Raw genomic sequence first — 1,153,433 nt, forward strand, 5'->3', positions numbered from 1 at the left:
CTTCCAACATCATAATTAATTTTCAGTCAATTCGAGTTACTCAACTTTGAAACTGTTTGAGGAGCACGGGTTCGTAACGGGTTCGTGTCGCTGTTCTTGAATATGGTTAAAAAGTAAAGTAAATGGTTATTTGACCTTTTTTCTTGTAACTGAGCTCCAGAATTAACTAAACCTCAGCTAATGTTTCCGTTTTTCATAGATGTTGCCTGACCTGCTGTGTTAGCAATTTCTGTTTTTAGTTCAGATTTTAAGCATTTTTGATTTTTTAAGGATCTTTTTACAGTAATCAGTGGAAAACATGGCCAGTTATGTCTTATCCAATTGAACTGGCCAAATACTAGACCTATGACACTTTATTTTCAACCCTCAGCAATTGACCAAAAGAGTAATTGACAGTGATAGTAAGTAACATATATTCATGATTAAACAGGTTTTTTTTGGATGCACATTATGGAATCCACCAGGACCACTTGGCAACTCTCATTAGAGCAAAACTCTAGTGATCCATGGAGCCCTGATAAAACAAGAGTTTTACAAATAAAACTAATGAATGGTGATCAGAGAGAAAATTCTCAAATGACCAGAATGACATTTGGCTCAAAGGAGGATTATCAGGGTTGCTAAACGCCTGGCTTTTCAGTTCAAGAATATAGTTACATATTTAAGCAGCAGAAAAACATACACAGTCAAATAGATTGAGCAATCTTTCACCAAATTAATTTTATAGACTTACTTAAACAATAAAACTCTTGAGTTGTCAATGATGTTGGAAGTATATTTAGAAAGGCATAACTTTCACATTGGCTCCAACATTATGTTTCCACATTCTTTTCAGTTATGTCACATAATCCATTTCAATGTACACTTTTAAGAAGTAGAGTTACCCACTGTGCACAGGAATTTTTTAACACCTCAGACATTCTCTGAGCTAACACTTCCCTGTTTCTCAGAACTAATGTCAGAGTAACTGGAGAGCCGAGCTATGCAATTGGAAACTTTTCAATTACTTGTGAAATACTTGTCATATTTTATTTGTTCCCTTTTATAAACACTGAATTAAGTATTCTATGATGATCCCTTAAGGATTAATGTGGCCGTCTTAGTGTGGAGCTGTGGGAGATGGGAATAGTCTTACATAAATATTTCTCATCTGTGTTTACCATGGAGAAGGACTTGAAAGCCAGGAAATTCAGAGAATACCAATATCCTGAAACATAACCATGTTACAAAAGAGGGGGTGCAGGATGCCTTAAAGTGCTTAAAGATTGAAAAACTCCCAGAGCCTGACCGAGTATATTCTAGGAAAGCAAGAGAAAAAGTTGCCAGAGCCATTACCATCATTAAACCATGGAGAAAGTATAAAAAGACTGGAGGGTGGCTAATGTTATGCCTTTATTTAAGAAGAGCTGTAAGGACAAACCCAGGAACTATAGGGGGTAAATCCAACATCAGAGGTGGGAAAGTTACTGTGAGGATATACCTGTATTTGAAAGGAAAAGATCAATTTGATATATTCTTCACTACAGGAAGGATGTGGATTGGGGAGCATACCTTATGAGAAAAGGTTGAGTGAACTTTTTCTCCTTAGAGCGACGGAGGATGAAAGGTGACCTGATAGAGGTGTGCAAGATGATGAGAGGCATTTTCCCAGTCAGAGGCTTTTTCCCAGGGCTGAAATGGTTGCCACAAGAGGACACAGGTTTAAGTTGCTGGGGAGTAGGTACAGAGGAGATGTCAGGGGTAAGTTTTTTACACAGAGTGGTGAGTGCAAATGGGCTGCCGGTGATGGTGGTGGAGGCGGATACGATAGGGTCTTTTAAGAGACTCCTGGATAGGTACATGAAGCTTAGAAAAATAGAGAGCTAGGGGTAATCCTAGGTAATTTCTAAGATAAGGACATGTTCAGCACAGCTTTGTGGGCTGAAGGGCCTGTATTATGCAGTAGGTTTTCTATGATTCTATATAGTCCTCATGGCCTTGCAACAATTTAACGTGTTGCTTTTTGGAAGTTAAACCAGGGCAGGACATACACAGTAAATGACAGGGCCCTGCAGAGAGGTGAAGAAGGCTTCCTTCATCAGGGCATTGAGTATAAGAGTTCAAGCATCATGTTACATGTTGTACAGATAAAGTGTCAGTGAGACCACTGTTGGAATATTTTCAGCAGTTCTGGCCATCTAGCAACAGGAGAGATATCATTAAGCTGGAAAGGGTGCAGAAGAGATTCACAAGGATGAGATTGGAATTGGAGGGTTTGTGTTATGAGGACAGAATAGGTAGACTGGATGTAGAAGGCTGTAGAGTGAATTTATGGAGGTATATACAATCATGAGGGACATTAATAAGTGAATGGTCATAGTCTTTATCCCAGGATAGGCGAGTCTAAAACTCCAGGGTAAAGAGGTGGTATTTATTCCCATGTGAATTCCAGGGTATTCAAAAATGCTCCTCAAGTCCACAATTTACTGGCCAAACTCTTGTTAATGATTTTCTGGCTATCAGCTGCCCAGAATCTGCCATAGAATCTAGTGCAGGATTACAAACTTGATGGATTCCCCAGCTTTTATTTTGAAGAATGGTCTGACAGAATCTGTATCAAGTTAAATTTGGAAAAAGATCTATGATTTCATGACTGATAGGTGGAAAAATAAGAAAAAGGAAACTAATCATTTTAATTCATGTTTTGCTTTACAGCTTTTAACTGTTGGTAACTATATTTTGCATGACTTAAATTTCTAACAATTGTTGATTTTCACATTAGTTACTTATCTGTTTATTTTAAAAATGGGGAAGCTCAATTGCTGAGTATATTCTAAAGAGATTGATAATTTTTTCAATATTAGGAGAGTCAAGAGTTTTGGGGCTGGTGCAGAAAAAAGTAAAAAGTTAGCCATGAGCTTTTTGAATTGCAAAGCAAGTGTAAATGACCCTTTTTTGCTCTGATTGCTTTCGTTTTTGTATTCTTATCAATACTCATCTCTCCCATGCAGAAAATATAGAAAATAAATGAAATGCCTCGCACTTATGTAAAATTAGAATGGCTATTTAAATCCCATGATTTTAGATAAAGTAACACCCAAATTGAGACCTATGCTGTATTTTATCATTTATTTTCAAATGTCTTTTGTTGTGACCTGAATTGGATGAAAGTTGGAAAACTTCCATGTTTATATTTGCTTAAGTATGTTATTCCTATTCTGTATACTTATTTTGATTACAAAAATAATTTTCATAACTGTTGAATGACTTAAGTAAGGAATATGACTATTTCCATGTGTTCTTTGGGCTCCCATTGTTTATGCTGATTTCTTCTTGTTTACATTTTGGTGTTCACAATGAAATTGGCAAGAAGTTTTCATTATAAATACATTCAATGAAACTGGGTAGAAAGTAGAATAATTTTTGGCATGACTCATGAGTTGTGTCTCTCGAGGAAATTCCATCCCACTAACTTAATTTTAATAAAACAAGAAATAAGCATTTGTTAACTGAAAGAAGTTAAGGAGACAATACTTTTGCTCCAAAATTACCCCACCAAAGTTAACAAAATCCTTAAAAATAGATCAACTGAATAGAGTAATCTATTAAGGTATGCACATTTAGAGCTACAGATGCAACACTTGGGGGGGTAATCACCCCTAAAGATACATAGATACATGTACCTCAAGTTTACACTGAGCTTCATTGAAAAAATATAGGAGGTTAAAAGTAATGATCGGAGTGAGAAGAATTAAGGTGTCAAGTGATTGGAAGCTTACAGTCAACTCTGTATATTCATTTGAAATATTTTACTATTTTTGTCTCTCCACAGATGCTGCATGACTTGCTGAGTATTTACAGCATTATCGGCATTCAGTTCAGATTTCCACATCTAAAACATTTGCAAAATTAATTAAATTGTTGATTTAAACAAATTTTCTAGGCACCTGCCGGCCAATGTTGTATTTAGTCAGCATATCTTTAGGTACTCTATTAAGTTCTGGAATTCAGTGTCGGAATCAAGTTTATTATCACTGACCTATGTCATGAAATTTGTTGTGGCAACAATACAGGTAAAGTCACAAAAACTGCAATAAGTTATGTAAGAAATAAAATAAATAAGTAGTGTAAAAGAGGAACAGTGGGGTATGGTTCAGGGGTTCATGGACCATTCAGAAATCTGATGGTGGAGGGAAGAAGTGGTCCTAAAACATTAAGTGTACATCTTCAGGCTCCTGTACATGCTCCATGATAGTAGTAATGAGAAGGAGGCATGTCCCAGTTGCTGAGGGCTCTTAGTGATGGATGCTGCATTGTTGAGGAACCACCTTTTGAAAATGCCCTGGATGGTGGAGCTGGTTGAGTATTGGTAAGTATGAGGCGTATGTTAAGTTTGTTTGCTAAGTGTGCCTGCAGAAGAAGAATCTCAGGGTTGTATGTGGTGACATGTACGTACTCTGATAATAAATTTAACTTTGAACTTTGGAGCCTCCATACCAGTCAGAATGCTCTCCACGGTACATCTGTAGAAAATTACTAGGGTCTTTCGTGAAACATAGCAGTTCACATGCCTTCTTCATAATTACATCAATATGTTGGACCCCAGATAAATTCTCTGTGATGTTGACACTCAGAAGCTTGAAGCTGCTCATCCTTTCTTCTGTTGATACCACAATGAGGACTGCTGTGTCTTCTCCCAATTTTCTCTTACTGAAGTCCACAGTCAGTTCTTCGATCCTATTGACACTAAGTGCAAGATTGTTGTTGGGACACCGCTCTACCAGCTGATCTATCTTACCCCTATGTGCCTCCTCATTACCATCCGACACTCTGACACCAACAGCAGTGTCATCGGTGAGGTTATAGATGATGTTTACGCAGTGTTGAGCCAGAGAGTCATGAGTGTAGAGAGAGTAGAACAGTGGGCTGAGCACACATTCTTGAGGTGTGACTGTGTTGACTGTCAGAGAGAAGGAGATGTTATTACTGATCCACACTGACTGTGGTCTCCCAGTAAGGAAGTCAAGGATGCATTTGCAGAGGAAGGTACAGAGGCCCAGGTTTTAAAGCTTGCCGAATAGTACTATGGGGATGATGAATGAGGGAACACTGAGCTGTAATAAATAAACAGCGATCTGATGTAGATATTACTGTTGTCCAGGTGGTCCAAGGCTGAATGGAGAGCCAGTGAGATTATGACTCACCCTGAACTTCTGGTTGCTTGCCATTTTTATTCCCAGTCCCACTCCCACTCTGATCTTTCTCTCTGTGGACTTCTGCACTCTTCCTACAAGCCCCATGGCAAAGTTTGGGGGGGAAAAAACACTTCACTTTCTATCTCAGCATGTTGCAGCCTTTCAGACTTAATTTTGAATTTTGCAACTTTAAGTTGCTCACTCTTCCTACAGAGTATGTTTACAATATAATAAGGCTTTTCTGTCTGTCCTCATTTTGGTTTACTTTCTCTTTTTCAGTTCTTACAGTTGGGCCTGCTGACTATCTCCTACAGCCTCACAAAATACACAAACAAAAGAGCATATTGTACTAGTAAGCGTGTTCTAACTGCCCTCAGTATCCTACTTGGATATTGTCAGGGATATTCCGTTTGTTTTCCCATCCCTCCCCACCATTTCTTCTACTTAAATTTAACATATTTTGTCTGTCTTTTCCCAGTTCTGCCATTGAGTTCAGGACCTCAAACACTATCTGTTCCTCCTTCCAGAGATGCTGCCTAACCTTCTGAGCTTTTCAAGTGTTTTCTATTATTACTTATAGCAAATGGTAGCTTGGGTTTGTATGATTACATAAATACAAGAGTTCAGAATCTCTGTCATTTTGCTTTACAGTTGATGCTTGTATAAGTATGTATTCACTGGCTGGATTACATGTAATTGTTATACAAGAGATTCTGCAGGTGCTGGAAACTTGGGCAACATGTACAAAATGCTGGAGGAGCTCAGCATTTTGTATGTTTTGCTCCACATAACTGTATATTCCTTGAAGTAAATGAGAAACTGGGCTTTAAGCTATACACCTGCAAAACAAACTTCTCCAAAGATCGTGACACAACATCAACCTGACAATAAAGGTCCTTAAAAAGATACTGAAGTATTTGGACTATATTTTATATCCTAGGAGCTACGTCTCAATGACAAAGTCCATTACCACCAGCGTACCCTCCTGGAAAAGAGTGTTTAAACATCAAGACCCTGTACTCAGAGCTAAGCTTGTGTTCTACCAGAGAGCAGTGATCCCTGGCTTTCAGTATGCTTTAGAATACTACCTACCTAGAATAGGCTCTTTAAAGTGATAGGGGTATCAGTAATGTCTCTCTGCAAAATTCTCTCTATCTACTTGCAGGCTAAGTGAAGCAATATCAGTCTGCCCTTCCAGTATCAATATACTCCGCCAGCTTTTGTGGGCAGTCTGCATCATTTATAAGCTTCTTAAATAAGTACAATACTTCAAGTTTGTCAAAGCAGAAAACACAATGCTTCAGCTATGATCTAGAGCAGGGCTGTCCAACCTTGGGTCCACAGACCCCTTGTTGAATGGTATTGGTCCATGGTTGGGTACCCCTGATCTAGAGTCTTCTTGAAAAGATATAATATACTTTCTGACTTATGGGAACCCCTGGCTAATGATGATAGTTAATTTTTAAATCCACTCCTTTTCATCTGAGGACTCTGTCAGAAAATGTTTGCAGTACTTTGGTTTGTTTTAAATAAAGGATGTGATTTGAAATTTAGCCAGAAGATACTAAATTATTGATTTGTTGCTGAGAGTTTTGCACCCATGCCATTCCATCCTCAAATGACTTTCTGTTGCAGCCAAATTATTTTTCTTCTGAAAATGACAATGTTAATGCTAAAAGACAATGTCCAGGCCAGGAACTTAGATTAAAAATTGTTGAGCATTTTACTAAACAATCTCTATGCCTTCATTAAAATGTGTGTGCCACAGGATGTGAATTGGCCAAAATAGTTACAGTGAACAAGAAGATCTGAGGCAGGGAAAGAAAATAGAATGGTTTCAGGTGATCAATGTCACCAGATCATTATTCATTCATCTACCAGCATATCAAGCTAAACTATTCCCATTAATAGCTGATATTATACATCTAATTCCTTCATTCCATTGCCCAGTAGATATCATTTGGCTGCAATTGCACTATCTTTGGACCTTATCATCTCAATCAACAATTAACTTCCTATCCACTTTCAAATAGGTACATTACTATATTGTTTGAACAAAAGAGTTAAAGGCCATTGCATTATGAAATTTTAGTGTGAGTATTGAGATTAAATTCAGAATCCATTTGGGGAATAGAAGTTTTCCCTATTGCTTTAATCTTTCCAAACAATTTCACAAGTTTATGACAAACAGATCTTTTTCATTATGTGATATCACAGGCAAAAAATTTTCAGCACTGACTTTCAAAAACCTTTCTGAAAAACAAATATGCCACTACAATCTGTCTCAGAGGCCAACATTATAACATCCTTCAAGAGAGTAAACCCTCGCAAGGTGTCAGGCCTCGATGGTGCGCCTGTCAGAGTACTGAAAACCAGTGCTAGCCAGCTGGCTGGAGTGTTCAAGGACATTTTCAATCTCTCACAGCTGCAGTTGGAATTTCTGTCTTGCTTCAAAAGGGCATAAGTCATGCCAGTGCCCGAGAAAAGCAGAATGTGCTGCATCAAAGACCATCGTCAGTAGCACTCACATCTACTGTGAAGTGCTTTAAGAGGCTTGACATGTCTAGAATTAACTCCTGCCTGAGAAAGGATCTGGACCCACAGCAATTTACTTACTGCTACAACAGGTCTACAGTGCCATTTGAAATTTAGCCAGAAGATACTAAATTATTGATTTGTTGCTGAGAGTTTTGCACCCATGCCATTCCATCCTCAAATGACTTTCTGTTGCAGCCAAATTACTTCTCTTCTGAAAATGACAATGAATCATCTTAATGCTAAAAGACAATGTCCAGGCAAGGAACTTAGAATATGTCATTAAATTTGTTGTTTTGTGGCAGCTGTACAGTGCAATGCATTTTAAAAGTATACAGTAGTTATATATATATATATAATATGCAACATTTCTTATTATGATATAGCCAATATACAACAAGACAAAGGAGATGATTATCAACTTCAGGAGCTCTCAGACCACTCAGACCATACCATCCGCACCCCCCACCCCCCGGCCAGTTTACATCGGCAGCACTGCAGCAGAAACCGCAAGCAGTTTCAAACTCTTGGGAGTGAAAATCACACATAACATCTCATGGTCCCAGAACAAGAGATCTCATCAATGTCCTTACTTCCTGAGGAGGCTGAAGAGAGCTGGACTTTGCATATCCATACTCATGCCATTCTACAGATGCGAACTAGAGAGCATCCTGACAAATTGCATTACTGCTTGGTACAGAAACTGCACTACGGCAGACAGGAAGTCAAAAATAGTTACTTTCCACACGCAGTAAGGCTGATCAACACCTTCCCACCAATTAACTCCATCCCTACTTTATTATTTCCTGTCAGTACAGCCTAGTGTCACTTTGTAGATATACAATTAACTTAAGTATATAAACTATCTTACTTATTTATTTTTATTGTGTTTTTAAATTATTATTATGTTCTTTCTCTTCTCTGTTTTTTTGTGCTCCATTGATCCAAAGTAACAATTATTTTGAGCTCCTTTATGCTTGTGTACAGGAAATTACATTAAACAATTGTGAATCTTGAAGATCCAAAATTAGTGGGGTGGTGTTTATGGGTCAGTTCATTGTCTGTTCAGAAATCTGATGGTAGAGGGAAGGAGCTGTTCCTAAAAAGTTGGTTGTATGTCTTCAGATTCACGTACCTCCTCCCTGATGCTAGCAATGAGAAGAGGGCTTGGCCTGGTGCTGGAAATCCTTCATGATAAATGTCACCTTTTTGAGGCATCACTTTTTGAAGACGATCTCAATGCTGGGTAGGTTAGTGCCCATGATGGAGTTAACTGAGTTTGCAACCCTCTGCAGCTTTTTCCAATCCCATGCACTGGCCTCTCCATTCAATACCAGATGACGATACAACCAGTTAGAATGTTCCCCACAGTACATCTATAGAAATTTGATTTTGTGACATACCAAATTTCATCAAACTCCTAATAAAATATAGCCACTGTCATGCCTCCTTTGTAATTGCATCAAGATGTTGGGCTCAGGATAGATCTTCAGAGATATTGACACCCAGGAACCTGAAACTGCTCACCATTTCCACTGCTGATCCTTCGATGAAGACTGGTAGATGTTCTTTTAACTTCCCCTTCTTGAAGTCCTAATCAATTCCTTGGTGTTACTGACATTGAGTGCAAGATCGTTGTTGTGACACCACTCAACCAGCTGATCTATCTCACTCCTGTATGCCTCCTTGTCATCATCTGAGGTTCTGCCAACCACAGTTCTATCATTGGCACATTCGTGGGTATAGAGCAATAGGCTAAGCACAAACTCTGTCACGAGGTGGGGACAAGGGTGCTGGGAGAGGACCCACATGCAGGACACAAACACGTCTTCCTTAGGTACAATAAAATAGCGTTTATTACACGCTACACAGAAGATCGGTAAATCGAGGACAAAGAGGAACACGAACCTCGGACTAGGGGACCAGGGACTTGGATCGCCGCGGGACTTGGACTTGGACAGGGGGAACATGGACAGCCGCGGCCCTTGGACTCGGGCAGGGGGAGCATGGACAGCCGCGGACCTTGGACTTGGACAGTGGGAACATGGACAGCCGCGGACCTTGGACTTGGACAGGGGGAACATGGACAGCCGCGGACCTTGGACTTGGACAGCAGGAACATGGACAGCTGCGGACCTTGGATGGGGGAGCATGGACAGCCGCGGACCTTGGACTTGGACAATGGGAACATGGACAGCCGCGGACCTTGGACTTGGACGGGGGAGCATGGACAGCCGCGGACCTTGGACTTGGACAGGGGGAGCATGGACAGCCGCGTACCTTGGACTTGGACAGGGGGAGCATGGACAGCCGCGGACCTTGGACTTGGACAGGGGGAACATGGACAGCCGCGGACCTTGGACTTGGACGGGGAAGCATGGACAGCCGCTGACCTTGGACTTGGACAGGGGGAGCATGGACAGCCGCGGACCTTGGACTTGGACAGGGGGAGCATGGACAGCCGCGGACCTTGGACTTGGACAGCGGGAACATGGACAGCCGCGGCCCTTGGACTTAGACAGGGGGAACATGGACAGCTGCGGACCTTGGATGGGGGAGCATGGACAGCCGCGGACCTTGGACTTGGACAATGGGAACATGGACAGCCGCGGACCTTGGACTTGGACGGGGGAGCATGGACAGCCGCGTACCTTGGACTTGGACAGGGGGAACATGGACAGCCGCGGACCTTGGACTTGGACGGGGAAGCATGGACAGCCGCTGACCTTGGACTTGGACAGGGGGAGCATGGACAGCCGCGGACCTTGGACTTGGACAGGGGGAACATGGACAGCTGCTGACCTTGGACTTGGACAGGGGGAGCATGGACAGCTGCGGACCTTGGACTTGGACAGGGGGAACATGGACAGCCGCGGCCCTTGGACTTAGACAGGGGGAACATGGACAGCCGCGGACCTTGGACTTGGACGGGGGAGCATGGACAGCCGTGGACCTTGGACTCGGACGGGGGAGCATGGACAGCCGCGGACCTTGGACTCGGGCAGGGGGAGCATGGACAGCCGCGGCCGTTGGACTCGGGCAGGGGGAGCATGGACAGCCGCGGACCTTGGACTTGGATGGGGGAGCATGGACAGCCGCTGACCTTGGACTCGGGCAGGGGGAGCATGGACAGCCGTGGCCCTTGGACTCGGGCAGGGGGAGCATGGACAGCCGCGGACCTTGGACTTGGACAGGGGGAACATGGACAGCCGCGGACCTTGGACTTGGACAGGGGGAGCATGGACAGCCGCGGACCTTGGACTTGGACAGGGGGAGCATGGACAGCCGCGGACCTTGGACTTGGACGGGGGAACATGGACAGCCGCGGACCTTGGACTTGGACGGGGGAACATGGACAGCCGCGGACCTTGGACTTGGACGGGGGAACATGGACAGCCGCGGCCCTTGGACTTGGACAGGGGGAGCATGGACAGCCGCGGACCTTGGACTTGGACGGGGGAACATGGACAGCCGCGGACCTTGGACTTGGACGGGGGAACATGGACAGCCGCGGACCTTGGACTTGGACGGGGGAGCATGGACAGCCGCTGACCTTGGACAGGGGGAGCATGGACAGCCGCGGACCTTGGACGGACAGGGGGAACATGGACAGCCGCGGACCTTGGACTTGGACAGGGGGAGCATGGACAGCCGCGGACCTTGGACTTGGACGGGGGAGCATGGACAGCCGCGGACCTTGGACTTGGACAGGGGGAACATGGACAGCCGCGGACCTTGGACTTGGACGGGGGAGCATGAACAGCTGCGGACCTTGGACTTGGACAATGGGAACATGGACAGCCGCGGACTTTGGACAGGGGGAGCATGGACAGCCGCGGCCCTTGGACTTGGACAGGGGAAGCATGGACAGTTGCGGACCTTGGACTTGGACAGGGGGAACATGGACAGCCGCGGACCTTGGACTTGGACGGGGAACATGGACAGCCACGGACCTTGGACTTGGACAGAGGGAGCATGGACAGCCGCGGCCCTTGGACTTGGACAGCAGGAACATGGACAGCTGCGGACCTTGGATGGGGGAGCATGGATAGCCGCGGACCTTGGACTTGGACGGGGGAGCATGGACAGCCGCTGACCTTGGACTTGGACAGGGGGAGCATGGACAGCCGCGGACCTTGGACGGACAGGGGGAACATGGACAGCCGCTGACCTTGGACTTGGACAGGGGGAGCATGGACAGCCGCGGACCTTGGACTTGGACGGGGGAGCATGGACAGCCGCGGACCTTGGACTTGGAAAGGGGGAACATGGACAGCCGCGGACCTTGGACTTGGACGGGGGAGCATGGACAGCTGCGGACCTTGGACTTGGACAATGGGAACATGGACAGCCGCGGACTTTGGACTTGGACGGGGGAACATGGACAGCCGCGGCCCTTGGACTCGGACGGGGGAGCATGGACAGCCGCGGACCTTGGACTTGGACAGGGGGAACATGGACAGCCGCGGCCCTTGGACTCGGACGGGGGAGCATGGACAGCCGCGGACCTTGGACTCGGGCAGGGGGAACATGGACAGCCGCGGCCCTTGGACTTGGACGGGGGAGCATGGACAGCCGCGGACCTTGGACTTGGACGGGGGAACATGGACAGCCGCGGACCTTGGACTCGGACGGGGGAGCATGGACAGCCGCGGACCTTGAACTTGGACGGGGGAACATGGACAGCCTCGGACCTTGGACTTGGACAGGGGGATCATGGACAGCCACGGACCTTGGACTTGGACGGGGAACATGGACAGCCGCGGACCTTGGACTTGGACAGGGGGAGCATGGACAGCCGCGGCCCTTGGACTTGGACAGCAGGAACATGGACAGCTGCGGACCTTGGATGGGGGAGCATGGATAGCCGCGGACCTTGGACTTGGACGGGGGAGCATGGACAACCGCTGACCTTGGACTTGGACAGGGGGAGCATGGACAGCCGCGGACCTTGGACGGACAGGGGGAACATGGACAGCCGCTGACCTTGGACTTGGACATGGGGAGCATGGACAGCCGCGGACCTTGGACTTGGACGGGGGAGCATGGACAGCCGCGGACCTTGGACTTGGACGGGGGAGCATGGACAGCCGCGGACCTTGGACTTGGACGGGGGAGCATGGACAGCCGCGGCCCTTGGACTTGGACGGGGGAACATGGACAGCCGCGGACCTTGGACTTGGACAGGGGGATCATGGACAGCCGCGGCCCTTGGACTTGGACGGGGGAACATGGACAGCCGCGGACCTTGGACTTGGACAGGGGGAGCATGGACAGCCGCGGACCTTGGACTTGGACGGGGGAACATGGACAGCCGCGGACCTTGAACTTGGACGGGGGAACATGGACAGCCGCGGCCCTTGGACTTGGACATGGGAGCATGGACAGCCGCGGACCTTGGACTTGGACAGGGGGAGCATGGACAGCCGCGGACCTTGGACTTGGACGGGGGAACATGGACAGCCGCGGCCCTTGGACTTGGACATGGGAGCATGGACAGCCGCGGACCTTGGACTTGGACAGGGGGAGCATGGACAGCCGCGGACCTTGGACTTGGACGGGGGAACATGGACAGCCGCGGACCTTGAACTTGGACGGGGGAACATGGACAGCCGCGGCCCTTGGACTCGGGCAGGGGGAGCACGGACAGCCGCGGACCTTGGACTTGGACAGGGGGATCATGGACAGCCGCGGCCCTTGGACTTGGACAGGGGGAACACGGACAGCCGCGGACCTTGGACTTGGACAGGGGGAACATGGACAGCTGCGGCCCTTGGACTTGGACAGCAGGAACATGGACAGCTGCGGACCTTGGATGGGGGAGCATGGATAGCCGCGGACCTTGGACTTGGACAGGGGGGAACATGGACAGCCGCGGACCTTGGACTTGGACAGGGGGGAACATGGACTGCCGCGGACCTTGGACTTGGACAGCAGGAACATGGACAGCTGCGGACCTTGGATGGGGGAGCATGGACAGCCGCGGACCTTGGACTTGGACAGGGGGAGCATGGACAGCCGCGGACATTGGACTTGGTCAGGGGGAACATGGACAGCCGCGGACCTTGGACTTGGTCAAGGGGAGCATGGACAGCCGCGGACCTTGGACTTGGACGGGGGAGCATGGACAGCCGCTGACCTTGGACTTGGACAGGGGGATCATGGACAGCCGCGGACCTTGGACTTGGACAGGGGGAGCATGGACAGCCGCGGACCTTGGACTTGGACAGGGGGAACATGGACAGCCGCGGACCTTGGACTTGGACGGGGGAACATGGACAGCCGCGGCCCTTGGACTTGGACGGGGGAACATGGACAGCCGCGGCCCTTGGACTTGGACAGGGGGAACATGGACAGCCGCGGACCTTGGACTTGGACGGGGGAACATGGACAGCCGCGGCCCTTGGACTTGGACAAGGGGAACATGGACAGCTGCGGACCTTGGACTTGGACGGGGGAGCATGGACAGCCGCAGACCTTGGACTTGGACAGGGGGAACATGGACAGCCGCGGACCTTGGACTTGGACAGGGGGATCATGGACAGCCGCGGACCTTGGACTTGGACGGGGGAGCATGGACAGCCGCGGACCTTGGACTTGGACAGGGGGAGCATGGACAGTCGCGGACCTTGGACTTGGACAGCGGGAACATGGACAGCCGCGGACCTTGGACTTGGACAGTGGGAGCATGGACAGCCGCGGACCTTGGACTTGGACGGGGGGAACATGGGCAGCCGCGGACCTTGGACTTGGACAGGGGGAGCATGGACAGCCGCGGACCTTGGACTTGGACAGGGGGAGCATGGACAGCCGCGGACCTTGGACTTGGACAGGGGGAGCATGGACAGCCGTGGACCTTGGACTTGGACAGGGGGAGCATGGACAGCTGCGGCCCTTGGACTTGGACAGGGGGAGCATGGACAGCCGCAAACCTTGGACTTGGTCCATGGGGACTGGGACTGCCAGGGCCTTGGACTTGTACCCTGGGACCTTGATTCACCACCGCCAGACACTTGGATACCACGGATCGCTGCAGCCAGAAAAGTGGACACCAAAACATAGGACAAGGAATATTGAACCAGGACTCCGCCTCCAGATCAGGCATCGAGCCAGGACACTTCTTCAGGGCGTAGACACAGACACTGGGCATGACATCGAGTCAGGACTCCGCCTTCATCTCACCCCTGGTAGATTGACCTTGCCTGGACCCACTCTGGCGACGGAAGGTGAATTGCTGGTACTCCGATGCGGGCTGGATCACTCTGGCGACGGAAGGTGAATTGCTGGTACTCCGATGCGGGCTGGATCACTCTGGTGATGGAAGGTGAATTGCTGGTACTCCGATGCGGGCTGGGTCACTCTGGTGACGGAAGGCGAATTGCTGGTACTCCGATGCGGACTGGATCACTCTGGCGACGGAAGGCGAATTGCTGGTACTCCGATGCGGGCTGGGTCACTCTGGTGACGGAAGGTGAATTGCTGGTACTCCGATGCGGGCTGGATCACTCTGGTGATGGAAGGCGAATTGCTGGTACTCCGATGCGGGCTGAATCACTCTGGTGACGGAAGGCGAATTGCTGGTACTCCGATGTGGGCTGGATCACTCTGGCGACGGAAGGCGAATTGCTGGTACTCCGATGCGGGCTGGATCACTCTGGTGATGGAAGGCGAATTGCTGGTACTCCGATGCGGACTGGATCACTCTGGCGACGGAAGGCGAATTGCTGGTACTCCGATGCGGTCTGGGTCACTCTGGTGACGGAAGGTGAATTGCTGGTACTCCGATGCGGGCTGGATCACTCTGGTGATGGAAGGCGAATTGCTGGTACTCCGATGCGGGCTGAATCACTCTGGTGACGGAAGGTGAATTGCTGGTACTCCGATGCGGGCTGGATCACTCTGGTGATGGAAGGCGAATTGCTGGTACTCCGATGCGGGCTGGATCACTCTGGTGACGGAAGGCGAATTGCTGGTACTCCGATGCGGGCTGGATCACTCTGGCGACGGAAGGCGAATTGCTGGTACTCCGATGCGGGCTGGATCACTCTGGTGACGGAAGGCGAATTGCTGGTACTCCGATGCAGGCTGGATTACTTTGGCTTGTCATAGCGGCAGCGGCGACTTGCGAAGGCTTCTTAACACTCTCGCCTCGAACGGCTAAAGCCAGGGGCTAATAAGCTGCCAGTTCGGGTTGAGGGTAGATTACCTTGATTGCCAAGCTCAAGGGACGCGTGAAATGGAATTAAAAGGGAACAAGGCATCAATGGTCCGGATGGTAACCTAACTAAATTTAAAGGGGAACCGATCCAGACCATGACAAACTCCTGAGGTATGCCAATGTTAATTATCAGTGAAGAGCAGATATTATTTCCAATCTGCACTGACTGTAGTCTCTCAACAAGGAAGTCAAAGACCTAGTTGCAGAGGGAGGTACAGAGGCCTGTGTTTTGAAGCTTGTTGATTAGTACTGAGCATATGATGACGTTGGCCACTGAGCTGTAGTCAATAAACTGCAGCTTGATGTAGGAGTCACTGTTGTCCAGGTGATCTAAGTGGAGAGCCAATGAGATTGCATCTGCTGTGGAGCTATTGTGGTGGTAGACAAATTGCAGTGGGTCTAGGTCCATGCTTTGGCAGGAGTTGATTCTAGCCATGACTAACTTCTCAAAGCACTTTGCAACTGGGCAATAGCTGTTGAGGAATCTCAGCCTGCTCTCCTTGGGCACTGGTATGTTTGCAGCCTTTTGAAGTAGGCGGGAAACTCCGACTGCAACACTGAGAGATTGAAGATGTCCTTGAACATTTCCATCAGTTGGCTGGCACAGATTTTCAGTGCCCTACCAGCTACATCATCAGGGCCTGATGACTTAATAAGACGAAGATCACAGGGTTACTAGATGCTGTAGGGATTCTCACAGGTTTTGTTTTATTCTCCATTTCAAAGCTTGCATAAAGAAGTTGAGCTCATCTGTGAGTGAAACATCACAGCTATTCATGATGTTAGGTTTCACCTTGTAGGAAGTAATCATCTGCAATCCTTGCCAGAGCTGACATGCATCCGATTCCTTCACTAACTTAGATCAGACTTGTCACGTTGCTCTTAAAATAACCTTCCATAGGTTGTACTGGGCTTCTTATATAGTTCTACAGATCAACAGTTTTGAACACCCTCAGCAGATGGCAAATCTACTGGTTCATCTGCAGCTTTTGGCTTAGGTACATCTGGTATGTTCTTGGCTAGACACAATCAACCACACCGGTCTTGATGAAGTTGGGCCAACTGTGGCATATTCATTCAAGTTCGAAGATGAATCCCTGAATATTGTCCAGTCCATTGATTCAAAACAGTCCTGTAAGCGCTCTTCCGCCTCCCTTCACCATAGTGTCTTAGTAAAACTAACCACATTTGGAAAAGATCACAAGTACTCAAACACAAGTATATGTGCAGCATTTCATTCAAAACTTTAATTATTCATGGACTTATATTAAACCAAATAACATCAGTTATTTCAAAGACTGTTCTTTATTACTGAAAGTTCAAAGTAAAAGTTTATTATCAGAGTACATACATGTCACCACATACAACCCTGAGATTCTTTATTCTTTTTCCTGTGGGAACACTTATAAAATCTATAGAACAGTGACTGTAAACAGGATCAATGGACAACAAGCTGTGCAGTTGCAGATATAAATAAATAGCAATAAATAAGGAGCATGAAATAACAATATAACAGGACCTTAAATGAGTGTAGTTATCCCCTTCTGTTCAAGAGTCTGATGGTTGAGGGGCAGTAACTGTTCTAGAAACTGGTGGCGCAAATCCAGAGGCACTTGTACCTTCTACCTGATGGCAACAGCGAGAAAAGAGCATGGCCTGGGAGGTGAGGATCTTGAATGATGGATGCTGCTTTCCTACGGCAATATTTCAAATGGATGTGCTCAATGGTTGGAAGGGTTTTAGCCGCGATGCACTGGGCCAAATCCACCATCTTTTGTAGGATTTTCCTCTCAAAGGCATGAGTGTTCCCATACCAGGTTGTAATGCAGCCAGTCAATACACTTTCCACCACACATCTATAGAAGTTTGCCAAGATTTTTGACAACATGCTGAATCTTCGTAGACTAATGTGGAAATAGAGGCACTGTTGTGCTTTCTTTGCAATTATATTTATATGATGCATTGGTGCGTGGCCAAGTGGTTAAGGCGTTCGTCTAGTTATCTGAAGGTCGCTAGTTCGAGCCTTGGCTGAGGCTGCGTGAGTGTCCTTGTGCAAGGCACTTAACCACACATTGCTCTGTGACAACACCGGTGCCAAGCTATATCGGTTCTAATGCCCTTCCCTTGGACAACATTGGTGGCGTGGAGAGGGGAGGCTTACAGTTTGGGCAACTGCCAGTCTTCCATAAAAAAAACCTTGCCCAGGCTTGTGCCCTGGAAACTTTCCAAGGTGCAAATTCATGGTCTATCGAGACTAACGAAGGCCTACGCATTTATATGATGAATCCAGGACACGTCTTATGATATAGTGACACACAGGAATTTAAATTCAATAAGACTTTCTTTAGTGTTAATAAAATAATAAGCTAAGCAGCCCAAAAGAAGTGGAGCAAAAAGGTTCTTGAATTAGAAGAGAAGGGGGAAAAAAATCACATGTTCACTCAATTAGCTACAATCCATGGGGAACCATTATAATAAGTTATGGACCTATGGAGATAGTATTGAACAGACAGAAGTCTATCTTCTTCCAGTCTGACAAACTATTTTATAAACACAGTTACTAACCAGGCAAAATTCCTACTGATAAATGTTAGAACATAGCCGACCACTGCAATATCAGTTCTAATGAATCCAGATTGCAAACAGGTTATCAATCCCCATGGGTGACTGTAAAAACAATTTATTTAAGTTTTTATCCATTCCACAGGTAGCAAAAGACAGACCATGAATGGATAAGACAAATGAGTTAGAAAAACTGTTAAATGTTAAAAACTAGGACAAATGAGAAACTAGCATTGGTAATTTTTAGCATCCATTTTATAACAGGTATAGAAAAAGATATAGGAAAAGTAGTTTATGGTATTGCTGGTATACATTAGTTCTACTTTATCTCAAATTATGCCATTACTAATGATAAGTTCATATTGGGAGTCTCAGAATTGTACAGTATGACACAGGCCCTCTGGTCCATTGCATCTATGGTTACCATCTTGCCTATTTATGCTGAACACACGTTTGTCTTCATTAATTCGATATCCCTGTTTGCCTCACTTATTTAAGTACCTGTCCTGATGCCTCTCAAATTGTTGTTGCTGTTCCTGCGTTCACCATCTCCTCTGCCAACTCACTCCAGATAAGAACTACCCTTGTGTGAAAAATGTATCCCCAAGATCACCTTCAAACCTCCTCCCTCTCACTATAAACTTATGGCCTAAGATTAGACATCCCCATCCAAAGGAATAAACTAATACCCACTCTATTTATTCATCTCATAGTTCTATATATCACCTCTCAGCCTCCTTTGCTCCAGTCCCACACTACCCTATCCCTCCTTCTAACTCAAGTTCCCCAACTTTTGCTTATGAATCCTTTCTGCAGCTTCTCTAACCTAATTTCATCTCTATTCCAACAAAAGAAAATCTATACTTGTTACAATTTAATCACTGCTGGAAACAAGCCCTTCAGTCCATTTGGTTTGTGCTACATAAGAGGGAAGAGAAGAGTGGGTATCTGTAGAATGCTAGGATTAATGAAGACTGGTTGGTCCTGTTTCTACTAAATTTCAACAAGACTTCACAAACATAATTGTGACACAAACAAAATAAATGGCTTGTAGGAAAATTAAAAGATAAATGCTAGAAACCTGAAACAAAAACTCAAAATGCGAGAAACACCAGGCAGGTCAGGTAGCATCTGTAGAAACAGAAAAGTGTTTCACATCAAAGACCTTTCATAAAAACTAGGAAAGTGAGAAAACAAATTACTTTTGTGTTCCAGAGAGGGTGGGGGAGGAATGGCTAAGACAAGGGGACTGCCTCTAATAGCACAAGGACAGGGTTGCCAAGGTGATCTCCAATGGAGATGTTCTGTTTATTCTATGTATACTGCTGAGTTTCAGGTTGTGGCAAAAACAATGATTTGAGAAATACTGAAAATCCTGAAGAAACATGTAATTGTCAGCAGATCCACATTGTGAAGAATGGAATTTCGTTTGTCTCATTTGCTGAAGCAAAATATTTGACTGCAAAAGGGAAGGAAAGTAGAAAGCAGTTAAAGTGAAAAAGCAAAAAGGACAAATGTAAACCATTGACAAATCAAACAGAAAGTCAAGGTGAATGTTCCTAAAAGAGAAGTAGGACTAAAATAAAATACTTCTGAAGCTGGAAATCCAAAATAAAACATAAGAAGTATTGGAAATACACAACATGTTAGACCGTATCTATGAAAAGAGAAACAGAATTCATCCAAATGCTATGTTCTTCAAAGTATTGGATCTCGATTGAACTATTCAGCTCAATGTAAATTGCATAAGAATTCCCATACATTTGATTCCAGTGAATACATTTAATCTTTCCAGCTGCAAGTTAATACAAAAGATTGATCTTAGAATCATTTTTATAAAAGAAATTTCAGTTAAGAAGGTAGGAAGATGACATTAAAAAAAATTAATTTTGACGTTGTTATAACTGGGGAATGTTTATATATGCACAGAAATATACTTGTGGCATTGAATCTATTCATACATTATTTTATTGTGACTAATGTAATTGCACCATTTAGTACTGTATGTATTTTTATCATTAAAAATAATTTGCCACTTTAACAAAACTAAATATGTGTTCTCTGTTTTCCATTAAGTAAATGTAAGACTTAAGGCATTAAACAATGATGGATTGCGCCACGATTTATTTTAATAGAATCAGTCATATTCTTGGCATATTTTTGGCATATTAAAAGGAAAAGATTTCTCTGCTAAACTCAAAGCAATTACTGTAAATTTTTGTACTGATTACTATTCAACCTGCTAATCATTATATTATAGGCTTTGAACTGTGCAGAAGTGAATTAGAATCATTTTATAAAAGCTAAATGTATAATCATATGCAGAACATATATTTTAGTTCCATTTTGCGATGACAGTATTTCGGAGTAAATTGGCAGCATTAAGGAAAATAGAACTGAAAGAAATGTGAAATATAAATGAATATTTCACAGTGTTATACATCAGATGGAATAGAAACAGAATTAACATTTCAGGTTGAGACAAGCTTGTTTTGTGTCCTTCCCACCTCTGTAAGTACATCAAGTCAAGTTCAAGTTTAATTGTCATTCAATCATACACATGAATCTAGCTAAATGAAACAGTTCAAAAAGTACCAACAGTCACACACAGCACACATATAGCACATATAGTTATGATAGTAGAAAAAGATAGCCCATGTAAATGAGTGCATGGCCTGTAGGTGATGGTGTTTGGGATGTTGTCCTGGAGCCACGTTTCTGCAAGAACAGACACACAGAAGTTCCTCATCACATTTTAGTACAGCTATAGACAAATGTGATCCAGCTTGTCTTCCACCAAGCGAACGCTAGAGGGCAGCACTGGCAGGAGGGGCCAGTCCCCAACCCAGCACAATCTCCAGCACACCCACTGTACCACTGCTTCTTTCCCACACTGCCTCCAATGTCTCCTCCCCTGAGTGCCTGCAATAGGCGATGCCACGGCATGAGGGTCTGGGCCCTGTAACAACCGAGACTACGCAGCTCCCCTGCCGTCGGTCTCATCAAAAAAACCAGTGAACCAGAATTGCAGTTTTCTACATTACTAATGTCCAACACGGTCTTGCAATCACAAGAGAAACATTCAAAACAATCATTCTCACTATTTGTTGGGCCATACAAGCCTTCTTTCCTAGGAAGCTGTAGGAGGTGACAATATGGTACACATCAAGTGCAGCTCCATGACTCACAAGCAACTTGCTAGCGGGGTAGACCTGCAGAACTTGATGTTCTTCATATCCAGCAGTGTCTTGTGATCATAAAAAGAGACGTTAATGAACAATTACATCATTGATTGAATGGTTTTGATCTGAAACATTAATTCTCTTTCTTTTCTCACAGTTTCAGCCTTATTTTCATGGTATTTTCAGCATTTTCTGTTTATGTTTTAGATTTCTAATATTTGGAGGATGTTTCACAACTTGACTTATTGGATTTGTTATCAAGAAATTTAATGCTCTTTGAAGAAGCTTTTCACCAAGGTTACTTGCACAGTGGAAAGTGAAAGGGAGATCCATTAGGATGTTGCCTGTATTAGAGGACTTTGGTTACAGGGAGAGATCAAATAGAATGGGCTTGTTTTCCCTAGGGTGAAGGAGGCTGTGGGATGATGTAATAGATATTTGAAAGTACAAGAGGCCTAGTTGATTTAAATGCTTATCTATAATAGCTTGTCTATAAAAGTTATCAGTAAATGGGGAAACATGCCCAGCACCATTTGGATATGCCAGCAATAATTGCTTAGCTTGTTTTAGAGTTACAGAATTGGTGTAAAATCAGGTTTGGCAAACTTTGCAGAACAAGCGAGGAGAATCTGTGGTAATTGTGACTGTGAGCACCAAGCAAAAATGTTACACCTATTCAAGTAATGCAAATTTTTTCATTGAATTTTAGAGCATGTGTAAAAATGACATTTAGATCAAAGTGGATTTGGATTCAATGTTTATTATGTTTTCAATAATTGCAATGGTATACTTATGAGCAGCAATTGTTAAGCCAATCACTAAATTTCCCAAATTGTTAAGTTTAGTTGTGCTTGTGTGGACAAAGCATCTCTACCTCCAGTAAAGACTCTTGCCAGTATCATTTAACAGGAGCTGGCATTTTGGTGAACAGCAGGAGAGATCTATTACCCACCATCGATACACAACTCCTCACTAAGAGGATAGTGCTGTGGAAGGGCACAGACGGCAATCAATCAGCTGTAGCTTTTCTTCAGCTCTAGCAAAGGCAGTAATGAGCTGAAATGGTTCTCCAAAAGCTTTGTGAATTTTTGAAAAAGGATCTAGTGCTTTCCCAGCAGATATGACAAATAAACTCTTCTTGGACTTCAAGCCGGGTACAGGTATCGATTATAACTGATGCTTCGAATGACAAACTCTGCCATCTTCAGCAGGGATGATGCCTAGGAAAGTCTAGTCCAGTGGAAACCTGATTGGATGAAAACTAACCAATCAGGAGGGACGGACTATGGAGGTATAAATATCACTGGTCTAGGCATCAACCCTGGTGAAGATAGCAGAGTTTGTCAACATAACGTCAGTTATAATTGACACTTGCACCCAGCTGGAAGCCTGAGAAGAGTTTATTTTTGAATTTTTGTTCATTTCTGAACAGTCTCTTTCAATTGACCCAACCCTTTTAGGTTTCTATTGTGTACAACTTCCTCATGTTTTCATTAAATCAGCATGTACTTTGTGATGACTGATTTGAATGGATACTAGAGAACCGTAAGCTAATTGCATTTGGAGTTTCATGTGGGAAGGACACTTTTTCTAAAGCATTCAGAATAGGATTAGAGCTGTAAGGAAACCTCAGTTACAAGGTACTTTGGCATCATATCTTTAAAAACAGGAGGTAACTTTAATTCAATTTGCATATAAACAAATTTGCAAGTAAATGTATGTGTTTGTCTATTATAAGACCATAAGACAGGAGCAGAAATAGGCCATTCAGCCCATCGAGTCTGCTCCCGGTTCCCACTCAACCCCATGCGCATCCCTTTGATGCCCTGACCCATCAGGAAGTGATCAACTTCCGCCTTAAATATACCCAGAGACTTTGGCATCCACCGCAGCCTGTGGTAGAACATTCCAGATTTACTACTCCCCGACTAAAAAAATTCCTCCTTACCTCTGTTCTAAAGTGTCACCTCTCAATTTTGATGCTGTGCCTTCTAGTTCTAGACACCTCCACCACAGGAAACATCCTCTCCACATTCACCCTATCTAGTCCTTCCAAAATTCAGTAGGTTTCAAAGAGATCCCCTCGCGTTCTTCTAAATTCCAGTGAGTACAAGCCCAAAGCTGCCAAACACTCATATGTTAAACTCTTCATTCCCAGAATCTTCCTCGTGAACCTCCCCTGGACTCTCTCCAATGACAACAGATCTTTTCTGATGTATGGGGCCCAAAACAATTGACAATAAAGTACGGTCTGACTTGTGTCTTATAAAGTCTCAGCATTACCTCCTTGCTTTTATATTCTATTCCCCTTGAAATAAATGCCAACATTGCATTTGCCTTCTTTACCACAGACCCAACCTGTGAATTAACCTTCTGGGAGTCTTGCACGAGGACTCCCAAGTCCTTCTGCACCTCTGATGGTTGAACCTTCTCCCCATTTAAATAATGGTCCGTACTATTTTTCCTTCCACCAAAATGCATTATCATACATTTCTCAACACTGTGTTCTATCTCACACTTTTTTGCCCATTCTTGCAATTTGTCTAAATCCTGCTTCAATTGTATTGCTTCCTCAGCACTACCTACCCCTCCACCTATCTTCATAGCATCTGCAAACTTTGCCACAAAGCCATCAATTTCATTACCTAAATCATTGAAAAGCAGCAGTCCCAATCCTGACCCCTGAAGAACACCACTAGTCTCCAGCAGCCAACCAGAAAAGCCCTCTTTTATTCCCATCTGCTGTCTCCTGCCTGTCTGCCATTTCTCTATCCATGCCAGTTTCTATCTTGTTAATCAGCTTTGCATGCGACCCCTTATTAAACACCTTTGGAATATCCAAATAAATTACAATCACTGCCTCTCCTTTGTCCACCCTGCTCATTACTTCCTTGAAGAACTCTAACAGATTTGTCAGACAAGATTTCCCTTCACGGAAGCCATGCTGACTTTGACATTCTATCATTAGTCTCCAAGAACCTTGAAACCTCATCCTTAATAATAGACTCCAACACTTCCCCAGCCACTGAGGTTAGGCCAACCGGCCTATAATTTCCTTTCTTTTGCCTTCTTCCCTTCTTAAAGAGTGGAGTGACATTTGTAGCCTTCCAGTCCTCCAGGTCTATGCCAGAATCAAGTGATTCTTGAAAGAGCATGACCAATGCATCCATTATGTCTTCAGCAACCTCTTTCAGGACTCTGGGATGTAGTCAATCTGGTCCAAGAGATTTATGCACCTTAAAACTTTTGTGTTTTCCTTGCACTTTTTCCTTTATAATAGCAATGGCACTCTCTCCTGCTCCCTGACACTCAGGGACCTCTGGCACACAGCGAGTGTCTTCCACAGTGAAGACAGATGCAAAATACTCATTCCTTTGTCCCTCATTTCTACCTCACCAGCATCATTTTCCTGTGGTCCAATATCAATTCTCACCTTCCTTTTCCTCTTTATATAACTGAAAACCTTTTGGGTATCCTGCTTTATATTATTAGCTAATCTGCCCTCATATTTCATCTTTTCCCTTCTTAAAGCTTTTTAAGTTGCCTTTCCTTGGATTTTAAAAGCTTCCCAATCATCCAACTTCCCATTCACTTTTGCTACCTTATATGCCCTTTTTTTGGCTTTTGTGTAGTCCTTAACTTTCCTTGTTGAGGGTAGCCAACGGGTCTGAAACCCTTGGTGAGATAGGAATTTGCTCATCCCGGCATGCGGAGACTGCTTCAGTGGATCAGGTGGAGGAAACCCCGGGGGTTCAACGGCTGAGAAGGCGTTCCAGCAGCGCATCGTGGAGTGTGTAGGGCGCGGCACAGCACTTAAGAAGACGCAGCCATCCAATGCAGCCAAGGCAATTGCCAGACGTAACGATTCTTCGTGCCACTGGATCCTGACTTCTGAGGCCGAGAGAGTGGGATCGTCTCTGTGCAAGGCTTTTCCACTTTATTATCTTTCATGCACTGGTTACATTGTGCAATGGTTGGCTGCTGGCATAGTGAGATCAGCGCCAGGCTCAAGAATGGAGGTTCCCGAGTTCGATCCAGTGACAGGCCACCCCGGGCACGCTCTCCAGCTGTACCAGGTGATGTCGAGCTCGCAAGTTGGCCTCGTAAAAAAAACCACTGCCACCCTGCACAATGTAGTCTTCCTCAGACTCCAGCCATCTCTGCTCTGCTGTCATCCCTGCCAGCATCCTCCTCCAATCCACCTGAGCAAGCTCCTCTCTCATGCCTCTGTGATTTCCTTTATTCAATTGCAATAATGATACATGTGAGTTATGTTTCTCCCTCTCAACTTGCAGTATGAATTCAGTCATATTATGATCACTGCTTCCTAAGGGTTCCTTACATTAAGCTCTCTAATAAAGTCAGGATTATTACACAACACCCAACCTACGATAGCCTTTTCCTGAGTAGGCTCAAGCACAAGCTGCTCTAAAAAGCCATTTCGTAGGCATTCAACAAATTCCCTCTCTTGCGATCCAACACCAACCTGATTTTCCTAATCCCCTTGCATATTGAAGTCCCCCATTACGATTGTGCCATTACCTTTATTACATGTCTTTTCCAGCTCCCTTTGCAATCACAACCCCACATCTTGGCTACTATTTGAAGGCCTATATATGATTTCCAGAATTTGTTTTTAACCTTGCAATTTCTCAAAGCCCACAAAGATTCAATACTTTCTGGCCCTATGTCACCTCATTCTAAAGATGTAATTCCACCTGTTACCAACACAGCCACACCACCATCTATGCCCTCCTGCCTGTCCTTTTGATCCCTTTGATGTTAAGCTCCCAAATATGGCGTTCTTTCAACCATGACTCAGTAATGCCAACAATGTCATACCGACCTAACTCTAATTTCAGCATGAGTTTGTCCACCTTATTTCCAATGCTACACACATTTAAATACAGCACCTCCAGTCCTGCATTCTTTGGCATTTTGAATTTTAGTCTTTGATACAATTTAAGTCTTTGCTCTGTCTGCATTGGTACCCAGTCATCTGTTTGCCCTTCCTTACATTCATGTTACATTCATCAAATACTTGTAAACCTGCTGACCTAGCCTCAGCTCTATCATCCTGGCTCCCATCTCCCTGCCATATTAGTTTAAACCACTCCCAACAGCTCTAGTAAACCTGCCCATAAGAATATTGGTCCCCTCGGATTCCCCTGTGATGCACCATCAATAACTCTCGGAGATGGGAGGCGAACGATAGGCTTTTATTAGCTGCAAGAGACCACGATTAGTAGCCAGAGACCACCACACAACATCCTGGAGACTGAGGGAGGAGCAGTGCCTCCAATCGCCTTTATACAGGGGTCTGTGGGAGGAGCCACAGGATCAGTCAGCAGGAGGGGGGGGGCGTGTCCAGACAGGTATACACATAGTTTACCACACCCTGGGATTCATCTCATCATCACCTTCAAATCTTGCCCCATTTATTTAGAGATAGAGCACAGAACAGGCTTTCCACGCCACCCAGCAATCCACCAGTTTAACACCAAGCCTAATCGCAGGATAACTTACAAAGACCAATCAACGTGCTGAATGGTACACCTTTGAAATGTAGGAGGAAACCAGAGCACCTGGAGGAAACCCATGCACACACAGGAAGAACATACAAGCTTTCTTAAAGAGGCCATTGGAAATTCTATTCTGAATTCCAAACCTATGATAACATTGCACTAACTGCTACACTACCGTAGCACCCCAGTAATCTATAATTGATTATTGCTACCAGATCAGTAAAATGTTTAGGGTGCCTTTTATAATGCTGTTATTGTTATTTTTTGAAAAGCCAAAGAGAACTTGTTTCATTTTTTTTCATGAAGTGAACTGAAGCTGGAAAAAACCTCATTTTCAATGTCATGTGCCACATAGCATTGTTTCCTGACTATACCAGAAAATTATCTTGAACGCTGCTTTGTTCGTGAATTCTGATAAAGTAGAAGCCAAGTTATTTTCTAAGATTAGGTATCTGGCAAAGATAACTAGTGTGCCAAATAATGCCATTATAAAATGTACAGTCACCCTGGCAACTGATTTAGTACTTTAGATGACAAAGCTCAGTAATAAGTCTGACAGTCACACTGTCAGCAATCACTTTAAAGGTGTGTTGTCAGTTCTATAACCTGACTGACTGGTGTTGAGCAGCTGTTATTAGGTTATTCACCAGAGCCAGTTGGAAAGAAAAGCTAAAGTTATTGTCCAAAATAAAATTGGCTTTAATATGACACTGTTGGAGAATAGTGTAAGTTATTGCATTCATCTGAAATTCCTTCAAGTGTTTGTTTAACCTTAAAATGGAAAACCATCTCAAGGCATTTCATAGAGGCAAACTTAATGAAAACAGCGCAAGAGATAAAGAGGGAGTTAAGAGTGACCTCGGTCAAATAAGTAGTTTCTAAAGTGGAGTTAAAGCATGAGAATTTTATATAATTATCCAAAGATGTAACTTCAAGTCTTTCATATTATTTGTAATATCAGCCCCTTGAGTATTCTTGTTTTGCTATAATCTTTAGAATTCAGCTTTTGTCACATAACCACATGACCCATGGTGAAAATCTGAGGCAAAAGTACTAAAGATAGATTGATCACCTGTAAATATAAAACGTGAACTAATCATAATATTAGTTGTGCTTCTAGTGCAGTTTATTTTAGCTTACTGTCTACATGGAATTCATATTATAATCCAACTGCTTAAGTAATTATATTATAATAATTCTAGTTAACTTGGACTTACTGTAATTTTTTATAATGTGCCAAAGGGGAATCAAGCGGTGGACTGTAAGGGTAACTCCTGCTCGGTATAGACTAAAATAAAACGGGAATCTGTTAGACAAAATGGTGTTTGCTTGGAGTGGGATTGTTTCGAGAAAGTACAAGAGAACTTGTCCACACAGTATATCCAGGGAGTACAGGACTACAGCTTTTAGAGTGGATAATGGTGAAAGATGTTTTTGTCTGGGGAAGTTGAGGTCATTGTGCAGGTGCAGATACCAAATGCATGAAAAGTACTAGAGTAAGGGCTTTTGAAGGGTATAAAAAGCAGCAATTCCTTTGCGAGAGAGAAGAGAGAGAAGTAAGGAAGGAGAACCGAGAAGAAGAGAGAGTGGGGGAAGAACCCCCTCTTAGGACTAGTATTAGTGGTAAAGATGGAGAAGGACAGGGACAAGTATGTGAGTGGGTGAGAGTACGTTGAGAGAGAGATAGAGAGAGTAGGCTGCACGAAAGTTTGTCAGCATTCTGCAGATCAGCTCGGTTAGTGGATGTTAAGTATTAGTTTGTGCTCTGTACCGCCACTTCAGTAACCACTCCTTTTCCTTTCTGTTTTGCATGTTCTGTATAAATCTAATAAAGTGATTTCTTGTGGTTCAACACATGTACATTGTTTCCTTTGTGAATACATCGGCAACTGCCTATTGCTGAATCATGAAAGAACACAGAATGAATTTTAAAATAATTTTCATTACCAAGTACAGAAGGTACATTGATCATTTGTAAAAATTAAATCCAGTGTTATACTTCTGAATGTTTACATCAATTCTCCTGCTGACTACCTTCCGATAGAAGTAATATTCTGGATTTCAATCACAGTGTCCTCAAGAAAATAGACTGAAGCTATATGTACACTGACCTACTTAACAACAGTACTGTCTAATTATTGAGAGCATCGGCAAAACCATTTAATCCAGGCTCCTTGACTTCATAAGCAAGTTTTTTTTCTCAAGCAATCCTTGGGATCAAGAATGACCTACTTCCAATCTAGTTCTGTAAATCAAAAACAAAATAAAGTCTGCAGATTCTGGAAATCCAAAGCAACACACACAAAATGCTGGAGGAACTCAGCAGGTCAGGCAACACCTATGGAAGTAGTCAACATTTCAGGCCAAGACCCTTCTTCTGAAACATTGACTGTTTATTCATTTCCATAGATGCTGCCTGACCTGCTGAGTTCCTCCAGCATTTTCGCGTTTGTTGCTTTAGTTCTGTAAATGCTGAGACAACTGGTGAGTCCAGTAAAGTGAAGGAAATGCCTAATGAAACAAGTAGATGGATAGTTTGTGAGGAGGTGTGTTCCTTCAATTGTTCATGCTGAAGTTCTATCTGGATTCAGAGTTCTCAATGCCAACATGAAGGTTACTGCTCCATTTTGAGTGATTATGGGCCAGGAATTTCCAGAAGTCAGTGGAGATTTTTCAATTTTTCAAAATGACTTTGTAAACATACTTTTAATTCTTTCCTCTGTTCCCCTGGTGACTTCTTCCCATCAACAAAGCACAGAATGGAGAATCAATTATGGGAGTCTGGATAAGATAGATAGATAGATAGATAGATACTTTATTCATCCCCATGGGGAAATTCAACTTTTTTTTCCAATGTCCCACACACTTGTTGTAGCAAAACTAATTACATACAATACTTAACTCAGTAAAAAATATGATAAGCATCTAAATCACTATCTCAAAAAGCATTAATAATAGCTTTTAAAAAGTTCTTAAGTCCTGGCGGTAGAATTGTAAAGCCTAATGGCATTGGGGAGTATTGACCTCTTCATCCTGTCTGAGGAGCATTGCATCGATAGTAACCTGTCGCTGAAACTGCTTCTCTGTCTCTGGATGGTGCTATGTAGAGGATGTTCAGAGTTATCCATAATTGACCGTAGCCTACTCAGCGCCCTTCGCTCAGCTACCGATGTTAAACTCTCCAGTACTTTGCCCACGACAGAGCCCGCCTTCCTTACCAGCTTATTAAGACGTGAGGCGTCCCTCTTCTTAATGCTTCCTCCCCAACACGCCACCACAAAGAAGAGGGCGCTCTCCACAACTGACCTATAGAACATCTTCAGCATCTCACTACAGACATTGAATGACGCCAACCTTCTTAGGAAGTACAGTCGACTCTGTGCCTTCCTGCACAAGGCATCTGTGTTGCTACTCCAAGCATGTGTGGCAGAAATGTGGTTCATGGGCTTAAAATTGTGCCAGTTTTTTCTCTGATCAAACCTGATAACATTCTGACCATTTACAAATGCCATGTACAAGGGCAGCCAGGTTTATCTGAATTAGGTAGGAGCCTCATTAACTTATAAGGTATATCGAACAGTAGTGTACCTTGAGGATTATAAAGGAGAAGAGTACACAGTATGTCCCAAATTTAGTAATTCCAGGGAAGGCCTATAAAGTGATTCCCAAACCATTTTTGGGTTATCATTCTCTTGACTCCTGGCCCACATCCCCGGTGCCCCATCTCCCTTTCCAGCTATTATATAAAAATTATGAAGAATTTTGTTATACAATACACAGTGAAAGAAAATAGGAACTGCAAATTCAAAGCAGTGACAAACATTTGCAAAAAAAATTCAAATCTATTTAAAGCTACAAATAAAATTATTTCTTTATTTAAATATGGTTAAAACAATTTTCATCAATTTTAGAGTGTATGTTAGTCGTCCAACTATTCACTGCTTCATTGCTTTTTTACCTTTCAATGAGATGGATAAACCTGATGCAGTGATATCAGCCTCTCAACATCAGGCTGAATGTCATTCAGAAGGAGTCTGAATTGCCCACGTTCAGTAATTTGCAGTCTGTTTCATTGGGAAGGGAAGTTGGGTGGCTGCACTGAAACCATGCTCCACTAAATTTGATGTTGGAAAGGCAATAAAGAACACCTTGACATTTTCCCACAGTGCGGGATAGCATTCAGATATTTTTTTCTGCTACCAGAAGTCTTGATATGAATTTTTAAACCTTGGCTTCAGCACAATGTCATTTTGTTGCAAGATCAGTTCTTCCTCCATCCTTCCTGTTAATCTCTCATTACAAGTGTTCAGGAATTGATTCATTACCCAGTCTGAAATCTCTCTGACAGGTTTACGCAGCTCACCCAGGTGGGCACAGTTTCCTTGAAGATCATCATCTGGTATCTTTTTCTTTCCTTTCCAACTCAGAAAGGCTGGGAAATTAGAAAAGTTTGTGACTGCAGTTAAGTGGGGTTAACTTGGTCAGAAATGTGGAGAAGACTGATTTGACTTCAGTAAGATTCACACTATTTCCTTACAATTGATTTCATTAAAATTTATGAATAATTTTGACAAATAAGCAATGTCATGCCTAATATCCTGGAGATGATTACCGAATAAAGCACTCAAGTCTAAAGTATTTTATCACAGTTTTAAAATGTGCAGAAAAGTGGTTTCCTTTTGAGAACCATCAGAATTCTTCTGCAACAGCAAGGGCTCAAACTGTTCATCATTCTCAATACAAAGCTCTTGAAGTAGTCGAGAATTATGAGAATGGGGTTTGGTTTTATTCACCGCTATGATTTGTACAGTCAATCACTTAAGTTTTTTCTGCAAGATGTTGTCTGTGAATTACACAGTGAACAGTAAATATGGTTGTTGTGTTGTGTAACTCCAAAACATTAACTAAATGGAAGGAAAATAAGAGAGCCAGGAACGTGAGCTAACTCTGTTCTTTACTTTGAGCAAGGGCACACAAATATCATGTGCATATAGCCTGTAGTTATTAATTTAAATGAACAAGACTGTTGAATCAAACAGTATATTTACAATAATACTCAAATGTTACTGAAATATTAAATGGTGGTGAATGGAATGTCCTTCTCGCCAATCAACTTCCCAGCTCTTTACTTCACCCCTCCTCCTCTGCCAGTTTCACTATCACCTACCATCTTGTACTTCTTCCTCCCCACTCCCACCTTCTTACTCTGACTTCTTATCTTTTCTCTCTGGTCCTGATGAAGGATCTTGGCCCGAGACATTGACTGTCTATTCTTTTCCATAGATGCTGCCTCGCCTGCTGAGTTCCTCCAGTATTTTGTGTGTGTTCCTTGAAGTGACTTGTCTTCTTGTCTTTGGAACAATAATGTTTCAACTGCTGCCCATGGTGAGAATTAAACCTATTTGTAATATCATCTGGCTGACTGAATTTACTAGGATTCTGAAAACCCACTCAACAATGAGTCAACATCCGAGTCTCAGTTATACATACGTCTAGAAATTCAGTGACCCTAAGGGTGTGCTCGAAAGTTACAGCAATGGTGCACCAAAGATTATTTCTACCACGGGCCTGTTACTGCAAGTGTCTGCTACACCCAGAACCTTGGGAATTTAAAGGGCATTGCACTTTCTCAGAATGTGCCAACACAGGGCAAGGTCAGGTCTGGTAGTTAATGAGTTTTGCCAGGCATAATCCAACAAAGCCCACTGTCATGTTAGTGATTTTGGCTACAGTCATTTTTATCCTACTACCCATAAAAGGTGATTTATTTCATACAATGGCATTTACTTCCAGCTTAAAATATACTTACGTGAAATGGTATCATATGCCCTTTTCTTGATAACTTTGGTGAAAAAATAGCAGCAACTACTGAAGTAATGGGAGAGCTTTGCCTGGTCAGGTTTAGGGCTGCTATGAGCAACACTAAAATGAGTTACAGGCTGAACTATAAACTGAGCGATGAGTCCATAGTTAGAGAAAAATAAACAAGCCACCGTGGGGCAGTGTGGGGTATCTCTGCTACTGCCACAACTGGATGCTCAGTCAGTACACGCATAGCATTGCTTGTAGCTTTCATGGTCACCATGATGAACTCCTATATTACATTCCCACCGGGTGGTATGAAGCTGGTTAAGTTGGCACCCATAAGACCATAAGATATAGGAGCAGAAGCAAGCCATTCAGCCCATCAAGTCTGCTCCGCCATTCAATCATGAGCTGATCCAATTCCTCCAGTCACCCCCACTCCCCTGCCTTCTCCCCATACCCTTTGATTCCCTGGCTAATCAAGAACCTATCTATCTCTGCCTTAAATGCACCCAATGACATGGCCTCCACAAATTCCACAGGTTTACCACCCTCTGACTAAAGTAATTTATTGGTTCTAAATGGACATCCTTCAATCCTGAAGTCGTGCTCTCTTGTCCTAGACTCCTCTACTATGGGAAATAACTTTGCCATATCTAATCTGTTCAGGCCTTTTAACGTTTGAAATGTTTCTATGAGATTCTTCCTCATTCTCCTGAACTCCAGGTTATACAGCCCAAGAGCTGCCAGATGTTCCTCAAACAGTAACCCTTTCATTCCTGGAATCATTCTCGTGAATCTTCTCTGAACCCTCTCCAATGCCAGTATATCCTTTCTAAAATAAGGAGCCCAAAACTGCACACAATACTCCAAGTGTGGTCTCCCAAGTGCCTTATAGAGCCTCAACATCACATCCCTGCTCTTATATCCTATACCTCTAAAAATGAAGGCCAACATTGCATTCACCTTCTTCACCACCGACTCAACCTGGAGGTTAACCTTTAGGTCCCTTTGCATCTCTGCATTTTGAAATCTTTCCCCTTCTAAATAATAATCTGCCTGTTTATTCCTTCCACCAAAGTGCATGACCATACATTTTCCAACATTGTATTTCACTCGCCACTTCTTTGTCCGTTTCCCTAAACTATCTAAGTCTCTCTGTTTCCTCAACACTACCCACTCCTCCACCTATCTTTGTATCATTGACAAACTTAGCCACAGATCCATTAATCCCATAGTCCAAATCATTAACGTACATCGTAAAAAGCAGCGGTCCCAACACTGACCCCTGTGGAACTCCACTGGTAACTGGGAGATAGGCAGAGCAGGATCCCTTTATTCCCATCCTCTGTTTTCTGCCGATCAGCCAATGCTCCATCGCGTACAAAACTCCCACGGTCAACATCTCGATAGTTCAATAGTTCAATGGTTCCATTTAATGTCAGAGAATGTACAATCTGAACTTCTTACTGTCTGTGGACATACTCGAAACAGAAGAAAAAACCCTGAAGAATGAATGACAGTTTGACAGAAACCATATAGTTCACTTCTTTTTTGCCTTTTACTTTTGTTTTTCAACTTGAATGTGATTCTGGAACTGTTGGAGCCTAGAATTTGCAGTTTGGAAATCATTTGGATGTATCAGTACTCTGCAGTCTCTACGAGGATTCCAGGAGGTAGAGGCAATGTGCGGGAATCTGATGGACAGAAGGCTGCAGGACCGGGCTGTGAGCCAACATTCAACTCCATTTTGCTGATTAAAGCTTCTATTGTTTGCCGATTAAAGCAATGAGAGAGATTGAAACATCGAGGTGGATGTGGAAGGTGAGCAGCAGCTGCCTGTCTTTAAATCGCTGGTGGGATTGCTCTGTTGCCAGAGAGGGGAGACTACTTTTTGACCACTGGTGGGATCATTCTGCTGGACTTGGACAATGGGTTTTCTTTCAGTATTACAGTTTTTTTATATTCTGTGTTTTTCATCTGATCTTTCTCATCTTTGTATGGGAGGGAGAGGAATTTGGGGGTCAATGTGCTTTTTCCATTTTTGTTCATTTCTTTGTGCGGTGAGGGGGAATTTGGGGATTGAAGATCGTGCTGGTTCTTTTCTTTCTTGGTTTCATGGCTATCTGGAGAAGAAGGATTTCAGAGTTGTATGCTTTGATAATAAATGAATCTTTGTTTGTTAACCCTTTGTTAACAAAGTGAGGGAACACCAGAGAATAGCAGCTTCAAATTTTGCCAGTATTTAAGAAACTTTAGCATTTGTTAATTTTCAGTAATGTAAGTTTTTAAACTGAAGATGCTAAACAATCTTTGCCCTGATACACAATGTAGATAATACACACATGTATTACTTCTTGTGAATTGTATATTACTTATTTAGATAGATATATAAATAGATAGATAATTCATTGATCACAGTATTAGAAGAGAAGTAGAAAGAATAAAAAATAAGTTACCACAAACAGTCTAACAGGAGTCATCACTTCCCCGGCTATAGGCTGAGTCATTATAGAGTCTAATAGCCTCTATGTTGGTGCTCCACTCACATCTGTCTTGCAGCTGCATCCCAGGTACTTGTAAGTCCTCACTACATCCACATCCTCGCCATCAATAGTAACAGGATGCAATGCAGGCTTAGTCTGTATAAAGTCCATCATCATCTCCGTTTTCTTACTGATGTTGAGCTGCAGATGATTCAGCTTGCACCATTTGACAAAGTCCTCCACCAGGACCCTGTAATCATCCTCCGGTTAGTCCTTTATACACCCAACTATTGCTGAGTCATCAGAGAATTTCTGCAGATGACATGACTCCATGTTGTATCTTAAGTCCGTGGTAAACCATGTAAACAGGAAGGTAGTCAAACTTCGGTTGGAGGAACAACATCTCATATACCGTCTGGGTAGTCTCCAGCCCCTTGGTATGAACATCAAATTCTCCAACTTCTGGAAATTCCCTCCCTCTCCCATCCCCATCCCACCTCTACTCTGTCTCCTCTTCTAGATGCCTATCATCTCTCATGACTCTGCCTTCTTCTACTACCCATAGTGCTTTCCCCTTAGATTCCTTATTCACCTCTCCGGCCTATCCCCTCCCTGCTTCCCCTCCCCCACCCCTTGATCTTTCCGCTGATTGGTTTTCCACCGTCTCCCCACCATCTTTATAGGGCCCCTGCCCCCTCCTTCTTTAGTCCTGACGAAGGGTTTCAACCCGAAACGTTAACTGTTTCTTTCAACGGATGCTGCCCGACCTGCTGAGTTCATCCAGCTTTTTTGAACGTCTTGATTTGACCACAGCATCTGCAGTGCACTTTGTGTTTAGGTAGCCAATGCAGTCCCCTGTGCTGCCCCAGTGCTTCTTATAGCCATGTCTGACAAACAACTTTGAAGCCGCACAAACTGGTCTATCAGTCAGGTAGTCCATTATCCAGGACACAATGGAAGTGCCAATTTGCATTGAACGGAGCTTCTCCCCCAGCATTGAAGGCACTTGAAAAATCAAAAAAACTTGATCCTGAATTAACTGACTTGTGAATTGAATCCCAAACCTCAAAGGAATCCCAAACAAAGGAAAATTTAAATCATGCTCCCAGGCAGTTTTAATTTTGGCGCCTCAACATCACTAACATATCTCGAATAGTAGAAATTAAACCTTTACCCAATGGATTAATATAAAGAAACAAATCCACAACGTTTTTATTGGGTACCTCAGGAAAGTTTGGTATTAAGGGGTTAATAAAATGTCTAATTTGGAGATATCTAAAGAAATGAGTGTTAGGTAGGCCAAACTTTACAGACAGTTGTTCAAAAGTTGCAAAGCACTTATCTATGAAAAGATCTTCAAAGCACCTAATGTTCTTTCTGTGCCAGTCTTGAAATGTTAAATCTTGCATTGAAGGCTGAAAAAGATGATTATGTAGAATAGGACTAGAGAGAGAGAAACCGTAAAGACCATTATGTTTTCTGAACTGAGCCCATATTCTCAGAGTGTGTCTGATGAAAGGATTAACAATTGGCTTAGGCAGATGGCAAGGAAGTGCAGAGATGGAGAAATTCTTATTAGAGTTCAACTCCATTGCCACCCATATTGGGCAGTCCGACTGATTATAAAAGATAATGTGCTCACCACTGCCTTTTACAATTCAAGGTTGTACACAGGGCTCATATGTCTAAAACTAAATTATCGCGGTTCTATCCTGATATCAGTCCCTGCAGCGATAAGTGTAAAGGGTTCAAGGCTTCCCTTATTCATATGTATTGGGCTTGTCCTAGCTTGGAGAAATTCTGCAGAGATGTCTTTCTAACTTTATCTCATATACTTAATTGCTGTATGGAGCCTAATCCTCTGATTGCTCTTTTTCGGATCCTCGGGAGAGGTTGACATGCATCTGACTCCGATTGAGTGTCGTACATTGTCTTTCGCCTCTCTTTTGGCCAGACGTGCAGTCCTTCTTTGGTGGAGAGATGCTGCCCCACCCACTCATGCTCAATGGCTCAGAGACATTATGTCCTGTTTAGACCTTGAAAAGATTCATTATTCACTTCTTAATTCAGACATGAAGTTCCAAAAGTTGGAACTTCTTTTCTTGAATATTTTCATAATTCCCGTTTAGATTAAGGGTGCATCCCTTACTTCCAGCTTCTTCCGGTTAAGATTTACAGTTTTTTTCTGATGCGTAAACATATTATAGTTCAGGTAGTAGGCAATATATTTTCTTTTTATAAATACAGCTCTGTGGTGATAAAAGTTCTGATTGACTTTTTTATATATCGTAAGGTTGGCTTGGAGTTGGGTAGTGGGAGGATGGGGTGGTAACTAACTTTATATGATTCTACAATAGGTGCCTTTCCTTAACTGTTATGAACTGTACATTTGATACATTTGTTTTGCACTGTATAAACCTCTTTTTTGTTTGCTTTGTTACATTGTAGAAACTCATAAAAAATTAATTTAAAAAACTTGATCCTCATAGTGCTGCCCTGCTTATGCAAATTTAAGTAGCTCTGTTCAGCAGGTAGATGATAGCACCTTTGACTCCAATGTTATCCTGGTAGGCAAACTGCAGGGGATCAAGGGCTGATCTGACAAAGGGTCAGAGGTGAGCCCTGGCCATTTGAGTTAAAATTCAGAAACTGTTCTGCAATAAAGGAACACATTTGAAAGGAAAAGAGATAAAGACAATCAGCCCTTTGCTATTGAATTTCATTATACTGTCAAATGAAACCACTAAATAAACCTGACTAAAACGCTCCTTCTGTCTGCTTGATCCATCATCAAAAACTCTAGCCCTTGTATTTCCCATTAGAAACTCTTAAATGAATCTGGTCTTCAGAACAGCACCAACTGTTTTTTCTCTTGAAAACTGGCTGTGAAGAGTTCCTTTTACTCTCAATATCTCTCTTAACTAAAGGAGAAGCACTATGTGATATGTTGAAGATGGTGAACACCAGGATAACTTGTTCCTATAGCTAAAGAACAGGTGAATTATATTAACAACTAACAGGTGTTAAACAAGGTAATTAATATATAAAATATATAAAAGGAGGTAAATTATATAACCCAATTGTAGAAAAAATGGTGGAATTTTCAGCTTATATTTCAATGACAAGTCGTATATCAATATCAATATCAATATATCAATAGCTATATTCTGATATTGTTTCAATTTTATATGTGACACTATTTGAAGAATTTGGGGCTCTGACAAAATATCTCCCTCACCAACAGTTTTTTTTTCATTTCATTGGGTGCTTGTGCGAGACATCCACTGGAGAACAGCTATTTATGTTGCCTACGTGGCATCGTCACCCTAGAAGTACTTAATTCTGTGAAGCCCATTAAAGTATTGGACAATATTCTGAGACGCTTAATTGATGTATGCACTTATTTTCTAAACTTGCTTTGCAGTATTCCCTGCAATATGAATAATGTCTCAACTCATAAAACTGACCATCCCCCAGCAATGATTTTGTTATCCATGAATGCTCTAGTCTTTTGGAAATCTGACCCTTTTGGCAACACCTACATCCTCTGTTGGCACTGCTCAAATTTTATTAAATATAAAATAAAGAACTAAGTGAAACTGCACTACCAATGAAACTGCTGCTAAGAACAGGCTGCAATTCAGACTATGGTATTCCTCTTATTGAGTCAAGTCTCCAAAGATTTCAACAACATTTCACCCTGACACTCAGTGAATTATTAATCTTTTTTTCCTCTGTGGACTGTATTTGGATTCTTATTTATCAGCTGGATGTTGTTCATGGTGGTTTTAAAATTTATCTATAAATATTCATGAAACTACTATTTTAGTTGCAAGATTGAAATATTTCAATGAGATAAATACACTTACAAACTGGCATAATAATGAATTATTTTCAAGCTTCTATTGAGATATTAGAGCCAAATTTTAAATTTTGGCAGATTGCCAGTGTGCTTTCCCAGTTACTTATGGCTAATTCCCTTGTTCTCAGTATATGTTAGAGTGACAGAACTAACTGGCTGCCCATTGACTCACTCAATTCAGTTGATACTAAGCTGCTGATTTTAAGTGTTAAGTGACTCCCAATATGAAAAAGAAACAAAATTAGAGCAGAAAGCAGGGAATAGGAACATCCATTTAGTCCATCCATGGAGAGAGAAAATTGGAAATAAGATTGAGATCTTTTAATGTGTCTAACTAGATAAACAATCCATTAAGAAAGTACTCACCTAATCAGATATCATCAATAAAGAGAGTAACAGGGTTAATATTTCAGATCAATAATCTTACAGCATAATATTCTTCATATCATGTATTGATGCTACATTTCTAAAATAAAAGTGTAAAATGGAAGCTAAAAATACTGCAAAAATTTGGTAGTATCCATCGAGGATTAATGTTTCAGGTGTTTCCTTCCATGGGATTGGTTTAGAATCTTAACTCAGTTTCTTTCCAGAGCTGCTTGAGCATTTTCTTCTTTATTTCTATTATCTCATTTTGATCCCTGCTCAGTAGTTCTTGGATTTCCTTAGTCACAGTGAGTTCTGTTGCTGTAAAGCTAATTCACGTGTTTGGCATTGGATCCAATGCAACAATGAAAAACAAGATCTTGTAGGGATGTTTGTGCTATTTCTGTTTACTTACAAGTTTATTTATAGTTTATTTAAATGTAGCTAGCTTTTTCATTAAACCACAGATGTGCTTGTGGCTCCTCACCCACATCCTCAATAACCTTTGCATGGTTTGGCAGATTGATATTGTGTGCAAGTATTCAGCCAGTTCAATGGTAGTTTGTGTGGAGAATTGAGCAACTCCAAATCCACACAGAAGCTCATTCAGTTCAAACTACATAAGTTGCACCAAGGTTATGTTACACCAGAACTTTTACAGACTTGCAACTTAACTTGAAAAGAGTAGATGTTTCTTCATTCTGTCCACCCTGGTGGTTTATACACACATTCATATAGAGTTGTTATTTAATTATAACATTTATTCATACTTAATGTTCCTGTTACCTATGAAATAGTACTTGGTAGCTAATGGACTTTACATTAACTTATCTAAGTAGTAACTTTGTTTTCTCTGCCTTGTTTTTTAGATAAGTTAATATTATTCATTTTTTTGGCTTGGCAGGCTTCACTAGAACATTATGATTGTGGTGAATGATACTACTCCTCCAAGACCATAAACCTGAACATTTACCAGATATTATTATGCATTCCTTTCACCTATGTTTCCCCATTGACCAAATATTCAGAGAAAATACATCTTTGCAGAGTGATCTTTTTCAAACGGGAGCTCAGGGGTTTACTTTGAATTCACAAAGGATAACACACACTGGGTCAAGTAATCTGACCTCTGCCCCACAAGGGAGGAAACTGATGCAATGGTTGATAAGTATTTGGGTCTTCCTCCCAAGTGAAAGAGATCTCTGGAGGACTAATTTGCATTAAATGGCTTCTAATAGAGTAACATTTTTTAAATCAATAAGTATTTCAATGTGTATAATTACTGCAGCAAATGACTTAAGTGAATCATTTGATATTAATAAAGGGTATTTTAAACTGTAAATAACAAATGGGGAGTGTTATTTGTATGACTGTGGAATACACTAGCAATATGTCAGAAATTCTGAAGTGTTGGGGGGAAGAAGTGAGTGTCGTTGGATTACTAAGGAGAAGGTACTTGTCAAGCTGAAAGGTCTGAAGGTAGATAAGTTGCCTTGACTAGATGGACTACACCCCAGGGTCATGAAAGAGATGGCTGAAGAAATTGTGGAGGCATTATTAATGATCTTTCAAGAATCGCTACATTCTAGAATAGTTCCAGAGAACTAGAAAATTGCAAATGTTATTCCTTTCTTTAAGAAGGAAGCAGGCAGAAGAAAGGAAATTACAGGCCAGTAAGCCTGACTCTATTGGTTGGGAAGATATTGGCGTCTAGTATGAAGGATGAGGTTTTAGGGTACTTGGAGGCACATGATAAAGCAGGCCAAGTTCAGCATAGTATCCTTAAGGGCAAATCTTGTCTGACAAACCTGTGGAAATTCTTTGAGGAAATAATAGGCAGGATAGACAAAGGAGAGTCCATGGATATTGTGTACTTAGATTTACAGAAGGCCTTTGACGAGGTGCCAAACATGAGGCTGTTTAGTAAGGTAAGTGTCCATGGTAATAGAGGAAAGATTCTAGCATGGATAGGAGATTGCCTGACTTTCAGGAGGCAAATGATTGGAATAAAGGAGGCCTATACTGCTTGGCCACTGGAGACTAGTGGCGTTCTGCAGAGGTCGGTATTGGTACTGCTTCTTACCTGTGTCAGTAATCTGGATGATGGAATTGTTGGCTTTGTGGCCAAGTCTGTGGACAATATGAAGGTCGGTGGAGCGGCAGGTTGTGTTGAAGAAGCAGGATGTCTGCAGAAGGACTTGGATGGATTGGGACGAATGGGTTAAGAAGTGGCTGTTGGAATGTAGTATAAGGAAGTGTATGGTCATGTACTTTGGTAGAAGGAATAAAGGCATGGATGATTTTCTAAATAGGGAGAAAATTCAAAAAATTTGAGGTGTGAAGGGACTTGGGAGTCCTTGTACAGGATTCTCTAAAGGTTAACTTGTAAGTTGAGTCAGTGGTGAGGAAGGCAAATGCAATGTTAGCATTCATTTCAAGAGGAGTAGAATATGAATCAAAGATGTGATGCTGAGGCTTTATAAGGTATTGGTCAGACCACATTTGGAGTATTATGAGCCCCTTATCGAGGAAAAAGATGTGCTGGCATTGGAGGAGGTTCACGGGAATGATTCCAGGAATGAAAAGGTTAATGTATGAGAAGCGCTTAAAGGCTTTGGGCCCGTACTCAATGGACTTTAGAAGACTGGGGGTGTAGGGGATCTCACTGAAACCTATTGATCATTGAATATTGAAAAGCATAAACAGAGTGGATGTGGAGATGATGTTTCCTGTGGTAGAGAAGTCTACCACCAGAGGGCAGAGACTCAGAAAAGAGGGGCATACATCTGGGAAAGAGATGGGGAGGAATATGTTTAGCCAGAGGGTGTGAATCTGTGGAATTCATTGCCATGGATGGCTGTGGAGGCTATGTTATTGAGTATATTTAATAAGGTTGGTAGGTTCTTGGTTAGTCAGCGTGTCAAAGGACATGGGAAAAGGGCAGAGGAATTGGGCTGAGAGGGATAATAAATCAGCATTGATAGAATGGCAGAGCCAGACTTGATGGCCTGAATGGCCTAATTTTGTTCCTATATCTTATTTTCTTATGGTCTTATAAGCAGAGAAAATATAGTTTAATTTGGTATTGTGTTCACTGCATACGTTTTGGAACTGTACTGTACTGTTCCATATTCTACCTGTAACTTAGAATTAATTACATCTGACAGATTTGTTAAAGGTAAATTTTTGAAGCATTTGATAGCAATAATTTCATTTGAAATATTTCCAAATTTTGTGTGGCAATCAAAGATTCCTCATGAAGGAGTGGTACAGGATGCAGAGTTGGGCAGAGAAGTGGCAGATGGAGTTCAATCTGGAAAGATGTGCATTAATGTACTTTGGAAGACCAAACTTGAAGGAAGGGTGCAGTGTTAACAGTAGGGTTCTTAGTAGTGTGGAGTAACAGAGGGATCTTGGACTTTTTTCTTTGAGCAAAGGAGGGTGAGAGACAACTTGATAAAGGTGAATAAAAATATGAAAAGCATAGAATAGATAAAGGGGACAGCCAGCATCTTTTTCCTAGGAAACAACACCCAACACCAGAGGACATCATTTTAAAGTGAGTTGAAGAAAGTTTAGGGGAGATATCAGAGGTAGTTTTTTTTTAACACAGGGAGTGGCAGGTGCCTGGAATGCTCTGACAGGGGTGGTGGTAGAGGCTGATACAGTAGTGATATTTAATTGACTCTTCGATAGGCACATGGATAAAAGGAAAATGGAGGATTAGGGGCTGTGTAGGAATTAAGGCTGAGATTGTTCATGAAAAAGGTAAACTGTAGCAGAGATTTCATTCGAGATTTTTCAACACTGGCTTTCTCTTTGCTACTCTTCCATAAAGATGCAACTGGTGAAACACACAGGCAATAGTTGTTGTACGTGCAGTCTCTCCCACCTCAGCCACCGAAGCTTGAAACTCCTCCAGAGTTGTGATAGGTCTCTTAGTGGCCTCCTTCACTCGTCCCCTTCTTGTACGGTCACTCAGTTTTTGAGGACGGCCTGCTCTGGGCAGATTTACAGCTGTGCCATAATCTTTCCATTTCTTGATGATTGACTTAACTGTACTCCAAGGGATATTTAGTGACTTGGAAATTTTCTTGTATCCAGCTCCTGACTTGTGTTTTTCCATAACCTTTTCACAGAGTTGCTTGGAGTGTTCTTTTGTCTTCGTGGTGTAGTTTTTGCCAAGATACTGTCTCACCAGCAGTTGGACCTTCCAGATACAATCAATTGAAACACCTTGACTGCACACGGTGATCTCCATTTAACTAATTATGTGACTTCTACAACCATTGGCTGCACCAGTAATGATTTGGTGTGTCATATTAAAGGGAATGAATACTTAGGCAATCAATTACTTAGTGTTTTATATTAGTAATTAATTTAGATCACTTTGTAGAGATCTGCTTTAATTTTGATACAGAAGAGTCTTTTCCTGTTGATCAGTGTCAAAAAAGCCAAATTAAACCCACAGTGATTCAACATTGTAAAACAATAAAACATGAAAATTTCCAAGGGGGTGGGCTGACTACCTTTTATAGACACTGTATTCCAATTCTTTGTTGTCTATGTGAAAGCCAGTTTCAATCAACGCTAACACACTTCCTGCAGTATCCTGCGCTCCTAAGTTATGCATCAACCTCTCATGTGGCAACTTGTCAAATGCCTTTTAGAAATCTAAATACAGTACATCAACAGGTTTCCCCTGTCACAGCTTCAAATAAAGAGAAAAGTGAAAACATTTCAAAAGGTCATAAGCTGGGTTGTACAGAAGCAGAAGAGAGCTTCATAAACTTGAGTGTTAAAAAATTAAGGCTAGTATCTTAAATTTAATATTTTGTGTAACTAGGAGCCAGTGTCAGTCAGCATGGATAGGGTTGAAGGGTGAATGGGAAGGAATAAGTTAGGGACATTAAGTTTGAGAGATGTAACTAAATATTAAAGGAGATTAGCTTTATTTGTCACATGTACATCAAAAACATACAGTGAAATACGTCATTTGAATCAACAACTAAGATAGTTTGAGAACGTGCTGGGGGCAACCCACAAGTGTTGTCATACATCCAGTGCCAACATAGCATGCCCACAGCTCGCTAACCTGTATGTCTTTGAACTGTGGGAGGAAACTAAAGCACCCAGAAGAAACCCTTGCAATCAGATGGAGAACGTACAAACTCCTTACAAACCGTGGCAAAATTGAACACAGGTTGCTGGCGGTGTGAAATATTGCATTAACCATACCACCCTAAAATACAGATAACAGTTTCTGCAGTAAATGAATGCACTTTATATTGAAAACATACAGAAGGAAGTCCTAAGAAATACTCATTATTGCTTCCAGACATTATATACTGGGACATGGTCAACAGCTTGCCCCAGCGTTCCTAGTGGCCAGCGCTAATTATTTTGGTTATTTTTAAATGCATTTGTGGAATTATGATGAGTTGTTCAAGGTAATTTATTACTACATTTTAACTTGGGTTATACAGTTGTTTGCTTCTGTGTTTGTGGGTCACCCTGAATGTAACTGCGGTGTTACCCCAGTTACTCCCCCATCTGTACTTGACTGGGTTGGATCTCACCGAGCAATGGCGTTCTGTCCGTTACTGTGCTTTTCACAATAAAACCGGAAGTTGAGATAAACAAGCTCTTCTCATCTGTCATCATGGACTGAAAGCTCGGCAAAATACATTAAATCAAAAAGATAAAGAAAAGCTGAAGATGCTGGAATGCTGAAATTAAAATCAAATAATACTGGAAATTCTCAGCAGGTCAGGATGAATCTATAGAGATAGCAGCAGAATTAGTGTTTCAGGCTGACAACCGTTCATCAGAAAGGTTTCTCTCTTCCAAGAATCTTCCAGCATTCTGTGTTTTTAGTTTATAATACTGTACTATATTTTGGCAGCCCATTGATGACGAATCAATTCTAGAACATGCAATGACTGTGGGATATTTCTACAGAAAACTTAATCTCACTTTCTCTGCAAATGAAGTTGAACTTTGTTATAGGAGTACTGTTTAAATTTTAAACTGGTCCTAAGTGGAAGACATCATTATGTACTTTTTAAAGTTCTGCGTTTTCCTAATCAAGCAGTACAGCTGCCTAGAGGGGGGACAAAAGTCAACAGTTACCTAACTTCGCCTGTTTGTAAAAACATGTAAAAAGTTGAAAAAGGTTGTGTTGCAATACCAGTAGCCAAGCTGAAGCATTCTTTGGCCTTAATGTGTGCTTCTGGTAATCAAGTAATATGATCATAAGAAAACATGGAACAAAAAAAACCATTCAGCACAAGCCTGTTTCTTTCACAGTCCCTGTATAACGTGCCTTGGCATGGGTTGAACCCAATTTACTTAATCTCCTGAGAGATGGCTTTGCAAAGTTTCTCCTTTCCATTTAAAGGTAATCGAGTGAAACTTCAGAATATCTATCTAACTTTGCAACCTCCATTACTCAATTTTGACTACCAGTGGAGAAATGATAAATTAAATGCAGTAATATCAACACTATTCTGTCATGAATGAACATATTTCATTTTAAGTTTTGATTAATAGACACACAGGACATGCAGCATATTTCATAAGGAACTAGCAATGTGCTTACATTGCTTTGGCATTTTGTTTATTACCCCAAATGTTTGTCACTTAGAGTCACAGATTCACAGACATGCAGCAGGGAAAATTACCCCTCAGCCCTTTCAGTCTGCATTTACACCAATGGCAGATTAAGCCAATTATTTTTTATTTTTTTCTTACACTTCATTAAGCTCCCACTCATTAAGAGAAATCCACAGTGTCCATTTAACCTACAAAGTCACACAGCTTTGGGATATGGGAAAGAACCAGAGCAGCTGGAAGCTCATGGGGTCATGTAATGTTTGTTTGTTGCAAAGACAAACAATCTGGGTAAAAATGCTGGAACTATTTTATTTACAGATTTACAGCAATGGCTTTTGCTTCAGCCTGAGCATGTGCAACGAGCCCATCCTCATCATTTCCGGTTCTGGGTGAATCACCTGCATTCTCACCGGGAACTGAAGTTCTTTATTACGTACACATATAACAACACACCTTCCCCCTTTAAAGCAAAAAAACAAACACAATACTATGTCCCCATAAACCTGCAAAAAAAATTATAATCCTTTGCAACAAATATATTTAAATTCTGGAGCCAGTACTTTTTTCACTTATCAATGTTCAATCAGTCTCTGGGGTGTTTTCCTTATCCCTTTTGGTCTGTTATATGTTTCTACAAATATATTGCTTGTATTTGATGCATTAATAATTGTGTATTTCTAAGAATTCTGATCAACAAGTTTATTCTTTACATCCGCTAGCCCCATGTCACAGCTATGGGTTGGAGCTTGTGGTCATAGATCCACACGATTCCTTCTCAGAGATGTTCCTCACTCCATCTGGATCTGGTAGGAATGTGGAGCAACTTCCTCTTTCACATATTCTTCCATGGACCATATGCCAGAATCGTGATCCCAGATTCACATTTGATCCACAGGCTTCAGGACGGTAGGATTTCACAGTCTCATCGTGACAATGTTTCAGTTTCTTTTTCCCTTTTACTTTAGTCAATTTGACCTTGTGTACTCCTTTAGCTGTCAACAGGATTTTGTGCACTGAAAGCTAGTGTGTGTGCGTTGACCCATTAGCATTTGGGCCGGTGAAAGGCCATTCTGCAGTGGTGCACTTCAGTAAATCAGAGTTTTGTGGAAATTCCCATGACCATCTTGTGCTTCCTTTGTGAAACCCTTCACTACCTGGACCAAACTCCGCTAGGCCATTAAAGTTTGGGTGATGTGGACTTGAAGTTATAGGTCGAAACCCCCAATCATTGGTAAAGAATTCAAGTTCACAGCTCGAAAATTGTGGACCATTATCGGACACCACCCCACATGGAACTCCATGCCTTGTAAACACAGCTTTCAGGAAGATGATGACCACCTTGCTGGAATTCTGCTACAACAATATGACTCTACCCATTACATTCAAGCAAATCGACTCTAACTTGGAAGTTTGGCCTGTCTGGTACAGGATGTGGTGTGAGCAGTTCTGCTTGCTGCGTTGGTATATAGGTAAGACATATTTCACATGAATCAGTGGTCTGGTTGATGTCTTGGTTCATTCTTGCCCAAAATATCACTTCCCGAGCTCAATGTTTTACATTTTTTCTCACCAAGATGCCCTTCATGTATCTTCTGGAGCATTTCCTTGACTAGTGGCATTGGAATCACAAACCTGTTCCCTTTGAAGACCATACCTTCCTCAACTGACAGTTCTGCTGAATACACATTGGATAGTCATCCTTAGTTGCTGGCCATCCTTTCTGTATAGAAATTTTGAGTACTTTCATTGTTTCATCTGTCCCTGCTGCTGTCCTAATCTTCTCTGTTCTATCAGGAGATACTGGAATGGAGGTGACAACATATCTACTTTATTCACTTGGTCACTCTTTGCTTTCTCATTGACTGCTCGAGTCAGCACATCAGCAGCAAACATCCATTTTCCTGGTGTGTAGATCATATTCACATCATGTTTCTGCAGCCTTATCAACAGCATTGTATCCTTGTGGCATAGTCATTCAGTGGCCTGGACACAATTGAGACCAGTGGTTTATCGTCTGTCTCCACTTCAAAAGCTTGTCCATTGATGTACTGATGGACTCTTTCACATGGATATGTGCTGGGAAGATGCTGTTTCTCTACCTGTGCATAGTTGACTTCTGCACGTGTTAAAGCTCTTGATGCAAAGTTGCCATGCGTCATCAGGCTGCTGCAGTATGGCTCCAAAGACATACTGAAACACAGCCAAGATCCTAGTACACCTTTTCAGATCATAGAACTTCAACACAGGCTCTTCAGTTAGAGTTCTCCTCAGCCTCTGGAAACACTCTTCTTGCTCGTGAGACCAGGTCCACTAATTTATTTGCTCAAGGAGTGACCTAAATGATGCTGACACAGTAGACAATTGAGGTATGAACTTGGCCAGGTAAGTTACCATCCCTAGGAAACATCTCATCTCCTCTTTGTTTTGGGGCCTTTCCATGTTTTCTAGGGTCAGGCTTTACTCCTTCTTCCAATATGACATCTCCTATGAAAGTCAGTGTCTTAACACTAAACTCACATTTCATAAGAACATAAGAAATAGGAGCAGGAGTAGGCCATCCAGCCCATCGAGCCTGCCCCGCCATTCAATAAGAGCATGGTTGATCTCAGCTCCATCTACCTGCCTTTTCCCCATAACCCTTAATTCCTTACTATGTAAAAACCTATCTGTTTCTTAAATATATTTAGTGAGGAAGCCTCAAATGCTTCCCTGGGCAGAGATTTCCACAGATTCACCACTCTCTAGGTAAATCAGTTTCTCCTCATCTCCATCCTATATCTTCTCCCCTGAATCTTAAGGCAATGTCCCCTAGTTCTAGTCTCACCTACCAATGGAAACAACTTTCCTAATTCTATCTTATCTATCCCTTTCAAAATTGTGAATGTTTCTATAAGATCCCCACTCGTTCTTCGGAACTCGAGAATGTATAGTCCCAGACGACTCAATCTCTCCTCATAGGTTAACCCCTTCATCCCTGGAATCAACCTGGATTACCTCTTCTGCACTGCCTCCAAAGCCAATATATCCTTCCTCAAGTACAGAGACCAGAACTGCACACAGTACTCCAGGTGCGGCCTCACCAGTACCCTGTATAGTTGCAGCATGATCTCACCGCTCTTGAATTCAATCCCTCTAGCAATGAAGGCCAACATTCCATTTGTCTTCTTAATAACCTGTTGTACCTGCAAGTCAAAATCTTGCAATTCATGAGCAAGCACTCCCAAGTCCCTCTGCACAACAGCATACTGCAATCTTTCACCATTTAAATAATAATCTGCTCTTCTATTATTTCTCTTTATTTAATTTCAAATTGACATCTCATGTCATATCAAGCACCTGTCTCAGTTGCGCATCATGTTCATCCTTGATGGACCCCTAGACAATGTCATCATTCATGGTCCCAATACCAGGTATGCCCTCAAAGATCATGTGGATGGTTTTATGATAGATTTCTGGTGCAGACAAAATCCCATATGGTAGCTGAAGAAAGTGATATCTTCCCTGTGGTATGTTAAAAGTACACAGTACGAACTTGCCTCATCCAGCTCCATCTGCCAAAATCCAGATGACGTGTCAAGTTTGCTAAGCTCCTTAGCACCTGCAAACTGGGACAGGATCTCCTCCCATGGCGGCAATTTGAAACACTCTCTTGATGGCTTTATTAAGATCTCTTGGGTCTAGACATAACTGCAATGCTCCAGTTTTCTTTTGCACAATGACCAGTCAGTTCACCCAATCTGTTGGTTCTTCAATTCTCTGTATGGCAGCCAACCATTCCATGCCTGCTAGTCTTGTTTAAGTTTGTCTCTGTGTGCAAATGGAACTTTTCTGCAATGCATAGATAACAGGAGCTACTGCCTCATCTACATGGATTTTGTGTCATGAGGTAAGCATCCAAGCCCCTCGAAGACATCTGCATACTCTTCCATGAGTGAAGTGTGGTTACCTTTGGTCTGTAAAGCCACTACAAAAGCTCCTTTCCATGGGTTGAGCTTTCCATATGCTGAATATTAGCTTTTCTACAATCAATAGTTGTGCCTTTAGGTGCTGCCCCTTGTGCTTGAAGGTTACTATACAGCTTCTTTTACTGGAATGCTCTCTCCAGCAGAGCATGTCATTTTAATTTCACTGGGTAAATCTTGCTCTTTACTTTTAGAGTCTGCTAATCATCCATGGATAACAGATTTACCTGGGCTCCAGTGTCAAGCTTGAATGGAATTACTGTCTCATTCACAGTCTTTGGAATGGTTCATTCTGTTATACCAGCACCAGCAGTCTAGAGAATCTACAAAGACCCAACAATCTGTAGAGAATCCATAAAGACCCAACAGAGAATCTACAAAGACTTCCTCCATTTATTCAGCAACCGTGAACACCTTTCTCTTGGTAGCCCCAGTTTTGCAGCACTTCGCAAAATGCTTCTTCTTCCCACAATAATTGTAGGGCTTTCCATAAACAGGGCACATCTTTGGGATGTGCCTACCTCGACATTTGCTGCATATACTGTTTGAGCCTACCTGCTTACTTTGCTGCTGCTTTAGGAAAAGCCTTGTGCTCTGCCCCTCTATTTTCACAGCATGGACTAATGCTTCTGCTCTGTGAAGCTCCTTAACTTGTGCTCATGTAGTCTCCGCTATCCTACACATATTCACGGCATTTTCTCTTGTCAAAACTTTTTCATGGAGCAAGCTTTCTCTGAGCCCAATATCTGGGATTCCACAAACTATTTTGTCTCTGACTAGTGAGTCTCCAAAATCTCCAAACTCACAAGACTTACTCAATGTGTGAAGCTCAGCTCAGTATTGGTCAAAGTTAACACCTTGTTTCTGGTCATAGGAAAAGAATTTATATCTTTCAAACATGGTACTTATACTTGGGACAAAATACTCCTCAAATTTCATCATCAGAGTAAATGTAAAGGCTGTCTCATCAATTTGAAAGCTATTATAAATGTCCAAATCATCTGCAGCAATTACATGCAGAAAGACGCTTTCAGTTTTTCATCCACTCCTCCCACTCCGTAAGCCATGATTTGTGTATTGAATTGTTGTTTGAAACATTTCCAGTTATCAGTTAGATCATCAGTTTAAACTGCATACCCATGGGAGGATTTAGCTTGTCCACAATGGAAATTTTTCAGCACTCACTTGGTGAATCCAGTGCACTTCAGAGCCCAACATGCTCTGTCACCGTGCTGGCTTGCTTCACTCTGTCACTCTCCATCTAGTATCTTTCTTCGGTCACTCACAGTATTCATTTACTCTCCATGATTAGACCTTACGTTGACTTTGTAAAGACAAACAGCTTGGGTAAAAATGCAAGAACTATTTTATTTACAGATTTACAGCAATATCTTTTGCTCCAGCTCGAGCATGTGCAATGAACTCACTCATCCATGTCAACTCCAGTTGTGGGTGATCCATCTACATTGCCCTCTGGGAATTGAAGTTCTTATTATGTACACACATAATAACACAGGAAGGACATGCAAACTCCACACCCACTGCAGCTGAGCGCAGGTTCCTGGTGCTGTGAGACAGCAGTTCAATGAGCTGATCGATATCACCAATATAACATTCAACAGATGTTCTTATTGTAGAAGGTACTGCTAAAAAGGCTAGCTTAGTGCAATGTTGTCCTAAAATATCTGATGCAATTAAGTAACATTGCTGTGGATGTAAATTTTAACTTGTTATTTGGTTCATACAGGATTTTGTAACCAAGGACAAGTGCTTTAAAATATTATGAACTTCACTAAGTGGAGTATATAGCCACAAAGCAATCTATGTCATAGCGTGATCTGTGAATTTGTTCTAATCTAAGACACATTACGTTTTGAAATTTAGGGTTAATTAACTTTTGTTGTTCATTTTTACTTTTTTTTTGAATTTACATTTAGGGAATTTGCCTTCATGATATGATACTCCCTCTCGTCCTTTATTCTGGATCAAAACTCTTTTTTCATGCTTCTTATTTTTTTCTTGCACAAGTATTCAGCCACCAGAAGTCGTGTACATTATGTGCAGCTGACATTGCATTGCACTTGACTAATAATTTTGGTCGGTTAGGTTACAGAAGAAGGCAGATAAATATGCGTAACCAAGTGCACAGTGAGCTGAAAACCTGCCGATGGCCCTTGTCCCACCTCCTTAAATATGAGGTCAACCAAACCTTTGCTGCTCAAGTCCTTTCCCACAGCATGTATTTTTTGCCATTCATTCTGTATTCCCAGTTAAGCTGAGCCTCCGCTTTCAAATTCCTGCACAATCTTGTTCTTTCCCATTTCTCTTATCTTTTCCAGGCCTACAAACATTAGAGCTATCTGGAATCCACTACTCCTGTCACCTGACGGTGACTATGCCTTCAGCCCCAAAGGCACTAATCTCTGGAATTTTTAAACCTCTTTGCTTCACTACCTTCACTTATCCTTCTGTATCTCTACCTTTTTAATGTAAATTATGGTCACTTACTCCAAGTCTGTTCATTGAGCTCAATATCAAAACTGCTTCTGTGAAGCCTTTGGGATCTTTTTTCCCTAAATGTGCTATTTAAGTACAATTTCTTTTGCCCCCACCTTCTTATTCTGGCTTCTCCCCCCTTCCTTTCCAGTCCTGATGAAGAGTTTCAGCCCGTAACATTGATGCATATTGCTCTCCGTAAATGCTGCCTGATCTGCTGGGTTCCTCCAGGATTTTGTGTGTGTTGCTCTTTTTCTTAGCTTCTCCTCATTCTCCTAGTAATGTTCAGTGCCAAGAGGAAGCCCCGCAAAATAGCTCAAGGTTTAGCAGAAGTTTTGAAGTCACCAAAAATGTACTTCAGCTCTAGCCAGACAAATCCCTGTACTCTCCTGAAACTTTTAACAGTAGAGAAAATGTATCCAAAACTCATTGCATTGAAGTACCAGCCTTGATCCAGCTATTACTCTGTGAGCAGTTGATGATGTTTTTAAAAAGCACTATAGGGAGAATTCTCCATACTGTTCAGTTCACACTGAACTATAACAGGTTATGAAAATTACGGTAAATACCGAAGCACAGTGCTTCAGGATAAAAATTTTAGTGTCAAGTCAGCTTTGCATACTGATATGCAACTTAATCTTTATGCCTGCTGATCTCAGTGTCGGGCTTTCATTTTTGTTGAGTTCAATGCCCTTCTTGTGAAAAGATATCGCAGAACCATTTTGGAGCACTAAGGAAAACCATTGTTTACAATGAACAAGCACTACCATTGTCAAATTGTTCTCCAGTATATTTCTTTCCTTTCACTTCTTTTTGAGTTTGGCCTAGGAATTATTTGACACTTGGGAAATCACCATAAATATGCAGTGCAAATGGGTCAACTAATGATTTTCACAAGGTTCCACTGTTGTAAATGTACTCACCTTTCAAAAAAACACAAATACATATGACAGGGCATATTGATGGACTCAAGTAACTAACTGGAATCATGGGCTGAGATAAGAAGAGCTTCTCCCTGGCCATTGTGCTGTAATGTTGATTAGCCCCTATCATCTTCTCTAACCTTGGCTTCACAAAATTTTCTCTTCAAAGCATTTGCCCTTGACCCTGATTTTGTCACCAGAGACTTGATACATAAAGCAGGATCTAAACTTAGTGATCGTGGCAGAATCAGTAGTACATTGTTGTGGGAGGTTGGATAGAAGATGTCACCCATTTGAAAGTTCTGAAATAGTCTTTGACAGCTGACTAAGGCACGCTCCCAGCTTAGCCAACTGTCTGAGTAGCCAACATCTTGAATATGGTTGTCTTTGATCTTCAGAAAATGTTAACAATTCTAAAACTTTTAAAGATTAATCAAAACTTTAGAAGTAAAATTATTCAAAAAATTGATTGCTTTTAAATGGTTGTTCTAATAGATTTCAAAGGGTGAATGCTGGGGAGTTGCTGCAATCTCAAACCTGTGCTTGAACTTGATGAGGCGTTCCGTATTGTACCATCATCATGGGAAGCTGTTCTCAGCAAGTTTAGGAAACAGTATACTTGGATACATGAAAATCTCAATGTATCGGAGAATTAATTGGTTAAGTGGAAACCATTCTGCACTTATCTGTGAGCATTTCCCGAAGAAATATTATCTATTGAAACTGCTTTCAGTAAGTGCATTCTAGATCATAATAATGCATTGTGTGAAACATGTCTTTGTTATGTGGTTACTAACCCTTCTGCCAATGAATACAGTATCTCTTTATTTAGTCAATTAAAAACATTTGATGAAATATCCTCTTAACTCAATCATCTCCAGCACAATAGCATGCCTGTTCACTTGTCAGCCGCATAGCACATCCCCTTGCTAATGGCAGTGGTGGGTGGGCGAACAATTCAGAGCTGCTGATGGTAGTCTGCACAAACATTTGGACTGTCAACAGTCTTTTACCTCCCAAGGAGAAAAAGTCCTCTTCAGAGAACAAAGGGAAATTAAGCACAGAGGATGGGTATTAAGTGCTAAACTAATTCAGAACTGTGTTGGCAAACTCTGATATTTACTTGAATTATTTGTTTTATATGCTGCCTTGGTTTCCCAATTCTTCTCTGCTGAAATTACTCTTATTCTGAAACAATTTTATCAATCTTAATCTTTCAAATTGCCAAATAATCATTTGAATTTTCTTCCAAATAACTCAAACATTACAATTATGATGATCAAACTATGATTAATTTTCTGTGTACAAATTCAAATGAAAATGACTATCAAATACAACGTTAGCCTAATCCACAGCCATCCTAATCCTTATAAAGTACTTCAAGATTGTATCTTTAATTGTTAGAAGCAGGAATAAATAGTCCACAGATGCTGTATGTTTTAATCAGCTCATGTTGCCTTGTAGAATTATGCAGTATTTTTAATCTAATCTGCAGATAGTTTTTCTTGCATCCTTATAAATCCAAATTGTTTCATGATCAAAGTGATTTCTCACAAAGGAAATAAATTGCATTGAGTCAGAATAATACGTGGTCTGCTTCTCTTTCATTTTATTTGGACTGATATCAAGCACACTCATTATCCACTTGGGACAGTTGATGGTTCCTTTAGAAAGCTGAATCCATCGTTTTCCAAGGGTCACTGATGGAGTGAATAGTTTACAATTACATTCAGGAGACTGATTTATTTATGCAAATTCATGCATGTTTGAATTTAGTTAAATTTCCCTTGACTGTTGATCAAAAAATGGTCTGGCATGCACATATGTTTTATATGTAAAGGAAACAAGTAGTAGGCTGCTTAAGAAAATAATTTGGCAAAGTGTGCCGTGTTTCAATGGTTGAGGACTATATAGTTATGTCTTATTTAATAGACCTTGCTTTGATTCCTCTGAAAACTGAACTGAATATTATGCCAAGTTCCAGAATAATATCAAGTACTGCTTGGAAATCTTGACTAAGCCAAAATTATTGATAAAGTATAAATATTAATAGAGTGGCTTATTACATCTTACTCCAAGCACTCTTTTTTTATACATATTAACCCTTTATTAACAATTCTGAGGACAGATGATAGATATTGTTTTCATAAGAATGACAGAAATTTAGCTACATGTCACTAAGGAACTTATAGCCTTTATCAAGAGGCATAAGTCTTGAACAAAGTTTTTTTTAGAAATCTTATTAGAATGATGGCTCTTCAGTGCTTGGAGCCGATACTTAATGAAAGTTCTATTATTTGGAGTCTCAGAGATATTTTATAGTTTTGAAAAACATATACTTTATGTCATGTCAATATGACACAAAATATATTCTTGTTTTCTTCTTTGTATTAGAAACAAACCCTGCCTACCCAGGCTAAACACAGGTTGAAGTCATGTTACCTGTAGTTGTACTTCTTTGCCAACTTCAGAAGTTACCACCCTTACAGATTGCCTTAGATTTATGGTGTTGTCAGTCACTCATAAAATGAAAACTGAAGCTAAAGAACATGAGTAGAAATACAGAATTATCCTGCTTATCAATATTGTTTGATACTTGTTTCTAATTGGTCAGACATTGATTTGTTTTAATTCATATTTTTCAAATTAAATTGACTACTGTTGTTTTGAAATGAATTAAGTTTCTCAATGCTTTGATTTGGTCACTGCTAGTATTATCTTCATAAATATTCACTGCCCTTACACATTCGCTTGCTCCATTATCCTTCCAGTCAGAATGAACAAACCAAATTGGGCTCAATGGCATCTATAAGGTATGATTAAGCAGGCCTTGTCAGTGCCTCAACAATTTTACCCTGCATTGATGGGATGACATATGGGTAGTTGATACATGTAGAAAATATACCCGATTAGGGACAAAATCAGTTGTCCCGAGAAGCCCCCTCTGACTCCAGAAATACTATATCCTGTAAAGTCTGGGTGTTCAGGGGAATCTTCAGCAGTTTCTTGACAACAGCTCACAATGTGCAATAACTGGAACCCAATTAAGCACTTAAATTACCCATGAGCTTCATTTCAAAATCCTACATATGCCAGGAACCTTCATGAACACCCAAAGAACCCCTTGACCCTGTGATTTTGGTCTCTGAGGTCAATGTGCGAGCAACCTTCAGGGGGGTGAATTATCCAGCCCAGCTGGGGTACCTGGCTAAGTACTAGAGATCTATGCTGATCAACAGGTTGGGATGTTCACTGATATCTTCAACTTCTTGCTTCAGCAGTGTAAGACTTCCATTATTACAGTGCCAAAGAAGAATGTGGTAACCTGCCTAAATGACTATCATCCAGTAGCCATTACATCCACTGCAGTAACGTGCTTTCAGAGGTTAGTGATGAAGCAACTCCTGCCTGAGAAATGAGTTGGGTCTCCTCTAATTTGTCTACTGGCACAACAGGCCCACAGCAGATGCCATTGCATTGGCTCTTTACTCAACGCTGGAACATCTGGACAGAAACGATACATATATCTGGCTGCTAGTTATCAATTACGGCTCAGCATTCAATACCATCATCTCCTTAAAACTAATCAATAAGCTTCAAAACCTTGTTCTCAATACCTCCTTGTGCAATGGGATTTTCAATTTCCTCAGCAGTAAACCCAATCAGTTTGGATTGGCTACAACATCTCCTCCACAATCTCCATCAGCACAGGTGCTCCTCCACCATGGGACTCATCCTTTCCAAATCGACTCTGTCTAGGCCGGTCAACATCGAAAGGTTTCAATGAGATCTCTCCTCATCCTTCTAAATTCCAGTGAGTACAGACCCAGAGCCATCAAACATTCCTTGAATGATAACATTTCCATTTCTGGAATCATCCTTATGTATCTCCTCTGAACCCTCTCTAAAGCTAATACATCCTTCCTTAGATGATGAACCCAAACTGTTCACAATACTCAAGGTGAGGCCTCACCAGTGCTTTGTGAAGCCTCAGCATCACACCTCTGCTCTTGTATTCTAGATCTCGTGAAATGAATGCTAACATTGCTTTTGCCTTCCTCACCACCGACTCAACCTGCAAGTTAACCTTTAGGGTGTTCTGCACAAGGACCCTTAAGTCCCTTTGTATCTCAGATTTTTGCATTTTCTCTCTGTTTAGAAAATAGTTTGCATATTTATTTCTAATACCAAAGTGCATGACTATACATTTTCCAATGCTCTAACCATGCCAGTAACTTTCCTGTAATACCTTGGGTTATTATCTTGGTAATTAGCCTCATGTGTGGCACCTTGTGAAAGGCCTCTGAAAGTCCAAATATACAGCATCCACTACATCCCCTTTATCTATCCTACTTGTAATCTCATCAAAGAATTCCAACAGGTTTGTCAGGCAAGATTTTCCTTGAAGGAAACCATGCTGACTTTGTTCTATCTTGTCCTATGTCACCAAGTACTCCATAACCTCATCCCAATTCATTCCAACATCTCCCCAACCACTGAGGTCAGGCTAACTGGTCTTTCTGCTGCCTTCCTCCTTTCTTAAAGAGTGGAGTGACATTTGCAATTTTCCAGTCCTCTGGCACCATGCCAGAGACAACTAATTTTTGAAAGATCATTACTAATGCCTCCACAATCTTTACCTCTTTCAGAACTCTCAGGCAAGTTCATCTGACTTATGTATCCCTAGGTCTTTCAGCTTTTTGAGCACCTTCTACCTTGTAATAGTAACTGCACTCACTTCTCTTCCCTCACACACTACAAAATCTGACACACGGCCAGTGTCTTCCACAGTGAAGACTGATGCAAAATACTCATTTAGTTCCTCTATTATCTCCTGTCCCCATTATTATTTTTCCAGCCTCATGTTCTTACAGTCCTGTATCCACTCTCATGTTTTACATACAGTACTTGAAAAAGTTTTTACTATCCACTTTGATATTGTTTGCTGGCTTGCTTTCATATCTCATGCAGGCATTTACAGGAAACAATAAATAAAATAAAATTTAACAAAAAAACTATACATCAACAGACAAACTCCTTTGAGCAAAGGAAGACAAACTAGACCAAAAGATCATAAAACATAAGAGCAGATTTAGTCCATTTGTCCCATCGAGTCTGCTCTGCTGTTCAATCACGGCTTATATATTTTTCCTCTTAATCCCATTCTCCTGCTTTCTCCCCATAATCTTTGACATCCTTACTAATCAAGAACCTAGCAACCTCCACTTTAAATATACCCTGTGACTTAGCCACCATTGTGGCGATGAATTCCATAGATTCATCACCCTCTGGCTAAAGAAATTCCTCCTCATCTCTGTTTTAAAGGGATATCCTTCTATACTGATACTGTGTCCTCTCATCCTAGACTTTCCCACTCCACGATTAGAAGCATCATCTGTATGTCCACATTGTCGAGGCCTTTCAATATTCTATAGGTTTCTATGAGATCCTCCCTCAATCTGTTAAATTCCAGTGAGTAGCGGTCCAGAGACATCAAACACTCTTTAGGAGTTAACCCTTCCATTCCCAAGTTTATTCTTGTGAACCTTCACTGGTCTTTGTGCGAATAAAAACAAATACTGAGAATATAAGTAGCAAAGAGTCCTTGAAAGGGGGTCTTTGGTCATAAATTCAATTCATAGAAATGGTGGTAAAGGTTAACTACGCTGGCCCAGGAGCCTTAGGGTTGTAGGGTAATAACTGTTCCTGAACCTGGTGGTGTGGAACCTATGGCTTCTGTACCACTTGCCTGATGGTGGTAATGAGAAGAGGGCCTGGCCAAGATGCTGGGTGTTGCTGATGATGGGTGCGGCTTTCTTGCGGCAGTGCTCCTTGTATACGTGCTCAGTGGTGGGGAGGGCTTTGCCTGTGATGGGCTGGGCTGTTTCTGCCACTTTCTGTACTTTTTCCATTGCTGGACATTGGAGGTTCTATACCTGACCGTGATGTAACCAGTTAAAATTCAAACTTAAGTTTAATTATCATTCAATCATATACAAATACAGCCAAATGAAACAGCAATCTCTGGGGTCAAGATGCCAAGCCTACACAGCACAATCAAAATAGTAAGCAAAAAGACATAGTCAAGCAAAAAAAGCACATATTTAGTGCCAGACACTGAGCAACATGTCCCTCAAATTGACTGTACAAACACCCGGCAGTGTGCAGTCACTCGATCCAGCCTGTCTTTGCACTGATAGAACACCAGAGGGCAGCACCAATAGGAGCAGACAGCCCCCAGCCAAGCACAGACGCCATGCTACTCCGCCTCTGACGTCTCTCTGCTCAAGCAAGGAGGTCTAGTCCTTGCTACAACCAAGGCTACACAGCCCCCAAACCGTCAGTCATGCAACCAAACAAGGGAAAGGGGTCTACAGCATCGTACATTATCAATGTCCAACATGGTCTTACGATCGTAAGAGAAATGCCCAAGACCATCACCCAGGGTTACACTGCATGCCGCCTTCACGCACCAACGTCAATGTCTTCGAGTAGCACCAGCAACATGGTCTCCACCCAGGCCCGCTCTGAACATAGTCCGGCTCCTCCGATCAACAAGCAGCTCACTGAGTGGATAGACCAGCAGTACCTGAAGCTCTTGGAGCACAGAACTGTCTTATGATCATAAAAAAAACACAGCAAACAAAGAAAAATGCTCCTTTGGTTGACCCCCAAGAGGCTGCTGCATCTGAATGCATCGACATCTTACCGGAAGACTTAGGAGATTTTCCTCTCAAAAATTTAGTGGCACACCTAATCTATGCAAATGTTTTAAACAGCAGAGGCACTAATGTGCCTTCTTCACAATGGCACTTCTGTACGTGCTGATCATCTGATGTATTAATACAAAGAATTTAAAGTTACTGACCCTCGCCACATCCATTCCCCTAATGGACACCAGCTCATAGACCTCCAGCTTCTTCCTCCTGTAGTCAATAATCAACTCTTTGATTTTGCTGACATTGAGTGAGAGGTTGCTGATGTTGCACCATTCAAACAGATTTTCAATCTCCTTCTTAAAGGGAGATTCATCGCCACCTTTGATTGAACCAATTGTGGCGCCATCAGCAAACTTAACTATGGTACTGGAGCTGTGACACAGTCATAAGTAATCACAAGCTTGCTTGGAAGTAACACGCAGGGTGGGACAAAGGAGAGACAGTGCATGCCATTTACTTGGATTTTCAGAAGGCATTTGATAAGGTACCACACATGAGGCTGCTTCAGAAGATAAAATCCTCTGGCGTTACAGGAAAGATACAGGCATGGATTGAGGAATGGCTGACAGGCAGGAGGCAGCAAGTGGGAATAAAGGGGGGCCTTTACTGGTTGTCTGCCAGTGACAAATGGTGTTCCTCAGGGGTGAGTATTGGGACCACTACTTTTCACATTGGTTGTCAGTGATTTGGATAATGGAATTGATGGCTTTGTGGCAAAGTTTTCAAATGATATGAAGATAGCTGGAGGGGTAGGTGGTGCTTAGGAAGCAATGTGATTGCAGCAGGACTTAGACAAATTGGAAGAATGGGTAAAAAGTGGCAGGTGAAATGCAATGTTGGGAAATGTATGATAATGCATTTTTGGTAAAAGGAACAACAGTGTGGGCTATTATCTAAATGGGGAGAATATTCCAACATCAGAGCTGCAGAAGGATTTAGGAGTTCTTGTGCAAAAATACTGGTTGAGTTTGTGGTAAAGAAGGCAAATGCGATGTTGGCATTTATTTCGAGGGGAATAGAATATAAAAGCAAGGAGATAATGCTGAGACTTTATAAGACACTAGTCAGGCCGCACTTGGAGTATTGTCAACAGTTTTGGGCCCCATATTTCAGAAACGATGCATTGTCATTGGAGAGAGTCCAGAGGAGGTTCACGAAGATGATTCCGGAAGTGAAAGGGTTGACTTATGAGGAGTGTTTGGCAGTTTTGGGTTTGTACTCACTGGAATTTAGAAGAATGTGTGGGGATCTTATTGAAATCTACCAAATGTTGAAAGGACTAGATGGGGTAGATGTGGAGAGGTTGTTTCCTAAGGTGGGGGTATTCAGAACTAGAGGGTGCAGCCCCAAAATTGAGGGTCAATCTTTTAGAACAGAGGTAAGGAGGAATTCTTTTAGCCTCAGAGTAATGAATCTGTGGAATCTCTGCCATAGACTGTTGTGGAGGCCAAGTCCATGCGTATGTTTAAGGCAGAAGTTAATAGTTTCCCTGACTGGTCAGAGCATCAGAGGACATGGTGAGAAGTGGTTGAGTGGGATCCAGGATCAGCTATGATGGAATGGTGGAGCAGACTTGATGGGCTGAATGGCCTAATTCTACCCCTATGTCTTATGGTCTATGATATTACACATTTGATACTTCCTGAATATAACTAGAACCTGACAAGACTTATGACCCAAATATGTCGTCAATGGATAATGAAAAATATCTTCATTCATAACATCCTTCAGCATTTAGCCAGTAAAGTGAAGTCACCAGCCAAGTGTAGGAAAATGTCAGCTAGTTTATGCATTGCAGTATCACCTGTGAGATAAGTAAGCAAATAATGCACGCAATTTTGTTTTCAGCATGATCATGGTTCAAGCACTAACAGAAAAAATAATATCAACATAGAAAGGTAAATGCAAATAGTGCAGCTGTCTCACCGTGCCATTGACTGACATTCAAACCTAACTTTGGCTGCTGTGTGTGTGGGAGTTTCTATATTGTCCCTGGGATATCATGGGTTTTCTCCGGGTGCTCTGGTTTCCTCCAACATCACAAAGATAAGCAGATTTGCAGGTTAATTAGCCACTGTAAACTGTCTCTAGTCCATAGGTGGGTGGTACAATCCGGGGAAATTTGTGGGAATGTGGCAGAATTACAATAATGGGATTGATGTAGGTTTAGTGGTTGGTGGTCAGTATGACCTTAGTGGGGAGAAAGGATCTGTTCCCATACTGTTCCTGTCTATGACTCTAAATGACACTGCACATCCAGATTGTAGGGCAGACAATAAAAATATAAACAGAAGCTGCAGTTCCAACAGCCTTCCATCTGAAAAGTAACTCACTTCCTCTTTCAACAGATGCTACCTGGTGTGCTGAGTGTTTCCAGCATTTTCTGTTTTTATTTCAGGTGGCAGACAAGATCTCAGTTTCATGACTTCCTATCTGACCTCCCTTATTTGACCCTCTGTAAGCATGAGGCAATTGAAATAGGTGTATAAGATGAATAGGTGTACAAGATGATGAGAGGCATTGATCATGTGGATAGTCAGAGGCTTTTTCCCAGGGCTGAAATGGCTATCACGAGAGGGAACAGTTTTAAGGTACTTGGAAGTAGGTACAAAGGAGATGTCAGGGGTAAGTTTTTTATGCAGAGAGTGGTGAATACATGGAATGGGCTGCCAGTGACGGTGGTGGAGGCAGATACAATAGGGTCTTTTAAGAGACTCCTGGATGGATACATGGAGCTTAGGAAAATAGAGGGCTATGGGTAAAGCCTAAGTAGTTCTAAGGTAAGGACATGTTCGGCACAGCTTTGTGGGCCGAAGGGCCTGTATTGTGCTGTAGTTTTTCTATGTTTCTATGAAAATTATATTCTGTGTCCTACCTTGCACCCAATCCCATTCACCCATTGTACACTGGGGCCCTTTTAAACAATCAAAAGTCAAAGTCTGCCCCGAGCCTTTAGGCTCATCAGGCCGATGCTTATGCCAGTTTCTGTGGCGTGAAGTGACTGAGAGTACGAGACTCTCCCCCCCCCCCCCCCCCACCCCAGATAGGACGCCAGTCTATCATGAGGTTAACCCCCAACAGTTTTGCCGGTACCCATTTTCAGCTGGGTGGACTGGAGCAATGTGTGGTTAAGTACCTTGTTAAAGGACACAACACATTGCCTCAGCTGGGGCTCGAACTCACAACCTTCAGATCGCTAGTCCAACGCCTTTACCACTTGGCCCCATGCCACCTTTTAAACAATACCTCAATATTAAATATTGACTTTTGCTCAGTATCCCCTACCTTCTTGACCCCCTCTAGTCCAGTTAACTGCACTCCTTAAATCTCTTCAACTTCACTGCTCCACATTGAAGTGCCTTTCAGTAGCTAAGACTCAAAGCTCTAGTATTCCCTCCTAGACCACTCAGCCTTGTAAACAGTCCCTACAGCCTGCTTCTCTAATGACACTTCTAGTCATCTGCTCTTAAGTTGCAGCTCATTGTCAATATCAGATTGATATCAGGCCTCAAGAAACTTTGGACATTTTAGTGCACTAAAGTAAAAGGAAAATATTGTTCCAATCAAAAAGCAATGTCTCTGGCAGTGCTGCAATCCTTGAATACTGTAGCAAAGAGCCAGTTTAGAGTTTGTGCTTCGTTGTTTAGAGTGGAACCTACAACCTACCAAATGAGACACAACTGACTCTTGAATTATTCTGCTGCCTTATTAGTCAGCCCAGTTCCATCCCAAGCTGCTTGAAACTGTCATTGCCCGATGATGAAATCATGTATTTTCATTTTCACTGTTTCCATTAGATCACTTCCATCATTTAAAATATAACATCTTTAATACAAATCTCACTACATACCTGTCTGAATATGAAATGCTTTGAGGCTTCTACATTCCACAATGATACTGTCAGCAGACACATTTCTACTGCTCTATACTCACTATATTTTATTGACCTACCAAGAATTTTGCCTGTGAACCATTATTAGCTCTGAAAAGTTATGTGAGTGCCAGTAAAGTACTGGACATCCAGCCAGTTGGGTTCAGTCCCAAAACTTCTCATTTTAGAATCAAAGAATGTTGATTATTTATTTCATGACGGTCACTTTTAAGCATGTGAATTATGGTTTTGCCTTATCTCTCTTTCTAGAGCTATGTGGGAATATTTTCAGGTCCACCCACAGACTGAAGACAGGAATTGGGCGTTGTATCATTCACAATTCTGAACGAATGAAATATCTCATAAGTAAGTAATTCTAACCTCATTCTCCGACAGTAAGCTGATGGGATCAAATCAGGTGCTTATTTTCCACTCTGCCAAATATTACTTTCCATTGAAGTAAAATTGGACATGGGTTAAGACAGATGCCCGTCCACTTCTGTCAGCTTCCTGTCAGGCTGCTGAGGTTAAAATTACATTCTGACAATAAACACATATGTTTTACCAATTCTATAGTCAAGTAGTTCAGTATCATTGTCCAAAACCCACAAATCTCCCCACTTACATTTCCAATTCTTGGGAATTTTGAAAGCCACTCTTTAGTGCCAGAACTCATTCCTTTTGCGAAAGGAAAAATGTCCATGACTTCAATCCCAGGTTTCATTGCAGGCTTAGAAAACAGTGAATAAGGAATAACCAAACAAGTGCATATTGGACAGTATCTGTACTTTCGGTGAAAATTGACTTCTGCATTGACAGTCTACCTTTCTCCTGTGTTACTCAACATTGACATTGAGAGTGGCACTTTGGAATCACTCAAATGCTCGAATCTTGTAAAATCTAAAATGTTTTCAGGTGGATGAAGATTCTATCATATTATTGTTTGTTTTACCTCTCTATCTATGAAGATTGGTATTGAGCCAGGCCAAGAAAGGACTGAAATATTTAAAGAAACCGGTCATTTTTCTGTAATGTTCTACAAGGATATTATATAAAGCTGTGGTGAGAATATATTTATATATAGCATTTCTTAATATGTGGCAATTACAACAGGTAATGTTGTGACACTTTAGTATACCAATATTATATAAAGCAATTCATTTTGTGTGCACATTGTGCTTTGTGGATGAACAAAATTCAACTTATTTTACTTTGAATAAACTTTCTAAAGTTTTCAGCAATAAAATGTATGCATATGCTTATTACAAATCCTGAGAGATATTAAAACGCATGGCTAGAAGGATATTAATAGAGGAATTCCTTGGAATACCAGATAAAATCATCAGCATTTTGGATAGATCTACAAAGACACTCCAACGGCCTGGGGCAGTTGCTGGACGTTTTTTCATTTGTTGCCAATTTCCTTTTTCTCTGCTCATGAAGGTGTTGATTTCATTCTACAGCATAGCTTTAATATTACCCTTCTCTCTTTTAACCAGAACGTCCACTATAGGGACTCTGCTACCAAGACCAGTCTGTCCACACATGAAATTCCTAAGAAAACATCTATCGATACCAAGCTAAGGGGAATTGTGAATACAGGGAAGATGTTTGGATTTTTTTTCTTTGTTTCATCTTCCTTTTACAGTATTACTTTATAATTGCTCGAATGTTATTCTCTCATCACCTTGAACCAACACTTCATTCACTTTTTTCTCCTGATAGGATTTCCCTCTGTTCCATATTGTGTAAGGTGTTAGGCATCAGCAGAACGTAATTCAATCATCTCTCTCTGTATGACTAAAAAAACTACCAACAATTTCAAATATCTTTACAGAGAAGTGCATAAAATATGCAGCAAAGATACAGACCGTTCAGCCCAACTCCTCTAGGCTCTACCAGAGCCCCATCCTCAGTCAATATTATTAGCTACCCTTCACACTCACACTCAATTTCCATTCAGTGTCATTACTTTCAGTATCCACATACACTGATATCCTTTAGTTTGGCATGACTTCCCCTGTAACCTCAGCTCTCGTCCCACTCATTCAGAGTCAGAATCGGAATCAGGTTTATTCTCGCTCACATATGTTGTGAATCTTGGTTTGCGGCAGCAGTACAGTGCAATACATAAAATATACTATAAATTACAAAAAAAAGATAGTAAATAAGGTGAGGTAGCATTCATGACTTCATCGTCCAATCATGATTCTGCTGGTGGAGAGGAGAGAGGAAGAAGCTGATCCTAATATGTTGAACATGTGCCTTCAGGTTCCTGCAGCTCCTCTCTGAGGTTAGTAATGAGAAAAGGGCATGTCCTGGGTAGTGGGGGGTCCTTAATGATGGATGCTGTCTTTTAAAGCAGCGCATTTTCTAAGCTGTCCTCGATGATGGGGAGGCTATGATAGAGGTGGATGAGTTTACAACCCTCTGCAGCTTTTTCCAATCCTCTGTAGTGGCCGCTCCATGCCAGACAGTGGTGTAAAGACTTGTTCAATCTTTTCTGATAACTAACCAAAGAAAACGTTTAACCTGATTAACCTAACATAGTGTTTGAATTTATACTAATTCCATAAGTTTCCACCGGAGGGAACATAGTGCTGGGCGATCAAAAGCCCAGAATGTGCCAGGTCAGGTAAACATGAAATGTTTGGGAATTTCTCCTCAGAGAGGGTGGTGAATCTCTGAGGTTCCCTCCCCTCATGTTTGGTGGAGCCAGTGTCACTGATAGATCTGGAAATTGTGGGCTTTGGAGAACTGGCACAGAAGAGGAGCTCGTGGACTGTGATTATTTGAATGGTGAGGCACACTTGAGAGGTAGGCTGGGCCACTCCTACTTGATTACTTGTGCTGAACATTAAAGTAAAATGTAAGAGGTTGTCCTTAGTTTAGTTGAGAAAACAGAGCTGCTACCAGCATTCAAAAGGAGTCTTCAGTTTTGCCCATTCTGATCAACTTTGAAAAGAAGTGAAAAGTACCTTTGAAAAGTTTGAAGGTTTAGTTTTAAACAGGCATAAGTGGAACTCATGACCGTTTTCAGCTCCTGAAGGTTCAACAGAGGAGTTACAAAGGAGTATAGGTAGTCTCCTGGTTATGATTGTGTTCTGCTCCTGATAACTGTTTGTAAGTCAATAATGAACAAGAGCAGTGTGTCGGGGAGAATCACAGAAACAGCTGCAAAGGGAGGACAAGCAGGCATGGGAAAACTCAGTGAGTGAATGGGGAGTCTGCTCAGTGCTCCCAGCTCTGTTCGTCTCGACCCAGCCCTTGATTGTTGCAGCTCGGGGTGGGGATGGGAACGGTTGTAGAGGGCCATGTGGAGAGAAGGCAAGCAGAAATGCCTCATTCCTAGTCTGTAGAAAACATCTGCATCAGTTCAGAAAATCCACTCCCATTCATCCTGAAAGTCCCACATTCAAATGTCCAAAAATAAGTCCAGTACTCACATCCTGGGGAAGAGTGGTATTGGGATAACATTGGGATGTGTCGAGATATCTGCTTTTGACTACGTGTGAAATCAGAGGTTGGGCACCACTTGAAAACTTCCTGCATGGAAAACTAGGCAAAGCACTCACACAACTAGATTCCACCTTGGATACAAGTTGGTAACTCAGCAATATGCAACTTTTGTTTATTTTTCTCTCTGCCATAAGGCTGACAAGTTCACTGCCCATCCCCAAATGTTCTGAGACATCAATGTGCCTTTTCTCTGAGTATCCTGTTTCTTTGGGGTTATAGCATTGTTACAGGAGTTTTAGCTGAATTCTTCATTCTGGGAAACAGGCGTGGTGACTTTGGAGTTTAAGGAAGGTGCTTTGGGCTGGATGCGTAAAGTTCTTTTTTAACTTTTATTTTACATAATTCTTACTCATCCAGTTGAATAAAAAATGAGTATACCAGTAGCTGACAAGTAAGTATTTCTTACACCTAGTAGCTAGGTCTTAGAAATTCCAGATGTACTTAAATCTGCCAATGGCCCATGACTTAATAGTGCAGAATTCTAAATATTCACAGAATGCCTCCAGTCTTGTAATAAAAGAAGTCAATGAGAAAGCAGGAAGAGTTAGGATTAAAAACACAATCTGTACATCCCAACTTGAAAGAAGACATTAAATCAAGAGCTGAAACTGATGGAAAACTAATTTTCTGTAGACAAGGGATGAAGTGAAGTGTTTGAAAATTGTAAGCTCAAGAAAGAACGTGTATATGTGTGTGAGTGTGAGCAGTTTCTTTGCTCAGTCCCGAACCAGCTAACATCAATGATGAAATACAAAATAAAACTCCCGTAACTACAAAAAGAGATCCTTGCAGAGGAATGTACCTCATTACGATAAATCTAAGTCATTGTGATTGATTCCAGTTATTCCTGGGATGCCGAAAATGAGACTGAACTCAGAGAATGAGAAACTAACAAATGCAAAATGAACTTGCCAGAATCCACCATGACAGGAGACCTGCCAAACTTCAAATCATAAAAGCTACGTGAGATGTGACTCACAGATTTAAATGTATTTTATTACAGACTCCATATTGGGATTGAATCCAATTTTTTATATGAAGCCAGAAACAATACAGTGGGAAGAGTAATGCCACAGATAGTAGCTTCACATTGTTGTATCAACACTAATGCAGTGTAAGGGACTTGTACACTTTAGCCCAAGGGACTTGACTCCAGGTGCAGTCCTGGGTTCGTGCATTAATCAACGCCAGACATTCCTCTGGCTCAGGCTTAGCTCCTGAATTTGGGGGCAGAAATCCAGCAGTTGCTGCTTTCCCAAAAGGCCTGCAGGAACAATAATGTCTGCCAGCTGCTGAGCTCTCTGGCTATTGACCAGTCAGGAGGCCTCTATCCTGACAATAACTGGGGACAATGTGGACTATACCCAAGAACAACTGGGACATTGGTGGAGAGGCAGCATCATTCATTCACATTCTCTTCAGGCGTTGGACCACTTGTCCTCACAATATATGAAAACTACAGTGAACTGTCAAGTCAGCAGGAAGGTTCATCAGCTACAGTCTACCATCTCTGCGGGAGTTGTATATGTCCAGGACAAAGGAGACAGCAGGAAAAATCATTGCGGACATGACCCACCCTGCAAACTACCTTTCCCAAAAGCTTCCTTCTGGAACGTGCTATAGAGCCAAGAAAACAAAAGCTCCATTGCATCTTAGAAGTATCTTCCTCCAGTCAGTTAACCTGATCAACCATTCTAGTAAGCTCGTCCATCCCATCTACTTATTATCCCATCACTGCACTGTAAACACTTTAAACCATTTTTAATCATGATGTTTATATTGTATTTATATGGCTCCTCCGACACATCAGTGGGCTCCTCCGACATCCCAATGGGGTCCTCCAGTATCCTGACTGGCTTCGTCAAACCCGAAGTAGTTCCTCCGATATTCCATCCATCTACTTTCCCAATACCCTGGCCAGCTCCTTCGACGCCTCAGCCAGCTTCTTCTCCAATATCATGGCTGGCCCTTCCAACACCAAGGCCATATGAACACTGAAACAATAAGACCATAAGGTATAGGAGCAGAATTACGCCATTTGGCCCATCAAGTCTGCTCCACCATTACATCACGGCTAGTTCAATTTTCCTCTCTGCCCCAATCTCCTGCCTTCTCCCCATATCCCATTATGCCCTGAAATATCAAGAATCCATCAACCTCTTCCTTAAACATACATAAAGACTTGGCCTCCACAACTGCCTGTGACAAAGAATTCCACAGATTCACCACATTCAGGCTAAAGAAATTCCTCCTCATCTCCGTTCTAAAAGATGCCCCTCTATTCTGAGGCTGTGTCCTCTGGTTTTAGACTCTCCCACCATAGGAAATATTCTCTCCATATTCACTCTATCAAGGCCATTCACCATTCAATAGGTTTCAATGAGATCACCCTTCATTCTTCTGAATCCCAGTAAATTCAGGCACAGAGCCATCAGATGCTCTTCATATGAAAAACTCGGGGAGCCTGGAATCCTGGAATCATTTTTCCGAACCTCTTTTGAACCCTCTCCAGTTTCAGCAAATCCTTTCTAAGATAAGGGGCCCAAGCCTGCTCACAATACTCCAAGTGAGGCCTCACCTGTGCTTTAGAAAGTCTCGACATTACATCCTTGCTTTTATATTCTAATCCTCTTGAAATGAATGCCAACATTGCATTTGCCTTCCTCACCACAGATTCAACCTGCAAATTACCCTTTAGGGAATCTTGCACAAGGACTTCCAAGTCCCTTTGCATCTCAGTATTTTGTATTTTCTCTCCATTTCAAAAATAGTCAACCCTTTCATTTCTTCTACCATAGTGCATGACCATACACTTACTGACACTGTATTCCATCTGCCTTTTCTTTGCCTAATCTGTCTAAATTCTTCTTTTGCCTCTCTACTTCTTCAAAATTACCTGCCCCTCCACATATCTTCATATCGTCTGTAAACTTTGCAACAAAGCCATCAATTCCATCATCCAAAGCATTGACATATAACATAAAAATAATTGGTCCTGGGTTTTTAAAGTGTGCGATGTTCTAAAAAGTCACACAGAAAACAAAAAATTTTTTACTCAGTGCACAAGACAACTCAACTGAAAGTACAATTGAGATCAACAGTTTATAATATCTATGTCCTGCTACAGAATAAATTGGAAAACATTCTATTCTGCATTAATGCTATCTTTTAATGAAGCCCGAAATGTCGACTGATTACTCTTTTCCATAGATGCTGCCTGGCCTGCTGAGTTCCTCCAGCATTTTGTGTGTGTTGCTTATCTTTTAGATACAGTTTCCACTTAAATTTGTCATCAATTTATTGGACTTCTATATTAATTCCTCAGTGTTAGTAGCATCATAGATGCATCTTTCCTCAGCCAACTCTTTAGCAACAGCTGTTGTCTTTTGGCACCACCTATGGAAATGGTAGGTGCAATTAACTACTTTCTTGTAAAACTGAGGCTACATCCACACTAGACCGGATAATTTTGAAAACACCAGTTTCACGTAAAAATGATAGGTGTCCACACTATGTGTTTTTAAAAATATCTCTGTCCACATTGAATGGAAGATTTCGGTGAATCTCCTCCTACTGCGCATGTGCAGGACACATCTACCAAAAACAAGCGACATGTTTGGTGTCGAATCTCGCTGTGAAAGTGTGCGTTTGTGTAGTTACAGACTAGAAAAACTTAAAACGACGGACAGCTGTTGGCTCTCGCGCAGGAGAACTTAAAAGTAAAAAGAAATACTGTAAAAAGTAAAAAGAAATACTGGAGTGTACAGAGGCAACTGATAGGGAGTTCACGGACTGTATGACCCGGCTGATGACGAACATTAAAAAACTGACTAACTCTGTTGCATTAATAAAGCACCTTGTTAAATGTATAAAACATGTCTGCATCAGTATTATCTTGTATTTCCATACAATGTTACATCAGGCATTACATTACACATCTATTGTCAGAGAAGTACTTCCATAAATATGTAAACCACCTTCATACAAGCAAGGGCAGAAAACAGGGCAAAGTGAGTATACTAATTTATTCAGTAATTTATGGGTCAAAGTATTTGGTGAGTACATTTCTAACTCTTCTGGCTTCAGTCTCGTTGCCGTCTGTTCTGAAATTGTTAGGTTGCGTTCAAGAAAACAATGAAAAAGTGCGCTGCTGTCTGACAGCGTTTTCAGAAGTCTCTGGTTACCCGGTCCACACTGATCTGCCCGAGCAGCATTTTCAAAACTACCCACCCTGGAAAGTGTTTCTGAAAAGCTCCGGTTTCGGGGGACGAAAACGCCGTTTTAGTGTGGACGGAGGGTAAACATGTGATAACAGCACATTTGGAAAGAGGTGAAATCATCGGACAAAGTCAGCATGGATTTGTGAAAGGAAAATCATGTCTAACGAATCTTATAGAATTTTTTTGAAGATGTAACTAGTAGAGTGGATAGGGGAGAGCCAGTGGATGTGGTATATTTAGATTTTCAAAAGGCTTTTGACAAGGTCCCACACAGGAGATTAGTGTGCAAACTTAAAGCACATGGTATTGGGGGTATGGTATTGATGTGGATAGAGAATTGGTTGGCAGACAGGAAGCAAAGAGTGGGAGTAAATGGGACCTTTTCAGAATGGCAGGCAGTGACTAGTGGGGTACCGCAAGGCTCAGTGCTGGGACCCCAGTTGTTCACAATATATATTAATGATTTAGACGAGGGAATTAAATGCAGCATCTCCAAGTTTGCGGATGACACAAAGCTGGGCGGCGGTGTTAGCTGTGAGGAGGATGCTAAGAGGATGCAGGGTGACTTAGATAGATTAAGTGAGTGGGCAAATTCATGGCAGATGCAATTTAATGTGGATAAATGTGAGGTTATCCACTTTGGCTGCAAGAACAGGAAAACAGATTATTATCTGAATGGTGGCCGATTAGGAAAAGGGGAGGTGCAACGAGACCCGGGTGTCATTGTACACCAGTCATTGAAGGTGGGCATGCAGGTACAGCAGGCGGTGAAAAAGGCAAATGGTATGTTGGCATTCATAGCAAAAGGATTTGAGTACAAGAGCAGGGAGGTTCTACTGCAGTTGTACAAGGCCTTGCTTGGTGAGACTGCACCTAGAGTATTGTGTGCAGTTTTGGTCCCCTAATCTGAGGAAAGACACTCTTGCCATAGAGGGAGTACAAAGAAGGTTCACCAGATTGATTCCTGGGATGGCAGGACTTTCATATGAAGAAAGACTGGATTGACTAGGCTTATACTCACTAGAATTTAGAAGATTGAGGGGAGATCTTATTGAAACGTATAAAATTCTAAAAGGATTGGACAGGCTAGTTGCAGGAAGATTGTTTCCGATGTTGGGGAAGTCCAGAACGAGGGGTCACAGTTTAAGGATAAAGGGGAAGCCTTTTAGGACCGAGATGAGGAAAAACTTCTTCACACAGAGAGTGGTGAATCTGTGGAATTCTCTGCCACAGGAAACAGTTGAGGCTGGTTCATTGGCTATATTTAAGAGGAAGTTTGATATGGCCCTTGTGGCTAAAGGGATCAGGGGGTGTGGAGAGAAAGCAGGTACAGGGTTCTGAGTTGGATGATCAGCTATGATCATACTGAATGGCGGTGCAGGCTTGAAGGGCCGAATGGCCTACTCCTGCACCTATTTTCTATGTTTCTATGTTTCTAAAAATGAAGAGAAAAAACTTCGGTTACGGATTTATCCGGAGTAGTGTGGACGTAGCCTAAGATTGGCCTGATGACTATAATTACCACACCTCTAACATGTCTGAGCAACTTTGCTCATTTTGATGCAAACAGCCCATGTGTGTAACTCTCAACAAGCACAGCAGCTGCCCAAGTGCTAATTCCAGAACTCTAGCAAGTCTGAGTCTGTCTTCTCCCCACACTTCCTCAGCATTAACATTTTCTTTAAATGGCAAACTAGACCATTTCTAAAGGCTAACTCTCTACATAGATTAAAGTGGATTCCAGTTAACTGGGACACATCGAGACCATTACACCTTAGCCCAATTATGCCGCTGCCCAATTAGCCGAAGTTTCATGGAAATAATTAAAAAGATATTAAAAAGGCAATCTGTAACAAATTGTGTATTTAAATAAACTACAGAACAAATTAGAACACTACCAAAATACGAATACACTACGATAAAACTGTGTATTAGCTTCCAATACTTATCAATGGAGGAAATCATCTATGTTGCATTCGTTTGACTGTAAGTGAACAAAGTCAGCACAGACATCCAGTGCAGATAATGGACTGCCTTCATACAACACTGTGGGTGATTGCATTCTCCAATTCTTCCTGTTCATTGTAACATTCAAGACGATTGTTGATCATAACTTGCTGAAGTAATGAAATCATTATATTTTTACTTCTGGTCATTTCTGGCATCTTCAAGTGTGAATGCTAGAAACTGCGGTGATCTAAACAGTTCTGAATTGTCTTATTGCTTATTTCTCACCAAATATCAGTGACAAAAATCACTGACTTTTGAACACAAACTCAGGTAACTAATGCTATTTAAAGCTGTTCACTCGAAGCACAGTGTAGTGCCCAATGGCTACACAAGTACTGTTACAAACCCCGTAACTGGGTCACTTACCAGCAAAGATAGAGAGGTCCGTTGAAGTCTGATGATACGATTTTTAACAGTATTTATTAGTAAAAATACATAAAAATAATATCAATGCAAACATACAGATAATATACATCGTCAATACTAAATCTAAAAGCGCAGGTATAATAATAATCAATAAGAAATATGCTCTATCGTTGTCTAGGGGATAATGTATTGTCCGATGGAAATATAAAGTTCACTCAGTTCATGCAGGCTGCAGCCTTTGGGGACCGCTGGGTTTGCAATGGTTGGAGAGAGAGAGAGTTTTGGGAGAAAAACTTGCCAGCTTTCCTTTTATGATTTCGATCCGTCGGGAGTCTCGTTGGTATGGCCGTTCACTTGTGGCCTCTCCTTTAGCTAAAGCCGTTCTTCCGTGGTGAGCCCGTCAATCCTAGGCAAGGGAAGGACGCACACGAGCCCCCACCGGCTGTCGCTATTAAACGCTGTCACGGGATCTCTAGCGTTTCTCCTGGTGCGTCTAAAGGGGTTGTTCCCCAGACCCTCTTTTATCCTTACTCACAGGGTCTCAGATGTCAATCAGGTTGGGATGATGCAATCCCTCAACCAGCCCACTCTGGTCGTCCCCTGAGGGGCTTCAATGAATAGTACAGTACTCAATACACAATTCTGTCTCCAAGAGACAATAGCCGTTATCAGTGGTTTTGTTTCGCTGAGGCCAGGACACATTCCAAACCTTGTGGATTCTCTCTCATTTCCTGGGTCCCAGACCCGAATTAATAGCGATCTTGCGATTCTCAAAAAGGAGGGGGCGACTTTGTACCCTTCGGCCCCTCAGAGTTGCGGCACATTCGTAACAGTACACATGACTGACATCATTAGAAACTGTTTGGCAACAGGCTCCTGTCTCAATTAAATAGGATAGTGTCCCAAATAAACAAAAGAAATCCTAGCTATTTTCTTCAAGAGTTGTGTCAAATAAGCAGCTGCCCCAGTCAGCCAATGCCTCAATTAACCAGAATCCAGTGTATTTCTTTCGTACTCCAGCAAAATAAGAATTTTTTTTTAGAATTTCTGAATCAGAATCAGGTTTATTATCACCGGCACGTGTTGTGAAATTTATTAACTTAGCAGCAGCAGCAGTTCAATGCAACATATAACATAAAATTTAAAAAATAAGAAATAAATAAGAAAATCAATTACAATATACATGTATTGAATAGATTAAAAATTAGGCAAAAAACAGAAATAATATATATTTAAAAAGTGAGGTAGTGTCCAAGGGTTCAATGTCCATTTAGAAGATGGATAGCAGAGGGGAAACAGCTGTTCCTGAATCACTGAGTGTGCGCCTTCAGGCTTCTGTACCTCCTACCTGATGGTAACAGTGAGAAAGGGGCATGGCCTGAGTGCTGGAGGTCCTTAAGGGTTAAGGACCTAAACGCTGCCTTTCTGAGTCACCACTCCTTGAAGATGACCTGTGTACTTAGTAGGCTAGCACCCAAGATGGAGGTGACTAAATTTATAACCCTCTGCAGCTTCGTTCGGTCCTGTACACTAACCACCACCACCCCCCCCCCCCCACCCATACCAGACAGAAATGCAGCCTGTTAGAATGCTGTCCACGCTACATCTATAGATGTTTTTGAGTGTATTTGTTGACATACCAAATCTCTTCAAATTCCTAATAAAATATAGCCGCTGCCTTGCCTTCTTTATAACTACGTCGATATGTTAGGACCAGGTTAGATCCTCAGAGATCTTGACACCTAGGAACTTGAAACTGCTCACTCTCTCCACTTCTGATCCCTCTATGAGGATGGGTATGTGTTCCTTCATCTTACCCTTCTCTAACTTACTTTAATTAAAGATGATTCATTGCATGATAGAGGTTTCAGGTTTTTGCACCAGAATTCTTTGATTTTGTGTACCTTCTGATATTGAAACTTAGAAATCAGTGGGTCCTACTTGTACCCCAGGGTTAATTTCCAGGCCTATTATTTATTTACTAATTATATTAACCTAGAGGAGGGGAGAAAGTGTAAGCTATCCAAGTATAGTAATGACATGAAAATGATTGGAAAAGAAAGTTGTGATGAATGTTTGACACTGGAATGGGCTGTAGGTAAGTAGACTGAAAGGGTAAATGAAAGGCTTGTATAAATACAAAGAGAACAAGGCGTTCTTCTGTATGAATCACAAGAAGGTAGGAGATAGGTGCAGTGAGAGGGCATTTTAGCCTTGAATACAAGGGAGGTGAAAAATACGGAAACAAATTTGAAATAATTGTACAAGCAGCTGGTGAGAGAATTGTGGACGGTTTTGGTCCCCCGCCCAAGAGAGGAGATAGTAGCATTGGAGGCAGTCTAAAAGAAATTTAGACTAATCTCCAGAACGAGAGAACTATCCTAAAAAGAGAAACTAAACAGGTTTGAGCTGTATTCTTTTGAGCTTAGAAGAATGAATGTGATCGTTTTGAAATGCAAAAGGTCTGAAGGGAACATGGTAAGGCAGTTGTCAAGAAATTTTAACTATTGGGAGCACCTTAAAAAGGGGATGTATTTTCAAGATAAGGCAGTTAAAGTTGAGGTAATTAGGAACATCTTTGAAATTCTTTGTTCCAGGGAACTATGGAGGCCAGATCATTAGAAGTACTGTATTTAAGCTGGAGGAAGATACATTGGAGAAAGATCAGGGGATTGGGGGCTATGCGAACTTGCAGGGAAGATGAGTTGAGCCATGAGATGGATCAGATGTGGCCATTCTTAGTGGTAGGGTAGGCTTGAGGGGCCAGGAGCCTTACTCCTATTTTCTTGTGTTCATTGTCAAGTGTGATACCAGAATTTGTATTTGCATTGGTACAATTTAGATACTGGTTTCACTAATTCCGATGCATGCCCTGAATGCAACTGCTATGCTGTCATCTGGTGCAATACCTTTCGTGCATCCAGAACACCCAGCCCTTCCCAGCTAGCACACAGAGTGAATCAAATTGACCGGGATCAAAAGAAGCTGCAGAAGGTTGTGAATCAGTCAATTCCATCATGGGCACTAACCTCCGTAGCATCCAGGACACCCACGAGGAGAAATGCTTCAAAAACAGTGGCATCAATTATTAATGACCCCCATCACCCAGGGCGTGCCCTCTTCTCATTGCTACCATCAGGGAGGTAAGAGCATGAAGGCCCACATTCAATGATTCACCAACAGCTTCTTCTCCTCTGCCATCAGAGTCCTGAATGGACATTGAACACATAAACTCTACTTTTTTTGCACTATGTTTTACATTTAATTCAACTATTTGATATATATATATATTTACTGTAATTCAGTTTTATTATTATGTATTGCAATGCACTGCTGCCACATAACAAGTTTTATAACATATGCTGGTGATATTAAACCTGATTCTGACCTTCAGGAAGAAGCTGCAGAGCATCATTCACTTTGTGCTTTTGCCAAAGATTGGTCTGAATCCTTCATCTTTGTTTTTTGTAATTGTCATTAAATAAATTGATCTTCATTTCTCTGGATTAGTTCATTACCTGTTTAAAGACAAAGATTGGATTTACTGTTAGTTATCAGCTGCTATTCCTTTTCTATTGAATATATATGATAGTGTTTTAACAATTCCTTTACATTTCCTTAGACATTCACAGGCCTCATTTTACATTTGGCTAACTTTATCAATATCGTTTGCCCTAAAAAGCTTAACACTTTTAACAACATGCATTAAAGAAACACAGTAAAATATCCAAAGGTGCTGCAGAGAAGGGTCATCCAACAATGTTGTCAACATCAAACCTAACTGGATTTGAGGTAGAGTTTAAGGAGAATCTTGAAGAATGCGCAATGAGGTAGAGAGTAGAAGATTTGGGCAGGAAATTCAGAGTTCAGGGTTTGAAATGATTGCCAATAGTGATGGGAAATCCAGGAGTTCACGAGGGCAGAATTGGATGAGCAGAGATACTTTAAAGGGTTACAGGCCTAGAGGAGTTTGGAGAGATAGGAAGGGTGAGTCCATGTAAATAGACAGAATTTTTTTATTTTAAAGTGTTTCTTCATGCTGTCATCTCCCCAGGATAGCACATTGATTTTAAATATTGCAATAAAGAATCAAAGTTCAAAAATTCAAAGTAAATTTATTGTCAAAGTACATATATGTCACCATATACAACCCTGAGATTCATTTTCTTGTGGGCATTCACAATAAACACAATAGAATCCATGAAAGACAGCATCCAACAAGATGGACAATATGTGCAAAAAACAATAAACTGTGTAACTTCAAAAAGAAAGAAAAGAATAAATAAATAAATAAATAAATAAATAAATAGATAGATAGATAGATAAGCAATAAGTATCAAGAACATGGGATGCAGTGATCTTGAAAGTGAGTCCATAAGTTATAGAAATAGTTCAGTGATGGAGTGAATAAAAATTTCCCTCTGGAGGCTGATGGTTGAGAGGTAATTACTGTTCCTGACAAATGAGTCTGAAGCTTCTGGTAGACTGAATAAATAATCAAACCTTAAAAATGCATTTTTCACTAAAAACTGTTGACAGTATTATTACAGAATTAGCACTCTTAAATTAAATTATTTCTGCTTTTTCCTCAGTCTTTTCTGGGAAACAGGTTTAACTTATTAGCAAATATTAATCCTAGGAATAACTATGTACTCTCGGCAACATATTTTTTCACGACTGTTGCTTCTTCAGAAAAGTGTTTTTTGTTATGATAGACTGCTTGAAGCTGAACACAAATATAATTTCAGACTATTTGTATCATGCAGGAATTTGGTGAAACAAGAAATTAACTTATTGAATATAGTGCATTTAATTGCATAATAGTGCTAATGCAATGCAATTGTTCAACTAAGCTAAAATATTTTATTGATGACTTTCATTTTTACTCAGTGTCAGAGGCTTCTCGCTTAATTGCCCAACAATAATCAGCCAACATGGTTGCTTTCATTTGCCCTGATCTTGTTCCTCCATGGCCATGGTGAAACCTTTCACCATGCTTGTCTCTGACAGTGCCAAGATTTTCAGGGAAGAAGTCTAGATGGGAATGCAGAAAATGAATCTTTTCATGGTTGCACTTCATGGTTTTGTATGCTTGCAGCACATTGTCAACCAGCTGCATGTAGTTTGGTGTTCTGTGGTTGCCAATAAATTTTCAACAACATCTTTGAATGCCTTCCATGTGATTTTCTCCAGGCCCTCTAGAAGTTCTTCAAATTACCTGTCATTGACGAGCTGTTTGATTCGTGGACCAACAAAAATGCCTTCCTTAACCTTGGCATCAGTTATTCTGACTTAAATTATGAATTGAAATAGCAAATAGGGGTGATTTTTTTTAAAAAAGGTGGTGAGTGATAGGGAGATTTCATGATCAGCAGACCAAAATCCATAAGATACATCCAAAAGTAGTCAGGAAGCTCTTTTGTTGTCCAGTAGTGTCAAAGTATTGCACAAACAACATTATCCATTATTAGACTGTATATAAACTCAAGTATTCATGCTTTCAGGTTTGAAACAACCATCCATGTAGAAGCTGCACTAGCTTGTACGTACCTTTGGTTTCCATCACACTTTACAAATGCTATCCCTGGGGTCTGAAATAGCCAGTTTGTTGGTGCTGTGCCATTTCTTTTGTTCTGTATCTGAATCAGATGTGTAGCAATACAGACCGGCACCATAAAGAATTCACATCAGATAAAGCACATAATCATTTATAAAATATAATTGGTGTGATTACAAGGATTTAAAGAGTGATTGTGGTTTTTCCACTTCAGTTTCTCCAATTGTGTTATCTAAATTCATCTGAATGGAAACTAGCCCAATGAACATTCATGCTGAGATTTATTTAACATGTCAAATTTACCTCATGTAAAGTGCCATTTCAGTTCTATCACATCAGCAATCAGTAAGTTATCCAGCAATCACCTCACAAGAGAAACATTTGATTTTTATAACATACTTTGACTTCTGAAGAATAAGTTAATGATGATTGCAGCCATTTACCAATGTATGAACTGCTGCCAAATTCACACCACTAGGACTGTAAATTGAAATAGAATGTGAGACGACTCTTTGTCAGCACTGGGATGTTTCTTGATGATGAAATGTTTAAAATGTCATTGTGGCGATTTGCTGATTTACTTCAATCCTCTGCTATATCAATTGCTGTAGCCATGCGATTTTATACTCCGCAACATGTTACTACTGGTAAAGTAAATGTTAAAATCAATTTCATAAAGATTAGGAAGTGTGAGAGTGACAAATTTGTTCAGAATGGCCAATTAATTGGTGATTTTTTAAAAATAATATTGGCTGGGAACGGGAGCTGGCAAATTAAAATCGGATTTTGTTTGCCCTGAGCTAATTTCAACACAGACCTTAAACAAATATTGTGGGTGATGTTGCAATGGTGCTCACTGTTGCCCTGAAAGAAAGTTGTCCCATAAAACCTGGAGATCTAATGATGTGGATTCACATCTGCTGTTTCTGTGCAACTACATATCAAATATAATAAAAGAACGGAAGCAGGGAGGGGGAGTGGGAGAGACAAGGGGAGTGGGAGAAGGAGAGGCAAACAACGAGCATGCCTAGACAAAAGTTCATACGCAGTGCTGAGGGGAGTCATTGCTCTAAGAAAAATAGATCCATACATTACACTTCCACACCCTTTAGATTACTGTAACATAGAACTGTATACGTACAAATCATACAATTTCCCTTTCACAAACCATATTGAAATAAACATATTTTTACAATATCGGTCCGTAACTAACTTCACTACACTGAAGATTTAATCTTTTGGGTGGTGCTCTGTTTCTTTCAGGGTAGCACCTCTGGACCTGTGGAGTGGCATTAGGTTTGCCATGTGTCTCGTTAACAATAATATTCTCAGTTGTCAGTGTCACGTTGCTGTCAGTGACATGATCATCACTGAGAAGTATGTCCGGTGACTGTAATGTGTCTATCTTGTTGGATGCAATCAACTCGGGTGTGATTTTCAACTGAGCATCCAGTGTCTGGTCCACATGATGACTTCATGTATGATCTCCAACATCCAATGTGTATATCAGTGGTCCAGTTCTTGGAGCTATCCTATCGAGCGTCTAGTTGTCTTCTCAGTAATCACATACTAGGACTTCCTGTCCAACTTCAAAGCTCTTTGCTGCTTCACTTGGCAACTGGCTGAATCTTATATTCTGCACTCCCCTCCATAGGTCTGGTTTCAGGAGGTCAATGTGAGATCTCAGCTTCCTGTTCTTGAACAGCATTGCAGGTGTTTGATTTGTCATCACATGAACAGAGTTCTAATACTTTAAAAGAGCATTGTCCACCTTGTGCTGTAGAGAAATGTCCTCCATAGCTTTAATGGACATCTTGAAGGTTTGATAAACCTTTCAGCTAACCTTTTCGTTGCTGGGTGGTGAGGAGCTGACTTGAAATGTTTGATGCCATTTTTCTTCATGAACAGTCAGGATTCTTTTGACATGTATTGTGGTCCACTGTCAGTCACAATTTGTTCTGGTAAGCCACTTCTGGTGAAGAAAGTCCTCAGGGTGGAGACAGTCTTTGCTAAGATGGTTGACTTCATTGGTATGACCTCCAGCTACTTAGAATGAGCAATCAGAAACAGGGAGTCTATAAAAGGCCCAGCAAAGTCAATATGTACTTTTGCCATGGTGATGACAGTCACTCCCATGGGTGTAACTGTGCCTGTGGGGGAGCATTTTGAATTTTTTGACATCCAAGCAGTTTTTGGCCAAGTCTTCGCTCTGTTTATCTATTCTTGGCCACCACACATAGCTGTGGGTGAGACTCTTCATCTTGACTGTACCCAGATGTCCTTCAAGCAGGTTTTCTAACACTCTGGTGCATGGCGTAGGGGGAACCACAACACGAGATCCATACAGCAGTGTTCTTTGACATATAGACAGTTGGTCTCGTGTCTCCGAGAACTCTGGAAACATAGGGTTACCATGAGCTGGCCATGAACTTGCAAGGTGAGTTCACAGGCTTTTGACAATGTCATGTCAGTCCTTGTTTCCCTTCATATTTTGGAATTTGTTACTGGCAACATCACATTTACTTTCAGACTGCCTTTGGGAGACACTTTCTCACCTGTCCATCTTTAGCATCACTGAGGACTTCTATAAATGGTAGCTTAGAAACCAGTCTGTGTAGTCAGCCTCTGAAATTATAGACAAAGTTGTCCCTATATCCAGCTACATTTTCAGTTTTACACCACAGGCATCTATTGTGATCCATATGATTTTGTGTAATTCTATGCAGTTCTAGGCATAACAGCTAACATTTGTCAGACTCTGTGTTGTCTGATTCTGTTTCACATTCAGTCACTTTATGCATTTGCTTAGTTTGTGTTCGAAACTGTTCACTTTGTGTGGTTTTTCTCTTTGGTTGTGCTTTTTGTCTGCCTTGCACACTCTCTCTGTGCGACCTTGTCGGTGACACTTCCTGCAAACTTTTTCTTTGAACCAACAGTCATTTGCATCATGGGAGGATTTTCCACATCGATAACATTTTTGGCTTTTTGCAGCATGCAGGGACATATTGTGTATTCACGTTCTAAACTTTTTTTTCTGTAGTTCTACAGTTCCTAACAATATTGCAATGGTCAATGCCAGTTCTAAGGCCAGGACTCCTTCTGACAGTAGCCTCCTTTATTTAGTGCTTTGACTCTGCATGCCACATACAAACCTCTCCATCTCTACAGTTACAGTACAGGGAAAGATTGTGCAGTTCTGCAATGTATTCAGAAATGTTTTCAACCTTTGACTTGATCCTTTTGTAAAATCTAAATCTCTCAGCTACTACCAGCTATTTAGGGCTCAAGTGGTTTTGTAAAATTGTAACAATTTCGTCGAACATATTGCTTGCTGGCTTTTCCAGAATTACTACGTTGTGTAAGAGATTGTACATTCTACCAGCCATTAAGCTAAGAAGTGTGCATACTATATTTCCCTCATTCACATCATTCACCTTACATCACTGTTCAACCCTCTTGATATATGACTGCAGCCTTCATAGCACTATTAAATCTGTCAACTTTCCTGACTAAAGCCATCACCACGTTATTTTCACTTTAGCTTTGTTAGTTGCCATCTTTCACTGTGAGTAACAGTTACTCATACGTCCCTTTGTTAGCATCCATGACGGCCTTCTCCGTACTGTTTAACTCTTTCCTCCCACTGTCTTATCCTGTAATTGTCTTGCAACTGTCAATGAAGTGTCACATTGCAGTGAGCGAGAGAGAGAAAACAATACAAATCTGTAGACAATAGATCAATATACATGCATAGACAACAGTCCATTGGTAGAGCCAAGGGTAACCATTTCTCTGAAAGAAATAGATCCATACATTACAGCACCTTCTTCAGATCTAGTGTACTCTGTAGCATGGGCCTTTCTAATGCTGCGTCCCGTCAGACTTCAGTTCTGCACCACAACACCATCAAGCTGACTCAAGTGCCAGTCGATGATAAGAACCATAAGTGTGGAAATATTTCTCTTCTTCTCCTTTTCATAGTTATTTTACTTCAGTAACCTTTGGTATCCAACTCACTTTCATTAATAGCATCGCCTTATTTATGCTACGTTGAATATGTCTAGTGGAGCTAAGAATCATAAGGGAAAGACGTAAAGATATCATTCCAACTTCTCCAATCTTACACCCAACTAGAATACCCTCTGTGTCCTCTCCAGGGGCATGATATTCATCCTGAAGTGCATTGCCTGAGGGGCAGCACAGCAGCATGGCTGTTAGTGTAATGCTATTGCAGAATTGCAACAATAACAGATTGCAGAATAAAATGCAACGGCTGCAGAGACAGTGGAGTTCAAATAACAATTAGGTGCAAGACTTAATGAGGTAAATTGTGAAGTCAAGACTCTGTTTTATCATACTTGGGATCCCGAACATTGGCTAGACGGGAGTACTGTATGAAGTTCTAGTCGCCAATGTAGGAAGGATGTGATTGCAGTGGAGAGGATGGATGCAGAGGATGTTGCTTGTATTTGGGCATTTCAGCTGTGAGGAGAGACTAGATAGACTGGGGTTATTTTACTTGGAGTGGAGAATGATGGGGGGTGGCGGGTTCTGCCTTACAGATGTACACGAAGTTATGAGGGACTAATATAAAGGTAGATAATGACAAACGTTTGTTCTCAACAGAGTTGCCTATGGGCAGAGGTTTGAGCTAAGGGAAAAGTGATATAGTGTGGGGACCCACTTCCCAGCGCACTTGAACCGGCTCACAAAGCGGCACGCGCCGGCATTGAGGCCGGTCCCAAAGAGGGCGCCAAGCCTGCCTCACCAGCAAGGGGAAAAGCCCGCGTGTGGGACGGGGCTGTGAATACGCGCCCCCTACAGCATTCCCGCCCAGGGAGGGCGGGATCAGGAAGGCTTTAAAGCGAGGCTGCGAAGTTTGAATAAACCTCTTTTGTAACTGCAGCTCACCGACTCCGTGTCGTTTATTGCAGCGCTGCGTGTAGCACACCGCTACAATTGGTGACCCCGACGGCCCAAACAATATTTGGACTGGAGATGAATGACGCCGCATCTGTTCATGCAGTTTCGTTAAAACTGCCAAGCTTCTGGACGCTGCGACCTCACCTATGGTTCCAGCGAGCAGAAGCCCAATTCCACATTCGGCAGATAACCTCAGAGGACACGCGTTACTACTACGTGGTGAGCTCCCTCCACCAGGACACAGCCGCCCAGGTTGAGGAGTTCATACAATCGCCCCCAGCAGACAACAAATACACAGAATTCAAAGCCTTGCTCATAAGGACTTTCGGACTCTCACGGCACAAGCGAGCTGCCTGCTTACTGCACCTGGATGGTTTGGGGGACAGGCCACCGTTGGCTTTGATGAACGAGATGCTCTCCCTGGCCGGAGGTCACAAGCCCTGCCTCATGTTTGAGCAGGCACTGGGAGTGGCTGCCTGAGGACATACGCCTGCTGCTGTCCGACATGGATTTCAGGGACCCCCGGAAGGTGGCAGCCCGGGTGGATGTGCTGTGGAAAGCCAAGAAGGAGAGTGGGGCGTCCATCGCACAGATCACCAGGCCACGCTCCCAGCAGCAAACCAGACCAGGCCTGGCAGCAGAGCCTGATAACCCCAGAGGCAGGGGTGAGGAGACCAACGAACAATGGTGCTTCTACCACCAGCGGTGGGGCGCAGAAGCCCGCCGCTGTAGTCCGCCCTGCAAGTTCCCGGGAAACGCCAGGGCCAGCCGCCGCTGATGGCTACGGCGGCTGGCCATCGGGATAGCCTCCTGTATGTGTGGGACAAGCAGTCAGGACGCCGCTTTTTGGTCGACACCGGAGCCGAGATCAGCGTCTTACCTCCGACGAATTACGACAACCGCAACAGAGAACCGGGTCCCACCCTGTGGGCCACGAACGGCAGCACAGTAAGGACCTATGGCACCCGTACAGTGCAGCTACAGTTCGGCTCCAGCCGGTTCACGTTGGACTTCACACTGGTCGCCGTAGCCCAACCGCTCCTGGGTGCGGATTTTTTGAGAGCTCACGGCCTACTGGTCGACCTGCCCAGGAAGAGACTGGTCCACGCCGAGACCTTTCAAACGTTCTCCCTGGGTGAAGCCCAGTTGCCAGCCCCACACCTGGACTCCATCACGCTGTCCAACAACGACTTCACCGGAGTCCTGGCGGATTTCCGATCGGTTCTGGCACCGCAGTTCACGGCAGCCATGCCCAGACACGGCGTACAGCACCACATCCCGACACAAGGACCACCCCTCCACGCCCATGCTCGAAGGCTTCCCCCGGACAAGCTCCGACTGGCGAAGGAGGAGTTCAAGAGGATGGAGGAATTGGGGATCATACGGCGGTCCAACAGCCCATGGGCCTCTCCCCTGCACATGGTGCCCAAAGCGACAGGGGGCTGGAGACCATGCGGCGACTACCGCAGGCTGAATGAGGCTACAACACTGGACCGCTACCCTATGCTGCACATTCAGGACTTTGCAGCAAACCTGCACGGCGCACGGATCTTCTCCAAGGTTGACCTCATCCGCGGATACCATCAAATCCCAATGCATCCGGACGACGTCCCCAAAATGGCACTCATCACCCCTTTCGACCTTTTTGAGTTCCTCCGCATGCCATTCGGCCTGAAGAATGCCGCACAGACGTTCCAGTGGTTAATGGATGCGGTGGGACGCGACCTGGACTTCGCTTTCATCTATTTGGACGACATCCTCATAGCCAGTAGCAGTCGTCAGGAGCATCTGTCCTACCTCCGTCAACTCTAAGCCCGATTGAGTGAATATGGCCTGACAATCAACCCGGCCATATGCCAGTTCAGGCTCGACACCATCGACTTCCTGGGCCACAGGATTACTAAAGACGGGACAACCCCTTTGCTCGCCAAGGTAGACGCGGTCCGCCATTTCCCCCGACCCAACACAATCAAAGGCCTTCAGGAATTCGTGGGTATGGTGAATTTCTACCACCACTTCCTCCCTTCAACTGCCCGAATCATGTGCCCCCTGTTCGCCCTGATGTCGGGTAAGGGCAAGGACGTTACCTGGGACGAGGAGTCCGCCGCCGCTTTCATTAAAACCAAAGAAGCCTTAGCAAACGCCGCGATGTTGGTGCACCCCAGAACGGACGTCCCTACCGCCCTCACAGTGGACGCATCCAACATGGCAGTCGGTGGGGTGCTGGAACAACTCATCGAGGGTCGCTGGCAACCCCTGGAGTTTTTCAGCAAACACCTACGACCACTGGAGTTCAGATACAGTGCTTCCGACCAGGAACTGTTGGCGCTATACCTGGCAATCCGGCATTTCAGGTACTTTTTTGAAGGCAGGCCGTTCACCGCGTTCATGGACCACAAACCGCTTACCTTTGCGTTCACGAAAGCATCCGACCCCTGGTCGTCCCGCCAGCAGCGACATCTGTCCTACATCTCTGAATACACGTCGGATGTCCGGCATGTCTCGGGAAAGGACAATATCGTGGCGGACGCCCTCTCCCACCCTAACATTCAAGCCCTGTCCCAGGGGGTAGACTATGAAGCACTGGCGGAGGCGCAGCAGGCAGACGAGGAGATCCCTAGTTACAGAACCGCAGTCTCTGGTTTGCAGCTCCAGGACCTCCCCGTAGGCCCAGGTGAGAGGACCCTACTCTGTGATGTCACCACCGGCCAGCCCCGTCCCGTCGTCCCGGCAGCCTGGCTGCGGCACGTTTTCAACTCCATTCACAACTTAGCGCACCCCTCCATCAGGACAACCATCTGGATGGTAGCCAACAGGTTCGTTTGGCACAGACTCCGCAAGCAGGTCAGTGAATGGGCCAGAACGTGCGTGCACTGCCAAACAGCCAAGGTGCAGTGGCACACCAAAGCTCTGCCGCAGCAGTTCCACCCCACCCGCCGGCATTTTGACCACATTCATGTGGATATCATGGGCCCCCTGCCAGTGTCGTGCGGAGCGCGGCACTTCCTGACTATCGTGGACCGGTTCACAAGATGGCCAGAGGCGGTCCCACTCACCGACACCACCTCCGAATCTTGCACCCGGGCACTGATTGCCACCTGGGTATCTTGCTTTGGTGTACTGGCCCACATTACCTCCGACAGAAGCACCCAGTTCACCTCCAGCCTGTGGTCAGCTATGGCCAGCCTTTTGGGGACACAGCTGCACCACACAACTGCCTACCACCCACAGTCGAACGGCCTGGTGGAGCGTTTCCACCGTCACCTGAAGTCGGCTCTCATGGCCCGCCTGCGAGGAGCTAACTGGGCGGACGAGCTCCCCTGGGTTCTGCTCGGAATCCGCACGGCGCCCAAAGAAGATCTGCACACCTCGTCGGCCGAGTTGGTGTACGGCGCACCCCTGGTCGTCCCAGGAGAGTTCATACCAGCCCCAAGGGGGCAAGAGGAAGAACCCGCAGCAGTTCTGGGCAGACTACACGAGAGGCTCGGTAACCTGGCCCCCATACCCACTTCGCAGCATGGGCAGAACCCGACCTGCGTACCCAAAGACCTGCAAAACTGTAAGTTCATTTTTGTACGACGGGGCGGACATCGGGCACCGCTACAGCGGCCCTACGAGGGGCCGTTTACGGTGATCAGAAACAACGGGTCCACATACGTTCTGGACATTGGGGGGAAAGAGGAGGTTTTCACGGTGGACCGACTCAAACCGGCCCATGTGGACGTGGCGCAGCCGGTCGAGATTCCGGCACCGCGGCGCAGAGGCAGACCTCCCAAACAGAGTCCGACCCAGTCTGTGGACATTGGGGGGTGTATCGCCGGTTTTGGGGGGGGGGGGGTTATGTGGCGACCCACTTCCCAGCGCACCCGAACCGGCTCACAAAGCGGCGCATGCTGGCATTGAGGCCGGTCCCAAACAGGGCGCCAAGCCTGCCTCACCAGCAAGGGGAAAAGCCCGCACGCAGGACGGGACTGTGAATACGCGCCCCCTACAGCATTCCCGCCCGGGGAGGGCAGGATCAGGAAGGCTTTAAAGCGAGGCCGCGAAGTTTGAATAAACCTCTTTTGTAACTGCAGCTCACCGACTCCGTGTCGTTATTGCAGCACTGCGTGTAGCACACCGCCACAATAGAGTGGATTTGATGAAGAATTTCTTTCATCCAGTGGGTGATTGAAACCTGGAATAGAGTCTGAAACGGCTGCAGCAAGTATTTCACAACATCAGGTGTGCAACCTGATATTCAATCACTTTAGGAGCTGGGAGGTGTGGGGATAATATGATTACTGGGAAAGAGCCTTGAGGCGTGAGGATATATCTATTGGAGTGGAAGTGGGCTTCTGGGAGATATCTGATTATCAAGAGGGCATTGGGTGTGTTAATATACAAGTACTGTGAGAGAGCAGTGGACTGTTCAGGGGTTTTCGAACAGGTATATGAATGTCTTCCTGTTTCTCCGAACTTATTTCAGCTCTAACATTCATTAAGTACATTCTGGTCTTATTAGTCCTTCTAAAATATATCACCTCCATATTTTCAGGATTAAATACTGTCCTATTTTTGCCCATCCAATCAACTAATCAATTGAGAGCAATTATCCCTTATCAATTGACCTACCTGTCATCTGCAAATTTGCTGATCATACCTCCTGCATTCACTTACAGGTTGTGTGGAATAGCAGGGAATATTATTGTAATTTGTTTTAAAGAACTGGAAGTCACTGGCAAGGTTAGCATTTGTTGCCATTGCCATGTGGCCTTGACAGTGTGGTCATGAGCTGTCTTCCTGATTTGGTGCAGTCCTTCGGGTGAAGGTGCTTCCGCAGTGTCTATCGACCCAATGACGCTAGAAGTCCAGTAACATGTGTCCACATCAGAATCGTTCTGAGCAACCCTCGCAAAGTGCTGCGGGAACTCAGCAGGTCGATGAAATTGTTGTAAAAAAACAGGTGATGTTTCAGTCCAGCACCCTCCATCAGGGCTGGAAACGAAGGGGGCGAAATAATATGGTGGAGGGAGTTGAAGGAGGACAAGGTGAAGTCAGGTGGGTGGGGGACAGAAGAGATGATAGGTGGGGATGGTCAGACCCTGATTGCCGGAGCTCAGAGATATGGGAGGTGCTGAGAAAGTAACGTAGCTGTGTAATTGGCACACACTGCTCCATTTCTGTGGTGGAGGTGAATGGAATTTATGCTTAGGACAGTTGATGAATTGTTAATCATTTAGGCTGCTCTGTCCTGGATAGTGTCAGGCTTGTTAAGAATTGCACTCAGCCAGACAAATGTAAAGTACCAGTAGTGTTGCTAGCAGAAGTCTTGAAAATGGCAATGCTACTGAATATTAAATCTGTATGGTTAGGCTTTCTTTTGCTGGAGGTGATTGCTACTTGATACTTGTAGGATGCAGATATTCCTTATATCTTTTCACCCCATACCTTGAATGTTGATGCATGCAGGCATGGACAGCTTCATCTGCTGTGGTTATGAATGGAATTTAGCATCTGCAAGATGTAACTATCCCCACTTACGATGAAAGAAATGTTATTCCTGTGACAAGTGAGTGTAGTTGGAGTTAGGGCATGACCCTGAGGAACCCGTACAGGGATGCTTTGATTGATTTTCAACAACCACTTTAGTGAGAGTGAGGACTTCGGCTTTAGTCCATTGATTTGATTTTAATGAGCTCCCTTTCATGGTGCATTTTTTGCCCGCCAAATGCTGCAGTGATATTAAGTGCAGTCAGCTCATCATTGAAATTCAAATCTTTGGTTCACAAGGTCTGATCTGAAGCTCAGTGGTCTTAGCAAAACCAAACACAACTCTATTGGATTTCTTGACTGTAACTTTGAAAATTCACAGCACCATAACAAAGTGACTCTGTCATGTGTTTACTGAGGGATTGGGACAGGATTCCTTTCCATGTAAATACAGTAGTCAAAATAGCAACAGATAATTCAGGAGGTAAGTTATACTAATTCGCTCAATTTAAATCTTGACTGACAAAACAGAAACCATAGTTCTGAACATAAATTAAATATGTATTACCATTATTGGTTGAAGGATCAGAGGAGATCTTTGGAAATATCTTACCATCAAGCAGGAAGTGAGATACTGTAACTATTTGTCCAAAAGTGTGATGTCAATTGGAACTCCCACCACGGTCAATAAGCATCTGATGTGTCAAATTCCCAGCCAGTCTGAACTCGATGGGTTCTCCTGAGTGACTGACTGCTAGATTTTGGCAAATGTCCTCAATGGAAACTCAATTGTCTTCTACCTCTGCACTTGCAGCCCTTACATTTACACCTTGTATGAACACCAGAATAGGTAAATAAGTATGAATAATAATTGCCCTTAAATCTAGTACAGAGATAGAATTTACTTTGAGTTTCCCATGTGGATTCAGCACAGAAGTTAATACTTGTTAATACAAAATAAGACCAGAAAAACTACACTGATGGAGGACAAATGCTCGGTGCATTGGGGATTAGAGATTACTCAGCTGGAGTGTATCTGCATCAGTTGTTCTCCAGTGGCCATGACCGTTGGTAGTTGATGATCTTCATCGTCTTGTATTGGGTCTACATCTCAATGCACAAAATCCTCATCCTCTGGCATCCATCTTCTCCTGAACTCTGCAATATGATTAATCCTAACCCCCTCCTCCTCCTCTAACAGTAAGAATTGTCATCACTTTTTCAATTTCACCTTAAAATTCTCTGAAGGAACACCTCATGCCCTCTTCCCTAATTTTCCTTTCACTTCCGTCTGATTGCAATTGTGAAGTGATAATAATTGTTGTCAGTTCAAAACAAAAAAGAACAAGTTTTAAAGAAAAATTCTCAACTTCAGTTATATTTTGGTAAATTGTAGTGTGGAAACATAACTCCTTGTCTAAGGATTAGGACATAATCCACTCATTCTTGTACCCTCTTTCCAAAAACTAATTAAATTTCAAATGATACTCTTAACTTGCCATTTTAAATCCAGGATATAAATAATATTGTTAAATAATATCTTTTAATAAAGCTCTGGGTCCCAATAGTTTGGTGGATAATTCTTTACCAAATTCCATTGGGATCTTTTAAACTATTTTCAATTAATCACATTTCTGGAAAGAATTGTGCAATGGGAAGTAAGTCTATTTATGCAAAACTTAGAATAGAATGCGATGCTCTGTCTAGAACAAGATAGGGACAATGGTATTTAAAATTGATGACCAATTAATTTCCTTGATAGGAGAAATATCTCAGGTTTAGTAAAATTAAAACCAGCCTTAAACCAAAGGGAGCAACAGTAATAATTTATGAAAAACAGACATCAGAAATAAAAATCTCTGAATGTTTCATAATGCTCTAGGTTATAATTATCAGGCCAATTAGGTAGATTCCATTCTGACAAAACCTTTAATTCATTGGAAAACACTCTTACTTGAACTTGCAGCCAAATGTGGCTCCTGGGATGTTTTTCTGTTTATTTCAAAAACATGGATCAATAATCTGGGGATTTTTCCACAAATACATATAACTGGACTGCTTTTGTAAATAAATATTGTATGAAAAACTAACAAACAGAAATATTTAATTTTTCATTTACATTCACTTTTTTAAAAACATGTATTTTACATGCTGAACTTTGACAAGTTTCTATAGATTTGTGATGGGAGTATATTGCCTGGCTGCACCACAGCCCGGGATAGAAACACCAATGCCCTTGAACCAAACATCTTACAAGAAGTAGTGGATAAGCCAGTCCATCATGGGTGAAGCCCTCTCCACCATCGAGCATACCTGTTGCAGGAAAACAGCATCCATCATCATGGACCTGCTCTCTTCTTGCTGCTGCCACCAGAATATAAAAATGAATTCATAAAATGAGAAGAACTAAACTAATTTTAAAAAACCCTTGCTTTACAGGGTGGACCAGGACAAGGGACTGATACCAAGATTACATGATGTGTATAACTTGAACTCAAGCAATTGCATGGAATCTGAAATGTGAAAAGTTTATTACATTTCAGCAGTTGCAAGTGTCAACAGAATAAACAAAAAACTTCTACTTACTTGAACGGACAGTGGCAGGGGGAGGAAAGGAATGCTTTCTGACACCCTGAAAATTGGGAGATCTTAGAGATTAGTAGAACAAAGTGCCTTGGGACGGATCCAAAATGTGCCAGAGGCTGATCAAAGATGACACAAGGATATGGAAGAGTTGCCCGAAGATTAGCTAATAAGGTTTCATCCATCAGACTACAGTAGAAAACTTTTCCAGAAGTAGCAAACATGTTTAAAATCATAAAATCAGGGATTCAACCTGTTAGTCCAGCACATAATCCAGCAAGACACTTCAGTGTAGCATAGAGAGCTCTGTTTATTGCCCTTTCTTTAGGATGAAGTGTTAAATCACTAAATCTGTGGGCACAAGGCAGCAGACACCTCTAGCAAGAGTGAATGATATTTATAACACTATCAAGTGAAGTATTAAGTGAAGTATCACTATTAAGTGAAGTAGGTTACCTCCTCCCCCAAACCCATGTGCACAGACACCCATACTCAGTCTCATTTTGTAGCTCTGTAATGAAAATAACAAAATGAACCTTGTTCTGTATGGAGCCATAGCTTATATGGGTGAACTATGATCATTCTCATCCATGTGCAGGACTACTTTCTGAAACTAAACTGAACTGTTGGTGAACTTGATGATATTTGACTCACAATATTTATAGCATCAGTGACTGCTTATTTCTATCTCCCAAGCCAGGCTAATTCTTGGCTTAATCCTCATTCACGCATTTATCATTTCCAGATTTGACTATTTCAACACACTCCTGTCCAATCTCCCTCCATAAACATTGGGTTATTGGACATTGCCAGCATCCTAACCATCTCCGTTTATTTATCAGCTCTGTGCTGTCTGGCCTGTGTTGGCTCCCTGTTAAGTAATATTTTGATATTTTAAAATTTCCAGTTTTATTTCTAGTCTCACCTCTATCAATCGCTAACGGTAACCCTCCCTGAAACCACATCACCCAGTTTGTTTCCTTCCCCTGCCTTGCTCCATCTGCCTATCACACCCACACAAAAACAAACTACTGGGTCACTTACACCACCCTGTCTCTCACTAGTTTGACCTGCCTTATCGTCCCTCCCTTATCTAGCCTAATTAATCACCCCCCTTACTTATCAGATTCCAGCATCTGCAACTCTGTGTCTCTGCTTATCATCTTCTAGCCTCTGTTACTACCTCAGCCCCATTTTTCCTCTCTCTCTCTATCTGTCATTACCTAGCACCCACCAGCCGCTGTTTCCCAATTCCACCTCTCCCCCACTTGCCCATCATTTCCCTTGTCACCTGGTTCCACTTATGGAAACTGAAGGCAAGAGACGCCCTTTTGACTGCAGGTAGAAACTGGTCTTTCAGTGACTGTAGATCTGTTTCTAGCAATCTCTATTGATAGATTCTTGGAAATTAGGAGAATTCAAGGATATGGATTAGTGCAGGAAAATGGTACTGAGTAAATGGCCAGACTTAATCTTGTAGAATACAAGAGCAGGCATGCAAGTCTAAATGACCTATTCCTGCTATTTTTTATGTTCTTAAAATCTTCACCCAGGGCATCTTAAAAGCAAAAGAATTGCTCTTTCTGCACACTTGGAATAAAAATTAGTGCACAACAATTACAATAGCATTCCACACTAAAATATCATGGAATTCATTCTCTTGCTTTCAGTTTCAATATACTATTAAAACTGGATCTTGGGATAAACACTTGGTACTTCAGATCAGAAGAATTCATACCACGTGAACATTTTCCATCAACCTTTCTTTTAGCTGGATAAAATCCATATCCATATTGATATTTTACTGAAATTTAAACTTCAAAAGATGCTTAAGCACTGAGTAACTGAAAATCAAGCTAACCTTTATAAACTACAATCTTATAAAAGGACAAACTCACAAATTACTTCAATTCTCTCAGTACATTTTTCAGGCCTCCCGGGTTTCTCTTTTTTCCCTTAAAAAATGTTTGTGCTGTTTCCTGCTTCCAGTCCTCCTTCCTGAAAACACCGATCTGGAGCTCTTCCTTTGCTTATAAATAGGTCTCTAAATGCAAGCTTTGTTTTGCAAAATCACTTTCTTCTCTTCTGTAACTACCATGAGGACAGACAGTGACGTTTGGTCCTTCAGTGAGAGTTGTGCAAGTGTTAGATTGAGAATATATTTTAAATTAAAACAGTAAAATTATTAAAATGTCACTGAAAACATAAGATCTGCTAAATGTCACTTTTGCAATATTATTTTGGCTGTTACTTACCTCTGATACATAGGAGTTGTACAAGAACTTTGGCCCACCATATCCATGCTGACCTTTGTCAGCATGGACTATGGAACTACACTAATCCCATTTTTTCATATATGGTACATGAAGAGCCAAAACAATCTATAAAAGTTTATCATATGTATAAACTCATGAAAATGTTATTTTGTACTTAATCTTATAACATTACTATAAAATTTCATTGATTCTGTTTTAAAAGGTTAAGTTTATTTCAAAAAACTTCACTTTGGGATACTTTGCTGAAGGCACAGCATTAATACAAGCTGCAGTTTAGATTTAACTCAGCTCTCAAATGAATTGGTTTTACAAAGACTAATTAAGGCATTCCCTCTGCTACAAGGACATCAGATGTGCAACTAAAATAATATCTCTTGCCCACTGAGATCCTTTCTGTCCCCTGAACTCTGAGTACTGATGAATGATTGCACCCAAAAGCCAAAGGGCTTCTTAATTAAACATGTAGAATACTATCAGGTGCTGGTTGCTATCTTAATTAGGTGCTTACTTAGTTCCCTTACCAGACTAAACCAATGTAAAGACGAACTTACAGAAAAGACCCAACTAGTGTTCTATTGTTTTGTTTTTGTTATAGGTAAAGGTTAGGCACTCTTGGATTCCTTTGCCATATTTTTCCGTCCGTTACTGGAAATGGTCTGTAGCCACCCGACATTCCATAGCTGCTCCCCTGCCAACTTGCAACTCCTGTAGATTTACAACAGGTAAGCAGCTGGCACAAAGCAGTTAAAGTTTTGAAAGCCAAAAAGTTATTCAATCTTGCTTAAATTAAAACTGAGACTAAATCCCTACAAGCCATTACCAGTAATCAGCTGCAAAGATTTTCCTATCAATCGAAAAAAAAAGAATCAGTTTAAAAGTATGCAATAAAGGATGTTAAAATCTGTAACTTTCCATATGGTCTAAATTCTCATATTCAAACAATATCAGCTTTGCTTGGTTAGAGTAAGTTTGATCAGAGAGATTATGGATTCAAGCCACACTTGAGTACTTGAACACACAGTTATGGTTCATGCGCAAGTGAGGCAGTGCAGCTCCAGAGATCCCAACTTCCCAAGATATTAAACAGTGAACATGTCCATTATTAAAATAAAAACATCTTGAGGGAAAATTCAAAAAGCAGGAACTTGTCCAAACGTCTTGGCCAAAATTCATCTCTCAACTTATAGATTTAATGGTAATTTATCACTCTGCTGTTTGTTGGATCTTGCTGTTTATAAACTGCATGCCCTACTAGTTGAGCAACTGAATCTGTGCTTCAGTATAATTAATCAGTTGTGAGGTGCTGAGAAACACGCTGAGATCTTTAAATGAAAATGTATTCTGTTTTTTAGTGGACGCTTGTGCAGAAGAGACAGAAGACACAAAAGATTGACTTAAATCTGATAAAGATAATACAAGATTTTAATATCTGTACATATTGCAGTACATCAAGTTCACTTTAAATTGCACATTACAATTGAGCAACATATTTATAGAGCTGCTTGGCATACCTGAAAGATTAACACCTATCTCAATAAAATCACCACACAGAAATGAAAATGGGTAATTTATTAATCTGGGATACCTCTAGGAGAATTGTTTAAAAAAAATTAAAAGACAAGAGGATACAACCATTTCATCTGAGATTCTTAAGTAATAATAAATCCCTAATTTACAAACAATAAGCATCTCACCTAACAAAATACAATTACAGTGCACTGCTGGTGGCATTATCAGCACATTAGTGAGGTAAATTTAAATGGAATGTTCAGCATGATTTAATACCAGATTTTGCATATACATTAATAACCAACACCTTTTAAAATATGCTTAAGAACCACATGTCAATATGGCCAAACACCAAATTTTCCAAATAATTCTCTTATTTGGTATTTCACTAGTTTCCATTTTATTATACAAGACACACATGAATTCCTCTAGTTCTGCTGACATGCTAAAACAGAACCATTTCTGGTTGGATACACTGCATTTTCTTTATCAGCAACCTAAACTATATATTCTTTCACTTAAAACAAATATCACCCATAATTTACTAAAATACACATATTTCAGTGTTTTAAAAAATAAAACCCCTGTCACCTCAAAGGTCACGATCTACGTCAGTAGTAAAACTGGAGAGTGTCTACATTTATTCCCCAAGTAGTGAAAATATTTTAGCACTGCTCATTTCAGGTAGATGAAAGCATATGATTAGCAAAAGTAACATGGTTTGCTATTGGACATTAAAAGTGCAAAAACAAAGTGGCAAAAGTTTTACTTCAAAGCACCATCCACTGCTTGGAAATGGCTATCAGTAATACCAGACTTCCATTCAACGTCTATTATTATGACTCCCTTTCATGATTTTATGAATGTAACCAGTTGACTGGAATCCAGAAAGGTTTTGTCTCCAGATCATCCAAGGTAGCTTTCAGCTCTTTGAAGGCAACTGAAAGATCATCATTAACTAGAACTTTGTCAAAGAGGTGCGAACTCTGTGCTTCAATCAGCTCTGCAGATTTGATCATTTCTTGAAGGTCTTCGTCCTGCAAAAAAAGCAAAGTTTTGAATTCTGAACCACTTGCCAGAATAACAAGATACGTCATAAATAGTTGTTCTTCAAACATAAAGAAATAAACTTCTCTCCTCCACTAGTTTCTTTTCTGGAAACACTATTTCTTGCTGGGGTGAAGTTTCATTGGAATCTTGGTAACAGTGTTTAAAAGCTAATTTTTAATGTGTAAGCAATCATTGTTTACCTAAGGTAAGATCCCTTCTTTGGAACCACCAATACTCACAGACTGTAGGAGTGATTTGACAGCAGTGATGCGTTTACAGTAAACAGGTTGTTTGCTCTGTGAAAATGCGCTTAAAGTAACTGTTGCTAACTCAGTTATCAGAATTTATATGGCAAAATACCCTTCATTTGCTCTTTTTTAATTAAAAATAGCTCCCACTTCAATGCCATAATTCCAAACAAACTCATTTCTAACACACGTCCTAGACTCTACCCCCCAGCATCTCCCCACCCAATCAGATCCTTGACTTCCCGACCAATAGAACATCATCAGTAAGGATAGGCAACAACATCTCCTACACGATTATGTCAATAGTAGTTGAAGCAGCAAGGCTGTGTCTTCAGCCCCTGACTTTACTTCCTGTACACTCACTACTGTGTGGTCAGATTCTGCTGTAACTCCATCTGCAGATGTCACCACTGTAGCGGACCAGATCTCAAACAACAGAGTATAGGAGAGAAATAAACAACCTTGTGGCATGGTCAGCAAAACACAAGATTTGATCCTTATAGCTTCAGAAAGTGAGGCAGAGCATGCGACCTTTTCTATAACAATGGTGCTGAGGTAGAGATGGCTGAAAGCTTCAAGTTCCCAGGTGTGAAAATCACCAACAATTTGTCCTGGTCCAAGCGTATACTGCTATGGGCAAGAAAGTATACCAAACTCTCTACCTCCTGAGAATGCCAAGAAAATTTAGCATATCATAAATTGGAAGACATTAGCCTGGGTTTTAACAGTGATTTAGATGTGAATTTTAATCTCTTATAAAAAAGTGATCAGAGCGGCTTTCCTACACTTAAGTAGTATTGCAAAGGCACATCTGTTTCTGTCATATCATGATGCTGAGAAACTAATTCATGCCTTTATATTGAATAGACTGGATTACTGAAATGCACATCTTACTGGTCTTCCAAAGACTTCAACGCGTTCAGAACATTGCTGCTAGACTTTAAACCAAAACCAAAATGAAGGAACATATCACTCCCATACCAGCTACTCTGCACTGACTTCCTGTATCTTCTAGAATTGATTTTAATGTTGCCTTAAAATTTTTAAAACTCGTAATGGTCTGGGACAGGAGTACATCACAGAATTATTTTCGTTTTATAATCCTCGAGCTCTCAGGTCTTCTTTTGCCAGTCTCTTAAATTTAAACAATCTCCCTGAAAAGATAATTGGAAGGTCAACTATTCTGAACTATGCTCATAAACTATGGAATTCAATACCTAAAACTGAAAGGGATGCAGACTCAGTTGACTCCTTAAAACGCCAGCTCAAAACTTATTGATTTAACTTTGCTTTTAAGATCTTACTGTCTTTTATTTTCATGTTCCTTTTTATGTTTTACTTTATTTTCATGTTTGTACTTCTATCCCATTGTAAAGCACTTCGCACCACATCATCTGTATGGAGAGTGCTCTATAAATAAAAGTTATTATTATATCCCTGATGAAGCTCACTGATATTAACAGAGGAGTCACAGAAAGCATCCTATCCAGATGCATTACAGCTTGGTACAGCAACTGCTCTGACCAAGACCACAAAAAAATTACGGAGTTGTGAATACAGCCCAAGCTATCACAAAAAACCAGCTTCCCTTTATTGACCCTGACCATATCTTGCGCAGCTTCAAGAAAGCAGCCAATATAATAAGGACGCCTCTCACCCTTGGCATTCTCTCTTCTCCCCTTGCCGATCACGCAAAAGATGCAAAAGCCTGAGAATAAGTACCGCCAGGCTCAAGAATAGATTCGATCCTGCTGTTGCAAGACTCTAGAATGGGGCTTCTATATAATAAAGATCACCTTTGATTTTTAAATCTACCTCGTCATGGCCCTTCCATTTTATTTGTCAGCCAGCACTGCACTTCCCCTACAAGGGCTATACTCTGCATTCTTTTTTCCTGTACTACTTCAATATTTGAAATTAACTCTCTGGAATGAATGCAAACAAATGTTTTTCACCACATCTCTGTACAGGTGACAATAATAAATTAACTACCAGTGTGTACTCATAATCTCAAAAACAAAGCAAAAAGGAAAAGGTAATTTCAAGTCTCCAAATAAAACAAAAATGCAATTAAACCTATAATGAGAATCAGAATGAGGTTTAATATCACTGGCATATGTCAGGAAATTTGTTGTTTTGTTGCAGAAGTAAATTGTAATACATAATTTAAAAAATCTACAAATTACAATAAGCATATATAAAAAATAATGTAATAAGTAGTGAAAAAGAGTGGGAAAATATTTGGTCGTGTTCATGGGTTCATTGTCCATTCAGAAATCAGATGGCAGACGGGAAGAAGCTGTTTCTGAAACATTAAGTGTGTGTCTTCAGGCTCCTGTACCTCCTTCTTGATAGTCACAATGAGAAGAGGCCATGTCGTGGCTGATGGGGGTCCTTAATGATGGATGCCACCTTTGTGAAGGCATTGCCTTCTGAAGGTTTTCTCGATGCTGTGGAGGCTGGTGCCCATGATGGAGCTGGCTGTGTTTACAACTTTCTGACGCTTTTTCTAATCCTGTGCAAGGCCCCTCTACACCAGACGGTAAAGCAACCAGTTAGAGAGCTCTCCATGGTACATCTGTAGAACTTTGCAAGTGTCTTTGGTAACATTCCAAGTCTCCTCCAAATCCTAATGAAATATAGCCACAGTGTGCCTTCTTTGTAACTGAAGCAATATGTTGGACTCAGGATAGATCTTCAGAAATATTGACACACATGAACTTGAAACTGTTCACCCTTTCCACTGCTGATTTCTCAATAAGGACTGATATGTGTTCCCTCGACTTCCCCCTTCCTGAAGTCACAATCAATTCCTTGGTCTTACTGATGTTAAGTGCAAGGTTGTTGCTGCAACACCACAACCAGCTGATCTATCTTGCCCCTGTACGCCTCCTTGTCACCATATGAAATTCTGCCAACAATATTTCTGTCAAATAAACTCTTCTCCCATACAGGTATCGATTATAACTGATACTTCAATGACAAACTCCGCCATCTTCATCAGTGATGATGCTTGGACATATCTAGTCTGGTGGTATTTATACCTGGATTGTCTGTCCCTCCAGATTGGTTATCCAATTGGGTTTCTGCTCTCCCAATTTCTTTACAATCGAATTCCAGTCCTTACGAAGAGCAAGATCTTTGTCTTTGTTAAAATTCTATTCCTCTAGTTTTATTTCAATGGCTTCCTCTTCCAGATGGTCCCAAAAAACATTGGCACAGCACCATAGTTTTGTGCTAAAGTCAATCCTCTGACCATTGAGAACACAGCCAATTTCTCCGGGTAACCCAAACGGATACACCTCCTGTGCTCCTTGATGCAGGTTTCCACTGCACGTCCTGCCTAGCTCATTTACACTGCTCTGCATTCACAGGAAATCCTGTAAACACCAGCCGACTTGAGTCCCAGGTCATCTTTGAGCTACAAAGCTGAGATTTGAGTTTCCTTAAGGGTTTGTGGATGACAATCCAGTATTTCTTCAGGATCCTGGCAATCCTTTCAGAAACCATGGAAATATAGGGAAGACAGGTGGTAGTGGCAGGGTCCTCCTCGTTGTTGGGTTTCCTGGTTTATCCATTGGCCCTTTCAAGCGCCTGATTGATTTCCTTTACCTTATAGCCGTTCTGTAGGAACATCGTGTTGTGTAGATGGCGTTTGAGTTGTCCCTCGTCACACAGATAGAGTAGAGGCGTGGGCTAAGCATGCATCATGGAGGTGTGCCAGTGTTGACTGTCAACACGGAGATGTTATTTCCAATCCTCACACATAGACTGTGGTCTCCCCCAGAGGAAATAAAGGATCCAATTGCAGAGGGTCGACCAGGTTTCGGAGCTTCTTGATTATAATTGAAGGTATGATTGTGTTTAATGCTGAGCTGAGCTGTAATTAATAAACAACATTCTGATATAGGTATTACTGACGAAGGGTCTCGGCCCGAAACGTCGACAGTGCTTCTCCTTGTAGATGCTGCCTGGCCTGCTGTGTTCCACCAGAATTCTGTCTGTGTTGCTTGAACTTCCAGCATCTGCAGATTTCCTCGTGTTTGCTCTAGGTATTACAATTGTCCAGTGATCCAGGGCCAAGTGCAGAGCCAGTGAGATAGCATCCACTCTAGACCTATTTTGACGATAGGCAAATTGTAGTGAGTGCAGGACTTCACTAAGGCAGGAGTTGATTCTAGCCATGACCTACCCTTCAAAGCACTTCATCACAGTAGACGTGAGCACCACTGGTCTGTAGTGTTGAGGCAGCTCAATCTGCTCTTCTTGGGGACTGGTAAAGCAGGTGGAGATCAAAGTTGTCCTTGAAAACTTCCATAAGTTGGTTGGCACAGATTTTCAATGCCTTACCATCAGGGCGTGATGGCTTGCGTTCAGCCTCCGAGACAGAGATCACAGGGTCACCAGATGCTGCAGGGATTTGTGTAGGTGGAGTTTTATTCTCCCTTTCAAAGCATGCATAAAAGGCATTGAGCTCATCTGGGAGTGAAGTGCCACAGCCATTGTTAAGTTTCACCTCATAAGTAATGGCCTGCAAACTCTGCCAGAGCCTGCGTACATATGATTCCATCTCTAGCTTCAATCAGAATTGTTTTTTTTCCCCTTAAGATATCCTTCTGAAGGTTGTACCCGATTTCTTGTATAGTTCTGGATTACCGATCTTGAAGGCCACAGATCCAGCCCTCAGCAGACTATGAATCTCCTGGTTCATCCACAGCTTTGGACATGTCCAATATGTTCTCAAAGTTACACCTCATCCACACAGATCTTGATGAAATCGGCCACAACTGTGGTGTAATCATTCTGATTTGACACTGAATGTTACCTATACACTAATTAAAAGGCTTACAAAAAGGGCAATACTTAATGAACCAGCTAGTAAAGAAAGCACATGGCATGCTTGCCATCATTGTTTGGGCTACTGACTTTAAAAATCAGTAGGGCATGTTGCAGTGATATAAAACTTTTGTTGGTCACATTTGGAGTATTGAGTGCATTTCTGGTTGCTGCATTACAGAGATGTAGAAGGTTTAGAAGACGGACACCAGGACGGTTCCTTCAATGCTAGAGCAGTAGTGATGAGAGGCTGGACAAATTTAGATTGTTTTCTTTGCTGAGGCTGAGGGTGATCTGGCAGAATATTAAATTATGAGGGGCAGTCAGTCTTTTTTCCAAGGATGGAAATACCAAATGCTGGTATTGGTTTACTATCGTCACACAGAGTCATAGAGCATTATAACGTGGAACCAGACCCCTCAGTCCAAATCCATGCTGCTCACCAAACTAGGCCCACTTGCTCATGTTTGGCCCATTTCCCTCTAAAGCCCCTCCCCATCCCATTCCTATCCAAGCACTTACTCAAAGCTCTTTTGAATGTTGTTAGTTTACCTGTCTCAACCACTTTTTCCTGACAGGTCATTCCAGATACCACCACTGATTGTGTGCACACGTAATGATATACAAGGAAAAGCTTTTGTGGCTGGGATCCTTGAAGAGGTCGGTTGCTTTACCCAGGCAGCGAGAAGTGTAGGCTGAGTCACGGAGGGAAAGCTGGTTTCTATATTGTGCTGAGTTGTGTCCACAATTCTCTGCAGTTTCCTGTGGTCTTGAGCACATCAGTTGCCATACCAATTTGTGACGCATCTGGACAGGATGCTTTCTACCGTGCATTATGGAAATAAAAGAGGGTCAAAGGGGACATGCCAAATTTCTTCAGCCTCCTGAGGAGAAAGAGGAACTGGCATGCTTTCTTGGTTGTGGTGTCTATGCAATTGGACCAGTTCGTGCCACTGGCGATGTGCTCTCCTTGGAACTTGAGGATCTCAACCCCCTTGACCTCAGTAAGCAGAGGCAAGCGTACCACTCCCTTTCTGAAGTGAATAAGCAGCACTTTTCCTTTGCTGCTATTGAGGTTGCTGTCATGACGCGATGCCAATAGGCTTCCTATCTCCTTCCAGTACTCAAAGCCATTGTTATTTGAGATTTGGCCCACTACGCTGATGTTATCTGTAAACTTGTAGGTGGATCTGGAACAGAATCTGGTCAACAAAGTTGTGAGTGTATAGGAAGTAAGGAGCAGAGCAGATATGCTAGCAAAGTTCAAAAGGCATTTAGACAGGCATATGATCAGACAAGGAATAGAGGGATATGTACCCCAATTCTCAGCATGTAGAAATATAAGTTAGGGAGATAAAATGTATATCTAAAAAGTTTGAATATATTAAGAATTTCTCTTTGTACTAATCTTTGAAGCAGCAAGTTCCTGATCCATCATACATCTGGTGAAATAAAACTTCTCAACGTTCCTCTAACCTTTTAAACAATTACCTTAAATTAACTGACCCCTATGCTAACAGAAATGGGTCTTTCCTATATGTGCCATCCAATATAACACATTTCAATTAAATCCCTCTTTAGATTCTGGTTTCTAAGCAAATAATGCTAGCCAATTCAAACTTTCCTCTTACTTAAAAATTTCCAGTCCTGGCACCATCCTCCTAAATCTCCTCTGTACTCTCTTCTGAAATGTAACAATCAGAATTAATGCAGTACTCTAGTTGCAGCCTAGTTAGTGCATTACATAGTTTGAACCAAGCCTCCAAGGTCATATATTCCATGTCTTGGCTAATAAAAAATAACATCTATTCTTCTTTCTGCCTCTGCATGTTTTGTGACCTTCAGGGATCTGCAGTCATCATCTCCAAGGTCTCTCAATTTCCTTCTCCTTCCCTATTATTGATTTTCCTTAAATTTAGGAATAGGAAACAAGATATCACCTCACATATTTAAAATTAATACCAGTTCCCACCTTTCCAACAACTTAACCATTCCATTTGTCACCTGTAGCTGCACAGTCTCTTTATCTGCAAGCATTTTAACATAGTTCTTGCATTCACATTTAAATCATTGATGCTCATCAAAATGCAAAAAGGAATTGAGTGCTAATCTTTTCAAAACTCTGTCAGATGTAACTGGGACTGGAAATTCCAATCCTATAATTAATCTGCTGTTCAGTCCCTCAGTACTGCAGCATGGTCAGCTCCTCTAATAGTCGGAGGGACTTCCCAGCACTTTACTTCATCCCTTCCCCTTCAGGTTTCATTATCACCTTGTGTTTCTCTCTTTCCTACCCCCACCTTTTACATCTACTCATCTTTTTCCTCCAGCCCAGCAGAAGGGTCTCGGCCCAAAATGTCAACTGTACTCTTTTCCATAGATGCTGCCTGACCTGCTGAGTTCCTCCACCATTTTTTGTGTGTTGCTTCCAGCTCCTCTAATATATATTTCTCCCCTTCTTTCAACACCCTTGAATATATTTCCTTTGGAATGGGTGACTTGTCCACTTTTCAAGATGGTAAACACCTGAATAATTCTTGTTTCAATGTGCACCTTGTCCAACATTTTACTTTATAACTCTAACCCTAAACTACAATGCCTGTATCATCCCTTCTTTTGTGAAGAATAAAATGTTCATTATCCATAAAATATCCATACAAATGTCTTCTGCCTCTGTGCATACTTACTGATTTGGTCTTGAATAGGTCTTGCTTTTTTCTAAGCACTATCTTTATCTTGATGTATTTACTCAACACCTCTACTGTTGGTTTTCTATGATTTTAATAAATCAATATTCTTGCCCCTCTCTTTTCTTCCCAGTTTCCTTTTAACTTGACCCCACATTTTTTAGTATCTACGATACCTATGGATGTATTAAACATACACTATCTAGCAATGTTGCATTCATTGAATTATTCTAATCTGCATGCCTTTGACCTTAAGGGCCCCGAGATTTAGGTCTCACACTTTTCTTGGGGAATTGTTTGAACAGAACTTCCCATTATCTGTTCTTTAAATGCTTTCTAATAATTTATCTCTAACGAAAAACCGCATTTTTCCTTCTAATTCAAAAAACTAGGTAATGTTAGAGACCTAGAAAATTATAAGGCTACCAGGAAGGAGCTTAAGAATGAAATTAGGAGAGCCAGAAGGGGCCATGATTTCTGTAGATATTTCTTACTTAACCTGGGATTTCTATTCTGCCATATATATGAAGAAATTTTAGAATTAATAATATCAAAAAAAATTTAGGGATGAAAATTGATACCACCTGAAATAGATACAGAAATTTAGGTAAAATAATCATCTTAATAGCATTAATTTGACCAATCAAAGATAAGGACAATGGGGACCATTTAGTAAACAGTTGTTTAACATGATCAATTAAGGGTAAAAAAAAAATTATTTAAAATAGATCCTTATGCTTCTTGGTAATTTTAACACCCAAATAAATAATCAAGAACCAATCTAAATAGTGATTGTCTATAAATTGGGACTTGCATACTTAATGGAAAAAGCACACTCTTATTAAGATTCAAATTATAACCAGAAAAACTACTAAACTGAGCAAGTAGTGTTACAACTGTAGGAATGGATTTCTCTGGGTTAGAGATATATAATAACAGGTCATCTGCATATAGTGGTACTTTATGTGTCCCATTCCCACAAATAATGCCAAATATATCAGGTGAATCACGAAGAGCGATTGCCAAGGGCTCCAGGGCAATACCAAATAGTAAAGGGCTTAAAGGATAACCCTGTCTAGTACCTCGAAAAAACCTAAAAAAGGGGGATCTCTGATTATTGGTAAATACAGAAATCAAAAAAAGGAAGGCCGTTTGGCTTTGCCGAATCTTAGATTTTATTATTAGGCAATTAATATTTGATATTTAATGTTTTGGACACAAGAGTTGGATGAAACTCAATGTCCACGATGGATGAACCTCGGACGGGAGTCTGTACCGGGGTTTTCATTGGCTTTTATTTTAGGAGCTGCACTTCCCTTTGCACTTACTAAATTAAATAAACAAATGATAAATCCAATAATTAAACATACAATACGAATATGGTATCAATTTTGTACATTTTTTGGATTGAATAAATACATCCTGTCAAGTTCGATTATACCTAATTTTTTCTTTCTACCATCTAGAATTGATCAAGCTTTTCTTTTATGGAAAACAAAGAGAATAACATGTTTTTGTGATTTATTCATGGATGATTGTTTCAAGTCTTTTGAACAGTTGTCTAATAAATATAATTTGCCTAGATCACACTTTTTCAGATATTTACAGCTTAGAAACTTTCTGAACACTAATTTAGCTACCTTTCTGATATCACATCAAATTTATTTATGATTTAATTATGAAAATACGCTTAGGTACTTCTGATAAAATTAAGAATGAGTGGGAAAGAGAACTTCAAATAGCTTTATCTACAGAGAAAAGGGAGAAAATTCTTAAAGTAGTTAATACTTCTTCAATGTGTGCCAGACACGCTTTGATACAATTTAAGGTGGTTCATAGGGCTCATATGTCCAAGGATAAGCTAGCTCGTTTTTACTGCCATATAAATCCTGTTTGTGATAGATGTACTTCTGAAGTAGCTTCCTTGACAGATATTTTCTGTTCTTGCCCTCTCCTAGGAAAATATTGGATATATATTTTTGATATTATTTCAGTAGTTCTGCATGTTGATTTACAACCTCATCCTATTACTGCAATTTTTGGACTACCAGTGATAGACGCCAGTCATTTATCCTCATCAGCTTGTTGTTTAATTGCATTTGTTACATTAATAGCCAGAAGATCCATTTTACTTAAATGGAAAGATTCCAATCCCCCAACACATTACAATGGTTTTCCCAAACGATAGCATGTTTAAACTTGGAAAAAATTAGGAGCGGTACTATGGATCCTTCAGTTAAATTTGAAGAAACTTGGAGGCCATTTATTCAGTATTTTCATATGATGTAAGTTGACCTTTTCTGAATCCTTTTTTTTTTAAGTAATTTTTTGCTCAGGTATAGAAGAGTAGAGTTAATGACAAATTATAACTTTAGCCGATGAAATACGGCAGCCCAATCTTTGTGTTTTTTTTTTAAGTTTAGGGTTTTTTTTCTCTCTTTATAAAATATCTTTTTCATGGTTAGTTACTAAGAGATTGGGAGGCTAAACTACATTTGTTACTTGGAATCTGTGTTTGTACACATTAACCATTACTAATGTTATCCCAATCTCTTTGTATCATTAACATCATTGTTATGTTTACTAATTTGAAACTTAACAAAAAGATTGGAAAAGAAAGAGAAGGGGCCATGAGAAGGCCTTGGCGGACAGGATTAAGGAAAACCCCAAAGCATTCTACAAGTATGCAGAGAGCAAGAGGGCAAGACGTGAGAGAATAGGACCAATCAAGTGTGACAGTGGAAAAGTGTGTATGGAACAGGAGGAAATAGTAAAGATACTTAGTGAATACTTCAGACAGACAGACATACTTTATTGATCCCGAGGGAAATAGTGTTTCGTTACAGTCGCACCAACCAAGAATAGTGTAGAAATATAACAATATTAAAACCATAAATAATTAAATAATAATAATGTAAATTATGCCAAGTGGAAATCAGTCCAGGACCAGCCTACTGGCTCAGGGTATCTGACACTCCGAGGGAGGAGTTGTAAAGTTTGATGGCCACAGGCAGGAATGACTTCCTATGACAGTCAGTGTTGCATCTCGGTGGAATGAGTCTCTGCTGAATGTACTCCTGTGCCTAACCAGTACATTATGGAGTGGATGGGAGACATTGTCCAAGATGGCATGCAACTTGGACAGCATCGTCTTTTCAGACACCACCGTCAGAGAGTCCAGTTCCACCCCCACAACATCACCGGCCTTACGAATGAGTTTGTTGATTCTGTTGGTGTCTGCTACCCTCAGCGTGCTGCCCCAGCGCACAACAGCAAACGTGATAGCACTGGCCACCACAGCCTCGTAGAACATCCTCAGCATCGTCCGGCAGATGTTAAAGGACTTCAGTCTCCTCAGGAAATAGAGACGGCTCTGACCCTTCTTGTAGACAGCCTCAGTATTCTTTGACCAGTCCAGCTTATTGTCAATTCGTATCTCCAGGTATTTGTAATCCTCCACCATGTCCACACTGACCCCTTAGATGGAAACAGGGGTCACCAATGCCTTAGCCCTCCTCAGGTCCACCACCAGCTCCTTAGTCTTTTTCACATTAAACTGCAAATGATAATGCTCACACCATGTGACAAAGTTTCCCACCGTAGCCCTGTATTCAGCCTCATCTCCCTTGCTGATGCATCCAACTACAGCAGAGTCATCAGAAAACTTTTGAAGATGGCAAGACTCTGTGCAGTAGTTGAAGTCCGAGGTGTAGATGGTGAAGAGAAAGGGAGACAGGACAGTCCCCTGTGGAGCCCCAGTGCTGCTGACCACTCTGTCTGACACACAATGTTGAAAGCACACGTACTGTGGTCTGCCAGTCAGGTAAACAATAATCCATGACACCAGGGAAGCATCCACCTGCATCACTGTCAACTTCTCACCCAGCAGAGCAGGGCAGATGGTGTTGAACGCACTGGAGAAGTCAAAAAACATGACCCTCACAGTGCTCGCCGGCTTCAGTATCCACTATGGAAGAAGATCTTGGCATTTGTAGGGATGACTTACAGCAGACTGAAAAGCTTGAGCATATAGACATTAAGAAAGAGGATGTGCTGGAGCTTTTGGAAGGCATCCAGTTGGACAAGTCACCAGGACCGGATGGGATGTACCTCAGGCTACTGTGGGAAGCAAGGAAGGAGATTGCTGAACCTCTGGCAATGATCTTTGCATCATCAATGAGGATGGGAAAGGTTCCGGAGGAATTGAGGATTGTGTATATTGTTCCCTTATTCAAGAAAGGAAGTTGAGATAGCCCAGGAAATTACAGACCAGTGAGTCTTACTTCAGTGGTTGGTAAGTTGATGGAAAAGATCCTGAGAGGCAGGATTAATGAACATTTGGAGAGGCATAATATGATTAGGAATAGTCAGCATGGCTGATTGAATTTTTTTGAGGAGGTGGCAAACCATATTAATGAAAGTAGAGCAGTAGATGTAGTGTATATGGATTTCAGCAAGGCATTTGATAAGGTACTCCATGCAAGGCTTATTGAGGAAGTAAGGAGGGATGGGATCCAAGGGGACATTGTTTTGTGAATCTAGAATTGGCTTGCTCACAGAAGGCAAAGACTGGTTGCAGATTGGTCATATTCTGCATGGAGGTCAGTGACCTCAGGGATCTGTTCTGGGACCCCTTCTCTTCGTGATTTTTATAAATGACCTGGATGAGGAAGTAGGGGGATGGGTTAGTAAATTTGCTGATGACACAAAGGTTGGAGGTGTTGTGGATAGTGTGGAGGGCTGTCAGAGGTTACAGCGGGACATTGATAGGATGCAAAACTGGGCTGAAAAGTGGCAGATGGAGTTCAACCCAGATAAGTGTGAGGTGGTTCATTTTGGTAGGTCAGATATGATGACAGAACATAGTATTAAGGGTAAGACTCTTGGCAGTGTGGAGGATCAGAGGGATCTTCGGGTCCGAGTTCATAGGGCACTCAAAGCTGCTGCACAGGTTGACTCTGTGGTTAAGAAGACATAAGGTGCATTGGCTTTAATCAAACATGGGATTGAATTCAAGAGCCAAGAGGTACTGTTACAGCTATATAGGACCATGGTCAGACCCCACTTGGAGTACTGTGCTCAGTTCTGGTCACCTCACTACAGGAAGGATGTGGAAACTATAGGAAGGATGCAAAAGAGATTTACAAGGATGTTGCCTGGATTGGGGAGCATGCCTTATGAGAATAGGTTGAGTGACCTCAGCCTTTTCTCCTTGGAGTGGCACAGGATGAGAGGTGACCTGATAGAGGTGTATAAGATGATGAGAGGCATTGATCATGTGGATTGCCAGAGGCTTTTTCCCAGAGCTGAAATGGCTAACAGGAAAGGGCACATTTTTAAGGTGCTCGGAATCAGGTACAGAGGAGATGTCAGGGATAATTTTTATTTTTATTTTATTTTTTTTATAAACGCAGGGACTGTTGAGTGCGTGGAATGGTGTGTGGTACCTGGCAACGGTGGTGGAGGTAGATACTATAGGGCCTTTTAAGAGACTCCTGGATAGGTACATGGAACTTAGAAAAATAGAGGGCTATGGGTAACCCTAGGAAATCTCTGAAGTAAGTAAGTACATGTTGTAAGTACAGCATTGTGCTGTAGGTTTTCTATGTTCAATTCTAACAGATTGGTACTCAAGTTGTTATATTTCTCCTGGAGATTACACTGACTGGTTGCATCATGACCTGGTATGGAAACAGCAATGCCCTTGAATGGAAATACCTATAAGTAGTGGATATAGCCTAGTCCATCACAGGTGAAGCCCTCCCTATCATTGAGCAAATCTATAAGGAGTGCTGCTGCAGGAAAGCTCATCCTTCATCAAGCACCCTCCCACCCACTAACCAGGCCACGTTCTCCTTTGATTGCTTCCATCGGGAAGGAGGTGCAAGAGTCTTATGCCCCACACCACCAGGTTCAGGAATAGTGATTATCCCTCAGCCATCAGGCTCCTGAACCAGAGAGGATTGCTTCACTTTCCCCAACACTGAACTGATTCTATAACTCATGCTCTCAATATTATTTATTTTATTTTTCTTTTGCAGTTGCACGATTTGTTGTCTTTTGCACATTGGTTGTTTGCTCGTCTTTATATGTAGTTCTTCATCGATTCTATTGCATTTCTTTGTATTTACCATGAATGTCTGCAAGAAAATTAATCTCATGGTAGTACTGGGTGATATATATGTACTTTGATAATAAATTTACTTTGACTTTGTTTTATAGAACTAATAGCTAAAAATCAAAGTATAAAAAAAATTGGTGCAACAAATTACAATAATAATGGGGTCTGAAGGACATTATTGCATTATGTTATCCAGTCGGGTTCCAAATGGTAAACATTCATTGTTCTTTCATTTTGTACCCCTTGCTCCCCAGCTTGTATTTCAGAGAACCCAATGCTCAGGAACTCAACACCTTTGCTGCTAATTATAAATAATAAGATAAATTATGTAAAAATACTTCTTGAATTAAGAACACTAAGCTTGGGAATGAAAATTTACATCCTTTTTATAGATCTCTGAAATAATCAAATTCAAAATCTTGATTATTTTTCAAAAGTTGATTGAAACTAGTCAACATATCACAATTCACCTGCAGTTTATTCTGGTTCTCAATTCCTTATCTACAAATCCACAGTCAATTAATTAACAACAAAAAAGACACCCTTCTTTCACTGTTGCCTAGTGGCAAAACAGAGTGGAATGATAGGTAAACAAATCATGCAAAACTTCCATAAAATTATAATGCAACGGTACAAGTATCAACTTTCCTTCTTTGCATGCTAAACAACGCAAATATATTACTAATTAAAAGTGTATGCTGCAAGCTGAATTCAAAGCAAGGTCCATGGCACTGATTCAAGTGTTTGTTTTAACAGAGTCAATAAAATCTTCTGCTTATTATCCTGGGTTCCCAAGTCCCTCTGGGAAGCTTTACATCATCATTGCCCACACCTCCAGGTGTTAATATTAAGAACATATTTTCACATATTTTCCTTACTGTTTGCATAACTGGTCAGGGCTTTTGGAAGTCAGAAATGTGTTACAACACTGAAAGGTTTGTACAAAATGGATCGTATCCAAGTGTTCTAGAAAGAATATTTCTACTGATTTCCTGTGTCTCTAGAAAACGGCTGCTATAAACTTTGTCTGTGTGTGGGTTTTCTACATGTTTGTAGATCTAATTTAAACATCGGTTTCTAATACTTTATTTCTTTAAGCAGTCAGCATTTTTAAAAAATAAAGGAACAAATTAATGGAGCAACACATATGCAAAGAGATACCACAGGATGATATTTTAGAGGTTCTACTTCTGGTAAGTTATGTACAATTGGAAATCACTGGGTCTATTTCCCTTAGCAGAGTAGCAGTATTATTAATTCAAATCCCACACAAATTCCATTTTGCCAAAGACATTAAATATTGAAGAACAAGATTTCAGAACATGAAATCTTGATTTATAAGGCTTTACCTTAAAAGCAAAGTAAGCCCATAAATATAAACTATAAAATCTTTCATCTGCAATAATTTTTAGCTAATATATGAAGCAATTCGTGCCAGTGAGGCAAAACGTGTGGATCGAATTCCAAAGCAGCACACCTCGACCCAAGTCCAAATGCTAGGCTGCAGTGCTATGGGTACCTGCATCAAAGGTGGCATTTTTCACAGAGCTCAGCTATTAAAGTAATATGGTTTGGAAGATGAAGGGATTGTAGATTAAGTGACTATTGCTCAACACATTCCATTTTCATTTGATGTCCAGATAAATATAATTTTCAGTAGGGAGCATTATATTAAGTCAGGAAATGCAGAAAACATGAGATAGTGTTGAGGCATACACGGAAAGACATGCTGGGGAGTTGATGATTAATTTACAGTTTCTCTGAATAAAGAACAGATTGTTCAGTTCCCAAAACACTTGAAAAAAATCCTACAACATCATAACTGGGTTTATTCAATTAAAACAGCGAAATTTCCCCCAATTATAAAAAAAACACATACAGTATATAGTCTGATTTTCAGTGAGAAAAACTGTAAGAAACCTGCCATGGATTGACAGCATCGAAGGGGAAGGAATCTAACAGCCAAATATTAACTTTTCATCTATTTTATTTGCTGGACAGTTAAAAGGAGCTAACAGAGACTTTCAAACAGTATTTTACATTGCAAAATAAAATTGGCTTTCACAAAGAAAGATTACATGAAGAATGTTCAGCACAAATAAAAAAATATGGTATACGTATCATTTACTGTGAAAATATAAAGGGATGAATTGTGTTTTTGTCTGCCTGGTGGTTCTAGGGAAACCCTGTTGGCAGCAAGTTATGTCCTGCACTGTCCAAACCTCTGCCCTATGCTCGAGTACAGAATGTGCTGGAGTCAGAATCCAGCAGATCTCCGTCCCTCTCCATGACTGAACACTCCACTGACCTAGGGGCGACTTCCACCTTTGCAATGTCAGTCTCTTCACCTTTATAAAAGCAATGGCGGCCGTAACTAAAGTGGCCTCAATCATTTGAATGGGCTTGCCAAACTCATTTTGAGGTGAAGATTGGTATTTTTAAGATTTAATTTCATTCATATTGTTTTCAATTCATTTATACATGAATGTAGTTCATAATAAATTTCTGGAAAACTGAAATCAAATTTAACATTTCAGGTTGAAAATGAAAGCATTTTGATCTGGAACATAGAACACTAGAACAAAGGAACAGGTCCTTTATCCCACAAGGTATTCTGACCATGATGAAATTTAAAACGCACCTCTGCCTGCAGGTGCCCTTATCTCTCAGTTCCCTTCACAGCTGTATGCCTCTTTAATATTGCCATTGTACCTGTTTCCACTGTCTCCCCTGGCAGTGAGTTCCAGTCTCCTACCACTCTCTCTGTAAAAAAAATACTTGCTACTCCCCTCACAGCTTAAATTTATGGCCTCCAGTTTTAAACATTTCCATCCTGGAAAAAAAACTCTGGATATCTACCCTGCCTCTGCCTCTCATAATTTTATATACTTTGATTAGGTCACCCCCTCAGCCTCTGACACTCCAGACAGAGCACTCCAACTTCTTATAGCTCTCATCCTGACCAGCATCTTCTGCACCTTCACACCTTTCCTGTAATGTTGTAACCAGGACTGTACACAATATTTGAAGTGTGGTCAAAGCAAAGTTTTATACAGCTGTAACACGACTTCCTGACCTTTTTTAACCTTCTCACATCACAACTAATGAAGGCAGAAGCCTAAACCTTATTCTAAGCTTATCTACTTGTGTTGCTACTTTCAAGGAGCTGGGGACTTGCAACCCAGGGTCTTTCTGTACACCAATGCTCCTCATGGTCTGACACTTACTCAAAACTTTCCCCCTAATTTGACACTTTACACTTGTTTAGCGTAAACCACATCTGCCATTTTTTAACCTGCATTTCAAACTGATCTATTATCCGCTGAATCCTTTGACAATTTTCCTCACTGTCCACAACTCTATCATCATTCGTGTTGTTCATAAACTTAGTAATCACAGACCACCTGCTTTTTTATGAAATTATTATCTATATTATGAACAACTGAGGTCCCAGTACTGTTCCTTGCAGAACATCACTTATCACAGACCTTCAGACAGAACAACACCCCTCCATCACTACCTTCTGTCTTCTATGGCCAAGACAATTTTGAATCCAATCTACCAAGTTCAATGGATTTCAGAATCAGAATCAGGTTTATTATCACCGGCATGTGACGTGAAGTAAGAATCAAGCATCTTAATCTTCTGGAGGGACCTTGTCAAAAGCATTATTAAAGTCCATGTATCAACATCCACTGCCCTATGACCAGCAACCCATTTGTCACCTCAAGAAAACCCAAACAAGTTTGTAAGACATTACCTCCCCCACACCAAGCCACACTGACAATCCCTGATAATTCTATGCTTCGCCAAATGCAAGTAGATCTTATCCCTAAGAATCGTTAGGTCTGGTTCTCTTTCAACAGGTGGTCCCAGACCTGACATGACACAGACACTGTGGGCCAAAGGGCCTGTTTCTAGCTATACTGTTCTATGTTCTAGTTTGGAAAGGCATATGAACAGGTAATAGAGAGAAAAAAAATCAATCAGAAATCTTCTGAGGATAAGCCCACTGTACACACAGCTCAAACTCCACTAGACTTTTGCAGTCTTCTTCACCACAAAGCAGCCATACTGGTAAGGCTTCCAGGTCAATGGGAACTGCTTTGATGCACAAAGTAAGTTCATTTGCTCACATACAATGGAGACAAAGTGAGGTCTGAGCCATACAGTGAGAACATACAGTACATAATAGGATTAGCAGTCCTTGCTAGTTCCACCATTCTTTAAGATCATGGCTCTGCCTTCCTTAATAATTACAATATCTCCTCCCATGCTTCCCTTAGCATCAAGAATAGATCCTATTCAGCCCTGGAGATGTGCTCCAGGATGTCTAGCACTCCTCTTTCCCAAGACAGACATGTACCAGCATAGCTCTCTTTAACTCTCCAGCCTCATGCCTTTCGCCCTGGTGAATACCAATGAGAAGTATTCATTTTGGAGTTCACTCATATCTGCTGGCGCCACACAGAGATTGCCCTTCATCTGCGGAGGAACCGATTCCTTACTTAGCTACCCTTTTGCTTCTAATGTACTTAAATGAAGTTGTAGGATTCTCCCCAATTTTACTTGCCTAGGTCATTTCATGACTCTGCTTTCCTTTGTAATTTCAAAGCTCAAAGTAGATTTATTTAGTACATATATGCCACCATGAGATTTGAGATGAAACCTTGAGATTTATTTTCTTGCAGTCATTTACAGAAAAATAAATACAAAAGAATTAATGAAAACTATAAATTGACAAAGACTGAGAAACAACCAAAATGCAAAAGAAAACAAACTATGCATATAATAGGAAAAAGGAAATAAATAATATTGAGTTGTAGAGTCAGTTTAGCATTAAGGTGAGTGAAGTTGTCCACACTGGTTCAGGAGCCTGATAGGATAATAACTATTCCTGAATATTGCAGTGTGGGACCCAAGGCTCCTGTACCTCCTGCCCAATGGTAGCAGCAAGAAGAGAGCAGTGCTCTCTTTGATTTGTTTTCACCTTTACCCCCTATAAACCTCAAGAGATTCATTTGATAACAATGTTCTTTTTTCAACTTGTTCCTTCTTTTTCCTGATTAAATCTTCAGTATCTGTTGTTAACCAGGGTTCCCTGAACTTACCACCTTTGCCTCTTAGTCTTACAGGAACGTGCTCACTCTGAAATCTGACTAGCTTGGTATTAAAACACCTCTCACTTGTCAAATATTGTTTTCTTTCCATCAGCTGCTCCCATTCTACCTCTCCTTGATCCTGTCTTATACTACTGAAATCTGCTTTCCTAACTCCAGGACCAATATTATCATTGTCCATGATCATCTTGCAACTTAACAAATTATGGTCACTGTTCCCAAAGGTTTTCTCCACAGATACTTCAATCACTTCCCTGCTCTTGTCCTGAGCTAAGATCAGGTACACCCCTCTCCCTGGGTTGGACCTGCTACCTGCTGTTTCAGAAAACTCACTCAAATACGATTTGCGAATTCCTTTCTGTCCAAGCCACTTGAACTCAGGGGTTTCCCCATCAATATTTAGAAAGTTAAATGCTCCCATTATTACAACCCTATTGTTTTTATACTCTGCTGTGACCTTCCTACTACATATGTTCTTTAAATCCCTGTTGACAATTGGGAGACCTAGAGAATAACCCCACCAAAGTGACCTTCCCAGCCTTATTCCTAAATTCCACCCATATAGCCTCTCTGCATATTTTCCTTGAGTACTGCCATAAACCTCTCCCTGAACAACAGATGCCACCCACTCCTTAAGGATCCCTCTCTGTCATGCTTCGGTGACCGGATAATCTTATAATTCGGTTCTCAGCTCATCTATTTCTTGGTGTAGATGCAGTTAAGTCTTCTGGTCCACCCCCATTTTCCTTCCTGTTGCTGCCAACATTTCACACTGAACTTGCCTGTATGATTCAGCCTCTTTCACGGCGGTGCTGTCAGTTTAGTCCCAGCTCCTCGGTTCATCACTTTAAACCCTGCTGAGCAGCCCCAGCAAAACTCACTGCAAGGACACTGGCACTCCTCCTCCAATTCAGGCGCAAGCAGGTCTCAATTGGTACAGAAGTATCAATGCCCAGGAACAGAGACGACTACATCAAGCGGTGGATATAGCCCAGTCCACCACAGACTGACTTCACCATTGAATGAAAACATACAGCAGCTGTCTAGGACACTTGATATCCCTTTTCTCCCACATTTCACCACTTCACTGATACCATTACTAATCTTTAGCTTGTTGTACTGTACAGCTGCCCAGCTTTCTCACCAAAGGCTGTACACTCAGTGCTCACTTCATTCGGTACACTTCTACACCTGCTTGTTAATGAAAATCACAGCAACTCAATGCATAAAAGCATGCAGACGTGGTCAAGAGGTTCAGTTGTTGTTCAGAACAAACATCAGAATGGGGAAGAAGTGTGATCTCAGTGACTTTGAGCACCAAACCAGATGGATGGTTTTAGTATCTCAAGCTGCTGATGTTCTGGGATTTTCACACACTACAGCCTACAGAATTTACAGAGAAAGGTATAATCCAGTAAGCAGCAGTTCTGTGGAAGAAAGCACCTGGTTAGTGAGAGAGGTCAGAGGAGAATGGTCAGACTGGTTCAAACTGACAGCAACTCAAATAACTATCTGTTACAACAGTGTGCAGAAGAACAACTCTGAATGCACAGCGTGTCAAATCTTGAACTGAATGCATTACAGCAGTAGATGACCATGAATTTGTGCGCTATGGCCACTTCATTAGGTACAGGAATAACCTAACAAAGTAGCCACTGAGTGTAAATAGACAAATACCCCAGCCAGGAAAAACAGCAACTCCGTATCTACTCCATTAAGATTGGTAAGAACTTTCAACGTTTGAATGATGGAGTCCCTCATTCTTTTAAATTCGAGGAGTAAAGGCCTGTCAGTTTAATTTCTCTTTATAAGACAATCCTCTGACTTCAGGAATCAGTTTGGTGACTCTTTATTGCCGTCCTTTTATCACAGATATATCCTCCCTTAAGTTAGAAAACCAGATGCAACCTGACGTGCTTATATTTTTTGTTTTTGTTAAGGAAACCAGACTTGTCCACTGTACTATTCCAGATGCGGTCTCACTGGGGTTCTACACAAGGTTCAAGGATGGTCTGGTACATTGAAGTAACGGAATGGTGACCCAATCCATGGTTTCTCATTTCTTCAAGGTTACACATTTAAATGTTACAATATATTTATTTCAAGTCCCAGAAAATTCTGCTGAAGGAATCTATAAATGTTAACTGTTTCTCTTTCCACAGATGCTACTTGGCCTGTTTCTTTTCCAGCACTTTCTGTTTTTATTTCAGATTTCCAGCATCTACAGTTTTTGATTTTCATTGACAGGGGGAGCTTATGTGCTAGTCTGAGGCAAACAACAAAGCAGTGATCAATTTGTGGAGATATGCATGCCCTAATTTGCAACTTGGATGAATCTCTCCCCCCGCCCCCCCCCCCCAAACATGCCAGATTGTGTGTACATTAAATATCATGTGTTGTGAATTTATCTTTATTTTCAAGGATCCTTTGGCCCTGCATCTGTTGCCCTGGTGAATTAAAACAAGTCAGATTGCTACCCCCACATTTGTTTTAAGTAGTTTTATGTTCTGTGAGAATTTCACTTTCTTCTATTGTCCAAGATACCCTGAAGCATTGGAAAACTGATACACAAGTCAGTAGAAGGTACACATTTACTTCTGGAAATTATGTCCTAATACAACTCAGCAGACGTCTCTTTGTAGTTAGAGTCTAATGGGAGCTGTCCCTACAGACATGAAACTGGTCACTAATCCAACTGCACACATCATTAAGACAACATTGAAAGCCTAAAATATTTCATTGATGTAGTGTTAAACACTGAGAGTAGATTTACTTAAGGATAATTTAATGGGAGATTCACACATCTACTCTGGATCAGCTAAGACAACTGCAGGCTCACTGTTGACAAATGTGGGGAGATGTCAAGTTAACCTGTATTTACCCAAATAAACACAAACAAAAACTTATTCATCTGAATCAGCTTTGATTATAAAGATTTCAGTGGATGTAGAAACTTCAAAACATACTGTGAATGGTTTGGCAGGGCCTTTGTCATCTTTGCTTGAAATTATTTTCGCATTCTTCCTGGTTTCTCTGAGGCGTTCAAGTGATGGTGGCTTGATGAATATCACATATGGTTTAAATTCCAATGTCCTCAGATGTTTTATTGTCTGAAACATTTAAGTAGTGTAACATTTTACTTCTCAGCATATCTGGTTGCAAAAGCATATTGAAAAGTTAAATTTACCTCAAATATGCAAGCAATAAATACATTTTACAACTCGGACGACTTAGTCTTGTCACACTGGTTTATGAAAAATCACAGCGCTTTCAGACACATTTTATGTAGTTGCTGTGATAATGTTTGTGATATTGGCAAAGCTTCATTTATCATATGAAATTCATTTCCCTAAGATGATGATGGGTCTGTGGGCACTTTTAGAGTCAACTACAATACATATTATTGAAACTAAAGTCAGAAGAGGTAAGAGTGGGAATTTCCCTTTGCTGTAGGATATCTGTGAGCCCATTTGACCGTTACAATTATCTGGCAGCAATCATGGTCATTTCATGGCAATAGTAATCCTTTCCCTATGCATCCTCCCCATTCCACCACCTATTTGGTTCCCTTGTCCTTGTGTTGTCAAAAATTTCATCCTGAACCATTATTTATTAAAACAGTTTACTCTAAACTGTGTTGTAGTGGACAGTTTACACCAGGGGGTTGCTGTGCAGGTAGCTACTATCACAGATGAACATTTAGGGAATCTATATTCTAGGAAGCAGATACTGACTTATAATAATAATGTGTCAGAGTCTCCTCAGGTTAAGTACTGTTCATGGAAATGACTCCCAAGTTGTCAAGGGCTGAACAGCTGTCAAACAGCACTCAGAACTTTTTTTGTGAAGTAACTGTCTCTCACACTTTGGAGGCATGCCCTAATTCCTACTAAAAACATCTGGCATCAAGGAAAGAATACAGTGTCAGACTTCACACATAAATTTATCAACTTCCTCTTCGAGCGGCTAAGCAACATTCCAGAAGGCAGGCCTGGGACACATCTGGCTGAGGCTGTGACAATGGTAATGCTTATCTGGTCAACCTGCTCAGTCAAAACAATATTCCAGATCTGAGCAGCTGCCAGATGATGCGTAATGGTGCTTCTATCTTGCACATTCCTTCCCCTTTTCAGACGAAGGCATTTACTGCTGTAGTTGGTGCAATGTGTTGGAGATTAGAGTAAGTATTTGTTCAATTGTGTTATAGATTGGAAATGAGGGAAGAAAAATCTCCAACAATCGTCTTTTATCCTCCCGCTTTGAAGAATTAGGATTAGGTTCAGATATTTGATCAGATCCGTTATTTCCATTACATTAATTTATTGAGACTACAAAACTCCACTGTTTTTATGCTATGATACTCTGAAAGTTTCCACTATTATTCATGCCAAAGCTTGAAGTCACAAGCCTACATTTGACAGTGACGCCTGTGTTTTGCCAAATGGGAGATGTCGGCAGATTTTACAGCTTTCCAAAGCAGTTTTCACTGTGATGTGAGTGAACCATTCAAATGATGCAGAATTTTGAGAAACATGGGTACAGAACCTTCTGTACTTAACTTCTACACCAAGGGTCAGATGAAGTAAGAAATCCAAAGTGCCCCATCTTACACTTTAGTAGAGAATTGATTGTTTCAGGAACCTAATGAGGAATTACCAGTTTCTAGGAACTTTTTTCAGTGAGTAATATTACAATGAATTGATTAGCTTATCCACCATTTGTAAACTTTGGTATATGCTCAGTGACCATGCTCATTTTGTAGGTGCTATCAAATCACATCAGGACAAAATGAGATAGTGAGAACCCAGACCCAGGATATAGGAACAGTATGTTTTAAATGAAATTGGTAAACTTGCTCACTTAATTAGTTTAGTTGACAGTTGTCCGAGAATATTTATATTTTGTTGTTAATGATGAAGAAAATAAGGCGGCTAAAAACTTGTTTTTCACCCATCACAGTTCATATCCAGCAAGTGAAATACTCTAGAGTGTAGAACAAACCAAATTAACCAAGCAGACTTTATGTAGAGCACAAAAGTGAGTCGTGTGCAATATTACATTGACCTGGATATATTCCAATGTAAACTTTCCAGAGGCAATCACAATTTATCAAATACAGGATGCTACCTGGATCGCACACAGATGATGCAGAATCATCTAGACACAAAAGAATTCCAGCTCTTGTTGATTAATTTCATATACTTTTGTGTTCAAAATAAAGTTCTACAAAAATTGATTAGCCAAATTACTTAAGACCAGCAAAGCATTAATGTGGCCATTAAAAAGTCAGTTCTGAACATTTCTAATAAATCTCTGATGTGATGTAATCCCTGGATTGTATGTAAAAACAAATGTCCAAAACACTGTTTGGAGAACTTGGGACATTTTCAACAGTACTGGTTCTTTACCACCCACTAAGCTGTGACAGTCAAAACAGTTATAAAGAACAAGCATGGCAAGTAATATATGGGTCTAATCTGTTTAATTCCTGCACCTATACTATTATACCTCTGCATTAGTAAGGAATCCAGTGAAGACATAGAGTGTCTGTGCTCTGAAAGTATTAATCTAATTTCATACTCTTAATATTTTCCACATTTAGATTTTACAATTCAGGAACTTAAAATCCAGATTTCTTCTTGCCCTTATTATAATAACTAAACATGTGGGGATAACATTTTTTGCAAGGAGTGAAGTCAGGAAACTTCACCCAAATTAGTTTGAACTTGCTCCAGCCAGGCTAGGTGTCATTTCTGCTAAAATCTACTTGTGGAAACACTGGCAGAAGAACCAGCATTCATAGCTGCATTGTAGTTTGGGATCTGTACATTGCACAGCCGATCACTGGCAATTTCTCGATTGTGCTCTAGAGTGGTCTCCTCATGGAGTTCATTGATGGATGCATTATTTCCATTGATGTGCTAGAACTTACACTGGGAAATGTGCAAGCTTTCCTGCACTAATCAGATGGAGAAGAAAGGATACAAGGGAAATGGGCAAGTACAAATCAATTTACCTTGAATTTATTTATGGCATTTTCATACCTCATTTTTTCATAGGAAGAAGAGGAAGCTATTGACCCAGAGCCAGAATAGATGACAAACAGTTATAACTACTGGCTCTCAGAGTCCATTGGCTATCAGTCCATTGCCACATATTGTGCTGCTTATCTGTCAGAGGAGATCTGATCAGTCGAATTGTCTAATTCTGCTCCAGTAACATGTCTTATCACAAACAAGAAAAACTCTGCAGATGCTGGAAATCCGAGCAACACACAAAAGTGCTGGAGGAACTTAGCAGCCCAGCTAGCATCTAGGAAAAGAGTACTGTTGACGTTTTGGACCGAAACAAAAGCTGAGGAATAGATTTAAAAGGTGGGGCGGGGGGAGTGAAACACCAGGTGATAGGTGAAACTTGGAGGGATAAGAATGAAGAAAAGAGCTGGGAGGTTGATTAGTGAAAGAGACAGAAGGCCATGGAAGAAAGAAAAAGGGGAGGAGCACCAGAGGGCAGCGATGGGTGGGCAAAGAGGTAAGGTGAGAGAGGAAAAGGGGATGGGAAATGGTGAAGAGAGGGACATTAGCAGAACTTTGAGAAATCAATGTTCATGCCATCAGGTTGGAGGCTACTCAAACGGAATACAGGGTGTTGTTCCTCCAACCTAAATGTAGCCTTATCACGACAGTGGAGGAGGCCATGGATGGGCATATCGGAATGGGAATGGGAAGTGGAGTTAAAATGGGCGGCCACTGGGAGATCCTGCTTGTTCTGGTGGACAGAGCATAGGTGCTCGGCAAAGCAGTCTCCCAATCCACGTTGGGTCTCACTGATATACAGGAGGCCACACCGGAAGCACCAAACACAGTATCTGATCTCAACAGGTTCACAGGAGAAGAGTCGCCTCACCTGGAAGGACTGTTTAGGGCCCTAAATGATAGTGAGGGAGGTGGTGTAGGGGCACTTGTTCCTCTGGATAAGTGCCAGGAGAGAGATCAGTGGGGAGGGATGAATGGACAAGGGAGTCACGTAAGGAGTGATCCCTGTGGAAAGCACGAAGTTGTGGGGGATGTGCTTGTGGTGGGATCCCATTGGAGGTGGCGGACATTTCAGAGAATTATGTGCTGGATGCAGAGGGTGGTGAGGTGGTAGGTGAGGACAAGAGGAACCCTAACCCTAGTAGGGTAGTGGGTGGATGGGGTAAGAGCAGATGTGTGTGAAATGGAAATGATGCGGTTGAGGGCAGTGTTGATGGTGGAGGAAGAGAAGCCCCTTTCTTTAATAAAGGAGGACATCTTTCCCTCTCTTCCTCCACTTTCTACTTTCTGCAGGGATTGCTCAGCGATCTACTCCTCAGCTTTTCTCTCTAGTCCTGCTGAAGGGATTTGGCCCTAAATGTCGACTGTACTCTTTTCCTAGATGCTGCCTGGCCTGCTGAGTTCCTCCAGCATTTTGTGTGTGTGACATATGTTTTATGGTCTCTCACATGCTTCACTTTCCCACAATTCTCCTGCCACTCAGGAGTGTGGGAAGTGATTGGGTACTTAGCAAAGGCCTACAAAGTCACAGGGAGAATTGCAAACTCAGTAAAGGCAGCACCAGAGGTCTGAGTTAACTGAAGTTGTACCAGCCTTGTGGCACCAGTGACCAACTCTGAATGACAAACAAGTCCTGCCCAACAATCATTCTAACCAACTGCCATGGAATTCCAAGGCTGAAGTTTACATCATGCAGAATTCTGCTGATTAACTCCAAGACAGCTCACCAAGAGGACTGTGGACCCAGAAACCAATGCCATTTGAATTTAGGTTTGGTTGCATGAGGGGTAACCAGCTCAGTGAAAATTGAAGGCTAATATCTTGCATAAACCTGAGTAATCAGGCAATATAACAGCATGTGAATGCTTCTGCCAGACCTATTAAAAACTATGTCTTAGAGTGATCGTGCACTGCAGTTTTACTGGTACAGTATAGCTGCAAATATTATCCCAACAAAATTAAGCATTAAGGATTCACCTGTGATTAATGCAATTCAAAAACCATTGGAAATGACATAAGAACAGTGTTTAAAAGTTTCATTTTATTTTTATCATGTATACTTTGAAGGGCCTTCACATCTCAAAGTAATTGGTAGAAACATAGAATCTGGCTAGACAACAGAGCCAGTATTCTGGGTGTGGTTCAATCCAGCAAATCAAGTTTGAGTCAATAAAATAACTTTGGAAGTGGTTTAAGATAGTATCCTAATGGTTAGATTTTCCTGGTCGTTTCCAGTGGTTTGGATAATTCACCTGGATTGAAATGTACAACTAATTAAAGGATTTTGTTTTTGCAAAGTAGCAAGAAAATTAAGCTTTTTTTTTTGAAGAATAGTATGGAGAACATTCACTAAGAAACAAAGTTATAAAAATATACTTTGTAACTAAATTATCTTTAACATGCTTAGAATCAACACATTTTAAACTCTTTTGTTCAACATCTGAAGCAATCACTGCATGTTATTCGTTATACACAGTTCTATTTATGTTAGTCATCTCTTGGCCTTAATGGCCTATGAATTTGTGCAGCTGTCATTCGCATTCATAACCTTCCATGCAGCATTCCCAGATCTTGGCTGTAATGCGAGTTAGAACTGATCTAGGAGAAAATGAAAATCCAAAGGGACCTGTTTTTGGACTATTCACTATGCACCCTGCATTTAAGAAATACTTGGATGTGTACTGGAAGAGCTGTGACATGCAGGACTATGGATTTTGTGCAGGAAGGTGGGATGAGGATGGGTAGTCCTTTAATGGAAACAGTTGAAAGACAATTTTGTCCAAAATGTTCTGTGAATGTAAGTAGTTAATACTGCAAATAAACATCTGAAAGACTAACTCAATGCATGGAAAAACATACAGCCTAGTAAGACAACTGCTTTCAATGTGATTGCAAGAAACTTCACAGAGCTGTGGAAATGGCTCAGCACATCACAGGAACTAGCCAACCTCCTCTCTATGGACCCTGTGTTGCCTCAGTAAAACAGCCAGCATAAACAAAGACCCCACCCACCTCAGACATTTGCTCTTCTCCCCTCTCCCAACAGGCAGAAGATGCAAAAGCCTGAAAGCATGTATAACAAGGCATAAGGACTGCTTCTACTTCACATTTATCAGATCTTGAATGAAAATATGGACTCCAGGCCTCACTATCTACCTCGTTATGATCTTTCACTTTATCGTTTACCTGCACTGCAATCCACAGCACTCTTTTGATAGCATTTACACTTATTCTGCATTATTACTGTTTTACTTTATTCTAGCTCAATGCACTGTGAAATGATTTGATCTGTATAAACAGAATGCAAAACATGCTTTTCACCGTGTCTTTGTATATTTGACAAGAATAAACCAAAACACAAAAGGTTGTAAACTGGAAATCCTGTCCTCCTTCCACTTGGCTTGAATGTGAAGAAGCCATAGGAGTGAAATGGTCTTTACTGATCATTTATTTTTGTTCTCCATTACATACTGCCCGAAATTGGAACAAAACAAATAAAATGCAGTGAGGAAATCAATATATTTATTCCAATAATTGATGCTGCACAAAATAACAAATTACCATATAAATACCAGAGCTTTATCGATTTGCAAAAATGGAAAATCCAAAAACAGTCTCTTGTGCTTTATAAGGAATATGCCTACTTACTGGACATTGTACATCCAACAAGCACACTTTATTCTTTGCCATGACAGATCGAACAGAATCAATGCTTGTTCCATACAAGTTCCCTCTGTATTCCCCATGTTCAATAAATCTGGGGAAAAATAAAATTATTAGCTTTTGACACATCCTTTTTAAAAGTATGCTCTTATTAATAAAAGTTAAAAGTTAAAGTCTGTCCCAAGCCTTACAGGCTCATCAGGCCGCTGCTTATGCCGGTTTCCGTGGCGTGAAGTGACTGAGAGTACGAGACTCCCCCCGGATAGGATGCCAGTCTATCGCGAAGTTAACCCCCAGCATTTTGCCAGTACCCGTTTTCAGTTGGGTGGACTGAAGCAACGTGTGGTTAAATGCCTTGCTCAAGGACACAATACGCTGCCTCGACTAAGGCTCGAAGTCACGTCCTTCAGATCGCTAGTCCAACGCCTTAACCACTTGGCCACGTGCCACACTCTTATTAATAAGCTGAATTACAATGCAGGCAAACATTTTTCATTGTCACAGTAGACAACGAACTTAGAAAAAAAGTCAAATAAATTCAAAACCTAGCATGAAGGGAAAATGTAGAGCAAGGCAACATACTGCCTTTGTTCATGACAGCAGAAATAAATAAACATTACTTTCATGGAGTACACCAAATTATTTTTCAAGTATGGAATTGCTTTATGATAAAAATGATGCAAAGCTTAAGAATTTATACTAGATCAAATAATATCAACAGTTTATTTATACCATGCCTTTAATGGAGTAAAAATTCCAAAATCAGTGACATTTAACTTGCTGAGCAATTGCATGTTTTCCCAAGTAACCTATTGTTCAAATATTCCAATACTTTTCATCACTGCATCAGAAAATTTCCAGATGTGCTGGCATGAAACAGTGTGTGCCATTTTTCAACTTACTTGTTATTTTGTACATCTGTCTCAAACAAGTGCTTGGAAATAAAATTATATTCCACTCCGTCAGTTTCCTGGCTTCTTTTTGGCCTTGTTGTATCTGTGGATCACCAAACACAAAGATAAATATCTTTACGATTGTCAATTTTAAATTAGCTACTCAAATTCAGGGTTAGGTAGACACAAGGGCAACTACCGGTGAAGATTACCTTTCATAAAGTCTGAAAATATTAAACCCTCACAAATACTAAACAAGTTGCTTGCAATTGAATATTGTATAATCAAAACAAAAAATTTAAAGTTTGATTTCTACTTTGTTGGAACATTTGGCAATCATGTCAGTTCACAGAAATGTAATTAAAGCACTTGAAAATTTCTGCAAGATGTTGTATCCAGAGAGCTCCTAAATTGGTATAAATTACAGATGACATATTACCTTGTTTAATCCAGCATTATGGATAGTATAAACCAAGCTGTGTTCAATGGTCTAATTTTGAAGTCACCATCACTGGATGCTATTCAGAAATATGGCAAAATGTCATTTTATTTCCCGCCACAGTCATTTTTTAAGCCAAGATATGAGGCAGAGCAATGGCATTTTATGCAGAAGATTGAAAACCTTTTTCCTCTATTTCTCATAATGTCGGGATGGCTACAAAATTGGACAAGTAGGAACATAACCAGACCTAGAAACGAAACTACTGCTGGTTTAAATGTAATTGTTTTCCATTTTCACCTCTCAAATAACATGGCTGAACTGCATTCCTTTTGTAAAAGTGTTTTGTGCTTGGTACATAAGTGAAAAAAAATTCAAGAGAGATTCTAGAGGCTCTTTTTACATGTCCTGAATATTTTAACTTGCAATTTTTTGAAGTCAGAAAGACAGCATCACATTTCATTAAATATTTCATAACTGCTCCTGGCAAATGCATCATGCTTTTAGTAGAACTGACTCCTGTATAAAATACCACAGACTAACCAATTCTCTTGTGATTAACAGTACAAGTAAATAGCTACAAAAATGGCCAAATGACAATAAAAAAAGTGACATTTTGAATATGCAAAGTTAATGTCATAATGCACAAAGGAATGATTTTATAACCAAAAAAACGAAAGATTGGCTTGCTGCCTTTATTCCTTGATCAATCATGCAGCATAACAAATCATTATTACACTATGGAAAATTAAGTTTCTGAGCCCTGCCTGGTTTATTTTTATTGCTTTAGCAACCAAAAATCCATCAGGGAAATAAATATCACCCATTCTTCTTCTTGCTTTTGGAATTAGGTGCAACTTCACAAATTCTCACATTTTGCAAGTGGCATTTTCCACAATTTTAATGGGCATAAAGTTGTAGGGTGGGTAATATATAAACAAACACTTAAAACAAGCCCATAACCCCTTATAATTGTTAGCAATGCTTCAAACAAGACACCGTTTCATTACTTAAAATCTTATTTTAATTGAGACATCTTTAAAAGTTTTTAAGTCTTGTTAGCACACTATTTATGGAACTTCTAAGATGTACATAAAACACTGTTTATTCTGGCCCCACACTTGGAGGTTCCAGGTTGAAATCGAGATGCAACTGAGGTTCAGTCTGTGCACATACACAGATGTAAAACAACATCTCATGACGGAACGTCCAGTTCTTTCATTGTGCTTACAGACTTACTTGTCATGTTGTTGTTATTGTTTCAGAGATCTCGCCATCTGCAAACAGACTGAATTTCCCAACATTACAACAAAGGGTACACATTGGGATAACATTCACTGAAGATAAACTGCTTTTCAGAGTCTCAGAGACTATTGCAGTTTTCCTATTAATACTGTACTGCCAATTGTTGTTAACTGAGTAGTTCCAAATGCTTTAATTTGTAATGTAACAAACAGAACTTCAAACCAGTCTCTCCTTTTTTGTTCACTGCTATATCACATACAACACATTTTAAAACAAATTTTAAAAACACAACTCGTACAAGAAGGTAGCAAAATACTGCAATCTCAAAAGAAATAATGAAAATTAAAAGAACCAGTCAGAATATTCAATGATATGGTGTCGAGAGGTCTCAAGATGGCACTTATGGAGTGAAGCGGTTTTAGGCTTTGCTTCAAACCTTTTACTCTTTTTTAACCTACAAACACCCCTAATTGATCTTTTTATACCTATTCTAAAGGGGTTTAAACATATGAATTTTTTTTTAACTTTGAATCACTTTCAACTTGCTGAAATGTCTAAAGCAAAGGAATCGAAACAGATGAAAGAAACGATAACTTTAGAAGCAATTGCGAATCTTATGGACGACAGACTTGGAAAACTGGAGAATAAATTAACCGCAAAGCTTTCTACGTTTGATAAAATTTTAAAGTCATTTGATGTAAAACTTCAAGCACTTACACTGGAATCACAAAAACAACAAGCAAGTATTTTAGTTCTTGAAGAAGCTGCTCGCCAGAGAGATGGTATAATTGAAACTTTGCAACAACAGCAAACTTAGACTTCTCAACAGATGGATCGTTATAAATCTAAAATCACCGATCTTGAAAACCGCTCTAGAAGACAAAATCTTCGGCTAATTGGGATTCTGGAAAAATTTGAGAATGGCGATCTTACTGTTTTCTTTTCCAAATTTTTAATGGATGTCTTTGGCTCAGAAGTACTGGATTCCCCTCTAATAATCGACCGTGCACATCGCATTTCTCATTTTCATTCAGATTCAAGTTTGAAACCACAACAAGTTATTCTCCGGATCCATTACCCTCATACCAAAGAACGTTTGATTCGGGCTGCACGGAAAAAGGGTATGATCAGCTTTCAAGATTTTAAATTCCGTATTCTGGAAGATTACAGTCCCGAAGTCTTAAGGGCAAGAATGGCTTTTAAATCGGTTATGTCGGAAGTTCATCAGAAAGGCTACAAGCAAGCGCTGTTATTTCCAGCTCATCTGAGAGTTTCTCTCGAAGACGGAACTTATCGGCTGTTCAAATCTCCAGCGGATGCTCAAAGATTTCTGGAAGAATAACATTTTACCGGGTTGACTAATGTAATAATTAGTCTATAGATTTGGATCTTTTATAAAATGATGGTTTTTTTTTACTATGTATGGCTTACATGTATTTTTTTACACTGTAAAAGTTAGTTTTTGGTTTATTCTGAGTTTGTTATATTTTCATATTATTAATCTGTTAGTTTTGATAGTAATTTACTAGGATATTCTTCTAAGTTCGTATATACTTTTTTATATTTTTAACATTTAAATATTAAGATTTAAAAAAAAATAAAATGTCGTTTCTTCTTCCCGAAAGGCTTTAGTGCTTGGAATGTCACATCTGTTTTGATGTGTTTGAATAAGTTTTAAACTTTCTTTTAAAACACTAATTCAGTATTATTCATCTATGGGTTTTATCATTTTAATTTATATCTTTAATAGTCCTTTTGTTTTATATATAATACTAACTTTATATTTTAATTTTTGTCATACCAACCCTTTCTTATAATATGGGTGGTTTGTATCTTTTATTCAACTTTTTTTTGTTTGAGTTGCCGTCTTGAGACATGGGGGTAATTTTAGTGTTAGATTGCTTGCTTGCCTCTTTTTGGCTTTTTTCCTGGGGTTTTGAGGATGGAGAGAGGGGGATTTTTCTTCACTCTTTTCTTTTTGCTTGCTTTATGCTTAGTTTTACTACATGGGCTCATATGAAACTACAAAAATGGTTGCAGTGTCGTGACTTCCGGTTCCTCCTTGAACTTACTTTCCTCTTCCGGATTCACAAGTTCATCTTTTTTTTTAACCTTATGTGTTAATTGTAATAAATATTGTCAATATGGATAGGGTTATTAATTTTGTTTCTTGGAATACTAATGGTTTAAATCATCCGATTAAACGGAAAAAAATATTCGAAGTATTCCATAGAATGAATGCTAATGTTATCTTTGTACAAGAGACTCATGTAAGGAAGGTGGATAGTCAATGCTTTTTTAGGTTTTGGAAAGACCAACAATATCACTCAAATTCTCAAGCCAAAGTAAGAGGCGTTTCCATTTTTATAGATTCTTCAACCTCCTTTATACACCATGAAACAATTTCAGACCCACAAGGTAGATTTTTGATTATTACTGGTTTACTTTTTAATCAAAAAGTTGTTTTAGTTAATGATTATGCTCCAAATACTGATTGTCCTGAATTTTTAAGTGTCTATTTACATCCTTTCCTAATTTGAATCAGTACAGACTGATAATGGGTGGGGATTTTAACTGTTGTTTAAACTCTTCGATGGATAGGTCCAAGCCCATACAAGTTCTTCCGAATAAATCGGCCTCTCTTATCAATTCCTTTATGACTGATTCAGCAATTTGCGAAATTTGGCGTTTTCTACACCCCAATGACAAAGAGTTTTCATACTTTTCTCATGTTTATCATAATTATTCAAGAATTGATTACTTTTTCATTGATCAATGTTTACTTACAGATGTTATCGATTGTAAATATGACTCTATTACCATTTCTGATCATGCACCTTTGAAGTTATCTATTAAGATAATGGATTGATCTATTAATGCTAAATCCTGGAGGTTCAACTCTATTTTATTGCAGGACTTAGACTTCGTTAATTTTATTAAACAACAAATTGATTTGTTTCTCTTAACAAATTCTACAGCAGAGATCTCTAGTGGAATTTTATGGGACACTTTTAAAGCATTTATTCGTGGACAGATTATTTCATACTCTGCTGGAGTTAGGAAACGAACTAATTCTAAAATACTAACATTGGTTGATAAAATCAAAGCAATTGATAAGATTTATTCAGTGACCCCCAGCAAAGAACTTTATAAAGCAAGAGTGGAACTTCAAATGGAGCATAGTTTATTATCCTCTTCAATTGAAAATCAGTTAATTAAGTCTTGAACCCAGTTTTATGTATATGGAGATAAGTCTGGTAAATTATTGGCTAATCAATTGAAAACTGCTTCGGTTAAACGACAGATTACTAGGATTCGTAAACAAGATGGCATTCTGACGATCGACCATAAAGAGATAAATAAAGCCTTTCAAGATTTTTATAATTCCTTATATCAATCAGAATTTGCTAAGGATTCTTCTATAATAGATGAATTTTTAAGGAAATTGAATATTCCAAAATTAACAGTAGAGGATAGTGTATTCTTAGATACACCTATCATGGAAATTGAAATAAAAAAGGCTATTTTTTCCAATGAATTCCGGTATAGCTTCTGGTCCAGATGGTTACTCTGCAGAATTTTAAAAATCTTTTTCCTCTATACTTTCTCCTTGGCTTTGTAAAATTTTTTAAAGATGCATTAATTATAGGCAAATTTCCACAATCTTTTTATGAAGCTTCTATTTCTTTAATTCTTAAAAAAGATAAAGACCCTATTGAATGTGCATCCTATCGGCCTATATCCTTGTTGAATACGGATTTTAAGATTTTTAGTAAAATTTTGGCTACTAGATTAGAAAATATATTACCTCGAATCATTTCTGAAGATCAGACTGGATTTATTAAAAATCGCTATTCATCTTTTAACATTAGAAAATTAATTAATATTATCTATACTCTTTCATCCAAAATAGATAGATAGATAGATAGATACTTTATTCATCCCCATGGGGAAATTCAACTTTTTTCCAATGTCCCATACACTTGTTGTAGCAAAACTAATTACATACAATACTTAACTCAGTAAAAAAAATATGATATGCATCTAAATCACCATCTCAAAAAGCATTAATAATAGCTTTAAAAAGTTCTTAAGTCCTGGCGGTAGAATTGTAAAGCCTAATGGCATTGGGGAGTATTGACCTCTTCATCCTGTCTGAGAAGCATTGCATCGATAGTAACCTGTCGCTGAAACTGCTTCTCTGTCTCTGGATGGTGCTATGTAGAGGATGTTCAGAGTTATCCATAATTGACCGTAGCCTACTCAGCGCCCTTCGCTCTGCTACCGATGTTAAACTCTCCAGTACTTTGCCCACGACAGAGCCCGCCTTCCTTACCAGCTTATTAAGACGTGAGGCGTCCCTCTTCTTAATGCTGCCTCCCCAACACGCCACCACAAAGAAGAGGGCGCTCTCCACAACTGACCTATAGAACATCTTCAGCATCTCACTACAGACACTGAATGACGCCAACCTTCTTAGGAAGTACATTCGACTCTGTGCCTTCCTGCACAAGGCATCTGTGTTGGCAGTCCAGTCTAGCTTCTCGTCTAACTGTACTCCCAGATACTTGTAGGTCTTAACCTGCTCCACACATTCTCCATTAATGATCACTGGCTCCATATGAGGCCTAGATCTCCTAAAGTCCACCACCATCTCCTTGGTCTTGGTGATATTGAGACGCAGGTAGTTTGAGTTGCAGATGCTGAAAAAGCATTTGATAGAGTTGAATGGCCGTATTTATTTAATACGATGCAGCATTTTAATTTTAGTTCAAAATTTATATCATGGATTAAATTAATATATTATAAACCCTTGGCTTCTGCTTTTACCAATAATCAAAGGTCTCCTTTTTTTTCAGTTATTCCGTGGTACAAGGCAAGGATGTCCTTTAAGTCCTTTACTATTTGACATTGCTTTGGAACCTTTGGCTATAGCGATTCGTGAATCGCCTAATATTTTAGGTATTACTCGTGGGGAGGGGACGTATAAGTTATCATTGTATGCTGATGATTTGTTACTATACATATCCGACCCTGAAAGATCTATTCCTGCTATTTCGTCCTTGCTGGCTCAGTTTAGTAACTTTTCTGGTTATAAATTGAATTTTAATAAGAGTGAATTATTTCCATTAAATATGCAAGTTCCAATTTATAAACATTTACCATTTAAAGTTGTTACAGATTATTTTACTTATTTAGGTATTAAAATTACTTTAAAAAAAAGATTTAAAGTTAACTTTTTACCCTTAATTGACCAAATTAAGCAACTTGCTATCAGGTGGTCTCCGCTATCTTTGTCATTGGTTGGTAAATTAATGCTATTAAGATGATGGTATTACCCAAATTCTTATATTTATTTCAAGCATTACCAATTTTTATTCCTAAATCTTTTTTTGATATTATTGACTCCAAAATATCTTCCTATCTGTGGCAGAATAAAAATCCTAGACTAGGCAAAAAATATTTACAGAAGCCTAAGAACGAGGGCGGTTTGGCTTTGCCAAACTTGAGATTTTACTATTGGGCAGTTAATATACGATATTTAATATTTTGGACACAAGAATTGACTACAGCTGCTTGCCCACAATGGGTAAATTTGGAATGTAAATCTGTACAAGGCTTCTCATTGTTTTCAATCTTAGGATTTTCACTTCCTTTTTCTTTATCTAATTTGAATAAACAAATAACTAATCCAATAGTCAAATATACATTACGAATTTGGTTTCAATTTCATAATTTTTTTGGTTTTAATAAGTTTATTTTATCATGCCCTATAATATCTAACTATTCTTTTCGGCCCTCTCTTATGGATCAAGCTTTTCTTTTATGGAAAACAAGACGTATAACATGTTTTCGTGATCTGTTTTTGGATGATAGCGTTATGTCCTTTGAACTGCTATCTAATAAATATAATTTACCTAAAACCTATTTTTTTTAAGATATTTGCAAGTTAGAAATTTTTTGTACAATGAATTACAGTCCTTTCCGAAACTATGTCCATTGGACATTACGGAAAGGATTTTAGCTCTGAACCCTTGTCAAAAGGGTTTAGTAGCTGTTATTTATAATATGATCATGAAAATACAGCCAGAAATATCAGAAAAAATTAAGAAAGAATGGGAAGAAGAACTTCATTGTCTTATATCCACTGAGCAGTGGGAGAAAATTTTACTATTAGTCAATTCGTCCTCTATTTGTGCTAAACATACCCTAATACAATTTAAGGTTGTACATAGAGCTCATATGTCTAAGGATAAACTTGCTCGCTTTTACTCTCATGTTAATCCAACCTGTGACAGATGTCATTCTGATGATGCTTCATTGACCCATATGTTTTGGTCTTGCCCTTGTTTGCAAAACTACTGGAAAGATATTTTCAGTATTATTTCAAGAGTTTTAAATATCAATCTCCAACCACATCCTTTTACTACAATTTTTGGTTTACCAATGGTGGATAATAGTCATTTATCCTCTTCATCTCGACGAATGATTGCATTTGTTAAATTAATGGCTAGAAGATCTATTTTATTGAATTGGAAAGAAATTAATCATCCAACTATATTTCAGTGGTTTTCTCAAACTATCTCTTGTTTGAGCTTAGAAAAAATTAGAAGTGTTGTTTTTGATCCTTCAGTTAAATTTGAAGAAACTTGGAGACCATTTATTCAACATTTTCATATGAGTTAAATTGTCTTTTCCTAAACCTCACTTTGATTATCCTTAATTATTTGGATGGAGGTTCGGAGTTATTGGCACTACTGTATGTATTTAACATTATGCAATGGCCCATATTGGTTAGTGTTTTTTTTTCTCTTTTTTTGGGGGGTTTCTTTTTTTTTCTTTTTGTCTCTTTTGTTCATAAATACCATGAGTTTGGGAGGCTATATATATTGACTATTATATAGTTGAATGTCTACTTAAAATATTAATTATGTACTCTCAAACACTTTGTATTCATGTTTCATTTATGTTTGTTTAAAAAATTAATAAAAAGATTTAAAAAGAAAGATATGGTGTCACTGAGGTCTGGAAAAGAAAATGAATTCAAAGGAAAAATTCACAGGAAAATAAAAGTTCCAGCTATGTTAAAAAATTAACAGGCTGAAGATGCCAGTAAGTATTAGAATTTTTATGGTCTGTTTTGTTTAATTTTACAACTGTTAACTTTTAACTGTAGTCTTCGTTGATTCGACTATATAATATTCCGAAAAGCTCTGTTCAATTGTACAAATCAGATTTGAATTTTACTTGTTGACTTGGATGCATCACAGAAGTGGTGCTTGACTCTATGGAAAGCATTCTGCTCCTAAAATCCAGAGTCTTCTGCTCTGAACACAAAATAAATTCAGGTCATAGCCATACTTCAATTAATCTCCACAAATTGTTACTTTGTTGTTAGCAATTAGAGCCTAGAATCAGCTGCAAATGAGCTAAGGGCTCATTTAGCAAGGACTAAAATCTGTGCTGAAATAACTCCCAAAATATATAAATGATAATCAATACAACAAAGAACTACCAAAACTAAATTTTCATTTTAAAACTAAATGAACATTAAAAGATTTTATGTTACATGTAGAGGAGGATTAAACTACTGCATTTTGGGTAGACGATAGAATTATTGAGAACCATTGCTTGTAAATGATATGGAATGACACTGATAACAGGTGCTAGTATATGCAATAAAGCTCTCCTTAGTTCACAGCCTGAGCTCTGTAAAGGGTTAGTCTATTTAGCTGATTGAGAAACATTGCATTTATAAAGATGGTGATGTAACTGAGACAATGCATTTTAGAGAAACAACAATGTAGCACCCCTACAGAACGAAGCTGCACTTCTGTAGTATTTTGGTGCTCTGTCATTATAATAGAAGAATCCTCAAGTCTGTTGTAACATGCACTTCACATTTACAAGAAAGCAATCTTCAGATCGTCAGAGTAATATGGATTCCTGATTTATCTTCTTTCTCCATGGCTGAATGATCATGCTTTTGTCTAAGAAGAATGCAAGTCCAGCACCAACTCAGAACCTATAATCAAGTTTGACACTCGAATGAAATTCTGTGAAACTACTGGGCTGTTTGTGAACACTGGCTTTTTTTAAAATATATTAAACCATGGCCTCAACTGTGTTCTGATGGATATAAAAGATCCTCTGCAGTTTTCAAAGCAGAGCTGAATACCCCCTCATTGTTCTTGCCTACATTTTTGCCATCAATTAATAGCAGAATTTCTGGATGTTCACTGATTCTGTGGAGATGTTTATGAAAAAACTGGCTACCAAACCTCTTGCATAACAGGGACTCAAACATGACTGTATTTCTTTTCTGAGAATTTAAAGTAAATTTGAAAATGTACGTTAATTAAAAATTTTATTTTTCATTTATTTTATTTAGTACCAGGCCAACAACCCTGCACTGCCCAATTACACCCATGGGGCCAATTAACCTACCGCCCTGTATGGGTTTGGAAAGTGGGAGGAAAGTGAAGCACCTGGAGGAAACCCACACAGTCACAGGGAGAACATACAAACTACAGACAGCTGTGGAATTGAACCCAGGTCACTGGCACTGTACCATCATGCAGTCACATGCAATCATGTTCTGTCAATGAACACCACCATCTCCCTCCCAAGACTGCTTCCACTCAAAATCACTGGGTGATAGTGTGAATGTTCATCTTTCCTCAACAATAGACTTCAAGGGGGACGTCACGTGATGACGTAGGATCGAGACGCTGGAACCCAGCTCTCCCGTAAAAAGTTAATAAATTAATGTCTAAATGAAGAAAAGTTAGTCAGTATCTTCTAAAAGTTACTTATAAACTACTCCGGACTGTGTCAAGCAATGCCTCAAAGAAGGAAGATGAAGAAAACTAATACCGGGAAGATTACGCAAGTTGGAACAAGAGCGGGGCCCACGTCTGCCGAGGAACCGCGGTCTCAGGTACGTTGTGCCACCGGCGAGGCGGAACAAGAGACCGCGGCAACAATGGCCATTCCTGAAGGGAAGGGTCATCGTGAATTGCGCAAACCCGAAGGACGGAGCATGCGCAAACGGGAGCAACAAGAACTACAAAGCCCAGCTACCACTGCAACTGAAAGTGACAGTGAATCGGAGGGAGAGTCAAATGTCTCGGAAAGATCAGATGAAGAAGAAGCTAAAAGTCCTTCTAGAAATATAGAAAAGACTTTGAGGCAAATAATGCGTAAATTAGACACATTAAAAATAATTAAAAATAATCAAAAAAGACTCGAAAAAAAAATGACCAAAATGGAGATTATGCTTGATAAAATGACAAAGAGACAGGAAAAAATGGAAAAAAGAATTACGGACTTGGAAACTACAACGGAGGACATGGTTGAAAGAATGGACAAAATAGAAAATGAAAATGCTGCTTGGGCATCAGAAAGAAAACAATTTATGGAACAAATTGATAAGCTTGAAAATTTCAGTAGACGAAATAATATTAAAATTGTTGGACTTAAAGAAGATATAGAAGGAGAAGACCCAATAAATTTTTTTCAAAAATGGATCCCTGAAAAGTTGGAAATGGAAGGAGAAATTCCAATTGAGATCGAAAGGGCTCATAGATCCTTAAGGCCAAGACCTCGAGCTGATCAAAACCCACGATCAATTTTGATAAAATGCTTACGATACCAAGACAAAGAAAAGATCCTGAAGGCTGCTGCCCAAAGTGCCAAAAATAGAAACGGGCCATTGATGATAGCAGGAAAACCAGTCCTTTTTTACCCTGATATAAGTCACAACCTGTTGAAGAGGAAGAAGGAATTTAACCCAGTGAAAAAAGCCTTATGGGTAAAGGGTTACAAATTTACAATGCGTCATCCAGCAACACTGATAATTTTTTTGGAGGAAGGAAAAAAATTTTTTCCCGATTATCGAAAAGCGGAGGAGTTTGTACAAGATCTTCCATCTATTCGCTATGAAGATAGACCCAACGAACAGAATTGATGGACATTTATGGATATTATAGAAAAGGGGAGCAAAATTTTAGAAATACTAAATGAGAATGGTATTTCTTTTTTTTTTCTCTTCTTATACATATACGTTTTTGTGTTGCGGGGGGGCTGGGGAGCTTTGGATCGGTTACTGCGGGATTCACGTGTGTAATCATGGCGGTTGCCATGACCCGTACAGCAGAGGGGGGTAATGTTGTGTTATTTTTCCACAACATTAGTAGGGGGGTATTTTGTTTTTTTCTTTATATTTTAATTTTCTTCTATCTTTTAGCCTGGATGATTGGTGGGAACACACATAGCAACACGGAGATTTTTATAAAGATTTCCCAAGATACCATGAAAGTGGAAAGATTAGGTATTATTATAGATTGGAATAATATAATAAAAAAAAATAATGACTAATCTACTAAACTTTTTAAGTTTTAATGTTAATGGGCTTAATGGGCCAGTAAAAAGAAAAAGAATTTTAACATATATTAAAAAAATGAAAACAGATATAGCTTTTTTACAAGAAACTCATTTAACAGACACAGAACACCAGAAATTAAAAAGAGACTGGGTTGGAAATGTTATTGCAGCTTCATTTAATTCAAAGGCGAGAGGAGTTGCAATTTTGGTTAACAAAAATCTACCAATTAAAATACAAAACATATTAATTGATTCGGCGGGGAGATATCTAATTATACACTGTCAAATTTTTTCAGAACTATGGACCCTTATGAACATTTATGCACCAAATGAAAATGATGTAAAATTCATACAGGAGGTCTTTTTGAATTTGGCCAACGCACATGATAAAATATTAATAGGTGGAGATTTTAATTTTTGTCTAGATCCAGCTTTAGATAGATCAACAAAGGTTGTTACAAAATCAAAAGCAGTAAAATTAACTCTATCATTGATGAAAGACTTAAATCTGATTGATATATGGAGAAGAATTAATCCAAAAGAAAGAGATTATTCATTTTATTCAAATAGACATAAAACATACTCAAGGATAGACTTTTTCCTATTATCAACAAATATTCAAGATAGAGTGAAAAATGTGGAATATAAAGCAAGAATACTGTCAGATCATTCTCCTTTAATAATGACAATGATAATGACAGATAAAGAGGAATCAGTTTATAGGTGGAGATTTAATTCAATATTATTAAAACGTCAAGACTTTTGTGATTTTATGAAAAAACAGATTCAGTTCTTTTTAGATATAAATTCACATTCAGTTGATGATAAATTTATAGTGTGGGAAGCAATGAAGGCATACTTGAGAGGTCAGATAATAAGTTATACTTCTAAAATTAAGAAGGAATATATGATAGAAATAGATCAATTGGAAAAAGAGATTACGAAATTAGAAAAAGAATCCCAAAGAAATATGACAGAAGAAAAACGAAGACAACTCATTAACAAGAAGTTACAATATAATACGCTCCAAACATATCGAACGGAAAAAGCAATTATGAGAACTAAACAAAGATATTATGAACTAGGTGAAAGATCACAAAGTTCTTGCATGGCAGCTAAAAACAGACCAGACTTCTAAAACAATAAATGCAATTCGAACAAGAGTAAATAAAATTACTTATAAACCTTTAGAAATTAATGAAGCTTTTAAGAATTTTTACTCTGAGTTGTACAAATCAGAATCACAAAATGACAATGTCAAGATAGAAAGGTTTCTATCACAAATAACTCTTCCAAAATTAAATACGGAAGAACAGAAGGGATTAGATATGCCTTTTACATTGAAAGAGGTCGAAGAAGCCCTAGGATCACTTCAAAGTAATAAATCTCCAGGAGAAGATGGTTTTCCGCCTGAATTCTATAAAAAGTTTAAAGATTTATTAATTCCTCCTCTTATGGAGTTAATACGCCAAGCGGAAAGAACGCATAAACTTCCAGAATCCTTTTCGACAGCCATTTTAATAGTATTGCCAAAAAAAGATAGAGATCCTTTAAAGCCATCATCATATAGACCGATTTCTTTATTAAATACTGATTATAAAATAATAGCAAAAATCTTATCTAATAGATTATCTAAATGCTTACCAAAATTAGTACATATGGATCAAACAGGATTTATTAAAAATAGACAATCAGCAGATAATGTAACTCGCTTATTTAGTATAATTCATTTAGCACAGAAGAGGGAGGAAATGAGCGTGGCAGTTGCTTTAGATGCAGAAAAAGCATTTGATAGATTGGAGTGGGATTTTTTATTTAAGGTATTGGAAAAATACGGATTAGGAGTATCCTTTATAAAATGGATTAAAACCTTAAATACTAATCCCAAAGCTAAAGTAGTGACAAATGGTCAGATTTCAACACCATTTCAGTTAACAAGGTCAACTAGGCAAGGTTGTCCATTATCACCTGCTTTATTTGTGTTGGCGATAGAGCCATTAGCTGAACTGATCAGAATGGACCCAGATATTAAGGGTTTTAGAGTTAACCAAGAAGAATACAAGATCAACTTATTTGCTGATGATGTTCTACTTTATCTAACAAACCCATTGCAATCGTTGCGTAAATTATCCTATAGATTAGAAGAATATGGGAAAGTATCAGGTTACAAAATAAACTGGGACAAAAGTGAAATTTTACCTCTTACTAAAGGAGACTATAATCAATGTCGATCAATAACCCAGTTTAGATGGCCGGCAAATGGTATAAAATATTTAGGTATAAGAGTCGATAATGATATAAAGAACATATACAAATTAAATTATTTACCACTATTGAAAAAAATTCAAGAAGATCTTGATAAATGGATGGTATTACCAATAACATTAGTAGGTAGAGTAAATACCATAAAAATGAATATATTCCCTAGATTACAATACTTATTTCAATCACTACCAATACAATTACCCCAGAAGTTTTTTCAAGAGCTGAATAAATATGTGAGGAAGTTTCTTTGGAAAGGTAAGATGTCAAGAATATTGTTGGAAAAATTGACATGGAAATTTGAGCTAGGAGGGTTACAACTTCCAAATTTTAAGAATTATTATAAAGCAAATCAACTTAGATTTATTGCATCCTTTTTTGAGAAAGACAAACCGGCGTGGATCAGAATAGAACTAGATAAAATAGGAGAAAACATACCAGAAGACTTTATATATAAATGGGAATCTAAATGGATACGGGAAAAGAAAGAATCTCCTATATTAAAACATTTGATTGATTTATGGAATAAGATAAATGTTGACGATGAGACAAAGAAATCCTTATTAGCAAAGAGATCTTTAATCCAAAATAGACTTATTCCTTTTACAATGGATAATCAACTTTTATATAATTGGTTTCAAAAAGGGATTAGATATATAGGAGATTGTTTTGAAGGAGGTATATTAATGTCATTTGATCAATTAAAGAATAAATATAAAGTATCAAACAACACTCTTTTTTGTTACTTTCAACTAAGGGCTTATTTAAGAGAAAAGCTAGGTCAAACAATGTTACTACCGAAACCCAATGAAATAGAAACTTTAATTCAAAAAGGAAAGATTAAAAAATTTATCTCTTGTATGTATAATTTGATTCAAAAACAGGCAATTAAACAAGGAGTCCATAAGTCAAGACAAAAATGGGAAAGTGATTTGAATATCAAAATTGAAGAAAAAAACTGGTCAAGACTATGTCTTGAGAGTATGACAAATACAATAAACGTTCGATTAAGATTAGTGCAATACAATTTTTTACATCAACTATATATTACACCACAAAAAATAAACAAATTAAACCCAAATCTATCTGATCAGTGTTTTCGATGTAACCAAGAAATTGGTACTTTTTTACATTCTACTTGGTCTTGCTCCAAAATTCAACCTTTTTGGACAAATTTAAGAGTTTTACTGGAACAAATCATTGGAATACAACTTCCACACAACCCAACATTACTTTTACTAGGTAATATTGAAGGGATAAAACCGATATCCAGATTGAATAAATATCAGAAAGAATTTATAAAAATTGCATTGGCAGTAGCCAAAAAAGCTATTGCAGTGACTTGGAAATCGGATACATATCTAAGTATAGATCGTTGGAAGAACGAAATTTATGGCTGTATTCCACTTGAAAAAATCACTTACAATTTAAGAGATAAATATGAAACATTTTTGAAAATTTGGCGCCCTTATTTACAAAAGACAGGATTAAATATATAGGTGCTCCGAAGATGAAATAATTGGTTACTTGGGGAAAGAAATAAATGCATACACTAAAGTTATTACGAACTCCGTGGAGCGTGTGGGGATCTTCCAATATCCAGGCATTCCTTTTTTTTTTCTCTTTCTTTTTTTTTAGGGATGTTAGGGGGGAGGGGTTAAGGGGAGGGGGGCTGGGTAACATTTTTTTTTCTCATACACTTTTATTTTGTAACTATTTGAAAACAATAAAAAAAGTTTAAAAAAACAATAGACTTCAAATCATAATTCCCAAAAAACGTCTCCATCACTGCAAACTGCTATCCCATCTCCAACCTCCCAAATCTGTCCTTATATTTCTCTAAGCCACATAACTGAATCCAGAAAATCAGATGTCTTCTCCTGAACTGCTTTAATCAGAATAACAAATTACATCCTTATTTCCTCATTTTTTTTCAATGTATCCTCTGACTTCGACATAGTTGATCACATTATCTTCCTTCAGCAACTCTCTGTTCTCATATCACAGGCTGAAACTGCAATTGCCAGGTTTGATGTTAAGCTATTTAAAACCGGTTCAGAGAAGGTCCCAAAACTGGTTCAGCAGAATTTTTCTCCAAATAGGTACCGAACAGACCTAATCTCCATTGTAAACTCTGTGTCCCTGCAACAGCACTCTGTAAATGTGCTCAGTGGTTGGGAGGGCTTGACCCCTGAGGGACTGGGCTGTATCCACTATTTTCCGAGCTCTCCACCACACAGCTATAGAAGTTTGTCAAAGTTTTAAAGGTCATGCTAAAATCTTCATAGACTCCCAAGGAAGTAGAGGTGCTGCCGTGTTTTCTTCATAATTGCACCTTGGCTGGGTCAGTTGCTTTCCGTGGTTCCACCCTCCTGAATGCTGCTCACATGTTGACCTCAGACACTGAAATCACAGGATCATGGGGGGGCTGTAGGACTTAATGATAGTCTCTCCATGTTTTGATGGTCAAAGTGAGCATAGAAGGCATTGAGCTTATCTGGAAGCGAAGCCCTGTTGTTGCAAATGTAGCTTCATTTTACTTTTAAAGGATTGATGGTATCTAAGTGCTCCCACATCTGTTGAGCATCCTTCATTGATTCAAGTTTAGTTCAGAAACGATGCTTCACCTGTGAGATGGCTTTCCTGAGATCAAACCTAGATGCCTTGCAACTTTTTTGGTCACCAGACTTGAATGCCTCTGATCTGGCCCTCAGCAGGTTGTGGTTTATCCAGGGTTTCTGGTTGTGGTAGACTGAACAATTTTGTGGGAACACACTTGCCTACACCTGTTTTAATAAAATCTGTGACAACCATGGCATATTTATTCAGATCCACAGATGAGTCATTGAACACGGCCCAGTCCACCAATTCGAAGCCATCCTGCGACTGCTCACTAGCTCCCACAATCTCCTCTGTTATTCTAATCTCTGCGGCTTGTAGTACAGCACAGCTCAGCATGGCATTGTTGTCCTAATTAAGCTCGTAATGAAATGCCAAAGTAATCCCTTTTGCCTCCATGTCTCTTCATGCTTTGCACATTCACATACCTATCCAAGAGCCTTCTAACACCTCCATCATATTTGCCTTCATTTCACCCTTAGCAATGCATTTCAGGCACCTAGCAATATTCATGTGGGAAAAAAATTGCCTTACACATCTCCTTTGAACTTACCCCCCCCCCCCACCTTAAATACAAGTGCTCTAGTATTAGACATTTCAACCATGGGAAAAACATACAAAATGCTGGAGGAACTCAGCAGGTCAGGTAGCATCTAAGGAAATGAACAAACTGTCGACTTTTTGGGCAGTCCCTCAGAATTGGAAAGGAAGGGGGAAAATGCCAGAATAAAACGGCAGAGGGAGGGAGGGGAAGGAGGACTAGGTGAAGGTGATGGGTGAAACCAGGTGGGCGGGAAAAGTAAGCTGTTGGAGAAGGAATCTGCAGAATCTCTAGCATTTATGATTTGCTGCTCCACTGTGAAGTCACTTCAAGGGATGACTATCCTGAAAAAGTTTAAATCTTTTCTTCGATGGGAATTCAGTGAGACCTCCTCTCACAGCTCCCCCTACGTGGTCTCTGCTGCCCTCCAACTCTTCCACCATGTACTTGCTACCACAGCCACATATCCTTCCTGGGAAATTGTCCCATCAGGTTATTTCTTCCCAAACCCTTTACCTTTCCTACCCACCTGGTTTCACCCACCACGTTCTCGCTAGTCCTCCTCCCCACCCCCCACTTTTTTATTCTGGCTTCTTCCTTCTCTGTCCCAAGAAGGGTCTTGACCTGAAATGTCAACAGTTTATTCATTTCTATAGATACTGCCGGAGCATCTAAGTTCCTCCAGCATTGTGTGTGAGTTACTCTGGATTTTCAGCATCTGCAGAATCTCTTGCACTTTTGGGAAAAAGATGCTAGCTGTCTACTCTGTACATGCCTGTCAGAATCTCAAACTTCTATCAGATCTCCCCTCAGCCTATGCTGCTCCAGAGAAAACAATCCCTGTCTGTCCAACCACTCCCTATAACAAATGCTCCTTAAACCGGGAAGCATCAAGGTAAACCTCTTCTGCACCCTTTCCAATGACATTGATGATCATGGTCTCTCCATGACCATGACTGTTCTTGGCAATATTTCTATAGAAGTGGTTTGGCATCGCCTTCTTTTGGGCGGTGTCTTTGCAGGGCAGGTGATCCAGCTATTATCAATACCCTTCAGAGATTGTCTGGCATCAGTGGTTGCACTAGCTACTCATACCACTGTCCATCACCTGCTCCTGTGGCTTCTCATGACCCTGATTGAGGGACTAAGCAGGTGCCACACCTTGCTAAAGGGTAACCTACAGGCTAACAGAAGGAACACCTTACCACTCATTTGATAGAAACATATCTCCATCCTGCCACCTATACACCCTTAGTACTAGGGTCAAAAACTCTGAAATTCCTTCCAAATTCTCTCACCACATTACCTCTTTTTCTTCCAGAAAACTTACACTCATTGTTTGGTCACCTATAATAACATTTCCCACTATTTTAGCATAAAATTCTGTTCAATAATTTTGTCAACTGTTACAAATGATAAAAACGTGTTATATTTTACACATGTAAGTAGACAAGAGAAATCAGAGATAAAACATCTGAAGCTTTAAAAAAAATCTGCTGGAGAAACTCAGTGGACCAAGCAGAATCTAGGGAGAAGAGCTGACGATGTCTGACAGTGAAGAGGCGAGGGGGTCAATATAAGAGGAGAATGTGTGATCTGTGGACTGAGGGTGCAAGTGTGTCAGATGGGGGAGGGAAGGGGAGGGGGGATAGAATTGTGAGGCAGTGACAGGTGTATGATAGATGGAGGCAGGCAAGGGGAAAAGAAGAAAAGCATGGAAAGAGAAATGGAATAAGGTGGAATGTGGGGCTGTGACTATGGAAGTCAGCTGCTGGAGGGAAATAAGCAGGAACACAAATGGCTATCAGTGCTGGAAGGTGAAAATGGTAGCTGGAACCAGAACCGGATGGGGGGAGGGGGGTGAAGACACCTCTCTACACGCAGTGAGTGGATGGAATAAGGAGGAAAAACATGATGAAGATGGGTGAAGGGAGGTAGATGAAGAGGCAAGAAAAATGTGATTGTGAACAGAAAGAAACATGCTAGCACTTTGTAACCAAGATTCTTAAAAAGCTTGTAATGCTGTCTTCAACCATATAACTGGCAATCTAGGCAATATTTGACAAAATGCATTAAGGTGAAGGGGTGAATATTAGCATGTATGACATTATGGGGGGAACTGTGTTTGTTACTCTAACTCAGGGGTGTCAAACTCATTTTAGGTCACGGGCCGGATTGAGCAAAATGCAGCTTCATGCGGGCCGGATCAGTCGGACGCGTGCGAACGCAGCTTTCGTTGCCTCCGTTTTTTCAGCCTGCTCTCATGTGTCTCAGTCTCTGCTATAACTACAGAGTGTTTCACTTTACAAATTCCGTTTCTTATGAAGAAGACTGCCGAGCAAGACTGCCGAATAAACACTAAAAACCCTGAAAACCTGGTACCTGAATAAACTCAGCATTAGCCATATCATACGCCATAGGCGCTTCAATTACTGGGGCCAGCTTTAATAGTAATTAGATATTATCTCACGGGCCAAAGATAATTCCACCGCGGGCCAAATCTGGCCCGCGGGCCTTGAGTTTGACATATATGCTCTAACTGTTTAAACATCTTAGAAAGTAAACTTTTCATGATTTCTCTTGTTGACAGCAACTAACAGGCAAAGGATTAAAATACAACAGAAATATCGGGCCACACTGAACTCAAAATAAAAGTGGTGATCAAGCATTTGGCCTACTTTTTTATTTCAATGGAACAATTAAACAAAACTCTTCTCTTTCTAATGAGTTTATTTCTACACTGGTGCACTGAGGATGCATAGCCAAGACTACCCACTTCAAAGTTCAAAGTAACTTTATAATCAACGTACATATATGTCACCATATACAACTCTGAGATTAATTTTCTTGTAAATCTATAGAATAATAACCAAAACAGAATCAATGAAAGACCGCCCAACTAGGGCACTCAACCAGAGTGCAAAAGACAACAAATTACGCAAGTACAAAATGAGGAACTAATAACAATAAATAACTAAGCAATAATTATTGAGAATATGAGATGAAGTGTCCTTGAAAGTGAGTCTATAGGTTATGGGAACAGTTCAATAATGGGGCAAGTGAAGTTGAGTGAAGTTATCCCCTTTGGTTCAAAAGCCTGATGGTTGAGGGGTAATAACTGTTCCTGAACCTTGTGTTGTAAGTCCTGAGGCTCTTGTACCATCTTCCTGATGGAAGCAGCAAGAAGAGAGCATGACCTGGGCGGTGGGGGTCCCTGATGATGGCTGCTGCTTTCCTGTGACAGCATTTCATATAGATGTGCCCAATGGTTGGGAAGGCTTTACCTGTGATCGTAAACACAACAGGGACCGTGTCCCCCTTGTCCTCACCTATCACCCCATCAGCCTCCGGATCCAGCATATTATCCTCCGCAACTTCCGCCACTTTCAACAGGACCATACCACTAAGGACATCTTTCCCTCTCTACCCCTCTCTGCTTTTCGCAGGGGTCGTTCCCTCCGCGACTGCCTGGTCCACATGTCCCTCCCCACAGATCTCCCACCTGGTACTTATCCCTGCAAGCGTAAGTGCTACACCTGTCCCTACACCTCCTCTCTTACCACCATTCAGGGCCCCAAACAGTCCTTCCAGGTGAGGCAACACTTCACTTGTGAGTCTGTTGGGGTCATCTATTGCATCCGGTGCTCCCGGTGCAGCCTCCTCTACATCGGCGAGACCTGACACAGATTGGGGGATTGGGCCACAACAGACAGAATCTCCCGGTTGCCACTCACTTCAACTCTCCTTCACATTCCCATTCAGATATGTCCATACATGGCCTCCTCTACTGCCATGATGAGGCCAAACTTCAGTTGGAGGAACAACATCTCATCTACCATCTAGGTATTCTCCAGCCCCTTGGTATGAACATAGAATTCTCCAACTTCTGGTAATTCCCTCCCTCTCCCTTCCCCCATCCCAACTTCACTCTGTCTCCTCTTCTAGCTGCCTACCACCTCTCATGACTCTGCCTTCTTCTACTACCCATAGTGCTTTCCCCTTAGATTCCGTCTTCACCTCTCCTGCCTATCCCCTCCCTGCTTCCCCTCCCCCACCCCTTGATCTTTCCTCTGATTGGTTTTCCACCCTCCCCCCACCTTCTTTATAGGGCCCCTGCCCCCTCCTTCTTTAGTCCTGACGAAGGGTCTCGACCCGAAACATTGACTGCTCCTTTCAACGGATGCTGCCTGACCTGCTGAGTTCATCCAGCTTTTTTTGTACGTCTTGATTTTACCTGTGATAGACTGGGTCATATTCACTTTATTAGGTAGGATTTCCAATTCAAGGGCATTGGTGTTTCCATACCAGGCTGTAATGCAGCCAGACAATATACACTCGACCACACATTTATAGAAGGTTGTCACTTGCCCAAAAAGTGAAAAAAAAAAGATGTGTCTTATACTCACGTGGAACTGTTACACCATAATGCTGGGAATCACAAATCAACAATTTCCTTTTAAGCTCATTCAGTCCCACTCCTGAAGGACCTACAAGAGCAAGCAGAGAAAATCATCTTAAATCTGTAACTACAGAAATATGAACTAATTATACACGGCTGCTCCTTGTGTTGGGGTGGGTAGCAATCCCCTGCATAGCTGTTGTTAGTTTTTGCATTCAGATTCAGACAGGATACAATCATAAATGGCCCTCACCAATTTTTATTGATGCTTCATAGAAAGCATTGTATCTGGATGGCAACTGTTTCATCCATGGCTGCAAGAACCTGCAGACAGTTGTGGACACAACTAAATACACCACGAAAAGCATCCTCTTTTTAATTTCTCACTGCCTTAGTGAAGGAGCCAACATGATCAAAGAACCCCTCCCACCCAGACATTCTCTCTCCCTCCCATCAGGCAGACGACACAAAAGCCTGAAAGCACATTCCACCAAGCTCATGGACAGCTTTTATCCTGCTGTTATAAGGAAAGACCACAAAATAGTCCCCTAGTATGATAAAACGGCCCTGACCTCAGTCTGCTTCATTATGGCCTAACGTCGTATTGTCTGCCTACAATAACCATAAGATCACAATACATAGGAGCAGAATCAGGCCATTTGGCCCAAAGAACCTGCTCCACCATTCCTTCATGGCTGATTTATTATCCCTCTCAACTCCTCCTCCTGTCTTCTCGCTGTAATCTTTGATGCCCTTACTAATCAAGAACCTATCAATCTCCACTTTCAATATATCAATGACTTGGCCTCCACAGGCATGAGGTAATGAATTGCACACTTTCTTTGTAACTGAAACATTCTATTCTGCATTTTCTTATTGTTTACATCCAAAACAATGTAACTTAAATGGTACCTCAGTATATGGTCAATAATAAACCAATTTACTATGAGTATACACAATCAGCCAATAATTGTGTGCTTTAATCCACTAACACACACATCATGCAAAATACGTGAAACTACTGATTTTAGAAACCAGTTAATAACCCAAGATCTCTAATTTGTTGGATTATCTTTTGCAGCCAAAAAGGACTTTATTACAATATGGTTATTTCTTCTGCCTGTCCATCAGTCCCATTAGTGATCTGGATGCAGTAGTCCATCATCTTTTAATTGAAGAACTAGATAGAAATAAATATCCATAATGGCACCCAAAATGTAATTGTATCTTTAACATATTTCAGAGCCAACATCTCACTGGAAGTGCCAAGAATTTCTCTAGAGCACAAAGGCTTTTTGGCTATGTGTAGAGTTGCTCCATAATGCTCACTAAAAGCTTGCCAGACAGTTTTACTATTCCATCATTCTTACAAATTAACCTGGTCTTAAGGGCCATTATAAAGTATGAGATAATTCATCTTTTGTTCTTGCAATATGGCTAAAACGTAATTAAAAATGTTAAGGCAAATGAAGACCAATTTAAACATTTTGAAAATTTGGATTAAAGAAGACTGACCATAAGTTTAGATAAAAGGCTTCATTGAAATGTTGACATGTTTTCCAGAAAATGACTAATCTGCACACTTTCAGCATCATCTGTTTTTATTTCAGATCCCAGTACACAAGAACATACGAAAGTACAGAATTGGAAAAGAGTCTGCAGCCCATCTGGCTTGTCCCAAAACTAGTACCTTTCAAATCCCCATGTCCCTGAAATATCTGTCTAATCCTTGTTTATTTCCATGGAATCTGTTCTCACTGCCTCTCTGGGTAACCCATTCCATACTCACTGTCCTCTGCATAAGGTAGTTAGATCTATGTGAAAGTATAAATTTCCTCTTCTGAATTTGAGTTTCAAGTTCTTGTTCCTTTCTCGTGCCGTTACCACTAAGATTCTGATCGTTATTTCCCCCAAAGAGGAATTTCTGGATATATTTTGGGGGAAAAGTTTTCTTCAAGTGAGCGATATTCTGATGTACATGATTGGCCACCCATAGGCAATTAAAAAAAAGATTGAAATGTTGGTTGCACAAGAGTTCTGCCTAATTCCCAAACAATATCCAGCTCCCTTTTCAATGCCCATCTAGTGCTGTGATGCTGACAACGATGACAATGATTCTTGATCATTGTTGGTCACGGAGAAGGGCTTTCTGAAGGACCAAAACATTGCATAAGACGTCAGCCAGACTAAATTTGGAATATTGTGTACAGTCTTAGTCACCTACCTACAGGAAAGTTATCAATAGAAACAAATACAAACTTGAGACATGAGCTCTAGTGAAAAGTTGAATAAGTTAGGACTTTATTCCCTGGAGTGTCATAGAATGAGGGGACATTTGATAGAGGTAGACAAAATTAGGAGAGGCTTAGCTAGGGTTAATGCAAGCAGGCTTTTTCCACTGTGGTTGAGTGAAAATAAAACTGGAGGTCATAGGTTAAGGATGAAAGGTAAAATGTTTAAGGGGAACTTCATGCAGAGGGTGGAACAAGCAAGGAAATGAAGGATATGGGTTCAATTTCAACATTTAAAAGAAGTTTAAGTATATGCTGCAAGGGGTATGGAGGGCTATGGTTCAGTTAAGGGTTGATGACATTGGGTAGAATAATAGTTTGACACAGACTAGATGGTTCAAAGAGCCTGTTTTTGTTCTGTAATACTCTATGACTTTATAACAAGCAAGCTTAGTCAAGGAATCAGGAAGACTAAAAGAGGGATAAAAAAGCGGCAAGGCAGAGGTAATCTCAAAACTCAAGCTAGGGCAGATGGCAGACTATTCAGAAATTGTAAACTGAGATATGCACACTTAATTTTGGCAAAAATGCCATTATAGATGAACTGTTTGCATCATTGTTTGCTCACAATGGGAAAAGTTAATGTTGAAAGTTCCAAAAGTTCTATCAACCACATAATTAAGTTATGCAAACTGTATCAACGTAGACTGGTGAATGTGTATTAGTCTACAATAAGGAATTGACACAAAGAGTCAGTAGCTTTAAATTCCTTGGCAGTAACGTATTAGATGAGCTGTCCTAGTCCCAGCACATGTAATCACAAGAAAGGCATTTTTACTTTCTTAGGAGGCTAAGGAGGTTCAGCTTGTCACTGAACATTCTACAGATGCACTTTTGAAATTATCCCTACTAGTTGCATCATGGTTTAAATGGCAATCTGAATGCAGAGATACAAGAGGTTGCAGAGAATAGTGGATTCAGCCCAATATATCATACCCACCTCTGGTAGTATCTATGGGAACTGTTGTCTTAAGAAGACACAATCCTTCATGAAAATTCCCCAACATCCAGGTCATACCATCTTCTCACTGCTACCATGAAGCAAGAAGTAGAGAAGCACTAAGTCCCAAACCATCAAGTTCAAGAACAGCTACTTCCTTTCAAATATTTGCTTCGTGATCTAACTGGCACAACCCTCATCACGTCAAGTTAGCAACATTATGACCACTTTGATCATTTTGTATTAAAATGAATCTTTATTTCAGTCAGTTCAATTATTTGTTGTAAAAATGATCTACAATGTATGTTTTGCTTGTGAATGATGCTTATATGACACTATGTGCTGTGATGCTGCTGCAATTAGTTTTTCATTGTACCTGTGTATATATGTACTTGTCCACATGACAATAAACTGAAGTTTGATTACTAAATAACATCTCATTTAATTTAATGTGGTTCAATGCTGGAGAAATTAAAAGAGAAGCATGAGTAAAATGTCTTCTAGGCTTCCTGTATCCCTAAAACAGATAGAGAGCAGGAGATGTCAGGTTCTATTAAAAAAAACAAATGACTGTTCTGCTTACAAAAGGAATTTGTACTACTAAATCAGTGTCAGTACCAATGGAAGACCAAAATTTATCCATTCCTTCCTTTTCAGAAGACAAATTCTGTAAAAGGACAGCCATTTAAAAAAAAAACAAGGCAAAAGATTTCAAAATTCCCCTTCTGAATAGATATGACACATTTTTCTAAAACATCGGTTGTTTTTCTAGGCTCCATATTTTGATTAATAATTTTGGCTCCTTTCAAGAACCAGTGCAGTTTCAATCAATTTCCAATTCTGTGTTACTCTTTGCTCAGTTGGACAGTGATGACCTTATCTGACACTTCTATTTTAAAGTGGAAAACTGCAGCTATTGGAAAACTGAAGTAAAAATACAAATTGCTGGAAATACTTAGAAGGTCGGACAAAATCTGTGGAGATAGCAACTAACATTTCAAGTCATTATCTGTCATTAGAACTAAGAAAATTAAAAACTGAACATGTTCTCAGTTGCACAGAAGATGGTAGTATGGAGAGAGCAAAGGAAAGGTTGGAGACCAAGAATAGTCTTGGTCCAAAACACCAGCTGTTCAATCTCCTCCATAGACGCTGCCTGATCTGCTGCGTTCCTACAGTTTTTTGTGTGTGTTGACAGAAAAGGCTGTGGTGCCAGCTCAACCAGCCTGAAACATTAACCATGTCTCTGTCCACAAATGCTGCCTGACCTCCTGATTATCTCCAGTGTATTGGGATATTTTGGGATTACTTTCAACACCTGCCACGACAGCTCATACACTTAATATCTTCACTTATCCATGAATGCACATAGAATGGATTTGATACAATACCTCCTGGTCCTTCTCAGATCATGCATGATCACTTAGGACCCTTTCCCAATTCCTCTGTCTAAATATATTTACATATGCACATTGTTCTAAGAAATTCTCATTTAGCCCTCAACATCAAGGCCAAGTATGGTATCAAGGTGCGCTAGCTAAAATGGAGTTGATGGGAATTCAGAAAACCTCCACTGGTTGGTATCATACCTGACACAAAGGAAGATGGTTGTGGTGGTTGGAGGCCAATCATCTCATCCTTAGGACATCACTGCAGGACTTACTCAGTGAAGTGTCCAAGGACCAACCATCTTCAGCTGCTTCATCAATGACCTTCCTTCCATCATAAAGTCAGAAGTGGGGGTGTACACAGATGACTGTATAATATTCTGCACTATTCTTGACTTCTAAGATAGTGAAGCAGTTTATATAAAATGCAGCAGGACCTGGACAATATCCAGGCTTGGGCTGACATGTGACAAGTAACGTATGAGCCACGCAAATGCCAGACAATGACCATCTCCAACAAGAGAGGCTCTAACCATCGTCCCTTAACATTCAGTGGCATCACCATCACTGAATCCCCTACTATCAACATCCTGGGGGGTTACCATTGATAGGAAACTTAAATGTTCTAGCCATATAAACACTGTGGCTACCAGAGCAGGCCAAAGGCTAGGAATCCTGCAGCGTGTAACTCACCTCTTGACTCCCCAAAGCCCGTCCCCCGTCTACAAGGCTCAGGTCAGGAGTGTAATGCAATACTTGCCACTCACCTGGATGAGTGCAGCTCCATCAACACTCAAGCTTGACACCATCCAGTACAAGGCTGTCCACTTGATTGGTACCTCTTCCACAAGCATCTAATCCCTCCACTATTGATGAACAGTTGCAGCAGTGTGTACTATCTACAAGATGCACTGCAACAACACACTAAAGCTCCTAAGGCAGCACCTTCCAGACCCATGACCAATACCATCTAGGACAAGTACAGCAGATACCTGGGAACACTACCACTTGGAAATCTCCCTCCAAGTCGCTCACCATCCTGACTTGCTGTTCCTTCATTGTTGCTGAGTCAAAATCATAATATTGCCTCCCTAACAGCACTGTGGTGTACCTACACCTTAGGGACTGCAGCGGTGGTTCAAGAAGGCACCTTCTCAAGAGCAATTAGCGATGGGTAATAAATGCTGGCTTAGCTGGCAATGTCCACATCCCATAAATGAATAAATAAAAACTGGCCTGATTCTGGTTTTATTTTGTTATTGTAGGAATTTTTATTCCCCTGACACTCCACACTTCCTTGTTACCTACAAAGATGAATTTCAAGGGAAGCTACATAAATACAATGGGTCAGGATGTAGAAAAGAGAGAAAAGTTGTGAAAAGTAGAGGTGAGAAGGACTGGGAAGCCCACCTACAGCATCTCTCAATGGTCTGTTACTATGCTGCATGTTCATTAAAATTCCAACAACTTGACCAAATCTTCTCAAAATGGAATATAATTGTTCTACCTTTTGTTTAGTACAGCTCAACATGATTCACTTTGTTTCTGTGCTTTTCCCCTCCAACAGTGCTGTCCAGTTCAATTTCCTTAGTTCACTCCTCATAATCTGCTTTTCTTAAATTGAATGCATCTATTGTACTCGCTCTTATTTTGAGAGTCTCATCTTAAACACTACCATATTGCAGTTACTCTTGCCAAGATGTTTTCTGCTCTATTGTCTCTTTACTGAGTATCATGTTCAGCAGCACCTCTAGGTTGAAGAGGTTCTTGACCATGTAAATGAATCCAACTTTGTATCAAGGTGCAAGAGTCTTTGAGATACGTTCTGCAGATTTCTCCGTCTCTAGCAAAACCAAAATCTCCCATCCATTCCTATACACATTATTCCAATCTGATTAAAAGTTATTTGTCAGATCCTTTCACGTGACCTCAATATATATATATAGCAGATGTCCATGGCTAATTTTTCCCCTCATGCACCTCAATTCTAACCACAGGGTTTCCTTTCCATCCATTCTTGCATTCAACAAATTCAACTCTGTACATTAAAGTTCTCTTTCACTTAAAATACAACATACTTGACATGTAATTCTGTGACATTTCAGTGGAGGTTCTGCCTGATAGCTTTAAAAACTCTCCAAAAGTAGCACAAGAAAAAAAAAAATTCCAGAAAAAGAACTCATTAAGCACTTGACTGCAAGTACTTTAGGGTGAGAACAGAACCAGGAAAACAAACAGGTCGAAAAAGCCAAACATGATTTTTCTTGCCACAGATCCTTTGTTGAAGAGCAAGTGCAAAAGGTTACAGGATGTATTTTTCTCCGCAGATAGCACTGGGTCTCTCTCAAAAAAAGGAAGGACTGCTCCTGCAGTAGTAAAAATACAGTTGCTGTAAAATGCTCTGTTTAATGTTTGGATGAGAATAGAGGAAACTACTGAAGAATCAAATCAAATTTAATACTCAAAAGAGAAATCCAAGGTTTTAAATCGGTGTAAGTGACAAGGTATTCAGTTGCAGTATGATTTTACGTTTTAAGCTAGTTAAATACACAAGTTATTCTGGACAGCATACTCTCAATTTTCACCATTCTTGCATCATCTTGAGATCATTCTGCGTTGACTGCTGGCAAATCTCTTAGTGATTGTTTTTAAAACTAAATATGTGTCACTGGGAATGGGGTAAAGAATGGAAGAGGGAGAATGCAGTCACATGGACTTCGAGAAGAAACATTCTTCTTTATTCATGACCGCAAGATTCTCAAACAATTATTTCAAGGATAGTAAGCGTGGAAATAAAATAACTGTACTGCACTCTGATCGAATAAAAAATGCATTACATTTGGGAGGTGATATCTGTAGTGGTGAGCACGGGTAGAGTTATTTTGAGCTTGGTCACTGGAATGGAAAGTGTAATAGTTTACACATATATACTGTGCTTTCAATGCCAATAAACTCTTATTTATCATGGGGAAACTGACTCTTGGATGCTGCATCAGGTTAGACCTGGTGGAATAGAGACACAGGAGTCCACAGATGCAGGAAGCTGGAGCAAAAAAAACAAACTGTGGAGAAACTCAGCAGGTCAAGCAACCTCTGTACAGGCACTAGGGTAACTGACCTTTGGGTTGTGACCTGCATATCTGTGTCTGCAACAGTTCAAAGTACATTCATTATCAAAATATGTATACATTATACAACCTTGAGATTCAGCCCCTAGCAGGAAGCCACAAAACAAAGACACCCAAAAAATGAGATACCCGTAAATTCCGGTGTATAACCTGAGAACTTGGCCCTAAATTTTGGTCCTAAAATTAAGGGGTTGGCTTATACAGAGGGTGCCAACTTTGGAAAAACAAATACATGGAAGACAGGTCGTATTTATTGGCTGTTTTTGAGTCAAATGCAAAAGAAAATACAAATGCTTACAAAAGATCTACAAAACACATTCTGTTTCTCAATTTACTTGCACACACTGTTGTCGTCAAACGTTCAGAACTCGAAACTCTCACACTCTTCATTATCTGACTCTCCAAAAATCGCGTCCCATTCTTCGACAGTCGGGACTGTTTTCTCCCCCTTCTGATTGACAGTGCGGTTGCCAGCAAAATCAAAGAACATTGGTGTCTTGTCCAGGTTACCAACCAGTGATAGCGGGTAAGAATGTGCCTTTCGATGCTTGATTACAAACAATTGGAAGGTCGTAATCTTATTCTCAAGGTCGCTTGGCAACTTCTGAGCAATCTTTGTGTTTTGTTTCAACACAACATCACGTCTATTCATAAATCGGGTGCACCAACTTCGCATAACTTTTGAAATTTTTGCTGACCTCACGGTGTTTATCGTCTCATTTCAACGCTTGAACTCGAATCATTTCTCTGGTAACAATGTATCCAGACGATCGCTGGTGATTCACCCACTCTAAAACTCTTCCTTTTAGTTCTGACCACTGGCATGTTTTCCCGTGGTTTGCACATTTCGTCTTTGGTATTTCCCTCAGCGTGTCCTCTGCCTTTCTCCACTCTCACTTGTTTCTCATTTACACTAAACTTCTTAGCAGCTGCAGAATTATTCGTTCCTTTAGCAAAATCAACAACCTTCAGCTTGAAGTCAGCATCATATCACATTCATTTTAATCTTTTGTACATGGTGGTCGCAAACTCAATACTGAGTACACGTACTGATCCCGCCACCCCGTGTTATGTTTTAACGAGTTTCACGGGGTTACATTTCAGAGGATTCTTTACCATTGGGAACCTAATCCATAACTTCCCTTCCTGATATATTTATTAAGAATAATAAATTCTTAATTACACTCTACAATGTGTAGGCCTGTTTCCTTAGAGGTACTGGTTCATAAAATTTCCAGGTTCCGGATCCGGCAAAGCTGAGTACTGGCATGTGAGATCTTGTGATCTTTTCTGGTTAAATCAAAAACTTTGACAAAAGGGGTCAACTCATACAAAGGTACATGAAAAAGGCACTTTTTAAACTTGAAAATGGGGGAGGGGTTGGCTTATACACCGGAATTTACGGTATATATAAGACAACTAACACCCAATGTGTAATGGGGAAAAAATACATCATGCAAACAACAACTGCAAGCAAATAGTCTCTGAACAGAAGTCCACAAAGAGAGTCCCATAGTACAGCACAGACCTGAGTAAATGCTGTGGAGCTGCTATCTGAACTGGCATGTACCTTGCCTTGGGCCCTGAACCCTGACCTTTACAATCAGGCCTGGTGCTTAACTCTCCGTCTGAACATCAGCTTCTGCTGCTTTGAGCAGCGATCTGAAGCGGCCCGTCCCTCATCTCGGCCCCTGGCACCTTAACTTTTTCAATCTGGCTTGGTGCTTAACTCTCCGTCTGAAACCACATGGATTTTTGTTTTTGCCGCATGGATACATCAGACTTTGCCGCCTCAATTTGGCCTGTAAACCTCCATCTGAACATAGTGTTCAGTCGCATCGATACGCTCTAGGGCCTGGACCCTCTGGCTGCAATTCAGCCTGTGCCTGACCTTTCACGCACTTCCATGTTGTCGGCAACTAGCCCACCACCTCACCTTGCCTCAGTTCTGGCACATCAAGTTGCCTCCAAGTCCAAAGGAAAGTTACAGACTATTACTTGCGATGATCATTTGCCAGAAGTGTGGTTAACAATTAACAAAGTATTTAATTGTTATCATTGTTTCGTTAGTCTAAGTCCTAGCGTGGGGAGCCTGCTGGTATGAATTCCATGTAAAGGGGCACAACCAAAGGATCTGGTGCAAGGAATTTATTGGCTTTGGAAACTTTATAGTTTTACCTCATCTTTGCCTCAACTTCGGGAAAGGTCCTTTCCATCTAAACTGCAACACTTCTTCTCATCAGATGTGCTGTCTGACTGGGGTGTATGAATGGTCTCTTTCAATGAATTTCACCAACATGTCCTTAATGTTTCAGGAACTTCCCAAATAAATTCAGCCATGTTTTACATTAAAGCCACTGTAGTCAAAATATATTTTGTGCAAATTCAGAAGTGCAACACTAACTATATCATTGTGTGCTTCATTTCAATGAAAAGCATGGTAAATGGAACTTTTACTTAATTGCAAATAATGCATCCTTATTTTCAAAGTAACCTAGGGGATCCAATTCATAATGTTTACAGATTTCCTCAAAATGCTAACATGCTTAATTTTTAAAAATTCGCAATAGTTTAATATTCACATCTCACAAGTGAGAATAAATCTGGTCAATGGCAATGAGTATCATAGGACTATTTCCCCCAATTATTGCACTGGTTGTAGCTCATTTTGGCATGTACTGGATGACTTTATAAGCACAAGCTTTCGCTACAAGCCACTAGTGGGTGGTTAACTTATAGTGAGCCAGACAAAGGGAACAATTTGTTTATTTTAACTTAATTTAACCTGCTCCTCTAAGCCCAGCATTATAAATCAAATTTATAAGTTCTTGAAACTCTCCAAAATGATTAACTGAATGCAAGTACTACTGCTGCATAGAAATACTGCAACTCCAGAGACTAATTAGAACACTTCTAGCATATTAGTGGATAATTATTTAAAGATGCTAGATTACAGTTGTTCTGCAATGTTCTGTAGCTGCACAGTTTCTGTATAGCCCTGCTGGGAACGGGGAGTGCTAGGTAGAACCATGGAACCCATCTTATTATTGCTGCATTAAACTCAATGCTCTTGCAAATATCATTGTTGTTTCACTCACTTGTTCGATCAAATTTGTTGCGATTGACAGACATGATCACTTTCAATTTAGTTTATGAATTCTGCCTATTGCCATAATTTTTTTTTTAAATCAATAGTACTGGTTACTGAGTTCAGAGGCACCTACCCAGTGTAGCTCCTCTAAAAAGCATTCCACACTTTAGCCACTAGATCCACTACTCTGAATCCTCATGGCTTTGAATTTAAGAAATAATGAGCCAGAAAGCTTAACCCACTAACTAGCAGTTACAGCACTTGCCTTTATTTCAGATGAGAAGGTGGCTATACTGATGGAGTCAATCGACCAGCTACCTTCCATCTGCCTGTTCACAGGTAAAGCCAGTTCTTCACCACACTGCTGGGAATGAAGAATTTCCACCAGCAGTGATGATGGTTCCACTAATAATTTTCAGATGCCAGGAGCGCAGTGATATCACAGAAGGAACACAAACTCAGGGTCTGGTGAATTTCATGATCATTAACTCAAACTTACTCCAAAATTTTCAAACACAAGGAACACTGTACACTCATTTTGCATTCTGCTGTGACTAGAAAGGGTAAACACAAGGATTAATGTAAAAAGGAACACAAATTTCCCAGCCTGTAGCTAAATGATGATCAATTATAAGTAGTTCAGTGTATGCTTTAGTTATTTAAAGAAATCTAGTTATACAACATGCTATTGTTCCACTATAATTTTCACCATAATTAACTTAATAAAATTCAAAAATATCTCTCATTAAGTAATGCTGACCATTGTATTGACCAGCTTCACCAGACAGCTGGTCTGCTGGTCACCAGATACACTAAATCAAAGTCACTTTTTATTAAAGTAGAGGTGTACCAATTTTCAGTAGCTACGATTGATGGCATAACTCCCACATATTATCCAGTGACAATTAACATGTGAAACTTTAAAAACAGAAATTCAAATTTTATTCAGAATGTGATAATATATAAATAATAATGTGCTTTTCGTACAACTACACTGATTTCAAATTAGTCACATTTAAACTGCAGAATGTGGCATTTGGCACATTGTTAGAGACCCATTGACCAATGCAAGGGTATGGGCCACTTTGTTGATGTGTGAATAAGTCTTTACTGACAGCTCTCATTCAGTCTTATGGCTTGTATTTATCCATGACTGGGTACAGGATGATTGTAGCAACATTGGAGGCAATGACTGCAGTATAGGTCAATAATATCTCTGAGAGGCAGCTTCTTAACTTTCTTTTAGAGCTGAAGTATTAGTTGATCAATTTTCCACAATATTTAGATTGAGGTACATTATTTTTCATTAACAGCAGTATGGCAATTTAATTCAGTAGATTAATTCATCTTCATCAAGAAATGTAAGCCATGAACAGCTGCAATTAGAAATAAAGCACCTGACTCTAACAAATTGAACTAGATGCAGCAAAATGTGTGCAGAAGTTGACTCAAATAATCCCAGTGCAACAACTTGCTTTACAAAAATGCTCTTAAAACAGTAAAACTGTTCATGGGGGTGTTACCAAACTAAAATTCAGACTGCTTCATAAAAACTGAAATGAGTTCTGGGCTTTAAAGGGAGGAGGTGGGGAGGGGAGAGGGGTAGATAGATAAATAACATCAACAAGAAAACAGTTGTAGCAGCTGCCAGGTCCCTCAAGCCTGCTACATCACTCAACATGATTGTGGTCGACTTCTACTGGCCTCAGATCCTCTTCTGTGCCAATTCCCTAAACCCTCCATTCCTGGAGAGTTAGGGAGAGGAATTCCTGAGCATAGTTCAGATGAAAATACTGGCGTGGTGCAAATTAGAATCAGAATGTCCAACAGACAGAATCTATGGTGAGCAAAAGGCTGGAAAGAAGTACGAGTCCATGGAGAGAATTGAAAACACTAGAAAAATTGTTTAATTGGTAACTGATGTTGGTCAGCCATCGGAGAGCTGATGGGTAGATGGACCGTTTAGGTCAAGGCAACAAAGCTTTGGATATTCGTTGCTTATGGATGATAGCTCGTGAGAGGTGCCTCAGGAATGCCTTGAATGAAGCAGAGAGAAAAAAAAAGGCACAACTAAGGTGAGTCAAGGACACAGATGAACATAGTTAGTGAGATGTAAATGCAGTCTTAGTGATATCACATTTGTGGTGGAGTCTTACCTCGGGATCAAATATAGTAGTTTTGTGGGTTAGAATCATACAATTGAGGACTGTGTATACAAATGTCCCAATGACTTTTCAGTTTATTTCCTTAGTTAAAACAGACAATTATTCTGTCATGACTCAATTATTATCTGGTTTGAGCCTGCTGTCAATTATGCATCTTTTAAGAACATAAGAAATAGGAACCCATCAAGCCTGCCCCACCATTCAATAAGATCATGGCTGATCTGTCCGTAAACTCAGCTCCATCTACCTGTCTCTTCTCATAACCTTTAATTCCCTTACTATGTTAATTCTATCGAACTGTATCTTAAATATATTTAGTGAAGAAGCCTCAACTGCTTCCCTGGGCAGAGAATTCCACAGATTCACCACTCTCTGGGAAAAAGAGTTTCTCCTCATCTCCGTCCTAAATCTTCTCCCCGAATCTTGAGGCAATGTCCCCTGGTTCTAGTCTCACTTACCAATGGAAACAACTTTCCTACTTCTATCTTATCTATCCCTTTCAAAATGTTGTATGTTTCTATAAGAATCCCTCTCATTCTTCTGAATTCCAGAGAGTACAGTCCCTGGTGACTCAATCACTCCTCATCGGTTAACCCCTTCATCTCTGGAATCAACTTGGTGAACTTCCTCTGCACTACCTCCAAAGCCAGTATATCCTTCCTCAAGTAAGGAGACCAGAACTGCACACAGTACTCCAGGTGCAGCCTCACCAGTACCCTGTATAGTTGCAGCATGACCTCCCTGCTCTTGAATTCAATCCCTCTGGCAATGAAGGCCAACATTCTGTTTGCCTTCTTAATAACCTGTTGCATCTGCAAGCCAACTTTTTGCGATTCATGCACAAACACTCCCAAGTCCCTCTGCACAACAGCATGCTGCAATCTTTCACCATTTAAATTAATCTGCTCTTCTATTATTTCTTCCAAAGTGGATGATCTCGCATTTATATATAAACATATAACAATTACAGCACGGAAACAGGCCATCTCGGCCTTTCTAGTCCATGCCAAACGCTTACCCTCACCTAGTCCCACCTACCTGCACTCAGCCCATAACCCTCCATTCCTTTCCTGTCCATGTACCTATCCAATTTTTTTTTAAATGACAAAATCAAACCTGCCTCTACCACGTCTACTGGAAGCTCATTCCACACAGCTACCACTCTCTGAGTAAAGAAGTTCCCCCTCGTGTTACCCCTAAACTTTTGCCCCTTAACTCTCAACTCATGTCCTCTTGTTTGAATCTCCCCTATTCTCAATGGAAAAAGCCTATCCACGTCAACTCTATCTAACCCCCTCAAAATTTTAAATACCTCTATCAAGTCCCCCCTCAACATTCTACGCTCCAAAGAATAAAGACCTAACTTGTTCAACCTTTCTCTGTAACTTAGGTGCTGAATCCCAGGTAACATTCTAGTAAATCTCCTCTGTACTCTCTCTATTTCGTTGACATCTTTCCTATAATTCAGTGACCAGAACTGTACACAATACTCCAAATTTGGCCTTACCAATGCCTTGTACAATTTTAACATTACATCCCAACTCCTATACTCAATGCTCTGATTCATAAAGGCCAGCATACCAAAAGCTTTCTTCACCACCCTATCCACATGAGATTTCACCTTCAGGGAACTATGCACCATTATTCCTAGATCACTCTGCTCTACTGTATTCCTCAATGCACTACCATTTACCATGTATGTCCTATTTTGATTAGTCCTACCAAAATGTAGCACCTCACACTTATCAGCATTAAATTCCATCTGCCATCGTTCAGCCCACTCTTCTAACTGGCCTAAATCTCTCTGCAAGCTTTGAAAACCTACTTCATTATCCACAATGCCACCTATCTTAGTATTATCTGCATACTTACTAGTCCAATTTACCACCCCATCATCCAGATCATTAATGTATATGACAAACAACATCGGGCCCAATACAGATCCCTGAGGCACACCACTAGTCACTGGCCTCCAACCTGACAAACAGTTATCCACCACTACTCTCTGGTATCTCCCATCCAGCCACTGTTGAATCAGTTTTACTACTTCAATATTAATACCTAACGATGGAACCTTCCTAACTAACCTTCTGTGTGGAACCTTGTCAAAGGCCTTACTGAAGTCCATATAGACAACATCCACTGCTTTACCTTTGTAAACTTTCCTAGTAACCTCTTCAAAAAATTCAATAAGGTTTGCCAAACATGACCCTCCACGTACAAATCCATGTTGACTGTTCCTAATCAGACCCTGTCTATCCGGATAATTACATATACCATCTCTAAGAATACTTTCCATTAATTTACCCACCACTGATGTCAGACTTACAGGCCAATAATTGCTAGGTTTACTCTTAGAACCCTTTTTAAACAATGGAACCACATGAGCAATACGCTAATCCTCCGGCACCATCCCCGTTTCTAATGACATTTGAAATATTTCTGACAGAGCCCTTGCTATTTCTACACTAACTTCCCTCAAGGAAGTTTACCAGTGTTGTATTCCATCTTCCAGACCTTGGCCCACTCACTTAATCTATATCCCTCTGCAGACTTTCCACATTCTCTGTACAATTTGCTTTTCCACTCAGTTTAGTGTCATAAGCAAATTTTGCTGCGCTACATTCAGTCGTTCCCTCTTCCAAATCATCAATGTAAATGGTAAACACTGCAGGCCCAGGCCCAGCACCGACTCCTGCGGCACCCCCCCCCCCCCCCACTCACCACAGACTGCCAACCAGAGAAACACCCATTTATACCAACTCTCTGCCTTCTATTGGTTAACCAGTCTACTATCCATGCCAATACACTTCCTCCAACCCTAAGCATCCGTATCTTATTTATAAGTCCCTTGTGCGGCACCTTATCAAATGCCTTCAGGAACTCCAAGTATACGACATCCACCTGTTCTCCTCTATCCACTGCACTCATCATGTCCTCAACATAACTCCAGTAAGTTTGTCAAACAGGACCTGCCCTTTCTGAATCCATGCTGCGTCTGTCTAATGGAACCACTCCTTTCTAAACGTTTCGCTATTTCTTCCTTAATGACAGCTTCAAGCATTTTCCCGACTACAGATGTTAAGCTAACTGGCTTATACTGTAGTTGCCTGTCATTTGCCCACATCCTCTTTCAAAAAGTGGCGTGACATTTGCTGTCTTTCAATCCGCTGGGCCTGCCCAGTGTCTACAGAATTTTGGTAAATGATTACCAGATTTTATCTGTTGCTTCCTTCACTATGGGACACCTACCAATGACTTCTGCATCATGATCTGGGATACAAAACATTACCACTCTTTCTATTTAACTCTTGGACTAAACCGGTCAAAAATATTGAAGAATGGAGTTTCTGACTTGCTTATAAGTTTCAAATTTCGATAAATATCGTTTTCTTCATATATGTTAACTTGAATATGTAATATATAAAAACGAAATCTACAACATATCTACAGGAAATCAAAAGTTCTAAGTAAATTTATTATCGAAGTACATATATATCACCATGGACTAGCGCAAGATTCATTTTCTTGTGGGCATCCACAATGGAATCAATGAAAAACTGCAAAGATGGACAAGCAACCAATGCACAAAAGACAACAAATTCTGCAAATACAAAAAAAACAAATACACTAATGAATAATAAATATTGAGAACCTGAGTTGTAGAATCCTTGAAAATTACTCCACAGCCTGTGGAATTAGTTCAATGTTGAGTGAGTGAAGTTACATCAAATTATCTCTAAGGTTCAGGAGCTTGATGGTTGAGAGGTAATAACTGTTGCTAAATCTAGCAGTGTGGGACATAAACTTTAACAACATAGTTAAGCCCTTCATCTCTGGAACTTCTCTAATTTTTTTTCCCCCCACAAGATGATCAAATTCCTAGGTGACTAAGATTGGATTTAATACTCCACTTTTGCTCCAACCAATATTTTGCACAGATTCAACAGTCTCCTTGCTTTTGTGCACCATGTTCCTATTTTAAATCACCATTTACCTCTCTCCACAATTGTCCTGTAATTTAAAGACTTAAGCATATACACCTACACTCTAGGTTCCTGTACATCCTTTAACAGTTGTACTTGGAATATGGAGGCTCAATTAGTCCTTCTGCATTACCTTGAAGTGAAAGGAGACAAAATAAAAGTCTACCAGCAATTTTTCAAATATTCTCTATGACTACTCCACGCTTAATTTTTTTAAAAAAACAAGACAACAGGTTTGTCATTTTACCAATTTTAACTAATATTCATTAAGGCATTTTTAAAGATAGCACAACTGCTCACTAAAATAAAGTGATAACAGTTTGGCATTATATTTATGTCAATTATACCACCATTGTTACAGAAGATGTACAGATGATAAGCTGAGAAAAATTAAAATCCTAAGAAATATATATGTCAAGTAATTATTTTAGATAAAAATAATTATACTCAAACTCCTAAATACAAGAATATCACATGAACAACTCCAGGCTGCAAAGTATGTTACAATAGTAATACATTACTTTTGGGCAATCATTCAGTGTGAAAACCCATCAAAAAGTAGCAGATACAGCCCAGTCATTCACAGGAAAAGCTCTCCCCATCAATGAGCACAACTACTAGGAGCACTGTCACAAGAAAGCAGCATCTATCATGAAGGACCCCACCATCTAGGCCAAGCTCTCTGCTCACTGCTGCCTCAGGTCCCACCCCACCAGGTTCAGTAACAGTTATTCCCTTCAACCATCAGGCTCCTGAACCAGAAGAGGTAACTTCACTCACCTCAATACTGAACTGATTCCAGAGCCCATGAACACACTTTAAAGGCCTCGATGACTTATGTTCTTGAACATATTTACTGTATTGCATTTTTTTCCTTTTTTGTATTTACACAATTGGGTTCTCTTTTGCACGTTGGTTGTTTGTCTTTGTTGTCTGCTGTTTTTCAATGATTCTATTGTGTTTCTATGTATTTACTGTGAATGCCCACAAGGAAAATGAATATCAGAGTGGCACATATATACTTCGATAATAAATTTACTTTGAATTTTAAGCTTTAAAAGTTTAATTAATGCTTAAGCTTGTATCTATAGTAAAGCTAAAATTGTTGCTGCAAAGGAGACAAGTTTCTCTCATTGATACCTTGATCATTTTAATTCTTGTTATTTTCTCATCAGTGCACAATACAATTGGAGATACATAATGCAATTACAAATGCCAAAACAGTTCTTTGCCTTCTATCTGAAATACAGACATTCTTGGAGAGGGTATCATGAAGCTTCATCCAGGACAAAGATAAAAGGTTTTGATGGGCTCTTCTGTAAGTGAATTCAACAACACTTCAGAATGGTTTTCTCTCATGTATTGCAGATGTTGGGAGGAAATACTTAAGAAATTACTGATGGAAAATTCAGTTGCCAATAAGTTTTGCATTATTTCACAAATATTTACACTTTAGGATTTCAAGTTGAAGTTGAAGTCGGTCTACATTTTTATCCTAGTGATGTTATCATTTAATATCACATTTGGCTTTATCTTATAAATCTTATAAAAGATGATAAAAATACATATAGATAGATTTTAAAATAAAATTGTCAATAACTTGAAAATCTTTTTAAAGCCTATCTTCTTCAAAATTATACCACTGAATGTGTTTTTTTTTGGTCAGGTATAAAATAAAATGAAACAAATATATTTGTTTTAAGTTCTGCCTTTTAAATTTCTACTCTCATGTTACTTGAGAAAGTACCCTTTTATTTCTAGGCTGTAAACCTCACATGCTTTCCCGACAAAAATTACCATTGGAAGACTTTATGGAAAGTTCAGAGTGGTTTCACAGAGAATCCAGCAAAGCAGCAGCCAAGACCAGCTACAAGGCCAGTTCTGAGTGTCCAGCGCCAGAAGTAGTCTTTTGGCTAGCATGGCATCTCTGGCTGCAGCACTTCCTGATCAACATAGGACTCAGACTGATCTTAAATTCCAGTGTGTGTAATGTCCTGTATCCTGATGTCATCAGAATTACTCTCTGGTATTTGGAGAAAAAAGGAGAGAGGTTCAAATGACAGTGCCACAGATGCTAATACAATGAGATTTGCATCATAAAGGATTATTGTCATTGTGAAATTCTTTCAACCATATCAACTTGAAACAGTAATGGGACAGACTATTTAATGAAGTGAATGATCTTAATTTGGAGCAGAATGCAATTACAGATGTTATCAAACTGGTATAATGGATAAAATTCAAATACAAGTATCCAAATGTTCTAAAGCTCACTCTGCAAAAAAAAGACTGCAGATGCTGAAATCTGGAGCAAAAGCAAACTGCTGGAGGAACTCAGTACATGAAATTGCATTTGTACTTATCACTTCCAGCTTCTTTTTCTACTTTCCCTCTCCCTTCTCCCAAATGGCTCAATCTGCTTAATGTTTTATTCACATCCGGTTCTATCTAATCTCTGAGCCTCTGTCTTAATTGTCCTCCAACTGACCTGATTCACCCTATCACCTTCAAACTAGTCCCCATCTCACCCTTTTCACTTATCTCCTTGAAGGCAATCTTCCTTCAAACTCCCAGTCCTGATCCAGGATCTCAATTCAAAACGTTGACCACCCCTTTGCTTGAACAGATGCTGTTTGGCCTGAGTTCCTTCAGCAGTGAGATTTTTGGTTTACCACTATTTCCACATTGTCCCAGATACCAGAATTTAACAGAAAATGCATCACTTTGAATAAAAAAGGGCAGATAATATGGTGCTCTTAAAACTGTCCATGTTTTAATCCTGAATAGAAATTAATTTTTTACTTTTGGTGAAGACTGAAAAGTACTAAGTTTTAGATACTAAGTACCAGAAGTACAGATTACAAGTGTTAGATAACTTAAACTGTTCATAGAACAGAACATTGAGATAGATATGGCCCTTGTGGCTAAAGGGATCAGGGGATATGGAGAGAAGGCAGGTACAGGATTCTGAGTTGGATGATCAGCCATGATCATACTGAATGGCGGTGCAGGCTTGAAGGGCCGAATGGCCTACTCCTGCACCTATTTTCTATGTTTAGAATAGCACAGTCCAGGTCCATAATGTTGTGCCAACCTTTTAACTTACTCGAAGATCAAGTCATCCTTCCCTCCAACATAGCCCACCATTTTGCTTTCATCTATCGACCTACCTAAGAGTCTCTTAAATGTCCGTAATATATATGCCTCTACCACCAACCCCGGCAGTGTGCTCCAAGCACTTACAACTCTGGTAACAAAAAAACTACCTCTGACATCTCTGCTGTACTTTCTTCCAATCACCTTAAAATTATCTTCTCTTGTATTAGTCATTACCGTCCTGGGAAAAAAAGATGCTGGTAGACCACACTATTCATGATTCTTATATACCTCCATCAAGTCACCTCTCATCCTCCTTCACTCCAAACAGAAGGGTTCACTCAACCTTTCCTCAACTGACATGCTGTCTAATCCAGGCAGCATCTTGGTAAATCTCCTCTGCACCTCTTCTAAAACCTCCACATCCTTCCTATAATGAGATAGCACAAAGTGAATACAATATTTCAAGTGTGGTCTAAATAGCATTTATAGAACTGTAAAACTACCTCATAGCTCTTGAACTCAATCTTGTGACTAATGAAGGTCAACATACCATGCATCTTCTTAATCAGCCTATGAACTTGTGTGTCAGCTTTGAGGGTTTATGGGTATGTGTCTCAACATCCCTCAGTCTCTCCAGACTGCCAACATCCCCGGCATTAACTTGCACTCAAAATTCAAATTCAACCTTCTAAAGTGCATCACTTCACACCTCTTTCGATTGAACTTCGTCTGCCACTTCTCAGCCCAGCTCTGCATCCTATCAATGTCCTGTTTTAATCTAAGACAGCCTCAACACTATCCACAATATCACCAACCTTCGTGTTATCAGCAAAGTTGCTAATGTATCTGTCCATTTTCTCATCCAAATCATTTATAAAAAATCACCAAGGGCAAGGCCCCCAGAACAGACTCCTGCAGAACACCATTAGTAACCGACCACCAGGCAGAATACGGTCTATCTACTACAGGTCGACCTTCACTAATCCGGCACCACTGGGACCTGAGGAGTGCCGGATTAGTGGAAATGCCGGATTACAGAAGGATCACATTAAGCAATAGCTAACCTCTTCATCATACCTGTAAAATATCATGTAAATCAGTACAAGTTAGATAATAGTGAAACAGAAATATTAAATGAGTAGCAAGTGAAATTTGAATAAAGTAATATACTGTACAGGCACAGATAAAATAAAGGGTACAGGTAAATGTACAGGAATTAACTTATACAGAAAAGTTGAGCACTTCCGCTTCTAAAGTGAGACGTTTAATATACCTTCAGACAAAGTTACTGCAAGTGTGGGGTTGTCAGGATCATCAACATCTGCATCTTGAAAAATGAGGGAAGCTTCAGGAACTAGTGCTGAAACTGTCACAACAGTTTCTTCAAAAACTGTTGATGTTGGTGGCAGCACATCTGGGTGAGCAGAAGTTGATGGCACTGGATTTTGAAGTGTTAGCTCCCCCGCTGCACTTTTTCTAGCAATTTTTTTGAACATATCTTCCAAGGTAAGCTGTTTCATATATTTTGGTCTCTCTCTGATTAGCTTATCCTGCAGCATATAAACATTCATTATTTCTTGCTCAGTTATAAAACATTGTTGCTCTAACCCTTTCAGCAATTCACCTGTCAACTTAATTAGCCTGTCAATAGAAAGTCTGTCTGCTACAACTTCCTCATCTTCATCACTGCTTTCTCCTCCAATATCTTCCTTCTCTGGATGTACAACCATCTGCACAATTTCCGAGTCAGTATAATGATGAACAGTAGGCTCATCCTCATCTATGTTCATCCATTCTTCAACATTGTCATCACTGAAAAAGAAAGCAATTTACGTATCATCTGTTTTTCCTTGGAAACTCTAAAGCCTGTAAAGTCATTTCCAATGTCTTCACCAGGTGCAGACTCAAACATTAAACCTGGCCATAATCTATGCCAACCATTCTTCAGTGTGGATGGCTCTACAGACCTCCAAGCATTAGCAGCACAGTAAATCATCTCTTTCATATTAAAATCCTTTATAGATTCCTTTACCGGTCTGCCGGCATTAACTGCACTTAAAAAGCACCTCATAAACAGGGAACGATACTTTGACTTGAGCGAATGTAACATGCCATTATCCAGGGGTTGAATTAATGATGTACAGTTAGGTGGCAGGAAGATACCAAAAACATTGTTTTTTACCAGGAATTCTGCTTTCGGGTGTGCTGAACAGTTGTCTATAACAAGCATTATCTTACAGTCGTGGTGAAGACCAACAGAGTCACAGTGAGCTCGTGCTTCGGGAACGAAATAATTTTCAAACCATTCTAGTGTGATGCTAGTTGTAAACCATCCGTTTTTGTTAGCATGGTAAATTACAGGAAATTGTGTCATACCTTTGAAGGCCCTGGGACGTAAACTTTTGCCAATGACCAGTAACTTACATCTGTGGGTTCCTGCAGCATTACAGCAGCCTAGCAAAGTCACACGATCTCTCGATGCCTTATTACCTGTTGGCGATTCTGCATCTGCTGTTGTTAATGTTCTTCTTGGTGTGCATCTCCAATACTAAGCAGTCTCATCAGCATTGTACACCTGCTCGGGGCTTAATTTTCCAGCGGAGACTAACTCGGCGAACTCGTCAACAAACTCTGCTGCTGCTTCCTTGTCTGCTGAACGTTTTTCACCACACTCTGCACAAAACTGTAAGACATGACTCTGCTTGGACCGATGAAGCCAGCCTTCACTATAGTCACACTCATAATCTAGTCCTAGTTCTTCATGAAACACTTTTGCTTGTTCCTTCACCATATCTCCAGATAGTTCAATACCTTCACTTACACGAAGATTAAACCATGTTATCAGCACTTTATCTAGTTCCGAACTTCTTCCGTCTTTCATTGTTTTTCTTACGCACATCTGTTTCTTTGAGCCACTATCAGCAAAAAAATGTAGCAGTTTTTCTTTCTGTTTCTTTATATCGTACACTGTGGAAGAGCCAATGTTGTAACACTCACACAAGCTTTTCATCGATACACCACTGTCCAGCTTTCTCAAGAGTTCGACCTTATCGTTAATGGATAATGTGCGGTGTTTTCGCTTCACAGCACGAGGTGCATTTGCTTTACTCACTGGGACCATAATTTGGGTCAAAAAAGAGCAAATGATATTAATAAGTGCAGGAAAACAAGCAAGAATCCCCTGTCTGTGTTTACAAGAGCAGGCCAACAGTTGAACAGATCTAGTGCAACCAAAATATTGCGCAGCAGATTGGTACAGTGGCCCAGGAAATTTGAAATTACAGTTGCACAGAAAATTTGAAATCAGTGCCGGATTATCGAAGGAACTGGATTACAGGTAGTCGGATTAGTGAAGGTTGACCTGTATCACATTCTGTCTTCTGTGGGCTAGCCAATTCTGAATCCAGGCAGACAAATTTCATCTCCTGACTTTCTGAATGAGCCTTCCATGGGGAATCTATATAAACTACATCCACAGCTCTACCTCCATCAATTTGCTTTGTGACTTCTCTAAGAACTCAGTCAGGCTTCTGAGACATGACCTGCCCCTCACAAGAAGTATTTGTGCCTCTCCAAATACTTATAAATCCTGCTTCAATGAATTCTCTCCAAGAATTTCCCCACCCAGAGTCACTGGTCTAGAATTGACAGATGTAATATAATAGATGTAACACATTCACGATTTAAATGCCATTGATTCATAGTAGACATGATTACAGCCGAGGATAGGCAGTAGAATGAACAGCAAGCCAAACAAAAAGCACTGGATAAGGCAGTCATTCCAAGTAAAAATAAGTATCTGTTAACATAACTCATTATGGAAATATTCTGGCATCTTTCACTGTGTACCATTAAGAGTTTCAGCATTGCAACCGAGCAGTTCAGGGCAAAACGATAACCACTATTTCATGATGCTAGAGAATAGGTATTTAGGTGGATAGATGGAAAGTATGTACATACAGCCATAGATTTTAAATTTAATCTCTAAGTTGCAAAGAAAGATTGTAAAAAAAAAATTAAACCAAGTGAAGCTGTATTGACAAAAAGATAAAAAGTAACATCATAATTAGTAAGAAGATTTTTTTAAAATTATCAGGTTACCAAATGAGGCAGCATTTTCTGGCGTGTGTTGGCTGTTTGAAGCAGACAGTTCATCACAATACAAAAATGCGAGTGATCAGTTTTAGACAACAAAATGCTTATAACAATACTCATTTTACTATGTGAGAAATTGAGTTCATGCAGCAAAATACAAAGAGAGTTTAAAATGCTACTCACCAACGAGAACAACCAGTCGGTATTTTTCATTTGGTTGACGCTGATAAGAGACAACTTCTTCATATGTTGGAACATCTGCTGTGTCATATTGATCACTCCTTTTACATTCATACATAGACTTATTAGTTTTTCTGTCTTTTCTGCTCAATCGAAAACTTCTTCTGAGACCAGCTGTAAAAATTAAAACTTGGTGAGAATTTCTGATGACCAAGAGGTGATACAGAATATATTCAGCATTACTGAAGCTAATTTTGTTATTCATTACAATTGCCGATTAAGATTTTTACATGAATACTGAAAACAGCTTAGGGCACATGGCAGATGTTTATGAGAGTTCTAAAAAATTTGTAAGAAAAGTCAAAGATGAATACAAGTCTCAGATCAAATAGGGGAATAGATACAAAAATTAAATTCACTTCAACATTAAAGCCAAACTTAAATACCTAATTTTAATATAAAATAAATCAGGAAAGGGAATGTATGTGCCATCGGCAGATTTAATATAACATGCATTATCTGATTCAACATTTTAGAGAAAAAAAAATGTACGAGTCTGTTGTACCATTGTAGAGTTCAACAGAATTTACTGTTTCTGCTATGAACTATACATCAACTAACATGATCCAGATTGGAAGTTCACGCCAGAACCCTTTTACTTTCAACTTACAGATAACATTACTTTTAACACAAATGAAACAACAAATTGTTATAAAATGATAAAAAAAATTATATCCAATCATGTTATCATTTAGATCATAGGACACATAAGAAACACAAATAAAGTGGATTCTAGTTAATTGGGCCATTGGTTAATCATGGCAGCCACTTATTTGGAACAACTCTTAACAAAAACAAACGGAGAAAATGGCTGGGATTCCTTTTGCTTTTTTGAGACACTATGCCCTTAACTGGGGCAGAAGACAGATAGTCACATGCACTTTTGTTAGACACTACACTGTGTTTAGACTGAACAGTTGTGCTGATATCCATTTGGGCTGATGGACAGTGATTCAAAAAAGCAGTAATTTTTGATAAATTTTTGAAATTTTGACTTCAAATTCTTCTGCTTGTTGACAATTGTGCAGCACACCCCAATGTAGAGGGTTTGAGAAACATCCAGCTGGGATGTCTGCCTGCCAATACAACAACATGCTTGGTGCAGCCAACTGATGTGGGAAATCAAAGACATTGTATCACACAAGGTTGGTGAACCACATTCTCAAAACAATTGAAGAAAATCTACTAACATCTTCTTCAACAGCCAAGGAAGTGAGTGCAAGGGTTTGTTTGTTTATTTATTCATTGATTGATTGATTGATTGGCAGTACAGCTTGTGAGTGAAAGTTGGTGAGAAATAGATAGCAAGACCATTCAGAATTGTTTTGCTTTCTGCAGTTTCAAGCATTCAAGCCTGCAGATGTCAGAAACAGCCAGGAGTGAAAATAAAACAGTTTCACTACTTCATCAAGTCAGGAACTATGCAGAAGTTGAAGGTATTGATAATCATCTTGAATGTTGCAATGAAAATGAAGATTTAGGGATGCAATCGTCAAAAGCATTTTATCAAGACACCAAGCTGGAGAAGATGAAGATGAGGAAAGTGATGAAGATGACACAACTGAAACTGAGTTAGTGACTACACAGGATGCCATGAAATTTACTTTTGGATTATGACATTACTTCATTCAGGAAGGCAATGAAGGCAGTCCATTATCTGCACCAGGTGTTAATCTACAGTCAATCAAATGAATACACCAGCATACTTCCGATGAATTCCTCTATCAGTAACTATTACAAACTAACACACAGTTTTATAGTACTGTAGTAATATTGGTAGTATTCAAATTTGTTCTGTATTTTATTTGAATACATAATTTGCAACTCAGTTAAAGGGTAGATTATCTTTGTTTTTATACCTCTTTAACAACTTCCATGAAACTTTGGATAATTGGGACTACCACTTAATTGTGCCAAAATGTATTGGACTCAATGAGCTCCAGTTAACTGGAATCCACTGTACTTGAAAACTTTTTGAATTAGAATAATGCAACTCAATTCTTTCCATTTCTTATTTCGTCCTAACATCTTCTGATGAAATGGATTGTCAATACAACTTATCTAAGAATTGACAGACCCTACAAGCAATAGTACTCTTTCACTTGTGTGCACAGGGAAATATGATTTATTATAAAGCGATAGACGAAATAAGGAATTCAAGGGTCTAGATGTCTTATCTCTGGGAGGAAAAAAAAACAAAGGAATTTCATGCTAAATTTATTTAGTAATTTCAGGAATAGAAAGTAGTCACTGGAAACAGAGGGACATTGTACTACACTGTTAGATGAAAGTTTCATCAATGTACTATCTGTAGAAGTGACATGCAATTAACATATCAATACCAACAAATAAACATAACGGAAAGTGCACAGAAATATAATGGAGGTTTGCTGAGGTAGTGAGCAGTGTGACTTTCAAGGGTAGCAGACTGATTTAACACAGTCGAAGCAGATTTGAATTTAGTTGTTGGCACAGTGACCTGGAATCTTCAACATTGATAATGGGTTTCTAAAAAAAGGGATATTCTAAATACAAAGTACACAAAATTATCCCTTCCAAACTAAGAATAATCAAATATGTGAGAAGATAGATTTGTAAAATAATCTTGAAATTTTGCAGACAGAGAAATGCTGGAGGAACTGAGCAGGCCAGGTAGCATTTATAGAAAAAGTATAGAAGACATTTCCATAAAACCCTAAGACAAAGGACCAGAATTAGGTTATTTGGCCCATTGAGTCTGTTCCACCATTCACTATTCAATCATGGCTGATCTTTTTCTCCCCTCCTCAGCCCCACTCCCCGGACTTCTCCCTGTAACCTTTGATGCCGTGTCCAATCAAGAACCTATCAAACTCTGCGTTAAATACACCTAATGACCTGCCCTCCACAGTTGCCTGTGTTAATAAATTCCAAAAATTCACCATCCTCTGGCTAAAGAAATTTCTCCGTATCTGTTTTAAATGGACGGCCCTCTATCCTGAGGCTGTGCCCTCTTGTCTTGGACTCTTCCACCATGGGAAACATTCTTTCCACATTTGAAAGGTTTCAATAAGATCCCCCCTCATCCTTCTAAATACCAGTAAGTACAGACCCAAAACTATCAAATGTTCCTCATATAATAATCCTTTCATTCCTGGAATCATCCTTGTGAACCTCTTCTGAAACCTCTCCAATACCAACACATCTTTTCTTAGATGAGGAGCCCAAAACTGTTCATAATACTCAAGGTGAGGCTCCACCAGTGCCTTATAAAGCCTCAGGATCACATCCCTGCTCTTGTATTCTAAACCCCTTGAAATCAATGCTAACATTGCATTTACCTTCCTCACCATTGACTCTGCCTGTAAGTTACCCTTTAGGGTGTTATGCACAAGGACTCTGAAGTCCCTTTGCATCTCAGATTTTTGGATTTTCTCCCCATTTGGAAAACAGTGCGCACATTTATTTCTACTACCAAAGTGCATGACTATACATTTTCCAACATAGAATTTCATTTGACACTTACTTGCCCATTCTCCTAATCTGTCTAAATCCTTCTGCAGTCTACCTGCTTCCTCAACACTATCTTCCCTCCACTAATCTTTGTATCATCTGCAAACTTAGCAACAAAGCCACCTATTCCATCATCTAAATCATTGAAAGGAAGTGTTCCCAACACCGACCCCTGTGGAACACCACTGCCCACTGCATACCAACCAGAAAAGGATCCTTTTATTACCACTCACTGCCTTCTACCAATCAGCCAATGCTCACCATGCTAGTAACTTTTCTGTAATATCACAGGCTCTTAACTTGGTAAGCAGCCTCATCTATGGCACCTTGTCAAAAGCCTTCTGGAACTCCAAATATATAACATCCACTGCATCCCCTTCATCTATCCTACATATAATCTCCTCAAGGAATTCCAACAGGTTTGTCAGGTAAGATTTTTCCTTAAGGAAACCATGCTGACTTTGTTCTATCTTGCCCTGTGTCACCAAATATTCCATAACCTCATCTCAATTAATTCCAACATCTTCCCGACCCCTGAGGTCAGGCTAACTGGTCTATAATTTCCTTTCTGCTGCCTTCCTCCTTTCTTAAAGAGTGGAGAGACATTTGCAATTTTCCTGTCCTCTGGCACCATCCCAGAGTTCAATGATTTTGAAAAGATGCCTTCACAATCTCTACTGCTTCCTCTTTCAGAACCCTAATTCAGCCCAAAACTTTGACAGTACTCTTTTCCATAGATGCTGCCTGGCATGCTGAGTTCCTCCAGCATTTTGTGTGTGCAGTTTGAAATTTTGCACCTTCAGCTGATCTCTACTACATTCAATACATTCATAAATGATGTTGATAATGTTGTTAAAATCAATGCATTATAATACCTTGAAAATAACATTTAGTTTGTAGTTAATTTGTTGCAGCAAACTATCTAGATGATTCACATAAAAGTTAGTTAGTGAAACACCCAATCTATCTACTGATACAAGTTACAGGCTTAATTTAGAGATCTTGAACAAAAAACAAAAGGTGAAGAACAACTGTTTCGGTAATTCAACGATTACTTGTGGACAAGAGAAACTAATTAATTTGGGGCATTTCCTACTTCATCACACAGGATTATACAGAAACCTATATCGACAAGAAAATCTGTTTTGAAGCTGAAACTGTTGCTGGAATTTTCCAAAATTACACATAATAGACAAAACAAGGAAACTGACTTCAGTCATGAATACTAAGACTAAGGGATTACATACTGTCCCTGAAAAACTGCTAAACATAGAAAATAGCTCCATTAACAATATAAAAATTCTATATAATTTATGGGAAAATAGAGAATACATGGTAAATATTAGACACATCTGCATCTGATCAAGTAAAGAATGTCAGATTGAAGAAGATTAATACTTGCACTGCAGAATTACGGCTTCAAGTCAGGACCCATCAACAGAGCAGAGTGCACTCATGACTCACACACAATTATCTGAGGTTCCCTTACTAATTACAAGGGATAAGCAAGTACTTTAATGCATTTTGTGAAAATTAACTTAGACATATTTTATTGTTGAATGTGTTGGAATATTTCCGTTACAAAGGGATTTTAATGTTACCAGTATTCAAAGGCAGAGATTAAAACTGGAATTTATAAATCAACGCAATTAACTAGAGAGAAGCCAGTGTCCCATATAAATCTACCTTGAGCTTTTTTTAAATACACACATAGTGCCGATAAAAAGTACTCACCCCCCCTTTAAGTTTTCATGTTTTATTGTTTGACAACATTGAATCAGTGGATTTAATTTGGCTTTTTTGGCACTGATCAACAGAAGACTCTTTCATGTTAAAGTGAAAATGGGTTTCTACAAAGTGATCTAAATTAATTAAATTATTAAACACTAAATAATTGATTGCATAATTACTCACCCCTTTCAGGTCAGTATTTAGTAGATGCAACTTTGACAACAATTGAGTCCGCGTGGATAGATCTCTATCAGCTTGGTACATCTGGACACTACAATTTTTTAACCATTTTTCTTTACAAAACTGCTCAAACTCTTGTCAGATTGCACAGGGATTGTGAGTGAACAGCCCTTTTCAAGTCCAACCACAAATTCTCAATTGAATTGAGGTCTGGACTCTGACTTAGCCACTCCAGGACATTAACTTTGTTGTTTTTAAAGCCATTCCTGTGTAGCATTGACTTTATGCTTGGGGTCATTGTCTTGCTGGAAAACAAATCTTCTACCAAGTTGCAGTTCTCTTGCAGACTACATTAGGTTTTCCTCCAGGATTTTTATGTGTTTTTCTGCATTAATTTTACCCACTACCTTCACAAGCCCCACAGAATGATACAGCCACTATTATACTTCACAGTAGTGATGGTGTTTTTGATGATGTGCAGTGTTTGGTTTACAGCAAACACTGAGTTTAGTCTAATGGCTGAAAAGCTCAATTTTGGTTTCATCAAATCATAGAACCTTCTTCCAGCTGACTTCAGAGTCTCCCACAAGCCTTCTCGCAAACTCTAGCTGAGATTTCATGTGAGGTTTTCCCCCCAACAGTGGCTTTCTCTTTGCCGCTCTCCTATAAAGCCGTGACTGGTGAAGCATCCAGGCAACAGTTGTTGTTAGCAGTCTATCCCATCTCAGCCACTGAGCTTGTAACTCCTCCAGAGTTGTCATAGGTCTCTTGGTGGCCTCCCTCACTAATTCCCTTCTTGCACGTTCACTCAACATTTAAGGATGGCCTATTCTGGGCAGATTTACAGCTGTGCCATATCCTTTCCATTTACTGATGATTGACTTAACTGTACTCCAAGGGATATTCAGTGACTTGGAAATTTTCTTGTATCCATCTTCTGACCTGTGCTTTTCAATAACCTTTTTGCAGAGTTGCTTGGAATTTTCTTTTATCTTCATGGTGTAGTTTTTGCCAGGACACTGACTCACCAGCAGTTGGTGCTTCCAGACACATGTATTTTTACTACAATCAATTGCAACATGGTGATTGCACACAGGTGATCCACATTTAACTAATTATGTGACTTCTAAAACCAATTGGCTGCACCAGTGACAATTTGGTGTGTCATTTTAAAGGGGGTGAATACTTAGGCAACCTTTTTTGTTTTATATTTGTAATTAATTTAGATCACTTTGTAGAGATTTGTTTTCACTTTGACACAAAAATATCTTTTTCTGTTGATCTATGTCAAAAACAAAACAAATTAAATCGACTGTGATTCATTGTTGTAAATCAATAAAACATGAAAACTTCCGGGGGGGGGGGGGGTGAATACATTTTAAAGATTTTAAAGACACTATATACTTTCACCTTTAGAATCATAATCTGAATCTGGTTCAGACAGGTAAGACTGAGGCAATTGCATCTGACAATCGATAAAGATACTCGCGAAATAAGTCTGGAAACTTTCAATACAAGTCCTGATGGTATAAATTAGCTTAAATTTGTAAACCCTACTCAGAGTGCAGGAAATGGAAACTGTTCAGGTTTTGGTTAGAGGTAATCTTCGAAGAGAAAGGTGCATCTAATTGCTGGTACATTACAAAATAACTCCCATTAAATTCTAGACATGAGTTGAATATTCAGAATCTGCCGATGTGTTAAACAGCAAAGTGCTTTGTTACTGCTGTCATATAGAACATAGAACAGGCTCTTCAAAGCAAGATGCCTGTGCCAACCACGAAATTGAGTGAAATTAATCCCATCTGAAGGCACATGATTCATCTCCCTCCATTCCCTTCTTGTTCATGTACAGTATCTGTTTAAATGCCTCTTAAATTCTGATTTCATTTATCTTTTTAATGTTACAATTTGCTTCCACCATCACCACTAGAAGTATGTTCTAGGAACCTATCAATCTGTGTAAAAATTTGCCCCATAGATCTCTCAAACTTTCCTGCTCTTACTTTAAAACCTTTCTCTCTGGTATTTGACATTTCTACTCTGGGAAAGAGAACATCAACATTATCCACAGCTCACATAATTTTATAAACTTCGATCAGATCTCCTTTCAGCCTCTGATGTTCTAGGGAAAATCCATATCTGTCCAACTTTCCTTGTAGCTAATGGTCTAAACCAGCAATCCCAGTAAACCTCTTCTGCACCCTTTCCAAATATCCAAATATTCCACATCCTTCCTGTAAAGGGGGAGGAGGGGGAATCCAGATATGAATACAATACTCCAAATGTGTCTGAGCCAAAGTTTTATATAGCAGCAATATAACTTCCTGACTCTTATACTCAATGGCCTGATCAATGAAGGCAAGCATGCCATGCGTTTTCTTTATCAAACTATTGACTCATACTGTCCTGGACTCCAAAATCCCTCCCCTCAGTATGACAATGCCCCTAAGGGACTTGCCATTCACTGTGTCTATTCCTTTCACATTTCAGAGTTGCCCAGATTAAACTCCATCTGCCATTTCTCGCCCATGTGTGCAACCCAGTTCAGTTCAGTTTCAGTTTATTGTCATTTAGAAACCACAAATGCAATGCAGTTAAAAAAATGAGACCACGTTCCTCCAGAATGATATCACAAAAGCACATGACAGAACAGACTACACCAGAAAATCCACATAACGTTTGGCAATCCCCAAATCCAGAGTCCGGAGAGGCTGCTGCATATTAATATCGTGCTACCGTCTTAGCTCAACTGTTTTACATCCTGCTGTATCATTTAGCAACTTTCTTCACCGCCCACAACTCCACCAATTTTTTTGTTGTCTACAAATGCATTATATGGTACAACTGTACAGACACAGCTACAATTCCCCACTCTGCAATAACAAGAGCATGCACTTGTGTCTTAGATTAACACAAACCACATCATCCATGCAGTTTGGAAAAGATCAAATAAGGATTCAAAATATATCAGAGCTGATGGAAATTTAAGTATATAAATCAGAAATGATCTACTTTCTTTGATATAGAAAAAGAGCTGCTAACTGTAGTGACTTTAGTATAAGTGCACAAATGGCACCCCACGAGAAGATACATGGTCATTTATGTAAGAACCCCATTCCCATTCAAAATTAGTCAGTCCAACATAAGAGTACAATCCACAAAAACCCCACATTAAATGAACACTTTAAAAATGCATTTTTTTAAATATATTTTAACATCGTAATGGATATTTGAAAAAAAATACCCTGGTGTTGAAAACGGAGTTTTGCTTCAGCTGGATAACCAATACATGTTATGTCCTCAGGATGTCCTGAGGCATCCAATATCCAGCAAGTGACTTTTGAAGTGGGTTACATCTGCTTTATAATGCTCGTCAATTCTGAGATAAACAAGGCAAAATGTACACAGAGTGCAGCAATCCTAAAAATGACAACTAAGATAAATGATCAGATAGGTTTCTGCATTACAGTGAATGGCAGCCAGACACAAACTGTAAAGCTCTCATTTCTTCACACGCTAAAGAGGATTTTTAACTTCCACCTTAGCAGGTAGATTTTCTTTTTAAAGAGTCTCACAGAAAAAACCGTAGCACTGAAAAAATAGCTTAAAATGTAATGATAAGGCCAGTGATGCCAATCTGACAAGATGACTAGTGAATTAAGCACAGTCAACATAATAAATCTCATGAAGACCTCTGCTTATCACAGAATTAAAGGGAATCCGTTATCTAACTGCCTTATACTCAGCTGCTCTTGGTAATAATTATGAAAATGAAAAAACAACAATAGTAACACTCTAAATATTAATTTGTTAAAACAGGACACCAAAACCATTGCGTGGGGGGCGGAGGGAAGTTGTCATAGGACAGCTAGGATATATAATTGGACAAAAGTACTTTAGCAGAAATCAAAGAAAATAGTAGATAAATGGAAGGGAACATGTTTCCACAGCAGGTGTTTTAGAGGCTCTTCAAAAGGTAAATGGATATGCAGAGAATTGAGGGACATGGGCATTGTTTAGGCAGAGGAATTAATTTACTTAGGTATTTACTTACTAGTTTAATTAGTTTGGTACAATATAGTGGGCTGAAGGGATGTTCCTATAATGTAATGTTCTATGTTCATTCCAGACCAGTCCTGAATTATTTTTTGGCTTATTCAGGATGCATGGCTTCTGAACAATGAGCCAGCTAATTGCAATTTTCCAGGCATCGGAAACATGGGACTGGCTCGACAGAATTCCTCACTGCCATTTCTCAGCTTCCTATGTTGAACCTCATCTTGATAAGTAAAGCTAAGAAATGTAATGAGTAATGCAGACACAACATCCATTCACTTTAGTTTAACAAAACTGCTCTAACATTGACAATCAACTATAAACAGTGCTTACTTTCACGAACTGATTACTTTAGCATTCAGTTTAATTTATTTATTGAGATACAGCCCTTTGAGATGGGCCCTTTCGAGCCCCACCACCCAGAAATCTCCCGATTTAATCTTAGCCTAATCACTGGACAATTTACAATGACAAATTAACCTACCAGCTGGTACATCTTTGGACAGTGGAAGGAAACCAGAGCACCAAGAGGAAACCCAAGCAATCACGGGGCCAACGTGGATACTCCTTTCAGGCAGCAGTGGAAAATGAAACTGGGTAGCTTGGTACTGTAAAGTGCTGTGCTAATAACTATGCCACCCTATTGTACCATTTAAATATGCCGTACTTTTCACATATCCACTACATTTAAAGCTTTCTACAATTATATGCAGCTTAACTATAATTAAGTGTATACTCCTCAAATGAACATACATAAAATGGAAGTAGTCTTTCAAAAATAATTCAGAATTTTGAGTTGCACAATAACTGTACTGTTGTTGGGAAGTAAAGAATAAATGAATCTAAAATGTTGCTGAAGGGAAGGTAGTGGTTGGGTGACACTGCTAAAGGAAAAAGGATTTATTTGTCTTCACTGACTACCACAAGGTAACCAAGCAACATCTGCATTACATTGAGAATATGCAATCAATCGGGTGGTTTGCTTTAACTATTTGATTGGATATGCAAATATAATTAAAATCAGATGTGCACATTTTCTTGATACTGGGTTAAATTGTTACAATGTTTATGTTAATACACAGGCTTCACTCTTCTTCAACCTCACTTATCCTATAAGTGGGAAATAAGTACATTATAATCAAAATGTATTGGAAATTAAATAATAATGTTATTTGATATTCCTTTGATGTTAGTTCAAACTGTTATATTCCAAAAGGTAGATGTTAAAAGAAGGGAATGCAAGAACATAAAAGGCTGAAATTGTTTTTGCAGAGGCCAGAGCAATAATCTCCATTTCCTCTTGATCACCCTGAGCATTCCTCAAACATCCACTTTTGTGTTGCAGAATCCTGGCTCCTCCAGCAAACAGTATTTAGTTACAACAATACAGCTTCCTTATACATTTATCTGTAAATAATAGGATACAGAACTGACAACACGGCAAGAAAATCTGATACCTGTTTATTATAGCAATAGTCATTGGAAGCAAAATAGAAAAACTTGCACACATACTTTAGACACTAATGTTACATCAAATGTAGATAACAACAATCAATTACTCATGGAATGGGAATTCTTTCAACTTAGTATGCCATATTCACTGTTCATAATTGGAGGACAAAACAATATAACCACATTTCAGATTTCAAATTATGAACACAACTCTGGAACTTTTGACCAGCCCTCACTTTATTTTTCTGACCTGTTCCCATTATGGCTTCTGTGTGATTTCAACAAAGCTCACCGATATGTATACAAAAGAAACACCATCTCACCTCCTAGGCACATTCCTAGCCTTCTGGGCTCACAGTTAAATTCAAAAAATTCAGTTACCTCTTCTGTTATTCCATTATCATTTCTTGCTCTTTGAATTATCCCATTACTTTTACATGATGAGCTCTATCTTCCTCTTTGTTCTGTATCTAAAAGTTGTTTCATCTCAAGCTCTTTCTGGTATTGATGAAAGAATTACTTATTCCATGAATACAGCATGACCCCCTGAGCAATTATAGAAATTTCTATATACAGTACGAACTTACATCAATAGTATTTTGCTTTTTTCTAGCCAATAACTTGATGTCTAAAGACAACATTAATAAAGCCTAAGTCAAATTAAAGTTACAGTTGAGAGTTTTCTCTACAATACTTCAATTTGCCATCTTTGGTTGGAAAGTGCAGAACAGCAGACAATGACGAGAAACTATCCACTTTGACAAACGACTTTTGGAATCCTGATAACTCTATCTCGGTTTCCCTTTCCCAGAGCTCATAATTCCACTTGCCCTCTTTTATTTCAGAAATCACACACATTTTTGAATCAATTTATATGCAAGAAATAAAAAGTTCATTAAGAAAGTTTCAAAATTTAGTTTTAAAGTAAGTTAAAATAAGTTTAAAAAGTTTTAAAATTTATTGACAATACATGTAAAGTGTCAGGATTAAAATGCAGGACTTACTGTAGAGACTTTAACATAATCTCCTTACTATTAAAATATTCTGCACGAGATTTTTCAGTGCTAACACTGTAACTAGAATAACAAAAACTGTATCATAACATAAAAGAATGCCCTACTGATGTAAATAGTAAATGATATACAGTACAGTATATTACGTTGAAATATGTTTCTTAATATAGCACCTATAATATGAAAAAATTCTCAATTTCAGAAAAGATATTGACTACCATATCTAATTTTTCAATCAATTGAAAAATCAATCATTAAAAGGAAAAAATTACTAGAAACAAAAGGCAAATTTAATTTTAAATGATCAGTTGGTGCAATTCATATAATAAATTCATCAATTATCAACAGCTCTTGCTGAAGAAATAAGATTAATATTTACAAAAGATTATTGAAAAGAGTCTAAATACATGATATCATAAAATAAAAAGTTGTCTTTTAGTGCAACTCTATTCCACACACATTAATATTATGTGAAACAATGCTGACATACATAATGATTCATAAATCATTATTTTTTTAAGATGGCCACAGTTCAAGTAACACCATTAAGATTATGTTTATTGCCTGTTCCTCGTCTTTGAAAGACTTGCTAAGTTAACTCACAGTACATTTAGTGTCACTTATGTAGTGGGGAAGTGGAGTTATACACAACTCAATCCACAAGGGCATATCAAGGTGATATGTGATACATTAAGTGATATTGACACAGATTGTGTGTCAAGAACACTGGATTTCTTGCTGTTATTATGAAATAAATCAAACAGCAGTTTGTTGTTTTGCAATGCTCAGCCACAACACGAAAATCTGGAAACTGCTATCACTGATACAAAACCAGTACAGCAATACTGCTGACAAAATTTTCTAATTCACTTATCCTGATTCTTACCAGTCTCACCCTCCCAACCCTAACTGCCAGAAAGCAGGATCTCCCAGTGGCCACACATTTTAATTCCACGTCCCATTCCCATTCTGATATGTCTATCCATGGCCTCCACTACTGTCAAGATGAAGCTACACTCAGGTTGGAGGAACAACACCTTATATACCAACTGGGTAGCCTCCAACCTGATGGCATGAACATTGACTTCTCTAACTTCCGTTAATGCCCCTCCTCCCCTTCTTACCCCAAACCTGATTTATTTATTTCTCCTCCCCTTTTTTCCTTTCTTTCTGCCCATCATTTTCCTCTCTTTCTGCCCATCACTCTGCCTGTTCTCCATCTCCCTCTGCTGCTCCCCTCCCCCTTTGTTTCTTCCTCAGCCTCCCGTCCCATGATCCTTTCCCTTCTCCAGCTCTGTATCACTTTTGCCAATCACCTTTCCAGCTCTTAGCTTCATCCCACCCCCTCTGGTCTACTCCTATCATTTCGCATTTCCCCCTCCCCCCACTACTTTCAAATCTCTTACTATCTTTCCTTTCAGTTAGTCCTGACGAAGGGTCTCGGCCCGAAACGTCAACAGTGTTTCTCCCTATAGATGCTGCCTGGCCTGCTGTGTTCCACCAGCATTTTGTGTGTGTTGTTAGAAGAATAGAGTAGAGCTTTGTACTCCGGATCTACACTCTGATGGTAGATTGTCAGTGGCAGCCGAATCATACTGCTTCATGCATTGTCTGCAGCAGCCGGGCCTCAAGACTGTTTGGAACTGATAAGCCATAAATGGCGTGTGTGAACATAGAAGCTGAGGGACAACATGAGGAGCTGGATGAGAATGGGAAACAAAATATTTAAAGACAGGCAACACACACAAAATGCTGGTGGAATGCTGCAAGCCAGGCAGCATCTATAGGAAGAAGTACAGTCGATGTTTCAGGTTGAGACCCTTCGTCAGGACTAACTGTAAAAAGAGATAGTAAGAGATTTGAGAGGGGGAGGGGAGACCCGAAATGGTAGGAGAAGACAGGAGGGGGATGGATGAAGCTAAGATCTGGAAAGCTGATTGGCAAAAGGGATACAAGGCTGGAGAAGGTGGAGTATCATAGGATGGAAGGCCTTGGAAGAAAGAAAGGGGGAGGGGAGCAACAGAGGAAGATGGAGAACAGGCAAGGAGTTATTGTGAAAGGGAAAGAGAGAGAAAATAAAAATATATATAATTTAAAAATAAAATTAAATAAATAAATAGGCATGGGGTAAGAAGGGGAGGAGGGGCATTAATGGAAGTTAGAGAAATCCAGATGGAATATAAGGTGCTGTTCCTCCAACCTGAATGTGGCTTCATCTTGACAGTAGAGGAGGCCATGGGTAGACATATCAGAATGGGACTGGGACGTGGAATTAGAATGTGTGGCCACTGGGAGATCCTGCTTCGTCTGGCGGACAGATTGTAGGTGTTCAGCGAAACGGTCTCTGTGTCTGTGTCAGGTCTCACCAATATATAAAAGGCCACACCGGGAGCACCGGACGCAGTATACCACACCAGCCGACTCACAGGTGAAGTGTCACCTCACCTGGGAGGACTGTCTGGGGCCCTGTATGGTGGTGAGGGAGGAAGTGTAAGGGCAGGTGTAGCACTTGTTCCACTTACAAGGATAAGTGCCAGGAGGGAGATCGGTGGGAAGGGATGGCAGGGACGAATGGACAAGGGAGTCGCATAGGGAGCAATCCCTGGGGAAAGCAGAAAAGGTGGGAGGGAGCTGTGCTTGGTAGTGGGATCCCATTGGAGGTGGCGGAAGTTACGAAGGATTATACGTTGGACCCAGAGGCTGGTGGGGTGGTAGGTGAGGACAAGGGGAACCCTATCCCAAGTGGGGTGGTGGGCAGATGGGGTGTGGGCAGATGTGCAGGAAATAGGAGAGGTGTGTTTGAGAGCAGAGTTGATGGTGGAAGAAGGTAAGCCTCTTTGTTTAAAAAATGAAGACATCTCCTTCGTCCCGGAATGGAAAGCCTTATCCTGAGAGCAGATGTGGCAGAGACGGAGGAATTGTGAGAAGGGGATGGCATTTTTGCATGAGACAGGGTGGGAAGAGGAATAGTCCAGGTAGCTGTGAGAGTCTGTAGGCTTATAGTAGATATCAGTAGATAAGCCGTCTCCAGAGATGGAGACAGAAAGATCAAGAAAGGGGAGGGATGTGTCAGAAATGGACCAAGTAAATTTGAGGGCAGGGTGAAAATTGGAGGCAAAGTTAATGAAGTCAACGAGCTCAGCATGCGTGCAGGAGGCAGTGCCAATGCAGTTGTCGATGTAGCGAAGGAAAAGAGGGGGGCGGATATCTGTATAGACTTGGAACATGGACTGTTCCACAAAGCCAAAAAAAAAGGCAGGCACAACTGGGACCCATGCGGGTGCCCATGGCTACACCTTTGGTTTAGAGGAAGTGGGAGGAGCCAAAGGAGAAATTATTGAGAGTAAGAACTAATTCCGCTAGACGGAGGAGAGTGGTGGTAGAGGGGAATTGGTTAGGTCTGGAATCCAAAAAGAAGTGGAGAGCTTTGAGACCTTCCTGGTGGGGGATGGAGGTATATAGGGACTGGATGTCCATGGTGAAAATAAGGTGGTGGGGGCCAGGGAACTTAAAATCATTGAAAAAATTCAAAGCATGTGAAGTGTCACGAACATAGGTGGGAAGGGATTGAACAACGGGGGATAAAACAGTGTCAAGGTATGCAGAAATGAGCTCGGTGGGGCAGGAGCAGAATTCACTATATTCACTTCGCTACATAGATGACTGAATTGGTGCTGCCTCCTGCATGCATGCTGAGCTCGTCGACTTCATTAAATTTGCCTCCAACTTTCAACCTGCCCTCAAGTTTACCTGGTCCATTTCCGACACATCCCTTCCCCTTTCTTGATCTTTCTGTCTCCATCTCTGGAGACGGCTTATCTACTGATATCTACTATAAGCCTACAGACAGCTACCTGGACCATTCCTCTTCCAACCTTGTCTCTTGCAAAAATGCTATTCCCTTCTCACAATTCCTCCATCTCCGCCGCATCAGCTCTCAGGATGAGGCTTTTCATTCCAGGACGAAGGAGATGTCTTCCTTTTTTAAACAAAGGGGCTTTCCTTCTTCCACCATCAACTCTGCTCTCAAATGCATTTCTCCCATTTCCCGCACATCTGCCCTCACCCCATCCGCCCGCCACCCCACTCAGGATAGGGTTCCCCTTGTCCTCACCTACCAACCCACCAGCCTCCAGGTCCAACGTATAATTCTCTGTAACTTCCGCCACCTCCAACGGGATCCCACTACCAAGCACATCTTTCCCTCCCCCCCTCTTTCTGCTTTCCGCAGGGATCGCTCCCTATGCGACTCCCTTGTCCATTCATCCCCCCCATCCCTTCTCACTGATCTCCCTCCTGGCACTTACGCTTGTAAGCGGAACAAGTGCTACACCTGCCCTTACACTTCCTCCCTCACCACCATTCAGGGCACCAGACAGTCCTTCCAGGTGAGGCAACACTTCACCTGTGAGTCGGCTGGTGTGGTATACTGCGTCCGGTGCTCCCGGTATGGCCTTTTATATATTGGTGAGACCCGACGCAGACTGGGAGACCGTTTCACTGAACACCTACGCTCTGTCCACCAGAGAAAGCAGGATCTCCCAGTGGCCACACATTTTAATTCCACGTCCCAGTCCCATTCTGATATGTCTAACCATGGCCTCCTCTACTGTCAAGATGAAGCCACACTCAGGTTGGAGGAACAACACTTTATATACCGGCTGGGTAGCCTCCAACCTGATGGCATGAACATTGACTACTCTAACTTCCGTTAATGCCCCTCCTCCCCTTCTTACCCCATCCCCGATATATTTAGTTTTTCCCCCCCTCCTTTTTTTCCTCTCTTTCTGCTCATCACTCTGCCTGTTCTCCATCTCCCTCTGGTGCCCCCCTCCCCTTTTCTTTCTCTCTAGGCCTCCCGTCCCATGATCCTTTCCCTTCTCCAGCTCTGTATCCCTTTTGCCAATCACCTGTTTGGCTCTCAGCTTCACCCCACCCCCTCCGGTCTTCTCCTATCATTTTGCATTTTCCCCTCCCCCTCCTACTTTCAAAATCTCTTTCTATCTTTCTTTTCAGTTAGTCCTGATGAAGGATCTCGGCCCGAAATGTCGACAGTGTTTCTCCCTATAGACGCTGCCTGGCCTGCTGCGTTCCACCAGCATTTTGTGTGTGTTGCTTGAATTTCCAGCCTCTGCAGATTTCCTCATGTTTACCCTATTCTTCGGTCAGCTTGTTGCTATCAAAAATATACTAACTCTTTTTAAACGTCTTTGATAATTAGAGACATTTAAAAGCAATTTCAAATGGATTTAAATAATTAATTAATTAAAAGAATACTACTTCAATCAAAGTCAATGATCAATGGCTTAAAGCTCAGTGGTCAGATGTACAATATTTGTCCTCTTTCTTTAGTGGTGAATAAAACACTACAGCAGAGCATCCAATATGGAGTTCTCCAATTTGTCTCTGGCTATAATGTTATAATGTACAAGTGCAGACACAAACTGAACAGCAAACAGAACAGCTGCAGTTTCTGAGGAATGGCAGGTTAGAAGTGAGTATGCCACAGGTCTTTTTACATTACTGTGTCTTAATCAGGATTATTTACTCTGGTACAAAAGTCAGTAGTTGCTCACACACTGTGGGATTACTACAGAGAGAGGAGAACTGGATCAAATTTGAATGAGCACGTTGCATTGTAAAGTCTACTATCCAGAAAATGTCAATAATTAATAGATGACTGAAAAAATCTGTTGTAATTGTTATAAATATGAGAAGTCTTGCTGATGCTGAAAATCGAGAGTACACACACAAAATGCTGGAGGAACTTAGCAGATCAGGCAGCATCTATGGAAATGAATAAACAATCAACTTTTCAGGTTGAGTCCCTTCTTCAGGAAGGGGGAAGGCATTATCCAGCTTAGATTGTACAATAATCCAATGGATTTAAATTTTTTCTTTGGCTGAATTATTAGGTCTATTGAATTCCATTTAAAATTGGCCAATAATAAGATCTGATCTCATGACTTCTGAATTACAGTCCCACTGCCATAACTATCACTATATATATTTTATAGTCAATTGAAATGAATATTAATGCAAAGTATACACAGAACTAGAAACCATGGAATATATTTTTACAAAGCCAAATGCACAAGTGAATAAAGGATTTATTCGCAAACACTCAACTAAGATTTTAAAAAAATAGGCCTCAAGTGCTATTGAATTGAAAGGTTTCTGAAACCCAGCTGCCTTTACATTTGTTCTTTAAATTCAAAGAACATCAGTTGAAAGTATAAGATATTTGCTCTTTCTTTCATGATTATCAGTGGAGTAAATGCAAATTGTCCAATCTCCAAAACTCAATATTTTACCACAAGTTGCCACTCAAACGTTCCTGCAACTTGCAATATATGAAATTGTTTATAAATCAGTCCAGAGTTTGAGCATTTTTCCATTTGAAAATTGCATTCATATTTCTTTGTACATTGAATAGTGATGATTTATCACAGTTTTAACACATTAACTTAAGAAATAACTTTTAATACAGTACATAAAAAGAGTTTTGCACAAAAAACTTAGTGTATGATCTTCCTTGAAGGACAATAAAGAGTTAGAAATGACAGAAACCCACTGTAATGTGCATCAGAGAAAGAGATTGCTTTCTACCTTTGTGCTTTTCACTTTACAAAAGGTTGTGGAAACTCTATATCCATTGAAATAAAGTTTATGCTTCAAATTCCTTGATATTTTCCCCCAGTCCTCAGTCTAAGCAAGACACACTTTGCTTGTTTTCTTGGTTATTCTTTTTAATAATTTTCCTACCCCATTCACTAAGGTTCTCTTGTATCTTTTTGATGGACTAGAGAGGATTAGAAGATTATGGTTAGCTCTTCTACAATTTCTATTGTCACTTCCTTGAATTGGGCTTGTTAGGGATAGCATGGTTTTGTGCAAGAGCAGTCCCGTCTCACAAATCTGATAGAATTTTTTGAGGAAGTGACAAATAGGACTCATGATGATAGGACTGTGGATGTTGGCTTCATGAGCTTTGGTAAAGTCCTTCATGATAGCCTGGATCAGAAGATTAAATCACATGGGAATCATGGTGAGTTGTGTTCTACTGACTGGCGGTCTGTGACCAGTGTGTTCCATAAGGATCAGTGTTAGGATCTCTGTTGTATATTAATTACTGTTTTGAAAATAAAGGTACTTTGATTAGTAACACACACAAAATGCTGGAGGAACTCAGCAGGACAGGCAGCATCTATGGAAACAAATATACAGTCATCATTTTGGGCTGAGACCCTTCAGCAGGACTGGAAATGAAGGGGAATGATGCCAGAATAAAAAGGAGGGGGGGGAGGGGAAGGAATAAAAGCGAGAAGGTGGCAGGTGAAACCAGGTGGGTGGGAGAGAGGGATGAAGTAAGGAGTTTGGAGGTTATAGGTGGAAAAGGCAAAGGGCTGGAGAAGAAGTAATGTGATAAGAGAGAAGCGTGCACCCTGGAGAAACAGAAGGAGGAGGGGAGCCGGGGTAAGTGATAGGCAGGTGAGAAGAGGTAAAAGGGCAGAGTGCGGAATAGATAAGGGAAGAAGGAGGGAAAAAATTACTGGAATGATAAATCAATATTCATGCCATCAGGATGGAGGCTACCTGGACAGAATATGAGCTGTTGTTCCTCGACACAGATAGTTGCAAAAGAGGGGGTCATGGGAATGGGGATAGGAATTAAAATGGTTGGCTATCGGATAATTCCACTTTTTACAGATGGAGTGGAGGTGCTTGACAATTCATGTCAGGTGTCACCAATGTAGGGGAGGCCACATTGAGAGCACTGGATACAGCAGACAACCCCAACAGATTCATAAGTGAAGTATTTCCTAACTGGAAGGACAATTTGGTGCCCTGAACAAAGGTGAGGGAAGAGGTGACTGAGCAGGTGTAGCATCTCTGTCATTTGCAGGGGTATGTGCCAGGAGAGAGATTGGTGGGCAGGGACGAATAGACAAGGGAATCCCAGAGGGAGCATTCCCTACGGAAAGCAGAGAACGGAGGTGGAGGGGAGGTAGAGATGTGTTTGGTGGTAGTTTAATTAGTAAGTTTGCAGACAACACAAAAATACACTCTGAAGTCCACAAAAATGAAAATAATGCAATCAACAGGGTGCTGATTCCCAATTGCAAGTTTTGTGTTGGTCCAGGACAAATTTTGATCCAGGTCCTGCTTTAATCTTGCACTGTTATGTGATAATTAGAAAAGTGATATTTGGCCATTTGCAACTCATCTTACTAACATCAATATTTCTTTGACCATTTGCAACAACTGTATACAGTAAGAAGTTCCAGGCCATTGAATACATTGGCAAAGACCATTGCTAACCTGAATTTAAAACATCTGAATTTGGATAGTACTTTCATTTCTAAACTCAACTGTTCTGTTGTTTCTAAGAAAAAAAAATTAAAAGTTAAGAAAATTCATTTACAAAATAAAATATAAAGAAAGTTTGAAACAATCAGACAAACAGAAATTGACTGAGTTTCCAAATGTTATGCACTGTTATAGACAAAAGATTTGACAATTAAGAGAAGTTCAGAAATAAATGATATCATGAGCTGTGTCTATTTGCTCACCTATATAGAGTCCACTGAAAAGGTCACCATATTCAGCATCTTCTGGAGAAAGGATACAAGCATAATGAACAAAGGCAAGAAAAAGAAGCAGAACAGTTAAGAGGCTCAACCAAAAATGCAGACAGATACAACATAAGCCATCAAGACAAGAGCTCCAGTTAACACTGACTTAGAGATTTCAAGTTTTCAATTTGAGGTGGATTCCTTCTTTTGACTCTTTCATATAATGCTTTGAAAAATACATTTGCAAACATTTTAAACAGAAGAAAAGGCATAAACATATTATAGCACTTCATAATCAATTGCATTTATAAACTTACTTAAAAAGGCACCACTTTGAGTTCTGAGAGATTTCAACATTAAAATATATCACAGCCAATGTTTATGCCACTACTGTGTTTTTCAGTGAGAACTATTCAAATACCCGGTTATTGATTCTGGCTTCACTGGCCAATTTTCAACAAACCACGAGCATTTTAGTTACTATTTTACTTGAAGTTTTGAGGATTTTGCTTCAATTCTGGATTTAATTTTATGAAGAACATCTGTGAAAACTTGGCCAATTTTTTATAACAAGTTCATACATCCATGAGATAAAAGTGGCTTTGCAAACACTTCATTATTGCAACTTCAGTCTCAATTCTTAGTATCAAGGCAATTAACGTATTGCTACCGTATTAAAGGATAAGGCACTTGCTAACAGATCCTGGAAAATACTTTGATAGCTGGCTAAGCTGTGCCTCTTATCTAAACTACGTAGGTTTCCAAATGTTCTATTAAAAAAATCTTAAAATCAAACAACTAAAATATTGTAAAAATTTGCCTGAAAATTAAAAATCACAGAAAACTGTATCAAAATAATTGATATGATAAGTATTCTCTTTTCATTTCCAATTCATGTTACAGAACGAACAATGAAAACTACAGTCAGTACTCAAAGGGTGCTCATATATCGCACATGCAGCAGGACAAAACAAAGATGGAAGGGGTAGGAAATAATATTTCTGCTCCAAAATGCATTTAATTCATCAATATAATCTGGTCAAGAACACAAGTGTTTTAGACAACTCTGTGACCTATGAGAGGACTATGTGATGGATAACCATGCCATCTTTAAAGGGAAGAAAATAATTGAGTGTGTAACACAACATTTGACAATGTTAAATCCTACTGCTCAGAACCGAATTAAAGATCACTTAGTAATAGTCTTATTCTATGTAAGCAAATCCATTTATTTTTATGAAGCATTTGCAGACAAGCTGTGCAACTAATGACTTAAGTTTCATATTCCTGAAGTTGCTAACTTTACTAACATATAAATGCACTGTCTGCTTTTTCCAGTCATTAAATAAATAAATCAACATGCTATCTGAGAAATTTGACTTATTTTGAGGTTGAATCAGCCCACTCTAAACCTTTATAGACGAAAAACTGGGCTATTGATAATTTACATGGCATCGCTTTCTACCAAGATGTTTACCAATGGCAGCTGCTACACAATTGATTTTAAAATTCTAAAATGTAAATTAAAGTCTAGTTATTTTATTTGTCTGTGTTTCCACCATCTACCTGTCAAACAAAGTTGTCCTAGTTCCATGAATGGATGACCAGTCCAAATTCAAAATACTTGCCATGATTATTGGTTTAGATTTTCCAACTAGGTTTCATTATTATTAGAGTGTAATTTGAATAGCAACTTCCACAGTCCAAGCTTATTCAGGTAAACACAGAAGTGATTTAGGAGAAACAAGAGACTACCGATGATGGAAAGGGAAGCAAAAACAAACTCCAGGAAAAATATAGTGGGTCAAGCGACATCTGAAATAAAGGGACGTTCAGCATCTTGGGCCAAGGTGCATCAGGACTGCGAATAGAGGGAAGAAAGCTAGTAAATAGAAGTGAGAGGCAGGGGTAAGACACAGGCTATTAGGTGAGAAGCAAAATCAGATGAGGTCGGAGAATGATGGGTCAATAGAATGAGAATGGGGAGGGGGAGGGGGAGGAGGAGGGGGAGAGGGGAATATTGAGACAGAGGCTGATGGAACCAGACTGAGGAGAATATAGAAAGGGTGAACAAAAGAAGAAATTAAAAGAAGACCAGATAAGTGATGGGCAGATGGAACCAGAGAGGGAAGGGAGAAGAGTCTTGGTAATGAGGGGGCAGAGATGGAGAAAGTAAAGAAAGGCAGAGTTCCTGGGTGAACTTGTGGGAATGGGACTGGAACATAAGGAGTATTGTTTACCAGAAATTGTAATATTCATTGTTCATACCACTGGGCTGTAGAACATCCAAGAGAATATGAGCACTGCTCTTCTGGCTGTGTTTGGCCCCAGAGGTGGAGAAGGCCAAGGAAAGACAGGTCAATGCAGGAGTGCAATGGGGAACTGGAAGATCAAAACGTGTTGGGGGCAGAGTGAGGAACACAAGAGTGCAGAAATCAGTAAGCTGCTGTTCAATTTTCTCTATTCATCTACATTTCTTTCATTATTAGCTTCTGGAAAACCTGACACTCAAACAAGCACTGGATGAGAAACTGCTATTTCACACACCCATACTCCAGAAAAAAAAGAACATCCTTCAACTTCATGTGGATTCTTAAAGGCATCTCGAAAGTTTTAAACTAATGGACTACAACATACATCGCTGAGATATGTTCCTCTCTAATTAGAGCTGTGTTGCAGTGATGTTTGAATCTGTAGTTAGCTTTTGTGCAGCAACATAAGATCTGTTTACTATAATCAAACTAATGGATGTTCAACCATCTAAATTACTGCCAATTTTAAAAGTTAACCCAATATTTTTATACTGCACAGGATTTCCTTTCATCCCTGAAGTGTAGAGTTGAAAAATTTGTAATAGTAAGGTTTAAGGAAACAAATATTTCTATCTTCCAAGTAATACAGATACAAACTGAGGCTCAAACATTTGCTGTGAGGAAACGTTTAGATTCCACAATTTAAAAATAAAGTAAATGATGTCAAAAGAAAGGATTTGGTTAACAGCAGATGGACAAAGAATTGACTGAAATTTAACTTCAACATATGAGCCATGAGAAGGAAACAAAAGAGGTTACTGAACCAAGATAAAGACACAGGTTAAAATATACATTCCAGAGAGTGTGACAGCCCGTAGATAAAATTCCAAAAAGTCCATTTTCATTTTTGCAACCCAGGCTGCTAATGTCGAAAGGATTGACAAATTTGCAGAAGGCCATGGTTAGGCCGCAGTTGTAACACTGTGTGGTTTTTGGGTTGCCAAAGTGCAATGAAGCTTAAAGAACATAAAGCACATTCTGTGGGATGGATCAGCTGGCTGTCATACTGTGGAGAAAATTAAGACATTAATATAATTTTATAAAAATAATACTTAATGAAGGGTTTGAGGATAACAGAGATAAAATTACATCTCCGGTTTAACAGTTTGGAAATATCAGATAATTAAAAATAATAAACTATAATAAAGACAATTAAAAAGCAACTGCATAAAATATGAAGTTAATGAAGCAAATCACTGGACCTTTAAAATAATAAAATAAGATAAACAATTGAAAAAGTGGAAGATGTGGGATATCCAGAACCCATCACAGCCAGCGATGTAATCAATGATTACAAAGGATGCACTTTTGCAATAATGATGCATTCCAATTGTAACACATATACCTGTGTGTATACATAAGTACTGATATGCTGTTAAATTTTGTGGAATTCAAGCAAACAGCTAAATTTGAATACTCAATGGTGACTGATAAATGTAACAAACTCTTGATAATACCTGCATTGTATTTTATTTCCATTCTATCAACAATGGAAGGTCACTGTTTAAACATCTTTAAACATCCAAGTAATTGTCAGCCATGGACTTGGGCATGAATGGACAACATTAGCACTACACTCTTGACTGTTAATAATGTAGAGAAGTTAATCAAATCTAACAAAATACACTTAAACAACACACACAAAATGCTGGTGGAACACAGCAGGCCAGGCAGCATCTATAGGGAGAAGTGCTGTCGACGTTTCAGGCCGAGACCCTTCGTCAGGACTAACCGAAAGGAAAGATAGTAAGACTTAATCTGTTTATCTTCCCTTTCATAAGCTGCACTGACTGAAATGTTATTTTCTCCTTAACTTTAATGCATTCCAATTCTGCTTCACTAAACAACAAATAACTTGGCCTGAGGAGTCCAAAATTTTATTTTTATGAATCAAATGGTCTCATTTTATAGTCTTCCCATTTGGGAGAATCTTCCGTCAAAACAAGGGATAGCCAGCAAACTGAAATATCTACAAGTCATATCTTATACATCAGGGGTCACCAACCTTTTTTGCACCGTGGACCTGTTTAATATTGACAATATTCTTGTAGACCGGCCAACCGGGGGGGGGGGGGGGGGTGAGGTGGGTGTTAATCACAACCGGAATATAGCTGATAAGTCAACTATGAGTCACTTATAAGTGGCTAATACACTCAATTTCGTTTCTAAAAGGGTTTATCTAACAAATTTAATATTAAACACACAGCGCATATTTTCCTCGTATGAACATATAAAATCATTGTACCAGTGAGAGGACAATGTAAGGGCCGGAGGTCCCCGTACCGGGGCTGTGGCAGTCGCAGTCCGGAGAGAACGGCCGACAGAAGTTTGGCTCGAGGGATGGCTTTCAGTAGATCGCAGCGAGGTAGCCGCTCTGCTACTTACGAAACCCTGAGCCCGAATTAGGATGTCTGCGAATATTTTAGCACCAGGTTCCCGACGAACATTTGGTGTGCTAAACAGGTTTAGAGGCGGCGCCCGTCTGTCCGTGCTCCAGGCCAGTAGCAACAGCACTTCTTGCCAGCCGCGCGAGGCAGCCGGTTACCCGAGGGCAACCAGTGATCCCTGGCGTGAGGGCATCACTGCATTTAGGCGACTGATGACCTCGCGTGCGTTCAAGTTCAACAGTGGGCATCACAGGGAATGAGGAAAGGTACCGCTGACTCATATCGTTTCATACCGCCAAATCATATAGTTTCCTTGCGTGCTTGGCGGCCCGGTGGTTGGGGACCACTGTTATACATATTGCTCAACATGGAAATATCAAAATTGTGTTTTGTTCTTATAGGTTTTCGAAAATACCTTTACGAATTTGACTTAATATGCTAATAAATGGGCCACCGGACATACTAAATGAAATCCACATCACAAAGATTTTCTGTTAGTGAAATTATCATTAAAAAATCATAATGCCAAATTGCATATTATTCTTTTCTTTAATTTCAGAATGTTTTAACAGTAGTCCAGTAAACGAAAGGTAAATAAACTATTTAAGGGCCAGTAGGTTATTGAAGTATGTATCTCATGTCCAACTCTGTTATCTAAGTTCTCTACACATCAACACACACAAAATTAACAAAGTGCTTTTGCATCTTAGCATTTTACTTTTAATATTACAAATCAATTTAGTTCTGTATATAAATATAAATTCAAATACCTTCAATTTCCTCTGAGAAGCAGTAAAAAAAATTGAGAAAGTACAAAATTGAAATTGTTGGAACTAGACTTTCAAAGTGCGCAATTGTATTCAAAAAGCAACGAAAATTAACCTACCACTCTCAACAGTTTCCTCATCTTAGAACAGCCAACAAAAAGGAGGAAGAAAAAAAGATATATTTTTCTTTTATAACTATCAACAAGATTTAAGGATGTAAGCAAATTCATATTTGTACACGGCAGTATTAGAAAACATTTCATCTATAATTTTGAAACAATCAGGTACTATATTTCAACGCAGCTGAATCCCAGAATTTTCCAGAACATGGAGATTCAAACATGTTTTGGGATTGAAGTGCTTGTTTAAGACCATAAGACATGTATATTATTTAACTGAGTTAGTTTAACTTGATGCTATCAGAGTAAAACCTCAAGGCATTCACTTTATGACATAGTATAAATGTTACTATTACAGAATAAAATTAGGTGATATGACAACTAACTTAAGTTTCCTTTCAGGAATATTGGGATTGGGTTTCTGTTTATTTGCATTCATATCATCGAGGCAAAATCAGTCAAGCCAACATTTCAAAAAGACAATTGTAAATCAAATACTTTATTCTCAAAGCCAATTACATTTTGGTTTTCTGAAATCTTTTTCAATGGTTTTGGAATTTCATTTCAAATGTGCTTACTTCTCTAGGTATGCATAATTTAGTAAGTATTTTAAAACATTTCTATGATGATAAATAAGACTAGAAATCTTCAATAAAATAACTAGAAGTAATAAAATGCACAAGGTTATTACTCTTATGAATATCAATGAATCATTTCCATTAAAATAAAAAGAAACAATTATGCTTGACTTGTGTTGATTCGTACACTACCTTCATTTGTGTAAAAGCATTTGGTAGAAAATTACACGGGAATTTAGAAGAATGAGAGGGGATCTGACTGAAACATATAAGATTATTAAGGGATTGGACACGCTGGAGGCAGGAAGCATGTTCCCGCTGATGGGTGAGTCCAGAACTAGAGGCCACAGTTTAAGAATAAGGGGTAGGCCATTTAGAACAGAGATGCGGAAAAACTTTTTCACCCAGAGAGTGGTGGATATGTGGAATGCTCTGCCCCAGAAGGCAGTGGAGGCCAAATCTCTGGATGCATTCAAGAGAGAGTTAGATAGAGCTCTTATAGATAGTGGGGTCAAGGGATATGGGGAGAGGGCAGGAACGGGTTACTGATTGTGTATGATCAGCCATGATCACAGTGAATGGTGGTGCCGGCTAGAAGGGCCGAATGGCCTACTCCTGCACCTACTGTCTATTGTCTATTGAAATAAACTGTAACCTAACTAGCAAAGTTTCAAGCACATTTTGTGTACAATTTCTGATTAAGGAAAACCAGAACTATTACCCTAGTTTCTTTATACTTGCACTAAGTTCCAGATACAGTGCGGAGATCAAGGGACAAGTACTAAATGACATATGATTTGCTGTGGTGATTCTTATAAGCACCACCTTGATCTAAACGTGCATGCAATTCCTGTTCTTAGTCACCAGCTTACGCCTCCAGTCTAAATGATTTGAGTGCTTGATTTACACAAATGGTGATAAAAGCTACTAATTATTTAAACTTTGGTGTGTTTAAAGTACTCAAGTTAATTAGATAAACTGATTACGAGAAAAGTCTGCAAGAAGTTGCCACGACAGACAAGGTTCATTACTGCAAGATGTAAGATTATTTGCAAACACCTGGTTTAGATTATTTTTAAACTTTTAGCCTTTCAAAATTGGTACCATTCACAATACATTCTTTCTTTTGTCTCAGTTCAAGTTCAAATGCAACTGAAAATGGTACCACAGTTGAGAGACAAAACTTGCCAGTTAAACTAGGTTACATCTTGTTCAAATGAATAACATTTGGATGCAGTTAAAAACTTCCTCTTGTTCATGTGGTCTTAATTCCAAAAATCAAAAGCTGAATCAAAATTTTAAAAAAATTAAAGCTATCCAAGCTAGTGGAAAACCTAACAATCATTTTACAAGTCATGCTGAGTTCTGAAATAATGGCCAAAATGTTTACAGCAGCCCAAAATAGAGGGGATTGATAGAATTCATTCATGGAAGATGTAAGTTTGAGACTACGACTACCCAATTCAAAAACACATTAAATTAGTACAGTGGTGCTCAATTTTTCAAATCACATAAGAACATTCTTACGAATGGCCTGTATATCTAACTGACTTCTGCTAAACTTCTTACGTGTTTGAAAAATAACCTATTATGACTCATCTAGCTCTGGAACATGGATAAAACCAGAGATTATAATAAGAAAATGCGATAGAAGTGCACTTAAAGCAGTCTTTCCAATTTCAAGTACTCTCCAAAGCTCTGCTTAGCTGGGTAAAATCTCCAAATTAAATCTCAATCATAGTTTTGTCAATCATTTAAAATAGTTACCATTTCACGAGGGAACTTTGCCATTCTCAGAAGTGCCACAGCCTAGCATTTAACTATAATTAATTTAACTGCATTTAACACTTCATTTAACTGTAACCATGGCTCATGTGCCAATTCAAGTAACAGCATGAGCAGAGAATCACAAGTGCAGACTTCAATTCTCCTAGAATGGCATGCTAAAGAGAACAAGAGAAACTGATAGAAATATTCTAGGTTAATGGTGCTTCTTTGCTCTTGGGACAGAGAAATAAGATTTTTTTAAAAATTATCATGCAATTTATTGACTTACATGATCTTCTATTGGAATTCCTTTGCGGCTGAACAAATGCCACAGGTCTCCGAAGTGCAAACCTCCTGCAAGAAGCCAATTACAGAACTGTCAACAGTGGAACCAGCGGCTGAATAGAATACAAAAACCTTTGACAAATATTACAGCAGCATTTTAATCCAAAGCAATATATTTTGTTTTGCTGTAGACAAAATAAATCCATAAAATTTCAAACTTTGGTTAGTAAATCCAAAAACAATTGTGTTCTTTGTTGCACATCAAATTGTTTTCCACGTTTTTCCAAACTAGAAGAGCCACTGTGATACTCTTTACTGCCAACTACTTCAAAGAAATATGAGAAAATATAAAGAGCTTTGTATTCACTTTTGCTATTTCCATTGAGCACACATGGATGTAGCTGGTAGAACTGGACATCCTGTGCTGAATGGAGTTTGCATATTCTTTCTGTGATCATATGGGTTTCCTCCAAGGGTTCTGATTTCATCCAAAGACATGGCTATACTTTAATTAGCCATTGTAACTTACCTCCGAATGTGGAGGTAAAAGGACCTGGGGAAGGTTAATGAAAGATGACCTGAAATGTTGACTCTTTATTTCTCTCCATAGATGCTGTGTGATCTGCTGAGCTCCTCCTGCATTTTGTGTGTGTTCCTCTGGATTTCCAGCATCTGCAGAATCTCTTGTGTTTATGAATAAAGTGAAAAACGTAACTTGAAGCTTAGTAGTTGCCACGGACTTGTTGGGCTGAATGGTCTGGCTCACTACTGCATGCCATTCCAATGCGCATTTTTAACATAGACATTTGCTTATGAAGTTTACTGTGCTTTGCAACAGCCTCAAGGCTGTTTATTTGGTTACCTCTCCTGGAACTGCTTTGATGGGATTAATCCCGCTCTCAGATTGGCATCACACTCTCGTTTGGCTTGCCACCAGGTTGCATCATCCTGGCTGACGATCTGAAGGACATCTCCCTTCTTGAAAGAAAGCCCAGCTTCTTTGCATGGAATAGCTTTATCCTCATTAGGGTCATAATCAAATAAAGTCCTGACAAACATCTGTGAAAGAAAGAAAACAATCATTTTTTTATAGATATATAAATATAGATTCCAGCAGTATCTTCCATCTGTGAGGAGACTGCAACATATAAAGAAGCTGTTCATTTGTGAGTTTGGGGAGAGTGAAATAATTTCATAGAATTTTTATAAATTAATCTGGTAACAGAAAGTATAGTCAGGCATCAAACCATTGAGAAGAAATGTTAAAAGTTAAAAAAACAATAATATGGAGCTCAGCAAAATTTAATGCAGTTTAATCTATACATTCAGTCCCCTCTGTGCAGAGGCAAATCTCGCTCATTGTAAAATAAAAATCCTGCTTACATGTGCGAGAAAATGCTGCCAAATTAAAAGGTTGTTGCTGTTCCTTTAAATCAGAAAGTCCATGAATATTTTGGGAAAAAATGATTAAAGTTGTTCACTACTATTTTACAATAGAAAGGATGGCTGAACATTGTCAATGGAAAGATATAGAGAGACAACAGGGCAAGTAATCACCAATCATAACCTAACAACATCACTTGTTTATTTCATTGATCAAGTACTATAACCCTTTTATACACACAGTATTTGAAAGCAACATTTAAACATGGATAACCTCCAAAGTAAGTTTATCCTGACAGGTGCTAAGCTATTTATAAATAGAGACCTGAAATCAATCATTTTGGCATTTAAGCATTTGACCACCATGCAGTTAATAGGCTATTTCCGCCACATGTTCAATGGCGATCACTGGAAATAAGAGCTAATTTTGATTCACAGTTCTTCCTAACCTCAGTCCTCATTTAATGTTTCTTTAAAAGTCACTGACTTTTGATAGTTTATTAAAGTAAAAATTCCAGTGATTTAAATGTCCATTTTCAATTCACAGTTGACAAATGTTGTAAACTGTCAAGGATTTTGTGATTAATGGATTATTTCATATGGAAGATAAACATTGAAGAAAGGTCAAAAGGGAAAGATAATAAAGGACAAAGAATAAAAAAATACATGATGCATAATCCACAGATTACTGTGGAGTTACTACTGTCCTCTGGCATTCAGACCAACCTACCCAAAATCAATTAAGTGATTACAAAAGATCAAGGAACTCTGAACTCAAAGTACGAATTATTCCAGGATAAACCAAGATTCCACAATCTTTTGTTCACCAACTAAACTGATCACAACCAGAACTGAATTAATTGCAAACATTTGTGTTTCCTCAGATGGCTAAATGGCATCATTTTTAAAATGCAGCTTTTCAACTTAATAACAGGAAAACAACCATACACCAGAAAAGAATACAGAGCATTGTACCATCACGACTAAATTATGGCTCTACAGATACAGAGGCCCAAAGGATTAAGAAAAAAAGCAGGAATTATAAAGTCTAACTGTACCTTTCCATTGGCAAAGTTCAGCAATGTTCAGAAGTCTGACTTATGAAGATGAGTATAACAATATGCTGCCTTCACCCCCTATCAACCTGTGTTGCCACCTTCAGAAAACTATGGGCATAAAGCCCAAGTCTCTCTGTTCATCAGCATTCTTTATCAGCCGGCTATTTATCCTACCAGTATTTGACTTCCTAAAATGTATCATCTCGCACTTGCCTGGATTAAATTTCACCTGCCAATGCTCTGCAAAATTTTTCATCTGATCTGCATCTTGCTGTAGCCTTGCACAATTTTCCTTACTATGCAAAGCACCTTCAACTTTCATGCCATCTGCAAAATTACTAATCATTCCCCCAACATTCACATGAAAAGTTGCTTATATACATATATGTATATATCACAAACATCCTAGCACCAATCTCTGCCAGTCACAGCTTTCAAATCAGAAAAGCAACCTTGCACCATTATTCTCTGGATTCTATCAGCAAGGTAATTTGGGATCCTGTCAGCCAGGTTGTACTTCAGGAATAGGTGCAGTGCACATACCTGTGTACATAAATGGTGCAGAGGTTGGGGCTCAACAGCTTCAAGTTCTTAGCAGTGAACAACACCATTAGTCTGTCCTGATCCAACCACATAAACACCATAGTCAAGAAAGCTCACCGATGTCTCTACTTCCTTGGGTGTGGTGTGTCCCGTCGACCCTTACAATTATTTATCATTACACCCTATAAGAAAACATCCTGTCTGAATGCATTATGGCTTGGTATAACAACTGTGACTGCAAGAATCTGGTGAGAGTTGTCGACAGAGTCCACCAAATCATGAAAAACAGCCTCCCCTCCATAGACTATGTCTTTACTTAAGTCTTTGTATGCAGAACTGCTGTGGTCTAAGATTAACACCTGCTTGAAATGGGCAGCAATCATCCTGGTGCCCATGGAGAGTAGGGTAAGTCACCATCATGACTCACAATTGAATTTAATTGAATTAACTTTATTTCTTACATCCTTCACATACATAAGGAGTAAAAATCTTTACGTTACATCACCATCTAAATGTGCAAGGTGCAATCATAGTAATTTATAATAATTTATAATAAATAGAACAGTCAATGTAATATAGAGTACATTCACATCAGTGTGAGTTCATCAGTATGATGGCCTGGTGGAAGAAGCTGTCCCGGAGCCTGTTGATCCTGGCTTTTATGCTGCGGTACCACTTCCCAGATGGCAGCAGTTGGAATAAATTGTGGTTGGAATGGCTTGGGTCCCCAGTGATCCAACAGGCCATTTTTACACACCTGTCCTTGTAAACATCCTGAATAATGAGAAGTTCACAACTACAGATGCACTGTCTGGCACCACTCTCTGCAGAGTCCTGCGATTAAGGAAAGTACAGTTCCCATACCAGGCAGTGATGTAGCCAGTCAGGATGCTCTCAACTGTGCCCCTGTAGAAAGTTCTTAGGATTTGGGGGCCCATACCAAATTTCCTCAACTGTCTGAGGTGAAAAAGGTGCTGTTGTGCCTTTTTCACCACACAGCTAGTGTGTACAGACCATGTGAGGTCCTCGGTGATGTGGATGCTGAGTAACTTGAAGCTGTTTACCCTCTCAACCCCAGATCCATTGATGTCAATACGGGTTAGCCCGTCTCCATTCCTCCTGTAATCCATAACCAGCTCCTTTGTTTTTGTGACATTGAGGGAGAGATTGAGAATCAGAGGGTTGGAGGTGAGGGAGCCCACTCTGACAACCTGCTGGCGATCTGACAGGAAGTCCAGGATCCAGCTGCACAAGGCAGGGTCAAGGCCGAGGTCTCTGAGCTTCTTGTCAACCCTGGATGGGACTATGGTGTTGAATGCTGAACTTGTCCAAGAACAGCATACTTACATAAGCATCCTTCTTCTCCAGATGTGTAAGGATGGTACGTAGAGCAGTGGCTATTACATCATCTGTCGATCAGCTGTGTTAGTGGGCGAACTGTAGGGGGTCCAGTTTGGGTGGTAGCAAGGTGCAGATGTAATCCTTGGCCAGCCTCAAAGCAATTGCTTTTATTGAGGTGAGTGTGACAGGACGCCAGTCGTTCAGGCATGTTACCCTGGTCTTTTTTGTTACAGGGACAATGGTTGATAATTTGAAGCAGGAGGGCACTCTACACTGGGAGAGGGAGAGATTAAAAATGTAAACACACTTGCCAGTTGTGCTGCACACATCCTAAGTACTCGCCCTGGGATGCTGTTCGGTCCTGCAGCCTTGCGACTGTCCACTTGTTGGAAACATCTGCGTACTTCAGCCTCAGAGATGACCAGGTTGCAGGTTCCTCGGAGGCTCTGAGTTAGCGACATCCATTGAGCTCATCTGGGAGAGAGGCTGTGATGTTGGCAGCACCACAACTTCTGTAAGGAGGTGCCTCATGAGGCTGGTTATGATTAGAATTAACTCCTGCCTGAGCAAAGAACAGGACCTACAGTTGCCTACTGCGCAATGGTCCACAGAGGACGTAATCTCACTAGCTCTCCACTCTGCTTTGGAGCACTTAGATAACTGCAAAGTACACCTCAGACTACTGTTTATCAATCCAACTTGGCAGTTGACACCATCATTTCTTCAGTACTAATAATCAAGCTTGAAACTCTAGATTTCCATTCTTCCCTCTGCATCTGAATCCTTGAATTACTTAGTGAGAACTGCTTGTTGATTCGCAGCAGCTTCTACGGGGTCAACAAAAGGCGCTCTGTCCATTTAAAAGTATTCCTAATGATCGCAAGATCCTGCTGTACATTAAGTTAAAGTACTGTAGGTTTACACCATTAGCGAGTTGCTCACTGACGGAGAAAGTGAAGGAACTGCCCAAAGTGCTGCTGCCTGAGCTAATGGAGGCTTACAGTCTAATAGCAAGTGGACAGTCATGATGCTCAATCAGCTGAGTTTCTTTGACAGATTGTTTGTTACTCCAGATTCCAGCATCTGCAATCTCTCATGATTCCATTATCACAATACATGTGATTCTAGTTGACAAGGCCTGAGACTTGCCCTCATCAACAAGAATTTATTTTAATGTTCAACAGAGATACTTAATGTGCAGTTTCAATGGGCACCTTTCCTAGAAATTTTCATAGTTCGAAGTGATTTCTAGCAGAAGGCTCGCCAAAGTGCATAGTGAGGTCTGTGAGAATGAAATGTGAAGTCTTGAAGGTTAGTTATAAGGATGAGTAGCACAGTGATTTAATTTTCTTTGATCTTTCAATAAAGTTGGTGAAAGTATATTCACACTGCCTTTAAGTCAGTTAGCAATCATTGATAGATAGATAGATAGATAGATACTTTATTCATCCCCATGGGGAAATTCAACTTTTTTCCAATGTCCCATACACTTGTTGTAGCAAAACTAATTACATACAATACTTAACTCAGTAAAAAATATGATATGCATCTAAATCACTATCTCAAAAAGCATTAATAATAGCTTTTAAAAAGTTCTTAAGTCCTGGCGGTAGAATTGTAAAGCCTAATGGCATTGGGGAGTATTGACCTCTTCATCCTGTCTGAGGAGCATTGCATCGATAGTAACCTGTCGCTGAAACTGCTTCTCTGTCTCTGGATGGTGCTATGTAGAGGATGTTCAGAGTTATCCATAATTGACCGTAGCCTACTCAGCGCCCTTCGCTCAGCTACCGATGTTAAACTCTCCAGTACTTTGCCCACGACAGAGCCCGCCTTCCTTACCAGCTTATTAAGACGTGAGGCGTCCCTCTTCTTAATGCTTCCTCCCCAACACGCCACCACAAAGAAGAGGGCGCTCTCCACAACTGACCTATAGAACATCTTCAGCATCTCACTACAGACATTGCTTAATAATCTATAGGTAAACAAACAGGAGACAAGTAGAAATTGGGAGCAAGAGATATAAACTCCCTCCTGGACTGCTGGCACTGCAAATGCAATAAAAAAGCAAGAGGTTCAAAGTTCAAAATAAATTTTACTATCAAAGTACATGTATTTCTGGAGTGTAGAAGCCAACAAACTGTGCAAATGCAAAAAGAAGAAACATTAGTATAAATAAATAAGCAATAAATACTGTGAACATTATATGAAGAGTCCTTGAAAGTGATTATATTGGTTGTGGGAACATTTCAGTGATGGGGGCAAGTGAAGTTGAGTGAAGTTATCCCCTTTGATTCAAGAGCCTGATGGTTGAAGGGTAGCAACTGTTCCTGAGTATGGTGGTGCAAGTCCTGAGGCTTTTGTACCTTTCTCTTTATGACAACAGCAAAAAGAAAGCATGTCCTGGGTGTGGAAGTCCCTAATAATGAATGCTGCTTTCCTGCAACAATGTTTAATGTACAGTAGATGTGCTTTACCCATGATGAACAGGGCCGTATCCACTACTTTTTGTAGGATTTTCCATACAAGGGTGTTTGCATACCAGGTTGTGATGCAGCCGGTCAATATATTCTCTACTACACATCTATGAACTTTTGTTAAAGTTTCAGATGACATGCCGAATCTCTACAAACCCGAAGGAAGTAGAGGTGCTGCCATGCTTTCTTCATAATTGTACTTACATGATGGGCCCAGGACAGGTCCTCCGAATTTATAACATTGAGGAATTTAGAACTGCTAACCCTTTCCACCGCTGATCCTCCAATGAGGACTGGCTCATGGACCTCTGGTTTCCTTCTAAAGTCTATAATCCGTTCCTCGGTCCTGGTGACATTGAGTGAGATGTTGCTGTTATGACACCACTCAGACAAATTTTCACTCTCCCTCCTAGATGCTGACTCATTGCCACCTTCAATTTGGACAATGACAGTGGTGTCATCAGCAAAATTTTTGGAGCTATGTTTAGCCACACAGTCTTAAGTGAAAAGCAAGTAGAGCAGGGGACTAAGTACACAGCCTTGTGGTGCACTTGTGCTGATGGAGATCTTGGAGGAGATGCGGTTGCCAATCCAAACTGATTGGGGTCTGCAAGTGAGGAAATCCAGGATTCAACTGCACAAGGAAGCATTAAGGCTAAGGTCTTGGAATGCATTGATTAGTTTTGAGGGGATGATGGTATTGAATGCTGAGCTAGAGTCAATTAAGATCATCCTGATGTATGCATTTTTGCTGTCCGTATGTTGAGTGAAGAGACAAGGAAATAGTATCTGCTGTGGAACTGTTGCTCCATTAGGCAAATTTGAGCAGATCTAATTTGCTTCTCAATTAGGAGTTAATGTTTCATCACCAATCTCTCAATAGCAAGAATGGATGTAAGTGCTACTTAGGCAGGTCAGCATGCTCTTCTTGGACATCAGTATAACTGAAGTAAGTGGATACCACAAGCCACCAAAGCAAGAGGATAAAGAACACACCAGCCAGTTGATCAGGACAGGTCTTTAGTATGTGGCCATCTGGGCTGGATGCTTTTCATGTGTTCACCCTGCACATTGGCTTGAAACTGAGATCAAGACTGAGATCATCAGGAAACGTGGAAGTTTATGATGGTTCCTCCATGTTTTGATGGTCAAAGCAAGCATAGAAGGCATTGAGCTGATCTGGAAGTGAAGCTCTGTGTCTCCCATGTCACTTGATTTAATTTTATGAGAGGTGGTAATATTCAAGCCCTGCCACAACTGCTGGGCATCATTCTTTGATTTAAATTTGGTCTGGAATTTCTACTTTGCCCTTGAGATTGCTTTCCAGAGACTGTACCTGGACCTTCGGTAACTTTGTTGGTCACCAGATTTGAATGCCTCTGATTTAGCCCTCAGTAGATTTCAGATCTCATGGTTCATCCAGGGCTTCTGATTGACAAAGAGTGTGAATGATTTTGTGGGGACACACTCATTTACAGCTGTTTTAATAAAGTCTATTACAACAATGGTGTATTCATACAGATCCTCAGATGAGTGCTTGAACACGGCCCAGTCCACTGACTTGAAGCAATGCTGTAACTGCTCCTCTGCCTCCCACTACCACCTCTTTGCTGTTCTAATCTCTGGACCTTTGTTCTTTAGCCTCTGCCTGTATGCAGGTAAGACAGCCAGGTAATACGATTTCACCGAAATGCAGGCTGGGCATGGAACGATAGGTGTGGAGGGAGTTCCATTAAAGCAAGTAATTGGAATTGAAATCCCCCATGTTTGCAACAGAGGCAGCAGAGGCCGCTTTGTGAGAAATGCAGAAGTAGCGACAGTTAGTCTGACCTTGCTTTAGCACTCCAGAATCAGAATCAGATTTAATATCACTGGCATATGTTGTGAAATTTGTTGTACTGCGGTAGCAGTACATTGCAATATATAACAATAAAAATCTATAAATAAGTAAGTGTGTGTGTATATATATATATATATTCTGTGCAGTGGTCCCTCTATACCAGACAGTGACACAATCAGTTGGTTTGCTTCCATGGTACATCTGTAGAAATTTGTGAGTCTTAGGTGACGTACCCAGTTTCCACAAACTACTAATGAAATATAGCTGTTGATGTGCGTTCCCTGTAATTGCATCAAACTCTTGGGTCCAGGATAGATCTTCAGAGATGCTGATAGTATACTCTGTTCTCACATTATAAGACATAAGACCATAAGACACAGTAGCAGAATTAGGCTATTCGGCCCATCGAGTCTGCTCTGCCAGTCCATCATAGCTAATTTTTAAAATCTCTCTCAAGCCCATTCTCCCGCCTTCTCCCTATAACCTCTGACACCGTATTTAGTCAAGAACCTATCAAGCTCTGTCTTAAATATATCGAATGACTTGGCCTGCACAGCCATCTGCAGCAAAGAATTCCATAAATTCACAGCGCTCTGGCTAAATAAATTTCTTCCCCATTGCTATTCTAAGGTTGTGCGCTCTGGTCCTAAAGAAAACATCCTCTCTAAATCCACTCCATTTAGGCCTTTCAGTATTCAATAGGTTTCAATGAGATTCTTCAAAACTTCACCAAGTTCAGGGCCAGAGCCATTATTCACTTTCTTCCCTGGAGTTATTCTCCTGAAATTCCTCTGGACCCTCTCCAGTGCCAGGACATCTTTTCTTAGATAGGGAGCACAATACTCCAAGTGCAGTCTGACCAATGCCTTATAAAGCCTCAGCATTACATTCTTGTTCTTATATTCTAGTCCTTTCAAAATGAATGCTAACATTGCACATACCTTCCTTACCACTGACTCAACCTGCAAGTTAACCTTAAGGAAATCCTGCAGGAGGACTCCCACATCCCTATGCACCTGATTGCTGAATTTTCTCCCCATTTAGAAAAGAGTCCTCACCTTTATTCCTTCCACCGAAGTGTATGACTATACACTTCACTACACAACATTCCATCTGCCACTTCCTTATTGATTCTCCCAGTCTGTCTAAGTCCTTCTGCAGACATCTTGCTTTCTCAACATTACCTGTCCTCCACCCATCTTCATATTGTCTGCAAACTTGGCCAGAAAACCATTAATTCCTTCATCCAAATCTTTTACGCACAATGTAAAAAGAAATGGTCCCAACATTGACCCTTGCAGCATGCCACTATTCACTGGTAGCCAACCAGAAAAGGCCTTCTTTATTCCGACTCATGCTCCTGGTCAGCCAATCTTCTATAGATGCTAAAATCATTCTTGGGCTCTGATCTTGTTAAGCAGCCTTATGTGTGGCACCTTGTCAAAGGCCTTCTTAAAATCCAAATAGCCAACATCCACTGAATCTTCTTTGTCTGTTATTTCCTCAAAGAATTCCAACAGATTTGTCAGGCAAATACATTTGTAGTTTTCCAACCCTCCGAAACCATTCCAGAATCCGGTGATTCTCGAAAGATCATTATTAATGTCTCCGTAATCTCTTCAGTGACCTCCTTCAGAACCCTGGGGTGTAATCTATCTGGTCCAGATAATTTATCTACCTTCAGACATTTCAGCTTCTCAAGCATCTTCTCCTTAATAAATAAGCAACAACACTCACTTCTGCCTCCTGACATTTCTGTATTTCTGACATTCAACTAGTGTCTTCCACAGTGAATATTGATACAAAATACTTATTTTGTCCACCATTTCTTTGTCCCCCTTTACTGCCTCTCAAATGTCAATTTTTCAATGGTCTAATATCCACTCGTTTTTCTTTTACTCTTTATACTGCATATCTGCTGTGTATCTTTATACTGCTTATACGTCTCTGCCAATGGAGGTGTATGGTGCTCCTTCCATTCGTTAGCCTGCAGGTTATCCTTGGCAAAAATGTAGCACCACTTGGTGCCACCCCCCACCGATTAGGGTGACATGAAGTCATGAGAGCAGGGTGGTGGATGGTTGATAGAGCAGCTGGTGCATATCACAAGTCCTAGTTATTTGACCACTGGCACCAGGAAGATAATCTCTGAAAACTATAGATAATGGCCGGGGTCATGCATCTTGTAAAAACATTGCCCAGAGAAGGCAATGGCAAACCACTTCTGCAGAAAAAATTGCCAAAAACTATCATACGACACAGCACATAACAATGATGACTGTATATTTGAAAAAAACTTTTTGTATCCTTTTTTATATAATTGGTTAGCTCGTTTTCATATTTAATCTTTTCTCTTTTATGGCTTTTTTCACATGCCTTCTGTTGGATTTTAAAAGCTTCCCAATCCTCAACCTCCCCCTAATTTTTGCTACATTATATGCCCTCTATTATTATGTTGTCTTTGACTTCCCTTCTCAGTTACAGTTGCCCCATCCACCCTTTAGACTACTTCATCTTTGGGATGTATCTTTCCAGTGCCTTTTGAATTGCTCCCAGAAAATCCAGTCATCGCTTCCAATCAACTCTGGCCAGCTCCTCTCTCATGCTTCTCAATCCCTTTACTGATACATCCAATTTTAGCTTACCTTGACAAACTGCAGGGTGAATTCAATCATTTCGTAGGTATTCTACAATTTCTTTCTCTTGCGATCCAGCACCAGCCTGATTTCCCTAATCTACCTGCATTTTGAAAGTCCCCATTACAATCGTAACATTGCCCTTGTTACATGCCCTTTCTATTTCCTGTTGTGATCTGTAGTCCACATCCTGGCTACTGTTCGGACATCTGTATATAACTCCCATCAGGGTCTATTTACACTTGCAGTTTCTTAACTCTACCACAAGGATTCTATATCTTCTGATCTCATGTCACCTCTTTTGAAGTATTTGATTTCTTTTTTTTTAAACCAACAGAGCCACCCACCCATCTGCTCATCCTTTCAATACAATGTGCATCCTTGAATATAAAGCTCCCATCAATGATTTTCTTCCAGCCATGATTCAGCGATGCCTTCAACATCATACCTGCCAACCTCTAACTGTGCTACAAGATCACCTTCCTTATTCTGTATACTGCATGCACTCAAATATAACATCTTCTGTCCTGAATTCATCACCTTTTTCAATTTTATTCCCTTGTTACACTTTAACTCATCCCACTGACTGCAATTTTGCACCATCATCTGCCTGTCTTTCCTCATAGTATCACTACACACTGCACCTAGTTGTAGACCAACTTGCCCCATCCTCAGCCCTATCATCCTGGTTCTTACCCCCCTGCCAAATTAGTTTGAACTCTCCCCAACTGCTCTAGCAAACCTGCCTTCAAGGATATTGGTCCCCCTCAAATGCAGATATAACAAACTGGTCCTTTTTGTACAGGTCATACCTTCCCCAAAAGAGACCCCAATGAACCAGAAATCTGAAACCCTAGCCTCTGCACCAATTGTTCATCCACACATTCATCTGCCAACTCATCCAATTTTTACCCTCACTGGTGCATAGCATAAGCAGCTATCTAGAGATTGCTGCCCTAGAGGTCCTGCTGAATTAACTCCCTATATTCTCTCTTCAGAACCTCCTCCTTTTCTTGACCCACGTCACTGGTACCAAAATGTACCACGATTTCCGGCTATTCACCCTCTCCCGTTAGAATACTGTTGACCCAGTCTGAGACATTTCTGACCCTGGCACCTGTGAAGCAATATACCATCTGGGTGTCACTTTCAAGTCCACAGAATCTGCTGTCTGCTTCTCTAATTTCAACTCTTTAGACCCCCAGCGCATGTGGCATGGCATACAGATTACAGTATTACAGACTTCAAACCACCTAGTACTGTGCGCCCCTTCCAGCTCTGCTTCCCTCTCTGACGAACTTAACTACTTGTACGCTCCCTTTGATCGAAGGAACAAGGAGATCACCCTCAAAGCGGATCTCCCACCTGGTGAACTGTCTCTCTCATTTTCCACCTCCGATGTTTGCGTCACCCTGAGCAGGGTGAATGTACGGAAGGCAGCTGGTCCGGATGGAATACCTGGCTGTTTGCTCAGAGTCTATGCAGGGCAGTTGGCCAGGGTCTTCATGGACATTTTCAATCTGCCCCTAGCCCAGGCAGTTGTCCCCACAAGCTTCAAGATCGCTATCATCGTGCCAGTGCCGAAGCATTCCACTGCCACGGGCCTGAATGACTTCCGCCCAGTTGCACTCACCCCCATTATTGCAAAGTGCTTTGAGAGACTCGTTCTATCACATCTGAAATCCTGTCTGCCCACTACTCTGGACCCCCATCAATTTGCCTTTCGCACCAACAGGCCAACAGAGGACACCATTTCCACGGCACTTCACTCTGCCCTGACCCACCTGGACAGCCCCAACTCTTACGTCAGAATGCTGTTCATTGACTTTAGTTCGGCATTCAATACTGTGACCCCCTCCAAGCTGATCGCCAAACTTCGCCAGCTTGGTATCAGCTCATCCCTCTGCAATTGGACCTTGGAGTTTCTGACTAACAGACCTCAATCTGTTAAGTTAGACAACCTCTCCTCCTCCACTCTCACCCTGAACACCGGCGTGCCTCAAGGCTGTGTGCTGAGCCCTCTTCTGTACTCCCTTTTCACCTATGGCTTCATTCCTGTAGATGGTTCTAACTTCATAATCAAGTTCGCAGATAACACCACGGTGGTTGGCCTGATCAGAGGGGATAATGAGATGGCCTACAGGGATGAGGTCCAGCACCAGGCAGCGTGGTGTGCCAACAACAATCTGGCCCTTAACACCCAGAAGACCAAGGAGATCACTGTGGACTTCAGGCATGCTAGGTGCCACACTCCTGTCCCCATCTACATCAATGGAGCTGTAGTGGAGCGTGTATCAAGCTTCAAATTCCTTGGTGTCCACATTTCTGATGATCTCACTTGATCCCTGAACTCCTCCATCTTGATCAAAAAGGCACAACAGCGCCTTTATTTCCTGCAGTGCATCAAGAAAGCGCACCTCTGTCCCAGGATACCGACGGACTTTAACCGCTGTACCATTGAGAGCATACTCACCAACTGCATCTCAGTGTGGAATGGCAATTGTCCCGTGTCAGACCGCAAAGCACTCCAGCGGGTGGTGAAAACTGCCCAGCGGATTACTGGCACCCAATTGCCCACCATTGAGAACATCTACCATAAACGCTGCCTGGGCAGGGCGAAAAGCATTATCAAGGATGCATCTCACCCTAACCATGGACTTTTTACTCTCCTCCCATCCGGTAGGCGCTACAGGAGCCTCCGCTCCCTCACCAGCAGGCTCAGGAAGAGCTTCTTCTCTGAGGCTGTGACCCTGCTGAACCTCACATCACAGCGCTAAGCAGTATTGCACCCACATTGTACTGTCTCAGTACTTTTATATTTATGTGCTGTAGCACTTACTTTTTATTCAGTTATTTTGTAATAATACTATTCTTTTGCACTTCTGGTTAGATGCTAACTGCATTTCATTGGTTTTGTATCTGTACTCGACACAATGACAATAAAGTTGAATCTAATCTAATCTAATTATGGAATTGCCTATCACTAAAGCACTCCTCTTCTCCCTGCTTCCCTTCTGAACCACAGAGACAGACTCGGTGCCAGAAATCAGATCACTGCGGTTTCCCCCAGTAGGTGATTCGACATCCCCCCCCCCCCCAATGCTTCCAATTATGAATAAAAATGTCATGCTCTGTACAGTCAGGGAGGAAGTGTGAACCATCTTCTTCCATTTGCAAATGAAAGATTGATCAAACTAAACATGTTTCTGTTTGATTTGAAGAATAGATGAGTGACAATGATTCTTTTCATTATAAAGAAGTAGATCTTCAAAAGCATGGGTTCTAAGTCATTTGTGCCTTCCTCGTGTGTTGGAAGTAATTATGGAAGGAAGGGACTAAGAATGTTGACACTGGAAGGAATGTAGAACATAGGTACAACACAGGTACAAGCCCTTCGGTCTACAACGTTGTGCCAAATTAATCCAATTTGCGATCAAATGGCAAACCAATCTCTTCTGCCCACATAATGTCCATATCCTTCAATTTTCCTCACATTCACATGCCCATTTAAACGTCTCTTGAAAGTCCCTAATGTATCTGCCTCTACTACCACCCCAGACAGCGCAGCCCAGGCACGCACCACTGTCTGTATTAATAACTTGCCCCTCACATCTCTTTTGAAATTACCCCTTATCTGCGTATTAGACATTACAACTCCGGGAAAAAGATACTGTCTGTCTACTCTATCTATGCTTCTTATAATCCTACAAGGCTCATAGGCCCCACCACCCACAGAAGAAGCATTACTCAGGAACAGACCCTTTGGCTGAGGACACCTATTGAACAGGCAGGTGAAATGCTGACAATGTCACAATTCAGGGAAATGTCAGAAAGTGAAAGGGTGTTATTTTTCTATTATAGAGAGGACTAAAAAGTACCTGATGATAATACATCACCCAACCAGTGATGACGATAATTGTTTTGTTGAAGGCCTATGTATGCTAGTATAACCGTTGGACACAAGCATGAAAGATAAGAGTGAAAATCTGCACTAATAAGATGCTTCCATTCAGTATAGGTTCAGCATTAATTTTGATCCTAAATGTTGATTACTATAATTCAATCATTTATAGAGATCATAAAACAAACTAGTCTTAAACAAAGCAGCCTTACACACAATTCCCACTGATGGTGTGTAGAACATGGAATACAACAGTAAGTTTCAGCATGACTGTGAAAGGCCATAGAGGCATTCAACAATGGTCAATGTCCAGAAAAGGCAGGATACCCATTGCTTCTGGAGAGAAAAGAATCCACATTTGACATGTCCACCTCTCGACCTCTTGCAGACAAGTTGGTCCCCAAACAAGACAAATGGTCATACTCTTTGCTCTGATAACTTGAATACAACAGCGCTGTGGTCATTTGTTTTAGGTAAAGTTCCCATTGACATCCAAAATCAATACTTATATCTACTGCTGTAAGTTTGCATGAGAGCTGGTCATTTTCACTTGCCATCATTTTTGCTGTAGAAGCTTTAAAGTATATTTTTATGTTTCTCACTAGATTATATGCTAGTTTTCTACTTTGTCTCCTTATCAATCTTAAACCTCCTTCGCTGAACAGTGAATTTATTTTATAATTATTGAGCGTATTGCTTTTTCTTAGCAACATTGTAAGCCTTTTCCTTTGAACTATTACCTTTAATCTCATTTCCACAGCTGGACCATCTTTAAGCTGGTTTGTTATACCCTGGAAGAGAACCATGTCATTAAGGAATTGCAAAACTGCTTCTGAGGATGGCAGGTTTACTATATGAGGTGAAAATGAGTAGATATGGTCTGTATTTTCTGGGGAATGGGGTAGTGCAAGATCTCATGGAAACATAAATTTCTTACAGGGTTTGATAAGGATATGGTTTTCATTGGTCAAGTCTATTACCAAGGGTCACAGTCTCGGAATAAGGGAGAGGCAATTTAGTACTGAGATGAAAAGAAATTTTGTGATTCAAATGTCATCATTCTTTAGATCCTCTGTCTCAGAGAACTATGGAAGCTCAATTATTGTCTTAATTCAAAACAGAGATAGATACTTTCATTGCAAACCCATTTTAGTCCACTGAATGAAAATCCACCACATTCAAGATGTTAGTATTTGAATAAGCAATGCTGCATCACCTGTATTGTTTTTCAGGACTATTTGCAAGATTGCTTCACATGAGATCTGTGATAATCCCTTGTGGGAAAGTAACTCCCACTTGGGGTTACTTCTGAATGCCATACCATATTTTGTGCTTTGTTAATTCCAATAGTTAATTATGCCAACATGATGTCAATTTTACAACCTGAGGACCAAGGCATTATTAAGATTTACAAGTTCAGTGGAGAAGTACAAGAGTCAAGGAGTCATATAATAATGCAGCACCTATACAGACTCTTTGGCAAAATTAATCTATGCTGATCAGCTTAGCCCTATTTCCTGAATTCATCCCTCCACCTACCTATCCAGAGTTCCTCAGATTTTACTAATATACCTGCTTCAACCACTTCCTCTGACATCTACTCAACAAAATCTGTGCGAAAAGGTTGCTGTTTTGGTGCCTTTTAAACATTTCTCCTCTCACCCTAAACCCATGCCCCCTAGTTTTAGAATGCCCTACCAAGGGAAAAGACAATCAAGTTGAGATTTAACAAGGGGAACAGAGAAATTAACTATGTAATTGGATAAGTTAATGGGACTGAAGAGCATGAGCTCCACAGGTCATGACAACTTATATCTAAAGCTTTTGAATGAGATGGCTGTGAAGAAAGTGGGTGCATTGCAAAATTCTATAGATTCTACAATAATTCTCATATTGGAGTCCTGATGAAGGGTCTTGGGCCGAAACGTCATCCGTTTATTCCTTTTCATAGATTCTGCCTGGCCTGCTGAGTTCCTCCAGTATTTTGTGTGTATTGCTCCAAACTCCATGATCACCTCACTTTGCAACTGGATGTTTGACGTCCTGACCACAAACCACAATCAGTGAGGACAGGCAGCAACATCTCTGCCTTAATAATTCTCAACACTGGTGTACCACAAGGCTTTATCTTCAGCCCTTGCTCTGCTCCCGATTCAGACAGGACTGTGTGGCCAGATTTGGCTCTAACTGCATCTCCAAGTTTGTAGATAAATCAGTGACCTCCATTTCAAATAATGCTGAGTTGGAGTACAGGAAGGAGCTAGAAAGCCTAGAAGCATGATGTCAGCAAAACAAAAGAGCTGATCATGTCTTCAGAAAGGGGGGCTGTGTACCTGCTCCTGCTTACATCAGTGGTGCTGAGGTCAAGAGGGTTGAGAGTTCGAGTGAACACCATGATCCAAACACATAGATGTCATGGTCTAAAAGGTTCCCCATTGCCTCTACTTCCTCAGGAGGCAATTATTTCGGACCCAGAAAGTCTCCCCTAGGAAATAAGATGATGATGCATGATGTTCCTACAGAATAGCTACAAGGTCAAGGAAATCAATCGAGCCCTTAAAAGGGCCGACAGAAAAATCAGCAAACCTAACAACAAGGAGGAACCCAGCACTATCTCCTGAGTTCCCTATGTTTCCAAGGTTTCTGGAAGTTTCGCTAGGATCCTTAAGAAATACAGGATTAATACCATCCGCAAACCCATAATGAAGCTCAGATCACAGCTTATGTGGGTCAAAGATGATCTGGGACTCAGGTTGGCTGCCGTTTACAGGACTTCCTGTGAATGTGGAGCAGTGTATATCGGCATGCTGGAACCCTGCATCAAGGAGCACTGGAGGTGCATCCCTTTGGATTCCCTAGAGAAATTGGCCGCAGCAGAACACTGCATTTGTAAAGACCAGAGGACTGACTTTGATGGCAAACTGCCGTGCCAATAGCTTTTGGAACCGCCAGGTGAAGGAAACGATTGAGATAAAACTAGAGGAAAAGAATTTTAACAAAGACAAAGGTCTTGCTCTGAGAAAGAACCAGAATTCAATAGTAAAGAAGGTGGGAGACCTGAATTCTGATTGGATGAGGACTAACCAATCAGGGAGGGACAGGCTACAGGGGTGTAAATACCACCTTACCAGACATGCCTAGGCATCATCCCTGATGAAGATGGCGGAGTCTGTCATTGAAACGTTGGTTATAATCAATACTGGTTCCCGGCTGGAAGCTCAAGAAGAATTTATCTATTATATAAGCTGGGAAAGCACTAATTCCTTTTTTAAACTACTACTTCAATTAGAACAACACTTCATTCCAGAGAAGGTGCTGCATTGTTATAAAGGACTATTTCCTAGTTGAAAAAAAATCAGAGTTCTTTTCTGCTTATTCCAGGCATAAGAGGTTATTAGATAGCACATGAACTTGCAGAGAATAGAGGGATTAATATAATTAACATTTAATTATTGAGTTAATTAGTTCAGCACAACATTGTGAGCCAGAGGACCTGTTCCTGTATGGTACTGCTCTTTGTTTAAAAAAAAGCTCAGGGTGAGTGAAAGACGAAAAAGTGAAGTTCTTCCTGAGACATGGCGACCCTTTAACATCACCAAAGTCATTATACAATTTGTATCTGATCAGGCACCTTTGCAGTGTTTGGGGGATAATGCTATGTGCACGTTGATTTCTGCACTTGTCTATTTGTCAACATTTTTCAAAAATTGGGAAGTGCTTTGGAAGACATCAAGGTTGTGTAAGGTGCTATTTAATGAGCTTCTTCCTCCCCATATTACAAAAGCAACTTCACAGGTACTGTACAGGCTGTAAAACACTTGAAATAAGTCTCAGAATTCTACATACCCAAGAGGTTATATAATTAAAAATCTTCCTTTGATCGATGACAAAAAAAAGGTCTGTGACGGGAAAGTGGAAAGATTTTAAATATTTCCAAAAATATTACAAAAGTCCATTTTATGCAAATGAAATTTCTTTCTACATCTGGTTGGTATAGGGCAAATAAGTCTATTTATTTACAAAGCATTTGAGAAGCAATAAAAATGTTTTAAATAAATGCTGAATGTGGGAACTTAGACAATGGGATCAGGAGTAGTTTTCTGCAGAGCACTGGAAGCGAGGTTGGGTGGACAGTGGTTGGTTGTGTGCTCAATACTGTGAATTTACATTCATACAACATTCCATTGCTGTGGCTTTATTTGTATGTGGACAATATATTGTAGCAATCATTTTCAAATTTGCTGTAAATTTCAAATGATAAATGTGTGGTAAAATAACGATAGGCAGTAGCACTCTTTGGAGGAGAAGCCAATTTTTCTGATGCATTTTGTTAAACAAAATAAAGTTGACAGTTTTTAAATGTTTACTGATTCCAAGCTACTATGCATTCCACAAAAAATGTAACTGCTGATTTTATTCTGTTAGGAGCAAAATGTGATGTGAAAACTGGCGAGATTCATTGACCGTATACAACACTGTCAATGTAAATGCATTCCTGGCATTTCCATAGTACAAATGCACAATTCATAAATCTTTCAGGCATGTTTGATGGAAAGTGAATCACCTTTTCACCTGCTGTGGAGAAACAGCACAAACCAAGTCTTATTTTATGATCCACTGTAGATAATGTGACTTAAAAGTATGGATTTAGATAAATATTATCATTTGGAATAATAATGATTACATTTTTGAAAGATAATTTAATAAATCCTACTTAGTCAACATTCCAATTTAAGTGTAATATTAAAATAACATATTTCAGAAAGCATACCAACAGATTAATTCAGTTTTATAAAAAAAAGTGGATATTGGCTGCAACAATTGGATTTAAATTCAAAAGAACAGCTTCATAGTTATGTTTTACAAGTTTTTGTTTCACATTATAAAAATGTTCAATGTTAAATATTATTTTGGAGCAAACTGTGCATTCATGAAGATTATGCAACATTATAGGATGTTGCTCAAACCAAAATTAGATACTTAGATGCAAAGAAACTTATTCAATATAGTTAGTTGCTTTAAAAAGCCATGTGTTTTGAGAATTGCAAACCATTCTGATGCACAACCACACAATTACCCAATTAAAATGGCCACAAAGTTAAAAAAGAAACAACAATCTGCTTGAGGGCCTCTGTGAGTTGAGGGCAATGAACTGTTGACACTTTGGATTGAGGTCCCTCAAATAAGTACTTTATTTTATTTAGAGATACAGCATGGAATTTGTCTCTGCCCTTTAAGCCATGCTGTCCAGCGAACCCCGACAACTCTGATTTAACCCTAGCTTAACCATGGGACAATTTACAATTACCAATTCATCTACCCAGTACTTCTTTGGACTGTGGGGAGAAACTGGAGGACCCAGAGGAAACCCACACACTCCACAGGGACTCTGTACAGAGGACAACGGGATTGAATTCCTAACTTCAATGCTCCGAGCACTAATCACGACCCTGCTGTGGAGCCCCTAATGTCATGCAGTGTCAAACAGGCCCTCAAGCCCAACCTGTCATTGCTGACCAAGATGTACATCCTAACTGGTCCCATTTGCCAATGTTTATCTCATATCCTTCCAAACATTCCCTATCCATGATCTTGTCCAACTGCCTTTTAAAATCAGTTACTCTATCTGCCTCAATCACTTACTTCCTCAGAAACACCACCCTATACAGTCTTTCCCCTCTCACCACTCTCACCACTAGTTGATTTTCCAACCCTGGGAAAAATACTCAACATTCTTCTTATTTATGTCCCTCATGATTTTATACATCTCTAAAAGATCACCCCTTATTCTCCTACATTCTGACAACTACACAATGTAAAAGCAGACAGAAATGAACAAAATAAACATTGTCAGCCTTGATAAGGATGAATTTTCCATCAACGTTAACATGAATTGTTTTACTTGACACTTTTAAGGCACTTGATATGTTTTCATATGAAACCATCAACACTAATTCTTATACTGGAGCATTCCAGTGAACTATGTCCTTAACATTCTAACTCCCTGGGTATTGGCCAAAGTTAATACCTAATTTTTAATTTCAGGCCATGTTTGAAGAATTTTTCTCAAATTTTGTTGAAAAAGTCTTGCCTCCTAACTGACTAGAGCCCAAGAAAACAAAACAAGCCAAAATATAGCTTTGACAGTAACAATATGAGACTCTAAGCATAGCCAATGTCAGAAATGGGCAAAAAAAATACTCAACAGAGAAGCTCTCCTCAGTTTGGAGTCAAAACATAATGTGGATGACAGCGTGGGAGCTCTGCATACCCATGGTGTTCTTCTAACAAATAGCATTTTGTGACACGAATAGGAATTTCCTACAGCATTTACTGATCACAATCACCAGTCAGTGGTTACACTTGGTCAGTCTTTTGGACAAGGACATAGTATAGGAAACTGCGCAGTTCCTGCTTCACTCAGAATCAGAATCATTGATGTCATGAAATTTGTTGTTTTATGACAGCGGTATAGTGCAAGACATAAAAAATTGCTATAAGCTACAAATTACAAATAAATAAAAAGTACAAAAGTGGAATAATGACCTAGAGTCTACAGACCAATCAGGAATCTGACGACAGAGGATAAAAAGCTGTTTCTAAATCATTGAGTGTTGTTCTTCAGGCTCCTGTACTCCTTCCTGAAGGTAGTAATCCAGCATTTCAAGAAAAATCATTCACAAACTGAGGACACCCTTTGTGGAACAGTCAATAAATACTGGACTTCACAAGTTTATAGTGCTTCACCATCAGTTTATGTGAAGGTATGCAGTGCCATTTACTTTGGAGTTCTGTGATCTTGAGGAGAATTTGCAAGTTCTGATGTTTCTACATCCTTTTGGGTCTCGGAGGTCAGGATTAAGGTGTCGAAGACTGCCTTATCAAGGAAACACAGAGTGCAAACACAATGTCATGGTGATGGAGCAAATAAGTGGTTGGGTGGTGAATATGGTGTGGGTTAAATGATTAATTTTGTTATGTATGACACTGAGATTCTGTATAACCTTTAGAGCAGTGCTAATCCAGAATGGTACAGAATATTTCATCATGCTCCTCTGACCTGTTCTGAGAGAGAGAGTGTAGTTGTTTGACTTTCCATTTAAAGTACTGAACAATGTTGTCTAATGGAGGGAGACTGAACAATGCTATGCTATCGTAATGTACAGGTGGTTGGGTCACGATTTGTGATGGTCAACTGCTTCCACTGGTATAGTTTGCTATTTGAGTTTGAAAACTGACAGGTCTTTTGCAGTCAGATACAGTAGACTGTTTTATTTTCTAAGAAACTGCAAATGGAACTGTACAGTACCACAATTATCTGCCCTTCTGATGATGAAGAATACATATGCTTGAGCACTGAAATGAAATGAAACATACTGGAAATGCACATTGTCTGTGGAATCTGGCATGCTGTCCTGGGGCTGAGACTAATCTTCAACCATCAAAGCAAATTTCCTTTTGTACAAGATAAGACTTCAGTCTGTGAAGTTTTCTGGATTTCCATTCCATTCAATCACCAGGAGTCCTTGATATATTTGGTTTAGAAACTCTTGATCTCAAGGAAGGTTAATCTCAACACAGCTCTTTTGTTAGCATTTAGATTGTGAGTGTAATGAAGTTTAGAGCCATACACTTTGACTGGAAGCTAAAATTAGCACCAGTTAGCAGGTATAGTTTGATAACACAGTCAATTACATTTTCCATCAGTTTGTTGTGACAGAGTAGACTGAAGGGGAGTAGTTAGCTGGATAGTATTGTCCAACGGATATATTAAACTGGATTGATTTTCCAGTTCTATACCTAAACTATTAAAATCTAAGGAGTCCAAAAGCTTTCCAAATTATTTTGCAGTGAAGAAATGTGAGAAAGATGAACAAGAGTATGTTATTTGATCCTTCAAGTCTGTTCTGTAATTCAACAAGACAATAGCTGATTCACTACTTCAAAATCATTTTCCTGTCCTATTCCCTTAATCCCCGGATCCCTGCATTAACAAAGGTATCAGTCTTGACTACAAACATAATCCATGACTGAACCTGGCTCTCTTGGTTAGAAAATAGCAGAGTGAAGAAATTTATCTTCTTTTCAGATCCATATGGCCAACCATTTATGTTGTTATTGTGACCCCTCTAATTCTAAAACTCCATCCCCAAAAGAAACACCCTCCCCCAGAATACTGCATGCTTCAATGATGTCATGTTTCAATCTTCAAAACTGAAGAGCTTAGAGACCTAGCCTATTCAATCTCTTCTAAAAAAAAACACCTGGGGTGTAAATACGTCTTATAATTACAGGAAACGTGACATGACAATTATAGGAAATCTAATAATATCCTATTAGGAAATGAGACCGAGTATGTGACAGAATTTGTGTAGGGGAACAGTTTGCATCTAGTGATCATAATGCCAGTAGTTTCAAGATAATTATGGAGTAGGATAGGTCTGGCCCTCAGGCTGAGATTCTGAATTGGAGAAAGGATTGTATCAGAATGGATCTGGCAAGGATGAATTGGGACAGGCTGTTTTCTGGTAAAGGTGTACTTTTCTATGACTCTCCTGGATGGGAGTAGGCGGTTTAAATGGTTCAACAAGCACCAAGTGGGTCAACAGGCCTGGTTCTCTGCTGTGTTTTTCTATGACTCCACTTGGTAAATTGGAGGCTTCAGAAGTGAAATTTTGAGAAAACAGTTTGCTTGTTCCTGTCACAATAAAAAGCAAAGACAACAGGTTTAGGGAACCTTAGTTTGAGAGATATTCAGGTCCTGGTTAAGAAGAAGAAAATTCATAGCCGGTATAGGCAGGAAGGAACAAATGAGGTATGTGTAGAGTATAAGAAATGCAAGAGAACACCTAAGGAAATCAGGAGGACGAAAATAGGACACGAGTTTTCTCCAGCAGACACAATGAAGGAATATCTCAAAGCCTTCTTCAGATATATGACGACCAAAAGAATTGCAAGGGACAAAATCCCAAGGGGATGAATCGATCAATGCAGATGGAGTTCCGATGCCTGTACAACTGACCTGAGAGTGAGGTTGGATTGCGCTGTAAGGAGGAGTTAGGTCCTGGGCAGAGATTTGATTTCGATGCTCACACAACTGGTCTAGGTGTGAGGTTGGATTGAGCTGATTTGAAGAGTTTGAGAGCAGATGAATGCTGGGTGGCCAAATCTGGGCCTGCAGTGAGTTGCTGGGTGGCATGGTGTAGTCCCGGGGCCCTTCGCAGCAACGGTGCCTGTGTCCTAGTGTAAGGTACCTTACACTGTTTAGACAATTTAAATGCCAACGCAGATTGGAGGAGAGAGCCGATTTCACTCGTTCTCTGTGATCCTCAGTCCTCTCTCCAGGGTGCCGGAGCTTTTCACCGTTCTGTTGCTTGGTCAATTTAAACACTGGCCCAGGTAGACCGAAAAGACAGGTGTTGGTCAGGACAAGAGCCGATTTTGCTTATTCTCTGCGATGGTTATCTCCATGGTGCTAAGACGATAAAGAATGCTGTGCTCTGTGCCTGCTAATATGATGCGCTGGTAAGTGAGGCTTTGGACCTACTCTGGACTGCTCCGAGGTTCAGATCTGAAGACTCAATTTTGGTTCAGAATGCTGTTGTTCAATTCCATTGTTTGCATGATTTATATTTCTTTCTTTCTCTTGGGTCATTCATTTTTATTTATTTTTTCTTAATTTTGGGTTTCTTGCTTTGTGGCTACCTGTGAGCAAGCAAATCTTAAGGTTGTATAATTTAAACATTACTTGATAATAAATGTACTTGAAACTTGCCCTATACAGAAACAGAGATGGATTTCCTGACCAGGTCCTAAAGCTATTCCACTACATTTTTCAAATGATGCAAGTTGTTTTTATCACCTGGACAACACCAGTTCCTCCACCAATAACATGTTAACAGATTACTTTGGTGTGGAACTTGTCTTTTACAAATAATCTTTTACAGTAGTTGTAATATATTACAGGATCATATAGCAAATCAAACGGTTTCTCTCTTCCTTGTGCCAATTTGAAGGATCTAGTTGGTTGCACTACTTTGCTTTCTCCCCATAATTTTGCAGAGGAAATTTGTAATTTCTTTTTTACAAGAATGCCATGGACCACAATTTTGCTCAGTTAATCCTGACAAACCTTTTCTGTTCCAACAGATTCACAGACGCCAGCAAGACTGCATGGACATCTTCAGATACCCGAGCACTTAAGACGGGAGATCTGCCTGCATAGACTGACCCAGGTATAATCTGACATTGGCTCATAGACCCACTGTTATCAATGCAAAGAATTGGCTAGCCGCAGAATAGTACTTAGAAATAAATGCTAGAGATACTCAAGCAAGTCAAACAGCATCTATGAGGAAAGAAGCAGAGTTAATGTTTCAGGACAATGCCTTTTCTTTAGAGTGGTGCAAAAATTATATTCCCTTTGTTTAATTTAAATCTACTAATTTTTTTTTGAAGTGCTTTAACTTCAAGATATTTTAATATGGCTTGAAAGACTTTGAATATTTCTAAATATCGAAAGACATTCACAAGCATTCAATTATGATTGAGAGCTTTTTAGCCACTGGGGTCAGGTGATTATTACAGCAATACAGGGCAGGGCCCAAAACTCACACAGGCACTGCACTGCAGTTAACCTCTTCAATAAGCCTGGAGATCACTGCTAGCAGAAGACTGTATTTGGCAATTAAATGCAATACAGTATGATCCAAGGGCAGAATACCTGTAGGCACATGTTTTGTGCATACCAACTGCCATACCAGGGTGGCGACAGTAGCATCGTGGTTAGCACAATTGCTTTAATACACCAGAAGATCACTGATCAGGGTTCAAATCCTTCCACTGACTGTAAGGTATTTGTATGTTCTCCCTGTAACAGCAGCTGCTGACAAAAGTGGAAATTGAATGCAATAAAGTTGGACTTCACCTAAACGCTAAAAAGACAGAGTTCATGGCGTTCAACTCCGACGAAGGCACTCTCAAGACCGTAAAGAATGATACTACTAAGAAAGTCTTAGACTTCAAGTACCTCAGGTAAAGAATGATGAGTTCAGAGAAGGACATGAAGATACGGAAGGCGCTGGCGTGGAGGGCTATGAACGACATGAAGGAAATCTGGAGGTCGAAGCTGACCAGAGGGCTCAAAAAGAGGATCTTCATAGCAGTCATAGAGTCCATTCTCACATACGGATGCGAGACGTGGACACTCACCAAGACCATGAGAAGTCACTAGATGATTGCTATACACGAATGCTCAGGATGACTCTTGACGTTAGTTGATAACAGCACATGGCGAATGTCGAGCTCCATTATGACCTACTGATGCTCACTACTAAAACTGAGGTGAGAAGACTGCAACTAGAGGGACACTGTCAACGCCACCCTGAGCAACCTGCCAGCCTACACATGGGAGCCCAAGCATGGGAGGATGAACCCTGGGCACCCTCCCAAGAATATGGTCAACACGCTCCTAGAAGATAGCGGCATGGCTAGTGTAGATGAATTGACCACACCCATGAGGGAGAGGGAGGAGTGGAGAGTCCGTCATCGTGCCTGACGCCGCCCCCCAGGCCTGAGTCGACGTAGTAGTTGTAGCCCTCGTAACCACGTGGGATTCCTCCCATGCTCTGGTTTCTTCCCATATTCCAGAGACTTAAGAGTTAGTGTTTGCAAATTGTTGGCATGCTATGTTGGGCCAGAAGCGTGGCGACACTTGTGGGCTCTCCACAGCACAAACTGTATTTGTCATTGACATAAAGTACTTATGCATTTCACTGTATGCTTTGACGTACATTTGACAAATAAAACTCATCTCTTATATTTACCAGATTTTCTAATAGGTTTTCTTTCTTGAAGACACTGGAACCTGGAGCAACACAAAAAATACTAAAGGAACTCAGCAGGTCAGGCAGCATTTCTGGAGGGAAGTGGACTGTTGGCATTTTGAGTCATGACCTTCATCTGGACTCCATAGTTTTTCTTTCTTTTTAAATGAGGAATCGATGGGACCCTTGATTGAGTCCAACGAATTTTCTCCACTTCTGGTCACACTCAACATTTACTTTTTCCTCGCCTCACCCAATGAACAATGGTTTTCTCCCCTTCTCACTCAATGAACAACCTCTCCATTCTCAGTACACCTGCCCATTCCGGTGCAGGAGATAAAACAACAAATCTCTCTGGGCTACAACAAAATTTATACATAAAACAATGATATGCACTCCAAGCACAGAAAATAACCATGAGTTTCCAGAAACCTGCCATTTTATTTCTCTCTCATACTTCTATTCTACCCTCTCTCTCAATTTCTTGCACAATAACAACACTCATTACACACTTGAAATAAAGCACATTTAGTTTAATAAGTGTTTGTAGAAAGCATCTTTCCTCTGTATATCACAGACTTTACAAAACAAAAATGAGCTCAACAGATTACAGATCATTGTTCCTGTTCTGCCTCTGCAGGTGATGTTTTGTACAAACACATCTTCCTGTTGGTGAGCTGTTTTTGGACTGCCAACACAGATGCCTTGTGCAGGAAGGCACAGAGTCGACTGTACTTCCTTAGAAGGTTGGCGTCATTCAATGTCTGCAGTGAGATGCTGAAGATGTTCTATAGGTCAGTTGTGGAGAGCGCCCTCTTCTTTGTGGTGGCGTGTTGGGGAGGAAGCATTAAGAAGAAGGACGCCTCACGTCTTAATAAGCTGATAAGGAAGGCGGGCTCTGTCGTGGGCAAAGTACTGGAGAGTTTAACATCGGTAGCTGAGCGAAGGGCGCTGAGTAGGCTACGGTCAATTATGGAAAACCCTGAACATCCTCTACATAGCACCATCCAGAGACAGAGAAGCAGTTTCAGCGACAGGTTACTGTCGATGCAATGCTCCTCAGACAGGATGAAGAGGTCAATACTCCCCAATGCCATTAGGCTTTACAATTCAACTGCCAGGACTTAAGAACTTTTTTTAAAGCTATTATTAATGCTTTTTGAGTTAGTGATTTAGATGCATATCATATTATTACTGAGTTAAGTATTGTATGTAATGAGTTTTTGCTACAACAAGTGTATGGGACATTGGAAAAAATGTTGAATTTCCCCATGGGGATGAATAAAGTATCTATCTATCTATCTATCTATCTATTTCCTGCAAGCATTAATTTGAATTCCAACTTGGAGCAAATATATCCATCTCCACCCATTTTTTACTTGCCCTTGAGACAGTAATATCTGTGAGTCTTAAACTTTCTTAATAGTGGTAAACATTTAGCAGATGTACATTGAAGGAAGTATTATGTTTATCATTCATAGCTATTAAGATATCATTGCACCACAAGTTCACTCCAGTCCACAGCATAGCTATAGACTGTTGCACATGTGTATTAACTTGTTTAATACTAATCGTGAGAATAATCTATAGGAATATTCAGGCGCGCGATGATTTTGCATTGAATCTAATATGTGTTTTTCTGAACTTTTCTGCAGTTTCACCAAGTTTTCTCTTTAAAAACCCTGAAGAAAGCTTCAAGCTTGGGTGATTTGTGAGGAGGTGTTTAACTCCCTGACTATCTTTGTACACAATGCATTGGGGGGGGGGGGGGTGGCAGTAGAGTTCCATAAGTTTATTTATATCTTGCCCTAATTCATATTTTGTTTCTTTACATACTATATAACAACAGACTTGCCCATCTGCCAGTTAGTCAGGTAATCTCTTCTGCCCCTCACCCTATCAGATCATAACTATTCCCTTTTGTTCTTTATTCCCAGCCCAGCTGAAATACACTTAGCTTTAATTTTTCTCCAGACCGAATTAAAGTTCACTGACCTAAAATCGCAATTGTTTCTCTTTCCACAGACACAATCTGATACACTCAGTACCTCTCGTGTATTTTGTTCTTATTCTTGATGATCTTAGATAGATAGATAGATAGATAGATAGATAGATACTTTATTCATCCCCATGGGGAAATTCAACTTTTTTTCCAATGTCCCATACACTTGTTGTAGCAAAACTAATTACATACAATACTTAACTCAGTAAAAAATATGATATGCATCTAAATCACTATCTCAAAAAGCATTAATAATGCTTATGGGTTGCACTAAAATCAGAAGCCAGTCTTGCACATTGCTATTGTTGACTACAGTGATGCTGGTGGTGGACGGAAAGCGAGGTGTGATCTGATGAACAAAGTATCTAACTTGAACTCAATATTTTGCAATTAAGTTAAAAAACATATTCATCATCAAGAACATTGATGCTGATCAGTGCACCAATCCATTTGGTAGCCTGTGCACCAGATTACTAAAAGACCATAAGAGATAGAAGCAGAATTAGGCCATTCAGCCCACTGAGTTTGCCCTGCATTCCATCATGAGTGATTTATTATCCCTCTCAACCCCATTCTCCTGCCTTATTTTATTCTAATCAAACATCTAGAATATAACTTTTTATAAATATACCTATGTATTTATACATGAACCTTAATTCTTCATCTTCTTTAAATAATACATAGCTTCAATTAAAATAAGTTTCAAATAATTTCTAACATGTCTCACAGATGCCCTGCAATTGTATCACCAGAAGCAGTGTAAATGATGGCATTCCCAGAATAAAATCTGTCGATTTCATTATTTTTAACTGGCAGACGTGCCTACCTTGCTTTCTTTAGTTGGAGTCTCCTCTTTAATTCCTGGTATAATTTTAAAAGTTATTGCTCCTTGTGACTGAGCCTAGAGAGAAATGTAAAATGCACATATTAATTGATAAGGTTCTTCTTCAGTAAGGAAAAACATCAAAAGAATAATGCAAGTAATTATATTATGAAATAATAAAAGAATCAAAATTAATGCAACACTATTTCTGGTCCTTCAGTTACATTTTTCCCTCAGTGGTTCTTAAGAGCGAACCATGAACCAAAAGTTACAAACCTAATTTACAAAATGTGTATGTTTAATCAAGCATGCATTTTAGTTATTTTGATTTTGCAGTTGTGATGACAACAAAATTGACTGCATTTACCATTATTACATTGCAAGATTCTTGGAGTACACATTCATTCAGCTCAATGTGGAAAGCCAGAGATTGATGTCTGTGGTTTTGTTCTCCTCAGCAGATTGCTCTGTTTTGTAATTTTTCCCCCAGAAATAATGAATTGATAAAAATGTTTGATATATACAGACTATTTTCACTACAAAATACCCAAGAGAGTATAACTAGAGGACAACTGTAACTTTGCAATCTCCGTAGCCCTAAAATGAAATACGCATGCTTGGACTACAATTCTTTTTGATAAATACACTGAACAGATTTTAACATAATAAACCACTTTCATATACTATATACACTGAATTATTTTTTTTCTCTTTCTGGTACTGTGTCTGGGATATATTTTTTTAAACCTGCCTTGCTTCTGAATCAGTTTGATGACTCCTCTTCTGCTGAAGCCCTTGAACTGGATCTTGAAAATGGGCAGCCCAACATAAAGTTTACCAGATGTCAGATCGATGACCAGTGATCATTTTCTTTTGTAAATAGTGCATAATATATGAACCACATGCCACAGCAAGTATGATGCATGATAAATAAAACTAAATAATAGGTTAGTTGTTTCGTTTAAGTATTGTCTTTGATTTAGTTCAAATATCTGCCAAACTGATAAATCACATTCATCTTTCTCCACTTCGTTTTCTGTCTTTCATTACTTATGTGCATCAAAGAAAAAGCTAGCTCACATAACTAACAGTACTCTTAGACTTTTAGGAGTTTTAGTGCAAAGGACATAAGTGATTTGCTAATATCACTATTACTTGTTTACTTGTAGGCTGGAAGGCAGATTTACGGCATTGATAAAATATATAAAATATTAAAGCCAAACAGCTTATGGAGACCTAAGGTGTGGTCCATGGATAAAGTCAAGCCAAAAGGAATTCACTTAATAGATTTATCAACTCACAGAATATGAAATCAGAGATTAGAACAATTCTAATGTTCCCACTGACATACATACCAATATCTGTATGATTTCCTCAGGCCTTTTATCATCAACTGCGATTCCATTAACTTCTCTCAGTTCATCTCCAATATGGATTAGACCTATTTCAACAAAGATGCTTCAACAATATTGAAAATGACCACTTATTTTTTCCATTCTAAAAAGGACACACTTTCAGAGAACATAATTGTAAATGAGTTTGTACCACTTCTGTCTGCAGCTCCTCCTCTCATTATTCTTGCCACAACAATAGCACCAGTGTGCTCATCTCTTCTTATTGTTGCTCCCTAATAACCAGAAAAAGCAAATGAACAAGCATCCTTCACAAATGTGCAGGTATAAGAAAAAGTTTTACACTAAGTCAATATCATAAAGTTAGTTTTCAAAATTAATCACTAGTCAAAACTGATTACATGATCATTGTATGAACAGTTGAAATAATAAACACAAGGAAATCTGCAGATGCTAGAAATTCAAACAACACACACATTTTGTTTGTGTTAGTTGAAATAATATTTGAGATAAAATCCCATTATGAAAAAACTTGTTTTTAATTAGACACAATATTGTCCTCAATAATTACATTATATTTTATTAATTAACATTGTGACTTTTTCTTCATCGGTAGATTAAAAAAAATGCTATACTGAAGGCTCAATGACATGTGGTGGCACTTCATGGAATGGGTTTTTAGTGTTAAAGGTATTTACTGTGTGCATTGCAGTAATGCAGAATGCATCATTTCAAATGTTTATACAATGAGCTGAGTGCATCTGATATAAATTATAATTTGAAACAAGTTATAAAAAAAGAAGTTAATCACTGAGATTGAAGCTAATTGAATGGAAAAGGAGCCATGATAGAGTAAAACAGTGAAGTTCATATCAGTACTGGGGTAATTTACCCAAGTCATCAGTTATGATCCATTTATCCATTTTAACTGCAAAGCACATAGGAATATGTTTTAATTTTTTGTAATGGGATACTATAAATACCATCAAATTTATTTTTGATTAGCATCTCATTTAAAAATGCATATTACTGCTTAATGATCTCCAAAATTAGTATCCTGTCTGACTGATGTGCAAGAAGCAGAGTTTCTTGGACCAGCCACAGAAATGCATTTAAATCTCCCAATACAGACCAATTTTGGGATTTAAAAGAAACATGAATTTACACGGCATCCTTAAAAATACCCAAAAGTTGATAAAAACTTCTGTAGAGCCAAAAAGATTTATTAGAAAGGTAACCAATAGATTCACCATAAAGCATAGGTTTTACGGAAAGTATTAAAGAATCAGATTTGGCCAAGATCTCTGGAGCTTCAAAGTCAGATGGCTGATTTATGGGAATACTGTGTCTAAGTAGCAACCCCTTGAAGGCTTGAAAATAAATATTGTACTCTAACTCTTGTACCAGTCACCAGTTAATCAATAGGATTAATTGCAGTTATAGACCAGAATGCACCTGACTACACAAGTAAAGTTCTGCATCCATTTTGCCCAGCAATGCTTTTGCAGTAATGTGCAGGAATGTTACGGGGGGGGGGGGGGGGGGGGGAATGAAAGGGGTGAGATTGAGGGTGAGAAGGTGCATCCCTGAAGTAGATATAATGTCATCAGCAACAGACCAAAGACAGATACTGCGATTTGTTTAAATGATACTGATATGCAGTTTTAAAAAGTGCACAATTTAGTACAGGGCTTTTTTGCAGGTCCAAAAGAAGTAAGACATTATAATCTTAAGTGTATCACTTTACCAGAGGCTCTTTGTTTTTAACAAGTCGAATAATTTTTACTGAATCTTCATCATCATCAAAATCATCTGGCATTGGGGGTAATACAGGATCATAATTCTTCGTAGCCACTGTGTCATGAACAGACAGTAAAGCCTGCAAAAATCCAGTTAATAAACCATCATGTCAAATAAAGTAGGTTTTAATGATGACAGTTAAGTAGAGAACAGTATGTTACTAGGTTCTGGAGGTTCACTAACTGTTCACATTTCATTTTATAACAAACCAGATGTCTTTTATTTTGAAAGAGTACCAATGACATGCAAGTCCATATTTTAACTATTTGAGGTTTAATCATATCCCAAACCCAACTTCAGACCTTATCCAAATAGATATTTCAATTAAACCGATATATTTGATTCTCATGGAATTTATGGAATTCTTTGCTACAGGCAGCTGGAGACCAAGTCTTCATGTATACTTAAGACAGAGGTTGATAAGATTCTTGATTAGTTAGGGCATGAAGGGATACGATGAGAAGGCAGGAGACTGGGGCTAAGAGGAAAATTGGATCAGCCATGACGAAATGGCAGAGCAGGCTCGATGGGCCAAATGGCCTAATTCTGTTCCTATACCTTATGGTCTTATGACTTTCCAGAGCACACTGCACCAGAAGCAGGATATGTACTCTGGAACTGCACTGAAAATACTGGAGAAACTCAGCAGGTCAGGCAGCATCTATGGAGGGAAATGAACATCTGGCACATTTATTACCAAATCAGAATAAATTCAAAACACTGGATGAAAATTTTAACATGGTTAATACAATTTAAACCAGAAAAAGACAGACCAAAATAAAAATACTTCTCAAAAATCAAAAAGCCTGCCCATGCAATGTTTCAATGGCTTGAAATATTACTTCTCTTCATCTGCCCGTCTGTCTGGAGAATGCTGAGAACTTTCAAATGTTTTGAAAATTTCTTGTCTCCCCCAGATTAGAATTTGCTTGAAAGAATAATAGCTAAGAGATCAAGGTTTAGGCACTAGTGTCTGCAAAACAGATTTTGTAAGAACCAGATGGAATGCACTGGCTCAAAAACAATTCCAAATGGTAAAAATGAATCTTAAAAATTGCAAAATTTGAAATAATGGAAGCAAACAGAGAACTCTTCTCATGAAGGATCCTCAACCTGATATGTAACATATGTTTATTTTTCCACAGATGCTGCCTGACCTGATGAATATTTTCAGAATTTGTTTTTACCTCTGTATTTTATATACTAACTACAGAATCCAGTTACAAAAATAATTATAGCATTCAAACTTGCCAGATATAAAAAGGCAAAACACTGCAAAGTAAAGCATTGGTAATTACTTTTTATAATGTCTTCAGCTAAACAGCTCAAATATAATATAAAATGCAATGTCCAAACGGAAAAGCAATTGTTTACAGTCTGTTGTTGTGAGTCATCTGATTACTTTACGGCCATTAGTCACCAGGATAATTCTGGCTGTTTGGATAAAGACATCAGAAGTAAATATTTATACAGCATTAGTAACTCAGTAAAGAGTCAAAAAGGTGTCAGTAAAAGCTTCAAGAACAGTGCACTACAGGAACAGGCCTCCCTGCCCACCAAGACTATTGTGCTGATCTAATTCATACCATCTGCCTGCGTATGATCCGTGGCCTCCTATTCCCAGCCTGTTCATGTGCTTGTCAAAACGCCTCATAAATATTGCTATCATATCATCTTCTACAGTTTCCCCTTGCAGTACATGCCAGGTAGCTACTGCTTTCTGTATCAAAAATAACATGCTTTGCACGAATTTAAATGTTCCATCATGTAAAACTGATGCACTCTAATATCTGACATTTACACTAAGTGGCTGACTATTTACCCCATCTATGCCTTAAATAACTTTATATACTTCTATCAGGTTGCATACTGCTCATCCCCACACTCAGCCTCAATGCTCCAGAGAAAGCAATCCAACTTCGCCCAAACCCTCCTGTTGCCTAATACACTCAAATCTAGGCTCGTCCAGGTGAATGTCTGCACCATCTCCAAAGTTTCCACATCTTTCCTTTGGTGTGGCAAGCAGAACGGCACACAATAATGCAGTCTAACCAATGTTTTGTAAAGCCACAACACAATCTATCAACTATGAAACATAATACAACTATTAAGGGAAGCTGTGGCATTCCTTGCTACCTATAAATGCTGTATTTTTTGTGCCATCTGCAAATTGTCCACCTATATTACCATCCAAGACACTAATACATATTTATAGAACATAGAAGAGGAACAGACACTTCAGTCCACAATGTTGTGCTGAACTAATCAAATACCAAACCAAAGTAATCCCCGTGCTTACACAATGCCCATATCAGAATCAGATTTAATATCACTGACTTATGTTGTGAAATTGGTTGCTTTGCAGCAGCAGTACATTACAATATATAATAATAAAGAAAATATAACTGTAGTGAGAAATATACAATGGATTTGGGTTAATCGGGCCATCGGTTAATCGGTGTAGCCACTTATTTTGGACAATTCTTAAAGAATGAAAACTAATCAAGAAATATCAGGGATTCCCTTCTTTATTTTGGGACAGTACACCACTTAATTGGGATGTAAGACTGTTGTCAAATATCTTCTAAATAGCATCAGTTGTGTGCACTTGTGTTCAAAAAACAGTGATTTTTGTCACTGATGGTTGCCAAGAAATAAGCAATAAGACAATTCAGAACTGTTTTGTTCACTGTGGCTTCATCCCAGAAATGGACACAAGTAAAAATGAAACAATTTTACTACTTCAACAAGTTAGGAACTGTGAAGAATTAAGGTACCAACAATCAGCTTGAATGTTTATGTGAAAATGAAGAATTGGAGGATACAATCAAAGAAAACATTGTATGAAGGCAGTCCATTATCTGCACTAACTCTGTTCATTTACAGTCAATCAGAAGAACACAGTGGCGTACACTAGAAGAATTCCTCCATCAATAACTAATAAAGTTTAAATTTAATTTATTAAAGTACATATATGCCACCATATATAACCAAGATTCATTTTCTCGTGAGCATATTCAATTAATCCATTATAGAATAATAACCATAAGAGAAGCAATGAAAGACCACAACAACTTGTGTGATCAACCAGTGTGTATAAGACATCAAACTACAAATACAAAAAGAAACAATAAATAAATAAATAATACCGAGAACATGAGATGAAGAGTCCTTGGAAGTGAGTCCAAGGTTGTGGGAACATTTCAATGATGAGACAACTGAAGTTGAGTGAAGTTATTCCCTTTATTTCAAGAACCTGATGGTTGAGGGTTAATAACTGTTCCTAAACCCGGTGGTATGGGTCCTAAGGTTCCTTTGCTTTCTTCCTGATTTCCGCAGTGAGAAGAAAACATGTCGTGGCTGGTGGGGGTCCTTGATGACTCTGCTTTCCTGTGACAATGTTTTGTGTAGATGTGCTTAATGGCAAGGTGGGCTTTACCTGTGAAGAACTGGGCCATTTCCACTACCTTTTGCAGGATTTTCTGTTCATGGGCAATGACGTTTCCATACCAAGCCATAATGGAACCAGTCAAAATACTCTCCACCACAAATCTATAGAGGTTTGTCAAAGTTTCAGTTGACATTACGAATCTTTGCAAACTCTTAAGGAAGGAGAGGCGCTGCCATGCCTTCTTCATAATTGCACTTACGTGCTGGACCCAGAACAAGTCCTCCGAAATAATAACACTGAGGAATTTAAAATTGTCTGACCCTCTCCACCTCTAATCCTCCAATGAGGACTGGCTCATGGACCTCTGGTTTCCTTCTCCTGAAGTCTATAATCAACTCCTTGGTCTTGCTGACATTGAGTAAGAGGTTGTTGTTATGGTACCATTCAGCCAGGTTTTCAATCTCTCTCCTATTCATCACCACCTTTGGTTCAGTCTACACAGCGGAAAACAAAATATGGTAGCTAAGCTGTGCTTAGCCACGCCGTCATTAAGGGTAAAGTGAGTAGAGCAGAGAGCTAAACACACAGCCATGTGGTGCACCTGTGCTGATGCAGATTGTTGAGGAGATGTTATTGCCATCCAACCTGATTGGAGTCTGCAAGTAAGGAAATCAAGGATCCTAATGCTGAGCTGTAGTTGATAAAGAGCATCGGGATGAATGTAGCTTTGTTGTCCGGATGTTCCAGGGTTGAGTGAAGAGCCAATGAAATGCATCTGCTATGGACCTGTTGCTCCAGTAGGCAAATAATAGTTTTATAGTACTGTAGTTTTGGTAATGTTTTAATTTGCTCTGTACTTCATTTGTAGGTAAATACGTAATTTGTAACACAGTTAAATGGTAGTTTGTCTTAATATACCTTTTAAATTATTTCCAGGAAATGAGCTAATTGAGACAGCCACTTAATTGGGCCAAAATGTACTGATCCTGAAGTGTCCCAATCAATTGGAATCCAATATACATATATATTAAAAAAATTAATTCGTTTAAAAAGAGAGCAAGAGAAAAAAATAGTGAGATGGTGTACATCGATTCATGGTCCATTCAGAAATCTGATGGTTGCTGGGAAGAAGCTGTTCCTGAAATGTTGAAGGTACTAGGTGTGGGGGCTTCTTCTTGATGGATATTGCCTTTTTGAGGCATCGTCAAAAAAGATATCCTTGACACTTGGGAGGCTAGTGCCCATGATGTAGCTGGCTGAGTTTACAACTTTTTGCAGCTTTTTCCAATCCTATGCAATGGCTCCTTCATACCAGATGGTGATGCAACTGGTTAGAATGTACTCCATGGTACATCTATGGAAATATGTGAGAGTCTTTGGTGACAAAACAAGTCTCCTCAAGCTCCTAATAAAATGTATAGCCGCTGTTTGCCTTCTTTACAATTGGGCCCAGGATAGATCTTCAGAGATGTTGACTCACAGGAACTTAAACTGCTCACCCTTTCCATTGCTGATCCTTCGATAAGGACTGGTGTGTGTTCCATCGACCTCCCCTTCCTGAATTCCACAATCAATTCCTTGGTCTTACAGATGTTGAGTGGAAGGTTGATGTTGTGACACCACTTAATTAGCTGATCTAATTAATCACTCCTAAATGCCGTTTTGTCACCATTTGAAATTCTGCCAGCAATAGTTGTGTCATCAGCAAATTTATATGTAAAGGGGGTTTCTTCTTTTTCTTTGTTACTGTGTATGTAATCAAAATGGCGTCTTTGTTTTGTTAAAAGTAGGAATGCTGGCGCCTTTGTTAAAAGTAGGAATGCTGGCATCTTTGTTATGATAAGTGCTGGAAGCTTGTTTGGGACTGTAAACTGATTGTTGGCGGGGATTTTGGGGAGTCGGCGCGATGGAGTGAGAGAGAGAGGACGGGATGCTGGAAGCTGGGCGACGGAACGGAACCCGAGCGGGGGTCCCCGGCCCAAGGTTTTCGGTGAGGAGAGGAGACGGAGACAGAGGAGTGTGGAGCGTCTGGTCGACCACCGTGGGTGGTCCCAGGAGGCGGGTCGAGGAGTTCGGAGGGGATCGAATGCCAGAAGACTTCAGTAATTGAGCTCCAACGGTTGTGCACGACGTGGTTTGGACTTTGATAAGTTTGGCGCCTTTTCTTTTTTTTCTTCTTCATATATACTGTATCGTTAGTAATCGCTTAGTTATAGTAATCTTTATAAATTGTACTCATTTAATCGCATAAGGTGTACTGTCTGTTTTTTGGGCGAGGTGGGGACATCACACAGCATCCACACCAGCTGATTACCCAGTTTGGCAGGGCCGAAGGCTGCTCCCCCTAGACTAGAACGAGTTTGAGCGATGCCTGAGGCGACCCAGGGGTTACATTGTGGGGGTGCTCGTCCGGGATTGATTTCTGTGGAAGCTGTGTGATCGCCCTCTTTAAATTATGTCTGCGGCGAAGAGCTGGTGTGCCTTTGTGGGTGTGCGATTGCCGGTTACCTCTGCATGTGTGTTGGGTGGGGTGGCTGCTGTTGGTAGCCCGGAGGTCGTTGTTCGAGTTCCGACTAGCGCTGACGAAAAGGTGGTGGGGCCATGGGCTGTCCATGCTATTAAGAGAGCGAGGAAGGACTGGTTGGAATGTTTCAGCAGTGGTAGGCTCCGCCCGGTTGTTGGAATAATGTCCAGCCCTAAAGGGGCGTTGACGTGGGCGGAGCGGACCTCTCAGTTGTTGGGTGAGTGGCAGTGCTTGGCTGAGGGAAAGCGACAGGGATTGGTTGAAAGTTTGAGTAGGCGGGCTGGTAGCGTTGTTAGAACTGTCGGGCGCAATTACCTCGAAGTGACAGCTGCCAGTTCTGGGAAAGTGTGGGAAAATGCGTGTGGTTCGACTGGAAGTCAAATGCCGCAGCTGGGGGGCTTATCATATCCGTGGCAGGAGATTGGTGGGAAGTTTTTAGGGTATCCCTTTTGGTTAGGAGGGCAGATAAATTGCTTGCAGAGACAGGGGGATCTGTCAAGGGGATCAGTTGTTCCGTTGATCCGAGAGGTGTCGGGAAACTTAGAGGAGGCCCAGTGGGGAACAGCTTGGGGTCTCTGGGGGAGCACGTTCCCAGCAATGTACCAAGGAACTCCCGCAAGGAACAGACCCTATTCCTGAAGGCTTAGAGGGACCACGCACTCAGGTGTTGTTACGGATGGATGGAAGTCAAGTTAAAGCCATCCTCGGCACCGAGGCACCGGTTAAGTTGCTGTACAGTTTGTTTTATAACCGTTTTTGGAAGCCTTTACCCTTGACGGCACTGGAGATTTGGGGTACCAGTGCCGGTGATTATAAAGACGACGGTTGTTGGTCAGTGAAAATGGAGTTCTTAGAGGCAAATGTGGAGGTGACTGAGGTTCGTGAATCGTTAATGCTGATGTGTCCGGACACTGTTGAGATGGGCAGCGTTTCGGTTATGGAGAGAACCAATATCCTGTTGGTGCGCTTGGGGGCCTGCCTGGAGGAGGCGGGTGAGCGCTGTTTGGAGGCATTACCGATGCACCCAGAGTTTTGAGCTGCTTGTGCGGACGTGTGTAGCAGCATTGGGCCGATACCGAATTCAAACAAGAGCCGGTGGGGGTATGGCCTGGAGGAGTATCTGAGGGTGAGACCCTCTTAGTGGACGCTGTGAAATACCACCAGGGAAGGGAGTTGACTGCTGAAGACACCTTGGTGAGGTAGAGGTTGCGGCGACTGGCCCCTACAGCCGTGGCAGACGTAGGCAGCGTGTGTGTGGATTATATTGGGCCGTAGAGGCGATGGCCTATCTGAGTGGTGCGAAGAGGTTTAAGGTGCTGGATCTGAGGAGTGGATGTTGTCAGATCCCGATGAGTGAGGCCGACAAGGAGAAGACGGCGGTTATAAGTTCCCTAGGAGTCTTCCGGTCCTAAAAGATACCACAGGGTATCTCCAGAGCCCTTGCAACCTTCCTGCAGGGCATGTGGAAGACCATGGGGGTGTGGAGGCGTTTGGAATTTTGACGTATGTGGATGATCTCTTGGTATTTGGATTTGCCTCAGGAGAATATGAAGTGAGGGCGTTGCAGGAGCGGCTGAGAACTACAGAGTTAAAGTGTTTTCTGGACACGTGCCAGGGCTGGCGAAGGTCGCAGCTCGTGAGTGTCTGTCTCTACGGAATCAAGTTTGAAATGAAGACTGAGAGACCGGAGAGAGTGATCTGGAACCATTTGAAAGACTTACAAGTTGGAGAGAATGAAGAAAGTTGTTTGACTGAGGGCCACAGCAAACTGAGAGCCTGGAGAAGGGAGTTTGCGGAGGTGAAGAAATTGCGGACAAATCTCAGAAGGGGGAAGCGGTAGCTTGAAGGGAACCTGAAGATGACCATCGACAGTTCAAATGAAGTGCAAAACCTGAAGGTTGATCTGGAAGAAGTCATGAGGAGAAAAAAAGCTGGAGAGAAGTGCAGTGAATACTGAACTGGAGGGTGACCAATCTTTAACTGCTGCTTTTCAGGTCGGGTGGAAGAAGCTGTTGAGTAACTGCATTCCAGATTGAGATGGCCGGGATGCGGGAGTCAGAACTGCTGAGCCAGGAGCCAGAGAAGATGATAATCTCAATTGCAGGAGGCTGAAGAGACTGCAGGAGCAGTGCAGGCCACGTGTTTCCGTTTGGAGAAGATCAAACAGCAGCTACCGATCAAAGAAATGAGGAGGAATACGGATTCAAAGGCTGATGTGCTGGATGTGTGGTACATGCTGCCTTTTGCTGACTTTCCCTCGATTGAGGAAGAGACCTTTGGCCCTTCTTCCACTGAGTCAGGTGTAGTGGGGAGGGTTAGCTGTGTGCAGTGTGGGGCATGAGTGAGAGGTTGAAAGAGGAGTTGGTAGTGGTCCCAAGGTATCCCCAGCTGTGTCCTAGCCTAAGGGTTTAGGTAAAGGGGGTACGGAGGTCTCAGAAGGGTTAGGGAACGCCCAGATAGTTGGCCTATATAGCGCCTAAGGAACAGGGCGTGAGGTTTACTGTGTGGGGAGGAGATGTCACTGCTTGTGCTTGGGTTACGGTGTGTTGGCAGGAAAGGTGACCAGTTATCTAATAGTCATGAGGACATGACTTTTATTTGGTGGGGGGAGAGTGTAAAGGGGGTTTCTTCTTTTTCTTTGTTACTGTGTATGTAATCAAAATGGCGTCTTTGTTTTGTTAAAAGTAGGAATGCTGGCGTCTTTGTTATGATAAGTGCTGGAAGCTTGTTTGGGACTGTAAACTGATTGTTGGCGGGGATTTTGGGGAGTCGGCGCGATGGAGTGAGAGAGAGAGGACGGCATGCTGGAAGCTGGGCGACGGAACGGACCCCGAGCGGGGGTCCCCGGCCCAAGGTTTTCGGTGAGGAGAGGAGACGGAGACAGAGGAGTGTGGAGCGTCTGGTCGACCACCGTGGGTGGTCCCAGGAGGCGGGTCGAGGAGTTCGGAGGGGATCGAATGCCAGAAGACTTCAGTAATTGAGCTCCAACGGTTGTGCACGAAGTGGTTTGGACTTTGATAAGTTTGGCGCCTTTTCTTTTTTTTCTTCTTCATATATACTGTATCGTTAGTAATCGCTTAGTTATAGTAATCTTTATAAATTGTACTCATTTAATCGCATAAGGTGTACTGTCTGTTTTTTTGGGCGAGGCAGGGACATCACACAGCATCCACACCAGCTGATTACCCAGTTTGGCGGGGCCGAAGGCTGCTCCCCCTAGACTAGAACGAGTTTGAGCGATGCCTGAGGTGACCCAGGGGTTACATATAGGTGGCATTTGAGCTGTGCCTAGCCACACAATCGTGACTGTAGACAGAGTACAGTAGCGGGCTAAGTGCACATCCAGTGTTCAGTGTCAGCGAGGAGGAGATGGTATTTCTGATCCACACTGATTGTGGGCCCCTGAAGACGAAGTTAAGGATCCAGTTGCAGAGGGATGTAGAGGTTCATGTTTTGAAGCTTGTTGACTAGGAGTGAGGGTATGATAGTGTTGTACGTTGAGCTGTGGTCAATAAACAGCAGCCTAACATAAGTATTGTTATTGTCCAGGTGATCCAAGGCCAAGAGGAAAGCCAGTGAGATTGCATTCCCTGCAAGCCAATTGTGGTGATAGACAAATTGCAGCGGCTCCAGATCCTTGCTCAGGCAATAGTTGGTTTTGGCCACCACCAACCTCTTAAAGCACTTCATCACTGACGCTCTAGACGTGAGTGCAACTGGATGACAGTCAAAGCAGCTTGTCCTGTTCTTAGGCACCAGCATGACTGTCGCCCTTTTAAAGCAAGTGGAGATTAAAGATGTCTTTGAACACTCCTGCCAGTTGGCTGACATAGATTTTCAGTGCCCGATCAGATGCACCATCAGGGACTGACACCTTGCAAGGGTTCATACTCTTGAAAGATGTTCTTATGTCAGCCTCTGACACAGAGATCATGGGGTCACCAGATGCTGCAGGGATAGATAGATAGATAGATAGATAGATAGATAGATACTTTATTCATCCCCATGGGGAAATTCAACATTTTTTCCAATGTCCCATACACTTGTTGTAGCAAAAACTCATTACATACAATACTTAACTCAGTAATAATATGATATGCATCTAAATCACTAACTCAAAAAGCATTAATAATAGCTTTAAAAAAAAAAGTTCTTAAGTCCTGGTAGTTGAATTGTAAAGCCTAATGGCATTGGGGAGTATTGACCTCTTCATCCTGTCTGAGGAGGATTTGCACAGGACAAGTTTTACTTTCCCTTTCAAAGCATTGACTTCATCTGGGAGGGCATCACAGCCATTCATGATGTTACTAATGGCCTGTATACCCTGCAAGAGCTGACATACATCCAATTCTGTCTCCAACTTCAATTGGAATTGTTTTTCATCCTTAAAGTAGCCTTCCATTTTTATACCTGGACTTCTTGTAAAGCTTTTGATCACTGGTCTTGAATGCCACAAAACTAGCCCTCAGCAGACTACTAATCTCCTGGTTCATCCACAACTTTTGGTTTGGGAATGTCTGGTACGTTCCGAAAGGCAAACACTTATCCACATGGGTCTTGATGAAGTTGGTGATAACTGTGCTGCATTCATTCAGATTTGTAGACTAATCCCTGAATATTGTTCAGTCCACTGACCCAAAAGAGATTTGGTGTGTCAACAAATACACTCAAAAACTGTTGTACCGTGGAGCACATCTGACAGGCTGCATTACTGTCTGGAGGGGCTACTGTACAGACCGAAAGAAGCTGCAGAAGGTCGTAAACATAGTCAGCTCCATCTTGGGTACTAGCCTACAAAGTACCCAGGACATCTTCAGGGAGTGGTGTCTCAGAAAGGCAGCGTCCATTATTAAGGACCTCCAGCACCCAGGGCATGCCCTTTTCTCACTGTTACCATCAAGTAGAAGGTACAAAAGCCTGAAGGCACGCACTCAGTATTCCGGAACAGCTTTTTCCCCTCTGCCATCTGAATCCTAAATGGACATCGAATCTTTGGACACTACCTCACCTTTTTATAATATACTGTATTTCTGTTTTTGCAGGTTTTTTAGTCTATTCAATATACATATACTGTAATTGATTTAGTTATTATTATTATTTTAGTTATTATTAATGCTATTATTTTTTCTCTGCTAGATTATGTATTGCATTGAACTGCTGCTGCTAAGTTAACAAATTTCATGTCACATGCTGGTGATAATGAACCTGATTCTGATTCAATGGAATCCTTCCATTTCATGTACATTCATGCTGTATGTCGAAGAGCTTCTTGAAATTCTGTATCATATTTGCCTCCACTGTTATCCAGGAAGCATATTCCAGGCAGCACCACTCTCTGTGTAAGAAGAATTGCTCTGCATATCTCCTGTGAACCTACCCCCTCTCACCTTGATTGCATGCCAAGTGGCATTAGACATTTCAACCATGGGGAAATGATACTAGCTGTCTACTCTAACTGTGCTCCTTATAATCCTCTATAGATCTCCCCTCAGCCTCCACTGCTCCAGAGAAAAACAGCCCAAGTTTGTCCAGCCTCTCCTTGTAGCACACACACTATAATCCAGGCAACATCCTGATAAACCTCTTCTGCCCCATCTCCAGGGACTCAACATCCTTCCGACAATGGACAACCAGAAATGGTGCAGAGTTTTACAAAAATTTAACAAAATGCAGCAATTTCTTAACTAATAAAGGCAAGCTTGCCAGATACCTGCTTTATCACTCTAGCAATCTGTCTTGCCACTTTCAAGAAGCTACGGATTTGGACTCCAAGATCCCTCTGCACAAAAAACTGTCCGGGATCTTGCTATTAACAGTGCACTGGCTCTTTACATTTGATCTCCCAATGTATAACACTCACATTTGGCTGGGTTAAACTCTATCCTGAAACATATCCTGTTATTTCTGTTGTCTGGCTTCTCTGCTATCCATAACACCAGCAATCTTCATATCGTCCGCAAACTTACTAACCCACCCAACCTAGATAGAAGATACAAAAGCCTGAAATCATGTACAACCAGCCTTAATAAATGATGGCTTCTACCCCACTGTTATCAGACTCCTGAACAGACATCATATAAACTCTTCTCAGGCTTCAGGCTGGGTATAGGTATTGATTATAACCTACGTTTAGAAGACAAACTCTTCATGAAGATGGCAGAGCTTGTCATTGAATGTTGGTCATAATTGATGCCTGTATCTGGCTGGAAGCCCGAGAAGAATTTATTAGTCATATACGCCAGGAAAGCACAAGATCCTTTTTTTTGACATATTGCATGATAAAATGGACTCTTGGCCTCACAATCTGCCTCATTATGATCTGGCACTTAATTGTTTACGTGCCTTTCACTTTTTCAGAAGCTTTTGCACGTTATTCTGCATGGTTATTGCTTTACCTTATTCTACCTCAATCTCAATGTACTGTGTCATGGTTTGACGTATATGAACAAGCTTTTCACTGTATCTTTGTTTGTGTAAGGTTTTAAGTGGAGTGAGGGATTGTGGGAGGATAAGTAATGAACTCAGACAAGGGAGGCAGAATAAACTGAGATGGATGCTGAAGTCACAAACATTAAGAATTTCAGTATGGAAGCAGAAATGAAAGTGCTGCCTTGTGGCTATTGGTAGGAAAATGAAAATGAGAGTTTTAAATAAAGGAAGAAAGCTGGATTAAGGCAAAATATGTAAAGCAAAAGGCATGAAAAGAAAGCCAGCCTTGATTTCGTGTCACATTACCAGTATGCCATTTGGGTCAGGCAAGTAATGGATGACTCACTCACTGAAGTGGCGATGTCAGAAGGCTTCACAGGTGTCAAGTTCCGATCATGTAATTGACATCATCATTGACAATAAGTTTGGGGAAGCTTGCACAGAAGTGTGCAGTCTATGAAATCAATTTTGTGGGGATGAGTGTTAGAATATGACTAGAGTTGATGGGGATGGAGGAAAGTAGCAAACAGGGAAAATTAGGTTGGAGTTGGGATTGGGATTGATTTGTGAGCCAACATTGACTTGGTGAGCCGAAATACCTTTCTTCTATGTTGTGAGAAAATCTGGAATGATGATAAGAACAGTTCATGTTATATAAAGGGTCTCTGGATGGGAAGTTTAGTGACAGGAAGATGAGAGCAGTTGAGGTTGCTGCTTCAAGCTTAAGATCTGTAGCAGAATTTGCATTATGGCTGCCAGATGTAGTTTTTAAAATATCCAGTAATATAGCAAGGCAGCTATCTATGAGTCCTTTCTCACTATGACAAATTACAAAGCAAAATAGTTAATGAAGGAGGTCAAGGTAAGTATTAAATCAAAAACAAATGCACACAAAATCAGACAAATACAAAGTGGTGAGTGCTAGTGAATAGGAAACTCTACAACAACCAGCAATGCAAGACTAAGAAGTTAAAAAGGAGGGAGAAGATTGATTAGAAGAGAATTTAGCCAATAATATTTTAAGAAAAACAAGGGTTGTGATGGACATACAATAGAGAGAGGACAGCTTGGGTATAATTCATCAGATAGTTGGGAAATAACACCAGAAAAAATGGAACAGTGGTCTAATCAATATTTTGCCTTTCTAACCACCAGCACCTGCCTACTAAATCACCTTCATGGTGAAGTACATTGTAAGCATCTCAAAATTGGGCTAGTTTCAAGCAGCTTTCAAGAACTTACAATGATCCTTATTAAGAGGTGCAAGGATTTGTAAAACTAATAGGACTATAGACAGAAACAAAAGAAAATCTGCAGATGCTGTAAATCCAAGCAACATATACAAATGCTGAAAGAACTCAGCAGGCCAGGCAGCATCTATGGAAAAAAAAAGTACCGTTGACATTTCAGTCCGAGACCCTTCAGCAGGAATGCAGGCAGACAAGTCATCTGGTCCCGATGACCTGTACCTGGAATGTTTAAGATAAATGAGGCTGCTGAGATAATAGACCCATTGGCTGGAGTTTTTCAAAGCCACTCAGATTCAGGAGTGAAATGGCAGAATGGTAAAGGACAAATGTGACTCCATTTTAAGAGAAGAGGAAGACAAAGAAGTATATAACTGTAGGCATATTTTCTTAACAACTGTTATTGGCAAGATGCTGGAAACTGTAATCAAAGATGAAAATAGCTAGTAATTTAGATGCTTAACGTAATTAAAGTCAACATGATTTCCAAAAGGTAAATGTGTTTTTGATGAATTTGCTTGTGTTCTTCAGGTATGTTATAAATAAAGAGGAATAAGGATATAATGTGCGTTTGGTTTTTTCTGAAGGTATTCGATGAGGTGCCACATGAAAGGCTAGTGCACAAGTGGCCATGGTGGTTGTATGGGGGTTTGGGAGAAGAAAGGAGGTGTGCTACTGTATTTTGGAGACTGGTTATCAACTGGAAAAGAAAGCCTGAATGAACAGCTTATTTTCATGTTGGAAGCATGCTCACTAGAGTGCCCCAAACATCAATACTTGTGTCTCAATTATTTGCAATTTATACTAATGACTCAGAGGATGAGCCAAAATGCAAGGTGTCCAAAATTGCCAATGACACAAAAATAAATGGGAATGCATGTTGTAATGACGATAATTGGATGTTACAGTGAGTAAGATGAGCAGGCAAAAAAAAATTGGCAAGTGGAAAAGTTGGCGAAATCATACATCTTAGTAAGAGGAATTTAAATGTAGACTGTCATCTAAATGAGAAACTCTGCAGATGAAGTACAGGGGGATGTGGTGCACAAAGAGCAAAAAAGTTAGCAAGCAGGTGTAGGTGGTCAGAAAAGCAAAGAGCATAGTGGCCTTTATTCCAAGCGGGTTGGAATTTAGAAAGAGGGACATATTGTTACAAGTGGGGTAAAAGCTGGAGTAATTGGCATAGTTTTAGTCTTCTTAAAAATGGCTATACAGTGGATCCTGATTAATTGAGCCATCAGTTAAGTGAGGCAGATGCTTATTTGGGGCTATTCTTAAAGAACTAAATCTAATAGAGACATTAGCTGGGATTCTCTTTGCTTAATTGGGACGCAATGCCACTTAACTGGGACAGGAGACTGTTGCCAAACAGTTTCTAACTATCATCAGTTGTGTACACTTGCGTAGTTGTTAGACATAACACCATGTTTCGAGCGAACAGTTTTTAGCATTAGTTGTGTATGCTTGTGTTTGAAAAACAGCAATTTTTGTCACTGATAGATGGCGAGGAATAAGCAACAAGGCAATTCAGAATTCTATTGCTCACTGCGGTTTTAAGCATTGAGGCTTGGAGATAACCAGAAACAGCCGGGAGTGAAAATAAAACAATTTCACTACTTCAACAAGTTAGGAACTATGAAGAACTTGAAGGCATCAACAATCATCTTAAAAATTAGAATGAAAATGAAGATGTGGAGGATGCAATCGTTGAAAGCATTGTATGAAGGCAGTCCACTACCTGCACCAGGAGTTCACGTGGATTTTGTTCATTTACAGTCAATCAAAAGAACATAGCTGTGTACAATCGATAACAATTAGGAACTAATAAACAGTTCTATAGTACTGTAGTAGTATTGGTAGTGTTCCAATTTGTTGTGCATTTCATTTAAATACATAATTACTCAATTAAACATAAGTTAGCTTTAGTTAGTTTCTTTAGTATCTTTTAACTATTTCTATGGCTTTGGCTAATTGAGACAGTTGCACATTGGACCAAAATGCACTGGTCTAGGTATGTCCCAATTAAGTAGAATCCACTGTACTGGCATTGGAATCAGTCCACTGGGCTAACCCCTGGGATGAGAGGGTTTTATATCAAACAGCTAAAAGTAAAATTAGGTATATATTCTTTGAAGCTTAGAAGAATGTATCGTACTCCTGAAGGGGGGGGCGGGTCAGGATGGATATCACAATATTGTACAGCAGACGTGGCTATAAGACGAGGGGACAGTCATTAAAAGCTGAGGTGTATGGTAATTTCTCATAGAGAACCTCCAAATTTCACTCCTCTAGGGGACTGTGGAGACTATATACTTGGGAGGATTTAAAGATGAAGCAGTTTAATTTTTTAAAGATCAAAGAACTGGGGCTATGAGGAGCTGGCAAAGAAGAGGGGGATGAGGAATAAAATAAATCAGGCTTGAGGCACCAAGGGGTCTACACCTACAGCAGGATCTTAAGTTCTTATGCTGAACTCTGTGGATGTTCTGCTCTCAGCTCGGTAGCAAGTGGACAGTCCAGCAGATAATATTTGTTTACAACATCGATAAAATGTTGATGCAATCTTTTCAAGATGAATTGAAAAAATATTCTTGTCATTATTCGAGGGGAATTTTTGCTGTGTTCTGGGCCTTTGACAAGTTTAATATTGAGCAATACCACAAAAAGTATAAAAACTAAATTACTGGAAATATCAAGCAGGTACTTAGTTGAAAGCTCCAGCATCTGTAATGTTCTGCTTTGCCACATTGATAAGAGACTGCATGGTCATGTTTTCCAGTTTGCAGGATCTTAATGTATCTCTTCTGCATTTTTTTTCTAAGCGATAAGAGATGACACTTCAAAAAAGGGTGCAATATTCTGATATCATGAAATATACTGAATACTTTCACAAACATATTTTATAATTAATTTTCTGCAAAATCAGGATTTACTTCCAGCTCAGGGAATTTTCCAAAATAAATATACTGACTAGTCAAACTAAAAGCAAATTTTCCAGCAAATTATACAACACCAAAATAAGCATGTCTAATAAAACTGATTTCATAATCTTCAATGAACAGTTTAAAAAGAAATTTGAAACAGTTGAGTATTTCTTGACTAGACTGTAACAGTTAAAACATTAAATTACATGTCCAATCACGCAGTCTTAGATGATTTGCAAAATACATCAAAAAATACAGATCCCCAACTCTTTCAAGTCTACACAAGGTCAGGAACATTACGCCTGCTATGTTTACAGTGGATCCTGCAGCTCATGAAGTATTTTCATCTCACACAAGAACATACTTCTTTTGGCTCTGTAGAAGCTTCTGAATTAACTGAAAACACATGTATTATATTTATTTTCCAAGAATCTAAACTCTAAACCCTGTTATAAGCATAGACCTTACTTGCTGTTTTAGAATATAATTATCATCAAATACCATCTTACAACCACAAAACCCTTTCTTTTCAGTGCAGACAATAAATCTCCCCATCTCATGCTCACAATGGATGCATACTTATTTTAATGAAATCTCAATAGAGAGCAGTGAAAACCAATGCTATCTACTCTCTGTTTTAGAAAACACAGATATAACTTCCTTCAAAAAAGTGGTAGTGTAGAAGAGAGCGAGGAATTTTATTGAAATTGCAATGCCTTATTGATTCAATGATTTCTGAACTACTATTAATAGGAATGAGTTCACAGTTACATACTTCATCAAGCATTCTTGCTGGAACCCAATTATTATTCAACTACACAAACTGCTATCTATTTCAAGGAACAATAATAGCCTTAGGTTAGCAACATCTGACTATCCTCGCACTACTGTTGCATTTTTAACACTGCACAGTCAATACAGAAAGAATGAACAAAAACTGAAAGTTACAAATTATATTTTGAAAACATACATTGTGCAACAGATGAGAAACTAGCAAGACTACTGAAAGACACTACTGCAAAACTCTGATGTTCTTGCATCCTTAGTACAGTACTTTGCTGCGGCAGGACTAGTGGATTTTCCACATTACTGGATACAATTTTATTAATGCATCAACACACTTAATTCACCTGTTTTTAAATGTGCATTTGTGGTTCAATAAATTTTCCAGTCAACCAGATGATTTTAAAGTAAGCAAGACACAGTGTGTTCAAGGCATGCACTTTACAGGTGCTGAGCCATTGGGATCTCCTAACAAGCTGGACAGCTATATGTAACATAGGACTGCCTGTGTGCTAAACCATTGGTGGGAAGGCACTGCAACACGAAACTCTCAAAGTCATGGTGAAGACATACACATAGTCAGCACACCTGATGGCGCCACATAGTACAACAGTGCAATACTATTATAGCTTATGGCATCAAAGTTCAATTCCGGTGCCGCCTGATAGGAGTTTGTATGGGATTCCTCCCGGAGCTCCAGTTTCCTTCCACAGTCTAAACATGTACTGGTTAGTACATTAATTGGTGATTGTAAATTGTCCTGTAATGAGGCTCGTATTAAATAGGTGGGTTGCTGGGCGATGCAGCTCATTGGACCAGAAGGGCCTGTTTCATGCTCTACCTCTAACTAAATAAATACCTTCCCAAAAGCACAAGGCACAAGGTTGAAATCTATCAGTATGCTCTCCATCTACCTAGACGTCTGTTGTTCCAAATGCAACAACACCCAGGATGAAGCTGTCCATTTACTGGCTGACCCATCTATCACATCCAACCACTGCAGCAGTACTATATGCCTACAGCGAGAATCATTAATGGAAAGCACTATAATCATTTGTCCAGAGAACTCCAACAGCATCTCCCAGATCTGTAACCTTTACCACTAAGAAAAACAAGGGCAGCAAGTGTGCTTTTCTCTGCAAAAGCAGTGTGAGAGAATGTTTACCAAGGTAAAACACGGCAGCTCACAACCACCTCTCATGGATCATTGAGGAAAGGTAACAAATGTTGACCTTGCCAGTGTTAGTCTTTTCTACTAAATGACTAAGTTCAATAAAATGATCTCTTTTATCTGAAATTGGAAAAATGGTGGACAAAAGGATTTACTTAGTGCTAAGCAAAGATCATATTTGACATTATATACATGCTGACATAAGATAATTACTTAACCCCCAACATACCCATCAACATTAGTTTTAATGGCGGTCAGCCTGCTTTAATTTGGCTCCTGTCAGCAGGAAAATAATATTTAGAAAATTTTGGCAGGTTTTCAACCATGATGGTACCCACAGTCAATCTTTCAACATTAATATAGCTATAAAAACCCTGCTTGGGAAAGGCTGTAAGTATTTGTGAAACTGTAACTAAACATACGTATTAAGAAGAGGTAAGAGAAATATGTATGAGAACTTGAGAACACAGTGAAAGAGCAATTGAAAGAGAAATATATATTTATATGCTTACCATTAAACGCAAAAAAGAAAATTGGGCCACGGTAAGTCACAGAATGAAAATAACTCTTAACTCTCTTTAAATTCAACCCAAGTCACTCATTATGCTTTAAAAGGACTTCAAATATTTTGAAATAAAGATTCATATTTCTAAGATGGAATTACTCTTGAGATTTGATCTTGAAATATGCTCTTAAAATTTCACTACATTTATTACTTCTTCCATTACTTTGCTCAAGAGTTAAACGTTAAATACAAATTAATTCTCAGCACTTACAATTTCACAAGATATAATGACCAAAATACCCACTTTTGTAACTACCACATTTAAAGAACTGCTGTAATTTTTTTCCAAGTCCTCGATTCTTTGACAACAAAGTAAAATTGCATGTTTTTGATATTCAAGGTGTTCTTCGTGACACTAGAAGCATATCAGCACATTGGGTCCATGTGCAGTCCCAGAGCATTCCCATCAGGACTATTCCTGACTTCCCACTGAGATATAGTCCCATGCTGTATATTTCAATTAATTTTGTCCCCACCCCCGATTTTCCTGCCACCCAAGTACTCCAGAGATGATCTGCAGAAATTAATCTAGATTAAGATATAAAGCATGTCTTTATGATGTGGGAAGAAAATGGAGAAGTTTGAGGAACCTTATGCAATTACAAGGGCAATAAATGAACCCCATACACTAGAGTTCAGTTCCGATCACAGACGCCGAAGACCATGTAGTAAAAACCATGTAGCATTCAATACTATCGTTCCCTTAAAACTAATCAATAAGCGTCAAAACCTTGGCCCCAATACCTGCTTGTGCACAGAGTCCTCGATTTTCTCACTTGCAGACCCCAGTTAGTTCAGATTGACAACAACATGTCCTCCACAATCTCCATTAGCATGGATGCATCACAAGGCTGTGTGCTTAACCCCCGCTCTATTCACTTTATACTTCTGACTATGAGGCTAAGCACTGCTTCAATGCCATATTTATGTTTGCTGATGACACCACTGTCATTGGCTAAATCAAAGGTGCTAACAGATCAGCATATAAAAGAGAGATTGAAGGTCATCAAGACCAAGGAGCTGATTATTGACTTCTGGAGGAGGAAACCAGAGGACAATGAGCCAGTCTTCATGGGGGGACAAGAGGTGGAGAGCGTCAGCAACTTTTAATTCTTCAGTGTTATCATTTTAGAAGTCATGTCCTGGGCTCAGCACACAAGTGCCGCTACAAAGAAAGCACAGCAGCATCTCTGCTTCCTTAGGAGTTTGCAAAGATTCAGCATGACATCTAAAACTTTGACAAACTTCTATAGATGTGTGGTGGAGAGTATATTGACTGGCTGTATTACAGTCTGATATGGAGACATCAATGCTCTTGACAAGAAAATTCTACAAAAAGTAGTGGAAATGGCCCAATCCATCACGAGTAAAGCCCTTCCCACTATTGAGCACATCTACACAGAGCATTGTCACAGAAAAGCAGCATCCATCATCAAGGACCCCCAGCATCCAGGTCACTATTTCTTCTCACTGCTGCCGTCAAGAAGGTAGTACAGAAGCTTCAGGACTCACACCAGCAGGTTCAGGTACAGTTATTACCCTTCAACCATCAGACTCTTGAACCAGAGGGAATAACTGCACTCAGCTGCACTTGCTGAACTTTTCCCACAACCTATGGGCATTCAAGGACTCTTGATCTCATGTTCTTGATATTTACAGATTTTTTTTTCTTTTTATATTTGCAGTTTGCTGTCTTTTGCACACTGGTTATTTGCCTTGATGGTGATGTATTTCATTGATCTATTATGGTTACTAGATTTCTTGAGCTTGCTCGAAAGAAAATTACTTTCAGGGTTGTATTTGGTGACATATATGTACTTTGATAATAAATTTACTTTGAACTTTGAAACTATTACTAGATTGCATACTATCATTAAATTGCCTGCTTTGAGGAAATCAGAAGTGTACGTTGATACATCTCACTCTGGTCCCCTGCCTGCTCTGGATCTTTTCATCTCTAATTGTCGACATCAACTGGCTTGAGTTCAGCACTCTCTCTTCCTTGAACTTCACCCCCTCTGAACCTTCTCTCTCTGCACCAATCCCAACTTCACATTCTCTCGATTTCCTCAAAAACTTTCGATTACCTGGCCCTGAGCACCTCATTTTCATCATAGATGCCCAGTCCCAATACACTTCTATCCCATAAGAAGGTCTTAAAATTCTCCACTTCTTTCTCAACAAAAGATCCAACCAAAAGAACCCCTCCACCACCGCACTCCACTGTCTGGTAGAACCGATCCTCACCCTCAACAATTACTCCTTTGGCTCCTCCCACTGTCTCCAAACTCATGTGGCAGCCACATGGGCCCCAGCTGTGGCTACCTTTCGATGGCCATGTAGAACAATCCGTGTTCCAGCCATCCCTGGTAATGCTCCCTAACTTTTCCTGTGCTACATTGATGACTGCATTGGTGTTGCTTCATGCACACATGCTGAGTTTGCCAAATTCATCAACTTGTCTTCAACTTCCACCATGCCCTTAAATTCACTTGGTCCATTTCAGACACCTCTCTCTTGTTTCTCGATCTCTGAAGAAAAAACTAAGTACTGACGACTTTAATAAACCTACCAATTCCCAGGGCTATCTTGACTTTACCTCTTCGCACCATGCCTCCTGTACAAATAATATTTCTTTTTCTCAGTTCCTTCATCTTCTCTGCATCTGTTCATAAGATGAGGGCTTCCTTTCCAAGACAGCAGAGATGACCCCTTCTTCAAAGAACAGGGTTTCCCTTCCTCCACCATTGACTCTGCACTCACCCGTATCTCTTCCATTTCCTGGGCATCTGTGCTCACCCCATTTTCCCGCCGCCTTAATAGGGATAGAGTTCCTCTTGTCCTCACCTACCATCCCATGAGCCTCTGCATCCAACACATGATTTCCGCCATCTTCAATAGGGTCCTACTAACAAACATCTTTACCTCCACCCTCTCCCATCCCCTGCTTACCAAAGGGAGCGCACCATCTGATTCCTTTGTCCATTTGTCCTTCCCCAAGAACCTCCCTCCTGGCACATATCACTGCAAGCAACAGAAGCACTACACCTACCCATTCACCTCTTCTCTTACGTTCATTCAGTCCTTCCAGGTGAAGAAGCACTTCACCTATGAATATGTTGGGGTCATCCACTGTATCCAGTGCTCCCCATTCGGCCTCATCTGCATTGGTGGCTCCCGACATCAATTTGTTGACCGCTTTGTCGAGTATCTCTGCTTTATCTGCCTTAAGTGGAATTTCTCAGTGGCCAACCATTTTAATATCGTTCCCCATTCCCATTCCAACATGTCGGTCCATGGGCTCCTGTTGTGTCACAATGAGGACACCCTCAAGTGGAGGAGCAGCTTTCTGCTTCTATTCCTTCTGTGTAACCTCCAAACTGATGGCATTAATATCAATTTTTCCAACTTCCAGTAAAAAGATTCCTCCCCCCACTTTTATTCTGCACTCTGTCCTCATCTTTTCTCACCTGTCAATCATCTTCATGCCCCTCCTTCCCTTTCTCCATGGTTTACTCTCCTCTCCTATCAGATTCCTTCTTCACCAGCCCTTTACCTTTCTCGCTCACTTGGCTTCACCTGTCACCTTCCAGCTATCCTCGTCTCCCCCCAAAGTTTTTATTCTGGCATCTTCCCCCTTACTTTCCTGTCCTGAAGGGTCTCAGCCCGAAATATTGACTGCTTATTCATTTCCATAGATGCTACCTGACCTGCTGAGTTTCTCCAGCATTGTGTGTGTGCGTTACTCTGGATTTCTAGCATTTGTGTGTGTTTGTGTGTGTTTATAACGAACCTCAATTTTCTTTTTAAAAACTAGGTAAGATCATCTCACTTAACCATGGAAGGTATGACTCATAATTATGACTGCCCATATTGCAAATTTCTGAAATATTCAAGGCCATCATAGGAAAACTCACAGAACCCTTCCTCAAAATTAGGTGTACTGGAAGGAAAGTTAACGTAATCAACTCATTTCCTTTATTGGTAGGAATTCTGAATAAAACCTATTGTAATTTCTCCAGATTTAGCAATGAGTTGGGAAGTCACAGCAATACAACATTATACAATTCAACAATGAGATATTTATTAAAAGGAGAATTTTGGTCAGAATACTGATTATTCTCTAATATTGTTTAATCAGTTTCTTTTACCTCAATGTGAACAGGAAACTTGGCATTCACTGGCTTACAAAACAGAACAATCTCATCAATGCAGGTCAGGCAGCATCTATGCAAATGAATAAACAGTCGAGGTTTCCATCTTCAGCACTGGGAAGGAAGCATGAAGGCACCAGAACAAGAAAGTGGGGGTAGGGGGAGAAGGATGATTAAAAGGTGAAGCCAGGTAGTTGGGAAAGGTAAAGGACTGGAGAGAAAGGAATCTGATGGGAGACGAAAGTGAACAATATGTGAAAGGGAAGGAGGAGGTGATAGGCAAGTGAGAAGCGGTAAGAGACCAGAGTGGGGAATAGAAGAAGAGGGAGAGGGAGGGTAACTTTTTTTAACTAGAAGTTGGAGAAATTGATAGCCATGCCATCAGGTTGGAGGCTACCTAAATGGAATATGTGCTGCTTCTCCACCCTGAGGGTGGCCTCTTGGCACAAGAGGAGGCCATAGACCAGACAATCCCAATAGCTGCTCTAATTTATTTTAACCTCATCCCACACCGTACGCTTGACCTACACCCCTGTAGAGCGCATGACCTACTGCGCACTCTCTACGGTCCTCGACAACAGCGGCACGCACCAGCTACCCGTCTGTCATCTAAGAAGCGAATCTGTCATCTAAGCGAATTGTTACCAGCAGTAAGTCACAACCCTAAACCAAGAACAACATGACCTGTGCAAAAAAGCGCCAAGTTGACCAGGAAAACCGTCAGTTCAAATCTGACTGGACTGATCAGTTTTGTTTTATTTAACCGGACCATGCCAATGCTAAACCGACATGCTTAATATGCATGCAGTCCATAGCTGTCTGCGAATCAGAAAATCTACAGCAGCACTTCAACACTATGCATGCTGCCAATTTTAAAGCCAACTACCCTGCAAAATCAGATCAACGCAAGCAAAAAATTGCAAATATGATAACATCATACAAGCACTCCATTTCTACTAACTGTAAGTCAACATCTGCACAAGAGAGCGCAACAGATCCATCATTGCATGTGGAATACAGGCCCGACATCAGAAGGATTGCCTCATCCCATCGCTGTCACTTCTCTTACTGATCGGTGAGTGAATCAATTTACTTTTGTTCATTTGTCAATCTCATTGTGGTATAATAATACTGATAATTTCAGAACGAAGAGTAAATGAGAGAGCAGAAACAGTGGAAAAGGCAGTACTACTAAAACTCTTTGTGTGGAAGAGAAGTGGTGAAGGGTGTGTGTGTGTGTGTGTGCGTGTGCGTGTGCGTGTGCGTGTGCGTGTGTGTGTGTGTAGTCCCAGATGAGTTCTCAATGTGACAGCTGACAGTTGTGATAGCTGGGTTTTGAACTTATTTTGTTTGAAGAGTGCATTTTTTTTCTTCTGTGACCCACAACACAGGCTTTGAAAATCCCAGGCCTAAATTATTACTACTACTACTACTACTACTAATAATAATAATAATAATGCTAATAGCAGCAACAACAACATCTACCCATAAAACAACTTACTGCTGCAATGAAAAAAAGCCCTGGACGCTTTGGCCCTTGGCTTGGCATGTTTGACATAATTTGGCCCTTGTGGAAAACTAATTAGGGAACCCTGCCATAGACTGACAAGTTGGAACAGGAATGGGAATGGGAATTAAATTGTTGGGCCACTGGGAAGTTCTGCTTTCAGCAGTTGGAGTACACATACTTGATGGTGTTCCTCTAGAAAGATGTTAGAATGCTCAATCTCCCCCCTCAAGTGTAGACACTGCTGTGCCTTCTTGACTAGTGAGGAGGTGTTGAGGGTCCAGGTTAGATCGTCTGTTATGTGCACACCAAGGAACTTTATGCTCTTCACTCACTCCACGGTAGAGCTATTGCTGTGCAATGGAAGACCTGTGCCTTCCTGAAGTCCGCAATCATCGCTTTTGTCTTGTCCACAATGAGACTCAGGTTGCTGTCCTCACACCACTTGACAAGCCTCTCTGCATGCTGACTCATTATTGTCGCTGATTAGCCCCACCACTGTAACATCATCGGTGAACTTGATGATGCGGTTTGAGCTGGATCTGACAGTGCAATCCTGAACAACATCGGGCTGTGTGCACACCCCTGGGGGCACCAAGGTTCAGCGTGATAGAGCTTCAGATGTTGCTGCCAACTCAGACTGACTGGGGTCTTTCCATCAAGAAGGCCAATTACAGACAGGGTGTTGAGTTCCAATGAGGACAATTTACCCACCAGCCTCTGAGGGATAATCAAGTTAAAAGCCGAGTTGAAGACAAAGAACAACATCCTGGCATACAAGGATTGGTTTTTTTGGTGGGACAGGACAAACTGGAGGGCCAAGGCCACGGCATCATCAGTGGACCAGTTTGAGTAGTCGAGAAACTGGAAAGGGTCTGACGTGGCTGGAATGTGGGAATTTACATGATGCATTACCCGTCACTCAAAGCATTAATGACACTGGGATGTAATCATTTAGGTCAGTTACAGTTGCTCTCTTGGACACCAGAACGATGGTTGAAGCTAGCAGGGACCGTGGACTGTTTCAAAGAGATATTAATGATATCTGTTAAGACCTCAGTTAGCTGGGTTGCACCATCCCTCAGCACCCGACTAGGGATGTTGTCCAGCCCCACAGCTGGCTAGGATCTTCCTCGCCTCAGCAGTGGCCAGAGAAGGTGCCAGAGGAGGAGAAGGGGCTTTCCTCCATGCCACATCATTCAATGAATCAAATCATGCATAGAAGGCACTCAGCACGTCAGGGAGGCAGTAATAATTGAGTGGCCATTTTAACAAAGAGTGCAACCAGTGAGTTTATATGATTAAGAGGAAGCAAGCTGGGAGGGTTCCTGTTCAGAGGAAAAGGTACGGTTTGGGGGGGGGGGGGTGAGGAAGCCAAACCCCAAAACTCTCTTTGGGGAGGAGAGTGGCAAGGCAGAAAGAGAGTGGAAAATGCAGGAGCTGTTACATCAAGGGACAGAAGTCAGGCTCACAGGTGTCCATGAAGATAGGAGCCCAAGTCTCCAACAGTAGTCAGTGGTCATGGGTCAGGCATTCCTCATCTTCCTTGGAGTTGGTATGGCCTTGAGCATTGCTTTCAATGAGTATTATTCAGTTAACTTTCAGCTTAATAGACCACCACCCTTGACTCACAGGGGACCTCAAAAACATGGAGTGCAGAGGATAGGCACATTTTTTGGTGTGTTTAAGTATTTAAGTATGATAAACATTGTTTAAGCAGTTTTTAATTACCAGTTCATGCATTCATCAAGTTGGTTAAGGAATGGAGTTGCATCAAAGTAGCTGAACCAAGCCTATAAAAGGACTGAAAGAAAAAAATCAATATAAGCATGAGGACCATCCTTGTTTCTGGACAGTTTATTTAGCAAGGAATCCATATGTGTGAGAGAAAAACTTGTACACCATCATTTCATGAGTGAATAACAACCACTGGCCCACTCAAAGTTACACACAGATTCACTGAAGCCAATAGTAATTTGCTAACAGCTAACAACTAAAGATTAATTTCACTCATTAGGGTAAGCACGGATAGGCAACCTCTATGCAAACGGCTGCAATCACAGATCAGGTGCAGAAAAAAGATGCCCAGTGTTTGCCAGACTGTTCATAAAGTATGGCTCACAACAGAACATGCTCAACTGGTGTTGGAAATTCTCATGTGCAGGGAAGTAAATGTGACTGTTTTAAAGCAAGCATTTATACATATTAATATTTATCATCTTGCACTAATTATAAATCAATACTTTAATGTTTCAATTGTATTAATTATAACTCAATTTGTTAATCAAGTGAAAAATTCCACATGGAAGCCAGGCAGGAAGTTGCATCTTGGAGATCTGGGTCAGCTCATTCCCTAGAACTGTCCCCAAAGGTGCAGTATAAGGGGAACATTGTGCTTTTGTTAATTCTTCTGTTTTCATAGCTGGAGCCAATGATCTGAATGTCTGAGGGTCAGTTAAATGCACCAGTTTCAGGTATGTCCAGGAGGAACAGACATCCTGTGTTATAGTATATAAAAGCAGAAACTCAAGATCTAGAAGACTGGATGTTTCTTTGGATATCATATTTCCCCTTGTACCACTTGTTATGATCCCAGCCCCCTCCTTTGTGAGAATCGCAAGAGCCCTAGTGAAGGGGGGGGTCAATGACCCAAGAGAAGAGAGAGATACGTGCGGTGTCCCTCGTTTCACGGCGAGGCAGAAGCTGGTGACTGTGGTCATTGTCTCATGGCGACTCCTTTGTGAATTGGGAACTGTACTACGTGTATACCCTCAGGGCAACGTGGGTGGAGAGATGGAGAGAGATTGCATCATCCCAACCTGATTGACATCTGAGAACCCGTGAGTTCAGATAAGAGGGGTTGTAAAGACGGCCCCCCAGACGCACCAGAAGACACGCTAGAAATCCTGTGACAGCGTTTAATAGCGACAGCCGGTGGCGGGGTTCGTGTGCGTCTTTTCCTTGCCTGGGATTGGCGACCTCACCACGAAAGAATGGCTTTAGCTACAGGAGAGGCCACAAGTGAACGGCCACCCCCCAACGAGACTCCGACGGATCGAACTCATAAAGGTTGGAAAAAACCCGCCGGGTAACTGTTTCATTCAATCTCTATCTCTCTCTCTCTCTCCAACAAAAGTGCACCACCGCGACACCCCAAAAGACGGCAGCTGGTGGAACTGCAGTGAACGCAAGAGACTTTTAGATATACAGCGGACAATATATAAATTACCCCTAGACAACGATAGAGCTTATTTCTTATTGATTATTACTATACCTGCGCTTTAGATTGAGTATTGACGATGTATATTATCTGAATGTTTGTATTAACCTTATTTTTGTGCCCCTTTATAAATAAAACCATTTAAAAATGGTACCATCAGACTTCAGCGGACCTCTCTATCTTTGCTGGTAAGTGATCCAGTTACGGGATACGTAACAACTTGGGATTCTCGTCTCGGGATTTGACAAAATTGGGAGGCCAGTGAATTGGGCTTGTAAGTCCAAACTTGGATCTGGTTGCGCAGGTAGCCAGACGGGAAACCAGCAAAGATGGACGTGGGTGAATTTATGAAAAACCCGACTGTGGAGGCGCTAAAGGCGGCCACCAAATCAGACTTGTTAAATTTGGCGAAGGGATTGGACCTCACAGAAGTGAGGTCGTCCATGAAAAAGCGGGAGGTGCGAGGGGCCATAACTCAGTATTACATTGGGAAGAAGGTGTTCGAAGCTGAGGTATTGGAAAATATCCCTGAAAAGGGACCAGCTAGTGGGACGGCTCAGTTAGAGTTGGAGAAATTAAGGTTGGAACATGAATTTAAAATAAAGCAGCTGGAAGCAGCTGAGAAGGAGAAAGAACGGGCTGAGAGAGAGAAAGAAAGGGAGCAGACGTTCCACATAAAGGGGTTAGAGGTGCAAAAAGAGCAGGACCAAGCTGAAAAGCAAAGACAGCATGAAATTCAGCTAAAAGAGCTAGAAGTAGCCGAGAAAGAGAAGGAACGAGCCGAGAACGAGAGGGAACAAGCCGAGAACGAGAGAGAACAAGCTGAAAAGCAAAGAGAGTATGAGGAGAAACAGAAACAGAGGGAACATGACTTGGAGATGGAGAAGTTAAAGAAAGAGCGAAGAGATCTAGGGTTAGATCGAGAGGAGAGGTTTAATGTTAGTCGGGAGTTGAGGGTAGTACCTCCATTCGAAGAGTCGGATGTTGATAGTTATTTCTTGCTTTTTGAAAAGGTGGCAGTATATCAGAAGTGGCCCAAAGAGCAGTGGGTGGCGTTGTTACAAAGTGTGTTAAAAGGGAAGGCACAACGAGCATATGCGGCATTGGTCGTCGAGGAAGGGGAAGCGGAGAATTATGCCAAAGGAGGCCATTCTCCGGAGTTACGAGCTAGTACCTGAAGCTTATAGACAAAGGTTCAGAAATTTACGAAAAGGGTGGAATCAAACGTATACCGAGCTAGCCTATGAAAAGGGTGTGCTCTTGGACCGTTGGTGCACCGCGGAACAGGTGGACGGGGATTATGGGCGTATCAGGGAGTTATTTTTGATTGAGGAATTAAAAGGGTGTGTTCCGGAGGAGATCCGGATGTATTTGAATGAGAAGCCGAATAAGTCCATCTCGGAAATTGCTAGGTTCGCAGATGAATATGCCCTAACCCACAGGACAAAGTTTTCCTCGCCAAAAGGTTACCCGAGAGACCATGGGAACGACCGAGGAAGTCCGCCGGCTGAGGCAGAGGTCCCACCGGGAGCTAGTGGTAAGGTTAAGGGGGAAAGGCCAGGCAGCCCGAGATTTCCGGGCTTGACCTGTTTTAATTGTGGGAAGGGAGGACATATTGCCTCTAGGTGCTTTGCTCCGAGAAAGGAGCCAGAAAAAGGGATAGCAGCGGTCCCTATCGGGTGTGCCGTGGTAATCAGTAAATCGACGAGAGAGCCCCGGGTAGACAGAGTACGAGAGGGGTCAGAGACTTGGCTGTCACCCGGAACCGTGTCCGTGAAGGGGGGAGACCCACCCATTCCCGTCCTAATCTGGCGAGACCCTGGGGCGGAGCTGTCGTTGATCTGCCGTGAGATACTAGATTTCGGTCGGAGAAGGGGAATGGTCGCCGTGAAGGGGATAGGTACAAGAATAGAAATGGTGCCCCTACATCAGGTAATTATGGATTGTGAGCTGGTATCTGGACCAGTCGAAATAGGGGTGCCATCAGAATTCCCGAGAACTGACGCGGACGTCCTTGTCGGAAATGATTTAGCCGGGGGGCAGGTTTGGACAAGGATGACACGGCCCAAACAGCCTGTGAGGATTGCAGCCCCGCCCCTCGCATCTCCAGTCTGTACCACAGGCGCGAGCATTCACAGCCTGTCGAGAAAGGCAGCTGAGAAAGCAAGCAGTTTAAATCTGGCCAGTATTGATTTGGCCGAGACGGTCCTACCGACCCTGTACCACGAGGGTTCTGAGGGTGGTAAACCGAAGAGTAGTAAAGTGAAAGGGGTTAAGGGAGAGGAGCTAGATCTGCCTTTAGCGGAGAGAAAGGTCCTAGAGGTAGGAAATAAAGATGAGAAACGGAAAAAGCTGTTAAAAGGTCCAGAGTTGGACATGGATGATCTGTCGGGGGTGGCAGCCCTGTTTGAAGAAGTTAGAGTTATCAAGGTGCTCCCGATAATGAGATGAAGGCAGTCCTAGATGAAAAGGATGCCATTACATTGGAGAGGTCTGCTGGGTTGGCAGACGAGGTTGTTTCAGCCCGCGGGGTTGAGTTTACTCCGGAAGGGAGTTGCCCAGAGAGGAACTGGGAGGATCAGGGGAATTTAGAATTTGAAAAGGGTACCGGGTATTGAAAGCCTGGAAGAGGCAGTTGTCCCGTTTGAGTGTGTCCAAGATGTGGATGCACATGGTACTGAACCTAGTAATGGAGCTCAGAAAAATTCTGAGGTATTTGATTCAGTTGAAAAGGAATGCAGTCCCTGTGGGTCAGATGGACTGGGTTCAGTGAAGACAGGGTTAACCTTGGTAATTGGGGGAAGGGAGGGTTCCCAGGTGTTGGTACACAAAGGGGTGGTGAACCTTAAAGTGGAACTCGACCATTGGGGGATAAACATTATTATTGAAGGGAACGGGAAGTTTGTAGTTCCCAAATCGAATGAAGAAAATTTAAAGTTTAGATTGGTGTCAGAAGAAGCAACCAAGCTACAGAAACGAGGGCTTGGTAACGCGGTGCCTGCACATCGATTACAGGTTGATATGGAATGTAAAGGTGCCCCATACGCTGTTGTTATTCAAGAGAGCGCTGTGAAAAAGCCGAAATTTAAATGCGGCCTGAGGGAAAGGTTTGAACTGAAACCCATCAGCCTGCATGGTCTTGACAAAAGGGTTAGCTACCTGTGTAACATTAAAGAATTGGGTGGAAATTCACACGATGATGTAAGTTTGGGACACAGTGTTGAGAGAATAACCCTTGTGGAACGGAAAGGCAGGAGAGTACCTCGCCAAATTACCCAGGTCCCCCACGCAGAAACTCACCAGAAAAGAGGTGACGGCTAATGGGGGGTGCCATTTTTAAATAGAAAAACCGGCTGTACGGGATTTTGACAAAGCATGTGAATAACAAAGACAACCCCCTTGGAACCCTGCCTGTTGAAATCTGATGCTACCAGCCTTTAGTCAGGGTCAAGATGTTACCATATTAAAGGAAGTGACACTGTAATCGTTAACTGTTTAGATGCTGAAAAATGTATGACGGTACAGCTCTGTAGTTAAAAGAAAAGCTTTTGTATTATGTTAAATCCTAAAACCCTGTAAGACTCTGTACCACTCCGTTTTAACCGCTGGTAAAAACGTTTTTAAGAGGGGAGGTGTTATGATCCCAGCCCCCTCCTTTGTGAGAATCGCAAGAGCCCTAGTGAAGGGGGGGGTCAATGACCCAAGAGAAGAGAGAGATACGTGCGGTGTCCCTCGTTTCACGGCGAGGCAAAGCTGGCGACTGTGGTCATTGTCTCGTGGAGACACCTTTGTGAATTGGGAACTGTACTACGTGTATACCTTCAGGGCAATGTGGGTGGAGGGATGGAGAGAGATTGCATCATCCCAACCTGATTGACATCTGAGACCCTGTGAGTTCAGATAAAAGAGGGGTTGTAAAGACGGCCTCCCAGACGCACCAGAAGACACGCTAGAAATCCTGTGACAGCGTTTAATAGCGACAGCCGGTGGGGGGGGTCCGTGTGCGTCTTTTCCTTGCACGGGATTGACGACCTCACCACGAAAGAACGGCTTTAGCTACAGGAGAGGCCACAAGTAAACGGCCACCCCCCAACGAGACTCCGACGGATCGAACTCATAAAGGTTGGAAAAAACCCGCCGGGTAACTGTTTCATTCAATCTCTATCTCTCTCTCTCCAACAAAAGTGCACCACCGCGACACCCCAAAAGACGGCAGCTGGTGGAACTGCAGTGAACGCAAGAGACTTTTAGATATACAGCGGACAATATATAAATTACCCCTAGACAACGATAAAGCTTATTTCTTATTGATTATTACTATACCTGCGCTTTAGATTGAGTATTGATGACGTATGTTATCTGAATGTTTGTATTAACCTTATTTTTGTGCCCCTTTATAAAGAAAACCGTTTAAAAATGGTACCATTAGACTTCAGTGGACCTCTCTATCTTTGCTGGCAAGTGATCCAGTTACGGGATACGTAACACATTAATCAATCTTCAACTATAATTTTTGAGTCATTTGCAAATTTACTCATCCTACTACAATATACACACACACACACACACACACACACACACACACACACACACACACACACACACACATATATATATATATATATATAAATACACACACATACATACAATAAAGCAAAGTCATTGCATCAATCCCTGAAGTTCACTATTTTATAGAATTCCAGTCAGAAGAACATCGTTCCGTGACTACCTTCTGGATCCCTCACAGAACTCTGTCAGCGTTATGAGAAACAATCTGCCTGCACAAAACTGTGCTGACTTCTCCTAATCAGTCTCTGCCTTTCCAACTGAACGGAAATGCGGGGGTGGCATGGTAGCATAGTGGTTTGCATATGACTATTACAGTCCCAGCAACTCGGGTTCAATTCCACCGCTGTAGGTAAAGAGTTTTATGTTCTCCCCATGATCACATGGGTTTCCTCCAGGTGCTTTGGTTTCCTTCCACATTCCAAAGATGTAAAGGTTAGTAGGTTAATTGGTCACATGGCTGTAATTGGGAGGTGAGGGTTCACTGAGTCGGAAAGGATGAAAATCATGCGGGTCTTTTGATGAGGCCAATCCGTTTAGTCGGGGGAGTTGGTTCCCCGTTGTTAGTTCAAGAAAATCGTTTCTGTGGTACCCGCCACCGGCTCCCAGGCAAGGGAACCGAACACACGAGGCTTTCTTCAAATGGCTGCCCGCTATTACGGGATCGCTAGCGTCTCTTCTGGTGTGTCTGAGGGGGCTGTTCCTACAGCCCCTCTTTTATCCTGACTGGCAGGATTGAAGATGTCAATCAGGTTGGTGGATGATGCAATCTCTCTCTTAACCCGCCCACGTTGCCCGAGGGCTTGCACGTAAACTAGTCCCCAATCCACAAATGTGTCTCCAAGGAACGAGGCATCCAGCACGTCTCTGTCCCATTTCCTGGGTCCACTGACTCACCCTCCCTTTAGTGCTCTTGCGATTCTCACAAAGGAGGGGGCTGCGCACATAACAGTACATTGTCTAGGTTAGGGCAAACATTCAAATTACACCAGAGTTTTACATAATATATCATCATGAAAGACGGGAAAAAACACAATTTATATTCTCAGGTTTTTTGATAAGGGTTGATCTTCTCAAGGTGTGAAAAATGCAGCGTGTGGTGTAAATGTCTGTAATGGTGGGAAGAGAGACCCCGAAGATGTTCTCAGCTGACCTCACTATCCGCTGCAGGGTCTTGCGATCCGAGATGGTGCAATTCCTGAACCAGGCAGTGATGCAGCTGCTCAGGATGCTCTCAATACAACCCCTGTGGAATGTGATGAGGATGGGGGGGGGGGGGGTGGGAGATGGACTTTTCTCAGCCTTTGCAGAAAGTAGAGACACTACTGGGCTTCCTTTGCTATGGAGCTGGTGCTGAGAGACCAGGTGAGATTCTCCACTAGGTGAACACCAAGAAATTTGGTGCTCTTATCGATCTCAACGGAGGAGCCATTGATGTTCAGCGGAGAGTGGTCACTCCTATGTCACCTCCCGATCCTATGTAATCCCTTTCGGATGATTTAATATTATTTCTTATACACAGGGCCACGTCACCCCCTCTGCCTACTAACCTATCTTTCCAATACACCATACATCCTTGAGCGTTCAGCTCTGAATGGCAGCCATTCTTTAGCCAAGTTTCAGAGATGGCCACAACATCATACTTGCCAATCTGTAGCTGAATTTCAAGATCGTCCATTTTATTTCTTCTGCTACATGCATTCAAATATAACACTTTCAGTCCAGTATTTGTTGCTTTCTGTTTTAACTGCACCATGCCTCTATTGCCCTGTAACTCTTCCCACTGGCTGTGATTATGCCTCATCACCTCCCTGTCCTTTCTATCATCTCTGTTGCACGCTATCTTTGATTTATTTTTGTTTTCCCCTTCCTCAGCCCTTTCACTCCGGTTCCCATTCCCCGCCAAATTAGTTTAAACCCTCCCTAACAGCTCTACTAAATGTGTCCGCTAGGGTATTAGACTCCTTTGGGTTCAGGTGTAACCCGTCCTTTTTGTACAGGTCGTACCTCCCCCAGAAGAAGCCTCAGGAACTCGAAGCCCTGCCTCCTACACCAGTCTCTCAGCCACGCGTTAGTATGCTTGATCATGCTATTCCTGCGCTCATTAGAACGTGACAGTGGCAGCAATCCTGAGATTACAACCTGGAGGTCCTGCTTTTCAGCTTCCTACCCAACTCCCAGAATTCTCTCTTCAGGACCTCCTCCCTTTTTCTTCCTATGTCATTGGTACCAACGTGTACCAAGACTTCTGACTATTCACCCTCTCCCTTCTGAATACTCTGCACCTGATCAGAGACATCCCATACTCTGGCACCTGGGAGGCAATACACCATGCGGGTATCTCTATCAGGCTGACAGAACCTCCTGGCTGTTACCCTCACTATTGAATCCCCTGTGACTACCATATTCCTCATCTCCTTCTGTCCCTTCTGCACCATGGAACCAGGTTCAGTGCCAGAGACCTGATCGCTGTGGTTGTCCTCTGTCAAGTGTCCCCCCCCCCCCCCACCAACAGCATTCAAAATGAGGTAATGATTACTGAGAGGGATGGCGAGAGGGGTGCTCTCTACTATCTGAGCTCTTCCCATCCCTTCTCTGACTGTCACCCACTTACCTAACTCCTGCAGCTTTGGGGTGACTAACTCCTTGTAGCTCCTCTCTATCTCCTGCTCACTTTCCCTAATAAGCTGCAGGTCGTCAAGCCGCAGCTCCAGATCCCTAACATGGTCTCTCAGAAGCTGCAGCTCCGTGCACCTGGCGCAGATGTGGTCAACTGGGAGGCCGGAAGAATCCCAGAATTCCCACATCTGACATTCAGGGCAAAGTACTAACCCTACAGACATGTTCTCTATTCCTCCGAGAAAAAAAAGCAAGGGGATAAAAACAATGATGTCCACCTATCCACCTACCTCGCTGAAGCCCGAATGAGTCAAATCCCTACTACTCTGCCTCAGACCACTCCTTTGATGACCGCCCCACTAGGCAGTGTCTCCCTTTTATGCCCGAATCTTCCCAGATCTCCAACTCACAATTAGTGCGCCATTTATAGCCGAGTTCCCGCAAAGCTTTCTCCTTTTAAACTTTGCTCCAGGAACTTCATTTCAATATTTTCATTTTGTTGCTACTCACATACAAGACTAGACCAACTTAGAAAGTCTCGACAAATTTTCCAACGTAAAAATCGATGTTGGGAACACTGCCCTAACCAAGCAGAAGTATCAACATTGGACAGTTAGTGGTATTTTTGAAATTTACAAAGAATTCATTTTTCACCAAATTCACTGGAAAAGACCACAACTGGATCTTAATACGACCAGACAAAAATATTCCCTTAGATTGCACTCTATAGACTAAGCAAAAAACTATCTTCAAAAATGTGCATAAATGGTACTTCTGGAAACAACATTTCTGGTTTTCCAAGTAACTTGTTTGAAGCACATTGCTGTTTACCTCCATGATTCCCTGTCCAGAGGTTTCACACGTTAACATTGGCAACATGTTCAATTATTACTTTGGAATACTTCACAGTTGTAAAGAGACTGTAGAACATAATAAGAGAATAAAACAAAATATTCATTCTTTTAAGTCTTGGTTTTTATTTCCTTTCTTAATCTGAACTCCACCTCACTTCCTGGGATAATACATTGTCTTTTAAACTGAAGCGATTAGCTGAGTATCAATCTATTCCTGCATCTCCAATATTCGGTGCCAAAGAAAATTTGTTCTTCATTTCTTTTATCTATTTTGCAACTGTTTGAAATAATAATCAAAATGTGATGTACGTTCCCAATTATTTGCTGCAACGATATGTTAAACTTGATGAGTACCATTCACATGCAAATCCCCAATATTTTGCATTATCATTTAAACCACGTTCTACTACACAATTTTTCTGAAGTAACTTCATTTTCGCATTTTATACCTCACACCTTTTTGCTCCTGCACAATTAATCTGTCGATGTTACTCATTTCCATTCCACTGCAAACTCTGCATCCACCTCATCCCTTCACTTTCCTGAGCTGCGAATGACTATTGAACTTTTCCCATTCATTTTCATCATTTGTAAACTGAGGCTGTTCTTTAACTCTTGAGATACCATCCTGAAAATGACCTGGTTCATCCTATGTTTTTCAGCCTCAAAAAAACCCACACTGAATAACATTTGCTCTTTTATAACAAATTTGCAAGCACGTGTAATAATACAAACAAATTTCTTTTGCTAATCCCCCCCTTAACTACCCAGTCCAATAGCTTGTCAAACACTGTTGTCTTTTTAAAAAGATTTAACTATCTAATCACATTGTAATCTTTCAGTTGCTCTTTCACTGCATTCCTGCTAATAGATTACAGTGTACACTCAATGGCTACTTTATTAGTTACAGGAGACCTATTGTCTTCTGCTGGTAGCCCATCTGCATTCAGAGATGCTCCTCTGCACACCACTGTTGTAATGCATGGATCGAAAGAAGGAATGAAGAAATATATATCATAGATAGATAGGTGGGTTAGTAAGTCTATAGCTGATAATTTAGTTAGCTAGTTAGAACTTTATTGTCATTGTGTGGTTAGCGCAGAAGACTGCCATAGGATACAGAAGGATATAGATCCAAATATGGACAGAGAAAAGGCAGATGGAGTTGAACCCAGCCAAATATGAAGTGTTATGCTCTGGAAGATTAAATGTAAGGGACCAGTACACTGTTTATGGCAAGATCTTTAACAGTGTTGACATGCAGAGGGATCTTAAGGTCCAAGTCTGCAGCTTCCTGAAAGTGGCTGCACAAATTGCTGGAGTGGTAAAGGAGACATAATCAAGGAACTGAGATCAAGAGTTGGGCAGTTACACTGCAGCATTATAATACTCCTTTCTTTCTTACGTCAACTCAGGCCTAGGGGGCCAGTGTCAGGCACAATGACAGACTCTCCACTCCTCCCTCCCCCTCATCGGTGTGGTCAATTCATCTACATTAGCCGCGCCGCTATCTTCTAGGAGCGCGTTGACCATATTCTTGGGAGGGTGCCCAGGGTTCATCCTCCCATGCTTGGGCTCCCATGTGATGACTAGACTGGCAGGTAGCTCAGGGTGGCGTAGACAGTGCCCCACTAGTTGCAGTCTTCTCACCTCGACTTTAGTAGTGAGCATCGGTAGGTCATCAAAGAGCTCGACGTTCGTCATGTGTTGTTGCCAACTCACATCAAGAGCCATCCGGAGCATTCGTGTATAGCAACCATCTAGTTACTTTCTCATGGTCTTGGTGAGTGTCCACGTCTCGCAACCATACGTGAGAATGGACTCACTATAATACTCCAGTGGCAAAAATAAACTGGAAGAGTATAAACAGGGGAGCAGGAACACAACTTCAGATCTGTACAATGATGGTTTCAGAAGGATAGTAACAACTGGGGGATATCTGAACAAAGTTCATAGAACATGAGACTGGCCTGCTGAAGAGGGAACAGGGTTCTTGTTTTGCAACAAAACTGTGTCCTCAAGTATGCAGTTAGGAGGATGTCGGTCCCCTCACTAGCAATGGAAGAGTGCAAAAGTTTATCGCATGATTAGTAAACATCAGATATAGCCTTCATGAACAATAGAAATTGTAGTCCCAAATATATTCAGGGAAATCAGCCCAGAAATTGAAAAACCACAAACTGCAGAATCAAGGGTTGCGTGTGGAGGCCATGTGGTCACTGGAAAAGGATTTGTTGGTTCTTCCTAAGTCTGGGGAAATCCTTACATTTCAATGCCCAGCCTTCAGCTACTCTCTTATTAAAATCAAGACCAGCTTCTACTGAATTCTTTCTCAAGCAACCGTGCCTCAAACCGGAACATGCCACTTAAAGTCACAGCTTGTTTCAAAGGTGGTGTAAGGTGTTGTGAATTTCTGAATTATCAGAGATAGCAACTTTTCCAACCCTGTAGTAATCCAGAAATTCTTTTGAACAGACTGAACATTGAAATAAACCCGACTGAAACTACCAAACTCATAAAGAATACGATAATATTTTTAATGCTAGATCAGGTCAAAAGCTTTCACCCTCACACTCCAAATTTGACCAAGTGTGGAACTTGCAACTAACTTGTAATAAAGCTGCTTGCACCAAAGGAAATTAGTCCAGATATTAGTGTCATTCTGATTACAGCAATGGGGGAGAAGACAGTTCCCTGCCCTGATGACAGCCTGCGCCCAATTTGGTTAAATGAGTTCCATGGCAGATTTGACTCATAGATCACAGTTCCAAGACCTCTCTAGTGCCACTCCGCTAGATGATCACCATTGCTGCACACCCTTTGTTGTCGAGGAAGAGGAAATGAGAATGCTACTCAGTAAGCAAAATATCAACAAGGCTGCTGGTCCTGATTCCGTCTCCCTTTAAACACTGCACTACCCAGCTATCACAGTCTTCAGACATTTGCAATCAGTCTCTCAAACTATGCACAGTCCAGCATGCTTCCAGAAATCTGCTGTCATTCCAGTCCCCAAAAGATCAAAGATCACTGGACATCAGTGATTATAGGCCAGTTGCTTTCACATCAAACATAATAAAGACTTTTGAAAGGCTGATCACGTCAATTTCTCAAATCCATAACTCAAAAATTTCCTAGATCTGCTGCAGTTCACCGACAGAGCCAACAGATCTGTAGATGATGCAGTTAACATCTGTCTGGACCTCATACTACAGCACCTCAAATCACCTGGTGCCTATCGTCAGGATTCTCTTTGCCAATTTCAATTCAGCCTTCTATCATCATCCCTGAACCTCTGCAAGAGAAGCTCTCCAAATTTAACAGCCAGGTTCCATCTACAGGTGGGTCACAAATTGCATCTCTTACAGTAGGCAGTATGTGAGATTTGACAGGCACATCTCCACATCCCACTCAATCAGCACTGGTGCACCACTTCTCTCCCTTCTTCTCGTTTCTCTAAACGCCAATGACTTCATTTCCAGTGATCCACTTGTTAAACTGATAACATTTGCAGATGACGCCACTGTCATTGCATTAATCACCAACAGCAACAAATCCAAGTACCACCAGGAAGGAAGCAAGTTAGTGTTCTGGTGATTTCCTCCTCCCTTCCCAGTCCTGAAGAAGGGTCTTGGCCCAAAATGTCAGCTGTTTATTCCTCTCCATAGATACTGCCTGAGTTTCTCCAGCATTTTGTGCACATTTTATACTGTTGTTTACATTGTAAATACATGCTGGTATTTATGTACTTATGCACATTTTATTCCATATCCGTACTTCTAACATTATTTTTATATAATCATTATTCATCATAATTGTTCAATGATGTTTTTGTTGCATGGCATGCCAACACGCCACAGCAAATTTCTAACACATGTACATGGTGAGCAAAGTTGATCCTTGATGTCTGGCACCCAGCAACAGTGATGCTGTCAAACAGGCCAAGTTAACAATCACATTGAAGATTACTTAGACAGCAATCTATAGTGAATAAGATTTAATGTTTTAAAATTTTCAGGGTATGAAATAAAAATTGAGAGACACAAGACTAAGACTGTAGGTAGTTAACTAACAATTTTATAAAAGGCAAGAATTTGACTTATTTTTAAAAATAGGAGCTTTTTGATTACCAGGAAGAAGGCATCAATTCTGACTTGGTATGTCATTAAAAACATAAGTAAAATAGACCAGAAAATGTGGAAACTATCAGATAGAGATCAATTTTAGAATGCTCATCATCTGTGAAGCATCTGTGGATCACTGACAGCTACTTCTGGATTTCTGTACTTAGCCTTGTTTAAGTTCAGTCAGGTTCATTTCACTCTATAGATTAAAAAAAAATTGTGAAATATCTGCATCAATTTGATTTGAATGCAGAATAAACTAATGACCACCATCAATTCGAAAATTAGAGTTCCCAGTTGGGCTGTAAGAAATGAATCTTGATGTTGTATTTCTGGACTGGCCATTTGGTCTTGAGTGTCCTCTGCCTTTCACTAAGATAGTTACTGATTTGATTGTAAGCTCATCTTCAGATTGCCACCTATTTTCAGTAACCCTTCATCCACTTCCTTTCTGATCAAGAATCTACCAAAGTCTGCCTTAAAAATATTCCAAGACTTTGCTCACTTTCCTTTTGAGGAAGAAATTTATATGAGATTTAGATTTAGTTCAATAAAAATGCAGTCATACACCATGGAAACTTGTCCTTCAGTCACTGACCATCAGGCATTTATTTACACTATTCGTATATCAATCCCATTTTATTCTCACCACATTCCCATTAACTGCAGTTAGAGTTTGTTACTCATCTACACGAGGGGCAAAGTATCTCAGCCAATTGATCTGTCAAATTGCACATCTTTAGCATGTGGGAGGAAAATGGAGCACATGGAGGATCACAGAGTGAATGTACAAACAACTCTCACACACAAAACTGGAGAATGGATTCGAGACAGCACTGGAAAGGTTGGTCACGTATGGAATTAATTCCTGTCTGGCACAATAGGTCTACTGCAGACGCAGTCTCACTGGCTCTCTACTCAGCTTCAGCGTACCTGAACAACAGCAATATATATGTAAAGCTGCTGTTATCGATTACAACTCAGTGCTCCAATGCCATGTCCCCTCAGTACTGCTCAACAACCTTTAAAACCTGGGCTTCTGTAGTTTCCTCTGCAACAGGATCCTTGATTTCGAAATTAGAAGTTCAAAGTAAATTTATTATCAAAGTACATATATGTCACCATATACAACCCAGATGCTCATTTTCTTGCAAAACATTCACAATAAGTACAAAGGAACACAAAAGAATCAATGAAACCCTGCACATCAAAGGTGGTAATGAAGCAGCATATAGGAGGGAGATTGAAAATTGAGCAGAATGGTGCCACAACTACAACCTCTTACTCAATGTCTGCACGACCAATGAGTTTCTTATTGACTTCAGAAGGAGAAAACCACAGGTCCATAAGCCAATCCTTATTGAAGGATCAGCGGTGCAGAAGGTCTGCAACATTAAATTCCTCAGTGTTATAAAATTTTGGAGATAAATAGGAATGGTATGGCTCTTTAATGGTACATCTCCAAATTTAAAATTAAGAAACTGCTGATGCTGGAAATCTGAAATAAAACATCCTAGAAACCCTCAGCAGGTCAGGTAGCATCTTGGAAAGAAAAACGGAGTTAACACCTTGGAACATGTATTTCCAACCTTGGTTAATGGTAGGGGTCCATGGCATTAAAAAAGGTTGGAACCCCTGTCTTAGTTCAAAGATGTTCTAACCTTTCTTAGACAGAAAGTATTGATTTTTTTGCTCTTTGCACAGATGCTGCCTGATGTTGTTCAGTGTTTTCATTATATTTTGCTTTGATTTCAAATTTAAAATGCTTGTTTTCCTAATATCAATGCAAAGTCTTTTGAAGCTAAATGGCTACTAAAGGCAGAAATGTGTAGCAATAGCAAACTACTAAATCAGATTTTTTTTAACATACAATTCTACCCAAATCGCAATAAACTCTTCTTGATGTTTTATGTTCATAGACTCTACATAGGTTTCATAACTATCACAAGTTGAAGGAGATTTGAATGTTAAAAAATGCATGTCTGGGTGATTCGATTTTAAGTTTGCAACCCCTGCTTGTGTCCAACCACCTGTAACAATACAACTCTAAAGATTACCTGTAGGAGAAAATCTGCAGGTGCTAGAAATCCAAAGCAACACACACAAAATGCTGGAGGAACTCAGCAGGTCAGACAGTATCTATAGAAAAGAATTGACGTTTTGGGCCAAAACCCTTTTCGGGACTAGAAAGATTACCTGTCTTTTCATGCTCATAAAAGTACTCACCTTGAGATGCGGATGCATTAGCAGTTTCACTAGCTCTCTGATCTCACTGTTCATTGGTGTGTTGTGCAGATCCTCTGTGAGCTATTAAACAATGAGTAGAGAAAACAGCAGTTAAATGTTGATTCCTCTAGTGGAGTAGTGACATTTGAGAATTGACCTTGTTATAGCCATTATTTTCCATGCTGTTTCAATGAAAGACAACAAGAAAGAAAACAGACCATTAATCTCTTTTATTCTAGCCCTCAGAGAAACAGCTTTGGCAGGGCCCTTCAGAACACTTTATGGTATATAGGATCTCTACAGCAAGATCATGATCTGATTTATTAGAATGTTGAGTACCTACTGCACAGAAAATCTTACAAAGAAAACAGGTTTCTGAAGTGGAGCATTTGTCAATTACATTTACTTTGCATTTGGCTCTCGGTGTTATGATAAAATCATGAACCAGATGCACTTTTAAAACTACAGATCAGTTTGCTTTATTCACCCTCACTCACGTTTGCTACACACTGCAAATCAGATGTATAATAAACACTATTCTATTAGCACTGGTTCAAAGCCAGCAAAAGTCAACGCATCGTGAATTTCTTGTTAACCCAGTTTTCATAGCTGCAATTTACAACATCTACAATCCAGTCTCCACATTGTTAAATCAAATGAACAAGATCCATTTTTGTATAAGGTGATCATTTCAGGGTACTTAAGAAATTTCTGAATAACTGGCATTGGATTTCTAGCAGGCAATTAATTAGACTTTGTCAAATAGTGCAAGCTGAATCATCTGCAGCTCAACATCAGCAAAACAAAGGAGATGATGATGGACTTCAGTAAGAGTAAGTCTGCACTGCTCCCTATTACTATTGATGGCGAAAATGTGGATGTGGTGAGATCCTACAAGTACCTGGGGGTGTACCTGGATGACAGACGTGAGTGGAGGATCAACACAGAGGCTGTGTACAAGAAGGGCCAGAATCACTTCTATTTCCTGAGGAGACTGAGGTCCTTTGGAAAAAACAGGCCTCTCCTTCACATGTTCTACCAGTCTGTTGTTGCCAGTACAATCTTCTATGCGGTGGTTTGCTGGGGCATGGGTGATGCCAACAGGCTCAATAAACTGATGAGAAAAGCTGGCTCTGTTATAGGAGTCAAACTGGACAGACTGGAGGCTGTGATAGAACAAAGTACTCTACTGAAAATCCCGGCAATTCTGGACAGTTTCTCACCCTGTGTGCCATCTTGGCTGAATAGAGAAGCACTTTTAGTAAAAGACTAAAACAACTGTGCTGTTCCAAAGAGCATTATATGAGGTTATTCTTACCCTTGGCTATTAGGCTCTGTAATGATTCAGCCTATAGCTGGGGAAGTGATGACGCCCCTCCTGTTAGACTGTATGAGGTAACTTATTTTTTATTCTTTCTTACTTCCCTTCTAATATTTGTATATCTGTGCACTTGTAATGCTACTGTGAAACTGTAATTTCCATTGGGATTGATAAACTTATTAAACTTAATCGATAAACTTATTAAAGTTTCAGATCTCAAGTAACTACAGTTATTGTAGCTGTGTAAGTCAAAGTATAAAGCACATTGCTTAGTGTCAAAACTGGATGTACCATCAACAATACAACTTAAGCGATCCCATACTCAGTTCTGAGCTGCTATTTCCTCTGTCACTTCACAGCACCTCTGCATTCACTGCATCCATAATAACCATTTTTAGTAAAGCCAATTTTCTGACCTAGCAACTTCTCCTGGATCAATATGGTTGATAAATTGCCTGCTGACACCAAATGTTGTTTTCTTCCCTTCAAAAATTCCAGAATCACACTTTTCCTTTACATGCACTAGTCTTTGCAAATTGCTGTCCAATTTCAATCTTACCTCCTATGTCTAAGTTATTGAATAAACTATCATCTCTCAAACCATTTCCAATTTTTCTCACAACTGCATTTTGAATTCATCAGATCAACTTTAACTTCTGCAACACTATTGAAAGAGGTTTTAATGGAAGTCAAAATGTATAAATTGGCCAAGGTTAATCATTCATTCTTTTGCTTCTTAAGCAACTGCCACTTTCAGTGCAGATGACCATTCCATCCTCCCCTATCCATTCATCCCTGGAGAAGCACAAGTCTCTTCCTACTCATACAGCTTCAACACCAGAGTCTTTCAAAAACCCATCCTTGGCCTTCTATATCAGCTTCCCCTTTGGTATCCAGAAGTACATCATACATTACACGTGAAGACACTTGTCTCTACGTCATCACCTTCCTTAATGCTGCCAGTGCCATTAATTCATCAAATTTTTTGACAAAGGCCATCATGAATGATGGGTGCCACCATTAATATGATACAATTACAGCTCAGGGTGTCAGAATTTGGAGTCAATCCCACAAGCCCTCTGTAAAGAGTCTCTGTACATCCTCCCTGTGGAATGCGTGGCTTTTCCCTGGGTCTTCTGGTTTCCTCCAACAGTCCAAAGACTATTGGGAATATTAAATGGTCATTGGAAATTGTCCTTTGATTAGGTTAAGGTTAAGTCAGGCTTTATGAGGGTTGCTAGGTGGTACAGCTCAAAGGGCTGGAAGGGCCGATTCCATACTGTATCTCTAAATAAATAAAGTAAATAAAATATTGCTTTGGCTAAAAGTAGAGAATAAATTCATAATGTGGACCCTGCCAAGTGTTCAAGGCAGCAATCCATACTTTTTCCAGGCCAACCAGATATTCAGCATGTTCCTGTTGACGCTCACCATTTTTGATAGCTGGATCATGGAAATCATCATTTCTGGATTCATTTCAGTTTAGTCAACTGCTCTGCCCAAGACCACAAGAAACTGCAGATTTGTGGACACAGCTCAGCACATCACAAAAACCAGCTTCTCCCCCTCTGAATGACTATATTTTTTGCTGCCTCAGAAAAGCATTCATCGTCATCAACGGCTCCTCCTTTTCTCCCCTCTTCCATCAGGCAAAAGATACAGAAGCTAGAAAACATGAACCAGCAGACTAATGACAGAGTCTATCCTACTGTTGTAAGACTCTTGAATGTACCTCTTGTACTTCATTGATGAACTCTTGACCACAGTTTGAGCTCGGGCATAATTGGTTGGGATGGGGTGGTCACAATGGCCAGCTATTCATTTAAAGGCCTACAAATATGTTTGATAATACCAGAAGGCAGATTTACAATCAAAGGAAATCTGCTTCCTTAATCCAATCAATATCCCAAATACATGTCTAATAAGTCTCTCATAGGTAAGAGTAAAATATTTATGACTTTGCTTTGACAAAAGATGTAATCTAGAACTGAGTTTCACAATCTATTGAAGAGCTGTTAAGAAAAACGATGCATAGAATGTTTTGATTTTGTTTTCTCCACCACAATATTTAACCAGTGTGGAAAAAAAATCTAAATCTGGCCAATGGATCATTTTTATTTCATATTCCGATGTAGATGACACACAATTCTAACTGATTAATGTAACTGCAATACAAATTTTAAATTTGATCTCTCCCACCCAAGAGAGAAGTCAGAAGAGTTGGTGAGGCACTAAGAGGGTGAAGGCTTCCTACATCATTTGCAGTAACATTTACAAGTTGACGTACAAGTGTTAAGAATGGATAAAGTAGTGAAACACAGCCAATATTACCTGTTAATATTTTTCAAATAAACCAACTAGCAATGTACACATACCAAGGATAAAAGTTTTGCTGATGCTGTTTCATTGGGACACAAGATACACTGTGCTACAAATGTTGGGAGAAGGGGGAAGGGAAATTAACTCAAATTAGGTCATCAATCCTCATTTTTTGATTTGTTTATATTACCACTGTGCATTCAGCTTTGGCAAACAGCTTATTTTTCAAGCCAATAAAAACCAATTCCATGGCAGGCAAGCGATGCCTGTGTTGTCATCATGACCAACTAAATTATACCATAGAATTAATAGATGTCAGTTTAATTTTGCACAAAACGTAAAATAAACTTGTTTTCCTTCTCGTTTGCTAATTGTCAGACTCTTTCCGTCTTGGCTAGTGTTCCATCCTGCTCCCTTAATTTTCCCTTCGGCAACACTGTTCAGTGGTAATTCCTTTTATTTTCTTCATCCTTTACACTTAATAAAAACCCTCTCACATAATAAATGCCTCTCTTGATGCACCTCATTTTCTAGGGTTTGGTGGTGCCAGTAATTCCCCAATTCATCACAATTGCACACAGATTTTCTATGAGCTTTGGCACTGCAAGCCCCTGTCAGCAATCGATCCAGGAGAAAACCATGCAAGCAAATGAATATCTTCACACCAGTCAAACAACTGCTGAACATTCGTATGTGACAGAACCAGGAAATCCACACATCATATTCAAATAAGGAGGGGAGGGAGAGGGAAAAAGATGGAGCGGGGGGACTTAGCGGGAAGGAGAGGGGGGAGAGGAAAAGGGGAAGAGGAAAAAGCTGGTAGGGAGAGGGTGAGCGGGTGAGGGAGGGAAAGGGAAAGGGGAGGAGAGGAAAAGGTGAGAAGGAGAGGGTGAAGGGGAGGAGGGGAGGGTGGAGTTGAGGGGGAGAGGGAAAAGGGGAGAGAATGGAGGGGGAGAGGGGGAGTGGGGAGGGAGGACAGGAAGAGGGGGAAAGGAGAGGGTGGTGAGGGGGTTGAGAGGGGTGCACAGGGGAGAGGGGGAGCATCGAGGGGGAGAGGGGACAGAGGGGAGAGGGGAAGAGGGGAAGAGGGGAAGAGGGGGCAGAGGGGGTAGTGGGGGAAGAGGGAGGGGAGAGGGGGAGAGAGGTGAGAGGGGTGAGGGGAAAGGGAGAGGAAGAAGGGTGAGAGTGGTAGGGGAGGGGATGGGATGGAGGGGGATGGGGAGGAGGGGAAAGGGAGAAGGTGGGGTAGGGAGAGGGGATGGGGCAGGGGTTGGGACAGGGGTTAGGAGGGGAGGGGGAGGTGGGAGGGGAGGGGAGATGAGAGGGGAAGGGGAAGGGGGTAGTGGGCAGGGGTTGGGACAGGGGTTAGGAGTGGGCGGGTAGGAGTGAGGGTGTGGCTATGTGGGTGAGATAGGAGAGTAGGGAGACTGGGAAGAGGTAGAGGTAGAGGGCAGAGTATTTAAGAAACAAAGTCAAAATTTTATTTGGGCCTTAAAAATCTCTCAGATAATATTGAAAATCTATGAAAATGAGAGTACTTGTTAAAATTACTTTCTGGTGCCTTCAGGTACTTTCATGGCTTTATGTCATGAAAGGGAACTTACAAAGCAATAGGCAATAGGCAAGCCCCAATGTTTCTGGCAAGCTTTATGCTCATTAGTTAAGTTAAGTGAAGCAGCTTTGTTTCCTGGCAACCTCCCACCTTCACACATAGCACAGCAACCTGCAGAACAGCTCTCTGATTTCTAAGTTTTATTTTGCTTATCTGACTGCTGTACGTTGACACAATTTATACATCAATGACTATGAGAATTATTAGCGTCAGTATCTGTGTTACTCAAAATTAAATTCCCCTTCCCATCTAGAAGTAATCAAAGAGCCCAAAGTAGAAACACTGTAATTCATATGCATCCTTTTTAGGGGCAAAAGCTGGATGCCTGTTCTATCTTGCCTTGGGATGAGGAAATGAGAAACAAGATTGCAGTTCAAGCTGGAGCATTTAGAGGCCCAGCATTTACATTCAGTTTAAACAGGACAAAAAAAATGTACCTCAATATTCACAGATATTATCAATCAAATATTATACACACAGGAATGAGGGAGATCAATTACGAATTATTCTAATAATAAATTAAGTAGTAATCTAATAGTTAAATTTTGAAACCCCAGAATGTCAGTAACCATTAATGTGTATGAGAAACAAATGAACAATACTGACATTTTTACACATATATCTATTTATTCCAATTTTCATTAGAGATATAACATAATAATATTAGGACAAACTATATACATCATTACAAAATTCAGACACTAGAACCAAGAAAACCTTTTGAAACAAAAATGCACAGCTTTTTAATGATCCATTTTGAATTGTACTCTATTTGGAAAAGTCAAGGTAATACTATAAGACCAATAGATTCTGTAATCCTCATTACATAATCAAACCTTACATTTATAACTAACAAATTGCAGATCATAAGTCAAATGTCATTTTACAACACTGCTCTTTGAGAATAAACCTCACAATGAGATACCAGACAGACAGCAATGATATAATTCAGTATTATACAGAAAAAGTACAGCACAATACAGGCCCTTCGGCCCACAAAGTTGTGCCAAACATGTCCCCGCCTTAGAAATTACTCGGCTTACCCATAGTCCTCTATTTTACCAAGCTCCATGTACTTATCTCAAAGCCTCTTAAAAGACCCTATTGTATCCGCCTCCACCACCATTGCCAGCAGCCCATTCCACGCACTCAAACTTACCCCTGACATCTCCTCTGTACCTACCCCCCAGCACCTTTAACCTGTGTCCTCTTGTGGCAATCATTTCAGCCTTGGGAAAAAGCCTCTGACTATCCACACGATCAATGTCTCTCATCATTTTGTACACTTCTATCAGGTCACTTCTCATCCTCCTTCGCTCCAAGGAAAATAGGTCGATTTCACTCAACCTATTCTCATAAGGCATGCTCCCCAATCCAGGCAACATCCTTGTAAATCTGCTCTGCACCCTTTCTATGGCTTCCACATCCTTCCTGTAGTGAGGCGACCAGAACTGAGCACAATACTCCAAGTGGGGTCTGACCAGGGTCCTATATAGCTGCAATGTTACCTCTCAGCTCTTGAATTCAATTCCACGTTTGATGAAGGTCAATACACCATACATCTTCTTAACCACAGAGTCAACCTGCACAGCGCTTTAAGCGTCCTATGGACTCGGACCCCAAGATCCCTCTGATCCTCTACACTGCCAAGAGTCTTACCATTAGTAATATATTCTGCCATCATATTTGACCTGCTAAGATGAACCACTTCACACTTAACTGGGTTGAACTCCATCTGCCACTTCTCAGCCCAGTATTGCATCCTATCTAATATCCCGCTGTAACCTCTGACAGCCCCCCACACCATCCACAACACCTCCAACCTTTGTGTCATCAGCAAACGTACTAACCCATCCCTCCACTTCCTCATCCAGGTCATTTATAAAAATCACAAAGAGTAAGGGTCCCAGAACAGATCACTGAGGCACACCACTGGTCACCAACCTCCATGCAGAATATGACCAGTCTACAACCACTTTTTGCCTTCTGTGGGCAAGCCAGTTCTGCATCCACAAAGCAATGTCCCCTTGGATCCCATGCCTCCTTACTTTCTCAGTAAGCCTTGCATGGGGTACCTTACCAAATGCCTTGCTGAAATCCATATACACTACATCTACTGCTCTTCCTTCATCAATGTGTTTAGTCACATCCTCAAAAAATTCAATCAGGCTTGTAAGGCACAACCTGCCCTTTACAAAGCCATGCTGACTACTCCTAATCATATTATACCTCTCCAAATGTTCATAAATCCTGCCTCTCAGGATCTTCTCCATCAACTCACCAACCACTAAGGTAAGAATCACTGGTCTATAATTTCCTGGGCTATCTCTACTCCCTTTCTTGAATAAAGGAACAACATCCACAACCCTCCAATCCTCCGGAACCTCTCCCGACCCATTGTTGATTGAAAGATCATCACCAGAGGCTCAGCAATCTCCTCCCTCGCCTCCCACAGTAGCCTGGGGTAAATTTCATCCGGTCCCAGTGACTTAGCCAACTTGATGCCTTCCAAAAGCTCCAGCACATCCTCTTTCTTAATATCTACATGCTCAAGCTTTTCAGTCTGCTGCAAGCCATCACTATAATCACTAAGATCCTTTTCCATAGTGAATACTGAAGTATTCATTAAGTACCTCTGCTATTTCCTCCGGTTCTATACACACTGTCCCACTGTCACACTTGATAGGTCCTATTCTTTCATGTCTTATCTTCTTGCTCTTCACATACTTGTAGAATACCTTGGGGTTTTCCTTAATTCTGCCCGCAAAGGTCTTCCCGTGGCCCTTTCTGGCTCTCCTAATTTCCTTTTTAAGCTCCTTCCTGTTAGCCTTATAATCCTCTAGATCACTAACATTATCTAGCTCTCTGAACCTTTTGTAAGCTTTTCTTTTCTTCTTGACTAGATTTACTACAGCCTTTGTACACCACGGCTCCTGTACCCTACCGTTACTTCCCTGTATCATTGGAATGTACCTATACCGAACTCTACACAAATATCCCCTGAATATTTGCCACATTTCTTCTGTACTTTTCCCTGAGAACATCTATGTCCAATTTAAGCCTCCAATTCCGTGCCTAATACATAATTCCCCTTACTCCAATTAAACGCATTTCTAACTCATCTGTTCCTATCTCTCTCCGATGCTATTGTAAAGGAGATAGAACTATGATCACTATCTCCAAAATGCTCTCCCACTGAGAGATCTGACTCCTGACCAGGTTCATTTCCCAATACCAGATCAAGTACAGCCTCTCCTCTTGTAGGCTTGTCTTCATATTGTGTCAAGAAACCTTCCTGAACACACCTAACAAACTCCAGCCCATTTAAACCTCTTGCTCTAGAGAGATGCCAATCGATACTTGGGAAATTAAAATCTCCCATCACAACTCCTCTGTTATTATTACACCTTTGCAGGATCTGTTTCCCTATCTGCTCCTCAATATCCCTGTTAGTATTAGGTGGCCTATAAAGAACACCCAGTGAAGTTATTGACCCCTTCCTGTTCCTAACCTCCACCCGCAGAGACTCTGTAGACAATCCCTCCATGGCGTCCACCTGTTGTACAGCCGTGCCACTATCTCTGATCAACAGTGTCACGCCCCCACCTCTTTTGCCTCCCTCCCTGTCCTTTCTGAAACATCTGAAATCTGGCACTTGAAGTAACCATTCCTGTCCCTGAGCCATCCAAGTCTCTGCAATGGCCACCACATCATATCTCCAAGTACTGATCCACGCTCTAAGCTCATCCGTTTTGTTCACAACACTCCTTGATAGGTCTTCAATGTGACATAAGATATAAGACATAGGAGCAAAATTAGACCATTTGGCCCATCAAGTCTGCTCTGCTAGTACAGCCTTTAGTCAAATGAGCTTGGTCTATTAAGCAGCAATGAGTCCTGCCTTCAAAGATGCTTCTAACCCATGCATTATATACAAAAGGCCTCGAGGCTCTGGAAAGAAGCCACTATGACTGTCTCTGTACAGTCCTCCAAGTCCATTGATATATTAATTTGTGTCAATGTCCTCACCCAGTCCAACAACACCAACACTGAGGATTAAATAGCACTCTATGAGCTCATTTCGGCACTTTTACTTTATTTGCATGCCCAATGCTGAACTCCCAAAATGGACACCCTCACCTGTGCTCTCACTGCATTTATTCAGCAGTCACAGAAAAAGGTTCAAGGGTTGAAATGTTTTTGGAAATGCGAAAGAACCCACTTATTCTTGGAACTCTGATGCATGGCAAATCAATAAGCATTTAAATAGTTCTGAGATATTCATGTTGATGCATCAAGAATACAAGGATCCCTCCAAAAATGCAGAAGAAAGACTCCACCCACCAGTCCCACTTGTAGGATAATCCAAGTTTCTAGTGATCTCATTAGTCAACTCACAAAACCATAATGGAAACAAATTATCACTGTTCTCAAAGAAATGCTGAAGATAAAAATTATGCATTCACTGTCTCTACTTTTGCAACTAAACCCATGGCTTAACCTCTCTACAATATCAAGATCACCTGAGGAGTGTGGGAGCAGTTTGCTGAAAATGAATTTCAGCATAACAGCATTTCTGATCTAATATTGCAATTCCTATTTATACTGAAAAATAGACCTGAACTGAGCAAATGGACTGCTCAAATGGTCTCGGCCCAAAACGTCGACAGCGCTTCTCCCTATAGATGCTGCCTGGCCTGCTGTGTTCCACCAGCATTTTGTGTGTGTTGTTATTATTTTGATCATCATATTACAGCTCCTCTATTGATTTCTCTAAAAATTGTAATCTTACATCATGCATTATGTAAATCTCACACCCAATTCCAAGCCCAACATGGATATATTTACTCATGAAACTTTCTCTGTAATTCACTGTCAGCCTGAGATCATTTGTTATATTCTAATGTGTCGGAAAATTGCGAATTTAGCTCCACTCAAGAATTAAGCACATAATCTAGACTGCACTTCTGTAGGAGTATTGTAATGCAGGTGTTTTTTTTGGTGAAAGGTGAAACACAAGCACCATCCACCTACACAGCTGGATGTGAAAGACCCCATAGCGCTTTTTGAAGTGGAACATGGGATTTCTTAGTTTTCAACTCAACATATTCCCTTACATGCAAACACCAAGAACAGATTAACGCATTGTTCGTGATGAGTATGCTGTGCATATTTTGAATGCAAGATCTGCCAATAAAAACTACAGTCAAAGCATTGACAAGCGCATTTATATGGAATAGCTTTCTGATTAAAAGATGCCAAGTTATTTGCAACAGGGTGCCAGCTTTTGACATGCTCTTTTGGGCACTATTTATATAGCTGAGTTACAGGTGTTAATGATTGGGAACTCGGCAGTGACGATGCCCTTGTTGAAGAAGCTCACTTCATTGTATTTCTGTAGCAGGAATGTTACTTGTCACATCAATTACTAGCCCATGCCTGAACATTACATTGTACTTGCAACGTGCCAGCCTGGATCATGTCATTTTTAGAGTTGTGCTTAGAATTGAACATGGCGCAATCCTCAGCAGGCATCCCACTTCTGACCATGATGATGGAAGTGAAGTAATTGATGAACCAATTGATCCCAGCCAAAGAACTCCTGCAGTGACTGGGGTGATAGAATTCCAATAAACAATGCCACTTTGCTTTGTGGGTTACAACCAAACCATTGGAGTATTTTCCCCAATTGCTTTTTTTTTGTCATCTAGCTACTTAAGATACAGGTTCTCTGTAACTCTAACACTTTATTCTGCATTCTGCCATTGCATTCCCTTGTACTATCTCAGTGCACTGCTGTAATGACTGGATCTGTATGGAAGATATGCAAGACAAATGTTTCACTGCATCTTGGTCCATAAGAAAATAATAAACCAATTTACCCAGAGCCTCATTTCAAAATGCTACAGCATCTTCTTGCTTCATATTCTACAAAAGCAAAAATTACCTGTATCACTACAACATTTGTTTCTTTCCAAGAGTCATGCTGTTCCCTTAATTCGGCTGCACATTACAATTCATTTTAACAAGTTAAAAGATTTCAAATTGCATATTTTAATAATCTATCGCAGTGTCAGTTAATGTATCTGTAACATCAATCAACATGAAAGAGTTTGTTTTAAATATTAAGGAATTATAAAGTTTCATTAAAACCATTTGGGCTTGAGCGAACTGGGTAACCAATTAGGAAATTTCCAGCTTCAATCATGGTGCTTGGTAAGTAGATTTCATCCAAGCAGAATGTGGGCATGCATTGTGGACTTAATCACAGATGGAGGGGCTGGGTTTGGTTGGTGGGTGGTAAGGGATGAAGGAAAGGTACAGTGATAGGGTCAGGAAAGAGATGAGATAAAAACCATAAATGTGAAAGCCCTTTGCAACACACAAAATGCTGGAGGAACTCAGCAGAACAGGCATAATCTATGGAGGAAATAGTCGATGTTTTTGGTCAAACCCTTCATCAGGATTGGAGAAAGCCTTTTGGATTTTGACAAAAAAAGACAAAAATCATATATTACCCTTCAACCATCAGGCTCCTGAACCAGCATCGATAATTTCACTTATCTCAACTCTAAACTGATTGCACAACCTATGGACTCATTTTCAAGGACTACAAGATTCAAAGTACAAAGATTCAACATGGCACCGTGACTAACAGCGACACCTTGTAGACAGTTCACAAAATTACTACTACTCCTTTTTAATATGCTTCTGCTTCTAAACTCCATTGGTTGGAGCCTGTAATTTATGTTTTCATGATATGTATTTTGAGCTGAGTGATCTGGCACATTTGCTGTCTCCGTGAGAATTCAATGAGGTTGACATTGTAAATTGGGGCCTAATGGCAGACCATGAACCCATTTTTGGCACTATTACTCCTCACCAATTAGTGTCAAGCAAGATTAAAATTGACGAGAATGGAAGGCGAGTAGGTGTTCAGCTCTTTCTGATCTGGACCTAACATATCGATGCAGCTATAAAGAAGGCAAGACAGTGGCTATGCTTCATTAGGAGTTTGAGCAGATTTGGTTTATCACTTAAAACATTCGCATATTTCTACAGATCTACTATGGAGAGCATTCTAACCAGTTACAGCACCATCATCTGGTATGGAAGTGGGGGAGGACACTGCACACGATCGAAATAAGCTGCAGGAAATTGTAAAGTTAGTCAGCTCCAACATGGGCACTAGCTTTCATAATATCCAGGACGTCTTCAAGGACCGATGCCTCAAAAAGACAGTGTTCATCATTAAGGACCCGGACCACCCAGGACATGCCCTCGTCTCATTGCTACCATTAAGGAGGAGGTACAGAAGCCTGAATGCACACACCCAGCAACTCAGGAACAGCTTCTTTCCCCTGCCATCTGATTTTTGAATGGACATTGAACCCACAAACACTATCTCACTACTGTTTTAATTTCTTTCTTTTGAACCACTTATTTAATATAACTAGTTTATATATATATTTACTGTAATTCAGTTTTTTCTATTATCATGTATTGCATTGTACCGTTGCTGCAAAGTTAACAAAGTTCACAAATTATTCTGGTGACATTAAACCTGATTCTGATGACAAGTTGTCCAAATAAAAAAAAAAAAATTAATACTGAGAACAAGTTGCAGAGTCCTGGAAAATGAGTTCAAAGGTTATGGAATCAGTCCTCAAATTTTAAAAAACGAAGCTATAATAATGAGAAGCATTAATGGCCATTTCTCCTACAAAAAGTATTGAAGAATTCAGTACTCATTCCAGAAGGCTTCAACACGCTCAGATAGAAATGAGGTATTGTTCTTTAAGCTTACATTGGCCTCAATGATATAATACAGAAGGCCACAAATAGCTCAGAATGCTAATGGGAGGTGAAATAATGTGGCAAGCTCAGGGTTACTACTACAGACTGAAATATGTGCTCCAAAAAGTAATCACCCAGTCTTCACACACAAAGTGCTGGAGGAACCCAGCAGGCCAGGCAGCATCTATGGATAAGAGTACAGTTGATTTCAGGCCAAAACCCTTAGGCTGTACTCTTTTCTATAGATGCCACCTGGCCTGCTGAGTTCCTCCAGCATTTTGTGTGTGTTGCTTGGATTTTCAGCATCTGCAGATTTTCTTTTCTTTGTGATTTGCTTTCTTGAATGCAGAGAAGGCCACGATGTGAACCTGGAGTTCAGTACATGTTTTGGAAGAAGTGCACGACAGATTGATTGAATCCATGGATGATGGGAAGGGAAGAAATGAAAGAAAAGCTTTCAGCCTCCAGCAGTTGCACATGAAAGTGTTTGGTGGGGATGGAAGAACGGATTAAAGTGCTGTGAAGAGAGTGATCCTTAGAAATGCTAAAAGGTGAGGAAAGGGGAATATGTGCCTGGTGATGGAAATTGTGAAGATGATCCGTTGAATGTGGAAGCTGTTGGGTAGAAGCCAGGTCCCAGGGGAACACTGGAGACATAAAAGACTGCAGATGCTGGAACCTGCAACAACGAAAAACAAGTTGCTGAAAAACACAGCAAGCCAGGCAGTATGTGTGATCGACTCTTTGGATCTAGGTTCTGCATGAGGACTGATAGTGTAGAGTGAAGATAACCAGTATAAAGAGGCGAGAGAGGAGGTAGCTGGCAGGTAATTGGTGGGACCAAGTGAAGAATGATGGTCGTTCAGAGACAGATGGGAAAGTATGGGGAGCTGCTTAGAGACAGAAGCTGGTAGGTGACAATTGAAAACAAAAAAAATTATATTCCAGTGTATGTAATTTCCTCTTCCCATTCCCAGACTAATTTGTCCTCTGCATTCTACATAGTCATGGAGAGGTCAAACAAAAACTGGAACGACAGCACATATTCCATTTGAGTAGCCTACAACGCACTGGTCTGAACACTTAATTTTTCAATTTAAGGTAACCCACATTCCCACTGTTCTTTCTCTATTTCAACTGGCCTTCCCTTGTTTACCTTTTGTATTCCTCCTCCCTCCCATCCAGCTACCTAGATTATGTACTCTACCCCATCTGCCCATTATGCCAAAATCTAACCTCCTTGTTTATTCTGCCTTGGCCTCACCTTCCCAGTCCTCTATCTATCACCACTCTCCTATCCAGTTTTGCATCAGCTTTCAGCCTTCCCCCTCCACTTCCAGCTCCATCTGACAATTTAATTTTTACCCTTATCTGTTTGTATCCATCTCTTACTCAGAGGTACTTGTGAACAATGTATCATCAGCAAAGCAAATGTGGCAGTGATAAAAAAGAACGAGAAGAACGGAAAGCAGTCCTTACGGAATCCAGTGTGGAAAGAAACATAGTCCGGATAATTTTGATTCAGTAGGGTTATGGATATTGGTGATTCACCATTCACAGATGGAGAGATGCAGTAAGTGAAGTCATAGATGAAGTAGGTGAGGTTGAGGGCAGGATGGCAATTGATCACTTCAGTGTGGGGTAGAGTAGTGGTTGGCTCATTGTTTTACAATGGCAGCCATCACCAATCAGGGTTCAATTTCCGGCGCTGCCTGTATGAAGTTTGTACATTCTCCTCGTGACCATGTGGGTTTTCTCCACATTCCAAAGACGTACGGTTGGGATTAGTAAGTTGTGGACATGCTAGAAACTGACAGACTGATCAGCAAAGTACTCATTGATTTGAATTGATGCAACCGATACATTTCACAGGAAGTTGCATCAGTCATTGATGAACAAGCAAAAGTATCGCAAAAAAGCACTGGAGTGAAACTGTTCTATGCATCCCACAAAAAGGAAACATAGTTTGGGTCTATGCAAGTGTCCATAACTGCTACACCTGTGATCTGAAGAAAGTGAGAAAAATTGAATAAATTGTTCAAAATTGGGGTAAGTTCATCAACTTTTAATGTTCAAACTGAAGTGCTGAATTGAATGGAATTAATTATCAATATCCTCAGGATTTGTACTTGAGCAAAATTATCTTGTTGGATGATTGCCATCCTTTGTGAAAATAGGTTTCACAAATTGCTACTTCATGTTGAGGCAAAAGGTGGTGAAATTAAAAAAAAAACGAAGGAACAAAGACAATGAAAATGTCAATTCTATCCAAAACAAAGGGCAGGCTTAAGTCACATTACAGTAGTGCTTAATGACTTGCATTAATCAAAAATATTTGATTAACACCCAAATATATAATTGGTCCTTTTCCAAGGTTTATTAAATTTTTCTGAATTTGTCTTCTGTAGTAGAATGTGTTTTAAATGTTCCCATGGACTGAAAGGCATTAAATGTGCCAAATTGAAATCTGTAATGCCAATTGTTTGGTGATATGAGGGTTACTTATTTAACAAACTGATTTTTTTAATTTCAGAAAATGCATGAAATTAATTTTTAAAACTGTAAACACTTGGTCAAATGAAATTTTAAAAATTACAGATATAACCCTTATATCCCAAATTGTTTTAAAATTCTGTTGTGGTCAAGTTCAAAGCTGTATGAGGAACTGGGCATGCAGCAACATTAGTGATGAGGCCACACTCAGGTTGGAGGAACAAAAACCTTATATTCCGTCTGGGTAGCCTCCAACCTGATGGCATGAACATTGACTTCTCTAACTTCTGGCAATGCCCCCGCCCTTCACCACTCCCCATCCCACTTTCCCTCTCTCACCTTATCAACTTGCCTGGCCATTGTCTCAATAGACAGTAGGTGCAGGAGTAGGCCATTCGGCCCTTCTAGCCAGCACCGCCATTCACTGTGATCATGGCTGATCATACACAGTCAGTACCCCGTTCCTGCCCTCTCCCCATATCCCTTGACCCTGCTATCTATAAGAGCTCTATCTAACTCTCTCTTGAATGCATCCAGAGACTTGGCCTCCACTGCCTTCTGGGGCAGAGCATTCCACATATTCACCACTCTCTGGGTGAAAAAGTTTTTCCGCATCTCTGTTCTAAATGGCCTACCCCTTATTCTTAAACTGTGGCCTCTAGTTCTGGAATCACCCATCAGCGGGAACATGCTTCCTGCCTCCAGTGTGCCCAATCCCTTAATAATCTTATATGTTTCAATCAGATCCCCTCTCATCCTTCTAAATTCCCTCCGGTACTCTCCCCTTTTCTTTCTTCCATGGCCTTCTGAACTCTCTTATTAGATTTTCCCCTTCTCCAGCCCTGTATCTCTTTCACCAATCAACTTACCAGCTCTTTACTTCACTCTTTCCCCTCCCAGTTTCACCCCATCACTTTGTGTTTCTCCCTCCCCTCCCCCCACCTTTTAATCCTACCCCTCATCTTTTTTTTTCTCCGGTCCTGCTGAAAGGTCAAAGCCCAAAATGTCAACTGCCCTCTTTTCCATAGATGCTGCCTGGCCTGCTGAGTTCCTCCATTTTGTGTGTGTTGCTTGGATTTCCAGCATCTGCAGATTTTCTCTTGTTTGTGATGCAGCAAAATTTGATATATTTTTAAATCGTGTGGAAACATTGCTCCTTTAATATAAAGTATGACATTTAAAACCAGTTTTGCTCAAAATCATGCCATCAGTTTAATTCCAAATAGCTGATCTGAAATAAAAACCCATGTGATCTGTTCAATTATGCATACAAGTAGTTGAAGTTCAAATGTAACTATTTTAGTTTGTAATATTGCAGGATACACATTAATCAATAAAAAGAGAAAATTTAATTAGATTTCTTGCCACACTTTTAAAGCAGGCAGTCTTTCAAACTGCTGAAAAAGCTGTTTCAGTTTGAAATAGTAGTTCACACAAATGACAAAGTTGCTGACTTGCAGTTTAAGTAAAAACGCCTAATATAAAATACTGTTGCAAAGATTGAAACACTCTTTGCTTTAACTTCAGAAAGAATCCAAAAGGAAAACTGAAGTACCTGTCAGATAATGAAGTATGAAATGTATCATAGACAATGAATATAGGACAGAAAATTGTCAAGTGAGTATTTCCAGTAGGAAAAATGTTCAGAGGTGATGAGCAAATTGGAACAGTACAATTTTCAAGGGAGCAGGACAAGCAGAGAATGATTATTTAAACTTTCATCACAACTCTGTGTGAATAAATCTACGGCGCTTGACCTGGTAAAATTTTACAAGTGAGTACTTTGACTTTGGATGCCTAGTGTTTATACTTCATTAGTAGTTAAGTCAAGTCACTTTTTATTGTCATTTCAACCATAACTGCTGGTACATACACAATAAAAAGCGAGACAACGTTTTTCAGGACCATGGTGCTACATGAAACAGTACAAAAAGTACACTGAACTACGTAAAAACAACACAGGAAAAAAAACTACACTAGACTACAGACCTACCCAGGACTGCATGAAGTGCACAAAACAGTGCAGGCATTACAATAAATAATAAGCAAGACAATAGGCTCTAATGTCACTAAGGGTACAGAGTGCAAAGGCAAGGCAGTTAAATCAAATCTTCATAAAATATTGTGTTAATTCTAAGGTTGCTTTCCATTTGTGAAAGTGTGTGCAAATGATAAAAGGCATGCTATGTGGAGGGCTGAGAAAAAGCAGTGCTTTCACTTTCAAGTTGACTTAACTGTTTGTTATTCAACCAAACACAAGAATATAGCCAAACGAATCAATGTTTCTCCAGGGCCAAGGTGCAAAAACACAGCACCAACAGTCATGAACAGCACACAGAACATATAGCACATATAACTATGATAGCCGAAAAAAACTGTTATAACATAAAACATTATATATTGTTACGTAACCTCGTAACCAGGCAACTTACCAGCAAAGATAGCGGGATCAGCTGAGTCGGATGCTACTATTTTCAAACGTTTTATTCAAGAAAAGGGGCACAAACGTATGGGTAATACAAAACATTCAGATCATATACATCGTCAAAACTCAATCTAAAACACCGGTGTAATAATAATCAATCAGAAATAAGCTCTATAGTTGTCTAGGGGGTAATACTGAGTCCAATTGAAATATAAAGAGTCACTCAGAAGTTTGCAGGCTTTTCCCTTTTGGGAACCGCTGGGGTTTCACGTTGTGGAGAGAGAGAGATGGTTGAGAAAGGATAAACACTTGCCCGTTGTCTTTACAGAGCAAATCCTTGGAATCAGGGGAGCAGGCTTCCCCGTTGTTAGTTAAAAGTGATCTTCCAAGGTTCTAGCCACAGATTCAAAATTCGGAATCTAACGCACGTGGCTTCCTTCAAAATGGCTTCCCGCTCCCACGGGAATCGGTATCGTGCTTCCTTGGTGTCTCCTTGGTGCGTCTGAGGGTTGTCCCCCCCTCAGACCCTCCTTTATACTTCTTCACGGGATCGCAGGTGTCAATCAGGTTGCAGGTGATGCGATCTCTCTCTCAACCAGCCCTCTTTGCCCGAGGGCTTTTCACGTGGTCTTCATGAGACAATAGTCAATATCGCCTTTATTCTGCTTCTCGGGAGAACGTGGTCTTCCGCACGTCTCTCTCTCTCTCTCTCTCTCCCATTTCTTGTGTCTATTCAGCACGTCTCTCCCCCTCTTGGGTCAGTTGACCCCCCCCTTGACTAGGGTTCTTGCGATTCTCACAAAGGAGGGGGCCGAGGTCATAACAATATATAATATAGCCTAAGTGCCTAAGAGTTGTGTTCTGTAGACTTATGGTGTATGGATGTTGTCCTGGAAACATTTTTCTGTATGAATAAGCCCACAACAGTTGTCACATCGTACAAGTGCCCCCAGAGACGAACACAATCCTGTCTGTTTTCCACTGAATGAACACAGGGCAGCACCAGTGGGAGGGGTCAGCCACCAACTCAGTGGAGAATCGAGTGGCACACAGCCAACTGCAACGCCTCCTTCCTGATGCCTGCAACTGGCAACCCCAAAAGTCAGGGAAGTATCCCGTCAGCTGTTTGAGTTGAAATGCTATGCTTGAGGTATAGAGGTGGTGAAAGTTTCAAGAACAACTTTTGAAAATGAGTTGCCTAAATACTCACAAAGGAAAAACTGTGTTAAGAAAAGTCAGAGAACATTTTTGAATGAATTGGGACCTACAGAATAGGTTGAAAGCCTCAATGTATTTTATGAATCTTCTGTATCAGGTGCCACTCATCCATGAAAGAGGCCAGAAGCACTCAGATGAAATGTCCAAAATGAATGCAGGAAATCAAAGGGAACCTTGAAGAGCAAGAAATCCATAAATGGACAAAGAAGAACAGGATTAAAAAGCAAAATAAGAAAGTAAATTAGTCTGAGAGAAGATCAAGAAACAATATAAATAAAAAACTGCCAGGAACAAAGTATTAAGACCGGGAAAAAGGTCAAATTATAAATATTCCACCAATGCTGTACAATTGCACAATTAAAGCAGAGAAGTGGAATAATAACTTCCCACCTCAACGCATTTACATTTGTGTAAGTAGAAGACTTTTAAAAGGCTGAATGAAACACAGGCAAAGAAATGAAAGTGAGCCTAAAGGAAAAATGCTATATCGTAATACAAGATTCACAGCTGTACCATATTAACATCTCCAGCAAGTTTCTATCAACTGTCAACACCAAAGATTGACTAAAGGGCTATCTATCTTCTGTAAGTATTATTACTGTGTACACTACTGAACATGCGCAATACCATAAGTCAAATCCGTTTACACTGCACTGCGGAGGAGAAACAATATGCCACCAAGTAAAAGTAGCCATACAGAACAGAGCATGGTAAATTTCAAAACGTTGTTTGCAAGTTATAGTTTCTTTATTATACAGGCAAAATACATAGAAGATCCATGTGTTGTGAATTATGCAATGAGTGGCTTAGTCATCTCTTATCCATATCAGTACTTTTACCAATTATAAATCATTTCTTACTACTCTAGACTGATGTGGAGAGGAACAAGAAAGAGTAGGGGAGAACGCTTAACAAAACAGAGCGAGGTCAACAAAGGTGTTGGAATGATGAATGAGAGGAAATAGGGAGGAATGAGAGGAAATAGGGAGAAGTGGGAGGAAAGAGGTAAGTGAGGTAGTGTTCATGAGTTTAATGGCCATTCAGAAATTAGATGGCAGAGAGGAAGAAGCTGTTCCTGCATTGTTGAGAGTGTTCTTTCAAGCTTCTGTACCTCCTTCCTATTGGTAGCAATGAGAACAAGCCATGACCTGGATGATGGGGGTCCTTAATGATGGACACTGCCTTTTGAAGCATCAGTCCTTGAAGATGTCCTGGATACTACAGAGGCTAGTGCTCATGATGGAGCTAAGTTTACAATCTTCTGCAACTTGCTTTGATCCTGATCAGTTACCGCCTCCTCCCCCCACCCACCATACCAAACAGTGATGCAGCCATTTAGAATGCTGTCTATGGTACGTCTGTAGAAATTTGTGTGTTTTTGGAGACATATCAAATCTTAAAACTCCTAGTGAAATATAGCCACTGTTGTGTCTTCTGCGTAGCTGCATCACAATATTAGGCCCAGGTTAGATCCTCAGAAATTTTGACACCCAGTAACTTGAAATTGCTCATTCTCTCCACTTGGGATCCCTCTACAAGGTCTGGTGTGTGTTCCCTTGTCTTATCCCTTCTGAAGTCCACCATCAGTTCTATGGTCTTACTGACATTGAATGCAAGGTTGTTGCTACAACACCACTCAACTAACTGAAATATCTCACTCCTGTATACCCTCTCGTCTCCATCTGAGATTCTACCAACAATCGCTGTATCGTCAGCCAATTTACAGATGGCATCTGAGCTGTGCTTAGCCACACAGTGTAGAGAGAGAGAGTAGAAAACAAATTAGGGACTTAAAGATGCAAAGATTGCGTTCACTATCTTGATTGAATTAATTGAAGGACATAACAAGGAGGCTTCATGGGGAAATGCATTTAATGGAACCCATCTGGATTTGATGGAGAACTAGGTTGTACATGCCAGGCCAATCAAAGACATCATCCCCATTTCTGTCCAGAATCGAAACAGGGTGATCATGAAGTGATCAGGAGCAAGCTTTAACTAGCTACTAGCTACAGTTCGAGTACTGATTACAGTTACAGTCAACGGATTATGGGAAAGATGTGATTGGGCTGGTAAAGTGAAGAGGAAATACATAATGATGTTGCCATGACTGGGAAATTATAGCAAGATTGGGTAAGTAGGGATTTTGTTTTTAAATCAGAACAGAGATAGCCAAGGGGAGACTTCAAGGCTTCTCATAATTTTGTACAATTGAACTAGTATGCAGGAGAAATACATTTCCTTTCCACTAAAGTGTCAATATTGGAATTAATGTATTTAAATTAATTGGTTGAAGGATGAGAAGGGAAATGAGGAAAAATTACATTTCACCCATGGGGTAGTCGGGATCTGTAGCTCATTACCTGCAAAGGATGGCAAACACAGAAATGCCATTTAGTTTAAAGGGTACTTTGATGTATCCTTAGAAGGTGAATGTATCCAAAGAAAGTCTGCTAACTTTCTTTCATTCATTTCTAAGAGGAAAGAAAGTGTGTGGAAATGGGAACATAAAGGGTATGGAGGAACACAAGGACAATGAGGATAGCTTGTGACTGCATTCCAGTGAAATTTCAAAACAAGTACTACCCCCTAAATTCCAGGCATAGGCTGTATCCTCCTTGATGGCATGCACTGGGTGCATCAGTTGCCTTGAAGGATACTGCAATATCTTGCAATTACTGTAACTTAAGCATTCAAAAATGGAGAAAAAATAAAAAAAATTTTGAAAATCAATGCAAAAATCTTCACATTTCAACCAATAATATGCAATAGCAGATTTAATTTTGTGATTAAAATACTTAAACGAAAGTCTAATTGCTTCGATGGCACAGCAAGCTGGGCTTATTTTCCTTAATTATCCATTTTTAATAGAAAGCCCTTTTAGTAGATGGGACAATAAAAAGTAAATTTGGTGCAAATAGCTCCATGTACAAAACCAGAAATGAACAAATTCTCATCCCTGAAGAAGATGGCAGAGTCGTCATGAAAACATCGGTGCAAGTCAATACCTGTACCCAGCTGGAAGCTCAGGAAGAGTTTATTCATCAAAAGATTATCATTTCATTCTTTGCATTGGTCACAAAACAGTGTCCACTATCAGGGGGATCTGGCCATTTGTGATTCACTCACAGGAACAATTCATTCAGCAATATGTACTATGAGCAGATGATTAAATGAAGGGCCAAAATGTCTTTGCGCTTTCATATGATGTTCCAACAAGTAACATTGAATGATTGATTTTTTAAAAACTCCTTCCAGGCCACATAACTCTAATCTTACATGATCCTGAATGGGATTCATGACCTTGCTCAACTCTCAGGCAACAAAGAATGGAGGGGAAATATTAAAAGATAAGCATCATTATTTTATCAAATTGCCACGAGGTAACTCCATAGCTGGAATACCTAGTTTGCCGGTACTGTTAACGTCACACTGTGGTATTTTCCTCCCTTAAGAGCAACAATCAACACTATAATTATGCCATTTACCAATGTCTACAGAATACTAATATTTTGCCCTAAGGACTCTTAGAACACTTAGTCATACAACATAAACTAGACACTCCAGGAAGCAGAATAATGAGTTTTAGTTCAATGTCAACAGTGCTGATCAGCAAGTTACAACAAAAATAAAGTAGTCTGCAAATTTCAAAGCCGACATGAAACAAATTGATATTTTTAAAAAAAAAACAAAACGGAAGTGAACAATAGCAGAAAATGATCAAGTATTATAAGTTCAGAGAGTTGATTATAGGAACTGGAATAACATTGAATAGTAACTGGTACTTTTCTTCAATTTCAAACAGCAATATTTCTACTCCCACAAACTGCAGGAGAGGATATACAACACTCATTGATTGAAGTGAGGGAAAAGAATCTTCCTTGCAAAGAAAGCATTTGGTATCCATCTTTTTTCTTAACTGTGAGAATGAGATTGACATACTGAGCAAAGGAGAGACGCCTATTCTCAGGCATTGATCAATTTTCAGTTTGCCCAGGTGCACACAACAACAATGCCAGTTTTTTTTCCTGCTTTCAGTAATCAAAATTATCCATATAGAAATATAACATCTTCATGTATGTGCTCTGCATCCTAAACTTTCCCATTTTTTGGTGCTGTATTTGTGCATCACCCTGCTTCAGCATTATTTGCATTTTACCTACAGTATATACAAAGGAGAACTGTGATAAGATAGTAAGAATATAATTACATAAATTGTAGAAATGTGCTCCGACAGATCTGCGCTTTTGTACATGAAATATAAAATTCGTATGCAAGCAGAGAAATTAAAAGAAATGTAAGCTATGAAGACATCTACAATACTGTGTACGGATTGTGTGTCCTTATTTCAGGAAGGATATACTTGCTGGGTAAGGTTTGCATTCGTGCTCATGAGACTGATTTCAGGATGTGGCTGTCTTTTAAGGAAATGTTGAACGGAACAGGTCTGAAGTTATTGAATTCCAGAGAGAAAAGAGATAATTGCACAGAAATATCAGTACTTCAAGAAAGCTTAATAGAATATATGCTGCAAAAATAAAAAAGCAAAATATGCTTGAAAGACTCGGGAGGTTAGGCAGTATTTGTAGGAAGGAAAGAGAATTAATGATTCCTGTTAAAAACCCGACAACAAGACTGGGAAGGAGGAAAACATTTTAATTTAATGTTGCAGAGAAGGTGGTGGGGAAATGGAGGGTAATGGATAGGACTAAGAAAATTACTCCAATAGAGTCTTGCCAAGGAAGCTCAGAGGATATGATACTGATGGTAGAGAGAGGGAGTGAGAGAGTGGAGAGAGGGAGTGGGGGAGACGGTGGAGAAGAGGGGGATCAGGGGTAGAGGGGAGAGGGACACACGTGGGAGAGACATGGAGATGGGGAGACAAGGGGGAGGAGATGTGGGGGGCATGGGGGGAGACACAGGGGGACACGCGGGGGTGCCAGACATGGGGGACAACTAATCATGGAAAAGCTGATGGAATGTCAGGTTTACCCTTTGATGCACCATCAATAACTCTTGGAGACGTGAGACGAGATATAGGCTTTTATTGGCTGGAAGAAAGAACAAGCAGCAATTGACCACCACACTGCATCCTGGAGACTGAGACCGGGGCGGTGTCTTCAATCGCCTTTATACCGGGGTCCGTGGGAGGAGCCACAGGAGCAGTCAGCGGGGGGGTGTGTCCAGACAGGTATATATAGTTCACCACACCCTTTGAAAAGGAAATGCCTAAAAATTTTATAGAAGAGGACACTTCCCTTGATGGCAGAGATAATCCAAAGGGAAGCCAGAATAGACCCCAAACTGTCTCTAGTCTGCATGGCAACGCAAAATGGCTGGAATGGCAGAAGCTCCAGCTTCTCCAATTTTACCAGCACCGGGATAACTTTGAACTTGATGGACATTGCCTTATATGGTGATTGAGAGTTGTGGTACCACCCAAGCTGAGAGCTTAAGTGTTGAAGGTGCAACATGCTGGTCATCTTGGTGTGGTCAAAATGAAAGTATGGCTCGAAGCTTTGTCTCGTGGTATGAGATAGATCAGCAGATCAAGCAGTTTGCCATGCACTGCTTGGGATGCCAACACATCCAGAAAAAAGGTGTCCTGAGTTGTCAGATCCATTTTGTGCAGTCCCACAGTCAACTCCTACAACTACCAGAACCTGGAATAGTTTCACAGTGACAAATCTCACCTGCCAAGCAGAGTTTTTCCCTGCCCCCTTGTCAGAAAAGACGTTATCCCACAAGAGCAAGAAATCCTCCACAGTGATTAAATCTTCAGACTGAATGGGATAATTTAAAATTTACTATGCTGTGTATGTCTATATAGTAGTTGCATTATATAGTATACTGCGTATATAGAAATTAATTTATTTGTTTAAGTTGAGCTGCTTTCTATATTGATTTGGAGTTTATAGCTTATCAGGGAGGTGTATTGTGTATTTAATACTTCAGTAATATTTGAACAATATATCATTGATTAAATATTCTTTGTTGATTACATAATGCATTGCAGGTTATATGTAAAAGTAAGTGAATGGCATACATCATCATGTCACTACATCATGTACACGTCTCGCTGAAAGTAAAAGTAGTAGATATGCATCTCCCGGCTCTTTGTTTTCCTTTCAATTACTTTTATGTTTTTGAGTTAAAAAACATAACAAATACTGTACATAGGTTTAAGGAGAGGGACAATGGAACTTCTCCCTGGAAAGCAGTCTGGAGCCAAGGCCAAATGCCTTCTTTCTGAATTATAATTAAGTCAAAAAAGGTAACTGTATGGCTTTCTCTTGCTTCAGCTAATATATATCTTTTTGATTAATTCTTGCTTATACTGGGAAAGCACTTTGAATCCGTCTTCAACATCTAGGATATGTGAATCACAGTATTAAGTAATATCTTTGGTAATATAAGTAGTGAATCAAAGTTAACAATATTAATACTTCACAAAAGCATGGTCAATTTACTAAAGAAAACACCAATAAATCAGCCAAATATTCCAAGTAAAGCTTATACAAGTTTTAATGGGTGGTTAGCATGACGCTGTTACAGCTCGGGGAAGAGATCAATTCTGATGTCATCTGTAAGGAGTCTCCATGTCCTCCCCATGGAATGTGGGGATTTCCTCCAGGTGCTCCAGCTTTCTGCCACATTTCAAAGATGTACTGTTTAGCAGGGCAATTGGTCATTGTAAATTGTCCCATGATTAGGTTTGGGTTGAATCAGAGGTTGTAGAGTGGCACCACTCAAAGGGCCAGAAGGGCCTATTCGGCACTGTAACTCTAAATAATAAATTAATAAAATACTGCAAGCATTCATCGTGCCTGGCTCCTTTAACTATGTTTGTATTTCACTCAATTTAGTACATTTTAATAGGTCTTTATTTTGGTCTGTTTTTCATGTCCTGCACAGTACTTTCACAGTTCTCCCTGTTCCTCCCATAAGATTTTAAATGTGCTTTTTAAATTAAACAATACTCGTACTTAACATGCATCAGGCTTTTGATTTCCCTAGTTTTACAACTGACATATAATAAAACAGGAGAATAAAATGTACAGTTCCATCGTAAAAGAAAGTGACTGATCTAAGTTTTAATTCCATAAGGACACTAGATGTGTTTATACCCAATGATCTCACCATGAAGATGAAGGACACTTACATCATCTGCCAAAGTGGCTGCGTTGTGAAGAACGGGTGTTGGGCCCTGCCTTTCATAATGCTGAAGTTTTTCATGGATCTGGAAAGTAATCACAGAAAGTTTAATATATCAAGCACATAGGAAGCAAAGCAATATGATCTTACTGAACCAACATAATAGTAGTTTCTGGAAGAAAAGAAAAAATATTCATGGTAACCTAAAGAAGCTGGACACATAATAGCAATTCATCATAAATTTTGCCAGTGGAAATAAAAGTTTAGCGTACATATACAAATCACCTGGAAAAAATGTGGAGAATGCAGTGTAATCACAAATGAATTTTACAAGTTACAATACATCCATCCAAAAATTATTTGAGAGCCATTTGAAATAGCTTGAAATATTGAGGACATATTTTGCACCGCAGAATAATAGGAAAATCCCATCTTGAAGTTGTCATGTCCTGCCTGGACTCATTTGAAAGTTGCTGGTTTAGCTGCAACACTTTTGTCGATTTTGATTATATATGTAACTGCTGAAAATAAAGTCTGAAAGTTACAACTGAACTAGCATCTTAACAAAAATGCATGGAATTAACAGAATTTAAATTTTTATTCCTAATTTTTTGGCAACAAGCTAACAGTCCATTACAGTAAATGACATCTGTAGTAGTATTTTGAATACATCTGGTTCATTGCTTTGGAATTTACTGCTTAATCGGAACCCAAGGATTTTTGTCTTGCTTCTGCAGACTTTAATAAAAAAGGTGGTACACTAATAGTGTAAATGATAGCCATGCAAGCAAAATTTTACATTGCACTCTTTCATTTACAATATTGCATATTGCAGATAAAAGACAAGACTATTTTATGCATTCTGATTTAAATCTTGATGCTCTATGTATTATTAGCACAAGTTAAATCATGTCTGGGAATTAATTAATAGCAGCTGATCCTAGCAAGCCCACATCTCCAGAATCTCTACTGTATCCCCTGTCTGCCCCCTCCTGCCCCCAAAATAACATTTCTGAGCATTGGCTCATGCTTTACCCCAAGAGGCATTCCAACTGCAGCTGCATTTCTGTTATGGTCTCTCCTCTTTTCAGCTACTGGACTGCACAGTTCCTTACAACTGTTGATCCATGTCAAAATAAATCAGGGACTCCCTGGAAATCATCGGGGATTTTGTTGATGCATGCAGATGATAGAAAAAAATAGTATTCTACCAATTTTCAATGGAATTTTGAGTTTTTTAAGAAAGAGTTATTTCAATTAAAATGATCAAAATATTGAAGAGAATGGCCAATCCTGGTAAATTAATCATTGAAAGTACCAAGGGACTAGAGTTAAAATTCTCAAGTTAGTAAAATTACAAGTTAAGTGAAGAAATATTGTAGATTTTAAGCCAAACAGTACGAACCTCATGGAAAATGTTGATTGGTAGCAACTGCAGGTATTTGATTCATAAGTGAAGAGAAGCTGATAAACAATTTAATTATTTTCTAAAGATATTGCAAAATATCTTTAATGACTGACATTGGTTTAGATTTCAGTTTTACTTGTGGATGCCCCTTGGATTGCTTTTTTGGTTAGCAGAAAAGCAAGTGGGGCAAACACAAGAGTGTATCATTGCAATATTTGAATGTGTTCAGCTCACAGGGAGCAATGAGCAAGGAAGGACTGAAATCGGAATTAGAATCAGGTTTAATATCACTGGCATAGGTCATGAAATATGTTGTTTTGCGGAAGCAGTACTTTGCAATGCAAAGAACTACAAGTTGCAATATAAAAAAACATACACATACATATATTCATAAGAAGTTGATGCCACAGTGGACTCACTTTCAAAAACACTTTATACCACGTTTTTGATATTTATACCTTATTTATTTATTTTTAGTATTAGCACAGTTTGTTGTTTCTTGCCACAATACCTACCTCCTACCCAATGTCACCAAGTCCAAGGAGCTGATTATCGACTTCAGGAGGAGGAAAGCAGAGGCCCACAAAACAGTCCTCATAGGGGGAATCAGAGGTGGAGGGGGGTCAGTAACTTCAAATTCCTGGTGTTATCATTTCAAAGGACCTCTCCAAGGCACAGCATGAAAATGCAATTATGGAGAAAGCACAGAAGTGCCTCTACTTCCTTAGGAATTTCTGAAGATTCGGCATGACATTTAAAACTTTGACAACTTCTAAATGTGTTGTGGGGAGTCCATTAACTGACTGTATATGGAAACACCAATGCCCTTGAATAGAAAATCCTCCAAAAGTAGTGGATACTACCCAGTCTATCATGGGTAAAACCCTCCCCACAACTGAGAACATCTACACTGAGTGTTGTTGCAGGAAGCATCATCCATGATCAGGGACCCCATCACCCAGGACACACTCTTCTCACTGCTGCTATCAGAAAGATGGTACAGGAGCCTCAGAACTCACACTACCAGAACAGTTATTACCCCTCAACTATCAGGCTCTTGAACAAGAGGAGATAACTTCACTTGCCCCAGGGGTGTCAAACTCATTTTAGGTCATGGGCCGGATTGAGCAAAATGCAGCTTCATGCGGGCCGGATCAGTCGGACGCGTGCGAACGCAGCTTTCGTTGCCTCCATTTTTTCAGCCTGCTCTCATGTGTCTCAGTCTCTGCTATAACTACAAAGTGTTTCACTTTACAAATTCCATTTCTTATGAAGAAGACTGCTGAGCAAGACTGCCGAATAAACACTAAAAACCCTGAAAACCTGGTACCTGAATAAACTCAGCATTAGCCATATCATACGCCATAGGCGCTTCGATTACTGGGGCCAGCTTTAATAGTAATTAGATATTATCTTGCGGGCCAAAGATAATTCCACTGCGGGCCGGATTTGGCCCGCGGGCCTTGAGTTTGACATATATGAATTGCCCCATCACTGAACTGTTCCTGCAACCCGAGAACTCACTTTCAAGGACTCTTCATCTCATGTTTGATAATTGTTGCGAGTTATTTTTTAAAATTTATTTATTCATTCATTCATTCGTTTTATATTTACACAGTTATCTTTTGCACACTGGTTGTCCGCCCTGTTGGGTGCTACACCTGCCATCTACCTCCTCCCTCACTTCCGTTCAGGGCCCTATAACAATCCTCCCAGTTGAGGCAACACTTCACTTTGGAATCTGCTGGGGACAGCTATTGTGTACAGTGCTCAAGATATGGCCTCCTCTACATTGGCAAGACCCGTCGTAAATTGAGGGACCACTTTGTTGAGCACCTCACAAGCAGAACATTCCAGTGGCCAAATATTTTAATTCCAAGTCCCTTCTCTTTCTGACATGTCAGTTCATGGCCTCCTCTCATGCCAAGGTGAGGCTATCCTCAGGGTGGAGAAGCAATACCTTGTGCTCTGTCTGGGTAGCCTCCAACCTGATGGCATAAATATTGATTTCTCCTGTCAGTAAACTAAGTTTTCCCCCCTTTTTCTATTCAACACTCTGACACTTTACCTCTTCTCAGTCCTGAAGAAGGGCCTCAGCCTGAAATGTCGACTGTTTATTCATTTCTATGGATGCTGCCTGGTCTGCTGAGTTACATAGAAACATAGAAAACCTACAGAACAATATAGGCCCTTCAGCCCAAAAAGCTGTGCCAAGCATGTCTCTACCTTAGAACTACCTAGGGTGACTCAAAGTTCTCTATTTTTCTAAGCTCCATGTAGCCATCTAGGAGTCTCTTAAAAGACCCTATTGTTTCTGTCTCTGCCGCTGCCGCCAGCAGCCCATTCCGAACACTCACCACTCTCTGCGTAAAAAACTTACCCCTGACATCTCCTCTGCACTTACTTCCAAGCACCTTAAAACTATGCCCTCTCGTGCTAGCCATTTCAGCCCTGGAGAAAAGCCTTTGACTATCCACATGATCAATGCCTCTCCTCATTTTGTACACCTCTATCAGGTCACCTCTCATCCTCCCTCGCTCCAAGGAGAAAAGACCGAGTTCACTCAACCTTTTCTCATAAGGCATGCTCCCCAATCCAGGCAACATCCTTGTAAATCTCCTCTGCACCCTTTGCATTGTTTCCATATCCTTCCTGTAGTGAGGCGACCAGAAATGAGCACAGTACTCCAAGTGGGGTCTGACCAGGGTCCAGTATAGCTGCAACATTACCTTTCGGCTCTTAAGCTCAATCCCATGATTGATAAAGGCCAATGCACCATATGCCTTCTTAACCACAGAGTCAACCTGTGTAGCAGCTTTGAGCATCCTATGGACTCGGACCCCAAGATCCCTCTGATCCTCCACACTGCCAAGAGTCTTACCATTAATACTATATTTTGCCATTATATTTGACCTACCAAAATTAATCACACATATCTGGGTTGAACTCCATCAGCCATTTCTCAGCTCAGTTTTGCATCCTGTCAATGTCCCGTTGTAACCTCTGACAGCCCTCCACACTATCGACAACACCTCCAACCTTTGCATCATCAGCAAACGTACTAACCCATCCTTACACTTCCTCATCCAGGTCATTTATAAAAATCACAAAGAGTAGGGGTCCCAGAACAGATCCTTGAGGCACACCACTGGTCACCGGCCTCCATGCAGAATATGACCCGTCTACAACCACTCTTTGCCTTCTGTGAGCAAGCCAGTTCTGGATCAACAAAGCAATGTCCCCTTGGATCCTATGCCTCCTTACTTTCTCAAAAAGCCTTGCATGGGGTACCTTATCAAATGCCTTGCTAAAATCCATATACACTACATCTACGGCTCTACCTTCATTAATGTGTTTAGTCACATCATCAAAAAATTCAATCAGGCTCATAAGGCACGACCTGCCTTTGACAAAGCCATGCTGACTATTCCTAATCATATTATGCCTCTCCAAATGTTCATAAATCCTGCCTCTCAGGATCTTCTCCATCAACTTACCAACCACTGAAGAAAGACTCACTGGTCTATAATTTCCTGGGCTGTCTCTACTCCCTTTCTTGAATAAGGGAACAACATCTGCAACCTTCCAATCCTCTGGAACCTGTCCTGTCCTTATTGATGATGCAAAGATCATTGCCAGAGGCTCAGCAATCTCCTCCCTTGTTTCCCACAGTAGTCTGGGGTACATACCATCCGGTCCCAGTGACTTATCCAACTTGATGCTTTTCAAAAGCTCCAGCACATCCTTTTTCTTAATATCTACATGCTCAAGCTTTTCAGTCTGCTGCAAGTCATCCCTACAACAGTTCGTCCAACTTTTGTGTGCGTTGCCTAAAATGTTGTTGTCTGTAACTCAATTGAAAGTACTAATGTGCATTAACACAAAAGTAGAGATAATCAAGGAAGAAGCAGAAAAAAATTGGAGAGATAAAAATCAAAACTGGACTACTAGAAAGGCTAGGAGGAAATCACCTCACCTGGATACAAGATGCTTCCATGAAAATGAACAGACAGTGTAAAAATTCCATTAATACAGGTCAGAATGCAGGTGTAGCAATTATTCTTTTTGGTAGAGAGTAAACCCAGAGGTTATACTGCCTAGAGTTTAACATTGACTTTAAAGATAAGGGAAAATTTGTCAGCAAATCGGATGTGTATGTACTAACAAAGTCCAGAGACCTCTAATGGTAAATTGTGTATGACCAACTGAACTGAACTTTGATGAGGATCAGAGAGTGTTAATGAGGAAAGTGGAGTTGATATTGTATCGGTGGCTTTTTAATATGTGCTAAAGTATCAGTTATTTGACCTTCCAACAAAAATTGAACTTTCTGGCAAAAAGAAAATAAAATAGGGTAGAAATTACCTAATGGATCATAAACAGTTATAGGTCACAGTCATGTTTTTGGACTTTATGGAGGATATCGGTAACTTCATGGAGGATATCAGTAACATATCTCATGTTTCTATTCTAGGGCTAGTACAGTATGTTAATGACCTTTACAACATAAAATTTCTATGTCTAACAACCACCGTGGAAGAATGGAATAGAGCAGGAGGACAAAATCAGATTTGTATAAATACAAGTAACAGCTTAATACATAGCTGATAAAATTTATAACAAAAAAAAAGGTAATAATTTTAGATAAAAGAATGAGAATATACCAAACATATTAAATGCACAGTTTCAAATGAACTGGAAAGACAGCGATTAGTTACTGTTTCTGTGCAAAGTTGACAAGCCAGGTTAAAGGAAGAAGCAAATCACAAAGATTATTGTTTTTTTTTAAATCAGTTGCATGTAGAAGAAATGGAGTTTACTTTAAACATCAGTTCATTCTTGGATGGTGTACTGCATCCAATTTTGGACACCGCCCCTCAAGAAGAACATAAAAATTCTGTAGGAGGTACAAAAATATTTACAAGATGAGTTCATGGGATAAGAAATACAGTTATACAAACAGAAGAGAAGCTGGCATTGTTCACATTGGAGTTAAGGAGCTGAAAAGATCACTTGATAAGAAATCTTTAAAAATCATGAATGAATCAGACGACGAAAGAAAACTCTGTTTCTAAAGGTCCAGAAGTTCAAAGCACAATTGCTGAAAGGACCAGAAATGACACAAGGACAAATTGTTTCATACAATAAGTGGCTTGGAGTACATTGCCAGGTGATGGTAGTGTATTTACATTCAAGGCAGCCTACACATGTAAAATATTTGAGGGTGAAAACATTTCAAAGATTAGGGAAATGTGCAAGGAGCAGACCTAAGTCAATTGTTCTTCAAATGAACACTGTAAACATGACACCCCAAAAATGCCACCATGGTTGCATTGATTCCATATTTCCACCATACTTATGTGAAAATAAAATGGTTTGTAGGTCACATGATGCAAATTGATTTATGAGTGATGCAATATACAATCGCATATTACAATCACACTGTATATTGTATATTACAATTGCATACTGTATATCAAATGGAAAATGTAGTTCCTAATAAGTCATTCGTCAAGTGGCACAAAGAAAACCAGGCATTAGTGTAGATACTAATTCCCAAACTATTTACAGTTTCAGAGAACATCAGATTATGGATGATACGGTGAGAGTTAAAGCAGCACTGTGGAAAATAAAAGTTGCTGGATAAATGCATCAACATTTTTGTCAGTTTAAAAAAGCATCTTGCCTTGCCAAGTAAGAAGAATTGGAAATCTACTCAATATTTTCAGTAAGAAAGCCAACACATCATTTTAAACTGGAAAATAATATCTACTGTTTTTAAAAATGTACTCAAATGTAATAATAATGTCAGCAATTTCCACAATTCAAAAATGTTTGCCAAAAAGAAAAAAAGGGTTTTGTATTTCATGTACAGGTTGTCTACCCCTATCCAAAATGCTTGGGGCCAGAAGTGTTTAGGATTTTTGAATATATAATGAGATAGTCTGGTTTACCATCATTTCCAACTCTGAACTTATGTACTACCAGTAAGCAGTCTTTGTTTTACACATGTTCATCACACATATGAACTAAATAGTACAAATTATTACATGCTATTAACATAATGAAAATAGAATGTGTGCAGAGTAACAAAAGCAGCAGAGTAGTATCAGGGAAATACCTGAATCAGCTGCTGAACAACAAACTATAGCAGGCTTTCAGTCTTCACCTATGATTCTGTGTTTTGATTAAAAGATTACAGTATACTCGATTTGTATTTTACTTTTTTAGGTTTTATATAAAATATAAAAATAACTAGCATGGTAGATTTGTTCTGGGGTTGGATATTCATCAGTAATCTTACCAATGCTTCATGATCAGCAGGTGCTTTCTCTTTAGAATTTTAAAAATCTTTAAACATTTAATGCTGTGCCTCACCTTAAAATGTTTGCAACCAGCCTGCTGAATATTCACAATTATCTTCCAATTTCAGTTTGTGTGATAGGTCTTTCTTTGTTTCATGACCAGCTTGCCATTAAATGGCATATGTTCACTCCAACGCTGAACTCTTTCAATACACAATCCAGATCTTTAATTTTTTGCTCCATGCAGCATTTTTCTATTTTTCCTAAACTTCTGCTTATTACATATGTGATGCCCCTTCTCAGAACTGTCTGTGATGTGCAGAGACCTGTACATCGCCAGGGAACCTTGCTAGTGCTTTGTGGAATTTTCTATTGGTGACGTTATGCCAATGATCAAAATTTTAAAAAATAAATTGGATTTTGTAATTTCGCATAAGGGGTACGCAACCTGTATTGTGTTTATTGCTTTACAGGTGCTGCAAATGATTGTTCTCTGTAAAACAATCATCGCATTGTAACAAGTCTATACAATTGCACAAAGCACACAAATATTTCTTGAATTAAAGTAACTTCATTTATTTTTCATGTCCTCACAAAAGAACACACCAGAATCAGTTACTTAGGGACCATCATTTTGCAGGGGAATGATCATGACATATCATGCAGAGAAAAGCAAACCTCAAAAATCATAGATGAACTCCAGCAACAAAATTAACAGTCACAACATAATGCATTAAGTTATTGTACCATCAAATAATATTTCAAAATAGTTTTTAAGAGTTCAATGGAAATCATTGCTTCAAAACTTTAAAATAGGTCATTTAGTATTAGTTGCAGTTGATTTGCATAAAGTCATAGTGTAAAAAGAGTGTATTTATGGAATTAAGGAAGGTATCACTGGTCTACGAAACCCATTTTACGTATAACCAAAACCCTAAGTTCCAGCAACAAGGCAAACAACTGGGACTCATGGGACAGAAGCCAATCTGTGTGGTGATTGATAATATCTCCTCCTCGCTGACGATCAACACTGGCACTCCTTAGTGATGTGTGCTTAGCCCATTGATCTACTCTCTTTATACCCATGACTGTGTGGCTAGGTGTTGCTGAAATGACAACTATAAATTTGCTGATGATACAACCATTGTTGGAAGAATCTCAGATGCAGATGAGAGAGTGTACAGGAGTACCAGTTAGTTGAGTAGTGTCACATCAACAACCTTGCAATCAATGTCAGTAAGACTAAAGAGCTGATTGTGGACTTCAGGAAAAGTAAGATGAGGGAACAGGAAACAATCCTCAGAGGGAATGAGAAGTGGAGAGTGTAAGCAATTTCAAGTTCCTAGGTGTCAATATCTTGGAGCATCTAACCTGGTCCTAACATATCAATGCAGATAAAAGGAAGGCAAGACAGTGATTATGTTTCATTGGGGGATTGAGACTTGGATTGTTACCTAAAACACTCGCTTCTACGATGTAGTGTGGAAAGCATTCTGACTGGCTGCATCACTGTCTAGTATAAAGTTAGTCAGCTCCGCCTTGGGTACTAGCCTCTGTAGTATCCAAAATATCTTCAAGGAGTGGTACCCAGAAAGGTGGCATTAATTTTTCAGGACCCCTATCAGTCAGGACATGCTCTTTTCTCATTGTTACCACTGGGAAGGAGGTGCACAAGCCTGAAGACACCCTTACAACAATTCAGGAACAGCTTCTACCCCTCTGCCATCTGAGTCCTAAATGGATATTGAGGGAAGCAAAACTCTGATGTCAAACCTCCGCTGCCTTGTGGCTATACCCACTCAAGGGGAAGACTTTGGGAGTAAACCCCCAAGAGAAAAATCTGGAGCTGGAGTCCCTAACACAGACCTACATTGAGTTCAATGCTGACTGGCAACTCTTGTGATGGTTCTGGTGCCAAATTGTTTTGGTCTCTGCCTTCATTTGGGTTCATCAGATGCATGGAGAGGGGGAACTCGCTCTCCATATCATACTACTCAGACTTTCAAATCAAGACAGCTAAACGCAATATCCATGGTCAACTCTGACCGACAAAGGTCTCAGAATTGACTTATTTATTTATTTACTATATTATCACGTATTCCATTGTATTGCTGTTGTTAAGTTACTAAATTTCACGACATACGCCAGTGATATTAAACCTGATTCTGATAAACGGAAAAGCCTACGCTATTTATACAATATATAATTTGATACACGAAGTGAGTAACCAAATGAATGCAAGCAGTCTTTACAAATTGTCATTGTAATCTGTATTACAATTTGAGGCTTCTGAAGAATGGAAACAAGATTTTAGTCGAAGTGTGGCATGGTGGCACAGTTGTTCCCTTAATTCCAAGAATTTAGGTTTGATTCCTGCCTGTGTGGAATTTCTGTATTGTTGTAGCAGCCACAAGGGCTTCTGCTGAATAATGTTGTTTTCTCCCATATCCAATGACATGCATGCAGAATAATGAGCTACTTAATGTGGAGAGTTGGCAAAAGAATTAAAAGAGAGTTGGTGAGTCTGTGAGAGGACTACAATGAAGGAAAGGGCATCAGACTGGTGGGATTGCTCCATTAAATTGGCTTCCTCCGGTGCTGTAATTATTAAGTTGCTAAACCAAGGCCTAGCTGCATTTGATTAAAATTTAAGGTAGTACATTAAAAAACCTGAAGAATCCACTGATAAAATTACATTAGTGTACTTATCTTTCAATGACATTTGTTAGGATTCTCCAGATATACTAATGAAGAATTTTGTGAATTGCCAGGTAATAATACGTTAATTCTTCAACTTGGGTTACTTTCCATATAAAGATCAAAGACATCAAGATAACATGGACCAAGAAAGCATAATCTATCTGAACCTTTGTACTGACAAAAAGGCAGAATCTTCCACTATCTCAACATAAAGAAATGTCAATCAAATCTACATGACTCAAACAACCAGATCATGAAATCAAGTTGCTTTATTACTTTTATACAGATCTCTCATTCTAGCACTTCTATTTGAAACTACTAAAACATTTCTGATCCAATAAAAATTCTCTCCGGTTTTTCTCTGCATCACTGGCACTGAAGGCCAATGAAATAACCTTGTACAATCTTTTGCAACCCCCTTAATCATGAAATTGTTCCTTAAAGTATGGTGATATCCTGAAAGAAGGAGAATCTTACCTGCAGGCTGAGAATAAACGGGGAAGACATGAAACAATTACAGAACTTTTGCTACTTAGGAAGCTGGGTGACATCAGATGGCAGGTGTGGCATGGACATCAAAAGAAGAATAGGGATGGCAAAAGACACCTTTACAAGAATGAAGAGTATATTGTCCAACACTAAACTAGGCATGACAACCCACCTCAGAGTACTGAAATGTTACATTTATCCAGTTACGTTATATGGCGCAGAATGTTGGACAATATCTAGTAACATGAGGAGGATGCAAAGAATATCATGGATGAAAAAAGAATATCTAACAATGATGTCATGAACAGAGGAAGCACAAAAAGAGAAATAATGTATGAGATCATGAAAAGGCAAGGTAACTTCATAGGATATGTGATTAGGAAAGAGGAGTTAGAATGCACGGTAATTATGGGAAAGATTGAAGGGAAGAAAGCAAGAGGAAGGCAAAGACAAATTATGATGGAGACTGCAACAGAGAACTGGAAATGAATACTAACAAATTGATTCACTTGACCCAAAACAGGAGTGTGTGGGCCATGGCAGTCAAAGCTCAAACTGGGCATGGCACCTGATGAAGAAGATGATGATGAAAACAACAAGCATTAATAGTCTTCTTCTGCATTGATTCTCAGTAAATTAGTTAATTAGGCATGTCACCACATAATCCTCCAAGGAAAGATAAGTGGAACAATATTAGTGTCCTACCCCAGGCAGTGAGACCGCAGTTGTATGCAGTCTGCTGAGGTGTGCAGGCAAAATCATCGGAATCCCCAATACCAGACTTCTACAACAGCTACATTGCTTTGAATTCTGTTGAGTGAAGAAATCATCAGGCAGAGAAAAAGGTCAAAAATTATCTTGAAAAAAACAGCAAGATTTTTATTGACTTCTGGGACCCATTGGCTCATGACTATTCAAAATGAAGCAGCAGTATTCAGGATGGCCTTGATACCATGCATTTGATGTAGCAAAGAAGCCTTCCTTAAGCAGAGGGATGCACCATTCCCCCAAAAGCCCAACTAAACAGATAACCCCCACACCAATTGTGGAAAAACTTGGGAAAACCTGCAGATGCTGGAAATCCAAGCAACAGGCACAAAATGCTGGAGGAACTCAGCAGACCAGGCAGCATCTGTGGAAAAGAGTATGGTCAACGTTTCAGGCCGATACCTTTCATCAGTGTTGTGGAAAAACCTGCATGTCCTTGCTGGTCTGACCAGCAAGATCAAAACACAAAAAATTGGAAGGTCAAAGTCAAAGTAAATTTATTATTGAAGTTCATATATGTCACCATATATGACCTTGAGATTTATTTTCATGCAGGCATTACAGGAAAAAAGTACAACAGAACTTATGAAAAAGCTGTACTGAAAAAGACTAGCCAATAACCAACCTGCGAAAGACAAATTGTGCAAATAATAGAAAGTATCTAAATTTAATATTGAGAACACGAGTTGTAGAGACTTGAAAGTGAGTCAATAGGTTGTGGAATCAGTTCGGTGTGAACTACTTCTTGTAAATGTGCTCAGTGATGGGGAGGTCTTTGCCTGTGATGGAATGGGCTGTGTCCAGCACTTTTTGTAGGCTTATCAATTCCTGGGCATTGGTGTTTCCATCCCAGACCATAATAAAACCAGTCAAGATACTCTCCACTGTCCATCTATTGAAGTCGCATATTGAAATGGAATTAATTTTCTTCAGTCATTGGCTAGCACTCCACCAGATATTTTCTTATTTTGGTTTGTGCTCCCCAAATATACTCCCCCAATCTTCTTTGAAATAGTCTACTTTGTCTACTTTTTTCCTCATTCAGATAAACTAGAACCCAAGTGAATCTTTGCTATACTCCTTCTAAACACTTGAGCTTTCTGATTAAGGAAAGCAAAACCATGCACTTTGCTCCTAGCAGTCTCATCAGCTTTACATAACTGCACTACGATAACTTTACAAGAAAGACTACAATATCACTTACCCTCCTAACTGCTCACCACACTTGCATGTTGCCTTTCAGTGACTTTTGTACAATAACTATATTTCTCTGAACATGTTAGCTAACCTCATAGCACTTAGAGTCATAGAACACTACATCACAGATGCAGGCCCTTCAGCCCATCTGGTCTGTGTCAAAGCATTAATCAGCCTACCCCATCAACCTGCACTTGCCCTCCATACTCCTCCCATCCAAACACCTATCCAAATTTCTCTTACATGTTGAAATCGACCCCGCATCCACCACTTGGTACCTCGTTCCACACACTCACCACAGAGTGAAAAATAAGTTAGAATAAGTTAGGACTTTATTCACTAATTTAAGAGGGGAAATTTGATCGAGGTATACAAAATTATGAGGAGTATAGACAATGTAAATGCAAACAAGTGAATGAGGTTTTTCATTCCAGAACTAAGGAGATGTCCTCCTTCTTCAAAGAAAGGGGCTTCCCTTCTCCCAGCAGCAACACTGCCCTCAACCGCATCTCTTCCATTTCACATACGTCTGCCCTCACCCCATCCTCCCGCTACCCCACTAGGTTTCTCTTGTCCTCACCTACCACACCACCAGCCTCTGCATCCAGCACATAGTTCTCCATAACTTCCTCCATTTCCATCTGGGTCCCACCACCAAGCACATCTTTCACTCTCTCCCACCCCCACTTTCTGCTTTCCACAGGGGTCGCTCCCTATGCAACTCCCTTGACCATTCGCCCCTCCCCCTGATCTCCCTCCTGTCAGTTATCCTTGCAAGCAGAGCAAGTGCTACACCTCCTCCCTCATTACCATTCAGGACCACAACAGTCCTTCTAGGTGAGGCGACACTTCAACTGTGAGTCTGTTGGGGTCATCTACTGTAACCGGTGCTCCCAGTGTGACCTCCTGTATATTGGGCAGACACAATGCAGATTGGGAGATCGCTTCACCGAACACCTACCAGAAAAAGGTGGGTCATCAGAAAAAGAGGGATCTTCCAGTGCTCACCCATTTTAGTTCCACTCCTCATTCCCAATCCAACATGTCAATCTATGGCCTCCTCTACTGTCACAATGAGGCCTCACTCAGGTAGGAGCACCACCTTATATTCTGTCTGGGTAGCCTAAAACCTGATGAAATGAACATCAATTTCTTGAATATCATGTAAAGCCACCCCTCCCCCACTTCACCATTGCCCATTTCCCTCTCTCACCTCATCTCCTTACCTGCCTATCAGGCCTCTCTCTGGTGCTCTTCCCCTTTTTCTTTCTTCCATGGCGTTCTGTCCTTTCCAATCAGATCTTCCCTTCTCCAGCCCTGTATCTCTTTCACCAATCAATCTCTCAGCTGTTTACTTCACCCTTCCCTCCCAAACCCGGTTTCACCTATCACCTTGTGATTCTTTCTCCCTTCCACCCAACTTTCTTACTTTGATTCCTCCTCTTTTCACGGTCCTGATGAAGAGTCTCGGCCCGAAACGTCAGCTGTACTCTTTTCCATAGATGCTGCTAGGCCTGCTGAGTTCCTTCAGCATTTTGTGTGTTGCTTGGATTTCCAGCATCTGCAGATTTTCTCGTGTTTGCATTTACTCTGTCTATGTCCTGACAATTTTGTATACCTCTATCAAATCTCCCCTCACAAGTTAGAGAATAAAGTCCTAAATTATTGCAGCTTTCCCTATATCTCATGTCCTCAAGTCTGGGCAACATCCTTGTAAATTTCTCTGCACTCTTTTGATCTTATTTACATCTTTCCTGTAGGTGTGTGACCAGAACTGCACACAATACTTGCCCATTTTTCCAACTGATGCAGATCGCACTGCAAGCCAAGATGACCTTTCTCACTGTGAACTGCACCACCAATCTTGGTGTCATCCGCCAATTTGCTGATCCATTTTGCCACATCATCCAGATTGTTGATACAGATGACGAATCAATGGACCCAGCACTAATATCTGCAGCACACCACTAGAAATAGCCATCCAGTCAGAGAGGCAACCATCTACAACCACTCTCTGACATATTCCACAAAGCCAATGTCTAACTTAATTTGCTACTTTTTCTTGAATGCTAAGCAATTGAACCTTCATAGCCAAGTCCATGTAAGATCATGCTAAAGGCTCTGTTAAATACCATGTAGGCCACAGCCACTGTCTTGCCTTCATCAACTTTCTTGGTAATGTTCTCAAAAAACTAACATTGGTCAGACACAACTTACCATACACAGACATGTTGACTATTCCTAGCCAGTCCCTGTCTATCCAAATACTTCCATATCCGGTCCTTTCCAATAACTTTCCCACTACTGGTGTCAGGCTCACTGGTTTGTAATTTCCCGGCTTATTCTCAGAGTTCTCTTAAACAATGGAACAACATTAGCTATCTTCCAATTTTCTGGCACTTCAATCATGGCTGAGGACGTTTTAAATATCCCTGCTAGGGCCCCCGTAATTTCTGTACAAACCTCCCATTGGGTGTGAGGGAACACATTGTCAGGCACTGGGGATTTAGCAACCCTAGTTTACCTCAAAACAGCAAACATCTCCTCCTCTAATCTGTATGGGATGATGACCAACCCCCCCCCCCCCGCCCCGCTACATTGGCTCACATCTAAATTCTGTGTCCATCTTCAGAGTAAATACAGATGCAACAAAAATCCACTGAAGATCTTCCCCATCTCTTTCAGCTCCAGATTAACACTCTGATAATCCAGAGGATCAATTTTGTTCCTTTCTATCCTTTTGCTTTCAATATATCTGTAGAAGCCCTTAGGATTCTCCTTCACTTCATCTGCTAGTGCAACCTGTGTCTTCTTTTAGCCCTCCTGATTTCCTTCTGAAGTGTTCTCCTGCATTCCTTATACTGAAGTAACTCATTTGTTTCTGCCTGCCTATACCTACTTTGCTTCTCCTTTTTCTTAACCAGGGCTTCAATATCTTTTGAAAACTGAAGTTCCCTACACCTGTTATCCTCACCTTTTATTCTGACAGGAAGATACAAACTCTGTACTTTGAAAAATAAACCCTTTCAAGGCCTTCCGTTTATCAAGTACACCTCTCCCAGAAAACAACCTGTCCCAATCCACACTTTTCAGATTCTTTCTGATACCATCAAAATCAGGCTTTCTCCAATTTAGAATCTCAACCAGTGGACTACACCTATTTCTTTTGCATATTTAACTTAAAACTACTAACATTGTGGTCACTAGATGCAAAAGGTGTTCCTCTACATAAACTTCTGTCACCTGCTCTGTCTCATTCTCTAAATGCAGATCCAGTATCATGCACTTTCTCATCTGGACTTCTACATACTGATTAAGAAACTTTCCTCAACATATTTGGCAAACTCCTTTGACAATATATGAGTCCCAGTCAATGGGTGGAAACTTAAAATCACCTACTATCACAACCTTATGTTTCATGCAACAGTCTGCGATCGCTCTACAAATTTGCTCCTCTAAATCTTGCAGACTGTTCAGTAGTCAATAATATAACTATTAATGAGGTCATACCTTTCTTATTCCTCAATTCTACCCATAAGGCCACAATAGATGAGCTCTCCAGTCTGTCCTGACTAAGTACTGTTGTTACATTTTCTGTGAATGGTAAGGCCACCCCTCACCCTCTGTTACGTATAAAACAATTAAACTCTGGAACATTGAGCTGACAGTCCTGCCCCTCCTGCAACCAAGTCTCTCTAATGGCTACAACGTCATAATTCCACATGATGATCCATGCCCCAATCTCAACCGCCTTTCCTACAATACTCCTTGCATTGAAGTATACACAGCTCATAACATGAATCCCACCTTTCAATTCCTGACTTTGTACATAGGCTTTACAACATCCTCCTACACTCTATTATCTGTTTGGGTACTCTGGCTCCCATCCCTTGCAACTCTTATTCAAGCCCCCCCTCAGCCCCGTGCAGCACTCGCAAACCTTCCTGCTCGGATATTAGTTCCCCTCCAGTTCAGGTGCAAACCATCCCTTCTGTACAGGGTCCCATGTTCCCTGCAAGAAAGCCCAATGATCCAAAAATCTGAAGCCCTCCCTCCTGTACCAGCTCCATAGCCATGTAGTCTCTCTCGCACGTGGCACGGGTAACAATTCCAAGATTACAACCGTAGAAGTCCTGTTCTTTAAATTAGCACCTAACTCCTGAACTCACTTTGCAGGACAGTGTCACCCATCCTACCTGATTCATTGGTACCGACGTGAATCAATGTTCCCTCTAATTTGTAATGACCAGTGTGTGCAAAAATCTTGTGGTGTGCAATTTTTTGCCCAGTGACAACAACATGTGTACACTGAATATTTCTTCAATAAAAACAGTATAAATATACCAGTTCAAAAATCTGCAAATACTCGCAAACTCCATGTTGTCAATACTCTCCACATCAAAAACCGGAAACAGAAATGTGATTGTGTACGATCATGAAATATACTTAACATACCAATATGGTAGTGGGTGACCTTTTGCACACAGTTTAAATTCCTTTGTCCACAAGTAGCAAAGACGTGTGCAAGCTCACACACGCTCAGGAACATTGTTGTGAATCACAACCTCACCCTCTCAATTCAGAAAGCTTTTACTCAACCCGGGATGTCACTGACCTGGCACTTGAAAAAGTTTTTCTGTTTTCTGCATCAAAGCGAATAACTTCACACTTGCTGTAATATATTTTACGCACTATTTTCTTGCCCATTCACTTAGCTTGTCTATGTACCTTTAAAGACTCTTAACATCCTCCCCCCTTTCTTACAATCCTGGATTTAAGGTATAAACAAAGAGGTAAATTGGTTTATTATTATCATAAATACAGAAGTACAGTGGAAAAACTTGTCTTGTGTACTGTCCTTGCAGATTATTTCATTATAAAAGTGCATTGAGGTAGTACAAGGGGAAAAAAGTGTCAATTGTAGAGACCGTGCAGGCGCAAGCAGTAGGGTACAAGGCCATGGCAAGGTCAATTGTGAGGTCAAGGCCACTCACATTGTAATGGAGACTATCCACTAGTCTTATAACGGGGATAGAAGCTGCCCTTGAGGATGGTGCTTTGTGCTTTCATGTTTTGGCATCTTGCAAATAGTTCAGTGATGAAATGCAAGTTGGGACACTGCCTGATGGGATTGGTTGAGGGGGTTAAGAAGAGAGAATGTGCTGGGTGGATGGACTTAATATGTTCTTCCCCCAGCTCAGATGCTGGCGTATATCTTGAACAGTGGGCCAAGCATTGACATCCACTCAGTACCCCACTAATCACGACCTGCCAATCTGAGAAGGCTCCATTTATTTCCATATTTATCTTTCTACTTGATAATTGTCATCAATCCATGTCAGCACATTACCCCCAAATCTGGATGCTCTAAACTTGTTAGTTAACCTCCTGCATGGGACCTTGTAGAAAGACTTCTGAAGATCACAATATCCCTCATTCAACAGTTCTCCATCTACTAAGCACAGTTTCTAAGAATAGCCGTTGCCAAGTCTCTCACAATTTTATTTTCATAAATCCATGTTTGATCCTATAATTATTTTCATCATAGATTTTAGCATTTTCCTACTGCTGAAGTAGCTCCTCCTCTTCCTTAAATAGTAGGATCACATGGTATCCTCAAAACCACAGGATCAATTAGAATCTGTAGAACTTTCACTCACATTATGGTCACCTTTAGCACAAGATTTACAAATCATCAGGCCCTTGGGATTTATTAGGTTTTAGTTTCACCAACTTCTTGGTAGCTGTTCTTTTTTAAAACTAATCCTTTTCTTTAGTCAATTTTGAATGCAAATTGACAATTAAAATGTAATGTTATCCATTTTTTATCTTAATTTGAGCAATGGCACAGAAAATTATGTGCTTTTTACAATATCGCTTCACTGAAGTGCTCTTTCAGGAATCACCGTGCAAGGATTTGTGCTCCCAACTTTGCATGCCTTTAAATGTGACTACACAATGAAATTCTGTTTTATCTACTCAGATGATCTGCTCATCTGAAGAGTCTTCTCTTTCACCTGTGCAAACAGCAACAGAATTTACAATATAAAGCCATGTTCCAATGGAACTTTACAAGGAAGGGTTGTAAACCTTTGAGCCACACATGGACATAAATCAGCTTTTTTTTTGGTTGAAATTTTGGTTGAAGGAGCCAAAGCTGAAATCTGCTTCCAGCACCTGAAATATTTGACTCTCACAGAAACACACCTGATCTAAGAAATAGTTAATGAGCAAAAATGACCAATGACAAAGTCCTGGAGTACTTAAGGAGTAACAAGTAATGTGTTAGGAAAAGGCAAGACATACAGAATATGCTGATCATGGAAAATTGAAGGAACAGATACATCTGTTGATCTTATAACTGAAGTCATTCTTGGGAAGTGCATGGAAATTCCCAATGTAAAAAAATAAATTTCAAAGTCAGGGACGTCAGAAATCATTGAAAGGGGCCCAACCATATCTGTTAACTTATCAACACCTTTTGGAATATCAATTGAACTTCACCCAAAGAACAAATTTACAATCTCCAAAGAATCCTTTCTTAAAAGAAAACACTGCAACAATGAATTTAAAATGGAATCTTGTAAAAACTCTGCCATAGAAGCCTGGACAGACTATTCACTTGAGAAAGTTTCTCTAGAGAGTACAAGTAGTTCACTGGCATCAAGCTATGCAAGAAAATGGCATTATATTGTCAGTCAAAGGTTTAAATAACCAAGCATACATATGGAAAAGTGGATTATAACAGATTAAACAGCGATATTGTATTTCTGCAAAAAAAAAAGAAAAACATCAAGTATGGAAACGTAGTGTCAATGTTCTGCTAGACAGATTATTTTGACCTCCGTATATTTTCCAGCTGTGGTTTTTTTTTTAAAATAAAGAGTATCACATTTCTTTTGTGGACAAGATGATTATTTATAATGTGCTCAGCATCAACAATAGACAGTTTAAAGTGAAAGTTAACTATTTGTGTCACTTGTGAGATTACAAATACAGTGCAATTAAAATGTATTTATTTGACTTTTATGTCCTGAGGATTTCAAATATACAGACTTACTAAATATTTAACTGAAAAATTTTCTATATTATTCCAACAAAATTATTTTCAGAATCTTCAAATTCATTTATGATGACGAATTATGATGAATTAAATGAACAAACTGTTTAATATACAGTATCAATGATTCAAATCAAATGATGCCTGAAAGTTCATTTTCTCCTGGTACATATATAGTGAGATAAATAATCCTCATATGAACCTTAAGGTTACTTAAAGAAAGCTCTGAGGGGTAATAAGTTTTGTCTTTTTTAACAGACACAAAGTGGTTGCTAACTGGTAGACACTGCCAGAGAAGGAGATGGAATTAAATACATTTAGAAAGACGGTTAAATAGACAAAGCACCGAAAGCAGGGAAGAAACATGGGTGTAGACATGGCAACTTGAAGGGATTGCATCTCAGCTGCATGGTTCTATGACACAATTACAAGACGACAGGAAAGCAACACACGCAAAATGATGGAGGAACTCAGCAGGTCAGGTGTTTCAGCATCTTGTGTGTCTTGCTTGGATTTCCAGCATCTGCAGATTTTTCCCTGTTTGTGATAAGACTACAGGAAATGTATCCTTTATCTCAGCAAATTATCATTAGCTAGGCACGTGGCTCTGTGTATTTCTATTATATTCATAATGTAGTAGGGAGTCTGAAGCAGAAGAGCTGCATTGCCTTGATTATTGTGTGGCCCAGGTCCTCATACCACGGCGTTGACTGATAAAGGGGAGGAGGCACCAGAAGCAGTGTATGAGAAAACTGAAGTACAGCAAAGAGTGCTAGAATCCAAGCTAGGTTATAAGGCTACCCTTGCAGGCCAGCTCTCCCATCAATACTGTTCTCCACTGTTAGTTCCCTAGAAAACAGACTGGATTACTTTTGTCTACAACTGATCAAGCACGTGATGAGGAACTGCTGAGTGCTCATTCTTACAGAGACATGGCTCCAAGACAACATCGATCTTCAGTCCATGCCAGTCAGGGACTTGCGCTAATATTACTGCATTGTGCTGTATCATAACTATTTGTGCTGTGTGTGACTACATTTACTATGCTTTGCACCTTAGTCCCAGAAGAACGATGGTTCATTGAGTTGGATACGTGTGTTTGGTTGAATGCCAGTAAACCTGAACTAGTAAGAACAATGCAAAATGCACCACAGGAATATTCAATGGAAATTTGTCACTTAGCAACTCAAAAAGACCTTGGAGCACATCATCCTATCCTTGAAAAAAGCATGGCGAGAGAATAAGGTGGTCAAGACACACATGAAACACTATTCACTTTTGGCCATGATAGGGGACCTGACAACTTGAAAAGTTTCAAAGCAGGTCCAGATGGTGAGGAGGCTGAAATCTTCGACAAAGATATACAATTCTAAGATATTAGAAGGAGGCAGAGCGGAGTGATAATGGTGCTAAACGGCGACTCCTTTGCTTGCATCTTTGGAAACAGCTCTATTTCCTCTTTAATATCTTTATTTTTCCTTTTCAGGGTTCTTATGAAGACCCTGACCCGGAATTACACACTGACCATGGTTCTTAGTGGGTACGGGGTTTCAAAACCAGCCGCTGTCACTCGGCACGTCAAGGGCTCGGCCCAAGTATTTGGCTGGGCTTTGGAAGCTGAGGATCTCGGGACTCTGGAGATGGACGGATTCAGGGTCGGTGTCACGACAGGAGACCTGTGTGTCGTCAGGGGAGTCGGAATATCTGTGGCTGTGTGCTCAGAGGCTCGTGATCATGAGCTTTGGGCACAGAGCTCGAAAAAAAGCGATGTGGCAGACTTTTAACCTTGTAAACCAGAGTTTTTTGTTATGTCTCCACGCTCACTGTGAAAGCGGAGACACCTCTTTCTCCCTTATTAGGGAGGGAGGGGGAGGGGGAGAGAGAGAGAGAGAGAGAGGGGGGAGGAGGGGGGCAGGGGGGGAGAGAGAGAGAGAGAGGGGAGGAGGGGGCAGGGGGAGAGAGAGAGAGACAGACAGCCTGTGATATGTTGAATGCCCGGTGAACAATGCAGTCTTTGGGGTAACTGCAAGTCTGTTGCTCACGCTTGAGTGCTCGGTGGTGGTGCCAATGCTTTTTTCTGCCGGTGGGGGAGGGGAGAAACATTGCTTGTTGCCGCTTATGAGTGGGGTGGGAGGGGGGACTTTGGGGTTCTAACATTTGACTGTCGTTCATTCTTTGGGGCACTCCTCTGTTTTCGTGGATGGTTGCAAAGGAAAATCATTTCAGGATGTATACTGCATACATTTCTCTGACACTAAATTGTATTTTTGAACCTTTGATATTAAGCCCTTCCATCCTCTATCTTTTCTTCTACACGATGCCTTAGCTGACCTTTAACGTTATTCTAAATACCAAAAATATGTTAGCTGTTTTAAAAAAGTCAGCCATGATCTTAGTCATACGAGGTGGCACAGCCCACTGCCTATCAGGTCCTTGCTGACAATCTTATTGAATGGCACTGCAGACTCATGAACTTGCTCCTCTTCCCATTTCATAAAATTATGTTCTCAATCATCTTTACCCCACATTATTAAATACTTGTTAACAAAAGCTTAGCAATCTGAAACTTGAAACAATTGGCTTAGCACCAAATATCTCAATTAAGTATTTCAATACACCATCTTTCTTTGTCTGGATCCTAATTCCTCTCTAAAAAAAATCTTACTGGAATTTTTTGGCTTTGTCCCATGGTCTTAGTCTGTCAAATCAGAATTAATTTTTCTTGAATTGCCAAAAGGTATTTTTCCTTCATGTCCTAAAAACCATTAAATCACTGCTTAAATAGTTTAATTCCAGAAAATAAAATCCTTGGATTTTATAATCTCACATCACAAAGCAGGCACCATAATTCACATACCACGCATGAGAGCATGTAAACTAAATACACATCTAGATATAAAAGCCAACACTGCATTTTTAAGGAGTAAAATGCCCTGGCCATATACAGAAAATAATAATAGCAAGTCTTTGGTCTCAGCTTCTCATCATTTTGAGTACATTGATCCATCCTCTGAAGATTGATATAGATAAACTCACACATAACTATGTTTTTCATATTCACTCAGAACATGAAAGGCATCAATTAGCGTAATGCTATTACAGCTCAAACAAGCTGAGTTCAATTGCACCATTGCCTGTAAGGAGTTAGTACGTTCTTCCCAGGCCCATGTTTCCTTTAGGCGCTCTCGTTTCCTCACGTTCCAAAGACGTACAGGTTAGTTGGTTAATGGATCACATGGGTGCAACTGGCTTGGTGGGCTGGAAGGGCCTTTTACCGTGCAGTATCTCTAAAATAAAACAAAAACCTATGAAAGTAAAAGTAGGAGCCTCAAACTGGCCCTGCCATTCAATGTGATCACGGCAAACCTGTCTCCAATCTCCTCTTCTGTGCTAGTTTCCTATAGCCCACATTTCCCTGATCTTTCAAAAGACTATCCACCTCTACATAAAATAGTATCAACAATTCAGACTCCAAAACCCACAGGGAGAGGGAATTTCAGGGAATTCCCATGCTCTGCACTCAAGATTTAAATGACCACCTGTTATTCTTGTACCCATGTCCAATTGTTTATCATTTTTCTACTGATGGAAATATTTTGGCGTCTACCATGGCGTGCCCCCCTCCCCCAGGATCTCAGATGCTTCAATAAAATTATTCCTTCCTTGTTATTCTAAACAATGCAGATCTAATTTCTAAGGCTAATTTACAGTTTCCATTCCGAATCATTTGCTGCACTTAGCTGCTAACTTGTTGAAATTTGTGCACAAGATCATCTAAAACCCTCTTGATAATAATTGTAGGAAGCTTTCCCACATTAAGACACAAATTTGTGTCTTCACCCACAAATTCAACCAGTTGCAGAATCCAAAGCATCTCTGAGCAATATGCTCTTCCACCCATCACTTGTGTCCAACTTAGATACCTCACACTCTGAAACCTTCACCATGTTTGTTTTATGTATGTAAATAACTTTGGAGTTTCATCTTGCCTGCCTGAAAAAGGCCTGTTCATTCTGACCATCTTCAATTTAATAATTAATCTTCAACCCACATTAACTTATCTTCCTGAATACTGTGATCTCTTCTTGTGCATCGGCCTTAGATGACATTTTGTCAAAAAATAATCAGCCAATTGAGAGAATTTTGCAAGATTATGCAATCAAAATGCTGGAGGAACTCAGTGGATCAGACACTATTTGTGGATGGAAATGGACAGCTGACATTTCAGGTCCAGAACCTTCATCTGGATTTGTTATGTTTCTGATAATATGTTCTTCTAATAATATGTTTACATTGGGGACTTTGAAAAGACATTTAGACAGGCACATGAATGTGAGGAAAATCGAAGGATATGAACATTATTTAGGCACAAGGGATTAGTTAGATGTCCATTTGATTAGTAACCTCCTTGTTTTGTCAGAACATTGTAGGCCTATATTCTACTGCATATTCCAAAACACATTTAAATCATAAACAATTCTCCTTTGGCTCCTCCCACTTCCTTCAAACAAAAGGTGTAGCCATGAGCACTTGCATGGGTCTCAACTATGCCTGTCTTTTTATTGGCTACGTGGATTAGTCTATGTTCCAAGCTTACACTGGTGTCCGTCTCCCACTTTTTTTTTACTGCATTGGTGCTGCTTCCTGCAGCCATGTTGAGCTTGTCGACTTCGTCAACTTTGCCTCCAATTTCCACCCTGCCCTCAAATTTACCTGGTCCATTTCCGACACCTCCCTCCCCTTTCTCAATCTCACTGTCTGTCTTTAGAGACAGCTGAACTACTGATGTCTATTATAAATCCACAGACTCTTACAGCTACCTAGACTATACCTCTACCCACACTGTCACTTGTAAAAATGCCATCCCCTTCTCTCAATTCGTCCATCTCCGCCACATCTGTTCTCAGTATGAGAGTTTTCTTTCCAGAACGAAGGAGATGTCCTCCTTTTTCACAGAAAGGGGCTTCCTTTCTTCCATCGTCAACGCTGCCTTCAACCGCATCTCTTCTATTTCACGCATATCTACTCTTACTTCATCCTCCTGCCACTCTACCAGGGATAGGGTTCCTCTTGTCCTCACCTACCACCCCAGCAGCTTCTGCATCCAGTACATAATTCTCCGGAACTTCTGCCATCTCCAACGGGATCCCGCCACCAAGCACATCTTTTCCTAACCCCACTTTCTTCAGGGATCGCTCCCTACACAACTCCCTTGTCCATTCGTCCCTCCCCACTTAGCCCCCTCCTGGCCCTTATCCTTGCAAGCAGAACAAGTGCTACAACTGCCCCTACACCTCCTCACTCACTACCATTCAGAGCCCCAAACAATCCTTCCAGGTCAGCTGACACTTCATCAGTGAATCTGTTGGGGTCATATACTATGTCTGGTGCTCCCAGTACGGACCCGTGTATACCAGTGAGACCTGACGTAGATTGGGAGACCACTTTGCCCAGCACCTATGCTCCATCCAGCAGAAGAAGCAAAATCTCCAAGTAGTCATCCATTTTAATTCCACTTCCCATTCCCATTCTGCTATGTCTACTGTCATGATGACACCACACTCAATTTGGAGGAACAACACCTTATAATCCGTCCGGGTAGACTCCAACTTGATGGCATGAATATTGATTTCTTGAACTTCCAGTAATGCCCCCCTTCACCATTCCCCATCCCCTTTTCCCTCTCTCACCTTATCTCCTGGCCTGCTCATCGTCTCCCTCTGGTGCTCCTTCTCCCTTTTCTTCCTTCAATGACCCCTATCAAACTCTTCCTTCTCTGGCCTTGTCCCTCTTTCACCAATCAACTTCCCAGCTCTTTACTTTGCCCCTCCCCCTCCCAGTTTCACCTATCACTTTGTGTTTCTCTCTCCCATTCCCCCACCTTTTAAATCTACTCATCTATTTTTCTCCAGTACTGCCAAAGGGTTTCTGCGCAAGCATCATATATATTTTTTTTCCATAGATGCTGCCTGGCCTGCTGATTTCCTCCAGCATTTTAAATCACATCCCTTTTAAGTTTTCATATTTGTTGCTTAAAGCTCATGCACTCTATTTTGCCACCCTATGTTACTTCTGCATTGCTTTGAAGCAGTACAATATCCCTTCATTATTTTATCAACCAAGTTCAACTCTTCCCAAGATGGTTCTGTATCACAGAAAATGTGTCTTTTCTCCTTGTAAATGCCTAGAAGAAAATAAATTTACTCTAAACTTTGAAAAGGGAGGATGCCAAATATACACTGGATGAGAATTGTCTGGTAGCACTACATCTACAGAAGCTAACATAGTTCTGAAAGCTGTTGCTACCAGGTTGGCCCAAAGGCTGGGCTACTTGGGTAGCACCTCTCAAACCCAAGGCTTCTATCACCAAGAGTAAAAGGAGCACTGTAATGCCAACACCTATTGGTTACCCTCCAGCATCTGAGGTGATTTAATGTTTCCACGTTACTTCTGGGTGCCTGATTATTCATTTTTGACAATGCAGGTGTCATTGAATTTTCTCGTCATTCCTAATTTTGTGAAGATTGTGTGTGGCCACCATCTTTAACTGTAGCAGTCTTTTTAGTCTTTGGTGTATTTCAATAGTTAAACCCAGGGATGATGGGATGGTGACACATTTCCAAGTCAGCTTAATGGATACATGAGAAAACAGCCTTCACGTCCGGTAGAACAGTTCCCTAAATGAAAGTAATTATGTCTTCAACTATTTGGTTGACTTCATTGAGATGCAAGGCTCCTGAACATCTGGAAGATCAGGAGCTAAAAGTATAAAGAAACATCAAGCATGTAGTCAACCACAACCCAAAAGCAGTCATCACAGAAGGAGGACACAGAGAATACTACAACCTAAAAATGAGCCTGGCAGCTCATCTTGCACAAATACCATCCAAGTTCAATACTAAATTATTGGTATTGAATCTAACAAGCAAACACTGTGTGTTAAATGCATCATAAAGAGTTATGGGGATTAACTGAAAATCCGCATTATACTCAATGTTATTGTCCCACCATGTCAGTTGACCCAGGCGAAGGTAGGAGCAAGGCTTATATTAAAATGGGAGCAAAGAAGTACATGAATCAGACCACCTTCCAGAGCACAGTAAATTGTAGGATCGAGGTATGCAAGTCTTCATAGTTTCCTTCAGGGAATACAACATGCTGTGGAAAGACCTTGTCTTGGCATTAGTCACCCAAGGGAAATTAGCTTTCTTATCATGGGCTCATGTTTTATGTCTATGGCACCTCACCATTTTAATCAACTTGCCAGGTATAGCTGTTATCGACACTTACGATGTGCAGTACCAGGAAAAGCATGTCATTTGGGGATCGAAAAGTAGCTTAGCCTTCAATAAGACCAACCAGATGTGGTCACATCATATAATGGTTGTCGAAATTATACTATAAATATGTCTAGAAATATGCCTGCCCATTATGAAACCTGCAAGTTCACCAGAGCACTAATACTTTGAAAACCAAAGAATAGGGCCAGTGAGAAAAGTATAACAAAAAAACCCTAAAACATTAAATATTCAAATCACTAAGTAAAAGAAAATGTATAATGAATGCAAAATGGCATCCAAACTTCAAGAATAAATGAATTATCCCGAAAAGTTTTCCAGGTATAATTTACAATTTTCACAAGAGCACTAATGCAAAGTGACTCAAAATATTTGGCAGATGAATGTTGATAACTACCATATGACCCCACTGTTTCTTGTTGTCAGATTAACAATTTTTTTCACTAACATTATTAAATGCTTACTCTGCAGGTTTGTAAAGGGTTCAAAATTTATGAGCTGATGCATAGTTTCAAGTGCGAGTTTGATAAAACCCAAATGAATCTTTTATGTGTTGTGTAGGTCAATGGTCACTAGCCACAAAACATATTACAACTTAATGTATCCTTCAAAGAAACTGCAGCTGGGTGTGTAGTGCCGAAGTCTTAAAAATGGGCCACATTGATATCAAAGTATTACCCGGAGAAGTGTAATTGGTAATCAATGATTGAACCTAAACAATTCATATCAGCTGAGAAGATAGCAAGTTTTAAAGAAAGAACTACCTGTTATAACACAAAGTACACTGCAGATGCTGCGGTCAAAGCAACACGTACAACCAGCTGGAGGAACTCAGGAGGTTGGGCAGCATCTGTGGAAATGAGCAGTCAATGTTTTGGGCCGAGACCCGAGTTCCTCCAGCTTGTTGTATGTGTAACCTGTTTTATAACGTTTGTTGCATTGAGTCTACATACAAGACAAATGGAATACTGCGATAAAAACTTAGCACATACACGAACACTCTTTAGAGAAGAATACCGGACATCTTTACTTTAACTGAAATTTCACAAATATAAAAGAAAGAATTTGATTGATTTTTACAATATATGTTTTTAACTGAAGTTGAAATGCAAACTAAACACTGGAAACATCTAAGGTCAGGCAGAATCTGTGAGAAAAGAAATAATGGCAACATTTCATGTGGAAAGTCTTTCTTCAGAACTGGGAAAAAGTCGATTAGCTCAGGAATTTTATCTTGCTATCCATCAGCATGCTCTGGTATGCTATTTGCAAAACATTACACTCTTTATTATTCTTGAAGTGCCTCTTTAACAACAGTAACCCTAACCTAACCCTAAATATCAACCTGTTACCTATTGACTTTCCACACTTTCTTCTCTGCATCTTGGAAGTACACTTCTGCTTTCTTTGCCAGTTCAATTTAATATCAGAGAATGTATATAGTATACAACCTGAAATTCCTACTATTCACAGACATCCACAAAACAAGAAACCCCCAAAAAACGAATGATATATCATCAGATCCCCAAAGCCCCCAGCCCCTCTCACGCACAAGCAGAAGCACTGACCCTCCCCTACCTCCACTTGTGCCAGCAGAACCCCCACCCCCACCATGCAAGCAATAGCAAAAGTCCCTCCCCCACAAAAACCCTGAGCTAAAGTCCATCAAAAACTACAGCACTTCCGTATCTGAGACAGGATTTCTCTATGACTGAAGCATTAACTTTGTTCGTCTTTCCACAAATGCTGCCTAACCTGCTGAATGTTTTCACCATTTTCTGTTGTTGCTTTTGCAGTCTATGTTTTTCATTCTCTATGATTCCAAAAGGTGACCCAATGTTATAACCTGTACATACTGCTCCAGGCAGTGCACTTCTGCCTCTTTTATTTTATGACTTAATATTAGTAGAATGTAGCATACTGGAAAAAAAACAAAAACTCTGATTATTTTTTCCAGCAACCATTAGAAATAAAAAAAACAATTAATGAACACTCAGAGATAAGTATACAGCCATACCTACAAGAGTTTAAACACGCTGACTGTATTATAACCTTTGCAATACATGTTTCAGTTTCAATATCTTCTGATCAATTTGCATTCCATAACAAGCTAAAACAAATTGCACTTAAATTGCAATTAAAATTAATGTAGCAGTGATGTTCATGAAATTGTGGATTACACACACACAAACACACACACACACACACACACACACACACACACACACACACACACACACACACACACACACACACACACACACAAAGTTTATAGTCTGCAATTTAGGATTTGATCCCCTGTCTAAACTGAGGTACAATTAAATTTGTCCTGGAACAAATTACTGTTTTATTTTAAGCTGGAAATATCATTGAAGTGACTGGATTAATCAAGGGTAGACAGGACTCCAGACTGCTGTGATACATAAAGCAACTACACGAGTCAACAGTCATTATGCATCCAGATTACACAGACCGGAACAAATAACTAAATAGACCCAAATACTAGCAAAAGAAATGCCCTAAGATGTCTTTCAAACCTTCTTGAGAAATACTTATACTTTAAAATTGGAATAGTATACTGCACAAGAAAAACCTGAAGCTGTGATAGATGACCCTTGTCAGAAACAGTAATCATTCTGTGCTCAAGCAGTTTGGAAAAGCACATTTTTTTAAAAAAAATCAATTCAAAAAGATTTCATGAAACACTAACTACAGATCCTAGGTACAAAGGTTAGCTGGCTCTTCAAATATTTTTCATGTTTCTGAGTATATCAGGTGGTTTTCATAAATCTTCTAATATTGTACTTGCACCAATTTTAAATCCACAAAATTTGCAGATCAGTTCATCATGCAGTCAGGTGTTAATGTCTTTGGCAGCCCAAGTGAGTGACCTGGGCTCTTGGATCAATCTCAGATTTCAAGATGTGAAGAAATGCCTTTTCAGTTGTTGCAGCTGAAAAACAGCTATGTGAAATATTTTCTGTCACTGAGGTCAACAATCACCTTGCAAGAAGAGAGGCAAGCAGTGTATTGTTCAAAGTATGCTCATTCAGTTTTGTTATTTAACCAATTTTCTTTCTTACTTTTACAACATAGGTGGTAGCCATTCAACTCCTGAGGTCCATCCAGAGCTCCCAAAAGAGTAATTCCATCAATCTCATTCCGTCTCCTTTTATTTCCCTGTAAACTTGCAAACTATTCTTTCCTACATGCCCATCAACCCACTTTTGATTCTTTTGACATTAAGACACAAGTTACAGTGGTGAACCAACCTACCAGCACACTCTTAGGACTTGGTAGGAAACTGGAGTGTTCAGTGGAAACCCACACTGTCACAGAGAGAACATGCATACTCATATTCACAGAATTTTGCCCGGGGAGAAGTGGGGGGGAGTGGGGAATAGATGTAGGTTGATGTAGGGGCTGTCTTTGGGTGCAGAATTTGAGATCTTTGAAGGAAAAACTACATTATTCAAATCAAGTAGAATAATTCTACCAAACACATACAAGTAGTATTTTGATAATTTTTCTGAACATAAAACAGGCTCTTTGACCATAATACCAAATTAATCCCACCTGCCTTCACATGATCTATATCACTCCATTCACTTCTTGTTCTTGCCCTTGTCTAAATGTTTAAATCAGAATCAGGTTTTTTATCACTGACAAATGTGAAATTTGCTGTTTTGTGGCAGCAGTACAGTGCGATATATAAAAAACTGCAAGTTACAATAAGAAATACATAAAAAATAAATAAGTAGAGCAAAAGGGGAACTTGATGGTGGAGGGGAAGAAACAGTTCTTAAAGTTGAGTGTGTGCCTTCAGGCTCCTGTACCTCCTCCCTGATGGTACTAATGAGAAGAGGGCATATCCTGGGCGGTGACGATGCTCAACAATGTTTACTGCCTTTTTGAGATGTCGCCTTCCTCAAAGGTGGGAGGCTAATGCCTATGAGGGAGCCAGCTGAATTTAATTTTTAGCTGGCTGAAATTAGCTGCAGCTTTTTTTCCTGATTCAGTGCTCTGGTGCCTCCATACCAACCAGTGATGCAACCAGTTAAGATGCTTCCATCACTTCCTCTAGCAGCACACTCCATGCACCTGTCATTCTTTAAAAGACTTGCATCAAAAATCTCCTTTAAACATTCCCCTTCTTACCTGAAAACTCTGCCCTGGTACCTGACATTAGCACCTTGGCACAAACACTGACTACCGACCTTACCTCTACCTCTCGTAGCTTTATAGCACTTCAGTCACGTCACCCCTCAGCCTCTGACGCTCCACAAAAAAAAACAATCCAAGCTTGTCCAATCTCTCCTCAGCGTCAATATTCTCTAATGCAGGTAACATTCGGCTAAATCTCACCTCCACTTTTCCAAAGCCACCACATCGTTCCTGTAATGTGACAACTAGAAAAGCACATATTACTCCAAACGAGGCCTAATCAAAGTTTATACAGCTAGACCTTCCTGATGAAGGGTCTCGGCCCAAAATGTCGATTGTACTCTTTTCTATAAATGTGGCCTGGCCTGCTGAGTTCCTCCAGCATTTTGTGTATGTCGCTTAGATATATAGATAGATTATTGATCCCAAAGGAAATTAGTATCACAGTAGTATTACAAGTGCACAGACATACAACTATTAGAAGAGAAGTAAGAAAGAATAAAAAATAAGTTACTTCAAACAGTCTAACAGAAGGGGGTCATCTCCGGCTATAGGTTGACTCAGTATAGAGCCTAATGGCCGAGGATAAGAAGGACCTCATATAGCGCTCTTTGGAGCAACACAGTTGACTTAGCCTATTACTAAAAGTGTTTCTCTGTTCAGCTATGATGGCATGCAGAGGCTGTGAAACATTGCCCAGATGGCCAGGATTTTCGGTAGGGCCCTTTGTTCTATCACAGCTTCCAGTGTGTCCAGTTTGACTCCTATAACAGAACCAGCCTTTCTAATCAGTTTATTTAGCCTGATGCCATTGCCCCAACACACCACCACATAAAAGACTGTACTGGTGACAACAAACTGGTAGAACATGTGAAGGAGAGGCCTGCATACTCCAAAGAATCTCAGTCTCCTCAGGAAGCAGAGGTGACTCTGGCCCTCCTTGTACACAGCCTCTGTGTTGGTGCTCCACTCAAGTCTGTCATCCAGGTGCACCCCCAGGTACTTGTAGGTCCTCATCACATCCATGTCATCACCATCAATAATAAGAGGGAGTTTTCCTGAAGTCCATCACCATCTCCTTTGTCTCACTACTGTTGAGCTGCAGATGATTCAGCTTTCACCATTTGACAAAGCACTCTACCAGGGCCCTGAATTCATCCTCCTGTCCTCCCTTTAATACAACCACCTTTTGCTGAATTATCAAAGAATTTCTGCAGATGATGTGACTCAATGCTGTATCTAAAGTCTGAGGCATACATTTTAATGCAGCTGCAACATGAATTCCTGACTTTCATACTCAATGCCTCATCCAACACTCCTTCTTTATTACCCTGTAAACTTGAATTGCCACTTTCAAGGACATAGACACCTGGACAAAACTATACCTTTACAAGTAGTCCCCGAGTTACGAACATCCGACTTACTGACAACTCGCACTTACAAACCGAGGAAGGAGAACGCCGTCTGCCATTTTAAGTCGTTGCCGTTGACACTGTGTTGAGTGTTTAACTTTGTATTTGGCTTAAATTTTTCTTAGTAAGATTCACCCTGACCCCGCCCCCCCCCCCCCCCCACCATTCCGGTCGGCTGGTTGCGCAGTCAGATCAGCACTGGGCTCAAGAACAAAGGTTCCCGAGTTCAATTTAGTGACAGACCGCTCCCGTGCCGGGATGATGTTGATCCAGTGACTCCCGTACCATCCATGCAAGGTTGATGTCGAGCTCGCAACTCGACCTCGTAAAAAAAACACTGCCACCTCCAGTTTAAATTCCCATGCAGAATATTGTGGAGGATCAAATACCCAAACCCAGCACAGCCCCCCACTTGTCCCATTTAACCTGTCTCAGTGCGGTGCAGTTTAGGACCCAGGGAATTCAGTGCGCTGGTCCTTAGGACCCAGTGGACCTCAGGAGCCAGCACAGCTCGGGACCCACCAACCACAGTGTTTCTGTTCCATTGACGGGAAGCGATCGCAATTGAAAATAAAGTGGAAATAATAAAGCGTTTGGAAAGAGGTGAAATGTCATCAGTCATTGGAAAAGTGTTAGGCTACAGTTGGTCAACGATCGGAACAATTTTAAAGGATAACGGATAAAGTGAGAATAATTGAGCATGTGAAAGGCCCTGCCCCGATGAAAGCTACAATTATTACTAAGCAACGCAGTGGTTTAATTATTGGAATACATACATTTCTTAAGTGTTTTAAATGCATAAAGGTAAAATATATACTACATACTAAGATAAGCGTTTGAATAACTGACGCTAAATAATACCAGATATACTTGTTCCGACTTACATACAAATCTGACTTAAAGACGGACTCAGGAACGAAACTCGTACGTAACCCGGGGACTGCCTGTATACATCAATGTTCCTAAGGGTTCTGCTATTTACTGTATACTTTCCTTACATTTTCTAAAGTGCAATGCCCCACACTTGCCTGGATTTAATGGCATTTGTCCACATTTCTAATTTGTCTATATCCTGCTGATTTTTTGACAACCTTCCCCCCAATCCCCAGCTCTGCAAATTTTGTTTTTGTTATTTTTGAGCTTACTAATCAGCTAAGCTGCATCTTCATCCAAATCACTTGCAGTACATTAGAATCAGGTTTATTATCACTCTTATATGATGTGAAATGTGTTGCTTTGCACTGAAGACCTGGCTCTCACGTTTGTGATATGCCACTGGTCACAGACCTCCAGTCCAAAAAACAACCATCTACCACTATTCTGTCTACTACTGAAAATATCGGTTTTGAATTCAGTCTAGTCACCATGTATCCCACACATCCTACTCGTCTGGAGAAGTCTACCATGAGAGATTGTAAATTGAAGGAATCACTGAAATGAAAGGTTCAGCAAAGCTGTTTCTTCTAGTAATTTGTCTATGATATAGGAATATCTAAAGCTTTAGGAAAAACCAGATTCATGGATGGAGTGAGGCCATTACAGGCAATGTCAACATTTACTGACAAGGCCAAACTGCCCTTCAGAAAGTAGTGCTGAACAACCTGCCAATTTGAATAACAGCATTCCTGACAAAGGTCCTGTCAGAACACTGCTGGGTTGGGATTCCAGGATTTTGACCCAGTTGAAAGACCTTTTCACCATTAAGTATTCTTTCTTTTCTCTTATGAACAGCCTAAGGAAACTGGGTAAGGATAACAGAAGTGATACAATATTCAGGAACTTGGAAAACTCTGTTTTTCCAGAAAACAAGCAGTTGCCAGTTATTTTTTAAGGAGTGGGTGATAAAAAAAAAAGATTTGAAAGTGAGAATAGATTTGGACCTATCTGTATCTCTGCTCGTCAACTTGGTTTCGGGCCCTACCATTTACTGTCTTTGGAGTTTTTTTTTTTAAATTTTTTTTTTTTTTAAATTTCAATATAGAGCACAGAATAGGTCCTTCCAGACGTGTCACCCAGCAACTGTGATTTAACCCGAATCTAATCATGGGACAATTTACAGTGACCAATTAACCTACCTAGTAAGTCTTTGGACTGTGGGAAGAAACTGCAGCACTCAGAGAAAACCCATGCATTCCATGGGAGGACATATAAAATCTCCTTACTTACATATTGAACACCAAACTCTAATGCCCTGGGCAGTAATAGCAACTCGCTAACTACTACGCTACCGTATTCTAGAGTTATGAAATTATGGAGAGCAGATTCTAATTAATTAAAATGAGAATCAATATTTGGGTAATAAAACCTGTTCACTATTTAATGATAACTGGTATGCTAAGGTTTTTGAAACCAATCATTGGTTGTGGGACATTCTGATTCTGTACCATTGAAAATATGCAGGGGAAGATAATAAATGAATGTTAATTAGTGGTCAATGAAAATTTCAGAATGAGATCAGTGGCATCTCCTGGACTAACATATTGTTAAAGGTGTATCCCTGCCATTTCGTGCACATACTGTGAGAGTCTGTTTTGTCACTTATTATTCTGGCTAGTTGTGTATTTGGAGAACCATCTCTCAACATCGCAACAAAAGAGATATACTTCGGGTGTCTGGAGTTTGAGCTGAGATGCCCTTGGACAAGCTGTTAGTATTAAAATATTCAAAGAGTGCTGCTAGCTGGGATGTGCTACCATGTAAATATGTAATTCTGCATTAAAACTGATCACATTCAAAATGTTGAGGTAGATGATAATAGTTATTGTTATCTTCATATTTAAAAAAGTATAAAACATGTTGGGAGACAATTTTAGATTCCTCCCAGAAGATCTGTGGTATTGAATAAAAATTTGTTTTAGCTTCTAGTCAGAGCTTTAGTGTGGCTCAGTTTAGTCAGTTTCAATAACTATATGTGCCTTACCCTTACTTGACTTCTCAAAAGTGCATCACATCACACGTTATGACATTAAATTCCATTTTCCAATGTTCTGTTCAACTTTCCATCCAGTCATTATTTGCTGCAGCCTCAGAGAACCTTTTTCATTATCAACAATACTGCCAACATTCATATTATCTACAAATTTAAAAATTATACCCCTACATTGTCATCCGTTATTATTACACATAACAAACTACAGAGCTTCCTCCCGTCCCATGATCCTCCCCCTTCTCCAGCTCTGTCTCCCTTTTGCCAATCAATTTTCCAGCTCTTAGCTTCATCCCTCCCCCTCCTGCCTTCTCCTATCATTTCGGATCTTCCCCTCCCCCTTTCAAATCTCTTACTATCTCTTCTTCCAGTTAGTCCCGACAAAGGGTCTTGGCCCGAAAGGTCGACTGTGCTTCTTCCTATAGATGCTGCCTGTTGTGTGTGTGTTGCTTGAGATTTCAGCATAGATCCCTTTAGAACATCACCAATCACAGATCTCCAATCAGAACTACATCCTTCAATCATTGCCCTCTGCTTCCTATTGCCAAACCAATTTTGGATCTAATGCGTTGGCTCACCTTTGATTCAGTGTGCCTAAAGTTTCTGGGCCAATCCACCATGCAGGATCTTGTCTATGTCAACAGCAGTAAAGCATTTGACAACAACTGCTGCCTTCTCAGGAGCGTCCTCAGAAAACTCAATCAAATTAGTGATGCAGGAATTCTCCTAGACAAACCATACTTATGATCCCTGCCTTTCCAAATGTACAGAAGTCCAGTCCCTTTGCATTTTATCAGTAATTTCCTTCTACACTATTGATAATATTAATTTAAGATCTAACTTGAGGACAGGTTAGGACTTGCATTCAGTTGTGCTATCTGCCTGTGCAACTGATTATGGCCTAAAGGTCTCAAAGTCGGTAAAATAAACTAAGATTTCAGCTAAGCTGAAACAAAAACACAGAATCCTAGAAAAGATCACTAGATGAGGCAGCATCTGTAGGAGGAACTGTCAACATTTAGCACTGTGTAAGATAAAACATTATTTCTTTCCACAGTTCCTGCCTGACTTGCTGAGTTTTGCCTGTATTTTCTGGTTTTCTTCCAGATTGCCAGGATCTGATTAATTTTTTTTTTACTTTGATCCCAGATAAGCTAACCAATAAAGAACTCTGCTTGATGGCACGTTAAAAATTAATTTCCAGAAGATCCTATTTCCTTCCCACTTTTGAAACATCTGCCACCACTCACTCCTCCAAAATACAACTGGTGACTACATGGTCTTTGCAAAAAAACAAACCTCTCCAAACTTCTGAATATTGTAACACCTCTTACCAGTTTTCTCAAACGGTTTATTATAAATAATTTACTGCAAGCAGCTCTTCCAATGCAAGGCCTGCTGAATCATCAACTTGTACTTCTGTTCTTCAATACTCAGGTGAACCTTTCTCAGAAATTCTCTCTGACCTAAAGTTCTTTAATACACATAAAATCCTAAACATTGATTGGGAAGCCAAAAACAGCATCATCACATCCAAATTCTTTTCAACATAGCTTTCTAATAGATCTCTATTTATCACATTTACGTTGTATTCCCTGAAAAAATTTATTCCACAACATATAGCATGAAGGGTGATCTGTGCTGAAGGAGTGAAGGTGGTTGGGGCTAAGTTCCATTTTATAATACAGAAATACAGGAAAAAAACTATGGGTTAAAGTGAGCTGAAACTAAAAGTATTGAGTAATAGACATAGAAAAGCACAAATACATATGAAAAATAATCATAATACAATTTCAATAAATTCATTCTTCAAAACTCATGTACAAGGGATATTTAAAAAAGCTTTATGTTCTGATATTTCCCACCAGAGTAAATGTGACTCAATAATAATCATTGATTAAGTATGGTTGATAACAGCTTTAATGAATTAGGCCATTTTACACACTGTTTACAAATATACTACTTTTAAATGCAATTCTTTTCCACTTGGAAAATTTCTTGTGCTTTTCTCCTCACCTCTGAATAAAAATATTTCTGTTGTATGCTATAAACTAGTAAAAAATTGCCCAACAGTGGAATTTCAAAATATTCAAGAAAATGAACAGAAAATACCAACAGGAATTATCATGGTCTAGTCAGATAGTCATTAAAAATTCCACCTTTATCAATAACTACAAGTTTCCACAAATTCTGTAAATAGTTGAGAGAGAAAATTCGTGCCATATTGGAAATCAGGTACAAGCTTTTCTTTGATTTTAGAAAAATATTAAGAAATAAGTAATACTGGTCATGAAAGAACATTGCTGGAGAAGTGATACCAAAACTGATGCTGTGCTACTGTTCTATATTCTATGTAATCTTTTTCTCTGCACCATTTGGAAATTGTTTGTGAAAAATTAAATCTAATGAAGCTGTTTCCCTTAACACTTTGAAATACATACATCAAATTCCTTCCAAATTTCCTTCTGCCTCCACTTGTATTTATTTATACAGACCACTAAAGTGGCTTCTGCACTAACTTATGCCACATCCTTTAGCACATAGGCATTGATCGTGTTGGGGACAGACTGTGTTTTATCCCTGATTACTCTCAAGAATACAAAATCATAACATGAATAAAGTAAAACGTATGCAATCCATGAGATGATGAGCACTTGTTGAAATCTCAATCTGTTACCATAAACCAATTTCAAGCAATTTGGTAAGAGATCATTGTTGTATTGAAGCTTTAATGAGATTCTTTCCACACAATTGTAATTCAATGTATTCTATTTGACTCTTACCCCATCTTCTGGTTATAATTTATATTGCACTTGCAAATCAAATCGCGAGACACAATTCCAGAGACCATAAAACTGATATTGTTATTCCAATGTAGATTTAAACTAATGGAGAAGTACAGAGTTTCATCATAAGGACCCTTAAAGAATAAACTGTTACAAACTTTTATGGGCAGAACACAGTGACAAAGCTCCACAGCTCCAGTGGCCCAGATTCATGTCTTGTGTTCATGTCGGACCTACGCTGATGTCAGTGCAGTTTACATATTCTCCTTGGCATTACAAAAGGTTCCTCTGAAAGCTCCTGTTTCCTTCCACATCCCAAGCTTAAATAGCTACTGTTAACTGTGCTTCATCTGCACTTATACAGTAGAAAATAGAGGAAGTTTGTAAGAATGTGGGGTGAATAAAATGGAAGTAGCATAGGATTTTTCTAAATGAGTGTCTGCTGGTGCAGAATCAATTGTTATTTACTAGGGTCAGTGTCATTCATGCTAAATGAAAGTGATTCTAGTAACAATTTCCCTCTTTCTCTTCTCCCTCCTGCCATCTGGGAAAAGGCTCCGAAGCATTCGGGCTCTCACGACCAGACTATATAACAGTTTCTTCCCCCAAGCTATCAGACTCCTCAGTACCCAAAGCCTGGACTGACATCTCGCCCTACTGTCCTGTTTACTTATTGTAATGCCGGTACTGTTTTTGTGCACTTTATGCAGTCCAGTGTAGGTCTGTAGTCTAGTATAGCTTTCTCTGTGTTTTTTTTATTACGTAGTTCAGTTTAGTTTTTGTACTGTGTCATGTAAACCATGGTCCTGAAAAACGTCGTCTCATTTTTACTATGCACTGTACCAGCAGTTATGGTCGAAATGACAATAAAAGTTGACTTGACTTGACTTGAATTTCACATTGTGCTGTCAATTTTATATTTACTAATTGTATCGTAAAGATAGAAGCCTTTGATTTGCAAATTACTGAATTCATTGGTAATTAAATGAATGTCCACAATCAGTGTTGGAGCATTCTCCATTCACAAAACCTAACCAGACCATTAATATTCAAACAAAAACGGAAATAAGCTGGATGGAGTTTGAGGGTGAGGATGTAGTGAGTGGAAGAGACTTGGGCTTTGTGAAAGGAACTTCAACAGCAAGCTTTTATCACTTTGATTTTTGGGCACTCCTACTTATATGGGGTATCCTTGGTCATGCAAGCTATTTCTCAAATTACTGAACAAAAATTAGCATAAAAATAAGTACTCTCTCGACAAAGCCATATGGTCTGATAATTACAGCTACACTAAGTTCAAACCATTTAGTTGGCGAGGTTTTCTATTTAACCCACATTGCCTTGGGAAGTGCAGAGAGGGAAAGTACATTTATATGAGCACAGGCAAAAATCAGGTTGAAGTCCAAATGTCCTTTTACTTGTAGACCTTCTAAGTAGCTGCCTCAGAGGGGTTTGAAAGAAGGTGAAGATGACCTCTTGATCACAAACAGTTCATTGCTGCTGGAAGAAATTAAGGTGCAAATTCTCAATAATTTCATTGATTTTTTATATATCCCCTCAATGAACTGAATCCAACACAGGGAAAAGCCTGGCTTAATTAATTCTACACACCAGTTATCGCCTCAATGAAATATGCCACTTCTTGATTAATATTGCTCACCAATTATCAGTTTATTCAATTTGGGATGCAAATCCTTTTATAAGAACAGAAAACTATGCAAAGAGAAACAATGCTTGAAATCAAAGACCCCTATTCTTTCTACAGCTTTAAACTTTAACCCTGATTTCCTGCCTACAGATACTGACTCTCCTCCAGTGCTGCCAACCCTTTCAATTTTCATTTCAGATTTCTGACATGTGCAGTTTTTTGATTTTCACTGCTCCTTTTATGCACTCAAGCAATGTTCATCATAAACCCAGTGGAATAAAAAGCTACTTGTCTGATTAACTTAGTTGTCAATTGACCAGCTTATATCCAAAACATTTTTTCATCTGCTTTCTTGGTTAGATTGTACTGTGGTTACCTTCACTAATGAATGAAGGCTTTTTTCACCAAACATATCCCGTAGGAAGGTCAGATCTTCCTGGCTGTTCACATGTGACTGCAGCTGGGCTGGCAAGGAAGCCAACAATTCATACAGACCTGTGAATAAATATGAAATACATTAAGTAATTGAAAATATTATATTTAACTGATGGCTATTTTGTAATTGCCTGCATGCACTGCTTTCTTTTTAAAATGTCAAGGAAATACACAGCCAGTTCGGAGAATTTGTACAAAGTTGGCAGATTTTAAGTCTCCAGAGGAACACAGGGTTGCAAAAGGCACTGTCCAAACTGAGTGACATTTTCCCCGCCAACCTATAGGCAGACAGTAGCTGGCTGTTCCTCAGCAGCATAAAGCACAAACTATCCATCAGACAACAGCCATCAACATGAGTCAAAGTAATGCAGCAACAGAAAAAGCTCAAATCCTCTGGCATCGTTTAGAGTCAAGTCACAACACACGTTCGTTTTAGCAGAAGGATTACACAGGGTAAAAGGATAAACTACTTTCACTTGGCTGCAGTATACAAAAACAAGTATGTTAACAGGTTCTCCAGAAAACAAATTCATGCCCTTAAGTTTTAACCAATATCACCCATTACTACCAAATTAACTATTTTGTTTTTCACCTATTATTGTAGTTCCACTTGTGGGAAAAAGAGAGCAGATCATTAAAGAGTGGTGTAACAACAAAATCATGCTCACATATCAACACCCTGCCCCTTTACACCCCCAACCCTTTCTCCAGAATTTAATAAAAGCCCAAGCTACTGGTAACCATTGCTATAAGTTAATTGGTAAAACAACAATAAATCAGTCATCTGTAAACACGTTTACCAGTATTATTTCTTTAGAAATCATCTACAATAACATCTATTACAATTCTTTTAGCACAAGTAGATTGTCTTTATACTCAAATGACTGAACGGAATTACAGCCCAAAAGTTGAAGTCCCAGATTGAGTGTCAGTTTTTGAAAACAATTAGTAAATTAACAATCAGAGATACTGCACATTTTTGATGATTGTTTTTAGTTTAATCCTGTACTCCTGAGGGAGCAAGCAGGAACACAAGTAAATTATAGCCAACCATCGCCAACCACAGCAGTTTATTCATACATGTTAATTACCAAGCAAACAAAATCGACCGCACATATTTCACGCTCTGGTAACACAAGGTCATCTTCACGTCTCCACTTTTGCTTTGTTACGTAAATTTTAAAAAATCACCCATCTCCAATAGACAAATTAAGATAGACAAACCGAGAGGCTAGCTGTGAGCAGAATTTAACCATATGTTTAGAGATGTTACGATTTTCCAGTAAACCACATAAAAAGAAAAACAACAGTCATTGCTTACACACAATATGTTTTATATGTGCTCACATGTTTCATGAGTGCCAGCCTTAAGGAATGCTTTGGGTTCATTTCCACAGTACATGAAACCTTGCCAGTATATAATATGAAAAGTGCATTATTAATACAAGAAGAATGTCCTTGGCTCCTTTTAAACTGATTTTCATCAGTAGTAACAAGAACCATTCCATATATTTAAAAATCTTATCCTAAACCCAGTAAACAAGGCAGAGCTGGTGACTGAAGTGTCTATAATATCAAGTAGACTGAAGAATGATGAATAACTGTACATCAAAATAATTCCTGCTAATTCTCAGAAAGCTAGGAATGCAAATAAAAGTGAAGACTACCAATTATACTACAGCATCTGCCAAAGCTTTTTGACAGCACATATTAAACTCTTGAGCTGTGTTACTGAAAGGGACAAGGCCAGCAAACATATGGAAAAGTCACAACCTCCAAGTCACATCCTATTCAGACTTTGACAAGGCTTTATTAGATTCCTGGAAGTCACTACCTGACACTAACGTGAGAAAACCTGACCTATAGGGTCCGCGGTAGTTCAAGGTTATGTTCAGGACCACCTTGTCAAAGGCCATTGGGAAAATGCAATTGACAGCATTTACTATACTCTGTAAATGAATTAAAATCAATGTCATTCTCATTCAAAAGTGGTCAAAAACCTTCAAAAATTAGTGATGAAATGAAAACAAATAAAAGGAACAAAATCGTAGACATTGATTACAGACTGATAATTTTATGACTATACAATGAATGTAATTGGATAAGAATGCCTATGAGAACAATGGAACCAAAATTATGATCCACACCACATAGTAGACTAAACTTTGGAAACTTTCTTCCACTGATGATTGGCAGCTTCTCATACAGTGCTTTGCAGTTTTCTTGTTAAATTTCATGACATGCTGTCAAATTAAAAACAGTTTAATCAGTTAACTCTAATTCAAAACAGATCTTCCCCACACAATATTTCTAAATATTTTATACTTCACATTATATTCATGCTGCAAACAGAACTGATTAAAACATGTAAAAAGTACTACTATTATTCAAATTCATCTTAAGAATCATTTACTTAGTTGGAAGCATCACTAGGCTACTACAATTAGCAGGCAATTGAGGGAAATATAGGAGGAAATTAGGGAAATTTTGCTGATAAACTCTGCAGCAGAGAAGCTTAATGTTGCAGTTTTATGGTAAATGTCTACATGACCAACTTAGTATACTTGGATTTTAACTTCCTAATATATTCTTCTGAATACTGTAGCACTTTCCTTTGGGTTCTTGAATTCAGACTGACAAACTTTTCCCATTTAACATCTAGGGACATTAAATTTATTTTGAAAGGAAGCAAAATTTAATTCTGCGATTTCACATCCTATTGCAATTAAACATTTATATATTACCTGAAGCACCCTTAACATGATATCTTCATTGGTTCACATGGTGCTTATTTAAGAATTAAATTCCAATTAATAGATTTTAAAATAGATTAAACTTTTTAATAAAACACAATAAACTTTCTTTGCAGAAACGGATACATCACCGAGTTTAATAAAATCATTCACACAATTTGTCATTTACTCAGGTAGCCCTCCAGTATAAGTCCTATATTTGATTTATCAGTGGAGAACTAGATGCAAAATTAAGTTACCACTGAACAGAAACTCAAGAAGCTCTCTTACAGATAAAAATTTTGGGAATTCGTTGTGTTGGAGACTATACCCCAGTGTATCACAGTAAAAGCAGTCAGTAAATAATGTAAGTTTATAACAACTGGTGACAGGGGTTTGTTTTGACAATGTAGTCTGTGAACTCCATCACAGTTACTGAGCGAGAACACAGCCAACTAGTTCTGTATTGCTTAAGGATGTCAGGGGGCTGCTTCCAAACTGGACAGACCCCTTTCCAGGCTGTATTTTAAAGTTTTACAACTTCCATCAGATTGTAGTTTTGAGATCTTATAAACATAAGTGTTTGTTCAATCTCGACCTCAACTTTCCAAACAAATTCTCAGTCTTATTCAGACCATCTGTAAAATAGGCAAAGCCAGACGAGACGAGATAATAAAAGGAAAACAAATATATTAGCATCAAAAAATAAATGAAACTACTATATCTGTATTATTATACATAAAAATAAAAGCTACCATCAGTCACCTTTCAAAGATTTGACATTCTGTGGCCACATGAACTTTCAATATTCTGCAACAAGGTTACAAATTCAGCATATTTTTATATGTATGTGCAAAATGAGCATACTGTAGTTTCAAAGGGTCTTAGTCACTTAAATAGTTTGATATTTAGTCTTCAGGACTTCAGACCCTTTCATAGCATATTATTGCTGCAATACATTTTCCAATCCTATCAAAGAACAATACATTTTGTCTCATCATCCTGCTTTTTCCTCACTTAGCATTGCAATTTTTTCTCATTCAGATTTATCCAATTCCCTGAGAAACTTCATGTTGAATCTTCATCCATCATCCTTATCAGACAATCCAAACCCTAAATACAAGTTTCTCTTCATACTATGATTTTGCAGAATACCGAAGAAAATCGAAGTTCAAAGCTCAAAGTTAATTTATTATCAACATACAAATATGTCACCATATACAACTCCGAAATTCATTTTCTTATGGGCAATCACATAATCAATGAAAGACCTCACCAATAGGCCGGAAAACAACAAATGTGCAAATACAATGAGCAAAAAGGAAATGATAATAAATAACCATTAAATACTGAGAACATGAGATGAAAGGTCCTTGAAAGTGAGCCCACAGGTTATGGGATCAGTTCAGTGATGGGACAAGTGAAGTTGAGCGAAGTTATCCCTCTGGTGCAAGAGCCTGATGATTGAGGAGTAATAACTGTTCCTGAACCTGGTACTAAGAGTCCTGAGGCTCCAATAGCTGCAGCAAAAAGAGAGCATGGCCTGGACGGTGGGGATCCTTACAGATGGCTTCACCAGTGATGGACTTGGCTATATTCATTACTTTTTGTAGGTTTTTCCAGACAAGGAAATTGGTGTTTCCATACCAGGCTGCAATGCAACCAATCAATTTACGCTCCACCACACATCTCTCAAAGTTTGTCAGTTTTAGATGACATGCTGAATCTCCGCAAACTTCTAAGAAAGTAGAGGTGCTGTTTTGTTTCCTTTGTAATGACATGCACTGAGTCAAGGGCAGTTCCTCTGAAATGATAATGCTGAGGAAATTAAGGCTGCTGACCTTCTCCACCTCTGATTCCCTGATAAGGATTGGTCCATGAACCTCTGGTTTCTTCCTTCTGAAGTCAGTAATCATCTCCTTAGTCTTGCTGACAATGAGTGAGAAGTTGATGTGGCACCACTCGATCAGATTTCAATCTCCCTCCTACATGATGATTTTACACCACCTTTGATTCAGCCTATGATAGTGATGTTGTTGGCAAACTTAAATATGGCATTAGAGCTGTGGTTAACAACACAGTCATAAGTATAAAGTGAGTAGAGCAGGGGGCGAAGCACACAGCCCTGTAGTGCACCTGTGCTGATGGAGATTGTGGAGGAGATGTTGTTACCCTTCTGAACTGACTGGGGTCTGCCAGTGAGAAAATCAAGGATCCTGTTGCACAAAAAGGCATCAAGGCCTAGGACTAGAATCTGATTGATGAGTTTTGAGAGGATGATAGCATTGAATGTTGAGCTGTAGTCAATGAAGAGCATCCAGATGTCTGCATTTTCACATTCCAGATGTCCCAGGGTTAAGTGAAGAGCCAGTAAAATTGCACCTGCTGTTGACCTGTTATGGCAGTAGGCAGAATGGAGCAGATCCAAGTCACTTCTCAGGCAGGCATTGGTATGTTTCAAAACCAATCTCTCAAAGCACTTCATCACAGTAGATGCAAGTGCTCCTGGACAATAGTCATTGAGGCAGGTTTCCATGTCCTTCTTAGGTTCCGGTACAATTGAAGCCTGCTTGAAGTAGGTGGGTACCTCAGACTGCAGAAGCGAGACATTAAATGTCTCAGTGAACAAGCCAGCCTGTTGGTCAGCACATATCTTTAGTATTCAGCCAGCTACCACATATGGGTTAGATGCTTTCCATGGGTTCACACTCTTGAAGGATGTTCTCATGTCAGCTTCAGAAACTTAAATCTGAAGTCTCTGTGAGAGTTTGTAAAAGTGTCTTCATGTTTTGATGGTGAGGTGAGCATAAAAGGCACTGAACTCATCTGAGATCGAAGCAGTGTTGTCATCTGTGTCACTTGGTTTCACTTCGTAGGAGGTAATAGCCGTCGCTACCTGTACACAACACATTTTATGTTAGCCTTAAAGGATGCCCTCAATTCACTTTTCACAGCAATACTAAACTTTGGTAAGTTGCTCCTCAAAAGTTCTTCCTCCTTAAATCCTTATCAGTGATCTGGTTCACGACCTGAAATCACTAGTCACAGGGCTGTTCTGGCCCCATAGGGCTGCTAAGCTCAACCTCCATCTTCTTCAGTTAGCCATTGATTTCGATGTTAACTGAGCACTGGGCAAGGTTGTATGGGAGACCGGCAGTTGCCCATGCTGCAAGTCTCCCCTCTCCACGCTACTGATGTTGTCCAAGGGAAGGGCACTAGGCCGATACAGCTTGGCACCAGTGTCGTCGCAGAGTAACATGTGGTTAAATGCCTTGCTCAAGGACACAACATGCTGCCTCAGCTGAGGCCCGAACTAGCGACCTTCAGACCCCCTTAGCCATTTGGCCACACGCCAACCTCCATAACCAGCAGCTATCCCACAAGGGTTGCAAGCCCAAAACAAGCCACAAGTTGACTTATGCCTAAAGGCATTGAAAGGATTTTAAAGTTACCCAGTCATCAAAACATGGATAATATGGTTCAAGTGAACAATTGCCTGCACCTGCCTTAAACTTCGATCAGAAACAACACATTTTTCTTCATCAGACTCGTGTTGACCATCTGTTTGCCTTCATAGATTCTGCCTGACCTGCTGTGTTCTTCCAGTAGTCTGGTTTTACTTGGCTCCATAGGTCCTCCGATAGGACTCTTACTGACAAAATGCTCACTGAAGAGCTTTGGATTTCCTTTTACATCAACATCAGCTATCTTGTCTCACAATCTAATTCACTGAATTCATTTCTCATTTTTCCTTTAAACTTTAAGATTCAGTCCAGTCTTCCTTTGCATCAAGCCCAAAAACCCAACTTCCTCCATACCTTTGTTTCTCAATACCCTGCTCTTGAGAATGTTTACCAGCTGGGATACTCTACATTCGGTTATTCTCCTCTTCCCTCTTTTAGGAATCTACCTCAACTGTATCTGAAATGATCTCCTCTCTACATGCCATTACACCTCTGCTTGTGTGCCTTTCATTTGATTTTACCTCAATCAGACCTTTGTCAATTTGTTGAAATTGGACGTCTTCCTGTTAAGCATTAAAATTCCTAACTGCTTCATTTTCTTTCTGCGTACAGGCAGAGACAGTACATTGCCATGATCTGACCAGCATTCCTGAGATTCTCAACCACTATCTGTCAGATTGAAGGATATTAATTTGAAACATCAACATTTCCTTGCTCCACACATACAACCTGAGCTGCTTAGTACTTCCAATATTTTGTGCTAAATTTTAGATTTCCAACATCTGCTGCATTTTACCCTTGAACTAATTTCAGCAGTATCTTCTTGTTGAATGAGGCATATTCTGGTGAAGAAAATTCACATGAACACATCAGAAATTCCTCTCCTCCTCTGCTCTGAATACAAACACTGACTTATGCAATATTTCAGTGATCAGTTTACCATCATCAAAACATACCTCCAAATAATACCAAACCTCCACAAATATCTTAGAATGGGCAGAGTTTGTGGTCCTTTTCTTAACAAAATATGCCTTCCTCCATTCTCCATCAGAAAAGTACCAACAAGCTGAAACAACTGGTGATTTATCTGCAATGCAATCTATCTAAGCCTTGCCTCCAAGTTCTATGGCCAAGTTATTCCTGTCTATATTTGGGTTCTTACCCATAAAAGGTAACAGATTATATAAATTAACAATAAATCTGATATTCAATACAAAACTGAAGTGAAGACATAAGCAGATGCACAGCATTATCCACACACACTGACTGGCTTAGTTCCTCCAATAGGAGCCGCTGGGTTCGAGGGCCCCCTCCCCTCAGAAAGGCCGCTGAATTCAAGCGGTTGCTCTCAGATGCTCTCAGAAATGTAATCAAAATTTTGAGATTTATGGATTGGATTGGAGCTCATATTGGCCCCTTCCAATTCCACATTTTATTTCATGTTTTCGTCCATTCTTGCTGCCAATTTGCGGGCTGGGGGTTTGGGGTTTGATGTTCTTGTTCATGTTTCCTTGTGTGGGCAACTTGCTAGTTTTTTGTGTGCAAGAGAGGGGGTTTGAAGTTATTGTCACTGTTTTTTTTTCCTGGTGGGTGACATTAGTTTTATGCAAGGGAGGAGGTTTGGGGTTTGCTTGATTTTGTTTCTTTTTCTTTTCATGTGGGGGTGTTGATATCTTTTCTTTCAATTATAACTTTAATTTTTCTGTATTTCATGGCTATCTGAAGATTTCCAGAAACTGCAGAATCTCTTGTGTTTATACACAGCATTATCATGTGTTTTCTTAATTACAGATGCTGGAAAGTATTAATAATGCCCATTGCCAATTTACTCCACTATCACTCCTTACTGGTAGCAATAGTTCTTAATGGGCAGCAATCCGAAAACTTCAAACTGTCTTGTCGAAGTGGCCATACATCATGTGTGGACTCAAACATGCGCTGCTCATTCATTATTAGTCTGAAATGGGGTAAACATCTCATCTTGTATGTTAACTTGAGAATTTTTTTTATTTACTGTACTTGATCTGGTATTGGGAAAGGAACCTGCTCAGGTGTCAGATCTCTCAGTGGGAGAGCATTTTGGAGGTAGTGACCATAACTCTCTCTCTTTCACCATAGAGCTGGAGAGGAATAGGAGCAGACAATTTGGGAAAACATTTAATTGGGATAGGGGGGAATATGATGCTGTTTGGCAGAAACTTGGGAGCAGAAGTTCTCAATGAAATGCAAAGCAGAAATGTGTTCAGCATAGGTATGTTCCACTGAGGCAGGGAAAGGATGGTAGGGTTAAAGAACCATGGTGTACAAAGGATGTAGAAAATCTAGTTAAGAAAAAAAGCTTACGAAAGGTTCAAAAAACTAGGTACTGTTGGAGATCTAGAAAATTTACCAGGTTGTTAGGAAGGAGCATAAGAATGGAATTAGGAGAGCCATAGGGGGCCATGAGGAGTCCTTGGTGAGCAGAATTAAGAAAAAGGCCAAGGCATTCCACAAGTATGTGAAAAGCAAGAGGATGAGCTGTGTGACAATAGCACCAATCAACAGAGATAGTGGAAACATGTGCAGGGAGTCAGAGGAGGTAGCAGAGGTACTTAATGATTACTTTACTTCAGTATTCACCTGAGAAAAAGACCTTGGCAATTGTGGGGATGAATTACAGTGGACTGAAATGCTTGAGCATATAGACATCAAGAAAGAGGATGTGCTGGAGCTCTAGAAAAGCATTAACTTAGATAAGCATAAGATATACCCTAGGCTGCTGTGGGAAGTGAGGGAGGAGATGGCAGAGCCTCTTGCAATGATCTTTGCGTCATCAATAAGGATGGGAGAAGTACCGGAGGATTGGAGGATTGCAAATGTTCACAATCAGAATCAGGTTACTTATCACCGGCATGTAATGTGAAATTTGTTAACTTAGCAGCAGCAGTTCAATGCAATACATAATCTAGCAGAGAAAAAAAAACATAATAATAAACAAGTAAATCAACTACATATATTGAATAGATTATTTAAAGAAGTGCAAAAACAGAAATATTGTATATTAAAAAAATGAGGTAGTATCAAAAAAGGGAGTAGAGATAACCCAGAAACTTATAGACCAGTAAGTCTGATTTCAGTGGTGGGCAAGTTGTTGAAAATCCTGAGAGGCGGGACTTATGAGCATTGGAGAAACACAATCTGATTAGGGATAGTCAGCATGGCTTTGTCAAGAGCAGGTTGTGCCTTATGAGCCTGATTGAATTCTTTGAGGATGTAACAAAACACATTGATGAAGGCAGAGCAGTTGATGTAATGTACATGGATTTCAAAGAAGCATTTTATAAGTTCCCCTATGCAAGACTCCTTCAGAAAGTGAGGTGGCATGGGATCCAAGATCCTTGCTTTGTGGATCCAGAATTGGCTTGCCCACAGAAGGCAAAAGGTAGTTGTAGATGGTTTGTATTCTGCAGCAAGGTCAGTGACCAGTGGTGTAACGCAGGGATCTGTTCTGGGATGCAGCCTCAATTTTTATAAATGACCTGGTTCAGAGGGATCTTGGGGTCCATGTCCATAGGACAGTCAAAGCTGCTGAGCAGGTTGACAGTGTGGTTAAGAAGGCGTATGGTGTGTTGGCATTCATCAACAGTGGGATTGAGTTCAAGAGCTGTGAAATAATGTTACAGCTATATAAGACCTTGGTCAGACTCCACTTGGAGTACTGTCTTTAGTTCTGGTCACATCACTACAGGAAGGACGTGGATAGTATAGAGAGAGTGCAGAGGAGATTTAAAGGATGTTGCCTTGACTGGAGGGCGTACCTTATGAGAATAGGTTGAGTGAACTCGGCCTTTTCTCCTTGGAGCGATGGAGAATGAGAGGTGACCTGTCAGATGATGAGAGGCATTGATCATGTGGATAGCCAGAGGCTTTTTCCCACGGTTGCAATGGCTAACACTAGGAGGCGTAATTTTAAGGTGCTTGGAAATAGGTACTAACTGGATGTCAGGGGCAAGTTTTTTTTTATAAACACAGAGAGTGATGGGTGCATGGATACACTAAGGTCTTTTAAAAGCCTCTTAGATAGGTACATGGAGCTTAGAAAAATAGAGGACTATGCACTAGGGAAATTCTAGGCAGTTTCTAGAGTAGGTTACATGGGTGGCACAACATTGTGGGCTGAAGGGCCTGTAATGTGCTGTAGTTTTCTATGTTCTATGTACTTATTAATTTTGTGTTATCTGGGCAATAGTGGCAGGGCCAACATTTAGTGCCCATCTTGTATTGCCTTTGAGAGACAAGTCGTTCAGCTGAAGATGCTCATACTTTGCAGTTGGGAAGAGATATTGAAGGACTGGTGAAATACTTCCAAACCAAGATGATGTGATGCTGTTCTGCGCTTGTCTGAATAACCTGGGAAAGCAATACCTGTGCATTTGCAGACAGCAGTCATTATAACCACTGAGCTCCAGTGGTGAAAGGAATGCAATGCTTAGGGTAGAGTAGTGGTCACCAACCTTTTCAAGCCCAAGATCCCCTACCTCGGCCTTAGTGAAAGGCGAGATCGACCCCAGATCGATTAGTTACACGCATGTGCACCGGGGCAGAAAAGACCGGAAGTAAAACCCCGCAACCCGGAAGTAGAAATAATGTATGAACACCAACGGTACCCACCTTTTTTTGCACTGCAGACCGGTTTAATACTGGCAATATTCTTGCGGACCGACCGGCCAATGGGTTGGGGAGGGGGGGTGGTGTTAAACATGACAGAAATACAGCGGGACCGGCTGACGGGGGGGGGGGGGGGGGGTGTTAATCATGACGGGAATACAGCGATACTCGAAGCAGGTTCCTTATGCCCAGTCTATTCCGCAATTTAGTTTTTGCGGCTCTCGGCACTTAGCTTCTGTCCCGCTTGCTCATGTTTTTTCTGTTCACAAAACTCAACAGGTTTGTCTTTAAGTGCAGGGTGCTTGGACTCAGAGTACCGAAGCAGTTTTGAGAGCTTCATTGCCTCATTAGACAACCTTCCGCCCACCCGCTGCCAGACGCCCTGGCCAGGTGCGGCTGCTTGTGGGTGGGGTGAGAGGACAAGGTCAGGGCCAGAGGTCCCCGTACTGGGGCCGCAGCGATTGCAGTCCGGAGAGAGCGACCGACCAAGCCAGGAGTGCAACAGGGCCACCCCACCCCCCTTGTAGGATCTATCGGCTGACAAAAGTTTGTTTCAGTAGGTCGCAGATGGCAGCTGCTCTGCTACTTATGAAACCCTGAGCCTGAATTAGGTCGTCTGTGAATATTTTAGCACTGGGTTCCCCACGAACATTCGGTGTGGTAAACAGGTTCAGAGGCGGCGCCCATCTGTCCGCACTCCAGTCCGGTAGCAACGATGCTTCTTGACAGCCGCACGAGGCCAACCAGTGATCGCTGGCGCGAGGGTATCACTGTGCTTAGGCGACTGATGACCTCGCATGCGTTCAAGTTCAACAGTGGGCATGACAGGGACTGAGGAAAGGTGCAGCTGACTCATATCGTTTCCTCGCGGCCGGTGGTTGGGGACCACTGAAGTTCAGTGTGTATTGCGGGGCGGGGGAGCTACACGCATGCCCACTGGGCAGAAAGAACGGAACTAAAACCCCGCAACCTGTAAACAATTTCTCAACAGTAATTGTGTATTTATTTTTCTTCTTTTTTTTTTCGGGATCTACTGGGAAAGTCCCAAAGATCGACCAGTTGATCGTGATCGACGGGTTGGCGACCACTAGGGTAGAGGATAGTGTCTCAACTAACTTGTCCTGGATAGTGTCAAGCTTCACACATTGTTGGAGCTACAATCATCAGGCAAATACTGAATATTCCATTACACTTATTTCAGCCTGGATGGTACTTGAGCAGCTTGTATTGGCCGTGTTTTTTGTGAGCAAGGTATACCGAATCAGTCAGGTGTTATGGCTCCACTGGAACAAAGAAACTAACGCACTCAGCACTTCTCATACTTATTCCTTGATCTTCAAAGCTACTGTTTCCTGATAAGCTCAAGGATGAAATGCTAACAGGTAGCGTTGTTAATCATAATCAGAGGGTATACAGTACAAGATCAGCTGAATTTATTAATGCAAAAAGAACCAGCATTCAAATACTCAAAAATGTTATGCACAGGCAGCAATTGTTTTTAAAATCAGGAAAACAACTGCCCATGACTGTGAAGGGAGTAGGTTGCAAGATCACAGAAATGAGGCCACTTAAGATACATTTTGGAAACTATTCAAGACAACATTTGATCTTTCAGAGACGCATTAAGACAGCTGCTAAATCTTGGTGAAAAATCAAAGATAATATGCCCGTGAGACACTTTCATCTGCACTGACCAAATATACAGGCTACAGGATTACATTAATTGTACAATATCAAAAGCAAGGCACAACTACACTGAGAAAGTGCAACATCCAATGATAATGAGAAACAAGTGAAAATTTTGGCAACAACTTGAAGTACTTAGATATTTTGTAACAAATGTAGAATGGGTTCAAAGCAGTTACCAGAGTGGCTATATTGAAACCCAGCACATATGGTCATATTTGACTAATCAATATTGGGGGTGTTCATCTACTCAAAGAGCCATCCCTACTAATACTGTGCTTAAAAGGGTGTATTGGATATTTTGATTTTGGCCTCTTTTTTAATATATTAATGTGAACCACCTTGTCTCAAAGTGTGTGTGTGTGTGTGTGTGTGTGTGTGTGTGTGTGTGTGTGTGTGTGTGTGTGTGTGTGTGTGTGTGTGTGTGTGTGTGTGTGTGTGTGTGTGTGTGTGTGTGTGTGTGTGTGTGTGTGTGTGTGTCTCTTCGCTCATTAATATATCTTTCTATGGAACTCTTTATATTGAAGTCATCTGCGAATTGTAATTAGTGAAACAATACTTGACCACCTGCTATTATATTTGTACCTAAAAACATTTTGAGTTCAGGTAAGTTATTCTACCTGGTTTTCCTTTTGTGCTTTCTTATGAATAAAAACTTCCTTCACCTACAGATCGAGTCTTAAACGCACTTTGAATAGTTACAGTGAGAAAGCGGAGTTGAAGTGACCATCTGATTAGCTATGATCGTGTTGAACAACAGAGCAGGATCAACGGTCCAATGCCCTATTCTCCTCCTGATTCAAATGCTTATTTTAATCCGTAAATTAATCGAAGTTATAAACTCAAAATAAAATAATTCTGCACATTAAGCAGCAAGCCAGCATCTTTGGGAAGATAACCATGACTTTCAGATTAATAACTTTGCAGCAGACCTGACAAAAGTAAAAAATAAGAACATTTATATCAGAGAACGAGGGAGGTAAGGACAGAACAAAAATCTATGAAAGAGCAAAGATCAGAGCAGATTTAACGACAATTCAATGCTCAATCCATAAAATGTAGAATCAGTGCAAATCAAAAGATCAGGTTATTTTGCATTATGTTCAGCCTCACAGGAATAGTACAGGATGCCAAAGATGAAGTGACAAGTCATTAGAAGTTCTGAGTTGCAAAGTGAACAAAGATATGGCAAAGCAGTTATTCAATCAAATCACATTTTCCCAATGTCAAGGTGATCATAATGTGAGATTGATGACAGTATATAACAATTTAAAGTCCTATAAATGAATTGCTGCTGTTTAGGGGAATTGAGGGTTATAAAGAGAAGGCAGGTAGGCCAGATCAGCCATGATCTTATTGAATGGCAGAGCAGGGCTCGACAGTCCAGATGGCCTAATCCTGCTCCTATTTTTTATGTTCTTATGGATGGCTTTAACTAAGTAAAAGTTGCATCACCTGCAACAGCATTCAAAATGTTCTGTGAAAAAAGAATGCCAATGGAAACGGGAATGTTGCATTTGCTTTCTTTCTAATTTACACACTCTCCAAGCAGATTTCAGACATCAAATTCACAATTTCATGCATAGCCTGTAATCAAGCTCATTGATGTCACAGGCATGCAGATACACCCATATTTCCTGAACACCTGCACTCACCCATATCTTCCTGCCACCTTAACAGTGATAGATTACTTCTTGTCCTCACCTACCACACCCCATGAGTATCTACATCCAACACATCATCCCCCAGAACTTCCACCACCTTTAATGGAACCCTTTCATTATCTCTCTGTCTCTCCACTTTCCACAGGAATTGTCCCCTCTATGTTTCCCTTGCCCATTTCTCCCTCCACACTAATCTCCCTCACAGCACGCATCCCTGGAAGCGGCCAAAGTAGTACATCTATCCAATCACCTCCTCCCTCACCTTCAAGCAGGTCCACAAACCTAAAACAGGTCCTTTTCAGGTGAGGCCAACACTTCACCTGCAAATCTGCTGGAGTCACCTGTTATGGCCCAGTGCTCCCAATAAAGCCTCCTCAACATTGGTCAGATCGGTCATAAATTGGGGGACCGTTTCATTCGAGCACCTCCACTCCATCTGCCAAAAGCAGAACTTCCTGGTGGCCATTTTATTTCCAATTCCCATTCTGACATGTCAGTCCATGCCCTACTCTTGTGCTATCCTCAGGGTGGAAGAGCACCAAAAAACTTGAAAAAGCAGCAAGTTTTTCAACTGGAGTCATTGACTGGAGTACTGCGTAGATGCAACAGGAGCGATCCTGTGCAGGTCCAACAAAGATTTTCGACGGGAAACCCAGTCTCTATTAAAGAGAGGTACCACCTAGTGGACTGGTCATCATCAGCATAATCTGAGGCACTACAGTCAGGCTTTGGCTCAACAAGACCAGCGAGGACAGTCCAAGGCAAGGTAAGTAGGTGAGTTCATTCCTTATTTAAATCTTGAGAGAATAGTGGTTATGTCTACAGAGCCAGTGTTCTGTTCTGTGTGTCAGATGTGGGATTTCCAGGAGACTCTCACCCTCCCCCATGGTGCACCAGGTGCATCGAGATGCAGCTCCTTAGAGACCACGTTAGGGAACTAGAGCTGCAGCTCAATGACCCTCGGCCTGTTTGGGAAGGTGAAGCAGAAGGGAACAGGAGCAACAAAATAGGGAATTCGGTGGATGCGAAAAGGAAACACGGATGGTAGTTTGCCTCCCAGGTGCCAGGGTCCAAGTTGTTTCTGGGCATGTCCAGAATATCCAGAAAAAGGAGGTGAGCAGCCAAAAGGTATGAAGAATACAGGGAGTTAGGAAGGAAGCTGAGAAGCAGGACCTCAAGGGTAGTAATCTCCGGACTGCTGCCTGTGCCACGCGACAGTAAAGATAGGAATAGAATGAGATGGCAGATAAATGCATGGCTGAAGAACTGCAGCAGGGGGCAGGGATTCAGATTTCTAGATAATTGGGAACTCTTCTGTGGCAGGTGGGACCTGTACAAAAGGGACGGGTTGCACTTGAATCCGAAGGGAACCAATATTCTTGTGGGCAGATTTACCAGAGCTGTTGGGACTGGTTTAAACTAATATGGCAGGCGAATGGGAACCAGTATGATAAGAGCCGAGGATGAGCCAGCAGGTTTACAAGTAGTTAATGGATGTAACATGAATGTAAGGAAGGACAAACCACTGACTGTGTACAAAATGCAGACAGAGCAAAGAGTTGAACTGTACCACAGAGGAAAAGATCATAAAGGCAAAGAATGCAGGACTGAAGGTGCTGTGTTTAAATGTGCATTCCGCATAAGGTGGATGAACTCGTGGCACAATTAGAGACTGGTTGGTATGACATTGTGGATATCACTGAGTCTTGACGGAAAGGCGGCCATAGTTGGGAACTTAACATCAAAAGATATACTTTGGATCGAAAGGAGAGGCAGGAGGGCATGGGCATGGTGTGGTTCTATTGGTAGGAGATGGAATTACATCTTTAGAAAGAGGTGACATAGGGTCAGAGAATACTGAATCTTTGTGGATGTCATTAAGAAATTGCAAAGATAAAAAACACCATTATAGAAACTGTACATAGACCTCCAAGTAGTAGCCAAGACACAGGGTTGAGATTGCAAAGGGAGCTGGAAAGGGCATGTTATAAAGGTAATGACACAACTGTAATGGGGCACTTCAATATACAGGGGGATTAGGAAAATAGGTTGGTGTTAGATCGCAAGAGAGGGTATTTGTTGAATGCTTAGGAGATGGCTTTTTAGAGCAGCTTGTGCTTGAGTCTACTCAGGGAAAGGCTGCCTTAGATTGAGTGTTGTGTAATAACCTAGATCTTATAAAGAAGCTTAATGTAAAGGAAACCTTAGGACATAGTGATCATAATATGATTGAATTCATACTGCAATTTGAGAGGAAGAAGCATACGTCACATGCATTCATCATGTCCCTTCAAGAATTTCTTGACTCTGACAAGGTCTCAGAGGACTGGTAGATTACAAATGTCACTCCGCTCTTTAAAAAGGTAGGAACGCAAAATAAAGGAAATTATAGGGCAGTTAGTCTAACCTCAGTGGTTAGGAAAGTGTTGGAGTCTATTATTAAGGATGAAATTTCAAGGTACTTGGAGACTAATGATAAAATAAATCAAAGTCAGCATGGTTTCTCTAAAGGGAAATCTGACAAACGCATTTAGAGTTCTTTGAGAAAGGAACAAGCAGCATGGACAAAGGAGAGGCAATGGATGTCATTTACTTGGATTTTCAGAAGGCATTTGATAAGGTGTCACATATGAGGCTATTTAAGATAAAACCCTATGGTGTTACTGGAGAGATACTAGCATGGATAATATAATGGCTGACTGGCAGAAAGCAGCAAGTGGGAATGAAAGGAGCTTTTTCTGATTGGCTGCTGGTGACTAGTGGTATTCCTCAGGAGTCCGTATTGGGACCCCTGCTTTTCACATTGTTTGTCAATGATTTAGATAATGGAATTGATGGCTTTGTGGCAAAGTTTGCGGATGATACGAAGATAGGTGAAGAGGTAGGTAATGCTGAAGAAGCAATGCGATTGCAGCAGGACTTAAGTCAAATTAGAAGAATGGGCAAAAAAGTGGCAGATTGGATACAGTGTTGGAAATGTATGATAATGCATTTTAGTTAAAAGAACAATAGTGCAGACTATTACCTAAATGGGGAGAAGGTTCAAACATCAGAGGTACAGGAGTCCTTGTGTAACATTCCCAAAAGGTTAATTTACAGGTTGAGTCTGTGGAAAAGAAGTCAAATGCAATGTTGGCATTTATTTCAAGGGGAATAGAATATAAAAGCAAGGAGATAATGCTGAGCCTTTACTAGTCAGGCCCTACTTGGACTACTGTCAGCAGTTTTGGGCCCGTATCTCAGAAAGGATGTGTTGTCACTGGAGAGAGTCTAGAGGAGGTTCACAAGGATGATTCTAAGAATGAAGGGATTAACATATGAGGAGTAAACACAAAGTACACTGCAGATGCTGTGGTCAAATCAAGACGTACAAACAAGCTGGATGAACTCAGCAGGTCGGGCAGCATCGGTTGAAATGAGCAGTCAACATTTCGGGCCGAGACCAGAAGTCCTGACGAAGGGTCTCAGCTCGAAGCGTTGACTGCTCATTTCAACGGCTGCTGCCTGACCTGCTGAGTTCATCCAGCTTATTTGTACGTCAACATATGAGGAGTGTTTGGCAGCTTTGGGCTTGTACTCACTCGAATTTAGAAGAATGCTTGGGGATCTCATTGAAACCTACCGAATGTTGAAAGGAATAGATAAGGTGGGTATGGAGAGGATGTTTCCTACAGTGGGGGCATCCAGAACTACAGTGCACAGCCTCAAAATTGAGGGTGATCCTACAGCCAGAGAGTAGTAAATCCGTGGAATGCTCTGCCACAAACTGCAGTGGAAGCCAAGTCTGTGGGTATATTTAAGGTGAAAGTTGATCATTTCCTGATCGGTCAGGGCATCAAAGGATATAGCAAGAAGGCAAATGTATGGGGTTGTGAGAGATCTGGAATCAACCATGATGGAATGGTGGACCAAACTCAATGGGCAGACTGGCCTATTTCCGTTCCTGTCTTATATTCTATCTGGGTAGCCTCCAACCTGGTAGGATGAATATAGCTTTCTCCTTCTGGTAAACAAATCCCTCCTCCGCTCCTCTTCCCCACTCTGGTTCTTACCTCTTTCTCAGCTGCCTATCACTTCTCTCTGGTCCCCTCCACTTTCCCTTTCTTCTATGGTCCACTCTGCTCTATCTGATTCCTTGCTCTGCAGACCTTTGCTTATCCTTCCTGCCTGGCTTCACCCTTCTAGCTAGCCTACTTCCCCTCCCTGCCTTGTTATTCTGGCTTTCCCTTCCCATCCAGTCCTGAAGGGTATCAGCCCAAAACACCGACTGTTTATTCATTTCCATGGATGCTGCCTAACATGCTGAGTTCTCCAGCATTTTGTGTTATGTTGCTTAGGATTTCCAGCATCTGCAGAATTTCTCATGTTTGGATAGCAGTAACAGGATCGGTCCGAGTCAGCATGGATTTACGAAGGGGAAATCATGCTTGACTAATCTTCTGGAATTTTTTGAGGATGTAACTATGAAAATGGACAAGGGAGAGCCAGTGGATGTACTGTACCTGGACTTTCAGAAAGCCTTTGATAAGGTCCCACATAGGAGATTAGTGGGCAAAATTAGAGCACATGGTATTGGGGGTAGGGTACTGACATGGATAGAAAATTGGTTGGCAGACAGGAAATAAAGAGTTGGGATTAACGGGTCCTTTTCAGAATGGGAGGCAGTGACTAGTGGGGTACCACAAGGCTCAGTGCTGGGGTGGCAGCTGTTTACAATATACATTAATGATTTACAAGAAGGGATTAAAAGTAACATTAGCAAATTTGCAGAAAACACAAAGCTAGGTGGTAGTGTGAAATATGAGGAGAATGCAGCGTGACTTGGACAGGTTGGGTGAGTGGGCAGATGCATTGCAGATGCAGTTTAATGTGGATAAATGTGAGGTTATCCACTTTGGTGGCAAGAACAGGAAGGCAGATTACTATCTGAATGGTGTCCAGTTAGGAAAAGGGGAAGTACAACGAGATCTAGGTGTCCTTGTTCATCGTCACTGAAAGTAAGCATGTAGGTACAGCAGACAGTGAAGAAAGCTAATGGCATGTTGGCCTTCATAACAAGGGGAGTTGAGTATAGGAGCAAAGAGGTCCTTCTGCAGTTGTACAGGGCCTTGGAGGGGTGAGAGCACACCTGGAGTATTGTGTGCAGTTTTGGTCTCCAAATTTGAGGAAGGACATTCTTGCTATTGAGGGAGTGCAGCGTAGGTTCACGAGATTAATTCCCGGGATGCTGAGACTGTCATATGTTGAAAGATTAGAGCGACTGGGCTTGTATACACTGGAATTTAGAAGGATGAGAGGGGATCTGCTTGAAACATATAAGATTATTAAGGGATTGGACATGCTACAGGCAGAAAACATGTTCCCAATGTTGGGGGAGTCCAGAACCAGAGGCCACAGTTTAAGAATAAGGGGTAGGCCATTTAGAACAGAGTTGAGGAAAAACTTTTTCACCCAGAGAGTTGTGGATCTGTGGAATGCTCTGCCTCAGAAGGCAGTGGAGGCCAATTCTCTGGATGCTTTGAAGAAAGAGTTAGATAGAGCTCTTAAAGATAGCGGAGTCAAGGGATATGGGGAGAAGGCAGGAATGGGGTACTGATTGTGGATGATCAGCCATGATCACAGTGAATAGCAGTGCTGGCTCAAAGGGCCGAATGGCCTATTCCTGCACCTATTGTCTATACATATAGAGGGTATAAAGGCTACAAAATCAGCTTTATTGCAGTAGCAGCACAGTATATTACAAGGGCAAACACAGATTAACATAAATGTTAATTAAGTCGCACTTTATTACACATGTACAAAATAAACAATGGCACCACTTCAGGACTTAGGTGAGAGAAATTAGAAGTTGACAAACCTTCAGGTTGGAAGCAGTGACTCTGTAGTATTACCTCTCTCAGTCACATTAGTTACTGTGTGTAGTAAAGGCACAAATGCAAGATCAGAGTTCAAGTACATGCATGTCACCATATACTACCCTTAGATTCACTTTCTTGCAGGCATTCACAGTAAATACAAAAACAGAATCAAGGAAATGGCACACGCCAAATATGGACAATCAACGTGCAAAAGACACACTCTGCAAATACAAAAAAACAAAAGTAATAAATACATACACAATAATTATCAAAAACATGAGTTTATACAGTCCTCAAAAGTAAATCTATTGATTTAACTATCTAAATATTAAACAGGTTTTAATTTCAAAATAAAACAAAATTTTATTTTTATTCAAATACTAGAAAGAATTTTCGTTATATCTGCCAAGATGCACTTTAAGACAGAAAAACTGTCAAATCCCATGTGCTAATAACATTAAAAAAGATGCCTTCCCAATGTTGAACTGGTTTTTTTGAAAGATTTAACTGCTCAAGACTTTATTTGATCTGAAGCACTGCATGGAAAGTTTTTAGTAGCAAGAGAATAACTAAAAATTGATAAAATGTTCCTGCAGTGAGCCATGCACTCACACAGCAGGTTCCAGATGTTCAACATTTTTGACAGCAGTATGGAAAAATTTACTGTTAGTCTAGAGAAATTTAATATCGCCATTCTTGTCATTTCCCTCATAGCTATTAGAAAAGGGCTGCCTAAGTTATAAAGCAGGGTTTATAATTTTAAAAAAGGCATAATATCGACATTTGTCCATGACTGAAATTTTAGATGTTTCCATATGGTTTTGAACAAAGGAGGCAAAAGAAAACATTATGTTCACATAAACTATATTTTAATTAATTTTATAAAATGAAATCAGAACCACAGAGCACATATTTATTGGATTCCGAGAAACCAGGAAACTAATGGTGCAGCTAAACTATGGTGTTAATAAAACACAAACTTACAACATGTTCTAAAATTCCATCTCACATGTTTAATGCAATGCACAATATTTGGCTGCAAGTTTGTGATGCTATTCTCGAAGTTTTCCAAACAAAGTAACTTTTTATAAATTCTCACCTCAGACAGGAGCTGGCCACAATTTCTGGCATCAGGTAAGATTATGTGGCATCTGAAGAATAATTCTCAAACTGGATACAAATTTGCTTTTACTTTCTCATTTGAAAAAGTTGCAATTATTACAACTTTTAATAGGAAGAAATGGTACTTATTGAAAGCAACTCATCACAATTATTAGATAAAAGCTGCAGCAGCCATCACAAACTCAATTGAATTACTCAGCTATTTAAAGGATATTTAACAAGAGTAATAATACATATAATTTAATGTAAAAGCTACAGTTTAAATAGTTGAAGATTTTTTATTTGTACTTATCAGTTCAGTTCAACAAACAAAGTATCACAGTGGGTCAAGAACTACACTTCAGCAGTAAAATAGAAACAAAATGCTGGAAGTTCTCAGTAATTCAGTTCATGGCTGGTTCTGTAATACCACTTTGACCAGTGAAGTTCACATTGCAAGCTGTGACATCACACCTGAACCGGAAGTGTGCAAATGGCACAATGGCTTGATCATTTGTAACAGACTTTATATTCCTGAAATGCATAAATTAGGATCCAATGGTCAGCTTTTAAGCACTAACTGAAACACAAGTGAAAATAGCTCAGTTCATTCAATCAGATCTTGAATTACCCGTTAGAAATACTCCACTGCACTGCAAGTAGGATTGATCACCCCATCTCACCCCAAGCATTCATGTTTTGGTCATCCAATCAATCTGGCCAAGCAGCTGGAGAGAAGCATAAACAAGGCCTGAAGATTGATGAGGTTTCAGAATCGATCTGACACACACTTTGGATGCATCCAAATTTTAATTTAATATTCAATTGCTTTCTGTATTTTTAAAGGACTTTTCAAGTTACAAAGCAGAACAAGATTTATATTGTGTTCATAAGCCTGGTTTGTTGCTTCTGGAGAACTATCAGTTATTTGTTTAAATTTATTTTAAGTTATTTTGAAACACACTTAACATTTGCTAAAATTTGCCCTAATGCATGTCAAAAATTCTTTATGAAATCCAATGTACCCATTCTGCGTATCAAACTGTGCTGTTCAATTCCTTTCCGATCAGGAAGAACAAGTTAATGCATCCTACTTGAAGAAAATATGTATTCTAGTGCTCATAATATATGCATACTTAAATGCATAATGCATTCAAAATGAAAATGAATCCTATTTACATTTAAATTTCATCAAATCTGATTAAGTGAAGAGGGTTGAGAAGGCATCACTGAAATGTTACCAATTGTGTAGAATTTTTAGAAATAAGCACTGGTTAATTTAAGTATTTAAACTGGAAATGGATTATTGATGTAAATTAATATGTGCAACATCTTCTATTTCAGCACTGGGGAAAAAAACAAAATAGCAAATAAGCATAGTCCCATACAGACAATGGTGACAGAAATTAAAGTAGTAAGTGAAAATCTGGTTGAACTTTTATACTTGCGTTCATTACAGAAAAGAATTAGAAATGAAGGAGGTACAACTGCCTGAAGTACCTTAATCATCAATATCACTTCAGAAGATAATACAGAAATTGAAGAGAATTAACTGGACAAGTTCCCCTGATCTGATATCCTGTATCCACGGGTTCTATAAGAGGTGGCGAGAGATAGTGCTCGCTTTGTGATGAACTACCAAATTTTCTCAGATTCTGGAATAGACTCAACAGGAAGCTGGCAAATGTTGTATTGTTATTTAAGAAAAGAGAATAAAAGAACCAAAGACCAGTTAGTTTGACATCTTCTGGCAGCAACGTTCTGGAATCCATTATTTAGGACAAAGCAGCAAGGCACTTGGAAAATTGTGGTCTGATAGAGTCAACATAGCCTTCTGAAGGGAAAATCATGTATAACAAACCAAATATTTTCAAAGCGTATAACCCTGGGGATAACTAATGGGTAAACAGTATTGGTAATGTATTTGGATTTTCAAAAATTATTTGAAGGTGGTTTCACACAAACAGTTGCTGCATAAAGACTCAGGGGACTGGGCTGGGAATAACATAATGGTAGAGTGAGGATTGGTTAAACGACAGGAAACAATCAGAATAATAGATCGCATTCAGCAGACACCAGTCCAGGACTTTCGCATCACAATTTAAATTGATGATTTGAAATGAAAAGATTGTATAATGTATCCAATTTTGCTGATATAACAAAACTAGATGGAAAAGGAGCAGCAGGGAGAGTGTGAGGGTCTGCAAAAGATTACAGTCAGGATATATAAGTAAGCAAGGTAGTGGCAGATAGAGTGTAATGTGATGAAAATGGAGAGGGCATATGTTTTGATTGGGGAAAAAATTAGGAAAAGTTTAAACATGGAGAAACTAGTAAAATGTTGGTGAACTGGGGTATTAATTTGTGCTGGTTGTCCAGGAGGAGAAATTAAATATGCAAGAAATTAGTATGACAGTGGATAGGAGGTAGGAAGGATCTGGAATACAAAAGTAAGCAAATCTCATTGAGACCATACAGGGCTTTTGTATCATCCCTGGATACAGTACTCAATAGAAACAGCATGTACAATTTTTGCCTCTGCATCCAAATGAAGATTTTCTTCCCGAACACAATAGATTTATGAGATTGATTCCATGGTTGGAGGTCGGTTCCTATGAGAGATCAAATTACATTGTACCATTTGTCATGGAGTTCAGAAAAACAGATTGCCTCGTTGAGATATGCATGATTCTGTGAAGGGTTGACAGAACAGATATCCCTGTATAGGAGGGAGAATGAAATTTGGGTTGAGACCTCTGTCTCAATGTCAGCAAGACCAAGCAGCTGATAATTGACTTCAGGAGCAGGAAACCGGAGGTCCATGAGCTAGTCCTCTGAGGTGGAAATGGCAAATTACTTTAAATTCCTTGCTGATATTATTTCAGTGACCCAGTCCAGGGCCTAGATGCGAATATAATTATGAAAAAAGCATGGCAGCACCCCTACTTCCTTGGAAATTTGTGAAGATTCGGCATGACATCTCAAACTTCGACAAACTTCTATAGATAAGTGATGGGGAGCATACTGACTGACTGAATCATAGTCTGGCATGGAACTGCCAATGCCCTCGAACAGAAAATCCTACAAAAAGTGATGGAAACAGCCCAACTCGTTACGGGTAAAGCCCTTCCACCAATGGACACACCTCCACAGAGCACTGTCACAGGAAAGTAGCGTCCATCATGGACCCGCACCACCCAGGTCATTCTGTCTTCTCACCGCTGCCATCAGGAAGGTGGTACAGGAGTCTCAGGACTCTCACCAGCAGGCTCACAAACAGTTATTACCCCTCAAACATCAGGCTCTTCAGCTTAAGGTAATAATGTCACTCATCTTCACCTACCCCATCATTAAAATGTTCCCACAACCAATGGGCTCACTTTCAAGGACTCTTCATCTTACATTCTCGACACTTATTGCTTATTTATTCAATTACTAATTTCTTTTTGTATTTGCATAGTTTTTTTTTTGCACACTGGTTTAATGGCAAAGTTGGTGCAGACTGTCAAATATTTTATTATGGTTATTATTCTATCATGGATTAATTGAGTATGCCCAAAAGAAAATGAATCTCAGGGTTGTATATGGTGATGTACATGTACTTTGATAATAAAAGCAACACACACAAAATGCTGGTGGAACACAGCAGGCCAGGCAACATCTATAAGGAGAAGCACTGTCGACGTTTCGGGCCGAGACCCCTCGTCAGGACTAACTGAAAGGAAAGATAGTAAGAGATTTGAAAGTAGGAGGGGGAGGGGGAAATGCTTTCTTTCCTTTCAGTTAGTCCTGATGAAGGGTCTCAGCCCGAAACGTCGACAGTGCTTCTCCCTATAGATGCTGCCTGGTCTGCTGTGTTCTACCAGCATTTTGTGTGTGTTGCTTGAATTTCCAGCATCAGCAGATTTCCTTGTATTTACTTTGATAATAAATTTACTTTGAACTTTTAACAAAAGACCACGTTTAGAATGAGGAAGTCAGCCATATTTGACTGAAACAGAGGAGTAAACTGTTCACAGGGTTGTAATTCTTTAAAGGCCTTTGAATACTCATTCTGCATATTTGAGCCTGATTTTTTTTGTTCCGAAATATTGTCCATACTTTCTAATTGTTGACATCAATTTTAAAGCATCCCAACTTTGCTCTTCAAAAGGATTTTCTGAGGCAAACCCTTTGCACAATGCTTCCAAGGGTTTCATGAACATCACACATAGAAGGTCAGTGGAAAGAACTGTGCACATCGGTACGATCTGCACCAATGCTTCTATATTCTGGTCATATATTTTTAAAAATTAATTCCAATTTTCAAAAACTTGAGTATGGCATAAATTTTTGATTCTGCAAACTTGTGAAAGCCTAACTTGGATGATAACGCAACCTGCTTTTCATTATTAATCACTACAGCACTGGTTACTATATCTATTCATCACTCATACATTACTGAGTAGAAAATCCTTTGATAGGGGAGATTTTCAGCTATTTTGATCATATGATTAACTTCATGTTTAATTCCTCCTTGCAACATCCCAAATACTCAAAAACGCCTCACTAAATGTTCATGAATCCTGCCTCCCCATCAACTAACCAACCATGAAGTAAGACTCACTGGTCTATAATTTCTATAATCAAGTTGGAATAAACAAGTTATTATCAGGCTAATGTGATCTGAGTGCAGGTATGTAAGTTTGAGCCCCAATCTGTCTGAGTGAATCAAAGTAATATTACCAAGTCTGTTGATGCTTTGAAGCTATGGGAATGTGAGTAATGGACATACATGAGGCTTCAAGAGACTATTAAGGAGTTAAACAAGCAGAAAACAATTTGGCTGGACTACAATGTGGAAAATATGAGCATATCTGCTTCAGTGGATAAAAGCAGAAGTGCTGGGTATTTTTTTTTAAATGGCAAGGCATTGGGAAATGTTGATGTTGACTTGGACAGGTATTCTTGTACGCAGCTGAAAGCTAACATGCAAACACAGTCATCAATTAGGACTGCAGTTGATTACCTGATCGTTATTGCTACTATTTTTGCGTAAATGAACAATTAATACAATTATGAAGGCCTTGAAGTATTGCTTTCCAAAGGAGAATATATTTGCTACAGAGATAGGGCATAGATTCTTCAAAATGGCACTGAAATGCCAAGTCTATAATGTCAGGAGAGATTGGGTCGGCTAGGTCTCTATTCTCTAGAGTTAAGAGCAAGATTTGAAAGATTGTTCTAGTAGCTGAAAACTACAGAATTAGGGTTCACTATATCAAAGGAGACACAAGGGACCACAGATGCTTGAAACTGCAGCACAAATAATCTGCTGAAGGAAATCAGGTCAAGTAGCATCTGTAGGAGGAAAGGAATTTTGGATCGATACACTACTTCAGGACTACGAGGAGACACACACACACACACACACACACACACACACACACACAGGTGCCGCTAGATGAGCAGAATTCCTCCAGCATTGTTTGTTGCTTCAATCTGTCGAAGTTAGGCGAAGACCAAAACAGGAAGCAGCACCACCAGCCAGATGGTAATAAATCTCTGGAACTTCTGACCTGAAAGAGCTGTGCAAGTTCAATCACTGATTGCATTCAAAACAGAGATCAAAAGATGTTTGAATACTGAAAGAATCAAAGAAATGAACATTTTGTGAAAAGAGGTTAACCAGGAAAACATTGACATGAGGAGCAGACATGAACAGCCAAATGGCCATCTTCAATGAGACCCTACCACCAAACATATCTTTACCTCCCCTCCACTCTCCCTTGGTATCACTTCTGTGATTCTTTTGTCCAGTCATTCCTCCTGGCACTTATCCCTGCAAGCAGAAATGCTACACCTGTCCATTCACCTTCTCTCACACCTCCAAACAGGACCCCAAACAGTCCTTCCAGTCGGAAGGCAGTGCGTTCGATTGTAGCGACTTCTTCAGGGTCAACCAAAGGTTCTTACTGTCGTTTTTAAATGGATTTTTTATGATCACAAAACCCTGTTGGACACTGTTAATGTAGAATGCTGCAAGTCCAATTCACTGATTACTGCTGGATGAGAGGGGAGCTGTGTGGCCTTGGTCGTAGTGAGGATTTGGCCTCAAGTTGAAGTGTCGCCTGTTTAGTCACCCAAGAGAGAAGTATCGGAGTCAGTGCACTCCACTGGAGGTGGTATGGCACTGTGTCCAAGCTACAATCAGTGCCAGCCCCCACGATCACTCGGCAGAAGACAAGCTGTATTGTATTCAACTGCAGACTGCTGCAACATTCATGGACCCAGGGTATTAGACTATTTTCTTTGTGACTGTATTTTACTGCTACCTTATATGTGCTTTCTATCTTATGTGTGCTTGTTATGTTATATTTACCTTGTGCTGTGTGTGACTGATGGTACTGTGGTTTGCTACTTGGCCCCAGAATAATGCTCTTTCGTTTAGCTGTATTCATGGGTATTCCTGTATGGTTGAATGACAACTAAATTTGAACATGAAGCAGGTGAGGCAAAGCTTCATCTGCAAATCTTTTGGGGTCATCTATTATATCCAGTGCTCCTGATGCTGTCTCTTCTACATACGTGACATAGATCGGAGAACCGCTTTGTCCAGCAGCTTCACTTCATCCACAATAAACAGGATTTCCCAGTGGCCAACTATTTTAATTCCAATCCTCATTCTGACATGTCGGTCCATGGCTTCCTCTTCTGCCATTAAGAAGCAACTCTCAGGTTGGTGTAGCAACACCTCACATTCTGTTTAGGTCGCCTCCAACCTGATGCTATGAACATTGATTTCTCCAGCTTCTGGTGATTTGTTCCCCTCCTCTTCTCTCCTCTTCAATTCCCCACTCTGCCCTCCCTAACCTGTTCTCCTGACCTGCCTATCACCTCTTCCTTCCCTTTCTCGGTGATCTACATGATCATGGTCCACTGTTCTCTCCTATCAGATTCCTTCTTCTCCAGCTCTTTATCTTTTCCACCCATCACCTCCCAGTTTCTTATTTCATCACTCACCTTCCCCACCTACTTGGCTTCACCTATTACCTTCTATCTTGTACTCCTTCCCTCTTCCACCACCTTCTTATTCTGCCATCTTACCTCTTCTTTTCTAGACCTGATGAAGGGTCTCAGTTGTCTATTCATTTCCATAGATGCTGCTGACCTGCTGAGTTCCTCCAGCACTTTGTGTGCGTGACTCAGTCCTGCTCTCAGATCTTTTGATAGGCGGAATCAAAGGCCCACGTGTCTCTGAACATCTTTACATGTAAACCTCGGTACTTCACTTTTGCAACAATGATAAAGATGACTCCTACGTGATCTTTGTTTTGTAAAGACCAAACTCAGCAAGAACAGTGTACACTTCCTTTCAATTACTAAATTTTATTAAGAGATGAGAATTGTGCACTATAAAATTAACAACCTTTCTTTAGGGAAGTACACAATATGATTTTCTACATTAATCAAGTTTGCTTTTATGGATGTTAAATATGATCAAGAACTTAGAATCACTAGGCATATACATTTTCACTATGACATTCATCAAGAAAATGAGATATCCCCAGACACCTTTTCAAGCTTTTAGCTGCTGAAGTAGATAATATGGAGTGGGAGCGGGTGGTTGCTGGGGAGAGGAAAAACATTTCAAACAAGTTGCAAAGATACATAAAGCATAAACACTCAAGCTCTACGGTGTCCTGGGTATTCTTGAATTGATAGCTAGGTTACTTTCACATCTGTTAGAAATGAACCTTGATCACAAAAACATTTTACAGAAACCAAAAGAATTAATAACATTGAACTGCAAAGGGAAAGAAACCCCAAAGGAAGCTACTGAGAGCATCACATCACTTCCTATACATCTCAGCAATTCAATGCAGTTTATTCTCCATGGCTTGGGCCTGATACAATCAGGTGCAGACACCTATGACAAGTCTGCAAAACAGATGTCAGGTTTCCTACTAAAGAAATGGATCCCCCACTGCATTTACTATAGCAGTAATCCTTAACAATTTATTTTATCACTGGTCTACACTTTCTCCTGGCACATAATGCAAAATTGACACCAATAGCAATCAGAGGAAAATGCAAGAGTATTCTCAGTCTCAAACAAAGTTACAATACCTGAATCATTTCCAGAGCCCGTTGATAATGCCGGCATGATTGCCTCTGCAAAAATGTCACACAGGAATGTCAGGACACCTGCAGGCCAAGTGATTCAATGATCTTCTCTTTGCTCAAGCCACGCTATGCCAACATGTCAATAAAATTTTGCCATTTGTGCCCTAGATGGAAAAATACTGCAATTAAAACAGGTTCCATATCTTAACTTTTCTACCATACATGTCAAACCTCACTTTGAGATGATCTCGCAAAGTGAATGCTTGCAAATGAGCACGTGGGTAAACCAACACTGGTCACAGATAACATGAATGGTTTAGTGAAGACTGTAGCACCAAGCTCATAACTTATCTTACTCTAAACCATCAATTCTATTAAAATAATTGAATCTATCTTCATTTAACATGTACAATGATTTTAACAATCTGCACAACCTGACTCTCAAAACCTATCACAATATCAACTTAATAACTGATAATGCATTCATTCCACTAATAAGTCTACGTCAACCAGTGTATATCAAATCAATACCATAATTTCACCCGCTACTGCTATTTTCTGCAGTTTCATTTTCTTAGATTTGAATGGACACTTGCGCATTGTATATTGTGGCCACTTTGCTCAGTTAATGTATAGCATTTATGATTTAATTCTTCAATGTTCAAACAATGGAATCAAAGGAGGACCTGAGTATTTCTGTCTGTATAGAATTATTTAAGTTCAGGGATTTTGGGACTCTTCAGTCACAATATTAAGATACATAAGCAAATATAAATTCAATAACTTTGAAACACAGCGTTTTGTTTATAAGACAGTTCCTCCTGCTGTACAAATTCATGATTTTAATTATAGTACATTCTTCCAAAATATTGACACATGAAATACCCACCACAGCTATTTGACAGAGATTAGGAAAGAATTTGAAAACTCATACAAAGAAAACATCAGAATTAATGATATTCCAGATGAAGAATGCATCCTGGCAAAAGATAATTTTTGGCATTTAACAAACATGGAAATTCCAAAAGACATTCAGTACCTAAAATGGTTAATCTGCACAATTTCATTTTCGTAAACTATGCCACTGGCAAAACAGTTGGTTTCGATTTCTTTTGAAATATATTTTGCAGTTGTTTACAGCTTCATACATTATATAGCTATATATTATATAAATCCCATGTGTAAAAATTGAAGGTTAAATTAAAATTTTTAAAAGGTAATCATAAAATGAATGCAGAACTGATTTGCAGTCTCTTTATAACTAATGGAGGTCCATAATATTAAACAGAAACTTACTCAATCTCCTGGATTGTTCAGAAAAAAAAATAATGTGCCCTAACACAAAATTTGGCAAAATAGCAAAGAGCAAAGAAGAAAAAATCTAACTGACAAAATGGAAAAACATGTAGAAGTGCAGCAAAAAGTCTTCATTTTAATTAAAGGTCTGCATTTTAGGAGAAAATATAAAGAGAGCAACATGAAATAGCACATTGTTTAAACAAAGGCCCCAAAAGAAAACAAATAGTATATTTTCTCATGTTTTACTGTCCATAAATTGGAGAATCCTTTTCAGAAAGAACCTTCAATTCTACCGCAATTTTTGTCAAATTTACTTTTAAAAGTATAACATTAAACTACTTCATCATGTATTGTCATTGACCTTTGCAATTGATTGTACCTGTGCAGCAGATCAATTTTTTTTGGTATGCAGACATTGCCAGCATTTATTACCAATACAAAACAGCATTTGAGAAAGCAAAAGTGAACAGTTTAATCTCAAACTGCTCCATTCCTCAGGACTATCTCAGGATAGAGGGGCATCCATTCAAAATAGAGATGCGGAGAAATTTCTTTAGCCAAATGGAGGTAAATTTGTGGAATTTGTTGCCACATGCAGCTGTGGAGGCCAGGTAGTTGGGTATGTTTAAGGCAGAGATAGGTTCTTGATTGGGGATGGCATCAAAGGTTACATGGGAAGTCTGGGAAATGGGGTTGAGGAGTGGGAAAAGAAAGTATCAGCATGACTGAATGGTGGAGCGGACTCAAATGGTCTAATTCTGCTCCTACATCTTTTGGTACTTCTGTGCATGGTACTCTCATTAGGTATAAAGTTACAAGAAATGGACCAGCTGAGATGAAGGATTAGCAATACGTTTTTAAGTTAGAACAGCAGACAACATACAAGTGGTAGTGTTCCCATGCACCAACTGCCCTTGATGTGACAAAGGTAGTGATAAATTGGCATATAGCAGGGAGATAGAAAATCCAGTTGAATGGCACCACAATAACGACCCCTCACTCAGTGTCAGCAAAACCAAAATCCTGGTTATTGATAGCTGCAGGTCCATGAGCCAGTCCTCACTGGAGAATCAGAGGTGAAGGAGGTCAATATCTTTAAAATTCCTTGGGGTTATCAAATCAGAGGATCTATTCTAAATGCCATCACTGTCATGCCAAATTTGGCATGTCATCTAAAGTCTTGATCAACTTCTTTAGATGCCCAATGGAGGGTATCCTGACTGGTTGCATCACTGCCCAGTACAGAAACACTAATACCCAGGAATGGTGGATACAGCCCAGATCGGAGGCATAGTTCTCCCCAACATTGAGCACATTTACAAGGAGTGTTACCACAAGAAAGCAGCACCCATCATCAAGGACCCCCACCATCCAGGCCATGCTCTCTTCTCACTGCTGCCATCCAGGTGGTGGTACAGGAACCTTAAATCCTACACCACCACATTCAGGAACAGTTATTATCCTTCAACCATCAGGTTACTGAACCAGTATGAATAATTTCATTTACCTCAACAGTGCTCTGATTTCACAATCTATGGACTCACTTTCAAGAACTCTTGTTCACAAAATTATTTATTTATTTGCAGGGTTTGTCTTATTTTGCACAGTGATTGCTTGTCAGTCTTTGTTCATGTGAAGTTTTTCATTTACTCCATTGTATTTATTTGTTTTCTTGTGAAAGTCTACAAGAAAATGAATAGTAAAATATAATGACATATACAAAAATTCACTTTGAACTCTGATGGTTGAGATTACAGGCTTGGGAAATGCCATTGCCAATTGATTGCTATATCTTTTCTGTGTGGCACGTGCTGAAGCCACATGTACCAATGGTGGAGGAAATGATGTGTTTCCAGGGTGCCAACCAATTAAGTGGATTACCATGTCCTGGATGTTGTCAAGTTCCTTCAGTGCAGTTGGAATTGCACTTATCCAGTCCAGTGCAGAGCATTCCATCATGCTCCAGATTGTTTTACAGATGACTGAAGAGTTTTAGGTTACCAGAAGATTAATCACCTGATGCAGGATACTCTTAATCCAACCAGGTATTTTAATTTATTTAGGCATAGGGCAAGGCACAAGGGCCTTCAGCCCAAAAGGCATACACTGTTACACCCATGCAACCAACCTACCTTCTGACTCATGTCTTTGGAATATGGGAGGAAACCAGAGCACCCAGAGGAAATGCATGTATTCATGGGGAGAACATATAAACTCATTTCAAATTCATAGGTGGCAGAATTGAAACCACCTATTGTCACAATATTCATGTTATTGGTTTGGTTGAATTTCTGGTCAATCCAATGAAGCTGATGAATGGGGCACAGTAATGTTAATGCCATTGGATATCAAAGGTTCATGGTCAAGTTATCTCTTGTTGGAGATGCCCATGTGTGGCACCTTGTGCCATGAAGAGCATTCACCTTATTGTCAAGGTTTTTTTGAAGTACTTCAAGTTTCAAGTGAATTGAACATGGTGCAAACATTGTTTAACATTCCCATTCCAACCCTGTCATTGAAAACACAAGAGATTTCATATGCAGGAAATCTGGATCTTTTGGCTGGCTTCTCCCATTTCCTCCAGACCAAGGTGTAGTCATGTGGACACAGCTGGAGCCATGCGAGTGCACCTTTTCATTGGCAATGTGGAAAATGCATATTCCAAACCTACACCGTTAATGCTCCTTAACTCTTTCTCCACTACATTGGTGCTGCTTCTGTACCCATGTGGCACTCACCAATTTCATCAACTCTGCCTTCAAATTCAACCTTGCCTTCATATTCACTTGGTCATTCTCCAACACTTCTCTCCCCTTGGTTGAGCTGTCTCCATCCCTGGAGATGTCTACCAACATCTTTTGCAGATGTCTACCAACATCTTTTTCAGAAAATCACATCTCCTCCATTTCCTATGTTTGCCCTCACCCCATTCCCCTATATAGACGGAGTTCCCCTTGTCCTCACATACGAACCCACAAGCCTCCACATCCAGCATCATTCTCTGCAACTTCCACCGTCTCCAATCGGATCTTGCTTGTGCCTCTCCTCACAACTGTCCACGGGGATCACTCTCCGCAACTCCCTTGTCTGCTTGTCCCTCCCCATTGATCCCATTCCTTGCAATTAGTCCTACAACCGTACCTAATGTTACACCTGCCCCTATCCAATGCCCTTACCACCATGCAGGGCCGTAAACAGTCCTTCCAGTTGAGGCAACATCTCACATACAAATCCATTGGTGTGATTTACTACATCTGGTGCTCCAGGTGCAGGTTCCTCTACGGTGAGTCCCAATAGATTGTGGATCACTTCATTGAGCAATGTTGCTCTATCTGCTGCAAAAGCCAGAATCACAGTGGCCAGCCATTTTAATTCAAATTACCATTAAGACACTGACAGGTCTATCCATGGCCTCCTCTATCTTTACATTGATGCCAGACACAGACTGGAAAAGCCTTGATAATCCATTTTGGTCATCTCCAACCTGATGGCATCAACATGTATTTTTCCAGCTTCAAGTAACCGCTTTCCCTTGCTCCCCCTTTGCTTTTACTCATCCCAATGGCTCTTCTGCCCCTTGTTTTCCCCTCCACCTGCCAATCACCTTCATTTTACGACCCTCTGGTTTCCCATCTCCTTCCTTTTATTCCATGGTTCATTGCCTTATATCAGATTCCTCCTTCAGTGTTTTGCCTCTTCCACCTATCACCTCCCAGCTTCTCATATCATTCTCTTTTTTATTTCCTCCACCACCTACTTACCATATCCCTCCTACTTGAATTCACCTGTGACCTGCCAGTTTGCGCTCTTTACCCTTCTCCTATCTTTTGATTCTGAATTCTCCCCTCTTCCCTTCTAGTTGTGAAGGGTCTTGGCCTGAAACATCAACTGCTCATTTCCCTCAGGTGATGCTGTTTGAACAAAAGTTCTTCCTGCATTTTGTGTGTGTCCACAAAGGACAATTCACCTGGATTACTGTCTTTTGTGTGTGTTGCTTCAGTTAATGAAGAAGCTATTTAGGATGGTTAGGCCTTGGACACTGTCCTGAAGTCTGCAGTGATATCCTGGGGTGGGGATGATCCAATTCCTGCAATCACAACCATCTTCCTTGTGAAAGATAAAATTAGTGGAGTGCTTGCCACTTGATGCCCAGTTATCAGATGGAACCCCGTTTCCCAAAGTTTAACAAAAAAAGAGAATGCAATAACGGCTCAATAGATTTAATCCTGGATCGTGCTTATCTTATAAGAAAATTCAGAGGCAATCTCATTAAGACAGTAAATTTTAAGAGGCTTGATGCAGGAAAGTTATCCGGATGGGGTACTAAGAATAAGATTTTGAGACTCAAGGCAAGGGATTGACCATAGACACAAGAAATTTTGCAGATGTAGGAAATCCAAAATAATACACACAGAAAACTGGAGGAACTCAGCAGTTCAGGCAGCATCATGGAAATGAATGAACAATTAACGTTTCGAGCCAAGACCCTTCTTCAAAACTGGAAAGGAAGGGGGAAGATGCCAGAATTTAAAAATCTTCCTGCCGCATTAACAATAATAGGGTTCTTGTCCTTACCTACAACCCCCTACATCCAATGGATCATTCTCTGCAACTTCCATCATCTGCAAAGGGATCCTATCACCAAACATATCTTTACCTCCCCCGCTCCGCTTTTCGCATGGTTCACTCCCTCCATGATTCCCTTGTCCATACATTCCCACTAACCTTATCTTCCTCCCAGCAAGCATGCAAATTGCTACACTTGCTCTCTCAGGTCAATTCAGGGCCCCAAACTGTCCTTCCAAATGAGGCAACACTTCACCTGCAAAGTGGGTCCCAATGCAACCTCGTCTATATTGGTGAAACCCATTGTAAATTGGGGGACTGCTTTGTTGAGCACCTCCACGCCATCTGCCAAATGCAGAACATCCCAGGTGGCCAAACATTTTAATTCTGATTCCCATTCTGACAAGTTGATCCATGGCCTCCTCTTGAGGCCACCCTCAAGCTGGAGGAGCAACACCTTATATTATTCAGTCTGGGTATTCTCCAACCTGATGGCATGAATATCCATTTCTCCTTCCAGTTTAAAAAAAGGTCCTTCCCCCTCCACTCTTTAACTATTCCCCACCCCTTCTCACCTGCCTCCACCTCCCCCTGGGTTCCCTCCTCCCTTTTTCTCCTATGGTCCATTCTCCTCCCCTATTAGATTTCTTTCTCTTAAGCTAAATACTTTTCCTACACACCTGGCTTCACCTATCATCTTATAGCTCTCCTCCCTCCCTTCCCCTCACCTTTCTATTCTAGTGTCTTCCATTTCCTTCCCAGTCCTGGAAAGGAAGCAGTCCGATATGCTGACGGCTTATTCATTCCTATAGATGATGCGCGACCTGCTGAGTTCCTCCACCACTTTGGGTGCTGCAAAGGATTGACCATTCGTATCTGGGAGGGGAAGAAATTTTTACACCTAAACAACAAAAATATTTGACATTCTCCATCCAAGTGAGCTGCAGAAGCTTTGTTGCCAAGAAAAACCAAGACAGAAATCAACAGAGTTTAGGATAAGAAGCGAATGGCACGAATGTAAAAAAAAACCTGAATGAATGTGCAGTAAGTTCAAGGGGCCAAATGGCCCAGTCCTTTTTCTATTGTAGACTTTCAATTTTCCCAGGAGCCATCAAGAAGCCAAATTTACTTTGTTTACATTATGGGCATTCACTCACAGTTCGCTTTTTGAATTCAGTTCTTAGGTCTAAGCTTGCACCAATGCTGCAGTAGAGATCTGGAACAGAATGGTCCTCAAGAGAACATTATTAGAGATTAAATGCTATTGCATAGCATTGATGATGATACATTCTATCAATTTTCTGATAATTGAGAACAGATTAAATTGGCAGTAAATAGCCAGATTGTATTCATCCTACTTTTATAAATAGGAGTGACCTGGGCAATTCTCCACATTACTGAGTAGATGCTACTGTTCTAAATATATTGGAATAGCTTGGCAAGATGCTCAGTTAATTCTGAAGTGCATGACTTCAGTACTACAACTGAAATGTGAATGATTGTTTCACTTTCAGGATTCACATGCTGGGCCAATCATTCTTGAAGTTACCTCCTCCAGTTAGTTTTTTTAATTATCCACCACCATCTATCATTAGATGTTACAGAATATATATGACAGACACACACACACTTCAGGTATTGTTGCTGCATGCCACTCTATTCCTCCATAATGCAGGGTTAACTCACTGGCTTGATTGTCATGGCTCAGTGAAGAATATGCAAGATTATGAGGTTACAGGTTATGGTAGTGCACTTCATAGGCACACAATTTTGATATGCAATATTTGTTCTGAGTGTATGCATTACAAGACCAAGAACAAGTAGCAACTCAGAACAAGAGTACATTCTCTCAGTATAAAAATGGGATTTTACTGCCACAGCATCTCTGCAGTGGTTATTATTACCAATTCTGGAATACGTACGTGCAGCTGGCAAAGGTAGATGGGTGATCCCATTGGTTAATCCCTAGTGTTAGTTAGCTCACTGCCTGCTACAGACCCATCATGTCTTTCACATCTTTGCCAGCTCAGTCAGTGGTGGGATTACCAATCTACCTGATGGATATGAAAGTCCCACACCCAGAATAATTTTCTCTGCCTTTGCTATTTTCAGTGCTTTCAAGTATTATTCAATACAGAAAAACACTAATTCATCAACTCAGATGACTGCAGGTAGATTACTGTCCCACTGTTTGACCTGATGCCACATCAGCATTGACGACACACAGGGCTCCTCTTACTCACCTGCACCACCATTTCTGATCAGTCAGTCCTGCCAGAGGGACAGGACATATCCAGGATTTGCAATCAAGGTGTCTTACGCCAGGCTGACTGACAGTCTACCAATTTAGACACCAGTCTCCAGAGGGGGGACTTTGCAAAGTCATTCAGGCAAATGGCAATCATGTTATATTTCAGTGCAATATTGTCAATGATGTGTTGTCCGCTGTTTTTTATGTTTGTTATTGCAACATACAGCAGAAGTGTGTGGTTAGGGGCACTTTGAGGACATTGAGTCAGCTGCATTGCTGTATGCCTGGACTTACAACTAGTCTCCAACAGACTCATGTCTCTGTGTTTCTACACTTGACAGAAGGTACAAGGAAAACGTAGAAAAAGGTAAAACAGACTCAAGTTAAATAAAGATACAAGGGACTGGCAGGTATTGGAATCTGGAGCAACAGACAAAAGACCACAACTCCACAGATGCTGTCTGGCTCGCTGACTTCCTCCAGCAATTGGTGTGCTGCTCAAATTAACTATAACTCTGAACATGCATTGTCTGCACATTAAAGTCAGCAGAAGAGTAGACGAGAGGGTAGCTAACATTATGAAGAAAAAAAATGTATGAATAATTAAATAAATTGAACACAGTAAGACACAAGAGATTAAGTGGGCAGGTTAAGGAGTTACAGACATTATGTGTAGTTTGCAACTGCCTTCTCCATTATACCATCAATTCAAAAGAGAAAAAAAAGGGGGGCAAAAAATATACAAGTTCCATCAAAACCAGCTACAGGGTTAATCAACGATGGACCAGAAGTAGAGCGCACAATAAACAGCAAGATGAGATAAATAGAAAAGCAAATATTCTGACTTAATGTCTGATACATTGGGAGATATACTTTAAAATGTTACATTTTTCATTGAACCAGTATAGATAAGCAGAATTGTAACAGAACAGTAATTTTCTGCAAACACAAGTTAACCAACAAAAGGAGTTAATTAGGTCAAATATAGGTTAAAAAAAATTCAAACAGTTGAGAGAATGCAGAGGTGGTGAAAGGCTACGCTGTTTGCTTCAGTTTTCATAGAAGAGCAAGGAGTGGAAATTAAATATCACAAGAGGCATTAGCTAGCCTTACTGTACATAACAATATAATACTGAAACCAGTGGTGGTGTTCCAAATGAATAAAGGCACCACCCTTATGGAACAGAGTCTGGAACAGCAAGGGAAGTCAGGGGAAAGAGAGGTTCCAAATACAATCTTTCAAACTCTGGATGTGTAAGTTGTGCCAAAGAAATGCAGAAATACCAATATAATACCCTTGCTCAAAGAGGATAAAGAAATACATAAAGTTAGCTGTCAACCGTTCAGCAACCATTAATACAGTAAACAGTCTGTCCTACACTTGCCCGTCACGTATATGCACTGAAGCGTATTAGTTTCAACAGCAATGATCTTGGCAAACTTAATGAATTTCTCTGCTGCTTCGAGACGAACAGATGCTTTATCACCACAAATCTTTTAAAATTTTATGCTGTGCCTTATCTTAAATTTTTGCAACCAGTTTGAATATTCACAATTGCCTTCAATTTTCAGTTCATCGTGATAGATCTTTGCTTTTTTCATCATCAACATACCATTAAGTGACATGTTCACTCTGATGCTGACAAATCCACTCTTTCAATACACAATCAAGATCTTTATTTTTATATTTTACGCAGTGTTTTCCTATTTGCCTTTAACTTCTATTCATTACATATGAGAGATCACTTCTCAGAACCATCTGCGGTGTGCAGAGACCTTGTGGAATTTTCCATTTGTCAGCCCTCAAAGAAAAATCTGGATTTTGGAATTTTGGATAAGGGGCATTCAACCTGTAGTAACTTAATTTCCAGAAGCTATATTGCTTAATGAAATTCTAAATGAGACAAATGATTGTTAAAGACAGCAAACAAAAACTAAGGCAAGTTATATTTGACAGATTGTTTTGAATCAAATGAGAAAAAAAGAGCACATTGATAAATGAAATGCTGTGGATGCATTCCTCGAGAAAAAAGGTGAATTTTTGAAAATCTGCAGACATTACAGTGAACGACTAACCAAAGGGGAGGGGACACTTGACTCTATCATAGCTTTTTTTTAAAAAAAACAAATATTTCCCCTTCTTCAAATGTTAGGGTTAGATAAAGCATAAAAGACTAGATAGCTCTTTGAAGAATCAACACTAATGCAATCTTCTCTGTAAACTCAACTTCTGGCCACTCAAGCTTTACATCATTAAGATCAATGAAGAAAATATCAAATACTGAGAGGAATCCACATTCTGAAAACCAGCACATAAAACATAAAGCAATCTCATCTTGGATCCAATGTTAAATGCTCTTCAGTGTAATTTTTTAATCGGCGTATCAATTTCTAACATTCGCAATACACTCCCTCATTCCAAAGATGTATGAGTTAGAAGGTTAATTGGTCACAATTGTAATTGGGTGGTGTGGGCTTGTTGGGCCAGAATGACCCACTGGCCCATTATAGATCTGCACCTCTAAATAAATAATTAATCCTTCAGTTATTGGTCACCATTCGTCAGTAATGCAATTTGCAATTATGGTAAACTACTAACAAGGTATGGATTCTACATTTCATTACTCAGGTGCTTAGATTTCAGTTAAAGAACAATTACAAAACTTATTTGTTACAAAGAGTTAATTAAAAACATTCTAGCAACTTCATGATATGTCACATTCCTGAATATCAGGTTTAAGGATTTTCCCGACATAAATTATATTGTACTGCAATCAAAAATTTATGGCCCATCTGCATTCAATTCATCAATGCCCCATGGAGTGTAAATCTAGACCTAATCCAAAGTCCACATGCTGGTCAGTATGATGTGTTCAGTGGTCCCCAACCATCGGGCCGCAAAGCGTGTGCTACCGGGACGAAAGGAAACGATAAGATTTGGCAATATGAAACAATACGAGTCAGCTGCACCTTTGCTCATTCCCTGTCACTCCCACTGTTGAACTTGAATGCTTGCAAGGTCATTACACACGCAAGCTCATCAGTCGGTCATTAACCTACAACTACTCAATGAGTAAAAAAACAAACGTCGCTTGAGAGTTTCTTTGGAAGAGGTGGTAGGGGACATAAAAGGCCTAACGATGATGATAGCACAGAGACAGCAGAGGCCGAAACTGCAAAGAAAAGAAAGCTTCCTCCAACAGAAAATACGACGAGTCGTACATAAAATATGGCTTTAATGCGACCGGTGACTCGCACGCTCCAAGCCCTGTGTGTGGTATTTGGAGACAAGCTGTCTAATGAGGCAATGAAGCCCTCAAAACTGCTTTGGCCCCTTGAGTTCAAGCACCCTGCACTTAAAGACAAACCCGCTGAGTTTTTTGAGTGGAAAAAGCGTGAGCAAGCGAGACAGAAGCAAGTGCTGAGAGCCACCACCTCCACAAATGCTGCTGCTCTGACAGCGCCGTACTTAGTGGCAAGCCGTACTGCTAAGGCTAAGAAGCCTTTCACTGTTGATGAAGAAATGATTCTGCCTGCTGCCAAGGACATGTGCCGTGAACTGTTGGGAGAAGCTGCAGCTAACAAGATAGCATAGGTTTCTCTTTCAGCTTCCACAGTTTCAAGCAGAATCGAAGATATAGCAGAGGACATAGAAGCACAGCTGTTGGAACGGCTTAGTGAGTCACCATGATATGTTACCCAGGTCGACGAGTCTACCGATGTCAACAACATGGCAATACTGCTGGTTTATGTGCGATATATATCTTTCAAGACGATGTGCACGAGAATATGTTGTGCGCATTGCCACTGCCAACTAACACAACTGGGGCAGAACTATTCAAGTCTTTGAATGACAACATGTCAGGCAAACTGAACTGGTCATTCTGTGTTGGAATATGCACAGACGGGGCTGCAGCTATGACTAGACGGCTGTCTGGTTTTACTACTCGAGTCAAAGTTGTTCCTAAATGCCAGTCTACACATTATGTCATACACAGGGAAATTCTGGCTAGCCAAAAAATGTCACCTGATCTTAACAGCACATTGAGTGACATTGTTGAAGGTATCAATCACATCAAAGCAAAAACCCTTTACTCACGTCTGTTTGAGCAGCTTTGTGAGGAAATGGATGCAGAGCACAAACACCTTCTCTTACACACTGAAATCAGGTGGCTATCGAGGGGCAGAGCCCTGGACAGGATTTTTGAGTTAAGAGAGCCGCTACAGAGATTTCTTTCAGGAGAAAAGTCACCACAGGCAGTACACTTCAGTGACGAGGAGTGGATAGCAAAATTCACTTAACTGCGTGACATCTTCAACCTGCTCAATTAACTCAATTTGTCACTTCAGGGGAGAATGACAACTATCTTCAAGTTGGCAGATAGAGTGTCTGCTTTCAAATCCAAACTGGAACTGTGGGGACAGCGAATGGACAGGGACATATTTCACATGTTCCCAACAATAGCTGGGATTTTGGGAGAGACTGAGACTGCACCGTCCTTCTCACAGTTGGTGCACGATCACCTATCTTCGCTGTCGACAGAATTCAAGTACTACTTCCCAACTGCAAATGACTCAAGACATGCAAAGGATTGGGTCTGTGACCCATTTGTGAATGTCCCCGGTGAATCATCCCTATCAGTGCAGGCAAGAAGCTCAACTCCTTGAGCTTGCAAATGACGGTGGGCTGAAAAGTATGTTTGACATAACATCTCTGCCGGCATTCTGGATCAAAGTCAAGGCTGAATATCCTGAGATAGCCACAAAAGCACTGAAAATGGTGCTTCCACTTCCAACATCATATCTCTGTGAAGCGGGGTTTTCTGCAATGAATGCAACAAAAACTAAATTGCGGAATAGACTGGGCATAAGGAACCCCCTTCGAGTATCGTTGTCTCCCATCACCCCTCGATGGGACCATCTTGTTTCAGGGAAACAAGCCCAGGGCTCCCACTGATTCAGCGATATTGGTGTGTTGCAATCATTTTATATGTTCATACGAGGAAAATATGTGCTATGTGTTTAATGTCCAAACATTACTTAAAACGTAATGATGCTATTGACTTATAAGTGACTTATAATTGACTTATCATTATATTCATGCGAGGAAAATATGCGCTGTGTGTTTAATATTAAATTCGTTAGATAAACCCTTTTAGAAACGAAATGGAGTGTATTAGCCACATAGTTGACTTATCACCTGTATTCCGGTCGTGATTAACACCCCCACCCCCTTGTCGGCCGGTCCACAAGAATACTGTCAATATTAAACAGGTCCGCGGTGCGAAAAAGGTTGGTGACCCCTGTTCTAGATAATCAAACTTTGCATTACACCATAGTGTAATGAATAAATTATGAGCAGAAAATAATCAAAAAGGCATATACATGGCCATTTATCAGTCCCGTAAATATATTTAATTTGTAATAGATACCAGCTCGTTCTGTTTAAGTAAACATAATGCTTCCTTCTGTAATTATGTAAATAAGTCACTGGAAACAAATATTTATTTGAAAAATGGTTAAAAATTACACTTATATGGACTAAATGTTATAGCAGATTTTAGCTGGTAGAATTTGAAGTTCTTAATTTCTATTTTAATTTCAAACATTTAGAAACTATAATTTGGAAGCTAATAAAATAAACTTTGATATCTTTTTTAGCACTGAAGGAAATATTTTTAAGTAATTAAATGTTAACAGTTTGATATGCAACTACACAAGAATAAAATGCAATTTATAAAATAATGAGCTAAAGAAGCAAAGCTTCACAAAGTTAAATCTTCTATTTTTAAGTTTGGATCTTGGACCACCAGTTGAAACTGGGATTTATGGGTCAGCATTTAATGTACATTCACAAAGGCTGTGTGAGAGCTATACTCTCAGAGGGTTTATCAGCTGAGACATTAAACTGAAGTCCCAACTTCCAGTGACTTAGCTGCATTCCAAATAATTCCACAAAACACTTTCAACAGTAGCAGAACTCTTGTAATGTTCTGACTTATCTCACACCAACATAAAAAAATCATTCATCTCATGGTTATTGGTCAGATGTTGTTTGTACAAAAGTGACTGCATGTGAAGACAGCATTAAGATACAATGAGACATTCATCATATAAATCAGTTTTGTTTTCTCCTTCCCAGGTCACAACTTAAATGGTAGCCAAAATGCTCTCCAGGTTTTTATGGATGTTTATTTATCTGGATGCAAGGTACACTCAAGCTGCTGCAAGTGACTTTTCAGTCAGGGTCTCTTAATCACTTCTGCTCCATTCCCAAAAATTAATTCCTAGATTTGAATCTGAAATATTTTGAGGTGATACAACTGTTTAGCAGTATGGAAAATGAGTCTGCACTCAACTGTTCTTCAATGATCCACACTGGTGGACCCACATGCTATGTTGCAGTTGCAGTTAGTTCATCTCCAATATATACTACAAAACCACACAACAGATGTCACAGCAACACGTTATACAATAAAGTTACTGTCAAATTCTGGCTCCAATTTTGGTCTGTATCCAACTTGCAATAAATATTATTTTAAAAACACTTCACTGAATCTGAGAAAATTTAGCTGCAAATTCCAGAGAACAGGAATAAATAAAGGGTGTAGACTGCAAACGATCTCAATTATTGACCGTCAGTTCAGAAAAATCTGTGCTCAAATAACTTACAACAACATGCGTCTCTGAAGCAACCTGAATTTAATGCATCTTTTTATGTATTAAAATGTTACATAATATTTCAACAGTAGGCTTGAGTTGTTTAAAACATTTTGCACGTTCCAGTAAATGGAAGCAACTGGAATTCCTGCAACCCTAGTGTACTTGCTCACAGGGGCTCAATTACACCAGAGAAGAGATTCCAAATACATCAACCCCGAAGCTCAGGTCCAAATTCCAATCAGAAGCTGCCGTCCAGAAGACTGGAAGTTATGCCAGATGTGGCACAAACTCAGTTGGACAAGAATTCAGATTGGAACTGCATGTTCCAAGAGGAGGACTGGGAGTGCTGAAATCTGCATTAGAAAATCGCAAGCCAATTCAACAATGTCAGAATGATCAATGCTTTGGGGTGGGAATTATTGGTGCTACAATTAAGAAACTGAGCAGAAATCACAAGAACTAGAGGATAAGTAATTAATTCTGAGTGCAGAACTATTATAGTTCAAACTGTTGCTGCTTATTATTTTAAAAGAGAGCAATCACGATATTCCCAGCCAAACTACAAACACTGACTTTTGAGGCTATGGAAAGTATGGAATGAAAATCTAACCAAATACAGCACTGAAATACTTTTGGGCCATTTCAGCAAAACCTTTTGTAGAATGGACAGATATCCCATTGTGCAGAACGCATTTCGTTAAAAACAGTTGACTCTAGAGCGAAATGGATTCAGACCAACTACAAAAATATACTTGTCTCTCTTTTTTGAAACTTTTGTATAGAAGATTTTCTGGATTGGGTGGAAAGTGAACACAAACTAAAGAGATTTGTGGCATAAAACAGATTTGCAGATTCATAAGCTTGGAGCATACAAACACTGCAGTGATATCTGCTTCCAGCTGCACCTTTTTTTAGTTTTCATTTATTTGAAAAATAAAGTCACTGAACATATCGTTTGCTTAGGATTCCAGTACAACTCTTGGGCAAATGCCACATTACATTTGCTGGTTTATTGAACCTGACAATTTCAGAAAAAGAGTATTTCTAAAGACATCAAAATGTTTGAAAAAGATCATTAAAATACAAGCAGCTCAAAAGTAAATGAGTTATTAAGTGTTCATTCACAATGTAGTTTTTAAGATCATTTAAAAATATTACAACTGTGATAGTAGATTCCACATCAAGACGCATCTATGTTCACACAAGGGAACATGACTGTCAACGAAACATCAGGTGCCAGCTTCCAAGAAAATGGGCGATTCCAGCGCAAATAATTTTTTGATTATGTTCACACTACCAGAGATTTTTAACCCGTGGAATATTTCTGGACATGAGAGCCTTCAACACTTTGTTGATTTATTTATTTATTTACACAGTGAAGGCTGAGAGCAAGCAAACTTTTAATCTAGCACATGTATCTACTAATGGTTAGACACCAATGGAACCATGAAGCAATGGAATCGATTCTTGCTTTTCACAAATAGCACCTGACAAAGTCACATTCTTACTTGTTCTCCTTGGCACTGATATATTTCTTTTTAAGTTAATCTTGGAGTACAAGTGCCACCACTGCGAGGCTAAGGAGAAGCAAACACACTAAATTTTTAAAAATCAGACAGAAAAAAAAAACGCAGGACAAATGAAAACAGGGTTAGATTATGATTCAATAAATAAATGGAGCAAATAAAATGATGAGGAGCAGACTGCATCAAACTGACAGTGCCTTTAACAGTGATGTGGCATTCCACAAATACTCTTGTCAGAATCAGAATCACTTTAATGCCAGTATGTGAAACCTACCAGAACTGACTGGGATCTGGCCAAGCATAAAATACAGGACAATATCATAACAGACAACAAAAAAGCAACCAACAATTTACAAGACAATACTGCAAACAGCCATGAGCTATCAACAATTGCTGCAAATGTCAATAACCAAAAATAAATATAAACATTTGAACAGATCAGCAGAACAAGGAGAGCAGGAAAGGTCATTTAATGGATGTCATGCAGGGACAGTTAAGGTATTACACCTGAGTGAGTTTTGTTGAGGAGCTGGAGAGCTACGGGAAAGAAGCTTCAAAGATTATGTATAGTCCTGGTGGTGAAGGATTTGTACAGTCTTCCAGATGGCGGTCACAGAATGCATGTAAAAAGGGACGAAATCTCAGCAGGCAATAAGGAGGCATACAGGATTGAAATAGACACCATGAGTGGTGTCACAACAACGTCTCAATGAATGTCAGTAAGATCAAGGAATTGATTGTGGACTACAGGACGGGGAAGTCGGGAGGACAGTTGCTAGTCCTCACTGAGTGATCGGTGATGGAAAGTGTAAGCGTCTTTATGTTCCTAAGTGTCAACATTTCAGAGGATCTGCCCTGGGCCCAACATATTTATACAATCATGAAGGTATACCTGTGGCTCTACTTCACTAAGAGTTTGAGAAGATTTGAAGTGTCACCAAAGACTCTTGCAAATTGTGATAAATGTAGACAGCATTCTGAATGCTTGATATGGAGATTCCAATGCACAGGATCGCAAGAGGCTGTAGAAGGTTGTAGGCTCAGAAGGTAGGGAGAAGGAAGGGGACAATACCAGGTGGCAGGTTCATAATAAACTTCTGCTTTATAATAACAAAGTTATTAGTGGCAGCACCCTTGCCTGCACTTGAATTCCCATTCTACTTCAAACAATCTGAATATCAATGCAGCATCGGGGTATGCTGTGCAGTCAAAACATTTTTGTTTCCATTTTATTAAGGTTATACAGTTTGAAATATGCCATTCGGCCCACCATGTCCACACCAGCCTGTAGGCACCCCTTTTGTATTAATCCCACCTTCTAACACTTAGCTCATAGCCTTTGCTGTCTAGGTGTTTCAAACACTCAATTAGACACTTCTTATATGCTACTAGCGCCTCTACTGCCACACCAGGCAGTGTATCCAAGGTATTCACCGTGTTCCAAGTGAAAATGATCTCTCTCAAATTCCCTCTCAATCTCTTAAACCTCATCTTAAAGCTATTGACTGATATAGGGAAGTTTCTTTCATTCCACCCTGTCTGTACCCTTATTATTTTATGTACCGCAATCATGTCCTCATTTAATCTCTTCCACATTAGGGAAAAGCAACTAAGCCTCTCCCATCTCACCTCATTACAAAAACATTCCATGCCAGGCACCATTCTGGTGAATCTTCTCTGCACCCTCTCCAGAGCTAGCACATTTTCCCTTGTACAGTGACTAAAACCATATGCAGTACTCTAGCTGAGGCCAGACCATTGTTTTACAGAAGTGGAGTATAACTCTTGTGATTTTTGTGCAACTGACTAATGAAGGCCAGTAACATACACCTTCTCAACCATATTCCTGTGTCACTGCCTTCAAGGATCTTTGGATTTGTTCACCAAGGTCCCTCTGTTTCTCAATACTCCCTGAAACCCTAACATTTCTGGAATAGGGAGCATGCCTTGGTCTTTAATACTAGTATAACTTTATCACATTTATCTGGACTAAATCTCATTTATCATTTCTCAGCCTATTTTATCAATATTACCATGTACTCTAACAACACCCTCCACACCATCAACAACTCCACCAATCTTTTGTCATCTACCAAACTTACTGATAATGTATCCCACATCCAAATCATTCACATATCTTAGAAATAGCATGGATCCCTGTGCAGTTCCACTAGTAACATGCATCCAGTCACAATGCTCTACCATCACCCTCAGCCTCCTATTGCCAATTTAGGGAACCAATTTACCAACATTCCCTGGATCCCATGGGCCCTAATCTTTTGGTCCAGTCTCTCAAGTGGGACCTTGTCAGGGGCCTCACTGAAGTTGATATAAACTACATCATACATTGCTCTCATCTTTGTTAACTCTTCAAAGAAATAATTTCAGATTGGATAAAGTTCAAATTCAATGTAAATATATAAAAGTACATATATGACCCCATAAACAAGCCCGAGATGCCTGACAACACCATGTTGGTTATCTTTAATTAGTCCTTGCTTTTCAAACTTATCATTAATCATGCCCCTCAGAATTGTTTTCTGATAACTTCCCTGCTAAGGCTCACAGGTTTGGAATTACCAAGTTTTTCCCTGGTAATAAATCACAGCATTTTGAAAGCGAAATTATCACATTGTGAATTTTGTTTATTTTACTTCATATCACACTGCCCTATTTCTGCAAAGCCTTGTCAAAAGACAGCTAAACAATCTTCTGAAGTGATTGTAACTGATTATTTACCAGCACATTTGCCAACAGTTGTTAAAAGAACCTAAATGGAAAAGACATGCAACCATGACATGCATCCAGGCAAAATATTACATGAAAATAATTTGTACATTTTTTTGAGTAATGTATGTAGTGTTGATTTCTTGGATGTAAGTAGTTGGTTACACTGGTGAAAATGCAAGACTTAACAGCCAAGATGATCTACCAGCATAATATGATAGGAGGAGCAGTCACTAATGTCATAAATCCAAATTTTGTGTTAAAAAGTCCAAGGTAACATGACTGAACAACTGCCATCCTGTCGCACTCACCTCAATAATAACCAAATGCTTTGAGAAGCTGGTCAAGGACTACATCTTCAGCATTCTGCCACCCACAATGGAAACCCTACATTTTGTCTATCAACACAACCGATTGACAGATGATGCGACAGCCACAGCTCTACACACTGTCCTTTTCACAACTGGAGAAGAAGAATGCTTATGTGGGAATACTGTTCTTGGACGATAGTTCAGCATTCAACACCATGAATCCCTCCAGGCTCAACAAGAACTCTGCCTTCACCCTGCCTTGTGCAGTTGGATCCTGGATCCCAGCAGGTGGTAAGAGTGGGCACCCTCACCTCTGCCCATCTACATAGCTGCCTCTGAGAGCTGTGTCCTAAGCCCCCTCCTTTAGTCTCTGTACACCCATGACTGTGTTGTCATCCACAGTTCCAACATGCTCATTAAATTTGCTGACGATCGTACATTCATTGGCTGAATCGCAAATAATAACGAGGCAGCCTGCAGAGAAGAAGTCATCACGCTGACACAGTGGTGTCAAGAAAACAACCTCTCCCTCAATGTTGCTAAAACAAAGGAGCTGGTTGTGGACTACAGGAGGAATGGAGACGGGCTAATCCCTACTGACATCAATGGATCTGGGATTAAGAGGGTGAACACCTTTAAATTCCTCAGCATACACATCACCGAGGATCTCACGTGGTCTGTACATACCAGCTGTGTGGTGAAAAAAGCACAACAGCACCTCTTTCACCTTAGATGGTTGAAATAAAGCATTAAAAAGGCCCTTCTGTCCAATTTATCCATGCTAACCCAGGTGCCAACCTAAGCTTGTCCTACTTGCCCATATTTGGCCTGTATCTCTTCAAACTCTTCCTAACCATATACTTATCCAAATGAACTTCCACAATTAAAGCACAAAATGCTCAGACTTTCTTCTTATCTTCATTGCAGGAGTCAATCTTCTCTACAGGTTCATCCCTCCCTAAATATGGATGCAAGTGCCCCAGGTGCTGTCACAAAAGCACCTTTCAGAATCAGGTTTATTATCTCTGGCAGTGGCAGTTCAATGCAAGACATAATTTAGAAGAAAAAGTAATAATAATTAATTACATTATTTACAGTATACGTATATTGAATAGATTAAAAATCATACAAAAAACCAGAAATAATATATATTTAAAAAGCGAGGTAATGCTCATGGATTCTATGTCCATTTAGGAATCGGATTGCAGAGGGGAAGAAGCTGTTCCTGAATCGCTGAGTGTGTGCTTTCAGGCTTCTGTACCTCCTACCTGATGGTAACACTGCGAAAAGGGAATGCCCTGGGTGCTAGAGGTCCTTAATAATGGACGCTGCCTTTCTGGGACACTGCCCCTTGAAGATGTAATGGGTACATTGTAGGCTAGTACCCAAGATGGAGCCGCATAAATTTACAACCCTCTGCAGCTTCTTTTGGTCTTATGAAGTAGCCCTCCCACCCCCCCCCACCCCCCAAACCAGACAGCGATGCAGCCTGTCGGAATGCTCTCCACAGTACATCTATAGAAGTTTTTGAGTGTATTTGTTGACATGCCAAATTTCTTCAAACTCCGAATGAAGTACAGTCATTGTCTTGCCTTCTTTATAACTGCATCGATATGTTGGGACCAGGTTAGGTCCTCAGAGATCTTGAGGCCCAGGAACTTGAAACTGCTCACTCTATCCACTTCTGGTCCATCTATGAGGATTGGTATGTGTTCCTTTATCTTATCCTTCCTGAAGTCCACAATCACCTCTTTTGTCTTACTGACGTTGAGTGCCAGGTTGTTGCTGCGACACCACTCCACTAACAGGCATATCTCGCTCTGGTACACCCTCTCATCACCATCTGAGATTCTACCAACAATGGTGTATCATCAGCAAATTTACAGATGGTATTTGAGCAATGCCTAGCCACACAATCATGGGGATAGAGGGAGTAGAGCAGTGGGCTAAGCACACACCCAAGGTGCACCAGTGTTGATCGTCAGTGAAGAGGATGTGTTATCACCAATCTGCACAGATTGTTGTCTTCCAGTTAGGGAGCTGAAGATCCAATTACAGAGGGAGGTACAGAGGCCCAGGTTCTGCAACTTTTCAATCAAGATTATGGGAATGATGGTATTAAATGCTGAGCTATAGTCAACAAACAGCATCCTGACATATTGTAGGTGCTTGTGTTGTCCAGGTGGCCTAAAGTCATGTGAAGAGCCATTGAGATTGATTCTGCCGTTGACCTATTGTGGTGATAGGCAAAAATGCAATGGGTCCAGGTCATTGCTGAGGCAGTTTAGTCTAGTCATGACCAACCTCTCAAAGCATTTCACATGCGAGTGCTACCAGGAGATAGTCATTAAGGCAGCTCACATTCTTCTTAGGTACTGCTATAATTGTTGCCTTTTTGAAGTGGGAACTTCTGCCTGTAGCAGTAAGAGGTTGAAAATGTCCTTGATATCTCCTGCTAGTTAGCTGGCACTGGATTTCAGAGCCATACCAGGTACTCCATTGGGACCTTCTGCCTTGTGAGGGTTCACTCTTTTTAAAGACAGCGTAACATCGGCCTCTGGGACAGAGATCACAGGGTCATCAGGTGCAGCAGGGATCTTCACAGCTGTAGTTGTGTTCTCCCTTTCAAAGTGGGCACAGAAGGCACTGAGCTCATCTGGTAGTAAATCATCGCTGCCATTCATGCTTTTGGGTTTCATTTTGTAGGAAGTAATATCTTGCAAACCCTGCCAGAGCTGTTGTACATCCGATATCGCCTTCAACCTCATTCGAAATTGTCTGTTTGCCCTTGAAAACGCCCTTCGCAAGTCATACCTGGTTTTCTGGTACAGACCTGGGTCGCCAGACTTAAACGCCACAGATATATCCTTCAGCAGACAACGTGCCTCCTGGTTCATCCACGGCTTTTGGTTTGGGACTGTACAGTAAGTCTCTGCAGGCACACACTCATCCACACGTTTTAATGAATTCGGTAACAACTGCAGCATACTCATCCAGGTTCAAAGACGAATCCCTGAATACAGTCCAGTCCACCTTCAACATTATTTCAAAATGCCTGACATTTATACTTCTTATCCATTTTAGTAACGGGCAATATTCCACTAGTCTTCCGAACTACATAATGCAACTGTGTATGAGCGCTGTCATTCATGCACCAGTTGCTCTGCTCCACCTCTTCTGGACTACATTTGTAGACTCACTCACATAATTATTAATTTTTTCATTCCTCCTTCGATAGTTGATAAGCACACAGTTTCCCATGGGTTATTTCATCTGACAACTCCTTATCCACTAACTTTAGCCATCTACAACCCTTTAAAGGGTCTTCCCGCCCTCTCTGTAACTCACTTACCTTGCAAACAATAACAGATTTGGATAAAATACACTTAGCTTTTGAATCATCTTCATTATTGATCATAAACTGTTGTGGCCATTGCATGAAACCTTGCGGCACCTCACTAGTTGCTGACTGCCAATCTGAAAATGATCCATTTATTCCAACTGTTTTCTGTTAGTTGGAAGCTCCCCCAGGATTACCATGCACCACTTTATTCAGCACTGGATTCCCATGTTTAATCACGTTTGTAACATTCTTAAGAACACTCACAAATTTGTTGAACAAAATTCATATCGATTTCGCTTGATGTTCTTCTCAGGTAGTAGTGAACTTTTTTTTAAAATAACTTCAACTTGACATGATCACCAAAGTCATACAGGGTTGTGTCACCTGGATAAATTTTGTAGTGAAAGAATTCAGCTGTAGGTTTAACTCAAATCTCTGAAGCTTCAAAGTTCAACACAGTTTTTGAAGTATTCAATTCTGGATAATTAACAGAGCATTTGATTCTTCCAGCCAGATTACTCATGATTACGAGATGAATTAATACACAAGGTTACCGTAAGACATAGAAGCAGAATTAGGCCATCCAGCCCATCGAATCTGCTCTGCCATTCCATCATTGCTGATCCCATTCAATCCCATACACCTGCTTTCTTGCCATATCCTTTGATGCCCTGACTAATCAGGAAACAATCAACTTCTGCCTTAAATATACCCACAGACTTGGCCTCCACCGCAGTCTGTAGCAGAGCATTCCGCAGATTCACTACTCTAAAATCCTCCTTATCTTTGGTCAAAACGGTCACCCCTCAGTTTTGAGGCTGTGCCCTCTAGTTCTGGATACCCTCACTATAGGAAACATCCTCTCCACATCTGCCCTATCTAGTCCTTTCATCATTCGGTAGGTTTCAACGAGATCCTCCTGGATTCTTCTAAATTCCATTGAGTACAGACACAAAGCTGTCAAACACTCCTCAAATGTTAACCCCTTCGTTCCCAGAATCATCCTTGTGAACCTCCTCTGGACTCTTTCCAATGACGACACATCCTTTCTGAGATTTGGGGCCCAAAACTGCTGACAATACTCCGTATGGTCTGACTAACGTCTTATAAAGCCTCAGCATTATGTCCCTGCTTCTATATTCTATTGCCCTTGAAATAAATGCCAACATTGCATTTGTCTTCTTTACCAGAGACAAGCAGTAAATTAACCTTCTGAGAGTCCTGCATGAGGACTCCCAAGTCCCTCTGCACCTCTGATATTTGAACCTTCTCCCTATTTAGATAATAGTCTGCAGTATTAGAGGGGCATCCTTTTAGAACGGAGAAGAGAAGGATACCCCCATCATAGGAAGCATTCTCTCCACATTCACCTTATCCAGTCCTTTCAACATTTGGTAGGATTCAATGAGATCCCAAAGCATTCGTCTAAATTCCAGTGAGTACAGGCCTAAAGCTACCATATGCTCCTATATTAACCCTTGCATTCCTGGAATCATCCTCTGGACTCTCCAGAGAGTCCTTTCTGAGATATGGGGCCCAAAACTGTTGACAATACTCCAAGTGCGGCCTGATCAGTGCCTTATAAAGCTTCAGCATTATCTCCCTGCTTTTATATTTCATTCCCCTTGAAATAAATGCCAACACTGCATTTGCCTTCTTTACTACATACTCAACCTGTGAATTAACCTTCCAGGAGCCTTGCACTAAGTTCCTCTACAACTCTGATGTTTGAATTTTCTCCCCATTTAGATAATAGTCTGCACTATTATTCCCTTTACCAAAATGCATCATGCATTCCCCAACACGATTCCATCTGTCACTTTCTGTAGCACCATTACAGCACACAAAACCATGGCACACATTCAAACAATAACAGTTTGATGGAAAATTATTTCAGGGAAATGTCAAGTACTATCCAATGTAAATTTTACACCATCCAAACACGGGGCATACAATTCAGGTTTTGTACAGGTGATGTTAACGACAGGACTAGAAACATGCTTCTGTAAGCAACAGATGAAAACTACATACTGCATTGAGCAAGAATACACTTAAACACGACCCCTTCAATCAAACCAGATGCATTTTAAATCCCTTTGCCAAAGATAAAATCAATAAGTTTCTACATAAACTCATCCAGTGAGGACTGGAATATAAAAGCAAGGATATAGTGCTGAGGCTTTATAAGGCCTTGGTGAGGCCAGCCCCAGAGCAGTTTTGGGTCCCTTATTTATGGAAGAAAGTGCTGACATTAGAGAAAGTTCACAGCAGGTTCACAAAAATGATACTGGGAACGAATAGCTTATCATATGGGAAACGACTGATGGTTCTGGGCCTTTACTCGCTGGAATTCCGAAGAATGGGGTGGGAGGAGATCTCATTGAAACCTATCAAATGTTGAAAGGCCTCGATAGAGTGGCTGTGGAGAGGATGTTTCCAATGGTGAGGGGTCAAGGGCCAGAGGGCGCAGCCTCAGAATAGAGGAGCATCCATTTAGAACAGAAGTGATGAGGAATTTCTTTAGCTCAAGGGTGGTGTATCTGTAGAATTCGTAGCCACTGGTGGCTGTGGAGGCCAGGTCACTGGGTGTATTTGAGGCAGTGACTCATAGTTCTTGATTAGTTGGGGCATGGAAGGTTACAGGGAAAGACAGAAGAATGGGGTTGAAAGGGAATTGGATCAGCCATGATGAAATTATGGAGCAAGCTCAATGGGCTGAATGGCCTAATTCTGCTCTTGTGTCTTATGGTATTAAGATCAGTGCAAAGTATGAAGATATATTATTTAGTATTGAAATCTTTTACATACTCTTTGAACAGGAACAGAAAGATTTCATGTGCAAATTAACAGCCATTTATTACGAACACAGTTCATTTACAAGCTATTCCTCCTATTTCTTGTTAGGAAAAGAATCTTAAAATATTTGATTCCAACTATGCATGCATTAAATTCCAAGATCAAAGTAAATTTATTATAAAAATACATGTCATATAGAACCCTGAGATTTGTTTTCTTTCAGGGACACTCAGTAAATCCAAGAACCATAACAGAATCAATGAAAGATGTCACCCAAAAGGCGGACAAACAACCAATGTGCAAACTATGCATATACGAAAGAGAAATAATAATAATAATAATAATAATAATAATAATAATAAATAAACCATAAATAGAGAACATGAGAGGAAGAGTCCTTGAAGATGAGTCCGTAGGGTGTGGAAACTTAGTGTCACATTTGTGACTTAATAGCTCATAACTGGCAATAAATTCATAAGAATATTTATATTCAATAGACAAATCCTATTCTTTGTCAAATTTGGCATACAGCCATTACATTTATTTCACTTTTCAAGAACAGAAAATTGAATAAAATCAGTGAGAGTCCAATTTCCATTAAGTCCTTAGTCACCCTCCTGTCTCCTTTATTTCTTCTACCATCTAGTGGGCATAATAAGAATTACATCTCAGGTGGCCTTTGTCCAGTACATCAGCTTAAATTAAATGAAAAACCTGCCAGAAATTCATGCCACTCCCCCTATAGCTCTGATACATAGATGAAGAAAATTTAATTCTGGTTGCTTCAATTTACCATTTTGATTCCTCAATATATTCAAATCTTGCAATGAAAAATAACCATATTTTTTCCATGACTACATTTTTCCAGTGAACTGCATCATCCTTTTAAAATCTTTACTTTTTACAACATCCTTTGCTGCATTCCAACACTAAAGGATCTACCAAGGACTCTAGCTGGCAGGAAACATACAGAAAATTCTGGTTTCTGCCAGGTTAGCTATCTTTCAGACAAGATGATAGCAACACACTATTGGATGAACAATCTAAAGGTGGATTTCCCCATCACTTAGAACATCTAGTTTAGCGAAAAGCTATGAGAACAACTGTGAATGCAGAGATGGGAAAATAGACAAAATCTTTTTATTTCCCTACCTTAATTTCCAGCCTATATAATTTTTCCTTACCCCAGTTCAGCTGAACGAGAATACAATGGTAGGCCAAGTGGCTACTCATGTGAGAGAAGTCAGCTCACCAGTCAATACAAATTTGACAGGTCTATTCCAACCCTCAACTCCTCATCTGTGGTTGATCTCCAGAGACCTCAACTTCAATTTCACAAGATTCATCCATCTCCACTTTGAATGCTTGTAACGATAGTCTCCACTACCCTCTGCAAGATGATTTTACACACTTTAACTTTAAATGGCCAGCTCATCTTGAAAGTACTTTCTTTCATTTGAGCTACCTCCAAGTGAAAATATCTCCGCATCTCCCATTGTACCACCATGAACCGCTGTACTTTAGTAAGATCAACCTTACTCATGTAACAACAAAAATTAAACAGGAATCCAACTTGGTGAGCCTCTTAATAACCCTTTCATCCTTGGAATTGTCTTTTGAACTTCCTATACTATAATATCCTTTATTGGGTCAAAATGTGTGCACAGGTAGTTCAGGGGTGGACTAACATCCTAACATAGTCACCAGAGCGTGTACCCTCTTTCTCAACTCCAAACCCTTTTGCAAACCCCTTTCTGAACTACTTCCTGCAGTTACCTGCTTGCTCGTGATTCAAGCACAATGCCTAGATCCCTCTGTTCTTTGCTCTTGTACAATCTTTCACTCCATTGAAATATAATTTGCCTTTTGACTCTTCTTACCAAAGTGCCTGACCTCACAATTTCCACTGAACTCTATTTTCCAAGTTTTCATCCACATAATCTACCCATATCCCACTGCAGGTTCACAATATCATCACCTAATGCCTTTTAAATATCATCACCAGATTTGCCCCTTCCTCTAGATAATCAATACAAATAGTAAGTAATGGAGGGTCACACTAGATCTTTGGGTAGTTCACTATATATTGAGCTTTGCTGAATTGTTGGTTATTCTTCAATTACGAGCTCTGGAAAGCACGAGGTGAAGGATGTTGCAAACTCAGGTGGGGTAGGGGATACACAGAAAAATAGTGGAAGTGCTGATGAATAGAGAAACAGCAAGTCCAAGTTCTACAACTCCCTGAAAGTGACGATGCAGGTCAATAAACTGATTAAGGCAGAATATAGCATGCCTGTCTTCAAAGGGTCAGGGTATAGAATACTCAACTTTGGAAGGTTATGCTGCAACATTTGAAAACACTGGTTAGGCAACACTTGCAGTTCAGCGTGCACACAACTGTAAAGATTTGATGGTCTTTGAAAGTAGAGATTAATCAGGATGATGTCTGTACTGGTGGACTTTTGTTAAAGGGATGAGATTGGACAGACTGGATTATTTTGCCCAGCTCAATGGATGCTGAATGGTGACCAGATAGAAGTATACAAGATTATGAGAGGTATAGTATATAACATTATGAGAGGCATAGAGATAACTAGACAAAATCTTATTCCTATGGTAGGACTATCAAAAACAAACAGTATAGGTGCAAGATGAGAGAAAGAAATTCAAAGCGGATCTGTGAAGGCAAGATTTTTTCAAAAATGCAGAATAGAATCAAAGGGGAATTCGAAAGAGGAATATTTAAAAGAACATTTGGAACTACTGTCTGCATCCCACAGAACATCGGCGATAACCACGAGCACCATCTTAAATAAGAAAGAGAAATACTGCATGAAAATAGGCTTTTTGGCCCAACTCATACAAGCCAGCCAAAATGTCCATCTGAGCTTGCCCCAAATGAGAGCATTTGACCCATACACCTCTCAGCTTTTTCTATACATGTACCTGTCCAAATGTCATTTAAATATTGTACCTATACCCAATTTTACAGCTTCACCTGACAATTTGTACCACACACCAACCACTCTCGTGCATGGGAAAAGCTGTCCATCAGGCCTTCTTACAATCTTTCTCTTTCAGCTTAAATCTATGCACTCTGGTTTTTGACTCCCCTACCAGAAACACATTTCAATCATTCACCTTATATATACCCTTCATGATATTCCATCAGCCATTCCCTTGCCCAGCGTAGATTTTTTGTAACTTTCGACCACCTTCTTCACTAAAATATCACCAATTTCATGTGTCACTTTCAAACTTACCAATCACGCCACATATATTCTCTTCCAAACAATTAATATACTTAAGCAATAAATAACCCACTGATCAATGTTATGTACCACTGGTTACAGATTTCCAGTCTGGAAAAAAATGTCCTCTACCTTCCACCACCAAGCCAATTTTGACCTTTTCCCCTTACTGCATCACCAGCCCTCTACTCCCTCGCATCTTGCTTTCTTTGAATCGGGAAATACAAACCACATCCAGGTAACAAACACGTTTCATTTTAAAGACATCCATAAGTTAATTTTGTCCACAAGTAGGAAAATTCATAAAAATTATTTGATTTGGTAACCATGCCTTCACAATATTGTTGTGAATGGCATCAAAAGCACATAAAACTTAAGAAATTACTGGAAATCAAGAGAGAGGAGAAACTACATCATTTCTGCTACTGACAAGAATGAATGCATACAAGTGCATTAGATGTTGTTATATAATATTATGACAGCTCATTTGTACGTAGGAGTGTCCATAAGTCAGGCGTTCATAACCTGGGAATGGCTTAATAACAAGCTGAGATCTGGTTAATGATTGGAATGGAGGAACACAATGGGGAAATAAATTAACAGCTCAAAAGAACAAATAAATTTAATTACATTTAAACATGCACTTATGGCTGCAGCTAAAACTTAATTGTGGCTTTGGCTTGGTTTCCTTCTACACCTCTCAATCAATCAAAAATTGATGGGTGAAAGTTCAATTTTAGTAAAGTTAAGCCAATCAGACATGAATGAAAAGAAATTATCTGCTTCTATTCTTACAATGAGAAGTATGAACTTTCAACATTAATTCCATCTTCAATCTCTCATTACTATAGACAGAAGTTCCCACTTGTTCAGAAAGGGCAACAAATATACCAGTGCCCAAGAAGAGCAGGGCGAGCTGTCTTAATGACTATCATCCAGTAGCACTCACATCTACAGTGATGAAGCCATTTGAGAGGTTTGTCATGGCTCAAAATTAACTCCCATCTCAGCAAGGACCTCGACTTACTGCAATCTGCCTATTGCCACAATAGGGTGCGATCTCATTGGCTCTTCTTGTGGCCTTGGATAACACAAATAACCAAGTCAACTTGCAGTTTATTGACTACAACTCAGCTTTTACAGTTCCGATCAAAAAGCACCAGAACCTGAGCCTCGGTATCTCCATCTGCAACTGGATCCTCAACAATCTGTGTGGATTGAAAATAATATTAGGATCAGGTTTAATATCACCAGCATATGTCCTGAAATTTAACTTTGAGGCAGCAGTACAATGTAATATATGCAATGCAAAAACAGAAAATGTAGTGTTCATAGGTTCATAGAAACATAGAAAACAGGTGCAGGAGTAGGCCATTCGGCCCTTCAAGCCTGCACCGCCATTCAGTATGATCATGGCTGATCATCCAACTCAAAACCCTATACCTGCTTTCTCTCCATACTCCCTGATCCCTTTAGCCACAAGGGCCATATCTAACTTCCTCTTAAATATAGCCAATGAACCGGCCTCAACTGTTTCCTGTGGCAGAGAATTCCACAAATTCACCACTCTCTGTGTGAAGAAGTTTTTCCTCATCTTGGTCCTAAAAGGCTTCCCCTTTATCCTTAAACTGTGACCCCTTGTTCTGGACTTCCCAAACATCGGAAACAATCTTCCTGCATCTAGCCTGTCCAATCCCTTTAGAATTTTATACGTTTCAATAAGATCCCCCCTCAATCTTCTAAATTCTAATGAGTATAAGCCTAGTCGATCCAGTCTTTCTTCATATGAAAGTCCTGCCATCCCAGGAATCAATCTGGTGAACCTTCTCTGTACTCCCTCTATGGCAAGAATGTCTTTCCTCAGATTAGGGGACCAAAACTACACACAATACTCTAGGTGCAGTCTCACCAAGGCCTTGTACAACTGCCGTAGAACCTCCCTGCTCCTGTACTCAAATCCTTCTGCTATGAATGCCAACATACCATTTGCCTTTTTCACCACCTGCTGTACCTGCATGCCCCCCTTCAATGACTTGTGTACAATGACACCCAGGTCTTGTTGCACCTCCCCTTTTCCTAATCGGCCACCATTCAGATAATAATCTGTTTTCCTGTTCTTGCAACCAAAGTGGATAACCTCACATTTATCCACATTAAATTGCATCTGCCATGAATTTGCCCACTCACCTAACCTATCCAAGTCACCCTGCATCCTCTTAGCATCCTCCTCACAGCTAACACCGCCGCCCAGCTTCGTGTCATCCGCAAACTTGGAGATGCTCCATTTAATTCCCTCATCTAAATCATTAATATATATTGTAAACAACTGGGGTCCCAGCACTGAGCCTTGCGGTACCCCACTAGTCACTGCCTGCCATTCTGAAAAGGTCCCGTTTACTCCCACTCTTTGTTTCCTGTCTGCCAACCAATTCTCTATCCACATCAATACCATACCCACAATACCGTCAATGTCCACTTAGAACTGAATGGCAAAGGGGAAGAAGCTGTTCCTGAATCGCTAGTATAAGGGGTTTCTTCTTTATGTTACTGTGTATGTTAATCAAAATGGCTTCATTGTTATGTTAATCTTTTATGTTACTGCGTATGTTAATCAAAATAGCTTCTTGGTTATGTTAAATGCTGAGAATGCTCTCTCGCTGCTGTTTGTTTGGGCTATCCTATTGATAAGAGAGCGAATGAACCAATGGGTATCCATGCTTTTCTTCTTTGGGGTGATATGTTGTCTCATATTACTGGGAAACAGGGGCTTTTGGGGGAGTCGGAGGGGAGATTGAGAGGAAGACAGACGTGCTGGGAGTGCTCTGGTCGATCACTTCGGGTGGTCCCGAGCTACGAGTCGTGGGGTCGGAGCGGATCGTAGGGGAAGAAGGAAGGTCCCAAGCTCCAACTGTATGTGAACGAAGAAACTGAACTTTGATAAGTCTGGCACCTTTTTTTGTTTCCATTCATTCCTTTTTAGAAACATAAAAACATAGAAAATAGGTGCAGGAGTAGGCCATTCGGCCCTTCGAGCCTGCACTACCATTCAGTATGGTCATGGCTGATCATCCAACTCAAAACCCTGTACCTGCTTTCTCTCCACCCCCCCTGATCCCTTTAGCCACAAGGGCCATATCTAACTTCCTCTTAAATATAGCCAATGAACCGGCCTCAACTGTTTCCTGTGGCAGAGAATTCCACAGATTCACCACTCTGTGTGAAGAAGGTTTTTGTATTGTATCTTTATTAATCTCATAGTCCAAGTAAGATTTATAAAGTGTAATTTGTAGAATGTACATGGTGTACTGGCTGATGATTGATGTTTGAGGCCGTATCAGGTGGCATTGCACAGCAACCGACGCAACCGTGAGACAAAGTTGGGCGGGGGACGGGGTCTCCCCTAGATACGTACGAGCCGATATAGCTGAGCGTTACACTGAGTATGTGCATCCACCTCGCTGATGATCAACAATGGCGCACCTCAGGGATGTCAGCTTAGCTCATGGTTCTAGCTGAATGGTGTTGCAGCAACAACCTTGCACATAGTGTCATTGAGACCAAAGAACTGATAGCAGACTTCAGAAAGACTAAGACGAGGTAACACACACCAGTCCTTAACAAGGGATCAGAAATGGAAGTGGTAAACAATTTCAAATTCCTAAGTGTCAACAGCACTGAGGATCCATCGTGGGCCTAACATATCGATGCACTTACAAAGAAGGCAGTTGCTACATTTCATTAAATGAGGAGATTTAGTATGTCACCAAAGATACTAGCAACGCAAATTTCTACAGATGTACCATGCACAGAGCATTCTAATTGGCTGCATGACCATCTGGGGTGAGGGGGGTGGTATTGCACGGAATTGAAATAAGCTGTAGAGATTTGTAAACTTGGTAAGCTCCATTATGTACACTAGCTTCTGCAGATTTCTCTTGTTTATGTGTTTATGTCCCTAGTATCCAGGACATCTTCAAGTAGTGATAGTGATAGTAAGCATTCGGCATGAACTAGAAGGACCGAGATGGCCTGTTTCCGTGCTGTAATTGTTATATAGTTATATGGTTACATGATACCTCAAAAAGGCAGCATTCGTCATTAAAGACCTCAATCACCCACCACAGGTCATGCCTTGTTCTCATTGCTACCATCAGGAAGGAGATACAGAAACCTGAAGACACGCAATCAACAATTCAGAAACAGCCTTATATCCTCTGCCATCTGATTTCTGAATGAGCAATGAAACATCACTATTTTTGCACAACTTATTTAACTATTTAATATTCAGATTCAGATCAGATTCAGTTTATTGTCATTTATAAACCACAAATACAATGCAATTAAAAAATGAGACAACGTTCATGATATCACGAAAAAGCACAAAACAGACCACACAAGGAAAACCACATAACATTTGGTAATCCCCAATCCAGAGTGCGGAGAGGCTGCTGCGTATCGATATCGCTCTACCGTCTTAGCACGTTCCCCAGAAAGGAACTACAAACCCATCAGGCAAACCTAAAGCTACAAGACATACACAAAACCACATAGTTACATATAGTTATAGTTAACATACAGTTTCAACAGTGCAGACAATACCATAACTGTTAAAAGACTAACTGACAAAGACCACATAATTATAACACATAGTTTCAACAGTGCAAAGCAATACCGTAATCTGATAAAGAGCAGTCCATGCACGGTTTAAAAGAAAGTCTCAAAGTCCCGACAGCCCATCATCTCACGCAGACGGTAGAAGGAAGAAAAACTCTTCCTGCCATGAACCTCCAGCGCCGCAGCTTGCCGATACAGCACTTTGGGAGCTCCGACCACAGCCAACTCTGAGTCCGTCCGAAAACTTCGAGCCTCTGACCAGCCCTCCGACACCGAGCACCATCTCTGCCGAGCGCTTCGACCCCGGCACCGGCCACCAAGCAACAGGCAAAGTTGAAGATTCGGGGCCTTCCTCCCGGAGATTTCTCCGATCGCACAGTAGCAGTGGCAGCGAAACAGGCATTTCAAAAGTTCCACCAGATGTTCCTCCGTGCTTCACACGTCCGTCTCCATCGAATCAGGATTGTACACGGCCCCTACTTACAGATAACAGATATTCATTCCTGGAGTGGCCGCTGCGCGCTGCATCGCGCCGCCATCTTGGGAGTCTTAAATATAAATATTAATATAAATATATTTACAGTAATTCACAAATCTTTTCTACTATGTATCACATTGTACCGCTGCCAGAAATACAAAAAATCACGACAAATGCCAGTGATTCTGATTCGGATTCTGAGCACCGATTGAAATCAACACCAACATGTTCCAAACTCCAGTTCACGCAAGGCTCCAATGTACATTGAAAACATTTCTCTTGGATATTTTCAGACTACTCCACAAACAAGGACAAGAATATGACCCTCACCTCTGACATTCATTTCACAAATGCAGAGTTCAGATGCCAAGTACCCAAGGAATTTGTACTCCCTCTGCAATTGGATCCTTGACTTCCTAACTGGAAGACCACAGTCTGTGCGGATCGGTGATAACATAGCCTCCTCGCTGACAATCAACACTGGCACACCTCAGGGGTGTGTGCTTAGCCCACTGCTCTACTCTCTATATAACACATGACTGTGTGGCTAGGCATAGCTCAAATACCATCTATAAATTTGCTGACGATACAACCATTGTTGGTAGAATCTCAGTTGGTGATGAGAGGGCGTACAGGAGTGAGATATGCCAACTAGTGGAGTGGTGCTGCAGCAACAACCTGGCACTCAACATCAGTAAGACGAAAGACGAAGGGTAAGACGAAGGAACACATACCAATCCTCACAGAGGAATCAGAAGTGGAGAGAGTGAGCAGTTTCAAGTTCCTGGTGTCAAGACCTCTAAGGATCTAACCTGGTCCCAACATATCGATGTAGTCATAAAGAAGGCAAGACAGCGGTTATACTTTATTAGGAGTTTGAAGAGATCTGGCGTGTCAACAAATATGTTCAAAAACTTCTATAGTTGTACCACGGAGAGCATTCTTACAGGCTGCATCACTGTCTGGTATTGAGGGGCTACTGCACAGGACCAAAAGAAGCTGCAGAAGGTCGTAAATCTAGTCAGCTCCATCTTGGGCACTAGCCTACAAAGCAGCCAGGACATCTTTAGGGAGTGGTGTCTCAGAAAGGCAGCATCCATTATTAAGGACCTCCAGCATCCAGGGCATGCCCTTTTCTCACTGTTACCATCAGGTAGGAGGTGCAGAAGCCTGAAGGGACACACTCAGTGATTCAGGAACAGCTTCTTCCCCTCTGCCATCCGATACCTAAATGGATATTGAATCTTTAGACACAACCTCACCTTTTCTGTTTTTGCACTTTTTTTAATCTATTCAATATTCATAACTGATTTACTTATTTATTATTGTTTTATTTTATTATTTTTCTCTGCTCGATTATATATTGCATTAAACTGCTGCTGCTAAGTTAACAAATTTCACGTCACATGTCAGTGATAATAAACCAAATTTTGATTCAAAAGTATGTAGTTCATGCTTGAGAACTCCACAATGCAGGAAATGAAATGAGGAATAAAGTAGAAAGTGTTTTTAAATTTGATTTCTATGACATACAAATTGGACCTGATAATGCCAAGCCGAAAAAAAAGTCTACTAATTAATTCGTAAAAAGTCAAGTGTATTCCACATTAGCTTTGACATCTGTGAAAGGAAACCTCTGAGGCAACATTTACATAATGACTGCCAGTGTATTTATAGAAATTATTTCTGATTAGACAATGTAGCTGTGAATTTCAAGAATACTGTAGAGAAGGAATAGGCTATGCCAGCTATGCAACCACAAGAACATACTAACAGCAGGAATTTGATTGAATAATGAAACAAACCCAGTACTGGGTATTGTGAGAATTATGAAATGTTCCAATAACTTTGTTCATGCCATTGCCAGTCAACAGAACAAAGCCACAAAGTAACCTCAAAACCATTCTCAGAAATATTATCCTTTTTCATGGTTTATTCATTTTTGGAGATAGGGATATTGCTGCCAAGGTCTGCATTCATTTCTCAGTTTACTCAGCCACTTTTGCTTTAAAGAGTCAAGAGAATGTTGACTGGGTGGGCCTAGGTAAAGGCAACAAATTAGCTCTCAAGGTGAATTTTAATTAAATAAGTAGATTTTAAAACAACAAATTCTTTTAACAGAACTGGAATTTTGAACATAAAATTCTGAATTAGGCTAATTAAAAATTATAAGAGGCATAAATAGAAATAACAGAATTTCTTCCTATGAAACGGGTATCAAAAACAAGAACTGGGTTAAATTAAGCTTCATGTGATCGCGTTGTGGTTAGCGCAATGCTTGACAGTGCCAGCTGTAAGATCAGGGCTCAATTCCTGCCACTCTCTAAGTAGTTTGTACGTTTTCCCATGACACCATGGGATCCCTCCAGGTGCATTGGTTTCTTCCCACATTCCAAAGTTAGGGTTAGTAAATTGTGGGTATGCTGTGTTCGCACCAGAGGCATGGTGATACTGCAGGCTAACCCCAGCATATCCTGGACCGTGTTGGTCTTTGACACAAATCACACGTGCAGTGCACTTCAATTCTTCAATGTATAAATAGTAAGTAATAAAGCTGAACTTTTAACTTTACACAACAGGTGGTTAACATCTAGAATGCATTACCAAAAGAGGTGGTGGAGTCAGATACAATCACTGCATTTCAGAGATATTTCAATAGGCACTGATTAAGCAAAACACTGACTAAACCAAATCTAGTATGGGAAAAAGGGATTCGTTCAGATGGGCAGAGGTCAGCATGAATATTGTGAGCCAAAGAGCTTCATCTCTGCGCTGTGTAATTCTACGACTAAATTCCTAGGGATTGTTAGGTTATTCATCTAGTAACAACTGCTGAGCAACCACCACACACAAGTACACACAAATGTAATATCTCTTGCAATCCTGTATATTGGAGACTCCATCCTAATCAGTGAGGTAACCAATCAAAATGCTCTCCATGGTACATCTATACAAATTTGTGCATGTCTTTGGTAACGTCAAATTTCTTCAAGCTCCTAATGAAATGTATCACCTGGCATTCTTTCTTTCTGATTACATAAACATGTTGCAACGAGGCCCCATGTTCAAAGCAAAACTTATTATCAAAGTACATATATTATATACAATCCTGAGACTCATTATCTTGCAGGCATTCACAGTAAATACAAAGAAATAGTAGAATCAATGAAAGACAACACACAACATGGTCAAACAAGTAATGTGCAAAAGACCAACTTTGCAAATAAAAAAACAAAATAAAAATAATAATAAATAAACTATAAATAGAGAACATGAAGAGTACTTGAAAACGAGCCCATTGGTTGTGGGAACAGTTCAGTGATCAGACAAGTGAAGCTGAGTTATTATCTCTGGTTCAAGAGCCTGATGGTTGAGAGATAACAACTGTTCCTGAACCTAGTGATGTGGGTCCTTAAGCTCCTGTACCTCCTTGCTGATGGTTGGCCTGGACTGAGGAGGCCTTGATAATGATTGTTGCTTTCCTGCAACAGCACTCCTTGGGAATGTGCTCAATTGTGATATACTGGGCCATATCCACTACTTTTTTGTAGACTTTTCTGTTCAAGGGCATTGGTTTCCATACCAGGTCATGATGGAACCACCGCACACCTTTAGAAGCTTCCGAGAGGATGATGGTGTTGAACAGGTGGTCCAAGGACAAGTGGAGAGCCAGTGAATTAGCATCCACTCTAGCCTTACTGCAATTTGCCTATTGCCACAATGAGTCCAGGTCCTTTCTCAGGCAGGTGTTGATTCTAGCCATGACCAACTTCACAAAGCACTTCTGCAAAGTAGATGCATGTTCAACTGGACAATAGTTATTGATGCAGCTCACCCTGCTCTTCTTTGGCACTGGCATGATTGATGCCTTTTTGGAACAGTTTAGAATCTCTGGCTGCAGCAGTGAGAGACTGAATACGTCCTTGAACACTCCATCCAGTTGGTTGGCACAAGTTTACAGTATCCTGCCAGATACACCATTGGGTACTGATGCCTTGTGAGGAATCACCTTCATAAAAGACGCTCTGATGTTGGCTTCTGAAACAGATCACAGGGATGCCAAACGCTGCAGGGATTTGCATAGGTATAGCTTTATTCTCTCTTTCAAAACTTGCATAAAAGTTGCTGAGCTCATTGGGGAACCAAACATTAAGCTGTTAGTTTTGCCTTGTGGGAAGCAAACCCTGCCCCAGCTGCCTTGCTTTTGTTTGCCTCTCTAATGTCACATGGAAATGCTTTTATGGATCACTGGTCTTGAATGCCACAGATCTAGCCCTAGTAGACGGCAAATCTACAGGTTCTCCCAGGGCTTCGAGTCTGGGCATGTCTGGTATTTTTTCCAAAAGGGACATACTCAACCATGCAAATCTTGATGAAGTCAGTGACAATTACATCATATTCACTCAGATCTGAAGACAACACCCTGAATATTGTCTACCGATTCAAAGCAGTCCTGCAAGTACTTTTCTGCCTCCACTGACCACACCTTCATGATCCTCACTACTGGGTTGGTTCTCGGTCATGCCAAGAGTAGAAGTACAGCCAGGTGATCACTCTTGCCAAAGTACAAGCATAGAATTGCACCATAGGCATTCTTGATGTTGGTTTGTCTGGTGACAGGGTGGTGGTAGTTGGTCAGAGACTTCTCGCTGAACTGACTGAAGTCCCACGCAATGATCAGGAAGGCATCAGGGTGCGATGTCTCTTGATGGCTGATCGCGGTGCCCAAACTCTCCTATGCCAGCTAAATACTTGCTCAGGGGGAATGTACAATACAACCAGGATGGCGGCAGAAACCTCCCTCAGCAGTTAGATTGGACGACACTTGACCACCAGATGTTCCGGGTGGGGGGAGCAGCCCAGCCCAGCGGCTATGCTTCCTGAAACTAGGGAGAGGAAGAGTCCAGCAGCTGCACTCACTCTCTGGGTGGTCTGCAGTTGGGGTCTGCCAATAAATATAAATAATGTTTTTAATACTTGGAACAATGTTGCTTGCTGTATTGTCTGTGCCTGCAGATTTCAGCTCTCGAAGCCCTGATAACTCCCTCTGGAGCTGCAAACCACAAGTGGCCACTCTCCAGCACCATCTTCAGATCTCAGATAATCTATTTTAACTAAATTATTTAATTAAAATCTATTTTTTATTCCTCTCACTTTTGTTCCTTGCAACCGTTCCTAGCCAGTCAAATACATGGATCCTGCAACATGGCCTAAACTTGCCGATTTTTTTTAAAAAGCTACTTACTCACTGAAAGGTTTTAAGATCATAGTAATAGTCTGGCTCTTAGCCACTGCAGTCAATGAGGACTTTGATGTTGAAGAACAGATGGGGAGAAGCAACACAAAGGTTGATATCTCTGCAAAAGGCATGATATGGTCTCTCATACAACTTAATGCCAACAAATTCACAAAGACAAGACCATCCTTATTCTTATGGATATTATTCCTAAACACATAATAATGCCTCACAAATAACCATAAGATGAATATTTCAACTGATTATAGAAAATAATAGATGTTAGAATTTCAATGTTTCTATATTCAAATCCTGGCTATTTGCCCCAGGATTTAGCTACACATGGCTGATAAAATATAACATCAATCCAGAGATCTGGCCACAGTATTCAGCAATCCCAAAGTGAAGAAAAGTATTGCTGCAGTAATTCAAGTGATGGCACATTTGACTTGAAACCAGAAGTTTGCAGTTTCAAATTCCACATCTTGCCTCAGTTAGTGGTTGGAAAAGCTTACTTCAGCTTTGATTTAAAACAAGCTCATGTGAAACCCAAAACTGCATCTTATTCAAGATATTGACCATCAAAAGCAACTACAACCATTGCAAGTGATTATTTCTTCAAGGCTCAGCCAAAGTGAAAGATGACAAATTTGGATGTCAACCCAAGACTACTACGTGCAATTGGATAAATAAGAGTATACTCAAGGTGATGGACACTAAAAAATAAGACAGTTTGTTGTCTGTTTCTTCAGTTTGATTGGTTCAGAACTTAACTTTAACCTCTTTGACAGTGATGATGAGCTTCCGAACATAACACTGAGCTGCTGACTGGCAAAAATCTAGTGAAGGTACTGATAAAAGTACTGCACTTAGTAGGATGACTTCTTTTTAAAATATTAAGTTGGGTTGTGGGCAAGTTCTGCATTTATTACCCATCACTGCTTCAAAAAATGGAACAAAACATCAAGGACCAAGAGTAAATGGGAAAAATAAAAATCAATGTCTTGCCTATATTTTAAAAATCCTATGAAAAATTACAGTAAACTAGTGCTTTAAAAAAAAATCAGCTCAATGGTTAGATACCCCAACTAACAAATTCTGAAAGCTGAAAAACCGAAAGAGGTGACATAGGATCTACAAAGGTAGAACCCTGGTGCAGAGTTAAGAAATGCAAAAGGTAAAAAACCCCTGATGAGAATTATGTACAGGCCTCCAAATGGTAGCCTGGATGTTGGCTACAAATTACAATGAGAGATAGTAAATGCATACAAAGAGGGAAATGTTATAATCATGGGGTATTTCAATATGCAGGAAGATTGGAAAAATCAGGTTGGTGTTGAATCCCAAGAGGGAATTTGTAGAATGCCTACAACATGGCTTTTTACAGCAGCTCACGCTTGACCCCGCTAGCGATAATGTAAAAGAGTCTTTAGGAGGCACTGATCATAATATGATAAAATTCACCCACCAGTTTGAGAGGAAGAAGCTAAAATTAGATGTATCAGTACTACAGTGAAGTATTACAGCTCAGGGCAATCCAGAGTTCAATTTCTGTGCCATGTTTAAGCAATTTGTACATTCTCCCTGTGAATTGCATGGGTTTCCTCCAGGTGTCTAGGTGTCCTCCCACAATCCAAAGACACACCGGTTAATTGGTCATTGTAAATTAAGCTAGCATTAAACAGGAGGGTTGCTGGGCAGTGTGGGTCTTTCAAATGCAAGGGCTTGTTCTCCAATAAATAAAAACTACAGAGGCATGAGAGATTGGAAGGGGACACTAGCAGGGATAATAACAGAACAGCAATGTCTGGAGTTTCTGGAGCCAATTTGGATGTGCAGCATAGATACATATCAAAGAAGTATCAATATTCTAATTGGAGAACGAGGCAATCATGGCTGACAAGGGAAATCAAAGAAGAGGGGGCATATAAAACAGGAAAAATTAAGACCACAAGACAGTAAGACATAGCAGCAGAATGCAGTAGGCACATCAAGTCTGCTCGCCATTCCATCATGGCTGATTTATTATCCCTCCCAAACTCATTCTCCTGGCTTTACCCCATAATCTTTGATGCCCTGAGAAGAACCAGTCAACCTCACCTTTAAATATACTCAATGACTTGGCCTCCACAAGCATCTGTGGCAATGAATTCCACTGATTCACCACCCACTGGATAAAGAAATTACTCACCTCTGTTCTAAATATATATCCCTCTATTCTGAGAGTGCATGTTCTGGTCCTAGATTTACTCACAATAGCAAACATCCTCTCCACATTTACACCTTCTAGACCTTTCAATATTCAATAGGTTTCAATGAAATCCCCCCCCTCATTTTTCTTCTAGTTCTTTATCTCCATCAAGACAGGCCCAGAGCCAAACACTCATGTGTTAACCCTTCCATTCACAAAATCATTCTCATGAATCTCCTCTCTACCCTCTGCAATAGGAGCACAATTTTCTTCGATAAGTGGTTCAGAAATGTTCACAATATTCCAAGTGCAGTCTAACCAATGCTTTATAAAGCCTCAGCATTACACACTGGCTTTTATATTCTAGTTCTCTCAAAATGAATAGCAACATTGCATTTGTCTTCCTTATCACCAACTCAACCTGCAACGCAACCTTTAATCCTGCACAAGGGTTCCCAAGTCCCTCTGTACCTCTGATTTTTGAATTTTCTTCCCATTTAGAAAATAGTCTATGCCTTTACTCCTTCTACCAAGGTGCATGACCATACATTTCCAAACACCATACTCCATCTGCAACTACTTTGCCCTCTCTCTCAATCTGTCCAAATTCTCCTGCATCCTCACCACTACCTGCCCCTCCACCCAGCTTCATATCGCCCGCAAACCTGGCCACAAAGCCTTCAATTCCTCATCCAAGTCATTCACATATAACTTAAAAAGAAGTGGTCTCAATACTGATCTCTGCAGTACACAGCTAGTCACCAGCAGCAAACTCTTTATGCCAACCAGTCTTCCATCCATGCTAGTATTTTTTCCTGTAATACAGTGGGCTCTGACCCTGCTAAATAGCCTCACGTGTGGCACCTTGGCGAAGTCCTTCTTGAAATCCAAGAAAGCAACATCCACTGACTCTCCTTTGTCTGTCCTGCCTGTTATTTCCTCAAAGATTTCCAACAGATTTGTCAGTCAAGATTCCCCTTAGAGAAACCCTATTGAATTTGGCTTATTTTATCATGCGCCTATAAATGTCCCAAAGCCTTATTCTTAATAATGGACTAACAAGTCATGTCAAATCAAGTCACTTTTATTGTCATTTCGACCATAACTGCTGGTACAGCACATAGTAAAAATGAGACGTTTTTTCAGGACCATGGAGTTACATGACCCAGTACAAAAATTAGACTGAACTATGTAAAAAAACACACACAACTACTACACTAGACTACAGACCTACCCAGGACTGCATAAAGTGCACAAAACAGTGCAGGCATTACAATAAATAATAAACAAGACAACAGGGCAGTAAGGTGTCAGTCCAGGCTCTGGGTACTGAGCAGTCTAATAGCTTGGGGGAAGAAACTGTTACATAGTCTGGTTGTGCAAGCCCGAATGCTTCAGTGCCTTTTCCCAGACGGCAGGAGGGAGAAGAGGTGTATGAGGGGTGCGTGGGGTCCTTCATAATGTTGTTTGCTTTGTGGATGCAGCATGTAGTGTAAATGTCCGTAATGGCGGGAAGAAAGACCCCGATGATCTTCTCAGCTGTCCTCACTATCCGCTGCAGGGTCTTGCAATCCAAGATGGTGCAATTTCCGAAACAGGCTGTGATGCAGCTGCTCAGGATACTCTCAATACAACCCCTACAGAATGTGATGAGGATGGGGGGTGGGAGATGGACTTTCCTCAGCCTTCGCAGAAAGTAGAGACGCTGCTGGACTTTCTTTGCTATGGAGCATGTTCCCAGCCACTGAAGTCAGGCCAAATGAGTGATAATTTCCATTCTTCTGCCTCCCTCCCTTCTTGAAGAGTGGAGTAGTAACCATTCCAGATTCTGGTGATTCTTAAAAGATAGTGCCTCTATAATTTCTTCAGCTACCTCTTTCAGAACCGCAAGGTGAATTCCATTTGGTCCAGACCATTCAACTTCAAAAGCACTTTCTCCTTAGTAACAGCAACTACACTTATTTCTGCCCCCTGACACTCTCAAATGTCTGGCCTACTGCACAGTGAATACCATCCATTTCTTTGTCCCTCATTACTACCTCCCAAGCATCATTTTACAGCAGTTCAATATCCAATCTCACTCTTTTTTTTTTCACTCATTATATATCTGAAAAGACTTTTAGTATCTTTTATATTATTGACAAGACTACCTTCATATTTCATCTTCTGTCATTTTTTTTTTAAGTTGCCTTCTGGGAGTTCTTAAAAGCTTCCCAATCTTTTAACTTTCTTGCTGTATTATATGCCCTCTTTTGCTTTAATGCAGTCTTTGACTTGCCTCATTATCCAATCATCCTTATCCTTTCTTTGGAATACTTCATCTTTGGGATGTATTGATATTTTACCTTCCAAATTACCCCGAAGAAATTCCATTGAGTGCTGTCCTGCCATCATCCATGCTAGCGCTCAAAATACAAAGTTCAAAGTACTACGTACACGTATGTCACCGTATACAACTCTGAAATTCATTTTCTTTTGCACGTAGATTATTTTCAACGTAATTATGCACGTAGAACTGCCAGGTGATCTGATTTCCTGAAATGCATTCTGGGCATGGAAGTTTCATGCCGGGCATTTCAGTCTCCCCTCTTCCCTCTCTTTCCACCAGGGCGATGTACCTTCATTCCCTTAAAAGTGCCGTACCCACGTGCTTGAGAGTCAAGTCCGCCAGGTCCTTCAGAAGATTGCAAAATCGCTAGTTGAAATGAATTGAATTGACTTTATTACTTACATCTTTCACAGTAAAAATCTTTACGTTACGTGTCCATCTAAATGAGCAATTTATAGTAATTTGTAATAAACAGTATGTACAAAAGGACAGTCAATGTAGCATAGAAATACAATTCTATCAGCACAAATTAACCAGTCTGATCGCCTGTTGGTCCAGGCTTATATGCTGCAGTACCCAGATAGTAGTAGCTGCAGCAGTTTGCAGTTGGGGTGACTTGGGTCCCCAATGATCCTCCGGGTCCTTATTACACACCTGTCTTTGTAAATGTGCTGAATAGTGGGAAGTTCACACCTACAGATGCGCTGGGCTGTCCACACCACTCTCTGCAGAGTCCTGCAATTGAGCAAAGTACAGTTCCCATGCCCCTGTAATAAGTCCTCAGGATGTGGGGATCCATATCAAACTTCTTCAAATGTCAGAGGTTAAAGAGGCACTGTTGTGCTTTCTTTCATCACACAGCTGGTATGTGCAGACCACGTGAGATCCTTGGTGATGTTTATGCCAAGGAACTTAAAAGCTGTTCACCCTCTCAACCCCAGATCCATTGATGTCAATAGGGGTTAGCCTGTCTCCATTCCTCCTGTAATCCACAACCAGCTCCTTTGTTTTTGCAACATTGAGGGAGAGGTTGTTTTCTTGACACCACTGGGTCAGGATGATGACTTCCTCTCTGTGGCTACCTGATTATTATTTGAGTTAGGCCAATCAATGTAGTATCGCCCGCAGATTAGCAGACTGGAGCTGTGGGTGCCAACAGAGTAAAGGGAGGGGGCTTAGCACACACCCCTGAGGGGCACCCGTGTTGAACGTCAGCGAGGCAGAGGTGAGGGAGCCCACTGTACTCCAAGAACAACATTCTCACATAAGCATCCTTCTTCTCCAGGTGTGTAAGAATTTTGTGTAGAGCTGTAGCTATTGTGCCTTCTTTTGATCGGTTATGTCAGTAGGCAAAATGTAGAGGGTCCAGTGTGGGCGGTAGAATGCTGTAGATGTGGTCCTTGACTGGTGCGTGGCCTAATGGATAAGGCCTCAGACTGAGGAAGTGTGTTATGTCCTTGAGCAAGGCACTTAACAACACATTGCTCTGCGACGACACCAGTGCCAAGCTGCTTGGGCATAAGTGCCCTTCCATTGGACAACATCGGTGGCATGGAGAGGGGAAGGCTTGCAGTTTGGGCAACTGCCAGTCTCCCATAAAACCCTGCCCAGGCCTGCGCCCTGGAAACCTTCCAAGGTGCAAATCCATGGTCTCACGAGACTAATGGATGCCTATTTAGTCCTCGACCAGTTTCTCAAAGCATTTGCTTATTATTGAGGTGAGTGCAACAGAACGCCAGTTGTGTTACCCTGGTCTTTCTTTCTTTCTTTTTTTTTAAAAAAGGTACAGGGACAATGGTGGATGCTTTGAAGCAGGATGGCACTTTACACTGGGAGGGAGGGATTAAAAATGTCTGTAAACATGCATGCCAGCTGTGCTGCACACATCCTGAGTACCCCCCCCCCCCCCCCGGGGATGCCATTTGGTCCCACAAACTTGCAACTGTCCACTCGTTGGAAACATGTGTGTACTTCAGCCTCAGAGATGACCAAGGCGCGGGTCGCTTCGGGGGCTCACCTCAGGGACTCAGTGTTGGCGATATCGAACCGAGTGTAAAAAAAGATTCAGCTCATCTGGGAGAGAGGCATTTAGCTTTGAAGTCTGCGATGGTGTGCAGACCTTGCCATAAGCTGCTTGTGCTGTTGGTGGAGAGTTGTGTCTGGATCTTGTCCCGGTATTGTGGTTTCGCTGACTTGATGACTTTGCGCAGATCATAGTTGCATTTCTTGTGCCCCTGCTGATTTCGGGCAATGAAAACTCTGTGTCGCGTGGTAAGTGCTGTTTGCATGGAACTGTTGATCCAGGGTTTCTGGTTTCGATAGACACTGACTGATTTAATGAGGGATAACATCCTTGATGCTCCTCCAGATGAAGCTCATGACCCCTTCCGTAAACTCAGAGATATCTTCATCGTGAAAGACATTCCAGTTGATGTCAAAGCAAGTTCGTTAAGGCGGTTCGAAAGTACGACTTAAAGGGAAATTACAGGCTGCAGAATGCAGTGACAGCAACTCAGAAGTACATTTTGACATTGTGTAAGCTGCCCGCAAAACAGTGCTGTGTTTCATCAGTGCCATCTTGTTCATTTAAAAAAGGCAAAGTTACAATAGTCAAGTGGAATTTCAATACGCAGGTAGATTGGGAAAATGAGGTTGATGGTGGATCCCAAAGGAGGGATTTTGTAGAATTCCAATAAGATGGGTTTTCATAGCAGCTTGTGGTTGAGCTCACTACAAGCAAAACAATTCTGAATTGGATGTTGTGTAATGAACCACGTTAGGCAGTGATCATAATGAACCCTTCCAATCAACTTTGACCATCTCCACTCACATGCCTCTGTAATTCCCTTCACTGGGAATAACTGGTAGATCTGACTTTAGCTTTTCCCTCACAAACTGTAGGGCAAATTCTATATTATGATTGTTATTGGGATCATAATTAATAATCTTTTTATCAACAGACTCCCCACCCCCTCTACTACCTGCCTGTCCTTTTGATACAATGTGTATCCTTGGATGTTAAGTTCCTAACTATGATGTTCTTTCAGCCGCGACTTAGTGATGCCCACCATCATAGCTACCGATCTCTAACTGTGCTAAAAGATCATCTATCTTATTCTGTATATGGCATGCATACAAATACAACACCTCAGTCCTGCATTCATCACCCTTTTCAATTTTGCCCCCATGTTATACTTAAATTCATCCCAATGACTGCAATTTTGTTCTATCATCTGCCTGTCCCTCCTCAGTCTGCATCTACTTGTGTACCAACTGCCCCATCCTCAGCCCTATCACTCCGGTTCCCATCTCCCTGTCAAATGAGTTTAAACCCTCACCAACAGCTCTAGCAAACCTGCTTGTCAAGTGATCAGGATATTGGTCCCCCTCGGATCCAGGTGTAACCCATCCTTTCTGTATATGTCATACCTTCCCCAGAAGATATCCCATCTGCACTATCACCACACAAGAGAGGCAACACAGCCACATGTTAGACTTAAGCATATCAAATGGACTTATCATTAACATGGCTCAGATCCTTGACATCAGCAGATCATTACAGCATTTTCTTTAACATACCAGTAATATCTCTCATCAGAACTAAAGAGTAGTCTGTTGAGATTTTTTTTTTTAATACCACAGCGGCTTGTAAGTTTTCAAATAATCTTAACAGTGTTTACTCTAATACAGCCTAACTTGCAAATAATAAAGTAGAAAATTTCAATGCTAAACTGAAAGCAGTAGCCGAAATAGTCACCCCGAAAGACTTGTTAAGAAATCATCTACCATTGTAATACCACGGAAATCTCAAGCAGTCTGTAAACTCAAAAGAGTATCACAAGGCTGAATGTGAATGGAGGAAGAATTAGCCAGCAGTTCACTGAAATCTAGGGGGCTCATAACTACATACAATACCGCAGTTCATCTTGAGAGGTATTTGTACTTTTCTAGAATGATTAATGACAGTGCAGGTAATTCAAGAGTATTGCTTTCAGCTACTGATGTCTATCAAACCAAACTCCATTGATGGAATGGTTGCTGAAAGCAGCTGAGGCCAAAAGTGAGAGCTTTGCTATTTTTTTTTTAAAACAGAAAAACTAAATATAATCAGACGACACACAACCTATTATGCCAGGTGATCCTGAGGCTCTAAACCCTCTGGTCCTGTGTCTTATTGGCATTACAGAATAGACGAGTTTGAGTTTCTTAAAACTAATTCAGGAAAAAAAAAGTTATTTTGGTTATTGGCTGCAGTAAAAAGTGAAACTTGGAAATAAACTTGATCATCTACCCTACCAAATCAAGCCAGAAATAAAGAATTTAGGCATTGTTATTGATTCTGATCTAAATTTCAAATCACATATTAATGATATTACTAAGACTGTTCATTCATTTAAGAAACACTGCACGAGTTCGATTTCTTACAACATTGCAAGGTGCAGAAAAATTGATACATGCTTTTGTTTTTAGCTGATTTGACTACTGTGATACACTCTTTTCAGGACTGCCTAAGAAAGATACAAATTGTCTGAAGATCACTTAAAATGCAGCACCACGCATCTTCACCAAAACAAAATCTGAGCACATTTCACATTTTAGCATCATTACACTGGTTGCACATCCTTTAGAATTAATTTTTAAATACTCTTAATTGTATACACAGCTCTGAATAATCTAGTTCCTCCATAGATTTTGGAGTGTCTATCCCCTTATTTCTCTAATCATAATCTTAGATCTGCAAATACCAATTTTCTTAGTGTTCCCAGAGCCAAGCATATCAACTGGCTAGCACATGGCACTGAGAGTAATCCGGGGATTACTACCTTATGGGAGAGTCTAGGACAGAAGGCACAGCAACAGAACAGAGATGAAGAGTAATTTCTTTGGCCAGATCGGAATCATCGACTTATAATACGCATCTCTGATAATTGTAGAAATATCTATTTCTACAGTTCCATCAACTTCAAATTGTCTCAAATGATTAGAAGAGTTCCAAATTTCCCCACTTGCAACCTAGCACTGAGGTCACATTCACACACACCAGACTGCTGAACCAAGCAGTCTATTTGGAGATCCGTACAGCAAACAACTTCATGAAAATACTCATGAAAATCCCTGTTCCATGGCTGACAAACTGCACATCCCCTTTTGAGCTGATCGATGGGCAGAGAGGATTCTCTACACTGGTTGCTCCAAACCTGGTGTGCAATAAGCCCCTGCAGTTTAAGTCCTGCTGTGAAGAATTTGAGATGAAGTCTTCTGACCCATTCTTTCCTTCTGGACATTTTCTCCAACTGAATTTAATTGTACAAAAATACCCCTTTCAAGACAATGCCCTTTGTCATTCAGAGACAAAGAACATTCAAGTTATATGGCACAAAACAAGCCATTTGACCAAGATTCCCATCTAAGTTAGTTCTATTTGCCCATGTTTGGCACAAATCCCTCTAAACCTTTATTACATACTGTATGTATCTATCCACATACCTTTGAAATGTTAACGTACATGCCTCACCCACTTTCTTTGGCTGCTTATTCCATATACCTAGTTTTCTCCAGCATACAAATAGTATGTCTTTACTGCCAGATTCACATTTAGAAATTCATTGATATTTCCTTGAACAATTATTCCAAGGATCCTCATGGCATAATTTCTTCTCTTTGCACATCACTTTATCTCTAATATTGTAATTTCAGAAGTAAGTAAATCTCTTACTTTAAAATCAGGGGAAAAAAATTTATTTATTTTTTTTTAAGTACCTCTCCCTCTACATTGTGATCTCTGCCACTAAAGGAAGGCTACAACTTCATTAATTTTTAAAGTTGCCATATGTCTGCTCCAATGCCCTCCATATTTAATGTAAAGGCATACTATGTTGGAAACCAGAAACTGATCAGCATATGAAATTTCATTAACATAATGAAATCATTATTTTTTGGTGGAATATTTGAGGTCAAAGTTCAAAGTACATTATCAAAATATGTATAGTATATACAACCTTGAGATTTGTCTCCTTACAGGTAGCCACAAAACATAGAAACCCAATAGAACCCATTAAGACAGACCACCCACCCAATATTAAAAAGAAACAAATTGTGCAAACTATAAAAGTAAGAAGATAACGTTCAGAACTGAAGTTCATGGAAGTAAATCGACAGAAACTAAGCCAGTTCATCGTTGCAGCAGATCCAGGAGCCAGTTAGTTGCAGGCCACAGCTTCAGCTCAGCGCAGTTCAGCAAGCTGAACACAGGCCCATCCCTCTCCTCTGGCCCCAATACCCTGACCTTTTCAATCTGGCTTGGCGTTTAATATCGGCCAAACAGCAGGTTGCTCCTTACTGTCGGACCCAGGCTCTGCCGCCTCAATTCAGCCCATAACCAACCTTTCCAATATGGCCTAGCGCTTAAATAAGTCAAATATTTCCTTGCTCATTGCTCTTGGGCCTCGGCCCCACTGCTTCAACTCCACCTCACCTCAATTCTGCCACTTTGAATTGCCTCCGTCCATTCCAGCAACTACCATAAATTGGCTCTTTCCTCAATCTAGGGCCCTGGCCCCACTGCCTCGATTCAGTGCGTACACACCACACTGCAACTATCCTGCACCTTCCAGATTCCAGTTCACACTGCAAATGCCAGGTCGTACAGGCGGTTTAAAAACTTAATTCCAAATGAGAAGTTACAGGCTATTGATTGCAGTGGTCCTTTGAGGAAAAGTGTGATAATAAAGTAAGGTAACAGTAGTGATAGGGGATTCGATACTTAGGGGGACAGATAAGAGGTTATTTGGGAGAGATCAAGAATCTCAGATGGTCTGTTGCCTCCCTGGTGCCAGGGTCCACAATATCTCGGATCGAGTTCTAGGTATTCTCAGGAGGGAGGGTGAGTAGCCAGATTTCGTGGTCCATGTAGGGTCCAATGACGTGGATAGGAAGGAGGAGGTCCTGCAAAGATAATTTAGGGAGTTAGGTGCAAAGTTGAAGGACAGGACCTCCAGGGTTGCAATCTCAGGATTGCTACCCGTGCCACGTGCCAGTGAGGCTAGGAATAGGAAGATAATGCAGCTAAATATGTGGCTAAGGAGATGGTGCAGGAGGGCGGGCTTCATATTTCTGGACAATTGGACTTTGTTCCAGGGAGGGTGGGGCCTGTTCCGACAGGACGGTTTGCACCTGAACTGGAAGGGGACTAACATCCTTGCGGATAGGTTAGCTAGTGCTGCTCCAGGGGGTTTAAACTAGATTTGCAGCGTGAGGGGAACCAGAGTGTTAAAGCAGATGGTCAGGTGGAGGAAGATAAAGGTCATGCGAGGACTGCTTGAGTGGACAGAAATCAAAGGTTTGTATGTGACAGAAATGTGCTCAGGTGCCAAACTGAAGGGACTGGGGAAGAAGCATCTGGCTCTCAAATAGAGAAAGACAGGAGACAGCTTGAAAGGGAGGATAGGCAGGTGATAGAGAAGGGACAACCTCAGACCGAAGGTTTGAGATGTGTCTATTTTAACGCAAGGAGTGTTGTGAACAAAGCAGATGAGCTTAGCGCGTGGATCAGTACTTGGAGATATGATGTGGTGGCCATTACAGAGACTTGGATGGCTCAGGGACAGGAATGGTTACTTCAAGTGCCGGGTTTTAGATGTTTCAGAAAGGATAGAGAGGGAGGCAAAAGAGGTGGGGGCATGACACTGTTGATCAGAGATAGTGTCAGGGCTGCAGAAAAGGTGGACGTCATGGAGGGATTGTCTACGGAGTCTCTGTGTGTGGAGATTAGGAACAGGAAGGGGTCAATAACTTTACTGGGTGTTTTTTAATAGGCCGCCCATTAGTAACAGGGACATCAAGGAGCAGATAGGGAAACAGATCCTGGAAAGGTGTAATAATAAGAGTTGTCGTGATGGGATATTTGAATTTCCCAAATATCGATTGGCATCTCCCTAGAATGAGGGGTTTAGATGGGGTAGAGTTTGTTAGGTGTGTGCAGGAAGGTTTCTTGACACAATATGTAGAGAAGCCTACAAGAGGAGAGGCTGTACTTGACCTGGCATTGGGAAATGAACCTGGTCAGTTGTCAGATCTCTCAGTGGGAGAGCATTTTGGAGATAGTGATCATAATTCTATCTCCCTGAACATAGCATTGGAGAGAGATAGAATTGATTGAATCTATCTGATTGAATCTTCTGAGGATGTAACTAAACATATTGATGAAGGAAGAGCAGTAGACGTAGGGTATATGGATTTGAGCAAGGCATTTGATAAGGTACCTCATGCAAGGCTTATTGAGAAAGTAAGGAGGCATGGGATCTAAGGGGACATTACTTTGTGGATCCAGAACTGGCTTGCCCGCAGAAGGCAAAGAGTGGTTGTAGATGGGTCATATTCTGCAAAGAGGTCAGTTACCAGTGGAGTGCCTCAGGGATCTGTTCTGGGACCCTTACTCTTTGCGATTTTTATAAATGACCTGGATGAGGAAGTGGAGGGATGGGTTAGTAAGTTTGCTGATGACACAAAGGTTTGAGGCGTTGTGGAGGGCCGTCAGATTTTAGCGGGACATTGACAGGATGCAAAACTGGGCTGAGAAGTGGCAGATGGAGTTCAGCCCAGATAAATGTCGGGTGGTTCATTTCAATAGGTCAAATATGATGGCAGAATATAGTACTACTGGTAAGACTCTTGGCAGTGTGGAGGGTCAGAGGGATCTTGGGGTCCAAGTCCATAGGACACTCAAAGCAGCTGCGCAGGTTGACTCAGTGGTTAAGAAGCCATACAGTGCATTGGCCTTCATCAATCCTGGAATTGAACTTGGGAGCCGAGAGGTAATGTTGCAGCTATATAGGACCCTGGTCAGACCCCAATTGGAGTACTATGCTCTGTTCTGGTCACCTCACTACAGGAAAGGGTGCAGAGGAGATTTACAGGGATGTTGCCTGGATTGGGGAGCATTTCTTGTGAGGATAGGTTAGTGAACTCGGCCTTTTCTCCTTGGAGCGACGGAGGATGAGAGGTGACCTGATAGAGGTGTATAAGATGTTGAGAGGCATTGATCGTGTGGATAGTCAGAGGCTTTTTTCCCAGGGCTGAAATGGTTACCACAAGAGGACACAGGTTTAAGGTGCTGGGGAGTAGGTACACAGGGCATGTCAGGGGTAAGTTTTTTTACTCAGGGAGTCGTCAGTGCGTGGAATGGGCTGCCGGTGACTGTGATGGAGGCGGATACAATAGGGTCTTTTAAGAGACGTTTGGATAGGTACATGGAGCTTAGAAAAATAGAGGGTCTATAGCCTCTAGTAAGATTAGTAATTTCTAGAGTAGGGACTTGTTCAGCACAACCTTGTGGGCCGAAGGGCCTGTATCATGCTGTAGGTTTTCTATGTTTCTAAGGATATTCAGAAAACTCCTTGATCTTCCTGAAATGACAGCATGACCTTTTAATGACTATTTCAACCGGAAGACAAGCCAGGTTTAAAATAACACCTGAACAAATTATTCACAAATTGGCAGTCAAAACAAAAACTGTTTCTTAGTTTTATAAATAAAGATGACAACGAATAAATGAAAAGATTAATGAGGGAACGGATGCACAATTATGGGGAGTACATGAAATTAACACAGCAGTGGCAGACACTGGGAAATACAGATCATGGTTAGTTAGTGAAGGATAAATCAAGTGTATTGACTGTAAAAGAAAAAGAATGCAATGAAACAATTCAAAACGTTTCCATAAGAATGTTGTCTAAAATGCAGGAAATCTGAGAATTCTACTGGGGTAAGAGGGGGACAGTTTTACCTCTGCTGGAGATGGAGCAATATCTTAGAGGCAACGTTAGCTCTATGACTCTAAAAAAAATTACACCCCCATCTTACTTAGGTTCCACCTAGCACCTCTTGTCGCACCCCTCTCTATATTGCTACTCCCATCTTCTATCTACACCAATTCTGATGCAGGTCTCAACCCAGAAAGCTGACCATCCTTTTACTTCTACAGGTGCTGTTTTAACATTGTGTTCCCCCAGCAGTTAGTTTCATTAAATTCATCTATCCTAGTCGAAGAAGCAACTGTTGTCATCATTATTTTGTAAGTGAATAACCTGTGTTTTTAAAAAGTCTACAAGAAGCAACTCAATGGCTATTATACAACACAGAATCTAATTAGTACATCATAATACAAACTACAAATCAAGTCGTTGGTGCAAAAAATATATATACAATCTCTGACAGGTCCAGTACAGCAAGAGGTGATAAATCATTTTCTATTGCTGATAGGGTTAAGATTGCTCAGACAGATTCAAGAACATAATGGCCATAAAAAAATAATCAGCTTTTCTTGAACCTGGTGGTGTAGGATGTCAGGCTTCTATACCTCATGCCTGACAGTAGCAGTGAAAAGAGGGCATAACTCGGATGCTGCCTTCTTGAGGTGAACAAGCAGACTTGCTTTCTCTGCAACATGGGAGGCTGAGACAGACAGAAGAGTACAAAATGATGAGAGGAAAGACCATCAGAATATTGTTCCCAAGGTAGAAATATCAAGTACTCAAAGGCCCTATGCTGCACTACTCTATGTTGTGTGGACAGGTATTTGATTGGAACAAAGAGTAGAAGGATATGGACATTTATGGAAAAATGAAATTACTGCACATTGGCATCATTATTGGCATAAACAAGCTGGATTACAAGGGTCTGTTTCTGTGATTTTATGAAGTTTATTTTAATAACAAAAGTCAGCATTTTGATCTCTGTATTTAGAACAAAATAACTAGCACGAATGAATCTGCAGGGACGATATCTCTATTGTGAGGATAATGCAATAAAATACCAAAAATGATGATCAATGACTTTTGGTTAGACTTTGAGAACAAAAAAAATCTCAAAGCCACAGTAGGAATCAAATTCCTTCCCAGCAAATGAACGGACAAAATATCTTCCGTCTGTGCATGTAATTAACAGCAGAATATCTGTTGCATAATCCTCCTGCAACCTAAATAGTCATCATAATTACCTGCGACAGTTAATCAACTTAATGTCATGGATGACAACAGAAACCATACCCTCAAATTCACAATCAGAGGTGATGTGTGTGCAAGGCATAGCAAAAAAATAGCTTTTTATTCATTTCATGATGATACAAATGGAATGGAAAATTACTTCTTGATTACATCATGGACTTTAACCTCTGGTCCACGAATAATAACTTGGTAAAGAAAAATCTTGGACAAATAAATCCCCAAATGCGAAGTAAGCCCAGCTGGATTACATCTTAGTGTGGAAAAAGTGGAAAAACAGCATCAGGAATGTTGAAACTTACAACTCATTTAATACCACTGGGTCAGACCACAGAATTATGACAGCAAACATTAGTCTTAGCTTAGTAGCTGAAAGAATAAATCGGAGTTTGCCAGGCAGAAAGTTAAATTGGTGTATACTAATTGAAGATAGAAAAGTAAAGAATGTGTTTATTTAACCAAGCCTTGATCCAGAATAGTCATATTGTTCAATGGCAGGAAGCAGAACATTTACTCCTGGGTTATGGTTCTAGCTCAGATAGAAACAAAGTAGTCTCCAAGAGACAAAGCCATTTGAAAAACAGAGATTTCTATTAAAAATACAAAAAAATTCCATTCTACACATCTTTTTCATGTTGGCATTTATGCACTGCTCAACTTTTCATCTATGTTCACCTAACCCAACTATCAGAAAAATTTCATCCTCAGCAGTTTATCTACCCAACCTTCATACACTTCAACTACTCCAATTACTCTGTTACTTACATTTCCATGTTATTAAAATTATCTCAACACCTGTTCCGAAAAGTCCCTTCTTGATCTTAGATGATCCTTTGGGAGAAATGCTCCACCTCAGAGAGTTATCCACATGGAGAAGTACTCTGGAAAACTGTGTAATGAGGAATAGTTTAATACAAATGACTAGCTTGCTTGGCAGATAATCCCATTGGCACAGGACCGGGATCTCATTCTGCCTGGCTACCTGCGTGTCCAGCATTTCCTGTTTATTATATAATAATAGCTACCCTTCTATCAATTTTTGATCATGACTGCTTCAAAAGGGCCAGTAATATCTAATACAAGGTCTTTAATCAACTACAATTTTTTTCTCAGCAATATTTTTATTGGTTTTCAAATCAAGAAAGCATACTACAAAGGAAATTAGTGCAGTACATAACAAATGTAACAAATGTACAATTCACATCCATGGAAGAGATGCACCTATAGTACAATCATGCTTTGGTTGCCTCCCTGCCCCGACCTACCCCTCCCCACCCCTCCCCATTCCCATCTCCAAGCCATAATTGCATTAGCAAAAAGAGTTAAACAACGTTTATCCCCACAGAGCTGCATTGGTACAGAGAAGGTGTATTTTCCTAACACATAAACTGTTGTATGTTTACACATCTGAGTTCGTAGAATTTTACCAGAGAATGCTGAAAGTCAGGGAGTTGTGTGCAGAGGAAAGGAAGAAGGGATGAACCTTTAGTTTGGCTTGGAATTCTGAAAATATTCAAGAAAGGGTCCCCACACCATTTGGAACTTTATGTCCGAATTGAGAGTTGAATAATGGATCTTCAAGGTGTAGACTGGACATGATGTCCCTAAGCCACTGAGCATGGGTGGGTGGGGCAGCACCCCTCCATCTGAGCAAGACTGCGCGCCTGGCCAAGAGAGAGGCAAAAGACAGTATGTGACGTTTGGTCAGACTTAGATGCATGTCCCCCTCTCTGGAGCAGCCGAAAAGAGCAATCAAAGGGTTAGGTTCCAGACTGTAATCAAGTATTTGGGATAGAGTTTGGAAAACATCTCTCCAGTATTTTTCCAAGCTAAGGCATGTCCAGTACATGTGAATAAGGGAAGCCTCACCCCTTTTGCATTTGTCACAGCAGGGGTTAACATCTGGGTAAATGCAGGATAATTTCGTTTTAGACACATGGGCCCTGTGTACGACCTTGAACTCTAACAGGCAGTGGCGGGCATATAAAGAGGTTGAGTTAACTTGAGAACTGAATCCCATACATTGTCTGACAGTGAAACATTTAAATCTTGCTCCTAAGCAGTTTTAATTTTGTCAAGGGGGGTTCACCTCAGAACCGCTAGCTTGTCACAAATAGTAGATATTAGACCTTTGCGCAATGGATTCATGCAGAGAAACATAATTATCTTCATTTATAGATGTTAAATGGTACTCTTCAGTTGGTTACTGTGCCCTTTGACTACATGTTTTAGCCAGTATATTTGTTTAAATCTGGTCACTTTACTTATAAAACAAGGTAATAGAAGGAAAAGCTGGAAGAGATTGACTGGGATCCACCGTGTGCGTAAAATAGTAGAGCGCTGAACTTATTTTCATGGGATCCAGCCAATACTGAAAAGGTTAGTATTTACTGCCCATCCAAAATGCCCTTTAAAATAATGCTGGGTCATTTGAGAATCAACCAGTTTGGAGCACCTCGAGTGGTTCATAGACCTGAAACAGATGGCAGAATTATTTAGCCACACAAAACAAAAAAATGCAGGAACTCAGTAGGTCAGGCAGCATCTGTAGAAGGAATTACGCAGTCCACATTTTGGGTCAAGACCCTTCAGCAGGCAGTTTAATATCTTCCCTTTCAAGACATTATTGAATGAGATAGGCGATAGATTTGTGATCATTATTACAAATCATTATTGTTTTAATCCTTCTCCCCAGTTCCACACTGGTCAGTGTGGATACTAAAATCTGGTTTCTGAATTGTCAGGCCCATCAAGATCACTACCGCTCCACCCAGATCGAAACAGAAGGTCCGAAAGTTAAAAGCAAAAAGGATTTTTGTTACAAAGTTGGGCAGTGTTGTCAAGTCCAGCATGTATTGCTCATTGCTAACTACCCTACAACTTGCAGAACAGTCTTTTCTAAACTTTGCACTTCTTCTGATAAAGGTTTTCACTTAGTTTTGAGTTGTTAGTTCTAGGATTAAGAAACCTGATAAGTGTGTTAAGAATTGCTGCTTGCAGAGAGTACACCCCGTTACAACATCCAATGCTTCAAGCAATATCAGAAGGCTCAAAACAAAAATATTCCAAACACAGCTGACAAAACAATGTTGCATCCATGTAATTAGAAATACTGTAAATGCTTAAAACTACACAGTTTCTGTGAAAAGTTAGTTTAAAAAAAACCAGTGACCCATTTACAAAATCTCAGGAAGAAAAGGCAGCTCTTCTATTTTAAGATCTATGTCGGAATACTGCTTCTGGATTTCAGTTCAGCATTCAACACTATTGTCCCACAGATCATGGCAAACAAACTCCTAACCCTTGGCCCAAATATACCACAGTGAAACTGAGTGTTGGACTTCTTAACAAACAGACTTCGGGGTCAGGATGCTCTACCACTCCTCCCTCCTCATCATGGATGCCCACTCAGGGCTGTGAGCTGAGTCCATTGCTGTACGCTCTACTCAGACATAACTATATGGCCAAACCCCAAGCAATCACATAGTCAAGTTCACCGATGACACAACTGTGGTGGGGTTCATAATCAACCACGATGAGACAGCCTACAAAAGTGAAGTGGAAGAACTCAAGGCCTGAGGCCAGAAAATAACCTCTTCCTTAATGTCAACAAGACAAAGGAGTTGGTTATCAACTTCAGGAGAACTTGCACCACCCATGCCCCCTTTACATTGGCAGCACAGCAGTGGCAACTGCAAGCAGTTTCAAACATCTGGGAGTGCACATCACACAAAACCTTGCATGGTCCCAGAGCATCCTGCACAGTCAAGAAAGCACATCGACACTCCACTTAGAGGACAATGAAGAGAGCTGGACTTAGCACATCCACACTCATGTCATACTACAGATGTACAGTCAAGTGCATCCCGAGAAGCTGTGTCACTGCTTGGTGTGGAAACTGTACTGTAGCGTCAGGAAGGCTCTATAACGAGCAGTCAACACCACCCAACTCATCATGGCACCAGCCTACCTGCCACCAAGGACATATACAGAAAGGTATCAGAAAGGGCCAGTAACATTATCAAGGATCCCACCTACCCTCATGGACTGTTTGTCCCATTCTCATCAGGGAGGAGACTATATAGCATCTACACCAGGACCAAACTAAATAAAAAAACTTACTTTCCACAAGCAGGGAGGCTGATTAACACATCCACCGCTACTTCTTTTATTTTCTGGCAGTATCCTTATGTACAGCCTAGCATCATTTCATGGACATATAATCAATTTATCTCTATCTTAAGGACTTATATTTATTGTGTTTCTTTCATCATTGTGTTCTTAATTTTTCATTTTTTTGTGCAACATCAGATCTGGATTAACAATTATTTCATTCTCCTTTATACTTTTGTACAGGAAATGACACTAGGCCATCTTGAATTTGAATTAACCAGCACAGCACCATCCAGTGGAGTAACATCAACACTGGTCCAAGGAAAGAAAATAAGCTCTTACAACCATTTATAATACTTTTGAAAAAACCTCTGCTGTGAAAAATGCTGGAATCAGTATAGTGATGATGTATTTGTGAGTGGAAATCATGATTCTCATTTATGTTTGCTGGGGAACTGCCAGAACTTCTGGAAATTCAACTTATTCTAGACAGACAGAAAAAAAAAGGCAAACCACTTACAATATAAAACACAGATCTTTTAGCCCACCATGTCTGTACCAACTATGAAACAAATTTAAACTAATCCCCTCTACCTGCCTATGGTCCATTCCCTGCCTGTTCATGAGTCTGCCTAAATTAACAAATGGTGCTATCACATTTGTTTCTAACACCTCTCTGGTTGCGTGTTCTAACACTTAACACGCTATGCATTACAAAAAAGTGTCATAAATCTTCTTTTAAAATTTGCAACCAGTTACCTTAAAGCTGTGCTTCTAGTTTTGACATTTCCATCCTGGGAAAAAATTCCATTGACCCTATCCACGTCCCTCAATTTTATATATTTCCATCAGGTAGTCCCTCAGCCTCTGACACTACGAAAAAAATAATCCAAGTTTATCCAATCTGTCCTCAAGGTTAATATACTCCAATTTAGGTAATGTCCTGGGGAATCTCTTCTACTTACTTTTCCAAAACCTCCACATCCTCAAAGGTTCATTTTTTATCAAAGTACATAACTCTGAAATTCTTCTTCTCCCGATAGTCATCAAACCAAGAAAGAATGGCAACACGAGCATCACATCAATCCCCGAATCCCCCTCCCCTACACACAAAAAGAGGGAGATCAGGCAAAAAACACAGAATATAAAAGAAACTGTAAGACTGAAAAAAAAGTCAATAATCCAAGTCCATATCCAAAACACAGAAAGCTTGGGTAATATTTCAGGCAGAGCGGCAAGCCTTTTCCTTTCCATAGCAGAGTGATCTCACCAGTGATAAAAAGGCAGGTAGCTGGTGCTCACCTTTCTGCATTCACTTCAATGTTTCAATCTCCCTTATTGCTTTAATCAGCGAACAATGGAAGCTTTAATCAACTGAATGGAGTCAAACATTGGCTCACACCCCCGCAGCCTTCTCACCATGAGGTTCCCACACGCTGCCTCTGCCTCCTCTTGGGGACTGCAGAGTGCTGAAACATCCAAATGATTTCCAAACTGCAAATCACAAGCTCCAACCGTTCCAGTTCCAGTTTCATGATCTATCCAGAAGATGTCAACCAAAAGGAACGTTGTACACAGGGGTCACCTTGACCGGAAGTCTTCCTGCAATGTACCAATCCAAACTGCATACAATACCCCAAACTAAAGTCTCATACAGTGCGACATGACTTCAACTGTTATACTCGATGCCTGACCGATGAAGGCAAGCATACCCCAACACCACCTTTATCAGCCTGTGCCACTTTCAGGGAGCTATGGTTTATGTAACGGTATTGTCCAGTGTTTTATTTTTGGCACTCAGCCACAATAAATTCCAGTTTGTTTCACAAAATGATTCTGATTATAAAAAGGATGTGGAAGCTTTAGAGAGGGTGCAGAGGTGATTTATCAGAACTCTACATGGATGAGAGAACATGTCTTATGAAGAAAGGTTGAGCAAGCTAAGATTTTCTCTATGAAACAAAGGAATTTGAGAGATTACTATCAGAGGTGCACAAGATAAGGGATATAGAATGACTGAACAGTCTAGAAAACTTTTCCCAGGGTAGAAACAACTAATGAGGGGGTATAATTTTAAATTGACAGAGCGAAGCATAAAGGGCAAATATTTTTCAAAATACCACTGTTAGTAGAATCTCAGTTGGTGACGAGAGGGTGTACAGGAGTGAGATATGCCAACTAGTGAAATGGTGCCATAGCAACAACCTGGCATTCAACGTCAGTAAGACAAAAGAACTGATTGTGGATGTCAGGAAGGGTAAGATGAAGGAACACATACCAATCCTCAGAGGGATCAGAAGTGGAGAGAGTGAGTAGCTTCAAGTTCCTGGGTGTCAAGATCTCTGAGGATCTAACCTGGTCCCAACATATCAATGTAGTCATAAAGAAGGCAAGACAGCAGCTATACTTTATTAGGAGTTTGAAGAGATTTGGCACATCAACAAATACACTCAAAAGCTTCTACAGATGTACCGTGGAGAGCATTCTGATAGGCTGCATCACTGTCTGGTATCTGGCATGGAGGGGTGGGATCTAATGCACAGGACAGAAAGAAGCTGCAGAAGGTTGTAAATCTCGTCAGCTCCATTTTGGGTACTAGTCTACAAAGTTGCCAGGTCATCTTTAGGGAATGGTGCCTCAGAAAGGCAGCATCCATTATTAAGGACCTCCAGCACCCAGGGCATGCCCTTTTCTCACTGTTACCATCAGGTAGGAGGTACAGAAGCCTGAAAGCACACACTCAGTGATTCAAGAGCAGCTTTTTCCCCTCTGCCATCCGATTCCTAAATGGACATTGAAGCTTTGGACACTACCTCACTTTTTTTAATGTACAGTTTTTCTGTTTTTGCACATTTTTAAAATTCTATTCAATATATTTAATTGATTTACTTGTTTATTTATTATGTTTTATTTTATTATTATTTTTCTCTCTCTGCAAGATTATTTATTGCATTGAACTGCTGCTGCTAAGTTAACAAATTTCACGTCACATGCCAGTGATAATAAACCTGATTCTGAGCTCAGTTGCCAATTGAATAATCTATCAAACATCATCATTTTCTGAGAAATAAACTTAAACACTGCTCACCAGTGGAGATACAACAAAAGTGTTTCACTCATTTCTATTTTTTTTTACTTTTTCTTTACTAAGTGAACCCAAACCAGTGTAACTATTACAAGTGTATAACATCACAGTTTAGTGATTTGCACTGGGCAAAATTTTGCTAATATCCCTATGCCTACGCTTGTAGTTGAGAGGACCTGTTACAAAGGATCCATCTTGATAAACTGAAGCATCAAGAATTTTAGTGGGAAATCAAGAACTGCCACTGCTGGAAACTTAAAATAAAAACAGAAAATGCTGAATCGATTCAGGTCAGCTCGGGAAAGAAATGCAAGACCCATTGTCAGAACTGGGAGAGAGACAAAAGCTTCTTAAACCCTGGGAGTGGAGGACATGACTAATCTGATCAGCCAGGCTCATGTTTCTGCTCTACATTTTGCAACTCGCAAGTCTTTTTGTCTATGCGCTTACTCTTGATGATACTATGATGAAGTGCTTTGAGAGGTTGGTCATGGCTAGAATCAACTCCCAAGGACCTGGACTCACCACACTTCACCTATCGTCACAGTAAGTCTACAGCAAATATAATCTCACTGGCTCTTCACTGGGCCTTAGATCACCTGGACAATATCAATACCTACATTCAGACTGTTGCTTATTGACAACAGCTCTGCATTCAACAGAATCTTACCCTCAGTTCAAAAATGCATTCTTCTGTAACTGGATCCTTGGCTGCAGTCAATACAAATCGGAAATAATAACATCTCCCTCTCACTGACAATCAACACTGGTGTGCCTCAAGGGTGCATGCTCACTGCTCTATTCACTCTACACCCATGACTGTTTGGCAAGGCATGGCTGAAATACCACCTAAAAATTTGTCAGTAACACAACTACTGTGGGCACAATTTCAGATGGTGACAATGAGGCAAACAGGAGTGAGATAGATCAGTTCATTGAGTACTGTCGCAGCGACAACCTCGCACTCAATGTCAGTAAGACAAGCAATTGCTTGTGGACTTCAGCCAGGGAAAGCTGAGGAAACACACACATCAGTCCTCACTGATGGATCAAAAGTGAGCTGTATCAAGTTGCTGGTGTCAACATCTCTGTAGATCTAATCCTAGGTCCAACATATCAATGCAGAAAGTTGTGAATTCCGACAGCTCCATCATGGGTACCAGCATCTTCAACATCAAAGACACCTTCAAAAGGCAATGCCTCAAAAAGGTATCCTCCATCACCCAGGACATGCCCTCTTCACATTGGTACCATCAAGGAGCTGGTACAGGAGCCTGAACAGACACAGTCAACATTTCAGGAACAGCATCTTCCTCTCTACCATCAGATTTCTGGATGGTCAAAGAACCCATGTAGACTACCTTAATTTTTGCACTGCTGTAATGAAACAACAAATTTCACAATATATGCCAGTGATATTAAAATGATTCTGATTCTCTAATGGCTACCCTTTACCCATTGAGCAGACATCATTCTTCACGGCTTATCCCCATGGTTTTTCCTTTTGCCTCAGAGACAATCCCCTTTCATGCATCTCTTCAAGCTTTGTTTGTCTCCTTCGCAGTACTGTTAATGGATCTTTGAACTGAAATGTTCTCTTCCAAAAGAGTGACCTGACATGATGAGTGTTTCCAGCATTTTCAGTTTTTGTTAATGAGTTCAGTGGTGTTTTAATAGTGGGTCCTATGGAAACAAAGAAAGAGCACTACTGAAACAACTCCGTGTTGCCAGATTTCTAATGGTGCTAGAAAGTTTGTGAACCCCTGTAGAATTTTCTCTATTTCTGCATAAATATAACCTAAAATGTGATTAGATCTTCACACGTCCTAGAACTAGATAAAGAGAACCCGATTAAATAACAAAAAAAAATTGTTCTTTTATTTTTTGAGAAAAATGATCCAATATTACATTTATTTGTTGGAAGTAGTATACGAACTTCTGGGGTAATGCCTTCTACAAAAACTATTTGAAGTCAGGTGCTCTAATCAATGAAATAATATTGGAGGTGTGGTAGTAGAGGTATACAGTCGGCCCTCCTTATCCACGAGGGATTGGTTCCAGGACCCCTCACGGATACCGAAGTCCCTTATTCAACCTGTCTCAATGCGGCAGACCTTAGGACCCAGCAGAACCCAGACCTTATTTAACCTGGCTCAGTGCAGTGGGCATTAAGACCCGACGGCAGAGATCTGAATCTGCAGTGTTTCTGTCCACGAAAATAATCACGATCACGATTGAAAATAAAGTGAGAATAATAAAGCAATCGGAAAGAGGTGAAACGCCATCAGTCAACGATCGGAACAACTTTAAAGGATAAAGTGAGAAAGGCTCTGCCCTGATGAAAGCTACAATTATTACTCAGCAACGCAGTGGTTTAATTATTGCGTTTTGGGGTTTCAGGTTTTTGATCCTCCACATCAGCTCGGCACGGTGGAGAGCACACTGAAACATGCGTTCTTAAGTGTTTTATATGCATAGAAATGTAAAATATATAATATATACTAAGACAAATGTTTGACTAACTGCTGCTAAATAATATCGGATGTACCCGTTCCGACTTACTTCGTAAGAGAACTTCCGATTTTTTTCGATTCCGATCCACGATAACTCACGCACATCCTCACGTATACTTTAAATCATCTCTAGATTACTTATAATAGCTAATACAATGTAAATGCCATGTAAAATAGTTGTTATACTTCATTGCTTAGGGAATAATGACAAGAAAAAAAGTCTAAAAGCTCGAACAACAAGTGCTGGAAGAGCATTTCCAGGTTTTCGTGATTCGAGGTTAGTTGAATTCGCTTGCGGAATTTGCAGATACGGAGGGCCGACTGTATAATGAAGACACAAAGTCAGGTTACTGACAGAGCCTGCTCTTCTCAAGAAAGATCTGTTTACTTGCACCATAAAGGTCAAGGTCAAAACAATCCTCAGAGGACCTCAAAAGAAAAGTAGAGGGGCATGAAGCTGGAATAGGCCACAAAAACATTTCTAAAGACCTAAGTGTTCATCAGTCCACAGCAAGAGAAGTTATCTACAAATGGAGGAACCAGTATTGTTGCTACTCTTCCTCGGAGTGGGCATCCAGCAAAAACCACACTAACAGCGCAAGGTGCAATTGCTGAAGGAGCTGGGAAAGAACTCAAAGGTAACAGCAAAAGATCTGCAGAAACTTCTAGAACTTGCTAAAGTCTCTGTTCATGTGCTCACTATAAGAAAAACACTAAACAAGAATGGTGTTCATGGAGTCCTTTGATGATGTGCGCTTGGGTTTTCAGAAGGTCTTTGACAAGGTGCCACACGAGGCAGCTTAGCAGATAAGAGTCCATGGCATTGCAGTAAAGATACTAGCAGCCTACAGGTGAACAGAATCCAACACTGGCTGATTGGCAGGAGGCAAAGAGTGGGAATAAAGAGAGCCTTTTCTGATTGACTGCCAGTCACTTGTAGTGCTCTGCAGGGTCACTGTTGGTACCGGTTCTTTGTATATGTCAGTGATTTGGATGATGGAATTAATGGCTTTGTGGCCAAGTTTGCAGATGAGATGAAGATAGGTGGAGGGCAGGTGGTGTTGAGGAACCAGGGAGGCTGCAGAGGGAATAGACAGATTTGGAAGATTTGGACAAAGAAGCGGCAGATGGAATACAGTGTTGGGAATTATACGGTCATGCACTTTGGTGGAAGGAGTAAAAGCATAAACTAGTTTCTGAACAGGGAAAATAATTCAAACATTCAAAGTGCAAAACGACTGGAGCCCTCATGCAAGATGCCATAAAGGTTAACTTGCAGTTTGAGTCTGTGGTGAAGAACGCAAACATAATGTCAGCATTCACTTTGGGAGGACTAGAACATAAAGACAAGGATGTAATGCTGAGGCTTTATAAGGGACTGGTGAGGCCTCACTTAGAGTATTGAGAACAGTTTTGGGCCATTTATCTAAAGGCTGTGCTCCTTTGCGAATGCAAAGGAGGTTGACAAAAATGACTCCAGGATTGAAAGGCTATACAAGAAGCACTTGGTAGCTCTTGGCCTGTATTTGTTGAAATTTAAAAGAATGAGGGGGGAATCTCATTGAAACATATCAAATGCTGAAAGGTTGATAGAATGGACGTGGGGAGTATCTTTCCTGTAACAGGTGAGTCTAGCACCAGAGGGCTCAAACTCAGAATAGCAGGACGTCCATTTTGAACGGAAATGAGGAAGAATTTCTTTAGTCGGGGGTGGTGTATCCATGGAATTCATTGCGCAGGCAGCTGTGGAGGCCAGGTCACTGAGTGCATTTAAAGCGGAGGTTGATATATTCTTGCTAAGTCAAACAATGAAAGGTTATGGAGAGAAGATGAAAAAATGGGGTCAAGGAGGAAATAGATCAGCCATGATCAAATGGTGTAGTAGGTTTGATGGAGCAGAGCCAGGTCATTTGGACTAAAGTCTTACAGACTTCTGAAACTGACTATGTGAAACCTCCAACTTATGGCAGTGTTCAAATGCCATTTAAAATCAATTTTTCCATAAAAGCACAGACATCAGTGGAGAATTAGGACATTCTGTCCATTAAGTCTCCTTTGCCCCTTAGATCAGGACTGATATATTTTCCCCCTCAACCCTATTCTTCTGCTTTTTGTATGCATCCCTTGATGCCCTTGTAATCAAGAACTTATCCACCTTAGCTTTAAATATATCCAATAGCCTCCACAGCCATCTGTGGCAATGAATTCCACAGACTAACCACTAAAGAAATTCCTCCTCATCTCTGTTCTGAAGGGGTGCCCAAAGATTCTGAGGCTGTGCTGTCTGGTCTTAGACTCTGCTACAATTGATAACATCCTCTCCATGTCCACTGTATCCATGCTTTTCATTACGTGGAAAGTTTTAATGAGATTATTTCTCCCCAAACTCCCCCCACACTTTCTTCTGAACTCCAGAGTGTACAGGGCTAGAGTCAAACACTTTTCTGACATTAACCCTTTCATTCCCAGGATCATTCGCATAAACCTCCTCTATACCTTCTCCAATGCCACCACATTTTTTCTTCGATATGGGGCTCACAACTGCTCACAATACTCCAAAGTGGTTTCATCAACTCCTTATAAAACCTCAGTATTACATCCTTGCTTTTACATTCTAGTCTTCTTGAAATGTATGCTTTTGGCTTCCATACAACCAACTAACCTGCAAGTTAATCTTTAGGGAATCCTGCACGTGGACTCCCAAGTCCCTTCGCACCCTTGATTTTTGAATTTTCTTCCCATTTAGAAAATAGTTTCCACCTCCAGTCCACCTACCAAAGTGCACGACCATAGACTTCCCTACACTATATTCCATCTGCCATTTCTTTGCCCATTCTCTTAATCTGCCTACACCCTTATGCAGATTCTGTTTCCTGAACACAACCCGCCCCACCCTCTATCTTTGTGTTATCTGCAAACTTGACCACAAAGTCATCAATTCAACACCCAGATCATTAACATACAGCATGAAAAGTCGTGGGTCCAACACCGACCCCTGCGGAAGACCACTAGTCACTGATAGACAACCAGAAAAGGCCATTTTTATTCCCACACTGCCTTCTGCCAGTCAGCGAATCTTCTATCCAAGGGCTCCTAAATTGCTTTGCAACTTCAAGTGCAGCACCTTAATCAAAGGCCTTCTGAAAATCCAAGTAAACATCTATTAACTCTTCTTTGTCTAATACTTGTTACCTCCTCAAATTCGAACAGATTTATCAGGCAAAAATTCCCTTTGGTACATTTTATCATGTGGTTCCAAGTACTCCGAAACCTCATCCTTAATAATGGACTCTAACATCTTACCAATGATTAAAGTCGAGCTAACTGGCCTATAATTTCCTGCCTTTTGCCTCCCTCCCAAAAACATTCAGCATCCCCCCCCCCGAACAACAGTTAAAATTTAACATATTCTACATCAACAATTAATCTTAACTGCTGATGAAAACATCTGGTCTTGACCTGAAATGACGAATACTTATTCCTCGCCATAGATATTACATGGCATGCTGAGTTCCCCTAGCACTTTGTATGTGCTGCTCTCTACTTCCATCCACCATTTGCGAGATTTGTGCTTGATTTTACTAGTCACTGAGGTGTTTACTGGAAAGAAAACAGTAGAGGGCAGTATATTCCTTCAAAGAATACACTGCATAAAGGATTTTCTGCAGTTTTACATACACTGCAACAGAAAGCAATATTTTGTTTCAAGTTCTAAAATTTCCATGGTACGGGGAAAGAAATGTTAATTGAGCACATGAAATTTTGAATCAGTTACAATCTATTGCATTTAAGTGTTCTGAAAGAGTTCTGGTTTTCTGCTTAATAGCATTCTCGATCATGACATTCAGGCAGTAACCTCTGCCTACAATACTGACAAAAGCCCTCTGCCGAGTATCTTGTCCTTCCTCATGTGGCTTATGTCCAGAAAATTTCTGTACCTTCTAATGCTGTGCTAATTGTCTCCAAAATGGGTTTGGTGTTACGTAATAAAAACTAAATTACAGTAAATATATACATTTTAAAAGTTAAATTAAATAAGTAGTGCAAAGAGAAGCAAAGAATAAGTAAACACAAGGTACACTGCAGATGCTGTGGTCAAATCAAGACGTACAAACAAGCTGGATGAACTCAGCAGGTCGGGCAGCATCCGTTGAAATGAGCTCATTTCAAAGAATAAGTAGTTAGGTAGTGTTCATGGGTTCAATATCCATTCAGAAAACTGACAGCAGAGGGGAAGAAGCTGTTCATGAATAATTAAGTGTGTGCCTTCAGGCTCCGGTACTTCCTCCCTGCTGGTAATAATGAGAAGAGGGCATGCCCTGGTAATGGGGTCCTTCATGATGGATGCCACCTTTCTGAGGCATCACTTCTTGAAGATATCCTGGATGCTGGAGAGCCTAGTGCCAATCATAGAGCTGACTGAGTTTACAACTTTCTGCAGCTTATTTCGATCCTGTACAGCTTATTTCAATCCCTCCCCCATACCAGACAGTGATGTTGCCAGTTAGAATGCTCTCCACAGTACATCTATGGAATGTGCGAGTCTCTTAGGCAACATACCAAATCTCCTCATACTCTTAATGAAGTATAGCCATTGTTGTGCCTTCTTTGAGCCCAGGAACATGAAATTGCTCACCCTTTCCACTTCTGATCCCTTGATAAGGACTGGTGTGTGTTCTCTCATCTTACCCTTTCTGAAGTCCACAAGCAATTGTTTGGTCTTACTGACGTTGAGTGCAAGGTTGTCGCTATGACACCACTCAATCAGCTGATCTATCTCACTCCTGTACATCTTCTCATCACCATATGAAATTCCAATAGTGGTGTCATCAGCAAATTTATAGATGGCATATAAGCTATGCCTAGCCACACAGTCATGGATGTAGAGAGTAGAGCAGTGGAATAAGCACACATTACTGAGGTGTGCATGTGCTGATTATCAACAAGGTGGAGATGTTATTTCTGATCTGCACAGACTGGAGTCTTCCAGTGAGGAAGTCAAGGATCCAGCTGCAAAGGGAGGTACACAGGCCCAGGATTTGGAGCTTTTTGATCAGAACTGCAGAAACAATTGTGTTAAATGATAAGCTATAGTCAATAAACAGAAGCCTGACATAGGTACTTTGTGTAGCCCAGGTGATCCAATGAGATAATGTCCACTGTAGACCTATTGTGGTGATCAGCAAATTGCAGTGGGTCCAGATTCTTGCTGAGACAGGGGTTGATTCGAGGCATAATCAAGCTCTCAAACCATTTAATCATTGTAAACGAGAGAACTACCAGATGATAGTCATAAGGCAGCTAACCCTGCTCTTCTTGAGTACTAGTATAATTGTTGTTCTTTTGAAGCAGACAGGAACTTCCAGCTGTAGCCATGACTAATTGAAAGTGTCTTTGAACACACCCACCAGTAGATTGGCAAAGGTTTTCAGAGCTCTACTAGGTACACAATAGGGGCTTGTCTCATTGGAAGGGTCCACCCTCTTGAAAGATGCTCTGACAGTGGCCTCCGAGACAGGGATGATAGGGTTCCCAAATGCTACAGGAACCCTCACAACTGTAGCTTTATTCTCCCTTTCAAAGCATGCATAAAAAGGTGTTGAGCTCATCTGGGAGTGAAGTATCACTGCCACTCAAGATGTTAGGTTTTGTTTCCTAGGAAATAATGGCCTGCAAACCCTGTCAGAATTGGCATGCACCCGATTCTGCTTCCAACCTCAATTGGAATAGTTGTTTTCCTCTTGAGATAGATCCCCATAAGATGTACCCGGCCTCTTTGTATAATCCCCAATTACCAGACTTGTATGCCATAGATCTAGACCTCAGCAGACTACGAACATCCCGAGTTATCCACAACTTTTGATTCAGATATGTACGTTAAGTTCTTGTGGGCACACTCATCCACACGTTTTTATGGTCAATGACAACTATGGTGCATTTGTTCAGACTCAGACAAATCCCTAAATATTGTCCAGTTGACCAACTCAATGCAGTCCTGTAGGTGCTCCTGTGCTTCCCTTGCCCATATCTTCTTGATCCCCTCTACTGGTGTTACATACTTCAGTCTCTGCCTATATTCAAGAAGTAGAAGTACAGGCAGGTAATCAGACTTAAAGTGTGGGTGTGGAATAGCATGGTAAGTGTTATTGATGGTAGTACAACAGGGATTGATAATTGCTGTTTATACATCAACTTGCATGTACGTACACTGTAGGCAGTGAGTTGGTGTGATTAGCATAAATTGGAGGTGTTAACAAAGTTGCCCGAATCTATATCAGGATTTCAATCAGATGCAAAGTTGTGAAAATCTTTGACAGATGGAATCTCATCCCAACAAGTTTAAGGCGATGTATTTTGAAGGTCAAATAGGACTGAGACATCAATAGTACATTGTATTTTGATGAGTATAGGGACCTTGGTGTTCAAATTCATGATTCCTTGAAAGTGGATCAAATGGTGAAGGCATACAAGCTCACCACTCCAAGAGTAAAACTAATGAAACCCCATTAGTTTCCTTGGCTGTACAAGCCTAGGGAAGACAGACTACAGTCCCACCAAATCCGTGAGATTGAGATGGCTCTCCCACACCAAACCCCGGTTTGTGTGGATGCTGTGTAATTTGCGACCCTGTTACAACTCAGTGCCAAGAACTAACAGACAACACACTGCATATAACTAATAGAATAATATTTATGAAACTTACTTAACTAAAGCACAACCACTGAGCAAATAACACTAATACACGGGTCATCTTGCTGTACTTCCCAAGGGCTCAATTACGGCAACTGCTTTGTATTCAGAGCAGTCAGGTTGTGGAATGGCACCATCAGAAGCTCCCAAATGATCTACCACTCGATTCTGCCCTTGCCTTCCCTGTGATGGAAAACTGGCACATAGTTTTGACTCCAGGGACAGGAATGTTCTCCCATTCTCTGTCCCTGTCCAGCCCTTTATGTGCACGTTGGGACAACGCATCGGCATCAACTTTCTGACTCCCCGGCCGGTACTTCAGGTTGAAATTATAGGCAGACAATGCCGCAAACCATGATGCCCAATTTCGCCAAGGTCAGGATACAAGTTAATTGGCTGTTGTCCGTCCTCACCTCGAACTTCGTACCATATAGACACTCACTCAGCTTATTCACCACAGCCTATTTCAATGCCAGGAACTCCAATTTGCACATGAGGTAGTTTCATTCAAAGCGTGACAGACTCTAGCTGACAAACGCCACAGGTCTCAACTCTGTGCCCTGATTCTTGTACAGTATTCACTCTGAGCCCTCTCTGCTGGGACCTGTATGCAATACATACAGCAACCAGGGATCTGCAAAAGCCAGCATAGGCGCTTTCATCAGCAGCTCCTTCAGCAACAGAAAGGCATCTTCACATTTCACATCCCATCTCACTTTAAAATGCTCCAAAGGGCTAACATAACCTTTACCAACCTCTCCCTTTTTGTCCTCCCTTTCTTCCCCAAGGGAGGATAACCACACAAAAGCTGATTTAAAAGGTGACTCACTTTAGAGTAGTCCTTCACGAACCTCCAATAATACCCACAGCATCCAAGGAACGAGCACAAGGTGCTCACAGTCTGTGGCCTTGGCCATGTGGTCACCACCTCTGTCTTGGAAAGATCCGTAGCTACTCCATCCCATAGGACTATATGCTCAACACAGTTGACACACGTCCTGCAGAACTGGGACTGGTCCAGCTTTCAAGCTGCCCAGCACCTTCAGTAGCCTTGCTTCATGTTCTTCCAAGATGGACTCGAACACCAAGATCATCCAGGCAAACCAATACCTCAAACAATTTCTTATCCTCCACCACTTTCTACATGACACACAGGGGCTCCCAATATGGCCTGAGGCTTCCTCTCAAACCGGAAGAATTCCAGTGGACATATGAATGCACTCTTCTCTTTGTCAGCCTCACTCATGGGGATCTGATAATACTCACTCCTTAAGTCCAGCACACTGAAGCACTTCATACCACTAAGACAGGCCAGTACATCCTCGATTCTAGGGACTGTATGCTGGTCAGGGACTGCACGCTTGTTCAGAGTCTGACAGTCCACACACATCCGTACCTTCCCATTCTTCTTCCTGGCCACCACTATACTTATACTTTACTTTATTGTCACCAAACAATTGATACTAGAGTGTACAATCATCACAGTGATATTTGCTTCTGTGCTTCGCGCTCCCTGAAGTACAAATCGAAGTAAATATAATAAAAATTTAAATTATAAATCATAATTAGAAAATAGAAAAGGGAAAGTATGGTAGTGCAAGTCAGGTCCAGATATTTGGAAGGTACAGCCCAGATCCAGGTCAGGATCTGTTCAGCAGTCTCATCACAGTTGGAAAGAAGCTGTTCCCAAATCTGGCCGTACAAAATCTTCATGCTCCTGAACCTTCTCCCGCAGGGAAGTGGGACAAAAAGTGTGTTGGCTGGGTGGGTCTTGTCCTTGATTATCCTGGCAGCACAGCTTCGACAGCATGTGGTGTAAAGTGAGTCCAAGGATGGAAATTTGGTTTGTGTGATGTGCTGGGCTATGTTCACGATCTCTTGCAGCTTCTTCCAGTCTTGAACAGGACAACTTCCGTACCAGGTTGTGATGCACCCTAGAAGAATGCTTTCTACGGTGCACCTATAAAAATTAGTGAGGGTTTTAGGGGACAGGCCAAATTTCTTCAGCTTTCTCAGGAAGTAAAGGCACTGGTGGGCCTTCTTGGCAGTGGACTCTGCTTGTTTAGACCAAGTCAAGTCATTTGTGATATTCACCCTGAGGAACTTAAAGCTTTTGACCTGTTCCACCTGTGCACCACCGATGTAGATGGGGTCGTGTGGTCCGCTACTCCTTCTGAAGTCAACAACCAATTCCTTCGTCTTGCTGACTTTGAGGGATAGGTTATTGTCTTCGCACCATGCCACCAGGTTCTTAATTTCCTCTCTGTACTCAAGACACATCATTACCCAAGATACGGCCTACAATACGGTGTCATCAGCAAACTTATATATTGAGTTTGATGGAAACTTGGCTACACAATCATGGGTGCACAGTGAGTATAGCAGAGGGCTAAGTACACAGCCTTGTGGGGCACCGGTGCTCAGAGTGATTGTAGAGGAGAGCTTGTCCCCTATTTTTACAGCCTGGATCCTGTCTGTGAGGAAGTCGAAGATCCAGCTGCAGATCTGAGTGCTAAGACCCAGGTTCCGGAGCTTAGGAATCAGTTTATTTGGAATGACGGTATTAAAGGCAGAGCTGCAATCAATGAAAAGGAGCCTTATATACGTGTCTTTATTCTCCAGGTGTTCTAAGGAGGAATGTAGTGCCAGAGAGATGGCATCTGCCATTGACCTGTTGCTCTGGTAGGTGAATTGCAAAGCGTCGAAGTTGACCGGCAGGTTATGGTTGATGTATGCCATAACCAATCGCTCGAAGCACTTCATAGCAATTGATAGCACTTCATAGCTATTGGAGGCATACAAGGGATTTTGGACTCTGTGATGATCCCAGCTTCTTTCCACTTCCGCAGATGCCGCCGAACATCCTCCACCACTGTAGGCAGCAGTCGTCACGACCTTTCTCTGAATGGGTGTCCTTCATCACCCAGATGGTGTGGTGAGTGTTCTTGGAGCAACCCACATCAAACTCATCTGTAGTAAAGACATCTTCCAGCTTCAGCATTTTCTCTATCAACCTCTTCTTCTAACCTCCAGGTACCAATGGGTCCCCAATGTTGAATGACTCAGCAGTCACCTTTCTTTTTTTGAAGGGAGTTTCTCCCTGGCTTGCCTCTCAGGGACACTAGACATTACCATCACTGAAAAGAGGTGAGCCATTAGCATCCCCCGCCTGAGAGTGACCTCTCGCTCCAAAGTGTTCCTGACAATCACTGTCATCCTGTTCACCTGCACAACCAAGGGCTTCTGCAGTTCGGCCCTCACCAGTACCCCAGCAGGTAAGCATGACTCTTCCTCGTGGTCCTCCGGAGCATCCACCAAGAGGGACTCTGCATCAGGCTCTCTGGGAAATATGGGGTTTCCCATCAATCTCACTACATCCCCAGGCCATAACATGACCAGTTTGGACTAGATGTACCACACAGACCCTTGTTTATGCTCATCATCACTTGCTCAAAAGCAGCTTGGAACACAGGGTGAATGGACAATGTTTTCAGAAAGCTCTCTCCAACTTTCTCCTTGCAGGCTCCCGCTAACCTGCTCACAATAGGAGTATTCATCCCCACAAGAATTGAAGCTTTGCCCCTCTTGACTGGGTCCGGACAAACTAACACTAATGTATCAAAGACCTCAGCTATTCCCACATCTGCCTCCAAAAACTCCAGCTTCAATGACAAGTAACCATCATAATAATTATCTGCACTAAGACCCCAGATCTCTAACACAACGAGTGGTGTCAATGGTAAATGCGTCAAATACCGGTTGTAAAACGAATGGTACAGCAGAGCAACCTGAGAGCCGATGTGAAGTATGGCTCTAGCATAGATACCCTCTATCTGTAGCAATACACTGGAGCTTGGCCCCACTAAGCCTTCAGGAATAGGGATTTTTGCTTTTGGGCGCTCCTTGATATATTGTTGGGAATGTGTCTGCCCCGGACACCTGGCCATTCCCTCACTGGGTCTCTCCACTTAGCCATCTGGGGGCTCACTCTCTGAGGGATTTCCCCTATCCTTCACACTCCCGCCTGAAGTGTCCCTCTTCACCACAGTTACAACAGACAATAATGACTGCTCCCCTTCTTGTGGGACCCTGTTCACTAGCAGCCCTCTGCTTAGTCCTTCCCCTCAGGGGTCCAACTTCCTGTCGACTTTATTGTGCCGGGTGGCCACACCCACCGATAACAACCGGGACATCTAGGCCCTCAACTCTGCCAAGGGCTCCTTCACCACTCCTTAGGGTGGGTTATCAGTGGTCACCTCAGCCAAGGAGACCACTACCGAGGAGAGTACCCTGCTGATGAAGGTGTCCCTTACCTCCTTCACATTCTCCTCCCCTCTTATTTCTCCGATCAGCTCAACCAACTTGCCGGGGGGGGGGGGGGGGGGGGGGGCACTCTTACGGAACATTTGGAGACCCCAAGTGATCAGGTCCTGTGACTGGGCACCTTTCACCACTTGGTCCATTCTTCGCCAATTCACTTCAGCCCCCCTATGCCACAAGCATCTCGGCTACCTCTCCAGCCGAAAAATGTAGGGGGTTAAGTTTACTCTCCCTTCTCCTGAAACATGTTCTAAAACTGTGCCACAAGCTCCATCGGGGTTTCCGTCACACCAGAAGCATTTTCTAGTGCTTGCATGTAGCCCACAGAGGTAGCAAAGGGGCTGTGTCTTTAAGGATCTCACTACGTCAGCAGCCGGCCTCTTCAAACTCTCTACCATCCCTACTTTTTATGTCATCAGAGCACTACCACTCATCCAGCACCTCAGAGGTCTGCTCTGCCCAAGTCTCACACTCCTCTTCCCCTTTAGCGGTGGGCTTCATTCCCGAGAACATGCTGAGCCTGTGACAGCAGGTACTTTGATCCTGGGCATTTTTAAAAAAATTATTCAGGAGGTAGGGGCCGCTACCAACTCAGAATGCTCACCCCTCATTAGAGGATTCATAAGACCTTCCACATCAGACTAATCCTTCCCCTCGTTCCGCAGAAATGAGAGCAACTTATCTTTAAGGTCTCCGCCCTCAACTACGGGAAACTCGATTTGGCACATTCACCCAGACTCCCCTCCTCCTGGAAAGTATGGACAGCCCATGGCTCCTCCTCTCCCAGGGGCCCAATGGTACCAGGCAGATCCACTTCCGTTACATCAGCGTTAGTCTGAACTGAAACAAAGTCTTTGCCCACCATTTGGTCAAACTTCCGCTCAATCCCTGCAGTGTCTATAACAACTTATCTTAATCACTTTACTGGACAACAGCTTAACACCAGCTTAATCACACAAGTCATCGATCAATGCTCAGGGAAATCACACAGCATCCAACAAAATTGATTCCAGACAAGACCCCACAAATGAAACACTGCTGGTTTCCTTGGCTGTGCAAGTCTAGGAAAAACACACTCCGGTTGGTCCTGCCAAACCGATGAGATTGAGACGTCTTTCCCACCCCAAACCCCGGTTTGTGTGGATGCTGTGTAATCTGCTACCCTGTTACAACTCAGTGCCGAGAAATAACAGACAGCACACTGCGTACGACTAATAGAATTATATTTATGAAACTTACTTAACTAAAGGGTTAGTAAAGGAAGAAAAAAACCAAAAAGGGCCCATTATAATTAGACAGTCAAATGTGCACAAGTTGGGGCTTATTTTGAACTTCTCTGTCACTCATGTGCTGGGCCCTCGGTCTACATGGACGCCCACACCACCTTCCAAATATCGCTCGCAATCCAAACAGGTCTCCCACTGTGTCATATCCTACAACCGGTTCTCTCTTCATCTCCCACCAAACAAAAGCCCCAAGACCAACCTTAGTGTCCCTCAACTAAAAACCCTCCCCCAGTTCCACCATCCTAGTTGGACGGCACATATTCATCACCTTCATCTTCAACAATAACCCAAACAGACTGCTCTTACAGAACTGCTAAATGAAATACCTACAGTATAACAGTAAAGATGTGAACCAGGGCATTATAATTAAAAACAAGGAGGCAACAGTGGAACTTGAGGGGAAAGAGTCTTAGAGATTTGGAGGATAAGTTGTTTTTTCTAAACTGCATGGAGCAATTGATATCTGGAATTTGCTGCTTAAGGAGGAGGAGGAGGAGGAGGAAGAATCAGATCAAATCATTACCCTGAAGATGCATTTATACAGGTACTTGAATAGCCTATATAATAGGATTCAGACTTAATGTAGGTAAATGAGATAAATGTATATGGACATAATCAATGTGGATGCAGTGGGCTGAATGATCCATTACTATGCTGCACGACTATGATTCAACATCATAAGACACAATATTCCACATAGCTATCCATAAAAGCACACAAAGGATCATTCAGCCAAATCTCAATGCTCACTAAATAATACTGACGAGTTACTCACTGAGTTTAAGTCATTATAGATTCAGGGCTATTTGTGTTAACCAAAACACTAAACCACATTAAACAAAAAAAAGACTGTGAAAAAAAAACTGTCACATTGTGGCCAACCGTTTTAATTCCTATCCCCAATCCCCTTCCGACACATTGGTCCACGACCTCCTCTATTGTCATAATGAGGGCACTCTCAGGATGGAGGAGCAACACCTCATATCTCATCTCGGTGGCCTCCAACCTGATGGCATGAGTATTGATTTCTCCTTCTGGTAATTTATTTTTCCCTGCCCCCTTTTTCTATTACCCAGGGGCCTCTTATGACTTCTCATCTGCATATCACCTCCCCTAGTGCCCCTTCCTTCTTCCCTTTCTCCAATAGTCTACTCCCATCTATCAGATTTCTTCTCCTACCCTTTAGCTTTCCGACTCAGCCTGCTTCATCTATCACCTTCTAACTTGTATTCCTTCCCCTCTCCGCAACTGCCTCCCCCACCCCACCCCCAACCCCCCGTCCTTTCCTGCCCTGAAGGATCTCAGCCTAAAATGTCAACTGTTTATTCCTTTCCTTAGATGCTGCCTGACCGGCTGTTCCTCCAATATTTTGTGTGCACAACTCTGGATTTCCAACATGTGCAGAATCTCATGTTTATAATTAGCTCATATTTCAATTGTGTTTTTCATACAAAGTACAAACAGCAACTACTTCAATTGAGAAGTCACCACTGAATGCAAGGTACAATGGTAGATACCATACCTGACAATGTGGATGAAACGCCACAGAAAATGTAAACTTTGAGATGAAGAACAAGCAAGCTTCTTCTGGATTCCAAGCTTTTGCCTTAATATCAGCCCTGAAGGGAAATGAAGAGACATTTTGAGCTGCTTATTGCTAGAGCCTAAACATAACACTACATCAAAATAACTGATAACATCTGGTACCTGGAAACAGAAGTCTTAATAAAACAAAGCTGTCTACTTCTTTCTCCACCACAATTTCAAGATAGTCAGTTTCAGATTAAACTTTGAAACTATTGCATTTAATTTCCTAAAAATAGTGCATTACAAACCTGGAACCTATGACTATTGCCTTTCCAGGGTTATCTGGTTGATATCAAAACAAATGCTATCACTAATTTTATGGTTCATTCATAAATCTGCAGTACATGCAACTAACTGTCAAGCACACCCATGTGAAAAAAGTAACTTAGCATTTGAAAGGGGACACAAGATGCAGCCATCAAAACTGTAATTAACAAATACAGATGGGTCTCTTTTTCATCTGCATGGAAATGACTTTGTTCCTGCTTCATTTCTCTAAAATCTGACTATTTTTTAAAAATGTATTACCCGAACAAATTTGGTCTGTGATTTATCACACTGTTCTCTCACCTTCCCCCACATGCAATAAAAAAACACTTCACTTCTTTTACTTGTCCTCTCACTTTTCCAACTTGAAGGTCACTTGACCCATAAGGTCAGCTTCCTATTGATGCTCCCTGATCTGCGAAGTGCTTGCAGAATTGACTGTTTATTAAAAAAAAATGCATTAATGCTTAAATTAATTATTCCATTGCTTTACACAGATAGCTCCGATCTTAAGTTTATCCATCTCCTACTTGGATTTTTTAAAAATTTGTTATTTGAAAAAATACAAGCAGGATATTGATATGCCTAAAAAAAAATCCTTCTTGATTGCTGTTGTGACTGTGAATGGAGTCATTGGAGATGCTGAGGCTGGCTGAGGAAAAAAATCGTCAGTCATCAAATCCAGCAGGTATTCTCCAGGAACCCTCAACAGAATACCCTGAATTTTGAATACATTAAGTTTTTATATTCTTAAGAACATAAAAAATTTAAATTTTTGAGAAATTTCAATAGCTAAAATGCCATTGTTTACTTGAGTACTTGAGAATGACAAATGAATCATAATCAGGTTTATCATCATTTATATAATGGGAAATCAGCTGTTTTCAGGGTGCAGTACAGTGCCAAGACAAAACTATTATTAATTACAAAACAGAGTACAAAGGGAGGAATAACGAGGAGGTACTTCAAAGATCTGAATACAGAAAGAAACATCTTGAATCATTTTCTGTACCTCTGCCTTGAGAGTAGTAAAGAAGAGGGCAAGGACAATGCTGCTGCCTTTTGGGGATGCCTCTTGAAGATGTCTCTGATAGTAAAAGGTTGTGCTCATGTCTAGCCGCATCCACTACCCTCTGCAATTTCTTGTGATCCAGAGCACTAGAACCTCAAAACCAGGCTGTGATGCAAACAGTCAGAATGCTCTCCCCAGTACATCTACAAAAGACTTTGGTGGCATACCAAATCTCCTCAAACTCCTAATAAAGTAGAACCATTTGCATACCTTCTTCTTGACAACATTAATGTGCTAGGTCCTGGTTAGATCCCTGAAACTTGAAGCTGCTCACCTTTTTTCCACCAGTGACCCTCAATGAGGCCTCACTTTCAGGAAACCAAGTCCTTTGCCTCCTAGATTCCTCCATTACTCCTTGGGGCCTTATCATTCACTGTCATGTTTGTATCTTCTCATAGTGCAAATCTCACAAATCTGAATTAAACTGTAGCCACCTTCTGTACAATCCAGAAATAAATAAGTGCTGCTGTAAAAGGCAATATGTACTGAAAATGTTACACTTGGCTGCAGTTGAGAACCTTAGCTAGCACACCAAGCCACAATTACTGCTTTGCAACTTCCCATAACAACAAAAAAAATCCTCAAATAATTCAAATCTGTTTAAAATAAATAGTTATTCAGATAAAAGTAAGGCATCTCTCCCTCCCCAGATTAATGTTACAAATGAGGTCCTCTAAAGGGGGGGGGCAGAGACAGGGGGCAGGGACAGAGAGAGTAGTGGGGATGAGGAAGAGGATGAGGGGGTAGAGGGGGGATGGCAATGAGGGCTGGGGGGTGGCTGGGTTAAACTGTCAAAATGTAATCGGCAACTGGTTGTATTGAATGTAATTTGTTGGTGTTGCAATAAAACTTAGTGATAAAAATAATTAAATATAGTTATTGATGACATTCCCGTATTTTTCCACATTTCTTTGCTATAATTATTTTCATGTCAAATTAAACAAAATCTTAGTTCATTGTGCCTTTTACTTCATGAGAACTTTTCAATTGCTCTGCCCATTGGAAGGCCAGTAAAAACCCCTTATAGTTGAAAAGTGGCACAGCAAATCTCCAGATCCTTATAAAACCATTTTAAGAGCCATCAGCCTGAAGTAGTAACCTTCCATGGGTGCTACTAACATGCCATATCCTATAATTAGTGACAACATTTCTGCATTTGGCTGTTTTTTTTTAAAGAACATTTCTTTCTGAAAATACCAGACTTAATAAGTTTCCAATGCAATCTGTTAATACCAGCAAAGTAACATAACCAATTTTTAAAGAGAAAAACATTTTTAAAATCATTGATGTTTTGTTTACATAATGGAATGTTTCAAATTATCAATGTATTTCACAAATATATCAAGAAATTTCATTATTAACAATGCAGCACATTGAGATTAAGTGCTGCCCCAAAGAAAAATTGATGAAGAACACTGTCAATTTGAGCTGATTTCTCAAAGTTTTGCAGCTTCAGTAACCTGCATGTGATGCTTCAATCAATATCATTTTATAATTGAACAAACTTGTAATATATTTGTCTACAGAAATAAAATAACAACTGCATCAACCATGTAGAACTGTTTAATTCTCAAGCAAGTCATTTAAAAATGCTCTAAAATACCAAACAAGTGCATTTAACATTATTAGGATATTTACCAAATCACTTGCCTTAACAGATATTTTCAAAGCTGTTGACCTTGAACACTAAGTAGTCTTGATCAAACCCTGTGATTGTGAAAGTCGAGTCACATACTCCAAACAGTTAAGACTGAATGCTTCTTCAGAATTACTGGGAATCAAAATACTAAGAGTCCTGACAGAATTTCAGATTACAGTCATTGCAAACAAAGCCAAATACTGTCAGTTAGCTGAATGGAATGCCTCATGATGAGCTCTCAACATCTATCCTTGTTGGCTGATTCAAGAAAAACATGAGGCTGAGCAAAAAAATCTCCATTGACACTGACAACCGTAACTAAAATTCTTCAGTCACAATTTAGAGAAGCTGGGTCAAGGCTTTGAATTACTAATAAGTCATAGCTCTAGCTGTAGCATCAACATAAGTTTAGAGGCTCTCTTGTGCTACAATAGCTAGATTATCTCAAAGCCTACCCAAAATCTACATGGGTTAATCCAGGAGCATGACACACACCTGGCTTGGTACCGCCAGAAATGTGGTTTAAACGCAATAGCACAACATAATCAACTCTCCACTATACCACAACAGCAGACACAGAAACCAGTATCAAGATGACCAAGGTGCCTCAACACCAATTCAGAGCTAATTTCCAACAGAGCACGGATAAGACCATTTTATGAAAATTAGATATTGAAAATACAAGTTTCCCGAATAAAATATTCAAGTGAGTGAATATGATGCAATGGAACCAAGGAGAGCAGCCTTGTGAAAGGAGAATATTTTAATGCACAGCATCTCTAAAATCATGGAAGTACCAAACATGAGTACTACGTTAAATAAATCAAGTTTAATTCCACCCTCCCCACCCCCGACACTGAATATTCAAACATGACATTGTTTTTAAAGAGCAAACACGAGGAAATCTGCAGATGCTGGAAATTCAAACGACACACACAAAATGCTGGTGGAACACAGCAGGCCAGGCAGCATCTATAAGGAGAAGCACTGTCGACGTTTCAGGCCGAGACCCTTAAAGACATAGTATACTTAAGTGATAGTTACAGGTATAGAAAATATTCCTCATATGAGACACAACAAAACAGATTAATCAAAAGGATTTGATTACTGTGTAATAAAACCTTGGCACTCAACACAAATAAGCCTTTTTTTATATTTCTAATTTGAATCTATTTACTTATTTATCATTCTTCAAGACACTCTGCTTTTTTGAAAGCAAACCTGAAACTTCTAATTAAAAACCTCAAATTAATTGACTTAAAAGCCCTTCAAAAATATTCTGTGTATTGCACTTCACAAAAATTCTATTCAGTTTAAAAGCTTCTCTACTACAACACAATAAAACAATATAACATTTGTGATACAACGGACGTCTTTAAAGTCAATTACCTGACAAAAACAGAGGATCCCATTCAACAGCTTTATCTTAATTTCATTGATTCATTAGACACCACATACTGCAAAGCTTTTCGTCTGCTGCCAACAAAGCTTTCCCTGCCAGCAACAGTGCTTTAAATTCTTGTCAAGCAAAATCCAAGGTCAGCTTTATAAAGAACTTGTTTTAGCTGGAACATTACTGCCAACAAAATTCGGACGAAAAAACATTTTGCCCAAAATGCAGACAAGGCAGTTCAAAGCAGCATGTGATCTTACAGACTGTACATGGTACTCCAAAACCAAAGGCTATGGAATTCAAAGATTAAGCAACTCAAAGTTATCCCTCTCTGACAGCATGGAAGACAGAAAGCAGAGCTGGAATTCTACTGACACAATGGACATCAAGAGGAGAAAATTATTTTTTTTAATTTAGATATCCAGTTCCCTAAAAAAAAACAATTGTTAAAGTCAGCCAAAACTCGAAAGTAAGGAAAGGCAGACCTTTTAAATACCAAGCATCCAACTTCATGTCAGAGGACACTGACAATATACCCATTTGGACAAATAGGCTATTTTCAAACAACATGGTAGAACTTGTAATAAATTACTGAAACAAGGACAAAGTAAAGTGGTTTGTTATTGTCACATGTACTGAGATACAGTGAGAAATTCATTTTGCAAGCCACCCATACAGATTTCATTGTAACAGTACTTTGAGATAGTACAAGATAAAGTAATAACACAATGTAAAATGAAGTTACAGTTACAAAGTGCAGAGAAAGGTCATGGCAAGGTATATTGAGGTCAACAGTCCATATTAACTTACTAGGGGAATGTTCAATAATTTTAAAACAGCAGGATGGATGCTGTCCTTGAGGCTGCAGTACTTGCTTTCAGGTTTTTGGAACTTCTGCCTGATGGGAGGGGAGAAGACAATGTCTGAAGTAGGTGGGAGCCTTCAACTATGTTGACTGCACTACCAAGGCAGCAGGAAAGGTAAACGCTGTGATGTACAGAGCCACGTCCACAACTCTACAGTTGTTTTTTTGCAGTCTCTGGCAGACAAGTTGCCATATTAGGAAGTGATGCATTTAACAGGATGCTTTCTGTGGTACAGTCGGCCCTCCTTATCCGCAGGGGACTGGTTCCAGGACCCCTCACAGATGCCAAAAAATGCGGATGCTCAACTCCCTTATTTAACGTATCTCAGTGCGGTGGACTTTAGGACCGGGCGGAGCTCTGGGGCTTATTTAACCTCAGTGTGGTGGACTTTAGGACCCAGCAGAGCACCGGACCTTATTTAACATGCCTCAGTGTGGTGGATTTTGGGACCCAGCAGAGCTCGAGACCTGCCGCCCGCGGCTGCTGCTGATTACACAGTGTTTCTGTTTCGTTAACAGAAAACAATCACGACTGAAAATAAAGTGGAAAAAATAAAGTGATCGGAAAGAAATGTCATCGGTCATTGGAAAAGCATTAGGTTACAGTCGGTCAACAATGGGGACAATTTTAAAGGATAAAGTGAGAATAATGGAACACATGAAAGGCCCTGCCCTGATGAAAACTACAATTATTACTAAGCAACACAGTGATTTAATTATTGAAACACATACATTTAAGTGTTTTATATGCATAAAAAGGTAAAATATATACTATATACTAAGACAAACATTTGACTAACTGACACTAAATAATACCAGATGTACCTGTTCCGACTTACATACAAATCCGACTTAAAGACTGCCTGTACTTCAAATCATCTCTAGATTACTTATAATACCTAATACAATGTACATGCTATGTAAATAGTTGTTATACTGTATATTTTAGGGAATAATGACAAGAAAAAACATCTGTACAAGCTCAAACAATGAGTGCTGGAGAGAGAACTTCCAGATTTTCCCGATCTGCAGTTGTTTGAATCCGGACATGCAGAACCCGTGGATAAGGAGGGCCAACTGTACGTGATTAAAAATTGGTGAGGATTTTTTTTTAGCCTCCTGAGGAAGTGAAGGTGCTAGTGTTTTTTTGCAATGGTATTTATATTGTACCACAATGTTCACCTCTAGGAACCTGAAGCTCTCAACCCTCTCAACATCAGCACTGATGATCCAAACAGGAGCATTTACACCCTGAAGTCAATGATCAACTCTTTTGCTTTGCTGACATTACGGGAAAAGCTGTTGTCATGTCCCTCTTTCTTACAGCTGGACTGAGTTATTTGAAATTCAGCCCCATAGGCGGTATCACCTGCAAACTTGTAAATGAAGTTAGAGCAGAATCTGGCAATGCAGTCGTGATTATACAGGGAGTATTGTTTAGGTTGAAGGTGCAGCCTTGTGAAGTACTCGTGTTGAGAATAATCATGGTGGAGGTGCTGTTGCCTATCCTTACTGACTACAGCCTCTTAATCAGGAAGTCGAAGATCCAGTTACAAACGGAGATGTTGAGTCCCAGAGCTAGGGAGTTTGGAGATGAGTTTGCTTGAATTATGACATTGAAGGTGGAGCTATAGTCAATAGATAAGTCTAACATTGGTGTCTTTATGGTCAAGATACTCTAGAGAAGAATGTAGGACCAGAGAGATGGCATCCACCATGGACCTGTTTCAGCAGTGGGCATATTACAGTTGGTCAAGATTATCTAGGAGGCTGAGGTTAATCTGTACCATGAACAACCTCAAAGCACTTCTTGTCAGAGGATGTCAGTGCTACCAGCAGTAGTATTTAAGGCACAATATCTTATTTTTCTTAGGGAACAGGATGATGGTTGTAATCTTAAAGCAGGTGAGAATTTCAAATGAAGCATAGAGAAGTTTAAAATGACTGCAAATTCCCCAGCCAGCTGACCTGCACAGAATATGAAAGCGACGAGATGCACTCGCCGGCTATGAAGGAGAGTGCTTCAAGCATCCTCCTTCAAGGCTATTGATCACAGAGAATAGCTAACCGAGTGCAGGCTTCATGTTAGCAATGGGGTGGGATGTAGACTGCTCTCAAGATTGCTTAAGCGAACTTCCCTGGCAGGTAATATGGGGCAGCACTTCACTATTGGATATTACATATAGAAGCTGTACAGAAAGTGCATACCACCAGGTTCAAAGACAGCTTCTATCCCACTGTCAGAGTCTTGAACAGACCTCTTGTACAATAAGATGGACTCTTGGCCTCACCATCTACAGTAGTGTGCAAAAGCTTACGGCACATTAAAAAATTCTGTAAAGCGAAGATGCCCAAGACTTCTGCACAGTATTGTACCTCATTATGATCTGGCAATTTATCATTTACCTACACTGCCCTTTTTCAGTAGGGTTTACACTTTATTTTTCATTGTTACTGTTTTACCTTATTCTCAACACACTGTATAATGATTTGATCTGTATTATCAGTATGTAAGACCAGCTTTTCACCTCATCTTGGTACAAGTGCCAATTATAAACCTATTGCAATATTACACAGAACTCATCAAAACAATCATGTCATTTAACACAACAGTCATGTCTAACTATACCAGAGATATTTGTTAGTGGGAGAGCTCTGAGTGAGTATGAGATAAGAAGAGGTAATGTAAAAGCAAGATGCAGAAGAACTTCTTCCTGTGGAGGAAGGCAAAATCCCAGGAATTATCCACTGGCAGGTCGTAAAAGTTAAATCATTAAAATTATTTAAAGTATTTCAAAAGGCAGGTCAACTTTCAAAGTTCAAAGTAAATTTATTATCAAAATACATACATGCTACCATATACAATCCTAAGATTTATTTTCTCATAGGCGCACTCAATAAATCCACTAACTCTAATAGAATCAATGAAAGACCGCACCAACAGGGGAGACGACCAGTGTATAAAACACAAACTGTGCAAATACAAAAAATAATAAATAGCAATAAATATTAAGAATGAGAAAGCGTTCTTGAAAATTAGTCCGTGGGTTGTCAAACAGTTCAATGATGGGGCAAGTGAAGGCTATGTAAAAGGAGTTGAGGCCTATAGCAGATCAACCATGGTCAAGGTACTAGAGGAGACAAACATCCTGCTGTTGTTTCCATTTTATGTTCAAAACAGACCTGTTTTACAGCAATCAAAAAGGCTTCTAATTTTCAGTCAGTAAGAAATGCTATCACTTAATTACTGCCCAAAACAAAAAGTCCCTCAGTTATAATCCGGAAGTGTAACAAAAATTGGATTAAATCACTGATATTCATCAGAAGAACATTATAGACATTGAAATAGCAATATTAAACCCTCATGAAAAGTGAGATAATGGGCTTTAGCTTTCAATATTCAAAACTGGGTCTTTTTTTAAAAAACAGATCAGTTAAGGAACAAAGGACCGATTTTCAAATGTTGAAGAGCGCAGGTACAAAACAAATAAGCATGCATATCAGCTTTTTGAAGGACAAAGTTGGAAAAGTGTTAATTGCAAGAGCTATAACACATCTTACCTTCTAAATTAAGTCTCTCAATTGTGCCTGAAGTTTCATTAAAATTTAACTGCTTAGCATTTGCAGAGAAAAAGTGCAAGAAAAAATCTAAAATATGTTGCAACTCAAGTAATTTCAGAACAAACAGAACACAAATGCATGTCTCCTTACATGGGCTCTTTCAGAGATGCTTCAGACCCAAACACCACCTACATGTCCATTTTCCACCACCACACAAAATTAATTTTTTTCCTATGTACTCCTGGAACTTTTCTGATATCACATCTCTTTTTACTTCACCCATCAAGTCCTCTAACCTGCTGAATCCAACTGATGGAGAGGTGCCGCAGCAACAACCTGGCACTCAACGTCAATAAGATGAAAGAGCTGATTGTGGACTTCAGGAAGGGTAAGACAAAGGAACATATACCAATCCTCACAGAGGGATCAGAAGTGGAGAGAGTGAGCAGTTTCAAGTTCCTGGGTGTCAAGATATCTGAGGATCTAATCTGGTTCCAACATATTGATGTAGTTATAAAGAAGGCAAGACTGTTTGAAGAGATTTGGCATGTCAACAAATACACTCAAAAACCAAAAACTTCTATAGAAGTACCGAGGAGAGAATTCTGACAGGCTACATCACTGTCTGGTATGGAGGGGCTAATGCACAGTACTGAAAGAAGCTGCAGAAGGTTGTAAATCTAGTCAGCTCTATCTTGGGCACTAGCCTACAAAGTACCCAAGAAATTTTTAGGGAGCAGTGTCTCAGAAAGGCAGCATCCATTATTAAGGACTCCAGCACCCAGGGCATGCCCTTTTCTCACTGTTACCATCAGGTAGGAGGTACAGAAAACTGAAGGCACACACTCAGGAATTCAGGAACAGCTTCTTCCCCTCTGCCATCTGATTCCTAGATGGACATTGAATCCTTGTACACTACCCCACTATTTTTAAAATACAGTATACAGTATTTCTGTTTTTTGCACATTTTTAAAAAATCTATTCAGTATTGCTGGTTAGAGAGGAGATTAACGCAATAGAAAGGAAGGACATTAGCCTGGAGGATGTGGAATCGATATGGGTAGAGCTGCATAACACTAAGGGGCAGAAAACGCTGGTGGGAGTGGTGTACAGGCCACCTAACAGTAGTAGTGAGGTTGGGGATGGCATTAAACAGGAAATTAGAAATGCGTGCAATGAAGGAACAGTAGTTATAATGGGTGACTTCAATCTACATATAGATTGGGTGAACCAAATTGGTAAGGGTACTGAGAAAGAGGATTTCTTGGAACATATGCAAGATGGTTTTCTGAACCAACATGTCAAGGAACCAACTAGAGAGCAGGCCATCCTAGACTGGGTATTGAGCAATGAGGAAGGGTTAGTTAGCAACCTTGTCGTGCGAGGCCCCTTGGGTAAGAGTGACCATAATATGGTGGAATTCTTGATTAAAATGGAGAGTGACATAGTTAATTCAGAAACAAAGGTTCTGAACTTAAAGAAGGGTAATTTTGAAGGTATGAGACGTGAACTAGCTAAGATAGACTGGCAAATGATACTTAAAGGGTTGACGGAGGATATGCAATGGCAAGCATTTAAAGATCGCATGGATGAACTACAACAATTGTTCATCCCAGTTTGGCAAAAGAATAAACCAGGGAAGGTAGTGCACCAGTGGCTGACAAGGGAAATTAGGGATAGTACCAAGTCCAAAGAAGAAACATATAAATTAGCAAAAAAAAAAGCAGCACACCTGAGGACTGGAAGAAATTCAGAGACCAGCAGAGGAGGACAAAGGGCTTAACTAGGAAAGGGAAAACAAGATTATGAGAGAAAGCTGGCAGGGAACATAAAAACTGACTGTAAAAGCTTTTATAGATACGTGAAAAGAAAAAGATTGGTCAAGACAAATGTAGGTCCTCTACAGTCAGAAACAGGTGAATTGATCATAGGGAGCAAAGACATGGCAGACCAATTGAATAACTACTTTGGTTCTGTCTTCACTAAGGAGGACATAAATAATCTTCCGGAAATAGTAAGGGACCGAGGGTCTAGTGAGATGGAGAAACTGAGGGAAATACATGTTAGTAGGGAAGTGGTGTTAGGTAAATTGAAGGGATTAAAGGCAGATAAATCCCCAGGGCCAGATGGTCTGCATCCCAGAGTGCTTAAGGAAGTAGCCCAAGAAATAGTGGATGCATTAGTGATAATTTTTCAAAACTCCTTAGATTCTGGATTAGTTCCTGAGGATTGGAGGGTGGCTAATGTAACCCCACTTTTTAAAAAAGGAGGAGAGAGAAACCGGGGAATTATAGACCGGTTAGTCTGACATCGGTGGTGGGGAAAATGCTAGAATCTGTTATCAAAGATGTGAAAACAGCACATTTGGAAAGAGGTGAAATCATCGGACAAAGTCAGCATGGATTTGTGAAAGGAAAATCATGTCTGACGAATCTTATAGAATTTTTTGAAGATGTAACTAGTAGAGTGGATAGGGGAGAATCAGTGGATGTGATATATTTAGATTATCAAAAGGCTTTTGACAAGGTCCCACATAGGAGATTAGTGTGCAAACTTAAAGCACACAGTATTGGGGGTATGGTATTGATGTGGATAGAGAATTGATTGGCAGACAGGAAGCAAAGAGTGGGAGTAAACGGGACCTTTTCAGAATGGCAGGCAGTGACTAGTGGGGTACCGCAAGGCTCAGTGCTGGGACCCCAGTTGTTTGCAATTTATATTAATGATTTAGACGAGGGAATTAAATGCAGCATCTCCAAGTCTGCGGATGACACGAAGCTGGGCGGCGGTGTTAGCTGTGAGGAGGATGCTAAGAGGATGCAGGGTGACTTGGATAGGTTAGGTAAGTGGGCAAATTCATGGCAGATGCAATTTAATGTGGATAAATGTGAGGTTATCCACTTTGGTTGCAAGAACAGGAAAACAGATTATTATCTGAATGGTGGCCGATTAGGAAAAGGGGAGGTGCAACGAGACCTGGGTGTCATTGTACACCAGTCATTGAAGGTGGGCATGCAGGTACAGCAGGCAGAGAAAAAGGCAAATGGTATGTTGGCATTCATAGCAAAAGGATTTGAGTACAGGAGCAGGGAGGTTCTACTGCAGTTGTACAAGGCCTTGGTGAGACCGCACCTAGAATATTGGGTGCAGTTTTGGTCCCCTAATCTGAGGAAAGACATCCTTGTCATAGAGGGAGTACAGAGAAGGTTCACCAGATTGATTCCTGGGATGGCAGGACTTTCATATGAAGAAAGACTGGATCGACTAGGCTTATACTCACTAGAATTTAGAAGATTGAGGGGGGATCTTATTGAAACATATAAAATTCTAAAGGGATTGGACAGGCTAGATGCAAGAAGATTGTTTCCAATTTTGGACAAGTCCAGAACGAGGGGTCACAGTTTAAGGATAAAGTGAAGCCTTTTAGGAGCGAGATGAGGAAAAACTTCTTCACACAGAGAGTGGTGAATCTGTGGAATTCTCTGCCACAGGAAACAGTTGAGGCCGGTTCATTGGCTATATTTAAGAGGAAGTTAGATATGGCCCTTGTGGCTAAAGCTTGTGGCTAAAGGGATCTGGGGTATGGAGAGAAAGCAGGTTCAGGGTTCTGAGTTGGATGATCAGCCATGATCATACTGAATGGCGGTGCAGGCTCGAAGGGCCGAATGGCCTATTCCTGCACCTATTTTCTATGTTTCTATTTCTATACATATACTGTAATTGATTTATTTATTACTATTATTTCTCTTCTAGATGATGTATTGCATTGAACTGCTGCTGCTTAATTAACCAATTTCACATCACATGCCAATGATAATAAACCTGATTCAGATTCCTCAACTCAACTCTGGCAGGCCTCCTATCCTGCATTATCTCGGACAGAGGCTCTTCATGGATGAACAGTTTCCTATTGTTCCTCTGTAGCACCCACCAAAGGGCTCATTTTAAAATGTGTTAGTTTCCTTTCAAGCACCAGTCTCAAACACCACTTTTTTCATCTCATGAGGGAAAAACTCATGAAATGAAATGTCCCATTAAAGGACATGAGGGAACCAGGTGAATGGTCAGTACAATCCAGTCAATTCATTGTTGTCATTACTAAATTATTGCAATCTGTGCAACTTCAGAATTAAGTAAAGGTTGTCTATTCCACAATTTTTCCCCAACACATTTTACCTCAGCTCACCTCCTGCTAAAACCAACCTCTAAGCGTTTGCCAAATTTTAGTTCAGGTTCAAGTTCCAGTTTATTGTCATCAACCACATACTGTAATGTATACCGCCAAACAAAACAATGTTCCTCGAGAAGCAAGGTGCACAGAGGACATATAACTCACACATAACAAAATAATATTACCATAAATAATGAAATAGAATCTAAAATATTGACATTTGATGTAAGGAGCATTTACGACAAAAGTTTTTTTAAAAAAAAAACACTGGCATTTCATACATTACCCTGGTGATGGCAGGGATTTTAAAGATTGGGAAGAGAAGGATCAAATGCTTTTTTAAAAAATCTCAATGAGAAAAATCCTACAAATATTTAAATTTAAACTACTTGAACAGAGTGAAACACCAGGATTGCATGAGTATTGAACAGCAGAAAACCTACTTGACGAAGAGTGGGAAAATGAAATTTGTAACCTGATCCTTGGCCAGTCCAATTTAGAGAACAACAAGCATCAATTAAAACTTTCATTGAATCTCTGTTGCCTTAAACAATTAGGTTTATCGAAAAAAAACACTTAACAGAGACAGAGTCTGAATGAATTTAAGATCATAAAAATATTGGCATTAAAATCCAAAAATTGAAAACGTTATATGCATGATTTTCTGAGTACTTACCATTTCCACCTAAAGGCAAACAGAAAATCTCCCTGCAATGTATGTCAGTATTAAATATAAATGGAAATGTAAAGGATATCCCTGTCATAAATTGCGACATTCCCAACAATGGACTCAATTCCTAACAATACAGTGTCAGGTGTGGCTCATTTAGTAGCATTCTTGTCGAGTTGGAAAGTTCCGGGTTAACCACAATTCCAACTAAAAAAAAACAAACTGGACAGGCATTCAGTTTCAATTCTGCTGGCGGTACTGTTTTTGGATGAAATGTCCAACTAAGCCCGTTTACTTCAGTGAGCCAAAATGATCTTGAGGTGTTATTTTCAAGAGATTTTTGAGCCAATACTTACCCCTCAATAAATATTACTAAAATTAATGATCCAGTTTACCCATACTATTGTTTGGGGGAATTTGCTACCTGCATGCTAAAGATTTGCTACTTTGCAACAATGACGATCCTGGGGCTTTTAAATGAAAATGACTGGCAATAATTCCAAGTTTCCTGTCATTTCATTTTGGAACTTTTTGACTAATCTTTCCTAAAGGATTTGGAAGAGAATTATTTTTAAAAATCAATTTTTAAACTGGCATTGTGATCTTAAAATGAAGAGAATTTTTTAAAAGAACAAATGCACCTGTTAACTTCGAGCAGAAGCCAGATTAAAGACTCTTAATTTAAGGGTCAAGAGCAAGGAGCCCAGAGCAAAAGAAAATATGTTCAATATTTAAAGCTCATTTAGCTAATGGTGCAAATTAACTTATTGGGATTATACAGTAGTTGAACTGAAACTACTTTATTCCATCATTCATCTACCTAATCTAAAGGATGCAACAGTACAAGAGCAGAGCAATTCAATCAGATTGTGTGCTTAATAAACATAGGCTGTACAGCAGTTAAGTTCAATGACCTTCATCCAAGCCGCACTTTGAACCAAAAGTTCTTTTAAAAAAAACCCAAGATTTTAATTTTGTCATTTCCCAAGACTTATTACTAAGTTAAATAATTACAATGTTCTTCCAATGACCTGCAAATTAAGTTTTCTTAGATACTGAGCAATAGAGACCCCCCCCCCCAAACCAACTTTTCTGGCTGTGAACCCAACTGTTTCAGACTCAGATCTGGAAACAAAGCCTGAAAGACTAGCTTTCACCATGAAAATAAATTTAGCATGCACAGGATGATTAAGTAGTCCCAAACAATAAATTGCAGAACAGCAAAGAAATAGCAAAGGGAATCATGCTAAGTTGTGCCATTCAGTGCCACTGCCAGCATGATAAATCCATGCTACAAGTTGGCCTGTGAGGAATGCTATTACCCATAATCTTCATTTATGGACAATCTAATTCACATGCTCAACCTCGCTCAGTGTACTCTTGCAGCCACATTTCAAAGATGGCACAGATTTTGCGCAGTAAGAGATCCATAGCAGATTCAACTAGTCAAGTCAAATTTATATATACGGTAGCACATTTAAAAACTACTGATACTCCTCACTGCTTTGCAGGAAAAGGTAAAACATGAATGCATGGAACAGGAAGCAATTAGAGGGCTTCCTGGCATCTGTGGGTTTTTAAAAACATTAGTGGTGCAGCCCAAGGTACCATCTTGATTCATAAGATGCATTTGATAAGCTAAACTAATCTCAACTCACAGAACTAAACATTCCCTTTTTCACTTAAGACAGGCAAGAACTGGAAAATTACCTAACAAAACAGTAAAAGAAATTGTAAAGATTAAAAACAAATTGGCTCCAATGAACAATTACAGCTCAAACTCTCAACTAGCAATTATAATAAAAAAGATAAAGGAAACACCTGCACATTGTGAAATACAGGCACAAATGCACAGGGTGTGCAGTAGGAAGAAAGGAAAGCATAGGTGTTAATTTGCCAGCAGAGATCACACACTGTTTTTGGGCAGTCAGCTTTGAGTTACTGATGAATGATGCACACCAGCAAGTTTGCACACAGATATTAAGGAATCAAAAACAAGCTTGCCTCATTAATATATACACACATCACCTTCATCTTTGAGCATGGAAATGGATGGTCACTTTTAGATACAGACAAATTAAAAACATCCAATACAGCATTTTAAGATAACAACAGATGCAGCAGAAATAGCTATCAAAGGTCTTCTAATGTTAGACCACCATCATTAGTTCTGAATGCAACACAACAGACCTTCAAGGTAATCACACACTTAATGGAGATCTTTGAACATAAAAACCTATTGCCTTGGGGTGACGTGCATCCCGACTCAAGGACTCCCCTCCACTATTATCTTTTTCCTCAATTTTGAAATGATTCAGAATTGGTCATCTTGCCCAGCAGATGTCTAGTAAAGAGAAGGACTTCCCACTACAGAGACCGTAAATGAACTTACTTCAATTTATTTTACATAGTGATACAGCATGGAGTAGGCCTTTCTGTCCCTTCAAACCATACCATCCCAGCAAACCAATTAACCCTCACCTAATCACAGAACAACTTACAATGGCCAATTAACCTTCCTGGTACATCTTTGGACTGTGGCAGGAAACCAGATCACCCACAGAAAACCCAAGCATTCCACAATTAAGGAATTGCATGATGATATCTTGCAGTCCAACAACCTGATGGCAGTGAAGAAAATTCCTTTAAACTGTTCCCAAATATACCAAGTTCAAATTTGTTGAAATAAGTAAGCACAAGCAGAATTCTGTGCAAGTTTTAAATGTCACTCAATACCTCTTTTGACTGGTGTTATTTCAACTGTTAAATCAGTTGTAATATATGTAATTCACAAATGGTCCACATAAACAATGTTATGCATGAAATAATGTTTATGGACAGCAGCAATGTGGAGCTGAAATTCAGAATGAGGTTGGATCACACAATTGCATGCACAAAATATGCATTATTAAACTTATCATACAGGGAATCCAGCAGTCCAGCTTATTGTTACAGGCAGTCCCTAGGTTACGAACAAGTTCCGTTCCTGAGTCCATCTTTAAGTCGGATTTGTACACAAGTCAGAACAAGTACATCTGGTATTATTTAGCGTCAGTTAGTCAATCGTTTGTCTTAGTATATATTTTACCTTTCTATGCATATAAAACACTTAAGAAAAGTATGTATTCCAATAATTATACCACTGCATTGCGTAGTAATAATTGTAGCATTCATCGGGGCAGGGCCTTTCACATGCTCCATTATTCTCACTTTATCCTTTAAAATTGTTCCGATCGTTGACCGACTGTAGCCTAATGCTTTTCCAATGACCGAAGACATTTCACCTCTTTCCAAACGCTTTATTATTTCCACTTTATTTTCAATCAATCATGACAACTTCCCGTCAATGGAACAGAAACACAGCAGGCGGCGGGTCTCCAGCTCCACCGGGTCCTAAGGACCACCGCACTGAATTCCCCGGGTCCTAAAGTCCACTGCACCATGACAGGTTAAATAGGACAAGTGGGGCTGTGCTGGATTTAGGTATTTGATCCTCCATAATATTCTGCGTGGGAATTTAAACAGGAGGTGGCAGTGGTTTTTTTTTTTTACGAAGTCAAGTTGCGAGCTCGACGTCAACCCGGCACAGATGGAGAGCGCGCTAGGGAGCGATCTATCACCGGATCGAACTCGGGAACCTCCGTTCTCGAGCGCAGCGCTGATCTCACTGCACCACCAGCCGACCGGAAAAGTGGGGCGGGGTCAGGGTGATTCTTGCCAAGAAAAATTTAAGCCAAATACAAAGTTACACACTCAGCAGTGTCAATGGCAACGACTTAAAATGGCAGACGGAATTCTCCTTCCTCGGTTCATAAATACGAGTTGTTCGTAAGTCGGACGTTTGTAATTTGGAGACTACCTGTATTTAACTATACATGTACATAATGTACATAACCATATAATGTATATAGAAATGAGACAATGTTTCTTCAAACCAGGGTGTAAAGCACAGTGGTACACAACACATGATATCTTACGAAAATAAGGATAAAATCTACAGATGAATCATACATAAGTAACAAACTGAAGTGCATTAACATTGAATATTGTAAGGTATGGAACAGATTAACCAGTGAAACTTCGAATACGATGCGGCTGGGAGTTCAGAAGCCTAATGGCCTGGGGGAAGAAACTGTTTCTCATCCTGACCATTCTTGTTTTTATGCCTCAGTCTCCTGCCTGATGGTAGAAAGTCAGTGAGGATGGATGGGATCCTTAATAATACTAAGGGCACTGAGTATTGTTATGAATGCGAAGCAACTCTGAGGGGCCGAAGGGTACAAAGTCGCCCCCTCCTTTTTGAGAATCACAAGATCGCTATTAATTCGGGTCTGGGACCCAGGAAATGAGAGAGAAACACGTAGAATACACAAGATTTGGAATGTGTCCTGGCCTCAGCGGAACGGAACCACTGATAATGGTCATTGTCTCTTGGAGACGGAATTGTGTATTGAGTACTGTACTATTCATTGAAACCCCTCAGGGGACAACCTGAGTGGTCTGGTTGAGGGATTGCATCATCCCAACCTGATTGACATCTGAGACCCCATGAGTAAGGATAAAAGAGGGTCTGGGGAACAACCCCTTTAGACGCACCAGGAGAAACGCTGGAAATCCAGTGACAGCGTTTATAGCAAAAGCCGGTGGGGGCTCGTGTGAGTCCTTCCCTTGCCTGGGTTGGCGGGCTCATCACGGAAGAACGGTTTAGCTAAAGGAGAGGCCACAAGTGAACGGCCATGACAACGGGACTCCTGACGGATCGAAATCATCAAGGAAAGCCGGCAAGTTTTTCTCCAAATCTCTCTCTCTCTCCAACAAATTGCAACACAGCGGTCCCCAATGGCTGCAGCCTACATGAACTGAGTGAACGTTATATTTCCATCGGACAATACATTATCCCTTAGACAACGATAGAGCTTATTTCTTATTGATTATTATTATACCCGCACTTTTAGATTTAGTATTGCCGACGTTTATTATCTGTATATTTGCATTGATATTATTTTTGTGTATTTTTACTAATAAATACTGTTAAAAATAGCATCATCAGACTTCAACGGACGTCTCCATCTTTGCTGGTAAGTAACCCAGTTACGGGGTTCGTAACAGTATGCAGCGCTCCTGATAAATATCCCCGATGAATCGTAGGGAGACCTCAGTGATCCTCTTGGTTGCTCTCTTTGTCCTTTGCCGCAGTTTCACAGTCACAACAATAACTTTCTCATCGGTTGAATCTAACATGCGCACAACCCGAGCTAAAATATGATGATATGAGATGGTATAAATTTCATACTGCTAAATGGGTCAAAGTGAGAATTAATGAACTATCTCATTCTTTTATAGTAACATTGCTTTTTCCAAGCAATTCAAACGCAAATGTTAACAACTCCTTTAAAGAGCAATTATAATTTTTACTAAGATGAAAAATTGTAAGCTACTTCATGCACAAAGCATCAATAAAATCTCCCACAAAGCTTCTTGACAACTTGAGTGAGCATAGAAGCACTACAACTGTTGTAAACTAATTCCAAATGCTTTTAACTATTTTCAGGCAAGCCTCCAAGCTGTTGGGGGTAACTCTGCACAATGGGTTTAAAGAACAGAGCACTGACTGGCATTCACATAAATGATTGTCATGTTGAATACATTGAAGATTAAACAAGTTGAAGCTGACAGAAAAATAACACTTCAAATTTAAAGTGTGCATTTTATGGCACACATACTGTCCTACCAAGTGTAGACTTTGCTACATTCCCCTCAAGCTACTATTTCATTGGCTCTTCACTCAAATCTGGAATATCTGGACAGCGAAGATGCATACATCAAGCTCAGCATTCAATGTTATCATCTCATCAAAACTAATCAACAAGTCCCAAGACCTAGGTTTCACTACCTCCTTATGCAACTGGATCCTCAAATTCCTCACTTGCATACACCAGTCAGTGCAGATTGGCAATACCTTCTCCAAAATCACAACACAGGTGCACCACAAGGTTGTGTGCTTAGCCCCCTGCTCTTCTTGCCAACAAAGCCATATTTGAGTTTGACGATGACACCACTGTCATTGGCTGAATCAACCAGGTGAAGAATTATTCAGCTTATAGGAAGACGACTAAAAACCTGGCTGAGTGGTACCACAGCAACAACTTCTCACTCTATGTCAGCAAGTCCAAAGAGCTGATGATTACTATGGGAGAAAAACAGAGGTCCATGAACCAGTCCTCAGTGGGGTATCAGAGATTTAGAGGGTTAGGAACTTTAAATTCTGTGGAATTATCATTTCAGATTATCTGTCCTGGGTCCAGTATACAAGTGCCATTACAACGACACAGCAGTGCCTCTACTTTCTTAGAAGTTTGCAAAGATTAGATGTCATCTAGTTGTCATTTAAAATTTTAACTAACTTCTGTAAATTGACTGAATGCATCATGGCCTGGCATGGAGACACCAATGCCCTTAAACGAAAAAGCCTATGGAAAAAAAAAAGTTGATACGGCCCAGTCAATCATGGATAAAGCCCTCCCCACAATAGAGCACATCTACCTGGAATGCTGTTGCCAGAAAGCAGCATCCATCATCAGGGAACCCCAATATCCAAGCTATGCTCTCTTCTCACTGCCACCATCTCTGAGGTACAAGAACCTCACAAGCCACACCGCAAAGATCATGAGTAGCTACTGCCCCTCGTCCATCAGGCACCTGAACCAGAGGGGATAACTTCACTCACCCCAACTTTGAACTGATCCCCCAATCTATGGGCACACTTTCAAGGACTCTTCATCTCATGTTCTCAATATCTATTGCTTATTTATTGTTATTTTGTTTAGTTTTGTTTTTTCCTGTTTCTTTGTATTTACTGTGAAATCCCACAAGGAAACTAACTTCAAGGCGACATAGGTAGCTTAATAATAAATTTACTTTGAACTTGGAACTTTGAAACCTAATTAAATTCAATCAGACCTACAGTTGAAGTGATGAATGTACTTGCAATGATATTAAGTGCAAGTCAATACACATGTAAGTCAAGATGTCTTGTGATAAAGTTCTCATGCATCTAATATATTTGAGCTTCTTATTGAAGAACAGTGGCCTATACCAAAGAAGCATGATAAAATATGCTCTGCAGATAATTCATAACTTAGCCAATTGCACAAAAACATCATATGCCTGGAAACTGATAAAGCTGCACCAGTTTTCTGTGATGAACTGGCATATTTGTGAATACTAACTTATTGTTTGCCTCCAGCTGTTTATGCGCTTTCATGCCAACATTCCTCAAAATACATGTTTTTGCAATATCATCATATATCCAACCTCCAGAATTTGACTTCCTTCTTTATTGTTTAGTTTTGTTACCTTTGGTCTGAACCAGATTTCTGAGTCAGTGGCGAAAATGGAATTCCTTCAGCAAAGAATTAACTTAAAGAAAAGGTAAAAAAAACACTATTCAGACTTTTTTTTAAAATATAAAGTTTGTTCACCTCTAAAGAAATTCTCTAACTGGAATTGGGAAGAAATCAATGGTCACAGACAAGACCATTTCAGAACAACATACATAAAATGCTGGAGGAACTCAGCAGGAGGTCAGGGAGCATCAATGGAGAGGAATAAACAATTGACCTTTCAGGCTGAGACCCTTCATCAGCACTGTTTCAGAACCTTGGTCTTTGCCAGTTTTTTTTAAAAAAACTTCCTCACACTAGTATTCCAAGAAGGGAACATTTGCAGGTTTGTGTACCCAAGTTGACTTCTTATCAAGGATATATTTGGTGGACAATGGTTGCTTTGTTAGGAAACAAATACATATGATTCTGCATGTGCCAACATTGTACTTTGATTATATTCCTAACAATGTACATCATCTGGCTCCTCTCCTAAAGTCACTGGCAAATACCTAGACTTCTCTCATGGTTGTACATGCATGTACTCTGTATCTTCTAGCAATTTTATAGGTGACCAGTGAAAAAGGTGCTGATACCTCCAAGCATGTAAACATACAACACAACTTTGGTGTGCCAGTGACTGAAGGTTTCTGATGGTAGGTAGAATAGCAAACAGATTGCTTGATACCAAAGGATGCCAGCCCTACTGGGTGCAGACTTAACTATGAGTGGCACTGCAACACTGGCTTAAGAAACATGCCGTTCAAGCTCACTATATCTATGACAGTGCTTGTCATGATGCCGATCCAAACTAATCCCATCTGCCTGTACATGGTCAATATTCCTCCATTCCCTGCCTGTTCATGAGCCAAAATGAAAGTGCTAATAAAAAGCTTTGGAGAGATGCAAGCTGAACAATATCATGCTTCTGACTGTGGCTTATCCAAGTAGGTTTCCGGTCAATGGCGACACAAACCCACCATCAACACCGTGAGATACTCGCAACATGTCAACACTAGGTACTGTATGCTTCTATTCTTTCAAATGTGCTTATTGCCAGGCACATGTAAGAAAAATGTTACTGTGAATTTAAGCCAAAGTCCAACTAGTCCCAAGAGTTGCTACACGGCACAGAACTGGTTATTCCAGAACCAGAGACTGTACTCAAAAAAAAAATCATGTAGCTTCATGATAGAGACAAGGTCATGGAGGAAAAAAAGTTTTAGATGGTTGTTAGTGTAATGCTTTACAGTGCCAGCTGTCAGATCAGGGTCCAATTCCCACTGCTGCAAGAAGTCTGTACATTCTCCATGACTGCATGGGTTCCCTCCGGGCGCTCCAGTTTCCTTCCAGACTCCAAAGACAAATAAATTAGTGTTAGTTAGTTGTAGGCATGATATGTTGGTGCCAGAAGCGTGGCAGAACTTGAGCTTCCCTCAGCACATCCTTGATACACCATGTGTTTCAATTTTTCAAAGTACATGTGACAAACAAAGACCTTTAATCTTACAACTACCTACAGTCATTGGCACCACAGAGCTCAACAGAATCTATCAAATGCACTCTTGTAGATTGAAACCAGTTGATTGACTACCATGCACTAAGTTTGTGTTCAGAACAAGGTAACTTTCATTGCCTTCATCATACTGCATTTGAAGAGCAGAGGGAAAAAAAATCCCTGATCAAGGAACATGAGGCATCATAACTTTGCCATACATGTCTGATGACAAAAGTATTTGAAAAAAAATGCAATTGCGTGCTCACCTGTTTCTGTAAGAATGGAACATCAGAGGGTTACTATTTTATTGAGCTGTCTATGTTACTTCATGAAAGCAACTAAAATTTATACAAAATGAGATTCAGTTCCAAATACATCACTGGTCATTTTGAAGACAGATTTACTCAAACACATTGCACAAAATGGTCTACACTGGGAGTGAAACTTACTTATTTACAGGTAGTCCCCGGGTTATGAACGTCTGACTTACGAACAACTCATACTTACAAACAAAAGGAAGAACGCCGTCCACCATTTTAAGTCCGATCACGAAGCCTTCCTTCATTTTAAGTCATTGCCGTTGACACTGTGTTGAGTGTGTAACTTTGTATTTGGCTTAAATTTTTCTTAGCAACATTCACCCTGACCCTCCTCCCCTCCCCACCCCTCCTCCTTTTCCGGTCGGCTGGTGCCATAGTGAGATCAGCGCCGGGCTCGAGGACGGAGGTTCCCAAGTTTAATCCAGTGACAGACCGCTCCCGAGCGCGCCGGGTTGATGTTGAGCTCGCAACTATACCTCGTAAAAAAAAAACACTGCCACCTCCTGTTTAAATTTCCACATGGAATATTGAGGAGGATCAAATACACAAACCCAGCACAGCCCCCACTTGTCCCATTTAACCTGTCTCAGTGCGGTGGACTTTAGGACCTGGGGAATTCAATGCGGTGGTTCTTAGGACCCACCGCCTGCAGTGTTTCTGTTCCATCGACGGGAAGCAATCGTGATTGAAAATAAAGTGTAAATAATAAAGCGATCGGAAAGAGGTGAAATGTCATTGGTCATTGGAAAAGCATTTTGCTATAGTCGGTCAATGATCGGAACAATTTTAAAGGATAAAGGATAAAGTGAGAATAATGGAGCATGTGAAAGGCCCTGCCGCGATGAATGCTACAATTATTACTAAACAAAGCAATGGTATAATTATTGGAATACATATGTTTCTTAAGTGTTTTATATGCATAGAAATGTAAAACATATACTATATACCAAGACAAACGTTTGACTAACTGATGCTAAATAATACTGGATGTACTTGTTCTGACTTACGTACAAATCCAACCTAAAGACAGACTCAGGAATGGAACTCATTCGTAACCCAGGGACTGCCTGTATTCTACTGTAAACAAAGTTACATTCAAGAGCATGACACCAACTTCCCATTCATTTCCACAGATCTTCATCCAAAAATCAACAATAATTATTTCTGCATTTCTCTTATTATAGAAACAATACTTTGAAAGGCTTCAAGACTAATTCAATTAAAAGGATAAAAAAAAACTAACGCCTTAGTTTAAAAGTTGGTTTTACACTTCCTCTTTAAGAGATACAGAAATGGAGACATTCAAGAGCACAATTTCAGACCTTGGCTGGACTACTAATTACACTCGGGTATGGTCAAGTACCCAGATTCATAACAGTATTATAGGATTGGACATAACAGAGTGCACATACAAGAGCAACAAAAAATTTGAAGGATGACAATTTCAAAACATGCAACATGAGCCACTGTGTGTTGAAGTAATCAAATCTAGAAGGTGAATGTGGCTTTCAGCAGCAAATGAAGAGTCAAGGTAAAATTGAGTTGAAAAAATATCGAATCAGTTTGGAGTCAAACATCTGATCCAGAACACAACCAAACTTAACAGCAACTTTATGATCGGTGAATCTCACCAGATAATTGACAGAGGGAGAGGTGGAAATAATGTTTACAGTGCTGCTGGGACACAACTCAGCATCTGATCAACCATGGCAAGCTTGCCTGGGTGAGGGTATCTGATGTTGGAAGATCTGAAACACCCGATGACCTCAAGTTACATCATTGCTGATGTGTCCCAGTGCATCCTAGAATGTATTTCAGCATCGTAAGCTCTGGTTCAGCCAGTGATACCCAGAAACAGTCTGAGAGGCAACAATAACAGGTTGCTGACTACTGGAAAAAGTTGACAGCTTGGAATGATGGCAATCCGAGGCACAAAGGATTAGCAACCTAACTTCTGTCTTGAGGGGAAGAAATCCTATAAGCTATAGAGAGAGCTACAGAGATATACCCTCTCCCGAGACATACCCCCAGAGTAGACTGGGGGTGGGGGGGGGGGGAAGAGAGAAAGTGGATGAGCACTACCAGGACAGACCCAAGGATGTCAACCTTTGCAAACGGATTATCTGCAAGAACCTGTGTGGCCCAAGATAAAATTCCTGTAGCAGGAGGGTAATGCAGTGCTCAGGAATCACTCCTGGTGAGACACAGGAGCAGCCCAACCCAGAGTCACCCCACAATGCCCAGAACCCCCAAGCATCAGACACTCTCACTTCAAGTAGAGTAGATCGCCAGCCACTCTGGATTCATCAAGCAACTGCTAGGATAGAATCACAGGTGGGCACTTTGCACACTACAAAGAGCAGATGGATCTGCACTTTCAGAACTCCTTCAGCAACTCAGGAGGAGGCTGGGAGCTCAGACATTAAGTGCCCCAGTAAAATCTCCTCCTCCTATGGTAGACCTCAATGGCAAGGAGCACAGCCGGAAGCAGGTCCTGGAAGTATTCAGAGCTGCCAGAGCTGGTTCTGCCCCTGGTCACAGTGGAGTACCCTACAAAGTGTACAAGCACTGCCCTAAGCAACTCCAGCTACTCTGGAAATTTCTTTCAGGCAATCTGGTGTCGGGAAAGGTTACAAGCCACTGGAGGTGTGCAAAGGGAGTCCAGTTCCCCAAAGAGAATTCCAAGGGCATTGAGCAGTTTAGGTACATCTTGCTGCTCAATGTGGAATGAAAGGTATTTTTACATTATCGTTTCTTAATGCCTGACTGAGCTTCTCCTCAAAAATGTCTACACTGATACATCAATACAGAAAGGATGGATTCCAAGAGTGCCGGGATGCCTGGAACACATGAGCACAGCCTCCTAGCTGATCAGGGAAATGCGCAGAGGAAAAGGAGACCTAGTCGTACTTTGGCTGGACATTGCCAATGCATACAGGTCACTACCACACAAGCTGGTGGAGATCGCACTGAGCTGACATCATATTCCAAGGAAGATACAGGACCTCATCCTGGACTACTACAGGAACTTCAGACTGAAAGCCTCCTTAGGAACAACCACATCAGGCTGGTACCGGCTTGAAAAGGGCATTATTATCAGATCTACCATTTCAGTGATCCTCTTCTCACTCATCATGAACATCCTAGTTAAGGCAGCTGCAGTAAAGCGTAGAGGCCCTTTGACTAAAACAGGCTCGCATCAGTCTGCAAACAGATCAATCATGGATGACCTCACAGTGACAATTACCTCGGTCCCAGCAGTCAATGATCCTTCAAGAGTTTGAGAGAAACATTACATAGGCAAGATGAGCTTTAGGCGAGAAATCCAGATCCCTGGTGTCAAAGAAAGGCAGACCAAGGACAAGTTTTGTTTCTCCTTGGATGATATTGCTATCCCATCCATCTTTGAGAAACCAGTCAAGAGCCCAGGGAAGGACTTTCACTGCAGCCTGAGAGATGTGGCTGCCATCCAGAAGACCACCAAGAAGTTAGAAATCTTCCTCACCAGCATAGACAAGTCAGGCATACCTAACAAGTTCAAGGCCTGGATCTACCAGCATGGCATCTTCTCCTGAAACTCCTGGCTAATGCTGGTATTACGAGGTACCCATGTCAAAAATTGAGGCTTTTGCATGAAAGGTTAATGGCTACCTTCAAATATGGCTGGGTCTCCCACTAGACATAGCACTACTTCTCTGTACGGGAAGAATAAACTGCAACTTCTTTTCAGTTGCCTGATCAAAGAGTTTATGGCTTTCCATACAACAGAATTACTACTGTGGAGATATTCTTGAGATCCCAAAGTCTCAACAGCAACACTGAGGTCCAGACAAGCAGAAAGTGGAAGGCCCAGGACTCAGTGGAGGTGGCTCAGTCACATCTGAGGCACAGGGATTAGCTGGAACAATAGTGCTTGGTCACATGAGGCTGGCCAGCTTCCCTTTAACCCATTTCAACTGAGCCCTGAGCAGAAACAGACACAAACTGATTTCAGGAAGAGGTGCTGAGGAAGTGCATACCACCAAGATGGTAGGAATAGGGAAGCAGAGAGCTTGGATGAGGTAGGAGGGTGTGCGGAACTGGAAGCCCTCTTGGTCCAACATCTGGTAGGCAGAACTAGTTCATGATTCAGGCTGTGTACAACATCCTGTCTAGTGCAGCAAACCTTGTTTCTTACAGCAAAAGCGAGACATCGTTTTGCCCTCTTTGCCCTGGCAAGAGGGACCCGAGAGCACATCCTCAGCAGCTGCCCAAAAGTTCTGGGAGAAGGCTGCCACCACTGGCACCATGACCAGGTGCTGAAGGCAGTGGCAGAAGGTATTTCCAACCATTAACAGTAAGCACCTCTGCCAAGTGTCTGAAAGAAGAACAGTGTAGCACTTCTGAATTGTGTTGATTTAGATGAACTTTTGGGCACAAATGGTCAGCAATCATGAAGTATCAGCAAATATGAAGTTGTGCACCGGTCAACGTGATACTGAGATAGATCCAGGAATGGTCTGGGTCACAATTAGTGAGGTAACCTGGGGTCATTGGGTGTTTCAGGACAGTCAACATCAGACATTCTCCCCAGGCAACCCAGCGAAGGTTGATAAGGCCCTGTCACAAACAAGAGAAAATCTGCAGATGCTGAAAATCCAAGCAACACACACACAAACTGCTAGAGGAACCCAGCCGGTCAGGCAGCATCTACGGAAAAGAGTAAACAGTCAACATTTCAGGCCAAGACCCTTCATTGGGACCCGGGGTTCCAAAAAAAAGTTGAGGAGTCAGAGTAAGAAAATGAAGGGAGTGGAGGAAGAACCACAAGGTGACAAGTGAAACTGGGAGGGGGGTGGAGTAAAGTAAAGAGCTGGGAAGTTGATTAGTGAAAGAGATACAAGGCTGGAGAAGGGAGAATCTGATTGGAGAGGACAGAAGGCCATGGAAGAAAGAAAAGGAGGGGAGCACCAGAGAGAGATGATAGGTAGGTAAGGAATTAAGGTGTGAGAGGGGAAATGGAAATGGGGAATGGTTGAGGGGAAGGGAAACATTACCCGAAGTTCAAAAAACCAATGTTCATGCTATCAGGTTGGAGGCTACCCAGACAGAGTACAAGGAGTTGCTCCTCTAACCTGAGTTTGGCCTTATCACGTCAGTAGAGGCAGTCATAGCCTGACATGTTGGAATGGGAATGGAAAGTGGAATTCAAAATGGGTGGCCACTGGGAGATCCCACTTTTTCTGGTGGATGCAGCAGAGGTGCTCAGCGTAGGGTCACCCAATCAGAGTCGGGTCTCAGCAAAATACAGAAAGCCACATTGGGAGTACCAGATACAGTAGATGACGCCAACAGACTCACAGGTGAAGTGTTGCCCCACCTGGAAGGACCGTTTGGGGTCTTGAATGGTAGTGAGGGAGGAGGTGTAGGGACAGGTGTAGCACTTGTTCTGCTTGCAAGGACAAGTGCTAAGGGAGAGATCAGTGTGGAGGGATGAATGGACAAGGGAGTCACAGAGCGATCTCTGCAGAGAGCAGAAGGGGGGGGTGAGGAGGGAAAGATGATCCTGGTGGTGGCATTCCACTGGAGGTGGTGCAAGTTATGGAGAATTGTGTGCTGGATGCGGAAGCTGGTGGGGAGGTAGGTGAGGACAAGAGTGACCCTATCCCTGGTGGGGTGGTGGGAGGATAGGGTGAAGGCAAGATGTGAGCAAAATGGAAGCGATGCAGTTGATGACAGTGTTGACGGTAGAGGAAGGGAAGCCCCTTTCCTTGAAGGAGGACATCTCTTTTATTCTGTAATGAAAGGCCTAATCCTGAGATCAGATGCAGCAGAGACGGAGGAATTGAGAGAAGGGGATGGCATGGGAAGTGGTTTATTCCAGGTAGCTGCGAGAGTCAGTGGGTTTATAATAGACATCAGTAGATAAACTGTCTCCAGAGACAGAGGTGGTGGAAATGGACAAGGTGAGATTGGTATTGGAGAGAAGTGAAGTTAGGACAGTTGATGTCCCATTGGTAGTTAGCAATAAAAAGATCATTCCAATGGGGATCTGCCTTCATTGCATTTAATGGTCTATGGGTCACACCTCATGATCCATAGCCATTTGGAGGTATACTCAGCCTCCTGTGATGATACGGATGACTCTTCTCTTTGCAGCCAGGAGAGTATATTCTGTACAGTGAGCAGTCAGCAAAGCATCTATACCCCAGCTCTATAGGCTCACATCAAGAAATTTCTTCACACACAACCAAGAATTGTGGTGATTCTGTAAAGATTCATTCAATGGCAGTTAAAAAACAGTAGGCTCATAAATACTATGTTTATAGTATTCAGCCAGCACTATTGGTTGTGATCTTTATGAGGCACTCTTAGCAATGGACACTGCAGCCCTCAATCCTGACTATATCTTGTGTTCTTGCTTCTCTGTGCTTCTAAGTATTTTTCAGACTATTAACTCATGGCTAAGAGGATAGCAGTTGATAATCATCGATGACCAAATGATCTGCATTCAATGTTAAAGCTCAGCCAAAGTGATTTGACTTGCTCATCCTTTAACAACTCCTTTCATTCAGAGAAAACAGATCATCTCACACTTCATGCCATTGACAATGGACACTTAGAATTCGCCTAGTGCATTTTGGCTTTCCAAAGTAACCAACCTGAAGATTTTCTATCTTTTGAAAATTTTAGCTTTGGTCCACATTTATCAAGTTACAGATTATAATAGAATACAGTACTGAAAGCGGCCCTTTGGTCCATGATGTTTATAGCAATCGCGATGCAGTTTAAACTGCATATCGGCATGCACATATTATATAATTCCATTCCCTGCCTGGTCATGTCTGACTACATGTCTCTTTAAACTCTGCCATTGTTTCTGCATTCATCACTTCCCCTGGCAATGTGCTCCAGGCACCCACCACTGTATAAAAAAAACTTCCACCTTCCATCTTAAAGCTATGTCCTCTAGTTTTTGAAATTGCCACCTTGGGAGGAAAATTCTGATGACTTAGCCTATCCATACTCATCATTTTATGCACTTCTATCAGGTTGTCCCTCACCCTCTGACACTCCATAGAAAAAAAAAGATAGCCCAACCTCCCCTTACAGGTAATATTCTCTAAACCTCTTCTGCAGTTTAAAACCTCCACATCCTTTCTGCAATAGGGCAACCAGAACTGCAAATATGGCCAAGCCAAAATTTTATACAGCTGCACCATAGCTTTGAATTACGTAGGTAGACTTGGCAAATTTTCTCTTGATATTCCACATGTATTTGCAATAATTATTAACTGTTAATACAATGGCAAATAACATTCTTCAGCCAAAGAGCCAAGATAAATAGAATATTTTTCGAACTACTGCAGCATCTTAACATTGTCATTTACCTGTTCTCTTCCTTCAATACCAAATACAGAACCTAAATTGAACAGTAGAAGAACGTGCCAAAAAGTGACTTAAGTATTATCTATTGTGCCTACAAATCTTGGAAATGGTATTTGCAAAAACATAAAAGGGTACGAATTATTTCCACAAAGCTACTGGAGGTGGAGTTAAGATGGCACTAAACAGTGACTCTTTTGCTTGCATCTTCGTAAACACCTCTATTACCATCTTTAATATCTTTATTTATTTCCCTTTCAGGGTTCTTTTGAAGACCCTAACCTGGAGTTACACGCAGACTTCAGTTCTTTCCAGGAATGGGACCCATTCTCAGGGTTTCAGGACCGGCCACTGTTCGGCACACCAAGGGTTCAGCCTGAGAATCCGGCTCAAATTCGAAAGCCTAAGGTCTTGGGGCTCTGGGGACAGGCGGATCAAGGGTTGGTGTCACAGCAGGAGAGTCGTGTGTTGTTTGGGAGGCGGGAAAATCTTTCGCTGTAGGCCCAAAGACCCGAGATCTTTGCGATCTTCAGGCACAGAGCTCATAAAAGGCGACAAAATGGACTTTTTAACATTGTAAAGCAGCTGGTTGTTGTTATGTCACCCGCTCGGTGTGAAAATGGGGGACAGCTTCCTCTCCCTTATTAGGGAGAGAGAGAAGCTGTGGTTTGTCAAATGCCAGATGAAATGCGAAAGTCTTTGGGCTAACTGTAAGATCTGTCTCTTTGCTATCGCCCAGCTCACGCTTGTGCTCAACAGCAAGTGTGCTTTTCTTTTGCTGGGGGGTGGGGGGAGATCATTGCTTGCTGCCACTTACATGCAGGAGGGGGGAGCTGGGGGGGGGGGGACTTTGGGATTCCCACATTTAACTGTCGTTAATTCTTTGGGGCACTTCTGTTTTCGTGGATGTTTTGCGAAGAAAAAGCATTTCAGAATGTACACTGTATACACTTCTCTGACATTAAATTGGACCTTTGAACCTTTGAGATGAAACTTCAAACTGGAAAAACTGCAAGTTAAGAGTCACTATGGTTTGTAATAACTTGAAGCAGAAAACAAAACTGTACATTTCTCAAATATCTGTACTTGTGTAGGATGAGGAAACAAAGCTCATTGCTGTTTTTCTGAACTCAAGCTCCAGAAAATAGGAACTACCCACTAACATTTCTAGAAAGCAAATCACATGCGATTCTTAACAGAAGCCCATTCTACAATTTGCCAGAGATTTTACTTTGCATCTTTCTTCCACATTTACAATGTCATCCTTAGCTTGCATCTTTGAACTCAAGATACACTGAATTCATATGGTACTAACATAAAAGCGAATTCAACCCCAAGAATTTCCGATAATAATTTACATAATTTATTTGGCTGTGATGGAATAATTTCAGTCATCCAGATTTCAAAACACTTGTAATTTCCTTTCCCTGTCTGCTCTCTCAGATTGGCCAAGACTGTGTTTCAGCCCTACACCCACCAAGTTTATAACAAAACCTCATTTGTTTTTAAAAAATATTTTCCTGGAAATGAAGCGACTGAGACAAGACAACATTTGGAGCAGAGTAGTACAGCACATAAACAGGCCCTCTGGCCCATCTAGACCATGCCGAAACCATTTAAACTGCCTACTCACATCAACCTGCACTATAGCCCTCCAAATCCTACTATCCATGTACCTATCCAAAATACTCTAAAACATTGAAATCGAGCTCGCATACACCACTTGTGTTGGCAGCTCACTCCACATACTCAATCCTCTGAGTGAAGTTTCTCCTTATGTTCCCCTAAACTTCTCATCTTTCACCCTTAACCATGACCTCTGGTTGTAGTCCCAGTCGAAAAAGCCTTACAGCACATTACACTATCTATACCCCTTAACTTAGTACATCTCTATCAAATCTCCTCTTAAATCTTCTACTTTCTAAAGAATATAGTCCTGATCTATTCAATTTTTCCTCTTAACTCAGGTCCTCCAGACTCGGCAACATTCTTGTGAATTTTCTCTGTACTCTTTTAACCTTGTTTACGTCCTTGCTTATGTGGTGACCTAACAGTTCACAATACTCCAAATCAGGCCCCACCAACATCTTTACAACTTCAACATAACATTTATTTATCATTCACCTCTAACACAAAACTTATTCCATTCTTTCTAACTTGGACTTGAAAATGCTCAGACCATCTGAATTGATGTTCATCAATGACATCTACAAGGCATTTAGGCAGTGCACTATGACACATTTCTCAGAATTCGCAGTTTTGAACAAGATGTGGACACACTAATGTAAAATTTCAGTGTGACAAGTACCGTAATATTCATTCCCCAAAGTGCCAAGTAACAATTATTTCTATTAGACATGTTAATCAGAATTCAGAGTACAACTTATCTTCCAGGCTCAAGACTGCAACGCCTACTGATGAGTGGATTTTAATATATTCACATTTAAATCAAAGCAGAATTTTGAAGAATGCATTGAACTCTCAAAATGAACAGTCCATAACTAGTATTCTTTCACAAAAATAAGAGTCCAGTCACTGAAACCATGTCAACCAAATAACAATTGTAACACCATCAACACCATAGACAACTTAGTTTCACTTCTAGACAAAAGGATTAGCAATTTGACTGAAATTGGAGTTTATCTTTCCAGTTTTATCATCATAAATCCTGTTAATGCATTTTTAAATCATACTGTATTTATAAATTCAAGTATCTTTTGTTTCAACAGCTTTATAAAATTGCTTTTATTTTCAAAAATGTCTAAATTCATTTCTTGGCAATAAGAAAAACACCTCTTAAAAACACAAATGACAGTCCCCCTATTCAGAAGCAAAGAAACTCTGCAGATGCTGGAAATCCAAGCAACACACACACACAAACACACAAAGTTCTGGACGAACACAGCAGGCCAGGCAGCATCACTGGGGGAAAAAAAAAGAGTACAGCTGACATTTTGAGCCGAGACCCTTTTTCAGAACTGGAGGAAAAAATGGAGTCAGGATAAAATGGTGGTGGGGGGGTGGGGGGGGAGAGAAGGAGGAAGAAACGTAAGGTGATAGGTGAAATTGGGAGAGTGTGGGGGGGGGGAAGGGATGAAGTAAAGAGCTGGGAAGTCAATTGGGGAAAGAGATGCAGGGCTGAAGAAGGGGGAATCTGATGAATAATTATCTGAAGGGGGCCATTATCAGAGGTTTGAGGAATTGATGTCCATGCCATCAGGTTGGAGGCTAGCCAGATGGAATACAAGACGTTGCTCCTCCAACCTGAGTGCGGCCTCATCGCAACAGTAGAGGAGGCCATGGCCTGACATGTTGGAATGGGAATGGGAAGTGGAATTAAAATAGGTGGCCACTGGGAGATCCTGCTTCTTTCTGGAGGTAGCTGGTTGGGTGATAGGTGAGGCCAAAAGGAACCATTTCCTTGGTGAGGTTTCTATTATAAACCCACTGGTTCTTACAGCTACCTGGACTACATCTCTTCAGACCCTGCGACTTGTAAGAATGCCATCCCCTTCTCTCAATACTTCCATCACCGCCGCATCTGCTCTCAGGATGAGACTTTTCATTCCAGAATGAAGATGTCCATCTCCAAAGAAAGGGGCTTCCTTTCCTCCACCATCAACACTGCCCTCAACCACATCCCTTCTATTTCACACACGTCTGCCCTTATTCCATCCTCCTGCCACCCCACCCAGGGAAAGAGTTCCTCTTGCCTTCATCTACCATCCCACCAGCCTTCAGCTCCACCACATAATTCTCTGTAACTTCCACCATCTCCAGCTGGATCCCACCACCAGGCATATCTTTTCCTCTCCCCCCATGTTCTGCTTTCTATGCAACTCACTTGCCCATTTGACCCTCCCTCCTGGCACTTATCCTTACAAGCACAAGTGCTACACCTGCCCCTACACCTTCTCCCTCACAAACAATCAGGGCCCCAAACAGTGCTTCCAGATGAGGCAACACTTCACCTGTGAGTCTGCTGGGGGTCATCTACTGTATTCAGTGCTTGCAGTGTGGCCTGTTGTGTATGGGGGAGGAAGACCTGAAGTAGATTGGGAGACTGTTTCATTGAGCATCTATGCTCCATGCACCAAAAAAAAAAGTGGCATCTCCCAGAGGCCACTCATTTTACTTCCACGTCCCATTCTGGCATGCCATTCCACAGCCTCCTCTACTGTCACGATGAGGCCACAATCTGGTTAGAGGTGCAACACCTTGTATTCTGTTTGGATAGCCTCCAACCTGATGGCATGAACATTGATTTCTCGAGCTTACATACAAACATAAGGAATAGGAGCAGGAGTAGGCCAACCAGCCCTTTGAACCTGCTCCACCATTCAATAAGATCATGGGTGATCTAACCATTGGCTCATCTCCACCTATCTGCCTTTCCCCCATAACCCTTAATTCTCCTACTATGCAAAAATCTATCCAACCTTGTCTTAAATATATTTACTGAGGTAGCCTCCACTGTTTCACTGGCCAGAGAATTCCGCTCTTTGGGAAAAGCAGCTCCACCTCATCTCAGTCCTAAATTTACTCCCCCAAATCTTGAGGCCATCTCCCCTAGTTTTAGTCTCACCTACCTGTGGAAACAACTTTCTTGTCTCTATCTCATCTACCCCTTTCATAATTTTATGTTTCCTTTAACTTCCGGTAATGTCCCCCACCTCCTTCACCATTCCCTTTTCCTCCCTCACCTCATCTCCTTACCTGCCCATCACCTCCCTCTGGTGCTCCTCCCCCTTTTCTTTCTTCCATGGTCTTCTGTATTCTGTGATTCCCCATTCTCTAGCCCTGTATCTATTTCACCAGCTTCCCAGCTCTTTACTTCACCCCTCCACAGGGTTTCACCCATCATCTTGTCTTTCTTCCTCCCTTACCCCCCATCTCCCAACTCTTGACTCCTCATCCTTTTTTCTCCAGTCCTGATGCAGGATCCTGGCCTGAAACGTCAACTGCACTCTTTTCCATAGATGCTGCCTGGCCTGCTGAGTTCCTCTAGCATTTTGTGTGTGTTCCCCCCCATTCAGAGTTCAAGTTCAAAGTAAATGTATTATCAATTTACCTGAGATTCATTTTCTTGCAGGCATTTACAGGAGGAATTAATACAATAGAATCTATGAAAAACCAGACATACTCAAAGACAACCAATGTTCAAAAGACAAACTGCAAATATAAAACATGCTGAGAATAAGTTGCAGAAGTGCTCTTGAACGTGTGTCTATAGGTTGCAGAGTTAGTAGGAGTTGCGGTCAGTGAAGCTGAAGTTACCTATGCTGGCTCAGGAGTCTGATTAGGGTAATAACTGTTCCTGAATATTATGTGGGACCCAAGGCTTCTGCTTGATAGCAGTCATGAGAACAGGACATGGCCTGGGTAGTGTGGGTCTTCGATGACGGATGCAACTTCCTTGCAGCATCACTTCGTGTAAATGTATTCAATGGAGGGCCGTGGTGGACTGGGCAGTATCCATCACTTCCTGTGCTCTTCCACTCCTGGGCATTGGTGCATCCATAACAAGCCGTGATACTACAGTTAAGATACTCTTCTTCACTGTGCATCTATAGAACTTTGTCAAAGTTTCTCTGACGTGCTGAGTCGGCACAGACTTCTAAGAAAGTAGAGGCACTGTTGTCCCTTCTCTCTGTGATGACATATTCATGCTAGTCTCAGGACATAGCCTCTGATATATTATCATCAAGTAATTTAAAGCCATTGACCCCCTCCAACTATGGTCTTTCAGAAAGCCTTTGATAAGGTCCCACATAGGAGATTAGTGGGCAAAATTAGAGCACATGGTATTGGGGGCAGAGTATTGACATGGATAGAAAATTGGTTGGCAGACAGGAAACAAAGAGCAGGGATTAACAGGTCCTTTTCAGAATGGCAGGCTGAGACTAGTGGGGTACTGCAAGGCTCGATGCTGGGACCACAGCTATTTACAATATACATTAATGATTTAGATGAAGAGATTAAAAGTAACATTGGCAAATTTGCAGATGACACAAAGCTGGGTGGCTGTGTGAAATATGAGGAGGATGTTAGGAGAATGCAGGGTGACTTGGACAGGTTGGATGAGTGGGCAGATGCATGGCAGATGCAGTTTAATGTGGATAAATGTGAGGTTATCCACTTTGGTGGCAAGAACAGGCAGGCAGATTACTATCTGAATGGTGTCAAGTTAGGAAAAGGGGAAGTACAACGAGATCTAGATGTCCTTGTTCATCTGTCACTGAAAGCAAGCATGCAGGTACAGCAGGCAGTGAAGAAAGCTAATGGCATGTTGGCCTTCATAACAAGGGGAGTTGAGTATAGGAGCAAAGAGGTCCTTCTGCAGTTGTACAGGGCCCTGGTGAGACCACACCTGGAGTATTGTGTGCAGTTTTGGTCTCCAAATTTAAGGAAGGACATTCTTGCTATTGAGGGAGTGCAGCATAGGTTCACGAGTTTAATTCCCAGGATGGTGGGACTGTCATATGTTGAAAGATTAGAGCAACTGGGCTTGTATACACTGGAACTAGAAGGATGAGAGGGGATCTGATCAAAACATATTATTAAGGGTTTGGACACGCTAAAGGCAGGAAACATGTTCCCAATGTTGGGGGAGTCCAGAACCAGAGGCCACAGTTTAAAAATAAGGGGTAGGCCATTTAGAACAGAGTTGAGGAAAAACTTTTTCACCCAGAGAGTTGTGGATCTATGGAATGCTCTGCCTCAGAAGGCAGTGGAGGCCAATTCTCTGGATGCTTTCAAGAGAGTTAGATAGAGCTCGTATAGATAGCGGAGTCAAGGGATATGGGGAGAAGGCAGGAACGGGGTATTGATTGTGGATGATTAGCCATGATCACAGTGAATGGCGGTGCTGGCTCAAAGGGCCCAATGGCCTACTCCTGCACCTACTGTCTATTGGTCCTCTAACGTGTACTGGTTCATGAACCTCCAGTTTCTTCCTCCTGTAGTCAAGAATACGCTCTTTGGCTTTGCTGACATTATGAAAGGTTCTGAAGGATCCTCGTGAAGTCCTAAGGTTTATCGTTCCCTGTACACAAATATAAACCCTGAAATAAAACATTGTCAAAACACTTATCTATTCCATGCTTCTCTCATGCTGATGCTGTTTCTTCCCTTAGCTGTCCTGTTTTAGTCCAGATTCTCATATTGCTTCCTCTTCTTGGCTGTAATAATAGCAATTTTCTACTTTATATGGAACACATTTCAACTGCACACAAACATACAGCAATAAACACTCAACTTCACACTGATCCATCACCCTACCCTCCACTAATTAGCCTTTAACAGTCTTTTACTTGACTGGAAAGTACAATTAAACTCACCATTACTTTCTCCAATCCTCTGGCAAACTGCCCCAGACTAAGCTGCTGTACTTTACGAAAACTTGCACATCAAATATAACCTTCAGATTTATATCCTGAATAAATGATTTACGATTTAATCATTATCAAATGGGCAGGTATGATCCAAATCACATTTGCAGATCTCAACCGGTAAAGCAAAGCAGTTCCCATCAGCTAGATAGAGCACTATTCCAACAAAGCACAACCAATTGAACCATGATGAATATTTTAGGTCAACTTTGTGAAGGTTGGTGGTGGGGGAGAGTTGGTGAGGGCTCGAGGTATTGCAGTGATTTTTAAACATCAAAAATTAAAGTAAAGCTAAACTCATTTGAAAATCTTTGGCAACTATATCAAGTCTGTAACATTAATAGACTAGGGACCAGCCAGTTAACTCAAGGTGGGTGAGCCTCAGGTCAATAATAGGGAAAATACTGGAGTTCAGCAGGGAGAGGCAGCATGGGTTTGTCAGAAAATATTGCCTTAATGTGTTAATTGAAGTTTTTTTTTTAAAAAGCAACTAAGACTGTTGAAGGGACAGTCATTATAACAGCAGGCTGATCCAGAAGGTTAAGGCACACAGGATCAATGGCATAGGGTAAACTAGATTCGAAGATTTGGTAATAAGAGGCAGATGGGAGTGATGCAAAAATAATTCCTTAATTGTAAGTCTGGGGCAGTGATGTGCTGCATGGTATGAATGTAGGAGCTAAGATCATTGAGTTTGCAGACGAAACAAAAGTTAGGGGGATAATCTGGTTAAAAAGGTAGGTTATTGAAGGCTGCAGGAAAATGTACAGTACATCAGATGGAAAGGTAGGCAAAACGTTGGCAAATCTAATCTAATCGAGACAAGAGTAACGCAATACACTTTGGGAAGTCAAAAAGAATAAAGAGTTAAAGTTAGTTAATGCCACTGAGTTTTGTTGATGAACAGAGGATCACTAGGAATTAAAGTTCATATAGGAACAGGTTTATTATCACCGGCATGTGTCGTGAAATTTGTTAACTTAGCAGCAGTTCAATGCAATACATAACAGAAGAAAATAATAATATTAATAAATAAATAAATCAATTACAGTATATGTATTTTGAATAGATTAAAAATAATGCAAAAAACAGAAATACAGTATATTACAAAAAAGTGAAGTAGTGTCCAAGGGTTCAATGTCCATTTAGGAATTGGATGGCGGAGTGAAAGAAGCTGTTCCTGAATTGCTGACTGTGTGCCTTCAAGCTTCTGTATCTCCTACCTGATGGTAACAGTGAGAAAAGGGCATGGCATGAGTGCTGGAGGTCCTTAATAATGGACGCTGCCTTTTTGAGACACAGCTCCTTGAAGATGTCCTGGGTACTTTGTAGGCCAGTACCCAAGATGGAGCCAACTAAATTTACAACACTCTGCAGCTTCTTTCCGTCCAGTGCAATAGCATCCCTCCCCATTCCAGACAGTGATGCAGCCTGTCAGAATACTCTCCATGGTACATCTACAGAAGTTTTTCAGTGTATTTGTTGGCATATCAAATTTCTTCAGACTCCTAATGAAGTATGGCCACTCTCTTGCCTTCTTCTAAATGGCAAGACAGACTGATAGGGAACTAAATGTGGCATGTAGAATGCTGGCTTTCATAGGCTGAGCATAAAATATAAAAAAATGGGATGTTGTGTTGAAACTTTACAAACCGCTGGTTAAATCAATGGAATATTAAGTGCAGTTCTGATTGCAACACTTATGTTAGACATAGGATGTCCTTAAGGAATTATGAGAATATCAGGCATTATACAACTTCTATATGTGGCGCGGCACACGGCAGCAGCGGCCTTTCGGATCTGGTGCTACTTTAATTTAGTTTTCTAATTTAATTTTAAGGCACAATTTGGGTTTAGGGCAATGGATAACAGAGTGACTATCTACCATCGCCAGATACTGCTACAGTACAGAGATCAGCCAAAAACAAACCTTCATGAAAATCTGCTGGTTAGATTGTACAACCTCGGCTTGCTGAGGGAATCGGGCCTGCAGTCCTCGGAGTCGCCTGATACCAGTGGCCAGAGTTGGGGACATTTTAAGCGGTGTGTGAGGAAGCGGAAGCGAGCGGGCAGGAGTCCATGCCAGGAAAAAAGCAAGCCCTAACCGACCAGCTCTCCCGTCCATTCTGCTCTCCAATGGACATTAAATTGGACTACATCTGTGGCAACGAAATACTCAGAGGGAGTACAGAAACAGACGGAATCCCAGATGCCACCATTCAGCTGTTTATTTATGTAACAGATTTTCCCCCAAGCCATCGGACTACCAACCTACTGACCTCCGCTGTGCCTATTGTCTTGTTTATTATTTATTGTAATGCCTGCACTGTTCTGTGTACCTTATGCAGTCCTGGGTAGGTCTGTAGACTAGTGTAGCTTTTGTGTTGGTTTACATAGTTCAGTGTATTGTTCATGTAGCACCATGGTCCTGAAATACATTGTCTCATTTTTACTGAGTACTGTACCAGTGGTTATGGTCGAAATTACAATAAAAAGTGACTTGACTATAGTTGTACCGTGGAGAACACTCTAACAGGCTGCATCACTGTAGAGGATGTAGATGTAGAGGCCGCCGCACTGGGAGCAATAGATTACCCCAACAGACTCACAAGTGAAGTGTTGCCTCACCTGGAAGGACTGCTTAGGGCCCTGAATGGTGATAAGAGAGGAGGTGTAGGGACAGGTGTAGCACTTACGCTTGCAGGGATAAGTGCCAGGTGGGAGATCTGTGGGGAGGGACGTATGGACCAGGCAGTCGCAGAGGGAACGATCCCTGCGAAAAGCAGAGAGGGAAAGATGTCCTTAGTGGTGGGGTCCTGTTGAAGGTGGCGGAAGTTGCGGAGGATAATATACTGGATCCGGAGGCTAGTGGGGTGATAGGTGAGGACAAAGGGGACACGGTCCCTGTTGTGGTGACGGGAGAATGGGGTGAGGGCTGAAGTGCAGGAAATGGAGGAGATGCGAGTGAGGGCATCATTGATGATGGCAGAAGGGAAACCACGATTCTTAAAGAAAGAGGACATTTGGGATGTCCTGGAATGGAAAGCCTCATCCTTGGAGCAGATGCGGCAGAGACAGAGGAACTGGGAATAGGGAATAGAATTTTTGCATTTGGCAGGATGGGAAGAGGTATAATCAAGGTAGTTATGGGAGTCAGTGGGTTTACAGAAGATGTCAGTGGACAGTCTATCTCCAGAGATGGAGAAGGATATAAATCTAGTCAACTCCGTCCTGAGTACTAGCCTACAAAGTACACAGGACATCTTCAAGAGGCAGAATCTCAGAAAGGCAGCATCCATTAAGGACCTCCAGCACCCAGGGCATGCCCTTTTCTCACTGTTACCATCAGGTAGGAGGTACAGAAGCCTGAAGGCACACACTCAGTGATTCAGGAACAGTTTCTTCCCCTCTGCCATCCGATTCTGATTCTGAGATTCAGTCTTTAAAAATGTTCAAATGCAAACCAGAGGTAGTAATCAGTTCTGACATTGAAAGCACAGCTAAGCAAACAAACAGTACTGCGTAAGGAGCACACAGGTTATTGACCCACAGCAGGAAGCCACTCAAAAGATAAAGAGTTTGTGAACTGACAAGGAAATATTCTCACTTGCAGGCAGACAATGGAGCAATGTCAATTGGTGTACATCAGAACTTCAGCAGAGCTGTTTTTCACTAGTGTGGCAGAGATCAAGGAAGGTAAAAGTTCATCAGAGACCGTTTTAAGAGTTGCTGCTTATTAACAATTAGAATATTTGTGTATCCAGAAAGTCAGTCCTGTGAATTACTTTGTCCCAGTAAAGATGTTTGAATATTCAGTCAGTTGCTATGTGTAAGAATATGTAATTAACTGAATGTAATTAAATGGAACAATTTCTTGACATTCTAAATAATGAACTAAGTACTGAGGCCAAGCACAGCTCCAATGCCATGTTTAAGTTTGCTGACAAGTCCACTGTTCTTGGCCAAATCAAAAGTACAGACAAATCTACAACAGAACAAAATGGAAAATCTGGTTGAACAGTGCCAGATCAACCACCTCTCACTCAATGTCAGCAAAATCAAAGAGTTTATTATTGACTACAAGAGAATAATCCAGAAGTCAATGAGCCAGCTCTCATTAAGGGATTGGAGGAGGAGAGGGACAGTAAGTATAAATTACTTGATGTTATCATATCAGAGGTTCTGTCCTGGAATTAGCGCAAGTGGGAATGCAAAGGAAGCATGGCAGCTCCTATTTTCTTAGAAGGTTGTGCGGATTCAGCATGTTATCTAAAACTTGGATAAGGCAGAGATAAGGAGGGATAATGGCGCCTAACAGGAACTCCTTTACTTGCATCTTTGGAAACAGCTCTACTTCCACCTTTACTATCTTTATTTTTCCCTTTCAGGGTTCTTTTGAAGACCCTGACCTGGAGTTACACGCTGACTTTGGTTCTTTGTGAGAATGGGACCCGTTCTCGGGGTTCCACGACTGGCCGTTATTCAGCATGCCAAGGGTTTGGTCTGAGAATCTCGATCGTGTTCAGAAGCCTAAGATCTTGGGTCTCTGGAGAGGGGCGGATCTGACATTAAATTCGACCTTTGAACTTCTATGGATGCACAGTGAATATCCTGAATGGTGGCATCATGGCCCAATATGGGGAAAAAATCAATGCCCAAGGATGGAAAAGCCTACAAAAATAAGTGGATAGAGCCCAATCCATCACAGCAAAAGTACTCTCACCACTGAGCACATCAACAACAAACACTGCAACAAGGCGGCAGCATGCATAATGGCCCCAGCATCCAGGCCATGCTCTCTTCTCACTGTTCCAACGGGGAGGTGGTACAGGAACCCGAAATCCAACACAACCAGGCACAGGAACAGCTATTACTCTAAGCATCAAACTCCTGAACCAACAACTTCATTCACCCCAATACTCAGTTGATACCACAAGCTGTGGACTCACTTTCAAGCAATCTACAATCCACGTTCTCAGTGGGTTTTTTTATACTTGTAGTTGTCTTCTTAACGCATATTGGCTGTTTGTCAGTCAGTGTGTAGTTCTCATTGATTCTGTTGTATTTCTTTATTGCTACAAATGACTGCAAGAAAATAAATCTCAGGGTAACACATGGTGACATATACTGTACACATTTTGATAATAAATTCATTTTTGACTGTTTTGGTGCCTATCGCAATTATATTATTTATTTCTGGAAGTATAAAAACTCAATGTGTTTTGAGCTTAGGGAGCTTGTACTGAGTTTCTTCAGGGAGATTCTTGGACCAGGTCACCTCCTGAATATTGAATTGAATTGACTTTATTTCATACATCTTTCACATACACAAGGAGTAAAAGTCTTAACATTATGTCTCCATCTAAATGTGCAATTTATAGTAATTTGTACTAAATAGTATGTACAACTGGGCAGTCAATATAGCACAGAAATACAATTCTATCAGCCTGGTGGAAGAAGCTGTTCTGGTGCCTATTGGTCCAGGCTTTTATGCTGTGGTACCATTTCCCAGATGGTAGCAGCTGAAACAATTTGTGGTTGGGATGACTCAGGTCCCCAATGATCCTTCGTGCTCATTTCATGCACCCGTCTCTGTAAATGTCCTGAATAGTGGGAAGTTCACATCTACAGATATGCTGGCCTGTTCACACCACTCTGCAGAGTCCTGCGACTGAGGGAAGTACAGTCCCCATACCAGGCAGTAACGCAGCTGTCAACTATGCCCCTGTAGAAAGACCTTATGATTTGGGGACTCATGTCAAACTTCTTCAACCGTCTAAGGTGTGTTATGATCCCAGCCCCCTCCTTTGTGAGAATAGCAAGAGCCCTAGTGAACGGGGGGTCAATGACCCAAGAGAAGAGAGAGGGATACGTGCGGTGTCCCTCGTTTCACAGCGAGGCAAAAGTTGGGGACTGTGGTCATTGTCTCGTGGAGACACCTTTGTGAATTGGGAACTGTACTACGTGTATACCCTCAGGGCAACGTGGGTGGAGAGATGGAGAGAGATTGCATCATCCCAGCCTGATTGACATCTGAGACCCCGTGAGTTCAGATAAAAGAGGGGTTGTAAAGATGGACCCCGAGACGCACCAGAAGACACACTAGAAATCCTGTGACAGCGTTTAATAGCGACAGCCGGTGGGGGGGTTCGTGTGCGTCTTTTCCTTGCCTGGGATTGGCGACCTCACCACGAAAGAATGGCTTTAGCTACAGGAGAGGCCACAAGTGAACGGCCACCCCCCAACGAGACTCCGACAGATCGAACTCATAAAGGTTGGAAAAAACCCGCCGGGTAACTGTTTCATTCAATCTCTATCTCTCTCTCTCTCTCTCCAACAAAAGTGTACCACCGCGACACCCCAAAAGACGGCAGCTGGTGGAACTGCAGTGAACGCAAGAGACTTTTAGATATACAGCGGACAATATATACCTTACCCCTAGACAACGATAGAGCTTATTTCTTATTGATTATTACTATACCTGCTCTTTAGATTGAGTATTGACGACGTATGTTATCTGAATGTTTGTATTAACCTTACTTTTGTGCCCCTTTATAAATAAAAATGTTTAAAAATGGTACCATCAGACTTCAGCGGACCTCTCTATCTTTGCTGGTAAGTGATCCAGTTACGGGATACATAACAACTTGGGATTCTCGTCTTGGGATCTGACAAAATTGGGAGGCCAGTGAATCGGGCTTGTAAGTCCAAACTTGGATCTGGTTGCGCAGGTAGCCAGACGGGAAACCAGCAAAGATGGACTTGGGTGAATTTATGAAAAACCCGACTGTGGAGGCGCTAGAGGCGGCCACCAAATCAGACTTGTTAAATTTGGTGAAGGGATTGGACCTCACAGAAGTGAGGTTGTCCATGAAAAAGCGGAAGGTGCGAGGGGCCATAACTCAGTATTACATTGGGAAGAATGTGTTCGAAGCTGAGGTATTGGAAAATATCCCTGAAAAAGTACCAGCTAGTGGGATGGATCAGCTAGAGTTGGAGAAATTAAGGTTGGAACATGAATTTAAAATAAAGCAGCTGGAAGCAGCTGAGAAGGAGAAAGAACGGGCTGAGAGAGAGAAAGAAAGGGAGCAGGCGTTCCACATAAAGGGGTTAGAGGTGCAAAAAGAGCAGGACCAAGCTGAAAAGCAAAGACAGCATGAAATTCAGCTAAAAGAGCTAGAAGTAGCCGAGAAAGAGAAGGAACGAGCCGAGAACGAGAGGGAACAAGCCGAGAACGAGAGGGAACAAGCTGAAAAGCAAAGAGAGTATGAGGAGAAACAGAAACAGAGGGAACATGACTTGGAGATGGAGAAGTTAAAGAAAGAGCGAAGAGATCTAGGGTTAGATCGAGAGGAGAGGTTTAATGTTAGTCGGGAGTTGAGGGTAGTACCTCCATTCGAAGAGTCGGATGTTGATAGTTATTTCTTGCTTTTTGAAAAGGTGGCAGTAAATCAGAAGTGGCCCAAAGAGTTGTGGGTGGCGTTGTTACAAAGTGTGTTAAAAGGGAAGGCACAACGAGCATATGCGGCATTGGCCATCGAGGAAGGGGAAGCGGAGAATTATGCCAAAGTAAAGGAGGCCATTCTCCGGAGTTACGAGCTAGTACCTGAAGCTTATAGACAAAGGTTCAGAAATTTACAAAAAGGGTGGAATCAAACGTATACCGAGCTAGCCTATGAAAAGGGTGTGCTCTTGGACCGTTGGTGCACCGCGGAACAGGTGGACGGGGATTATGGGCGTATCAGGGAGTTATTTTTGATTGAGGAATTAAAAGGGTGTGTTCCGGAGGAGATCCGGATGTATTTGAATGAGAAGCCGAATAAGTCCATCTCGGAAATTGCTAGGTTCGCAGATGAATATGCCCTAACCCACAGGACAAAGTTTTCCTCGCCAAAAGGTTACCCGAGAGACCTTGGGAACGACCAAGGAAGTCCGCCGGCTGAGGCAGAGGTCCCGCCGGGAGCTAGTGGTAAGGTTGAGGGGGAAAGGCCAGGCACCCCGAGATTTCCGGGCTTGACCTGTTTTAATTGTGGGAAGGGAGGACATATTGCCTCTAGGTGCTTTGCTCCGAGAAAGGAGTCAGAAAAAGGGAAAGCAGCGGTCCCTATCGGGTGTGCCGTGGTAATCAGTAAATCGATGAGAGAGCCCCGGGTAGACAGAGTACGAGAGGGATCAGAGACTTGGCTGTCACCCGGAACCGTGTCCGTGAAGGGGGGAGACCCACCCATTCCCGTCCGAATCTGGCGAGACACTGGGGCAGAGCTGTCGTTGATCTGCCGTGAGATACTAGATTTCGGTCGGAGAAGGGGAATGGTCGCCGTGAAGGGGATAGGTACAAGAATAGAAATGGTGCCCCTACATCAGGTAATTATGGATTGTGAGCTGGTATCTGGACCAGTCGAAATAGGGGTGCCATCAGAATTCCCGAGAACTGACGCGGACGTCCTCGTCGGAAATGATTTAGCTGGGGGACAGGTTTGGACAAGGATGACACGGCCCAAACAGCCTGTGAGGATTGCAGCCCCAGCCCTCGCATCTCCAGTCTGTACCACAGGCGCGAGCATTCGCAGCCTGTCGAGAAAGGCAGCTGAGAACAAGACCAGTTTAAATCTGTCCAGTATTGATTTGGCCGAGACGGTCCTACCGACCCTGTACCACGAGGGTTCTGAGGGTGGTAAACCGAAGAGTAGTAAAGTGAAAGGGGTTAAGGGAGAGGAGCTAGATCTGCCCTTAGCGGAGAGAAAGGTCCTAGAGGTAGGAAATAAAGATGAGAAACGGAAAAAGCTGTTAATAGGTCCAGAGTTGGACATGGATGATCTGTCGGGGGTGGCAGCCCTGTTTGAAGAAGTTGAGAGTTATCAAGGTGTTCCCGATAATGAGATGAAGGCAGTCCTAGATGAAAAGGATGCCATTACCTTGGAGAGGTCTGCTAGGTTGGCAGACGAGGTTGTTTCAGCCCGCGGGGTTGAGTTTACTCCGGAAGGGAGTTGCCCAGAGAGGAACTGGGAGGATCAGGGGAATTTAGAATTTGAAAAGGGTACGGGTATTGAAAGCCTGGAAGAGGCAGATGTCCCGTTTGAGTGTGTCCAAGATGTGGATGCACGTGGCACTGAACCTAGTAATGGAGCTCAGAAAAAGTCTGAGGTATTTGATTCAGTTGAAAAGGAATGCAGTCCCTGTGGGTCAGATGGACTGGGTTCAGTGAAGACAGGGTTAACCCTGGTAATTGGGGGAAGGGAGGGTTCCCAGGTGTTGGTACACGAAGGGGTGGTGAACCTTAAAGTGGAACTCGACCATGGGGGGATAAACATTATTATTGAAGGGAACGGGAAGTTTGTAGTTCCCAAATCGAATGAAGAAAATTTAAAGTTTTCTCAAGAAAGATCTGTTTATGTACACACCTTGATCAAAACAATTTTCAGAGGACCTTCGAAGAATTGTATGAGATCCATGAAGCTGGAAAAGGCTTCAAACGTATTTCTAAAGACCCGAGTGTACATCAGTCCACAGAAAGAGAAACTGCCTACAAATGGAAGAATCTCAGTATTGTTGCTACTCTCCCTAGGAGTGGGCATCCTGCAAAGATCACACCAAGAGCACAGTGTGCAATGCTGAAGGAGATGGGAAAGAACTTAAGGACAAAAGACCTGCAGAAATCTCTAGAACTTGCTAAAGTCTTTGTTCACGTGTCCACAAGAAAAAGACTGAAGAACAGTGTTCATGGAAGGACACCACAGAGGAAACCCTGCTCTCCAGAAGACAACATTGCTGCATGTCCCAAGTTTGCAAAAGACCATCTGGATTTTCCACAACACTTCTAGGACAAAGTTCTGTGGACAGATGAGACAAAAGTTTAACTTCTTGGCAGAAGTACACACCACTATGTCTGGAGGAAAAAAGAGCATTGCACACCAACACCAAAACCTCTTCCCAACTGTGAAGCATGCTGGAAGTAGCATCATGGTCTGGGGCTGCTTTGCTGCCTCAGGGCCTGGACAGCATTGTTGAGGGCACAATGAATTCAAAATTGTATCACAACATACCACAAGAGAATGCCAGGGACCAGTCTTTCACCTGAAGCTTAATAGAAGTTGGATAATGCAACATGACAATGATCAGGAAGACAAAAGTAAATCAACAACAGAATGGTTTAAAGAGAAGAAAATTTGTATTTTGGAATGGCTGAGTCAAAGCCCTGCCCTTAATCCTAAAGAAATATTGTGGAAGGACTTGAAGCAAGCAGTTATGCAAGGAAGCCCACAAACATCCCAGAGTTGAAGCAGTTTTGTAAGGAAGAATGGCCTAAAATTCCTCCAAGCCGATGTGCAGGACTGATCAACAGTTATTAGAGATGTTTGGTTGAAGTTATTGCTGTACATGGGAGTGCCACCAGTTACTAAAAGCAAAGGTTCACATACTTTAAAATAAATACATGTAATATTGGATCATCTTTCTCAATAAATAAATGAACAAATATTATATCTTGTGTTATTTAAGTGGGTTCACTTTATCTAGTTTTAGACTTATGTAAAGATCTCATCACACTTTAGAACAGAAATCTATGTTGTGCCAACCATGTAACCTACTCTAGAAACTGCCTAGAATTTCCCTAGTGCATACCCTTCCTATTTTTCTAAGCTCCATGTACTTATCTAAGAGTCTCTTAAAAGACCCCGTTGTAGGGTCTCTGCCACCATTGCTAGCAGTGCATTTCACTCACCCACCACTGTGTAAAATACCCTGATATCCCTTCTTCCCTTTTTCCAAGCACCTTAAAGCTGCGCCCCTTCATGTTAGCCATTTCAGACCTGGGAAAAAGCCTCTGGCTATCCACACTATCAATGCCTCTCATCACCTTATACACCTCTATCAGGTTACCTCTCCTCCTCCGTCGCTCCAAGAAGAAAAGGCCAAGTTCACTCAACTTATTCTCATAAGGCATGCTCTCCAATCTAGGCAACCATTTTTGGCCACCTTTATGAAGAAAGAGAAAATTCTACAGGGTTCACAAACTTTCTAGCATCACTGTATAGTCTCTGTGTGGTTTATTCATACACTATAGGAATGATGTGGTTATATCAAGGAAGAGTGCAGATGAGATTCATCAAGCTGTTGCCTGGATTGGAAGTCTTGAATTATGAGCTGAATTTGTTTTCCTTGGAACAATGGAGACTTGAGTGGTGACCTGATAAGGGTTTAGAAAAGAGGTAGATCGGGTAGGTCGTCAGTATCTTCCTCCAGTGGTAAGGAAAACATTGATGCACTGAGTGGCAAAACAATAAATTTTCAGATACATATTAATGACAAAAACCTGATTCTGATACAATCCTAGCATGCGTAAATGGGATTAGTGTAAAATGCAAAAATGTTGGCATGGATTCGTTCGTGTGCTGTACAGCTCTGCATCTATGTCTCCATGACATGCAGATTAATTAAGCGCACAAAGGAATGGCAATTACCAGTTTAAAATTAATAAGTGAAGTAACATTTACATGGGGACTGGAACAAATGAAGCAGTGATCATCTTTTGCATAATTTTTTGTTTAAAAACAAAATCCAATTGAACATTGCAGACTTTGGATAACCAAATAAACTGCATACATCACAATGGCTTCTATGTTGCTATTAATAAGAATGATATCTTTGAAAAAGAACTGGGAACACTGAATAATGAAACTACATAGTTTAGATTGATCTGGTATAGCTTCAGAGCCATTATTGTAAGAAGCATTATTGTAAGTGGGGGGGGGGGTAGGGAGCAATGACTGATGCTTAAGAGCAAGGAAAGATTTAATTTAATTCACAAAATTTCATTTAAGGCAAACAAAGCATGTCCTGTTTCCAGAACAAAGCTGAGAAACCAACGATACTATCTCATGGATTTTTGCTGTGGAAATCCTAGGATCTCACGCCACATCAGCCAAGGCCAAAAGATTTTAGCACGAGGAATGTGAATTGAAGTAGTGTTCTTCATATTCTAAGATCAAAAAATCGGGACGTGTGGATTCAAAATTCACATGAATGGTAACCATTTAACTGCAGATCTGTCAGTTTAACATGCAAGTAATTTACTGAAATTACAGGGGCAACCTACGAGTATAAATGGCTCTGAGCCAATCAAAGAGTCAGGATAGATCTGTGTTGCTCATTTTTAAGTAAACCGACAGCTTCTTTTTGGAATTGAGAGTAAGCAATGTCTTGATAACAAAGAATTATAGGAACTTTATGACAGAGGTGGACATTCAGACCCTGTCTGTCATCTATAGAAAATCCAAGCTGACGTCCAGATCACATTCAAGTTCCACACAAGTATTATTGCAAAAAACAAATACAGAACATTGGGAATATCTGTATGATTCAGTAATTTGAGATGCATGACACAGAGCAGTGATTAAGGGAACCTTATCCAAATTTTCTCCAGATTATGAGTCTTCACCACATACTCACTGCATTGCCACCACTTGTCACTTCCTCTAATTTCCAATCAATAACAGACATTACCTTTTGTTCTCCCCACCCCTTCATCCTTGGCGATTTAAAATATTTCCACCTTCTCTCAATTCTGAACAAAGGTCATTGACCAGAAATGTTAACTGTTTTTGTTTCCTGCATTTTCCATTATTACTACACATTTCTAGCATCAGCAACCTTTTGATTTTCATTTACTGTTTACAGTTGACCTAAAGTAAATAAAAACTGTTATTTCTCAGCAGGTCAGGCTGGGACAAGAAAGAGGGTCACAATTTCATTATTGTCAGAACCAAGAGCTCTGATCAGAAATGTTAACTGTTTCCACTTCCAAAGATGCAGCATGACCTACTGCTATTTCCAACATTTTCTCTTCAGATTTCTCATATCTGCAGTTTCTGTTTTTATTTTTGGTTTTCATTTACCATGTTTAGTTATTGGCTTTGGTCAATTTAAAAATCAACAGATCCATCAGACTGCATTCAATTACTGAATCAAGTTGCATCAAGTTGAAGACAGAGGGACTATCTAATGATGATGTTTAATAAACAGGATGTGGACTAAGTAAAGAAGAATTATTGACACCACTAAGGAAAAATAGAGTCTTCAAATTGGAACTACACTTTGTACACAAATCAAATAGCGCTTCAATTCACCACCTCCACAAGGTCAAAGTGAACAAGAAATCAAAATGCTGAGTGCCAGATTGGATGGTATATGTCAGGCATAACATTACTGAATGAATGACACTGTTTGCAGTGAGTAGAGCTGCTTCCTCGTAATTCCAGCTGTACAGGTTTGAACTCTGGTAATCTGTGGGGCAATACTTGCTTTCCTCAGTAGCCTGGGATAGATCCCATCAGCCATTTGGGCAATTAGACAAACATTTAAATAGGAAAGTAATAAAAGGATATAGATTCAATGTGGCAAAAGGCATTAGTACAGATGGGTAAAAGGATAATCTGTCACTTTGAGAATTTGGTAGTCCCAGAGAAGCAAATCTTCCAGATTAGTTATTACTCTTATCAACGCACCAACACATTTTATTTCTATTTAGATATTACAGATATAGAATAAATTAAAACAAAATAGTGAACCCACTAAGTTTAAAGGCCACAAGGGTTATACAACCTGGTGAACCACACACCAAAGCATCAAGATTTAGATGATCAGATAATAGGTTATCAGAATGTTAATTGTTCCAAATGTGTCACATTTCACTGGTTGATACTCTGAGTATCTTTGAATGCAATGAACATAATGTGCTGGAGGAATTCAGCGGGCGAAGCAGCATCTATGGAGAAAAGTACAGTCAACGTTTCGGGGCGAGACCCTTCGGCAAGACACAATGACCGAGTCTCACACAACTACCCGTGTCAGCAGATCTTATAAACATGATATCCCAGGAAAATACAAACTACTCTAGCACATAATTACTCAAACTGGAAGTTTATCATGATCACAATATCATTTGACAAGAAATAATGAAATCATTATCTGATCTTAGTATGCATTCCACTTCCTCCTCTACCCCCAGTGGGGTGTGCAGGGCACAAGGTGATCAAATAGGTCTGGAGACATTTAAAATTACTTATCACAAGTTGACCTTTACCTGATTGACTCAGAGCTAATGAGTGTTCATACATTGGATGGCAATAGTGAAATACTATATGATGTTTCTGGTGACATATAAAAATGTTCTGGACAGTTAGGGAGCATGTGAGAATCTCTACCTGGGAAAGTAAATGATCAAGTCTCCCTCCAACAAGTATGAGATCAACCAAAATGCATGTACTCTATTTGGCCTTTGAACACAGTCCTGTTTCTCCATACAAGAGATCAAGAATGTGAAAACTTCATTTGAATGCTACAGTCTGAGGATTTTAATTTACATATGGAATGGAAAAATCTAAGGATAAATGTACTTGAGACAAGCTCAGTGCAAAATTTTGTAACAGGATAGAATTAAAGTCTCAGTAGAGAACCCCTGGAGTGGCAGTGACCAAAAGAATTGATAAAAACATTTTTAAACACAATGACATTAAGACACAAGAGTAGAACCAACTAAAATGAACTGGCAAACCTCATGAAATGCTCAACTGAAACACAATAGCAGGCTTTAAGTGGATATTTCAAAATGTACAATAGATTCATTTCAATAATGCAAGAATTTCAAGGAGAGGACCCTCAACCTGTCAACCACAAGTATCAACTTTGAAGTATGGGGATGGCCCCATAAAATCAGAAAACAGCAAATAATTTCTTTAAAAATGGAGGAAGATCTTAAGGCAAAGATCCTTGACAAGCAAAGAGATGAAAGGTTATCACAGTTTCAAGAGATTGTGAAACTACAATAAGCATCAGTGGCTATTCCTACATCTATTTTGTCTTTAACCTTATTGGGACAAACCAAATAAATAATTTTATTGGAAGACCAGGTCAAACATTCTAAGTCATGACTCAGCTCCTTATTCTCCAGAGTCTTTTCACCACCTTGATGGGACAGTCATGAGACATACTTGGATTACTGTCGTGCAAATTATATTTAATCTCAACACTGCTCAAGACTGAACCACTCATTTGACTTGCACATCATGCACTAATATAAATCATCACCTACATGCATATCTTGGTCGTACCGTTTAAAACTTGCCTTTGCTCATCTTTGTCAATCCCGCAATACTGATGGATGACTTACTTCCAGTCTGGTTCAGCAGGCTATGAGCTAATCCACTAAACCAATGCAAGAACCTTCAGTTCGTGCACAGATAGGGCAGGAAAAGCATGACCGAGTAGGTGAGCGGATTGTTTGAAAGTGATGCACTCCTTTTGCTGCTTACACAGGGCTTCTGCATGCTTCTGATAGATTCCAGTGTTCCTCTGCACACCTCACAGTCACCAAGTATAAACATTACAGCAACGGGCAAATGAACTCTTCTCAGACCACTTCATAAGGATTGTACATTTCCTAATTTATTTTCATAGGGTAAATAAGCACTAGCTGTTTTCTGCCCACCTCCCAATAATAGCAGTGAAAACCTCTTGCAGTGAAGAAATCCAGCCTTAAACACAGTTGTGCAAGCCTCCGGATTAAACACCCAGCTCCAGCGCCCAAGACTGCACCTCGTATATTTAAATAAATCTGCCTGGTTGCATCATGCAAATTAGCAACACAACAGCACTAAAATCCCCATCACCTCTACATTAATTCCAAACATAGTTACTGCAAGCTATAACAAGATGCATAGTTTCATCATGACAAATTTTTGTCTGATGAACTGACCCCTGATAAGCCTTTCAGGCAAACTTTGAGAACACAATCATGAGGAATACAATGCAAAAAAGAGCTTACAATTATACGCTCCAAAAATTACTACTGCCAATAGTAAAGTCGCGTCTTTAAGGACTCAGCAGCTTCCAACTTTAACACAACTAAATGTCAGTTTGACTCCTGATAGCATTCACATTGAAAAATCGCATTCCAACACATTGATAGGTATATATGGGTACCTTGGCTTTTAGCAATAAAAATAATGCTGCATTTTTACTTCCTTATTTGATAATAATCAGGTTGTTCACCTGATCAGGAAAACAAAACATGGGCCTGCTAAAACCAGGAAATTATCCTCAGACCCACTACATCAACAGTATAAATTTACAGTTCTTTGCAGATTTCTTTGTCCATGGTAATTTGGCATCTTGAGGGAACTAAAACATGGCAAAATAAATAATGAAAAAGGTTGTAGCAAAATTCACTAATGGTCTATCTGACAGCAACAAGCCTCCACCCCCAATATGCTGAGATTTGGACTACTAACAGCAGCACTTTAAGGCGTTGTAAGGATATCATTTTTTTCCTCTGGGAAATTTGGAGGAATTTGTCCAAGAAGCAGCAAACCAGTGATCTCCCAGGCCATCACTGCTGTAATGAGATCTTAACTGTGGAGAGATCTAGATCAAAAACAGTCGAGCACAAGAACAGACCCTTTTGCCCATAATATTATGCCAAACGAATTAAGCTAATGACACATAATCCCTTCCGTCTGCACATAACTCACATCCCTCTACTCTGTGTATACATGTGGCCTACCAAACATCCTCTTAAGTTCTTCATAGACATGCTTCCATCACCAGTGTAAAAAAAAATGCCCTCTTTCACCTTAATTCATGCTCTCTAGTACCAAACATTTTGATCCGGGGGTGGGGGGGGGGGGTGAATATTAATTATCAACCATCTAGTCCCCTCATAATCTTACAAACATCTGTCAAGTCTCCCCACCTCTGCTGCTCCAGACAAAACAAACCTGTCTGTAAGACATGCCCTATGGCGTACAGGTCCAAAATGAGCTTCCCTGGTTCAAATCTTTAACATTGGTTAACATACGTTGTACATTTATTACCACTGCAATTCATAATATCCAAACCACAGTTATGGAACCTGAGCTGAACTGTCAAGGGCAAATTCTTGCAGGTTATGCTCATTTATAAATTCCACAATATCATAGGACTATTTTATTGCTTCATTGACCTCGACTAAAAACATCAAAGCAAAAAACAAATGCAATTACTTCTATCTTTCTCCTTTCTGAAAGAAAATTGGCAGAGCAAAAGCTGCACCATTCCACTGATGCCAAACTGGAAAAAAAAAAGAGAGTAACTTGCCATTTTGAAATTTTTGCCCATTCAAAATTTATCTCTATCTCACAAATCAAATATGATTAATGTGGAATACAGCAGAGAAACAGTAATCAGCATATTCTACTGCAGGTTTGCAACCAGTTATTGCAAGAGCAATTTTAGACTTCTCTACTCTACACTGTGGCCATCCAAATTATCAATATCCCTTATGATTTTTCCATAAGGTCACCCCAATAGATCCTATGCTCCAGCGGATAAAAAATAGTCCCAATTTATACAGCCGCTCCTCATTACTCAACACTGCTAACAATCTCAATTGATCTTTGATGCAAATATTCAATTAATGTTTCTTCTCATTATTAATACCATTTTCCCTACACTTAGTTTATGGAGAATGTAATACACAAACTAACAGATCAACTGATGGTATTAACGTCTACAGTTCAGTATATTTTAGCATTTAACTTTAAGAATGGGAGGAAATTATTACAGTGAAACCTCTTCCTTCCTCTTCCCCAACCCAAACAAACATTTACACATATGCAGAAAAGCACACACGCTTAACATGAAGCAACCAAACTGCTGAAGAGCCATTATCTCCACTGAAGAGCAGAATGAAAAGGAGAGGGGAAAAAAAAAATCACTGAACATTTAAGGAGAACATTTCAGAGCTGGACAAAATATGACAGTGAAAACCATAATCAAAATAAACAGCAGTAAATAAACATGTGTTACTTGAGCAAAGGGTATATAATTAAACATGCACCATGCTGGAATTTACCATCTCAGCAAATTAACAGGTTAATTACACATTATAGAAATGTACAGCAGAACAGGCAATTACAATTAAAATAAACATATATTGCAGTCTTTCATTATCAAGTACACTGCAGTTAGCTATGTTAATACACTTCCAGATACGTCCTCGCCCCGGCCCCCACCCCTACCATCACAAAGGGACAGGAAGAAAGGAATAGAAATTAATGAAATACAACAAAGACTTTCTCCACCGCTACCCCACCCCCACCACCTTCAAAGAAGAAATATAATACACAGCCAAAATTAGTAATAATCTTTCAAGAATCACAAGATTCTGGAATGGTTCCAGAAGGCTGGAAAATTGCAAATGTCACTCCACTCTTTAAGAAGGGAGAGAGGCAGAAATTAAGAAACTATAGGCCAGTTAGTCTGACCTCAGCAGTTGGAAAGATACTGGAATCAATTATCTCAGGGTACTTGGAGGCGCATGATAAACTAAGCAATAGTCAGGATAGTTTCCACAGGGGGAAATCTTTCCTGACAAATCTGTTGGAATTCTTTGTAATAGTAACAAGCAAGATAGACAAAGGAGAACTGGTTGATGTTGTGTACTTGGATTTTCAGAAGGCCGTTGACATGGTGCCATACATGAGGCTGCTTACGGTATTACAGGAAAGATTCTAGCATGGATAAAGCAGTGGCTGATTGGAAGAGTGGAAATAAAGGGAGCCTTTTTTAGTTGGCTGACGGAGACTTGAGATGTGCCACAGGGGTCTGTGTTGGGACCAATTCTTTTCACATTATGTCAATGATTTGGATGATGGAATTGATAGCTTTGTTGCAAAGTTTGCAGACGATATGAAGATCAATGGAGGGGCAGGTAGTTTTGAGGAAGTAGGGGCGCTACAGCAGAACCTAGATAGATTAGGAAAATGGGCTAAGAAATGGGAGGTGGAATAGTGTCAAAAAGTGTACGGTCATGCCCTATGGTAGAAGAAATGAAAGGGGTGACTATTTTCTAAATGGAGAGAAAATACAAAAAACAGAGGTGCAAAGGGACTTGGGGGTACTTGTGCAGGATTCTCTGAAGGTTAATTTACAGATTGAGTCTATGGTGAGGAAGGTAATTGCAATGTCAACATTCAATTCAAGAGGACTATAATATAAAAGCAAGGATGTAACGTTGAGACTTTATGAGGCCTCACTTGGATTATTGTGAGCAGGTTTGGTGGAGCAGACTCAATGGGCTAAAATGGCCTAATTCTGCTCTTATTTCTTGTGGTCTTAAAGTAACAAATCCATCATTCCACAGCCTCATGCTTAGGAAGAAGAGGTTGACAATACTTTTAATTCATAGAAGCTGCTCACTGAAAGCCATACAGTTAGACCTCAAGGTGCCCCCACTGAAATACATTGGATTCCAGTTATAGAACATACTGGGATCAGTATATTTTGGCCCAAATAAGCAGCTGCCCTAAATAGCTGAAATTTCATGGAAATAAAGATATTTAAAAAACAAACTACCATAAATTGAGTAACAAACTGCATATCTGAATGAAATATAGAACAAATTAGACTACCAATACTACTACAACAGTACTATAAACTATGTATGGTCTCTTAATAATTATTGATGGAGGAATTCCTCTCATGTGTGTTGCCATGTTCTTTTGATTGATTGTAAATGAACAAAATCAACTAGTGCAGGTAATTGACTGCCTTCATACAACGCTTTTAACAATTACGCCTTCCAAATCTTCGTTTTCATTTTAACATTCAAGATGAATGCCAATACTTTCAAATTTTTTATAGTTCCCAACTTGCACTAGTGAAATAGTTTTATTTTCACTCTCAGCCATTTCTGGCTCCTCCAAGCCTGAATGCTTGTTTATTTCTCGCCAACTATTAGCAATAAAAATTACTGATTTTTTGAAAACATAGGCAACTGACACTATTTTTAAAAACTGCTTGCTCTAAGCACCATGTAGTCTAATCGCCACACAAGTGAACAAAACTGATGCTTGTCAAGCTATTCGGCAATAGTATCCTGTCCCAATTAAGAGGCATAGTGTCTCAAATAAACTAAGGGAATCCCAGCTATTTTCACAGTCAATTTTAGTTCTTTAAGAGTTGCCCTAATTAACTGATGGGACAATTAACCAGAATCCACTGTACTTCACTCAACCACAACTGAGAAATCACATCAGTGAGCAATCATAATCATTTCAAACAGGCAACAACGCAGTCATCAAATCTTTCTGTTGTGAGTAATTCATTTGACCTTGTGTTTTCCTAAACTCAACTACTTCAACAAGTCATTCATTCACTATTGAAAAAATGTACAAGCTCTCAGGAGGTGCATTTTATAGGCTGACAGTAAGATCATTAAAATACATGTAAAAATAAACACTTCAGAGAGTCATGAACACACCTTAAATGCCTTGTGTGTGTGTTCAAAACCAGAAGTGGCACGTGCTTAGAGGTTTTGCCAAAAATCTTTGCTTAAAAGTTTTGCACTATAGAACATCCAACAACTCCTGCAAATAAAAAAAAATGCAACCTACATTTGTTTAAAGAAGGCCACACTGAAAGAACTATATGCAATCATGATTCCCATTTGATAAAATTGTAATGAAGCCAATGGAAATTAGAAATTTGGACCTGTGGATTCAACCTTGTTAGCAAAACACACATGATTAAACATTTCCCAAATAGAAGTATTACATTCACAATAACTTACCATAAAGGTGTTAATTTTTGTTGAGCTTTCATTAATATCTGGCAGAACCACAACTGAAATAGCTCATCTATTTGTGGTTGCCACATCCAGGAAGGATCTGAATATCCTTTATAGAGTGCAGAAGAGTTTTATCAGAACTGTCATCATCTTAAGTAATTTTAGGCTAGATGCAGAGAGATTAGCTTCTTTAATTTTAAAAAACCTGGAACCACGATCGTTCAAAAAAATAAATACATAATTAAATTACAGATGGTCTCAGAAGATAAGTGTAGCAAATATAATGCCTCCATTCAAAAGAGGAAAAGAGCAAAGATGGAATTCTGAATTCCAGAACGCCATTCAGTTGTCGCTTGCACCTAAATTGGAACCAAAACAAGAGAACATGCCCTGGATTGTGAAGGCTCTTAATGATAGATGCTGTCTTGTTGAGGAATCACCTCTTGAAGATGGTGGGGAGGGATGGACCCATGATGGAGCTGGCAGTCTACAGCTATCTGTACCCTCATTCATTCCAATGTATTCGAGCCACCATGCCAGGATCTCCTCCAACACTAATCTACAGAAGTTTATAAGAGCTTTTGGTGACTTAGCAAATAATAAAATAGAACCACTGGCTTGCCTTCTTGGTGACTGCATCCATGTGCTGGGCCCACAATAGATCCTCTGTGAGGTTGACACCTAGAAACTTGAAGCTGCTCATCTTTTCCATCGCTTACCTCTCAATAAGGACTGATGCATTCTCCTGAACTCCCCTTCCCAAAGATCACAATAAATTCTTTAGTCTAGCTGACAAAGTGTGAAGTTGTTGTGACACGACTCACCCAGCTGATCTATCTCATTCCTGTATTCCTCATTGCCGTCAAGATTTTACCAACAAAAGTCATTACATACAAACAAGCTGGATGAACTCTGCAGGTCGGGCAGCTTCTGTTGAAATGAGCAGTCAACGTTTCGGGCCAAGATCCTTTGTCAGGACTGAAGGAGGAGGCAGGGGCCCCATAAAGAAGGTGGGGGGGGGGGGGGAGCGTGGAAAACCAGAGGAAAGATCAAGTGCTGGGGGAAAAGAAAAGTCATCCCTGTTTGGTGTAATTTTCATAAGAAGAACTAGTTAACCCCTAACTCTGAGTGGAGTCATTGGGACGCTGTCGTGATGGCTTTTTTTAAAGTAAGCTTTCTTATCTTTATGAGGCCGAGTTGCTAGCTCAACGCTCAACCTGCGCAAGGGAGCCGGCTGGATTTGAACTCAGGAGCCTTCGCTCCGAAGTCCGGTGCTGATGCCACTACACCACCAGCCAGCTATTGGCTAGATTAGAGGGTTAAATTGGATGACGTTTGCAACCTGCTCCTCTACCAAAATGTAAACTTTGACTGCATTGTTTTTAAACACTTCTTATTTAAAAAAAAGTACACATTCAAACGGACTGGGATTTGTGAACAACTGAGTGAATAAAATGAAGCCAACATCCCACAGTTGCAACACTTGAAATTTGTCCTATTCCAAAGCAACTTCATTTGTGCAAACAAGTAAACAAAAGAACTCATCTTAACATTAAGGTAATTAAATGAATAAATTGCTTAATTTAGTGAATAAATTCACTTTTCACTTCTTGAATGAGATTCCACTGATACTGGATACTGAATGTTTCAGTTGACAAGTGGGGGAAAAATATTAGGTTCTATCAATGGATATAAAGATGATATTGTACACATCAATAATCCAATTAGGATTCAAAAAAACCTGAGAAATAGAGCATATCCAATGTTAGTTAAATAAATGAGGTAATTTCTAAGTAGTCCAAGGACAGCTTCACTACCAAAAACAAGATTTGAAAAATGAATTGAGAAAAGATAAAATGACTGCAGCAGTTAACCTTGAGGCTTCAAAAGGTGATTAGTGAGTTAAGAGAAGATTTGGAAGATACAACATCAGAATTATTGTTCAAAATACATAATATCAGTGAACCAAACATTACAAATAAATGATTACCGTCTTTTCATTCAACATTAATCAAGGATCGAATATTTATTTAAGAAACAAAACCAGGAATAAGCCAATAAACCCTTCAAGCCTTCTCTAACATTTATATCATAGGTCAAATATCTCAACATAACCTTCTGACGTTACCCCTTATACAAGTACTTAGAAAAATATTAAACTGAACACAAAGGACACATTATGATAGTAAAATCCATTATAATGAAACAAATAGATCCTACTAACTTCAGCTCTATAAAGAACACTCCATATGAACTAGCATGAATATGGCTTATGGATCAAGGCTGGAATTAGAACCACAATATTAAAATACAAAATCAAGTACAGTATAGGCATGGCGGGTGCATTCTCTACAAAGTTCAATTGAAAAATACATCGTTGGTTATCAGAGCTGAAACCCAAAAGTGGTAAAAACAGAATTGCTACGGACATCTTTAAATTCAGTCAACCACTCTATGCCAAAGTAGTCAGTTTACTTTACCTTTGCCTTATGTTGCAACAAAATACAGGGTTTCCAAATAACATCAGGTGGTTTCTGCATAACTGCACAAGTCCATTTAATTTGACCTTGTTTGTCAAAGAAGGTCAATATTGCAAACTGGCTGCTCAGTTTTATTTTCTTCACCTCATTCCCTGCCAAGACAGTTGGAAGATAAGCAACCCTCTGGCTTCTAAACTCATATCAAATGAACAGAACTCTGCCAATAAATGAACAGCACACAATGCCTTCCTCTGCAACTAAATGTCTTTTTCCTATCATGCAGTACTTGGCCTTAACTTGCTTCATGAAACCTGGAGTTTTAACCTAGATATTATGATTAGCCCCACCTCATTTCCATGGTCATTAATTATTTCAACGTGGAGTAAAAGAGCTGGAAATGGAACTAGGAACTGTCAAGAGGCAGAAACAAATTAAGATGCTGAAAGCATTATATCATATTGCCTGCCATATTACTTGATACAAATCATTTACAACAGGCGAAAACTTAATAATATGTTGACTAACAGAAACTTACTGCTCAATCTTTGGGTGATAAAGCAGACCAGAAAATGAGTGGCTTTCTTTTAAATGAAAGCATCACACAAAATAATTGGCTAACACTGCAGTGGCAATGAATTCCAAGGAACTGAGAAAGTGCAGATGTCATGCTGGTTTACAAAACATTAGACGAGTTCACTGGTTATTGAGATTATTTTTTTTTGAAATTTATCTACTCTAAATTCATAATGGAAATCTTCCTAAGAATTTACTATGCTATGACAAACTGACAAAATACTGTGTTGCTTTAAGTTTGATATTTGCATGGTTACATTGTGTGACACGGATAACAGTGGGACCACTGCTTAGGAATCCACACTTTAAAATTTCAAAGTACAATCGATTCCAGTTAATTAAGACATATCACAAACAACACATCTTAACTCTAAGTGGCTGCTCCAATGAAATGAAGTTTCATGGAAATAGTTCAGGGTACAAATAAAGACAAACTACTATTTAACTGAGTAACAAATTATGTATTTAAATAAAACACAGAACAAATTAGAACACTACCAATACTACTCAGCATTATAAAGCTAACTATTTCCCAATTATTATCAACAGAGGAATTCATCCATGTCATGTTCAAACTATAATTGAACAACATCAGCGCAGGCACCTAGTGCAGATAATGAACACCTTCATACTGTGCTGTCAACCATTGCATCCTCCAAATCTTCATTTTCATTGTAACATTCAAGATGATTGTCAATACATTCAGATTCTTAGTTCCTAACTTGAAGTAGTGAAATAATTTCATTTTCACTCCGGGCCATTTCCGGCATCTCCATGCTTGAATGCTTGAAATTGCAGTGAGTAAAACACTTCAGAATTATCTTATTGCTTATTTCTTGCCAACTATAAAAAATGCTTTTTTTAAAAAAAAACACAAACACTACAAATGACACTATTTAAAGACTGTTGACTCCAAGCACAGTGTAGTGTCTAATAGCCAAGCAAGTGCATGCGATTGCTGCTATTCAGAAACAGTTCAGCAACATTCTTCTGCCCTAGTTGAGTGGCATAGCGTCCCAAACAAAGGAAGAGAATCCTGGTTATTTTCGCAATTAGCTTTTGCTCTTTCCTCTATGTAGTTTTTGATTAGAGTTGTCCCCATTAACCAGCATGCACTGTAGTTTATTCACAAAAATGTCTCAGGCTTATAAACAAAGAACATTGAAGTCAACATTTTCACAACATATTATCCTACTTAACACTACCACATCAGTTATCCATTTATAAACAATTTTAAACCCATTTTCATTTTGTGGCAGGAGGATTCTCAACTCCTGCACTTCTTTAGTGTTCCTGACTGAACAGCCATGCTGACAACAATCATGTGTAGTGTCCAGGATGTGAATTACACCGGGAACTCAATGAAACAATGTTCCATTCATAAACATTAGTAACTAAGTTGCTTCAAACTTATGAAATATTTATTATTGCATTTAAAACATTTCTGTAACTTGCGCTTTGTTTTCTGTGTTAAGAAATGAGAACTGAAATCCATCATCTTCAAGCTGCCATGGCTGCTCCATGCCAAACAATTCAACTAACTGCATGAACTACATTATGAACTTAACCTCTGTCTCAAAAGCCTTGCCTGATAAAATACTTCTAGGATTTACAATGGCCAACCTCGGTTGCACATATGGCAGATATATTTCATCACTTCAATCATGTAACTTTGGTTTTGTAGGGAAGTGCACTAAGTGTATCTTAATTGGTAAAAATGATTACAATATAATATTTTAACAGTCTCAAAAGAAAGTCTGCTGCAATTGGTGTATTTCCATCTTTTGTAATGGCAGATAACAGCAAGTATGCCAATCACATTCTCTAAATTAAAGCAGCACTAAAAAACTAACAATATCAGAAATGTACAAGGATGAGAGATCAAATGTTAAGGTTTGATGCTCAATCAAATAGTATGGAAACAGATCCCTCTAAACCAGGGGTTCCCCACCTAAACCTTTCCTATCCATGTGCATTTCAAATGTAATTACTTGGTAGTGGGTTTAGATTCTTTTTTTCTAATAAAATTATTACAATTTCAAATTACAATTTAATTAATATATGTATTTGATTATGAATATAGGGTACTGCGATAGCAAATGCAATTTCAATATAATGAATTTGGTACTGTATCTTTTTTTGATTCATAATATATCCTCATGTACTCTGTATTCTTCCATTTGAAATTAATAAAAATATTGAAAAAGACAAATGTAATTACATGGTGACTTAAATGAGGGATTCAAGATAGTAAGAGGCATAGATCCAGTGGACAGCCACAGACTTTCTCCCTAGGGCAGATATAGCTTAAACGAAGCAGCATAATTTTAAGGTGATTGATTAAAAAAAACAATTTTGTGTGTGTGGGATGCACTGCTAAATGTGGTGGTAGAGGAAGGTTGATGAGGGGCATCGAAGAGACTCTTAGGTAGGCACATGGATGATAGAAAAATGGAGGGTTATGTGGGAGGAAGGATTAGATTGATCTTCTTGCTGAGAAACTAAGTCATTAACCTGACACAAAACACTCTGCTTGCAAATCACTAAGCAACATCTTAAGAATCATTCTAAATTGATGCACGTCACAATGACTCCATTCTGACTAGTTAGTACAAATATCTTTTTCCATTCAACTACTTATCCAGAACAAATGGAAATACCATAACGTATAGAACAGCACCAAAGACGACTTTTTTTTTTTTTTTAAAAAAGGACAGATTCTGATATACATATAACACCAACTTTTCAAGCCTGTACCTCAGTAAGTGTGAAATTTGAAAAAGACTAGTTTTTTTTGGCTGAATTACCCAAGACTGCTTTGAGTCCAAGAATAATGAACGGCTGGTGGGAAGAAATGAATCTGTTCTAAAGTATAGATGGAAACATTAAATGTGATTGGAAACCCAACTTGGGGTCAAATATCATGTTGGATTACTGATTTTGCTGGCTTGAAGTGAAAAATACATTCAATTTTCACAATGATTAACTTAGTGGAATTTCAACTTCTCCAGCACAAGCAATATGGCAGCAGAGAACCGTGAACAGTGGTTAACGAGGAGTACTGGACAACAATAACATACATGATCCTAAAGCTGCTTTGTAGAGCTCAAGTTGCAGTGCAAAGGCCACTGCTTAACAGATTGCGGTGAATGCTGCTTATATGATGCTATGTGTCTGTGATGCTGCTTACAAACTTTTTCTTGTACCAGTGCTTACATGTATTTGTGCATATGACAATCAATTCAGCTGACTTTATAGCTGAGTTATAAACTGGATAAGTGTATCGAAGTGGATGACAGAAGGCCAACATTGTTATTGCAAAAATCTGTCGCACACATTTGGGAACCAACCCAACTACAAGACAACAATGTTGACCTTCAAACAAAAGGTGAATCAAAGCAACTCACATATGTATAATGCTGAGGAGTCATAATGAAACACCATCTGGAGTATTGTGCAAAGGTCTGTTCTCCCTAACAGATATAGCTGTGACCAAAGCAAAGGAAATTTCCACCTCAGATGGTGAGTTTACCATGGAGTTTTAACAATCTGTACTCAAGTCTAGAATGATCTCTAGCGATTTGTTTATGAAACATTCTAAATTATTAAATGTGCTTCAGAATCCATAAGGCCATAACAAAGAGGAACAGAACTAGGCTATTCAGTCTATCAATTATATTATTCAATCGTGGTTGATTATTCTGAACCCCATTCTCCCAACAACCCTCCCCCCTTTAACAATCAAGGATGTGTCAACCTTGTGTCTTACAAACACACAAGGACTTGGCCTCCACAGCCCTCTATGACAACAAGTTCCAATATCACAACACAAAAGAAATTTCTCATCTCAGTTTTAAAGCCATGTCCTTTTATTATGAGACTGTGCCCTCAGATTCTAGACGTCCCTACTAACGGAAGCGTCTATGTCCAGTCCATTCAGAATATGGCAGGTTTCAATGAGACATTTCCTCATCTTTCAAGTACACGCTGAGAGGCATCAAACTCTCCTCATAGGTTAAGCTTTCATTCCTGTAATCACTTGTGAACCTCCACCAGACCTTTTCCAGGGCTAACACATCTTGCCAAAAAATCTGAATTCTTTTATACAGCTGACATTCTTTCACACTGGTGTATATAGAAACAATGGTTACTGTCTCAAAATAGGTAGCCATGCGTGGCAAAGTTCAAGAAGAAACTTCTTCACAAAAGCACCATAGATTAGTACAGCACAGAAACAGATCTTTCAGCCCACAAAGCCTGTGGCATTCCCTGCCTTTCATGTATGTCCCTAAACTCCTCTAAATGCTTGCTATTATGCCTGTTTTCACTACCTCAACTGGCAGTGCATTCAAAGCACCTAGCACGCAAGGTAAAAGGAAATGCCTCAGACAGGTGTGGGGTGGTGCATACAGTAAATGGCAAGACTCTTAGGCATCAATGTACAAAGGGATTTTGGGGTGCAAGACTACAGCTCCCTTAAAATAGGAACACAATGGATAATGAACCTTTGTTCCACCAGCCAAAGTGCTGCAATTGTTTTGGAAATTTAAAATAGAGATTCATAGACGTTTAAATATTCAGGGGTATGAAATGTGTAGCAAGGTGGAGCTAACATAGCAGAACAGATAGTAAAAATAGGAGTATACCATTCATTCACTGCTAATAAGACCACTTCTGGGTCTTCTATCTCAGCATTTTCTGCCCCCTCTCTTGTAAGAGTATTATGTAGATACAGCAGATATTAACTCAAATAAGAATCAGTATTCAATTCTTAATGTGAATTGTAAATTGCAATAAGATAAAAACTCACCCTTGCAAATAAACAGGCTGGCCAATGGACTAAAAGATATCACTGAGCATTAAGACAATGGGGTTGTGTTAAATTGGCCTGCATCAAACTCAACCAAGCCTATGGGCTAAATTATTTGCACAACTGTGACTTGAGGTCAAGCTGACAGACCAGACTGTTGTTATTTAACATGTGAAACATGGTCACAGTAGCAATGTTTTGTAGCTCTAAAACTTAAAACTAATTGAAAGAAAAAACACAGGAGCAAGATGTTGTATCTCTACTTTTAGTTTTGCTTTAACAAGGTGCGCACTTATGACTTAGTGCCGTAATGGCAAATGCCATTCACATCCTTTTACATATAACCGGCAATGAATTACGTAAGCAACAAAAAAATGCTTAATCAACCAACATATATACAAGATTACTCAATTATTGAAATACTAAATACACATCTCCCTGCTTAGCTATAAACCCCAACTCAATATAGAATGCATATATATGCAACTACTGTATAGACATCCACAGCATAGCATATTTTAAATTGTCCCATTCAGGTCTAAAGATTAATTGCTGTGAAGGATTTCTTACTCTGGTGGGACAAAAGAGGGTATCAAAAGTTTATTTCAGATTTATAAAGAATAAAAGAGAGGTGAGAGTGGATATCAGACTGTTGTAATATGATCCTGGAGAATTAAGTACCGTAATGGGGACAAAGAAATAGCAGTCAAACTTCACAAGTACTTTGCATCAGTCCTCTCTGTGGAAGACACCAGCAGCATGCAAGAAATTCAAGTGTTAGGGGATAGAAGCGCAGTTGCTATTACTAAGGAGAATATGCTTGGGAAGCTAAAAGGTCTGAAGGTAGATACGTCACCTGGACTGGATGGACTGCACCCCAGGGTTCTGTAAAGGCTAACTGAAGAGATTGTGAAGACATTAGTCACAATCCTTCAACAATCATTAGATTCTAGGACAGTTCCAGAAGACTGCAAAATTGCAAATGTCACTCCATTCTTTAAGGAGGGAGGGAGGCAGAAGGAACAAAATTATAGGCCAGTCAGTCTGACTTTAGTGGTTGGGAAGCTTTAAATGAAGTTTACAGGTACTTGGAAAGCACATGATAAAATGGGCTGAAGTCAGCATCACACACAAAATGCTGCTGGAACGCATCAGACCAGGCAGCATCTATAGAAAGAAGTACAGTTGACGTTTTGGGCCGAGACCCTTCATCAGGACTAACTGAAAGAAGAGATACTAAGAGATTTGAAAGTGGGAGTGGGAGGGGGAGATCTGAAATGATAGGAGAAGACAGGAGGGGGAGGGATGAAGCTAAGAGCTGGAAAGTTGATTGGCAAAAGGGATACAGAGCTGCAGAAGGGAAAGGATCATGGGATGGGAGGCCTAGGAAGAAAGAAAGGGGGACGGGAGCACCAGCAGGAGATGGAGAGCAGGCAAGGAGTGGTCAGCATGGTGGCCTTAAGGGAAAATCTTGCCTGACAAATTCTTTGGAATTCTTTGATGGACAAAGGAATCAAAGGATGCTGTTTACTTGGATTTCCAGAAGGACTTTACCAGGTGACAGACATGAGACTGCTAAACAAGGGAGGAGCTCGGTGTATACAAAAAAGATACTAGCATGGATAGATTAGCTGACTGGCAGGAAACAAACAAAAAAATGGGAATACAGGGACCCTTTACTGGTTGGCTGCCAATGACTCATGGATTCTGTAGGGGTTGGTGTGGAGTCCACTTCTACTCACGTTCTATGTTATTAATCTGAATGACAGATTTGATGGCTGCATGACCAAGTTTGTGAACAATACAAAAATAGGTGAAGGGGCAGTTAGTGTGGAAGAAGCAGTGAAATCGTAGAAGGACTTGGACAGATTAGGAGAATGGACAAAGCAGCTGCATCACAAAAGGGAAATATATGTTCATATACATTGGTAGAAGGAATAAAAGAACAGAAAATTTAAAAATCAGAGGTGGAAAGGCATTGGGTGTCCTAGTGCAGGATTACTTAAAAGTTAACTTGTAGGTTGAGTTGGTAGTATGGAAGACAAATGCAATGCAACATTCTTTTAAAGAGGAGTAAGAGCAAAAGTGGAACGTGTGGCTTTATTAGGCATTGGTCAGGCCATACTGGCTGTATTGTGAGCAATTCTGAGCCCAATATCTAAGGTTATGCTGCCACTGGAGACAGACCAGAGGAGGTTGACAAGAATGATCCAAGGAATGAAAGGGTTAACAGATGAGCACCCGCTGATGGCTCTGGACCTAAACTCAGTGTTGGGAAGAGAGAGGGAATCTCTCTTAAACCTAACACATATTGAAAGACCTGCATAGAGTGAACATGGTGAGGATGTTTTCAATAGTGGGAGCCTCAGATGAGAAGGCAGAGCCTCACAATAGAAGAACATCACTTTAGAATAGATTAGAAGGAATCTTGAGGGTGGTGAATCTGTGGAATTCATTGCCACAGACAGCTGTGGAAAGCAAGTAATTGAGTATATTTTAGAGGTTGACTGGTTCTTGATAAGAACATCGAAGGTTAAGGGGAGAAGACAGATAATAGACAATAGACAATAGGTGCAGGAGTACATGTGTAATAAAGTGCAACTTAATTTACATTAATTTGTGTTTGCCCTTGTAATATACTATGCTGCTACTGCAATAAAGCTGATTTTGTCAAATTTATACCCTCTATATGTATAGACAATAGGTGCAGGAGTAGGCCATTTGGCCCTTTGAGCCAGCACCGCCATTCACTGTGATCATGGCTTATCATCCACAATCAGTACCCTGTTCCTGCCTTCTCCCCATATCCCTTGACTCCGCTATCTTTAAGCACTCTAACTCTTTCTTGAAAGCATCCAGACAATTGGCCTTCACTGCCTTCTGAGGCAGAGCATTCCATAGATCCACAACTGTCTGAGTGAAAAAGTTTTTCCTCAGCTCCATTCTAAATGGCCTACCCTTTATTCTTAAACTGTGGCCTCTGGTTCTGGACTCCCCCAACATCAGAAATATGTTTCCTGCCTCTAGCATGTCCAATCCCTTAATAATCTGGTATGTTTCAATCAAATCCCCTCTCATCCTTCTAAATTCCAGTGCATACACGCCCAGTCACTCCAATCTTTCAACATATGACAGTCCCACCATTCTAGGAATCAACTTCGTGAACCTACGTTGCACTCCCTCAATAGCAAGAATGTCCTTCCTCAAATTTGGAGACCAAAACTGAACACAATACTCCAGGTGTGGTCTCACCAGGGCCCTGTACAACTGCAGAAGGACCTCTTTGCTCCTATACTCAACTCCTCTTGTTATGAAGGCCAACATGTCATTAGCTTTCTTCACTGCCTGCTGTACCTCCATGCTTACTTTCAGTGACTGATGAACAAGGACACCTAGATCTCATTGTACTTCCCCTTTTGCTAACTTGACACCATTCAGATAGTAATCACCAAAGTGGATAACCTCGCATTTATCCACATTAAACTGCATCTGCCATGCATCTGCCCACTCACCCAACCTGTCCAAGTCACCCTGCATTCTCCTCACATCCTCCTCATACCCAGTTTTGTGTCATCTGCAAATTTGCTAATGTTACTTTTAATCCTTTCATCTAAATCATTACTGTATATTCTAAATAGCTGCAGTCCCAGCACCAAGCCTTGCGTACCCCAGTAGTCACTGCCTGCCATTCTAAAAAGGACCCGTTAATCCCTACTTTGTTTCCTGTCTGCCAACCAATTTTCTATCCATGTCAGTACCCTACCCCCAATACCATCTGCTCTAATTTTGCCCACTAATCTCCTACGTGGGACCTTATCAAAGGCTTTCTGGAAGTCTAGGTACACTACATCCACTGGCTCTTCCTTGTCCATTTTCATAGTTACATCCTCAAAAAATTCCAGAAGATTAGTCAAGCATGATTTCCCCTTCGTAAATCTATGCTGACTCGGACTGATCCTTTTACTGCTATCCAAATGTGCCGTTATTTCATCTTTTATAATTGACTCCAGCATCTTCCCCACCACTTATGTCAGGCTAACTGGACTATAATTCTGTTTTCTCTCTCCCTCATTTCTTAAAAAGTGGGATAACATTGGCAACCCCAACCCCCCCCCCCCGGCCGTCAACTTTAGCTCAGTGGGTACTTCGTTCAACATTGGCTACCCTCAGGAACTGATCCTGAATTTATAGAACATTGGAAAATAATTACCAATGCATCCACGATTTCTAGAGCCACCTCTTTAATTACCCCGGGATGCAGACCATCATGCCCTGGGGATTTATCAGCCTTCAGTCCCATCAGTCTACCCAACACCATTTTCTGCCTAATGTGAATTTCCTTCAGTTCCTCTATTACCCTAGGTCCTCTAGCCACTATTACATCTGGGAGATTGGATGTGTCTTCACTAGGGAAGACACAGACAAAGTACCTGTTCAACTCGTCTGCCATTTCCTTGTTCCCCATAATAAATTCACCCGTTTCTGCCTTCAAGGGCCCAACTTTGGTCTTAACAGGACAAATGGGTTGAAGGAGAAAAATATGCCAGCCATAATTGAATGGCACAGAAGACTCAATGGGACAAATAGCCTAATTACGTTCCACTGTTGTGGTCTTACACCAATATGTGCATCAAATGCTGCTGGAAGCTTGTCAACTCAGCAAAAGCCTTTAGCCTGCCCAAAACCAGCACAGCAAGATATCCAAAGGAAATGCTGCCAACTGGCACAGGCTGCAGGAGGTGCATGCTGTGGAATGCATGGAAGCTTGGTGAAACTAATGCAAAGGGTCTGTGGGGAAGGACCACAGTTTAGGCTTCTTCCACTACCACTATATGACAGAGGGTTTGAGTTGGATGAGGAGGTTCCTCAAAAAAATGAAAGGGTCAATCACTCCGGGGGCCATACAAGTGCCAATGGTACGATGACACTACTGAATGCATTGACCATGAGCTTAGAAGTATGAACTGTTTCTTCTCTCATGTTTTTTTAGAAACACAGTGTACTTTTAAAATATAAAGATGTTGTATGCAGATCCTAGATTTTGTTGGATACGTTAAGGTACAGGGCTAACAAGCAATTAATCTTCAATGTCAAAGGAGCATTAAAGAAGAATTGCTGTCTGAAGTGATCATGCCAGTGATTCGTTTACATCAATTTTCTTTCACAAATAACCAAATCATTGCAAGATCACTTCCACAACAATAAATTTCAATTACAAATATTCCTGGCAAGGCTCATGCCACTTGGCATTAACAGTGCTCCCTTGCCAATGACAACACCCTAACCCACCCCATTCACACAGTTATCTCAGAACATTTAACTTGAAACAATGCTTTGTATCTGAACTAATGGAGTATATACAAATCAAAACAGTTTCTCAAATATTTTCTTTGGATTTCAGAAATGTTGTTGAAATAACAAATGATTGTATTTCACTCAAATTTAAACAGTATATAAAATTTAACTATACAAAAAGGGATTAATCTGTTGAAACTTCAGCCAAACAGATCACAAAACTGGAATTCAAGATCACTTTACAAATGTACCTCACTCCAAATATTGGAATCCATTTACAACTGACGATATTACAAACAGGTCAAAGCAACACATTTTTTGTAATTTAGTAATTTTGTGTCTTTGTATTGTACTGCTGCAGAACAAATTTCACAAAGTCAGTGATAATAAATCCGACTCTGAATAAACAAATGTTTCAATAAATATTCATATTTTTAATGCTACATCAACGGAGGAAACACCCCATTACACTTCCAGAGAAACACATAAGGGTGATCTCAAGAGACTGGTCTCAAAATTCTGACTTAGTTCTTCAACAAGGATACAGAGATAAATGGAAGTGCTGCTTAATCTATAAAAACAAACTGAAGTTACACATTTTTTTTAAAAAAGTAAATGTTATTTTCAAAGTTCTTTTTCACATGTATAGCCTCACCTGATGGATGTGCAAATGAACTTCATTGTACAATTTATGTTACAGGCAGCCATCAGAAATTATAAAAATTGCTGAGCATACAAATTGAAAATGCACCAACACAAAACATTCACCAAGAGCGTTAATGAAAGTGATTTAATATAACAATGTGCATACACACAGTGCTTTTAATATTGATAGCAGTCCAAGAAAATTGCACAGTTGTCATCAGGGATATATTCAAGGAGCCAAAGGATTAGAATTGCTAATTCAGAGTTAACCCAAAGCAGTTTTGAAGGAAGTGGAAAAGCAAATTCAGGAAGATAATTCCAGATCTCCTATTTAGATGGCTGAAGGCACAATATTGCAAAAACAGCAACTACACCAACTAAAGAATGCAAGGGTCCAAGAAGTTGAAGGACTGTTGGGAGATACAAAGGGAATAGAAGGATCATAATCAGATTTGAATATTTATTATTTATCGAGATACCTTGTGGAAGGGGCCCTTCTGGCCACAACAACCCACCAACTGGTAGGTCATTGGTTTGTTGGAGGAAACCCACGCAGTCAAGGGGAGAACTTACAAACACCTTACAGGCAGTGGCGGGAATTGAACCCTGATTACAGACTGCAGCGGAGGCCAATTCCATAGGTATACTTAAGGCAGAAATTGATTGTTTCCTGTTCGCTCAGAGCATCAGAGGAAATGGTAAGAAGGTAGGTGTATGGGCATCACTGTACGAACATAGGTGGGAAGAGATTGAACAAGGGGGATAAGACATACGAACATAGGTGGGAAGAGAATGTATGGGGTTGAGTGAGATTCATGATCAGCCATGAAGGAATGGGCTGAATTCTGCTCCTATGTCTTATGGTCACTGGTACCGTACAGCATTGTGCTAACCACTACACTACCATGCACCCAATATGAATGAGGCTTTGGATTTCAAAATGAAACAATGTCAGACTAAGAGCTCAATCATGATGGCTAGATAGAACTTGGATACTCAAGTTCTTAAACTCAGAAAACTACTTAAAGTAACAGCCGAGCAGTGCTGAGTAAAATGGAATTTGGAATTTAGCAATCAATATGTTTTGGTATAGATCGAGTCAAGTGATACTGAAGTTAAATCACAAATGGTTTAGAAACAGTCCGAATTGGCCCGAGACAACAGTTGAAGAAAGCAACGAATTCAATGTTCGGAGGGAATCCAGGGCTTAATGTATCAATGATTTACTCAACTTACATTTTTTGTATCTTAGCAATTTGTGATCGAACATCCATATAAATGTTAAGACATGATGTAGATTATACATATCAATACTTAACTAGAACATATACAATTAAACCTTTACTTGTAAATTCTGCTGTTGCACGTCGCTCTACGTTTGCAATGTTCAAGACATTTGAGAAAGGTCCCTGCATTACCTCCACCCCTTAAAATGGTGCGAAATCGTTTCAGAATTTTCCTGGCCTTTTACCTCCTCGGACAGACAAAAATGTCTAAATCAACAAAAACATCCGATTTGCGAAGATCTAGAATTAACTTTACAAGGACCGTCTCAATCAAAGATTATTCCAGAGTATCGCAGGTTATTCGCCCCTTAGAAATGAAGGCGCATCGCAAAATACAAGCGTAAGCTTCGGTCAGATTTTTTTTAAAAGGTTAATTACCTCTGAACCGAGTCTAAGGCGGCTTAGAGAAGGTTACATCCAAAGAGAAAAGCTTGGCGGTGCATTCATTTCGCCTCGAAATCTTACAAATTAAAAGAGAGGGAAGGGACGAGAGTATAAAACAACAACGGCTGCCCCCAGCTGCCACTCCTTCAGTAGCGTGTGCGCGCAGGAGCCTACGTTAGGGTTGCCGCACTGGTTTACACCGCTCCAGGTGTAAAGGCTTGTCGGCTTACACGCTCGCTGACTCGTCGTGCCGCGTTCCACCCTCCCCCGGGAATGAAACCAACGCGACGAAGCGAGGTGAACCGAACCGTCCCCCTCCACTTGTTCTGGGCCACCCACCTCTCGCTCCGATTCGCTCGCTGCTGCGGCTGCGCACTGAGACTCCGCCCGGCGCACAGGGCGATGACGTCACGCGCCGACCAGCCCGTGCGTCGCCGGGCAACCAATAACGTAAAGCCGCGGACTGGTCATTCATTCACCTTGGCAAGTCGAGAGGAGGCTAATCTGTCCATTCGGACCAAACACGAGTCAAATAACACTGCCCTTCCTGGAAATGTGCTGAACGTACTTTGTAACGCAGGTAGCAAAAGTGGAGCAACAACTTTCGCGATCGATGGTTCAGATTCGAGGCCATTAGGATTTAGGTATTGATTTCGCAACGTTTTTAAGTTCTTCGTTTCCAGGATGACACCCTTATTTCAGAGCACTAATCAGCGTTTTCCCCCAAATTATTGTTAAATTAAGACAAGCCAAATAAGGGTTTCGGGGTGTCCTAAGCAACAAACTAATTCTAACCCCGTTGATCTTTAACTTCTATTCGGAACTCCGTTCCCAAACCTTTAATTGATTCTTCAAGCTAGCAACTGGATGAAACTAAACCATGGTGTTCGCATTATCGTACTTGACTCTAGGATATGCTTTAATAAGCATTTTCGTGCTAACACATTGTACAAATTCAACTATCTTTTGTTTCATCTCTTCCACTGCTGGAACGACATCCCATGTAATTGTCAATTCCGACTGTCTGTTCCAACTAATTCCCCAATTACCTCTGCATTCTACTCGGCGTCAGTTTGATGTCGGGCTGTGCTTGTCAGCTTAAGTCGGCTCCCGGTTAATTAAGACACACACCCATGTTATCAAATCTTTCCCGGTCTCCTCCAATTAGTTATTTTCCATCCTTATAACCGATTAAGGTATCTGTATTCCTCAATTCTGACCATTTGATCGCTCTCTCACCTCTCACAATCCAGTGATCATTAATGGAGAATGTGTGGAGCAGGTTAAGACCTACAAGTATCTGGGAGTACAGTTAGACGAGAAGCTAGACTGGACTGCCAACACAGATGCCTTGTGCAGGAAGGCACAGAGTCGACTGTACTTCCTTAGAAGGTTGGCGTCATTCAATGTCTGTAGTGAGATGCTGAAGATGTTCTATAGGTCAGTTGTGGAGAGCGCCCTCTTCTTTGTGGTGGCGTGTTGGGGAGGCAGCATTAAGAAGAGGGACGCCTCACGTCTTAATAAGCTGGTAAGGAAGGCGGGCTCTGTCGTGGGCAAAGTACTGGAGAGTTTAACATCGGTAGCTGAGCGAAGGGCGCTGAGTAGGCTACGGTCAATTATGGAAAACCCTGAACATCCTCTACATAGCACCATCCAGAGACAGAGAAGCAGTTTCAGCGACGGGTTGCTATCGATGCAATGCTCCTCAGACAGGATGAAGAGATCAATACTCCCCAATGCCATTCGGCTTTACAATTCAACCGCCAGGAGTAAGATATGTTAAAGTGCCGGGGTTAGGACTCAATGTATTTAAGTAAACTACTTAAGAACTTTTTAAAAGCTATTATTAATGCTTTTTGAGAGGGTGATTTTAGATGCATATCATATTTTTACTGAGTTAAGTATTGTATGTAATTAGTTTTGCTACAATAAGTGTATGGGACATTGGAAAAAATGTTGAATTTCCCCATGGGGATGAATAAAGTATCTATCTATCTATCTATCTACCAATATCATCACCTAGAATAAAAGGTGCGGGAGAAACAGCAGGAAAGCAGTACTAAGTCCAGATGAAGCATCTTGATGAAAGGTCCTGCTTGAATCTCTATGGCTCCTTCTAGAAGTGACAGAGTAAGTTGTGCAGATGCTTCCCGGCTCTAGTGATCGCTTTCAATACAGACCTCTGGTGCTGTCTGTTTGGAGCTTTTTTTCATATACTCCTTGGAATACATTGATTTTGCCATGTGCTCTGATTTCTTCTGAGTGATCAAAGGCATGCTGGTCAGCACGTTAATTGGCTGATATAAATTGGCCCAAGTGCAGAACAGTGACAGGAGAATCAAAGTGCTGTGATCAGCATGCTATAGAAGAGATTATAGGGGAAATAAGTGGTGTAATGGGATCGATTGAATTGTTCCGAGAGCTCAGTTTCCTCTTAAAATGTTATATGAAAATATAAAATATAGAATTTATTGTTCTTGATTGATTGATCCTCGCTACATTTTTCTGGATTAAAAATTATAGTTTTGCTGCAACATATGGCTGACAATGAATTTTCTTCCCATGGATGACTATCTCTTGGGAGATGAAGTGATCTTTGCTAAGTCACCTCTGCATTTTCAATACAATTTCAGGATTGCAGTTGATATAAAATAGATGTGATGTTGGCAATAGAGTGCACTTGTCATTCATAAATGTCAACAGTGAACAATATTGCACCTTCTGACACTGAGGGGTTCTTTATATTAGTGGGTGGGTGTCATCTCATGATAACATCAAATTATGTTAATTAGACCATTATACTGGTACCAGCACTGTGAAAGTTAACTAATTAATCTCAGATCCACCCCAACCCACCATCTACGTATTTCACATTTTAACCTCTTCGAGTATCTATCTGATTCTCTCTTGGAAGTTAACGTTGCATTTGGATCTGGATCCGCACGTAAAAGCACCGTATTTCATATTGTTACAACTCAGTAAGACAATATATCTCCTTATTTTCCTTCTGATTCTTTTGTTAAATAGTTTAAATCCACATCCTTGGGTTACTGATACTTTGGCAACAGGGGATTAAATATTCTAAGTCTCTCAGAGAACTTAATATTTTTAACATATTTGTGAAATCTCCCCTTTACTTTCTCTCCACTCCAAACCAATCAACTGTAGAGGACAGAGAGCAATGCTGTTGTAAATACACACGTCCACACCTCTTTCAAGATCCCCAGTCGGTAGACACTTAGTAGCCCCTCCAGAAATACATTCTAATGTTATGGATTGCTCTTACATAATCACGTGCCATATGCTGTACTCGCTGACTCAGCTCTCTTGTTAATGGCTTGTACTAAACATATGGGACCATCTCCACACTCTGCTGATGATTTATGTGAACAATGGCTATCAACAAGTAAGCAAGTATTTTATGAGATCCAGTCTGAGCAATTACAACTATAAATTTGCCCCTAAGCTCAACAAGACAGACGTGTGCCTGAATAACCATTGGTTCTGTGAAATGTTGCAGTCGGAGGTTCCCACCTGTTTCAAAAGGCTGACATTCATACCAGTGCGCGAAAAGAGCAAGGTGAGCTGCCTCAGTGACTTTTGCCCAGTGGCGCGCACATCTACTGCGATGAAGTGCTTTAAGCGGTTGGAATCAAGTCCTGCCTAAGCAAGACCTGGATCTGCTGCAATTTTCCTATCGCCTGTACGTCTACAGCGGATGCAATGTCATTCACTCTCAAAGCAACCCTGAACAATAGTGATACCCACGTCCGGCTGCTGTTTATTGACTACAGCTCAGCGTCCAACACAATCATGCCCTCACTTTTAATCAACGAACTTCAAAACCTGGGCCTCTTTACCTGACTCTGCAATTTCCCCAACAAGAGACTAGTCAGTGCTGATCGGAAATAGCATCTCTTCCTTGCTGACAATCAAAACTGACACACCTCAAGCAAGAGAAAATCTGCAGATGCTGGAAATCCAAGCAACACACAAAAGTGCTGGAGGAACCCAGCAAGCCAGGCAGCATCAATGGAAAAAAAAGTACAGTCGACATTTCAGGCCAAGACCCTTCAGCAGGACTGGAGAAAAAAAGATGAGGATTAGATATAAAAGATGGGGGAGAGGAGAGAGAAACACAAGGTGATTGGTGAAACTGGGAGGGGGAGGGATAAAGTAAAGACCTGGGAAGTTGATTGTTAAAAGAGATACAGGGCTGGAGAAGTGGAGTCCGCTAGGAGAGAACAGAAGGCCATGGAAGAAATAAAAGGGGAGAGGATTACTAGAGGGAGGCGATGGCAGGTAAGGAGATAAGGTGAGAGTGGGGAATGGTGAAAGAGAGGTGGGGGGGGGCATTATCAGAAGTTCGAGAAATCGTTGTTCATGCTATCAGGTTGGAGGCTGTCCAAATAGAATATAAGGTGTTGTTCCTTCACCCTGAGTGTGGCCTCATCGTGATAGTAAAGGAGGCCATGGATTGACATATTGAAATTGGAAATGGGAAGTGGAATTAACATGGGTGGCCACTGGGAGATCCCACTTAATTCTGGAGTTTAAGGATGTGTGCTTATCCCACTGCTCTACTCTCTCTGCACCCAAGAATTAGTGGCTAGGCACAGCTCAAATGCCTTTTGTAAATTTACCAATGACACAACTATTGTTGGCAGAATTTCTGATAATGATGAGCAGCTGAACAGGAGTGAGGTAGATCATTTGGTTGAGTGATGTCACAGCATGTCATTAGGACCAAGGAATTGATTGTGGAGAACACACACCAGTCCTCATCAAGGAATCAGTAGTGGAAAGAGTGAGTAGATGTTCCTGGATGTCAACGTCTCTGAGCATCTTTCCTGGGCCCAGCATATTGATGCAATTACAGAAAAGGCACAACAGTAGCTATATTTCATTCCCAGTTTGAGGAGAATTGGTATGTCACCAGACACTCACAGATTTCTACAGATGTACCATTGTCAGCATTCTAACTGGTTCTATCATTATATGGTTTGGATGGCCACTTCACAGGTTTGAAAAAGCTGATGAAAGTTGAAAGCTCAGCTAGCTCCATCACGAGGATTCCCAGGTCCTTTTGCACCTCGGAGCTCTGAAAGTTTGGAGAGGATGGAACTTTATTCAGGTCCACCGCCCGCAGGAGTGGTTCGTGGCAGCGTAACAGAACTTTCACCAGAAGCCAATGGGTGTTTGGGATGAAAGAGCAAATTAAAAGAAGGCAGGGGCTGTCATCTGAATGGACAAAATCAGAGTTTAAATCTTAAGGCTTTATCTCTTTGAGGCTTCTGCAAAGAAATGCTTCACTCGGAGAAAGCAAAAGAAAGAAAAGCTCAATTTTTTCCCCTCCTTTATATTTGCTCAGCTAGGTAGAGATGACAGGCAGGATAGTGCAATGCTCCTCTAGAGGAATGTGGGAAGGCAGGGCGACCTCCAGGGTCCCTGACAACTACTGCTGTGAGAAGTTTATCCAGTTGCAGCTTCTAACAAACCACATTAAAGAGTTGGAGCTGGAACTGGATAAACTCCGGATCATTCAGGAGGCTGAAGGGGTGATAGAACATATAGAGAGGTAGTGCCACCCAAGGTGCAGGACACAGAAAGGGTGACAGTTAGGAAGGGGAGAAGTATTAAGAAGCCAGTGCAGAGTATCTCTGTGGCCATCCCCTTTAACAACAGCTATGTCACTTTGGATATTGTTGGGAGGTGACCTAACAGAGGAAAGTCACAGTGGTGGGGTCTCTGGCACAGAGTCTGCCTCTGTGACTGAGATTGGGTGTGGGAAGATGAGGCACACTGTGGTGACGGGGGATCTGTTCATTAGGGGAACTGACAGGAGGATCTGTGGGTGAGAACGAGTTTCCCAGATGGTATGTTGCCTGCTGGGTGGCAGAGTCTGAGATATTTCAGATTGAGTCCTCAGCATTCTTAAGTGGGAGAGTGAATAGCCAGAAGTTGTGGTTCATGTAGGTACCAATGACATGGGTGCCATGGTAAGTTAAAGGTCAGGACCTCCAGGGTTGTGATTTCAGGGTTGATATTCATGCCACATGCTAGTGAGGCCAGAACTAGGAAGATTATACAGTTAAATACGTGGCTAAGGAGTTGGTTCAGGAGGGAGGACATAAGATTTTTGAATCATTGGACTCTTTCAGAGAAGGTGGGAACTATATAGAAGGGATGGTTTGTAGCTGAACTGGAAGGGGACTAATATCCTAGTGGGAAGGTTTGTTAATGCTGCATGGTGTAGTTGGAAGGTTTGTTAATGCTGCATGATGGGGTTTAAACTAGAGTTGCAGGAGGATGGGAACCAGAGTGCCAGAACAATTTGTGGAGAGGTTCTGGAAGCAGATGTTGCGAAGACCTCCAAGTTAGTAATCAAAAGGTTGAGCATGGTGTGATAAAATACGAAAGGGTGAGTACAGGACTGAAGGTGTTGTATCTGAATGTGCACAGTATAAGGAATAAGGTGGGTAAACTTGCAGATGTTATAGACATCATGGAATCAAGACTGAAAGATTATAGCTGGGAGCTTAATGTTCAAGAATACACATTGTATCAAAAGGACAGGTATGAAGGCAGAGAGGGTGGCATGGGTCTGTTGGATAAAAAGAAATCAAATCATTAGAAAGAGGTGACATAGAGTCAGAAGGTGTGGAATCATTATGGATAGAGGTAAGACTGCATGGATAAAAAGATCTTAATGGGAGTTGTATGCAGACGCCCAAACAGTAGTAAGGACGTTACCTACAAATTATAATGGGAGATAGAAAGTGCATTCCAAAAGAGCAATGTTACGATTCATGGGAGTCATCAATATGCAGGAAGATTGGAAAAATCAGGTTGGTGCTTGATTCCGGGAGGGGGAATTTCTAGAGTGCCTACGAGATGGCTTTTTAGAGCAGCTCGTGGTTCAGCCCAAAAGAGGATCAGTTATCCTGGATTGGGTATTGTGCAATAAACCAGAATTGATTAGAGCGCTTTGGGTAAAAGAACCATTGGGGCATGTGATTGTAATGTGATCAATTCACCCTGAAACTTGAGAAGGAGAAGCTAAAGTCAGATGTATTGGTATTACAGTAGAGTAAAGGGAATTGCAGAGGCATGAGAGAGGAATTGATTGGGAAACAACACCGGCAAGGATGGTGCCAGAGCAGCAATGGCTGGAATTTTTGGAAGGGACAAGATATATACATACCAAAGAGGAAGTATTCTAAAGGAAGGATGACACAACTGTGGCTAACAAGAGAAGTCAAAGCCAACATAAAAGCCAAAGGGAGGGCACATAATAGAGCATAATTAGTCGGAAGTTAGAGAATTGGGAAGCTTTTAAAAACCAACAGAAGGCAAATAAAAAAAGTCATTAAAGTAAAGATGGAATACTAAAGTAAGCTAGCCAATAATATTAAAAGGAATATCAGACATTTCTTTAGATACATAAAGTGTAAAAGAGAGGTAAAAGTGGATATCGGACTGCTGGAAAAAGGTGCTAGAAGGGTAGTAATGGAAGACAACAAAATAGCGTTTTGCATTAGTCTTCACTGTGGAAAATACTAGCAGTATAGTGGAAGCTCCAGGTTTCAGGGGGCATGAAGTGTCTGAAGTTACTATAATGAGAAGGTTCTTGAGAAACTGAAAGGTCTTAATGTAGATAAGTCTTATGGACTACAAGGTATACACCCCAGAGTTCTGAAAGAGGTGGCTGAAGAGATTCTGGAGGCATTAATAATGATCTTTAAAGAATCACTAGATTCCAGAAAATTGCAAATGTCAACAACTCTTCAAGAAGGGAGAGAGGCAGAAGGAAGGAAATTATAGGCCAACACGAGGAAATCTGCAGATGCTGGAAATTCAAGCAACACACACAAAATGCTGGTGGAATGCAGCAGGCCAGGTGGTATCTATAGGAAGAAGTAGAGTCAACGTTTTGGGCCAAGACCCTTCATCAGGACTAAATGAAAGAAGAGATCGTAAGAGATTTGAAAGTGGGAGTAGGAGGATGAGATCCAAAATGATAGGACAAGACAGGAGGGGGAGGGATGAAGCTAAGAGCTGGAAAGTTGATTGGCAAAAGGGATACACAGCTGGAGAAGGGAGAGGATCATGGGACGGGAGGCCTAGAGAGGAAGAAAGGGGGAGGGGAGCACCAGAGGGAGATAGGGAGAAGGCAAAGAGTGATTGTGAGAGAGACAGAGAGAAAAAAGAAAAAAAGGGAAAAATAATAATATAAATAAATAAGGGATGGGGTAAGAAGGGGAGGGGGGCATTAACTTAAGTTAGAGAAATCAATGTTCATTCCATCAGGTTTGAGGCTACCTATACGGAATATAAGGTATTGTTACTCCAACCTGAGTGTGGTTTCATCTTGACAGTAGAGGAGGCCATGGATAGACATATCAGAATGGGTATTCAGAATGTTCCAAATTTACATTCCCAAGTTCCTGTTTAATAACATAAGTTGCTCTTCCCCAGTTAAATAATTTGCATACCTTCTGCTCCTATCCCTGTCCACAGCTAGGGTAGACATCAGGGAGTTGTGGAAAGTGTCTTTGGAATGCTCACCCATTGAGAGATCTGACATCTGATCAGTTCCTCGTACCAGATCCAATATGACCTCTCCTCTAGTCAGCCTGTCTATATATTGTGTCAGAAATTCTTCCTGGACACACCTATCATTTTTCTTCACATGTGTAATTTGGATAATATTTTAACAGAAATAGAAAACAGAAAATGGTACATCTACTCAGCAGATCAGGCAACATTTGTGCAAAATGAAGCAATTAACATTTCAGCACCAAATGCAGTAAGTAGAATGACAAAATACCTTTTGCTGTGGATGAAATGAATTCCGTCACTGTCACAATTACCCACCATCCTTTTCCATTCATCTCTCTTAAGTGATGTAACAAAAAATATTGTGTCCTGTCTTGCTGTCATGTCTACTTCACGGGAACAACCATATATTATTTCCTTTGTATAGATATTAGCTCTTCTAAGTCTCTAGTTTTGAATGTTTTGTGCAGACACCAGCTTTAGTCATGGGAATACCTTGGGGAAAATTCCTTCTCACCCAGTACTGAATGTTAGACAAAGTATGACAAATTGAAACCAATGTTAGATTGATTTGAACTTGAAGGTAAGGGTAAAGTACGACTGGAGATTGAGAGAATGCACATAGATCCTGGAGACACAAGAGGCTGCAGATGCTAGAATAAGGAGTAAAAAACAATCTGTTGCAGGAACTCAGCAGATTGTGAAATATCTGTAACAAAAAGGGATGGTTGATTTTTCAGGGTTGAGACCTTGCATCAATGCTGTTTATTCTACTAATTGATTGACACTGTTCTGTAGACTAAGGTTTCTTTCATCACTATCAACACTATCACCAACAAGTGTAGATTTCCTCTGGATGTTCTGCATCTTCCCCCGTTCCAAAGACATACCAGTTGGTAGGTTAATTGGTCAGTGTAATTTGTCCCGTAATGTGGCTAGTGTTAAATTGGGGGTTGCTGGGCGGCACAGCTTGAAGGGCCTAGTGCATGCTATATCTCAAACAAATAAATAAATACATTTTTTATTTGCAAACTTACTCATCACAGTTTCTACATCTAGATTGCTAACGTCTATAACAAACATCGGTGATCCCAGCACCAATAACCACATTATACCACTTGTTCTAATTGCAAAATCCCTTAATCATCACCTTCTGCTTTCTGCCACCAAGCCAAATATTTTGGATCCAAATACCCAGGATCTACTTGAAACATCTCTATGTAGCATTGAGTCAAATACTTTTCTAAGTCCATGGAGGCTACTTTAACTACAATACCCTCATCCTCATCAACAACTTAATTACCTTTGAAAGAAAAATCAATTAAATGAGTCAGTCTAGATCTCCCCTTAACAAAGCCAGGCCTACATCTCCAAATGCAGATTAATCCTGGCCTCAGAATTTTTTCCCAATAATTTGTCTCACAGACATACAATTACTACACTTAACCCTTCTTAAAGAAAGGAACCACATTTGCTGTCACCAGTCTATTTATTTATTGAGACACAGCGTGGAATAGGCCCTTCCAGCCCTTCAATCCGCACTGCCCTGCAATCCCCCGATTTAATCTGAGCCTAATCATGGGACAATTTACAATGACCAATTAACCTACCAACCAATACATCTTTGGAATGTGGGAGGAAACCCACACGGTCACAAGGAGAATATACAAACTCCTTACAGGCAACAACAGGAATTGAACTTGGGTCACTGGTAGTGTAAAACGCTGTGCTAACCACTACGCTACCATGCTGTCTCAGTCTTTTGACACCTCTTCAACAATCAGAGAAAATATGATTATTTCTATCAGAGACTCAAACAATCTCCTCTGTAATACATACAGAATGCTGGTGGAACTCAGCAGATCAGGCACGACTATGGAAAGGAATGAAGAGTCAATGTTTTGGGCCAAGACACTTCAACAAGACTGCAAAAAAACCGGAATATCCAGAATGGCAATCTCCTCTCTTGTCCCCCAACACAGCCTGGAATACATCCCATCAGATACTGGAATCCTATCCACATTTAAACACCTTTCAACGACAATATCCACTATTCCCCTTCCTGAATTCTTCACTATAATGCCCTTCTCCACCTTAGATCTGCACTCTAGATCCATGTTCTGCTTTCCACTTTGATCCTGAATAGTAATTATAATTGATTTGTTATTATTATCACGTAGTGAGAAAGTGTATGCTTGCATGCTATGCAGACTATTCCATATATAAGTACACTGAGAAAGTACAAAAGGCAAAAAAAACAGAGCATAGTTGTTATAGTTACAGAGAAAGTGTAGTACAGTTAGACAAATAAAGTGCAAGAGCAATGATGAGGTAGACTGCAAGATCAAGAGTTCATCGTTGGCATGTAAAATATCCATTCAAAGGTCTGATAACTGATATGGTATTGACTATGAGCCTGGTGGTGCATGCTCTTAAGCTTTTGTGTCTGCCTTTTGCCTCATGGTGTGGGGCAGGGGAATGCAGAAGTCTTTAATTATGTTAGCTGCTTTTCTGAGGCAGCAGGCAGTAAGTGGAGGGGAGGATGGTTCTCCTTTCCTGATTATTCTCCTGCTCTTTAATATACTTCTGCAACAATGCTATTTCACACCTTCTTCATTGTTCTGATTGTTTTTTTAAAAGCATACTCCTTCTCAGTTTCTCAATTCCTGTAAGGGTCTCTTCTGTTTTAAGTTCTGGGCACTTTATTTTAATGCAGCCTTCAATGTACCTTTACATCCAGGTTCTTTAGATTCGTTAGTGTTACTTTTTGACCTTATAGGAACACTTTGGCTCTAAACTCTCATGATATCATATTTGAATACTTCCACTGATGTGCACTTAGCTAAAAAGCAATTGCGTTTTGCAAGCTCCTGCCCTATTATTACAAAAATTGGCTTCCCCTCAAAGCAGGCTAAGATATCCAGCACATCCTTGTCCTTATTCAAAGCAACCTTAATACAGTTATGATCAATGTTTCTAAATGTTCTCATGCTGCCAGTTCCCTGTTTTCTGTCTCCCTTCTTTTTTTAAAAGTATACCTACATTTGATCCCTGTGATCTGCAGAAACTATTCCATAATTTATTGAGTTTTAGAAGATGACAAACAGTAAACCACCATTTGGCTACCTCTTTCAGTGTTTTGGGAGCCAGATTTTCATAACCTGTGGATTTACTGAATTTCCAACCTATTAAATCTCTAGCTTTAAAGAAAATTCCTATTAGTAGAAAAATAATTTCTGAATCATAGACTAACTTGGACCAAATTTTGTGCCAGCCCATTAAAACAATTATCCAATAATCACATTCAGCTCCATTCTCATGAGAGCCCTGCTAAATTTTCCATTTCACATGTATATCTAAATTCATATTCAGAATTTACCATGCACTGATTGGTGCGCTGACAAGAAAAAAAATTCAACAACCTTGCCTATCAGTGAGCATAGTTTTTCTAATTCTACTGTATCAAATCGCTAATTATGTTAATCACTTCTGTACACAGCCAAATGAGATAATGGGTAGAATTTGTTGGTCAGTTTAATCAATTGACATTTAGCCCTTTATAAAAAAAACAATGTCTGGGACTTCTACCATTGTGAGTTCAAACATTAGACTTCAAACCGATGAAATGGTTTGAGATGCCAAAATCTGTCAGTCTCCACTACCACATACATTTACATTGGAACCTTGCAATAAAGACTAGTCTTGCTGAGAGTCCACCTCTCAGATACTCTGCCAAATAACTCCTGCGGAGGATCCAAGATACCTTTTCAAGAAGAGGAAGTTGATATCCCATTGAATAAGAATCAAAATGGAAACTAAACTACTTAATGTTTTAATTTCTCTTTAGTTTAATTATTGATTTTTTACACCAAAATCATATTCATTACCATATTATTATGATGTGAGATTTGTTGTTTTGTGGCAGCAGAACAATGCAAAGACAACAAATTACTATAAATGGAGCAAAAGAACAATCAATTAGTGTGCATGGACTCTTCAGAAATCTGGCGGTGGACGGGAAGAGGCTGTTCCTGAATGATTGCGTGTGGATCTTCATTCTTCTCCACCTCTTCTCTGACCACGTCCCAGATCTTTATTTATTTAGAGATACAGCACATTCCATTAGAGATTCCAGACCTATAAGCTGCACCACCCAACAACACCTGATAACCCTGATTTAACCCTAACCTAATCATGGAACAATTTACAATGACCAATTAACCTATTCCGTATGGTTTGGACCGTGGGAGCGAAGTGGAATACCTGGAGAAAACCAATGCATTCCATGGGGAGGATGTAGAGGACTTCTTGCAGAGGACACTGGAATTGAACTCTGAACATCCAACGCCCTGAGCTATAATAGCTTCTAGCTAATTACTACTGTGGAACCTGAGATGGTGAGGTTTTAATGGCAGTTCCTGCCTTCCTGAAGTACCACATCTTGAAGATGTCCTTGATGGTGCAGAGGGTTGTGCACATGATGGAGCTGGCTGAGCAACAATCCTCTGCAGCCATTTGCAATCTTGTGCATTGGAGCCTCCAAACCAAACTGATATGCAACCAGTCAGAATGCTCTGCACCACACATCTACAGAAATTTGCAAGTCTTTGGTGACATGCCTAATCTCCTAAAACTGTCAAGCTGTCGTGGCTCTACATACAGATAACCTTGTTCATCTTTAAGGAACTCAATTCTCAGAGTACTCATGTCCTTAATATAACTGCAGAATCTAAAGTCTCTTTACCTTATTGTTAAAACCATCTCATGTACCATTTTTGCCTTATTACTTTCCACTTAAGTGTAGTTTTACACCACTATACCTCTCAAGGGATTCATGATCCCATTTGCCTATAATTGACATATTCCTCCTTGTTTTCTTCAGCAGAGCCTCAGTATCGTATGTCACCCAGGATTCCATACTCCTGCTTGCCTTGCTGTTCTCTTGAACAAGAATATGCTTTCCCTGAGCTCTCACTATTTCACTTTGAAAGTGTCTTACTTGCCAGGCATCCCTTTGCCTGGAAACAACCTGCCCCAATCAACTTGCTGTCCAATACTATCATAATTGGACTTGCCTCAATTTAGCACATTAACTTGCAAATCTGTTCCATCATTTTTTCCATCATTACTTTAGAAATGTTCTGAAGCCCTTTGGGGGAAAAAAAGTTACAAAGCATCTTAACTGAGTTGACCAAAAGGCCTGAGAAAAAGAAGTCAGGTCATGAACAGTCAACAATGCTTTTTGCAAGAACTATGACATAATAATGAAAAGAGTACCCTAACTTGTGTGTATTCCACACAGAATGGTGTTTAATTATGTCTATCACAGAAGTCGGCATTTTCATGATACAAGAATTATACCTTGTTCATGACCCCAGGATGTGCTTTGCCATAAGGAGATTTAAAATACATATAAAATTAAGAGATTTGTAATAAATCACGTTTCTTTCTTTACATCTGGTTTAATGAAATTTCAAGGGCTAAATACTTGGTGGGAGAATGCATCAGTTTCTGTGGAGAGCAGTGGAGAAAGAAAGATGGTGTCAAAATGGACAGGCACTTGCTGGACTTCCTGGTTTCAGAAAATAAGAAATCTCTCCAATACATAAACATAGCAACTGAGCCTCCACAGCTCTTGAATAGTGGATTCTAAAGAAATTTCTTCTCAGCTGTTTGAGCAGCAACTGTGAAGAAAAAGATGTCATTTAGTTGAAACATTAACTTTGTCTCTCTTTTCAGATTCTGACTGACCTGTTGGGCATTTCTTTGTTTATTTCAGATTTCCAGTATGTGATTTTTTTATTGGGTTCTGCTTTCTTTGTATTGTTTTTACAATCCATTGTATTGTTTTTCCTTGTTCTGAATCTAAAAGGCAGATTAGTGTGATGTTTGTATGCATTGTCCCTTCCTAACAGACTCCTACTTTAACTACACAGCACTATTGCTTTATCCTTTCTATTCTACTTTCGAAATTTCATGACACAAGATCTGCCTTTATCACTACCATCTGATCATCCACATTTTAGTTTAAAGCCTTATGTACAAACTTTGTTATTTGATTTGCCTGAATACTAATCCAAGCTGAAGTCATCAAGTGAAGGTTCCACCATTTCTCTCACATTCTTTAAGCTGTACTTTCAGTTATTCGATCAGGTTATTCTTTTGCAAATTTGCACATGACTTTTTCAGGAATCAAGAGATTAATGCCTTCCCAGTTCTGCTTTTGGACGCTGTTCAGATATCTTCCAAGATTCTCTGTTATCCCATCTACAGTGTTACTGATTCTTCCCCATAGCACTGCAAGTTCTTTGAGATGTCATTAACTAGCAAAGAGAAAGGTAAAAGAACCCTAAGGAGACAGTGATCACAATATGATTGAGTTCAACTTGAAACCTGATAGGGAGAAAGTAAAGTTTGGCATAGCAGTATTTCAGTGGAGTAAAGGAAATTACAGTGGTATAAGAGGGGTTGGCCAAAATAAATTGGAAGGAGATGCTGGCAGTGGTGACAGCAGAGCAGCAATGGCGCAAGTTTCTGGGGAAAATGGAGAAGGTGCAGGATAGATGTATTCCAAAAACAATGATCTACTCAAATGGCAGAACATGTCAACTGTGGCTGACCTGGGAAATCAAAAAGCAAAACATTAAAGCAAAAGAGAGGGCATACAAAAAAGCAAAAATTAGCGGGAAGACAGAGGATTGGAAAGCTTTTAAAAACCTCCAGAGCCCAACTAGAAGAATCATTAGAAGGGAAAGGATGAAATATGAAAGCAAACTAACAAATTCAAAGTGGACAGTAAAAGCTTTTACAGGTATGTAAAAAATATAAGAGAGACGAGAGTGGATATAGGACTACTAGAAAATGAGGCCAGAGAAATAATAACGATGGACAAGGAGATGGCAGATGAACTAAATGAGTAGCTTGCATCAGTCTTCACTGTGGAAGACAATAGCAGAGTGCTAGGTTTTGAAGGGTGTGAGGGAAGAGAAATGAGTACAGTTACTATTACAAAGGAGAAGGTGCTCAAAAAGCTGTAAGACCTAACAGTACATAAGTCACCCAGACCAGATGAACTGCACCCTAGGGTTCTGAAAGGTAGCAGTAGAGATTGGTGAGGCATTGGAAATGTTACTGCACTCTTTAAAAAAGGAGGAAGGCAGCAAAAAGGAAATTATAGACCATTTAGCCTGAACTCAGTGGTTGGGAAGATGTTACAGTCAATTGTTAGGGATGAGGTTATGGAGTACTTGGTGACACAGGATAAAATAGGACAAAGTCAGCATGGTTTCCTTAAAGGAAAATCTTGCCTGATGAACTATTTGGAATTACTTGAGGATAGATAAATGTAGGCAATGGACGTTGTATATTTGGACTTGGATAAGGTGCTATACATGAGGCTGCTTACCAAATTAAGAGCCACAGGAAAGTTACTGGCATGGTAAGAGCATTGGCTAGTTGGTAGAAGGAAGTGGGAATAAAGGGATCCTTTTCTGATTGGCTGCCATGACTATTGGTGTTCTGCAGGGGTCAGTGTTGGGACTGTTTCTTTTTATGCTGTTGTCAATGATTTGGATGATGGAATAGATGGCTTTGTTGCAAAGTTTGCAGATGATATGAAGATTGCTGGAGGGGCAGTTAGTTTTGAGGAAGTAGAAGGGCTGCAGAAAGCTGCAGATTAGGAGAATGGACAAGAAAGTGGTCCCATTGCACTTACATCCATCATCATGAAGTGTTTCGAGAGGCTCGTCATGTGGCATATCAAGACCCTGCTGCCCCCCTCACTGGACCCCCTGCAGTTTGTGTACTGTCCCAACTGCTTAACAGATGATGCCACTGCCACCACCCTCCACCTGGACCTAACCCACCTGGACAAAAAAGACACATACATTCCGATGCTGTTCATAGACTTCAGTTCAGCATTCAACACAATCATCCCTCAGAAACTGATTGGAAAGCTGAGCCTACTAGGCCTGAACACCTCCCTCTGCAACTGGATCCTAGACTTCCTGACTGGGAGACCTCAGTTAGTCCAGATCAGGAGCAGCATCTCCAACATCATTACACTGAGCATGGAGGCCTCCCAGGGCTGTGTGCTCAGTCCATTGCTGTTCACTCTGCTGACCCACGATTGTGCTGCAACACACAGCTCGAACCACATCATCAAGTTCGCCGATGACATGACCGTGGTGGGTCTCATCAGCAAGAACGACAAGTCAGCTTACAGAGAGAAGATGCAGTGGCTAACGGACCAGTGCAGAGCCAACAACCTGTCTCTTAATGTGAACAAAAGAGATGGTTGTTGACTTCAGGAGGGCACGAAGCAACCACTCCCCACTGAACATCGACGGCTCCTCGGTAGAGATCATTAAGAGCACCAAATTTCTTGGTGCTCACCCGGTCGCTCAACACCAGCTCCATTGCAAAGAAAGCCCAGCAGCGTCTTTACTTTCTGCGAAGGCTGAGGAAAGTCCATCTCCCACCCCCCCATCCTCATCACATTTTACAGGGGTTGTATTGAGAGCATCCTGAACAGCTGCATCACTGCCTGGTTCGGAAATTGCACCATCTCAGATCGCAAGACCCTGCAGCGGATAGTGAGGTCAGCTGAGAAGATCATCGGGGTCTCTCTTCCCACCCTCACATTTACACTACACGCTGAATCCGCAAAGGAAACAGCATTATGAAGGACCCCATGCACCCCTCATACAATCTTTTCTCCCTCCTGCCGTCTGGGAAAAGGCTCCAAAGCATTCGAGCTCTCACGATCAGACTATGTAACAGTTTCTTCCCCCAAGCTATCAGACTCCTCAATTCCCAGAGCCTGGACTGACACCTTGCCCTATTGTCCTGTTTATTATTTATTGTAATGCCTGTACTGTTTTTGTGCACTTTACGCAGTCCTGTGTAGGTCTGTAGTCTAGTGTAGCTTTCTCTGTGTTGTTTTTTTACATAGTTCAGTCTAGTTTTTGTACTGTGTCATGTAACACCATGGTCCTGAAAAACGTTGTCTCATTTTTACTATGTACTGTACCAGCAGTTACGGTCGAAATGACAATAAAAGTGACTTAATTGACTTGAAATGAAATACAATGTTGGAAAATGCATGGTCATGCACTTTGGTAGTGGGAGTCCTTTTGCAGAACACCTGAAAGGTTAACATGCAGATAGAGTTGGTGGTGAGGAAGGCAAATGCAATGTTAGCATTCATTTCAAGAGGTCTAGGGTACAAGAGCTGGGATGCAATGCTGAGGCTTTATAAAGCATTGGTGAGGCCTCACCTTGAAAGATGTGCTAGCATTGGAGAGGGTTCAGAGGAGGCTCATAGGGATGATTCTGGGTATGAAAAGGTTATCATACAAGGAACGTTTGATAACTCTGGCTCTGTACTCACTGGAAATTAGAAGGATGAGGAAATTAGAATGTTGAAAGGCCTAGACAGAGTAGATGTGGAAAGGATGTTTCCCATGGTAGAGGAGTCTAGGACAAGAGGGCACAGCTTAGGATAGAGGGGTGTCCATTTAAAACAGAGATGCAGAGAAATTTCTTGAGCCAGAGGGTGGTGAATTTGTAACCACAGGCAGCTGTGGAGCCAAGTTGTTGGGTGTACTTAAGGCAGAACTTGATAGGTTCTTGATTGGACATGGCATCAAAGGTTACAGGGAGAAGACTGGGGAGTGCAGCTGAGGAGGGGAAAAGAGGATCAGCCATGATTAAATGACAGCAGGCTCAATGGGCCAAATGGCCTAATTCTGCTCCTATGTCTTATGATCCTTATAGAAAACAACACAATTTTAGGACTCATTTTTATCATTGCAGAAAACAGCAACAATACTGTCCCGATTATTACTATATTTCTCTTCATTCTCCCAATGTGAATGGTGCCCTTACCACATTTGCATGTCTACTGTCATCCACACAAACTCCAAGGTCTTTGTACTTGGTACAACAGTGAAAGGTCTGAGGTCTTGTGAAACTACCTTCTGGAATCCCACACCTCCTCAGTTATAGTTACATCCTTCTAAGTAACCATTTGCACAGCACTTAATCTAGGAACTCTCCAACGCTCATGAATCAAAATGCTCAAGTAATTCTCCCCATACCTGATATATTCAAAGCTGAGATTCCAGTTCATAATCTCTGAATCAAAGTTACTCAAGCTGCAGCCATTTATTGCAAATATGGTAACAACAAACACAAATAGTTTCTATCACCTCCCGTGTAAAATAGCTTCAATGATGGATGTTCAAGTTCATCCGTCTAAGTACCTTTTTTTTAATTCTGTTAATGGCACCTGGGCAGAAGTCTCTTACCAAAGTCCACTTTGTGGATTCTAGTCACAAGACCCTGTACAAAAGGAAGCTGTGCTTTTCATCACAACTTTAATTTTATATTTCCAGATTTTATATTACTAGTTCCTTTCTGTAAGTTGGCTTTATTTACCTGGATCTTGCTCATTATTCAGTTATCTTGGCCTTACATTAACATTTCTGCTGCCCTTCAAAAACCCATGGAAACATTGTTTCCCTCTGCAATGAAAACTACATTACTAAGTGAAATAGCTTATAAGTTTTGTTGTCTGATTTCACACAAGTGCTTTTATCCATGAACTGCAAACTGACATAGCTGAACATTCAACATGCTCCTGTGCAGGTACTAAGATGCACATTTCACATAACTATTGAAATAATTAAAGTGAAGTATCAAAAAGTCTTCTTCAGTCTCTCAATAACCTTAAGTAACACTTGCAAAACTCTTTACAATTAAATCTACACCATCTAACAGTTTGATTGTGATATTGAGGGAATTCTTTCTTGCTTTATTTTCTGAAAGGCTAGTTCCAGATTGCAAAAAAATTAGGGAAACTGGCCCAATTTGAAGAATGCCCAATTTTATTCAGATAAAATGCAAACAATTAATCCTAAATCTCATGTTAATTAAACACTTACAATTTCCAACTTTGATCTCAACTCAGTATCCTACTTCCATCACACTACCTCTCATCTGTTTATCAGGCCTACCTGTTCAAAATTAGAATATGACAGAAGAATGGAGTTGAACTGCTGTGAAATGCGTGTTGAAGCTAATTTATTGTTGTCAATGCAACCCATTTTAGCCTTGTTACTCTTTTCATTGATGCTACCTGGCCTGTTGAGTTCCTCCAGCATTTTGTGTGCTGCTTTGGATCTTTGCAGACCTTCTTGTATTTGGTATTGTTGTCTAATGATTATTATGATGAGCTTTTGTTTGCATGAAGATTTTCCAGATTCAAAGTTAGATTCTTCCCATTACAAATTATTTGTTTGACTTTCATTTGGCTGAAATACCTTCCTAGAATTTTAGCAGTCAGTGCTTTGATATAAATTATAGTTAACATGTTAGTAATGTTATTTTTGATTAGATATCTGGCATTGCATAATTATGCAGCTACTCATTTTCTTTAGGTAAAAAAAGCTAGTTTGTTTAAACTTGTTTTTACTAATTGCATCTCTTCTACTTCATAATCAGATTTAATAGCATTGGCAAATATTGTGAAATTTAATTTTGTGGCAGCAGTACAATGCAAAACATAATAAAAATCTATAAATTACATTAAGTATATATATTCTTGTTGTAAAATAAGTGTGTATAATTAAATAAATACGACAGCAAAAAAAGAGGAAAAAATAATGAGGCAGTGGACATGGTTTTTTTGTCCATTCAGAAATCTGATGGAAGAGAGGAAGATGCTGTTCCTAAAATGTTCAGTGTCTGTCTTCAGGCTCCTGTACCTCATCATTGATGGTAGCAATGAGTAAAGGGCATGTCCTGGGTGATGGGTCCTTAATGATGGATGCATCTTTTTTGAGGCACCACCTTTTGACAATGACCTCGACGCTGGGGAGGCTGGTGCCAATGATGGAGCAGGCTGAGTTTGCAACTCTCCAAATCTATGAATTGATCCCTCCATACCAGACAGTGATGCAAGCAGTTAGAATGCTGTAGAAATGTGCTAGAGTCATTGGTGACATACCAAGTCTCCTCAAACTCCGAATGAAATGCTGCTGCTGTTGTGTCTAGATCCTCATCAATGTTGAAGATATCAATGCAGACTGTAGTCTTCCAGTGAGGAAGGCAATGATCCAATTGTAGAAGGAGGTACAGCGACCCAGGTTTTGGAGATTGTTGATTAGAACTGAGGATATGATGGTGTTGAACACTAAGCTGTAATCAATAAACAGCAGCCTGATTATCGTATATTGCCTCCCAGGTGCCTGGTCAAGGATGTCTCAGATTTGGTCCATGGCATTCTAAAAGGAGGCCGGTGGGGGGGGGGGGGGGGAGTAGCCAGAAGTCTTGGTATGTATTAGCATCAATAATATAGGTAGGACAGATGAGGAGATCATAAAGAGAGAGATTTAAAGGAGCTAGGTAGAAAGCTGAAAAGCAGGAGTCCATGGTAGTAATCTCTGGATTGTTGCCTGCACGCGCCAGTGAGGGTAAGAATAGTATGCTTTGGCAAATGAATGTGTGGCTGAGAAACTGCTGCAAGGGATTTCTGTATCAATGGGATCTCCTCTTCTCGGGAAGTATGACCTGTACAAAGGGGATGGGTTCCACCTGAACCTGAGGGAGACAGTAAGAATATTTTGAAGGCAGGTTTACTAGAGCTGTTTGGGAGGGTGGGAACTGGAGTGATAGGGCTGAGGATGGGGTAGTTGTTTTATAAACAGAGGCAATGTGTAGTGAGACTGCTAGCAAGGACAGGTTGATTTTAAGGCAAAGTTGCAGTGTAAAAGGGGGGGGGCAAAATAGAAAAAGGTGATCTTTACAGGATTGAAGGTGTTGGATTTGAATGCATACAGTATATGGGGTAATGTAGATGAACTTGTAGCACAGTTACAGATTGGCATGTATGATATTGTGGGCATCACTGAATTGAGGCTGAAAGAAGATTAATGGGAGCTTAATATCCATGTATATACAGTGCCTATCAAAAGTATTCACCCCCTTGGAAGTGTTCATGTTTTATTGTTTTATAACATTGATTCACAGTGGCAAACAAGAGAAAATCGGCAGGTGCTGTAAATTTAAGCAACATACACAAATTGCTGGAGGAACTCAGCAGGCCAGGCAGCACCAATAGAATATAGTTAACATTTCAGGCTGAGACCCATCAGCAAAGACTGAAGAAACAATGATGAGTAGTAGAGTTAAAAGGTGGGGGGGTGAGAGGGGGAAACACAGATGACAGGTGAAACCGGGAGGGGGAGGAGTGAAGTAAAGAGCTGGGAAATTGATTGGTGAAAGAGATACAAGGCTGGCTGGGGGGGGGGGGGGCAGTCTGATAGGAGAGGACAGAAGCCCATGGAAGAAAGCAAAGGGGGTGGAATACCAGAAGGTGATGGGTGGGCAAGGAGATAAGGTGAGAGAGAGAAACGGGAATGCGGAATGGTGGGGGGCTTTACCAGAAGTTCAAGAAATTGATGTTCATGCCATCAGGTTGGTTGCTAACCAGATGGAACAAGGTGTTGTTCCTCCAATCTGAGTGTGGCCTCATCACAACAGGCCATGGATAGACATAATGGAATGGAAATGGGTAGTGGAATTAAAATAGTTGGCCACTGGGAGATCCCGCTTTTTCTAGCTGACGGAGGATAGGCGCTCAGTGAAGCAGTCACCAAATCCACGTCAGGTCTCACTGATGTACAGGAAGCCACACCAGAAGCACTGGACATGGTATATGACCCCAACAGACTCTCAGGTCACCTCACCTGCAAGGACTGTTTGGGGCCCTGAATGGTAGTGAGTGAGGTGGTGTAGGGGCAAGTGTAGCACTCGTTCTGCTTGCAAGGATAAGTGCCAAGAGGGAGATCAGCAGGGAGGGATGAAGGAACAATGGAGTCACGTAGGGAGCGATCCCTACGGAAAGCAGAAAGTGGGGGGGGGGGGAGGGAAAGACGTTCTTGATGGTGGGATCCCATTGGAGATGGCAGAAGTTGCGGAGAACTATGCGCTGGATGCTGAGGCTGGTGGGGTGATCGGTGAAATTCAGAAGGATGAGGGGGAAATCTCATTGAAACATTTCGGATATTGAAAGGCCTGGACGGAGTAGATGTGGAAAGGATGTTTCCCATGGTGAGAGAGTCTAGGACAAGAGGGCACAGCCTCAAGACAGAGGGGCACCCTTTTAAAACAGATGTGGAGAAATTTCTTTAGCCGAAGGATGATGAAATTGTGGAATCTGTTGCCACATGTGGCTGTGGAGGACAGGTCGTTGGGTGTACTTAAGGCAAAGATTGATAGGTTCTTGATTGGTCATGGCATCAAAGATTGGGGGAGAAGATCGGGAACTGGGGTTGAGGAAAAACCCTCCCTCCTGCACCAACTCCATAGTCACGTATTTAACTGTATAATCTTCCTAGTTCTGGCCTCACTAGCATGTGGCATGAATAGCAACCCTGAGATCACAAACAAGGAGGTCCTGCCCTTTTCCGTAGCATTCCCTGAACTTCCTATACAGAACCTCATCACTCGTCCTACCTATGTCACTGGTACCTACATGGACCATGATTCAGGTTGTTTGTCCTGCCATTTAAGAATGCCGAGGACTCAATCCGAGATGGCGCACACCCTGGCACCCCCGAGACAATACACCATCCGGGAATTTTATTCTCACCCACAGAACCTCCTGTCCATTTCCCTAATTAACAAATCCTCTATCACCACAGCATACCTCTTCTCCCCCTTTCCCTTCTGAGACACATAGGCAGACTGTTAGGTCATATCCCCCTCCCCTCCACAGTATCCAAAGTAATTTACCTGTTGTTGAGGAGGTTGGCCATAGGGGTACTCTGCACTAGCTCTTTAACCCCTTTCCATTTCCTGACTGTCACCCAGTTCCCTGTGTCATTCATCTTGGGTGTAACTACCTCTCCATATAGCCTAAAGATTCTGGGGAACATATTTAGGAAGATGAGGAGGATCTGCTTTTCCCAGAGAGTGGTGAATCTGTGGAATTCTCTGCCCAATGAAGCCGTGGAGGATACCTCAGTAAATATATTTAAGAAGAGTCTGGATAGATTTTTGCATAGTAGGGGAACTAAGGGTTATGCGGAAAAGACAGGTAGGTGGAGATGAGTCTATGGCCAGATCAGCCATGATCTCATTGAATGGCAGAGCAGGCTCAGCAGGCCAGATGCCCTACTCCTGCTTTTATTTCTTATGTTCTTATTTGTCCAAACACTCCTTCAGCCTCCCAAATGATCTGGAGTTCATCTAGTTCATGCGGATTGTTAGAAGTTGCAGCTGGATGCACTTCTCACAGTTGTAATCATCAAGGATGCTGGAGGTCTCCCTGCCTTCCCACATCCTGCAAGAGGAGCATTCCACTATCCTGCCTGGCATCTCTACTGTCCTAGCTGAGCAAATATAAAGAAGGGAAGGAAAATAAATTCTTAACCTTGACCTGTTCTTTCCTTTGCTTTCTCTGACTGAAACCAGGAAGAGCTTTGACTCTTTTAGACAATGGCCACTGCACTTGCCCCTGCCTTCCTGTAAATTGCACTTGTTAATCAATCCCAAACGTCGATTGGTCAATGGTCAAAGCTTTTTTTAGCTGTAGCAACTCGCTGCTACATTTTGTATTCAGACAGTGGACTGATTAAAATTCCCTTCGCTCAAAATTATCGATGTCTGGATTGGTCATTAGTAAAAGCTCTTTTTCACTGTAGTGGCCCGCCGCTGTCTTTTCTACTCGGGCTCTCTACAGTAGTTTGCTACCCAACTGAGTGAAGAAATACTTGGTCTAATGGATGACCCTTTATTCTTAATTATGCCCCTAGTTCCAAATTCCTTAATGAACCTAAGGACTGCTGAAAGGACCAGATAAGGTGTATGTGGAGAGGATGTTCCCTCTGGTGGGGTTATCCAGAACTAGAAGGCACAGTCTCAAAGTTGAGGGGTGACCTTTTAGAATAGGAGAAATTTTTTTAGCCAAAGAGTTGTGAATCTGTGGAATGTTCTGCCACAGACTGTGGTGGAGGCCAAGTCCATGGGTATATTCAAAGTGAAAGTTGATCGAGTCCTGATTAGTCAGGGCATCAAGGGATATGGTGAGAGGGCAGGTGTATGGGGTTGAATGGGATCTGGGATCAGCCATGATGAAATAGTAGAACTGATTCCATGGGCTGAATGGCCCAATTCTTATGGAAACATTATCATACTGTCTCCCTTAGGAATCCCCCGCCCAAAAAAAACCTTACATACTCAATTAAGATCACCTCTCTTTTTTAAAAAAAAATTAAGGTAGGAGCCTATAATACTCAACTGCTCCTCACAGCCAACAGCTTTATCCTAGCAATCAACCTAGAGAACCTCCTGCGAACTGTTTCAAATGCCAGTACATTCTTCTTTAAATAGAGATGAAAATTGAATACAACCAGACAGTTGTAGCAATACATTGCAACTTTTGTAACAAAGTCCTAGAATAAATGCCAACATCAAATTTGCTTTCTTTATTAATTATGTATCTGCATGCAAGTACAATTTAACAATGACAACCAGATTTGCTAGAAGAATGGCAATTGCAACAAAATGCTGGAGGAACTCAGCAGGTCAGACAACACCTATGGAAATGAATAGACAGCCAACATCTCAGGTTGAGACCCTTCTTCAGGACTGGAAAGGAAGGCGGAAAACGCCAGAGTAAAAAGATGGGAGGAGGGGAAGGAGGACCAGCTAAAAGGTAGTAGATTAAGCCAGGCAGGTGGGAAAGGTAAAGAGCTAAAGAAGGAGGAATCTGATAGGAAAGGAGAATGGATCATAGAAGGAAGGGAAGGAGCATCAAGGGAAGGTGAGGAGTACAGATAAGCTAGAGTGGGTAATAGAAGAGGGAAGGGCAAAGGGGGAAAAGATGTAATATGAAGTGTTTCTCCTCTATCCTGAGACTGGCCTCATCATAGCAGAGGCCACAGACTGACATGCCAGAGTAGGATAGGAATTAAAATGGTTTGCCACCAGGAAATTCTGCTTTTAGCAGATGGAGGGGAGGTGCTCAACAAAGCAGTCCTCCAATTTACATTGGGTCTCACCAATGTAGAGGAGGCTGCATTGGGAAATTTACAGATGAAGTGTTGCCTGACCTGGAAGGATTGTTTGGAGCCCCAAATGGAGGTAAGGCAGGAGGTAAATGGGAAGGTAGGTGTAGCATTTCCGTTGCTTGAAGGAACATGGGTCAGGAAGGAGATTAATGAGAATGGATGGGGGAATACCCCCTGCTGAAAGTGGAGAGTGGGAGGGGAATAAAGATATACTTGGTGCGAAGAATAATGAGCTGGATAGAGAAGCTCATGGGGTGGTAGTGAGGACAAATGGAACCCTATCCCTGTTAAGGTGGTGGGAATGAAGAGGTGAGTGTGGCTGTCTAGGAAATGGAGATGTGGGTGAGAACGGGAACAGAAATTTTTCGACAAGTTAATTAAATTTAGAATCATAATGAAGGAAGGGGAAACCCCATTCTCGTTGTTATTCTGTTGCTTTTTAAAGTTAAACAATATTTTGATTTTCTACTGTTCCATCAAAATGGACACACAATACCACTGAGACTTAAATTTCCCAATTTACTTTTGCAGGCTATGTCTCACAATTTTGATAAATCTGCTTGCACTCCATCCTTTTAAGTTATTAATATAGATGGTAAACAGTTGTGACCTATTACCGTGGAAGTCCATCAGTTACATCTTGTGAATTTACTTTTCCTACTCATTTGTCAAATCTCCATCTGTGCTAATGTATCAGCCCCTAACTCTGTAAGTCAGCATAATTTTTTTAAATGGTTCCTTCTGATATGCCTTTTGAAAATTCTCTATCACACTTCTTGTATCAGAGAGATCTTGGGGTGCAAGATCAAAGTTCTCTGAAAGCAGCCACATAGTTGAGTAGGGTAGTGGAAAAAATGCATTTCATATGCTAGCCTTCATAGTTGAGTTATTAAGTATGAGATTAGCATAGGTGGACACCATGGGCTATTCAGACAAGAGAGGCTGAAAGGACACGCTCTGGTACCACCTGATTCCATGATTCTAACTTTAATTAACTTGTCGAAGAATTCCTGTTCCCTTTCATAAAATCACACTGGGTCTATCTAGTTCCCTGTTTTGTCTCTCTCCCTGCTTGAATCAAGTTATAAAAATGCACGGTTTCTAATCAACTTTGAGCATCCCTGAATCTAAGTCAGTTTGAAGCAATCAAAATTGATGCATACATTTTAGGAAGTTTTTTTTCCCTTTCCCATCAGATCTCTGAATGGCCCATGAACTCACGTACACTACCTCACTATTCTTATTTCCACTATTTACCTTATATTTTTATTCTAAGTTGCAGTAAATTTTATGCCTTGCACTGTACTGCTGCCACAAAACATCAAAGTTCACAAAATATATCAGTGATAATAAATCAACTTCTGATTCTCTGCCATCACTTAAAATTTCAGGACAAAAGTCATTTGTTTCAAAAGTCTTGCATATTTTTATGCTATTAATTTAGTACTTTTCTCTTCCATTCTATGATTTTAGATTATCCCTCTCTCATACTCAAATTTTCTATAATTAGGATGATTTTAGTCCATTTTGCCTTAAGAGCAGAAACAAGATCTTATGAGGAATAGTTGAGTGAGCTAGAGCTTTTCTCTATGGAGCAAGACGATGAGAGGAGTCTTAATAGAGGTCCATAAGAACATACAAATCATAGACTGGACAGCCAGCATTTTGCTCCCAGGGTGGTAATGGTTAATACCAGAGGACATCATTGTAAGGTGATTGGTGGAAGGCTCGGGAGAGATGTCAGAAGTAGGTTTATTACACAGCGGTAAGTGTCTGGAATCCACTGCTGGGGGTGGTGCTAAAGACTGAACATTGCGGGCATTGCATGGGGATGAGTTAATATTTCTTCACTCAGTAGAAAACATGTGGAATTTGCTCTCAGAGGTTTGTTCAGGACAAGTTGTTGAACATACAGATGACCCTTGATTTACAGCAGACAGGGTAACAGAAATTAATCCTTACGGAATTCACCTGTTAATCTGAGCTATGGATTATACATAAAATAGATAAAGTACCTAATGCAGAAGACATTGTGAAGAAAAAAATAAGATATTAAGATAATTGATTGGTCATGACGTATGCAATGGCAGAGATGTGCTCCTATATTCTATGCAAGTTAGGTAAGAGATTGCAGAACTTCTCATTATCTCAAATTTATATATATTTGTACAAGACTTACAATTGGGATAGAAAAAAAGGTTAAAGCACAGGTAATCAATGGATATAAGAAGAGTTGGAGGCTAGAACCTCTCACATCAGGTAGCATCTGTAAAGACAAACAAAATCTAACATTTCAGTTTGATGACAGAGATTCCAATAAAAATTAATCAAACTCAAACATTAGCACCATTTCTCTCTCCCTCCATAGTTATTGCCTACTGCACTGAACAGTTTCAGCAGGTTTTTGTTTATGCATCAGAACTAATGGATTCAATTATTGTCCAGGGGAACCACAGCACTGCCTTGAGATATTTTGTTCCTTAAACAAAATGTCATTTTCTTATGGCCAGATTTGGTATAACAATTGGCAATTTCCTTTTATTGCATACTGTGTTATTATGACTCTTTGGTGATGCAGTCAAATGCTTCCTTGATATCAAGGGCCAGTAACTCAGAATCAGGTTTTGATCACTGATATGCAACAAACTGAACCAACAAATTTTCTGATGACACCAAGATTGCGGGTGTAATGGACAGCGAGCACAACTATCAAAACTTGCAACAGGATCTGGAGCAGCTGGAAAAATGGCAGATGGAATTTAATGCAAGCAAGTGTGAGGGATTGCACTTTGGGAGGACAAACCAGCGTAGGACCAAACACGGTGATTGGCAGAACACTGAGTGCAAAAGAACAGGGGCACCTAGGAATACAGGTCCATAATTCTTTTAAAGTAGCATCACAGGTAGATAGGGCTGTAAAGAGAACTTTTGGCATATTGACCTTATAAATAAACCAGAGTACAGGATTTGAGATGTCATGTTTTAAGTTGTATAAGATGTTGGTGAGGCCAAACTTGGAATATTGTGTGCAGTTCTTGTCGGCTCCTACAGGAAAGACATCAATAAAGTAGAAACCACAGACAGAATTTAGAAGGACGTTGCTAGACCTGAGGGCTGACGTGTAAAGGAAAGGTTGAATAGGTTAGGACTTTATTCCCTAGAGCATATGAGGAGAATTGTGATAGAGGTGTACAAACTTATGAAGGATATAGATAGGGTAAATGTAAGCAGGCTTTTTCCCGCTGTGGTTGAGTGAGATGCCTCGAAGTCATGGTTTGAGGGTGAAAGGTGAAATGTTTAAGGGACCTTATTCCCTCAAAAGGTGGTGAGAATATGGAATGAGCTGCCAACAGAATTGGTGGATTCAAGTTCAGTTTTAACAATTTTAATTTGGATTGGTACATTGATGGGAGTATGGAGGGCTACAGTATGGTCCAGGTGCAGTTTGATTGGACTAGGCAGAGTAATAGTTTGGCATGTACTAGGAGGGTGGACAGGCCTGTTTTTATGCTGTAATGTTCTATGACACTATGACAGACTGTACATCTCAGTTTTCTTTCTCAAATTGCTGTTGATACCCATTCGTAGAGTGGTTAATAGAAAGTTCCACACTGAAGGAAAATATCTATGGGTTGGTTAAATGGAAGATGGGATTCTCTGTGGAGAATTAATGGCAAGCAAATATGATAAGCAAAATATGATAAACTGCAGGAAGTACAATAGAAAGAATGGAGGAATCTTGATATTGACATTACTGCAAATCAGGGGACACTTAGATAAGTTGCTTAAAACAATGTTGGATGCTTAACTTCCATTTCTTCGTTGTAAAAGGTGAAGTATAAATAGATTGGGCAGAAGTATTGGGAGTAAATCAGGTGACTTTGTAACAGCACTATATAAGCACCACACATTTTTCTCCATTACAACCAAAATAACCCCATAGGTTTTGAATAGCATTTCCATGATTCCTGATCCAACTTTTGACCTCAGTGATTAACACATTTTATTTTCGCTCCATTTACCCAAATCTGATTACAAGCTCGTTGTCCGACTAGATCTTAAACCATGCGCTTAATTACATACTCATCACAATGAACCCATTTATTTAATATGTTCTTCATTTGGCTTCTATTGCCACTAAAATCATATTTGTTTATTCATTTTCCCCCCCAGAGTTGTCATTGCCAACTTCTCAGTTTCTAAATTCTAGAAACAGATTTGAATATTGCAATTTTAGACCATAAGATTTAGGAGCAGAATTAGGCCATTAGGGCCACCAAGTCTGCTCTGCCATGGCTGATCCACTTCCCTCAGCCTTAATCTTCCTGTCTCATCCCTGTATCCCTTCATGCCGACTTATCAAGCAACTATCAACCTCTGCCTTAAATGTACCCAATAACTTGGCCTCCACAGTCGCCTGTGGCAACAAATTCCAGATTCACCACTCACAGGCTAAAGAAATTCCTCATCTCAGTTCTAAAGAGACCACATCCACTCTGTCGGGACCTTTCAACATACAATAGGTTTCAACAAGATCACTCCTCATTCTTCTAAATTCTGGTGAGAACAGGCCCAGAGACATCAAACACTCCTCAAAATAATAAGCATTTCAATCCCAGAATCATTTTTCTGAGCCTCCTTTAAATGCTCTCCAATGTCAGCATGGCCTTTCTTCAGTAAGGGGCCCAAAATTGGTCACAATACTCCAAATGAGGCCTCACCAATGCTTTATAAAGCCTCAACATTACATCCTTGTTTTTATATTTTAGTCCTCTCGAAACGAATGCTAACATTCTCACAATCAAATCAACCCTACAAATGAACCTGTAGGAAACTAGCACAAGGACTCCCAAGTCCTTTTGCACCTCAGATTTTTGAATTCACCCTCCATTTAGTAAGTATTCTACTTTTATTTCTTCCACCAAAGTGCATGACCATACACTTCCCAACATTATACCATCTACCACTTCTTTGCCCATTCACCTAATTGTCCTTCTAAAGTCCTTCTGCAGCCTCTCTACTTCAACACTACCTGCCCAACCACCTTGTTGTCTACAAACTTGGCCAGAAAGCCAACAATTCCCTCATCCAAATCATTGACAAATAATTTAAAAAGCAGTCACAACAAAGACCTCTGTGGAACACCACTAGTCACTGGCTGGCAACCAGAAAAGGCTCCCTTTATTCCCACTCTGTCTCCTGCCGATCAGCCAATGCTTTATACATGCTGATACCTTTCCTGTAACATCATGGTCTCATGTGCAGCACTTAGTTAAAGGACTTTTTTTTGAAAATCCAAGTACACTACATCCACCAATTCTCCATTGTTAACCCTGCTTGGTATTTCTTCAATTCCAACAGATTTGTCAAGCAATTTTTTCCCTCAAGAAAACCATACTAATTTTGGCCTATTTTGTCATATGCCTCCAAGTACGCTGAAACAACATCCTTCACAATCAACTCCAACATCTTCTCAATCATTGAGGTCAGGCTAACTGGCTGATAATTTCCTTTCTTCTGCTTCTCTCCCTTCTTGAAGATTGGAGCGACATTTGCAATTTTACAGTCCTCCGGAATCATGCCAGAATCTATCGATTCTTGAAAGATCATTACTAATGTCCCCACAATCGTCACTTCTTTCAAAACCAAGGGTGTCAAACATCTGGTTCAGGTGATTTATCTACCTTCAGACCTTTCAGTTCCCCAAGTAACTTCTCCCTAGTAATGGCAACTTCACTTCTGCCCTGACGTTCTCGAACTTTCGACATAACACTCATGTCTTCCACAGTTGCTCATAAGCCATTTCCTTGCCCCCCCCCCATTATTACCTCTCCTGCAGTCCGATATTTACTCTTATCTCTATATGTATCTGAAGAAACTTTTGGTATCCCCTTTACTATTGGCTAGCTTACCTTTGTATTCCATCTAAGCTCTATTATATGCCCCCACTTTAGCTTTTATGTTTGTTTTGACTTCCTTTGTCAGTCATGGTTATGTCATCCTGCCTTTAGAATACAGTACTACTACTTCTTTGGGATGTATTTATCCCGAATTGCTCACAGAAACTCTAGCCATTGCTGCTCTGCCATCATCCCTGCTAGAGTACCCTCCTAATTAACTCTGCCCAGCTCCTCTCTCATTCCTCTAACTCCCTTTACGCCGCTATAATGATGATACATCAAGCTTTGCCTTTCCTCAAATTGCAGGGGGAATTCTATCATATTATGATCACTGTCCCTAAGAATTCCTTTACCTTAAGCTATCAAATTCCAGTTCATTGCATAACACCCAATTCGGAATCTGCTAGTGGGCTCATCCACAAGCTGCTCTAAAATGCCACCTTGTAGGGATTCTACAAATTCCCCCTCTTGGATCCAACATGCATTTTCTACCTTCCTTTGTAACTTGTAACCCACATCTTTACTACTTGTTTGGAGGTCTGTATCCAACTCCCATCAGGATCTTTTTCCCTTTGCAGTTTTTTTTTTAGCTCTACCCACAATTCTACACCTTCTGATCATACATCACGTTTTTCAAAGGATGTTAAGCACGCAGTTATAATCTCTCCAGCATGATTCAGCAATGCCCACATCATAAATGCCTATCTCTCTGTGCTAAAGTTTACCTACATTAAATCATATACTCCATGCATTCAAATATAACACCTTCAGTCCTGTATTCACTCTTTTTGACTATGTCCTCATTTTACATTGCAATTCATCCCATTAACTGCAATCAGCAGCCTGTCCTTGCTTAGTCTCACTAGACACTGCCTGTGTTTGTAAAACTACTTCCCTGTCACTCCAGCCCCACCCCACCTTCGCCAAATTAGTTCAAACCCTTCTGAACAGCTCTGGCAAACCTGCCCCCAGATATAGGCCCCCCTCGGGTTCAGGTATAACCCGTCCATTTTGTACAGATCGTACCTTCCCCAGAAGGGACCCCAATGATCCATAAATCTGAAGCCCTACCCCCTATACTAGTTCCTCAGCCGCACATTTATCTGACAAATGCTCCTATTCTTACCCTCATCGATGCATCACTCAAGCAGCATTCCTGAGATTACTACCTTAGAGGTCCCGCTTTTCTGCTTTCTACCTGGTTCCCTTAAATCTCTTCAGGAGCTCCTCACCTTTTCTACTTGTCATTCATGCCAGTATGTACCAAGAAATCTGGCTGCTCCCCCTCCCCTTTCAGAATGCTGTGGACCCAATCCAAGACATTCCTGACCCTGGCACCTGAGAGGCAACATATCATCCGGGTATTTCTATTAGTTTCATAGAATCTCATCTCTATTCCACTATGAAATCTCCAATCACTACTGCAGTCCTCTGCAACTCTCTCTTCTGAGCCACAATGCCAGACTGCTCGCTGTCACTGTGGCCTCCAAACCCACACCCCATCTCCAGTAGGTCGTCTCTCTGAACAGTATCCAAAGACAGTGTTCTTATTATTGAGGCGAACAACCACTCTGTACTGACCACCCATTTCCCTTTCTTCTCCTGACAGCCACCCAGTTACCTGCTTCCTGCAACCTAGGGCAACTACCTCCCTGTTAGTCCTATCATTTTCTCAGTCTCCCGAATGAGACTGTAGCTCCTATTCCTTAACGCGTTCTGAATCGCTGCACCTCAGTGTGCCTAGTGCAGAAGTGGTTATCTGGGAGGATGGTATCTCCCTGAATTCCCACATCTCAAAGAACACAACACAGCCCCTGGAGCCATTTTCACTGCACTAATTGTTCCCTGACAGACGAGGAATGAACAACAAGAAGAAACTTACCAGATACTTACCTCACCCAGCCTGATCTTGCCTAAGCCCGGTGAGCCAAAGCCTCCCACTTTATACTGGCCCACTCCAAGAATATTGTACCTATATCAAAGTTTATCACTTCAACACCAACTTTACCAAGTTCATTCTACTGTTTTGAAAATGATTACAGTTATCTTCCACGTTTTCTTCCAATCCCAGTGCTGTTTCACACCTATTAGTTGCTATAAATCACAATCAGATTTAATGTCATGTGTACAAGTAAAATGAAAAACTTATTTCCAGGCACCTGTGCATGCATTCATGTGCTGCAAACTCAGTCTGTTCTGCATTCACTCAGAACTCCACCCGTCTGCTTATCCTGCACTCTAATCTTTTAAATATCTCAACGATGCAGTTAGAATTTTCTAGTAGTAATCCAGGGAACACGTACAAATACAATCCAGTAATCTAAGAAATAGGCTTCACTTTTTTTTTTAAAACAATGGTTCAGTAAAAGTGCCCATATAGTTTGTAAATTATCATTATTGCTGCTCTTTAATATCCTTTGTCCTTGTTTGGTTATGGCTAACTTGACACTTGACACAAACTCTTTAACATGCCCTCATGATGTAACCAGGAATCCAGTTTCAACAAACAGCTCCCTAGGCTATATACAGAATGAAAATTAAAGATCGCCCTGACAGAAATATCCATATCCCTAATGAAACAAACCAGGCACACCATCTTTTCTCCACTCTGATCATCTGTAAGGGTCTTGAGAATTGTACTGTAGCAACAATGAATTATTTTATTTATGGAGTGCAGAGATAATACACTTTGACAATATAAATAAGGAACAGACACAACTTACTGAAAGGAATGGAAAATATACCAGGGGCTCAAATATGTGTTCAGCTGTAGATGTTACATGCAAATTAGTAGAGATTTTAAAATTACATCAGAGAAAATAGAACTGCATGAATACCAAAGCAAAACATTGATACATTTGTACAAAACAACAGGGCTACCAGGTTCCTGCAAGCAGCTTTTACAGGCAAAGGTGAGAGTTATGTCATTCTGATCTAATCCAAGTTACGATCATGAATAATTTATTAATTACTTTGGAATAAATTTTCCATCGAAAACCTTCTCACTATGCTGAATTTTCTTTTCGAAATGATATGCAGAACAATAATTACAGAAATACGTTTGTTGGAGTTACAAGCACGACACTCCGTTGGGGCTTACTTTTCATACATAACACTAATTGCAGATTTCAAATTAATGTTTAGCAAGAGGCACAAGACAAAAAAAAAGTGTGACTTCCAAAATTTGTAACTTTTATTTCTCTTTTTGCTTCTCTATAGCCAGAATTTCCAGAGAGTATTTAAAATTTATATATTGCTTAACTTCAAATAAAATTATGCACACCAACATGGTACAGGAAATTCGTAATAATTTTATACTGCAACCAATAATTCTCACGTCGAAAATATCCTATTCACATGGAATACTGAATACTAGCGAAACATTTCGTTTGACAAAATCTTTAACTGAGCATCAGTAAATTGCTGAAAATGCAAATCTTTTCTTCAGTACAACATCGTGAGCCAACGTCGAATCCGAGTTTTGTTTATTTTGATAAATAATTCGCATCAACCCTGTACGAAAAACTAAAGGCATGCAATTATATATACTTTTAACCAGCAAGAAATGCCAAAACTACACGAAACGAATCAGAAAATCCTTGCATATACATAACCCGGCTGTTTATTTTCAAGGTGACGCACATTTTACAGACCATGAACATCCTGTAGGCCTAACCAGCCATTATCCCTGGCGCACCCCAGACGACAGTACATCCATCATGCACATAACTTCACCTCCCCATTCCCACTTAGTATCTGTATTTACCCTTCATATTTTTTGTCCCTTTGTTTCCAACCACTAATTTGATAACGGCTTTCTAAGCCGCAGCCTCTTCTCCAACGACCCGATTTTTTCTGTTGAAAAACATGTCTTCGCAGCGCAACTCCGTCACGTGACCCCTCCCAGTGTTGAGTTTTTTTAAAAAAAAATTTGAAAAGCTCACAAAATTACAAACAGGCGTAAAAACGTAAGCGAAGTGTTCTATTCTTGTGTTTCTCTCGTGGTCCGCAACGGTTTACTTTGCGCTGGCCGCTGAGCGGAAAGTCACGAAAGGTTTCCGGAAAGATCCGATCGTCGGCGGGAGGGTCAGCTGTTACCGATCGCTGACGCGTTACCCGTATGTAGTATGGGCCTCGTCCTCCTCAGTGTTGGTTTGTGTGTGTGAGATGGATCCCGAGAGTTGGTAGTCTCTTTCCTGGTTAAAATAGAGGAAGGGTTCGTTTTTCTGTATATTTGTGTCCCCTTCAGAAAAAAATATCTAATTTAGCTTTTGATCCACTCCACACACAACAGCATTGATGGTAATGTATGCAAGGAAACAACCGAGACTCAATGATGGGTAAAATATTCAGTTTTTTTTTGATATTCTTAAAATCTCTTTTTCCCCCTCTTCTGAATTTCTTTTCTCTTTTGACAATCCGCCATTTTTGTTGGAAACCAAAATAAGTGAAAACTTGAGGAAATGAATTTCCTCCCCTTCTGGTGACCATTTTACTCTGGGGAAGGTTCTCAAAAATATATACATATTTACCGTGTTTCTATTTAAAAGTTTATGCAAAATGTTGAGTAGTACTCCTGATCTGTTTATTTTGTGCTTTTCTTTCTGCAGGTGTCACGACAGGAGGGAATCCCAGCCCTATCAGGTATATTTCGCATAGAGTGAAACGAATTGCATTTACTTTAACGAAGGCTTGTGCGTCTCAAACAGGCCTCAACAGTCCACAACAAGATCGTAAGAAGAGGAAAATAAAACAGCATATCGTTTTAAACTTTCAACCGATAATTATACTTCCATTTGTCAGATTTTGATTCCGTTGACTTTTGTAGCTTCAGTTTAGTTTTGAGTTCGTCGGACATGTAAATAGATTCTGAACGATCGCTAGGCCCAATCTATAGGTTTCTATCTGCAAATGTTCTTTACCTCCTAAGCTTATAAAAGAAGAAATATATTTTCTATTGTCTTAAATATAATTTTAGGCATTTGTCATTTCTTAAGATACTTAGGATTCCACAATTATTTTATTAAAAATTGTAGATTGGGACTCATGCCCTCTTTTATTTTTTTAATACTTAAAATAAGTGTAATTCTGAGGGCAGATAGTTATTTCAAAGAAAACATGGGAAAATGCCATGGTAGCATGGTAATTTTATACTGTCAGTCTTATCTAGTTAATTAAAACCAAGGGTGGGCTATGTTTACTTGACATTTTTCACCTGCCAAACACATTAGGAAATTCATGGAACTTCTGTTTGTAAGATGCAGACCCTGAATATCAGGTGAATTACTTCATGTTTGTCCCAAATAATCTCTATTTCATTACATTTCTATTTCAGACTCTTAAATACCCATCAAAGAGTCACACAAGCAGCAGTGATCATCGTCATGACAAAACTAGAGAATCGGGAGATCCATCACCACCCTGTAAGATGCTACGCCGTTCTAACAGCCCTGAAACTAAACATAGTGATAATACAGGACATAAGAGTAAAACTGTGCACTCACATCGAGCCAGAGAGCGAGACGGAGGTAAGTTATCCTGCATTACAGCAATTCACACTCTTCTGTATACCATATTACATTTTGCTTGCTCTGTTGTGGGAAACATGTCTTTGTTAGAATTGCTAAACTTTGCTTTTACAAACTATTTAGATATGACTTCCTGAAGGATTAATCCAATATCTCAGTGACAGTTACAAATACTTATTTGGATCAGCTACTAAACTTGCCATGTCAAAGTTTTAACTGAAGACTGGAAACATCCAAATAAATAATTCATTGTCGTTTTGAATTCAACAAACTTAGTTTTATTTTTGAATGCTCTGAAAATGCATTTGGGGAAATTGCTACTGAGACTAATTCCACTCACAGTAAGGACTCTGAGCAGTGTCAGAGGAGTTTCAAGAACAATTGCATGAAAGATTTTGGCCCTGCATTATGTTCTAAGCACGAAAGCATCATTAATGCAGTACTTGTTATTGCTATAGGATTTTATAGAACAGAATAAAAATCATATTTTTATACTTCACAACCCTTATGTGCATTGACTGAAGCTATCAGTGGGTTACTTTGGTTTGGCTTTTTTAAGCTTCATTGAATGTTTACTGTATATTCAGTAGATGGGTCACATTTCTAGTTCTTCATGTTTGTATACACAAATATATTGGCAGCATTTTTCATGAATTACAGCATCATTGAAAAACAGTTGGTGTTTTCTACTGCTAGAAGTCAATATAGGAGATTTTGGAAGCTATGCCCTTTTCTCTTCGTTTAGGGTACATAGTGAAGTAAATTTTGCAAGATTCCCTGATTGAAAATTTAGAAAGGTTGTATACCTTGTGACTGCCCTTCACTTCCTGGAATTATCTGAAGAATAGTAACTTGCTGTCATTTTCCTTTCTACAGAAATACTGACCTTAATGGATATGAAGTATCATTACTTTTAAGCAGATTTTTTTACACTGTGGTAAAATTAATTGTATTTTTCCACTGACAGTGTATTAATTGGACCTATAAATGGTCAGTACTTTGACAGCAAAATTACATTTAATGTATCAGAGTCTTCTAAGCTAATGACATGTTTAATGATTGATCTTTGATGTAAATGCAGTTGCTTCCCTGAATATTATGTAACTTCAATTTATTTAAATCTGTTGACATTCTTAGCACAGTATAGGATGGATTTTGTAGTATTTAAGTTGACATAGTTTAAATTAGCTAAACAATGATTCAGATCTTGAACTATTAGTTAACATGTCGAATTCTGCAAATCTAATAGATAACATGAATTAGTGTTTGGGTAGTTTTTGGCTGCACTAGTTCAAGACATAACAGAAATTTCAAGATGTTTTAAAATATATGTTAGCCTGACATTTCTGAAGGACTTTCAGTACATTTGTGAACTGTAAATCTAGGATTCAAACTTATAACATAATCAGCGCAATACACACAGAATGCTGGAAGAACTCAGCAGGTCAGGCTACACCTGTGGAAATGAATAAAGAGTCAATGTTTTGGGCCGGGACCCTTCATCAGGACTGGAAAGGAAGGAGATGAAGTAAGAAACTGGGAGATGATTCTTATGTAATCTAGTGTCTGAGTTGAAACTCCACTGACCTTTGCAATTATTATTTTTTCATTATTCCAATAATATCTGAAAGGACCAAACCTTTTTCCCCTGCAATATTTTTCATCATCACTTGTACTTTCCGTGGCAAAGTTTTGGCTCTTAAATAACTTTCTTTGTACTGAATGTTCAGTAGAAAATTGTCAATTGGAGTTATGCTCTAAATCCTGATTGTGTAGCATATAGTTGCTGAGCCATCCTGATTTTTGCTTAGCCTTGCCTTCACTTTGGTTGGGTTGTGATGTTGCCTTTCTGCAATGAGAAACTGTGACAAGGAAGGTTGAAAGATGATTTGTTCTAAATTGGGTTTTTTTTAAACTATCAGGTAATGAACAAAGTAAGGAACTCCAGTTGGCTGCAGACTGTGGTTTCAGAGGTGAAAGATTAGGCAAGACTCGAGCTTCTGATTGCTGTCAGATAAACCCAGCTGGAAATGTGCATCTTGATTATCTAGTAATTTCCAATAAGACTATTTCCTCGAGGGTGTTGAATTATTATTATTAACATAGGAAGGAATTGATTTGTTTTTGGATGGTGTGGTGATGGGGCTGCTGGGAAGGCATAACTTTAGGAATGATGAAAAATCACCTAATCTTTGCTGAAACAAGACCATTTTGTTCAAAGAAGTATATTTTAAATTAGTTGACTCTGGTTAATTTACTTAGTGTATTATGTTTATGTATATGTGTAATAGATGTACTGTATTTATTTCAGGGACCAGCTATTCTCCACAGGAGAATTCACATAATAACAGTACTCATCATAGCTCAAATTCACATTCTTCTAATCCTAGTAACAATCCAAGTAAAGCTTCAGATGCAGTAAGTATTTCTTCCACATTTCCTTAATCTATGTCTTTCACTAACATATTAGGAATTTTATATTTCAGCCTCAGAAAATTAAATTATGACAGCTGGACGTGACTCAAGGCTGGAAATTTGCTTTGTTTTGATTTGTCAATGCAGAATGATGTAACAGAAATTTTGTAAAATTTTGAATTTTGTAATCTGTTAAGAATTGAGGGTTAACACATTTTTAGTTTCTTTCACTAACTGGACACTAAATTGGATTTGCACAATGAAAGCAATGGAAAATAACGTACTTCTGCAGGATAATGTGACTACTGGTCGTAATTCCCTTTGTATGCATTGAAATGCTTTTAAGTATCTAATGCTAGGAATCTTTTTGACAGCTGCATTACTATATTCTAATAAGCATGTGCAAATATTTCAATGTAGAATTATTTCCTTGAAACTGCCGATAGTTTTAATATTGTTTGTTACCCGAGGTAGACATTTTGCATTGTAATTACATACTTACTGGCTCTCAGTGCAGTCTATTAATAACCAGGAAGTCACTTACTTTGTGTCTGATAGAACAAAAGATATAGATATTTTTGCAAATCAATGCTATTTTTATATATTGAATTATTTTTCTTTAATTTTCTGTGGGAATAAAGTTCATTCAGTATGGCCATGTTCCTGGAATCTGTACAGTAATACAGGTTACTTCTGTTCAACATTAATTGCAAAGGAATGTTTCATAAATTACTTTTTAGAGGAGGAATGGAGCAAGCAATCCTTGGGTTAAGGAAGATAATCATTTGGTAAAATGCTAAAAAGTTTTTCTTTCACAAACGAAAAAAATCTGCAGATGCTGGAAATTTGAGTAGCACACACAAAATGCTTGAGGACCTCAGTAGGCCAGAAAGCATCAATGGAAAAAAGTACAATCGATGTTTCCAGGGTTTCGGCCCGAAACATAGATTGTTCTTTTTTCCATAGATGCTGTCTGGCCTGCTGAGTTCCACCAGCATTTTGAGTGTGTTGCAAAGGTTTTTCTTTATACATGTATTATTGCAAAATCAGGTAATTTCATTCATTCATGAGGCCTAAAATATGTGGGTAGAGTAAATCTGAATTTTTTTTAAATCTCATGTTTTCATGTAGTATACCATAATCTTACAGGAAGCAGTCTTTTTAAAAAATATATTGATAATACATAATTCCATGTAATGCCCTGAATGGTGCAATTATTTGAAATGAATCAGAATGTAAGAGTGAAGCTCTAAACTTAAATGTTTTTGCTATTAAATGTTGAACTGCACTGAGAGAAATATTAATGTAAACAATATGTGTTAAATTACAAAATGTCAAAAATATTGCAGGTGATATTTGAAGTGTTTATGCTCATTTCAGAAACAAAAATGATGGTATGTGTAAACTTGATAGAATTTGAACAAGCAAAATATGGCCTTCATATATTTTCATGCATGAAACTGGTTATAGCATCTTTCCTATCTGATACAAACCATGAGAATTTGATATTTTGTAGCATGCAGAATAAAAGGCAATGGACAGTACTTTTGTGTTTTAAACGTGTAACCTCAAACTTTGTGCTATCATTTTGATGCGTATGTGAAAATAGACTTGCATACAAAATGGACAAGTTTACTGGCTGAATATAGACCCGCAGAACAAAATTGTGTTTCAGAGTATTATTTCTGGAATAGATTGTCCTTCCACTGTAGTGAATTGTATAATAGGACTTTTATTGAAGACTGAAAAGTTTACATTTCATATCTGAAGTATTTTGTAAAATATAAATTTTAAAGCTTATATTTAGTAATTCGGCTTGTATGTCCACAGAATGTTCAAGTTGTATTATTTTTATATTTTGAGATTAAATTTCTTAAAGGTTAAGATAGCTGACAATTATTTGAATTTTGATAAATTCTCTCTCGAGTGTGCTCGCTTGATCTTCCTCTCCCCCTCTCAAGTGGTTGCCCTTGTGCTGTCTTCCTCTTGTGCATGTTCCCTTTACCACCACACATTGCTCACTAAGCCTACCTCTTTTGTTAGCTTTGGACAATTCTGAATTGTATTCGTACTTTTCAGTCAGATCATAGTTGTGGATCAGTGGTTGGTCTTATCAATGTAATATAATTTGAATAAGGTTTATATCCCCTGGTGCCCTTCCATCTTCCCTTTCTCCCATGGTCCATTCTACTCTCCTATCAAATTTGTTCTTCTCTAGCCCTTTACCTTTTCCACCTATCACCTGCTAGCTTCATTCACCCTCCCCACCCACCTGGCTTTACCTATCAACTTACAGCTTGTACTACTTCTTCTCCCCAACCTTTTTATTCTGGGCATTTTTCCCCCTTTCTTTCCAGTCCTGAAGAAGGGACACAGCCCAAAATGTTGACTTGTTTATTCATTTCCATGCATGCTGCCTGACCTGCTGAGTTCCTCCAGAACTTTGTATGTTGTGTTTGTAATAATTAGTCAACTTGGTTTGAAAGAGGAGCTTTGATTAGGATGCTATGTGGTTCTTTAAGGTTATCCCTTGATATCTTGCATAACCTTTCAGATTTATCACAATTTTCAGAAGTCACAATTTGCATGCAGTGTTCTCTCAGTGTTACACAAACTGTCAACCTGGATTATGTGCTCAAGTTCCATGCTCTCAGACTCTAACTGTGAGTTGTGTGCTGCCAACTGGGCCAAGCTGCCATAGCTGCTGTCCGTGGCATTTGTTTTACAGTTGGAGCTATTCTGTTGACTTTCTAAATGACAGTGCCAGGTATTACCAAGTTCTTTTGTATGAAACACAAAAATCTCTTCTGTGGAAAAGGCAGTCTGTGTAATTAAATGGATTTTGTGCACTATTGAATAATTGTTATTTTTATTCTTGTCATTTCATCAAGAGTTATGAAAACTGAAGATACTATTAAATCAGGTGGATTTAAATGGGAAACTAACTGTAATTTCAGCTGCTTTGGATTTGTGCCATTGCTTATTGTGATAGAAATAATAATTGATTTGCTATGCACTGATCCATTTAGATAACTTGCCTTAATCTATGTTTTGTTTTTTTGATATAACTTTTTTTTGTCTTGATATAGCCTTATGAACCAGCTGATGACTGGTCAGAGCACATCAGCTCTTCAGGCAAAAAATACTACTACAACTGCAGGACAGAAGTATCTCAGTGGGAGAAACCCAAAGAATGGATTGAAAGGTGCAAGTTTAGTTTTTCAGAATTTTATCTAGTCAATGAAGTTGTCTTCAGTGGGTTACAATATTAACTTTTTTTTGTCTGCAGAGAGCAACGGCAAAAAGAAGCAAGTAAAGTTGGGGTTGTTAACAGCTTCCCAAGAGATCGCGATTACAGAAGGGAAATCTTGCAACAAGCAACTACTGGCAGTGGGTTTACAAGTGGAAGTAAGTAATAGGCTAGTTAAGATTAAAATAGCATTCTGTCAAATTTCTTTTCATAGGGTTCATTTAGCATGCAAAATTCACTGAATCCTTTGAATTTGCATAGATTGTGTTGTAATGGAATTGTGAACAGTGTAAAGCTAATTTGTGAGCTGGGAGGATCTTTTTAAATGGTTTGAGACTCAGAAGGGCCTTAGTTATTTGAGGTGTGGTGGAAAGTTGCTGTGCAGGTGCAGGAGACAGAAAAGAAAATTGTATATAAAGTTTTGTTAAGGATTTGATTTAGAGAGTAATTATACAATTGAGGATAGCTTTAATCTGTTAATCTGAGGAAGGATATGGATGCTTGCATGAGTTGGGGGTGCAACAGAGTCACTAGACTGATTGTTGGAATAGGAGGTTGCCTTTTGAGGTGAGACTGAGTGCACTTAGATTATATTTTTCACACACGTAGAGCAATGATAGATGATTTCACTGAAATTTGCAGCTCCTAGAATTGACGCTGGGAAGCTGTCCCAACTAGAGTCAATTTATTGGGGTTATTGTGTCACATCAAGGGTTTTATGCTTTAGAACTGAATTGCGAAATTTAATCACTGCAAGTGGTTTTGTTTCTTTGGTATTTTCTCTGTTAGAAAGTGAATTAGTGGTTTGTCATCAAAGTGTTTTTAAAACAGTGCTTTGAGCTTAAATGTATTTTGCTTGTGAAATCAGTGGCATTGGGATAGTATGAAAAGATGAAATTTGTGGAAAGAACTCGGTCAAGGTTTTATTGAATGTTGGGGTAAATATTCTGTTCCTCAAAATAATATAATCATATGGGAACAAACAGATGTTGGATTTCTAATTTATGGTGATCATAATATAACCAATATAATGTTTTCTAAACGTCTGAAGGCATGCAAACTTTGAAGTTTATTTTCTAACTTATTTTCAGAAATATTAATATAACTTTGGTATTCTGTAGGAAAACAGGAATCTTATGTGAATTTATTTTTTCCTTTTGGCTATTGATTTCATTTTGAATATCTGTTCCCTACACCAAATTATTTGTAGTCCGAGGTGAGGATAACCTGCAAGAATTGCCATCTTGCCATAGAGCAGCTCCTTGGGAACTGATGACCTTGAATCTTCATCTGTTGAATTATTAAAAGGATTCTGCATATTTACAATGTCAACATCAATAACTTTGGTTTTTAATAAATATATTGGACACACTGATAAGATTTCCTGGTTCCCACTTCATATTTGCATGTTGAGCTTTGTTCAGAATTGGATTTTTCTTGCTTTGAATCGCACATTTGTGCAACCTAGCACATTTGCAAGCACTTAGGTTTAACTCTAATGTGTGCAGAAACCAGTGCAAGTGCTTTGGAAAATTGCTGAGATGTTGTTTATATCATCCTGATTTAAATCAAGTTGTTTTGAAGTCAAAACATTTGCAAAATTTGCCACTGTAGAATACATGAAAGGAACCAAGTAGATGATATCACAGGTGTGACGCCAAAAGATCCAAGGTCTAATGTATCCTGAGTAGATGTTTGATTTCAACAACTCTTGCATTTTAGAACATTGATTATGAACAATTAAGGGGACTGTAAATAAATTAGCCAAAAGTTTTCTAATAATCATTCTAATTTCAACATTTCCCCCTTTTTTTATTTTTTTTTCACCACATTTCCTTTGTGAATCATGAAAAGTGGAAGACAAGCATTCCAGCGGTGCCGGTAGTATGCTCTCCCAGAATATTTTGTCCCAGACAAACAGACACAATGACAGAGACTACAGACTGCCCAGAACAGAGACTCCTGGTGGAGCTGCCTCAGTGCAGCACCCCGTCAAACCAGTGGTTCTCCCAACCGCCAACCCAAGCACTGTTCCTTCTAGTCCTTTTAGTCTACAACCTGAGCATCAGCCAAAGAAATCCTTTGATGCTAATGGAGCAGCTACTGTACCGAAAGTGCCTACACCCACACCTTCTATCCCCAATCAGAAGACAGAGAAGAAAGGTATGTATAATGTAGTATATTTTGGTTTGTGTGCATGTTTATATTTCATTAGTGACACTATAGCTCATTATTAAACAGTGCTGATAAACCAGAATTGAAATAGTACTAAAAATAATCTCATTTCTAAAGAGTCTGATGTTTGAAATGAATGTCAGTGCTAGACATCAGTTATTGCTACATCAAAATTTTTACTAAATATTTGCTTGCAAAATTGGAGAGATGAATATCCAAAATAGATTTTTGGTGTGAATCTATGCAGAAGTAATTAATAGGATAAAATATTGAAAGATTGTTCATTTTCAGTTCTGTTTATAACTTCAGCCATATTCTATTAATGCAGTTCTCCTTTCAGTTGAGAGAAATATTTTAAAATCAAGTTGCTCACTTAAGTTTTAGTTTATGGAAGTTGATCGTGTAGAGTAAATCAACTAAAACATTGGAATCTATGGAAATTATGCAATTTGCAAAAGTGGTTTTTGATAATCTGAGATTTTGACAGTTGCATTCCATCCTGCGTTAATGTGGATGTTAGTGAATTGGGAATATTGAGGGAGAAATTTTGTTGTATGGCTATGGTTTTATATATATATATATATATATATATATATATATATATAATTCAAATGGTGTATCTATAATTATTGACCTGGTATGGTTTGTTTTGTCTTCTGAGATTTAGGTGACAAAATTAGTTTGATAAGGAGGCAATTTGGAAATTGTATGTAATACTTGCAATCTTAAGCCTCATCCTGTATAGGAGAACTTCATATGGACTTGAAGTATATGGTTAGCGAAAAAATTACTGAGTGACAACAGATTTGAAAGAGTAAATGGTAAATTCTTGTCTGATTTGTTCATGGGTTCTTGTATCATTTCTGGTGCTTTATATAAATCCCCGTCACTGAAGAAACAAATATGAAGGTTTTTAATGTAAATTGTTGACTTCATAAAGGACGGCACAAAATATTTGTGGCCCTTGCTGTCTTCTTCGGTATCTTCTGCAAATCTGTTCCAATGTTATTAGTAACAAAAATATCAAAGTACTTTTTAAGGTTGCCATTCCAAAATGGTGTGCAACCACTTTTGCAATACATGAATATCTGACAATGTGGTAAAGAATTAAAGAAGCGTTTTTTTGGTTGCCTTGGAGTGGTTTATTTTTAATAACTGACTAAGAAAGTAACATCTGGGGAAGATATGTTTCGTAAATCTTGGATGAAGTTGTTAAATAGAAGAAGGAAGATTAGTCGCACTTGAGCAGTTGTAAGTTGTCTAGCACTGTCAAAGAGGAAAACACTGTAATTAAGATGATATACTTTTAAAATTTTGTCATTTATGTAGCCTATTTTTTTTACAATGGGGTTTTTTGAGAAAATAACATTTTTAAGGACATGTCTGGATCCTATTTAGTGCTTAATGCTCATATTAAGCAAGGCCTACAATTGCAGTTTAATAAAAAAAAAATTCCACTATTGATTGTTAGATTACTTCTGTGTAGAGAATGTAGTAAACAAAATATCTAAAATTTAGCAAACATTCTATTGATATTAGCAAATTGATTAATCATGGTTTTCTGGTCTAGAGGCTATCATGTAACTACCAAGACCTTTGGGTTTTTGCTGAGAATGAGAAAGAAGTGGTTTGTTGGCATGGTTATTTGTTTAGTCGACACATACTTGCTCCATTGTTGGTTGTCAGTCAATCCGATCATTCAGGTCAAGTATGATGTACTGGTAAGGGTTGTCTATTGTTGGGTCCTTGGCTGTAGAGGCCAGTCTGAGTTTCACATTCTCTGGGATGATGGGATGGATTTTCTTAATGGAGAATGCCTGTGCGTAATTTCATTTAGCATGGGGCAGCTGATGCATAGGCAGCCACCACACGGTCCAGGATAGATCAGAGTCAGGGTTCAGTGGCATTGATTGCAAAATAACTGGGGAGCCTTCATTGCCATTTTGATATGTCATCATTCTTGGTTGTAGGCTGTTCTTAAATGGTCTTGGCATCTTTGGAAGAATTTGAGAAGTAGAATGTTGAAGAGGAAATGAATTCCTTTAATTTTATACAAATTTGAAGCTGAAAGAAACTCGTTGCTCTTGGTTTGGAAATTTATCTCTTTTAGTGATGATTGTCGAGAAAACATAGTCCAGAATTTGTGGAAAGACTCAGCTAGATGATGATAGAATAGGTTTATTCAATTATATTGAGGTAATACCAGCTTGGTGATCTCATTGGCTCATCTGGAATATTGATCTCAAAAGACTTAACAGAGAAGGGAAGTAAGAAAGGGGGGAAAATGAACATTGGATTAAACAAGAAACAAGGAATTACAGAAAAGCTAATAATTTGAAAATCTATGGAACAATGAATGCCAGTAAAAAATGAACTTAAGTCACAATGTATGAGAATACAAATCAAATGTGAACCATAACTTTGAGTTTGAGTTTAATAGATGTTTACTACAAAAATGTAACAATTCTTCAAACTCAGCAGAGTACCTATTTCTGCAAGGATAATGGTGGAGTGTTGCAAATTGTTTTGGAATTTGTAGTAGGTTTCAAATCATGAGATTAATCTCTTAAATGTGCATGAAATTTATTTCATGTTGAAATAAAGTTGAAATAAAGCAAGTTGAAAAATCCTTGTTTTGCAGTGGTGGTTTGGTAAAGAATTGCTGGTGAGTTTAATTTCTCAGACTGGATTGGGGGGGAATCCCTTACTTCAAAGTCAAAGTAAAAATTTATTATCAGTGTGTATACATGTCACCACATACAACCCTGAGATTCTTTTTCTGTGAGCATACTTGGCAAATCTATAGAACAGTAACTAGATAGGATCGATGGCAACAAACTGTGCAAATGCAGACATAAATAAATAGCAGTAAATAACAAAAGAGTCCTTAAATGAATGTAGTTATCCCCTTTTGTTCAAGAGCCTGATAGTTGAGGGTAGTAACTGTCCTGAACCTGGTGGTATGAGTCCTGAGGCAATTGTACCTTCTACCTGATGGCAGCCCTGAGGAAAATGTGGTGATGAGGATCTTTGATAATGAATGCTGCTTTCCTATGGCAACGTTTCATACAGATGTGCTCAATGGTTGGGCAGGTTTTACCTGTGACGTGCTGGGCCAAATCCACTACCTTTTGTAAGATTTTCCACTCAAAAGCATTGGTGTTCCCGTACCAGGCTGAAATGCAGCCAGTTAGCGCACTTTCCACCACACATCTACAGAATTTTGCCGAAATCTTTGATGGCATGCCAAATCTAAGCAGACTCCTGAGGGAAGTAGAGATGCTATCATGCTTTCTTCGCAATTATATTTATATGATGGTTCGAGGACAGGTTTTCTGAGATGGTGGCACCCAGGAATTTAAAGTTATGGACCCTCTGATGATTACTGGCTTATGGACCTCTGGTTTCTGTCTCTTGAAGTCTATAATCAGTTCTTTGGTCTTAGTGACATTGAGTGAAAGGTTGTTGTTATTACATCACTAAGCAGTCTTCCTCATGTATGCTAATTCATCACCACCTTAGATACAGCCCACAACAGTGCTATCATCAGCAAACGTGTATGGTTTTGGAGCTGTACTTAGTCACACTGTCATAAGTGTAAAGTGAGTAGAGCAGGAGGCTAGGTACATATCCCTGTGGTGCTCCTGTGGATTGTGGAGATTTTTGCCAATCCAGATTGACTGGTGTCTACAGTGATGAAATCCAGGATCCAATTGCACAGGGAGTATTAAGCCCAGGTCTTGGAGTGTACTGATTAGTTTTGAGAGGATGATTGTGTTAAATGCTGAGCTGTAATTGATAAAGGGCATCCTGATATATGCATCTTTGCTGTCCAGGTGTTCCAGGGTTTATGTGAAGAGCCAACAAGATAGCATCTGCTCTAGACCTGTTGCTTCAGTAGGCAAATTGAAGTGGATCCAAGTCACCACTCAGACAGGAGTTAATATGCTTAAACACCAGCCTCTTAAAATACTACATCACTGTGGATGTAAGTGCCACTGGCTGATAGTCATTTAGACAGGTTACCATGCTCTTGGGCAGCGTTAGTGATTGAAGCCTGTTTGAAGTAGGTGGTACCACACACTGCCGGAGTGAGAGGTTGAAGATAATCCTTGAATACACCAGCCAGCTGGTCAACACAAGTCTTCAGTACTCAGCTAGGTGCTGTGTCCGTCTGTGGATGCTTTCCTTGGATTCATACTCTCGAAGGCAGCCTGTATGTTATCTTCAGATACTGAGGCCAAAGGATCATCAGGAGACATGGGAGTGTGCAATGGTTCCTCTCTGTTCTGGTGATCAAAGCAAGCATAGAAGGCATTGAGCTCATCTGCAACTGAAGTTCTCCTGTCCCCTATGTCACAAGATTTAACTGTGTAGGAGGTTATGGCATTCAAACCCTGCCACAGCTGTTGAGTATCCCTCGTTGATTTCAGTCTAGTTCAGAATCTCTACTTCACCTGTGAGGTGGTTTTCTGTAGATCATACCTGCACCTCTTATAGCATTCTTTATCTACAGAATGCCTCTGATCCATCTTTCTGCAGGTTCCAGATTTCATTGTTCATCCAGGGCTTCTGATTGAGGAAAGCCTTGAATGATTTTGTGGGGACACACACATCCACAGCTGTTTTAATAAATCTGTAATGACCCTGGTGTAGTCATTAGTCATTCAGGTTCTCAGATGAGTTCTTGAACATGGCCTAGTCCACTGACTCGAAGCAATCCTGTAACTGTTCCTCTGCCTTCTGCGACCACCTCTTAGTTGTCTTGATCTCTGGAGCCTTGCTTTTTAGGTTCTGTTTGTATGCAGATAGTAGGAGTACAGCAACATGGTCTGATTTGCCCAAATGTGATCTCAGGAATGAATGTTAGGCATTCCTTATCATAGTGTGGGGACCTCCTGATGCTACAAGTTACGTGCTGGTGACAGTTGGGCAGGGTTTTCTTCAAACAGGCTTGACTGAAGTCACGGACTGTAATTTGAAATCCATTGGGATAGGCTGTTTTCTTGTTTACAAATAACATTGTGCAGTTTTGTGAGTGCTTGCTTATAATCGGCCACTGGTGGTATGTAAACTGTGGTCAGGATCATAAATAAGAACTTTAGAGGCAAATAAAATGGACTACATTTAATCGTTAGTTGTTCTGAGTCAGGGAACAGTAAGTTGACATAACCCCAATGTTTGTGCGCCAATGAGAATTGACTGAAAAGCATAGGCCATCACCTTTTTCTTTACCAGAATTAATGGTTTGATCCATTCTGAAAATCGTTAAACCTTCCAGTTGTATCACTGCATCCAGTGTATCCACATTCAACCAAGTCTCATTGCAACAAACAATTGAGAGCTGCCTCTGATATTGCAGCCTTGCCCTGAGATTGTAATCTTATTTTCCAGTGACTGCACATTTGCCACAAGATGCCGGGTAGAGGAGGCCTCATTCCTTGCTGCTTCAGCCTGGTTTGAATTCTGCCTGTCCTGTCAGGTTTTCAGCCATGGCTCTGTACCTAACTGCCCTGCTGTAGTTCATGACTTTTGCTGCGCATTTAATCATCAAATGTGAGATCATCGATGTAATTTTGTAGTCCATTGTTAAGGCTATTTACATGCTGCAGATTGCAGTGAAAGTAATTAAAATTGAGTATATTTAAGAAAACTGGTACAGATTTCTGCAGCCTGCAGAGAGTTGCCGATGAATGCTGGCGCCATCGTTAAGTGGTACTTCTAAGCACTCAAGCCATTTATCCCTTCACACCTGCTCTGCTAAACAGTAAGGTCATAGCTGATGTTTTACTACAGCAGCACCTTCTGCCATCATTCCTTGTTTTTATTTCAGAATTATTATTACTGTCTTATGCGACATAAGATTTATTACTTTGTGGCAACAGTGCAAGGACAAACTTACAGTAAATTACATAATAGTGCAAAAAAGGGAACAATGAGCTCGTGTTCATGAACTGTTCAGAAATCTGATGATGGAGAGGAAGAAGCTGTTCTTGAATCATTGAGTGTGGGTCTTCTGTCTTCTGTGTTGCCCTCTTGATTTTTGTAATGAGAAGAGGGCATGTTTCGTATGGTGAGAGTCCTTCATGAAAAGCACAGCCTTCTTGAGGCACTGTCTCCTCAGTGATGGGGAAGATTGTGCCTGTGATGGAACTGACCGAGTCTTCAACTCTGCAGTTTCTTGCAATCTTGCATTATTGGAACCTCCACACCAAAATGCGATATGCATCCTGTCAGAATGTTTTCCATGGTATATCTATAGAAAGTTGCAAGAGGTCTTTGGTTACATACTAAATGTCTTCACTCCTAAGAAAGAGTCACTGGCGTACTTTCTTTGCAATCTAATCTATCCATTTCTTCCATAAAGTATATTCCATTACCAGCTAAGTAGTGAATTCTAAATGTTCACTATTCTCTGAGAAATTTCTTTACATCTGTACTGAATAGCAGGTCCTGAGAACCTAATCCTGGTTACAGACAGACTAGCCAGAGGAAACATCCACTTAGTATCTTCCTGCCAAACCACTTCAGGAATCTTCTGTTTCAGTGAGATCACTACTCTGACTGTATGTCTGTCCTCCCAAACCCATACCAAGTGGGCTGGTGAACCTTCCCTGTACATCACCATTTGTCTGTTAACTAAAGTGCAGAAACTGGGAGTGGTGTATGTGTTCTCCCACTGAGCAGGTGAATTTGGCATGTTGATCTGAGACTGGATGCATTTTGTATTAGATTCATAAGCTTTGGCTGTCAGATGTAGCATGACATCATTCATGTGATTGGAACAATACACACAAAATACTGGTGGAACACAGCAGGCCAGGCAGCATCTAGAAGGAGAAGCACTGTCGACGTTTCGGGCCGAGACCCTTTATCAGGACTAACTGAAAGGAAAGATAGTAAGAGATTTGAAAGTAGTGGGGAGAGGGGGAAATGCAAAATGATAGGAGAAGACCGGAGGGGGTGGGATGAAGCTAAGAGCCGGAAAGGTGATTGGCGAAAGTAATACAGAGCTGGAGAAGGGAAAGGATCATGGGACGGGAGGCCTCGGGAGAAAGAAAGGGGGGGAGCACCAGAGGGAGATGGAGAACAGGCAGAGTGATGGGCAGAGAGAGAGAAAAGAAAACAAACAACTAAACATGTCAGGGATGGGGTAAGAAGGGGAGGAGGGGCATTAACGGAAGTTAGAGAAGTCAATGTTCATGCCATCAGGTTGGAGGCTACCCAGCCAGTATATAAGGTGTTGTTCCTCCAACCTGGCTTCATCTTGACAGTAGACATATCAGAATGGGAATGGGACATGGAATTAAAATGTGTGGCCACTGGGAGGTCCTGCTTTCTCTGGCGGACCGAGCACAGGTGTTCAGCGAAACCAGTCTGCATCGGGTCTCACCAATATATAAAAGACCACACAGGGAGCACTGGACGCAGTATACCACACCAGCCGACTCACAGGTGAAGTGCTGCCTCACCTGAAAGGACTGTTTGGAGCCCTGAATGGTGGTAAGGGAGGAAGTGTGAAAAGTGCCAGTCTTTGGCTCGAGAGTCTTCGGCGAGGAGGCTGAGGGAGGAGACTACGCCAGGCACAATTGGAGAGAGTGAAGACATGACCGCTAAGCTGCTTCAGTGTGCTATGTGCATGATGTGGGAGGTCAGGGACACTGATGGTGCCCCCAGCTGCTACAGCTGTGGAAAGTGTGTCCAGATTCAGCTTCTGAAGGAGCATGTTGCAGCACTGAAGAAAGAACTGGATGACCTCAGGTTTATCTGCGAAAACCAGAGTTTTCTGGACAGGACCTACAGTGAGGTCATTACACCGAGGATACCGGAAGAGAGAAAGGGGGCGATGATGTGGAAAAAAAGGATGCTTGAAGTACAGGAGACCCCAGGGGATGTACCTCTCGTAAACAGGTTCACCCTCTTGGAAGCTGTCAGGACAGAAGATACTGCCAGTCTGAGAGGCGGACAGGTCTGCGAGCCGAAAATTGATGCAGAAACAGAGCCGAGGAGTCAGACATCAGGAAGAGCCGTGGTAGTAGGGGACTCCATAGTAAGAGGTACAGAAAGGGGTTTCTGCAGCAGCAGGCGAGATTTAAGGAAGGTGTGTTGCCTCCCTGGTGCTAGGATCCAGGACATCACGGACCGATTTCAGGGAATCCTCAAGGGTGAAGGTGAACAGCCGTAGTGGTAGTGCATGTTGGCACAAATGACATCGGGAAGAAGAGGAAGGACATTCTGTAGCGGGACTTCAGAGAACTTGGAAGAAGGCTGAAAAGCAGGACTTCCAGGGTGGTTATCTCTGGTTTGCTTCCAGTTCCTCATGCTGGAGAGGGCAGGAACTGGGAGATAATGTGTGGCTGAGGAACTGGTGCAGGAAGCAAGGATTTACATTCTTGGACCACTGGGATCTGTTCTGGGGTAGGGATGAATTGTACAAAAGGGACGGGTTGCACCTTAATAGGCAGGGGACCAGCATTCTGGCAGACAGGTTTGCCACTGCAACACGGATGTGTTTAAACTAAGTAGTGGGGGGGGAGGGGATAAACTGGAAATATAAGGATGGAGTTAAAGGGAAAGTGTAAATAAGGAAAGTTAAAAAGGACAACAGAATCAATGGAGTAGAAAGCTCGAGAAGAGATCATACAGTATGGCCAAGTGAAATAGGAATTGATATGAAAGGAGAGGGGAGTAACGAATTAAAAGTATTATATATGAATGCACGAAGTATAAAGAATAAAGTAGATGAGCTTGAGGCTCAGTTGGAAATTGGCAAGTACGATGTTGTGGGAATAACAGAGACATGGCTTCAAGCGGACAAGGCCTGGGAAATGAATATTCAAGGATATACATCTTATCGAAAGGACAGACTGACTGGCAGAGGGGGTGGGGTGGCTCTGTTGGTGAGGAATGATATTCAGTCCCTTGCGAGGGGGGACATAGAATCAGGGGATGTAGAGTCAGTATGGATAGAACTGAGAAATTCTAAGGGTAGAAAGACCCTAATGGGAGTTATCTACAGGCCCCCAAACAGCAGTCTGGATGTAGGGTGTAAGTTGAAAGAAGAGTTAAAATTGGCATGTCGCAAAGGTAATGATACAGTTGTCATGGGGGATTTCAAAATGCAGGTGGACTGGGAGAATCAGAATGGTACTGGACCCCAAGAAAGGGAGTTTGTGGAGTGTCTCCGAGATGGATTCTTAGAACAGCTTGTACTGGAGCCTACCAGGGAGAAGGCAATTCTAGATTTAGTGTTGTGCAATGAACCGGATTTGATCAGGGGTCTCGAGGTAAAGGAACCATTAGGAGGTAGTGACCATAATATGATATGTTTTAACCTGCAATTTGAGAAGGAGAAGGGAAAATCAGATGTGTCAGTATTACAGTTGAACAAAGGGAACTATGGAACTATGAGGGAGGAGCTGGCCAAAGTTCAATGGAACAATACCCTAGCAGGGAAGACAGTGGAACAATAATGGCAAGTATTTCTGGGAATAATGCGAAGGTGCAGGATCGGTTCATTCCAAAGAGGAAGAAAGATCCTAAGGGGAGTAAGGGGCAGCCATGGCTGACGAGGGAAGTAAAGGGCAGTATAAAAATAAAAGAGAAGAAGTATAACATAGCAAAGATGAGCGGAAAACCGGAGGACTGGGAAGTTTTTAAAGAGCAACAGAAGATAACAAAAAAGGCAATACGCCAAGAAAAAATGAGGTATGAAGGTAAACTAGCCAAGAATATAAAGGAGGATAGTAAAAGCTTCTTTAGGTATGTGAATAGCAAAAAAATAGTTAAGACCAAAATTGGGCCGTTGAAGACAGAAACGGGTGAATTTATTATGGGGAACAAGGAAATGGCAGACGAGTTGAACAGGTACTTTGGATCTGTCTTCACTAGGGAAGACACAAACAATCTCCCAGATGTAATAGTGGCCAAAGGAACTAGGGTAAAGAATGAACTGAAGGAAATTTATATTAGGCAAGAAACGGTGTTGGATAGACTGTTGAGTCTGAAGGCTGATAAGTCCCCGGGACCTGATGGTCTGCATCCCAGGGTACTTAAAGAGGTGGCTCTAGAAATCGTGGACGCATTGGTAATCATTTTCCAATGTTCTATAGATTCAGGAACAGTTCCTGCTGATTAGAGGGTGGGTAATGTTGTCCCACTTTTCAAGAAAAGTGGGAGAGAGAAAACAGGGACTTATAGACCGGTTAGCCTGACGTCAGTGGTGGGAAAGATGCTGGAGTCAATTATAAAAGAGGAAATTACGACACATTTGGATAGCAGTAGAAGGATCAGTCTGAGTCAGCATGGATTTATGAAGGGAAAATCATGCTTGACTAATCTTCTGGATTTTTTTGAGGATGTAACTATGAAAATGGACAAGGGAGAGCCAGTGGATGTAGTGTACCTGGGCTTCCAGAAAGCTTTTGATAAAGTCCCACATAGGAGATTAGTGGGCAAAATTAGGGCACATGGTATTGGGGGCAGAGTACTGACATGGATTGAAAATTGGCTGGCTGACAGGAAACAAAGAGTAGTGATTAACGGGTCCCTTTCAGAATGGCAGGCTGTGACCAATGGGGTACCACAAGGTTCCGTGCTGGGACCGCAGCTGTTTACAATATACATTAATGATTTAGATGAAGGGATTAAAAGTAACATTAGCAAATTTGCCGACACAAAGCTGGGTGGCAGTGTGAAATGTCAGGAGGATGTTACGAGAATGCAGGGTGACTTGGACAGGTTGGGTGAGTGGGCAAATGTATGGCAGATGCAGTTTAATGTGGATAAATTTGAGGTTATCCACTTTGGTGGCAAGAACAGGAAGGCAGATTACTATCTAAATGGAGTCAAGTTAGGAAAAGGGGAAGTACAACGAGATCTAGGTGTTCTTGTACATCAGTCAATGAAAGCAAGCAAGCATGCAGGTACAGCAGGCAGTGAAGAAAGCTAATGGCATGCTGGCCTTTATAACAAGAGGAATTGAGTATAGGAGTAAAGAGGTCCTTCTGCAGCTGTACAGGGCCCTGGTGAGACCCCACCTGGAGTATTGTGTGCAGTTTTGTCTCCAAATTTGAGGAAGGACATTCATGCTATTGAGGGAGTGCAGCGTAGGTTCACAAGGTTAATTCCTGGAATGGCAGGACTGTCATATGTTGAAAGATTGGAGCGACTGGGCTTGTATACACTGGAATTTAGAAGGATGAGTGGGGATCTGATTGAAACATATAAGATTATTAAGGGATTGGACACACTGGAGGCAGGAAGCATGTTCCCGCTGATTGGTGAGACCAGAACTAGAGGCCACAGTTTAAGAATAAGGGGTAGGCCATTTAGAACAGAGATGCGGAAAAACCTTTTCACCCAGAGAGTGGTGGATATGTGGAATGCTCTGCCCCAGAAGGGAGGTTGATATGTTCCATTGATTCAGGAGCTTGAATTCAAATCTTACTATGGCCATTATGGTCTTAGTATTATCTTATTTGAAGTAATTAAATAATGTCTGTACTTCTGGGTTAGTGCAATGGGCAGCTATTGGAGCTGCTACCATACTGTTCCAGAGATCCCTGGTTCAGTCATGACTTTCTCCTTATGACTCTATGGTTTTTCACCCACGTGCCAAAGTGATGTGCGTTCGTTGGTTAACTGGCTACTGTGAATTGTCCCTTGTGTGTTAATGAGTGGTAGAATCTGGGGAGTGTTAACCAAAATGTGACAGTAGACAATAGGTGCAGGAGTAGGCCATTTGGCCCTTTGAGCCGGCACCGTCATTCAATGTGATTATGGCTGATCATCCACAATCATTACCCTGTTCCTGCCCTTTCCCCATATCCCTTGACTCCACTATCTTTAAGAGCTCTATCTAACTCTTTCTTGAAACATCCAGAGAATTGGCCTCCACTGCCTTCTGAGGCAGAGCATTCCATAGATCCACAACTTTCTGGGTGAAAAAGTTTTTGCTCAACTCTGTTCTAAATGGCCTACCCCTTATTCTTAAACTGTGGCCTCTAGCTCTGGACTCACCCATCAGCGGGAACATGCTTCCTGCCTTGAGCGTGTCCAATCCCTAAACAATCTTATATGTTTCAATCAGATCCCCTCTCATCCTTCTAAATTCCAGTGTGTACAAGCCCAGTCACTCCAGTCTTTCAACATATGACAGTCCCACCTTCCCGGGAATTAACTTCATGAGCCTACGCTACACTCCCTCAATAGCAAGAGAGTCCTTCCTCAAATTTGGAGACCAAAACTGAACACAGTATTTCAGGTGTGGTCTCACCAGGGCCCTGTACAACTGCAGAAGGACCTCTTTGCTCCTATACTCAACTCCTCTTGTTATGAAGGTCAACATGCCTTCACTTCCTGCTGTACCTGCATGCTTACTTTCAGTGACTGATGAACAAGGACCCCTAGATCTCATTGTACTTCCCCTTTTGCTAACTTGACACCATTCAGATAGTAATCTGCCTTCCTGTTCTTGCCACCAAAGTGGATAACCTCACATTTATCCACATTAAACTGCATCTGCCCACTCGCCCAACCTGTCCAAGTCACCCTGCATTCTCCTAACATCTTCCTCACATTTCACACTGCCACCCAGCTTTGTGTCATCTGCAAATTTGCTAATGTTACTTTTAATCCCTTCATCTAAGTCATTAATGTATATTGTAAACAGCTGCGGTCCCAGCACTGAGCCTTGCGGTACCCCACTAGTCACTGCCTGCCATTCTGAAAAGGACCCATTAATTCCTACTCTTTGTTTCCTGTCTGCCAGCCAATTTTCTATCCATGTCAGTACCCTACCCCCAATAACATGTACTCTAATTTTGCCCACTAATCTCCTATGTGGGACCTTATCAAAGGCTTTCTGGAAGTCCAGGTACACTACATCCACTGGCTCTCCCGTGTCCATTTTCATAGTTACATCCTCAAAAAATTCCAGAAGATTAGTCAAGCATGATTTCCCCTTCGTAAATCCATGCTGACTCAGATCGATCCTGTTACTACTATCCAAATGTGCCGCTACTTCATCTTTTATAATTGACTCCAGCATCTTCCCCACCACTAGTATCAGGCTAACTGGTCTACAATTCCCTGTTTTCTCTCTCCCTCCTTTCTTTAAAAAGTGGGATAACATTAGCTACCCTCCAATCCACAGGACCTGATTCTGAATTTATTGAACATTGGAAAATGATTACCAATGCATCCACGATTTCTAGAGCCACCTCCTTAAGTACCCCAGGATGTAGACCATCAGGCCCTGGGGATTTATCAGCCTTCAGTCCCATCAGTCTACCCAACACCATTTTCTGCCTAATGTGAATTTTCTTCAGTTCCTCTGTTACCCTAGGTCTTCTGGCCACTGTTACATCTGGGAGATTGTTTGTGTCTTCCCTAGTGAAGACAGATCCAAAGTACCTGTTCAACTCGTCTGCCATTTCCTTGTTCCCAATAATAAATTCACCCATTTCTGCCTTCAAGGCCCAACTTTGGTCTTAACTAATTTTTTCCTCTTCACATACCTAAAGAAGCTTCTACTGTCCTCCTTTTTATTCTTGGCTAGCTTACCTTCGTGCCTCATCTTTTCTCCCCATATTGCCTTTTTAGTTATCTTCATTGCTCTTTATCCTAGTCCTCTGGCTTCCCGTTCATCTTTGCTATGTTATACTTCTCTTTTATTTTTATACTGTCCTTGACTTCCCTTGTCAGCCACGGTTGCCCCCTGTTCCCCTTAGAATCTTTCTTCCTCTTTAGAATGAACTGATCCTGCACCTTCTGTGTTATTCCCAGAAATACCTGCCATTGTTGTTCCGCTGTCATCCTGCTAGGGTATCCTTCCAGTCAACTTTGGCCAGCTCTTCCCTCATGGCTCCATAGACCCCTTTGTTCAACTGTAATACTGATACTTCTGATTTTCCCTTCTCCCTCTCAAATTGTAGATTGAAGCTTATCATATTATGGTCACTACCTCCTAATGGCTCCTTTCCCTCAAGTTCCCTTATCAAATCCGGATCCATCTCGGAGGCACTCTGCAAACTCCCTTTCTTGCGGTCCAGTACCAGCTTGATTTTCCCAGTCTACTTGCATGTTGAAATCCCCCATAACAACCGTAGCATTACCTTTGCAACATGCCAATTTTAACTCTTGATTCAACTTCAGATTCAGATTCAGTTTATTGTTATTTAAAAACCACAAATGCAGCTAAAAAATGAGACAACCTTCCTCCAGAATGATATCAACAAAGCACATGACAAAATAGACTACACCAGAAAATCCACATAACGTTTGGCAATCCCCAGTCCAGAGTCTGGAGAGGCTGCTGCGTATTAATATCGTGTTCCCTGGAAAGGAGCTCCAACCCCACCAGACAAACAAGACTAAAAACTAAAGCTACAAGACCTGCACAAAACCACATAGTTACAACAGTGCAAACAATACTATAATTTGATTTAAAAAAAACAGACCATGGTCATGTTAAAAATAGTCCAAAGATGTTAACAGACTATAAGTTCGAAAGAAAACTCCACACAGTTTCCACAAGTCCTCAGGGTCCCGATAGACTCGTCATCCCACTCCGGCGGCAGAAGGGAATACCCCCGCTATGGACTTCCACGGCACCGCCCGACTCAGCCTCACAGACGCAGCACACAGTGAAAGCGACCTGACCACAGCGGACTCCGAGTCGGTCGAACCTCCGAGCTTCTGACCATCCCCTCCGAGCACCATCCTCTGCCGAACATATTAAGACGCCCCCGCCAACGGCCATTGGCAGCGTGACCCCGAGGACTGGGGGCCTGTTCTTCTCAGCAGAGACCCAGACCTCTCAGCAGCAGCAGCAACGAAGAAGGCCTTCCTGGAGGTTTCCAGATGTTACTCCCTATATCCAGGCTATTACTTGGAGGCCTGTAGATTACTCCCATTAGGGTGTTTCTGTCCTTACAATTTCTCAGTTCTATCCAAATTGACTCTACATCTCCTGATTCTATGTCACCCCTCGCAAGGGACTGAATTTCATTCCGCACCAACAGAGCCACCCCACCCCCTCTGCTCACCTGTCTGCCCTTTCAATAGGATGTACATCCTTGAATATTCATTTTCCAGCCCTGATCCTCTTGCAGCCGTGTCTCTGTTATTCCTACAACATCATACTTGTCAATTTCCAACTGAGCCTTAAGCTCATCCACTTTATTTCTTATACTTCGTGCATTCATATATAATACTTTTAATCCATTACTCCCCTCACCTCTCACATCGGTTCCTGTTGCACTTGGCCATACTCTCCGATTCCCTTCCTGAGCTTTCTGCCCTGTTCTGTTGTCTTTCTTAACTTTTCTTATTCTCTCTTTCGCTTTAACTCTGTCCTTATATTTCTGGTTCGTCTCCTTCCCCCCACTACTTAGTATAAACACACCCGTCTAGCAGTGGCAAACCTGCCTGTCAGAATGCTGGTCCCCCGCCTGTTAAGGTGCAACCCATCCCTTTTGTACAATTCATCCTTAACCCAAAACAGATCCCAGTGGTCTAAGAATCTAAAACTCTGCTTCCCGCACCAGCTCCTCAGCCACTCATTCAGATCCCCTATCTCCCTGTTCCTGCCCTCACTAGCACGAGGAACTGGAAGCAAACCGGAGATAACCACCCTGGAGGTCCTGCTTTTCAGCCTACTTCCGAGTTCCCTGAAGTCACACTGCAAAATTTCTTTCCTCTTCTTCCTGACATCATTTGTGCTGACATGCAGTACCACTTCCAGCTGTTCACCTTCACCCTTGAGGATGCCCTGCAATCGGTCTTTGACATCCTGGATCCTGGCAACAGGGAGGCAATACACCATTCTTAAATCCCACCTGTTTCCACAGGAACCCCTTTCTGTATCTCTCACTATGGAGTTCCCTACTACCATGGCTCTACCTGATGTCTGTCTCCTCAGCTTTGCTTCAGCGCCAATTTTTGACTCGCAGACCTACAGTGTCTTCTGTCCCGACAGCTTCCAAGAGGGTGAATCTGTTTTCAAGAGGTACATCCCCCGGGGTTTCCTGTACTCCAAGCATCCATCCCTTCCTCATCATCGCCCCCCTTCTCTCTTCCGGTATCTTTGGTGTAACGATCTCCCTGTAGGTCCTGTCCAGAAAACTCTCATTTTCCCGGATGAACCTGAGGTCATCCAGTTGCTTCTCCAGTGCACCAACATGGCCCTTCAGGAGCTTAAACCTGGACACTCTTTCCACAGTTGTAGCAGCGGGAGGCACCATCAGTGACCCTGACCTCCCACTTCATGCAAGCATCACACTGAAACAATTTACCTGTCATTTCTTCACCACTTCTCACCCTCTCCAACTGTGGTGTAGTCTCCTCCCTCAGCCTGCTCGCTGAAGACTCTCGAGCCAAAGACTCACACTTTTCTCACAAGGCACTTCCCTCGACAAGGCCGCTCCCCTAGAGCAAACCTTGCTTATATTGGCTGATAATCTGACTAATTCGTTTCACTTGCCGTACCTCTGCCGACCTTGAAGGTATGTGTTGCAGGCTGGTCCCGGCCGGTTTGTAAATGAACCGCTCCTGAAAACAACAGAAAAAAGACTCCCAAGAGCTTACCTTCTCAGCCAATCCCTGCCCTCACTCCTTCACTTGCTGCACCTCTGCCGACCTTGAAGGTATGTGGGGAGAATAAAAAGAGAGATTAATGTAAGATTACTGTAAATGGTGGTTTGTTTATTGGGCTCAGCATTGTGCTCTGTATCTCTCTCAATGATGCAGAAGTTTGTGGTTAGGGTGAGGAGGAAAAAAATGCCACTTCTGAGCAAAGCTGAAAATGAGAGTAATACTGCAGGAGCTCTTTGCTATTGTAGGGTTTATGCTTGTCTCAGCAGACTGAAAATATTAGATTTTGAGGCATCTTGGATTAGTGAAAGTAATTATTTAAATCTGAATTTTTTATGAATTCTCATAAGCCTTGGACACTTCAGCTTTAATTGCGTAACATCAAGCTTTTCAGAAATATAAGGACACTTCATTTGAGTTATGTGATATAGAATGTTTGATCCTAGAATTCTGTACCTTGTGCTCTGTAGAATTATCATACAAGGCTGAAAGTGAGGTTCAAGTTACTGTGAAAAGGTGTTGCCAAAAATCAAGTGATAGTTTGTGCCTGAATGAACTGCCAAATGTTGAGGACTGAAGTACTACACTTAAGTTCAAAGGTGAAAGTTTCACATTTTAAATAAAAGGATAGAAGCTATGGAGGCACTTGATTTTTTTTTACATTTGTGTAATATCTATCACAGTTACGTCTTGAATCTATAGGTTATCCTAATCATTGCTGTGCTCTTCACCAGTAATTAATGACTGTTTCAAGTCAGGAATTCAAAGGAGTCAATGTAGATTTACTTGATCTCCCATCCCTGCTGTTGGACTTAAATCTGGAATGAAAAAAAGGAAATGGTTCATTTGAAGAATTTTATGTGTCAGTTATTCAATTTACTGGCTGGCTGGTGGCATAGTGGCATCAGCACCAGACTTCAGAGCGAAGGCTCCCGTGTTTGAATCCAGCCGGCTCCCTTGCATGCTTTCCATCCGTGCTGGGGTGAGTGTCGGCCTCATAAAAACAGGAAAGCCTGCTTAAAAACAATGCAGTCCCGATGACTCCACTCAGAGTTAAGAAAGTTAAGGCTTTCCTCTTCTTCAATTTACAAAGACTTCTTATTTTTTGAGCTAACATAGGTGGTCTCTGCTCAAAGACAATTGTGAAGTGAGATATTAGGCTCTCAAAGTTGAGCCATATTTTAAGTACAGCAAGATGTTCTAGCCTCTAGCTGAGGAAAATATTTGGCTGTGAATTAGTATTATATCTGTGTTAACTTGGCAAAAATTACACTACATTTGAATAATTCATTATCTTTCTGCTTGTGTATAACACCCACTCTCTTGTGTCTATGATAGTCTTGATTTATCTCTGTTCTTTGAAAGCAAACTATTTAATTGATCTGTCATTTTAATACAGAGTCAGATGGGGAATAGCAATGAATTTTAAGCAAAGTCAGTGATTCTTCCTTTCTTGGTTAGATTTGAAAATTTTCTTCTTTCTGTGAGAATTTTACATTGCGACATTTGTTTAGTCTTGCTAGCATTTTGGAAGATTAACAATGTATTTCAAGTTGTAGAGATAAATATGGATGGCGAGAACAAAGCAAATATGTGACAATGTAGAAATTGAGATGGTAACCAAGATGTGCCAGATGACCCAGTGATTCTCAGTGCCATCTAAGAGGGAAGCAAATATGAGTTGATCAATCTGAAAGAATTCAATAAAAGGTTAATATAGGCTGTAGAAAGTAATAATGCATCCTAGACCTGTCAGAATGCAGACCACAACAACTGCTGAAATTATGAAATTTTTAAAAAATTGCTGTAAATACTCAGTATGAATAATTTTGCACATGGCTGTAATATTGGTAGTATTGTTGTTAGGATGAAGGATAGTTGTATATTGTAGAATGCTAACTGATCAATATCAATGTAGGGTAATGGTGAGTAGAATCTATTCTCCTAAATGCAAATTCATGCACTTTCAGTGGGACAAATGCAAAGAATGGTGGAGCCTTGAGGAATAATAAGGGCAAGAGGAACTTCAGTATGTAATCTGATAATCTCTGAAGGTGACAGCAGAGGTAAATATGCCAATGAAGAAGGTGTGCAGGATATTTCATTGGTCAGGCATGATCCAAATTTTTTTAAACACTGGTAAGGCCACAGCTGGAAGGGTATTGTTGCACTGTTTGCAAAGGAGTTTCATAAGGAAGTTGCCTGGGTTGGAGCACTTAGAGCCTTACTAGGCTGGGCGAAGGATTGATAGAAAGAAAGGTTTTCCTATACAGGTTTCCCCCGCTATCCGAAGGTAGAGTGTTCCTATGAAACTGTTTGTAAGCCAAAATGTTGCAAAGCGAAGAAGCAATTACCATTTATTATATGGGAAAAATCTGTTGGCGTTCTCAGACCCAAAATATAACTACAAAATCATGCCAAATAAAACATAAAACCTAAAATAATAGTAACATATAGTAACAGCAGGAATGATATGATGAATACACAGCCTATATAAAGTAGAAAAACTTTTCTGCAATCATTGCAGCACTGTCTAGCGTAGCGATAATCTCACTACTTAGCGCTACTAGCATAGCGGAAGCAGTGTCAGTGGAAGCATACCAAATAACACATAAAAGTACACAGCCTATATAAAGTAGAAATAATGTATGTACAGTGTAGTTTCACTTACCGGAATTGGGAAGACGGCAAGCATACTGATGATGATGTGTTAGTCTGAGTCGTCGGAGGTTGGGGTGAACGGAACACAACGGGAAGTGTTTTCTTATTAACACTTTTAAGTGCCCTCGGATTTTCTGAATAGTACACTAGTAGAGGCTTAAGGACAGCATCACCGGTGGCATTAATCATAGGCATTAGGGTAAACCTGGCCTTCGATGCCTTGTGTCCCTTAGCCTGCTTTTCTTCTATCGAAATAAATGTCTTGCTCAGAAATTTTTGCTTGGAACCTTTCGGCAGCTTCAGTATCAGCCGAAGCACTCTCTCCAGTAAACGTTAAACGAAGCTGCCCTCGCCTCAGAAACCGATCAAACCACTCATGACTACCTTTAAATTCCACTATCGCAACACTTTCATCACCATCATCCAGTGCTTTCTGTTTCAGCTTATTAAAAAGACTGATTTCTCCTTTAGTATAAGATAACTTAACGGAACACCACGCTTTGTACATCAAGCAATAGACTTACCATTTTATCCATCATTGAATGCCAACTAAAAGAGACCACTTTGCTACGAGCAGAGCCAGCAGTAACATCGGCAGCTTTCAAGATTCTTACTCTCTGCCTATAAATAGTGCGAATGGTTCAACACGCTGACAATGTCCTTAATTGAAACGCTGAATTATGCCTAATTTTACACGAAGTATAACACCCTTACAAGCTCTCTTAGGCTTTTCCAATACCTTAGAACTCATCTTGCTAACGGATGCACAAAATAAATCAAGATAAAGCACAGATGCTCACAGGCACATGTTTAAGCAATGGTGGCTTGAATCAGTTCCAGGGGAGGAGCTTGGCTACTCGGGGCGCATGCTGCCTTTTTCGTAACAGTGAAAACACTTTCTGTTAGCGAAAACAGGTAACTAATGTTCTTTCATAACAGTGAGTTGTCGTAAAGTGAATGTGTGAAAAACAGGGGCCACCTGTAATAGATCTATCTAGCTCTAGAGGGCATGGATTGAGAATAAAAATTGAGATGTTTTGTGGGGGATCTGAGGAAAGTTTGAAATTTGAACGCAGTGCCTGAATGGGTCTTGGAGGTGAACAAAGTGTAAGATCATAACAGAGTAGATTGTGAGGGCAAGTCCATAATATCGTACAGAGTCTGAAACCAGTAGGATAGAAGAGTTGGTGAGATTTCTTGGTTGTGACATCAATGTGGTAGGACTGTTGCAGATGTTTACACTTATGAGGTTGAAGCTCTCAACTGTCAAAATAGAAGAATCATGACCACGACATCCCTTTCTGAAATCAATGACCAGCCTTTTGTTGACATGGAGGGAAAGGTTGTTGTCATGACACATTTTCACTAAACTCTGTACCGCCTTCCTGTACCCTAATTCATCATTATTTGAGATGTGGCCCGCTACCGTATCATCTGAAAACATGTAGATGAGGTTAAAGCAGAATGTGGTTGCGCAGTCATAAATGTACAGGGAGTAGAGGCTGAGAACACAAGGTTGTAAAGCACCTGTGTTTAGAATAATTGTGGCAGGGGTGCTTGTGCCTGTCATACTGATGGTGGTCTGTTGGTCAGAAAGTCAAGGATCTATTTGCAGACGGGGCCATTACTCCCAAGGTCCTGAGTTTGGAAATGGGTTTGCTTGGAGTAATAATATTGATAGTCTGATGTAGGTATCTTTACTGTCCATATGCTCCAGAGATGAGTGTAGATCCAGAGATGTGGCAGCCACCATAGGCATGTTTCAGCAGTACGCAAATCACAGTGGGTCAAAGGTGTCTGGAAAGCTGGAGCTGATGATCAGCTTCTTGAAGCACTACGTGTTAGCAGATGTTAGAGCCTCTGGTCAGTGGTCGTTAAGGCACATTATCTTGTTTTTCTTGGGTACCGGAACAATAATAGGAAGTAATGACCTGAAACGGAGAGAGCATTTTTATGTCTGAAAATAGGCATGCTAACTGCTTAGTACAGGATCTAAAGCTGAGACTGAGGCCTCTGTCGGTCAAGGTTGACCATGGATGTTGCTTCCTAGCTATCTAGATATTTAAACCTAGGCAATACGATATGGAGAGCAAGCTGTTGCCCATGTAACAACCTCCCCCTCTCCACCCTGCTGATGAACCCAATGGAATGGCAGAGACCGATACAATTTAGCACCAGCAGAGGCACAGGAGTTGCCAGTCAGTGTTGAACTCAACATAAGACTATCTTAGGGACTCCAGCCCGGATTTTTCCCTCAGGGTTTACTCCCGACGCCTTCCCCATGTGTGAGTATAGCCACAAGGCAGCGGAGGTTTGAGATCAGAGTTTTCCTGCCCAAAGCGACTGTTTTTAAGGTGCCAGTAGCCCACCTTTGCTCCTTCTCCTGTCAGTAGAAATGGTTCTGCCGGGCTTAGTAGCTAAGCCTCATGTAAAGGCCAGGAGCTGGATTTGGTTGTCAGAGGCTACTTGAGGCACACACCATTGGGAGCATTTAATAGGTAGTGAGAGCTTGTACCCATTACCACTTCCAGCTATAGCAACCTTAAGGAACCAAGGACACAGCCAAGAACACCATCCTGGTCCAAGAAAGTCAGTACTAATGGATGAAAGGACAGTGGAAGGAAAAGTATATAGAAAACCACAGAGGACAAACTCTGAAACTGCTTGCCAGCAGGATAAGCTCAGCAGCTTTTCTCTGTTTGTTAGGTACAATGTTGATTTTTGCTGATTATTTCAATCATGGTTTTGAACTTAAACAAAGATCTGTGAAATGCAAAGACAAGTGTACATATAAGGTATCATCTGTTTGCTTGCTTCCCTTTGAGGAAAAGGACTTGATTGTAAATTTGGATTTGATCACCAGATTTTGAAGGATCATAAACCCATTTTGAAGAGTGTAAAAATGATATTGCTATTATTGTATTTATACTTTCATGTGTCCTCTTAAAAAGATTTGATCTTGAATTAAGTAATATTGATTTATTTGAAGGGGTATAAGTTCCTTTTTACACAAATCTAAAGTGAATATCATTTCTTGAATTTATAAAATGATTGATAAAATTGCTGTTACTGGCTACTGTTGGTTTGATTGATTGTCATGTGGTTCTTTAACTCTACAAGCCCAGCTGCTGTGAATTTAACAGGAAAGATTTGTACAGTTGGCCCTCCTTATCCACGAGTTCCGCATCTGCGAATTCAACCATTTTCAATCGTGATCATGATTGTTTTCGTGAACAGAAACACTGTGGATTCAGAGCTCAGCCCCCGCGTCCTAATGTCCACCGCACTGAGACAGATTAAATAAGGTCTGGGGTTCCGCTGGGTCCCAAGGTCCACCGTATTGAGACAAGTTGAATAAGTGACTTGAGCATCCGCATTTCTTGATATCCACGAGGGGTCCCGGAACCAATCCCTTGTGGATAAGGAGGGCCGACTGTATGTTGAACATTAAATAACTCAATGCACTTAAGCAAGAATAAACAAAATTTGCCAGCAAGCTTTGAGATGCTTCAGTGGGTGCCAAGAGCCTTGTGTTCGGTTTTATAGAGGAAATAATTTTAATCTGTGTGGTATGGAGAGTAAATAATTTTTAAAATGCAGTGGTATTCATCATTTTGTGGAGCTCTGTAATTTTAAATTAATATAGTTCATTAATGGAGAATGTGTGGAGCAGGTTAAGACCTACAAGTATCTGGGAGTACAGTTAGACGAGAAGCTAGACTGGACTGCCAACACAGATGCCTTGTGCAGGAAGGCACAGAGTCGACTGTACTTCCTAAGAAGGTTGGCGTCATTCAATGTCTGTAGTGAGATGCTGAAGATGTTCTATAGGTCAGTTGTGGAGAGCGCCCTCTTCTTTGTGGTGGCGTGTTGGGGAGGAAGCATTAAGAAGAGGGACGCCTCACGTCTTAATAAGCTGGTAAGGAAGGCGGGCTCTGTCGTGGGCAAAGTACTGGAGAGTTTAACATTGGTAGCTGAGCGAAGGGCGCTGAGTAGGCTACGGTCAATTATGGATAACTCTGAACATCCTCTACATAGCACCATCCAGAGACAGAGAAGCAGTTTCAGCGACAGGTTACTATCGATACAATGCTCCTCAGACAGGATGAAGAGGTCAATACTCCCCAATGCCATTAGGCTTTACAATTCTACCGCCAGGACTTAAGAACTTTTTAAAAGCTATTATTAATGCTTTTTGAGATAGTGATTTAGATGCATATCATATTTTTTACTGAGTTAAGTATTGTATGTAATTAGTTTTGCTACAACAAGTGTATGGGACATTGGAAAAAAAGTTGAATTTCCCCATGGGGATGAATAAAGTATCTATCTATCTATCTATCTATCTATCTAGCCACTCAGAGAAATTCAATGCAATCAAACCAACAGTGTTCTTTGAAAGGAAAATCTTTTGAGGATGTTAGCAGAGTATTTGGATTTATGGAAGATATTTAAGATGGTCCATATAAAAGGCTGGTGAACAAGATAAGACCTCTCAGTATTTAGGGATGTATGCTAATTTGAAGATTTGTTATGACAGACACTCAGAATCAATGGGTCAGTTTGAGAGGATTTAACTAGTGGTGTGCACTAAGGACCAGTTCTTGATTGATTATTTCAGTCATGGTTTTGAACCCAAAGATCTGTGAAATACAAAGACAAGTATATGTATAAGGTATCATCTGCTTGCTTGCTTCATTTTGAGAAAAAAAGTCTTGATTGTAAATTTGTATTTGAACACCAAATTTCAAAGGGTCATAAACCTATTTTGAAGCTTGTAAAGATGATATTGCTATTGTTGGATTTATACTCTGAGGCCATCAAACTTTACAACTCCTCCCTTGGAGTGTCAGACACCCTGAGCCAATAGGCTGGTCTTGGACTTATTTCCACTTGGAATAATTTACTTATTATTAATTATTTATGGTTTTATATTGCTATATTTCTACACTATTCTTGGTGCGACGGTAATGAAACCCAATTTCCCTCGGGATCGATAAAGTATGTCTTTCTGTTTAGGTTGCTGCTGTTAAGAATAAAGGTATGATCTCCTAAGAAGGATATGGACTATTCTCTGAAATATAGCATCAGTTTTAAAAAAATGCTGGAGAAATTACTGGGGTGAAAGCTAATAAATGTTTTATTCCTGATGATCTGATAAATGATAGAATGCACTGGATGTCATCTTCTATGATTCTTTATGTCATGGAACAATTTTTGCATGTTGGAGGAGTTAGTTTCTTAAAAGAACATGAAAGTAGGAAACTGGTATAAAAAAGACAAACTGACATTTAACTGAGCATTAAATTATGTATTTAAATTAAATACAGAAAAAAAATTAGAACACTTCCAATATTATTACAGTACTATAAAACTATGAGTTTCTAATAGTGATCGAAGGAGAAATTCATCCAGTAATTTCTACCGCATTTGACGGAACAAAACCAGCGCAGCTTCCTTGTGCAGGTAATTCATTGTCTTTGTATAATCCTTTCAACGATTGCATCCTCCAAATTTTCATTGTAAGATTCAAGATGACTGTCAGTCCTTAAAATTTTTAGCAGTTCCTGATGGTGAACTAATGAAATTGTTTCATTTTTATTCCCAGCCGTTTCTGGCATCTCCAAATCTGAATGCTTGAAACCACAGTGAGCAGAACAGTTCAGAATCTGAATCAGACTTGACTCAGCCAGTGGGATGAGTTACAGGGCAATAGAGGCATGGTGCAGTTAAAACAGAAACCAACAAATAGTAGATTGAAAGTGTTGTATTTGAATGCACATAGCAGAAGGAATAAAATGGACGATCTTAAAATCCAGCTACAGATTGGCAAGTATGACGTTGTGCCCATCTCTGAAACTTGGTTAAAGGGTGACTGCAATGGGAGCTGAACTTTCAAGGATATATGGTGTATTGGAAAAATAGGTTAGTAGGCAGAGGGGGTGGTGTAGCCCTGTGTATAAGAAATAATATTGAATCATTAGAAAGTCAAATGGATGGCTTTTTAGAACAGCTTATTGTTGAGCCCTCTAGGGGATTGGCTGTGCTGGATTGAGTGTTGTGCAATGATCTGGAGGTGATAAGAGAGATAAAGGTTAAGGAACTCTTGGGAAACAGTGATCACATTATGATTGAGTTTACTTTGAAATTTTGAGAAGGAGAAATTAACTTTCAATGTGTCGGTATTTCAGTGGAATAAAGGAAATTATAATGGCATGAGAGGGGAACTGGCCAAGGTTGACTGGAAAGAGACACTAGCAGGAAGTACAGCAGAGCAGCAATGGCTGGAGTTTCTGTGAAAAATGAGGGAAGTGCAAGACAGATATATTCCAAATAAGAAGAAATTTTTGAATGGAAGAAAGAAACTATCGTGGCTGACAAGTGAAGTCAGAGCCGAAGTAAAAGCAAAAGAGAGAGCATACAATGAAGCCAAAGCTAGTGGCAAGATAGAGGATTCCGAAGCTTTCAAAAACTTTCAGAAAGAAACTAAGAAGGTCATTAGGAAGGAAATGATGAATGATGAAAGGAAGCCGACGACCAATATCAGAGAAGATACTAAAAGATTTTTTAAGTATATAAAGAGTAAAAGAGAGTTAAGGGTAGATACAGGACCGATAGAAAATGACGCTGTAGATATTGTAATGAGAAACACAGAGATGGCAGAGGAATTGAGTGCGTATTTTGCATCAGTCTTCACAGTGGAAGACATCAGCAGAAAGGTAACTATAGACCTGTTAGCCTGACATCAGTGGTTGGGAAGTTGTTGGAATCGATAGTTAGGGATGAGATTACGGCATACCTGGTGGTACATGACAAGATAGGCCAAAGCCAGCATGGTTTCCTGAAAGGAAAATCCTTTTTGAGGAAATTACAAGCAGGGTAGACAGAGGAGATGCAGTAGATGTGGTGTACTTGGATTTTCAGAAGGCCTTTGACAAGATGCCGCACATGAGGCTGCTTAGCAAGATAAGAGCCCATGGAATTACAGGGGAGTTACTAGCGTGGGTGGAGCATTGGCTGATCGGCAGAAAACAGAGTGGAAATAAAGGGATCCTATTCTGACTGGCTGTCGGTTACCAGTGGAGTTCCACAGGAGTCGGTGTTGGGACCATTGCTTTTTACTATGTTTGTCAATGATTTGGACTATGGGATTAATGGATTTTGGCTAAATTTGCCAATGATACAAAGATAGGTAGAGGAGCGGGTAGTATTGGGGAAACAGCCTGAAGAGACTTAGATAGTTTAGGGGAATGGGCAAAGAAATGGCAAATGAAATACAATGTTGGAAAGTGTATGGTCATGCACTTTGGTGGAAGAAATAAACTGGCAGACTAATGTTTAGATGAGGAGAGAATTCAAAATGCAGAGATGCAAAGGGACCTGGGAGTCCATGTGCAAGATACCATAAAGGTTAACCTCCCTCCAGGTTGAGTCAGTGGTGAAGAAGGCGAATGCAATGTTGGCATTTATTTCTAGAGGTATAGAATATAAGAGCAGGGTTGTGATGTTGAGGATCTATAAGGCAATCGCGAGACCACACTTGGAGTATTGTGTGCAGTTTTGGGCTCCTTGTTTTAGAAAGGATATACTGATGTTGGAGAGGGTTCAGAGAAGATTCACGAGAATGATTCCAGGAATGAAAGGGTTACCATATGAGGAACGTCTGGCAGCTCTTGGACTGTATTCCTTGGAGTTCAGGAGAATGAGGGGGGATCTCATAGAAACATTCCGAATGTTAAAAGGCCTGTACAGGTAAGGTATGGCAAAGTTATTTCCAATGGTTGGGGCGCTTAGGACAAGAGAGCATGACTTTAGGATTGAAAGATGATCATTTAGAACAGAGATGCAGAGGGTGGTAAATCTGTGGGATTTGTTGGTGGGTGCATTTAAGGTAGAGATAGATAGGTTCTTGATTAGCCAGGGCGTCAGAGGGTATGGGGAGAAGGCAGGGGGGTGGGGATGACTGGAAGACTTGGATCAGCCCATGATTGAATCCCAGAGCAGACTCGATGGGCTGAATGGCCTACTTCTCCTCTATCTTACGGTCTTAATGTCACCGGCTTATGTCATGAAATTCGTTAACTTTGCGGCAGCAGTAAAATACAATAAATATATATTAGTTAATTATTTAATTTAAATATAAATAGAGTAAATAAGATGTGCAAAAAAAATAGGAAATTTAAAAAAATCGTGAAGTGGTGTTCATGGGTTCAATGTCCATTCAGAAATCTGATGGCTGAGGGGAAGAAGCTGTTCCTAAATCGTTGAGTGTGTGCCTTCAGGCTTTTGTTCCTCCTTCCTGATGGACTGATGCCCCAAATAATTGGTATCCGCTGCATTTGAATTTTCCTGTTTGTCTGAGCTGACAGTTCAGCTGCAAGGTTATCTATCCATCACCTCCTGTATTCACATCCCTTCCCATAGAGTGTGATCGATCTTTTTCAATACTCTTATGTGACACATCATCAGCATGCTCACCCTGTCTGCTTGTCACATACCTCAAAAACAAAATCCAGTGGATTTATCAAAAATGATTTCCCTTTCTCAACTCTGTTACTGCCAAATCCTATTATTATTTTCCAATTGTGTCAGGCTGACTGGTTCATAATTTCTTGTTTCTATTTCGATCTTTAAATGGTCGGATTGCATTTCCTGCCTTTCAGATTTTGCCATTTGCTGTTCTTTTAAAAATCCTATAATGCAAATCATTGGGTCTTGGGATTTGATGCTTTTATAATATTTTCTTTGAGCTTATTCACACTCAACCTGTAACCTTCCATAATTAATGAAAGGTTTTCTGCATCTCACATTAAAAAAAATTGCATAAAATGTTTATGAAAGCAAGAAATTCTGCCGATGCAGGAAATCCAAAATAACACATACAAACTGCTGGAGGAACTCAGCGGGTCAGGCAGCATTAATGGAAATGAATAAACAGTCTAATGTTTTAAGCCGAGACCTCACACCCTTCATATTGTGCATTTTTGGAATAAAACACAATGCTGTAAATAGCATCTCAAGTAAAAACTGTTTTGTTTTCGCCAATGATGTGTCAAACATCACTCCAGTTCTGTGTAGAGTTTGTCAACTTCAAGCATTATGTCTGTTTTGAAACTGGATATCCATATATATCCAGAACTAACATGAAATGGTTGAAAAAATTCATAGAAAAAGCTCTGTAGCATACTGTTAGGTAGATAAAATGTGAATCTAAGCAACACACACAAAATACTGGAGGAACTCAGCAGGCCAGGCACTGTCTATAGAAAATAGTACAATTGATGTTTCAGACCAAACCCCTTCAGCAGGGCTGGAGAAATAAAGCTGTGGAGTAGATTTGATTCCTCAGTTTTTCTCCAGTCCTACCAAAGGGTTTCAACCCAAAACGTCAACTGTACTTTTTTCCATAGATGCTGCCTTGCCTGCTGAGTTCCTCCAGCACTTTATGTATGTTGTTCCTTTATTGTTACATTGCCTTAAATTATAACTTAAAGCTATAATTTAATACCTTAAATTTTAAGTCTTCAGAGTTGTATTTCAATCTTGTGTTTCTCAATGTTTCAAGTTTACTTTGTATGCAGTAACTATTCCAGATAACAACTTAAAGGTATATGAAAATGGTGATAGAATATAGAACATAAGATGGTACTGCACAGCCCATTGGCTTATAACGTCTGTGCCCTCAAACTCCTGTCTGTTAGCACATAGTTTTCACATCCTTGCCTGATCCTGTGCCTGTCTAAATGTCTCTTCAATGTTATACTCTCTGCTTCTCACCTTCCTTGGCACTACCTTATAGGCATCTACCACTCTGTTGTGAAATAAAAGCAACTTGCTTACAAACTTCATTTTAAATCTATGTTCTGTGAGGAATAAGCAGTTGGTATCTTGTGTCAAAACCTTTCACCAGGAAACTCTTGTGTTTATGGTTAATGCCAAACTTTAGCCAATTTGATTCACTCCATATGTTATCAAAAATTAGTTACAGGTGTGGATACTGCGAAGGCAATAGTACTGGAGATGTGCTGAAGAACTGGCCATACCCTTAGCCAAGTAGCTGCAGTACAACCACAATATTGGCATCTATCCAACAATGTGGAAAATAGCTTGGTAATGTCCTTCCCACAAGAAGCAGGACCAATCCAACCCAGCCAATTACAGCCTCATTAAGGCTGATTTATACTTGTGCATCACATCGACATCGTAGCTATCACATGCTGTACCTCCGCCGTACCCTACCCTGTAGGGTGACATGCCCCTCTCCAGAAAAGTTACTCATGCGTCACGGCAACACAGACCGCAGCAACTGTGCTTGGTTGCATCACATTTCCTCCTACGCATTTCTGGTTCCTTCTTCTCTGCCATGTCTGTAGGCTGTGCGTACACCAATGCGAAATAGATGAATCAAATCGTTAAATCTACCTGCCGATTTGGAAAACTGTTTGAAATGCATTTCCTTGTCCATGTCTCTCACGAAGAAACTCAACACAGTCGCATACAAACCCCACCACCAACTAGCGTTTGGATTCACCAACGCATGCTCACTACGGCGTAGAGCAATGCAGAAGTGAAAATCAAGGCTACGACACAGGCTGCAGCATAGCCCATACAGACAAGTATAAATCAGCTTTAGTCTGCTCTCATTCTTCAGCAATGTGAGTTAACTGATAATTGATAGTGTTATCAAGCATCATGCACTTAGGAGCTTAATTGATAAAGAATGTAGACCGTAAAGACTGCAAGTTTTAGCCACTGTAGCACTCGAGTCATAAAAGATGGTTTGACTGTTCACTTGTACTAGTGCTAAATTGAGATGTTCTGCTGACATAAGAGACTAGATGCTGGAGTCTCAACAAACAGTCTGCTGGAGGAAGATGCCAAGAGGGTGAAAAGGAACCTTCAGAGTTGTGTACTTTGATAATAATAAATGAACCTTTGGAACTGAGTGGATTGAACACTGACTGTGGGAAGAAAGGAATTGTTAATGTTTCAGTTTAAAACCTGCATGTCGTGAGGTATTCTGCTTTTAGTCGTTAAGTTGTTTTTCAGAATATGCAGTTCAAGTTAGTTTTAACATGACATACCTAGAAAATATCTGCTAAACTGGTATGAAAATCCAATCTTAAAATTCATTACATAATTTGAATTGATTATGCTGAGTAACTTGTGGGCCTGAAAATAGGTAAGTTCCCTGGACCTGATGGAATGCATCTCAGAGTACTAAAAGAAATGGCAGAAGTTATAGTAGAGGCTTTGATGATAATTTACCAAAATTCTCTGGACTCTGGACAGGTCCCAGCGGATTGGAAGATGGCGAATGTCACAAAAAGGATGGAGGTAAAAGGCAGGTAACTGTGGGCCAGTTAGTTGAGCAAATGCTTGGAACTATCACTAAAGAAGAGATAGTGAGGTACCTGGAAAGAAATGGATCCATCAGGCAGACGCAGCATGGATTCAGCAAAGGCAGGTCCTGTTTGTCAAACTTACTGGAATTCTTTGAGGATATAACAAGTTCAGTGGATAGAGGGGGAACAGATGGACATTGTTTACTTGGATTTTGATAAGGTGCCACATAAAAGACATCCATAAGGTAAGGATGCATAGAGTTGAAGGTGATGTATTAGCATGGATAGAGGATTGCTTAACTAATAGAAAGCAGAAAGTTGGGATACATTGGGTGTTACTCTGGTTGGCAATCAGTGGTGAGTGGTGTGCCGCAGGGGTTGGTGCTGGGCCTGCAACTGTTCACGATATGCATTAAGAGGGGACTGAGTGTAGTATATCTAAGTTTGCTGATGACACTAAATTGAATGGAAAAGCAAAATGTGCAGAAGATATGGAGAGTCTGCAGAGAGAGAGAGGTTAAGTGAGTAGTCAAAGGTCTGACAGATGGTATACAATGTCGGTAAATGTGAGGAAAAGATGACGAAAAATGGAAGATCAGTTTATTATTTAAATGGTAAAACATTGCAGCATGCTGTTGTGCAGAGGGACTTTTTTGGGCTTTTCAGATGAAATTCAAGATAGTCATTTTATTCATGTTTTAACTGTTTACTCCAAATGTCCAAGTTGCATGCCTTCTTGGACAATGACTCCCATCTACTCCATAATTTACTGGTTAGGCACAGGAGTACATTCAGCCAGAGACGCATTCCACCGAGATGTAACACTGAGCGGCATAGGAAGTCATTCCTACCTGTGGCCATCAAACTTTACAACTCCTCCCTCGGAATGTCAGACACCTGAGCCAATAGGCTGGTCCTGGACTTATTTCCACTTGGCATGATTAACTTATTATTATGTAATTATTTATGGTTTTATATTGCAATATTTCTTCACTATTCTTGGTGCGGCTGTAATGAAACCTCAGGATCAATAAAGTATGTCTGTCTGTCTGTCAAATAGCAGGAGAACTTTCTGCACAGTCTTTTGAATGAAACAATGTTACAACAGCGAAATTTCAGTGAATTTAATTTGTACATGCTTTAAACAAAATAATACAGCATGTTTTCATTTTGATATTCTCATTTTACATTAAAAATGACAATGGATTGCTGTTATTTAACAAACATTTATATCATTGATTCTCTTCAGTGTATATTAGCTGTGATTGCCAATATCAGGTCATTAATCTTCCCAATTGAGGAAGGACTCCCCACTGTGAGATGTATGGGATGATTAGATAATAGTACAGTTTATCTTTGAACAGTTTTGACCAATTCTGAACAGTTTTGAATGGTGTTCATTAATGCTCAGTTGATTTTTATCATTCTTTTTGATAGTCAATGTGAAACACAAATACTATATTGTTTGCACAGGAAACTTGCTTATTCAGCTACACCTACTCTCTTTCAGCTAGGATCTAACAAGTCCCCAAGGATGCTGTAATCAACTTTTGATCATTTTATTTGTCAGAATGAGGGCAGTTGTGTTAGCAGGAAATTAAATTTTGGAAAAATACTAGTGCTGGAGGGTGAAGGGGTTGCAAGCTAGAATTAGGGTCTTGGAATATGTTTGGAGTGAAGGGAAAACCATGCACAGTTCTCAGATTAATACCTGTACAGCTACTTCAGTGAGAGTCACCCTAGCCAGAGATTTCAGATGGGAAGAGAGTGTGTTTGCCAACTGTGCCAGAAAAGTTTAGATTTTCTGAACTCTGAAGAAGCCTGTAGGAATATTGAAGTTAGGAGGCTTATAGGAGTGTAGTAAGGTAAAGGCTACCTATTTGATTTGACCTAAACAGTTGTTTTTATGTAGTGTCTTTTTATGGTTTATCAAGAAGTTTACTATCAGTTAATATTTTAGTATGTTACAATTGCTGCAACAACAAATTGGTACTAATATGGATACTATGCACAGTAAAGAGAGAGCACATTTGATTTTATTATATTGGTTGAAATGTTATGAAATTATGGGTCCTTATCACTAGATCAAATAACATTTTCAGTGTGTATTAGCCTGCACTGGTTCCTTGAAAAAATTCATTTCCTTCAACTCCCATGTGATTTATATACGTAATTTTCAATTTTACATCCAGTTCTACTTTGAAATTTAATATCACCATTGATCCTTGCATCTACTTGGGTATTACCTTTCAAATCATCTTCATGACTGCTTTTCCTCATTTTCCTTTACGTCCTGTTCCCCTCCCTCAAACTTCCCCACCCCTCCCCCATTACCTAAAATCTTCATCCTGGAAAAACAGTTTCTTTCAAATACCTGTTGAACTCGCACATAATTTTGAGTTAAAACTTTTTGGATGTCTCTTGGACATCCAGTTTCTCCCTCGACAACAAAAGCCAAGTAATTAAGTCACTGTATTGGCAATTCAGAGGTCTCAACTGAAGATCTAAAGACTTGTGACAACTGGGGGGTGAGGGGGGGTAACAATCTGAAATTTGAAGAATCTGTTATTTGACCATGCAACTGTTATGAAATTCCTCTTATTCTTCTAAACTCCAGCTAGGACAGACCCAGAGTATTTTTTTAAAATTGGATTATTTCAGGTTCCTTGCTTTGCAGCTGCCTGTAAGGAAACACATCTGAAGGTTGTATAATTTATACATTCTTTGATAATATATGTACTGAAACTTTGAAACCCAGAGCCATGAAATGTTCCTCATACATTAACCCTTTTATTCCCAGAATCATTCTCATAAACCTTTTTGGACCCTCTGATGCCAGCATATCCTTTAGCTGCCTTCTTAAGCAGCTGACTTCATATTGTGAAGGATATTTAAAAATAGCCAATAATCTTCTACCTAAGGTCTAAAGAATAAATCTCAGAACCTCTCCAGGAAAGTATGTATGAGTGTAAATATTAGGCTAATGCACTCTCCTCTTAAAATTTTTTTTTTCATGGTTAAACAAAAACAAGTCTTTTTCAATGAATCAGAATCACAGTTTAATATCACAGGTATGAGGTGATCACAGCTAAGGTATAGAGAGAAGCCACAAAAGATTCTGCAGATACTGGAAATTTTGAGTAACAAACACAAAATGCTGGAGGCAGCATCAATGGAGGGAAATAAACTATTGATGTTTTGGGCTCAGTCCCTTTATCAGGACTGAAAAGGAAGGGGCAAGAAGCCAGAATAAGAAGGTGGGGGGAGCGAGAGTTATACAAGTGGGTGATAGATGAAAAGCAAGGACTTTTTTCCCACCCCAGAAAACAGGGATTCTCTCAGATGCTCCCCTCTCTTCACCTTCTTATTCTGCCTTCTTTGCCATTCCAGTGTTGATGAAGAATCTTATCCAAAACATTGACTGTGTATTCCCCTCCATATATGCTGCATAACTTGCTGAGTTTCTCCAGCATTTATTGGGTGTTGTGTAGAGACCCACAGAGAGACAGCTCGTAATGGCAGGGACAAAGTGGGGGGACTGATAGTTCCCTTTTATATGCATGCATTTAATTAGAATTTCCTTCATATTTGATGCAGAGTAGAGCATTAACATGATTTATGAAATTTTTGACTGTTACTTCATTATTAAGCATTTATTGTGATGCAGTTGTAACCTTCAACATTCTCATTGTTTGTCCTCTTTGATAAATAGAGCAACTTACTGTGATTTTATTGATATTTTTATTTGGCACAATTATATGCTGCATGTTGTAGCACTTATGAGTGGGTATCATTTGATATTAAAGAAATTGATTTTTGCTTAATTGTTAGAAATTATTTTGGCTGTTTTAAAAAATCAATTTAAGGCATTTAAAAATATAAATTTTTGGTCAATGCTTATATGACACCAGAACGTTTTGGTGCGTAGGGTGAAGCACAGTAATAGAGCCTGTACCATTTGGGTCCCCCAGAGCAGCTGCATGCATACCTGATTTCTGGCTCTCTTCATGGCCGAGTTGCTGGTGCATTTTAAATGGGAACAGAGTTGCTGCTGTTGGTGCGTATGGGCAATATCCAGTTTGGTGGGGCAGAAGTTCAGTTATTGACGATGTTGAGTTTATTTCATTCATGTAAGATTTGCAGTGGGTTTTTTTGCATAAGGAAAGAAATGTTCAGAAGAGAGTGATAGAGGGAGGCAGAGAGCCAGAATAAATGAATCACATCCTTCACTGACTGTATTCTGTGTGTTGTGAGGCAGGGAGTTTTAGAAGATCCAGAAATGATGAAGGGATAATTAACAATTCTCGGGTCAGGTTAGTAAATAAGATGGAGGAAATTCTGTTACAGATGACAGTATAATGCTTCTGCAGCCCAGGACCTGGGAGTAATTTGTCCAGATGTTGCACTATAGCAGTGAAGGGACTTAAAGTTATGTTTTATGTGTGATTTTGTTCTAGCTGCTATCAAGTATGAATTTTGTTGGAGCAGCATTCATCTAGGCAACTGTAATTTTTTAAATCTCATTTCTGACTTGTTATTTACAGATAGTGAAAGAGATTTGGGAAATCAGCAAATGAGTAACTCCCTGCAAGGCACCCAATCCCTGACCAGCATTTGTAACCGTGGGAATTAATGTGGTTTCTTCAGTTTGGTTTCTGCTCATTGACCACAGAATTAACAGTACAGGAGTCTTGTTTTTGTTAATGCTGTTTTTGCCAGGCAATATTGTATGATTATTTGTCCCAGTCTAGCTACATGCAGATACAAATTGCATAACTGAGAATTGGAAATAAACTTGAACATAGTGCGATTATCAATGACAATTTTGACCGCTATCTTTATGATGGAGTGAATTTTTTTGATTCACCAATTGCTGGTGTTTAGTCATTGGGCAATGCATTGACTACATCAAACATCTACTTTGTACTAGGTGTGTCTTGTGGATTAGTTTTGCTATTTGTGCATGAAAAGCTGGGAGTTTTTTTGTTACTGTTATGTGGGAAGAGCAGGTTTGAGTTATAGTTACTTCTGGAGATGATGCAAAGAACTGCCAAATTAATATAGATTATTTTAATAAATGGGCAAACTTTTGCATTTGGTTTGTGCTAAGTAGAAGTTTTAAGTTTTGCAGAGTAATACAGTATGAAAAGGGGTCTTTCAGCCAACTCATCCAAGGTTATGAGTGCTCACCTAAATTAATCTCATTTTCCCACCATTGGCTTGGAAAGATTTACCTTTCCTATGGCATGCTTTTCCAAATATGTCTTCAGTGTTGTTAGTGTACCTAGCTCAACTACTTACTCTGGCAACTTGTTCTATATATCCACTCCTCTCTGCATACTGAAGTCACACCTAAATCCTATACTCTCATTTTTGATTATTCCCAACCCTGCGAAAGGACTGGGTGCATTAACCCAATCTGTGCCTCACTCCTATGTGTTGACCCTTATCAGTTTTTATCGATGCACAATAGAAAGCGTTGTCTGGATGTATAATGGCAATTACGCTATGTGTGGCTGCAAAAAACTGCAGAGTTCTGAACACAGAATCAGCCTTCTCTCAATGGACTATGTATTTGTACTCCTTGGTGCTCAAATCTCCCCAGAATACTACCATTCACTGTATAAGTGCTACCTTGATTGAAAACCTAAAATGCAACACCTCGCACTTACCTGGATTGAATGACATTTGGCAATCCTCAGCCCACTTTTACCTACCTGATCAAAATTCCCTTGGAGAATTCTGGAAAGAAATAAGTGGAGATGGGCACATTAAGACATACAGCTAACATACAATTACAGAAAGTCATAAGAATGACAAGTCGGATTTTGGAGTTTCAACCGTAAGGCATCACTGCAGATTCAGGCCCTTCAGCCCATTGAGTCCACTCCGCCATTCCATCATAGCTGATTTATTATCCTTCTCAACATATTTCTTTTACCTTCTCCTGAAACCTTTTGAAAGGAGGAAGTATATTTTTTTTGCTACTTCTGTATGGGGGCATTGGTTAGACTATGATTATGTTGTTTGTTATGTCTCCATGCTCGCTGGGAAAATGGAGATACTGCTTTCTCCCTTATTAGGGGGAGAAAGAGAACCTGCGGTATGTTGAATACAGGGTGAAATGCAAAGTCTTCGGGGTAACAAAACTGTGTCTTTGCTATTGCTTTGCTCACGCTTGAGTGCTCGGTGCTGGTGCTGATGCTGTTTTTGTTGATGGGGGGAGGGGGGATTGCGGCTCACTACCGTTTCTGCACGGGAGTTCCCCACACCTCCAAAGGTGGGGGGAGCTTTGGGGTTCTAACATTTAACTGTCATTCATTCTTTGGGCACTCCTCTGTTTTCGTGGATGTTTGCGAAGAACAAGCATCTCAGGATGTATATTGTATACATTTTCCTGACATTATATCGTACCTTTGAACCTTTGAGTACGGTGTATGGTTTTGTCTTCTTGAGTAGAATACAGTCGGCTTTCCTTATCCGCGGGCTATTGGCTCCAGGACCCCTGTGGATACAAAAAACACGGATGGCCAAGTCCTTTATTTAACCTGTCCCAGTCTGGTGGTCTTTAGGACCCAGCAGAACCCCGGACTTTTATTTAACATGCCTCACTGCGGTGGACATTAGGACCTGGCGGTGCAGTTCTGAATCCGCAGTGTTTCTGTTCACAAAAATAATCACGATTGAAAATAAGGAAGTAATAAAGTGGTTGGAAAGAGGTGAAACGCCATCGGTAATTGGAAAAGCGTTAGGCTATAGTCGGTCAACAGTCAGAACAATTTTAATGGGGCATGTGAAAGGCCCTGCCCTGATGAAAGCTACAATTATTACTAAGCAACGCAGTGGTTTAATTATTGGAATACGTATGTTTCTTAAGTGTTTTATATGCATAGAAAGGTAAAATATGTACTGCATACTAAGAAAAACATTTGACTAACTGACGCTAAATAATACCAGATGTACCTGTTCCAACTTCAAATCCGAGTCCGACTTAAAGATGGACTCAGGAACTGAACTCATTCATAACCCGGGACTGCCTGTACTTTTAAGTCATTTCTAGATTACTTATGATACCTAATACAATGTAAGTACTATGTAAATAGTTGTTATACTGCCTTGTTTAGGGAATAATAACAAGAAAAAATAGTCTGTACATTCTCAAACAACAAGTGCTGGAGAGAGAACTTCCGGGTTTTCCCGATCCGTGGTTGGTTGAATCCGTGGATAAGGAGGGCCGACTGTACTGACATTGAAGACAGAAAATTCACATAGTGATGAAGGGCTTGTGTTAGGAGGAAAGGGTAAGAGTGAGGGAAGAAATGTGGGAGCTCAGAAGAATGAGAATTGACGTATAGTATAAGGAGATCCAGTGTGGGTTTTGCAGGGTAGCTAATGAGAGATTGTTTGTAATTGACTTAGGAGCTGTAGTTTGGGAGTAAGTAGCCGCCTATTTAAGTTAGTAATGAGGAACAGCTTCATTCTCAGAGGGTTGTGAATTCTTGGAATTCTTTTTCCCAAGCATCTTTGGAGGCTGAATCTTTGAATGCATTCAAGGCCAAGATAGAATGTTGGTTTCATAGGTGTTCAAGAATTGAGGTACTGGCAGAAAATTGAGAGTGAGTGCAAGGTCACATCAGCCATGATCACATTGAGTGCTGGAGCTATATGGACAATTGCTGCTCCTATTTGTCATGTTCTCATTTAGGAGTTCAAAGAAAATACTCTACTGATATCCAAATTAATGCAATTCCAGCACATTCAAGAAGTTCTAGCACCTTCTAAGTTTTTTTGCATAATATAGGTTGTCGATAATGGAAAATGGAGGAATTGTGATACTGTTTAATGTGAATGGCAGGTGGAGCTTTTTTTTGTTTAGTTTAAAACTTTGCTTGTGAAGTATGCAGTGGTCATTTATCCACACATGAGTAGACATATCTTTGGCAGGTTGTCTCCACCTAGAGTAGATTCAGTGCACTTGCTACATTTTGAGTTGCTTCCAAGACATGTTCAAACTTTTGAACAAGTTTTTTTTTTGTAGATTAAGGCCAGTGTGATTTGATCTGATGCATGAAGTGTCATCAGTGCAAAATGTTGTGCATCTGCAGATAATGAAAAATTATATTTAAAAACTGTGGATGCTAGATATCTTAAACAAAAAAATGCTAAAAGACCCAGCAAAGTGGGTAGCATTTGTATGAAGAGAAGCAGAACTAATATTGTAATGATGGAAGAAGAATCATTAACTTTTCCTTTTTGCACAGTTGCTACCTGACTTGCTGAATCTTTCCAGTGGCTTTTGTTTTTATTTGCATTGTGAATTTGAGGCACCATTTCCTGCTAGTAATAGAGCTGTGTTATTTCCTGTCAGTCCTGGTGGTATAGAGTTCAGGATGTTGGATGTAAGCTATGATGCTTGCGTGTATGATGAAATTAGGTTGTAGTGTGAGAAAAATATTGCTGGCTATTCTTGACCATAACTAAATGTAGGTAGATTAATTTATTTTATTGCTATTTGTTAAAACACCAGCAAGTTTCCAAGGCGTTTGTGGGCATTTGTTCAGAGTCTGCAGTTAACCAGTTGACCATAATGACAATCTGGTTGATTATTGTGGCTCCCTTTATTGTTTGGATTACTGAAATAACTGAGCTTCAATTTCATATTTGAAGGAGCAGAATTTGTACTTTTGCCTTTGAATGATTAAGGCAGACTTTTAAGAAACCAGTAGTTCAACCACAAAGCTTTCATTTTTCATGTTCTAGTCTGGCGTTCCCTTTTTCCCTTGAGATGTCTGCAATAGTTTGTGATCATATTTGATTCTGGGAAGGAATTGCTGTATTCAGAATAAGACTTACAAAATGTTTATTGAGTTGTAATATTTGATCTATAATGTATATCTGCACATGAGTGAACTTCAAAAAAATTTATAGTCTTTACCACTTCCACCTACTCTACCAACCTCTTCCCCCCCCCCCCCCCCGATCTGAACTCATTCTGATGCATCCTTAAAAACAATACTACTGTGGTCCTCCACATATGAACTTAAAAAATCTCATACAACTGAGGCATAATATTTCTGCTTTTGTAATCAATTCCCCTAGCAATAATGTTCTGTTAGCAGCCATTATAAATCATGCATCTGACATTCAGCTCTGACTTTTGCTCTCTCTCAGCACTTTTGATATTTTTTCTTGCTGAAATTTATTGCACATATTCCCAAATTACTTGTGAGATCTTCACAAATTCTGTTGACCTATATTCGTAGTTTTCTTATGATCCCTTCAAAACTTACTTTCCTATCTGTTTAGCAATCCATACCTTTAGTAACATCACCCAAGTTACTGAATTGCTATCTCTTGAAAGAGGGCAAAGGTGAAAATACACAGTTGCTCATGATTGACTAACAAGCAGTTGAAGTTGAAAAGACAATTTTGCAAGTAGAAAGAGATTTACAAAACAGTAATTTTTAAGCTGCAGCACTGTCAAAAACTTGAATTACACAATAGAATTTAGAGGCTTATGGAGCTGTATGAACAAAAATTATTCTAATTATGTGAAGGTGGAAAAACAATATGTTTCCAGTTATAGTTGTATGATTAAATAACTAGCATGATAATAAGGTAATTAATCTGGTTGATCAATAAATGTGCATGATTTTTTCTACTGAACTGTTGCACAGAATCAATTTGGAGGAAATACACTTAAAATGGGTTTATAGTATTTTGTGGCCTTTGGACCTTGGAAAGTTTACTCAGTAGCTATGTTATTACTTGTGATGTTTTTATGGTTAAATCTGCTTTAATCTGATGTTTGCTATCTTAATGTAGTGAGTTTTGATGTCCTTTAGGATGTAACCTTGCCCCTCTTGTTTCTCATTGATATATTTAGCTTCTCAATGAAATAGTTTGCTCCTAAGTGCACGAAAACACAGGGCTGCTTGCCAGTTATCCAGTGACATCCATTACATTTTCTCTGCCCACCTCTTGATTTTGATAATTGATCTAAATTATCAAATTGCTTGTGTGACATTCAATCTTTGGTAAGCAGAACTTTCCTTCAAAGTATTGCAAAGACCAATGCCATTATATCCATGAAAAGCGAACTTCCTGGTGGCCAAACATTTTAATTCTGATTCCCATTCCCATTTGGACATGTAGGTCCATGGCCGCCTCTTGTGCCACAATGAGGCCACCCTCAGGGCGGAGGAGCATTATGCCATATTCTGTCTGGGTCACCTCCAACCTGATGGCATGAATATTGATTTCACCTTCCGGTAATAAAAAATTTCTTCCCCCTCCCCTCTTCTTCTATTCCCCACTCTTGTTTCTTGTCACCTGCCTGTTATCTCCCTCTGGGTCCCCTCCTCCTTCCCTCTTTTCTATGTTAGCTCTCTCTCCTGTCAGATTCCTTTCTCTCCATCCCTTTACTTAGCTTTGCCTGGCTTCACCTATTACCTTCTAGCTATCCTCCTTCCTCTCCCCCTTCCCACCTTTTTTATTCTGGCGTCTTCCCCCTTGCCAGTCCTGAAGAATGCTCTTGGTCTGAAACATCAAATGTTAATTCATTTTCCATTGACACTACCTGACCTGCTGAGTTCCTCCAGCATTTTGTGTGTGTTGCCATTATATTTAGACCTACCTCAAAACTTTTTCTAAACATTAATTCCATCCATAAGATATAGGAGCAGAATTGGGTCATTTGGCCCATTGAGTCTACTCTGCCATTTCATCATGGCTGATCAATTTTCCCTCTCATTCCTTTCCCTTATTATGATATGAATCAGATTTTAGAAGATCTAAATATGGCTGTGGAATGTTTTTTGCTTCACACTGAAGTCTCTTCTCTGCAAACTTAAGGTAGTTCAGAACTTAGATTCTATGAATGACCCCACTTATGATCCCATTCACTCGTTACCAGTGTGCTTGCTCACCCATAGGTACACCCATTTAAACAATGGTTTTATTTTAAAATTCTTAACCATCAACTTCGATCTTAACCTTGTCTTTTCTCTAATATCGTCCAGTTTAATAACCCTCTAGACATTTCTGTGTTTCTTCAAAGCTGTGTTGAAGGTTCTATAAAAGAAATTTGCTTTTTAAATGTTTTTGGATCTGAATCTGCCTTATCTGACTTTATTTGTCACTGTATAATTTCTAAATCTATCTCCTGATGTAACTTGCATATATATCTCCTTAATGTAGGGCACATCACAGAAGTGTCAGGTAACAACAGGCTTATATGAGGAGTGATAGATGGCTTTGGGCCTTACTTGCTGGAATTTGGAAGAGTGAGGGGGGGATCTCATTGAAACCTATTGAATATTGAAAGGGTAGATAGAGTGTGTGTGGAAAGGATGTTATCTGTGGTGGGGGAGTCTAGGACCAAAGGTACGATATTAGGTCACCAACCGTATCTATGAATTATTATTTCTGTGTCCTTAGATGATGCTTGACTCTCATTTTTATATCTTTTACTGTTTGATTTTGTCCATATTTCTTGATTATTCTGTCTTTACATCAGAATTTGTAATCAATAGTGTAACATCCACTTTAAATTTTGGTGCAAACTTCCCATTTTTTTAAGACAGTGTCAGTTTCAGCAGTATTGTACTCAAAAGCTGCAGGAACAAACAAACTGAATAGCATAAATTAAAGAAATAATGCTGAAAACCAGGAACAAAAAGGAGAATCTTAAGGGAAATTCTCAAATATGAGCCTGTGCTCAATGAATATTGAAATATGGTGATTAAAATAGGTAGTATAGTTTATTGAAAGTAAACTTTAAAAATACATTTTGAAAGGAAAACATGAAAAAAAATTGTTTAAAAAGCAAGTGGTTAGGTGTCCATGTTACAATTCAGTTTACGCTTAAAAGACCTTACCAATTGTAGTAATTCATTTTGAATGGAATAGAGAAGGCTTCAGATTGCACATCTTCCAGAACTACTCATCTCCGAACCAACATATCGAGGAACCAACTAGAGAGCAGGCCATTCTAGATTGGGTATTGAGCAATGAGGAAGGGTTGGTTAGTTAGCAATCTTGTTGTGCAAGGCCCCTTGGGTAAGAGTGACCATAATATGGTGGAATTCTTCATTAAGATGGAGAGTGACATTGTTAATTCAGAAACAAAGGTTCTGAACTTAAAGAAGGGTAACTTTGAAGGTATGAGATATGAATTAGCTAAGATAGTCTGGCAAATGATACTTCAAGGGTTGACGGTGGATATGCAATGGCAAGCATTTAAAGATCACATGGATGAACTATAACAATTGTTCATCCCAGTTTGGCAAAAGAATAAACCAGGGAAGGTAGTGCACCCGTGGCTGACAAGGGAAATTAGGGATAGTATCAAGTCCAAAGAAGAAACATATAAATTAGCAAAAAAAAGCGGCACACCTGAGGACTGGGAGAAATTCAGAGACCAGCAGAGGAGGACAAAGGACTTAATTAGGAAAGGGAAAAAAGATTGAGAGAAAGCTGGCAGGGAACATAAAAACTGACTGTAAAAGCTTTTATAAATATGTGAAAAGAAAAAGATTGGTCAAGACAAATGTAGGTTCCTTACAGTCAGAAACAGGTGAATTGATCATAGGGAGCAAAGACATGGCAGACCAATTGAATAACTACTTTGGTTCTGTCTTCACTAAGGAGGACATAAATAATCTTCCAGAAATAGTAAGGGACCGAGGGTCTAGTGAGATAGAGGAACTGAGGGAAATACATGTTAGTAGGGAAGTGGTGTTAGGTAAATTGAAGGGATTAAAGGCAGATAAATCTCCAGGGCCAGATGGTCTGCATCCCAGAGTGCTTAAGGGAGTAGCCCAAGAAATAGTGGATGCATTAGTGATAATTTTTCAAAACTCCTTAGATTCTGGATTAGTTCCTGAGGATTGGAGGGTGGCTAATGTAACCCCACTTTTTAAAAAAGGAGGGAGAGAAAAACCGGGGAATTATAGACCGGTGAGTCTGATATTGGTGGTGGGGAAAATGCTAGAGTCTGTTATCAAAGATGTGATAACGGCACATTTGGAAAGAGGTGAAATCATCGGACAAAGTCAGCATGGATTTGTGAAAGGAAAATCATGTCTGACGAATCTTATAGAATTTTTTGAAGATGTAACTAGTAGAGTGGATAGGGGAGAGCTAGTGGATGTGGTATATTTAGATTTTCAAAAGGCTTTTGACAAGGTCCCACACAGGAGATTAGTGTGCAAACTTAAAGCACACGGTATTGGGGGTGTGGTATTGATGTGGATAGAGAATTGGTTGGCAGACAGGAAGCAAAGAGTGGGAGTAAACGGGACCTTTTCAGAATGGCAGGCAATGACTAGTGGGGTAACGCAAAGCTCAGTGCTGGGACCCCAGTTGTTTACAATATATATTAATGATTTAGACGAGGGAATTAAATGCAGCATCTCCAAGTTCGTGGATGACACGAAGCTGGGCAGCGGTGTTAGCTGTGAGGAGGATGCTAAGAGGATGCAGGGTGACTTGGATAGGTTAGGTGAGTGGGCAAATTCATGGCAGATGCAATTTAATGTGGATAAATGTGAGGTTATCCACTTTGGTTGCAAGAACAGGAAAACAGATTATTATCTGAACGGTGGCTGATTAGGAAAAGGGGAGATGCAACGAGACCTGGGTGTCATTGTACACTAGTCATTGAAGGTGGACATGCAGGTACAACAGGCGGTGAAAAAGGCAAATGGTATGTTGGCATTCATAGCAAAAGGATTTGAGTACAGGAGCAGGGAGGTTCTACTGCAGTTGTACAAGGGCCTTGGTGAGACCGCACCTAGAATATTGTGTGCAGTTTTGGTCCCCTAATCTGAGGAAAGACATTCTTGCCATAGAGGGAGTACAGAGAAGGTTCACCAGATTGATTCCTGGGATGGCAGGACTTTCATATGAAGAAAGACTGGATTGACTAGGCTTATACTCACTAGAATTTAGAAGATTGAGGGGGAATCTTATTGAAACGTATAAAATTCTAAAGGGATTGGACAGGCTAGATGCAGGAAGATTGTTTCCGATGTTGGGGAAGTCCAGAACGAGGAGTCACAGTTTAGGGATAAAGGGGAAGCCTTTTAGATAGATAGATAGATACTTTATTCATCCCCATGGGGAAATTCAACTTTTTTTTCCAATGTCCCATACACTTGTTGCATCAAAACTAATTACATACAATACTTAACTCAGTAAAAAATATGATATGCATCTAAATCACCATCTCAAAAAGCATTAATAATAGCTTTTAAAAAGTTCTTAAGTCCTGGCGGTTGAATTGTAAAGCCTAATGGCATTGGGGAGTATTGACCTCTTCATCCTGTCTGAGGAGTATTGCATCGATAGTAACCTGTCGCTGAAAATGCTTCTCTGTCTCTGGATGGTGCTATGTAGAGGATGTTCAGAGTTTTCCATAATTGACCGTAGCCTACTCAGCGCCCTTTTAAACTCTCCAGTACTTTGCCCACGACAGAGCCCGCCTTCCTTACCAGCTTATTAAGACGTGAGGCATCCCTCTTCTTAATGCTTCCTCCCCAACACGCCACCACAAAGAAGAGTGCGCTCTCCACAACTGACCTATAGAACACCTTCAGCATCTCACTACAGACATTGAATGACGCCAACCTTCTAAGGAAGTACAGTCGACTCTGTGCCTTCCTGCACAAGGCATCTGTGTTGGCAGTCCAGTCTAGCTTCTCGTCTAACTGTACTCCCAGATACTTGTAGGTCTTAACCTGCTCCACACATTCTCCATTAATGATCACTGGCTCCATATGAGGCCTAGATCTCCTAAAGTCCACCACCATCTCCTTGGTCTTGGTGATATTGAGGTGATATTTTAGGAGCGAGATGAGGAAAAATTTCTTCACACAGAGAGTGGTGAATCTGTGGAATTCTCTGCCACAGGAAACAGTTGAGGCCGGTTCATTGGCTATATTTAAGAGGAAGTTAGATATGGCCCTTGTGGGTAAAGGGATCGGGGGTATGGAGAGAAAGCAGGTACAGGGTTTTGAGTTGGATGATCAGCCATGATCATACTGAATGGTGGTGCAGGCTCGAAGGGCCAAATGGCCTACTCCTGCACTTATTTTCTATGTTTCTATGTTTACTCTGCTTCACCCTCCAACTGAGAGAACTTGTACCTACCCTTAACAACTTCTGTTTTGACTCTTCCCACTTTTTCCAGACCAAAGCTGTAGCAATGGGGACTTGTTTGGGCCCCAGCTGTGCGTACATTTTAGTTGGCAACATGGAACAATCCATGTTCCAAATCTACACTGCTAATGCTCCCCACCTCTTTCTCTGCTACTTCTGCATTGGTGCTGCTTCCTGCATTTTCTTCAATTTCACCACCAGTTTACACCCATCCTTAAATTCTGTTAGTCCATGTCTGACACCCCTTTCCCCTCTCTTTGGAGACAAATTATATACTGATATCCTTACAAATCCTCAATTCCCACAGTTATCTTGGCTACACCTCTTCCCACCCTGTAACTTGCGCACACACTACTCCTTTTTCTCAGTTCCTTATCTTTGCTGCTTCTGTTCTTGTGGTGAGACTTTCCATTCCAGAACATTCAGAAAATGCGACTTCCCCTTCACTGCCATCAATGTAGCCTCACCTGCAGCTTTTCACTTCCTACACATCTACTCTAATCCCATTTTGCTTCCCCCCCCCCCCCCCCCAGCGTAGTGGAAATTGGGTTAAATTTTTCCTCAGCTACCATCCCATGAGCCTATCATTCCATCTACAACAGGATCACCACCAGCTTCATCTTCTCCTCCCCTCTCAGCTTTCCTCACGGGGATTTGTCTCTCTAACACATGCTCACTCCTCTTCTACTTGTCTCTCCTTACTGATCTTCCTCCAGGCATTTATCCATGCCACCACATTAAGTCTTACATCTGTCCTTAAAGACTGGGGGACTGCTTTGTGCAGCACCTTTATTGTAACGGTTAGGATCTTTTGGTGCCAGTCATTTTAATACCACTTCCCATTCAAACTCTGACATGTCTGTCCACGACCTTTCTACTGCCAAGATAAAGCTAGATGTAGATTAGAGGAACAATACATCACATTTTAAATTGGTAGTCTCCAACCTGTTGTTATTGAAATCATTTCCTCTACCTTCTAGTAACTACTCTCTTTCCCTCCCCCCACACTTTTGTTTTCCCTTATTCCTCTGACACCTTTGTCCCTTTCTCCTGCACCTTCCTTCTTCTGCTTTCCCACCTCTTTCCCTTTATTCCATGGTCCACTGTCTTCCTCTCCGATTCCTCCTCCTTCAGCCCATTGCTTTTTCCACTTAATGTATCTCAGCGTCTTGCATTGTCCCCCTCCCCCAAGCTACCTACCCCCTCTCACCTGGATTCCTCTAGAGGCAGTCCCCGAGGTACGAACATCCGACTTATGAACAACTTGTACTTACAAACCAAGGAAGGAGAGCACTGCTTGCCATTTTAAGTCGTTGCTGTTGACACTGTGTTGAGAATGTAACTTTGTATTTAGCTTAAATTTTTCTTAGGCAAGATTCACCCTGACCCCACCCCCCTTTTCCAGTCAGCATCGCCCCCACTTGTCCCATTTAACCTGTCTCAGTGCAGTGGACTTTAGGACCCGGCGGAGCTCGGGACTCACCACCCCCAGTGTTTCTGTTCCGTTGACGGAAAACAATCACAATTGAAAATAAAGTGGATAAAGTGATGAAATAAAGCAATCGCAAAGAGGTGAAACGCCATCGGTCATTGGAAAAGCGTTAGGCTACAGTCGGTCAACGATCAGAACAATTTTAAAGGATAAAGTGAGAATAATGGAGCATGCGAAAGGCCCTGCCCCAATGCAAGCTACAATTATTACTAAGCAATACAGTGGTTTAATTATTGAAATACATACGTTTCTTAAGTGTTTTGTATGAATAGAAAGGTAAAATATATGCTATATACTAAGACAAACATTTGACTAACTGACGCTAAATAATACCAGATGTATCTGTTCCAACTTATACAAATCCGATTAAAGACAGACTCAGGAACAGAACTCATTCGTAACCCGGGGACTGCCTGTATTTTGTGCTCCTCTTCACCCAACCTCACCTGTTTATTCTGGCTTCTGCCTTCTTTCTTTCCAGATAAAGGGTCTCACCCTGTAATGGTGATTGTTCATTTCCCTCCATAGGTGCTGCTTGACCTGCGGAGTTCTCAGATTTACAGCATCTGCAGTCCCTCTTGTGACTGCACTCATTTTTGAGGCCCCTCCTTCAGCCTGTAACATCAGTGCTGTTTCCTGCATTCATACTGAACTCCCTCTGTTGTGGCATTTTCTCATTCAAGGAGATGCGTTGCCTGTACTTCTATCTCTTCCCTTCCTGCCAGAGACCCAAACTTCAGTTTTATTTGCTTTTTTCCACCCTGGTTTTCTACAGTCATTGTGCACAGTGTGGTCTCCTTCTCTTTGTAGAAATCAAATATTAATTGTGGAAGACTTTTCAGACAGCCTCCTTGCAGACCTCAAGGATGACTCCAAGATTGCCAGCTAATTCTTCATCTTCTGTTTTCCATTTTCTAATTTCCATTCCATTCCTACTCTAATCTGTCAGTGGCTTCTTGCACCATTGTCATGAGACCCAATATAAGCTTGAGGAACAACAATTTAACTATTGTCTGGCGACATTGTAGTCTTTGATATGCAGTATTGAATTCTACAGTTTTAGGTAGCAATCAATGTCTTTATCAAGATATCGATCTGTTTTATATTGTTTCTACACTTGCACAGGCTAACTTGCTGAGTATTTCACAGCTTTTATTTTCCCTTTTCTATTGCTATCTCACTAAAATTTAGGACATAAATGTTCTTAATAATTTATCAATCATCATCGGCAGTTAATCAGCTAGAAGCTCACTTCTCTCAGAGATATTCTCATTGTCCTATCCAACCTTCTTTCTCCCTTTCTGCAGCTTAAAGCTTGTTCCCTTTTTTTCACAGATCTCTGAACAGTCTATGAACTCAAGAACACTACCTTGCTGTTCTTTTGTGCTGCTTTTTTTTTATATTATTGTAACCTATTCGTTATGCCTGACACAGAATAACAATTGCACAGTTTATGTCACTGACTGTAAACCTGTTTCTGATTTTGATTCTCAAAATTCTCTTTCCATAGATGCTGCTTAATCTGCTAGGTTTCTCCAGCACTTTTTTAAAAGATTTCCAGCATTTAGTACCCTTTTTTTGCTTTTAATAAGAGACCTAGCTGGTGCTCAGAGCAATCCCATTCTCCATTTAGTTACCTTTAGATATTCTTTTCTGCGTGCCTATCAACTCCATCCTGATTCTTACTCATGTATATGGGCAAATTTTTCAGTAACTAATTAACCTAGCAGTTAGCAACTCTGTAAAATGGAAGGAAGCTGGAGCATCCACGAGTAACCAATGCAGTACAAGGACAATGTTCAGACTGCACATAGATAACACCATAGATTTGGATTGAATTGGTCACATTTTTGTTTTAGCTTGTAACTCTAGAATCATTAGCCCCTTCTTGGCCTGTATATGACCTGCAAAAATGTGGTTGACTCTAAACTACTGTGTGAAATAGCTGAGCAACTCACTTAATATCATAGCTGATTACTAAAACATAGAGAAAAAAAACAAAAATAGATGATCACCTTGTGGGGAAGTCAAACTTTGCAAAATAGTCTCCAAGAACATCTGGGATCTAAAAGTGCATTTGATGGTCAGTATGGGATCTCTGGGTGAAGAGCTCTTTCTCTTTTGTGTCTCTGTGATTATAATGTCCCTGTTAATGAGAGTTGTCCCCATGTTAGCCAAGCAGCAGTCTGATATTTGAGATTCAAGATTGTTTATTGCCATTCTTCAGTACGTGAATGTAAAGGAGAACAGAACAGTTGTTACTCTGGATCAGATGCTGCTTAAAAAATGCAGAATAAGCTTAAAGAACACTATTTTAAAAAAAACTGATACAAAAATATAAAAGCAATCCTATAAAATACAATGTACAAGTAACTTAAGTACATAGATTGTATGTACATAAAGTAGCATTAGGTGATGTGTGTGTGTGGTGGGGGAGTTGCTAGAATGGGTGGAGATGTTGATCTGACAGCTTGGGGGGAGTAACTTTTTGATTTTTACGTCGATGCTGCACAGCCTCTTCCTTAATGGTAGAGGGACAAACAGGGTGGGTGGGATCCTTCTTGATATTGCTGTCCTTTTTCTGTGTTTATGTCCTTGATGGCAGATAGATTGGTGCCGATGATGTGTTGGCTGTTTTAGTTACCTGTTGTAAAGCCCCACTCTCCACTCCAGTGCAGTTTCTGTACCACACAGTGATGCAGCACACTAGGATGCTCCCCATTGCACATCTCTAGAGGGTTGTATTGCTTCCCATAGGGCGGCTCTCTTCAGCCTTCTCAAAGATCAAAGTAAATTTATTATCAATGTATTTATACCTTGGGATTTATTATCTTGCAGTCACCCACAGGAAAATAAAGTAGAATAGAGTCCCTGGAAATTCATACAGAACAAAGACCATCCAATGTGCAAAGAGAGCAAATTATGCAAATAATAACAAAATGTAATTACATAATACTGAGAAAATGAGATGCGGAGTCCCTGAAAGTGAGTCAGTACTGAGGCAAGTGAAGCCATCCATGCCAGTCCAGGAGCCTGAAGGTTGTAGGGCAACAACTGTAATTGAACCTGGTGGCGTAGGGCCCAAGACTGCTGCCTGATGGTAGTAGTGAAGAGAGGAAAATGGATCAAACAGGCAGACAGGGTGGACTCAGCTGAAGGATCTTGGCTAGCAAGGAATAGTGGGGCTGATCACCGGTTTGTTTTCCTCTTTTGGGCCTCAGCACATTAGTCTGGTTTGAACTCTGCACCGGCACGCTCTCTTCTTACGATGGCCAGCATTCGCTTGCTTCAAGGTGCCATATCTGCATTCCTATGAGTTAAATTTGTTGATCCTTTAGGGAATTGTAAAATCACTAGTTTGTTTAGACAGTTCAAAATTACACTTAAGTGGAAATTAGGTTACAGCGATTGCAGTTCAGAAATATTTCTAGAGAATATCTAGTAATTTTGTGAGCTATATTGCTGTATATTGCCAGTGCCATCTTGGTTCGGGTGTTGGCGAACTTTCATGACTGTGTAAGATGCGTTCTGGGGCCATGAGAAGTTATGTGAAATGTGCATTCCCAGGAGTTTGAACTGCTTGCAGCTTTCACTGCTGTACTGCTGTTGTAAAGAGGAGGGTGAGTTCTCCCAAAGTAGATAACTTCTCCCTATAGATGCTGCCTAGCCTGCTGTGTTCTACCAGCATTTTGTGTGTGTTGTTGTTTGAATTTCCAGCATCTGCAGATTTCCTCGTGTTAACCATCTCCTTTGTCTTGTTGATATTAAGGAAAAGGGTATTTGCCTGGCACCAGGTCTTGAGCTCTTCCACCTCCTGTCTGTAGGCCATCTCATTGTTGGTAATGAGATCCCATTGTCGAACTTGATGATGTGATTGCTTAGGTGTTTGGTCGTGCAATCGTGTGTGAGCAGAGTGTACAGCTCAAACAAGGCTCGGAGGGGCACCCTTGTTGAGAATGATGGGGAGGAACGAGTGGTTATGCATCAGACTATCTGAGGTTTGTTGGTTAGGAAGTGCAACACCCCGTTACACAGTTGTACATTTAGACCGAGGACTAAGAATTTGCTCATCAATGTCTGGAAGGCAGTAGCGTTGAGAATTGAACTGAAATCTAGGAATAGCATTCTGACATGCGTGTCTGGGTTTTCTAGATGTGTCAGGGCCAGATATGGTCCAACTCATAGACAGTACATTAAGCTCCACCATTGCAAATCTTGGGTATGTTCTGCCCAACCTGCAGGAAAACACTTACTCAAGGCAACAGTACAGAGATATACAGATGGAAGCAAGCTGTAGGAATCTTCATCTGTAGGACTGCAAAACAACTTGGACAGATTAAGATAATGGGAAAAGCAGTGGGAGATGGCATGCAGCTTAGGGAAATCAAATGCTTCAGTAGAAAGAATAAAGGTGTAGACTATTCACTAAATGGGAAGCAAGTTCAGAACTTGGGAGTCCAATTGTAGGAACTCTCTAAAGGTTAACTTGTAGATTGAGTCAATAGTAAGGAAGACAAGTGCAATGTTAGTATCATTTCCAGAGGATTAAAATATAAGAGCAAGGATGTAATGCTGAGGCTTTAATGCATTGGTCAAACTGCATTTAGAGTATTGTGAGCAGTTTTGGGCCCACATTTAAAACAGATGCGCTAGCATTTGAGATGGTCCAGAGGAAGTTTATGAGAATGAAAGGATTAACGTATGGCAAGGGTTTGATGGCCTTAAGCCTATACATGCTGGATTTTAGAAGAATGGGGATGGAGGATCTCATTTAGACGTACCAAATATTGAAAGGCCTAGATGGAATGGACGTAGAGGGGATGTATCCAATTATGGGAGACCAGAGGGCTTGGCCTCAAAATGCAAGGATGATCCTTTAGAACAGAGATGAGGACGAATTTCTTTAGCCATGTGGTGGTGAATGTATGGAATTCATTGCCACAGATGTCTGTGGAGGCCTTGGCATTGGGTATATTTCAAATGGAGGTTCATGGATTCTTAATTAATAAGGATGTCAGAGGTTACAGGGAGAAGGCAGGAGGATGGGATTCAGAAGGAAAATAAATTAGCCATGATCGAATGGTGGAGACTTAATGGGCTGAATGGCTTAATTCTCTTCCTTTGTGTATTTTTTTCTGGTTAGTGATTCATGGGATCAGGTCATACATGAATAAGAAACTTTCTGCACGTTGAACAACATGCAGAAAATGTGGACCTGTGGATGAAGGCAGTACATGTATTCAGGGTACAAAATTATGATGGACTTCAGTATCCATCATTGAGTAACTTGACAGCACCACTGCTTTAACTGGGTAGATGCAGAAAGTTAGAACTTCTAAACTGGTTCTGCAGCAGCAGGTTCATGAGCCAACAATGAAGGGAACTTGATAGAATCATCATCAGTGTAATTGCAAGAAATGCACCCTGAGTAAAATCATTTGTAGAATTGATCACCACAACATCTCATCTTCACCCTCAGCCTTACTTTGCACTCCAGTTGTAAGGGATAAAATCAAAAAGGTTTGGCAACTTGAAACTTGATATTTATTAGGTGGCATGGAGTATCAGCAACAACAGAAATGTATTGGCTCATGCCCTGCCTATCCCTCGTTACTATTATCAAGCCATATGGTCACCTTGATTTGGTGAAGAGTGCAGAAGAATCAGCACTAGGCCTTCCAAAAGAAAGGTAAAGATGTGTTCAATGTAAAGTTACTATCAAAGTACATGTATGTCACCATATACAACACTAAGATTCTGGTTTTTTTGTGGGCATACTCAATAAATCCATAATAGCATCACTGAAAGACAACACCAACTTGGGCATTCAACCAGTGTGCAAAAGACAACAAACTGCAAGTACAAAAGAAATAATAAATAAGCAATGAATATCAAGGACATCAGATGAACAGTCCTTGAAAGTGAGTCCATCGGTTGTGGGAACATTTATCTGATTTAGGAGGCTGATGGTTGAGGGGTAATAACTGTTCCTGAACCTGAGGCTGTGAGTCCTCAGGCTCCTTTATCACATTGCTAATGGCAGCAGTGAGAAAAGAGCATGACCTGGGTAATGGTGCTCCTTTATAATGGATGCTGCTTTCCTGCGACAACATTCTTGTGTAGATGCGCTCAATGGTGAGGAGGGCGTTACCTCTGATGGACTGGGCCATATCCACTAGTTTTTGTAGGATTTTTCCTGTTTCGATACCAGGCTGTGATGCAGGCAGTCAATATATTCTCCACCACATATCTACAGAAGTTTGTCAGAGTTTTAGATGTCATGCCAAATCTTCGCAAACTCCTTAGAGGCACTGCCATACTTCCTTCTTAATTGCACTTGCGTGCTGGGCCCAGGACAAGTCCTCCGAGATTATAACTCAAAGGAATTTAAAGATCCTGACCTTCTCCACCTCTGATATTCCGATGAGGACTAGCTCCTAGACCTCTGGTTTTCTCCTCCTGAAGTTAATAATCAGTTCTTTGGTGTTGGTGACATTGAGTAAGAGGTTGTGATTTTCAGTCTCCCTCCTATATGCTGATTTGTCATTACCTTTGATTCAGCCTACAACACTGGTGGTGTCTCCAAACTTGAATATGGCATTGGAGCTCTGCTTAGCCACAAAAGTGAGTAGGGCAGGGGCAAACCACACAGTCTTGTGGTACACATGTACTGATGGAGATTGTGTAGGAGATGTTGCTAATCTGAACTGATTTAAGGTTTGTAATTCAGGATCTAATTGCCCAGGGAGGTATTGAAGCCAATGTCTTGAAGCTTATTGATTAGTTTTGAGGGGAGGATGGTATTGAATGCCAAGCTGTAGTTGATAAAGGACATCCTGATATATGTACCTTTGCTGTCCAGATGTTCCAGAGTTGAGTGAAGAGCCAATGATGGCATCTGCTGTGGACTTGTTGCATCGGTAGGCAGATTGGAGAGGATCCAAGTCTTCTCAGGCAGGTTTTGATATTTCATCACTACCCTCTCAAAACACTTCATCACTGTGGATGTAAGTGCTACTGCACAATGGTCATTGAGGCAGGTTACCACGTTCTTCTTTGGCACTGGTATAAGTAAAACATTCTTGAAGCTGTTGAGTACTTTAGACCACTGAAGCAAGAGTTTAAAGATCTCAGTGAACTCTGCAGCTGGTTGATCAGCATAGGTCTTTAGTACTTGCCCAGGTATTCCGTCTGGGTTGGATGCTTTTCGTGAGTTCACCTTCCTGAAGGCTGCTTGCACATCAGCCCCAGAGACTGAAATCATAGGATCATTGGGAGCTGTGGGTATTCATGATGGTTCCACCATCTTTTGATTCTCAAAACAAGCATAGAAGTCATTGAACACATCAGAAAGTGAAGCCCTTTTGCCGCTTATGTCACTTGATTTTACTTAATAAGAGGTGATAGCATTCAAGCCCTGCCACAACTGCTGAGCATCCTTCATTGATTCATGTTTAGTCTTGAATAACCACTATGCCTCTGAGATAGCTTTCCAGAGATGTGCCTGGACCTCTTATAACTTTTTTGGTCACCAGAGTGCCTCAGATCTGTCACTTAGCAGATTTCCAAATCTCAGCTACTGGTTAGGGAAGACTGAATGATTTTGTGGGATCATACTCATCTATGAATATGGACCATAAAGTTGTTAAATAATATGCAAAAGTTCAAGTTAAATGATCCAACAACCAATAGATCAGATCAGATATCTGCAGACTACCAGGTTGGACTGCTAATCTGCAATATTGTTGAAGAGGCCAGAGCATCTCTGTCTTTGGTGCTGTTAAGTGCAGTTTAATAAAGACAATGCTGAAGTACATTCATCAGTGTTCAGCCAGAAATACTGAGTGGATGACATGTTTCTTTAAGGTCTATCATAATACAAGCTATTCTTCAGCTATTTTGATTTACTCTGTGTGATATCAAGAATTTGGATCCAGAATTATCTGTTCATTTAGTAACTGTTCCACTGCCGACACAGTTCCAGTGCAAAAAATTAGCTCTGTCCTTAAATAATGCCATTGGAATCCAGCTAATTTTCACCTAGTCAGCTTAATCAGTGTCATCAAATTTTATTTGTCAATAATCTATTTTGGGTACCTGAAGTTTTGTGAGAACCATTTGGTTCCAGCCTCAACAAAGCTTTGGTGTAAATATGAACTGGTTTCTAGATAACATATCCATGGTGTGGGATCGGGGAGCCAAATGCAAAAGAGATGAACATGCATTTGTACCTGTAGAACAAATATGGATATAGTTATTGGAGATTAATGCAGGCGACCCTGCCAGATTTTTTCAGATCATTGTGCAATACCTCCCTATCTTCAGTGCTTCATTGGTGACCCTTTTTCCAACACAAGGATGAGGCTGGATGCCACTGAACTGCCAGGCAATGAGCATCTCCATGAAGTGAGAAACTACCGTAGATGTCGGATTATAAGCCGCTACTTTTTTCCCATGCTTTGAACAGCATTGAACACTGCGGCTTTTACTACGGTGCGGCTAATGCATGGTTTTTTTTCATGCCGCCAAAAACATTTTGCCTCGTAACAGTAGACCAATAAAATTGATGAGTAGTTCACAGAGGTCCAATGAAATTGTACGATAAATCAAGCGCACTTTCACAAATTATTGTAAATCAGCCATTTGTACTCACCCTCATCAACATGGAAAACACTCGAAGAAAAGCATATGATGCAGCTTTTAAGTTAAAGGCAATCAATCTGGCGGTTGAAGAAGGAAATCGAGCTGCTGCACGTAATCTTGGCATAAATGAATCGATGGTGAGAAGGTGGAGACGCCAGCGCGAAGAACTGAATCAATGCAAAAAGACGACAAAAGCTTTCAGAGGTAATCACAGCAGATGGCCCGAACTTGAAAACTTTCTTGAAGACTGGGTTAACACACAGAGAGCAGGCGGCCGCGGTGTTTCCACCGTGCAGATCAGACTGAAGGCTAAAGCAATCGTCACCAAAATGAAAATCGAAGATTTTAGAGGTGGGCCATCGTGGTGTTTTAGATTTATGAGACGAAAAGGCCTGTCCATCAGGGTACACACGACTCTCTGTCAGCAGCTCCCTCCCGACCATGAGGAAAAACTTGCTAACTTCCGCACATTCACTCAAAGAAAGATAGCGGAGAATTCCATCGGGCCAGATGAAATCATAAATATGGATGAAGTACCTTTGACGTTTGACCTGCCTCTCACTCGGACTGTTAATAAAAAAGGTGACTCGTCCATCATACTGAAAACAAGTGGCCATGAGAGAATGCATTTTACTTGTGTTCTGAGCTGCACAGCATCCGGACTAAAGCTTCCACCCATGGTGATTTTTAAGCGGCTGACAATGCCAAAGGAAAAATTCCCAAAAGAAATCATGGTGAAAGTCAATAAGAAAGGTTGGATGATGGAGAATCTAATGAAGGATTGGCTCAGAGAGTGCTACGCCAAGCGACCGGGGGGGATTTTTTCACATAAAAAAAGCGTTGCTTGTTATGGACAGCATGAGGGCTCATATAACAGATTCAGTGAAAGCTGCCATCAAGAGTACAAACTCAATTCCAGCTGTGATTCCTGGGGGCACCACGAAGTATTTGCAGCCACTGGACATCAGCGTGAACCGGGCATTTAAAGTGGCACTGCGCGTTGAGTGGGAGACTTGGATGACGAGCGGCGAGAAATCCTTTACCAAAACAGGCCACATGCGAAGAGCATCTTTAACTCAAGTCTGCCAGTGGATCCTAAATGCTTGGAGCCATGTCACAACATCCACCATCACCAACGGGTTTCGAAAGGCTGGACTGCTGCGTGATGAAGAGGATCGCGTGCACTCAAGTGAGAGCGACAACGAAGAGACTGAAGTGAGTGATGAGATCCTGAGGTTGTTCAATTCGGACACTGAAGAAAAGGACTTTGATGGTTTTAGTGCACAGGAGGAAGATGAAGAAGGCGATCAATAACTTTTCCTGGTAGGCTGCAGTATATATATTTTTTTTTAACCAGTCGTTAGGAGATGTTGGAATGTTGTTCATGCACTGTTCAGTAAAAAAGTATACGCAACGTAATTTGTGTGTTACCGATACGTATGTATTTTAAAAGTAGCCGTGTTACAGGCACGGTTCGAAAAAAAGCATTTGCAATATGTATTTGTTTATGTTACCATACGGATTTAAATAAAAGTTAAACAATCCTCACGTGTAATATCTTTCTGTGTAAATATCTCATATTACCATGTGGGACACCTGCGGCCAAAAATCCGGTGCGGCTTGTACAAGTACAAAATTGATTTTCTTTCTAAAATTAGAGCCAGCGGCTTTTAATCAGGTGCGCTCTGTAGTGCGAAATCTACGGTAACTACCCACATTTGATATTTGTACAATTTATGGGACCCTGGCCATCAATATTCTGGATGTTTACTGGTGTATAGAAGCATATCGGATCCAGCCACAATTACTGTGACCTGATGAACCTTTTGTTTGTTGTGGTATTTAATTCTGCTCTTAACATTCCAAATCTTTTTTTACAATGTAGAAGACAAAAATACTGTTCATTTGCTTGTAATGAATGCAGTAATACTCATAAAGCTCAGTGCCCTTCGGGATAAAGCAGTCTATTTGATTTACATTATCATGTCACCATCCTGACATTATCTCCATCTGTGATTCTGCAGTATTTGCAAGAAAATGAATGTCAGCTGTTGACCGTAGCTGCTCAATAATACTTCTCAAACTTGTGAACACCATCAAGGACATGCACAACTAGTACATGGAAACACCTATAAGTTGGCCCTTAAAACAAACACTTCTTGAATTGTACAGTCTAAAATCCTGGAACTCCCTACTAAATTCCATTTATGCAGGTGCCTTTTGCAGAAGTCCACCAGCAGTTTTACGAGGTGGCTCACCACCAACTGCTCAAAGTTTATTGAGGTAGGCAGTAAATGCTAGACTTGTCAGCAATTACTACATCCCAGAAAATGGGGTTTTAAATTTGTCTTCAATGAAGGTGGATCAGTAGTGTGAGAAATCTTACCTTGTGTTTCATTATTTGGTGTTCCTAAGTGAGAATGCTCATCATAAAATGTTCCTTAAAGATGTAGTTTCTGTCCAGGCTAGTTCCTCGGTCCTCTGTTGGATAAATCCCATTTTTGGACCCTCTTCTCTGTATCCCAGCATACAGACCACTCGTCAGGCACTCCAGACCAGTTCAGAAGCAGGTGAAAACCTGGCCAGCAGGAGCCATCTCTGCTCTTCAAAACTGCTTTGAGCACACTGACTGGCACATGTTCAGGGAGGCTGCAACCGATGGCGACTCTACCAACTTAGAGGAGTACACAGCATCAGTGACCAGCTACATCAGCAAGTGCATTGATGATGTTACTCTATCCAAGACCATCACTATACGTGCTAACCAGAAGCCATGGATGACCGCGGAGGTGTGTGCGCTGCTGAGGTCCCGCGACTCCGCCTTCAGAGCAGGCGACAAGGCAGCTCTAACAACAGCAAGGGCCAAGCTGTCCCGAGCCGTCAGAGGGGCAAAGAGTGCACACGCCCAGCTAATCCACAGCCACTTCCAGGACAGCAGCGACACACGGCACATGCAGAAGGGTATCCAGGACATCACCAATGACAGGACAATATCACCTGACTGTGCAGGTGATGCCTCCCTCCCAGATGTGCTGAATAACTTCTGCACCCGGTTTGAGGCGGAAAATGACATGGCAGCGAGGAAGTCCACCCCTCCTACAAATGACCAGGTGCTATGTCTCACCGTGGCTGATGTGAGAAGAACCCTGTGCAGGGTCAACCCACGGAAGGCTGCTGGACCAGACAACATCCCTGGTAGAGTGCTCAGAGGATGTGCAGACCAGCTAGCAGATGTTCTCACTGACATCTTCAACATCTCCCTGAGCAGCGCCACCGTTCCAACGTGCTTCAAGGCTGCCACCATCGTCCCCATGCCAAAAAAGTCTTCAGTGTCCTGCCTAAATGACTACTGTCCCGTTGCACTCACATCCATCATCATGTAGTGTTTCAAGAGGCTCATCATGAAGCATATCAAGGCCCTGCTACCCCCTTCACTGGACCCCCTGCAGTTTGCGTACCGTCCCAACTGCTCAACAGATGACGCCATTGCCACCACCCTCCACCTGGCCCTAACCCACCTGGACAAAAAAGACACATACGTTCGGATGCTGTTCATAGACTTCAGCATTCAACACAAACATCCATCAGAAACTGATTGGAAAGCTGAACCTACTGGGCCTGAACACCTCCCTCTGCAACTGGATCCTAGACTTCCTGACTGGGAGACTTCAGTCAGTCCGGATCGGGAGCAGCATCTCCAACACCATCACACTGAGCTCGGGGGCTCCCCAGGGTTGCGTGCTCAGTCCACTGCTGTTCACTCTGCTGACCCACGATTGTGCTGCAACACACAGCTCGAACCATATCATCAAGTTCGCCGATGACACGACCGTGGTGGGTCTCATCAGCAAGAACGACGAGTCAGCTTACAGAGAGGAGGTGCAGAATGTGAACAAAATAAAAGAGATGGTTGTTGATTTCAGGAGGGCATGGAGCGACCACTCCCCGCTGAACATCGACGGCTCCTCGGTAGAGATAATTAGGAGCACCAAATTTCTTGGTGTTCACCTAGCGGAGAATCTCACCTGGTCGCTCAACACCAGCTCCCTAGCAAAGAAAGCCCAGCAGTGTCTACTTTCTGTGAAGGCTGAGGAAAGTCCATCTCCTACCTCCCCCCCCCCCCCCCCCCCCCATCCTCATCACATTCTACAGGGGTTGTATTGAGAGCATCCTGAGCAGCTGCATCACTGCCTGGTTCGGAAATTGCACCATCTCAGATCGCAAGACCCTGCAGCGGATAGCGAGGTCAGCTGAGAAGATCATCAGGGTCTCTCTTCCCACCATCACGGACAATTACACTACACGCTGCATCCGCAAAGGAAACAGCATTATGAAGGACCCCATGCACCCCTCATACAATCTCTTCTCCCTCCTGCTGTCTGGGAAAAGGCTCCGAAGCATTTGGGCTCTCACGACTAGAATATGTAACAGTTTCTTCCCCCAAGCTATCAGACTCCTCAGTACCCAGAGCCTGGACTGACACATTGCCCTATTGTCCTGTTTATTATTTATTGTAATACCTGCACTGTTTTTGTGCACTTTATGCAGTCCTGTGTAGGTCTGTAGTGTAGTGTAGCCTTCTCTGTGTTGTTGTTTTTTTTTTACGTAGTTCAGTCTAGTTTTTGTACTGGGTCATGTAACACCATGGTCCGGAAAAACGTTGTCTCATTTTTACTATGTACTGTACCAGCAGTTATGGTTGAAATGACAATAAAAGTGACTTGACTTGTTCTGTTTGCAATTGGCAAATTAAGTTTGCAGAAACTTTTTAGAGGATGGCTGTAACTGGCTTTAGTATGTTACATGTTACATGTTTACTATGTTTTCATGTATCTTATACAAATAATTGAATTAACATTTGTCCCCTCCTACTAAACAGTTTTGAATTAATCAATTCTCACTTTGGTAAGTCGGGAAGGCTTTGTATATCCTGGTTTTATTTTCTAATTTTCATCACAGCAAACGAAAAGCTTAATTGGAAAATGATTAAATAATTGCAGTGTTGCCATGAGTTATATTCAGTTGATTTTGTGTAATACTGCACAAAAACAGTGCAGGTATTACAATAAATTTTAGATGTTGGTAAGAAACTTTTTGCTTTTTTCTACTTGGTTTCTGTGTATCATTGTTGGTATGCAACATTTGTCTTTCTGGGATTTCTGCAAAAAGAACAATTCTAACTTTGAACTGTTTTAAGTAATACTTTTATGTGTTATTGATTCCACTTTGCCACACAAGTCTGTTGAGTTGTAACTGAGCCTGAGCCTGATCCAGCTTGATCCAAAAAGAACGTGGAATTAAAGGGACAATGTAATGCTGGTCAATTAGAGCTTTATTTAATTTCTTCAGAGAAATTTCTTTGTATGTAACATATTTTCTGACATACTTTTGTTGTATCCTATTGTAAGTTGAAAATCTCTCCAATCCATAGTTAAGTTAAAGTCTGTCCCAAGCCTTCCAGGCTCATCAGGCCGGTGCTTATGCCTGTTTCCGTGGCGTGAAGTGACTGAGAGTACGAAACTCATACCCCCCCCCACCGGATAGGACGCCAGTCTATCGCAAGGTTAACCCCCAGCATTTTGCTGGTACCAGTTTTCAGTTGGGTGGACTGGAGCAATGTGTGGTTAAGTGCTTTGCTCAAGGATGCAACACATTGCCTCGGCTGGGGCTCAAATTCACGACCTTCAGATCTCTAGTCCAATGCCTTAACCACACACCACACTCTCCAATCCATAACCTCCAATAAATTTGGAGGATCTTCCTCGGAGCCTGAGAATTATGATAACATTGTACACTATTAAAACATTTGGGAATAATGTGACCTTGCTCTCATGTTTTTCTTTAGCTTCTGTTTGTGATGCCATATTTTGACGACTTTCCCCTTCCCCTTCTTCATCAGAAACAACCTCAGTGGAGAAGCCAACGTCTCATTCATGTGCTACTCCTTCATCTTCATCCTCCGGAATGACTCCTGCTTCTCAGACACCATCGGCCACTACATCTACTGTTCCTGTTTCGCCTGTTCCTCAGTCACCTCTTCCTCCTTTGCTTCAGGATCCAAATCTTTTGCGGCAACTACTTCCTGCGTTACAGGCCACCTTGCAGCTTAACAATGCTAATGTGGATATGTCAAAAATAAATGAAGGTAAGCGTGGATGAATGAATGGCTTTTAAAATTTTAAGTAAGGTTTAAAGTTTAAGGATGCTTTACACAGATGGAATATTTTAAGTTGGCAGAGATATTTTAGTCCTAAAATTTCCTGATAAACAAAATGATAATTTTTTCTATTTAGATTGATTTCATCCCACCACAATCCAGTTCTGTGGGCAGACTTGCAGGTTTGAGATTTGCTCATCATTGTGTAGCTGCCTTCTCATCCTTGTTTTCAAATCATTCCATGCACTAGTTTGTTCAATCTTCTTGAGATATTTGCTGATTCTTCAATGCTAATCTTTGGGTTATTCCCTAATTTAATTGATCTTTGTGCTAACTGTCAGTTCTCTTCCTAATCCTCTTAATCTCTTCACTTTCCTCCTTTAAGGTGTTTCTTAAAATTGTGTCAAAGTTTTATTTTAATTATTTGCCCTGTTCCTGTCTGTCTCACTTGGTGCAAAGCCAACAACCTGTCTCTGAATGTGAACAAAACAAAAGAGATGGTTGTTGACTTCAGGAGGACACAGAGTGACCATTCACCGCTGAACATCAGCTCTTCGGTAGAGATCGTAAAGAGCACCAAATTTCTCGGTGTTCACCTGGCGGGGAATCTCACCTGGTCCCTCAACACCAGCTCCATAGCAAAGAAAGCCCAGCAGCGTCTCTACTTTCTGCAAAGGCTGAGGAAAATCCATCTCCCACTGCCCATCCTCATCACATTTGACAGGTTGTATTGAGAGCATCCTGAGCAGCTGCATCACTGTCTGGTACGAAAATTGCACCATCTCGGATCGCAAGACCCTGCAGCGGACAGTGAGGTCAGCTGAGAAGATCATTGGGGTCTCTCTTCCCGCCATTACAGACGTTTACACTACACGCAATATCTTACAAACAGCAGAACTTGTTTCCTCTCTGTTTCTAATAAATTTATATTTTGCACTATTTATTATTTTTACTGTAACTTACAGTAAAACATTTAGAACTGAACATGGAACAACAACTAGTTCAAGATTGGGAAAGGAGTACAACAAGGCTGCATACTGTCACCCTACTTGTTTAATCTATATGCTGAACATTTCATGAGGAATGCTGATCAAGAGGACTCAAAGGTTGAAATCAAAATTGCCAGATGAAATATTAACAACCTCAGGAATGCAGATGATACTAATCTAATGGCTGGAAGTGAGGATCTGAGGAAGCTAGTCAAAGTGGAAGAAGGAAGTGCAAAAGCTGGCTTGTTGCTCGATATTAAGAAAACCTAGATTATGTCGACCAGCCTATTAACTCCATGGTAATAAATGGAAAGGAATTGGAAGCAGTGACGGATTTTGTCTTCCTTGGTTCAAACATTTCTGTAGGTGCTAACTGCAGCCACAAAATTAAACGGCACTTCTGGGGAGGGCAGCAATGGGAAATTTAGATAAAATACTGAAGAGCAGAGACATCACATTGTCTACAAAGATCCATATAGTCAAACCTACGGTATTTCCAGTTTTGATGTATGGCTGTGAGAGCTGGACTATCAGCATTGCTGAATACAAAAGAATCGACACCTTTGAACTTGGGATGCTGGAGGAAGGTGTTAAGATTTCACTGGACAGCAAGAAGATCCAGCAAGTCAATACTTGAAGAAATGCAGATAGATTGCCCACCAGGAGGCTTGATTATGAGATAAAAGCTCAAATATCTTGGCCACATTGTAAGACAGGATTCCTTGGAGAAGACTCTCACGTTAGGTGAAACAGAAGGTAAAAGAAGTCGAGGGTGACAGAGGCTACAATGGATAGATAATATTACTCAAGACAATGCATATGACCTTGGGGGATCTTTGAGAGGCAGTCTCCAACAAGAAGGCGTGTTGTGCAGGAATCCATGAGGTCAAGAAAAGTCAGACTACTTACTTTATTGTCACCAAACAATTGATACTAGAGCGTACAATCATCACAGTGATATTACATTCTGCGCTTCGTGCTCCCTGGAGTACAAATTGATAGTAAATATAATAAAAATTTAAATTATAAATCATAAATAAAAAAATAGAAAAGGGAAAGTAAGGTAGTGCAAAAAAAACCGAGAGACAGGTCCAGGTATTTGGAAGGTACTGCCCAGATCCAGGTCAGGATCCATTCAGCAATCTTATCACAGTTGGAAAGAATGTAAAGAAGCTGTTCCCAAATCTGGCCGTACGAATCTTCAAACTCCTGAACCTTCTCCCAGAAGGAAGAGGGACAAAAAGTGTGTTGGCTGGGTGGGTCATGTCCTTGATTATCCTGGCAGCACTGCTCCAACACGTGCAGTGTAAAGTGAGTCCAAGGACGGAAGATTGGTTTGTGTGATGTACTGGGCTGTGTTCACGATCTTCTGCAGCTTCTTCCAGTCTTGGACAGGACAACTTCCATACCAGGTTGTGATGCACCCTAGAAGAATGCTTTCTACGGTGTGTCTATAAAAATTAGTGAGGGTTTTAGGGGACAGGCCAAATTTCTTCAGCTTTCTCAGGAAGTAAAGGCGCTGGTGAGCGTTCTTGGCAGTGGACTCTACTTGGTTAGACCAAGTCAGATCATCTGTGATATTGACCCTGAGGAACTTAAAGCTTTTGACCTGTTCCTGCACAGCACCGATGTAGATGGGGTCGTGCGGTCCGCTACTCCTTCTGAAGTCAACAACCAATTCCTTTGTTTTGCTGACGTTGAGGGATAGGTTATTGTCTTCGCACCATGCCACCAGGTTCTTAATTTCCTCTCTGTACTCAAACTCATTATTACCCGAGATATGGCCTACAATTGTGGTGTAATCAGCAAACCTATATATTGAGTTTGATGGAAACTTGGGTACACAATCATGGGTGTACACTGAGTATAGCAGGGGGCTGAGTACACAGCCTTGTGGGGCACCAGTGCTCAGAGTGATTGTAGAGGACAGCTTGTCCCCTATTTTTACAGCCTGGGTCCTGTCTGTGAGGAAGTTGAAGATCCAGCTGCAGATCTAAGACCTAGGTTCCAGAACTTAGGAATCAGGTTATTTGGAATGATGGTATTAAAGGCAGAGCTGTAGTCAATGAAAAGGAGCCTTACACATGCGTCTTTATTCTCCAGGTGTTCCAAGGAGGAATGTAGTGCCAGAGAGATGGCATCTGCCATTGACCTGTTGCTCTGATAGGCGAATTGCAAAGCGTCGAGGTTGGCCGGTAGGCTATGATTGATGTGTACCATAACCAATCGCTCGAAGCACTTCATAGCAATTGATGTCAGAACCACAGGTTGATAGTCATTCAGGCATGCCACCTTACTCTTCTTCGGCACTGGGATTATCGTTGCCTTCTTAAAACATGAGAGGATCTTAGACTGAAGCAGGGAGCAGTTGAAGATGTCAGCAAACACTTCAGCTAGCCTGCTTGCACAGGCCCGGAGAACCCGTCCTGGGACGCCATCTGGGCCCGTCGCCTTCCTTGGATTTATCTTCAGGAAGGCCCTTCTAACGTCCTCCTCAATGACGATGAATCTCGATGCCACCAGGTCCGGTTCATCCGGAGGGGGTGGGATGCTCCTCTTCTGTTCGAGTCTTGCAAAGAATATGTTAAGTTCATCAGGAAGAGAAGCGCTACAGTAATTGATATTCCCAGCCTTTTCTTTGCGCCCAGTGATCTCATTTAGACCTTGCCATAGTCTACTGGCATCCCTCTGGTTAGCCTGGGCTTCCAACTTGGCTTGATATTGCCTCTTGGTGCTCTTAATGGCTTTCCGGAGTTCACGCCTGGATTCCATGTAGCGACTGGTATCCCCAGTCCTAAAAGCCACAGCTCTAGCCATCAAAACGGACTGGACCTCATAATTCATCCAAGGTTCCTGGTTAGGGCATACCCTGATCGTCTTGCGAGACACACAGTTCTCTGCATTTCCAGATAAAGTCCGTGACAGTTGAGGCATACTCATCGAGGTTAGCTGCCGAGTCCTTGAATACTAGCCAGTCCACCGATTCAAAGCAGTCACGCAGGACCTCATCCGTTTCCTCTGTCCAACGTGACACCACTTTTGACACGTGACCTCCTGCTTCAGTTTCTGTTTGTAAGCCGGGAGGAGGAGTATGGCCTGATGGTCCGATTTTCCAAAGTGAGGTTGAGGGACGGAACGGTAGGCATCCTTGACTGCTGTGTAGCAGTGGTCAAGTATATTCAGGCCTCTAGTGGAGCAGGAGACATGTTGGTATAACTTAGACAGCACCTTTCTGAGATTGGCCTCGTTAAAATCTCCGGCTGTAATGAACAAAGCCTCCGGATACCTGGTCTCAAGTTCACTGATGTTGGCATACAGTGTGTTCAGAGCACACTCCATGTCCACCTGGGGTGGAATGTAGACTGCTGTCAGTATGACCGAGGTGAATTCCCGTGGCAGATAGTAGGGACGACACTTCACCGACAGATGTTCCAGGTCCGGACAGCAGGAGCTTGTCAGTACCACTGTGTCTGAGCACTGCGCAGTGTTGATCAGTAGGCAGACACCGCCACCCTTCGTCTTGCCCGAAGGCACCGTGCGGTCCATCCGATGGATCGAAAATCTCTCTGGTCGGATGGCACAGTCGGGGGTGGCAGGGGAGAGCCAGGTCTCGGTGAAACAGAATACACAGCAGTTCTGCATCTCCCTGCAGTAGGTGAGTCTCCCTTTAAGATCATCCACCTTGTTCTCTATGGCTTGCACATTAGTTAGTAGGATGGTGGGCAGAGGAATCCTAAAGCCCCTCAGCTTCAATCTGACCAGCAGCCCAGCTCTTTTCCCACGCTTCCTCAGTAAATAGTGCATCTTTCCAGGTTTCCATCGATGCAGTTTGTTGTTGGCAGCTCTTTGAGGTTGGTGGATGAGTCCCGTAGGGGTCAATCAGCAGGTCGCATTGTCGGGCTGAGTGACCAGAGGCTCCGCTGCCACTTCCAGCTGCCGGGGGCCCAGGCTGTCGAACTAGACTTAACAACTGAACAACAACAAACATGCAGTATTTTTTTTCTTGTAATGCACTGCTGCCAGAAAACAAGTTTCACCACATATGTCAGTGATAATAAACCAGGTTCCGATTCTGATATCCCTCCCAATGTATTTGGGTATCATGCCCTTGTGGCCATTTTCAACTCCAGCACTCTCAGCTTGAAAGCTCTCTTGATTATCCTTTCAGAAGACCACTTTATTGTTTATCCTTGGAAAGGAATAAACAGTCAAAGTTTTGGGCTGAGACCCTTCAGAATAGCCCAAAACATCGACTATTTATTCCTTTCCATAGATGCTGCCTGGCCTTCAGCATCTGTAGGTTTTGTATTTGTGTTCTTGATTTTCCTTTCCTGTTCTGAAATGGAAGCCTGCTCATTTTCTTGTGGCTTTCTTACTTTAATCACTTCTTAACATCCCTGCATCCAGTCATTTCTTCACATACAGCCCAGCTCACTGTGTCTTAAAATGAAATGAAGAAATGCTTCAGTTGCTGGAGTTGGAATACTTTGCTCATGCCAGCATTTTTCAGTCATTCTTCCATAAACAGTTGCTTTCTCTTGGCTCTGACAATGCAAAAAGTGCTGAGTACTATTTATATAACCTTCAACTATAATCTGTTGATAAATGAAACATAAACTATTCAATGCCCTGCTTGTATACTACTTCCAAATCTCACATGGTACCTCTCCCTTTGCTATTTGTGTTGTTCAGTAATGTTCCTCAAGTATAGAATAAGCGGGATTTCTTTTTCTTTGAAATTAAAAATAACAAATCTGCTATCAATTTTCACTTGATCTTCATGCTGTTAATTTTCCACTAATTTGTTTTGCATGCGGAGCACCAGAATGTTCTACAGGCTTTAACCTTGCATGCACAATTCTTAGATCTGTGGACCAGAGCACTCACTAAAGGCAGGACAAATCCAATCTGTAGATTTGCCACCCAATGTTATAAGAGTAATTGAGAATATTGTTAATTGTGCCCTAAAACACCACTAACTCACCAGTTAATTTTTTGCTTTTGCTCAGTTTGGCCTTCATTGGGACCATTAGTCCTGAGACTTTGGTACAAAAATGGACAAATGAGCTTCAGGGCAAATCCTTTACCAGACCAGTCACAAATATTTGCACTACAAAAGCAGGTCAGACATTGAGTATCCTGTGCATATAGTTCTCCTCTTTTATCATGAAGGCCTATTTCCATCTACAAGGTATAGGTCAGTAGTCTGTCAGTGCATTCTTCACGAGACTGGAGAAATGCAGTTTTAACAGTGTCCAAAAGTCCAACAATAACTAGGTCATTGCAGTTTAAATAGCTACCTTTCTGTGTATTTCCCTAAACCCCCATTCACTCACTCAACTACTGGAATACCTTCACTGACTTACAGCAACCTACTGGGACTTCTTTGGGGGGAAAAAAATCTTGCCAAAGTGGCAAGCTTTGCTGCTAAAGGGCCAAGGTCAACAGGTGTATGTGAACACAACCTACAGATACACCTCAAAGTTTCAAAGAGAGAGAGGGCATGCAACTAAATGAATAAAGGGGAGATGTCACATATGCAGGTGATAAGAGAGACTATACTCCTCCCTCGACAACTCCTCCCTCCGAGTGTTAGACACCCTGAGCCAATAGGCTGATCCTGGGCTTATTTCCACTTGGCATGATTAACTTATTATTATTTAATTATTTATGGTTTTATATTGCTCTATTTCTACACTATTCTTGGTTGGCGCGGCCGTAACGAAACCCAATTTCCCTCAGGATCAACAAAGTATGTCTGTCTGTTTGTCTGTACATATGGGCAGTCACTCAATACATGTTCCCATCAGTGGCCTGCACTCACTGTGCCAGTTAGTGTTCAGATCAGACCCCCAAATATCTGTGGTAAGCAGCCATTTCACTGATACACAGATTCTATACACTGAGCCAAGGGGTAATTGAATGCTGAGGAAATATGACTGTACAAGAACCATTTGCACCAGGTTTCTGCCTCAGTAATCTTCAACAAGAAGAAACATCGATCTATAAGACTTTTCCAACACTGTAGCATGCAGCCACAATGATGTCTGTTTCAGATTCAAGTAAACTTGAGTAAATCTCAAGTAAACTTCATAAAACTCAAGCTTCACATTTGTTAACCCTTTCATTCCTGTAATCATTCTCATGAAACCCCAGTGCCAGCACATCTTTTCTTAGATAACAAGCCCAAAACAGCTCACAACACTTCAGATGCTGTCTGGTCAATGTCTTATAAAGCCTCAGCATTACATTCTTGCTCTTACTTTCTCATCCTCTTGAACTGAATGTTAACATCGCTTTTGCCTTCTATACCACAGACTCAACCTTTAAGGAATCCTGCACAAGGATTCCCAAGTTGCATTGCACCTCCAATTTTTGAATTTTCTCCCCATTTAGAAAATAGGCTGTGTCTTATATTCTTTTACCAAAGTACACGATCACTTCCATATACTATATTCCATCTGCCATTTCTTTGCAGAAGGATTTAGATAGGTTGGGAGAATGTGCAGACTCCCTGGTTCTTCAACACTATCTACCTCTGTACCTATTTTCATATTGTCCACAAAATTGCCCACATATCCATGAATTCTATCATCCAAATAATTGAAGTATAACAGGAAAAGAAGCTGTCCCATCACTAGCCCCTGCGGAGCATCACGAGTCACCAGCAGCTAATCAGAATAAGGCCCCTTTATTCCAACTCTTCACTTCCTGCTATCCATGCTGGTATCTTTCCTGTAATACCATGGGCTCTTGTCAAGTAGCTTCAGGTCCAGTACCTTGTCAAAGGCCTTCTTAAATCCAAGTAAACAACTTCCACTGACTTTCCTTTGTCTGTCCTGCCTGTTATTTTCTCAATGAATGCCAACAAATTTGTCAGGTAAAATTTCCCCTTAATGAAACTATGATGACTTTGGCCTATTTTATCAAGTGCCTCAAGTACTCCTAAACCTAATTCTTAATAATGGACTCTAAAATCTTCCCAACCATTGAAGTCAGGCTAACTGGCCAATACCTTTCCATTTTCCTGCCAGCATCCCTTCTTAAATAGTGAGTGACATTTGCAATTTTTCTGAAAACATTCCAGAGTCTAGTGACACTTACGAATTCTTCCACAATCTCCTCAGGTACCTCTTTCCGAACCCTGGAGTGTAATCCATCTGGTCCAGTTGACTTATTTACCTTCAGACCTTTCAGCTTCCAAAGTACCTTCTCCTTAGTAATTGCAATTTCACTCAACTTCACTTGCCCCATCATTAAAATGTTCCCACAACTTATGGACTCACTTTCAAGGACTCCATCTCATGTCCTTTATATTTATTGGTTATTTATTATTATTTCTTTCTTTTTGTATTTACACAATTTGTTGTCTTTTGTACACTGGTTGTGGATGCCAAAGCTGGTGCGGTCTTTCATTGATTTTATTGTGGTTAATATTCTATTATGAATTTATTGAGTATGCTTGTAAGAAAATTATTCACGGGGCCGTATATGGCGTGATGTCTGTACTTTGATAATAAATTTACTGTGAACTTTTGAAGTTTGAACTTTCTGCCCCTCCACCCCAACACACTTGAATTTCTGGCATACTGCTAGTGTCTTGCACAGTGAAGACTGACGCAACACACACTAAAAGCTGCAGGAATCAGCAGACCAGGCAGCATCTATGGGGGAAAAAAAGGCACAGTCAAACATTGTGGACTGAGATCCTTCAACAGGACTGGAGAAAAAAAAGTTAGAAGGGAGGAGAGGAAGAAATATAAGGTGATAGGTGAAACTGGAGTGGGAGGGGTGAAGTAAAGAGCTGGGGAGTTGGTTGGTGAAAATGATACAAGACTGGAGAAGATGAAATCTAATAGGTGAGGACAAAAGGCTATGGAAGAAAGGAAAAGTGGGTAGAGCATCAGAGGGAGTGAGGGACAGGCAAGGAGATAAGGCGAGAGAGGGAAAAAAGGATGCGGAACGGTGGGGGGGGGGGGGGGGGGCAGCCATTACTGTAAGTTTGGCCTCCAGCATTTTGTGTGTGTTGCTTGGATTTCCAGCATCTGCAGATTTTCTTTTGTTTGTTACTTATTAAGATTGTGCATTTCTTTGTTCCCCTATTACTACTGCTTCAGCATTGTTTTACAGTGGTCCTATGTTCACTCTCCCCTCTCTTACTCTTTATCTGAAAAAACCTTTGGTATCCTCTTTCATATTATTTGTTAGTTTACTTTCATAATTCCTCTTCTCTCTTTTTTGGCTTTTTTCATTGCCTTCTATTGGTTTTTAAAGTCTTACCAATCCTCTAACTTCCCACTAATTTGCTATATTATATGCCCTCGCTTTTGCATTTATGCTGCCTTTGACTTCCCTTACATCACCCTGCCTTTAGAACACTTCTTCATCTTTGGGTGGGGACACAAGCAGGGTTCGCGGCAGAACAGTAGTGGCTGGAGATTCTGGGGCCAATTTGGAAGTCATAGGATAGATGTATCTCAATCAACTTTGGTCAGCTTTTCTCTCGTGTGTCTATAATTCCCTTTACTCCACTGTAATACTGATACTTCTGTTGTACTTCACATCCTGGCTACTGTTCGAAGGCCTATATATGACTCCTATCAAGTCTTCTTACCTTAGTTTCTTAAATCTACCGAGAAGGCATCTACATCTTCTGATCCTATGTCACTTCTTTATAAGGATTTGATTTCACCATATACCTTGTTTGCTTACTTATTTAGAGAGGCAGTGCGGAACAGGCCTTTCAGGCCCACTGAGCCGTGCCACCCTGCAACCCATTGATGTTACCCTAACCTAATCACAGGGCAATGTACAATGACCAATTAATCTACTAACTGCTATGTCTTTGGACTGTGGTAGGAAACCACAGCACCCGAAGGAAACCCACATTCACACGTGAAGAGCTTACAAACTTTCTTATAGTGGACATTGGAATTGCATCCTGAGCTGTAATAGCATTGCGTTAGCGGCTACGATACCATGGCTTCATTGTGCCATTCAAATGAACTAATTACCCATTACAGCAGGATGTTTTAAAATAGGATCCTTTTACATTTTGACACTTGTGTACTATCTCAAGGTTTGCAAATTCCAGAGCAAATATAGTCAACTCCACTGGGTAACTCTTCTTTGGTAAAACATTTTCCAGTTAGCAGTTTAGTTGCCAGCTTTGGTTCTCAAACCACTTTTGAGTATTGTAACAGTTCAATGAACTTACAAATCCTCAATGAACTTGAATAAAAGTTGTTCGTAAATTTAAGCGTATTGAATTATAATTAATTGCTGAATTATTAAGCCATTTGCCTGAATTAAAGCCTGTTATTTCCAAAATTGTGACTGCTGTTTAATATGTGTTTTTCAATGAATGATATATATTCATTAGTTTATATGTATTACAGCCTTAATGGATATGTCTAGGATATTTTATATACCTCTATCAAATACCTCATTCTTCTATGCTCCAGGGAATAATGTCCTAACCTCTTCAACCTTTCTCTGTAACTCAGTTTCTCAAGTCCCGGCAACATCCTTGTAAACCTTCTCTGCACTCTTTCAACCTTATTAATATCCTTCCTGTAATTAGGTGACCAAAACTGCACACAATACTCCATTTTTGTCTAGTAACTATTATATTTGCATCCTTATTCCTCTTTGAATTATATTTGCCACATTATAAAAGATTAGAAATGGGTCCAAGGATATATTTCTTGAATGTATGGTAATCAAGTTGACTGCTTATAGAACCATACAGCACAGAAACAGGCCTTTTGGCCCTTCTTGGCTATGCCGAACCATTTTTCTGCCTAGTCCCACTGACCTGCACCTAGACCATATCCCTCCATACCCCTCTCATCCATGTACCTGTCTCAAGTTTTTCATTAATGTTAAAAGTGAGCCTGCATTCACTGCTTCAACTGGCAGCTCATGCCACACTCCCACTACTCTGTGTGAAGAAGCTCCCCCTAATGTTGCCTTTAAACTTTTTCTTTTTCACCCTTAACCCATGTCCTCTGGTTTTTTTCTCCACTTGCCTCAGTGGAAAAAGCCTGCTTGCATTCACTCTATCTATACCCATCATAATTTTATATACCTCTATCAAATACCTCATTCTTCTATGCTCCAGGGAATAATGTCCTAACCTCTTCAACCTTTCTCTGTAACTCAGTTTCTCAAGTCCCGGCAACATCCTTGTAAACCTTCTCTGCACTCTTTCAACCTTATTAATATCCTTCCTGTAATTAGGTGACCAAAACTGCACACAATACTCCAAATTCGGCCCCACCGGTGTCTTATACGTCTGAACCCTTAGTGCCTAAGTGGCACATGGGGCCTCAGTGTCTTGTACAACCTCACCATAACTTTCCAACTCTTATACTCAGTACTTTGATTTATAAAGGCCAATGTGCTAAAAGCTCTCTTTACAACCCTATCTACCTGTGACATTTGTCTAAGTCTGCTTTTTCATTTTGTTAGTTGATTTCTTTTCATATGTCAAGGTTCAATATATAATTTGATAAATTTTCTTTCTAAATATATTTGTGCCTGAAGGAATAATCACAGTGGACATTCAAAATGATTTTGAATGGGGCTTAAAGTGATTTTTATGTTGGGACAGACTTGCTTATTTGCTGGATTTACTGGGTTGAAGCCCAAGCAGGCATAATGTAGTTGAAGGAATCTTGTTTTATATAATCTATAACAATTAGTTTAACTGTAACTGTTGGGTGGAACAAGTTTAAGAAAGCATCTTTTTGTCTTGCAGTCCTTACAGCTGCTGTCACACAAGCTTCTTTGCAATCGATGCTTCATAAGCTCCTCACAACTGGACCATCAGCTTTAAGCATAACAACTCTCCTTTCCCAAGCTGCACAGTTGTCTTCTCAGGGTAAGAATTAAACAAATGCTCTATTGCCATTATTCTCTAATAAAATGTATTGCTGCTGTGACTGCTACCAGCCACTGCCAACTTTTGAACTACCACCATTGGAAATAGTGATTTTTCTACATTTTAGTTTATGTTCTCATCAAACTGAATTGTTCCATTATTGGGAAAGGGGTCAAATTCCTGATGTAATTAGGAAAGATAATTTTCACATCAACTATACAACAGCTAAATGAATCTCCAGATTATGTATTTTACTTCTGTTTTCCTCTGCAAAATCCAGACTAAAGAATTAAACCATACTTGGGTCGTTACGATGAAATCAAGGTATTCATTACCTTCCTTTAAGATAAATTTTTTAAGAGTGATTCCTTTGCAGCTATCACTATTCACTTTGTCCACTTAAAATAATTAAAGAAATACAGATTGTTGATAGTTCAGGATAAATCATCCTGAAACTGAAATTCTGGATTTGATTGTGCACATTGCTGGTAAACTTGCAGTAGAGATTGGAAAATTTAATTTGGTTGCAAAATATTGGTATTTTTCACAGAGGTTAAGTTTAGCTAATAGTTGGCAGTTGATCCAGATGTTGCATCTTCCTTGTTACCATAGTAGTCTACAAATTACAATGGGAGATAGAAAATGCAGGCCAGAAAGGCAATGTTACAATAGTTATGGGGGATTTCAATATGCAGGTTGATCAGGAAAATCAGGTTGGTGCGGGATCCAAGAGGGGGAATTTCTAGAATAGTCATAACCATATAACAATTACAGCACGGAAACAGGCCATCTCGGCCCTTCTAGTCTGTGCCGAAAGCTTACACTCACCTAGTCCCACCAACCTGCACTCAGCCCATAACCCTCCTTTTTTTTTAATGACAATACCCAACCTACCTCTACCAAACAGACATACTTTATTGACCCTGAGGGAAATTGGGTTTCGTTACAGCCGCACCAACCAAGAATAGTGAAGAAATATAGCAATATAAAACCATAAATAATTAAATAATAATAAGTTAATCATGCCAAATGGAAATAAGTCCAGGACTAGCCTATTGGCTCAGGGTGTCTGACACTCCGAGGGAGGAGTTGGAAAGTTTGATGGCCACTGGCAGGAATGACTTCCTATGACGCTCAGTGTTACATCTTGGTGGAATGAGTCTCTGGCTGAATGTACTCCTGTGCCTAACCAGTACATTATGGAGTGGATGGGAGACATTGTCCAAGATGGCATGCTACTTGGACAGCATCCTCTTTTCAGACACCACCGTCAGAGAGTCCAGTTCCACCCCCAACAACATTACTGGCCTTACGAATGAGTTTGTTGATTCTGTTGGTGTCTGCTACCCTCAGCCTGCTGCCCCAGCACACAACAGCAAACATGATAGCACTGGCCACCACAGACTCATAGAACATCCTCAGCATCGTCCGGCAGATGTTAAAGGACCTCAGTCTCCTCAGGAAATAGAGACGGCTCTGACCCTTCTTGTAGACAACCTCAGTGTTCTTTGACCAGTCCAGTTTTTGTCCATTCGTATCCCCAGGTATTTGTAATCCTCCCTACCACTTCTACTTCTACTTCACTTCTACTAATACCACTTCTACTGGAAGCTCGTTCCACACAGCTACAACTCTCTGAGTAAAGAAATTCCCCCTCGTGTTACCTCTAAACTTTTGCCCCTTAACTCTCAACTCGTATCCTCTTGTTTGAATCTCCCCTACTCTCAATGGAAAAAGCCTATCCACATCAACTCTATCTACCCCCTCATAATTTTAAATACCTCTATCAAGTTTCCCCTCAACCTTCTATGCTCCAAAGAATAAAGACCTAACTTGTTCAACCTTTCTCTGTAACTTAGGTGCTGAAACCCAGGTGGCATTCTAGTAAATCTTCTCTGTACTCTCTCAATTTTGTTGACATCTTTCCTATAATTCGGTGACCAGAACTGTACACATACTCCAAATTTGGCCTTACCGATGCCTTGTACAATTTTAACATTACATCCCAACTCCTATACTCAGTGCTCTGATTTATAATGGCCAGCATACCAAAAGCTTTCTTCACCACCCTATCCACATGATATTCCACCTTCAGGGAACTATGCACCATTATTCCTAGATCACTCTATGAAATGGCTTTTTAGAGCAGCTCGTTGATGAGCCCACCAGGGATCACCTATTCTAGATTGGGTGTTGTCTTATGAACCGGATTTGATTAGATAGCTTAAGGTAAAGGAACCCTTAGGGGAGGGAGTGATCATAATATGATAGAATTCACCCTGCAGTTTGAAAAGAAGAAGCTAAAGTTGGATATATCAGTCTTACAGTGGAATGAAGGGAATTACAGAGGCATGAGAGAGGAGCTGGTCAAAAATTTTTTGAAAAGTGCACTGGCAGGGATCATAGCATAGCAGCAATGGCTAAAATTTCTGGGAAGGCACAGGATATATATATATATATTCCAAAGAGGAAGAACTATTCTAAAGGCAGGATAACGCAACCTTGACTAACAAGAGCCAAAAAGAGGGCATAAAATAGAGCAAAGTTCAGTGGGAAGTTAGAGTATTGGAAGCTTTTTAAAACCAACAGAAGGCACCTATAAAGAATGAGAAGATGCATTAAGAAGATGAGCAGGCCAATAATGTTAAAGAGGATACTAAAAGTTTCTTCAGATACACAAAGTGTAAATAAGACACGAGAGTAGGTAGTGGACCAATGAAAAATGATGATGGAGAGATAGTAGTGGGGGACAAGGAAATGGCAGATGAACTGTTTTGCATCAGTCTTCACTGTGGAAGATACTAGCAGTAAGCTGGAAGTTCAAGAGTTTCAGGAAGCAGAAGTATGTGAAGTTGCCGTTCCCAGGGGGAAGGTTCATGGGAAACTAAATTCTGCAGGCAGATAAGTCATCTGGACCAGATGGTAAATGCCCCAATGTTCTGAAAGAAGTGACTGAAGAGATTGTAGAGGCATTAGTAATGATCTTTCAAGAATCAATTGATTCTGACATGGTTCCAGAGCCCTGGAAAATTACAAATATCACTTCACCATTCAAGAAGGGAGTGAGGCAGAAGAAAGGAAATTATAGGCCAGTTAGGCTGACCTTAGTGGTTGGGAAGGTGTTGAGAGTCGATAGTTAAGAATGTGGTTTTGGGGTACTTAAAGAAACATTATAAAATGGGCCGAAGTCAGCATAGTTTCCTTAATGGAAAACCTTTCTGGAAAAATCTGTTGGAATTCTTTGAAGAAATAACAAGCAGGATAGATAAAGGAAAATCGGGTGTTGTGTTCGTGGATTTTCTGAAGGCCTTTGAAAAGATGCCACGCATGGGGCTGCTTAACAAACTACATGCCCATGATATTACAGGAAAGATACTAGCATGGACAAAGCATTGGTTGATTGGCAGGAGACAAAGTGGGAATAAAGGGACCCTTTTCTGGTTGGCTGCCAGTGAGTAGTGGTGTTCCACAGGAGTCTGTGTTGGAACTGCTTCTTTTTACTTTATATGTCAGTGGCTTGGATGACAGAATTGAAGGCTTTGTGACCAAGTTTGCAGATAATGCAAAGTTAGGTGGAGGGACAGGTAGTTTGGAGGAAGTTGAGAAGCTATAAAAAGACATTAGGAGAATGGGCAAGGAATTGGCAGATGGAATGCAGTGTTGTGAACTATATGATCTTGGTCGAAGTAAAAGGTAGACTATTTTATAAATGGGGAGAAAATTCAAAAATCTCAGGAGAAAACAGACTTGGTAGTCCTCGTGCAGGGTTCCTAAAGATTAATTTGCAGATTGAGTTGGTGGTGAAGAAGGCAAATGTCATGTTGGTATATGTTTCAAGAGGACTAAAATATAAAAGCAAGGATGTAATGTTGAGGTTTTATTAAGCGGTGGTGAGGCCTCACTTGGAGTATTATCACAAACACGAGAAAATCTGCAGATACTGGAAATCCAAAGCAACACACAAAATGCTGGAGAAACTCAGCAGGCCAAGCACTACCTATGGAAAAGAGTAAACAGTCAACTTTACAGGCTGAGGTCCTTCATCAGGTCTGATGAAGTGTTTTGACCTGTAACATCAACTGTTTGCTCTTTTCCATAGATGCTGTCTGGCCTGCTAAGTTCCTCCTTGGAATGTTGTGGGCCCCTCATCTAAGAAAGGATATGCTCACATTGGTGAAGGTTCAAAGGACGTTAATGAAAATGATTCCGCAATTGAAAAACTTGTCTTTTGAAGTGTGTTTGGCTCTGGGCCTCTACTCACTGGAATTCAGAAGAATGAGGGCAACCTCATTGAAACCTATTGAATGTTGAAAGGTCTTGCAAGAGTGGATGTGGAGAGAATGTTTCCTGTGGTGGGTGCATCTAAGACCAGAGGACACAGCTTCAGAATAGGGGGTGTCCTTTTAGAATGAGATGAGGAGGATTTTTTTTTAGCCAGAGAGCAGTGAATCTGTGAAATTCGTTGCCATAGGTGGCTGTGGAGTCATTGGGTATATTTAAGGAAGAGGTTGATAGATTATTGATTGGTCAGTTCATGAAGGGAAATGGGGCGAAGCCGGGAGATGGGTCTGATGAGGAAAAATGGATCAGCCCTGATGAAATGGCCTGGCAGACTCGATAGGCCAAATGGCCTAATTCTGCTCCTATATATTATGGTCTTATAATAAAGGACAGTTGGCCCTAATTTTCATTCTTTCTTTGGGAATTCTTCCCAATGTGATGTGAGTTTTAAAAACAGTTTAATGTTTGTAACAACTCTGAGCCACTGTCACAAGCTCATTTTCTATGTCTTTTAATGCACTACTCTACATGATGTGATTAATTATCTTCCATGTTGTCTGTTTTTATTGCTTTACCTAATGCTTTTTAAAAGTTAAGCTGCTCTATTGTAAAGCTGATTTTGATAAAACTGGGCAAGTTAACAAACTGGTAATTATGGAACAAAGCATAACAGATGCAGTTATGTTTGAAATATTTATGAATGTGTGTTGACTATTTGATTGGCAAATCTCATTGAAGCAAGCTTATAATTGATTCACAGGTATTCTTCATACTCTGATTTTTAAAATTTGCTGACACGTAGCAGTGAATCAAACCTTTTTGATTTGCCTTTGTAACTTGTAAAATGTCCAGTCTATGATCCATTGTTCAGTCTTAATTCTGTTTTTTTTATTGCCAGGCTTAGTTTGCTTTGGGTGTAAATTCTGATAGTCTTTTTTTCATCTCTAAACAACTCATTTAATTATATATCAATTAACCAGTTCAAGTGGTCATATTTACAATGTTATCTAGAATATTTAAATTTCCTGACATCCTTTGGATTTTTAAAATTGTAGCTGTTTAATACAACTGGTTTTCAATTAATGGAAAGTGATTTTAAGGAGAAAATAAACAACTATTTGCTAACTATACAGAAGTACTGTCAGTTTCTTTGTGTATATCCAAGAAATTGCTTTTGAATATATTTTTGCTGTTTCTTTGCCCAAAAAGAATAACCTTTTTTTTGTTTCATTCTGTGATTGGACCAGTTTTCACACTGCTCAAAATTACAGAAGTGCTACATGTGCAGAATGTATATTTTAGATAACTACACTGAACATTTTTGTGGATTGCATAAACTTTGAGCTAATTGTATAGCCGAGGAAAACACAAATACCTACTTGTTCAGCATCAAATTTGTGTCTATAATTTTCAATATATATTAAAGTTATTTTCTACATTTCTTGCACAAATTTACTAATAAGACCGTAAGAAATAAGCCATTCGGCTCATGGAGTCTGCTCTCCCATTTGATCATGGCTAATTTATTTTCCTTCTCAACCCCTGACGCCCTTACTAATTAGAACCTAACGAACTCAGTTCTAAATATACCCAAATGCTTGACCTCATCAGCTGTCCATGGCAATGAATTCCTGAGGCTACGTCCACATTACACCGGATAAATCCATAACCAAAGCCTTTTCTCTTTGTTTTTACCCTCCTTCTATACTAAAACGGCGTTTTCGTCCCCCAAAAACGGAGCTTTCCAGAAACGCTCTCCAAAGTGTGTATTTTTGAAAGCGCCGGATTGGCCGGAGCAGTGTGGACGGGGTAACCGGAGAAATCTAAAAACGCTGTGAGACGGCAGCGCACTATTTCATTGTTTTCTTGAACGCAACCTAACAATTTCAGAACAGACGGCAATGAGACTGAAGCCAGAAGAGTTAGAAATGTACTCACCAAATACTTTGACCTATAACTTGCTGAATAAATAAGTATACTCACTGCCCTGTTTTCTGTCCTTGCTCGTATGAAGGTGGTTTACCCATTTATGGAAGTACTTCTCTGACAATAGATGCATAAAAACCTAATGTAACATTGTATGGAAATACAAGATAAGACTGATGCAGACATGTTTTATACATTTAACAAGGTGCTTTTTTTAATGCAACAGAGTTAGTCAGTTTTTCAATGTTCGTCGTCAGCAGGGTCAATCTGTCCGTGAACTCTCTGTCGGTTGCCACCGTATGCTCCAGTATTTGTTTTTTTTTTAGTTTTAAGTTCTCCCACGTGAGAGCCAACATCTGTCCATCATTTTAAGTTTTTCTAGTCTGTAACTATACAAATGCGCACTTTTACGGCAAATTTCGACACCAAACATGTTGCTTGTTTTCAGTAGATGTGTCCTGCGCATGCGCAGGAGGAGGAGATTCACCGATATCTCTGTTTCAATGTGGACAGAGATATTTTTAAAAACGCATAGTGTGGACGCCTATCGTTTTTACGTGAAACTGGCGTTTTCAAAATTATCCAGTCTAGTGTGGATGTAACCTCAGTTTCACCACCCTCTGCCTTAAGAAATTCCTCCTTGTCTTTACTAAAAAGATGTCCCCTCCATTCTGAGGCTGTGCTCTCTGGTCCTAGACTCTCCCACTATAGGAAATGGCCTCTGCATATCCACTCTCTCTAGGCCTTTCAATATTTAGTAGGCTTGAGTGAGATCTCCTCCATTCTTCTAAACTCCTGCGAGTACAGTATCCCCATACGTTAACTCTTTAATTCCCAGGATCATTTTCATGAAACTCCTGGATCCTTTCCAATACCAGCACATCCTTTCTTAGATATGGGGCCCAGAACTCTTCACAATACTGTAAATGGGGTCTTACTAATGTCTTATAAAGCCACAGCATTACATCTTTATATTCGAGTCCTTTCGAAATGAACGCTAGCATTGCATTTGCCTACCTTAATACTGACTAATCTGCAAGTTAACTTAGGGAATTTTGCACTTAGACTCCTAAGTCACTTTGCACCTTTGATTTATGAATTTGCTCCCTAAATCCTTCTTGGGCTTCTAGCTGGGTACAAGTATTGATTTTAACCAATGTTTTAATGACAAACTCGCCATCTTCATCAAGGATGATACCTGGGCATGTCTAGTCCACAAATATAAATTGATAATTGTACCTGGCTGGAAGCCCGAGAAGAGTTTATTCGTCATTTATGCCAGAAAAGCAACAGATCCTTTTCCAATTTTCTCCCTGTTTAGAAAATAGTCCGTGTTTTATTTCTTCTACCACAGTACATTACCATACACTTCCCATAACTGTTTACCACCTAATACGCCTTTGCCCATTCTCCTAATCTGGCCAAATTCTTCTGTAGACTCCACGTTTCCTCATCTGTACCTGTCTCTGTATCTGCAGACTTGGCCACTAAGCCATCAATTACATCATCATCCAAATCATTGACATATGAGGTGAAAATTAGCAGACCAATACCAACCCCTGCAGGACACCATTATTCACATACATTCAACCAGAAAAGCCCCCTTTTATTCCCAGTCTTCGCTTTCAACCAGTCTTCTGTATGTGCTAGTATCTTCCTGGAATGGTTTCTTAGCTTGTTTAGCAACCTCATGGGTGGCACCTTGTTAAAGGCCTTCTGAAAATAATTTGACTGTTCTGCTTAATTTTCACTAATTTGTTTAAATGTTTCGAATTTGGTTGTAAGTTGAGAATTGTTAAGAATATTGCAAGATTGAAGTATTTGTGTACGCCCGTTTAATTTTAATGAAATAGAGTTCCCTCTGGTGGCAATATGATGAAACAAGATCCCACAAGTATACCTATGATGTACCTATATACAGACCCTTTGGTCTACCCTGGTTTCACTATCCATGACGCCAGTCTGAACAAGTCTCTTTTGGCTTAATATGCTATGTATTTCACTGTTCCAAGCCTGATCATGTGTCTGCATCATCTGCAACTTCCGAATGCGATAGTCTTTGTCCCTTTCCTACTCCAGTATTTGACCCTTTTCATTATTTGAATTAAATTTTGTGAAAGTTAGGATATGTTCACAGGAATTTATGGCAGAATTGGCAGCTCTGACATTGTATCTACTACTATAGCAATCTTAAGTAAACAGGCTTTTTTTTTTGCAAATATCAATTGGCTTGTTTGATGGAAGGATCAGAAATTATTTATCTTTGCTTTATAAATGGACATTTTATGTATACTCTAAAATTTCATGCTAAATAATTGAGAAGTTATACCAAGGTGTTTTTTTTTCCAAACTATATGACTTTTCAGCTTTTCAATCTGCTGCGTAAGTTCCTACAGGTGAGAACAGGAAAGCCATTTCTCAGGCAGATGACACAGTTTAGACAAATTTTCCCCTCTGCCTCTTTTCTCTCCTTTCTGTGGGGGGATGAATTGCTAGTAAGGAAAATATCAGGGCCAGTTATTCCAAATAAATGAATTGCTTAGGGAATGACACTTCTTATTTTTCTTTAACCTCCCTTTTTTGGATTTTTTTTGTAATGAAGTTTGTTGATTGTATTGAATCTTAAACTGTCTAAACAGATAAATACAAGGGGGCCAATTTTAATGACATCTGTTCATCTTCCATATGAGTACTATCTGGGGGAAAAAACTGCAAAGGCACCCACCCAGAATTTATAGTGAGTGAAGAAGGTTGTATTACAACTTTCCTATGGCAGTGGAATGCATTGAAAATTCTATTTTAAAGATTGCTTAATAGATGTGCATATTTCATATGGAGTTCTCCTTTCTCTTAACAAAAGTATTCTTACAGAAATTTGGTAGTTTGGACAGCATTGCTTAAGTGTATTTTGAAAAATGTTGACTTTTTTGAAAATTTAATATGATCTTTTGATGGAAAACACTAGATTATTTTAAACTTTTTTTAAAACGCAGCCCCTCAATCTAATCAGTCTCCGATGTCATTGGCATCAGATGCATCATCCCCAAGGTCATATGTGTCTCCTAGGATTAGTACACCACAGACTAACCCAGTTCCTCTTAAACCGCTGATGAGTACGCCTCCTGTGACGTCTCAGCCAAAGGTACGTAATTCTAGTTAATATCTGATTTAGCTGCTGAATATGTGGTTTTATAAATTGCTGAAGTTAGATACAAACTACTAGATTTTCATAGCCTTGTCAACTGTAATTAATTTTAAACTATAGTTGATTTGCAGTTCAGTTGAAATTATGCAATTCATGATATTTGAAATTGTTCAAGTTTAAGAGATGAAGAACTGTTTGTATATTCAGTTTATGCACGTGCTGATTGTTTTTGCCATCACACCTAAGAAATTTATGAAATATCTTAGCATGGAACTGGAAATGCTCATACCTTCTGTTTTTTGATTTGTGTATCCCTCTTTCCTCAACACTTAATTTAAAATCTAGAGGATAATTTATCCTAACAGCCAAATCAAAAGTAGTTTTCCTTTGCACTTTTGAAAAGAAAATGTCAGCACATCTACAGTACATGTACATCGTATCAAACAAATATTGAAACAATTGAAGAAGAAGCAATGTACTGCCAAACACCACACTGGAGTGTAGTAAACTAATGTCCAGGTAACTGAATGGTATCTCTGAGGAAATTTGTTATCAGTGAATCAATGCCTAAGTATAGGAGCTGACCCTAGAAAGAGAAGAAAAAGTCAATATGTTTCCTATTTAGCAGCCCCTAGATGACTTGCCCTACTCAGGCTTTGTGGTTTCTGAGGTGACTGAGGAACTGATGTGGTCAGTGTTCCAGATAAGGGGTAAGGTGTGCCTGCAGGATGCATGTGTTGCTTGTGAGGTGGTGCAATCCTTCTGTCATTTCTGTAGGACTTTTTGATTCACTTGATGCATGGATTCAAAGTTCTCGATACCATCTCAGATGTTCCTTTGCTGCCTTGAGTAGTCATGGGCTAGGAATGCCAAGAATCAGTGGGTATGTTGCATTATTTTCATGGAAAATTTGAGTACATTTTTTATTTTATTTTTCCTTTGTCCATTTGGTTTTCTTATCTCCAATGGAAATTGGAATGAAATCCCAGCTTCAGAAGACAAGTATCAAGCATTTCAACATCTTTGCCTGGCAGTGGAGTGAACTTGAGTGTAACCAGGGTTCTAAACAGGGTTGGCCTAGGAGATTCGCTTAACTTTCCAGTGAATTTGGAGGGTTTTGCAGAAGTAGTGTATTAGGGACACTTCCATAACATGGGTTATGCATTTTCATCTAATTTGTATATAAATACCAGTTTGTGCCAATCTTGTGCACTGTTGATGTTTGTAAAGATTACTAACTGATTTAAAGTGCCCTCAAATGAATGTAATGTATTTATGTCGGAGGTAATGGTGTATATTTGCTTTCGTTTAGTCTAGTGCTTCAGTTGTGAAACAAGGACCAGCACAGCAGCAAGTATCTCAACAGACTCCTACTGCTGACAAACATGGGCATGAGCCTGGTTCCCCTCGTAATGTTCAACGTTCAAGGTAAGGATATCTGATCCGGATGCCTATTTGTAAAATTTATTGGGAATTGGGTTTTAAGGCTTTGCAACAGAGGGAAGGCTGAGTAAGTATAACCTTCCTTCTTCAAAATAACTTAGAATAGCCAATATGATTCTTTTTAATGTTCCATATACATTGACTTGCTTTTGTTAATTGTAGCTAATCCTTTATGATTTCCAGGGTGTAGCGTTGACAGTAAAATGCAAAAAATAGGTTCCAGTTTTACTTTCAGGAAGGATTTATATGGAGTGATTATTTCATCTTTGCTCCTTTTGACATAATGAACTATAGATATTTAATACAATCATTAATTACTACAGTACAACTGGAGATCATTTGGCTTACAGTGCTGACTCTTTGAAAACTTTGTTTGATTATTCCAACTCTTCCTCTGTAGCTCCACAGTTTCATTAATCTTTTTATTTTTTGTGTTTATACAATTAACTTTTGGGAGTGTTATTTGTTCTCCATCTACCAAGCTGGGCAGTAGATTTTAAATTACAATGACTTGGTGTATAGAACAAATTCTCCTTGCATCATATCTACCTGAAATCTGCATCCTTTTATTCTTGATGCTGTCTCTAGAAGCATTTTCTTTCTTCTTAATGCCACCATTAAAACTCTTATAATTTTTGAAATCAGACCTTCATTGCTTAGAATATAGCGGATTCCAGTTACTCAGTCCATTGATAGCCACTTATTTGGAACAGCTTGGAAGAACATACAGAGATTGAGAAAATAGCCGGGGTTCCCTTCATTTATTTTGGACACTATACCACTTATTTGGGACAGGAGACTGTTGCCGAACAGCTTCTAACAAGTGTCAGCCACGTGACCTTGTGTAGCTGTTAAATGCTACACCATGCTTGGACCAAACAGTTTTTAAATAGCATCATTTACGTGTGTTTGTGTTCGGAAAGCAGTGATTTTTGTCACTGGTACTTGGTGAGAAGTGAGCAGTAAGACAATTTAGAATTGGTTTTGCTTACTATGTATAATGCCCTGGGTAAGATTTCTGCTGCTATGCTGTGAGGTATTTTTATTTTAGCAGTTTTTTGTAAAAGCAGTGTGTGCTGCCAATATGAGCGTTTTGGCTTTGGCTAAAGATAAAGAACGATGCTGTCCATCTTGGGAATGTGGTGTCAGCTAATAGAGGTTGTCTTGGTACATGTCATAACTTTCTGTCCAGTGGAACATCAGAAAGTGCTGGGCAGGAGATTTCTGAAGGGCAGCATTCCATTTTGGGAGTTTTTCTTTTGGCGGGAGCAGCGGGGAAAGGGGAAGATACAGCAGAATGTCATTCAAAGAAGAGTCCCCATTGTAAGAAGTGTTTTGTGCAGAAGAATGGCTCCAAGGAGGAAGGGACAATACCCCTGAGAGAGCCAGTTCATTCAAGATGCTCTTTGAGGGAAATTCAGACGGTGGCGGGTGTCCACACAGACCATGGGTTCGATGTGTGGGTAAAGCAATATACTGAGTACTCCAGAAATGAGCTCCAACATTTATGTGCACATTTGGACTGATTTAACTGTAATGGGCCTCTGTAATTTTCTTCTTTCTGTAATTGTTAAAGTCGAAAATTTGGTAAATATATTTCTTCTGTAATTTTATGCTGGTGTTTGATCTCTTAATTTTCTGGCATGCGGTAACTTCGCATGGAGCAGTATCTACTCAGCATTCACTACGATTTATGTTCCTTCCCAAACATCCCATCTTTCCTGTTTGGTTGAACCCCAAATCATACTGACCCTGGACATGTATTGCTTATGAAAGGTGGCCTTCTCACCTCTGAGTCATGTGGCTGTAAGCAGAGTTAGCCAATGAGCCAAATTTGTATAAAACCCCGCTGAGAGGGTTGCATTTCAGTTTCAAGTATTCAGGCTTGGAGATGCCAGAAACGGCCAGGAGTGAAAATGAAACAATTTCGCTACTTCCAGCAGGTTAGGAACTACGAAGAATCTGAAGGTATTGACAATCATCTTGAATGTTACAATGAAGAATTGGAGGATGCAATTGCCAAAAGGATTATATGTGACATTACCTACACTGGGTGTCTGCGCTGACTTTGTTTATTTACAGTCAATCAAAAGAACATAGCAGTGTGTTGATTGTCCAACATATCCAAGGATGACTGTGTGGGAGTTTTTAAGGTGAAAAAGCTGTTGCACTGGAACAGTTCCATTCTCTCAAGTTCGGAAGCCTGGGTCCAGTGGTATGAGTAGTTGTCACAAACTGGAGTCTTGGTTGCAGTGGATAACCATAAATACTTCTGTACCTTATCATCCCCTTTGCTCTTAACAAAGCATTGCAGAACTACCTTCCCCTTTTCCCAACTATGATTTCCATTTCCCTGCCCTCTTCCCACTCTCAGACCACAGTAGAGACCCATATCAGAATCATGGTTTTTTTTGTGGTAACAGCACAGTGCAACATAAAAAAATACTGTAAGTTACAATAAGAAAACACAGTAGTGTACACGGATTCATGGGCCATTCAGAAATCTGATGCAAACTTCATTGGTTAAGCAAGGGGTTCAAATTGTTGAAGAATGCATAACCTGTAAAATAAGGTGTTTTAACTTTCATTTACGGCTTCAAATATCACGGTTCACAAAAGACAGAATAGGTAATAACACAAGTTAACAAGAGCAGCAAGAGCGATCATTGCACGTAAATTGTTAAAGTGACTTCATTTAAAATAATGTTTTGACTGAGGTCTTCTAACAATTAGAGTACCTGCCTGTTGTCAATACAGGTGTCCCCTGTCTTCGCTAACAGAAGGTGTTTTCACTGTTAACGATAAGAGGCAGTGCGCCCCAATGAGCCAAGCTCCTCACCCGGAACTGCATTCTAGCCAGCATTGCTTAAACTCGTGCCTGTGAGCATCTATGCTTTATGTCAATTTATTTTGTGCATCCGTTAGCAAGATGAGTTCTAAGGTATCGGAAAAGTCTAAAAGACCGCATAAGGGTGTTACACTTAGTGTAAAACTAGACATAATAAAGCGTTTTAATCGTGGTGAATGAAGTAAGTGAGTTTGGCTAAGGGTTTGTGGAAGTTGACAAAGATGATGTTGAAGAGGTTTTGGCATCCCATGACCAAGAACTGACAGATGAAGAGGAAAGGATAACAATTGAAACCGAACGCAGTAGCGAACAACCAGAAAGTGAAGTCGTCCAGGAACTGAACGGGAAGCAATTGCGTGAGATTTTCGCTGCGATTGACAACGCTGCAATGATTGCAGAAAAGTACGACTTTAATTTTGAAAGGGTACGTAGGTTTAGGGCATATTTGCAGGATGGTTTGAGTGCTTACAAAGAACTGTATGATAGAAAAATGCACGAGGCTAAGCAGTCAAGCATACTGTTGTTTTTCAAGCCTTCCACAATATACACAGCCTATATAATGTAGGAATACTTCTCTGCAATTATTGCAGCACTGTCCACTGCAGCGAAAATCTCACGCAAGCGCTCTTGGCAGTACTCGCAGCAAAAACCACGGCGGAAGCGCTCCTGGTAGAAGCACTCTTTCCAGTATCCTTTAAGCTATGAAGCTATCAAATAACACATAAAAATACACAGCCTATATAAAATAGAAATAATGTACGCCCAGTGTAGTTTCACTAACTGGAATCGGGAAGACAGTGAGCACACTGATGATGGTGTGTTAGGCTGAGTCGTCGGAGGTTGGGGTGGTGGGAGGTAGAGGAGACTGGGTGTCATCTCATTGTCGTCTGTTTCCATCAGGGCAGGCAATTCACCTTCTTCTATGCCTGCCTGTCTCATTGTCAAAGTCGAGTTTCATCGTCTGCTGTGGCTTCAATTTATTTTCATCTGTGGTAAATACGAAGATTTTCTTTGACAAAAGTGTTCACAATGTAAATTAAACTCCCTTTAGAAAAAGCAATGAAAATGTGAACTGATTTCTTGTCGATTTGTAAAGTTCTTTAAAAGTTGGAGTGGGTAATGTTTTCCCTTGGCTGTATTCTTGCTAAGCATTCTACCCGTTGTAAAGTATCTTCTATTGTTGAACTCAATATCTGTATTCTAATCGCACTGCAATATCACGAAGTTAATAAACAATAGATTACATCTTCACAACTGTCAGCATCTGGGACAGCAACAGTCATCCTTTTCGCAAATTCTTCTTTTTCTTATTTAGGTGACTTGTTTGTGTCAAGTGGATATAGTTTAGAACCACAGTGGAAACGAGTCATTATCTGTGATTGAACTATTGTTTTTCACATTGTCATGAAATTTATCTTGTCCATTATGCCGTTAGTCCTTTAAAATTCTGTGTAATCTGTAATTTAAACTATTTATTTGAGGTTTTACTCTCTGATTATGTTTTTCACTTCTGGAGTCTCAGTTCATTCAAAACCAAAGGATATTTCCCCTCCTCTTGACCTGGATTCCTGCTCCATAGAAATCCTAGAAAATGTTGAAACATAGCTGATGATTCAATATTCCTCCACCATAAACACTTATTGGAAATGGTGCTGCCAACAATGCCACAGAATATACTCCTGGAATTTTCAGTATTTAGCATGAAGAACTGCTTGATGATACTGCTGTTGACCGAAGTTTGATGGGCCTTGCTGTAAGACTGGGCCTGTGATCAGAATCAACTAACTGATCTCAGTATCTTTCCTGTTGTAATATTTGCAGGAATGGTTATTGGGAACATTAGGTCTTGCCCTCAGTATCAATAAACTCTCCATTGTGCAGCTGCTTAATACTGTAAACTGGCAGATTGAATAATTTTCAAATTGAAAACGGTTGATAGTGGAATTACATGGCTTCGTGATCTCTCACTTCATTATCACAAATCAGAATGTTCAAGACACTTCTGAAGGCTATTCACAAGAATTGTTCTAATGCTGATATTTAGTGATGCAATAGCTTTCCCTGACTCTTAACTGCCTTCTTCCTAGCTGCTCATCCTTTCCATCTTCACTGCTTGTGTACACTTATTTACTTCTCTACCCGTTAGTATTGTATATTCGTGTCTTGAGATCAATGTTCACCTTGAGTTCAAAAGTTTATACTTGGTCCCTGATTATCTCTTCCCCAAGTCTTAGGTCTGCTTCTGGGTGGGCCTTGAGGATTGAGTTAGCCTTGGCATCAGGCTCTGCAGCATTTGTGTCTCCATATGCTTCACCTGCAGTTAAGATAGGCCACTCCTTTAGGGAGATGGGCATTTCTCATGACAGTAGGCAAGCCCACAAGCAGATAACTGGCATAGCAAACAGCCAGACTGGACTGAAGTGGGGTTGTGAGGACAACAGATTGAGGCAACCTGACATGTATTTTGTCCACAGATGTAAAGGATGAATTAAATACACACCACTTAGATATATGATTAACATTATTTTGGGCAGCAGAGTCGAACTACTGCCTCACAGCTTCAGCACTTTGGGTTTACAGCTGGCCTGCACTACTGATTATATGGGGTCTACTTGTTTTCCCTGTGACTGGATAAGTTTCCTCTAATTGTTCCAGTTTCCTCTCATGTTCTGCAGATGTGTAGGTTGGGAATTTAATTTCCTGAGTGTGTTATGAGTGGTAAAATGTGCAGAGTATAAAATGGGGCTAGGATAAGTGAAGAAAGAAGGAAACTTGGGCAAGTGCTTTTCTAACATATGATTTCATATCCATGCTGAATGTAAAAGTTGCAGCTGAAAACTTATTAATATGTCAATAAAGTGATTAAATATCTGAACACTGTTTGCTTGGGAACATATTTACTGACTCAATATCATGGATCTTCTAATCTCATGATCTTAACTCATGCTTATCATCAACCCAAATATTATAGTTCATAAACGGCCCAGATTGTTTTTGCACACCAAAGCAAGAGTGAATAAATGCAGTTTTGCAGTTGCTGTCCATTTCCTAATTTATTAAAAATGAAAATAATGACTTAACTCTTGAGGCTACATGTGGAATGGACTTCTTATACTTCCCATAATCTAACTATTCTGGTCTGGAGGTATAGAGCCCATCTTACCTGCCCAGTGTAATAGTGCTGTGAAGTACAGTCCAAAATAAATCTGAAAGCCTTGCAGATACATAGTTTTGATGACTGTAGATGTATCTGCAATGCAGGAGCATTTCAGAACTTTTAAAAATAAATAAAAGTTGATGATACACAAGAATACAAGAAATTAGGAGTAGGAGTAGGCCCACCAGAATATTCAAGCTGCCTTGCCATTCATTATGCTCATGGCTGATTTTTGCTAGGTTCATCTCTTCTGTGCCAGTTCCCCATCATGCTCAGTTCATTAATCTGTCAAATATATTCACTACCTTTCTGAGGGATGTTTGCATCTAATCTTAAAATGACTGGTCACTTATTTTCCAGCTATGACCCTCATTTGTGACTTCCTCACTAGTGAAAACATCTCAAAATCAATCCATTTAGGTCCCCTTAAAATCTCATATGTTTCAATAAGATCACCCCACATATTTCTAAAGTTCCACGGAATACTGACCAGTTTAGTGTTTCTTTATAGGACAATGTTCTGATTCCAATGATTAGCCTGGTGAATTCCCTTTGGATTGCCTCCAATATTGCTATTGTGGTGACCCACTTTCTGCGCAGGCGAACCAGCTCACAAATAGCCGGCGCGGGGGGGAGACTTTAGTAATGTACCTCCGACGTCATTTCCGCCCGGAGAGGGTGGGCGCTAGGGATTTAAATGCCAGCGCCACGAAGTTTGAATAAACTAGTTTCGAAACGACTTACTGACTGCGTGTCATTATTTCAGCGCTGCGTGTAGCACATCGCTACATTGGTGACCCCGACGGTCCAAACGGGATTTGGACCAAAGATGACCAACTCTTCATCTGTTCACGCAGTTTCGCTAAAACTGCCGACTTTCTGGACGCTGCGACCACGCGTGTGGTTTAGCCAAGCAGAAGCCCAGTTCCAGATTCGGCAGATATCCTCTGATTCCACGCGTTACTACCACGTGGTGAGCGCCCTTGACCAGGAGACGGCCGCCCAGGTTGCGGATTTCATACAGTCGTCCCCGGAAGAAGGCAAATATGAAGCATTCAAGGCGCTGCTCATTGGGACCTTTGGCCTCTCACGGCGTGAGCGGGGTGCCAGCCTGCTTCACCTGGACGGTTTGGGAGACAGACTGCCATCAGCATTGATGAACGAGATGCTGTCCCTGGCTGACGGACACAAGCCCTGCCTCATGTTCGAGCAAGTGTTCCTGGAGCAACTGCCCGAGGACATACATCTGCTGCTGGCCGACGCAAATTTCAGCGACCCCTGGAAGGTGGCAGCCCAGGCAGACGTGCTGTGGAAAGCCAAGAGGGAGAGCGTGGCATCCGTCAGTCAGATTACCAGACCAGGCCCGGCAGGGGGGCGCACACAACACAGAGGCCAGTGAGTCCAGTGAACAGTGGTGTTTCTACCACCAGCGGTGGGGCACAAAAGCCCGCCGTTGTCGCCCGCCCTGCAAGGGCCAGCTGCTGCTAATGACTATGGCGGCTGGCCACCAGGACAGCCTCTTGTACGTCTGGGACAAACAGTCGGGACGCCGCTTCTTGGTCGACACCGGAGCGGAGATCAGCGTCTTGCCCCCAACGGGGTACGACACCTGCAACAGGAAGCCAGGACCCACCCTGAGGACCGCAAACGGCAGCACGATACGGACCTACGGCACCCGCACAGTGCAGCTGCATTTCGGCGCCAGCCGGTTCACATGGGACTTCACACTGGCCGCGGTGGCCCAACCACTCCTGGGGGCGGACTTCTTGTGAGCTCACAGCCTGCTGGTCGACTTGCAAGGGAAAAGACCTCAGTCCTTGACAGATAGACCTCAGTATGTGCGGTTGGGAGACTGTAGGTCTGACACGGTGGTCAGCAGCACAGGAGCGCCGCAGGGGACCGTGCTCTCTCCGGTCCTGTTCACCCTGTACACATCAGACTTCCAATATAACTCGGAGTCCTGCCATGTGCAGAAGTTCGCTGATGACACGGCCATAGTGGGGTGTGTCAGGAATGGACAGGAGGAGGAGTATAGGAAACTGATACAGGACTTTGTGATATGGTGCAACTCAAACTACCTGCGTCTCAATATCACCAAGACCAAGGAGATGGTGGTGGACTTTAGGAGATTTAGGCCTCATATGGAGCCAGTGATCATTAATGGAGAATGTGTGGAGCAGGTTAAGACCTACAAGTATCTGGGAGTACAGTTAGACGAGAAGCTAGACTGGACTGCCAACACAGATGCCTTGTGCAGGAAGGCACAGAGTCGACTGTACTTCCTTAGAAGGTTGGCGTCATTCAATGTCTGTAGTGAGATGCTGAAGATGTTCTATAGGTCAGTTGTGGAGAGCGCCCTCTTCTTTGTGGTGGCGTGTTGGGGAGGCAGCATTAAGAAGAGGGACGCCTCACGTCTTAATAAGCTGGTAAGGAAGGCGGGCTCTGTCGTGGGCAAAGTACTGGAGAGTATAACATCGGTAGCTGAGCGAAGGGCGCTGAGTAGGCTACGGTCAATTATGGAAAACCCTGAACATCCTCTACATAGCACCATCCAGAGACAGAGAAGCAGTTTCAGCGACAGGTTGCTATCGATGCAATGCTCCTCAGACAGGATGAAGAGGTCAATACTCCCCAATGCCATTAGGCTTTACAATTCAACCGCCAGGAGTAAGATATGTTAAAGTGCCGGGGTTGATTGTATTTAATGTATTTAAGTAAACTACTTAAGAACTTTTTAAAAGCTATTATTAATGCTTTTTGAGAGAGTGATTTAGATGCATATCATATTTTTACTGAGTTAAGTATTGTATGTAATTAGTTTTGCTACAACAAGTGTATGGGACATTGGAAAAAATGTTGAATTTCCCCATGGGGATGAATAAAGTATCTATCTATCTATCTAAGACTGGTACATGCCGAGACTTTCCAGACGTTCTCCCTGGGTGAAGCCAAGTTGCCGGCCCCACACCTGGACTCCATCACGCTGTCGGACAACGAATTCACCAGAATCCTGGCGGACTTCCCATCGATTCTAGCACCGCAGTTCACGGCAGCCATGCCCAGACACTGGGTACAGCACCACATTCCGACCCAGGGACCACCCCTTCACGCCCGCGCACGTAGGCTCCCTCCGGAAAAGCTCCACCTGGCGAAGGAGGAATTCAAGCGGATGGAGGAATTGGGGATCATACGGCGGTCTGACAGCCCATGGGCCTCCCCCCGCACATGGTGCCCAAAGCAACAGGGGGCTGGAGACCATGCGGCAACTACCGCAGGCTGAACGAGGCTACAACAACGGACCGCTACCCTGTGCCGCACATTCAGGACTTTACAGCAAACCTGCACAGCGTATGGATCTTCTTCAAGGTAGACTTCGTCCGGGGATACCATCAAATCCCGATGCATCCGGACGACATCCCCAAAACGGCATTCATCACCCCTTTCAGCCTTTTCGAGTTCCTCCGCATGCCATTCAGCCTAAAGAATGCCGCACAGACGTTTCAGCAGTTAATGGACGCGTTGGGACGCGACCTGGACTTCGCTTTCATCTATTTGGACGATATCCTCATAGCCAGCAGCAGTCGTCAGGAGCATCTGTCCCACCTCCGTCAACTCTATGCCCAACTGAGTGAATACGGCCTCACGATCAACCTGGGCAAGTGCCAGTTCGGTCTCGATACCATCGACTTCCTGGGCCACAGGATTACCAAAGACGGGGCAACACCTCTGCCCGCCAAGGTAGACGCGATCCGCCACTTTGCCCGGCCCAACACGGTCAAAGGCCTGCAGGAGTTAGTTGCTATGGTGAACTTCTACCACCGTTTCCTCCCTTCAGCAGCCCATATCATGCGCCCTGATGCCCTTGTACACCCTGATGTCGGGTAAAGGCAAGGACATTACTTGGGACGAGGAGGCCGCAGCCACTTTCGTTAAAGCCAAGGACATTACTTGGGACGAGGAGGCCGCGGCCACTTTCATTAAAGCCAAGGAAGCCTTGGCAGTGCTGGTGCACTCCAGAACGGACGTTCCGACTGCCCTCACGGTGGACGCATCCAACACAGCAGTTGGTGGGGTTCTGGAGCAGCTCATCGAGGGGCGCTGGCAACCCCTGGCGTTCTTCAGCAAGCACCTACGACCACCCAATCTCAAGTACAGTGCTTTCGACTGGGAGCTGTTGGCGCTATACCTGGCGATCCGGCATTTCAGGTACTTCTTAGAAGGCAGGCCGTTTGCCGCGTTCACGGACCACAAACCGTTGACCTTCGTGTTCACAAAGGTGTCCGATCCCTGGTCAGCTCGCCAGCAGCGACATCTGTCCTACACGACGGACATCCAGCATGTCTCGGGGAAGGACAACATCGTGGTGGATGCACCCTCCAGACCAGCTGTCCAGGCCCTGTCCCTGGGGGTGGACTATGCAGCACTGGTGGAGGCGCAGCAGGCAGACGACGAGATGCCCAGCTACAGGACCGCAGTCTCGGGTTTGCAGCTGCAGGACTTTCTCGTAGACCCAGGTGATAGGACCCTCCTGTGCGACGTGGCTACTGGCCAACCTCGCCCCATCGTCCCGGCAGCCTGGAGGCAGCGAGTTTTCGACACCATACACGGTTTGGCGCACCCGTCTATCAGGACAACCGTCCAGCTGGTCTCCAGCAAGTTCGCGTGGCATGGACTTCGCAAGCAGGTCAGTGAATCGGCCCACACTTGCGCACAGTGCCAAACAGCCAAGGGGCAGCGGCACACTAAAGCCCCGCCGCAGCAGTTCCACCCCACCCACCGGAGGTTCGACCACATTCATGTGGATATCGTGGGACCTGTACCAGTGTCCTGAGGAGCACAGTACCTCCTAACGATGGAAGACCGGTTCATGAGGTGGCCAGAGGCAGTCCCGCTCACCGACACATCTGCCGATTCCTGCACCCGAGCACTGATCACAACCTGGGTAGCACACTTCGGGGTACCGGCCCACATTACCTCCGACAGAGGCGCCCAGTTCATGGCCAGCCTGTTAGGAACGCAGCTACACCACACTACTGCCTACCACCCACAGTCGAACGGACTGGTGGAACGCTTCCACCGTCACTTGAAGTCGGCTCTCATGGCCCACCTGAGAGGACCTAACTGGGTGGACAAGCTTCCCTGGGTCCTGCTTGGAATTCGTACAGCGCCCAAAGAGGATCTGCACGCCTCGTCAGCCGAGTTGGTGTACAGCGCACCCCTGGCCGTCCTGGGAGAGTTCATACCAGCCCCAAGGGGGCAAGAGGAAGAACCCGCAGCAGTCCTGGACAGGCTACGCGAAAGGCTCGGCAACCTGGCCCCCGTACCAACTTCACAGCACGGACGGACCCCGACCCATGTACCCAAAGACCTGCAAAACTGTAAGTTTGTGTTTGTACGACGGGGCGGACACCGGGCGCCGCTACAGCGGCCGTACGAGGGGCCGTTCAAGGTGATCAACAGCAATGGGTCCACGTACGTTCTGGACATTGGGGGAAAAGAGGAGGTTTTCACGGTGGACTGACTCAAACCAGTGCATGTGGACTTGGCGCAGCCAGTCGAGGTTCAGGCACCGCGGCACAGAGGCAGACCTTCCAAACAGAGGCTGATCCAGACTGTGGACATTGGGGGGTGTATCGCCAGTTCTTGGGGGGGGGGGGGGGGTTATGTGGCGACCCACTTTCTGCGCAGGCGAACCAGCTCATAAATAGCCAGCACGGGGGGGAGACTTTAGTAATGTACCTCTGACGTCATTTCCGCCCGGAGAGGGTGGGCGCTAGGGATTTAAATGCCAGCACCACGAAGTTTGAATAAACTAGCCTCGAAACAACTTACCGACTGCGTGTCATTATTTCAGCGCTGCGTGTAGCACATCTCGCTACACTATATCATTTTTTGTTTGGTAAGAGAACCAAAACCTTTGCTGAGAATTCCAGTTGTGGCCTTTATTACAGTGCAACTGTAATAAAACCTCTCTGTTTTTAAATTCCAACATCTGTAACATACTGTATTTGCCTTAACTATTTGTTGCACCTCCCTGCCAACATTTTGTGGTTCCTCAAATGGCTAGATCCTTCTGCATTTCACTCATTTGCAGCCTCTCGCTCTCTATTTACATAATAATCTGCCTCTTAATTCCTCATACTAAAGTGTATGACCTTGCACTTGCCCACATTAAACTCTTATTTGTTAGGTTTTTGTCCAATCACTTAGTCTGCATGTATCCTCTTTCAGGAATACAATATCCTCATCACAGTATGCCCTGCAACTTATTTATATATCATTGGCAAACTTTGAAACATTGTATTTGTTCCTTTCCTCAGGTCATTAGTGTAAATAATAAACAGTTAAAGGCCAAGATCTGATCCCTGGGTGCTCTGCTAATTATGTAGCTGAAAAGGACACATTTATTCCAATAAATAGCTTATTATAAATGTCTGATTTTAAGAAACTTTTAAAAACTGTTAAAGGTGAAATAAACAACTAATAATGAACAATTGATTTGTGTTTTCTTTGAGTTAAACAACATAATGTAAGCTAGAATAGTTGGAGGGAAAAATAATTTCCTTTCCCATTTGTTTTATATCTATGGTACAATTAAAATCAATAAAAGACTGAGTTCTTTTGTCATGACTCAAATATTCTAAGTACTGAGAAAAGAAAATACAATTTGCACAAAGCGAGAATCAATGGCATGACATTCAGTTTCACAACAACTCTGAAATATTAAAGGGTTGTTTATCCTTTAATGATACACAACCCAGTCTTCTCATATAACCTCTGAAAGGTATGGATAATATATTTTGCAAATATTTTGGATATTCTATTTACCCTGAGCAACGAAACAAATTTGGATTTGTCTCTGAGTTGTCATACTGTTGGTTTGACAGCCAGTGCCAGAAGAGCATAGATTTCAGCCTCAAAACGTTCAGAATATAGAGACATTCAGAATATATAGAACTTCCTTGAGTACTATGTACTGCCTCTGACAGCAAATCAAGTTGCTGAAACTCACTTGCTCATTCCACTTCAAGCGGTCTGCTTCTGACTGTGTGTCTGATAGATCCAGTGATACCAAGTCAAATTGATCTAAGTTTAATATGAACCAGGCTGGCACTGCCTGCCATGAACCCAGTTGTTGCAGCAGAATATACTATTGATTGCAATCTGGACTGAACAAGATAGATGTAGATTGTAAAGTAAGATTGTCAAAGAAATTGGTTTTAAGTTAGGAAGTCAGGATAAGAATAGGCAGAGAGAATAAAAGGAAATGTCAGTGATCAGATGGCAAATTGATTAATAAAAGGTAAAAAACAAAAAAAAATGCATTTGTCTGGAAAGGGCAAAGACATACCAGAAACAGTGAGTCAAACAGCATCCACAGAGGAAGAAATAGATCATATTTCTGATTAATTGATCCTTCATAAGAAAAGCCCAGTTTTGATGCAAAGTACAACGTTTGTACTTGAAAAAATTCTCCTAATCTTTGGATTCAGCTTGAATATTTACATTTATTTTCCAGATAACTAACCTAATCTGCATATGCATCAAATCCTGTAATGTAGCTAATCAAAAGAAAAACATGCAGCTCCCAAAATGCTTTTAGTCAGCTACATCTTGTTTATGAAGTATATGCATTGTTTTAATATCAGAAATCCAACCATTTCTTGGTTCTTCTCAAGGTTTCTCAAAAAGTGATATGGTAACGGCCAGGTAATCTCTGCATGTTGGTAGAAAATGAATATTGGCCTAAACAAAGGGATATCTTCTTTGAAATGTATGCAACCTACGACTTTGTGACTCTGAGGCAAGGTATAGCTTATTGAATGATATACATTACTTATTATTATTATTATTATGAATTATTGAGTAATTCACAGTTGCAGCTTTGAGAATTGTAGCTACAAATTGACATCCTTCACACTTCAGGCAAATGCTTTCTTAATGTAATGCTATAAACTGCTTTTTTGAAATTAAAATTAGTGCAAATTACCATTACCTAAATTTTTGCAGCAACCAGAGAAGTCCATCACCGAGTTCAAATCACATCTCAAGCAGCAGTGCGACTTCAGTATCATCAACTACAACCGCACGTTCTTCATGTTCATTGACGCCGACGCTAGTTGCACATTTCAGTGAAAATCTTATTAAACACGTTCAGGGTTGGCCTGCCGATCATGCGGAAAAGCAAGTAAGTGAATTTCAGTTTGATTTTGAAATAATAGATGTACATTTTGTTGGATATTACTTCAACGAAGTTGACATTAGGAATTTAGATTTTTTTTAGAATATAGATCATCTGTTTTTGTCACATGTTCATCAAAACATATAATGAAGTACATTATTTAAGTCAATCCCGCTTGGTGGCGCAATAATACCAGTGCTGGACTCCGGAGCCAGGGTTCCCAAGTTCGAATCCAAGTCGGATTGAGCTAGCAACTCGGCCTCATAAAAACAAGAATAGGTTGCTACAGAAACACAGTTATGACGGTGCCCGATAACTCCACTGCCGAGTTAAGGGCTATTTTTATTTAAGTCAACAATGTGCTGGAGTTATCCTGTAAATGTCAGAATGTTTCAGGTGCCAAAATAGCATGCCTGCAATTTGCTAATCCTAGCTCATACATCCTTGGGAATGTGGGAGAAAACTTGCATGGCTACAGGGAGAATGTACAGGTGTGCTGGGAATTGAATCCTGATCTTACGGCTGCTGTTGTAAAGCCTTAACACTAACCACAATTTTACCTTCTTGCTTTGTATTTTAATGTTTGAACTTTTCCCTACAACTGGTATTATACAAAAATTGTGTTATGCTTGCAAGAGAATCTTGACTTCTTTCCTCTCGCATTTGAGTAAAATTGTGTAGATCCAAATGCTGTTTTTTTTTGCTGGAGAATGCTATGAGTAAAGCTTGCCCAGGTACAAACTGGTATTTGTACAAAAGGGATGTGGAATCTCGAGTAAAAAGTACTTGATGCGCTAGCTAAAAGTAAGGATGCAAGAAGAAAATAACATGAACTAAGGCCAAGTATACAGATGTCAGCACTTCCAAAGGAAGCTCAGTGATGTTTGTGACTGAAGTCGATGCGCTATGTAATGAGACAGATTTTAAAGAAAAGGCATTTGATAAATGAAAAACATATTGAATTGCGAAGCAGTTAAAACCCTTAATGAAGGTTGAAGATGACTTGCATTCAACTACCTTTCATTTTCAGAGGGAAATGAACATCTGATACAGATCAGGGTTGTTTCTTAGGAATAGAGTAGTTTCTTTGAAACGTTTGATTTGAAGTTTTGTTCAGAACAAACGATGAAAAAAGTGGCTACAGAATATGGATTGCAATAAAAAACATTCTAACCAGAGTAATAGTTAATTTTAATGAGGAGTGTGTAATGTCTATAAAATCATATAGAACTTTACATTGGAACAGCTGTGGAACAGCTGATCATCCCAATCTACCTCGAGAAAAGGTTCTTGGGCAACTGAAAGGTCTGTAGGTAGGTAAGTCACCTGGACCAGATAGTGTACACCACAGAGTTCTGAAAGAGCTGGCTGAACAGATTGTGTTGGCATTATTAATCACTAGATTCTTGAATGGCTCCGGAAGACTGGAAAATTGCAAATGTCACTCCACTCTTCAAGAAGGAAGGGAGGCAAAAGAATGAAACTATAAGCCAGTTAGTTTGACCTCAGTGGTTGGAAAGATGTTGGAATCAATTATTAAGGATGAGGTCTTAGGGTACATAGAAAACGTGATAAAATAGGCCATAGTCAACATGGTTTCCTCAAGGGAAGATTTTCCCTGACAAACCTGTTGGAATTCTTCGAAGAAGTAACAAATAGAAGAGACAAAGGAGAATTGAATGATGTTATGTACTTGGATTTTCAGAAGGCCTTTGACAAGATGCCACACATGAGGCTGCTTAATAAGCTACAAGCCCATGGTATTACAGGAAAGATTGTAGCATGGATAAAGCAGTGGCTGATTGGCAGCAGACAAAAAGTGGGAATAAAGTGAGCCTTTCCTGATTGACTGCCAGTGACTAGTGGTGTTCCACAGTGGTCTGTGTTGGACCAATTCTTTTTACGTTATATGTCAATGATTTGGATGATGGAATTGAAGGCTTGCATAGTTTGCAGATGATATGAAGATAGTTGGAGGGGCAGGTACTTTTGAGGAAGTAGAGAGGTTATAGAAGGACTTCAACAGATTAGGAAAATGGACAAAGAAATGGCAGATGGAATACAATTGCCCCCGGCCCAGCCAAACTTAAGAGTTTGGGTGGATGCTGCGCGATGTGTCCCCGTTCCAAATTCCACCCCAGCCGGCAGCCTATCAGCTCTCTCCATTTGCATCTTCTCTCCGCATCTCTCCCTGGCAAAAGACCATGAAAATCTCTCTTCCAGACTCACAAGGAAGAACAACAGCATTCCAAATCCCGTTATCTCTAATCATAACCCAAACATTGCTGCTACAGAGAAACCATTACATTATCAGTGAAACCTTCCAGCATGTTACACAGGAGTGAAACTCCACAGCATGTTGCAATAGTATCTCCACATCTTCTCTATCGAAATATAATTTAATATATTTAATAATAATATAATATATTTAATAATAATATAATAATTTAATATATTTAATAATAATATAATCAATCATAATTTTGTTTCTCCATTCATGCTCTCCATGATCTTCTCTGTTTTGAGGAAATCAATCCCACCTGCTCTGGTATAATTTGTTTTCTTGGTTGCGTGTGTTGCTTCCATTCTTTATTGCCAGTTGTCCTCAAAGGTGGTGAGACACTGCCACTTTGAACCAATGTTTTATTTCTGATTTAGGAATTATTTTGCATAACCAAAGCCTCATATTTGAAGAGATGAGAGTTAACAATATTGATTATATATTTGGATGATGTGCTGATTCAGTATAACAGAATTATTGAATTTATCCTAAATTGGTTTTAGAATGTCAAAATGTAAATATATATTTTGTTCTAAAATTCCACGTTACATGTATTTTTCACTGAATTATTTGTATTTGTAATTTAATTTAATAGTAATTTTATATTTAGGCATCGAGGCTGAGAGAAGAAGCACACAACATGGGAAGTATTCACATATCTGAAATTAGTACTGAGCTCAAAAATTTAAGATCTTTGGTCCGAGTATGTGAAATTCAAGCAACTTTGCGTGAGCAAAGGTAAGCAGTGCCCCCATTTATGATTATTTTGGTGAACCTATTATCAGAGAGATTTTTAAGTCCTTTAAAATGACTTCAGTTTCGTGTGTAGCTATCAACAAATTTTGTTCTGTCCATTCTGTCCATCAATACGTTATTAACAAAATGAAGTGTAGATTGTAGGTCCAAATAATTATTCTTGAATAAAGCTTAGCCGCACCCCCCCCCCCACCAAATGTTCTGTCATGTCATCCTGGCTGTTTTCATTGGGCTTGGCTTCTATTAACTTTCTGTTCCCATATGAGAAAGGGGAATTTTTAATTTGTTTTAAGTATTTGATTCTGTGTGTCAATTTCTACATGTATTTTGGAAAGCTTGCCACATCTCTGTTCAAATTGAAGCCTAATAGAAGACAAATTGCATTTCAATAAGAGTGGTAATTTAGAATTTGTATGTTCTCTGCTGCAAATTTGCCTTCACTATACCTGTCATGTTGAAGTCAAACTTAAATCAAGTAACTGAATATTCTGATATTTAATTAATTACAAATATTCACGTGCTAAATATAAATGATTCTTTATGAGAAGAAATTTAAGTATATTCAGAAGCCTATTTTCAATTGGCTGCAGATTGAAATTTAATCAGTATAATTGTCATGTCAATGTGGTAACTGTCATTTCTCCACCCTCCATTCTTACAGGATACTGTTTTTGAGACAACAGATTAAAGAGCTTGAAAAACTGAAGAATCAAAATTCCTTTATGGTGTGAGGACTTGTGAAGAAATTGCACATGGTTTAAAGCCAGGGACTGTAAACGTTTGCCCAATCTTAAACTAAAATTTTGAGCTGCGTTTGAGAAGGCTTTGGACCGTGGGGCTGGGCAAAAGGGTGGAATGGGAGGGGGACAAGGAGGGTTCTAATTCAGGGGAGATAAAGTGGTTAATTTGTAAACCCTTGAAATGTAGATTTCTTGTAGATGTATCCTTCACGTTGTAAATATGTTTTGTAGAGTGAAGCCATGGGAAGCCATGTGTATCAGAGCTTTGACATCTGAACTAATCAATGCTGAGGTGGCTAAATACCTAGCCTTTTACATGTTAACTTGTCTGCAAACTAGCTTTGGTAATTTTCATCATTCAGTGAAATGCATTTCTTAGAATGCTGGCGGCACCAGCCAGTGTGCATCACGGGCTGCAACAACTGGAACAGTTTGGTCAGTATACAAATTAGCATGGAGCACCTTCAGATTCCACAGACCCAGTCAGGCAGAGCTCCGCAGGCAGCTTTCTTCATTGCAAGGCAATTATTTTTTTTCTTAAGGCATTGTGGCCAAGGCACTTGGGTTCACCAACTTTTCATTCCTCCTTACAGCAGTTCATAAGTTGTGTGCTGTTGTATGAATAAAATAAAGATTGTTGCAGTAGGTACATTACAGATTGATTTCTTGTATGCCTACCTAATTGCTGTGTATTTGCATTTGTGCCCTGTTTTAAAACAAAAAAAAAATGGGAGCAGAGAAAGATTGATACAGGGCATATGTGTATTTATTAAGCGGCTGAAGCCACTAAAAAATAGTAACAAAAATTCAATGTTATTTGCTAACCTTGTTGACGTTGGGAAAAAGCTGGTTATTCATGAGAAGATGTATGTAAATATAATAAACTTTTGTTGTTTAAAGCACTGGGTACCCTTCTTTTTATTCAGCTACTGCATATAGGAAGCTGAACTGCTCTGGCAAACCTGATTGGGAGTAATCCTTGTTGGATGCTTGTTTTTCTTTGTATAGAACTCTAGCTTTCAAAAAGAGACAAGTTTGTGAAAAATTGAATGACAGAACTTTTTTTTCCCTTTCTGTAAGTGATTCTGTGACTAAAACAAGAACTTCAACAAGGATTTTGGATTCCTTGCCTGTAATTGGCTTGTGTAAAGTCTTGGTTTACCTGTATTACTATAATGACACATTTAATTTGAAGGATGTTTGTATTGTAGCTAACTGTGCAAGTAAGGTGCTGACTGCTGTTCTTTTGCCATCACAATACGCTAGATCTGTGTAATTCGAGCACATGGCCATCATTGGGAAAATGGTGGTAAAGCTCAGCTTTGTATATTGTTTCCTAAAGTATATAAAAAATAAAACTATGCTACCACTGGATATGTTCACTTTTCTTTCATGTGCAGGTTCACACATGGGGTTTACCACACTGTTAATTTACTAAAATTTTTGATTAATGAAATAGCTGTAAATAGTTTACAAGGATGTGTTTAGCAAATATGACTATCAGAAGTTTATTCGATTTTTACTAGTACTTGTGCCAGCACCTAACTTTTATTTATTTTGGTATTGCACAAGTTTTTTGAAGGGTGGTATAGAAAGAGCTGAATTTATAGATGCATTTTTATTAAGGCTAGCAAATTGGTTTGTAGACTATTCCTTGAAGTTTAACTTGCTCTTAACTATTGGCTTTGTTATTAACTATAAACCATTGCTTATAGCTTGCATGTGAGCCTCTGCACTATGATTCTATGATTGCATTACACAATTAACCTTAATCCAATTTGAACAAAAACCAATTACTACTTAAAATTTCTGCTATCTTAATTGTTTCTTTATTGTTAGTCATTTGATAACTTTTAATGAATGCTTCCTTTCAATAGACGCCCAACTATATTCAAATTTGTTTTGCCAGGAACATTTGTTATTTCCAGTTATCTTTTTATACCCTGTGAAGAGAATTCATTTGTTTCTAAGCTCTAAATTGGTCTGTTTACATTTATTAATTTGTTTTATCATTCCTCTTTGAAAACTTGATGTGCTGGAAAGTTACATTAACAAGGTTGCTGAAATCAAAGTAATTTCAAAGTATATACTATATTTGACCAATTTTATGGTTGATCTAGACTTCTGAAAATGTGTGTGAGAGATGTATAAATGCTACTTCATATTTTTGAAATGGCTAAATGTGATATGTAACACTTAGCTGCCCATTTGCTTTTCATGTTTTGATTTATTTTTTGTTAGTCTCATGTTCTTTGTTAGGGAAGAGGAAAGTGATGAGATCTTTCAACTACTTGGAGTTATATAACAGAACAACAGGTAATTTGGCCCAACTTGTCCATGCTGTCCAAAGTGACTACTGGAGTTGGTTTCATTTGCCTGCTTTTGACCTATATCCCTGTAACCTTTCTCATTCTCATACCTTTCCAAATGTCTCTTTAAGCATTGTGCCTGTATCTTCCACTTCCTCTGACAGTTCATGCGATATACCAACTGCTCTGTCATTATAAAATATTCATTCTATTCAAGTAACTATACAGAAGCAAATTAAAACATTATTTATGATGTACTGCACTGACGAGACCTAATTATGGGTGCCCAACAAGTCATGTAAGTAATTTCACTATTTCTGCTTGGCATGGTTCTTGAGGAGATGTTGGATTGTGCATAGTTAGGCACTTGGCCAATAAATGGAAGTTAGATTTAATTAGAGTGACCAATATGTGAGTGGACCAGTGTTAAAGTGGGGTGCTCAGGTTTTGGTGAGGAGAGGTGAAGGCTGTTGGAAGACTTTTTTCACACACAAAATGCTGGTGCAACGCAGCAGGCCAGGCAGCATCTATAGGAAGAAGCACTGTGGACGTTTTAGGTGGAGGCCCTTCATCAGGACGAAGGATCCTGACCAAGGGTCTCGGCCCAAAACGTCGACAGTGCTTCTTCCTATAGATGCTGCCTGGCCTGCTGCGTTGCACCAGCATTTTGTTTGTGTTGCTTGAATTTCCAGCATCTGCAGATTTCCTCGTGTTTATGGGAAGATTTTTTTCATTTCTTTTTTCTTTTTCTTTGTTATTGCACAAGTAAAGCAGTGGGGATGCCAGGTAGAATAGTGGAATGCTCCTCTTGCAGGATGTGGGAGGGCAGCAAGACTTCCAATGTCCTTAACAACTACACGTGCAAGAAGTGCATCCAGCCATGGCTTCTTTCAGAAGTGTTAATGAATTAGAGCTGGAACTGGATGAACTCCAGAACATTCAAGAGGCTGTGGGGTTGATTGACAGGACATACAGAGAGGTGGTTACATCCAAGGTGCAAGACACTGGTAACTGTGACTATCAGGAAGAGGAAAGGGGATAGGCAGCCAGTGCAGAGTACCCCTGTAGCCATTCCCCTCAACAACTTTCAATGCTGTGGTGACCAAGCAGAAGAAAGCCACAGTGGTCAGTTCTCTGACATGGAGTCTGGTTCTGTGGATCAGTAAGGTAGGCAGAGATAAGAGGAGTGCAGTAGAGACAGGGGATTCCATAGTTGGAGGAGTAGACAGGAGTTGCTGTAGTCATGAAAGAGACACCCGAATAGTGTGTTACATGGATAGAAGATTGGCTGACTGGCAGGAGACAGAGTAAGAATAAAAGGGGCCTTTCTTTACTGGTTGGTTGGTGGTGATGCAGGATGTTTTTCTCAGTGGTGGGCTTTGGGACTGCTTCTTGTCATACATCAATGATTTGGATGACAAAATTGATGGCTTTCTGGCCAGGCTGATTCGAAGATGGGTGGATGGGCAGGTAGTGCCAAGGTAGCAGGGAATCTGCAGAAAGTCTTGGATTAGGAAAATGGGCAAAGTGGCATATGGAGTATAGTGTAGGGGTAGTGTATTGTCATGCACTTTGGTAGAAGGAATACAGACATCGATTATTTTATAAGCAGGAATAAAATTAAAAAATCAGAGGTCAATGATTTACTGTTTTAATGTAGTACAAGATATCCTGATTTGGTCTAAGTTTCATCTATTTCATAGATGGTAAGCAGATGCTAATTAATATGAATTAAGTTTGGAGGTAAATTAGAAATAACCAAGAAAACTTTTTAATGTAATATTTACTGTTTTCTTTGTATAACCAATATCAAAGGGAGACATCATCTTAATGGCTGCAGAGACAAATTGAAAAATTTAGACAAAATCCAATTTGTACCATGCTGGACCAATTGTTAACTTCATCAAAGCGTTTGAGTTGCCAAATCCCCTAACTTTGTCAGTATTTTCTTTCTCTTCCCACACTCTTGCATTTCAATTTATTTGTAGTTGAAACAATCTGGGCTGTGGACAGGAGTGGTTCCAGCTCAGTTGAGATCTCTCCTTCGATTTGCACTGGTATTGGGCTCATACCAAACATCTGCTACCTTGCAAGAAGACTCACTGACTAGAATTGACTTTTGATCTGATGAAACCTCAATTTTAAAACTACCAAAACTGCTATGATCTTGCCATTTTATATCCTACTCTGGCTATATAAGTTTTGGAAATACATTTCACTATTACTTCCTTCAGCATTGGCGGTTATGGCTCAAATCTGTAAACCCTTAAATTCTGGAGACTTCTATCTATTAAAAGCTAAAACTACTTTAATTAATACTTAAGTCACCAGGTTTAATATTCCTTTGTAGCTCAATGTCGAAGTCTGTTTGATTATACTCAACCAGAACAAACATGTAGTATTTTACTGAATTAAAAGCAATGTTTATATGCTCCTGAAATTGATTCGTTGCTCTATACCTACTCCATAGATGGGGCCTTTTGTTTTGAGATACAGAGAATTGGTTTATCAAGATGAAGTGGTGTGCATACTCTGGAAGTGGGCTTCCAAAAAATTATTAGACACTGCATTTTTCCAGCACAAGTCTCTTTCAAGTTAGGATCTGATAAGATTGGAAAAAGAAAGACACGTATAAGATGTTATGTAACTGTATTTGAAAATGGAAGTTCTCTGTTTAACTTGAGAGCCATTTTATTATTGAATTATTTATGCTCAAGGACAATATTTACTTGTAGAAAACTCTGTACATTTCTGCTCAGTTCTTGAACTCTGCCATCCAGAAGAATAAGGGCATTAAGTGCATGTGAATATCACCACCTGCGATGTACAGACTATTCAGAGATGGACACGTATTCCTTCAAAATTGGTTTAAAACCCCGGAACTGGTACCCAACAGATTGCAGTTCAGTACTGTCCTCCACTGGAGCGAGGATGGGCAATTAATGCTTGCCTTTCCAGAAACATGCAGATCTCAAGAAATTAAAATCTTCAGAAATATATTGTAAAAAATGGCCAATAAAAAATTATTGTTAATAATAGTATCCTTTTGGTGTATTTGAATGGCTGGTCAGTCCTTTCATAAGTAGTTTTCTACATGTGATACTTAATTAGTGTAGAACACCGATCAGCCACAGGTGTTAAGCCACAACATAATAGAAAACATCTCGTACACTATAGAAGTAGCATTTTGTACTCTGTACATAGTGTGTATATTTAGGAAATATATGCTTTTCAATTCAAATATTTGAGGTTTCCTTGTGTCAAACTCTTAATGGGAATCCAGCAGAATATATATATCAATTTTAATCAGTTTTGGTGGAAAACTCTGCCATCTTTAACAGAGATGGTCTAGTCTGGTGGTATATATACCTCTGTCGTCTGTCCCTCCGGATTGGTTAGTCCTCATCCAATCAAGTTTCCGCTGTCCCTCTTTACAAAGGTTCATTTATTGTCAAAGTACACAACTCTGAAATTCTTTGATTTTCCAGGTAGCCATTTAACCAAGAAAGAAATTAAAGGCAGCACAATAATTAAAAAAAACCCAAATCCCACTTCCCTGCAAAAAAAGTACAGAAACAGAACAGGCACATCGACCCCCAAATCCTCCCAGCGCACAAAAATGAGAAGATTGAGCAAAAAAACACAATATAAAAGTTGTAAGACTGAAAAATAGAGCCTATAGTCCAAAGTCCATATCTGAAATATGGAAAAAACCTGGGCAACCCCCTCCGGGTGTAGCAGTGGGCTCTCCCCTCTCCAGTACACAGTGACTGATCAAATGATAGCCAGCACTCTCTGCTCTTCCTTCGATGCTTCAATCTCTTTTGTTGCTTTAATTGGTGAAGTAGAGACAAACATCAGCTTGCATCCTGTCCTGCAGCTTGACCACAATGAGGTTCACGCACACTGCCTCTGCCTCCTGGAGAATGCAGAGCACAAACACCCAAACAATCTCCAAACTTACGCACTTACCTTGATGTTTCAATTGCTGAACAATGGAAAGCTTTAATCAGCAAAATGTAGTCAAATATCAGCGTGCACACCTTCTGCAGCTTCCTTGCCACAGGGTTCACTCACGCTGCTTCTGCCTCCTGGAATCATCTCAGAGACTGCACGGTACTGAAGCACCCAAACGATCTCCAAACAGCAAAACACATGCTCCAACAGTTTACAGAGTCACTGTCAAGACATGAAATAGATGTAAAAGAAATGAAAAAGATGGTTTCATAATCTATCCAGAAGATGTCAACCAAAGGAGCTTTGTATGTATGCGCCATCTTGACTGGATGGCGAATTCAAAAAAAAACCAGGAACCTGTCTCTACTGCCTGTCTTCCCTATATTTCCAGAGTTTCTGGAAGGATCACCAGGATCCTGAAGAAATACCGGATTAGTACCATCCATAAACATGTAAGGAAGCTCAAATCACAGCTTATGTGGGTCAAAGATGACTTAGGATTCAGAAAGGCTGGCGATAACAGGATTCCTTGTGAATGCAGACAAAGAACAGCAATGGCCATAGGATTGACTTCGTCAGCACAAACTGAGCCATGCTAATGACTTGTAGGGCTACCTGGTGAAGGAAGCCATTGAAATAAAAATAGAGGAAATGAATTTTAACAAAGACAAAAGTCTCGCTCTAAGTAAGAACTGAAATTCAATTGTAAACAAGGTGGGAGGGTGGAAACCTGATTGAATGAGGACTAACCAATCAGGAGGGACAGACAATGGGAGTATAAATACCACCAGACTAGACATGCCCAGACATCATCCCTGATGCTGATGGCAGAGTTTATCATTGAGGCATTGATTAAAATCAATACCTGTACCCAGCTGGAAGCCTGAGAAAAGTTTATTCGTAATGTGTACGGTATTACACTTTTTGGAAGCTGGAGTTGAACTGTCCATAGTCTGCTCTCTAAGATGGATATGAAAGGTCCAGGCACACTATTTGAAAGAGGAATAGCAAGATTCAGCATGAGGAGTCATTCCTGTACTCTAGTTAATATTCACCATTACAAAAAACTGCATCTGCTCATGATGATTACATTGTAGATTATGCAAACTTGCTCTACACAAATAGGCGGCTGAGTTTGTGGTACCAAGGCATTGACAACAGTTCAAGAATATTCAGCATAAATGACTTAGGGACCCCTCACATCTCCTTTGAACAGCCTCTCTCACCTTAAATGCATGCCCTCTGCTATCAGATATTTCAAACCTGGTAAAAAAAAAGATACTGTCCGTTAACTCTATGCCTCATAATCATATAAACCTCAATCATACCTCCCCTCAGCCTCCTCCTCTCTGGAGAAAAGATCCCAAGTTTGTCCAGCCACTCATATTAGCATATTTCTTCTAATCTAAGCAGCATCCTGGTAAACCTCTCCTGCACCCTCCCCAAAGCTTCGACATCCCTCCTATAATGGGGTGATCAGAACTATATAATACACCAGATGCAGCCTGTTATTTTGCCTAAACCCATCGATCTAAACCTGCACCTTAGCCCTCCCATCCAAACTTATCTTAAATATTGCAATTGAACCTGCATCCGCCACTTCCACTGGCAACACTTTCCACACCCTCACACCACCCTCTGGGTGAATAAGTTTCCCCTCATGTTCTCCTTAAATACAAGTAAATTTGCTATCAACATACATTTATATCACCAAATGGAAATCTATGATTCATTTTCTTGTAGGCATACTCAATAAATCTATAGGATAATAACCATAATAAGATCAATGAGAAACCACACCAACCTGGGAATTCAACCAGAGTGCAAAAGACAAACAGTGCACATACAAAAAGAAAGAAATAATAATAATAAATAATTGAGCAATAAATATCGAGAACATGAGATGAAGAGTCCTTGAAAATGTGTCCAGTGTTTGTGGGAACATTTCAATGATGGGACAAGTGAAGTTATCTTCTTTGGTTTAAGAGCCTGATGGTCGAGGGGTAATAACTGTCCCTGAATCTGGTGGTGTGAGTCCTGAGGCTCTTGTGCCTTCTTCCTGATGGCAGCAGCATGAAGAGAACATGTCCTGTTTGGTGGGGGTCCCTGATGATGGATGCTGCTTTCCTGCGATGGTGTTTCATGTAGATGTGCTCAATGGTGGGGAGGGCTTGGCCATAGCCATTACTTTTTATAGGATATTTTTTCAAGGGCATTGGTGTTTCCATACCAGGCTGCGATGCAGCCAGCCAATATACTCTTCAATACACATCTATAGAAGTTGGTCAAAGTTTTAGGTGTCATGCAGAATCTTTGCAAACTCCTAAGGAAGTAGAGGTGCTGCTCTAACACCAAGGAATTTAAAGTTGCAGACCGTCTCTGCCTCTGATCCTCTGATGAGGACTGGCTCATGGACCTCTGGTTTCTTCTCTTGGAGTCAATAATCTTGGTTTTTCTGACATTGATTAAGAGAATGTTGTTATGGCACACTTAGAGTGATTTTTGGGTTTAGGTCATTTACATTTAGCAAATGGCTTTGGCTTTGGCTTGATAATATATTGTGGGTTTAATTTGGAACAAAGCATTTCCTAAAAGCTGTGGATTCCAGGCCACGGATGATGCTGGTGTCTGTGGGATGGATGGGAATCAGAAGGTTCTGGAGTTTCTATGTAGCTTCAAAAGAAAACATTATCTTGTAAATATGGAATTGTCCTTTGTGTTCAGCAAATAAATCTTGAGCCCCACATTAAAAAGAAGCTGCTTTGTATCTACCAGTAGCTCTCTTCAGTGATTTCATTCATGCAACAACAGCATCATTCAGCCGGATTTTCAATCTCCCTCCTAAATCCTGATTTATCATCTTCTTTGATTCGGCTTACAACAGTGGTATCATCAACAAATTTGAATATGGCATTGGAGCTGTACTTAGCCACACAGTTGTAAGGGTAAAGCAAGTAGAGCAGGGGGATAAGCACACAGCCTTATGGTGCACGTGTACTAATGAAGATCCTGGAGAAGATGTTGTTGCCAATCTGAACTTCTTGGGGTCTGCAAATCAGGAAATTGAGGATCCAATTGTTCAAGGAGGTATTGAGGCTAAGATCTTGAAGCTTATTGATTAGTCTTGAGGGGATGATGGTATTGCATACTGAGCTATAGTTGAAAAAGAGCATCCTGGTGTATGCATCTTTGCTGTCGAGATGATCCAGGGTTGAGTAAGAGCCAACGAAATGGCATCTGCTATGACCTGTTGCTCTGAGAGGCAAATTGAAATGGACCTAAGTCACTTCTCAGGCAGGAGTTGATATTTTTTGTCACCAGCCTCAAAAGACTTAATCACTGTAGATGTACAGTAAGCACTTGTGGATGTTAGACATTCAGCTAGGTCACCATGTTCTTCTTGGGCTTGAAGCAGGTGGGTATATTGACTGAAGTGAGAGGTTAAATGTCTCAGTGAACATTCCAGCCAATTGATCAATGTGGATCTTTAGTATTTGGTCAGGTATCCTGTCTGGGCTGGATGCTTTTCATGGGTTCACCCTCCTGAAGTCTGCTCACACTATGGCCTCAGGCACTGATATCAGGAACATCAGGGGCCGGGGGAGCTTGATGGTCAAAGCGAACATAGAAGGTATTGAGTTCACCTGAAGTAAAACCCTGCTGTTGCCTATGTCGCTCGATTTAACCTTCTAAGCGGTGATGGTATTCAAGCTCCGCCACAACTGTTGAACATCCTTCACTGATTTAAGTTAAGTCTAGATTTGCCACTTCGTGGTGAGATGGATTTCCAGAGATCGTACCCTTCACACTTAACTAATGACACAACCTCAGAGGAAAAAGCCTGCTTGTAGTTACCATATCCACACCCTCCCATAGTCTTGTATACTTCTATCAAATCTCCCCTATTTCCCCTATGCTCCAATGAATAAAATTCTAACATATTCAACCTTTACCTATAACTCAAGTCCTGACAACATTCTTGTAAATTTTCTCTGTACTCTTTCAATCTTATTGATATCTTTCCTCTAGGTAGGTGACCAGAAATGCACATAATACTCCAAATTTAGACCCTTATAGAACTCCTCCATAGCATCCCAACTCATTTGCTTAATACTTTGATTTTTGAAGGCAATATGCCAAAAGCTCTCTTTATAACTATCTACTTAAGTCTCCACTTTCAAGGAATTATGGATCTGAATTCTCAGATCCCTTTGTTCTACCCTACTCCTCATTGCTCTATTATTCTCTCTGCATGTCCTACTCTGGTTTGTCCTCCTAAAGGGCAACATCTCACACATGTTTGCAGTAAATTCCACCTGCCATGTTCAGCCTGTTTTTCCAGCTACTCCAGATCCCACCGCAAACTTTGAGAATCTTTCTTGCTATCGAGTCTGCCTCCAATCTTGGCATCATCTGCAAATTTGCTGATCCATTTTAGTAATATTGATAATAAACAGCAATGGAGCCAGTACCAGTCCTCATGGCACACCAGTAATCACAGGCCTCCTCAGGTCAGTGAGGCAACCATCTACTACCACTCTCTGGCTTCTCCTGCTAAGCCAAAGTTGAAACCAATTCACTACTTGATTCTGAATGCCAAGTGACTCAACCTTCTGGAGCAGCTTCCAATACAGACTTTGTCGGAGGCCTTGCTAAAGTCAATGTAGACAACACCTGCTGCCTTTCATTCATCGATATTCCCGGTAATCTCGTAAAACTTTATACCACTCACAAAGCCATGATGACTATCCCTAATCAATCCCTGTCTATCCAGATACTTAAATATTCTGATCCTTACTATACCTTTGATAATTTACCACTAATTATGTCAGGCTCACTGGCCTACAGTTTTCCGGCTTATTCTTGGAACCTTTTGTTGGCCGGAAGGAACAACAGTCTACAAATCAGTAAATTCAGATGACTCAAGGACAGTGGAAGCAGACAGGCTGACTGTCTTTGTTCTTGTTGTGTGCTTGGGGTGGAGGCTGCCATTTTGTGAAGACACTCTGTTCTCCATTTTGTGAGCTTGACATGCTGGGCTTGATCAATGTTTTAAAGAAGACACAATGATACTTCAGGTAATCTGCTGGACTAGAGATAATTTCCAAGTAGAAGTTATTTGTGAGATGTTCTTTGGTTGGATGTAACATGCAGGTCTGTGAATGTTGGGGCTGATACCTGCCTGGAGTGATTTGTGCTTGTTACCAATTGAGAACAAAGAGCCATAAATTATTGACTGTCACTTGATGGGAAGAGGACAATAAATGGATGCAGGCTTGGAGCAGAGCCAATAACAAGGTGTTAAAAACAGACACATGACCCGTGGCCAATGACACTGGTATGCGATATTTGAATTGATGAGGAATGGATATAAAAGTGGATGCTTTGTGTGTGCTGGCAGCGGTAACTTCGACGAACAATCATCGCAGATACAAATGTGAGCAAGCCTGTGTGAAATACATGGCGAATGAATTGGGACTACAAGGAACGCCTGGTCAGCGTAGACTCCTTTGCCTGGATAATACCTTGGTTATTCTTTGACTATTCAGGACAGTCAGGGATACTTAGTGGGTGTGCACAGAGGGTATTTAGTGCATGAATTCATTTCATTGTTTTATTCATTCATTTCATTTATTGTTAGTTTAAACAATAAACGTACTTGTCAGTAAATACAGATCTCTCTGTGCCTCACTAATCATTGTAAGAGATTTTTTTTTACAGCACTTTCTTAAATGGTAGCACCACATTAGCTATCATGAAGACCTCAGCACCTCACCTGTGGCTTAGCCGTTTTTAGATACCTCTGCCAGGACCCCTGCAATTCTTGCACTAGCCTCACACAAGATCCGATGAGGCACTGTGTCTTACCCTGGGGTCTTACTCACTTAATTTGCCTCAAGACACAAAGCATCTCCTCTTCTCTAATCCAGATACAGTCCGTGACCTCACTGCTCCTTTGCCTCTGTTCTGTAGAACTACTGCACATCCATCTCCCAACTAAACATCTATTTCAGATCTTCCCCATATCTTTTGGTTCTATGCATAGATGACCACACTGATCTTCAAGTGGACCAATCTTGTGCCTTCCTATCCTTTTACTCTTTATAATTATATACTTGTAGAAGCCCTTGGGATTCTCCATTACCTTGTCTGCCAGAGTAACGTAATACCTTCTTTAAGCCCTCATGAATTCCCTCTTGTGTTCCTTTGCATTTCTTGCACTCATCAAGTACCTCAGTTTTCCTTGTTACCTATAGCTGCTACACATCTCCTTCCTTTTTCTTAACCAGGGCCTCAAGTTTCCTTGAAAACCAATGTTCCCTAAACCCGTTAGCCTTGCCTTTTATTGTAGAGAATAACTGTACTCTCAATATTTCACTTTTGAAGGCCCACCAAGCATCTCTTTGCTAGAAAGCAACCTATCTCAATCCATACGTGCCAGATCCTTTCTCAACTTTGAAATCTCAATCTGAGGACAAGACCTGTCCTCCATACTTATCTTGAAACTATGCCAAATCCAACGTGTTTCCCTACCCTTTCGTCACCTGTCCTATCTTGTTCCCTAATAGGAATTCTAATATCTCACTTTCTCTAGTTGCCATTTCTATATGTTGATTAAGGATTCTTTCCTGAACACATTTGACAAACTCTGTCCCATTCAAACAACACACACAAAATGCTGGTGGAGCACAGCAGGCCAGGCAGCATCTATAGGAAGAAGCACTGTCAACGTTTCGGGCCGAGAACCTTCATCAGGACGTCCTGACGAAGGGTCTCGGACCGAAACGTCGACAGTGCTTCTTCCTATAGATGCTGCCTGGCCTGCTGCGTTCCACCAGCATTTTGTGTGTGTTGTTTGAATTTCCAGTATCCGCAGATTTCCTCATGTTTGCTCTATCCCATTCAGGTCTTTTTCAGTAATGAGTCCCAGTTAATATGTGGAAATTTAAAATCACTTACTACCGCAACCTTATTTTTCTTGAGTCTGTTTGTTATCCTTCAGAAATTTACTCCTGTAACTCCTGGTGACTATTCTGAGGTGTATGATATAATCCATTAACATGGTCATCCCTTTCTTATTCCTTGGTTCCACCCATATAGCCTCAATAGCCAAGCCCTCCAGTCTATCCTGTCTGAGTCCTCCTGTGACATCTTCCCAATGAGTAATGCCAGCCTTCTCCTTTAACACCCCCCTCTCTAAAACAGTCTGAAACAAAGGAATTGCCAGAACTGCCCTTCTGCAACCAAGTCTCATCAATGGATACAATATCATAATTCCACATCTTGATCCATGCTCTAAGCTCATCTGCATAACCTATATTGAATAGAGATGGATGCCACTCCTGGCTTTGTATGTAGGCTTAACACCTACTTTACCCATATGCACTCCAGTAGCTACCCCGGCACTCTTGGTTCCCATCCCCTTGGAACTCTAGTTCAACCTCCCCCCCCCCCCCCCACCCCTCGAGCAGCACTAGCAAACCTTCCCACAAGGACATTGCTCCTCCTCCAGTTCAGGTGCAAACTGTCCTGTGTGTACAGGTCCAGCTTCCCTGGATGAGAGCCCAATGATCTAAAAATTTGAAATCCACCTGCAGCATTTCCTTAGCTATGCGTTAAACTGTATAATCTTCCTATTTCTGGCTTCACTAGCACATGGCATATGTAGCAATTCTGAGATCACCACACTGGAGGTCCTGTCCTTTAACTTAGCACCTAACTCCCTGAACTCGCTTTGCAGGACCTTGTCATCTTCCAGCCTAAGTTATTGATACTGACCTGGCTCATGACATTTGGCGGCTCACCCTTGCCCTTAAGAACGCTATGAATTTGAACTGAGATGTCCCTGATCCTGGCACCTGGGAGACAACATATCATCTAGGAATCATATTAACATGTTCAGAACCTCCTGTTTGTTCCTCTAACCAGTGAATCTCTATCACTGCTGCTCATCTTTTGCTCCTTCCCTTCTGAGTCACAGAACCAGACTCAGGGCTAGAGATTTGACTACTATGGCTTTCCTTTCCTAGGTTGTCTTACCCAATTGTATCTAAAACAAAACAACATTCTTGTTATTGAGGGTAATGGCTACATGGCTGCCTTTCCTTATTCTGATAGTCTCCCTATGTCCTGCACCTTAGACGTAATTAGCTCTCTGTATCTCCTGACAATCAAGGCCTTCATCTCCTGACAATCAAGGCCTTCATCTCCTGAATAATCTAGCTCCAGCTCTGGTTCCCTAACGCAGTCTATCACAAGCTGCAGCTGAATGCACTTCCGGCAGTTGTAAGGAATACTGGAGGTCTCTCTGTATTCCAACGTACCACAAGAGGAGCACTCCACTGTCCTGACTGTCATTGCCACTGCTCTAGCTGTGCAAAAGAAATAAAGAAAGTAACTTTCCATAGCCTCGGCCTCTTCCCACTGAAGCCTCTTGAGCCAAAGTCTTAGCTCTCCACAGTAATCTTGGCCCACTCCAGCAATGGCTGCTCTTCTTAAACCTAACGTATTTTCATTGGCCCTTGCCAAGTGGCTAATAATTCAAACGCGCTCAAGCTCCGCAGAAAGTCCTGACTGGTGTGCTCGCATTTTAAATCTAGTGGGTATCTCTCTGAAAGTAACTGACCCGTGAATTCAAGTGACCATGATCTGCAAGGTCACATTCATGCTTAATGCCTGCTTTAGACATGACTTCAAACATCATAACCACTATTTCTACATTTCCATGTTTTGCATGGAAAACATTTGATCAACCGGAACTTGCATGCAATACATGTGAAGATAAAAGAAACATAACTTTCTGACATTAAAGTGCCTGTCATTTTACAATTAGAGGTGATGCAATGAGTAGTATGTTGTTTTTGTTTGCTAGAACATTGAAAAAAAAACAAGGAAATTGAGTTTATTATGACTAATAATACAGAAACACATTGCAGGCTAGTCTGGAAGGTTCATCACCTGTGATCTGGGGAGAAAAAGGTATTTGGATTCACAATTGACTTGATTGTAGGAAGCAGAGAGTGATGGTTGAAGGTTGTATTTTGTACTGGAGGCCTGTGACTAGAGGTGTGCCACAGGGGTCAGTACTAAGAACTGTGCATAGATTTTAGTCAGTACTAAGAAGAGTGCATAGATTTATGAGACGTTAATTTTAGGATGAGGCTGAAAAGGCTAGGACTTTGATCTTTGGAATATAGGAGACTGAGGGGTGACCTCTTAAAGGTGTATAGAATGCATAAACACCAGTAAGTCTGCAGATGCTGGAAAGCCAAAGCAACACACATGAAATGCTGGAGGAACTCAGCAGGTCAGGCAGTGTCTATGGAAATGAATAGACAGTCGACGTTTCAGACCGAGATCCATCATACAAACTTTGTCCCAGGGAAGAGAAACTAAAAGCTAGGAGGCCTAAGCTTAAGGCGAGAGGTGGAAGAATTAAAAGGGATCTGAAGGACAATTTCTTCACGCAGAGTGGTGGATATATGGAATGAGCTGCAAGTGAAAGTGGTTGAGTCAGGTACGGTGTCAACATTTAAAAGACATTTGGATAAGGACTGGAGGACTGGAGGGTTTTAGAGGGACGTGGGCTAAACGTGGGAAATTGGGATTAGTCTGATTTTCTTCATCATGGTCTGCGTGGATGAGTTGCAGTGAAAGGGCCTGTTTCTATGTTGTTTAACTCTATGATTCTAAATTTAATAAACTGATTAAAATGCCTTAAATACCTGGCGCAAGTGGTCACTCTGAAACATGAAATTGCACTCTTTCAACGTTTTGTGACAATGAAAAGACTGAAACTTCATTCCTAGTAAGAGGGTCATATTTTAACCACAAGATGGCACTACAGGGCAGTTTGACACAAGCTTGTCATCCTTCATTGCATCTATATAATCACAGAGAAACCAGAAAAAATTGTTTTGAATTCCCTTTAAAGTTCAAAGTAAATTTACTATCTGAGTACATATGTGCCAATATACAATCCTGAGATTTGTTTTCTTGCCAGCACACAGAGTAACTCCAAGAAACACAATAGAATCAATGAACGAGCAACACACCCAAAATGCTGGAGGCACTCAGCAGGTCAGGCAGCATCTATGGAAATGAATACAGTAAACACTCGACGTTTTGGGCTGAGACCCTTCATCAACACTGGAAAGGAGGGGGAAGACGACAGAATAAAAAGGTGAGGGGAGGGGAAGGAAGATACCTAGGTGAAGCCAGGTGGGCTAGAAAGGCAAAGGGCTGGAATGGGTGGAATCTGATACAGGTGAGTGGACCATTGGAAGAGGGGACCCAGGAAGAGGTCATAGACAGGTCAGTAAAGGTAAAAGACCAGAGTAGGAAATAGAGGAAGAGGGGAGGGGGAGGGAAATCTTTTTTACTGGAAGGAGAAATCAATATTCATCCCATCAGGTTGGAGGCTACCCAGATGGAATGTAAAGCATTGCTTCTCCACCCTGAGGGTGGCCTCATCTTGGCACAACAGAAGGCCATGGATTGACATGTCAGAACAGGAATCAGAATTGGAATTAAAATGTTTGGGCTTTGGGCGGATGGAGCTGAAATGCCCGATGAAGCGGTACTCCATTTATGTCAAGTCTGATCAATGTAGAGGAGGCCACACCGGGAGCACTGGACACAACTGACAATTCCAGCAGATTTGCAGGTGAAGTGTTGCTTCACCTGGAAGGACTGTTTTGGTCTCTGAATGAAGATGAGGGAGTGGGTGAATGGGCAGCTGTAGTACTTTGGCCGCTGGTAGGGATAAATGCCAGGAGTGAGATTGGTGGAAAGGGACCATGGAGGGAGCAATCCCTGTGGAAAGCGGAGAGGGGCTTAGGTAATGATATGGTTAGTGGTAGGATCTCTTTAGAGGTAGTGGAGATGTGGCAGAGGTGAAGGAATTGAGAAAAGGGAATAACATTTTTACAAGAGGTAGGGTAGGAAGAGGTATAGTCAAGATAACTGTGTGAAGACCACATCCAACAGGACATCAAACAACCAACGTGCAAAGGACAACAAACTATGCAAATACAAAAGAGAAAATAATAATAATGTTACTACTGCTACTAATGCTAAGAATAATAATAATAAATGAACAATAAATATCGAGAACTTAAGATTCCTTGAGAGTGAGTCCATTGGTTATAGGAATCGTTCAGTGAACTGTTGAGTTCACTGAACTGAGTGAAAAGGAGTGAAGTTATCCCCTCTGGTTCAGGAGCCTAATGGTTCTTGTTCGGGAGAGTGAGGAGATAATTGATCAAAGTTACAGGGAAGTAGTCACCCTGAAGTTGTAGGAGGCGAGTAGCTGGGTGACGGTCAGGAGGAATAGCAGTTAGCACAGAGCACCCCTGTGTCCATTCCCCTCAAAAATAAGTAGACCGCTTTGGATACTTTTGTGGGGAATGACCTCCCAGGGGAATGCCATGGCGACCGGGTTATGGGCTCTGAGCATGGGTCCTTGATGCGGAAGGGAAAGAGAGAGAAGAAGGGAGCGGTAGTGATAGTGAGGGGAACAGACAGGAGATTCTGTGGACGTGAACGGGACACCTGGATAGTATGTTACCTCCCAGGTGCCAGGGTCAGCGGTGTCTCAGATCATGTCCACAACATTTTGGAGAGGGAGGGAGAGCAGCCAGATGTCTTGGTACATATTGGTACCAATGACATAGGAAGGAAAAGCAAAGAGGTCCTGAAGAGAGAATTTAGAGAGCTAGGTAGAAAGCTGAGAAGCAGGACCTCCTGTGTAGTAATTTCTGGATTGCAGCCTGTGCCAAGCGCCAGTGAGGGTAGAAACAGGATAATTTGGCAGATAAATGTGTGGCTGTGAAACGGGTGCAGGGGGCAGGGCTTCAGGTTCTTGGATCATTGGGATCTCTTCTGGGAGAGGTATGACGGGTTCAAAAGTGACGGGTTGCACATGAACTCGAGGGGGACCAATATTCTCGTAGGCAGGTTTGTTAGAGCTATTGGAGGGGGATGTTAAACTAATTTGGCAGGAAGGGTGGGAACTGGAGTGATGGGACTCGGGATAGGATGGGTAGTAAAAAAGTAAAGATAGTGTGCAGTCAGACTGTCAGGAAGGGCAGGCAGGTGATGGGATATAGTCGCAGCCAACAGGGTGAGTATCAGTACATTAGGGATGCAAAATCAAAAAGGGTAACAAATATGATACTCAAGACGTTGTATCTCAATGCCCGGAGTATAAGAAATCAGGTGGATGATCCTGTTGCACTATTACAGATTGCCAGGTATGATGTTGTGGCCATCACTGAATCATGTCTGAAGGATGGTTGTAGTTGGGAGATGAATGTCCAAGGTTACAGATTGTATCAGAGGGATAGGAAAGTAGGCAGAGAGGGAGGCGTGACTCCACTGTTAAAGAATGGCATCAAATCAGTAGAAAGATGTGACATAGGATCGGAAGATGTTGAATCCTTGTGGGTTGAGTTAAGAAACTGCAAGGGTAAGGGGACCCCAACAGTGGCTGCGAGGTGGACCACAGATTTCAACAGGAAATAGAAAAGGTGACTTAAATGGGCAATTTTATGATAGTCATGGGAGATTTTAACATGCAGGTTGATTGGGAAAATCATAAGACCATAAGACACGGGAGCAGAATTTGTCATGGTTCCGGTTGGCCGTTCCCCTGCAACACTTCTTTCTCCCTGATCATGCCCCAATTTCAGTCAATTGCTGCTAGTTACCCAATAATCATACACCTGGCTTTCATCAGAAACTGGGAAATAAATATGAAGACAACTCTATCACAGCTTGCCAGTTCATTGGTCAATTCTCGTGTGAGACTTCGTTCTCTGTTCTGATTAGAACCGTTAGTTCTAAGTTCCGCTCTAGTTTCTAGAGAGTCCCTGTGAATCCCGTCTCCTTGTCAAGATCCCTCTGGTTTCCTGCTCTATGTTCAGGTCTACGCCAGCCTCCCCACCTGAGTCGATGTGCCAGTGTCCTGCTCTTGGGTTCTCCTCCATCGCCCCCGTGTAACAGAATTAGGCCATCTGGCCCATCGAGTCTGCTCTGCCATTTGATCATGGCTGAGATTTTTTTTTCTCCTCCTCAACCCCAGATCCCTGCCTTCTCTCCGTAACCTTTGATGCCATGTCCAATCAAGAACCTCTCAACTTCTGCCTTAAGTAAACCCAACAACCTGGCCTCTGCAGCTGCACGTAGCAACAAATTCCACAAATTCACCACCCTCTGGCTAAAGAAATTTCTCTGCATCTCTGTTTTGAATGGATGCCCCTGTATCCTGAGGCTGTGCCCTCTTTTCCTAGACTCCCCCACGATGGGAAATATCCTTTCCACATCTACTCTGTCTAGGTTTTCAACATTCGAAAGGTTTCAACAAGATCTCCCCTCGACCTTATAAATTCCAGCAAGTACAGACTCAGAGTCATCAAATGTTCTTCGAATGATAACTCTTTAATTCCTGGAATCATCCTTGTGAACCTCCTCTGAACCCTCTCCAATGCCAGCACATCTTTTCTAAGATGAGGAGCCCAAAACTGTTCATAATACTCAAGGTGATGCCTGATAAAGCCTCAGCATCACATCCTTGCTCTTGTATTCTAGACCTCTTGAAGTGAATGCTAACATGCATTTGCATTCCTCACCATCGACTTTTATTAAGTTTCCGCTCGTGAAGCAGTTCTCGGTAGCAGGAAATCATATCGCAAACACCTCTCTTTGCCTTATTGCTTTGCTCCCAGTCAGGGTCATTATTGGTCGATGATCTGTGTGATTGTGGGGATGCTAGTGTGGTGAGGTTTGTTGCTGGTGTTTCCTCTTCTCCATCCGTGCCCTCAGATTCACCCAAGATGCTTTGCTCTGCTAGTTCTCAAAGCTCTTTGTTATTAAGGCTTTTGCTGTCTTCACTAGGCACTTTACCAGAGATAAATACGCTATGGCTTTTAAAATCTGTCAAACCAACCTCTGCTGGCTGTGAATGTTACTAACGCATCTTCTTCTTCTACTTCTGAACATGATTGAAGATGCTTCTTGCCTTTTCCATTATTATCAGCTGGCTGAGGGGCATGTTTCATTGTGGCTGGTCATCAACCCCATATTTAGTCTATTTTCCATTTTTTCGAGCAAATGGCTCCTTGAGTGAGTCACCTTCATTGATGATAACTTTGAGGTAGTTGTTGCAGGAGCTTTTATCTCGTCTGCATTTTGTATGAAGTGTTCCGATTGTCAACGTAGCCAGTTTCAAAGAGGTGCCAACACCAACCTGACGCTCACCAGCTTCCAAACACTTGCAGCTTCACGTCCATGCGAGTGCTTTTCCTGGACAGCTTAGATGAGCTACTCTCACTGGAAGCTGCAAGCCGTTTTCCAGACATTAAAGGTGGAAAAAAATGGAATAAATTGGCGAGGGAGCAAGAACGTTTACACACGCGGCAGAGGCGGAGCGTGAGCTAATATGTGATTGGCTTTGAGTGGCTCAGTGTATATGTAAAGCACTTTCATTGGCTGATTGAATGTTTACTGTAATGGCAGCCACTCTTGGGAAGTTTTAAGTGTTCATTAGAGTTAATTTTTGTCATTTTTTAAAATTTTAATAAAGAATTGAATAACTGCGTTGTAATGGATCACTGCTATGCGGGGTAACATTTTGTGGGTTCTGAGTGTAAATACATGGAGGAAGTACAAAAGAAGACAGAAGACAGAATTTAGTGCAAGTGTATCTTTTTCCCAGTGGAAGTGGGAGAAGGAAGAATGACAACGGTGGGAGGTGTACTTGATAATGTTGACTCCTTTCCCGAGGAGGCAGGAGCAATAGATATTCAATGAAGGGAGGCTGGTTTCCATGACAGACTGAGCTGCATTCACAATTCCATGCGGTTTCTTGTGGTTATCATACCAAACTGTGATGCATCCGGATAGGATCCTTTCAGTGTTGTATTTGTAAAAACTAACATGGGTCATCAGAGACATGCCGATTTTCCTTATCCTTCTGATGTGCTTTCTCGTGATCTTTACATTTAGGAATAAATCTGATTCTGATTCTGATTCTGGCATTCATGCTGGAGATATTCTGACTTCATGTAAAATTTAAATTTCGGATTCATCATGTTTGATTAGAAAGGCAGATTCCTTTACAAGTTAATCTTCATTTTCTGTGTGATTTTATATTTCCATTCAGAATGCAGAGGTCATGCTTCACTTCTGTTTTACTCCATTCTGTAACTCTTAGACCTGATGTACTGCCTTGAACAGAAATCTTAATAATAATCCACTTTGCTTTTCAAAACTGTCAGCATTGTGTTAATGAAACAAAATTCCTTTCGTAGCTCACTGCTGAATCCTTGCAAATCTCCATCCAATTACTGAAAAGTGCCCTCACTTAAGTCGTTACTTTTCATTACTATCTTTTAAAATGGGTGAGATGGAGGTCAGAAATGGGTGGGAGGTTGCTGGATTCCACCACAGTTTTTGAAGGTAGGCTTGAGTTCAATGTAGAAATGGAATGTGAATCAATATCATGGTTATTATCACAGGAATATGACCTGAAATTTGTTGTTTCGTGGCAAGACATTAAAAAATTGTAAGTTTCAATAAAGGATAAATAAGTAACTAATGAAGTAGAGGAACGGCGATGTAATGTGCATGGGTTCTTGGACCATTTAGAAATCGGATGGTAAAGGGGAAGAAGCTATTCCTAAAATGTTGAGTGTGGGTCTTCAGGCTTGCATCCTGCTGGTAGTGATGAGAAGTGGGCATGTCCTGCATGGTGGGGGTCCTTAATGATGGATGCCATCTTGTTGAGACTCCGCTTTTTGAAGACGTTATCGATGCTGGGGAGGCTTGTGCCCATGATGCAGCTGGCTGGGTCTACAAGCCTCTGCAGCCTCTTTCAGTCCTGTGCATTGGAGTCTCATTGCCACGAAGTGATGAACCCAGTCATAATGTGTACCTGCAAAGTTTACTTGAGTCTTTGTTGGCATATCAAATCTCCTCGAGCTCCCAATGACGTTGGCATGGCTTCTCGGCGACTGCATAAATATATTGGGCTTAGGATAGTTTCTTTGAGATGCTGATGCCCAAGAACGTGAAGCTGCTGACCCTTTCCACCACTGACCTCTCACTGAGAACTAGATTGTGTTCCTGAACTTCACTTTACTGACGCTGAGTGCAACGTTGTATGTTGCAACACCATTCAACCAGCCAATCTATCTCACTCCTGTAAATTTCTTATCTATTTTCTATAAAACTTATGAATATAATCAGTTTGGTCTGCCACCCTAGATTCACTTTTCCTATGCCCTCTCCCATCTGCTTCCATTTTCCCAGTATCCTTCCCTTAACTGGTTGCATCTATTACCGAGCACCCTATGTCTCAGCACTCCCCCTCCCCAACCCCACCTCATCACAGCCCAGTTCCCTCACCACGCTTTCCCGTACAACTCATCTGGTTCCGCCTGTCACCAATCAGTCTAGAAAATAACGTTGATTCCGTTTGACCACCCCCAATCATAGGAGCACTGTATCATAAAATGGCCACTGAACAGGAGGAGACCATTTGGCCTATTGCGTCATTTCCAGCTCTCTGTCAGAGCAAATCACCAGCTCCATTCTGCAGTGGAAAATACTTTGAGTGGAATCCAATTGGGTATGTGTGCCATGCAGGAAACAAGTCCAGCGCATCAGAAAGGGGGAAGTTTATTTTCCATGCAGATGGATTATAAAAGCCTGTTACATGGAGAGCTTAAGAATATGGGGACTTAGGAGTGGTAAGTGACTTAATGTGGGGCAGGATGGAGTTTTGAATAGGGGTAAGTTGAATGGGAGGATGGTTGGTAGGAAAGAAGGGTGAATTTCTAGAGAACTGAAGATTTGAATCAGTACAGAGGCACGTTCTTTAGAGAGGTAAGCAGTCTTAATGATAGACATTGATTCTGTTTTAAATTATGCAAAATATCAAGCCCAGACCAGATCTTGTACACTGGCAGCTAATGTATATTGATTTCGACTTAGATGAATATATATGGTAGAAAATAAATTAGCAACATCATCGGCAACTCTAAAAAATGCAACATCAATGACAAATTCAATAAGTCAATAAGCTAGTTACTGCTTATTGAGACACATCATTTGAAATTAATGCTCTTTTGACTGTCAAATATCATCAACACAAAGCCTACAAAAAACAAAGAGCTCTCACAAATTAAAGCAATTATGATGATATTTTTCATTAGTTCCAGCATTTGGTGACTATGAGGTTTGAATTGCTACATTCTACCTTATGAAAGTTTAGATTGATTGTGTGCCTGTGGTGTGACATTAGCAGTGTGTGTTGTGTGACATTCTTTCTCAGGTATTTAACATTGGAGATTCTGTAGTAGGTTTCCATTAAAATGTTCCACAGTTTCAAAAGTGTTGATCAGTACAGCCAAAGGAATCAGCGTTACTCCAGGACCAAGGTGCAAAACACAGTACCAACGGTCATACACAGCACATATACTGCAGCACATATAAGATAGTACTAAAATACAGTCACACAAAAAAGTATTTACCGTAGTTCAAGCCCCCGAGTTGTAGCAGTCTGCAGTTGACACAATTCAGCTAGTCTTCTGCTGAGCAAACATTGGGGGCATCATTGACTCCAGCACTCCGGAGGAGCACATAGACTCTGACGCCTTTGGCACTCCTGGGGAACAGTAAACAGGTGACACCATGGCTCGAGGCCTAGTCCTCGCTATCACTGAGACCACACAGTTCCCCATCATCCGCCAATGAACCAGTGAATTGGACTTGCAGCATTCCACATTGTCAAAGTCCAACAGGGTCTTGCGATCACAAGAAAGGTGACTAAGACATTCACTCACTGTTAGAATACACAGTGCCCTCACACACCGACTCCTCTGACACCTCTCTGACGCAGGTGGCAGTACAATCTGCACCAAGTCCAGCTCCTTCAATTTCTCCACCAGTGATGGCTTAGTCCTGCAGTACTTCAAGTTCCTAATGTCCAGCAGGGTCCTGTGATGGTAAATAATATGTTTCAAAAAGACAATAGTACCTTTGGCTGGCCCCATAGAAGCTGCCATGTCTGAGTGAGCTGCCATCTTAACCAAAACCTTAGATGCCTCATGGTCTGTTCCATCCTTTAGGTCTTTAATAAAATTAGTTGAAAGGCAGGGGAGGGAGATCTTTTTTATGTGAAGCAAAGAAGACAGGTTAACATTCTGGCTTGAAAAACCACTAGAAGCTTATTCCCTTTCTTCTAAAGATTCAGTAATTATATCGTTCTTCATTTTATATGGATTATTATAAACACCAGAGACTAAAAATCCAGAATAATAGACACGAAATGCTGGAGGAACTCAGCATTTATGGAGAGGAATAAACAGCTGACATTTTGGGCCAATACCCTTCATGGAACCATCATGGCGTGTTAAATCTATTTTCTCAGTTTGTGAGGCAACATTTTTGATCAAGGAATATTTTCTCTGTTGTGGTTTATCAGTGGATCTTTGCCTTTGCTTCAGTACAAATGATTACATTGCCTTCACACATAAGAGCATGCTGCCATGTTGGACAGCACTCGACAGAATTGTTTCAATGATGTAAATGAGAATTTAGCAATTAAGTGAATGACAAATCCTCTCAAAACTCCAGCAGGATGTTGTGTAAGCATTTCTGTTTAGTCTGAAGTAATATGGTTCATTCATTTTTTTTTCGTCTTAGTGGGTGTATTAATAATATCTTTTTTCCATCATTAAGTAAAAACCAGCGTGCTTTTAAAATCAACCCTTTCATCCAGCTGGGTGCAAGCTTTGTTAATGTAACCTCCTGAATGAGGTTTTAGCTATTGGAGATTTTCATGTTAAAGATATAGTTCAGACTGTTGCTGTTAGGGGTCATGATCTGTACAGGCTTCCTGTCATTTTACCACAGGATAATGAAACCTCTGTAGTTAGTTTGTTTAATATAGTCCCGTGACTTTCAGCTAAGCCAACAGGAAAGAAATCTTTAACTGTAAAGAAATACTACCACTTCAGGCAGCAGGAAGGAACTTCATCTTCCAGAACTTTACTTTTTTGGTTTCACATCAAAGAACTTGGAAACTTAATGTGGAATTGGTATTGATGAGTCAAATGTGAAATGGCCACGATCTCACCAGATTTTCATGCAATTTGAAGAGAAGGAAATAATAGACACCGTGTTTAAAAAAAAAGGCAAAGAGGTATTTGAAAAAGGTCAATAAAGTGGCTGCTGTAGTTGAACCACGCTGGAATGACCTCTGGTGTGCCCTCAGTTCAGCAAGCTCAGTCAGACCGCAGGTGGAAGTTCTGCAAAAATGTAGAGGGAGGAAGTCTTGGACGTGGACATTGGATCAACATCAACAGGACTTTACTGTGTAATCCCTCTCAATGGAATAGATCATTAATTTTTGATGTCTGGCCTAACATATGAATACCACAGTTTGCCCAGAGCTCAGTGCAATTCTGCACCCAAAATCTGAGTCTCAGGGCTGGACACTGACAAGAAAAACATAACGGGACAAAGCAAGGTGTTCAGGTCCAAGCTGTATAACAAGCTACCACTGGGGTATATTATGACCATTTATGAGTTGGGCTATCACAGGATGCTACATTTGGCAGTTAGGATGTTACTATTGTCCTTGGTATAAGGGAACACAGCAGCAGGTGGGGTTGCTGTCTCATGGCACCAGTGGCCTTGTCTCAATCTGGACATCTAGAGCTCTCTGTGTGGAGCTTGATAATCTCTGTGTGACTTGGTATTAACCATAAGCGCTGTGATGTGCTCCCATATCCCAAAGGTGTGCAGGTTGGTAGGTTAATTGGCCCCTGTAAATTGCAGGTGAGTGGAGAATCTAGAATTAGTACAAATGAGCGCTTGATAGTTGTCATGGACTCCACTGGCAAAGAGCCTCTTTCCAGGCTCTTTTACTCTATAACCCCAGAAAGAGGGAGTGGAGGTGTCAGCAAATTTCATCGGCTGCTGATTGATATTGTTTGTAGCTGTAAGTGGATGTTTCAAAGGTTGATCAATCAACCTGCTGCCATTGTGCACAAATACATCCTGGACTAAGGTGCTGGCAGCCTGCCTGCCTTCACGTACTGAAATTCACCTCCCGCAAAAGCCACGGGAGATTAAGGAAGGATGAGGAAGGAAACAGGAACAAAAACAAGACTGTTAAATGAAAACCATCATTTTCTGCTTTACCTTTCTGGGCAATTAAGTAATTGAAAGGTCCAGATTTATACTTACAGCAGAACACAGTTTGCTGACTGCTCTCTAACTTCCACAGCATGGCTCTCATTATAACCATATAACAATTACAGCACGGAAATAGGCCATCTTGGCCCTTCTAGTCCCTGCTGAACGCTTACTCTCTCCTAGTCCCACCGACCTGCACTCAGCCCATAACCCTCCATTCCTTTCCTGTCCATATACCTATCAAATTTTGCTTTAAATGACAATATCAAACCTGCTTCTACCACTTCTACTGGAAGCTCATTCCACACAGCTACCACTCTCTGAGTACAGAAATTTCCCCTCATGTTACCCTTAAACTTTTGCCCCCTAAGTCTTAACTCATGTCCTCTTGTTTGAATCTCCCCTACTCTCAATGGAAAAAGCCTATCCATGTCAACTCCATCTATTCCCCTCATAATTTTAAATACCTCTATCAAGTTCCCCCTCTACCTTCTACGCTCCAAAGAATAAAGATCTAATTTGTTCAATCTTTCCCTGTAACGTAGGTGCTGAAACCCAGGTAACATTCTAGTAAATCTTCTCTCTATTTTGTTGACATCTTTCCTATAATTCGGTGACCAGAACTGTACACAATACTCCAAATTCGGCCTTACCAATGCCTTGTACAATTATAACATTACATCCCAACTCCTATACACAATGCTCTGATTTATAAAGGCCAACATACCAAAAGCTTTCTTCACCACCCTATCCACATAAGATTCCACCTTCAGGGAACTATGCATCATTATTCCTAGATCACTCTGTTCTACAAGAGGATCTACAGGATCCTCTGTACATTATCTACAGGAGGATCTTCTATGTTGATGGACAAGAGTAAAACAACATTTTATTCTCCCTTTTCCTGTAATTTCCCCTTTTCTCCCCATTTTACTGTGTGTGTTGCAACAACGGCTTCTTTCCTTCTCTTTTAGTCTTCTTGGTCCGACGTCTGAATATTTCTCTCTTTCGTTTTTTTTATATGAAAGAAATATAAAGTGGTTCTCATTTAAGTAAACCCATGACGAATTTCAGGTTTTGCTTGGATGCTGTCCAGGTTTGGCCCTACTGACTCTGCTTCCACCATGATCTGAGGAATATTTTCACTGCCCAACATCTAGCTGGCTCAGCGTTCATAACAACAATAGCTGTAAGTGTCTATGCTACATAGAGTAAAGGCACAACACTGTCACATGTGTTTTCTTAATGATTTTGGGCACAGACTGCAATGCATTCTATTGAAGTGAGCCAGAACATAAATCAAATGAAGATACAGCTGGGGGGTTTTCTTGTCATACACTTGGGAGGAAGAGTATATGTAACAAATCTGAAAGAAATATTCTTCAGACTACAGCACTGTCTTCTAAAATGCATCACTCTCCTGCTGTCTACATTATCCTCTGTATTCCTTTATGAACCCCCCCAAGACCTCTGCCTCCACCCTCTTCATCTTTTCAGGCTCAGACTGAGTCAGAAGCCTTGTTTCTCCCCAAGGTCTCACTCATTCGGATGACTCCTCCAAACAGTAATCTGGGTGTGGATCACGGAAAGGGACAGGTTGGGACAGGTGAGAAGTTTAAGCTCTCAGCAGTGTCACAAGGGATCTCGTTCAGTGATGGGCAAAAGTTTGAAGTGTCATCAGTTTGACAATTGCTGACAAATTGACTCTCACAAATGCATCCTTTTAGACCAGAAGCAGGTTAAATACACCTGTAGCTGTCCATTCATTGGTCAGAGGACTGATTCTATGTGTTAAAAGATCTGCTCCCTGTGGTTAAAGAAGTACCTTATCTCAGACGTCCAGTAGATAGATTCTCTTACCAAACAAAAATCTTAGTCTTAAAAATTAATTTAAACTGTATTTTGTCCAAATTCCACTCCCTGTATGTGAAAACTATTTCTTGGCTTAGGTTTGATACCATGTCCTAGATTCTCCACCAAAATAATTTCTATATATTCAGCCTGTCAAATCCCTTTGTTATTTTAAAGCATTTGAACTTATCATCCAGCAGCCTACTAACTCAGGAGAATAGGAAGCAGTGATGATCTGCAATGGTAACACTGACTCTGGTGTTAGTTGGGGGCTCTTTCAGTCGAGCGTTACTGCTCTAGATGGAAATTGATGGATTCATTGGAAAAGAGCAGCAGTCCAAGGGAAATTTACAGGATCAGAGGTGATCCCTTTACTTAAAGATATCCAACTCATTTGCAGTGCCACATGCAAAATGGTGGAGAAACTCAACAAGTCATGGAGGGAGATAAACTACCAGCATTTCAGGCTATCATTTGTAAAAGGGTTAATTTTAAAAACATATATTCAGAGTTCAAAGTTTAAAGTAAATTTATAATCAAAGCACGTTTATATCACAACATGCTGTCTGTCTGTCTTCGTCTGAGGCCTGCACTGGTCAGAGTTGACCATGAGGTTTGAGTAAGCAATGAGCAGTGGGTTGCCTTTGCAGGACTATCCTCTAATTTTAGGAATAAGATTATGATCTTATGTACTGTATTTGGGTGCAGTTCCTCACACAGTGAGGCCCAGTGCTTTTGTTTTGCCTCTTACCTCTTGGAATCCAGCCTTTCCTAATTTACCCTATTTACAGCAGAGAAACTCTCTTGTTCTTATCTCTTCCTGTGTTTTCAAGTTCATGGGAAGAGAATGCTTAGCAGTGGAAACAACCCTTCATTTAGGAAGCTTTGTATTTGTTCGGCATTCCATCTGCCGCCTGTATTCATTTTTGCAATGCCATAAGATACCAATACCTCCCAGCTATTGGCACAAGAACTGAGGATCACAACTTTGAACACGCCTTTTTAAAAATATATCTTTAAATCTCTGTTCGATGTAAACTTTGCCCATTATTGCTGAAAAATGTTGTAGTAATTTTTATCTGCCTTTGTATCTGTAGTCTATACTCTTATCAGTTCTGAGGGCCATTTTGATCACTGCATTCCTCGTACCTGATGGTGTTCTCATGCAATCTCTCCAGACTTACTGTGGTTCCGTTCAGAACACTTTTTATAATCATTGGATGATCATATATCACACATACATGTAAAAGGAGCCAGGGTGCCTTCACTGTATGCTTTTTAAGAGATTCCATGAGTATATCATGAGTCTTTGACCACCAGCAGAATTGTGCCTGCATCTAGCTAACTTACACTGCAGCTTGGAGTCTCAGAGTCATGAAGTCATACAGCACTGAACGTCTGTGCTAACCACTGCACCCGTGTCATTTACCTGCACAAGATCCAGACCCTCTTTTCCCTTGGTAATTCTAGATACTTCTTAACTGTTGTCAGTGTATCTAGCTCTGCCTCCTTCTCAACAGTCCATTCTAGATTCTAACCATCCTCTGTGTGAAATAATCTCTCCACAATTTTCCTCTAAACATCCTGTGTCTCATCCTAAATCCATGCACCCTTCCCTTACACACACCCACCCTGTGAAAAAAAGACTCTCACTACAGAGTATTAGAGTGATAACATTACATAACACAGAAACATGTCTCTTGAGCCAGCTCATCCATGCCAACCAAGTTGTATAGCTGAGTGAGAAATCTTCCTGTGTTTGGCACATATCCCTGTAAACATTTTCTGTCCATGTGCCTGTTTACTTTGTATCCATGTACTCTACCACGTGCCTTTACCAAATCTCCTGGCAGCTTGTTCTATATACCCACCACCTTTGTGTGAAAAAGTTGCCACTTAGACCCCTTTAAATCTATGCTCTCTCCTTTTAAATCTGTACCTTTAGTTTTAGACTTCGCTACACTGGGGAACTGACTGCGACCATCCACCACTGTTCCCTCCAAGCTGCAGGGGTGTGCAGTAACTGGAATGCTCCAGCACAGCTTAATTTTCTTTTATATAATGTTAATGTACTTTTCAAATCCATGTTAATATTATTGTGAAATACCCTTTAATTAATTATGTTAAAGATTATAATCCATAAATAAACATACCAAAACTTTACTTTGAAACAATTTAGAGCTTCAATGTACTTACATTGTCAATGTTTCAAGTTATAACACTGTTACAAATTGTAGCAATAAAGACAGAATGGAAATCAGTAAACAACAACACACACAAAATGCTGGTGGAACACAGCAGGCCAGGCAGCATCTATAGGGAGAAGCGCTGTCGACGTTTCGGGCCAGTAGCTCATTGCTGAACACTGACGCTGTCTAGTCAAAACGTATTACTTTTACTATTGTGCCTGTCAGTTGTTCTGACTGCCTAACTCCATTTACATGTGTTGTGAGCTTATACCAATGCTTATTGGAGTCAAGGCAAAGGAGAAGGATCATATTGCAATATATAACACTACAGGAAGAATGGGAAGGCTTTGGACTGGGTGCAGAAGGATATTGCCGAGAATGGATTGAATAAGCTGTAAGGTGAAGCTGAACATATTTGGAACTCTTAGGAATGTTGGTATGGCACTTGAAGTGGACCAAGATTGGCCCTTGCTCAAACAGAGGGGTCCTCAAGCCAGATTAAAGTGTTGAGGCCTAAGAATGGAAAAAGGAACCGTTGTTCGGCCTGCTGCTCTGTGCCAGCTAGGATCCCCACCTAAGCCCATCCAGTTTGCCTGCATTTAACCCACCTCCTTCCCTTCTCACTACTACCTTCGGGCAGAAGGTGCTGGAATCTTGGGCCCTACACCACCAGGTTCAGGAACAGTTGTTGCCCTACAACCATCGGATTCCCAGACCGGCATGGACTGACTCCAGCCTGAGCAAACTCGTGACCCTGATAATGACCATTCATAAGCCCTTCACCTCAGGAAGAAGCAAAGCATTTTCTCAGAGCTGTCCTCACTTAAAGTCACGTGGGAATTCAGAATTCTGGCACAAGCTCGTGGAAATGGTTGAATTTCACCAGATGCATCCTAAAGGTATACACGTGTTGGTAAAAGGGAAGAGCCCGAGGAATACGTGAGACAGGATAGCCAGGGGTGCAGGATGGTGCATGGGCAACTACTGGGAACGCTAGTAATGTTGGGAGATAAGGCTTCTTTTAAGGGGCAGTGCGGGAACAACTGTGGGGAGATGAGAGCAACTGGGGAATGATAATGGCAGTGATTCAAAGAGCTGATGAGACAGCCGTGGATTATGCAAAACGTAAATACTGAGTATATGAGGAGTATTCAGGGTTGGATAATCCAGGGAGGTACAATCCAGTCTTCCTGAAAATGCTGAACGAGGGCCTGAGCTCAGCCCATCAGGAAGTTTTAGATTTGGGATCAACATTCTCCGCGATGGTATCATGGACTGGTGAGATAGACCAGAGGAGGGGGAAGAGAAGTTGTAAAGTGGCTGCAGTGAATGCAGCTGCCGTCACATCACAGAGAACTTGCTTTGTGTGCCAGCAACCGGGGCACATAGCAAGGAACTGCTGGGATAGACATGGGAAGGCAAAGGAGGTGAGTTGTTACAGTTGTGGCCTCTCAGGCCATGGTTGGAGGTAGTTCACTAAAAGCAGAGGAGAGTGTGAAAATCACTCACCAAAGCAGCGTCCTCTCTCTCTGATTTGGCTGCTGACCAGATTATAGAGCCGGTGAGGTTAGACAAGCAGCTGAGTTGCCAGTGATGGTCATCCACAGATGTACACAAGAGGTGTATTAGAAAGCCAGTAATGTAAAATGTTAGAGGACACGGGATTGTTGATAACTGATCTACCCTTGACCACGACTGGAAAGGCAATTTACAATACCACTGCAAGAGATGAAAGAATGAGGGTGGAGACAAGTCAGCCCAGGTATTTGAGATTGAGAGAGTGCAGCTTCCTGTAGATTTCTGGGTGTGCACAAACAGTGAAGGTACTGTCCTGGGGATAGACACACTGAGAAAGGCTGATGCGCTCATAGACTCAGGAAGAAGAGAAATAACATGGACAGGGTAACACATTGAGAGACCAAGCAAAGCAGCAATGACACATTGCTGATCAGAGGGAAAAGAGGTAGTCCTCCCACAGCCGGGTGACCAAGTCATGGTGGGGTTCTGCCTGAAAAGGCCAGGGTTTGCTCCCAGATGGACAGGACCACAGATGGTACTTTTTACAAGTGACGCTTGTGTCTGTGTGCAGACTCAGCGAGGCAGTCAGTGGAAACACTGGAGTCAGACTAAAGTATACAACTTGCCTCCACAGACAGAGCGGCAGATCAAGTGTAAACGGTAACAGTGCCATTCCAGAGAATCTATGTGATGAACACCAGCTGAATGCACCGTGTCTGACCACAGCTGAGGGAAGCAGACTCACAGCAAACGTGTACACTGACAGAGAATGAGGGAAAGCTGTAAATAGCATGTTAAAGTGTAATAATAATGGTACTCTGTAATAAAGGCTGGTTGCTGAAGGGAGATGATTAGCTGTATAGAAAGATATTGGGGAAAATAGATGGGAATGGATCCAAGCTACAGCAAAGACATCAGGTTCCACAACCTTGATGGCATAGCAGACTGAGAAAGAGAAGGAAGAGAAGAAAGCAGTGATGCACCATCAATAGCTCTCGGAGACAGGAAGTGAACGATAGGCTTTTATTAGCAGCAAAAAGGGAGCATGACATCTCCGAGACTGAGGGAGGAGCAGTGCCTCCAATCGCCTTTATATGGGGGTCTGTGGAAGGAGCCACAGGAGCAGTCAGCAGAGGAGGCGTGTCCAGACAGGTATACATAGTTTACCACAAGCAGTCAGCCCCCAGCCTGAGTGGGCAGTGAATACAAATGAGCTGGGGCCTTTCAACAGCCATGCCAGCAATCGACTGGATAGTTCAGAAGGGGATTCCGCTGGAAGAGGGTCTGAGAGCCTGATACATTTACCTTACTGGTGCCCCTAACCAGTGAGTAACCATGGGTACCACTGCAGAGTTTTAGCTATCAGAGACTGAAGGGGTGAAGATAAAGAGTGTGATTAAGTTGCAATTGACCGGCAAGAAAACAGTCAACATGCATGTGACTGACGAAGCTACATTTTTAAAGACTGTTATTCAAATTACTGGAATAGTCTTTCTCCTTATAGGTAGCCATTAGGGATGATACAGTAGATTAAATGCACATAAAGTAACTGGGTGTATTCTGACACAGGGCATTACTGGTGCCCAATTTGAGAAGACCATCTTTAAGGCTGGCCTTTATTGGTACGATTCTTTTTGTCCAGGAGGGTCAAGAGGAAGGATTGTTAGGCTGTTTTTAGGGTTAGGACAAATACCAAATAATTTCAGCCACCAATCTTCTGACCTGGATATGGACTGTAGATTAAATATAAAATGCAGCTCTGGAGAATGGATTCCTAAGAGTCAAGAACTGCAGTTAATTGGAAGACCAGTCAATGCTGATTTAAAATTCATTTGCGTGTCTGTAGTGTAGATGCGAAGAAGGAGGAGTGAAAGTTATATGTAATATAACTTATGATGAATGCTGTGCCTCATTTTGTCGAATAAAAAGACTACTTCATATCTACCAGCTACTTCTCTCTGGTGACTTTATTCATGTGACAACACAGATGAGGTGCAGGCAGATGGATTAGTGCTGGTGCACTATGGGCTAAGGTATGCATCCTTTTCCTGTGGCATGCCGTACTGTTTTATGTTCTATGTTCTATGAGGGCTTGATAGATAGGCGATGTAGGACGCTTCCCACAATGGGGAATCTGGAACTTTTTTTCTGAATACATTCCCCCCCCCCCCCCCATTTTAGGTGGAGATAAGGGGTTCTTCTCTCTTGGGCATTGTAAATTTTTGGAATTCTCCACAAGTTTTGCTGACAGGATTGAATCATTGAGTACACTCAAGACCAGGATGGACATTTTCCACCTACATAGGACATGTGTTATTGGAAAGCTGAGGCCAAAATCAGATTTGCATTGACTTTACTGAGTAATGGAAGAGAATTGAGGGGACAAATGTCTCCTGCTTCTCCTCTTATTTCTGCTCTGCTGAGGATGTACTGGTACAGAATTTAACTTCGCAGCTAGCACACTGGATTCTTGACCCAAATACATGATATCAAATCTCACCGAGGCAGACAGGAATTTTAATTCTACTAATTAAATAGATCTAGATACATTAAAAGAATTCTACTATCTGTAACAGGATCATTGTAATAATCCATCTGACTTAATAATGTGCCTCAAGGAAGGAAGGAAGAAAAATTCTCCTTTCCTGCTTCAGCTTAGGTGTGACTGCGTGTAAAAGTGAAGCTGATTTTTCATAGACTCCTCAGTTCAAGAGAAATTAGGGTTTGACAATAAATGCTGGTATGGCCAGCGCTGTCTGTAACGTTTTGTAACCCCAAAACACTAAATTAAGTAAAAGAAAATCACAGAGCTGGGAATGACGTATCTTAGTTTTGTTTTTATTTTAAGCAAGGCATGTACGTATGACTTGGCGGCATGATGTCATAACAAATAATTTAAATGAACAAAAATGCTAAATCAAACAATATATTTACAATATTACTCAAACATTATTGAAATATTAAATATACAGCACTCCTGCCTGCTTAGCCATAAACTCCAAATCAATATAGAATATACATATATAGAATATGTATGTATATATACAGTATACTATATAATGCAACTACTATACAGTATAGACATCCACAAAGTCTTAAATTGTCCCATTCAGGCCTAAAGTTTTCATCACTGTGGAGGATTTTTTGCTCTTATGGGGTAACGTTTTTCCTGACAAGGGGATCACTCTGCTGGGCAGGTGAGAGTGGGGGCTGTGAAACACCCTCGTGTTCTGGGGCTTCCTCTGTGGTGGTTGTAGGGGTTGACTCTGGGACTGTGGGAAGCGGTTTTGACGGATCCAGACACCTTTCTCCTGGACATGTTGGCATCCTGAACAGCGCATGGCAAGCTTCACTGGGCGACGTGGATCATAATGTGCGAATACAGTGTCCGACGTCACCATTTCCTTTACCTTTTGGATGGCCAACTGAGCCTGCTTTGTCCATCGCCAATTCTTCTCGATCGGTAGTGATGAGTTCAAAAGGTAGAGCACAGTAGACAGGTTTAGAGTCATAGAGTGCAGCGCAGAAACAGGCCTTCAGCCCATCTAGTCACTCCCATTGATCTGCATCGGAACCATAGCCCTCCTTACCCATCCATCGAGGGACTGTATGGCTAATCCCTGCTTATATTTGTGTCCTTATGATTCAAATTTACTGTAGGATTGTGCAGACTGGACAATGATCTTAAAGGGAAGCCTAGAGACACAAGAGACTGCAGACGCTGGAATCTGGTGCAGGAAGCAACCTGCTGGAGGAACTCAGTAGGCTGATCGTCATTTGAGAGAGGGAAGGAATAGTCAATTTTTTTGAATTGAAACGCTGCATCAGAACTGCTCGGATACTGTAAGTTCCTTACACTATTCACATATGTTTTATATACTAAAGACTACATCTACTGAAGTGCAAAAGCATGAAGCTTATAAGTCATTCAGTAGGGTATTAAGAAGTCCAAGTTCCAGCAGTATAATTCACATGAGAAATTCACCACACCTCCTCTTCACCTCCCAACCACATTTTGTACTCAGACCATGACCACCTCTTAGCCCTTAGTCTTAGGGGCGGATCTACCCCCACCAACCAGCCATTTGATCACTTGAATGGGCCTACAGCAGTGGTTCCCAACGTGGGGCGTACGTCCCACAGGGGGGTAATTTGATTTTTAAGGGGGGCAATTCGAGAATGAGTTATTAACAGTGAATTTTTTCTAGTAAGTCTGTGTGAGTATGAGTGTGTGTGCGAGTTAATACATATGTGTATATACAGTATGCATACATAAAAATACTTGTGTGTATGTACATGTGTAATTGCGTATGTACTGTATATATAGTGTATCACCATCATTACAACCATCAAATGGCTTTCATAATTAAATTAATGAATTGACTGATGTAGGAAGGAACGAATGAACAAGTCCAAACGCGTAAGAAACTCGTACGAGGTCGCGCCAATGCTGCTTTTTGCAGTAGCTTTCGGTTCTTGGCGGTGTGAAGGTGTGTACATTGCGTCATCTCTTTTAAACGGTGTATCTGTCTTTGTATGCTGTAGAAATGAATCGGCATTGTTTTATTTATTATTATTTTAATATCACTTAATGTTTTTTTTACAATTTCTTAGTAATTTCTTCCTCAGAACTTTAACAGTCCTTTGGTTCCTTTGTTTTTCTCTTTCATGAATGCCATGTTCTTTGGAAGCTTGTTTAAACCAAGTTAATGGTCTTTTAGGCTTCCTCCAAGTGAATAGGAGTTCACTTTTTGAATAATAAGAATTATATATCACCACAGGGGGCATCAGGATTTTCGAGGTGATTAGATGGGGCATGGCCAAAAAAAGGTTGGGAACCACTGGCCTACAGTCACTGATCTGATCTCCAGGTGAAACGCCAGATCCAGTTTGGACCCCAGATGATGCAGAGTGGCTATAATTACCGAGCACATCTTTCTGGGTGCACTGGAATACCCAGGATGTGGATCATAGGAAGAATATCCTGATATCTCCCTGTTCAGTTAGCAAAGAGTCTGGAAACAATTCCAAAACCTGATAACTACAGGTAATGCCTTCTCTTGGTAAGATCTGTTGGATTCAGTGCAAACGGTTTTGGTGACAGCATAAGAACTGGGGAATGTGTATAAGTTGGATTTTCAGCATTCGCATATCTTCTCTTGTTGGTGAATGAAGAAGCTCTTTGTAAACTGGAACTGCCTTAGATGATGAAGAATCTGCCTGTAGCAGTGCAGCCCTTGTGCTGAAGAATGCCCCTCTTGTTTTAGCTCTTGCATGTGAACTATATTCACACAACACACATTTGTCCTGCTGCTATGGAGCTTGACATACAGTACTGTGCAAAAATTCTTTAAAGTGAAGATGCTTTCAAAAACAATTAAATGTAAAGTTTCTGTATATCAAAAAATACTATAAAGAGCACTAATCACTAAAACACTAAATCAAGTCAATATTTGGTGTGACCACAGCTGTCTTTAAAACTGCATGCAGTTTTATAAGGACATCAGTTGGTAGGTTGTTGCAAGCATCTTGGAAAACTTGCCACAGTTCTTTTCCAGACGTCGGCTGTCTCGCTTGCTTCCGTCTCTCCAGGTAATCCCAGACGCCTCAATAATGTTGAGATCAGGGCTCTTTGGAGGCCATACCATCTGAAACTATGAAACTATCCAGGGCACCTAAGACTTCTGCATGGCACTGTATTGTGCACAAAGTGTTTGTTGGCCCTGCCTGTTGCTGTAGCAGTTGACAAGGTTCTTTGCTATCCACAACTCACCAGTTTTCATGCTGTTTGCAAACTTACTTTTCATGACCCCACATTCATCTCCATGTCAATAACGCGTATGAATATAATTGACTTTATTTCTTACCCCCTTCACATACATAAGGAGGAAAAAATCTTTACGTTATGTCTCCATCTAAATGTGCAATTTATAGCAATTTGTAATAAATAGTATGTACAACAGGACAGGAAATATAGCATAGAAATACAGTTGTGTCAGTGCCAATTAATCAGTCTGATGGCTTTTATGCTGTGGTACTGTTTCCCAGATGGTAGCAGCTGGAACAGTTTGTGGTTGGGGTGGCTCAGGTCCCCAATGATCCTTCAGGCCCTTTTTTACACACCTGTCTTTGTAAGCATCCCGAATAGTGGGAAGTTCACATCTACAGATACACTGGACTGTCTGCACAATTCTCTGCAGATTAAGGGAGGTGCAGTTCCCATTCTAGGCAGTGATGCAGCCAGTCAGGTTGCTCTCGATTATGGCCCTGTAGTAAGTCCTTAGGATTTGGGGACTCTTGCCAAACTTCTTCAACCATCTGAGATAAATTGTCTGAGATGCTTTCCTTTGGTGTCTGAAGTGTAGATATGAGTAGGGAGATTGTGGTAGAAACAATTGGTTCATTAGGATTAGTTTTAACATCAGAGGGCAGCCCACACAATCGCTACACTTTTGGTGCCAATCTTTTTGAATGTGGGTGGAAGGCAGAGCATCCTGTGGAAAGTCATGCAGCCTTGGGGAGAATATACAACCTTCTTACAGACAGCAGCCAAAATCGAATCATGATTGGCCATTGCTGGTTCTGTAAAAGAAATTGCGTTAACTTCTTTGCTACCGTCCTGTCCTGTATGGAATAGGTAGCAACATTACTGTATTGCCAGAAACCTATTGCAATGAAGAGGGTGTAAAGCAGATTTATGAGGATTGTGCCAAGACATTGCAGAACTGAGTAAAGATTGGATGTTCTGGGCTTGTTTACTTTCGATTGGTGGAGGCTGAGAGGAGGCTTGATCAGGATGTATCCAAATATGAGAGGATGAAACACAGAAAGAAACTATTTCTCATTGCTGGGCAGTTAAAAACCATAGAGGAACAACCTAAACTAATTGGTACAAGGATAAAAGGAGAGGTGGGGAAAGGAAGTTTCACCCAGAGTCTTTAACCAGTAGATGTAACAATAGTAGATGCAGAGACCCACATCATATGGAAACAGTACTGGATGTGCCCATGAGGGCTAGTGTCTTGCAGTGTTGTGGACTCAGTGTTGGAAGATGGGGTTGGTGAGGATGCTCTTGATAGACTGAATGGTCGTCTGTGTCATAAATCTAAAGAGATCAAACGATTAGTTTTATATGTCACACGTACATCGAAACATGCAGTGAAACACGTTGTTTACACCAAATCAGATCAGTGAGATTTGTGCTGGGCAAGTGTTGCCACGCTTACGGCTCTGACATAACACGTGCGCTCATCACCCTAAGCTGTAAACCAAAACCGCATGTCTTAACCCTAAAGCGTGCGAGGAAATCGGAGCACTGTTGGAAGCCCGTGCAGTCATGGGGAGAGTTAACATGCTCCTTACAGAGGGCAGCAGGAATTGAGCTCCAATCTTACAGCTGGCACTGTCAAGTGTTGCGCTAACCACTATGTTTTGTGTTGCCCACAACCTTTAATGATTCCATGTGATTCGGAGTTGAGCTACTAATCTCACTCACGAGAACATAAGAAACAGCATGATTAGTTCTGATAGCTGCTCAATCCAAGCCTTCTCTGCCATCCAACTAGACTTCGACTTCAGCTCCTCTTTCTTGCAAGATACCAGCTCCCCTTTTAACTAGAACTCTGTCTCATTTGGCTTTGAAGAGATTCAGTAAACGCAGATCTCCATGGCTTAGTTTTTGAGCAAATCATTCATGCCTGACTGCACGGCTCCTGCAGCTTCCAATCTGCTCGGTCTTCCCTTCTTCCCACAGAAATACAAAGCAGGCAGAGTCTAATCTGAAGCTCAAGCGGGCACATCTGGTGCAGTAATGCACTGATGCTGATTGCCCATTTGGGTCCCAGAACCTGATCTAGGCATGTGCCTGCTTTCTTTTTCTCAGGAGCGCACTTAAAGAAAGCATCTATCCAGTTCACTGTGCACAAAGGACCTCTCTGTTACGAAGGGGAAGTGCTGTGCTGGGGAAAGGAGGTCGATAGCAACAAACTGGATATATATTTTCATAAGGGGGTAATGTTTTGTCAAAGTTATTTGCAGGGATGTGAATGTGGATTGATGGTGACATGATTGTGAATGGTTTCAGAGTGTGTTTTCAAGTTTATTTGTGCTACAGAGGAAGGAACGCCCTCTCGTTGTGCAATGAGATGTTTAAGAGCTATTTTTCAAGGATGATATTTCTCCCAATATGACAGCTTTCTGACTGTACTGTGAGTGAAATATGGTCTTCTCCATCTGCTCTTCTTTTTTGTTTGCTTGAGTCCTGCCGCAGCCAGTGGTTAGGCTCTGGGGAAAACAACAGACTGTTGTAAACCTGGGGGATGATGTTGTCCCTGAATGATCCACATGAAACTTGGTGTGAAGTAGCAGCTTCATTTCCTTTACTGTGCTTCGTTAATGGGAGAGGAGGAATACAACAACGAAAGGTTCATCCTTCTGATCCTAGCCCTCTTATACAAAGAATTTCATACAGCTTGTATTCACTTGAAATCCTTCAGATTCTCAGTGACATTCATGTTCTACTAACCTGACCCCTCATGGAATCAGAATCAGCAAATGTTCCTGGTGGTGGAATGGAGATTTTGGCATATTCCCAAAGTGTTGGAGGAGATCAGCATTCAAGGTAACCCACTCCACACACGCACACACACACACACACACACGCACACGCACACGCACACGCACGCACACGCACACGCACACGCACACACACACACACGCACACACACGCACATGCACACGCACGCACGCACACACCATGCATCTGTCTGGAGGACTCCTTCTGAAGATATGATTTATTTTCTCTTCTGTTCTTGAGGGCATAACTTGCCTTGCTTTGTTACATATTCCAGAACCTTCACATGAGGAGGCAGTGACCTTTCTGAATTCCGTCTGGTGAATAAATGTCTGAAGCAGCAATAATAGCCGTTTCACTGTAGACAGAATGACCTTTTGAATGGTTTACATTATTCAGGAAATGAGGAATGTTTGCAGGCTTTCTGCAACAGGATGTAACTTGACTTTTATGATATGGCATTGTCAACTGTAGCTAAGTTCTCAAATCGTGCAGTACTTTAAGTTCTCAAATCGTACAATACTTTAAGTTCTCAAATTGTACAGTACTTTATGAGCATTTTGTCAACAAAACATCTCCGGATTAAGTTGGAAAGTGAAGGATATGGGGAGGCACACCATGCTGTGCCACGTGCAATAACACTTGGCCCATAAGTAAGTGAGTAAAAACATCCCATGGAGTAATGCAAAGTAACAACACAAGAGATTCTGAAGGTGCTGGAAATTATAGCTCCAGAATTCCATTAACAACATTGAATTAGGTGATTATCTAGATTCAGAAATTCATTCATTAAGGGATATTCATTTTAATACATTTAAAACATTATGACCTTGAGACTCAGAATATGCAGGAAGGTTATGTAAGTTTTGTTCACCCTCATGTCAAATTGTTGACTTATTTGCACTTGACAGGGTCATCAAGGGCTTCAAAGCTCTGGGCTGCTGCGACTAAAGTCCCCTGAGGCCTAAAGAACAGTCAGGTTCTAAATTGCAGCCATGCTTCCTTTCAAAACCAAAAGTAATGAATTCCTTCCAAGGTTCATAAAACCCAGCTAGGGTGGAGTCTAAATGCTTTCAAAGGAACTGAAACACATTTGATTTCATTTGGTAAGAATTTCCTTGAAATCTTATTAGTATAGGATTCCTATGCACTCTTCCTATGGAATCTTCTCAGATATTAAATAACTCATATAAGTGTGTGGGGAAGTACCCGGGGGTTGGACGGGATTGCTAGCTGCACAAGCAAATTGTTCTGTTTTCCTATCAGAAAATGTAAAACTCCAATTAATGAGTTAGAATCCAAAAGGGAATTTGAGTCTTTTTAGCATTTCAAATCATGGTCTTGATTTCTCTGCGTGCTCGCAGAATCATTTTATTTCCTTTGCTCTGAAGACTTGTAATTAAAATGCATTCACCTCTTACTGCTGTTGCAGGTGATGAGGGCCAACTTTCTTTGGTTTTGTGGCATGATTTCAATGGTAAAGAAGATTAGACTGGGTGATTGGTTTCAACATAATTTTCCCAGGGTAGTATCTAATACTAGAGGATATGCAACTAAGATGAGAGAGAGGAAAACTGAAAGGAAATGTGAGATGTTGTGTATTTAATATCTCAGTAATATTTGAGTAATATTGTATATATGTTGGCTGATTAAGCATTCTTGTTCATTTAAATAATTCATTACGGGTTATATGTATAAATACCTGAAGTGCATACGCATCATGGTACTGTGTGATACATATGCACATCGCTTAAAGTAAGGAACAAACTAAGACTCGTCTTTCATCTTTTCCTTTTAAATAGTTTGATGTTTTGAAGTTAAAAAACATTAAAGTGTTGACAAGATATTTCTCAAATGAACCTGAGACTGCTACTGACCTGAGGAAGTGCCGCGAGGAGTGGTCGAGCAAAACAAAATGCAGCACCGCACAACCAGAGGCAGTCAAGTTAAAAAACCCCAGAAAATGGAAAAATTCAGGGTTCATAAACAATGGGTACCAGGTGATAATAATCATAAAGAAAATCAGAAATGGCTGACTGCATCAGAAAGATAGACACATTCAATTGTTCAATAGGCTCATGTATACTAAACTAATTGAACAGTATTTTGAAGCAAATGAAATAGCCCACGAGAAACAAGTACCAATTTTGCTGAGTGTATTGGATTTAAAGGCAAACAATTTGTTTCAAAGTTTAACTGCTCCAGTCAAGCCAGCAGTAGCGAGATCTTTGCTGATGTTGATGCACGAAAGTAATGCAGGAACATTTGGAACCAAATCCGTTGTTGATTTCAGAATGCTTTAGGTTTCATAAGTGGAACCAAAAAGAAGAGACTGTCAGAGTCAGAATCAGAATCAGGTTTATTATCACCGGCATGTGACATAAAATTTGTTAACTTAGCAGCAGCAGTTCAATGCAATACATAGTCTAGCAGAGAGGAAAAAAAATAAAACATAATAATAAGAAATAAATAAGTAAATCAATTACATATATTGAATAGATTAACAAAAGTGCAAAAACAGAAATTCTGTATTTAAAAAAATGAGATAGTGTCTGAGCATTGTCAGTTTGGTAATGGGCTTAATGATGCACTGAGAAATCATTTAGTTTGTGGAATCTTACAAGAAAACATTCAAAAAAGGCTCCTAACTGAAACACAACTTACATGTAAGAGAGCAGTTGAAATAGCTGTATCAATGGAAACAACAGATAGAGACATAATTGAGTAGTAGTCAGGAATGAAAGTGAGTGGAACAAAATTGAGACAGCTAAACGTAAGCCAGTCTGGCCAAACAAATTGTGCTACTATTGTGGCAGAGGCTCACGTACACCAGACCAATGCAGATTTGAGGGCGAGCATCGCAGAAAATACAAACAGTAGGTCACATACAAAGCATGTTTGGCAGGCAAAAATAAATTGTCTGCACATGGAAAAGAGAAAGCTGCTGTTTCAAACAGAGAACTAATCTGTATGCTGTTGAGGAAAAATCTGATAATGATGAGAGTGACTCAGGGCTGAGTGCCCTTGAGATTCCCAATATGAAAACTAACAACAGGCAAATGATATGACTTAGACCAGAGTGAAGGATAGATAAATTAGAATGGAATTGGACACTGGCTGGGCTGTTTCAGTCATTCCACAGAATGAGCTTAAATGGCATTTCAAAGATACTGAACTGAAGGCTGCAGATATCCAACTAATAATTTATATTGGAGAAAAAAAATAACTCCTGTGGGAATGACATTTGTAACAGCGAAATGCAACAACCCACAAGATACAGTGAGCTTGTATGTAGTAAAAACAGGAGGACCAGCATTGTGGGGACAATAGCAGCTTGTAAAAGTACTGTAGATGTAAAGACCATGGCCAGATAAATGTAAGGCCAAAAAGAAAGGAGTCAATAGAGTAGCAAAAACAGAGGATTCATCAGAAGATGTTGTGGATGAGGAAACCAAGAGGAGAGATCAATTCGTAAAGGTAGCAAAAGAAGGATTAATAAGAGAATACTCCAGTGAACTAAATGGACCTTCCCAAGATCAAGATGCACAAACTGGAAGAAGTAAAAAGCAGGAGGAAAAAATGTGTGCAGAGCTGTCAGAACCATTTCTGGCATTCTCAGATCAACTTGTACATCCTCTACTGAGGAGCCTGGAGAGCTTGAGATTGTTTTCACAGCAACAAGTCTCATCTGCCAAGCAGAGTGATCCTCCTTGTCAGGAAAAGTGTTATCCCACAAGAGGGAAAAACCTTCCACAGCATTTAAATTTATGGACCTGAATGGGACAATTTATAAATAGACTATCCTGTGGATGTCTGTATAGTAGCTTTATTATATATAATGTGTATATGGTAGAGATGCATTCTATATTGAGTTAGTTTATAGCTGTATGGGGAAGAGAGTTTTGTAGTAATACTTGAATAATACGAGGGGTGATTGATAAGTTCAAGGCCTAAGGTAGAAGGAGATGAGTTATACAGCTCTCGTTACAATGCACATGCAGTTCAACTCTTTGAGTGATTATGCAGAAAGTTTGAAGTTAATAACTCATCTCCTTTTACCCTAGGCCACAAATTTATCAATCACCCCTGATGAGTTATTAACTGATGAGTTATTCACTTCAAACTTTCTGCATAATCACTCAAAGAGTTGAAATGTACGTGCATATAACGAGAGCTGCATAACTCATCGCCTTCTACCTTAGGCCATGAACTTATCAATCACCCCTGCTGTGGACACTTCCTGGAGGTCCAAGATCCATATGCTCCTCGACCGCTGGACTAAGTGTGTAAATGTAGGAGGGGACTATGTTGAAAAATAAATGTGCTAGGTTTTCTAAGATTGGCTCGTTCTACCTTAGGCCACGAATTTGTCAATCACCCCTTGTATTGTATATATATATGTTGATTGATTAAGCATTCTTGTTTGTTTAAATAGTTTATTATGGGTTATATGTATAAATACCTGAATTGCATATGTCATCATGCTTCCATGTGATATGTGTGTGCCTCAATTAAAGTAAAGGACAAACTAAGACCCATATTTCCGACTCTATCTTTTCCTTTTAATTAATTTAATGTTTCGACATTACAAAACATATCATGACAGTCTTTCACACAGAGAGCACAGGTATCACTAACCGGCTGCCAGGAACAGTAGAGGAACAGATATGATGGGGCATTTAAGGGGCTGCTAGATAGACATCCAAAAATGCAGAGAACAGAGGGATATGGTCATGTACAGGCAAATGAGATTTAGTTTAATTCGCCATTGTGGAGACACCAAAGATTCTGCAGATATTAGAAATCTTGAGCAAAACACACAAAATACAACCAGAACTCAGCAGGTCAGGCAGCATCTATGGAGGGGAATAAACTTCTGACATTTTGGGCCTCGACCATTCATCAGGGCTCTTTGTCACTCCAGATGAAGGGACTTGGCCTGAAAGGTTGACTGTTGCTTCTCCATAGATGCTTCCTGACCTGCTGAGTTCCTCTGGCATTCTATGTGTGTAACTCAGCATTATAATTTAGCACAGACATTGTGAGATGAAGGGCTTGTTCCTGTGCTGTACTTTTCAGTGTTCTATATATGTTAGGTGATCACTGCACTACTTCTGGCTTAACATTTTGCTAAATTTGAATGTTTATCCCTGGCCGGTTTTGTGAAATTAAATAGAAATTTCTATTAAATTTCTTCTGAGCTGTTTCCCTTCATGATCGTGCAAAAAGTTCAAACTCCATGAAGTTTGTGTTTAATATGAATTGCCAAGTCAAGCTAATCCCTTTATTATTATTTCAACCAAATAATCTTTGTTAACAACCATTTAACTGTATATGTCAAGAAACATTTAAGTTAACTCTTAGGCTGTATTTTCCGCTTTCTAATCCCATTAAAATTATTTTGAACATATTTCCAAATATTAATCAGATGGTTTTCTCAAGCTGGTGTCTGACCAATGCAGCTGGACTGTCAGGAGAAATCCAGAATTCAAAGTACGAAGTAAATTTATTCTCAAAGTACATCTATGTCACCTAATACAACCATGAGATTTGTTGTCTTGCAGGCATGCTCAGTAAGTCCAAAAACCATAACAGAATCAATGAAAGACTGCACCCAACAGGCCAGACGAATAACCAATGTGCAAAAGAGGACAAACTGTTCAAATATACTGTAAAAGAGAAAATAAATAAATAAGCAATAAATATTGAGCACATGAGATGAAGTGCCCTTGAAAGTGAGTCCATAGGTTGTGGGAACATTTCAATGATGGGTGAGTGAAGTTGAGTGAGATTATCCCATTTGGTTCAAGAACCTGATGGTTGAAGGGTAATAACTGTTCCTGAACCTGGAGATGTAGGTCATGAGGTTCCTGTACCTTCTTCCTGATGGCAGCAGTGAGAAGAGAGCATGACCTGGGTGACGGGTGCCCCTGATGATGTATGCTGCTTTCCTGCAACAGCACTCCTTGTAGATGTGCTCAATCATGCTCACTTGAAAAAGTAAATTAAACCATAAAGGAGAAGACAGGCTCAGGGGTGTATGCAGTACAGGTCCAGTTGCTCCCACAGACTAAGTGATGAATTTTATGGGCAATGAGTATGAGATCGTTGATTATTGTTTTTAAGGCACATCCCATCATTTGAATTGCAAATCTAATTTGATAACTTATCCCTAAGTAAAATAGAATGAAGTTGTTGTGGAAGTTATTTGGGCTTTCAAATTTCACTGGTTGCAGGTCCTCTTATTAAGAGAGATGCCAACAGTCAGGTTCCGTTGAAGACAGGAATTCTGTTCTAAGGTGATCACATATATTTACCAGATGGGAATGTTTCAGCAGCTGCTGAGTGAGACCTGAAACTGTAGGCGAAGGTGAAGGGTGAGAGAATCAAATGCTGAAATTCTTGGATGACTGCAGTAAGGGTTGGAGCTGAGGGGTGAGCCACAGACACTCGAGGAACCAAAGCTCACAACGGCCGATAACCAGGGGTATGGGTCAGCGGGGATCACTCAGCTATCTAGTTGGCCAGGACCCAGCGGAGACTAGCTGCCAGTGTGACAGCCAACGAGTCAGACCAATATAAACATGAGCACTCAGCAGAAACAACACTCAATTCTGCACCTTGATTGATGACGAACCATTTGCAAACTAACCTTGGTGAACAACTCTACAAATTTATTAATATGTTTACCTAAAAATCTCATATCTTCTTTTGCCACTACTCCTAGAAGCCCATTCCATGCAGCTGACTCTCTCTATGCAAAAAAAACTCACCCTACACATTTTCTTTAAACTTTCCTGCCTTAAATCCGTGTTCTTTTAGATGCTAGCTGCTAACAATTGCCTCCTGATGGGACATGAGCTGTATGGATATTGACTGATGGCAGAATCAGAGTTGAGCACGATCTTGGACACACGTAGTCTAGCCATTCATGCTTTGGTTACCCTGAAGGTGGATCAGTTGGGCATATGACCTCAGTGAATGTCAGTGAGATGGGGAAGGATAGGAGATGATGAAGTACAATTACACAGTGGCAGTGTAAATATAGCTTCATAGCTTCCTTCCCATAGTGCTGTGGATCATGGAGGTGGAAGAATATGGTTGACCTTTAATTCTGAAAGAGCCGATTCTACTCTTTAGATTCATCAAACTGTCACACATCAGTGCTTTAAGTCCATCACCATCTATTCAAAGGAGTTGAAGAATACTGATAAACGCTGACCTTGCCAGCAATGCCCACATCGAGGAAATGTTGTAAAATAATTTTGAAGTCTGCAAGCTGAGGGGTTATGGCATTATGGTGGCTACATAATTGGACCAGTATCCAGAGATAGGAAAGGGAATTTCTCATGAATTTAAATAAGTCTGAGTGAACTAGCGTCAGCATATCAGAACCTCAATGATCACACATTACTGTATAAACTCCTGTCCTTCAGGAAAGGATATCTCCCATTTTACCCAATCACGATGATAATTGACCCCAGACCCACTATTTAGTTGATTCCTAACCGCCTTCAGAAATGCTCCAGCAAAGGCAATTACCAAAGACCTGGCTAGCAACATCCATCTTCCGTGAATTATAAAGCAAATCAAAATATGAGTGACAATCAATGCTGTAATCATCATCATTATGTGCTGTATTGTATGACATGGTGATCATGGTCTTCCATCTGTCTTTAATCTGAGAAGTTCTAATAAGCTCTTCAAAACTTTTGCCTGTCCATCCCTTGATGTAACTCATGAATGCCATGTGCTGTTGCCCGCTATAATGATAATCATGTAAACCAAGCAAATGATATTGAACTTAATCTAGCCCTGATACCATACTTACTAATTACTGCCCATTACAAATGCCCGTTGGCATTTAAGGCAACAATGAAAGTCCTCCAGCTCTGGCAGTGCCCAGGGCTTCCCTCAACATGCGAGTAGCTTCCTCTCAGTTTTCACTACTCTCAGTCACGCAAGTCCCAGGTAGAGACTCAGAAATACCACTGCACTCAGGTGTAGAAAGATTCTTCATTGCTGTTTCTGTAGGAATTTTGTTTTACCAGTCAGGATTGTTAGCCCCGAGCTGAACCCCCTAACCTGGAGGACCCGTGGACCACCGTCTGTCCTGTGTCCTTTGACCTGTTTGGCATGCGTGACCTGACCAAGAGCCAAAGCATAAAGCCCTGATTCCAGCCAATGTAGCTCTCGGGGTCATTGAGGTATGCGAGTCTCCAAACTCCAACAAGGTTGTGGTCTTCTTGGAGGCCTGATACCATAAACATTGATTTAATTGAAATAGATAGTGGAAAGTTGGGTGACTCCAGGGTTATTGAAACTTTCAGTAGGAAAATATTTGTGCAATATTTCCTTGTAGATATACTGTACATTGAGGCTACTGCTAGTCATTGAACAACACATGATCAACAGTATTAATGTTATTTTCTATAACACATATATAGTCAGTGAATGACTCCTGAACCGATGATAGATCAGGCCTTACATGAAGGATTAAGGTCTGCTCTGTATTATTTAAAAGGCTGATCTTAATGGGAAGTTTAGCAATTACAGATCTTCCAGAAAGTGTTAGTTTTCCTTAAGATCAATTTCTGTTTTGCCTTTATGTTGCTCCCTAGTTCCTATCCCAATCCAGTCCTGGGATTGAACTTCCAACATCCTCTAAGTGCCTTCAGATTTTTCCTCCTACCCCTCTCCTAGCTTCTCCACCCCTTTGATTATCTCCCAGATTCTCTATCTAATCCCACTTACTTCAATTTTCTTGCTGACTTGTTGATAACTTTTACCTAATTCTCATTATCTTCTCTCTGGTTTCCTTGATCCTTTCCTATCTTTGTCAATCTCTTTTCTCCCCCATCTCATCTTTGCTTCCTCCTTGAACGTCCTACTGCAATCGCTCACCCTAATCTCCTTCACATTCTCCATCCTTCAGCACCCCAGCTCTCTGCTCTTTTCTCACCAGCAGTCACTCTTCAGCTGAGATTCTTTCACTGACCATACTGCACCCCACCCCCCAATCTTTGCTGTGCTTCCAATGTTTTCACAGGAAACCAGGTAATTCTTTCCACTGATTATTAATCTCTTGCCACCCTGATCGTCCCCTTATCAGCTCCCTCCACATAGTCCTCCTGTGATTATCCCTCCAATCGCTGATCTTCTCCATCCCAGAAATATCTCTACACTTCTATGCAGTTTATTGCTTGCTTTTCCCCGCCCTACTCCTCCAGTCTCTACCCTTGCCATGAGGGGGGTCGTGTGGACAGGAGCTAACATGCAGATTAGGTGTGACCGTACATCCAAACACAGAAGTTATTGTAGTAACGGGAATGCCACTGTACTTTCACACTCGAGTGGGCTCCACCCCGCGCCATTCCTAACAATCTGTGAAATCACATTTGTCCCAATACATTTGCATCATGAAATGCATTTTATTCAGAATGTGCATTAAATTACACTTGCAGTAATCATACGATTTACATTTCACATGTGATCCTACTTTACCAGCCTCTAAAATCAATGTGCAATATTTTTCACCTGTATGTAACAGAACATGAAGGGTAAATAAATCTATTGTGTTTGCATTGACCTATCAACAGACATTACTTTAAAAAGTGTTATTGTAATGGAAATGACTCTATTATGACAGAGCAACCTTCAGAAAAGAAACTGGATATTACCAGCAATCAAGTATGATCCATGCAATGTGTGACCGATTTGTTGCTGCTGCAGCAGATGGAAGTCTCACATGAAATTTATACTCTGGCTTCATTATCTCATGCTGGCGCAAGAGCAAGCACTAACTACCCTGCTGCTGGCCTTAGCACAGACATCTTCTCTCCTGCTTGGAAAGCTGGAGTATTCTGGAGTTAGGTGAATGTAGCAGATATTAACTTACACAAGAACCGGGCTTCATTTCTTACTGGAAATGTAAATAAGTTCAGGAAGCTTGCAATTAGCCTTCAGGTTTTTTTTTAATAAATTGTAAGCAATAAATTGAAGTTAAAAGCACAGGCTGCTTCACAGGCTAAGAGATTGTATATGCAAGAGCCAAATTGTACAACAATGGGATTGTGTTTATTGGCTTCCATCAAACAAAGAATCATGGCTAAATAATTTGCACCTTCATGACTTGGAGTGCAAGCTGACAGACCAGGCAGATGGATGCTGTCTCTTAGCAAATCATGATCACATGTATAGGAAATCAATAGTTTTTGTGTAGCTATTCTATCAGAGTTTCGCTCTCTGTTGTCAGAAGGCTCTAGAATATTAGTTAATTAGTTTGTCCCAAAAGTGTTTGAACCTTCAGAGATGTCTTATCAATTACAATGTGCCTCCACTATGCAATCCAAAAGAATTGCTTGACACTCCAAAGTACTGAAATAAACAATGTCTTTGTAGCTAAAAACACAAAATGCTGGCAGAACTCAGCAGGCCAGACAGGATCTATGGGAGGAGGTAGCGACGACATTTCGGGCCGAAACCCTTCATCAGGAGTCTTTGTAGCTATTGATCTTGTATTGAATCAGCCCCTGTTACGTTTGATCTTAAGGGTATAAAATGTGATGTACTTTTGGCTTTGTGAGCCTCTACAGAGGGTATCTCCAGAATGATGCCTGCAGGTTCTGATGAATAGCGACCTCTATATCACCAGCTTCAGTGACTTTGACCACAGTCACAGTATCAGGGGGATTTCCAGCGATCTCAGCAGTCTAGGGCTGAGTATTTTTGGGAGTAGCAGCCACACTTAGATCTGTTCGGGTCAACAACCACAGGATCACAAAGTATCAAAGAACATGGCTGAGAGGTGAAATGACAGATATTAAAGTGTGTCGTGTATATGGATATGTGTGTTTGTATAAGGGACCAGCTAAGCCTGAAGAGACAGGGCCACCAGTTGCAAATGGTGGTTATTGACCATTTGGGACGCCAGAGGGTGTGTGTATGCTCGTTCAGGAGACTGTATACTCGCTTGTGATTTGTCTGTGTGTTTTAGAATAAGTTTGAAATCATGGTAACAAGAGTTTTAAATGCAGGCGTCATGAGTTCAGCAGCACAGATGTGGCAGATTGCAGAGTACATTGTGGTTTCAAGTCTGCATTGTTTAATTTTTATCCATCCTTTATATTTTCCTTAGTTTGGGAATTAGTGTGGAAATATTTGAGAGAGGTTGTACCCAGGTGTATCTGTTGGGATGGCACCTGTTAAGGTCAGACAACGTCAGGTCGAGAATCCTGACAACCAGAGCCAGCCCTTGACCATGATCGGTACCATTCACAAGCCTTTCACAGCCGAGGAGAAGCAGAGGCATTTTGTTGGAGCTGCCCTCATTTAAGGTCACTTGTGGTAATTCTGGTGAAGCTCGGGGAAATGATTGAAGTTCATCAGAAATATACACGTGTTAGTGAAATCGGACAGCATGCCCAGAGAGTGCAGGATGGCCCATGGGCAGCTACCAGGAATGAAGGGAGATATCACTGCTTTAAGGTGAAATGAGGCATTGACTCGGGTGAGGTGACAGTAACTGGGGAGTGATAATGTCAGTAGTTCAGAAAATGAATGAGCCAACCATGAATTATGCATGGCGTAAATATCGAGTGTATGAAGAATACTCGGGGTTGAATGACCCAATCTTCCTGAAAGTGTTGAAGGAAAGCGCAAGGTCAGCACATCACTGGGTTTTAGATTTGGGAATAGCAGTGGGATTGACCTACCCATCTATAGGATCTTGGGCTGGGGAAATAGATCAGAGGAGGGAGAAAAGTTGTTGTAAAATGGCTGCAGTGGATGTAGCCGCTGTAAAGACACAGAGGTTTTGCTTTGTGTGCCAGTAACTGGGGCATCTGCAAGGGAGTACCAGAAGAGACCTGGAAGAGTAAACCTATCAGGCCAGAGTTAGAGATGATGACCTAAAAAGAGAGAAAGATGTGAGAGTCACCCACCAAGACTGTCAGAATGGCAGCAGTGTCTTCTCTGTACGACCAGATTATAGAGCTGGTGAGGTCAACATCCAGGTCAGACAAACGGCTTGCAGCAGCCTCCATTGCGAGTGCTGGTCACCCACAGATGTACACAAGGGGTTTAATAAAGGGGGCAGCAATGTGATGTGTTAATGGACACAACGTCACCTGTGTCAATAACTGATCTGCCTTTGCTCATGACTGGAGAGACGATTTACATTACCAGTGCTGGAGGTGCAAGTAAAAGAGCTGAGCAAAGTGAGCCTCAGGCTCCTGAGATAGAAGAAGTGCCACTTCCTGCGGATTTTTGGCTGAGCCCAAACATGAGGGTACTGTCCTGGGGATAGACACACTGAATAAGGCAAGTGCCATCATAGACTCAGGAAAGAGAAGAATAAGATGGGCAAGACAAGGATGTTGAACATGTGTGATCCACAGAGCAGTCAGAATGTCCACAGAGAGACAGCAGCCCCAGTCAGGGACAGGAGACGGGACGATGTATGGAAGTCCCGGGGGTAGGGACCAAACACAGGCAAGATGTGTCAAAAGCAGTGCAGTTGACTGCAGAGGGAGCAGAAATTAAAGTAAAGACTCACCGGAAAGGGGAGTGAAAGGAGCAAAAAGGGAATGAATGTGCTAATCTCAGGGCAGAGAGAGAAAAGGAGCATGCGTCAACAGAAATTGCAAGCATGCAGAAAGAAGCTACTGGAGCCAGTTTAGTAAAATTATATGAAGAGGTGGAGGCAGAGGAGGAGAAATAGAAGAGAGAGGGAGCCAAGGATGCACCAGACGGGAACTGGACTCACTGGGAGGCAGGATTCGCAGTAGCCCCACCATATATTAGGCAGATACTACTGAACTTATATCATGAATTGATGCAGCAGGAAAGCACAGCATGATTATGACCCTCTGGCAGGCCTGGGGCTGGCCAGCGACAGGCAAAGAGGTTGAGAAATTCTGATGCTGTTGGATCATTTGTGCCCAGCATAATGCAGTTGAGGGCATAAAGGTGCAGTCGACAAACCAGCCATGGCAAGGGGGGCCTGGGCAAACATCCAACTGGACTTTGTGGTCCCCTGCCAAACAACAGTGGGGGAAAGCTATGGTCTGGTGATCTTGGATCACTTCATCTGGTGGATAGAGGCTTTCCCAATGAGAGAGGGAACCACCAATACGGTGGCATGGGTTTGAGCTCAGGAAATCCTCTCCACATCTGGAAACCCCAGCTCAGGTGGTCACAGATCAGAGAGCACATTTCACAGCGAAAGTGATGTGGGATTCAACTATGATTCCACGTACCCTACCATCCTGAAAGCTTAAGGATGGTAGAAAGGGTGAACCGAACAATCAAAACTCTCTTAGCTAAACCTATAACAGAGACGGGAAAGACATGGGTTGACATATTGCTAGGAATCCTGATGAGATTGTGAGCAACCCTAGGCTACATACTGGGTCTGAGCATCTATGAGTTACTGAGTGGGCAAACAATGCAACTCTCTTATGGGGTGATTACAGGTTGTGGTGAACCTGGAACTTATAGGAATAAATGACCCAGGATGTGAAGGGTCTCAGTAACCAGCTTAAAGTGTTGAGGGACCGAGCAAAACAACAGCAACACATTGCTATCAGAGAAAGGCAGAGGCAGAGAGGATAATCCTCCCACAGCCAGGAGCTAGGGAGGCAGAGCGAACTGTGAATGAAGCTTAAAGTGTAACAATAACTATACTTTGTAATGAAGGCTGGTTCTTGGAGGTAAATGATTAGTTGTATAGATCAGAATAGAAAGATATTGGGGAAAACAGTTGGGAAAGGATTTGAAGTAAGGCCAATACATTAAATTCCACAAGCTCGATGGCAAGGCAGACAGAGGAAGAGAAAAGAAATCGCACATTCTGTCAGAAGGAGTGAATACAAATAAGCTGGCCCTTTCAGTTGTTGGGCCAATGATCAGAAGAACAGTCCAGGAGAGGGTGCCACTGAGTCGAGGTCCTTGTAGCCTTTCAAATAGAGTCCACCCCAAACATTCCTGTAAAAGACGTGTTGTCAAAATCATTCTGACAATCTTCTGTCATGGCATGGAATGTGAACTGTTGCCTGTGTGAACTTGAACAACATTACCTTGCTGTGACCCTGCTCACAGAGTAACTACTGACAGTCACTACTGATAGCTTTAGCTATCAGAGAAGGAAGGGGTGAAGAAGATGTGATCACATTTCTGAAATGTTTGATTTCCATCTCTGCACAGTCTTGTAGATAGCTAATTAGGGATGTTTGATAGTGTAGATATAGGAACATACTAGGTCAGTAACTGGGGAAGGGAACTGAAATGAAGAGCATTTTCGCTGCTCTGTTTAATCAGATTCTCCTTTAAGTTTGGCTTTCCTGGGACAGATTTCTGTCCAGGGGCCAAGAGGAGGGTATTATAGGGTGTATTCTGGATTTACGTGAATATAGCAGATATTCATTCAAATAAGAACCAGGCTTCAATTCTTATTGTAAATGTAAATACTGTAAGTTCAGGAAGCTTACAATTAGCCTTCAGTTTTTTTTTGTAAAATAAAAGTATAGGTTAAGAGAATAGAGACTAATCGCAGACTAAGAGATTGCAAATGCATCATCCAAATGTTCAGACAATGGGTTTGTGTTCATTGGCTTACATCAAACCAGGCAACATGACTAAATTATTTGCATCATTGTGACTTGAGTTCAAGCTGGCAGAGCAGATCGATGTTGTCAACTTAGTATATCAAACATGGACACAGGTATAGACAATCTATAGTTGAGTATTCAGAGACAGCCCTGACAATATTATTTTTTGGTGTTGGCTCTCTGTTGTCAAAAGATTTTAGAATATTTGTGTTCATTACTTTCTCCCAAACGTGCTTGGACCTTCAGAGGAGCCTTATCAATTACAGTGTGCTTCTAAGATGTATCACAAAGGAACCATTTGCAAACTCAAACTATTGAAGTAAACAATGTGATTGTAACTACTGAAATTGTGTGAATCACCTGCTGTTACCTTTGATCTTAAGGGTATAAACATTGTGATGTTCTTTTGGGTTTGTGAGCTTCTACTGAGACTGTCTCCAGAATGATGCCTGCTTGTTGTGATGAATAAAGACACAATATCACCAGTTTAAGTGTCTCTCCGGTGACTTTGTTCACAGTCACAGCAGTGAGAACCATCAGCAATAATCAAAACCAGTCCCTTTACCAACCCACCCTCTCCTCAGCACACTAATCTCTGATGATACTCATTGATGATGAATGCTGCTGCACTATGTCTAGTCAACTGAAGAAAAGGAAATTTGAAAATCAAAGCTTTAGACATGGAATATAACCCATGGAAGTACTGAGCAGTAGTGATCCCTGGAATCTGGAGCAATGCAATGGAGACACAAGGGTCTGCAAGTACTGTACTGGAATTTGTACCACTCCTCCAGATTTCAGAAACAATCCCTGTCCTTTTATGTGCTTTTGAAACCTGGACTACCTATAGCAGGCAACTCAAGGCCCTTGAATGATAACACCAACACTGTCTCTGCAAAATTCCCCTGATTCAATGGAAGGACCAGCAAACCATCGTCAATGACTTTTCTTGGCAACAACTCCAGCACTGAGATCCATCTGTGTTTCTTGCAGGTCTGACACCAGACTCCTGAATCAAGCACTCTATACTGAGCTCTGTGAAGGCACAAGGAAAAGATTCAAGGATGTGTTCAATACTTCCTCAAAGAAACATCTCCATGTTTCATGGAAATTTCTGGCCCATCTCAAAGGTGAGAAGGATATTTGGGAATGTATTAAGGACCGCGACTCCATGCATTGTAGGCTCAGTGTTAATGGTAAGAGCCCATTAGCTCATAGGCCATCCACACACTGTCACATCAGGTGTCTCCTGCCCCATCTGTGAAAGGCTCTGTTGTTCTCCTGTTGGCCTCAATGGTCATCATAGAAGTCACAAAACCTGAGTTAGTAAGTTATTCTCCATCCTGAGGGACTTTCTGAGAGGAAAGCTGAAAATGATGGGGGAAATCATTACACTGGTCAGACTATAGGCCTTACTGGACCATCCCACAATAGGCAATAGAGAATAGACAATAGACAGTAGGTGCAGGAGTAGGCCATTCAGCCCTTCTAGCCAGCACCGCCATTCACTGTGATCATGGCTGATCATACACAATCAGTACCCCATTCCTGCCCTCTCCCCATATCCCTTGACCCCGCTATCTATAAGAGCTCTATCTAACTCTCTCTTGAATGCATCCAGAGATTTGGCCTCCACTGCCTTCTGGGGCAGAGCATTCCACATATCCACCACTCTCTGGGTGAAAAAGTTTTTCCACATCTCTGTTCTAAATGGCCTACCCCTTATTCTTAAACTGTGGCCTTTAGTTCTGGACTCACCCATCAGCGGGAACATGCTTCCTGCCTCCAGTGTGTCCAATCCCTTAATAATCTTATATGTTTCAATCAGATCCCCTCTCATCCTTCTAAATTCCAGTGTATACAAGCCCAGTCGCTCCAATCTTTCAACATATGACAGTCCCGCCATTCCGAGAATTAACCTTGTGAACCTACGCTGCACTCCCTCAATAGCAAGACTGTCCTTCCTCAAATTTGGAGACCAAAACTGCACACAATACTCCAGGTGGGGTCTCACCAGGGCCCTGTGCAGCTGCAGAAGGACCTCTTTACACCTATACTCAATTCCTCTTGTTATAAAAGCCAGCATGCCATTAGCTTTCTTCACTGCCTGCTATACCTGCATGCTTGCTTTCATTGACTGATGTACAAGAACACTTGGATCTCGTTATACTTCCTCTTTTCCTAACTTGACTCCATTTAGATAGTAATCTGCCTTCCTGTTCTTGCCACCAAAGTGGATAACATCACATTTATCCACATTAAACTGCATCTGCCATACACTTGCCCACAAGAATACTCTCTCTAGATACTGCTGTGATGTTCTCCCTGTTCAATATCACAACTCCTCCTCCTCTCTTACCTCCACTGGTAGCATCTGTATTCCGAACCATTGAGCTCCTAGTCTTGTCTATCCTTCACCCAAGTTTCAGTAACACCCTTGTCTCATGTTCCCATCTATATCCTCATTCATTTACCTTACCTGTCAGGCTTCTTGCATTAAAATAAATGTAAATTAGTCTATCAGGATCTCCACCCTACCCTGCACCTTCCTGTTCTGCCTGCTGCGATCACATTAATTCCTGCATTTGCTTGGATTTTTCCTTCTGCTACTCTTGTACTTCGCATCCCACTCCCTTGGCAAACGAGTTTAAATCTTCCTGAATAGCACTAGGCAAATACCCTGCCAGGATACTAGTCCCCCTGCAGTTCAGGTGCAACTTATTGCTTGGTCCAGGTCACCACTATCCCAGGAGAGATGACCACCATATCTCAGCCCCGTCCTACTCACCTTTGGTCGCAGTGAGGCTGTGAGCATCACCCAAGTGCCAGTTTCCTCTGGATGAGATCACATTAGTTTCACTGTAAAAGGTACGGATGAGGTCTGAAGTGTTTTCTGCATTGACTGGAGCAATACCAAAGAAGTGAAGAGTCTAGTTTTAACCTGGCACGCACTGTCCAGAGCTTGGAGCCCGTGCTTTCTGGCATGAAAATGGGGACCCAGCTCCATCTCAGCCTCAGTGGACCCACCCATTATGAAGCATCTGTTGGCTGCTGGCTTAGGTTCAAGTGCAGCACCAGCAGGAAGTTACCCAATCGGTGGGTGCTGCAGTGGAAACTCAGCACTGCCAACAAGACTTTAAGGACAAGTACCCTGATTATGTTGTAGCAAGTCTACAAACTGTCTTCGAATAGATTACTTGGTGTGCTCACACACTGTGCTGGCAGTTGGCAGCAGTCCTGGAAATCATGAATGTTTTTTTCTCAGGATAGAAGTACTTGAGATCCCCTAGCCTGCAATTGAAACTGGCTCTCTGTGCCAGACGTCTGTGACTCCTTCATCATGAAGGAGTTAAAGCCTTGCTCTTGACTTCATGTATACTATGTACTGGAATCCAAATACCCAGCCGAATGCAACCTCTTGCTGATGGCTCATGCCAATAGGTTGACCTGTTTGCAGGTTTCTTTTCTCAATCTGTTTGTTAAGATCAAGTTCCCAAGGCTTGCTCATCAGAGACAGAAGGCTCCAGTTAAGTTCCTGAATGCTGAACTTGTAAGGCTGAATTTCATGTGTACTTCATCGGTTCCTGAAGAAACAAAGTCAAAGCAAAGTTTATTGTCATGCGCGCAAGTGCATTTATGTACAGGTACAAAGAAATACTTCCTTGCAGCAGCATGTAGCACCCACTGAAGGGTATTCACAAGGAAAGCATACATTTAAAAAATTACAAAAAAAGAACACAATTGGAGCAATAAAAATACCAAGTTTATTTTAGTGCAAGTGATCAAACTGCTCGTAGTGGTGCTAAACTGTAGTGATTAGGGATGAGCTGGTAGGTTCACAACAGAGTAGTTGAAAGGAAGTTACTGTTCTTGAACAACTCTCTCCAAATAAACACCTCCAGTCACTGCCCAACAAACAAGCTCTCCCACCTTCCCTGTAGGGGTTTAGCACATTGCATTAGCTGAACTATTTGAACATGAAATGGCAGGCAGGGCTGGTGACATATCATCCTTGCATTTGTATCAGCATAACCACTCTGTGTACTCCCAACGCACCCTCATGACTCAATGCTACCACGTTGTTCTGTTTGCTGAATGGAGTGAGTCAGGCGAAACAAATGCTCTAAAATTATATACCGCTTCGGAGGCACATCAGTGTCCCAAAAATCAAGAAAGCTGATCTTATGCAGCTGAAATTTACACTCACTCACACGCACACACTCACTCTCTCACACACACACACTCACACACACACACACACACACACACACACACACACACACACACACACAACGCTGGAGGAACGCAGCAGGTCAGGAGGTATGAATGGAGAGGAACAAGCAGTTGATGTTTTGGGTCAAGACCACTCATTGGAATTGGAAGGGAAGAGAAGAAGCCAGAATAGGATTGTTGGCGGAGGGGAAGGAGTACGAGCTAGAAAGGGATAGGTGAAACCAGATGGGTAGGCGAGATGGGATGAAGTGAGAAGCTGGGAGATAATAGGTGGAAAAGACATCCACTGCTACCATCCTCTTATTCGCCTACCCTGCTTTACTTGTTTCTACTTCCACAAAACTGACTGTCCAAGTATGCCCATTGTTTCTGCCTGCTGCCACCCCACTGAACTCGCATCTGCATACCTCAACTCCATTTTATCCCCTTTGGTTCAGTCCCTTCCCATCTACATCCATGACACTTCACATGGTCTTGATCTCTTTAACAACTTTCAAGTCCTTGGCCCTGATCGCCTCATTTTCATCTATCTCCCATCAAGAAAGCCCTAAAGCTCTCCACTTCTTTCATGACAATAGACCTAATCAGTTCCCCTCCATCACCTTCATCAGACAGAACCAGTCTTACACTCAGAAATTTCTGTTCCAGCTCCTCCGGCTTTCTCTAAACCCAAGGTGTAGCCTGCATGGACCCAAGCTATGCCTGCCTTTTCATTGGCCACATGGAACAGTCCATGTTTCAAGTCTTCACTGGTAGTATTCCCAAACTCTTTCTGAGCTGCATTGATGACTGCATTAGAACTGCCTCATGCATCCATTCTCACCAGTTTCATCAACTTTTTCTCCAACTTCTATCTTGCCCTTAGATTTACTTGGTCTATTTGTCCCCTTTCCCGATCTCTCTGTCTTCATGTCTGGAGACGAACTGTCTACTGATAATTTTTATAAACCACATGACTCTCACAGCTATCTTGACTATACCTCTTCCCATCCTGTCACCTGTAGAAGTGCCACTCTCTTTTCTCAGTTCTGTCATCTCTGTTCTCAGGATGAGGCTTTCCTTTCCAGAATTTCAGAGGTGTCTTCCTTTTTCAAGGAATGGGGTTCCCTTCTTCCACGATTAATGCTCTCCTGAATCTCCTCCACTTCCAGGATATCCACCCTCACCTCAACTTCCTGCCACCTTAACTGGGATACAGTTCTTCCTGTCGTTACCTATAACCCATGAAGATCCGTATCAAGTCAGGTCACTTTTTGTTGTCATTTCGACCATAACTGCTGGTACAGTGCACAGTAAAAACGAGACAACGTTTTTCAGGACCATGGTGCTACATGAAACAGTACAAAAACTACACTGAACTACATAAAAACAACACAGAAAAAAACTACACTAGACTACAGACCTACCCAAGACTGCATAAAATGCACAGAACAGTGCAGGCATTACAATAAATAATAAACAAGACAATAGGCACAGTAGAAGGCAGTAAGTTGGTGTCAGTCCAGTCTCTGGGTATTCAGGAGTCTGATGGCTTGGGGGAAGAAACTGTTACACAGTCTGGTTGTGAGAGCCCGAATGCTTCGGTGCCTTTTTCCAGATGGCAGGAGGGAGAAGAGTTTGTATGAGGGGCACGTGGCGTCCTTCATAATGCTGTTTGCTTTGCGGATGCAGCGTGTAGTGTAAATGTAAATGTCCATGATGGCTGGAAGAGAGACCCCGATGATCTTCTCAGCTGATCTCACTATCCGCTGCAGGGTCTTGCGATCCGAGATGGTGCAATTTCCGAACCAGGCAGTGATGCAGCTGCTCAGGATGCTCTCAATACAACCCCTGTAGAATGTGATGAGGATGGGGGCGGGGGGGGGGGGTGGTGGGAGATGCACATCAAGCATATCATATTCCGTAACTTCTGCCATCTTCAACGGGATCCTCCCAACAACAGGGATCACTCTCTGTAATTCACTTGTCCATTCCTCCCTCCCCATTAATCTCCCATCTAGCACTTATGCCCACAAGCAGAAAAAATGCAACACCTGCCATTCATTTCCTCACTCATCTCCATTCAGACCCAGAACAGTCCTTCCATACAAGGCAACACTTCATCTGCAAGTCTGCCGGGTGCTGCCGATCTGGCCAAATCAACATCAGTAAGACCCAACATAATCAGGATCACAATTAGGTTTATTATCATCGGCATGTGTCGTGAAATTTGTTAATCTGGCAGCAGCAGTTCAATGCAATACATAGTATAGAAGAAGAAGAAAAAATAAGTAAGTAAATCAATTACAGTATGTGCATACTGAATAGATTAAAAATTGTGCAAAATCAGAAATAATATCTATTTAAAAAGTGAGGTAGTGTTCAAGGGTTCAATGTCCATTTAGGCATCGGATAGCAGAGGGGAAGAATCTGTTCCTGAATCGCTGAGTGTGTGCCTTTAGGCTTCTATACCTCCTACTTGATGATAACAGTGAGAAAAGGGCATGCCCTGGGTGCTGGAGTCCTTAATAATAGACACTGCCTTTCTGAGACACTGTTCCCTGAAGATGTCCTGGGTACTTTGTAGGCTAGTACCTAAGACGGTGCCGACTAATTTTCCAACCCTCTGCAGCTTCTTTCGGTCCTGTGCAGTAGCTCCTCGCCCCCCCCCCCCCCCCATACCAGACAGTGATGCAGCCTGTCAGAATGCTCTCTATGGCATATCTATAGAAGTTTTTGAGTGTTTTTGTTGATATACCAAATCTCTTCAAACTCCTAATGAAGCATAGTCGCTGTCTTGCCTTTGGGGAAAAACTTCGTCAAGCACTTTTGCTCCATCTGCAACAATCAGAATGACCTAGTGGCCAACAATTTAATTCCAATTCCCATTCCCGTTCTGACTTGTTGGCCCACGGTCTACTCTACAGAGGTCACTCTCTGGTTGGAAGCACAACACCTCATATTCCAACTGAGTAGCCTCCAACCTGGTGGTGTGATCATCGATTTCTCTAACTTCTGGTAATTTCTCCCCTTTCCATTCCCCACCCTGAGTCCCCTGTTATCTCTTCTCTTCTCACCTGCCTATAAGCTCCCCATGGGGGGCCTCCTCCTTCCTTTTCTCCGATGGTTCAGTCTTCACTCCGGTTAGATTTGTTGGCGAGAGAGAAATGCCACTTACAAATCAGTGAACCCAAATGAGGAAAGTTCGGTAGAAACAGACAAAGCAAAGGTTTTTGTTCGTGCCATGTAATGGCAGGAATGGAGGCAGCTGTGTTGTGAGACTATTCTTGTGGCTGTCATTTTGTGAACTGTTTGGTGAATTAATTCTTGCTCTGGGATAACTTAATCAGAGCAGGTGCACATGGACACTAGGTGATTCTGCTAATGATTTGCCAAATCTTTCTCAGATAAGGACCTGCTTAGTGTGTAAAAGAGCATGTCTGCAGAAGGAAAAACCCATGACCTGGTCGGCAGTGTTTGGATGATCTGGTTAGCCTTCTTCAAACCAGTCTGAGTTCGGAAAACAAACTATTCCCATCAGTTGAAATGTAGCTCATGGAAGCCTAGGGCTGTGTAGTTCTTCCTCCTTTTACTTGTGATCATCATAATAAAAGGGCTCCTTAACTTAGAGACATAGAGACATTGAGTCATATAGCACAGAAACCAGCCCTTTGGTCCAGCCAAGAACCCATCTAAGCTAATCCCATTTGCCCGTGTTTGTCTCATATTCCTGAACACTTGACCACATAAACTACCTCATTATGATCTTGTGTCTTATTGTTTAGCTGTACTGCACTCTCTCTGTAGCAGTTACACTTCATTCTGCCTACTGTTATTGTTTAACCTTGTTCTGCTTCAATGGACTGTGCAATGAGTTGATCTGTGTACATAGTATGTAGGACAAGCTTCTCACTATACCTTGGAGCATGTTAAAATAATAAACCAGATCAAATATCCAAGTATCTTTAAAATTGCTAATATACTCATCTCAGCCACTTCCTCTGGCAACCTCTTGGTGAACAAATTACCCCTCTGGAATTTTTTTCCCATCTCTTTCATGATCAACACCTTTGCTCAGTGCTTGTGCTAATTTAAGGCAGATTTGGATTCTGTTCCTGCATCTGTTCTTAACACCATGTGCCATTCCTGAACTTGTCGATTGCAGAGAGGTTGGCAGTCTGGAGAAAGTAGATTGGTAGGGTTGGGGTGGGGTACATTGTGTGAGGGAGTGAGGGAGGATGAGCAGGAACATAAGAAATAGAAACAGGTGTAGGCATTCAGTTCCTCAGTTCTGCTCTGTCATTCAATAAGATTATGATCAATCCTCTATTGTGTACTTTTTCAATATTCTTGATCCCTTTTAATATCTAAACACTCTTCAATATCTCAGCTGAGGAGAGGGGAGGGGAGAGAGCTGTTCCACTCTTTTTTTTACCACAAATGTAGTTCATCTGTATTGTGTCCATATAACCATATAACAATTACAGCGTGGAAACAAGCCATCTTGGCCCTTCTAGTTATGGTTAACTTAATTCAAAAAACATAATGTGTTAGAATTGAAGCATCTGGAAGATCTCTGCAGAGAAAACTGTCGTAAGAAATGCTGATTCGCACACTGTAATTTCTCTTATAAATGAAGTTAATTTATTTGTTAATTGAAATAAGGTACTTTCCTCCAGTATCTTCGAGAGTGAATGAGAGGAGATCATAAGACAAGTTCCATATTTCTTCTCCATTTCCCTTTCTGTATCTTCCTCAGACATGCAATTAGCCGTAAGCATCTGTTCATCTCCTGCTTCAAAAAAGATCAATTACTTGGGAAACCACCTCTCTCATGTACTACATACAACAGTTTAAAATGTTGTTTCTTTGACTATTTTGTGCAGAACCATACGATCAGAGGGATTACTGTTGTTGATACAGACCTCAGTTGCTGTCCAGGTGCAGTGTGCATGATCTCACGGCACTGTGTAGGTATCACTGACTGGTCAAGGTCTTGCAAAGCCCTGAGCATCGCTGATGAGCTTGGATCCAGGGAAGACTGGGACTTGGACCACACTGAAATAAACCATGTAGTCTAGTTCTCATTTCCCTCTCTCAGCTTGTCTCCTTAACTACCCGTCACCTCCCACTGGTGCTCCTCTACCTTCCTTTTCTTCCATGGCCTTCTGTCCTCTCTTATCAGATTCCCCCTTCTCCAGCCCTTCACCTCTTTAACCAAACGACTTCCCAGCTCTTTACTTCACCTCCCTCCCTCTCCCGGTTTCACCTGTCACCTACTACCTTGTACTTCTTCCTCCCCTCCCCCACCTTCTTACTTTGACTTCTCGTCTCTTCTTTCCAGTCCTGATGAAGGACCTTGGCCAGAAATGTCGACTGTTTACTCTTTTCCATTGATGCTGCCTGGCCTGCTGAGTTCCTCCAGCATTTTGTGGGTGTTGCTTGGATTTCCAGCAACTGTAGATTTTCTCTAGATTTGGAAATGACTGGAGTCCAAAGAATTGTCTATTAGCTAGCCAGACTGAAGATATAAAGTGAGAAAATGGAAAACTTGACAAATAGTGTACTCCTGTAATTTTTAAATTCATGCACAATTTCTTCTTGGAGATTTTGGGTCTAATGGGGACTGGTTAGTTGGAATGAATGCAAACAATGCACTGTCAGAGTCCCACACAAATCCTGGACAGAAATCTGAAGCTTAATTCACTTGAGTTGTTTAGGAAACTGCTTCCAGTATTTCAGCAACATTTTCATGTAGGAGAGTGATGACTAATTTAACCAGGTGCTAGGATTCTAGTCATAGGCACTTTTTGTATGGATATGACACATTCATTTATCTTACTAATTATTCTTTGACTCAGTTTCTGTGATCAACTTCAATAAAAGCAGTCGCATTGAAAATAATTGCTTTTCAGGATATATCTTCCTTCTAAATGTTGCCCTGTTAAGTACAGCCATCTTCAAAGACTCTTTCTGTATTTCCCAGGGGCTTTTAAGCCTGTCTAAACTGCATAGTTCAAAAGGGCAGGCTATGCTTTGGCGACAGTTCCTCACTCCTGGAGAGCTTACTAAACTAGAAAGAGTGACATCACTTCAGTCCAGTGGAGACTGTGGTTTCCTCTTAACCTGTCTCAGTAAAATCAAAGGGAAGAACTTGTTTTCACTTTGGTCTGGTCCAAAGCAGTTCTTTGCTGGATATTCTTGGCTGGGCTTAATCTGCTCTTCTGTACTCTTGGCCAATTCTGGCTGGCTCTGAATAATCTATTTCCTTTCCCTGAATAGCAGGATGCCACGCAGAAGAAAGCTTCATTTACGCCTGCAATATAGCGTTAGAATGATTCTGGTATACGTTCAGCTCCAACATGGAATTGGTAGTATAAACGGTACATAGTCATCGCATCTTTTCACAACTAAACCATACAGAATGACTTCCTGTCTGTGCGTGATTTTGAAAGTGTGGTTCTATAAATGCTGTCTGGATCTCAGACTGGAATCTGTATCCCAGAAGGCAGTGCAGATGCCAGCAAGGAAAGGGTGATCGATTGGTATGTGTCAGTCAGTGCAATGATTAGCAATGCTCTCTTGCGTCTGAGGTCATCAATCATTCCAGTGCTCAGGAAGAGCTGCCTCAGGTAGCAGTCACTCCGACTGTGATGAAGTGCTTTGGGAGATTGGTCATGGCTAAAATTAACTTCTGTCTGAGCAAGGATCTGGATCGGCCACAGCAGGTCTACGCAATCTCACTGGCTCTCGACTCAGCTCTGAAGCACCTAGACACCAGTAACTTATTATTTTTATTTTATTGAGATTCAGCATGGAATAGGTCCTTCCAGTTCTTTGAGCTATGCCACCCTGCAGTCCCTTAATTTAAGCCTAGCCCAATTACAGGACAATTTATAATGACTAATTAACCTACCAACCAGTACATCTTTGGACTGTGTGAAGAAACCAGAGCACCCGGAGGAAACGCACCCTGTCACAGGGAGAATGTAGAAAGTCCTTACAGGCAGTGGTGGGAATTGAACCCTAGCTGCTGGTACTGTAAATTGTTGTGCTAACCACTACGCTCCAATGCCGCCCCAGTACAATACACACCTCTGTGACAGTCCCCCTCAGAAATCGATATATCATTTTAGATACTGTTGGAGAGGTTGACCTGACAGAGGAAGACCACAGTGAACAGGACTCTGGCACTCTGCCCAGTGCCGTGATCAGAGAGCAAGGAGATATGCAGTAGTTATCGGGGATTCCATAGTGAGGGGAACAGACAAGAGATTCTGTGAGCCGGACAGAGTGCTCTGTCCGCCAGAGAAAGCAGGATCTCCCAGTGGCCACACATTTTAATTCCACTTCCCATTCCCATTCTGATATGTCTATCCATGGCCTCCTCTATTGTCAAGATGAAACCACACTCAGGTTGGAGGAACAACATCTTATATACTGGCTGGGTAGCCTCCAACCTGATGGCATGAACATTGACTTCTCTAACTTCCCTTCTTACCCCATCCCTGATATATTTAGTTTTTTTCTCTCTCTCTGCCTGTTCTCCATCTCCCTCTGGTGCTCCCCTCCCCTTTTCTTTCTCCGTAGGCCTCCCGTCTCATGATCCTTTCCTTTCTCTATTTCTGTATCCCTTTTGCCAATCACCTGTCTGGCTCTCAGCTTCACCCCACCCCCTCCGGTCTTCTCCTATCGTTTTGTATTTTCACCCCCCCCCCTACTTTCAGATCTCTTACTATCTTTCCTTTCAGTTAGTCCTGACGAAGGGTCTCTGCCCAAAACGTCGACAGTGCTTCTCCCTATAGATGCTGCCTGGCCTGCTGTGTTCCACCAGCATTTTGTGTGTGATTTTTAAATAAACTCATACTGAGGAATGTTGATATTCAGATGTTCAATTTCTTATTGGCCCTCCCTGTTAACTTCTTGTGAATCGTAGAAACATAGAAAATAGGTGCAGGAGTAGGCCATTCGGCCCCTCGAGCCTGCACCACCATTCAGTATGATCATGGCTGATCATCCAACTCAGAACCCTGTACCTGCTTTCTCTCCATACCCCCTGATCCCTTTAGCCACAAGGGCCATATCTAACTTCCTCTTAAATATAGCCAATGAATCGGCCTCAACTGTTTCCTGTGGCAGGGAATTCCACAGATTCACCACTCTCTGTGTGAAGAAGTTTTTCCTCATCTCGGTCCTAAAAGGCTTCCCCTTTATCTCTAAACTGTGACCCCTCATTCTGGACTTCCCCAACATCGGAAACAATCTTCCTGCATCTAGCCTGTCCAATCCCCTTAGAATTTTATAAGTTTCAATCATGCACTGACATTCCTAGATCGCTCTGTACTTTACATTCTTGAAGTCTCTCCCTACGTAGGTAATAATCTGCCTTTTTATTCCACTCTCAGAAGTGTATCACCTCACACTTTCCCATATTAAACTCTATTTGCCAGCTTTTGCCATCACTCAATCTATCTATATCCTGTTGCAGAATCACAATGCTCTCATCACAACATGCCCTGCCATCTATTTTTCATTCATTCACAAACCTGGACACCCTTACATTTGATTTGTTCCTTCAGGTCATCAGTGTCAAATGTAAAGATCTGAGGGGCTAAAACCAATCACTGGATTACTCCCCTCCAGCCTAAAATAGAGTTATTTATTTCAACCATCAGCTTTCCATGCGACAGCTAGTGCTAACGCACTTCCTCCAATACCATGGGCTCTTAATTTATGCACGGGTGGCACTTTGTCAGATGCCTTTCTGAAAAATCCAAACTCTTTCCTTTTATGGTTCCTCCCTGTCAACTCTCCCTGTCACACTCTCAAACAATTTGCATAAATTTGTCAAACATGAATTATTGTCCACAAAACCACATCGTCTGTATTCAGTTTACAGAACTGGGTAGCGTAGTGGTTAGTGCAACACTTACCATTACCAGCAACCTGGTTTCAATTCCTGCTGCTGGCCGTAAGGAGTTAGTACATTCTCCCCTTGACTGCGTGGGTTTCCACCAGGTGCTCTGATTTCCACCCACAGTCCAAAGATGTACCGGTTGGGAGGTAAATTGTCCTGCGATTAGGCTAGGGTTAAATCGAGGGTTTGCTGGGCGTTGCAGCTCAAAGAGCTGGGAGGGCCTACTCCATGCTGTATCTCAATAAATTAATAATGAAAAGTTTAGTTATTTCACCTTTGATTGTTGACTCTAGAGTCCTGCCAACAATTGATTTTACGCTGACTGGCCTTTCATTCCTCACCTTCTTTCTCACTCTCTTTTTTTGAACAACTGATGCATGACAAAACAGATTATAATTTAGGTGGAGAAAGATTGCGGAAAGGAGCAACACAGAAGCATCTAGTGGTCTTTGTGCGCAAAATATCCCTAACTCCCTCGATTTGTTTCAGGGGGTCAGAACATAGAATTAGTGAAGTCTTACTACAATCGTAGAATGCCCATTTGATCAAAGTTGGCATAAGAAACTGGTTGTTTACAGTTGCACTGTTATCTTCACTTGATAACAGGGGATGTGTGCTTAGCCCACTGCACTACTCTCTATATACACACGACTGTGTGGCTAGGCATGGCCCAAATGCCATCTATAAATTTGCTGACGATACAACCATTGTTGGTAGAATCTCAGGTGATGACGAGAGGGCGTACAGGAGTGAGATATGCCAACTAGTGGAATGGTGCCGCAGCAACAACCTGGCACTCAACGTCAGTAAGACGAAAGAGCTGATTGTGGACTTCAGGAAGGGTAAGACGAAGGAACACATACCAATCCTCATAGAGGGATCAGAAGTGGAGAGAGTGAGCAGCTTCAAGTTCCTGGGTGTCAAGATCTCTGAGGATCTAACCTGGTCCCAACACATTGATGTAGTCATAAAGAAGGCAAGACAGCCGCTAGGAGTTTGAAGCGATTTGGCATGTCAACAAATACACTCAAAAACCTCTATAGTTGATGCACCATCAATAACTCTCAGAGACTGGAAGTGAATAATAGGCTTTTATTAACAGCAAAAGGGAGGACGACATCTTGAAGACTGAGGGAGGAGCAGTGCCCCAATTGCCTTTATACAGGGGTCTGTGGGAGGAACCACAGGAGCAGTCAGCAGAGGGGCATGTCCTGACAGGTATACATAGTTTACCACAATAGTTGTACCGTGGAGCACATTCTGACAGGCTGCATCACTGTCTGGTATGGAGGGGCTACAGCGCAGGACCAAAAGAAGCTGCAGAAGGTCATAAATCTAGACATCTCCATCTTGGGCACTAGCCTACAAAGAACCCAGGACATCTTCAGGGAGCGGTGTCTCAGAAAGGCAGCGTCCATTATTAAAGACCTCCAGCACCCAGGGCATGCCCTTTTCTCACTGTTGACATCAGGTAGGAGGTACAGAAGCCTGAAGGCACACACTCAGTGATTCAGGAACAGCTTCTTTCCCTCTGCCATCTGATTCCTAAATGGACTTTAAAGCTTTAACACTACCTCACTTTTTAAAATATACAGTATTTCTGTTTTTGCACATTTTGAAATAATCTATTCAATATGTGTAATTTACTTGTCTATTCATGATTCTATTTTATTTTATTTATTATTACTATTTTTTTCTGTCTCTGCTAGATTACGTATTGCATTGAACTGCTGCTGCTAAGTTAACAAATTTCACGTCACATGCCGGTGATAATAAACCTGATTCTGATTCTGATTTACCTCGAGAGCTGTTGCAGATATTTGGGTGTCAGGTGCACATGGGTGGTGCACTGGCACACTGGAGTGAGGTCAGAAGTATTAAGCGTGATTGTTGATACTTAAAAAGATTTAGATATTAAGCTTATGAATGTTGAATTTTTTTGTATTAGCATATGAAATTGAGCTCTGACAGAAATTATGCCAGTAAACTGCGTAACCTGGACTTGAGTACAGGATTTAAAGTTGGACAAATGAAATGAATAAGCCACCACTAAGTGGAAACCGTTTTTCCCAGAGTAGTAGATCTGTAGAGTGGATTTTCAGCAAAAGACACTAATGCTGTGCGGATTAACTGGTTGAAGTGAATGTATGGTGAACAATGGGAGCTGAGAGGGTAAGTTTGAAGAGAAATGATCAAATACTTTTTACAACACTTGGGTTCCTGTGCTGCTGAAACCATGTGACTGCCATCTAAGGAATGCAACCTGTCAGGTTTGAGCAATGTAGACTTTAATAATTTCCCACCCTGCAGTTTTGTGGGATTACTGAAGGATGGGAGAAGAAGCGAAGTGAGGTCAAGAAGAAATTTCACATGGTTTAATATTTTTGATTGCTTTCCCTGTGGTTATTCATAAACTCTTCTTGGGAAGTTAAACAAACTGAGTAGGGCATAAAATAAGGTCTGGTAATCTTACCACACTAACACACAACATTCAGAATTAAATCTTACTCTCTGTTCAGTGGGTTAGAGCCTTCACTGAAATAATTGAAAGGAATTTGATTCTAATTTCATACAGTAGTTGTCGGAGTTATTTTCCAGCTCTGTGTGTACTTCTGACTATTCTGATTCTGTCTGTATTTCATAATGTCTTTAAATTTGTCTGGGTGATATTCAAAAGGCTAATTTTATAAAACTTTACCAGTGGTATACCTAGGGTGATCTGTGGAACTCCAGAGGATGTCCATGAAAAGACAGTGAATCATCACATTCAAGATACAAGATCGCTTATTGTCATTCTTCAGTATACAAGTGTGAAGGAGAATGAAATGATTGTTACTCTAGATCTGATGCAGCAAAAAAAATGCAGTAAACATTAAAAAACAGGATAAATATAAATACATAAGATTAGCTAATTTTCATAGGCTGATTGGTTGAGTGATGTTAGATACAGGAATGTCTGTACATATGGAGACTCCTACAGAAAATGATGGGGTGGGGTGGGTTCATGGGTGGATCTGCTGCTCATCCTGACGACTTTGGGGAAGTAACCGTTTCTGGTTGAGTCTGGTGGTCCTGGCGTGAATGCTGCATAGCCTCTTCCCTGATGGAGTTAGGACAAACAGTCCATGAGTTGGGTGGATGGGATCCCTTATGACATTGTTGGCCTTTTCTCGGCATCTTTCTGTATATCTATCCCTGATGGTGGGCAGGCTGGCACCGGCAATGCGTTGGGGAAGTTATAGAGCCCTCCTGTCTGCCACAGTGTCATGGAGACTTGCCTGGGGTGATTAGTGCACAGACTTAGGTCAGCATGCCACCCCACCAGTCAACTTCCACTGGCCTGCAAGTCTCTGGTGGGCAAGCATGGGTTGGCCTTGAAGGCCTGCACACTTCCCTTCCTATTTGTCTAGCATGAGGTCTGAATTAGTAGGAACCTGACAATCTGCCACTTGCAAGTAATACAAGTGTGAGAGGCACTTTCGGTTTTGTCTGGAAATCCAAACCCCGGAGGTTGTGCCTGTCTTCTAAGCTCAGGTTTTGGAGTTTAACTGATGCTTGATTTTGCAATTGGGGTGAAGGACAGGTGAGGTGGTTGGGGGGCTGGGGGGTATTGTTGGTGGCGGTAGGGGTGGGGAAGTGGTTGCTTGGGTCACGTTCATAACAGCATTGGGGATCAGTTCGTGCAACCTATTTGTGACCTGGCATGGGTTGGGGAAAGACGCGCCTAGTATTTTGGTGGCAGAGTTGGGCACCAAGAATCGTCCTCTTATATTAGTCTTCCTGAGTAGCGACCAACAAGCTTATTGTGTTGTGGAGAGTTGCTTAACCAGTTTCTTCTCTGGGCGAGGAAAATGGCCAGTCTTCTTGTGTTGAGGAGGAAAGATTGGCCAGTCATTTTGTTTTGAGGAGAAAGGATCTTGCATTGAGGAGGTGGGATTGGCCAGTTTTCTTGTGGATAGGAAACAGTCAAACTTCAATCAGGTGATTATATTGCAAATGGCGGCATGCATAGACATAGTAGCCTCTCAGGCTCCAACCAGTGGAGAAATTTCTTGTCCTGTTCGTCTTTTCTATGACTGATAGACACTGCTGAACATAAAGAACATTAAAATCTGCAAGTGTACCTCATTAGCGAGCGGAATAACGGTGGTGCTGCACAGTTACAGACTAACATTGGGGGTGGATTCTCACTCTGTGCAACGGTCTACTGCTGCTACTTGAGGAAGCAGCTATCAAAAGTCGTTCACTCAAATGCAGAAGCATGATAAGCGCACTAGTATTAAAGTAGGGCTTAAAGTGGATCCCTCCAAGCCTGCACTCCCTTCGATCCTGCTTGCTAACATCTGATCACTGTGAAGTAAACTCGATTACCTTCATCTGTGTCTGAACCAGAGGGAGATGCGTGACTGTTTCATACTCGTTCTGACAGAAACATGGCTTCTAGAGACCTTTCCAGACTCGACCATTCATCTAGAAGGCCTAATCTCCTTTCAGACAGAGAGAAATGCTGCGACCACCAGCAAGACCCATGGAGGAGATCTGTGTGTCTACATCGAAAAGAACAGACATGAGTACACTTTGGTTGTAATGGCCTACTGTTCACAATAGATAGTTTTTAATGGTGAAATGCAGGCCCTTTTACTTACCGAAGGAGTTCAGTGCCATTGTGATTATTGCTGTTTACATCCCCCATCACCTGTGCTAGTTCTGGGGAAGTGCTGTAGGAGCTCTACAGTGCCGTCTTTGACCCTGAAACCACTAACCCTGATGGTATCTTCATGCTGCTGGTGTCTTCAACCATGCCAACTTGAAAACGGTCCTGCCAAAGTTCTACCAGTATGTCAACTTTGCAACCAGAGGAGAGAATATATTAGAACTGGTTTATAGCAATGTTCTCAGAACCTACAAGGCTGCACCCCATCCTCACCTCGGACTACACATCCAATTTGCTAATTCCTGGTTAAACATGTCAAGCCAGTTCACAGGGAGATCAGGACCTAGCTGGAATAATCCAGCTACATTGGATACTTCCCAGTTCACCTACTGCTCAAACTGGTCCACTAATGATGATGTAGCTTCGGCCCTCCACTCCGCCCTGCCCCACCAAGAAAACAATGCCCCGTACAACAGCTTCTGCTTGATGCTTAACAAGATCGTCCCTCAGAGGCTGGTGGAGAAACTGTCCTTGTTGGGGCTCAGCACCCCTCTTGTAACTGGATTTTGGACTTCTTGACGGAAAGACCCCTGTCAGTCCGAGTTGACAGCACCATCTCAAGCTCCATCACGCTGGGCACTGGCATCCCCCAGGGCTGTAGGCTCAGCCCGCTGCTGTTCAAGCTGCAATGCCAGATCCAGCTGAAACCGTATCATTAAGTTTGCTAATGATACTACAGTGGCTGGCCTCATCAGCAACAATGATGATACAGCATTCAGAGAGGAGGTCGAGAGGTTTGTCAATTGGTGCAAGAACAATATCCTGAATCACAACATGAACAAGGCAGAAGCGTTGGTTGTGGACTTTAAAAAAAGCACAGTTCAATCTCTCTCCATTGCACATCAATGGCTCTGCTGTGGAGAGAGTGAAGAGCACAACGTTCCTTGGTGAGTACATAATGGACGATTTGATCCTGGATCCACAACACCTCCTCACTAGTCAAAAAGGCACAGCAGCATCCACACTTCCTGAGGAGACTGAGGTGTGCAAGGTCCCCCGTCCCCCCATTCTAACAACTTTCTACAGGAGCACCATCAGGAGTGTCCTGTCTGGCTGCATCATTGTGTGGTACGGAAACTGAAAGGCTTTGGACTGCAAGACCCTACAGGGGATCGTAAAAACGGCCAAGAGGATCACCAGGGTCCCCCTCCTCCCCTATTTGTGACACCTAGCAGAAGCATTGCAGACAGAGGGCCCAAAGCATTGTTGAGGATCCCTACCAGCCATCCCACAACCTCTGACTCACTACCATCGGGAAGGAGGTACAGAAGCATCAGGACTAGGGCTGCCAGACTGAGTAACTGCTTTTTCTCTGCCTGTGAGACTAATGAATACCCTGTCTCATCAGTAGACCAGTGAGCTGTTTACTGTTTACCTGTGCTGCACTTTGAGTTACATTTTATTAAGTTATTTATTGTATAATATTTTGGTTTATGTGCTGTGTGGGTGCACCATGGTCAAGAGGATCGTCGTTTCATTTGGTTTTATATAAGTAAGTACTGCCTGGTGCCAATAAACTTGAACTTATGTTGGTGAGGTGAGATCATCCAAGCTTCTTATGTTAATATATTTTACTAGAAGTCTAATGTACATATCTTCTACTCTGCTTATGGTTCACAGATGGAGACGAGAGGTCATATAGGAACGAGATATACCAGCTAGTTGAGTGTTACTGTCAGGAAGAAGGTACAGGAGCCTACAGGCACACATTCAGTGATTCAGGAACAGCTTCTTTCCGTCTGTCATCCAATTCATAAATGGACATTGAACCCATGAACACTACCTCACTTATTAAAAATATTATTTCTGTTTTTGCACTGTTGTTAATTTAACTATTTAATATTACCGTAATTGATTATGTTTTTTTCTATATTATCATGTATTGCATTGTACTGCTGCTACTGTTAACAAATTTCATGACACGTGCTGGTGATAATAAACCTGATTCTGATTCTGAGTAAAGTTTGGCAAAGTAGTTGATGTTGTATATTTAGACTTTCGGAAGGTACTGTGAAAGTGTAGTTCAAGATGTTATTATACAAAATTAAGGCACATTAGGGGCAATATACTGCTGCGGAGGGCAGATTAATTAATAGACAGAAGACACAATAATAATAACTGGGATATTTTTGGTTGAGGGGGCTATGACTAGTAGATTGTTACAGAGATTAGAACAGGAATCCCAGTAGTACACACTCATTTATGTCTTATGTCTTTGCACAAATTTCACATCATATAGTTCAAAATAAATTTAATAAATTTATTATCAAAGTACACATACATCACCATATACAATCCTGAGATATATTTTCTTGAGGGCATTCACAGTAGATACAAAGAAACGCAATAAAATCAATGAAAGGTTGCATATGACAAAGACAAACAACCAAACAACAACAAACTGTGCAAAAACAAAAAAAAAAGAAAATAAATAAATAAGCAATAAACATTGAGAACATGATTTGCAGCATCCTTAAGAGTGAGTCCATAGGTTGTAGAATCAGTTCAGTACTGAGGTGTGTGAAGTTATCCCTCTGGTTCAAGACCCTTATGATTGAGGGGTAAAAACTGTTCCTGAACCTGGTGGTGTGGGACCTGAGGTTCCTTTACCTTCTTCCTGATAGTAGTAGTGAGAAGAGACCGTGGCCTGAACGGTGGGAGTCCTTGATGATGGATGCTGCTTGCTGCGACAGCACTCCACGCAGATGCACCCAATGGTGAGAAGGGCTTTACCTGTGATGGACTGGGCAGTATCTACTACTCTTTGTAGGTTTCTCCATTCAAGGGCATTGGTGTTTCCACATCACGCTGTGATACAGTCAGTATATTCTCCACTGTGTTTCCTAGAAGTTTGTCAAAAGATTTAAATGACATGCCGAATTTTTGCAAACTTCTAAGGAAGTAGAGGCACTATTGTGTCTTCTTTGTAATGGCAGTAATGTGCTGGGCCCAGAATGATCCTCTGAAATGATCACGCTGAGGAACACAAAGTTGCTGGCCCTCTCCACCTCTGATCCTTCATTGAGGACTGGCTTATGGACCTGCAGTTTCCGTTTCTGGAAAAAAAATTCTGATAAATGATCATCGAACGCAATGAAGGGGTGAGTAAAGGCAAGGCTGAGTTGAGGGTAAAAGCAAGTGGGTGAGAGGCGAAGTTGGGGGAGGTGTCAAGGCATGTTTGAGATGAAGTTGGGGTGAGCAGAGCAAAGTCAGAGTGGAGGAGAGGCAGATTCGGGATCTGTCCACCTAAAGTAAAAGTGAGGTTTGATTGATCTAAGCGCTGGGCCGATTTGGAAAGGTCAGGCATGGGCTGAAATGTGGTGGCAGCGTCCAGGCCCAGAGCATATCAATGTGACAGGGCCCAGGACTTAGAGCGAGGAACGGCCCAGTGTTTAAACACTGGGCCGGATGAATTGAAAAGGCGGGGTGTCAGGACCGTAAGGGAGGGTCGGGCTGGTCACTGCTCACTGCCGCGTAACGCTTCACTGCAGTGAGGCTGAGGCTGTGGGCCTGCTCCGGGCTCCGCGACATTTATTCTGCCATGTGCTGAACTGGGGCCTACGATGAGGCCTGGTCCGGCTGCTCCGGGCTTCGTGCCTGAGGATTCACTTTCGTCCTAAGTGTTATTTGCTGAGTTCTATTGCTTGCACGATTTGCTGTTTTTCTCTCTCTGCACATTGGGTGTTTATCTTTTTTTTTAATGGATTTTTTTGGGTTTCTTGTTTTGTGGCTTACTGTAAGGAGATGAATCTCAAGGCTGTATAAGGTAGACATGCTTTGATAATAAATGTACTTTGAGCTTTGAACTTTGAACGCGTCCTGTAGTCAATAATCAGTTCTTTGGTTTAGCTGACTTTGAAGGGGATAAACACACGGCTTTGTGCTAACGGTGACTGTGGAGATGTTGTGCCCATCTGAACTGACTGAGGTCTGTAAGTGAGGAAATTGAAGATCCAGTTGCACAAGAGAAAGGTCCACATAGCAGCACAAAGGATCGGGGAACAAAGGATCTGAGGGAATGCACACTCCAGGGTTCGCACCAAGCATTATTGACCATGAAGCATTCCCCACCTCCTTTACTCTTCCCAGACAGGTTTTTCGACCTGTCTGCCTGGATCAGGGAGAACCCAGAGGGCTTGATGATGTGATCCGGTATCTCCTCTGTCAGCCAGGTCTCCATGAAGCACAAAACGTCACATTCCTTTGTTTCCCACAGGTAGGAGATTCTGGCTCTCGGTTCGCACAGCTTTTTGTCCAGGGTCCGGACGTTAGCCAGGCGTATGTTTGGGAGTGGCAGCTGATTAGCGCGCCGTCTCAACTTCACCAGGATGCCGACCCTTCTCCCTCGCCTCTGGCACCGCTTCTGAGGTAGTGATGGTGCAGTAAATGAGCCTCCCATGGATCGTGTAAGCAAGGTTTCCCAGTGTAGAAAAGGCAGCACGTTGTGGGTAAATGCTGTCCTCCCGATGTTCAGAAGAGCTAGTCGATCATACCTGATGTGACTATCAGCTTCTTGAACAAGAAATGTGAAGGAAATTGCAGAAGTTAGCAGTACACAGTAAAGTTGATACAGAGCTCACCACACGGCTGCTGTACCATGTAAAATGCCTTTACTCAAGAAGGTAGTCTTGGAATTCTCTGACTAAAAGGCTGAATCGCTGAATAATGCTGGAGGAACCCAGCAGATCAGTCAGCATCTATGGAAAAGAATAGAGTCGATGTTCCAAGCTGAGATCCTTCATTAGGACTGGAAAGGGAAAGGGAAAGGGAGGAAGAAAGAAGCTGTGAGGTGATAGATGGTAAAGGTAAAGGGCTGGGGAAGTGCCTTTTCCGCCTATCATCTCTTTGCTTCTTACTTTATCTCTCTCCCCCCCCCCCCCCCCCACACACCTGGCTTTACCTATCATGGTTAGCTTGTACTGCTTCCCCTTCCCCCACCTTATTATTCTGTTCTCCTTCTCCATTCTGATGATGGGTCTCGAACCAAAACGTTGACTATTTATTCATTTCCGTGTGTTCTGCCTGACCTGCTGAATTCCTCCAGCATTTTGTATGTGGTACTCCGGATTTCCTGTATCTGCAAAATCTCTTGTGTTTGTACTCATTGAATATACTGAAGATAGATATGGTTAAATTTTTCACAGTTAAGGGAATCAAAGTATATCAGATTGAGCACAAAATTGATACTAAGCTGAAGATGATTTAACTAAATGACAATAGTATTAACCAAGATTTAAATAAGTGACTGTAGTAGACACAAATGGGCTATTTCTGCTTCTATTTTTATTATGTCGTTCGGTTTTCAGCAGTTAACAGCAGTTCTTTGAAGTGAATTCATCGTACTTGCCTTAAGAAAGAGACCAAAAGAAGGAAAGCCATTATTTCCTGTTTGACTGAATAATCCTTCTGAAGAGAAATGCCAGAGCTATTCCTGTTTGTATCTTTTAATTAAATTGGGATGACGATAGTGACTATTATTTTGTTGTGAGTCAAAAACAAAACTCTCTGTTTGCTGACTCTTTGGATTATCTGTGATTTGGGAAGTTACGTTGAAATGGCATTCAGCCATTTGTGGCATGGGGCTCAGATCAAGCCGTGCCATTGCATGTCGGTGACGGTTTAAGATGGTGCTGGTGAAGCCCAGTAACGACTTATCGGCGGTAAACAAAATAAAGAACACAACTAAATACTATATTAATAGCACCTTTTCTGGTCAACGATCACTGCAAACAATGGAGGTGAGGCAGAGTTGAGGCGAGCGGAGACAAGACGAGTGAAGGCGAGGCGCGTCCGCCAAAACTGGGAGCGAGGAAAGACCTGAGATTTGATCGAATTAAGCACCAGGCTGATTTGGAAGGGTCAGTCACGGGACGAAATGTGGTGGCGAGGTTCAGGCCCAGAGCATATTGAATCGACAGGGCCTGGGTACTTGAGTGAAATGTTTGGACGATTTAAAAGCCGGGTTAGATTGAAAAGGCAGAGTGTTGGGAGCAGAAGAGGGAGTCGTGCCAACTCTGATGGCTACACCACTGATGCACCATCAATAACTCACTCTGAGACGTAAGAAGAGAGTTATCGGCTTTTATTGACTGGAAGAATGAACAACCCAACATCCTGGAGAATGAGGGCCGGCCTCAGGCCTCATTCACCTTTATACAGGGGTTTGTGGGAGGAGCCACAGGAGCAGTCAGCAGGGGTCTGTTGGGAGCAAACCACTCTGGGATATGTAGTTCACTACAACCACGATGTTTTCTCATCTCTGCGCTGAACTGAGGCTGTGGCCAGCTCTGGCTGCAGTGATGCCTGGCTTCATGTCTATAGACTCACCTTTGTTCTGCTAGCTTTTGCTGTTAGCATAGTTTGTTTTTTTTCCTGCATGTTGAATGTTTTATGGTCTTTTTTTAAAATGGGTTCTTTTGGGTTTCTTTGTTTTGTGGGCTGCTAGTAAGGAGATGAATCTCAAGGTTGTATGATATATACATACTTTGATAATAAATGTACTTTGAATAAGTACAAAGCAGATCTCGGTGCCAACCTCCCCTGCATTCCTCCTCACTTTCATAGCAGCTTTCATGTAGAATCTTTGTGACTGCCATGGTGAGGCATGTCCCGTCCCATTGAACTGCATGAAAATGGCCACACTGATGTGAATTCCTCGCGCAGCTCCCAATAGGTGGCATGGTCTGGTTCGTGAAATCTACATTCCGGTTCACAGTCCAGTCCATGTTCCTTATTCCAGGTTTTCCGGTTTTCCCCAGTTTCTGTTGAGGCAGCTGATTCTCGTTTGGGCTGGCTTCATAAATAGCTTCAGGATTCAGCCTCTGGCTGCTGGATTGTTCCTGTCCAGACCCCCTGTTTGTAGCCCTTTCCTTCACCTTCCTCCTGGAGCCTTGCCTTGCCTTGCCTGTAACCCTTGCCTTTACTGCTGTCAAGTTCGACCACTGGAGCAAGATAAGGAACTGTCTTTTGTTGTTTTGAACTGTCTCTGTGTCCATGCATTTGCTAGGTAGGTCTGGCTGTTTGCTGCTACCTAGTGTTGGGAACTGTCTGTGTCCATGCCTTTGTTAGGTAGGTCTGGCCGTCTGCCGCTACCTAGTGTTAGGAATCGTCTCATTGTATTCTGCATTCTGTGTAATGAGTCCTGTACCCAAGGAGGGGTCTCAGCTCTGTGTTCCATATTCCTGTCTCTCCCTTGACCAAGGCTCTGCATTCCTGTCTCTTCCTCGACCAAGTCAAGGCTTCGGGGTCTCGTCCAGTCCTAGCCATGTCCAAGAACCTTGTCCTGTCCAAGCCATGACGTTGTGTTCTTGTCTTGTCCATGTGCCTCGCCCAGCCCAGGAGTACCTGGCCCACCCAGGTGCTGGGATTCCCTCATCCTGTGCTGGGGTTCCCTTGTCCTGTCCAGGAGTCTCACATCCAGTCCGGTTGCCTCTCCTCATTCTGTAGCCACGTCTTGTCCTCGCCTGGTTCTGGAGTCTGAGCCCGAGTCAAGACCCAGGTTCTGGGTCCTTGTCCAGTCTCTGGTTCGGAGTCCAAGCCCAGGCTCCTAGTTCCCAGTTCCATGTCCTGATTCTGCTATCCTAGTCAAATCCTAGCCCAGGCCCGGAATCCTTGTCTCGTCCAGGGCCTGTGTCATGTCCAGTGTCCTTTCTTCCTCACTTCCCTTGCTTTCTTCTCACGCCTAGTCCTGTTCCTGGTAGTTCAGTGTCTGTGTCTTGCTTTTGGGTCCACTCCCAATGCCCCCCATATGACAATAGGATCCATACAGATTCTGAATCAGCAGGCGCTTCCCTGTGCAAAGCATCACAAAGCTGCTTGCAACATGCTTTTGACGTCATCCAGTGTACCTCGATATGTAAATCATTTCAGGATATTGAGGAAGATTTTTGACTGGGTTGAATTTCAGATTTGTGTAATGGGCTGTGATGTGAAGTGATTGTATGACTATTGTCCTTTGGGTGAAATGGGTTTTTAAATGCATTGCATTAAAACAAAAACATACAGAGTGATCCATTGTTCAGACAATTATACTGTAATTGTTTTTAGTTTCCATTGGAACACTGTATTTCAATCCCTACATTGAAACTCATTAACCACAGTTTTACAGAATAATTAATCTACCAATTTATTGTAATTTTTTTCTTCCTGCTGCACTACTTTCTAACCAAATGATCTTCCTGTCTTCCGCAGACTTAGATCTATAGCCCTCTATTGTGTTGGTGCATTGATACATACAGTGAATCGTCAGTGACTCTGCATCTAAAGTGTGATCTGCACTCTTTCCACATTAATGGCTGCATTTCGCAGTAACATGTCAAAGAGAGTGTACAGGATGTTTAGCGGAGCATGTGCAAGGGTGGAGGAACAGGGAGAAATGAAGATCTCCTGTCATTTATGTCAAAGACAATTAAGGAGGCTTAGTTTGATCAGCAGGCCGTAGCGTAAACAGAATCACACCCTTTCTTTCTCCAGGCTAAAATGTTTAAATACTCCTGCTGGTTGTGGGCCAAACAAGTTTATGGCCATAATCAGCTAGGATGTTTCAAACAGTTCAGGAATGCTATTTTTCTTTAAAAGCGGCACAGTCATGAGGTGTATCTGGCTTTTAAATTAAACACTTTGCTTTTAAAAACAATAGAAAAGGTATTAAGTTAGTTGTGTTTTTAAGTTGGTTTTGATTATTTTCCTCTCCTGAAGGCTATCTTTGGCTTGGATTTTTTTCAACTGCAGACTGTTTGAGAGTATTACAAGCAAATGACTATTTGCTCTGTATCACCCTGCACAGTGAAGGCTGAACTTTCTTTCAGTTTATTGCCAATTTCCATGCTTTTTAGTGCAATGTGCACAATATAAAGAGGCTGTAATGTTTACTGCCTTAACTTCACAGGGAAAAGAATTGTACTAAAACCTTTCCCCTTAGACAGCCCCTTGAGATTGAGGATACCCGGTTTCTGCTCCAGTTCCTGGGTCCACAGCTGGTTGCCAAGGCCAAAGTGGGACTTGCAGACTCTATTACAAGTGCAACAGCAGATGCAATTTGAGATGAGTAAGTGAGTAATTTGGGAGTGGTGTACTCGTTCTGCCATTTTTGCTAGGCTGCTATGTACTCTGATGTAGGACCTCAGGGTTCATGGTGTCATTCCAAACGTCCCTTCTCTATTTAGATCTGTAAAGGACCAAGGATTCCAACATATCACTGGGAATCGTAAACACAAAGTACACTGCAGATGCTGTGGTCAAATCAACACGTACAAACAAGCTGGATGAACTCAGCAGGTCGGGCAGCATCCGTTGAAATGAGCAGTCAACGTTTCGGGCCGAGACCCTGAAGTCCATAATCAATTCTTTGGTTTTGTTGATGTACTAAATGTGGGTCATTTGCACCACTCAACCCTAGCTTAGTTTGCATCCTTGTTACCCTTTGTGATTCTGCCAACAATAGCCTTGTTATCAGAGAATTTGTAGATGGTGTTGGAGCTATAAGCCTAGCTACAGAGAGAGTATATCAGGGAATTTAGCAGGCAGCCTGTGGCTGAGATGAGGTTTCCGATCTGTACTGATTGTGGTGACCTGGTGAAGACGCTGAGGACACAATTTTAGAGGGTGATACAGGGTTCCGGTTCTTGGAGCCTGGACCTTTACCTTCCCTCTTTTTCAAGCTCTAAAACCTTGAGGCAAATGAAAAAAAAAACTGTAGATGTGGATAATCTCAAACAGAAAGAGAGAAACGCTGGAAATATTCCTCATCTGGGCATGAGACACAGACTTTTTGTGTCAAAAGTGCTTTGTCAGATTGAGAAGGGAACGAAAGAAGCTTGTTAAGATACAGGGAGAATGATCAGCCATGATGAAGTGGTGGAACAGACTGGATGGGCCAAATGGCCTAATTCTGGTCCTATATCTTATGGAATGTCTCTGACAGGGAGCAGTTAGAGAGTGAGAACATGGATAAAGAACATAAACAAAAGAATCCAGAAGTTGTGAAATGTAGACCATGAGGGCAAATGAGACTGGTTTGACAGGCGTGTTCTCCACTCCTAGAGATAGAGAGCACAAAAGGGGAAAAATCCAGTTGCACTAATGCCACAAATGATACAGAACAACTTATCTGAAGAAGGACGTTGGGATCCAAGTCCATAGCTCACTAAAGTTGTCCACACAGGTAGACAGGGTAGTAAAGGATGCCTGCCTTCACTGGTTGGGACAAAGAGTATAGGATCAGAAAGCCACTTATATGAAATTTTTGTTAAGTTGGACGAAGTATTTTCTGAAATTCTGATTGCCCCATAATAGACAGGATGCAGTAGAGGTTTCGGAATTAGAATCAAAATCACAATCAGTATCAGGTTTATTATAAGACCATAAGATAGAGGAGCAGAATTAGGCCATTTGCTCCATCAATTCTGCCCCACAATTTCGTCATGACCAATCCATTTTCCTTTCAGCCCCAGTCTCCCCAAAACCCTTCATGCCCTGACTAATCAAGAACTGATCAACCTCTGCCTTAAATACGCCCAGTGACTTACTCCGTCATTATAGGAAACATTCTCTCCACATCCACTCTACTGAGGCCTTTCAAAATTCAGTAGGTTACAGTGAGCTCACCCTTCATTCTTCTGAATTCCAGTGAGTACAGGCACAAGGCCATTAATCGGTCCTTATATGGTAATTCTCTCATTCCCAGACTCATGCTCATGAACATCTTCTGAAACCTCTCCAATGTCAGCACATCTTTTCTAACATAAGGGGCCCAAAACTGCTCTCAATTCTCTAAGCGAGCCTTTACCAGTGCCTTATAAAGTGTCAACATTAGATCCTTGCTTTTATATTCCATTCCTATCAAAATGAATGCTAAGATTGCGTCTGCCTTCCTTTCTACAGACTCAAACTGCAAATTACCCTTTAGTGAATCCTGCGTGAGGACTCCCAAGTCCCATTGCACCTTGAATTTTGGACTTTTCTTTCCATTTAGAAAGTAGTCTATGCTTTTATTTCTTCTACCAAAGTGCAGACCATACACTTCCTGGCACTATTCTGACTGCATTTCTTTACCCATTCTCCTACTCTGAGAATGATGCAGATGAATAAGCCCCTTTAGAAAGAGGTACAGGAATTAATGTGGAAAATAATAGTACACGTTTATAATTCTGTACTTTCTATTTGCTTTAATCAGTGTAGAAATAGTTATTTTCACAAAGAAATCAGAAAGTATGTCAAAGGGAAGAATTAAGTTGATTTAATATACGTAAAAAAAGCTCATAAAGATGAATGAAATTTGGCTTAGATCAAGGGTTCTTAACCTGAGGTCCAGAGGTTCTGTGAACTTGAATGGGAAAAAAATTCCATCTTTATTTTCACTAACCTCTAACTGAAATTTAGCATTTCCTCCTTCAATGAAGAACGGAGGCAACGAACCACAGTAGTATGAGCAATACCTGTGACCTTGTCACCAATAAAAATCACAGCTATTTTCATACCACATTACAGTTATTACAAGTATCTCAAAATATTGTTTACGGCATGCTCATCACTATTTCGAAATTACGGTAGTTACTAAGCCCACTGCTAGATCGAATGTGATCGCAGCCTTCCTGCCTGCAGATGCTCATGTGACATAGCTGACCAATTATCAGGCAGCCCTGCTTCTAGCAGTCATTCAGCTGTGTGTTCTCACATTTGTGACCCAGACATCTACACCACTCCCCGTGATTCGCTGTCTACAATTACTTGTTGACCAATGCCTGGTAGGAGGTGAATTGTTTTTATTGTTAAAGTTTTGCAAAACTGGACAGTTCAAATGAGAATTCTTAACTCTTCATAAGGCCGCACGACCATTTGTAATACCACGCAACTCCATGGGCAACTATAGCTGAGTTACAGGAAGGACACGATGTCTGAGCTACTTGTGTCTAAATCCAAGTACCCTTGTGTAATCCAAGTATCTAAAAGCCATTAAATGTGTTAAAACTTTGGATAAATTGTAAAACCTGCCTTATTTTATTTTCTTGCATACAAATTTCTTGAATATCTTACTCTTCACTTAATTAACACACATGTCACTTATTTCTTGGCAGATTTATGAAACAAATTACTTAAAAACCATACAAAAATATTGAGTATCAAAAAACATCAATTGAATCAAGTATTTTATTTTAGCTTTATTTATTTTATTAGTTTTGTAGACCCAATTTAAGTTGAAATGTTGAAGAAAAGGAAGTATGTTGAAAATTATGTATTATGTAGTTTCAGTTGCATTAATGGATGTGACGAGATACAAAAGCCATAGTTCTTGTGTGGAAAAATTCCTGAGAACAGAAGTATAGAGCCAACAAAACTGAAAAAGCACGTAACCTCTGTCCATTCTGAAAATGCATCTAAAGACGCGTTTTGTTTCTTGTGAAGAAAGCTCAGTTTGAAAAAGTTGAGGCACTTCCAAAATTTGGATTTGCCATTTCACAAAAACCTTTTCATGAAGCATCCTAATCGTATAAAGTTGCTTACCGGGTTGCCAAACAAAAGAAGCCCAACACTATTGAAGAGACTTTAGTAAAGCCATGTGCACTGGAAATGGTCGAGCTAGTTTGTGGACAAAGCAACAACTGGAAGTGGTTCCCTTATCAAATGATGTGATACGTTCTAGAATAGTTGATTTTTCTTTTAACATTTTGAAGCAGGTCATTGTGTAATTGGCAGCCTTGCAATTCCCATTCAGTGTGCAACTGGATGAAACTACAGACATCTCCCAATGTAGTCAGCTGCTTGTTTTTGTTCATTATGTGAATGCTGACATCATCAAAGAAGAATTCTTATTTTGTGAGTCGTTTTTTGGAAACTACAAAGGCTGTCAACATTTTGGAAATGGCAAGAAGTGTTTTTTTTTTGCCAAACAAAACTTTAACTGGAAAGAAAAACTTCATACTCTTTGTTCAGATGGAGCTCCTGCAATGCTTGGTAATACATCTGGTTTTGCTGCTTTAGTGAAAAAGGAAGCTCCTCACGTCCTTGTCACTCATTGGTTTTCACACAGACATGCACTGGCAACAAAGACTCTTCCAACAATCCTGAAAGAAGTTTGTCAACAGCCATAAAGGCAGTCAACTTTATTAGAAGCAGGTCTCTGATTAGTGGCATTTTAAAAGACTTTATCAAAAAATGGGTGCAAAATATGAAGTGCTTCTTGACCGCACTGAAGTATGATGGCTTTCAAGAGAACAAATCTTAAAGCGCTTGTTTGAACTAAAGACAGAAGTTTCACTTCTGAAAAAAAGAAAATCAACTCTTGGAACAGTTTTTTTTTTAAAAAAAGGATTTCATCCATGGGTTGGCTTACATACCAGATATTTTTAACTATATGAATGAAATAAATCTTTCAATTCAAGGACCTGAAGCACCATTATGGATGCTACTGAAAAATTACAAGTTTACTTGGCCAAGTTGCTGATATGGAAGAAAAGAGTGGAAGCCAACATCTTTGCAAACACTTAAGTGGTGGATGAAGTGTTTTACCAAGACAGAGTTGAGATACAAAATTCTCTGTCAATTTCTTTGAAGAGAAACATCTGTGAACCCCTGGAAATACTTAAGAACTCTTTCAAAAGTTATTTCTATCTTGATGGCATTGAAGTTGAACCACAGATCAGTAATCCTTTCCTTTCTGATATAAACTGTATCGATGATGTTGATCTGGCCAAAGATGAACTCATTGATCTTAGGACAAAAAGCTTACTACATTTGGAGTTTAACTCAAAAAGCCTTGGAGAATTCCAGTGTTCCTTGAGAAAATCCTATCCTTAACTTGTAAAGCAAACAATGGAAGCTTTAATTCCATTTGCAACAACATATCTTTGCAAATCAGGATTTTCAATACTTGTAACCACTAAAACAAAAAATCAAAATTGATCGGATGTCCAACATGGTGTGCATATTGCTTTGTCAAACACCACCCCACAGTTTAATGTTCTTATTCAAACTAAGTTACCAGAGTCTCACACTGATACGTCTTTAAAAAATAAAAAATAATTTTAACTTGCCTATGTATTAAATGATTAGTCTTGTTATTCAATGTGAATAAATATTCAGTAAAGAAACACAGATATTACTATATCACAATTTTTAAGAGAGATTTTGATAAATATATTTCCATATAATTGGTTTATTTTGTTACCCCATGCATTTTATTTTATATGCTGAAATACATTATTCTGAGAAGGGGTCCATAGGCTTCACCAGACTATCAAACGGGTTGATGGCATAAAAAAGTTAAGAATCCTTGGCTTAGCTAAATCTCTTGACTTTGCTGATTTCCACACTGGTGTATTTAAAATATAGGGCTGTAGAATAAGTAGTGATAATTTCACAAGCTCCATGAATTGTGCTTTTAAAATGAAAAAGTGAAAATGTATTTCTGAACAGGGGTGAGAAAAAAATCAATGTTGCTATAGACTTGGCAACTTAAGAGAAAATGCAGCACCAAAACAAAACGTTTAGGCCATTCAGACCCTGCCAGTGTCTCTGCTATACTGAGGCCTTCTCTCATCTTTCCTCAATATATTTCTTTCTCCCTTGTGGGCTTACTTATCTTTCTCTTGAACATTTCTCTCTTCTACACTGGGGTGTTTGTCATGATGGTGAGCTACACACTCATACTACCCATAAAGTGAAAATGGTGCTTTTAAATTTCTAACCTGATGTCTTGCTGACAGGTTTATATTGTTGACTCCAGCTTTGCTTTCATCAATTAACAGAAGTACATTGCATGTATTTGCTCTATCCAGTCTACACGCAGCACTATCCTTTCTAGAGGACTGAAAAGGAAAGGAAGTTTGTTTAGTTAAACACTGGTGGCAATTACCATTGAAGCCTGGTCACAGGGAGATGCAGCATAGAAACAAGCCCTTTGGTCTGATAAATACCAAACACCTATTTAGATTAATCCTATTATATTCTTTCCATATTTTCATCGGTCCCTCTGGATTTCAGATTCACAGAAACATTAGGGGAAATTTAACCCACCACCCTGAATACCTTTGAGAGAATCTCATTTGGTAAAAGGGAGAATGTACAAACTTGGCAGAGCAGGTTAAGTTTGAACCCAAGTCTCTACAGTTGTGAGACAGCAGCTGTGTTATCTCTGTCACTGTGCCAACTGACGTTTCCAAAATCAATGAAAAAGAAGGTTGCTAGCTTTACAGGTATGCGAGGCTGAGTACATCATCCTTCCCAATTCTTCTCTTGTCCTCTCATCAGCCACCTCATTGCTCCTGCTTCTTCGATCAGTTCTGGCCACCCTATTATAAGGAGGTGGGGGCTTTGGCGAGCATGTGGAGGAGGTTTTGGATACAGAGAGTGGTGGGTGTCTGGAATATGCTGCCAGTGTAGTGGAAGTAAATACAACAGGGGTGTTCAAGAGGTTCTTAGATAGACACATGAAAATGCACAGAATACAGGAACATGTACCTTGTGTCAACAGTAGGGATGAGCTTAGTTAGGCTTTTCATTACTAATTTCTTTAGTTTGTGGGCAGCAGCTGTACTCTTTTATGTTTTATCGATTGGGCTGATCTTGGTGCAGGTATGGTCGCAGCTCTTCTCAGTAATTGATGTTTGGGACAGACGATACTCCATGAATGTAATTGAAGGAATGATTGTTTCCCCACCGATATGGAAAAGCAAGCAATGATGAGAATTACAGGCAGACTGTTGCCACGCCTTGGCCATCTATGGGAGTTATATCACATCCAAACAGATTTTGCATAAGAACGTAAGAAATAGGAGGAGGAGTAGGCCATCCGGTCCGTCGAGCCTGCCCCACCTTTCAATAAGATCACGGCTGATCTGACCATGGGCTTATCTCCACCTACCTGCCTTTTCCCCATAACCCTTAATTGCCCTATTATGCAAAAATCTTTCTAATCTTGTCTTAAATATACATACTGAGGAAGCTTCCACTGCTTCATTGGGCAGAGAGTTCCACAGATTCACCACTCTTTGGGAAAAGCAGTTTCTCCTCATCTCCATCCTAAATTCACTCCCCCAAATCTTGAGACTATTCCCTTAGTTCTAGTCTCACCTACCCATGGAAACAACTTTCCTGCCTCTATTTTATCAATCCCTTTCATAATTTCTATAAGATCTCCTCTCATCCTTCTGAATTCCAGTGAGTACAGTCCCCGGCGACTCAATCTCTCCTCATAGTCTAACACCCTCATCTCTGGAATCCCTGGAATTTTAGGTGAACCAATTAATTCAGCAACCTTCATCTGCAGCTTGTATCTATATATCTATATATAGTTCTTTATTGATCCTAAAAGAAATTATAGTGTCACAGTATCATTACAAGTGCACAGATATACAAATATTAGAAGAGAAGTAAGAAAGATCAGCAAATACGAATAACAAACAGTCTAACTGGAGGGGGTCATCACTTCCTCAGCTATAGGTTGACTCATTATAGAGCCTAATGGCCGAGGATAAGAAGGACCTCATATAACGCTCTTTGGAGCAGCGCAGTTGCCTTAGTCTATTACTAAAAGTGTTCCTCTGTTCAGCCAAGGTGCATGCAGAGGTTGAGAAACATTGTCCAGAATTGCTAGGATTTTCCGTAGGGTCCTTTGTTCTACCACAGCCTCCAGTGTGTCAAATTTGACTCTTATAACAGAGCCAGCCTTTCTACTAGCAACAGCAGACTGGTAGAACATGTGAAGGAGAAGCCTGTTTACTCCAAAGGATATATATATCCAGATCATGTGAATAATGCGTCATAGTTATATCGTCTGTTTGAGGCCTCTGTTGGTCTGAGTTAACTATGGCTGCTGGCTGTTGTGTCCTTGCTGTCTAGATATGCAAACCTGGGCAGTATGATATGGAGACAAGCTGTTGCTCCATGGAGCAAGCTCCCCCTCTCTACGCAGCTGATGACCCCAAAGGAATGGCATAGACTGATACAGTTTGGTACCAGAAGCATCACAGGAGTTGCCAGTCTGCATTGAACTCAATATTAGAGAAACAGTGTGGAACAGGCCCTCCCAGCCCAAAGAGCTGTGCCACCCAGCACCCCACTTATTTAACCCCAGCATAATCACAGGCATATTTCACAATGACCAATGAACCCATTATGTTTAGGGGCCACTTGGACAATGCTTACAGTAAATGTATGAAGAGGCAAGTCTGTGCAACTCTATGGCTTTAGGATTCAATGAAAACAATGCCCCGCTCTCTTCCTAAGTGAATTTCTGCAATGATCGCTTTTCTTGGATGGACTTCTCAAAGAAAACCCTTGCTCAAGACTTCGCTTTGAGATTTGGCTAGCATTGAAGTGCGTTCATTATAAAAATTGTCCTGTTATTTGCACACTTGCCTTCACAGTTCTTCCTCTAATCTGGCTGCTGTTTGTATACTGGAATTTCTGGCTAGTAATTTAAGGCTTTTGGGAGCAGACATTCCTGAAACCAATGCCTCACTAAAGCCTATAATTATTAGTTGACAGAACACAAATTGACAGACAAAATGACGACTTTCTGCTTAGGCTGGAGCAGTGCTGCACATTTTCATGAATTGATTGGAGTGGAGCTGCAACCCATTACTGTTCACATAAAAGCGGATGTTTGCAACTGGCCTTACCTGTAAAATCTGCAGATGGTTTCCAGGCTGTTTATGCCACATTTATCCTATGATGTACAGCAGGAAGCTTTTAATAACATTTGAGAGGATTAAATATATTATTATATTGCTAAATTAAAAGAAATACTATTGTAACAACCGTAGCACTTGTTCTGAACAATGAATTTAGGGAAAGCTGGTACAGTCAGCCCTCCTTATCCGCGAATTCTGCATGCGCGAATTCAATCAACCGTGAATCACGAAAACCCGGAAGTGCTCTTCCAGCACTTGTTGTTACAGCACATACAGACATATTTTTCTTGTCATTATTCCCTAAACAATGCAATATAACTATTTTACATAGCATTTACATTGTATTAGGTATTATAAGTAATCTAGAGATGATTTAAAGTATACAGGAGGACGTGCGTGGTTTATCGTGGATCGGGATCGAAAAAAATCGGAAGTTCTTTTACTCAGTAAGTTGGAACAGGTACATCGGGTATTATTTAGCGTCAGTTAGTCAAACGTTTGTCTTAGTATATAGTATATATTTTACCTTTCTATGCATATAAAACACTTAAGAACGTATGTTTCAGCGTTGGGCTCAGGAACTTCTTTCCGAGTTCGATCTAGTGACAGACTGCTCCCGAGTGCACTCTCCACCGTGCCGGGTTGATGTGGAGGATCAAAAAGCCAAAACCCCAAAACCCAATAGTTAAACCACTGCGTTGCTTAGTAATAATTGTAGCTTTCATTGGGGCAGAGCCTTCCTCACTTTATCCTTTAAAATTGTTCCGATCGTTGACTGACATAGCCTAACGCTTTTCCAATGACTGATGGTGTTTCACCTCTTTCTGATCGCTTTATTATTTCCACTTTATTTTCAATCACGACGGTGATTATTTTCGTGAACAGAAACACTGTGGATTCAGATCTCTGCCGCTGGGTCCTAAGATTCACCGCATTGAGACAGGTTGAATAAGGGACTTGAGCATCCGTGAATTTTGGTATCCACGAGGGGTCCCGGAACCAATCCCTCGCGGATAAGGAGGGCCGACTGTACCTTTGGAACCGAGACTCACTGTATAGTGCAATGTGCAGATGGGAGCAGAAAGTTACAGAGGGACACAGGGAGACTGAGTGAGCAGAACTGAGACAGATAGAAATCTAAGTATTGAGGTGATGCCATCCACTGTATTCATGAAATCCATCTCACAGAGAGCAGAGGTCTTAAACCGTCCCTGTTGTAGCAGACATCTTAAATCACTGGAGGGCCAACATCAGTGGAGTCTTCCCCTGATGGGATAAATAGACCACAATATATGTGCTCTCCATGATGAGCATCTACACGTATCTCCAGACCCCCTGCTTTACAGCACCAGTGATTGGTGATTGGGGTTCAATTCCCAGCACTGTCTGTAAGCAGCTTGAGCGTTCTCTCTACGAACGCACGTGTTTCCTCCGGGTGCTCCAGGCTCCTCCCACATTCCAATGATGTACAGGTTAGGGCATGTTAGGGTAAGTTGTGGGCATGCTACGCTGGCATTGGAAGCATGGTGACACTTGTGGGCTGCCCCGATCATATTTGTGACTCAAACGACGCATTTCACTCTATGTTTCAATGTACATGTGACAACTAAAGCTAATCTTAATTAACAATGGTGTTAATTTATAATTCCATTCTGAAACAACACTGCAAGCCATTCAGTTATATTATAGCCATCACATTAAGACAAAATATGGACAAAACTACATCAGCTTGGGCACCAAAGTCCCTTGGACCTGGCAAAATGCCTCAGTGAACACCCAAGTATCTGGTGATAGGTATCTATGGTGGAAGCCCTGCTCCACAGATTAGACATGCAATAGCCTGACATCATTGTTCATCAGAAAATCATTATCTTTCAGACGATGGTCCAGAAACTTCCATTTCTTGCATGCCATCCTGGTGGGTGCATATCGTATATGAATGGGAAGTATTAGCTCTAGGAGTCCTTGACATTGTACCTATGAAGTCACATTGCATCAAATCGAAGACCTCTTGATTGATTCTTGGCATTCTCCATCTGATGATGAATCAGTGCTCTGTCGCCTGGAACAACACTCTGAAGAAATACTAAAGGTTGCAATGTGCAGAATATACTATGGGTGTAGTGAACTTCAATGTCCATTGCTGTTGTAATGTGAACACAGTCACTGGAGAGATGCAGCTGGTAGATATGAAGCTAGTTTTATTCAACAAAATGAGAGACAGGGGGCATTTTGAGACCCCTTTCATAAGAAGAGGCCTGTTCAACACAATATTACATGACACTTTATATGCTAAAGATCAAAGGACAATTCCACATTTGCTATATATCTACAGTGCTTGCTTTGAATTGTGTATAACTTTCACACCTCCTTCTTTGCACCCACAATCCAGACAACCATTGTTAATCCACATTGTCTGGTTCTCCAGTTATCTGCAGTTCACAACCCTAGCAACCCCCAGATTTGCATTTTAAATTTAATCTACAGTCCATATCCAGATCTTAAGATTGGTTGCTGAAGTTAATATTTTGCTAGACACCTTAAATCCAGAACATGCTCTATCAATCACCATGAACAGCTTTGTAGCACCATTACTGGGTGGCTGAGTCCTGAAGGACATTAATACCAGACTGAAGGTGTGGCAGATGGTGAATAAAACAATATGAGGAATAAATATATGACCTCATCTTCACCAGTCTACCTGTGGCAGGTGCAGCTGTCCATGTTAGCACTGATAAATGTTATCACTCAACAGTGCTTGTGGAGATGAAGTCCCATTTTCACACTGAAGGCCCTTACCATTATATTGTATGACCTAAAAAGTAAGTAATTGGTGGGTGGAGGAGACCCCAATCAGATCACCTTTCTCTGAGCATAGTGTGATCCCTCCTGTTGAAGACAAGGCTGCAGTATTCACAGCTATGTTCAGTCTGAATAGCTGGCTGGGTAATTCATCCTGGCTGCCTCCTGTGATCACGTCATCTCAAAACCATCTCATACTGTATATTGTGTTTCCGGTTACATGGACTCAGGCAAGTAAATCATTACATTTTATTATTTTCCATTCTGTCCCTTCCGCTCTAGCTTGAGGCTTGCCTTTGGCCAAGTATTTCTACCAAGAGGGAAAATAGCTACCTCCCCAATCATTCAGTGGCAATACTGACATTGAATATATTCCACCCTTCATCTCCACACATCAGATACGAAGGCTACAGGAGTTAAAGGTTGGGTATTGTGTGATCTTTCATTTCTTGACTCATTTAAACATTTCTATTATCCACAAATTGTATTTGGATTTCAGTGGAATACACTCTATTTGCCTGAATGAAAGTAATTCCTACAACACTTAAGGAGCTCCACATCAAATGGAGAAAAAAAGCAGTTTCCTTGCTTGAGATCCCAATTTGTTCTGATCACTGTTGGCCATGTTTGGGAGGGATATGGACAGACACATGAAAAGACAGAGAATAGAGGGAGGTAGACCATGTGTAAGAAGATTAGGTTATCTATTTATTTATTGAGATTCAGCATGGAATAGGTCTTTCTGGCCCTTTGAGCCACGCCGACCAGCAATTCCCTCAATTTAATACTATCCTAATCACAGGACAATTTACAATGATCAATTAACTTATCAACCTGTTCACCTTTGGACTGTGAGGGGAAACCGGAGCACCCAGAGGAAACTTGTGAGGTTATAGGTAGAAAGTACAAATTCCTTACAAGCAACGGCAGGAATTGAACCCAGGTTGTCTGCACTGTAAAGCTGTTCCTGAGCTGTACTGTTATAAGTGATTAATTATTACAGTTAACAATGCTTTCTTTTAAAACAAACATCTCATAAGACACAAGAGACTACAGATCTGAAATCTGGAGCAAAGACAAAACTGGAGATTTCCCACAGATGCTGCCTGAGCATCTAGCTGAATTGCTAACTTTTCTTCTCCCTCTATAGATGCTGCCTGACTTACTGATAATTTTTTTATTGCTAATGAATTTGTGACCTCTACAACCTACAACCTACATATTACATATACAGCCATGAGAACTTCACCACCAGTGATAAGTTTTACTTCAATTCACACGTCCTTCTGACATGGAAATACACTGGTATCTGAAACAACAAGCAAGATGTGCAAGGAGGAGCTAAAGATGGTGCCAGGGGTTTTTGAGGACCTGGGTGACTTCTTCAGTTCATCTGTGTAACAGTTTAAATCTTCTGTTCCCATGTCTTTTTTTCCCTTTTCGAGGTGGCTGGGGTTCTGTCGGTATCCATGATCCACAGTTGCGCTCAAACTATGTTTTTCACGGATGCTGGGTTCTCGCTCTTCAGAACTGACTGAGTGGCCTGCATTTCGGGATCCCTAGGAGCAGCTTGGAAGACTTGCACCATGTGGACAGCCCAATTCCTCACCAATGTCACCAACTGAAGTGGCATGGGAGATGGAAACAGCGAGACAGCAGGCGCGGCTGTCGGACGCCTCTGCATTCAAGCGATCGTTCTCTTTCTCGTTCGATATTGAGAGAGTCTGCTGATTCTTGAGTCAGACGAACTTGAAATGAGCGATGTTGCAGACTGTAACAGCGAAACAGCAAGCTCTTGGCCTCCCTTCTTCCTGTGGCAGGAGCAATATCTCTCTCTCTCTCTTTCCCTTGTCAGTGAGAAAGAGGGCTTGTTGAGATGTCGAAGTGTTGGCATGGACAGTAAGCTTTTCAGATTGTATACTGAATACATTCTCTGACATTGAATTGAATTAGTGAACCACTGAAGATGCTAGATGAACTCATTTGGTCAAGCATGTAGGGTCCAGCTGAAGGATCATGACCTGGAACATTGACTGTCCACTGCCCGCTTCCTCCATAGAAGCTGCCTTGTCCATCAAGTCTTGTTTGTTTCAATATTTCACCATTATATTTTGCATGCACTAGATTTGAGCTTGTGGAGAAAAATCAAGTAAATTCTCAATATTGGATAGCAATATTTTCTAACAAAATTCAAGTATGGAGTAAAAGGGAAGCAATGTGCAGAAACAGGTAAATTAAAGTTACCCAGTCTCTTTGGCATGTCCACTGTCCATTTTGTACACATGCCAGGTTAGTGTGGCTCACTATGTAAAAGGACAGAGGTAAGATGTTTGAAGGAGATGGTGCTGTAAGAATATTGAGTGAGCACAAGGTGTGATTTGAGTCAATGGCCATTGTATGCATCTGGCCAACTGGTATGCTTTATTTCTTATCTTTATTTAGATTGCCTGGATGAGAATTTTTATTTCTATTTGTCATGTTAAATGTATGCAAGAATGTTGCTTGGCAGTCTTACTCATTTCAGTCGACAATACTCATGCACTAGGTATCTCATGGAATAGACAAGTTGCTCTGTGCTATGGCTCAAATATGGATCCTCTTCAAGTTTATCCTGAATTCAGTACAGTTGTGGTTGATCTGCCTTAGGCTCAGACTCCTTGGCCCTCAGTTTCCTGTTCCTTCAAAATGTATCTGTCACCTCTTCAAATACCTACAATGATCTCACATCCACAATTCTGTGGTGCAGAGAATTCCAAAGATTCATCGCCCTTTGAAAAAAGATATTTCTATGTCCCTCACTGTAAGTGAGAATCCTCTTGTATTTATGTTCCCTTTTCAAGGATTCTCCCATATTTAAGTACCTTAATATCGATACTGCCAAGTTACCCAAAGATTCTATATATCATGTGAATTTTCTTATGAATCAAAGCATACAAAATTTCCTTTGGAAAATATTTATTGAAAATGATCAAAATTGCAGTAGCTAGGAAATATTTATGTAAATTTTTAACACACATTGCAAATTCACAAACACAATGAGTGTCTATACAAAACAAGACCTGCTGAGGTGGAAGATCTAACAGGAGGAAAAGGAGAAAGAATTGAAGTTCACTGGGAATTTTATGCTGCTACATCAATCTGTCATTATTACAAAGCATCAATAGTATTCTAAAATAGCTTGGAATTAGGGGTAAACTAAATGTGAAAGTTTAAGCTTGAAATTGTTTTACGCGCTGCTAATTGAGAGATTTAATGCTGGTGCCAAACCTACAACTTTCCCATCAGAGATTCCACATATTAATGACCGGTAGTAATGGTTTCTTCCAGAATCATTAAGAGCCAATTAATCTCCCAATTAAGAGGTGGAAGGGCAGGAAAAACAACCATTTGTAATTTACAGTGATAAATTCCAGCTGTTGGCATTTTGTCTAACTTGACATTGGACTTAATACCAGCAAAACATCATTAAAAAATTCTGAATATTTCAGATCACTCACGCAATAGGACCTACAAAGTAAAGGGAATGTGGTGATAGACAACACAAAGTAAAGGCAGAAGAAATGCAAACTAATGTGTCCTGAAAATTGATGGCAAAGGTATTTGATTTCAGTAGAAGCACATTATGTAAAAAAATTGAAAGGTAAATGAACAAGTAAGGTAAACTTAGGCATTGTTAATAGAGGCAGTTGTTGTTGGTAAACATTAATTAATACATCATATTGTGGTCTAATGTTGCATGTTGGCCAGTTGACTGAAAACTATGCAAACTTCAGCAAGCCTCCACACTTCTGATCAATGGAAAAGATAAAGCATCTGAATATTGTTGGACCATGAACATTATCCTAAGGAACTCCTACAGTGATGTTCTTGGGCTGGGATGATTATCCCCCAACAACATCTGCTATTTTCTTTTCAATGAGATATTATTCCAAACAAAAGATTTTTTTGTTCACCTTTGATGCCCATTGACTTTAGTTTTATCAGATTTAGTCAAATGGTGGCTTGAAATCAAGGCCAGTTGCTCTTGCCACCTTAGTCCATATCTGGGTTAAGGCTGTATTGAGGCCAAACAAAACCCAAACCAAGAATAGGAAAGCAGGCTTTTGGTGAATGAGTGCTATATGATAGAATTGTTCACTATATCTTCAAGGTGGTTAAGTCAGTATTCAGCAGAATGGTGTTAGTAAGAGTACAAATTGTATTTGAGAACCTTCCCATCAAGGAAAATCCTACCATGCTTCCAAGATTAAATTGATTTCAGTTGGACCCTAATGGCATCATTGGGTGTGGATAAGCCAAGATTTGCCTCTGATGTTCATCACTGTCAGGAAACCTTCAGCTACTGTTTTCAAATTGGGGTCTGTCTTTTGGTGCATGGCACAGGGCAACACACTAAATAGGGGTGGAGAGAAAGGAGCACAGTAGAAAGAGGAAGCTTTCTATTTGCAAATGAAATACAAACAATTCTTAAATGTTTTCTGATTTCTTTCCATTCCAGTTTGGAAGCCTCATGTATAAATTGTCATAATCTTTATATGATTATTTTAAGTCACCTCTCACTTATGGACTGGCAATGTCCCTGAAGTTGCTGAGGGACAAACATTACTAACTAAAGCCAAGGGATTATTCTCTCCCTATTACTTGTTGTTAATGTTTTGTTGATTAGATTTGCAGTGCTAGGGGTTGTGTTGACACTTGTCAACAAGTTCGGAAGCAATGGCTAGTGGAGTTTCCTGCAAAAAAGGTAATGACAAATACCTCCCATAAATGAAATACCAATTACTTTAATGACCAGTTTCCACGATGTGTCAACACCACACGAACGAAAACCAGCCGCAAGCAGCTACCATACCTTGAATGGAATTACAGACTTTGTCACCAAATCACTGTCCTGCATTTCAGTACGGAAAAGATTACCATGGTCACATGGCAGGAATTGAGTTGTTAGTCGGCAACACAGTAACAGTTATGTTGTTATTGTATAAGGGCATATAAATATTTTTTTAAATGTCTCTTTGCCCAGATTCTATTACTTCAACTTTACTTCCCTGATGTGTGAGCATGGCTATTGAAAACCACATGCTTAACCAGAGGCTTGACAAACATTGGAAAAATGCAATTACTTGGAGTGGAGAGACCTGTGTATTGCTGCATCTTACAGACTGGCTGGCATTAGCATAGGAGTCTGTAGGGAATAGACTTGATGTATTAATGAGAGAAGTTGATGTGGACTGTTGTAATGTGAGTATTATTAAAAATGAGTTGATACTAATCGGGAAGCTGTTGGTAAAAAGAGGCTGGTTCCGAAGTTGGCGGGGTTTTACTCCCGGTGTGCATCGTATATAGTTCCACCACCCACGCTGAACGAGGTACCTGAAAGCCTCTCTATTGTAAATATCATTTGCTGTCCCAGATAAAGATGTTCTTTTGGCCATCAAATTGTCGAGCGGTCCTTTTGTAAAGTAGAAGTTACCACATGGACACGCTTGCATTGCCACTCCCATTCCCATGAGGCAGAGCTCATCACATCCTCTGACCTTTGACAGAGTTGACCATGCCACGTTCCTCCACCACCTACAAATGGATGAACCTGATTCATCTAATTCTATTACCCAGCTGAAGGCAGAGCATGAGGCTCGGAAGGCCACCTCCATTCAACTGATAGCTCAGGAAATGATGGATATCTGCCTCTGGTTGGAACTGCAAAGGCGAATGATTACCCCTGGTGTCTCTCAACAATCCTTCAGCTCTGGAGAATATCATTCTTATCTTCTCATTCTCATTGAATCCTCAAAAGGCAATGTCAAGTTTATTGTCATATGCACGAGTACATGTGAACACAGGTGCAGTGACCAATTTACTTGCCTTAGCATCGCAGGCACAAGCATCATATATGCAACGTTCACAAGAAAAGCTTAAATGAAACGTAAATTATGCACTTTTTTTCTCACAAGAAAGAGCACAATTAGAACAAATAAAAGGCCTATTGTAAAATTGTGCTGGATTGTGCTGGTTGGTTGTGGCATGGTAGCAAAGCATTGAGTGTTCAATTCCTGCCACTGTCTGTATGGAGTTTGTACGTTCTCCCCATGACCATGTGAATTTCCTCCAGGTGCTCTGGTTTCCTCCCACATCCCAAAGATGTACACTTAGGGTCAGTAAGTTGTGGCCATGCTATGTTGGCGTTGGAAACAGGCCAATACTTGCACGATGCCCTCAACACATTTCGGATCGTGTTGGTCGTTGACACGCACAAAGCATTTCACTGTAAGTTTTGATGTACAGGTGGCAAATAAAGCTAATCTTTATCTTGCCTTCGTCTTTATCTGGTACAAAAGATGAATGGTTAGCGCATCCTTGACTGTCAGCTTTTAAAAACTTTGCAATTGTCACTGTTGGAGCAATAACCTGTCACCTCTGTTATTTCTTGTTTTTGTTTTGTTGACAGTCCCTGTTATATCAGAGTCTGCAGTTAAACACTTGTACAAAATATGAGTTAGAGCAGGAATAGGCCATTTGACCCCTCCAGTCTGCTGCACTATTTAATATGATCTTGGTTGATCTGACTAAAACCGAAACTGTCCCAAGAAGTGACCGTGCTTTTCAATCGTTACATGGCAGAATCTGGATCAGATTAGATTGGCAGAATCTGGATCAGATTAGATTAGCTATATTTCTCAGATGTACATCAAAACATACAGTGAAATGCGTCGATTGCATCAGTGACCAACATAGCCCAAAGGTGTGCTGGGGGCAGCCCGCAAATGTGGCCATGCTTCTGATGCCAGTGTAGCATGCCCACAGCTTACTAACCCTAACCCTAGCATCTTTGGGAACGTGGAAGGGAACCAGAGCATCTGAAGGAAACCCACACAATCACGGGGGAGCTTACGAGCAGGAATTAAGCCCCAGCCTTCCAATCACTGGCCTGCGAAGTGTTACACAGACTGCTGTGTTTCTGTGCTGCCCTAACACTGCTGTGCCACTCTCGATGCTACCACACTGCCCGTTATTTGCCCGTTGTCTGGTTTTAGTTCCACTGTCACTACAGTAAATTCAAGATAATTGAAAGTGACTGTGAACACAGTGGCAAATTTCAGTAATGCTGATAAACCATACAGCATTCAGCTGGTAAGTGTTCCAGTGCGTGGAACTGAACATCAGCGAGCATCCCTGCTCATCTATTTGCGTAGGAGAACCGTCTGTGCAGTTGCCTGTGGTACCTATAGATTGGGCAAGAGAAATGCAATTCAATATTCTTGCCTGCTCTTCTCCAAATGCTCCTGCAGTCAGTTTGAAATGTGCAAGTGGGATGATGAGGGATTCAACAGCCAGGCTCAGCCCTGCTGTCCAAGAATCAGAATCAGGTTTAATATCACTCGCATATGTCGTGAAATTTGTTAACGTGGCGGCAGCTGTACAGCGCAATAGATGATAAATATAGAAAAATATTAATAAATAATTACAGTAACTATATATATGCATGTTAAATTGTTATACTAAAAATAGTACAAAGACAGCAGATCCTCCTGCTTTAATTGTCAGACCTGAATACCAGCCGTTGGAGATGATATATAATTATGCCAAGGTGATTTGTGTGCTGCGGTGCCGGGTCAGTGGGAAACTGGTAAGTCTGTAGCGATGAAGGATCTCCCACAGTTATAAATGGAGCCGTAAGCCCGTGGTCAGCTGCTCAGCTTTGCAGAAGTCAGCGAATCAGCAGAGCTTTTTAAGTTGGTTAGATAACAAGCTGCACTAACAATCATATATTTAATCTGTTACCTTACCAGAAACAGCAGAGCGTGTGTGTCCGGACCACGCATGGATACTGTGTAAGAAGCAGGCCGAACAAGAAGATTTTAGGAATGGACAGAAAAGGGAGAATATTAGTGGAGAGAAGAAACAGGCATAGCAAAGTCGTGAGCAATGCAGATGGGAGGTCAGCACAGACCTACCACGTGAAGTTTGAAATGGGCAGACTCCTCCTTGGATATCGCAGCTACACCGGTGATAAATGCCGCAAAAGCTCCTGAGGAACACTTAGCCTTGAAGCTCTTCATCACAGTGACAGTGAGTGGCACATGAAAGGTTGAGAGCAGTGAAGCTGAAAGCAGTTCGATCATTTACAAATCTGATAGGAAGGGACTACAGTGGCCAGGTATTCTTCTTCCATTTTGTCTGGTCATTCTCTGAATCCTCATAGTATACGGAAAGTGGCTGAGTGCCATCCAGACCACAGACTGGCAGTGTTGTTTTAACTCTCAGTCATCTGTGAGTGAACTTAGTACAATATGGGTAATTGGCAAGTCCTAGTAACTGGCAAAGTAACAGCTACTCTATGTACCCAGACTATCTTATGAATCAAGTCCCACGTCATCTTTATATTTCCACTGTATAAATTCACAGATTATTTTCTCAGTTAGAAAGCTGCACCTGTACGCCCTGCTCTTTGGTGTATTTTTTTACGTATTATGTCGGAGTCTATAACCAGAAGGCACAGCCTAAGAATACAATGATGTCCTTTTACAAAAGAGATGTGGAGTCATATCTTTAGTCAGAGGGCAGTGAACCTGTGAAATTCACTGCCACAGATTGGCTGTGGAGGCAAAGTCACTGGGTTTATGTAAAGTGGCAATTGATAGGTTCTTGACTAGTAGGAGCTTCCGAGATTGAAGGGAGAAGGCAGGAGAATAGGGCTGGGGGATAATAAATCAGCCATGGTGGAATGGTAGAAAAGACTTGAGGGCATGAATGGCCTAATTCTGCTCCTATGTCTTATGCTCTTAAGTTATTTTAAATGGCTTGTATACAGCCAAGACTTTAAACTTGAACTTGGACAGGATTGGGTTGGCCTAGATATCGAGAGATTGCCAGACCTCCTGGGCTCTTGAAAATCTGGGATTAAACTCTGGGACACAGTTGAACACAGGAGCTCATATTTTGGAAACTGCTACAAGCGTCCTAACAGTCCCAGAGTAAATTTTGCCACAACCAAGTTCTGAGTGTTCTGATAGAAGAATTGAGTGCCAGGAGGGATATCACTGCAGACTATTTTACCCATATTATTTTACACTATCTTAAGTCCTATAAAAAGAGAACCGAAATCTATGTATTCCCCAAGTAGGAATAACATGGATGAAGTAAAATCCTCTGCTTTAGTTTGTAGCTTTCATTGGAAAGTTTTTCTGCTCAATAGTGACAGCTGTTGCAGGTGCTTCCTCTAGTAGCTCGAAGTGATAGATTCACGAATGGCACAGTGCAGAAGGAGGCCATTCTTTCCAAATGACCTGTGCTGGCTTTCTGACTTGTCCTACACCCTAACATTTTTCTTTGTTGGCTGTTAGCTTTGTTTCCCTTTTAACATTTGAAATTTGCCTTTGAATCTGCTGCCAGCACTGTTTTGGAAAATGCATTCAGCAGTTAACTGTGATGGGAGATCTTGACAAGGATGGTTAGGACCCAAATGCTGGAGTATCGGAAGCAAGGATTGAGGCATGATATATAGCTGGAGCAAGAACTGAGCACAAACAGAATGCTAGATGATATCTCTGGTTGGGCTTTCGATTGAGCACTGAGGCTCCTTTCAGGTGCTCTTTAAATACTTAATTCTTTGTGCCAAAACATGATTGCCAATTAGCAGAGGGGTCCTGAAACCTTAAAAAGGCCACACCAGCTAAGCATACTCTGGAGAGTTTGAGCATCTGAATCCTGGAAGCTGGTGCAGTTAGGTGCATGTCATAACAGGACCCTCTCCCCTACAGCTGACTCCTGACTGTCCTGGCTGCCTGGAGAGACAGTAATGGTGGTCGTGGATGAGAGCCAGATCCAAGGTGTCTCTTTCAGGCACCCAGCGCCTCTCCTCAGATCTGAATCCTTACCAGTTCACGAGGGTATGCTGAACACCCTGAACAGTTCGTGAGTCCAAAATTCTTCTCACTGTGAAAACCTGATCCCCATCATTAAACCTGGGTGGCAGGGGGCTGATAGTGGTGGGGCTAAAGGGCGGGGTGCTGACAGGTTCTAATGTAGAGATGTGGAAGGTGGGATTGATCTTTAGAGTCTTGGGGAGCTCCAAGGTTTAATCAACTAGATTTACTTTCCTCTGGGCTTTGAAGGGTCCAATGAACTTGGGTGCCAAATTTCTATTCTCTACCTGGAGAGGCAAATGTTGAGTGGGCAGCCAGATCTTTTGCCCAGGCTGCAAAGCGGGTCCGTGTCTTCTCCTTAGGTTAGCCTTGGTTTCTGCCTTCCAGGTCGAGGCCAGCCAAATCATTTTTGCCCTAATTCAGTTCTGCTTACAGTGTTGGATTAGATCTTCTGCCACAGGAAGCCCAACCTCAGCCTTTTGTTCTGGGAAGAGAGGCAGAGGATAACCAAACTGACACTCAGATGGTGACATCCTTGTGCAAAATGTTGAAAGGTGTTGTGGGCAACCTCTGCCTACACCAAATGGTCACACCACTTGTCAAGTTTTCCTGAGGCCAGGCATCTTAGGGTTCATTCCAAATCTTGGTTGACCCGCTCCATCTGGTTGTTGGCTACATGTAAAGCCCGGAGGAAAGGCTTGCTGTTGCCACAATCAGTTTATAGAATACTCTCCAGAAATGTGATGCAATTTATGGACCATGATCCAAGACAATGCCCACCTAGAATCCTCGTATCCTGAAGACCTGGTCCGGAGAATTTCAGCCATCTCCTCCATAGATGGTAGCTTATCCAAGGCAATGAACTTGCAGGCTTTTGAAAACTGATTGAAAATTTCCTTGAATAAATCCTTCTCAGGCTTTCAGCTGAGTATGAGTATTGATTATAACCGATGTTTCGATGGCAAACTCTGCCAACTTCATGTCAAAGTTTGTTTTCAAAGCGTTGGTTATAATTGATACCTTTACCCAAATGGAAGCCTGAGAAGAGGTTATTTGTTATACTTGCCAGGAAACTACTTGATTTTTTTTGACAATTACCATAATGACGGTCTTCCCCTTGGATGGCGGGGGACCTGTGACAAAGTCCATGGAGATGTGTGCCTATGGTCTCTCTGGAAAAGGTAGGGGTTGGAGGAGCCCTTGAGGTTGGGTAGGGGGCTCCTTGTTCCGGGCGCATACCTCACAAGGCTGCATGTACTGACAAACCTTTTTCGTCATACCGGGCCACCAATACCTTCTCTTGATAAACTCGAGGTCTCTAGAAATATTTGGGTGAGTAGTGATTCTCGATGAGTGTCCCCATTGGAGTACCTGAGACCAGACAGAATTTGAGACAAACAGAGGACCATTCTTAGGATTCTCCCTTTGCACTTGGGCCTTCTGACAAGAGCATTGATTTCCCCCTTCTTGGCTTGGAGCAGAATGCTGGTAGGCTGCTCCTTTTGTTTGGGTTCATCAACCTGAGGGGGCAAGGCATCTGGTTTCTGTTTTTCTTTTCCCTGGTTGATAAGTCAGGATGAAAATAAAGTGGTTAAAGAACGTAGACCACCTGACCTGCCTGGAATTCAGCCTCTTGGCCTTCTGAATATAAGCCAGGTTTTTGTGGTCTGTCGAAACAATAAAAGGGTTCTTGGCTCCCTCTAATCGATGACACCATTCCTCCAAAGCCAACTTAACTGCAAGCAATACCTGATTCTCAATGTCATAGTTTCTCTCTGCTGGGGACAGCCGCCCGGAGAAGAATGAACAGGGGCAGCTTATTGTCTAAAGGTGATCGTTGAGACAACAATGCACCCACTCTGATATCTGAGGCGTCCACTTCTACGATGAAGGGCAGGTCCTGGTTAGGTGAAACCAAGATGGGAGCTGGTGTGAACCACTGTTTGAGCTCTGTAAAAGCAGTCTCTGCTTCGGTAGTCCAGACAAAAGGGTCCATGAATCTCTCAGCACCATCAGTGGAACGGCCACCGAACCGAACTTCCTGATGAACTTCTGGTAACAATTAGCAAACCCTAGGAATCATTGGACCTGTTTGATACTGGGTGGTTGTGGCAAGTCTCTGATTGTCTGGGTCTTGGGAGGATCCATCTTGAGATTGCCATTGGAGATGATGAAACCCCAAAATGAAATGGTCATCACGTGAAATTCAGACTTCTTCAACTTGACATGAAGGCCATGGTCTAGAAGCCTCTTTAAAATGTTCCTGACGTAAGTGACATGCTACTCCATGGATTTTGAGAAGATTAGGATATCATCCAAGTAGGTGAAGGTGTACTTATGAAGAGTAGGTCTATAGCAGGGTCGTGGGATCGGTGCAGTGGAAGAATCGAGCCCTTTCCCTTGCTGAAGACCTCCTCCAAGTCCTTCTACAGGGAAGGTATTTCGACCAGTTTGAATGTTGCTATCTCCTCTGGACCTTCCTTTGAGGATGATCCTGAGATCTCAGAGTCCTCCCCCTAGGTTCACCAAACTCATTCATAGAAACTGTGGACCAGTCAGAGTCCAAATCCTCAGGCGACTGCAGCGAGATGTTAGTCCTTGTGCCCCTGAGAAAAGGACCCAGAAGTCTGTGTATGGGAGTCTCTCCTTTCCTCAGAACCTGCAACTGGATCCCTTAGGCTTAGCTGCAAGAGTTCCAGATTGCTTGGGCACCTCCTTGTTCTTTTCCTGAACCGGAGATTCCCTCTCTCTGGTTCCCATGTGGCCCCGACTAGGCAGGGTCGGGACAAGCACAGTCACATTGCTCAGAACCGGCTTCTCTGTCCTTGAGGGCAGGACTAGGTCTCCAGGAGGCTTCAGATTATCTTGCACTAAAGACCACCCCCTTATTGATTGTTAGTCTCAGGAGAGTTGGAACACCACACTGCAAACATAAGCCCTAACAATGGCTGCACTAAGCAATGATTCTCCCCTCTCTCCAGACCACAGATGGGTTATGCTGGGACAGCCAAGGGAATAGTACCACAGGATATGGGGTATGAATGGAATGTCAATGATGTAGAAACTAATGTCTTCCACACGGTCCCCTCTCCTCATCTGCAACACCACAGTCTGTTGCTGAATCTGCCTGGAGCCTAATGGGGGGTCGCCTGAGACATTTGCAGGCATGGACTCGCTCAACTCTCATAGTGGTATGTTGACCCATGGGAGGTTCTTAAGTACAGAAAGTTACCCGCTACCCCAGAGTCCACAAAAGCCTTCACCTGCCTCCATTTCTTACCTCAGGTGATCGCTGCCTTTGGCGTGAGGCCTGAATCCATAGGGTTGGGAGAGGTGGCTGCACCGTCGCAATCGCCATGGCACTGGGTGGCCTTTGCTGTTCTACTGAAAGCTGCAGCCTCGGGCATTCCTCACGGTGACCTGCTTCCTCACAGTAATAGCAGCACCTTGACTCCGACACTGGCTCCTCTCACTGGTGGAGAGTCTAACGCATGGCCTCATCAGGATCTTGAGCAGGAGATGGGCTGGTCGTGGTCTGAGGCCGGGGAGTGAAACTGTGAAGCACTGAGACTGGACCTGGGCTAGCCCTCTTCGACCTTTTGGTGTAATCCCACTTTTGCTCAGCCAGATGATTATCTAGACGAATGGACTGGTCGATTGGGACCTCTAAGTCCTCTGCTGGCTCTTCCAAGGTGAGGGCTTCCTTCAGTTCAACTTGGAGTCCTTGGCGGTATTGAGTGACCAAAGCCTCCCCACTTTCTCGGGCCAAGGTCGGCGGCTGATTGTTTGCCTTGTTGTATCTTTACTGGAGGGTCTGAGGCTCGGCTTGCTGCAGCAGGGTGATGGAACACCCTCGTCTTGGTGGCCACGAAGTGCTCCGAATCCGAGCAAATCTCTGACCTACATTCCCAATGCAGGGCAGCCCAGGCCAAGGCTTTTCCAGTCAGGAGAGAGATAATGAAGGCCACCTTTTCATGCTCTGAAGGATGGAGTTTGAACACTAATGAGCATTGAGTGAGGAAGCTGCTACAAGAACCTGGATCACTGTCGAATCTCTCCGGGGCTGGAAGATGTACTGACTCTGCAGAGTGACCAACAGGTTCACCCACACAACTCTGGCTTCCTTCTTGTGAAAGCTGACACATGGCGACCCAGACGTCGTGCATCTCCAGCTTCTGCCTGGAAATCCTCTCACTGTGGTTGGCCATAGCAGACAATAGACTCTGATACCCTGCTGGATCTGCAGTTGGCTCAATCGTACTGCGTCAAGATATTGATGAGGATGGTTAGGACCCAAATACTGCAGCGTCTGAGGCAAGGATCGAGGCACCATATATGGATGGAATAAGAACTGAGCACAAACAAAATACCAGACAATATCTCTAGTTGGGCTTACGATTGAGCAATGAAGCCCTGTTCAGGTGTTCTTTAAATCCTCAATGCTTGGTGCCAAAACGTGATTGCTAATTAGCAGGGTGGTCCTGAACCTTTAAAGGGGTCATGCCAGCTATCTATACACCAGAGAGTCAGAGTGTCTGAACCCTGGAGGCTGATGAGATTGGGGGCATTTCAAAACAATAACAGCATAAAACAAACTGTTGAAAGAATTCAACAGGTCAAGCAGCATCTGTGGATGTCAAATGATGGTTGACATTTCAGACGGATTTCAGGAAGACCATCAGTTCTAGTGCAAGTTCACAAACTAAGATATCGACCATCATTTACCTCCACAGATGCCGCCAGACCCACTGAGTTCTTACACAGTTTGCTTTTTGCTCCAGTTTTCAAAGCCTGCAGTCTCCTTTCTCTGTTACAGCAGCATGTTCTATTAAATAAATCCATGGGTTACCTCCGACTCTTCTGGTTCCAAACCTTTGACCTTGCTGTCCCTGAATAGGTTGCACACAGAGAGGATGTTTCCAGTAGTGGAGCAGTGTAGCACCTGAGGACTCATCCTCAGAATAGTAGGACATCCCTTTAGAGCAGAGATGAGGAATTTCTATACCTGGGGGTAGAGTATCTGTGGAATTCGTTGTCACTGTGGAGGCCAAGTCATTAGGTATATTTAAAGCAGAGGTTGATAGGTAGGGGGGTCAAAGAGAAGGCACAAGAATGAGGTTGAGAGGGAAAAATAAATCATCTATGATCGAATGTCGGAGCAGACTTAATGGGTCAAATGGCCTAATTTGCTCCTGTGTCTATTGGTCTTAGGATCTAAAATGAGCTCTTGTCACTGACATGATCAAAAATGACCTTGTTTATAAACGTCACTTTCTAGTCTTTTAAACTCCTTGGCCCTGAAGAGTTTAAACTCAGCCTTTACAGTTAGTCTCTGCAAATAGTTAATCATCTGCACTATCTCCAAGGTTTTACCCTCCTTCCTTACAGATCAGAGTCTAGAAGCAAACACAATACTGTAACTAAGAGCTAAAAATATCCATTCTTTTATAGAGGTTTAATGTAAGATCCTTTTAACACTTTCATTAATTGTCCCAAAGTATTCTATATATCCTTGGGTCTCTCCTCTTAGCATCCACCTCAAAATTACACTATTTAGTTTGGCCTGTTCCGGTCTTTGTGAAAAGACAATGAATGCAATTACTATCTCAATCAACAGTTAAGTGATGGAGAGTATCTTTTAAGCTACCAGACAATGGTAGTTACTTTCCAATAACTTGCTCACTGATGCCCATCTTGTGTTTGGCCAGGACCAGGACCATTTGGCACCAGACCCTATCACAACCATGGTCTCAATATGGATCAAAGAGCTGAATTCCTATATGCAACTGTCAGGGAGTATTCTGGAGTTACGTGAATATAGCAGATCTTAATTCAAACAAGAACCAGGCCTCAGTTCTTATTGTGAGTAGCTAGAAGTAAATTGAAGTTAAAAGCACATGCTGCTCTACAAACCAAGATTATGACAGCATCATCCAAATGCTAAGATAAAGGAATTGTGACAAATGGCCCGCATCAACTATGGTTTAAAGGATCCTGCACCATTGTAAGATTTGAAACTTAAATTCAGGGAAGTGTCCCAGCCAAGGCATTTGAACATTCAGAGGTGTCTCCCACTGTAGATTCGTAATTCAAAGGAAGCATTGTCATCCCAAACTATTGAAATGAAACAAGGGAAATTCTGCAGATGCTGGAAGTCCGAGCAACACACACAAAATGCTGGAGGAACTCAGTGGGCCAGGCTGCATCTATGTAAAAGTGGACGTCGGCTGTACTGTTTTCCATAGATGCTGCCTGGCCTGCAGAGTTCCTCCAGCATTTTGTATGCTGCGTTGAAATAAATGATGTCATTATAACTGTTAGTATTATAACTATTGAAATTTTATTGGATCACCTGCTGTAACCTTTGATCTTAAGGGTATAAAAAATGTGATGACATTTTGGGTTTGTGAGCCTCTATCGAGAGTGCCTCCAGAATGATGACTGCTTCTTGAGCTGCATAAAGGCTTGTATATTACCAGCTCCAGTCTCTCTCTGGCAACATTTTAGGGGCTTGTCTGGGATACATTTAAAACCACTGTGTGCATAGTGACTTAAGCCATCTAAGGGGACAAGTAGTTTTAAAAGTACATCCATGCTTAGATCTGTTCAGGTCAATTACCACAGTATCACAAAGTATTAAAGAACATGGCAGAGAGGTGAACTGGTGGATATAAAAGTGTTTTGTGTTTGTGTGAGGGATGAGCTGTCAAAGTTTTGGGTAGTTTGGTGAAACCGAGCCACCAGTTCTGAATGTTTGAGACTGTTCAGGATGCCAGAGGGTTGCGGGAATACTCACTTGTGGAAACAGTACAGAAACATTCTTGTTTGTAACAGTGCTTGTGTAATTTAAGAATAAGCTCGAAACTTTGGGGTAACAGACTTTAATATGAAAGGGAATACAACAGGGATCATGAGTTCAGCAGCACAGAAGTGGAAGATTGCAGAGCACATACTTTGTGGTTTTAAGTCTGTATTGTTTAATTATTTTTGTTCATCCCTTATATTTTGCTTAATACAGGAATTAGTGTGGAGAGATTTGAGGGAGAGTTTATGCCCCAGAACACTTGTTGGGATGGCACCAGACAACAGACAACAGCAGGTTGAGAATCCTGATGGACACCAGCCAGCCCCTGACTCTGATTCCCACCATTCAAAGACCCTTCACCCCCAGGGAGAAGCAAAGCATTTCATCAGAGCTGCTCTCACTCAAAGTTGCTTGCAGGAATTCAGAAATCTGGAGCAAGTTCCAAGAAATGCTTGAAATAGACCAGAAGAGGAGGGAGATAAGTTTTATAGCAGTTATAGTGACTGTAGCTGCTACCAAGATTCGGAGAACTTGCTTTGTGTGCCAGCACCTAGCAAGGGAGTACCTGAATAGATCTAGAAGGGTGATAGAGATGGCACGTTACAGTCGTGGCCTATCAGGCCATAGTTGGAGGCTGTGTCCAAATAATGAAGAAGGTGTGAGAGTCACCCACCAAAGCAGACAGAGTGACAACAGAGCCTTCTCTGCACGACCAGATTATAGAGCAGGTGAGTTCAGCACCCAGGTCAGATAACCGGCTGGTGGCATCCTCCGTGGCAAGTACTGGTCACCCATGGATATATACAAGAGGTTTATTAGCGGCTGGCAACGTGAAATGTTAGTGGACACAGGTTTCTGACTATTGATAGCTGATCTACCCTTGCCCACAACTGGAGAGACAGTTTACATTACCATTGCAGGAGGTGAAACAATGAGGCAGGGCGAAGTCAGCCTCAGGTACTCCTTAACGGTAAGATGGAGGTGCGTATGGTTGCAGCAGCCATTCTGGGTCCAATAAAGGTTCAATTGTTCATCTTTTATGTCTTCTTTACAATTGCAAGACTCTGCTGTTTATCAAAAACATCAAGTACTGCAGGTCTACTCCATCAGAGAGCTGGTCGATATGGATGGAGCTGGATATGGTGTGAACTGTATTGCTGGCTGCTACAGGAAGGCATCAGAGTCGGTGCATGAGGTGGCGTACGGTCTAACAAATAGAGTGAGTGATTGTTTCGGACTTTTCTTGTGATTGTAAGATCCTGTTGGACATTGGTAATGTAGAATACTACAAGTCTGGTTCATTGGCGAGACCAATGGCGGAGGAGCTGCCTGACCTTGGTTGTTGTACAGACTAGGCCTCAAACTGCAGAGACGCCTGTTGCAGTCGCCCAGGGGAGAGACACTGAGGGCAGTGTGGGAGAGAGCAGAGGAGCAGTGCGTATGCCAAAGTCCGTGCTTTCCCCCTTGGAAAGATGATTCCCGGATTTGAAATGATGAAGGTTCGCATCTCTGAGGTAGGTTGCTTAATTCTCAAAGACCCATTGGATGAAAATACCACAAGCTCTTTCTCAGCTTATTCAAACATTGTCTGCCTTCACTGCTTTTAAAGAATATAACACATAGGCCCAGAATTATGCCATTCAGCCCATCAAGTCTGCTCCACCATTCCATCATCATTGATTTATTATCTGTCTCAACCACATTCTTCTGCCTTCTCCTGTAACTTTTGGTGCTCTTACTAATCAATACCAATATTAATCAATACCTTACTAATTCGTGCCAATACTAATACTTATGACAAGTTGCTGTTTATTGACTATAGCTAACGTATAACACAATCATTCCTGTAGTTCTGATCAAATTGTTCTAGAACCTGAACCTTTCTACTTCCCTCTGCAACTGGATCCTCAACTTCTTCATTGGAAAACCACAATCTGAGTGGATCAGAAATAACATCTCCAGCTTGCTGATAATCAACACTGGTGAACCTCAGGGGTGGGTGCTTAACCCGCTGCTCTACTCTCTCTACATCCATGACTGTGTGGCTAGACACAGCTCAAATACCATCTATAAATTTGCTGACAACACAACTCTTGATGGTAGAATTTCAGAAGATTTTGAGAAGGCATACATGAGTGAGGTATATCAGCTGGTTGAGTGGTGTCGCAGCAACAACCTGGAACTCAGCATCAGTAAGACCAAAGAATTGGCTGTGGACTTCAGAAAGAGTAAGATGAGGGAATACACACCAGTCCTCATAGAGGGATCAGAAGTGGAAAGGGTGAGAAATTTCAAGTTCCTTCATGTCAACATCTCTGAGGACCTATCCTGGGCCCAACGTATCAATGCAGTTACAAAGAAGACATGACATGACAGTAGTTATATTTTATTAGGAGTTTGAGGAGATTTGGTATGCCATCAAAGACACTTGTAAGTTTCTACAGATGTACAATGGAGGACGTTCTAACTGACTGCATCACCGTCCTGTATGGGTGGGTGCAGAATGGTTTCCATTGCAGAGGATTGAGATAAGCTGCAGAAAGTTGTGAACTCAGTCAGCGCCATCATGGGCACCAACCTCCCCAGTTTCCAAAATATCTTCAAGGAGCAATGCCTCAGAAAGGCAGCATCCGTCAGTCATTAAGGACCCACATCACCCAGGACATGCCATCGTCTCATTGCTACTATCAGGGGGGAGGGTACAGGAGCCTGAAGGAACACACTTAATAAGTCAGGAACAGCTTCTTTCCCTTTGCCATCAGATTTCTGAATATGGACATTGAACCCATGAACACTACCTCACGACTTTATTTTTCTTTTTTTGCACTACACCCTATCCTTGTTATATGCGGGGGATACGTTCCTCGAAGTCAACGCATAATGTGAAAACGCATGAGGTGAATAATTATTTAAATGGAGAAAATAGGGATGCGTTCCAGAGGGCTTCCTAAATATGTTTTATCTGTGATTTATTCACACTTAAATACCAATATGACTCAAAAGCACTACCACAAGGCAACTTTTGTATTATATTTCATCAATTTCAGGTAATATTTAGCGTAAGTTAAAAGTTAACATACTAGGGATTACAGTACTCACCAACAGTGGCAGGTGAGTTCGCTCTGGGAGATGAGTGGGTGTTGTGGTGTTGGGATCATATCAAGCACAGCAAGGGGTGAAGGAAGACTCACAGAACTCTTAGAACTGCCGGCAGCAGAAAATGACACTGGTTTGAAGAAAGTGGTGAGGGTTGTTTGCTTGGCAGCATTTTGTTTTTCAGCATAAATTTGCTTGTAGGGAAGAATGGTTGACGGCAGGGAATGACGGAAATGCTGACTCCGTTCTAAACTTGGGTCCATGTCCATCGCCATTTGTGGCAAGTGTTCTGACTTCCACCATTCCCTCACCGTTGGTAAACTCCTGGGGTTTTCAAAATCGTCTGTTGCTTGCAGCATCTGTGAGATAGTTCGCCGTAAAAATATACGCCTTGAATGTAGATCACACCTTGGCCGAGTGGTTGAATCAGCAATGTTGTGTTAGGCGGCAGGAAACGTTAGGATGAATACTGTCCAGATGTTTAGGATGGGCTGGTGCATTGTCAAGCAACAAAAGAATTTTAAAGGCAAGATTCTGTTCCTGGCAGTAGCGTCCCAGAGCTGTGTTACCTTCATCTGATGCCGCACTGTTTATAATTTCCAACTTTTTTTCAAGTGTTAAAGTGGTTCTCTGCCGCTCGGCTGATGGTCCAGGACATGACATCGGATGCTTAGGGGGCATAGTTAAATACTTCAAGCACAAAATCATTGCACCGTAGGTAAAACCAACAAAAGTTTAAGAGCGCAAGATCGCACATCCACACCTTGCCAAAACCAATGCGAGACTGGTGGGAGCGAGACTGTGAGGCGCATGCACCTGACTTGTATTGGCGGGAAAGCAGTGCTCCTCGCATAACTGTGAGTTTTGGACGCATATAAGGAGACATTGGTAGGAATAGGTTCCTCGCGTAACTGTGAATCTACATTGTCTGAAGACACATATAACGAGGATAGGGTGTATTTAACTTTTCAAAAAAATATATACAGCTTACTGAAGTTTACAATTTTTATTATTTTGTTTTGCAATGTACTGCTGCCAAATAACAACAAATTTCGACATATGCCAGTGATATCAAAGCCTGATTCTGATCAAGAACCATTAATATCAATATTAAATATATCCTATCACAGCCATATGTGGCAACAAACTCCACAGGATCACTACATTCTGGCTAAAGAAATTCCTCCTCATCTCCGTTCTAAATGGACACCCTTCTATTCTGAGGCTGTGCCTGCTAGTCCTAGACTCTCTCACTGTTGGAAACATCCTTTCCCGTCCACTCTATTTAGACCTTTCAGTATTCAATAGGCTTCAATAAGATCCCATCTTGTTCTCCTAAACTCCACTCAGTACAGGCTGAAAGTCATCAAACACTTCTCATATGTTAACCCTTTGATTTCTGGGATCATTCTCATGTACCTCCTCTGGACCCTCTCCAGTGCCAGCAAATTTTGTCTCAGATAAAGGGCCCTAAACTGCTCTCAATACTCCAAGTACGATCTGACTAATGTCCTCTAAAGCCTCAGCATTACATCCTTGCATTTATATTCCGGTCCTATTGAAATGAATGCCAACATGGCATTTACCTTTCTTCCTACCGATTCAACCTGCAAGTTAGTCTTTAGCATATCCTAAAAGGGGACTCTCAAGTCCCTTTGCCACTGGGGGTAGCATGGTAGCTTAGGGGTTGGCACAACGCTTTACAGTACAGGTGGCACGGGTTCAATTCTCGCTGCTGCCTGTTAGGAATTTGGATATTCTCCCTGTTACCACAAGGGTTTCATCCGGGTGCTCCTGTTCCCTCTCTCAGCCTAAAAATGTACCATTTGGTAGGTTAATTGGTCATTGTAAATTGTCCAGTCATCAGGCTAGCCTTAAATCGGGGGATTGCTGGGTGGCATGGCTCAAAGGGCCTAAAGGGTTTATTCCACGCTGTATCTGTCCAATACTTTTTGTACTCTTCATCAGCCAGAGTATAGACATCAGAGTAGAACATTAAACTCATAGAGTTTGCTCCGTGATGGTCCTTCAAATTTCAAAAAAGACCAAACTGAGACTACTTCAATACAACATATTACACATATATAGCATGCTTCCCTATTGTTCATAGAAAAATTATTGAACAAGCATAAAAATCAGATGGCTCATAGTTTACTTTTGAGAAAGGATTTTCAATCAGGCACTCAAAAGTTCATTTATTACCAAAGTATCTGTCTCTGAAATTTTTCTTCTCCAGATAGCCACAGAACCAAGAAAGAAAAGAATGGCTGCACAATCATCAACAGCCCCCCACATCACTCCTCCCCACACAAAAAAAATCAAAAACTGAACAGACATATCAACCCCCAAATCCCTCTACCCTACACACAAAAAAACAAGAAAGATTGGGTGAAAAACACAGAATATAAAAAATCTGAAAAAACGTCTGTCATTCAAGTCCATAGTCAAAATGCAGAAAAACTGAGTAACGTTCTCCAGGTACAATAGCAGACCTTTCCCTCTCTGGCAGCAAAGCAATCCCACCAGCTATCAAAAAGCAGTCTCCCCTATCACAAGCAGAGTGATCCCACCAGCGATAGAATGGCCATCTCTCCTTGTGGTGAACTACATATACCTGTCTGGACACGCCCCTCTGCTGACTGCTCCTGTGGCTCCTCCCACAGACCGCTGTATAAAGGCGATTGGAGGCACTGCTCCTCCCTCAGTCTCCAGGATGTTGTGTGGTGGTCTCTTGCTGCTAATCGTGGTCTCTTGCAGCTAATAAAAGCCTATCGTTCGCCTCCCGTCTCCAAGAGTTATTGATGGTGCATCACCCCTCTCACTAGGAGAGTGATCCCACAAGTGATCGAAAGACAGGCAGCCAGTGCTCATCTTCCTCATTCACCTCGATGTTTCAATCTCCTTCGTTGTTTTAACTGGTGAACAATGGAAGCTTTAATCAATGAAACAGAGTCAAACATTGGTTTGTGCCCCGTCCGCAACCTTCTTACCATGAGGTCACAGGCGCTACCTCTGCCTCCCAGAACCCTCTCGGAGACTGCACCCAAATGATCTCCACACAGCAAATCACAGGTTCCAACCATTCCAGCATCACATTCAAGATGAAAAACAAACATAAAATACATAAAAGAGGTGAAAAGAAGACGTAAGAGAATGTTTTCATAATCTATCCAGAAGATGTTGACTGAAGGAGCATTGTATGTCAGCGCCTGTTTTAACCAGACCATAATTTAATGCTTTCAGGGTGTCGTCTACGGCTCTACTGTCCTGTATTCAACCTATGCCTTTCCTGGAGTCAAGAAAGTTGCCTTCTTAAATTGACACATGTTTAAATGTGCAGTATCAAAATAAATTTTGCTTCTATGGGTCTTGGGACAATGAATAGATTATAATGAGCAGAAGTGGGGGCTTGCTACTATTTATACACTTGTGCATTGCTAAGTGAACATTTTTATTTGCTGCAAGTTTTAATAGATTGAACGCATGCAAGTTGTTGGGCAGGTGCATCAAACACCTCAAGACTTTCAAGGGTTAATGGCTGTGTGTGTTTGTCAGCGATCTCCAGCGGAATTAGTTCTCGCTTAAGCAGCCTGATGTTTCTCCAGCACAAGAGTGTGTTGCAGGGCAATCTAAAATGAAGTTGTGAGGAATTTTTCCTTCAGGTTGACTGACGGCAGCTGTCATAATGATTTGTGACCTTTCTTCATCAGCATCTCTGGAAACCTTCATTAGCAGTTGCTATTCTCTGCAGTATATTGCCATGGCTGACATGCAGGGCTTGGCTTTAGATAAAGTGGCCATGGTAACATAAACTCTGGTACTTGACTAGTGGGGGTGGGAGGTGAAATGCTATACAGGACCCTAGTAAAGAATGAAGATGGAGAGGGTATTGCTACGTGCCAATCATTTATATACAGCCTTAGCAAATAAATATAGATGTTTATTTTTGTTTACAGTTCCCATCAGTCCTGAAAGTCCTGAAAGTCTGCCGTCTGGTCTGCACTGTCAAAACTGAAGCTGTATTTATCTGAGCAAGGAGATGTGATAAAGTTACAGGACATGAGGGCTGCTTGTTTGAACATGCAAAGGTAGTATTCCTGATGTGACACAGTGGCAGAGAGACCTTGATTTATTTGGAAATGCAAAATCCTTCTTTCACTGAGCATGAGTTTGTAAAAAAATAGACTAGATTGTCAGAGGAGAGGCCTTTGAGCAGAATGTTTGCTCATTGCAAGGAGTGCTGTATGATTCCCACCTCTCTGCAAGCTCTCCATGCACAGGAACCGGACCAAAGATGACATCTGGAAACCAGGGTCAGGGTATAGCCAGAAGGAAGGTGGATCTTCACCCTGCAGAGGCTGTGGCCTCTTCCACCAAAGCACAAATTCATTGGATTTAATTCTGACTGATCTGCGGCCTTTACCTGGGAGAGTTGGGAATAGTCCAGAAGATGATTTGTCCTGGAGTCGGATTTTCTCTTTTCTTAACCAGCATTAACAAAAAATTTCGAGGGTATGTTTCCCAATCAAGCACAGAAAAATTACATGATTTATCTTGTTCTCTGTTCACCGCAAGCAATAGCCTGTAACTTTCCTTTGGACTTGGAGGCAAGTCGATGCAGCAGAACCGAGGGTGAGGTAGCAGTCCCGAGGAACAGAATCGATGGACCAAATGGCCTAATTCTGCTCCTTCATCTTATGGTCTTTTGAAAGTAGGAGATTGAGGCTGAGAGAAAAAATAGATCAGCCATGATGAAATGCCGGAGCAGACTTATGGGCCACATGGCCTAATTTTGCTCCAATGTCTTGTGGTCCTATGGAAATGCCCGAGATTTGGTTGATATAAGTGCTGGGCTGGATTGGAAAGGTCAGGTACAGGTAGAATGAAGGTGGAGGGGTCCAGGCCCCAGAGCGTATCGAAGTGACGGAACCTGGTGTCTGGACAACAATTTAAGTGTTGAGCTAGACTGAAAGGGTCAGGGTGTTAGGGCCGGAGGTGATGGCCAGGCGAGTTCATCTTGCTGCTCCCTGCCGTTTACTTGGCTCTGCACTGAACTGAGGCTGTAGCTTTGAGTCTGTTGTCTCACTTTTCCTGGAGTTCAGTTCTGAAAGCTATTTGCTTGCTTTTATTGTTTGTATGGATGACTTATTGTTAATTCCCTCTGCACATTGGGTATTTGACTTGGCTTCTTTTTTCATGAGTTTTTTTTAGGTTCCTTTGTCTTATGACTGCTTTTAAGGAGACAAATCTCAAGGTTGAATAATGCACACATAGATTGATATTAAATATACTTCGAACTTTGGTGATATATTTTAATTTTGTTTGAAGAAGCAGCTCAAGGTTAAGGTTCTTAAGGTTGTTGAGCAATTTCTTTAGCCAGTGAATGGGGAATCTGTGTAATTATTTGCCACAGGCAGCTGTGGAGGTTAAGTCTTTATGTATATTAAAGGCAGAGGTTGATAGATTCTTGATTGGTCTGGCATGAAGGGATACAGGGAGGAGGCAAGATATTGGAGCTGGGAGGAAAATTGGATCAGCTATGATGGAATGGTGGGGCAGACTCGATGGGCCCAATGGCCTGATTCTGCTCCAATATCTTATAGTCTTATGGTCTTATAGTTAGATTTCAAACAATGTTTGCTGACCTTATTTTCCCCTAACAATCAAGTTAAAAACAAAACCCCAAATAAAAGGCCCTTAACTGCTGCTAATTGGTCAATTTCCTGTATGGTGTAAACCTTCCAGGCCTAAGTCAAGATGTGTGTGGGTTTCTCCTGAGTTTCTGTGAATGAAGGACCTGTCACAAGGTTGCATCCATGTTCTACCAAATAGTTCTGGAGGAGCCAAAATCATCCTTGATATAAGCAGTTGGCGCATGGGCACTTCCAAAACAAAAGATCACTTTCCAGGAAAGGGAAAAGGAAGCGTCACTTTATTGCTACCAAGGGTTATAAATTTCTCCTTGGGCACGTGCTAAAAACGTACAATCACTCAGTACTCCCTAGGCCTTAATGTCCATGCACTTATTTGACCACTCGGCATGTACCAACTCACAGACTTCAGGACACTCTGCTTGACTTCAATGGAATCAAATTTCTGAAAAGGGAGAACAACCTGGACTCTCTTTGTTTGCAGTATGACTCCGTTGGTACCACAGTCGCTGATGAGAACCCAAGGCTTGAGCTTAAGTTCCACTCAAGAGCCTTGAGCATAAAATGCTACTTGAAACCTGAATACCTGGGGTGAAGTATTAAACCTCTTTCGGATGAATGGAAGAGATTCCGTGGCGACATTTTGAAGAGCAGAGGCAGTTACCTAGACCCGTAATAGTCCATGTTGGTCCTTTGGTTAGAAAGTGGGGGAAAAGAACTTTAAGCCCTTCCTTGTTGCGTAAGGTGGGCAGTTAGGCACAGAGCGACCACCCTTTCTCCATGTGAATGCTGCAACTTATGTTGGATGAGGAATTTCTAAACTTGCTGACAGCTGTTCACCAGCACAGGAAGTCTGAACTGGAGAACTCAGTTCTCCTTCGTTGATTTAGTGTCAACAACCAAGCTTCTGTCTTGGCTCCTTCCCCCCTTCTTATGCAATACTTTTTTTCTGTATCCTGCCTCCCCCCCCCACCCCCAACCCCACTCCCCTCCAGTGTCAGACAACATTTACCACATCTTCAAGCACACAAGAAGATGGGAGGGTGCAGCTGGCAAAACAGGAACTTTCATCCGTTCGTCTGATCTGGAGCCAAGCACAAGTCCACAGTTAACAAGAAAATATTCCAAACCAGGAGAATCCTTCTGGGCTGCTTTGTTGCAGACCAAGAAGCTTCAGGGACTTCAGTTTAAATTATTTTACCTCTATTTCCAGCTGCTGGTAATGGGTGCTCTGAGCTAGCATTTAACCACTGAAGCAAATGAAGATAAGAGGAGCTTTTGCACTCTCAGAGTCCAAATGCTACAATATTATACAAACAATGTTAAAGAAATCCAAACAGAAAAATAACAAGAGTTCCCCGTACTTCCTGTGCCAGCTTGGCAGAAGTCAGAGACCCACAGATTGAACTTCCCTCTGCTAAACCAATGGCCTCAACCAAGACCGCCTGTCGCCCAATGTTTATGAAACATCTCTGCTGAAGTTTAGTTCTATGAAACCACTCTGCACATTTCCATCTTTGGTTAATCATTTGTGACTCTTGGAAACACTGGACCATTTTACTTGGCATATTTCAGAAACTGAACCTGGGATTTTCCTTTTTTCCATAGTTTAGAAATTAATCTGCACACTGAATTTCCTATATAAGGTACTCACTTTTAATTATGCCAGGATCTAATTAAGAATACTACTAAGCCCTTAAAGTAACATGTTGGCTGGATATTATCATGGGATCCTTCAACTTGGTATTTAAATATTATTCTATGAAAGGCCATGAGACCATTAGACATAGAAGCAGAATTAGGCCACTTGGCCCGTCACGTCTGCTCCACCACTCCGTAATGGCTCATTTTGTCATTATTATGTATCATTGACATACAGTACGTAATAGGCCCTTTGAGCCACGCCACCTAACTATCCCTGATTTAATCCTAGCCTAATCATGGGACAATGTACAGTGATCAATTAACCTACCAACTGGTACCTCTTTGGATTGTAGGTGTAAACCGGAGCACTCGGAGGAAACACACGTGGTCACGGGGAGAACATACAAACTCCTTACAGGTAGCAGCGGGTATTGTTATCTCTCTCAACCCCATTCTCCTTCCTTCTCCCAGTAACCTTTTATGCCCTGACAAATCAACCTCTGCTTTGATATACTCAATGACTTGGCCTCCACAGCTGTTCATGGTAATGAACTCCACAGTTTCACCAGCTGCTGGCTAAAGGAATTCCCCTTATCTGTTCTAACATAATGTCCCTCTATTCCCGCTCTTCTTTGACTTACCCACTATGGGAAACATCCTCGCCACATACATTCTATCTTGTCTTTCAATATTCAATAGGCTTCCATGAGATTTCCCTCATGTTTGTCTGAACTCCAGAGAGTACTGGATCAGAGCGAATCAAAAATCATACATTAACCCTTTCAGTTTCAGAATCATTCTTGTGAACCTCCTCTGGACCCTCTCCAATGCCAGCACATCTTTTCTTAGACAAGGGGCCCAAAACTGCTCATAATATTCCAAGTGCAGAATGACCAATGCCTTCTAAAACTCAGCATTACATCCTTGCTTTTATATCCCAGTCGTCTGGAAATTAACGCTAACATTGCATTTGCACCTTCCTTACTGTTGGGGCATATTCTGGAATTAGAGTACATAGCAAAATATTAACTTCTGCAACCAATCTTTAGACCTGAATGTGGATTGTAGATTAAATTTAAAATATAGCCTGAAGCTGTGGACCCTAGTTAATTGAAAACCAGACAATGCAGATTAACATTCATGTTGGGTGTCTGGAGTGTGGGTGTGAAGAGGGAGGTGTGAAAATGATATGTAATTCAAAGGAAGAATTATAGATACATTGTAACTTTTGAATTGTCCTGCCACTACCTTTGATCTTTAACATATGAGATGTCTCGTAATATTGGGTCAATCAAGCCTCTTCCTTCAGAGTGCCTCATTTTGTTGAATAAAACATTTCTGTATCCATAGCTTCAGTGCCTCTCCAGTGACATGGTTCACATTACAACATTCACAACTGATTTCTACAGGGAATCCTGTAGGACTCTCAAGTCCCTTTGCACCTCTGATTGTTGAATTTTCTCCCCAGCTGTGCCTTTATCCTCCTACCAGAGCATGTGCCCATTCACTTCCCTATCCTGTACTCCAGCTGCCACCTCTTTGTCCATTCTCCCAATATATCTAAGCAGTCCCCCTGTTTCCACAACACCTCTTGCCCCGCCACCTACCTTTGTATTATCTACAAACTTGGCCACAAAATCATCAATTCTGTCATCCAAATCATTGATGTATAACATAAAAAGAAGCAGTCCCAATACCAACCTCTGTACAACACCACTAGTGCCTGCAGCTAACCAGAAAAGACCCTCTTTATTTCCACTCTTTGCCTCCTACAGTCAGCCAATTTTCTATCCACGTTGGTATATTTCTGGTAAACCCATGGCCCTTATCTTGTTAAGCAACCTCAGAGCATCCCCTTGTCAAAGGCCTTCTGAAAATCTAAGTAAACAATATCTATTTTCTCTCCTCTGTCTACCCTGCCCGTTACTTCTTCAAAGAATTCCAACAGATTGATCAGATTACATTCCTTGACTTCTCTAGTGCCTTTAACACCATCCAGCCCAAGATCTTAAGGCACAAACTAATGGAGATGGGAGTAGACTCTCACATGGTGGATTGGATAGTGGACTACTTGACAGATAGACCTCAGTATGTGCGGTTGGGAGACTGTAGGTCTGACATGGTGGTCAGCAGCACAGGAGCGCCGCAGGGAACCGTACTCTCTCCGGTCCTGTTCACCCTGTACACATCAGACTTCCAATATAACTCGGAGTCCTGCCATGTGCAGAAGTTCGCTGATGACACGGCCATAGTGGGGTGTGTCAGGAATGGACAGGAGGAGGAGTATAGGAAACTGATACAAGACTTTGTGATATGGTGCAACTCAAACTACCTGCATCTCAATATCACCAAGACCAAGGAGATGGTGGTGGACTTTAGGAGATCTAGGCCTCATATGGAGCCAGTGATCATTAATGGAGAATGTGTGGAGCAGGTTAAGACCTACAAGTATCTGGGAGTACAGTTAGATGAGAAGCTAGACTGGACTGCCAACACAGATGCCTTGTGCAGGAAGGCACAGAGTCGACTGTACTTCCTAAGAAGGTTGGCGTCATTCAACATCTGTAGTGAGATGCTGAAGATGTTCTATAGGTCAGTTGTGGAGAGCACCCTCTTCTTTGTGGTGGCGTGTTGGGGAGGAAGCATTAAGAAGAGGGATGCCTCACGTCTTAATAAGCTGGTAAGGAAGGCGGGCTCTGTCGTGGGCAAAGTACTGGAGAGTATAACATCGGTAGCAGAGCGAAGGGCGCTGAGTAGGCTACGGTCAATTATGGAAAACCCTGAACATCCTCTACATAGCACCATCCAGAGACAGAGAAGCAGTTTCAGCGACAGGTTACTATCGATGCAATGCTCCTCAGACAGGATGAAGAGGTCAATACTCCCCAATGCCATTAGGCTTTACAATTCTACCGCCAGGACTTAAGAACTTTTTAAAAGCTATTATTAATGCTTTTTGAGATAGTGAGTTAGATGCATATCATATTTTTTACTGAGTTAAGTACTGTATGTAATTAGTTTTGCTACAACAAGTGTATGGGACATTGGAAAAAAGTTGAATTTCCCCATGGGGATGAATAAAGTATCTATCTATCTATCTATCTATCTATCTATCTAAAGTTACATCCTGTGGAAACCAGGCTGACTTTTGCCTTTTTTATCATGTACCTCATCCTTAATAATGGACTCCAACATCTTCCCAACCACTGGAGTCTGACTAACAGGCCAATAATTTCCTTTCTTCTGTCTCCCTCCCTTCTTAAAGAGTGGAACGACATTTGCAATTTTCCATTCCTCTGGCACCATTCCAGAATCTCGTGATTCTTGAAAGACCATTATTCATCAAAGTTCTAAGTAAATTTACTACCATAGTACATACCATGTACAATATGCTGCTTAGACAATATAAATGCCTGCCCAGATTGGAGGTGAGCGTCGATTTCACTCAATCTCCGTGAGCTTCACTCCTCTCTCCAGGGCGCTGGAGCCTTTTGCTATCCTTTGTTGGTTCAATTTGAATGTCGGCCCAGATAGATTAAAAAGACAGGGTGTTGGTTGGGACGAGAGTTGATTTAGCTCATTCTTCGCGATGGTCATCTCCGTGGCACTGAGGCTACAATGACTGCCCCGGCTGCTGTGCTTCATGCCCTCTAATATGATGAACTGATAAGCAAGGCTTTGGGCCTACTCCGGTGTTTGAACCTGAGGACTCACTTTTGGTTCAGAATGCCATTGTTCGCTTCAAATGTTTGCAAGATTTGTACTTTCCTTCCTTTTGCACATCGAGTGTTGGTCTTTTTTATTTTTATTCTTTTTTTTTCATTAGATTGAGTTCTTTCAGATTTCTTGCTTTGTGACTATCAGCGAGCAAGCAAATTTCAAGGTTGTATAATTTATACATTCTTTGATAATAAATGTACTTAAATCTTGAAAAGCTCTTCCTAATTGCTGCAGCTTTTCCAGAATATTGAAACAGCTTTTTATGCTAACGTTTGGAACTTTATGAAATTTATTTTGTTCTGGAATCTCATCAGAAAAATGGAATTAATTAGTAAATGCTGCATATTGACATTAGGTTAGAATTGAGACAGTCAGTTCTGGTCAGTAAGGCAACAAGTGTTGAATACCTTTCAGAGGAAAATCATCAGATTTGAAGATGAAAAATATTAGTATGGACTGCTGACTACATACCACATGCTGGTAGATAGGAATAGTACTTGGTAGCTGAACAGTGCAGGCTGAAAGCCCTCTGATTATGTGACTCTTTATTCTTCAGAAGGGAGGTCTGTTAAGTGGCCTGTATGAGTTCAGACCAGAACACATTGTAAGACCAAAACTAAATTCAGCGCAAGAAAGGGGTGAGGTTGTGATTTAAATATAAAAACAACTTCTAACAACGAGGCCTTTTTGGAGGAAGAGATCAGACAGCCAAGCTGATCTTTGAAGTGTAGTTGTGGGGAAATCACTTCTGTTTGTTCAATAGTGCAAATTTGCTGGAGTTTAATTTGTGCAAAGATAAGCATTGAGTTATTATAAGGCTGGCAATTTTCTAAAAGTTGCTATGTATGAAGGGCGCTCCCATGTCATTTTGGAAAGTCTTTCCCATACTCATTTAATTTTATGCATTATTTAGTCCAGGAGTAGGAGTGTAGACGGTTTATGGGTTTATGGCTAAGTGCTTATCCGCTGAGGCCTGGTGGTAGTGACCTTATCGTCAAATGTGGCCTATTTTAGTTCTGCCTCAATAGGTTGGTAAACGCTGAAGAGACAAATCAATGACAGCCTTTTAGCAGTCTGAGGAACTGTTTGTGGCATCTTATTGATCATTAAAATGCTTTGAGCATTTTTCGTAATTATGTCTAGGGGGATTTACTAGACTTTTATTTGTTACACTTTCATTCATAATGCTCTTCCTGAAACTGGACATGAGTTACTTTGTCCTGTTTTGCCCAGTCAGACTGTTCTGTCTAATTTCTGGATGCTGAAGGTTAATGCTCGTACACATATGGGACTCGAAATATCACCAAGTGGTACAAGTTCCAGCTGCTTAAAATCAACCAAAAAGCCAAAGGAGAAGAATGTCCTCTGATCTGTAATTACTGTACCAGACGTGCCTAACTCTCAAAGAACTCTGACCTCAAATGATCTTAACAAGGCACGGCAGTCAGTAATAAGCACCCAAAGATGCTTGCAATACTGATGCGCTTGGTTTTAAATCCGTACAGGAAAGGTCTTCAATAAATAATGGAGGTTATTCCATGTCACTTTTAATTACGCTGCCTTTTGAAATGGCTCTGAAGGTTTGATAACGTTGCACAGCACCAGTGTTAAAGGTCTCCTTGTTTCTCAGGCTACTGTGTTCATCTGCAGAGTTCCTTCTCAGACATGTAATGTGCTGAAGCAGAATGAGGCTGACAGTGACAGCAGTGCAGCTCCAGGGCTGCTTGCTGCTGCCTGCCCATTTCAGCTGCGATAGTATCATCACTCTCTCAGGAATGTCTCGGTGATGGCTGATTAGCGATGTGGAGCTACTAATGTCTTTCACTCAAAATCTAAAATGTTTTCCACAATTTCACAAGAGAGGAGAATAACAAAATGACGGTAGGTCACAGCTCCCTCAGTCCTAGGGACAAGAGCTGTTGCAGATGCTGGGAATCTAAAGCGACACACACAAATGCTGGAGGAGCTCAGCAGGTCAGACGGTGAAATAAACAGTCAATGTTTTGGGCTGAGAGCTTTCCTCGGGGATTGGAAAGGAGGGAGGCAGAAGCCAGAGTAAGGAGGTGGGGGGAGAGTGAGGAATACAAGCTGGCAGATGATAGGTGAAAGCTGGTGAGAGGGAAGGGGTGGGAGGATTATGGAGGAGGGGGATGAAGTAAGCAGCTGATAGGTGTGTTATCGTGTGAACAAAGTCACCAGAGAGTTGCATCTGGTAGTTATGAAGTAGCCTCTTTATTCAACAAAATGAAACACAGCAAGCGTCACATTGAGACCCTTTTGGAGGAAGAGGCCTGTTTGACTCAAATTACATGACATTTTATATGCTAAAGATCAAAGGACAATTCTATATTTACAACATATCTAGAATACTTTCCTTTGAATTATCGATAACTTTTACACCTCCTTCTTCGCACCCACACTACAGGCACCCAAATGAATGTTAAATGAGCATCGTTTGGTTTTCCAATTAATTGTGGTTCACTGCTTTTCGGAACCCCTTGTCCAGAGCTGCATTCTGAAGTTAATCCGCAGTCCATATTCAGATCTGAATATTGGTGGCTGAAGTTCGTTGCTGAAGTTAATAGTTAATATTCTTCTATGCCCTAACCCTAAAAACGGCCAAAAGGTGAAAGAGGTAAAGGACTGAAGAAAAAAAATCTGACAGAAGAGACTGAACCATGGAAGAAAGGGAAGAGGAGAGGCACCGGAGGGAGGTGATTCTCAGGAGAGGAGAAGAGAAGGGGTGAGAGGAGAAACCAGATGGAAATGGAAAAATAGGGAAAGGGGAGGGGAAAATTGCTGGAAGTTAGAGAAATCGATGCTCATGTTATCAGGTTGGAGGCTACCCAAATGGAATATGAGGTGTTGCTTGGCATATAAATTCCTCTGTACATCAACACTGTTAAATGTCTTGTCATTAACTGTATACTTCCCCTTTACATTTGATCTCCCAAAGTGCAACACCTTGTACTGGTTAAATGCCATTTCACTGCCCATACCTACAATTGATGTATATCCCATTATATCCTTCTATGCCCTTCTCTGTCCATAACACTACCAATCTGCAAACTTATGAAGCCACACATCCACCTTTTTATCAAAGTCATTTAGATATATCACAAGCATCAGACGTCTCAGTACAGACCTCTGTACAACAGCACTGGGCATAGACCTCCAGTCAGAGCAAGTCCCATCAACTACTTTACTCTGTCTTCTATGGGCAAGCCAATTCTGAAACAAAGGAAGAAGGCACCAAGGATTGTATGCATCTTCACCTTCTGGAAGAGCCTAGCATGAGGGACCTTGTCAAGTCAATGTGAACAACTTACAAGTTTTACTTTCATTAATTACCTTTGTCATCTCCTCAAAGAACTCAATCAAGTTAGTGAGACTGGATTTGCTCTGCAGAAAGCATGTTGACTGTCCCTGATTCGGCCATGAATTTCCAAATACTCACAAATCTCATCACTCTCCTGCCACTGATGTGACTCACCTGTCAATAGTTTCCAGGATTCCGTCTGCTACCCTTTTGATACAATGGTGCAACGTTAGCTACTCACCAGTCCTCCAGGACCTCATCTATGGCTGAAGAGAGGAAAAAGATCTTGCTAAAGGCCCCAGCAATTTCAGCTCTTGCCTCTCTCAATAGCTGTGCTATATCTCCTCATTCCCTGGGGACTTATCAATCGTAATGTTCTTTAAGAGAGCCAACACCACTTCCTTTCCTTATCTCAACATGACCTAACACAGGGGTGGCAAAACCTTTGGGAAAGTGTGCCCAAAGTAGTGAGAATCTTCTAAAACTCTCTCTCGCTGTATGTGTTCATTGTTTTACTCTTAATAACAGTGTGACTGAGACAGATTGAAATAAATCAAGCATTTATAAAACTTTTCAAAAATTATTAATATTAATCTTTTAAAAAGAGAATTTAAAATTTCTAAATAGTACTATTACTGTATCTGTTTATCCAAATACTGATGTGTACTCCATGTAAGCGAGGAGTTCAAAACGTACCATCCACCATTTATGTGTTTTCACAACTGTCTAGTTGGCGGCAAGCTGCTGTGAAACATTTCCTGTGAGACGTCTCATTCCTCTTGGCTCGTAACAATCATTTGCTGCTTCATTTGACAGTGAAGATAATTGTTATGTATTTTCTATGGGTGGGGTTTAAAAATATCGAGGAGCAGCAGTGTATGTGTTGCAGAGAAATATTTTGAGTGTGACATCTTGGGCATACATACCACTGATGTGTACATGTCCTCCGCCTCCAAGCACATGTTCCCTTCTTTATCCTTGAGTGATCCTACCCTTGCCCTCATTATCCTTCTTGTTCCTGATGTCTGTATAGAATGCTCCAGTCCTACTTGCCAAGAAATTTTCATTGCCCCTCCCAGCTCTCCTAATTCCTTTCTTGAGTTCTTTACTGGTTTTTTATATATACATATAATGCTCAAGGACTCAGACTGATTTTAGTTTCTAAACCTTACATGTTCTTCTTTTTCCTTCTGGACTAAATTCACCAACTCTCTCAACATCCAGGGTTCCTTACTTGCCATCTTCGTCCTTCTTTCTTACTGGAACTTATCTGACCTATACTCTGTGCAGTTGGTCTTTAAATGTCATCCACATGTTTAATGTGGACTTGCCCAAAAATAGCTGTTTCCAGTTAACTCTCCCTAGTTACTGCTTAATGCTCTCTTGATTTGCCTTGCCCCAGCCTAATATTTATTCCTAGCTATCTTAAAACTTAAGCAACACACACAAAATGCCGGAGGAACTCAGCAGGCCAGTCGCATTTATAGAAAAGAGTAAACAGCCGGTGTTTCAGCTGAGACCCTTCATCAGGGCTGGAAGAGAGAAGAGAAGTCAAAGCAAAAAGGTGGGGCGAGAGGACAAAGGAGTACAAAGTGGGTGGAACTGGGAGGGAAGAGATGAAGTAAAGAGCTGGGAAGTTGATTAGTGAAAGAGATAAAGAGCTGGAGAATGGGGAATCTGACAGGAGAGGGTAGAAGACCATGGAAGAAAGGGAAGGGGAGGAGCACCAGAGGGAGGTGATGGGTAGGTAAGGAGATAAGGTGAGAGAAGGGAAACGGGAATGGGGGGGGGTGCAATTACCAGACGTATCAGAAATCGATGTTCATGCCATCAGGTTGGAGGCTACCCAGATGGTATATAATGTGTTGCTCCTCCAACCTGAGTGTGGCCTCATCACAGCAATACAGGAGACCATGGACTAACATGTTGGAATGGGAAGTAGAATTGAAAAGGGTGAGACCCAGTATGTGCAGATTTTCTCATGTTGGTGTTAAAACTTGTGGAGTTGTGATCATTGTTTCTTAAATTTTCTCCCACTGACACATCAGTCACCTGACCAGGCTCATTTCCCAACATCACCCCTACCAGCTGACGCTGATTTTTTTTAAAAAGACCCTCTTGGATGCACCTGACAAATTCTGCTCATCTAAACCTCCTGCTATGAAATGTGTTGCATGTTGCTTCCTGATATTGACATTTTGCAGCACGAGCTTGGACAGACCGTGGTACTGAGTGAAAGTGAAGAAAGGGAGTGGACCTGTTCCATAGCACTGGGTTTCTCATGGTGGGGCTCTCACCTCAGCTGAGGCACAGTACAAATACACCAAGGATTAACACCCTGCATCATAGAATAAAAACAATTTCTGTCATAAACAGAGGTTTAAAAAGAATCAAACCAGCAAAATGAAGTAAAGAGCTTTTCTTGCTCTTTAATGTAATTATATCAACACGTACAAAAGCTGGATGAACTTAGCAGGTCGGGCAGCATCCATTGAAAGGAGCAGTCAACATTTTGGGCTGAGACCCTTCGTCAGTATCTATGGGTATGGATGACCAAATAACATAAAAATCTCCCTTCTGTGGCTGCAGTTTGGCTGTAGTGTGGTAGGTGTCCACTCTCAAATTGAAAGGAGCACTTCCACCATTGTTTCACCCTCCAGACCCACAGCTGATCTGGTTACTCAGTTCCACATCTCTGGGCAACCTGAGTATGTCTCTGCTCCCAAAGCAGAGGCACGAAAATGGGGAGAAGTGAGAAATCCTGCTGAAGAAAGATGTGCTGTCACAAGCCCATGCCAGGCAGCAATCCATGGGCATGCTGCATCTCTCTGTGCAGGAAAACCAAGTGCATTGATTCTGTGCTTATGAAGAACCACAGACTGCTCATAGATTTTACTGTGTGTACGAGTAGATATAACCCGTCACAAATGGCATCTTGCTCCTTAGTTTGAAACCCGATCTGCTAACTACTGAGCACCCTCTGTTTAATCAGGACAATTGGGATGTTGTCCTTACTGCTCTTCTTACAGAGGTTCAAGCTTCTATTGTGTAGCAGTAAACAAACATCTGGCTAGATTATTGTAAGACTGCAAAGGAATGGCCAAACACAAGGAATCTCCCTGGGTCTCCTGCACGCTGGTACCAGTGAGAATTGCATGATGGGATTGATGCTGATCCTTAACAAAGTAATGTACATTGTTCAGGATTGGGATCATGGTGTCCTGGGACTCCACAACTTCCTGCAATAGCTTGGGACTTCAGGAAAAGGGTGTTGCTATGCTCCTGTTTACACAAATAGTGCCGAAATTGAGATAGTTGAGAGCTACAGAGCTTCAAGTTCCAAGGAGTAAACATCATCATTAGTTTGCCCTGGTCCAAACACATGGCCAAGAAAGCTCACCAAAGCCTCTACTTCTTCAGGTGACTAATGAAATTTGGTACGTTCCACTTTGACCCATTTCAGTCTTTATATATATGTAATCATCCCCTCTGCTCTGCTGGAGACTGCAAGAAATGCAGCTCAGCATGTCATAAAAATCAGCCTCCCCTCCATGAACTCTGTTAATCCCACTATTATAAGACCATTGTATGGACCTCCTATATGATAAGGTGAACTCTTTGGCCCCACAATCTACCTCACTATGCCCCTTACAACTTTATTGTCTACCTGCACTGCACTTTCTCTGTGACTGTAACACCATGTTCTGCATTTTGTTGCTACTTTTCCCTTGTCCCACCTCGATACACTGATGTGATGAAATGACCTGAATAGATGGCATGCAAAGCAAAGTTTTTCACTGTAGCTCAGTACATGAGGCAATGCTAAACCAAAATGCACAGGTTGAGACTGGCTAATTCAGATTAAGGTGAGATTAAACATAGATCTGTGTATCTCAGTACCTAATGCGGGAACTACTGAGTGGTCTGGATTGATGCTTTCCAGAGCTTTTACTTCCTTTGTGCCTAATTCCATATTCCATATTCTCAGAAACACTGAAAAAATTGAATGTTTATAGAAATGAACAGCTGCTGTCAGGTTAAACCAAAGGAAGGTCCTGCAAGATACCTTGTATCATATTAGACCATCTTCTCTTAATTTAATTTAACCATCCATATCTTCTCCCAGACAGGATTTTGAACTTGCTCTCTTTTTGCTTTGACAGCATGAAAGACAGATTTTCATCACTCCTTGCCTTTACTTTTAAGCTTAACCTTGATTTCAATCACTTGGACGAATCCTGTGATAAGGTCTCGCTTTGAAGAGATTCAAGTTTCAAGATTGTTTATTGTCATTCTTCAGTACACAAGTGAAAAGTTAAATGAAATGATTGTTACTCCAGATCGATACAGCATAAAAAAACACAACAGGCATAAAGAGCACAATAAAAAAAAACAAAAAGTGCTATAAATTGGAAAATTGCAAATGGCACTCCACTCTTCAGGAAGGGAGGAAGGCAGAAGAAAGGAAATTATAGGCCAGTTAGCCTGACCTCAATGGTTGGGAAGATGTTGGAGTCTATTATCAAGTCTTAGCTTCTGGGGTTTTGGGGTGCTTGGAGGCTCATGGTAAAATAAACGTAAGTTAAGTTAAGGAATAGTCTTGCTTGACAAATCTTTTGGAATTTTTTTGAGGAAATAAGCAGGATAGACAAAGGAGAATTGGTGGTTGTTGTGTACTTTGATTTTCAGAAGGCCTTTGTCAAGGTGCCACTCATGAGGCTGCTGAACAATATAAGAGCCCATGGTAATACAGGAAAGATATGAGCAAGGATAAGGCAGTGGCTGATAGCAGGAAACAGAGTGGGAATAAAGGACACCTTTTCGGATTAAGTGTCAGTGACTAGTGGTGTTCCACAGGGGACAGAGTCATCCAGATCATTGATATATAACATAAAAAGAAGCGGTCTTTTTCTGTTGTATGTCAATGATTTGGATGATGGAATTAATAGCTTTGCGGCCAAATTTGCGGACAATATGAAGATAGTTGCAGTGGGTGTTAAGGGAGTAGAGAGGCTACAGAAGGACGTACGCAGATTAGGAGAATGGGCGAAGAAGTTACAAGGGGAAAACAGTGTCAGGAAGTACTATAGATGGTTATGCACTTCCGTAGAAGGAATGAAAACATAGACTATTTTCCAAATGAGGAAAAAATTCAAAAATCAGAGGTGCAAAGGCACTTGGGAATCCTCATGCAGGATTCCCTAAAGGTTAACTTGAAGGCTGAATTGGTGGTGAGGAAGCCAAATGCAACATCAGTATTCATTTAGAGAGGACTTTTCTCAGAATCAGAATCAGGTTTATTATCACTGGCATATGTCGTGAAATTTGTTAACTTAGCAGCAGCAGTTCAACACAATACGTAATATAGAAGAAAAAAAATTATAATAAATAAATAAGTAAGTCAATTACAATACACGTATATTGAATAAATTAAAAATCCTGCAAACAAAAAACCAGAAATAATATATATTGAAAAAGTGAGGCAGTGTTCAAGGGTTCAACGTCCATTTAGGAATCGGATGGCAGAAGGGATGAAGCTGTTCCTGAATCACTGAGTTTGTGCCTTCAGGCTTCTGTACCTCCTACCTGATGGTAACAGTGAGAAAAGAGCATGCCTTGGGTGCTGGAGGTCCTTAATAATGGATGCTGCCTTTCGGAGATATTACTCCCTGAAGATGTCCTGGGTACTTTGTAGGCTAGTACCCAAAATGGAGCTGAGTAGATTTACAACCCTCAGCAGCTTCTTTCAGTCCTGTGTAGTAGCCTCCCTCCCTCCCCCATACCAGACAGAGATGCAACCTGTCAGAATGTTTTCCATGGTATATCTATAGAAGTTTTTGAGTGTACTTGTTGATATACGAAATTTCTTCAAACTCCTAATGAAGTATAGTCGCTGTCTTGCCTTCTTTATAACTGCATCGATATGTTGGGATGAGGTTGAGTCCTCAGAGATCTTGAAACCCAGGAACTTGAAACTGCTCACTCTCTCTCATTCTGATCCCTCTATGAGGATTGGTATGTGTTCCTTTGTCTTACCCTTCCTGAAGGTGACAATCAGCTCTTTGGTCTTACTGACGTTGAGTGCCAGGTTGTTGCTGCGGCACCTCTCCACCAGCTGATCTACCTCACTCATGTATGCCTTTTCATCATCTGAAATTCTACCAACAATAATTGTATCATCAGCAAATTTATAGATGGTATGTGAGCTACGCCTGGCCACACAGTCATGGGTCTAGAGAGAGTAGAGCAGCGGGCTAAGCACACACCCCAATGTGCAGCAGTGTTGATCATCAGCGAGGAGGACATGTTATCACCAATCCGCACAGATTGTGGTCTTCCAGTTAGGAAGTCAAGCGTCCAATTACAGATGGGTATAAAAACAAGGATGCAATGCTAAAGTTTCATTAGGCACTGTTGAGGCATCATTTGGAGCATTGTGGGCAGTTTTAGGCCCCTTACCTAAGAAAAGGATGTGCTGACATTGCAGAGGGTTCAGAGGATGTTCATGAGAACGATTCTGGGAATGAAAGGCTTATTGTATGAGGAGCGATTGATGGCTCTGGGCCTATACTCACTGGAATTTAGAAGAATGAGGGGAATCTCATTAAAGCCTATCGAAAGTTGAAAGGCTTTGATAGAGTGGCTGTGGACAGGATATTCCCTATTGTGGGGGATCCTAGGACCAGAGGGCACAACCTCAGAATAGAGGGATGCCAATTTAAAATGGAGATGAGAGGAATTTCTTTAGCCAGGGGTGATGAATCTGTAGAATTCATTGGCATGGGCAACTGGTGATTGGGTGCATTTAAGGCAGAGGTTGATAAGCTCTTGATTAATCAGAGCATGAAAGATTATGGGGAGAAAGTAGGAAAATGGGGTTGAGAGGGAAATGGATTAGCCTTGATGAAGTAGCGGAGTGGATTCGATGGGCCAAATGGTCTATTTCTCCTCCTACATCTTATGGTCTAAATATAAATATAAAAGGAATCCTGTAAAACACAATGTACAAGTAACACATATGTACCGTAGCTTGTTTGTATGTACATAAAGTGACGCTAGTTAACGTTTATATAGTGGTGGTAAGGGGTAGTGGGACGTGTTAATGTGTGGAGGTGTTAATCAGTCTAACAGCTTGGGGGAAGTCATTGTTTTTGAGTGTAGTTGTCCTGGTGTGGATGCCAGGGCCATGCGGTAGCTTATGGACTTTGAGCTCGGTTGATTAATGTCACTCAATGACGTGCAAGGACGGGTCAGCAATGAGAAGGTGGCCTGGTCCTTAAGCTGGGGATCTTTGATGATTTAATAAACCAGAACACCACTGATCTCTGGGTGTTCAGTGAAATCGCAAGGGCCTAACTGTGCGTTGCTGTGTGTTTAACAGTCCAGAAGATGGCACTCCTCAGTGACTGTCTATGCAAGGACTTACCCAGCAGTCTGTTTATTTCTTTTATTTATTTACTGATACAGTGCCAGCGGAACTGGCCTTTCCGGCCAAACGAGCCACACCGCCCAGCGACCCACCTATTTAACACTAGGTAATGCAGTCAGCCAGGGACTGGAGTGTTATGGTTTGATTTTCACATACAGGCAATTTTAACTTTTTTCTTTTAATCTAATTTTCACTTTTTGTTGAAATTCTGGACCTAACCCTCCATATCTCCCTCTCCCTCAAGACACAGCATTAAACTTAACTTTTCAATTAGGCTTTAGCATCTTGAGCTACAGGTGGAGATGAATGGGAGTCTTCCACTGCCCTGAGATTGCTGGCTTGGACCAGGCTGGTTCAGGCTCAGTCCTCTGCTGGGATCCTGGTGTGGTGTGGCGCCGTGCAAGACCTTCCCTAGACAAGCAGCTTTGAAAGCTGATCAGCCTCTGCTCCAGAGTTGGATGCACTCATATCTGTCACTAAAATTTAGAATCCAAATCGGATTCTTATATGACATGAAATTAATTGTTTTGTGGCAGCAGTACAGTGCAAAGGCAAGCAATTACTATAAAATGCACAATAAATAAAGAGCGCAAAAAGAATAATGAGGTAGTGGTCATGGATTTATGGGCTGTTCAGAAATCTGATGGCAGAGGGGAAGAGGCTATTTCTGAATTGTTGAGTGTGGGTTCCATTACCTCCTCCCTAATGATAGTAGGGGGCATGTCCTAGATGGTGAGGGTCCATAATGAATGACGCTGGTTTGTGGCACTGCCTCTTGAAGATATATTCAGTGTTGCGGGGTGGTGCTGAATTTTAAGTATATCTGAAAGTCTCTTGACTTTCAGAGATACTTAAAAATATATATAGCATGAGAAGACCTAACAAAAATAACTGAAGGTTAAATAACTAACAACATTCACATGTATGTGCTATTAACAACATTTAAATTTACTTTATTAAATCAAATCATATCAAAAGCTCTCATAACCTTTCTCTGAGGTGTTTAGAAAAATTAACAAAAAATCAGAGATTTTTTTGAGATGAAAAAAGATCAACCAGATCAGTTCTTCAACAGATTAACACTGTTAGGGAGTATTCTGGAGTTATGTGAATATAGCAGATATTAATTCAAACCAGAATCCGGTTTCAGTTCCTATTGAAAATGTAAGTAAGTTCAGGAAGCTTGCAATTAGCTTGCAGTTTTTTTTTTGTAAATTGTAAGCAATAAATTGAAGTTAAAAGCATAGGCTGCTTCACAGGCTAAGAGATTGTATATGCAGGAGCCAAAAGTTAAGACAATGGGTTTGTGTTAATTGGCCTGCATCAAGCCAGGCTACATGGGTTAAATTATTTGTACCATTTGTGACTTGAGTGTAAGCTGGTAGACCAGATGGATATTGTCACTTAACATATCAAGCAAGGTCACAGGTATTGACAGTAAAACACGAGGAAATCTGCAGATGCTGGAAATTCAAGCAACACACACAAAATGCTGGTGGAACGCAGCAGGGCAGGCAGCATCTATAGGAAGAAGCACTGTCGACATTTCGGGCCGAGACCCGATGCAAATCATATCATTTTGCATTTTCCCCTCCCCCTCCTACTTTCAAATCTCTTACTATCTTTCCTTTCAGTTAGTCCTGACGAAGGGTCTCAGCCCGAAACATCGACAGTGCTCCTCCCTATAGATGCTGCCTGGCCTGCTGCGTTCCACCAGCATTTGTATTGCCAGTCAATAGTTTTTGAGTACTTACCATATTTATATACTCAGAGACAGCACTGACATTAATTTTGTGTGTCTGGCTCTCTGTCATCAAAAGGTTTTAGGATATTAGAGTTAATTAGTTTCTCAGAAAGGTGCTTGGGCTTTTGGAGGTGTTTTATCAATTGCAATGTGTTTCCACTATGTATCACAAATGAACAATTTGTCAACCCAAAGTAAACAATGTCATTGCAACTATTGATATTGTATTAAATCACCTGCTGTTGCCTTTAATCTTAAGGGTAAAAAATGTGATGTACCGTTGCACGTGTGTCTCAGCTGTGAGTGCCTCTAGAGTAATGCCCGCTTGTGCTGAATGTCACCAGATTCAGTATCTCTCTAGTGGCTTTGATCACAGTCACAACAATCACCTTGATAACCCCGGCATTACTTTACCAAAGATATCCCCTTTGTCCTATCCTTCCCTTCCCCACCTTTTCAGATATTTAAAAACAACCTGTTTGATTTTGTTCCCAGAAATAATATCTCGGATTTTCGCTTCACAAATGTTGCCTGATCTATTGGGTGTTTTCAGCATATTTTGTTTTTATTTCATATTTGCAACAACAGTAATTTTTTTAAATTTTCATTGATTGTCTGTTGTAGGTTTGTGAAAATGGCTGTTTCTCAGTTCTGTTGTGATTGTTATTGCTCAATGGGTAAAGTCCTTGGTTTACCAGCATTTTGAAAAGCTGATGGATGGGATTCAGTTTGGCATTAAATCGAGCATTAACTATTCCTGATGCTTTGGGGATAAATCCAGAGATGGAAGAACCACGGTTGCAACTTCCCCGTCTATGGTTGGCCGGTGGATAGCTACAACATGGGGGGTTCAGAGAAGGAAACAAATTGCTGATTTCCTTCAGCTCACAGACTTTAAATATCTATATGAAATATACCTCAGAGTTTGAGGGATGGAAATATTTCACTTAATCAAGAATTAATTTTAAAGTTCCGCCCCGTTTCACAGGAAGTGAGAACTCGCTTACAGGACCTGTCCTTGTTGCAGGGAGCAATGTTGCAGTTTACGAGTATGAACATCGCCACTTGCAGTACTCTTTGCAGCCAGGAGGAGCAGTGTTGTGCTTACAAAGAGTTGTCTGCTGCTTTAAGAGGTACTGTAGTTCTTTCAGCTGACTGGGGGAGGGGGAGGGGATGTCCTTGTCGGTTACAAAAGTGGTCCTTGCAGCTTACAGAGGCAGTCCTTGTTGGTTATGGGAATAAACTTACAGTTTACATGAACCGACCCTGCTGTTTACAGTAGCAGACTATGCTGGTTTCAGGATAGTCTTTGTTGATTACAGCAACAGCTTTTGCAGCTAATAGTGGGTTTTCCTGTTTGAAGGAACAGAGAGCAGCATTTCTTGTTTACAGCCTCCTTCCTGCACAAAGGAGCAGTCTTTTGCTTCTCTCAGGAGTTGACTTTGTGCTGCTGGTAAGGCAGATCTAGCTGCCTTGGGATGAAGTCTTTGTTACTTCAAGGAGTAGTCTTCACTGCCTATGGTCCTTATTGTTTGAATCATGGTCCCCATCATTCTTTCTTGTTACCAGGAGACTTGGCTACATTGAGAAGCAGTCTCTGTGCCTTACAGTGGGAGGAACGGCCCTCAGAACCAATCATTGCTAGTCTCAGGAGCCATCTGTGTAGTCTTCTGGAGCAGTCCGTTTGCAGTGGTCTAACTTGTGCTGTGTACTAATGTAATTTCACTGTACTTATGTACAGCTGTTTAAGGAAAGGACCCAACCTGCTTTCTGAACAAGCTTATTGATCTGACCTGCTACCTACAATTATCTGTGAGCAAATACTCTTTCTTTTCCGTACTACTTAATTTCTTTTTCATTTTTTCAAAATCACATGTACATCGAAACATGCAGTGAAATGCATCATTTCCGTTCACAGCCAGCACGAGCCAAGGTTGTGCTGGGGGCAGCTCACATGTAGCACCGACATAGGATACCCACAGTGTTCAGCAGAACAACACAAGTTCTTTTCCCACCCTCCCACTCACATACGCAGACATCCCATTTATTGTATGTTCCCCTCCCCACCTGCATTACTTCTGCACAAATTCCATTTGATACATTTTTGCACAACCTTCACGCAGTCTAAAGAGTTTCTCTCCACTGTCATTTTTAATCATCTGCAAACTTCTTTATCACGTTCCTTACATTTAGAGAAAGTTCATTGGCAATGAATATAGAAAATGAAGCAACTAGTACTTCAAAAGCATTGGACTGTAATGCTGTAAAAGTGAAATAATAACCAAACATTTCAGAAACACTCGGTCGGGAGAGTGAAGCAGAGCGAATATTTCAGGTTGAACTTATTTCCTCAGAATGGAATGCTGATGCTTGTGGTGTGATGCATTGAGCTCACTGTCTACAAAGCCCGAAACTCAACGGCAATTCTGAACCTCATCTGATACAAGTACCAGTGGGTACCCTCAGTATAGAGGGGCTATACTCCATCAGCCTACTTTTCAAATACTAGCTTACTTCCATGTCTAGTCTCTGCGACAAAGTCTAGCTGCTAATACCTGCTATGTAAGTGGAGGGTTCCTCTTCCCTGTCAGGGAGGAGATATTTCCAGCTAACGATATAGTTTAAGCAGAGTTTTATTTTATTTTAAGGATACAGGTTTAAATGTCGACAAGAAGTTCTCAACACACATTTAAAACTCACAGAGGATTTTGATTTAGAAAAGATTTCCAAATTCTTACCAACCAAAAGAACATAACAATGAGTTGCAGACAATCGGCTCATCCGTCACAGTAACTGAAGGTTGAGGGATGAATTCTAGTTCTTCTTTCTATCACCCTGTCTTTCTGTCATTCTCATTGTCATTCCCAACAATTCCCAATGCTTTCTAACATTTATGCTGTTCTGCTACGAGCTGACATTATTTGCATGTGATTTTTTTTTAGATACCTTTGCTGGGACAAGTAATTCACACAGATGGTCTAAAAGCCTCTGGGGACAGAGATCCCAGACCCCCAAAATAAATGCTGTGAAGGCTGACTCACTAAATACATAAATGTTCCAACTATTGATTGACCAACTATACCTGTGACCAAGTGTGATGTGCTAAGTGACAAAAGCAGTCTGGTCTGCAAACTTCCTTGAACTTGGTCACAATAGTGCAAATAACTTACCCAGTGTTATCTGCTTTGATGAAGGCCAATGAACATAAAACCATTTGTCTTTGATTAAACGTGGCCTGCTAAACCTCACTGTTTACTTATTTTCAACAAGAAGCTAAGCAAAGAATATTGGTTAGAAGTTTAGCTTTGTTAAAAATAACTCTGACCCTTTGGAAAGCTCATGCTACTGTGCTAGAAAGCTGAGGATAGCAATAAGCCTTTCGGGCCCTGGAAAGTGAATATTTATCACGTTGGAATATTGCTAACTGTTACTTAAATTAGCGTTCCTTGTTGCTCACAAGCACAGTCTTTGAGGTTAAAGTAGCAGGTAACGGGAAGTTCAGATCTGCCCTTGTGGATTGAACAAATGTGCTCTAAATCAGAATCAGAATCAGGTTTATTATCACCAGCATGTGACGTGAAATTTGTTAACTTAGCAGCAGCAGTTCAATGCAATACATAATCTAGCAGAGAAAAAATAATAATCATAAATAAAATAAAAATAATCATAATAAATAAACAAGTAAATCATCAAATATATTGAATAGATTTAAAAGACATGCAAAAACAAAAATACTATATATTTAAACAAAAGTGAGGTAGTGTCCACAGGTTCAACGTCCATTTAGGAATCGGATGGCAGAGGGGAAGAAGCTGTTCCTGAATCGCTGAGCGTGTGCCTTCAGGCCTCTGTATCTCCTACCTGATGTTAACAGTGAGGAAAGTGCAAGCCCTCATGCTGGAGGTCCCTAATAATGGACACTGCCTTTCTGAGACACCGCTCCTTGAAGATGTCCTGAGTACTTTGTAGGGTAGTACCCAAGATGGAGTGACTAAATTTACAACTCTCAGCAGCTTCTATGGGCCCCCCGCCCTCCCTTATACCAGATAGTGATGCAGCCCGTCAGAATGTTCTCCAAGGTACATCTATAGAAGTTTTTGACTGTATTTGTTGAATGAAGTATAGTTGCCGTCTTGCCTTCTTTATAACTGCATCGATATGTTGGGACCAGGTTAGATCCTCAGAGATCTTGACACTAACCTGAAACTGCTCACTGTCTCCACTTCTGATCCCTCTATGAGGATTGGTATGTGTTCTTTTGTCTTACCCTTCCTGAGGTCCACAATCAGCTCTTTTGTCTTACTGATGTTGAGTGTCAGGTTGTTGTTGCGACACCACTCCACTAGTTGGCATATCCAACTCCTGTACGCCCTCTCGTCACCACCTGAGATTCTACCAACAATGGTTGTATCATCAGCAAATTTATAGATGGAATTTGAGCTATGCCTAGTCACACTGTCATGTGTATATAGAGAGTAGAGCAGTGAACTAAGCACACACCCCTGATCATCAGTGAGGAGGAGATGTTATCACTAATCCACACAGACTGTGATCTTCCAGTTAGGAAGCTGAGGATCCAATTGCAGATGGAGATACAGAGGCCCAGGTTCTGCAACTTCTCAATCAGGATTGTGGGAATGATGGTATTAAATGCTGAACTATAGTCGATGAACAGCATCCTGACATAGGTGTTTGTGTTTGTGTGACCAAATTGTGAGCACTAAACACAGTAGAGTAGATAAAGCTAAAATGAAATGCTGTGTCTCTTGGAAGTATTGCTTGGGTCTCCAAATTGTGGAAAGGGATGAGGTGAAAGTTCAGATGTTGAGGAAAGTGTCATGACAAAGGCAATGGTTAGTGGAGATAGACCACAGTTGTGAAAGAATAGTCCCTTTGAAATGCTGATAGGGTGTGAAGGGAAAGATGTATTTGATATGGAAATTGCAAAGAATGGTACATTTAACATGGAAACTTGTGGGGTGAAAGGTGAGGTAGTTAAAGGTAATGTAACTCACCTCTAGCACACCTTTATATCCATCAATATGATCTGGTAATATAAAATAAGGAGGGATCAGGAGAAACTTTGGCACCTGGCAAGAGGCTGTGGACAGAATGAGCTATTATGCAAACGGAGACTGCTTTCATGATTGCTGGACTGAGTCATGTTCAAAATCAACCAGATTTAGAGAGAATTATTCCTGTTATGATAATTAAAGGGTAGCTTACAAGGAAACTCTCAACAGGGGTGATCATTTGTACTGATGGGGATGAGTTCCTTTAGGTGATGGCTGGGATGAACCACATTCAAAATCAGAATTAGAGAGAATTATGTGAGTTGAAGTTACAGTTAGAGTTAATAATTCAAGTGTGTAGGATCTTTTGAGTAATATGGCAAGATTAAGTCATGGTGTTTTGTGGCATTTTATATCATATGATCTTTGATAGTGTGATGGTATTGGGTTTACCGACCACAAATTTCTAAACTCAAATGCAGATGTTAAGCCTATCAGATATAAATAGCCACGAGTACTCTCACTAAAGGAAGATTTTACTGTAGCTATGCAATCTTCAAAGACTAGTTCATTTCCCTGTTTGTTCTCCACTGTGAGTTTATCTGTCAATACAGACCATTTGAGTGTTGGGTCCAGCCTCGCTAACAAGAAAATGATACTTCCAGCTAACTAAGTAGTTTTAAAGACAGTTCATTTATTGTCGGAGTTACATGTTTACATCCAAGCTACATTCTTAAAACACATTTAAAACTCACAGAGGATTTCTACCTTAAACATTCCCAAATTACAAGCCACTAGTGAAACACAAAACATTTTCAAAATACCATGCACTTCTAAAAGACAAAGCATTTCTTTTTATTTTGTAATTTATTTTTTTATTGAAGTTCATCATCAAACATTTCCATAAGATGTATTTCAGACATTGTACATATATATCATATAATCATTTATATCACAAATCTCCATAAAGTATTTATCTGAGGTATACACTTATAGAAAAGAGTGGAAAGAAAAAAAACAAGCAAAAGGAAAGAACTATGTACAAGTAGGGAGTGATCTTTTTATAACAACATATTCATTGATTTGTGAGAATAAAATCAGGCCTATGAGGCATTATGTAGTTAAACCATTTTTCCCAGTATGAATCAAATTGTTCCAGCTTGTGGTTAACCAATGCTGTTATCTTCTCCATTTTGTAAATGTCCATTGTAATTTCCATCCATGTATTTCAAGTTGGGCTCTCCTGTGATAACCATTTCCTAGTAAGAGTCTTTTTACCAGCCACTAACAGAATGGGGGGGGGGGGGTGAACTAGAGCCTATTCTCCCGGCTTCAGTTTCTGCAATGGGGAATTTGTTCATCTCTATCATAGGTATGTGTTTCGGAAATCATTCGTGTTTTAGAAAGAAGAGGTAGTAAGAGATTTGAAAGTGGGAGGGGGAGACCTGAAATGATAGGAGAAGACAGGAGGGGGAAGGATGAAGCTAAGAGCTGAGAAGTTGATTGGCAAAAGGGATACAGCGCTGGAGAAGGGAGAGGACTATGGGATCATTGCCCTCTGGTGCTCCCCTCCCCCTTTCTTTCTCCCTAGATCTCCCGTCCCCTTGCCTTTCCCACTTATCACCTCCCAGCTTCTCAGTTCACTCCCCCTCCCCACCCACCTGGCTTCACTTATCACCATCTAGCTTGTCCTCCTTCCCCTCTCCTCCACCTACATAATCTAGCATCTCTCCCTTCCTTTCCAGTTCTGAGGAAGGGTCTGGGCATGAAATGTCAATTGTTTATTCAGCTCCATAGATGCTGCCTGACCTGCTGAGTTTCTCCAGCTTTTTGTGTGTCTTGCTCTTGATATTCTCCATGTTTATTTCCATTTGATCTGTAAGCTTCCTTGAACTAAGCAACTTAATAAACTTGTCCATTTTGAAATAAATCAAATCAAATAACCCATTGCCTACTGCACCTCTTTAAGCAGAAACAAACTCGGTGCAGTTATGTTCTGCAGATGAAGTGTTTGTTATACACAGAGCTTGTTTTTCACAGCTGCCTTATAGACAGGATTGATGGTGATTTTAAGGTCACCATCAACCCAGTACTGAAAGTAGATCAATATTCTCCCCCCAGGATAGAGGACATCTTTACAAACCTTTCTGGAGGAAAACATTTGAGTAAAGTGGACTTAGCTGATGGAGATGGAAGAAAGGGCTTTATTGCTATAATAGGCTTATTTTTGGAGTGGCATCTGCATCTGCACTCAGGTAGATAGCTATGGACCAGGTGCTGCAAGGCAGCCTAGGCACTCAATGTTACCTGGGATGACATCTTTGTTACTGATGAAGATGACGGGGAACATCTCCAAAATCTCAATATGGGGTTTAAAAGATTAGAAGGTTATAGGCTCATAGCACAACACAACAAGTGTGAATTCTTTAAACCAAGCATCACTTACTGTGGTCACACCATTGGCGCACAAGTTACACACATGCTGAGAAAATTTAAATAGTAGTTAGTGGATGTCCTAAGGCCAAAGGATGTGTCACAGTTGTATCCTTTTTAGGATCTGTTAACTGCTATAACAGATTCTGCCAAAACTGGCTACTGTGCTCCAACTTTTGAACTGATTACTACAGATCCGTGAGAAATCGCGATGGACAAAGCAGAGTGAGGTTGATTTTAAAAAAGCAAAGGAAATGGTGATGTCAGACACTGTACTCATGCACTATGATCCACATCGTCCAGTGGAGGCTGTGACACCTGGCCTTATGGTATGGATGCACTCATATCACATCTTATGAGTGATGAAAGTGTACACACTGTAGCCTGTGCATCGTGTTCCCTTAACGCTGGTGAGAAAAAATACGCACAGATTGACAGAGAGACCTTGAGTTTGGTTTAGGATATAAAGCATTTCACCAAGTACTTATATGGGAGAGAGTTTACCCTCATTACTGATCATCCAAGATGGCGGCACGACACAGCTTGCAGTGGCCACTCCAGAGCTGATTATCTGTTATTTGTGAAGTGGGGTGCCGTGTGCAATCATAATCAGATGAAAAATGGGCGTGGGAGCACGGAGGAACATCTAGAAATCTCCAGGAAGACCTTCTTCATTGCTGCTGCTGCTGTGAGGTCCGGGTCTCTGCTGGGAAGAACAGGCCCCCAGTCCTCGGGGTCGCATTGCCGATGGCCGTTGGCGGGGGTGCCTTAATACGCTCGGCAGAGATTGGTGCTCGGAGAAACTCTGCCGGAGGGGATGGTCGGAGGCTCGGAGGTTCAACGGACTTGGAGTCCGCTGTGGTCAGGGCGCTTTCATTGTGTGCTGTGTCTGCGAGGCTGAGTCGGGCGGTGCCGTGGAAGTCCATAGCGGGGGTATTCCCTTCTGCCGCCTGCGTGGGATGGCGAGTCTGTTGGGACCCTGAGGACTTGTGGAAACTGTGTGGTGGTTTCTTTTGAATTTATAGTCTTTTAACATCTTTGGACTATTTTTACTGTGCCCATGGTCTGTTTTTTTTTTATCAATTATGCTATTGTTTGCACTGTTGTAACTATATGTTGTAACTATCTGGTTTTGTGCAGGTCTTGTAGCTTTAGTTTTTGGTCTTGTTTGTCTGGTGGAATTGGAGCTCCTTTCCGGGGAATGCGCTAAGATGGTAGCGCGATATTAATACGCAGCAGCCTCTCCGGACTCTGGATTGGGGATTGCCAAACGTTATGTGGATTTTCTGATGTAGTCTGTTTTGTCATGTGCTTTTGTGATATCATTCTGGAGGAATGTTGTCTCATTTTTTAACTGCATTGCATTTGTGGTTTCTAAATGACAATAAACTGAATCTGAATCTGAATCAACAATTGGTGTCCATTTTCAATCCACAGAAGGCTGTTCCACTAACAGCAGCAACATGAATGCAGTGATGGGCTCTGTTTCTTGGAGGACACAATTACAGGATTGAATTCAAGAGGATGACTAATCATCGAAATGCTGATGGATTGTCCCATTTACCCTTTGAAAAGGAAATGCCTGAAAAATTTACAAATGAAAACATTTTTCTTAATGTATTCTCCTTAATGTAAATTGAACATCCCCCTATTATGGCAGAAATGACCCAAAGGGAAACCAGAAAAGACCCCACACTGTCTCAGGTCTTCCTGGTCACCCAAAATGCCTGGAATGTGCAGCAGAAATCCCTGCACATAGATGCTGAAGATGTTCTATAGGTCAGTTGTTGAGAGCGCCCTCTTCTTTGTGGTGGCGTGTTGGGGAGGAAGCATTAAGAAGAAGGACGCCTCACGTCTTAATAAGCTGATAAGGAAGGCGGGCTCTGTCGTGGGCAAAGTACTGGAGAGTTTAACATCGGTAGCTGAGCGAAGGGCGCTGAGTAGGCTACGGTCAATTATGGAAAACCCTGAACATCCTCTACATAGCACCATCCAGAGACAGAGAAGCAGTTTCAGCGACAGGTTACTATCGATGCAATGCTCCTCAGACAGGATGAAGAGGTCAATACTCCCCAATGCCATTAGGCTTTACAATTCAACTGCCAGGACTTAAGAACTTTTTTAAAGCTATTATTAATGCTTTTTGAGTTAGTGATTTAGATGCATATCATATTATTACTGAGTTAAGTATTGTATGTAATGAGTTTTTGCTACAACAAGTGTATGGGACATTGGAAAAAATGTTGAATTTCCCCATGGGGATGAATAAAGTATCTATCTATCTATCTATCTATCAATTACCCTGTTTTTACCAATACTGAGATGAATTTGCCCTTGATGAGGTTTGCTTTATGTGGGGTTTGACTATTGTTGTACCATCCAAACTGACAGCTAAACTGTTGGAGGAGCTAAGTGCTGGTCATCCAGACTTGGTCAAAATGAAAGTATGGACTTGAAATGTTGTCTAATGGCCTGGGATAGATCAGCAGATTGAGCAGCTTGCTATGTACTGTTCAGAATGCCAACACATCCAGAAGATGCCAAGTGTAGGGCCTTTCCATCCTTGGGAATGGCCTGCACACCTTGACAGAGGATTCATGAGGATTTTGCTGGACCGTTCAAGGGCACAGATTTCTTGGTAGTAGTGGATGCAGCTGCTAGTCAAATGCTGAGGAGAGTAGACTGGGGAAGTCCACATCTGATACATGGGATCCATTTGAAGGCCCAGTGGTCAGAATTCAGGAGAAACATCACTGTGAGGAAGAAAGACAAAGATGGTAAGGTTTACAGATGTTATAAATTAGAAGGGCTAAAAGGGGCCATGAAATGTCCTTAGTGAATAGCATTAAAAAGAATCACAAGGCATTTTATACAACTATTTAAAAACAAGAGGTATGTAGGAAGAGGATAGACCCCTCAGGGACAAAGGAGGGAATTTCGTGCTTGGAGTCAGAGAAAGTGGGTAAGTATTTTGCATCGGTAAACACCAAGGAGAAGGACATAATGAAAGCAGGGAGGACTATGTTGATATTTCAGTACATGTGATACCAAGAAGGAAGTGATGAACTCCTTGAAGAACATTAAGGTGGTTAGGCCTCAGGGCCTGATGGAATCTATCCCCCATTATTGAGAGAAGCAAGGAAAGAGATTGCTGTGTAATGATAGCAACACACACAAAATGTTGAAAAGTTCCAGCCTGAAACATCGACTGTACAGTCGGCCCTCCTTATCCGCGGATTCAACCAACCGCGGATCGGGAAAACCCGGAAGTTCTCTCTCCAGCACTTGTTTGAGCATATACGGACTATTTTTTCTTGTCATTATTCCCTAAACAATACAGTATAACAACTACTTACATAGCATTTACATTGTATTAGGTATTATAAGTAATCTAGAAATGACTTAAAAGTACAGGCCGTCCCCAGGTTATGAATGAGTTCCATTCCTGAGTCCATCTTTAAGTCGGATTTGAAGTCGGAACAGGTTCATCCGGTATTATTTAGCATCAGTTATTCAAATGTTTTTCTTAGTATATAGTACATATTTTACCTTCCTATGCATATAAAACTCTTAAGGAACATACATATTTCAATAATTAAACCACTGCGTTGCTTAGTAATAATTGTAGCTTTCATTGGGGCAGGGCCTTTCACATTCTCCATTAACATTGTTCCGATCGTTCACTGACTGTAGCCTAATGCTTTTCCAATGACCGATGGCGTTTCACCTCTTTCCGATCGCTTTATTACTTTCACCTTATTTTCAATCATGATCGTGATTATTTTTGTGAACAGAAACACTGCAGATTCAGAGTTTCACCGCTGGGTCCTAATGTCCACCACACGGAGACATGTTAAATAAATTCCAGGGTTCTGCTAGGTCCTAAAGACCACTGCACTGATACATGTTAAATAAAGGACTTGAGCATCCGCGGTTTGGTATCAGCGGGGGGTCCTGGAACCAATCCCCCGGGAATAAGGAGGGCCAACTGTACTTTTTTCCATAGATGCTGCCTGGCCTGCTGAGTTCCTCTAGCGTTTTGTGTGTGTTGCTTGGATTTCCAGCACCTGCAGATTTTCTCTTGGCTGTGCAATGATACTTACTCCTGATGAAGGGTTTCGGCCTGAAACGTCGTCACTACCTCCTCCCATAGATGCTGTCTGGCCTGCTGAGTTCTGCCAGCATTTTGTGTTTTTATTTATTTCCAGCATCTGCAGATTCACTCATGTAACCCAAGTAGATAAGCTGGTAAAGAAAGAATATCTGGCTTACTGCCTTTATTGGTTGGGGCTTTGAGTATAAAATTTGGGAAGGCATAGTTCTGCTGTATAAAACTTCAGTCAGGTTGCATTTGGAATATTGTGTGCAGTTTTGGTCATTGCATTAAAATTCAAAGTTCAAAGTTAAAAGTGCATAGGTTATCAAAGTATGTGTACCATATGCAACCTTGAGATTTGTCTCCTTACAGGCAGCCACAAAACAAAAAAACCCAATAGAATCCATTAAAAAAGAAGATCCTCAAACACCCAATGTGCAAAAAAAAAAAAGATCAAGTCATACAAACAATAAAAAATGAGCAAGTACCATTCGGAGCTAAAGTTCACGAAAGTCATTTCGCTGCCATGAAGTCAGTCATCAGTGCAGTCAGTCCAGGACCACGCTAGCTGCAGGCCACAGCCTCAGTTCAGCACAGAGATGAGTAAACCTTGCTGAGCAGTGAGCTGAGCACTGGCCCACCATTCATCTCCGGCTTTGACATCCCAACCTTTTCGACCTTGCCTGGTGCTTAAATTGGTCAAACATCGACTCGTTCCTCATTCTCGGGCCTGAGCGCTTTCACCTCAATGCAGCCTGTACGCGATATGTCACAACCATCCCTGCACCTTCAAAACTTCAGTTCACACCGCAAGAATGCCAGATCATACAGGTGGTTCAAAAGCTCAACTCCGAAAGGGAAGTTACAGGCTATTGATTGCAGTGATTATTGTCCAGAAAAAAATATGATTAATCAAGGAGTTAGTAGTTTTGGTTGCTGCCAGTAAGGCATTGCTGTGTTTCATCAGCGCCACCTTAAACTGCAAGTACAGAATTACAGGAGGATGTGGAGGCATTGGAGAGAGTGCAGAAAAAGTTCACCAGGATGTTGCTTGTATTAGAGAGGATTTGCTATAAGGAGAGGTTGGACAAACTTGGATAGTTTTCTATGGAGTTTCAGAGGCTGATGGCTGGCCTGATATAAAATTATGACAGAAATAGATCTTTTTCCCCAAGGTCAAAATGTCGAATACTAGAGGGCATAGGTTTAAGATGAGAGGGGAATGTTGAAAAGAGAGCGTAGGAGCATGAAATGCATTGCTAGGGGAGGAGATAGAGGCACTAATGTGAACAGGCAGGAAATAGATGGATACAGATCACATGCAGGTAGGTAGGATCAGTTTAATTTGACATCATGGTTGGCAAAGACATGGTGGGCTGAAGGCCTGTTCTATGTTCTATTTTCTGTGTTTGATGCCAGCAGCCACAGCCAGCCAGGCTCTCCATCATGTGGGTTTGACAGCAACAACGACTTCTCTTCAGAATGCTGCCTTCAGGTAACCAAGGTGACAATTGGACACATTGATGCACATCAGGAGCAGCGTCTGGTGAAATCAATTCAGTATTAATACATCAAGGCCAGCTGATCTCCTGGCAACCAGATGCGGTGTAGTCACCCTTGAACCTGATTGTCATCTGAAAACAATTATGGAATATCCCTTAACCCAGCCAAGAGGCAAGGACCTGGAAGGGACATGGATTTAAAGCAACCTGTCACATCTTTTTACATTACAATTATGTAAACTCTGTCCTTCAACCTAAACTGTCCTCAGTGGTGTGAGCCTGAATTTAATTTGAAAGATGATTTCTGCCACTCCACCAGCATCTTTTTTTGGATAACAAAGACTGACGGGAGTTGCTTTTCAGATATAAGCCACAGGCCAGGAGTGCCACATTTTTTGTAAAGTAGGCTTTTGATGAAATCTATGTTTAGATATTCATATAATGCCTGAAATATATTTCTTTGCATTTGGTGACTTTTCCGACTTTGAGATTTTTGAGGTTCGAAACTTGAGGTTCGAACTGATGATATAAGTATCACATTTTGTCAGTTCTGTATTAAATTATAGTCTCAACTTGACGCAGAACAAAATACTTTCACATAAAGGCATTAAAGTATTTTCTGCTAATGCTGGATGGAATGAGTCAAAAACTTTTGTTCTTTCATCTCAAACTTTTTGAGCATACAGTGATCTTATGCCTTTTACTTTATATTTCTCTGACCCAACTCTCTAAAACTTAGTCACCTGCTGTGGGCTCTGAGAGATCTAATTACATTTCTGTTTATTCAAATTAGTGAATAACAGACACAGAAAGATTATCTGGCTAATAGCTGAGAATCTTCAGTCTTCAAAGCTTTTAAAATGATGTTGCTATTAAAGTATGTTATAAAGCTATCAACAAAAGGCCCCCAGAGAGCCAAGAACATTACTTACGTCTCCAACCCCACCAGCTTATCTGCAAACTAATGCTAATTTTTCCCAGAGAGTTTCTGAGGCACTGCTGAAGTTTTTTGTTCTTGAAAATTTAAATCTATTTATTTAATTAAATTCCATTTTAGCACGCGATTACCATTTGGCAGACATTGCTCTGTGCTGATGAGCCCTTTCCCCCATTGTTGTTATCAACATCATCAGAGTGAATGTTTTCCTCATTCCTGCTCTGCTAAGTTGTGAGACTCTCGCAACTAATTCCCCTTGGCTTGCTTAATGCTGTATTTAAAGTTGGCAGAGTGTCAAAAGAATGCAGATCTTATCGTAACAAGCCGACTTGGGACCCATATTTAATCATTACTCATCAAAGTCTTTGGCGCACATCACAGGCAATAGAAACTAAGACTGTTCTGTACTGTAGGTGGAAAGGCAGTATTTGCATGCATCATACAGCATAGAAGGCTATTCGGACATTATGCCAACTTTTCTCATTTTTCTCCCAATGCCATACAATTTTTTTCTTTCAGTGTTCATCCACAAATACAATTTTAATGCTCTAATTGAGTCTAATTTTTTTTAAATCCCATTTTTTTATAAGCAAGTTCTCCTCAGCTTCCCTCCATGGTGCTTTTGTCAATTTTCCTAAATCCACATCCTCTCGTTACTGACCCCAGCCCTCAGATTCACCACAGAGTCATACAGCTTCGAAACAAGCCCTTTGGCCTAACTGAATCACGCTGATCAATGTTCCAATCTAAACTTGCCTGTTAAGCCAGTGTTTGACCCATATCCTTATAAACCTTTCCTCTCCATGTACCTGTCCAAGTACCTTTTACCAATGGAAATTATTTCAACCCCTTCATAACTTTTAGCACCCGCTAAATCTCATCTCAACCTTTTGTGCATCAAACAGAACAATTCAAACAATTCTAGCTTTTACACATAACTGATGTCCCTCATGGTTGTTTTAAACAACATGCTTATCACTGGTTGTCTGCATTTAAACACAGAATAGGACTGTTGAAATCAGTGGAGTGAATTTCAGAGGCAACATGCTGACAGAACTTCAGAGTATGTTTAAAGTTACAAGCTAGAGTTGAATTTCAAAGACTGAAATTACTTCTTTAGTCATTAATGGAGTAATAAGCCTGTCTCTATTGCACAGTAAGCTTAAGATTGCAGTGGGTAATTTTTGTACATTTATCAGAGTAAGAATCAGGTTTATTATCACCGACATATGTTGTGAAATTAGTTGCTTTGTGGCAGCAGTACAGCACAGAACATAAAATATACTATAAATTATGATAAGACATACATATATATATAAAATTTAAAAAGTAGTTCAATAAGAGAGCGACAATAGTGAGGTAGAGTTTCTGGGTTCATTGTCCGTTCAGAAATCTGATGATTGGATGGTGGAGGGGAAATAGTTGTTCCCAAAACATTGTGTTTTCAGCCTCCTGTATCTCCTCTCTGATGGTGGTAAAAAGAAGAAGGCATGTACTGGGTGATGGGGGTCCTTAGTAATGGCTGGCACCTCTTAAAGGCATTGCCTTTGGAAGAAGTCCTTGAGGGTGTGGAGGCTAGTGCCCTTGATGGAGCTGGCTGAGTTTACAGCCCGCCGCAGCTTTTTACAATCCTGTGCAGGGATCCAATATTAAGCAGGGAATCCAATGATTGCTGGTTACGGTGGTTGGATTGTACTACTGAGCTGACACATCATAAGTGTAGCAGTAAGGGTGTTCCTGAAGAGACATTAAAAAATGCTTTGTCGGTCTAGATCCCACTGCCACCTGAGCCAATCTGATAACAGTCTGTTTGGAGATGAAGTAATGTAGATTTCCTGAGCCAGGAGAAAGAAATGTTTATCCTCTGCTTGCAGTTTTGACGGGATATAATCAGGCCTGACAAGGCTGCCACCTTATCGCTGAAGCGATGTCCAGGCTTGCATATGTAAAATGGAAAAGTGCTGGAAAGTTGCCAGTGCCTGTGATTTGTAATCTACTACAATCTAATGCCTACAGTAGAGGAGGAGTAAGTTAAAGGAATAGAAATACTTTTCTCTTCAAATTTCTCATGTTTTTGAATTGTACGCTAACCTGATTGATTGCTTGTTCTGACTGTTGCATGACCAGGCATTGTAACTTCAATGGGTAAGGTAGAGTGGAAAAGAACACCAGAGTGAATCACCCTGGATTAAAATTAACTTATTATTTTTTATGGTCAGTTTGAGCATAGGACATAGAAGGGTACAGCACAGTACAGGCCCCTTGACCCACAATTTGTGCTGACCTTTTAACCTTCTCCAAGATCAATCTAACACATTGTCCCCCATTTTGTTTTCAGCCATATAGCTATCTAAGTTCTGGAAAGGCAACAAGTAGCTAATCCCACAGCTCAGAGCAATCTTTGGTTTTAGAATCAGAGTTAGATTTATTATCACCAGCATGTTATGTGAAATCTGTTAACTTAGCAGAAGCAGTTCAATGCTATACATAATCTAGCAGAGACAGGAACAAATAGTAATAATAAATAAAATAAAACATAATCATAAATAAACAAGTAAATTACACATATTCAATAGATTATTAAAAATGTGCAAAAACAGAAATACTGTGTATTAAAAAAGTGAGGTAGTGTCCAAAGCTTCAATGTCCATTTAGGTATTGGATGGCAGAGGGGAAGAAGCCGTTGCTGAGTCACTGAGTGTGTGCCATCAGGCTTCTGCACCTCCTACCTGATGGTAACAGTGAGAAAAGGGCATGCCCTGGGTGCTGGAGGTCCTTAATAATGGATGCTATCTTTCTGAGACACTGCTTCCTGGAGATGTCCTGGGTACTTTGTAGGCTAGTACCCAAGATGGAACTGACTGGATTTCTGCAGCTTCTTTCGGTCCTGTGCAGTAGCCCCTCCATAATAGACAGTGATGCAGCCTGTCAGAATGCTCTCCACGGTACAACTATAGAAGTTTTTGAGTGTATTTGTTGACATGCCAAATCTCTTCAAACTCCTAATAAAGTATAGCCACTGTCTTGCCTTCTTTATGACTACATCAATGTGTTGGGACCAGGTTAGATCCTTAGAGATCTTGATACCCAGGAACTTGAAACTGCTCACTCTCTCCACTTCTGATCCCTCTATTGGTATGTGTTTCTTCATCTAACCCTTCTTGAAGTCCACAATCAGCTCTTTCATCTTACTGATGTTGAATGCCAGGTTGTTGCTGCAGCACCACTCCACTAGTTGGCATATCTCACTCCTGTACGACGTCTCGTCACCACCTGGGATTCTATCAGCAATGGTTGCATAATCAGCAAATTTATAGATGGTATTTGAGCTATGCTTAGCCACACAGTCATGTGTATACAGAGAGTAGAGCAGTGGGCTAACACACACACCCCTGAGGTGCACCAGTGTTGATCGTCAGCGAAGAGGATATGTTATCACCAATCCACACAGACTGTGGTCTTCTGGTTAGGAAATCGAGGATCCAATTGCGGAGGGAGGTACAGAGGCCTAGGTTCTGCAACTTCTCAATCAGGATTGTGGGAATGATAGTATTAAATGCTGAGTTATAGTTAATGAACAGCATCCTGACATAGGTTTTTGTGTTGTCCAGGTGGTCTAAAGCCATGGAAATTGCGTCTGCCGTTGACCTATTGTGATGGTAGCCAAATTGCAATGGGTGCAAGTCCTTGATGAGGCAGGAGTTCAGTCTAATCATAACCAACCTCTCAAAGCTTTTCATCACTGTCGATGTGAGTGCTACCAGGTGATAGTTGTTAAGGCAGCCCACATTAATCTTCTTAGGCACTGATATAATAGTTGCTTTGTTGAAGCAAGTGGGAACTTCTGCCCATAGCAGTGAGAGGTTGAAAATGTCCTTGAATACTCTCGCTAGTTGGTTGGCACAGGTTTTCAGAGCCTTACCAGTTACTCCATCAGGACCTTCTGCCTTGTGGGGGTTCACTCTCTTTAAAGACAGTCTAACATCAGCCTCTGAGATGGAGATCACAGGGTCATCAGGTGCAGCAGGGATCTTCACAGCTGCTGTTGTGTTCTCCCTTTCAAAGCGTACATAGAAGGTGTTGAGTTCATCTGGTATTCATACTATTGGGCTTCGCTTTGTATGAAGTAATGTCTTGTAATCCCAGCCAGAGCTGCTGTGCATCTGATATCGCCTCCAACCTCATTCGAAATTGTCCCTTTGCCCTTGAAATAGCCCTCCGCAAATGCAAAACAACAAAAAGGAATTCTGAATTCAATCATGTTCATTCACTGCAATGAATGACAATCATATTTCCTGTGGACAGATAGTCCTCTGTCATTGTAAAATAGGACAAATATCCTCCCGTGTGTTGCAAAGACACTAGTAATTGAATGGTTTCTTCTCCGAGGATCGTCACCTTGTTGCGGTGGAGATCATCCCGAGAATGATTCCACCTGGAGCTTAGCTCCTGATAGGGTCAGTTACCCAGGGGGGATGCTCCATGCGAAAGGCAACCCAGCCAAGACCTGAGAAGTGGAGCTGGCAGAAGATGATGGCACATCACAACCACAGGCAAAGGAAGCATGCAGGAGTGAAGGGTTCCCAGTTGTCTTGCGTTTGATGACACTGGACGTTGACCCTGATCTGTCATAGGCCATGTGGTGGCAGTCAGCCCCCCATGGTACACAAAGTCATGCACAGACGTTCACCATTAAAGGGAATAATCCCTTATGAGAGCATCACACTCATCTTGAGTGATTGCGCTACTAAATACACTTTGTAGAATGGCGATTAAATCAGATAAAAATTGGAAATTTTACCAACACTTATCATGTCATGTAGCCCCAAAGAAGAGAGAAACAGTACGAATGCTTCAGGTGAATGGTCCTTTATCAGTTTTTATTTTAGATTTCCAGTGTCCACAGTATTTTGATGTGAAATAATCCAGGAGCCTGCTCGAATAGTCCAAAGGACACATATTCAAATTTCACAGAACTTGGTTTGAGTTTCTTTAGTTGTAAGGACTATCCGACTTTTAGATGATCATAAAGACCCAAATGTTCCACTAATAACCGTCAAGGAAAAGAACTCTTCTTATCTGGTCAAGATGGCGGCAAGCTGGGATCTCTGTCAAGGTTGAGGCTCAGACTGTTTTTTAAAGGTTCGTAGCGATAGCTTTGGGGAAAGTGTGAAGAATTAGGGGGTCAAGTTAGGGTTTAAGGACAAGGATGGGAGGAAGTTCAGAGATCGGGAGCAGTAAATGAAGAGTTAAGGGCAGGAGCCAGAGGTTGGAATCCAAGTCAAAATACCACAGTCAAAAGCCACGGAACCTTGGATGGAACTGGATGGATGTCAGGTCGGGAAGCACTGATTACAAGACCCGTGATCCCTGTAGTGAAGGACTGTTGTCTGTGGGCCGCGAGGATGAGGGCTGGTAAGTCCCAGGGTTGGATGTCGTTACAACCAGGAGGTATGAGGGCCATTTGATGCACCATCAATAACTCTCGGAGATGGGAGGCGAATGATAGGCTTTTATTAGCTGCAAGAGACCACCACACAACATCCTGGAGACTGAGGGAGGAGCAGTGCCTCCAATCGCCTTTATACAGGGGTCTGTGGGAGGAGCCACAGGAGCAGTCAGCAGAGGGGCTTGTCCAGACAGGTATATGTAGTTCACCACACCATTGATCTCACACAGGTCAACAAATCCTGCTGGGAGCTCTGAGAAGGTTGAGGCCCAGAGTTCAAAGTCCTGTGATTGACGAGTCCTGGGTCGATACCAGAGGTTGAAGCCTAAAGGTCGAAGCCTGGGGTTGGCGTGTTTGGAAATTGAAGGCCTGATGTCTGTGAGACTGTGAATCCAGGCCAACAACTGGAGTTTGGAGGCCTGATATACGAGATTCTGGAGCCAAGGACTGCAGTCAGAATCCCGAAGGAGGCCTGTCCTGTCTCTGTGTGTGAGTGGGAAAAGGACTTGATTTGCTGTTGCTATTATGTATTGTTGCTGTTGATGCTGGTGTTGTTCTGTTGAACATTGTGGGCATTCTACGTTGGCACTAGAAGTTGTGGCAGCAGGTGGGCTGCCCCTAGCGTGTTCTTGGGTTGTGTTGGTTGTTAACACCAATGACGCATTCTGCTGTGTTTTGATGTACATATTATAAATAAATCTGAATCTGAACCTAATTTATCCAAGGTGTGATTCTACTCTGCTCCAGCTCTTATCTGTAATCAAAGTACCTTGCCAGTGATGCCCTCATTCCACAGATTAATGAGAGCATCCGCCTATTATGAAGTTTGGTGCCAACTTCTGAGTTACGCTCTGCAGCATTGTTGGTGTAGCAGCACCCTAATGAACTTGTAAATTCACTGTTTAGCATATTCTGCTCTACGTTTATGAAGATTTCCAAATCCCTTTCAACACTACAGCTGTTATTTCGAAGCCAGATGTCATATCATTATGAGTGATGTTGCCCAGAGACTGGTGTCAATGAGAAATAGTCAGGGGCCAAACAATAGGTTTGGTGAGTTGGTCATAGGTATTTCAGTTCTGCATGCAGATACCCATTTGAGCATTGACAGGAGTGAATGCCGATTATAGGATGCCGTTGGATTTGAAGACTGTGTCGTGTCGTAAACTCATCTCTCTTTCCAAATGTAATTGATTACACGGGGAATATCCATGCTCTGGCTTCAGCTGTAATGTGACAGTAAAATAAACTGTCTTGATTATAAACTCTTAACATCAAATCTGTGTATTTTCATTTGTAACGTATGAAAAACAGTAAACAAATAATCTCAGGCTGATGGATCGTTTTCTCTTTGCTGCATCTAATAATAAAGCCAAGCAGAAATACAGGGCCGACATTACTTTATGGAAGCAGCCCAGTTCCGCCTAGTCCTCCTTTCTGAAACGGATTAATTGACTAACCTCCAGGTTCCTGGTAAATGGTGGCATCCTGCAAGAATTTTCAGAGCCTCTGCCACTCCCTCTCTCTCTCATATTACCAGGATGTATCCTGTTGAACTTTGGTGTTTTATCTTTCTTTAACTTGAGTAATAGCAAAATTTTACCTTCGAAACACCATTATATTCTTTTTCTCATTCCTAGACTTACCTCCACTCTTTCGTTCTGATGTGAAGCGCTCATTTAATATCTCTGCTGTTTTTCTATTGCTGTGTATAAGCCAACAATTCATTCCCTTTGAATGTTCTACCACGCTCAACAATCCTCTTTGTTCTGATATTCATGTAAAATGTCACAAATCTTTTTTATTACTTATTCCTTCTTTACAGACAATTACTTGTGATAAACAGCACCCAAACAAGCATTTGGTTCATTTCTTCTTTCCTCCATCAGTGTAAATCCCCTAATTAAAAATCAAACGACTGCAAGTACTGGAAATCTGAAATAGAAATAAAAAATAGCAAAACAGAGTTAATGTTTCTGAACTTTATCCCCTTCATGTGCTAATGTCCTGTTGAACTCAATGACTACTTTATTGGGTACACCTGTTCTCTTCCTTGTTCATGGTGTTACCTAAACGGGTAGCAACTCAAGGCACGCAGTTCAGTTGTTCAGACCAAACATCAGAATGGGGAAAGGAATGTGATCTAAGTGACTTTGACTGTGGAATGCTTGTTGGTGCCAGATGGGGTGATTTGAGTATCTCAGAATCTGCTGATCACCTGGGATTTTCATTCACAACAGTCTCTAGAGTTCGCAGAGAATGGTGTGGAAAACAAAAAGCATCTAGTGAACGGCAGCTCTGTGAGCAAAAGATCTTGTCAATGAGAGAGGTCAGAGGAGAAAGGCTAGACTGGTTCAAGTTCACAGGAAGGTACCTCAAATAACTATGTGTTACTGCAGTGGCATGCAGAAGAGCATCTCTGAATGCACAACACATTGAACCTTTGAGCTGATGGGCTACAACAACAGAAGACCACAAACATACACTCAATGGCCACTTTGTTAGGTACAAGAGGCACACAATAAATTGACCACTGAGTGTGTAGTACTCATTGCAACCTTTCTTTGTAAGTGAAGAAGTTGAATGTCTGTTGAATTTCTTGGACTTATCTAATATTGATGACTTCAAGTTATGCTCTTCCCACTAATGGAAACATTCTCTTTGTATTCGCTCACAGAAAACCTTTCATAATCTTAAAGATCTTTGAGGTCAACCCGAGTCTTCTTTTTCTCAAGGGAAAAGAGACACAGACTGTTCATAATATTTTAATATCTCCTTCTCAGTTTTTAAATTTTTTTTCTCATTTTATTTTATTTTCGGCACTGTTACTCCCACAGACTTTTTGGTAGCTTTTCAATCTTTTAGTCTGAAACTATTTTGCTGCAGTAATACAATCCTTCTGTAATCACAGCTTTTTAAAATGATACATACTCATTTTCCACCTCTACAATTTTCCTTTTATAAGTCAGGCCTGTATGGCTCTATAGTTATTTGTGCCAGTTTTGCTTGACCTTTGCCTCAGGTAACTCACTCCGCATTTTTCTAAACATTGGTTATTTCACTATTCTCTTCACTCTCATGCTGCTTACTGAATATTGGTGCCCTTGTACTTTTAAGAGGATAATGGTGAAATTAATAGGACCTAGGACAACCAAATCTCCAGGTCCTCTGGCAGCTTTGGAAGATGAAAAATTACAGTTCCATTGGACAAAATACTTTAAAAATCTCTAGTTTCAAGGATTGTGGCTTTGGAGTGAAATGGTATATTACTTAAAAACTGAAAAAGTGTAAAATGAAGTTGCTAGCTTTACCTCAATTGTGTGGAATTTTGGACACTATCATTAGAAGCAGTGTGGACAAATGGCTGAATGTTTACCACTCAGGCTAAACAACTGGTATTTTCTAAGGTGATCGCTTGTATGGTGGAATAAGCGTTGGTCATATAAATAACTTGAAGACATTTGACTAAGTTCCACAGGAGAAATGAGTGGGCACTGTGGCAGTGCAGCGGTTAGCATGAAGCTGTTACAGCTCAGGGAATTGGAGTTCAGAATTCAGTCCTGCCGTCCTCTGTAAGGAGTCTCGGTATGTTCTCCCCGTGGAATGTGTGGGTTTTCCCCGGTTCTCCAGTTTCCTCCCACACTCTGAAGACATATCGGGTAGGTTAATCAGTCATTGTTCTATGATTGGGCTAGGCTTCAGTGGGGTTGGGGGTGGTGGGCGATGGCGGCTGGGCAGTGTGAGTTGAATTGCCTATTCTGAGCTCTTTCTTTAAATATGTAATAAAATGACTTGTGTACGGTGTTGAAGATTACCTTTTGGAGATTATTAAGTCATTGGATCTGAAGTAAGAAACAAAGACTATGGATGAAACTCAATGTGCTGATCAGTGGGATGTGGTTGCTAAAATTTTCTAGGTATCAGTAATGGGGGCTCAGCTTTTTATATAAGTTAATAAGTTTGCAAAAAGAATAGTAATTTGTGCAATCTTAAGGAAAAATAACCAGTGTAAATGTGAGTGAGAAATTATGGGCAAAGCTATGATGGATAGAATTTCCTGCAGGAAATGCTGGCATGTTGGTTGAGTTGCTGGGCTTGCATCCAAAAGCTTGAACCATTGATCCATGTAAATGATTTCAAATTCCACCACGAAAGCTGGAAAACATGGAATGAAAATCAAAAAGATGGCAGATAAATCTGGAAAAGCAGAAAGGGCTGGAAATATCAGAACATCACACAGCTTTTGTGTGAAAGTGAGAAGTTAGTATCAAACTCTGGACTGGAGAAAGGGAATATCTTTGATATGGTAAAACCAGGGCTTCCTTAATAATGTATAATCAAGATAATCTGGTCAAGGGTTAATAGGGGCAAAATAAGAAGAGAAAAGAGATCATATCCTCCTTTATGAATTTTGATTCAATAAATCAAAAGGAATTGGTATCATGAATAAATGCCATATAATTTCAATTTAGCTTCAGGTTGTTAATTAAGTGTGTAATTAGCACAAACAAAAGCCAGCTTTTGCTAATTACAGATTTACTCGCTAATTAAAGCTGGGAACTGTAACAAAAAAACCACCTGGTACTTTCTTAGGAGATTAAGGAGGTTCGACCTGTCACTGTATACTCCATGAACTTCTACAAATGTATTGCTGCTTGTATTACAATCTGGTTTTGTATGATTTTTCAAATGCGCAGGAACATAAGAAACTGTGGAGAGTGGTGGAGCCTGCACAATAAGTCACAAGCACATCTTTCCTCACCATCGGAAGTATAAACGTGAGGCACCGGTAAGGAAATTATTTAATTGCAGGAGGGTGAATCATGATGCTATGAGGCCTGAATTCTGGAGCAGAAACTGGGAGCGGCTGTTTCTCAGGGAAATGCACAATGGAAATGTGGAAGTTGTTTAGGGAGCAGTTGCATGAGGTTCTGGATTAAGTTTGTCCGATTGAGGCAGGGAAAGGATGGTAGTGTGTAGGAACCATGGTTTACAAGAGATGTGGAGCATCAAGTCAAGAGGAAGGAAGAAGCATGCTACAAGGTTCAAAGGATATGTAAGTCAACGTATATAACCGTGAGGTTTGTTTTCTTGTGGGCTACACAGTAAATTCAAGAAATACAATAGAATCAATGAAAGATTGCACCCAACAGGATGGATGAGCAACCAATGAACAAGCGACAACAAACTCTACCAGTTCAAAGAAAAATCAAGATTTTTCAGTGTCACTTCAAGTGCACAAGTCTAAAGGAGATAAAATAATTGTTACTGTGGCTCTGATGCAGAACAAAAAAAAAACACAATAAGGAAAAGAATACAATAATAATAAAAACACAATAAATATAAATTAACAAGGTAACTTGTACATAGATCGATTGTATGTCCATAAAATGGTGCTGGGGACAGAGATGCCAGGAAATGATAAGCTAGTTGGAGGTTGGTGGTGTGGAGGGGTGGGTTAGTGAGTGGAGATGTTGATTAGTCTTACTTTTTGGGGAAAGTAACTGTTTTTGAGCCTGATGGTCCTGGTGTGGATGCTACATAGCCTCTTCCCTGATGGGTGTGGTACAAGCAGTCCATGAGCAGAGTGAGTGGGATCCTTCATGATGTTATTGGCCCTTTCCCAGCACTTTTCTGTATCTATGTTCTTGATGGTGGATAGGCTGGTGCCGGTGATATGTTTGGCAGCTTCAAACTCCCGTTGTAAAGCCTTCCTGTCCACGGCAGGGCAGTTTCCATACCATGCAGTGTTGCAGCTTGTTAGGGTGCTCTCTACTGTGCATCTGCAAAAGAACAGGAGAATGGATGTGCTTAGTCCAGTTCTCTTCAGTCTCCTCAGGGAGTAAAGACATCGGTGAGCTTTTCTGATTGTGTAAAACATGTTTAGAAAGACAAGGCAAGGCTCTAGAGAATTACAAGTTAGCCAACAAAGCGGTTAAGAAGGGAAGTAGGAAAGCTAGAAAGAGGCATGAGAATGTCTTGCTCAGTAAGAACAAGAGGATAACTAGACTAATCAGTGAGAAGAGAGGAAACGTGCCTGTGGTTAAATAAGGTAGGAGTGGTCCTTGCTTCAAAATTCTCCAGTGAGAAGGACCTTGAAGAACTGAAGTCAACGTAGACCAGGTTGACTGTTAATGTTAATAAGAAAGAGGAAAACATTAGGATAGAAGAATCCTGGGGCTGGGCAGGATTATTTATTTGTTTAGTTATTTAGCGATACAGCATAGAACAGATCTTTCTGACTCAACGACCTGTCTGCCCAGCAACCCGACTATTTAACAATAGCCTAATCATAGAACCATTTACAATGACCAATTAACCTACTGACTGGAACATCTTTGGACTGTGGGAGGAAACCAGAGCATCTGGAGGAAACCCACATTGGTCAAGGGGAGAGCATACAAGCTCCTTACAGACTGCGTGCGAATTGAACTCCAAACTGTGGAATGGCCTGAGCTGTGATAGTGTCGTGCTAATCGCCCAGGTCAGTACAGTAAGTGAGGGAAGATATTGCTGCACCTTTGGCCATGATCTTTATTTCCTCACAGGAGTACAAGCAGAAGATTGGAGAGTAGCAAATGTTATTCCTTTGTTCAAGAATAGCAGCAGGGAATTATATATAAGTGAGTCTTACATCAGTGGTGGGCAAAGAGTTAGAGAAGATTCTTAGAGACAGGGTTTACAAGCATTTGGAGAAGCACAGTCCGATTAGGAACAGTCAGCATGGCATTGTGCCTTATGAGCCAGATTGAATTCTTTAAGGATGTGATGAAACAAATTGATGAAGGTAGAGTAGTGGATATGGTGTATATGGATTTTAGTAACGCATTTGATAAGGTTCCCCATGGTAGGCTCATTGAAAACAGACTGATATGCCAGAACATGTCACAGTTAAGAAAGAGAACATGTCGGAACATTTGAAAAACATTAGGGTAGATGAGTCCTGGAATCTAGGGAAGCTTGGCCGCTTGGATTCAGAATTGGTTTGTTCACACAAGGAAGAGGGTGGTAGTAGATGGAGTGGAGAGAGTGAGCAGCTTCAAGTTCCTGGGTGTCAAGATCTCTGAGGATCTCACCTGGTCCCAACATACCGATGTAGTTCTAAAGAAGGCAAGACAGCAGCTATACTTCATTATAAGTTTGAAGAGATTTGACATGTCAACAAATACACACAAAAGCTTCTGTAGTTGTACCATGGAGAGCATTCTGACAGGCCGCATCACTGTTTGGTACGGAGGGGCTACTGCACAGGACTGAAAGAAGCTGCAGAAGGTTGTAAATCCAGTCAGCTCCATCTTGGGCACTAGCCTACAAAGTACCCAGGACATCTTTAGGGAGCGGTGTCTCAGAAAGGCAGCATCCATTATTAAGGACCTCCAGCACCCAGGGCATGCCCTTTTCTCACTGTTACCATCAGGTAGGAGGTACAGAAGCCTGAAGGCACACACTCAGCGATTCAGGAACAGCTTCTTCCCCTCTGTCATCCGATTGCTAAATGGACTTTAAAGCTTTGGACATTACCTCACTTTTTTAATATACAGTATTTCTGTTTTTACACATTTTTGATAGCCAATTCAATATGTGTAATTGATTTACTTGTTTATTTATCATTATGTTTTATTTTATTTATGATTATCTTACAAACTAGAAGACTATAAGGCAAACAGGAAGGAGCCTAAGAATGAAATTAGGAGAGCCAGAAGGGGCCATGAGAAGGCCTTGGCAGGCAGGATTAAGGAAAACCCCAAGGCATTCTACAAGTATGTGAAGAGCAAGAGGATACGACGTCAAAGAATAGGACCTATCAAGTGTGACAGTGGGAAAGTGTTTATGGAACCGCAGGAAATAGCAGAGGTACTGAAAGAATACTTTACTTCAGTATTCACGACGGAAAAGGATCTTGGTGATTGTAGGGATTACTTGCAGTGGACTGAAAAGCTTGAGCATATAGATATTAAGAAAGAGAATGTGCTGGAGCTTTTGGAAAGCATCAAGTTGGATAAGTCACCGGGACCGGATGAGATGTACCCCAGGCTACTGAGGGAGGCGAGGGAGGAGATTGCTGAGTCTCTGGCGATGATCTTTGCCTCATCAATAGGGATGGGAGAGGTTCCAGAGGATTGGAGGGTTGCAGATGTTGTTCCCTTATTCAAGAAAGGGAGTAGAGATAGCCCAGGAAACTATAGACCAGTAGGTCTTACCTCAGTGGTTAGTAAGCTGATGGAGAAGATCCTGAGAGGCAGGATTTATGAACATTTGGAGAGGTATAATATGATTAGGAATTGTCGGAATGGCTTTGTCAAGGGCAGGTCCTGCCTTACGAGCCTGATTGAATTTTTTGAGGATGTGACTATACACATAGATGAAGGAAGAGTAGTAGATGTAGTGTATTTGGATTTCAGCAAGGCATTTGATAAGGTACCCAAAGCAAGGCTTATTGAGAAAGTAAGGAGGCATGGGATCCATGGGGACATTGCTTTGTGGATCCAGAACTGGCTTGCCCACAGAAGGCAAAGAGTGTTTGTTGAAGGGTCATATCCTGCATGGAGGTCCCTGTGCCTCAGGGATCTGTTCTGGGACCCTTACTGTTTGTGATTTTTATAAATGACCTGGATGAGGAAGTGGAGGAATGGGTTAGTAGGTTTGCTGATGACACAAAGGTTGGAGGTGTTGTGGAGAGTGTGGAGGGCTGTCAGAGGTTACTGTGGGACATTGATAGGATGCAAAACTGGGCTGAGAAGTGGCAGATGGAATTAAACCCAGATAAGTATGAAGTGGTTCATTTTGGTAGGTCAAATATGATGGCAGAATATAGATTTAATGATAAGACTCTTGGCAGTGTGGAGGATCAGAGGGATCTTGGAGTCCGAGTCCATAGGACGCTCAAAGCAGCTGCGCAGGTTGACTCTGTGGTTAAGAGGGCATATGTGTATTGACCATCATCAATCATGGAATTGAATTTAGGAGCCGAGAGGTAATGTTGCAGCTATATAGGACCCTGGTCAGACCCCACTTGGAGTACTGTGCTCAGTTCTGGTCGCCTCACTACAGGAAGGATGTGGAAACTATAGAAAGGGTGCAGAGATTTACAAGGATTTTGCCTGGATTGGGGAGATTGCCTTATGAGAATAGGTTGAGTGAACTTGGCCTTTTCTCCTTGGAATGAGGGAGGATGAGAGGTGACCTGATAGACGTGTATAAGATGATGAGAGGCATTGATCGTGTGGATAGTCAGAGGCTTTTTCCCAGGGCTGAAATGATTGCCACAAGAGGACACAGGTTTAAGGTGCTGTGGAGTAGGTACAGAGGAGATGTCAGGGGTAAGTTTTTTACTCAGAGTGGTGAGTGTGTGGAATGGGCTGCCGGCAACTGTGGTGGAGGCGGATACGATAGGGTCTTTTAAGAGACTTTTGGAAAGGTACATGGAGCTTAGAAAAATAGAAGGCTATGGGTAAGTCTAGTAATTTCTAAGGTAGGGACATGTTCAGCACAATGTTGTGGGCCGAAGGGCCTGTATTGTGCTGCAGGTTTTCTATGTTTCTATTTTTTTTCTCTGTCTGCTAGATTATGTATTGCATTGAACTGTTGCTGCTAAGTTAACAAATTTCACGTCACTTGCTGGTGATAATAAACCTGATTCTGATTCTGATAACCTCTGGTGTACTGCAGGGATCTGTTCTGGGACCCCTGTTCTTTGTGGTTTTTAGAAAAGACTTGGACGAGGAAGTAGGAAGGTGGGTTAGTAAGTTTGCAGATGATATGAAGCTTGGTGATGCTGTGGATAATGTGAGAGGTTGTCGTAGGTTGCAAAGGGACACTGACAGAATGCAGAGCTGAGAAGTGGGAGATGTGGTTCAATCTGGAAAAGTTTGAACAGATTCACTTTGGAAAGCTGAACTTGAAGGACGTAGACGTGGTTAATGGCCGGATTCTTAACAATGTAAAAGAATAGAGGGGTCCTAGGATCCATGTCCATGGATCGCTCAAAGTTGCTGTGCAAATTGATAGGATGGTTGGGAGAGTATATAATATGTTAACTTTCGTTACTCAGGTGACTGAGCTGTGAGGTAATGTTGCAGTTCTGTAGAACTCTGCTTAGACCACACTGGAGTATTGTCCTGACGAAGGGTCTCGGCCTGACACGTGGACTGTGCTTCTTCCTATAGATGCTGCCTGGCCTGCTGCATTCCACCAGCAATTTGTGTGTGTTGCTTGAATTTCCAGCATCTGCAGATTTCCTCGTGTACTGGAGTATTGTGTTCATTTCTGCATGCCTCATTATCGGGAGGATGTAGAAGCTTTAGAGAGGGTGCAGAAGAGATTTATCAGAGAATGGTAAGCACATGGAACTTGATGCCAGGGGCGGTGGTAGAGACAGATACATATAGGACATTTAAGAGAATATTAGATAGGCACCTGAATGATAAAAAAAAATGGAGGGCTACGTGGGAGGGAAGGGTTAGATTGATCTTAGAGTAGGCTAAAAGGTCGGTACAACATTGTGGGCCGAAGGGCTTGTACTGTGGTTTTCTGTTCTATGTTCAAATCACTAATGATCGGTGGACCTAACAAGGGTTGAATCCCAAAGATAACAATCATTTTATTATCAAGGCAATTCTACACAATGGTTTAAAAATTATTAAGCTGACAACTTGAACTGTTGAAAACGTTTCCAATAAAACAGTTTTGAACTGTCTCCACATATGCTGCCTGACTTGCTAGGCATGCTTTCAGTTTTATTTACCTTTTAATTTGACAATTTGAGAATAATTGATATCATGATTGAATTAGAAATATCATTCCCATTTAACCAAAGGTAAATGTGAAGGATCTTTAGGGTTGATATAGGTGGGACAGGTAGTAGTTATAGGTTATAGGTCAATCCCACTGCTATCCTCAAATCTGAAACTTCCTGGTGGGCTGTGCTCAGGCCTTCCTTCAGCATTTTCAGAGAGACTGGGTCGTCCCTCCCTGGATTACCCAACCTGGAATACTCCTCATACGCTTAGAATTTTTATTTTGCATAATCCATGGCAGGCTCATCAGCTTTTTGAATCACTGCTGTTATCAATCCCCAGTTACTCTCACCTCCCCCCAGTTGCTGCCTCACTTCCCCTTTAAAGAAGCTTTATCTCCCTTCATCGCTGGCGTTCCCTGTAGCTGCCCACTTATCAAGCTGCACTGCCTGGGCCATCCTGTCCCACATATTCCTCAGGCTCTTTGCCTTTACCGACACATGGATATCTTTAGGGTGCATCTGGTGAATTTGAACCATTTCCTCGAGCTTGCGCCAGAATTCTGAATTCCCACATGCGACTTTAAGTGAGGACAGCTCTGACAAAATGTTCTGTTGCTCTCTGGGGGTTGAAGGTCTTATGAATGTTCATAATCAAGGTCAAGGTCAAGGGCTGGCTCAGGTCAGCAGGGTTCTCGACCCGATGTTGCCTGACTTCAATAGGTGCTGTCCCGACAGATATATCTGGGGATAACTTCTCCCTCAAGTATCTCCACATTAATTCCCACATTATGCAAAATATGAATGATGTATAAAAATTAAACAGTACACACTGTTTACAGTAGAGTATGTTTCCTGCAATCTGCCACTTATGTGTGTCTGAACTCATAATGCCTGCTGTATTCCTTTCCATCTAACTGTTTCACCAAGGTTGCTGACATTGGTAAAACATACACACAGTCACAAAAGCATACACTAAAATACAGTTCCTGGAACAAGTATACATACCCACAGGCATCCCAAATATTGTAGTTGGTGGCCCTGTCTCACCAAATTGACAAACAAAATATAGTCTCTTACACAAACACACATGAATGTACACACTCCACACTACTTTTGTATCTACTAGTTCAGCTCTTCGCCGTGTTTTTGCTATCTCGTGATGCTGTAAGCTTCTGACCCAAACAGATTCAAGTGTGAGTGCTTAGTTAAAAGACACTGATCCACTTAGACTGCTGTGGTGAACTACATATACCTGTCTGGACACGCCCCCTGCTGACTGCTCCTGTGGCTCCTCCCACAGACCCTGCTGACTGCTCCTGTGGCTCCTCCCACAGACCCCCTGCTGACTGCTCCTGTGGCTCCTCCCACAGACCCTGCTGACTGCCCCTGTGGCTCCTCCCACAGACCCCCGCTGACTGCTCCTGTGGCTCCTCCCACAGACCCCTGCTGACTGCTCCTGTGGCTCCTCCCACTGACCCCTGCTGACTGCTCCTGTGGCTCCTCCCACAGACCCCTGCTGACTGCTCCTGTGGCTCCTCCCACAGACCCCTGCTGACTGCTCCTGTGGCTCCTCCCACAGACCCCTGCTGACTGCTCCTGTGGCTCCTCCCACAGACCCCGGTATAAAGGTGATGGAGGTCTGAGCCCGGCCTCTCTGACTCCAGGATGTAGTATGGTGGTCACTCACTGCTTGTTCCTTCTTCCAGTCAATAAAAGCTGATATCTCGCCTTTTACATCTCAGAGAGAGTTATTGATGGTGCATCAATTTTATTGACTGGAAGTTTTAAAACATGGAAACCGTTTTACATCCGGAAAGATTGGATTTGGACCCCCAAGACCCTAAAGCAGCTCTTGCCTTTGAACTCTGGCTTGTATGCTTCCAATCATACTTGGAGGAGGTTCGTGCAACTGAACCCGCTGTTATGCACAGAATTCTCCTCTCGAGAGTCGCCCCAAAAGTTTACTCACTTATCAGAGGCCTGCCGACCTAAGAAGGGGCACTGGACGCCCTCAAAAGACAGTACCTGCGGCTGGTGAACACTGTCTACGCAAGACATCGCTTAGCTATGCGATGACAACGGCCTAGAGAATCGAGCGCCCAGTTTCTCCGAGCCCTACAGACACTCGTCAGAACTTGTGACTGCAAAACTCTCACGGTGGAACAGCATGCGGAGCTGCTAGTACGAGACGCCTTCATTACGGGGATCAGGTCAGTGTATGTGCACCAGCGGCTGCTGGAAAATGCCGATCTTACTTTACGCTCGGCGATCGTGACGGCCGACACGCTGGAGGCTGCTCTGCACAACGCTGACACTGTCCAGCTGTGCGATTCCGTGGACACCTCAGACCCCGCCGCCGCCGGTTCCCGTGAGCGAATTCACCACCGCCGCTGCCAGTCGCGATTCCACGAACTCCCCGAACCCAACCACGGCTGCGGCCAGTCGAAAGCCCGAGCTGTGTTACTTCTGCGGACTCGAAAAGCACCCCCAAAAACGCTGCCCGGCCCGAGAAGCGACCTGCTCCAGCTGCGGGAAGAAGGGCCATTTCGCCAAGGTCTGTAAGTCTAAACCACAAGCAGGGTCGGACAGCACTGCGTGTGAGACATGGGGGCCGCCATCTTGCATGCCCGGATGTGGGCGACCATCTTTGTCGGTGTCAACATGCCCCGCCCCCTACCCGTGTGAGACATGGGGGCCGCCATCTTGCATGCCTGGATGTGGGCGGCCATCTTTGTCGGCGTCAACATGCCCTGCCCCCGACCCACCGGTGTTTACCGGGCACCAAGACGGCAGTTCAACTCTGGCCACCGTAACCCTCGACCAAAGCGCCCCACACTAGCTTGCAAGGTCAATGATGGACATCCTGGTGGAGGGGAACAGGATTGTTTGACACGGACAGCACTGAGAGTTTTATTGACCCGGACACAGTGCAACGCTGTGGACTCGTGACACGGCCGGTAAGCCAGAGGGTCACCTTGGCTTCTGGGTCGCATTCCACAGACATCCGGGTGGGTTGTGTAGCGACATTGGTGGTGCAGGGCACAGAATATCGGAACTTTGTGCTACTGGTCATGCCTCACCTGTGCGCACCTGTGCTATTGGGGCTGGACTTCCAGAGCCATCTCGAAAGTGTGACTATAGCATATGACGGGCCCCTCCCATCACTCACTGTCAGGAATCCTCAGTTTGGTGGGACTTCGCCATATACCCCGCTACTGACCACACATACACACCGAACCACACATCCCACCCTGCACCATGCCGACAGCTGCGCCACTGACACCACTTGCAGCCTCTCCACCCTCAAGATCCCTCCCCCATCGCTGTTCGCCAACCTGACCCCCGACTGTAAACCTGTGGCAACTAAAAGCAGGAGGTACAGCGCGGGGGACAGGGCCTTCATTCAGTCAGAGGTGCAGCGGCTGCTCAGGGAGGGGATCATTGAGCCAAGCACAAGCCCTTGGCGGTCCCAGGTGGTTGTTGTTCGGACCAGGCAGAAAAATAGGATGGTCGTGGACTATAGTCAAACCATCAATAGGTTCACGCAGCTTGACGTGTACCCTCTACCCCGCATCGCGGATATGGTCAACCAGATAGCTCAGTACAAGGTGTACTCGACAATAGATCTGAAATCCGCTTATCACCAGCTCCCCATCCGCCCAGAGGACCGCCCCTACACCGCCTTCGAGGCGGGCGGCAGGCTCTATCACTTCCTGCGCGTCCCATTCGGTGTCACAAATGGTGTCTTGGTCTTCCAGAGGGAAATGGACCAGATGGTGGACCAGTGCCAACTGAAGGCCACATTTCCCTATCTGGATAACATCACCATCTGTGGTCACGACTGGCCGGATCACAACGCCAACCTCCAACGATTTTTCCAAGTGGCCAAAGCCCTGAACCTTACTTATAATAGGGACAAGTGTGTGTTCGGAACCACCCGACTCGCTATCCTTGGGTATGTCGTGGAAAACGGGGTCATTGGCCCTGATCCCGACCGTATGCGCCCCCTGTTAGAACTCCCTCTTCCCACCACTCTCAAAGCCCTCAGACGGTGCCTGGGCTTCTTTTCCTATTACGCCCAATGGGTCCCCCATTACGCAGACAAGGCCCGCCCCCTGGTCAAGTCTACCACTTTTCCCCTCTCTGCTGAGGCCTGCGCGGCCTTCAGCTGCATTAAAGGGGCCATTGCCAAAGCAACGATACCTGCGGTGGACGAGACCATTCCCTTCCAAGTAGAGAGGGACGCCTCTGATTTCGCGCTTGCTGCTACCCTCAATCAGGCAGGCAGGCCAGTAGCATTCTTTTCTCGTACCCTTCAAGGCCCTGAAATTCGGCACTCTGCGGTGGAGAAAGAAGCCCAGGCCATAGTGGAAGCTATTAGGCACTGGAAGCACTACCTTGCCGGCAAAAGGTTCACCTTGCTGACCGACCAGCGCTCAGTTGCTGAGCCCGGCCTCTCAGTCTCCAGGATGTAGTATGGTGGTCAACCACTGCTTGTTCCTTCTTCCAGTCAATAAAAGCCGATATCTCGCCTTTACGTCTCAGAGAGAGTTATTGAAGGTGCATCAGCTGCTGATGTTGCTGCCCACATCATGGGCAGCAAAGGCACACGGACAAGTCCCCAAATGTCACTGGAGAGATGCAGCTGGTAGATATGAAGTAGTTTTTTATTCAACAAAATGAAACACAGCAAGCGTCATATTGAGACCCTTTCAGAGGAAGAGGCCTGCTTGACCCAATATTACATGACGTTTAATATGCTAAAGATCAAAGGGCAATTCTGTATTTGCAATGTATCTGCAATGCTTCCTTTGAATCACATATAACTTCCACACCTTTTTTGCACCAACACCACAGACAACAAAAATGAACGTTAAATCAGCATTGTATAGTTTTCCAATGAACTGCTGTTCATGACTCTTGGAACCTATTGTCTAGAGCTACATTTTAAACTTACCCTACAGTCCACATTTAGGTCGAAAGATTGGTTGCTGAAGTTAATATTTTGCTATACACCCTATCCAGAATATGTCCCAACGACTTTAAATCCATTGTTTTTCCTACATATGCCAATGGAATGAAGTCCTTCCTGTCTCTTTTATCTAGACAACTCATAATTGTGTTAGATTTAGTTTCCTGTTGCCTGGTCCATACAGAATAATTCCAGTCAATCTGACCCTTCCTCAGTTTAGCAATTTTCCATTTAATTGTATATCTTTCCAGTGGATTCTTCCATACAATGTGCACAGGGTCCAGGGACTACACAACCTAATGGGAGAGCCTGAGCCTTATTGATATGGGAGCTTCTGGTACTTTTGATTAGCTGCCTCTGCTTCCCGTGGACAGCTAATCAATGGAGATTAGTTGCGTGCCATTATGTTGCCAGATGTGGTTTTCAGCCAGATGAATGGAGTGGAGTAGAATAGGACCTATTGACTCCACTTTTATGTTGAACCTTCCTGGCGACATCTTGTGCTATATGGAGAGGTTATCTTGTGCTATACAGAAACAGAAACCTACAGCACAATACAGGCCCTTCAGCCCATAATGTTGTGCCAAACATGTACTAACTTTAGAATTTACCTAGGGTTACCCATAGCCCTCTATTTTCCTAAGCTCCATGTACCTATCCAGGAGTCTCTTAAAAAACCTTATCATATCTGCCTCCACCACCATCGCCGGCAGCCCATTCCACACATCACCATTCTCTGTGTAAAAAACTAACCCCTGACATCTCCTCTGTACCTACTCCCCAGCACCTTAAACCTGTGACCTCTCATGTCAGCCCTTTTATATATGGAGAGGTTGGACAAACCTGGGTTGTTTCCTCCGGAGCAGAGGCTGAAGAGAGAAGTAGTAGAAGTTTATAGGATTATGGAAGGCAGTCGGTACTACTCTCCCTATGTTGAAATAGTGCAGGTAAGAGTGGGGCAAATTCAAAGGAGATGTCCAAGAAAATTTTTACACACAGTGGTGAGTGCCTGGAATATGCTGGCAGGGGTGGTGGGTGAGGCAAATAAGGTGTTAGGCACTTAGATAGATATATTGATATGTAGAGAATGGAGGGATATAGAGCTTATGTAGGCAGAAGGGATTAATTAGGTGTTTAATTAATTTGGCACCACATTATGGGCTGAGGGCCTGTTCCTGTGCTAGCCTGTTCTACCTGTATGTTTACATGTTGAGATCTTTTGCACTGAAAATATACTGGCTGAGCAAATCTGCAAAGGGGACCACACTCATTCATTTTCCCCATGACAAAAGCCTCAGGCAGTGGACTAAAATATGTCTCTTTCTCTAGCTTAACTGATATAAGGGGCTGCATATCCGTAGCTGTTAACAGAACCACGTGCCCTGTCCACTATGTGGGATACCCAGGCACCGAATATATGCTTGAAGAAAAGCTCGCAACTGTGGAATTTCTAGGCCATGTTCGTTCCTGCATGTCTGGTCCAATTTCTTTTATAGTTTTGCATAAATTCCTTGTTGTACAGAAGGACAGTGTCAGAGCTTCTGAATGTATCTAAAGACATAAATTAAACTTCTATAAAGTTTCTTTGAAACAGTCAGACAATCAGCTTCTGTCTTGTGTTTTATCTGGGAAATTTACTTCTTAAAGCAGACATGTGACTCAGTGACTGCACTCCTACAGTTGTAGCCCAGGCGATGGCTATCAACCCGGCAGGGTGCCACAGCAGCGTAGTGGTTAGCGCGACACTATTTCAGCTTGGGGCGTCGGAGTTTGGAGTTCATTTCTGGCTTCCCTCTGTAAGAAGGTTTGTGCGTCCTTCCCATGAAGTGTGTGAATTTCCTCCGGGTAGTCCTGTTTCCTCCCATAGTCCAAAGACGTACCGATTGGTAGGTTAATTGGTCATTGTAAGTTGTCCTGGATGGTGAAGCTCAGTGTGCTGGAAGGGCTAGTTCTGCACTGTATCTCTAAATAAGTACATTAAATATGGAGAAAGCAGTACTTGTTATGATATTTAATCACAGTGAGGGCTGCCAAGCCTCATGAGCATCAACTCCTCTTTTATCCCCATGAATTTTATTTCAGTGGGCTCTCTATAACATAAAGGCAGAGCTAACACTGAAATGATTTGACTTTAGCCTATGTTTCAGCAATTAATAACACTTCAATCAAGTTGGCACAAGAAGATTGTATAGACTTATTCAGCTCTGAATTTGGCTGTGCTGGGCTTGCTTTGTAAACACTATCCTTGTCGGCTATAATGACTGGTTTGCACTTTACCTTGTGGACTGTGTACTGTATATAAATGTAATCATATTTTATTATAATCATATAATTAAATAATAATCATATTTGAGCAAATAATTTCCCCAATTTTTCTACACTTTTACCCTTTCCTAGTGATTTATGTGATGGTGCATTTCTATGGTACAATCTCCATCGCAGTATCCTGCTAAAGAAGCTATTTTCATGCACAAGGGCAGACAGTGACTGCCAGTAGCTTGTTTGAGAATAGTGTGAGGGTGTATTTTTGTCCAGAAGGATTTAAACTCCCTGCTATCATCATTGAACCCTTCCCCATCCTTCACTCACTACTGCATCACCAACTTGCATTTACTGAGTATATTTCACATCAGTGAATATCCCAAAGCACATTGGAGGATTGTTATGAAGATAAACTTCATGGAAATCCATTCACACAAAATCTGGATTTTCCTGGAAAATACTAATGTCAGGCATTCCTCCACATTGCCTGGGATTTTGGTGCATCTCTCCAATGAGTTTTGGTTCATGGAACTTCCTCTCTTCTTTCACCCCCGTTTAACCTACCTCCCATGTGTTAGCAGGGTGATCACGTTGTGTCATTTTGGAGGCTTGAGAGTGGCGGAGTACAGAGAGGTGCCTTCCAAACCTCTTCTACATTAGGCAGATCAAGAAGAGCTTTGGCAAGCATCTTCTAGACTACTCAAATCTCAAAGAGGTTTGGCAGGTTACACGCCATAATGTGACTACAGGGCAGGTGTGTGTGTGTGTGTGTGTGTGTGTGTGTGTGTGTGTGTGTGTGTGTGTGTGTGTGTGTGTGTGTGTGTGTGTGTGTGTGTGTGTGTGTGTGTGTGTGTGTGTGTGTGTGTGTGTGTGTGTGTGTGTGTGTGTGTGCGCGCGCGCTATCCTTTATCTGGATGATGACCCAATTTTCCTTCTGTGGCTCTTGATCTTATGTATGATAATAATGACTAAATTAGGAATTTCCATCAGGCAAAATTTACCACTGTGTTCAGCACCATCATTCAAGAATAACCTTGTCACATCCAATTCCTCCTCAATTCAACTTTTGTTACTTTGGCTATTCCATAATATTCTCGACTCTTTGTCTTTAATGGTGTCTTGATTGTGTTCATTGGTGGTACTAAAATGGAGAGTCTTCTTTTCATTATCATTTCTATGTTCTTCCATGCCTCCCTTTCAGTGTATGAATATTTGAAATGATTGAATGAAAAATGGTTATGTCAAATTGTCAACTTAAACCAATTAATGTGAACAGTTGTTTATACCATAACACAGGCAGCTATTGAACCAAACCATGCATTTTGAAATACGTAAAATTTGCTATAAACAGTTGTCAAATGCTGGTACATGAATGTTTAGCTCACAGGAAATGTTGAAAGAACTTTGCTAAGTTGTAATATATCGTGTGAAACTATAAATCAGGTTTGTATACAGATTCAGAGTCATTAGACATCAAATACTGGAATTATTGTTATAATAACAGGACATCATGATTTGCTCCTAAAAATATTTGAACACGTGTTTTTGAATATGTCATGCTTTTATCATTAAATAGACAACATCAACCGTGAGCCACAAGCATCAATGCAATTTGAAGTAAAATGAAGTTCTTCCATGTTAGTAAAAACACAAAATGCTGGCAGAACTCAGCAGGCCAGACAGCATCTATGGGAGGAGGTAGTGACGATGTTTCGGGCCGAAACCCTTCATCAGGAGAATATTCCCGAAACGTCGTCACTACCTCTTCCCATAGATGCTGTCTGGCCTGCTGAGTTCTGCCAGCATTTTGTGTTTTTATTTATTTCCAGCATCTGCAGATTCACTCGTGTTGCCTTTTTTCCATGTTAGAACTGATGATCGTTAATGCTGTGAAGTTCTTTATTTGACTATAAATACTGCTATTCCTTTATTCTACTAAGAATTCTGATGGTTATTTCCCTTCTCTTCAGTTCTCTCAATAATAATGCACTAATTCTTTGTTATCTGCAGTGAACAATTGATGTGTTCTTTCTCAGCCATTTATCAGCATGGGATAGGTCCTGCTGTATTTTCCTCGATCCTTCAATATTTCATAACCAGTAAGGAGCAATCTTCGAAGATACCTACAACCCAGTTTAACAATGATCTACTTCCCTGCTTTGAACTGTAATTTGACCCAAGTTATTTACATTGATTAAAGTTGTAACACTTGAAAATTATGTTGTTTGCTTTTAAAAGAACTTGTATTTCATTTTCATTTTTATTTAGAGACACAGTACAGAAATAGGCCCTTCCGGCCTAATGAATCTGCTTACCCTTAACCTACTAACCCATATGCCTTTGGAATGCCGGAGCACCTGGAGGAAACCCACATGGTAATGGGGAGAACGTACAAACTCCTCACAGGCAGTGGCAGGAATTGAACCTGGGTCACTGGCTCTGTAAAGCATTATGCTAACCACTAAGCTATCCTCCTACCCACGCCGCATTGGTATTTACACATATACTAACTTCCGTCATCTCAAAAAGCCCCAACCATTTCATAGCCAGTGGATTACTTTTGATCGCAGCCACTGTTGTAATTTAGGAAGAAAAATCAGGATAGAGCATTTTGTAATCATGGCAGGTGCTATATAAATGCAAATATTTTCTAATTCCATTGCTAATGCAGTGGATCATATGCACAGAGTGCCATTGGGAGAGTGAGTATTTGCCTTCAGTAAGCTTTGAAGATATCTGCCGTCCTCAGCAGAGGATGTACTTCTATGTGACATTTGGTAAAATTCCATCTTCTCCAGAACTACTGGGGCTATTCCATACTGCCGTCGAAGAGAGCCCCCTCATATCAGCCACCTCTGTCTGGTTTGGTGCCACATCCTCTCACAAGATACAAAAGCTACTGTCACCTGTCAGGTCAGCAGAAAAAGCCACTGGCTGCAGTCGACCATCATTGCAGGACTTGTTTGTGTCCAGGACAAAGATCATTGTGGACACGGCCCACCCTACAAACTACCTTTCTCAAAAGCTCCCTTCTAATGAGTGCTATAGGGCTATCAAAACAAAGCAAAAACTTCACACTATTTCAGAAGTTTCTTCCTGTAGGCAGTTAACCTGAATTGAATTGAATTGACTTTATTTTTCATCCTTCACATACATGAGGAGTAAAAATCTTTAAGTTACGTCTTAGTCCAATTGTGCAATGTGCAATCATAGTAATTTATAATAAATAGAAGTCAATGTAACATAGAAATACACTCAGATCAGCGTGTTAATCAATCTGGTGGCCTGGTGAAAGAAGCTGTCCCAGAGCCTGTTGGTCCTGGCTTTTATGCTATCAGCCATTCTAATTAGTCTACCCCATCTCCCTCTGTTCATCACCCCATCACTCCACTGCAATGTAAACACGTTACAAAACTTTTTATAATGCTTTTTACATTGTACATGCTGTATTTATGCATATTTTACTCCATATCAGTACTTTAACCTTGAACTTTATTTTTATATAATTCTTTAAAATTCTTGAAGATAAGATGATAAGCATCTACAGTTGCCTGTATTTCCAAATACAGCTGCTGGATTGTCTTGTTAGTTTCCCTGTTGCAGCTAGCAGCTGCAGTATTCACCACTGCTGCTGAAAGAGAAAGGTTCGGTAGAAATGCATCTCCATTATAATATGGGATCCAATGGGAAATAGCATTTCAATGGAGATGTACACTACTAAACTCATATTGAGATCAGGTAAGATGCTTGAGAGTTCCAGTGAAGGTAGATGGGTGGAGAGACCAAGGGAAATGCTTGTGATCGGGTGGCAAACAAGATAAAATAGGCCATCTGTAATTTTGATAACTTTCTGCATGGACTATTAGAATAGCACCTATTTTAATATCACCTGCAAACTTACTAAACTTCCCTTGTATATTTCCAACCAAATTGTTTACCTAATATAGCAGGGCCTCTGACAGAAATATTTCAAATGTCATTAGAAACAGGGATGGTGCCGGAGAATTGGCGTATTGCTCATGTGGTTCCATTGTTTAAAAAGGGTTCTAAGAGTAAACCTAGCAATTATAGGCCTGTAAGTTTGACGTCAGTGGTGGGTAAATTAATGGAAAGTATTCTTAGAGATGGTATATATAATTATCTGGATAGACAGGGTCTGATTAGGAACAGTCAACATGGATTTGTGCTTGGAAGGTCATGTTTGACAAATCTTATTGAATTTTTTGAAGAGGTTGCTAGGAAAGTTGACAAGGGTAAAGCAGTGGATGTTGTCTATATGGACTTCAGTAAGGCCTTTGACAAGGTTCCACACGGAAGGTTAGTTAGGAAGGTTCAATCATTAGGTATTAATATTGAAGTAGTAAAATGGATTAAACAGTGACTGGATGAGAGATGCCAGAGAGTAGTGGTGGATAACTGTTTGTCAGGTTGGAGGCTGGTGACTAGTGGTGTGCCTCAGGGTCTATACTGGGTCTAATGTTGTTTGTCATATACATTAATGATCTGGATGATGGGGTGGTAAATTGGATTAGTAAGTATGCAGATGATACTAAGATAGGTGGCGTTGTGGATAATGAAGTAAGTTTTCAAAGCTTGCAGAGAGATTTAGGCCACTTAGAAGAGTGGGTTGAACGATGGCAGATGGAGTTTAATGCTGATAAGTGTGAGGTGCTACATTTTGGTAGAAATAATCCAAATAGGACATACATGGTAAATGGTAGGGCATTGAAGAATGCAGTAGAACAGAGTGATCTAGGAATAATGGTGCATAGTTCCCTGAAGGTGGAATCTCATGTGGATAGGGTGATGAAGAAAGCTTTTGGTATGCTGGCCTTTATAAATCAGAGCATTGAGTATAGGAGTTGGGGTGTAATGTTAAAATTGTACAAGGCGTTGGTAAGGGCAAATTTGGAATATTGTGTACAGTTCTGGTCACCGAATTATAGGAAAGATGTCAACAAAATAGAGAAAGTACAGGGGAGATTTACTAGAATGTTACCTGGGTTTCAGCACCTAAGTTACAGAGAAAGGTTGAACAAGTTAGGTCTTTATTCTTTGGAGCATAGAAGGTTGAAGGGGGGACTTGATAGAGGTATTTAAAATTATGAGGGGGATAGATAGAGTTGATGTGGATAGGCTTTTTCCATTGAGTGTAGGGGAGATTCAAACAAGAGAACATGAGTTGAGAGTTAGGGGGCAAAAGTTTAGGGGTAACATGAGGGGGAACTTCTTTACTCAGAGAGTGGTAGCTGTGTGGAACGGGCTTCCAGTAGAAGTGGTAGAGGCAGGTTCGATATTGTCATTTAAAGTAAAATTGGATATGTATATGGACAGGAAAGGAATGGAGGGTTATGGGCTGAGTGCAGGTCGGTGGGACTAGGTGAGAGTAAGCATTTGGCACGGACTAGAAGGGCCGAGATGGCCTGTTTCCGTGCTGTAATTGTTATATGGTTATATGGTTTCTATGGTTAAATAACAGACAACAAAAGGTCCCAGTATCAATCCCTATGACACACCTATAGCCAAATGCCTCCAGTCTGAGTATTACAGTAATAACTAATTATTTAGAAATAGATCTAATACTTTTGTTGGACAATTTTTCAGCTGTGCCCGCTGTTTCCCTTCTGAGAAACATGCGATTTTGAAAGAAATCTCTTTAGCAATCTGACTAAACCTTCAGGCAAGTTTTTAAATGGTGTCAATGTTTCCACCCAGAATGGGTCAGAGTTTGCAGGGCTATAGAGAAAGAGCAGGTACTAGGACTGAATAGATTTCTTTACAACAAACTGGCAAACACTGGATGAACCGAGCATCCTCCTTCTGCAGCATAACAGTTTAATTATTTCCAAATGTCATTAATGTACCATATGACAAGCTGTCATTGAATCATCAAATTGTACTGCACAGAGTCAAGCCCAGATTCGGCCCACCAAATGCATACTGATCATCAACACCTACATCCGATCTGAAATTACAAATTCATGGATGAATAGATATTCCTGGGGACAGATATTTCACACAAGACTGAAGAAGTTACAAAGGATCTCAATCAAGCAACCAGGCCAATGTCAAAACCGTAACAATGACCAGGAAACCATCTTCTGACCTACAGCTCAAAATCAGTATATTATATTGCATATAAATCTAAACAGAGTTGTAGGACCCAAGTTATAAAATTTATTTCCATGAAATGATCAGGAGAGAACCAAATGCCTGACTTTCTCTACTTGTGTAAATGATACTATTACCATGGTCACATTACAGCATGACTTTCAAACTTCAAAATAACATTTTTGTTATACCTGATAATCACAATTAACAATTGGGAATCTATTCCAAGTATCTTCTACTCTGTGGGAAAAAATCTCCTAATCTTTAATCTTGCGCATGACACATTTGGTTTTTGATTTCTGGCTGCACTGTAAAGTGGAAAAAAATCCAGGGCATTTTAACCATGAAGATCTCAAATAATTCTCTTTTAATTGCAATAAGAAGTTGAAGAAAGTACCCAGCACTGTCTGGAAGACTTTAAAGTAACTTTTGTTAACAAGCAAACCGATAATGCAAAAGTTTAGATATTTACTTCAGGATTCCAACCCCATTGCTTTTCCTGAGAGAACCCTTACTGTAGATATCAGAATGCTGGAAAAAACTCTGCCTGGCTTGCTGAGTTCCCCCAGCATTTTGTGTGTGTTGTTTGGATTTCCAGCATCTGCAGATTTTATTTTGTCTGTAACTATCAGTCTCTTTCTATTGGTTGCAACCCCTGTCTCACCCCAGCCTTTTACCTCTTTATACTGACCATCTCCTCTACAAAGGGAATGCCTGTGTCTGGGTGGAGAACAAGATAAAATAGGCCATGCGTAACTTTTGATAACTTTCTCCTCAGACTATTAAAATAGCTCCTATTTTAATATTATCTACAAACTTCCTAACCATGCCTATCATAAGGTCAGCATCTGAAAAACTGTCTGCCTCCACTGATGCTGCTTGACCTGCTGAGTTCCTCCAACAGTTTGTTTTTTTGCTCCTAATTCCATCATTTGCCATCTCTTGTATCTTCATCAGTCAGCTTGTCTGTTCTTTTAGAACTCGAACAAATACCAGAGGTTGTTTTATTTAGTTGTTTTTTCATAAGCTGTAGAAACCACTGGAAATGCTGGCATTTACTGTCCATCCCTAGTTGCCACTGGGCTGATGAGCCGCCTAAGAGACAAAGCAATTGGTGAATCTGGAGCCCACATGGGCCAAACCAGGTTAGAACTCAGAAACAGTGACAAATACAATCAGATAGATAGCTACTAAATTTAGAAGTGTTGTGGTTATTGTTACCAATGCTAGCTTTTAATTGGTACTGGTAATAGTTCATTATTTCCCCCCTCCCCCATTCCTGATGAAAGGTCTCAGCCCGAAACATTGGCTACTCTTTTCTCACGGATGCTGCCTGACCTGCTGAGTTCTTCCGGTGTTGTGTACGTATTCTTTGATCCACAACATCTGCAGTTGTATTTTTGTGTTTTAATAGTTCATTATTGTCATATGTACTGAAATACAGTGAAACATTTTATCTTGCATGCCATCCAAACAGACCATTTCAAAGCAAAAGTGCATTGAGTTCATTTCAAAGGAAAGAGTAATAACAACATGCTGGAGGAACATTATCTATGGAGACGAGAGGAGTAAGCAGTCGATATTTTGGGCCAAGGCCCCTCATCAGGACTGATGAAGCGTCTTGCCCAAAATGTCAACTGTTTATTTCTCTCCGTAGATGTTGCCTGACCTGCCAAGTTCTTCCAGCATTTTGTGTGCATTGCTCTGGATTGCCAACATCTGCAGAATCTCTTGTGTTTAGCAATAACAGAATGCAGAATACACTGATACAGTCACAGAGAGAGTGCAATGTAAACTTAGTCAGTTCCATCATGAGCATTAGCCTCCATTGTATCTAGGACATCTTCAAGGAGAGGTGCTTCGAAAAGGCAGTGCCCATCACTAAAGACCCCCATCACTCAGGTCATACCTTTTTCTCATTGTTACCATCAAGAAGGAGGTACAGAAGCCTGATGGCACACACTCAGTGATTCAGGAACAGCTTCCTCCCCTCTGCCATCCAATTTCTGAATGGACATTGAATTCATGAACACTACCACGTTACTTTTTTTATTTCTATTTTTGTACTGCTTTAATTTAACTATTTAATATATATAATTCAGAGTTTTCTTACTCTAATGTTATCTGTTGCATTGTACTGCTGCCACAAAGTCAACAGATTTCATGATACATGCTGGTGATATTAAACCTGATTCTGACTCTGAGATAGAGAAAAAGGTGCAAGGGTTATGAGGAGGTAGATTGTGAGGCCAAGAGTTCATCTTTATCATACAAGAGGTTTGTTCAATAATATTATAACAGTGGGATAGAAGCAATCCGTGAACCTGGTGGTGAATGTTTACAAGTTTTTATATCTTCTCTCCAAGAATTGTTTGAATTTAAATTCCCCAGTATCTTTGATGAGATCAAAATTCATGACTTTGGATGAATGAATAATTTATTTTCCTTGTGAATGCTAAGAAAATGACATTATGCACTTGCGATGCTGCTGCAATAAAGAGTTTCAGTGCTCCAGTGCATGCATGTACTTGTGCAGATGTTAATAAATCCAACTCTGATGGTCCAACCTTGACTGGCTGCTTGGCCAATAAATGAACCATTACAGTACTGGAACAGAGGCAGGTCTTTCAATCCTATGAACCTGCTTGTCCATTCAATGCCACTTAATTTGCTACCCATATTCCTTTTGCATCCTAAGTTTGTAAGCCTCCATCTCAACACCTGAGCATCTGCAGTTATCTCACTCGGAGGATGACAAAGACTCACAAGCGAGTGAGTGTAGCACCTACTCCTTATCACTATCCTGAAAAACCAGCCAGCTACTCACGGGCCACGGCACATCAGTTCATCTGTGGGCCATCTTTTTATGTACTAAACAGTTCAAGTGAGCAGGCAATCTATACTGGTGTACAATCCACGTTCCATTTTCCTGGCTATTATTCTAAATCATTGATTTGTGGAAGTTAATTCTAGTCTTTGTTTTAATAAATACCTTTATTTGTGAATCTTAATGAATCTTGACAACTTTATTTAGTTAACACTCACTTTTAAATATTTCCATAATTTTCACCTTAAATACCAGCAGTTGTTTATTTCTTTCAAATTTGTTCCAAATGTCTTTTTTTTCACCAAATCTGCATCATTTCTGATATATAGTGACTTTGTATTTTATTATTATTTTCTACCCTGAAAAACCTTTCATTATTTTATATGATATTTCTGCAAAAGAATCTAAGACATTCAAAAAATATTTGGTTAATCAGTAATTCAGAAAGCATCAGTGGAGAGAGAAGCAAGCTAAACACTTCGAGCAATGAAAAGGTCAAGATAAAGCAAGTTTACAGAGACAGGAAAGTGGGGGAGGGGCAAAGGAGAACATCGAGGGAGCTCCGTGATAAAGAGTAGGGCAGGCAACTCAGATAGCCAACAGGACTATGGTCCAACAAGAAAAAAAATAACAAAAATTATCAACCAGAAAGAGTTGCAAATGGGAAAACAAGAGGGAATGTTATTTTTTATTTAGAGATACATATCTCTAAAATATCTGAAATTAATCAGAAGTGAAATGAATGTGAACACTGTATTTGTGAAATGCGCACCCTGAAAGTATTGATCACCTGAATATGTTGAATCTCTTGAGACCAGAAGGCTGTAATGTGTCAAGATGAGGTGTTAGAAACATAATGCCAAAGAGCCACAGAGTTGGACAGCATAGAAATGGGCTCTTTGTCTTGCCACATCCATGCCTAAATGTAATCTTTTCCTCTAAAAGATTCCCAAATGTTAGATGACATGTTACCTGCTGCCTACTTACTTTCACCAGGGCCTCTCTTACACAATGTAAATTAGTCTTCCATAATTTAGGACCTTAACTTGAGGACCAACTTCCAAAACTACCTGACATCTTAGAATTATGGTCACCACTTCCAACATGTTCCCCAACCGATGCTTCCATGACCTGCCCAGTTTCATTACATGAGATAGGATTACAGACTCAGGTAGCCCTAAAGAAGGAGTTTTATAAAAGAAGGTCTGGAAGGAAGGAATGCTTCCAGGAGACTGGAAAAGGTCTGTGGTGCTGCCTATTGTAAAACCTAAGAAGGACCTAATGCTGCCAAGTAGCTTCAGGCCTATTGCTCTCACTGCCTCACTATGTAAAATAATGGAGATTATGATAGTAATTATGCTGATGTTTATTTTGGAGAAGAGAGAATTACTTAGTCACTACCAGTGTGGGTTTCATAAAGGGAGATTTGTGATGCCCTTGTACTACTGGGAAATGATATTCAGAAAGCTTTTTACAGTGAACGAATCAGTAGTTGCAATGTTTTTGGACATTGAAAAAGTTTATGGAGTGAAGGGCTTTTGATTAAACTCAGTAACCTTGGTACTAGTGGTAGGTTTTACAGCTGGGTATTTGGGTTTTTTGCTTGGCCAGTCATTTAGAGTGAAGGAGGGTGAAAAGATTCATCAGAGTTAGAGGTGGATAATGCCCCCTTTCCCCAGGGCAGTGTTATCAATTCAGTATTGTTTAATCTGATGATTAATGATATTTTTGATGGTCTTGTACCTGGGTTCGGTTTGGCTTTATCTGCTGATGATGGGGCTGTATGTAAAAGGAGTCATAATACTTCCTACTTGATAAGATCTGGTACAAGCAGCATTATCAGCAATGGAAGAATGGTGCTTGGACTGGGGTTTAACGTTTTCTATTTCTAAATTAGTGTATATGTCTTTTACTTGTAAACAGAGGGTCCCAGCCCAAAATGTTGGAGGTTTACTCTTTTCCATAGATGCTGCTTGGCCTGCTGAGTTCCTCCAGAACTGTGTGTGCACTTCTTAGAGAATGGCACCTAGTCCAGAGATGGCCGCTAGTGGGAAGAGGCAGAGTGGATTATCAGCTTAATCAGAATCAGATTTAAAATCACTGGCATGTGTTGTGAAATTTGTTAACTTTCCGGCAACAGTACAATGAAATCCATGATAAATAAATGTAGAGAAAAGCACTGAGTTATATTAAGTATATATATATATGTGTATTAAATAGTTAAGTTAAAATAAGCAGTGTAACATAACAGAAATTTTAAAAAATCGTGAGGTAGTACTCATGGATTCAATGTCCATTTAGAAATTGGATGGCAGAGGGGAAGAAGTTGTTCCTGAATCACTGAGTGTGTGCCTTCTGGCTTCTGTACCTCCTTCCCGATTGTAACAATGAGAAGAGGACATGTCCTGGGTGGTGGGAATTCTTAATGATGGATGCCACCTTCCTAAGGCACTGCTCCTTGAAGGTGTCTTGGATACGACTGAGGCTGGTACCCATGATAGAGCTGACTAACTTTACAAGTTTCTGCAAATTATTTTGATCTTGTGCAGTAGCCTTTCCCCCAAACCAGACGGTGATGCAGCCAGTCAGAATGCTCTCAGTGGTATATTTGTAGAAGTTCTTGTGTGTTTTCGTTAACAAGCCAAATCTCAAACTCCTAATGAAATATAGCTGGAGTCTTGCCTTCTTTACAGCTCAAGTCAAGTCAGGTCAAGTCACCTTTTATTGTCATTTCGACCATGACTGCTGGTACAGTACACAGTAAAAACGAGACGATGTATTTCAGGACCATGGCGCTACATGAAACAATACAAAAACTACACTGAACTGCATCAACATGTTGCATCCAGGTTAGGTCCTCAGAGATATTGACCACCAGGAGCTTAAAATTGCTCTCTGCCCTGTCTCTGGTTAGGATTATCAACAAACTTTCTTAGGCACATATAACAAATTCCAGCCTATCTAAACCCTTTGCCCTAAAGCAATATCACAATGCCGGCATATGGGACTAACTTTGATGACACCTTGGTCAGCATGGGCCTGTTGCCATGGTGTATGATTCTGTGACTGTAATCAATACTTGTAAACTCAAAATCACCCATTACTATAACCCTATTGTTCTTACACTTTTATGTGATTTGCTTACAAATCTGTTCCTCTAATTTCTACTGACTATTAGGAAAGTGAGAGTACAACTCCAGCATAATGGTGTCCTCTCCCTCATCCCAATCTTCTACCTACACACTCTCACAAGATGACCTCTCTCTAAGTGCTGCAGTTGTTATGTTCTCCCTAATCATTCTCCTTCCCTCTTTTGCATCCCGCTCTGTCTTTGTGAAATGAATGTTGCCAGGAATATTAAGCTGCTCGTCCTGCCCTTCAGTCAGATACAACAGATCCTGCAGATGCTGGAAATCTTAAGAAGCACACACAAAATGCTGGAGGCACTCAGCAGGTCAAGCAGCATCGGTTGGAGGGAGATGAACAGTCAGTGTTTTGGGTTTAAATCCTTCATCAGGACTGAAAAAGAAGGCGGCTGAAGCCAGGGTGGCACAGATAGCACAACGCTTTACAGTGCCAGCGAGCCGTGTTTGTTTCACACCGCTGTCTGTGAGGGGTTTGTACGTTCTCCTCGTGACCATGTGGGTTTCCTCTGGCAGCTCCGGTTTCCTCCCAAAATCCAAAGGTGTGCCAGTTGGTAGGTAAATTGGTCATTGTAAATAGTGTCATAGTTAGCCTAAGGTTAAATTGGGGGTTCAGGGCAGCATGGATCAAAGGGCCGAAGGACCTGTATCTCAATAAATAAATCAATAAAAGAATGAAAAGGTACAGGGAGGAAGAGAAGCGGATTTCCTTCCATAGATGCTGCCTGGCCTGGTGACTTCCTCCAGCATTTTGTTTGTGCTACCTCTCATGCAACCATGTTTTTGTGATTGTAACTCGAAGTGTTAATCCATGCTCTAAGCCATATATGTCAAACTCAAGGCCCGCGGGCCAAATCCGGCCCGCGGTGGAATTATCTTTGGCCTGCGAGATAATATCTAATTACTATTAAAGCCGGCCCCAGTAATCGAAGCGCCTATGGCGTATGATATGGCTAATGCTGAGTTTATTCAGGTACCAGGTTTTCAGGGTTTTTAGTGTTTATTCAGCAGTCTTGCTCGGCAGTCTTCTTCATAAGAAACGGAATTTGTAAAGTGAAACACTTTGTAGTTATAGCAGAGACTGAGACACATGAGAGCAGGCTGAAAAAACGGAGGCAACGAAAGCTGCGTTCGCACGCGTCCGACTGATCCGGCCCGCATGAAGCTGCATTTTGCTCAATCCGGCCCGTGACCTAAAATGAGTTTGACACCCCTGCTCTAAGCCCATCAGAGGTAAGTTTGCTTTTGCATTAAAGAAATTACGGGTAAGCCCACCAGCATTCCCAGCCTCCTTAACCGGTCTCTATTTCCTCTGCCCATTTGGTTAATCCCCACTGCCAAGTTAGCTTAAACCCTACCAATAGCTTGAGAAAGCATCCCTGCAAGGATATTGGTTCCCTCCCAGTTTAGATACAATGCATTCCCTTTGTACAGGTCTCACCTGCTTCAGAAATGACAACAGTAATCCAAGTACGTAGAATCATTACTCCTACACTAGCTCTTAAACCCATGTGTTCATCTATGGTGGTGAAAGCATTATGCCATGGAAAGGGGAGGGAGGGGGAAGGTATCTCTTGTGGTAGCAAGCGAAATTTTAGAAGATCCATTGAATGTAGAGGTGAAAGTGAGAGCAAAGAAGGTGAAACCAGATATGTATGAACAACCTGTCCCCATTGTGTAGAAGGGACAGAGAGCAGCCATCGGCCAAGGGGTACAAGGTTTGCGACCAGGCAGACAGGAGTGAGCGTTGGATTGGGCAGGGGACTGTAAAGGTCTGAAGGATCAGGCACAATTAGACTAGGAATGGTCTGGGACATCAATCCCATCACAAGCCTTAAATGCCCACCATTTTATAAATATAAATTTATAAGTTTCAATTGTAACAGTGCTAACTTTAATGAATATAAAGATGATGTCCTTCAGATGGTGCATATTGCACTTTCGATATGTCATGCTTCTCGTTCAGCCATGGGCCAAACGTAGAGGCTTTAACTCGTGGGCTTATTCAGATTCAAAGATTCAAAGCACATTTATTTGCAAAGAATGTGTAAATTATACACCTTGAAATCTGTCTGCTTATTGGCAATCACAAAGCAAGAAACCTAAATAACCCAATTTTAAAAAATCAAGACCAAAGACCACTGTGCAGAGAAAGAGAGAGAGAGAGAAAAAAATCACGCAAACAACAGGTGGAAGCTAACAGCATTCTGAACCAGACTGAGTCCCAGATCCACTCCCAGAGCAGCCGGAGCAGGCCCAAGCCTTGGTCCCAGGTCATCATAACAGCCGGGAAAAAACGCAGGGCAGCCAGATTAGTTCACAGCCTCAGCGCCACGGGGAAAGCAATGAACATTCACGGCAGAGCAAGTAAAATCAGCCCAACCCTCGCCTCCGTATCCGACACTCGGGATTCCGGTCTATCTGGCCGATGTTTAAATGTCCAAGTAATGATCTATTTTTACTATTTTGAATCTACAAACGTTTGTATTTTTTACTATATAAAATATCTATTGATGGCATCACTGCATGTACATAATAGAAGGGGGTGGGGAAATGACATCACTAGTAGGGTGCTTCATGCCAAGAAGTGTCTGGTCCAGTGCAGTTCACACTTAAATGTTCTCTGCAATGGCCCAGCATGCCTCTGTTCCAGGGCAATCAGGATGGATAATGAATAATGGCCTTGCCAGCAAAGCCCACATCCTGAAGTATAATAAATAAATTCCTGATGGGTGGGACTTCACCACAAAATATGTGCAAACCCAGCAAAATACAGCCAAATATGCTTGCTTTGTGCTATTAACACCTTAAAAAAAAACAGGTGCAAATGAGTTTTCTCTAATCCAATTTCTAGGCAAATGTGTCTGCTTTAAAATGGTCTGCACTGTTTCTCTGACATTGCTTCATCTCCCCTCTGTAGTCATGCCAAAATGTACCCTTTGATTCAAATGGCTTACGGCCCAGAAATTTGTTTTGTACTTTGCTGTCCAAAATGTGACCAGGAATTTCAGTGAGAACAAGAAGCCTTAGATATTATAAACATTTTAGTGTAAACCACTTAAACTACCCACTAGATTCAAGTTTCAATTTAATCCAATTTTAGCTCTTCCAATGTACTCTGCAGATATCATAAATCTTACAAAGAGTTTTTCCTTGGGAAGTTGATGGGGGGTGATTTTGGCTTCCTAGTAACTGATTACCAACTGCTATGGTTGCAGATGGTCACATCCCTTTGAGGCCAGGCTTCGTTCGTTTTGACTCCTCTTGTGGGTTGGTGGTGCTTGTCTGGCACACTATTGGTCAGCCTGGATCAAGTGCCATGTTCAGAAGGGCTGTGTGGGTGCAGGTCTTTGTTTTGGGTTAGTATGAGGTGATCCTGGTGTGGCAACGATGCCTGTTTACACAAATATACAGCCCAGAAAAAGCTTCCTGTACCATCATTTGTAGCAGTGAACTGTGACTCCCTTATCTGGGATTATTCAACATCAGGATATGTGGAAATCCTAAACCCTTCCTAGAAAATTATGACACAGGAATTCCTGTCTGGCAGGTCTCTATTTATGTTATGGATGGCCTAGCCTGAAGCAGGGAGGCTGTCTGGCTGGTGAAGAGAAGGGGCCTTTAAAATGACAATAGCCAGGATACTGGCGGCTCTCCCTGCTTTGATGCTGCTTTTGCTGGATTATGATCAACCAGATAGCTTTATCTGTGGATTCCTGTGTTAAGAGTCCAGCAGATCAGTCAAGACATCTCAAGTCTTGCACACTGCTAAGAACTGCTATTCCCTGCTGATTCGAATTGTGTCAGCAAAAACCTGCAAGATCACAGTACAATGCAACAGGATACTCGGTATCTTTCCCCAAGTCATAGAATTTGTTCCTCAGATGATTCCAAGTTTTATGCCTCCATTGCCAGGTTACATCTGCAGAAGCTCATGACATTAGTCTGAATTTTAATGCTTATTGTTTTCAATGCATCACCCTTTCTTCTGTGTTCTAAAGTTTAATTCAAACTAGTGTTCCGCTTTAGCATTTCTACGTTAATTCTGCTCCAATATCTGATGGACTTAAGTACTTGCCTGGTAGCTGTCTTAGTTGTCTCACTTGTGTCTAAACGGCCCGAGATATTCTAATCCCTTCCTGTAATTCAATCTGCTGTTGGCAGGCTTCTGGCTTTCCTTCCCGTCACCTCCAGCCCCAAATGCCTCTCCTCTGACCTGGCAACCGATAATGGGTCAAGTATTTAGAGAGAGCTGAAAACAGAGTACGATTTTCTTTACTGTTAAGGCGTATGATGCTGGTAAACCCAATGTTAATTGCCCATTCCTAATGGCTTTTAAGAAGGCGTATGGGGAGTCGCTGTCTTGAGCTGTTGTGATAGTGTAGGCACTCTCATGGTGTTGTTCCACTGGGCAACACAGAATTTTGACCCTGTCAATACTTTCCCATGTCCGGATAGAAGAGAACGCAAGTCTACTTGGCAATCTGTGTTAATTTTCAGCCTGCAGTGTTGCATCCTGTTCTTCTTGGTGCTGAAAGGGTTAAATCAAACGGCAAACTGAAGCCCAGCTGTTCCTGTCTGCTTTTGTAAATTGCAGACTAGGCTTTCTGTCAATCATCTACAATTTGAAAATTATACACTCTAGGCATTGCATCAGTGAGAGGAAGTGGATTATATATTGGAAAAACTGGTCCAGTCCTGAACTGGACAATGGTCTGTTTGTTAATCTAAAAAAATGTTTATTTCAGTGAAATTTCCTCACCATTTTTGAGGCAAAAATCCCCTGAAGTTTAAAAATAATCTTAAAGGAAGTCTGCTGGCCATCTGGATATTGTAACTTTGTATTTAAATTGCATCTGTGTATTTAGATTATGAATGTGAAAAACTCCAGTGAAGTTTGACAGGTGAAAAGGGGCTTCCACTTAACAAATATTCACGAAAAGGAGCTTGAATTGCTCAGGCAGGTCGGTAAATGGACTTGTAAAGATAACAGTTTATTCCTAAGGATCAGTTAACATGGTCAAATTTCCATGGGTAACATAGTAAACATTTCAAAGTCAGTATATCAAATTCTACTTGATTATTTTTTTCAACCAAACCATACTTAAAACGTTGAGGGCCAATTTTAATCTACTCCATGGACAAGAATTTGAAGGGCCATTAAAATGGAGACTGGAATTCTGTTACATTCCCAATAGCTGAAATTTTAACCTCTTTTTGCCAAGTACCTCCTAAAAGTGGCAGGGGACTTTACTCCATGATCTGTAAAGTCTAGCTGAATATTCTGAAACTCATTTGATGGAGTACCTAACTTCTATCCACTCCCCACTAATTCAAGCTCAACCAAAATTTTGCTCCCTAATAACCTAACGTGTGCCAAGTTGGAGCTATATGAAGCTCTTCTTTCTTTTTGTTTTAGGTTAGTTTAACGGGGGTTTTTTTTTCCTTAACTATAAAAATTTCCAGTTTTTTCTCTCTCTGTGATTTGACAAGAGGAGTTGTGGTTTTTTGTTCATATACAATAGCTCAACATCAGATTTATTTGATTTTGACTGTATATATTCTTTTGTTGTTTCTACGTTTTTTGTATAATGTGTTTGCTATAACTTCTCCTCTGATTTGTATCCTTTTTTCTGTTGGAAAATCAATAAAAAAAGATTGAAAATGAAAAAAAGTGAATATAGCAGATATGAATTCAAACAAAAAGCAGTCTTTAGTTCTTAATATAGATTGTCAACTGCAAGCCGAAGATTGAAGATAAAAGCACACTTTTGCAAATAAACAGGCAGACCCACAGACTAAGAGATACAGTTTTCAAAATGGTGGACCATGAGACATTTGCATATGCATGAGCCAAATATTAAGACAATGGGGTTGTTCTAATTGGCTTGCATCAAACCAGGCAACATGGGCTAAGCTACTTGCACCATTGTGGCAGACCAGATAGATGTTGTCATTTAGCATATCAAATATTGTCACAGGTATAAGCAATCAATAGATTTTGTGTACTTACTATATTTGTGTACTCAGAGTCAGCCCTGAAAATATTAATTTTGGGTGTTGAGTTCTTTATCTTCAGAAACTTGTAGACGATTGGTGTGAATCACTTTGTAACAAAAGTATTTGAACATTCAGAGGTGTCTCCCGTTGTAGACATGTAATTCAAAGGAAGCATTGTCAACCCATAATATTGAAGTGAACAATGTCACTGTAGCTATTGAAATTGTATTGAATCCCTTCTGTTACCTTTGATCCTAAAAGTATAAAAATGTGATGTTCTCTTGGATTTGTGTCTCCAAAAGAATATCTGTTTGTTTAGATGAATAAACACTTCTATATCACCAGCTTCAGTGTCTCTCCGATGACCTTGATCACAGTCGCAACATTTGGGGGGTGGGGGGGGGGTCATCTGGGATACGTTCACGAGCCACTGTGTGGTCAGTGACTTAAGCAGTCTAAAGGGGTGAGTATTGTTAAAAGTACCCACCCCACACTTAGATCTGTTCAGGTCGATGACCACAGGGTCACAAAGTTTCAGAGAATGCAGCGGAGAGCTGAACTAGTAGATATAAAAAGTGTGGTGTGGTGTAGTGTGTGCGTGTGTGTGTGCATAAGGTATTGGGTAATTTGGTGAGACAGGTCCACTAGTTGTGAAAAGTGGTTACTGACCATTTGGGATCATTCAGGGGAAATGTATAGCAGTAAACTTGTCTGTGAGTTTTAAAACAAGTTTGTAATTTTGGGGTAATATACTTTTATATGAAAGGAAATACAGCAGGCATTGTGAATTCAGTGGAAGACTGCAGAGTACATACCTGTGATTTTAAATCTGTACTGTTTAATTTTTATCCATCCCTTATATTTTGATTTATATGGGAATTAGTGTGGAGATATTTGAGGGAGGTTATACCCAGGTATACCTGTTGGGATGGCACCTATTGCGATCAGACGACGACAGGTCAAGAATCCTGAGGACCCGTCAGCCCATTCACAGACCTTCAGCCCTGGGAAGGAGACCATTTTGACTGAGGTGCCCTCACTTAAAGTCTCCTGTGGGGATTCAAAAGTCCGGCACAAGTTCGAAGAAATGATTGAAATTCACCAAATGCATGCAAAAATATATACGTGTTGGTAAAAGCAAAATGCCCAAGGAATATGTGGGACATTATGGCACAGGGAGTGTGAGATTGTACTCTACAGGGGAAACTAGTGTGAATGCCAGTAACGAGGAGGGTTGTTCAGAGTCATATGGTTTAACCTGAGTCTAGTCACAACACAAGTCTTGTTGCCTTTATCACTGGTTCTCTCCGACACTTAGTCTGGAAATGCATTGGAATTAAAACTCTTATCCTTGTTCAAATCCCTCCCCAACTTTGTAATCCCTCCAGTTCTCCTGCTATTTCACTCTTCCAGATTTTTGAACTTCTCTGATTTTGATTGTTTGATCATTGTCCTTTGTTCTGTCAGCTGCGGTGTCTCTGAACTCTTGGAAATCATTTCCAGTCCTCAAAAATCAAAACTTTTTGTCCTTCTTTCTTCCTGTTGGACCTTCCTTAACATACTCCTCATCCCTAATGTATCTGCACAGTTCAGTAACATGGCGGTGAAATTTATCTTGATGTCCATTGCAGGGTTTTGATTCAAATGGCACCAGTTCCTTTCACCAACAGAAACTGCTTGACCAGCAGTGTACCTCTAGCTGATTATTTTTTGCTCAACAATCCCTTGTAAATGCAGTGAACTTTACCATTGTGGGAATATGAGGAAAATAAGTTATGGGGAAAATTAAGAAGTTCAATAAAGCTCAAAATGAAATTTATTATCCAAGTTTTTATACCAAATACAACGAGATTCACTTTCTTGCAGGCACCTGCAGGAAACCAAAGAGATGCAAAATGAATCCACAAAAAAAGCACACACATAACAAAGAACAACAAAAATCCGATGTGCAAGAGTGGACAAATGTTGCAAATGATAAAAAAGTAAACAAGTAATACTGAGAACGTCAGCTGCGGTATCCCCGAATATGACTCCACGGGCTGCGGAGACAGTTCAGTGCTGAGGTGAGAGAAGTCCATCCAAGAGCCCAGGGCAACGACTGCTCCCAAACCCAACGGCATGGGATCCAAAAGTCCTGTGCCTCTTGCCAATGGTAATAGTGGGAAGAGTCATGCGTCAGACGCAGGCAGCCGGGATGGGCTCCTGTGGGGGATTTTGGCTAGCGTGAAGAAGTGGGGAGTATGGATGTTCTGTAATCTGGCACGGGCTCACTTGCCTGAACTATCTCTGCATTAAATGTGAATAGTACAGGGAAGGGAGGGACAGTTAGCTGCTTGGCTCAGCTCCTGACTGTACCCACCCCTCCCCAGTTTCTAAAGTGCCTAGTTTCTGAAGCGTAGATTAGGAGCCTGAATGAAGCATTGACCATATCAATCACTCAATGGATATGAATTGAGTTCTGATATTCTCCAGTTTTCTTTCAGATTTTCAGAATCTGACATCTTCTGCTTTAAATCAGGAAATATTTTGTTTGAGTTGGTATCCTAATGATTTATTGATTTGGAGGATTATTCACCAAGGCACGGTTTTGAGTCACACAGACCAAGCTGTGTTTGTTTCCTGTTCTGCATTGATTAATGGCCACTATGGGTGCCCAGGTTTAGTTGGTTGGTGAAATGTGCTCACAGCCCAGCTTTTTTAACCTGTTTTTCCGTTTAAATGAAGCCAGGCAACTGTGGGTACAAAGTCACTGCGCTGAGACATAATTTGGGGAGGACTGGAAATTAGTCAGCTGTTATGAGAGTGCAGGGATAGGAGCAGGGGAAGGGAGGAGTATTTCTAGAGGGCACAACCTCAGAATAAAGGGACATCCCTTTAAAACTGAAATAAAGAGGAATTCCTTCAGCCAGAGTATGATGAATCTGTGGGATTCATTGCCAGAGAGGGCTGTGGAGGTCAAGTCATTGAATGCTTTTAAGGTAGGGAATTACATGTCCTTGATTGGTAAAGGGGGTTAAGCATTATAAGAACATAAGAAATAGGAGCAAGAGTAGGCCATCTGGCCTGTTGAGCCTGTTCCACTGTTCAATAAGATCACGGCTGATCTGACTATGGACTCATCTCCACCTACCTGCCTTTCCCCCATAACTCCTAATTCCCCTACTATGCAAAAATCTATCCAACCTCGTCTTAAATATATTTACTGAGGCGGCCTCCACTGCTTCATTGGGCAGAGAATTCCACAGATTCACCACTCTCTGGGAGAAGTAGTTCCTCCTCATCTCTGTCCCAAATCTATTCCCCCGAATCATGAGGCTATGTCCCCTAGTGGAGGAGAATGATGTTGAAAAGAAAATAAGCCACAATGAATGGCAGAACAGACTTGATGGGCCAAATGACATAATTCTGCTCCTATATCTTATGGTATTGTATCTTCCTGTTAAGGTGAGGAGAAAATGGGCCTGTGGCAGCCTGAATATTTATTGGGTTGTCGCATACATAGCTTTTAATCTGTCACTTAAGAAATTCCAGTTAGACAGCTCCATGCTAGAATATTTATGATTTGTGCTTCACTTGCCCTTACCTTTTTGGCAGTCTATAGCTTACTCCCTACCCTTGACTTTTCTCCTGCTAGCCATGATTTCATCCAATTGACTCTACATCACCATTCACTGCCTCTGCATCATGATTTGCTGCTCCGATTCCTTCCTTAATAAACAATGCTGCCACTCCCCCTTCCTCCTTTTCCTTTTGGCTTGTCCTTTTAGAACCTTGTGCAACTTGGAATATTGAGCACCTTGGCCCATTCACGTTGCAGCTTTGTTTCCAGATCTAGAGTATCATCAGTATGTTGCTGCAGTCCCACGTGACAGAATTTCTTTTACTAGCCTTATGTGTGGCACCCTATCACAGGCCTTCTGAAACTCCAAAATAAAACTGCATTGGCTGTTGTGTCCTCATCTATCCTGCTAGTTAAAACCTCAACCATAACATAACATCTCTTGATGTTATTGGCCAGTTCATATCTGAGTTCAGCTCACTGAACTCGTATATTTACTATAATGTGCGCATGGAGAACTGCTGGCAGTCACAACTCTACTCCCCAGCATGAGTCAATGCCCTGGGGAGAGGAAAGGAAAAAAGCTGAAATACTAACTGAAAAAACATCCAGATTAGGCACAAACTTCGAACACAATATGCAGCAAAATTGAATCACTAACAACAACTTTCATCTCTGCAACTGGTACTTATTAATTATTTCACCTTGAATCAAGTGTGATTGGTTTAGTCCAGAGCTATGTGTGGTTAAAAAGCCAAGAGAAAACACACTAGAATCTGGTTCAAGTCAGTAACATTTATCTGTCTTGCGCAGAAACAATTGTTCTGGTGTCCTGAAGCCTTCCAATTGGACTTTACGGTCATTTTAAAAAAAATGTACCCCTCACACCACAAACCATTTTGGTCATTTTCCCCAGGTATTTGACAAATTTTTCACTGGATTTTATGAGTGCATGACAGAATTTTGAATTATTTTTCCAAGGAACCATGTCAAATTTCCTTATGGCATTGAAGAAGACCATTTCAGCGCATCGAGGATTCATGGAGCAATCCTGCCAACTGAATCCCCCCAGTTAGGGTTGTTGAGTCATAGAGCAGTAGAGTATGGAGAACAGGCCGTTCAACACAATGAGTCCACACCAACCACTGTGCCCGCTCAGATAGTCCCAACTTCCTGCATTTGGCCCATATCCCTCTAAAATTGCCTTTTCATGTACCTGTTCCAGTGCTCCTCAGGTTATACTATTGCACCTGTCTCAGCCACTACCTCTGGCACCTTGTTCCATATACTCACCACACTCTGCATGAAAATGCCCATCAGGACCCTTTAAAACCTTGCCTCTCTCAACCTAGACGTATGCCCCCTGGTTTTGTTCTTCCTTCCTCTGTGGAAAGTACTTACCTACGACTCTCATAATTTTAAACATATCAATATTTTCCTCCCCCCATCCCCTTTCTCCAACATTCCAAGGAATAAAGAATTTTCCCTATAACCCTCTGACCCCCTAGTACTGGCAACCTCCTTGAAAATCTTCTCTGCACCCTTTCCAAATTGACCACATCTTTCCTATAATGAGGTGAGCAAAACTGTTCACAAATTGTGGACTCTCCAATGACTTACATAATTGCAGCATCATGCCCCAACTCATCGCCCTGCCTGATGATCAGTGTGTTAAACATGTTTTTTTCTCACCACTGTCTACCTGTAATTCTACTTTCAATAAACATCCATTTGTACTCTTCATCCACTCTGTTCCATTACACTCCCTTGTGCCCTACTACTCATGCCACAAGTCTTACCCTGGTTTGATTTGCCAAAATGCTCATCTGTATTGAAATCCATTTGCCACTCCTCAGCCACTTCCATAACTTATCAAGATCCCTCATAATCTACGATAACCATCTTCACTATTGACAACTAATCTTGTGACGTTGGCAAACCTACGAATCAAGTTTTCTGTATTTGTATCCATATTATTTATATAAGTAATGAATAACAAGGATCGCAATACTTACCACTGTGTGGTACACCACTAAGTCATCAGTCTCCATTCCAAGAAACAATCTTCAACCACCAGCCTTTGTTTCCTACCTCAGAGCCAATTTTGAATTCACTCTAATTATCTCTCCCTGGATCACATGCAACCTAATCTTCCAGGCCAGTCTACCATGTGGGATATTATCAAAGGCCCTGCTAATGTCCCACTGACAACATTCACTTCCCTGATCTCATCTACCTCTTTGGTTATTTCTTCAAAAAGGCTCTAAAAATTTCGTCAAGCAGGATCTCACATACATGAAGCCATGGGCATTCTTCCTAATCAGACTCTGTCCATCCAAATGCTGGTAGATTATATCCCTCAGGTGTCCCTTCATTAACTTCATCACCGCTGACAGGCCTGTAGTTCTCTGGCCTGTCCTTGCTACTCTTTAAACATTAAAATGACATTAGCTATCTTCCAGTGGCTAATAATGAAGAAAATATCTCCACAAGGGCCTCTGAAATGTCCTCTGTAGCTTCCCACGAAGTCCGAGGATGCACTCAGCCCTGGGAATTAGTCCACTTTGTTATGCTGTAAGGCTACAAGTACTACATCTCTGGTAGTATAAATGTCCTCCAAAACATCCCCACTTGCTTCCCTTACCTCTTGAAAAACCACAGTTTTCTCCTCCTCCACCCAGAGGGTTTCAGTCAGATGGTTGTGAGAGTGTGGAAAGAGCTGCCAACACAAGTGGTATATGTGCACTCGATTTCAACGTTTAAGGGAAATTTGGATAGGTATGTGGATGGTAGGGATATGGAAGGCTGTGTTCCCATTGCAGGTCGATGGGTGTAGGCAATTTAAGTTGTTTTGGCATGGTCTAGATTGGCCAAAGAGCCTGTTTCTGTGCTATACTTTTATAGACAATAGACAATAGGTGCAGGAGTAGGCCATTCGGTCCTTCGAGCCAGCCCCACCATTTACTGTGAGCATGGCTGATCATCCACAATCAGTACCCCGTTCCTGCCTTCTCCTCATATCCCTTGACTCTGCTATCTTTAAGAGCTCTATCTAACTCTTTCTTGAAAGCATCCAGAGAATTGGCCTCCACTGCCTTCTGAAGCAGAGCATTCCACAGATCCACAACTCTCTGGGTGAAAAAGTTTTTCCTCAACTCCATTCTAAATGGACTACCCCTTATTCTTAAACTGTGGCCTCTAGTTCTGGACTCACCCATCAGCGGGAACATTTTCTATGACTCTATGACACCTCTGTCTACTTTTCTCTCTTATCAGATTCCTTCTTCTTCTTCAGCCCTTTAACTCTTAGCTATCACCTCCTGGCTTTCCACATCATTCCCTTTTATCACCCCTCCCCCACCCACCTATTTTCCTCTCACTCGGACTCACCTATCACCTACCAGCTTGTGCTCCTCCCCCCTCCCTCCACCCTTTATTTTGGCTTCTGCCCAAACCACCCCCCCCCCCCCCAACTCCATTGCAGTCCTGGTGAAGAGCTTGAGCTGGAGATGTTGGCTGTTCATTTTCCTCCAAAGGTGCTCCCCGACCTGCTGAGTTCCTCCAGCATTTTGTGTGTGTTGTGGAATTCTCTACCTTGCATATTTCCTCATCAGTCTCTGCCCAGCATCTGTTGCCTGGTCTTGGTTTACGGGTGAAGGGTCACAGGCTTAAGGGGAACATGAGGGGAAGTTTGGATCGGTACATAGATGGCAGGGCTATGGAGTGCTATGGTCCTGGTGCAGATCGATGGGAGTAGGCAGCTTAAGTGGTTTTGGCATGGACTAGATGGGCAGAAGGGCCTGCTTCTTGGTGTTGTACTTCTCTATGACTCCACTCGATAGCTACTTTATTAAGTGCACCTGTACATTAATGCAAATAACTACTCAGCAAATTATGTGGCAGCAACTTAATGCGTAAAAGCATGCAGACATGGCTAAGAGGTTCAGTTCTTGTCAGAACAAATATCAGAATGGGGAAGAAATGTAATCTAAGTGATTTTGACCATGGATGTCCAGCTCTCCTGTGTACTAAATGGGGTTACATATTCAGACTTCTATAATGATAGTAAGTTCCTGACGCACTTGCTGCCTTGACTTTGAGGGGCAGCTACTGCTTATGAATCATGCATGATAGAAATGTTAAGAGTATTCCATATAGTTATTGATAAAATATTTAAAAATTATAAAAAAAATCATTCTCTGAAATTTGCAATGGTTAATTAATTTGAAACATGCTCTTCTTAAATTAATGACCATTTGTCAATATATTGATCCTGTCCCTTTGATGTGCGTTATCAGCGGGTGGTTATGGAAGTGAAGGCATGTCCTTAAGTATGGGAGGAGTTTGTGAGCAGATGGAACCAGGTAGAGGGAGGAGATTGAAGGGAGGAACAAAGCAAATGTGAACTGAATGGACAGGCAGATGTGTGAGGGAAGAGAAGACCTGAGGTGTTACCTGAATTGGAAAACTAAATATTCCTACCACTGGGTAGTATGAGGTCCTAATGGAATACGGGATGATGTTCTTCCAATTTGTTTTTGCTCTCTCTGTAACAATGGAGAAAGTTGAGCAAAGATCAGTCGGTGTGGGAGTCAGAAGACCACTTCCTCAATTGGAAGGGCTGTTAATAGACAATAGACAATAGGTGCAGAAGTAGACCATTCGGCCCTTCGAGCCTGCACCGCCATTCTGAGATCATGGCTGATCATCTACTATCAATACCCGGTTCCTGCCTTGTCCCCATATCCCTTGATTCCCCTATCCATAAGATACCTATCTAGCTCCTTCTTGAAAGCATCCAGAGAATTGGCCTCCACTGCCTTCTGAGGCAGTGCATTCCACACCCCCACAACTCTCTGGGAGAAGAAGTTTTTCCTTAACTCTGTCCTAAATGACCTTATTTTTAAACCATGCCCTCTGGTACTGGACACTCCCAGCATCTGGAACATATTTCCTGCCTCTATCTTGTCCAATCCCTCAATAATCTTATATGTTGCAATCAGATCCCCTCTCAATCTCCTTAATTCCAGTGTGTACAAGCCCAGTCCTTCTAACCTCTCTGCGTAAGACAGTCCAGACATCCCAGGAATTAACCTTGTGAATCTACGCTGCACTTCCTCTACAGCCAGGATGTCCGTCCTTAACCCTGGAAACCAAAACTGTACACAATACTCCAGGTGTGGTCTCACCAGGGCCCTGTACAAATGCAAAAGGATTTCCTTGCTCTTGTACTCAATTCCCTTTGTAATAAAGGCCAACATTCCATTAGCCTTCTTCACTGCCTGCTGCACTTGCTCATTCGCCTTCAGTGACTGATGAACAAGTACTCCTAGATCTCTTTGTATTTCTCCCTTACCTAACTCTACACCATTCAGATAATAATCTGCCTTCCTGTTCTTACTCCCAAAATGGATAACCTCACACTTATTCACATTAAACGTCATCTGCCAAGTATCTGCCCACTCACCCAGCCTATCCAAGTCACCCTGAATTCTCCTAACATCCTCATCACATGTCACACTGCCACCCAGCTTAGTATCATCAGCAAACTTGCTGATGTTATTCTCAGTGCCTTCATCTAAATCTTCATCTTCATCTTCATCTGTTTAGATCCCTGGATGGTGCTGAGGGACAAGGTGTAACAGCAAGCATTGCACTTCCTTTGCCAGGTGCTAGGGTATATAGCAAATATTGTGGAATGCAGATGGAATTTAAAACGCTGCTCAGAACAATGAGTTTCCTGGAGCTGTAGGTTGGGGTCAATCACAAACAAAGAAACAGTCCATGCAGACCTCAGATGCCCATAATGCATGAATGTGACTTAGACTCAGCGGGGATTAACATTCATTTTGGGGTGCCTGGAGTGTGGGTGCAAAGAAGGAGGCATTTGAAAACTATGGTGTATGGTGCATGGTGTTTCTTCTGTAGTTGTACAGGGCCCTGGTGAGACCCCACCTGGAGTATTGTGTTCAGTTTTGGTCTCTAAATTTGAGGAAGGACATTCTTGCTATTGAGAGAGTGCAGCGTAGGTTCACGAGGTTAATTCCTGGGATGGCGGGACTGGCATATGTTGAAAGATTGGAGTGACTGGGCTTGTACACACTGAAATTTAGAAGGATGAGAGGGGATCTGATTGAAACATATAAGATTATTAAGGGATTGGACACGCTAGAGGCAGGAAACATGTTCCTGATGTTGTGGGAGTCCAGAACCAAAGGCCACAGTTTAAGAATAAGGGGTAGGCCATTTAGAACGGATTTCAGGAAAAACTCTTTCATCCAGAGAGTGGTGAATATGTGGAATGCTCTGCCTCAGAAGGCAGTGGAGGCCAATTCTCTGGATGCTTTGAGGAAAGAGTTAGATAGAGCTCTTAAAGATAGCGGAATCAAGGGATATGGGGAGAAGGCAGGAATGGGGTACTGATTGTGGATGATCAGCCATGATCACAGTGAATGGCAGTGCTGGCTTGAAGGGCCGAATGGCCTACTCCTGCACCTATTGTCTATTGTCTATAATTCAAAGGAAGCATTGTAGAGCATTGTAGATGCATTGCAACTGTAAAATTGTCCTGCTGTTACCTTTGACCTTTAGCGTATAAAAATGTCATGTAATATTGAGTCAAGCAAGCAGCATCTTCTTCCAGGAGTGTCTCAATATGGTGCCTGTTGCTCTTTTTTGTTGAATAAACACTATTATATCCACTAGCTTCTGTGTCTCTCCCGTGACTTTCCTCATGTCACAACAATGGGGAAGAGTTGATGGGGAGGAGTGAGCATCACGAGAGTCCCAAAGGCAACAAAACTGTGGAAAGCTGAAAGAGGGTAAAAGAGGAAGACGAGGCTCATGGTTGAGTCACGTTGGAGCTGACAGGAATGATGTTGGAGGATGATGCGTGTGAAGTGAAGGCGGAAACCAAGGAACTCTATTGCTGCTCTGCCAGGGAGAAGATTGGAGGGATGGGATAGGGAATTGTGTGAAAAGAGATGTGCAGGAAATGGAGGAGATACCTGTGAGGGGTCTCATTATCTGCAACAGAAGGGAAGTCATGTTCGCAGAAAAGGGAGGACATATTAGAAACTTCAAAGAAGAATGCCTCATTGTGAGACAGATGTGGTGGAGATAGAGAAATTAAGAGTAAAGGATGTCATGTCGGCCTTTCAGGAGGCAGGGTGGTTGGAGGTACATTCAAGGTAGCTGTGGACATCAGTGGGTTTATAGAAGATGTCATTGGCAACTCTGTCTCCTGAGATGGCGCCTGAGAGATTCAGATAAAGATGAAGTGTCAGACATGGTCCAGGTGAATTTGAACATCTCAATTTGAAGCATCAACAATTATTTTTGCCCACAGATCAAGTTCAAGTTTAATTTACTGTCATTCAGCTGTAGATGTGTATATCGTCAATTGAAAGAATGTTCCCCTGGACCAAGGTGCATAATACAGTACACATAACTCACACACACAGCACATAAAGTAATATTACCATAAATAAATTAACAAATAATAAGGTCCATATACAAGTTAGCAAGTGAGCAGTACAGTGCAACTCCATTTCATACATGATGAGACCGTATGGTAAGATTCATGCGTGGTGGCAGGGAATTCATAATTCTGACAGCCCAAGGGAAGGAGCTGTTTTCCAACCAAACTGTTCTTGTTCTAATGCCACGGTACCTCCTGACTGATGGTAGGGGTTCAAAGAGATTGTCGTGTGGATAGGAAGCATCATTGACAATGCTTTGGTTCGTACAGGATCTAGCAATGCAGTCATGTGTCAGCAGTGTGAACAGCAGTGGGCTGAGAATTCAGCCCTGGGGGTGGCAGTGCTCAGTGTGATGGGGCTACAGCTGCTTCTGACAACATGGACTGTCTGTGACCTTTCTGTCACAAAGCTGCTTCTCTTGCTGAGTTCCTCCAGCAGGTTGCTTGTTGCTCCAAGTGCTGTACCCTTGTTGAGTTTTGTCCTGATGTGCTCATTTCTCTAGCCCTAAGAGCAATATATTTAATGGTTTACTGCAACTGCTTTGTGGTAGAAATTTCCACTGGTTCAGTAGCCTCTGGGAGAGAAATGTCTCCTTATCTCAGTCTTAAAAAGAAAACCCTTTATCCTTTGACTGTGGCTCCTGGTTCTGGATTCTGCCCACTGGGAGTTTTCTTCCTGAATCTCATCTGATGATTCCTTTTAGAATTTAGTTGGTTTTAATGATGCTGCCTCTCAGTCTAATAAACTCTAGTGGATATAATCCAAATTGACCCAATCTTTTTTCATGGCATTCCTGCCTTTACATACTTGCAGAAAGCTTTCAGCAAGATCCTACATAAAGAGATTAACATGCAAAATTGATGCATTTCGAATTGTGAGTATTGTACTAAAATGGAGAAAGAAATGGTTGGCAGACAGAGACAAAAAGTAGGGAAACCCTGCTACCTTTTCTGAGTAGCAGGTAATGAATAGAGAGACAACATTATGTTTAGCACTTGGACCCCGCTATTTACAATAGACTGTAGATATGATTTACACTATTGTAACGTGAACAAAGTCACCAGAAGGAGACTGAAGCTAATGTATACTGAAGTGTTTTATTCAACCTGTGATGCTGTTGGAGGAAGTTTGACCCAACATTGACCCAATATTGCATAACATTTTATTTGTGAAGTGGGGTGCCGTGTGCAATCATAATCGATTGAAAACGGACGTGGGAGCACGGAGGAACATTGGGAAATCCCCAGGAAGACCTTCTTCGTTGCTGCTACTACTGTGAGGTCCGGGACTCTGCTGGGAAGAACAGGCCCGCAGTCCGTTGGCGGGGCCGTCTTAATATATTCGGTAGAGGATGGTGTGAGGAGAAGCTGTGCCAGAGGGGATGGTCATCGGCTCGGAGGTTCGATGGACTCAGAGTCCGCTGCGGTCAGGTCGCTTTCGGTGTGTGCTGCGTCTGCGAGGCTGAGTCCGGCGGCGCCGTGGAAGTCCATAGCGGGGGTATTCTCTTCTGCCACCGGCAGATCTGTCGGGACCCTGGGGACTTGTGGAAACTGTGTGGTGATTTCTTTGAACTTATAGTCCTTTAACATCTTTATCAATTATGCTATTGTTTGCACTGTTGTAACTATATGTTGTAACTATGTGGTTTTGTGCAGGTCTTGTAGCTTTAGTTTTTGGTCTTGTTTGTCTGGTGGATTTGGAGCTCCTTTCCGGGGAATGTGTTAAGACGGTAGCGCGATATTAATACACAGCAGCCTCTATGGACTCTGGATTGGGGATTGCCAAACGTTATGTGGATTTTCTAGTGTAGTCTGTTTTGTCATATGCTTTTGTGATATCATTCTGGAGGAACGTTGTCTCATTTTTTAACTGCATTGCATTTGTGGTTTCTAAATGATGATAAACTGAATCTGAATATGCTAAAGGTCAAAGGTAACAGCAGGGCAATTGTATAGTAACAATGCATCTACAAAGCTTCCTTTGAATTACCGTACATATAATTTTCACACCTCCTTCTTCGCACCCACACTCCAGACACCCAAAATGGATGTTAATCAGCATTGTCTGATTTTCAATTAACTGCTGTCCGCAGCTCCAGGAATCTATTTTCTGGGGCTACACTTTAAATTTAATCTACAGGCCACGTTCAGATCTAAGTATTTATTCTTGAAGTTAATATTTGCTGTATACCCTAACACCTTAATATACACCTTTTCCTGTATAAATTATGTTATGTCATGTCTATGATGTACTGCGCTGCAAAACTTTAACTTTCATGTCTTTTTAACCCTAGGTATGAATGCACATGACAATAAACTTGATAAGCTTGATATTGTCAGCTCCTACCTCTATTTTCTGAAGCACTAAGCTGAATTGTGCTGGTTATGGTTAGTTGCTTGGAAGAAAACTGGCAGCACTTCTTTACTCGGTGGTAACGATGAACTAGACTATTGTGTGCCCAGTGGTACGAGCTGCATTACAGATGTGGTGCCTCTATTACTTTGCTCTGTCACCGGATTCCAAGTCGAGTCGGGGCATACCCAATATTATCCTGGGAAAACTCTTTCTGCGATCCAGGTGAAGGACTGGATTCCTCAGCTGTCTGAAAAGGGATTTCTGACTTGGACGTAAGGAAAGAAAAAAAAGTAAATAATCAATTTTATTTGTTTCACTTTCTTTTCATACTTTTAATTATTAACTAGTGTTTTAATGCACTTCTGCAATTAAATTACTTAAAGCAATTTTAATAGATTTTAGCTGGATCTCTGGTGATGCAGACATTGATTGGGGGGGATGTCAGGGTGTTTCTGAGATGCTTGTTGAGGTTAGATTTTTCTATCATGCATTGTCTCTTCCTTGCATTTATTAATTACCTTCTGACAAAAGCAAACTGAACGGAAATGTTAATTGTTAATATCCAATTAATTTCTAAGTGTTTCATTTAGGTAAGTTACCCCCCACATTAAGCAATACAAATATTAAAAATCTTTGATGCTGGGAATCTGACACATTCGTTTTTTATTACCCTATTCCATTTGAACAATACGTTTCTGCGATACCCTTTCAGCCATTTTATAAGTTAATAGTTACGGATAAGAGCTGTCACAGTTTGTTAAGAGACACAGGAGGCTGCAGATGCTGGAATCTGAAGAAACAAGCAATCTTTTGGTTCTCGGCCTTCAATGTCGAATGTTTATTTCCTTCCATCGATGCTGCCTGACTTGCTAGGTTCCTCCAGCACCTTGTGTGTGTTGTTCAAGATCTCCAACATCTGCAGAATCTCTGTGCACTGTAGAAACTCAGCAGGTCGAGCAGCTTCAGTGCATGTGGAGGGTGGGGGGAGTGTGGGGGTAGAAATTGTTGACATTTTGGATGGAAAACCTGCATCAGGATGGGACTTCTATTTTCTTAACTTCACTGCAGTTCTTAGTTTTTTTCAAAACTTTGTTTACTTACATTAACTTTCTTGTTTGTTTCTTCTGTTTGTCTCTTCTTGACCTGGTGAGTATCAGCTGTACGTAGTGTGAACATCTGTAGTACCTGGACGTGTGCTCTCTACACACAAAAGAACATTTCAGGAGTTAATTGTTTTTTTCTCACACAGCGCTTTTTAATTTTCCGCATTGTTGAAGGGCTTTGTACGGAGAAAGAGTAACCCTGATCTGATCGCTTCACGTTGTACAATAGTCTATTATGAGGATGGTTTTCTGTGGAATCTCCCCTAGGCAGCTGAGCCATCAGATTGTCAGAAAAATCTGCTTAAACAATGGAGTGATGGAAAGAGAGAGGTTATCTGTACGCTCTGGAACTCTTCAGCTTGTATTATGCTTCAATTGAAATTACTTCATAAATAATAACATCACTTGAAATATGGCTTTTAATTGATTACAGAACTGACACTCCTGTTGCATCATACATTATTACAACGAAAGAAATAGCCTAAATACTGTAATATGATTAGCAATTACACACGAACATTTCTGGTGTGAGTGAATGCAGTCTGCCGTTTTGGAATGAAACTTTGTGAACCAGTTCTTACTGACTCAATTCAGTACTGAGATAGAATCATCACCTACTGTCTCCCCATTCCTTTACTCGCTTGGTTTGAATGTGGAAGGCTATAACTGATGCCCTGCCTCTGAAAGTGGTCTGATAGTTTCAATAGCCGGCAAAGCTCCCCAGTAAGACAATTCTGGAGGTACGTGGATACCTCAAGAATGGTTATCTGATGGTCGAACCAGAAGCCCTGGCTGAACGCAGAGGTTCACTCTAAAAGTTCTATAGATGGACTGTGGACAACATTCTGACAAGCTGCATCACTGTCTGGTATGGGGGGGGGTGGGGGGGGGGGCTACTGCACAGGACCAAAAGAAGCTGCAGAGGGCTGTAAATCTAGTCAGCTCCATCTTGGGTACCAGCCTACAAAATGCCCAGGACATTTTCAAGGAGCAATGTTTCAGAAAGGCAGTGTCTATTATTAAGGACCTCCAGCACCCAGGGCATGCCCTTTTCTCATTGTTACCATCAGGTAGGAGGTACAGAAGCCTGAAGGCACACACTCAGTGATTCAGGAACAGCTTCTTCCCCTCTGCCATTCGATTCCTAAATGGACATTGAACCCTTGGACACTACCTCACTTTTAAAATATATATTATTTCTGTTTTTTGCGATATTTTTAATCTATTCAATAAACATATACAGTAATGTATTTATTTATTTTTTTCCTTCCATATTACGTATTGCATTAAACTGCTGCTGGGTGCTAAGTTAATAAATTTCACTTCACATGCCAGAGATAATAAACCTGATTCTGATACTAAATCCTGGGACGCTTCCTTCAAGTCTGTGACAGAACAGCTTTTAGAGTAGCCAGGGAGAAACCTCATTTCAGGCATCAAGAAAGCAAAGGCCACCTACACACAAAACCTTCAGGAACAGCTGTCCAATATCGATCCCTGGCGCATGCGGTTGGCATTAAGGGCCACGCAAGGAAAAGCAGTGTCGATTGTTCCAGTGACGCCTCCCTCCCCGACGTTCGAGGCATGCAACACGCAAAAGCTAACCCTCTCCCAGCTGAGCAGCCACTGTCTGTAACAACCGCAGACATGAGAGAATCTCTGCAGAGAGTCGACTCCCGTAACGTGGCCGAGTCCTCAGGGAGTGTGCACATCAGCTCACTGACATCTTCACGGACATCTTCAACATATCCAGACTTCAGTCCCACATTCGTCAAATCAGCCACCATCATCTCTGTACCAAAGACCTCTACACATTCAGAAATAAATGCCTACTGTTCGGTGGCACTGATGCCAATCATCATGAACAGCTGGTAAAGGCACATATCAAAAACTCCATTCCTGCCGTATTGGACACTCACCAACATGCTTACTGACAGAACTACTCTGCGACAGATGCCGTAACATCTGCCATGCTCCTGGCCCTGACACACTTAGTAAACAGGAGCACTTACTACAGAATGCTGTTTCTGGATTTCAGTTTGGCATTCAACATGTTCTCTCACAGCCATTCAACATTCTGTCAGATCTTGTTGAACAAACTCCTACTCCTCAGTCATATGCAACGGGGTCTTGGATTTCCTAACTAACAGGATAGTCAGGATGGGCAGCCGCTCCTCACGCTCAATCATCCTCAACCCCAGGGCTGTACACTCTGCTCACACACGATGCAAGGTCAAACACCCGAGCAGTCACAACGTCAATTCGCCGATCACATGACAGTGGAGGGTGGGGCTCATGACCAACAGCAATGAGGCAGCCTACAGAGAGAAGATGAAAGAGCTCAAGGCCTGGTACCAGGGAAAAATCCTCATCCTTCATGTCAGCGAGACAAAGAAGATAGTTATTGACTTCAGCAGACCATGATCCACTCACACCACTCCTCACATCGGCGGTATAGCAGTTTTAAACTCCTGGGAGTGCACATCTCATACACAACCTCTCATGGCCACAGAATACATCTTACACGGTCAAGACAGCTCATCAATGCCTCTACTTTCTGAAGAAGAAAAGAGAACTGGACTATGCACAGTGATACACATGCCATTCAGCAGAGAGCATCCAGGCAAACTTTATCACTGCTCGGTATGGAAACTGCCCTGCAGTGGACAGGAAAGCTCTAAAACGGGTGGTCAACACTGCCCAACACATCACCAGCACCAGCCTACTAGCCATCAAGGACACGTATGCAGAAAGGTGTCGGGAAAGGGCCAGTAACATCATGAAGGATCCCACCCACCCTGCTCATGTTTGTCCCTCTCCCATCAGGGAGGAGGCTACGTAGCATCCACACCTAGACCACCAGACTCAAAAATAGATACTTTCCTCAGCAGTAAGGCTGATCAACACCTCCTCCAACTAACTCCATCACTGGTCAGTCACCTTATGTACAGCGCCACCCTGTGACATACCATAAGACCATAAGACATGGGAGCAGAATTAGGCCATTTGGCCCATTGAGTCTGCTCCACCTTTCAATCATGGCTGATCTTTTTTTCTTTGATACAATCAATCTATGTATATAAGCTATCTTATGTATTTATATTTATTGCATTTTAAGTTATTATTGTGTTCTTTATCTTTGTGGTTTTTTTTGTGCTGTGTCAGATCCTGACTAACATTTATTTTGTTGTCCTAGGAAATGACATGAAACAATCTTGAATAAGATTCCTTGTGTTTGCTTGTTGAATAAGGTTAGCTTTATTTGTCAAGTGTACATTGAAACGTGGAGTGAAATGAGTCCCCTGCTGAAATCAGATCAGCGAGGATTGCACTGGGCAGCCTGCAAGAGCTTCCAGCACCAACATAGCATGCTCACAAACTACCCTTAACCCTACGTCTTTGCAATGTGTGTGGAAGCTGTATCACCAGGCGGGAACTCCCGCTGTCACAGGAAGAACATACAAGTTCCTTAGGGATAAGAATTGAACCCCAGTCAGTGATCACTGGTGCTGTAAAGCATTCGGTTAATTGTGATGCGACGGTGTCACGCTGCCTCCAAACCCCTATAGTCCATCCTCAGCAACAGCAGCTGTAAAATCTGTAAGGGATTTTCAACCGTCTCTAACTCTGCTTAATCTTTAGAGATAACTTACCTTCCACCTTATTCCCATTTGCCTGCATTTGCTCTATATCCTTCCATGCCTTGGCTTTTCAAGTTCATGTCTAAATGTCTTGCCGTCATTGTATCTTATTCTGCCTCCACTGGTAACGAGTTCCAGATATCAACCAATTCTGTAAAACAACACTTTTCTCTTAAAATTCCCTGTAACTCCCCTTCTTCTCATCTTAAAACGATGGCCTCTTGCTTTTGATACCTCCACATGAGAAAAACATTCTGAAAGGTGATTCCCCAGTGTAATTCCAAAGAACCTGAGCAAGAATGGGTTCTGCTCCTAGACCTTGTGGTGATTGTGAGTGGGACTGAAGCTGGTAGATGTAAAACGTCTTGTTCATGATAATTTGCAGGCATTTTCTTGTAGATACTGACCGTAAAACCTCCCTAACCTTAACTTATATTGTTTTTATACTTCTAAGAACAAGGATAACAGCAGGTGATTCAAAATAATTCCATTAGCTGTAATGATATTGTTTACCTCCAGGCTCGACAAGAAGCTCAGAGACCTCAGCCTTCACCCTGCCTTGTGTAACTGGATCCTGAACTTCCTGTCAGATCGCTAGCAGGTGGTAAGAGTGGGCTCCCTCATCTCTGTCCCTCTGACCCTCAACACAGGTGCCCCTCAGGCCTGTGTCCTAAGCCCCTCCTTTACACTCTGTATACCCATGATTGTGTCGCCACCCACAGTTCCAATCTGCTAATTGAATTTGTTGATGACACTACATTGATTGGCCTAATCTCAAATAATTCTGTGGACGTGAACGGGGCGTCTGGATGGTATGTTGCCTCCCAGGTGCTAGGGTCAGGGATGTCTCTGATCGCATCCACAACGTTTTGGAGAGGGAGGGAGAGCAGCCAGATGTCTTGGTATGTATTGGTGCCAATGACATAGGAAGGAAAAGCAAAGAGGTCCTGAAAAGAGAATTTAGAGTGCCAGGCAGAAAGCTGAGAAGCAGGGCCTCCAGGGTAGTAATTTCTGGATTGCTGCCTGTGCCACACACCAGTGAGGGTAGAAACAGGATGATTTGGCAGGTAAATGCGTGGCTGAGAAGGTGGTGCAGGGAGCAGGGCTTCAGGTTCTTGGATCATTGAGATCTCTTCTGGGGGAGGTATGTCCTGTTCAAAAATGATGGGTTGCACCTGAAACTTGAGTGGCACCAATATTCTAGAAGTCAGGTTTGTTAGAGCTGTTGGGGAGGGTTTAAACTAATTTAGCAGGTAGGTGGGAACTGGAGTGATGGGACTCAGGATAGGATGGGTAGTAAAAAAGTAAAGATAGTGTGCAGTCAGACTGTCAGGAAGGGCAGGCAGGTGATGGGATATAGTCGCAGCCAACAGGGTGAGTATCAGTACATTGGGGATGCAAAATCAAAAAGGGTAACAAATATGATACTCAAGATATTGTATCTCAATGCCCAGAGTATATGAAATAAGGTGGATGATCCTGTTGCACTGTTGCAGATTGTCAGGTATGATGTTGTGGCCATTGCTGAATCGTGGCTGAAGGATGGTTGTAGTTGGGAGCTGAATGTCCAAGGTTACAGATTGTATCGGAGGGATAGGAAGGTAGGCAGAGAGGGAGGCGTGACTCCACTGTTAAAGAATGGCATCAAATCAGTAGAAAGATGTGACATAGGATCGGAAGATGTTGAATTCTTGTGGGTTGAGTTAAGAAACTGCAAGGGTAAGGGGACCATGATGGTAGTTATATACAGACCTCCCAACAGTGGCTGGGAGGTGGACCACAGATTACAATAGGAAATAGAAAAGGCGTGACAAAAAGGTAATGTTATGATAGTCATGGGAGATTTTAACATGCAGGTTGATTGGGAAAATCAGGTTGATAATAGATCGCAAGAGAGTGAGTTTGTTGAATGCCTAAGAGATAGCTTGTTAGAGCAGTTTGTCATTGAGCCTACCCGGGGATCAGCTATACTGGATTGGGTTTCATGTAAAGAACCGGAGATGATTAGTGAACTTAAGGTAAAAGAACCCTTAGGAACCAGTGATCACAATATGATTGAGTTCAACTTGAAATTTGATAGGGAGAAAGTAAGGTCTGACGTAGCAGTACTTCAGTGGAGTGAGGGAAATTACAGTGGTATGAGAAGGGAGTTTGCAAAAGTAAACTGGAAGGATCAGCTGGCAGGGATGTCAGCAGAGCAGCAATCGTGTGTGTTTTTGAGGAAAAATGAGGGAGGCACAGGACATGTGTATTCAAAAAGTGAAGAAATACTCAAATAGCAAAATAGTACAACTGTGGCTGACAAGGGAAGTCAAAACTAATGTAAAAAAAAAAGAGAGAGCATAAAACAAAGCAAAAATTAGTGGGAAGACAGAGGATTGGGACATTTTTAAAAATCTGCAGAGAGCAACTAAAATAATCATTAGAAGGAAAAGATGAAATATGAAAGCAAGCTAGCAAATAATATCAAACTGGATAATAAAAGCTTTTTCAAGTATGTAAAAAATAAAAGATAGACGAGAGTGTATATAGGATTGCAAGAAAATGAGGCAGGAGAAATAATAATGAAGGACAAGGAGAAGGAAGATGAACTGAATGAGTATTTTGCATCACTCTTCACTGTGGAAGACACTAGCAGTATGCCTGATGTTGTAGTGTGTGAGGGAAGAGAAGTGAGTGTAGTTACTATTACAAGAGAGAAGGTGCTCAAAAAGCTGAAAGACCTAAAGGTACATAAGTCACCTGGACCAGAGGAACTGCACCCTAGGGTTCTAAAAGAGGTAACATTAGAGATTGTGGCGGCATTAGAAACGACTCTGGCATGGTACCAGAGGACTAGAAAATTGGAAATGTCACTCCACTCTTTAAGAAAGGAGGAAGGCAGCAGAAAGACCAGTTAGCCTGACCTCAGTGGTTGGGGAGATGTTAGAGTCAAATGTTAAGGGTGAAGTGATGGCGTACTTGGTGACACAGGACAAGATAGGACAAAGTCAGCATGGTTTCCTTAAGGGAAAATCCAGCCTGACGAACCTGTTGGAATTCTTTGAGGAGATTACAAATAGGATAGATAAAGGGGGTGCTGTGGATGTTCTATATTTGGACTTTCAGAAGGCCTTTGACAAGATGCCACACATGAGGCTGCTTACCCAGTTAAAAGCCCATGGCATTACAGGAAAGTTGCTAAGATGGTTAGAGCATTGGCTGATAGGAAGAAGGCTATGAGTAGGAATCAACCGATTCTTATCTGATTGACTGCCAGTGACTAGTGGTGTTCCGCAGGGATCAGTGTTGGGACCACTTCCTTTTTATGCTGTATTTAGATGATGAAAGAGATGGCTTTGTTGCCAAGTTTGCAAATGATATGAAGATTGGTGGAGGGGCAGGTAGTGTTGAGGAAACAGGTAGGATGCAGAAGGACTTAGACAGAATAGGAGAATAAGTAAGAAAGTGGCAACGAAATTTAATGTTGGAAAATGCATGGTCATGCACTGTGGTTGTAGAAATAAATGTACTGACTATTTTCTAAACAGTCTGAGATGCAAAGCATTTGGGAGTCATTGTGCAGAATACCCTAAAGGCTGACTTGTAGGTTGAGTCAGTGGTGATGAAGACAAATGCAATGTTAGCCTTCATTTCAAGAGGTCTAGAATACAAGAGCAGGGATGTGATACTGAGGCTTTATAAGGCACTGGTGAAGCCTGACCTTGAATATTGTGAACAGTTTTGGGCTCCTCATCTTAGAAAAGATGTACTGGCATTGGAGAGGGTCCAGAGGAGATTCACAAGGTTGATTCCACGAATGAAAGGGTTATCATACAAGGAACGTTTGATGGTTCTGGGTCTGTACTTGTTGGAATTTAGAAGGAGGGGGTATCTCATTGAAACCTTTCGAATGTTGAAAGGCTTAGCTAGAGTAGGTCTGGAAAGGATGTTTCCCATGGTGGGAGAGTCTAGGACAAGAGGGCACAGCCTCAGGATAGAGGGGCGTTCATTCAAAACAGAGATGCAGAGAAATTTCTTTAGCCAGAGGATGGTGAATTTGTGGAATTTGTTGCCACATGCAGCTGTGGAGGCCAGGTTGTTGTGTGTATTTAAGGCAGAGATTGATATGTTCTTGATTGGATTTGGCATCAAAGGTTACGGGGAGAAGGCCAGGAAATGGGGTTGAGGAGGAGAAAAAAGGATCAGTCATGATTAAATGGTGGAGCAGACCTGATGGGCCAAATGGCCGAATTCTGCTCCTAAGTCTTTATGGTCTTATAATGAGGCAGCCTATAGTGAAGAAGTCATCACCCTGATGTGGTGGTATCAAAAAAGCACCTCTCCCTCAATGTCACAAAAACAAAGGAGCTGGTTTGGACTACAGGAAGAATGAAGACAGGCTAACCCCTATAGACATTAATGGACCTGGGTTTGAGAGGATGAACAGCTTTAAGTTCCTTCATATACACATCACCAAGCACCTCATGTGGTCTATACATATTGGCTGTGTGGTGAAAAAGGCACAACAGCGCCTCTTCAATTTCAGAAGTTTGAAGTTTGGTATGGGCCCCCAAATTCTAAGAACTTTCTACAAGGACACAATTGAGAGCATCATGACTGGCTGCATCACTGCCCGGTATGAGAACTGTACGTTCCTCAATCGCAGGACTCTGCAGAGAGTGGTGTGGACAGTCCAGTGCATCTGTAGATGTGAACATCCCACTATTCAGGACGTTTACTGTGACAGGTATGTAAAAAGGGCCCAAAGAATCATTGGGGACCCGAGTCATCCCAACCACAAAGTGTTCCAGCTGCTGCCATCTGGAAAATGGTACCACAGCATAAAAGCCTGGACCAACAGGCTCTGGAACAGCCTCTTCCACCAGGCCATCAGTCTGTTTAATTCATGCTGACATGACTGTATTTCGATGTTATATTGACTATCCTGTTGTACATACTATTTATTATAAATTACTAGAAATTGCACATTCCGCATTTAGATGGAGACATAACATAAAGATTTTTACTCCTCATGTATATGAAGGAAGTAAGAAATAAAGTCAATTCAATGCTTCATACTTTCAACCTGACAACTTGTTCCTTTGAATTACATACTTACAATGAGAGTGCCCTATACCTGACAAGACACTTCTGAAGGCTCAATCACCTTTGCTGGGACAAAGTAATTCAAAGTTGAAAGTAAATTTATTATTAAAGTACATATATAACCCTTACGCACATTCACAGTAAATCCAAGAAACACAGTGGGGTCAATGAAAGACCATTCCCAACATGACAAACAAACAACCAAAATGCAAAAGACAACAAACTGTGCAAATACAAAAGAAATAAAAAAAGAAGTAATAATAATAATAAATATCTAAGCAATAAATATCGAGAACATGAGATGCAGAATCCTTGAAAGTGATTCCATAGGTTGTGGGAACAGTTCAGTGATGGGGTGACTGACATTAAGTGAAGTTATTCCCATTGGTTTAAAAGCCTGATGGTTGAGGGGTAATCATGAATGGTCTACAGGTTTCTGAGGATAGAGAACCCAAATACTCGAAGTTAGTGTCATGAGTGAGGGCTAAATCTCTGTGTAAACAAATATCTAAATTATTGATGTAAAGTTTGTGTCTATGACCATTGCAGTTTGAGTACTTTTATAATATAACTTCCATAGCAACGCACTGTTGATATTTGAGAAAAGGCTCCTTTTTGATATGCATAGGTATGATGGACTGAATAGCTTCATTCCTTGGTGATAAATTATATGATATTATAACCACAAATTTAAAAACTAAGTTTTCCTGGGCTTAATCAACTATGCTTAGGAGAATCTCCTTATAAATTTACCCCTTTTTATATACGTAGCTTCAAAGGGACATTAAGTTAGATACAGCATATCCCTCATTTGCGTATTAATTTTTGGGTTGCCCGTGAAGAGCTGGATGCATCCTACTGTCTTTGACAACTTGGTAGGTCCTATCCACTCTACACTCTGTATACTGAAGGTCTGAGCGATAGAAAGATCATCTAGGCAAAAGCCTCAGAACTGGGACAACTTCAAATCATCTCATTCACTTTGTCATTGAATGGGAATAGAAGCTTTGCCCAGTTCTGTTCCTCACTAGCCCAAGAGCACCTAAGGTAATTGTAATTTTAAGAACCGCAATTAATTCAGGATTGAGCCTAAACTACTTCAGAGAGAGCATGTTATTAAATTTGGTAACTTGCTCTTCGCTGTAGCTTGGCACTGAATGAGACTAGATGATGTGCAAATCGACAATTAATCCAGAAAGAGGATATGATCATAAAATTAGAGATAAAAGATTCAAAATAGAATGTAAATGATCGTGTAAGTCCAAAAATACTCTCTAACAAATGGCTGTGGGTAAGGGGTCAATTGAAACTTTCAATACTGTGTATGAGTTTGATATTTTGATTAAGGATATCAGGTTTTGAAGCACAGACAAAGCTGATCTAATTGCATATGGGAATAGGCTTGAGGGATCAAATAGCCTACTGTTATTACTTTGTTTTCCTGACTTCTAGGCACTCGTAGAATATCTTGGCTACTCAATTACTTTTTGAATTGTACTTGTGATTTATTGGTGGGTATGTGTGTGCACTTTTTCAGACTTCCACTTTAGGGAATTACTTTCTTTTGGCAGTCCTTTGGGACTAGGAATGACTTGCTTCCACTCTGGTTTTGTGAGTTCTGTGGTGGCCAGTGGGGCGATGTGGGGATCGCAGAGCTGCAGGAGGTGTTTGATGGGGGAGGATGGTAGACGGTTTGTGACAGAACCTGTTCCTTCTGCCATTTGCACAGTATCTAGGGCTTCCATCTGCACCTAGTCCATGGTTCTCAGGAACATCTTGAATAACCCTTCCCCACTTTGAGTGGGTGTGGACCCAAGATTGTCAATTAGGACACTGCCTTTCTACATGGAGGCTCCTAGTTTGGATCTTTTCTCCTGTCCTAATTACTACAGGGAGAAAAAAACAGATCAGCGCATTTTGGGACAATCTAAATAAAATGTTTCATCTGGGGAAATAGGTCTGAGAGAGTTCTTCCAACATCAGTGCATGCCCCCAGTGTAATGAGTTAATTGTGTCTCATTCTGCAAATCACTTTTTAGCTGCATGTATGAGAACTCTTGGAAATAGTGATAATCACTTTCTGTAACAAAATGATTATTCATAGGCGCCACTGGAGAAGTGTTAGCTGATACAATGCCAGATGAATGAAACGGCAGAACTTTAAGTTCAGAAAGGGTCAGAGTTGAATGTATCTGTCAGTGTCCATCATATCTACTTCCTTCATAATTTATAAAGAAAATACAGTCTCAAAGATTGTTTTTCCCATGAGTTTGGCATTGAATCAAGGTCTGATGTTCTTTTCTTTGCTCTGCAAACATAGCCCATGAAATGTCACAACCACATAGTTTGAATTGTTGATCAAACTGGCCCTGGGATTATGTCATTATAAATACGCCTTATCTTAGTATTGACTTATACTTGACTTCTCACCTCTTGTCTTCCCTTGGCAAAAGCCATGCACAACAATATCTGCAGTGTATATTTTTCTTTTGTGCTGGTTTTGTCGAGTACATATTTGGACATGATTGAAAACCACTGAAAGTGGTATTCATTTGCAGGCTCTAAACTGTGCCTGATTTACTGACAAAAGCTGTTACTTTCACTCCATACATACGGACTTCTTGAACAGAAAGACAGAGGTTTGTTTCATAATACTGAAAATGGAATAAGAGGGAAATCCTTCAGATTCCTTGTTGAATGAATTGCCTCGAGCTACTCAGCTGAGTATTGAATGGATCCCTAGGCAGATAGAGGAGCCAGTGTGTCTACTCCTAAATAAGTGAATCGAGCATCAATTCACAAAAGGTAAACTCAGTTCCATTGATCAAAATTGATATTGTTTACTGTGAAATCATGGCTGATTTGGTACATAGCCAATGAAAATGTAGGCAAAGACTCTTCGGCTCTATTTTAATTTGAATTGTGCTATTATTCTATCACTTTTTGCCCTCCAGTCATCGACCTTTGAAATAGATTGAGAGTTTCAACCTCCGTAATGGGAGGATACTACAATGCTCAACCATTTCTTCATCTTTGTGACAACAAATACCACTCTCTTAATCAAAAGAACAGAATAATTATCAGAAATGCTGTAAAAGTAACCTGAAAGAGAAGCAACGGATGCACTATATCTAAATTCCCAGCAGGCATGTGTTAGAGTGTTACAACAAAACTGTTGTGGAAAATAAAAGCTCATGGGTCTCTTTCTGGTTGGCAAGATGTAACGAGTAAATGAGCTACTGTGATCAGTGCGAGACTTTCAACATTTTACCACTTCTACAAATGAAGACACCAAAGTTATGGTTCCTAATTTGGATGTTGACTGAAGTAAATGAGAAAGTGGTAAAGAGGACATAGAGAGGTGGATTGAATAGACAATGATCTGGTAAATGGAGTATACTGTGGGGGGGGGGGGGGGGGGAAGTAACATTGCCCATTTTGCCAGGAATATTTTAAAGAAAGCAGATTGTTTTCTTTTATTAAACAAAATATACTTTATTCAAAAAATAAAATTATATACAATAAACCATTCAATGATGCTCAATCCTTTACAAATGTTTCCTTTGCGGTCTTTACATTCCCACAGTTTTTGCACACCCACGTGGCACTCTGTTATTCCATATTTACATACCCTTTTTGAGGCATATACACCCTGCCCCACCTACCCCTTAACTCTCACGGAAGAAGAACCCTAGACTGTGGTCCTTCCCCACTGGGCCCTTGCGGTGGCTGCACCGAGTTTGAGTGCGTCCCTCAGCATGTACACCTGCAGCTGAGAATGTGCCATTCGGCAGCATTCCCCCACGGACATCTCCGTGTGCTGGTAGACCATCAAGTTTCGGGCCGTCCAAAGAGTGTCTTTCACCGAGTTGATGATCTGCCAGCAGCACCAGACATTGGTCTCCTTGGGCGTCCCTAGGAACAGCCCGTAGATCAGAGAGACCTCTGTCACGCAGCTGCTGGGGATGAACCTTGACACCATCCCTTCCATCCTCCTCCACATCTTCTCCGTGAACCCACGGTGTGCAAAGAGGTGGGTCACCGACTCCTCCTCACTGCAGTCCTCCCATGGGCAGAGGGGAGTGGAGACGACGTTCCGAGCATACAGGAGGGATCAGACTGGGAGGGCCCCTCTCACCGCCAGCCAGGCGAGGTCTTGGTGCCTGTTGGTGAGGTCTGGCGATGAGGCATTTTGCCAGATGAACTGGATGGTCTGCTCAGGGACCACCCCACTGTGTCCATCATGTCCTTCTCCTGCAGTGCCTGCAGGACCTTACATGCTGACCACTGCCTGATGGCCCTGTGGTCAAAGGCGTTGACCTGAAAGAACTTCTCTACGAAGGACAGGTATGGTGGCAATGACCAGCTGACAGGGGTGTTGCGCAGGAAAGGAGCCAGTCCCATCCTTTGTAGCCAGGGCAACAGGTAGAATCTGGGCACATAGTGGTACTTGGTGCCCACGTACCTGGGATCTACACACAACCTGATGCAGCCACACATGAAGCTGGCCATCAGGGTGAGGGCGAAATTGGGAACATTTTTGGCTTCATTGTCCAGGGACTCGTGCATGGTGTCCCGTCTGTGCTGCTCCATCTTGGATCCCCAGACGAATCTGAAGATGGCTCGGGTGATTTCCGAGCTGAAGGAGCGGGGGACTGGCCATACCTGCGCCAAGTACAGAAGCCCTGACAGCACCTCACACCTGATGACCAGGTTCTTGCCCGCTATCGATAGGGAGCGCCCTCCCCACAGACCTAGTTTCTGTTTGACCTTGGCAGTCCGCTCCTGCCAGTTCTTGTTGCACGCCTTGGCCCTTCTGAACCAGATCCCCAACTCCTTTACGTGATCAGCCCTGATGGTGAAGGGGACGCTGGATCGGTCGGGCTAGTTGCCGAAGAGCATGGCTTTGCTCTTCGTGCGGTTGACCCTGGCCCCCGACGCCCGCTTGAACAGTTCGCAGATGCTGATCAGCCTGCAAACTGACGTCGGATCAGAGCAGAAGATGGTGATGCCTTCCATGTACAGGGAGGTTTTGACTTGGGTCCCTCCACTGCCTGGCAGCGTCACCCCTCTTATGCCCTCTTCCCTCCTGATGGCTTCGGCAAAGGGCTCTGTGCAGCACACGAATAAGACAGGGGAGTGAGGGCAGCCCTGCCTGACTCCAGACCTGATAGAAACATAGAAACGTAGAAAATAGGTGCAGGAGTAGGCCATTCGGCCCTTCAAGTCTGCACCGCCATTCAGTATGATCATGGCTGATCATCCAACTCAGAACCCGGTACCTGCTTTCTCTCCATACCCCCGATCCCTTTAGCCACAAGGGCCATATCTAACTTCCTCTCAAATATAGCCAATGAACTGGCCTCAACTGTTTCCTGTGGCAGAGAATTCCACAGATTCACCACTCTCTGTGTGAAGAAACTTTTCCTCATCTCGGTCCTAAAAGGCTTCCCCTTTATCCTTAAACTGTGACCCCTCGTTCTGGACTTCCCCAACATCGGAAACAATCTTCCTGCATCTAGCCTGTCCAATCCCTTTAGAATTTTATATGTTTCAATAAGATCCCCCCTCAATCTTCTAAATTCCAGTGAGTATAAGCCTAGTCGATCCAGTCTTTCTTCATATGAAAGTCCTGCCATCCCAGGAATCAATCTGGTGAACCTTCTTTGTACTCCCTCTATGGCAAGAATGTCTTTCCTCAGATTAGGGGACCAAAACTGCACACAATACTCTAGGTGCGGTCTCACCAAGGCCTTGTATAACTGCAGTAGAACCTCCCTGCTCTTGTACTCAAATCCTTTTGCTATGAATGCCAACATACCATTTGCCTTTTTCACCGCCTGCTGTACCTGCATGCCCACCTTCAATGACTGGTGTACAATGACATCCAGGTCTCGTTGCATCTCCCCTTTTCCTAATCGGCCACCGTTCAGATAATAATCTGTTTTCCTGTTCTTGCAACCAAAGTGGATAACCTCACATTTATCCACATTAAATTGCATCTGCCATGTATTTGCCCACTCACCTAACCTATCCAAGTCACCCTGCATCCTCTTAGCATTCTCCTCACAGCTAACACCGCTGCCCAGCTTAGTGTCATGCACAAACTTGGAGATGCTGCATTTAATTCCCTCGTCTAAATCATTAATATATATTGTAAACAACTGGGGTCCCAGCACTGAGCCTTGCGGTACCCCACTAGTCACTGCCTGCCATTCTGAAAAGGTCCCGTTTACTCCCACTCTTTGCTTCCTGGGGAAGCTGTCTGTTTCCCACCCGTTAACCTGGACTGCACTACAGATGTCTGTGTAGAGCAGTTTCATCCAATTCCAGATTCCTTCCCCAAATCCCATTTTGGAGAGTACATCCACCATGTACTTGTGCAATATCCTGTTGAAGGCTTTCTCCTGGTCCAAGCTAACCAGGCAGGCATCTACCCCCCTGTCCTGTACGTAGGCGATGGTGTCCCTCAGCAGCGCGAGGCTGTCTGAGATCTTCCTGCCCGGTACAGCACAGGTTTGGTATGGATGGATCACCTGCTCCAGTGTAGACTTGACCCTGTTGGCGATAGCCTTGGACAGGATCTTGTAGTCCACATTCAGGAGTGAGATGGGCCTTCAATTTCTAATGTCTTCCCTCTCCCCCTTCTGCTTTTAGATGAGGGTGATGATGCCCTTCCTCATGGATTCTGACATGCTGCCTGCCAGGAGCGTAGCGTTGTACACTTCCAGCAGGTCGGGGCTCATCCGGTTCCACAAAGCCGAATACAACCCGACCGGTAAGCCGTCGCTTCCGGGAGTCTTATCCGACTCAAGGGAACGGACGGAGCCAGTCAGCTCGTCCAGGGTCAGTGGCCGATCCAGACTCTCCCGCTTGCCGTCGTCTAAGACCTGCTTGATAGACGACAGGAAGTTGCGGGAGGCTGTGGAGTCTGTGGCCTTTTCTCCGTACAGACCGGCATAGAAGGACCTGCAGATCCTCAGTATGTCTGTCTGCGAGGACGCGACTGAGCCGTCCTCTTCCTTAAGGTTGTGGATCACAGAGCTCCCCCCGTGCACCTTTTGGAAGAAGAATCTTGAGCACGTCTTGTCCTGCTCCACGGTTTGGACCCTTGATCGGAAAATGATCTTGGAGGATTTGGCGGTGAAGTGTTGGGCTTGCCGGCCCTTCACCTCCCGTAGTTCCTCCCTGACATCCACCTCCCTCGACTGCAGAAGGAGGAGTTGCTGCAACTCTGTCTGGAGTTTACGCAGTTCCCTCTGCCCCTGCCTTGCTTTCTGGATACCCTTGCGGATGAAGAACCTCTTGACGTTCTCCTTGGTGGCTTCCCAGCAGTGAACCGGGGAATCAAAGAAGGTTTTCAAGGTTCTCCAACCTGTGTACTCCTTCTCGAATTCCTCGATGTTCTCTGGGGTCAGCAGCTTGACGTTCAGCTTCCACGTCCCCCTCCCTGCCTTCCGGCCCTCCCGTAGGTGATGGGTGGCTCGCAGGAGGCAGTGGTCAGAGAAGAACACCGTGTGTGACGTCGGTGGTTCTGACCATGAGGGGCTCTGACAGGAAGAGGAAGTCGATCCGGGAATGGGCTGAGCCGTCTGATCGTGTCCAGGTGGCTCGCAGGAGGCAGTGGTCAGAGAGGAACACCGGTGTGACGTCGGTGGTTCTGACCATGAGGGACTCTGACGGAAAGAGGAAGTCGATCCAGGAACGGGCTGAGCTGTCCGATTGTGTCCAGGTGGCTTGCAGCTACGCTCCACCTGTGGGGGTGCCAAAGGCGTCGCGCAGCTTGGCTGTCTTTACTGTTTCCATCAGGAGTCTGGAGGTACTGTCCAGCCTGCCGTCGGCGCTGCTGGATTTGAAATGGAGAGAAATTGTGGAGGTCTGAGATACAAAAGGATGTGGCTGTTCGAGGTATAACCTATACATAAGGGACAGGTTACACCTAAACCCGAGGGGGACCAAAATCCTTGCGGGCAGGTTTACTGGAGCTATTGGGGAGGATTTAAATTAATTTGGCAGGGGGATGGGAACCAGAGTGATAGGCTGAGGATGGGGCAGTTGGTATACAAGTAGATGCAGTGTGTAGTGAGACTGTGAGAAGAACAGGCAGATGATTGGGCAAAATTGAGTTCAGTGGGAGAGTTGAAGTCTAACATGGGAACAAAATTGAAAAAGGTCATGACTACAGGACTGCAGGTGTTAATGTTTGAATGCATAAAGCATTTGAAATAAGGTAGATGATCTTTTTGCACAGTTATAGATTGCATGTACAGCTGTGGGCATTACTGTGTCGTAACTGAAAGAAGATCGTAGCTGGGAGCTTAACGTCCAACGATACACAGTATCAAAAGGACAGGCAGGTCGGCAGAGGGCGTGTGGTGGCTCTGTAGGTAAGAAATGAAATCAAATCCTTAGAAAGAAGTGACATAGGATTGGAGGATGCAGAATCCCGTGGGTAGAGTTAAGAAACTGCAAAGGTAAAAAGACCCTGATGGGAATTACATACGGGCCTCGGAACAGCAGCCAGGCTGTGGGATACAAATTACAATGGGAGATAGAAAAGACTTGTAACAAGGGCAATGTTACAATAGTCATGAAACTTTTAAGTATGAAGGTAGATAGGGAAAATCAGGTTGCTGTTGGATCCCAAGAGAGGCAATTTGTAGAATGCCTACAAGGTGGCTTTTTAGAGCCCACTGGGGAGAGGCCATTCCAGATTGGGTGTTGTGTAGTGGAACAGATTTAATTAGGGAGCTTAAGGAAAAGGAATCCTGAGGTGACAGTGATCATAATATGATAGAATACACTCTCTAGTATGAGAGAGAGAAGATAAGGGTAGATGTATCAAGATTTGAGTATTACAATGGAGTAAAGGGAATTACAGAGGCATGAGAGTGGATCTGGCCAAACGTGAATGGAAGAGGATGGAGAATGAGAGGTAACCTGATAGAGGTGGGTAAGGCGATGAGGGGCATTGATCATGTGGATAGTCAGAGGCTTTTTCCCAGGGCTGAAATGAGGTAGCATGAGAGGGCGTAGTTTTAATGCTTGGAAGTAGGTACAGAGGAGATGTCAGGGGTAAGTTTTTAATGCAGAAAGTGGTAAGTGCATAGAATGGGCTGCCAGCGACTGTGGTGGGGGTGGATATGATAGGGTCTTTTAAGAGACTCCTGGATAGGTATATGGAGCTTTGAAAATAGAGGGCTATGTGTAACTCTAGGTAATTTCTAAGGTAAGGACATGTTTGGCACAGCCTTGTGTGCCTAAGGGCCTGTATTGTGTTGAAGGTTTTCTATGTTTTATGACAGAAACAGTGGCTGGAGCTTCAGGGGGCAATTTGGAATGTACAGGATTGATACATTCCAAGGATGAAGAAGATTCTGAAGTGAGGATAGCACAGCCGTAGCTGACAAGGGAAGTTGAAGACAAAATAAAAGGAAAAGTGAAACCATATAATATAGTAAAAAATTATGGGAAGTTAGAGGATTGGGAAGTTTTTAAAAATCAGCAGAAGGGAACTAAAAAGCCTTAAGGCCATAAAAGATGAAATATGAAGTAAGCTAGCCAAGAATATAAAAGAGGATACCAAAAGTTTCTTCAGATATATAAAGAGTAAGAAAGAAGTGAGAGTGGATTTCAAACTGCTGGAAAATGATGCTGGAGAATTAGTAATGGGGGACAGAGGAATGTCGGAAGAACTTAAGAAGTATCTTACATCACTGTGGAAGACACGAGCAGTATGCCAGAAATTTGAGAGTGTCGGGGGCAGAAGTGAACATGTTTGCTATTATTAAGAAGTGGCTTGGGAAGCTGAAAGGTCTGAAGGTAGATAATTCACCTGAACCAGAGGGTCTACACCTGAGGGTTCTGAAAGAAGTAGCCGAAAGAGATTGTGTAGGCATTAGTAATGATCTTTCAAGAATCATTAGATTCTAGAATGTTTCATGAGGACTGTAAGATTGCAAATGTCACTCCACTCATTAGGACGTGAGGGGGGGGGGCAGAAGAAAGGAAGTTATTAGCCTGATTTCAGTGGTTGGGAACATGTTGGAGTCCATTATTAAGGATGAGGTTTCAGGGTGCTTGGACACACATGATAAAGCAGGCCAAGGTCAATATGATTTTCTCAAGGAGAAATCTTGCCTGAGAAACCTGTTGGAATTCTTTGAGGAAATAGCAGGTTGGATAGATAAAGGAGAGTCAGTGGATGTGTGTACTTGGATTTTCAGAAAGCCTTTGACAAGGTACTGCATGTGAGGCTACGAAACAAAATAAGAACCCATGGTATTACAGGAACGATACTAGTGTGGATAGAAGATTGGCTGACTGGTAGGAAGTAAATAGTGGAAGTGAAGAGGGCCTGTTCTGATTGGCTGCTGGAGACGAGTGGCGTTCCATAGGGGTTGGTGTTGGGACAACTTATTTTCTTATTGTATGTCAATGATTTGGATAATGGAATTGATTACTTTGTGGCCAAATTTGTGGGTGATACGAAGCTAGAGGAGCAGGTTGGGTTGAGGAGGCATGGAGTCTGCAGAAAGACTTAGAATGATTGGAAGAATGGGTAAAGATATGGCAGATGGAATATAATGTGGAGTAAGGAAGTGTATGGTCATACACTTTGGTAGAAGGAATAAAGGCATAGTTTATTTTCTAAAATGGGGAGAAAATTCAAAAACAGAGGTGCAGAAAGACTTGAGAGTCCTTGTGCAGGATTCTCTAAAGGTTAACTTGCAGGTTGAGTCAATGGTAAGGAAGGCAAATGTAATGTTAGCATTCATTTCAAGAGGACTACAATATAAGACCGAGGATGTGATGATGAGGCTTTATAAGGCATTGTTCAGACTGCACCGAGAATATCGTGAGCAATCTTGGGCCTCTTATCTAAGTAAAGATGCACTGGCCTTGGAGAAGTTCATGAGATTGATTCTGGTAATGAAAAGGTGAACGTATGAGGAGTGTTTGATAGCTCTGGACCTATACTTGCTGGAGTTTAGAAGAATAAGGAGGGATCTCATTGAATCAGATTGAATGTTGAAAGGCCTAGATTGAGTGGATGTTTCCTATTGTGAGTGATTCTAGAACCAGAGGGCACAGCCTCCGAATAGAGGAACGTCCATTTAGCACAGAGATGAGCAGTGGCGTATCTAAGGTATGGTAGGTATGGCACGTGCCCTGGGCGCCACTTGAAGTGGGGCACCACTGAGCAGTTTCTATTAAAGTCAGACAAGCCAGCCTCGGATAGTGATAAAAGAATTTTCTTCAGATGTATGATCTGTCTTTGATTATCATGGGTGAGAAGCACTAGGATGGCCTTATTTCAGAGCATTGTGTAAGAAGACCATGAAATGTTTCTTCACGAAGAAGAAGGAAAGTGAAGCTGAAGGACAGAAGAGCCGAAAGTTGGAGGTGGAGGAAGCCAAGAAGTTGAGCAAGTTCTTCATGCTCTTCTTTGAAAAGCTCCGAACAAGTAGTTCGACACGATCCATGGAGTCGCCTGCACCTGCTACAAGTTTGTTAAAATCCGAGGGTGGATCAAGTACAAATGTGTCAGCATCACAAGCTGAGGAGGAAGTCAAGTCAGATAAATCCGAGTATGATGAGATTAAGAGTGAGGCTGCCACAGAGAACGTGGACATGACAGGAGGGGAAGACGATGGTGGTGGTGGTGATGTTGAGTTTATTGACGAGATTTTACCTGACCAGATTGAACCTGACGACACTGAACCTAGTGAACTGGATGGTGTCAAAGAGCCTCGAACTGTCATACCAGAAATGATTGAACAGCATGACATTGGACTTCTGAAGTTCGACCAGGATACTGGAAAAGCAATTCTGCCTAACGCGTTGAGAACAGAAATAATAAAGCTGGGTTCGAAGTATTTCCAGAACAGTGAGGGGCATTTCCTACCAACAAATAACCGCTCAATGAACAAAACTTGGTTCAAGAGGAAATTGGGAAAGGGGTCATGGTGAGGAAGTGACTTGATCATGGCTGGTCTATTCCCCTTCTAAAATGTCTGCATTTTGTATCTGTTGTCTTCTCTATTCCTGGTCAGACCATCAATCCTCATTGGAGCAGGAAAGTGGATTCAACCAGTGGAAAACACCTGAAAGGATTAGTGTTCATGAAAATGCCAAGAATCATCGGGAAGGCTTCACACAGTGGAAAGAAATGGAAAGAAATTTAGCTGGAAACAGGAGTTATTGATGCAGTATTTCAGTCACAGATTGAGAAGGAAAAGCAGAAGTGGCATGATATCTTGACGAGAATCCTTCACTGCATAAAACTCCTTGCGACTCAGAACCTGGCATTGCGTGGACACAGGGAGTCACTTCAGCTAGACGATGACTCCTATGTGGGAAATTTCCTTGTCTTACTGAAACTACTGTCCATCTTTGACCGTCATAAAAGAACACCTCACTCATTTGGAAAGTCATCCTGGATCTACGTCTTATCTTTCACCGGGTGTCCAGAACGAATTCATCCACATGGTGGCATCCACTGTTCACCAGAGTTTATTGAGAAGCATTCATAAAGCCAAGTACTATGGTCTCATGTTTGACTCAACTCCTGATCAGGCACAACGTGAGCAGATGTCAGAAGTAGTGAGGTATGTGGAAGTTGATTTTGAGAGGAAAACAGTCCGTGTTAGAGAGCCCTTCCTTGGTTTTATCCAGATAAGCCAGAAGGATGCTGAGAGCTTGGTTGAAGACAACTTGAAACAGCTAGAGAAAGATGAAATGGAGCTACAAGATTGTCAGTCACAGTGCTATGACAATGCTGCTGTGATGGCTGGACACAGAAGTGGTGTTCATCAAAGAATAAGTGAGAAAAACAACCTGGCAGTGTTTGTGAATTGCGACAATCACTCACTCAACTTGGTGGGTGTACATGCAGCCAAGCAGGGTACAATGATAGTCACATTTTTTGAAACCATCGAAGCTCTCTACGTGTTTTTCTCTCGTTCAACACAGCACTGGGAAAAACTCAAAAACGCCATGCCTGTGGTTGTTAAGTCGGAGTCTGAAACCAGGTGGAGTGCAAGGACATGAGCAGTGAAGCCCATCAACAAGTACCTTGAGAAGATACTTCAAGTTCTCCAGGAAATGATAGACAATGAAAACAAGACCAGTGAAACAAGAAATGACGCAAGGCAGCTGTACAACCGCATGTTGAGTTACGATTTTCTGATTTCGCTAGGATTTTGGAACAAGGTACTCATTCACATTGACTGTATTCAAAAGAGGCTGCAGGATCCTAGCATGAACTTCCACGATGCTGCTCTGGATTTGAAAGCCCTCCGAGATCATTTTTATGATGAAAGAGAAGTGTTGGTCAGTGAGTCACTTGAAGAAAGAGTCGGTCTCTGTCAAGAATGGAATATTGAAGTTGAAAGACGTCAGAGACGAAAGAAACAAATGGCTGATGAGAACTCGAGAGATTCTGGGTTAACAGCTAAGGAGGAAATGGAAAGAGTCCTGAAGGGAACACTTGACCATCTTCACAGAGAAATGGACGAAAGTTTCACTCGTTTGCATGACACTGACGCCAAGCTTGGGCTCCTTCTTAATGTCAAGGGACTGTGTTACTGTGCTGACAGTAACGATCTAAAGAAGAAGTGCAAAAATTTGGGGGAATTGTACACCTCTGATGTTGATGGACAGCAACTATATGAAGAAATTTTGGACTGCAGAATGGTGCTATCAAGGTGGGTCAACATGAAAATATCAAGACCTGAAGAGCTTCTTGAATTTATTGTTCAGTATGGAGATGAGAGTGTCTTCCCCAAACTTCGCACTGCTATTCAGATAATGTTAACCATTGCAGTTTCTATCGCCAGCTGTGAGAGATCATTCAGCAAGTTAAGACTAATACTTTCATATTTCAGAGCCTCCATGGGTCAAGGCAGACTCTGTGATCTTGCTCTGCTGAGTGTAGAAAGAGAAAAAACTGAAAAAACTGACTTTGATCACTTCATAGACCAATTTGCGTCAGTGAAAGCAAAGCAGTCGCAGTTATAATTTTCATGTAGTGCCATAATTTGTTAATTAAAAGATTAACGAGCCTGGGTGTCAGATGTTTGCACAGGGGCACAATTTCACTGCTTGGCATAGGAGCTATTTTCCATAGATATGCCCCTGGAGATGAGGAGGAATTTTTTTAGCCAGAGGATAGTGATCTGTGGAATTCATTGCCAGGTCATTGTGTATATTTAAAGCAGGGTTTAATTGGTTCTTGATTAGTCAGGCTGTCAAAGGAAACGTTGAGAAGGCAGGAGAATGGGGCTGTGAGGGAAAATGGATCTGTCACGATGAAATTGCAGAGTAGAATGGCCTAATTCAACTTATGGTCTTAAGTGCATGATTTGTGGAGAAGCAGTTTGCATGTACAGAAAATAATTAGCAAAGCCAACAGAATGTTAGCATTAATTGTAAATGATATTTATGAAGTAGGGAGGTTGGTGAGTGAGTTAAGAACCCATCTCTTTGGATTTAAGTTCAAAAACTGAAGTAAAATATGGAATTATAAGGTTATATCAAAAACATTTGGTTCATTAATTTTCTTCAGGGAAGGATATCTGCCAGCCTTACCTGATCTAGCCTATATCTGACTCTACTCGGATCGATACAGTTGGTTGTTAATTGTGGGAGAAATAGGAAATTCTGCTCATTTCAATGGATGAATCAATGACGTGCATATTGGCTGAAGAAACAGAGCAGGATATCACTGATAGCTTTGTCTAGAGTTCCATATTAAACTGGACCAGTGCAAAAACCATAGGTGCTAACAATTTTGTCACCATTATACTGGTCAAATGGTCAGAGGATGGATTTTTGTCAAGGTTGGAGGTATTATGCCAGGTGATGCGCAGTAAGTTATTCTCCAGCTAATCTGCTGTTGTGTGTAATGTGTCCTGTCCCTGTATTTTCTCTAAAGATAATGTAGTTATGGTAGTAATGCCTTATGCTTTGTGTTTAGGAAATGCTTTATGTATTAGTAATGGTTTGTAATTTGGAAATCCTCTGTGTTTTAATTGTGCTTTAAGAATGTTTGGAATTAAATGTGTGTAACTGAAAATACATGAACTGCATTTAGAACTACTTTGTTAGCTGGAAGTATCTCTCTTTAGTAGGGTGGGGGGACCCACCATTCAATTAGTAGGTATTGACAGCTAAACTCGCCATTAAACAATGAAGAAACTTAGTGTTTGAAGATTGGGTAGCCACAGTGTAATCTCCCTTTCGTGAGAGTATTCATGGCTATTTATGTCTGACAAGGGCATTAGATCTTTGTTTGAGTTTAAAACATTACAGTCAGCAAGCCCAGTACCATCACAGTCAAAAGGCTTGTTGTATCAGGATGTGAGTATTTCACCATTGGATCCCCAGAATGTGACCTGTCCTTGTGTCAGTCCCTGTGGCTGATCCAGTTGAGATCCTGAGTAATGATGATCAGAGTCAACATTGATGGTTGACGGTGTTGAACTCAGTGACAATAAAGCCATTGAATGACATGTAGTTGCACTTTCTCTTGCTGAAACGGTCATTATCTGGCACTTTTGAGCATATATGTTAGTTACCACTTTTGGCCCTTGCCTGTATATTGCCATGACCATGCTGCATAAAGATATGGACTGTTTCACTTGCCAATCTGACTGCTGGAGTCAAGCGTTGTTGAAAAGAGCAAATATCCCCACTTTTGACCAAGGAGGATTATTGATGAAACAGCTGAAAGTCATTGGCTCTTTGGTATCACAATGAAGGGCTTTTGCAGTGAGGTTCTGAAGCCAGAATGATTGGCCTCCAACCAATCCGTCATATTTAAAACCTATTATGAAACTTAAACTATTTAAAAAGCAAATATTTTATCAGTAATTAGCACTGCAAAAATGTATTTTGGCATGCTGGCAGATTTTTTTAAAGGAAAAACCAATTTTCCTTGTCATCTTAAAAAAAAAGGCAGATTGTGTCACAAATTATTCCATTGCTATTTTAAATAAACAATGAGGTTATTTCAGCACACAGCAATAACAAGTATTTTAATACCAAACATCTTAACTGGAACTTGCGCTGAAGTCCACAGGTTCAATAATATAAGATGCACCATTTTTGAGGATGAAACTCCTCCTGTTAACTGTTAATTCACCATTACCATTCACCATTTTTTACTAGATGTAACAGGATGATTAAGTTTTGATCTGATTTGTTATGAAATTACTTAGCTCTGTCAATTGCCTGTTGTTTCCTGCTCTTTAGCATATATGACATTGCATGCAGGTACATCCGTTTTTAACTTAAGCTTGATGCAGTCCATTCCAAGCATGCTACTGTGTACTGATACAGAGTTTTGACCCAATACATCAACATTTCCTTTCCCCTCATAGATATAACTTGACTCCTTATCTTCTTCCAGCAGATTGCTAGTTACTGCAGATTCCAGCAAGATTATGTTGTATTCAGTGTATTTTATCATTAGTGGGATGTGGGGAGAACAGCATCTGTAATTTCTTGCGTTTGATGCTCTTCTGCACTTCTTATTGACCTGAGGTTCATTGACTATCTTGATGTAAATGGTAGGAGATTAAGCCAAGCCATAAGGTTACACATTGTTGTGGTGTACATTCTTGCTGCTGTTCATGAATCATAATTAGTGACCTGAAAAACGTTTCCTCAGATGGTGGGATGTTGCCTCAACAAAGATTATGTGTTTAATGCTTCTGCCCCCTCCCCCGCTGTCGCAGATACATGCATCTGCTCAAGCTGGTTGATAGAGACTAGGGCCACATATTGATTCACTCATTACCATGCCACAGACCCAATTCAGCAGCTGAGTCCTTCAGGGTATGATCAGTTCATTCTGCAATGGGGGCACCAAGCGCTTTAGATGATCAACATTGAATTCCCTCCCCCAGAGGACATTCTGTATACTTGGTACTTGTAGCACTTCTACCAAATTGTGTTCAACATGGAGGAGCTCGGTTCCATCTGCTGATGAATAATAAGAGGTAATCATAGAACATAGAACATTACATCACAGTACAGGCCCTTCAGCCCACAATGTTATGCCAGCATTTTAACCTACTCCAAGATCAATCTAGCCCTTCCCTTCCACAAAACACTCCATTTTTCTATTATCCATGAGTCTTTAAAATGCCCCTAATGTATCTGCCTCTACCATCACCCTGGCTGCACATTCCCTGCACCCTCTCTCTTTAAAAAAATGCCTTGACATCCCCTCTATATTTTCCTCCAGTCACCATTTCTGCCCTGGGAAAAAGGTGCTGGCTGTCCTCTCTATCTATGCTTCTTATCACCTTACACAGCTCTATCAAGATACCTCTCATTCTTCTTCTCTCCAAAGATATAAGCCCTAACTCATTCAAACTATCCTCATAAAGCTTGTTCCATAATCTACGCAGCATCCTGGTAAATCTCCTCTGCACCCTCTCTAAAGCTTCCACATACTTCCTATAATGAGGTGACCAGAACTAAACACAATACTCCAAGTGTGGAGTAATCATAGCTTTATAAAGCTTCAACATCACCTCACAACTATTGAATTCAATCCCCTAACTCAGGGGTCACCAACCTTTTCTGCACTGTGGACCGGTTTAATATTGACAATATTCTTGCGGACCGGCTGACGGGTTGGGGGGGGGGGGGGTGGGTATTAATCACAACTGGAATATAGGTGATAAGTCAACTATAAGTCACTTATAAATGGCTAATACACTCAATTTCATTTCTAAAAGGGTTTATCTAACGAACTTAATATTAAGCACACAGCACATATTTTCCTCGCATGAACATAGTGATAAGTCAATTATAACTCACTTATAAGTCAATAGCATCATAACATTTTAAGTAACGTTTGGATATTAAACACACAGCACATATTTTCCTCGTATGAACATACAAAATTATTGCAACACACCAGTGAAAGGACAAGGTAAGGGCTGGAGATCCCCATATTGGGGCCGTGACAGTCGCAGTCCGGGGAGAGCGACCCACCGAGTGAGGAGTGCAACAGGGCGCGTGCCTGCCCCCCTTGTAGGTAGGTAGGATCTATCAGCCGACAAAATTTTGGCTCGAGGGATGACTTTCAGTAGATCACAGCGAGGTAGCTGCTCTGCTACTTACGAAACCCTGAGCCCGAATTAGGTTGTCTGCGAATATTTTAGCACTGGGTTCCCCACGAACATTCAGTGTGCTAAACATGTTTAGAGGCAGCGCCCATCTGTCCGCGCTCCAGTCCGGTAGCAACAGCACTTCTCGCCGGCTGGTTACTCGAGGCCAACCAGTGATCCCTGGCGGTAGGGTATCACTGCGTTTAGGCGACTGATGACCTTGCGTTGTTAATAACTTTGCGTGAGTAATGACCTTGCATGCGTTCAACTTCAACAGTGGGCATGACAGGGAATGAGGAAAGGTGCAGCTGACTCATATCGTTTCATATCGCCAAATCATATCGTTTCCTCGTGGCCTGGTAGCACATGCTTTGTGGCCCGGTAACAGTCCGCGGCCTGGTGGTTGGGGACCACTGCCCTAACTAATGAACCACAGCACACTGTACATCTTCTTAACCACATGTAAGATCTTCTTACATCTTATGTGGCAACTTAGAGTGATTCTTGGACGTGGACCTCAAGATCCCTCTGTTCCTCCACACTGCTAAATATCTTACCATTAAACATACTCTGCCTTCAAGTTTGATCTTGCAAGGTGTATTACTTTACTCTTCCCTGGAATAAACTCCACCTGCCACTTCTAAGCCCAGCTCTGAATACCCTTTGCAATTTACGACAACCTCTACACTGTCCACAAAACCACTAACCTTCATGTCCACTGCAAACTTAGTAATCCACCCTTCCATTTCTTCATCCAGATTATTTATAAAAAATTACCAAGGGCAGGACTGTCAGAACAAATCTCTGCAGAACACCACTGGTCACCAACCTCCAGACAGAATATGCACCATCTACTAGCGCACTCTGATTTCTGTGGGCAAGCCAATTCTGAATCCACAGTCAAGTTCTCCTGGATTCCATACCTCCAGACTTTCTGAATGAACCTACCATGAGGAACCTTGTCAAATGCCTTACTAAAATCTATATACACAACATCAACTGCTCTGCCTTCATCAATTTGTTTTATCACTTCCCCATGGAAATTACAACTGTTCTGCAACACACCACTTGAACCATATCATCAAGTTCACTGATGACACGACCATAGTGGGTCTCATCAGCAAAAACGACAGGAGGTTGTCAACAAACAGACAGGAGGTGTAGCGGCTAATGGACTGGTGCAGAGCCAACAATCTGTCTCTGAATGTGAACAAAACAAAAGAGATGGTTGTTGACTACAGGCGGGCACAGAGCGACCACTCTCTGCTGAACATCGACGGCTCCTCGGTAGAGATCATTAAGAGCACCAAATTTCTTGGAGTTCACATGGCAGAGAATCTCACCTGGTCCCTCAACACCAGCTCCATAGCAAAGAAAGCCCAGCAGCGTCTCTACTTTCTGCGAAGGCTGAGGAAAGTCCATCTCCCATCCCCCATCCTCATCACATTCTACAGGGGTTGTATTGAGAGCATCCTGAGCAGCTGCATCACTGCCTGGTTTGGAAATTGCACCATCTTGAATCGCAAGACCCTGCAGCGGATAGTGAGGTCAGCTGAGAAGATCATCGGGGTCTCTCTTCCCGCCATTACAGACATTTACACCGCATGCTGCATCCGCAAAGGGAGCAGCATAATGAAGGCCCCATACACCCCTCATACAAACTCTTCTCCCTCCTGCCATCTGGGAAAAGGCACCGAAGCATTCAGGCTCTCACGACCAGACAGTCTAACAGTTTCTTCCCCCAAGCCATCAGACTCCTCAATGCCCAGAGTCTGGACTAACACCAACTTACTGCCCTCTGCTGTGCCTATTGTCTTGTTTATTATTTATTGTAATGCCTGCACTGTTCTGTGTACTTTATGCAGTCCTGGGTAGGTCTGTAGTTTAGTGTAGTTTTTTTCTGTGTTGTTTTTTACGTAGTTCAGTGTAGTTTTGTATTGTTTCATGCAGCACCATGGTCCTGAAAAACATTGTCTCATTTTTACTATGTACTGTACCAGCAGTTATGGTCGAAATGGCAATAAAAAGTGACTTGACTTGACTTGACTTGACTTGAAATTAATCAGGTTTGGAAGCACGATCTGCCAGTCACAATCAGAATCAGGTTCAATATCACTGGCATATGTCATGAAATTTCTTGTTTTGCAGTAGCAGTACATTGTCATACATAATAATAAAAACTATAAATCACAATAAGAAGAATATGTTAAAAATAAATAAGTAGTGCAAAAAGAAAGAAAGGGAAAAAATGTACTGAGGTGGTGTTTAACGGTTCGATGTCCATTCAGAAATCTGATAGCAGAGGGGAAGAAGCTGTTCCTGAAGCCTTGACTGTGTCTTTAGGGTCCTGTACCTCCTCTTTGAAGGTATCAATGAGAAGAGGGCATGTCTTTAGTGGCGGGGTTCTTCATGATGGATGCCACCCTGTGAAGATGTTCTGGATGCTGGGGAGGCTAGTGCCCATGATGGAGCTGGCAGGGTTTACATTTCTTCAGCTTTTTCTGATCCTGTACAGTGGCCTGTCCGTATAAGATGGTGCATCTGCAGAAATTTGTGAATGCCTTTGATGATATACTAATTCTCCTCAAACTCTGACTGAAATGTACCTATTTCCGTGCCTTCTTTGTAATGGCATCGACATGGTGGACCCAGGATAGACCATCAGCAATGTTCACAGTTACTTGAAGCTACTCACCGTTTCCACTCTGATCCTTCTATGAGGATTGGTATGTTTTCCCTCAACTTACACTTCCTGAAGTCCACAATCAATTACTGATGTTGTTGTGAAATCACTCAATCAGTGATCTATCTCACTCCTGTACACCTCCTCATCACCATTTGAAATTCTGCCAACAGTAGTTGTGCTACTGGTGAGGCACACCTGTGGACTCCTGGTGAGGAAGTCAAGGATCCAGCAGCAGAGGGAGGTACAGAAGCACAGGTTTTTGGAGCTTTTTGGTTAGAACTGAGGGTATGATTACGTTGAATGCTAAGCTGTAGTCAATAAACAGCAGCCTGACATAAGTTCAGGTGATCCGAGGCCAAGTGGAGAGCCAACCAGATTACATCCGCTGTAGACCTATTGTGGAGATAGGCACATTGCAGTGGGTCCAGGCTTATGCTGGAGTTGATGCAGGTCATGACCAACCTCTCAAAGCACTTCATCACAATAGATGTGAGTGCCACTGGGTGATAGTCATTGAGGTAGCTCACCCTGCTCTTCTTGGGCACTGGTATGATTGTCACCTTTTTGAAGAAGGTGGGAACCTCTGATTGTAGCAGAGAGAGATTGAGTATGTTCTTGAACGCTCCTACTAGTTGGTTGGAACAGGTTTTCAGAGCCCTTTTGGGGCCTGACGCCTTGTGCGGGTTCACCCTCTTGAAAGACGTTCTGACATCGGCCTCCAAGACAGAGGTCTCGGGGTCACCGATGCTGCAGGGATCCTCGCAGCTGTAGTTTTATTCTCCCTTTCAAAGCGTGCATAAAAGGTGTTGTGCTCATCTGGGAGTGAAGCATCACAGCTGTTCATGATGTTAGGTTTCTCTTTGCAGGGAGAAATGGCCTGCAAACTATACCAGAGCTGAATGCAGCCGATTCAGTTTCTAAGCTCAATTGATATTGGGTTTTTTTTGCACCTAAGATAGCGTTCTGTGGATCGTACCTGGACTTCTTATATAGCTCTTCACAAAGCCATGCTGGCTATCCCTAATCAGACTATGCTTCTCCAAGTAGTCATAAATCCTGTCTCTAAAAATCCTCTCCAATAGTTTGGCCACCACTGACGTCATACTCACTGCTGTCTATAGTTCCCTGGTTTAGCCTATTATCTTTCGTAAGCAAAAGAGTAATATTGCCACCCTCTAATTTTCTGATATGGCTCCTGTGGCCATTGAAGACACAAAGCCCATTGCCAAAATTACAGCAATCTCTTTCCTCACTTCCAGTAGTAATGTAGAGTATATCCCATCCAGCCCTGGGGACTTACCTATTCTAAAGATTTTCAAAACTTCCAGCACATCCCCTTATTTCAGGAAAGAGGAAGTTTCCTTATTTTATTCATGGAATGACAGGATACTTACTGGGCAGAACTGGGGTCTGAGATCATTATTGAACATTCCAAGGGCTACTTCCAGTGTATGCCACTGTGCTGCTTTCTCAGGAGAGTCGGTCTTCTAAACATTTGAGACATACTGAGGGATTGTGAAATGGGGAGCATGTTGTTTGAAAGGTATCTGTAATGTTCTCGCTCTTGTGTAACAGAACACTGAACTAAACATCGAGGTAAACTGTAGTCAATGAAAACAAGTTCGCAGTAAGATTAACCATTTACTGTTCACTCTTCACATTAACGTATGGTGAAAACTGTTGATAAAACAATACAAGATTGGTACAGTATTTGTTTCCTTCTAGATATCACATTTACATCGTGAATACTTGCAAAGGTAAAACTACAACAACTACATTACATTAAAGTGCAGCATACAGTCAGAATCTACCTACGCCATTGACTGCTTTAAATACACTTCAACACGACTATCCACAACTCTTTAACTAATGAAAACATAAACCTTATCGACCGTCGTTACTTTTAACGGAATCAGCGTTAACATTTTAATTCAACATATCGATTATCTCATGACTTACAGCGTTGCTTTCACTGTGATTTCTAATGCATACAGAGACAATTTTCTTGCGCTGGTCTCACACGTGTGAGCGCCCCCACCCTTGCGTTTATCCCAAACCGGTATTTTCCCATGAGACGCGGCAAAACCGGATGTGACATCATCGCATGCCGCGATATATTACAGACAACGAATTTACTTAAACAATCCTAACTTTAACTAAAAAGTGCTAACAAACGAATTACTAAGCGAAAATATTATAAACTAAATAACTGCCATAAAGGCAGCACCATATCATAAGACCATAAGAAATAGGAACAGAATTAGGCCATTCGGCCCATCCAGTCTGCTCTGCCATTTCATCATGGCTGATCCAATTTTCCTCTTAGCCCCAATAGCCTGTCTTCTCCTTGTATCCCTTCTTGTCCTGACCAATCAAGAGTTTATCAACCTTTGCCTTAAATATAGATGAAGGCTTGGCCTCCAGAACCCCTGTGGCAAAGAATTCCACTGATTCACCACTCTCCGGCTGAAAAAGTTCCTCCTCATCTCCATTCGAAAGCGATGCCTCTCTATTCTAATGCTGCATCCTCTGGTCTTAGACTCTCCCACCATAGGAAATATCCTCTCCCCATCCACTCCATGAAGGCCTTTCACCATTCAATAAGTTTGAATGAGATCGCCCCTCATTTTTCTGATTTCTAGTGAATACAGGCCCACAGCCATCAAATGCTCTTTAAATGACAAGCCATTCAATCCTGGAATCATTTTTAGAACCTACTTTGAATTCTGTCCAGTTTCAGTACACCCTTTCAAAGAGAAGAGGCCCAAAACTGCTCACAATACTCACCAGTATTGAAGCCTCACCAGTGCTTTATAAAATCTCAGCATTACATCCTTGCTTTATACCATACTATAAGTATGAATATGTCAGGTGGTTGCTTGCTTGGGCTCTCTCAATTTTCTGACAATCCCTAGATTGTTATCAGGATGACTTCCTGAGGTTGACTCAGGTTAATACTGGGTAGTCCTGCCCAGTACATTATTTTTTGAGCTAATGTTATGGAGACAAATGCAGAAAAAAATTGCTGGAACAAAGTTCCTCATATGACATGAAAGAATAAATAATCTATTGTTGGACTGTTGGAAGAATAAATGCCAACACGATATGAGGAAAGGAGCACTGTCCTTCACAGAATAGTAAACGTCATGCAAACCTAGTACATTTGACAGTACCATATTATATTCACTCTTTGCAGTTTCCTTAAAAAGGAAAGTTAGTACTGAGTCAGTTTGCAATGCCTGGTACAATGTAGTTTTGAGGCTGACTTTGCAGATGTATTTTTCTCTGGGAAAATTGTATCGCGGTTCTGACAGAAGCAGTGTACAGGTTGTATCAGTATGCAACTGACGTCCAGCCGGTCAAACACTACTAATCTGATGGCTTTTTGATGTTTCTCAGTAATGATATAACATCAGTCAGTAGATCAAAGCAGCAGCGCATAAGGATAATCTTATAAGAGATCCTCAGCATTTGAAGAGTACTCTCAGAATAATGTCTGTGTAAAGTGTTGAGGATTACATGGAAAGCAGAACTGGATGATGGATGAGGATCCTTGCTTGGTTTGTTTGATATTTAATCCTTTGCTGATGGTTTGATGAGCAAAGGGCTCTACACTGATAATTCACAAACTGAAATGAAAAAGTAGGAAAGAGTAGAGATTTGGGTTGCAGAATGTATTTAGAACTTGTCAGACTTGTTGCAATCATGGGAGTGGCTCAAAAATGGAAGATGAGGTTATTGGACTGTGGATATTTTTCTGGTGACTTCTCCATGTGTGGAAGGAGTCGATTCTATCCTAACCAATTAATCTGCTCTCTTGCCGCTGGTCTTCCCGGCAAATTGCTTCTGCTCCTTTGCTGCATTGATTACAAATTAGTGGTGGGTGGATGCATGTTGTGGAGCTTTCTAACACAACAGCTGACTCTTCCAGGGGACCAAAGAGTTGTTTTTGAGTAAGTTAAGCTTGCAGCCAAAATTCCTTGCTCAGTCTCTTATCATAAACAAGAGGGTCATTTTTCAAAATCCAGAAAACCTAATGGCTTTGGCTTAGCTGAGCAATGCATTCATCTGGCCTGATTGAATGTAACCAAGTAGTCAAAAACAGTACAAATGTTAGAGAGTAGTCAGGCTTGTTAGGAGTTGTCAAGGAATGACAAGACCAATGACAGAAAGATGAGGTGACCAGAATTAATTCTTCGGCCTTTGATTTCTGCAACAGACAAGCCTTTCATCTGAAACTTGTTGGTATGTGTTTTTAACTTACAATAATTGTACCAGTGTTTTGGAAATCCTTGTGATTTAGAAATCATTTATAATTTTGGATATATTTTATAAGATAGAAAACCACCATATGTTTTGAATGTGTTTGAAGAAGGACTGGTTACTGTGCTGTACCTCTAACTAAAATTAATTATGTTGTGTTCACTCGCCTTTAACTACTGATAACACCCTGAGTCAGGAGATAAAGCAAAGCTGTAACATGAAATTAACCTTTATTTGGTAAAACCACACGCTCAGAAACTCAACGGTGGATCTAAAGCATGACTATTTACATGGGTTACCAAGAACATTCGAGACTCCAGGTGAGCAAATGTAATTCCGAGAAGTACACACCACTGAATTTAAGTGAAAGGACAACCCAGAAAAATGAAGAAATTATCACTCTCGAAGAAAAAGATTACTAATAGAAGAGCATGACTCTCCATGGAAGACATCCCCATGTTCAGAGCAGAGTAGGTGTCAACAAGGGGGCGTCGAATGCCTGGATCACAGTTGGAGGCCTCGCCCCAGAAATAGAATGGTTCCTTGTGGCAATGGAGGAGCAGATAGTTAACTCAAAAAAAAAACTTAATAAAAGACAAACAAATTCAACACAATAAATTCAGAAAATGCCTGAAATGCGAGAAACAGAAACAATCCAATAACACATAACAGGATCCTGCAGCAGTTTAACTCAATCTGATTAGTTACACAGGCACAATCAAATGGCAAACATCATTCACAAAAATCTTGCTTTAAGATGCAAACTCATAAAAGACACCATACCTTACTATAAAAATAAACCTGATCCAGTTGTGGAATCAGAGTCTTACATATTATATTGAACAGATCCATTATTACAGATAGGAAAATCCATAACTGTCTGGATATGATTTTACAGGATAAATAAGCAAGAACCACTTACTTAATTGATATAGCCATTCCAAACACACATACCATACAGAAATCAATAAGTGAAAAATACCAGAAACATGCTTAATTAAAAGAGGAAATTGAAAGACTATGGAGCATGAACAGTTCCAATAGTTATAGCTACAACTGGTATCGTCCCAAAGTCAGTACACAATAACATTAATCAATTAGGGCTACATAGTAATATTGATGTAAATCTACAGAAAGCCACAATACTAAATATCACTAAAGTAGTTTGAAAATTTCTAACAATTGAGAAATAAGTGTACTTGGTTATAACTTAGGTTTTATCTGCATGAGCTGAAAAAAATCTCTATGATAATAACTTCATTTCTATAGCACCATAAGATGCAGGCACAAAGTGTCTTACATAGATTGTAAAATCTAAATGGCCATAAAAACATGAGGCAAAATTATAAAACATAAGTCAAGACAAACATTATATAGAATAAAATGTAATTGAATATACCAAATTATACAAATATAATCAACATCAACAGGTCCCTCTAAATCTGAATGCAATTTTGAAGCTTCTTAGATGAGAAGGTAGTTGAAAAACTAGATGCAAAACTCAGACAAAAATTCTCCTTGCTTGAAGGAATTTTAAAGACGGTTGAAGATGGTATCTAATCGTATAGATGTGAATTTGAAAACAACAAACAAGAATTTTAGAGCTCAATGAGGTGGATTGTTGGAGAGATTGTGGAGCTAAAACTTCAGAACAAAGGTTGTCTTCAACCTCTCAAGTGTTGGAGTGTTACAAATCCAAAATTATCGATTTCGAGAAACGATCTCAGAGACAGAATCAGCGGATGATTTGACCTCCTGGGGTGATCGTCTGGTCCAACTTGTTGTAAAGTTGTCATCTGTCTCCCTCCGCTCTTAGAGTGCAATGAAATTTTGAATAACCGCACCGAGATTCCGACGCCAAGCGCAGTGCTACACCAGCCGCATCTCCACCACATTGCCAAGCACATCCCAGAACTGGATCCAAAAGCAGAAATACTCCTGCTATTAGGAAGAGATGTTCTCCAGGTGCACAAGGTTAGGCAGCAGGTCAATGGATCATGCAACGCCCCCTTTGCCCAATGCCTGGATCTGGGCTGGGTGGTGATAGGAGAGGTGTGCCTTGGCAATGTACACAAACCGACAGTTAACACACTGAAGACCAATGTGCTAGAGAGTGGCCGCCATTCAATTTTTCAACCCTACACAAGATTTCTGTGTATCAAAGAAACACGACAAGGTTTTAACAAGTGTGGTAAAGTAACCGAGAAGACACTGGGACAGTCAGTCTTTGCTCAAACTGAGCACGATAATAAACTTGCTTCACCAGCAGAAAAAACTCAAACAAGCGAGACATTTGAGCTGATCGAACCTGAAAGAGACTCGGAAATTCGGCCGCAAATACAAACAGGAGTCACCTACTGGAAGAATCAATCCGTACAAATGAACGCTTTAAGCTGTTCTCAACTTTGAATTCCTTAGTGAGAGGATTTGCGTTCCTCATTCACATGGCCAGATCCCACAAACACTCTTCCCAAAATAGTAAATGCAAGGGATGGCACAAACGTGACTTACCTCGCACTGCGGACGAACTGACCCAGGCAAAGGATGTCATCCTTAAAGCATCTCAAAAAGCAGCTTTTGCAAAGGAGTTTTCAGCCCTCCGAGCTAATAAACCAATACCAAAGGACAACCCTTTGAGGAAACTCAACCCGATCCTGAAGAATAATCTCATTTGCATTGGAAGCCGGTTAATACACTCTCACCTTTCAGCTGCAGAGAAGAGCCCAGTAATACTGCCCAAAGACAGCCACATGTCCTTACTGCTCACGCACCATCACCATGAACAGGTAAGGCATCAAGGCCGTCACCTGACGGAGGGAGCAATCAGAGCAATCAGTACTTCACAGATGTGTAACCTGCAGGAAATTGCGAGGGAAGCTGGAAGTTCAACGTATGGCAGAACTCCCACCAGAACGCCTCAATGCCTGCCCTCCTTTTACATTATGTGGGGCTCGATGTATTTGGTCCCTGGACTATCACCACTAGACGCACCAGAGGAGGACAAGCAGAGAGCAAGCGGTGGGCCATCATGCTCAGCTGCATGAGTTCAAGAGCGGTACACATTGAGGTCATCGAATCTTTGGATACATCCAGCTGCATTAACGCACTCAGGCGCTTCTTTGCACTAAGAGGGCCTGCAAAACAGTTAAGGTCTGATTACGGCACGAACTTTGGTGGAGCATCAAAGGAGCTGGGGATGGACAAAATGGTGCAAAAGTACCTCAGTCAGCAGGGATGCAACTGGGAGTTCGACACACCACACGCCTCTCACACGGGAAGCTCATGGGAGCGGATGATTGGCATCACCAGAAGAATCCTTGATTCAATGTTTCTGCAGCAATGCACCCGACTGACCCACAAAGTACTGTGCACACTAATGGCAGAGGTCACAGCCATTATAAATGTGCGACCACTCCTACCTGTGTCTTCTGACCGGGAAAGCCCCTTCATACTCTCGCCATCAATGCTCCTTACGCAGAAGACAGGAGTTCCCCCTCCACCTGGGGACTTCTCAGACAAGGATTTGTACACAAAGCAATGGAGACAGGTTCAGGCTCTCGCAAATCAGTTCTGGTCTCGTTGGAGCCATGAATATCTACCTTTGTTGCAACAGACAAAAGTGGACAGGACCTCGCAGGAATCTTCAAGTTGGAGATTTAGTCCTGCTCAGGGACAAGCAGATCGCCCGCAACTGCTGGCCAATGGCCAGGATCACTGCCACATTCCCTGGTAGGGATGGACATGTCAGGAAGTTTGAGTTGAAAACTTCTGACCAAGGTGATGTGAAAATTTACCAAAGGCCAGTTGCAGAAGTCATTCTACTTCTACCTAAAGACTGATCTAGAGGCTGAAGTTTTGAATCATGTTCATAGTGACCTTATAAAGGTCAGGTGGGGAGTGTGTTGTCCTTAAGGCATTTGTTTAGCTTTATTAAATTTTCGCTTTAGTAATTCGTTTGTAATTATTTTCTATTTAAAGTTAAGGTTGTTGAAAGTAAATTCATTGTCTGTGATGTATCGCGGCATGCGATGATGTCATACCCGGTTTCGCCGCGTCTTGTGGGAAAATACCGGTTTGGAGAAACAGGAAGCCGGGGGCTTGTGTGTGCAGGATCAGCGTGAGAAAAGTTTTCATTTTACGCACTAAGAAACATCATAGGAGAAATGCCGTAAGTTCATAAGATAATCGATATGTTGAAGTAAAAATGTTAATGCTGATTCAGTTAAAAGTAAAGATGGCCGATAAACTTTATTTTCTTGTGCTATTAAAAGCATTGCTGGATAGTTTGTGTGAAGTGTATTTAAAGCCAGTTGATGGCATAGGTAGATTCTGACTGTATGTTGTACTTTAATGAGACTTTAATGTAATATAGTTTGTTGTAGTTTTACTTTTACAAGTATTTATGATGTAAACGTGATGCCAAGAAGGAAACAAATACTGTATATATTTTGTATTGTTTTATCAGCAGTTTTCACCATACGTTAATGTGGAAGAGTGAACAGTAAACAGTTAATCTTATTGCGATTGTGCGTTCTTTGACTATGGTTTACCTTGGTGTTTAGTTCAGAGTTCCTACACCTGCACGAGAACACTACATTCATAATTTGAGGGTCTTTGTTTTCGATCGGTAGTGTAGGTATTTCTTGTATGTCCAGATAAAAGCTCTTTCTCTTTTTCTGTGATTTTGCTCTCTTTATTACTAATCATTTGATTTTGAAAGTAATTATCTAAAGGATTTGATGTTTGACTATTTGTTTCTCTATAATTTTTATGGGGAAGCATTCAGTTTTTTTTTCAAGATGTCGTTTTGCTTTCTTCTTCCATAGACCTTTTGATACGTCATTTTCATTCATTTGGGTTTTAAAAAGAAATCAAATTTAAAATGTAGGTTTTTAGAAATGTTTTGAAATGTTCCACGGTACTAACTTGGCATATCTCAATTGGAAGAGAATTCCAGATTTTTGGTGCATAAGTGCAAAGAGCCACATAGCCATTACTTCTATTTGGCTCTAGGAACACTGAGCAAACCAGTACTCATGGATCGAAGATTACGATGAGGGATGTAAGGGGATTGACACTCCAAAATATATGGAGGAGCTAGATTATTCAGAGCTTTGTCTATAATTAAGAGTATATTAAAATTGATCCTAAGGTACCCAGGCAGCTAATGTAATGATGCCAAGACTGGTGAAATGTGCTCAGATTTTCTTTTTATTTTGGTTAAGATTCTTGCTGCTGTATTTTGAAGAAGCTGCAGCTGATTTATACCTTTCTTATGTCGTCCTGAAAGGAGTGCCGTGCAGGAGTCTAATTGGCTAAAAACAAAAGTGTGTGTCGATTTTTCTCCATCTTGAGATGTTGTAAGAATTCAAACTCTTGCAATGTTCCTTAAATGAAAGAATGCAGTCTTAATAATGTGGTTAACATGTGATTTGAAATTTAGCACTGAGTCAATAATAGCACCTAAATTCCAGCCCCAGAAGGCCCAGACAGGAAAGCAAACAGTGCAATACCTGGGACATGTTTTCTCCCAGGGTAGAAAGGACCTGACAGAAGGACAGCAATTAGCTCCATGTGAGGGGAGAGAGGAAGGTAAAGGGACTGTTCAATTACTGCCACAGATTCATACCAGGATTTGAGGCACTGCTGGCCCCAATACAGGTTTCAGTCAAATGAGGGAAGCCCTCTCAAGGGGAAGCAATATGGGCTCAGTAGAAGAGAAGGCTTTCCTGGATATTAAGAAGATGCTAGTTTCTGCAGCAGCTGTAGGATTACCAGTTGTGACTCACTCCTTTCACCTTTACTGTCTCAATGCGGGAGGGTACTGTAATGAGGTAGTAGCCCAGGACCACGAGGCACATAAAGAGGGAGGGTTTACTGCCACATTGAGGGAGGGTGCTCTAACTCAGTAGTAGCCCAGGACCATGAAGCACAAAAATACCAGTAGCATACTCCATAACTGAACAGACTCCTGTTGTAGCCATTCTTCTCCAATGTGTCGCAGCCTTGGACGATGCAGCTTGGGCTGTGCGTGTTTGTACGCCTGTCATAACGGTGGAGCAGCTCATCTTGCACACTGCACTCACCATTGTAGAGCTCCTGAAGACTGGGAGGCCGAGGGCAGCCAGAGGGCAGCTTGGGAGGCAGTTCTCCTCCCCAAAGACAAATCAGAAATGACAGTGAGAGACAGTGGAGTGATCACTGCAAAGGCCATTCTAACAGAGGGTGAGACACACGAGTGTCAACTGAAATAGAGCAGGAGAAAGATACTGATATGAAGGAAACTCTGCTGGAAGGGGGAAGTAGAGAAGATTTTTATAGATGGGACTGGCTGGGCCATCGTGACAGTGACAAGAGAGGATTTAGCTGCAGGAGCACTGCAGGGAGGGTGCTCATCCCAGGTGACAGAACTAGTAGTTTTAATAGAAGCACTACACTACAGCAGGGGGATGAGAATTATCATACACCAGGCAGCAGGTTTGCTTTTGGGGTGGTGCATGATTACCAATGGATTGGGCATGGAGCAGGTTTGTCATCTCCACTGGCACAGATGTTCAGCATGGCAGCCTAATAAAGGAACTGCTATTGGCAATGAAGTTTCCTACTGAGGTAGCCATGATTAAAGGCTTACCAGAGACTGGAAGGCATTAGTAATGATCTTTCAAGAATCACTAGATTCTGGAAAGGTTCCAGAAGACTGGAAAATTGCAAATGTCACTCCACTCTTCAAGAAGGGAGAGAGGCAGAAGAAAGGAAACTATAGGCCAGTTAGTTTGACCTCAGCAGTTGGGAAGATGTTGGAGTCGATTATTAAGGACGAAGTGTCAGGTTTCTTGGAGGCCATAGTCAGCATAGTTTCTTTAAGGGAAAATATAGCTTGACAAATCTGTTGGGATTCTTTGAAGAAGTAACAAACAGGATAGCCAAGGAGAATCGGTTGATATTGTGTACTTAGATTTTCAGAAGACCTTTGACAAGGTGCCACACATGAACCTGCTTAATAGACAGTGAGCCCGTGACATTACAGAAAAGATTCTAGTAGGGATAAAGAAGTGATTAATTGGAAGGAGGCAAAGAGAGGGAATAAAGGGAGCCAATTCTGATAGGCTGCCAGTGACTAGTAGTGTTCCACAGGGAGGGTTCTGTATTGGGACCGATTCTTTTCAAGTTACCGTAGATTCTGGATTTTAAGCCGCTACTTTTTTCCCACATTTTGAACAGCTTTGAACTTTGCGGCCTTTAATCCGAAGCGGCTAATACATGATTTTTTTCATGCCGCCTCGTAAACATTTTGCCTCATAACAGTAGACCAATAAAATTGATGAGTAGTTCACAGAGGTCCAATGAAATTGTACGATAAATCAAGCGCACTTTCACAATTAAATTATTGTAAATCAGTCATTTGTACTCACCCTCATCAACATGGAAAACACTCGAAGCATTGTGCTGCCTTATGGCAGTTACTTAGTTTATAATATTTTCGCTTAGTAATTCATTTTCTAGTTAAAGTTAGAAGAGTTTTAACTATATTTGTTTTCTGTACTACATCGCGGGATGCTATGATGTCACACCCGGTTTCGCAGTGCCTTGTGGGAAAATGCCGGTTTGCGATGAAACGGGACGGAGGGAGGGAGCGCATTACGCGAGCGGCTTTGGATCTGAGCGAACGCTGCTTTTAAGTTAAAGATGATCAATAACTTTTCCTGGTAGGCTGTAGTATATATATTTTTTACCAGTCGTTAGGAGATATTGGAATGTTGTTCAGTAAAGAAGTATACGCAACGTATTTAAAAGTAGCCGCGTTACGGGCACGGTTCGAAAAAAAGCATTTGCAATATGTATTTGTTTTTGTTACCATATGGATTTAATTAAAAGTTAAAAAATCCTCACGTGTAATATCTTTCTGTGTAAATATCTCATATTACAATGTGGGACACCTGCGGCCGAAAATCCGGTGCGGCCTAAAATCCGGTGCGGCCTTTACAATTAAAAAATTGATTTTATTTCTAAAATTAGAGCCAGCGGCTTTTAATCAGGTGCACTCTGTAGTCCGGAATCTACGGTATATGTCAATGATTTAAATGATGAGATTGATGGCTTTGTTGCAAAGTTTGCAAATGATATCAGAGCAGGTAGTTTTGAGGAAGTAGAGATGATACAGTAGGACAAAGAAATGGCAGCTGGAATACAGTGTCTGGAAGTGTGTGGTCGTACACTTTGGTAGAAGAAATGAAAGTGTTGGCTATTTTCTAAATGGAGAGAAACAGAAAAAACAAAAAGACTGAGGTGCAAAGGGACCTCAGTTTGGGAGTGCTTATGCAGGATTCCCTAAAGGTTGTTTTGCAGGTTGAGTCTGTGGTGAGGAAGGCAAATGCAATGTTAGCATTTGTTTGAATATAAAGCAAGGATGTAATGTTGAGACTTGATAAAGTACTTGGAGTATTGTGAGCAGATTTAGGCCCTTTATCTTAGAAAGAATGTGCTGAAACTTGAGAGGGTTCAAAGGAGATTCAGAAAACTTATTCCAGGATTGAATGGCTTTTCATGTGAACAGTGCTCGATGGCTATGGGCCTGTGTTCACTGGAATTCCAAAGAATGAAGAGTGACCTCATTGAAACCTATCGAATGGTGAAAGGTCTTGAAGGAGTGGATGTGGAGATGATGTTTCCTATGGTGGGAGAGTCTAAGACCGGAGGACACAGCTTCAGAATAGAGGGGTGTCCTTTTAGAATAGAGATGAGGAGGAATTTCTTGAGCCAGAGGGTGGTGAATCTGTGGAATTCATTGCCACATGCAGCTGTGGAGGCCAAGTCTTCACATATATTTAAGGCATAGTTTGATAGATTCTTGATTGGTCAGGGCATAAAGGGATACAGGGGAAGGTAGGAGTTAGGACTGAGTGAAAAATTGGAACAGCCATAATGAAATGGCAAAGCTGATTCGATGGGCCAAGTGGCCTATTTCTGTTCCTATATCTTATGGTCTTAATGTCTCTTTTTTCCTTTTCAAGGTGGTTGGGTTTCTGTTGGAGTCCGTGACCTATAGCTGCACTCAAACTGCTAGCGAAGGAGGAAAACTTATTGAAGTCTATCTAATAAAGCTATATGGGGATGTGAAGGCAGAGTAAAAGGAGAAGTGGAGAAGAGGAAATGCAAACAAGAGACCAGATGATAGCTGGACACATGAGGAAGGAGTAGCTACAGTCACTGCATGTATTAGGCAGATACTGCTAAAGTTATATCATGGATCAATGCATCAGCGTAGGCTATATATTCATAAATCTTCAGCAGTCCTGGTGGTGGAACATAAACTTTCAGTAATTGCCCCTCCTCCTTTACCATTCCCCCATTTCCATTTCCCTCTCTCACCTTATCTCCTTGCCTGCCCATCACCTCTCTCTGTACTCTGCCTCCTTCCCTTTCTTCCGGGGACTTCTACCTGCTCTTATCAGTTTCCCCCTTCTCCAGCCCTTTATTTCTTTCACCAATCAACTTCACCCTTCTCCCTTTCCCAGGTTCACTTATCACTTTTCACCTTATGCTTCTTCCTTCCCTCTCCCACCTTCTTACTCTGGCTTCTCGTTTTTGCGTCTCGGCCTGAAATGTCAATTGTTTGCTCTTTTCCGTAGATGCTGCCTGGTCTGCTGAGTTCCCCCAGCATTTTGTGTGTGCAACGTGGGTAGTTGACAGCTTTGATCACACCAGCTTGTTGCAGGCAATCTAGCTCTTGCTTCATGACTGGTAAGGCGGTGTCTGGTACTGCTCTTTAGGTTCAGAAGACTACCTTTGCACCTGGATGCAGATGGCGTTCTGCTTGAAGGTTGGAGCCATGACCTAAACCATCTTGAAGCATGGCTGCAGAGCACTGTTGCAGCTGACATCGTAAGGTCTCATGTACGGGTGGTGGTATGGCGTTTACTGAGATGACTTAAACGGCCAAAGTCTTCATACAGACCAAGCTTATCCATCCAGTCAATGCTTCGGACATTCAGATCTGGTTGCTCTGTTAGGTAACACTTAGTTACCATTCAGCTTCATCGTGCAGTGCATTTGAACAACCAGCTGGAGGGTTTACCCAATACACTGCAGGCAGAGCGTTGAGTTGTTTTGACTGGTGGGGACTCAGGGATCCACCACATGCACTTGGAGACAACGCTGACGTCTAACGCCTTATTGAGCTGTAGCTTGACCAACTGACTGCTGATAAATAGGGTGATATACTGTCTCCTGAAGGCTATGTCAACATTGAATGTGACTATTAAACTTCTTGTAGATTTTGACGGCATTTGGAACTTCTTGACCTTGTGTTTCACTAGCCTAGAAGACAATGGAGGACAGGTAAAGCCTTCTCTATGACCATGGCTTGGCATTTGCTGCAGATGTGGCTCATATATTGGCAGTTTATTGCACAATAACACACACCACAGTTCCAACAAGCTATGGTTGCCCACTAGGAGACTTGCTGAGCTGGAAACTGTGTTGACATGGTTCTGTTTGATCAGGTTGGAATCATGTTCCAGGTTGATCAAACCCTTGCATTAGAGAGTGACAGCTTGGAGAGTCATTTCAGGGTCTTGCTCCAGTCTGGCCAGGAACTGTTTGTGAATGTCTACATCACCAGGTGTCTGAGGTCCGCAGCTAAAAATCAGACATTTGAACTGTGATTCAGCCTGAACTTTTCACATTTGTGATTGACGACACCGGCATACGTAATTAAGTCATTGGCATTGTGTTTGACAAGTTTTCAGCACTGGCAGTGAACACTGAAAAGAGATGACTGCTCTCCAAAATTGCTTGTTAGCTGTTGGAAAGTTTCATTAAATGATAGGTCGTGTGGCTTCTTAGGCAGCATGAAGTTGAAATAATGCTCACGTTCAGCAGGTCCGTGTTTTCGGAACAAGTTGCATGTCTTCCACCTATTGTCTTTACTAGTAAACTTGGCCTGGAAGACATCTTCGTAACATTTGAACTACGATTCAAATGTGGCATCAAATTGGAAGTTGGTAATGGCTGCAACCGACTCATGTGAGTTCTGTTCAGTGTTTGAAACCGACATTGTTGGACTCACTGATAACCTACTGGTCAAGGTTTTGATTACGAATTGAGGACTGCACGGAAGTCTTCCGCTGAAATTGCCATGTCGATATAATACGGCACCCCGTTACCAATTTGTTGTGTTTGCTCGCCTACAACTACTCATAAGACCCTGAGCCAGGAGACAGGGAAAAGCCAGAAGATGAAATAAGCCTTTATTGAGTAAAACAATGCAGCCAAAGAACTCCACAGTGCTTTCAAAGCAAGGCTATTTATATGGTTGTCTAAGAACATTCACCACTTCGTTAGGAACAATGACCAATCAGTGAAAGTCAGTGGGGCATTGGTTGTCAGCTGACCAGGAGCTGTTGGTTGTTTCAGCTCACCATAACAAATAAGTAAATAAATAATCGAAGTTCTCTTCTCACACCATGATTGAAATTAATGGGTTTCAGCAGCATAACAGCAGGTATAGGGTCAACAAGTCTGGTCAGAATGAAATAGTTTCATAGAGTCACTCTTTATACAACTGAAGTAATGTTTAGTTTCCTTCTTTATATTATTGGCTAGTTTGCCCTCATATTTCATCTTTTCCCTTCTTATAGTTTTTTTCATTGTTGGATTTTTAAAAATTCCCAATCATCCAACTTCCCACTCATTTTTGCTACCTTGTATGCCTTGCCCTTGGCTTTTATGCAGTCCTTAACTTCCCTTGAGTGCTATGGTTGCCCAGCCCTGCCATTTGAGAACTTCTTCTGTGGGACATATCTACCCTGTGCCTTGTGAAGTATTCCCAGAAACCTCAGCCACCTCTCTTCTCTCATCATCCCTGCCAGTATCCTCCTCCAATCCACCTGGGCAAGCTCCTCTCTCATGCCTCTGTAATTCCCTTTATTCTATTGAGATACTGATACATGTGAGTTATGCTTCTCCCTCTCAAATTGCAGTATGAATTCAATCATACTAAGGGTCCTTGATACATGTGAGTTATGTCTCCTAAGGGTTCCTTTACATTAAACTCCCTAATAAGATCTAGGTTATTACACAACACTCAATCTAAGGCAGCCTTTCCCTGAGTAGGCTCAAGCACAAACTGCTCTAAAAAGCCATCTCTCAGGCATTCAACAAATTCCCTCTCTTGCGATCTGATACTGACCTGATTTTCCCAATCCCCTTGCATATTGAAGTTCCCCGTTACAATTGTAACATTACCCTTATTATATGCCCTTTCCAACTCCCTTTGCAATCTCAACCCCACATTTTGGCTACTATTTGGAGGTGTATATATGATTCCCATAATTTTTTTAACCCTTGCAGTTTCATAAGCTCCACCCACAAAGATTCGACATTCCCTGACCCTATGTCACCTCTTTCTAAAGATGGAATTCCATCTCTTACCAACAGAGCTACACCACTGCCTTTGCCTTTCTGTCTATCCTTTTGATTCAAATTATATCCTTTGATGTTAAACTCCCAACTATGACCTTCTTTCAGCTACGACTCAATGACCCACAATGTCATACCAACCAGTCTCTAATTACCCCACGAGTTCCTCCACCTTATTCCACATGCTGCACGCATTTAAATACAGCACCTCCAGTCCTGCATTCTTCGCCTTTATGAATTTTGCCTCTGTGGTACAACTTAGCTCTTTGCTCTGTCAGCATTTGTACCCAGTCATTGGCTTGTCCTTCCTTACATTCTTGTTACACCCATCATCTACTTGTAAACCTGCTGTCTCATCCTCAGCTCTATGTTACTGGTTACCAACCCCCTGCTATATTAGTTTAAGCCACTCCCAACAGCTCGAGCAAATCTGCCCACAAGGATATTGCTCCCCTTGGATTCAAGTGCCATCCATTCCTTTTTGTACAGGTCACACCTGCCCCAAAAGAGGTCCCAATGATCCAGAAATCTGAATCCTGCCACCTACTCCAATTCTTCAGCCACATGTTTAGTTATCACCTCGTTCTATTCCTATCCTCACTGTCGTGTGGCACAGGGAACAATCCTGAGATTACTACACTTGAGGTCCTGCTTCTCATCTTCCTTCCTAACTCTCTGTATTCTGTTTTGAGGACCTCCTCTCTTTTTCTACCTATGTCGTTGGTACCAATATGTATCACTACTTCTGCCTGCTCACCCTCCTTTTTCAGGATATTGTGGATGTGTTCAGAAATATGGTGGATCCTGGTACTTGGGAGGCCAGCTACCATCTGTGTTGCTTTTTTTCTGTCCACAGAATTGCTTATCTGTCCCCGTAACTATTGAGTCCCCTATTTCTGCTGCCTTCTTCAGTCTCCTGCCCCTCTGAGTCACAGGGCCAGACTCAGTGCCATAGGCACGGCCACTGTTGCTTCCCCCAGGTTGTTTGTTCCCTCCTCACAACAGTACACAAAATGGGCTACCTATTGTAGAGGTGGACGTCTATAGAGGTGCTCTCCATTATCTGCTGTTCTCCCTTCCCTCTCCTGACAGTCACCCATTTATCTGTCTCCTGTAGCCTTGGGGAGACTACCTCCCTGTAGCTCCTGTCTATCAGTGCTTCACTTTCCAAAGATCATTCAGCTGCAGATCATTGAACACAATCTCTAAGGAACTGCATCTCGATGCACCTAGCACAGATGTGGCCATCGGGGATATGCTAATCCTATTTGCCTGTGTTGGTCCATATCCCTTTAAACTCTTCCTAGCTGTTCAAATGTCTTTTAAATCTTGTAAATGTACTGGTCCCTACTATCTCCACTGATAGGTCATTCCACATACCCACTACTCTGTGTGGAAAAGTTGTCCCTCAGGTCTGCCTTAAATCTTTTCCCTCCCACCCTAAACTCCATAGTTTTAGATCCCCTTACTCTGGACTGTGATTTCCTACCTTATGATTTTATTAAACTCTATAATGTCACCCCTCAGCCTCTTTCACTTCAGGGGCAATGGTCTGAACTTCCAGTCCAAGCAACGTTCCTGTGATCATTTTTTTTTAACCTCTTGACTTATTCACATCCTTCCAATAACACTGTGATCAGAACTGTGCACCATGCTCTAAGTCTGGCTTTGTTAGAGCAATTTTTGGGATTAGCACATTTAGCAGTTAACTTCAGATCTGAGTATGGATTGTGGATTTGATTTTAATGCAATTCTGAACACTAGGTTCACAGACCAGGCAGACTAGGGACTAGGCACTCAGCTGACTGTTTGCATTTGCATGAGTCCAGTCAACATTCTGCTGCGTGGATGCGACCGAGATTAACACTTGTTTTGGGTGTGATGGTGGGAAAATTGTAAATATGGATTTGATTGAATTGTCCTGGATTTTCTCTGAATTTTAGCGCATAAAATGTGGGTAGTGCTGGGTGTAGGCAGACCTTCCCACCAAAAGCATCTCCATATTATGCCTGCTGTATCTTGTTTTGTCGAATAAAGGAACTGGTTCGTATCTACCAGTACTTTCCTCTGGTGACTTCATTCACGCAACAACAACCTAACTAAGAGTTTGTACAACTGGAACATGATGTCCCTACTCTTACACTCAAGCCTTGACTTATGAAGACAAACGTAGCATATGCCTCTTCACTATACTGCCTACCTGTGTCATTACTTTCAGTGCTGTTTACTCACTACTGTTGTTTAAGAAACTGAGTTCATTGTAAAGAAAATTCAGGAATTAAAGCCCAGCAAAGGAATAGACCAATTGTCATTATTTCATTTTGGAAAGAAAGACTGCTATCTGTAACTGCTTTGACCTGATCCTCTGTAGCCTGGCACCAGTGCAGCTGATTCTTCCCCAACTATTATGTGATAGTTCAGTGAAAAATTCTAAAGTGACCTTCTCAGGGTTACAAAACAATGGGCACGAAATGCAGCTTCACAAATAACACGTAGAAACATAGAAAATAGGTGCAGGAGTAGGCCATTCGGCCCTTCGAGCCTGCACCGCCATTCAGTATGATCATGGCTGATCATCCAACTCAGAACCCTGTACCTGCTTTCTCTCCATACCCTCTGATCCCTTTAGCCACAAGGGCCATATCTAACATGTGGCAGAAATCTGTTTTAATAACCTGTCGTGATAACATTTGTTCAATTAAATCTGGCAACATGAATTTGATTCACCACCTCTACCACTAAACCAGATAACCTAATCCAATAAGCTGTATACAATTTCGAAAATAACTGATACTGATAATCATAATTCAAAATAAGCATCTTTAGAATATTCCACCTCTCATTCCCTACAGTTAGGGTCCCTACTCACTCTAGGTAGTTTTGTCATTCCTAAGAAAAAAGTTATATAAGAAATAGGAGCAGTAGTCCATTCAGCCCCATTTCTCTATTACTATCTGATTCTCAGAGCCTCATTACCAGAGATGTCAGACTAGGGCAGGACATTGATACTGGTTCATTTACTCTGCAAATGAATTTGCAAGATTCTACAGAGATTTTATAGCAGTGCTTTGAAGTGCTAACTATAAGCTTCCTTTGTGTCCAAAACACTCAGGAGGGCAGTACTTACTACTGCTACTTAGTAGACAATGAGGGTAGTGTTGGGTTTAACATCTTTGTTCACTATGGATAGACCTCAATAACACCGTAGTTAGTGTTCACATTCGCTATGGATAAAACTCACATATAGTGTCTGTAAACAAAAAAAAATATTCACCCCCTTGGAAGTTTTCATGTTTTATTGTTTTACAACATTGAATCACTGTGGATTTAATTTGTCTTTTTTGACATTGATCAACAGAAAAAGACTCTTTCATGTAAAAGTGAAAACAGATTTCTACAAAGTGATCTAAGTTAATTACAAACATAAAACACAAAATAATTGATTGGATAAGTATTCACCCCCTTCAAGTCAGTGCTTAGTAGATGCACCTTTAGCAGCAAATACAGCATTGAGTCTGTGTGGATAGGTCTCGATCAGTTTTGCACATATGGACACTGACATTTTTCCTCATTCTTCTTTACAAAACTGCTCAAGGTCTGCCAGATTACATGGGGATCGTGAGTGAACAGCCCTTTTCAAGTCCAGCCACAAGTTCTCAATCGGATTGAGGTCTGGACTCTGACTTGGCCACTCCAGGTCATTAACTTTGTTGCATTTAAGCCAGTCCTGTGTAGCTTTGGCTTTATGTTTGGGGTCATTGTCTTGCTGGAAAACAACTCTTCTCTCAAACTGTAGTTCTCTCAGACTGCATCAGGTTTTCCTCCGGGACTTCACTCTATTTTGCTGCATTCACTTTACCTTCTACTTTCACAAGCCTTCCAGATCCTGCTGCAGTGAAGCATCCCCACAGCATGATGCAGCCACCACCATGCCTCACAGTAGAGTTGGTGTGTTGTTGATGATATGCGGTGTTTGGCTTATGTCAAGCATAGCATTTAGTCTGATGGCCAAAAAGCACAACATTGGTTTCATCAGACCATAGACCCTTCCTCCAGTTGACTTCAGAGTCTCCAACATGCCTTCAGGCAAAATCTAGCAAAATTTCATGTGAGGTTTTTTCAACAGTGGCTTTCTCTTTGCCACTCTCCCATAAAGCTGCAACTGGAGAGACACCCAGGCAACAGTTGTTGTATTCACAGTCTATCCCATCTCAACCACTGAAGCGTGTAACTCTTCTAGAGTCGTCATATGTCTCTTGGTGTCCTCCCTCACTAGTCCCTTTCTTGCATAATCACTCAGTTTTTGATGAAGGCCTGCTCTAGGAAGATTTATAGCTGCACCATAATCTTTCCATTTCTTGATGATTGACAACTTTACTCCAAGGGATATTCAGTGACTTGAAAATGTTCTTGTATCCATCTCCTGATTTGTGCTTTTCATGGAGTTGCTTGCAGTGTTCTACATAGTGTAGTTTTTGCCAGGATACTGACTCAACAACAGTTGGACCTTCCAGATACAGGTGTATTTTTACTAGAATCAACTGAAACTTCTTGACTCTCAATTTGGAGATAAGGAAGTGATCTCCATTAAACTAATTATGTGACTTCTCAAATCATTTGGCTGCACCAGTGATGATTTGGTGTGACATGTTGAATGGGGTGAGTACTTATACTTCTGTATTTTATACGTGGACTTAATTTAGATCACTTTGTAGAGATCTGTTTTCACTTTTACAAGACAGAGTCTTTTTCTATTGATCAGCATCAAAAAAGCCAAGTTAAATCCACTATGATTCAATGTTGTAAAACAATAAAATGTGAAATCTTCCTGGGGGTTGGGGGAGGGCTTTATACTGTACATTATTGATAGATGTGCAGACTGTAGGTTGTGCTTACATAGGATTTATTTATGCTATAGATTATTCACATTCATTATAAACAGAGCTCACCCACATTATATAGATTTATATTTATCATGTATAAAACTCCATTCTGCAGGGATGGAGCTTAGCTCTAACATTCTTGATAATGTCCAGTGTTTCAATGCATTAGTTAAAAATGTCCTTGAATGGGAGAAAATATTGTATTTCATTTGTTTTTTTTGTTATATTTAATTGTTTTCTGTGTCCTTTTAGGCTGAAATATTTTACAGAAGTTTATTGTTGTTTGGGAGTATTCTGGACTTATGTGAATATAGTAGATAGTAATTCAAACAAGAACCAATCTTCAGTCCTTATTCTAAATATAAACAAGTTCAGGGAGCTTGCAATTGCCTTCAGTTTTTTCTATAAATTGCGAACATATAGTAGGTCACGAGGGTATCTCAGACAAGTCCCCAAATGTTGTGACTGTGATCGAAGACACCAGTGAGACACTGAATCTGGCAATACAGAACTCTTTATTCATCATGATAAGCAGGCACTCCTTTGGAAACACTCTCAGTAGATGTTCACAAAATGTGGCCAGCAATGTAAGCTGTCTAAGGGAGTGCGTATCTATAAGAATAGCACCATGCTGAGATTTGTTCAGGTCAATGACCACAAGATCATGACATATCAAAGAGCATGGTAGAGGGCTGAACTGGTAAATATTGAAGTGTGTGTGCATGTATGTTTGTGTAAGGGACCAGACATTTTTGGGTAGTTTGATGAGATAGGGCCAGCAGTTGCAAATGGTGCTTACTGACCATTCAGGGTGCTGGAGGGGTGTGCACTGTACGTACAGGGGAACTGTACAATGACATGCTTGTTACTTACTTGTGAATCCGTTTGTGTGTTTTAGAATGCAGCTGAAACTCTGAAGTAAGGAAAGGAATACGACAGGTATCATCAGTTCAGTGGCACGCAAGTGGAAGATTGTAGTGTACATACTCTGTGCTTTTAAGTACCGTATGTACTGTTTAATTTATATCCAGCTCTTATATTTTGCTTAATATGGAAATTAATTTGGAGATGCTTGAGGTGTATCTGTTGGGATGACACTTATGGAGGTCAGATATCCTGACAACCCAAGGCAGCGTTTGGCGCTAATTACTGCCATTCACGGAACTTTCACCCCCAGGGAGAAGCAGTGCATATTGTCTGTGCTGCTTGAGTTCATTAAAGTCTCTTGAGTTCATGCTGGCAGACCAGATGGATGTTGTCACTTAGCATAACAAACATGGTCACAGATATAGAAACATAGAAAATCTACAGCACATTACAGGACGTTCAGCTCACAATGTTGTGCTGACCATGTAATCTACTGTAGAAGCTGCCTAGAATTTCCCTACCACATAGCCCTCTATTTTTCTAAGCTCCATGTACCTATCTAAGAGTCTCTTAATACACCCTATTGTATCCACCTCTACAACCTTCACTGGCAGTGTAATCCACGTGGCCACCACACCCTGCGTAAAAACTTACCCCTAACATCTCCTCTATACCTATTTCCAAGCACCTTAAAACTGTGCTCTCTTGTGTTAGCCATTTCAGCCCTGGGAAAAAGCCTCTGGCTATCCACACTATCAATGCCTCTCATCATCTTATACACCTCTATCAGGTCACCTCTCATCCTCCGTCACTCCAAGGAGAAAAGGCCAAGTTCACTCAACGTATTCTCATAAGGCATGCTCCTCAATCCAGGCAACATCCACTGCACTCCTCTATGGTATCCACATCCTTCCTGTAATGAGGAGGCCAGAAGTGAACACAGTATTCCAAGTGGGGTCTAACTAAGGTCTTATATAGCTGTAACATTACCTCACGTCTCTTGCTCAATCCCACGGTTGACGAAGGTTATCACACCATATGCCTTCTTAACAACACTCTCAACCTGCGCAGCAGCATTGAGTGTCCTATAGACATGTATCCCCCAAGAGCTCGCTGATCCTCCACACTGCCAAGAGTCTTACCATTAATACCGTATTCTGTCTTCAAATTTAGCGTAACGGAATTAACCACTTCACACTTATCTGTGTTGAACTCCATCTGCCACTTCTCAGCCCAGTTCTGCTGTACCCTCTGACAACCCTCCAGACTATTCACAACACCCCCAACTTTTGTGTCATCTTACTAACCCACCCTTCTAGTTCCTCATGCAGGTCATTTATAAAAATCATATAGAGGAGGGATCCCAGAACAGATCCCTGCGGAACACCACTGGTCACTGACCTCCATGCAGAATACGAACCATCCACAACCACTCTTTGCCTTCTGTGGGCAAGCCAGTTCCAGATCCACAAAGCAATGTCCCCTTGGGTCCCATGTCTCCTTACTTTCTGAATGAGGCTCACATGGGGAACCTTGTATACCTATAGGCAATCAATAATTTTTATGTACTTACCATATTTGTGTGTGCAGAGACAGCCCTGGAAACATTACTTTTGGGTGTCTGGCTCTCTGTCGTCAAAAGATTTTAAAATGTTTATGTTAATTAGTTTCTCCTAAAGGGGTTTGAACATTCAGAGGTGTCTTCTCATTTCCCATGTGCTTCCACTATGTATCACAAAGGAACCATTTGTTAATCCAAAGTATTGAAGTAAACAATGTGACTGTAGCTGGACCAGCTTCACTCAACTCAACGGCTCATGGCTATGGATTCACTTCTGGTGACTCTTCGGTTTGATTTTAAATGTTCTGTGCCTTATGTGTTCACTTTTTTTTGTTTGTGCAATTTGTTCTTTTTTCACATAGTCTTGTTGTGTGGGTTTTTTCCTTTAAATGGGTTCCATGGTGTTTCTTAGTTTTGTGTCTGTCTACAAGAAGATGAATCTCAAAAGTTATATACTGTATGCATACTTTGATAATATATGCACTCTGAACGCTGAACTCCTCAAATTGCATTGCGTCACCTGCTGTTGCCTTTGATCTTAAGGATGTAAAAATGTGACGTACGTTTGGGTTTATGAACCTCTGCACAGAGTGTCTCCAGAAACACTCCTGCTTCTTGTGACAAATAAAAACATCAATATCACTAGCTTCAGTGTCTCTCACGTGACCTTCTCAGTCACAACAATTATTATATTAAAAAATAAACAAAGTTAATTCGCATCAATCTTTTTAGAAGTTCACATAGTCTTCAAATGGGGGTGTATATTTATGGGATTCAGCAAGAGTAGGTTCATACTAAATTCTCAGTAAGTCAACAGGAAGCACAAATCCTTTAACATCGTAAAAATTTCAGAAAATAGAACAAGAAGTTCTGGTCTTTGCATGTATGAAGACTATGAAAATTGATAGAAGTTGATGGCAGATAGCAATTGCAAACAGAAATTACTGTCCTAATATTTCATATGTGTCATTGAAGTTGGTGATAACAAATCTGATTCTGATTCTGAGAACGATTCTGACAACATATAAAACATTTGGTATGCATTTTTAAAATTCATTTCTTTTAAAATGATAATGAACTGCTGTAAAATAGTTCAGACTAAAAGGAAACAGAGTTCACAAAGGCAATTAAATCTTATTTTAAAAGACAAGGAAGTACAATTCTTTCCCCACTTATTAGTCTGCAGTCCAAGATAAATTCTAAACATTCCCTCCTGCATGTTGGTTAAGTACTCAGCCCCTGTTGTTGGAGTCTTTCTAATGGCAGGCTGTTTTTAATTGAGTAAAAATTAAATGTTGTGTTCAAGAAAACAGAAGCAGATGCCATGGTGGCAGCTGAGTTCACTGAACAGCAGCAGCTGCTTTGTGAAGAAGCGGTTTCACAGAGAACCCAGGCCTGATGACCAGACAAATCTTCTTCTAACCAGAACTGGCTGGCTGAAAAGCGATAAGAGCTTACTTCAAAGTACGGAACAAAACCAGGCACATAATCAGACTACACTCCTTCCTTCTTCAATTTTGTTTAGATGTCTGAGATGCCTTCAGTCTAAAAGACAGTGTTTAATTTGATTAAAGCTTATAGCTGCTCTGCATTCCTGTTCCCCCAGAGCTCCATTGCCACATGCACTTAAGTACTCTTAACTGAAGGCTCTTGATAGAGCAGGACTTTCCCTTGCCTGTCTGTAACCTAATTCCGGAGATAAGAATCTCAGTGTGGGAATTCAGAGCTGGTCGTGGGTTGTTTCGGGTTCTGCCTTTGCAGTCTGATTATAGAAATGTGCTGCTGTACTTTTAAACTACGTGGGATGGGTTTCAAAATGTTATCTTGGCTTGCCTAGCTTGTGCTTACTCCAGTCCTCGCCATCAGCTCTGTGTGTCCAGTGTTCCTATGTTGCCACTGTCCACATGTCGTTCTTGGCTCAGTGCTAGCACTCTTTCCCTTGAGTCTGGCTTTAGGAATGTTGTGTTCAGACAGGCTTTCAACAAGCATAAGCCATAAGCTTCTTTTTCAAGACACTTAGTGGGGCTCTATTGTGGCAGCTGCTGTTGAGCTGGTAACAGGCACAGAATAGACCTTTGAATTTGCTAAATTATAAACACATTGTGCTATTGATGCTTTTCACCAAATGCCTATCAATGCACACACTTTACTTAAAGCATATGGGCTGGTGTTCAGCTCGCTGCTCTGTGAGGTTTATTTACTCGTCTCTGTGCTCTATGGCTTCCAACTAACAGGCTCCTGGATCAGCTGCAGTGACGACTGACCTGATGGCTGTGGATTCCCTTTCATGAAATTCAGTTCTGAATATTATTTGCTTACTTTTTTGTTCGCAAGATTTGTTTCTTTTTCTGCAGATTAGGCATTTGACCTTTTTTTTGGATGGATTCTATTGGGTTTCTTTGTTTTGTGGCTGCCTGTAAGGAGACAAATCTCATAGTGTATATAGGATACATATTTTGATAATAAATGTACTTTGAACTTTGACATATTCCCCTTTAAAACCATCTCTTCCCAAAATTCAAAAACTGAAATTCTTCACCTCATTTAGTCTTTCCTTTTTATCACAAACCAGGGGCCTCAATACCAATGTCAGTTGTACAACAAAGAAGTAGGCTCTTCAGCCATCTTGTCCACATTGAATGATACATCATGATGATGTCTTGATTTATCTTCTATTTGAGACTGCTCTTCCTGACTGACTGATGCACCATCAATAACTCACTCTGAGACGTAAGAAGCGAGATATCGGCTTTTATTGACTGGAAGAATGAACAACACTACATCCTGGCGAATGAGGCCAGGCTCAGGCCTCAATCGCCTTTATACAGGGGTCTGTGGGAGGAGCCACAGGAGCAGTCCAGACAGGTATATGTGGTTCACCACACTGACGAAGCCTGAATGCTTGAAGCAACAGTAATCAAAACAGTTCTGAATTGTTTTACTGCATATTTCTTGCCAATTATCAGTGATAAAAAAATCTCTACTTTTGAACACAAACATAACTAACTGATGTTACTTAGAAACTTTTCAATGTCTAATACCTACTGTTACAATACGGCAACAATGAATATAGAATTGAGACAGGTTTTTATAAACAAATAAAACATTTATCAAACACTGCTCAATAAAAAACAAAAGTAAATAAACGACTTACTTAACCAGAAGTTAACTGCTATACGGCAACTCAAACAGTTCTTAAAGCGATAAATGCGAACACAGTTCTTAAGAGTGGTAAATGTAAAAGTCCAAATGATTTACACGGTCAATTAGGAGAGACTCCTGAAGTAACGAATTCCTTGACGACGTGACGTTACTGCCGATCACAGTCAAAATATGCCTTGCCTGAAGGATTTACGATGAAGGAAATAAAATGGCTTAAAAGCACTGACCTTCCCTTGGTGAAACCCCGCTCCAGCCCTTTCTGCTTTTTTAGCAGGGACTATCTAGGATACAGGTTACTAATTCCTTCCAAATGAAGATTAAATAAGATTGAACCTGTTTTACTGCCGACAACACCAACTTTTCTTGATCCTTCAGGTTTTTCGTACTTCAATAAATTCTTCACTCTCCAACTGGACTACAAAGGTAGGAATCAAAACTGGCAGTGGTTTTAAAATCTGCCGGCACAACTTACAATAGAAAGTTAAACTCCACTTTAAAACAAAACTGCGTCATGAGACAAATACGAGCTTAACAGAGTAACTGATGAATTAAACCACAAACTGACCTGCGTCACAGCAAGGCTTTCCCCTTTTATACCTGTTGGAACAGGCCATCACATGACCTCTCACTTGCGGGAAAATTACATCACTCCACCATCACAAGACCATTACATCATGCCCAGCAGAGACTCAATTACATATTGGTCATGTGACAGTCACAAGATACCCACAGGGTATGTAACACCACTAAGTGCATGTGTCTAATACTAGTTAGATTCTGTTCAGGAGCAGTCTCCTATCCCATTTAAGCTATATAGGGTCCCAAATAAACAAAGGGAATTCCACCTATTTTCTTGATTAGCTTTTGTTCTTTAGAAGTTGTCCCAAACAAGCAGCTGCCGCAATTAACTGATGGCCAAGTTAACCAGAAACCTTTGTACTAATGTCAGGTCTCAATTATGCTGTAGGTTGTTCACATTAATTCCAAATAGAGATTAATTACATGCACTACACAGGCCTTCCCTGGCTGATTAATGTCCAACTTATGTACAGCATATTCTGGAATTAGGGTATATAACAACAATTAATTTCTGCAACTAACTTCAGCAACCAATCTTTAGACCTGGACCTAGTTTGTAGATTTAATTTAAAATGCAGCCCTGGACAATAGTTTCCTGAAGTTGTAGACAGCAGTTGATAGAAAACCAGACAATGCTGATTAATATTCATTTTGGGTGTCTGGAGTGTGGGTGCGAAGAAGGAGGTGTGAAAATTATATGTAATTCAAAGGAAGCATTGTAGATACATAGTAAAGATAGAATTTTCATTTGATCTTTAGCAAAAAATTAAGTGTCTTGTAATATTGAGTTGAACAGGCCTCTTCCTCTGAAAGGATCTCAATATGATACCTGCTGCACGTTTTGTACAATAAAATACTTCCATATCCACTAGCTTCAGCCTCTTCCTGATGACTTTGTTCACATTACAACACCGCCCATACATACTTCTGACCACCAAGCCAATTTTGCATCCAATTTCCCAACCCACGCTAGATGCCCTGGTCGCTAACCTTCTGAAGCATTCTCCCACGTGAGATCTTGACAAAGGTTTTATTGAAATCCATGTATACCACATTGATTGAATTGACCTCATCAATACACTTCGATAGCTTCAAAAATTCAATGAATTAATGAGACAGGTCCTCCCCCTAACAATGCCATACTCTGAATCTTTAATTAATTTTCGTATTTTCAAAGGCAAATTAATCTAATCCCTCAGTTGTTTCTTCCAGTAACCTCCCTGCCACTTGTGTGTGAGATTGTGTGGATGTCTACACATGGTAAGATGGTGAGTTACTTCAGGCACTTAAATTGGGCTTCCACATTCTACCTTCAATAGCCTTGAGGTTCTCATCAAGCCAATGGAGTGTTTTCCTCCTGGATTTCAGTGTTTTTTGATGCCTTATTCATGCAGAATGCCGTATTCATTCAAATGCTGCCTTAACATCAATGATAGTCATTCTCACTTTCTCTCTAAAAATGCCTTACAGTGAAAATGATATCAATAAACCATTGTCAATGTTTATTTCAGGTCAGAAAACAAAAGATTATTCTGTGTTGGAGTAAATAGTAAGTAACATTAGTTGTTCAATTGATCTAGTAAAGTAACATTTTAAGCATTGACAACTTTTTTCCCACAATATTTCTATTTCTCCTACCAGAATAAAGCAGTCCTCAACCTATACAGCATATCAGAGTCCTTAGGTTAAAGTCAACAAGCCCCCATCATTAGATTAGGATCCATCATGTTTAGATGGAGATGTGTGTGTTTTCACATAGTGGAAGGACCAGCTGAGATTCTAGATTTTGGAAAGTGTACTCAAATCAATGGGTGTCAAGTTTTACAATGTATTCTGGACTTACATTCTATATCAAAATATTAACTTCAGCAAATAAGTTTAGCCACCAATCTAAATCTGAATATGGATTGTAAATTAAATTCAAAAAGTAGCTCTGGACAATAGGTTCTGAGAGCTGTTAATTGAAAAACCAGACAATGCGGATTAACATTCACTTTGTCTGGAGTGTGGGTGCAAAGAAGGAGGTGTGTAATTCAAAGGAAGCATTGTAGATACATAGTAAATATAGAGTTGTCCTTTGATCTTTAGCATATGTCATGTAATGCTGGGTCGAGAATTCCTCTTCCTTCAAAAGGGTCTCAATATGATGCCCGCTGCGTCTCCGTTTGTCAAATAAAAGACCACTTCACATCTATCAGCTGTGTCTCCCTGGTGACTTTGTTCCCACTACAACATTTGGGAGCTCATCCATGCTGCCTTTGCGACTAGTCCTGAGGACAGCAATCTCAGCACTCTAAGTGGGTGAGTATTTTTAAAGTTAGTACTCATACATGGACCTGTTGGGGTCAGTGGCTACAGGATTGCGAGGCATCACGAACACAGTGGAGAGCTGAACTGGTAGATATAGAACTCATGTGGTGTGTTTGATGGCTTGTATGTTTATGTAAGAGGCTAAATTCTGTGTGTTAATTTGGTGGTTATAGAAGGCTTGGGATGCCAATGGGGTATGTATACTCATTGCGGAAACGATATTTTAGCCTGCGTGTTTGCGAGTGTGTGTGTGTGTTTTACTCGTAAGTCTGTAAACTTGGTGTAACAGTTTGATGCAAATGAATACTGCAGACATTATGAGTTCAGACACATATAAGTGGCAGTTTGTAGAGTACATACTCTGCAGTTTTAAGTGTGTACTGTTTAATTTTTATCCATCATTTATATTTTGCATAATATGGGACACCTCCCAATTCACATCCACACGACAGACATCTAAATGAATTTTAATCAGCATTGGCTGGTCTGTGATTCAAGGCTTTTACAAACCCATTATTCAGAGCTGCAGTCTGCTATCTAAATTCAGGTCTGAAAATTGGTGGCTGAAGTTATTTGCTATATGTGTTAAACCCAAAGATTGCTCTAACAGGCACATAGCACCACACACTGTCAGGAATCCTCAGTTTTGTGGGACCTCGCCATATACCCCGCTACTGACCACACACACACACCGACCCACACATCCCACCCAACACCATGCCGACAGCTGCGCCACTGACACCACTTGCAGCCTCTCCACCCTCAAGATCCCTCCCCCACCGCTGTTCGCCAACCTGACCCCCGACTGTAAACCTGTGGCAACTAAAAGCAGGAGGTACAGTGCAGGGGACAGGGCCTTCATTCAGTCAGAGGTGCAGCGGCTGCTCAGGGAGGGGATCATTGAGCCAAGCACAAGCCCTTGGAGGGCCCAGGTGGTTGTTGTTCGGACCGGGCAGAAAAATAGGATGGTCGTGGACTATAGTCAAACCATCAATAGGTTCACGCAGCTTGACGCGTACCCCCTACCCCGCATCGCGGATATGGTCAACCAGATAGCTCAGTACAAGGTGTACTCGACAATAGATCTGAAATCCGCTTATCATCAGCTCCCCATCCTCCCAGAGGACCGCCCCTACACCGCCTTCGAGGCGGGTGGCAGGTTCTATCACTTCCTGCGCGTCCCATTCAGTGTCACAAATGGTGTCTCGGTCTTCCAGAGGGAAATGGACGGGATGGTGGACCAGTGCCAACTGAAGGCCACATTTCCCTATCTGGATAACATCACCATCTGTGGTCACGACTGGCCGGATCACGACGCCAACCTCCAACGATTTTTCCAAGTGGCCGAAGCCCTGAACCTTACTTATAATAGGGACAAGTGTGTGTTCGGAACCACCCGACTCGCTATCCTTGGGTATGTCGTGGATAACGGGGTCATTGGCCCTGATCCCGACCGTATGCGCCCCCTGTTAGAACTCCCTCTTCCCACCACTCTCAAAGCCCTCAGACGGTGCCTGGGTTTTTTTTCCTATTACGCCCAATCAGTCCCCCATTACACAGACAAGGCCCACCCCCTGGTCAAGTCTACCACATTTCCCCTCTCTGCTGAGGCCCACGCGGCCTTCAGCTGCATTAAAGGGGACATTGCCAAAGCAATGATGCATGCGGTGGATGAGACCATTCTCTTTCAAGTAGAGAGTGACGCCTCCGATTTCGCGCTTGCCGCTACCCTCAATCAGGCAGGCAGGCCAGTAGCATTCTTTTCTCATACCCTTCAAGGCTCTGAAATTCGGCACTCCGCGGTGGAGAAAGAAGCCCAGGCCATAGTGGAAGCTATTAGGCACTGGAGGCACTATCTCGCCGGCAAAAGGTTCACCTTGCTGACCGACCAGCGCTCAGTTGTGTTCATGTTCAGCAACCAACAGCGGGGCAAAATCAAAAATGATAAAATTTTGCAGTGGAGAATAGAACTCTCCACCTACAACTATGATATCCTGTACCGACCTGGAAGGCTCAATGAGCCCCCTGATGCCCTATCCCGGGGAGCGTGTGCCAGCGCACAGCTCGACCAGCTATACGCCCTCCATGCACATCTTTGCCATCCGGGGGTCACCCGATTTTACCATTTCGTGAAAGCCCGGAACCTGCCATACTCCCTTGAGGACATCAGGACGATGACCAGGGACTGCCAAGTCTGCATTGAGTGCAAACTGCACTTCTACAGTCCTGAAACGGCGCAACTTATCAAGGCCACCCGCCTCTTTGAGCGACTGAGTGTTGACTTTAAGGGCCCCCTTCCCTCCACCGACTGCAATGTCTACTTTCTCAATATTATCGACGAGTACTCACGGTTCCCCTTTGCCATCCCCTGCCCCGACACCACTACCACGTCCGTCATAACAGCCCTGCGCCAGCTCTTCACTCTGTTCGGATATCCCTGCTATATCCACAGTGATAGAGGGTCCTCCTTTATGAGTGACGAGCTGCGCCAGTACCTGCTGGCTAGGGGCATTGTTACTAGTCGGACCACAAGTTATAATCCCCGGGGAAATGGACAGGTGGAGAGGGAGAATGCCACAGTGTGGAAGGCCACACTTTTAGCCCTTAAGTCAAAAGGGTTGCCGGTCTCTCGATGGCAGGAGGTCCTCCCTGAGGCACTCGACTCTATCCGCTCCCTGTTATGTACGTCCACCAATGCCACCCCTCACGAGCGCCTATTCTCTTTTCCCAGGAAGTCTGCCACTGGGACCACCCTACCAGTTTGGCTGACGTCCCCAGGGCCAGTGCTGCTCCGGAAACATGTGAGGAGCAATAAATACTCCCCGCTGGTTGAGAGGGTTCACCTTCTACATGTGAACCCCCAGTATGCTTACGTGGTCTTACCTGATGGGTGGGAGGACACAGTCTCCGTCCGCGACCTGGCACCCGCAGGAGCAGCAGACCACTACCCCGAACACTCCACGGTAACTAAGAACCCTGTACCCGAGGTGACACCGTGCACACCGAGCCCTACACAGACTCCTCACGACACTCCTATACCGGGTGTCTCTTACGCGCATATACCGGGCGCCTCGCACACGCATGAGGGATCACTGACGCCTAGTGGGCTGACACCTCCAGTTAGGCGGGAACCAGCACAACCACCGTCTCCGGTGCAATCACCACCGGCACCTGTGCAATCACAGCCGGTGCTACGTAGATCGCAGTGATAGATTCGACCACCTGATAGACTTAACCTGTAAATATACTTGTAAGAAACTTCGCCCCATGGGGACACTCTTTTAAAACAAAGGGTGGGTGAATGTGGTGAACTACATATATCTGTCTGGACACGCCCCCTGCTGACTGCTCCTGTGGCTCCTCCCACAGACCCCGGTATAAAGGCGATTGAGGCCTGAGCCCGGCCCTCAGTCTCCAGGATGTAGTATGGTGGTCAACTACTGCTTGTTCTTTCTTCCAGTCAATAAAAGCCGATATCTCGCCTTCACGTCTCAGAGAGAGTTATTGATGGTGCATCAGCAGGTAAAGGAGGTGATTTGTTACAGCTGTGGCTTCTCAGGCCACGGTTGGAGGCAGTGCACTAAAAACAGAAGAAAGTGTGAAAATCACTCACCAAAGCGGGCAGAATGCACAGCAGTGCCCTTTACTTCCAATTCGGCTGCTGACCAGATTATAGAGCTGGTGAGGTCAGATTAATGGCTCACGACAGCTTCTATTGCCAGTGGAGGTCATCCACGGATATACACAAGAGGTTTATTAGAGGGCCGGCAATGTGAAATGTTAGTGAACTCGGGATTGTCAGTATCGATAACAGATTTACCCTTGCCCACGACTGAAGAGGTGATTTACATTACCAGTGCAGGAGATGAAAGAATGAGGATGGACAGCAGTCAGCCCAGGTATTTGAGATTGAGGGACTGCAACTTCCTGTAGATTTTTGGGTGTGCACAAACAATGAAGGTACTACCCTGGGGATAGACACACTGAGAAAGGCAGGTGTAATCATAGACTTAGAAAAAAGAGATATAACATGGACAACACAGGGACAGTGAACAGGTGTGACCCACAAAGTGGCTAACATGGCCCACAGAGAGACAACAGCCCCAGGCAGGGGGGAGAGACAGGGTGATGTGCTTGAATCATGTCAGTAGGTCCCAAGGTTTGGGGCCAAGCACAGGCAGGAGCTGTTAGAAGTAGCGCAGCTGCCCGAGGAGGGAGCAGTGATTAAAGTAAAGGCTCACCTGAAAGGGGAGAGTAAGGAGCAGGAGGAATGAGTGGGCAGACATCACTGTGGGGAAGGCAGCCGAAGAGTAAGAAACAACAGAAACTGCAAGCCTACGGAAAGAAACTACAACTGCCAATTTAGCAAGATTACATGGAGATGTGAAGGACCACAGCAACCAGGGTAACACATTGAGGGACCGAACAGAGCAGCAATGAGAGAGAGAGAGAGAGGGAAAGACGATAGTCCTCCCACAGTCGAGTGACCAAGTCATGGTGGGGGTGCTGCCTGAAAAGGCCAGGGTTTGCTCCCAGATGGATAGGACCACAGATGGTACTTTTAACAAATTACTTTGTTGATGCTACAACAGTGGGGTGGAGATACATCTCTACCAAAGGAGGTGTAAGATGCTCCTTCCCTACGCTAGCCTGCAGGTCACCTTTGGGCAAGGTGTAGCATGAAGCCATGGGAACAGGAGGTGGATGGTCAGATGAGCAGCTGGTGCATATAACAAGCATTGGTTATGCGACCATTGACACCAGGCAGACAATCTCTGAAAAGTATTAATAATGGCTGTGGTCACCCATCTTGTAAAGATACTGCTCAGAAGGTGGCAATGGCAAAAAACTTGCCAAGAATAATCATGGTCATGGAAAGACCACGATTGCTGGCGTCGTACAAGATGGCACATAATGAACGAACTGAAATTAACGACCTCCTGCGAGTCTGAGGAATGCAAACCAATCCAGAGAAGTTAGATCAGCAAAGGCGTTTTTTCATGCTCACCGAGTGTGTAACACATAGGAGTCATCCCTGAAAGTCAATGGCAATTCAAACAGCCATTCATCCCAAATCAATGCCAGAAAGAAGTTTTTTAAAAACTTGTCTGGTAGGCAAGCTGACAAAACCCAGCTAAAGCTATTTAAAGCGATTGGCTCCATATGGTAACAAAACTGCAACCAGACAGAGTGGAAACAGAACAAAAATAAACTGCTGGAAGAACTCAGTGGGTCAAAACCCATGGAGGTAAAGAAATAGTTGAGGTTTGGTGTTGAGACTGCATCATAATGGAGGCAAGTGCATTTCTCTTGTAAAATCAACCCTGATGATCCCATTGCCTGCGGAAGATTTTATTTAGGTAATTTATATGTGACAATTCTCATTCCACCGGGGAAATTACTTTGCTTTTGTTGGTAAAGGTTACTGCATTTTCTGTTTCCCTGCTCTGTAATGACGTTATTTTCTGAGTAGGTTGACTTTACTGTGAGCCCCACTTAAAACTCATTGGCTGAAATGGTCTAATCTATAAATACTTCACTGAAAGAAAGCATTTAAACCAGTCTACATCTTCTATGATTTTCTTCCTCACCACCGCAATATATACAAACCTAAAATGTTCCTGGAAGCATTCACTGACCACCTTACCGATAAAACATAGAAAAGGCAAGAGGGCAAGTTGAGATGAGACTATTAAGCTCTGAACTAATTGGGTTGAGTGAATGGACGAAAATTGGCAAAGTGGGAAATGATAAGATTATGCATTTTGGGAAGACTAAAGGCAGACAAATTTATAAATGGAAAAAGATTCCAGATGATTGAAGTGGAAGGAGGAGTTAGGTGTTCCATTGCATAAATCTCAAAATGTTAGAAGACCTGTACAGCAAGTTGAATAGGAAGGCAAATGGTATTTTGGCTTTTATTAGAACAGGGTTGGAGTTCAGAAGTGGAGAAGTAATGATCACAATTCAAGGTATTTGTTTCTAGAGGAACAGACACAAAATGCTGGAGGAACTCAGGAGGTCAGATGGCACCTATGGAGAGGAATGAGACTTAGACTTTCAGACTTAGACCCTTTATCAGGACTGGAAAGGAAGACAGAAGAAGCCAGAATAAAAAGGTGGGAAGAAGGAAAATAGTATAAGCTGGCAGGTGATATGCGAAACCAGGTGAGTATTCTGGGGTTACATGAATGTAGCAGATGTTAATTTAAACAAGAACCAGGCTTCAGTTCTTATTATAAATGTAATTAAGCTCAGGAAGCTTGTAATTAGCCCTCAGTTTTTCTTTGTAAATTGCAAGCTGTAAATTCCACAGACTAAGAGATTGTAAATGCAAGAGCCTAATGTAAGACAATGGGGTTGTTCTAATTGGCCTGCATCAAACCAGGCAACATGGCTAAGTTATTTGCACCATTGTGACGTGAGTGCAAGCTGGCAGACCAGATGGATATCGTCACTTAGCATATCAAATATTGTCACTAGTATAAGCAATCAATAATTTTTGTACACTTATCAAGTTGTGTACTCAAAGACAGCCCTGACAACATTAATTTTGGGTGTCTGACTCTCTGTCATCAAAATGTTTTATAATATTTGTGTTAATTAGTTTCTCCCAAGGATTTTTGGACCGTCAGAGGTGTCTTATCAATTCCAATGTGCTTCCACTATGTATCTCAAAGGAACCATTCATCAACTGACAATATTGAAGTAAACAATGTCATTGTAACGACTGAAATTGTATTGAACTGCTTGCTGTTACACTTTGATCTTAAGGGTATAAAAATGAGATATATCTTAGGTTTTGTGTGTCTCCACTGAGAGACTCCTGTTTGTTGTGCTGAAGACTATATCAATGTTGTTTCGGTGACTTAATTCACAGTCACAACATTTGGGGGCTCGTCCACAATATGTTTGTGACCCATTATGTGGCCAGTCACTTCAGTAGTCTTTTTTTTCAGAGTAGCACCCTTACGTAGATCTGTTTAGGCCAAGGACCACAGGATCATGGAATATCAAGGGGCACAGCGGAGAGCTGAACTGCTAGATATTAAAGTTTGGGGTGTGTGTGTATATCTGTGTTTTGTGTCAGGGACTAGCCACCAGACAGCATTAAGTAGTTTGTTGAGACAGGGCCAGCAGTTGTGAAAGGTAGTTACTGATCATTCAGGACACCAGAGGGTGTGTGTATACTGGTTCAGTGGGCAACAGATTAAGTGTAGTGTGGCTACTGGGAACGCCTGGGTCATGTGTGAGATACCATTCAGGAGTCAGAGGCTGCATGTATACTCGCTTGGGGAATTCTTCGTGCCTGTTTGACTGTGTGTGGGTAAACCTGAGACAGGTGATAGTGTGGAAATATTTAACTTCCTACATAAAAGAGATACAACAATGTCAAGGGTTCAATTCTGAAGAAAAGAGATCTCACAGAGTACATACTCAAAAAACTTGAGGAGATCGAAGAGGGAATGGACAAAGCTGAGTGCATTAAGACCTGGACCCTGGAGGAACATTGGAAGTGGTGGAAAAGCCAATCAAAGATGAAGCAGCCATCATTGTCATGTATATGTACAATAGAGAACAAAGTGCCTGGAATCACATAGTGTACAAACAGTAGAGCTACAGAAGGAAAGCAATGCATATAGGAAACAGCAAGGCAAGGTACAAGTGACAATGGACAGTCTGAAGGAACAGATAGAACACTTGCGGAGAAAGAGAGACTTGGGTAAAAAACAGGCAGAACAATTAGAACAACACAAAAATGAATTAGGCAGGGATCTAGGCAGACTGAGAGGTAAATTAGCCAGTTAAACCAGCAGGAAGATTTTAAAAAGAAGACAGCTTTATAGAGCGGGCATCAGAGGAGAAAGAGTCAGAGTAGGAGGGCTTTGGCTCAATGGGGCTTAGGCGATAATGAGTCGAGACGAGGTAAGTTACTTGTGAAGAATAGGAAGAATGTTTGGGAGGCCGGTGTTCTGTACTGCGTGTCAGATGTGGGATGTCTGGGAGACTCCCAGCCTCACAGATGGCCACATCTGCTCCAGGTGTGCTGAGCTGCAGCTCCTAAGGGACCTGGTTAGGGAACTGGAGATGCAGCTCGATGACCTTCATCTGGTCAGGGAAAGTGAGGAGGTGATAGAGAGGAGCTATAGGCTGGGGACTTGGGAGAAAAATAAGTGGTTAACGGTCAGAAGACGGAAGGGCAAGAGTCAGATACTAGAGAGTACCCCTGTAGCTGTCCAGCTTAACAATAAGTACTATGTTTGAGTACTGTTGGGGGTGACAGCCCACCTGGGGGAAGCAGCAGTGGCAGCACCTCTGGTACAGAGTCTGGGCCTGTGGCTCAGAAGGGTAGGGAAAGGAAGAGGATGGCAGCACTAACAGAGGACTCTATAGTCAGGGGGTCAGACAGGCGATTCTGTAGATGCAGGAAAGAAACACGAATGGTAGTTTGCCTCCCAGGTGTCAGGGTCTGGAATGTTTCTGATCGCGTCCATGATATCCCATAGACCATAAGACCATTAGATATAGGAGCAGAAGTAGGTCATACGGCCCTTAGAATCTGCTGTGTCATTCAATCATGGGCTGATCCAATTCTTTCAGTCCCCACTCCCCTGCCTTCACCCGTATCCTTTGATGCCCTGGCTAATCGAGAACCTATCTATCTCTGCTTTAAAGCGGGAAGGTGAACAGCCAGAGGACGTGGTATATATTGGTACCAACGACATAGGTAAGAAAAGAGAGGAGGTCCTGAAAATAGTTAGGAAGGAAGTTGAGAAGCAGGACCTCAAAGGTAGTAATCTCGGGATTACTGCCTGTACCATGCGATAGTGAGTATAGGAATGAGGTGGAGGATAAATGTGTGGCTGAGGGATTGGAGCAGTGGGCAGGGATTCAGATTTCTGGATCATTGGGACCTCTTTTAGGGCAGGTGTAACCTGTACAAGAAGGACTGGTTGCACTTGAATCCGAGGGCGACTAATATCCTGGCAGAGAGGTTTGCTAAGGCTATTGGGGAGAGTTTAAACTAGAATTGCTGGGGGCTGGGAACTGAACTGAAGAGACGGAGGAAGGTGTGGTTGGCTCACAAATACAGAAAGCTTGGAGACAGTGCGAGAGGGAGGATAGGCAGGTGTTAGAGAAGGGATGCTCTCAGACTGATGGTTTATGTGTCTATTTTAATGCAAGGAGTATCATAAACAAAGCAATGAGCTCAGAATGTGGATCAGTACTTGGAGCTATGATGTTGCGGCCATTAAAGAGACTTGCGTGGTTCAGGGGCAGGAATGGTTACTTAGAGTGCCAGGCTTTAGATGTTTCAGTGAGGACAGGGAGGGGGAAAAAGAGGTGGGGGCATGGCACTGCTGATCAGAGATAGTGTCACAGCTGCAGAAAAGGAGGAAGTTATGGAGGGATTGTCTACGGGGTCTCTGTAGGTGGAAGTTAGAAACAGGAAGGGGTCAATAACTCTACTGGGTGTTTTTTATAGACCACCCAATAGTAACAGGGACATCGAGGAGCAGATAGGGAGACAGATTCTGGAAAGATGCAGTAACAAGGTTGGTGTGGTGGGAGATTTTAATTTCCCCAATATTGATTGGCATCTCCCTAGAGCGAGGGGTTTAGGTGGGGTGGAGTTTGTTAGGGGTGTTCAGGAAGGTTTCCTGACACAATATGTAGATAAGCCTACAAGAGGAGGGGCTGTACTTGATCTGGTATTGGAAAATGAACCTGGTCAGGTATCTAGTCTCTCAGTGGGAGAGCATTTTGGAGATGGTGATCACAATTCTATCTCCTTTACCATAGCATTGGAGAGGGATAGGAACAGACAAGTTAGGAAGGCGTTTAATTGGAGTAAGGGGAAATACGAAGCTATCAGACAGGAACTTGGAAGCATAAATTGGGAACAGATGTTCTCAACAAAATTTATGGCAGAAATGTGGCAAATGTTATGGGGATATTTGTGTGACATTCTGCATAAGTACGTTCCAATGAGATAGGGTAAGTATGGTAGGGTACAGGAACCGTGGTGCATAAAGGCTGTTGAAGATCTAGTCAAGAAGAAAAGAAGAGTTTACAAAAGGTTCAAAGAACTAGGTAATGATAGAGATCTAGAAAATTATAAGGCTAGCAGGAAGGAGCTTAAGAATGAAATTAGGAGAGCCAGATGGGACCATGAGAAGGACTTGGCGATCAGGATTAAGGAAAACTCCAAGGCTCAAGGGTTTTTTAAGAGACTCCTGGATAGATACATGGAGCTTAGAAAAATAGAGTACTATTTCAGACTTCCAATATAACTCGGAGTCCTGCCATGTGCAGAAGTTCGCTGATGACACGGCCATAGTGGGGTGTGTCAGGAATGGACAGGAGGAGGAGTATAGGAAACTGATACAGGACTTTGTGATATGATGCAACTCAAACTACCTGCGTCTCAATATCACCAAGACCAAGGAGATGGTGGTGGACTTTAGGAGATCTAGGCCTCATATGGAGCCAGTGATCATTAATGGAGAATGTGTGGAGCAGGTTAAGACCTACAAGTATCTGGGAGTACAGTTAGACGAGAAGATAGACTGGACTGCCAACACAGATGCCTTGTGCAGAAAGGCACAGAGTCGACTGTACTTCCTAAGAAGGTTGGCGTCATTCAATGTCTGTAGTGAGATGCTGAAGATGTTCTATAGGTCAGTTGTGGAGAGCGCCCTCTTCTTTGTGGTGGCGTGTTGGGGAGGAAGCATTAAGAAGAGGGACGCCTCACGTCTTAATAAGCTGGTAAGGAAGGCGGGCTCTGTCGTGGGCAAAGTACTGGAGAGTTTAACATCGGTAGCTGAGCGAAGGGCGCTGAGTAGGCTACGGTCAATTATGGATAACTCTGAACATCCTCTACATAGCACCATCCAGAGACAGAGAAGCAGTTTCAGCGACAGGTTACTATCGATGCAATGCTCCTCAGACAGGATGAAGAGGTCAATACTCCCCAATGCCATTAGGCTTTACAATTCTACCACCAGGACTTAAGAACTTTTTAAAAGCTATTATTAATGCTTTTTGAGATAGTGATTTAGATGCATATCATATTTTTTTTTACTGAGTTAAGTATTGTATGTAATTAGTTTTGCTACAACAAGTGTATGGGACATTGGAAAAAAAGTTGAATTTCCCCATGGGGATGAATAAAATATCTATCTATCTATCTATCTATCTATGGGTAAGCCTAGATAATTTCTAAAGTAAGGACGTATTCGGCACAGCTTTGAGGGCCGAATAGTCTGTATTGTGCTGTAGGTTTTCTGTGTTTCTATTCTACAAATGTGTATGGAACCGGAGGAGGTGGTGGAGGTACTTAATGAATACTTCGGAAAATACTTTGCTTTACTACGGAAAAGGGTCTTGGCAATCACAGGGATGACTTACAGCAGACTGAAAAGTTTGAGATTATAGACATTAAGAAAGAGGATGTGCTGGAGCTTTTGGAAAGCATCAAGTTGGATGTTACCGGGACTGGACGAGATATACCCCAGGCTACTGTGAGAGGCAAGGGAGGAGATTGCTGAGCCTCTAGCAATGATCTTTGAATCATCAATGGGGACGGGAGAAGTTCCAGAGGATTGGAGGGTTGCAGATAGAACCATAGAACATTACAGCACAGAAACAGGCCTTTTGGCCCTTCTTGGCTGTGCCGAACCATTTTTCTGCCTAGTCCCACTGACCTGCACCTGGCCCATATCCCTCCATACACCTCTCATCCATGTACCTGTCCAAGTTTTTCTTAAATGTTAAAAGTGATCCCGCATTTACCATTTCATCTGGCAGCTCATTCTACACTCCTACCACTCTGTGTGAAGAAGCCCCCTCTAAAGTTCTCTTTAAACTTTTCGCCTTTCACCCTTAACCCATGTCCTCTGGATTTTTTCTCCCCTAGCCTCAGTGGAAAAAGCCTGCTTGCATTCACTCTATCTATACCCATCATAATTTTATATACCTCTATCAAGTCTCCCCTCATTCTTCTACACTCCAGGGATGTTGTTCCTTTATTCAAGGAAAGGAGTAGGTATAGCCCAGGAAATTATAGACCAGTGAGCTTTACTTCATTGGTTGGTAAGTTGATGGAGAAGATCCTGAGAGGCAGGATTTATGAACATTTGGAGAGGCATAATATGATTAGGAATAGTCAGCATGGCTTTGTCAAAGGCAGGTTATGCCTTACGAGCCTGACTGAATTTTTTGATGATGTGACTAAACACATTAATGAAGGTAGAGCAGTAGATGTAGTGTATATGGATTTCAGCAAGGCATTTGATAAGGTACCCTATGCAAGGCTTATTGAGAAAGTAAGGAGGCATGGGATCCAAGGGGACATTGCTTTGTGGATCCAGAACTGGCTTGCCCACAGAAGGCAAAGAGTGGTTGTAGACAGGTCATATTCTGTATGGAGGTTGGTGACCAGTGGTGTGCCTCAGGGATCTGTTTTGGCACTCCTCTTCATGATTTTTATAAATGACCTAGATGAGGAAGTTGAAGGATGTGTTAGTAAGTTTGCTAATGACACTAAAGTTGGAGGTGTTGTGGATAGTGTGGAGGGCTGTCAGCGGTTACAGCGGGACATTGATAGGATGCAAAACTGGGCTGAGAAGTGGCAGATGAAGTTCAACCTAGATAAGTGTGAGGTTGTTTATTTTGATAGGTCAAATATGATAGCATAATTAATGGTAAGGCTCTTGGGGTGCGAGTCCATAGGACACTCAAAGTTGCTGCATAGGTTGAGATGTACAACAAAGCTGGATGAACTCAGCAGGTTGGGCAGCATTTGTTGAAAGAAGCAGTCAATGTTTCAGGTCGAAACCCTTCGACCTGCTGAGTTCATCCAGCTTTGTTGTACGTCTTGATTTGACCACAGCATCTGCAGTGTACTTTGTGTGTGCTGCACAGGTTGACTGTGTGGTTAAGAAGGCATATGGTGCATTGGCCTTCATCAACCGTGGGATTGAGTCCAAGAGCAGAGAGATAATGTTACAGCAATATAGGACCCTGGTCAGAACCTACTTGGTCAGCCATGGAAATAACTGTTGAGGAGGGTGATGAGGTAAGTCGTGAAGAGCTGGACCAGGGGGTCGACAAGTGGGAAAGTACCTACAAACAGGTTATGCCCAGTAGTGCCTGTTGGAATGGCACCTACAAAGACAAGCAACGACAGGTTCAGAACCTTGAATATCCTAGCCAGCCACTCTCTCACACTCACCCTCACCTTCAGCCCAGGGAAAAAGCAGAGCATTCTCTATGAATTGCCCTCACTTAGAGTTTTCTGTGGCAATGCAGAATTTTGGTGTAGGTTAGAAGAAATGATCGAAATCCACCAGATGCACCCCAAAGTTGTAAACATATTGGTTAAAGCTAAATGCCTGAGGATTACGTGGGACAGTATGACCCCGGAGTGCAGGATGGAGCATGGACAACTACTGTGAAGGCCAGCAATGCGGGAAGATATTGGAACTTTAAGGAAGAAGTGAGGTGGTGATTTGGAAGAGGAGAGAGTAACTGGGGAATGATGATGTCAGTTGTTCAGAAGGCCGGTGAACCTGTCATGGACGATGCTGAGTGAAATACTGGGCCTAAAAGGAATACTGAGGGCTGGGCAGTCCAGGGTGGGATGATCCAGTCTTCCTGAAGATGCTCAAGGAAAGGCTAGGTGAATGAGCAAAACTGTTGTGATGAAGGGGCAACTCAGACTAGATATGGTCCATGCCATTGTAGAGCTCCTGAACACTAAGCAGTACCGACAGAAGAAGGGCTGCTTGGGATGCTGTTCTCACCCCCAAAGATAAGTCAGAAACAATAATAAGGGACACTGGAATGAACCCCACAAGCACTATCCTGACAGAGAGGGAAGCACATGAATGCCAAATGGAAAGAGACCAGGTGGAACGTATCAGTGTGATGGCATCGCCTCTGCAAGGGGAAGCAGCGGAAATTTTTATGGATGGGTTTTGAAGGTACATAAATGGGAAGCTTTGTACTGGATGGGCTGTGGTGAAGGAAACGGGTGAGGAATTAGCTGCAGGAGCCCTGCCAAGAGGTTGCTCAGCCCTGGTGACTCTCACTGTGCTACAGTAAGGGCAAACAAGTAAATATATATACAGATAGTGGATATGCTTTTGGGGTGGTGCATGATTATCTGATGGATTGGGCACCACGAGGATTTGTACCCTCAAGAGGGGCGGGTGTTCAGCATGGGTACCTCGTGCAGGAACTGCTGGGTGCTGTGAGCCCTTCTGAGTAAAGGCTCACCAGAAAGGGGAGAGTAAGCAGGAGAAAGAGAATGAGTGGGCAGACATGGGTTGAGGTACTGCCCGGAATCCCGATGAGTGAGATTGTGAGCAACACACAGTGGTACAGGTGCATGTAGCATAATGGCTAGCACAATGGCTTACGGTACCGGCGACCTGGGTTCAATTCCCACCACTACCTGTAAGGAGTTTGTCTGGATGCTCTGGATATGCAAAGACCTACTGGCTGAAAGGTTATTTGGTCATTGTAATTAGGCTAGAGTTATATCTGGGGTTGCTGAGTGGCATGGCATCATGAGCTGAAAGGGGCTATTCTGTAAGAAAGAGAGAGAGAGAGAGAAAGGAAGGAAGGAAGAAAGAAGGAAAGAATAGAGAAGAAACCCAATCCATATGCAGGGTTTCAGCCCCTACAAACCTATGACTGGGTTAGCAATGCAACTCCCTTATGGGGTAATTACTGGTTGTGGTGAACCTAGACCTTATAGGGATAAAATGACCCAGTATTTAAAGGGCCTCTGTAACCTGCTTAGAGTGGTGAGTGACCGAGCAAAACAACAAGAACACTTTGCTGGTCGGAAAGAGCCAGAGGGAGAGAAGATAATCCTCCCATAGTAGGGAGATCAGATCATAACAAGGGAGCTGTCTGAAAATGCAGAGTTCACTCCCAAGTGGATTGGACCACAAGTGGTGCTTCTGAAAAATGACACAGAACCGGTGAGGCAGCCAGTGGTAACTCTGGACTCAGGTTAAACTGTACGACTCACCTTTCTGTGGCCCTCACAGCCAGAACAAGTCCACCCATTAACAGTGTCATTACGGAGAATCGAAGTGATGACACCAGCCTGCTGCATCACATCTGACCACACCTGATGGAAGTAGACACACAGATGAAAGAGAACAGAAATGCAGAAGACAGAGAGAGCATGTCAGCAAACCGTGTATAAAGTTTAAAGTATCACAGTAACTATACTTTGTAATGAAGGCTGGTTCTTGGAGATACATGATTAATTGTGTAGATCAGAATAGAAAGATATTGGGGAAAGTACATGGGAAGAGATCTGAGTTAAGGCAGAAACATCAAGTTCCATAAGCTCGATGGCAAGGCAAGCCAAGAAAGAGAGAAAAAATCGCACACAGTGTCAGATGGCAGCCATCCCGGCTGAATGGGAGATGAACGCAAATGAGCTGGGCACTTTTAGTGGTTGGATCAGTGATCAAAAGGCCTAATCAGATCCTCCTTAAAGTTTGGCCTTTCTGGGACAGATTTCTGTCCAGGGCTGAGAGGAAGGTGTATAATGATTTATGTGAATACAGAAGATATCAATTACATTTTGTAAATGTAAGTAAGCTCAGGAATCTTGCCTTCATTTTTTTTTTGTAAATTGCTAGCAATAAATTGAAATTAGAAGCACATGTTGCTCCACAGACTAAGAGATTGCATATGCAAGAGCTAAACATTAAGACAATGGAGTTGTGTTAATTGGCTTGCATCAATCCAGGCTACATAGTTACTTGCACCATTGTGACTTGAGTGCAAGCTGGTAGGCCAGATACATGTTATCATTTAGCATATCAAACATGATCACAGGTATAGACAATCAATAATTTTAGTATTCTCGTCATATTTATATACTCAGATCGCTGCATCGCTGGCAACATTAATTTTGGGGTCTGACTCTCTGTCATCAAAAGATTTTAGGATATTTGTGTTAATTAGTTTCTCCCAAAGAGGTATTTTATCAAAAACAATGTGCTTCCACTATCTATTTCAAAGGAAGTATTTGTCATCCAAAAGTATTGAAGTAAACAAAGTAATTGTAACTATTGAAATTGTATTGAATCATCTCCTGTTACCTTTTGATCTTAATGGTTTAAAAACCTGATGTACCGTTGGGTTTGTGAGCTTCTACTGAGAGTGTTTCCAGAATGATGCCTGCTTGTTGTGCTGAATAAAGACTCTTTATCACCAGCTTCAGTGTCTTTCCAGTGACTTTGTTCACAGTCACAACAAGAGGGAAGATAGGTGGAAGGGCGACGGGGTGAGGGGAAAAGCTGGTAGGTGATAGCGAGTAAGATTACGTGGGAATCACACATCATATCCTCTTATATATGAAGGGATATATTGTCATTCAAGTAGCCAAAAATTATTCATTTAACTAATTCCTGGACCAAAAGAAATCTCCCATAATCAGTAGCTAAATTAATTAGATCTATATTTGTTACAGTTTGGAAAAAACTGTAGGTGGCACAGCACACGGCAGCAGCGGCCTTTTGGATCTGGTACTACTTTAATTTAGTTTTCTAATTTAATTTTAAGGCACAATTAGGGTTTAGGGCAATGGATAACAGAGCGACTATCTACCATTGCCAGATACTGCTACAGTACAGAGATCAGCCAAAAACAAACCTTCATGAGAATCTGCTGGTTAGATTGCGCGACCTCGGCTTCCTGAGGGAATCGGGCCTGCAGTCCTCGGAGTCGCCTGATGCAGATGGCCGGAGTTGGGGGCGTCGTAAGCGGTGTGCGAGGAAGTGGAAGCGAGGCGAGTGAGCAGGAGTCCATGCCAGGAAAAAAGCAAGCCCTGGCCAGCAGGCTCTCCCATTCATTCTGCTTTCCAATGGACATTAAATTGGACTACATCTGTGGCAACAATATACTCGGCGGGAGTACAGAAACGAATGGAATCCCGGACGCCGCCATTCAGCTGCTTATTTATGTAACAGATTTTCCCCCAAGCCATCGGACTACCAACCTACTGCCCTCTGCTGTGCCTGTTGTCTTGTTTATTATTTATTGTAATGCCTGCACTGTTCTGTGTACTTTATGCAGTCTTGGGTAGGTCTGTAGTCTAGTTCATGTAGCACCATAGTCCTGAAAAATGTTGTCTCATTTTTACTGTGTACTGTACCAGCAGTTATGGTCAAAATGACAATAAAAAGTGACTTGACTTGACTTGACTTCACTCGAAATGGGATATGCTCTTACTGAAACATATAAGGTTTTTTGGGGCACAAGAAGGTAGATGTGATGATGTTTCCATTAATGGGAGAATCACAAATGAGAGGACGTGGTACAAGATTGGAGAGCAGTACCAAGGAGGAGTTTAGTTAAGTTAGTTAAAGTTAAAGTCTGTCCTGGGCTTTATAGGCTCATCAGGCCGGGGCTTATGCCTGATGAGACTCCCCCCGGATAGGATGCCAGTCTATTGTGAGGAAGGAGAAGTTTAGGCCTAGGACAGATCAGCCATTGTGTTGGGGCCCAAATGAGGGGCTGAATGATCCTGACAGCAACAGGCACAAAATGCTGGAGAAACTCAGCAGCTCAGATAGCACTTATGGAAGGAAATTAACAGTCAAGGTTTTGGGCCAAGACTCTTCATCAGTGATCTCCAGCCTTTCATGTGTGTTGCTTCAGATTTCCTATATCTGCAGAGTCTCTTGGGTACTCCTGCTCCCACTTCCCTGTGTTCTTATTTTCCTTGGTAAATACCTGCTGCGGGGCAGGCTTACAGCTGAATGCCAGAAGATTTCTTATTGTTTGTGTCAGGACCATGTCCAGGAAAGCTTCCCAAAGTGGCAACAAAAGCCTCAACATAAAATATATTTGTTGAACCTTAATGGAAAAGGTGTGATATCAGACGTAATGCCTAAAAAAGTGGAGGGTGCACATTCCAGAGTAAACTGCTTCTAAAGGGAATTGTCTAAACAGTTAAAAAGAAAATGTTTGTACGGTTCCCTGAAAGCAAGAGATATTAATTGTAAGGTTCTATTGAAAAGTGTGATGGTTCAAGTAATCTTGTTTTGCTTCTCCATAAAATTCAGTGAAATATGGAGCTTTGAAAAGCTTACCAATTTTAAAGGCCAATATCAACAGTAAATGGGTGGTACGTTGTTGTCAAGGAAATCTCCGAACAGCAAATGGAAGTCCTGACAATGAAGGGCGTGCTCGCCTTTGATCTTCCCTCTGTTGTGGCTATACCTTCCAGACATATCCCAGCATTCATACTCTGTGTCAATAGCTGTATGACAGCTGGAATATTGCATAATCCACTCAAGCATTTATATTATAGTGGCACAAAGTCTGATTAAGTTTGTGAATGGGTTGTCAATAATGGAAAAGTATCCTTTGAATTAAATGTGCAAACAAAGCAGGTATACAATATATCCTTTTGTAAAATCAGGATGAATGTTATTTAGGAATAAAAAAAAATTCCATGGAGATTAAGATTGAGGTTAAATACTGATTTAGGAAAAAACACTTTTATTTATAAGAGAAGAAAGCAAGTGCCGTTTGACTTGGCCTGGTTTTTGTTGCTTGGTAAGAGCTTCATCTGCGGCCTTTATCTGATATCTTTCCATCTTTGCCCTTGTGGATTCTGATGACAAGACGCTGAAGAGTAAATTAGGGAAACAAACCACATAACAAAGTTTGCCCGGTAGTTTGCAGAGTTAACTGATAGCTGCTGAGTTTGCACAGCACTATCTTTGACATCCCTGAAGACATGCCTCACTCTTCATAATGGGTTTCCCACATTACTGATAGCCAAAGCGTGATTCCATTGCAATCAGCTAAAAAGGTTTTAAAGAAAGAATTGAATAGAACTGAGACAGAGCTACCCTTTTTATTAAAATAGCAATAATGTTGTTAGCATATGTATTGAATGATTGCAGGTAACACCAGCATTGTGAGAGAAGGATGTGGATCAAAAAGTTCAGATTGTTTGGTGAGTTGTGTATATAACTACTCTACCCAAAGAAACCACTACATGTTCTCTTTTTGGCTTCTGATTGTGTCTAATTCCACATCTTTTACCGTTGAAACATTTGAGAGTGTGAGGGATTCCACTTATTGTGTTTTCTTCTATTGCCAGTTGCGCTAGCCAGGACTTTGTGGTTTGCTCTCTGGCTTCAGAAACTGCAGGTCATGGGTTCAGGACTTCAGAGAGTTATATTCATAATGTGAACTAACATTCCAGTTTGAGCTGTATGAAAAAATAAAGAAAGATAAGTATTCTGGACTCTTATTACAATTGGGAATTATTTGTGCTCCCTTTCTCACAGATTGTTGGTCAGGAAATAATGGAATAATTGTATATGACCTATGGAAGAAGTAGCCTTGTTTTCAATCCTTCCTTCTGCTTTAATGTTGAATCTGTTTCAAACATTTGAGACATAACAAGAGCAATTAAAAATGCAGTAACCAGCGTGCATAGTCTCCTGTTTGAAATGTTACAGAAAGGCACACATATCCCAATAAAAACAACAGGAATGTTGGATTTCATGCCCTAGGCAGATTGTGGCCTCTTGTTCAAAGAAAACCCAGGATCTGTCTGAGACTGTATATAGATGCAAGGAGAGATGATTGTTTGTACAGTGTTTGGCTGGATGGGTGATCAATCATCACTGAATGTGTATGTGTAACTTGGCAGGAAGCAGAGGTAAGTGTGTGTGGCAAAAGGGAGAGAAGGCAGGGTACATTTTACAGTGGGCATAGTGTGGATTATTTATATGGGAGTTAAGAGTTGCAGCTGAGAATGCATTTTTTTGTGAAGTGAAGCCATTTATCACAGCCAGTGATCACTGTGTGGCACTATCTCCAAATGTAAATAAACTCTGTTGGTTTGGCATTGTCAGCATCAAGGTCATGGTGATGGTTTGGAATAAGGGCAAGTTGCTATTTTACATGAAACGGTGTGTATTTCTGTTTTTATCATCAACAGTGAAATTCTATACGAACAAATATGAACAGCCCACTCAAGCTCTGGAGCGCCAGGCTTTATTTACCTGGTGGTCAGAACTTTATTTACACAACTTTTGTAGGCACCAGTGGGTCTGAAAGATAACCTACAGATTATGTTTAGGGATACACACACTGCAACTGGCAGTAATGGTACCTGAACTGAAAGCTGGAACTCTTTTGAAATTTGCCATTTCTGTAAGTTTCAGCCCTTTGTTTTGTGATCCGCATGAAATTACTTTTTTTTACTGCTGAATACTTGAAAATCTGATGAGAATCTCAGTTATATTCTGCAACAAGTAATATCATGTTATTTTATACTGCATCGCATTTTTTTCTAAGAAACCTCTAAAACTGTGTGGCCCTGTGCACTTTGGCAGTAAAGAAAGGGGGCATTATGGGCATCATATTTGATAATGAATTTGTATACACTCATCAGTCATGGCTGCACGGGCCAAACAGATACGGTTTACATAGAGAACAAGAGTGAAAAGTTCAAAGTAAATATCAAAATAAATTTATTATCACAAGGGACCTAGGAATGTAGTTGTTGTCAACTTAAATGTTATATATCCTGCCGAGATGAAATGCCGTTGATTACAGGAGCAATAATCTTGTTGTCGTATCTGCAGTTACCCGCAGATGCTGAGGAGGCAAAAAAAATTTCGTACTTAATGTAATTAACACGAATCCATACAAATCAATGATCATCAAAAATGTAGTATGGTGTAGATAAGCAATAGCCCTTAGTACGTTCAATTTACCATAACAAAGTATTTTAACTTATGTTAAAATGAGAAAACTAATTCTTTAACCTCATGCTGCTCATGTTATCTTCACTGTGAGCTGCTCTTGATCATGTCTGGCTGGAGAAAATAACCCCCACAAGTTTAAAGATGCAGGATCTGGAATTGATGACATAAATGAAAAGAAAGCATTTCTATTACTCAGTGGTGGTGAAGACTTACAGGAGATTTTTAGAAGAATGATCACCTACAACAAATAACTACTTAAGCGCTGACTGCATTTTACTCTACGTCAATGAATCCAATCTAAGAAAAGTTCGATGGAGGAACTCGAGGGGATGAGCAGCATCTATGGGAAAAAAGGAAATGCCAATGTTTTGGATTGGGAGCCTGCATTAGGATTGCAAAGCCAACTAGGAGCTGCTGCCTCATAGGTCAGTCCTGATTTCCAGACCTTTTTCAACAGTAAACGCAGAGATTCAGAACATGAAATTCTCATCTATGACTTTGTATGGGATAGAGGTTTTGCAAAATATAAAATCCACAGGTAGAGGCATGTGACTCCACTTTAAAGTGACTGCCATAAAGTGATCCACTGTCATAGCATCACATGGTTTGCAAACGTCTGAAGTCCATCCACTGCTGGAAAATCAGGTTTGCAGCTCAGGTTTGAAGGAAAGTTAAGCAATCCCAGTTGATACAACTTCTCCAAAAGTCATGACAAACTTTTTTTTTCTCAAAGATAAAAGCTTCTTCTTCTTCCCTTATGTCTTTCTTTTCTTTTCGAGGTGGTCGGGTTTTTGTCGGAGACAGTGATCTACAGTTCAAACTTTGGTTCTTTGCAAGTGGTGGGTTTCTGGACCCGCCGTGCATCCTGGTGCATCACTATCTCCAGGAATGGAGACAACAGGCGTCTTCGGGGAATGGCCCTGTAGATAACCTGGTTTCTCACCAATTCACCAACTGAAGCATCATGGGAGACTGAAACTTCGAGACAGCAGGTGGTGTGTGCAGCTCTCTGAGGAAAGCTTCTGTACCCAAGCAATCCCCCTTGACTCCTTTCTGATGGAGAGTGAGACCCTGTCGGCCCTTGAGTCAGGGGGCTTGGGGAAGCAATGCAGAAGACTGTAAAATCGGAACAGTGAGTTTATGATCACTGCTCTCATTATTGCAGGGCAACCTCTCTTTCTCTCGATGGAGAGAGCCTGTCTGAGATACTGTAGTGCTGGATTATGGACTGTTGTTTGTGATGGGCTCTAGATCAAGGTCACTATGGGGGCTTTTGCTATTGCTTGCATGATGGGGGTGGGGGTGTCGATGCTTCTGCTGGTGTGTGGGGGGAGGGTCGATGCTTCCTCTACTGCTTGTGCAAGGGAGGAGAGATGGGGTCTTTAGGGTTCTGATGTTCCTATCGTTCATTCTATGCACTTCCATGTTTCATGGATATCTACAAAGAGTAAGAATTTCAGGTTGTATACTGTATACATTCTCTGATATTAAACTGAAACATTTGAAATATTTGAAGCATTTTTGTAGAAGTATATGCAAAAAATATTAAAAGCAATGCATGTCCTTCTTCACATTAATTGTGTTGCTTAATGTATGCATTCATTCTGTTACTGGTTCTACACACTGATAGTGTTATAGACAATAGACAACAGGAGTAGGCCAATTGGCCCTTCGAGCCAGCACCGCCATTCACTGTGATCATGGCTGAACATTCACAACCAGTACCCCATTCCTGCCTTCTCTCCATATCCTTTGACTCCACTATCTTTAAGAGCTCTATCTAACTCTTTCTTCAAAGCATCTAGAGAATTGGCCTCCACTGCCTTCTGAGGCAGAGCATTCCATAGATCCACAACTCTCTGGGTGAAAAAGTTTTCCCTCAACTCTGTTCTAAATGGCCTACCCCTCATTCATAAACTGTGGCCTCTGGTTCTGGACTCCCCCAACAACGGGAACATGTTTCCTACCTCTAGCATGTCCAATCCCTTAATAATCTTATATGTTTCAATCAGACCCCCTCTCATCCTTCTAAGTTCCAGTGCGTACAAGTGTTACAGGGTTCTCAGTGTTACAGAGAGCCATTGCTACCTTTGTCGTTTCTTGAGTTGATACAGACTTCACGTGTGTGAGGCATTTCTAAACAGGGGGTTTCTCCTCAGTTTTTAGTGGCAGAAGATCCTGACATTGCAGTCCTTCCCACAAAGCCCTGGCATCATTACGCAAGCTTTAGTGTGTACATCAGAATGTACTCCTGCCGTCTGGGGTTGCAGGCGGCAGCATTCCCTTATGGACATCTCATTGTACTGGGAGACCAACAAGTTTTGGGCAGACTGGAGTGTGCATTTTGCCAAGCAGTTGACTTGCCTTCAGTCCGGGTATGTTAGGTCAGAGAGTTCTCAGTTGCACAGCTGCATGGGATGAACTGTGATAAAGTCTCTTGCATCCTTCTCCAGATCCCCTTTGCAAGGGCACTTACCCAGATGCACAGTGGCTTGGTGTGGCAACTGCTGTACTCAAGGCCACAAGAAACTGCAGAGAGTTGTGGACACAGCTCAGCACATCTTGAAATCCAGCCTCCTCTCTATGGACTCTGACTACATTTCTCACTGCCTTGGTAAGGCAGCCAACATAACTGATGACCCCGCCCACCCCAGACAACCTCTTTTCTCCCCCTCTCATCAGGCAGAAGAAACAAATGCCTGAGAGCACGTGCCTTCTGGCTGAAGGGCAACTTTTTTCCCCACTGTTATAAGACTATTGAACAGTTTTTTCCATGATAAGATGGACTCTTGACCTCACAGTCTACATTGTCATCACCTTCTACCTTATTGTCTGCCTGCACTGCACCTTCTATGCAACTGTAACACTACATTTTGCATAGTATTATTGCTTTCCCTAGTACTACCTCAATGTAATGGAATGATCAGCATGGAAGGAATGCATCATTGTGTTCAGTACATGTTACAATAATAATAAATCAAAACCAAATTAATACATTTTGTAACAGAGAGTCTGTATGTTTTTTCTATCCTTAGGAGAGTGTCCCTCTGAGACTATAGAAGATCCACTTGTCAGTGAGCACTCTAACAAACTTCTACAGCTGTACTGTTGGAAGTACCTTGACTGAATGCACCATGGTCTGGTAAGGCAACTCGAGCGTGCAGGAATGTAAGAAGCTGCAGAGTAATGAACTCTGTTCAGTACGTCATCCCTCTCTGCCACTGGTAGTCTCTATAGGAGCTGCTGCCATCAAAGATCCTCACCAACTGGGCCATGTACCTTTTCACTGGTACCATGAAATAGGTGGAACAGAAGCCTGAAATCTCACCCACCAGCTACTCTACTTCCCTTTAACTATCCACTTCCTGAAACAACTGGCAAAAGCCCAATCACTACTGTTTAGCAACACTATGAACACGTCGATCACTTTGCACAAAAATAGACTTCTTCTGAGTTTTCTTGTAAATTTTGTGCATAATTTACATTTAGTTTAGATTTCTCTTGTGAATGCTGCTATATGCCTGTGTTTTGTGTTTGCTAGTAAGATTTTTCATTGCGCTGTACATGCAGGTACTTGTGGCATAGGGCAATAAGCTCAACTTTGACTTTTTACGACGCTGTATTTTTGCGCATGCCCAGCATCTCGAGTAAGACAATTGAAAAGACAGTCACTGTTTGGAAATTCAATATATTTGCATACCTTTTTCACATACAAATCAAAATCAGATTCAGGTTTAATATCATCAGCATATGCTGTGAAACTTGATAACTTAGCGGCAGCAGTACAATCCAATACATGATAATAAAAAATTGTGAATTACAATAATTGTGTGTATGTATATATATATAGGTTCTGACAGTGATTTTGGGTTCAGCACTTTTACATTTAGCAAATGACTTCAGCCACCAATCTTCAAATCTTAATATAAATTGGAGATTTAATTTAAAATGCAGATCTGAACAATGGCTTTCTAAACAGCTTAAATCACAGACAAGACAATGCTGATTAAAATTCATTTCAATGTCTGTGGTGTAGGTGCCAATTGGGAGGTGTTAAATTTGTGTGTAGTTTCAAAGAAAACATTATGGATACATTGTAAATATGGAATTGTCCTGAAAATGATGAAAGAAGGCTTGAGATCAGCCCACAAGGAACCTTTAGATTTAGGGATGGCGATGGGGTCAACCTAGTTTCATGGGCCAATGTGTTAGAACAAAGGAAGTACAAGAGGAATTGTGAAGTGACTATAGTGGATGCAGCTGCTATGACAACACAGGGGGTTTTTTTGAGTGCCGGCAACTTGGGCATATAGCAAGGAACTGCTGAAATAGATGTGGGGCGTAAAGGAGTTGTGCTACAGCTGTGACCTATTCGGGTATGGTTGGAGGCAATGTCCAAGGAAGAGGACAGAATAACAGGTGTAAGTCACAGCAGACATAAAATCCCTCACCCCCTTCAGTGTCCAGTCTGACTCATCTTATATAGCTAAGTGGAACAGAGAATTGTGCCTGTCGTTACCAGCAGGAGGGTAAATGGCATGGGACCTTCCTCCTCAGGTGGCCCTAAAAGCGTGCCCCCACACGTGCTTGGGCTCGTGCCAAGTCCATAAGGGAGGTAAATGGCAGTATTGCTGATCTTCTTGGTTGATTAATTTTAGTAATCATGTACACCTGTGTGAGATGTGTTAATTATGCGACTCCTTTTGTACATTGCAGGGCGGTGTAGGTCCTTGTGAGAGTCATTATGATAGGCTTTTATTTAACACATTTTGCTTAACATGAGTTTGTGGTATTTGTATGGTTAGTCTTAAATTTCCATGTAAACCTGCTTTATGATACTGATGTAGTAACTTTACCTAACACACTTTATTCAGTTTGATATAACACTCAGGAGCTGTATTTTATGTGAAATCTGACTTGTACAATGTACAATGTTTTTAACAGAATTGCTGTTTGTTAATAAAATCTGTCGTAACTTTGAACTACCTTGTTGGATTGCCTGCCTTGGGGGTCTGGAACCTGCCTGTACTACTGGCTTAATAGTTACATGACTGCTGATCAGATCATAGAACTGGTGAAGACAGCCACTAGGTCAGAAAAAGATGTGGTGGCAGCCCCTACTGTCAGTACAGATGACCCGTGGATGTACACAACAGCACTGTCAGGGAGCCAGCAATGCGATATGTAAGTTGACACAGGGACGTCGGTTTCGATAACAGACTGACCCTTGCCATCAACCAGACAGGCTATTTATACAATGAGAAAAATTGTAAGTCGGAGATACTCAAAATCGCTGGGGTGCAGCTTCCAGTATGTTTCTGGGTCTGTCCAAATAATGAGGGCACTATCCGTGGACTAGAAATCGTAAGGGAAGCAGAGACTGTTATAGATTCTGGAAAGGGAGAAATAATACGGACAAGCCAGGGGCAGCGAACATGTACAACCAACAGAGTACACAATATAGCTAGTGTAGCTGCACTGACCACTGCTGAGGGTAAAGTGAGGGAGTTAAAATACCAGGGGATACTCAGAGAGACTACCTCAACTACTAACTTGCCTATATGGCCAGGAAAGAAGCTCAATGGGTCATATACAGTACATTAACAATAGACAATACAGCCCTTAAGGCCATGGTGAGATTGCATCCCATTGTGGCAAGCCCTACTAACAATCTTGAATGGTCAGTCTCCAGAACATCGTTTTTTTTTCAGTCCCGGATATCGCTAATGGATTTTGAGGGCTCCCCTTAGCAACTGAATCCCTGGACCGCTTTGTGTTCACCCTGGGTAGGGATCTGTATATATGGACCAAACTCCCCCAGGGATTCCACAATAACCCAGCTATTTTTCATAAGGTCATGGCGCAGACTTTGGAAAAACTGAATCTAATGCCCTACCAGTTGACCAGCTTACAATATGTAGATAATCTTCTAATTGCTTCGGAAGATGAAGAAGGTCGTCTCAGGGCAATAGCCAGTGTTTTAGAGATGCTGTGAGATGGGGGGGATGGGTTAAAATCAGTCCACACAATGCTCAGGTAGAAAAGAAAACCATATATTATCTAGGCTACACCACTTCCCAGGGAAGGAAGGACATATCAGATGACAGGTGTTTGGCAATCAGCTTCATGTCCCGCACAGTAAACATAAGGGGAGTGAGAGGTAATGGGTCTGTTCAATTACTCCCTAATTTTATTATTCTAGGGTTCTCAGCACTAGTGGCCCTGATACAGGCCTTGATTAATGGAGGGTATTACAACACAGTAGTGGTGCAGGATCTTAGGGACACAAGAAGCCCAGTGGCATATTATTTAACAAAACACACCCACTGATGCAGGACTTCTCCGCTGCCTAGCAGCTTTAGACTGCACCATGTGGGCAGGGTGAGTAAGTGAACCAGTTGTAATGATGGGACAGCTCGTTCCACACACACCCCATACCATGTCTGTAGTGAGATGCTGAAGATGTTCTATAGGTCAGTTGTGGAGAGCGCCCTCTTCTTGGTGGTGGCGTGTTGGGGAGGAAGCATTAAGAAGAGGGACGCCTCACGTCTTAATAGGCTGGTAAGGAAGGCGGGCTCTGTCGTGGGCAAAGTGCTGGAGAGTTTAACATCGGTAGCAGAGCGAAGGGCGCTGAGTAGGCTACGGTCAATTATGGAAAACTCTGAACATCCTCTACATAGCACCATCCAGAGACAGAGAAGCAGTTTCAGCGACAGGTTACTATCGATGCAATGCTCCTCAGACAGGATGAAGAGGTCAATACTCCCCAATGCCATTAGGCTTTACAATTCAACCGCCAGGACTTAAGAACTTTTAAAAAGCTATTATTAATGCTTTTTGAGATAGTGATTTAGATGCATATCATATTTTTTACTGAGTTAAGTATTGTATGTAATTAGTTTTGCTACAACAAGTGTATGGGACATTGGAAAAAAAGTTGAATTTCCCCATGGGGATGAATAAAGTATCTATCTATCTATCTATCTATCATTGCAGAGTCCTGAAGACTGGGAGGCTGAGAGCAGTCGCCGGCAGCTGAAGGGCAGCTTGGGAGGGAGTTCTCATCCCCAAACACGTCAGTAACAATGAATCTTGCGAGCACCTTCCTAATTTGGCAAGTGCCAAATGGAAATAGAGAAGGAGGAAGATCTCGGTGTCAAGGAAACACGTCTACAGGGTGAAGCAGAGGAAAGTTTTATAGATGGATCTGATAGACTGGCTGGGCCGTGGTGAAGGAAACAGGTGAAAAATTAGCTTCAGAAGCACTGCCAACGTATTTTTTTAGCTCAGGTGGTGGAACTGGGCCACCCTGTATAATATACAGACAGACATTATGCCTTTGGGATGGTCTATGATTGTCTGATGGCATGGGCATGACGAGGATTTGTATATTCAACAGGGGCAGGTATACAGCACAGGCACCTAACACCATAATTGCTGGAGGCAGAGAGTTGGTCAGCAGAAGTGACAGTACTTGAAGTAAAAGCTCACCAAAAAGGAGAGAGTAAGGAGCTGAAAGGAAATGAGTGAGTAAAGGCTTTCCCAACAAGGGACTGCACCCATCAGCAATGCCGCACACACTCTAGTTCAGGAAATCCTCCCAAGGTGGGGACCCCAGTCCTGGTGGACTCGGATCAGGGAGTGCATTTCACAGGGAGAGTGGTGAAGGAAATTTGGCCACTGTCAGGGATTCCACAATGGCTCCACGTACCCTACCACCCTCAGAGTTCGGGAATGGTAGAAAGGATCAACTGAACAATCAAGAATGCCTTAGCCAAAGCTGTAACTGAGATGGGAAAGACATGGGTTGATGTATTACCAGGAATCCTGATAAGATTGCGAGTAACCCTAAACTACACACTGGGTCTCAGCCCCTACAAATTATTGATGTGGCGAGCAATGCAATTCCCTTATGGGGTAATTACGGGTTGCGGGGAGCTGGGGCTTGCAGGGATAGAATGACACAGTATGTGAAAGACCTTTGTAACCAACTTAGTGTTGAAGGACAAAGCAAAACAACATCAGTGCATTGCTGATCAGAGAGAGCAGGAGGGAAAGGAGGTAGTTCTCCCAGAGCCAGTCGACCGGGTCATGGTGGGGTTCTGCCTGAAAGGACAGGGTTTGCTCCCTGATGGACAGGACCACAGATGGTACTTTTAGCAAGTGAGACTTGTGTCTGTGTGCAGACTCGGCGAGGCAGTCAGTGGAAACACTGGACTCGGGTTGAGGTATACGACAAACTTTCTTGTTGCTCCCACAGACAGAGCAGGAGATCCAGTGGACCCAGTGACCGTGCAGTTACAGAGAACCTAAGAAATGAACACCAGACCTGACCACGCTTGATGGAAGCACATCCACAGCAAACACGAAGGCAGAGGACACCAAGAGCATGAGAGAAATCTGTGAATAGCATGCTAGAGTGTGATGGTGATTGTACTCTGTAATGAAGGTTGGTTGCTGAAAGTAGATTAGTCAAATAGCATAGAATAGAAAAGGTACTGGGGAAAATAGATGGGGAGGGATTTCAGTTAAAGCAGAGACATCAGGTTCCACAACTTTGATAGCATGGCAGACTGAGAAAGGCTGAAACATAGAAAATAGGTGCAGGAGTAGGCCATTCAGCCCTTCGAGCCTGCACCGCCATTCAGTATGATCATGGCTGATCATCCAACTCAGAACCCTGTACCTGCTTTCTCTCCATACCCCCTGATCCCTTTAGCCACAAGGACCATATCTAACTTCCTCTTAAATATAGCCAATGAACCGGCCTCAACTGTTTCCTGTGGCAGAGAATTCCACAGATTCACCACTCTCTGTGTGAAGAAGTTTTTCCACATCTCGGTCCTAAAAGGCTTCCCCTTTATCCTTAAACTGTGACCCCTCATTCTGGACTTCCCCAACATCAGAAACAATCTTCCTGCATCTAGCCTGTCCAATCCCTTTAGAATTTTATACGTTTCAATAAGATCCCCCCTCAATCTTCTAAATTCCGGTGAGTATAAGCCTAGTTGATCCAGTCTTTCTTCATATGAAAGTCCTGCCATCCCAGGAATCAATCTGGTGAACCTTCTCTGTACTCCCTCTATGGCAAGAATGTCTTTCCTCAGATTAGGGGACCAAAACTGCACACAATATTCTAGGTGCGGTCTCACCAAGGCCTTGCACAACTGCAGTAGAACCTCCAAATGAAGGCAGGCACCCCCAGTGGGGAGTGAATGCAAATGAGCAGGGCCCTTTCAGCAATAGGGCCGGCAATCAACTGGACAGTTCAGAAGTGGTCCTTGCAGTCATTAGGGATCACCCCCAAGCCATTCCAGTACATCGACGAGAGGACCTGTAAGCCTTGCAGGTACCCATGGAAAGAAAATCTTCGATACCAGAGAATGAAGGTACAAATTTAGTTTTGTCCAGGAAGGCCAGGAGGGGGAACTGTTAGAGCAATTTTTGGGTTCAGCACATTTACATTTAGCAAATTAATTCAGCCATCAATCTTCAAATCTGTATATAAATTATTGATTTAATCTAAAATGCAGCTCTGAAAACAGGTTCCTAAAAGCCTTGAATCACAGACCAGACAATACTGATTAAAATTCATTTAGATGACTGTGGGGTGGGTGCATATCAAGAGGTGTGAAGTTTGCGTGTAGTCAAAGAAAGCATTGTGGATACATTGTAAATATGGAATTGTCCTTTTATGTTTAGCTCATAAAATATTGAGCCCCATGTTGGGCCGGCTAGACCTTTACAACTGAAAGGGCCTCAGTGTAATGCTTGCTGTATCTTGTTTAGTTGAATAAAGAAACTGCTTCATAAACTGCCAGTAGTTTTCTTCCATGACTTCATTCACACAACAACCGGTTCAATGTCCATTCAGAAATCTGATGGCAGAGGGAAGAATCTATTCCTGAATCACTGAATGTGTGTCTTTAGGCTCCTGTACTTCCTCCCTGATGGTAGCAATGAGAAGAGGGCACGTCCTGTGTGATGGAGGTTCTTAATGGTGGATGCTGCCTTTTTGAGGCATCCATCCTTGAAGATGTCCTTGATGCTGGGGAGGCTAGTGCCCATGATGTACCAGACTGAGTTCACAACTTTCTGCAGCTTATTTCAATCCTGTGCTGTGCCCCCTCCCTACCATACCAGACAGTGACGCAGCCAGTTAGAATCTGGAGAAATTTGTGAGTGTCTTTGGTGATATATCAAATCTAACTTCTAATGAAATATCTTCTTGCCTTCTTTGTAACTGCATGGATATGCTGGGCCCAGGATGGATCCTCAAAGATGTTTACACCCATGATTACGCATGCATTACTTCATTTAAAAAGGAAGCATATTTTTTCCAGGATGTAACTATCCAACTAGTAGAAGTTCCCAATCTAACTCATAGAGTTATGTAATCATTGAGAGATACAGCAAGGAAACAAGTTTTTCACCCCATCAAGTTGCTACTGACCATCAATCATCATTTACACTAATGTTACTAATTTTGCACTAAACTCACCCTGCTCCAGGAAATTCACACACCAGTTTTATACATAAGAAAGGCACTTAGATGGTGCTAGTTTCTAGTGGAGTAGGGTATGGCTGACTTCTCCACCATAATGACATGGACAAATGGATACTGCAACATATAATCAAGCTAGGTAACATGTTCAATTCAAACACTTGTACCCGTTTTACAAGGGTTAATTTTGAATGCAATTCTGCAATGACGCCTATGACGCATGTAACCTGAAACTGGTTTGACCACTGTTCAAACATGTTTACATCCTTTCTCAGGAATGTTATATTTAATTATAGCAGTCTATAATCTGTTTTAGGGAGGATCACACCAAGGGTTTGACCAAGGGCCTTCTGACTCAGGGCCTCTATAGCCATAAGATAAGGAGAATTCTGATCAATAGTTCTAAAACAGGTTTGTAAAAAATCATACATCAGTTTTAAGGAGATAGAGCCTGCTTTCAGAGAAAAGACATTATCCAGTTCCACAGTCTCAGAAAATTGGTTGTCTACGAGACAGCTAAATAAAAGATTGTTTTGCATTAATAGACTTCAGTTTTTTTTAAATTGAATCAGTGATTCCAACATCAATTACTCCTGAAAAGGGATATTGTATGTCTTCAAAGAATTAATGTATTTTTGAAAGGGTTACATTGACAAGCATTATACCATTACATTTTCTGTTTATGAAATACTTCTTTCTACATTAAAATCATAAAACAGATATGTACTAAAAATGTATTGAGAAGAATTTTTTTTTGCTGAGTTTCTCAGAGGTTAACATCTTAAATCAGATCAGATCTCAAAAGAGTAATTCCTCTTCTTCCACCCAGTGCCTAGATTTTAATGATATAATGATCCATCAATTATTATATTCTCTTTTTGGAACAATGATCTTTGTAGAGGTCTATCATGCTAAGCAACACAGAACTATATTGTAATGATAGAATTCAATTGCACTAATAAGCAGTGAAATACATTTTTAAATCCTTCTTTTGCAAGCTTCAATAAACTGAGTTACAGTGCTGTTTATCCCTATTATTTTCAATGTTGCTTTTGCTGATTTATGATCTTTACATACAAAATTTATTTTGAAGGAAAATAGTGAAATTAGTGAAATACAATGTGGAGCTTATGGAATTAATATAACATTAATGCAGTCCTCACCCACAGGGGTTGGGAAAGTGTTGGAGTCTATTATTAAGGATGAAGTTTCAGGATACTTGGAGACTAATGATAAAACAAGTCAAAGTCAGCATGGTTTCTGTCAAGGGAAATCTTGCCTGACAAATCTGTTGGAATTCTTCAAAGAAGTAACAAGCAGAGGTAACAGAACAGAGGTAAGGAGGAATTTTTTTAGCCAGAGAGTAGTGAAACTGTGGAATGCTCTGCCACAGACAGCTGTGGAGGCCAAGACTGTGGGTATATTTAAAGCGAAAAATGAGTTTCCTGATCAGTCAGGACATCAAAGGTTATGGTGACAAGGCAGGTGTATGGGTTTGAGTGGGATCGAGGATCAGCCACGATGGAATGGCAAAGCAGACTCGATGGGCTGAATGGTGTAATTTTGCTTCTATGTCTTATGGTCTAAGAATCATTGTGCAAATAATAAAAACAAACATAAACAAATAACACTGAATAACTTGAGTTGTAGAGTTCTTGAAAGTAAGTCCGTAAGTTATGGAGTCAATTCTGTTTGAGGTGAATGAAGTTATCTACACTGGTTTCGGAGCCTGATGGTTGTATAGTAATAAGTATTCCTGAACCTGGTGGTGTGGGACCTTGGGTACATTCTTAGCTCTTTTTCTGACAGGTTGGGGACAGGGCAGAGGAGCTGAAGATCCATAATTCAGGAACAGCTTCTTCCCCTCTGCCATCAGATATCCAAATAGTCTATGAACCCATGTACACTTCCTCATTGCTCCTTTTTTGCAATGGTTATCTTGTAATTTATAATAATTTTATGTCTTTGTTCTGCACTTTTGCTACAAAACAACAGCTATCACATCACATATGTTAGAGACACTGAATCTGAATCTGATTCTGATGCCTTAATGTTGCTTACTGCTTTATAAAGAACATTTTCTGCCAATCTCCTGCTCACAATTGCATTTCTCTGACTTCCCTTTTTTCTTTCTTGATTTTCCATTATACATTATATGTAACCATTATATATGCAAGCCCTTGTACACCTTCCTTGACCACCCATCCTCAAACTATACATTTCATCAGCTTTGCCTCCTGTTATGGTCCGGTCCAGAGCCTGCTTTCCGGGTCTTGATCTGGTCCACAGACTCTGGACTCCGGGTCTTGTAGCTGTCCTCCTTTCACCCTTAAGCCCAAATAGGATCATCTTGGCTTAAGAAGGTGCACCTGAGACCTATCGGCTTGCAGGTGGATATATAGGGGCTCTGGGACTGGGTGGTGGTGGTCTGTGTGTCTTGTACCTGGCTATCCTGTTTTGACCCTGGCTTGGAGTACCCACTGTTAATCATCTTGTTCTCTAAGTCTGTTCTTGTAGTCACCCTGGACTGAGCTCCCTTCTGATCCCTTGACTCTGTTGGGTAAGCAGGCCAGTCTGCTGTTGCCTGGTGGGGGGACTCTGACCCTTTCCTACCCCTTGCTTCTGATGGCTTGTGCCCTGCAACCTGCTCAGGTGCTCTGTGTCTTGCCCAGGTCCCTGTGTTCCTGCCTGGGAGGCTGGGCCCTGCCCAGAAGTAATGTGGCCCGCCCAGGGGGCTATCCTCCCAGCATTCCTTGTCTCACAGACCCATCCTTTAGCCTAGCCAGGGTCCTGCCTTTGCCATGAACTCTCTGAACTGCAGGATCATTGTTGGATGCCATGGTCTCCCCACCTTGTTCTATCCTTTAGTTGTTCCTGTCCTGCCCCTAGTATTTCAGTGCCTGCATCCTGCATTTGGGTCCAGTCTCCATGTCCCCTTGTGACAGCCTCCAACTTCCACCCTGCTCTCAAATTTACTCGGTCCATTTCTGACACCTCTCTACCCCTTGATCTCTCAGTGTCTACCTCTGGAGACAGTCTATCTACTGATATCTTTTATAAACCCACTGACTCTCATATCTGTCTGGACTATACCTCTTCCCACCCTGTCACTTGTGAAAATGCTATTGCCTTTTCTCAGTTCCTCTATCTCCTCCATACCTGCTCGCAGGATGAGACTTTTCATTCCAGAACAACTGAGGTGTCCTCCTCCTTCATGGAAAGGGGATTCCCTTCCTCCAGCATCAACACTGCCCTCACCTGCATCTCTTCCATTTCACACACATCTGCTCCCACCCCATCTTCCTACTGCCACACCAGGGATAAGGTTCCTCTTGTCTTGTCCTCACCTACCAGCCTCCATGTCCAGCACATAATTCCCTTTAACTTCCTCCATCACCAACATATCCTATCACCAAGCAACGTAGATTGGGAGACTGCCTTGTCGAGCAATTTCGCTCTGTCCACCACAAAAAACGGGATTTCCCAGTGACCTCCCATTTTAATTCTACTTCCCATTCCCATTCTGACTCATCGGTCCAAGGCCTCCACTTCTGCCAGGGTGAGGTCACACCAGATTGGAGGAGCTACACCTTGTATTCAGTCTGGGTAGCCTCCAGCCTGATGGCAAGAATATCAATTTCCTGAACTTTTGGTAATTGCTCCATCCTCTCCTTCACCATTCCCCATTCCTGTTTCCCTCTCTCACCTTATCTCTTTACCTGTCCGTCACCTCCCTCTGGTTCTCCTTCCCTTTCCCTTTCTTCTATGGTCTTCTGTCTTCTCCTATCAGATTCCCGCTTCTCCGGTCCCTTATCTGACTTCTCCCTTCCATTCTAGTCCTGATGAAGGGTCTCGATTCGGAACACTGACAGTTTACTCTTTTCTATAGCTGCGGCTTGACCTGCTGATATCCTCTTGCATTTTGTGTGTGTACCATACTATACTCCCACTTTTTTCTGATTCTGTTGCATCTATTCTGAAAACAGTGTTTCTGAGTTATCATCCTCTCTCCTTACTTGTGATTTTCCCTTCCACCTCAGTTGGACTCTCAATTGTGCTTGACCCATTGTGATGGCCTCACCATCCAGCCCAATCATCCATATTTCATGATTCTCAACGTGATTCTCAATGTGATCTGACCACCTTTCCTCCTCCTCCCCTTTCAGCAGCCTTTCCATTATGCTCTTGTACACTTCCACCTTTTTTCCATTTCTACCTATACCTATTCCTGTTCTCACCTTGTGCATTCCCATACAACTATAGAAGATGCTCTTCCCAATATCCAAAGATCTAAATAGTCTTTTCAGGTCAAGTAATAATTTACTTGTGCTTCCAAGTTAGTATACTGTATTCAATACTCACCATATAGTTGCCCCTAGATTGGGTGAACATTTCCACACAGGTTGCAAGGATGACCCTTGGCTTTCAATTACTTCTCATATTAATTTACCATTGCCCCCCAAACTACTTGAAATCGAGGTTGTTAAGTTTTAGATTAGTAAGAGCATGAAAGGTTTTGAGGATAAGGTTAAGAGGGAAAGTAAATTGACCATGATGGAATTGCAGAGCAGACTTGATGGGCTGAATGGCCTAATTCTGCTCCTATATCTTATGGACTTCTTTGACTTTAGGCAGACACACTATTTCAACAAAGCTCAACATAAGCTTTAGAAAGTGCACCTCAGACTCTGACGGGGCATAATACAGCTTTCTGAATTTGTTAGTAAATTCACGAATTTTAGATAGCTAGACATTATAATCTTTTAGCACAGATAAAAACAACAAATTGTCAGAGGAACTCAGCAGATGAGGCAGCATATCTGGAAGGAAATGAACCATTGACATTTCTAATCGAGACCCTACGTCTGGATTTAGAATCTTCTAATTCACATTTTCAGCAGTCTTTTGCCTCCTGTTTGTGTACTTCAGATTTCATTAATCTCTTTACAGTTCATCTGGACACACTTTAACCAACTTCTTTCATCCTTCACCACACCAGCTGTGCCGTTCAATCTCTTCAGACCTATCCCCCTGTCATAGACCTTTCTTTCTTCTCTGTATTGCAGCCTGGTATGGGAACACCAATATCCCTGAGCGAAAAATCCTACAAAAGGTAGTGGGTTCATCTCAGTACAACACGGGTAAAGCCTTCCCAACCACTGAGCACATCTGCATGAAACTTTGCTGTGGAAAAGCAGCATCCATCATCAAAGAGCCTCACCAATGAGGCCATGCTCTCTTCTCACTGCTGCTATCAGGCAGAAGGTACAGGTGCCTCACCACCAGGTTCAAGGAACCAAGAGTGTGGGTATCCCTACATTCATTCTATTTCTGGTATTCCCACAACTGATCTCACTTTAAGGACTCTTTATCTTGTTATTTCATGCTCTCATTATTTATTGCTATTTATTTATATTTGCATATGCACAGTTTGTTGTTCACCGACCCTGTTTACATTTACTGTTCTATTGATTTGCTGAGTGTGTGTGCGGGAAAAAGAATCTTGAGGTTGTATGTGGTGATCTAATAAGCTTCTCCGCAGATGCTGTCTATTATGTCCGTGACTTCATTTATGTTATACTGATTGAAGTTATTATTGAGGTCACCTGTAACCTGCAGGTTCATATAAAAACAGAAAATGTTGGAAACGTTCTGAAGGTCAAACAGCATTTATGCAAAGAAAAACTGTCCATGCAAGACAACACTTAAGGAAATCAAGAGGATTAAAAGAAGACAGAAGGTTGCTCAGCAGACAAGGTGAAGAAGAATCCTTAGGGCTTCTAAGGTTATATTAAGAGGAAAAGGATAGCAGGGGACAAAATTGCTCCACTGGAAGATCAAAGTAGCGTGGAACTGAAAGGTGAAGGGAGATCTAAAATGGATTTTTTGGCATCTGTATTAACTCCAGCGACAGACACTGTGTTTATAGATGTGAGGGATTGAACCATTGAGGTCATGGACCCCATACTGATTACAGAGGAGGAGGTGTTTGCTGTCTTGAGGCAAATTAGGGTGGATAAATCCCAAGGACCTGACAAAGTGTTCCCTCAGACCCAGTGGGAGACTAGTGCAGAAATTGCAGGGGCCCGAGCAGAGATATTCACATCATCATTAGCGACAGGTGAGGTGCTGGATATTTGGAGGATAGAGAATGTTGTTCTACTGTTTAAGAAAGGCTCTAAATATAAACCAGGAAATTATAGGCCAGTGAGCCTGTCATCAGTAGTGGGAAATTTATTGGAAGGTATTCTAAGGGACTAGAGATATAAATTTTGGATAGACAGGGACTGATTAGGGATAGTCAACTTGGCTTAGTATATGGTAAATCATGTCTAACCAATCTTATATAGTTTTCTGTGAAAGTTACCAGGAAAGTTGTTGAAGGCAATGCAGAGGATGTTGTCTACATGGTCTTCAGCAAGGCCTTTGACAGGTCCTGCATGGGAGGTTGGTCAAGAAGGTTCAGTCGCTTGACATTCAAGATGAGGTAGTAAATTGGATTAGACGCTGGTTTCGCAGAAGCCAGAGTCTGATTGTAGATGGTTGTCTTTTTGATTGGAGGCCTGTAACTAGTGGTGTGCCACAGGGATCAATGCAGGATTCATTGTTGGTTTGTCTTGTATATCAACGGTCTGGATGATAATGATGATGTAGTAAATTGGATCAGCAAATTTGCAGATTGGGGGTGTAATGGATAGCGAGGAAGACTATTTCAGCTTGTAGCTGGAATCTGGATCAGGTGGAAAAAATGAGTTGAAAAATGGCAAATGGAATTTAATGCAGACAAGTGTGAGGTGTTGCATTTTGGGAGGGCCAACCAAGGTAGTTCTTACACTGAGTGGTAAGACACTGAGGAGTGCAGGACACCAGAGGGATCTGGGAGTGAAGATCCATAATTCCTTGAAAGTGGCATCACAAGTAGATAGGATCATAAAGTTTTGGCACATTGGCTGTCATAAATCATTGTACAGGAGTTATGTTGAAATTGTATAAAATATTGGTGAGGCCTAATTTACAGTATTGTGTGCAGTTTTAGTCAACTGCCTATGGGAAAGATGTAAGATTGAAAGAATACAGAGAAAATTTACAAGAATGTTGTCAGGACCTGAGGACCAGAGTACCAGTGAAAGTTTGAACTTTATTCCCTAGAATGTAGAAGATTGAGGGGAGATTTGATAGGGGCAAATAAAATTGAGGGGTATAGGCCATTAGACCATACAGAGAGTATAAATGCAAGCAGGCTTTTTCCACTGAAAATTGGTTGAAACGACAACTAGAGAACATTGGTTAAGGGTAAAAGGTGAAACTTTTAAGGGAAAATGAGGGGGAACTTCTTCACTCTAAGGGTAGTGAGAGTGTGGAACAAGGTGCCAGATGAAGTGGTGGATTCAGGTTTGATTTTAACATTTAAGAGTGTTATGTTACTCAAAAATAGAAAATTATTTGGAAGAAAAACAAAGGTAACTGGGGATCCATTTCTACTTCATTTTTACTTTTAGTGGGGTGTGCACTTAGAAATGGTGGCATAATAAAGTATGCCATTCACATACTTTTATATAATACCCATAATGGAGTATGTAAACATCAAAATGCTTAATCAAATAATAGATTTAGAATATTTCTCAAATATTACTGAAGTATTAAATGCTTAACATTCCTACCCATTTAGCTATATACTCTAACTCAATATAGAATGCATCTCAACACATATATATTTTACATTGCACTCTGGGACTGAGGCAATTGGTTCTGACAGTTCTGGCAAGCTTTCTCCTCTAACAATTGATGTTTCTCTCAATTGATTGATGTGTATTCCTCAGATGACATCAGACACAATCTCCACTGTGTAGGAGAGTAGCTCAGCTCGACCTGAAATCTTTCTAGCTACCCCCACGTTTGATCACCTCTGCAGTCTTGTTTGAGGAGCCCTTAATTTGCCTCAGCTGGGTGTCCTGCATACACCTTCTGAGACTGGGTTTGAGGATATCCAAAAATGAGTGCAAAGGAACAGAATAACTGGTGAGTTGTTGGTTGTGGAGTGTGCTGCATTGTGATGTGCAAGGAGGAAATTGCTGAGCTTCTGATTCACTGTCAGTGTAGTGTGTTCCACTGACTTGCTCTCTGTGATTTGGTCAAATCTCTCCACCAAGCCATAAGTAGCTGGGAGGTACAGTGCAGTTGTAATATGTCTTATTCCATTCATTTTCAGGTTGCAACAAATTTACTCACAACAAACTATGGTTGATTGTTGCTAACTAAGTGTTCTGGAACACCAGTCCTTGAGAAGATGCTTCTCAACACATCAGCAGTGTGTGAGGCTGTAGTGGAGGCGACTGGGAAGACTTCTGGCCACACTGTAGCTGCATCCACTACTACCAAGATATTTGTGCTTATGAATGTTCTGGCAAAATCCATCTGAATCCTCTACTCGGGCAGAGTAGGGCATCCCGGGCATGGAGTTGTGCAGCTCTTGGCACCTTCTGGATGTGTTGGCATCCCAAACTGTGCAAGGCAAGCTATATAGTCTGCTGATCTATTCCAGGCTACCAGACAAAACTTTGAGCCATGCTTTCATTTTGATCATGCCTAGATAACTAGTGTATGGCTCCTCCAACAATATAGCTCTCAGCTTGGTTGGTACAACAACTTCCAATCCCTTCAAAAGGCAAACTCCGTCAAGGGCAAATTCATGCTGGCGCAGGTAAAATTCAGGGAACTGCAACTTCTGATACACGCTCCAAACATTTTGAGGGACCGTGTAGACCTGAAACAGTGTGGTGTCTTTGCTGGTTTCCCTTTGGTTCATCTCTGAAGAACAGTGTCTGACATCAGCATTTCCTTTATCTTTTTGAAAGCCACCTGTCATGTTGAATCAAGGTTCATGGGTCTGGCAAGTGAAACAGAAAGCACTCTGTGAATAGGTACATTAATCATTTACTTACAAATAGTAAAAAATTCAACCATTCCCATGAGATTTGAAAGTGAACACCAGACAATTAACCAATGGGAAAAGCAGCTGGAGTTTCTAAACTAACCAATCGTGACAGAAGCGACTTTTGACAATTTGAATAAGGCACGCGCCCCCCCCCCCCCCCCCACCCCCCATAGGACACTACTTCACTCTGCTTTGACCATTGCCATTTCTTCCTGATCTGTAGTAATAAGTCCAAGGGGTGGATCAGAGTAGCCAGGTTTAGAGAAACCTGTTACGGTAATTGACAAATCTTAAAAAGGACTGCAACTGTGACACATCCTTTGGCCTTGGGGCATCTAGCTCTACTTGAAATTTCTCAGCACACTTGTGTAAGCCTTGTGCATCAATGTTGTGACCACAGTAAGTTACACTTGGTTTAAAGAATTCACTCTTGTTGCATTATGCTCTGAGCCCATAACCTTCTAATCTTTTTAACACTGTCCTGAGGTTGTGGAGATGTCCCTTTTCACTCTTACGAGTAACAATGATGTCATCCAATAATACTGAGTATCTGAACAACCTTCCAGCACTGGTCCATAGCTTTCTGCCGGAGTGCAGCTGTGGGGTGCTACTCCAAAAACAAGCCTACTGTAGCAATAATCCTTTTGTGAGTGTTTATTTTCAGAAACACTTTGGACTTTGCTTCCATCTTCATCTGTAGATAGGCCTCAGCTAAGTCCACTTTGCTGAAATGTTGTCCTCCTGAAAGGTTTACAAGGGTATTCACTATCCTGTACAGAGGGTATCGATCTACTTTCAGCACACATCCTGACATGCTCATTCTTCTTGCTTACTGGCACCATTGGCATTACCCATGGGCTCCACTCAACCTTGGAAAGAATTTCTTCAGTCTCCATGTGACCTTGCTCACCCATTACACTGTATATGGTGGGCTTTGTAAGACTTGAGTATTGCATTTTTATTTAACACTATTTTACCCTTAATATGTTTGTGTTTTCCAATGACAACCTTGAACATTCTGTGACATTATGTAGTACCTTCCTTAATTCGCTTTCAATTGACTCTGTTGCAGGGGATTTGGCATGCAGATGATGTCCAATCAAGTTATAGTTGTCTCACCATAATGCTGTCCCTCCTGTTTTCACCATATCCAAGCCCAATGTGGTTTGTTGGTTGCTGTATTTCACTGCTTCATATCATTCCCACAGGAGTTACCTTTTCTCCAGCATAAGTTCTTAGTTGGAACTTAGCAAGCTTCAGTTCAGTATCTTCAAAATTCCATTCAAACTCATCTTGTGGAATGACTGAAACAGCAAGCCAGTGCCCAACTTTATTTTAATTAATTTGTCATTCACTTCTGGTGTAAGCTCTTGTCTGTTTTCACATTATGAATCCCAAGGCTACTCTGTCCTGTCATTCTCATTATTATCAGCTTTTCATCCACAACACAGATCAGGTCTCTTTTTGAGACCGTAACTTAGCTTTTTATCTTTCTCTCTTCCCTGTGCAGTCCATTTATTTAGTCCCACTTTGTTAGATTTTCTGTAAGTTTGCCTTGAAACCTGCCTTTGGTATATGTGAGCCCCTGCCACAATGGTAACAGAATTTGGTTGGCCAGGCCATGTTCTATTTATATGTTGCAATTTTGTTCACCTTCACTTCTATTCCTGACTGCAACTCAGTTGTGTCTCAGTCTGCTGGCTCCATTGATACAGCAATTTCAACTGTTCTTTTAAGTATATGTTCTGCTTCAGGTAGGAGCTGATTTTGAATGCTTTCTTGTAAGATTCCACAAACTAAATGATTTCTCAGTGTATCATTAAGCTCATTACTTAATTGACAAAGCTCAGTCAATTTCTTCTATTCATCCACATTTGCTAAAATGGACTTCCCTTCCTTTTGATTCCACTTAAGAAACCTAAAGCATTCTGCAATCAGCAACAGTCTTAGTTCTAAAAGTTCCTGCAGTACTTTCATAATATCAGCAAATCTCATTTTGGCTGGATTGATTAGAGCAGTCATTCTTCTAAGCAAACGGTATGGAAGGGCCACTGCACAGGATCAGAAAAGTCTGCAGGGAGTTGTAAGCTCAGTCAGCTCCAGCATGGGTACTAGCCTCCCCAGCATCGAAGACATCTTCAAAAGGTGGTGCCTCAAAAAGTCGGCATCCATCATTAGGGACCCTCACCACCCAGGATATACCCTCTTTTCATTACTACCATTAGGTAGGAGGTGCAAGAGCCCAAAGACACACGTACAGCATTTTAAGAACAGCTTCTTTCCCTTGGCCATCTGACTTCAGAACAGTCAGTGAACCCATGAACACTACCTGACAATTTTCCTCTTTTTTAAATTAGTTATTTAACTTTTTTATGTATACAGTGCTTCCCTGGATGAGTGCAGTTCAATGATGCTCTTGAACCTTTGCACTAGCCAGGAAAAAGACTCCTCTTAATCGGTTAGTCAAACTTCTTCCCTGGGGAGAAATTCCAAGAGGGTATAACTTTGTGTAGAGAGGGAGAAAGTTTAAAAAGCCATGAGTGGCACACTTTTACACAGGGAGTGGTGAGTGCTGGGATAACAGTGGAAATGGCCAGGGCAAAAGCAATAGCGCGGTGGTTAGTGTAGATGTTTTACAATGCGTGCAATGAGAAGATCAGAGTTCAATCCCCTCCACTGTCTGTAAGGTGTTCGTACATTCTCACTGTGACCACATGGGTTTTCTTGGGTGCTCCGGTTTCCTTCCACGTTCCAAAGATGTATGGATTAGGGTTCGTGAGATGCAGGCACACCATGTTGGCATCGGAAGGCTGGCAACACGTGCGGGCTCTCTCAGCCCGTCTTCGGTCTGTATTGGTTTTTATCAGTGCATCTCACTATATGTTTTGATGCACATATGGTGAATAAAGCTAATCTTTATCAATAGTAGTGTTTTTGAGGCATTTAGACGGGCACATGAACATGCAGGGAATGGAAGCATATGAATCGTGTGCAGGAAGCTGCGATTGGTATAATTTAGTACTAAGGTTAGGAAAGTGGACTGCAGGCAGAGGGGCAGCTTTCTGTATTGTACTGTTAATGTTCTACATTCAAAATCCTGTGCACTGCAAGGGTTTATTATAGTTTCATGTTGTTTTGCATTTTGGAACTATGCCATTCTAACACTGGTTAATGCTGGTTAGTGCAATTGAATTATGCCAAGATAATGTACATTATAGCTCACCTTTGAATTGTGTAAGAGAATTAAGTAAATGAATCAGTCCAGTGTATCCCAGCTCATTTGAGTGGCAGCATAAGTATTTGAAAATTGATTGGTACCAGTGTAGTTCCAACCCAGAACAAGATCACATCCAGAGGTCAATACTAAAGAAGAAAAGCCTGAGAAATGTGCTGCACCCAATTTAACGTATGGCTTGTTTCAAAATTGGACTTTTGAATTTTAGCCAAGAAAGAAACGTAAAAAAAAATACAAAATCTGTAATCTAATAGCAGTAATGAACTGTGAGGTGTATGTTTATTGTAAACTTAAGTGTCTCGTTTAGCACTCTGCTTCCTTTTCTCTTGCCAAAACAAACAACTGCTGTGTTAAATGGGGGGAAAATAATACCCAATGCAAAAGAGGTAAATTAGCATTCTATGCATTGTGTTGCACCATCGTTTCTCTGTTTGACCCCAAAGGGTTGTACTGTTCTTTGTATTTATTTGGTCATGGAAGATGGGCCTCAATGAGAGGGCCAGAATTTATTGCCTATTCATATCTGCCCTCAAGAAGGTAGTGGTGAGCTGCCTCCTTGAACCTCTGCTTTCCTTCTGGTGAAAGAAAGTATTTTTGGGTAAGGGGTTCCAATATTTAGACCTAGAGTAAGGAAAAACCAGTGACGTACGTCCAACACAGGATGGTGTGTATATTGGGTAGGTGCCTTTCCACAAACTTGCCACCCAATCAGTGATAAAGGTCATGGTTTTGGAAGATGCAGTTGGAATAATCTGGGCTATGCAATGGAGTGGATTATGTAGATAGTGCATGCTACGATCACATGGACACAATGGACAGAGTGTAAGTGTACACTGGCAAACAGGAAGGCTTCCAAAGAGGAGTCTTTGTCCTGGATAGAGCAAAGGTTCTAGAGCATCGTTGGAACTGCACTCATCCAGGGATGTGGAGAGGCACAAAATTTTGATGCAATGGTGATGAAGGCACATTAGAGGATATATTTCATTAGGTGTTTGAGGAGATTTGGGCATGTCACCAAAAACTCAGGCAAATTTCTACAGATGTAACGTGGAGAGCATTCTAACTGGTTGCATTACCATCTGGTATGGAGGGGCCACTGCACAGGATCAGAAAAGGCTGCAGAGGGTTGTAAACTGTGTTAACTTTATCATGGGCGCTAGCCTCCCCAGCATCGAGGACATCTTCAAAAGGCGATGCCTCAAAAAGTTGGCATCCATCATTAAGGGCCCCCACCATCCATGATGTACCCTCCTCTCATTACTACCATCAGGGGGGAGGTGCAAGAGCCTGAAGACACACATGTAACATTTTAGGAATGGCCCATCTGATTTTAGAACTGTCAGTGGAGCCCTGAACAGTCCCTTACTAATTTTCCTCTTTTTTAAAATTACTTATTTAACTTTTTTATATATACAGTGGATTCTAGTTAATTTGGACATATCAGGACCAGGACGTTATGGCACAATTAAGTGGCTGCTCCAGTTAGCTGAAGTTTCATGAAAATAATTTTTAAAAAGTATAAAAGAGATGAACTATTGTTTAACTGAGTAATAAATTATGTCTTTAAAGAAAACACAGAGCAAATTAGAGCACAATCAATACTGCTAGAATAGTAGTAACCTGACTTGGAAGCCCTTCTGGATGTTCGAACAACCCAGACAGCCCTGAGTTAACCCTAATCTAATTGCGGGACAATTTTCAATGGGACGAAATCAAAGGACTTGGAGAAAAACCTACGCATTCCACAGGGAGGACGTACAGAGACTCCTTACAGATGATAGAGTCACAGAGTCATAGAACACTGCAGCACAGTAACAGGGCTTTCAGTCCATATCGTCTGTGCCAAACCATTAATCTGCCTAGTCCTACTGACTTGCTCCTGGACCATAGCTGCCTATTCCCCTCCCATCCATGTACCTATCCAAATTTCTCTTAAATGTTGAAACTGACCATGCGTCCACCACTTGAATTGGCAGCTCATTCCACGCTCTCACCACTCTCTGAGCGCAGAAATTCCTCCTCATGTTCCCCCTAACCACTTCACCTTTCACCCTTAACGCGTAACCTCTATTTCTAGTCTCACCCAACCTCTGTCTAAAAAGCCTGCTTGCATTTATCCTGTCTAAGACCCCACACTGTCTCAGGTCTACATGACTACTCGTAGTGGCTGAAATGTGCAGCAGAAATTCCTGTTTCCCCCATTTTACCAAAGCCGTGATGATCTTGTCATTGATGGAGGTTTTCTTATGCGACAATTTGATGCAGAACAGTTTCAGTCATTCTGGAAAATGAATAGAATAAGAAATAGTACATCTGCACTGTACCACCCAGCAACAAATACCTTGGGAGAAAGGTTTGACGAGAGTCTGATGAATGCACTGCAGGAAATCTCAGCAGAACACATTTCACCAAAACTGAAGCAGAAGCTCACCAATTTCCTGCTTTTGCATATCGCAATGCAGCACATTTCACAACCAACAACTCGCCAGCTCTGTTGTTCCCGGGTTGTCCATTCCTTCACATTTAGATCTCCTCAAACCGAGTCTCAGAAGGAGTATGCACGACAAACAGCTGAAACAAATTGAGGGCCCCGCAAACAAGACTACAGAGATGATCAAAAGTAGGTACTTGGAAAGATTAAGGATCAAAACTGGACCACTTTCCAACACGGTGGAGATTTCATTTGTTGTCATCTGGAGATAACACAGCAGAGTCAATTTTTAGAGAAGAAAATTGTCCAGAACTGTCTGAACCACTTTCTTCAGTCTCAGAGTCAATACCCTCAGCCACCATGGAGGAGGCCCCAGAACCTGACAATGTTTCACAGCCAGCAGTTGCACCAGTGACCTTTTTGTCAAGAAACACATTATCCCACAAGAATAAGAATTCCTCCACCACGATTAAATCTTCAGACCTGAATAGGGCAATTTAGAAACCTATTATGCTGTGGATGTCCATAATGTCCATATAGTAGCTATATAACTATTATATGGACATCCACAACATAGTGAGTTTACATATATATAATAAGATGCATTCTATATTGAGTTGGAGTTTATAGCTAAATAGGAAGGAATGTTGTGTACTTAATATTTCAGTAATATTGTGAATATATTTGATGAAGCATTCTTTGTTGCTTACATAATCCATTATGGGCTATATGTAGAAGTATGTGAATGGCTTACGTTATTATGCCACCATACCATAAGTGCACACCTCACTAAAAGTAAAAATGAATTAGGCACACATCTCCCAGTTCCCTATGTTTTTGCTTTCAATTCATTTTCTATTTTGGAGTTACAAAGCAGAACACTCTTAAATGTTGAAATCGACCCTGAATCCACCACTTCATCTGGCAGCTTGTTCCATATTCTCACCACCCTCTGAGTGAAGAAGTTTCCCCTCATGTTCCCTTAAACATTTCACTTTTCACCCTTAACACATAACCTCTAGTTGTCGTCTCACCCAGCCTCAGTGGCAAAAGTCTACTTGCATTTACCCTATCTATAACCCTCATAATTTTGAATATCTCTATCAAATCCACCCTCAATCTTCTACATTCTAGGGAATAAAGTCCTACCCTATTCCATCTTTGCCTCTGTTCTGCCACACTCCTCAATGCTCTGCCACTCACTGTGTAAGATCTATCCTGGTTGGTCCTCCCAAAATGCAACAGCTCCTACTTGCCTGCATTAAATTCCACCTGGCATTTTTTAGCCCATTTGTCCAGCTACTACAAGCTTTGATAGTCTTCTTTGCTATCCACTACACCGCTAATCTGCAAATTTGCTAATCCAGTTTACCACATTATCCAAATTGTTGATGTACATGACACAGCCAACAACAACAGCAGCCACAACACCAATCGCTGCAGTACACTCCTAGTTACAGGCCTCCAGTCAGAGAAGCGACCTTCTAAAACCACCCTATCGATTTTTCTGCGAAGCCAATTTCTAATCCATTTTACAACTTCATCTTGAATGCCAAGCAACTGAACCTTCTCAATCAACCTTCAATGCAGAACCTTCTCAAATGCCTTGCTAAAGTCCATGTAGACAACATCCACCACCATACCTTCATCAACTTTCTTGGTAACTTCCTCAAAAAACTCTCTAAGATTTGTTAGACATGATTTACCACGCACAAAGACATGTTGACTGTCCCTAATCAGTCCCTGTCTATCTGAAACTTATATATCTGGTCCCTTAGAATATTTCCCAATAATTTTCCCACTACTGATATCAGGCTCACTAGCCTATAATTTCCTTGCCTTTTCTTAAACAATGGAATAACATTAGCTATCTTCCAACCCCTGGCACCTCACCGAATGTTTTGAATTCATTATGATAAAGAGTGATCTGATCCTTGGACTCATCTCCACTTACATACCAGTTCTCTATAACCTCTGATTTTGCTATCCTGCAGAGGACACCTTTCTTAATGGCTTCTCAATTTCTTAATAATTACCTTCTCAATGACTGTCCACATCACTAGTTTCCCCAGAAGGGATCAAATCTCTCATGGCATTGAGGATTGCATTGTAGTATTCTAAATAAAATCTTATCACATTTAACATCGTTTTTTTTGGTGACAAGTATATCATCTTAGACCATTTTTTTCAATCACTTATCTCATTCCCCACCGCCCCCCTTGCCTGTTCTCCAAAAGAACTATCTTATATTTTAAATTGCCAAATGCACAGTCCCATGATCTACACTCAACTTATTTTCCTTGTGTTAAATACACTATTCAAAGGCAAGTGACCATTGTTGGGCTTTGATTCAATTCCCTGATTGCCCGATTTTGAATAAAGTGTTGTGTTTAGCCTCATTTTTCCCTGGGCAAAGGGTAGAGGAAATAACCAAGGTTACAGCTCCTGGGGCCCATATTACAATTAGCTGTACATATAGAACACAAACAAAATTGCTGGTATTACATCACAGGGGAGGGAGACATGGCTAGAAACTCACTCCCAGTCAGAACTGCTAAATATGCCAAATTCAAGTGGTAGTTCACTATATTCTGCCTCCATGTTGGAGTTCTGTTGAAGTCATCATTGCTGTTACATAACACACTTGAATGGAGGGAAACCTCTAAGTGTAATTACATTAACAATGTAAAACTATTACCTTTCATCAAAATATTCCTGAAGAGAGATGATTGACTTCAAACATCAGTTGAACCTTTCTCATAGTTGCTGCTCCAACTTCCAATCCTTTCTTCCAGTTCCGGATTCTCCACCATAAGATGGGCAGCGTGGTAGCGTAATGGTTAACACAATGCTTTACAGTGCAGGCAACCCGGGCTGCCCGTAAAGAGTACGTACGTTCTCCCCATGACCGTGTGGATTTCCTCCGGGTGCTCCAGTTTCCTCCCACAGTCCAAAGACGTACCCGTTGATAGGTTAATTGGTCATTGTAAATTGTCCTGTGATTAGACTAGGATTCAATTGGGGGACAGCTGGGCTGCGCAGCTTGAAGGGCTGGAAGGGTGTATTCCACACTATATCTCAATAAGTAAATAAATAAGATATAGGAGCAGGATTAGGCCATTCTGCCCATTGAGCCTGCCCCACTGTTTAATCATGGCTGATTTTTTTTCAATCCCACTCTCCCCCCTTCTCCTTGTAACCATTAAACCTTTTAGAACATAGAACAGTACAGCACAGGAACAGGCCATTTGGCCCACAATGCCATGCTGGCCAGCTAACAAACAAATCAAGAACATCCAAACACTAATCCTCCTAACTACACAAAGTCGAAATCCCTCCATCTTCCTTACATCCATGTGCCTATCCAAACAACTCTTAAAGCCTCTTTTACTATTCAGCAGCCTCTCAATTTCTGTCTTAAATGCACAAAAAGACGGGTCTCTACAGCTCACTCCAGCAATGAATTCTACAAATTCACCACCCTTGGGCTGAAGAAATTCCTCCTCATCTCAATTTTAAAGGGACATCTCCTTATTCTGAGTCTGTGCCCGTGGATCCAGACTCTACTACTAATGGAAACATCCTCTTAATGTCCAGGGCTTGTGGTGTTCATTAGGCTTCAAAGACACCCACATCCCCCTCCATCCTGAGCTCCACTGAGTACAGGCTCAAAGCCTATAAATATTTTGCATGTGACATTTGTGATCAACACATGTACAAGGATTGGTTGTGGAACATTGTTGATGTCCCAAAACAAGTAACTTGGTGAGAGATTAGAAAACTGGAGGCCCATTTGTCATCTTTGAAACCATCTTTAAATAATGGACTCGACAGGGGTTGGAGGTGCATCCTGGGTGGTGAGGAGAGCATCATTAAATTTCTGCAAATGACCTAAATAAGTCAATAATTTTTTTTTTTTAATCAAGATGGATTCTATGGCCCTCTTACCATTATACACCAATACTGTATATCAGCTGAATATATCTGATGCCCGGTGATGTAGGCCAATTAGCATCACCCCATTTTCTACATTTGGCCAATGGCCAATAAGGATGTCTCATGCTCATTGCAGCCATCTGTAAGCCTGTAGTCAGCATTCTTCATTTCTGATGCTTATTCACACATCTGTGCTTTTAATTTTAAAGCAAATTACTGCTTGTAGTTTAAGTTTTGAAATAGTTCTCAAAAACTGGTCTTCATTCATACTAATAGCTACTGTATCTTAAACTTTATGATTTGTCTATGGCCTTGCCCTAACACCACAAACACTTGTCTTGTTCTTTGGGATATTCTATTACAAGCTTCAATAATGGGTGCATTTGAAGTTTTCCCTTTATTCTGAGTTCTGACATTTAATGCCGCACAAGGACTGATCTTTGTGTATAGAAAGTCTAGCAGGTTTTGGCACTTTAGTTGTTTTCATTACATTTGTCATAAGGCACTCACAACTAACAGCTCCAGTGTGAACAACAACCTTTACAGTACATTAACATACATTATTATTGAGTATATAAGGAGATTCCAAGGCTTGTCCAGTTACATCAATCAGGCATTTTCAGAGACCAGTTTACTTATAAAGTATCATCTCTAGGTGAAAAGGTCAATTCCCTTACACTTTCTTCACCTAAAAACCTTTAAAAATGACAAAGAGCTGACTCGAAGCAAACGATGGCAAGCTCTTGGAACTACTTAAATTTCATGCTGGCCCACCCATTTCAGACAATTGTCGGGAACTCTGCCTCATATATACATATAAAAAAAACAAGCTTAAACCATGTTGACCAATAATTACTGTCTCAATTTCAAGCCCTGTCTCCTCCAAAATACTGCTTGTTGAATATTTTTTCCTTGTAGTACTCTCAGTTTCAGAGCTTGCAATGTATTTTCTGAGCTCCTGTCAGCGCAACCGTTACAGTCATCAAAGTCAGACCACAGCTAAAGTTCATTGCCCTTCCAAGGTGCTCAATACCTTGAATCTATCCTCTTCCAAAGTCCTTCTCCAGCTCTTTATCCCTGTTTAATGCTTCCTTCTGATCCCATTGAGAAAGTCATACCATAAATGTCCTCATTGTCTTGTCCTCTCTTTCTTCCATCACCATTCTTCAAAGATACACTCAATGGACAAGTTATAAGGTACCTCCTGTTATGTGTTGTAACTCTAAAATATAAAACTAATCGAAAGAAAAACAAGGGAGCCTGAGAGATGTGTGTAAACTTCATTTTTACTTTTAGTGAGGCATGCACATTTGACACGTGGTGTAATGACATACGCCATTCACATAATTTAACATATAACCCGTATTGAATTATTTAAACAAAGAATGCTTAATCAAATGATATGTTTACAATATTACTCAAATATTACTAAAACATTAAATACACATCACCTCCTGTCTCTAATAAAGTGGCCACTGAGTGGACTACAGCCCATCCACTTCAAGATTCAATGTGCTGTGCTCTTCTGCATACCTTTGTTGTCTCACACAGTTATTTGAGTTACTGTCACCGTCCAGTCAGCTTAAACCAATCTGGCCTTTCTCCTCTGACCTCTCTCATTAATAAGGCATTTTCACACAGCTGCTTTGCACTGGATTTTATTTTGTCTTTTTGCACCATTCTCTGTAAACTACAGAGACTTTTGTGTGTGAAAATCCCAGGCGATTCCAGGCTTTCAGAAATCCCCAGGATTTCTGAAATACTCAAACCATTCATCCTAGCACCAACAATCATTCCACAATCAAAGTCTCTGAGATCACATTCCTTCCCTATTCTAACGTTTGGTCTAAACAACTGAACCACTTTACCATGTACGCATGTCTTCATGCACTGAGTTGTACTACATGGTTAGCTGATCAGATATTTGCATTGATGAGAAGGTGTGCGGATGTACCTAATAAAGAGGCCATTGAGTTTATTCTGTTGACTCTGAATTACTTTGGGAAGTTCTGATTTGGGGGAAAAATGACATCGAACTGCTAGTTCTTTCTGACATTCTCATCAACCTTAGATTCCACACTCATCTGCACACTAAGGGCAATTTACAGCTGCCAACCTGCCAACTTTTACACACGGTTTGATGCACGGAACATGGACTGCGTGCTCAGCTTGCTGCAGTTGCTACTGACATGTAACTGCACTGTGAGATTCAGTTCAAACCGGATCATCTAGCTTGATGATGACACAACAGTGGCTGGCCTTATGAACAATGATGGTTTACAGAGAGGAAGCAGTGCGATGTGCAGAATCGCTCGAGTCCCAGTGTGGACAAGACTAAAGAGAGGGTTGTGGATTTTGGGAAGGTTCGGTTTGCCAGCCCTTCACTGCACATAATCCGCTCCTCTGTGGAGAGAAATAGGAGCACCAAGCTCCTGGGAGTGCACACAATGGACGATCTCACCTTGCCCTCAACACTACCTCTTCAGCCAAGAAAACACAGCAGCATCTCCACTTCCTGGGGATATTGAGGCAACTGAGGCTTCCCCAACGGCCCCAGACAAACTAATTTTTACAAGAGCACCAGTGAGGGTGTCTTTGCTGTTTGCTGTGGGGATTGCAAGGCACATGATCGCAAAGGATTGCAACGGCTACTGAGACGATCATTGGGGCCGCCCTTCCACCCATTTGAGGTATAGAAACATAGAAAACCTACAGCACAATACAGGCCCTTCAATACATGTCCCTACCCTAGAAATTACTAGGCTTACCTATAGCCCTCTATTTTTCTAAGCTCCATGTACCTATCCAAAAGTCTCTTAAAAGACCCTTTCATATCCACCTCCACCACCTTTGCCGGCAGCCCATTCCATGCACTCACCACTCTCCAAGTAAAAAACTTACCCCTGACATCTCCTCTGTACCTACTCCCCAGCACCTTAAACCTGTGTCCTCTTGTGGCAACCATTTCAGCCCTGGGAAAAAGCCTCTGACTATCCACACGATCAACACCTCTCAACATCTTATACACCTCATCCTCTGTCGCTCCAAGGAGAAATGGCCAAGTTCACTCAACCTATCCTCATAAGACATGCTCCCCAATCCAGGCAACGTCCTTGTAAATCTCCTCTGCACCATTTCTGTGGTTTCCATATCCTTCCTGTAGTGAGGCGACCAAAACTGAGCACAGTACTCCAAGTGGGGCCTGACCAGGGTCCTGTATAGCTGCAACATTACCTCTCGGCTCCTAAATTCAATTCCACAATTGATGAAGGCCAATACACTGTACGCCTTCTTAACCACAGAGTCAACCTGCGCAGCTGCTTTGAGTGTCCTATTGACTCGGACCCCAAGATCGCTCTGATGCTCCACACTGTCAAGAATCTTACCATTAATACTGTATTCTGCCATCATATTTGACCTACCAAAATGAACCACTTCACACTTATCTGGGTTGAACTCCATCTGCCACTTCTCAGCCCAGTTTTGCATCCTATCAATGTCCCGCTGTAACCTCTGACAGCCCTTCACACTATCCACAACACCTCCAGCCTTAGTGTTATCTGCAAACTTACTAACCCACCCCTCCACTTCCTCATCCAGGTCATTTATAAAAATCACGAAGAGTGAGGGTCCCTGAGGCACTCCATTGGTGACCGACCTCCATGCAGAATATGACCTGTCTACAACCACTCTTTGCCTTCTATGGACAAGCCAGTTCTGGATCCACAAAGCAATGTCCCCTTGGATCCCATGCCTCTTTACATTCTCAATAAGCCTTGCATGAGGTACCTTATCAAATGCAATCAATATTTCTCAGGAGTACTACATATGCAGGGTACATTGTCACTGATCCCTCCCTTTTGTCCAAAAATCTCTTTGACTCCCTACCATCAAGCAAGAGTTACCATAGCATTAGCACAAAGACTGTTAGGATGGGAAACAGCCTCTTCCTCCAGGCTGTGAGGCTACTGAACCCTACACCACCCAGGATTCACCATGTATGAAGTGCCAGCAGCATTACATTGTTTATTTTTTGACTTGAGTATGAAATACACTTCATTATTTTATGTGTTGTCTGTGGGTTATGTGTTGTGCACCTTAGTCTGGGGGAAACATTGCTTCATTTGTCAGTATATATGTATATGATTAAATGACAATAATAGAAATCCAATCAACACACACAAAATGCTGGAGGAACTCAGCAGGCCAGGCAGCACCTATGGAAAAGAGTACAGTTGACATTATGGGCCAAGACCCTTCATCGGAACCAGCGAGAAAAGATGAGAAGTTAGAATAAAAACGTGGAGGGAGGGAAGGAAGAAATACTAGGTAGTAGGTGATAGATGAAACTGAGAAAGGGGGAGTGGTGAAGTAAAGAGCTGGAAAGTCAATTGATGAAAGAGATACAGGGCTGGAGAAGGGAGAATCTGACATGAGAGGACAGAAGGCCATGAAAGAAAGGGAAGAGGAAGGAGCACCTGAGGGAGGTGATAGGAAGGTAAGCAGATAAGTTGAGAGAGGGAAATGGGGATGGGAAATGGTGAAGGGGGGGTCACTATCAAACTTTGAGAAATCAATGTTCATGCAATCAGGTTGGAGGCTATCCAGATAGAATATAAGGTGTTGCTCCTCCAACCTGAGTATGGCCTCATCCTGGCAGTAGAGGAGGCCATGGACTGTCATATCGGAATGGGAATGGGTGGGATGTGGACATTTTGTAAGACTGGCGTTTATTGCCCATTTCTACGTGTCTTGATGGAATGGTTTGCTGGTTTCTTTCGGGGTCAACCACATTGCTGTCGGTCTGAAAGCCTATCTAACTTGCAGTTTGGGCTTTTCCATGTGGTCTATTCTTTAATGGCACCAATCTTGAAGGAGAGGCGTCATTATCTCAATTCCCTTATGTGATCTCTGAAACTTTCAAAACAGCTTATAGTAGATGATAAACACAAGAGATTCTGCAGATGCTAGAAATCAAGAGTAAAGATACACATGGAATACTGGAGGAGCTTAACTGGTTATCTTTGAAGAGGAGTAAAAAGTTGATGCTTGAGGCTGAGACACTTCAACAGTTCTGGTGAAGCATCGGCTTCGTCAATTCAAAACTTTGTCTCTTTATTCCTTTCCGTAGATGCTGCCTGATCTGCTGAGTTCCTCCAGCATTTTGTCTGTGTTAGTCAATGAAGTGCTTTTGAACCGTTGTTATATAGGAAATGCCATGCACTACTCCCAGAAAGGCCGAGGAGGCCAATAATCAAACTTTATAAATACAAACTTTTTTTTATTAACTTTAAAGCAAAGTGGGAAAGTAAGCAATTATATCTAGGGAATATGGGATAGTCCTGTGTGCAAATGTCACTAAGTAATTGAAACTTAAGCCAAGACGAAGAATGCCTTATCTCTTGCAGTAGCCCTGCCAAAAGCCAGAAACATGGTGTGATGAAGTACTCCAGCGGAAGAGAAACAGCAATAGTGTGCAGAATGCTGCACTTTGCTCTTCATTCTGCCAAAAAATTCTGCTTTTTCACTCCTCACAGATGTCCAGTCACTGTTTATGTTAACACAACTAAAATAAAGAAATGTGACAGATATTAATGAAACTCGGTCAGGCACAAAGACCATTACTGAGCTAAACAAGACATTATTATATTTGGATAAGGCTTTGCCGATTTGTAATATATGAGAATTATTTATCATTTTCTCACCCAATCAGTGTAAGGTTTTGTCTCCTTCCAGTTGGCTTTTTGTCTCCCAACAAGCGCAGCAGAAAATACAAGTGAAAGAGACTTGCTCAGCTTCCGGAACATTGAAAAGATTTTATTGGAGAAATCTCCACTTATCTGAACTAAAATATGACGGTTATATTAATTACGAAAATGCATCTTAATGACGTTCTGAATCTAACTCAAAGTTTCATACTGGAAAATTATTGTTAGTTTCTTTACACATGTGGGCTGACCTCTCTATCTTCCCAGCTGTTTTTATTTACAGTTCCAATTCCCAGCAATGGCAATGAGTTTTACTTATTTCATTTTTTAAAAATAAACAGTAAGGAAGTGTTTCAGTTAAACCGCATTTAAAACCCCCTGTTATGTTCTCCTTGTTGCCAATGCATTCAACTCTACTGTAATTACAATAAGTTATCATTTAAAGTACACAAAAGACGGACTATTGATCTGAAGAAGGCAGTTTGAATTCCACAATGACTGCTGGGGAAACTAATATCTACTAATTAAATCAATCTGGAATAAGAAATTAATATCAGTAATGGTGGCGACAAAGCTATTGTTTAGTTCATTAACATTGTTAAGAAAAGGACATTTTCTACCTTTGCCGAGCATGTGCCAAATGTGACCCCAGACCCACAGCGATGCAGTTGCCTCCTGAAATTGCCTAACGTGTATTCAATGTAAGGACAATTTAGCACGGACCTTCAGTGCTGGCCAGTCATCCTGTTGTTGTGCCACCTTGCATCACAAGTCCAGCTCAGTGTGCAGGCTCAGAACCTGGGGATAGTTCTGTAAGAAATACACAGGGCTTTCAGCTGTGGCTAATAGAAAAGAACACTGTAGATCCAGAAATCTGAATTATAAATGCCACTAGTGTGTGAATGGTGGAGTTCATATGAATGTGGGAGAATAAAATGGGAGGAATGTAGGATTAGTGTAAACAGGTTGTTGATGGTCAGTCTGGAGTCAGGGAGCGAAGAGCCTGTTTCCATGTTGGACTTACTATGACTCTTAAAAGCAGGAAGTACTGGGCATGCTCAACATGTTATTCTGATAGTACCCATGGAGAGATAAGAAGAGTTTATATTTCAGGTCAGTGGCTCATAGTCATCCCCCCAAAGCATTAGCTCTGATACGTTCTTCACAGATGCAGTGTGACACTTCCATTCAATTTTTAGTATGTGGGTGTGGTGAACTACATATACCTGTCTGGACACGCCCCCGATGACTGCTCCTGTGGCTCCTCCCACAGACCCCTGTATAAAGGTGATGGAGGTCTGAGCCCGGACTCTCTGTCTCCAGGATGTAGTATGGTGGTCACTCACTGCTTGTTCCTTCTTCCAGTCAATAAAAGCTGATACCTCGCTTTTACGTCTCAGAGTGAGTTATTGATGGTGCATCAGTGGGCAATGCCGGTGAGGCATTTATTAACAGCCCTCTAGAAGATGGTGGAGACCTATTGCCTCGAAACACTGCTGTTCTACTGTTGAATGTATTCACATGATCCTGTTGGGGAGGGAGTTCCATGACATAAAGTCACCAAAAATTAAAAAACTGCAATGTATTTTGAATTAGGATGGCGTAACCTAGAGGAAAATATTCAAATCCCCATGCACCCTATTGCCTTTGACTTTGTAGTGATAGGGATTGTTTTGGAAGATGCTGTCGAAGTGACCTAGGCAAGTAATTACAGTATACTTTGTGAACAGCATACTTGGCATGTGACTGAGATAATACTTAGGGGATGGATGACTTGCTAGTAAAGAAGGCTACTTTAGACCGTATGATGAACTGGGGCCTCACTGATGCTAGCAAGTGGACAATATTCCATTATGTTTCTGACATAGACAACAGAAACACTTGGAGGGTCAGGAGCTAATTCACCCGCTGCGGGATATTCAGCCTCTGACTAGCTCTAATGGGTAGTCCAGGGAAGTTAGTGCTCTAATGTAAACCCACCAGTAAGAGCTTGATGATGGGAATGTCATTGAATACCAAGGAAAGGAAATGGAAATAGCTTGCAGATGTTACTTACTTTTCCTGAATATTGTGTAGATTTTGGTGCACACGGCATGGACTGCTTCAGTGGGTGAAAAACTCCAATTGGAAGTCCAACACTATGAATCCATCAGTGAACATTCACATTTCTGACCTCATGATGCAAGGAATATCACTAATAGAGCATTGAGGACAACTGGGCCTAGGACTCTGCCTCGAGTAATGTCCTGGGACTGCAACGATTGAACGCCAACAACCACTCTCTTTATGTGAGGTAAAACACTAATCATTGGACTGTTTTCCACCTGATGCCAAATGGAAGCTTCATAAAACACTTGGTCAAATACTACAAGAAACAATTTGCTATCAGATATATTCCTTGACCTGTCTCCAGCTTGCTGGTTGACATGGTGATATCATTACCGTTTAGTTGGGGAAAAGCTGCCCCACAGAGCAGACCATCATTTCTTTTCTCAGTATAATCGTCTCAAGGACATTTCTGTTCATTCTACACTTTGATTGGCTGCAGAGTAAGTAATGTAAATAAACATTGCTTTGTGTTTGAAGAAACATGCCAGTCTAAAATAATTTAAGGGTGGTTATTTGACCACAATACCAGAAAGTCCAAAACATTCTTGAGGCTGTGTCCAGTTATTAAAGGCAGGATTACTTAGGCAGAAAAGTCTTGGTTATAAGACCTGATTTTTCACAAATAAAGTGTACATTGCCATGGAATCAGCTTTTAAAATGAATATTGAAAAGAAAAACAAAATAATCGATCAACGCTCCACTTATATCATTGTTCAGCAAATCCTATTGGAACATTACATGTGCGGAACACAGGAAAGCGAGAGAAGGATTTGGGTCAGTCTGGACACCCTATATGGTTACATTAGCACCAACACCCACATTCTGAAACCAGCTGAATCTTTCAAGAAGTGGAGGATCCATGCATCACCTCAATTCAAGAATATCCTTCCCATCGGAGCAGGAATATAACTGCTTGAAACTACCAATTGATATATTTCATACTTGTGTGGGAACTTTTTTCCCTGTTGTTAAAGTGGAGTCACAGCAGGATATATTTTCACAATTGAAGCTTTCTTTGGTAAATTATACTCAAGAGAAAATGGCTGGAAGAACTAGAGTTACAAAATTGTAGCTCGGTCTTTAAGCTGTGTTCTATCTGAAAGTGATTCTGCTGTGGAGATTCAGATTCATTTGCACATCGAAACATACAGTGAAACGTGTTGTTTGCATTAACAACAAACACAACTCAAGGATGTGATGGGGGGAACCCACAAGTATCGCTGCACATTCCTACGCCATCATTGCATGGCCACAAAACTCCGCAGAACAACACCCAGCACAACCAAACAGAACATAACAAGCAATGAATTAACAGCAGCAAAACAAGCCCCTCTCCCACCTCCCACACAGGCAGACAGGCCTCCAACTCAAGGACAAGCTTTTGGGCTTCCTGTGGGCTCATGGACTCTCGGATGTTGGGCCTCCGATTTCTCCTGTTGTCTTCAGACTTGTAGAACCAGGTTTTTGACCATCAGGCTTCAGCTCCTGGGCTTCTGTTCAACCTTTGTGCTTCAATCTTCAGATTAATGAGTAGTGGTTGTGGGATCACCGCTAATACAAAGAATTGTGTTATCAATAAAATTAAATTAATATCCACAGCTCGTTTATTGGGTAAAGGTTTGGTTGAATAACATGAGAGTTATAAAATACGGTAATGAAACATCAAGCGATAATACACATAATGTATGTTATTGCAACATTGTGGTGATGGAGCTTTAGTCCCTTATTTATTGTAGACACATTGAATTCTAGAAGTAACATCACAGTAACATTTTATTCTTTTTACTTTTATTCTGCATCCTCAGCCAACATTTCTGAATGTTGCCCTTGGTGAAGAGAATGCAAAACGTGATATTTTATCTGTGGTTCTTGGCAAGGTGCGATGAGTTCTTGGATGATGAAACAGGCTTAGGCATCCAAGTTCCACACCAAACCTGGATGCTGGCAGTGCAAGCTCCATGCAACATGCTGTCAGCTCTGCCTGGTAGCCAACTACAAATTAGGAAAGACTGGAGAGTGGAGGGTGGTTGAAAGAATGAGTCATGGAGCATACTCGAATGGGATGGAGTGAATTAATTATGGAGCATTCCAGCTACAGCCATCAAATAAACGGTAAGTGGGAAAAAAGGACTTGACAAACTCAAACAACACACACCAAAATGCTGGAGGAACTCAGCAGGCCAGGCACCATCTATGGAAAAGAGTAAATAGTCAATGTTTTGGGCTGAGACCCTTCCTCAGGACTGATATGTTGACTGTTTACTCTTTTCCATAGATACTGTCTGGCCTGCTGAGTTCCTCCAGCATGTTGTGCATGTTGCTTGGATTTCCAGCATCTGCAATATTTTCGTCTGACAAACTCAGGCTGTCCCAAAACGTTTCAAAGATTTACAAGTTATAGTGGTATCGTTATAGCTGTAATGTAGGGAGATGCATTTGTATTGGCCAATCTACTCACATTAAGCAAAGTTGTGCAAGGAATAACATGATAATGGCCAGATAACCTCCTTTAGTAACCTATGTAGAGGCATAGACATTGGACTTGGCCTTTGAGTAAAGCCAAGGGATCTTTTACATTCAGCTGAAATGGGGGACAGTTTTTTTTAATTCAAGTCTTATCCAGAAGACAGCAAACAGACAGTGTAATACTTCCTCACTCCTGCACCAAGCAGCAGCCAAGATATTGTGTAAAACAACTAGCATGGCACATGAACTCACAACCATTTGATTTGGATGCTTTGTTACTTACCGAAGAACCGCAGGTTTAAAAGTTTTAGCACTCTGATGCTTGGCTGGCACATCTGACAAATTCCTCATAATAATCCCTCTGGCACACTGGCAAGGGACTGTAACCCACCATCTGAATGGCCTCCTCCTAGCATGTGGTTAATTGTTCTAATGCAGGCCACGTCTCTCAAGTAATTTAGTTAATTAATGCCACATGTCATCAAGATCTAATAATAAATAGGAAGGCTGAGGTTGTCTCATGAAAAGTACTCCAGATGAGGTTGCTGGTTCTTGGTTTTCCAGAGCCGAATGCAAGCATGGGCACCTCACTGCTGCTGAAGAGCAGGGTTGCATTGTTTTTGCCCTTTTATATTTATTGGAGATGACATTGCTCCAAGTTTTGCAAGCATTCGTATGACCAAACCGGAACCCCATCAAGTATTGTTAGTTAAATGAAATACAAAGAAAGAATTTTGTATACTTATGTAGCCATTTTCAAAACCCGGGGCTGTTCTAATGGAATACTTATCAATATACATTCAGTGGCCACTTTAGTTGGTACAGGCGGTGACCACTGAGTCTGCTGCTGTAACTCACCCACTTCGTTTCGATATATTGTGCCTTCAGAGATACTCTTCTGCACACCTCTATTGTATTTAATAGAGTTACTGTCGCCTTCCTGTCATCTTGAACCATTCCGACCATTCTCCTCTCTCATTAACAAGGGCATTTTCTCCCGCAGAGCTGCCGCTCACTTCATGTTTTTTTGTTTTTTTGCACCATCCTCTGTAAACCCTAGAGACTGTTGTGCATGAAAATCCCAGGAGCTGAGTAGTTTCGGAGATACTCAAACCACCCTGTCTGGCATGAACAATCATTCCATGGTCAAATTCACTAAGATCACATTTCTTCCCCGTTCTGATGTTTGGTCCGAGCAATAACTAAACCACTTGACCATGCCTGCATGCATTTATACATTGAGTTGCTGCTGCATGATTGGCTGATTAGATATTTGCATTAACATACAGGTATACATAACAAAGTGGTCATTGAATGTATATGTGATCATCTCAATATAGAATTCCCGTCTTCAACAGAACCTAACCAAAAGCATCTTTCTTAATAAGAGAACATGCAACCAATAATGTTTTAAACTTTCACTACTCTGTTTATGTTCATATTGTGACTAGGGTCAGTCCTGGCTCAAGTTGGATTGGGTAGAAGGTCATGGGTTCAAAGCCTACTCACTCGAGCCCCAGGATTGAGGGATGCTTCCATATCAAAGGCACCATCTTCAAGATTAGATACTGCCATATCTCCCAGATATACATGAAAGCTGCTAAAGAGACAGCCGACTCTCCATGTTAATTTTTTTTTAAACTGCAGATGCTGGATTTCAGAAATAGAACAGAAAATGCTGGAGATGCTCAGTTGGTCAGGCAGCATCTGTGAAGAGAGAAACAAGGGTCAAAGTTTCAAGCTGAAGACTCTTTACTGGATCTGCAGAAGAGAGAAAAACAAATCAATAATAATAATAATAATAATAATAATAATAATAATAATAATAATAAAAATAGCAATGCCCTTTTCAATACTTAAACACCAGCAAAACTGGCTGGTGACATAGAGTAAATAGGAAGCAGAAAAAGTGGGTGTATTGAAATGTGTTCAATGGCCTGGACATTCTGTGCTTTTCAATCCAATTGTGTTGATGACAAAAGAAAAGTCAGCTCCATTAAATCACAAGATGGCTGAGCCAGCACAATCCAATGGAAATCCCCTCACATAATTTGGTGATGTTTTAAGCAGGGCAGAGTAATACCCACATTAACCCTTCAGTTCCTGTGCACACAAAGATGCTCATCAAAGAAGAGAATTCCAGTTCTCTTCTGGAATTACGCCGCAGAGACTCCTTGGTGGTTGCAGCACCTGCAAGATGTTAAGAGCTAGAACTCTGGTAGAACATTCCTCATCCTGTGCACTGGAGCCGACTGTGGCAGCTGTTTGCTGTACTGGCTATGTTCACCTATCTCAGCCCAGACTAGATATCCATGTTGAATCCTTCTGGATGTCAGGCGACTTTGGCCAGGCGCATCACAGTCAAAGTTTACAGCAAAGGGAGAGTAGGCAGCAGCTGCCTGATGGAAGGGAAGGACGACCAGGTAGACAGAGTTTTCCTAAAGCTGTGGCTCAGTGTTCATTGTCTATTTGCTCTGTTAAGTCAACCTCTTCCCTTGGAGCCCTGGATTCCACTTATCAAATACACTGACAGATCCCTCACACAATGCTGCAGCTTCTGACCCAGTGCATCTTAGTCTTTGAGCTCTGATCATTTCCATATTCTATGGACTGAGTCAAAATGATCTTTGTTATCTCTCTCCTAATTGGGTGAGCTCTGACCTGGGCTGCTGCTGGCTGGGACAATAAAGCCACCATCTGCAATAAACATGAAGAATTCACCACTGAGAGGTACAGGTTTCCAACGACCTGGGAAGCGGAAGCAGGGCAGAGGATTGGAAACTTCACCTGCAACAAGGCTCACACTCTGTACTACACCATGGAATTCAAGAACATCACGGCGTAGTGTGGCTGTAACACTGAAGTGCTGTTAGCCCATTACCATCACGGCCTCTTGGATTGCTTGAAAGATGAGTGTCTACCTGGAGATGCCCATCAACCTCAAAAGCCTCATCACTCTGGACTTCTGAATTGACAAGTGTCTTATGGAACGACCCTCCTGATCTTCATTCAGAACTTCAGTTTCGTTCCCAGGAGCGTTGCAAGCTGCAATACCCTCATCATCAATGCCTCCAGAACCCATGAAGATAGGGAGAGTTCCCCATCCCAAGGACGATCGTCAGTGAAGAAACAATTTGTGCACTTACTGTCCAGTCACTGATCACCCACACATCAAATGCTCACTACGTCTGGGAAAGTGGCACCAGCAGGTAGAGATTGAGGGGCTTTCTATCTGGTAAGATCCACCCTGCATCTCCTTTCAGCACCACAGCCCCACTCAGTCTCTCTGTCCTCCTCCACACCATGAGGCTGTACACACACAGTAGGCTCAGGTGGATTCCAATGCAGCAGGCAACTTCCTGAACAAGACTCTGTGTGGACTCCCGACCAAGCCTATCTCTCACTCCTTTTGTCTCACTGATATTGATGGATTTCCTTGGAGTTGGGGATGGTCAGAGTGTGCACGAGACTGTGCACATGAGAATTGGAGAGCACTTTAAATCTATCCGATTTTCCTTATGGACTCACTCGACACTCCTCTCACCTTGGGTTACCACTAACTCTCTACTCATGACCCTCACTTTGCACGGTCATCTGGTTCACTGTTGAGTCGGGGTCATACCTGCTGGACCACCTGCCTACAACGCCAGCTGACTTCTCCCCGTAAATCCATGGAGACAGAGGAAACCCTCGATCTCACCAAACTCCCACAGGAATACCACAACTTAGCCATTGCCTTCAATAAAGTGAAGGTAGCACCCTTCCACTTTACAGACCACACGAATGCATGATCAACCTCCTTCCGGGCACCATCTCTCCCTGAAGTCATCTGTTCTCCCTCTCCCCTCCTCAGACCCAAGCCACAAAGAACTACATCACCTAAGTGCTTCAGCACAGCTTCAGTTGACCATCCCAGTCCCGAGCCAGTGGGGGATTCTTCTTTGTCAATGAGAAGGAGAGTTGCCTTTGTCCCTGCATTGACTGCTATGGACTCGACACAATCACCATTAAGAACTGTTGATGAATAGCACATTTGAAGCGTTCCGCAGGGCCCATATCTTCATCAAGTAGGATCTGCGGAGTGTTTACAACCTGATCTGCATCTGCCAGGGAGATGAGTGGGACTGTTTTCCAGTCCTTCATCAATGAGATTCTCTGAGACATGCTACAGAGGTATGTGTTCATCTACTTCGACATTCTCATCCTCTCCGGGGACCCCCAAGATCACATCCTTCAGTCCTTCGGCGTCTCCTTGAAAACCACCTGTACTGCAAGTTAGAGAATTGCCAGTTTCACACCCAACCATTTCCTTTATGGGTTACATCCTTACACCCCAAAGCATAACCTCGGACCCAGAGAAAGAGCACGTTGTCTTTGAATGGCACCAGCCACACTCCCTCAAACAGCCACAATATTGCTTGGGCTTCTCCAACTTCTACCGCTGAATTGATCAGGAGCTCAGCCAAACTGCCACTTCACGCACCAAATCACCTAACTCACCGAACAACTGTGACCCACCGCATTCGGGGAGCTCAAGAGATGTTTCATCACTCTCCCCTGCCCGAACCCCTCCGGACCTTTTGTAGTAGAGATGGATACATCTGATGTGGGTGCCGGGGCCATTTTCTCCCAGTGAGCACTGGACAAGAAGCCATTCCCATTCTGATAAGGCCATCCATTTTAATTCCACCTCCCATTCCCATTCAGTTATATCGATCCATGACCTCCTCTACCGTCGCGATGAGGCCATACTCAGGTTGGAGGAACAACATCTTATATTCTGTCTGGGTAGCCTCCAACCTGAAGGTATTAACATAGATTTCTCGAGCTTCTGGTAATGCCCCTCCTTCACAATTCTAGCACCTTATCTCCTTGCTTGCCCATCGCCTCTTTCTGGTGCTCCCACCCCCTCTTCTTTCTTCCATGGCCTTCTGTCCTCTCCTGTTAGATTCCCTCTTCTCCAGCCCTGTATCTCTTTCACCAATCAGCTTCCCAGCTCTTTGCTTCACCCTCCCCCTCCTGGTTTCACCCATCACCTTGTGTTTCTCCCTCCCCTCTCCCCACCTTTTAACTCTACTCCTCTTTTTTTTTTTCTGCAGTCCTACTGAAGAATCTCAGCCCGAAACGTTGACTGTACTTTTTTCCATAGATGCTGCCTGGCCTGCTGAGTTCTTCCAGCATTTTGTGTGTGTTGCTTGGATTTCCAGGACCTGCAGAGTTTCTCTTGATTGTGATTGAATGTACTCTTGTGCCTTCTCTCAGAAGTTCAACTCCACACAGTGCCGTTACGGAGTAGGGGACAGGGAGCCACTCGCCATTAAATGGGCCTTGGAGGAATGGAGTCATTGACTGATGGGAAACCTTTCTGATCTGGACTGACCAACAGAACCTGGTATCTATACAGCTCAATCCACGCCAGGTTCCTTGGGCCGCCTTCTTTGAGTACTACAACATCACCATCTCCCGCCGGCCCAGTACCAAGAACACTAAGGCGGATGTCCTGTCACGACAGTTCGACCTTGACCCAGCTGAAATGGAAGTTGATCTTCAGCCCAACTTTCCATCATCGCCCTGATGATCTGGGATCTTGAGAATGAGATCTTCCAGGCCTTACAGCATGAGCCTGCTCCAGCTGACACACCTGACAACCGCATGCTGTGTGCTCTGAGACTCTCCAGTGGGCCCATTCCGCTGGCCAATGAGGCTCACAGCAGACTCTTGATTTTCTGTGACACTAGTTCTTGTGGCCCACCATGATCACAGATGTACGTTAGTTTGTCGCTGTCTGCCATCATGTGCCCAGTCCCAGTCCTCCGATCGTTGCCCTCTGGGCTTCTGTGGCCCCTACCAGTCATCCGACACCTGCGGTCTCCCAATGCCATGAATTTCATCACATGTTGACCACCTTCTAATGGGCTATGCTGATCAAGACAGTGGCAGATGGACCATTTTCCCTTTGCCCTCCCCAAACTTCTGTCAGTTCTGAGACGGTGGATCTGGCTCTTCAACATGTAGTTCTCTTCCATGGCTTCCCTCAGTGCATTGTGTTGGACTGGGGCACAAATTAATCTCCCGCTTCTGGCGAGCCTTCTGCACCTCAGTGAGTTTGTCCTCTGGCTATCATTTGCAGACTACTGGTCAATCAGAAAGAGTCAATTAGCAAGTGGTGAAGTTTCTGTGCTGCCTCTAACCCTTCTACATGGAAGGAGTATCTGTTTTGGGCCAAACCTCAGGGTTACCAACCCCTGTTGTTCCATGCAGAAGAGTCAACGGCGGAGCTCCCATTCACTAGGGTCCTGGTTCACTGATGCTAGAGTGCTTGGAAGATGGCACGAAGGGTCATCTTAGCTTCCAACCATGCCTACTGATGCCAGGTCAACCCCCACTGGCACCCAGCCTGACTTCTCTGGCCTGAGGACCTTCTCCCACAAGCTCTCACCCCTGTTCATTGGTTCCTTTAAGAATACCCATCGCATCAACCCAGTCACTTACCATCGCCAGCTGCCACCATCCCTCAGAATCACACTTATCTTCCACTTGTCCTGTCTCCAGCCAGTCGCAAGTGGCCCATGGACCACTCAACGCATCTGAGCCTGCACCTCCAGAACCAATGATGGTTGAAGGTGGTCCAGTGTACGGCTGATAGATTGGGGTTGTGCAGTACCTAGTCGACTGAGAAAAGTACGGCCTGGAGGAGAGGTCTTGGGTGGTGTCCAGTTTCATCTTTGATCCACCGCTCATGGAAGAGCCTCACTCGACCCATCCAGACCACCCTGGGCTGTCATGTGCCGGCTGCAGGAAGAGGGTTGCAGAAGGGTTCTTTTGGGCCTGCACAAGCAGGTAACTCGCAGTCTCCATTCAGCTGACAGGAGTTACCAGCCACTCATTTCCAATTCAGCACCTGCAGTTTATTTAATCCCAGATTTCATCCATAGGTCCCCAGCCAGCCTCAAGCCATTTGCTCCTAGCCTTTCTTGTTGCCACATCGTGTTGTGTATCTGTTCTCCCTTGTTTTAGGTCTATTTGTGGTTTGTTCTTTTGCAGTTCATTAATAAATATGTTTACTGCTAAGTCATCTCCACTGCTCTGCTTTTGGGTCAAGCCTCTTTTACATTTCCTGACAGGGTGAATTACTGAAGGGAAGGGAACAGAAGGATAAGGACATTAAAGTGCATGCACACATGGCTGGGAGCTAGACAGGACTCTGTGTGGGGCTCTGAGCAGGAAAATCTATACTCTGCTAACAATCTCTGAGCGATACAAAAATTTCACATTCCAATACTTTCAACACTGACCAGGTCCTTATGCCGAAACACAAAATATTCTGAAGACTTTGGAAATCTTGAGCAACGCCCACAAAATGCTGGAGGAACACAATAAGTCAGGCAGCATCTAGAGAAATCAATGTTTTTGGACCGAGACCCTTCATCAGGTCCTGATGCAGAGTGCCAACCCAAAACGTTGACAATTCCTTTCCCCCCCACACAAATGCTGCTCACCCTCCAGCAGTCACTCCAAGTTCCAGCACCCTCTTGTGCCTCTCTATCTCCCATTCCATCTGAAGATCCAAGATGGTAGTGTCTGCAAGGATGTGATGTTTCAATGTCCAGATAAAGGGGAAGAGTCCCTCCTCCTGATGGCCATCTTTGCACATAAAAACATCTTGCTGTATGTTGCTAGGACTTGAGGACATGAATTATAGGGAAAGGCTAAATAAGTTATGACTTTATTCCCTGCAGCACAGGAGAATGAGGGGTATAGCTATGGTGAATATATGCAGACATCCTCAGGTGGGTGTGACTAGAACTAGAGATCATTGGTTTATGGTGAAAGGTGAAATATTTAAAGGGAATCATAGGGGATACTTCTGTCATTCAGAGGGTAGTGGGAGTGTAGAGTGAGCTGTCAGTGAAAGTGGTAGAGGAGCATTGGATTATAATATTTAAGAGAAATTTGAATAGGCTCATGGATGAGGGGTTTGGCAGACCACGGTACGGGTGTAGTTGGATGGGACAATGCAGAAAGTCAGCTTGGCATGGGTTTGATGGGCTGAAGGACCTGTTTCTGTGCTATAACATTCTATTTCTCTGTGAACCTAAGTAGACACTGGTTAAGCAAGCACTAAATAGGTTCTGTTTGACTCCTACCTTGCAAACTCTGCATCTAATGAAGCTAGCACAGAACATTCAATTCAGTTGGGCTGCGCTGTACCACCTGACATTTGAGCAGAAAAAAAAAGCACCTTTGACCATAATTCATTCAGGCAGCGATCTGAATGCCCTTGAAGCTCAGAGTGAGAAGGAGCCAGATTACTTCCAAAGCTGACTGTCAATGTCGTTTGGCAGATCGCCTGACCAGCAGAACTTTCAAACAATCATTATGACCTTCCACAGCTGGAGCCTCCAAAACATCAGATGCTGTCTTCTAGATGAATGCAGGGCCATCGTGGCTACTGTTTACCTTCTCCTGGACTGTGCTTTTGCCAAGAAGGTCTGATGCAGTGGTCAGTATGGTGGTTCATTCTTAGCAGCTACATAACACAGGACTCTGCTCTGTGAGCTGTTCCCGGGGATGGACACAGAGAAAAACCCACATGTTACTGAAGGAGCATTGGTGAAAGACACACCTTGGTCTCTCGTCTTTCAGTTAAAGAGCTCTCTGCAAACAGATGCTGTAACCGGGCACATTCTAAGGTGGAGGACCCTGTGCCGTGTGTTCTATAGAAACTTGGGTGCAGCCATTGCAAAGGCTCTTTGGGGAGAGGTTGGAATCCCCCCATCGCTGGACACTGAGGGGAAAGCGGAAAGTTGCTGATGGAAATTTTGGGACTGACAAATTGATGACACCAGCGAGCAAACAGCCAATAGCGATATCCTGCAGACAGTTCACAAAACTGCTTCTTCAACTTTTAAAAATTCTTTTCTTCTTTCAAATATGATTCTACTACTAAGCAATTGGAATCTGTAATTTACATTTTGATGGTGTGTTTTTAGGCTGATTGAGCAAGTTGGTGCTTTGCTGTCTCACAGGGAGTTTGCTGATGTATGGAGCAGAGTGTACAGCCTGGTAGTCATGACGCCTAGAGAGAGGACTCAAGCCCATGATCGACTCCATTGCTTTGCTCTGATCGAGATGTTGAGGGTGCTTCCCTCCCATTGAGACATTGAGCAAGGTTGAAGTCGACAAGGAAGAGAGCGGTGGACGGCCAGGTGTTTGGCGACATAAGACCATAAGATATAGAAGGAGAAGTAGGCCATTCGGCCATTCAACTCTGCTCTGCCATTCAATCAAGGGCTCTTCCAGTCATCCCCGCTCCCCTGCCTTCTCCCCATACACTTTGATGCCCTGGCTAATCAAGAAACTATCTATCTCTGCCTTAAGTGCACCCAATGACTTGGCCTCCACAGCCGCTTGTGGCAACAAATTCCACAGATTTACCACCCTCTGATTAATGTAATTTCTCCACATCTCAATTCAAAATGGATGTACTTCAATCCTGAAGTCGTGCTCTCTTGTCCTAGACTCCACTACCATGGGAAATAACTTTACCATGTCTAATATGTTCAAGCCTTTTAACTTTCAGAGTGTTTCTATGAGAACACCCTCTTTCTCCTGAACTCCAGGGAATACAGTGCAAAAGCTGCCAGACGTTCCTCATATGGTAACCTTTTTATTCCTGGAATCATTCTCGTGAATCTTCTTTGAACCCACTCCAATGTTAGAATATCCTTTCTAAAATAAGGAGTTCAAAAATGCACACAACACTCTAAGTGTGGTCTCACAAGTGCCTTATAGAGCCTCAACATCACATCCCTGTTCTTATATTCTATACCTCTAGAAATGAATGCCAACATTGCATTTGCCTTCTTCACCACCGACTCAACCTGGAGGTTAACCTTTAGGGTAACCTGCACAAGGACTCCCAAGTCCCTTTGCATCTCTGCACTTTGAATTCTCTCCCCATCTAAATAATAGTCTGCCTGTTTATTTCTTCCACCAAAGTACATGACCATACACTATCCAACATTGTATTTCATTTGTCACTTCTATGCCCATATCTAAGTCTCTCTGCAGGCTCTCTGTTTCCTCAGCCCTACCCGCTCCTCCACCTATCTTTGTATAATCGGCAAATTTAGCCACAAATCCATTAATCCCATAGTCCAAATCATTGACATACATTGTAAAAAGCAGTGGTTGCAACACCAACCCCAGTGGAACTCCACTGGTAACTGGCAGCCAGCCAGAATAGAATCCCTTTATTCCCACTCTCTGTTTTCTGCTCATCAGCCAATGCTCCAGCCATGCTAGTAACTTCCCTGTAATTCCATGGGATCCTATCTTGCTAAGCAGCCTCATGTGCAGCACCTTGTCAAAGGCCTTCTGAAAATCCAAGTATACCACATCTACTGCATCTCCTTTGTCTACCCTGCTTGTAATTTCCTCAAAAAATTTCAGTAGGTTAGTCAGGCAGGACTTTCCTTTCAGGAAACCATGTTGACTTTGGCCTATCCTGTCATGTCCCTCCAGGTACTCTGTAATCTCATCCCTAACAATCGTGTCCAACAACTTCCCAAGCACTGATGTCAGGCTAACAGGTCTATAGTTTCCTTTCTGCTGCCTCTCTCCCTTCTTAAATAGCGGAGTAACATTTGCAATTTTCCAGAAATCCACGCGCATGTGACCGGTCTTCCTCTCCCTCTCACTAGCTGATGTTGGAGGAAAGTGCCGGAGTCTTGGGATCCATTTTGCAAGGATTCATCGGCAAGTCTGTGGACTTGTTTTGGGAGACTTTGAGGTTCATGTTGCAAGTGTTCCTGGACTCTGGTCACTCTTTTCTTTGCTGGTTATGAGCAGCTTGCGCAGGGCAATCGCTGCAGACTGGGATGCCTTTACCAAGAATGGCTCTGGCCTGCAGTGTGCGCTGGCAGCATGGCACTGGACTGAACTGAACTAAACTGACGTTTGATGCTCTACCTGTTGTTTGCTCGCTTTTTGCCGTTTGCGCAATTTCTACTTTCCTCGCCCGTTGGCGTCTGTTTTTGTTCTTGAAAGGGTTCCACAGTGTTTCGTTGTTTTGTGGCTGCCTGCAGAAGGATAAATCTCAGAGTTGTATCCTGTATACATACTTCGAGAATAAATGCACTTTGAATCTTTGATTGCCATGTTGGCAATGCAAATATTGAGATGCCGCATGAATGTTGTGAGTTGTATAATTAAGATTTTATGAATAAGTTATCCTTTTAGAGAAAAATGCAATGTGAATTATAAATATTAGATGAATGTATTGAAACATTTCCAACCTGTCAATTTCAGACAGAAAAATCTTCCCATAGGAATGACAGTCCCTTGGAATGGATGCCTGCTTTGAGCAACATCAGCTAAACCCAGGAAGAGTTTGCAGCTATTTTTATGTCACAGTTATTTTCATCTGGAGCCTGACAGACAGTTTTGCATGAGGTAAGACCTGCTCTATTATCCTTTTGACAGATTTCATGAGTCCGTGGTTATCTCCATACCTGGGACAGATGCAGACTTCCAATCCTACTGCTCTGACGGTGATGGAAGTCACTGGACAGACACTGAAGCCGGTGATACAGAATTCTGTATTCATCACAACCAGCAGGCATCGTTCTGGAGACACTCTCAATAGAAGTTCACAAACTCAAAGGTACATCACATTTTTAATACCCTTAAGAAGAAAAGTATCAATACGAGATTCAATACAATATCAATCGTTCAATTGACATTGTTTACATCAATACTGTCGATTGAGAAATGGTTCCTTTGAGATACATAGTGGAAGCACATTGTAATTGATAGGACACCTCTAAATGTCCAAACAGCTTCAGGAGAAACTAATTAACACAAATATTCTAAAACTTGTTGACGACAGAAAGCCAGTCACCCAAAATTAATGCTGCTAGGGCTGTTTCTGAGTATACAAGTGTCCTGAGTACACAAAAACTATTGATTGCCTATCCCTGTGTCCATGTTTGATGTGCTGTGACAACATCCGCCTAGTCTGCCAGCTTGAACTCAAGTCACAATGGTGCAAGTAACTTATTCCATGTTCCCTGGTTTAATGCAGTCCAGTTAACACAACCCCATTGTCTTAACTTTTAGCTCATGTGCATGCAAATGCCTCATTGGTCACCATTTTGCAAACCATATTTCTTCGTCTGTGAGCTTCAGTTTGCTGTTGCAATTGCAATAAGAACTGAAGACTGGTTCTGGTTTGAATTAGTATCTGCTAGATTCACATTACTCTAGAATACTCTGAAACAGTACCTCTCCCACCATAAATACAGAATAACTTGAACAGGCTCCTATTCCCTAGTCTTCATGCTGAAACCTTTCATAGAATTACAGAATAGTTCTAACAAAGAAGGTTATCCATCAGTCACTCTGATTTGTCTATTGTCCATGTCATAACCTGCAGTATCCTACTCTTCCTTCATCTCCTGCTTGTTGCCCCACAATAGCCCCTTTTGAAACAATGGCTCTGTTTATAAATTCTCATTCCTGATGTCGAAAACCTCCAAATCAAATTCAAGTTCCTGGTCATGCTTATTGTCTATAGCTCCACAAATCAACATTCCTCTGGGACCGTGGTGCAAAACACAACACCCATATCATATGCAGCACATAAAATATAATATTAACATAATAATATTGACAGAGTAAAAAAGTATTCTGTAGAAGTACATGTTGAAGTGAAGTGCATATACAGCATATAGTTAAATATACAACAGTATACAGCTACAGGCATTGTCATAAATTTGAATTGAATTGACTTTATTTCTTACATTCTTCACATACATGAGTAAAAATCTTTACATCTCCGTCTCAATGTGCAATGTGCAAATTATAGTAATTTGAAATAAATAGTTTGTACAGTAAGAACAGTCAATACAGCTTAGAAAACTCAATATGAATCAATCAGTCTGATGGTCTGGTGGAAGAAGCTGACCTGGAGCTTGTTGCTCCTGGCTTTTATGCTGCGGTACTGTTTCCCGGATGGTAGCAACTGGAACAATTTGTGGTTGGGGTCCCCAATGATCCTTTGGGCCCTTTTCACACACCTGTCACTGAAAATGTCCTGAATACTGGGAAGTTCACATCTACAGATGCACTGGGCTGTCCGCATCACTCTCTGGGGGGTCCTGTTGAGGAAAGTACAGCTCCCATATCAGGCAGCGATGCAGCCAGTCAGGATGATCCTGTAGAAATAATGTGTACTGATTAGTAACAGGGTATTCAGAAATCTCACCTGCTGGGGGAAGAAGCTGTTACTCAGTCTACAGTCCTTGTTCTTTTACTGTGGTACCTACTGCCTGATGGTAGGTGGTTAAAGGACCAGTAGAAAATCTTTACCTCTCTATATTTCTGTTATTTCCTCCAGCTACATTGGCTTCATATATATACATACATACATACATAAACACACATGTGTGTACACAGACATACATATAAATACACACACGTACATATATGTTGTTACAAGGATAGAAAATTTTCTCTCAACAACTTCATATTTATGTTCCTCTACACTGGCTTCATCAGCATCCTTGATTATAATCATCACTGTGGTCATTCCTTTAGCTGTCAAGGCACTAAACGCTGGCATTTCCTTCTAAACCTTTCTCCCTCTTTACCAGCTTTTTCCTTCTCTGAGACTCAGGAATTTGACTAAACATGTGCCCATCTGCCCTAATATTGTTCTTTTTGGCTTAGTGTCAAACTCTGCTAATACTCTTGGACTGCTCCTTGGGACGTTTTACTAAAAGTGTGGTATAAATAGAGATCCTTGTTGCTGAATGGAAGAAAATGACTCAAGTTCAAAGTTGTAGAAGTTATTTGTAGACAGGAATATGGAAGTTCTCTTAGAGTTAGATTGGTTGCTAATGATGTTACAAAACTGTAAGTTGTCAAACAATTTTGCAATTTTCCCTATTTATATAGAAACATAGAAACATAGAAAATAGGTGCAGGAGTAGGCCATTTGGCCCTTCGAGCCTGCACTGCCATTCAGTATAATCATGGCTGATCATCCAACTCAGAACCCTGTACCTGCTTTCTCTCCATACCCCCTGATCCCTTTAGTCACAAGGGCCATATCTAACTTCCTCTTAACTATAGCCAATGAACTGGCCTCAACTGTTTTCTGTGGCAGAGAATTCCACAGATTCACCACTCTCTGTGTGAAGAAGTTTTTCCTCATCTCGGTCCTAAAAGGCTTCCCCTTTATCCTTAAACTGTGACCCCTCGTTCTGGACTTCCCCAACATCGGAAACAATCTTCCTGCATCTAGCCTGTCCAATCCCTTTAGAATTTTATACGTTTCAATAAGATCCCCCCTCAATCTTCTAAATTCCAGTGAGTATAAGTCTAGTCGATCCATTCTTTCTTCATATGAAAGTCCTGCCATCCCAGGAATCAATCTGGTGAACCTTCTCTGTACTCCCTCTATGGCAAGAATATCTTTCCTCAGATTAGGGGACCAAAACTGCACACAATTTTCTAGGTGCTGTCTCACCGAGGCCTTGTACAACTGCAGTAGAACCTCCCTGCTCCTGTACTCAAATCCATTTGCTATGAATGCCAACATACCATTTGCCTTTTTCACCACCTGCTGTACCTGCATGCCCACCTTCAATGACTGGTGTACAATGACACCCAGGTCTCGTTGCATCTCCCCTTTTCCTAATCGGCCACTGTTCAGATAATAATCTGTTTTCCTGTTCTTGCAACCAAAGTGGATAACCTCACATTTATCCACATTAAATTGCATCTGCCATGAATTTGCCCACTCACCTAACCTATCCAAGTCACCCTGCATCCTCTTAGCATCCTCCTCACAGCTAACACTGCCGCCCAGCTTCGTGTCATCTGCAAACTTGGAGATGCTGTATTTAATTCCCTCATCTAAATCATTAATATATATTGTAAACAACTGGGGTCCCAGCACTGAGCCTTGCGGTACCCCACTAGTCACTGCTTGCCATTCTGAAAAGGTCCCGTTTACTCCCACTCTTTGCTTCCTGTCTGCCAACCAATTCTCTATCCACATCAATACCATACCCCCAATACCGTGTGCTTTGAGTTTGCACACTAATCTCCTGTGTGGGACCTTGTCAAAAGCCTTTTCAAAACCTAAATATACCACATCCACTGGCTCTCCCCTATCCACTCTACTAGTTACATCTTCAAAAAATTCTATAAGATTCGTCAGACATGATTTTCCTTTCACAAATCCATGCTGACTTTGTCCGATGATTTCACCTCTTTCCAAATGTGCTGTTATCACATCTTTGATAACCGACTCTAACATGTTGAGCTCCCATCCTTGGTCACCCTGGAGCCATGTCTCTGTGATCCCAACTATATCGTATTCATTAATAACTATCTGCACATTCAATTCATCCACCTTGTTGCGAATGCTCCTCGCATTGACACACAAAGCCTTCAGGCTTGTTTTTACAACACTCTTAGCGCTTATACAATTATGTTGAAAAGTGGCTCTTTTTGCTTTTTGCCCTGGATTTGCCTGCCTACCACTTTTACTCTTCATCTTACTACTTTTTGCTTCTACCCTCATTTTACCCCCCTCTGTCTCTCTTCACTTGTTCCCATCCCCCTGCCACATTAGTTTAAAGCCTCCTGAACAGCAATAGCAAACACTCCCCCTAGGACATTGGTTCCAGTTCAGCCCAGGTGCAGACCGTCCTGTTTATACCGGTCCCACCTCCCCCAGAACTGGTTCCAATGCCCCAGAAATTTGAATCCCTCCCCCTTGCACCATTTTTCAAGCCACGTATTCATCTGAAATATCCTCCTATTTCTACTCTGACTAGTACGTGGCACTGGTAGTAATCCAGAGATTATTACCTTTGTGGTCCTACTTTTTAGTTTATCTCCTAACTCCCTAAATTCACCTTGTAGGACCTCATCCTGTTTTTTACCTGTATCGTTGGTACCTATGTGCACCACGACCACTGGCTGTTCACCCTCCCATTCCAGAATGTCCTGCAGCCGCTCAGAGACATCCTTGACCCTTGCACCAGGGAGGCAACATACCATCCTGGAGTCTCGTTTGTGGCCGCAGAAACGCCTATCTATTCCCCTTACAATCGAATTCCCTATCACTATAGCTCTCCCACTCCTTTTCCTTCCCTCCTGTGCTGCAGAGCCACCCATGGTGCAATGAACTCGGCTGCTGCTGCCTTCCCCTGATGAGACATCTCCCCCAACAGTATCCAAAACAGTATATCTGTTCATCTGTTATAACAGTATATCTGTTATATCTGCATCAAAATCAGTTGAAATAAAATTTGAGGGAGAGGTAATAGCTGATCCATGACATTTTTATTTTTTTGTTTTTTTTATTCGGAGATACAGTGTGGAACACTCCCTTCCGGCCCAATGAGCGGCTCTGCCCAGCAACTCACCTATTTAACCCAAGCCTAAATCACAGGGTGTTCTTCAATGACCAGGTAACCGACTAACTGGTATGTCTGTGCATTGTGGGAGGAAACCCGAGCACCCATAGGAAACCCACCTGTTCACGGGAGAACTTGCAAAGTTTTCACTGATGGCGTCGGAATAGTACTCCAAATTCTGAAACAGCTGAGGTATAGAGGTGTCACTTCTACCGCTATGCTACCATGGTGCCCCATTTTATATTACTACATAAAGTCAAGGCCGATCACATGGAATGATCAAAGCATAGAATCAGTTTCCAGATAAAACCTTGAAACCATTCAAATATAACTGTATCAGTGACTACTATCTTGTGATTTGAGTGACCTTCTGAGATTTTATTCTGTTCTTGTTAAAGGTGAGATCGATGTTCTTTTTCTGCTGTTACAAGTGGACGATCACCCAATTACACAGGCGCACCATATCAAACCCTGAGATTTGTTTTCTTGCAAGCAATAAATCCAAGAAACACAATAGCATGGAAATGCAAGCAATGAGCAAAAGACAACAAAGTGTGCAAAAACGATGGAAAAAAGTAAGTAACAGATATTGAGAACATGAGATGAAGTATCCTTGAAAGTGAGTCCATAGGTTGTGGGAACAGTTTAATGATGGAGCAAGTGAAGTTGAGTGGAATTATCTTTCTGGTTCAAGAACCTGATGGTTGAGGGGTAATAACTGTTCCTGAACCTGCTGGTGCAGGTCCTGTGCTCCTGTACCTTCTTCCTGATGGCACCAGTGAGAAGAGAGCATGGCCTGGATGACGGGTCCTTCATGATGGACACTGCCTTCCTGCAACAGCACTCTGTCTCAATGTGCTCAATAGTGGGAAGGGTTTTACCCATGATGGACTGGGTCACATCCATTACTTTTTGTAGGATGTTCCATTCAAAGGCATTTGTGTTTCCATACCAGGCTGTGAATATACCAACTAGTAAATATACTCCCCACCACACATCTATAGACGTTCGTCAAAGTTTTAGATGTCATGTCGATCTTTGCAGACTCCTAAGGAAGTTGAAGTGCTGCCATGCTTTTCTCGTAATGGCACTTACAGGTTGGCAGGACAAATCTTCTGAAATATTAACACCGATGAGGACCGGCTCATGGACCTCTGGTTTCTTCCTCCAGAAATCAATAATCAACTCCTTGGTTTTGCTGACATTGAGTGAGAGATTGTTGTGGCACCGTTCAGTCAGATATTCAAGATAATTCATCACCACCTTTGATTCAGCCAATGACAGTGCTGTCATTAATAGACTTAAATATGGCATTGGAGCTGTGCTTAGCCTCACACATGTAAGTATAAAGCGAGTGGAGCAGGGGCTAAATTTACAGCCTTGTGGTGCACCTGTGCTGATGGAAATTGTGGAGATATTGTTGCCAATTTGGAGTCTTCAAGTGAGGAAACTGAGGATCCATTTGCACAAGGAGGTATTGAGTCCAAGGTCTTGAAGCATATTGATTAGTTTTGATGGTATTAAATGCTGATCTGTAGTTGATAAAGAGCATCTTGATGTATGCACCTTTGCTGTCTAGGAGTTCCAGGGTTGAGTGAAGAGCCAATGAAATGGCCTCTGATGTGGACCTGTTGTGATGGTAGGAAAACTGGAGCAAATTCAAGTCATTTCTAAGGTAGGAGTTGATACGTTTCATCACCAACCTCTTAAATACTACGTCAAAGTGGATGTAAGTTCTACTGGAACACGTCCTTCTTGGCCACTGGTACAAATGAAATCTACTTGAAGCAGAAGGGTACCTCAGACTGCCAAAGCAAGAGGTTAAGGATCTTAGTGAACACTCCAGACAGTTGATCAGCACAGCTCTTTAGTACTTGACCAGGTACCCCACCAGGGCTGGATGCTTTCTGTGGTTTTATCCTCCTGAAGGACACTATCACGTTGGCCTCAGAGTCTGAAATCACAGGTTATTGAGAGTTTGTGAAGGTTGGTCCATGTTTTGATGGTCAAAGCGAGCATAGAAGGCATTGAACTCATCCGCAAGCAAAGCCTTGTTGTCACCTATGTCGTTTGGTTTTACTTTGTAACAGCTAATAGAAATTCAAACCCTGCCGCAGTTATTGAACATTCTTCAGTGATTCAAGTTTTGTCCTGAATTGCCACTTTGCACGTGAGATGGCTTTCTGGAGATTGTACCTGGACCTCGTATCATAATTGGTCACCAAATCTGAATGCCACTGATCTAGCCTTTAGCAGATTACTGAACTCCTGGTTCATCCAGGACTTCTGGTTGCGGAAGAGTCTGAATGATATAGGTGCACACTCATCTATGTTGTTTTTATAAGGTCCATGAGAACCGTAATGTATTCATTCAGATCCTCTGATGAGTCCTTGAACATGGCTGTGTCGACTGACTTGAAGCTCCTCAGCCTTTCGCGACCACCTCTTTGTTGTCCTTATCTCTGGAGCTTTGCACCTTAACCTCTGCCTGTACACAGTCAGTTGGACAGCCAAGTGATTAGATTTTCTGAAATGCTGTCTAGACATGGTGCGGCAGGCATTCCTAATCATAGTGTAGCTGTGGTTGGAACCCCCTGTGCTGCAGGTTATATGCTGATGATAAGTGAGCAGAGATTTCTTCAAATAAGCCTAACTGAAGTCCCCGTCTATGATTTGAAATGATTTAGTGTGGGCTGTTTCTTGGTTGATGATGGCAGCATTCAATATCTCGAGTGCATGATCAACATTGGTGGAGGAAAACTCTCTTGGTAAGTAGAATGATTGGCACTTTATCGTTAGATGTTACAGGTTGTGGGAACAAGAGTGTGATAGGACCTCTACATCGAAGCACCACGAAGATTTTGTCATGAAACACAAAGCCCCTACCTTTTGCCTTCTTTAAATCAGCAGTCTGGTCCAACGTGTGTCAGAATTTTCTGAACTTGTTGACTGTAAACAGAAAGTCACTCCGAAGTTGCAAGTGCAGGCGTGCAAACCGATACAGCAGCACTGGCTCCTGATCTGAAATCACAAAAATAACAATGCTCACTTTTACAGCACCCTTAATGTAATATACTGTCTTCAGATGCTTTTGCAGAGCTTACTGAAATTACTGAAACAGAATTTGACTCCGCTATTTAAATATCTTTAAGCACAGGCTCGATCACAGGGCTAGTTTTCATGGCGTATTTTCCGATTGCAGAAACCATACTGATACGTGCGCCTGTATTACAAACATAATTAAATTTGCAATGCTGAATGTTTTAAATGAAAAATAAACGTTGAATTAATATCAGGGGTCTGGATTAGGGGAGGGTAGGCTGAACAAGAGAACGAGACTGCAGTTATTGAGTTTTCCCCTGTGTTGCGGTTAATAACTGGATTATTTATTTTTGTGCTGTCTCCATGCTAAATGGCCTGGTGACACTTATTGCTGGGATGAATTTGTACATAACAGATAATCCCATCCTGCTGTGAATCAATTCTTCTAACATATATCCACATCTAAGGGGTACAGTAGCATTGTGTCTAAGCTACCAGAGGACCAAACAATTGATCCAGACTAAAAAGGTAGAATCCCATATGGTCTGACCAATAACGGGGCCTAGACCAGTCAAAGATTGATTCTTATCTGGCCTCGGAAAGAAAAACAAGCAAGCTAATAACTTCAGAAGGTACCTAGTAATAGACAACATATTAGAGCCAAACAAATGGGGTCTACTTCTTTTGAAATTATTAGCAAAAAAAAAATCAAGGGAAAAGCAACGAACAGGAGAAAAGTTTGAAGAAAACATAGCAATGCAGTCTATCGCAGACTCTCACTCTGTTCTCTCAGCCTTCCTTTCTCTGCAACTTGAAACAGACATGCCTTCTCAATTTTCCAGTTCTGAGGAAAACGTCCCCTCTGTTTCTCTCTGCACTGAGGGTACTTGATTTGAAGAGTATTTCCCATGTTCTCTGTTTATATTTCAGATTTTCCATATCTACAGCTTTACTTTAAACTAATAATGTCACACTGATCCATGCATAAATCCATCATAGTATCTCAGGTAAAATCATTGCAATCTTAAATAAACACAAAGGCAATCAGAGTACATCTTTGACATCCACAGAGCAATACTATGGAGAGGCTGGATCAGACTAACCCAGTGATTCATTTTATGAACAGAAAGATGTAAGCAAGCAAAATGGATGAGAAAATGAGTTAACGTTAAATGAACCCTTGCACAATATAGTATTAATACACTTTTAAAACACACTCACTCACAAATTTTGAAAAGTGCCCCAGAGAATTTTGCTGTTAGATTTATGTCAAAATATGATCCGTTGATGACAGCTCAAATACTCCAGCATGAAAGATATGAGGCAGAAATGCTATCACACAACATATTATGCAGATATAAGGACACTGTACAAAAGGAAAATGTTTAAATGACAATTAAGATAGTTAACAGTGCTTTGTGGAGCTCTGATCTTGTCTTTCTCATCAATCTGATACTGTACCGAGCAGCACTGCAATTCTGAGGTGGCTGGTCAAAATCAGTCACCCTGAGGCATTCGATTCTTTTGTCTAAAGACCTTTATGAAAGCTAATAAGCTCCTACAAGTCAAGAATAAAAGAGCTGAAGAGGCATCCTAATATCCTGGAGCATTGATCAGCTTTTCTCTGGAGTCTGACCAAAACCCAATAATTGTACAGTATGACAGCAGGGTGGAGACTGTCCGGCTAGTAAGGGCTCAATCTGCATTATGTTCAAATTATTAAAGGCATATCAGACGCCTTAGCTGGAGTCAGCAGCTTGTGCATCAGTCTCTGAGTCCTCTTGTCCTGCTTCATAGTGCAGCAAGTGCTCAGCCAAAAAGGCACTCAGCTGAGCCACTTAATATTCCTCCTGCTGATTTCCCTGATCAATAGCAGGCTCTCTCCTTTACTTTTCCAAAGAGCTCAAGAGCCCAGTGTCTCTAATAGCATCATTAGAATTAAACGCACTGTATAAAACCTAGATTTATTACAATACTGCTTTTATAATCACATATCACCATTTTTACAGCAAAATAAAAGATCCTCAAACATTAAACATTATCAAAACCTGAAGGCAGAATATTATAGCAAGTTACAGTCACAGTAATCCTTCACATTGAATTACTTTAAAAATACTAATACCTAATTGTATTAAGCAGAGCTTTCTTTAAAAAAATACAGCTATTATTGAATTTTACAGCAGTAGTCTGCTTATTGAACATCTTCTTTCTGAATTATCAGGAGATTATTGGCCAGTTGAGCTAGTCTCTAGAATCGACAGCTACCTCATTAGAGAAGACATGTTTGCAGCTTTAGAAACTTCTCAAGGACTAATCACTGGCTCCAAATGTGTCCGGTGAGTCCCTGGTACAATATTGTAACTGCAAAACACATTAGCTACAGACATCTTCAGCCATTCTCCTAAGAATTCAAAGTTCAAACAGTTCAAAGTAAAGTTATTATCAAAGTACATATATGTCACCATATACAACCCTGAGATTCATTTCTTTGTGGGCTTTCATAGTAAATACAGGAAACACAATAAAATCAATGAAAAGTGCACCCAACACAAAGAATAAACAACCAGTGTGCAAAGGACAACAAACTGTGCAATACAAAAAGAAAGAAAAAAAGAAAAAAAGATTTAAAAAATAATAATAATAATAACTAAATAAGCAATAATATTGAGAACATGAGACGAAGAGTCCTTGAAAGTGAATCCATAGGTTGTGGGAACAGTTCAGTGATGGGTGAGTGAAGCTGAGTGAAATTATACCCTCTAGTTCAAGCGCCTGATGTTGTGGCATAATAATTATTTCTGAAGCTGGTGGTGTGGGTCTTGAAGATCCAGTATTTTCTTCCTGGTGGCAACGGTGAGAAGAGAGCACGGGCTGGATGGCGGGGGTTCTTGATGATGGATGCTGCTGTCTTGTGATAGCACTCCATATAGATGTTTCCTACCAGGCTGTAGTGCTACAGTCGATGCACTTTCCACCACATACCTGTAGTATAGTGGTCACCAACCTTTTTAAGCCCAAGTTCCCCTACCTTGGCCTTAGTCAAAGGCAAGATCGACCCCAGATCAATTAGTTACACGCATGCGCACCGGGGCAGAAAAGACCAGAAGTAAAACCCCACAACCCGGAAGTCAAAATAATGTATAGATACCAGGGGTACCCACCCTATTCTTGCAGGCCGGCCAACGGGGGTGGGGGGGTGGGTGTTAAACACGACGGGAATACAGCGATACACGAAGCAGGTTCCTTATGCCCAGTCTATTCCGCAATTTAGTTTTCGTGGCTCTCGGCACTTAGCTTCTGTCCCACGCTGCTCACGTTTTTTCCGCTGAAAAAACTCAATAGGTTTGTCTTTCAGTGCGGGGTGCTTGGACTCAAGGTGCTGAAGCAATTTTGAGGGCTTCATTGCCTCTGACAGCCTCCTGCCCCGCCCGCCACCAGACGCCTGGGCCAGGTGCGGCTGCTCGTGGGTCGGGTGAGAGGACAAGGTCAGGGCCGAAGGTGCCCGTGCCGGGGTCACGGCGGTAGCAGTCCGGAGAGAGCGACCGACCGAGCGAGGGGTGCAACAGGGCCACCCCACCCCCCTTGTAGGATCTATCGGCCGACAAAAGTTTGTTTCAGTAGATCGCAGCAAAGTAGCTGCTCTGATACTTACAAACCGCTGAGCCTGAATTAGGTCTTCTGTGAATATTTTAGCACCGGATTCCCCACAAACATTCGGTGTGTTAAACAGGTTCAGAGGCAGCGCTCCAGGCCAGAAGCGACGGCACTTCCCGCTGGCTTCCCGAGGCCAACCAGTGATCCCTGGCGCGAGGGTGTCACTGCGGTTAGGCGACTGATGACCTCACATGGGTTCAGGTTCAACAGTGGGTGTGACAGGGACTGAGGAAAGGTGCAGCTGACTCCTATCGTTTCCTCACTGGTTGGGGACCACTGAAGTACACTGTGTAGTGCGGGGGAGCTACACGCATGCGCACTGGGCAGAAAGAACGGAACTAAAACCCCGCAACCCAGAAATAATCTCTCAACAGTATTTGTGTATTTATTTTTCTTTTTTTTTCGGGATCTACTGGGAAAGTCTCAAAGATCGACTAGTTGATCGCGATCGACGGGTTTGTCAAACAGATGTCATGCTGAAATTTTGCAAACTTCTAAGGAAGTAGAGGTGCTGCTGTACTTTCTTCATAATAGCACCTATGTATTGGACCCAGAAGAGATCCTCTGAAATGATAACACAGTGGAATTTAAAGTTGCTGACCTTCTCTGCCTCTGATCCCCTGATGAGGACGGGCTCATGGACCTCTGGTTTGCCCCTCATTTAGTCAATAATCAGCTTCTTGCTGACAGTGAATGAGAGGTTGTTGTGGTACCACTGAACCAGATTTTCAATCTCCCTCCTATGTGCTGATTTGTCACCACGTATGATTCGGCCAATGCAGTGGAGTTATCAGCAAACATAAGTATGGCATTGAACAGTCACAGTCATAAGTATAATGCGAGTATGTCCTTTTACTATTCATAGTCACATTGTAATTTCTGTCATGGAATTTCTCCTGAAAAACTATTCCGTTAACCTGATTTGTTGCATTGAGTAGTATTTGCTTCTTTCTGAATTTCCCGGTGAGAAAAATTGTACAGAAATAATAACATCCAAATCATTGTGCAAGCTGTTTTCTATAAAATGATATGAACACACTTCATTTTGGAAAGTAGGAAGCAATTTCACACATTTGATGTGAAGTAAGAGTATGCCAGAGAACTGACTTTCTCTGGCCTAAAAGTATCCTTCAGCTGTTAGGGTATTCATTTTCCAGGGCCTCAGAAGCTTATTACTCACCTCAGTTTTCCAGCACAAGAACATGACCTTTCCCAAGGGTCAGAGTTATTTGTAACAAAGTTAAACATCCAACCAATATTTCTTGCTCAGCTTTTTGTTTAATCAAGTTTAATCAAAGCAAAACTATAGGTCTAAAGACCTCTCTGGGAAAAATAAAAGTGGGTGGGGGGGGGGGCACGAGTATGTACCATGGTGAACAATCCCTAATGAGACACAAGTAGTATGCACACCCTCAAATCCTTTTGCTCCCGAATCTAGAGTACCTTATGCTGCTATGTTAGCCTTTCTGGCTGCCTAGAGAATTCATGTATGTAATTATTACACTGTAGACAGCCCACTACAGGTCAATACTAACCTGGCTCTCAACAAACTTTGCAAAACCATCGATATCCATGGAACCACACACCCAGAGGCTGCTTTCATCATCGCTGGAGACCATAACTGAGCGTCACTGACTAGAGCTTACCCGAAGTTCTGCCAGCACATTGAGGTGAGCACACAGGAATGAAGTTACTCTCCCTTCCGCACGCCCTCCGTTTGGAAAGTCTGACCATTCCTCCATCTTGTTCCTGCCCACCTACAGGCAGAAAGTGAAACAGGAAGCTGCCATATGAAAACTATCTACTGCCAGTCTAACCAATCAGGATCAACATTACAAGACTGCTTTGATAGCACCACCTCCGAGTTATTTCGAGTTGAGAGCATCTCCAAATACACGGGAGTGGTCACAAGCTTCATTTGGAAATGGATTGAAGACATTGTTCCCAAAAATCAGTCCAGGTCTACTTAAACCAGAAGTCTTGGATAAATAGTTTAGTGTGTGTTGCTGTCAGCACAAGTGATAAAGCCTTCTCCTCCGGAGACCAACAGGAGCTCAAGAGCTGCCACTATGATTTACATAAAGCCATCCAGGTGGCAAAACAGCAACACAGAGACAAAATCCAGTCACAACTCAGCGACAATGACACAGGCAGCGCATGGCAAGGGGTGCACACCTTCAGTGACTTCAAGAGGAAACACAGCAGTACAGCCAACACTGCCGGCTTGCTCCCGGACGAGCTAAATGTTTTTACGCTCGATTCGAGATTGATAGAACTGAACCCCTGAGGAGAGCCTCCGACAAGATCTGCACCTTGGTCATCTCCGAGGCTGAGGTACGTAGAACATTCCGACATTCCGCAAGGCAGTAGTGCCAGACAGCATCCCAGGCCGCATCCTTAATGTGTGTGCAGAACAGCTGGCTGTTGTGCTTACGGACATCTTTAATCTCTCCCAGTGAGTAGTGCCCTCCTAATTCAAATCACCTATCTTTGACCCTATACCTAAGAAAACCAAGATAGCATGCCTTAATGATAGGCACCCTGTCATACTCACCTCATAATCATAATAAGTAAATGCTTTGAGAGGCTGGTTAAAGATTACATCAGTCCACACTGGACTGATAGTGGGTGTTTATCGTGGATTACAGGAAGGACGGAGACAGGCTCATCCCGATCAAGATCAATAAGACTGCAGTTGAGAGGGTGGGTAGTTTGAAGTTTCTCAGTATATCCATCACTGAAGATCTCACCTGGACTGTACACACTGGCTATGTGGCAAAAAAAGATAACAGTGTCTCTTCCACCTTAGGCCTATGAAGAAGTTTGGCATGAGCCCCCAAATCCTCAATACCTTCTATAGGGGCACCATTGAGAGCATCCTGACTGGCTGTATCACCGCCCGGTATGGGAACAGCACCAGCCTTGATCACTGGGCACTGCAGAGAGTCAGACAGCACGGACAGCCCTGCGCATCTGTGGATGTGAACTTCCTTCCACTGAGGACATTTATAGCAGCAGGTGCAGAAAGAAGGTCTGGAAGTCATGAGGAAAACAAACCAACTCTTGATGTGGAGAATAAAAGAGAGGATAAAAGTGCAGCTGGGTGGTTGGTGTTGGCATGAAGTTCAGGTTCACCTGCTGTGTTCTCTCTGTGACTACCACTCTCTGAGTGGTAGAATCTGGGCTGAGTTGATGGGTGTGTGCTTAGCCCACTGCTCTACTCTCTCTAGACCCATGACTGTGTGGCCAGGCTTAGCTCAAATACTATCTATAAATTTGCTGATGATACAACCATTGTTGGTAGAATCTCAGGTGTTGACGAGAGGGAGTACAGGAGTGAGATATGCCAGCTAGTGGAGTCGTAGCAACAACCTTGCACTCAACATCAGTAAGATTAAAGAGCTGATTGTGGACTTCAGGAAGAGTAAGACAAAGGAAGATATACCAATCCTCATAGAGGGATCAGAAGTGGAGAGTGAGCAGTTTCAAGTTCTTGGGTGTCAAGATCTCTGAGGACCCAACCTCATCCCAACATATCAATGCAGCTATAAAGAAGGCAAGACAGCGACTACTTCATTAGGAGTTTGAAGAGATTTGGTATGTCAACAAAAACACTCAAAAACTTCTATAGATGTAAAGCGGAGTACATTCTGACAGGCTGTATCACTGTCTGGTACTCAGGGGCTACTGCACAGGACCGAAAGAAGCTGCAGAGGGTTGTAAGTTTAGTCAGCTCCACCTTGGGTGCTAGCCCACAAAGTATCCAGGACATCTTTAAGGAGTGGTGTCTCAGAAGGCAGCATCCATTATTAAGGACCTCAAACACCCAGGGCATGAACTTTTCTCACTGTTACCATCAGGTAGGAGGTACAGAAGCCTGAAGGCACACACTCAGCGATTCAGGTACAGCTTCTTCCCCTCCACCAACTGAACCTTAAATTGACATTGAACCCATGAACACTACCTCATTTTTAAAATATATATTATTTCTGTTCTTGCATGATTTTTAATCTATTCAATATATGTATACTGTAATAGATTAAGTTGTTTAATTATCTATTATTATTTATTATTTTTTCTTCTTCTTCTATATTATGTATTGCATTGAACTGCTGCTGCTAAATTAACAAATTTCACGACACATGCCGGTGATAATAAACCTGATTCTGATTCTGATTCTGAAACGTGATGAAAACAAAAATTGCGATTGATATAGCATTAGTGTAAATGAGTGCTTCAAGGTCTGCACAGACTTGGTGGGCTGAAGGGCCTGTTTGACGCCATAATTCTGAGAATCTCAGGCATTGCTTATTCTAAGAAACAGATGGGGAGACAACACCTGACTCATCCATAAAGCGATGATTACCTGGAGAAACTTCGCCGCTCATTGCACAAGCAGGTTAGCAAGCTACCTATTTTCAGTACCTGCAATCCCACTCGGTCATTGGCACTGAGGTAATTGTAAATGAAGGGATGATAAAGTAGAGCTGTAGTCAGAATTAGGTAAGGCATGAAAAGATGAAGATTTTTTAGAGTGGAAGTAATGTATCAATGGACCAGTTTACTGGCTGTGAAGCAGGCAAAATGTGATTTCTTGTAACTGATTTACACTTAAGCTCTGCGCTTGGATGGCGGGGATCTTGGACGTTGCCTATTGCTTCATGAGGCAGCATAGATACTACCAGCGGTGGTGACATTATTGGGTGTGTGAGTAATGCAACTTGCTCATTAAAGCTGACTGAGTGAAACTATGGTGCCAATGCAGGGGGAGTTAGTCTGGGAGAGGATATTAACATTGAATCTCTTACGCTTCCAGTGGATTCAGACCTGGACCACTGACTGTGATATTGATCCATAACAATTATTCAACATTTGAACGTATGAATTAGGAAGAGTGGGCTGCTCAACTCCCCATGAACACACTCTATCATTTAATATGATCATGGGCTGATCTGATTATAACCTCAATATTGAATTCCTGTTTACATCCAGTAACCTTTCACCCTGCTTATCAAGAATCGAACTAACACTGCTTTGAGTGACTCACAACAATCGAAGAAAAAATGATCCGCTCTTGTCTTATAAGGGTGAAACCTTATTTTTAATTTATGACCCTTATTTCTGAATTTTCCTTCAAGTACAAACTTTCTTTCCATATCCACCTTGTCACTTCAATCCTGTCCCCTGCCTCACCCTTATAAATTCTAACAGATACCAGCTTTCCTCATTGGATATCCTGCCTTTCAGTGCAGCAAGCCTGTCTCTGAAATATTTCCACCGGACTGAATTTGCCAGCTACTTATCGTGGTCCCCATTCTGCAACTCATTTGATACAAGATATATGTAAATCCTATTCAAGTGACCTGTCTTTGCTCTCTTTCAAGGCAAATCACGCTTTTGTAAAGCTGGAAAGTGTTCAAAGTTCAAGATTCAAAATAAATTTATTATCAAAGTATGTGCATATTATCATATACTATCTTGAGATGAATTTTCTTGCAGACATTTACAGGAAAATAAAGAAATATAATAGAATACAATGAAATGTAGTTTATGAAAACTATATAAACAGAGACTGACAAAAAATCAATGTGCAAAAGAAGACAAACTGTGCAAATAAAAACAGACAAATGCTGCAGGTCTTGGAATCAGTCCACAGCACTGGCGAGTGAAATTATCCACTCTCATTCAGGAGCCCGATGGTTTTAAAGTAATAACTGTTCCAGAGCCTCATTATGTGGGATCTTCTCTACCTCCTGTCCAATGGTAGTATTGAGAAGAGAGCATAACCGAGATGATGGGGACTTTGATGATATATGCTACACTCTTGTTAAGTGATCCATGTGACTCACCTTCTGACAATGCCAAAGCCTTTCCACAATCAACAAGGCATGGGTCAGGACTATGATAAAAATACATTCGTCTGAAACAGTGCAATGCATCTCCAATGGTCTTATGAATTTTCACACTAGCCAGGTCAAAACAACCTGCTTCATTGGCTTCCTATACACTGCCTTCAACATTCATTGCAATCACAACCAGCTTCAGGATGTATTATCTGCAAAATTCACAGCTGTTACTCAGCTTGGCTCGAGACACTGAAGTTGGTGGTATAGAAATCTCTATTCATCACAACAAGTAAGCATCATTCTGCAGACAGTCTCGGAGGAGGCTCACAAAGCCAAAGATACATCACATTTTATAAGATCAAACATAACCGTGGGTGATTCAATACAATTTTTATGACATTGATATTGTTTACTTCAACACTTTGGGTTGACAAATAATTCCTCTGAGGAGATAGTGGAAGCACATTGTAATTGATAAGACAGCTTCGAAGATCCAAGTGCCCTTGGGTGAAACTAATTTTTTTAAAATTCTAAAATCTTTTGACAACAGAGAGCCAGACGTCCAAAATTAATGTTAGGGCTTCTGTGAGTACACAAATATGATAAGTACATTAAAAACTATAGATGTTTATACCTGTGACCATGTTCAATGTGCTAAGTGAAAACCTCTATGTCTGCCAGCTTGCACCCAAGTCGCAATGGTGCAAATAACTTAATCATGTTGAAGGCTAAAGTTAAAGTCAAAACTGAAGGCTAATCGTAAGCTTCCTGAACTTACTTATTTTTACAATGAGAACTGAAGTCTGGTCCTTGTTTGAAATAATATATTCACATAACGCCAGAGTACTCCCTAACAATTGGCTTCCCATTCACCACCTTAAACACTCATTCCAACCATGAGCTTCAGGATGTACTATCTGCAGAATGCACTGCAGTCATCTTGGCATTTCTGACAGAGCTCCCAAGCCCACAACTTCTGCCACTATGGTAAAAGTCACAGAGACATATAGACACCAATGGTAGGCTCTTCTCCAAGTGACATTCAATCCTGATTGGAAAGATATCACCAATCCTTCAACATCTTTGAATTTAAATGCTGGATCTTTCAACCCAGTGCTCTGGAAGTATCTGCAAGAACTTGTGGTATCAGCTGAAAGTTAATAAAATATATATCAAAGTATGTATATATCATTATATACTGCCTTTATTTTCCTGTAGGTATTCACAGTAGAACAAATAAATACAATGGAATCAATGAAAAACTACACACAACAAAAGAATGACAAACATTCAATGTGCAAAAGAAGACAAACTGTGCAAAAACAAACAAATAAATGTATAAATAATACTGAGAACATGGGTTGTGGAATCAATTCAGAGTTGAGGTTCAAAAGCATGATGGTTGAAGAGTAATAACTTTTTCTGGACCTCACCATCAATTCAATTAGGTAAGTAGGGATGGGTAATAAATGCAGGCCTTTCTAATAATGCCCTCATCCCCAGCACTAATTAAATGAGTAAAATAAATGAGCCCAAAATGATCAGTGGTTGGGAAGCTGTTGGAGTTAGTCTGACATCAGCGGTTGGGAAGTTGTTGTGATTGATTGTTAGGGATGAGATTACGGAATACTTGGAGGCACATGACAAGATAGGCCAAAGCCAGCATGGTTTCCTGAAAGGAAAATCCTGCCTGACTAACCCACTGCAATCTTTTGAGGAAATTACAAGCAGGGTAGACAAAGGAGATACAGTAGATGTGGTGTACTTGGATTTTCAGAAGGCCTTTGACAAGGTGCCGCACATGAGGCTGCTCGGCCAATAATACAAAGATAGGTGGAGGAGCAGGTAGTGTTGAGGAAACAGAGAGCCTTCTGAGAGACTTAGATAGTTTAGGGGCATGGGCAAAGAGGTGGCAAATGAAATACAATGTTGGAAAGTGTATGGGCATGCACTTTACTGGAAGAAATAAATGGGCAGACTACAGTCGGCCCTTCTTATCTGCATGGGGATTGGTTCCGAGACCCACCTGTGGATACCAAAACACGCAGATGCTCAGTCCCTTATTTAAACGGACTCAGTGTGGTAGATATTAGGACACAGCGGTGCAGTTCTGAATTCTCAGTGTTTCTGGTCACGAAAATAATCACGATCACAATTGAAAATAAGGTGGAAGTAATAAAGCAATCAGAAAGAGGTGAAAAACCATTGGTCATTGGGAAAGTGTTAGGCTACAGTCAGTCAACGATTGGAACAATTTTAATAGAGCATGTGAAAGGCCCTGCCTCGATGAAAGCTACAATTATTACTAAGCAATGCAGTGGTTTAATTATTGAAATATGTGTGTTTAAGTGTTTTATATGCATAGAAAGGTAAAATATGCACTATATACTAAGAAAAACATTTGACTAACTAATGCTAAATAATACTGGATGTACCTGTTCCGACTTCAAATCTGACTTTAAGACGGACTCAGGAATGGAACTCATTCATAACCCCGGGACTGCCTGTACTTTTAAGTCATTTCTAGATTACTTATAATACCTAATACAATGTAAATGCTATGTAAATAGTTGCTATATTGTATTGTTTAGGGAATAATGACAAGAAAAAATAGTCTGTACATGCTCAAACGAGTACTGGAGAGAGAAATTGTGGGTTTTCCCAATCCGCGGCTGGTTGAATCTGCGCATGTGGAATCCGCGGGATAAGGAGGGCCTGCTGTATTATTTAGATGGCAAAAGAATTCACAATGCAGAGATGCAAAGGGACTTGGGAGTCCTTGTGCAGGATAACCTAAAGGTTAACCTCCAGGTTGAGATGGTGATGAAGAAGGGGAATGCAATGTTTGCAATCATTTCTAGAGGTATAGAATATTAGAACAGGGATGTGATGTTGAGGCTCTATAAAGCACTTGTGAGACCACACTTGGAGTACTGTGTGCAGTTTTGGGCTCCTTATTTTAGAAAGGATATACTGACATTGAAGAGGGTTCAGAGAGGATTCACAATAATTATTCCAGGAATGAAAGGGTTACCATATGAGGAACATCTGACAGGCTCCTGGGCTGTATTCCCTTGATTTCAGGAGGATGAGGGGGAATCTCATAGAAACATTCTGAAAATTAAAAGGCCTGAACAGATTAGATATGGTGAAGTTATTTCCCATGATAGGAGATTCTAGGACAAGAGGGCACAACTTCAGGAGTGAAGGAGAATTTAGAACAGAGATGCGCAGAAATTACTTCAGTCAGAGGGCGGTAAATCTGTGGAATTTGTTGCCACAAGCAGCTGTGGAGGCCAAGTCATTGGGTGCATTTAAGGCAGAGATAGATAGGTTCTTGATTAGCCAGGGCATCAAAGGGTATGGGGAGAAGGCAGGGAAGTGGGGATGACTGAAAGAATTGAATCAGCCCATGATTGAATGGTGGAGCAGACTCGATGGGCCAAATGGCTTGCTTCTGCTGCTATATCTTATGGTTTTATGTTCTTATCTTATGGTCTTATCACACTTCAGAATAGTGAATTCCTGAACTGGGGAAATGTGGTAGCGTTCACAAGACTAAAGGCTGGTTTCATACTGAGGAAAGGAAAACTTCTAGTTCAGTTTCATACAGTAGTTGCAATCAGTCAATGATATAAGCCAGATGCCCAAGGGAGAGGCCCATCTATTCAAATGCAAACACACAAATGTTTTTAATATGTATTTGATGAGCAACTGTTTTGTCATTAAATAAGCAGCAATATAAATAGGAGTTTTCACGTTGAAGTCTTTTGACAATCAGGACTAGGGAAAACTAGTGGATGGCAAGTAAAAATAAATAAATCTCCAGTAATAATATTATGGACATTAATCCATTTACATTTCTACATATAAGAGCAAAACCTACAATATAGAGCTTTGGTCAATGATCAATTGGCATTTGGGATTGATTAGTAAGAGGAAATTAACGGAAGGCAGGTGAAAGTGCAGCAGCTATCATTGCAGCAGCCATCATCTGAGTGGACGTAGTCAGAGTGGTGATCTTAAAGCATTAGCTCTTCAAGGCTTCACTCAGAGAAAGCAAAGGAAAGAAAAGCTCAAGTTTTTTCCTTCTCTTCTTTCTATCTGCTCAGCTAAGACAGTAGAGATGCCAGGCAGGATAGTGAAATGCTCCTCTTGCAGGATGTGGGAAGGCAGGGAGACCGCAGGTATCCCCGACCACTACAACGGTCAGAAGTGCATCCAGTTGCAGCTTCCAACGAACCGCATTAAGGGGCTGGAGCTGGAACGGGATAAACTCCGGATCATTCAGGAGGCTGAGGGGGTGATAGAATACCCAAGGTGCAGGACACAGGAAACTGGATGACATTCAGGAAGGGGAAAGGGGTTAAGAAGCCAGTGCTGATTACCCCTGTGGGCCACCCCCCTCAACAACAGGTATATCATTTTGGATACTGTCAGGGAGGAAGACTTCATAGAGATCAGGTCTCTGGCACTGAGTCTGGCTCTGTGACTCAGAAGAGAAATGGGGGAGAAGAGACGAGCTGTGGTAATAGGGGATTCGTTAGATGGGGAAACAGACAGGATGTTCTGTTGGCAAGAATGAGATTCCCGGATGGTATGTTGCTTCCCAGGTGCCAAGATTCTGGATATGCCAGATCATGTCCTCATCATTCTTAAGTGGGAGGGTGAACAGCCAAAAATCATGGTCTACGAGGGTACCAATGACATGGGTAGGATGAGTGACAAGGTTCTGCATAGCGAGCTCAGGGAGTTAGGTGCTAAGTTAAAGGGTAGGACTTCTAATGTTGTGATCTCAGGATTATGATCCATGTCATGTGCCAGTGAGACGAGAACTAGGAAGATTATATAGTTTAATATGTGACTAAGGAGTTGGTGTAGGAGGGAGGGCATAAGATTTTTGATCACTGGGCTCTCTTCCAGGGAAGGTGGAACCTGGACAGATGGGACAGTTTGTACCTGAACTGGAGGAGGACTAATATCCCAGTGGGAAAGTTTGTTTATGCTGCATGGTGGAGCTTAAACTAGAGTTGCAGGGTGATGAGAACCAAAGTGCCAGAACAATTAGTGGAGGCAGATGTTGGTTAAAACCCAGACAAAGTGAGGAATTATAAGGTTGAGCATGGTGTGACTAGTGTCCTGAGCTGCCTGTATTTCAACGCAAGGGGTATTGTAGGAAAGGTTTCCAAGGGATATTGGAAACTTGGTTCGGAAAAAGAGAGAGATATACAATAAATATAGGCAGCATGGAGTAAATGAGGTGCTCGAGGAATATAAAGAATGTAAAAAGTATCTTAAGAAATTAGAAAAGCTAAAAGAAGATATGAGGTTGCTTTGGCAAGTAAGGTGAAAATAAATCCAAAAGGTTTCTACAGGTATATTAATATCAAAAGGACAGTGAGGGATAAAATTGGTCCCTTAGAGAATCAGAGTGGACAGCTATGTGTGGAGCCAAAAGAGATGGGGGGAGATTTTGAACAATTTCTTTTCTTTGGTATTCACTAAGGAGAAGGATATTGAATTGTGTAAGGTAAGGAAAACAAGCAGGGTAGTTATGGAAACTATGATGATTAAAGAAAAGGAAGTACTGGAGCTTTTAAAGAATATAAAAGTGGATAGGTCTTCAGATCCTGACAGGATATTCCCTAGGACCTTGAGAGAAATTAGTGTAGAAATAGCAGGGGCTCTGACAAAAATATTTCAGATGTCATTAGAAACAGGGATGGTGCCGGAGGATTGGCGTATTGCTCATGTGGATCCATTGTTTAAAAAGGGTTCTAAGAATAAACCTAGCAATTATCAGCCTGTAAGTTTGACATCAGTGGTGGGCAAATTAATGGAAAGTATTCTTAGAGATGGTATATATAATTATCTGGATAGACAGGGTCTGATTAGGAACAGTCAACATTGATTTGTGTGTGGAAGGTCATGTTTGACAAATCTTATTGAATTTTTTCAAATGGTTACTAGGAAAGTTGATGAGGGTAAAGCAGTGGATGTTGTCTATATGGACTTCAGTAAGGCCTTTGACAAAGTTCCACACAGAAGGTTAGTTAGGAAGGTTCAATTGTTAGGTATTAATATTGAAGTAGTGAAATGGTTCAACAGTGGCTGGATGGGAGATGCCAGAGAGTAGTGGTGGATAACTGTTTGTCAGGTTGGAGGCTGGAGACTAGTGGTGTGCCTCAGGGCTCTGTACTGGGTCCAGTGTTGTTTGTCATATACATTAATGACCTGGATGATGGGGTGGTAAATTGGGTTAGTAAGTATGCAGATGATACTAAGATAGGTGGTGTTGTGGATAATGAAGTAGGTTTTCAAAGCTTGCAAAGAGAATTAGGCCAGTTAGAAGAGTGGGCTGAACGATGGCAGATGGAGTTTAATGCTGATAAGTGTGAGGTGCTACATGTTGGTAGGAATAATCAAAATAGGACATACATGGTAAATGGTAGGGCATTGAGGAATGCAGTAGAACAGAGTGATCTAGGAATAATGGTGCATAGTTCGCTGAAGGTGGAATCTCATGTGGATAGGGTGGTGAAGAAAGCTTTTGGTATGCTGGCCTTTATAAATCAGAGCATTGAGTATAGGAGTTGGGATGTAATGTTAAAATTGTACAAGGCATTGGTAAGGGCAAATTTGGAGTATTGTGTACAGTACTGGTCACCGAATTATAAGAAAGATGTCAACAAAATAGATAGAGTACAGAGGAGATTTACTAGAATATTACCTGGGTTTCAGCTCCCAAGTTACAGAGAAAGGTTGAACAAGTTAGATCTTTATTCTTTGGAGTGTAGAAGGTTGAGGGGGGACTTGATAGAGATATTTAAAATTATGAGGGGGATAGACAGAGTTGACATGGATAGGCTTTTTACATTGAGAGTAGGGAAGATTCAAACAAGAGTACATGAGTTGAGAGTTAGGGGGCAAAAGTTTAGGGGTAACATGAGGGGGAACTTCTTTACTCAGAGAGTGGTAGCTGTGTGGAATGAGCTTCCAGTAGAAGTGGTAGAGGCAGGTTCGATTTAGTCAGTTAAAAAAAAAATTGGATATGTATATGGACAGGAAAGGAATGGAGGGTTATGGGCTGAGTGCAGGTCGGTGGGACTAGGTGAGAGTAAGCGTTCGGCATGGACTAGAAGGGCCGAGATGGCCTGTTTCCGTGCTGTAATTGTTATATGGTTTTATGGAAAGGCTGATCATTGTGCTGAAGATGAGGTAGCTGGTTTACAAGCAGAGGCAATGTGTAGTGAGGAGAGGCTGTGACAGGATAAAACTGCAGTTAACAGTATGAGCTGCAACATAAAAGAAAGACAAAATGTAAAAGGGTTAATACAGGACTGTAGGTGATATATCTGAATTTGCGCAGTATACGAAATAAAGGTCGATGAACTTGCAGCACAGTTGCAGATTGGCAGGTATGATGTTGTCAGCATCACTCAATCATGGCTGAAAGATTATAGCTGGGAGCTTAATGTCCAAGGATACACATTATATCGAAAAGCTAGGCAGGAAGGCAGAGGGGGTGGCGTTGCTTTGATGGTAAAAAAATGAAATTAAATCATTAGAAAGAGGTGATGTTGAGTTGGAAGGTGTAGAAACATTATGGATACAACTATGGAACTGCAGGGGTAAAAAGACTCTGACGGGAGTTATATACAGACCCTCAAATGGTAGTTAGGATGTAGCCTACAAATTACAATGAGAGATTGAGAATGCATGCCAAAAGGGCAATGTTAAAATAGTCATAGGAGAATTCAATCTGCAAGTAGATTGGGAAAATCAGGTTGGTGCTGGATTATAGAAGGAGGAATTTCTAGACTGCCTGCAAGATGGCTTTTTAGAGCAGTTAGTGATTGAGCCCACTAGAGGATCAGCTTTTCTGGGTTGAGTGTTGTGCAATGAACCAGAATTGATTTGAGAGCTTAAGGTAAAAGAACCCTTGGGAGGAAGTGATCATAATATGATTGAACTCACCCTGAAATTTGTGCAGGGGAAACTAAAGTCAGATGTATCAGTATTACAGTGGAGTAAAGGGAATTACAGAGGCACGAGAGAGGAGTTGGCCAGAATTGATTGGAAAATGACACTGGCAGGGGTGATGGCAGTGCAGCAATAGCTGGAATTTCTGGAAGCAATTCCAAAGGCACAGGAAATATACATCCCAAAGATGAAAAAGTTTTCTAAAAGTAAGATGACACAACAGTGGCTTACAAGAGAAGTTAAAGCCAACATAAAAGCCAAAGAGAGGGCATATAATAGATTGGGAAGTTTTAAAAACCAATAGAATACAAATAAAAAAGTCATTAAGAAGGTAAAAATTGAATACAAAAGAAAGTTAGCCAATAATATTAAAGAGGATACCAAAAATTTCTTTGGATGCATGAAGAGTAAAAGAGAGGTAAGAGTGGATATCAGACTGCTGGAAAATGATACTGGAGAGGTAGCAATGGGGGACAATGAAATAATGGACAAACTGAATAAGTGATTTGCATCGGTCGTCTCTGTGGAAGACACTAGCAGTATAGTGGAAGTTCTAGGTGTCGGGGGCATGAGGTGTGTGAAGTGACCATAACTAGAGTGAAGGTTCTTGGCAAACTGAGAGGTCTGAAGGTACTGTAGATAACATCAGATGTACATCAGATGGTGTACACCCCAGAGTTGTGAAAGAGGTGGCTGAAGAGATTGTGGAGGCATTAGTAATGATCTTTCAAGAGTCACTAGATTCTGGAATGGTTCCAGAAGACTGGAAAATTGCAAATGTTACTTCACTCTTCAAGAAGGGAGAGAGGCAGAAGAAAGGAAGCTACTATGCCAGTTAGTCTGACCTCAGTGGTTGGGAAGATGCTGAAGTTGATTATTAAGAATGAAGTCTCAGGGTACTTGGAGGCACATGCTAAAATAGGCCATAGTCAGCATGGGAAAATCTTGTCTGCCAAATATGTTAGAATGCTTTGAAGAAATAACAAGTAGGATAGACACAGGCAAATTGGTTGATGTTGTGTTCTTGGATTTTCAGAAGGTTTTTTACAGGGTGCCTCATATGAGGCTGTTTAACAAGCTGTGAGCCAATGGTGTTACAGGAAAGATTCTAGCATGGATAAAATAGTGGCTGATTGGCAGGAGGCAAAGAGTGAGAATAAAGGAAGCTTTTTCTGGTTGGCTGCCGGTAACTAGTTGTGTTCTATAGGGGTCTGTGTAGGAACCGATTCTTTTTACATTATATGTCATTGATTTGGATGATGGAATTGATGGCTTTGTTGCAAAGTCTGCAGACAATATAAAGATAGGTGGAGGGGCAGGTAGTTTTGAGGAAGTAGAGAGACTACAGAAGGACATAGACAGATTCGGAGAATGGGTAAAGAAATGGCAGATGGAATATAGTGTCGGGAAGTGTATGGTCATGCAGTTTGGTAGAAGAAATAAAAGGGTTAACTATTTTCTGAGTGGAGAGAAAATACAAAAAAAATGAGGTGCAAAGGGACTTTGAAGTCCTTGTGCAAGATTCCCTAAAGGTTAATTTGCAGATTGGCTCTGTGGTAAGGAAGGTAAATGCAATGTTAGCATTCATTTCAAGAGGACGCAATATAAAAGCAGGGATGTTATGGTGAGGCTTTTTAAACCAATGGTGAAGCCTTATGGAGTATTGTGAGCAGGCTTGGGCCCTTTATCATAGAAAGGATGTGTTGAAACTGGAGAGGGTTCAAAGGAGGTTCATGAAAATGATTCCACGATTGAATGGCTTGTCATAGGAAGAGCATTTGAGGGCTCTGAGTCTGTATTCACTAGAATTCAGAAGAATGAGGGGTGACCTCATTGAAACCTATCAAATGGTGAAAGGCCCTGATGGAATGGATGTGGAGAGGATGTTTCCAATGATGGGAAAGTCTAAGACCAGAGGACACAGACTCACAATAGAAAGTGTCCTTTTAGAAAGGAGATGAGGAGGAATTTCTTTAGGTAGAGAGTAGTGAATCTGAGGAATTCTTTGCCACAGGCAGCTATAGAGGCCAAGTTTTTATGTATATCTAAGGCAGAGGCTGACAGATTCTTGATTGGTCAGTGGAAGAAGGGATATGGGCAGAAGATAGGAAATTGAGGCTGAGAGGAAAATTGAATCAGCCATGGATGAAATGGTGGAGCAGACTCAATGTGCCAAATGGCCTAATTCTGCTTCTATATCCTATAGTCTTATAGTCTATAGGTTTTAGCTATTTAAAGTACCTCATCAGTTTTGGTTTAAATCAATTTCAGGGTCTAGCCAAATATTTTTTTGCTTTCTTCAATGTGAAGCCTTCTCAAGGATATGTTACAAAGCTAATAAACTGAAGTGTTTACAATCTGGGATGACTGGAATAGTCCTGTTATGGTCCACTTTCCTGCTTTCCTCTTTAGAAAAACTGAAAACAATCAGACTTGGCTGCCTCTATTCTAACTTACACTAAGCTGTGTTCACTTCTTACCCCGATACTTGCTGACATCCAGTAGTTTCTGGCCTAGACATATTTGACTCTCTAAGTCATCTTACTTTCAAATTCATCCATAGATTCACAACTCTTTCCACTGTAACCTTTCAATCCTGCAACTCTCTATTTAATCTGCATCCCTCCAAGTCTGACTCTGCATGAACCCCTGAATATAATTCTCCACTATTGGTAGCTGAGCTGCACCAACCAAGAAGCATGAACTTAGAACCTGAATATTTGTCAGTTATTCTTTTTTTAAAAACAAGTTTTGTCTAGATTTTAGGTCGCTTGCTTAATATTTCCTTGGTGACTCATTGGCTCGTTTGCACATAATGAAAGGTTCTCTATTATTGCTAATAGTAATTTTGTGAAGCAACACACATACACAATGCTGGAGGAACTTGGCAAGTCAGGCAGAATCTTTGGAAGGAAATGTTCAGTTCACATTTCAGGCTGAGACCCTTCATCACATGTTTCTTGGAGGAACCTTTCCAGATCACCAATGTAAGAGGAATGAATTCCAGTACGGCAAACTCCTTCAATGTAATTTCAGCCGCATTTGGTCCTGGGTTCCCACTAAAAGGAAAGGTTCTGCCAGTGCCAATAAAATTGCACTATCAGTCCCACATTCCCTCCCCTCCCTTTCATCGTTTCAGTGGGTTATTGCCTTTGTGATTCACTACTTTCCTCTTCAAGCCCCACTTAACAATGTCCATCCTTTGACACTTCCCCATGAATGTGTAGTACCCGACCTTCCAGCTTTTCCCTTTTGCATCATTCATGGGCCTATACCATCCTCGCAGGTGAAGCAACTATTTACTTGTGTCTTCCTTCAGTCTCGTACATTGTAGTCAGTGTTATCAATGTGTTCCTATCTACATTAGAGACCCCAAATCCAGAAAGGGTGATCACTTTGCAGACTACATTGTTCATTCTGCAGCAGTGACCCTGAGCTTCCTGTTGCCTCCCATGTTGATTTACCAAGTCTCTTCCACACTGCCCTTCCTATCTGTGACCTCCTACACTATTACAATGAGTCCCAATATAAGGCTGAGACACAGCGCCACTTTTTCCATCTTAGTGGCGACCCAGCCTCAATATCAAATTCTCCAACTTCATGTAATTCAGGTTTTTCCTGGTTGCTATCAGTAATGGCTATTTCTACCAGTCATCTATCTGGGATTTTGGCTCAGTTTTACTCTAGTCTGGTCTGCCGGACATGTCACACAGACCTACTGTTAAGAAAATGTTATACAGACTACAAAACATAAACTGATTCTAATGTTACATCAGCTAATTTAGTCTTCACCCTATCAGAGATATTCCGTGATCACACTCATTCCCTCCTTGCAACCTCTGCTTCCGAAAACTGACTGATTTTCTCTATTTCCCAACTCTGACGAAGGGTTAGGAGCCTCGTGGATTAAGTCTGTTTCTCTTTACACAAATGGAGCGTTTCCTCCATTTTCAGTTTTCATTTCAGGCTTCCCTCATTTGCAGTATTTCAATAGGAAATATTGATTTATAAGATGAAATATTTTTCAGAGGAAGGACTCTGTTTCTAAAGGAGCCAGTTGCTGAGGATCTATGAGGGAGTGTGGTGAGGGGGTGGGGGGGCGGAACTCACAGCTGGAGATGGCAGTAGGGGTCATTTTAACCTCTTATTTTGGTGCAGTTTGCTCCTGTTAAAAACATATTTACAGAGCACCACCCTCATGTAAATCTAGTTATAAAATGAGTTCCCTTCTTTGAGAGATGAAGGGAACTGTTTTTATTTCTGTATTTTTGTAACTGTAACAGAACTAATACACAATCACTTTTGTTCTTATGAATAAAATTTACCGCAATATTATGTAAAGACAATGGCATTTTATTGAGCAATTTTGATCTGTAATTGGATATTTACACAGGACACATTGAATTGATTACTGGATACTTATAATTTGAGAGCAATGTACATAAAAATGCCACATTTTGGAACTAAACTTAAAAGTAGTCTTTACTTATTCATTTTGTTCAATAGTCAGTCCAATAATATGCTTCCCATAAAAAAATGACTTTGTGGCAATGTAAACCACTGTTCATTACATCACGTCTATCGCAACAAAAGCAGGTAATGTTCCAACAAGGGCATGTTTAAGATACTGTGCTTGGCCTGAGGCAACTGGCAGATTATAAAGTACTATGCCTTTTGCTTGCGAATCTGATACTTATCAGATTTATACCAAAGGCTTTGATACTCCCTGACACAGACCCTGAGGAGATTGTTCTTAATAGCACTCACTGTCATTTACTCAATGCGATTTACTATTGTGTAAAATACAGCTTCTGGCTGCAGCTTCTGACAAACTTACAAATTTTGTTTGATTTTTACATCTGGTTTATAATCAGTTACTCCATTTGATAAAAACCAATGCTTGCTGAAGCAGCAATAAAACATTTGGGGTGCCTTAAGGAAAGAGGTTGTAAAGCACTCACAAAAAAAAACTTTGAACTGGCTAAAAGCAGTCTTCTGTTTAGTAACACTTAGCTTTCAATTCCGGGATTCAAAATGAGTGCATTGACCAGATGAGTCCTAATGATGACCCCAGGTCACTCTGGAGCCAGTTTGTCAGATTACAGCAGAAATTATTGGATTTCTATCTCATGGGCAAGAGGATTTGAACTGTAGCCCCTGGACACATTCGTCCCCTGAGCTTTGGCAAGCAATTCTCTTGCTTGCTAACAGTTTTTCTTAGTTGCTGAGTTCAGTTTGAATTGTGTGTGTGTGTGTGTGTGTGTGTGTGTGTGTGTGTGTGTGTGTGTGTGTGTGTGTGTGTGTGTGTGTGTGTGTGTGTGTGTGTGTGTGTGTGTGTGTGTAACCTCAGGTTGTTACGCAGACTAGGTCCTCATGTCATGGCATCGCCTATTGAAACCACCCAGGGGTGGCGGCACCAGAGGTGGTATGGGACAGAACAAAGACGTGGGGGACTGCCATCTGTGCTAGGTTTGGCGCTGGCCCCTGCATGCTAGCTTTCTCATTGGTGCTACACTCCAGTGTTCAATCCTTGGAAGACAAGCTGGGTTGTTTTCGTCTGCAGCTGATCCAGTGTGAGATGAGGAACTGCTATGTGCTTCTTTTCTCAGAAACATGGCTCCAGGACAACATTCCACGCACCATCAATCTTCAGGCCTTGTCACTCAGGGGCCTGTGGTAATAGTATTTTGTAACTGTATGTGCTATTGTATTATATGTGCTGTCTGCTGGGTGTGGCAGTAAGTACTGTGCTTTGCATCTTGGCCATAGAGGAACAATGTTTAGCTATATGCATATGTATGGTTGAATGCCAATTAAACTTAAACCTCAGCTTTAACTTGATACACTGTATCCCAAAAAACTTCCTTGAAAAGTCTTTTAACTTTTTTAACAATTCACGATCCAAATTCTCTTAAGTTCCTTCATCTCTGTTGCAAACCTTTTGCAAAAAAAAGACTGCTGGAAGAACTTAGCAGGTCAAGCAGCATTAATGAAGGCAAAGGACAGTCAACATTTTGGGTGAAGACCTGGTCCCAATGTAGGGCATCAACCCAAAACATTTATCATCCCTTTGCCTCCGCAGCTGCTGCTTGACCTGCTAGATTTTCCAGCAGTTTATTTTTTGCTCCAGGTTCAAGTGTCTGCAGTTCCTTGTTTCTGAGATGGCTGAAGAGTCTAAGGTAGCAGCTGGAGGTAGGTCTGGAGGAATGAATGGTGAGCAGGTGGGTAGCTTGAAGGTGGTGCACTTCTTCCATTGTTCATGATGGATTTTCAGTGTGCATCTGATGCATGAACTTTAGGTTCATAATCCCATCAGAATTGCCCCTTTTGAGTGGTTAAGGATTCCCATGAGTTGGAGAGAATGTCATGCATTATCAAGGGAGCTTTGAGAACATCCTTGAACTGCTTCCTCTGTTCAGTTCATAGTATTTTGTTATGGCAGAGTTCAAAACAGGGTACCTAATTCACGAGTGCGTGTTAGGCATGTAAGCAACGCGCCTAAATGTATTAGGGTGCCAGAGCTGGCGATGGTGGTTTGGAGATGAGGCTAAGAATAGTGTTGTGTATTTTGCCTTTAAATTTGAAGTATTTTGAAGAGACAGCATTGGTGTACCTGTTGTAAGTAGTCCAGGTCTCAGAAGCATTTCTGCTGCCCTGTAGACTGTGACCCTTTTTCCAAATTTGATATCTTCACCTGCAAACACTCTTTTCCTCTGCTGACCAAAGGTTGTGCTGGCTTTCCTTTGTGAAGATTTCCTGTTGGGTAAGATAGGAGAAGGTAGACAGAGGACCATTGTTCAGTGAATACTAAATGTAAGGCTCATTCTCTCATAGACTTCAGCAAAAGAGTTTACAATGACTTAGAGTTCAGAATATGAACATGTCCTACATATACACCTTAAATTATGAGAGGCATAGATAAAGCGGATAGTAACAGTCTTCCCCAGGGTAGAGGAGTCCAAAATCAGGGACATAGACTTAGGGTGAGAGGGGAAAGATTTAAAATAGGTCTAAGGAGGAATTTTATCATGCAGAGGGTGGTGCGTATATGGAATGAACTGCCAGAAGAAATGGTTGAGGCAGGGACAATGGTATCATTTCAGAAGCACTTGCATAGGTACATGGAAAAGAACGGCTTAAAGGGATATCGGCTGAATGCAGGAAATTGGGACTAGCTGGGAGGGTACCATGGATGACAAGGTTGGATCAAAAGCCTATAGCCATGCTGTATTGCTCTATGACCCTATACGAGCATTCTCTCAATAACGAAGCTGAAAGTTCTAGCATGGGTAGTGCGATGGCTGGTTGGCAGAAGACAGAGAGTGGGAATAAAGGGATCCTATTCTGGCTGGCTGCTGATTACCAGTGGATTTCCAAAGGTGTCGTTGTCGGGGACCGCTGCTTTTTATAATGTATGTCAATGATTTTGACTATGGGATTAATGGATTAGTGGCTAAATTTGACGATGATACAAAGATAGGTGGAGGAGCGGGTAGTGTTGAGGAAACAGAGAGCCTGGAGAGAGACTTAGATAATTTAGGGGAATGGGCAAAGAAGTGGAAAATGAAATACAATGTTGGAAAGTGTATGGTCATGCACTTTGGTGGAAAAAAAATAAATGGGCCGACTATTATTTAGATAGGGAGAGAATTCAGAGATGCAAAGGGACTTGGGAGTCCTTGTGCAAGGTACCCTAAAGGTTAACCTCCAAGTTGAGTTGGTTGTGAAGATGGTGAATGCAATGTTGGCATTCATTTCTAGAGATATAGAATATAAGAGCAGGGATGTGATGTTGAGGCTCTATAAGGCACTCATTTTGAGTATTGTGTGCAGTTTTGGGCTCTTTATTTTAGAAAGAATGTACTGACATTGAGAGGGTTCAGAGAAGATTCACGAGAATGATTCCAGGAATGAAAGGGTTACTGTATAAGGAACGTGTGGCAGCTCCTGGGCTGTATTCCCTGGAGGTCAGGAGAATGAGGGGGGTATCTCATAGAAACATTCTGAATGTTAAAAGGCCTGAACAGATTAGATATGCCAAAGTTATTTCCCATGGTAGGGGAGTCTGGGACAAGAGGGCTCGACATTGGGATTGAAGGGTGTCCATTTAGAACAGAGATATGGAGAAATTACTTTAGTCAGAGGGTGGTAAATCTATGGAATTTGTTGCCACGAGCGGCTGTGGAGGTCAAGTCATTGGGTGTATTTAAGGTAGAGATAGATAGATAGATAGGTTCTTGATTAGCCAGGACATCAAAGGGTATGGGGTGAAGGCAGGGGAATTGAAATGACTGGAAGAATTGGATCAGCCCATGTTTGAATGGCAGAGCAAACTCGATGGGGCGAATGGCCTACTTCTGCTCCTATATCTTGTAGTCTTATGGAAAGGGGATTATTGTCCAGAAATAGCGGTGATATAGTTTGAACATTTCACATTTGCCCAGCAGATTAGCTCCATCCAGTGAGCAGTTTCTTAGAGGTCAAGTATTATATTGTGGTGAGAACGATTAAGAAAATTTCGGGGCAATGACATAACTTTGCTTTATATCATTGAGATCACAGTTCATTCACTCATTAAGGACACAATTATCCTTTTCCCTTCAGTCATGCTCCCTCTCCAAGACTCCTTCCTAGGATTGAGAATGACTTACATCCACTCTGGTTTTATGGATTCCAAGGTGGTTAGTGAGGCCAGTGTGGGAACTGCAGACTTTTCTACAGACAGAACAGGAAGTGGCTGTCAGGAAAGGTGACAGGGTCATTTGTGTGGTGGTGTGCTGTAATGCATGGCCTCAAAGTACTCCTGATTCATGACTAAGAGTCTCTCAGTACCATTCTGAACACCCTTTCTTTACATTGATCAGTCATGGGCCAGGACTTCCCAGGAGTCAATGGACATGTTGTCTCTCTTCTAGGAGTTTGTGAACACATCCTAGAATCCTTTTCTTTGATGATCTGATAATGTCTTATCACCACTGTACTTGGAATAGTTTAGATTCAGGAATCTGGTGTTGGTCATGTGGACTGCCTAAAGTAGCTAGCTGAATGTAATTAGAGTCTTGATGCTGGGGATGTTGACGTTGAAGAGGACACTGATGTTGGTTTGCTCATCCTTCCGGTGAATTTGAAGGATTTGGCAGAGGTGCCCCTTGCTATGCCTATAATCCTTATTGCTTGATGATTAGCCCACGGGTCGGCCCTGCACTTTGTGGGGCAGGGCCTGATTTTTATTTTTACCTTTTAGAACTTACACCATTATTTTTGTCTATTTCAAAATATTCCTATGTTAATAGTAATACTCCTACCTTGGCGAGTAGGGTAAAGGAAAACCCCAAGGCATTCTTCAATTATGTGAAGAACAAAAGGATGACAGGAGTGAAGGTAGGACCGATTAGAGATAAAAGTGGGAAGATGTGCCTGGAGGCTGTGGAAGTGAGTGAGGTCCTCAATGAATACTTCTTTTCGGTATTCACCACTGAGAGGGAACTTGATGACGGTGAGGACAATATGAGTGAGGTTGATGTTCTGGAGCATGTTGCTATTAAGGGAGAGGAGGTGTTGGAGTTGTTAAAATACATTAGGACGGATAAGTCCCCGGGGCCTGACGGAATATTCCCCAGGCTGCTCCACGGACAAGGGAAGAGATTGCTGAACCTCTGGCTAGGATCTTTATGTCCTCGTTGTCCATGGGAATGGTACCGGAGGATTGGAGGGAGGCGAATGTTGTCCCCTCGTTCAAAAAAGGTAGTAAGGATAGTCCAGGTAATTACAGACCAGTGAGCCTTACGTCTGTGGTGGGAAAGCTGTTGGAAAAGATTCTTAGAGATAGGATCTATAGGCATTTAGAGAATCATGGTCTGATCAGGGACAGTCAGCTTGGCTTTGTGAAGGGCAGATCATGCCTAACAAGCCTGATAGAGTTCTTTGAGGAGGTGACCAGGCATATAGATGAGGGTAGTGCAGTGGATGTGATCTACATGGATTTTGGTAAGGCATTTGACAAGGTTCCACACGGTAGGCTTATTCAGAAAGGCAGAAGGCATGGGATCCAGGGATTTTGGCCAGGTGGATTCAGAATTGGCTTGCCTGCAGAAGGCAGAGGTTGTGGTGGAGGGAGTACATTCAGATTGGAGGGTTGTGACTAGTGGTGTCCCACAAGGATCTGTTCTGGGACCTCTACTTTTTGTGATTTTTATTAACGACCTGGATGTGGAGGTAGAAGGGTGGGTTGGCAAGTTTGCAGATGACACAAAGGTTGGTGGTGTTGTAGATAGTGTAGAGGATTGTCGAAGATTGCAGAGAGACATTGATAGGTTGCAGAAGTGGGCTGAGAAGTGGCAGATGGAGTTCAACCCGGAGAAGTGTGAGGTGGTACACTTTGGAAGGACAAACTCCAAGGCAGAGTACAAAGTAAATGGCAGGATACTTGGTAGTGTGGAGGAGCAGAGGGATCTGGGGGTACATGTCCACAGATCCTTGAAAGTTGCCTCACAGGTAGATAGGGTAGTTAAGAAAGCTTATGGGGTGTTAGCTTTCATAAGTCGAGGGATAGAGTTTAAAAGACGCGATGTAATGATGCAGCTCTATAAAACTCTAGTTAGGCCACACGGAGTACTGTGTCCAGTTCTGGTCGCCTCAGTATAGGAAGGATGTGGAAGCATTGGAAAGGGTACAGAGGAGATTTACCAGGATGCTGCCTGGTTTAGAGAGTATGGATACTGATCAGAGATTAAGGGAGCTAGGGCTTTACTCTTTGGAGAGAAGGAGGATGAGAGGAGACATGATAGAGGTGTACAAGATATTAAGAGGAATAGACAGAGTTGACAGCCAGCACCTCTTCCCCAGGGCACCACTGCTCAGTACAAGAGGACATGGCTTTAAGATAAGGGGAGGGAAATTCAAGGGGGATATTAGAGGAAGGTTTTTCACTCAGAGAGTGGTTGGTGCGTGGAATGCACTGCCTGAGTCAGTGGTGGAGGCAGATACACTAGTGAAGTTTAAGAGACTACTAGACAGATATATGGAGGAATTTAAGGTGGGGGGTTATATGTGAGGCAGGGTTTGAGGGTCAGCGCAACATTGTGGGCCGAAGGGCCTGATTTAGATGCATATCATATTTTTTTACTGAGTTAAGTATTGTATGTAATTAGTTTTGCTACAACAAGTGTATGGGACATTGGAAAAAAAAGTTGAATTTCCCCATGGGGATGAATAAAGTATCTACCTATCTATCTATCTATCCATGTGCTGTACTATTCTATGTTTCTATGTTAACACCTTATGACCTCATTCTCTAACTTCTTTCCTCTTAAGTAATACTTGCTTCCTTCATTCCCTATTATATTTACCTCCTATCTTTTCTGTTTGTGTTCTTAAGTTAGCCTGCAGTTGGTTTTTGACATAAAGAAAACTCAGTGATGAGGCAAAGTCACTTGACTGTGCTATCTGACTCCCTTACGCTATATTACTTTAGAAAGAAAAGCATTCTTCACATTATCCTCTAATTCCTTTGTAAAAGACATACTAAACAGCAACTTTGCAATTATCTGGGATTTTCTCGTGTTGGGATGCATGGAATTCAAGAGGATCAGTTCAAAGCATCTTTCTGCGCTTCCTACAGTGGATCAAACCAACAATCTGTTGGCAAGTTTCTCTGGAGAAAATTTGGAATTGATTCAGGATTTGTTAGACAATTAACAAAATATTCCCTTTTCCTGTGTTTTGTGTATAATTATTCCTCCATAGGTTATCCTGTTGTAAATGCCTGTTTAACCCACTTAATCATCACAATTTATTAGGTAAACCAGATGTTCAGTTCTTTACCAGAAAATCTTCCATACTGGTAACTCAAGATTAAACTCCTGGGAGCAGTCATTGTAAATCCAAACAAAAAGAAATAAAAGACAATAATGCTGGAAGTTCAAAATAAAAACAGAAATTGATATTAATAATTAGAAGGCCATTTGTACATTGATGACAGATTTACATGTAAAATATTGGTTCAGAATTTCATCAGCAAGATCTTGAAAAATGAAAGACCTTCTAGACATTAAATTCCATCCTATGGCAGACCCATAAAATCTTCCTTAATGAAATGCTGTTGGTCATAGAATGAGTTGAAGGTAGTAGAGATTGAAGTTGCCCTCACTGATTCCAGAGGGGAATGGTTGTGGTGTAATAACTGTTCCTGAACCTGGTGGTGTGGGTCCTAAGGCTCTTGTCCCTCCTGCCCAATGGGAACAGCAAAAAGAAGCATGGCCTGGACGGTGGGGATCTTTGATGATGGATTTTGTTTTCTTGCGGCATCATTCTTTGTAGATGTGCTCAATAGTGGGGAGAGATTTGACTCCGGTGGACTGGGCTGTGTTTAGCACCTTCTGTAGCTTTTTTCATTCTTGGGCACTGGTTTCCATACCAGGTCGTGATGCCACCAGTCCACTCTGTCCATCTGAAGAAGTTTGTCAAAGTTTTTGGGAAGGTGGAAACTACACAAACTTCTAAGAAAGTACAGGGGCTGCCGTGCCTTCTTTGTGATGACACTTATTTGCTGGTCCCAGGGCAGACCCTGTGTATGTTAACACCAAGCAATTTAAACCTACCAACCCTCTCCACCTCATTTGCTAATGAGGACTGGCTCATGGACCTCTGGCTTCTTCCTCCTGTAGTTACTGTGGTAATCACCTCTTTTGTTTAGCTGGTGTTAACTGAGAGTTTATTGCTGTGGCACCTTGCAACCGGACCTACAATCTCGCTCTTATTCTGTAGGCCAATTTGTCACCAACTTTGATTCGGCCAACGGTGGTATCATCAGCAAAATTAAATACACTGTTGAAGTTGTATTTAGTCATGCAATCATAAGTATAAAGCGAGTAGAGTAGGGGGCTATGCACACAGCTTTGTGGTGCACCTGTGCAGTTGGTAAGTGTGGAAGAGATGTTGTTGCCATTCTGTACAAACTTGTAGCTATGAATTTCTGTTATATAATAGAAAAGAAGAAAATTTATTAAATGCAGAGAGATTTTGTAGTGTTGATATTCTAAGGGATCTAGATCTCATTATATAAGTCAATGAAGTTTAACAAGAACATACTGCAAATGATTATTAGGGTAATCGGAATGTTAGTCTTTATTGTGAGAGGATTTTTTTTACTAATTTTTTATTGAAACACCAACAAATTGCATTCAATACAACCAATTGCCAATTACATTTTGACTGTTAAACCCAGCCACCCCCAACCTTCCTCACCATCCCCCCTCTACCCCTCTCCCCTGCACCCACCAACTGAATAGTAGTGCATACACAGACAGAGCATTCCTATTTTAAAGAAAGACCTTTTAAGTTAGATATCAAATTTGTCCACATTAAGATTGAGTTTGGTTGTGCATCATTTACTCTTGCTGATGAAAGTTCCAGGTAAGAAATGTCCAAAAAGCTCTGAAGCCAGTGAGTATATAAAATATCATGGAGAGGTTTCCAACGCTGGACGACAATCTTCTCAGCTGCAGTCAGGCCTGCCAGCCAGATATTGTGTGTTTTTTCCAAAGGGGAAGGTAGGAGTCATCATTTAGAAGATGTACAGTGGGGTCCATTGGTAATGTACCCCTGTTAGTTCTGTAAGAGTACTGATAACCTTCCCCCACAAACCAAAAACCCCTGGACATTCCCATACAACATGTATAAAAGAGCCAATGGTTCCGTGGGGGCAAAATGAGCAATATGGGTCAGGAACCAGTCCCATTTGATGTCTAATTCTCAGTGTTAGATATGCTCTATGACAAAATTTCAACTGCAGATACCAATGATTTGGGTTTTTCGAAGCACCGGCAGCATTATCCCAAATCGCATCCCAATTCAGATCCCAATTCTTGTCCCAATTCAGATATGTCCCTATCCCAAGCTTTCATTCCTGATGTGGGCATATAATTCTGGGAGTTTAATTTATCATAGATATATGACACTATCTGTCTTGGAGCACCCTGTATCCAACTTAAAATGGGATGGTCCTTTAAATCTGACCCCCAGGGAACCCCATAAGCTTTACAAGCTGATCTTACTCTAAAGTAGAAGAAAAGAGAGTGTTTATCAATATTATATCGAGATACCAGTTCTTGAAAGCTAAGTACTTGCCCCATTAATATCTTGAAGAGTAGCAATACCTTTATCCTTCCAAGTTCTGTTAGTGAACAGTTTCCCCCCAGATAGAAAATGATTATTGTTCCATAATGGAGATGATTTGCACCATACGCTTTTAAATTTTAGGAGTTTTTCTGCTGCTCTAAACACTTGTAGCATATGGGTTAAAATTGGACCATAATACAAATCACATTTTTTCGTAGACATACCTATAAGGAGAAAGTCCTTCAGCCTTATTGGTGCTATTAGCTCTTGTTCTATATTTTTCCATGATGAAACTTTATCCTCCTCCATCCAATAGTTAAGACTTTTTAATACAAATGCCCAGTGATACAATTTAAAATTTGGACATGCCAATCCCCCATCTGACTTTTTGAATTGTAGAGTTGACCACTTTATATTGGGTCGTTTACCGTTCCAAACATAGCATCGTAGTAAGGAGTCCAATTTTTGCCAATATCCTGCTGGAGGTGCAAGTGGGATCATTGAGCTGATAAAATTAATGCGGGGTAAGATGTTCATTTTAATGACCAATATACGGGTTGGGACTGATGCTGGAAGGTGTCTCCATCTATTAATATCATCTTCTATTTTTTCAAAATTAAAGAGTAATTTGTTTTAGCCACAGAAGTATTAACTTTAATACCCAAATAGCGGACCTCATTTGTAACCATAATTTGGGGAGGGAGAGACACCTTACTTTTATCCATATTAATCAGCATCAGTGCTGATTTTGACAAATTAACTTTGTATCCTGAAAGAAATCCAAATTGCTTCAGTGTTTTTTAAACATAGGAGAGAGTTTGTTGAAGATTTGCCATATAAACTAACGTGTCGTCCGCGTAAAATGATATTGAATGTGAAGTTGTACCTATTGTAATAGGGGAGATCTGAGGAGAGTTTCTAATTAACTGTGCAAGGTGAGAGGATTTTAATATGGAATAAGAAAGTCTTATTACCGTGGCACAGAGCACTTGTGTGACCACACCTGCACTACTGAGTATAGTTTTGATTTCCTTACCTATGAAGGGGTGTATTTACCATAGAGTAAGCAGTGAAGATTTGTGAGACTGGTGTGAGGGATGGAAAGATTTGACAGATCAGTTCCATTGGCAGAGAATGGCAACCGTATCTGTGCTGATCCTACATTAATCCAGACACCTTAAGGGTCTCCCATAGAGACATCCATTTGCACATCAATTATGTGCTGCCATTTTAGACCATAAGACATAGGAGCAGAATTAGGCCATTTGGTCCATTGAGTCTGTCCTGCTCTTCAATCATGGCTGATTTAGTTTCCGTCTCAACTCCATTCTCTTGCCTTCTCCCTGTGAACTTTGACATCCTTACTAATCAAGAACCTATCAAGCTCAGCTTTAAATTTACCCAATGACTTGGCCTCCTCAATAAATTCCACAGATTCAACAAAATCTGGTTAAAGATATTCCTTCTCATCTTTGTTCAATGGGCTGTGCTTCTATTTTGAGGCTGTGCCCTCTACTCCTAGACTCAACACTATAAGATAAATTCCCTCATTGTCCACTCTATCTCGGCCTTTCAATATTCAGTAGGTTTCAATTAGTTCCTCTTTCATTCTTTGAAACTCCAGCGAGTGTAGGCCCAGAGCCATCAAACATATTTTCTCAAGTATGTTAAATAAACTAAAGTAATAAATGTGATTGTATCTTCATTGGAGTAAGTCAATGAGAATTTCATGCTGATATCAACACATTATGCTCTTTTAACCCATGGATCTATGGCACAAAGTACACGTAAAAGCAGGAAATAATAAATAGTTTTATACAGACATGGGATGTGGGAGTCACTGGCATGACTGATAGTCATTGTCCTTGCCTTGATCTTTCTTGAAAAGATTAAAGCTTTAGTCGAGAGATGGTGTGCCAATTGAACAGGCTGCTTAATGCTGGATTGTGTTGAGCGTCTTGTGTGTTGAGAACAAAACATTTTTCATTTCGTAGGCTGAGATATTTCACCCTACTGCACTTGTATTAAAAATTATTACACCTGTCCTCTGCAGCTGAGAATAGAAATTGCTGGCCCATATGTTCACTATAAAGAGCCAAATGCAAAGTTCCTCGGCTGAAGTATAAAAATGTGTTTTCTCAACTGTTTGATACAAGTTGTTTCAAATTTGATAGTAGCTGTGCCAAAGGTTGTGTGCATAACCCATCCTGATGTCTGGCACAGCCTTAACCCATCCTGTTTTGTGTCTGTAATGAAGGTCCATTAGATGAATTACTAATCTGCTTTCTTTCTCTGCCATGTTGTTTCTCAAGATTCTACTGTTAAGCAGTTATTATTCTCTAGCTGCACAACATTCCTCCGACAAAACCTGGCCGAGATTTAAAAGGAGTTAGCCGCAAGAACTGACGGCTACAGAAAGTTATTTTTAAATTTACTGATGATAGTACATCAATTAAACACGTGAATGATGAATGGGAAGCTGGTTCTCTCCCAACCCTTTCACTCCCCTCACCCCAAACACATCACAGCCATCCATTTCAATACAGACCATTCTTGAAATCCATCCCTTTCATGCCTCATAACACCATAACTCTCTTAACTGTTGCTGTCAGTTGTGAAGTATAGTGATTTCTGCAAGGTTGAGAGTAAAAAGAGTAAGTCAGGATAAAGAGATTACTTCCACAAAGAAGTATCCCATGAGGGATGGATATTCCTCGGTCTATGTTTGGTTCACTAACGCCTGTCAATGAAGAGCAGCAGACACTTAACCCTAGCTTCAGTGTGATTGAGCTAATGAGGGAGAACCTGGCCAGGGATTTCACTACTGATTATTCTCCAATGTCATGAAACCCATTACCCTCCCTTTACAAATTGACACATACAGTGGTCATGTGAGGGGCTCATTTGTGGTAGAGTCAATTCAAGCATATATGCCCATATATATCCGAAATATGACAGCTTGGGGAAGATGGAACCATATGAGACACTGTCGTTGGCTGGATGGAGGGAACACAGGATGGTTATGGTGTACAGCAGGAGTGGCTTTTTTTCAATATAAATAAAATAAACTATTTCGAACATAAAATCAACAGAAATACCTGTCTGTAGAGCTTTGAGTATGCTCTGTGTTTTATTAATTTAAATTTCAGCTTCAAACCTTATAAACAGAACAAGGTGCCCTTCCATACAGTTCGAAAGTGCTTCCCAGGCAGTGATTTGTTTTTGATTATCGGTGGGTATTGCAATGGTAAGGACAAGCCACATGAGCAAGTGCTGCCTGCTCTGGAAGGTTTAAATTGGAAGTAGAATATTAGCTGAGACACGTGTCGATCACCTGCTCTACAACTGAGCAGGCAGGCACCCTTTGTCTTATGATTGCCAAAGGACAGCACCACCAACAATGCAAGATGTACCCCTCTGCACCTGTGTGTAGCTGGTTCGTGACTGTCAGCAGAACACTCCACTCAGTGGCGTTGCTTGATTCTGTTCTCAGTTGACACCAGGGCAAAAGTCATCTGATAGTAATCAAGGCCTAAAGGCACTGAGAATACTTGTAGAATTACTATTGTTCCCCCCAACAAACACTTGACCCAGCAAAGGCCAACTGGATAGCAATGTAAGAGCAGATCGTAACCATACAGTTTTGAGCAATAACCTAACAACCTATCTTTGGGAGGGAAACCTATACCTGTATCTCTCTTTATGGTCCTGGAAAATAGTATTTCAAACCAATAATAAGGGCACTTCATGAACAAAACTGATGACACCAGCATACAAAGCTCCCACAGTCAACATCTTCTAGATAGACCATGAAGCCATACATCTGTTTATGATCTTGAATATAACTCTGGGACCTTTGGAGCCTGTGATTTGCTGTTTGGAGATCGCTTGGTTGTCTCGGGGAGGATTCCAGGTGACAGAAGCAGGGTACACGAACCTCGTGGTGAAAAGGCTGCAGGATGGGGCGTGAGCCAATGGTCAACCCCATTTCGCCAGTTAGAGTGATGAGCGAGACTGAAACATCAGGGGTGAATGCGGAAGGGGGGCACCAGCTGCCTGCCTTTTCATCACTGGTGGGATCGCTCTACTTCCAGAGAGGAGAGAGCATGCCACTGTGCCCAGAGAATGTTGCCCAGGTTTTGGATATGGACTTCAACTGTGGATTTTTTTTCAGTCCTATAATTTTTTATATTCTGTGTTTTTCACCTGATTTTGTGTGTGGGGGGGAGGGCGATTTGGGGGTCGATGCGCCTGCTGTGTTTTTGTTTGTTTTTTTTGTGTGGGGGGGTGGGTCGTGGAGGTTGATGATGTGCTGCCATTCTTTTCTTTCTTGGTTTCATGGCTATCTGGAGAAGAAGAATTTCAGAGTTGTATATTTTGATAATAAATGAATCTTTGAACCTTTGTAAAGCATTCATGTTGTGATTTTCATCAATAGGCAGACACATTGGAACTTTCCACACCTAACACTGTTGCAGCAATAAATTGTGGTTAGTCACATGATACACCATTACAACATTAATTCTTTGCAACCACCCTCATATGACACATACAGTATATTAGACTGCAGACATTGGGATTTGCATTACTAAGAGGGGCCACAATAACCAAGACATTTCCTGCTCTCCATTAGATCCCAACTGATTCCTGTTAGGATCACAAGGTAAAACACTCTTCCCCTATCCTCAACGCTAATCATATCTTCTAGATTCGTAATCTGAAGAAAGTATCAATTGTATTTCATTGACTTGTATAATAAGAAGATTTGTTTTTCTGTGTGTGATTGTCATAACCAGGAATAGAGACACCTACTACAATGTCCATCACATAATTGAGTACTAAACTAATTGGCACAGATATTCTAAAAACTTCTGAAAACAGAGAGTCAGATGCCCAAGATTAGTGTTTATGCAAACGGACTCTCTGAGTACACACATTCTGTTCCCCACCACCCTACCATTGATAGATTAGCTATTTGATGTGCTAAGTGACAGTACCAATCTGGTCTGCAAGCTTCCTTGAGCTTGTTTACAATGGCGCAAATTTCTTAAACCCATAGTTGCCTGGACTGATGCAGGCCAGTTAACATAACACTATTGTCTTAATGTTTGGCTGATGCATATGCAAATGTTTCATGGTCACCATTTTGGAAACCATATTTCTTATTCTGTGGGCCATTCTGTGTTTTTAACTTGGCATTACTGCTTGCAATTTACCATTTACATTAAGAACTGAAGACTGGTTCTGGTTTGAATTAATATCTGCTATATTCACATAACTCCAAACAAAACCTTAACAAACCTTGTTAATGCAAGCAATATTGTGCATCCACACAGTCCTTTAATTACTTAATGGTAGCATGGTAGTAGTTACTTGGTTACCTTGCAGAGGCCTGAACCATTGAACTTGTGACTTGTTACTTGTCCCTCTGGGGAACTTAAGTTCAGTGAATTAAATAGATTGGAAATTGTTGTGAAAGCCCGACTGTTGAGTTCTGCTCATTTGGACTAATTAGTAGGCATGTGCGTTCTCCCTGTGCACTTTCTGTGCACGCAGAGGAAAAAGGAGGATTGTGGGATGAAAACGTGGTGGCCCTCAGGTATTGAATGGAGATATTGAAAGTAAAGATGCTTAAACAAAAGAAAAACGTGTCCTTGTTGTTTTGGCATTAACAGTAGCAGCGGAGGATGGCTTCCAATTATAGGATCCTGGCAGCATTTGATGAGAGCAAGCCTTACAAAAGCTGGAAAAATGAAATTGGAATATGGACTTGTGTTACGGAACTGGAGGAGATGAAGCAAGCCTTGGCTGTTGCATTGTCACTTTTGGGAAGAGCAAGAGAGACCGCGGTGGAAATTTCCAGGGAAGTCTTGAACAAAGATGACGACATGAATACACTAATAAACACACTTGACTTGGGTTTTTTGGAAGAAGAAAAGGATTGGAATTATGAGGCATATTCAGACTTTAACAAAATTTGCAGAGACAATTCTTTAAAAAAAAGGTTGACTTTAGTATTGATTTGGAACAAAAGTACACTTTCATGCATAAATACAAAATGGAACTTCCTGACGCTGTATTAGATTTTAAATTGTTGGATACAGTGTGTCTAGACATAAAGGACAGACAGCTAGCATTAACTGCATGTACAGAACTTACATTTGCATTCATGAAATCAGCACTGAAGAGGATTTTTGGAGAAAAGACAACAGTCATAATTAGTTTGAGTCAGGAAACAGCAAAATTCACTGAGCAGAAACAAGGGTATAACAAGCATGGATCCCAGAGGGACCAGACAAGGATACCAATATCTAGCAGAAATCCAGTCAGCAAGTACAGTAGGAGATCAAAATGTGTGGTATGTCGAAGTATTTACCACTGGGCAAGAAATGGAACAAGTTAGGCTAACTGAAGAAAACACAAATCTGAAGATGTAGAAGAGGGCATTGTTACATTGTTTGCAAAGGAATCACCTACTAATGCAGAGATATCCGAGAGAGAGGTTTTGATGATAGAATCTCTAAGATCTGCTGTTACTGATACTGCATGGACTCAAACAGTGTGTAGAGAAAAATGGCTTGAAAGCTATGCAGGTGAACCAAACCAGAATGAAGTGCAGAAACCGGTGAACACAGATACAACTAGTAACAAAGTATTCAAGTCTGGAGATGGAAAAACTGTACACTCCACCAAAAGAGTGGAGATGCCCACAAAAATAGGACAGACAAAATGGAGGTGGTACCAGTGAACATTCCATTACTCTTGAGAAAATCTTCTCTAAAGAAAGCAGGATCAGTATTGGATACGGATATGAGAAGTTTGGACACACTTTGACTAATAGACTTTAGAAACTGCTCAAGAGTTTAGGAAACAACAGTGCGGATTATTTTTCCATTAAAAAGCAGATAATTGACAGCTATGAGATGCATCAAAAGATTGGAAAGCCCAAGCCTGCAGTCGGTCTGCCACTAACATCTGAATACAATGGAACTGTAGCCATAGACCTACATGAACTGGAGCAAAGGGTATGCTACCTCCACATCATTGATGAGTTCACACGTTTTAGTGCTAGTAACATCATAAATAATAAGATAGTAAAAAAAACTTCATCCATTTCTGAATAAATGTGCATGGCCCACCTTGTAAAGTATTCAGTGATAATGGTGGTGAATTTAATAATGATATGGCAGAGAACTTTAACACTGAAATAAAGACACCAACGGCATATCATCCTTGGAGTAATAGACTTCGGGAGCAACACAATCAAACACTGAAATAATGCTGAAGTAAAGAAAAGCAATGGCTGTGATTGGAACACAGCCCTGGACTGAGTCCTTACGGCAAAGAATTGCAGGTACAATGTACATGGCTACAGCCTGTATGAATTGGTGTTGGGCCGGAATCCAAACCTTCCCCCTGTACTGTTTGACAAGCCACCTGCTCTGGAGGGCACTAGAAGGCGTGAGTGGATTGGGAAACATATTCCAGCGCTGCACGCATCAAGGAAGACTTTCACGGAAGCAGAGTGTTCAGAGAGAATTCGGAGAGCACTGAGGGCACAGGTCTGTCCTACAAATGACAAATATGACACAGGGCACAAAGTGTATTTCAAAAGAGCAGACTGCACAGAATGGAAAGGTCCTGGAGTTGTCATTGGTCAGGATGGAGTTCTGGTATTCATGAGACGTGGAGGTACATATGAGTATCATTCCAGACTACATAAAGCATAAACTGAAGAACTCCATGGAGCAGGACTGCCGAAGGGTTTTGGCTCGAAATGCTGGCAATAATCTTTTCCTAGGTGCTGTCAGGCCTGTTGAGTTCCTCCAGCATTATGTATGTGTTACTCAGTCTACAAATAGCTTGTGTCACAGACGACTACTCTTTGGTTAATGTGTCAAATCCACCAAGTCAGTTACAGAGAAAAGAATTCATCTGGAGATAAGCAGCATCAAAGAGCTTGTCAAAGCACAGAAAATTCATCACATGCTATGGTCAACTACAAAGGAACAACTAGCCTACTGTCTCACAAAGAAGGGAGCTCCAGCTCTTGTGCTGTTAAAGGCACTTAGTGAAGGCATTTGGTACCTTAAGAATTGTATTAGCATCAAGGGTTAGAACTAATTCACATATCCTAATGGACATTTGAATTGTCTTTAAACTTTTAATTTTTTTTTAATATGCACATGCAAAAAAAAAGGATGGGAGATTATTGTGTTTTGTTCATTTGGACCATATAAGTATTTGGTAGGCAAGCACACTTTCCCTGTTATGTGTGTGTGTGCACCAGAGTAAAAAGGAAAATTGTGGAATGAAAAGGTGGCTGGCCCACGCTACCTGATATTTTATGTGCTAAGCATCAAAGGACAATTCCATATTTACAATGCATCCACAATGCTATCTTTGAATCTTCACATGAACCTCATGCCTCCCAATTAGCGCATACACCACAGACATCAAAGTGAACTTTAATCAGCATTGCCCATTCCTGTTGAAGGGTCTCGGCCCGAAACGTTGGCTACTCTTTTCTCACGGATGCTGCCTGACTTGCTGAGTTCTTCCAGCGTTGTGTACGTATTTTTGAATCTGCATTGTCTGGTCTGTGATTCAATGCTTTTTGGAACCCATTGCTCAGAGCTTCATTTTAAATTAAATCTACAATCTATGTTCAGATTTGAAGATTGGTGGCTGAGTTCATTTGCTAGATGTGCTAAACTCAAAAATTGTTCTAACACGGGTGTCCCTGAGCTTCCTGTTCCTTTCATTCTAAATCGCCATCCCATTCTCAATCTGACTTACTGTTCTGTGGCTCAGATACATAATGAACGATGCAAGCTCGACAAACAGCTCCTTATCTTCCATTAGCGCTCATTGCAATATTGAATTTTTCAATATTTTCATTTCAATATTGAATTTTTCAACATAAGATAACTCGATTTCTCTGTCTGTTATCACCCATCTGTGATGGAGGCCTACTGCTGTGCTTTTCTTCTTTTTCCTTTTGCTCTGAAGTGAAGAGTGTGCCTGGGCTGACTTATCTAGCATGTCTTCTTACTCTGCGTTTCTCTCTGTTCTCACCCTCCCACTGACCACATAAATTTGTTAACGGTCAACCCTGCTTTACCTTCTCTGGGTCAGTACCTTCCGCCATCTTACCCGCAGCTTAACAAGCTTCCTTTGTCAGGAAATAACACGGAAAATGTGTGGCTCAGGTGGCTGAAGCTGAGGGTGAGTTGTTCTGCGACCTTGGCAATCTATTTGCAAACGTTTTGTCACCTGACAAGGCGACATCATCAATGCACTGTCACTTGTGCTATGTCCTCCAGATCCTGGACTTTTATATACTTATCAATTAATTGTCTGGTCTTCATTACAGAATTGTGATGTAGGCAGGGGGACCTAGTCGCTGATTGGTTGCATGGCGAGCTCTCTGTCTCCTTCCCAGTTTCAACGAAGAGCCCTCAACCTGCAGATGCAGCCTGACCTGCTGAGTATTTCTGTTATCTTCTGTTTCCGCCTTTGATATCTAGCATCTGCAGTTTTTTTGATTGTTATCTGCCCACACCTAATTACATTCTGGGTTGAGGCTAGACTAGGTGGGGCAGTGTACAGGAATGCTGAGCATAATCAAAGCTGATACTCACTCTGCACGCTAAGAGTTAATTTTGGTTATTTATTTGAATTCCTTCTGTCATATAATTAAGTAGACTGCATTCTTTATTTTTTTGCCAGATGTAATCAGCTGAGAGTCAAGAACCTGTAGAAACCATGCTTGACCCAGGAAACACTGCTGAGCAGAGTGCTGTGATTCATGCCATGAAAAATATCTCCAATATCATGTTGCGTTAAACTACACATATCTTGTGCCATGCCTGAGGTGTCTTGATGTCTTGTTAGTTCTGTAGGGCTTGGGGAATTGGTCACAGGTTTATAGAACGTAGAGTACAGACAGTACAGCAGAGGAACAGGACCTTCTGCCCACTATATCTGCACCAACCATGATGCCAATCTAAACTAATGCCATCTGCTTCTGTATTGTTCATATCCCACTATCCTCTTCCTGTACATGTGCCAACCTAAATGGCACTTCCATGTTTCCACTGTATTTGCATTCACCCCCTCTCCTGGCAGTGCATTGCTACCACCTCCTCACACATTCTGATGTATCGATGTATTGGCTGCACATAGAAAATGAAACAGTATAGCACAGGAACGGGCCCTTTCGCCCACCATGTTGTGCAAAATCAATTAAATTTTGTAATCAAATGGCCAACTAAACTAAGAGATACTGAAGCAGTTTGATGGTGCAGAGACTTTAATGCAAACAATGTTAAAGGGAAAAGAAAACAATAAATGCTAGGCCAAACAGAGCCATTAACAAAAGCTCTCAAATGGAAAACGAAGCCTACTTTGAAAAAACTAAATACAAAACAAATACCACTAGTCTTCAGAGTCAGTTGACTTGACAGTCCAATTTCTCAGGCAAGGCCGAATGCAAGCGGGTAGCGAAGCATTGCAGTGCCGGGTTCAAGTCTCGACAAGCACTACAATGGAAAGAATGGAGTTAAATACTTTTACAATGAAATAATAATTAGCTGACATGTGCATATTCACAGGTGCAATTGCTGTATCTGCTGCGCTGCCGAATCCGTGGTTGTGACTCTCTGTGTAAAATGACTTGCCCCTCACATCTTCTTTGAACTCACCCCCTCTCACCTAAAATGCTTGCCCTCTGGTCTTTGACACTTCAATCCTGGGAAAAATATATTCCCTGCCTATCCATTTAGGCCTTTCATAATCTTATACACCTCCATCAGATCTTCCTTCAATCTCTGCCACTCCAGAGAAAACAACGCAAGTTTGTCTCACCTCTGGTTATAGAATGTGCTCTCTGATCCAGGCAGCATCCCAGCAAACTTCTGCACCTGCTTTAAAGCCTTGACATCCTTCCCATAATGTGACAACCAGAACTGTATGCAATTCTCCAGATGTGGCCTAACTAGAGTTGCATAAATTTGCAAATAACGTCACGACTTTTGAACTCAATGCCTGATAATAAATTCTCTGTGGAATAAACTTGTCTTGCACATCTTCTTTAAACTTGCCCCTATCATCTTAAACAAATGCTGTCTGGTATTAACCTTGCAAAGCGTCTTTCGATCTGTCTTTCCTTAGCTTCTCATAATTGTAACATCCTGATGAACAACTTCTGCACCCTATCCAAAGCCTCCACATCATTCTTACAGTGTAGCAACCAAAACTGCACACCTTACTCCAAATGCAGCCTAGCTAAAAGTTTATCTGGCTGCAATATGACATCTTGTCTTTCATTCTTAATGTCCTCTAAGATGAAGAAAGCATATTGTATTTACCAACCTATCTACTTGTTTTGTCACATTTTGGGAGCTATAGACCTGCACTCAAAGAACCCACTGTATATTAGTGCTCCTAAGGGTCCTGAGCTTTACTATATACTTCCCTCTTGCATTTTACTCCCAAAATGCACCATCTCACATCTGTCAGGATTTAAATCCATCTGCTAATCTCCACACAAATTTCCAACTGATCTATATCCCGCGGTGTGATTTGACAACCTTCCTCACTATCCACAAATCCACCTATGTTTGTGTCATTTACAGCATTAGATTCAGTAATTGGTCGATGGCTGGTGTAGACTTGATGGACTGAATGGTCATTTTCTGAGCTGTATCACTCTGACTCTATGATTCTATCAGAAGAATCTTCTAAAGCATTTTGTTGCTAAGTACTGTAAACCACGTTATTTCTATGGCCAGCTTATAGTTGATGTTTGGTAGGCAAATGTAACAGAATATTTGCGTGAGACGTATTTTTGCTGTACAATTTGAGCAAGAAATATTAGTATCAGTACCAACAGAACTATGTTATTTGAGATAATGAAGTTATGATCATTGAAGTTTGCTGCCATCCTTTATCAGAAACATTTCCTCTGTCCTAATCTCTCCTCCCACTGACAACACCCCTCCCAAAACGTTCTCTGAAACAAAGTCTTTTGGAGATCTAGACCATAGAACATAGAACATAAAACAGTACAGCACCCAATGATGTTGTGTCAAAATTAATGCTAATTAATGCTAAATGTTCTCCCCTTGTGTATCATTCATATCTCTCTGTCCCTTTCATATCTATGTGTCAAAAAGCCTCTTAAACGTCACCAAACTGCTGACTTCCTGGTAACTTATTCCAGGCATCTAAAAAACTTGCCTAACAAGTTACCTTTATATTCTCACCACTACCCCCCACTCCCTGCCAAACTTAAAAGCATGTGCTCTGGAGTTAGGCATTTCCATCCTTGAGAAAGGGTTCTGTCTACCCTGTCTATGTCTCGACAAGAAAGGTTTGTTCAACTCTATAATCCAGGCAGCATCCTGGTAAACCTCTTCTGCACCCTCTCCATCCTTGCTATAATAGGGTGACGAGATTCGCATGCAATACTCCAAATGCAATCTGACCAAAGTTTTATGCATCCGCAGCATGACTTCCTTACTCTTACACTCAACACCCCTGCCAAGGAAAGCAAACATGCCATACAACTTCTTTACCAGATAGATAGATACTTTATTCATCCCCATGGGGAAATTCAACTTTTTTCCAATGTCCCATACACTTGTTGTAGCAAAACTAATTACATACAATACTTAACTCAGTAAAAAAAATATGATATGCATCTAAATCACTATCTCAAAAAGCATTAATAATAGCTTTTTAAAAGTTCTTAAGTCCTGGCGGTAGAATTGTAAAGCCTAATGGCATTGGGGAGTATTGACCTCTTCATCCTGTCTGAGGAGCATTGCATCGATAGTAACCTGTCGCTGAAACTGCTTCTCTGTCTCTGGATGGTGCTATGTAGAGGATGTTCAGAGTTATCCATAATTGACCGTAGCCTACTCAGCGTCCTTCGCTCAGCTACCGATGTTAAACTCTCCAGTACTTTGCCCACGACAGAGCCCGCCTTCCTTACCAGCTTATTAAGACGTGAGGCGTCCCTCTTCTTAATGCTTCCTCCCCAACACGCCACCACAAAGAAGAGGGCGCTCTCCACAACTGACCTATAGAACATCTTCAGCATCTCACTACAGACATTGAATGACGCCAACCTTCTTAGGAAGTACAGTCGACTCTGTGCCTTCCTGCACAAGGCATCTGTGTTGGCAGTCCAGTCTAGCTTCTCGTCTAACTGTACTCCCAGATACTTGTAGGTCTTAACCTGCTCCACACATTCTCCATTAATGATCACTGGCTCCATATGAGGCCTAGATCTCCTAAAGTCCACCACCATCTCCTTGGTCTTGGTTCACCACCTTCAAAGTTCAAAATAAATTTATTTTCTAATTATGTATATGTCACCAAATGCTATCCTGTGAGTAATTTCCTTTGCAGGCATTCACAATGTAACAAAAAGTACAATAGTATCAATGAAAAACCACACATAAACAAAGATTGACAAGCAACCAATGTGCCAGAGAAGACAGGCCTATCTACCTGTATAGCCACTTTGAGTGAAATATAGACCAGATCCCTCTGTATCTCAATGCTGTTGAGGAGTCTACCATTAAATATATACTTTCTCCTTTCATTTGACGTGCCAAAGTCCAACGTTTGCCCAGATTAAAATCCATCTACAACTACTCTGAGCATATCTTTAAGAGATCTACATTCTGCTGCATTCTTTGATAGTCTTTTACACTGTCCTGTCCACATCTCCACCAATCTTGTATCATCTGCAAAGTTTCATATTCACCCATCTACATTTCCATCCAAATCATTAATATATATCACAAACAAAAGAGGTGCCTGTTATGTGTTGTAACTCCAGGAACTAATTGAAAGAGAAACACAGGAGATGGAATACTTGTCTACTTTTTTTCCTATTTTTTAGCGAGGCACTCACATTTGACGTGGCGGTGTAATGACGTATACCATTCACTATCCTCCATGTTCTTCTCCTTAGTAAGTAATGACATAGAATACTAACTAACATAATATCTGCGCCATTTCCTTTGACTCTAAGCACAAATTCCACCCTTTATCCTTGAGTGGACCTACCATCTCCTTGGTTATCCTCTTTTTCTTAACATAACTATTAAATACCTTGGAATTATCATTGACTGTGCTAACTAAGGATATTTTATGGCCTCCTTTAGCCTTCCTATTTGACTGCCTGAGCATTTTTCCTGCTATCTTTATATTCTACAAGGGACCAGTCTGATTTTGGCTTCCTAAATCTTTCATATACATGTTCTTTCTTCCTGTCTAAATTTAGGACTTTTTGGGTCATCCAAGGTTCCCTTACCTTACTATCATTATCCTTACTCCCTCTGGAACATGCTAATCCTGAACTCGGATCAGCTGGTCTTAAACCTCATGGACTTGTCCATAAGCAGCAGCTCCAAATCAATATCCCTTATTTCCTGTGTTATACTGCTGTGATTTAGACTCTCCAATTTAGGACAAATTCCAGTTGCAGTACCATCCCACAAGATGGAATTTTATCCTTACTCTTAACTCTCTTAAAACATAATGAGTTATCGTCACTATTCCCAGAACGTTCACCCCCTGTCAAACCTGTCACTTCTCCTGGCTTATTACCAAAACTACAAACCCCATTTCCAGAAAAGTTGGGATATTTTCCAAAATGCAATAAAAACAAAAATCTGTGATATGTTAATTCACGTGAACCTTTACTTAACTGACAAAAGTACAAAGAAAAGATTTTCAATAGTTTTACTGACCAACTTAATTGTATTTTGTAAATATACACAAATTTAGAATTTGATGGCTGCAACACAGTCAACAAAAGTTGGGACAGAGTTAAAATAAGATTGAAAAGCTCACAGAATATTCAAGTAACACCGGTTTGGAAGACTCCACATTAAGCAGGCTAATTGCTAACAGGTGAGGTATCATGACTGGGTGTAAAAGTAGCGTCCATCAAAGGCTCAGTCTTTGCAAGCAAGGATGGGTCGTGGCTCACCCCTTTGTGCCAAAATTCGTGAGAGAATTGTTAGTCAGTTCAAAAGGAACATTTCCCAATGCAAGATTGCAGAGAATTTAGGTCTTTCAACATCTACAGTACATAATATTGTGAAAAGATTCAGAGAATTCAGAGACATCTCAGTGCATAAAGGGCAAGGTCGGAAACCACTGTTGAATGCGCGTGATCTTCGAGCCCTCAGGCGGCACTGCCTGAGAAACCGTCATGCTACTGTGACAATTATAGCCACCTGGGCTCGGGAGTACTTCGGAAAACCATTGTTACTTAACACAGTCTGTCGCTGCATCCAGAAATGCAACTTGAAACTGTATTACGCAAGGAAGAAGCCATACATCAACTCTATGCAGAAACGCCGGCAAGTTCTCTGGGCCCGAGCTCATCTCAGATGGACCGAAAGACTGTGGAACCGTGCGCTGTGGTCAGATGAGTCCACATTTCAGCTACTTTTCGGAAAAAACAAGCGTCGAGTTCTCCATGCCAAAGATGAAAACGACCATCCTGATTGTTATCAGCGAAAGGTGCAAAAGCCAGCATCTGTGATGGTATGGGGGTGCATCAGTGCCCACGGCATGGGTGAGTTGCATGTATGTGAAGGTACCATTGACTCTGAGGCGTATATTAGGATTTTAGAGAAACATATGTTGTCATCAAGGTGACGACTCTTCCCGGGACGTCCATGCTTATTTCAGCAGAACAATGCCAGACCTGCACGGGCTACAGCAGTGTGGCTTTGTAGACACAGAGTGCATGTGCTTGACTGGCCTGCTGCCAGTCCAGATCTATCTCCTATTGAAAATGTATGGCGCATCATGAAGAGGAGAATCAGGCAATGGAGACCACGGACTGTTGAGCAGCTGAAGTCTTATATCAAGCAAGAATGGACAAAATTTCCAATTGCGAGTCTACTACAATTAGTATCCTCAGTTCCAAAACAATTAAAAAGTGTTATTAAAAGGAAAGGTGATGTAAAACAATGGTAAACATGCCTCTGTCCCAACTTTTGTTGAATGTGTTGCAGCCATCAAATTCTAAATTTGTGTATATTTACAAAATACAATTAAGTTGGTCAGTAAAACTTGAAAATCTTTTCTTTGTACTTTTGTCAGTTAAATAAAGGTTCACGTGAATTAACATATCACAGATTTTTGTTTTTATTGCATTTTGGAAAATATCCCAACTTTTCTGGAAATGGGGTTTGTAAGTCCAGTATGTGACTCCCCTTGTTGGACTCTCCATATACTGTTTGAAGACCTCCTCTTGGGAACATTGAGGAAACCCTGTCCCATCTAAGCTTCTTATATTAAGGAAATTAATGTCAATACTGGGGAAACTGAAGTCCTCCTCTATGACAATCCCTTTGTTTCTGCATCTTTCCATAAACTGTCTACATAGTGGGGTAACCTCCAACTTGATGGCATGAATATCGATTTCTCCTTCCAGCTAAAAAATTTCCCTCCCTCCCTCATCTTTTATTACCCACTTTGACCTTTTACCTCTTTTCATCACCCTATCACTTTCCCCTGGGTCCTCTCCTCCTTCTCTTTCTCCTATAGTCCACTCTGCTCTCCTATCAGATTCCTTCTTCTCCAGCCAATTATGTATGCCTACGTATCTGTTTCCCCACCTCTTGGTGGTTGTTGGTGGTGGAGTGGGGTACAATCCCATCAGAGGAAATGAACCTTTTTATTTCTGAGCTCCATGCAAATTGCCTCTGCAGATGTGTCCTCTAGTGTGTCCTATCTAAGTACTGCTGTGACTTCCTCCCTTATCAGTATTTTAACACCTCCTCCTCATCTACAGCCCTCTCTGTCACGTCTAAAACAGCAAAACCCAGGAACATTGAGATGTCAGTCCAGGTCTCTGTAATAGCAACACCATTATAATTCCATGTACTCCTCACCCATAATAGTCCCTGAGTTGAAATAAGCATATTTCAGCCCATCCATTACACAGTACCTTTCCTTTCAATCTTACTTGTAAACAATCTTTCTTGCCCTCAATCTACTGCCTATTGCCCTGATGCTGTGGTTCCCATACCCCTGAGTTTAAACCCTCCAGAGTAACACAGATAATCGAAGCAAATTAAATTTAACACTTCTGATGCAGAATTTCCAACCTTACGTGTTAACTCTGTTTTTAATTTTCACAAATGCTGCCTGACCTACCGAGTACTTCTAGTATTTTTTGTCTTTTTATTATTTCACTTCATGAAATTGTATTTGATATGTCACTCATTCCCTGCATTTCCTTATGAAGTTTCATATTGCCTATAACATGAATAAATGCATAGCTCTTAAACTGTTCTTATAACTATTACATTGCATTCAAGTATACACAAGAAAACTAATTACCGCGTTTTTGCGACGTGAGTTACCATCCTGTACCCGTTTAAGTCACGGTACTTGCAATGCAAAGGCCTGGGATAATATTCTGCAGACATGAGCTCAAGAAAAGTCACAACAGCTGTGGAGTCTAAATTCATTTAATTAAATAATCTGGAATAAATAAATACTATTAATGAAGTCACCATAATGCTACCATGTTGTCATTAAAACCAATTGTTCATTCACATTCTTCAGTAAAGGAATTTCCTGTCTTTGGTTTGTGAGTTCTTTGAAGGGTTCCTGACCCTCATACCCTCTCAAAAGTAGCCCAGCAAGCCACTCTCTTTAAGTAGGCATTGCTCATATCCCATGAATGCCCCCTCCCAACAACCTTGCCTACTCCCCTCAAATAATATTGTATTATTGCTGCTTTTCATTTGACTCCATTCTCTTGTCCCCTCTGCTTATCTCTGTTCTCTGCAGTCTCTTCGCAATCTGTGGTTCAGTAATAATATTTAGTTCACCCTGGATTCATCAGTACCAATCACGCAATAATCACAAATGTCTGTGCATTCAGCCCAGTAAAGTTTTGCTCTTTGTCCAACCTGGTTTTTGACTTTGGTTTTGTATTTTGATGCCATTGGTAGTCCTGTGCACCATATAATTAATTTAATCCTCAAGTTCATTCCTGCATCTGTGTCTTTACAGAGAACCTCGTCAAGTATGGGAGTTCTGTGTACAGGAGGGCATGACATCAACTGGATTAATTACTAAATTCCAGGCATGAAAAGACAAGGTTTCTCTCCATGGTGCCAACCCATTCCCATTTTAAAACAATTATGCAACTTCTCTTTCACCATAGTTATATTTTTGCAAGTTTGTGCAAATTAGTAGTAACAGTGTTCTGCAACATTGTGGTGTAGCAAAATATTTGCACTTTGCCCTGTTTAGAGCAATCATAGGTTACACAAAACAGAATAAGGGATGTATATGGAAAATATTTATCAGCATCTATTGGAATGGATGATAGTGCAAGGTGCAAGGAATGGATGATAGTGCAAACTGATAGACAAGCAGTCTCAGTCAATAAATAGGGATAAAAACAAACCAGAAGGTCATTTGACCTATCACGTCTACAGTTGAGCAAGTAATTAGCAGATTTAGGCTGGTAGCAATGAGAATGAGGATGATTATAAACAAACTTAAAAGGGAAATCAGCCTGGTAGTACTTGGAATTGAACATGCTGGAGAAAAGAATGCTGTAAAGGTGAGGTGCTTGATTTAAAGTAGATGTGTAATTGAATGAATCTGATAGATAAAGGCAAAGCCAGGCCTGTGGAGTGCACATCCTGCGCCATGTGGGAACTCCTGCTTGCCCCCCGTGTTCTGGACACGCACATGTTCAAGAGATGCTGTCAAATGATGTAGCTCGAGCTCCAGGTCTTAGGACTTAAGCAGTTCATCCACTAGGATGTTTCATGAACAAGATGTTTGAGAAAGAGGTCACTTCACAGCCAGGGAAACCACATGGAAAAGAGAAATGGCTGACTTTCTAGAAGACAAATAAGGCAAACAGCTAGTTGAGGGTAATTAGCACTCCAACCAGCATCCATTTCCGAGTACTTCCTCCCATAGATGCTGTTTGAATCCCTTCCCTCCACCTCTCTCTCTCTCTCTCTGTTTGCCTCACTTATTGCTTACCACCTACAACTGTTTCCCAGCCCCACCCCTGCTCCCCTCCCCTACCTGGCACTACCTACCTGTCATTTTACACCCCTCCTCAATCCACCAATCACCTCAGATTCTTTTCTCACCACTCCCCTTCTGCTCCTCAGACTGGCAATCCCACCGTTCCACTCTCATTCTAATGCAGGGTTCTGACCCAGAATGTCAGCAGTTCGTCTCCTCCTGATGCTGCCTCACTCATTTAGTTCTTCTGACAGATTGTTTGTTGCTCTGTTTCAGAGCATTAATGGGGGGAATGGGCAAACGGGGACAAAACTAGGCAGTACTGCCAGGGACAAAAGGATAGAGTTTGTCCAACTGGGAGAAGGACATTCAATAGAGCAATAATTAAAATAGTTCTATGATTGGAGAAAGTGCTCTCAGAAGGTCAAGAAGTGATCACAAGCTGGTGTGAGGCTCCTTGGCACCAGGACTAAAAATATCACTGGAGGGCAAGGATGAACCACCAGAGATTGTGGTCTATACCAGTACAAACGACAAAGGTTGAGAATGGGATGAGGTCACAGACATTTTAAGAGTGAGAAAGAGGACCTCACACATTAATAAGTATAAAAATATGAAGATAGCTGGAATAACAAATGAGGACAAATTTGTAGCTGAAAAAATGGTATGTGAAGGAGTTCTTTAGATTTCTAGGCCCTAGGAACAATCCCGGAAAAGATGATATTTGCATGAGCTATCTGGATTGTTCCTTTTAATGGAGCAAGAGCTACGAAACCGCAGGGACAATCACAGGTCCTAAGGGATTGGGGATGGGAATTTAACAGGGCAGAAAGGCAGCACTGAATAGGTGAGTAAAGATTTAGATAATGCATATAAAATATTAAAAGAGTAAATGATCGATATAATAGGAACAGTAAAAATGCAAAATGGTTTTCATTAGATTTACAGTATAAATATGTAAATAGAAGTGCATAATTGAGCTGTAGGTATATTTAACCATGTGGGATTATGATGATATGGTAATAACAAGGATGTTGTTAATAAAAGCAGTGGGAAAGGGGTTTAAATAGTTATGGATGTGAGGCATTCAGCGAAGAAAAGAAGGGGAAGAAAGGAGGAGTGAATCCATAGGTGTCCTGACCATAATTTCCAAATATTTTTACATTTAGGAGGGGTGCCAGAGGGTTGTAAAATGGCAAATGAACTATCCTCATTCAAATAAGGTCTTAGGATACACCTAGTGTCTACAGGCCATCTTCTTGGTAGTTGGCATAGTTCTGAAAACAATAATCAGGGACCAAATTCACAGTCGATTGGATGGTGTAGAATTAATTAGAAAAATGTACCATGGATTTGTTAAAGGAAAATCATGTCCAACTAGTCTGAGTTCAGCTTGTTATCATTGGTCACTTATTTTCAAGTGTGACCCATCAGGTCTATAGTACAGCGCAAGCTGATTAGATCAGTTTAGGCTTGAAACTTCCTTTGACACAGGTGAAAGAAGTACAGGGATGCTGTAGCATTGCTGCATTTTGATTTTCAAGACTCTCGATCCTTCTTTGCTTTCTCCATTCCGGTATCTTCCTAACAGCAAGCAAGGTTTTTAATGCAGGTATGCCAAAAAAGCTGACCTAAAGCTTGATGTTCCCTGTGGTATTTCTCAATGTTGAAAGCATATCTCTTTCTCGGTTCACCATGTGATTGTTCTCCTGCAGTCATCTCTGAGCAAAGCAGTTGCTGTGGTATTCTGTCATCAGACGTTCTACAGCCATGTCCTGCCCAACTGATTTGTGATTCTTTCCATAATGTGTCAATGCTGGGGAGGCTGGTTTGATATGGAATCTGTATAGATGAATCTTGACTTGTCACTTGAGGTGAAGTATTCTGTGCAGACAGGTCACGAAGAAGTGATTAACCTGTCTGTCATATTTGCTGGACATGGTCCATATCTCACAAGCATTAAAATCTAGTGGTTATGTCTACAACACAATATATCTTCAGCTTTGTTCCCACACTTTATTTCTCAGTTTTCCAAAAGCAGAGTTGACTCCTATTGTTGACTGTCATTAGTGTTGACTGATCTTGACAAGTAGTGTACGTGAACTTGTCCATCACTGAAAGCATCTGATCATTCACAAGGATGATTGATTCTGTGTGTGGAGTCTTGGTACAGGTTGGCGCAAGGTTTCTGTTTTGTTTATGCTAATTATTAGGCCAACTTTGCCACAGGCATCAACAAATTTGTCCAAGCTTTCCTGCACGTCAGCTTCTGTGCTTGCATTGAATGCACAGCCGTTCCCCCATCCACCTACCTTTCCCCTTACCTGGTGTCATTGTCACATGCCAGCTTGTATCTCACTTCTTTCCCCCACCCCTGCCTGGTTTCACCTATCACCACCCTGCACTCCTTTCACTCCCCTCCACCTTCTGATTCTGTCTTCTTCCCTCTTCCTTTCCAGCTGTGATGAAGAGCACAACCTAAAACATCGACTGTGTATTCCTCTCCATAGATGCTGCCTGACTTGTTCAGTTCCTCCAGAGTTTTGTGTGAGTCACTTAGAGTGGTTCCTCGTACTTTGATTTTGGCTGAGAGTCTCTTTAGGTTAAAAGCATCAAGACTAGTCCTGTATCTAAGGTTGATTCCATCTTCTTTATCGTGGTAGGTATTAGAGTGCATTTGGAGAAATATGCACCAATGGTGACTGGGAAAGGGTTTGAAGAAGACTCTCTTCACCATTACTCTGGCTATCATACTTCAGAGAGTTGATGGACAATTGTGAAAGATCTTTTGGGAGGCAAACTTACTTTGCCTTGATCTTCTACAGTTTTTCATCAGAAACGGTGCTGAAAGCTTTAGTGTGATCGACAAGGGAAGTAAACAAGTTGCAGTTTTGTTCTATGTGCTCTTCTTGGAGTTGTCTTACTCTTCCGATCTTATCCATTGTTCCACACCTTTCATGGAAGCCACACTTGCTTTCTGGAAGTAGGATGAGTGGCCAGTCTTTTTAACAGGACTCTAGTGAGGTTTTACTAGCAATTCAGAGTAAGGTCTTACCACTGTGATTATCATAGACTTGAGATCAAAGTTCAAAGTAAATTCATTTTACCGTATTCTACCTTGAGATTCATTTTCTTGCAGACATTCAAAGGGAGAAAAAGAAATACAATAGAACTTTATGACAAACTCTACATAGACAAATTGAGATTCAGATTTATTTATCATGTGCATATTGAAACCTCCAGTGAAATGTGTTGTTTGCATTAACAACCAGAACAAAGGATGTGCTTTGGGCAACCGCATGTGCTACGACACATTTCAGTACCAACATAGCATGCCCACAATGTTCAGCCGAACAACACAAACGGCGGCAACAACAACAAAAACAAAACCAGGCAACAATAGCAAAACATGCTCCCTTTCCCACCCACCTACTCACACATATAAACAAGCCTCCAACTCAACCAGCATTCTCGCCAACTCTCCAGCATCTCCACCTGATCTACATTGTGCTGTAGCCTTGGACAATGTTCCTCAGTATCCACATCACCACCAAATTTTGTGGTATCTGCAGACTTGCTGATCACATCTTTTACCCTCCCGCCCAAGTAGTTAACATGCATCACAAGCAAAAGGTCAGAGAAGCATGCACCACCCTCTGCCTCCTGCCACCAAGCTCTGCTGCTGGGGCTGAGGTAGGAACGTATCTGCTGAAGGGTCTCAGCCTGAAACGTCAACTGTATTCTTTTCCATAGATGCTGCCTGGCCTGCTGAGTTCCTCCAATATTTTGTGTGTGTTGATTGGATTTCCAGTATCTGCAGATTTTCTCTTGTTTGTGGTAAGAACGTATCTGCCTGTTGATAGCAAGCTCTGGAGGCAAGACTTCATCTCACTCAGCTCCATTACCCTCTTGTGTTTAGGGCCATAGTATGTGGTCAGAAGGGGAGCTTCATACTCAATCACATTGGCAAAAAAAAAACGATGTGCAAAACAAGACAAACTGTGCAAATAAAAATAATATTGAGAACATGAGTTGTAAAAGGTTCTTGAAAATGCCAATCCCCTTACACCTGTATAGGTGTGTAATAGATGTGTTCTTGAAGTACTGGGTACTCTGACCTTGTTCTATAGTGCCTGAAGTATCTCTGTGGGTTTCTCAGTCAACAGTGGACCTCCTTCTTTGAAGACCTTCTTGTACAGCATCTGTTCCCAGAGCTACTCAACATCATAATCTTGACACCAACTTTTGAACCTCCGCCAGGTCTAGGGGTTCTGCAAGAGTGAGATTTTTAAGTGTTTAGGAACAGATAACTGAAAGCACACTGCCTATTAAAATCCCAATGTAACAGTTCATAACTGAAGGAACACAGAGATCTCAGAAGACTTCAGGGCTTGAGTAGATTACAGAGATAGGATGTTCATTTAATAAATGTTCCTTCAGCAATGGGATTTGGTAGACAATCAGAATGATATTCAGAGACAGTTCTTATGTATGAAGACACTCTCCTTCACTTAGATAAAGCATGAGTAAACAAGGTTTTTAATTAGATAGATTTACATCCATTGATACATTATTGTGGTTAATATTCTAAATATTTCTTGAATGATATCAGCAATGGCAGTTGCACAAGTGTTGTCCCACTGAAGTGGGAAGTAGGTAATTCACCACGTTAGACGTTCAAATTCAGATTCAGATTTATTTATCACATTTACTTAAAACATACAGTAAAATGTTTTGCTGCGTTAACAACCAGGAACAGCTAGGGACGTGCTGGGACCAGCTCGCAAGTGTTGTTACACATTCTGACACCAGCATAGCATGCTCACAGTACTCGACAGAGCATGACAAAATAACAACAGCAAAACAAGCCTCTTTCCTCCCTCGATCTCCCCGGACCAGCCAATAATGGAACCCCAAATGCCAAGCTTGAATGGCCCACTGACCAACTCTTGCACCACCTCTTTCTAAACTGTACTCAACTCTTCCAGAAAATATGACCAAAAATTATGTGAAGAGTACGTCGATTAATTTTCATGCCATTTAACAACAACACACAAAAAAGTACTATCAGCAACTTAAATTGATTTGCCAAAAATGTTCTCTGGGATTACAATGTGTAATTATTTCAGTGTGAGGCATATAAAGAATTTGTACTGCCACCTCATCACTTCAGCGTCAAGCAATAATACCCAAGCTGATCATTGTTATCAACACACACAAAATGCCGGAGGAACTCAGCAGATCACGCAGTATCTATGGAAAAGAGTACAGTTGATGTTTCGAGCCGTGACTCTTCGGCAGGACTGGAGGAAAAAAAGATGAAGAGTAGATTTAACGGTGGGGGAGGGGAGGGAGAAACCTAAGCTGATAGGTGAAACCAGGAGGGAGAGGAGTGAAGTAAAGAGCTTCACTCTTTAGGGGGAAGTTGATTGGTGAAAGAGATATAGGGCTGGAGAAGGGAGAGTCTGATAGGAAAGGACAGAGGGGGGAGGAGCATCAGAGGGAGGTGATGAGCAGGCAAGGAGATAAGGTGAGGGAGGGAAAGGGGGATGGGAAATGGTGAAGCAGGTCATTACCTGAAGTTTGAGAAATTGATGTTCATGCCATCAGGTTGGAGGCTACACAGATAGAATATAAGGTGTTGTTCCTTCAACCTGAGTGTAGCTGCATTGCGACTGTAGAGGAGGCCAGGGATTGGCATATCGGAATGGGAATGGGAGTGGGAAGTGGAATTAAAATGGGTGTCCACTAGGAGATCCCATTGCTTCTAACAGAGCGTAGGTGTTCAGTGAAGTGATCTCCCAATCTACATCAGGTCTCTCCAATGTACAGGAGGCCACGCTGGGAGCACCGGGTACAGTAGATGACCCAAATAAACTCACAGGTGAAGTGTCGCCTCACCTGGAAGGACTGTCTGGGGCCCTGAATGATAGTAAGGGAGGAGGTGTAAAGGCAGGTGTAGCACTTGTTCCACTTGCAAGGATAAGTGCCAGGAGGAAGATCAGTGGGAAGGGATGAATGGACAAGGGAGTCACATAGGGAGCGATCCCTGCGGAAAGCAGAAAGTGTGGGTAAGGGAAAGATGTGCTTGGTGGTGGGATTCTGTTGGAGATAGCGGAAGTTCCAGAGAATTATGAGCTGGATGCGGAGTCTGGTGGGGTAGTAGGTGAAGACAAGACGAACCCAATCCCAGGTAGGGTGATGGGAGGATGGGGTAAGAGGAAACATGTGTGAAATAGAAGAGATGCGGTTGAGGGCAGTGTTGATGGTGAAGGAAGGGAAGCCCCCTTCTTTGAAAAAGGTGGACAGCTCCTTCATTCTGGAATAAAAAGCTTCAGATGTGGCAGAGATGGAGAAATTGAGAGAAGAGGATGGCGTTTTTACAAGTAACTGGGTGGGAAAAGGTATAGTCCAGGTAGCTGTGTGAGTTTATAATAGACATCAGTGGATAAGCCATCTCCAGAGATAGAGACCATGAGATCGAGAAAAGGGGCAGCGGGGCAGATGTTGGAACTGGATCAGGAAAATTTGTGGGCAGGGTAGAAGTTGGAGGCAAAGTTGATGAAGTCGATGAGCTCGGCGTGGGTGCAGGAAGCAGCAACAATGCAGTTGTCAATGTAGCATAGGAAATGTGGGGGACATTTTGTGTGCGTTGCCTGGATTTCCAGCATCTGCAGGTTTTCTCTTGTTTCTGATTATTGTTTATTTCTCAGCTGTAGGGTGCAATTTCATAAGTTGCGAGTGCTCATGAACTCAGCCAGCTCTTTCATGAGCGCTAGCCTCGCCGACATCAGGGCATCTTCGAAAGGCGATGCTTCTAAAAGACGACATCCATTATTAAGGACCTCCATCACCCAGAACATACCTTCTTCTCATTGTCATGTACAATCAAGGATGAAATACAGAGCCTGAAGACATGCACTCAACATTTTAAGTACTGCTTCTTCCCCACCACCATCAAAATCCTGAATGGAAAATGAACCCATGTACCTCACTATATTTTTCTTTTTACCTCTCTTTTTTCACTGCTTATTTAATTATATTTATATATATATATATACCTCTTTTTGTAATTTATAGTTTTTTAAAATTATGAATTGTGCAATGTATTGCTGTCACAAAACAACAGATCTCACTACAAATGCCAGTGATGTTAAATCTGATTCTAATTCTGAAATATCCTAGTGGGATAATGGCTTTCCCATACAACTGGGCAGTGAGTGTCACCTTCCAGCTTTTGGGTGCCAGCTGACGAACTCCATTTGAGATCTGACACACCACCTTTCAGACATGGGGCTCTGCTGACCATTTGAGAGTGTCTCACTTCTCGGTGCGATGTATGGATCAATGATAACTCAGGTGGCAATGCTGGAGCTGCCAGCTTTTGGACTGAAACACTAAAATAAAGACCTTGCCTTCTCTCTCAAGTGGGTATCAAGGCCCTTGCCAAGATTTCAAAGAACCAGGAATTTTCTTTCTGATGTCTGCACCATTATTTATAGTTCAATCAACTTTGCCAAAAAACAAATATGTGCTTAAATCACTCTTTGTGAGAACATGCTGTGCACAAATTAGCCCCATTTTCTTCATTATCCTTTGCTGAATGCTAAACACTTTGGGAAGTCCTGTGCGTACAAAAGACACTATGATAACTTTAAAACTTACATTTTCCTTGCTACTTTATTTTTGCCTGGAATATATTTTGGGAATATACATGTAGAATTGTATAGTATATGTATGTTTAATTACAACAGCCTAAAACATCTTAAAGGCAGATTAGGTGCTCAAAATCTGCGGGTTGTACCAGATGCTTTCATTTTAAGAGGTTGAATGAAATGCTGGTATGCAGTCATAATGTCATTGCACTGGTCTTTGACAACTAATGGAGCGCAAACAGTATATACTGGAGTTTACAGATGTAACTTATTTCATCATTCTGTGAAACATGAACTTTTCCTTTCCATAATGACCTCGACAGGCATTATCTTCCCCAGTCTGCTGAGAGGCCTGATTCATGATGAGCATCAGGAGTACCAGGTAGATTATCAAAGTGGTCATGCTTTAGTTAGTATAGACGGTCTATTCAAACGCAAGGACAGGCAAAGGAGGAAGTGTCACAGCAGGGAGTCACTATGAACTCATTTTCCATCTTCACTTAAGCAGAATCAGGATCAGAAAGCACAGCTGATATTTCTTCCTTCCCCGCCCAAGGGCAATACATCAACATTCAGTCCTGCTGAGACCAAATAATTCAGCACACTCTGGGGATTGAACGAAGGATCATCCTTAACTACAAAGCTCTGTCTCACATCATATGCTCTAAGCTATCGGCGGAGTCTCTTTACAGAAATTTGGAGATATAAGCAAGGCCTCACAGATATATAAAGGAATCTAAAAGTTGAATAAATGCAAAAATACGCCAGAGTTCTAATGATTTTGCTGTTGGTCTTATTTTCCCAGACTTACAGTTTTCCAGTTTTACTTCAAAGTTCTAAGTAAATTTACTATCAAAATATGTCGAGTATATGTCACTATATACTACCCTGAGACTCATTTTCTTGCAGGCATTCTTAGTAGAGCAGAGAAATATTTACTACTAAGTACTCTGGGGAGCAGAGTGCAGAAGGAAGAATTGGGAGATGCCTCAATGTTCTGTCAACAAGTCTTCTGTTGTCATTGCTAATGGCTCTGTATTTCTCAGTTCAGCAGATTCCCAGCTTTACTTCCTGTCTGTACCTTTTTCTCCAAACCTGTCAGATGCTTTGTTGGAAACCCCTTCAGTTTCTATATTGAGTATCATGAAATGTATGTTAACAGATTGGTTAATCAGAGATGATATCAGAGCCAAATAAGTAATCATCTGATGGAAAACTTAGTAGCAAAAATTGCAATGCCAGATTGTCTGAAGAGCTGAGGTCTATTATTATAAATCTGTTTCTCTTTAGATTCTGAATATTGGCATGCCTGATGCCATTATTTCCATTATCACTCTGCTGCTTTGCCACCAATTTGCCTCCTCAGCAGACTGTGAGAAGTCCTGTTGCCTGATTGACAATAAAGTTCCAAATTCCATTTCTTTTCTTTATCTCAGCACTTCACCTACTCTCACAACATCAGGCAACACTGTTCTTATCTTTTTCTGACTGCCACCAAAACTCTTATGTTCATTTTAGTCAACTGTAGGTTCAATTTCTCATCTATCTTATTCTTCACTTTTCCCTCTACAAAATTCAATGTGCCCAATGAGAGTTAACAGTGGATAGAGGACCGCTAGAAAATCGGGCTGGAGAAAAATTAATGGGGGAACAAGGAGATGGCAGATGAACTGAATGAGTATTTTGTATCAGTCTTCTCTGCAGAAGACACTAGCAGTGTGCCAGATGTTGAAGAGTGTGAGGGAAAAGAAGTGGGTGTAGTTACTATTACAAGGGGAAAAGGTGCTCAAAAAGCTGAAAGACCTAAAGGTACATAAGTAACACAGATCAGATGAACAGCACCCTGTTCAGAGAGATAGCAGTAGAGATTGTGAAGGCATTAGTAATGATATCTCAACTATCATTGCATTCTAGCATGGTTCCAGAGGACTGGAAAATATCACTCCACTCTTTAAGAAAGGAGGGAGGCAGCAGGAAGGAAATTATAGACCAGTTAGCCTGACTTCAGTGGTTAGTAAGATGATGAAGTCAATTGTTAAGGATGAGATTATGGAGTACTTGGTGACACAGGACAAGATAGGACAAAGTCATTATGGATTCCTTAAGGGAAAATGTTGCCAGATGAACATGTTGGAATTCCTTGAGGAGATTACAAGTAGGATGGATAAAGGGGATGTAGTGGATGTTGTATATTCGGATTTTCAGCCAGCCTTTGACAAGGTGGTTCACATGAGGCTGCTTACCAATTTAAAAGCCCATGGTATTACAGGAAAATTGCTAGCATCATTGGAGCATTGGCTGATTGGTAGTAGGCAGCAAGTGGAAATAAAAGGATCCTTTTTTTGGTTGGCTGCCGGTGACTCGTGGTGTTCTGCAGGGGTTGGTGATGGAGCCACTTCTTTTTTTGCTGTATGTCAATGATTTAGATGATGGAATAGATGGCTTTGTTACCAAGTTTGCAGTTGATGCAAAGACTGGTGACGGGGCAGGTAGTGTTATGGAAACAGAAAGGCTGCAGGAGGACTTAGACAGCTTAGGAGAATGGCAAATGAAATACAATGTTGGAAAATGCATGGCTATGCACTTCGGTAGAACAAATAAATATGCAGACTATTTTCTAAATGGGGAGAAAGTCCAAAAATCTGAGATGCAAAGGGACTTGGGAGTCCTTGTGCAGAACAACTTAAAGATTAGCTTTCAGGCTGTGTCGGTGGTGAGGAAGGCAAATACAATGTTAGCATTCAATTCCGGAGGTCTAGAATATAATAGCAGGGCTGTGATGCTGGTGAGGCTTCACCTTGAGTATTGTGAACAGTTTTGGGCTCCTTATCTAAGAAAAGATGTGCTGGCATTGGAGAGGTTTCAGAGAAGGTCAACAAGGATGATTCCAGGAAAGAAGGGTGATCATATGTGGAATGTTTGATGGCTCTGGGTCCGTACTCAGTAAATTTAGAAGGATTGGGGGGGGGGGGGGGGGGAGTTCTCATTAAAACCTTTTGAATGTTGAAAGACGTAGAGAGAGTAGATGTGGAAAGCATGCTTCCCATGGTGGGAGAGTCTAGGACAAGAGGGCACAGCCTCAGGGTAGAAGGACATTCATTTTAAACAGAGATGTGGAGAAATTTCTTTAGCCAGAAGGTGGTGACTTTGTGGAATTTGATACCACAGGCAGCTATGGAGGTTCTTGATTGACCACGGCATCAAAGGTTCCAGATGAAGGCTGGAGAATGGGCTGAGGAGGGAAAAGAGAGGATCGGCCATGATTGAATGGCAGATGGGCTAAATGGCCTAATTCTGCTCCTATGTCTCATGGTCAATACTGCCCTGCCCAGACGCTGGCCTTCTTTAGGACTCATTTAGGTATCGTGGCTTCAGAACACAATATCAAAATTAAAACAGTTATCCTCTGCTAAAGCATTTTGCCAAGCTACTACAACAATGATTTTTAACCTTCTGTGACTTTCTGTACACTTCCCCCACTTCTTTTAGCAGAAACTTCTGCTGCGTTCTTTAAATTGCCTTCCATAAAACCTCTTCCTCTACCCTATTCTTCATCTCTGCATAAAAAATTTTCATTGTTCTACCATACTCCTGCAGGTAACACTTCCTCTCATACCCTAGGGTGGTTTCAACCTTAAAGGAGCTATATTATACAAACGGGCAAGAGAGTTTACAAAATTACTCACAATTTCCTTCCTGAATAATCTTTTAATTTTATTTATTTAACAAGTAAACTCGCTTTATCTTTCTTTGTGACATGTCATTCCTTCCCTGTTTGTAGTTGTGTACTAAGCAAATGTAGTTGCCATGGGAACCGTAATCCATGAATGGTCACGACCTCCTTAGTGGTCCTTAACAAAGTACTTTTTTTTAACCTCTTTTGTCCTGGAACAAACGGAGTCACAAGGCAAAGGAGCAAGAGCCTTATGCAAACACACCGAACCACATATGGATGGGAAGCCTCAAGGGCTTCTGCTGCTCCACCAGCACTGGGAGTCTCACTGCACTGAAATGCAGAGACACCAATAACGTATTAGCAGAGCAATCTGGTCAAGTGGTAGCTGCTCTTTGGCTAAGCTGTAAAAATACCCAAAATCCCTCTGGAAAAGGCTCTGGCGTTTTCAACGAACACATACTGTATATTGAGAAATACTTATAGAAAAGCCTTTCAAAAAACTAGTGAATGCAGCCTAGTCCATGAAAGGAAAAGTTGTCCCCCCCCCCCCCACACAGCGCATGCACAAGCTGTGCTGCCACAAGAAAGCAGCCTCCAACAGCAAGGAGACCCACCATCCAGGCCATGCTTTCTTATCACTGCTGCCTGCCATCGGCACAGTGACTAGCTACATCAGCAAGTGCATCGATGACATCACTGTGTCCAAGACCATCACTACATGCACTAACCAGAAGCCATGGATGAGATCGGAGGTGCGTGCACTGCTGAGGACCCGTGACTCCGCCTTCAGAGCAGGCGGCAAGGCAGGTGATGCCTCCCTCCCAGATGCGCTGAACAACTTCCCCGCTCGTTTTGAGGCAGAAAATGACGTGGTGGTAAGGAAGGCCACTCCTCCTCCCAATGACCAGGTGCTGTGTCTCACCGTGGCTGATGTGAGAAGAAATCTGTGCAGGGTCAACCCATGGAAGGCTGCTGGACCAGACAATATTAATGATAGAGTGCTTAGAGGATGTGCAGAACAGCTGGCAGATGTTCTCACTAACATCTTCAACATCTCCCTGAGCAGTGCCGTCGTTCCAACATGCTTCAATGCCGCCACCATCGTCCCCATCCAGAAGAAGTCTTCAGTGTCCTGCCTCAACAACTACGGTCCCGTTGCACTCAAGTCCATCATCATGAAGTGTTTTGGAAGGCTCGTCATGAGACACATCAAGACCCTGCTGCCCCCCCTCACTGGACCCCCTGCAGTTTGCGTACCGTCCCAACCGCTCAACAGACGACGCCATTGTCATCACCCTCCACCTGGCCCTCACCCACCTGGACAAAAAAGACACGTACGTTCGAATGCTGTTCATAGACTTCAGTTCAGCATTCAACACAATCATCCCTCACAAACTGATTGGAAAGCTGAGCCTATTGGGCCTGAACACCTCTCTCTGCAACTGGATCCTAGACTTACTGACTGGGAAACCTCAGTCAGTCCGGATCAGAGGCAGCATCTCCAACACCATCACACTGAGCACAGGGGCCCCCCAGGGCTGCGTGCTCAGTCCACTGCTGTTCACTCTGCTGATCCACGACTATGCTGCAACACACAGCTCGAACTGTATCATCAAGTTCACCAATGACACGACCGTGGTGGGTCTCATCAGCAAGAACAACGAGTCAGTTTACAGAGAGGAGGTGCAGCGGCTAATGGACTGGTGCAGAGCCAACAACCTGTCTCTTAATGTGAACAAAACAAAAGAGATGGTTGTTGACTTCAGGAGGGCACAGAGCGACTACTCCCCACTGAACATCGACGGCTCCTCAGTAGAGATCGTTAAGAGCACCAAATTTCTTGGTGTTCACCTGGTGGAGAATCTCACCTGGTCCCTCAACACCAGCTCCATAGCAAAGAAAGCCCAGCAGAGTCTCTACTTTCTGCGAAGGCTGAGGAAAGTCCATCTCCCATCCCCCATCCTCATCACATTCTACAGGGGTTGTATTGAGAGCATCCTGAGCAGCTGCATCACTGCCTGGTTCGGAAATTGCACCACCTTGAATCGCAAGACCCTGCAGTGGATAGTGAGGTCAGCTGAGAAGATCATCGAGGTCTCTCTTCCCGCTATTACAGACATTTACACCACACGCTGCATCCACAAAGCAAACAGCATTATGAAGGCCCCATACACCCCTCATACAAACTCTTCTCCCTCCTGCTATCTGGGAAAAGGCACTGAAGCATTCGGGCTCTCATGACCAGACAGTGTAACAGTTTCTTCCCCCAAGCTATCAGACTCCTGAATACCCAGAGTCTGGACTGACACCAACTTACTGCTCTCTACTGTGCCTATTGTCTTGTTCATTATTTATTGTAATGCCTGCACTGTTTTGTGCACTTTATGCAGTCCTGGGTAGGTCTGTAGCCTAGTGTAGTTTTTTTTTGTGTTGTTTTACGTAGTTCAGTGTAGCTTTTTGTATTGTTTCATGTAGCACCATGGTCCTAATAAATATTGTCTCGTTTTTACTGTATACTGTACCAGCAGTTATGGTCGAAATGACAATAAAAAGTGACTTGACCTGATTTGAAAGAGATACAGTGGCCTCAGGTCCCACACCACCAGGTTTCAGGAACAGGGGCTATTCTTCAACCATCAGGCTCCCGAATCAGTGTAGATCTCATTCATCTCAACACTGAACTGATTCCATAACCTGTGAACTAACTTTCAGTGTCTCTACAACTCATGTCCTCAGTGGTATTTATTTACTATTTATTTATTACTATAATGATTTATTTTGTATTTGTATAGTTTATCTTCTTTTGCACATTGGTTGTTTGCCAGTCTTTGTGTGTACTTTTTCATTGATTCTGTTATATTTCTTTATTCTACTTTGAAGGTCCACAAGAAATGAATCTCAGGGTAATATATAAATAGTTTGATAATAAATTTACTTTGCCTTTGATTTTGACCAAATTTTGGCCTCAGTGAGGAAGTGCAATGGAACTGAACTATTCATTACGGCCTCAGTTTGGTTTCCAATCTGTGATGTTGAAGCTGATTTCAAATATGGCCAAAATATGAAGACTAGATTTAGTCTCTGTGTTGCTTTACTGAGCAGAAGGTAAAGCAGCCCCCTCTACATGAAATGCTGGAAAGCTAAAATAACAACTGAGAACGCTGAACGTGTTCAATAGTTTGGAGAGCATGTGTAGAAAGATAAATGATCAATGTTCCGTGTGCAAGATCCTTCATCAGAACTGAGAAAGAGAGAAAACAATGGAGACACAAGGAGATGCAAGAACCGGGATCAAAAAACAAACTGCTGGATGAGCTCAGCAGGTCGAGCAACTTCAGTGAGAGAAAAGGAATTATGATACAGGGTTTCAACCCAAAAAGTCAACATTTCTTTCCCTCTCATAAATGCTGCTCAACCCAATGAGTTCCTCCAGCAGATTATTTGATGCAAGAGAGAAAGTAAGTCAGGAAGAGTCAAGTCAAGTCAAGTCAACTTTTATTGTCATTTCGACCATAACTGCTGGTACAGTGCATAGTAAAAATGAGACAACGTTTTTCAGGACCATGGTTTACATGACACAGTACAAAAAACTAGACTGAACTACGTAATAAAAAAAACAGAGAAAGCTATACTAGACTACAGACCTACACTGGACAGCATAAAGTGCACAAAAACAGTGCAGACATTACAATAAATAATAAACAGGACAGTAGGGCAAGGTGTCAGTCCAGGCTTCGAGTATTGAACCCCCAACCCCCTTACCAGACAGTGATGCAGCCTGTGAGAATGCTCTCCACAGTATATCTATAGAAGTTTTTGAGTGTATTTGTTGACATACTGAATCTCTTCACTTGATCCCACTTGAATGAAGCAGCGATGGTTACACCTGAAAGGCCACGGTAAGTAAATTTAAGCTTTCAAAGAAGTACTTTGGGAGAGAATTGAAAAACAGTAACTCACAAAAATATTGCAACAGACACTGCAAAAAAAAACTCAATATGCAAGTAACAACATCCATTTATGGGAACAGCTTTATTCAGTACCTTTTCCATGCTAAGGGTGTTCTAACGCTACAGAAGAGCTGACCCCGAATCACTTAAGGAGGTTTTAGGGTATATGACTACATAAACTGCAAACTGATTTATTTGAGCATTGAGAGAATCTCAAGAGTGGACTGAAGAGGCACAATTTAGGGAAGGAAAAGTGAAAGATATTTTACAGGAGAAAACGCAGAAATATAACTAGCAACAGCTGAACACATCAACCCCATTGTGTACGAGATATGTCAAACTATGGAGTTGGTCCTTTGAAGCTCTTATCTTATTAAATAAAGTGTTAGAATGTGAAAAGCAGATCATAGAAAACAGAATCTGCATTCAGCTAAAACCTCCAGATGTGAAGTGTTTGAGGAGCCTCATGACAGGCAAGAGGTCTGAGTGTTGTCAGGGGCCCTGAATTGTGCACAGTACAGGCAGCAATCGCAGTCTCTGTGGGGGAGAAAAAAGCATAATGGTATTGCAGGAGTAAACTATTGCACTGAATCCTTTAAATACTTTATCTAGACTGAAAAATGCACAAATAACTTCAAAATACCAATTTCACAATTTAACACAATGTTCTTTTATTTAATATTTCTGCTTATAGCAATCAACATTTTCAGGATCTCAAAATGAATTCACTAACCAAAGTGAATTTATTTTTTGTCTAAGAATGAAAGAGTCAATAGTTTTGGAGTAACATCTACATTTTGCATAATATCTTGCTTGAAGTTAAAAAAAAGCTGATGCGTGTTTAGTTGCCCAGATACTAAAGTCATATCGATTATATTACTAAAGGCATATTGATTAAAATCATGAGTCTCCTCATCGTAAAGCACAAAATGAAACAACTTGCCCATTTTTTCAGTACTAGCTCTTTGAAAGAGTCAAAGAGTCATACTTATTCCACCCCAGCCATTCAGCATCTATTTACGGTAATCCCCTTTTATTCTCCCGCCAACCTCAGATACTACCTCTCACCCACACACCAGAGGGAATTTGCATTGACCAATTAGCCTTACATCTCTTTGATGTGAAAAAAAATCAAAATGGCTGAAAGCATCCCCATGGACATGGGGAGAGTGAACTCCACACAAACAGCACAGGAGGTCAGGATTGAACCTAGCAGAATGCTGCCTACATTATGAAAACAAATTGAGCAAGCTAGGCCTTTTCTCTTTGGAGTGAAGGAGGATTGATTGAGATAGGCAAATACAGTAGATGATAGACAAAGGAAGGGTGATTTAGGAGGAAAGAGTTAGATCGATCTTGCTGTAGGTTTAAGGTCAGCACAACATCATAGGTCAAACTACCTGGACTATGCTATAGTGTTCGATGTACTACGTTCTACATAGGAGTAGGAATATGTCTTTACGCTTTGAGCCTACTCCGCCACTCAGTATGGTCAGAGTTGGTCTGATCTTGGTCTTGGCTTCAGCATCCTTCCCCCTCCTCATGACCCTTGACTCCAGAACAAACATTTGTTTATCTCTATGGTTCAGCCCTTCATAGCTATAAAGGTATACTGAGAGAAGAAATTCCTCAACATCTCCTCCTTAAAAGAATGACCCCTTACTCCAAAACAACATCCCCAATTCCCAATTCTCTCATGAGGAGACTAGTCATATTATCCACTGAATCCTGGAGCACCGACTAAAACAGAAATTACCTTTCAATGTGGGGTGTAAACTTCTCATATTCATATGAATAAAGACAGAAAAGTCTTAAACTGGTTGCATTGGCTGGACAATGGCATGTACATCTTTGCTGGGTAAAGATGGTAAGTGATCAAACATTACAAGGTTTGTTTTGACAGGCCATAGTGTCATCAATCTATGGTGGCCAACAAGTATCCACTTACCATGATTTATTATATCCTCGGATATGCCAAAGTATTTATTGGTATTCAATGAAACAATATTCTACATACACCATCATATTTCAAGTCAGGTATACACAGGCTGTTATAAAGGAAATAAATTTAAACTGTGGTTTCATTAAACCAATTTCTAGAGAGTACATGAGGCTTTCTGGAACACCACTGTGATTCATATTTTCTTTCTGCAGTGAGACAGCATCAGAGCCAAGCAAGACTCTCTGCTTTATGTCTTTCCCATGGGTGCAGAGCTGGTCCTATCACAGTGAGAAATGATTTAAAACTAGTAAGGTAGGTCCACTAAAGGGGGATTTTTTTGCAAAGGAATAACACTTGGCAAACCTTGTGATTTTTGGAATAGACGATGTGCCATGTTTGTTGCTGAAAGGAAATGAGATTTACAGACAGTTACAGACAGATCAGCCACTCATTGTAGACAGCCAGAATCAGCTGGCAGCGGTTACTGCTCTCACGGCTGCTGTTCAGCCGCTTACTACAGACAGCCAGAATCTGGTGACAGCCGCTATTGCCCTTGTAAAAACAATTCAGTCGTGAAGTCCCACACCCGGCACCTCCCAGACCCTCCTCATCAACCTCGAACACTAAAGCTATGACTCCCATTACTGCGTCCGGACCTGAACTGAGTATTGCTCCACCAGGCAGACACTCCGGTGACCCCATTGGCTGCAGGAATGTTATTACCCAATGTGAGCTGGCTTTTCAAGCCCATCCTCATTGGTTCAGTGATGTTACGTGTAAACTGACGTACATGGTGAACCTCGTAGATAGATTGCAATGCTGTTTTGATATGTACCCACCTGTGCCAGCCTCCAGGGTTGAGACACTCTAACTCCCATACCCCTGATCCTCAGTCATCTTGGCTGTCCCAGCATAAACCTTCCGAGAACTGGAAGGAAGAGAGGATTATTGCAGGGTCCAGCCATTGCAAGCAGGAATGTTTTCAGCTTGGTGCTCTGATCCCCAGACTCTCCCGAGACCAGCGGCCAATGTTTGGGTAATCTGGAGCCTAGTCCTGACTCCAAGCTGGCCCCAGTCAACACCATGCGAGTCCTGACCCAGTCTAGTTGGGGGGGGGGGGGGTGCTGGAACTGGTGAGAGAGGGCCTCTAGTTCAGGAGCAAGCCAAGGAGATGTCCAAGCAGCCCGGAGCTCTAGCAGCTAAGTCAAAGGGTTCCAGTCGCTAGTTCCCATGTAGGAGAAAGGCTCCTAAACATAGACCCTTGGAGCCTAGTCCCAGGAGCATAAAGATCCTTTGTAGCACCTTGCTGCCATTTGCTGAGGACACAATTCTGATTTGGTCTCTGTTTCAACAACAGCCTTCAATGAACCTATGAAGAAGATGCTGTGGTGTGTTGAATTACCCCTACTACCTAAGGAGCCCCAGGAGTCATCCTTTGAGGGAGGTTCAAGGGTAGATGCAACACCCTAGTCAGTCAAAATCCCTTCCATCTACAGGGTTTGTAGGAGATCTTCAGCAAGGGAAAGGCCTCAACTCTGACCCTACGACTGTGCAACAGAACTACAGCCTGATACTTGTCCTCCATGGGGTTGATTATACGTGCTCTCAGGCACAGAGAGAAGCTCTATGGGACAGTACATCTTGCAAGGAATTCATTTGGCCTTCTACCTCACCAGCCAGGGCAGGCTTCTCTTTTGTCCTAAAAAAGGACAATGTTGGAAAATGCATGGCCTTGCACTTTGGTAGAAGAAATAAATGTGTAGATTATTTTCTAAATAGGGAGAAAATCCAAAAATCTGAGATGCAAAGGGACTTGGGAGTCCTCATGCAGAACACCCTAAAAGTTAACTTGAAGGTAGAATTGGTGGTGAGGAAGGCAAATGCAATGTTACAAACGTACATTCATTTCAAGAGGCCGAGAATACAAGAGAAGAGATGTGATGCTGAGGCTTTATAAAGCACTGGCGAGGCCTCACCTTGAGCATTGTGAACAGTTTTGGGCTCTTATATAAGAAAGGACGTGCTGATATTGGAAAGGGTTCATTGGAGGTTCATAAGGATGATTCCAGGAATGAAAAGCTTATCGTTCGAGGAATGTTTGATGCTCTGGGTCTGTGCTCGCTGGAATTTAGAAGGATGAGGGGGCATCTCATTGAAACATTTCGAATGTTGAAAGGCCTAGACAGAGTAGGTGTGGAAAGCATGCTTCCCATGGTGGGAGAGTCTAGGACAAGAGGTCACAGCCTCAGGATAGAGGGACACCCATTTAAAACAGAGTTGCGGAGGAATTCTTTTAGCCGGAGGGTGGTGAATTTGTGGAATTCATTATCACAGGCAGCTGTGGAAGCCAAGTCATTGTGTGTATTTAAGGCAGAGCTTGATAGATTCTTGGTTGGACTCAGCATCAAAGGTTACAGGGAGAAGGACAGAGTGGGACTGAGGAGAGTGAAAAGGGATCAGCCATGACTGAATGGTGGAGCAGACTCGATGGGCCAAATGGCCAAATTCTGCTCCTATGTCTTATGGTCTTAAGTCATGGGAGCAGAATTAAGCCATTTGGCTCATTGAGTCTGCCCCGGCATTTCATCATGGCTGATCCATTTCTCTTTCAACCCCATGCTCCCTGTCTTATTCCCATAACTGTTCATGCCCTGACTTATCAAGAAGCATTCAACCTCCGCTTTAAATGTACCCAACGACCTGACCTCCACAGCTGCCTATGGCAAAGAATTCCACAGACTCACCACCATCTGTTTAAAGAAATTCCTCCTCATTTCCATTCTAAACGGGCATCCCCCTATTGTGAGGTTGTGCCCTCTGGTCCTAGACTCCCTCAATCTAGGAAGCATCCTACCCACATCCATTCTATCTAGGCCTTTCAACATTCGATAGGTTTCAATGGAATCCCCTCTCATTCTTATTAATTCTAGAGAGTACGGGCCCAGAGCCATCAAACTCTCCTCATTTGATAAGCCTTTCCTTCCCGGAATCACTTTCCTGAACCTCCTGTAATCTCTCTTCAATGTCAGCACATCCTGAGGTAAGGTGCCCAAAGCTAATCACCATACTCCAAGTGAGGCCCACCAGTGCCTTGTAAAGCCTGAGAGTTGGATCTTTGTTTTTATATTCTCACCTTCTCGAAGTGAATGCTCACGCTGCATTTGGCTTTCTCGCTACCAACTCAAGCTAATCTTTAGGGAATCCTGCACAAGGACTCCCAAGTCCCTTTGCAGCTCAGATTTCGGAATTTTCTCTCCATTTAGAAAATAGGCTGAGCTTTTATTCCTTCTACCAAAGTATACAGATGTCCTGACACAGTGTTCCATCCGCCACTCTTTGCCCATTCTCCTTATCTGTCTAAGTCCTTCTGCAGCCACCCTGCTTTCTCAACATAATCTGCCCCTCCACCTATCTTTATATCACAAAGTCGTCAATCCCATCATCCAAATCATTAACATACAACATAACAAGTACTGATTCCAGTACTGACTCCTGTGGAAACCTGGCAGTCACTAGAAGTCAATCAGAAAAGACTCCCTTTATTTCTGTTCTTTGTCTGCTGCCAATCAGTCAATGTTCTATCCTGTTATCCTGTAATATTAATACTTTTGACTTTAACTTCTCCCTCTCAAATTGCAGGGTGAATTCTATCATATTATGACCACTAAGGGTTCCTTTAAGTCAAGTTCCCTAATCAAATCTGGTTCAATACACAATACCCAAACCAGAATAGCTGATCCCCTAGTGGACACAATCACAAGCTGCTCTAAAAAGATCCAGTATCTCATAGGCACTCTACAAATTCTCTCTCGTGGGATCCAAAACCAACCTCAACCTGATTATCCCAATCTATCTGCACATTGAAATCCGCCATGACTACTGTAACATTTCCCTTTTGACGTGCATTTTCTATCTCCCGCTGTAATTTGTAGCCCACATCCTGACTACTGTCCGGAGGCCTATTAACAACTCCTTTTTACCCTTGCAGTGTCTTTACTCTATCCAGAACAATACCGTATCTTCTGATCCTTTGCCACTTCTTTCTGAGGACTTCATTTCATTTTTTACCATTGGAGCCACACCACCCCCTTTACCTACCTGCCCGTCCTTTTGATACCATGTGTACCTTTGGATGTTAAACTCCCAACTATAATCTTCTTTCAGCCACAACTCAGTGATGAAGCTCAATGTAATACTTGCCAATCTCTTAACTGCATCACAAGATCATCTACCTTATTCAGTATACTGCATGCATTCAAATATAACACCTTCAGCCCTGCATTCGTCACCCTTTTCGATTTTGTCCCCTTGTTACACTGCAACTCACTCTACTGACTGCAATTTTGCCCTATCCTGTCCTTCCTGACAGCCTCAATAAGCACTCTGTATACCAACTGCCCCATCTTCAGCCCTATCACTCAATTTCCCATCCGCCTGCAAAGTCAGTTTAAACCCTCCCCAACAGCTCTAGCAAACTTGCCTGCAAGAATATTGATCCCCCCTCAGGTTCAGGTGCAATCCTTCCCTTTTGTACAGGTCACACCTTCCCCAGGAAAGATCCCAATGATCCAGAAATCTGAAACCCTGCCCCCTGTGGTGAACTACATATACCTGTCTGGACACACCCCTCTGCTGACTGCTCCTGTGGCTCTTCCCACAGACCCCTGTATAAAGGCGATTGGAGCACTGCTCCTCCCTCGGTCTTCGACATGTCCCTTTTTGCTGTTAATAAAAGCCTATCGTTCACTTCCAGTCTCCTAGAGTTATTGATGGTACATCACCACCTGCACCAATTCCTCAACTATGCATTCATCTGCCAAATCATCCTATTCTTACCCTCACTGGTGCGTGGCACAGACAGCGACCCAGAGATTACTACCCTGGAGGGTTAGGCTTTTCACCTTTCTACCTACCTCCCTAAGTTCTCTCTCTAGATATCCTGACATCTTTCAGGCCTTTGGTAGAAAGATGGCCACCTTCCTGCCTCCACACCAGCCATTTGTCCGTGCCGCTAACCTCTTAGCCAGTACTGGTCCTTCTGGGGACTGGCTCTTTTCAATCCCTTATCCTGAAATGGAGGCCATGGAAGGGTATGTGTGTCAAGGAGGCATTGGCTTTGGGTTTAAACTACCTGTCAATAATGGCAGCAGGGGCTGGTCTCGTTTATGTAAGCAAGAGGGGTGGCAGGCTCTGATGCAGTATTAATTGTCAGCCCTAAACAACATGACAATGAAGAACCACTACCCTCCTCCCTGCTTGTCTCAGCCTTCAAATATCTTCAGGGAGAAACCATATTTTCTAAGACAGGTCTGCATAATGCTTATAAACTTGTTCGTCTCTGACAAGGGGACAAGTGGAAGACAGCATTGAACACCCCTACTAGAGTACCATTTGGCCTGGTCAATGCCTCTGCGTCAGTGATGCACTCACAGACATGTTGAATCAGTTCGTTTTCGTGTACTTGGACACCATTCTGACCTATACCTGCTCTTGCCAGCAACAGGCCCAGCATGTCTGGAGGGTTCTTAGGTGCCTCTTTGAGAATAACCTTTATATCAAGCAAGAGAAATGTGAATTCCATAAAGAGCAGGTGTTGTTTTTAGGCTACACAACATACTGACCCCCTAAGGTGTTAAAATGGACCAGTGTAAAATTCAGGCCATCAGTGACTGGCTGAAACCATTTTCGATCAAACAGGTGCGGCACTTCATGGGGTATGCCGGGTTCACAAACTCTTGTCACTGACTCATCAGAAACTTCAGTTCCATCATAATCATTACCTGTTATTCTGCTGTCGTTTAGGGTAGTAATTGAGGCGCTCCATATCTGTCTGTCCTTAGTCATCTTCCCTATCGTGCCCCAGGTGTGGTTCAAGGTCCTCGTTTCTGCCTCTGTGGTACAGCGCCAAGCTGTCTTGATCTTGCTGGTGTTCAGGGCTTCCTTCATTCCGTCAGTAGCTTCCTCTTGGTTTTCACTACTGTCATTCATGCAAATCCTGATTCTTCATTGGGCTCTTCATTGCTGTTACCGTAACATTTCTTTTGTTACCCCTGAGCTGAACCCCCGAACCTGGAAGTCTGGTGGACCATTCTTACTCTGGCCTCTACCCTTTGACCTGTTTGGCATGGGTTGTCCTACCAAGGCCCTGACTCCAGCCAACATAGCTCTCTGGGTTATTGAGCTACGCAAGCTTCCAAAGCCTACGACAAGGTTGTAGTCCTCTTGGAGGTTCGGTTCCATCGCACCCTCTGTGAATGCGCTCACCAACAAGACCTCTGCAGGTTTCCATTGGACAAGCAAACCATCCAAACGTTCCCAGAATTAAAGTTATGCTTCACCACTGCCCTGCGGCCACAACACCCAGAACATCTCATCGTCGAGGTGGATGCACCAGATGTCAGCATTGGAGGTGTACTCTCTCAACGATCTACTGTGGATAGCCGGCTGCACCCCTGTGCATTTCTTTCCCTTTTCTTAACTCTGGCTGAGTGTAACTATGTCAGGAACTGAGAATGTCTGGCTGTCAAGGAGACTCTAGAAGCATGGCGACACTGGCGGGAGGGGCAAAGCACCCCTTTTTTGTTTGAACCGATCACAAGAACCTCTCCTACTTTCAGGACACTAAGAGACTCAACTCCCTTCAAACCTGCTGGGCTCCCTTCTTCACCTGATTTAATTTCCTCCTCAGCTACCATCCTGAGCAAGAGTACCGAGGCCGATACTCCCTCGTAGCAGTTCGACATGCAGGACGATGCCGATCTAGAGCCCATCCTTCCTTGCTCACACATCGCTTCTCCAGTAATTTGGGGAATAGAAGGGGAGATGAGGAACCCAGTCAGATCCAGGCCCGGCTGGGGGACCTCCCAACTGATTGGTTGTTCTAGCCATGGCAAGGTCTCTCCTCCTGTTTGGTTGGCCATCCAGAAATTCAATGAACCCTGCAATTTATTAAGTGACAACTTTGGTGGCCATCTATGTCCCAGGATATTCACAGCTTTGTCTCTATGGTCACCTATTTGTGCCCAGAACAAAATGTCACACCAGCAGCCTGGGCGTCTACTATATCCACTGCCTGCACGTCACCTGCCCTGCTTCCATCTCTCAGTGAACTTCATCACGGCTCTGCTCCCATCTATTGTGGTAGTAGTGGATCGATTCCCCTTGCCTGTCCACTTTATTGCTCTCCATATAAAGGACAATTTTACAATAGTCATGGGGAATTTCAATATGCAGGTTGGTGTTGGATCCCAAAAGAGAGAATTTGTGGAATGCCTATTAGATGGTTTTTTAGTGCAGCTTGTGGTTGAGCCCGGTATGGGATCAGCTATTGTGTGATGAACTGGATATGATTAGCGGCTCAAGGAAAAGGAACCGTTAGGATTCAGTGATTATAATATGATAGAATTCACCCTGCAATTTGGAAGGGAGAAGCTAAAGTCAAATGAATTAGTATTACAGTGGAGCAAAGGGAATTACAGGCGCATGGCAGAGGAGGAGCTGGCCAAAGTTGATTGGAAGGAGACACCAGCAGGGATGATGGCAGAGCAGCAATGGCTGGAGTTTCTGGGAGCAATTCAGAATGGGCAGGATAGATACATCCCAAAGAAGAAAAAGTATTTTAAAGGTAGAATGATGCAACTGAGGCTGACAAGGGAGGTCAAGTACAACTAAAAAGCAAAAGAGAGGGCAGATAATAGAGCAAAATTTAGTAGGAAATTAGAGGATTAGAAAGCTTTTAAAAATCAATAGGAGACAACTAAAATAAGCCATATGGAGGGAAAAGATGAAATATGGAGGTAAACTAGACAATAATATCAAAGACGATACCAAAGGTTTTTTTCAGATATATAAAAATTAATAGAGAGGTGAAAGTAGATTCGGCAATCACACTCATGCATATGCACGTTCCAGACAGGTAGTATTTCAATGTGGTGGTATTTAACCTCCTTTCTCTTGTTCCAGTCTTGTCAAGATTGGACAAAATGCGGAGGAGCATCTACCCTCTCTACTTACCATAGTTCTGGTTCCGGGAAAAAAGACTACAATTTATCCTGACACTGTTAAGGAGTGGTTCTATTTAATATTACTCAGAATCAGAATTAGAGTCAGAATCAGAATTGGGTTAATTATCACCGGCATGTGACGTGAAATTTGTTAACTCAGCAGCAGTTCAATGCAATACAATGCAATCTAGCAGGGGGAAAAAATAATAAATAAAATAAATAATAATAATAATAAATAAACAAGTAAATCAATTACATATGTTGAATATATTTTTTTAAACTGTACAAAAACAGAAATGCTGAATATTAAAAAAAAGTGAGGTTGTGTCCAAAGATTCAATGTCCATTTAGGAATCAGATGGCAGAGGGAAAGAAGCTGTTCCTGAATCGCTGAGTGTGTGCCTTCAGGCTTCTGCACCTCCTACCTGATGGTAACAGTGAGAAAAGGGCATGCCATAGGTGCTGGAGGTCCTTAATAATGGACGCTGCCTTTCTGAGACACCGCTCCCTAAAGATGTCCTGGGTACTTTGTAGGCTAGTGCCCAAGATGGAGTTGACTAGATTTACAACCTTCTGCAGCTTCTTTTGGTCCTGTGCAGTTGCCCCTCCATACCAGACAGTGATGTAGCCTGTCTGAATACTCTCCATGGTACAACTACAGAATTTTTTGAGCACATTTGTTGACATACCAAATCTCTTCAAACTCCTAATAAGGTATAGCTACTGGTTTGCCTTCTTTATAACTACCTTGATATGTTGGGACCAGGTTAGATCCTCAGAGATCTTGACACCCAGGAACTTGAAACTGCTCACTCTCTCCACTTCTGATCCCTCTATGAGGATTGGTATGTGTTCCTTTGTCTTACCCTTCCTGAAGTCCACAATCAGTTCTTACATTTTACTGACGCCGAGTGCCAGGTTGTTGCTGAAATTCACAACACAACACAATACAACACAACACAACACAACACAGAACACAACACAATACAACACACAACACAACACAACACAGAAATTCACTACACAACACAGAACACAACACAACACACAACACAACGCAACACAGAACACAACACAATACAACACACAACACAACACAACACAACACAACACAAGATCCTTTTGCCTGGTGGAGCTAGGCCCAACTGTTTTTGCTGGCAACATCTCATCCTGGTTTCCTGAAGTGTTTTCTGCAGTCCCACTTACTTGTTCTTATAATAACTTAAACATGCTTCATTGATTGCGAAGTGCTTTGGGATACCTGGTAGTGATGAAAGGTAAAAGACATTAGATAAATGCAAATCTTACTTCTATTGTGGTCGATTTAATAGGAGCAGAGTGGCTTTTCTTTTCATCTGGACCACAGGCACTGATTGCTGGAGTGAAGCAGCCTGGCACCAGTTTTCTCAGCTGTTTCTCCAGGTAGGCTTTTGAGCCGTGTGCTCAAGGTGACATTGATGGTATCAGTGGTTGAGAAATAGAAGATGGGATTTAATCCAGATGAATGTGAGGTATGTATTTTGATTGCAACAAAGAGGTTAGGAATGATAGGGGTCCTAGAGAGTATTGAAGAGCAGAGGAATTTTGGTATACAAATCCAAAGATCCTTGATGGTGATAAAGTCGTTAGGAAGGCATATGGGATACTGGCCTTAGGGCATTGACTACAAGTATTTTATAAGTCATTGGCCAGATCTCACAAAATCAGGAGGGCTTAGATGGATAGGCTGCAGGAAACTAGAACCCATGTTAGAGGTAGGTAGAAGTAGAGGGAGACTTTTTTCCTAGAACATAGAACCACACAACACTGAGCAGGCCATTTAGCCCACTGTGGTGTGCTATTCTTGATGCCAATTTATACTTAATGTCCTCGCCTTCTGTGTATCATCCATATTCCTGCATTCCCTTCATATTCGCGTGTCTATCTAAAAGCCTCTTAAACTCCACTGAACTTCCTGGTTCCAAGTACTTACCTCTCTCTGCATACAAAGGACTTGCCCCTCATGTTACTGTTGTCACATGAACAAAGTCTACAGTGAGAGGTACTGGTAGATGGGAAGCTGTCACTTTATTCGACAAAATATCACAAATGGCATTAGATTGTTCAAAGAAAAGTAAAAGTTATTATCAGAGTATGGACATGTCACGATATACAACCCTGAGATTCTTCTTCCTGTGGGCATATTCAGCAAATTTCCCCCGCTAACTTTCAAAGCATGTCTTTTGGTGTTTGACATTTCTATTCTGCAGACAGAATTTGTCTATCCTATCTATGCCTCTCATAATTAAAAAATATATATATCAGGTTTTCTCTCAGACTCCAATTCTCCAGGGTGAGCCACTGAATTTTGTGCAACCTTTCTTTATAGAGTATATCCTCCAATCCAGGCAGCATCCTGGTAAACCTCTTCTGCACCCTCTCCACAGTCTTCACCTCCTTCCTATAATACAGTGACCAGAAATGCATGCAATACTGAAAGCGCAGTCTGAATAAAGTTCTATATAGCTGCAGTACAACTTCCTTACTCTTATGCTCATGACATATACCAATGAAGGCAAGCATACCACACACCTTCTTTACCACCACATCCACTTGCATTGCCGCTTTCAGTAAACCATGGACCTGGACTACAAAATGTCTCAATGCTTATAAAGGGTTTACTGCAGGCTTTCTCCTTTCATTTGACCTTCCATTGTGCAGTATTCCACACTTGCCCAGGATAAACTCTATCTGCCACTTCTCTGCCCATATCTGTAGCTGATCTATATCCTGCTGCACTTGATAGTCCTTCACACTGTCCATGTCACCAACAATCTTAGAGCAATCTGCAAAACGCTAATCCACCAGCTACGTTTTCTTTCAAAGTGTTACGATATATTCTGGAGTTAGGGTGTAGAGCAAATATTAATTTCCCCAGCAACCAATCTTCAGATTTGAATGTGTATTGCAGATTAAATTTAAAATACAGCTCAGAACAATTAGACCTCAGATGACTGCATATGCATGAATGCAGCCTAGAGTCAGTGGCAATTAACATTCATTTTGGAATGTGGATGCAAAGAAAGAGGTGTGTGAAAACTATATGTAATTCAAAATAAGCATTGAAGGTACGTTGTAGCTATAGAATTGTCTTGCTGTTACTTTTGATCTTTAGCATATAAAAATATGTAAAATTGGGTTGAGCAGACCTTTTCTTACACGAGTGTCTCGATATGATGCTTGCTGCTCATTTTTGTTGAACAAACACTTCTATATCCACTAATTTCAATGTTTGTTCACATCACCACACAAACCATTGATTTACAGTACGCCACATACATCCTTGCACTGACCCTTGCAGATCCCCACTGGCCATGGGCCTCCAGCCAAAACAACAGCCTTCCACCTCTGGTCTCTTGCCTCTATGAGCGGGGCAGTTCTGAATCCAAGCTTGCAATTCAACCTGGTTCACATGCATCTTTATCTTCTGAATCAACCTGCCAGGAACCAGCATGGATAACTTCACTCACCACAACACTGAACTGATGGCTGAACACAACCTATGGACTCACATTCAGAGACTCTACGACTCATATTCTCAGTATTATTTACTTATTTATTCACTTGTTTGTTTGTTGTTTGGTTTTTTGTACTTGCACAGTCTGTCACCTTCGGCATATTAGTAGCGTCAGCCTTTATATATAGTTTTTCAATGATCCTATTGTATTTATTTGTTATATTGTGAATGCCTGCAAGAAAATAAACCTCTGAATAGTAAATGGAGACATATATGTATTTTGATAATAAATTTATGTTGAACTTTGAGAGGTCTTATTGAATGCCTTACTATAGTCCATTTTACCCTGACAGTGATGGGTACCTGACATTTGGTTCTTCAGCCATCAAGACTGCTCTGCCATTTGATCACGGCTGATTTATTTTCTTTCTCAATCTCATTCTCTTCCCTTCTCTCTGTAACCTTTGACATCCTTGCTAAGCAAGGACCTATCAACCTCTACTTTAAACATATCCAATTATTTGGCCTCCACAGTCATCTGTGGCAATGAATTCCACAGATTCACCACCCTCTAGCTAAAGAAATTCCTCCTCATCTCTGTTCTAAAGGGACATCCTTGTATACTCAGTCTCGGGTCCCAGACTCTCCTGCTATTGGAAAATGATGGTATTGACATCATTCAGGAAGTATCAAAACAAACACCTGAGGGACCTGAGCAGAGAAGGCTATGTGCCAATTGGTGAGAAATGGGATTACTTATAACCAAATCCCTGCTGGTCAGTGTGATGTGGTAGGCCAAGTGGCCTATTTCCACTCTGTATGACTCTACGACCAGAAAGTCAACAAATGCCATAGCTACTGGATCTCACTTATTGATCCTATTAGCTTTACATGCTATCTAATCATTTTTTTAACTTTCTAAATGCCACTTTACTACATCCTTTATGCTAGCATTTTGATAACAATAGGTATCAGACTATCAGTCTTTGGTTCCCCTTCCTCGTGTTCTGCTCTGACCTACTGCTTTACATATTTCTGAAACTGCTCCAGTAACCCGAGGGAATTTTGAAAAAAATACCTCACCAAATCAGAAACCATTATCTTCGTGGATACATCTAGTTTTAGAAACCTTCATATCTCCAGCACTGTGGCATATACATAAGTGGGGCATCTTGGATGCACTGAAAATCATTGTTTATAGTCTAAGAGAAACTTCAGATAAATCAGGCACACTTGCTATAGCTCGGCCGGTTTCCCATTCATCTTCCTCCACACTCTGCATGCCACTTCACTATAGAATACAAATCCAATGCGCTCTCTTTAATGTGCTTAGTATTTCCAGCATTTTCCATTTTTTACATCATAGGTGGATTACTTACCTTGTGTATATTTTTTATTTTCCAATTGGAATGTAAATTTGTTCAGAATTTTGAATTCCTGAAATACTTTTTATTGTTTACATATGCACAAACTTTTTAATCTGCAGATTTCACTCTCTCTCTGGTTCTGAGGGTCCTATATAGCAGATTCAGGCAGGCATTGCTGAAGCAAGCACAGTCTTTGACCAGGTCTGGCGAACCTAAAGCACACATGCCGAAGATGGCATGCACAAAAATTTTGTTTGGCATGTGATATGCAGTGCCGATCCTTGATTTTTTAAACCTTACCCACAATAAAAGATAAATAATGATTATCTTTGCTGCCAAATGAAACTGTGAATGATTTTTCTAGCCCATTATCAGTGAGATGTTTTCGCAGCAAACATGTCATGCCAGCTTGGTATAGCATGATACTTGCATGAACAGGTGACGTTAGATAACATGCTTTGAAATCCTGGTGTACATATAGGTACTTGGATAGTAAATGGAAACTCTTTAGAAGTGATGTATTCTTTCAGTTGTATTTTTAAAAGATTAGTATTAATAATTTTTGAATACTTCTGAAGTTTAAGTTATTGCAAAGTCTTAGTTATACTTTAGCAGCAAGACTCAATCTTTTTCCTTAAGAATATTATAATTATTGTTACTAATTTATTAATTAATGATAATCTCTGCTCAAAATGTCTGTGGCATGTGAGAGAATTGTATCGTCAATTTGGGCACACACTCTCAAAATGCTTCACCACCCCTGTTTGACCATCTCAAGTTCATAGCAACTCCAAACACCTTCAGCTCTGTTAATACTGTGGTTGAAAACATATCATATGCGCCTTGTCATTATGCTGAGGCTAACCGGACACAAAATATAAATTAAAAAGCCCTGACCGACTGACACAATGCACTTAATTCTGGGTTACCCCTGTGCTAGTGAACGTGCCCCTGCTTTCAACTTGCATGCAAAGTGAAAGGCAGCTTTTTTAGTTACTAACACAAGCTGAGTAAACATTAATGGAAAGGTAAACACCCAGTAGAGGAGCAAAGAGATTGGGAGAGATTGCTGACATGTCTTCTAGACGTATAAAGGTCAATCCAAGCTCAGTGATGCATTCTAAATGCAATGGTTGTGGATTCAAATCTCACTCCAGAAACAATGCATAATCTAGTCTGGCATTTCAATCCAGTACTGAGTGAGTTTTTATACTATAGATTAAGTCATTAGAGTGGATTTAATGAGAAATGCTAATGGGTTTATATGTAAATGCCCATAAATGTGTACAATATTTCAGGATTATTATTTGAGAATGTGATAAGGATGTCATATGATAGCTGAGGGCTATTCTAACATCGACTCCTCATGAAGGCTAGCACTGGCGCAGCAATATGCTGCATTTCTGCAGTGGGAAATATGGACTTCCAGCCTGCACAGGATCAGGCCTGCATAACATCAAAGATCTTATCAAAGTTCTCCATTTATTTCAATGGCTGCAATGAACAAAAACAAATTTCAGACAGTTTACATTTTTTTGATGCGACTGAGTCAATTTAAATCTATATTTCTAAATGCTTTGTATTTTCTTAAGATGTTAACCTTATTATCTTTGAAAATGTTTCTGTAATAACCAATTGTTAACTGTAATTTGTATTTGGGTGCTTGTGAATATTGTAACTTGCAACCATCTGTGGGATTCACGATAGAAAGGTGTTGGGTTCCGCAAAGCGTTAACAATCAGTTCAGATCCCGCCTTGGTGCAGAAAACCTCATTTCAAGATCTGCTCAAGTTAAGGATCAGTTTATCAGCTAAATAAGTAGTAAGTGCAGCGGGGAAGATGGGGTGGGGAGCTCGCCACTCCCAGGAAATTCTTGGTCATTAATCTGAGGCCCTGTCTGGCCTCTTCAATATGTGAGGTTCCTGGCATTATTCTAAGAAGGGAAGGGATGTTACCCTGACATCTTTCTAGTATTTCTCCTTCAGCCACCACCATAGAAATTGACTAACTGGTGATGATTCCATTGCTATCTTCCTGAGTCTGCTGCCTAACAAGAAGTTCATTGGCTGTTAAAGTTGAGAAAGATGCTTTATCAATTTATTAACTTCAGACAGCACTTACAAATTCTCAGTGAAAAGTATTTCACCTCTGGTCTTTCAGTCCGATGCATTGAAGTGCAGGTTTAATAGATCTGTACTGATTCTGAGGATCTACAGGAAGCCTTCAAGTTTGGGATAAAGGTCAGGAAGGTTGCCATGCTGAGTAGAATGGATCTTCTGCTGTTGCTATTCAATCTGGCCTGGAGCTCCTTTAGGGCTTAGTTCAGACTGGACTTGGTGCCACCCAGTCTGGCAAAGAGCAGCTGCAGGGCTCAGTTCTTTTAGGGTTTACAGAATTGAGCAGATCACTGTAGGTGGATTGAGTCAGAACATTGTGTCTCAGCACGGGAAAAACATTTCAAAAGCATGCAGTGTCTAATAAAATCTATTTACATACTACATTTTTCTCTTATCTCCTTTCCTTTGCTGCACTTTTATGGTAATTATAGTCTGATTAGAAGCTGTTGTAAAGATAAAAATCCAGGACCTGGGGATGCAAAGGAGAAGCCAGTTTGCAAGGGGAACGCAGCAGCTACTGTTAATACATGGCACTGTCTGGAGACAAGAGAAACGTAACTACTGGCTCAGATCAATCAGCTCCCTGTTTCCGCACACACAGGAGGTTGAGGTCTGCACACTATCCATTCTTGCAAGTTTAAATATGAGAATGGAGAAGACTGCAGAGACAATCATCTGTCTGGGTACTGCAGAACACAGCACTGGTAATTAAAATACATTCTCAGTGGTTAAATTCTTTGGACACCATAAATTCTACTGTACTTTTGCTCATTTGGTGAGCTTGAGCGTGGTTACTGCTGGTAATTATAGTTTAAGGTGTAAATGAAATTTTCGCCTCTAGACAATAGGGGGATAATTTTCCTGGAGCAGCTATTTTGACTCAAGATTCAAAATTCAAGATTGAAGATTGCTTGTTGTCATTCCTCATTTAGAAGACATGTATTTATGTTCCAAAAGGATGTGAGGGGCGCGCGCTTTTTCCACAGAGTGGTGGGTGCCTGGCCTGAGGTGGTGCTGGAGGCAGATACAATAAGGGTTTTTAAAATGTTCAGATAGACACATGAATGTGAAGGGAATGAAAGGATATGGACATTGGGTAGGCAGAAGGGATTAGGTTAGTTGGCCGTTCTATTACTAATTTAATTGTTTTAGCCCCACATTGTGAGCCAAAGGGCCTGTTTTGTGCTGTACAGTTCTATGTTCTATGTTCCTTACACGAAAACAAAATGATTGTTACTCTGGATCCGAGGCTGTGTAAAAACACAATAAATATAAAGAACACAATAAAAATAAATATAAAAACAGTCCTATAAAACACAATGTATAATAACTGTTATACACATAGACTGAGTGTACACAGATAAACTGACATTAAGTGACGTGTACGTAGTGGTGGTGGGGTGGGTTAATGGGTGGAGGAGTTGATCAGCATGAAGGCTTGGGGGAAGTAACTTTTTCTGAGTCTAGTGAATACTGTGTAGTCTCTTCCCTGATGGGTGTGGCACAAACAGTCCATAAGACCATAAGACATAGGAGCAGAATTAGGCCATTTGGCCCATTGAGTCTACTCCACCATTCATTCATCGCTGATCATTTTTTTCCCCCCTTAGCCCCACTCTCTAGCTTTCTCCCCGTGGCCTTTGATGTCATGTCCAATCAAGAACATGTCAAGCTCTGCCTTTAATATACCCAATGACCTGGTTTCCACAGCTGCCTTTGGCAACAAATTCCACAAATTCACCACTCTCTGGCTAAAAGAATTTCTCCGCATCTCTGTTTTAAATGGACCCCTCTCTATCCTGAGGCTGTGGCCTCTTGTCCTAGACTCTCCCACCATGGGAAACGTCCTTTCCACATCTACTCTGTCTAGGCCTTTCAACATTCAAAAGGTTTCAATGAGATCCCCCCCCACCTCTCCTACTAAATTTCAGTGAGTACAGACCTAGAGCTATCAAATGTTACTCGTATGATATCCCTTTCATTCCCAGAATCATCCTCGTTAACTTCCTCTGAAGCTCCTCCAATGCCAGCACATCATTTCTAAGATGAGGGGCCCAAAACTGTTCACAATACTCAGGGTGAGGCCTCAACAGTGTCTAATAAAGCCTCAGCATCACATCCCTGCTCTTGTATTCTAGACCTCTGGAAATGAATGCTGACATTGTATTTGCCTTCCTGACCACTGACTCTATCTGAAAGTTAACCTTTAGGGTGTTCTGCACAAGGACTCACAAGTCTCTTTGTAATTCAGATTTTTGGATTTTCTCCTCATTTAGAAAATAGTCTGCTCATTTATTTCTACTATCAAAGTAAATGACTATGTACTTCCCAACATTGTATTTCATTTGCCAATTTCTTACCCATTCTCCTAATCTGTCTAAGTCAAGGCAACGCAAGGCAAAAGATGTTTGATACATCTTTTAAATTTGAGCAAACCTGGTGACCTTTCATTCAATATTTTCATATGATCTAATTTTTCTTTTGTTTTACTTTTTTAGATAATCTTTTTTTACTTCCCCATGAAGTTTCTGATTTGACCAGATGGATTTTTCCCTTTATTTTGTAATTATATCCTCAAAATGGACTCCTCAGTCCTCTTTGTTTTGTTTTAGGTTAGTTTAGTGGGTATTTTTTCCTTTCTCAATAATAGAAATTCTGAGTCGTTTTTTAATGAATTGTTAAGAGGAGTTGTGGTTCCTTTTTAATATTAGCTCAACCAGAAAAGGATTCTTTTAGAAACATAGAAACATAGAAAACCTGCAGCACAATACAGGCCCTTCGGCCCACAATGCTATGCCAAACATGTTCTTACTTTTAAAATTACCAAGGGTTACCCATAGCCCTCTGTTTTTCTGAGCTCCATGTATCTGTCCAGGAGTCTCTTAAAAGACCCTGTCATATCCACCTCCATCACCGTCACTGGCAGCCCATTCCACACACCACACTCTGCGTGAAAAACTTACCTCTGCCATCTCCTCTGTACCTACTTCCAATCGCCTTAAAAATGTGCCCTTGTGGCGACCCACTTTCTGCGCAGGCAAACCGGCTCACAAATAGCCAGCGCGCGGGGGGAGACTTTGGTAATGCACCTCTGATGTCATTTCCGCCCGGAGAGGGTGGACGCTAGGGATTAAATGCCAGCACCGCGAAGTTTGAATAAACTAGTCTCAAATCAACTTAACGACTGCGTGTCGTTATTTCAGCGCTGTGTGTAGAACATTGCCACAAGATCATCCAAGTACACCAGTACTTCAAGCAAGTTCATGTCCACAACGGTCTTCCCCGTGACACATTGAAAAGTAGTCGGTGTTCCTGATATGCCCTGGGATATTCTTTCAAACCGAAAGATTCCAAGTGGACATATGAATGTCGTCTTCTGTTTTACACCTTCACTCATGGGTATCTGACAATACCCACACCTTAGATCCAACAGACTGAACCATTTTGCTCCACTCAGGCATGCCAGAGGATCCTCGATCAGTGGAATAGTATAGCCTGGGACTGTACGTCTGTTCTGTGTTTGATAATTAACACACATTCATACCTTCCCATTCTTCTTCCTCACCACCACTATGGCTGATGATTGGGACTTCTCTACAGTGATAATTCCAGCTTCCTTCAGTCTCAGCAGATGCTGCCAAACATCTTCCACCTCTGCCGGTGCTAACCGTTGAGCCCTCTCTCTGAAGTGGGTGTCCTCCATCACCCTGATAGTGTGACGCGTACTCTTGGAGTAACCCACATCAAACTCGTCAGTAGAAAAGACATTTTTGAGCTTCAACATCTTCTCAGTTAGTCTCTTTTTCCATTCCTAGGGTACCAGAAAGTCATTAAAGTTGAGTGACTTTGCTGTTAACTTTCCAGATCCAGGAGACTGTCTCTCTCCCAGTTTCCTCAGCAGAAAACTAGACATTACCCTCATAGGGAAATGATCTGCCATCAGAATCCCACGTCTGAGGGACACCTCTCTCTCCGAGGTGTTCCTGACAATTACTGTCACCCTGTTAACGTGTGCAGCTGAAGGTTTCTGCAGGTCAGGTTTCACAAGCACTCCAGCAGGTAAGCATGGTGCTCCAGAGCTTCCACCAAGGGAGCCTTGGCATTAGACATTCAGGGGAATTTGGGGTTTCCCATCACTCTAGCTACTTCCCCAGGACGTAACACCACAGGTTTGGGCTAAGTATACCATACAGTTCCTCGTTTATGCTCAGCATCCTGCTTAGGGGGAACTTGCACCTTCTCAAAAGTCACTCTGAACATCAAGTGAATCGAGGTTTTCAGACAATTCTCTCCATTTCTGTCCTTGCATGCCCCAACGAGCTAATGGGTGCATTAGTCCCCACAATAATAGAAGCTTCCCCTTTTTCAGCTGGATCCAGACAGACCAATACTAAAGCATCTGTTTCAGTAAACTCCAGTTTCAATGATAAGTAACCATCATAGTGGTACTAAGGCCCTTAATTTCTAGGGGAATGAGTGGCGTCAATGGTAAATACGTCATTTACCGGTTGTAAAGGATCTGTAGAGTAGAGTAACTTGAGAACCTGTGTCAAGTATGGATCTAGCATAAGTATCCTTAATCCATATGGATAGATCTGAGCTTGGTCCCACAAAGCCTTCAGGAATAGGATTTTACTCTTTAATGTTTCCCTTGACACACTGATTGGGACGTGTTCTCTCTGAGACACCTGGCTGCTCTCTTACTGGGTCCTTCCGGTTTCCCAACTTCCTTCTCTGTTTAAGCAGCTGCCGGGTTACTTTCCAAAGGTTTCTCTGTCCTTCACACTCCCGCTTGAAAAGTCCATCTTCTCCACAGTTGTAACAAAACCTACCGGTCACTTCCTTCCTTTCAGCGCATTCTTCTGCTCAGTACGTGCTTCTGGTGGGTCAGGTTCCCATTCAAACGTGTCACGCTTGGTTGAAGCACGAGCCGACATCAAGCAAGATGCCTTGGCTTGCTGGTTTTTCACCTCATCTGGCAAAACCCCCTCTTGTGTGGCACCAGGGGTCGCCTCAGCAACAGAGACGACTACTGATGCCATTCTGTGACTGGTAGAAGCCTCTCACTCCTCCATCATATTTTCCTCCTCTCTTACTTCTCTAAGCAGCTCAACAAATGAGGGTGGAGGATGCGTCTTGTGAGTCATCCAAATGTGTAGAGCAATCAGATCACGTGACAGCGTACCCTTCACAGTTTGCTCCAACCTTAACCGATTTATCTCAGCCAGCTGAATGTTCCCTTTAGACAGTGCTGCTGTCTATAGAGCTTGAAAAGGTCGGCAGAAAGCTTCTCTCTTTTTTCCTGGAATGTGTGCCTAAACTTCATCATAAAATAAGCTGGGCTGTCCTTCGTGCCAAAAGCATTTTCTAACACTTGCATGTAGTTTATGGATGTGACCAATAAATTTTCTCCCTTTAAGGAACTCACCACATCAGGCAGCTGGACCTTTTAAACTCTCTACCAGTTGCTATTCTTTCATATTATCTGAGCACTGCCACTCATCCAATAACCAAGATGTCTGGTTCACCCAATCCTCATATTCTTCTTCCCCATCAGGTGTGGGCTTGACTCCAGCGAAGATTCTCAGCCTACGATAACTTTGGCTCTCCGCAGGTACACTTTGGCATTTATCAACCAGTTATGTAGTTGATGAAGTCAGCTTGGAATTTAAATCAATTCATTAGACCTTTCACATCAGATAACTCCTTTCCATCACTTAGCAGAAACGAGAACAACTTGTCTTTAAAGTCTCTGCTCTGAGCTACATTCCTTCCTTCTCCAGAGATATGACCTGGCCATGGCTCTGACTCTCCAAGTGTCCCTATCTTATCAGGCAGCATGATTTCAGTTACGTCACTGGTTGGCTGGACTAACGCAACACCCTTACCTGCTGATTGGTCAAAATGCCATTCCACCAGCGCAACTTTCCCCAATACTTTTACAGAACACAGCACTCTAAGGAGCAGTTAATCAGGAATTCTAATATCCGCCCTGCTCAGAACACAAGCATGACTTGAGGATATCTACTACCAAACCTTAATCCCTGCAGCATCCATAATAAAGTACCTTAATTACGACACACCTCACTCTCTGCAAACACTAAGTTAAATGCTGCTTAAACACACAATAAACTGCTTAGTTAATCCTTAACCAGCATTCACACAGCATCCAAGATCCGGGACGGGTACCCCACAAATACAACCCTCTCACCAGGGCTTGTACAGCAACTTGGCTCGTTAGCTGATATGACTCAGCAGTGAGAAGGCCACTATCCATAAACAATATACATCTTGGGTCGGAATGATTTGGGATTCAACCAAACAGGAACGTCGGGATATTCCGATTAAAGGAACCTCGGTTTGAGCCTGTGTCAATACTGCCCATACGCAGTTATTGGTAGACCAGAAATGACAGATCGTACACCAACATGAAATTATGAAGACAGTACATTTACCTATTTTCAATTTTATCAAACAGTTAACAGAGAAAGAAAAAGAAAGATAGAAGGGCCCATTACAGCTACACCAGTCTAAATGTGAACATAAATGTTAGAGCTAACCTCTGTAGCGCTCACGGCACTGAAATCTCCTCACCAACCAGAGGGAGAACTTCCCTTCTTGGAATCCTCCGCCTTGCAAAACACTCCTTGCGGTGGGATCTCCCTTTCAGATGTCTTTCCTGGTGCTCTTCTCTCCGCATCTCCTGCCAAGAAGACTCCAAACCAGACTACTGTCCTTCTGAAAATGCTTTCCACCCAGCTCTGGAGAATGTTCCATGCCATCCCACTCCCGATTGGATAACATAATTTTCCTAAGTTGGACCACTTGGCTCTTTATCTTAGACTGAAGCCAAAACACTCTTACCAGCAGGATGCACTGCCTTTACAGGGAACTGCTGAAGTAAAGCTCCTCACAGCACAGCAGCAGAAATCTTAACCAAGACATTACACCAACTACAGTAGTGTCATTTTTGGCACTAGATGGTGGTTGCGCTGAGCTTAGCCACATAGTCATGAGTGTAGAAAGAGTAAAGCTGGGGTCTAAACAAGCATCATAGACAGCGAGGAAGAGATTTTATAACCAATCTGCACCAATTTAATCCTGCAAAGATGAAATTGAGAATCCAGTTTCTGAGGGACTTACTGAAGCCCAGGTTTTGAAGCTTAACGGCTAATACTGAGGGGATGATGCTGTTGAATGCCAAGCTGTAATCAATAAACAGCAGCCTGATGTATATATTTTTTCCATTGTCTAGGTGCTTCAAAGCAGAGTGGAGAGACTTTATTCTTTGTAGTTACTTTACAGCACCTACAAAATAAAAGAAAACCTTAAAAGCAACATCTAGGTTTGGGATTATAACCATATAACCATATAACAATTACAGCACGGAAACAGGCCATCTCGGTCCTTCTAGTCCATGCCGAACGCTTACTCTCACCTAGTCCCACTGACACACAGTCAGCCCATAACCCTCCATTCTTTTCCTGTCCATACACCTATCCAATTTTTGTTTAAATGACAATATCAAACCTGCCTCTACCACTTCTACTGGAAGCTCGTACCACACAGCTACCACTCTCTGAGTAAAGAAGTTCCCCCTCGTGTTACCCCTAAACTTTTGCCCCCTAACTCTCAACTCAGGTCCTCTTGTTTGAATCTCCCCTACTCTCAATGGAAAAACACAGAAGATGTGGAGAAAGTGAAATAATTGAAGAGATTGGCCACCTGAAAATTGTTGCCTAAGGAATCGTTATTTGCTGGTGCCATCTTGACTGGAAGTATCAGTGGAAATATGTGACAATTACCACTTCCACCTGTTGGCACATATCAAAAACTCATTCGTACCACATTGGGCACTCAACAACATGCTTAACAACAGAAACACTCTGTGACGGATCCTATAGCATCTCCTATGCATCTGGCCCTGACACAACTAGAATACAAGGACACTTAAGTCAGAATGCTGCTTCTGGATTTCAGTCGGCATTCAACAATATTATCCCACAGGCCCTGGCAAACAAGCTCCTACTCCTCTGTCTAAATGCACCACTGTGTAACTGGGTGTTGGACCTCCTAACCAAAAGACCTCTGATAGTCAGGATGAACAACCGCTCCTCCCTCCCCAACATCCCCAACATGCGTGTCCCCCAGGGTTGTGTGCAATACATGCTGCTCACACATAACAGTCCAGCCAAATACTTGACCAATCACATTGTCAGGTTTGCCGATGTCACTATAGTGGTGGGGCTCATCACCAACAACAATGAGATGGCCTACAAAGGGGATGTGGAAGAGTTCGAGGCCTGGTGCAACCAAAGTATTGCTTACCCAATTAAGAGCCCATGGTATATCAGGAAAGTTACTAGCATGTTTAGAGCATTGGCTGTTTGGTTGGAGGCAGTGAATGGGAATAAAGGATCCTTTTCTAGTTGGCTACCAGTGACTAGTGGTGTTCCACAAGGGTCAGTGTTGGGACTGCTTCTTTTTATGCTGTGTGTCAATGATGGAATAGATGGCTTTGGTGCCAAGTTTGCAGATGATTGGGAAGGGAAGGTAGCGTTGAGTAGCAGGAAGGCTACAGGAGGACTTAGACAGATTAGGGAAAAGGGCAAGAGAGTGGCAAATGGAACACAGCGTTAGAAACCACGTGCCAATGTGCTTTGGTAGAAGAAATAAATGTGAAGACTATTTTCTAAATGGGGAGAAAATGCAAAAATCTGAGATGCAAAGGGATTTGTGCAGAACATCCTAAAGGTTAACTGCCAGGATGAATCAGTGGTGAGGAAGGCAAATGCAATGTTAGCATTTGTTTCAAGAGGGCTAGAGTATAAGAGTAGGGTTGTGATGCTGAGGCTTTAATAGGCACTGCTGAGGCCTCACCTTGAGTATTGTGAACAGTTTTGAGCTCCTTATCTAATAAAAGATGTACTGACATTGGAGAGGGTTCAGAGGAGATTTACAAGGATGATTCTGGGAATGAAAGGTTATCATATGAGGAACATTTGTTGTCTCTGGGTCTATATTCACTGGAATTTAGAAGGATGGGGGGGATCTCATTGAAACCCTTCAAATGTTGAAAGGCCTTGACAGAGTAGATATGGAGAGAATGTTTCCCATGGTTGGGGAGTCTAGGACAAGAGGGCATAGCCTCAGGATAGAGGGGCGTCCATTTAAAACAGAGAGGCAGAAAAATATCTTTAGCCAGAGGGTGGTGCATTTGTAGAATTTCTTACCACTGACAGCTGTAGAGGCCAGGTCATTGGGTGTAATTAAGGCAGAGATTGATAGGTTCTTGATTGGCCACTACATCAAATGTTAAGGGGAGAAGGCCGGAGAGTGGGGCTGAGGAAGGAAGAAAAAAGGATCAGGCATGATTGAATGGCTGAGCAGTCTTGATGAGCCAAATCGCCTAATTCTGCTGCTATGGCTTATGGTTTTATGGTCTAAATAACCTGTTCTTTAAAGTCAACAAGACAAAAGAGATGGTTATTGACTTCAGGAGAGCTTGTACCTCTCACACCACAGTGGAAACTGTGAGCTGTTTTGAACTCCTGGGAGCACACATCTCACACAAACTCGCATGGTCCCAGACACATTCTATATATTAGGGTATTTTAGGGGTTAGGATATAAAGCGACTATTGACTCCAGTGACCAACCTTCAGATCTGAATATGCATTGAAGATTAAGTCTAAGATGCAACTCTGAACAATGTGTAGACGACACTGTTTAAATTTGTTATTTGTGTGTATTTGGGTGTCTGGAGTATGGGTTCGAAGGAGGGAGGTGTGAAAGGGGGTGTAGCTCAAGGGAAGCATTGGAAATCTGGATGTGTTTGAATTGGCGTGAGTTTGACTTTGATCTTTAGCACATAAAATGTTATGGAGGACTGGGCCAAGCAGACCATTTCCAGAAAGGGTCTCCTTATGATGCCTGCTGTATCTTGTTTTGTCGAATAAAGAGGCTGCTTCATATCCATCGGTACTTTTCTCCAGTGACTTCATTCGCCCAACAGCACTACACAATCAGGAAGGCTCACCAATGCCTCTACTCTCTGAGGCTGTGCTCATGTCTATCCACGTCTATACTCACGTTATTCCACTGAACTGCAGTGGAGAGCATCCTAACAGGCTGCCTCACTGCACGGTACAGAAACTGTACTGTGGCAGACAGGAAAGAGGCTCTACGATGGGGAGTTGAAACTACTCAATGCATCACCAGCACCAGCCTACCTGCCATCAAAGACAAATATACAGAAAGGTTCTGGGATAGAACCAGTATTGAAGGATTCCCACCCACCCTGCTCATGAACTGTTTGTCCCACTCCCATCAGGGAAGAGGCTACATAACATCAACAAGAAGGTCACCAAGCTGAAAGCAGCTACTTTCCCAAGCAGAAAGACTGATCAACAATTCCACTGATTAACCCACCCCCCTCTACGCCCCTGAAACACCACAACTTTATTATTTTCTCTTAGTCATCTTGTGTACAGATCCTCCTGTGCCTAGCGACATTTTATGGATATACAATTAATCTATGTATATAATTCATCTTATGTATTTATATTTATTTTCTATTATTATTGTGTTCTTTATTTTATTCAGTTTTGTTCGTGCACCATTGGATTCGGAGTAACAATTATTTCAATTTCCTTTACACTTATATGCTGGAAAAGACATGAACCGATCGTAATCTTGAACCTTGGAAGGTGCAGAGTCTGGTGAATGCAAATATCATAAACTACTGAGGCCAATGGGAGAAGGTTATTTCTCAGATTGGCATCATGAAATTAATATAAATGAACATCCGTAATAAATGAGATCAGAAGCACCAATATGCACTGGTGGCTAGGTAGAAAGGATTTTATGCAAGATAATCAATTCTTTCAATACTTCAGGTAATTTGTCCTCTTACTGCCAAGTGTATTGCACTGTCCGTTTCTCAGTCTCTGTGGAGGCCTATTACTTCATTATTTGAGATAGGCTCCTGAGCAGCCCAGGTCAAGCAGAGAACTCTAAAAGAGGAAGCCATGCAAAATGAATTTTGTGTTCTAGATTAGGTCAGCACCCTTTGAAACAAACATAGCGTACACTGGGAGCAATGGGAGGCCAATCCAGTCCAGGGACCAGGCCAAATATGCCAGAACCATTCCTTAGAGTATTAAATACATGGCTTCTGCAACACGTCACAGTGCAGACTTAAAAGGGGAATACTTTGAGGCAGTGTAATACATTCCTTGAATTTAGTACATTTTATCCCATTGAAAAAAGATCCTTTTAAAAATACTTTTGTACTATTATTCACTCAGGCATGCTTTCGTTTGAATGCTAGGAGCTGATGTGACAGTTGCTCTCATTAAAGGAGAAGTGCCAGTCAGATGTGAAATTAACCTCTGAATGTTGCTCCTTATTCTATAAATACTTACATAATTCTGTCGGCAAAACCTAGCACTTTGAGCCAGACAGCCTACTGACTGATTTACTTGTCAAGGTACAGCTCCTGTTTGTTACTGCATCAATCAGCTAGTATTTCCTGCACAAAATATCTGATGGTCTGAGTGAGGTCCTTCCCTTGACCTCAGCACGACACCAGGCCATGAATAACTGGGTTTGTTAACTACTCTCCATGCGACGGTGTCTCTGAGGAAGTCTTCTGTTAGGCAGCACCAGTTTTCCATTTCAGTGCTGCATAATACCAGCTGTGAGTTATTTCACTTGGCTGAGTCTAAAGAGGTAATGGGATGTTTTATTTCCACTACAACTTTCCGGCTTTGCTAGCGGACCACGGCAGCATTTTTTCCCTCATTCAACCCACAAAACCCACCGCTTAATGCTTAAGGGCCTGTTCTGTGAAAGCTGTAAGAGAGGTAGCTTAGTGAGATTTCAGATAACAGGACTGCCTTTCCTTTCATTCTTCCAGTTCAAAATTATTTTAGATGTACTTGTGATAATTTACCAAAATTCTCTGGAATCTGGGCAGGTCCCAGCAGAAAGCAGGACAGTGAATGTCAGGCCCCTGCTTAAAAAAGAATGTAGGCAAAAGACGGGTAACTATAGACCATTTAGCTTAATGTCTGTAGTTGGGAAAATGTTTGAAGCTATCATTAAGGAAGAAATACAAATACATCTATGCTGCAGTAGATAAGTGATATGCTAAGTGGTTCCATCAAGCAGACACAGTATGGATTGATGAACTTCACCTGTGGCTTAGCTACTAAGTCCAGCAGAATCATTTCGACTGACACAGAAGAGGCAAAGGCGGGTTACTAGTGCCTTAAAACCAGTAGCTTTGGGCAAATGGGGCTCTTCAGTTGTGGTTGGCAGCTCATCAAGGAGAAGGAAAATTCTGATCTCAACCTTCCACTGCCTTGCACTCATTGGCAAGGTTTTAGGAGTAAACCCTGAGGAAACGTCTAGAGCTGGAGTCCCTAAAGCAATTGTATGTTGAGTTCAGTATGTGCGCTTACAACACTGTGTGTCAGACAGAGTGGTCAGCAGCACTGGGGCTCCACAGGGACTGTCCTGTCTCCCTTTCTCTTTACCATCTACACCTCGGACTTCAACTACTGCACAGAGTCTTGCCATCTTCGGAAGTTTTCTGATGACTCTACCATAGTTGGATGCATCAACAAGGGAGCTGAGGCTGAGTACAGGGCTACGGTGGGAAACTTTGTCACATGGTGCAAGCAGAATCATCTGCAGCTTAATGTGAAAAAGACTAAGGAGCTGGTGGTGGACCTGAGGAGGGCTAAGGCACCGGTGACCCCTGTTTCCATCCAAGGGGTCAGTGTGGACATGGTGGAGGATTACAAGTACCTGGGGATACGAATTGACAATAAACTGGACTGGTCAAAGTACACTGAGGCTGTCTACAAGCAGGGTCACAGCCGTCTCTATTTCCTGAGGAGACTGAGGTCCTTTAACATCTGCCGGACAATGCTGAGGATGATCTACGAGTCTGTGGTGGCCAGTGCTATCATGTTTGCTGTTGTGCGCTGGGGCAGCAGGCTGAGGGTAGCAGACACCAAAAGAATCAACAAACTCATTCGTAAGGCCAGTAATGTTGTTGGGGTTGGAACTGGACTGTCTGACGGTGGTGTCTGAAAAGAGGATGCTGTCCAAGTTGCATGCCATCTTGGACAATGACTCCCATCCACTCCATAATGTACTGGTTAAGCACAGGAGTACATTCAGCCAGAGACTCATTCCACCGAGATGCAACACTGAGTGTCATAGGAAGTCATTCCTGCCTGTGGCCATCAAACTTTACAACTTCTCCCTCGGAGTGTCAGACACCCTGAGCCAATAGGCTAGTCCTGGACTTATTTCCACTTGGCATAATTTACTTATTATTATTTAATTATTTATGGTTTTATATTGCTATATTTCTACTCTATTTGTGGTTGGAGCAACTGTAACGAAACCTAATTTCCCTCGGGATCAATGAAGTATGTCTGTCTGTCTGTCAAAGCTGACTGGCAGTTACCGCTATGTCACCGATGCCGAACTGTATCAGTCTCTGTGGCTCCTTTGGATTCATCAGCTCTGTGGAGAGGGGAAGCCTGCTACGTGGGCAACAGCTTGCTCTCCATATCATATAGCCCTGGCTTGTATTTCACATAGACAGCTGAGACACGACATCCTTGGTTGATCCCGACCAACAGAGGGCCTCTAAGGTGAATCTGTAGAATTCTGATAGAAACATAGAAAACCTACAGCTCAATGCAGGCCCTTTGGCTCACAAAGTTGTGCTGAACATATCCCTACCTTAGAAATTAATAGGGTTACCCATAGCCTTCTATTTTACCAAGCTCCATGTACCTATCTAAAAGTCTCTTAAAAGACCCTATCGTATCTGCCTCCACCACTGTTGTCGGCAGCCCATTCCACGCACTCACCACTCTCTGAGTTAAAAACTTACCTTCTCTGCCCAGAGAAGCAGTAAAGGCTACCTCATTAAACATGTTTAAGATACAGTTAGATACATTTTTGCATACCTGGAGAATTCATGGTAATAGGGTTAAAACGAGTAGATGAAGCTGAGTTGGCAGCCAGAGGAGCCATGATCTTATTGGATGGCAGAGCAGGCTTCTTGGGCCAGATGGTCTACTCCTGCTCATGTTTCTTATGTAAAGGGCAAAATATTCTCCGTTACTCTTTTGACTTCTAATTTGCTCCCTTGCTCTTCTGAAGGAATTGCCATATGTTGGAGTTTGTGTCCACTGGTGCCTGGTAATTTTCTGAAGCTCAGCCAATACTCAAATGTTCCCATGTGCACCTCAGCACTGAGCGTCAGCAGACTGACTGACAGCTTGCGCAGTGAGGAATGACACTCAGGCCTGATCTCAGAAATTCCCATCCTCATACCTTTGGAACAGCTGTTGGGAAAAATTGAGAGTGCTCGTATTTGCAAAAAGAGTCAAAGGAAATGACCTGCTTTTTCCTGGTTAGGTAGTGACACAGGAATATATAAACAAAAATAACAAAACTACAGCATTCAGTCCCTTAATTCAGTTAGACCTTGGTACGTCTGTACCACAGTTCCACACAGCCACTTTTGATCTAAACCCCTTAATGCAGTTAATTTACAAAACAATTGATGCATTACTTCACTGCCCTAATTCCAGTCTCCCACCATGGTTTATGTTCAAGTTTATTGTCATGGGCACATATAGATAACATGAAAATGACATGATGGGTATAGATAACATGAAAATGAGCCTTTTTGCAGCAGCACAGTGCATTAAAAACGTGACAGACATAAATTATACGATCCTTAAATAAACAAATGTAAGCATCATGATCTTAATGCACATTGAGGGAATAATTGTTTGAGGCAGAATTAGTGCTTTTAGGTTGGTTCGAGAATCTGATGGCTGTGAGGAAGAAGTTATTACTGAATCTTGTGATGTGGGTCTTCATGCTTCTGTGCCTCCTGCCTGATGGTAGCAATGAGAAGAGGACATGGCCAGATTGGATTGAGGTCCTTGATGATTTACTTGTCTTCCTGAGGCATTACCTGATGTAGACGTCCTCAATGGTGGGGAGAGATGTGTTCATAATAGAACTGGCTGAGTCCACGTTCTCTGTTGTGTCTTGTGCTCCCCTACAAGGCTGAGATGCAACCAGTCAGAATGCTTTTCTCTCCTCATCTGTAGAGGCTTGTCAAAATCTTTAATGAAATGTTAAACCTTCTTAAACTTCTAAGAAAGTAGAAATGCTGGTATGCCTTCTTCATGGTTGTATATACAGTATCTGTTGAGCCCAGGATAGATCCTCCAAGATGTTGACTCCATGATGTATTGTAGATAAGATCTACTCTCTCTCTCTCTCTCTCTCTCACTGTCTATTTGTTTCACATCTACCAGTACTTCTCTTCGGTGACTTCTTTCACACAACAAAGAGTTTGCCATCTCAGCACCCAAAAGTGCAGAACCATTGCGTCCATTGTGTCTGCACTTCACGGATGGGGTCTATCATGCCAACAACAGAAGGGGAATGGCATTCACAAACATTCATGAGGTTCCCCTGTTGTAAAGCAACGTCTTGTACTTTAGGCTTCAGCTTAGAGCAGAATTGTGTGCAAAATCAGAATGAGTAGCTTTAAATCAGGGTGGGAAGGGGTAATAATCACTTCACCTACAGGTCTTGCCATCACTATCGTACTAATAACAACAAGATTGCTGCAGACTACAGTGCTCAGCAGGATTTGTCCATCATGCTCTGGCTCTCTCCTACCATTTACTTGTAGGAGCCACAAGGAGGAAGCAGCCATTGGCCTCACTGCCAACCTTAGATAATTTCCAAGGATTGGGGATGGGGGTGGGGGGTTAACAGAGGAGAGTACAGCTCTGGGTCTCTACACTGGGTCCTACATGCTGGTAACACTGCAGCTTTGTTACTACTGGATAATAAAACACTGGAACTCTCCAGATCACACTCAGGAGTTCCGGGACAGTGAAGCACATTGCAGAGGTTCCCATTACTAATATGGAAAAGATCACCAGTTAGATCCAGAGCCATCAGGTACTGTTCACCTAATTTCCAAACTCTGCAAATACTCACCAATGGAATAAATGATACCGTAAATTAAATGCATCTACACAGATGTTTGAAGACTTGTTCCTTTAAAAAAATACATTAAATTTACATTTGTCACTCTTTTTGTTTGCTTTGAAGAAACAGTTCCCAAATTCTTTTAGGAGTAGGAGAAATGTCCATTAAAGAAATTACTTTCAGCAGGGTCATTTTGAATATGAGCGACTTGATGCTGTGCTAGAATTCGATTTATTGCTCTGCTCTGTAGGTCTGTATGCAAGCCAAGGAGAGAGCCTGCCAAATACTTCTTTTAAGTGTTCCCCTTCAAATTTAAAAAGAATTGGCATGAGCTGCTATCTGAATTGATGAATTAATTTAAAGCATCAGCGATTTAAAAAGCTTAGCTTTGCCAATGAGGTCCTCCCTGGGACAGAGTTGAGTTGTCAGGTGGAAGTGACTGGAAGTTCATTTCCCTTCTGAGATAGCGGTTGCAGGAACCACGGAACAAGCTGAATTCTTTCTTTAAGAATACGCAGTGAGATTATCCTGCCCTCAGATGCTTCCACGGCACCTTACCCTCACTCTCTATGAGAAAGATTAACCTTATGGATGGGATGCGTTAAAGAGTTTTTGACATCAGGAATACAAGAGGAAGAAATGCTGATGTTCCACCAAGCAAGACAAAGAAACTCTTCATATGCTGTAAAGAACAAAGTGGGGCAGGTTGCCAAGAGTGCTAGGCAGGTCCATTAACTTTGCCTGTTCAGCATTAACATCCGTCTTCACTAAGTTGTCACTGGACCCCTTACTATATTACTCAGCATAAGACAGCTCAAGGGAGAAGTTAGCACACTTGTTCGAGGGTTTGGAAATAATCGTCCTTTCATACAGATCAGGCATAACTTTTTCTTCAGGCTTTTTATTCCCAGAATGAATAGAACTTCAGGCATCACGAAAGTGTGTTTGCTGCTGTCTGAATCTTAAATCTTTTAGGCATGCTCAGTCCCTGTCATGAGTGCCCATCTCAAAGTACTAAAAGGTTCAAAACCTTTAAGTACTCTTTCTTTAAGCAATGGAGTTTCAGTATTGTGAAAAGATTCAGAAATCGCCTTGAGAGATAAGGCAAAGGGTATCAATGCTTTGAAAGGGAAATTGGATGTGTATGTGAGGGAGAAAGGAATAGACGGACAGGTTAACAGTAATAGTTCTGAGGATGAGAAGGAAGTGGTTAACGATGGGGTTTATGCATCATGCATTCAGATTTGAAGAACACTATTTACATTTTTTCTCAGTTAATCTGTGATGAGGCTTGGACATTTTGGGTACACAAAGTATTACTCAAAGATTATAGTTGGCTGGTACAGGTTATCAGGCAGACTATATTAGTCAGCTCCATCATGGATAGAGCTGGATACTAGCCTCTGTAGTATCCAAAACATCTTCAAGGAGCAGTGCTTCAAAGAGGCATTATCCATCATCAAGAACCTTCACACCCAGGACATGCCCTCTTCTCATTGTTAATGTTATGGAGGAGGTACAGAAGCTTGAAGGCACACATTCAGTGACTCAGAAACACCTGCCATCTGATTTTTGAATGGACATTAAACCCATGAATACTATCTCAGTACTTTTTTATTTCTGTTTTTGCACTACTTATTTAATTTAACTATTTAATATACGTATGTATACTAACTGTAATTCACAGCTTGTTTCTCTATATTTATCATGTATTGCATTGTACTACTGCTGCAGAATTAACAAATTACACGATGTATGCCAGAGATGAATGAGAAATACAAGATTCTTCTCGGACTTCCAGCCGGGTATAGATATCAACTATAACTGACGTTTCGATGACAAACTCTGCCATCTTCTTCAGGAATGAGAAGAGTTTATTCGTCATGTAAGCTAGGAAAGCAGTAGATCCTTTTTTGCATGCTGGTGATATTAAACCTGATTCTGATTGAGGTGGCCTACGGATGGAAAGCAGAGAATTGTGGGAAGGGAAAGATGTTAGTGGTAGAATCCCATTGTAGATGGCTGAAGAAGAATGGGGTTACCCTTCCACCACCATTAATATTGCCTCTCGCCTGCATCTGCTCCATTTCCTGCACACTTGCCCTCATCTCTTCCTCTGGCTACCATTACAGGACTCTCACATGGTGGATTGGATAGTGGACTACTTGACAGATAGACCTCAGTATGTGCGGTTGGGAGACTGTAGGTCTGACACGGTGGTCAGCAGCACAGGAGCGCCGCAGGGAACCGTACTCTCTCTGGTCCTGTTCACCCTGTACACATCAGACTTCCAATATAACTCGGAGTCCTGCCATGTGCAGAAGTTCGCTGATGACACGGCCATAGTGGGGTGTGTCAGGAATGGACAGGAGGAGGAGTATAGGAAACTGATACAGGACTTTGTGATATGGTGCAACTCAAACTACCTGCGTCTCAATATCACCAAGACCAAGGAGATGGTGGTGGACTTTAGGAGATCTAGGCCTCATATGGAGCCAGTGATCATTAATGGAGAATGTGTGGAGAAGGTTAAGACCTACAAGTATCTGGGAGTACAGTTAGACGAGAAGCTAGACTGGACTGCCAACACAGATGCCTTGTGCAGGAAGGCACAGAGTCGACTGTACTTCCTTAGAAGGTTGGTGTCATTCAATGTCTGTAGTGAGATGCTGAAGATGTTCTATAGGTCAGTTGTGGAGAGCGCCCTCTTCTTTGTGGTGGCGTGTTGGGGAGGCAGCATTAAGAAGAGGGACGCCTCACGTCTTAATAAGCTGGTAAGGAAGGCGGGCTCTGTCGTGGGCAAAGTACTGGAGAGTTTAACATCGGTAGCTGAGCGAAGGGCGCTGAGTAGGCTACGGTCAATTATGGAAAACTCTGAACATCCTCTACATAGCACCATCCAGAGACAAAGAAGCAGTTTCAGCGACAGGTTACTATCGATGCAATGCTCCTCAGACAGGATGAAGAGGTCAATACTCCCCAATGCCATTAGGCTTTACAATTCTACCGCCAGGACTTAAGAACTTTTTAAAAGCTATTATTAATGCTTTTTGAGATAGTGATTTAGATGCATATCATATTTTTACTGAGTTAAGTATTGTATGTAATTAGTTTTGCTACAACAAGTGTATGGGACATTGGAAAAAAAGTTGAATTTCCCCATGGGGATGAATAAAGTATCTATCTATCTATCTATCTATCAATCTATTGTATGTCAGGTCTCATCAATGTAGAGGAGGCCACACCAGTAGCACCAGATACAGTAGAAGACGCCAATAGATTCACAGGTGAAGTTTTGCCTTACTTGGAAGACTGTTTGGGGCTCTGAATGGAGGTGAGGGAGGAGGAGAACAGGCTGGGGTGAAGCACTACTTCTGCTTGCCAGGAGGGAGATTCATGGGTAGGGACAAATGGACAAGGGAATTGTGGAAGGAGCAATACGTGCAGAAAGCAAAGAGTGCGAGAAGGTAAAGATGTGCTTGGCAGTGGGGCAACGTGTTCAGATGGACTTGCTACCCTTGAGCACCAGTCACTGAGGGTTAACTCGCAGTTAATGCAAACAATTAAGAAGGTAAATGCAATGTTTTCCATAATATTGTCAGAATGCGGAAGGGAAGTTGAATTGAATTGGGAAACCACTCGGAGATCCAGCCTTTTGCAGTGGACCGAGCATAAGTGTCCAATCTGCATCGAGTCTCACTTTTATGGAGGAGGCCACACCAGAAATGATACAGTTGATGACCCAGATAGACTCACAGGTGAAGTGTCGCCTCACCTGGAAGACCCTGAATAGTGGTGAGCGAGGAGGGGTAGGGACAGTCGAAGCATTTGTCTCACTTGCAGGGACAAGTGCCCAGAAGGAAATCAGTAGTGATTGATGAGAAAATAAGGAAGGGAGTAATCATTATGGAAAGCAGAGTAGTGGGGAGGGAGAGATACGCTTCGTGGTAGGATCCTATTGGATAACTTGGGAAACCAACACCATTTGTTATCAACCCTATTCAAAGTGCTCACTTGAAGGTTACCGCCCTCGCCGAAGTCACCACTGGTGAAAAGTTGATTGAGAAATGCACTTCCTGCCCTTACGTTTTTATCTTCTTCCACCCAGCTTTCTGAAGTGACTACTTGCTCTGTAATCCAGTTTTATGGACTCTAGTGCCCCTCATTTACTTCACTGAGGGCTTATTCATCCTGTGTATGTCTGACGAGTCCCAAAGTTCAAAGTAAATTTATTCTCATAGGAAAGTACATACAGAATATGCTACCATATGATACCATGACATTCATTTTCTTGCAAGCATTTGTAGGCAAAATGAAGTAATACATTAGAATCTCTGGAAAACCATACCTAAACAAAGAGTGACAAAAAAAGGCAAACTGCAAATATAAAAAAAATCACACTGAGAGCATGAGCTGCAAAGATTCCTTGAAAGTGGGTCTATACATCAGAGAATCAGTTTACAGCTTTGAGTGAGCCACTTGTCTATTCAACAACAAAAGCTCTCTGACGTGTAATCAGGAGGCACTTATTCTATCACCCTTGTGACAACAGTTTAAGCCTATGTAGTTTCGTGTTGCACCGAAGTGATGTCTTAATTGGTTGGGTCATCGGGCTGACAGTACTTTTATAAATTAATTTAATCATGTACTGTGTTTGGCAGTGGAAGAGACATGTTCATTGGCCATCTTTATTTGACTCAAGAGCTTCTTGCTGCTCCCATAATAACGTTATGTAAACATTTCCAGAGTTGGAAACTGTAGCAAAATGTCTTCACTATTTGAAATCTCATTTTTGCATGATTGAAAGCTCCATGTTATTCATAACAACTGATACCTGGAATCACCATATGAGCTTGTCACCTGCTATTGCCAACTTTGAGCCAATGTGAGGTCTGCTTAGTTGAACCATAATCTTCAATCAATGCCTCCTTAGCACCTGACTGAGATTTAGAAATCTATTCAGAAAAGGAAAAGAGAATGGGGACACATTGTGTTATTTTACTCCAACTCATTGATTTTCTTAAAACGTGTATCATTCCCTTTTTGTGCTTTCCCTACATCTGTGGCAGTTCCTCTTGTCTCTGTGGGTAATTGTAGAACGGTACCCAGTACATAGTCACAGAGATGCACAGTGAGAAAAAGGCCCTTTAGCCCACTAAGTCTATGCCAACCATCTTGGCTACCTATGCTAATATCACTTTCCTCCATTAATTCCAAATCCCTCATTCAAACACTTGTTTATCTGTTTGTTACTGTTCCTACATCCTCTGCCAGCTTATTTAAGGTATCAATGTTTAAAGTAAATTTAAACATCGAAGTACATGTATGTCACCCTGAAATTCATTTTCATGTGAGCATACTCAATAAATCTATAATAGAATAATACCCATAACAGAATCACTGAAAGACTACACCAATTTAAGTGTTCAACCAGTGTGCAAATACAAAAGGAAAAAAATAGTAATAATAAATAAATAAGCAATAAACATTGAGAATACGAGATGAAGAGTCATTGAAAGTGACTCATAGGTTGTGGGAACATTTCAATAATGGGGCAAATAAAATTGAGTTATCTCCTTTGATTCAAGAGCCTGATGGCTGAGGGATAATAAATGTTCCTGAACCTGGTGGTGTGAGTCCTAAGGGCTCTTGTACCTTCTTCCTGATGGCAGAAGTGAGAAGAGGGAATGTCCTGGGTGGTGGGAAGGTCTCTGATAATGGATGCTGCTTTCTTGCATCAGTGTTTCATGTAAATTTGCTTAACAGTTAGGAGGGCTTTATCCATGATAGACTGGGCCATATCCACTACCTCTTGTAAGATTTTTTTTTGTGAGGGACATTGGCGTTTCCATACCAGGCTGTGATGCAGCCAGTCAATATATTCTCTGTTGTTGCGTGAACAAAGTCACCAGAGAGAAGTATTGGTAGATATGAAGCAGTCTCTTTATTTGAGAAAATTAGACACTGCAGGTATCATTATTGAGACACCTTTTGGAGCAGGAGGTCTGCCTGACCCAGTGACAGTTTATATGCTAAAGATCAAAGGACAATTCAGGACAATTACATATTTACAATGCATCCTTTGAACAGCACACCACCCTTTTCACACCCACACTACAGACACCCAAATAACAAATTTAAATCAGCATTGTCTGGTCCTTCAGTTAACTGTTGTTCACAGTTCTTAAGAACCCATTATTCAGCACTGCAGTTTAGATACAATCCACAGTTCATATTCGGATCTAAAGACTAGTGGCTGAAGACAGTTGCTGAAGTTATTTGCTATATGTGCTAACCCCATAGAATGCTTTAACACTCTCCACCACACATCTATAGAAGTTTGTTAAGGTTTTAGATGTCAAGCTGAATCTTGACAAACTCCTAAGTTAAAGTACTGCCGTGCTTTCTTCACAATTGCGCTTATGTGCTGAGCCCAGGGCAGGTCCTCTGAAATGATAACACCAAGGAATTATAAGTTGGTGACCCTCTTCATCTCTAATCTTCCAAGGAGAGCTGGCTCATGGACCTCTGGTTTCCTTCTCCTGAAGTCAATAATCAGCTCCCTGGTCTTGTTGATATTGAGTCAGATGTTGTTGTTATGACTCCACTCAGTCAGATTTTCAATCTCCCTCTTATATGCTGATTCAACACTTACTTTGATGTGGCCTGTAACAGCGGTGTCGTCAGCAAACTTGAATATGGCATTGGAGCTGCACTTAGCCACACAGTCATATGCATAAAGTGAGTAAAGCAGTGAGCTAAGCACACAGACTTGTGGTGCAACTGTGCTGATGGAGATAGTGGAGCACAGCTATTTTTGTGTGAAGATTTACTCCTCGTGTCCTATTTTAACATCCTTCATCTGCATTTAAGACAATGGCACCCATGCTTTGGAAACAGATGCTGCCTACCTACCCTATTTAGCTTTTCATCATTTTATGTACCTTTTCAATCATATCATGTTTCATTTGCTGTAAGAATATTAGACTCACCCTATCTAATTTCTCCTTATACATAGACCAGAGGGTTCTAGGTTCAATGTTTGACTTCTGTTGGCATCCTGGTTTCAGCTGAGGCATTATACCCTGGGCATGCAATTGGAAAACAGCTTGCATTCTTTTCCTTTTGCCATTTAGCTGTATCTATTGGGCAAAAAGTCAATATGGACAGAACTCAGATTTTGCTAAGCAAATGTCAAAACTCTCCATCTAAATTGACGTTTGATTGAATGGTAGACTCAAAAGTTTACTCCCTCTATAAATTAACAACTAATGAACTTTACTCCACCTCTGAATTGTGCAATCAGATCTGGTTAGGGAATAAAGCAGGAAGCAGAAATGTAACTAACTTACAGTCTGAACATAACCTTTCTTCATTCTTTTAAGAGGGAAGAAAAATTAAGAGTAGGGTTGCTAGATTGGACTTGACAGAGGCAAATAATGTAACAAAGCAGAAAAGAAAAGCAAAGTCAAACATTTGAAATGTTTTGCACAATTTGTAAATTCTGTCTTAGGCTCATATTTCTAAAGCTAATGATAAAGCTAATCAAGGTATCATTAGAAAGTTCCAAGATTGCTGAATCAGGGAATTAATCATTTTCTGGACTTTCTGGCAGTTCTAAGAGAGTAGGCCAGTGTAGAGGATGTAGGCACAAGATTGGAACAAGCCCAGAGTTATGGCTAATTTGTGCAGGACTAAAGCCAGCAGCAATATATTGAAATTCATTTCCCTGTGTTAGTACCAGTTGGTGGGATTAGGTCACAGCATCTTCAGTTGCTTTGGCCCCAAAAATTTATATCAGAATAAATAAGCAATCTTATTAACTGAACACTAATATGTTCTTCATTAAAACATCTCAGTGGTGTCTATTTTGGTTTCTAACTTTTAGTTTTGCTCTTTCTTCTTAATGCCAGTCCTCTTGAAGCCCACAATTCAGCCATATTCTTATTGTTCATATCTATGATTCCAAAAGAGATAATTATGACTCTTGGGGACTGTTCGACCTCATTGGGAGACAGTCAAGAGGTCAGTATTTTTCCCATACATGTTTACACAATATTCTTCATTAAGAACATGCCGTAGCAGGACAGTTTCATTGTGTTTTAGTCTGGTTGACTCAAAGACAAGCGTTCAGCCAGGGCTTCTAGTTGGGCCATGAAATAAACGTTCATGAGGGACCAACATTGTCTACACATTGTCCTCATTGCTTACTGCTACAGCCAGTGACAGATGAGGCATATTACTTGTGGTCTGTGTCTTCTCTGAGTGGCAGCCTCCTTGAACATCTGCCAGCTAATCTGTTCAAAATAGTCCTGAAATACAGAGATCGCATCGTTAGGCCTTACAGTGATGGTCCTTTTGACTGGTTTCTCCATTTTCAGCAGCGGTCAGTATCCTGTGATGAACGTTATGATGTGGTCAGAGGAGCCAAGATGAGGGCGTGGGATGGCTTTGTAAGTACTGCGTCTCTTTGTATAAACGTGGTCGAGTCTGTTTGTTTCCCTTGTAGCCATGGTGACATATTGGTGGAATTTGGGTAATACGTCCTTCTGGTTAACATGATTGAAGTTGTCTGCAATTATGAAGAGACTATCTGCATGCTTGTTTTATAGACAGCTGATGATACCCCCAGTGTGTTTGGGCTCGGCAGAATATAAACAGCAGTGATGGACACAGCAGTAAACTCCCTTAACAGGTAATGTTGTCGGTATTTAATTGTAAGATGTTCTATTGTCCCAGAACAGTGACTATTAACTATAGATGAGTTTGTGCACCAACCTCTGTTAATGCAAACACAGGATTACACTGATGTGGGATTTCTCCACATGTCTGAGCAGAGCACAGTCATCCCACCAAATTGAAATGCCAAGTCAGGCATATCAAAGGTTCATTTTATTGTCAAAGTATGTGTGTGCAATACAACTCTGATATTCGTCTTCTCCAGATAGTCATGAGATGCAGAAAAACCATGGGATTGGTTGAAAGAAAAGTCACCTCCCTCCCTGCACAAAAAGGAAAAAGAAACAAAATTTGAAAACCCCAAACCCCTCTCCACCCCTCTTTTGCACAAGAAACTAACAGATCACCCATATGAAAAATGGCAGCTGGAACACCAAACTCCCTCCCTCGCAAAAAAAAACCAGTGACAACAGCATCAAACCCCTTAACCCCTTCCCCTGGAAAACAAAACTTTATTTAGACACGTTTCAGTGAATGAATGCATCAGTTCCTCAACTCTTCCTGTGTGTTCATCCACATTCTCAGTGAGTCCTTTTTAATTTCTGATGGACGGATGTTGGCCAGGAAAGGTAATGATTTTGCTAGTCTTGTTGGATTAACTCTCAGCCTAGCTAGTGTCCCAGCTCTCCTTCAGTACTTCTGCTTCCTTCCACACCATTTGCATCTGCCACTCCCTTGGCTGAGCCAGGTCACCGTCTCCTGTCTGGTGCCAACAGAGTCCCTAGACTGATGAGCAACTGCTATTAACTCTGCTACCAATGAGACTTACCAATTAACTCTGCTATCACGGAGAATTGGTTGACTGAAATCCCTGACTGGAAACTTTGAAGTACTAATTACAATTTAAAACTAGCGCCATTATTGGGAGCCAGAGAATCCACTGTGTCACTGCATGCCACCATTTTACTAATTAATTAATACTTGGTGTCAGAGGAAATGGATGAAATCACTTCCTGTAACTGAATATTTTACGTCAGTATCACCAAGAAGGACAAGAATGATGGTGAGATCAGGAAGAAGCATGTTGATATTCTAGTGCTTGTCAATAATAAGAAAGAGGAGGTGCTGGGTTTCTTGGAAAACAGTTGAGGTGGATAAAAACTATGGCCTTAGAGAATGCTGAGGAAAACAAGGGACTGCTTGGTCAATGCAGAGATCTGTACATCTTCTTTAACAACAAGCATTGTGCCAGAAGACAGAAGACCAGCCAATGATACTACTGAACAATAGTGACGACCTTGAAAAGTATAGGCTGATGAGCCTTACTCCAATGGCTGGGAAACAACCGGACAACACTCTTGTGGATAAAGTAATGAGCATTTCAGTTAAGAAGCCGCATATAAAATGATAGGCCAAATATAGAGTGTTGTATGCATTTCTGGTTGGTACACTTTGGGAAGGTTGTAGAGACCTAGAAGATGGTGCAGAAGAGATTGGTAAGGATGTTATGTCACTATATTGGAGAGTATTAATTCTAAGGAAATGTTGGAAAAACTTAGAGTGCTTTCCCTGCTGAGAAGGAGCAAGCTGAGGGATGACTCAGTAAAGTATATCAAATTATGAGAAGTATAAATAGTCAGATTCTGTTTCCCAGGGTTGAAAAAGTCAAAATACTAGAGGGCATTGGTTTAAAGTGAAAGGGAGAAAATCTGAAGAATATTTACATGGCAAAAGTCTTACAAATTCTTAGAACAGGAACAGGTAGGTTCCTGGAATAGGCTGATAGGGGAAGCAGTGGAAGAAGATATGATGGCAATGTTTAAGAAGCATTTGGATTGACACATTTGCAGACAGTGAACAGGGGGATACAGACTGTGTGCAGGCAGATGGAATTAGCTAGATTGACTCAGACATACTGGGCCAAAAGATATTTCCTGTGCTGTACTATTCTGTGTTCTAACTGTTTCTCATTGTAACTGTTGCCCAGTTACTCTGACTTTGTACGTGAACGCAATTACAAAAAAAGCATAGCAGTGCCTCTACTTCCTTCGGAGATGGCGGAGATTTGGCATGGCATCTAAAACTTTTTATTGATGTGTAGTGGAGAGTATATTAACTGGCTGCATCACAGACTGATATGGAAACACCAATGCCCTTGAACAGAAAATCCTACAAAAAGTAGTGGTTACGGCGCAGTCCATCATAGGTAAAACCCTCCCAATCACTACATGAACACATCTACATGAAATACTATAACAGGAAAGCAACATCCATCATCAGGGACCCCCGCCACACAAGACATGCTCTCTTCTCGCTGCTGCCATCAGGAAGAAGGTACAAGAGCCTCAGGACTCACAGCACCAGGTTCAGGAACAATTAGTACCCTCAACCATCAGGCTCTTAATTGAACGGGTAACTTATTCAACTTCACTTGCCCCATCATTGAAATATTCCCACAACCAATAGACTCACTTTAAAGGACTCCTCATCTCACATTCTCAATACTTACTAGTTATTTAATTATTATTATTATTATTTCTTTATTTTTGTATTTGCACTGTTTGCTGTCTACTGTACTCTGGTTGAACACCCTAGGTGAGCAGTCCTTCCTTGATACTGATATGGTTACTATTCCATAGATTTATTGAGTATGCCGACATTAAAAACAAATCTCAGGGTTGTATATGGTGACATATATGTACTTTGATAATAAATTTAATTTGAACTTTGAAGTTACGATTATGATGTGCTTCAAGAGGCAGGTAATGGCAGTCATTAACTCCAGCCTTCCCGACAACCTTGATCCAATACACTTTGCCTACTGCCAAAACAGCTCTATGGTGGTTACCATCTCCCTGACCCTACACTCATCTCTGGTGCGTATAGGCAGTAAAGAGCAACTATATTAAACAGCTATTTATTGACTACCACTTCATCTTCATATTGTAATATTGTAATTCCAACCAAACTCATCACCAAACTCCAGATACCAGGGGTCAACCCCTTGGCACCTGATCAACTGATTGCAATCAGTAGGGATAGGCAGCAAAACCTCCACCACAGTCATTCTAAACACTGGCGCTCCACAAGTTTGTGTCCTTAGTCCCTACTCTACTTCCTGTACGCTCGTGACTTCATGGCCAGATTCTGTTCCAACTCTATCTACAAGTTTGCAGATGATACCATCATAGCGGGCCTTATCTCAAATGAGAAATGAGTTAGAGTCGGGCAGGAACAGAGAGTTTAGGAACATGGCGACATGTCAACAACCTTTCCCTCAGTGTCATCAAAACAAAGGAGCTAGTTATTGACTTCAGAAAGCAGGTGGGGGGGAGGTGTGCACATGTTCCTGTCTAAAACAATGGTGTTGAGGCTGAGAGAATGGAAGGCTTTGATTTCCCATGAGTAAACATTGCCTGTCCTTGTCCAGCCACGTAGATACCATGGACAAGAAAGCTCACCAGTGCCTTTACTTCTTCAGGAGGCTAAAGAAATTTGGCTGTATTATGACCACTTTAACCACTTTGCACTTAAATTGACTTTTTCCCCCTAATTGTGTTCTTGTAAAACTTGAGCATAATTCCTGTTTATGGTTTCTTGTGAATGCTGCTTATATGATGCTATGTGACTGTAATGCTGCTGCAATAAGTTTTTCATTGCACTTGAGCAATGAGTATGTGTCAATAAATTTGACTTTGACTTTGATATTTCCTTTCCATTGGAGATGGGCTCCCTCTATCTTTGTGCGAGAAGCTTAGACTATCCATGTTAGAGTCATCAATATTCATGGTGGTAAAAGAAAAAAGACAATCAGCATTCTTTACTGTTGAAATCCCTGACTGAATATCAAAGTTAAGAGATATTCTTAAAATATTCTTATATTCAAAGTTAAGAGAGTTTATTGTCATATGCACAAGAATCTGTTGTGTGCAGCTTTTTAGAAGTCTAGTTAGGCCGCATCTGGAGTATTGCACACAATTTTAGTCGCCCCATTATAGGAAGGAAGTCAAGACTTTGGAGAGGGTGCAAAGGAGATTTACCAGGATGCTGCCTGGGTTATAAGGAAGGTGCTAGAATGAGACGACGTATAAGATTGGGTTGTTTTCTCCGAGTGGCAGAGTCTGAGGGGAGATCCCTGTCCCGGATGTTTTAAGATTATGAGGGGTATAGATAGAGAAGACATACAGTATCTTTTAGTCAGGGTTGAAATGTCTAATACCCGAGAGCATGCATTTAAGGTGAAAAGGGGTCAATTCAAAGGAGGTGTGAGGGGCAGGTTTTTACAGGGGGAGGTGGCTGTCTGCAATGTGCTGCCTGGATGGTGGCACAGACACGTACACTAGGGATTTGTAAGAAGTGTTTAGATATGTGAGGGAAATGGAAAGATATGGACATCGTGTAGGCGGAAGGAATTAGTTTAGTTGGCCATTTGATAACTAATTTAATTGGTCTGGCACTATATTGTGGGCCAAAGGGCCTGTTCCTGCACTGTTCTATGTTTCGTGTTCTTTATCTATCACAAGTGCAGTGAAAACTTACTTGCAGCAGCGTCAAAAACACATAGCATAATAAAAGCAGCTTTCACAAGAAAGCATAAATTAAGCAAAAATTATACACCAGTTCTACAAGAAAGAACACAATTAAAATAAAAAGATCATACAATGATACTACAGTGTAATGTGTGACAAATCTGTGTTGTTGTCCAAACTCCATACTGAGTGCTTTTTCAAATTGTCGTCCTTACTGGAAACCAGAATCAATGTTTATTAAAGTTGTTGATTGGCTTTTACTTATTTTCTATGCTGGCTTTGTATGCAGTGGTGAGGAGCAGGAACCCTGAGAGAATGCAGACCAGGGCACTCCGATGCTAAATGGCTGGACCATTGCCCAGACTGAGATCAGCTCACTGAGCAGAAGCTCCTTTCATACCCTGTCAAACCTGTGCCAACACCGGTGGCTTTTGACACGCAGGCTTTAAGCAGCTGGCAGCATCTGAAAGCCAAAGCTGCTGGGTTCGCTCATGCCAGCCCCAAGGAAGTCCTGCCAAAAGCAGGATTCTTGCTGTTGACTGGCCTTGTAGAACTCAGCCTTGGGCTGTAGCTGATGTGCATGATGTGTAGAACAGAGACTGGCAACAAGAATAAGTCTTGCAAAAGCAGCTCTAGACTAAGGATCAAACAAGGGCTTCCTGCTCAGTACAATGCCAACCTTCAGAACAGTCCTCACCAAAGCAACTTAAAAGGATCTTTAAAGTAGTCAGGTCTAATTCTTTGCGAACATTTTGGTGAGCAAAAAAAGGGGATGCCTGTTTTCTGATAGTTGTGGGTTTTGTGACGTATATTTACGATGGCTGGAAGGTTGACTCATAAAGGCCAAAGTAAACACAGGCTGCATCTACAAGGCGATTCATGTCTTTCACATCAGAGAAAGAACCGATATAAATCTCTTTCGGTATTTCAGCAGTTTCATGGCATTCTGGTCAGGTTTCTCATAAAAGCTTTTGTTTTACAAGCGGAGATTCAAAAGAAAACCAAAATAGCACAACTGCAACAGGAAAGGTTCAATCCTCCCTCCTGTTCATGGATAATTATTGTTTGTGCTTCCTCTCAACAGCCGCAGATTTACAGACCCTCCACTAGCAAACAAGTTCTTTATCCCAGGGTAGTCAACCCTCCTCTGCTGGAAGCTCTGCCTCCTACTGATGGGGAAGCTCCAAGTGATCCGGCGCCCTTCTCTCACCTCAGCCACCCCGCCACCCAGTAGACTGTGAGTCTCAGCAACTTATTCAATTATGAGGGAAACCATGACTGCACTTTCTACCACAGTGTTGAACCTTTATATAGTATCGTTAATGGAGTAAAGCATCTCCCCACCCCCAGCTAGTCGAGTGAATTGTGGTACATCAGGAATTTTGTTTTGCTCATGAATTAAATTTATTCTTGCCTTACTCATGAATTAACTAATGCCAGAAGTAAGTGCAATTACAGTGTATTTACTTTCAATATAGGCCTGGAATTACTGCTCCATTGTGTAATGGTTTAATAAAACAACCATTAGTTTTGAGCTGAACCAGTATTTTTCAGCAGACAGCAGGGAACTATGGTGTGTGTGACCCAGGAATGTACAGAGCTATCACTGTTGCTCACCCAACAACTCTGTACAGGGGGAGGGGGATCCCAAGGAGCACACAATGACGTCCTGAGCCCAGCACATTGATGCAATAACAAGGAATGTGGGTCAATGTCTTAAGGAGCTTTGGCTTGTCACCTAACACTTCGATGAACTTCTTCGGTGGTACTGCTGAAAGTATTCCTGACTTCTTGCATCCTGGTCTAGTACTGCATTTCTAATGTTCAGGAACATAGAAGCTGCTGAGAGTAGTGGACTCAACCCAAAGCATCACGGACACAAAATTAAAGAAACAAAATAATAGTACAAAACAAAAGCAAGAACAGTTCAGAAATGTACATGAATTGTTCAGAAGTCTGAATTGACACGAGGTGCTGCTTCAAGAAGGCAATATCTACCGTTAAAGATCCCCACAGCCCAGGTCATGCCATCTTCTTGTAGCTACATTTGGACAGGAAGTAGAGAAGCCTGAAGTACTCACACCATTTGGTTAAAAAACAGCTACTTTCCTTTAATTCCTCAACCAACTGGCACAACCCTCATCCCTAGAGTTTATCAACACAATGACGTAATACATGGCAATCCCCTTGGTTGCCATAGGCATCACTTACCATTTGAGAAAACCCCAAACCCACAGCACCTGAAGTCGAGTTTCCCATTAGGGGTTGCCATTTGAAGAGCTTCCATCATTCTTTATTCTCCATTGCATATTGAATTTTGGCATCCTCCGATTCCGATTCAGATCCAGATTCAGTTTATTGTCATTTAGAAACCACAAATGCAATGCAGTTAAAAAATGAGACAACGTTCCCCCAGAATGATATCACAAAAGCATATGACAAAACAGACTACACCAGAAAATCCACGTAATGTTTGGCGGTCCCCAATCCAGAGTCTGGAGAGGCCGCTGCATATTAATATCGCGCTACCGTTTAGCGTGTTCCCCGGAAAGGAGCTCCATATTCACCAGACAAAAACAAGACCAAAAACTAAAGCTACAAGACCTGCACAAAACCAGATAGTTACAACATATAGTTACAACAGTATAAACAATAGCATAACTGATAAAAAAAAACAGACTATGGGCACAGTAAAAATAGTCCAAGATGTTAAAGGACTGTAAGTTCAAAAGAAATTACCACAGTTTCCACAAGTCCCCAGGGTCCCGACAGACTCGCCATCCCACGCCGGCGGCAGAAGGGAGTACCCCAACTATGGACTTACACGGCGCCGCCCGACTCAGCCTCGCAGACACAGCACACAATGAAAGCTCCGTCGAACCCAGCCTCGCAGACACAGCACACACCGAAAGCGACCCGACCGCAGCGGACTCCGAGTCCGTCGAACCTCCGAGCCAACGACCATCCCCTCCGGCACAGCTTCTCCGAGCACCATCCTCTGCCAAGCGTATTAAGACGGCCCCGCCAACGGCCATCGGCAACGCGACCCCGAGGACTGGGGGCCTTTTCTTTCCAGCAGAGTCCTGGACCTCACTGCAGCAGCAGCAACGAAGAAGGTCTTCCTGTAATTTCCGGATGTTCCTCCATGCTCCCACGTCCGTTTTCAATTGATTATGATTGCGCACAGCACACCACTTCACAAATAACAGATAATCAGTTCCGGAGTGGCCGCTGCAAGCTGCGTCACGCCGCCATCTTGGATCTTGGAAATTCTCATCACATTTATTGAAGTATCTTCCCCCAAGGGACCCCAAACAAAACTGGGAAGAGTTCCCTCAAATTGAAGCTGCCTTTACAAGTTGAAGGAGCAGAGAGTAACGTGGCTGCTGAAGCTGTTGACCAACAGCGCCAGAGATCTGGGTGCAGTCTTGAGCTTGAGTGCTGTCTGTGTGGAGTTCATACCTTCTCCCTGTGATTATGTGGCTTTCTTCCAGGTGCGCTCTTTTCCCCTCACACCTCAAAGGTGGTCAGTTAATTAGCCTCTGTGTCTGAATTGCCCTCTAGCACTGGTGTCCACAAAGCAAGGGGTCAGAGGCAGCACATATTTGCACACGGACATAGATCTAAAAAACTAAACACCACAAATAATTATGAGTTTTTTCTCTAGTCCTGATGAAGGGTCTCAGCCTGAAAAGTTTACTGTTTACTTTTTTCCATAGATGCTGCCTGGTCTGCTGAGATCCCCCAGCATTTTGTTTAATGGTTTTCTATCACTCTATAATGACTGCTGTCTGCTTTTTGGTTGACTTTTTCATGGGAATGCTTATTTTTCTCTGGTTCATACTTTGTTGACTTTGAAACATGCAGGTCTACATTTCACAGAAGAACTCTAGACTCTACTGTTTCTGTTAAGCTTTTCCAAGTTTTGAGATGAACAATGAGTAGAGGGCATGCCCTGGGTGATGGGGGTCTTTAATAATGGACATTGCCTTTCTGGGGCACTGCTCTGTGAAGTTATTTTGGGTACTTCAGAGGCTAGTATCCAAGGTGGAGCTGATTAATTTTACAATCTTTCTGTAGCACCTTTTGGTCCTGTACAGTAGCACTACCCCCCTCCCCCTGTACCAGACAGTGAGCAGCCTGTAGGATGCTCTTTATAATAATCTATAGAAGTTTTAGTTGACAAACCAAATCTCTTCAAACTCCTCATAAAATATTGCCTTCTTTATAGCTGCATCAATATGTTGGGACCAAGTTAGATCCTCAGAGATCTTGGCACCCAGGAACTTGAAACTGCTCACTCTCTCTGATCCCTCCATGAGGATTAGTTCATGTTCCCTCATCTTACCCCTCCTGAAGTCAACAATCAGCTCTTTGGTTTTACTGACGTTGAATGCAAGGTTGTTGCTGTGCCACAACAAGAATCCACACCGCTCAGCTAGCTGATATATCTCGCTCTTATATCTTCTCTTATCTCTATCTGAGATTCTACCAACAATGGTTGTACCATCAGCAAACTTACTGATGGTATTTGAGCAATACCTAGCCACACAGTCATGGGAATAGAGTGAATAGAGCAGTGGGCTAAGCATACACCTCTGAGGTGCACCAGTGTTGATAGTCAGTGAAGAAGACATATTTTCACTAATCCATCAAGATTGTGGTCTTCCGGTTAGGAAGTCGAGGATCTAATTGCAGACCAAGGTACAGAGGCCCAGGTTCTGTAACTTATTGATGAAGAATGAGGGAATGATGGTGTTAAATGCTGAGCTATAGTCACAAACAGCATCCCGAGATGATTGCTTGTATTGCCCAGGTGACTTAGGGCCTTGCAAAGAACCAATGGGATTGCATCTGCTGTAGTCATTTGAGGCAATAGGCAAATCGCAGTGGGCCTAGGTCCTCGCTGAGGCAGGAGTTGTCTGTAGCCATGACCAACCTCTCAAAGCATTTCATCACCGTAGATATTAGTGCTACTGGGCGATAGTCATTAAGGCAGCTCACACAACTCTTCTTAGACACTGGTATAATCGTTACTTTCCTGAAGCAGATGTGAACTTCTGACCATAGCAGTGAGAGACTGAAAATGTCCTTGAATACACTGGCCAGTTGGTTAGCACAAGTTTTCAGAGCCTTACCAGGTACTCCGCTGGGGCCTGCCGCCTTGCGAGGGTTCACCCTCCTTAAAGACGGCCTAATATCAGCCTCCGAGCAGATCACAGGGCCACCCAGTGCAGCAGGGATCTTCACAGCCGTAGTTCAATTTTCTCTTTCAAAGTGGGCATAGAAAATGTTGAGTTCATCTGGTAGTGAAGCATCGCTGCCATTCATGCTGTTGGGTTTTGCTTTGTAGGAAGTAATGTCTTGAAAACCCTGCCAGAGATGATGTGCGTCCGATGTTGCTTCCAAACTCGCTTGGGTATCTGCTCAATCTGATACTTCTAACTAGACCACTTCTCTAACCCAACTTCCCACTATAGAGCCAGAAAACTTGCAGTTTCACTGCACTCTACTGGAGCACAGCTGAACCAGGATTAGCCATCATGTTTAACCTGTACGCTCTGGCCCTCACCTGAACAGACAAGTGCCTCTGGCAATGGGCACACCCTCCAAACTAGAAGTCACAACTTGCCTTTCACTCACTTAGAGTTCAGAATTTGAGTCTGGGTTCCAGAAACGATTATCTCATTATCTGAATCCCCAGTGATGCACTTCAGTGCTGTAAGAAATCACAGACAATACAAAGTCATGAAATCAGCAAGGATTTGCTGGGCTTCGAGCACCAGCATAGCTTGCGCACAGGGGAAACCCATGTGGTCATGAGAAGAACACGTCTTGTAGACCGCGGCAGAATTTGAACCCCGATCTCACAGCTGGTGCTGCAAAATGCTGTGCTAACTGCTTCTCTACTCTGCTGTCCCATGGTATTAGATGATTTTGTAGCAACAATGTACACTAAATTGCCAACTCCTTTTTTTTTCATCCAAGTTTCTATTTTCCTTCATTACAACAAAAATGGAATTCAGAAGAAATATAACCAAGATGATTATATTGAGATCCTTCAATGTATGCAGCAAAATGTTAGAGATCTTTTACCAGTCCGTTGTAGCGAGTGCAGTCTTCTCTGCTGCTTTGTGTTGGGGGATCAGCATCGGTGCTGGTGATGTAAAAAGACTAAATAAACTCATCAAAAAGGCTGGATCCATCCTTGGCTACAACCTGGACTTGAATTTTAATTTTAATTCAAACCAACAGTTCATTTTCCAAACCAATGGACTTTTCCCTTTAGGTCTCATCCTCTCCATGACCTACTGATTAAACAGTAGAGTACCCTTTCAAACAGACTCATTCAGCTCTGCTGTCACAAGGATTGCTTCAGAAAATCTTTACTACCAAGTGCAATGAGCACATACAACAGTTCGTCTCTGTGCGACAGGGAACACACATCGTAGTAAAACAGTCTATGTATTATTATTTTGTCCATTGCAAATTCCAAATGATTATTGTGTATATTACTATTCTGTACTTTATTATTAGTTAAGTCTGCACACTGTTAAGTGTGTTTATAAATGTTGCTGCTCTAATGAAAGAATGTCCTAATCGGGATCAAAAATTTATTCTTATTATTATTGTTGTTATTATTATTAGTATTATTATTATTGTTGTTGTTGTTGTTGTTGTTGTTATTATTAACTCATGCTGTTATTCATTATCACCAATTATCTACCACAGCATGTAAGTGAAATCTATCCCAAAGAAGATGAGCACTATCTGTTTAACACATAAATTGTCTCCTACAGTCTTAGCCCAACTTTCTCCCAGTTGCCAGTACTTTTCTCTGCTGTGTCAATCACTCATAGTGTGAGAGAGAGAGAGAGTGAGATAGACAGAGAGAGAGAGAGGATTGATAGAGGAAGAAAAAGAATTTAAACAAAACAACAAGAAGTAAAAATTAAGAAAGCTTTGACATAAAACAGCAAGAAGTAATAAAAGATATGACAGACAAAGATAACAGCACCAGAGGCCAGGGATTACAGAAGACTGACTCATGGTACAATAAGCTTTCCCTTGTCTCCAGGGTTCAAGTTACTGATAAACTTTGACACTTGGGAATTGATGAGGTGGAAAATGGGTAAAAGTAGGCTTCGCACAAGAACCTTCAGCAATGGAGTTCTATTTCACCTTAAAACAGGTGGTGAAGTTAACGTTGACAGTGAGAAAGTAATCAGAGTTGGATCAAGTGCTGATTCAATCATTGGGATTGTTTATTTCTGCACCAACCAGTTCTGAGGTCTTCTGGGTTACTTTAATTGGATTCGTACCTGCAGAACATTGAAAACAAGACAAAGACAAGAAAAAATCCACTCCATAAAAACACCATATTAATCTGCTGCTATTGGCTACTGTGACAAGAAGCAATACTCCTGGATTTGGTGCTATTTTAATTCATTCTCTGGCTTCATTGGCAAATGGGATCTATTGCATGTTTCCAGTTGCCAAGATCAAATGGAAGCAAGCAATAAGGAAGGAAAAATTTCCAAGTTAGGTTGCTGTGAAGTCCAAAGTCCAAAGTCTGAAGTTTACAGTTTAAAGCAATCATCATTCTTGCTGGGACATTGTTGGGCTCCATTGTCCTTGCTGTGTATAATGTGTTCTCCTATTTTTTTTTCATCTTATATGAAGTGAACAGAATTGTCTGAAGACTCTATTTCTCTATTTTATGATTGTGTGACTAGGTGACTTACCAAAGGACCATGATGGATCAAAAATTCAAGAGATTCTGCAGATGCTGGAAATGCAGTGCAACAGACAAAAAGTGCTGAAGGAACTCAGCAGGTCAGGTAGCATCTATGGAGAAGATTAATCAGTCGACGTTTCACCTTGGCCCAAAATATCGACTGGTTATTTCCTTCTGTAGATACTGCCTGACTTGTTGAGTTCCCTTAGCATTTGGTGTGTGTTGATCAAGATGGATCAGCCACGCAACTTAAACATTCAAGCTTACAAGCTCTTATGTTTGCATGCATATTTCCCATTGACTTAGCAAAAATATGATATAATTAAAGACGGAACCTGGAAAAAGGAGGAATAGCTTGCAGATGGTTGTAAGTGAGATTACACTGACAAATGTGGGGCTTTGGGTTGACTAAGTCACTAGTTTCTTTGTTGTAGTATACTATTATTTCATAACTTTATATTGCTGATTATTGTTTTATAATAAATAACTCAGGCTCCTGTGAGTGAATAACTGGGTTTCACAAAATGCAATATCCCGTAACAAGAAGTTATATGGAAACATTAGAAGGAATTCCCTGTCTTATGTTTATTCTTTCTCCCAGAAGTAATGTAATGTTTTCCAAAGTGTAGATGTGTTTTTCAGTTTGTTTTTCACTTTGGAAAGTTATTGGTGAGAATTTCCTGGCACTTGCTCCTCCCCTGCCATCGCTCCATGATTCTAAATGCAGGGTTGGGCTGTGTGTCCAGTCAAAGCCACAGCATGGAAACCAGTTCCAAGGAAATTCCAGCCAAACTTAATTACAGAGTTTCTATGACATGTGATACAGAGGGTAATTTCACTGAAGTCAGTTCATAGCCTAAAGTGTCAGGGACTGAGCTGTTTACAATTCATACAAATTCTTGATGCTTGAATCTGCCTAATAAGATTCCAATTCTATCTAACGATAATGGAATAGAATGACAGCATTGTTCCTTTCTTTCAGTAAGATGGCAGTACACTCAGATGCAGCAGTTTCTACGGGATCAGCCAAAGGTGTTATTGTCTTGTTAATGTGATTTTCACGATTGCAAGACCCTGCTGAATATTAAGAACTTAAAGTACTGCAGGTCTACCCCATCAACCAGTTGCTCATTGGTGGAGAAACTGAAGGAGCTGGACTTGGTACAGCCTGCGACAGAGGTGCATCGGTGTGCAAAGATGGTGTGCAGTCTAACAGCGAGTGATCATCTTAGTCACTGTTGGACATTGGTGGTGTGGAGTACTGCAAGTCCATTTCGTTGGCTTATCGGTGAATGGTGGGGGAGCTACGTGCCTCAGTCATCATGAGGACTAGGCTTCGTTACAATGATACCGGTTTGCAGCCGCCTGGTGGAGGCGTTGGAGTCAAATGCTCCACTGGAGCACCAGAGGTGGTGTTGCACAGCATCTATGCTGGAGTCGGTGCTGCCCCCAGTGTTCACTCAGCAGAAAGCAAACTGTATTGTGTTTGACTGCTGCAACCTTCATGGACTCAGGGACTTGGATTATATTTCTATATGTGACTGTATGTTACTGCTAGCTTACGTATGCTTCCTATCTCATATGTGTTATATGTGCCTTGTGCTGTGTATGATTGTTGGTGCTGTGTTTTGCACCTTGGCCCCAGAGTAACTCTGATTAGTTTGGCTGTATTAATGTATAGTTAAATGACAATTAAACTTGAACTTGAACTGTTATGCACTCACATCCTTATAGCAATTGCATAAAAACAGAACTGTGAACCAAACACTTTGAGTAATGCCCATGTTCTTAGGGCTTTATAAGGCATTTGACAGACTCCACGTGGAACCCTGTGATCAGTTTTGGGCTCCTTATCTAAGAAAGGATGTGCTAGTGTTGGAGAGGATCCGGGGAGGTTCATGAGAATGATTCCAGAATTGTTAGGGTTAACGCATGAGGAGTATTTGATGGCCTAGAGAGAGTGGACATGGAGGTGTTTCCTATAGTGAGAGAGTCTAGGACCTGAGGGCACAGCCTCAGAATAGAAGGACGTCCCTTAATAACAAAGATAAAGAGGAATTTCTTTAGCCAGAGGGTGGTGAATCTGTGGAATTCATTGCCACAGATGGCTGTGGAGGTCAATCCATTTAAAGCAGAGGTTGATAGGTCTTTAATTAGCAAGTGTGTCAAAGGTTATGGGAGAAGGCAGGAAAATGGGGTTGAGAAGGATAATAAGTCAACCATGATGGAATGGCAGAACAGGCCTGATGCTGAACTTTGCTCCTTTGATTTTTGGTCTTATGTTTTAAAGTGGGCAGAGGAGAATCCAAAAATGTCTTTGAATGTTCAGTATTGACTTTCAAACTGAACTGATGTATGAGTTAGAACAATTGACTGATGAGGGTGCTATTCTTTTATTTCTATGTCTACTGATGTCACATTTTAAATCACTATTAAAAAAGGCACTTACTGCACTGGCTCTTTCTCATGAAATTGCAAGAGATATGACACCTTGGTAGGCATGCTATGTTGGTGCCAGACAACACTTGCGGGCTGCCCCCAGCACAACCCTAGGTGTGCTGGCTGTTAACACGAATGACACATTTCAATGTATCTTTTGAGTTACGTGTAATAAATAAATCTGAATCCTTTTTCCTTGTCCCTTCCCAATGGCCAGTGCCTCAAGCAATCCTTTCAGGTGAAGCAGTGGTTCTCTTGCATTTCTTCCTTTTACCTTGATGTCTCTGTCTGATGCTTTATGCACAGTGCATAAAGTCAGTCCGGATCAGAATCAGCATCTCCAACACTATCACACTGAGCACGGGGGCCCCCCAGGGCTGTGTGCTCAGTCCACTGCTGTTCACTCTGCTGACCCACAACTGTGCTGCAACACACAGCTCGAACCACATCATCAAGTTCGCCGATAACATGACCATGGTGGGTCTTATCAACAAGAACGATGAGTCAGCATACAGAGAGGAGGTGCAGCAGCTAACGGACTGCTGCAGAGCCAACAACCTGTCTCTTAATGTGAACAAAACAAAAGAGATGGCTGTTGACTTTAGCAGGGCACGGTGAGACCACTCTCTGCTGAACATCAACAGTTCCTCGGTAGAGATTGTTAAGAGCACCAAATTTCTTGGAGTTCACATGGCAGAGAATCTCACCTGGTCCCTCAACACCAGCTCCATAGCAAAGAAAGCCCAGCAGTGTCTCTACTTTCTGCAAGGTCTGAGGAAAGTCCATCTCCAACCTTCCATCCTCACCACATTCTACAGGGGTTGTATTGAGAGCATCCTGAGCAGCTGCATCACTGCCTGGTTCGGAAATTGCACCATCTTGAATTGCAAGACCCTGCAGCGGATAGTGAGGTCAGCTGAGAAGATCATCGGGGTCTCTCTTACCGCCATTACAGACATTTACACTACACACTGCATCTGCAAAGCAAACAACATTATCAAGGACCCCACGCACCCCTCATACAAACTATTCTCCCTTCTGCCATCTGGGAAAAGGCATCAAAGCATTCGGGCTCTCATGACCAGACAGTGTAACAGTTTCTTCCCCCAAGCTATCAGACTCCTCAGTATCCAGAGTCTGAACTGAAGCCAACTTACTGCCCTCTACTGTGCCTATTGTCTTGTTTATTATTTATTGTAATGCCTGCATTGTTTTGTGCACTTTATGCAGTCCTGGGTAGGTCTATAGTCTAGTGAAGTTTTTTTCTGTGTTGTTTTTACGTAGTTCAGTGTAGTTTTCGGATTGTTTCATGTAGCACCATGGTCCTGAAAAACGTTGTCTTGTTTTTACTGTGTACTGTACCAGCAGTTATAGTCAAAATGACATCAAAAAGTGACTTAACTTGACTAACAAATCCAAATGTAAGCTTGCAGACTGCACCACATCTTCCATTAGGACACATTGCAGGCTTATACACTCAATATCTAAGTTTACAACTTCAACTAAACTTGCTCTGTCTGTATGATCACTTGCTAATTCACCCGTGATTTTTCTCTCTCCATTATTGCAGTCTGAACTGCTAGGCATGACGTACAGCTCTGAATTTTTCAACTTCTAGATTCCTTTGTTTGTTCTCAGTCTCTAAGCTCCCTCATTCCCTATTTTTTATGTTCCATAGTTCATAGGCCCTTTCTCTCTATCTGCATCGACTGGATGACAGCATACATAGATTATCCTCACAGCAGCCCAGGCCTTACCTTGTCAGAGATCATACCTGTCCCTCCTCCATACTCCCTGCAACTTAAAACCCAGCTGTTTTCTTTCTTTTCCAGTTCTGACAAAGGGTCTTTGACTTAAGGCTTAACTTTGTTTCTTTTTCCACAGATGCTACATGACCTGCTCAATGCTTCCCCATTTTCCGTTTTTCCTTCAGATTTGCAGCATCTACAGTCCTTTGATTTTCAATAGACCCTAGAGTCTTGCCAAATGGCTACTTTACCTTACCTGCTGGTTTAGGCAGGATAGATGATCTACATATATTTTAGCTTGGAACTACTTCTTAATCTTTTTATATAATGAAAAGAAAATGTATGTAAAAGCCCGTTTAATATATTATTTTTACTTTAACCCAAATCCAAATTAGTTGCAGAAATGAGATTGAATCTGCAAGACCCTTGTTGTAACGGCTTTGTAAGAAAGTCTCAATATTTTTTCAACAAATTGAATGAACCTTTCGAAGTAAAAAAAAAAGAGAAAAAACCGGACAAGACTCCCCATCCCAGTGAGTTGAATTTTATCCTTTAAAATTATCAACGTTTGAGGTCCAGCGAGATCAGAGGTTCTTCTGTAGTTTAAATAATGATCATAAAAGGCCATCTTCCATCAGCCAGCTTCTCAGGTGACTTGTTTCCACAGCTCTCTTTTCTCTAGGTTTCTGAATAGAACTTATTGATTTAATGTCTTGAGATCCTGCAAATTCTGTCATTAAAATGATTTATTGGGCCATGGGAAAAATGCCTCCTGCCAAGAACACAGCACTAGAAGAGACAATGCCGGCATCTGTGAGGCATATGCCATCAAGGTAGCCTTTCAGATAAGAACAGGGTCTGGGATTGCTCTTCTCCAGGGTTATGAATGCTTAACTAATTGCCAGTCAGGTGCTGAAGACATGCTCTGAAGTCACGTCAGTTTGCATCTGGGAAGCAGCAATGTCAGTCAGATCGGGACAGCTACATTCTTGTCTGTAAAAAACCGTCCCACCCTGGGCTGACCACAAAAGCAATGTATCCTGTTGTTCCAGGCAGTTCATTCTGTACCATTATCTGATGTGTACGACAGTAACCGCTTGCTAATTATGGAGCAAATCAGCAGTGTGAGGTTTGTTGCATCGCCAGTTCTGAGAACAATTGGACATTTGTTGTTAGAGAAGATTATACAGAGCCAGGCAGTTTCCCTCAAATTATCCTCATTTACTGGGACTGCTTGGACCTGTTATACTGGAATAGAAAAAAAATTAATGAGTACTTCAGCAGTTTCTGCTCCTAAATGCTGAGGCCCTTTTTCAATATGTATCAAAACATTTGTGTCCTTATTTTCCTTCTAATAATTACTGTTTCATGTCGCCTTGGATTCCAGCCTGAACTTGCTCGATTCATTTCAAATGTTGTGTATAATAGTTCTCCTGTCAACTGATTGCAAAGCTTTTTGACGAATACCCATCTAGATTCAATGAAAGGAATACTTTTCTATCCTATTTGTCTGAGTTTTCACCAAAGTAGCTGCTGGGGAATGCTGTATTATTTCCTTTCCCAATGTTACTGCTCTGCTTTTCAAAATAATTAGGGAAAAAGGACAAACTTACGTGCCTCAAGAAGTCTCAAACTGTATTACAATCAACAAGACAATTTTGAAAAGTTTTACTGAAGCTGGAAATCTGTAAGAAAAAAGTAAAAGCTGAGCAGACAAACATGCATGTGTGGAACCAGAGACTGCTGATGTGTAGTTTATGAGAACTGGAGAAAGCTGGAGATACAACATGTTTTAAACAGGAAAAGTAGGGAGAGGATGAAGGCTCCAAGAGGATGGTTCTTCAATGCCAAATATATAATAATGGGAGAAGTAATGGATGAGCTCAATAAGTTCCAAGAAAGACTGGAATAATGCAGAATCAAAGTGAGACCTAACACAGGTTGGGCAATTGCTTTGTCACTGCCAAAGTCAGGATCTCCTGGTGGCTGTCCACTTCAATTTGACCTTCCATTCACATTCTGACATGTCTATCCATAGCCTCCTCTACTGTCATGATGAGGCAAACTCAGGTTAGAGGACCAACACTTCGTATTTCGTCTGTGTAGCCTCCAACCCAATGGCATGAGCATCAACTTCTCTAACTTCTGGCTGTTAATTCTCCCTCAACCCTTCTCTCTTTATCCATTCCCTATTTTGCTTAACCTTTCATCCCTTTTCTTCTATTCTCTTGCCTATCACCTCCCTCTGGTTCCCTCATCCTTCCCTTTCTTCTGTGGACCGCTGCTATCTGTTTCTTCCTTCTTCAACTCTTTCCTCTTCCACCTATCTCCTCCTAGCATCATACTGCATGCCCCTTTCCCCACCCACCCATCTTCGCCCTCACTTAGTCTCACCTATCATCTATCACCTGTCAGCTTGTACTCCCTCCCTTTCCCCCACATTTTCATTCTGGCTTCTTCCCCCTTCTTTGCCAATTCTGCTGAGGTTTTCAGCCCGAAACATCGACTGTCTATTCCCTCCCATGGCTGTTTGATCTGTTAAGTTCCTCCAGGTGCGTGTGTGTGTGCGCGCGTGTGTGCGTGCGTGCGTGCGTGCGTGTGTGTGTGTGTGTGTTGCTCTGCAGAATCTCTTGTGCTTGTAGTTAAAAGAGACGCTTTGTTTTCCATGCTCACACAGAAAGATGCAGTCGGAATTAGACTGCTGTTAAGAATAATTTAAGAGTGGAGGAAGAAGATATCTCACTTACATACTGAATGCATCGAGGAAGGGAAGGTGTCTTCGCTGGAACAACATGCTAGCAGTGATGGAAAGGGCAAAGATCCATTGCACTTGATGAGAATGAATGAGATCTCTGTGAACCTTGGCTGGGGGAAATATACAGAATGTACTGAACATAAGAAAGGATACATTTACCTAGAAAAATTGAAATTTAGGAAATGGCTAGAGTTTGGATTTCATATTGCCGACTGAGGTTATGATTTCAGTTACCATCATGAGGTCATGATTTCGGTTACAATCATGAAGTCATGATCAGCCTCTACAACCACATGAGGACCCATCAACAGACAACCCCCTTTGGAGAATATTGATTCAAGTGATTGCACTGCATCTGCCTCAAGAGTCTATCTTCAAAATTGCCAAGACATTTTTTATGGCATTAAGAGGGAAGGCAGTACCTTGGCTTGAAGTTTCATCTAAAAGTTGACACATTGGCAGGACATTGGTGCTGCTACCTCATGGTGCTGGAGACCCAAGTTCAATCCTGCCCTCAGCTGCTCTGTGTGTAGGGCTTGGATATTCTTCCTGTGACCGTAGGGGATTCCACTGGGTGTCCCAGTTTCCTCTAACATCATAAAGATGTGTGGATTGGAAGGTTATTGTCCCTCGAATTGGTGAATGGGATAATCTAGGGGAAGTTGATGAAAGCTTAAAAGGAGATAAATATAGGTTTGGTACAAGTGGTGGTTTGTTGTTGGCACAGACTCAGTGGCCAGGCTCCTTGCTGTATCTCTTCACGATTCTATGACTTTATGATCTCGAGTAGTGGGTCACTCGCTCAGTATTGAACTGATGTAGTAGGTTTGAGTTTATTGAGTAGAACTTGGACCCACTACTTTTAGGTTCAGCCATACGAGTGCTATTACTTATCATCTCATAAGATGCAAGTTGGTTTAGCATTTGACTAGGTGCTACGTAAGTATTAATTTTGCATGTACAGACTAATAATGTATTTTGACACTGTTGACTATTCCATTTCTTGCTCTTTTTAACTATTATAATCTGTTATTGGTCTTTGAGTTTAGCATGATGGTTTATGAAAAATACGAATCCCAATAACCCATACACATAGGAATGTCCTGCCTTACCTTGAGATTTTTGCGAGCTACCTACAATGTGCCCAGGAAAGGATCAGAAAATCCAGTATGGAAAATGCATTGAATATCAGATTTCAGAGGTCATAAGTGCAAGCAGCCCTGTAGGAATATGGATATTGTATGAGGAGGTCAATGGTGCTGATTGGATATTGCATGAGTACAGTCGGCCCTCCTTATCTGAGAGCGATTGGTTCCAGGACCCCTCGCAGATACCAAAATTTGCGGACGCTCAAGTCCCTTATTCAACCTGGCTCAGTGCGGTGGACATTAGGACCCAGCGGTAGAGCTCTGAATCCACAGTGTTTCTGTTCACGAAAATAATCACGATCACGATTGAAAATAAAGTGGAAATAATAAGGTGATCGGAAAGAGGTGAAACATCATCAGTCATTGGAAAAGCATTAGGCTACGTCGGTCAATGATCGGAAAATTTTAAAAGACAACATGAGAAAGGCTCTGCCCCAATGAAAGTTACAATTATTACTAAGCAACGCAGTGGTTTAATTATGGGGTTTTGGGGTTTCGGGTTTTTGATCCTCCACATCAACCCAGCACGGTAGAGAATGCACTCGGGAGCAGTCGGTCACTGGATCAAACTCGGGAACTTTTGTTCCCGAGCCCGGCGCTGAAACATACGTTCTTAAGTGTTTCATATACATAGAAAGGTAAAATATACACTATATACTAAGACAAATGTTTGACTAACTGACGCTAAATAATACTGGATGTACCTGTTCTGACTTATTTAGTCAATGAATTCCAATTTTTTTCAATCCTGATCCACGATAACCCGCGCACATCCTCCCATATACTTTAAATCATCTCTAGATTACTTATAATACTTAATACAATGTAAATGCTATGTAAAATAGTTGTTATACTGCATTGTTTAGGGAATAATGACAAGAAAAAAAAGTCTGTACATGCTCAAACAACAAGTGCAGGAAGAGGGAAGAGCACTTCCGGGTTTTCACGATTTGCGGTTGGTTGAATTCACGCATGCAGAATTCACAGATAAGGAGGGCCGACTGTACTGGATCATCAACGGTGCTGATTGGATTTTTCATGAGGACTGGATCATCAATGGTGCTGACTGGATTTTTCATGAGGACTGGATCATCAACGGTGCTGATTGGATTTTGCATGAGGACTGGATCATCAATGGTGCTGATTGGATTTTGCATGAGGACTGGATCATCAACGATGCTGATTGGATTTTGCATGAGGACTGGATCATCAATGGTGCTGATTGGATTTTGCATGAGGACTGGATCATCAACGGTGCTGATTGGATTTTGCATGAGGACTGGATCATCAATGGTGCTGACTGGATTTTTCATGAGGACTGGATCATCAACGGTGCTGATTGGATTTTGCATGAGGACTGGATCATCAATGGTGCTGATTGGATTTTGCATGAGGACTGGATCATCAACGGTGCTGATTGGATTTTGCATGAGGACTGGATCATCAATGGTGCTGATTGGATTTTGCATGAGGACTGGATCATCAACGGTGCTGATTGGATTTTGCATGAGGACTGGATCATCAATGGTGCTGACTGGATTTTTCATGAGGACTGGATCATCAACGGTGCTGATTGGATTTTGCATGAGGACTGGATCATCAATGGTGCTGATTGGATTTTGCATGAGGACTGGATCATCAACGGTGCTGATTGGATTTTGCATGAGGACTGGATCATCAATGATGCTGATTGGATTTTGCATGAGGACTGGATCATCAATGGTGCTGATTGGATTTTTCATGAGGACTGGATCATCAATGGTGCTGATTGGATTTTTCATGAGGACTGGATCATCAATGATGCTGCAGCTACTTGCAGTTGGACAACCCACAACCACTTCCTGTCTCTTGGTGTAACTGGTGATTAATTTGGCAATTTATCAAAAGGGTGACTGTTGCCCACAGAGACATATCTGTCAACAGTGGGTAAAGACCTCAAAAGCACAGACCTTGAGTTCTCTATTCCTGATAATGTTGGTCATCTGTTCATTCAAATACCACAGACTGCATCAGGTTTTCATAGTGGGATGTATCAGGACAGGGTTATAAATTTGTATGCTAAAATGCTTTATGCTCAGCAGTACAGCATTCCAGATGAGAATGATCTCAATGAATACAACTGAGAGATTCTGCTGCAGCGATAGTAATGTTTTTCTGTACTGCTGAATAATAAATAACGTAGCAGCAGGTTGGAGATGTAAAAGGAGTAGTTAGGTGTTGGATTCACACACAGTGGTGCACACCAAGTCCTTTGTTCTCTCTTGAACTTCTGAACTTGTTGCGCATTTGCAGCTGTCTGACGTTGAGGGATTAAGACTGAATTCTTAGGGACCTATTATCTTCTACTTTGTCATAAAAAAGAGGACGTACAGGGATATTTTTAATATACTGTATCTAAAAGGTAAAAGGTGAAGCCTGAGGAAGTGTTAACAGTTATAACCATTAAGCCACAGTAATTGTCAGTCCTCTTAAGTCCAGTTCAAAACAATCAAAATTCTGAAACCCCACAGTCTTCCCACAGAACCCTTGGTAATTATGTGACATCTTATACTCTGAGAATGCTGGCAGCTCTGCAAATAGGATAATATTTTGCAGCTTAATATCATACAACAAAATAATACTCAGTATCAAAATGGAAGATTTAACTCCTACCTAGTTTCCTTCAATACTGCTCCACCTACTTACAACGAAGAGATGGAGAAAACGATCTTTGTTGCTCTTTACATTTCTCCAGAAAAGCAGAGAAAAAGCTGAGAGCAGCCATTCAGAATCTGTACCAGGTTTAATAACTGATTTAAAAATGTGCTGTTTTGTGGCAGCAGTACATTGCAATACAGAATAAAATATACAGTACTCTTAAGTTATGATCAGAAACATGCATATTTATAAATAAATATATACAGCACTGTGCAAAAGTCTTAGGTAAATACATATTTCTAGGGCGCTTAATACTTTTTGCACAGCTCTATAGTAGTGTTGTGTTGCACTGTATGGCTGCCTCAAAAAAAACATTTCATGACAATATACGAGTGATGATAAATGCTGATTCTTATATGGGTCTCTATTGGGGAATGGGAATGGGAAGGGGGCAGGGAGAGGGAATCATGATTGGGAAAAGGAGAATGGAGAGCAGAGGGAGTGGGAAGCACCAGGGAGGCATTCTGTCATGATCAATAGAACAATTGTTTGGAATCAAGTGACTTTGCCTGATGTCTCAGGGCTGGATATGTCTGCACCCCCACCTTCCCCTGCCCCGGCACTTGTTCTCTGCCACCTGTCCCACACCCCTCCTGCAGTGCTCTGTCCTTCCTATTAGCAACACCTTTTGCTCCCTCTCTCTTCTCCATGTTGAAAAATACAGTACTGTGCAAGAGTCTTCGTTAACATATGCGTGTCTAAGACTTTTGCCCAGTACTGTATATACTGTATATATAAATTATAAATTAAATAAATTGTGCAAAAAGAGAGGGGGAAATAGAAAAACAGTGAAGTAGTGTACTTGGTTCATTGTCTATTCAGAAATCTTATGGCAGAGGGGAAAATGTTATCCATAAAACACTGGTTGTGTATCTTCAGTCTCTCGTACCTCCTCCTTGATGGTAGCAATGAGAAGGGTCCTTAATGATGGATGCTGCCATTTTAATGACAACGTGACTGCAGTGTTAACAAAAGTTCTTCAATTTACAGCTGGTGTTGCCACTCTTTATGATAATTTCTTTCATTGCTTTCTTTCAGGAATGCAAAATCTTTTGAGAGCTTATAAAGTCTTAGAAAGAAAAGGAGAAAATGAAGATTTCATATGTGGCAATTTCATTGTCTCAGATCATTTTAAAGCCTTTTCTAGTCAAGCAAGCAGTTTTGCAGCAGAGCCGTTATTGTTATATAGCAAACATGGAGCAATACGAGTACAGCAAACTCCCATAACATAAATATGATCGTGATCAGTAAACTTGCTTCTTGTCACATAGATTAAAGGTACATTTTGGCTTGGGTAATGAGAATAACTGCTTTGTAAGACATAGAAGGAAGTCATTTTGGCCCATTGCAACTATGCTAACTCTCAGAAGAATTCCATTTCCCCTGTAACCTATTATCTCCACATTCCCATCAACCCACACATTTTCTGTCACTCTGCTTCACATTAGGGGAAGCTTACACTGTCACCTAGTCAAGAATCTGGTATCAGAAATGCAAATACGATCAGGTTGACTCAGTGCAATTGAGGTCTCATTGGAACATGAAACAGTACAGCTCACCAATAAGGCCAGAAATATTGAATGTTTATTCTCCTCCATAGATGCTGCCTGACTTGCTGAGTTCCTCTAGCACTTTGTGTGTGTCCTCAATATTTCCAACATCTGTAGAATCTCTCGTGTTTATGACTTACAGCTCAGGAACAAACCATTTGTCCCACAATGCCACGCTGAAAATATTAGACTGATGACATCTACTCTCTTCTGCCTGCAAATGGTCCATTTCTCTCAAAGGTATGAGGAACGTCTGGCAGCTCCTGGGCTGTATTCCCTGGAGGTCAGGAGAATGAGGGGGGATCTCATAGAAACACTCCGAATGTTAAAAGGCCTGAACAGATTAGATATGGCAAAGTTATTTCCCATGGTAGGGGAGTCTACGACAAGAGGGCATGACTTGAGGATTGAAGGACGTCTATTTAGAACTGAGATGTGGAAAAATTACTTTAGTCAGAGGGTGGTAAATCTCTGGAATTTGTTGCCACGAGCAGCTATGGAGGCCACGTCATTGGGTGTATTTAAGACAGAGATAGATAGGTTTTTGACTAGCCAGGGCGTCAAAGGGTATGGGGAGTGGGGATGACTGGAAGAATTTGATCAGCCCATGACTGAATGGAGGCTCAGACTCAATGGGCCGAATGGCCTACTTCTGCTTCTGTATCTTATGGTTTATGTTGGCCTGGGAGACAATATTAATGTTGGCTTACCTGTCTTTTCAGTGGAGAAGGAACATTCAGGATGGAATTGAGAACCGAAAGTCTGTGCATCAGCAACACACTGAAGCCTTGCCCAAGCAGCAGAAAGGACATTTAGGACAGAGTTAAGGAAAAACTTCTCCCCGAGAGTTGTGGGGGTCTGGAATGCACTGCCTCGGAAGGTAGTGGAGGCCGATTCTCTGGATGCTTTCAAGAAGGAGCTAGATAGGTATCTTATGGATAGGGGAATCAAGGGATATGGGGACAAGGCAGTAACCGGGTATTGATAGGAATTGATCAGCCATGATCTCAAAATGGCGGTGCAGGCTCGAAGGGCCGAATGGTCTACTTCTGCACCTATTGTCTATTGTCTATTGACATGCCACCTCACAAACTACCCACCCACTTGCCCCATTAAGCAATTCCTACAGAGGCTTTGGAAGAATCTCCAGTTCTCAGAGAATCCACCTCAGAATCCACACAAATCAAGTGGAAGCAAGTCATACTCAGGCCTGATAAAGCAGAATAAGATTACAGCCATTAGACTCTCATTTGGAGGGCAGCTTGCATTTGATGCCATTACCCATTTCCATCCCATGTTCTTCCATTCTTTGATGCACTTACCATTTTAACAACTACTTACACTTCCCAGCATTAAAGATGTGTTCCAAATGTTAGTCCCATCTGTTTCTTGAACCCAGTAAATGAAGAAGAGGATGCAAGCCATTAAAGAAAACAAAATTAAGCAGAAGGTTGACTTCTAATTACTGCTTGAGCTACTCCACAAGGTGTCTGGAATATATCTCAAGGCCAAAACTTAAATTAAGTTTGCAGGCACAAAGGGTTCATTATGTGACTGAAAAAATGCACAGATAACAGATTCAAATAACAGAAAAGGGTATGGTTTGCCTCAGTAAGTGTAAAGGAATATGCAGCTTGTTCTGATGTCACAATCACGAGGGGATACAGCAAAATAAACGGTGTGTGCTGAAAGTAAAACACCTAAAGCAAACAGGAAGGCAGTCTTTATTAAAGGGGATTCGAACATGGCCCTTTCACTGTTGCCATCCAGAAGTAGGCCCACACCACCAGGTTCAGGAACAGCCATTACCCTTCAGCAATCAGGCTCCCGGACCAGTGTGGATAACTTCACACACCAACTCTGAACTGATTCCACAACAGCCGATCTGTCCTGAGTCCAGCATGAAAGCACAGCAGTGCCTTCACTTTGTTACAAGTTTATGAAGACTCTGCATGTCATCTAAAACTTTGACAGACTGCTATAATGTGTGGTGGAGAGTT

At 41.4% G+C, this 1,153,433-nt stretch overlaps 2 protein-coding genes across 10 annotated transcripts; one reads left to right on the forward strand and one right to left on the reverse strand.

Annotated features, from left to right (window-relative positions):
- Window positions 1–96,626: 96,626 nt before the first annotated feature.
- mpp7a (MAGUK p55 scaffold protein 7a) lies at window positions 96,627–561,162 on the reverse strand. 8 transcript variants are annotated; one of them, XM_073054741.1, is made up of 20 exons: window positions 561,045–561,162; window positions 452,008–452,104; window positions 373,901–374,061; window positions 344,581–344,699; window positions 304,051–304,128; window positions 277,704–277,784; window positions 235,350–235,481; window positions 233,796–233,877; window positions 233,606–233,691; window positions 232,254–232,328; window positions 203,284–203,480; window positions 202,426–202,490; window positions 199,792–199,812; window positions 194,204–194,245; window positions 173,647–173,817; window positions 149,288–149,368; window positions 127,399–127,492; window positions 126,482–126,590; window positions 119,765–119,908; window positions 96,627–97,773 (listed from the first exon to the last, which is right to left on the reverse strand). In XM_073054741.1, the coding sequence occupies exons 3-20, from the start codon at window positions 373,935–373,937 to the stop codon at window positions 97,594–97,596; spliced, it is 1,794 nt and encodes a 597-aa protein (XP_072910842.1). In that variant the 5' UTR covers window positions 373,938–374,061; window positions 452,008–452,104; window positions 561,045–561,162; the 3' UTR covers window positions 96,627–97,593. The 8 variants fall into 8 exon arrangements, with proteins under 8 accessions (XP_072910842.1, XP_072910843.1, XP_072910840.1 ...); XM_073054742.1 differs by lacking the exon at window positions 561,045–561,162 and adding an exon at window positions 526,081–526,099; XM_073054739.1 differs by lacking the exon at window positions 561,045–561,162 and adding an exon at window positions 525,736–526,069.
- Window positions 561,163–561,377: 215 nt separating this feature from the next.
- Window positions 561,378–674,707, forward strand: waca (WW domain containing adaptor with coiled-coil a). 2 transcript variants are annotated; one of them, XM_073054737.1, is made up of 14 exons: window positions 561,379–561,618; window positions 561,889–561,922; window positions 562,614–562,806; window positions 565,118–565,224; window positions 568,311–568,426; window positions 568,511–568,629; window positions 570,326–570,634; window positions 632,445–632,690; window positions 644,454–644,576; window positions 653,777–653,925; window positions 655,241–655,356; window positions 669,387–669,564; window positions 672,450–672,577; window positions 673,257–674,707. In XM_073054737.1, the coding sequence occupies exons 1-14, from the start codon at window positions 561,578–561,580 to the stop codon at window positions 673,324–673,326; spliced, it is 1,929 nt and encodes a 642-aa protein (XP_072910838.1). In that variant the 5' UTR covers window positions 561,379–561,577; the 3' UTR covers window positions 673,327–674,707. The 2 variants fall into 2 exon arrangements, with proteins under 2 accessions (XP_072910839.1, XP_072910838.1); XM_073054738.1 differs by lacking the exon at window positions 570,326–570,634 and having other exon boundaries at window positions 561,378–561,618.
- Window positions 674,708–1,153,433: the final 478,726 nt, after the last annotated feature.

This window comes from Hemitrygon akajei, chromosome 8 (assembly GCF_048418815.1).
Source record: "Hemitrygon akajei chromosome 8, sHemAka1.3, whole genome shotgun sequence".
Taxonomy (NCBI): Eukaryota; Metazoa; Chordata; class Chondrichthyes; order Myliobatiformes; family Dasyatidae; genus Hemitrygon; species Hemitrygon akajei.

Bases quoted from the DNA above. Each gene is read 5' to 3' on its own strand.
- waca (XM_073054737.1), top strand. From the start codon at position 561,578: ATGGTAATGTATGCAAGGAAACAACCGAGACTCAATGATGG. The intron at 565,225-568,310 runs GTAAGTATTTCT...GTCTTGATATAG, and splicing joins CAAGTAAAGCTTCAGATGCA to CCTTATGAACCAGCTGATGA. The intron at 644,577-653,776 runs GTAAGAATTAAA...TTTAAAACGCAG, and splicing joins TGCACAGTTGTCTTCTCAGG to CCCCTCAATCTAATCAGTCT.
- mpp7a (XM_073054744.1), bottom strand. From the start codon at position 373,937: ATGCCGGCATTATCAACGGGCTCTGGAAATGATTCAG. The intron at 173,818-194,203 runs GTGAGCAAATAG...TAATTTTTACAG, and splicing joins TTTCAGTGGACTCTATATAG to CTGGTCTCAGAAGAAGTTTT. The intron at 119,909-126,481 runs GTAAGTAGGCAT...TAAATGTTTCAG, and splicing joins TGTTGGATGTACAATGTCCA to ACAATAAAACATCTGAGGAC.